This window comes from Aedes aegypti, chromosome 2 (assembly GCF_002204515.2).
Source record: "Aedes aegypti strain LVP_AGWG chromosome 2, AaegL5.0 Primary Assembly, whole genome shotgun sequence".
NCBI lineage: Eukaryota > Metazoa > Arthropoda > Insecta > Diptera > Culicidae > Aedes > Aedes aegypti.
The window spans coordinates 196429338-197508539 of NC_035108.1; the positions used below are offsets into that span (position 1 = coordinate 196429338).

At 38.0% G+C, this 1079202-nt stretch overlaps 11 protein-coding genes across 45 annotated transcripts; 4 read left to right on the top strand and 7 right to left on the bottom strand.

The window, feature by feature from the left end:
- Positions 1–30287: 30287 nt before the first annotated feature.
- Positions 30288–32609, bottom strand: LOC5578847 (serine-rich adhesin for platelets). Its single transcript, XM_021839545.1, has one exon. It carries the CDS (start codon positions 32607–32609, stop codon positions 30288–30290), a length of 2322 nt encoding a protein of 773 aa, XP_021695237.1.
- A 412-nt stretch (positions 32610–33021) lies between these two features.
- On the bottom strand, positions 33022–849715 carry LOC5575494 (glucose transporter type 1). Of its 28 annotated transcripts, none has more exons than XM_021843626.1 (22): positions 849133–849715; positions 838662–838813; positions 836775–837392; positions 329348–329898; positions 328927–329189; positions 290037–290186; positions 289518–289655; positions 280572–280788; positions 235839–236004; positions 229864–230001; positions 228864–229120; positions 218141–218265; positions 217790–218068; positions 216944–217131; positions 216534–216623; positions 211482–211604; positions 149899–150123; positions 99396–99535; positions 97772–97798; positions 82821–82924; positions 55270–55704; positions 33022–33145 (listed from the first exon to the last, which is right to left on the bottom strand). In XM_021843626.1, exons 6-22 carry the CDS (start codon positions 290167–290169, stop codon positions 33033–33035), a joined length of 2898 nt encoding a protein of 965 aa, XP_021699318.1. In that variant the 5' UTR covers positions 290170–290186; positions 328927–329189; positions 329348–329898; positions 836775–837392; positions 838662–838813; positions 849133–849715; the 3' UTR covers positions 33022–33032. The 28 variants fall into 28 exon arrangements, 27 of the variants coding, with proteins under 27 accessions (XP_021699318.1, XP_021699317.1, XP_021699316.1 ...); XM_021843625.1 differs by having other exon boundaries at positions 838256–838813; XM_021843624.1 differs by lacking the exons at positions 836775–837392; positions 838662–838813; positions 849133–849715 and adding exons at positions 405028–405095; positions 406631–406756.
- Positions 356184–356881, top strand: LOC110676297 (nucleoside diphosphate kinase-like). The gene has a single exon (XM_021843644.1). It carries the CDS (start codon positions 356202–356204, stop codon positions 356706–356708), a length of 507 nt encoding a protein of 168 aa, XP_021699336.1. The 5' UTR covers positions 356184–356201; the 3' UTR covers positions 356709–356881.
- On the top strand, positions 418891–664227 carry LOC5578848. Of its 2 annotated transcripts, XR_002500246.1 has the most exons (10): positions 418891–419727; positions 420210–420577; positions 441879–442200; positions 457653–457765; positions 489343–489413; positions 495887–495980; positions 509725–510036; positions 517167–517966; positions 518677–519338; positions 663796–664227. XR_002500246.1 is itself a non-coding variant. In XM_021843615.1 (9 exons), exons 1-9 carry the CDS (start codon positions 419460–419462, stop codon positions 519227–519229), a joined length of 2901 nt encoding a protein of 966 aa, XP_021699307.1. In that variant the 5' UTR covers positions 418891–419459; the 3' UTR covers positions 519230–519711. The 2 variants fall into 2 exon arrangements, 1 of the variants encoding a protein (XP_021699307.1); XM_021843615.1 differs by lacking the exon at positions 663796–664227 and having other exon boundaries at positions 518677–519711.
- A 42557-nt stretch (positions 849716–892272) lies between the features above and the next one.
- Positions 892273–953229, bottom strand: LOC5578851 (nuclear receptor coactivator 6). Of its 5 annotated transcripts, none has more exons than XM_021843646.1 (10): positions 952154–953229; positions 944209–944851; positions 926640–928561; positions 925166–926573; positions 912108–912309; positions 911812–912046; positions 911659–911748; positions 911193–911360; positions 894433–894661; positions 892273–894374 (listed from the first exon to the last, which is right to left on the bottom strand). In XM_021843646.1, the coding sequence occupies exons 1-10, from the start codon at positions 952169–952171 to the stop codon at positions 893941–893943; spliced, it is 5349 nt and encodes a 1782-aa protein (XP_021699338.1). In that variant the 5' UTR covers positions 952172–953229; the 3' UTR covers positions 892273–893940. The 5 variants fall into 5 exon arrangements, with proteins under 5 accessions (XP_021699338.1, XP_021699340.1, XP_021699337.1 ...); XM_021843648.1 differs by having other exon boundaries at positions 925166–925798; positions 925877–928561; XM_021843645.1 differs by having other exon boundaries at positions 925166–928561.
- Positions 953230–957909: 4680 nt separating this feature from the next.
- On the top strand, positions 957910–965133 carry LOC5578852 (exocyst complex component 6). Its single transcript, XM_001664009.2, has 2 exons — positions 957910–959661; positions 964303–965133. Exons 1-2 carry the CDS (start codon positions 958012–958014, stop codon positions 964936–964938), a joined length of 2286 nt encoding a protein of 761 aa, XP_001664059.2. The 5' UTR covers positions 957910–958011; the 3' UTR covers positions 964939–965133.
- Positions 965048–967412, bottom strand: LOC5578853 (regulator of nonsense transcripts 3B). The gene is made up of 2 exons (XM_021843651.1): positions 966985–967412; positions 965048–966919 (listed from the first exon to the last, which is right to left on the bottom strand). Exons 1-2 carry the CDS (start codon positions 967237–967239, stop codon positions 965117–965119), a joined length of 2058 nt encoding a protein of 685 aa, XP_021699343.1. The 5' UTR covers positions 967240–967412; the 3' UTR covers positions 965048–965116.
- A 1792-nt stretch (positions 967413–969204) lies between these two features.
- On the top strand, positions 969205–970102 carry LOC5578854 (28S ribosomal protein S28, mitochondrial). Its single transcript, XM_001664011.2, has 3 exons — positions 969205–969585; positions 969665–969786; positions 969867–970102. Exons 1-3 carry the CDS (start codon positions 969298–969300, stop codon positions 970042–970044), a joined length of 588 nt encoding a protein of 195 aa, XP_001664061.1. The 5' UTR covers positions 969205–969297; the 3' UTR covers positions 970045–970102.
- Positions 970103–976945: 6843 nt separating this feature from the next.
- On the bottom strand, positions 976946–978160 carry LOC5578855 (enoyl-CoA delta isomerase 2, mitochondrial). The gene is made up of 2 exons (XM_001664012.2): positions 977439–978160; positions 976946–977378 (listed from the first exon to the last, which is right to left on the bottom strand). Exons 1-2 carry the CDS (start codon positions 977835–977837, stop codon positions 976989–976991), a joined length of 789 nt encoding a protein of 262 aa, XP_001664062.1. The 5' UTR covers positions 977838–978160; the 3' UTR covers positions 976946–976988.
- Positions 978161–992067: 13907 nt separating this feature from the next.
- Positions 992068–1035083, bottom strand: LOC5578856 (leucine-rich repeat-containing G-protein coupled receptor 5). 3 transcript variants are annotated; one of them, XM_021843652.1, is made up of 5 exons: positions 1034884–1035083; positions 1012758–1013054; positions 993661–993804; positions 993204–993606; positions 992068–992755 (listed from the first exon to the last, which is right to left on the bottom strand). In XM_021843652.1, exons 2-5 carry the CDS (start codon positions 1012971–1012973, stop codon positions 992409–992411), a joined length of 1110 nt encoding a protein of 369 aa, XP_021699344.1. In that variant the 5' UTR covers positions 1012974–1013054; positions 1034884–1035083; the 3' UTR covers positions 992068–992408. The 3 variants fall into 3 exon arrangements, with proteins under 3 accessions (XP_021699344.1, XP_001664063.1, XP_021699345.1); XM_001664013.2 differs by having other exon boundaries at positions 1034477–1035083; XM_021843653.1 differs by lacking the exon at positions 1034884–1035083 and adding an exon at positions 1034384–1034402.
- Positions 1035084–1047418: 12335 nt separating this feature from the next.
- LOC5578877 (probable hydroxyacid-oxoacid transhydrogenase, mitochondrial) lies at positions 1047419–1064383 on the bottom strand. The gene is made up of 5 exons (XM_001664014.2): positions 1064250–1064383; positions 1064115–1064190; positions 1063848–1064056; positions 1062965–1063790; positions 1047419–1047818 (listed from the first exon to the last, which is right to left on the bottom strand). The coding sequence occupies exons 1-5, from the start codon at positions 1064300–1064302 to the stop codon at positions 1047594–1047596; spliced, it is 1389 nt and encodes a 462-aa protein (XP_001664064.2). The 5' UTR covers positions 1064303–1064383; the 3' UTR covers positions 1047419–1047593.
- Between the last annotated feature and the right edge of the window lie 14819 nt (positions 1064384–1079202).

A 1079202-nucleotide genomic window follows, 5' to 3' on the forward strand; every position in this document is an offset into this window, starting at 1 on the left:
CTGTCACACTTTCGTAGGGCCCCCCCCCTCCCCCTAATGATGGACGTCATTTTTGGATGATCCCTAGTTAGGATAAGAAGGTGCCAGATGCGGTCTTCAGCTTTGAAGAAAGATGTTGTTCACAAAAGCAGGTACGCCCTTTTGAAATGTAGATAATTGTCGCATTTCCCAAGAAGAATAATTGAAAGAAGATACAAAACAGCTTATTCAAAAAGAAGGACTGTGAGTAGTATAACTAACTATGATAAAACCCTTGTAATGCCAAATGGCAACTATGCCAAACGACTCTTTATTCTTCAATTTGGTTCAATCTAATCACGTCATTCCAGACAACTTCAATCCATAAGCATAAGGGCTGTCTTCAATGGCAGACACTTTGTTAGTGTGCACATAATACCAAGGAGAACATTTGTAACAGTTGAACAGTTCGGCAAGCAAACGCATTTCCACATAACTACACACATTTGTTTTGTTTTTGAAACACAAATCTTTTCCTAAATTTGACGCGACGATGGTTAACCCTGGAAAGGTTGGAAACTTTGGCAACTATCTAGAAAGCATTTGGCAAATAACGAAAATTTAGATCCTATACTTTTAGAATAAAATGGCAAAAAATGCGCCACTACGTTTGACAGCATATTTTAGAGAAACAAAACAAATAAAAAAAAAACTCTCGATAGATATTCTACTTGTGATGTTTATAGGAAGCAACCAGTTTTGACTTTTTCTCAATTGCCTATCGTTAGACCAACACATCCAATTTAGTGTGCCCGTGGCTGCTGATGTATTAGTAGAGGAAACGTGCGGAGATTTGCCGCGTGCAGGGCTGTGTTTGTGTGTTGTTGTACCATATAAAAGCGCACGGCTTCTGAAAGGCTTCGGTAAAATTGTAATAACCATCAAGAATTTGTGTTACTTGAAAGCAAACTTTCATTCTTATTGTGCTAAAGTAAAAGTAGTGAGATATCAAAACATGCAAACAAAGAAAACAAATACACAAGCAGACACAAACACACGAGAGAATAAATAAAAATGCCTTATACAGATATGAATACAAGAAAGTATGATATAAATTAATTATCTAGTTATTGATCATATATTAAAAATGAACATAGAAACAAAACAAAAAGTACTACGTTGAGTGTAATTATTGAGATAAAAAATATCTAAAATCATACAACCGAGAAAAGTTTATATTATTCATTTCAATTTGATTCGGTTTTAGTCGTTTGTAAACTAATTCTTTTATTTTTTTTGTGATTTAAAGGGGCTGAACAATTACTTCTACTATTATTATTAAGTGTCATTAGAGGGTACGATTGTTTTTAATCACAGCAACTGCTAACACTAGCACTACTACTACTACAAACAACTAAAATTTATTTCAATGGGTGATTATAGTAATATATGCGTTTTAATTATTGAACTGTAATTTGTTTTTGTGCCTTGGTCAGTTCGGCTGAGTCAGTTTAACTTGTTTTCTTTTATCAAACTTAATCCTAAAAAAGTCACGTAGTTATGGATAACAGTCACACCTTCATACGCGGTTCGCATACATTGGAAGCTCGGAACCAATACTTACACAACAACATAACGAGAACTCACACAAACACACATACTTTAAAACTAATTCAATCAATTTAGAGAGACTGGAAATTTTTATATATTATCTAATGTTTAGGTTTTATGTATATACTACTATTTTGTACACATGGTAAGCACTGATAATGGAACGAACAAAAAACTGTTTCAACTACAACTTTAATAAACAATTACACAAACTTCTACACTATCGGTTGCAGCAATTTTCCGTGCATATAACTATTGAATTTGTGGTATTAACAAACGTTTTGAAGCAGTCGATTTGTGTTTATTTCTTTTAAACCACTAAACAACTAGAAACAAGTACGTGCGAGATTAGTAGCGCTTTATATTCACTCAAGTCAGTAATTTTTATCCAGCTTATTTAAGGTTTCTTGTTTTGTACTTTGTGAAATTAGATGGTCGAGCATTGCTGGCAAAGTTGTCGGTTTCTCTTTTTTAATATGATACCTTTGATAAAACCTTAGCCCCTTTATGGTCGACATATAAAAGCTTTCGATTTTTTAAGAATAACTTTGAAATTTTGTACTGCGTGCATATGTAGTCAGGTACCAAAGTCCCATCCAATATGCAATACAATGGAATCGAAATTGGGAATTTGAGACTGAGCTAATCTATCTCTCCCGAAAATCATTCGATGGGCAAGGCGCACGCGTTGTACACACGTTTAATACTAGCTAGCATTCAGCACACTTCCTCCGCCAGTAGTTTGTAGGATTTTGAATTTTACACTGTTATACTGTATCGATTATGATTATCACTCACTCATCCCGGCGAAGCAAACAAACACATTGAGCCGTTATTTTTTTAATTACAGACCCTACAATATTCAGGTGTAAGTTAGCGATCACTACCCAAAACACACAAATGCATTAGAGTTAGGAAGGATAGAATCATTCTTTTTCTTGGCTAATTACTAAAACAAACAAACAAATACAAAACTATACGATTATTAATCAACTTGCTGGACATTGTGTACGTGTTAGTGTATGAAGTTCTCTTATTACTTTTATTCTCATTCGGTATGTATTTTTCTTTGAATTTCTTATTCAAGTAACAATGCCTTATTATGGAGTATATATCAATTACATATGAGTACATTTTATACGAAATCTATGAATGGATGAAAAAATGGATACAAAAAACAAATGCTGAACAAAAAACGTAATAAACCACAAAGATAAAAAATGCTATCTATGATTATGTTCTTTTGCTTTAGTTTTTATATTTTTCGTTGTTGATTATCACAATCCTTGTTTTATTTTTTCCTGAATTTCGAATTGATGTTTTGTACGTTTTGTACTTTCGTTAAGGCTCATTTCATCACTATCGATATCATTGTCACGAAGAAAATGAAAAAAAATGGCGCATCTGGTTTTATGAGGGTTTTAAAGCAATGGTAACCCATATTTTCGAGCAATAAAATTCTTATTATTTTTCTGGTTTTGTTTACTCACTTTTGGTTGCTGCTCCCCAAATAACTCATCAAGTTCTTCGAATGACCAAAGTTTCCTTTAGGTTTAGATGACTGAGCAAGGCGACGAAACAGATGCCTTGAAGGCATTCATTTTAGGGTTGATTTTTCTCCTCCATACTGAGAAACGAAATTTTCGATAATTATTTTTATTTAATGGCTTGCCATGGAAGCTGTCGTAATTTTACTCAATAAATGCCTTTTCATTCCCTATTTTATGCTATTAACATTTCTTCTCTTATTACCTTGGATGCGGTATGATCCCTGTGTGATTTTCTGCCTTTCGTTTTTCAGCTTTTCGGGCTTATTTGCTTTCAGTTTTTATTTATTTACTTGGTGTTTCATCAATTAATTTGATAAAACCTCGCCAACGATGTTACGCCAATTTACTCTGTCCTTGGCTTCGATTTTGGCTCACTCCTTCCAGATCTTGTTGCACCTGATCAAGCCACTTCTCGCTCGCTGTGCTCAACGTTTTCCTGTACCAACCGGATTCGAAGCGAACACCATCTTTGCAGGTTTATTGTCCGGTAGTCTTGTAACATGCCCTGCCCACCGCACCCTTCCGGCTTTCTCTCCTTCTGGATACAGGGTTCGCTGTAGAGCTCGTGGTTCATTCTCCGCCGCCACACACCGCTCTCTTGCACACCGCCAAAGATGATTCTAAGCACCCGTCGTTCGAACACTCCAAGTGCTTGCAGGTCCTCTTCCAGCGTGGTCCATGTTTCATGTCCATAGAGGACTACCGGTCTTATTAGCGTTTTGCTTCTTCTGAAGTCCATAGTAGGCGCGACTTCCACAGATGATGCGTCTTTGTATTTCACGACTAACATTTTTATCAGCCGTTAACAAGGAACCGAGGAGAACGAACTCATCAACCACCTCAAAAGTATCCCCGTCTATCGTAACACTGCTTCCTAGGCGGGTTCTATCGCGCTCGGTTCTACCTATAAGCATGTACTTTGTTTTTGACGCTTTCACCGCCAAACCGACTTTTGACGCTTCACGTTTCAGGCGGGTGTACAGATCTGCCACCGTTCCAAATGTTCTGCCGACAATATCCATATCATCCGCGAAGCAAACAAATTGGCTGGATCTTGTGAAAAACGTACCTCGGTTGTTAATCCTGGCTCTCCGCATGACATCTTCTAGCGCGATGTTGAACAGCGGGCACAAAAATCGGCAGGATTCGCACGAACTGGAATGTTCGCCCGAAATCTTCACGCTATTCTGCACATCGTCCATCGTTGCTCTTATTAGTATTGTGAGTTTTCCGGGAAAGCTGTGCTTGTTATCTTTTCTACCTTTCAGTATTCTCCTCCATTCCAGCTCGTCTAGAGACCTTAGGAGCAAGGTCGTTCTTGAGAAGCTTCAAGCTGCGTACGTTAAGGTGACCCATTCTCCTGGAAATCGTTGGAATGAACTTGACGTTGTTCACGTCTATCGGTGGATTTTCCGGGTAATACTTTGGAAAAAGTTTGACGATCCTGGTTGCAGCTATTTCCATTACACCTTTATCGGCTACCATGACTACGCCACTAGCTGGTCGCGCATTCATTAGTAGGCGGTTATTGGTGGTGCAGTGGTCGGATGCGCCAGAATCGAACACCCAATCATCGTTGCTATGGCAACTATTCGCTGTTAGCACCGTGCTGAATGCTGACCCTGCTGAAGGTGAATAATTTTCGCACGTGCTCTTTTACGTTTCCTCTCGTCGATCACCGGCAGCGTTCCATCCGCGTTGGGAATCGACTTCACTGATTACCACAGCTCCTCCAGCTCAAGATAGGTTTCCACCGCAAACTTCCACGAGAGCCAGTGTTCACGACCGCACAACTGCTCGGGAGGGAGAAGGCTTCAGTGGTTTTGAAACTGCTGCTGGATTTGCGGAATCCGTTCCGCTTAGATGTCGCGGAGCTGCCGACAGACATTTTCTACTTCGAGAATCTTCTTTTGAAAAAAAAATGCTTGGAACAATAACATATTGGAGTGGGCAGCAAAACGAACTATTCTTGACCACTGCCAAGAACATTTTCAGAACAGAAGAGAGCAATTTCATTAAAATTAAAATCTAGGCTACTTCGATTGACGTCGGTAATGTGTACGAATGTACTTCACATCCCTATAGCGTGTTGCATCAGCCTGATGACGTCCCGCCTACCCTATAATACTGCAGTACTTCAAGAAGGTACGAGTGCGGTAATGAGTCGTATACCTTTTCGTAGTCGATGTACGCCATACTCAGGTGCTTTTGCTTTTGGGTAGCTTGTCCTACAATGACTGCATCTACACGGAGAAATCAGACTACAAAAAAAGTACCTACCTATTTGATTTTGGAATGTCGTCAACAGTATTCAGACGAAAATTTTTAGATTCGATGAGACCTAGATTTGTTTAAATTAGTACAAGTAACATTAATTGAGACTTATGTCAGATGAATTAAGAAATAAATAAATAATAAATAATCAACGTACAGTGTCCACACAAAGGGAGACCCGACAATGAGAAGGAGATGTTTTACGTTTAGCTGTAGCAGATATATGACGGATGCTCGCCGCGTGACGTGGAAATCGTTGTTGGTGACATGAGCACACAGGTAGGAAGAGAGGAGATGTACAGTTCTCGTGGTATGGTAGTCCGAAGCACCTTCTTCGCCCGCAAAGATATTCATAAGGCCACCTGGAAATCAACCAATAATCAAACCGAAAACCAAATCGACCACGTGCTAATCGACGGAAAATTATTTTCCGACATCACCAATGTTCGCACATACCACAGTGTGAATATAGATTTGGATTTACCTTGCAGCATTTATCCGCTCAAAACTTTCGACCAACTCGCGTCGAAGCCGAATGCCGCGGATCAACATAGAGAGGCTACGGGACTGCGGGAGTAACCCAAGAATACGCGCAGCAGTTACAGCCCTATAAGCCCAAAAAGGCGAATCAGCGGGTTAGTGGTTACTTGGGAATGCCTCCATAGTATCTCTTTCTAGATTAGTTAACCTTTATAACACAGCTGAACGATGAAATCTGCGATAATTATTTCAACTTTTGACTTGACATTTGCTTTGTAAATGCCTTTATATGCTCAACTTTATTCTATTAAAATTTCTGCCCATATTCCCTTCAAATCCAGCATGGTTGCTGAAATTGATCGTACGTTCAGACGAACACTTCAAGTGTTTGCAAATTGGAACGTTCATTGTTCATCGTTGTACTAGGCGTCGCTCAATCCTTCTAGGACGAATATGTCATTCTACTTCACTGATCGATATTTTTTCATTCAGGTGTTCATCGACATCCTACTTCCACCTTTCGATCTTACGCTCGTCCGTCCCGTCTAGGTGCTTTCGTTCTTATTTCTGAACACATCTAATTGCGACACGCAGTTTTTGCGTGATGCGTCGAGCTTCTGATTAAACTTTCATGATCACGGAAGTACCAGTATCTCTTAGTACTATTTTTTCCGGTAATCGCAAATTTGATATCGATAAAGTTGTCGTCTATTTTTTTTTGTAATCATTTAAAGTGCTCCTGCGACTAACAATGTGCCATTTGTAAACCACGTAGACTTTTAAAAGAAAGGGTATGGACAAAGTTTTCCGAAATTTTAGTCGATAATAGCCTACGACTGTGAAGAATGAAGGTGTCCGAGATATCTGTTAACGTGGTTTATAAATAGCCCCACGAAGCGTAGACAGCCATTTTTCATTAATCATACTATTATATTTCGTAAATCTCAACACTACAGTGAAACCTCCATGAGTCGATATTGAAGGGACCATCGACTCATGGAAATATCGAGTCATAGAACAGCAATCCTTTGGAAAGCTGTTTGAATGGACCATCATAGTAACCATGAAATTTGGTTTCCAGTATGGTTCCATGAGTCGATATCGAGTCATGGAACATCGACTCATGGAGGGATCACTGTAATTTCTTATTATTTCTTACACTTAAGTTTTAGGGCACAACTTTTTTTTACAATTTTGCAATAGAGAGCTTCTGTTCAAGCTTGAAATTATCAAAGGCATAGGTAAAATGAATGCGCCAAACGAGACGGTAATCCTTTGGAGAGAACTAAACTACGAATAATAATAATATCTTGGTACCTTTTCGATAATGCCATAGTTGCAGTAGTATTATCTTTACCGTAAATGTGTATAGCGAAGTGAGAGTTAGTTAAATCAGTAGCCTATACCAAAGCCCTGTTTGATCGTACGGCCATTTCAGTACTACGACTCACATTGCCAACATTTCAAAAGGGCTTATCGTTTTTGAATATAATATTCTTTCGATTGAAAATGTCTAGTGGAACTCGTTTGTGAACTCATGAGATGATTGTTTATTGGAAACGGTTACGCCCTTTCGGAATGCTAGTGCTAAGATAAACTGTACAGGAATTAGTGGAGCATTTCTATGCAACTACACGAAATCAATGGAGCATCGTAAAGAAATGGCTGACAGTACGTTAGAGAAGGGAAAGCATTTAATTACAGAACAAAAATCAATAATCGTGAACCAAAACAACAATTTCCAGTGGGGGTGCATTTTACATTATTAGAAATATAAAACAAACACTAGCGAGCGTACAGTGTATATCGGTGTGTGTGTAATTGGTATCCTCGAAGAGAACCAGACGGAGGATCAAGGACAAATATATCTCGATGTAAATAATCACACGAAGAGAATTTTATGGCTGTTTTTAATGTTGAACAAACATCAATACAAAGGAAACCAAAAATTAATAAGGATATCTATATTAACTAGTTCTTTCTGTGAAGACTATAACAGTTAGTAAGGAAACATAAATCAATATTATAGAAGAACAAATAAGAGGAAACAAAACTTAATATGTGATTATAACTTAGATGAGAGAAAGATACAACCATCGTTCAAACGGCACAAATTAGCAAACAAAAACAAAGGATAAATCAAGTATGATAACATTTAACACACTCTTTATATGAACAAAACGCTGTCTAAATGTCTAAACGGAACAAAACCTGTCCATTCTTACTCGCTCATTCGCACACATACACGCATATTGACACAGATCCTGCACGTACTTGATTTCCATTTGCTCCGTTCCGGATGCTTTTGTTTTGGAATGTGATTTAGTCTATGAATGCCGAAAAGAATTCAGTTACCTAGAAAAACCTTTAATATCTCATCAATTTAGTCGGTTCCTGGTCGGCTCTTTCCATTATCGGCTTTGACCCACACTGAAAGCTTTGTACTAGTTCAATCAATGTGTTGCACATGTGAATTTTCACTAATTGTAAAACAACTCAATCAATGGAGTAAAACCAGTCGATTTCGGCAATCTGAATTCATATGTAAGACACGTTAATTTGCAAATTGCCCAAATTCTTGCTGGAGAGTTTATAAGCGTTTTCTTCTATTTATAATAGCAGGACACCATTTTAGGGCGCTGCTTTCCCAGAAAAAACTTGTTAATCAATACGTCACTCGTTATATAGAAAAGTTCTTGATGATAGGCAAACTAGTTTCATTAGTGATGGATTTTGGAATTGTAAAACACGTAGACATCATGTGTAAAATACTTTGCTATCAAACCAAAGTCAATTTCATATTGTCAATTGACACGACAGATTCACGTTGAAAAGAATTTGGATCAAACGTGTGGATTATTTTCAGTGCACGCTCTTTCGGTCCTAATCGCAGGGCTGGTTCTTCTTCTTCTTTCTGGCGTTACGTCCCAACTGGGACAAAGCCTGCTTCTCAGATTAGTGTTCTTATGAGCACTTCCACAGTTATTAACTGAGAGCTTTCTCTGCCGATTGACCATTTTTGCATGTGTATATCGTGTGGCAGGTACGAAGATACTCTATGCCCTGGGAATCGAGAAAATTTCCTTCACGAAAAGATCCTCGACCAGTGGGATTCGAACCCACGACCCTTAGCATGGTCATGCTGAATAGCTGCGCGTTTACCGCTACGGCTATCTGGGCAGGGCTGGTAGCAGATCTGTTTTGAGACTTGATCTCTATTCTAATGCATGTTTCTAAAAAATCTCGAAAAAAGGTCACTAAATTCTCTATTTTAACCAAAATGGCCTTTTAAGTGTTTTTTTATGCATATTCAGATGCAAAATTCAACAAACTCCAGAGAATCTCTCAGATATGCGACTAGCTGATTCTTTAAGAATTTATTCTCAGATTCTTCAAAGAAAAGTTTCAGGAATCATGCCAGTGATTTCTCCAGATATTTTATCTGTAATACTATTTGGGATTCCTACAGGGATTTCTTCAGAAATTCTCCATGAGATTTTATAACCGATTCTCGCAACCATTTTTTTTATTCAAAGGATGCTTAGAGCAATTTATCATGAGTACGCTGCAGGAAGGCCGAGCCCTTGAGCACTTCAACGTTACTACCCCAGGGAATACCTTCCGAAGGCTATCCTAGTATTTACTTCAGATATTTTCATCTAATTCTCCAGTTGCCCTTAGAGATCATCCAAAGATTCCTACAGAAAGTTTTCTAGAGAAAATCCACCAAGGTTTTTTCCAGAATTTTTGAACCAATTCGTTAAGAAACCCTACATGAATTTCTACACCTTTTTATCTAGGGTTACTCACAGAAATTGCTCGAGGAAATTTAGTAAAAGTTTTCCCAAAAATAATGTTCCATTTTTTAATACAATTTTGTTTTTATTAAATAGCACATGCTCTATCATGTTCTTGCTACTACAGTCGAATTTCGTTCGTTGCACTATCTTTAGGTGGGCTACGTTTTAATTGGGCTCCCGTTAGTTGGGCTATAGCCCACCTAAAACGAAGGCAAACGTCATTTTCTGACACAAGACCCAATTTATCAATGTTGGTAGCTCTGATTTTCTTTTGTTCCATGTTATTTGACAGCTTGAAACTCAGCCCGATTAGTGAAAGTCTTTCACTAAGTGGGCTACAGGATTAGTGCAACGAACGAAAGTTGACTGTACTTTGGCAAATTTCCCCGCACTAATATCGGATAAATTATATTTGAACTTAAATTGAAAAAGAATGGGTTCAAATTTGATCCTTCACACGTTTGAACATCTTTATCGTTCACTTTGTCGACAAAAACGCCACAGGGGTTTTTATTTTTTAACACTGGGGTTGGCACACAGAAAACAAAATACACCCCTAAAGTAGAGTTTAAACGATGATAAAATCTCAAAAGCCAGAAAACCGTTTTTTGGAGTTAAACCAACAAAAAACGTTCAACAATTGAGTAAACTTGTGTTTCTGGACTAAACTTGTAGCGATTAGTACTAAAATTTTGATAGGGTTTAAGGACACTATTCTTCAATCAATTCGACCTTTGATTTATTGAATACTCTAGATTTTTCCTAACAATTTCTCCAGCATTTTATCCTAGAAGAATGCCTGATAAAAACCGTAGAGATTGGAAAAGTTTCTGGATAAATATTTGTGCGGATTGACATTGGGCCAAAAGAGCAACAGAATGGTTATAGATTAGTTTTTCGACGTTTATACTAGTCGTAGGCCCAATTCCTGAGGTAATCTCTGTGATTATCCTTGGAAAAATCTAGGTTTTATTCTTGAGATAATTTAACAAAATTCTTTGAGGAATTCCCTACGAAAATTAAATTCTTAGATGAATTATTTAGGAATGAATCACTATTGAAGAAATCTTCGAAATAATATCTGAATCCTTGGACAAATACTTGAACTAATATCAAATGAAATTTCTACAGAAAGTCATGAAAATGCCTTCAGTAATACAAGCAGTAATACTTGTCGTTTTGGTTTCTTTCTTAAAGTTAAAGGTCTCTAATGTTTCTATTTTCTAGCCACTTAGTCACTACCAGCCCTGTAGGTTTTGAAGTTTGCGTCCCGTTTACCTCGTCCGCGTTTTTTTTACTTTTTACACCTTCAAATTCCGTTTATTCGTATTCTGCAGTAAATTAGACACATAAGTCAGCTTACAAGCTGTTAAACTTGCATGCAAGTTGACTGAAATCGATCAGTAATAGCGGTATTTTGCAGTTTGATTAGAGACTTGTTTCGTAGTATAATATCTGAAAATTTCTCTGGAGACATCACTGAAAGGATCCGTGGATAATTTCTTCAAGGTCTTCCTTTGGAAATTCTTAAATTAATTATTAGTAAAAAAATAGGAATTTTAAAACCCTAAAAGACAATTTTGGAGAAGTCCTTAAAAATACCTGAAAGGATATCTGGAGGAATTGAAAAACTCCTAAACATTAATTTTGGAGGGAACTGGGGTTGGGAAAAAAGGAAGAAACTAAAAAATCGATGCAAGAATCACTGGATGAGCTCCTGAGGGACTTAGAACTTAGTTGCATAACTTGTAAAAAAATCTTTGAAGGAGTTCCTCATGTAATATCCAAAATAATTTCTGTGGTTATCCTTAGAAAAAATCCAGGTTTTTTTTAAGGTACATTGTACATTATTTTTGGTGGAGTTCCTTAGGAAGTCCATGAAAGAATCACAAAATGAACTTCCTAGCAAAACTTTGGCTGGATATCTGATGAAAAATTTGGACAAATTCGTGGAATGAATTCTGGAGAAAATCATGAAATAGGCAAACTGATGCTACAGGTAATACTTGTCATAATGTCACAAGGAATAGAAAACCAGAATTTTAGAAATATTAGTGAAATGCCTAGTTAGATTCCCTGCTTGATTTTTTTTATTCAAACATGAGGTCTCTAAAGTTCTGTTTTTCCTACACTTGATTGTTACCAGCCCTATCACATTGACTTTTTGTAACATTTTCCAAATGAAATGCATAAATCAAACAGAATAAAAACATGAAAAAAAAACCTTTTTAGGAAAATTGCAAATCGAGTTTCAACAATGCTGAATACGTCCTAACAACTCAATTGTGCTAAAATGCGTAAATGACGCTCTTCTATATAAGTTAAATTGGAATGGTGTTTGTATGTCACGAGTTGGCTTGAGAACGGATCAATTGGTTTGAACAATTCTTTCACTGTTGAAGCTAGGCTCCGAAAATGTTGAAAAAACGAGAGGAATCTAATCTGTCATTTTGCATGGGAGATCTCGTGGCATTGTCCAATAGCCTGGTTGAAGGCAATTAGAAGTTTGCTGGGACCACTAGTTTTGAATAATGATTAGTGTATCTCAGTCTAAATGATTAGCAGAAAATCATCCCAGTCAGTTTACTGACAACTTTTCTGCAAATTTGAGCACAGGGATCAAATTTTCATTAAAATGCAAATATTTTGTAAGCTACCCTCATATTCGATCGCCATTATGTGTTAGATTACATTTAGATAGGGTGAATTTATTTTAGGAGATGTTACGCTTATGCAAAGGAGAAAGGTGTTCATAGGTTTAAACAATCCAGTGAAAAAAAATATTCTTACTTTAGAGTGCTACATTATGGCCGCACAAAGCACAAACCACAAAGAGACGAAAATTGAAAATGATTGAAACCGGAATAAAAATTGATACGACGGGAATAGGCGCTGGTAAGTGATAATTTCGTTTCACGTTTTCGTTTCAAAACTTCCCATCAAACTTTTCTAGTATATGGTGTGGAAAATTTGGGAATATGGCCCAAGTGGCTCTGGAGTTATTTTGGATTGTCTTGGGGTCCAAAACTGGCCAAATCATCAACGGATATCTCTTGGCAAAGTTGTTCAGCAAATCTGTTCTGCCAGTATCAAACCGACTTGGGAATCCATCCGCTAGGGGGCACTAGTAAAAAAATCGTGTAATCTTCTATATCTTAAGACCCTGAATGATTGGTGTCTCCGGCAAAGGTGATCGACAGATCAAGTGTAGTTTCTTGGTAGTTTTGGTAGATTTGTATCGGAATCATTCAAGCAAAGTAATTAAAGCTTCACACGACGAGAATTAGATCATCACCTTATCGAGCTTGCAATCAAAGCTTCTCACTTAAAGAGCATCCACTTAATTTAAATTATTTCCCAGAAGTAATTTATGTTGTTTGCATCCATCGGCTATATCACATTCTAATGGGAATGCATGAATGATAGCAAATGGTATGGAAAGCATATTATAGCTTTTATAGGAAATTTCCATCTCTATCCAGTTTAACTTGCGTGTCTATTAATGATCGAAACTCTATACAATCACAATCGTATTTGTGGCAGATTTTTTTTAACGCAAATGCATTCGAGTTAGGTCTGTTTACGATACAAGCTCCATTTGAGAATTTTCCTCTATAGTTGCTACCAGAAAAATTAAAACCCACTATTAGGAAGCGATCCAATACAAAAATACAGAGGCAAACTAGTAGTTATTGAAGAAACCTTAAACAAAGAAAATAACGTGAATATGCACACATTATATGAAAACGTGTTTGTGATAATACATTTAATACAAAAACCTAGTAGTTATTTGGGTACAGTAACCTTGAGAATAGAGAAAAAGATGAGAAACAACAAAAGTAGACAAAGCAGAAAAAATAGTTTTTCGAGATGTGATCTCGCAGTTTCAACAAATAATAAGATAGAGTTTATATACAAAGATGACAAACAAATAATACGGTATGAGAAGTACACATACAAATAATGGGAATAAAAGCTTTTATAATACAAAGAATAACTCTGTAATTATCGAACCACTTGATAGTGTTTAGCGTACTTTTTTGTATTTCAACCAGAATATGATATTATAATACTAAGAAAATAAATGAACTTCACTGGTCCAACTTATTGAGTAGCGAACTGTGACAGACGAACGCAAAGACAGAGAGAAATAAACTGCTAACAGACAGTAAGCAAAGAGTCTCATCCCATCGAATAATAATGTAACTTGGAAACAAACTGTAATACAACCTAGACGATGTAGAGAACAAACCCCTTTTTTGAAATGCAAGTAAACGTTAATAAAATAAAGAAACAAGAAACAAAAATGCATGAAATCAAATTTATAATTTTCTTGAAACAGATAGATTTCCCACGCTAGTGGATATAAAAAAGCCCGAAACTAAGTACTCGTGTCACTAAGAGGAAAATCATTGCAACACAAGATAAAAATACAACAGGAAAGTCTGATTAATTTTAACGTATAAACTGCAACACTAGGATTATATCGATGACTACAAATATCGACAAGAAACAAAAACACACACAGTTCACCCAAACCGAATCTACCAGCCGGGGAATGGAGAAAAGATCCAGAGATTATGTCTGCACCCATACATATTTTCTGTCGTCTAATTAATACTGTTTGTCTAGCTGGGAAAAAATAGGAAATTGATAAGCAACTCACAAATTCTGCAAAATGATTTACAAGAAAGAACTTCCTAATTATGTTTTGAATTTAACATTTGCATCTAAAGATTTCAATAGAGACATCTAGTTTATTCTTCTTTGCATGATATTACTTAATGCAGCAAACGGCAGCCGAAAATGGCTTATTCAGCACAGTTACAAATCGAATAGTGAGTTTTATGAATTTTAAAACTCGCCATGCGGTTTGTAACGTAGCTGAAGATGCTCTTATAAATAAAAACAAACTGTAATATAATATGGCGATCGTGGTTGGATATAAACGCATCAATACTCTTTTTATTTATTTCTTTTCTTTGTATTTGACATTTACTATTTTTATTATTATGATACTTATTATGTATACGAACGTTCGCTTCATAGAATATTATCTGAAAGTTTATCTTTGTTACGGAAAGTTCTTTTCTTTGTAGTATTCTTTTCAAATCAATGCATAACAAATAATAATTAAAACACAGGGTGTAATTAATAGCTTTTTGCTTACAATATTTCATTTAGTGGATTGCCGTTCTAGTTTCTCTAACGCCCAGATTAGAAAAACATAGAGCAATGTGTATATGCTGAATGTAGACACACTTTATCTCGCATACATCAGCCATTAATACAAAAACTCACAAAACCAACGAATTTCAAATATCTCACAACCTGTTTTAAAGTTCTTCTACTTGCATCAACATGTTTTCATCAGTTCCAGCAATCACAAGCATCAATCGGTGAAAACTTTTTATACGACAAAGACAAAAAATCAAGCGATTTTCACCTTTATCTTAACACTGGCAACACTGACTGGCCAGAAAACTCTGAACAGATGCATTTGAAGCTAACTTATCTGAACTTGTGCGTGTGTGCAGACAACGCATGTAATCTATTTGAACAATTTGATACGAATTTGTAGTTATTACTTTACATATAAATATAACCAATTTGACAAGCGTTCTTAAAAAAAACAATACAAAGCAAAAATAAATCTCATAGTTGTACTTGTGGAAATAAACAACCTCCTAAATGCATCCATACTTGCGCACACACATCTCACTCACACATAGTACCATTCATAATAACTGTAGACGGAGCGTTTGAAAAAAGGGACAGCAGAGAGGTGATCTGAGCAAAATCAGTTTGTACAATTATAATAACACCCACACAAGCATAAATCCACAGTTTGTATCGATGATGTAGTTTCACTTTGAGCTGAATGTGCATAACTATTGCAAAACAATGTATATTTTTCAATGTAACATAAATATGAACACAAGAGATGATAAATATAACAGGAATAGCGCGGAGGACACACTCTAGAAACAGAGTAACACAGAATAGAGACAGAAAATTGATTCAAAACCTAAAACAAATGTACGGATTATCTGGCAAAATGAAAAGAAAGAAATGATTGAAAAAAATATTAGAAAAAAGAAAAAAATACAGAAAACAATATTTCAGCAATGCATGTAGTTGTTTCAATTGAATTTGATGACATCGTTATCCTTCTGATTTTACTTTCATCCATTCAACACATGCTGAAAAGAACACTAAAATGTGTATAACCAATTTGTTGACTATTTTTTTTAATTTTCAAAACTTCGCATAAAACTTTTCTAGTATATGGTCTGGAAAATTTGGGAATATGGTCCAAGTGGTTCTGGAGTTATTCCAGATTGTCTTGGGGTCCAAAGCTGGCCAAATCATCAACGGATATCTCTTGGCAAAGTTGTTCAGCAAATCACGGGCGATCTGCCAGTATCAAACCGAATTGGAAATCCATCTGCTAGGTAGCACTAGTAAAAAATTCGTGTAATCTTCTATATCTTAAGACTTTGAATGATGAATGTCTCCAGCAAAGGTGATCAACAGATTAAGGGTAGTTTCTTGGTACTTACAAATTTTATTGAGAATTCATCCGCTAGGTTGCGCTAGTCACAAATTTCTTTCAATTTGATATATCTCGAGATTTTAATGTGGTAGCAGGTTAGACTTTCTCGGGGATACGACTGTGATAATTATGTTTTACGTTATGCCCTTCATTCTTTAGCTCAAAAACGGATTTTAAGTTTCCATCCCACGTTTCGGACACATTTATTGTGTCTTTCTCAAGGAATTAACTTTGTTCCGTTTTCTCGTTAACAAGCCCACAGCAAAGGCAGCATTAGTCAACATACAGAATTTGCCCGTTCTGGTCTTAACACGGGCGTAGAATCCGAAAAACGTTCCGGGTCGCAGAACTTAGATAAAGTTGCCTGTTTATCGCTACTTTTTTTCTTAGAATAATAATAAAAATGGCGATAAACAGGCAACTTTATCGAAGTTCTGTGACCCGGATGGTGGTATTGTTTGCTGCAATAAAGCTGGTTTTGTAGCCACAAAAGTTTGACTTTATGTTTTGGCTCTAAAAGATTTGGAAAACAACCAAGAGCTGAATTGTAAAATATCATCTTTTGGCAACGTTAAATGACGCCTTCTTCTTCTTCTTTCTGGCGTTACGTCCCCACTGGAACAGAGCCTGCTTCTCAGCTTAGTGTTCTTATGAGCACTTCCACAGTTATTAACTGAGAGCTTACTAACTACTAAATGACGCATCTAAGTATTGTAGCAATCACGTTACTGTCATAAATCTTCACGAAAGCTGTTGAATTGTTACTTGGGTGCTGAAGAATTACTGGCTTATGTCAAAACATCCAAAAATATGAAGGCCCCAGGTTTCAATCAGTGCTTCCGACTTAGCTACTTCCCCTCGTCGTGGAAGTCAGCAAAAGTCATCCCCATCAGGAAACCTGGGAAGGATCCTTTCTTCTCAAGAAGCTATCGCCCCATCAGCCTTCTCTCAGGGTTATCAAAGCTTTTTGAAAAAGTAAGTTACATTTGAACACACGTAGACTAGCATACGCTCGTCATACACAGTTTGTTTTTGTTTTCCACAAAGAAACTTGCACACGCTTTCCAGACTCATCAAAATGCATATGGATATATTACCCAATTTGAAAAATTTATACCCGGATTCTGGGTGTTTTTCGAGGCAGAGTGCATATTGTTTTCCTCTAAGGTTCACAACTACATATACACAAGGGAACCCATACTATTGGGCGTGATAACCACTATAGTACCCGTCGTACGCTAGCCGTAGCTCCACGTATAGACGCTGGTGTGCGTTGTGAAATTTGTCGAAGACGATACGCGATTTACGCTTGAAAAATGTTTTGATTTTCGGCTTATTGTCAGCGTACGAAATCCACCGCGAGCCGTAGTTTCTGCGCTGCCGAGTCCAATATTGCCACTGTGTTTGAAACTCGGCAGCGTTCTCGTCGCACATTGGTCCAGTTTTAAAAAATCATGGTAGAAATTGTGCATTCGCAATATTTTACTATTTTTAGCCATTACAAGTGTTTAAGAACATGATTTAGGGTGGAAGAATCTGTTTTGAACACTCGATTTCGACTCATGGAACCATACTAAAAACATAAAATTATGGTTACTATGATGGTCCCTTCAAACAGCTTTCCAAAGAATAGCTGTTCCATAACTCGATATTTCCATGCGTCGATGGTCCCTTCAATATCGACTCATGGAGGTTTGACTGTAGTTACAACTTTTTGGTTGTCATAGAGCAAAATTCTAATAAAAATGCTGTTTTTCATACGTTTTTTGGCTCTCAAATTTTTCGAACAACTATCGTTTAGGCAAACTTAGGCAATAAGAATCTTATTCAATCGATTCCTTAGTCTTAAACGTGCGTTTGAACTATATTTCTCCGCGGGGAGTGGCGGGAAGCGAAATCGGTATGAAGAAGTTCTTCTTTAAATATTTGTAATACCTACCACAATAAGTGATAATTTTAAAAGGTTAACGAAATTTGAATATAAATGTGCATCTGAAGATGTTGAATCTCTATGATAATAAGTTATCGACCAGAAAAAAATATGCTGACACCAAAATTTGCACGTGTTTTAGTGAAAACTGGTTAGTTAAGTTTTGAAGCAAAAATTAAGGTTTTTGGACATGCGCAGCTATTTAACGTCTGAACGTGTAGAAAAACATGTTTATTTTTAACTTCTTGTACGTTTTCTCAGCTATCCGATATAGTAGAAGAATGTTTGACTTTGTTTTTTAACCAAAAACTAAGTTTGGAAATGGGGTTTTTGCCAGCTATTTGAAAATCTGGACCAATGTGCGTCGGTGAGAAGATGCGATTGAAGGGACCAGAAACCACGGCTCAGCTCATGTCCTAGCTGGGGGAGGCACAGACGGTTTTTCAGTGCCTTGTGGTCAGTGAACGAGCAGACATGACTGTGCGCGGTACGCAAATGCTCCCTCAAACCGCTGCTCACATAAATTCGGTCTAGACGCGATTATGCGTTCCGGCAAACGGACGTAAAGCCGGTATCCCGGGGGGCGCAACTTTTAGCACGCATCGTGGAGTTGCTGTACGGCAGGCTTGTGTTTGGGCTAGACGAATCGCATGATCAAAGCACGCAATTGATGTCGCCAGCGAGGATGACGTGTTGAGTGGGATGACCGGGATGACAGAGATTATAGGCGAGAGTGCCGTTGAAACTATCTTCCCGTGCTGCGCGCTGTGCGGAGCCGGAGGGAGCGTAGATGTTACAAATTGTGGTACCATGCACTCGCAAAAAAAAAAAAAAAAAACAATTTTAGCGTTACGTCATAAATGGACGCTGCCTAAGTGAATCTTGTCGGATTTACTGTTTGCTTTCGTCTCCGGGGCAGACTGTTCGGTCCGACTCATAGCTCGGGAAAAGCAGCCGAAGAGGTGAGTAATGGCTCGGTAGGACCTACCAGTTTCGTGCTCGGTGGTTTCACACCGGACGATTTTTTTCAGTGACTGACGGTTGCCACTATGCGGTTTTTTCGTTCAGAACCAAGAAAATTTACAGGAAAATGTGTTCACTGTATTCAGTTCTCCAATCGAAACACAGTGAACACATTTTTATCGAATAATTTTTAGTTTTGAACAGAAAAACTGCTTTTGAAGTTTCGATGATGACGATGATTACGATGACGGAGCGTTGATCGTTAAACCATCCCAGACACAAAAAAAAAATGGAACATGGCTCAGTCACATATCCTTTTGATCACTTACGTAATTACGGGTCCGTAGGTCCTGTGATATTAAATTAATGAGGAATAGACAACCAAGTAAATTTCCATTTGTTTAATTTATTCATCATTTTTAATTTTTAAATTAATTAATAAATATCTTATATTTTCCCTTTTGGTTTGAATTGTTATTTTTTTGCTTTTTTCTGTTACTTCTTTTTTACTTAATAATCAATAATTGTAATCATAATAATAATAGTTGGTTTCTTTTTTACTACATTTTATGTTTTTTTGCTCATCATTATAACTTTCATCCACGCTCGTACAATGTTCGCATGTTTCACTTCACTATTTGAGTACAAGAATTTTCTCCCTTCGTTAAGTGTGGTAAGTAATGTTAGTTTTTTTGCATTAATTGTTAATTTCATTTTTCCCCTATCCCTTCATTCGCCGTCCTATTTCCTTCAACCATCAAATCGCGACTATGTACATTTAGAATTGTTTCCAACACTCTTCTCTCGACTTGTTTTTCTCCTTTTACTCCTCACGTTCTCGGCAGCGCTTGCTTGGTTGAGTGTCGATTGTTTATACCCTGCCCACAAGTAGGTTTCCCCCTTTTATTCATCATTTTTTTACATATCGTATTTGCTCCTTTCAGCCATTGTGGTTGTATTTTTGTTTGCGTTTGTCTTGTGTATGGTTGTGTGGTTATGTTGCCTGTTTGTCTTGTCTGATCAATGAAGAATGTAATCGTGATTTCTTTGTTTCAAAGTATGAAATTCCATAACTTGATTACTTCGCTACTCTCGATAAAACTGCTGCTTGCTCTTTGCTATTATTTCCTTTGTTTTGTTCGGAACAAATGAAGAAATGATTTGCTGATCGACTCATCGATCACGTTTGAGAGTGTGGAACTGGGTTTCGTTTCTTTTGTATTTTCAACTAATAAGGTTAAGATATTCATAAATCTCTTTTACATTAATTATTTTCTGAGTAGTTTCGTTAAGTTGTCACTTATTACTCTCATTCTTTTATGTTTTGTTGATTACTGACACTCGTATTGTTCGAACTCGTTTGAGTCTCTCGTCACGCGCTAGACGTGGGGAGAGAATTCTCATTTTTAATAACACAAAATAAAAATAAATCGTTTTCTCATATATTTTTTTGTTTCGAGTATATCGATTAGTTTACTAAATTCAGTGCGCCAATTGATCCAGAAACTGCCGCACTGTATCTATTGGTAAGGATGACGTCTCATTTGCATGTAGAGCGATGCGCTTCCGAGAGCGCCTATTATCTTGTCCTGTCAGTGCGTTATGACATCTGTTTGTTTGGGTTCGTTTCCTGGCAGTGGTGAGCAGATATGATGACGTCACCGGTTTGTTTGGATGTGGGCTTAGAGCAGAAGAGGGATTTATGACATTTTTGCCGAAAGGGCAGTTCCTGGATTTGTGAGATCGTGTGAGATGAAAACGAATCAAGAGATCTAATGGTAATTTTTATCGTAAATCGTAGCCTATTCCTCTTTGCTTCCGATCGTTTTTGAAGATTTTAAACCTGGTGAGCATTAGATGTACTTTAGTGTGTGTGTTTTAGCTGTATTAGGTCAACGATTTTGCTTTTTTCATTGTGTGTATGTATGTTTGTGTGTGTTTCACATGCAGGTGTTGTTTCGAAATGGTTGCAAATTATGTTCGATATAATTTATTGATTTTTGTTTCACTCGTTTTTACACTATACGTTTTGTATCTTGTTTTAAAAACCAGTTTGGCAGTGCATCAAAATTACAATATTATTTATAAGGGTTCTTGATGGTATTTTATGCATATTCGCTATATTGTTTCGTTTCAGTTTCTTGCATCGTCTTTCTTGCAATTAATGGTACAAAAGTTGGTAATTAAATAGAACGTGATATTTCTTTCATGGAGCAATCTCGATTCAATTTATCACTTCAGCAATTTACAAAAAAAAAATCGTTTGGTTTCATCAGAGTTGAGACTACTGAGAATTATGGAGCTAAGAAACAGTTTATTTCCAGCTTATTGGTGGACATGCTTAGTATCCTCTGTGTTCCGTGCAAGGCGGTTCCAGATCAGGATCTGAAAAAATACTTAAATAAGACGAACTACTACACCGCTCTTCAGTAGGCTTATGTCAGTCTTTGAGGCACGAATTTTATGGGAAACGACAATGATTGAGCCAGCAACGCCAATTTATATGTGTTCCCGTATAAAGTGTACCATGAACAAAACGCTTATAAGACCGGTATTCCTCTAAAGCGCATTAAACGTGGACTATGCTCAAGGAGGACTTGCAAGCTCTTGGGGGTTTCGAACGCCGAGAGCTAAGGACGATTTTCGGCGGTGTGCAGGAGAACGGCGTGTGTATCCAGTATCGTGAAGGTAGCTAAAGCTAAAAGGATACGCTGGGCAGGGCATGTTGCAAGAATGCCGGACAACAACCCTGCAAAGATGGTGTTCGCTACGAATCCGGTCGGAACAAGAAAACGTGGGACGCAGCGAGCTAGGTGGATTGACCATGTGCACCAGGACCTGGAAAGCGTGGGTAGCAGTCGAGGATGGAGAGAAGCGGCCATGAACCGAGTGAATTGGCGAAATGTTGTTGGCGAGGTTTTTTCAAGATAGTTGATGTAAAGCCAAATAAATACATAAATGTATCAACCAGGCCTAGTGATGTACCTACAGCAGCTGGTCACTCGGTCTGGTATATGTCTGGTCAAAGCCAGTGGTACTACGCCCATTAAAAATATGGAAAATGATGCTCAACAATCTTCATCATCTGTGATCTCCTCTAGCTAGCACCGTGCTGACATCGAATCTATGACAAAAGGTCGAAAGACAAAAGGTCGAAAGGACAGAAGGTCGAAAGGACAGAAGGTCGAAAGACAAAAGGTCGAAAGGACAAAAGGTCGAAGAACAAAAAAGAAGGGACAATTGGTCGAAAATATTTTTTCAAAGAAGGAAAAATTTCCCATTATGCAAATCGTTTTCGACCTTTTGTCTTTCGACCATTTGTCCTTTTGACCTTTTGTCTTTCAACATTTTGTCTTTTGACCTTTTGTCTTTCGACCTTTTGTCTTTCGACCTTTTGTCCTTTCGACCTTTTGTCTTTCGACCTTTTGGCCATATACCAGTTGCACTACCCTGCTTCATTCGCCACGTTCCGAGATGAGCTTATGATGACCCTGCTTCCTTGCTTTCGACAAGCTTTTGTCAACCATCAACATTATAAATAAGTGTTTTGAGGTTATGGCTTTTAGTCTTAAATAATACTCAAAAACGGATTTTTGCTAAATTTTTACGTTACCGGCCTCCGACAAGGCATTTTCAAATAGCTGCCATTTCGTCAATTCCCATTCGATTTTTTTGAAACCACCGTCAGTTTACTTTAAAAAGGTTTCAGCTATTTGTCATAAATGGAGAATGCTGAATTCAGAACCATGCCGGAGATATTCCGGATTGTACTGGGGTCACGAAGGTGCCAAATTTGGGAAATGTGATTATTTTTTTATTTATTGCAGTTACAACACTGAAGTTTTTATGTAAAATATAAGATAATGTTCTATTGTCATCATTTCAACATAATTCGAATAAGTGAACCGTTCCGGAACATGATAGCCGGTTCCACCAGGGCCAGTTTGGGGACATTTCCGTTCCATGTTCAAAACATACCGTGCGACGTCTCAATCTTCATGAATTCGGGAGAACATGTCAATAAAAGAAGAAAAACCCCGGTACAAACAGATGTGGCCACTCCAGATCTCCTGGCACAGGTTCCACGAGGGCTTCTTTGAGGAAATTTCCGTTTTATGTCCAAAACATACCGTGCGACGTCTCAATCTTCTTCAATTCGGGAGAACATTTCAATAAAGGAAAAATAAATCAAATATCCATAGATGTGGCCACTCCAGAGCACCTGACACAGGTTCTGCCAGGGCCTCTTTGAGGACATTTCCGTTTATTGTGGAAAACATATCGATCTTCATGAATTCGAGGGAACTCCAAAGCAATACAATTTGAATTGGGGCTAATGAACTGGCTTATAAAGTTTCAAGCTTCAAAAATAAAAAAAGAAAAAATACATGAAGAATTTGTAAGTAAAACCTTTGCGGATAATGAGCATGAGCTCAAGCATAGATGACCGCTTCGTAGTTGCACTCCGTGATTGACCGGAGCAGTCGAAGATGCACACAGATTCAATGAATGGGGCTTGGGATTAGTGAACCATTCTCAAAGAGCACGAATCGAGAGTTCAAAGACTGAATATACCTCTGCATCTCCACAATTGTCTTGGAAAGTATATTGGGTTAGTGGGTGTTTCCGGTCCCATCGCTCGCTCCAGCTGGAGCAAGTAATACAATCGATGGACCAAACATTTATGACTAGATTACATCACTTTTTCTTCGCACTGCGCGAACCGGACACGTCTGATTTCTATTGAATCGCTCTCCCCCGTAGGGGCAAGTGACATAATCAATGGACCGAACACTAATCTGTAGGAAAATCCTTTGCGGGTAATAGATGAAATCTCAAATGGGTTGCAAATTGCTGGCTAGATTATTGTTTAATTTCTGATGAAATCCTTAAAATATTCTAAGCAAAATTTTAATTCTGTTGCACGTGAAATTCCTCCATTTATGAGGAGTTCCAAAGCGAATTCCTTTTAAGTTTTTATCTACACATTTATTGAGAACAATGAGTAATTAATAGAAAATTTTCTTCGAAGTTTACAATAGATTCTTGCTAGCCAAAACATTTTTAGGATTCTTGTTGGATTTCTGATGATGTTCGAAACAAAGTTCTGGTGGATTCATTGTTACTTTTCTTCTCAGCTTTCTGCTGAGTTTTAACTAGTTGCACAGCGAATTCCAGGCGTATTCATGAAGATCTGCATAACAGATTTTCCAAAAATCGTGGAAAACATCTGTTCAGAAAGATCCTGCCTAAGACTGCATCAATGAAGAGAAGCCACATCAGTTTGTATGTATTTTATCCTAGATTTATTTGAACACTTTTCAGAATTTTCATTGTGCTTTACCCGTGGCACATCATGTTTTGTTCAAATAACGGAAAATTTTCAAAAACGGTTTTTGGCGAAACCTATTCCTTGTGCTCTGGAGTAGCCGGATCTGTTGGTAGCGAAATCATTCTTCATTTATTGACATAGTTTTTCCTTCAAATAACTGTAATGTCCTAAAATAGGCCTTTCTAGAATCTGTACGTGATGCTCAGGATTGGAAACACAGGGTCTATTCCTCATTAATTGACATGTTCTGTCGAACTTATGAAGATTGAAATGTTGCACAATAGGTTTTGGACATGAAACTGAAATGTCCCCTAAGAGGCCTTGGCGGAACCAGTACCAGGTGCTTAGGAGTGACCTAATTAGTTGATACCTAGTTCATACATGTTCTTTCGAATTCACGAAGATTGACACGTCACACAATTTGTTATGGATATAAAACAGAAATATCTCCAAGGAGGCCCTGGTGGAACCTGTGTTTGGAGCTATGGAGAGACCACATCACATGTTAATAAGTTGATTCTTCTTTTATTGACATGTTTTTTTTTACAATTCACAAAGATTGAGACAAAAGCAGAAATATCCCCAAAGAAGCCCTTATGGAACCTATGCCAGAAGCTCTCTGGTGGCCAAATCTTTTATTACCGTGTTATTTTTCATTTATTGACAAGGTATTTAAAATTCATTGAGATTGAGATGTCGCACGGTATGTTTTTGGACATAAAATGGAAATGTTCCTCAAGAAGCCCTCGTGGAACCTGTGCCTGGAGATCTGGAGTGGCCATTTCTGTTCGTACCGAGCTTTTTCTTCTTTTATTGACAAATTCTCTTGAATTCACGAAGATTGATACGTCGCACGGAATGTTTCCGATAAAAAACGGAAATGTCCTCATAGAGGCCCTGGCGAAACCTGTGTCACTTGCTGTGGAGTGGCCACATCTATGGATATTTTGTTTATTCTTCCTTTATTGAAATGTTCTTCTGAATTCAAGAAAATTGAGACGTCGCACGGTATGTTTTGGACATAAAACGGAAATGTCCTCAAATAGGCCCTCGTGGAACCTGTGCCAGGATCTGGAGTGGCCACACCTGTTTGTACCGGAGTTTTTCTTCTTTTATTGACATTTTCTATTGAATTCACGAAGATTGATACGTCGCACTATATGTTTCCGACAAAAAACGGAAATGTCCTCAAAGAGGCCCTGGTCGAACCTTATTAGGTGCTCTGGAGTGGCCAAATCTATTGAAATTTAGTTTATTCTTTCTTTGTGAAAAGTGTCGCGAATATCAAGTCCCTACGCACCACCTATTTATCGATTTCTAAGAGGCATATGATACCATCTACCATGAAGAGCTATGGAAAATTATGGACGAGAATGGTTTTCCCGGGAAACTGACTAGACTGATCAAGGCAATGATGGATAGTGCACAGTGTTGTGTGAAGATATCTGTAAAAATGCGTTATCGGACCCGTTTGAATTATGCAAAGGATTTTGACAAAGGACTTTCCTGCCTCCTGTTCAATATTGCGCTAGAAGGTGTCATCAAATGGCGGGCTGCAACATTGCAACATGTGGGGCACGATCTTCAATAAATCCAGCCAGTTCATTTGTTCCGCTGACGACCTGGACATTGTTGGAAGAACGTTTCAGGTGTTCAGGCTTAGTAGTATACCACGTTGAAACGTGAAGCAAACCTGGTTGGATTGAAGGTAACTACGTAGAAGACGAAATATCTGCTGGCTGGAGAAACCGAGCGGGGTAGAGCTCGCAATGTCAGACGTGTGATGATCGACAGAGTTGAGTTCGAGATGGTGGACGGATTTGTCTACCTCGGATAATTGGTAACGTCGGAAAACAACTGCAGCAGAGAAATTCGAAGACGTATATTGCCGGAAGTCATGCTTACTACGGACTCCACAAGACCTTGAGACGCTGATAAGACCGGTAGTCCTCTACCGGCATGGTACGTGCACAATGCTCGAAGGGGACCTGCAAGCACTAGGAGTGTTTGATAGACATGTGCTGAGGACGATCTTTGGAGGAGTATGTGAGAACAGCATATGGAGGAAAAGAATTAACCACGTTGGCACGTTGTGAGAATGCAGGAAAACAATCCCGCAAAAATGGTGTTCTCCTCGAATCCGGCCGGTACACGACGAAGCGTAGCGCAACGAGCTAGGTGGTTTGACCAAGTGGAGCAAGATCTTAGAAGTGTGTGACGATCGAGAAGTTGGAGGCTAGCAGCCATGGACTGAGTTTATTAGCCTGACTTTGTGGCGCAGGTCATGTCTTGAAGGACGCAGCGCCATCAAAAGTAAAGTAAGTTGCTGCAAGGATGTGGATAAAGTCTCTCGTGACCTTCTTGCTGTTAAGGCAGAACCCGGAGCGTTTTAACAATTGATTGACATGATGTTGGACGTCAGCGATGTCCGTTCTTTCCTGGAAGCTATAATTTGTTACTACAAGATCGTGCGTGATTTTACGTACGTTGTGATTTTCGCTCTATGAGCTGTAGAAAGGCAGGCGGTAGCTGAGTATCAACGTTCTTGCAATAAACTCTAGGACAATCTTGTTTCCGATTTTCGGTTAGTTTGTGACGATCCGCGACGAGAGATCATTGTTTCGGCAAACGCTTTATCGATCGATGTCAGCGCTACCGTCGACCATAGGATCCCCGATGGTTCGGGGAAGATTGTTTCGTACGCAGCATGGGTGCTTACGAAGGTAGCGATGGGCCACACTCAGCCGGATTGCGAAGCATTGGCGATTCTGTTCGGTATTTAACAAAATGATTTTCGGCAGAAAGTTATTTTTGCAGACCAAACTTGCTTCTTTAATTCGGTTTTTCAGGTCTTCTGCTTCTTTCGGGCGTTACGTTCCAACTGGGACAGATCATGCTTTTAAGCGTAGCATTCTTATACGCACTTTCATAGTGATTAACTGAGAGAGCCTTCTTTACCAATATTTGCATTCGAATATCGTGTGGAAAGCATGCCTTGTGCTGGTATGCCGAGAAAATTTCCTCTACGAAAAGATCCTCGACTGGTGGTGTAGGAACTAACGACCCTCAGCTCGATCTTGCTGAATAGCTGCGCGTTTACCGCAAAGGTTATCTGGGATTTTCTGGTTACGAAAGGGTATTTCGATGTTTTTCCATTAAACACATGCATGGTTGATCAATAACGGTTCGTCACGGATGAAGCAGTATGCTGTCTTCAGCTCAGTTCCATCTCAGTGAAACAGTGTAGACGCAAGCCAATGAACAGCTAAGAAAAATACACCGATTCTTTCAAGAATTGAAAGAAGCAGAAATCGACGATTTTGAGAATCGAAGATTCCATGGGCGCAGAGATTCGTTATGTATGGCTGGAAAGTTACAAAATACGCTCCGAGAGTGATTGTTGACTCCCGAAAAGCAGTTGACGACCGTTACACCGCGGACATCCATGAATTCAGCGGAAGGAGTTTGAAACTATTGACCGCTGAATAATGATGAGCTGAGACAATATGAATTCAAAAAAAAATCAAGCCATGGGTCCTTGGGTAAATCATAAACCGGAAGTTTGCACGCGTTACGAAAACCCCTGGCCCACGCCAACCTCTTCAAATCATCAAGTCGAGGTTCAACATCACCAGCTGTTTCAATCGTCCCGGGTTGTGTGGTCGAAGAGATGGTAGGGGTCTCTCAGCCTGCAATCTCAGGAAAGTATGCATGATCCCCCGTTTCTTCAGGAGTTTCACGAGACATTTCTTCATCGGAGTTAGCTTGGTCTGCTGCCAGGGACTGGATAAACTAATTAACGACCCTGCGAACTAAAAGCCAAGCTCTGCCTGGAATATTCGGATGTACATCCAAACTGCATATATAATTGCTGCTCGTTCATTGAACTCAATTATTTTGGTGTTCTGAGAAAGTGGTGGTTCCATTGGTGCAACATTTTTGCACCTACCTGACTCATAGTAAACAAATACATTATCAACCGTTTACTGCAGTTTATGGAACAAGTTTCGCCTGTTTGAGAATTGTCCACACAATATTTTTGCAATTTGCGCAAAGCTGATTGCGTTATCAATTCGGATCAAGCTTGCTCCAAATACATTTACTTACGAAAAATCTGAAAGTTTTTGACATTAATCAATATTATTTGTTTAAAAAAAAAAATAACTATAAACGTTCTCGGATGCAATCAGAACATATACCGTCTTTCTTCTTAACACATATTTCTACTGCTTTCATGACTATTCGGTTCTTTTGGTTTTATGTATTGTATAAAACAACAATTCCATTTTATCAATCAGCTTTTTTGTATAATTTATCAAACCGAATCCGATAATCTTTTTTTACAGTTTCTGCATTTCCTACACTTAGGCTAATATCACAACCGAACTAAATTTTTGTAATTCTTCGCTCTTCGAAACAAATCACAAACAAAAACCTCGTTTTCTTCAAATCAAATGATAATCTTTCTCTATTTTTACGTAGGCTCCGACATGTTCCTATATAAATTCCTTCTGCGCCCTAGTGTGACTGATGCTGGCTGTGGGTTTGAGTTTGACGATTTCATATCTAAGTGCTTGCGGTTGGCTTTTTTGAGTTTTCAATGCTATTTCATCGTCCATAACCGTCATCGATTCCTTCCAGCAGTGTTTGTTCGTTTTTTGTTGATTTATCAAAAAAGAACTATTCAACAAGTTTAGAGTATAATTCTGTTATTTTTTTGTTTCTGTCGAGATCTTTTCCGCTGTAAGGGTTTAAAACGATCCGATTTTTTCGTTCGATAATTTTCAATTTGTTTTTCTATACAGGTTTTTTTTGTTAAAAATTAATGATTCAATTGTATTTTTGGTTTTGATATATCTAGATGTTTTTCTCTAATAAACCGCTTTATCACTTTTTACAATTTTGTTTTAGTGTCCGTTTTTTTGTATTGTATTCTATATTTACGTGTATCTTAATTATTCATTTTGTGAGAGAGCAAGAGAGCCGGATCGAACCCAGCATGTCAGACTCTTGCTCACTGCCTAAGTATTTAATTAATTTGTGCAAAGACAAAGCTACTTATTTTATATATTCTTGTATTTTTGTAAAATAAAATATCAAAAAGTGTACAAAAAACTTAATGTCGATTATTTACTATGCTAACGTGTTGTGTTTTCCTTATGCATTATTTTATGTTAAGTGTATTGACTACTTAGTATAATATCTTTCCATTCGACGAACTGATTCTTAATTGTCGATTTCCTCGCGCTATCGGAAGATCAGTTCGCTTTGGGGTTAACCTATTAAGTTAAGAGTTGGGCTGCTGTTCTCCAGAATGTCTGGAAACTCTTGGCCAAACATTATTTCCGAAATTTCTACCCACGGCAACATTCGGTTATTTGATTAGACTAAGTTTAATGTCCTACTGCGTATGCTCCTTATAATTAGGCTTAGGTGCACTACAATTAGCAAACATTATCCTACTAATTTAGCTACTTTCTTCCTTAGTTAAAGTAGGCTTTGCTTAAGTTTACCGCTTTGTTTCGCTTCGGGTCTTTTTGAGTGTGTTGGTTTACGCGTGTTTTGATAGTCTTTCATACAAACCCGAAGTGTAAACAAACAAACGAGCTTGCATCACTTGATCCCCCGTTTAACAGGCGATTCATTTTTGACGAATGGTTAACGAAAAACCTATAAATAGTACACATTTATATCTACTGAACGAAAACAGCTTTCACACTAATACCAACGCAGACACTGTCGACGCTGGTTGCTACATTCGCTCACTCATGCACTTCTACAATCATTCCTCTCTTTCTCTCGCTTCGTGCAACACTCTCCCGATCTTGTTTCTCTACTTTCGCCGATGAAAACGATTGTTGGTTTGCTGTTCCTTCTGGCGGATGTAGTCGGCGCACTTGCGAGCCCTGGTCCGAACGACCCGCACCAAGCCGTGGATGCGTAGCGAGTGACTTACGTTCCGGCGCCAGCGGGCTGATCCAGTGCGGGCACCTCGCCGACCGCTTCCGGACCCAGTTAGACTAGCACTGCTACTGGTAGTGGTGGCATCATTGAAGGCTCCTGTACCTCCGGCACTTTCTTCATTGGTTGCGTTGCTACTGTAGTACAGCGGACAACCGTACAGCTCCTGACACTGGGCACAGGGCTGTGGCTGTTGTCCGTTGGACTGCTCATCCGACTGCGCAGGTGATGGTGAATGATGCTGGCATTGTTCTTGCTCCCGTACGAGATTCGAGTACGCATGGAAGTATAGACGGTTCTGTGCTGTTAGGTTGATGTGGTAGGACTTGTTGTAGAACTGAGAGGCAGCTGCTGCTGTAGCCGACGAAGCGCTTATACTGAATGGAGCCTGCTGCAGGTTGAGGGATACGGAACTTCCTAAACGCTGTCGATTGTCTACGTTGACATCCAAGGTGTTGTTGTTGTTAATGCTGGTCGTCGAGCGAGTTGTGTTCAACCGGGACCTGGATGATGACGTGTTCAACAGCTTATCTTCGCTGGTGTTTTGATTGATGTTGCGATAGGTTTGATTGTAGCTGCCCAGAAAAATGGATGAAGATGACGTAGACGATGGCGACGAAAGGTTTTGGCTGAGATTGACCGAGTTCCTCGTGAGGTTCGTTTGCTTTTCGAATCGTTTTAAATCCGGAGATATTATGGAATACACATTCGGTGGTGTAGTGCTGGTCGATAGCGTTGAAGTAAAAATGTTCCTTTGCTTCAGTTCCAGTTTGTTTCCAGCGGAACACGACAGTGCCACAGAGTTGTTCAAACGTTCTTCGCTCTTACTCATGCTATTTTTTCGGCTACTCTTTGGTGTATCACTGGTTTTGATCAGATAGTCGCAGTTATCTACCGTGCATATATCGTAATTACTATGGTCTAAAAAATGATTTGTGCAACAGTTTTCGACTATTTCACTCTCATGATGGAAAATTATTGCATTCGCTTCGTCGTCATTCTCCGCTCGCCAAATAGAAACAGTTTTGAAATCGGACGATGCTGATGGCGATGATTTCTTGAGCAATTCTTCTATCTTACAGCTGGATGAACTACTTTGAATAGCAGCTGGTATTGGTGGCAACGGTTGTTCTTGGATACAATTCGGGCTATAGTCATTGTCGCTGCTGTCGTCGCGACGCCTTTCACTAGCCGTCTCGCTTACGTCTGCTCCACCTGATTCCGTTCCACTTCGGCCGCGACCACTGCTTCCGGCATCTACCAAACTCGATATTGAACTGATTCTGGATTTGTTGGATTTGTTTTCGTCCAGACCGGCTAGAAAATTCCATTTGATTCTCGACGGAGAGTGGAATACTTCTGGAATGTTAACGTCGATATCGTCGAACTCATAATCGTTGGCCGCAATTTCGGACAGTTGGCCAATATTTTCAATCGTTATTTTGGACGGTGTAAGAATCATCTGACTGCCCGAATTGCCGTTTTTTGCCCCTCGTTCGCCGACTAGTTGCAGCTGTCGCTGCGTGGTGGATGTTGTAGTGCTGGTCGTTGTTGATTCACCCGGTTGATCACTGGATGTACTCTCAATGATCGACAGGATGGAACCGGTTATGCTAGCGTCTTGTTGGCTGTCATTGTAGTCGCTACCGTCACCTGGTTGTAGCGGTGGCAATGGTAGCGGCTGCAGTCTTGACTTTGGCCCCATCATGTGCCGTTTCTCATCCTCTTTTTGTTTCATTTCTAGTGCTGTTTGTATCTGCGTTTGGGCCTGTATCTGTCGTATGTTTTCTCCACTTATGGAGCAGTAGGAGTTTTCGCTTTCGTCGGCTGTAGTATAGTAGCTGCATTGAAATCGTGCTGGATTGATGTTAAAGTTAGAAATGGTGGCATTTGAACCGCTATCGTGTAGAAATGATGGTGATTCGTGACCTCCTCGACCCCGATAAGTCTGCTGCGAATGATGAGAATGGTGAGAGCAACAGCTGACACCACTAAGCGGAGTGGCCCGCTTAGAACGACTTCCGCCACTTCTTGGAGTGCTTCGATTGCTTTTGTGGCTGACACGAGATGTGCAGCTTACGTTCGACGGTCTTCGAGACACACTTCGGTTTACGACGAAGAACTGTTGAATCTCCTCGTCGTCGTCCGTAGTGGTCAGATTTCCTCTAGAGCAATGGCAGTTCTCGACGTACATCGTCGAAGCACTTTCCGGATGGCGTTCGTCTTCGGTGCAGGTTGCCGTGGTACCAGCGGCTTCCTCTTCTGGTGTTTCCTCATCATCTGTTCTCGTTTGCCTAGCGTGGCAGCTCGTGCTGCTAGCGCTACTCGTTTGACGACGGTGACGGTGATGGTGATGGTGATGGCTATGACCTGAACTGCTAGCAGTTTCACTGCGCAGACTGGTCCTGCTTCTACTCAAGCTGTCACATTTCCGAGTTGTTCCCGGAGTAGTGTTGCGGCTGCTGCCGCTGCACGGTGCATGATGGTGGTGCTTCGATGAGATTGATGATGTTCTACCGTCGTTGATGGCCGTTTGTTCCTCGTCGTCTCCGTCGTGCTCGATGCTGACGTATTGCGAGTTGGCAAACGAGTTAGGGGTCAAGGCGGTGCTCTTCAGTCAAGGCCCTGTGTTCTGGCAGACAGGTACTTGCTGATGATGGTGATGGGGCGCACAGGTAGCAGTTCGCATTTGAGTGTTTCTTGCGTTTTCGGAACAACGCTCGGATGCAGCTGCATATCCGTAAGTAAAGGAATGGAAGATTAAAAAAAAAAGAAATGTAAGCGAACTTCTTTGGTATATATTTCAAGAGTAGTTTATTCTAGAATGGACGAATAACGAGCATATCCAACTGTGCATGCATTTAAAAAGTATGGTTATAATGGCTATCTAGTCGATTGTAAATATTCATGCTTCATCAAAAAACCTTCGGTATGTTTTTGAGAATAATTTGATTCTACAAAAGTTCTACTGAGCAATGAACGACATCTATGAAACGAGTTGAGTATTTTGATAGTGGAATGGTTTGTAACCCTAATGTGATTGTGTTTTGTAGCAGTACTGTGTAGAGTTTTGTAGTGTAGAGTGTAAAGAAACTGAAAATTTACTGTTTTATTCGTGTCATTCAACGCCCAATTTAAAAGTTGCATCTTACCAGGCTTTAGACAAACCTTTCCAGTGTTGATGATTTTGAATCATTTATCCTCAATGTAGAATTTAAACTGTTGAGAGTGTATTGTGTAGATCAGTGGTTTTCATATTTATCTATTTTCCATTGCTTCAAGGAACTTTGATGTATGATTTGCGATCAGTTCTAAGATTGCAGCACCTGGCACGCTGATCATAATGTGCCTCCAAGTAAACAAGCATTCGAGGCGAATAGTAATGTCTGCGTATTCTGTGCACCATCGGCTGGTTTTAGTGGGTCGTCGGTGATGCGGCACCCCTACATTCCCTGAGTTACTTTCTCAGGAATCTGGTTGCAAATTGCTCCATTGTAAAAAAATACAGAAAATCTTCCTCTAGGTCTATGGCACAATTCTGAGATAAGCTCGCTCAAAAATGAGTTCTCCAAAACGTGAACTGTCAAAAATACACCATGAACTACCATCATGGACCGATGCACGAGTTCACTATGGACCAATGCACGAGTTCATTATTTGACGTTTGAAAGGTGTCGTGTTATTTATGTGACTATGGAAACGAGTGCAAAAATACAAAAATATCATGAAATAAATCAAGCAGTCTGAAGCTGGGCGGTAGGAGATGCTAGACCAGAATTGTTGTTTGTCCATAAAAAAATACATTCTTACTTCCAAATCATGATGGTTTTCCATTGTGCTTGCGAGATTCAAATATTTTTTCCTTATTTAAAATCATTATTGAATAAGTTCAAATTAAAGGCGACACGTACACTTGTAATCGGTTTTATAATATCTCTGTTTTTCGACAAGGGTGCATATTTCAAGGATGTGTTATTCTAAGCAACCATCTCTCTGTATAATAGCTTCCTTTTTTTAATACACCATCTTGATTGGACCATGATTTCTCAATTTTTCGACGATGACCGGTATTGGGTGCTATCCGGTACTGGGCATCTTCCCTACCTTTCGAATAAGCCATAGAGAGTTTCAATTAGACGTGTATGGACAGAAAGAAGTTTGGGTTAATATGAAAATATACTATTGATAAGTGAAGATTAACAATGAAGTACCCTTTGTACATGACAATTGTTTTCTCAAATCAACTACGAATTATAGAAACAAAAAAATGGTACACAATAAAAAATTGTCGTAAATTTAAATTTATTTTTATGCACATATTTGGAGCATCAAAATAAAGTTAAGTGCCAACGATCAATCACTTATTTCTCAACCGAATGCACTTTAAATTTATTCTATCATGCACCATCAAACATTCAAGCACATTTTGTTGAACATTGAACAATATGCTGTAACAATAGATGAATTTGGTGTATGTTTACTATAGATTGCAGTTTACACCACGTTGATATTTAAATATGTTTATCTGTATACAGTAAGCTTGCTCACATTACTAGAATTACTGGCTTTTGGTCCAGTAGGTATTACTGAAAAACAAACACATAATAGCATGGATGTTCTTTCTGTGGCTAAAACAACTTCTGGTAATATTTTGGTTGGAAACTAGTAAATCATAGCCACATTGGTCCACGGAACGAAATTAAGTGGAAATAATTAATAACTTGAAAAATATAAGAAATAGGGTTTTGGTGTCTTCTGAACAATTGTTTGTCTGGTCAAGGCGCGTTATATGCCAAAGTGTCCTAAGTGCCAAATTGCATAGCTTTTGAAATTCACTCTCAAACTTTTTTATTTCAAAATGTTCTTCAGTACTGAAGATTATAGAAAATATGAAAACATTGTAGAACATCATTTTTTTCTATATCTGATAGTTTTAGAGATATAGGTCACTTTAGAACTTTATGGTAAAACATCGGTTTTTCCTCAATACTGACGAAAATATCAATTTTTCAGGCCCACTATGTTCTGAGCAGTTTTAGATATGAGCAAAATACACATTTCCTCTGAAGACGTTATACCTCTTAAATTTTCATATAAGCGTTTTTGTAGTTTTTTCATCCACTTTTCCCAGCGTAACATTTTTAAACGGCGCAAGTGAAATCAAAAACTTTTCCCGCTTCTTGAATGAGCATGTCTTGAAGTGTATTTCTTCAATAAATGTGATCTAAATTATCCCTTTATTTTACTTAGAAAACAGATTTTTTCAACTTCTTGAGATTCTAATTTAATTACAGCCGAACATTTTGTGATACATACATTAGTGATGAATCATTCTTAGCATGAACAAGATGTTTGTAGTTGTTTATCCTGCCATTTTTTTTATTAATATCGGCAATAATAACAGAAACGTTCGTTCTTTGTCATAAAATACCGTCAATGGAAGCAAAACTCGACGAATATAATCGAGATACAGTTAACTGTCCCTTACTGGATATCCTGTACCTCGATATTTACCGTAACTCGAAGGAACGCGCGGTCCTTTCAACCAGCATACTTTGATCCCTTTGTAAGTCGATACCTCTCACACTCGATGTTCCCTAACTCGATGCGATCTGTTTCAATTTCCTATGCAAGTTCACCTCTAACTCGATATTTCCATGAAAATTTTCAGATCTTCTCCAAATGTTAATAAATTTCATAAATTTGATAATTTATAATCATAATAAAATAGTAAAATGGAGGTTGGCATGTCATTTCAGGGTGATAAAATTTTGAAAATAGGATCAAGTTTCTAAATGTACTAAAAATTTATTATCTTTCACATTCAATTTACTATTTTTAATGTACTTTGTCGAAATAATGAAAATTTCAAAAATTTGAAATTGTGTGTTCTGTATCTTGACTCCTCCCTAACTCGATGGTCCCTTCAATATCAAGTTAAGGAGCGTTAACTGTATTTAAAGAAGTCTTGTCAATATCAATTGAATCTTGCACTAAAGTATGGCCCATAAAAAATGCGAAAATCGTCATATCATGTTTTACGGTAGTTTTTACATATAAAATGTGTACGAAACATAAATATTATTCATTACTTATATTGTTTAATTTATTTAGGCTCAGTGTTTTGCCTTGGACATGATTTTTATCTATTACTTTCACCTTACCGCAATAGAGGGATTCCACGGAGGCATGCAAGTCGATTCTGATCGACCATTTCAAAAATATCTGAAACTTTGCACAGTTTTTCAGTTCCATCTTAATCGTCATTTTCCGATATCAAATCTTCAAGTTGAGTGACGACTAACTTTTCAAAAGGGTGTATGTGAAAATGGTTCAAAAATATTCAAAAAGCTGCACAGCAAAAACGGTTCGTTCGATTGTTAGACAACTAAAGAAACAAAGTTAGACAACTAAATAAAGATTCCAAAAAAAATACATACAGTAAAAAAAAATTTTTTTTGCATTAAAAAACATCATTTTTGTCACAAAAACTCAAATATCTCAAAACCCTATCGGAATACCAACGTAATTTTTTGAGGGAAAACGGTGCATTATATTAGCTATCTACCATAAAAATTTGGTGATGGTAAGCCAATAAACAAAAAAGTTATGACATTTCAAATATTCCACAAATTTGACACTTTGTGAAAAAATTTTTTTTTTCATTGTTAATTTTTTTAGGACCGCACTTTGTTGCTGAATTTTTTGTTAAGGGTACCACATGAGGTTAACAAGTTGTTTTCATGATATTTTATTTAATTATTCATAACTATTATAGCATCTATTAGAAAGTTAGACGCGATCCAGTGTTGTGATCTAAAGTCTTGATAGTGTCATATTTTTTATTGTACGTAACTGAAGAAAAATTCTCTCAATAATGTTGAAACCTTTTGATAAAAGAAACCTTTAAGAAATCTTATATTGAAGACAAAAGCTACAAAAAAAGTTTTCTATACAGGTATACGACTAGTTTACCTGCAAAAAGTTTACCTCGTAGAGAACAAGGCGGGTCTATACCCAGGTGATCTAGTATACGTAAAGCAGGTCGGTTTTCTCGGCGCTGGTTTTCTCCACAAAGTTAAAATCTGATTACACCTGGGTATAGACCCGCCTTGGTAGAGAATAGACTTTGTTAATCATATTTGGGAGAAAGCGAGTAACTTCAACAACATCAAAAACATGATAGGTACATACCATGAACATACTCACGAAAAAGCTAAAAATATACTACCACTATGGTTATAAAAGATTTAATTGTAAAATTTTTCTTCAGTCAAGCAAACGACACCAAACTAGTCAGTAAAAACTTAAAAGTGATTTTGTTTATTAAAATCTAACGAGCAACATGAGTAGTCGCTTTCTCAACTGTTGCAGGCCGTTTGCAGAAAAAAAGTGTTCGAAAAAGCTACGAAATCTCACCGAAAGCACCATAGATAAACTGAAAGCGGCTGGTTATGCTCCAATGTCTACATTGAATACAAATTTACGCATTTGTACGTCCTGCCGTTTAAACGTTGACAAACGGGCAATCGGTACATCATCGGTGGATCAGGTTGCAGGAAGTTCGAAAACAACACCAACTGAGGAATTACTAGATGCACCGACAACAACTGAGGAGTTACCAGAAGTACCAAGTGCAGATAGTCTTGCCACGGTACCATCAGCGACATCTGTTTCAACAAATCAATCAGAAGATGAGTGCATCCAGAAGGTCAATATCGAACGCTTCAACGAAGGGATAGCTGGAATAAAAGTGACGCCGATTAAATTGACGAAGATGGGTTACGTCAATTATCCCGAGAAAAAATACCGTGAAATCAACGAAGCTGTACGAAGAAACCTCTTCAAATTAGGACCTGAGGATGTGGAAAATACAGACTACGATGAGGTAATTATGAATATGAAGGAAAGGTTCTCGAATCTAGCCACGACAAGGAAAGAAAAATTATTGATTTTGTCGATGCTGCCAAGCTCGTGGTCTATTCAAGACGCCATTGATGAGTTCAAAACCAATAGAAATACAGCAAAAGAGGCAAAACAATTCAAAAATAACTGTCTTGCAACCAAAAATGCTAGGTCGAGTACTTCATTAACAGATGAGACAAAAGAAAAAATAATTCAATATTTTGAAGACGATGAAGTAAGTAGAGCTATTCCTGGCCAAAAAGATTATGTATCTTTTGATGGAAAGCGTCAAGCAATCCAAAAACGATTAATGATGACTACTTTGAAAGAAGCGTATACACGCTTCAAGGAAATTAACGAAAATATTAAGGTAGGTTTTTCTTCATTTGCAAGCCTTCGTCCAAGGCAATCCAAGCTTCTATCCAATTCAGGAACACATAATGTTTGTGTGTGCACAACACACGAAAATATTAACCTAATCTTACATAGTTTGAAAAGAATCAATTTATCAAAGGATATTAAAATGTTAACTGGTAGTCTTTTGTGTGAAAATACAACATCAAATTGCTATCTACGATCTTGTTCGGATTGTCCAGATTCTTCATCATTGGAAAATACTTTATTCGCTGAGTTTGAAGAAAATTATATTGATCAGTTATCATTTGAGCAATGGGTGACCACGGATAGGTGTGACCTAGAAACTATTGTAAAACCTGTAGATGAGTTTGTGTCATTTTTTTGCTTGAAATTAGAAAGTTTAATTCCTCACGACTTTATTAAAACAGAGCAATCCCGCTTTTTAAAAAATACGAAAAATACATTACAAGATGGTGAATTTTTAGTCATTTGTGATTTTTCTGAAAACTATAGCTTTGTATTGCAAGATGAAGTGCAGTCCCATCACTGGAACGTACAACAAGCTACAATTCATCCATTCGTTATTTATTTCAATGGAAGTACGCAAATTGAACATTTTAGTTTTATTGTAAATTCCGAAGATTTAAGACACGACTCAGTATCTGTAAATTTGTTCATTGCCAAAATGATTAACTTTTTACGCGTTGATAAGGATAAAAAAATCAGAATGATATATTTCATGTCTGATGGAGCAGCATCGCAGTACAAAAACCGTAAGAATTTTTCGAGCCTATGTCAATTTAAATCAAAGTACGGAATTGATGCAGAATGGCATTTCTTTGCTACGTCACATGGCAAAGGTCCTTGTGATGCTATTAGAGGAACCATAAAGCGCATGGCCACAAGAGCAAGTTTAGCCAAAGAACGTGAGCATCCAATTAAAACTGCAAAAGAACTATTTGATTGGGCGAATCGCAGAAAAGAAGAAGATTTAACAAAATTATCATTTTGTTTTACTACTACTGAAGAGTACGAATTAACGGCATCAGAGCTCAGCGAGCAATATAATAACGCGAAAACGATCCAAGGAACTCAAAAATTTCACTGTTTCATTCCATTGTCAGAAAATAAAATTAAAGCAAAACTATACTCGAACTGTACTGATAATGATGCAAAAGTGTTCGATATTGTAAAAAATTGAATAACAATAAATAAATAAATAAGTATTAATAAAATGTTTTCATGATCTCATAACGCATACCCAAATCCAAAACTTTTAAAGTTTATATATAACATTTAGAAACTCATCGATCATACTCTAAAAAAAATATCCTGGTAAAAAAAAAATTATTTTCGTGTAATCTGTTAATTCATTTTAATTTATACATATATACATATACATATAATATTTATACATATACATAATATTTATACATATAATATACATAATACTAATGAATACATGAAAACGACTTGTTTAATTCACGCAAGGCCCTTAACAATAAAATCAGCAACAAACTGCGGTTCCCGTAATAATTTACACTGAAAAAAATTTTTTTTTCTACTAAATGTGAAAATTGTGACATGTTTGAAATGTCATAACTTTTTTGTTTATTGGTTTACCATCACCAAATTTGTATGGTAGATAGCTAATATAATGGACCGTTTTTCCTCAAAAAATTACGTTGGTATCTCGATAGGGTTTTGAGATATTTGAGTTTTTGTGAAAAAATGATGTTTTTTAATGCAAAAAAAAATTTTTTTTTACTGTATGTATTTTTTTTGGAATCTTTATTTAGTTGTCTAACTTTGTTGCTTTAGTTGTCTAACAATCGAACGAACCGTTTTTGCTGTGCAGCTTTTTGAATATTTTTGAACCATTTTCACATACACCCTTTTGAAAAGTTAGTCGTCACTCAACTTGAAGATTTGATATCGGAAAATGACGATTTAGATGGAACTGGAAAACTGTGCAAAGTTTCAGCTCAATAGAAAAAAATGAATTAAAAAATTTACCAAATTTTGGTGCTGTTGCTTGGAATCACTCAATAGATAAAAATCATGTCCAAGGCAAAAAACTGAGCCTAAATAAATTAAACAATACAAGTAATGAATAATATTTATGTTTCGTACACATTTTTATCTATTACTTTCACCTTACCAGAGAGGAATTCGGGTGAAGAACTAGCCATATGTTAATGTGCTAAAATTCACCTTAATAAAGAAACAAAAAAAAAAGAGAGGAATTGGAAGCATACCTTCAAATTTTATCATGCGGACGTCTAGTTCAATATTTGTGGGATGAAAGCTTCTTAAACATCAACGATGGCGTGAGATTTTTCACAGGCCTTGTCTCCAGTATACGCCCATATCAAATGATAGAATTGATTCATACCTAGGTAATTGGAGACTTAAACATATTTTCGAAAAAACGGCACATTTTAGAGAGCTTTGATTGAAGCTTCATATAAGTGTGATAAGCGGCTCCGTTTTGCTCAAAACCTATGAGCTGGTATTGATATAAGTTGTATCTAACCGAAGGAACTAAAATTTACAACAATAAAGTGTAATTTTTTAAGGTGGAAAGTTTATCACCAGAGTATACGACAATCAAACGCTGTTTGAATTTAACGAATCAGTATTTTATTGATAAATGATCGTGATTGTACAAATTATTGCGCACTTCCCCGTCATACGGTGGATGGTCACACAATTTGCAGGGTATAAAACTGCACGTTCGCATCAGATCATTCCGATTCATTCGCTGCACTTGTTCCTTGAATTACAAAGAATAAGCGCAGCGAATGCACTATTAGGATTAGATGGCACACACGGTATGTATGTCACATTTCGAAGGAGCGTGCAAATGCAATATCCACAATTTGGACCGCATTTGCAGCATTACCATGAAACTTAATGTTAACACAATTCCATAATGAAAAGTCAAGGTAATTAAAAGGCCGAACTTATCTGTAAAGTTAAATTATTACCTACCGTAAGGACGCCATTCACCGCCCATGCTTCATTCACCGCTCATTGAATTATTTAGAAAAATCTGAACAAATCTGAAGTTTTCGCAATGGAAGTTATTAATATGTAAAAATGCTGCTAAATGAGCGGTGAATGGCGTGCTTACGGTATATCAATAATAAATTGGCATCTACGAACTTATTGTTCATGCTAAGAATGATTCATTTTTTATGAATGTATCACATGAATCGACTGAAAATGAATTAGAATCTCAAGAAGTTGAAGTTTTCTAAGTAAAATTAAGGGATAATTCAGATCACATTTATTGAAGAAAATCGAAAAATACTATCGCCAAAGTTTCTTAAAATACAGAAGCGGGAAAAGTTTTTGATTTCACTTGCGCCAGTTTGAAATGTTACGCTTTTTTTTTTTGTTGGGGGTTGAAACTACTGCGTCCAATATTTAGAACTATTGTAGTAACATGTTACGCTTAGAAAAGTGGATGAAAAAACTACAAAAACGCTTATATATTTTCATATGAAAATTTTAGAGGTATGACGTCTTCATAGGATCTGGGCTCAGATAGCCGTAGCGGTAAACGCGCAGCTATTCAGCAAGACCAAGCTGAGGGTCGTGGGTCTGAATTCCACCGGTCGAGGATCTTTTCAGGTTGAAAATTTTCTCGACTTCCCAGGGCATAGAGTATCTTCGTACCTGCCACACGATATGCGCATGCAAAAATGGTCATTGGCATAGTAAGCTCTCAGTTAATAACTGTGGAAGTGCTCATAAGAACACCAAGCTGAGAAGCAGGCTCTGTCCCAGTGGGGACGTAACGCCAGAAAAGAAGAAGAAGACGTCTTCAGAGGAAATGTGTCTAAAACTCTTCAGAACATAGTAGGCCTGAAAAATTGATATTTTTGTTAGTATTGAGGAAAACCCGATTTTTGACAATAAAGTTCTAAAGTTACCTATATCTCTAAAACTATCAGACATAGAAAAAATGATGTTCTACAATGTTTTCATATTTTCTATAATCTTCAATATTGTAGAACATTTTGTTGCGCTATCTCTTGAAATAAAAAAAGTTTGAGAGTGAATTTCGAAAGCCATACACTTTGGCGCTTAGGACAGTGTTGGTTCTAAAGATCTTCTAGACCTCAATTATAAGAGTTTGGAAGTATTGCATAGAACTTTGGGTTGTTTCTATATAGACTGTAGGCCAAAACTATTTTACCATCTAAAGTCATATTTATGAATTTTGTTTTATAAGTTTTCGAGACAAACTTTTGAATAGGGCCATTTAGCGATATAATACGCCTTGTTACCAATGATGCATGTAGGTTACTTATGCGAAAACCATTGTAATTATTAGTGCATACACAGTGAATATGAATGAACAAAAAACTTTTTGTGAGATTCAATTATCCCCTGAAATAATCCGTAGCTGTTCTGCCCATAACGCATATTTGTCACATTCGCCATTTTTGACAATTTCGAGTTAATGCCGTGGAAAGTCATCGAATCATAAATATTTTCGATACATTTTGTAAAAAAACCGTGAGATTGTTCCAGAAAACTTGAAAAAATATCAAGTTGTTTCGTCACATTGCTAATTGTAACCACATGTTACTTCAAATTATAAGATGACATTTGGATTCATATATTTTAAATTTGAGCGAGAAAATATCTCTAGTAGTCTCGTCAAGAATAACGTTTCCGAAAAAAAAAATCTACCTTTTTCAGTAAGAAGCAGTCATTTTGAAGTTATTGTACAAGTAATTCATTGTTGCGTAACATTGAAAACCTAAATTTCCTAATACCGAGCGAATAGCGTTAACTGCATGCAACTTCAAAGGAAATTGGTGAAATTGGACCCATTTTTGTTATTTTAAAACTCTGTATTCTGCTGAATCTTCTAGAGCTATACCATGCTTTTGTGGTTAGTCATATTAGATACTTTAATTAATATAAATCACCGGAATTGAAAACCACTGTCTGTAGATGTGTATGTGTTTGTTCACTGTTCTGTGGTCGTTTGTATTCTTGTAACACTGCAGTCCTCATTCAGCAGCTTTAATTTTCGCTCCTATTTCCGGCGGAACAGTTGTAGATACGTGCATACTTACAGCAAACCGAAAAATTAATCATAATCTGACACAGTCGACACGAAAGGGATCGCCCATAAGGTGAAAACGAGGAAAAACTCATTACAATGCCTGGAGTTTGGAGGCTTTGGGTGGTGGACGCCTCGCCTCATGATATGGTCATCCCGAAAGCGGCCATTATTTTAATATTACACATATCTCACAATCGGCGGCCGCAGCTTGGCAGCATTCCACATTATTGGGGCCCCACATGCCGGGAAACGCTCCCAGAAGGGGTTCCATGCGGTCAACCACTTGACCCCACCGTGCAGCTTGATTACGTTTAAGCAATAAATCGAACATAATTAAAACTGAAAACAGCCACGCGTTCGGTCGGCTCGATTCTGCCTGTTGTATTGTTATTATTCTGCGGAAAATCAAATAGGGTACCGTAAGTTCGGGTGAAATTGACCATCGATTTTTTACTAATAGAGCACAAATATCAATGTAACCTGTAGTAAATGAACGCTGTTTGTCTCAACTATTGTCGGATTATGTGTTGTGAAATTCTACGTGTTAAAGAATGTGTATTTCTATGGAAAAATGTAAAATTCCAAAATCATGTTCAGTGTTGTATTGACAGTCATCTTTAAACTTCCAATTATGAATCAGGGTTTGATCATGGTATCAGTGTGAGAGTTTGGCAGGTTCTGCAAAACGAAAATAAAAAAGAAGATAATTTAACGTTTTTTCAGGTTAATTATCAGAACTCTAAGTTTTAAAGACTTCCTGTAAGAGCTGGTGTTTCTCAAGGCAGCATTTTGGGACTAATATTATACAATATTTTTACATCAGACTTACCTGAGCTAACTCAGGGATGTCAAAGATCTTTGTTTGCGGATGACATTATGTACCCGAGGAGGATAGAATAACTCGCAATAACTTATGCATACCATATTTTGGTATCATACCATAATTAGGTATTGTTAGTTGTCAATACCTCATTTTGGTATTATAATGCTATTTGAAAAAAAAATGTTTAAAACAATTAAAAATACTTAATTTTGGTATTCGCTGGAGGTATTGAACTATTATTGAAAAAAATCACTTTAATATGAAAATCCATCACGTATTATTTAGGTATTACAATACCTGATCTAATTATCAGCTTGGTATTTGTAGAATACGCAGAAGGTATTATTTGAGGTATTTTACCTCTTATGCAGGACTCATTCATACCTCATTCAGGTTGTAAGTATTGGAAATTTCCTGCTATGGAATACCTCAATACTGAATACCAAAGTAGTTATTTTCTTCTGCTCGGGTATCCAGTTGCAGTTGAGAAACCACGAAAAAAGATCAATTTCACCCGTAAATACGGTACTCTGTGCAGACCCCTGGCGAGTATTTTCTGCATCGCAGGTGTCGGAGGTTTGTGGTTTCGGTGGGTTTCGATTATGTTATTTTTTTTCTCGATTGTTTGTTTCTTGGCAATCATTGGCCTATTGTGTATGTGTGTGTTGCACATTGATTGGGATTCGATTTGCACCTTTGGACCGAAGAATTACCATTTGCGGCTTATTTACATGTGTGGCGTACCGCAAGACTCTTATGATTAAAATGGGGATTATTTTTTGCTAATTGACTATTGAAGATAATATCATAGAATATATGTTTGCACCTCTTTCGGGAGGCATTTGGCTTGTTTGACATATTGTTTGGAAATTAAAGATAGGGACAAGTAAGCATTCATTTATTATGGCGATGCCTTCGAGTGCCATAGTTTGTCGGAAGGATCATCGTTTGTAGTTTATTGATCAATTTTCTATAAAAAACACGTTTAAAATAAAATAAGATTTTGAGCGTTTATTTTCTCGGTTTTTTTTTTTGCAGTAGTTCAAAAATTCATGATTCTAGAAATTTCTGTTTCTATTTCAAATTCAACATTTCTATCATTTTAATTTTCAATTTTATACGTATAATATTTTGGTACACAATCTTGGATGTGTTGTTGCGTGATGAAGTCAGGTCTCAAATAAGCTTTGTTATCCAAACCAAGACGTTCATTGGAATATTTATTTGAAGTTGGACTACCTTAGATTTTAGTTAGTTACTAGCTGTTACTAGCATTCACATCTTTATCTGTCAGGTACGAAGATACTTCAAGCTCTGAAAATCGAGATAATTTCCAGCCCAAAAAGATCCTAGACCGGTGGGATTCAAACCCATGCCCCTCTGGCTAAAAAGCTGCGCGTTTATCGCTATTGCTAACTGGGTCTCACAAACATTGCACAGTGGGAAAAAGCTAGCAAACCGACGAAGAATTTTGTATCTTGTGAATGCAACGCGTAGTCTTTGATAAAAAAAAACCTGTTACTTATGTAAAATTGTCTAAGGAATTGAATGAAGGTAGTTCTGATGGCCGAAAGAATTGTTATCATGCTCATTTTATCCAAATATCCCATTTTTATTAGGTTTGGTTTTTGATAGTTTTTTTTCACAGGAATTGAAACTGGCCGCACCGATCGTCATCATGCCTATTTTACCCAAATGCCCCATTATAACATAAGACTATACGTGCGATTAGTTTCATTTCCAGCACTCATTTCCTCAGACTGTTATTACTTAGAGATCGTTTATGTAGTTTACCTGTTTCTATAAAAGTGAATATTAGAGGTCCTTTCAGAAATCTGATCATATGGGGAATTTTGGTAAAATGAGCATGACATTGATCGGTGGGGTCAATTAAAAATCCTGCACTTACTTTCCTAGGCTGTTGTCGTTTTGAAAACTTTATTTTAATTCCCCGGATATCCTTCCAGACACTCCTGCTAGAATTACTCTAGGGATGCTCTCAAGGATTTAACCAGGGATTTCTTCAGGGATTCTCCTAAGTGTTTTTGTAGGAATTCCTTCATGAAATCGTACAGGATGTTTTTGATTTTTTGTCTAAAAGTTCCCTTATGGATCGCTCCAGGAATCTCTTTAGGGATTCTTCCAGGAGTATCCTAAGAGAAAGGAGTTCCTGGAACAATTCTTGGAGGAACTCCTGGAGGAATTCGTGGGGTAATTTATGGTGAAATTCCTGGAGAAACTAAAGGGGGAATCTCTGGAGGAATTTCTAGGAGTATTCTAGAAAGAATCCTCGGAGAAATTTTTGGAGACCCGGAAGGAATCTCTGGAGCAGTTTCTGAGAGACTCCCTGGAGGACTCTGAGGACTGAGGACTGAGAGACTCTCTTCTGAGAGCATCCCTTGAAAATTAGCTGAAAATATCCTCGGGGTAATTCCTGTAATGATTATCTTGGAAGCATCCCTGGGAGAATTCTTGAAAGAATCTCTTGAGAAATCCTTCAAGGAATTCGTTAACTGCCATTTCTTGTAGAATACCTGTAGAGATCTCCATGGAGTAATATTTGGAAGAGTTTCTCTAGGAATCTCTGAAAGATTATTGGGAGGAATTGCTTGAAGAATTCCTGGAAGAATCCCAAGTAACATTGGTAGCTGCATAACAGCTTATTCAGCTTAAATGCTGTTTATACAGCCTCTATTCAGCAAAATAGACTGTTATTCAGCTACCAATGCTATCTGGGACAATGTTTGGAAAAAATCTTGTAAAAGATTCCAGGTGGAATCTCAGAAAATATTTTACAGGAGGAATCACTGGAAGCAACCCTGAATGAAGTTCTTTAGAAACTGCATGTAAAATCTCTGCCTGTGGAGATTTTCCTGGAGGAATCTTTAGAGGAGTCTGTGGAGGAGTCCATTAAAGAATATCTGGAAGAATTGCTTAGAGAATCCTTGGAGAAATCTTAAGTAACAATGGTAGCTGAATATCTGCCTATTCAGATAAAATGCTGTTTACACAGTCTTTTTTCAGCTGAATAGACTGTTATTCAGCTACCAATGTTACCTTAAGAAATCCTTGGAGGAATCCATGGAGTTATCTTTGGAAAAAATCCTGGAAAAGTTTATTTAGGAATCCTTGGAAAAATTCTAGGAGGAATCCCAGTAAATATTTTACAGGAGTAATATATGGAGGTATCACTGGAGGAGTTCATGAAAGAACTTCTTAAGAAACTCCATGTGAAATCTCGGTAGAGGTCTTCCTGGAAAAATCCTTGGAATAATACCTGGAGAAACTTCTGGCAGAATTCCTGGAGGAATCAAAGAAGGTGCTCCTGGAGCCCTATCGAAACCGGTCTAAAAAATCTGGTAGCGATCAACAGTTCTTCCAGGAGCAATTCCCAAAGGAATTTCTGGAACTATTCTTGAAGGAATCCCTAGAGAAATTCAAGGAGGAATCTCTGGAGGAATTTCTAGAAGAATTTTTAGAGGAATCCCCGGAGGAACTTTCGGTGGCCCATGAAGAATCGCTGGACAAGTTTCTGAGAGACTCCTTGGAGCATTAGCTGAAAACATCCTTGAAGTAATTCCTGTAGTAATTTCTTTGGAAGTATCCCTGGGAGAATTCTTGGGGGAATCTCTTGCGGAGTTTGTAATGTTTTATGAAATACCTACGGGAATTCCTGCTGGAATCCTTCCTGGAAGAAATCTCCGGAGTATCTTCTGGAGGAACCTATTTTTCTATCTTCGTTAACGAAACTTTCAGCCCTGTGCTAGCTCATCTCGGGACCAATGTCTTTATTTCCCTTTCGAAGAAAGTCATCACTATAACAATTGCGTCATAAGTGACTATCTTGGGGATGGGATTCAATCCCAGCTCCTCGGTGTGAGAAGTGTGTGTTCTAACCACTACATCAGGTCCGTCCCCTCACTGGAGGAACCTAAAATCTACCTGGGAAAATTATTGGAACTTTTCTTGGAGGCATCCATGAAGGAATTTCTGGAGAAATCACTTGAGAAGTATTTGAAGTATAATCTTAGAAGAGATTGTTCTAGTGTAACTCTAGGAGGAATTACTGGAGTAAGCCTTGGAGAGATTTTGAAGAATCCTTGTAAAGATTTTCCTGGAGGAATCATTAATGGAGTCTTCGGAGGAGTCTCGGAAAGAATTGCTGAATCTTTGGAGGAGTCTCTGGAGAAATCTCTGAAGGAATATCGGGGAAATTGCTTGGAGAATTCTTGGGGAAATCCCATGATAGTTGAATAACAGCTTATTCAGCTAAAATGATGTTCATGCCTCTATTTAGCTGAATAGACTGTTATTCAGCTACCAATGTTACTTTGGATTTCTGGAGGAATCCCTAGAGGAACCCTTGAAACCTGGAAAAGCTTTTTTAGGCATCCTTGGAGAAATTCCCGGAGGAATCCCAGTAAATTATTTACAGGAGGAAATCACATGTGCAATTCCTAGAGGATATATATATATATATATATATATATATATATATATATATATATATATATATATATATATATATATATATATATATATATATATATATAGTCCCTGTAGAGATTTTCCTGGAAGAATCCTTGTAACACTCCCTATAGAAACTTCTGACAAAAATCCTGGTCTAAAAAGGCAGAAACAGGTCTAAAAATCTGGTAGCTATCAAAAGTTCGTCCTGGAGCAAAAGGAATCTATGGCAAAATTTCTACTGAAAACTCTGGAGAAATTGCTGTACGAATTATCCTGGAGAAATTTCTGGTAAAATCCTTGGAGGAATCTTCAATGCAATTCCTCAAAAATTCTGTGGAAAAATCATTGAAGCATTTTATGGAGATAATTCTGGAGGAACTCTTAAAGAAATTTCTGGAGGGTTTCTTGAAACAATTCCTGGACGTTACCCAAGTATCCAGTGAACACGATAATGCGGCATTTTAACAGCATTATATGCACGTATAGGGTTGTCATTGGATGCTTCACAGCTTTGTATACGCTTAGAATGCCTTTATAATTCCAGGAAAGGCAAAATAGCGTGCCATTATAATGCAAAGATATAACCGTGCTTCTCGCCACCGCTAATACCAATATTAGACCATGTGAGTAACGTCATTTGTGTTCGCCCGATATTCGGGGAAAATGTTTTATTCTTTCGCACACGGGCATTTTTTTAAATTATCGGACAGGTTTGGGCCGGAGGTTCTCCGATTTGTATAAAATTTTCACCAGAGGTAGAGCTGGAGGATATATGACCAAAAGTGAAATTCAAAAAAAATATAGTGGCCTATTTTCCCGGAAAACTCTAGATGAATTTTCACGATTTCCCTATATACCTCAAACTTTAAAAATTCATATCTCCTGAACTACGCTTTGTAGAACAAAAGTTTTTTAGTAAAATCGTAAGAAAATTTTCAGCAATCCACTAAAAATATAAAAAGAAAAACATTTCCCAGAAAATTTTTCACCATGGAGAAAATTGTCGGAAAAATAGCGAAAAAACTATTGTCTGTATCATGAAAAATTTTCAAAAAAATATTTTTTGTTTCATTAATCCATACTCTAACTTTCGTCCATAGACGCCAAAGTGGTATCTTTTACCGTTTAGGCGCCAGAACTGAAAAACCGATGACCACCCGCCCGCTTCCCATAGGAAAATGTGTTCTATTGTGGGCATCATAACCGTGCGCTGAAGGCGGCAGTAATTTACACGCATTGTAAGTGTAATGCAATAAACCATCCTTCCCTTTACAGTCAGAAGAAGCTTTTCGTCAATTGGAGCACTCTCCATTGGTCTGTTGGGTGTTTTATGAGTCCTTTATCAGCAATGTTATTTGGTATTAAAGCTAATAACCTCTATGGGAACCGCACGGGAAGTTCTTGCAAAAATCAATCATTATGCTAACGTTTGAAGGATGAAATCACAAGATCCACTTTCTTTGAAAACTTATCAATATTTTTTAAATATGTTGTTTCAGCCAAGACGATTTTCCTTCGTTGTGTCTTTTACGATTCAACGGACGATAAATCAAACGAACGACTTTCACTTCAACTGATTTACTACCACTGAGATGCAGCATACCTACTCAGTGGGGATACAAGAGAAACTACATTCTTACAAGTGCGTTTTTATATAGGCGCACAATACAGACAGACAAAACATACAATAATTATTCATTACGCGCGTTCGCTTCGCAATACAGTTTGGCACGCTGTTGTGCTGGCGCCAACTGTAGAGGATGCACGCTGACTGGCAGTGGATTATTCCACAGCAGCCATCAATGGAACAATAGATATCGTCCCTGAGTGTTATACAGTTGATTAGTATTATATACATGCAAATACTATACTGTATTCTTCTAAGCTACAATTAGAATTTATATCAGATATGTTTCCTTTGTATAGGAAACAAAACAGAAAATTTATGCTTGCGCTTTTAGTTTATTATCTAATCATTTGATAAATTGACCATAATTGAAAAAAGCAAGTGAATTACAATTAGCACTTGATGTATGCATAAACATCCTTTTTGCTTGGCAACTACTTGATACTGAGGGTCAGTACCAATGTGATTACCAATATTATTTAATATAAGCATTTCTTTCAATTAAAGACTGTTAGTCTCGATGGTAAAGGTTGCGAACAAAGGACATACAAAACACCCAACAGACCAATGGAGAGTGCTCCGATAGGCTAATATTTTCAAAGCTGAACGATCACTTCGACATCTGGTGGCTAGTAGGAGAACCGTCATAAAAAAGGTTGGGTTGAGAACGCATCGTGTGCAGCATAGGAAAGAGCACACATATTACACTTTTTCTCGCAATAGTTATGTTGTAGACGATCAGAGAGCATTGAAAAACATGATAAACATTTTTCCTTCGAAAATGTACAGATCCGGTCAGTGCTCATGTACGATTAGTGGGATAAAATTGAAAAATTGGTGTTTGGCTACATAGGTTATAAACTTCCGGATTCTTTGTTTGTGGTTAAATTTGTTATGAAATCACGCGTATCGCAAGAACAAAGGGTCGAAATGATTATGCCAATGGAAAATAGTTTAATAATTCATTGATTATGAGCTAATTTTAGGGTCAAAAAATTGAATTTTGGACGTAAACAAACATTTTCAATGACATTTCTCTCCTTCTTCCCTAGCGACCTCTATGATGGTAGCACATTAATTTTGCCTATTGACGAAAAGCTTCTTCTGACTGGAAAGAGAAGGATGGGTTACTGCGTTACACTTACAATGCGTGTAAATTATTGCCGCCGTTAGCGCACGGTTATGAGGCCCACAATAGAACACATTTTCCTAAGGGAAGCGCGCGGGTGGTCATCGGGTTTTCAGTTCTGGCGCCTAAACGGTAAAAGATACCACTTTGGCGTCTATGGACGAAAAATAGAATATGGATTATTGAAACAAAAAATATTTTTTTGAAAATTTTTCATGATACAGACGATAGTTTTTTCGCTATTTTTCCGACAATTTTCTCCATGGTGAAAAATTTTCTGGGAAATGTTTTTCTTTTTATATTTTTAGTGGATTGCTGAGAAAATTTCCTTTCGATTTTACTAAAAAACTTTTGTTCTACGATGCATAGTTCAGGACATATGAATTTTTAAAATTTGAGGTTTATAGGAAAATCGTGAAAATTCGTCTAGAGTTTTCCGGGAAAATAGGCCACAATGATTTTTTTAAATTTCACTTTTGGTCATATATCCACGAGCTCTACCTCTGGTGAAAATTTCATACAAATCAGAGAACCTCCGGCCCAAACCTGTCCGATAATTAAAAAAAATCCCCACACGCAACCGAGAGCTTTCACGTACGCGGCTAAGCAGAAATTATTCAGAATACTTTTCATGATACAGAAACCATTACTTCTAACGTTTTTCGTAGTCATTACGATGATTGCCACATTTGATCCATGCTATATGGTGGTTCTACATTCCTCATTTACGTCTCGAACCTGGGACATCCGTAATGTTGGATTGTTGATTGTTGAAGGCCACAGATTGTGCGATTGTGGTAGTGAGAAGATTTATGTTTTTCTCACTCTTACTACTACATGCAAACACTAAGCACGTGGTCTTCTTTTGCTTCTTTTTCTTAGCATTACGTCTTCACTGGGGCAGAGTGTTGGTGACAAAAAAAAATGTTCAAAGACAAAACGTCAAATGCCGAAGCGTTGAAAGGACAGAACGTTTAAGAGAAAAACTACGAAAGAACAAAACGTCGAAGACAATGAAATAAAGGAAACGAAATTTCTTGAAAGAATAATTTATTCGAAAGAATAAATAATTCATAATGTGCAAAACGTTATTCATAGCATATTTAATCGATATTTAATCGAAAAAAAAGGAGTCTGGCAAACAATTTTGGAAGTACACCGATTTCAATGTTTTGACCTTTCGAGGTTTCGTTCCTTTCGTCGTTTTGGGATTCGACGTTTTGGCATCCGACAGTTTGTCCCTAAACCGGGACAGAGGCAGCTTCTCAGCTTAGTGTTCAATGAGCACTCCCACAATTATTGACTGAGAACTTTCTTTGCCGAAGTTGCCATTTTCGCATTCTTAGATCAAGGACCGACCGGGAATCGAACCCAGACACCTTCAATATGATTTTGCTTTGAAGCCGGGAACTCTAACCACTCGCCTAAAGAAGGCTCTGGTATAAGCCGATGTAATGCTTATTTCATGTATTTATGCATCAGGCTTAGAAGCATCAATTACTTCATCATTGGGTTACTATACTGTAGAAGTGTTTTTAATGGGCGTGTCAGCATTTGTAGTGCTATTATAATGCCTGTATGCATCGATGATGTTGTTCTTAGTGCTTATGGTTGTTTGGGTATTTGAAATTGTCTCAAAATAGCGAATGTGCTTAAAAGATTCACTTCGTCAACGATAAAACGTTTTCTTACTTCAAGGTAAGAAACAATGTACAATGTCGAATGATGCCAATTTGTTATGTTATCCAATTTTATATTTCATGTGTATTTTTTAGAAAAAATCGATTCACTCAATTTAATTCTAGAGTGAATTTTGGAAAAAAATAATCGTCATTTTAGTTATCATTTTGATTCCTTCCATTTTTATTGTACAGTCGAATTTCGTTCGTTGCACTACGTTTAATTGCACTTCGTTTTAATTGGGCTCCCGTTAAGTGGGCTATAGCCCACCTAAAACGAAGGCAAACGTCACTTTCTGACATAAACCGTAATTTGTCAATGTTGGTAGCGCTGAATTTCTATTGTAATCGGTTATTTGACAGCTCAAAACTTAGCCCGATTAGTGAAAGTCTTTCACTAGGTGGGCTACGGGTTTAGTGCAACGAACGAAAGTTGACTGTATTCCGAAATTTCTTGTTTATTTTTCAAAGTTGTTTCATAATATCCACGCCTTATTATTGTCATTACATGATTTTGTTTATTCCGTCTGTATTCATTCTATTACCTATTTTAAGGTGTACCTTGTTCCCAAGCACCAGGCATTCATCACTCACACTTTCCACCGGAAACTCAACAGAGCCATCTCCGAGTCAGCCGAGCGTTGGTCGAAAGTGGTCCGAAAATTAATCCACGCAGAAGAAACCGTTGCTAGAGTGAATGAGAGTGGTGGCTAGGATGAGTTTTGTACTTTTTTGTTTGCATAAACGACCGAGCAGAGTCCCGGGCTCTGGAATTGGCAAGTTGGGCACCATCTAGGTAGGAACGTGTTTTTTATAGTTATGATTGATTGATTGATTGGTTGATTGATTGATGGCCGTTGCACAAATAGCAGCACCCGAAAGGTATATACTATGCATGTATACTTGTTTGATCGGAATTGGCTTTTGAGGCTACCATGAGGATCCTTTAGGGTCCTGCTGGATGTGAGAACCATTCGCGTGATTTGAGGGGGGCATGTGAGAAAGAAGAAAAAAAGAAGAGAGAAGAGAAAGTTTTGCTCAGTTGAAAAGCTAGGAATTTTCGGTTTGTTTCCGTTGATTGAAAGGGAGGTGAGTGCGATACGAAATTTGGATAAGGAAAAGTTTTTAATTGCATATGCGTGGATTAACTTTCGGTACTTTCAGTTGTTGCAATGAATTACTTAGGCGTGGTTAATACTCTCTCATTCGGTACGTTGATTGTTTTTGTTCTGAATTCCTGGTTAGTTTAAATCGAATTATTCTACTTTCCATTTCAATTTAATGGCACAATGTTTAGTATTCGTTTTTTAGCTTTTCTGATCAGCATTCGAATAGCTTATTTCAAATTACCCATTTAATTTAACCATATCGTCCCCAATCCTCAAAAAAGCATTTTCAAATAGCTACTTGGTCGCTAGCATTTTCAGTCGATTTTGAAACGGTACAAGTTGTTGGGCCATGCAGAATTCGCCGTCAAAGATATCTGGATTTTACTGGAGTTACGACAGATATATGAGAAATGTGATTTATTTTATTATTGTCATAACAACACCGTAGTTTTGAAGTAAACGAGTAAATATAGCCTTGAAATCAATTGAAGCTATTTGAAAATGTCTTGTCGAAGGTCGGAGGCGCATAGATTAATGTTATATATGATGAGTTACCGAATACCAACTATTACTACCATTACCCAATATTCCTTTCACTATTTCGTTCACTCACATCCCATTCATATGAGCACTACATATCGGAACCTGAAAAAAAGTTTCATATACCTGAACACACTATCCGTCCGTGGGCCGAATGCCGACGAAAGCTATCCCGGGGGGCAATCCCACTGCCGTTGGAACATCCGCCACCTGTTTCGTGGCCATCACCGCCTCCTCCCCCACCAGCCCCCAGGGGTGCTCTCCGGCCTACACCGGGTGTCCTTCGTTTTGGCATCGGTGAACAAGTTGTACTAACCACGGTTGGTCCCGTCGTTCCGTAGTTGAGCCGGCCGGAACCGATTGTCAGGGCTTCGGTGCCATACCCGGTGCTAAAGTACTGCGTCCCCAGGAGGTTAGTGCTATCGCCAACCGGATATGGGCCCATCTCTCCATCCAGTGTTCCCGTCGTGCCAAATACCCGCGAAGTGGGCCCCAGCAGGTTGCCGTCCCCTACCGGATAAGGCCCCATCTCACCGTCCAGCGTTCCCGTAGTTCCGAACACTTTGTGGATTGCAAAATGGTATTCTCGATTGGATATGTATTTTTTATTAAAAGAATGGGGTGTAACTCTAACACGCAGGTGTCCTTTTGTTTGCGGTATCACACTCTGCTAGGTGGTTTAGTGAAGAACGAACACAACTCAGAACTGGTCTACTGATAGCGGGTTCGCGCGGTCTACGCTTCAACATTTGTGGTAGCAGTGGTGATTGAAAATGAATGTTGGATAGCAGAGCCACGGTGCCCGCATGACCGTTATTACCAGAAAAAAAACAACATCAAATCTGTACTTACCAGTCGTTTTCTATTACTAAACTGCATGTCTGAGAAAAAACATTGTAGATCCTGTTTTGAAGTTACTCATTTTTAATGATACAAATTCACAAGTTCAAAGAAAATCAGAGATATTTAAACTGTTTGGCGTTTGTTGTGATCATTATAAGAAATACAAAATTGTTCTTTTTAGTTATCTATAACCTTTGGGAGTTTTCGAATAAGAAAATTAACAAAATTTTGGAGTTTCGCTCTTTTTTAGGTATATATACTATGTATGTATGATTTATGAGACATTCTAATATTGTTTGTCGTGTTCAAATGTTGTGTATCGAAATTGCAATTACATACTGCGATAGTTTTAAACAATAAACTAATGTTTCATGAGCTCGAACGCTATAAGACATTACGGATCCAATTTCATCTTGTTACCAGCATAGCATAGTACGATATTATGAACAGTTTGGTGATCCAACACACTCATTTTTTTTCACGAGAACGGCTGCGCGAATCTTAGTTTTTCAATTTCAATGTGCAACGAACATGTCAAATTAAAAAATCCTATCGGTCAATCTTTGGACATTGCGTATGTGAGTTATTATGCTTGAATTTTACATATAAAATCCCAAGCAATCTTAAATTTCTAAAAAATGTTCTACTATTGTTCAATGCAAAGTTAAGGTATGCTGAGCTCATTGAGGACTAAAAAAGATATATAATAAGTTCACAACAGTGTTGCAATATCATTTACTTTTTACAATTGCTTATTTTATATGTAGTTATACAGATTCCTTGGATCACATTTGCACTGTCTAGAATGTGTGCGGATGCCGAGTGCTGGAATGCAGTAACTACGGCTGTCACTCTCATTATGCTAGAATTGCGGTGCCTATGGCGCGCCGACCAAGAGTTGGCTGCAGAGAATTAGCCCTGCCGAGGCTGGTCCCTTGTAACATTGTTTAAGTCGGCTAGGAGAAGCAGTTTGCCTAGGCTACTTTTGCTACACGTGTGGTGCTATATGCACAGGCCCTTCCCCGAAGAAATACCGTAAGGTGGTTCCGGGGAGATAAGGGTCTGAGGCCAAGGGTAATGGCAACATATATGCTAGTGTTTACATGAATTTGATCGAATAATTTCGAAATTGTGAAAATTTTAGAAGAAAGTGTTAGAATAAGCCATTAGACGTAGTTACCGCGCTAAACGGGGCAAGTGGGACACATCCAGTTTCATGCGTCAATCCACATCAGTAAGTCAACCATTACAATATTAGGATTGATAAATCATAGATTTTTAATTTTGAGTACATTTTTGATGTACATAAGGGATCAACGTTTGTTCAATAGTATGTCACATCGCACTTTATATTAACTGAAAATTCCTCAATAAAAGCGTAAAAAGGAATAAAACATATTCAAAATAAACCATTTATAAGTTTTTAATTAAAAGTAGCACATACACTTTCAATAATTGACGAAATTATAAATATATTCTGTTATTATTTATATGCATGGAAGAAAACCACTTAATGGGGTGGAATTGTTTTCCGTTACTACTAAATTTGGTATAAATAACAAACGAAGTTCAATTAAAATAGAAAAGTAATCGTTGTCATAATGCATTTCAAATTTCATCTCTATCTTTGTTCAATTTGGAATTCGTATTTCAAAAATAAAAAATAAATTTAAAAATATATATTAGAATTACACATTTCTTCTTCCCCTTATGTAATTACGTAATTTAAGATTGATCTATTTTGATAAAAATAATTTATTTGAATGTTTCAATGCTACTCAATAAGATGTTAGTGAAATAAATATTTAAAACGTGTAGGAAAAGTTTTGATTCAGTTGTTTTGATAGGTCCCACTTACCCCGGGTATAAAGATATTTTGAGGTAAGTTAGACCATCAACAATTTCATACGAAATGATAACAAAATACCGGTTTATCGTTAGCAGCTTGTAGTGATACTTAAAATTGTAGCTTACTGATGGATATTCGATTTATAACAAATTTATTTTTGCGAGTCAATGCAAGACGTGAAACGTATCACAATTTATCGTGAAAGTTGAAAATGGCGCTGAATTGATAACTGTTACATGAACCACATGGTAATAAAAATAACAATATTTTATGCACTTAATACTTGTCATTGTATCTACAACTTTCTAGAAGAATACCCCCATGAAACTTTTTTCCTAAGTGAGCTATGACGGAACGTCCCACTTACCCCGGATTCGCACTTGCCTCGGGGTACCTTACTTCAAATCAACGATCATTATATGTTATCTATTGAAGAATTTCAAATTTGATACATGCTCAGAAATGTTTGGAGTATATAACTGCAAATCTTAATGAATACAATGGATGTTCTTTGATATCCAAAAGCTTCCGGAAAGACAGTTCATGCGATCAACAAGATCTTCCAGCGTAATAACTGATTGTTTTATAAGCGTTACACGTCCAGTACACTCATGTTATTGAGATGTATAAATTGTTGTATTCAATAAACATTTTTTTTATTAGATCTACGTCCGTACGAAGTAACATATTGATAGATCGCCTACATTCAATGGAGATCAAGAAGCATCAAGATCGTCGTACAAATGAGCACAATATTATAACTTAGTATATTTATACGAAGGGTTAAGATTTATATTCCATAACTAGTGGTCCAGGAAAAATTTGTCTTACCATCAAGTAGGCTATTGAAAAACGCCAATAAACATCCCGTTCAAAATGACAGTTCCATTCACTCCCATTTTTTCGACTTTCTCGTTCAGCTGCTACTACTTGCAACTTAACAAGATATGCACACTTCATTTTGATGTGAAAAAAATCAGAAAATCGTTCTTAAATCTTCAAAATGAAGAGCTAGCGCTTAAAAGTCTTCGGCAGAAATGTGTATTTTTACAACACCTTAAACATTGTAGAACATCGTAAAAATGTAGAAATTCAAACTTGAAAGTTATGTTAAATTAATAATTTAATAACCATGCGGATTGGATTACCGAACAGCTCAATATAAGCGTCAATTTATATTAGAAGTTATGGACAAAATATGAGTTTTAAGGGTGTGCCCATCATTTTATTCCCTCACTTCGTCAGTGTAAGCGATAGAGCTTTTCCGTCTTCGACAAACTTTCATGAAATGATGTCGCCTACAATCACTTTCTAAGACCGTTTTCAATTTTGACAATAAATAAAAAAAAAACTGAAACGCTAAACCCAATAGTTTGAGCACAAACACACATGTCCCACTTTTTTTGATTTCGTCCCACTGTGTAACGCAGGTAGATCACCTTCACGTTGTTTGTTACGAGGTTAGATGTACCGGGGCAGCAGGGACGAAAGTCCAGGGGCTTAACGGAAAACCCCCCCATGACCTCTGCGCGTTGGGGTGTTGCCCAGGATGTGGTGGAGATCACAGTGGGCTCTGATGCACTTTCATAAAACCACTAAATACCAAATGTAACTCTGTCAAAGCGACTGGTGCCGCTTAAAGTACCAAAGCACCATAGCACAAACTTACTGGAGTGCCAACCGGCATATCAGAATTGATGCTAGTAAGATCCTGATTATGGCATACTGGTCGCGATACAAACGGACAAATCATGGAACTATGAAAAGGAGTGCCTTGAGCACATTGAGACCAATGTCAGTACGGCCCCAATTATGTATACTGGCAGCGCACGACTAAGGACAAGTAACGGTATATGTACTGGATAATATGCTTTGAGGCTGACAGCGGCGACACTCTACTCCCTTAGTTGGGTCATGTGACACTGGCCTAAAACGGTGAGTGGGCTAATGGTGCAGGCTACCTCCGTCTCGTAAAACCGTGGCAGGCCTTAGAGTACTTACCTGACTTGCGCTGATCCTGCTTTGTACATAGTACCCCATAAAGGACTATGTCAACCATAGCATGGCCTTCCTGCTTGTATAGATAACCATGGAATCACAAAGGCGACTATTCCAGTGGAGATGGATAGCGGCTCTTAGGGGGGCCCATAAGAGATGATCAACCGAAACAAACAACTAGCGGAATGTGAAGGAGAGGCTTCTGGGTCCATCAGTAACCGGCTAAGGTTCCCTCCAAGAATGGAGGCGACCAACATCAACTTAAGTGAGAACAGTACAGGCAAAAGCCTAGACACTGTGATGACGGCAGGCACTGGCCGCTCCAGTACAACATGGGAGTTTATCGATGGCCATGGATCGTAATAGGGAGTACCTCCCGAAAATGCAGGTAGCTGCTGAGCAACTCTAAGCTAAGTAGCCCGTCATTCGCTTTGGCAACAATGATGACTTTTCAACTTGCATTTCAAAGTGATAATACTCAGCCTTGATAGTTTATATTGACTTGAAAAAGTATCACTGTACGCGCTAACATGCCTAAAGCATGCTGATACTTTTTCAGATGTGTCAGTGCAAAACCAACTGATTTTCTTTGATTCGAAATCGTGAGATGAATTAGCAACAATCATCAACGACGCGTACAAATTTCAATGACGGCCTACTTCGCCTTAAGAGCAATGGCAATATTAGCAAAGACTTGAAAACAAGTCTACTGAAATTGCGATAATCAGTCCTAGCTGCAAAGCAGGACTACGAGAAAGCGATGGAACAACTTGTGTTTTCCTTCACGGGCAACGCGAATATATCTGATGATATTATTCAATACGCGATGCGAAAGAGAGACCTTCCGAGACGTATGGTTGCTAAGGGAAAAGTGACCTACGCGGTCGTCCTCAGAGCGGAAAAGCTGGCACGAGCCAAGCTCCGCGATCAAGAGGACATAACAACAGTGAAGAGGCCAACACCAAGCCTAAGGCCAAGAAAGTCAAGAAAATAGAGTCACGGGATAGCCCGAACCTGGGAGGGAGAAACCAATACATGTATGTATGTACGTCAAGGTGAGCCGAGATTTTGCTGTCACGAACTGTCACTGTGAGCTCAGTTTTTAAAAAGTGGACAAACATGATAAAAGCGCGTAATTCATCAAAACATATTTTTGCGTTTCATCAAAGTTGACAACAATCGGTTGTAAATCAATTCCAGCACAGCCAAAAGTAATGCCACGATAGCACCTTTTTATTTTTATTGAATGTAAAGTATTGAAACACGCATATTTTTACTCATCTATATAAATAAAAATGGAATGGTGTTTGTATGTCACGAAATGACTTACGAATGGGTTAGCGGATTTGGATGATTCTTTCTCTATTTTGTTCGTCAAGGGTTCCGACGAGTTTGTGTTTATAAATGTTCCAGGACATTTACCGGGAAAGCCGGAAAAACGACAGTGAACGAAACTGTCATTTTGTATAAGACGATTCGTAGCGGTTTTCATCAGCCTACTTGATGGCAAGACAAAGTTTGCCGGGACCACTAGTCTATATAAATAAAAATGGAGTGGTGTTTGTATGTCACGAAATGGCTTCCGAACGGGTCAATCGATTTGAATGATTATTTTTCCGTTTTGTTCGTCAAGTGTTCCGACGTGTTTGTGTGTATAAAAATCCCAGGATATTCACCGGGAAAGTTGGAAAAACGAGCGTTAACGAAACGGTCATTTTGTATGGGACGACTCACAGCATTTTTCAACAGCCTACTTGATGGCAAGAAGTTTGCCGGGCCCACTAGTCTATATAAATAAAAATGGAATGGTGTTTGTATGTCACGAAACGTAGAGAACGGTCCAACGGATTGTCACAACTCTTTCACTGTTGCATTCGCCAAGGGTTCCGACGTGTTCGTGCGTAGAAAAAGTTTAGGTAAGTCTTCGGAATAGTCTTAGAAACGGGAGGAAACTAATATGCCATTTTGTTTGGGAGATTGTATGACATTTTTCAACAACCTACTTGATGGCAAGACGAAGTTTGCCGGGACCACTAGTTTTCAATAAAAATGAAAATAAAATGCACAGAACACTTTGGTCATTTTCTCATGTTTGTCCAGAAAGATCGAAGGTGCCCAGAGGGATGGCGTCCTATTTTTTCACTATGGAATTTGACAGCTTGAGCTCTGCCTCCTTATCGGGAGCATAATTTATACTCCAGAATCAAATTCCACTCACACACGTACATTTTTCGGATGTTTACCTTTTCCTACGAGAGACAACAGTTCAAAACGCATGGAGCGCAATTAAATCTGCAAAAGCTGTTGGATGGTAATGAGCTAAGGAAAAGCAGATGTTTCTTAGGATAATCAAACCACAGATAAAAGACTAAAAAAATAGTGTAATTCAATTTCTTCAGAATGAAACGCAAGTAATGCGTTGAATTTGTGTGCCGTGGTTCATTTCCCCTCATTCGCACCAGCTATTTTGTTTATGTGCACATTGGTATGGGTGAGCTCCGTTATCGTTTCATAAGAGGCAACAGAAAAAGATCCTCGTAGCAATCCCTTGAAGGTGCCCATCAAAAGAAAACCAGCGATTTTCCCCAAGCCTGCCTTGATTGTCGTTGGTGAGCTGGAATTATCTTGAAGTTTCGAATAGTGTTGTATCATATTTCGTGTGTAGTATCTGTGCCTCCCTCCCAGGCCCGAACCAGGCAGTGCATCCACAGGAGCCACGGGCGCAAGGCAACAACAACCCGTGAAAAATAAGAAAGGAAAAAACTGAACACATAGCCCAAGGAGAATGCTATGCCGAGAACGACGAAACGTAGGAATTTAGGCGAGGCCCTAGTTATCAACACGGAGGAAGCGAAATACGCCGACGTTCTGAAGGCGATGCGAAGCACGGAGAAGTTATCGCCATTGGGCGCAGATGTGCGGAGCATAAGGCGGACTAGGATTGATGAGATGATCTTAGTCTTAAAGAAGGACTCCAAGGAAAAGAGTGCAGCCTATAAGCAACTGGCACAAGAAGTACTTGGCGACGAGGTCGATGTAAGATCCTTTACTGCTGAAGTGCCTCTACAGTGTAAAAATCTAGATGAGGTCACCGATACAGCGGAGGTCTCGGCTGCCCTCAAAGATCAGTGTGCCATCGAAGCTGCTGGTCGCAGAGGCCAACAAAGCGAAATACTTGACGGGCGCACCCAAATGTACGGGCACAAGCGGAGTATCAAGCCAAACCGGAAGTAACACAGTTAAGTTTGAATCCCTGTGATGCAGCCCAGCAGCTGCTTTGGCAGACAGTCTCGGAAACGAAGACTCAAGTGGTGTTACTATCGGGAACTGGGTGGCGGATAGGTGTCAACAGCTAGTAGCTATAGGGACAACAGGACGATACCCAATCCAAGATGTAGTCTCTATCTCAAATGACGGTTTTGCGATAGCAAAAATCAACAGCGCGTTCTATTGCAGTTGTTACGCGCCTCCCAAGGTGGTCGATTGTGGAATTTTCTCACATGGTTGACAGGATGATAGCCGAACTAGCTAATCAGCAGCCAGTAGTGATAGCTGGTGACTTTAAGGTGAAACATCTCGGAATGCAAAGATGGCCGTCACAATGGCCCACTTGTGCCCGTACTCACGTTTTCAAAGGCACAAAACTGGAGAAATAGTTGGCAAAAGTTTCTGATCTTCTTATTTTAAGCTTTCTGCTAGTGCACAAAGCCAAAATAAAAAGTTCACTGTTGTTGGATGCTTTATTCGCGAGATTTGTGCCTTTGAAGTTTCAGTACAATCTTCCCTTCCAAACTGTGTCACCTTAATGCATGGGCAGTGGAGTGGGGTAGCCGCTGTACCAATCAAAGAAACCAACTATTGTAGGAATCCCTCGACGCATTAGATGTAGAGCTGGTAAATGTGGGTGCAGTGCGTACCTTCTGCAGAAATAGTGCAGAATCGATTATCGACGTGACGTTTTGTAGTCCTAATCTCTAAGGTACCATGAACTGATGCGTTGATGACGGTTATAGTTATAGTGATCATCAATTGATTCGCTATAGTATAATATCAGGCGGGCGGAAGGTAGCGCGATGTAACTCGACCCAAGCCCGAAGTTGGAAAACAGTGCGCTTCGGCGGCGAAGTTTTCACTGAAGCCCTGAGACGTGAACGGAACACTCTGGACTTAAACGGTGACAAGCTAGTTGCTTTGAAATCACGAGCGTGTGATGCTTCCATGCCGAGAGAAGCCCCTCTTAAAGAGAACAGGCCGTCGGTGTACTGGTGGAGCGAACCAATTGCAAATCTTCGAGCAATCTGCCTTCGGGCTAGACAAAGAATGCAACGTACCGGTGCAGTTGTGTAGGCTTCTAGGAAGCTTTATCGATTGTAGGATTCTACTGTATGATACAGAGGAGGGGCAGAAAAGCGTTCGAATTACCACTGGAGTACCTCCAGGTTCAATCCTGGGCCCGATATACGAGGACGTACTGAGGCTGCCCCTTCCAAGGAGTGTTAAGATTGTTGGCTTCGCCGACGATATGACCCTAGTGGTCTATGGTGAGTCGATGGAGGAAGTAGAGTTGGCAGCAGCGCACTCTATTTCCATAGTTGAGGAATGGATGAAGTCTAAGAAACTAGGACTGGCTCGTCACAAGACTGAGGTGGTGGTGGTCAACAACCGCATGTCCGAGCAACGGGCGCTTATCTCGATAGGTAATTGTACCATACAGTCCAAGCGATCCCTTAGGCATCTTGGATAATTATCGATGACAAATTCAGCTTCGCTAGCCACGTTGAATATGCCTGTAAAAGGACATCTACGGCTATAGCGGCGCTTTCGAAGATGATGTCTAACAACTCTGCTATAATTGTCAGCAAAGACAAGCTCCTAGCAGGTGTGGCGCTGGGAAGGACAGATGGCATTTCACAATTGTAATATAAAGGTTCAGAAGTTATCTTTGAGTCAAAGTAAAGTTAAGAAAATGTTAAATGTGAATGCTCGTTTAGTTTTCGATATAACATTTTTGCGAATAATTATAACTTGATATAAATTTGGCTCCGTTGTGTCTTATAGCGCTAGAGCTTATAAATCGAGAAAATTGTGAAACGCTTTTGCAGCATGTAACTTTGGTTTGTGATTTAAAATATTTAAACATGATAAAAGGTATCAGAATGCCTCATAGTTCTACATAAAATTAATGCTTTTGATTTTCACGCCTCAAAGAGAGCGTAACTCAAATTTTTGTTGATTTTTCTATACAAAACTCCATCCCGAAGCTCCAAATAACTAAACTACAACTTCGAGTCATGTTTTGATCATATATTCCTTATAATGGTCATGGTAACAGAAAATCTGTTTGAATAAGGTACCGTGGGGGAAGTGTATCAGTGGAGTAAGTGGATCATTTGGCCATATTAAGCATAAATACTTGAATATTTTGAATGTTTTCGCAAAATCGATTCGATTAAGGTTATATTCTTACGTCGTCACTAATACTACTGCAAACCTGGTACTACTTGTGCACTTACACAAGCAAACTTGTTAATTGCAAAAATCATTTCATTTCAAAATTGTTTTCTGTCAATCAAAAATCAATTGCATCTCTGCCTAAAATCGAATACTATTAGTTTTTTCAACGCATGGTGAACGTTTTAGTTCTAATTGGGTGAATCGCAATGAAAAAAAAATATGATTTTCATAAATAAATACAGATGTATTGGACATGGTACACTTCCCCCTACTTTTTAATGGGATGGGGTAAGTGGATCAAGTATTATTATCATACATTGGCAGACAACTTACGCGGATTTAAATAAGTTTCGATATCCTTAAATGTCGTTTTCCTTTAAATTGTTTAATCCCTAAATGTAATTAATATTTTCAAATGTGTATCTTTAGAAAACATCATTAGGAATAATCCTAAAATACTGCTGAATTCCCTTCTGTACAAAATGGACGAATTTTCTCGAAAATAGTCTAGTTGCAATGTTTTTATTTGTTTGAATTAGTGTGAACTAACGTTTTGATATTTTTCATAAAATTTTGATAAAACAAAGTTTTTTTTTTAAATTTTAAAACTATTTAAATATGTAACATAGCTCTAATAACAAGAATAAGAGTAATATCTCTCTTACTATAGATAATAACATTACATTTGTTATGAGGACAGATTATTTTTTTGCAAAATTTCAAGTTCCTTATACTCAATACATAACAATCAGAAAAAAAAACGAAACAAATAACGATTAAAAGTATATTAGTCCCTCATTTATTATCCACATAAAAAAGTTTGAATAACATCATTCAGGTTAGCTGTACATAACAATGAAGTTGACTATTGATTTTACTGTATCCACTTACCCCACGGTACCTTATATTTGATTTCCTTTGCATTTGAGGAACAATAGGTACCTTCAAAACAGCAGAATTTCAAAACTGGGCCTACGATTTGTTTTTATTTTATTTCCCTCAGACATGCAGTTTAACCATAGAAAACGACTGGTGAGTATAGATTGGAAGGAGTTTTTTCGGATAATAACGGTCTGCGGGAGCACCGTTGGAGCAGAACAGCATCAGCTAGCAAAAATGTAACGACGAGGAAGACGTGTTTGATACAGAGAGCGCACGTGGGCTTGTCCTGTGTGATCTCTGGGACTGGTGCTGAGGCAGTTTTTTTGTTCGGTATTTGATTGTACATAAGATTGTGGGACATTTTTTCTCGCTTCTGTACAAAAGCTTTCACACTGGGAGGGTGGTGGTTGGTCATTTCAACTTTTGTGCTGACTTGTTTCTTGGCACAAGTTTATTTTAGTTTTTTTATACTATTGTACAAAACTACGACTCTCCTGAGACACTTTCGGTTGGTCGCTTAGTGCTCAAGCGGAAAAACTCGCTTCAGTGTTATGTGTAAAATGGCTTACTTACAGTTAGAGTGAGGTGGAACTAAAAAAGTAAAAGAATTTTCGACTAGATTGTGCTTGAACCAGTGATTCTATAAAAAGAGTTTAATAGAAATTAGAATCTTTACTGATAAGAGTGTAATTTCTATGTGGAAAAAATATACATAAAAAAATAAATCATGAGGACCTTCAATTGAATAGTCTGACTATCGAGATAATAGGCGGCAGCAATTAAAAGTACAGTCGGTTCTCATATACAGGGTTTATTCAAATTTGTTATCTTGATTATCCAGAACCGTTCGACTAAAAAATTTTGGCGGCCATTTTGAATTCAGACGCCATCTTGAATTTTGTCTGGAACACCATTAGCTTTTAGTTTTTCCACTATTAGCGTATCTCCGTTTTGAATTCTAAGATCACCATATCAGGAAGCTGAGAAAAAACTAAGTAAAAGCAACTTCAAAAACTAAGTGATTACTGGTATCATCCCTATGAAATCAACGATTTTCTAAATCATGTTCTACGATTTTGACGTGTATGACGAGTGCAATCAAGTGTTCAAACATTGGTTTTGTCTTCGTGTCGAGTTGAGTGAAAAAATAGTCGTATCACCGAAAAAGTTAATAAGACACCTACACGTTAATGCTTCCAGTGGGCATTTTGCCCTTTGAAGGAAGCACCACACTAGACAACGGACTAGCATGCAACGCCCAGTGGTACAGTCGGAGAACATTCCTCACGAAAAGTTTTCCGGCCTGCAGCGGGAATCGAACCCACACACCTTAGCACGATGCGGCTAAATGCCTGGTGACACTAACCGCACGGCTACGAAGCCCACAAACAAGTTCATCATAGTCATGAAGATAATATAATAAACATGTAAATAAGAATCACTGGTTCAGTTTACAATAGTGTACAAACAAATAAAACTTCAAGAATTGCACAGTGCTGTTTGCTATTTGACGCATGGTGACGAAATAAAAAGAATTCGGCAAAGTTGATTTTTGTGCTTGCACAAAATTTGCTTATCTACATTCCAACGGGACGTTTGGAATCGCTTCGCCCGACGCTCAAATAGTAGAGTATTCAGGCGTCGTATCCTATGGCTCTTGATGGCGTGGTTGCTGGCGGATGAGGAGGCCACTATTTAAGTATTCAAAGTGTGTCACACTACCTACTAGCTATAAAAACATATGTGTGTATTACAGGATGTGTCACTTTGGTTGGGCTTCGCCAGGATAACAGGGAGTGCTGTCTGTCGATGGGAGAAAAGCAAATGCGGTGAGGTTTCAGAGTTTGCTGATGCAATGCAGATTTTTAGAGCTGCGCCAAAAAGGCTCCGGCTGGGATGCTTGTGGGCGATATGTCGAGCTGAGTGGTGTTTCCTTACTCGACGGGGAACTTTTTGTACGTGAGATGAAAATGCTAATGGCTGGTGCATGATGATAAAACATTTTTATCGAAAGCATTTTTTGTATGCTACTAAGATATGTTTTTGGGAATGGAGTGCTTCAGGGTTATGATATGACAGAAGTGCTATGCATGTTTTATTTTCAGGTTGATAAAATTAAAGTGTTGCAGAATACTGATTGGGAAACACGAGTACATAAATAAAATCGAACGAGCCTTGGGGCTTTATAATTGGGGCATAACATTGATCAGAAGAAGAAATAATCAATCTTCTCATTGGTCTTTGTCCTGAAAAATTTGTTAGTAGGATCAGATGAATTTACAATTGATGAACTTAATATTTTGTTCTGCTTTATTATTCAGTTTGCCTTACAACCATTCTCGTTTGAAAACCTGCTTTAATTTAATCCTATTAACGCAATTCCATTCACGTAAAATAACGTTAATGGAATTTCCTAACATGCTCAATAAAATATGTCTTATCAAGTTTCGAGTTTATCGTTTGTTTGTCGTTATCCAAAAGAAAACTGGGATCTTTCGGAGGTTTATAAATAAGTTTCATACTCAAGCAGACTCAAACAAACATAATCTATCTCATACTGATTAAGGTTATCCAAAAACTTTGTTGAGCACAGGACTTTGGATCAACAAACGTAACTAGTAATCTCTTCTGGATAAATAAATGGTGGTAGGTCGTTTGGCATAAAGCCGTTTGGCATAAAGTCGTTTGGCATAATGGTCATTTGGCATAAAGTCGTTTGGCATAATGGTCGTTTGGCATAATCGTCGTTTGGCATAATGAGTCTGAAACTAAGAATTTCTCAATTTTTCGTTTTTAATTTCTATTGAATCTTTCTGATGACATCAGACTTGTTTTGGTGTCAATTGATACAAAATGACACTTTATTCAACAATCATTCGTTTTTGAATAAATTTAAGCCATAGGCTGCTCTTTGGAGCTATATTTTTTAAGTAGTTTTTTGTTTCCAACTGACAAAAGGGTGCCAATCGATAACATTGATCTGCTCAAATTGTCAGCGAAAATATAAATCGATTACTGCAGTTACTTCGATGGGTTATGCTACTTTTCCCCGAATGTCAGTTCACCGAATATCCCGTTTCCCCAACTAGTCTACTTCCCCGAAAAGTTTTTAGCACTCATAAATGTCGTAACTTTACACATTTCAGGGTGGTGACCGAACTGAACATCTAATATGCACCCTTCTATATTTAATTGGCGGTTCTTTCGAGTTTCACCGTCCTCAGCATTTTTGCCAACAAGTGTATAGCCAAGAATGACAGAATACTTCCTTCTTGTGACTGTTTATCGTTCTTTCTCGTCGCCACTTTTCGGGGAAATCAGTCATTCGGGGAAAAGAAGCACAACCACTTCGGTGATTCTGAACGCACTTTTTTATGTCTTTTCGTTGTATTATGTTCAATAATTTTTAGCGTCCATTCTTCTATTGGTTTAATTATAAATTTTGCCTTCTTTAGAAATACTTTGTTTTTTATATTTATACTGTTTCAAATTTTATTATTTAATAAAGCTAAATGTTAACCATTTTTATTTTGCTGTTTTATCAATTCTTGTCAGATTTGTTGTTAGAATGATAATTACTTTAGAACCTGCCAATATTCAACGTATACTTTTTTGGCGCAAACGCGTAATCTCTTTCTGAGATATGCTGGAAATATTATTTCAATCACAAATTTTCCCTTCTCTCGATAATAGTCGATGTTCTTGGTGTACACTTCCAAAATTAGAATTTATATTGAACCGTTGAAAAGTTTTGCCACAAATACTTTCTATTAAAGATGTGTTGTTTGAGCTATGCTGTGAAAAGATTTTTTTGCGTTAGAACCTTAAACATTGATAGATCTTTGAATTAAAGCTTTTGATATTTTGCAAAAAAAATCCATTCTTGTATCAAGTAATTTTCATCGAGTGTTACGTCCAAACTGGAACAGAGCTTGATCTGCAGCGAAATATTTTATGAGCGTTCCCTTGATGAATAACTGCGAACTTTCTTTGCCAATTTACTGTTTCCAAATATGCATATCGCTACAAGCTCAAACATACTCTATGTTCTGAAATGTAGAGACCCGTCACGAGTTTTATTTAGTAATGCTCTCTAATGTCACAACAATTTTTGAAATTCTTAGCTTGGAAAATCTCTGAACGAACACCACGCTTGTTTAGAACCTACCATTTTTTTTGCTATGGGCTCGGTGGTGTTGATCTCGGTAAAATCTTAAAAATGCAGATATATATTTCAAGTCAATCATTATGCCAAACGGCCATTATGCCAAATGACCATTATGCCAAACGGCCATTATGCCAAACGAATTTATGCCAAACGGGGTACAATCAAATCAATATTGTTTACTCTCATGTAAGCACATACGAATATGCCCAACCATGCTATGAATTCAAGTACGCTTTCAGGTTTTTATGAACTCTGTTTCCAACTCCAGATCAAGCATAATAAGTGACTTTTCGATGTTTAGAAATTAATTGCAGGAGCCTGCGTGAGTAGGAACCACATTGCGGGCTTTGTGACGTGCGGTTAGTGTCGTCAGGCATTCAAGCGCATCGTGTTATGGAGTGTGGGTTCGATTCCTACTTCAGCAAAAGGAATTTTCATCAGGAATGTTTCTCGACTGTGTCATTGGAACATAGTTGTTCGTTGTTTAGAGTAACACGAACTGTAGCGACATTAGCATTCTAAGGTTATTGCTTCTACTTACCTGCCACACTATATACGCATGCAAAAATGGTCATTGACACAGTAATCTCTCAGTTAATAACTGTGGAAGTGCTCATAAGAGCACTAAGCTGAGAAGCAGGCTCTGTCCCAGTGGGGACGTAATGTCAGAAAGAAGAAGAATGTAAGGGCGTCTTCAGTGTTGTGTACTAGATTCGGCAAGTCGTTTCATTTACTTATAAGTATTCCACTAAACAGCTCGAAGATTTTTTTATCATGATCAAAAATGTCAAGGTTTAAAGTTTAAGTATGATGTAGCCACTATTGGAGCGAGGAAAATTGTCGAAGTTATAACACGTTCTATCGTGTTATTTAATAAAAAACAAGATTTGATCAAAAATTGGTGGACCCCATTGGCAAATTTTGCAATACGTAATATTTGAATCATCCCTGATTGCGGCAGTTCAAATTCTAAGCAAGCAATGAACATTGGTTTGGTTTATCGCAACCTTTAGCAATTATACAAAATCATTAGTACTCCATCATATTTCCCGGTTGAATGTACTGCGAAGAATATTTTGATTGCCATAGCATGAAGAAATTTTTGTAATATATGTGCAAAAATGAAGCATTTTGATCCGAAAACGGGTAGAATGGGTAAAATAGGCCGTTAAATTCAAAGTTGGTATAATGTGCTCCAAAGTATTTTCTAATTGATTTCTCTTCAAAAACATATTCGGTTGGCCGCAATCAGTCCTTAGACTGATTTAAATGTTTATATAACACATGGTAAACCTCTAATTTATTTGAACTGCCACTGTCAGTTGTAAATATGTATCTAAAATAATTTGAACAGAATTTTTATTTGAATTTGCCGTTAATGTCCAAATTATTTTTTCGGGAAATTGTGCTCCGCGAAAAAAAAAATACTAAATCTGGAGAACCTACTCATGTATGATCCTAAGACATTTGTTGTATTTTTTTCCGAATGTCATACATACAAGTACAACATGGCAATAACTAAAAATTATCATAGGAAACGATAAAATCTATATACTGATTAGCATACATACGAAGTTATCACCACAAAACGGATTTTAATTCTAATTTCGGGTTTTGAACAATATTGGTTAATACTCCTTCTTCTTCTTCTTCTTCTTCTTCTTGGCATTAACGTCCTCACTGGGACTGAGCCTGCTTCTCAGCTTAGTGTTCTTAGTGTTCACAGTTATTAACTGAGAGCTTTCTTTGTCAAAGTTGCCATTTTTGCATTCGTATAACGTGTGGCAGGTACGATTATACTTTATGCTCAGGGAAGTCAAGGAAATTTCCATTACGAAAAGATCCTGGACCGACCGGGAATCGAACCCAGACTCCTTCAGCATGGCTTTGGTTTGTAGCCGCGGACTCTAACTACTCGGCTAAGGAAGGATTGGTTAATACCCCTGAGACATAGATTGCTATTAATATATACTATGTTATTAAGCTGAGATATGATGTTTTGCGAAATAAAAACCAAATGGAATTGCCAAGCTTATTTTTCAAGGTTCGACCTCTTAATGTTACAGTCGACTCTCCACATCTCGATGATCTTTATCTCGATATCTCTTCATATGTCATTGAATACTTCGGTCTCTTCATTCTGCATAGATTTCCCTCTCCATATCTCGATATCCTCCTTATCTCGATATCTCCATATCTCGATGTGTTTCTGTTGATTTTTTGTTCCCAATTTTTACTCCATATGTCGTTATGAACATTATCAAAGTTAACTAGACCAGATTTAAGTGATTCAGAACAATTTGGAAACCCAAAATGAAGTTTGTTTGTTTATTATTTTACTAGAAACGGGAGTGATTTTCAATCTAGTGTTCATTAAATTAATGTTCTTTGTCTCGATATCTCACTATCTCGATCCGTATCTCGATATCGAGTTAGAGAACCATAGTAAAAGTTGGTATTCATGGCTACCTCGATGGTCCCTTGGATCGCAGTTACACTGGTTTTGTGTTCTGTAACTCGATACCTCCCTAACTCGATGGTCCCTTCAATATCGGGTAAGGGAGAGTTGACTGTAATAAGAAAGTTTATATGTGCGCTCGAGGTACACACTTCTAAAAATACACAACTTTTTAACATTTATCTTAAACTTATTCATGGAATGTATCATGTGGGAGTTGAAAATCAGAAATTTAAGTTGAGAACTTTATGTAAAATTTAGAAACCTCGCGTTCAGTATTATAAGGGCGTACAATCGATTTCTTTTTATCTGTTTTCTCTTGTACCAATAACTTGGCCAGGCGACTGTTTTCGACTGATATTTTTGATTCAATAGAAACTGCTCAACGTTCTTCGTCATGCTATATTGTAAAATGTTATGGAAATCTATTGAATTTCTTGTAGTTATCCAAAGAGGAAATCGACGAAGAGAAATCGATCACTGCAGATACGCCTGTATGATACTGAACACGGAAAATGGAAATGACAAATATGTAGAATTTTGTAATTGTATCATTCAAAATGGTTATCTTGAGAAGAAAAAAATGGCGTTTGAGTGTGAGCTTTGCAGATATTGTTCTACCCATGAATCTTTACCCGCATGCAATTTCTTCGAATAACCGGCTTTCCCAAAAAGTGATACAGTTCATAAAGTGAAAACATAGGAAGTAGAATCCTATTCTTGGCACTTTTGATTCACTTCGGCAGTGGGGTTTTTTGAAAGCTTCTGAGCTTATGTTTGGCCACAATATGCGTCATATTGAAGTGCTTCTTATTGCAAAGTTTCAGACAATATTCGGCAGAGAAAACTCCCCAATGCCAAAGTGGGTTTTGGAAGTGCCTAAGTTTTTAGTGACAGGGTGACGAACTAGTAAGAACAATAAGCAATCAAAAGAAGGAGATATGCAGACATTTTTGACAAATATTAAAAAAAATCGAGGACGGTGAACCTCGATAGAACCGTCAATCAAAAGAAAAGAATGCCAATCAGATAACCGGTTCGTTAATCACCTGGAAATAGAAATCAATTATGAGTGCCAAATACTTTGCTGGAAATAGGTTTCGAGAGCCGCATGACATTTTCCATTATGCAATAGCTTCGTTTAAAGATCTGAAGCACTATACTCAAGTGATTCCTTTTATAAGCTCTTTTATAATCTCAAAACATGACAGAATATAATTTAACGATCATGAGACAAATTGTGTAGTCTGGGATACATGCGTGGGTTACGTGAATTTTATGTGGTAAAATAATGCTGCAAGTATAGAGGGTAATAGTCAACTTGGTGAATTTTAGCTATATGAGCCTGTATGAGTACTATCCAAGTTCGCAACTTTCTCAAAGATCGCTCATTCTGATAGATAACATGTTCTGTACTCTATGTAATTCTTCGACAACCTTATGCTTTCTTAGTTATCGAATCTTGATAGAAAGTGCGTATAGAAAAATTAGCATTGTTCGTAATCCTTCTAGACATCACTGATCACGCTAATAAAATACTAGTGTTTAGTTTGGCCGCTACATTACTTTGTGTCTTGGTCCATTTTTATTGTCAAAATTCAACCTTAATGTTATTTTTGAATCAATAGTTTTCAAGCAAAGGGGCCCAGATAGCCGTAGCGGTAAACGCGCAGCTTTTCAGCAAGACCAAGCTGAGGGTCGTGGGTTGGAATCCCACCGGTCGAGGATCTTTTCGGGTTGGAAATTTTCTCGACTTCCCAGGGCATAGAGTATCTTCGTACCTGCCACACGATATACGCATGCGAAAATGGTCATTGGCATAGTAAGCTCTCAGTTAATAACTGTGGAAGTGCTCATAAGAACACTAAGCTGAGAAGCAGGCTCTGTCCCAGTGGGGACGTAATGCCAGAATAAAGAAGAAGAAGAAGTTTTCAAGCAAATATTTCAATAGTTATCGAAAATTGAGGTGAGGTGATTCGTCACAGTAAAAATGAAAAGAATCGGTTGAGAAACGGCGGAGATATACCTCTCTGAAGTTGACCATTTTGTATGGGAAAACGGCTTTGGTTCATTTTATACACTCCCGTGCCAAAGTTTGGGTTCACCCCCTCAAAAACAAACAAAAGTGTTCTATCCATATCTCTGTGATAACACGTCCAATTGAAACTCTTTAAGCCGCATTCAAAAGGAAAAGAGTTATTCTTACTTCGTATGTATTTTTCCAAAAACATTTTTTGAATTTTGTATACTAAATTTTTACTTAAAGTTGTGACATTTTTCAAAAAACACACTGAAAAATCATATTTAATTTCCTCAGCATTGGGTCGACAAAAATTTTAAATCAAAGTGTCATTAGAATCGTAATCTTATATTCTTCGAAGAGACCTCACGAAATTTTTGCGGAAAAATCTGGAAAGTATTCAAAATCAATGAAACAGTCAGTCAAGTCATCGTGCAAAAGTTTGGGTTCACCCCTCAGTATGATGCAAATCGTGCAAAAGTTTGGGTTACAGAGATACGGACAGAACACTTTCTGCATGTTTTTTAGGGGGTGAACCCAAACTTATGCACGGGAGTGTATATCCGATACTGTATGTCAAACAAGTATTTCTTTTAGTCTATTTACGAAGTTTCGTACAAACTAAATTTTGAGGGCGATTTAAGTTCCCCAAAATTTAATTTGCGTGAAATTCTATTCACATACTCCCGACCTATTAAGTAAATGAAGGTTTCAATGTACTATGGAAGACACCGGAAAAATGTACAGGAACACTAATTCCGGGATCATCGCATATCTTTATCCTCATTTCCGATTATCCCTCATTCTACTCCCTTTCCTAATTACCGCTTTCTTTCTACTACAGTCCCGATTCTCATTTGCAAAAAACGTGTAACGATCGGTGTACGTGTTGAGAATTTCATACTAGTATCCATTCCCATTTTTCCTGCACCATATTGAGCCTTGCCCTAAGGTCGGCTTGCCATGGAGATACGCACACGATGTCTACGTGTTCAGGTCATGGTTAGTCTTCCGCGACGACGTCGTCGTCCATGGTGGTCACGCTGCCATGACTCACGGTCCTAGTTCGGTGGGCGTCTCCTCTCGTCATAGTATTCAATCCAGTGCGGTGCACAGTGGGGAAATACGAACTGAACACAGCAACATTGAGAAGCAAATTGACGCTTATATTGAGCTGTTCGGTAATCCAATCCGCATGGTTATTAAATTAATTAACTTATTACGCGTGGTAAAGATGGACAAATTATGAAGAAAAATCCCAGCCGAGCACGTGGATTTTTTCATAATTTCATCCATAATTTGTTCATCTTTACCACGCGTAATGAGTTAATTAATTTAATTGAGAAGCAGTTAGTTCGAAACGACATCATATACCTCTTTCCGTGCAAACAAATCTCGAATAATCCTGATTATTGTTGAGAATTGTCGATTGTCTCGTGTTGTGCAGACTTCGAGAGTTGGCTTATTTCCCCCCATTTTGCCCTATTTTGCCTCGTATATCATACACGATTAGATCAATAAGTATACAAGATTATACTATAAAATAGGTATTGAGCAGACATAGTGGATGATATCATGTCTGTATATGTACTACGATAATATCCCATTTTACCACATATGACTGAAAATAATGTAATTGTAAAATACGTTTGCACCTTTTTCAAACGAATGAATGAATGCTATATATTTACATTGTTATTAATTCTAAATTAATTTTATGTTTCACAATTTTACTCTATACTACCCATAAGGGCAAAATTTTTACAAGCTTCAAAGTATGCACAAACAAAATATTATTCAATGTATATTTTAAAGTAAAGAATGTTATATGTGACCGGAAATCATCGACATTTGTCTAAATATGTTTTATTTATCTAATTGTGCATGGAAATAAATCAGAATATTACGAAATGGCACAAAATAGCTCACTTCCAAAATCTGCACAAGGCGAGCTACTCATCAATCGAAACCTTTAAGTTTTTCACATAGAATATATAATATTTCAAATTAGAAGCTTCTCAATGTCACGGTTTTGTGTCCACTTTATCCCACTGTGCATCGTGGTGGCAGGTGGGGTGGGAAAATCTGCGCTCGTAAAAGGCGAAACCCCAAAGACGAAACAATTAAGATAAAAACCGGAACAGGATCGGAGTGCCCAAGGGTAAGAAAAGATTGCAGAATGAAGAGGGCACGCTATCTGCTACTATCTGTAGTAGGACAAGACGGCGGAACCGAAGACGAACAAGGAAATGAAATGAAATTGATACGTTTGAGTTGATGTGCAAGTGGTGACCAGCGACCCGAACCAGCGACGCAACATCGTCTAGGGGGAAGGGTACATGGGGGTGGGTGGTGAAAACGCGGGAATTATGCTTGCTTCCAGCGATTTTCCGTTTTGTTCAATCACGAGGGTGATCCAAGAAGGATAGCGATTTATACAATGTCTTTGTTGCAGGATGTGCCAGTGAAATTGTAAGTAGATTGAAAATCCCAACAAAAACACAGTGTTTCAGTTTAGTTAGAATTGTTATAAGTTTTTCACTCTCCACTTTTTCTTGATTGCTAATTGTTGAATGATAGTTCATTTGAAGCTTTTAAAAAATAGTTTATCATTCCTATAAAAAGTTTATAGTGCCAACAACTTGCAATAACTTATCCGAAGCTTGAGTAAAGTGACGCAAAAGCCTTGAAAGCAGCATGAATTAAAAAATGTATTACTGCTTTTATTGAGTGCTGTTATGGCACGTAATTGACTAGCTTCATCAATATTGTTTTTTTTCAGGATCTAATCTTGTAATTCCTGAAATTCCAATCGATATCCTAGTATTTTGGTGGGAATTTTTAATATTTCGAGAATCAACCAACGAACCGGGAATCCTGAAATCCAGGAGGAAATGTGATTTAATGGGAACTCCAAAGATTTTTACCAAAATCATAAGATTCCAAAAGGAATTCAGAAGATTAGTAACAACATTGAAACTTTCATACAAGAATCTCGAAAACTCACTCCAATTTCGTAGTTTATCGACGAAATTCAAAATATTCATAAAGAATTAATAAGATTTGCAGTTTTTAGAAATTTCACTGAAATCTCATTTTTTTAAGAAATTTCAAAGATTCCGATCAGACTCTCGAAGATTTCTCAAGAATTTCAATGGATTTCTAATCGGCATCTCATACAATCCTACCCAAATCGCAATAATTCACACCAGAACCCCAACATTTTTTATCGGATTTCTAAAATTTATACAATTTAACTACCGGAATCTCGGAAATGAAATACAAAATGCCAATTAGTATTCCAGAATCCTTGTAGGAACGGTTTTTTTCATTGAAAGGGAAATCTCTGGAATTTTATCTTCAATGTGAAATTATCCATATAGAAATCAGAGTTTCAATATGATTCCCGAGAATTCCGCCAGTAATGTTGAAATCATCTTACTTAATTATCGAGATTATTTCTTTTGTTTTATCGTTAGTACGGCGAATCTTTTCTTATGTTACCGAAGACAACGGCCTTCGTTTGGTAAACTTTGCTGCCACCAGAAAGATGGTTATCAGAGTTACCTACTTTTCACGTAAGGATATCCTTAAGCATACCTGGAGATATCCGAATGGCGAACTTTGCAACCAAGTCGTTCACGTTCTGGTAAACAGCCAACACTTTTCAGACGTCATCGATATTAGAACTCTCGGGAGTTTGAATATCGACTATCTCGTTGTAAGTAAAATTTTAGTGCGGTCATTAAGGTGAAACATCTCAGAATCCAAAGATGGCCGGTACAATGGCCGACTTGTGCCCCTACTCACGATTTCAAAGGCACAAAACTGGAGAAATAGTTGGAAAACGTTTCTGATCTTCTTATTTTAAGCTTTCTGCTAATGCACAAAGCCAAAATAAAAAGTGCACGGTTGTTGGATGCTTTCTTTGTGAGATTTGTACCTTTGAAGTTTTAGTGCAATCTTAGAAGTTGATTCAAAACTGTTTCACCTTAACCGCTTCGAATACTAGAAATTGGGTTTTTGAGGAGTGTTGAGATTATTTTATTCTCAGATTTAAGCAATCAATGACTCCAAAACCAAATTGTTAACCAGCTTGAGTAATGTTGGAAAATTTGTATGAAAAAAATATTACAGACAACATAGACAAACTGCACAATGTCCATCCAGACAATCTAGTGTTTATCTTTGCACCATGGTCTTCTTTGCAATTTGTAAACAAACTATGTACGATAAACCGAAACCATTCAAAGTGCAGTAAATCAAGAACTGTTATTACGTTATTCGTATTTCAATAAGTGACATTTTATTTTTGCGGTTTTTATTGATTTCTTGATTGATTGATTCTGATTACTGTTAACTTACCATGTGGAAACAAAATTTGACAACTTTTGGAATGGAATGTATTTTAATATACAACGCCTGTTAGATGACTACCATCAGAAGGTTGACGAGTGGATTAAATCGGGATTGACCGTCGAGCAGTGGAAGAGCGTATGTGCCTTTCAAGAAGGAAACATCGAGGATCGGGCTCACGGTACATGATACTTGGTTGTCAGCATGGGTCCAGATATGTTGGTGCAAGGTTGTAAAAAGTTCGAAGTGGTGAAAGAACAGGTGTATCTTGGAACTGTAGTACCTTTAAGTCACCAGTCACCGTGCGGGCTCCATTCACCGTGCACATATACAAATTCCTACAAAATATTCATACAATTTTCACAAATTATTCTTTTGTCAGCAAAATAAAATAAAACTGAATAAATGAAGTAGTTTTTGTCACAAAGCATTTTGAAAAACCTAGTTTATGTAGTCAAAATCATGTGAATTCTGTTTGATAATGAGATTTTTCAACACTCTTAGTAGAAACGCCAAAAATTACCATTTTTCATCTTAACGTTAGAGTATGAAATTTTTCAAAATTTCAACAAGTTTACACTGTGGATACTACCTGAGACGAGACTCGCGAAGACGGTCTTCTTTTTCTGTGATTGCTGAGTTTTTTCTTATTCCACTTTGTGCATACCAATTATGCGCATGCGCATACCAATTATGCGCATGCGCATACCAATTATGCGCATGCTGTTCAAATCCTCACATGAACCTCTCAGCAAAAAATGATTAAGTTTGCATCACATCGAATCATAAATAGCCATTTGAGTGAAATTTCATGCCAGCAAACGTAGCAGACATTAGAAATAATTAATCTTCTGCTTAGATTCAGATTCAGATATCAGCAACTTTGGAAAAAACTGCTCCGCCGACTGAGGTTTTTAATAACAGTTTACTTTGAACACAATACTTTTCACTTTTTCAGCCATAAAAACGGTGGGCTGCATTTGACGTTTCGTGAGAGGGGAATCTGGGCTGCATATGACGTTGATATTTTTCCTCTTTGCGAGTCTCTCTCAGGATACTACTAGTTAGATGTATTTCATCGTATGAGCAATGAAATGTTATGCAATTTGTAATTTTTCATTGTGTTTCAGTCAAAACCCAAATGCACGGTAAATGGACCCTTTTCAATATGTATGGTTCCCATTGCCGTGCATTACTGTAAAAAGCTTGAAATTATTCGGTAATATTAGATTTATTGTTATGTCGTGATTAAAAAACTTCATATTGAGTGTTTGAGTGAATATGAAATGGTTTGGACAATACAGTCAAACCTCCTATAACGATTTTAATGAAAAATTATTTATTTTGTAAATTTTTAAACGTTTTATGGTTTTTATTATAAATGAAGATTTTAATATTCTTAAAAATGAGTGCGCACACTACTAGCAACATAGTTGCTCCATTACCAACGTTTCTTCAAGATACAAAATGAAATCATGACGAAAACTATATGCACGGTGAATGGTGCACTAGTGTGCACGGTAAATGGTGACATAGCACGGTACGAGGCGACCTTAAAATTACATTTTCAAACATATTTTTAGAGTATTTTTTGTTATACAACACTAGTTTTATATTTTTTCCTGAATTATTATATAATTGCTCGCTACGTAGTGGTATTCTAGTACGCATCAAATTATTTGGCAAAGTTATACAATTTATTGAAGTGCAAATTTTTCTTAAATGCACGGTGAATGGTAGCTTGACGGTATCGTGCGATAATGATGTTTCCGGCGAAGTAAAAGACGTATTGCAGCAGCGAGTATTGATTTCTACGGACTCCATAACAAGCTGAAGTTAACCTCTTAAGTGCTGTGTGCGATAAACGAGGTTTTTCCACCACTGTTGTACAAAATACAACAGCGCGACGATTGAAGTGTTAAGTAACGTGCAAACGAGAAAAACACTCACGTTATACAAGACGCTGATCATTCCAGTTGCGCTGTATGGACTTTGATTGAAGTCGATCTGAGAGCTGACGGTTTTTAAACGTAAGCTGCAAAAATATTCAGCGGTAAATGGTAAATTTGAGTGCAATGGGCATGATGACGATCCGTGCAGCCAGATAAATCATACGAAATAGTATTCCTCTACGGTTCACTACCATAGGTTCTGTACGATGGCATACATTTCTCGAATGGCGCGAAACTATCTCTAGAGCTGATTATCTAATACTTTGCATCCACATCTTACCATAATCTCTTGGTTGCTTACTTTTGTATGTGAATAATCCTTTGAAACTCTTTGAGAAATGACTGCAATGCAATGAATTCACTGCAGACAAAATTTCAGGTTATTTGTAGTTGGTTATTCAAATTTGAGTCAATTAGGACAACTAGAAGCTGAGATACGGACATCCATACTTGAGCGTTTTGTATGGGAAAACAGTAGTTTACTAACAATTGTAACTGATATTCTGTGAATTGTTCAAGTCTTCACATATCGACACCCAAGAATTGTTTAATCATGATACTGTTTTACTGGCACATCCTGTAAGGGGCTGGAATATCCACACTGATTGACGACATAGGCGGCAGCAGGTTCTATCTGTTTGACACAAAAAAGGGCCAATATGCCCTGCCCCCCACACCGTCATACTGAGCGCTTCCCGATGTTCAACACCGGAAGACATGGACATGGCAGCGATCCCCGGCTCAGGATGGGACGATGCAATGAGCGTTAAATTTAATGACAACTACAATCATGACGAACCAGGGAAATGGCCGCCAGGTCCAGCATACAAACTAGCGATGTGGATTTGACGGCGATTCTGGTTCTGATGATGGGGCGTTCAGTTGTTGGGGTGTGGATTTAATCTTAAGCGGTCGCTTAATGAAAATGGTTAACTTTAGACGAGTGGCGTTGACAGTTGATGTGTGATAAGCTGGTGAGATTTTTATTTTCGGTTGACCAGCTGGCTTATTGGTGCTTTCGGGTGATGAAGCCGGAATGATTGAGTGTTTGTTGGTTGATGTGAATTTTCGGCTGAAGGGCGTGTGGTATTCTGAATATTTTATTTTTGAAATAATGGCATGCTGATTGAACGTATGAAAAAAAAATCGAAGGATGCTTATAAAATGATGAGTTGAGCAGGCAGTGTAAATTGTTGTTATTATATTGATAGGGAATATAAAATAGTGGTAAATAAGTTATTTCACATCAAGTTACAATACGACATAGAATATTCAGTAGATTTAATGACAACATCGAATGCACACGAATAAAACGAAATTTACTTTCAAGATACAGCATTTACAATCATAAGAATATCCGAAAAATATACAAGTTAAAAACAAAAGCTTCACTGCAAGTTCTGTACTTGGATTGTTTACATAATTGAGCTTTTGTTCAATAGTTCTTAATATATACAGATAGCGATAGTAATATAAACACTGAACAAAATTTGTACTGTTTTGTTTCTGTTCGTGTTTTCGTGGATTGTAGTTTACATTGCATATTTTGGTTAAAGTGTCGGACAGTATGGAAAATATAGTGAGCGAAAGACTTGGTGACAGCTACGTAGGTAATTAGAAGTAGACGGACAGATAGACAGACAGAAGTCTAATACAGGACAACTAGGCATTCAGAGATGGGAAATGGTTTCTCTTACGTGAGTCGTGCTGGGTCTTTTCCTCGGAGATCATCAGCGCGGCACGTTCGATGCCCGAGTTCATACTCTGCGGCTCCAGGTTATTTACGCAGTTTAGCATACTCCTGAAATTCGCACACTCTACGATTATGTAATAAGTGAATATTATAAGATTACGGATAGGTTGGTTTGGAGGGTTTTTGGAGGTCTTTCTTTTCTTTTTGGTTGCTTTTAGACGCATTTGGTTTATTCGGGACTTGTTCTGGTTCAGTCGTCACCGAGCGATTTGGTTTGGTTGGATTGAATTTATAGCAGTTTGGTTTGGATTCGGTTTATGTGTTTAGGCAGATTTTTTACAGCGTTGTGTTTTAATATACATATAAACGGCAGTGCTTTATTTTATATCAGTGTGTTCGTGTGCTTGTAGAGTTGAATGCACTAAAGTGCAAAAGTCTTGAACCCAGCTCACGTTGTAGGGATTCGGAAGTACAGTAGACTCGATGTGTCGAAAGCCAAACTTGCTGGCATGACAGTTGCGTGTGTCAGCTGGTAAGTTTTAAGGGTACAACACTTGGTTTCGGTTTTGTCCAAAACTGGTAATTGCTACTTAGTGACTAGTCTGTTAATTGTGTTTGGTGTGTGCATCAGTGTTTCTATAAGAATGTTTCGAAATGTATGAGTAGGCTTTAGTCTTAATTGGTTGTGCGTGATGAAGAACTTCTTGAATGTGTATTGTGATGGATTAATAGGTCTCCGGTGCATGCTTTGTTGTGGTGCCCTTCAATGGTTATTGGGTGTTGCGCGATTATGATATATACACTCAGTAAGTATGCAATTATCAAAGCTAGGCAGTCTATTGGTTAAGCGTGTTGGATCTATTGAATTATACAGCAAATCGTTAATCAACGTACAGCGTTGTTCAATGAGGACATTTTTTTTATGAATGAGTATTACCCAAAAAACTACAATTCCAGAAGCCGTGTCCTGATTCTCCTGATTCTATGATAATCATTGCTGATTTTGATAGAGCCATCAAAATTCTCGGCTATGGATCAGCTTTGATGCTGATTTTTTGATCTGGTCATATCAGAAACGAACATCAGAAACGAACGTCTGAGGCAATTTACAGAAAAACGTCACCCATCGGTAGCATCGAAAAGCGTTTGACGAACTTTTTAATTCCAACTTTTCTTGTTATATTGGAATTCTTACCATTTTTATTTAACTATGTTCAGCAACATGTCACTTTACAATGAGATATGAGTGGATGAAGAAGTATCAAAACAAAGCTGCAGTTAGCTACAAATAACAAACCTCTATTTACTTAATACTTATATTAACATTTCTTTTCGATGTGAAATTGAGCGACGATTTATAAAACATGTTTAATCATATATTTTTAACCCTTCTTCTCGATACCGTCATCATTTCCTCATCCCAGAAAATGGTCCCGACGGTGGTGGCAAAACGACTCAGCACCTAAAGCCCTCCCCGTAGGTGTTGAAAATGACTGTAATTTCTCAAGTGAAACGCGTGACCTCGGCACCTTTTCCGAGGATCTTGCAAAGCATACCTACAGTAATGGACAGAACATTTGCATTTTGTTTTCGATTTCTCATACACAATTATCAACTTTGGTAGCCTAGATCTGAGTTATCTATTAACGGAAATGAGCCATTTTTCCACTTCGACCTCCTCATCATCTAGGACAAATAGGTGGGTCTTAGTGGCTTGTTACTCTCTTATACTCTTCCGACCCTAACTTATAAGTATTCACAAGAACAGATACAACAAGAGTACAATATGGTAGATCTTACCTCGTAACGCACCTCGAAAGGTGATCTACCCGCGTTACGGGTCAAAACCGAATTTAGTACTACACCATTTAATTCGACTAGAGTTTATATCGCGTATTACGACCTCAACTATAAGGCCCTCTTTAGTGTCGTGTACTAAACTCGACTTAGTCGAGTCTAGCACAAGACACTAAAGACGGCCTTCTAGTTGAGATTGAAATACGCGTATCTGTCAAAAGATATAAACTCTAGTGGAATTAAATGGTATACTTTATGCCACAAAAGTTCAATCCAATGGACGTAGTGGCTTAACCTACCCAACAAAAAAATGGTATAGTACTAAATTCGGTTTTCATTTGTTTATAGATATTTCACTTAACAGCTTGAAGATTTATTATGTACTTTTGCGTAATTTTCCAATCTTGAGTTGAAAAGCAATAACAATTTGGTCAAAATGATATTCTTGACGAAAAATTGTATACGATTAAAGTGTGCTTAGTAAACTTGTTCATCACATCTCAATCTACTTGTTTAAGGTACCATGGATCTATTCCTTCATTTTTTTTTTTAAAGTTACACTCCCGTGCAAAAGTTTTAGGTCACCCTTCACAACATACTTATGTGTTTTGTCCATACTTCACTGAGTCAGATTGGATAAAAATGACCCCAACTTCCTTGTTCGTCAACTTTCACCCATTTTATTGGTATTGGGTTACCAATATAATTTGGACCACTATATATTTTGGACCCTTTGACCCATTTTCCAGCAAATTTCCCAACTCAGTTCGCATGTAATTTAGATAGATAGAATTGTTTAACACCTGTATCAACAATTTATGTGGAAGGACATTGTAAACCTACTTTGAAGCGTTAGTTTTTCTGTAATGCTGTCATCCGTTATGCTGCCAGACTGGGTAAGTCTGGTACAATGCTGTCACTCGTAGAGGTTGTCCAGAGACAACAACCAACAAAAACGACACCTAGTGGTTGAGCACGTGAACCCAATGACATATTCCTTAATTTAAATCTAGGGACAAAAAACGCCAAATTGCGTCACAGAGAATAAATCGGGGCATTATAGTCCAAATAACAGCGGAAATTGACGATTTAGATAATGCATCTCTCTCAAATCGAACTATAGATAGGATGCAACTGCAACGATTAGGATCAGTATAAGGGACGAATGACCTTCGGGTTAAAGTTCCTCTCAAACAACAACAATGATTAGGATCAGCCCAATCTTACTCGCGTCGGTTTCTTCATTATTGTGAAGTTCCTAGTACCAATCAGTCGAAAAGTGAATTTGAAAATTAATTCAAGTAAATTCCCTTGACTTATACTAAACTTGAAGTAAGTTCGTGTCCGTTTCAGTCTCGGGAAAGTGTACCAGTTATGGCTATAGTGGTTCCCTGTTTGGCCATATGCATTATTTCGATAACTCTCACATTTTTAATTTTTTTGAATGTTTCAACATCAAGATATATCCTATACATTACTGCTAAAACACACAAAACTTTTCAAAATGAGGAAGATCAAGACAGCAGGAGGAATGGCTTCATCAGTACAGTGGATGAGGGAGACGTGCCAACTCCCACAATAGGTGAAGTTAAGGATGCTATCAAACAGCTCAGGAACAACAAAGCAGCTGGAAAGGATGGTATTTTAGCGGAACTTTTAAAAATGGACCCGGACAGGTTGGCCACTTGTCTGTACCGATTGATAGCCATGATCTGGGATACAGAACAGCTACCAGAGGAGTGGAAGGAGGGAATAATATACCCAATATACAAAAAGGGTGACAAGTTAGAATGTGAGAACTATCGAGCGATCACCATTCTTAACGCAACCTATAAAGTGCTTTCCCAGATCATCTTCCGCCGTCTATCGCCACTGGCAAGCAGATTTGTGGGAAGTTATCAAGCCGGTTTTGTGGACGGGCGATCGACGATAGACCAAATGTTTATATTGCAGCAGATCCTCTAAAATTGTCGCGAATATCAAGTCCCTACGCACCATCTATTCATTGATTTCAAAGCGGCCTATGATACCATCGACCGCGAAGAGCTATGGAAGATTATGGACGAGAATGGTTTTCCCGGGAAACTGACTAGACTGATAAAAGCAACGATAGATAGTGTACAGTGTTGTGTAAAGATATCGGGTGCATTATCGGACCTGTTTGAAACACGCAAAGGACTTCGACAAGGCGATGGTTTTTCCTGCCTCCTGTTCAATATTGCGCTAGAAGGTGTTATGAAATGGGCGGGCTTCAACAATAAATCTAGCCAGTTTATCTGCTTTGCTGACGACGTGGACATTGTCGGAAGAACGTTCCAGGTGGTTTCTGAACAGTATACCAGGCTGAAACGTGGAGCAGATCGGGTTGGATTGAAGGTAAATACGTCGAAGACGGAATATCTGCTGGCTGATGGAACCGAGCACGATAGAGCTCGCATTGGCAGACGCGTGATGATCGACGGGGATGAGTTCGAGGTGGCGGACGAATATGTCTACCTCGGATCATTGATAACGTCGGATAACAACTGCAGCAGAGAAATTCGAAGACGTATCATTGTCGGAAGTCGTGCTCACTACGGACTCCACAAGACCTTGCGGTCTGGTAACCCGACCAGACGAAAGAAACAAGATTATAATAAAATGTGTTCCCCTGATATGAATATTTTATATCACCAGTTGTTATAAAATATGTACCGTTAGTAGTTGAAATAACAAAATTTGTAACAAAATTTGTAACAAAATTTGCATCAAATTAAACTAAAATATAACAAACCCTGTTACAATTATATCAAAATTATTACAGAACGTGTTGCAAGGATGTTACAGAATAACAAAATTATTGCAAACTATGTTACTGTTTATAACATCGGATGTTACTTACAACAGACTTATAAATGCGATGTCAAAAATATAACAAACGGTGTTATAAATTTGTTACTAAAAATATAACAAGCTGAGAACAAAGCCATCTTGATAACAATATTTTATCAACTTCTGTTATTTTTAACTGCTGCTGATAGGAATGTGTTACAATCTTGTTATGTGGTTCTGGTCAGGAAACTTCACTTCCGTACGTAGTGTACCATGTACAAGACGCTGATAAGACCGGTAGTCCTCTACGGGCATGAGACGTGGACAATGCTCGAAGAGGACCTGCAAGCGCTAGGAGTTTTTGAACGACGTGTGCTTAGGACGAACTTCGGCGGAGTATGTGAGAACGGCGTATGAAAGAGAAAAATGAACTACGAGCTTGCGCAACTCTACTGAGAACCCAGTATCCAGAAAGTTGCCAAAGCTGAAAGGGTACGATGGGCGGAACACGTTGTGAGAATGCCGGACAACAATCCCGCAAAAAATGGTGATCACCTCAAATCCAGCCGGTACAAGACGAAGGGGAGCGCAACGAGCTAGGTGGTTTGACCAAGTGGAGCAGGATCTTGGAAGTGTAGGGCGATCGAGAAATTGGAGGTTAGCAGCCATGGACCGAGTTAGTTGGCGTAGCATTGTGGCGCAGGTCATGTCTTGAAGGACGTTGAGCCAGCAAAAATTGATGTTGATCAGAGACCCACTAACGCTGCGCTCGGATGAGCAAACTTTTCGAAGCCGACGGAGGAAGCCTACTTGGCTACTCTGGTAACAGCTGCATGAGCTTTCCTTCGTGAAGTCGCGATCGTAGGTCCAGATACTACAAAGACGATGTCGTCCGCGTAGACAAATATTTTGACACAACACCTTGTAACCTCTCTAGTATGGTTTTTAGGGAATGACCCCGAACTTTTGCATGTAAGTGTATACCAGTTATTAAATTTGACAACAAAAAACTATATCAAACCGTTGTTGTTTTTCAATACATACTCAACAATATATTTAGAAATTCGAGTTACGCCTAAAGAACTGTCAAAATTTCATTCAAATCGGGCCATCAATAACTCAGATCTAACCCTCTAAAGCTCACCATATTGTACGGAAAGCGAAAAAGTTGCAAATGTATTGCCCAATACTGTACATCATGAGGGGTAACCCCCACTTGCCTATTAGCTCTAACTTTCCGGGATGATGGGAGGCTAAAGCGTGAAATATGAGTACTACTTGTTCACCAGCGTGTTGATTTACATACATGCATAGCTAGCAGTGTGGTGGTTGGTAATGCTTGGGGTCACAGAGCGGCCCGAAGTAGGGTTTATTTACACAGAACCCGCCGCCACAGCAGTAGGTTAATCTGAGCATCGCAAACGGAAGTGTGGAAAAACTTTTGCTCAAATATTGGCAAAGTTTTCCCCACCTGGGCCTGACCTGGCTGGTGCGGTTAGGCGTAAGGCGCGTGACGTCAGAAAAGGGGAAGGGGAATGGCAGTCTAGCGAAAGCTTTCTAAAAAGTTGTACGTTCTAAACGTCGGAGACACGATTCAGGGAATGAACTCTACTTTTTCTCGAGGCTGCTGAGTGCTTTGCTTATTGTTTGCTGGATGGGGGAATAAGGAAGAGGAAGGGGAAAGGGGCACGGTTCACGCGTGGGTGATTATTCGGGGAAATTATTTTTGAGAAAGTGAAAATAAATTATAATGAGTTGTGTACTTTGCGGATGGAGGATGGGCTCCCGGTGGAGTTATGGTTGAAGCTGGAAGGAGGCGTTTGGATTGGATGAAATTGAGCGAAATAACTTTTTCATAGATCTACGACAGTGGCTTTAAGCTTGAATAAGCTGATAAATTGTCGAAATTAAAATGTAATGAGAGGTGATATCCGAAATTCAACGAAAAATAAGTTTAATAGAACATATTTATTGAACATAAGAACGAACACTTTAATTGTAAGTACATAATAAAAATGTATAAACTGAAAAAAATAATCCTCATATTGAGCTGTGAATCTAAACTTATAAACTACCAACTAATGTTAAATAAACAATGCAATGTTTGTTGAACGAACAGCTTTCAAGCGAAAATCTACATTCTCTCATCGTATTTCTCCCCATTAGTTGACTTTAAATTAGTCGAAGATTCTGGTGGAATCGAGTTGTTTGAATTATTCATCGGAATTGTGTTGGTATCGACGGTGTCACGACTTTCTGTGTCTTCGCTGTAATTTAACAAAATATCATAATAAATAAATGAACAAACAACATAATATGATAAAACTCATTTAGTGGATGTCGTTAGTGTGAATATGGGTTTAGTAGTGCGTTATTCGGATCAAATCGCCTAGCATAGGCTTAAAACGTGTGCTGGCTTTTTATTAAGAAGTGGGAGCGAGCGCAACAATCAAGCCGAGTGGAAAACTAAGCAGCATGAGTTGTTACGTAAGGGGTTACCTTTACCAAAACATTGTGCTAGTAGTTTGCTAGGAGCGGCAAGCAATGCTCGGAAGAATGTCCTTAATTGGGTGGTACATGGCGGCAGAGATTGGGTTTCGCTGTGTTTCGATTTCAAATAGCACGGTGTGGTTTGTTTCGAGTGTTACCCGATAGAGTGCGGGGAGATGGGAGAAGAAAGATTTGTTCGTTTGTGTTAAGGTTTAAGTGTTCTTATCAAAAGTAGATGACGATGACTATGGAGATGATAATTACGGTGTGTAGGGTACTAACTCACTCAATCGTACTTGAACAGCTGTGGAATATGTTCTAAATGTTATGTTTTATTTTCGTTTCGTTCATTCATTTTTTGATCGTTTATTAAAATTAACTCCAGTTAGGCTCAGAATGCACACTTCAAGAATTGACTCAACTAATACTGTGAATCGACTCAATTTTTTTTGTTTTTGATCTTTATTGCTAGTTTTTTTAATTCAATCCCAGGTCAGTCGTCTCGTACTTTGTATGTTGAATCGATCACTTACTCCTTCCGTTCGTAACCAGTCACACTCAAACTATTCCTCCAAAGCATAAAACCAGAGACGGAAAAAATCGTTTTCCTGCGCTTCCATTCTTCCATAATAGGGTCCTAATTTTGATGCCAAACGCTTAAGTTTAGGCCAAAAACACACGTTTACTCAATTTTTAATGTTTTTTGTTTGAAGCCAAAAACATATTTTTTATGTTTTTTTTTTTAGATTTTGTCGCACCCCTTAAACTCAATTCTTGGGTGTATTTTGTTTTCCGTTTCCCTTCCGAAATGTCAGTTAGGAACAACCCCAGTGTTAAAACTAAAACCCCTGTGGTGTTTTTGTCGACTGAGCGAACGTCAAACATGATTGAAAGTGTCAAGGTTCATTTATGGACTCATTTTTTAAATGAAAGTTTAAATATGATGTAGCCGTTATTTGAGCGGGAAAAATTGCTAAAGTAGTTGCAGTAACATGCTCTTTCATGTTGTTAAAAAAAACAAGATTTCGTTAAACATTTTAGGACCCTATTGTAGCACGCTTCTCCTTCTGCCTGATACATAAGGGATTCTGTTAACCTAAACGCAAGCCTCTATTCTAAGAATTAACTTACTCCTATACCTTTCCGCATGAACTGGAGTAGATGCAGGGGTATATCCGGTCTACTGTGGGTAAGTTTTAAACGCAACATTAATTCTACTCCCTTTTCCTCATTGGTCGGCATTCGGACTTGGCAGGTGCCATTGTTGCCTAAAAATAGAAGATCAACAGCACTTAAACACTGAACGTGTCTGTTGATCCCAAGCAGTCATGTGATTGTTTCCTTGTGTTGATCCGGGGATACTGGAGTAGCAACCAGCCCGCCAATTAAGCTCAAGCTCAAGGACGTAACCAGGATTTACACCCAACAGGGGGACCAGCAGCATTTTTATTGACACTGAATTTTCGGGTTAGCAGTGAGTAGTCTTGTGGTAGTCTTGCGTGAAATTCTCCAGGAGCAAAGCTTACTTCGGTAATTTCTGGAAAATGTTTTTAGAAGTATACTTGAACGAACTCTCGAAGGTGTTTTCTCCAGAATTTCTGGAGAAATTACTGCAAATCTGTTTTTTCTTTTGAATAATTCCTGAAAAAAGCTGTGGTGCTATTAAAGGAATTACGTATTTTTTTTCTTCTTTTTGGCATCATGTCTCCACTGGGAGTAGTGTTTGATCCTTCGACTTTGACGCTTGCTCCTGCGGAGGCCGGCGATGAGGGCAGGATCAAACATGTCGCGCGTCGGTCGAGTAAAGTGAAAAAGTGCCGCGTTCGATTAGTTCTTTTTGATCTTTCGACGTTGTCGCTTGCTGCTGGGCAGTGCGTCAAGAAAGCCCGAGAAGTCGTCAGTTGTTTTCCCTCTCGGGTCGCGCGCCTATTTTCTCTGAGTGCTTTTATATAGCCGAGCAAACGAGTGAAGCTGAAAGTGGATTGTTGCTGCTCAGTAATGGATGACGGATCAATTGGTGAGCTCGTTTCATGCTACTATTTCTAATCTATACAATATGTATGACTGCACATTTAATCGTTACAACGGTGGGACGTATATATGATTTTTCAACAAACTTTGAATGGTTCGTCACTGTGAGTGTCGACATAAACTCTGATTCATGAATTATTTATGTTAAACTTTCTTTTTAAAACACCTCTTTCTTTTTATATTCATTTTTGTAATACAAAAAAAAACTTTGAAGGGTTCGATACTACAAGTGTAGACTTGCGAAAGGTTCACTTTATTCAACAAAATTTGAATGGTTCGTCACCTCAAGTGTCGGCATAATTTTCCTTTACATAGAAATTGTTCATATCAAATGAAAATATCATATTTACATATAAGCATGTTTATATGTCACAAATAATTATTTATCATGGCCTTATCGCTAATCAAAGTGAATACTGTGACCCAACGATCCTCCCCATTAACAAACATCCCTCCCAGTAACCTTTGTGAAGATGCAGAGGCAAACACGGTCTCCAAATAGCAAAGGTTACACACTAACATTCCTTCCCCCAATCCCACCTGACTGCAAGCACGTGGCCGGCTCTGTTATTGACCATGTATAAATAGAGGCACTGAATTTTGCACACTGAAGAAGATTATGGCCAATCCCAGCCGAACTTCTAGTTGATTCTTTGTGCATTTTCACTGACTTCGGTCAATCATGTAATAGCCACTATGGATATGTGTAGTCAGTCTAAGCTAAGCTTAGCTAAAATAACTCCTAAGTCTCTTATTTTATCACATTTTTTTACATGTTAGTTTCCTAAAACAATAGAAATATTTGGTGTTTTGTTTCTATTTAACTTATGAGGTTACATTTTTTTATTTTTGTTATTTTTGTTTTCTACTGTAACTTATGAGGTTACATTTTTTTATATTCAATTCCAATAAACTTTTGCAGCGCCACCACGCGTAGAAAACATTATGATCGTCATCATTCTTTATTTCTAAAAATAGCTTCATGTCGTCAGCATATATAAGGACCCTCAATTTGTTTAGAATATAAGAAACGCCATTAACATATAAAATAACAAGAAAAGAGCCTAAGTGTGAGCCTTGAGGTACTCCAGATGTAACATGTATTGGATTTGATCTTTTCCCATTGAATTTTACTATTTGCTGACGGTCATTTAAATAGGACTTGATCCACTTAAGGAGACTCATTTCAATTCCCATTTTTGCAAGCTTAAAAGTCAACATTGGAATGTCAAGTTTATCAAATGGTTTACTAAAGTCAGTGTAAAGAGCTTCTACGAAGTAACCTTTATCCATTGCACTCAGTGAGTAACTTACAAATTCCAGAAGGTTCGTAAAGGTCGAAAGACTTTTGAAAAATCCGTGTTGAGCGTTTGTTATACGATTTTTCATTTGGGCAAACATATTTTTGTTTACAATTGATTCAAAAAGTTTTGGAATACATGACATGATAGCAACACCGCGACAATTTCGAATGTCCGATTTCTTATTTGATTTATATATAGGTATAAGGAATGATTTTTCCATACCTTTGGAAATAGACCAGTTTGAAGAGACATATTGAATAACCAAAATATTGGAGTTGTGAGTTCAGTTGCTAATATTTTTTATGAATCCGGGTGGAATTTTATCTGGCCCTGATCCTTTAGTGGCATCCAAAGACCAAACAATATGTCATGAACATTTATAGAATTAACGTCAAAATCACATCGGAAAGTCAGCAAAATGTGAAAAATAAGAATAATCCCGATCGTTTTCCGAAAATGTTGAATACTTTTCTTGAAAATTTTTTACGTAAAGATTGCAAATATCATAGTTATTGTTGATGGAAAATTGCACGATTTGAGTTTAGTTTTAACGTACCGTAATCCGGGGTATCATTGATCAGCGGGGTAACATTGATCGGAATGACTCATCTCATCAAAAGTTCGTATTATCATTTATTGATGAAACATTTCCAAATCATGAATGGTGCTTCTCTTTCTTATATTCATGAGCTAATGAAAGTTAATATTTTTGCGAAAATTGCGTTTACCTTATGGGTAATTTTGTCGACTTTTCGAAATAATGATTTTAATTGTTAAGGATGACACTACCAAAGATTCATGTCTCACACAAGTTCTGCAAACGAAAATGTGGTTCTTACTAAAAATGACATCGCCGAAAACGATTTCGTTGTCAAAATTTTTATAAGTATGCTCAATTAGGCAACATTACCGAATTACTGTTAAGAATGTAAAATTCCCTTAGGAAATTGCATACCTTTAGGCGTATTCCGTGATTCAAGGTGTTTTTAATTTTAAAATAACTCAAAAAGTAAATGACTTGTAAGCGATTGGCCTTCATATTCGGCTTCAAGGGCCATGTTTTAAGTAAGTAACAGCATTTTAAGTATTACCGAACGTTGGTTACATAGGTGATCAATGTTACCCCATATCAGCTAAATCAAAAGATCGCCTTAAACATTTTTTTTTAACATGCTTAAATCTTTCAATAAACAAAATACAGTATATAGTCTCGAGCTATGGGTGGCCGTACTTGTTTTGTAAATTAAAAAATTGCAACATTTGCATTTTCAAACGAAATATTAAAGAAATATTCAAAAAAATGATCAATGTTACCCCGGATTACGGTAATTGAAAAAAAAAAAATCTTTGGACATGACTTTATTTTATTTTCGGTTTTTATGTTGTACTCGGTAAGTGCTGTAGAAATGGCTAAATTGAGTTGGTCGCAAATAAGCAAATATCTTTCTCAATCATCTGGGTTTTTATTTTTTCTGTAAACTTTGTGAGCTTTTTGTTTTCGATTTTTCAAATTTATGATTTGCTTATTGAACCAAATTGGATTTTTGGAGTTGTGACTCTTTCGTCTCTTCTTAACAGGTACTTCCTCCCTAATAATTTCCCACAATAAATTATAAAAGATTTCTACTGCACATTCAATATTATCTTGATTTTTAAAAATAGATTACCAATTTGCTTTATCCAATTTTAGTCTAATATTAGTATAATAGCGTATATTCCTTCGAGTCTTCCTAGAGGACTTCCTCCAAATATTGCTCGAGAAATTCCTTTTGTGTTTCAATGTTATACAACGAGTTGCTTAATATATTTTTTCCAGAGTTACTCCATGTATTTTAAAGGGACATTTATAGATCATTTATCTAGAGATTTGTTCAAAATCAGATTCATCTAGAGATTCTTTCAGAAATTTTAGAGGAGATTTATGTGATAAATCTTCCAGAGAGTCTTCTTCTGCTGTTGCTTTATTAAGTGATTTCCAAAACATCTCTGAATGTTTCTTTCACAGAATCTTTTTGTGGTTATTTTAGAGAATTTTACAGAGGTCATCTGATAAATACTCCAAGAATTTAATTTTAGAGCTTTTCTTGTGAATTTTTTAGTCAATATTTCAAAGATTCTTTCATAAGTTTCTATCAGGAAATTCTACAAGAAATGCACCAATTATATCTTCACTGATTATCTGCGGTGTGTAATGTTTCTAATGATTTGTCCTGGTATCCTGTACTTGGCTTGAAAGTTCAGTTTTATAGAGGGGGTTAAAAAAATTATAGGAAGGCTTAGACCTATCTTGCCCCCTCTTATTTAAGCGAATAGAGTTTGTGTCTTTTGATAAATACGCGAGTTTCAAACTCAACCGTAAGGTCGTCGTCAGTGTTGTGTACCAGATTGCATTAGTACTTGATAATCATTTCATTCAAATGCACCGGTCCTGAATAAAAAAAAATCCTTTCATTTGTGGAGCTTTTTTTGGAACGTAATCTGGAAGTTTTGGTGGTGTTAAATCAGATAGCCTCTAATATATGCGTAAATATTATTTTTTTAAATTGAAAATGCTCAATAGTGAAAATTGTTCTCTTTAATAAAGTTACACAAAATCGAGTTCTTCTGTACCAACACATCATGTGTGTTATTTCAATCATCCGATTTTGTGTTGATTTCTGTTCAAATTTCTCAAGAGTATTGTTTGGTCCATCAATTGTGTTGCTTGCTCTTGAGGGGGTGCATCGCACAATATAGATCAGTCGTGTCCGGTTCGCGCAGTGCGAAGAAAAAGCGGCGTGATCGAGTCAGTAGTGTTCGGTCCATCAGTTGTGTCGCTTGAGCCGGAAGCACATTCGTTTGCCATGCAATGCGTATCGCGAATCCGGTTATGCGTGATTTTATCACGGATTCCACCTTTCCATGACAACTGTTGAGATGCAGAGGTTTATTCGGTCTCTAGTAACAATGGTTGTCTAACTAACATTTCTTTCCTTCTCCGATGACCGTAAGGACGTGGTCGGTGCCGTTATTGACTTTTAAATTTTGAACTCTCGGTTTGTGCACCTTGAGAATTGTTAGCTAATCCCAATCCTCATTCATTAAATCTCTGTACAACCTCGATTGTTCTGGTCAATCACGGAGTGCAACTGCGAAGCGGTCATCCTCCTGCTCATGCTCACTTCTGTTTAAATTTCTCAAATACATAAAGCACAAAGATACAGACCTTCCTTTATTTTTTCTTATGTTAAAATTTTATATTTTTTATCCACTTTCTCATTCATTCAATCATTCATTCAATCTCAGCCATTAAGTAATGGGCATCTCCTTTCCACCATGAAATAAAGGACTAATCAAATCTAGGTATTATTCAAGTATGAATCTATTATCGCAATCGAACTAATGCAAGTGAAGCGGCAACAGCTCTTTTTTGCGGTACATATCAATCAATCCAATATGTCAATTTCGCACTATTCTGTTAGTGTTTCTTCCTCAGCACAAACAACGGCAACAACCGGGCAATTAGCGAACTTGTTGATGAAATCAATTGAATTCATTTACAAAAATCGAAATCAAATGATAGGGCAATCAAAATGCGTACAAGTGTGAACCAGCAAAGTGAACCGCGGTGTGGAAAGCCAAATTGGAATATATGTGATCGCGAAAAAGAAAAATCAGCTTGATTAAAACGTGTTCAATGGCGTTTGGTGAGGTGCCTTGAAAAAAAAAGCGGAAATTGGGTGTGGTTTTGTGGTAAATCAGTATGGAACTGAAAAAAAACAACGCGTGAATCGAGGACAAGCGCCAATTTTCCTCGCTTTAAACTGTTGTAAATTCACATCCATTGGCAGTCAGTTTGCGTGCGGCATGTGGACTTTTATCTTGGGAATCATCATGAGTGCCACACGCGTTTGTGATAATCTGATAATATTTGCTCGATAATTGTCATTGATGTATCGCACTTGGATTTTCTTCTGGCCTCCTCCCGGAAACGCGGGGACCTACGATTTGCTCGTTCAGTCACTCAGGCTACTATTGGCAGCAGCAACCGAATGGACTCAATGAGCAGTATTTCGATGGGATGAGGTTAAGGGACATGGGAGCGGAAAATTCGATCCGAGGAGTGGAAGAGAGTGGAAAGCGTGAGCGATTAATGAAAAATATGAAAACAATTTCAATATCGATATTTCCGGTGTTAATTGACAACTAATAATTTAAATTATATGCTGTATGGGTCTACTGATGGAGAGGAATTAAAATTTTAATATTTTAAAACGGAATAATTATGGAAATGAAAACTCATGCACCGAACAAGGATAATCAAACATCGGAAGCGGGGTAAATTGAGAAAGAAACATAACCCAAAAAGTGCGCTGTCCGGCTGATTTTTGATCAGTTTTGTCCAGAATTCGAAAAGACTGTTGTGTTTGGAGCTTTGGAAGGTGGATTGAAGTTTGGAAAGGTTCTATGGATCGAATGTTTATCTGGACCAGGGTGGGTTGAGAATTGTGGAATATGGATTGAACAACTGAAAGTAACTTACCCGTACAGTCTACTATCACGAAGATTTCTATGAATGAAGGAAGAAGAAATCAAGATTGTTGTTCATTGTTTTATTAAAATTATATGAAGTAAACGGTATGGAAACAATTCTAAATTGGTGCAGAGGGTTTACTTGATTCCATATTGTTTGATTGATTTTCCTATACACAATTCGGTGAATTCTAATCTAGTGTAAATAGTAAAACTTTTTACTTATTGTAATTATTTCACTTGGCAATATTTTTTTTTAACAAAAGTATCAAGCTCTGCTTAAATTTATTTTTAAGAAAATGTAGACTAGTTTCAGAACAAAAATTACAATGAATAGAAATTTACTGACGTGTACATTAAGGTATTTTTTACCCATTTTGTTTTGTCACGTTTGAAATATCAATCATGAATTAATGCTAATTGTGTTCATTGTAGACCAACTATTATTGCACAATCGCCATTTGAAAGCGGCCTTCTGGACTAAACTCTCTTGCTACAAGATCCCAGCAGAGAGCAAAGAAGCCTCATAGACAAGAATAATAAAAGTTAAATTGCACGTAAATCTGGAACCTGCTTGACTTCGCCGGACAATGCTCACGTACATCTAACTGGGCAAGATTTCGAGCAACCGAGCAAATAAAGATTGGCATCCGATTTCGATAGGTAGAACGGTATGAGTATGTCGAACAACAGAAGCAGCAAGTTTTTTTTTGCTGGAGAAAGTTTTAAAATAATGGGGAACAATATTTTCTTCCCGTGATTTGAGTTTCTGGTTTGGTACGGGAGTAGAAGAGAAGGAGTGGTATCTTTAAGGTGGGCGACTGATGGTTCCGGTTCGTTAGACGTAAATTGGTCGAATGCCTTTTTCTATGAATTGGGATAACAATGTACTTTTTTTTTGCAATTTACGATTCCTAATTTTCGCTTATTTGTAACTGTAAGTCAATTTAAGATTCCTGTCATTTTAAACTCCTGTGCTTCTGAAAATCGAAGCTATCATACGACATGTAGTTGTTTGTTCAACTGTCCCCCTGGTGATACGGTTGAGTTTTACAGATTTTCGAGAATCGACCTCAACGGTGGGGAAAAGTTTTCTGTGGAGTGTTCTACAACCCGGATAGGTATCGCCGATAAATTCGGGCAGCAAAGTTTTCCCGTTCGATAACGTATGATTGGTGGTTGAGTTGCCGTTTTGTGGTGGAAATGTGCAGTATGTGTTGGAGTTTTCCCATGCCATTTTATTTCGCTCGAATTTTGTGGTCGGGTCGGAACTGAATTGTTTATTATGATAGTTGTAAAGTTAGTTCTCGTTTATGGTGGAAGAGTTTGGAGATTTTTTTTTCGATTTGGTTGAGTTGATTCTTTCTTGCTGTTCCCGAAGTCAAACATGGATCATGATTTAATGATTCTGCAGATTTGAAATGTTCTAAATGGTGGTCATAGTAAAATTAGCGAATTAGTTTTTGGGAAATCTGATTTTGTGACATTTTTATTCGCGAATTGGTTAGATTTATTCAAATGTTAATTATGGGAATGTTCAAGGATTAAGCTTTCTATAAGAGGTGATCTATTTTGTATGGTGGATGTGAGTGTGGTTGTGCAAGTGAGAGTCAACTGGTACGAAAAGATCTTACCTTCCATTCCCGTGCCTAAATAGAGCTAAAATTTCTTCGAACGTTTTGTTTTTGGTCTCAGGAACCTTTTTGTATGTAAATATCCAAAATATTGCTAAAAATACACTAAACGGTAGGAATGTATAATTTTCCAAGGCAGTCTGAAAAGATAGATAGAAAGAAGGACAATAACAAAATTAGATGTTAGCTTATTGTATGTTGTTATTAGATAAGAATACCGTTTTGTCTCGAATTCCAAACAAAACTTATTTTTCAAATACTCGACTTTTTTGTGATTTTTCAAGAAAACTTCTCAATTTGCAGTGTGTGATAACCAATCCTTCTTTAATTCAAGACTGTAAGTTTGAGACAAAACGGTATATGTTTCTCACATCCAATGCTCATCGTTTTGTGATTTAGTTTTGAATAAAGAGGCCTCAACTACTTTGGAAAAGGAGTTTTTACAGTAGACCGAATGTAAAACGACGAGAATGAACAATCGTTCTCAGAAATTGAAAGCAATGCAGATACTGTGAAACCTCCATGAGTTGATGTTTCATGACTCGATATCGACTCATGGAAGATCAAAATTTAATCGTTACTGTGATGGTACTCTGAAACAGCTATTCAAAGCATTTCTATTCTATGAATCGATATCTCCTTGAGTCTTTGGTCCCTCCAGATATCGATTCACGGAGGTTTGATTGTAGTAACTCATCTTCTTCTAGCAATCAGAAGAATGTGAGCAGCACATCGGTATCTTAAAGATGTTTCATCTACACATAGTTACAGCACGTTATGTCGAGATTCGTCGATAGCTGAGAAGATGGTCAGCTGAAGTACTGGTTGAATGGACTGCACGTTTCTTGCATCGTTGCATCATATGCCACTAAAGAAATCTAGAACCTCTGAGCTTGGCACTTAATTATGTTATACTGGTTGCATACGTACCCGGTTAGGACCATGAAATACGTTGTATAGTTACTTGACATAACAGACCTGACCAGTCTTCCCATGAACCGAACCGATGTTCAAATTTGGTTTGAACCTTGCAACTTGTGTTGAGCCGCGAACGCGCTTTGTCTCTGTACTAGTGTACCACGCCAAAACCGGTACATGTGTACTTCGGTTCAAACTTAGGTGCAAATAATGGCACAAAGCAAACAGACAGATGTCCACGGGGATGAATTTTTACGATCATATATAGAACTTCTTAGTACAATTCACAAAGACCCTTGAGGCTTAAATAAATATTTTATTCAAGCAGATCAACTAAGATCAATAATTTATGTAACATTTAGCGGTAACTCCACGGAAATCAAAGACTCGATAAGTAGAAATTGATAAGCGTGGATTCCAACTGTTTTCTATCTGTCGGTTTTGTGCCCTGGTTGTAAACCTCGGATGCAACCGAAGATTTCATTCGGGAAGACTGGATCAGACAGTGGTGTTATTCCACTACTCTGGTAAGAGCAGGGCTGGCACCAAGTCGCACAATGCGCGCAAAGAGCAGAATTTAATCACTGCACAAAGAGGAGACAGACGCGCGCAAAGTGTAACAACACGAACACAATGAGGGCACGCAGTCGGAAAGAGAGTGTAAGCGATTACGCAAAGAGTGATGCTGACGGAGTGTGTTGGCAAAACATGCTCAAAGTGTACACAATTTGGCTTTGTTTGCCTTATCCTAACATGGGTATTTTTAAAACGAGACCAACGAATAGATGACGGATATCGATGTCCGAAGTTGTTTTGGAATCCAAGATGGCGACTTCCGGTTTCCGAAAATTCCTTCAAACCCATGCAATATGGGTATTTTTGGAACGGGGCTGACGAGTAGATGACGGAATCGATGTCCGGTGTCGTTTTGGAATCCAAGAGGGCGACTTCCGGTTTCCGAAAATTCCTTCAAACCCATGCAATATGGGTATTTTTGGAACGGGGCCGTCGGGTAGATAACGGAAATCGATGTCCAACTTTATTTTGGAATTCAAGATGGCGACTTTCGGTTTGTGAAAAGCCCTTCAAACCGGATTTCGCCATCATGGATTCCAAAACGACACCGGACATCGATTTCCGTCAATTACTCGTTGGTCCCGTTCCAAAAATACCCATATTGTATAGGTTTGAAGTGATTTTCGCTAACCGGAAGTCGCCATATTGGAATCCAAAATGACATCAGACATCGATTTCCGTTACCTACTCGTCGGTCCCGTTCCAAAAATACCCATATTGCATGGGTTTGAAGGAATTTTCGCAAACCGGAAGTCACCATCTTGGATTCAAAAACAACACCAGACATCGATTTCCGTCATCTTTTGGAATCCAAAATGACATCAGACATCGATTTCCGTTACCTACTCTTCGGTCCCGTTCCAAAAATACTCATATTGCATGGGTTTGAAGGAATTTTCGCAAACCGGAAGTCGCCATCTTGGATTCAAAAACGACACCAGACATCGATTTCCGTCATCTACTCGCCGGCTCCGTTCCAAAAATACCCATATTGCATGGGTTTGAAGTGATTTTTACAAACCGGAAGTCGCCATCTTGTATTCCAAAACGACATCGGACATCGATTTCCGTCATCTACTCGTCGGTCCCGTTCCAACACATCTCCCATGTATTCCAATAGTAGCTCTAATAGAAGCATTCAGTAGGTACTCAATGAGCCACACAAAGAGTTTTTTTTTTTTTTTTTAATTTCTTTATTAGTATCATTCCAAACATTACATTCATTTCTTATATCTAGGTGTTCTGTGTTATTTGACAACACTATCATCCTAATTTGGTAAAACAAATTTAAGATTTAATTAACATTTTGTTAACAACATATTACATTTCATTTGCCGTAGCAGTTCAGTTTTTTTACAGGTGAGTTGATTTCACCTGCTTATAAGAGAAAAAAAAACGTTTTTAATATACTTAACCTAACTTAACCTAAACATATAACGCATTAATCGTGGCAATAGAAGATTGTAACGATTTTTGCCTGAAATTATTAATGATTGTATTTGACATTTGTTCCTATGTTTCAACATTGGATATTCTATGTAACTCATTGGTACTATACCAGGGAGGAAGTCTCAGAATCATTTTCAAAATTTTATTTTGAATTCTCTGCAGAGCTTTCTTCCTGGTATTACAACAGCTAGTCCATATTGGTACAGCATACAACATGGCTGGCCTGAAAATTTGTTTGAATATCAACAACTTGTTCTTAAGACAAAGTTTTGATTTTCTATTAATAAGGGGATAGAGACATTTTACATATTTATTACATTTGGCTTGAATGCCCTCAATGTGATTTTTGAAAGTTAAATTCCTATCTAGCATGAGCCCTAGATACTTAACTTCATCTGACCAATTTATTGGAACCCCTCTCATCGTGACAACATGTCTACTTGAAGGTTTCAAATAAAGAGCTTTTGGTTTATGTGGGAATATTATTAGTTGAGTTTTGGAAGCATTAGGAGAAATCTTCCATTTTTGCAAGTATGAAGAAAAAATATCCAAACTTTTTTGCAATCGACTACAGATGACACGCAGGCTTCGTCCTTTGGCGGAGAGGCCTGTGTCATCCGCAAACAAAGATTTTTGACATCCCTGAGGTAACTCAGGTAAGTCAGATATGAAAATATTGTATAATATTGGTCCCAAAATGCTGCCTTGAGGAACACCAGCTCTTACAGGAAGTCTTTCAGATCTGGAGTTCTGATAATTAACCTGAAGTGTACGATTTGACAGATAACTTTGAATTATTCTAACAATGTATGTTGGAAAATTAAAGTTTTTTAATTTTACAATCAAACCTTCATGCCAAACACTGTCGAATGCTTTTTCTATGTCTAGAAGAGCAAGACCAGTAGAATAGCCTTCAGATTTGTTGGAACGGATCAAATTTGTTACACGTAAAAGTTAATGAGTGGTCGAATGTCCATGGCGGAATCCGAACTGTTCATTGGCAAAAAATGAATTTTCGTTGATGTGGGCCATCATTCTGTTCAAAATAACCTTTTCAAAAAGTTTACTGATGGAGGAAAGCAAACTGATTGGACGATAGCTAGAAGCTTCTGCAGGATTTTTGTCTGGTTTTAAAATTGGAACAACCTTAGCATTTTTCCATTTGTCAGGAAAATATGCTAATTGAAAACATTTGTTAAATATATCAACTAAAAATGATAAGCTACTTTCTGGAAGTTTCTTGATGAGGATGTAGAAAATTCCATCATCGCCAGGAGCTTTCATGTTTTTGAATTTTTTAATAATAGTTCTCACTTCTTCCAAATCAGTCTCCCAGGCATTTTCGAAAACGTTCTCTTGATTGAGAATATTTTCGAACTCCTGAGTAACTTCATTTTCAATTGGACTAGTAAGTCCTAAATTAAAATTGTGCGCACTTTCAAACTGCATAGCAAGTTTTTGAGCTTTTTCGCAATTAGTTAGTAATAATTTGTTTTCCTCTTTCAATGCCGGTATTGGCTTCTGAGGTTTTTTCAAGATTTTCGATAATTTCCAAAAGGGCTTAGAGCCAGGGTCCAATTGAGAAATTTTATTTTCAAAATTTTTGTTTCTTAATTGAGCAAAACGTTTCTTGATTTCTTTCTGCAAATCCTGCCATATAATTTTCATAGCAGGATCGCGAGTGCGTTGAAATTGCCTTCTCCTCACGTTTTTAAGACGGATCAAGAGTTTAAGATCATCGTCTATAATCACGGATTTAAATTTTACTTCACATTTTGGAATTGCAATGCTCCGGGCTTCAACAATGGAATTTGTTAAAGTTCCAAGAGCATTGTCAATATCAAGTTTATTTTCTAAAGAAATGTTAACATCAAGATTGGAGTCAACATACGTTTTATATATATTCCAGTCGGCTCGTAAATAATTGAAAGTGGAGCTGATAGGATTGAGAATCGCTTCTTGGGATATTTGAAATGTAACAGGGACATGATCAGAATCAAAATCAGCATGAGTAATCAGTTGGCTACAAAGATGACTAGAGTCGGTTAAGACCAAATCAATCGTAGATGGATTTCTAGAAGAGGAAAAACAAGTGGGGCTATCAGGGTATTGAATTGAGAAATATCCTGAAGAGCACTCATCAAATAAAATTCTGCCGTTGGAATTACTTTGAGAATTATTCCATGACCGATGTTTGGCATTAAAGTCACCAATGACAAAAAATTTTGACTTATTGCGAGTCAATTTACGCAAGTCAGTTTGGAGCAAATTAACTTGCTGCCCAGAGCATTGAAAAGGCAAATAGGCAGCTATGAAAGTATATTTACCAAACTGTGTTTCAACAGAAACACCTAAAGTTTCAAAAACTTTAGTTTCAAATGATGAAAACAGTTGATGTTTTATACGCCTATGAATGATGATTGCAACTCCCCACATGCCCCATCAAGTCGATCATTACGATAAACAAAAAAGTTAGGATCTCTTTTGAGTTTGGATCCAGGTTTTAAATACGTTTCGGTAATAACTGCTATATGCACATTATTAACCGTAAGAAAATTAAACAGCTCGTCCTCTTTACCATTCAGAGAACGAGCATTCCAATTTAAAATATTTAAATTATTATTTGGATCCATTAGAAAAACGTAATCCAATAACAATTTGATTTGTAAATTTTACACCTACTTGGACTGCTTCAGTCATAGTGGTGGCTTTGAACATTGCATCAATCATTAGATTCAATTGTTCAGTTAGAAAATTAAAATCAGAGGCAGACATGTCATGTGATTTCCCATTGGAATTTCCGGTAGACGAAGAAGCGGAGTTACCTGTGGCGGTAGGGTTTTTTCCATTTGATTTGAAACAAGTAGAATGGGTATCCATGGATCGAACAGGGGAGGAGTTCGAATTTCCTGCTACGATATCGGCAAAGGATTTTCCGTGGGTAGATACATTCGAAATAGAAAGATTCGAACGGCTACCCGACGGATTAAAATTAGTTTGTGAATGAGCATGATTATGATCTTCCTGATGGGTATGATTCATGATCAAGCGATCGTTAACTGAAAAATGAGCATTGTTCGATACTCTACCAGGGGAATTCCGGAAACGACCGTTATCGTAACGGATATTATCTTTCATCTGCCTGGCACGAGCCTCAATGACCTTTTTGCGTGAAGGACAATTCCAAAAATTGGACTTATGGTTAGCCCCGCAATTGCAGCAAATGAATTTGGTGGTATCTTCCTTCACTGGACAGACGTCTTTGGCGTGAGAAGAACCTCCGCAAATCATGCATTTAGCATCCATGCGACAATTTTTTGTACCATGACCCCACTTTTGGCACCGACGGCACTGAGTGGGGTTCTGGTAATTTCCTCCAGGTTTCTGGAAATGTTCCCATGTCACACGGACATCAAACAAAAGTTTTGCTTTTTCTAAAGCTTTAATATTATTTAGTTCTTTTTTGTTAAAGTGAACTAAATAAAATTCTTGAGAAAGCCCTTTCCGAACAATGCCAGATTGGGTTCTCTTTTTCATAATGATTACTTGGACTGGGGAAAATCCAAGTAAATCATTTATTCCATTTTTGATCTCTTCAGGTGATTTATAGTCACTTGAGAGACCTTTTAAGACAACTTTGAACAAACGTTCAGTTTTGTCGTCATAAGTAAAAAATTTGTGCTTCTTCTCTTCAAGATGTTTGAGAAGAAGCTCACGATCTTTAAGAGTTTCCGGCAAAACGCGACAGTCTCCTTTCTTTGCGATTTGGAAGGAAACCTTGATTCCCCTAATGGAGTTCAAGATCTCCTGCCTAAATCCCCCAAATTCGGAACAACTGACCACGATAGGCGGCACTCTTTGCTTCCTCACTTGAATCAAAGAGCCTGGGCTAGAGGCTGCTTCGATTTGGTGTTCGGAAAATTTGTCTAGAGCATCGAACTGATTGCTCATTTCGATACAATTATTCATTTCACCCTTGGAAGAAAGTTCGCATTCCGGGGAAGCGTCCTTTCTTCCATTCTTGCCACGTGTAGTGACAGTTTTAAAACCCACTTTTTTGGAAGGAAGTAGTGAATTCAGAGATTCACCCTTCCTTTTGTTTGTTGTTGATACCATGTTTAATTATTAAACGAAAGAAGACGTGACCTTCGAAAGGTTTTTTCCCAAGACGGTGTCCAAGAAGGATTACCACTGCTAGCTTTCGCCAACGGGTCCAACGAAAAATCGAAGGCACGGGTCCAAACAAGGATCGTAAAGGGATCAATAGTAGAAAAAATAGTACTGAAAAGTACTGTTTTAGTAGCACTGAAAAGTACCGTTTTTAATTTTAGCACTGAAAAGTACTGTTTTTGTAGCACTGAAAAGTACTGTTTTATTGCTTTAGGTAGTTTTTAAGAAAACTTCCAAGAGCAGAGAGAATTCGTGTACGCACAGCACGAAGGTACGATGCGCACTGAACACACAAAGAGTTTGTGTTCACCATTTTCCATCCACAGTTTGTGTCGAAGGATGCATTGCAGCGAGAGCAGAAACACAAAGAGGTAAGAACCAGTGAGAAAGAGTAGCTGTCGCACTGCACTCAAATTCATGATCAACACAAATTGCGCGCTCTTTGTGTTTTTCTGTTTGCACTGAGGAGATGCCAGCCCTGGGTAAAAGTCGATGACACCACGCCTAAACGGTGAATGCTATGGTATCCCTTGTTCTGGAATATTGAGATCGAAGTAATCCACGATAAAATAGAACAATTGTAGTATGCCATGATAATTAAGCATTTTTAGACGTCTTTCAATTTCGGTAGGGCTCATACAGCGAAACGATGAAGACACGAAACTGACGGCGTTGTCCATCATCTGCCTTAGTATGGAGAAGACCAACTACAGCCTGGTGATAGATGCTGCGGACGCAAAACGGGCCTGGGACAAGCTAAAAAATGTTTTTAAAGATGATGGAATCTACCAATGTGATATAAAAGAGGTGAGAAGAAAGTCGGTGTGTGATTGTATTAGTGCTGTTTAAAATCAAAACAAACATGGAGGGGAAGATGGGTGACGTCATATGGTTTCAATGGAATGCTAAGAGTTGGTACGAAACGTCCCATTTCGTGGAACAAGCTAAGATTAGACCAAAAAACACCTGCAGCAAACAGCTAGACGCAAAAGTCGTGCAAGTAGATTCTAGGAGTAATGTTTGTTGGCAATAAATTTGCGGATTAAAATACTTTTTGCAACTTTTTTCACTTCAAATTGAATAAGCACTACACTCACGCATGCATCATCTAGCGCCAAGTTTTAGAGAAATTCCTGCACATCCTTTAGCAACAAGAATTTGACGACTCAGTCTTGGTCTCAGTGCTTTACGGTGCCTTCCATGGTCAATCTTATGCATTGTAGAGTTCTATCCTTAAATAAAACAAAAGTTAAAACTAAATTATATGAATTACCTCCAGTGCTATCTTACCGTGCTGAGTTTTTTTTTCGTGTTATTGTTCGAGTAACAACACACAAAACAACCTTGGTAACGAAGCGGTGACTAGCAACGCAGCCCCAGAAACTTTCGATAACAAACTGTATGACGTCACACATAGTCATAATGCAATGGGTTGCTGTGTGAAAACACAATCGGTGCACTAATACATACAAACAGTTGTGTATTATACAGGATCATCCCCTCACCTGTATTACATCACATTGGGAATCTACCGGTGGATAAGTTCGCTGCAACAGCTTACTTCGATATGATTGAAACATTTTCAAACAATCGAGGCGTACGTGGATGCCATGGTTACGACGAGTCACAAACTGGCGGAGATGAATTTTGTTGTTAGCAATGAGTGGTTGGCATCGTTACTGCTGATGTGACTGCCGAAGTACTAGACCATGACGGATACCAAGTGCTAACGCAAGACGGACAAGTTTTTGCATCGGACGTGGCGGAAAGAGGTTTGTATCGGTTCAATCGACGGGAAGTGGACAGGGTGTACACCGTTACTGATATGACAATGCAGCACAGGTAAATGAGGCACATAAGCAAGCAAGGTTTGAAGAAGCTCCAACAGTTGGCGGATGGAATTCAATTAAATAATTCGGGTGATTTGGAGTATGTAGCCTGCATCCAAGGGAAGCACTCATGCGATTCATTTCCCTGCAGTAGCAATTGAGCCGAAGAAAAGCTAGAGCTGGTGCACAAGGACTTGTGAGGTCCATTTGAAGTTCCCTCGATCGACGATACTTCATGAGTTTCATCGACGATGCGACAAGAAAGGTGGTGTTCTACACATTGGAGACGAAGGAGATATTAGAAGCATATGAAGAGTTCAAAGACATGGCGGAACGTCAAAAGAGCAAGAAGTTGAAGATTCTACACAGCGACAACGGGTGTGAGTATATTCATTCAGATTCAAGAATGGAATTGCCGAGCGGATGAGCCGCACCATATTGCACAGAGTACGGAGTATGCTGAATGACGTGAATCTGGTCAAAAGTGTTTTGGCCAAGGCGATCAACATGTCGGCATACCACATCGACCGCAGTCCAACACGAACGTTGGAAAGAGACATCACTCCAGAGGAAGTATGAACAGGAAAGTAACCGTAGTTGGGCTACTTGAAGATATTCGGAGCAACGGCGATGGTACGAAGCAGAAGCGACGGTAGTTAGAAGTGAAATCATTCGTGCGGTTTCATGGGATACACTGAAGATACGAAGGACTTCCGAGTGTACGACTCGAAGAGAGACAAGATTATCATCAGGAACGTCATCGAGGAACGCAGTGAATTCGGTATCCAGACGGATCCGGTCGAATTAGTTGAGATTGAATTTTCAGCGTGGATCGAAATGGTACCTGCAAGGATAGCCGATCGCAATCCGGTCAAGTCGGAGGTGATGACCGAGGAATCGAATTCGGGAGGAGCCAATACGATTGATCTGTGAGCAGCTCAGCCGACGAGTTCGTAAGCGCAGCCGACGACGATGATGATATTGACGGAAATGCACTCTCACCGCAATGTGTAGGCCCAGCTAATCCAGAGCATGAGTTTAGGCGCAGCGGTCGGAAGCGCTGATGTCCAAGCAAGTATAGTATTTACGTTACGCACAACTCGCATAATTGCCAAACCGTTTCCCAACAGATCAACCAGATCCATGAGATGAACGATCCAACTTCGTACAGTGGGATACGATACTGAAACGATCGAACCGGAACTTTTGAATAGTAGCTATGCGGCAAGAGATCAAAGTTCACGAGACCAAAGGAACGTGGAAGCTTCAAGAGTTACCGAAAGACCGGAAGGTCATTCGGAATAAGTTGGTGTTTTCCACCAAATGAGGCGTTGATGGGCAGATCGAGCGGTATAAGGCCCGCTTTTTTGTCAAGGGATGTTCGCAAAGACCGGGCATCGATTTCAAGAACGATTGCGATCAAGTGGTGAGGTACTCAACGATTCGGTACCTGATGGCGATGGTGACCAAACAGGAGTTGGAGATCTACCGGATGGACGAAGTAATTGCCTTTCTACAAGGCACACTGAATGGAAAGGAGATTTACATAGAGCAGCTCAAGGAATTCACCGTGAACCCGACGTAGGTCTGCAGACTGAAGAAGGCCATGTACGGGTTGAAACAATCTAGCCGGGTATGGAATGGTCGAAAGTGGATGCGTGTTTCTACTTCAAGGTTGAAGATGGTTTTGAACAAGTTCCTGTGCGGAAGATTCCGAATGAAGGACCTTGGCGAAAGGAAGTACTGCTTGAGCCTGCGGATTAGAAAAGATCGAGCTAAAGGTGAGTTATACCTCGACCAAGAAAATTATATCGAAGCATTGCTGGAAAATGTTCTAAACGGCCGTTCGAACCCGGACTGAGGCAGAATAAGTCGATGTGTCTGAAAACGAAGCAAGAAGAAGACGAAATGAAGGACGCTACAAGGAAGCTATCGGAAATTTGATATACCTTTCCCAGGTTTCGAGACCCGACATCAACTACGCAATAAATCCAGCAAACCAGTACAGCAGCAATCCCGGAGGGAAGGACTAAGAGGTGGTCAAACGAATCTTTCGCTATCTACGAGGCACCGCTGGAAATCGTTTGTGTTACCGGAAGAATGAAAATCCAGAAATAGCCGGTTACACAAATGCAGATTGGGGAGGAGACGTTGACACCAGGAAATTCACGATAGGCTCTGTGTCCCCTGTTACTAGGTGGTACCATTTCCTAAAACGTAAAGTGTCAACCGACCGTTGCGTTATCGTCGTGCGTGCCCGAGTTGTGGTGACAGCAAATGTGATAGCGGAATACGCATTGGAAACAGTTAAAGCTGCTCTTGCTGTAACATTAGAAAACCAAACGAAAGTAAAGGCAGAACCTGAAGAAAAGTGATAGGCTGGAATGAGAAGTAAAAGAACCAGCAAAAACGAAACGATGTACAAAACCTAGAGTCGAAGAAGAAACAAAAGCCTCCACCTAGGTAGAAGTCGCCAATGAGAGACTCCGTACTCGTCAAGGCTAATGAAGTTACTATGCAAACAGCGTTCGGCTATCCAGGAGCGCATAACTCAATCGCTGGGTGGAAAATTGGCTGGTAGGCTTTATGCTCGGAGCTTGTTAATTGTGTGCACTTAAGTCCCAGTGTAACTCAGACGAAATGCAAATTACAATCCGATTAAAGAAGGCCTATGGTGGCACACAGACAGCTGATAATAAGACAATGGATAGCTAAAGTGATGGTTGGACAGTCGGAATGTCCATTGTGAATCGCTTCGCAAACTTATAAGGAAGTACCGTAATCCGGGGTAACATTGATCATTTTTCTGAATGTTTCTTCAATATTTCGTTTGAAAATGCAAATGTTGCAGGTTTTATATTTTTAAAACAAGTACTGCCACCCATAGCTCGAGACTATATACTGTATTTTGTTTATTGAAAGATTTAAGCATATTAAAAAAAATGTTCTAGGCGATTTTTTGATTTAGTTGATATGGGGTAACATTGATCACCTATATAAACAACGTTCGGTAATACTGAAAATATCGTTACTTACTTAAATCATGGCTCCTGAAGCCGAATATGAAGACCAAACGCTTACAAGTTATTTACTTTTTGAGTTATTTTAAAATTAAAAACACCTCGAACCGCGGAATACGCCTAAAGGTAGGCAATTTCCTAAGGGAATTTTGCATTCTTAACAGTAATTCAGTAATGTTGCCTAATTGAGCATACTTATAAAAGTTTTGACAACGGAATCGTTTTCGGCGATGTCATTTTTAGTAAGAACCACATTTTGCTTGCTTATATCGTTTGCAGAACTCATGTGAGACATGAATCTTCGGTAGTGTCATCCTTAACAATTAAAATAATTATTTCGAAAAGTTGACAAATTCACGCATAAGATAAACGCAATATTCACAAAAATATTAACATTTATTAGCTCATGCATATAAGAAACAGAAGCACCGTTCATGATTTGAAAATGTTTCATCAATAAATGATAATACAAACTTTTGATGAGGTGAGTCATTCCGATCAATGTTACCCCGCTGATCAATGATACCCCGGATTACGGTATATAAATGTATTAAGTACCTGAGCTAGCGGGCCGAAGAAATGTGGGATGTGGAACAACGAGTAATCCTGCAAATGAGACGCTAAGTGCTACTTGTCTCAGAGCTGTTCGTGAATCGAAGCAACACTGCGGTTCTAGAACTACATCACAGCACACTATTGTTGTGGGCTCAAGCAAAATACTAGTCAATCGGAACTACGGAAGAATCATGAAATCCTCAAGATGAATGAGTTCAAATCTTAGCTGTAGAAGCTGGGAGTTGCCAAGTACTACGAGCGGTCATTCCTCTTAAGGAAGGCCCATGTGTTACGGAAGCTTTGCCTGCAGCGGTTACTGAAAGGCGGAAGTATGTCGGACTACCTGAACGAGATAACGGCACTGACGAATAGACTGACTGCGATGGGAGAAGAACTTAAACAGCATATTCCCAGGCGTCAACGGTAAAGTAAACCCGGTGAACATCAAGCTGACCCAAGATTATCACGTTCCGGCACTAGCTGGAAAATCTTCTCTTTGTAAACAATCCGAGCAACACACATGTTATAATTAAGGCATATCAACTGATGTATAACCAAATCTAGTCACATAAGAGTTATTTTGCATCAATTGTAACTAGAGTTACTGTGCACGTGCTGTCGCCTTAGGTGCAGGAGCCTCTTTGCTTGCCAGCGCACGGTAGCGCAGTACATTGTGAGACCTTTTTTGGTGCGCCTCATTTTGCCACATGTGCTGTTTAAAATTCAGCGCAATAATTGGAGTGATTATAAAAGAGTTCAACGAGGATTTAAATTGTAACACTTGGATCGCGAGTCTTCGACCATATCATGTAGGAGGCCATCTAGACACCTGCATAACGAGGCGAAGATAGTTGTAGAGGTTCTTCGTTACTAAGCAGTTGTTTCACGGCTTGAATACCGATGGCGAGCCATAGCGCCAAGCAGCGCATAAGACGAGTCTCCCCGAGAGCACATAACTTAGCGCGCGCTTTTAGAATTTTCGTGAGCCTTCGTCTAGCGCAGCACACTAGGATTCCGGTGAGCTGAGAGATGGTTTGGTTAGAGGCTCGTCAGTACATTTATGTGCTCCTGAGAAATATGTAACTCTAATTGTAACATGTGTGCTCCTTGGGCAAGACCCAGATCAATGCTTCTGAGTGCTTTTTGATAAGAGGTCATGCAAGATCCTCAAGTACGGAGAAACGCACATTCTTGGAGAACGGCAAGGCAGTCTGTATCATCTCAAGAAACGATCGGAGAAAACAAGTTATCCGAAGCAATGCATTCATTTGCGATACCGCCGGTTGGGACATCGGAGCATTGATGCAATCAAATAGGTTAGTTTGATCCAGAAGCAGTTCGTCCTGAAGCTGAAGGTTTTCCGAACCGATGGTGGAGCACTCAAATCTGGAGGAGAAGTTCAGGGGTAAAGCCATTTCGACAGCTAGTTACCTGCAGAATATTCTTCCTAAAACGGCACACGGTGTGCTGGAACACACATATTATCGAACTTGCATGAACCTCCGATCTTTTTTCACTAAAAGTTAGCCTTGATAGCCAAAAAACGCTTGCGGAATATTAAAAAATCTTTCATCGGCAAAAAATTGAAAAAAGTCGATTTTTGTATTTTTACGATTCTCTCATATATGAGTTCATAGGAGAATACTAGAGTTACACTAATTTTGATGCATTGCAATAGCTCAAAGACTTATTTGATATACCTTGAAGACGAATCGATTACAAGACGTTTCAAATTGAGCATAATTTATACCGACATTCACACAATGTGACCAGCCCATGGTGGTATGCTGTTTATAAACATACTACAATGTACCAAATTCCCATCAATGTTTCCTATTCTACTGAATAATTGAAATCATTGGAGTTCGTTATTGAACATGAAGCTTTCTCAAGATAACAGACAATTGTATAAAAATACATAGCCATACAATTATATAGAGCAATGTACTGCTTCAATTTTGTATGGTATGTTCACTCTAGCTGGTCTTGTTATTCACATTTGTTTTAATTGAAAGGTGGAGGAAGATTTTACGCAAACCTGCATACGGTCTGTCTACATCCAAAACTAGAACGCATACAAATATTGTAAAATATCGTTACATATACAGGGTTTGTACAGAAAATGTAAGATGTGAAAATAAAAAAAATCTCAGATATAGCCTCATATTTCTTGTATGAGTAACAATATTATATAATATTTGTAAAGTTGTCGTGCAGATTTATATTGAAATCTTGCAGCCACTTGTTGAGTGCGTTTGCTAAAACCTCACATCATTAACATATCCTTAGTTACATTCACACACTTTAAACTAAATACATACCATAAAACGGGGTAACTTCAATAGATTTTTGAGAGAAATATTTTTTTTTGTAAAACAAGCACTGGTTTGTTAGTTATTGAATGCACATGATAGATTGCATAACGGTTCCATAATCGAAAGTCAGTTTTTGGTAATGGGGTAACATTGATAATGAGTAGATAAGCACATGAAAATCCACAACAAACTATTGTTTGACATCTTTACAGTTTGAATTGGATTGGAGAATGTTAATAGAGAAATTGTGTTTGATTGCACATTAAAACCCCCTAAATTACGACCCTGTGCCTAACTGGAGGTCGTCAGCTTCTGCAGCCCTAAAGATCAGAAAAAACATCCATTCTACTGGCTACCTACAAGCAGCGATGCAGTGAGCCTAGCCGAATCACCGTACCAATACCAAGAGCATGGATCTCCCAGGCATCCAATCTCGCACTCTCTAGGCGATCCCAGCATCCATCCCAGTCATCATCATCATCATCACCATCATCACAGCCGTAGGAGTGATAAGGAGGACCTGATAAGAGCGGCGAGAATCGCTCTGAGAACCAGCGAAGTAAAACATCGCAGCGGGAGACCAGCGGATTGATAACCCCGAAGAGTTGGAGCAACCATTAGTCCAAATCTACCAGGTCACCAAGGCACACGGGCGGTGAACCCACGGCCGGTTAATTTTATCCCCTTTACCCTTTTATGTGTGTTAGTTGTAAGAACAAAGTTAAATAGTTTAAGCCAAAAATAAATCGTTTGCATGTTCGCAATAGTGTCTTAATAAATGTAGTGGTTTTAAATGATCGCGAGTGTTCCGTTAATGTGAATCCAGAAAAATAGTTCTAATCGAGAAAACTAAAACGCCCCGCTTGAAGACGGCAATATTGTGCATGAAACAAGACCATTGTGTGGCTGTAAAGCAATCCCATCGATGTTGGGGACAGGAACCGTCAACGACCGTCCACGACTGAGCTTTTCACCAGAGGTATTTGGACCTTCCCCATCAAATTTGATTAGATTTTATCAATTAAAGTACAGAATTTATTGAACAAAAAACACCTTTAAAAGTTTTTTCAGTCGAAACAAACATGAAAAACACTAATAATAATGGGTATAAAATTATATCTCTGAATAGAAATCTATCAATAATCATGTTTTGACATTGAATTCACCATTAATCAATTGTTTTTGGAACATGAATGAGTATTGTGATGGACAGCGCATGATATAGGTATATACAACGATACTCGGTAAGTACCACTTGTGTATTAGTATTAACTTAATGCTATCGATGGTCTGACTAACTAGCGAGCGAACACAGCTATTCATTCTTTGAGTTAGACGCGTGTGCCACGGATCTGAATGTATTTGATACAAAATATTCATAAAAAATGATGATTTATTTATTTATTAATAATAACAATCTCCATCTGACTTATGTCTTAATGAAGTATATAAAAAAAAAATCTGCATTGGAGTAAACACGAATGAACTAAAACAATAAACAACTACAGTGTAAAACACAAAACTAACTTAGTACACATACAAAACAAATCACTGGTCAGCTTGATTAGTGCGGAAATACGACGAAAATCGTTGCTGTACTGCAGAGACAGGCATGTTGAAGTCAAACAGGTGAGCAACGCTATTGAACGTGTTCGACATGAAGCGAATCGGATCGTGCTGTCCGTAACGACTGTTGCGGCCTTCCAATCGGAGGAAACTGTGTCTTCGAAGGGATCTTTCAGGTGCATTGAAATTTATTCTGGCCAGGAGTGCTGAAGAATCTATGGTTCCATTTAGAAGCTTCACTACATACATGGCCTGTGCAATTCGACGTCTATTCTCTAACGTGTCAATTCCCAGTAGCTGACAGCGATCGTGGTAAGAGGTAAGGTGTTGATCATTACGCCATGGAAGAGTCCTTAGTGCAAAGCGTACAAACTTTCGCTGCACTGATTCAATGCGCGATATCCAGGTAGTCTGAAACGGACACCAGACGACGTCGGCAAACTCAAGTATGGACCGCACAAGTGCGCAGTACAGCGCTTTCAAGCAAAGCGGATCTTGAAAATCAGTGGTAACTTTCATAATCAGGGCTGGTAGCAGTCAGACAGTAAAATAATAGTGACTTTAGTGACCAAAATGATCAAAAAAGTGACTAAATAGTGACCAAAAAGTGACCTAAAAGTGACTTGAAAACTACAAGTATAAGTCACAAAAATGACTTGAAATGGAAATGCGTTCTATGTGTAAATTAACCTTCTCTCGGTGCGAAAAAAGCTACGTTGTTTGTGTTTTGGGATCCCCAGAATGTTCAACAAAGCAAACATATAGTGTATAGCCTTTAGACTAATGAGCAACTTTGCCAAATACATCAATATTACAAATCATCAGAATTTAGAACCATCGTATGATCTATAGAACGTCATAGTCGCTTAGGGGAATCAGAAAACCATGTTTTTTAGCTAGCGCCATCATGTGGTGAAATTCCCAACTGACCAATGCATAATATAATAGCCCACTCCCTATTACAAATCTTCACCGAAGAATGTATAATTTTATATAGAACTTCTTCTGAGATATTAGCGTCCAAAGTTTCAAAAATTCGTTGTTTTTAAACAATTTTTCACAATTTCACAAAATTTCCCCGCAATGAACGCAATGAAGCCCCCTTTTGAATTTTCTTATTTTTTTTTTATTAAAATTCAATTAAATTTGCTTTCCAAAACACAGACAACGTGCTATTTTCATGAAAATATTCGATGAACTATTTTTCAAGATAATTGATAAAAAATCCTATCACGGAAATTCACCAACGTATGTAAAAATTTCACAAATCGGTTCATTGACAAAAAAGTTACAGCCCTGTCAATGATTTTTAAAAGATGACGCATTTGAGATTTCACTTGACTTATCATTTTTTACGAAACGAACATTAGTTTAATATTGGTGAAAAAAAAAAACATAAACTCTGGTATAATTTTAGCAAACTTCATGTTCATAAGGAACTTACTGGCAAAAATTAATTGAAGATTTTGAAGTAGCGATGCAAAACGAATTACTTGAAGCATTTCTCAACAAATCTGGTGAATAAATCGAGAGAAAATTTTTGGTTGTTGACGAAACTGCTATCTGTGGCAGAATTTCTGTTAAATTAAACCGTTTCTTGCAAATAAACAATAACTCCAGAACACAATTGATTATTGACGAATACGAGACAAACCGAATAAGATGACTGTTATTGAAAATAATCATATTACCGTAAGGACGCCATTCACCGCTCATTTAAGGTGAAACATCTCGGAATCCAAAGATGACCGGCACAATGGCCGGCTTGTGCCCCTACTCACGTTTTCAAAGGCACTAAACTGGAGAAATAGTTGGCAAACGGTTCTGATCTTTTTATTTTAAGCTTTCTGCTTGTGCACAAAGCCAAAATAAAAAGTGCACTGTTGTTGGATGCTTCCTTAGCGATATTTGTGCCTTTGAAGTTTGAGTGCAATCTCAGAAGTTGATTCCAAACTGTGTCACCTTAACAGCATTTCAACACATTAAATTCTGTCAAAAATTGGTTTTTCGATATTTTTCGCAACTTTTTGCGCTAGACGCAAGATAAAACATTTGTTTTTGTAGGAAAGAAGTTGACATGTGAACAACGTATAATGGTACCGAATAACACGTGTGCCAATGATACATGTGTAGGGCGCCATTCACCGCTCATCCTAAGTATTAGACTCTATATACACAACTAGTTGGAATTAATTTACTTTCATTAGCTGGTTGTTATCTTTGTACTATAGTACAACAACATATTAAAGCGTGGCAGCTAAGAAGCATTTTTCAATCTGCCATAATAAATTCATTGTTTAACTCATGTTTACCGCCTTTAACAGCCTAAAATTATTTTTTTAAATAGTATATAATATTAAATCATATGAATTTCATTCTGATACAATCCATTTTGGTATACTAATACATGTTGATGACTTTTATTGCGAAAATTTGTTCAGCTTTTTCAAAATAATTCAATGAGCGATGAATGGAGCATGAGCGGTGAATGGCGTCCTTACGGTACTCAGTGGCGACTCGCAACTTCACGTTTTATCTGTACTACGACCCTGAAATGACTAATTTTGCTTACTTAGATTATATAGCAAACAGTAAACGATAGAAATCGCTGAAATTTATAAACAGGTAGATTTGACGTTAGGGAATAGTCACTGATATCACTATTAATAATTAACTATCGTCAAACAATGTACAAACACTCATTAAAGAAACGTGTTTTTTCTACATAAATAGTTGATGAAAGTCTTGTAATAAAACACGTTCAAGGGTTAATCAATTGTTTATTTGTTGGAATTTCTAATGTAATTTCTGAAATGATTTCCAGTAAAATTAGTACTCGCTTTTGAAGTCCTGGACGAGTTTCTGACCAATTATTTGATTTTTTTATTCCTAGCCGTCTCTGGCTTTTCTTCCGGAGGAGTTTTGATGATGTTATTTGAGAAAGCGGGTTCAAGATTTCTTCTATACAGGGTGTCCGCAAATTATCCGAACAGCAAAATATAGGGAAAGATGATCTCGCATTGAAAACAATGAAGAATTAATGTCCATGTACCTTTCATAACACATCTATGCGCTTACACAACATACAACTTTAAATAATTTTGAATTGATTGCTTGTTACTGAGATAATCAAATTTATTTTTTTCTGAGACGTTTTTCCTGAGCGCCGCTAGTCATACTGGAGATGTGTTATCCCTAAAATCTCCAGCCCGTCACAATTTTTAGCTACAGGTCGCCAAAGTTGCATAAAACATTGATTTCATTGATGTTCACATAAAATTTAAACAAAGATTTATCGAACAATTTTATCATGCAAAATAAGACTATAACTTTCATTTCATATTTAATTTGGTTGAAATTACACGGTTAAAGTTAGATTAAATCGATTTTTTCAACATGCCTTTAGTCTGCATACAAAGTTCTTCGTTTCTCTTATATGGAAAAATACAATACTTTTCTAAACCAACAAAAAATAACTTTTGAGCATCGGAATCCTGATGAACTTTGTAAATAAGTCAAGCGTGTGCTAGAATAAGGGCGTAAGTCGCATGATCGATTTCTCTTCATCGATCATCTCTTCTGGGAATAAAGGTGACAAGATACAAGTTTCTCAGCATTTTTTCACCTCAGGACGCAAGATTGCATCACTGCCAATCGGTCTGAAGTGAAAAAAATCCAACAAACCCGCATCTTGTCACCTTTATTCACAGAAGAGAGGATCGATGAAGAGATATCGATCATGCGACTTACGCCCTTATTCTAGCACATGCTTGAAGTATTGTTATACACATGATGTTTGAGTTCTGAGGCAAATTAAGTAAATAAATTGCCATACAAGCTGGCAAACTTGCATGCAAGTTGGCTGAAATAGTCGAATTTAGCATTTTCAACTGCCAACATCTCAAAAACTAGTCGTGCTAGGATATTTCTGAAAATGGTAATGCATTCAGAAACCCTTAATTAAGTAAATAGCGGTATTTTGGTGCTTGAGACAAAATCGTGTTTCGCAGTGAAATTATACGGTTCAAAGTCAGTTCTACGGACATTTCTCTTCCGTCATGAAGCTCGAAAAACAGCTCCGTTTGTGATACCTCAACATATTTGGCTCGGTTTTACAAACATTTGAAATCGGAAATGTGTCAAACCTACTTCTTAAGAATATAATAAGCCAATGGATAAAACCATGCAAGAATATTGAATTTAATATGCTTGGTTGTATAGAGCCATGTCTTCAAAGTTTGTACGGATAATTTGCGGACACCCTGTAGCTGTAGATTACTCAAAACAGATATTGGTCCTGGTTTTTGCCAAAATTTAATAAAATATTTCGGACAAAAAATCATCCCAAAGATGCTTTCTAAGTTTTGCCAGAATCTTCTCTAAAAATTATTATAGGAAATGTTGACATTTTTCATAGGAAATGTCTACAGAATATTTACTTGAATTCTTCCAGAAACTTAGTCGGGAGTCTTTATTTTTCTTGAATCAATAATCTTCTTTCTGTTTGATTTTGAAAAGCTATTAAAGCCTAACTTGTCATTGGCATCAGATCAAGAAAAAAGTGACTTTAGTGACCATTTTCCTGAAAAAAGTGACTTTAGTGACTTTTTGATGGAAATAGTGACTTTTTAGTGACCAGGTCGAAAAAAGTGACCAAGTCACTAAAAAGTGACTTGCTACCAGCCCTGCATAATAAATCCGAGCTGTCGGTTTGCCCGTGATATGATATCATCATAATGAAAACGGAATGTGAGTTTTTCATCTAAAATGACGCCGAGATCTCGTACACGTTGTACCCGCTCCAGGAATTTGTCGGAGAGTGAGTATTGGAACGTTATTGGTTTGCGCTTCCTGCTAAACGTAATGACCTGGCATTTTTCGATGCTTAACGTGAGGCAGTTATGGACACACCACCGCTCAAACTTACATAAGAGTGTCTGCAATTGGATACAGTCTTCAATACAGTTGACAACAACGTATAGTTTGGCATCGTCCGCATAAAACAGCTTTACTCCAGGTGGTAGTATTAGCGACACATCGTTGACGAAGATTGAAAATAGAAGTGGACCGAGATTACTGCCTTGCGGTACTCCTGATACATCGCGAAAGTGTGTGGAGTGACAGGATCCTATTTTAACACACAGTGATCTGCCAGTAAGGTATGATCGGAACCATTCTATGCAATCTTGGGATATTCCAATCCTTTCCAATTTTTTTAGTAGTATTCGGTGATCAACCCGATCGAAAGCAGCCTTCAGATCAAGATACACAGCGTCTACCTGCTTTCCGTCGTCCATTGCTTGCAGACACGTTGAGACGAACTGAGCGAGATTAGATGTAACAGATCGTTTAGGAAAAAAACCATGCTGATCAATTGAAATGTAATGACTGCAACAATTAAACAGCACGTCATTTACAATAATTTCAAAAACTTTCGAACAAGCAGAAAGTGAAGTTATCCCGCGGTAATTGGTCACATCTCGTTTATCCCCTTTTTTGTAAATTGGAAACAGGAATGAATGTTTCCAACGTGACGGAAACTGCTTACGTTGAAAGGACAGATTGTAAATTACTGCCAGCGGTTCATGTAAAGCAGGAAGACACCGCTTAAGCAACGCCGGGGGAATTCCATCTGGCCCAGCGGAGTACGAAGATTTCAGCTTTCTTATCGCCTTGGTTACATTTTCAGCATCGATCCGAAAGGTGGTGAAGTTCAGTACATCAATCGGAGTGTCATGTACAGCGTCCTCAACTTGAGAGGGTGTTGCTGCGGAGTCGTTGAAAGCCGCGCTGAATTGGGCAGCGAAAAGTTCGCACTTTTCTGCAGCTGAACTAGCAGTGTTAGACCCGTAGAACATCGATGTAGGTAGTCCATCTTCTTTCCTCTTTGATCTAACAAAAGCCCAAAACTTCTTCGGATTTGAGCGCAAATTTTGTTGAGTGCGTGTGGTGTAACGTAGGTACGAAAGCTTGTTATATTCCCTATATTCTCTACTAATAGTGTTGAACTGTTGCTTGAGATACGCAGAGCGGTGATTGCAGTACCGTAATTCGGGGTGTAGTTGATCAGTGGGGAGAAGTTGATCATTCCCGTACCCACATGTATGTAGTGCCAGGAGAGCTATTATCCCTTTTTAAATTATCACAAGTTATATCGTATCGTATTACCTGATAGCTGCTCTTGATGTTTCTAAATTCGGTTCGTCGTTCAAGATTGTTATACCATGGAAAAAACAGATTTTTAAGGAAATGTTCGATGAACTGTTGAAGGGTTCTACCACAAACATTCGACTATTTCCAACGCTATATAAAGACACCATTTAAATAAACTGATTCGTACATTCCATATATGTTCTGTGGACCCAGTTTAATATTGGCATTGAGGATAAAAAATCATTTTCAGAGATAAAAATGTTCTTTTTGTGAGCGAGTTGCTAATTTCAAAGAAAATTGCATACCTTTAGGCGTTTTATTTGGTGTATTCTGGATTTCACAACATTCAATTATAAAATTGACCGATTTATCAACAAGTTGTAAGATTTTTGAGACTTGATTCGAGATCAGTGATCCCAAAATTAGTAAATAGCATATCTCTTTATTTTAGGAAACGTGTCACGGTAATTGATCAACTTCACCCCGGATTCTAAAATTCCATTTTTTGATTTCTAAAAAATGTTTTCGTTAATATGATAACAATTCGTTAAAATTTATTTTGTATAATTCGATAAACATCCAACCAGTACAGGTTTTAAAGATATTTGGATGAGAATACATGCATCCTACTAGGAATTGTAGAACAGCATCGCTCAAAAGTGATCAACTTCACCCCATTTTACGGTACCTACGAAGCGCTGCAGAACGGCGCCGCTTCAGTGAGCGCAATCTGTTGTTAGACCATATTGGTTTCGGAGCGGGTCTGATTACAGGGACATGCGATGCAACGATACGATTGACAGAGTTGGTGAAATATTCTACAGCATCGTCGACATTATCAGCTGAGTTGAGGAAACTCCAGTCAACAGAGAGCAACGCGGCGTTTAACACAGTATAGTCAGCCTTGCGGAAATCGAGGCAAGTAGCATCAAATTCAGGTTCGAAAGAGACTGGTGCCAAACAGCAAACATCAACTTCTATTGGCGGGTGGCTATCATCAATAGGTACAAGAGGTTCTAAAGCTCTTCTCACAGTACACGTGGGCAAAGCTGCGTCGTTTAAAAGTACAAAATCAAGCACCCGGCCTCGAGTATTCTTAATTCCGTTGAACTGTGTTAAACCATGGAGATTGAAACCATCAAACAGAGCACTACTGGCAACTGATAAGCACGACCGATCCAGATCTATCGATGGAGGCCCAGTTTCCGACGAAGTCCACGAGATCGTTGACTGATTGTAATCCCCGAACTGAAGGGCGAGATCGTTTGGACCAAGGCGAGAGATCTCGGTACCACAAGTTGGCGACGAGGGTAAAAGAAAAAAAAAATTCGGAGTGAAAGCAAGGCAAAGAATATCATTTATTGAATATATTGATAATCTGTGTTTCCAGGTAAAATAATCGAAATAAAATTTCAAAGAATACTGTGGAATTGAACAAAGAACGGAAAGTTTTCATCACCCACGAATGTGACGCCAATTATGAATGTGAAGAATAAAGCTTTGTGTGAAAAGTGGAAAAAAAATGAAAAAATGTGTTTGGGGTACGAATATGTGATGCCAATTACGCATGTGAAAAAAAAAATGAAGCCTTGTGTAGAAACAAATATGGAGAAACGTGATTATTGATAATGAATGTTTGGGGTACGAATATGTGATTGCAGAAAAAGTGTGGTAATGTGAAAATGATCGAATAAAATGTAGAGTGTTGAATGCTATTGTATGATTATATGCTGTGAATTTTTGATCATTTCTGTTGGTAAGTGAGCGAATGGAGGTTGACTGGTATCTTCAATTCAAGGTATGTTGCCCCATATTAATTTGAAAAGAATAGAATGTATATACATAATTGGAATGTTTCATTTTCGTTGATGATTTGTTTCATGCAGTACTTTCTTTCGTACTGGCGTACAAAATGGCGTTGCAGTGACCATCACTAATCATTCAACCAAGATTAGAGGTGGCACAGGAGTATTTGTGACCGAAAATCACACTACTCTGTATGCAAGAGAAATTATTGCTTATTCATACGCAGCCGCCCCTACAATCACTTATCTAAGCAGTGCGTTCTGTAAGTACGCATCAACGCGATAGTAGCTATAACGAAAAAAGAAGCACGCGAATATGCAAGCGTGCTGGATCTATATTCCACACTAACACGTGTTCGCACATCGATATAACCACGGGGAAAAAAAATTAGCGGTTTCGCTTTGTGGCGATGACTGCGCGTAGGGTGGAGATAACATGCAGTTGCGCTAACTGCCGTTGAGAGAAAAAAAAACCGAAGCGAAGAGCGAAAGAGAGAAAGAAACAGTTAATCTCGTTCTCCGAAGACCGTACACTGCTGAGTTGAGCGAGGTGTCTCCAGATAATGCTCCATTCCGAGTGTGGATGTGATTAAATTCACTAGTATATTGGCATAGGCAAATGAGAGGAATCCAATAAGAATGAAATGCAATACTGGTTGTAAGAAGGACGTGATTGAACTCACTGAATTACATTCCTTTCCGAACGCTAGCCAGTATCGGTTGTGTTTTGCGCAGTTTCCTTATCGTTCAAAGCAAATTGCTTTCTCAGCGAAGTGAACCGTTTTTTCCCCTCGCGTTGCGTGGTTTTTACGGCGTTACACTTTCCAGTAGAAAGAACCGATCATCCGCGTTTCGGATCACGGAAGCAGCCAGCCTTTAGCCTAGCCTATTGGTTGGACTGTCCAGCTTTACCGAAGGCCATTCGTCGCAACATTGTGTCATCCCCATCATTGCCATCATCATCATCATCAGCATCAGCAACAGCAGCACAGAAGAGGCCTCAAATCATCGTTGCTGTGTTGCCTACCGGGTGCCTATCGTTGCGAACAGCAAGTCCCGGACAATACATTCATCTGCGGATCTGCACGTGTTTACGAAAAACAACAGCAGTGCAGAGAAGCCAGTCGGTTACATTGGATGAATAGGTATTTATTTCGTTCTGACGATCTCTTTTGTCAGCCCGCCTATCTTTCTTCTCGACGCTAGCCGGTGATCAACTCACCTACCAGTGTGTAGTTGCCTTTTTGCGTTAATTATTTTTCTTACTAATTTTTTTTTTGTAAATATTTTTTTTCCTTTTTTTCATTTTTTTTATTATTAGTGACTAATTTACCTAAAGGTAAATTTGTCTACCTCAGTATTATTATTTTTTTTTTGTTCATTTTTTTTTCTTTTGTTTTAAGGTGATTGATTCACCTGAAGTGCAAACGAACTTAACCGCACTTTTAAATTTACAATAAGTTGTTATTTATTTCGTTATTATTATTGTTAAGTGCAAATATTGTTCAAAATCTATCTGCTGGGTGCTAAAAATTGATTGCACATACGATTTTGAATTCTTCCTGGTGGGGTAGTCTCACCCCACAATGGAACCAAACGATAAAGGCGGGGGTCCGTCGCAATACGAAATATCCTCGGATGATGAATCAAATCCAAACCGGTCAAATGTCGTTCTAACATCGATTCCGCAGAATATCACGGAAATGGAGACCAACGAAGTCTCACCCACCCTCCCTGTCACCCCGCAAGGATACGCATTCCGTACAAACGGTTCATCTAGTCCTATCCCCTCGGAAGATGGTGAATCGATTGAATCTCCGTCATATGAATGTTTGGCCTCTGCTCAAGTGCCGATGGATACCTCCTCCAATACACGTAATGTAAGCCAACCCCTGGTGCTCTCCTCCTCTTCTGGTACTGTTAAGGAAGTGACCCCCCGCCTAAAAGCCTATCCACCCGGATCTAAGGGTCCCTTTCTGGTTTTCTTTCGGCCCAAAGGCAAACCATTGAACAAATTGCAAATAGAAAAAGATCTGGCAAAGTCGTTTCGGGGCATCGAATCAGTAGATGCTCCTAGTCGTGACAAATTGCGTGTCACGGTTAGTGATCGTGAACAGGCCAATAAGATTGTTGCCTACAAACTCTTCTCGATGGAGTACAGAGTATACCTTCCAAGTCGAGAAATTGAGATCGCAGGAGTGGTCACCGAACCGTTTTTGAGTTGCGCTGACATCAAATCTGGTGTTGGAGGATTTAAAAACCGTGCCGTCCCTCCGGTCGCCATACTTGATGCCAGACAAATGAACCAGGTGGCTCCTGATGGCACAAAACAGCCGTCGAATTCGTTTTGTGTAACTTTCTCTGGATCGGCGCTTCCGGACTACTTGGTGATCGGGAAACTTCGGTTGCCCGTTCGCCTCTATAAACCGACGGTTATGCACTGTGATAAGTGCCAGCAAATTGGTCATACATCACCTTTCTGCTGTAACAAGCCACGGTGCGCAAAATGCGGTGAGCTACATGTGCAGGGTGCCTGCAGTTCTGATCCCAAGTGTTCATGCTGTGGTCAAGCTCCACATGAGCTCACTGCATGCCCGAAGTTTATAGAGCGGGAGAAAAATCAGATACGCTCTCTAAAACAACGGTCAAAGCAATCTTACGCAGAAATGCTAAAGAAGATCGCACCGACTGTTGTTCCACCAGCCCACTCTATCGCTAGTAACAACCTCTTTACTACCCTGCCTGATGATGACCAAGGCTCTGACTCTGAGGCGGGTGAAGAATATAATGTTATACAAACAGGAACAAAGCGAAAGCGAGCTATAGCACGAAGGCACCGTCAGCAGCCTTCTCATGTTTCTGTTGCTCAACAGAATTCTCGACTCTCCCTGAAAAAGTCAAGAAGTGACGGAAATACCACTAAAGTTACTCCCCCAGGTTTTAAATTCAAACCTGGAGATTTCCCTTCACTTCCGGGATCATCTAAAACCCCAGATGTCCCAGTTTTTCGCCCGGAAAGCCAACAAACAAACATCTTCACATCTCGACAAGAACATGTCGAAACTTCCGACAAAATAACGCTTTCTGGGATCGTGGAAATCATCTTCGAAGTAATGGAAGTCTCTCCCGCAATAAGAAACCTTATTAGTAAGGCACTTTCTTTCATAAAACCTCTTCTGAAGCGTCTGGCTTCAAAATGGCCGATTCTTGAATCGTTCATATCTTTCGATGGATAATACATCCAATGAGGTCGGGGATATGGTCGAAATCCTACAGTGGAATTGCAGAAGCATTACTAAAAATATTGAAGCGTTTAAGTATTTAGTTCACAGCACACGCTGTGACGTATTTGCTCTCAGTGAAACATGGCTAACTTCTGATAAGAATCTCTCTTTCCACGATTTCAACATTATTCGCCAAGATCGTGGGGATGGTTATGGAGGGGTATTATTGGGGATCAACAAGCTCCACTCCTTTTATAGAATTGATTTTCCCCCGATGACAGGCACTGAAGTAGTTGCATGTCAGGTTACCATACGAGGAAAAAGCTTTAGCATAGCAAGTACGTACCTACCGCCTAGTGCCAGGATATCTCGCAGAGAGCTTACAGCCATCTGCTGTGCTATGCCAGCCCCACGGTTGATTGTAGGTGATTTCAATTCACACGGTACAGCCTGGGGGTCAATGTACGACGACAACCGTTCAACCTTGATATACGACCTATGCGACGACTTCAACTTGACTATTTTAAACACTGGGGAAGCAACACGTATCAAACCTCCAGCTCCTCCAAGTATTTTAGACCTCTCAATCTGTTCGAATTCATTATCATTGGATTGCACGTGGAAAGTAATTCAAGATCCCCATGGTAGTGATCACCTGCCTATCAAAATTTCAATTTCCAATGATTCGTGTCAGGCTCGCCAGATCGACGTAGCATACGACCTCACCAAGCACATTGACTGGGGAAAATATGCTAAAGCGATCTCCGATGGCGAGCAGTCGGTCGATGCTCTTCCTCCGTTGGAAGAGTATCAGTTCTTATCCGAGTTAATTATCAACAGTGCTATTGAAGCACAGCGTCGACCAATACCGGGAGCGAAAGTTCGAAGACGGCCACCCACCCCTTGGTGGGATGATGAGTGCACCGCAGTATATCGGGAAAAGTCCGTCGCGTTTAAAGAATACCGGAAACGCGGTTCTCGTGAAAACTATGAGCGCTATACCTCTCTTGAACGCAAGTTTGGTAGCCTCGTCAAAGCGAAGAAAAAAGGATACTGGCGTAATTTCGTAAACGGGCTTTCTAGGGAAACTTCTATAACAACATTATGGACCGTCGGGAGAAGAATGCGGAACGCGACAGCGGTAAATGAAGACAAAGAACACTCTTCTCGGTGGATCTTCCAGTTCGCCAAGAAAGTGTGTCCTGATTCCGTTCCAGTACACGGAAAGGTTCGCGTTAACTTGACCGAAAGAAACGAAGTTGATAGACCCTTTTCGATGCTAGAATTCTCACTTGCTCTCCTTTCATGTAACAATTCTGCCCCAGGAATGGATAGGATTAAGTTCAACTTGCTCAAAAACCTCCCAGACGTCGCGAAGAGGCGCTTGTTGAACTTATTCAATCAGTTTCTGGAAAGCAACATTGTTCCGGATGATTGGAGACAAGTGAGAGTGATTGCCATCCAAAAGCCCGGAAAACCCGCGTCGGATTACAACTCGTACCGCCCTATCGCGATGCTGTCCTGTTTACGCAAGCTGTTAGAGAAGATGATTCTTCATCGGCTTGACAAATGGGTTGAATCGAACGGTTTTCTATCAGATACACAATTTGGTTTCCGCAGAGGCAAAGGAACGAGCGACTGTCTTGCGCTGCTTTCGACAGAAATTCAACTGGCCTATGCTCAAAAGGAGCAAATGGGATCTGTGTTTTTGGACATTAAGGGAGCTTTTGATTCAGTATGCATAGATGTCCTTTCAGACCAACTCCACGACTGTGGGCTTTCACCATTATTAAACAGCTATTTGTACAATTTGTTGTCTGAGAAACGTATGAGCTTTTCTCACGGTACCTCAACAGCTTCACGAATTAGTTACATGGGTCTCCCCCAGGGCTCATGCTTAAGCCCCCTTCTTTACAATTTTTATGTCAGAGACATTGATGATTGTCTCGTGGGAAATTGCTCGCTAAGACAGCTTGCAGATGATGCCGTTGTTTCTGTTACAGGACCAGGGGCGGATGATTTGCAAAGACCACTGCAAGATACTCTAGACAATTTGTCTACTTGGGCCTTAAAGCTGGGTATCGAATTCTCTCCGGAGAAAACTGAGTCGGTTGTCTTTTCTAAGAAGCATGTCCCAGCACAGTTGGGGCTTCAAATCATGGGTAAGGAACTAACTCAGGGTCTTTCACATATGTATCTTGGGGTCTGGTTCGATTCCAAATGCACTTGGGGAAAGCACATTAAGTATCTGTATCAGAAATGCCAACAACGAATCAACTTCATGCGCACACTGACCGGAACATGGTGGGGAGCCCACCCGGACGATCTGATAATGTTATACCGCACTACAATCCTCTCGGTCCTTGAATACGGTAGCTTTTGTTTCCAATCCGCCGCGAAAACACACATTCTGAAGCTTGAGCGTATCCAGTATCGCTGTCTTCGAATCGCGTTAGGCTGTATGAACTCGACTCATACAATGAGTTTAGAAGTATTAGCAGGAGTCCTTCCTTTATCAGATCGTTTCGCGGAATTGTCCCTCAGGTTCCTCATCCGCTGTGAGGTATTAAACCCATTGGTTATTGAAAATTTTGAAAAGCTAATCGAACGAAATCCTCAAACAAAATTCATGACACTGTACTACTGGTACATGAGTCTGGATATTAACCCTTCTTTGAATGCTCCCAATCGTAGTTGCTTCCCAAATCTCTCCAACTCCACTGTAGGTTTTGATCTGACCATGAGGCGAGAAACCCATGGAATTCCAGATCTGCTCCGGTCGGAGTTCATACCACTAATTTTTGCAAACAAGTTCGGCCAGGTCAGCAGCGACAGAACGTTTTATACTGACGGATCAAAAACAAATGATTCCACTGGATTTGGTGTATACAACGAATTTCATAGCGCCGCCCACAAACTTCAGAACCCTTGTTCAGTATACGTCGCAGAATTAGCGGCTATACACTATGCATTAGAGCGAATTGCCTCTCTTCCCTCTGATCGATATTTCATTTTTACGGATAGTCTCAGCTCCATCGAGGCTATACGTTCAATGAGGCCGGTAAAGCGCTCACCGTATTTTCTCAGTGAAATACGATCTAAATTGAGTGCTTTGTCGAATCATACCATCACCTTGGTTTGGGTCCCCTCGCATTGCTCGATTCCGGGCAATGAGAAAGCGGACGCACTCGCCAAGGTGGGCGCTATGGAAGGCGATATTTATGATCGACAAATCGCCTTTGAAGAATTTTTCACAATTGCTCGTCAGCAGACCTTGCTCAGTTGGCAACAAAAATGGGATAAAGGGGATTTGGGCAGGTGGTTACATTCCATTCTCCCGCAGGTGTCAAAGAAGTCGTGGTTTAAAGGGATGAACATGAGTCGCGACTTTATCAAGATAATGTGTCGGCTGATGTCCAACCACTACTCGTTAGGCTCGCATCTCTATCGAATAGGGCTCGCAGATAATAATCGATGTGGTTGTGGAGCTGGTTACCAAGACATCAACCATGTTGTCTGGTACTGTCCCGAATACGGAATTGCCAGATCAAATCTATGTATATCTCTCAGGGCCCGAGGAAAACCAGACAAGGAAGACATTAGAGATGTGTTGGGTAGACTGGACTTTGACTACATGTTACTTGTTTACAAGTTCTTGAAGCAAATCGACGTTTTTGTTTGATAATATGCTTTTTTGTTCCGCTTGTCCACCTCGTATACCCCTTCCCGTTTTTTGGATGTCCACCTTGTTTCCCTCGAAACCCGTTTGTTTGTACCGTTACAGGTTGTCGTCATGTCCACTCTGCGTTGATCAGCACCAATAACGCCACTACAATATGCTGCTGTTGAAGATCAACGAGTAAACCCAAAATTCCCATCCCTTCCAAAAATGATTGTACTCCTTAACCTCGACCAAACCGCGAGTTTTACGGTTCCCCAAAACTAACCTAGATAATAAGAAGCAAATATGATTTTGTAAAATAAATCAATAGAATCCGGCTCCGTAATGCCTAAGAGCGCTTGAGCCTGCCAAATAAATGATAAGAAAAAAAAAAAAAAAAACTCACTGAATGAAATGAAGTTATGAGAGAAAAAGAGACGGCTTGATCTTGAATAACCAAGGGTTGTTGTTAGTATTCGAGTGTACGAAGGTACGGTGCTGTCATCTGGGAAAAGTTTGCTCGATGCGTGAAGCGTCGAAAATTTTACCCGTCAGGGTATAGGAAGCGAAATTTCAAATGCTCATATAAAATTAACTACAATAGTTATTTAAAATCTTTTCAGTATATGTTTATATACTTTTGATGGGCTACATTATAGGCATATAATTTTGAGTTTTATATTTTTTTCTCAATATGCTGCTGATTCTATAGTTGATCAATAGTCTAACCCCGTACACTTAACAGAATTTAATTAAAAAGTGTTTTGAATTTTTAAGAAGCATTTGAAAATTGACTTCCTATGCTTTGCCATGTAGGGTAATCGGAGCTTCACGCATAGGGTCAACTGTGGTAATTACCTTCGTAGACGCGAATGAACTGTGATGATGAATGATTGCCGTAGGGCTGTATGGACTCTAATCCCTAACAGCTGGGATGTATGTATGTATGTATGTTTGATTTTCTTTTTCGAATGCTGTTCTATTTTTTTAGCTGTATATTAGGGTGATTGGTTATGAGTGTATGTCAACTTTGTCTGTTTTTCCGACGGAATAATTATATACTGTGATTGAATTCACTCGAACTTGAATGCTATGGAAAACGTGATTTAATTCACTGTTGAATATACGGAAAAATAGAATCGATGAATGCTTTTGTGCAAGGATGAGTCAACAAGGAGCTTAGAAACTGAAAGAAATGTGATTTGATTCACTGTTGTATGAATGAGCTTTTAAATAAAAGAAGAATGAAATGAGAAAATAAAATGTGATTTAATTCACTGATTAGCTAGACCATAACAGGCAATGTCAGACTGGGCTTTGATGAAAATTTTCCATTACAGTTTTGTTAGAATGATAGAGCTATTATGTTTTGTTCAATAGGAAAATGGATTCGTCTGCAGCAGAAATAATTCAAGAAGTACAGGTGACTCCAGTCTTCAACCCGGCATCGTACAATCTACCCCCTTTTAAGTATTCTCATCTTCCGCCATCTGAGATAAGAAATGCTTGGATTGGATGGATACGTTGGTTTGAAAACGTGATGACTGCCACAAGCATTAATGATGGGTATTGCCGCAAAGCTCAAATGCTTGCAATGGGAGGCTTGGAGTTACAAAACGTATTCTACGGTATACCAGGAGCTGACGAAATCGCAGTTGACGACCCTGACTTCAATCCATATGAAAAGGCCAAACAGAAATTGACAGAACACTTCTCTCCAAAGCAACACGAAAGTTTTGAACGATTCCAGTTTTGGTCGATGTCTATGTGCGATGATGAACCAATTGAGAAATTTCTTTTGAGGGTACAGCAAAAAGCCGAGAAATGTTTCTTTGGCCATACCGAACAGCAATGTCGACAAATCGCAATTATGGACAAGATTATCCAGAACTCATCGGAAAATTTGAGACGGAAATTATTAGAAAAGGAACGATTAAATCTTGATGATGCTACGAAAATAATTAATGCGCATCAATCCATAAAACAGCAAGCATCATTGATGAATTCTGGTTCTAAGGTGGATATTAATCGTCTTCTGGTGGATAAGCGAAAAATTCCATATTATAAAAATAGTGGAATATTAGCGCATAAAGCTAGATGTACACGTTGCGGTAGATTTCAACATCGAGGAAGCGAAAAATGTCCTGCTATGGATAAAACTTGTCATCGTTGTCACATGAAAGGGCATTTTCAGTCAATGTGTAAATCTAAGGATGGACGAACAGTAAGAGATTTTTTTTTTCCGAATAGGTGTTATTTCATTATTATGTAACATTTTTCTTCGTTTATTTGTAAGGTGACAAAACGGAATCATTCGCCTTATAGGTTTGGAAGTGAATCTAGCTATTCGAAGCGAGGGAGAATGGTGAGAAATGTTGAGATGTTTAACGTCGACGAGGTTAAGGAGGAAAAGTTGCCAGTCTACAATATCGCTGATGAAGAAGATGAACTTATCAAATGTCGTATAGGAGGAGTAGAAATAGAAATGCTCATAGATTCTGGTTCAACGTACAACCTAATCGATGATACAACATGGAATCTGTTGAAATTGAAAGATGCTAAGTTTGCAGCTGAGAGACATGACAATTCAAAGCGGTTTCTCGCATATGGGCGTGTACCCCTGCACCTTCTAAAAGTGTTCGATGCGGTCCTCGATGTTAGAGATGGAAACGAAACAATTTCAACAGAGGCAACATTCTACGTCATTGAAGGCGGCCAACAGTCGTTGCTAGGGAAAAATACCGCAAGAAAGCTAGGTCTTTTGCAAGTTGGTCTGCCAAGCACGTTTGGGAAGAATGTCAATCAAGTGTAAGCAACGAAAGATTTTCCAAAAATCAAAGATTTTCAGTTAATTCTACCTATCGATCACTCAGTTCCTCCCGTGATTCAGCCTCTTCGTCGTTGTCCGATTCCTATTCTTGGTAGAGTGAAGTCGAAGCTAGATGAATTGTTACAAATGGGAATTATCGAACGTGTTACAAAACCAGCTTCATGGTGTGGTAACCGATACTCGCCGGCTCAATTTCGGGAGATTTGTTTTTTTCGCGTGCGTTCGTCGCAAAATCCGTTAACAAACTGAACATCCAGCCGAACATTATTCAACCTCAGAACAGCTTCGAAAAAGACACCCATACATACTCAACCCGCACCAACCATCAGCGCTGTTTCATTCGCACTCATCTGCCGAACATCTTTCATTTTCTCTCACTTTATCATTCACGGCCATGCATACAGGTACAACGTTTGACTGAACGCGCAGCTCATTCTCATTTTTACCAATACAAACGAAGGCTACGTCGATTCATATCGAAAAGCATTTGCCAGATGCAAAGCTCATCATGAGCTATTAACATTTGAAAACACTGAAACAAACAAGACTATCATTTTTACCTTTTCAGAAATGTACGAGAAAATACGTTTTATCCAAATCTCGTAACGCAGACTCTGTACACCACACATGGGTGTCTCCCCTAGTACCGATTTTGAAAGATAATGGTGAATTGCGATTGTGCATTGACATGAGGCGAGCAAATCAAGCTATCCAACGATTGAACCATCCTTTGCCCGTTTTCGAAGATATGCTATCGAGATTCAGTGGAGCAAAATACTTTACGACATTGGACATCAAACAGGCGTTCCACCAGGTTGAACTAGCGGAAGATAGTAGGGACATCACTACGTTCATAACGAACTGGGGACTATACCGCTACACTCGTCTATTATTCGGTGTTAATTACGCCCCAGAATTTTTCCAGAGCCTAATGGAAAGCATATTAGCAGAGTGTCCCTATACAGTGGTTTTCATTGACGACATTTTAATATGGGGTTTAACAGAGGAGGAACATGACAAAGCGGTAAAGCATACGCTTGATGTGCTACACAGACATGGCTTATCACTCAACGTCAATAAATGCAAGTTTAAGCAAGCAGAAGTTCGCTTTCATGGGCATATGTTGTCTGCGAACGGCGTGCTTCCTTCTGATGATAAGATGAAGTCTCTGTTAGAATGCCGATCACCACAGAACAAGGAAGAGCTACGCAGTTTTCTTGGGCTTGTCACCTACGTTTCCCGCTTTATTCCCAACTTGGCAACTGAAAGTCAACCTCTTCGAGAGCTTTTGAAAAATTCGAATAATTTTCAATGGCTACAGCAACATAAAAACTGTTTCGAAAAACTCAAGCAACGGATTGCAAATGTGAAACATCTAGGATATTACGATCCAAAGGACGAAACAATTCTAGTGACGGATGCTTCAGGAGTAGGACTCGGGGCAGTTTTGGTCCAGTTGAGAGACAATCAGCCACGAGTAATCAGCTATGCATCGCGTAGTTTATCAGAAGCAGAGCAACGGTATCCTCCGATAGAGAAAGAGGCCCTAGGAATCGTTTGGGGTATTGAAAGGTTCAAGATCTACCTTATCGGAATATCCTTTACTTTAGAAACTGATCATCGACCGCTGGAGGTATTTTCCATTTTTATCTTATTTTGTTGTCGGAAGAATTAAAGTTTTTTTTTTCCATTGATGGTTTCATTTAGGTTTTGTTCACGCCAAATTCATGTCCAACAGCTAGAATTGAACGCTGGCTGCTGCGATTGCAAGCATTCAGGTTCAGAGTCATATATAGGAAAGGCTCGTCAAATATCGCAGATACTTTGTCTCGGTTAGCGTCTCATGTAGTAGATCGTTCATGGCAGGAAGACTCAGACGTATACATTAGACGGTCGATTGCTACAACGTTAGCTGAACTATCCGAAGCATCAGAAGAATCAGATTATGACGCAGACATCGAGAGTACGATTCGATCAATCCAAGAGACGGCAGCAATTGACATTTCCGAGGTGACTGAGGCCACTATGAATGATAGAGAACTACAGGCAGTTAAAGAGGCTATTATGTCCAATAATTGGTCATCCTTGCAATTGAAACCATATTCAGCGTTTCGTACCGAATTTTCGTTTGCTAATGATCTAGTTCTTCGAGGGTCGAAGTTAGTCATTCCATCGGTTTTGAGAGGCCGAATGCTAATGCTTGCTCATGAAGGGCACCCAGGTCAATCTTGTATGAAAAGGCGTTTACGAGATAGATGTTGGTAGCCAAATATGGACCAAGAAACGGTGAAAGTGTGCGAAAAATGTGAAGGATGTCGATTGGTACAGGTTCCGGATCCTCCAGAACCAATGCAGCGCAGACCGTTACCGGATAGACCATGGGTAGATATAGCTATCGATTTTCTTGGCCCACTACCATCTGGAGAGTACATTCTGGTAGTGGTCGATTATTTTAGCAGACATGTTGATCTTGAGATTATGACGAGCATCACTGCTAAGGAAACTATCAAAAGGTTAGACAAAATTTTCCGCCTTTGGGGTATTCCGCGTACTATTACTTTAGATAACGCAAAACAGTTCGTCGCTACCGAATTTGAAGAATACTGCCGGATAAAAGGTATCTTTTTAAATCATACGTCACCATACTGGCCTCAAGCTAATGGTGAAGTTGAACGCCAAAACCGTTCTCTTCTGAAGAGATTGAAGATAGCTAACGCGTTGTATGGTTCATGGCGTACAGAAATGGATCGATACTTGGAGATGTATAACAATACTCCTCACTCGACTACCGGCAAGACGCCAAACGAGCTTCTTCAAAATCGCAAGATACGTTCAAAACTCCCAGATCTGGCTGACATTTCAACAGCAGTTCCTTCGACTGATTACGCTGATCGTGATAAAATTCAAAAATTTGCGGGAAAAGAACGAGAGGATGCACATCGTAGAGCAACGCTAAGTAACATCACGGCTGGCGATGTTGTACTTATGCGAAATCTTCTTCAAACAAATAAACTCTCGACAAACTTCCTCAAGGAGAAGTTTCTAGCTGTAGAACGCAATGGTTCTAACGTGAGAGTTCAATCGTTGGAAACAGGAAAATCATACGAAAGAAATGTTTCACACCTGAAGAAGATTTCGGAATCAGCAGAGACAACTAATGAAGTCGCGATTCCTGAAAGTGATCATCGTAATAGTGCAGCACCCCGACGATCAGAAAGATCGCGGCAAGTACCCAACAGATATGATTCCGGTAAATACTAGGATTAAAACATTTATTTGATTATCTTGTTTAACTCTGAAGAGTAAGGAACTATAATAAATATGCTATGACTCGGTGATAAGTAATAATGTCTTTGTTTTATAAAAAGGGGGATGTGGTGGACAGCGCATGATATAGGTATATACAACGATACTCGGTAAGTACCACTTGTGTATTAGTATTAACTTAATGCTATCGATGGTCTGACTAACTAGCGAGCGAACACAGCTATTCATTCTTTGAGTTAGACGCGTGTGCCACGGATCTCGGTACCACAAGTATAAATCGAATGAATCCCATGAAGTACATGAGGTGTTGCATACCTCTAGGCTTTTAATGTTATATGGGACTTTGTGTCTTTGATTACAAATATGATTCGAAATTGTAAAACTGTTTTTCGCTATGAGGTTTGATACCGGATTCATGTTCTACTATAGCTAGGTCATCCATCAAGCATACGTACTGAACTTATTATGATTTCATGAAAAAGTGATAGTAAAACAGATTGTTTGTGAGCGTTTTGAAAGTACTAAAATCTCATCATTATCTCATATTCGAATATAAAGCCTCAAATATTCTCGATTGGCACGAAAACAGCTCCGAGGTGAAGTGTCACAATGATACTCCCTACTCTCGCATTCGTTTTGCTTAACTGAATTACATAATTTTTGTTATTTTGTTTAGTACGTTGCGGATCCTGCACTATCAAAGTTACCTCGTTTTACGATACTAAAATTTATGTGTCCATGTTGGTTATTGAAATTGTGTTCATTTCGCAAAATGTGCCCTCCATAAGTGCGAAGTCGTGAATAAAAGTGCTAGATTACGTTGGACCGATTTGTCATCTTCGCCACATTTATTATTCATCTCACGACAAATAATTTGAGTGATGACATAATGTCGATCCGAAGTAATCCAGCCCTTTTATTCAAAATCAGGCACTTCAAACCCCAAATATCATGTGCAAATTGCATATGAGTAGATTAGTGACTGCACAAAACTTCATGTTATAGTGAACCCTCTTTCAAGACTTTTACACGTATAAGCACATTAATACAGCCTGTACTGCCATGTGTATCCATTTATGGGAATTCCTATTCTGATTAGAAAACTATGCCACAAACGTAAAATATTACTGATTTGATTCAGAAAGAAGAATACAAATTGTTCGTATGAGCTTTTCTGAAGTGAAAAGTGAAATTTCCATTATATAAAATACGGCATACCATCATGGGCTGGTCATATTGTGTGAGTGTATTTAGGAAATGATGCTTAATTTTAAACATCTAAGAATTTGTTCATGTTAAAGATATGTCAAATTGGTCATTAAGCCGGTAAAAGTCATCATATTAGTGTAACTCTAATATTATCCTATGAACTCATATATGAGAGAAGGATACAAATATAAAAATCGACTTTTTCCAATTTTTTGCCGATGAAAGATTTTTTAATATTCCGCGAGCTTTTTTTGACTATCAAGGCTAACTTTTAGTGAAAAAAGATCGGAGGTTCATGCAAGTTCGATAATATGTGTGTTCCAGCACACCGTGCGGCAGCGATTGTAACCCCGTATGAGCTATGACATGGTCGCAAACCTTTGAATACCCATCTCCAGGTGTTTGGATCGTCGGAATGGGTGTAAATTTCTAGTTAGAAGCAAAAGAAGCTGGACCACAAAGCTGAAAACTTGTGATGGTAGGCTACGCTGAGGAAGCGTCAGCAGTAATGTCGAGTTCAGCGAATTAATAGAAAACGCAGTAACATGAAGATGGAGATCGAATCGAATGAAGTGGAACTTCAATTCAAGCTCAATGAGCCGGAAACAAAATTCAACACCGATGACAATAATGAAAAGGAGAGCGATGATGCTGCTAGCGTGGCGTAGAAAAAGGGTTTCAAGGTTTCCCCCAGCAACATGTTGATCGTATGGGTGGAGCTGATGTAAAACTCGTTCCTGTACCAGACTATAACGTGTTGGAGGTTGCCCCGGGTGGCGACTACATGCAAACTCCACGAAAATCTCAAAGATCCTATAGAGGCATTCCGCCAAGGCGACTGTTTTTGTGTACCGGCAATGATGGGTTTATTGAATCGAAGACACACCTAGACCATGGCAAGTCCTGAAAATGACAAGTGACGTTCCGTCATTCAGTCAAATGAAGATAACGAAATGTGGGACCTGGTGAATCTACCATTTCTCGCATACTCTGAGATAACGCCCTAAAAGCCATTGGTAACCACGTGTGTAGCTCGTTGTTTCTGAGCAAATGAAAGAATAAGCACCCAAACCAATACCACGGACAGGTAGATAATGTCTTTTCTTCCCCATAGCGTTGTTAAATAACATGAAAATACATTCAAATGCTCAGAAACAATGAGCTACGCACATGGTTACCAATGGCTTTTAGGGCGATATCAGAAGTTATGCGAGATTTCAACGAAAGCCAGTCGGATCGAAATGGATCTTCAAGATCAAGCGAGGTGCCGAAGCTGAAATTGCGTAACTCGCGAGAACAAGGTGTAACGACTCAAGAAAAGGCTATACGGACTGCAGCACGGTGTACTATATTGAGAAGGTGATATATTCCGAAAACTGACAGCTACGTGCCGACGTCATTTCTATGCATATCGAACAAATTTGTGAAAAAAACAATCTAGTGGTCGGTACAACAGGAATGACGTCACATGTTTACAACCAAATTAGATGTTTACACCTGGGATGTTTACACCGTGAGCCGAGAAACTGTTGTCACAAACTGTCACTGTGAGTCCAGATCTTAAACTGTGGACAAACATGAGAAAAGCGCGTAATCGATCAAAGCATATTTTTGCATTTTATCAAATGTGACAAAATATCGATTGAAAAGCTATTTATGCTCATTCAAAAGTGATGTCACGATAGCACCTTTTATTCTGATTGAATATAGAGTATTCAATTACGCATCATTTAACTTTTTCCAATAAAAACGCAAGTAAAATGCATAGAAAACTTTGGCCCTTTTTCCATGTTTGTCCAGAACGATCGGAGGTACACAACAAAAGAAAACTAGCGATTTCCATCAAGTGTGCCTTGATTGACGTTGGCAACCTGGAGTTTTCTTGCAGTTTGAATTAACTTTGTGTCATGTTTCGTGTGTAGTATCTGTGCCTCCCTCCCAGGCTTACACCAGTAAACAGCGTGCCTTGTTATTTTTCATGCCGTGGGACTGCAGCAGGCCACGTGATCCTGGAATTACATGCTGCACGCTGAGCTGGTGCAGAGGTGTAATTCTGACTCGTATCTATGGGAGACGTACACTGGATCTTTGGGATCGAAGTGGACCCAGACAACCATAAGTCGCAAAAAGGTTCACGTAATAACTCGTTTAATCATGCAAATAACATCAAACCTGCAAAACACAATAGATAAGATCGTCAGATTGATGAGTTTCCTCGCATAAAACGCTCTTTCTCTGAGTTCATTTGTACATTTTGTTTCGTCCCGTACACTCGTGCAAAGTAAGTCGAATCAATCCGTAGCAGCTGTCATTTGTTATCATAAGTTGATTCGCATTAGATCACAGGTTAATTCGGTAGAAAATTAATACACTCGCATTGTATGCTATTACACTGTTCGACAAAAAAAGTCGATATGAATGCACAGAGACCGGACACCCCGGGCTTGAAAGTATAAAAATAAACAAAAATAATGGCGTTTTCAGAATGTTCGTGTCTGTCCCAGGTCATTTTAAAAATATACTTGAACTTTTTGCATTTTTTATTTAAAAATCTAATCTAATCAATAAACCGACACAGTGTTTTATATTCAGGACAGGGGAATTCATGTGCCATATAATGTTTTCAACTTTAAATACAATATGAAGAGTTGTAATAAGATTTGCAGGAAGCCCTCCCCCCTTTTTTGTACCCTCCCCATTTTTAAAGTATCGCAAATGATGGAATATTTGATATACAGGGGGTTGTCAAAATAACTGGGACAGGCAAAAATTGGGCCAACTTTGGAATGCTGTAACTTTGACAAAAATTGACCGATTTCAATTCTTTAAGAAGTAATGGACGGGTCAACTAATCTAGTTTTGAGGTGCATCCACGGAGATGAACTATGACTACCGGATACCGGTGATAATCCGGATTTCCGGAAGCATGTCTTATGCAGTAAAATTATGACGTGTTTTTAGCAAAGGTCTCGGCTAAAAAATCAAAATTTTACTACACATGAAGATAGAAGATCTAATTCTGAAGCGATTGGTGCGCCAAGTATTAATATTGGTCCAGAAACAACCAATATATGGCCATCCGGGAAAATCGGTGCCGGTAGTGGATCCGAATTGGGATCAAACAATTTATTCACTCAAAATATGTCGCGCAATATTGTTTTCTCCCTAGCTTATCATAAAATACCCTATTATAAGTTGAAAAGGAGTCTTGTACAGATTTGGCCACTCATGGCGCCGCCCAGTGCCCCGGGGGAACCTTGCATAGGGGACATTTCGATTTTGACACCAAAGCATATCATGCGACGGCTCATTCTTCATGTCTTGTCGTAAATAGGGCAACTGTAGACTCAAAATGAATAGTTGACTACAGTGACTACTTCCGGGACCACCGGATGTCCCCGAGGGAACCTATAATTAGGGACAATTGATATTGAACTCCAATACATATCGTGCGACAGTTCATTTTTCATGTCTCGTGCTAAATAGGGCTATTGTAGACCTCAAATGGATAATTGACTACAGTGGCCAATTTTGGGACTACCGGAATTTCCCGGAGGAACTTGTCATTGGGGACATTTCTGTTTTTACACCAAAACATATCATGCGACGGCTCTTTCTTCATGCCTTGTCGTAAATAAAATAACTGTAGACTCAAAATGGGAATTTAATTAAATTGGCCACTTTTGAGACTACCGGGTGTCCCCTAGGGAACCTATGATTAGGGACAATTGGAATTGAGGTCCAATACTCATCGTGCAACGGCTCATTTTTCATGTTTAGTCATAAATAGGTCAACTTTAGATCGAAAATGGATATTTAACTAGAATGGCCACTTTGGGGACCTCCTATAGTTCCCTAAGGAACCTATCACTTTTAGGACCACCGGAATTTCCCGGAGGAATCTGTCATTGAAGACATCACAGCCTCCCTCAGGGATATCCGGTGGTCACAAAAGTGGCCACTGTAGTCAAATATCCACTTAAGGTCTACAATAGCCCTATTTAGCACGAGACATGAAAAATGAACTGTCGCACGATATGTATTGGAGTTCAATATCAATTGTCCCTAATTACAGGTTCCCTCTGGAACATCCGGTGGTCTCGGAAGTAGTCACTGTAGTCAACTATCCATTTTGAGTCTACAGTTGCCCTATTTACGACAAGACATGAAGAATGAGCCGTCGCATGATATGCTTTGGTGTCAAAATCGAAATGTCCCCTATGCAAGGTTCCCCCGGGGCACTGGGTGGCGCCATGAGTGGCCAAATCTGTACAAGACTCCTTTTCAACTTATAATAGGGTATTTTATGATAAGCTAGGGAGAAAACAATATTGCGCGACATATTTTGAGTGAATAAATTGTTTGATCCCAATTAGGATCCACTACCGGCACCGATTCCGGGGAAATGGCCATATATTGGTTGTTTCTGGACCAATATTAATACTTGGCGCACCAATCGCTTCAGAATTAGATCTTCTATCTTCATGTGTAGTAAAATTTTGATTTTTTAGCCGAGACCTTTGCTAAAAACACGTCATAATTTTACTGCATAAGACATGCTTCCGGAAATCCGGATTATCACCGGTATCCGGTGGTCATAGTTCATCTCCGTGGATGCATCTCAAAACTAGATTAGTTGACCCGTCCATTACTTCTTAAAGAATTGAAATCGGTCAATTTTTGTCAAAGTTACAGCATTCCAAAGTTGGCCCAATTTTTGCCTGTCCCAGTTATTTTGACAACCCCCTGTATATCAAATATTCCATCATTTGCGATACTTTAAAAATGGGGAGGGTACAAAAAAGGGGGGAGGGCTCTCTGCAAATCTTATTACAACTCTTCATATTGTATTTAAAGTTGAAAACATTATATGGCACATGAATTCCCCTGTCCTGAATATAAAACACTGTGTCGGTTTATTGATTAGATTAGATTTTTAAATAAAAAATGCAAAAAGTTCAAGTATATTTTAAAAATGACCTGGGGCAGACACGAACATTCTGAAAACGCCATTATTTTTGTTTATTTTTATACTTTCAAGCCCGGGGTGTCCGGTCTCTGTGCATTCATATCGACTTTTTTTTGTCGAACAGTGTTATTCATCACATAATATATGCACGTATATCGCCTCCACTTTTGTTCGTAGAACGCCTTTTCACGACATCTTATTAGTGAAATGTTGCACATACAAAGCCTCCAGGTGATTTCGTTATACGTACATTTTGGTTGTCTGGGGAGTGTGACGAGAACGGCATTTTTTCTTGAAATAGAAGCGATACATTGATGAAATTTCTAAAACGGCAGCTATCTCAAAACAAGATGCAAACAACTGGAACAACTCAAGCGGGTTACCCGTTGCTTGAAGGTCACTAAAGACTACAAGTTGCGATGAGGCAACACGAAACTCGAAATAGAAACACCTGGTCGGATTCTCTAATATAAATAGGGCCGAATGCAGAGAAGATTGGAAATCCAACACCGGCTCCGCCATGATGTTCAACGATGTCCTTCGAGCTTCTAGAAGCGACGAAACGCCAGATAGTAAAGAGAGCGCCCGATCCGGATGGAATTCCAAACTATCATCTGTACACGTTCAGGGAAGTGCTGCGGAGGTGTCCTGACAAAGACAGTTTTCTAGAATTCACTCGAGAAGGCGTCGAAATTGAAACGAAGAAAATATCGATACTGCATCATGATCACGATAAACGTTAGAAAGCATTCAATGAGCACAGAATACAAGTTGTCAACAAACGTCCCAAGTAACCACTAAGCACTAGGACCAGCATTCATACTGCATTATATGCGTCTGAACGGCAACTAAATTAATGCTCATTCATCGTATAGCAGGTTTTGGCGAAATAACGTGCTGCTTTAATGCTAGACCTGCAGGAACGTTGCATTTGACTGTCAAAAAATGTAACGCCTAAGGTAAGAGCAAAACAAAACAAAAATATGTTTACCCTCCTTTTCTCTCCCATGACACTGCTTGATTGAGATGTTTATTTTTGTGGTGGAGTATATTTTTGCTTTTGGCATCCGTATTGGGACTTGAACTGATGACCTGGAAGATTGATAACAGCGTGTGGATGATGGTTTGCCGCGCTACAGGATAAGCTAGAGACGTTGTATACTGCGTGGAGATTTTTACCCTATTTAAGGTGTGTGCGGTTCGCCTAGGTTCCCGATACAGCCAATCATATACGAGCATATCATTAAGGTGCAGAATAATCAAAATGAGGATCGTTTGAGATCAGCTGGTAAAATAATTTTTTTCCTGTGGAACTAACGCATTCCCTTGTATGAAAAGCAATATAGAGAGGTTTGTGCTGGTTAGTTTTCGAATTAAATTAATCTCAATGGCAACAATTCGGGAGTTCGAAGTTGCTGATGTTGTCTTGGGTTTTATGCGAGAAAAACAGAATGAACACACTTGTTGACAGTTCCTTGCGTGATTTTTCATTGGTGCGAGTGCGATTCAATATCTCTTTCATCGTCGTAGCCGCTAATAGCCCCATTCTATGGGTATGAGAAGGACAAAAATACTATCAAATCAGTATCATATTATCTGTACTTCTCTTACGAAGAATTAACACAGCAACAAAAAAGCATTCCAAGTGTTCCGTACCGAAAACAGCTCGTGCAGTTGAAATGCTTGTAATTGACCAAGTGTCTTTGAGTAGAATTGCGTTTCCTAATCAAAGGCAGCTATGCAATTAAACTGCTTGACTAGGGCAGCAAGCAGTTCAAATGCTGAGAGCGGCCAGCTGTACAGCCTATTTAAATGCTTGGTGGTTGCCTGGGGTATGCCAGATACTGGAGAGCTAGTCTTGGTAGGGTGATGTGCGAGTATCCATCGTATTAAGCATTATCAGTGAGAACTGCAATTTTCCCAGTATTGCAGTGACTGATGCTGATACAAACCGATGCCAAACAATTCTTTCTTAAAATCCCAAGTAACCAATGAGCACTTAAACTAGCATTCATATAGCATTATATGCACCTACAAAACAAGGCTTTAAATGCTCATAGAACGTATAGCTGCCATAAGTGCTTCATCAAAGCAGGTTTTGGCGAAATAACGGGCTGCTTTAATGCAGCACCTTCAGAAACGTTGCATCTGAGTGTCAAAATAGTGTAACGCCTCTGTGAAGATCAAAACAAAACAAAAATATTTCTCACTATCTTTCTCTTTCTCCTCATCGTAGCTGTCTAGGATGTTTCTATTTTTGTTGTGAGGTTGTTTTGTATTACTCTAAATCTTCGATTGGGACTTGATACCATGATCCGACGATTTATGGAGGTGGAATGAGGATGAAGCGCGCTGCAGGATAGGCTACATACGATTTGATGGTGCGATTATCTACCTACTTAAACAACATCTGCACAGTTACTCCATCGTCGAGTACATCAGTCTACCGTGCAGAATATGTTTGATTGGGATAATTTTGGATACGCGCTGAAAAACACCTAAATGATTAATGGGAATTGAAAATCTGTTTCCATGGTAATCTTACCAGCTGAAAGATATTATTTTCCTATGGAATAAGTGCTATTATGTTCCCCCCTGTTAAAAGTAGAACAGAATCTTTTTCCACAAGAATAATTTTCCTTCAGATTAAAGTTTCCCTATTCGATCCGAAACTTTGAAGTCGCCAACATCTTGAATTGAAAGAATCCAGCTTTTCTTCCTCGCACTCGTTGACAGATCCTTACGAGATGTATCGTAAGTGCGAATGCGATTAATTATCTTCATAGCCGCAAACAGCCATAAAGTGTCAAAAGAAGTTTCTAAAGTCGAAGCAAAAGTGCAAGAGAGACGGAAGATGTTAATAAATTGGTAACATATTTCCTGTACTCTTTCTACACAGCATTCGTATAGCAATGAAGAAGTATTTCGATTGCTCGGAAACGAAAATCGTTCGTGCAATTGAACTGCTTTTCAAAAACCACCAGATTTTTAACAGCATTGCTTCTGTCGATGTAATGCATCCAAGCAATCAATCTGCTCTGTAAGGGCAGTAAGCAGTTCCAGTGCTAAACATATTCCGTTGCACTGCTTATTCAAGTGCTTATTGGTTACCTGGGACGGCTTTAGCATTGTACAATAAGATTTTGATAAATCTTGATCTGTTTTTGGAAATACTGGAAAGAAAATGCATCTTGCCGTATTCTGAATCCGTCGTATCGTTTTCATTTCTGTCGCAATCAGTTTCCAGATTCGTCTCACAACTTACGGCTCACTGTGATAAAGTGAGTGGTCAAAACACTAATAAAATATTATACTAAAATATATAGAGATACGGGCATCTCCCTCCTTTCCTTCAGCATGATGGAATATACTATTTCTATATCCTAATTCATTGTTCGTCATCAAAATTCAGCCCAAACTTATGAACATAATTCTTTTTGACCGAACAATTATGGCATTTGCTCACAGTGCAGCGAAAACAACACACAATCAAAGGAACCGTTTTTTTACGTCATGCATCGCGCACACATTGAAGCGCACAAGCTTTTTTTTCTCAGTACGACGGATCGAACTTTGTTTACATTCTCAATTTTACGGGATTGTTGAGGAAATTTCATATAATTTTGTGAAATATAGAACTTTAACGGCGTTGATTGGAATAAACTCCTTCAAGTAAAGAAATACGAAGGTTTTCGAAAATCAGTGCACGGCGAAGTAAGTCACACAGGGGGGCTGGAAGAAACTTGTATCATAAAGTGGTGAGACTGGTGTCGATCGTTTAAAATTTCTCTCAAATCGTGATCGTCCATGCGATTTCGGTGAAAAAGTGCAAGATGGATAATTGAACTGAAGTTATTTAACAAAATACAGTAGTTTTATTGCATTTTTGGTGTACAAGTGTACAAACCGTAACAGCTTTCACAAAATTACACTTGGAAAATGAATCTATGTTGCAGGTCAGGGACGAACATACTCAATCTACCCTCGCCTATATTGATACTTGCTGGGTAGAATATTCGTTGGTTTTTATTTGTTTTTATCCTCACCTTGACAACACAACAAAGATTGGCAAAGCGTTTGCGCAAGATTGTCAGTTTCCATTTGACCTGCTGCTACTCAACCGCTTTGTGATAATCGGAAACAAAAAATGATATTCACTCTAACCAGCTTGACTTTTTTACATTCCGCTTTGGGAAGTTGTAATTTTTGCACGAGGCGCACTAAATACGCATCAATATAATCGATTCCGTGCATCGGATCGTTCATTACCCGTATAGCAGCATATTTTTTATTTATTATGAACCTCATTGATAATCAATCTTCTAAAACTGACACTCTTCTACTTCTGATCAGTGTTGCCACATTTTTTCCAACTCTCATCTGTGTTTTTGGCTGAAAAAATCTTTTTTATCTTAAGTCAAGCTCCAAAAATCTTGGTAAAAATCTGTGTTGCAAAAAATACAAATTTTTAATGTTTTTAGATCAAAAAGAATCATTTAAACGTATTTTGGCTGTTCTTGGCATGTCAATAATTTTTAATTTGAACTTATTCGCCTTGATGTAAAATTAAGATGCATAATTGTTTCTAAAAAATTAAAATACTAGACTTTTTAGGAAAACTAAACAGAGCAATAGCATTTCTGATTTAAATCTTCAAAAACTGTGTCCTTAACTCGTGAAATATCCTAAAATCTTAAAAACCATTTTTTATCTAAAAAATCTGTGATCTGTGATGACAAATATCTGTAGGCAGGAAAAGAAAAATATCTGTGTAATTACAGATAAATCTGTGTATGTGGCATCACTGCTTCTGATAATCTAAAACACCAACGACATACGGGCATCGTTGTTTGTTTTGCCCATCTACTTTTGTGCCATCTTCATTGGTACAATCATATTGGTGGTGGTGCGGTTACATTGATGGTGGCATAAATTCAGTGAATTGAGTATAGTGAGCATGATGTTTTTCGTCCCTGTTGCAGGTAAGTTGGAATATCCGCCGTAGTGGAACAATTTAAGTTTGATACGACGAATAATAGCGCTTACGACGAAGTAGAACAAAACTCTATGCGAAACGAATGAAAGACATAAGTGAATACGAGTGACAGCGGACGTCCATCAAGGTTCCTTTCTTGGTCAAACTCTTCGGAACGAGATGTATGATGGAGTCTTCATACTGTGGTTGTCCAGAAAGAGGAAGATTGTTAGTTTAGTAGACAACATAGTCGAAAGCAGTATGCTTTATCGCTAGGATATCCAGTGCTGCCGACGAAGAGACATGAAACGTGCAAAAGATGGTCAGAATCAGATCGTTGATGAAGTGGCAGCAGAAGTATGAAGAAAGATGGATCCACGGCGATGTGGAGTATTAAAAGGTGCGGCCTTGGCATCAAATTAGTATTTGGGATAACTTATGTTTTGAAGTGGTAGTTGTGCAATGTCAACCTCGGCGAGCCGAAAGTTCAAGAAGTTGCCGAAGATGGCGTCATGTTTGGCAAGCCGCGAACATATTTTTTAGCAGCCCCCACCAGCTGATTGTTTTGTTTACATTTTTTTCGGGACTAATAGCTAACACATACTAAGACTTGGACCTGTTCTATACACTCAGAAACACGGCTAGTCACAGAATGACTAAATTTTAGTAATTTATGACTATTTTCTATCTGCTTCTCTTTCATTTTGCAGGGAATTTTATTCCTATTTGTCAATTCGCCTGAGTTGAAGCATCGCTAAGCTTCAACCCAAGTGAAATGACATTTAGTGTAGAAATTCACAGCAGAATAAAAGAGAGGCAGATAGGAAAAAAGTCCTTAATGCATAAACTTTAGTAATTCTGTGACTATTTTTATTTCTGAGTGTAGAACACGGGATCGACGGGCTCATCCCAAACCTTTTGACGTGGATAAAGAAATGGATGGAGAGGTGAACTGCATTATATCTGACGTATCGCAGTAGGTTATATTTACTGTCGAGCAATAGGTTAACTAGATCGATCGTTATGTAGAGTCGATGATGGGTAGTCGGGGCACCTGCGAATCGAAAGTTTTTCTCCACCGGAATCGTAGGAGAGACGTCGACATCCGACCGACTAAAAAGTCAAATGTGTTCCTAAAGTTTAATTGATAAAATGTGAAAGTAAAATCAAATACATAAAAATACAAAAAGAGACCAGTTATAACTTCTAGAAAAGTTGGTCAAATAGATGTTTGAATTAATATATTTTTAAAATGAGTTAGTTTTGTATTTGTTTGAAAACATTTTTATCCACTATATCACACTTAATTTCAAATCTGTCTAGTATACACAGATTCTAAGTAATAGGGGGAGTGGTGGTATAATGAACATTTTGACTTTTATCCATATTTCGATGAATTTTTATCACTCACGGACGATTTATAGCATAAATCAGAGTGTTCGAGTTGATACGTAGGTCAATTGAAGTGAAATATCAACGAAAACTAAGATTTTAGAAAATCTCGTTTGAAAATTAGAACTGACGTAACTTTTAGCTCGGAAGATTTGAGGTTTTTGAGTGAGGCGAATATCGTTAAGATATGATGTCAAATTCACTACTTTTAGATTTCTTTTTGAATGGGTTACAATCCCTAATAATTTGCAGGCATGCAATGAAAATTTTCAAAAAATATTTGTTTTGCTCACATTTTTTGAATGATGTTCATTTTACCACCAACAGCTGTTCGTTGCGACAAAGATATGTGAAAATTCAGCTATTTTAGTCTGAATTCGTGTCGTTACTATAGATAACATCCCTGTTTTCGATGTGGTGCGATAGAACTATACAAATTTCTCGTTTTTCTATCAGAAACAAGATGATTTCCTTAAGGTGTTCATTTTACCACCTCTTCCCCTATAACAAACTCTGTAAGAAAATAGATAGATTCTTCTGTGTCGGTGACAACTCTGGTCTTACGTATAAGAAATCGCTGAAATGAAAATATTCATCAAGGTTGTCACTGCGGTACTCACCTTTAAACTTGGGAAACCAATTCCAACAACGAAGTTCGCCATCCAGTTGACGAGCACCGCGATGGCCATCGCGCTTGGCCGCGGCCCCTGGCTGAACAGCTCGGCAGTAATCATCCACGGAATCGAGCCCGGCCCGACGGCGAAGAACACCACGAACGCCAGCGTTGACACCACAGACAGGTAGGACATCCAGTCGATCATTTCCTGCACGTAACCAAAAAACTCCTAAACTATGGCGTGTAATAGTCCGTTGCGTTCCCGCATTTTAAAGGCTTTTTCTTGGGGGTTAGGGGTGAATTGGTTGTTTTTTAGTTGTTTTGCAATTTTAGTTTTAATCAGATTTCAAGATGTTAGTCAGTAACACAAGACAAATGCAAGGACTGTTGGAAATTACTCCGGAAATGAACCAAAGAACCCATAAGAACTGAAGTATATCTCATAACTTGGAACGGAAGACAGAACATAAAAGTTGTTAAAAAAGGCGCGGATCATGTTTTCGGTCCGTGTACGATCCCATTCTAGGTACATAATAGTATAATTGGATAAAAAACGTGTTAGCAAACAAAAACTGTAGGAACATAAAAATACTGCCTTTCTAGGATTAGATTGCTAGTTGTCATTGAGCATTACGTTGTGAAAAGTTGCATAATTCCCTTCTGATCAGTTGTGACTTGATTTTCTTGAAGTAGTACTGGTTTTGTTGTTTTTGATAAATTTAATTGCCTATAGTAAAATTTGAAGCGATACAATACTGATATAAAGGGGCTTTTTCGACGATACTCGAAGAAAATTAGGCTGTGATTTTATTGTAAGCAAGTTGATTTGATTCATTTCGTTTCGATTGGCAACACTGTGCGCAGCTGTGAAGCTGCTAGATTTTTTTTACAGTTCTTTGGGTGAATTTTGTGAACTTTCACCGTGGGAAGCTTTCTAGTGTATGATTTGCTTTGTGACATATTGTTTCTATTTTTCAGCAGTATTGTGATCGAAAGCTCAAGCAATTGATATATACACTGTTTTGTTTTGAGTGGGATGCTTTTTGATCGAAAACACTGCACAAAAACGATAATCCACCAAAGTTTGAGTTCTTTTTTCAAATTATTACTGAATGGTATATAAAAATTGATATCTAGTTATGTAATTGTGTCTCACACTTTGGATGGATAACATTTCCGTGCATTATGCTCTTGTCTGGGTGTTGATGTCAGCGTGAAACGTGTGCAGCAGTGTTGCCAATTTACGCGTGCTCGTGAACGTCGGATCCGACTGAACGAAAACCGTGAAGACAAATCAACGCTTCGGAAGCGGTGAAGTTCTCAGGGGCTTATACTGTTAAATTAACCGCTTTGTTTTTGCACAGCGCGCTGTGTAAATAATGGTAATTTGAGGTGGAGATTGAGCAAACTAATTTGATTGTTTTCAGTTTTTTTTTTTGTGGCGGTTGAATTGTGAGGGAAATGTTTGTCGAAATGAATAAACCAAAACAGAAACGTAAAATAAAAACAATTGAATGGAGAAATATTTTACCGTTTCGTGAGAAGGGGATGAAGGATGTTATTTTTCCAGGCCAATGCACAGTGTACTATTATTGAGGAAAAACAGACGTAATTTAGCCGCGGTCGAAGGGCTTGGAAAATACAAACGATCCTGTGGATCCCATCTTCATAGTGTTACACATAGGTAAGCGTATAATTTCACTTGTTTGTCCCTATTTTTGTGGAAAACTTATTATTTGGATAATATTATTGGTGAAACACAAGAAAACATTAACTAAAATTGTAGTTCGTAGACACAAAAGTCAATTTGGACAAATTGAGATGTATAATTGGGAATCGTTCAGGTGGGTTTCGATCCCACGACTCCCAATACGCTAGACTGGGCGCGATAACCAACTACGCCACAGAACTTGTAACGATTCTGCAGCGCCGTTGGCCAACCTGAAACCAAAATCAATAACGACCCTACATTCTCCTTCACAACTTTACATCTCCTTCGGTTCTCTTAGATGTTCAATTCGACTCTTTTAAGCGTGCCCATGAACAACAGTGACAGATTTTTTTAGCATCGCACTATTGCCTTATTTCCATCATACTACGCATAAGCCAACGTTGGCTCAATGAGAACAGTGTAGAATGTTGCTCCTATTTAAACATTGAAATTCACTCTTCAGTTGTGAAAATGCCATCCAAGCAAGGAGAGCAGTGTATCAAAATTTTGCTCGCGCATCACGAAAATCCAAGCTACTCGCACGCAAAGCTAGCAAAATCGTTTATGTTTTTCAACATCTTCTTTTGTTTTTCCTATTAAGTTATCCAAAGTTTATTAGTTGTTTTTTTTACTAAAATAGCGACTAAACAGAAAAAAAATTCACTGGGAAGAGATAATCAGCTTTCGATTCTTGGTAGATTTTTACTGAGTATAGCGAATTTTTCATAAGCCGTTCGATCACGGCTGAATTGTGCTCATTTTTTCTCCAAAAATAGTACACTATGAACATCTGAGGACTGGCAACGGAAATGCGCGGAGGCGAACCAAAACACAAAGGAACATAAATTGAATCCGCGAGAACCGAACGCTCTATTTTTCCGGCGAATTCCGCAAAGCCACCCTCGGATAATGGAGTTAATTTATGGCTTTTTGTCGATGAACTGATGACCCATTGGGCAGACCAGAAAACCGCGTCGTCGTCGTCGCCGTCGCCATCGACATCCTCTCGGTTGGGGGAGCTTATGTAACCAACCGAAATTCCACATGGCGAAAACACGTGGCCACCCCCTTGGCCATCCAGAACAACCAAAGGGCAGGGGTGCCAGAAAGGATTGGATTGATTAAATTAATTTAATCGAAGTGGCACGCAAAAACTCTCGGTTCCAACTCCGGACCCGAATGGGTGGGAATAACTCCACCGAAGAGAACCAACGACGACACACAGACAGACAATGGTTCCTCATCAAACGATTGGCCGTCACCCGATCGTGTGTTGGTCGGAATCTGATGCCGGAGGAGGAATTGTTTGAGAAGAAAACAAATCGAACAATGAAAATGACAAATGGCAATCAGGAGCGCTTTTTTCGGGGGGTTTGAGCTTGATCCGGATTGTTTGTTGCATGTGATGGTGGTAAGGTTTTTCGTTTTTCCACAAAATGGTTTATGGCGCTTGTGCTTATCTGGGTTACCGTTTTGGTCAATAGAATAAATTGCTCTAAGTAGCTCTTTTTGTAGATTGGAAGCATTATTTTTGCCGTGAAAAATGCTTACGATAATTTAAGGTTATTTGATCTATTTTTTTAATATTTGAAATTTTGTTAGATACTAAGAGTGTCTTCACTGACAATGCGCTGCTTTTGACATGACAACCTAAGATTGAGATATGAAATTTTTTTTACCGAATCAAGTTTGATGCTTGCTTCATCATCATCTTCTTCTTCTTCTTCTTCTTCTTCTTCTTGGCATTACGTCCTCATTGGGACAGAGCCTGCTTATCAGCTTAGTGTTCTTATAAGCACTTCTACAGTTATTAACTGAGAGCTTTCTTTGCCTTAGTTGCCATTTTTGCATTCGTATATCGTGTGGCAGGTACGATACTCTATGCCCAGGGAAGTCAAGGAAATTTCCATTACGAAAAGATCCTGAACCGACCGGGAATCGAACCCAGACACCTTCAGCATGACTTTGCTTTGTAGCCGCGGACACTTGGCTAAGGAAGGCCCAAGGCAGCTTCATATTTTACCGCAATAAAAATATTGAATCCTCGATAACTTTTTTGTTTCTCAATATTTTTGCACCATTATTTCACAAGTCTTCAAAAAGCTCTTCTAGTTTTAGAATCTGTGTCTGTGTTAATATTGTTATCTGGTCAACTGGATCCTGAGCATAACCCACCTAAATATATCAGGCTACTGATTTTTTATCGTATTCAAATATTCACTCTCGGAACTATACATTAATGAGAGTATGTTGTGAAAAAATAAGCAATTTGTTTTCATATATCTCCTAGAATACTCAACTGATTCGTATGATTTTTTCGAAGTAGCTCCTTGCTTTGTGTAGCACACATTTTACGTTTTTTTTATAAATTGACGTGAAACAAAATGGCCACTAAAGACATTTTATATGGAGAATGTCGTTCCCCCAAGGAACATCAGAGCATCCATAAATCCAGATCACCAATGACAAATATCGACATAGAGTCTTAAACTAGAAGCGTTTCTTTTTAGAACTTGTGAAAAAATGGTGCAAAAATATCGAGAAACAAAAAAGTTCAAGGTTCGAATATATTTATTGTGGTAAAAATGAAGCTGCCGATAGTGAGGTTAATACAAGACAATTTGTTGGGAACACAAATGTTCTATCTCTTATACAGTACAAGATATTTGACATTATTTATGGATCAAATATAAAAATCATAATTTTCAACTTTTTCCCAGTGCTTTATTTTTTTAATTATTTTTATCTCCTACGAAGTTGTTTGAATAACAAAAATAAATGTATTTGCAGAACATTGGAAAAGTGTTATGACAAAAGTTATTGTTGTTTTTGAAATATGTAAAGGTATGTTTGCTAGCACAAAGGTTAGCACAGTCAAATACCTTAAATAACATTCGAAACGAGCCAGAAAATTTAAAAACGTTTGTTTTTTTTTTCTAAACTTTGCAATAACTTTAGAACGGTAAGAGACAGATAAAAATAAAACAAAATTGAATGGAGATGTCGCTTAAAATCTTATTGTGAGTTTAATATATCAAAAATTGGGGTTTCGCCCTGTTTTGCAAATCAATTGGTCGTAAAATATTTTTAAGGCATTCGACCTTATGGCAGATCTTAAGTCAAGCCTTTTTTAATAAAATATATAAAAAAATTGAAAAAAATAAGAAATTCGGTTTGATATGTGAGAGGTCGTTCATAAACGTGGTCATATTGGTGGAAAGGGGTATTGTCTGGCCAATGGCCATGGTACACACAAATTTTCAAATTTTTGTCTGAACAAAAGATAGAAATGACCACGTGTTTTTTTTATCTCAGTGTATTTTTTTTAAATATTTTCTGATACTTCTGAGAAAGCATCATTTCAATGAAATGCAAATGTAGTCCAAAAAGCCATTAAAAATTTGCCGACTACAGTAATCTTGCTAAACTAAGTGCGTACAGTGGGCAACATTCGTTCAGCCGAGTTTCATATTTTTTCCAAAAAGTGTCAGAAAAACCAAGATATTAGTCGTACTATTATTTTGTTCGTGGTTAACCCATATAGACCTGAGTGAAAGCAAAAATGCTGAAATTCTTATATTTGCATAAATTATTATCATCTGATTTTTAACATTATAAATGAAGAGGTTTGCACCACTTAAAATGTGCCGGATGGGACCACTTGGACTTAATACCCTGAATAGGCCACAGTTTTGGTGAATGCTAAATCGTTTCAATTCTTGAAAGCTAGAGATCAAACATACTAGTTCATTGAAATGATTTCCAATAAGCTTGGCACAGATGTATAGATACAAATTTCAAAGATACCACTTCATTACAGGTAAAGGCCACTTTAAATGGTTTACGCTGATGCGTTTTTAACCAACGCATTGGTTTAGTTGAATTTAACTTAAGGTTAATTTTACATGAATTTGTGCATTTATGAGTATTTCTTGAGAACATATCATGAAGTTTCCAATGTTCAGGGTTTTTGAATTGTAGATTTGATTTGTTTTTCTTTAGGTATATAGAGTATTTAGTAAAAATACTTGAGTAACACAAATATTATGTCAAAATGTTTTTTTGCAGGGAAAATGTTACCGTCATCCGGGAGCAAATTGATCAGTGCTTCGTAGACCTCTATCAATTCATGTAACCGAGTTGTTATGAAGCTTAATATTTCATAAAATTAGTTTTTATATCTAATATTGATAATGACAAACTAGGGCGAAATTAATCAAAATATAACAAAGCAGGTTTTAGAATAATCACATTTCCCTATCTCTCCTGCATCCTGCAAAATTCCTACATCTCGTGTATTTAATCGTTACCTATATTGCAAAATTAAACTTAGTCAATCTGCGTCATACGCATAAATGTAGGCAATTCCCCCCGGAAAAATACGTAGTTCGAGAATAAATGATGTTTTGAGCAAAAACCTATGCTTGTTATGCTGTATGATTTTAAATTTGAGGTTTCAAACATTTCAACATTTCAAACTCTCAAAGTTTGCATGTAAGCTTAGCTGGCGCGCAATGTTTAGTACCGACATCTCTCGAAAACTTATTCAAATAGTCTCAAGTCAGAAAAGTGAACACACTTACTTTATGGATCCTTTGTGATTCGCAGACGAAATTCCACACGTTACGCTCTTACCCAACTAGATTTTTCACTTTTAGAACGTTTAATTCCGGAGTTACAAAATGGCGTAGGTAAGAATTTCAACTTTCGCAACTCAACCGCTACTTTCACCGCTCCGTCGTATGGAGAGACAAAGGGACTTAACCACGAATCAAAACAAAACACTACTTGAGCCGATTTTACACTGGTAGAAAAACGTCAAAAGTCACTGAATGAAACGGCTTATCATTTTGTTTTGTTTGTTTTTGTGGGAAATAATAGGAATTACGTAATTTTTGAACGCTAGCTGATTGTATGTTAAATTTATGCTACGTACATGGCGAAAAAATGTGAAAAACGGGATTCATTTTAAAACAGTTTTAAAAAAACAGGTTGTGTTTCTTCCTAATTATTTTCTTAAAACCGTATGAAAGTTACTTACGTCGATTTGAAAAAGTAATCAAGATCTCTTTCAGTATTGCTTACAACACCTTCAAAAACTGTGAATATTTATATGCAAAACTGACCTCAATAAAAACAAAATACAGTGGGAATCCGTTTTTGGCATGCTCCATTTTTGTTGATAATTGTACTGACGAAAAGCCAAGACCTATCCGATCATATGCACTGATCCAATTTTATCGGCTCTAAACTTATCGCGACAATTATCACAAGGTAAATTACAAAAATGTTTTCCACCGACGGGATTCGAACCCATGTCCATGAGCAAAAACGTTTTCAGAGCGCGCGCGCACTCGACCACGACAGCTGAACGAACTCGTTTATTACAGGTGACAGACGACGGAAGATGATCTGGTATAACACTTTGTAAGATGCGTTTAGAATGATGATCGATTCAAAGTTTATCGACTTTCTTGCAGATTGGACGTATTACCCCTTTCTTCTACTCCTCCGGTAGCTGTTCTGTTTCCCAGATTGTGCCTATCAGCTGGTGCAGACAAATGGCCAGCCTCTTCGGCTTCATTTTGATGAGTTCAGATTCGATACCATCCTCACCAACAGCCTTATTGTTCTTGAGCCGGTTAATGGCATCTTTAACCCATATAGGCCTGAGTGAAAGCAAAAATTCTAAAACCCTCTCCGCTCAGCGAATTCTTAATGGATTCAAATGATTTTCTGTCAGTATACTGGCACGCATATCTAGTTTCTGGAAGTGGACAGAGGAAGGCGGAAATATTCCCGTGGTCGGAGTCATTCCGGTGGATCACTGGGTCAAGTCGGGTAAAAAAGGCTATTCTTTGGGACATGCGCTCTCTACGCCAGTTAGGTGTTCATCGAAGTGCTGCTTCCACCTTTCCATTACCTCACGTTCGTCCATCGCGATGCTTTCATCCCTATTTCAGCACATCTCGGCTCGCGGCACACAGCCTTTACTGGATGCTTTGAGTTTCTGATAGCATATCCGTGTTTCTCCGTGCACTCTGTTTCCTCCAGGCGGCGTCTTTTCTCGCGAAAAAGTTGGTGTTAGTATCGGTCAGTCAATCGGGAGCGTCTTAGAGACTCCCCGACTTAACTGCCTCAGGGTTGACACGCTCACCAGTTCACCGCGAACAGGGAATCTTTGCATTCGAAATTTGGGAAAACCCACAGCACTTCGCGATTCACCCTTCTACGCGTCCTAGGCTACCGATATATTGATGGATCGGTCTTCGGCCAACGACGGTGCCAGGGATGCAGGGATCCTCCATTCCGGAAAGATTGCCTTCGTCAACTTCTGTCCATGATCGGACAATGTCTCCGGAATAGAGCGGTTTGGGACGACGTAAGGCGGTAATAGAAATTTGTGTTTTTTAGCGGTTACCTGGTGTCCACTTTCCACTCACTTCTTCCTCATACAACTCTTTGTTTGCTCTCTCTCAGCAACTTTTCAAATAACAACTTACGGTTTTGCGACTAGCTTCTTCAGCTGTATCTACGTCGTCGGTCATTACCCTTTTCCATTCGGGGTTTCAACGATGGCCCCCATTTTGCCATCCCTCATGGCCGCCCGAACGCCATGCTGCCGGACATCTGGTGGTGGGTTTTTGTTAGCTCGGTGGGTGGTAGCCTGCATGGTTATGGTTAGCTGACATACATTTGTCGTAGTTGTATGCCTAGTGCTACTGGAGAAAAACCAATACAACTACTATTTCCTGTCGTTTTAACATACAAACAAAATACAAAATCACCTTAAAACTATCAATTGACAAACCAAACATTTACAGTGGGTCTGCTGTTGCTGTTGCTGTTGTTTCCGTCTTTAACGATCCACGTTCTGCCGAGTCCCTTTCTGCAGCATGACCGCCCGCGCTGCATTCTTCTTCTCCAGCATCCAGCCTACATTCTTCGTCGAACCAATCGTTCCTTCGATTCCGTCCCACGTAACTGATGTTGCTCTCAGCTGCATCGTCGATGGCTGCTTTCACTGTACTCCAGCACTTCGCAAGAGGTCTTCATCTAGCTCACTCTCTTCCGGTAATGCAGCCACGAGGTGCTGCGCGTATGCAGTTGCGACTTCCAATTGGTTAAGCCGCTTTAGGTCATACCGGGGCGGCCGTCGGTACCGTACGTTGCTAAGGCGAAGTAGGCCGTCATTGAAATTTGTACGCGTCGTTGATGATTGTTGCTAATTCATCTCACGATTTCGAATCAAAGAAAATCAGTTGGTTTTGCACTGACACAGCTGAAAAAGTATCAGCATACTTTATGCATGTTAGCGCGTACAGTGATACTTTTTTAAGTCAATATAAATTATCAATACTGAGTTTTATCACTTTGAAATGCATGCTGAAAAGTCATCATTGTTGCCAAAACGAATGACGGCCTACTCAGCCTTAATGGTGGTGTCTGTGGTATCTCCTGGTGTATCGAAATGGAAGGCTGTGCTAGAAGTAGGTGCCACGTGACCGCATCACATAAATATAACAACAACAAAAAGATAATATTTAAGTTCTTTTATCGAAGATTTAATTTTTTTTCTTAGTGATTCTATTATTCAAAGTGAAAAAAAATCGATACTCCGGATAATCGAGTCCGACCTGTACTATTTTGCTCTTATTGCCAAACCATCATTGTTAGGTTTACCTTACCACCATCCACGCATACCAATCGTACTCCAGTCGATTCTACCTAATCCGTATTCAATTTTTGTTCAAAACATTTAGTTTAAAGACACTTGCTGATCAAGTAGTATGAGCATTTTACAGAATTTAATATAGGTGGGGGAAAAACAGATGAAACGAACAACGAGAGAAGATCGCTGAATCAGTAGATAGTGGAACGTGCTTTGCAACATTTGCGTTTAAGTTTGCTTAATTTTCAGTTTTGTCATCGTTTGTGCATGTGCGTAATCTCGGTGATTATACGAAGCTATTTCCAATGAAGTGGACACTCTCTGCATAATTTTTACATTTTACATTTCGGCTCATGTACACTAGGGTGCCCTTGTTTTGAGCGTGAATGAATAATCTGAAACGTAAAGACGCTATTGGAGAGTTCACTTCATTACTAATAAAGATGAATTAGGAAGACACTTGGCGTTTCGAAGAGACATGGACTACCGTTAGTGATCTGAAGATGGGGACCGCCCTATCGTGCTGCATACGTTCGATCGATGGCGGAGATACGCATTATGCACCCTTTTCCGCCGGGAGATTCGGGCTGAAGGGCATTAATTCTTCACTCCACCGCGCGGTCCAGCTCGGTCCGGCCATTTCCCGTAATGAGGAGATACATTTTATTTAAGCGCAACTCGCTGCAGACCTAGCGATGTTGCAGTGGTGCAACGATGGTCCGCCACGCGCCGAAACAAAAAAATGGGAGGTCAGAGTTCGAAACTCAATTTGATGAAATTAAAAGACAATAACGCGCAGGGAGTCGATGAACGGTGATTGGTGGCTTTTTATGTTGGGAAGATTTTTTTTAACTGTTCTTTTGATGCCCTGGTTCCACGGGAAATCGGCCGCATTCAGGCAGGATTATCGTACCCGTTTTCGGGGAAGTGAATGGCGACATTTAATGTTTCTCGTGAATGGGAATTTTCAATTGGAGTATTCAATTAATAAAGTAAAATCAGCAACATTTATCATTTTCGTTGGTCGCCTTGGATGCTGCTGGGCGTAAAAAGGTAGATCGGAAAAAATATCAACTCAAAAAAAAGAAAAGGGTCTGCACGGGACTTTGTGCCTGGCGATGAAAAAAACCAAAAAATAAAGGAATATGAGATATGTACGAATCGAAATCATACGGAATGTGAGTGAGTGTATTGTGACATTTGCGTGGCAGAAATTGTGTTTCGATTTTTGTTTCGTTATTTCCGAACGTTTGGTCCGTTCAGTTTAGTACAATGGGTGGGGTAAAAAGCCTAAAAAACCGAGAATACGTCCTGTTCATCCTATCCTACAGGGGCAAGACGCTTAAACGAACGAATCATTTCAAATTTTGACCATGGGGTGTCTTCAAGTTGAGTTTGTTTTGGTCATTGTAAAAAGTGTATTGTTATCGTCATTGTCTGAGTAAAATCGTTTTGTTCATATTAAACAATCTAAACGCAGAATTTTCATTTTGCAACTATGGCTGAGTTAACATTGTGTGTAAGATCTGCGACGATTGGTTTGAGAAGGTATCCAGTAGGCAAACAAATTTGTGATATTTTTCTTCTACTTTTTATCACTTGTTATTGCTAGTATTGTATTTTTTACAGTTATATAATATAGGCATTTTTTTTGATTTTATAACCATTATGTAAGATTTTTAATTGCATAATTAGTTCATACACTATATCCCAATCAAATTCGCAATTTTTCCACGTAGCTAAGTTTATCTATAGTTAACGTATATCAATAAAGGTATAGGCACCATTTTCAAATTTTGAACACATGAAAACATGTAGTCTAGGAAATGAGCATGATTGACCGCAAGCAGTTGCTACTCCGTTAGCTAATTATGCAGATCAATTTGGGGATGGGAAGAAAGCCGTTAAGTCCTCTTCACATCCACAAGCAAACACTGTGAGTTTGGATATGGGAAAGGGTAGTTAAAGGGATTCGTTTTGGTAAACGATAGATATAATTTGAAATTAATGTACGAGGCGGATTAGCATTATAACTCAATAAACGCATTCTACGACGAACAAGTGTTCATCTTTCGTCCCGACAGGAGCAAGCGTCGCAACCAAAGGATCAATCAGAGCAATTCTCGCTGAAACCAGGCCGCCATCGGCACCCATCGTTAGAATTCAAATTTTATGTCACTGATCGCTAGTTTTCGATAAAACTTAAGGGTGGTCCTTTCTGTTTTCTCAAATTGGTGGACCCCTCATACGCCAGCTAGCTGAACAGTCCATTTTTTTGATAAATCTTGGGTATTTCTTCACGTGATATGTCTCATATTTCGCTTGGAACACATAGAAAACTTAGTGGCATCGTATAGAGAAAGGATATACACTCCCGTGCAAAAGTTTGGGTTCACCCCCTCAAAAACATACAAAAGTGTTTAGTCCATATCTCTGTGATTACATGTCCAATTGAAACTCTTTAAGCCGCATTCGAAAGGCAAAGAGTTATTCTTACTTCGTATGTATTTTTACAAACACATTTTTCGAATTTTGTATACTAAATTTTTATTTCAAGTTGTTACATTTTTCAAAAAACACACTGAAAAATCATATCTAATTTCCTCAGCATTGGATCGACCAAAATTTTAAATCAAAGTGTCATTAGAATCGTAATCTTATATTCTTTGAAGAGACCCCACGAAATTTTCACGGAAGGATCTGGAAAGTATGGTGCAAATCTTGCAAAAGTTTAGGAATTTCTCTAGGTACTTCATAAGAAGATCCTTTGATGATTCATGCAGAAATTTCTCCATGCATTTTTAAGGGACTCTGTCAGGTTTTTTTTCAATTATTTAACCTTTGAATTTTTCGTGGAGCTCTTTTGAGGTCTTTTTAAAAGGTTCCCCAAATATTCTCAAAGAGGATCCGGATAGTATTATTATTATTTTATTTCCTACAGAAATTACATTCCAAATGTTTCTCATTGACTTGTTGAGGCAATAATCCTGTGGTTTTTTGAAGAAAAAAAAAGTTTTTCTAAGTATTCATTCAAGTATTTAAACAGAAATTCTTTCAAAGATGCATCAAGAATAATTTCAAATCTATGATCATCTATAAACACATATACAAATCATCTACATTATTTAAATAGCATTCCTCAACACATTGCGTTTTAAGCGGAAAGATGCATTTTAAGCTTTAGAATGAAAGATTATACGAAATCGGTCTTCGACAAAGTTGTTTGTATTAGTTAGGTGCTTTGTTTGGAATTATTGAAAATTGGGGTGGTCCACGTTTTCATAAAATAGTTACACCATTTCTAACTTTCTTATTTGTAGAAATTATATAATAATTTCAAGCAACTTGGCCAAAACAAGTTTTTTTTTGTATCTCTAAAATTGACCAATTTAGAGCTTATTTTCTACGGTGACATAGGGTGGTTTTCTGGCTCTAGCGTTTTTAATTCAAATATCTCATCAAAGTAGTTTATGAAACACTATTAGAGCTTTGTAAAAGGCGTAATTTGGTGAGTGAAGAAACTCACTATCCCCTTCCGTTTGAGAGTTATTGCTGTTTTTCTCACAAAAACATGCCTACTTTGATTAAGAATATCTCAGATTGGGGCGAACATAAAAATATCTTTTGACGGCATTCAAAAGATAAAATAAAATTGTATATTATATCAAAAAATTACAGATGTGTTATTTTCGTAACACCAATGAAATGTATTGAAAATCAAATAATATTTATCGCAAAAACATCAATAACTTTTGAACTAAAATAGAAATCAACAATCTTTTTGCATGAAAACTTGCGTTTCGTTAAGTTCTAAAAGTCGTTCATAGGCTACTTTGACGAGAAATCATACAAAAAGATTGTTGATTACTAGTTTAGTTCAAAAGGTATTGAAGTTTTTCTGCTAATAATCCTTTGTTTTTTAGGGCATTTCATTGGAGATACAAAAATAACACATCTGTAATTTTTTGATATAACATACAATTTCATTTTGTCTTTTGTATGCCATCAAAAGATATTTTTTTTGTTCGCCCCAATCTGAGATATTTACACTCAAAGTAGGCATGTTTTTTGGAGAAAAACAGCAATAATTCAAAAACGAAAAGAGATAGCAAGTTTTTTCACTCACCAAATTACGCCTTTTTCAAAGCTCTAAAAGTGTTTTATAGACTACTTTGATGAGATATTTGAATTGAAAACGTTAGAGCCAGAAAACCAGTTTTGTTCGTACCACCCTATGTCAACGTAGGATAAAAGTTCTAAATCGGTCAATTTTGGAGATACAAAAAATCTTTTTTGGCAAAGTTGCTTGAAATTAAATGATCTACAACTTTGTTGAAGCATGTATAATATAATATCTACAAATAAGAAAGTTAGTAACACAATTTCTATGAAAACGTGGACCACCCTAATTTTCAATAATTCCAAACAAAGCACCTTACTAATACAAACAACTTTGTCGAAGACCGTTTTCGTCTAATTCGTAATCGTCTAAAACTCAAAATGCATCTTTCCACGTAAAACTGTTTTCTGGACCACTGTGCATTGATTCTTGGATTCCACAAGTTCCTGCATCAGATATTAGAGAAAGATCAGAAGAAATTTTTAGAGTAGTTCTCAAAATAATTCCTGGGGTATAAGAAATTCCTTGTGAAACACCTGGATGAATTTTCGAATCACTTTTGGAATAATTCTGGAGGAATTATTTCAAACTATACTTAAATAGATATCATCAAGAATTTCTGTAGGATACACTTGGTGTCTTTCTCAAAGATTTATCAAAAGAATATATATGGGGTAATATGGCTTCCCTGAAAAATCAAAGAAATCGGTTGAGTCTCCAAGAAATCATAAAATTACAATTTGATGTTTTTAAAGTTTCAAGATCCTCCTAAGGCCAGAGTGGTACCAAACATAAATGATCATATCTCAAAAACGCTTGCACCAAATCACTTCATTTTTTCACAACAGATTCTCATCACAGTATTGTTTCAAAAAGTGAATGATCAACCCCAAAAAATATCTGTAGGCTAAGATATTGAAGTGGGACAAGTAGCCGGTCTCCCAAGGAATTTCTTAATATCTTCAGATCCAAACGACCAATGATTAAAACCGACACATATTCTAAAAGTAAAAGAGTTTTTTGAGATCTTGTAAAAAAATTGATGCTGCTAGTAGAGGGGTTAATGTAGTCAATTTTTAGAAAACATTGACGAATTTCTGGATGAACTCATCAAAGAATGCAAATTACCCGGACGAGAAACTAAAACAAATGCTAGAATTTATTTTAAAAGAAATCTCACATTTTCAAGGGAGTTTTGTGTGTCGGATTCATTGGAGAAACACTTCCGAGATGCCTGGAGAAATTCGGGACTCATTCCTGCGAGAAATGCTAGTGGAATCTATCTTAGGGAATTTTTGGAGAAACTGTATAGAGTCCTAATAACCAATCTGACACTTTCAAATGCGTTAGATGAACCCGTTACTCGTTTGCGTTAAAATCAAAAATGCATTTTTGAGGTCGTTTGCACACCTGATGGAAATCCTGGCTACGCCCATGCCGGTCTGGCTGAACATCGACCAATTTGATTTCACATATTACAGTAATTGCTAAAAAAGCTGTCGCTTCTAATATGAAATTTCTTACAATATCGCTGTAGTACAGTTTCAACATAAGTTTTAGCATATTCAATGCTTACGAGACTTCTTTTGGCTTTATTAGGAAAAAAATCATATGTTCTTCTTCTTCTTTCTGGCGTTACGTCCCCACTGGGACAGAGCCTGCTTCTCAGCTTTTTTAACTGAGAGCTTACTATGCCAATGACCATTTTTGCATGCATATATTGTGCGGCAGGTACGAAGATAATCTATGCCCTGGGAAGTCGAGAAAATTTTCAATTCGAAAAGATCGTCGACCGGTGGGATTCGAACCAACGACCCTCAGCTTGGTCTTGCTGAATAGTTGTGCGTTTACCGCTACGGCTATCTGGGCCCCTAATTCATATGTTATACACCATTATTTAAGCTGAGCATGGTAGTCGCATACTCTAACCATGTCCATAGCAGTAATTAAAAACGACACAAGACGATCTGCCGAAACCCCGTGGATTGTATTTGTTATTTTGCTATTGCATCTCAAATTCCACATCCTCCCCAGCAAGCGCTAATCCCACTGGCATGCAATTGCACATCTCTTTCCGGAGCAATTCAATTGTTGCAGAAATTTATGTTCCCACAAACCACTAAACGGATTTCGGCTTCGTGCAATGCTAAGATACGATGTGCCAAACGGGTTTTGTAGCAAATTGCAACAACGGCCCAACAAGAGGAATAAAGGCCGACCCGTTATCCGTTGGGAAGCCAACCGCTAAAAGGTACCTACGACTTGGATGGCAATAAATAAAAATCACCACGTAAACACATTTTCCTTCAAGACGTCGTCGGTTGGTTGGGTTAGATATTGTTGCTGGGTGATACTCGGCTGGGTGTAATGCAGTGCCGTATCAAGGGTTCACGCCTAGGAATATTTTGATAGTGTATTCTTTCCAGCTGTCGAAAGCTACCAAGAAAAGATTAGATGTATGAGACTAGCAGATAAATTTTAATAAATAATTAAAAAAAGTTTGAAAACAACGCCTTTGCTTGTTTAAGAGATTTTCTATGACATCACGCTTTAAAAGGACTTACACTATTTGTATGATAATTTTCATAAGATATAATGTTTTAAGTATTAAACTTGAATAGAGCACGATTCGTCTGCTTTGTTCCTAATGTGGACCATTTCCATTTTGTTGACTCAATGTGACCCCTTCGATGGGTTGAGAAAGGATCAATTTTCATACATATATAGAACAGCGGAAAATTTCGAACATATTTTCAACATAAGGAAATGAATTACCCCTGGGCATATTTCTATACTGGAATGAATATTTAAAGTCAAATTACGAGAGTTATCCAACAATCAACTTGGACACACGCGTTTTTTTACGCAATCGCACCCTTTTGCCCCCCTCAAATCCGGGCCTGGGTTAGATTCGGATTCCGACTCTCGGACTGGACTTTGGTACCAGAAGAAAAACGCGACGACAACCCAGTCACATCTCACTCGCTTTGTGCTTGCCGATCCTGCCGAGCATCAGGAAGTGAACGTCCGAAAACCAGATGAAAGGAAATGGCAGATTTATTTCCCGTTCCGGAGCGGGAGCCTCTGGAAAATGGCGAAAAAGATTTCCAACATAGGGCTTCCGGTTTGCCGTCGAGCCCCGGCTGCTTTCAGGGCCTTTGTAAAGTAATGCACCCATAGGACTTGGCGAACATTCCCCAACCCAGTTCAACACCTCCGGAAGAGAGATATTTCAGGGGAAAAGAAGAAAAAAATGGTATACCTATCGCGATGGAAGTTCTCTTTGAATGAGTATAACCATCTATGCATGTAGTTTAGGGTGCCTTGTTCAAAATTTTGTAATATATTTCTACATGCCATATCAATTTATAAACACCAAACGGATAACTATTTTTCTTCTACTGATTAGTGAAAAATATGATCTTGAACACAACTCATGTTTTGCAGTTGCTATTTGGATTAAAAGCATGTACAGAAACTGTTATGCCTTCATTTTTCAATATGGGACTGATCCAAATTCATATTTTTTCTCGACATTTTCAAATAAAGTGTATTAATTTTGAAATGCCTGGTACAGTACATATTAAAATATGAATGTTTCGACAACGCCTATTTGGTTCGAAAATCCATATGGGACAGTTATGCTTTTATAAGCATAATTATAAGTATATTTATAAGTAAATCAGGCTAGAAATGTTTTAGAAAGTTTATTTATTCTCCGAAAATGCTATGAATAAGCATTGTTCAATAAGCATTGAATAAGCATGTTCTATAGTTGAGAATCATACCTTTCAGAAAGTTGAATTTTCCTAGGACATCCTAATGTAGAACCTAGAAGCTAGAATTACCTCGTTCCGCAAAGCGCCAGTTTGCAGGTTCTCGCTAGATAGTGGCTAAATACGTGCCATGTGCGGGGCGAAAATAAATATAACATCCCAATACTATGGTCACAGCTAGCCAGCCGGAAAAAGTTTTACCCAAAAAAAAAAAGGCCCCAGTCCCTGGCTGCAGTCTCATAAAATTTTAAACTACGATACGAGGAAACACGTGTGCGCCCTTGTGGTGGCCGTCTAGAGTGCAATAGTGAGGCCAGGTCACGACGACACAGAACATAGAAAGTAATCGGAGCCCCTATCGTACTCAGGCTCAGCAGAACTTCAACTTTTTTTTTATATGAATTTTGGTTGAGCCTATTTCGGTATTTCACATAGCGAAAAGTATCCGCAGAATGTACCTGAAGTGGTGTACTGATGAAAATGGTGGTTTCATGTTTCACGAACTGGCCATGCAAAAAATGCTCCCAGCTGCGGAAAAATCGCATTACATACAATGTTGCTTTCGTTAGAATATGAGTTGAATTGAGTTCTACCAGTTACAACTTTTGTCATGGACCATAGAAGAATATGTCTGCAACCGCACTCCACTCAGTCCATTCTAAATTCCCTTCAGGAACTTCTATTGTTGTTTGTAGATAGCTAGGTAGGATTAATTTGTCTGAATTCTAAAGAAATGTTGTAAAGCTTCTCAATAAGTTACTAGACATTTCAAAAAGCTTAGATAAAGCTTTGAGGAGAGCTTTCTAGTTGCTTGAAATGCTGAGAATGGGCATGCGAAACCTTACAATACCTATTCAATGAGCATTTCAAACAGCAAACAGGTGTGGAGATGTGGCTTCGTTCTATAATCATCTTAGGGTAGCACTGTGACCTATTTCGGAACTTTAGGCAGGTTTTCTTAACAAACTGGCTATCAATCTCTTAAGCAGCTCAAGCAGCTTTGCATGAACGTCCAAAGCAAAATATTCATTTTTTTCGCATTTGTTTAAAATTTAATATTTATATGATTTATACGATATTTTTAAGACAGATGGAAGCAATTATTCATATTTACGTATGACATTCTAATAAAAAAAATCAGAGGGGGTTGTGTACAAGATACGACCGCATGACGTTAACTACGCCAAGTGATTTTCCGCATTTGAATTTTAGTCGATTGTCATAGTTCCTTCCTCTAGTTCAAACTCTAACATGATATCGAAACTGGCGAAAGCGTTATCAGCACGTTCAGGCACACTCTATCTGTTACATCATAATCGTGGTGTTACTCAATGATATAAAAGACAATTCATCATTGCAGCACTATCAATTTAAATTTCAAAATAAAACAAAATGTCTTTGACAGTACTGGCGTCTTTTCTCGTGAGTTATGGCTGTATCGGTTTCACCCACTGTACACGGTACACTGCTAAATGTTGTTAGTTTGAATTATTTGTTCCAATGTGTGATGTGAAATTAAGTTTTTAGAGGACTTGTGAAAAATGGTGCAAAAAGAAGGAAAAACAAGAAAGTTATTGCGATTTGAATATTTTTTATGGTGAAAAAATGAAGCTGCCGGTACAAGGGATAATAATAAGGGTTTAATTCTTATACCGCAATAATAGGGAATATCGTAATGCTGGGCAAATTACCCTAGTGCAGATAGAAGTCTGATTTTCACACATTTTATTCTTGCACTTATCAAGAGCAGATTTTGAATTTTGAGTGATTTAATTTAATGTAATCACTTTGTATCAGAGCGACTTTGTTGTATGAAATTTGTACTATGTCATAAAGTACGTATAATGAAAATATGAAAAAAAGTTCTGTCCCGATAGGCCAAATGTAGTCAGGCCGAATGCCATTAGGCCGAAAGAGTTATTAGGTCGAAAGGGTCATTAAGCTGAAAATAGCCTATAATTCCAATGGATCGGCCTAACCACCTTTTCGGCTACACAAAATTCGGCCCAACGGCATTCGGCCTTAAGACACCCCCAACGGCCTGCTCACATTTTTCTATCAAAACACACCAATGAAAAGATTTATATGATTTTTTTGTTCTGTTAGCTTCCACCTGACGGGATTTCTGAAACTGAACAAAAAATTTCGGCAGAGTTTTCATTAACTGAAATAAATATAAACAGATTTGCCTGCAGTTTTTATGGGAAACACTGCCAACAATAGTAACACTGATATGAGATGTTTGAAGCGTAATAAAAAAGTGCCCCTACAGACATATCAAAATGTATGTTTGTTCCAATACAATATTATGATTCTCGTCATCAAAGTTGTGCCCATACTTTTTGGAACACCCTATATTATCTCATACCTAGACGCAAATGTGAATTACTTGGTTGAACATGTAATGCAAATATAAATGACCCATAATGATGGGGAACCCCATGATAGTATAACCAAATAAGTGTATCTGAAGTAGTTGCATGATTTATTCCCGAATAACAATCTTCTAGAAATCCCTAAAGAAATGTCCTAACTGATTCTCTGGGAAATCTAGAAAAACTTGGAATATACCGGGAATAATCTTTGTGATTATCTCACTAAGAAGCAATATTTCCAGGAATTTGTATCTTGAAAATCCACATCCTAAAAAAACAGTAGAATTACCTAAAGTTAGAAAACTATATGCAAATATTTTTGGGCTGATCGTCAGAATATTTAAAAAAGTGCCAAGAAAATACTTCGTGGAACTTTTTGCACGGAGTTGGAGTTGCGTTATGGTGAATTTCTGGTTAAATTCCTAAAAAATCATGGAATTTTTATGCTCAAAATATCTGAAGCCTGAATTCCTCGAGGACTTCTTTCTAGTTTGCTGTAATTGCTGAAAAGATCCAAAAGACATTTTAACAGAATCCACAGAAAGAATTCTCGAAATAATTGTTGGGATTTATTCACAAATTTCATAACGAAGAAAATGACCATTTTTGACACCCACCCACCCCCTCGTAACACTTTTTGTATGAGTGTTCTACATTTTGTATGAGCTGTAACAAATTGAGGACACCCACCCACCCCCTTCTGCGTTATGAAATATGTGAATGGGCCCTTGACGCAAATTCTGAGAGAATTCCATAATTGATGCAGATGCATTTCTTCTGCAGAAAATTCTTGTAGGCACTGAAATTTTGAATTGTTTTTTATCTTTGAAATTTCTCATGAATATTTTATAGAAAACCCTTGAAAAGGTCGTTGGAAATTCAGAAGATTTGAGAGAAGCTGCAGTAATTCATTTAAAAATTTTAGAACAAATTCATTGTGAATTTTGTCATGAATTTCTAGGTTTCTGCAAGTGGTTTTAGAGATGTTCAACAAAGGCCACGATACTCCTTGGATACTGTCATATTCTTGGAAATACTCCCTGATAATTAATAAAAGAATTCTCAAAAGAATCACTAAAAGAATTCTTGGAAATAATTTGCGAAGTATTCTTGAACAGAATTTTAGAGAAATTGACTTTTAATTTAATGGATACCCTTTAGAGGAATTTACTGAATAACAAAGACATCTTTGTCAGGGTTCTCCTAGTATTTCCTAGGAGAACTAAAACTTTTTTAGAAATAATCCACAAATATATTTATTTATCTGATACGATCCATGGAAATAACTTGAGGTGATTTATGATAAAATATTGAATATTTTCTACCAAAAAATTACATATCAACCACTTTCAAGAAACAATGTTTTTTTACATTTTAAATGTTCAGTTGTACCTTCACCTTCACAGTACTGGGTACCGACACCAAAGTTTCAAAATTTTTCAGATTTGCTATCGTTTGATCAATTTTGAAGAGATTTTCAGAACAAATGAGTTATAATTTTGAACCATGTATTAAAAAAAATGAATTCTATGATGCTTTTGGGTTTAAGTCCAAAATTGTTGGGGTACCAAGGGTATTTTTAAATGAAAATTTAGGGAAAAATGCAAGAAGCCACTTTAAAAACACTGTATATAATATAATAGAACATTGATTTATTGGATAGCATATGAAATAATTTTCAGTTTGGACACTATTGTGGTCATTTCGGGAATGTGATTAGCGGATATCGGTTACGGAAGGGACCGTAGTGGGAATGATTATCATGCGCTGATACCTTTCACAAAATTAATGAGTACTCACCCAGAAGTGATTAAATAACATGTCATGAATTCTACAGCGCTTACGACTATTTTCAAACACTCGATGAGAAAAGGTCAATTTTGGAACCTATTCTGCCATTGCAGTCGGTTTGAATTTAATGATTTTTCACACCGAAGAGAATTTGCAGCATATCATATCCTTCCTCTTCCTTCTGGCGTTACGTCTCAATCAGAATAGAGGCAGCTACTCACCTTATCATCTCACGAGCTCTGACACATTATTGACATGATAACTTCTTTGAAAATTGATTATTATTTGCATTTGTATGTAATAGTCTCCTAACTGAAATAAGTGATACAAAATGTCAATTTGATATAGATATTTCAAAATTTTTGGTAAGGTTTCTTGAAATCCTCCATAATTTCCATCTCGAAATACCCTAGGTACTCCAACAAATTTGGCCAACATCCGAATTCGTTACCTTTCAACATTTTAAATACATGCATCATAAATGTAACTCTTTTGTAATATTACCTGAAAATTTCATCAAATTCGATTAAACGATGGCGAAGCTACATAGTTTTTAAACTTCGATGACAGCACAATGAGGAATATAATTTTGTTACTGGAAAAATAATATATTTGAGATCACAACGTAAACCATGCCCACAAATTAGATCAAATCGTTTTATCCAAACGGAACCATCAACAAATTCTCATTTCTGATCGTCCCCCAAAAAGCCGCTAGGCACCGTTAAATATGACCACAATATAAAGTCCGATTTGTGGTGGGTTGTGAATCCGGAGCGACGTCCTATGCATACGCTCAATTTTACTATCTACAATTCGAAATCCTGCGCCTAGCCTCCATTAACAACATCCGGATGCAGGGCGGACCACTATTATTCGGAATGCAATTCTCCACAAAAAGCACCACCAGACCCAGCGTGAGAGGTATAAATGCGAAAGATCTGATATGGAACTTTTCGGGATTCGGCAGCTCACAAACGGTTCAAACGAAGCACAGTATTGGACAATTCATTAGACACTTTTCCGATTTTCCATACAAAATGGTTAACTATATACGGTTAGATTTAAGTTATTTATGGACCGATTTAATCGGAATGTTCACAGAACGCTGTATTAATTTGGGCTAGATGTTGCAATTCCAGGAAGAATGCACTACAGAGGATTCAAAATAAAATTTTGAAAATATTTATGAAGTTCAATACTTCTGCCAAAATTCGTGCTGTGAAAATTTTATTCAAATTGATCCATGAATATCTAGGTCCAAGTTTATTGATGTTGATTTTTCTGTATAGAACATCAAAAAAGTTAAAAATATATTGTCCAATACTGTGTACCGAACGGCCGGTGGTTTGGTTTAGTAATATGAACCGAAAATCCAACCCACCTTCTGTGGGTATTTTGTCATGAACATTCCTCTTAGCGGTCGGAGGTTCAAGCATGGCAAAAAAAAATAAAGAAATATGGTTTGCCATTTCCTGGGCGATAAATATTGAATTCCTTGGAGCGGGTTTTCGCGTTCCACACATCCGGTTTCGAGAGCTTGCGGTTTTGTGTTTTGTAATTAATTTCGGTGAAATCTGGTGAAATATATTCGAAACTTGGTTTTTTGATGTGGGTGCATTGTGCGTATAACAGCAAAAAGATGACATGTACAATGGTACCATCAAATAAGCTAGCTGTTGAATTACCTTCTTCTTGGTATTATCGTCCCCACTGGGACAGAGCCTGCCTCTCAGCTTAGTGTTCTTATGAGCTTTTCCACAGTTATTAACTGAGAGCTTTCTTTGCCAAAGTTGCCATTTTCGCATTCGTATATCGTGTGGCAGGTACGATGATACTCTATGCCCAGGGAAGTCAAGGAAATTTACATTACGAAAAGATCCTGGACCGACCGGAAATCGAACCCAGACACCTTCAGCATGGCATTGCTATGTAGCCGCGGACTCTAACCACTCGGCTAAGGAATGCTGTTGAATTATCCCATGTTTTAATATCAGGGGTTGAAAACATTATATTACAATTTAACATTCCTTTTGCATTGCGGTTATTTTTAGCCAATCGGCACAGTAAAGGAGCTGAATTTTTGTAGCAAAAAGAAACAAAAATATGAAATTTTCTGACTTTTCAACTCTTGAATTAGTATGTTGAAAGAAGCTTCAAGCGAGGAGCAGCGCCACATAAAATGGACACATTATGCATTAACGTTCAAGAATCCGTCATCGTAATCAACGTCATCATCGAAACATCGAAAGCAGTTTTTCTGTTCAAAACTGGAATTTATGCGTTAAAAATATATGCACTGTGTTTCAGTTTAAGAAAAAAATGCAGTGAACACATTTTCATGTTAACTTTGTTGATGTTAACTGAAAAAACTGCTTATGAAAATTTTAAAATTAATGACGGCTTCTACCCCTTTTAGGATAAAAAAAATGACCCATGACTTTGAATACTCTACAAAATCAATTTTTGAAACGATTTGCGTTCCGGAACCGGTTTCAGTAGGATGTGATATGGACATTTTCCGACCATTATATAGTTCCATCATTCAACAGCACAAAAGTCATGCGGCTGGTACGAAGATACTCTATGCTCCGGGAAGTCGAGAAAATTTTCAATTCGAAAAGATCCTCTACCAGTGGAATTCGAACCCATGCTTCTCAGTTTGATTTTGCTGAATAGCTCCGCGTTTATCACATTTTTTTCGCAGAATTATCTGGGAATGGTTAAGAATTATTTAGGAATAATTTGCATATAATTTGCATTTTTGAAGCATGTTCATGGAATTTATTGAAAAAAGCACTGTAATTTGTAGAAGAAGGTTACGCATTGCTTGATAAGCTTTTCTTGAAATCTTCTTCTGCTTTCCTATTATAATTTTCGAAAAATTCTTCGCAGAGAAAAAAACTGAATCAATTTTCAAGAATTCTTTGGCTGGCAGCAGTAAATCCTACCTCGGATGTATTTTTTCCTTAAATTCTTAGTAATAAATCCTGGAACCATTATAAAGGTATTTGATTGAAATTCGTAATTGATCTTCCTGAATTTCTCAACAAATTTATCTAAAATTCTAAAAATCCTTTTACATGACACCTATCTTCGCTAGCCACAGTGTATCTTTATCATGATATTCCAGAAATTTTACGATATTGTTTTCGACATATCTTCTTTGATGCTCAGGTAAGATTTCTTTAAAATTCTCAGGAGCTTATTTCTGGAAACAATTTGAAGAACATTCCAAAATTGGCAGTAGAATTATTGTTAAATAGTTTGCAGGATTGTAGTTCTTCCAAGGATTTCCCTATTTATTTTTGATAAATCAATCTGAAGTAATGTGCATATCAATTATTTTCTGCAGAATTATTGTAAAATTTTCATGGACTTTATTATTTTGTTTTAAATTTTGCAATAAGCTTCTCACCAAAACTTTTTATATTGGCAGCTTTTCCCTGAAAATGTTCAAGTAGGTTGAATTTAAAGTTCCCCAAAATTTTCACAATTTTCAATGTAATCATTTGTAGGACTTCCGAAAATTGTCGTCTAATCTTCTAGGATTACAATGCATAGGTGGCTGCATTTGTTCTGCGAAGCGATAATAAATCATTCCATGTAATATCTGATGACAAACACCATCAAAACTTGTCAAAATAATTAGTTTTGACTGCTTAAACATCGTCGATGTTGTTGTCGTCATTGCACTATGATCAAGAAAGCAGTTTAACGCGGAAAGTTGCATTTTAAGGCAAAAAAGTCATCTACAAAGTTTTTTGTTTTAGTTGGGCCCTTTGTTTGGTGTTATTGAAAATTAGGATGTTCTGTAAAATCTGTAAAATTAATAAAATAAATCGGCTTTTAGCGATCATCATTGAACAGATAACTCCTGGCCCATAAAAGTTAGAAATTTGCTCTCAACTGTCCCGTTTTTTTCTATTACAGTTAAAATGTCCATATGCTTGTCTTCTAAACCAAAAAGACATTCCTAATTAAAAATTAAAAACAAACATTTTGAAACATAGCGCAATTTTTGTTTTGTTTTTTTTTTCAGATGTGGCTACGAGACTATAGTGCACAGAATGGAGGACCTCCATTTTCTCTAATCATCATGGAAGAACCTCATGTGTAGTTACTGTAGTATACTGAAAACAAAAACCTAATGTGAAAATTTGTCACAGTATAATTCAAAGTGATACTCCCCCCACATATGTGCATGTTTTTTTAAAATGACAACGCATTTTTTTGTTGTCGACGAACTCATGTGTAATGGATACCTTCTCAAACCAGTGTCGCTGCTGCACAAATGGACCATGTTTACTGAACCTTTTTCTGTGTGTTTTGTTTCTAACTGCAGCATCCCATTTGTAAAATCTAGTCAAACATTCCAAAATTCCCTATTTCTATGATGTGAGAAAATAGTATCTGTAGTCCAATTCCTTTCTCTGAAATATGGTTGAGACCCGTGGTTTTGTAAGGAAAGAAATACAAAAAGTATCTCTTGAAATGTTCAGCTAGAAACACAAACCGAGCCGGGACGTGAATGAGGAAGGTGTGATATTCGTTCCGCGTTGCGATAGCTGGAAAACATCAAACACTTTTCCCCGAGAGAAAGAGAGGGAGAGAAAGATGACGAGTGATGACGATGCTGAAGGCATCATTATCCCTGAAAAGCGGCCCGGCAGAAATGTCGCAGATCCATCACACTTTTTACTCTTTGCATTTCGTTTGAAATTATTATATTTTTTTCCCTCGTTTGGATATACCCCGCAGTAGGGTATCTTTGGGACGAGTCACGTCGTCGTTCGGTGCCGTTTGTCATGTGATATCGTGTGTCGTCCGGGAAACATATATCCACGTGTTTGTCTGGCCTGGTTTGCGTGCGCTGTGAGCTCTGTTTCTGCTGCTGCACGCCTGTACAAATGATTCGTTTATTTAAGTAATAATTTTATGTACAAATATTTAGAGAAACAAGCGGAGAAGCAACACTGCATACGTGCTAGATTCAGAAAAAGGAGAGTAGAATACAAAAAAATAGATTCATACGCTAGTGCTACCTGGAGAAACGCTAAGGGTAAAATATCGTCATGCAATGGAACTCATATAAAAATGTATAAACTAAGAGAGCTGCATAGGAATCGAAATAGTTGTAGGTAAAATATAATCATAATCGTACGTATCATGCATATCAGTTTGAGTAACGCTTATATTAATCAAATGCATGCTATTCTACATAAATTCAAATCGAACTAGTTCATGCAAACTGCATTCCGTTTAGAGTATTCCAAAAATTCCTGGGTCAAGAAGGCAAACAACTTCTCCTAAATTGAGGCTATGACCGAGACATTCGCCAGTTGTAGCTTGGAACAAAGAATCATCACACGGTGCTCCCCAGAACGTTTTTATCAGGAAAAAATCTCCATCGCAACTGTGAATGAATGAACTGAAATGAAATTCTAAAGAATCTAAGGATTCTCATCAGAGTCGTCTCAGGATTTTCATCAGAATCTAGTTAGTATTCTCATAACAATCCTCATAGGTTTCTCATCAAAATCCTATCAGGATTCTCATCAGAGCCCTCACAGGATTCTCATCGGAGTTCTATCAGGATTCTCATCATAAACCTATAAGCATTCTCATTAGAATCCTGTTCGGATTCTCATCAGAATACTCACAGGATTCTCATTAGAACTCTCTCAGGATTCTGATCAGAATACTCTCAGAATTGATGCTCATTAGAATCCTCCCAGGATTTTTGTCAGAATCCTCTGAGGATTCTCATTGAAATCATCTAAGGATTCTAATTGAAATTTTCTCAGGATTATCATCAGAATCCTCTTTATAGTCTCATCAGAATCCACTTAAGATTCTCATTGAAATACTCTCAGGTTTATCATCGGAGTCCTCTGGAGATTCTCATAAGAGTCCTCTAAGGATTGTCATCAGAATTCTCCCAGCATTTTTGACAGAATGTTCTTTGGATACTCATCACTATTCTCTTAGAATTCTCATCAAAAACCTCTCAGGATTCTCATCAGATTCTTCTCAGGATTCTTATCTGCTTCCTCATAGTATTCTTATCAGAATCCCCTCAGGGCTCTCATCAGAGTCCTCATAGGATTATTGTCAGAATGCTCTTGGGATACTTATCAGAATTCTCTTAGAATTCTCATCAGAAGTCTCAGGATTCTCATAAAAATCCTCTTTGGGTATTCATCAGAATTCTCTTATAATTCGCATCAGAAGGCTCTCAGGATTCTCATCAGAATGCTCTCAGGAATCTTTTAAGCATTTTCATCAGAATCTTCTCAAGATTCTCATCAGAATCCTCTCAGGATTCTCATCAGCCTTCTCTCAGGATTCTCATCAGAATCATATAAGCATTCTCATCAGAATCCTCTCAAGATTCTCATCAAAATCCTCCTAGGATTTTTGTCATAATGCTCTCAGGATTTTCGTCACAATCCTCGCAATATTCTCTCCAGAAGCCTCTCAGAATTCTAATCAGAATCCTCTCAGGATTCTCGTCAGAACCCTCTCGGAATAATCTTAAGATCTCAGGATTCTCATCAGATCGCTCTTAGGAATGTCATCAGAATCCTCTCAGAATTCTCATCAGAATCCTCCTAGGATTTTTGTCAGAATGCTTTCAGGATTTTTATCAGAATCCTCTCAGGATTCTCTTCAAAAGCCTCTCAGGATTCTTACCTGCTTCCTCAGGATTCTCATCAGAACACTCTCAGGATTCTCTTCAGAATCCTCTCTGGATTTGCATCAGAATGCTCTCAGGATTCTCATCAGAATCCTCTCAGAATTGTCATCAGAATCCTCTCTGGATTCTCTTCAGTCTTCTCTTAGGATTCTTATCAGAATCCTCTCAGGATTCTCAACAGAATCCTCTCAGGATTCTTATCAGCTTCCTTTCAGGATTCTTATCAGAACGCTCTCAGAATTCGCATCAGAACGCTCTCAGGATTTTCATTACAATCCTCTCAGGATTCTGATCAGAATTCTCTCAGGATTCTTATCAGCTTCCTTACAGGATTCTCATCAGAATCCCTCACGAGCTCTCATCAGAGTTCTCCTAGGATTTTTGTCAGAATGCTCTATGGATACTCATCAGAATTCTCTTAGAATTCTCATCAGAAGCATCTCAGGATTCTCATCAGAACCCTCTCAGGATTCTCTTCAGAATTGAGGAATCTTTTCAGAATCCTCCCAGGATTCTCATCAGAATCCTATCAGAATTCTCATCAGAATCCTCTCAGGATTCTTATCAGCTTCCTCACAGGATTCTCATCAGGATCTTTTAAGCACTCTCATCAGAATCCTCTCAGGATTCTCAATAGAATCATCTGAGGATTGTCATCAGAATCCTCCAAGGATTTTTGTCAGAATGCTCTTAGGATTTTCATCAGAACCCTCTCAGGGGTCTTATCAGCTTCCTCTCAGGATTCTCATTGGAACGCTCTCAGGATTCGCATCAAAATGCTCCCAGGATTCTCATAAGAATTTTGGTCATCCTCTCAGAATTCTCACCAGAATTCTATCAGGATTCTTATCAGCTTCCTCACAGGATTCTTATCAGAATCCCTTCAGGGCTCTCATCAGAGCCCTCATAGTATTTTTGTCAGAATGCTCTTGGGATACTCATCAGAATTCTCTTAGAATTCTCATCAGACGCCTCTCAGGATTCTCATAAAAATCCTCTTTGGGTATTCATCAGAATTCTCTTGTAATTCGCATCAGAAGGCTCTCAGGATTCTCATCAGAATGATTCCAGGAATCTTTTAAGCATTTTCATCAGAATCCTCTCAGGATTCTCATCAGCCTTCTCTCAGGATTCTCATCAGAATCATTTAAGCATTCTTATCAGAATCCTCTCATGATTCTCATCAAAATCCTCCTTGGATTTTTGTCAGAATGCTCTCAGGATTTTCGTCAGAATCCTATCAGGATTCTCAACTGAATTCTATCAGGATTCTCAACTGAATCCTATCAGGATTCTCAACTGAATCCTCGCAGTATTCTCTTCAGAAGCCTCTCAGGATTCTAATCAGAATCCTCTCAGGATTCTCGTCAGAACCCTCTCGGAATAATCTTAAGAATCCTCTCAGGATTCTCATCAGATTGCTCTCAGGATTCTCATCAGAATCCTCTCAGGATTCTTATCAGAATCCTCTCAGGATTCTTATCAGAATCCTCTCAGGATTCTCATCATAATCCTCTCAGGATTCTCATCATAATCCTCTCAGGATTCTCATCATAATCCTCTCAGGATTCTCATCAGAATCCTCTCAGGATTCTCATCAGAATCCTCTCAAGATTCTCATCAGAATCCTCTCAGGATTCTCATCAGAATCCTCTCAGGATTCTCATCAGAATCCTCTCAGGATTCTCATCAGAATCCTCCTAGGATTTTTGTCAGATTGCTCTCAGGATTTTTGTCAGAATCCTCTCAGGATTCTCTTCAAAAGCGTCTCAGGATTCTCATCAGAATTCTTTTAGGATTCTCGTCAGAACCTTCTCGAGAATATCTTCAGAATCTCCTCAGGAATCTTTTCAGAATCCTCTCAGGATTCTCATCAGATCGCACTTAGGATTTTTGTCAGAATGCTGTCAGGATTTTCGTCAGAATCCTCTCAGGATTCTCTTCAAAAGCCTCTCAGGATTCTTATCAGCTTCCTCACAGGAACACTCTCAGGATTGTCATCAGAATCCTCTCAGGATTCGCATCACTCTTCTCTTAGGATTCTTATCAGAATCCTCTCAGGATTCTCATCAGAATCCTCTTATGATTCTTATCAGCTTCCTCACAGGATTCTCATCAGAATCCCTCACGGGCTCTCATCAGAGTTCTTTTAGGATTCTTGACAGAATGCTCTTTGGATACTCATCAGAATTCGCTTAGAATTCTCATCAGAAGCCTTTCAGCATTCTTATCAGAACCCTCTCAGGATTCTCTTCTGAATTCAGTAATCTTTTCAGAATTCTCTTAGGATTCTCATCAGAATCCTCTCAGGATTCTCATCAGAATCTTCTCAGGATTCTCATCAGATTCCTCTCAGGCTTCTTATCTGCTTCCTCACAGGATTCTCATCAGGATCATTTAAGCACTCTCATAAGAATCCTCTCAGGATTCTCATCAGAATCCTGAGAGGATTCTCATTAGAATCATCTGAGGATTGTCATCAGAATCCTTCAAAGATTTTTGTCAGAATGCTCTCAGGATTCTCATCAGAATCCTCGTAGGGTTCTTATCAGCTTCCTCTCAGCTTCGCTCTCAGGATTCGCATCAGAACGCTCTCAGGATTCTCATAAGAATCCTCTCAGGATGCTCTTCAGAATTATTCAAGCATTATCATCAGAATACAGGGTGTCTGCAAATTATCCGAACAGCAAAATATTAGAAAGATGATCTCGCATTGAAAACAATGAAAAATCAATGTCCATGTACCTTTTACAATACATCCATATGTTAACACAATATACAAATTTAAAAATTTTCGAAATGAGAGCTTGTTACTGAAATAGACAAAGTTACATTTTTCGGAGACGTTTTTCCTGAGGGCCGCTAGTCATACTGGAGATGTGATATCCCTAAAACCTAAAAGAGCTGAATCCAAATGTCCTTTTATTATTTGAAGTAATCTACAGGATAGTGGCTTTAAGTTAGACTGGAAATAGAAAATTGTACGGTTCAAATCCAGTGAGTTCAATGGATATTTTCCTTCCGTCATAAAGCTCGGAAAACAACTCCCTTTAAGACACCTCAATACATTTGGGTTGGTTTTGCAATTATTTGAAATCGGAAATGGGTCAAACTTACTTCTTAAGAATATAATAAGCCAATGTTTAAAACCATGCAAGAATATTCAATTAATTATGCATGATTGTTTAGAGCCATATCTTCAAAGTTTGTACGGATAATTTGCGGACACCCTGTATTCTCAGGATTCTCATCAGAATCTTCTCAGGTTTCTCATCACAATCCTCACAGGATTCTCATCAGATCGCTTTAAGGATTCTCATCAGAATCCTCTTAAGATTCTTCATAAAATCCTCTGAGGTCAATCATCAGAGTACTCTTTTGAAGGGTTTATGAATTTAAAATTATTGATTTCGATGGTTACGCCGCAAAATGCGTAACTAAAATTGCGTACATATTGTTATTCAAAAAACACAATCCAGAGGTTACAAATAACTAAACAAACAAGCTTTGAAGTAAGCTCGACTAGTATATATCTGACAATCACGGTAAATAAAAAATTGAAAAAAAAAATCTTATTTCCTTTGAGTTTTTTAACCTATAGTAGGTATTTAAAGGGCGCAACTTTAAAACAGGCCCAAGGATTTACTTATTTTTTTCCCAGACAAACAAGCCATAGAAAACTGGTAAGCACACATCGAAACAAGATTTTTGTTTTCTAATAATAACGGTCTAGGAAGCACCGTGATCACAGGACCCAAAAATTGGAAAGATTCAGTGCCAGCTTTTAAAAGCGGAGAAAAAGCTCGCTAAAGTATGTTTTCTGTTTGTGTGCGTCCCATGTGTGTTTGTGCAACGCAGCGTGCAACAAGAAATATAGTAACCAGAACCATCGCTGCTATACTTAGTTCTGGTCCAGAAATACCAAGCTACAATATGCTAGACATGCAAATTTCGTGTAACTGATTTTTTTTCCACTCCGACTACGGCTCCGAGACTATGTTTCAAGGGAGAAATGTTGGCTGAAGATTGTGTCGAGCGGCGGCGGGCAAGACTTTGTTTGCCTCAAGTTTAATGAAGGTTCTTTGCAGTGACTGACTGAGATGTGGCGTGGCTTTGCTGCATCGCATGGCTTAACAGCTGGTTAGTTGGTTGGTTTAACTTTTCATACACAATGTATAATCTAACTTATGGCTCGGTTGGTCGGCCGGAAGCAGGAGTAGGAGGAGGATGATAATGGTGGTTGGGTTGGTGATCACGAGATGGTTACCCGGAAGATGGGAGCAAAGTGGGTCAAGATGGAAATTTAATCTTTTCTATGGAGAGTTGGAATTTGGAAATGTTTTCGTGTTTGGACGGTTGATGCTGAAGTTGAGAGATGGTGTCAAAAATCCTCTTTGGGGTATGTTAATCCAATAATTGGCTGCAATATTATTCAAAATCCACGACAGAACTCCCTGGAAACCTTTTGAAGTTTTTTTTAAAACACTCAACAAGGTTTTTCTGAAGCGATACCAAATTTTCTCTGAAATCAATGCCAAAATTCTTCGAAAATCTTCAACCGGATTTTTCTGTCATCCTAGACAGGACTTCTCCAGAACTCTAGCCAGGATTTACCTGTAATCCAAAACATCATTGCCTTTAAATCCCTAGACAGGATTTCCCTGAAATTCCCTGAAATTCCTTGAAATCCTAGAGAGAATTTCATCGAAATCCCTAGACAGGATTTTCATGAAATCCCTAGAAAGGATTTCCCTGGAAGTTCTAGACAGTGTGTTCCCTGAAATCCCTAGACAGTGTGTTTTTGAAATCCTTAGAACGGATTTCCTTGAAACCCTTAGACAGAATTTCCCTGAAACCCCTAAGGGGCTATCCATTAATTACGTAAGGGTTTATGGTGGGAAGGGGGATTTGAGATTTCTTACGCGCCATACAATTTATTTTTAATTTTCATGCAAAAAATCTTATCATGGGGGAGGGGGGTTGAAAAACCCCGAAAATTGTCTTACGTAATTAATGGACCGCCCCTAAACAGAATTTCCCTGAAATCCTTAGACAGGATTTCCCTGAAATCCTAGGACAGCATTTCCCGAAATTTCTAGATAGGATTCTCCTAGAATTCAAGGACAGGATTTCTCTGAATTCCCTAAACAGAATTTCCCTGAAATCCCTAGACATTATTTCCATGCAATCCCTAGACTGGGTTTCCCTGAAATCCATAGACAGTATTTCCCTGAAGTCCCTAGACAGTTTGTTTCTGAAATCTCTAGACTGGATTTCCCTGAAATCTCCAGACAGAATTTCCCTAGAATCCATAGACAGTGTGTCTGAAATCGCTAGAAAGGATTTACTTGAAATCTTAGACATGATTTCCCTGAAATCCTATGACTGGATTTACTTAAAATCTATGACAAGATTTCCCGAAATTCCTAGACAGGATTTTTCTGGAATCCCGTGGCAGGATTTCCATTAAACCGTTCAAAATATTTCACTGGAATTCCTAGACAGGATTCAACTGAAATCTATAGACAGGATTTTGTTAAACTTCTGGACAGGACTCCCCCCAAATATCTAGACAAGGAATATCATGAATTCTCAAGTCAGAATTTCCCTGAAATCCCTAGTCAGGATTTCTTTGACATCCTTAATCAGAATTTCCTCAAAATACCTAGTCAGGATATCCATGAAATCTCTAATCAAGATTTCCCTGTTTACTTTTAATCTCTTGTTAAGATTATACTGAGATCCCTAGCCTGGATATCCCTTAAATCCCTTAACAGGATTTACCTGAAATCTTTAGACAGGATTTTCCGAAATTCCTAGACAGGATTCCTTTGGAATTCCAAGACAAGATTTCTCTGAATTCCCTACACAGGATTTCCTTGCAGTCGCTAGACTGGATTTCCCTGAAATCCCTAGACAGCATTTACGTGAAACCTCTAGACAGTGTGTTTCTGAAATCTCTAGGCAGGATTTCCCTGAATTTCCTAGACAGTTTGTTCCTGAAATCCTTAGAAAGGATTTCCCTGAAATCCTTAGAAAGGATTTCCCTGAAATCCTTAGACAAGATTTCTTCAAAATTCTTAGACAGGATTTTCCTAAATTACCAGACAGAATTCCCTGGAATTCCTAGACAAGAATTTCTCTGAAATCCCTAGACAGGATTTTCCTGCAATCGCTAGACAGCATTTCTCTGAAATCCCTAGACAGTGTGTTCCTGAAATCCTTAGAAAGGATTTCCCTGAAATCCCTAGAAAAGATTTCCCTGAAATCCCTAGAAAGGATTTCCCTGAAATCCCTAGAAAGGATTTCCCTAAAATCCTAAGACAGGATTCCCTGGAATTCCTAGACAGGATTTCCCTGGAATCCCGAGATAGATATTCAGGATTTCTTTGAAATCTCTCGTTAGGATTATCCTGAAATCCCTAGTTTGGATTTCCCTGAAATCCCTAGAAAGGATTTCCCTGAAATCCTTAGACAGAATTCTCCCAAATTTCCTAGACAGCGTTTCTCAGAAATCCCTAGACAGGATTCTTCTGGAATTCCTAGACAGGATTACTCTGAATCCCATAGACAGAATTTCCCTGAAATCCTAGACAGCATTTTCTTGAATTCCCTAGACAGTGTGTTCTTGAAATTCCTAGAAAGGATTTTCCTGAAATCCTAAAACCGCATTTCCCTGAAACCTTTAGACAGGATTTACCTGGAATCCTTAGACAGGATTCCCTGAAATTCCTAGACAGGATTTTCCTGGATTAGCTATTCAGGAATGCCTTGAAATCTCTTGTTAGGATTATCCTGAAATCCCTAGATAGGATTACCCTGAAATCCTTAGACAGGATTCTCCCGAAATTCCTACACGGGGTTTGTCAAAAATCTCTAGACAGGATTCTTCTGGAATTCCTAGACAGGATTATCCTGAATCTCCAAGACAGAATTTCCCTGAAATCCCTAGACAGAATTTTCCTGCAATCGCTAGACTTGTTTTCCCTGCAATCCCTAGACAGAATTTCCCTGAAATCCCTAGACAGTGTGTTCTTGAAATCCCTAGAAAGGATTTTCCTTAAAACCTAAGACAGGATTTCCCTGAAAACCTTAGACAGGATTCCCTGAAATTCCTAGACAGGATTTCCCTGGAATAGCTGTTCATGATTTCCTTTAAATCTCTTGTTAGGATTATCCTGAAATTCCTAGTCTGGATTTCCCTGAAATCCCTAGACAGGATTTCCCTGAAATCCTTAAACAGGATTCTCCCGAAATACCTAGACAGGATGTTTTCTGAAATCCCTAGACAGGATTCTTCTGGGATTCCTAGACAGGATTACCCTGAATTCCCTTGACAGATTTTCCCTGAAATCTCTAGACAGGATTTTCCTGAAATCCCATGACAGGATTTCCCTAAAATCTCTAGCCAGCGTGTTCCTGAAATCCCTAGATAGGTTTTTCCTGAAATTCTTAGAAAGAATTTGCCCTTAAACTCCTAGACAGTATTTCCCCCGAAATCTCGAGACAGGATGTCCTTGGAAAACCTAGACAGGATTTCCCTGAAATCCCTAGACCCTAGATTTCCCTCAAATTCCTAGACAGGTCTTCCTCTGGAATCCCTAGACAGTGTGTTCCTGAAATCCCTAAACAGGTTTTCCTGAAATCTTTACACAAGATTTCCCCCGAAATTCCTAAATAGTATTTCCCTGGAATCCTGAGAATGGATTTCCCTGAAATCCCTAAACAGGATTTCACTCAAATTCCTAGACACGATTGCTCCCAAATATCTAGCCAAGGTTTCCCTGGAAGCCCTAGTCAGGATTTGCCCGGAAACGCTATTCTGGATTACCCTTTCTCTTGTCATGATTATCCTGGAATCCTTAGTCTGTATTTCCCTGAAATTACTATTCTGGATTTCTCTGATATCACTCGTCAGATTGTCTCTGGAATCTTTAGTCAGGGTTGACCTGAAATCCGTAGATAGGATATCCCTGGAATCCCTAGACAGATTTTTCCTGAAATCTTTAGACATGATTCCCCCGAAATTCCTATTAAGGATTTCACTAGAATCTCAAGACAGGATTCCACTGAATTCCCTTGTCATGATTTTCCTTAAATTTCTAATCAGGATTTCTTTGAAATGGTGGTGTCAGATTTTTTTTAGACTTCCACAGGATTTCTTTACAATTCCTGATAGGATTTCTTTTGAATCTTCGGCGAAAATTGTCTAAATATTCGGCAGGATTGCTCTGAATCCGATCAGGTTTTCTCTCAAATTCTTGACAGAATATTTCTGGAATCATCAAGCAAGATTTTTTTGAAATGCTCTGCAACAACTCTGTAAATTCTTACTTAGATTTTTTTGAATTTCTCATTCTGATTTTTTTGTTATTTTATACAGGATTTCACTAAAATCTTCAATAAAGGTTCTCGGAAATTTTTACCATCATTTCACTTTAACCTTAATAGGATTTCTCTGGAATGCTGAACCAGATTTTTCTGAAGTCATCTACAGAAATCCTAGGCTAGATAGACTATCACTCGAATCTTTAAAGGAGATTGTCTGTTATCTCTGAAATATATAAAATTATTTTCCTTGCATCCTGTACTTAGCAGAACTTCTCTGGTATTCTTATTCAGATGCCTCTGTTACCTTCGATGCAATTTTTGTTGATATTTCGAACCTAATTTCATTCTTTCGAAACCCTCAGCAGGTTTCTTTTGTAGCAGTACTGTGAAACCATCAAATGAATTTCTCTATCTTCGACGGAAATTCATCTTCGTACAGAACCACAGGCTTTCTCTGAAATCATCGAATATATAAGATATAAGATAGTTTTGCAAGATTTCTTTCAAATATCGGAAAGGTTTTTTTTTTGAAATCCTTAACATAAGTTTTTTAACATTATCTGCATGATTTTTCTAAATATTTTAAAATGTTGGTTGAGTTTTTCTGAAAATCTCATGCATTACACCGAAACACTAAATGTGTTTCATTCATCTGTTGAGTTTGCTCAGCAACACGTTACATCCTTCGCTACAAGTTTCACCAACAATCCAAGACCTGTGCAATCCAGATCCGAAACTTATTCAACTGATTCCATTCCAGTGCTTCCTCCAACAAAACACAACAACCTTATTTCCTGAAATCAAGCAAACGATAAATCGCCAATCTGCGTTGATTGTTCCTCGCCGAAATAACAACTTACAAAGGCGTAAGAAAGAACTTTGATGGTTCTAACAAACACCATAGATAAACCAGCTCGCAGCTCCACTGGAGCATTGGATAATTAGGCGGAAACAGAACTATCCTACACAATGCTGCTTCGCCATCCGCCGTGTCGAAGTTTTCGTTGGTTCGTTCGGCAGGCAACTAAAGCGAATTATTATTACCCCATTAAAGAAATATGAAGCACCTTATTGCTGTCTCGCTTCTCAGGGGCGGGAAGAACAGCAGAGAGTGGTGGACCCGTGGAGTAAGCGATTCTAGCACTATCGCTTGAGGAGGATCCACAAAAGCTTCTGAAATAAGCGGGAGGGACTCTATTGTGTGTTCAATCCGTGGGAGCTCCAGCGGGAATATAAAATACGGACCACCACCCAGCGCTAGTTGCCACAATTCTTGCCTGGTTGTTTGCTGAAGGATAATGGACTGAATACAATGGAATTATCCAATTGAGGAAAACTATAATGGAATAGTTTTTCGCCACGGCGACGTCGACGAAACGATGAAGACGATGAAGTCGCGATGCGCGCACCGCTGGTGGTTTGAAAATGGTAGCTCCTTAGACTCTTTCAATTCTGAATGTGTAAATATACAGATAGAAATTGTAAGTTGTCACTCGTGGTGGAGCTTTGCTGGAGTAGAGTTGCGTGCCAGAGGCAATGAGGATGAGGGATGATTTCACATTTATCTCAAAGATATTCCTCTCGTACGGTTGATTTTTTATTATTTACATGATGGTTGGTAGTCACGTGCTTCGCTGCATTTGCGATAGATCTTGCTTTTCGGCGTGGGTTTCTATGAGAATGTTCACAGTAATTGATTGAGAGCTTTTACTGCCGATTGTGGAATGCTCCGCAGAGGATTTCAGTGAGATCATGTGAAAACTTTATCTGAAATCTTAACAAAAATTTCGGTTAAGTTTTGTTAAATTTAAAGAAATCGTGTTGAAGATATGAGAGAAATCCAGTCAATAATATCATGGAAAACCTGCGAATGATTTCAGAGGAACTTCGCAAAAAAAATGCATAGGATTGCAGAGAAATTAATCCAAGTATTTTAAACAATTTTTCCGCAGATTTCGGAGAAATTTTAAAGATTTAGAAAAATCCAGCAAAAATCGTGGGAAAATCCTGTCGAAAATTTGTTGAATATATCAAAGAAAACATCTTAGGGATTTGAGACAACACCTGTCACGGATATTAAGGAAATTTTGTTCAAGATTAAAAAGAAACTTGTTTTTTCTATGATTATTAGAAACCTATCAAGGATCTCAGACAAATTATGTTGATTATTTCGAAAGTAATCAGTCCAACACTATAAGAAATCCTGTCCTGGCTTGCATAGAAGATTTGCCTTGGATTTTAGAAAAATACTTTCAAAGATTTTGGGAAAGTCCTCCCAAGAGCTTACTTAAAGATCAGGATGTCCTATACATTCATTTTTATGAAGGAAAGAGTTCATGGAAATCCTTTCAAGAATGCCATAGACATCAAGGCAATGATTTCAAAGAAATACTGTTTAAGATTTAGTAGAAATCCTATTGAGTATATCCTATAGATTCTGTCAAGGGTTTTGAATAAGTTCTTTCAAATATTTCAAATAAATCCTGTCGAAGATTTGAGAAAATATCTATTGTAGATTTCAGAGAATCGATGTCGAGTATTTCTGAGAAATTTTTTCGAATGTTGCAGCAAAACTTTTTGAAGTTACCAAACAAATCTTATCAGAGATTAAAAAAAACTTGTCGAGGGTTTCAAAAAAAATTGCTGAGAATTATGTTAAGTGCTGTCAAAGATTTAAGAGAAATTCGGACAATTTTTTTCTAAAAAACTTAGGTAATTCTGTTTAAAATTTATAGAAATCTTGGAAAAATTTCAAAAAAATCTTGTCGAGATTTCAAGAAAGATGCTATCAAGATTTCCAAGTAAATCATGTAGAGGATTAAAAAATATATCTGTAAAGGTTTGTAAAACAATAATGTCCAAGATTTTAAACAAATATTGGTTTGGTTTTACAGAAATCGTTAAAAGAATTAAAAAAAAATCATACTCAGGATTTCAAAGAAGTGTTGATAAGAATTCCAGGAAAAAAACCCTCTCACAAATTTCGGAGAAGTAATGATCAGTATTTTAGAGAAACCTTACCGAAGATTTCAAAACAATCTTTCGACAGTTTCTCTGAGGAATCTTATCAAGGATTTCAAAGAAATTTCGCAGAGGATTTCAGAGAAATCTTGTTGAAGATTTCAGAACAAAATCCTGTCGAGAATTTTAAGGTAATCCTGTTGAGGGTTTCAGGTAAATCATGTTGAGGGTATGAGTGCAATCATGTTGAAAAAAATTAAGGCAAATCCTGATAAAGATTTCAGAGATATATTTTTGAGGATTTCAAGCATATCCTGCTGAGGATTCCTAATAAATCCTGTTATGAGTTTCAGAGAAATCCTGTTAGGATTTTAATTAAATTTTGTTAGGGATTCTGATTAGGATAAAAAAACTGTTGATGATTCCAAATAAATCCTGCTTAAAATGCTATTGGAATCCTCAGCAGGACTCCTCCAAAATCTTCAGAAGGATATATTTGAAATCATCTACAGAAGTTTTTTGAAACCCTGGTCATAATTTCTTTGAAACCCTTTCTAGAGAAAAAAATCTGCCGAGGATTTTAGAGAAATCTTAAACTTGATTTCAAAGATACATTTTCAAGGATTTAAGAGAAATTTTGACGAAGATTTCAGAGAAGTGCTGCCAAAGATTTCAAAGAAAATTTGCAGTGGATTTTAGAGAAATTCCGTCGATCATTTCAGAGAAATCATGTTGATGTTAAGTAATCCTGTTGGAATTTCAAACAAATACTAATAAGATTTTAGAGAAGTATTGTTAAGGATTCCAGACAAATCTTGCCGAGGATTTCCAGAGAAATTCCATTGAGGATTTTATTTAAATTTTGTTAAGGATTTCAGGATAAAAAAGAACTCCTGTTGATGATTTCAGATAAATTCTGATGAAAATTTCGGAGGAACCATGCTGAGGATGCAGAGAAAACCTGCCGAGGATTACGGAACAATACTACCTAGAATTTTAGATAAATCCTGTCGAGGATTTAAAAAATCTCACCGAGGATTTTAGACAAATCCTGCTGAGGATTTAAGGTAAAACATCTCGGAATCCAAAGATGGCCATCAAAATGGCTGACTTGTGCCTCTACTCACGTTTTCAAAAGCACTAAACTGGAGAAATAGTTGGCAATCGTTTCTGATCTTCATATTTTAAGCTTTCTGGTAGTGCACAAAGCCAAAATAAGAAGTGCACTTTTGTTTGAGGCTTTTTTTCGCGAGATTTGTGCCTTTGAAGTTGTAGTGGGATCTTAAAAGTTGATTCCAAGCTGTTTCACCTTAAAGGACATAATTTTGCTGAAGATTTAAAAGAAATGCAGCGCTGAGGATTTTTGAGAAATTCTGTTGAGAGATCAGAGAAATCCTGTCGAGGATAAAAAAATGGTTGATGATTTCAGATAAATTTTGTTGATTATTCTAGAAAAGTCCTGCTAAAGATTCCAGAGAAATCCTGCAGGGGATTTTATTGAAACCCCTTCAAAAATTTCGGAGAAATGCTATTATCTTAGGTTTTCAAGAATTTCCGACCGATTCTTCGGAAGTTTTCGAAAAATTTTCAATCAGTTTCTGAATTTTACAATCAGTTTTCGAAGATTCCGATCGTTTCCAAGTGTTTTCCAATCGCTACTGATTTGAAGGTAATTTCCATAGGGGACCTTAGGGACTTCAATAGATTAAGATTTCCAAAGACTCGTATGAATAATAAGAGATCAGGAAGTAATTTTAAGAGATTCCATGAGGTTTCGAGACGGTTGCGATAAACACGCCGCTATTCAGTAGGTTCAAACTGCTCTGATTTTCAATGAATTTCACTAATGAGTTCCTCTGGTACTTCTCTTGATAAAATATTTAAGGAAGGTGAATTCTCGATGGATTTCTCAAAACTATTCCCCTATATGATTTCGTCATTTTCTAACAATTTCTCCGGATTAATAAGGTTTCTCATGCCATTTTGAAATTCTTTCAATAATTTCACTCGAAATTGTGCCAGTTTTTTGTTCAGTATTACAATGAGAGGCAAAATAAAGTGCCCACCTTACCAGTTTTCGAATTTCTCTCATTGATTTGGTTCAAATTAAAGTTAACACACCTAAATCTTTTGTGATATTTTATTTTTGATGTTCTTTTAAAGTTGCACTTACGAAATTTTGATTAAAAAAAGAATTTTACTTAAAGAAAAAGAAAATCAATTTGTATTGAAAAAAAAGTAGTGACAAAAATAAGTGCCCACTTCCTTCTTGGCCCCAGAAAAGATGATTTAAGAAAAATAAAAAGCAATTTAATAGTTAATGTGTCCTCCTTTGGCCTTAAGGACTTGCTGGAGGCTCTTCGGCATGCTTTTCACCAGGTTTTGTAGGTGTTGTGGATCTAGTTCTTCCCAGGCGCGCTCCAAGGCTTCAAAATAATTATTTTTGTTGGTAACACCAGTTTTTTCAACCCTAGCATCGAGAATCGCCCACAAATTCTCGATGGGGTTGAGGTCTGGGCTTTGTGGAGGCCATTCCAGCGGTTTAATCCGACAAGACCGGAAGAAAGACTTGGTCTTCTTTCCAGTATGCTTCGGGTCGTTGTTCTAGAGAAATATGAATTTCTCTTCAAGGCCCGTCTGGATCAGCGAAACCTCCAGATTTTCCAGCAAGATGTTAATGTAGGAATCTGCCGTCATTATTCCGTCGATTTTCACGACGCTTCCTACTCCACTCCATGAAAAACACCCCCAGACCATCACATTTCATCACATCACACTTCCATGCGTGGATGTGGCGCTCCTGAAGCTCGAGCTGTCTAACCGAGAGCGGCGGGCTCGTGTGTGATGCAGAGCACCACATCCAAGGAACGGTGAAGCATGGAGGAGGAAATGTGATGGTCTGGGGGTGTTTTTCATGGAGTGGAGTAGAAAACCTCGTGAAAATCGACGGAATAATGATGGCAGATTCCTACATTAACATCTTGCTGGAAAATCTGGAGGTTTCGCTGATCCAGACGGGCCTTGAAGAGAAATTCATATTTCTCTAGAACAACGACCCGAAGCATACTGGAAAGAAGACCAAGTCTTTTTTCCGGTCTTGTCGGATTAAACCGCTGGAATGGCCTCCACAAAGCCCAGACCTCAACCCCATCGAGAATTTGTGGGCGATTCTCGATGCCAGGGTTGAAAAAACTGGTGTTACCAACAAAAATAATTATTTTGAAGCCTTGGAGCGCGCCTGGGAAGAACTAGATCCACAACACCTACAAAACCTGGTGAAAAGCATGCCGAAGAGCCTCCAGCAAGTCCTTAAGGCCAAAGGAGGACACATTAACTATTAAATTGCTTTTTATTTTTCTTAAATCATCTTTTCTGGGGCCAAGAAGGAAGTGGGCACTTATTTTTGTCACTACTTTTTTTTCAATACAAATTGATTTTCTTTTTCTTTAAGTAAAATTCTTTTTTTTATCAAAATTTCGTAAGTGCAACTTTAAAAGAACATCAAAAATAAAATATCACAAAAGATTTAGGTGTGTTAACTTTAATTTGAACCAAATCAATGAGAGAAATTCGAAAACTGGTAAGGTGGGCACTTTATTTTGCCTCTCACTGTACATCCAAAATACGATCTTCAATCATTTAAATGGATCAACCAAGAATCCCACGAAAATGCTTACATATTCTTGGGTGACCTTCAGCAACCTATCATGACATTTGCCTGGAAATAACTCCTGCAATGAGATTTCAGATTATGCCATGAATATCTCTACCAATTATTGATTAAACATTTCCATAGATTCCTCCAAAATTTCATTATTAAATCTATTCAAAACTTTTTTAAAAATTCTTTCTGGGTTCATCCGGAATTATACACAAGCGGGTAATTTAGGAATTACCAGCACTTTCTCGAATATGCACAGAATTTCCTGAGCAGTTCAAATCTTTCCTAAGAATCCTAGGATTTATTTTTAAGAACTGTCTGACGTTCCACAATGGACAACTCTCGAATTCATTGAGGAGTTTTTCAAGGATTATCCTAGAATTTCTTCAAGGTAACTTTTTTCATGAGTCATCAAAAGTTCGTCGTATTCCGGATGAGCCTTTAGTGCTTAGAAATTATTTTTGAAAAGATAAGCAGGTTTTGTGCCTTTTTGAGAAAGATTTCAAAAGGAAATCACTCAAAGGGGTTTTCCCTCTTTCTCAATTAAAGTTTAAATAATATAATGTTTAAGATAATAATAATCAAAGGTTCATCTAATAATTCCTCACAATTCGGCAAATAATTCAATTTTTATTGGAATAACTTTAGTTGCTTTAAGTAAAATACTCTGTGGTTGCTTGAATTCCTCCAAGAAGTTTACGAGGATTCCACAGATAATTCACAACTAATTTTGAATTCGTTCTTCAATTTTTCTATGTATCCTTCCTACTCTTCTAACGATTGATGCAGCAAATACTTGAGGAACTCCTTAGCGATTATAGCATAAATGTTTCCTAGAGCTCCTCCAAATGATTTTGCAGCATCTCTCAAGAACTTAAGGAATAACTAGAAAGATCCAGAAACATATGTTGATTTCTCTGTTAGTACTTCGCAAAATGACTTTTACAGTACAAATCGTGATAATTAAAACGAGTGCAGTAAAAATCGCATTTTGCAACGAGTTGCCAACAATGTTTTTCTGCAATTTCAAAATCATATCAGAATGTGAACGCCATTGTTTTGCAATTCCTGAAAATTGTTATGCAATGATTCATTACGCAACGGAAATCGTAATGATAAAGCGTTGTGTAATGAAACATCTCTCAGCTTATGACAGTTGATTGGGCAATCAATGATAATTTTACCAGAAATTTCGGTGACAAATTTCTAGTGGAATTCCTTTCATAATTTTTAGAAGTCTACTTAAACGCATTTCTTCGAGAATCGCTTGAGAGAATTTTGTCAGATATCCTGAAATAATTTGCAGCCTAACTTTAGGTGTATTTTCAAGAAATTCAATACCACGGTGCTCCCCTGACCGATATTATCAGGAAAAAATCTCCATCAAATCTGTACTCACCAGTAGGTTTCTACAGCCAAGCTGCGTGTCTGGGCAAAATTAAAAATAAATAATCGTAGGGCCCGTTTCGAAGTTATGCCATCTTGATATCCACAAGTTCAAAGGAAATCTGAGATATTTTACTAGGTTGTCATTGGCCGTGATTATTAGAAGAAATATACCATCAAAGTTTGGTTCGAAGCTGGTTTGCTTGGTTATTTGTAATCTCTGGGCGGAGTTTTGGATGAGAAGATAGACGGAATTTGGAGTTACGCCTTTTTGGAGGTGTAACCATTAAAAACACTAATTTCAAAAAGAATATTTAGGCATTCTTATACCGTTAAGCATGTTCAAATGTTTTTAATGTAGCCAAACTTGTGTTTGTAGCACAATATGACTTACAAAGATAATTTACCATGCATCTCATGGCTACATGTTGTATATCGAAGCGCAAGTATACGTCAAGGGCTACTTTTGGACTTGGGCTTCGGTTATGGGTAGCAGTGTATGGAATAAAATAAAAATAACGACGTAGAAAGCAGCGATACAGAGTGGAAGAAAATTATGCAATGTTCAGAACATCCGTAATTATTTTGTTCAATGGAATTTCAAAACCGTAGCACATCAGACCTTAATTTTAAATGTTTATCTTCGACACTTGGGTTAATGACATTCGGGGTTAAGGTATGCAATCTTCTCAAGAGAGTTTTGATTTTTAGAGAAAATATGTGAAATTAAGCACTGCAAGTGTTATGAATTTTAAATCAACCAAATAGTTATGGATATTTCTTACTTTTCTTAAGCGTATTTCTAATATTGAGGCTTCCTCTTCACGAGTAGGCTTGAGAATGGGGCTCAGCACAAATATCATTTTCTCTCCATCACTCTTCCATAATACTTGTAAACAACAAGGCCAGTATACGTCAAAATACCATACAAAATCAAAACAGTGCTGAGCCAAATGGGTTGACTGATTTATACAATTTTTTCACTATTGTTTTCAACCAGGACTCTTGGACCAGGACCAGGACGTGTCTGTGCAATCGAAAACAACGGAAAACCCATGGGTAAAATTTACGATTTGTAATAATTCTAAATGTAGTCATATATACTACAAATGATCACAAAAGTATTAACAGCGGTTTAGAGTGACATAGTTTGGCCAAAAGTGCATTACTCAGCAATTGAAGTTTAAGTTCTGGAGCAGTACAAATTTAGCCAAAACAGTCGAGGGGGTAGCTATTTGGGTTGTAACAATATTTTATGAATAATTATAATACAAAAATGGCTCCGTAATGCCTTACAGTGCTTGAGCATTTGGAAAAAAAATGATTGATGTAATTTTTTTTCATATAATAACGGTCAGGGGAGCACAGTGAATACGCAATACGTGAAGGAATTTTTGTATAATTGGTAAAAAATTCATGGAAGTTCATTATTGAGATTCACTGGTGAATAATTCGACAAATTTTGAAAACTTTCTGGCCTCTAGAAGGCATTTTTGAAAATTTTATGGTACATTCCATAATTCCTTTTGTATCTAATTCTAAGGCACAAAAAGCGTAATCAGTGGAGAATTTTCAAGAGGAAGTATCTGGTAGAACCATTTTGAATGAAAGTCTACAATTTTATCCAGGTGAAATCCGTCTTCTTTGCAAGACTCCCCTCAAAAGTCTTCCAGGGTAACGAATAAAGATCAAAAATATCTTCAGAATTTTCCTCGGTAGACGGCGTTGGTCAATCTAGAAAAAATATCTATGTGATGTTTTACATAGAAAAGAAGAGTGGATATCCTTCATAATGTCACGTTTTATAAAGAAAAGGAGTACCATACAAAAGGATTGCAAAAAATTTGAAAAATGATTGTTTTTGCGTGAAATATGTGAAATATCGTACGCCCCCTCCCATCCTTTCGCAAATCCTGACTACGCCCTTATTATTATAGCAAGACAAAGTAAATATTGGGCGCATAATAACCGCTTAGCAATTGTTCAGCCATCATTTCACCTCATTTTGGTGTAATTAATCATAAAAACTATCTATGACACAAGCATCGTGCATGACAATAACTTAAAAGTAGAACTCATACACCTGCTGATAACTCTATCAGCACTCTTTCCCAACAGAGAGTGCTTCCTCGTTACCAATCACATGGCCGGGCATCGTTTCTAATTGGTGTAAATTCTGATAAACAAGCAAACCATTACACGAGCGGGGGGTGACCAATTCTAAGTGGTTGTTGTGTGAGCCTATTCAAACGAAGGTGAAGTCCTTTTCGGCCAAACTAGGACTAGTGGAAACGACATATAACGATTCAGTGGCAAAACAACAACGAAAAAATGGCCAAAAGTTTCCGAAAAGAAAGAAAACCGGGCAAACCGGAGAACCCGAACAACTTGGAACAGCCTATAAAAGTGTGTTTAGTGCGCGATAAGAAACCTAAGCAGAAATTAAGAGGAATGGAGGAAAAAACCAGAAAAGTTTTCTCGCACTGCGGAGACCTTGAAGGGTAATAGAGATTGGTTGGTGGGTGACATTGTGAGTGTGTGAGTGCGCACGCGGCAGGGCTCCTTGATAGAAGGTGCCAAGTTCTTCGAGCGCCATACGGTGTTGGACAATACATTGGCGACTTTTTAGATTTTCAATACAAAATGATCAATTTTTGGGGGGCTAGATCTCAGTTATTTATGAACCGATTTGAATGAAATCTTCACAGTACGTGAGGCGATACTTTAGTATTTTTGAGTATTTTTCCAATTATGAGTTCAATAGTTATAAAGATTTGACTAAAGTGAAATTTTTGACGCATAAATGATTAATCTGAAATTATGAAAGCCCAACACAAACACAATTCAGTAGAATTGTTTATCTACAACTTTGTTGCAGCAACCATAAAGCTATTCCTTAAATCTTTTAAGTCGTGTCAGTTATAAAAAAAATGAAAAAAAAACCTCAATTTCAAATTCATGAATGAAAAAAAAAAAACATAAAAATCTCTTTAGAAATTCAAATTGTGTTTGAAGAGATGTAAAAATTTAACGTTCAACGCTTCGTTATCGTTATCATCGAAACTTCAAAAGCAGTTTTTCTGTTAAAAACTTAAAATTATTCGATGAAAATGTGTTCACTGTGTTTCGGTAGGAGAATAGATTACAATGAATACACTTTGCTGTAAATGTTCTTAATTTTAAACAAATAAAAACTGCTTTTGAAAATTACGAAATCATTGACGGATCCTGCTACCTTAAATCGGTCCAAAAATAACTGAGATCTAATTCATTTGTATGGAAAATCGAGAAAGTTGTAAATTCATTGTCCAACACTGTAGGTAAGTGAATATGAGGGGATGTTAGAAAATCGCGACGGGGGGTTGTTTGCCTAACAACCATCGCTTCCCAGTTGGAGGTAAGTGGCACTCAGTGGAAAGTAAAGAGGGGGGCTGGGGGAGCCTTAGGAAAACAAAAACATGCAGAACTCGACGTGCACAAACAATTGGTAGGAATGTATTCCGGCTTCCGCCGATATGGTGGCATTGTTTGTGAATGTGGTTTTTTGGGTGGTGGGGGATTGATGGTAGTGTATGATGGCGCCGGAAAATAAAATCATTTACTTCAAGTCACATTCATTCATCTCATATATCTGTTTAGAATTTTGTTAAGTATATTTAAAGCTTCTTTATATAACTTGTTCACTTATTTCTACCAAGTATGAGCATCTTATTGCACGAAGGATAAAATAGCATTTATGTGGTAATCAATATTTCCACTTTTGGTTGTGATTTATTTATCGCAAGATTTCTAAACCAACGAGTATTCTTTTGACCTTTTTAATATTTTGGCTAAAACTTTGAGGTTTCCTTTTGTATGAGATTTACATTTAAAAGAGCACACGAACTTTTTGTTTGTTAGCATTTTCATAAAATAAGCTGTAAGACTGAACTATTAAAAAACATGTGAGCTCTGTCACATATTCAGATTTGTAATTTTCTTTAATACAATTGAAACGTTTGAATCCATTTTCCTTAAAACCCTCTACAAAAGCATTTATCATTAATCTGCTTTATACACAAAAAGCTCAACATCAAAGTTGATGCCTCATTTCCACACTCTCAAATCATCACCCCCCTCGAAAAGCAAAACCACCCACTTGATTTTGTTTTCCCACCAAAAACCACGACCAAGCAAGGGTGACACTCGAACCTAAGCACAAAAGCGAACCACATCTAATCACCAAGCCAAAACCGATTAGTGTGCCAAACTACATAATTACACAGTTTGTGGCCTTTTCCCTTTCCCTCATTCCCTATAGTAAGACCAAACCACCATGACCATGGCATAGCGAGCTTTCTTTGTGCCCGCACCGCGTTACTTTTGTTGACTAGTTTTTCCTTCTTACTTTCGGGGAAAATTCCGAGGAAGGCCGCAGCCATTCACTCACAGCCAATGGATTCGTTCCTGGATTGGCGATGTTACACAAACACTCTTTGTCGTGGGTTAGACTGCGGGCTGGCTGGGACTAGGTAAAGTGTGTTTGTAACACATTGTAGCAATTTGCACTTGATTTCATTCACTTCTCTCTTTTTGCATATGCCAGGCTTTCAATTTGTCTGTGAATAATAAATGAAGCTTACAGCTTCTTGGAAGCTTCTTCCAGGAAGCTTGGAAGCTTCTCCCAGGAAGCTTGGAAGCTTCTTCCAGGAAGCTTGGAAGATTCTTTCAGGAAGCTTCTTCCAGCTTCTTCCAGGAAGCATGAAAGCTTCTTCCAGGAAGCTTGAAAGCTTCTTCCAGGAAGCTTGGAAGCTTCTTCCAGGAAACTTGACAGCTTTTTCAGGAAGGTTTGAAGCTTCTTCCAGGATCAAAGGAAATGTAGGTTGAAATCCGACTTGTCAGGACAAATTTTAAAGCTTTTGCCAGGAAGCTTGGAAGTTTTCTCCAGGAAGCTTGGGAGCTTCTTCCAGGAAGCTTGGAAGCTTCTTCTAGGAAGCTTGGGAGCTTCTTCCAGGAAACATGGAAGCTTCTTCCAGGAAGCTTGGGAGTTTCTTCCACGAAGCTTTAAAGCTTTTTTCAGGAAGGTTTGAAGCTTCTTCCAGGAAGCTTGGAAGCTTCGTCCAGGGAGCTTAGAAGCTTCGTCCTGGAAGCATGGGAGCTTCTTCCAGGAAGCTTGGCAGCTTCTTTCAGGAAGGTTTGAAGTTTCTTCCATAAAGCTTGGAAGCTTGTTAATTGCTACGTGTGACTTACGCGACTTTAAACTCTCATGCCTTGGCAATACAGTATCCAAACGGTTAAAATTTTGCGTTTGCATGTCATTTGTTACTCATTTCTATTATGAGTGATTCATGCACGACAGAAATTTGCAAACAACAGTTAAATCATATACTTTTCCCCTGTTATCCATGTAAAAAAATGCTAATTGGTATGCATCAACAATCTAAATCAATGTCATCCCAGCTGGAACTGCTCGGATGCGTAAACAATTTATTCGATATGACAACATTACTTGTCACACGGGAAATTATCCTGCCTCGACACGCAACTATGAAGAAGAAAAACCCAACTTCTGCTGCTAGCTGCTGGCTAGGCCCAAACTAAACCCAAACGGGTCCCATTCAACGCCGACTTGCGTGCAGAAAGTTGCTTATTTCGAGTTTAATTAAAAACAATACCCAAGCACGGTACACACAGTAAGAAGCATCACGTGACTTTTAATTTGTATGTGTCTGAGCTGGTAGGTGGGTCATCCGGACGCCATCCATTTGGCAGTCCTACTGTGTGAACTAGTTTTTGTTGGTACGTTACACACAAAAGAACAGTTTTCTGCTTGGCTCATATCCAGTAGGTAAACGCGTACAATTGTACACTAGAGCGATTCAAATTTAAAAATGTTTGAAAATTCAATCTCCCATATGGACCTTACCATCCTTACCATAAAAATAGTGTTCTGTGGAATTTTCAGCTTTCCAGGTGTTGATTTAAAGGTGCACAGTTCGAACGAAACGTGTAAATTTCTGAGACATATAATGCACATAATTGGAGCGTGGAATATCATGGATATTTACATGATATGTCATGTAAACTTCAATTATATGTCCTGGATTTCTTGTTGAAGACGCCCGGTGGATTGTATAAGAATCTCATACAGTTCTTCAAAGACATCTCTCAGATAGAGTTCATCAACTCTTTACCTAAAATAACCTCATAATTTCTCAAGGCTATATCTTTTTGAGCATTTCGAAGTAGATATTTCTTGAAGTACTCCGACAGAAATGCGCCCATAAATTTGCTTCGTGATTCCTGTAGGGATTTTCCGTGAATTTATTCAGTTATTCCTTCCAAAATCCATTTGAATATTAAAGCCACATCCAGAATTTTTTCAGCAGATTTCTTGAAATATTTTCTCGTGAATTCTTTCGAGAATAATGCTTGGAGTGGAAATTTATTAAGTATATATTTGAGGTATTCTGCAAACTTATGTATGTCAACAAGTGTACTCGTGCATTAGTCCATTTTTTGATTAAATTGCGCAGATATGGACTATTTCAGCATTCATTTCAGGCACCAAGAAGAATAAAAGTAAGGGAAAACAACGTCCAATAAATAAAGATGTTATGGTGTCTTATATATTTTGGATAGAGCATTACGAGTATACAATTTGGCCACTTCCATTTGGTTTTGCTATAAATGGCAATTTTTTTATAAGTTTGAATGCTGAAAAATATGTTTAAAAATAAGATAAAGATAAATGCCCTGCGAATGTTCCATTGATCATTGGCCAGGTGAGTTCTTTTCGCCCCTCTGGCTATGCCCATGGCAATAGCAAACAAATAAAGCACCCAAATAATTTAAATTTGATTCCAATCACAGGACATCCAATTACCGAACATCGCTAGTTACTTCCGGCCCAATTGTGTATTTAGCGGGAAAAATGAAACCGAAGAGAATGCGAAAAAAATCACAACATTTATTATCAGAAAACAACAAATCTGCTGGGCAAACGACGACACTGCTTCCTCACTCCGAAAGGACGTGCCGTTGTCGCATTTTCTTCTGGTCCCTAATTTGGGCTGGTTTTGGTGTCCCTCTGGATCGGAGCGCCATCGTTTACCGCTGCCAGTGGCAATGGCGCTAATGACTGTGCCATTATTAGATGAAAAAAATATGTAGCAAGACTAAGGCACAAACGATTCCCAGGGGGGTCGAGGAGGAGAATCTGGAAAGTATTGGGTTTCAAACATCGAAGTGTATGATTTTTCCGGAAAGGGTATGGGACGGTCAACAGTATAATTGCTGATTCGAACAATACACCCGATTCAGCACACGTCAAGTGTCAGGGGCAATCGCCTCTTTTTTGCAACGGACTAATGAAAAAGATCGTTGGCCCTCATTAGAGCGAATCGGTTATGGGCTCATTTGGGGGAGAAGTGAAATGTGTTTCCCACTTTCTAAGGATTACTGAGGGTTGAATTCCCGAAGAAACAATTCCTTAGCTTTTAAAGATCAAAATTCCTTAGAATGCTATCAAAGCATTTAACAGGTGCAGGAAGTATCTCTGGGACAAGGGATTGTGAATGCGCATTCTCAGTTGTATGCTTTTTGTCAGCTTCAATAACAATTTGATTCACTGCCTATAAAAATTCCGCATGGTTTGAGGTTTTAATTCTTAATCTAAGCTTTCCGAAAATCCTTGGTTCAAAATATTCTATCGGTGAAATCTTGAAAAAAAAAAAAATGATTGAAGATTTTTGAAGTCAACGTCCAGGTAGGACGATATTTCACCAGCCTATAAGAGAAAAAAAAACTCGTTTTCAATTTACTTAACCTAACTTAACCTAAACATTGTACAGGAATCGACTGTGATGGAGGTTATGTTTTTGGGTTTTCGGCTTTCAGTTTATGATTCCTATAGACTGAAAGCCAAAACCCGAAAACTTAACCTAGATTTTATTTTGAATTCTCTGCAGAGCTTTCTTCCTGGTATTACAACAGCTAGTCCATATTGATACAGCATACAACATGGCTGGCCTGAAAATTTGTTTGAATATCAAAAGCTTGTTCTTAAGACAAAGTTTTGATTTTCTATTAATAAGGGGATAGAGACATTTTACATATTTGGTACATTTGGCTTGAACGCCCTCAATGTGATTTTTAAAAATTAAATTCTTATCTAGCATGAGCCTCAGATACAGATCATCTGACCAATTTATTGGAACCCCTCTCATCGTGACAATATGTCTACTAGAAGGTTCTAAATAAAGAGGTTTTGGTTTATATGGGAATATTATTAGTTGAGTTTTGGTAGCATTAGGAGAAATCTTACATTTTAGAAAATATCCAAACTTTTTTGCAATCGACTACAGATAACACGCATATTTCGTCCTTTAGCCGAGAGGCCTGTGTCATCCGCAAGGATTTTTGACATCTCTGAGGTAACTTAGGTAAGTCAAATGTGAAAATATTGTATAATATTGGTCCCAAAATGCTGTCTTGAGGAACACCAGCTCTTACAGGAAGTTTTTCAGATCTGGAGTTCTGATAATTAACCTGAAGCGTACGATTTGACAGATAACATTAAATTATTCTAAAATGCATGTTGGAAAATTAAAGTTGATTCATTTTACAATCAAGCCTTCATGCCAAACACTGTCGAATGCTTTTTCTATGTCTAGAAAAGCAAGGCCAGTGGAATAGCCTTCTGATTTGTTGGAACGGATCAAATTTGTTACACGTAAAAGTTGATGAGTGGTCGAATGTCCATGGCGGAATCCGAACTGTTCATTGGCAAAAATTGAATTTTCGTTGATGTGGGCCATCATTCAAATAACCTTTTCAAAAAGTTTACTGATGGAGGAAAGCAAACTGATTGGACGATAGCTAGAAGCTTCTGCAGGATTTTTGTCTGGTTTTAAAATTGGAACAACCTTAGCATTTTTCCATATATCAGGAAAATATGTTAATTGAAAACATTTGTTAAATATATCAACTAAGAATGATAAGCTACTTTCGAAAAGTTTCTTGATGAGGATGTAGAAAATTCCATCATCGCCAGGAGCTATCATATTTTTGAATTTTTTAATAATAGTTCTCACTTCTGCCAAATCAGTCTCCCAGAAATTTTCGAAAATGTTCTCTTGACTGAGAATATTTTCGAAGTCCTGAATAATTTGATATTCAATTGGACTAGTAAGTCCAAAATTAAAATTGTGCACGCTTTCAAACTGCATAGCAAGTTTTTAAGCTTTTTCGCAATTAGTTAGTATTAATATTAATAATTTGTTTTCCTCTTTCTATGGCGGTATTGGTTTCTGAGGTTTTATCAAAATTTTAGATAATTTCCAAAAGGGCTTAGATCCAGGGTACAATTGAGAAATTTTGTTTTCAAAATTTTTGTTGCTGAATTGTATAAAGCGTTTTTTGATTTTTGTTTTTTGCAAATCCTGCTATATAATTTTCATAGCAGGATCGCGAGTGCATTGCCTTCTCACGTTGTTAAGATGGATCAAGAGTTTAAGATCATCATCTATAATCACGGATTCAAATTATACTTCACATTACGATATTGCGATACTCCTGGCTTCAACAATGGAATTTGTTAAAGTTTCAAGAGCATTGTCAATATCAAGATTAGTTTGTATAGAAATGTTAACATCAAGATTAGAGTCAATATATGTTTCTTACATATTCCAGTCGGCTCGAAAATAATTGAAAGTGGAGCTGATAGGATTGAGAATCGCTTGATGGGATATTTGAAATGTAACAGGGACATTATCAGAATCAAAATCAATATGAGTAACTAATTGGCTATAACGATGACTAGAGTCGGTTAAGCCAAGTCAATCGAGCAAATTAACTTGCTGTCCAGTGCACTGAAAAGGCAAATAGGCACCTATGGAAGTATATTTACCAAGCTGTGTTTCAACTGAAACAACTAAAAATTCAAAAACTTTAGTTTTAAATGACGAGAATAGTTGATGTTTAAAACGCCTATGAATGATGATTGCAACTCCCCCACATGCCCCATCAAGTCGATCATTACGATAAACAAAAAAGTTAGGATCTCTTTTTAGTTAGGATCCAGCTTTTAAATAGGTTTCTGTAATAGCTGCAATATGCACGTTATTAGCTGTAAGATAATTAAACAGCTCGTCCTCTTTACCATTCAAAACAAGCATTCCAATTTTAAATATTTAAATTTTTATTTATTCGATCCACTAGAAAAACGTAATCCAATAAAAAATTGATTTGGAAATTTTACACCTACTTGGACTGCTTCAGTCATAGTGGTGGCTTTGAACATTGCATCAATCATTAGATTCAATTGTTCAGTTAGAAAATTAAAATCAGAGGCAGACATATCACTTGAAGTGGGTACATCTGATGATTTCCCATTCCGTGGTGGTATCTGAGAAAAGTACTGGAGCAAACATTTACCGCCTCTACATTTACATCTTTCTACACGACCATCAAAATCCAAAGCAAACCATGACCGTTCAAAACCAAAAAATGTCACGGCGCTTCAAAACTGTAATCTTCTTCTTCCTAACGTTTTTCAACCCCGAATGCGAAATTACTCGAGCATAGTGGTGACAGGATTTTTGCGGTTTTCGGGGTTTTGCATTTTTGCTCGATAAAGGTAGCATGAAATTGAACTTGTTTATATGTATCGCAACGGAATGATTGTGCTCTTTCTGTTAGTGCTAATAGATTTCAATTAGTTGAAAACACTAGCGAAATATAAGCGATTGAATGATTTAACACTTTTTTCAATCATTCACCTTGGAATGGCTGCCCGAAAACGGTCATAGTGGAGAGACAAAAACAGTCAAGCAGTCTGTGAACCAACGCAGCGCAACGCCTGATGGTATTGATGCTGCTGCTGCTTTGTGTTTTGGTTGAATGGCAGAATCGATGAACTGTGGTAAATTGTGGTCACAGTTCCCAAGACTGGTAGATACATTCGAAATTGAAAGATTCGAACGGCTACCCGACGGATTAAAATTTGTTTGTGAATGAGCATGTTTATTATCTTCCTGATGGGTATGATTCTTGATTAAGCGATCGTTAACTGTAAAATGAGCATTGTTTGATACTCTACCAGGGAAATTCCGGAAACGACCGTTATCGTAACGGATATTACTGTTCATCTGTCTGGCACGAGCCTCGACGACTCGCCTACGCGAAGGGCAAGCCCAAAAATTTGACTTATGATTGCCCCCACAATTGGCGCATATGTACTTATCGGTATCTTCCTTCACTGGACAGACATCCTTAGCGTGAGAAGAACCTCCGCAAATCATGCATTTAGCATCTATGCGGCAAATTTTTGTTTCATGAACCCACTTTAGGCACCGACGGCACTGAGTGGGGTTCTGGAAATTTTCTCCAGGTTTCTGGAATCGTGCGACATACATCGAACATATGTCTAGCTTTTTCTGAAGCTCCAATATTATTTAAATCTTTATTTTAAAAGTGAACTAAATAATATTCTTGAGAAAGCTCTTTCCGAATAATTCCAGAGTGGGTTCTCTTTTTCATAATGATTACTTGGACTGGGAAAAATCCAAATAAATCATTTTTTTCCATTTTTGATCTCTTTAGGTGACTTATAGTCACTTGAGAAACTTTTCATGACGACTTTAAACAAACGTTCAGTTTTGTCGTCATAAGTGAAGAATGTATGCTTCTTCTCTTCAAGACGTTTGAGAAGAAGGTTGCGATGTTTAAGAGTTTCCGGCAAAACGCGACAGTCTTATTTCTTTGCGATTTGGAAGATAACCTTGATTCCCCTAATGGAGTTCAAGATCTCCTGCCTAAATCCCCCAAATTTGGAACAACTGACCACGATAGGTGGCACTCTTTGCTTCCTCACTTGAATCAAAGAGCCTGGGCTAAAGCCAGCTTCGATTTGGTGTTCGGAAAATTTGTCTTGAGCATCGAACTGATTGCTCATTTCGATACAATTATTCATTTCATCCTTGGAAAAAAAGTTCGCACTCCGGGGGAACGTCCTTTCTTCCATTCTTGCCACGTTTAGTGACAGTTTTAAATCCCACTTTTTTGGAAGGAAGTTGTGAATTCAGAGAAAGACGAGAAGACGAGATCTCCTAAGAGGTTTTTTCCCAAGACGGTGTCCAAGAAGGATTATCACCGCTAGCTTTCGCCAAAGGGTCCAACGAAAAATCGAAGGCACGGGTCCAAACAAGGATCGTGAAGGGATCAACAGTAGAAAAAAATGTACTGAAAAGTACTGTTTTAGTAGCACTGAAAAGTAATGTTTTTATTATTAGCACTGAAAAGTACTGTTTTATTGCTTTAGGTAGTTTAAAAAAAACTTCCTAGAGCAGAAAGAATTCGAGTACACACAGCACGAAGGTACGATGAGCACTGCCAATAAATGCTAATTATGATAAAGTCATGCGGTGATAGAACTTTAGAACTTTACCGAACATTGTTTATATGGATGACATCGATCATTGAAATCATCTAAATCAAAATACCACAAATCCTTCTTCTTTCTGGCGTTACGTCCCAACTGGGACAAAGCCTGCTTCTCAGATAAGTGTTCTTATGTGCACTTCCACAGTTATTAAATGAGAGCTTTCTTTGTCGATTGATCATTTTTTGCATGTGTATATCGTGTGGCAGGTACGGAGATACTCTATGCTCTGGGAATCGAGAAAATTTCCATTACGAAAAGATCCTCGTCCAGCGGGATTCGAACCCACGACCCTCAGCATGGTCATGCTGAATAGCTGCCACAAATAATACCACAAACAATACCACAAATAGCTTTTCTTAAACATGTTTGAAACTACAAGTCTATCGCAGTAGCAAATGCATTACTTCTATAGTTTTTAATGTCAAGGTATTATGTATTTAGTAGTCTCTTGCCAGCTGGCTTCTAGAAAGGGGTTCAAGCTAATTTTTGTAAACGGTCCAAACCTTGACGTTTCAAAACAACCCGGGCAATATGTCCCTCCCGTAGAAAAAAGTTTCACAGCATTGAAGAAATGTTTCCTAACAGAACTCCACCATAGGCAAAGCTTAAAACGGTCAATTAGCAGTCGTCTTTCGGTGTTTTTGTAATAAGTACAATAGTAAAGAATGGTCTTCATTTACAATTAGGCTTGCTTATCGGTTGCATTTTTTTTGCCAAATACCTACTTTTAAGGAATTGTGGAATTAAATGGTATATAGTACTAAATTCGGTTTTTTTTTATCTAGTTATAGGTATTCCACTAAACAGCTTGAAGATTTATTGCCTATTTTGAGACATTTTTGGAATTTCTATTGGTTGTTTATACTACTCAAAGAACATATAAGTGTAAATTCAGTTTTTCACGGATATATAATAATGTTTACGTGTTAGAGAAGCCTTAATCGTACCCCGATGTGATTTATGATATCTACAAGTGGTCTTCTTCGAAATTTCAAAAAGTGTTGTACGCAACTCGCTGCAAAACTCGATGTTCACAGCACTTGTCGTTATTATCCACCTCGGCAAACCTCGTTGAATAAATTTACGACTCGTGCTGTTAAGATCATCATTCTGCAACTTGTTATAATAACTGCTTATTCAAACTAACCGTTTTCGATTGTGTTGTAATTCTTCATTATGGCTTAGTTAATTTGAACCCCATTACAGTTTTACTTGTAAACAAATCACTCAACTTGGTAGAAAATAATGTGATTTAATATTCTTACGCTTTTGCACGAACATACCACAGGCACACATTTACAAGGCTATCCTTGTTTCACCCAAGCCAAAAGAAACATAAACGATAAAATCAAAATCATTTAGTGAAAATGTGTTCGGAAATGGATTGGCATACTCGAAAGGATAAAGCACCGCGCTTTGAGTGAACTTGCAGCACACTCGAACACTCACAATCTCTGGCGTTCATGTCGGTTTGATTTCTATACTAACTATATCTATGCTGAAAAGCTAAAAATAATGCCAAGAAGTATAAATCCTACGGGTAAACAAGGTAATCGCGCATCGTCATTAAAAATCATTCCGATATTCATAAATATAATAACACTAAACCAACAATCAAACATCAAACATTAGATACATCATCAACAACAACAGAGGAAAAATACAAAAGATATGTTGTTAATAAAAAGATAAATTGTTAGAGATAGACAACGAGCGGGAAAGATAGATACAGTTCATCTATATGTTGGAAAACGGAACAACAGAAAAAAAGTATAACAAAGTGTATAACTAGAATACCCATCGCCGCCCAAAACGCTCTCGTCGAGGTGAAATTTATTCATAAACCCGAAACAGTCCGCCCCGCCTCACTGTGGAGAATTCTGATGATGATTGTTGTCGATAGGTTTGGTTTTCACATGCAGATAGGTATTAGGGCGGTTCAATTTGGCAAAACAAAATCGAAAATTCTAGCCCCTATATCTACCCTCCAATCCTTACGATGTAAAAAGCGTAATTTCAAGTTTTCAGCCATTTTTGAGTATTTTAAGGTTATCGAAATACGTTGAAGGTTTATATGGAAATGTTTACGAAAAGAGATAAATAATACTTTTTATACCAGTAGAACTACCATAATCATTGTGGATGCTAGTATAAATTTCTGATCTATTTTTCTTAAACGATGATGGAGAAAGTTAAGTTTGAACTTTTCTACATTTTAAACCGCCCTAATATGAATGCTTTCGATTCAATTTTTGCCGATGGTTGGCATATTTTCACCTCGAGTGCACAATTTGATATCGCTCGATCGCTGATGTTATTATTATTTGACTATCATCGGATAGTATTCGCCTAGCACCCCGGGGGGCATTTTGCAGACTATATGAGATGAAACGTTTTTCTCGACATTGTGTGCAGTTTTTTTTTCCTTTTTGAGTATTGTGGTTTGTAGAGTTTTTTATTTGATTATTTGCCGGCCAAAATTCACTCTCAATTAGAATCATTTTTCGTCCAGGAATTGGGTAACGAATGGTAAATTGATTTCTGCAATCAGCTCACAGCTGTCGGTGCATTTTGATTGAATTTGGTTGGAAGTGTGTGATGGAGTCAACAATCAAATAAACTATGAAAGCTGAATTTTCATGGAATGGTGTTTTTATATTACCATTGGAGCTTCAAAGATTAAAAAAAATCGATTGGTCGTTGTACGAACATTTATTCAAGATTAAACCTTATTTTGCCAATCTATAATGCATCGGGGAAAGTATAGGCGTGATACGATTTCGAATGGATATTACAAATCAATTTTGAAAACACTAAACCTTGAGTGAATGATTACAGCTAGTATAATTGGTTAAAGGCGTCTGTTTGAAGCAGTAGTGACAGACTCACATTCAAATCTTAATCAATGAGCTCTACCGCAAGAGCAAACTCATTAGAGATCTATTACGAAATTCTCATGCTTGAGTAGTTCGTACAAAATCACTCAATCACATTCAAGCCGTCGAAAATGATTCAGTCACGAATCCTGTCAAAAACTTATGAAAAACGAATTCTGTTGTTTACTTCAGATAAAGTTACTATAATTCCACGAGACTAACAAGAAATCATTGCTTTGTATGATTAAACTGTGGAAATATGAGACAATGAGTTAAACAAATGAGCAAACTCATCCATGATTGTTTGACTGCTGAGTTGCGTGATTGACAACTAACGCATGAAAAAAATCAATCGTAAGTTATAAGAATTTGAGTTTCTCACAACACTGCTCTGAAGCAACGAAGATAGGTTAAACGTCAATTCTACCAGTTTCTTCTTCTTCTTCTTCCTCTTCTTCTTCTTCTTCTTCTTCTCAGTTATTGATTCAAGAGAAGGCAAACAGAGAGAACATTTTAATGATAGGTCCTTTTGAAAAATTATGCGAAAAATCTCTCATGACGAAGTGAATCAGCGATATGAAGTCGTAAATGTTATTTTCTACCGCTTGATTTACATTAGCCGTTTCATGACGCTCAAACATCGCAAGTGGGCAATGAGCATCCAGGACAATAACGGACATAGCAAAGACAAATATTAATAACTTCTCAAACAAATGGCAATTATATTGACCGAACATGCAATCATAAATCAATGAACAAATTAAACGATATGATTTTCATCTTCTACAAACGCATATTGTGTACTCAAAGTTATCGTTTGTACCACATATTTACAAACCACGTTCAAAATAAAACAGAATTTCAAAGGATCTATCCGATTCAATGGACTCAAGGGTCAATAACCGATTGTGGATAAATATTTGTTCGCTTTAAATAAGCAGCATAACACCGTTCAAATTTACTACTTCGCACATTCATTAGCTTGTTGGATCATTTATTTCGCACATGTTTTACATTCCATGCAACCGCAAACATTCCAACCAACATTCCAATGTATGTAGTTTCCGTACAACAGAATGAAAATATGCCAACCAACTGACCAAAATACAACTCGGACTGACGAATACATTCGTATCTTTCATTTCACCCACCCGCCCACAATTTCCCCCTACAATTGAACCGCAATCCCTTTCAGTTCAAACTATCGACCACAATACAATAGCATTCGCATGCAAACGCGTTCGCAACGGGTAATAAATTTCACCTCGAACTATTGAAACAAAGAGATAGAGAGAGACAGAAACATACAGACAGATAGACAGAGAAAGATGCGAGAGAGAGCGTTCCTGGCGACAAGTATTCAATTAATTAGCGATGTCATTTGCCCTTGTTCGTCCGCAGTTTTAGCATCCCTCACAGGGAACCAATATCCCAAATTCGAAGGTTTTTAATATATTTTTTGTCGCAACTGTATCCGGTCACGGTTGCACTTCCAATTGGTGCATGCAAAACCCACATTCCGGATTTCCCTCTTTTCAGCTACTCGCCTTCGAATAGTTCCAAAAAATTGGTACATTTTTCATCAGGAATTGCGTTACGACGTATTGTAGGCGCTTTCGAAAAGTTTTTCTCGGCAAAGGGCAAATGACGATCGCGCGGTTCACGAATGATGTTCGATTGCTTGTTAGTAGTGGGACGGTGTCCACTATACAACCCTAACATCATCCGCGTGCAGCTCTTTTACCTCAGAGCTGTGTTCGTTTTACATATAGGTTTGTTGGGAATAACAATGGAAAAACTTGCCTTTATTAAAAATGATATCGTTATGAATATTGAAAATATAAACATTCCACCTAATCCGTATAAATGCAGTGTTCGTCGACCGGTTCTATCCATTAGTGGTATTGATACGAGTGTCATCACAACCTGTACACGAGTCGGGCCGAGGGCAAGGGGAAAAGAGAAAAGAGAAAGAAAAATCAATTGATAAATGTTGTATTTAAATTGAAATGCATGTAGGGTTGGTTTTTGAGGTTATGTAAGGCTAGAGGTGGGGTTTTAATGCCATTGGGGATACTGCTGCCAGTTGTACCTTAACCGCCGTATTCATCATGTTTGCAAATAGATAGAAAACTGAAATGACCTAAATGTGGATCTTTACTTTGGAGCTAGAATGGCTATCGATGCACTAAAGAGCCAACAAACGCTCGTAAGATTTATGTTTATTCGGCCTTAGACAGGAAGAATTATTTATACAGCATTTGTTATTGATCATCTTATGTTTTTTTAGAGTCCGGCGGCGGTCGTACGCCCGCAGCCGTTACAGCGAACTGACACCCGCAAGGTTAAATGAATGGAAAATCTTTCTCGCCTGAATTGAAAGCACGTGGTTTTCGCGGAATGACAGCAGTGCGTCTATGTATTAGTAATAGATATTAGGAGTCACTGAAAACGATGAGTGTACTTGCTGTCTAGTCCATGTACTGTGCTTCGAAATTGAAAGTTCTGTATGATCAGTGAGTGCTGCGCTTATCTTTGAAGAGATGGGCACATAATCGCCATAATTGGATTTATCTCGAGACAGACAATACATTCTCAAATGGAAAGATATATAATTACCTCTTGACAAAATTGATTCTCGGGAAAATAAAAGATTTTCCATCGCATTACTTAAAGTCAAATAAGGGGCGAAAACGCTACCATGAGAGAAATTGAAAGCAGCGTTATGAGCAGGGTGGGTCTACGCCTGTCAAATACGAATGAATGCCACCTTGCTATCATCAATTTCGCGAGCCGACGCAAACAGCACTGGTCGGAAGGAAGGGCCACTTCAGACAGCAAACGCTAATGCCTTTCAACGCTCAATCAACGAGAATGTGAGACTACACCAACACTCTCACAAAAGATGAACGGTGGGCGCACCTCTTTGCTTATACCCTCCCTGGTTATGATTCGTTGTAGAAGGCACTCATTTTAATGGAAGATTATACTTTTTGAAGAATTATTAATTAATCATGCCTCTTTCCATATTTTCGACTTCTCTAAGCATGTAATTTTCAACATATTATGCGAAATTTGACGATTTTCAAAAACAAAATCTTTGTATAATGAATTCAGTTTGATTGTGCCGAATCAGCAACTGAAAATTTCCTTAGAGATAACGTTGATCTGAATAATTTGTTGTCATAGATATTCTTTAGAATAGAAACTATATGTGAAACAAAAACAAATATTTCAAAATTGTAAAAATATATTTTGGTTTATTATTAGGAAATCTTAAGGTTAGGAATCCAATGCTCTTATTGTTTGTGTTTGTTTTTTTTTTCACGCACAACTTTATCAACACCACTCATTTAAAAATATGTGGAAAAAGAAAGGAAAATTTTAAAATATCCTCCTTCTAAGTGACTTTTCCAAAAAAAAAAATATATCACCTTTTTACGTTATGTTGTAGTGGAATAGAAGTGGTAAGGGGTGGTCCATTAATTACGTATGGGTTTATGGGGGGAGGGGGGTTGAAGATTTCTTATGCGCCATACAAATTATTTTTGATTTTCATACAAAAAATCTTACCATGGGGGGTGGGGGGGGTCGAAAAACCGCTAAAATTGTATTACATAATTAATGGACAGCCCCTAAAATGTTTTGGATTTTCATATTTTCCCTTTACGTTTCAATGATTTAATGAAAAAGCGTCTTCAGGATGGTCAAACATTCATCAAAAATTTCCAAAACTTAGGGGTCAATTGTATACGTCGAGTAGATCAAAAACGATTCGTCTGGAGTCACTGTCAACCAAAAATTTCGCTTGGCACGACTCTGTAACTCAATTTGTTTGACAGTTCTCACTCCATGTGATAGGATTACTACGATAGTCGACTGATGACTTTATTGCAGGTATATATTTTGGAAGCTTTGTTCATGATAGAAAATAAGTAAAAACAATAGATTTGCTGACACAGGAAAGTTGATTATGAATAAGAGTTTATGCCGACACTCCCAGTGACGAACCATTCATAGTTTGTTGAAAAATCATGTTTACGTCCCACCGTTGTAACGATTAAATGTGCAGTCATATATATTTTACAGATTTGAAATAGAAGCATGAAACAAGCTCACCAATTGATCCTTCATCCTTGACTGGGCATCCACAATCCACTTTCAGCTTCACATAACGCATACAGACTAACGGTACATTTTTTTCGCACACCATGACTCGGATATAATTGATCCGAATACCTTCGCTTGCCCGCAAAGGAGCATGCAACATAATCAGCATATCGAACACTACTCCAAATTTTTCTTTAGAAGGTCTGTCCTGTTGGTTTATATGGAGCTTACTATGAAGAAATAAAAAAATGTTCCTAACTCGTTAGTGCTGAGATGTAAGTACAAACCTATCATCCCATAGTTAAAACTCATTCTTCAAACCATAATAAAGAAATATGCTGAAGAGAGCAATTCAATCCGACGGATAGGAGAAAAGATATTCATGAATTTGTTTACTGCTCTTTAACTTCATATAGGATTACAGCCCTGCAAACATCTACAAGAATACCAAATTAAATTGGCTCAAATGGGATGTCCCTTAAAGGATGTTCTAGTATATCTGAACACGGAACATAGATGCTTTGAAATAAAAAAGTGAAACATTTTCACCGCATATAAAGTACTTCAGTAAATATGATAGTTCGATTAAACTTTTGATACACTAATGATGAGATATCGATCAAAATCTTAGCACAGTAGAGTGATTGTTTAATGCAAAAATATAAGTTACCTATCAGGGGCGATTCTGAAATATATTGAACCTCAAGGGGGCGGAGATCACAAAAGGTTAGAATTCACTGTTTTACTGCCCATGCCTCGCATAATAGTCCCATTTATATAGAAAATCTTATAGAAAATGGGACTGTTATGGGAGTATGGGCAGTTTTGAACTTTATTATGTTTAGCAGTAAACAGTAAATCGAATACAGTGCTTAGCATATTCGAATAGTCTTTGGGGACTCCGAAATGTGATGGCCAGATAGTTTTTGATTAACTGGATACGACAGATGAGGTTTTACATGAGGTTTTCAAAACATTCCCGAATAGTTCTCAATGGAGTTTCAGATGTTTTCAGAGAGTTCATCATAAATAACACTGGGTTTTTAAAGCATTCACATGGGTTTCCAAATGGTTCTCAGGAGCTCCCGAAGGACTTTAGAGAAACTCTCAGAAATTCCTGAAGTTTTCTTGAGACTAATCAAAGTGTTCCCAAGGGGTTTTGTGTATGTTCATAGGATCCCTAGTCAGTTAACAGACGGTCCCAGACATTTTTCCAAGGGTTCCAAAATGATTTCAATAATTTTCCAGGGGTTACCAATCGGCTTTTGAGGATTTCTCAAGGTTTCAAATTTGTTCCTTGAGGTTCCCAGAGGTTCTGAAGCACTACTGAGGTTTTGAGAAGTTTCTAACGAACATTTAAAGGGATATGCATGGAGTCGAAAGCTCTTAAACGATTTACAGGCGTTTTCAGAGTATTTTGAAGTAATTTTTGAAGTTATGAAATGTTGGCAAGGTTTTTTCAGGTATTTCTTTTCACTGAATTTCGTTTCGTTTTACAGCTTTTGTACACAAAAGAAGCAGCGAACAATGCAGACAATTATTATTCCCCTGCTTATTCGTTATCTAAATTACCATTGAATAAACAGGTGGTTGACAAGGATAACAATTAATGTTATAGAAAAATGCGCCTTGTGAACCATCAGTATTCATTTTGACTTGTTAATACGATTGACCACTTACAACGCGAAAACAAAATGAGAGGGTTAGAAGCAAAGGGGTGTAACCAAGCCAGGCTTCTTCGAATTATGGCAGGCTTAGGAAAATTTAACGATCATTGAAACACGAGCCATAATTTCATCCCATTTATTCGCCTGTATTCATACAACACGTATGACATTTATCGTTCGTGAAAGATAACGAGCCATGAACGAAAACAAGACAGACACACACCACTCACTGTTTGGTGCCGATTACTGTATGTCAACACTTGTAACATTCGCTGACTCTCATTCTGATCAAGAAACAGCGGCGAATATTTCTTATTTTCTGTGCTATGTTTGCAACCAAAGGGGTGTTTGATAGTTCAATAGATTATTGTTAAGTTGTTAATAGCTGCATTACCAGAAAATATGAAAATTTTTGCCAATTTTATGCAAAATATTAATCACCAGAATGGCTCTATACTGTTGCAGTTTGTGAGAGTTGCTGCTCTTGTGCCACGTACCAAACGAGAGAGTGAATGTTTATATTCACAAATGCGATGTGCCACGAACTGTAACACTCTCTGAATATGGTTCGATCGGCTTATTCGGATTAAAATCCAAACACTGAATTATGATATTTTTTCTGTTGGACGGAAAAATCACCTAGAAGTACCATTAGAAAGCTTTAATTTAGTAGAATTTTATAGTGTACTTAGGTGTGAAGAGTCGACTGTATTATGAGATATTAAGAGGGTGTCAATTTCGACCCATGTGTTCATTATGCACCTAATCCCCCTATATTTCTAAAAGCAAATGTATTTAGTAAACCATTAATATAAATACCAAAGGATCTGAAATGCTTCGCCAAAAAACTGAAGAGTAACACTTTTGTCTCCCCAAACACCCTGGAGAAGGTACAACCGGCTGCAGCAGCTTTTTATTTTAGTGTAATGGGGTGTTCTGTTGTCTGTGGTTGAGGGAGCTTCGGGCAACCCTTTTCACCGTTGACTGAATTCGATCATTATGGTTATTGGACCATTTTGCATACATATGTGTTCGCTAGGTATTTAGAATCAATTTTATTTCCAAACGGGTCATTTACCATTATTGCACCGATTCCTATTGTGGCAAATTTAGCACTTTCCTCCGTTAGACCTGAGCTCATGAAGAGCGACGTTGAGTAGTAGAATACCTGTGCGAGGTTGGAAAGGGGAGAGACAAAATTAAAATCGGCTTTTAGTGATTTGTGGTGACAGATTGTGAAATGATGGTGAAAATTAAATGGAACTCGGTGCTAATTGGGACCGAGCAATGCCGTCGAGGGGTTGTTTAGGTATTTTATGCTCTAATAAATCACAATTGTGTAATTGTTCAGACATCGTTGATCTAATAATCGGTGTTTCCATCGATTGGAGGTAATTTACCGTGTTGTCACTGGATGATTAACCATGTGACAAGCAGAAGAAAAGTATTTTGATTCATGGAGCTGGATAAGAATGTTGCATAACTTACGGCGTTAATTCCACTAAACTGCTGACTCAGCTGCATCACAATTCCGATGATGAGAGGCGCCCGCAACGTTGGAGAGCATATCAGTTCGATCGTCGATATGCTGCTCTCCGATTGTTGCGCTCGCTCCTCGGCACGCATCTCTTCGATGTCTTCCTCTACCTGATTGGACGCCCTTAACCGTCGCAGGGCTGCAAAATGGTGCGAAAGTAAACAAACAGTTGGAGGTTTGCACTTGCCTATTTAAGTGGCAAACATGGCTCCCAGAGCACAGTGGTTCGATCTAGAACAAATTTAGACCAAAACCTATTCTTCTTCTTCTTATATTCTGTACGATAGCGTTTTTCTTTTGTGCACTACCTCCTATTGGGTTTTGGCCATATGTCCGTATACTATTTATACTCACTAAAGCAAGAGCTAAAGCAACACTAAAGTTTTGTTAGTTCGAATAGAAAACCTCGATTCTGACAATTTACACGAGTTACTATTCTATGGTATTAAAAGGCTTCTGAATATAAGATGATGACAAACAAATATAAATGTCTTTCAGAATTACTCTTTTTAAATTCATAAACAGCGGATGATTCAAAGAGATGTATAAAGTTCAAAATTCTATTATTCTGTTTCAATCTTTGGCATAAGTGTTGAGGAAGCCTAGAAAAAAATCATCATACGAAGAAAACTGCTTTGATTTTTTTGAGGTTTTGGCTACCACCGAACCACTGTGCCAGTGGTTCAAGGAGGAAATAAAGGAAGGAACTGTTTGTCTTGATATTCAATGCTTGTTTGTCCTGAAAACCCTCTTGAACCACCGTATGGTAATGTACTATATTATGATGACTGACTTACCTTTCCGCGCTTCTTCCTCCCACTGTTTCGTAATTAGTAAATATCTAGGTGACTCGGGACAAATAGGTAAGAGTATTAATTGTAATAAAGCTGGACAGATGGCGAGCCCTAACAGCACGGGCCAGCCATCATTTGTTCCTAAAATTTGTTCTATACCCAGTACTTGTGATAATAATAATCCTACGGTCACAGCCAATTGGTTAACGGTACCTAAACCACCTCTTAAATTTAATGGAGCAATTTCAGATATATACATTGGTACTAATGATGTGTTTAAGCCTATTTGAGAGAAAAAAGGAAAATTTATCAGAAATCAGATCAGATGACCTCAATCTAATATACTGAGCTTACCACAATTGACACCAATTATAAATCTTCCGAGGAATAAAATTTCATAGGAATGACTCATTTTCGTGAATCCCATCAGGCATGCACCCGTGATACCGAGCACGTTGTTGAGCAGCAAACCGCCCTTCCTGGAAGCAGAGAGAGAAATGAAACATTAGCAAAAGTTTAAACAATAGGAAATATCGACTGTTGAAAACGTGACGTTTATTTGAATGTTGCGATTAGTTTCATTTTTTTTTTGTTTCTTAATTAAGGTGAATTTTAGCACATTGACGTATGGCTAGTTCTTCACCTGACTGGGAATGCCAGATGGGCACTAGGGCAGTTCAAAATTTAAAAATGTTTGAGAATCCCATCTCCCATATGTTTCTTACCATCCTTACCATAAAAATAGAGTTCTGTGAAATTTTCAGCTTTCTAGGTGGTGATTTAAAGGTGGCCCAAAGACAAAGTTGGTGTATATGGAAACTACTATGGAGAAATTTTGAGATATGTTCCAAACACGCTAGAACTATAATATAAGTACAAACTTAGTATCCCATAGTAAAGACTCATTCTTCAAATCATAAAAAAGAAATTTGCTTAAGAGAGCAATTTAATCCGACGAATAGCAGAAGAGATATTTATGAGTTTGTTTGTCATTATTTAGCTTGATATGTGATTATAGCCCTGCCAACATGTACAAAAATCCCAAACAAAATTAACTCGAAAGGGATTTGCTTCTTCAATTTTTATGGTAAGCATGGTAAAGAGCATATGGGAGATTGGATTTTTAAACATTTTTAAAATTTGAATCGCTCTAATGGGCACCCCACGAAAAATGAGGAAAGAAGGTAGGTCAGAGGGGCCAGCCTTTGAGCCCAACCATGGCCCAACAAACATTTTTGCTGGATAAGAATTGAACAAATCACTCTCAAGCACACTTCAGCTGAGCAAACTGTTATTCAGCTACTAATGTTACTTGGGGGGGTCTCACCATTGTGGGTTTTTAACTTCACTCTTAAAAATAATGAAAATTACTGTGGATGTAATTCACATTATGACTGAATGACACATGATGTAAGTGATGAAATGACGTAAACATGTGTTCTGAAATTAGGGGCCCAGATAGCCGTAGCGGTAAACGCGCAGCTATTCAGCAAGACCAAGCTGAGGGTCGTGGGTTCGAATCCCACCGGTCGAGGATCTTTTCGGGTTGGAAATTTGCTCGACTTCCCAGGGCATAGAGTATCTTCGTGCCTGCCACACGATATACGCATGCAAAAATGGTCATTGGCATAGTAAGCTCTCAGTTAATAACTGTGGAAGTGCTCATAAGAACACTAAGCTGAGAAGCAGGCTCTGTCCCAGTGGGGACGTAACGCCAGAAAAGAAGAAGATGTGTTCTGAAAGATTTATTGAACGAAAAATGTAATTTTACGTGATGAAGGACATGAAAACGATGCCACTATGATTGACATTTCCCGAATCAGACACCATCGTATTTAAAATGTGACACAATTTCACGTAATTTGTCTCGCTTCTTTTATGTGCATCCAAAAGACGTAAAATCACATGATTTTTTCGGAGTGTGTTAGAACGATAAACACAACTTTAAAAAAAGGGTACGAACGCCTTTGCTGGGCCGACGACTTCTGCAGCCGAGAAAAAGAGAAAGGATCGTTGGCGTGGTTGAGATTGATGACTTTGTTGTTGGATGGGTCTTACCTCCGAAAAGGGAATCTTTCGGGGAACCCACCGGTCGTGGCGGTGTGAAGATTCTTGCAGGTTCATTGAAATGGTGGTGCGGTTGCGTATGGAGTTACGTTAGTTGGATGGGACTTACTCCCGAAGGAGAGGTCTTCTGGGAGCCCACCGGTCCTCCAATCCTAGGTATTCTCTGACGTGGATTGAGTTGACATCAGGTTGTAGAGTCGTCGCGTGCGGGAGTAGAGTCTGGCTTCCTTAAGGAAGCAAATTAGGGCCGCCAATGATGCGGGGTCATTTGCGAGGGCATCGCGGATGCTTCCAGGAATGTTATTAGTACTTCTGTGGTGTCCGTACAGAGGGCAGTGGCAGATTACATGTTCCACTGAGTTGTGTATATCACATTGTTCACACTCTTGACCGAAGGATTTGCCATCAAAGTTATAGGCAAAACGAGTATGTCCGGTCCTAAGGCGCTAATTATTTTTTGGTCGCGGAGCAAGGAGAGCTCTTCCCAACTAGAAGTATCTCCCTTTACCTTCCGAAGCTGAGCCGAAGTATTTTGATGCCACTCTTAGGCCCAATAGTCTCTGACGGATTTAGCGTTCCAGCGTTTTACGTCTGGGTGTGGAACGGAAGGAGTAAAACGAGACATTCGGTGTCCCGTACCAGTTAACAAGTCTACAGCCATATTTCCTTGAATACCGCAATGCCCCTGGAACCCAGGTAAAGGTGACTGTCTCTGGAGTATGGGCTCGTACACCCTGTATCCACGGGTGGGACGGCCATTCTGACTGCAAGGCTGATAGAATGCTTGCGGAATCGGTGATGATGAAGATTTGAGCACTCACTGGTGAGATGACTGCATAAACAATGGTCGCTGCTTCGGCAGAGAAAACCGAACACTCAGTCGGAAGGCTTTGACAGAGTGTCAGATCGGCGCCAGGGATGCCGATACCTACTCCACGCTGGGAAAGAGAGCCGTCTGTGTAATGGTGTATGTGTTCCGAGTATTTAGTCTGCAGAAGTTCCAGTACGGACGTTCTAAGCACCGTAGAGTCATCGCCACTACGGAAGGTTTTTTGTATCTGCTCGTCTACGATTGGAGGGGGAAGCTGCCAACTGCTCGCTCCATGCCAGCGAACTTTAGCCACAGGGGGGAGACTGGAATTGGCAACCTCACGGAGGATACGATCTGCTTGATCAAAGAGAGCGACCCTATCATTTCCAGCTGTTTTTGAAGCGCAAGTAGCCGCCTTGCGGCAGATGGCTGCGTGCACTCAATGGCGGAATGGGAGGATACCAGCTTCTGCACAGGCTGCGTCGGCGGGGGTTGACGGAAGTAAACCGGAGATAGTGCGGACGTACCCTTTGAAAATCGATGAGAGGATTTCAAACAGATTTTGTTGACTCAAACAGGTGAACTCGAGACCGTAAAGTAGCCTGCTATCTACGATAGCTTGTGCTACCCTGAAGCGCGTAGATCGATTGTTGCATCTATGCGGCTTGGATATCGTTTTAATGATGTTCAGACGGGAACGATAGTTCGTTTTGACAGTATTGAAATGCTCCTTAAACAGCAGGTTACGGTCAATTAAAATTCCTGCGGTCTCGACAGGACGGTCTCGATTCCTGGACTCACTAGTTTGTGTCGCGAGCTACAAACGTGGCCGCGGACGCTTTTAGCTGCGGAGAGGGAAAAACCAACAGAAGAAGCCCATTTGTGTACTGCCGTTACTGCTGCTTGCGCTTTGACTCTAGTGCGCCTAGGAGTATGACCAATGGCTAGCAGCAAGATGTCGTCAGCATAAACAAAAATGTAAATGTCTGGTGGCAAGTTTTCAAACACTTCGTTCATCGCTACCAGAAACAGCGTAACCATGATGACCGAACCTTGTGGGACCCCAGTTTCCTCGGCGAAGGCTGTGGTGAGCTGTGGTTCCCTATTGCAACTCGAAAAAAGCGATATAGAAGAAAGTTTTTAAGAAAGCCGATCAGATTCGTATGATCGTATCCCCTTATCGCTCTTAGCCCAACCATTCCCTGAAAAATACAGCACATAAAGAACAATCCATCTTTTATTTTATTAATCTTGGATGTCTACCGTAGGGCTCTCCTTAGCCGAGTGTTTAGAGTCCGAGTCTACAAAGCAAAGTCGTTCTGCTGTTCAGGGTAGAAAAGCGTTCGAATTACCACGGGAGTACCTCACGGTTCAATCCTGGGCCTGGTGTTATGGAATGCGATGTCCGATGACGTACTGAGGCTTCGCCTTCCGAAGGGTTGTTAAGATTGTATGGATCGCTATTGACATCACACTTTGGTGAATTTATGGAGGAAGTAGAGTTGACCGCATTGCACTCCATCTCCATAGTTGAGAAAAAGATTAAGTTCAGCTAACTGAGATTAGCCTATCATAAGACTGAGGTAGTGGTATTCAAAATCTAATTCAAATTGATTGCATCTTTGGGTCCAAACTCAGTGTCACTAGTCACGTTGAATATGCTTGAAAAATGAATCTACAGCTATTGTTACGTTTTCGAGGATGATGCCAATTCTGCTGTGATTGACAGCAAGTGTAAGCTGAGTTCAGGCAAGCAGAGATTCCTACCAAAGGTGTAGCATAAAATAAATATATACTCACCTCTTTAAAAATGCTTTATTTGTTTACAATAGATTCTTTAAAATAAAGAAGCTAATAAATAAACTTGAGAAGAATTCTGAAGCCTGGGATATTTTTGTGGGTTGTGGCCTTATGGCTATCCCTCAAGGAATATAAGAATATTACACCAGAAACTGTAGACCAAAAATAACAGCAAATTCAAAAAACAGAACAATTTTTCGGTAACTTGAGTGAGAAAATGATGATGACTTTAGAGGGGTTAAGGCTACTTATACTCGCGGTAGGCACTGCGGAGAGATTAAGTTGTTGGGTTGATAAGATTGTTTGGTGATTGCAAGAAGATGGGAAAACTATAAAACAATCTTTCTCATCATTTAAGGTACGCGATACACTAATGATGCTCTTGCCCGGTCTTTTCAAACATAAAGATGAATTTTGCTTTCATTCACTTCGATTATGCATATGAGAGCAGCAACAAAGTTTGATTCATTATACTTATACACCATACACAAAACCGTGAAAACAGAGAGCTTGCGCAAAACATGCAAAATTATCTAATATGTAATTTATGCATACGCGTGCCTAATGTGACAATCGTGGCAATATTGTAAAGTTGTCTATCGTTATTGATGCCGACTAATACATGCTAGAGAGGAATTTATAACACTGGCCTCACAATATTTCATATTTCGCAATATAGGGTGGTGATAATGTGCTATTAATGGCGCCATTGCAAATTATATCAGCCAGGTGACTCTGAACATCGTATGAAACATGTGCTGACCAAAGACAATTTCATGTATTCAATTTGTTCCGACTCTGGATAGAAACCATTTTATGTGAATATATAACGAACTTACGTAAAAATGTCAAGAACATAAATCTCGAGAACCATTGAACCGTTTGCGCTGAAATAGCGATCGAATTAGAGGTTTGGCTCCGATTTACCCACAAAGACATATACACTGAAATCTTTTTTTATGTTTATTTTATTTACGTTCATTTTTCGTAAATCTATTTACGTTACATTATGCCAATCAGATTTATGTGTATTAAAGGCAGGGTAAATGGCTGGGCATGGCATACTATTGGTGGCTCGCGTACCTACAGGAATGAAATAAACCCCCGTTGCCTCTTGCCCAACAACTGCTATCCATACCTCCTCGCGGTACTGGCCGGGATACGAGTAACCTTAGGGAAGATCGGGTAACCAATCCCGGTGGGAGCTCTGGTCGTATGCTGACAGGAAAGGGGGGGATTTACTGTTGCTTTTGCTTCTGCAAACCTGGAGCGTCTGCACTCCATGTTAGGACCGGCTCACAACAGCGTCTGTTCCCCATGTCAGGGGCGGCTGATCATCGTCCGAGTGTCAGAGAAGGACTCTAAGCTAACTGCGCACTATGGACTTCCGAAAATTTAGGGGAAATGTTCCTCCGGAAATCTAGGGTGTTGGTGTCAGGCCCTGCAAGCCGGCCGTAAAAACATCAAGCAACGAATAATCGACGAATTAATACGAACCGGGACAATCGGCGAAGACCACAGCAACGTAAAGGGACTAGCAATTGAAAGCTCGGTAAGTGGAACTGTAAATCTCTCAACTTCATCGGCAGCACACCCATACTCGCCAACGTGCTGAAGGATCGCGGATCGTAGCGTTGCAGGAAGTGTGTTGGAAGGGATTAATGGTGACGAACGAAAACGGCTTACGACTTGTTGATTTCGCCGCCTCCAAGAATATGGCCATTAGTAGCACCTACTTCCAGCACAGCCTTCCATACCGATACTGCATCCCGCCACGTCTTCATGCCGCAAGCCGAGATGTGCAGGGATGGGAGCATTTTGACGGACGAGTGTGAGGTGATCGAAAGGTGGAAGCAGCACTTCGAAGAACAACTGAATGGCACTGAGAGCACAGGCAATGAAGGACTGGAAAATGGAGAAAATGCCTATGTCAGTATTGCGGGCTATGTCAATAACGTAGTATGCCTTGAATCAGCAAGACGTGTTTTTTCAACGTCTGACATTTTACTCTCTCTTTTTCAGGAGGAGAAATTTTCAAACTGTTCAAGAATTTGATTTATCCAGTTTACGTGAGCGCTGGAATTGAGGAAGGACATTCCGTCTAGGATAGTTCTAAACATTTGGAGGGTGATCATGTTTCGTGTTCCGTGCATTCGTTGGACGTTGGACTGAGGAGGAACTTTTTCAAGGGATCGTTTATTCCTGTATTTTGAAGAGCACTCGAATTTTACGAAGTTTCCAATTCTTTGGTTTTATCAAGTGTCCAAGATTGAAGTTGCTTTGAAATTTATCAAGATTTTAATTGGATTTTGTTAAGTATATTTTTTCTTGTTATTTCCTTTCATTCTTTATTATTAGTTTTAGCTTTGATTGTTTTTTATTTTTTTGTTATTTTTTTATAAAAGCATGCATATATATTTTACCTTTTATCGATTTTTGATATGGAATGCTTGTAAATTAAATATATAAATCACCCCGCGTGTTGGCATAGTTATGAACACTCATCAAATGAAAATAAATTATTATTTTTTAATTGACAATTATTTTTGAATAGTTCGTCAGCACAGGTGACGACATACATTTGTCTTCGTTTATAATGAAGCCATACAAAATAGTGACATTTAAAATCAAAGTTTCATGAGTCGCATCACTTACCGAGGTGAACCCTGATCATGTAACTTTTAACCCTTCCCTCTAACAAAAATCCTTCCTGCGACTACCGAGGAGATGCAGAGGTGATCACGGTATCTAGTAACAACGGTAGTCACACTAACATTATTTCTATAATTTTACGGCAAGATACTTTATTAACACTATATATGATATACTACTATATATTGGGTATTAAATACATGCAGAGGTTTACTCCAGGTAGCCTAAGGGAGTTAATTGAACTGTTGACTGGATGAAAGTGCGTGGGGTCGCCAGCCTTTTGTCATGAGAAAACAGCCTTAGTGTTGTCTTCCAAAGGTCTTCAAAGATATCAACTAGCCCTGCTACAACAAACCATCAGGTAGATCATACCATCCCGGTATGATTCTGCAGCCATAGGTAATCCTTGCGCTGATGGTGGCTAAATAATCATCATCATCATCATGTCAGTATTGCGGGCTATGTAAACCAACCAGCGCCCACTGTGAGGGAGCTTAAGGATGCTATTCACCAGCTCAAGAACAATTAAGCTTTTTTCTAAAACTTCAGGAAATTTCACGACAGTCCCCCATACAATACTTTTTTGTAGGTCTTACCGTTTTTGAGTTATACGGGTTTATAAAAAAAAGTAAAAAAAAAGCTTTGACCCTTTCCAAATGTTAGTCTAGATCGATTTTGAAAAAATAAGATATGCAAAGTATCTTAGTTTCACATACTTTTGACATCCTGAAATTTTCATTGAATTCTGAAGGTGTACTGCCAATCGCGTGTCGAGTTGGCGTGAAATCCGTCAAGAGCGACGATGGAAGGTGTGCAAAATTGTGTGAAGGTTTCAGTCAAACACTCCAGTTCGTTTGGTTCCCGCCGGGGACTACGATAAGGTGATGGACTTTCGTCCCTGTTGTTCAATATTGCGCTAGAAGGTGTAATGCGGAGAGCCGGGTGGGGCCGGCTAGCTGGTGGGGCCAAGCGCGACAGGGCTCGCCTAGGTAGCAGTGTTACGATAGACGGGGATCCGTTCCGTGACGAGATTGTCTACATTGTATCCTTGCTGACGGCTGACAATAACGTTAGCCATGAAAAACGGAGGTGCATCATCAGTGAAAGTCGGGCCTGCTATAGCCTCCGCAAGAAGCTGCGATCAAGAAAGATTTATACCCGCACCAAATGTACTATGTACAAAACGCCCATAAGGCCGGAAGTCCTCTACGGGCATGAAACGTGGACGATGCTCGAGGAGGAACGATCTTTTGCGGTATGCAGGAAATCGGTGTGTGACGGCGAAGGATGAACCACGAGCTCGCCCAACTCTTCGGCGAACCCAGTATCCAGAACGTGGCCAAAGCTGGAAAGATACGATGGGCAGGGCATGTTGCAAAAATGCCGGAGAGCAACCCTGCAAAGATGGTGTTCGTGTCGTATCCGGTTGGTACAAGAAGGCGTTGGGCGCAGCGAGCTAGGTAGGCGGATCAAGTGCGTATCGATTTGGCGAGCGTGGGGCAGAATCGAGGATGGGAGATGCGGCCACGACCGAGTTTTGTGGCGTGAAATTGTTGATTCAGTGTTATCTGTTTTAGATGTTAACTAAATAAATGAACGGTTCCCCGTACGTCAGTTCCCCAAAATTCTCGTGTCCCCGAATGCCATTTTCTGAAAATTGGAGCAATTCAAATAGGGAAACTTACGGCTTCGGCACCATTCGACTATTATCCGCAACCAATTTACAAACGCCAAATACACAGTATTTTTCTATCAAAACTCACCAATGGAAATATTCAGATGATTCATTGCTCTGTCAGATTTCCGAAACATAACAAAGAATTTTGCCAGAGATGTCATCAATTCAAATGAACACGCCTCAAAATACGACTGATTTAGAGCTGCCGAACAGATTCACCAGCAGCGCTTATGGGAAAGTTGCCGAAGAGAATGAAGCTGCCGACAATAGTCACACTGACAAGAGATGTTCGCAGCGTTGTAAAAACGTTTCCAGAATGATTTTTACAAGTCTGTCGGTGTAAATCGATAGAGGATTGAGCAGTGCACGTAAGTTCCCCTACGTGCCATAATCGTTTTCAACGGCAGTATGGTGAATTAGAAAGATCGATAAGAAATCAAAAGAAGGAGGTACTTGGTCATCCTCGACTATACACTTCTTCTTTCTGGCGTTAACGTCCCCAATGGGACAAAGCCTGCTTCTCAGCTTAGTGTTCTTATGAGCACTTCCACAGTTATTAACTGAGAGCTTTCTTTGCCAATTGACCAATTTTGCATTTGTATATCGTGTGGCAAGTACGATGATATTCTATGCCCTGGGAGTCGAGAAAATTTTCAACCAGAAAAGATCCTCGACCGGTGGGATAACCCACGACCCACAGCTTGGTCTTGCTGAATAGCTGCGCGTTTACCGCTAAGGCTATCTGGGCCCCTCGACTATACACATGTTGCCTCAAATTCTAAGGACGGTAAAATTCGTAAGAACCAAATAAAGAAGGATGCATATCAAATGACCAGTAGGTTCACCACCCTGAAATGTATAAAGTTATGACAAATATGAGTGCCTAAAACTTTTCGGGGAAGTGGGCTATTCGGGGAAACGGGATATTCGGGGAACTGACATTTGGGGAACTGGCGTTCGGGGAAACGACATTCGGGCAAAAGTAGCACAACCCCTCAATCAGTCGCTGAACTCAAAACTTGATAGAACTTAACTATTGGTACCGTAATCCGGGGTAACATTGATCATTTTTTTTAGTTTTTCTTAAATTTTTCATTTCACAATACAAATGTTACAAGTTTCATATTTTTAAAACAAGTACTGGCACCCACCGCTCCTAACTATGTATCTTATTTTGTTTTTCGAAAGATTTAAACATGTTTAAATAAATGTTTCAAGTGATTTTTTGATTCAGCTGATATGGGGTAACATTGATCACCCAAGTAAACAACGTTCGCTAATATTGGAAATGTCGTTACTTACTAAAATCAGGGCCCCTTAAGCCGAATATGAACACCAAACTCTTACAAGTCATTTACTTTTTGAGTTATTTCAAAATTAAAAACACCTTGAACCGCGGAATACGCCTAAAAGTAGGCAATTTCCTCAGGAAATTCTACATTCGTAATAGTAATTAGTTGTTGTTGCCTAATTGAATAAACTTATGAAAGATTTGACAACGGAATCGTTTTCGGCGATGCCATTTTTAGTAACACCCGCATTTTCCTTGATCACATCGTCTGCAGAACTCATGTGAGACATGAATTTCCGGTAGTGTCAGTGAAAATGATAGAAATCATTGTTTAGAAAAGTTGACAAATTTGCGCATGAACTAAACGCAATTTTTGCAAAAACCTTAATTATCATTAGCTTATGAATATACGAAAGAGAGGCACTATTCATGGTTCGAAAATGTTTCATCAATAAATCTTTATTTGAACGTTTAACAAGATGAGTCATCCCGATCAATGTTACCCCGCTGATCAATGTTACCCCGGATTACGGTACTGGTATTGATTTTATCGTTGATCGCGCTGTTCTGAAAAGTGAATTGTTACGCTTGTAGATCTGTACTATATTTCAAGTAGTTCTTGGAGAAATAAATTATAACATATTCTACTGAAACCTTTCTAGAATATAATCAAATATGCCCATATGGGCATTGGCCTTAATGGCTACTCTTCGTCATTTTTCACCATGAAATGGTACCAAAATCGATTGAATTTTGATTATTAATCCATTTTTCTTACCTCCCGAACCGATTGGCCATCCATCCCCCGCTGAAGCCACCGAGCATACCACCGATGGCGAAGATCGACACGGCCACCGAGTAGAGCTGCTGGATGAACTCCTCGCTGATGTCTTCGCCGTAGCGGTCTTTGTAGACATCTTTCATGAAGTTCTCGATGTTCACCTCGGGAGCATTGATGACGCCGGTGTTGTAACCGAACTGAAGCATCCCGAGGACTGCCGCAAAGATGGCATACGTCAGGAAGAACGTGAGACCCTGTTCGAAATGAGAAATGTGTCGGTTTTTTGTTAGAACGATCATTGAAAAGAGATTTTTCCATCGGTTGTTTTGTTTTGTCGTGCAGAATAAAACCATCAGTTGGAATAACGAGAAATAAATCTTTATTACTAGATGATATAAATAACATAAAAACGGAAACGAATCCAACGAAATGCGGATTTATTATAAATTCACAACTGGCTAAACATTGAGTAACCGAACGCAGTGAATCGATAAAAAACCATTTGGGAAAGTGAAACGAAAACTTTGTTGCCAGTCGCGTACCCAACCGACGAATGACGGCGATGTTCATTACCTTCCACTTGGGTGGTTGAAACGAAGTCTAAAACAACTGAAAAAAAAAATATCAACACATAAAAAACATTAAATAAATTAAATAAAATGGTAAGCTGGCTGGATTTTGCTTGTTTGGTATTTTTTTACGCATCTACACTACCGTGCAAAAGTTTGGGGTTACTCCTTCAAAACATACACAATTTTGTTGTCCATGAGTCATTCAAAAGGCAATGAGTAGATTTTACTTCGATGGTATTCTCAACAGATTTGTTTTTGAATTTTGTTTACTGATTTTTTACATAGAACTGAAAATTTCACTAAACAGACAAAACTTTTGCAAGGAAGTGTGCTCCTGGGCCGTCACAAACAAGCATAAACGCAAAAAAAACGGAACAAATTCGGTTGTGGTTGTGTTTGGGGTGGAGAGCCTTTCGGGTACTGACTTGCTCCAGCAGGCGTAATTTTCGCCGGTGCGTGTGTTCCTCCAGCCGGTCCACATACTCCCGCAACTCTTCGATCTCCTCCTTCACCTGTTGCACGGTATCCAGCTCATGCTTGATTTGTACCATATCACGTTTCACCTGGATGGGGTAGAAGAGAAAAAGAGGAAATCGTTATTTGATGCGGGGTGAAATGTGTATGTTGATGCTTTGAATTCGTTGCTGTTATAGAACTTATAGAAAAATGGCAAGAATCAATCGATGTGCGATGTGTTGAAAGTGTTATTTTAGTGATTGGTCAACTGGACTAATCCAGGAATAAAACAAAACGTATTATTGTATGACGAAATAACTTTGACAGGGCGGGTGTTCTGATAGTAGGCAGTCCTCTATGATCGCATTAGTGACTTTTAACGGCCGTTTTACTATAAATCGTTGAAAACCATTTTTTGCAATAACCGTAAAGAGCTATGTAGGGTAAGTAGCTGGAATTCATTCTTGCGCTTTGATGCAATAATATTTCATAAGTTTGTGCTGTCCTATAACAAGCTACATGTCTTTACTTCATATGTCCATTATGGACCCGCTTATATGCATAATAGGAATGGTTACAAATTTGACGTTTCCTATAATGGATGCTGCACTTGATGTTATCCGGCGCATTGCCGACGTGTCTAAGGACTGTTCATTTTATAATGTGGACACCTTGTACATACACGCAATATCTTTTTAATTTATCAAAGAAATCGCAATCGGTTTTCTGTACATCGTTAGACTAATATTGTTCAATGTTATAATAATATAAGAGCAACCAAAATAATTTTATTTCACACTAATAAAGAACAATGTTTAAATCGATCGATTTTTTGAGGATATCAAAATCAATGATTATTAGAAATTTGAAAATTTCTTGAAAATTCGACAATCTATTTTTTTTATTTAAAAAAAGACTTATTTTTCGAAAATAGCATCAATCAGAAGCCTGCTGGAAAATATCAAGTTATTTTTGGAGCATCAGTTCTCCAAACATCATAAAATCATTTTTCTCCAATTTTTTTAGAGAAAAATATTTCTTTGAATAGGACTGATATGAGTAGAATTTTTAAGTTTAAAGTACGTCTTGACGGAAGTACTAATATAGTGTTACAGTGAAACCTCCATGAGTCGATATTGAAGGGACCATCGACTCATGGAAATATCGAGTCATGGAACAGCAATCCTTTGGAAAGCTGCTTCTAGGGACCATCATAGTAACCATGAAATTTTGTTTTTAGTATGGTTCCATGAGTCGATATCGAGTCATTTCGAAAAGTATCGAAAAGTAGAAAGGTGGAAACTGCTTCACTCGGCACTCATTCCGAATCAGGCCACGTTCGCCGACCAGCGAAGTCAGCTTGTACAGCGGACTGGACTTCTCGATCGTCATCCACGGCATGCCGGTCGAATTTTATTTCTCGACAACATCTCATCGACAATCCTCATCAAGCCGCGCTGCCTCCTCTTGCTTTAGCGGCACGCGAACTGATGCCCCCACATTTGGTATCAGCACCATCAGTTGACTTCTTGTTGCTCGCAGCGTCTCAATCGGCCGTCTCTCGCTTTTTCACCCTTTTTGAAACGAATCGGTTAACACACGCCATCGTTCGAACCAAGACCGTCCTCTTCGAAAATCTGTTCGCATTCACTAGTACCGCTGGAACTTTCACATCGTGTAGCAGTAAGCGAACCGTCGTGTTCGCCGGTGGTAAGCTCTTTCATCGGCCATTCCTCCTCACTCTCGTACAGGTCGTACTGCTGTCCTCGTACCCATGCGATGTTCGGGTTCTTACCTCATTGTGTCAGCTGGCCTGCCTCGTGCAACTACGTCGGCACCTATCGCCAGTCTGCAAGCCTCGTTAGGCTCAGGATCTCACCGATACGAAAACCGACGAATTGCTTGTAACGACGCTGATCGGACCGAATCCACGATAGCACTACCTCAGCAGCGATCCAAAAAACTACCTTCGTAATGTAGGAATTTTGGTTTTCGCCCACCGTCTGTGACATTCATGCGCCGAGTACTGCTTCCAGAAGATCCAGGCGCGGAATCAACGATGCAACGGTACCAGCTGTGCTCGACTCATCACAAAGGTACACATCACCTCGCCACGTACAACGGCCCGATAGTACGCCATATCGCTCGCATCCGCAAATATATGAAGTTGCACATTCTGGATTTCTTCCGACCGCGCACTGCCAAAGTAGCTGCGGAAAATTCGTATGTCCACCAGAATTCACCACCTCGACCCATCGACAATCTGTCCGCCAGAAGTCCTGATTCAGCACCTATCCTAGGATGGTGACCGGCGCTAGGTACCGTCAAACGGGGTAACTTGCAACAATTTTCAACTTCAAAGCTATATGGATGAAAAATTTGAGGATTCAGATGAGACAGAAACCATCTAGTACCCTAATCGCCATGTGAAGAATACCACACGGTATTAATTTTATCGATGTTTGATCTTCGGGGATCAGGAGAGACGAAAAGTATACATTTTTCATGCTACCCCTGATGTGGGGTAACATGCAACACATACTGCTACCTGAAGTACACTATTGAAAACTTAACCTATATCGTGTTATTATGATCATTTAATAATGTTCTGCAGTAAAAGTATGACAATAATCATAAACAGCTACCTAAGCTATCTAAGAGTACAGATAACCAATTATTGATTGAATTATGATTATTAAACCAATTTGATTTAAAACTTCATTGGTATTGCATAGGGTGTTCACAAATTCTAGCATATCATAAGTCTTGACAGTTATTGGAGAGCCATTTAAACGTTTTAATGCAACTTTTCTACAAATACAATTGTACTTAAGGTTATGGTTCACATAACATTTTTTTTTATACAAATTCAAATCAAAGCGACGTATAAGATATTGATATGTTTGTTTAAAAAAGTCTCTGTTGGTGTTCTGACACTACCTTTATCATACTTCATGTAGAAAATTCCCAACGACAGATCTGCAAGTTAGTTTTTATATAGATTTTCAAAATGTTTCATTACTTTCATGAAGAAAATAAATCTAAATCTAATAATAATGCGATTCATGTAATATTTTTAATATTTGTTACCAAACGTGTATTGAGTTAAGTCCGGTACACAAATTTTAATGTTACTGAACAAATTTTGTGTTAAATTTAGCCTTGTCATGTGTTTTCGATGATAAACTGCAAAAAATATCAAACAATTGAGATAAAAATAGCTGTTGCAAGTTACCCCACAAGGGTAGTCAAAAACGTTTTTGAATTTTTATAGTGTTTAAGCATCATATTATCAAAACTTTTATATTGTCATTTTGTACACTACTAAGTACTGTAACTGATGACAATTGTCTCGAATGACATATTTCTACCGTTTGTTTGGTACGAGGAACGTTATTCAGCATATTTTTTTTGCAATCCAACGTTTAATATGATTTTCACCTCCAGCAAACTAAGCAAAAAAGAAACAATACCCAAACCCTCGCCGAAATCTTCTGTTGTATACCTGAGGTCAATAAATGGCGGAATAAATTATAAAAATTTAACTCAATGCTGAACGAAACGACAATTCGGTCACATGTCGAAGTGTTGCAAGTTTCACCCCTGTTGCAAGTTACCCCGTTTGACGGTACTCCACATCATGATGCTGAGCACGATTCGCTCCGTCGGACGTTCATCACCGCTGAATACTTCAGTGTACTCCGACTTCAATGTAGTGGCGAAACAAAACACGTCCTCATCCGCATCCCACACGGTTCCCACCGATTGTACTCCATACCCCTGTCCAGCATTTCAGCACAGACAATTCACTCTCCCAATCTGATGCGAATTTGATGAAACATTTCCTGTCTGTCTCCACCAAAGACGACCGGACGCTTTCGGAAATGGCAGATTACCCGTGGGTGGTCAACTAGCATATCCGGACCCTTGAGCAACTCAGGGAGATCCCATTCACAGATGCTGCAGCGTCCCATACCAGACGTACCTTGGCCGGTCACCGTGGATTATCCACAACATTTGTAGCTACCTGGGAGGGAGGCACCGATACTACACACGAAATTTGATACAATTTTTTTCCAAACTGCAAGATAACTCCAGTTTGCCAACGACAATCAAGGCAGGCTTGGTGAAAATCACTAGTTTTCACTTGTTGTGTACCTTCGATCTTTCTGGACAAACATTGAAAAAAGGCCACAGTTTTCTATGTGTTTAATTTTCAGTTTTTATTGAAAACAGTAAAAAGAGCCTCATTACATTACGTTATATTCAATTAGAATAAATGGTGCTCTCGTGACGTTACTTTTTAATGTGCATGAATTGATTCTAATTCGATTTTTGCTACTTTTGATGAAATGTAAAAATATGCTTTGGCTAAATACGCGCTTTTATCATGTTTGTCCATTGTTTAAGATCCGGACTCACAATGACAGTTCGTGACAGCAAAATCTCGGCTCACTGTGACGTAGAGAAATTTTGCATTGGTTTCTCCCTCCCAGGTAGATACCACACAGCTGATTGTGGCGGCTCCGATAACTCGGCATCGGTTACTTTGTTGGTACTTTTCCTCTGCCGGTTTTGGAACGGCAAACGACGAACACGCTCTTTCGTCCAGCGCGTACTGGTGCCACATCAGGTCATGAAGCACCTGGTTGCTCACCGGTGCGACGGAGTGCAATTTCAAATACGTCTGCACTGTGGGCTTTCGCTTCTCGGAACCGTAGATCGTCCAGCCCAGAGTGGATCTAGATAAGAGTGGCGTCAATGTCAAAATTGGAACAGTGGCGAACTGTCATTTCCATACAAATCCGCGTTCCAATCGAGCAGGAGACCTGTCAAAATTGGAACATGACGTCACTCTTGTTTACAGGCACTCTAGTCCAGCCCATCTTTGATCTAAAATCGATCTGAACACGTTTTGAGCAACATTTTTTATTACCGTTTTGACTCATATTCCGAACACTTAAGGCCAACAGTGACTTCAAATGCATCTGGAGGGCATAAATTAGCTCATAATTGTGAAAATTTAAATTTCTTCGTAAAGCCTAACTGTTAGCTGTAGGGTGTGCCGATAAAAAATTTCTTTTAAACTTGTTTAGTATTGTTTTTACGTAAAAGTATGGAACAACATTTTGATTCAAATGCGGAACACTGACTTCATTCTGTCTCATATTCCGAACACCTTGATTCAAATTCCGAACAGCACGAATAAATCGTATCCAAATCTCGCATACTCTGAGATAACGCCCTAAAAGCCATTAGTAACCACGTGAGTAGCTCGTTGTTTCTGAGCAAATGAAAGAATAAGCATACAAACCAAAATCACGGGCAGGTAAATATTGATCCTTTCCTCCCCATAACGTTGTTAAATAACATGATAATCCATTCAAATGCTCAGGAACAACGAGCTACACACATGGTTACCAATGGCTTTTAGGGCGAGATCAGAAGTTATGCGAGAAATGATCAATTTCGCAAATAAATTCATCTGAGCTAGCTTTACTGACCTCGAACTAGTGAATCATCACTACTCCCGAGGTATAAAACGGATTGGAAGATTATTAAATTGAATTGTAATTGGCTGCTATTTTCTGGTAATTTGATGACATATTTCAGCGAAACATTTCAACCACATCGTCAGTCTATTCGGAATTTGAGACAAAACGGTATTTGCAAATTTATAAGTTTTGATTTTTGATTGTTATTTTTGAACATCCCTATCTTCTTTTGTTTTGCTTGCACCAGTAGAGGCTGGTTACCGATATTATGGTCAAAAATCGAAGTTTCACTAGGAAACTTAAAAACTAGCCGGGAAATTCAGGAATTTCTAAATCATTTATTGTTCATCATTGTTTTTGCTAAACTGAAAATACTTACATTAAGGTTCTTAACTTAATTAGACATTTCAATCGTTCGGGTTAGTTGTGTTTCCCAGATAGCTACTCACCTCCGAGACCTCGGTCTGGCAGCTCTCCACCGATTTGGTAAGCTCCTGCAGTTGCGTTCGGATCTCGCAGAGGGCGACCGTGGTCTCGAAGTGCCGGTCACCCCTCTGCAGATCATCTAACTTAGCCGACAGATTCATACTCATCACGCTGACCTGCTTCTGCAACCTGGCGATGGTTAAATATGATAGAAAGGGTAAGAAAACAAGGAAAAGTGTTAGTACGAGGTATCAAAGAAATGACAGAGATTAGATAAAACTAGTTACTATACGATTTTGACGGGATGGATGGTTAGGTTGGTTTTGAGAAAGTGGGAGGATTTTATACGAAATGATAATGTACATAATAAGAAACGAAGTGATTTTGATCATTCGATCGACTGAGGCCAAACTGTTCAAGTGGCTTAGTAGCTAGAGAAATAGGAAACAGAATGATGACTGAGCAATTAGCGAGCGAAACAGGATCTACAAACTAGAATCAAACAGTGGATCTAGCAATAAATGCAATTAAGAATGCTTAGTGATTTATATTGCAAATGATTCCTGTCCTGGAGGTCATTTGCCAGTGATTGATAATAGCTGTAAATATGTGATTCGAGCATAGCAAATTGCAAATGTACAATGTTGTTCGAGTAACTAACAAGCGACTTATGATTTCACAACTATGTTCATTGGGTGTTTCAGCGTGAAAAACTGAAAAATCGAAATACTGAGAGATGGTCTTCGTCGGATGGAAAACTTTGCTCGGTGACATTTTGTATCTCATAATGAATGGAAAACTTTGCTGAAAAGTTTTCCACTTGGAAACGGAATGTTAACTACCTGTCATTGGGGGTTCGGAAGTTTTACACGTGTATACATGGGAGAAGATTGCTGAAGCTAGTGGTGGGGATGGTTTCATGTCAGGGTAGGATCTAGGTGCTAGAATATGTTTGATAATTACACAAAATGATTGAAGTTTTGACGTATTTTCAAAAATTTTACGGTTTATGTATTTTTACCCTGGTTGAGAATGGGCATGATTTCTAATAAACCATGCCTGTCCGGGACTGTTCTATTCACCGAAAGAATACGAAAAAGTTGCTAATACTTTAGAGCACTGGCTCTCGGAAGAAGCAATTTCACCGTATTTTAGCTGTAACTGTCAACATGTATTAAAATGCATAGCAGCTAGTTGAAATTGTTATGCTAGTTGTAATGATGCATCTGCTCCAAAATACGGGATGGGGTCGTAGGAAACGTTCAACGGAAGCCGATAAGGAAAACTAACCAGATGCACTTTTCCTCGTTTCTCAAACACTCGACGAGCTGCGTTTGGTTTTTGAACTTTTCGGTCGTCGGAAAAGAAGGAAGAAGGATCAATTTTTGTGTGTGCCAATCAAACTTGTGAGTGATTTACCGGTTGCGTCTTTTGCATTAGGGGTGGACTTTATGAATTTGTGTTACAAAGGGATGGAAGAGGGAGTGGTTCTTTTACAAAAGGAGACTGAAGTAGGATAATGAGAGGAGTCAAGCAAGCAAACTAGTTTCAATGCAGTTCTGAAGAAGTACAGGAAAAGAAAAATGAAATTATTTGAATGGTAGATTGATTTCCAAACTTGGCTAAGGTGGTTCTTACTGCTTATGGTAAACTTTCTCACCTGTAACAAAAATGTGTACCCACAACGTCTTTAGGATTTTGAAAACTATTGAATGGATACTATCATTTTTTGAAATACGTGGTTGTGAAAATATTTCATACTTCAAAATAGATTATATACCAAATCTGACATTTACGATGATCCTTTATGTTACTGGGCATGTTACAGTCAAGGAAATTTCTATTACGAAAAGATCCTGGAATGAAACGGGAATCGAACCCAGACACCTTCAGCAAAGCTTTGCTTTGTAGCCGCGGACTTCAGTAGTTTTGGAAATTTAGCCTCCTGAATGATTAATAAGCATTATTACTACTTAACATTACACATTTTCATTGTCTTTGCAGTTATATAGTAAAATAATAGGGGTCAGTTAGAGTTATATCTGTAAAATCTTAGAAAAATAGAAAGAAAAATTCTGAAAACACTACAATTTGTTTTGTGTGTGCCAAAGACAAAGAATTTTAAACGGTTCTTGATAAAAATTCTTCTGATGAATCTTCAACAAACAATTGGTGTAATTCTTACTTGCTTCTGACTTGCTCTATTGGGTTTTCAGTGATTCCAACTGAGAATTTTTAAATATTCCTGAAATTAACAATCTCTTTGTATTGTTTTTGTTGTTCTCTCAGAGACTTCTCTATTAATTTCACCACGTTTATTTCTTCCAGATTTATTTCTATTTAATTGCCTTAAGATAACGTTTTTTGAACTCATTACAGCTCTACTACATGTATTCTTGAAGTAATTTCTACAGAGATTGGAACACTACTTCCTGAAAAGTTTAAATAATTTTACTGGGATTTTTTTCCTTGATATCTTCTGTTAATACTGATTAAATGTTGGGAAGTACAACGTGGTATAAGTTATATGGAAGCTCGCAAAACAATCCAAGATTAGCTCAAGAACAACTTTACAGGTTTCTTTGAATTCATATACAGATTCTATAAGGAAGGCCTACAAGAATTCCTTCGAAGATTCCTGCAGAGATAAGTTATTAAGTTTCTCCAGAAATTCTCTCAGATTATCATTCAAGGTTATCAATAGAGTTGGTTCAGGGATTTCGTAAAAAATTGTTAGAGATATTCCACCAGGTTCTTCTTTTTGTTGTTTTTTTTGCGTCCTAACCTTGATTCGGCCTGCTCTTCAGCTTGGTGTTCCCATTCACACTTCCACAGTTATTAACTTATGGCTTTCTTCGCACAAATCATTCATGGCACAGATCTCCCAACTTGTGGTGATTTTGCCTTTGGAGCCGACCTTCTGAAGGTGGGATAAAATTTCGACCTTAGTAGAATAATCATTATTTGAAGAAAAATTATGGCAGTTGTAAAGAAATTATTTTCCCACAGTGAACCTTCAACATATTGGCTACAATTTTGCTGAACAAATTTGTGTCAGGAAATTTACCTATTTCTAAGAGCAACTTCACCGGTGCTCCAAATCACAGCTTTGGTCCAAATTTTTGGACCATGTTAGAAATTGGAGCATGCACCGGTGTTGCAAATGATGTTCAATTTCATTTTATACCAGTTTTCTGGTCTATTTTTTTGGAACAGGCTAACTGCCTGGTCCATTCATGGCCGGATTTGGACCAAGATTTGCGCTGTTCAAAAACTGGTTTGACACGTGTTTGTTTACCAATGCGGATTTTTCTTTCCGAAACAGGTGAATGTGCAAAAGTTGAAGTGATTTAAGAAAGCAAAGGATGCCGAAAGAAAACTAACGATTTTGGAAACATTCGAGATGCGAAGGAAAGCCGTTTGGAATTACAAAGGAAAGAGAGTTTTTAAAAATATGCTCCAGGAATTCCTTAGGAAATTACTTCCAGCAATTCCTTGGAACTTCCTCTGAATTCCAGAGTTCTTTCAGAAAATCTTTTCGAGTTTTCCAGCGATTCCTCTGAATATCTGTAGTTCATCCAAGATTTCCGTAGGACACTATTTATCTTCAGAGTTCCTCTGAGAATTAGTTCGTAGCTTCGCCGGTAATTCGTCCAAATTTCTTTCAGTAATTCCTTTGGATTTTATCCAGCATATCCTACGGAGTTGCTCCAGAGCTCCACAGGGAATTCCTTTGGATTTCCTTCATAGCTCCTTTTGGAATTATTCCGTAGTTCTTCCAAATTTTGTTACTCCGGGCATTCTTCCAAGAATTTCTTCATAGTTTCCAAGATTTGTTTCCGAGTTTCTCCAGGAATTCATTCGAAATTTGTCCTAGAATTGTATCGGAGTTTCTCAAGGAATTCTATCGTAGTTTATCTAGAAATTTCTCAAAGATTTTTTTTTCAATTTTTGCCGGTAATTCCTTTATGGATCCTCCAGAAATTCTCTAGAAGTTCCTATAGAAATTCCATGGACTCAGAAAAATTTTCTGTTGTTCCTCCGGAAATTCCTTCAGATTTCCTACAAAAATTCCTTTGAAGTTCCACCGGGAATTCCTCCGGATTTCCGCCCGAAGTTCGGAGTTTCTCCAGGATATCTTCAGAGTTCCTTTAGTTATTCCTCAGAAATATTTCGGAGTTCCTCTAGGAATTCTTCTAGAGTTACTTCGGGAGTTCCTCTGAGAATTTTTCTAGAGTTACTCCGGGAGTTACTCCGCCGCGAATTCTATTGAAGTTGTTCCGGAAATTGCTTCGAAGCTCCCTGGGAATTCGGGAATTGGTTTTGTTGATCCCTTCCGAAAAAACTGAGAAAAATACAACAACCGGTGCATGTGCGTGCGATTTGATCTATTTTTATTGGTCTATTTAATTTTGACAGCTCCATTTTTGGTCAAAATTTGGAGCAAAAAATGGATCACCGTTGAAGTTTGAACGAACTTTTTCACGTTAAGGCGAGTGCCGATAGGCCAAAGGTCATAAGGTCAAAATGGTGATTAGGCCGAAAGGGTCGTTATGCCAAATAGGCCATTAAGACGAAATGGCCGATAGTTCCAATTCTTAGATCGAATGGATTTTTAGTTGTTAGGTCAGGAAAATTTTCATTATCTAGAAGCTGCCGAAAGAATTTTAGGTTAAATGGGTTATTAGTATATAGAAGCCCACAATATCCGCTGTGAAATATAACTAGAAAGAACAGCCTTTGTTTAAAAGAAGGAAAACACACTGTTGAATGTGATAAATGGTCAAATGTAATTTCGGCCTAATGGCCTTGGCTCTAACGACATTTGGCCTAGCGGCCTGCTTCCAATCCAGTTATAGCACTAATTCTTTTCAAGGATTTCAGGGATATTTTTTCCGGTGTTTCTTCAAATAAACCTCTAGAAATACCTCCTTCAAATAACTCGCAAGTAAATAGCCTTTCTGGAAATCATTAGCACTGACACATGAAACTCTTGCAGTGATTTTGCCAGGGATTCTTCTAGCAATTACTTTAAAAATTTCTCATAAGAATCTTCTAAAACTTTATCAGGATAAATCTTCAGGCATTTCTTTTTTGTGACCAGTTCAAACCAAGGTCTGGACAAATATTGAATTCACTCTACAGTAGCAAAGCAAATCACAATCAGCAGGTGCTTACAGCAGCTATGGGCGTGAGTATCACTGGCTACTTACGCCCATAGCTGCTGTAGGAAAAAGGCATGCTTGGGGCAACCCAAAATTACTGTAGAAAAATGTTCTATTTTTCGCTGCATTTCAGCATTGCAATTAACTTCCATTTTATGCTAATTTTATGACATATTTCAGCGAAACATATCAACCAAATCGCCATACAAAAATCAAGTGCTCGGAATATGAGTATGTTCGGGATTTGAGACAAAACGGTACTGTACTAAGAAGAGCCATGTGAGTTTCTCGAAATTCAAGCCTACTACTATTACCATTCCCAGCACTGGTTCAAACATGGCCCCAGGGAATCTGCAGAAGTTCTTTCAGGAAAATATGCAATAATTACTTCAAGTATTCCTCCTGATCTTAAAAAACTTCTTTCAGGAAGAGACTCTTGCTCAGATTTCTTCTCAGAAAGCCTTACATGGATTCCTCAAGATATTTCTCCAAAAATTCTCCCATGGATTCCTCCAAAGATCATCCAGGGATTTCTCCAGAAATATCGCTACAGGGAGTTCTTCAGTTCTCCCGCATAATAATCACAGTAACGCTTCCAGAGGGATCCTTCAAGGATTACTCCAGGGATGCCTCCAGGGATTCCTTCAGCAATTTACCCAGGTAATCTCTCAAGGATTCCTTTATCAATTTACACAGGTAAACTTACATTGATTCTTTCAGCAATTTACCCAGATAATCAGTCAGAGATTTCTACAGAAACGCCTCCAAGAATTACCCAGCAATTTTTTCAGGAATATCTCCAAGAATTACTCCACAAAAATGACTACGTTGGTTCCTCTAAAAAAAAATCCAGAGATTTCTCCAGAGATTTCCTCGGGTATTCATCCATAGATTCCTGAAAGATTTTTGCAATGGATTTTCTAAAGAATCTTCCAGGGATTAGGCAAGGATTCCTCAAGGGATTCTCGCAGATATTCATCTTGAGATTACTCTTAGGATTCCTTCATGTGATACTGCAGCATTTTTCCCTTTTTTTTTTTCTTGAGGAATTCGTCTAGGGATCCCTAGAGGGAGGGGGGATTTCTAGGGATTTCTTCATGATATTTTTCTAAAAGTTCTAGAAGTCGTGGGCTTCGTAGCCGTGCGGTTACTGTCACCAAGGCATTTAGCCGCATCGTGCTAAGAAGTATGGATTCGATTCCCGCCTCAGACCGGAAAACTTTTCGTACGGAATGTTTTCCGACTGTGCCACTGGGCGTTGCATGCTGATCCGTTGTCTAGTGTGGTGCTTACTCCATAGGGCAAATTGCCCACTGAAAGCATTAACGTGCCAGTGTCTTTTTTTCTTTTTTTTAAAAAGTTCCTGGAAAATTCTTGGAGGAAATCCTGTAGGCACTCTTAGGGCAATTTCTAGGTAAATTCTTATAGGAATTCATGAGGGAATCAATAGAGGAATTCAAACAGGAATTTTCAGAAGCCAACAAAGAATCTCTGGAAAAAATTTTCGGGGAATTTCTGAAGAATTACTTAGAAAAATCTTTGGAATGATTCGTGTAGCGATTTTCTTGGAAATATCCCTAGGAGAACTCTTGAAGGAAAATTTTGAAGAATTCCTAGCGGAACCTCTGAAGAAACTCCTGATGTAGTCCCTGGAAGAATCCCTAAAGTAATCTCCGGAATAATTCCTGAAGGAATCTCGAGAGGTCTACCTGGGGAAATTTCTGCAAGTATGCTTGAAGGAATTTCTGCAGAAACCACTGGAGAAATTACAGAAGTAATTCTTCAAGATCCATGTATAAATTCCTGAATAGAGCCAATTGATAATTGCTTGAAAAGTTCCTGGAGGAATCTCAGTAAATATCATACTGAAGGAACCTATGGAGGAATAACTCACAAAATCTCTAGAAGAATCCTTGTAGAGCTTTTTCCTACAGAAATCTCTGGAATAATATTTGGGGGCATCCTCATAAAAACACTTGACAAAACTCATGGAGTACTTGCTGAAGGTATTCTTGAAGCTCTTTCGGAACCGGTCTTAAAAATCTATTAACAATCAAAAATTTTCGTTGGAGGAATTATTGGAGCAATCTCTGACGAAATACCAGTTCAATTTCTGAAGAAATCGCTGTATGGATTACGATAGAGATCACCTTGGAAGCATTTCTGGTACAATCTCTGGAGTAATCTTCGAAGGAACTTCTGGAGAAATCTCTGAAAGAGAGCCTGAAGAAATTACTGCTGAAAACATTGGAGATATTTCGTGATAAACTCTTGATGGAATATCTGGAGGTTTACTTGAAGGAATACCTGGAGCTACATATATCTGATCTGGTCTCAAAACATGAATAATGGCTTGTCGAATGATGCCGTTTTTTTTTCTTTTATTTTTTTAAATTGGCCTAACGGAAACGGTTATGGGTATTCCGATATTATAATATTGTGTGATTGGGCTCACAATCAAGATAGCCGTAGCGGTAAACACGACTAAGCTGAGGGACATGGGTTCGAATCCTATCCACAAAGTTCTTTTCAAGTTGGGAATTTTCTCGCCTTTCCGGAGCATAAAATAACTTCGTATCGTCCACACGATAAACACATGCCATAATGTTCAATCTGCAAAGATAGTTCTATGTAAAAAAAATCTCATTGAACACTTAGCTGAGAAGCAGGCTTTGTTCCTGTGCACTTGATGCCAAGAAGAAGAGTAGTTGGCATGGTGACTGTTTAGATCTTGATGAAAAATTTCGAGCTGTCACATGATGGGACTACATGATGGTCTGAGAATGTCCACGTCACACCCTACAGGAACCGGAATTTCCGACTAGATCTGGCCAAATCTTATTGTTGGTTCCCTTGGTGCTCTGGTAAATCAGAATGAAAAATCGTGAAATTTGAACCGTCGTAAAATACATGCGAATGAACTTCTGCATATGATATGTACCAGTTTCTTCTGAAACAGGTTCCACGTTTACTTGTCCCCTTATGTCCAATGGAAATCGCATCAAAAATAGATATTTGAGAGCGTTTCAAAGTCATGGGTAATTTTGACCCTTAATGCATAATGTGTCACTCTTCTGGTAGCGTCACTCCTAGAGGTCGCTGAAAGCTTCTTTTAGCACGAAAATGATCGTTTTCAGACAATTTCAGATTTATATCTCTTTTCTCTAAAATGTTACAGCTCTTTAAAAGTGGCGTTTGCCAAAAATGACCCCAATGCACAAGAAAGGTTAAAAAACTGCTAAGTTTTGCTAAAATTGCTCCTCCATTGGAACTTCAGGGTACTTGAGATTTTCCAGTTGAATAAGAAATGAACTTGCTACAGAAGGCCTTAGATAGTCTCAGTGCTAAGGTGTTGAATTCAAGACATTTTTTCACAGCTGTATGGTTCTGCTTGTGTTTAAACTGCAATATTGAAGCACCCTAGGACACTCCAAAATATTGTGAATTGAAGATAGCATATCCTTGGTCAACAGAAAATTTCAAAAACATGTTTTTAAATCGTTTATATGTATGTGCTGAACAAATGCTACGTTGTCTTTATTAAATGCACATTAAATTCATGTTATACTACGTAAATAGAATTGAGTTTTGAGAGGTGTTGAAATTATTCCATTTTCAGATTTTTCGTTAAAAATCGACTCCAACACCAAATTTAATATAAATTTTGAACTCCGGAACTATTGAAAAATATTTTAAAATTTTGGAGAATAATATAACATTAGAATCTAGCATTGAACGTAGCATTGGCTAACTGTAAAATGTAAGTTCAGGCAAACTATCCGAGCAAAGTTGAATAGCAAAATGATAACAAATCTTTTTACCTGGTTATTATCATTTGATAACTGATTTTGTTATCACCTTGGCTGAACTAACAGCCGACATAACAAAAATGAGAACTTAAATTTGTATGTCAAATAACAAAGTAATAGAAAATTATGTTATCACTGAGTTCAAGTTGATAACTCAATTTGCATCATCATATTTTTTTAATTTTATGGTCATAAATCACAGATAAATTTTGAGAGATGAGTGTTTGGATGAAACTTACGCTCCAAACAATTTTACAATATTTTGTATGACAAAATGTTAACTTTGTTTAAAAACACACGCTTTATAAAAATGTTATGGGAAAGATGCGTGATAACATATTTTGTTATCAAACTGTTATCAAAAATGTCTGTCAATACAATGATAAACAATTTTGTTATCATTCGGTTATCATTGATAACATAATATCAAAATGATTACAGCGATAATAAAAGTTGTTATCATTTTGATATTATCCAGTTATCCGACTTTGCTCGGGAGTGTTCATCCTCGTACGAGGATTGAATTCTGAGTAAATTTAGAATACATCTCACTTAGTGCTCTCTGTAACAAACATAATCCGCAACGCACCATGAGAAACAGTTTATAATCTTTTGCTACAGCTCTGACTATATCGTGGAGTTAACAGTGCATGAGGAAACCCACCTAAAAAAGCTCCAAACCAGGGTGAATAAACGAGAAAATGAGTTCTGTCATCGCTCTCTCTTTGGGCTTTGTCATGGGATGTTTTTCATCATTTGCTTTGCATTTTGAAATCCGTAAACAAACTATGCATGATAAACCGATAACACTCAAATTTATGGTAAAGAATGAGCTATCATTTTGTCAATGAGCAATATTTTTGGTTGTGGCTGTCATCGAATTTTCGCGATTTGGATGTGGGAATTTGAAAAATATGCTGTTGTGCTCAGAAAAAGCTACCATGCGGAATTTAGAATTTGATTAATTTTGAAGAAATTCAAAAACCCAATAAAGGCTAATGGACACTTCAGTGTTTGTAGTTATTTTGGTTAAAAGATCCTTCGCAAAGCTAGGGATTTCTGGCAAAAAATAAAATAAATAGTTTCTGTTCTAGAAGCCAGCATTTTCATTCGAAAATGCATCATATTTTGTTTTTTCAATGACGCAATTATTTTATTAAGATAAATGCCAGAGACAATCTTCACGTATTTAGAACATCTTATTGTCCGTAATAGAGCCGGCTCATAACGATCAAATTGCTTAGAGGGGGAATATGCCCCCTGATATTTAGTCCCTGAGCTGTTAGTAAGGTTTTATCAAGATCAGCGTTGCGAATGTCTCGAATGCTTGAGATTTTTCAAGCTCACGCAACTCAACAGCCAAAAAATCTTGCATGAGTTGGCTCATCTGATTGATTCATTGGCTTGTATTTCCACAGTTTTTTTTTTCACGCAAAGCACTTTTTCTTTGTTTTATGTTACAAACATAACAAACTTCTCTTATGTAAACAATAACATTGGGTTTCAACAGATTTGCGATGAATGCTTTTATTGAAACATGAGAAATTGATTTTGCATCAAACTCTCATGCGTGAGTTTTGCGAAGCAGATCTCAAATCTCTCACAGGAGAACTTAATGATTGAGATTTTAGAGTAAGTCTTCCAACAATAATTAAGATCAACGAATAAAAAATAAATGCACAGCAATGGATATACAGAAAGAAAAATCCATGTAAACTTCAGCGTAAAATCATGCACATGAAGGGAATGCCAATTATGTTGCAAATTTACACGTCGCATCGTATAAAATTACAATGGAATCATGAAAGTTTCTGCTATATATCGTGTAATCCAGCATGGGTTCTAACGGATTACACAACAATTCGCATAAATTTACATGATGATGATGTAATATTACACGATGGTCATGTAAAATTGCGACAAATCTGGCATTCCCTTTATGTGTATGATTTTACGCTGAAATTTACACGGATTTTTCTTTCTGTGTACCTAATTATAAATTTTGACAAGCAAGACTAAATCTGTAAAAAGTTTTACTCACTTGTAAAACTGTAAAATGACAAATTAGTAAAACAATTATTTATTCCTACATCTAATTCAAAAAGTATTAAAACTTCAATTCAAGGAATTATACCATTTAAGGCTTACATGACTAATTCACTCAAAATAAAAACCACTAGCTCATTCAGGGGACATTCGTTTTGATTGTTTTTCATCTAAATCGAGCTGATTATTTGCAGACACTGTTTGATTGCTTCTGCCTTTGGCGACACAAATAACCGAAAGAGAAAACGAAATACGCGAAAATTATACTAATAGAAGTGGGATTGGCATATCGGAATCGGAACTTGGGAAGGATACCAGGAATGGGTGCTTTTTCGGGATAGGTTGGCTTTGGGTTTCGATACGTATAACTCTATTTGTTACACACAGTCTCGGTTACTTACCCATACGAAATATCACCGTACGACATTGTGAATTAGTTTATTTTACTATTTCCTTCTTCCTTCTTATACAATATATGATTACTCTTCTATCGAGGATTGGATCCTGTATTTTGCTATTTCGTGTTTTACTTCACTCGTGAATCAATGCGTTGTGCTAAGATTAGTCTTCTAAAAGGGACCCCGGGGGACCGAACCGAAAGAGGTCGTTTTAGAGTTCAGGGTTTTTTGGGGGACTCAACGCAGCTTGAGAGCTTGAAAGGAACTTTCTATTTCTCGATTGGCTTTCGACTTGATGAGTTTTTTTCTTTGTAATGGTTTTGTGTCTCAGTCTCTCTCCTTAATTGTAAATTTCTATGATTCTCTCTGTACTACGATGGAATGTTTTTTTTGTTACTACTTGCACCGTTATTGCAAATATCCTGTTTCGATCAATTTTTTAGATCGGTAAATTACAAGAAAATCAATGTTTCCTCATCGATGCATTATTACCGCTATACGAAGCTATAACAGAGAGAAAAGGTTCCAATGAATAGGGTTGATTTAGGGTAAGCTTGAGGTTTGAATAATTCAAGTGGAAAAATAAAATAATCATCAATATCTCGAAATCATATCTTCAATCAACGAATCATCACGCTCTACGAAACACCACTTGTCGATTACACAGAATATTCAACACGTTTCCATAAATTGTTCATACTAATGAGATTTAAAGATCTTCAAAGCACCATTGAATAAACTTTAGTGTTGTTCCATTAGATAAGGGACAAAATGTCCAAAGACTAAGGTTTATAAATCCGACGTTTTGGCTCTCAATCTTTTGTCACCCAACTCTTCGTTACACAGCAAGAAATAAAATGTATTTTGTCGTATAAATATCGTGAATGCATAAAAAACCGAGTGATGAAACAATTTAACTTTTGCTGTGCTGGAATGGAAAAATTCTACTTTGTTGCGAGACTTTAATGAACCATATTTTTTATAGAGAAGAGCATTGTACACGATTTTCAATTTTAAATATTGCTTTGCGAGTAAAGAATTGTTGGCTTTGTCATTATCAGATATGTTTGTAATATTTTTTTAACTATAAATTAATCCAAATTTTATTAAATTATTTCTAAATTCAACAAATTGTTTTCTGTCTGTCTTGCTTTTTCTCCACACAGACAGAAATAAATTCAACATGTGTCATCTACCCCGTCGCAAACATGATGCACACTTACATTTTTTTAATCAAGTCTGCCCAATTGTTTAGAGTCGCGGATCAAATCTCGAAAACTACTTCATATTATGCCATCAAACGAGCTTTGTGTTGTAAATTTAAAGCTTCTAGAAATGTAGTTTTCCGTTACATTTGACTTAATTTCGTAACAAATTATTCAATCACATAAATCACAGAAATTACAAAATTATACACGTGACGAATGATTTTACAGTTCAAAAGCAATTAATCTGACGCCGTTTTGTTGTTTGCACTAAATATTTGGCTTCAAATGAAATTTTTGTCACGGTTAATATAATTTTTTCATAGCTGTGTAGTAGGCCGTCCCTTATTTTACGAAAATGCGAAATGTTATAAGTTCGTCATTGTAAAGTGCTCGTTTTGGTAAGAAAAAAATCAGTTAAAAATTTGAAGTCCGTACATGGACGCTAAGTGGTCCCCCAACGGACCTGAAGGTATTAGGAGTAGATGACCCCGTGCGCAAAATCGAGCTCGCTGCTCTAGTGCACGCAGCATGAGTATGAAATGCCACCAATAACAAATTGTTCTGCGCCCGTTGATAATTAGCATAGAAGTTTGTTTTCTTTGGGATGATTCAAATATTACGTAACGCAAAATTTGCCAATTTTAGACCCTCTCCCTCTCCTACATAACAACTTTTGTATGGAAAAATTAAAATTTGTGTGTGGACCGTAACACTACGGAAGACTCCCTCCCTCTCCCTGTCGCGTTTCGTAATATTTGAACGATCCCTTTGAAGTTATGAATTTTATGTCAGCGTGCAGTGTTGTGAAGATATCCACAGTATAAAATATTATTTAACCTCAAATTATATGCTGATTATCAATTTGTTACTAGTGGCTATTCGTACTCATGTTGCGTACACTAGAGCAGCGAGCTCGATTTGGCGCACGGGGTCATCTACACCCAATACCTTTAGGGTCGTTGGGGGACCACTTAGCGTTCACGTACGGACTTCAAATTTTTACCTGATTTTTTTCTTACCAAAACGAGCACTTTACGATGACGAACTTTCAACATTTCGCATTTTCGAAAAATAAGGGACGGCCTACTGTGTAGCTGAACAAACTTATTTCGATGCCTAACTAAATCTAACATTTCTCTCCCATATTTTAAGATAATCTAGGGGCCTTCTTTAGCCGAGAGGTTAGAGTCCGCGGCTACAAAGCAAAGCCATGCTGAAGGTGTCTGGGTTCGATTCCCGGTCGGTCCAGGATCTTTTCGTAATGGAAATTTCCTTGACTTCCCTGGGCATAGAGTATCATCGTACCTGCCACACGATATACGAATGCGAAAATGGCAACTATGGCAAAGCAAGCTCTCAGTTAATAACTGTGGAAGTGCTCATAAGAACACTAAGCTGAGAAGCAGGCTCTGTCCCAGTGAGGACGTTAATGCCAAGAAGAAGAAGAAGAAGCCCAGGATTCCTAGAGAATTTTGCTTAGGACAATGTCCGCATATTCCAAAAAATTGCGCCCTGGACTCTGTGACAATGATGTTTACGCTTATGCCCGAATTTTGCTCGTAATTCTGAAAACCACATGAGGTTATCTCAACCAAATTAATTATAAAATCTTGACCAGAACTGTAAAAAAATCTGTTTCCTTCGGAATTTCAGTCAAGACTTATTTTTTATTCCAGCCCCTGAAGTCTGTAGTGAAGTGGTCCCGGATTTTATTAGAATACTGCTCAATTCTGTCAAAAATCTGCCCCGATTATGATGCCTGTTGGTTTTGATAATTTTCAAGGCTTAAATATGTTTCAGTAAGATCTTAAACAAACCAGATCCTTGAAAATCCATATTGGGCCTGTCCAACGTACGGCTCCTGGATAGAAAATACAATATTGCGCATTTCTTTCACCACTGGACTATCGCAGAAGTTTTTACAAGTGCGGAAATGCTAATAAAAGTGCGCGATTGCATCAAATCGAGTCGGTGTCTTCAGCGGGGTTATTCCTCGAAGTCCGAACAACTACCCCGCTGAAGACACAGAAATGATTCGATGCAATCTCGCACTTTTATTCGCATTTTCGCACTTATGAAGCCGCACTTCGCAGTCCAGTAGTGAAAGAAATATACAATACAAATAAAATTGAACATATTGTAACAGTACCATTCATAACATTGGAAATACAATGCAGTATATTGTAAGATAATATTACAATTACAGTAACAAGTGTTCACTAAAAATGAGATTGATATCAGTACCTTTCTGTAATTAAAGTAAAACATATATTTTTTTTTCTCTAGGAGAATTGCTCTCTGAACTCTTAAATCAAGTCCCAAACGCAATGATAGCGGAACGGCAACAGAAAACAGAACCGGTTTGCCAGCATGAACTATAACATTCTTGTCGACTCTTTGTTGGTTCACTTACATGCGCTGACAATTTAGGCAAGATGGTGTGATTCATGCTGGCGAAACGGTTCTGCTTTCCGTTGCCGCTTCGCTATCATTGCGTTTGGGCCTTAATGGGTGGCATGTTTCCTTTCGCTCGGGTGCTGTCAGTTTAATCGAAGATGGTGTCGAAACAGCAAGCACGCCACGAGCGTGTTGTATGGTTTTACGAAACGCTGTACGTGCCAAAAGAAAGGAACTCGAACAAATTACCGCAGTACCGTGTCATTGAGGATTTTTTCGGCTTTTCTGGTGCTCTAGTGCACAAAAATAGTTGGCAGACAAAGGATACGAAGCAGTTGACCTCGAGGATCCGGAAGAAGCACGTTAGTGCCGTCCAGCGCTCTTGTGAGAGCATTGCGACTAAGTTGCGTCATACGGCTGATCTCCAATATGCATTGACGTTTATTTTTTTGAATAATAAACATTATATTTTTAATAAAAAAATATGAATTTCTTGAAATGAAATGATTTTGTGTACTATATGGCTGAAAAAACTACTTATTTTACTGAACATCAATTATAATAAACAGTCGACTCTCCATATCTCGATGTTCTACATCTCGAAATCTCTCCCTATGTCAATGATTTCTTCGGTCCCTTCATCATGCATACAATTTCTTTCTCCATATCTCGATATCCTCCTAATCTCGATATCTCCATATCTCGATGCGTTCCTGTTAATTTTCCTATTTCAAATTTTCTCTTTGTATGTCGATATTATTAATATCGAAGGTTACTAGACCAAATTTTTGGGATTCAAAACATATTTAGAACGCGAAATGACGTCTGAATGTTTAATATTTTCATGGTAACGGAGTGGTTTTCAATCTAGTTTTCAATAAATATTGTCTCGATCTCTCCCTATCTCGATGGTCCCTTCGATATCGAGATGTGTAGAGGCGACTGTGGTTGCATTTCAAACAACCCTGAAAGCGATTTACATATAACACATAAACATTTTCCACGCAAGAATTTTGGATTGGGGTTTCAAAATACCATTGAAAAGATTTTTTCGCAAAATTTTGGCAGTGTTTTCATGGTTGCAAGATTCCACAGAACCCTAATCGAGATTGAAAAACTCACATTTCTTAGTTAGATTTATTACAAAATTAATATAAAACTCTGCAAATCATTCTCAACAATTAAAAATTAAATTTTTTGAATGACGGTTTTCTCAAAATCAAGAACAGTATGATAACAGAATCTTAGAAAGGATGTTGAATTCAGACAGAAAATAAATGCAGGCCTATTTAGATTGAGCTTTACAGACTTCTTCAGTGTCGAGTGTTCGACTTAAAGACGAGTCTGTTAGTCTAACTACTATCTACAAGACTACTAAATATTTAATAATCTAGGGGGAACATGGTCCCGGATGACCTGCTGGGCAGATTGTTGACAACGAGTTCTGTATCTATCGATCGAGTCACCAAAGTATTCATCGAGTGTTTTTATCTCGGCCAGACGGTGGACCTCAGTTGTTCTCATTCTCGGAGGACTATTGAGGATCATCCGAAAGAAGTTATCCTGTCGTCAACGAACAGCGATAGAGAACCGCATTCAAGTAGCTGAGGCATGTCCGAGGTGAACAGGTTGTATAGTAGGAGACCCAAATTACTTCCCTGTGGAACACCTGCGGGGATGATGAGTGGGTCTGAGTTGACTCCATTGAGGGAAACCCTGGACGTCCTGTCAAATAGATAGTTTTTGATGATTTTCACCAAATAGGTGAGAAGATTGTATCGGTTCAGTTCTACACCAGGCTATCATGCCAGACGTTGTCGAATGCTTTTTCAACATCGAGCAACGCCATGGCAGAGGATTTGACAAAGGACTTGTTCCGCCTGAGAATGTTGGTTACTCAAGTCAGTTGGTCAGCCCAACTGTTCCTCGAGTAAGATGTTGTTTTGATCGGCTGCCAAAAGAAGTCGTCTGTTGATCGCTTTATTAAAAAGCTTTAATAACCCTGAAAGAAGGCTGATGGGGCGATAGCTTTTGGAGGAAGAAGAATCCTTCCCAGGTTTCCTGATGGGGATGACTTTTGCTGACTTCCACGGTGAGAGGAAGTAGCTAAATCGGAGGCAGTGATTGAATATCAGTGCCAGATGTTGATAGAACTGGAGACTCAATTGCTTGAGCTCAAAGTTCAGAATATTGTCCAAAACTGGTGCCTTCATGTTTTTGGATGTTTTGACATAGGCCAGCAATTCGTCAGCAGTGATCTCCAACTGCACCGAGAAGTCGTTGGGAGATCGGTGTAGGGTGGCTGCTTGTTCAGAGACAGCAGCTTCGTGTGGGCACGGAATGTTTAGTCCTAGATTGTGTGAGTTGACGAAATGCCGACCTATCTCAGCAGCCTTCTCCGCAGGGGTTATAAAGCGATCCTTAGAGTCGGTGTTGTCTAGTGGGATCAACGGTGGAATTGGTCTGGGTTTGGTTTTGAAAATGTTGGTCATCTTCAAGAATGGCCTAGTACAATCTGGAAGAGAGCGGATCTTGTTGAAAAAATCTTCGTTCCTAAGGTCCACCATTCTGGCCTTGATAATTTTGGATATGCGATTAACTTCGCTTTTCAACGTAGGCAGACCAGTGCGTTGGTACTGCCTACGTTTAGTGTTGCTCGAACAAATGAGATATTTGGTAATTCTGTCGATAGAAAGGGTGTTGCTCACCTGACCAGATGTTGGTACATACTGCTCTCGGGCCTCGGAGATGGCCTCTTCGATGCTCGTTGGTAGTTCGACTGTAGTTCCGATATTGATGATAGATTGGCTTTTCAGTCTTAACAAAATTAAAAACTGTTATTTTATTTTATTTAATTATATATAACAGTTTTTAATTTTGTCAAGACTGAAAAGCCAATCTATTATCATCTTCGATGCTCTGCAACTGCCGGTCGACGTCTTCAATGGACGCCTGAGGAGCCTCGTATCCGATGTTGGCGTCGACACACCGCTGAAATCGACCCCAGTCGACACGGTGGTAGTTGCACCAAGTGACTCGATGCCGGTTGACCAGGGAGGGAACCAACTTCAGCCACCACCGGGTAGTGGTCCGAGCTGAGGTCTTGATGAACGACCGGCCTGGAGATGTTGCCGTCCATGTTGGTCAGGAAGACATCGATGGTTGAGTGGGCCCTGGACCGGCTCAGGCGGGTGGGTGCATCCGGGCTCAGGATTATGTAGTGGCCGTCCTCCAGGTCCTGTTGCAGGATGAGACCATTTCTGTTCCGCCGAGTGTTTCCCCATGCTTCGTGCCTTGCGTTCAGGTCGCCAGTCAGAATGAACTGCCCCTGCCGCCGAGTCAGCTTGATGAGGTCTTGTTTTAGAGGTATCCACCAGAACACACGGCCTCGATGACTTGCAGCTGGAAGCTCGGCAGCAGGGTGCAGTTTGTGTTGTTCCGCAAAGCAATCGCAACGCCTCCGCCTTCGGAGCCGCATCGGTCAAGCCTTACAAGCCGGAAGTCGAGGATGAAGACATTAACTTCCGGCTTGAGGTGCGTCTCCGTTATTACGGCTACATCGATGCCTTCCTGAGCTAGGAAAGCAGAAAGTTTCCGGGTTATGCTCCTTAGGGAGCAAGCGTTCCAGTTTACGATCCTGGTGATGGCCATATTTTGAAAGATACGCAAATACCACCGAGTTGGCGGCGTCAATTAGTTCCGACTTGGAACGGCAGGCGCGCAGCCGTTGGAACAAGTTCCTGGTGTACTCCAACATTTGCTATTCCCCCATCCATGAGTAGGTGCTTTCTGCACCGGTGAAGCAGCGGCGGCGGCTGCAAAGGGATGCTGAACGGAGGAAGCCGACTGGCGGGATGCCTGCCGGTGGTTCGGTGGAAGCGGTGGCAGATTGGGCATCTGGTAGCGGGAGTTGGATAGTGTTCCTCAATCAGCGGTGGGGGTGGCCGGCGCTGACGCTGTCGTTCCTAGACTAGACGCTAGACTGGGCGCGTTAACCAACTATGCCACAGTGCGGGTAACGATTCTGCAGCGCAATCGGTCAGCTTGAAACCTGAGGACCTGGTATTCAAAATCATGAAGAATGAGTAGTCGCATGCATAGTTTTCGTACAAAAACTCAAATATCCTACAATACTGGTATCTCCGGTGGCCATTTCTGGGTTATTTCGGTGATTCAGAATCTATATTCACAGCCCACGTGAATACCAATTCAACAATATGAGGAATGTTTAGATTACTTGTTTAGTTACGAAAATACAGGTTGTCAAAGTAAGGGTCTCTAAAGGAACTTTTTTCAGATGTAGCAGGTTCCCAGTGACCACAGTGATCAAATCCGGATCTCCGGGAGGGTTTCTGAAATAAGACATATGTGCCTTTCATTTAAGCCCAACAGAACTAAATTCGGCCAACACACTGATATTTGCGAGCTGTTTGAATTTTTGGGTCGAACACGACCCTAAGTCACAATTTGTAACGTTTTGTTAGGGACAAAGGAAGATTAAATATAAAATTTGCGAATACGATGGATTTCTTCAAGTCGAGTCTAGTACGCAACACTGCAGATGACTTTAAAGTTGAGATCGAAATACACGTATTTATCAAAGGATACACATTCGGTTTTCATTCGCCTAAAAACAAAGTCACATCAATGTGTGTTGAAAACTGGGTACATTCACAATTGCGAGCTGTAACTTTCATCATTGTAATGTTTTCTGCTGAATGAAACTGTTTGTCTTCCGCTTTTATTTCTGATGAAAATTTCTTCTTTATACATCCCATTTATGAACCACATTTCTTCAACCAGATATGGTGCTAGGTACTCACTCTGTCATTCGTTCATATCTGTCAGTTTCCACGATTCTGCATCACCCAGTCGAAAGGCCGATTTTTCTCGTTCATTTGCGAAAAACGTGGCCCCATTTTTTCTCAGCCCCGAGTAACAAAGGATGAGTTGAATACAAAAGTAGCACAGGGAGTTATGGACACATGAAATAAGACAACCGTAATGGGGCGCAGGTTAGCTAGCCAGAATGACATTCCGAAGGGCCTTTGTGTGCTGCCCTCGCCGTCCATTTTATAGTCCATTTTTTTCTCGGTTCGGAAACATTTTCATCATGGAGTTTCTAAGAGTGACCTACTGATATGGTCACGGACATAGTTGCCCAGCACGTTTGCAAAGTGTTGCCACTTTGGTAGTGCAAAATGTGCGTCCCCTGTGATAGCCAGAAACGACCGACAGGAACACACTGGGAGCTGTTTTAGGAAAAGATGGCCAAAATCTTTAAAAAGCGGTTTCTGCACCATCGCTTAGGCTTTAAACCTAGTTTAATAATATGGGCAAACGTGGTATATAAGGTGTCCAAGAAAGCATGAGCACGATTTCACCATACTGCCATTTCAAAACTAGAGACTAATGAATAATTAAATTAAAATGTCGCAGATGAACCAGCCATAGGGCTGAAAATCTTCTTAATAAAGATAATAATAATAATAATAAATTAAAATGTGTTGATAACGTAACATTTCTTTGAAGCATCTTTTATTAGTCTTGCACAAATCTCGTTATTTTTGAGCGACTTTATTTTACAAAATTTGTTCTATGTCAGAAAGTGCGTTTAATAAAAATCTTAAAAATATACTTATCAGCGACGATATGATAATTGATCGGACTATCACTTATTCAAATTGCAATTTCAAACATAAGCATGAAAAATTTGTATTGGAACTAGAAGTCCGATTCCAGCCGTGGTCGATTTGCAAATGGTCAAAAACCAAATCCTTATATTTACGTAAGAACAAGAATTAATCAGAAATTAAAGTTGCCAATCCAAGAGAATAGCGATTATCCTTTCGTAAATCTGAAATTAATTCTTTTTATTACTTTTTAAAATACCTGAAGGGTTATAACTTCGTGATGTTGTCTTATGTGGAGAGAAAAATACGATATTTTTCTAATTTTACCATTTTTTTCATGTGTTCTCTAAAAATAAGTCAAACTAAAATTTAAGTAAAACATCTTTGATACAATGTACTTGAACTCACCACGGCGAAAGATTTTGATAAAAACATATTTTACTTGTATTCTTCCAACAAAAACAAAATTTAGGGTATGTGCTGACTAGATAAGAATTGATTTTCTACAATCCAAATTTTCAATGTAGGCGATTATTAAATCAAACAAATTTATCACAGATGCTGGTTGAAATAGCCTATAGAAAAATACAAAAATATAAAAATAACAAGCAATTTTGCCTAAGATATCAATATACTTCGATTTAGTTTTCAAGGAAGAATTATGGTAATTTGGAATTTCTGGAAATATTGATTATTCCACTAAGGTCGAAATTCAGCCAAAATACATGTTTAAGAAATACCTTTAGTACCTACTGTTTTTATGTTTAGCAATTTCGGCATGAAAGAGTAAAAAATAAAAAATATTTTGAGGTTATATCACCAACGTGCTACAATTTCTGCGATATCCAAGACCCGAAGTTTTGATCGCCCTTTTTCTGAAACGGTCCCATTGTGCGCCATCGTCAACGGTCAGCATCACGGCGACACAGACAAGGGTCCACACGGTGTGCATTGTCCTGTCTGTTTTACTCCGAAGATTGCTTCTGCTTTGGGTACACAAAAGACTGACGGATGGATGACAGCGGTTTGAGCTCTTATCACACTTTTGCCAGGCGTTTCTTTTAGATTTTTTTTTGTGTTCGCATTGCTTGCAAGCAAATTCCGCGTGATATTAAAACAGAAATCGTTTGCTTTTTTTTCAAGGCTGTTGCTCTAAACAAAGCACGACTTTGTAAATTATTTCGCTTTATGAACTAGCTTTTTGGTTTTATAGGACGAGCGATACATATTTCAAACAGTGTTGCCTGCTTCGCTCTTGTCGGACCTCATGCACTCTAAGTTGTCCCTTTTCTAATTGAATCTGAATGAAAACGAACAAGAGCTTATGATTTCTGAGCACCTGTACCATGCTTCTCAAAATTTCAGTTATAATCTTTTAGAGTGCGATGGAATTCTTAAAACTTAGAAGACTTTTTAAAGAAATTATTGGCAGAATTTCTGACAGCATTTTCAAAAAGACCCAAACTACATTGTTTTCACTATTTCGTTTATCTGAGGCTCAATCGACCCGAGTTTTTATTATTTGTAAATATTGAAATAGTAACATTTTCTTAAAATTAAGTTTATGACAATATCCTTGTAGTGTTTTCAACAAATGATTCTGCTCTTTAATTATGCGAACCGTTTCTTGATATGAAAATCATTATCCTCCGTCCCAAACTCACAGCATGTCACAAGAGTAATTAAAAGTTTTTTTTTTCATAACAAATCATAAAAATAACATTATTCTAAGTGAGGTCACTAGCATGTTACTCGAAAGAGTACCGTCAAAAAGTTTTTTACCCTACCTAGAAATGACGCTCCCAGGAAGATGTTGCAGCCCGCGGAATTTTTCTTGCAATTAAAGCTAATTCAATCATTTTAGTTTCGTCCTTTGTCGCTATCCGAGTCGCTAACTGGCTGCTTGCTTGCTTGTGTCGTCGTCAGCTATCGCCGTTGAAATATGGGTCAGCACTGCGCTGCTTTAATTGCTGTTGCTGATGCTGTTGGCCTTATATCTAGCAGCAAACTCCTAAGTTTCCGTCCCGGAACCGGTGAAGGTATGAAACCGAACTAATTGGAAGATAGCTCAATTAGCTAATTGAGTTGGGAAAATGCTGACAGTTTGATGCGTTTTACGAGGCTTGCTCTCATCGTAAGAATCCCAGGGAGCATTTCCAGCTTAAATCTCAAATAGCGTAGATGTGCCATTTCCAAATGGAATTAAATTTCGTACAAGTATTATAGGCTAATATGACATTTCCCTTCAAAAAAAAAAAAAAAAAAAAATACTTAACATTGTAACTAGATAACTATATAGAATCCACGCTTATTTTTCTCACTGTACTTTTTATTTAAAAAAAAAATATATATATGATATTTTTTTTCTAGAGTTTCATTCTAAGAGAGACATATCCTGCTCTTCAGCATGTTTCAATATAAACTCTCGTGCAAAAGTTTGGGTTCACCTCCTAAGAACACACAAAAGTATTTTGTGCATATCTTTGTGATTACACGTCTAATTGAAACTCATTTGAAATACAAATCATACATTGTAAGTTTTTTGGCAAAAAACATATTTTGAATTATTTTTACTTAATCCTAACTTGAAGTTACGACATTAAAAAATGCACTAAAAAACATGGCTAATTATCTCAGTATTGGATCAATCATTTTTTGTTGTCTAGATATATAGAAAAAAGTTGCATCATAGTATTATATCGGATGGCTACAAAAACTTGCGTAGTTTCATTTAAATTAAAAACATTCAGTCTGAAAAAACCATTTCTGTTTTCGTTATGAGCTGTAAATGCTCCACAGCTTCACCCGTTCGTCGAGTGGGTAATTTGTTGCAATAATAAGGCACGGAGCGTTTCTTCGATGTTGCTTTAGCTGGACCGACCGAAACCGCATTTGGAGCTAAACTCATCTCGGTTTCCGATCCAATTACCAATTCTGGGCTGATTCTGCTTGCATGGAATATTCACCGGTTTCATGCATTGCAATTGGGTAAAAATTGAATTTAGTGCGTACGCTTCGAAGTAGCTCCATGCTGTTCATGGAGTTGTGCTGCACGTTCAGATGGAATTTGCATTTAGATAACGAGCGAAGACATACATCAGCACCAAGGACTGTCTTAGTCAGCATTGGCGTTGGCCTCCGTTCATGCATCACCAAGTGGGAGCTTCAATGGAGGACATAATAGTTTTCTGGGTGGAGAAGCTTCAACGTTAAGCCTGGCACTAGGCTGGCATAAAAATTTAAAAATTTGCTCTTGATTTCGTTGATCCTAGTAAAGCAAAGGATATCTTAAGAATTTAAAACGAAACAATAATTTTAAACAAAACATATGTAGGGATCATCCGATGGATCCCCAGTGATCCCTACATATGTTTTCTCAAAAATCGTTTTAAGAATTTCTTTACATTCATCATATTTCTGTTTACTCTTATTTGTTTCACTTCTGTTACTCCCTCCAGAATCAATTCAAGAGTGACAATCAAAATTTCTTCTGGATTTATTTCAAGACTGCTATAGGATTTTTTAGGAACTACTTCAATACTACTAGTTCCTACCAAAATTCTTCCCAATGTTTTCTTCAACTTACAGTCAACTCTCCATTACTCGATATTCCGTATTTTGATATCGAGCTTGAGAACTATAGTTAAAGTTGTTTCTCATGATTACTTCAATGGTTCTTTGAATCGCATTTGCACTGTTTTTATCCTCTAACTCGATACCGCCTTAACTCGATAGTTCCTTCAATATCGAGTTATGGAGAGTGTACTGTATATATATACATATATAAAAATTGAATGGTGTTTATATGTCACGAGATGGATTGAGAACGGGTCAATGGATATGAAAAAATCATTCTTTATTGTACTCGTACAAGACGGCGACGTGTTCGTACGGAGAAAAAGTTTAGGAAAGTCTCCGAAATAGTCATTAAAACGAGATAAAACCAATCTTTCATTTTGTATGGGAAACTCCAAAGCGTTTTTCAAAAGCTTACTTGATCACGAGCAAAAGTTTGCCGGGACACTAGCGTTTTAGAGTAATTCAGCAAAAAAAAAAAAAATTTCATATCATGTTTGGTACTTCTTTCATAGGTACCCCTAAAAATATCCCCGAAATCATTCATGTATTCTCTTTGAAACATCTACTCTGATGGTTCATTTTGTTTTCTTGATTCCTGTTTCGTCTGATTTCAGCATCTTTTTGATTTCGTTTAGGTCTCTTTTTTCAGGCAAGAGTTCTCTAATTTCCTATTTTTAAGGTCCTTAGTCTCCACCAGTCACGTAAAGAAGAAAAGCTTTCTTACTCTTGTAGCAAAAATTAGCACTCTTTGCGTTTGAGCTCCTTAAATATAGTAGCTTCCAATTTGTAGCCTAGGATTCCATAGGGTAAACATATTTCTCCACATCACTGTGCACAAAACATTTGTCAACGTTTGTTCTACTTATATATTCCAAAACGAATCTTTTACCCAAACCTTTCCCATATCCAAACTCCCAGTGTCTACTTGTGGAAGTGCAGAGGACTCCTCGGCTTCCATAAAGCAAGTAACACGTCGAAATTTCCCTCCCATCCCCAAATTGACCTGCATTCGGACGCAGCCGGCGCCGTTATTGTTTGTTATAATGATGAGAGCACCAGTACTTACTCATTGAGGATTCTACTGATCCCGAGTAGTGTCTGTTGGTTCCATGTGTAAGTACAGCTGTTCTTACAATAACGGAGTAGCATCTGCGAGCGGTCAATCATGCTCATGCTCATGCTAATGGTTTAGAGCGTGGACGCACCTATGTGCTATATATTAATACAAGATAACCATATAATCAAAAATGTAATTTATACACAGGATGAATTTTTCTACTGTCTTAATATTAATAAAATTATGTTCAAAATCATATTTTTTTTAATGTAAATATTAATATTTAATTGATATTCAAGAACAATCTTTATGTGTTAAATACACGTATCAGGAATCAATTAGTTAAAAAAACGAATGTTGCACAAGTGTTGTAATTTTGATGATTTCAGTCTTAACAATCTGGCAGCACTGCTTTGTTCCTGTTGGAAAGATAATATCAATCAGTTTCAATAGGGAACTGTCCAGACTATTTATTGTTCCACACTGAGCATAAGAAGCTTCCGAAAATTTTGAGCTTTTCTATTCAACTTACAATTTTGCATAAGTGGTCTTATCTTTTTAAAAAGCCTTATTTGTCACACATTTCCATTAAATTCATAATTTTATTTCTGATATTTTTTTCACTCATTGATTTACATTCATGGTCTTTAACAATAACAAGGTTTCAGAGTTTTCCTCAGATCACTGCTATGAAATTTCTGTCTCAAACTCCAAGGAAGATTTATTGATAAACTTTTCTTGAACGTCGAATATAATTCCATTCCGAATTCCCTCAATGTTTTAAGTGAGTACTACACATATTTGAAAATTTCATTCAACAGTTCTTAAAGCACAATTGGTTCTAGAATTGCTTTTTAAAGATTTCGCCACAAATATTTTTGTTCAAACTGCTTTTCTTTGGATAAATCTTGGATTTTTTTCAATCTTTATCTTTATTTGACAGGCACACTATGCTCCTGGCCGCTACTGTGCCGAATGCCATAATATATCTGTAACTCATATAGAGCTACAGATCCTATATACAGCCTTATTCTTATTACTGCTTGTATCTCTCTACAACACTCCATATCGTGAAGGTAGGAGGGAGATCATCATTATGTGTTTTGTTCTCGCTGCTGTTGGTCCAATCCATGCCCATAGTGATAGCCCATTGTTGAGCGGTGGTCAATTTAACCTTGTTTCAGTGTAGTTTTTAAGGCTGGTTGCCTACGAAGAGGGTCAGAGTGCCTTAGTCACCCATCCGATACTGTTGGAGGACGGATGTGCTCCCCAATGCACAGTCCTCCGTGAAACATCGTTTGGTAGTTAGATGAAGTTTTTTGTGAAGGGACTGGGAATCGAACCCATGACCATCCGCTTACAAATCGAAAGTGTAACCTTGAGGCTACGGGACCAATCTTGGAAATTTACTAAAAACATCAAGATATACATTCAAAAAAGTTATTAAAATGGTTCCTAAATTTTGTTTTGGCGGTTTTCCTTAAATAATCTCTTAGGGAATTGTGATTGTCGTTTTTGGAGAAGTTGAAGACGAAGTAGCTGAAGAAATTTCATGAAACGGAATAAAAAAAAAGACAATTTACATCGTCTTCAGCCAAAGGCTGCACAGACTAAACAATCACTAACATTAGGCAACGGACGACACGGAACACCCAGTAGCCCAGTGAGGAATTTTTCGTTTGACGAAAAGTTTCCTCCGACTGGAGCGGGAATCGAACCCACACACAATACGCCTAAACGACTGACGCCGCTAACCGCTCGGCCACGAAGCCTACAAGATGCTTATTATTAAGTAGATTAAAAAACCGAATTTAGTACTATACCATTTAATTCCACTAGAGTTTGTATCCTTTGACAGATACGCGTATTTCGACCTCAACTGTAAGGCCGTCTTCAGTGTCGTGTACTAGACTCGACTTATTATTATTATTGTCTTTCTTATATTGCCTCCAGCTCTTGGCTGGTTCTCTTCGAAGCAATATCAGAAGAAGTTTATAGAAATATCGATAGTGATTCTTTTCATGAAGTCTTCGAAAAGTTCCTGCAAAATTTCTCAGGGAAGTTTATGAAGGAATAACTGAATAAACCTGTTGAGTTTTTCTAGGAGATGGCACGTTATTTTCTTAATTATTTCTTGGGGAAATTATAGCGTAGCATTATATTATCCGATAATCGCACAGTGTAAAAGATTTTAATATCCTAAGGTATCCGGATTTATTATTGACCATAACTTATTTAAATTGAAAATGTTACAAACCATTGACCATAGGTTGAATGAAACATTTCAGAACTGTCATACGTTATGCGTTCGAGGAAACGACATTCTGGGAAAAGTAGCACAACCTATGTTAGGTTTTTATTCAAGAGATCAACCAAAAATGACGTCCACCATTTGGGGAAGCTGGGGGTCTATTGCTTTATTTTTATTTATTTATTAGTACCATTACAAACATTCTATTTAGTTCTTATATCTAGGTGTTCTGTGTTATTAGACAACACTATCATTCTAATTTGGTAAAACAAAATTAAGCTTTCATTAATATTTTGTTAACAACATATTACATTTCATTTGCCGTAGCAGTTTAGAATTTTTTCAGATGAGTTGATTTTACCTGCTTATAAGAGTGAAAAAAAAAAACGTTTTCAGTTTACTTAACCTGACTTAACCTAAATATATAGCGCATTAATCGTGGCAATATAAGATTGCGACGATTTTTGTCTTCAATTATTAATTATTATTTTTGACATTTGTTCCAATGTTTCAACATTGGATATTCTATGTAACTCATTGGTACTATACCAGAGAGGAAGCTTCAGAATCATTTTCAAAATTTTATTTTGAATTCTCTGCAGAGCTTTCTTCCTGGTATTACAACAGCTAGTCCATATTGGTACAGCATACAGGCTGACCTGAAAATTTGTTTGAATATCAAAAGCTTGTTCTTAAAGACATTTTACATATTTGCTACATATGGCTCGAATGCCCACAATGTGATTTTTGAAAGTTAAATTTTTGTCTAACACTACATACTTAATTTCATCTGATTATTTTATTTGAACCTCTGTCATCGTGACAACGTGAAGGTTTCAAATAAAGAGATTTTGGTTTATGTCTGAATGTTATTAGTTGAGTTTCGGAAGCATTAGGAGAACTATTCCATTCTTGCAAGTATGAAGAAAATTTTTTGTTCTATGTATTTACAAAATAACTTCCTTGTGTCCACATGAAGTATACAGTACTGGACAGAATAAAGTACGCATTGGCCGTTTTTCCATACAAAATGATCAAGTTTGGAGTCTTATATCTCGGTATCTAGTTGTCCGATTGACCTGAAATTTTCACCGCAGCTTGAAAGTAACCTCAAATTTGCTAGGCTGGAAATTCATAGTTTTTCATTAACGAACTTTTAAGTTATCGCAAATCTCAAATTTTGATAAAAATGACAAAATTTTAAAGTAAAAATTTTTAAATGAAAATATTTAGGGCAATATGCCCTTCTGCAAAAATGTACAATTTGATAAGACACACAAATTTGCAGAACATCATTTTTCGGTAAAACTGATTGTTTTCAAAATATTTTCAAAATTAAATTTTACATTTTTTGCAAATTGAGAGATTTTTAATAATTTAAAAGATTGTGTTTCAAATGCAGTGATATTTTAATTGAGTAAAATCTATGATATATCTAGGCTGTGGTGAAAATTTCAGATCAATCGGAACACTAAAAGCTGAGATTCAGATCTCCAAACTTGACCATTTTGTATGGGAAAACGGCCACTGCGTACTTTATTCTGTCCATTACTGTATTTAGCAATGTAAAATTCCAGCTCGGCAAAATTCCAATCGAATCAGCTCAAAAATCTTTTCCTTGCCAAACAGAAATCTATTTTCTTCATCTTCAAGCAACTCCATCATATTGGTCAACAGAAGCTCTCAGGGAATTCAACTGGGCAGGAAAAATAGTTTAACCGAAAATTAAATTATCCAAGTCCATCTCCGGATTCAGCCCAGGTCACATACCCTCCCAATACGGTTTGTTTGCAGCCTCGGAGCTGCATAGCTGTCGGTCACTGTGTAGGTATGTGCACTCCAATATTGACTTTAGATTTCGAAATGTTCCGCTTCAGCACCAACGATCAGGGCGGGGGTCAGAATGGGCGATGCCCTCCCAATATTGGCTTTGTGCCTTTCAACTTTTCGTCTGTGCGATCCCCCCTGGAGGAGATCGGTTTGCAGTTGGTGTCTGCTTCGGCTCGTTTTCGTCCCCGGAAAGACCGGACATGTGGCTAAACTTGTTATCAACTTTCGTCCATGCTCTATCGCATGGGTTCTCAACCTAACTGATTGCACGGGTCACTTCAGTGCTTTCAAAACATGATGCTAGACATAAATTGAGTTAACACTTTTTACGACTTTTGATACGATTGCACAGTGGTCCAGGAATCAGTTTTACGCGAAAGATGCATTTTGAGCTTTAAAATGAAACATTAGACAAAAATGGTCTTCTACAAAGTTGTTTGTATTAGTTAAGCCATTTGTTTGGTGTTATTGAAAATTAGGGTGGACCACATTTTCATAGAAATTGTGTGACTAACTTTCTTATTTGTAGAAATTATATTATACATGCTTCAACAAAGTTATAGACCATTCAATTTCAAGCAACTTTGCCAAAAAAAGTTTGTTTGTATCTCTTAAATTGACCGATTTAGAGCTTTTTTCCTGCAGTGACATAGGGTGGTCCGAACAAAATTGTTTTCTGGCTCTAGAGTTTTCAATTCAAATTTCTCATCAAAGTAGTCTATGAAACACTTTTAGAGCTTTAGCGTAATTTGGTGAGTGAAGAAACTCGCTATCTCCTTTCGTTTAGGAGTTATTGTTGTTTTTCTCTCAAAAACATGCCTACTTTGATTGTGAATATCTCTGATTGGGGCAAACATAAAAAATATCTTTTGACGACATTCAAAAGACAAAATAAAATTGTATATTATATCAAAAAATTGCAGATGTGTTATTTTTGTAACTCTAATAAAATGCTTTGAAAAACAAAGGTTTTTAAGCAGAAAAACTTTAATAACTTTTGAACTAAAATAGATATCATCAATATTTTTGCATGAAAATTTGCATTTAAGAGGAGATACAAACAAACTTTTTTTGGCAAAGTTGCTTGAAATTGAATGGTCTACAGCTTTGCTGAAGCATGTATAATATAATTTCTACAAATAAGAAAGTTAGTTTAATCATTTCTATGAAAATGTGGTCCACCCTAATTTTCAATAAAACCAAACAAAGGGCTCAACTAATACAAACAACTTTGTAGAAGACCGTTTTTGTCTAATGTTGCATTCTGAAGCTCAGAATGCATCTTTCCGCGTAAAACTGATTCCTGGACCATAGTGGATTGCAATGTACCTTTTTATAAAAATTAAGTAAAAATTTTTCAAAATATTTTTGCAAATACTGCCATAAAAATTTCAAAGCAGAATCGCAAATGTACTGAAATTGTCTTCTACTCACGTTTTTAAGGTGGATCAAGAGTTTAAGATAATCGTCTATAATCCCGAATTCGAATTTTACATCAAATTTAGGTATTACAATGCCCCTTACTTCAACAATGGAATTTGTCAAAGTTTCATAACATTCAAAATCTGTTCGCGGGTCGCAGTTTGATGACCACTGCTCTACCGGCACCACGGTCCGTTATTGGCAACGAAATCTCCGCTGCCTGCCTTCGGGAGACCTGCTAGTTGTCTTGTTTGCTCGAGTCAGTTATGCTGATTTTTCCATTTATTAAAAGCTGCACTCTATTTCGAAATGGAAATTACGATGGTGTGATGGGTCGGCCCCGTCCATCGGCTGTCCAAACATTTTCCGATGCCACCACAAAACGAAACGTTTAACTGCAAACATTTCTCTGCTTGGGCAACGTCAGCCGATTTTTAAGGCTGTAGGGTGTGGAATTGGGACAGGAAGGGTACTTTTGAGTTAAATTCAGGGAGGTTACCTTTGATGCTGGGATAGGCATCGGTTGGCATACAAATCTGAATTAATTTCCTCATGGAGACTTGAAACGATTTCTAAACTTAAATGAGGAAGTACAAATTCTTCCGTTACATGATTTTTTTTGTTGTGTTTTGTACAAGTGTCTCATGATACATTCACTTTGGTATTCATGGTATTAAATAAGCAAGTGAAGAAAGAACTTTTAGGACAATATCGCAATAAAAGTTAAGTTTCATCATATATGAAGATTAGAGTGATGCAAATTTTGAAATGTTTGCTCCCCTATGCTTAAACGATTTCAATTATGGTAAATAGCATCCTCCCAAAGTTTGAAGTGATTCGGAAGAAATTTGACTGTGCACACGCCATTTGAAGTTTATATGAAGATTACTATGGAAAACGCCAATCTTTTGTGTTCGTCCCTCTATCTCTTCGTCATATTATTTTATGGAAAAGTGAACAAATTCTTCTAACGTGAAATCCTTCCAGCTACAACTTTGCCGAAAACCACTTTTTGATTGGACCTCAGGATAAATTGTTATCCATCATCATAAAGTTGGTTTCCATGTAGCATGCTTCACCAACTGTTCGGCAGGCAACAGTGGTGCTCCTGGCGGGAAGAATAGATCAAAGTAATCCAGGCTACTATGTTCTACAGCAAAAAAGCAGTGTTGCTCTGAAAGTAATTGAATGATCATTTCAGCATGATTTAGACTTTGTTATCAATAATAACAAATTATCCTTACGTCCCATCGAAATGTGGTCTTCGGCAAAGTTGTAGCTAGGAAGTTTTCACATAAAATGAGTGTGTTCACTTTTCCATGTATTATTATGACGAGCAGTTAGAAGACTGAACACAAAAGGTTTGCCTTTTCCATAGTAATTTCCATATAAACTTCAAATAGCGTGTGCACAACCAAATTTCATCCGAATCACTTCAAATTTCGGGAGGATCATTTTCATCATAATTGACATCGGTTAAGCATAGGGGAATAAAAACTTCAAAATTTGCATCAGTCTAATGAAGATGTTTATGAATTGACATTTATTTCTGGAGTAAAAACATTCCGTTATGCACAAATTTGAAGAATTCAAGACATTTCGAGATTTTGTCCGGTACTGGAGGCCACTGGCTTAGGTGACCGATAATGGGGGACTTCCCCCTACTCTTTTATTAATTATGTCATCTAAAGCCATAACCTCGATGAAACAAAACCAACAATTCTTTTTCTTGCCAAACGTTCAATGTTTTGTTCTATATACACAGCAGGTGCTTATCATTCATCATTTGTCATCAACATATTCGAAATCCTATCAACTAGCAATAACAAAACAACAACGTGCAAATGAAAACCATTGGAATCCCTTGACATGATGACGATAGGAGAGTGATAAGATCAAGCAACTAATATAATACATACAACATTTAAATTAACCATTTCTAAATTGACTATGGACACTATGGGTGATGACGATCATTGATGCTGGGTCGTGATGTTGTTGACATTCATATTTATATTTAAAAAAATAAAAATCAATTACAACATCAAACAGCGAGCAGACAATTTGAACGACCTGAAGGGTGATGGTTGACAGATAGCGCGGGAACACAAAGAAAGGTGTGAAACCAATATAAATTGGTGAGGATTTTTTTTATAAAAATCGCTTCACAAAGCAGCATCCCCTATCATGGATGATTTCAATTCACACGAACGTTTGTTTGGTTTTTATTCGATCTTTGATAAAAATAATTGGAGTATGATTGGCTTTCAGTGTTTGGTGTGATAGGGTCGTCATGCGTACACTCCCGTGCAAAAGTTTGGGGTTACTCCTCAACAAACATATACAAGTATTTTATTCACATCTTTGCGATTACAAGTCTAATTGAAACTCTCTATGGCTTATTCAAACGATCTTAAGGAATATTTAGATAAAAGTAGTTTTTGAATTTCGTTTACTATGTTTTTACTTGAAGCCTTGCCATTCTCCTAAAATTACACTGAAAAACATGGTCTATTTTCTCAGCATTGGATCAATCAAAATTTTAAAGCAGTTTGGCATTCGAACTATACTTTTTTATTCTTAAAAGAGCTTTTGCAAGGTTTTGGCAGAAAAAAAAAATTGAAAACTGTTTAAAACTAATAATACAGTCATTCAAGTCGTCAAACAAAAGTTTGAGATCACCACTTAGTTTGGTGTATATATTGGTCTAATGAGACGTAAGCAAACCAATTTTATTGACGTTCCTGAATTTTTTGGACCAATTTCAGTAGCCCATAACAGGGTTGCTCAGCATACGACCCGCTGCTTCATTTTGTGTGGCCCGCACAGTGTTTGAAAATCCATCTCATATTCAACCCGTTGATTGTTCTTCCAATTTGAGTTAGAACGTACCAAGTCCAATTATTTCCAATTTTAATTCAATCTCCAAGTTTGTAGTAGCTGGGTTATAAGACCGTGTTCCGGAGTTTGAGTTACCGTTAGCATCAAGGTATCTAGAAAGTAGGTAATTCAATCAGTTAATTTTCCCATTCCGCCATTTTGAAAAACCAATGACAGCTGGCGGCTTTGTTTTGGTTGAAGACACCACACAGTTCACAAAAATAAAGTCCCATAAGCATTCATTCTCTACGATTTTTGTACGTGAACTTTGTACGCAAATAGATTTCTATTTTTCTACAGTCGAAGCACGTTATAACGACATCGCAAGGGACCGTCGCAATAGAGAAAAGTCGTTATAGAGAATAGTTATGACATCGAAATGTTTTTCATGGGACCGAAAAATTTCGCAATAAAGAGCATTTGACGTTATAACGAGCTTCGACTGCATTTCATTTCACTAATCCCTTTCACAGTTCACAAATTCACAAGGTTTCGTAAAGTATTGAAAATTTATCTTTTATACTCATATGATGTGTATTTTTAAATTTGAAATCAAACCGCGACAAGAAGGCACATGAGACTCGAGCTTAATTTCACTTAACTGCTGTTACTTGCAGAAAACAAACCCTAACAGCCCCATAGAAACAGTAGGTTGAAAAATAGTGTACACAATCCTACCTGCTGGCCAGTTCTCCAGTTGTCACTTCCACTTCCCTCGCAGTTCACCTCATCCCGTATCCAGTGGCTGCTTAGATTAATGTACCACCCTTCAAGATACCTTGGTTTGATCTGTTGTTCACGACAATTTAGCTTAAGTCGGCCGTTTTGAAGTTCGTAATATGGAAGACCATTATTCACAAAGCTGACAAAATTGGTCAAGCAAAATCTCATTATGTTATAGACAGGGCGCTCCCAAAACCCTGCGCGTTAATTTAGTAAAGTTCTGGGAAGGATTCAAGTAAAATCCTAAGTAGAAATATCTTAGATATTAGGATGATTTCTAACAAAATATTAGGAAGGATTGCTACAAAATCATTGACATAAATTTAATGAAAATCTTGAGGAAGATTCTTATAATATCTTAATCAATGTTCTCGATAGGATTAACACTGAATGTTATAAAACGAATTCCATGTCAAATTGGCCAGTCCTAACACTTAGGCCATTTTTCTCTACAATTAACAATTTTAGAGCTAGAGTATTTCTAAAAATTGCATTGCATGCTATTTTGAACATATTTTTTGGATTCAATTTATTGGAAAAATTCTAGCTTCAAAACAGTTAACTTTATAGAAAAATGTTCTATGGAGAAGTCGTCGTTAACCGATTGAGCTATAAGAAAAACATAAATACTGTAAAAATTTTTTTTCTCGTTGGCTTTTTTAAATGAATTTCAATTTTACAATACATGAACTCTCATTCAAAATATTTTTAAATTTTTACTTTTGAATCAGATACTCGGGACAAAGTTTAATGATGGAAAACTTGTTAATTAAAATTGTTAGTTTAAGGACAACTTTTATAAGATTTTCAAAATTATGTTTATTTTTTTTGTGAAACAAATACGTTTTGATAATTAAAAATAATCTTGAAATTATTCCGAACTTTAATGATAAGCATAATTACTTCTATAGTAGTAATCGAGTTTTCTAGTTACTTCGGATTTAAAACAAACTTTTAGAGTGCTTCAAGGAAACCCAAGTAAACGTGTTCGTTATTTTTTTACGTAGGACTACGTCTTTCTTCTCTATTCAGGAGTGAAATTGAAATTTCAAAACCAAGAGCGTCACGTTGGCATGAACAATTTTAAACTCTTAAGCTTTTTGCTGGCTTAACGAAATTCCTTGATTAGCACCTCAATTACTTACCGAATCCCCCATACCTGTCCAAATAGTTTAATAATTGTTTTAAAAAAGAACGTTGATTTCAAGCAAATCTATAAATAGGAGTGCTAGAGAAAAGTTTATGTCATTTGCTTTTCACTCTCCGCTTGGATCGCATCTCAGTAGACAACAGATCGGCATGCTATGACCGGGCGTGCTTCTCAGGTACAGACATCGATAGCGAAGGAACACCTTACCCCCCCCCTTTTTTTTTACTTCGTTCACATCAAACTGACATTCGACCGACCAAGAGAAGATGCCGTCCGAAGCAAAAGTCATCACCGCTACCGCCGCCCAGAAAAAGTAGAGGAAGCAGTCCACAGAAGAATGAGATGGTTGCGGCCGCCATCGCAGCCCTAAACGAACGGAACGGTTCCTCCCTGCAGGTGATCGAGAAATACATCGGCGGAAACTACAACTGCGATGCAGGCTTCTTCCTTGCTCTTGACTTATCCTCTTTCTCCCACTTTTAATGATCAACTACAAAAGAGAAGCGATTTTACCCACACACAAACTGAGCGAACGAGCTCTGCGGGATGAAGGGTTTAAACGTTTGTGTTTGGTTATTTTCATTCTCACAGTGGTGAAGAGTTTGTTTTGATAACCTCAATGCTTAAAAAAAAGAGATTATTTTTTCCCTTTCTCAGTTAGGGGGAGAGCATGTTTTCCCATTTCTCAGTTCGGGGAAGAGCATTTCCAGACAGCTCTTCGTTGTCTCTTTGTAGCTCTTTGCCCAAAAGGGCAAAGAGGAAAGCGAAATCATGCTCTTGCGTTAACGGAGAAACCAACCTCAGTTCATCCCAAAAGCAATGATGATGTGTTTGCAGAGCCTCGCAGTAAGCTAGAGCTGTCAAATGGAAGATGTGCGTTTGGATAGAGCCAACGTTTCTCTCCACTATCTCAGCCACGGATTATTCAACCAACATCGAATGATGACTCATAATTGTTGTGAGCGTACGAGGTCGCTCCATCTATCAGATCAAGATGAGCAAAATGAAGCCTGCTGCGATGTCGGCAAGATTGCAAGATGGGCAAGAGTGAAGTGAAATCTCGGGAAACTGTGGCTGTTGTTGGCATCCGAGAAGAAGGAGGAGAAAAGGAAAACAGTTCCTAAGCAAAACCCCACCAAGTTTCAGAGACCGCGGCGATGAAAAAGACCCCGAAGAAGCCACCACCGCAAACCATCGGGCGAGGAGGATTTCAACCAGTACTCCGTCAAAATGTGTCCGCGTTACTCGAATTCAACAATTCAATTGGCCCTTTTTAGGGCCAACAAATGTGTACTAAAGAGTTATTTGTGAAATATTTCCGAATGTGTTTATACCACATACTTGCTATTATCTCTTAATTCATCTCGTAGCATCATAAAATATCTGATTTGTTATGAATAATTGACCATTGCCACTCCTTAGCCGAGTGGTTAGAGTCCACGACTACAAAGCAAAGCCATGCTGAAGGTGTCTGAGTTCGGATCGTGGTCGGTCCAGGATCTTTTTGTAATGGAAATTTCCTTGACTTCCCTGGGCATAGAGTATCATCGTACCAGCCACACGATGTACGAATGCGAAAATGGTAACTTTGGCAAAGGAAGCTCTCAGTTAATAACTGTGGAAGTGCTCATTGAACACTAAGCTAAGAAGCAGGCTTGAATGGCTGCTTGGGCACGTCAGGAGTTAATCATCAATATTAACCTCCTTTTCCCGAGCAGCCTAGATAGCCGCGTAGTGTCGGTAGCGGTTGTTTCAACTGGCTAAGAATTAACACTACGGATTGCCTGTTCCGGTGGTAAAAGTCCACCTCACAGGTGACCCCTAATTTATGGTGTGATGCGTACCGTGCCTAAGAATGAATGGTTAGGGGGGTCTAAATAAAACCTAACCGCAAACGGAGCCTGTGGGGTACCAGGGCGCCCTCCACAGTATTGAGTCCTTCCTGTGCTACCCGGAGCAATGGTGCAGCTGACCTTGTGTTTCTCCGAGATAATCGGCTGCCCTTCTTCAGTCTCTATCTTGAGGCTTAATAAGGGTGGGATTATGAATATGTTGACATTTAATTTAAATTATCACCTATATGGATTCGCATTATGCGTTTTACACAGTGTATTCTGTGCTTTCTCGCCTTTGGCGACTTTAAATAGATACCGATCTGGTTTTTTCGTTGCTGGTCTTTTTCGTGCTGAGATTGCAAAAAGCTTAATCCTGCCTAGTTTGGGTAGTGGCTACGGTTAGGTTAGCTCAGATCAATCTTCAGCATAAAAGAACAGCAACGATCAATCTTTGCAGACTCATGCAAAATGGTGCAGCCCAAGTGGCGCTAGTTCAAGAACCCTACTTTCGTAGAGGGAACTTCTATCTAGGTAACCTTGTGGACCCAGTTTTTGCTACTTTTAGCAAGCTTGAAATGGCAAACTCGCGCTCCATGCCCCGCGCATGCGTGCTCTTTAATAAAGCAATCGTTGCTACACTCATTTCTGAGTTGACGACCAGAGATGTATGTGCTGTCACAATTGATGTTTCTGTTGGTGACCTCAACAGGAAATACGTCTATTGTTCGGTATATTTACCACATGATGAACCATCCCCAACGGATGACTTCAAACGAGTTGTCGTACACTGCGTAACAAAAGGCCTTCCGCTGATTGTGGGCAGTGATGCCAATGCTCATCACATCATCTGGGGCAGCTCAGATATCAATTTGAGAGGCTCCAGTCTGATGGAATACTTAAGTAGTACAGACCTTGGATTACTTAACATAGGCAATCGCCCAACCTTCATGGTTTCTAATAGAGAAGAAGTGTTAGACATAACGCTCTGCTCGAATAGAATCAGTCACGAGTTGACGAATTGGCATGTATCAGATGAGGAATCATTATCTGATCATCGCTACATCTTCTTCGAACATTCAAATGTAACTGCGCAGACTTTGCGTTTTAGGAATCCCCGGTCAACAAACTGGGAACTCTACATTGAATTGGTTGCGACCAAATTTCATGGATATTCTCCGTCCATTGAAAATCCAAGTGATCTGGATGATGCCGTTGATACTACAACATCCTACATTATGGAAGCTTTTGAAGAAGCATGTCCTCTGCGGTCTGTAAAGACTACAAGAGGGACCCCATGGTGGAATTCCGATCTGACTAGACTCAGGAAACAATGTAGAAGGAGTTGGAACAGACGCCGTTCAGCTGGATCAGAGTCGTTCAAGTCAGCTCGCAAGGCTTACAAGAAGGCTCTTCGTTCTGCTGAACGATCCGGCTGGAAAAACCTTTGTACAAATGTTTCCAGTTTGAGTGAAGTCAGTCGGTTGAACAAAATTCTTGCAAAATCTAAGGATTTCCAAGTGAACGGAATTCGCTTACCTAATGGTGACTTTACTTCTTCCGATGAAGAAGTTTTAGAATGTTTATTCAATACACACTTCCCCGGATGTGTGGACATAGCATCTACGGATGAACCAAATGTCTTTTCATGTAGTTACGAGTCTCTGGCCTCGGCTCGCAGTATCGTAACTACTGAATCGATTCAATGGGCACTTAATTGTTTTGCTCCTTTCAAATCTCCAGGAGCGGATGGGATTTATCTTGTTCTGCTCCAAAAGGGATTTGAGTTTATCAAACATGTTTTGAAAAAGCTACTTGTAAGCAGTTTTGCTACCGGGTACATTCCCAAATCCTGGCGTGATATTACTGTAAAGTTTATCCCAAAAGGAGGACGTGCGTCGTATGAGGAAGCGAAGAGTTTTAGACCAATCAGTCTGACCTCTTTTCTTCTGAAATGTCTGGAACGGATTATCGATCATCACATCCATGATGTTTATTTGGCAAACATGCCTCTTCATGTGAATCAACATGGTTACCAATCTGGAAAGTCCACTGTGACTCTTTTACACAAAGTTGTATACGATATCGAGAAAGCATTCGCTCAGAAGCAATCGTGCTTGGGTGTTTTCTTGGATATTGAGGGTGCCTTTGATAACGTGTCTTTCGATGCCATATTGGAAGCCGCACGAAACCATGGGCTACCTACAATGATTACCAATTGGATTCATCAAATGCTCAAAAACCGACATCTCTTCTCGACATTGCGTCAAGCAGCGATTCGAAAATTGAGTGTTTGCGGATGCCCCCAAGGGGGAGTCTTGTCACCACTTTTGTGGAATATCGTAGCAGATACGCTATTGAGGCAACTCAATAATTGCGGTTTTCCAACTTATGGATTTGCCGACGACTATCTAGCTCTGATAGTTGGTATGTGCATAAGCACCCTATTCGACCTGATGCAAAGTGCTCTTCAGGTAGTCGAGAGTTGGTGTCGCCAATATGGCCTTTCGGTTAACCCGAATAAAACATCTATTGTTCTTTTTACGGAAAGACGAAACCGCGATGGAATTCGACCTTTACGTCTTTTTGGCACTGAGATTAATGTGACTGATCAAGTAAAGTATGTCGGAGTCATTCTAGATTCTAAACTTTCATGGACACTTCACATTGATTTCAGAGTCAAAAAAGCTTGCATGGCCTTCGGTCAATGCCGGCGAACCTTTGGTAAAACTTGGGGCCTCAAACTCAAATATATCAAATGGATTTACACAACAGTTGTTCGACCAATATTGGCATATGGATGTCTTGTGTGGTGGCAAAAGGGCGAAGTGAGAACAATCCAATCAAAATTGGGCCATCTCCAAAGGATGTGCTTGATGGCGATGTCTGGTGCGTTCTCTACAACTCCCACAGCAGCGCTCGAGGCCCTTTTCGACGTTGCGCCACTACACATATATCTTAAACAAGAAGCACTTTCTTGCTCTTACCGTTTATGGGTACTGGATCTACTGGAGAAAAATCCTGTGAATCGTAGATCTACACACACTTCGTTGTTTCCACTTTTGGTGAATTGGGACAAAATTGTCCTTGCTCCATGTGATCTCACAATTGCTTGTAACTTTCCTTACAGGACATTTATCACACAATTCCCTTCACGGGAAGAGTGGACGTCTGGCTATTTGGAAAGAAGTATATCAAACAATATAGTATGTTACACTGATGGCTCCCTTCTTGAAGGTAGAGCTGGTGCAGGAATATATTCTCGTGAGCTAAGGCTGAATCAGTTTTACTCACTTGGTAGAAACTGCACCGTTTTTCAGGCGGAAATATTTGCTCTTATGTGTGGAGTGCAATCAGCACTTCAACAGCGCGTAATGGGTAAAGTCATATACTTCTGTTCAGATAGTCAGGCTGCTATAAAAGCTCTCGCTTCGGCCAACTCAAGGTCGAAGCTTGTTATCGCATGTCGAACTCAAATTGAGGAACTGAATTCAGTCAACTCTGTAAACCTTGTATGGGTACCTGGCCATTCTTCCATCGCTGGAAATGAATTGGCTGATGAGCTAGCTCGCGATGGAGCATCGCATGACTTCATTGGCCCTGAGCCGGCTATTCCAATTTCGAAGTGCTGGGTGAAGCTTCAGATAAACTCTTGGGCGGCAACTCAGCACAAGCAATATTGGAATAGTTTGGAGTCGTGTCGTCAAACAAAATTGTATATTACTGAGCCATCTCCAAAGGTGGCGAAGTATTTAACAAATCTGTCAAAGCAGAATTGCAGTCTCTTGGTCAGAGCGTTGACAGGCCACTGCCGACTCAACTATCACATGGCAAATATTCAGCGTGCTGACTCATTTGTGTGTGATAGTTGTGACTCCGATTATGGAACTTCGTATCACCTGATATGTAACTGTCCAGTTTTTGCGCAAATGCGATTCCAATTACTTGGTAAACACTTATTAAGTGAAACTGAATACAGAAGCCTGAATCTTCAGGACATCCTGTTATTCTTAACCCGCTGTGGTAATGAGCTATAGGCTCTCTTTACGCTCATGCGTTTTGCAGTGCCCTTTTTAGGGCGCTGTTCGAACCCATTGTGGTATGGAGCTACATGCTCTCATTTCGCTTATGCGATCTTCCCTCTTCAAGGGACCCCACTCCTATTTCCTCCCATCTTTCCCTTCCCTTTCCTCTCCCATCGGGTAGATGATGAAATAGGCTCAAATATGGCGATGGCACAAATCTCCCAACTGGTGGGGAACGTGCCTTTGGAGCCGACCTTCTGATACCTGATCATCGTACCAGCCACACGATGTACGAATGCGTAAATGGTAACTTTGGCAAAGGAAGCTCTCAGTTAATAACTGTGGAAGTGCTCATTGAACACTAAGCTAAGAAGCAGGCTCTGTCCCAGTGAGGACGTTATGCCAAGAAGAAGAAGAAGAAGAATTGACAATACGGCAAATTGAAATTTACGGTGGCGATGACGAAATCGATGACTGGGGCACTTCTCCGAACGAAGAGCTCCTCACTGTTCTTAAATTCACAAACCATTACATTCTGAATTATAACTAGAAGGTTGCAGTTATGACAATTGACTTACAAATTATGACAATTGACTTAAATTCAAATGCAGCAAATCACATGGCGTAGTAAACGTCATGTGGTCGTGTCTTGAAATCCAAAACTCTAGAAAAGCTTCCAAACCAAATGACAGATCTCCCTTAATTGAATTAGTCACATCGGTTTCTCAACCAATTCTTTTCATTTTTCACTTTGGAGGAATTCCTGAACGATGAATCCAAAATATAACTTATTTGTGATTTTTGCTAAACATTTCATCTAAATCGATCGAACGATGGTCGGCACCTAGTACTTTCAAGGTTAAGACCATTGCCTTGCGGTATTTGGCATCCGATACTCATGATAGTATGTTATCAATATTAAGCTATCCGAAAAATTGAATTTTTTTTAACTAGGGGTCGATTCATTTTTTGATGTAAAATAAAGTACGCATCTGCCTAGTTTAAGGTGAAAATGAACCGAAGCCATACCTCAAAATTTAAAGAGCAAAAATCAAAAGAACCAGACAGCGGTTCAAGCTTAAAACATAATCAATTGACCAACGTGGAAACCAAAGGTTCCATCATATCGTTATCAGTAAACCCGACCATTGCACGGGTTTTCGTATCAACTTTTATTTTTATAAAATACGACACAAATCATCCTGAATATCTTATTCGCGATTTTCAGCACCGACAGCACCGGCTCAGCACATCATTTGCACTATATTATTTGATCAATGTTTTGGATTTACCCAAGTGGCGCACTTTATTGATGCGTACTATCATGCTCTGCAAAAAATTCACGAAATGCGATTATCTGAAAATGTCGATAAATATGCCATCGTAGTGATAATAAGAAACACCAAATGTTTCGGATTTAACTAATTCGGAACATTTGTGTCTTTAAAAAACGAAAAAACGCGCACATTATCTGCGCGTTGCCGCCGCTGCTGTATGTGGATTTGAAATGAGCTCTTCAATACTAGTTCTCTCTTCTATTCTCCCGCTGTTCTCATGTAGAGCACTATTTGCTCTGAACGAAAAAAAAGGGGAAAGTAAGAGAACTATTGCGCACATCAATGAGCTGCGCCACCAAACGAGATGGAAGACTGTAGAGGACGAATGTCGCTGCTGTTCGCTTCGTTCTCGTTCAGAAACATATCGGGTACACACCTGTCAAACTGTATACTTTTTCACGTTGACACTCATAGTCCCGCCTATCTCCGCTAGCAAAATATGTCCCTACGCCAGCGACATTTTTCCTCTATAGTTAATTATCTCTATAGCGCCATCTGAGTAACTCCAGAACATTCGCGACTCTCGCCCCGCGAAAATATTGCGAAAACAGCTTTTTGACATTTGTGTGCGAAACAAACTTGAATTTTCGTTTTATTCCGTTTGAGTTGAATTTTCGGTGGACATATTTTTACTATTTAATGAAACGAAACGAAGTCGTTTAAAAAATCCGTTTGTATGAGTTCCGTAGAATTCCGCGGAATTAGGTTTCGAAGCGTGTTTGACGGAATAACTCGGTATTTCGCATACCCTTAATACGCACTGTGTTCTAATGTAGTGCTGTTATACAGCTGACATGCCCTTTATGAGCTTTATAATAGCCTTATAAAGCCAAAAAGGCGAATTAGCGGGTTAGCGGTTACTTGGGTGGAACCCTATTGGAACCTGACAGTGTGTGTCCGAAAACGCTCAAAACCATTTATGATTCAATTATATCTGGGTGAAAAATTAAAATTTTTTTTTTCAATTATATCTGGGTGAAAATTTAAAATGTGAAAAATAAAGCAATTAGGTGCAGCCGTCTTTGAGTAATGAGCGTTTAGGTTTCTGGTATCAAGTTGGCCAAATCAAGATCTTAAAAACTTCAAAAATTATGATATCGTAATTATCCGATATCTCCAAGTATACTTAACCGATTTGCATGATTTTTTTCAGAATAGCTTATTATTACCTGGCATTGTATAGTCCACATTTTATTATTTTGATAAGTTGGCCAAATACAAAATGGCCGCCAAAACATTTTATATGCAGAATTTCGGTCCTTTGAGCAATATCAGAATATCTTTAGAACCAGATCTCCAATTATTAATATCGACACGAAGTCTTAAACTAAAAGACTTTTTTGAGAACTTGTGAAAAAATGGTGCAAAAATATTGAGAAAAAACAAAATATTAGAATATATTCTTTTGCGGTAGAAAATGAAGCTACTGGTAGAGTGGTTAATAAATCAACAATATAATTCATTTGTGATTTTTCCTGAAAATTCCATAAAAATCTATCAAACGATGGTGAAAATACAGAATTTTTCAACTTTGTCGGCACCCAATACTGTAGAGTTTAAAAAGTTTGAAAAATCTTTTCGTCAAAATATCCATAAAGTAAGGTTGAGTCATTATCATTTGAATGATTCATATATAGTTTCTGCACTCCCGTATGTTTTTAGTGCGTGACCCCAAGCTTTTGCGCGAGAATGTAATGTCACGAAAACGATACAATTCTTAGAGCACAAAAATAGAAAAATAGCGTCACACACCTGGTGGAATGTGTTGGGATTGTGAGGAGAACTACAATTTGATGAATGTTTGTCCATCGAATGAAAAGCACGAAAATTGAGACATTTTGTTTGTTTGGCGTTCCACGTTGATGAATGAATGATATGAGAAGAGACATGATGATTAAAACTGAAAAAGTTCAAAAAAGAAGGCTAGGAACACATTTGGTTGCTATGAAATGTAACACATGGATCATTTGCGTAAGTAAGGATCGGTTTAGTAAGATTAACTGCCGGTACTTACTCGATAAGCAATTGACGCAGTGAGTCCTCGTCCTCCCCATCGCTACGATTGCTCTTCCGGGAGCCAATAGAAGCGGTTCCGTCGTTTCCTACGTATCCTGATCGCTTAAGTGAACTCGCACGGGATGAACGGTGATGCTGTGAGTGCTGAGCGGATGACGATCTCCCATCATCTACGCCACTGCTGCGCTGCGAGTCGATCGATTGGGAACGGTAGACTGCAATTTATCAGAAAAAAAAAAGTTGATATTATTTTCATGTATACGCTAATAGCAATGGGGAATACTGATCTATTTGATTGATTGCATTTCCACAGATGTTTTCGATCAACGAACTGTTTGCTTAACGATTAGTCTTTGTTTGAGTACTTAGATAGAATATAATTTTGTAACAGAGTATACTATTGCAAAATGTAAAGGTTACACGTTAAATAAATGGGAGACCAGGTAGCCGTAGCGATTTCACAACAATAATTATAAGCTAAGAATCCTTCAATATGGTCTTTGCTGCTCACACTTTAATGCTCTGTTAAGAAAGCTTTCCGAAAAAAACAACAGCAAGTATGCTCTCATCTATTATTCCATACATGAAACCTTTAACACAATGTCTTGCTAAAGTCGTTTGCTTCAAGTTTATCATTACTTAACATTGCCGGCCACGATTCACCAGCTTGCCATAAATCCAACATCTTATCTATTCGAAAAGTAAAGCTTACGGTATCGTGTCCAGGTCCATAATTCTTCCAGCTCTTAGTCCCAATGCCATACAGATTGATTCATTAGCTAAAAAGGCTGCAGCAAACTTTTCCGGAAGGATAGACCATGTCTGACCTTTTCGTACTTCCAGTTAAGCCCGGTGTTTTCTTAATGAACTTTCCGAACATTCAATCACGCACCGACGCAAGCCTGGATGTTGGTAGGTATATGTGTGCTGGTAAAAAGGACTTATCTCACTCTCATTTCTTATGCCTGCACCAAGCATAAGCAATGAGTTGCTATCGGTGTGTGGTCATCGATCTTTGACCTCCTGCTCCGCTCCGGGTCCCGGTAAGTCGATTTTGATAGAAAATTAATGAACATTCAATGGAATCGATGTTTCACTCGTTCTGATCCGACAAAAAGATTAGACCAAATCGGTTGCTTCCTTCGCGACACCGATCAGAGAAAGCAAAACACGGTGTGTCTGAAATCGTTATAAACGATAAAAAAAAGATTTCATTCTGACTTTTGGTATCCTATTCAACGTTATTTTAAGCACAACCATACGAAACTGTTTCCCTTTTTATTCAAATATTGAAGCTAAGGACAACATAAAATGAAATACCTATCAACAACTTTATAAAGATAAGCCTGAAATTTCTAAATTGCTTCAACTAGCAAGTTATAAATTGTAGAAACTAGCTTTGTTGAGTTTTGTAAAACTGCAGGTTTCTTGGTTGTTATGGATGTACGTTCAGAGGATATTCTAAATTATTTGAATTTTCCTCAAAATAGTTCAAAATCTCAGAATCGCGATAACGCCATTTGTTTCCCTTAATAACGGTTTCAGACACACCATGAGAATAAAAAAGTAAAGGCTTTGCCATATGATGAGGAGCTGATTCATTGCACTCCAGAGAATGACTTATCAGATCTGAGTCCGGGAGTTCAAAGGTGCGTTTGAATGGGGTTGTTGAGGCAATCATAGGATGAGTCGAGATAGTTGGTTCGATAAGTGGATTGGATCGGAAAATTTGGGCTCGATGACGAGCGGAAGAAATGCTCAAATTTAAGGAACAATTCCCCTCTTTCACTGGGGCTAATGAAAAGGGTTTGAACTTTACAGTACAGGCTGAAACAGAGGCAACCAAGCGTTTGAAATGATAATCAAGCATAATGCCTCGATGGATGGAAATTGACGTTAAAGCAAAGCATGAAAGAGGTCAATTTTCATCTTCATCCGACTGAGCCAATCAAAGGTCATTACAAATTAATAGGCAATCTTTCGGCCAGTGATCTGGCAAGCAACTGTTTGCAAAGTTAAAATTTCCTAAGCTCCAGAGGGAATGGATGGCAGCTTGAGGTGGTACACACGATAAGGAGAGGTTTTTCATCCATAGCTTTAGGAGATGAAATGACCTAAATTTAAGATTAGATATGACTTTCTCAACTGAAACTTTTTTATATAACTGTTCGTTGCACGACAGTTTTGTTAACGACTTTTGTTCAAACACGATCAAAACTAAGTTCATCATTTTTTTTAAGTGTTTAGAGAAGGTAGTTTCAATCCCACTCTTAATCTATATTGCTTCTTAAGTATGTTTAAATGTTTTCGACAATGATAATGATCTTTGAGCACAGCAATTTGCAATGGAAATCATTGCAACACTTGTAGTAATGTGTTGACAGAAAACAAGTTTTGCAAAACTTAAATTCCGGTGCAAGCATGTGCTCGATGTTACAAAATGGACAACCCGTAAAATCGAATCTGAATGTCAGAAACGTGTTTTGCTTTTATTGTGAAGATTTTATTATCAAATATGTGTGATAGCTTAAAATTTTCAACGTCACTTTGTTTTTGGATGACTTTGTAATCCAATTTTTCAACTACTGCAGTGCGATGCTTATGCGTCCATTTTTCTAACGGGACAAATCGGAGTCACATTTTTAAGAACAAACACACATTTTTTTTTATTATTCCAAAAGAAAAAGTTATTCAATACAAATAAAAATCTACAAAATCTAGAACTTATTGAAATTTTAATTTGCTCTTTTAAATCACAAAGATCATAAGGTTACAAAGATTGGAGAGAAAATAAATGAGAATAATTAATACTGTAATCCGGGGCAAATTGATCACTATTTTACATTTTGTTTGTAGTGCGATCCTTCGGAATTCAAATATTGTCAAATAAATTTCGACAAAACCAGTACTCTATTGATCTTTATAAGTTTATGTAATCGACTTTTCATGAAATAATATTCAACATATCATAAAAATAGTTTTAAAAATTAAAAAAACAAACACTGGGGCAAAATTGATCATCATATAACAAAGCAAAAATGAAAAATTTCCTTATCTTCTGAATCTGAAAATGATGTCAAATTTCTTACAACTCAAGCATTTGATCATCTTATTGCAAAATTAAGCTTTGAAAATCTGCCCGATACGCCTAAATGTAGGCAAGTTCCCTTGAAATAAGCGCATTATTTGAGAATGCGGGGTCGATGTACCAATAGCTGCATAGCTAAGAACAAAAATTCGTATAAAATCGAAAAATAATGCTAGCGTCATTATTTTTACATCATCTGATAGCTTTTTATCTTGGTTTTGTGGGAAAAATATAAAACCTACGAAAACTCAAATGTTTGTATTTATTATCGCGTGTGCCACTATAGGAATACATGTGCCTATAGTAGCACTATTTCTAATTTCTGTTCCTATAGTAGCACTAGCATCATGGCGTCGGCAAAATACTTATCAAAACCATATTTTTACAAAACTTTTATATTTTTCCTACAAAGTGTGGATCTCAAGCTTTCGTTTGATGTAAAAAAAGTTATAAATTCATCAATTAATTCGTATAATAAAAAATAGTTTCTCTCAGTAGTGCTACTATAGGAACAATAGGTTTACTATAGGCGCAAGGGAGCTGAAATTTTAAGCAAAAATATTTTTTTCGATCATTTTTTGAGCAAAATCCAAATGTAAATCAATGGTACTTAGATAAATAGGTCCTGACCTTCATGTCAAAAAATGATTTGAAAAGATTTATAGCAAAACGGCCGTGAAAAGTCACTAGTGCGACTATAGGGGACTGTCCACTAAGGGAACACCGACCGACGATTTCTGTTGCCATCTTCAAAAGGCACGGCTCACGGCTCCAGCGGCAGCCTTGGGTTCTTGTCACGGTGGCCAAACCAAGCACCCAATTCGATCAACTTCACCTGGCGTATCCGGCTTGCCGTAGTATAATAATATTGGAAATAATATTTAATCGATAATACAGCGAAGCTGTATAAAAAATATTCAAAAGTTTCAAAATAATTGAGAAAGTGCCTTCCGAAGATGATACACAGCTACATGTCGTATAACTGTCGAGTTAGAGCAATGATCGGTATGAATAAGAGCTGCCAACACAGCTTAAAAATAGCTGAGTAGATTCGCCAGATTTGTTGGTAAAAGGATCGCATAGAAGCTTTCGTTCGTATGTACAGTGTTTTTACTCAGCATGAAGCCGTATAAAGAGGGCTTAGGGAATGTTTACATTTGCACTAAATGTTAGTGTATACACAGAAGGTTTACATCTCAAACATTATTTTCACTTCCCTTTACTCCCTGGAAGATGAAATAAAAGTGGAGTGGACTGAGCAAACATTCAGAAAAACAGAGAAAGCATCGGGTAGCAGGGGCCCCCATAGCGTGGACGTTATACACAGCTAAAAATATGTAGTAAATTTCAGTTTATTTTCATGCACATATTTGGAGCATTTTTTTCTGTTCGGAACATAAACCACTGTGACCAATATTTGATCTATTGTAGTATATCCCGTTTGCTTTGTTTAGTGCATGTCGTGTTACCTTATCACTATTGATAAGTGATAAAGTATTCGGTATTCTTACAGTTGTAATTCCTAACTTTATCGCAGGAAAGGATTCTAATTGAAAGATTCCGCTATTCATACCTTTTGAAGAATGTGGTGGGTACTCTCCCCATAGGCGCGCCCCTTTATCAGTCAAAATCGGATCCCTTGATAAAGCCAAGAAATTACACCGACATTGTCCATGCATCTGAGTCCTAGTCCTTACTTCTTCAAACTAGAGAACTAAATAAATAAAAGATTAGAAAACAAATTGTTGTATTCGACTCATTTTTTTCCTTGTTTCAAGATCATTCTCAGCTACTCGAAAAACCGAGAATTGTCACTCTCAACAAGGTTTAAAAATGTAACAAGGACTAAAAAATGTTCCTTTGATTACTATAATATCATGTTCTCTTCGTTTGAAGCAGTCAGGACTAGGGTTTGCACCACGGAAAGGTGATCTACCCGCGTTATGGGTCTATTTGGATCATTAGAATAAACAGAAATGTCCACGACAAATCGCTTATTTTTCAAACGAATGCACTTTAAATTTACACGATCATGTAACTTTCAAGCATCTTTAGCTGAAAATAAAACGTGATGCTGTAACAATAGATGAATTTGATTTACTCTTACTATACTCTTCCGTTAACGCTGCATTGGAATTTGAATATTTTTATCAGTGTATCCCCACCGGAACTAGCGGAAACTCCCCGATACCCGAATTAATCAAAAGGGCCAAAAACCCCGTTCCTCGCCATCCCCAGTCGCGGGTCAAAACAGCCAGGGCCCGGTCGGTGCGGAACCCAAGGCCCTACCGGAACCGCCGGACAACCTTTGGCATTCTGATTCTACTGGAAGAAGGACGCACAAGGGTGTAAAAACCTGTTCCCCTACGGACAGCGATGGAATCAAGGGCACGGATCAAAATATTTGGACTTCTACGCCCAAATCAAATACGCTGAAGAACTACGTTGGAATCAAGCTTTCCACTAGAAGAAATCAACCACGCAACTTAGCCGAGTCAAGAACTGCCGGAAGCAAATCTTCTGAGTTGTTTCCTGCACTTGGACCAGAGGCATTTGACTCCGAACTATAAGATGCCCTTCACAAGACTTGGTACCGCAGCCACTTTTCTCGAAACCGATTAACTCTAGCCGCACAGTGGAACACAAACGGATATTTTCACAACCTATCAGACCTGGAGATGTTAGTTGCCCGACACCGATCAGTAATACGCGCAGGGTCAACACAGCCTTTATGAACAACACCCTGGGCTGACGTAATAACCTACAATACGTAATGATACGTAAAAACCGGCGCCAACATTTACCAATCGTTTGCCATCGGAGTATCTAACGATATCCCAGTAACGTCACTGGATATTGAGACGGACCTACCCATTATTGGAATAAATATTCCGAGGCCTTTTCCGGTCTCCATCGTATCTATGTATCTCAAGAAAAAAAAAATCCCAAATCTAAAAGAAAATCTCTAGTCGAGTGCTCGAGCCAATTCCTGGTACCATGATCTTGCTTAGAGATGTGAACGCCCATCACAAGGCTTGGGGTAGCCGCCATAATACCGTTTGTGGGTCCATCCTTGTTGGTTTAGCCAACAAGCATGACCTAACTATTCTCAACGATGGTGCTACTACCTTCTCACGAGAGAATAGCGAAACATCTATTGACGGCTCACTCATTTCGGCTTGTAGTCCAATCGCCTTCTGTGGTTGACGGACTTAGATCTTCATGGCTGCGATCATATTCCAATATTATTAAAATTGGATGGCACTGTCGCTTCGGAAACAAACCGTCGCCCCAGATGGCAATTTGACTAAGTTGACTGGACAACCTTTGAGAAAAAAGACCAAAGCAAAAATAGAAACTTCTTCTCCGGAATCTCTTCAAGACTTAACCGAACTGCTTCACTGCTTCTCAGACTATTCCAAAAACGAGCCCATACCCAGGTAGTCACGCAATACATTGGTGGAATTGGGAAACCTGTAAAATCGTAAAGCTGCGACGAAAACCTTTGTGAAGAGTTCAGAAACTCCGAAAACATCTACCAGAAAGTCGTGCTGAGACTCAAGAATCATACCAAAATGCAAGAAACGAGTGTCGATAAAACATAAAAGGCATAAAGGAAGCATCCTGGACCGAGTTCTCTAATGGAATCAATGAGTAGCAATAGTCGACTGAGCTGTGGAGGCGAATCAACTGTCTTCTAGGAAAAAGACGAGCACAAGGAGTTGGCCTCAAGGTAAATGGATCCACGTAATCCCGCCATCATTGCAGACTAGACTGGCCCAACTCAGTATGGGAGAAAAATAAAGTTGTATGATTCCACGGGGCACCCCCCAGGATTATTTCTTTTGGTTAGAGGAAGACTTTCTGAAAACTTCAGCTCATTTGGTCGTTCCATGAGCTGGCGCATTTGAATTGAAGTTAATATGGGATTTTCAGCTCAAACATATGAGCAACAGCACATCATCTACTGTTTGGTTCAGGAAAATTGATGATCGCGTTCAATTGGACCCAGAATGTCAAAAACACTACTTGATATAATAGTGAAGAATATTGTAGAAGATTGTACCATGATCAAAATTAATAAAGTTGGTGTTTTAACCATCTGAAGTATATCATGCAATACTGCTTGTATTTCTTCAACATAGCTTGAAGGTAACCGCTAAGCGCATCATAGCCACCTATGACGCTGGGCGAGCTGAGGCACATGTCGCATGCATATAAGTGACTGTACGGGAGTGCTGATCTAAGCCTAACTTTTAACAACTGAAAAAGTAATGAAAATGAGATTAAATCCAGATACAACCTTCTGCAATTATGTTTATTAGGGTATCAACTAGTGTATTTGTCATTCTGGGCTTATTTGAACGCGAACAATTAGTATACGGAACGAAACAGTGACGTAGGATCAATTTTCAATATATTCGAGACGAATATTCCATACAAACTTCATATCGATTGCGCCAGCTGGTGGAGCAACCAATTGAGTTGAAATTTTGAGAGAGCGTTTTTCTTACCCTAAGGCTCATATCTAGGGGGTGCCCCGTTAAGTTTTGCAACTTTTTTGTTTAAGGGCCGGTCTATTGCAGACGCTCTGACGGATAACTTCCACAATTGTTAATCATTCAATCGTTACTCTGAAACATTCCGAAATGAAAAAATAGACAATGAATATAAGAATCACGAGATCAGGTACACAGACGGCTCGAAACTAGGGGATAAAGTTGGCTCAGGAGTGATCGGCAATCATTATGAGCACTGCTTCAGCCTACCGGATATTTGCTTCATTTTCTCAGCAGAAGCAGCGGCCATACTTCAAGCCATCGATACACCGAGTGATAGAACCATTCTGACGGTGACGGATTCAGTCAGTGTTCTGGCAGCTGTAGAGTCCCCGAATAACAAACATCCTTTTGTACAAGGAAGTCAGGACATTTTCGACCGTGGCGAGGCAGCCGTAACTTTTATGTGGGCCACTCAGGGATTTCTGGTAAAGAGTGGGCTGATATTTTGACAGCAATAGGCCGTAGTGGCCCATTATTAACCAGAAAGATCCCTGGCGACGGTGTCATATTGTGGTTGAGTGATCAAATCTGGATCGCCTGGTCCAACGAGTGGTGGCAAAAGAGCGGACCCTATTCTGTCGGAAAATAAAAAGCAGCACGAGCGCGTGGGAAAATCTTTAAATCAATCAGTTTAAGGTGATTATATAACGAAGCCACACCTCAAATTTTCAAGAGCACAAGACTTGAGAACCAAACAGCGCTTCGCGTTAAAAATCTATCCCATTGGTCACCACCAGCAAGAAATCATGTTGATTGGTTTTCAATGCGAACTGTTGTCAGATACTCTCGTCTTGTGCACTTGAAAATTCAAGGTTTGGCTTCGTTTTATAATCACCTTAAGGCCAGAATTAATTCCTTAAAATAAGACAGTTATTGATCTCATTTCAATTAAAATTTACGACACCCTTATTTTGAAAAACACCAAAGATTCTAATTCATACAACTTTGTAGAAGAATGTTTCTGTCTAATGTTTCATTCTAAAACTCAAGATGTATCTATCTGCGTAAAACTGCTTGCTTACTCACTGATCCCTGGTACGTGGTTTTGTATGGAGAAAGAAGAGAACTGACAATTTTGCCGGTCTGAAAATAATTGTGTATCGCTTAATGAAATACAATGGATAATACTTAAAGTCTTCTTTTTTTAGATTTGGAAAACTAGAGATAGAAAGTAGTAAATCTAAGTTAAAAAAAAAACATTAGATTGCGCTTTAGGTAATTATATATGTCTATAAATTCGATCAGTATATCCCCAATACATAATAACAGAATCAACAATGCAAAAAATACTTACCGTCTGGGCGCAGTCGTATTGGAGGTGAGGTCAGCTTAAGCGTTGATGACAGGGCGTGCGAGTCCAGGGGCCCTCCAAAGACATACTCATACGTAGCTTCCTGACTCAAGGTTGTAACTGGAATGCGGGTGAAATAATCTTGTTGGTTGTATTGGTTATTATTTGTGGCATGAACCTTAACGCGTGAGCTGATGGGAATGGATAAATTTGAACCAACAAAAATATCTTCAAAAACATAAGAATACGACCAATGGAAGAATGGAAATCAGCTTCATATCGGAAACTAAAAACTCATAACAAGTACTTACATGAACTCATATTTGAAGCAAACACTGAACGAAATCATACCAAGAACAGAAAAGGAGGCACTAGAACATCCATCGCGGTGAAGGAGATAACGAGGAGTTTTGAAGGGAGTGGCATGCTTGCGCGGATGAAAATGACGAAAGAAAGTAGGAACACTATTAAACATCTAAATAGAAGGAATCACGGAAGGAATTGTGCACTCGGGAAACCAACCTGGAAACACGGACAGCGGCTGAAGAACTTGTGTCGAACGTAACGGCGGTGGCAACGGCGGTAACTGTGGCTCCGGGCCGTTCGAGATGGAAGACGGAGGAGAGATCATCGAAGGGTCGCCGTTTGCCGCCATAACATGGAGACGGCCGGCTGCAGGTGTATGATGATCATTATGAGGTGTTAGTACAATGTTAGTAGTGGAACCGACCGAGATGGGGAAGAAATTGACATTGATATTAGTATTAGTATGTGTTAGTATATGAACAGTTTTATAGGATTGAACCAGTTTGATATGTCGTATAATGCAAATATTGATAATGAAATATATCAGCACCAACATTTGAAAAGGGCGTAGCTACTTTTATAAGCATAACCTTTTAAAATGTTAGTGCTAATATGTAGTAGAAAAGTATGTACAAATCGTATTGCAGGTATGATTATAGGCGTATCCAGGTTTTCCATCAGTTAGTACCGTATATGCGGAACAAAAAAAATGCACTGCTAAAATAGCGTTTTATGCGAGAAAACACTCGAAAATAAAAGTTAAAACGTATATGAAAAAATACCTGAAGTGATTCCTGAAAAAAAATCCTACCGAGAAGTGGAGGGTGTAACACCTGATTCAATCAAGCTGATTGATTTTTTGCAAATTTGCAATTGTAATTAAAATATTTAGGAGAAAAGCACAACAACCTACCAAAAATCTGTGCCGATCAAATGACAGGGTCGAAAGTTAGTGCAATTATCTATTCAAAAGTTCCATCTTAGACTAATTTATAGAAGAGTCTCTATAACATTCTCAGTATGTTCTTTATAGGCGTTTTTGGAGCAATTTGTGAAACAAATTCTTATGTTTTGTAGAAAACTCAGACAGGATTCCATAATTGAAGTTACACATTTCATGATAACTTCAAATCAGAACTTCTTTAATTAAAAAATAATCATTCCATGAGTGGAAATTTAAAGCTTACCGTGGGAAATATGTTTTCCCGGATTGTTTGCCAACGGCACTCCTGAGTTATTCTTCCATAATAATTAAATTAAAACTTTCCAACGTGCACAGTTCCACTGAAACTAGCATACTCGGGAAATAGAGTGCATCTCTCCGTGAAAGAAACTTGCCTTTTTCAAAGTACGGCAGCAGCTAACAACCAAAGATTCAGAGAGTTTTTGTGTGTTGTTTATGCCCCCGGGCACGATATTTACCTTATTCACCAGGCAAAGGTTTCCTTCCGCCTTTTTGCACGGACTGTTTGTTCCATTCTCGTGTTCTGGTCTTGGTCCTCTCTGACTGGGAATGTTTCAAGATGCATCCCAGTAATGGGCGGAATGGGAACCGTGCGCTCTCTGTGCATGCAAATGCTTCATATTTTAGCCAACCAACGCAGGGAAAATGCAAACTGCATAGCTGCAATGCAATGTCTGAGTCTGGCACACAACAGCAACAAGCATGCCCATCTTTGTGGAGCAGTATGTGCCGTTAAAAACTATGGTTTTGACTAGTTCATTTATGCGATTTTGGATAGTTCAGAATATATAAAATTAGATCGATGCTCTAGACATATTTTCTGATCATCAAACCGAAGCAGCCTCTAGCCCAGGCTTTCGATTTAAGTGAGGAAGCAAAAGGTGCTGCCAATCGTGATCAGTAGTTCCGAATTTGCTGTATTTAGGCAGGAGCTCCATCAGAGGAATCAAGGTTTGTTTCTAAATGGCAAAGACAGCAGACTGTTGCGTTTTGTCGGAATCGCTACTACTTTCAAACATCTTGAACAGAATGAAAATACTAATTATTAGTTGAAATCGCTTTGAAAGGAATCACAAATACTGATGAATAAAGTTGAAAAAAATAAGATTTAAATGATTAATTTTAAGTTTTCCCAGTCCAAGTAACCAAAATAAAAATGAAACCCTAAGTTGGAAATCGTCAGTAAGGTCTTCCTCATAAATAATATAAAAAATACTTTGACAAAAGTGATCTAAATAATAAGCTTTAGAATAGGCAAAAGTTATAAACATTTTAAAAGCCTTTAGGTAATTTCAATGACCCCACTCAAAGTAGTTGGTTCCTCAAGCAGAATGTTGTTAGATGGATATTTAATGCATAATTTGTGGACGTTTGTTTGTCCTGTTGAAGAAGATACCAAAAAGTTTTGGGATTGCCCTCCACGCAAACGGATAATGGCTAATACCAGGCAGATGGACGGTAACATTTATTGTGCCTGCAATTCTGTATCATAAACCTCCGTCATCATTTTTTCCAAATGCCATTTTATTTGCAAAAAAAGAACTTCTGAAATTATATACGTGTTTGCGAATTGACAAACATTTTTTTTTTGAAAATTAAATCTTATTATTCGATGATCTAAATTCTACACCTTCTTGGAAATAACCTTTTGCATAACTTCGGAGCCGGTTCTGACGGTGAGAGAGGAAAAATAGATTATTAACCCGTATAGGCCTGAGTGAATGCAAAATTGCTAAAACTAAAACCGCTCAGTGAAAACTTAAAGGTTTCAAATGATATTTTGTCAGTATTCTGCAATCGTTTCGACATCGAGCCATAAGATACTGGAATGAATTGCCAAGAAGTTGCAGAAATGAAAGGAAACTTTTTTGTTTTAAAAGTGAAGTTACTATTTTCTTTTCTAATGAACAGAATGTACATTGGTCTCTAAGGCATAACTTATTTAACATCATCATAGTAGCATATGCTTTGAAAATCAGTAGGTGATTATTTATGCTGTTAATGTATTAATAAATAATAGAATAAAATAAAAAATAAACATATCTAGTATCCAAAAGTGGAAACAGAGGAACTCAGGAATATTCATATGACCGGAGCTATTCCGGAGAGCCACTGGGTCAGGTCTGGTAAAAAAGGACTATTTTTTGGGACATGCCAACACCGAAAGAAAAATCCATGTAAATTTCAGCCTAAAATCATGCACATAAAGGGAATACCAGATTTGTCGCAAATTTACATGACACATCGTGTAAAATTACATCAACATCATGTTAATTTATGCGAATTATCGTGTAACCGGTTAGAACCCATGTTAGATTACGCGATGTTTAGCGGAAACTTACATGATGTTATTGTAGTTTTACACGATATGACGTGTAAATTTGAGACATATCTGGTATTCCCTTTATGTGCATGATTTTAGGCTGAAATTTACATGGATTTTTCTTTCTGTGAAGCTATATTTATTTGATTGCAATGACAAATATTTAAATTAGCATAAATTATTAAGATCTGATATTCAACATAACAAATGTAGGGTTTTGCGCCATTGTACAGGACGTGACCATTCAGACTTAATACCCTGAAGAACCGGCTATAGATTTGTTGGATACTAAACCGTTTGAATCCACGAAAAGTAAATATCAAACATAATAGGGTAAAAGCACCGATTTTGGCCAGTCTAAGAGAGAATGTCAATAAAAATTATATGGATAGCCGTATTTATACTACAAATATGTCAAATGCAAGCTTTCAATTCATATTATGTATGTAAAATGTCGAAACTGAGCTGAAACCATTTTTTCACTTTGAAAATCTCATTGGTCAATATAGGCTTTCAGAACCAGTTTTGGCCAGAGATTTAACTTTGGTTCCTAAATTGGCCAATCACATTGATTTCTCACAAGAGTGGCCAAATTAGGAGTACTCTGGCCAAATTAGGTGTATGGGAGTTAAAATAATAAGGAAAATAATTGTTTTTCTTATGTTTTGAATCAATTGAGACGAGTAAATGAATGTTGCTCCATCTTGTGAATGTGATCTACTAAAAACAAAAGTTTTCATGCTGATTGACTTCGTAAAACGGTGTTTAATCCACTATGGCTAAAACTGGCGTATGGCCAAAACCGGTGCTTCTACCCTAATTCGCTGAAATGCTTTCCCATGAGCTTGGCACAGATGTTTAGATACAAATTGGACACTTTATTGTAAATTTGATACGTCTTTTCAAAACTATTTTAAGCAGTTCTTCGAGGTGAAAGCAACTCGTCAATGTATATATAAAGCAACTTCTTTTCTATATTTTGTACATCCATAATAACTATAACATGACTATAGAAGATTTGGAGAAAATTTATTTATGTAGCGATGGAAACAAAAAGTTTTTTTTTTGCCAAAAGGGGCTGACAAAATCGGGTAAGTACATCACAATATTATCCGAGGGTACAAAATTTCCGTTTTCTGTTCAATTTGTGGTATTAAAACACCATTTATTATGATTTCAGAAAAGAAAGTTGATCGTTTTTTACCCGACCTGAGCCAGGATGACACCGGAATAACTCCGGCCATCTTGAATAAATCTGTCCTCTTGTGCCATTATATGAAACTAGAAGCCTTTGGATCGTATTGAGTGCAAATCGCATCTGAATCAGTTGAATTGAACATTCACAATAAGGCTGATAGAAATATTAATTTTCTTTTATGCTAGAATGGAGTCCAATCGAGAATCTAATTGCTCGAGGATCTCAATCTAACGAAAGCTTTGAACAATTTGTGGGACTGATTTCTAAAAAAATATGATGGAATTATTAACAAATTCATCAGGGAATTTCCAGAGATTCACTTATCGCTAAGCATTGGGCAGTCTGCATTTTTTACTAAAAATTGGAAAAAAAACCATGATTGAACCATTTCAGAGTCTGTGACTACTCCCGGGAATTATTCTACAGCTTCAATCCAGAATTGTTCCAAAAATTTTTCGTTGATATCTTCTTGATGTTTTGCAGGGAATCCTCCAATAATGTCTCCAAGGATCATCCAGGAATACATACAAGGATTTCTTTACGAACTTTTTCAGGAATTATTTTGAAGATTTTCTGTAATTCTTCCGTTCTAAGGATTTCTCCAAATATGCCACTTTCTTGTAGTATTCGGGCTGGTATTCTTCAGAGAATTTCATTAGCGATTCTTCCAAGAATTTATTCCAGTTTCTCCTTAATAAATAATAACTCTTCAGAAATGATTCCATGGATTCCAACAGGAATGCTTTTAAATATTAGTACATTTATTAAATGATTCCTCTATGGACTTACAATAAGATTCCACTATGAATATAATTAAAAACTTCTTCAGATTCTTTCGTGAATTACGCCAATGATTCTTAAATGCATTCCTCCAGAAGTCCATTAAGAAAATAATAAAGTTATAAATTTCTGGAATATCTCCAGAGATTTGCCAGGATTCTTTCAACAACTTGTGAGAATTTCTCCACCAAATAATCTTAGAAACGCTTGAAAAATTCATTAGGGATTCATCCAGAAATTACTCGCTTCAAGGATTCATCCTGGGATTTTTTTCTGGAGTCACTCAAGGGATTTCAACATAAGCTTTCCAATGATTTGCAATTAATAAAAAGATCACCCCAAAGATCTATTTACATGATACATGATACTTCATTTTTTGTCAAGAAATTCATACGGAACCCACAGGAAATTTCTTCAAAACATTCTCAATGGATTCTTCTAAGAACTTCTCCAACTAAGTATTCGTCCGAATATTTAGTCTAAATATCCAGTAAAAATGCTAAATACTCTCCGTGACTTGCACCAGTTATTCAACTAGAAATAATATCATGGACAAATAATAATATCACCTGTCCTACATCATGTTAATTTAGCCAGAAATGGCCACAAAATGTTATTTTTTTTTTTGAACTTCTGGATCTCCTTCCAAGAGAATTTTTCAAGAGTCATTACAAGAATTTTATTATCTCAAGGATTTTCCAGAGATAACTCAATAATTTATTTAGGGATAAATCCCAGAATTCTTGCAGAAATGTCTCAATACATTGCAACAGGGTTTCTTCCAAAAATATCCTGAGATTGCACCACAGATTACCACAGGTTAGGCTTTATCACAACCTTTCAGTAATATTGACAGTAATGCTAAGATGAGTTCTATCAACTTCGGAAAGCTACAGCTTTGCCGTTTCTCTAATGATTTCAAAACGTAAAGTTTACGAGCAAAATGAAAAGTATCTAAAAGTAGTATTGCTTATATGCTTCAAGGATTCCATAAATAAGATCTGCATAATTCCTTAAAGGTTTACTTTACGAATTTTCTAAGGAATTTTGCTAATGTTCATTTTGAATTTTATAAGAATATTTTCATGAGTTACTTCCATGAGAGCTCCTGTGTAAATTCCTACGATTGATGAACAGAATCAACCCTAGTTTTTTTCGGGGTAAAGTTTAGTTATTCCTTCAGAGTTCAATTCTTCCCCAGAGAAAATAATAAGAGAGTTTTGGATTGCTAAAATCCAGGTAAATGGACGCCGATAGTGTACCGTTTTGTCTCAAATTCTGAACAGACTCGTATTCCAAACACTCGTTTTTTATGGTGATTCGGTTGAAATGTTTCAATGAAATATGTCATCAAATTGCCAGGAAATGGCAGCCTATTACAATTCAATTTAATCATCTTCCAATCTTTCTTATACCTCGGGAGTAGTTATGATTCTCTAGTCCAAGGTCAGTTAAGCTAGCTCAGATGAATTTATTTGCGAAATTAATCATTTGGATACGATTTATTCGTGCTGTTTGGAATTCGAATCAAGGTGTTCGGGATATGAGACAGATTAAACATGAATGAATGGCACTTGAATCAAAATGTTGTTTGCATACTTTTACGTACAAACAATACTAAACAAGTTTAAATGAACATTTTTATCGGCACACCTAACAGCTAGCAGTTAGACTTTGCGGAGAAATTAAAATTTTCATAAATATGTATGAGTAAATTTATGCCCTTCAGATGCATTTGAAGTCACTGATGACCTTAAGTGTTCGGAATATGGATCAAAACGGTACACATTCAACTAGAAAACCCAGAAGAAACTTTTTTTTTGGTTTATTTTTACGAGTGGATTTAAGGTTTGTTGCAGTTTCTTATTTTGTGATTGGAGAACTTTAAACCAATAATGGAAGGAAATAATCGAATACAGCGCCACCTATGGTCGGAAATGTAATGAGAGCCGATTTCTACATATATTTGGGCGATTTTCGCCATGCAAACTTCAAGCTCGTTTAGCCTCTCCTTAGAGTTGATGGTTTCAAATTCAAATTTTCGCAGTTGCTTTTTGTAGTCTGACTAATATGGGCCACTCTAGTACACACAGAATAAAATATTTCGTAGTTATTAAGTCCAAAGGAGATAGAATATTCTATGGAAACAAAAAAAAACAAATTCCATCCATATACTATGTGATTATAAAGAATACACAACATTCTTTGGAAATACATTTTTTTTCCAACAGATAGGATCCAGTTTGATCATTTGCTTTATTCATGAACCACGTGGTCATTTATTTTGTGTTTTTTACGACCACCGGTTCGTGGTCTTTTGTCCAAACACTTCCCCCTTCCCCCATAGATAACAGACTGGTTCATGGACGGGCCCTTAGCCGATTTGCTCCGAACCACAAATGCCATAGAAAGCTTCTATACTTAATTCAATGTGTTCTTCGAAAGCGTAGAGATCTAAAATTCTTCGTTGTTTTCAAAACATTTCAAGAAGGAGAATGGTCTACTTCGACAGATTATATGAGATCCAAGGTAACATTGGTAGCTGAATAATAGCTGAACAGAGGCTGTATAAACAGCATTTTAGCTGAATAAGCTGTTATTTAGCTACCAATGTTACTTGGGATATTGAAAGGCTGAATAGAATTTATTTGCTCTAACTGTAAATCGTACATTGTTCAACCCTACAAAAAAGTACACTGAGCTTTTAAAATCAACTGGCAGTCCCAAACGTCGTCTGCCATCAGGTGAAATGGCTGTTGAAAAACGTCCCATACAAAATGACAGTTCAGTAATATTTCCGGCTGTCTCGATGAATGTCCTAAACACGGAGTCCTTCAAGAATATAGTTATTTGACTTTTTGATATACCATTTTCCCTTAAAATGTTTCTTTTAAGCATGAAGCAAGAATGTTTGAATTATATATGCAGAGTACAGAAAAAATAAGGAGAGTGAGAAAAGGCTTCTATTGAAACCATGTTTCTGAAAAGAATCTCAACCGATTTCTTTGGCTAAAGATTCCTACACAACAATTTCGTTCAAAAAGGTTTCATAACATAATTTTATGAGGTTCGTTCAATGATTTATTTGATTTGATTGTTGAGAGTTGAGAAAAAATTTCCATCTAGCAAGATGGAATAGTACACACAAAAAAGAATACATATACTCTAAAAAGAGTACGTCTGGTAACCCTAAGGTTGAATATTGTGTAAAATGAGTGAATAAAGTCAGGGGCCTTCCTTAGCCGAATGGCTAGATTCCGCGAATCGGAATTAATTTTATCTGCAGGATCGAAGCTTTTTGAAATAACTGTGAGCAACTTGCATGCATGTTTGTACAGCAATTTATTTGCCTAATTTGCCACCTAATTATAACTTCATGTGTATAGCAATACTTTTGAACAAAGTTCATAATATGTTCGATGCTCAAAAGTTATTTCTGGTGGTTCAGAAAAGTAATACATTTTGCCAAATAAGAGAAACGAAGAATTTTGTATGCAGACTGCACACTTGTTGAAAAAAATCCTTTTAAACTAAATTTTATCGTGCAATTTCATCTGAATTATATAAAAAATGAAAGTTTAAGTTCTAAGTCCAGAAATGTGCAAAGTTTTCATTCAAAGTTTTCATTAAAAATCAACGCTTTATAATATATTCACCATAAACCGAAATTGATATGTTGAAGAAAACAAAAAACGAGATGTTTGCTAAAAGAACCGAAATAACTGTTTGTTAAGTGATTTAAAATTAAATACACATGTATTGATATTAGAACGATCACAATAAGCGGAATCTAAGAAGTTGAAAGAAGGAAAATTATTTACTGAAGCAGTTTTAAAATCATCAAGGTATACCTTCTGGTTGATTATTTTAGACAGACATTTGGGATTTATATCTGGCTCTTGTATATGATTCATTCATTCTTCAACAGGCGAATGCTGCCCTGACTAATTCGTTGTGGCAGATTTATTTGATTGAATTGAATTGCATGGAATAAGTTGGAAGCCCAGAAAGAATAATTGTAGATACTTCTATATTTCCATGAGAGGATATCACGGAAAGTAAGGTTTTATTAATTTGAAAAAAAAAAATGTCAAAGTATATGTTTTGTTATTGTTTAGGGTTGATAATATAAAAAACGGTACCGGTATTGTACGCATGGTCTTCTGCTTGGTAAGCTAAAGCGGTAGTAATTTACAATCGATCATTTCATACGGTTAGCTGGACAAACTTTATCTTGCGTGAAATAAGAAGACTTCGTTTATGGATTAATGTTGCATGGATCACTGTTGAAACTGCTTCAGCAAATTATGTTCCTACCACCAACTTCTTCGATTCCGCTTACTGTAATCGAACTAATATCAATACATTTATATTCCATTTTAAATGGCTTTACAAACAGTTACTTCGTTAGTTCCAGCAAAAAGCTATTTTTTCGCTTTCTTTACCATATCGATTTCGGTTTATGGTGAACATATCTTAAAGCGTTGATTTTTCATGAAAACTTTGTATGAAACACTTTCAGAACTATCAATTTTGCATATTTTTGCTGAAGGCGCCAAAGAGCTATCCCGATTACTTTTCAAATTAAAAGTAAAAAAAAAGTATCAAAAGTTATCAAGAAAAAACTGATTTTTCAGTTCCACCTTAACTTTTTTGTATTAAAAAATCATAATTCGCGAACCAACTTCTTCTTATTCTTTTTGACGTTACGTCCCATCTGGGACAAAGCCTGCTTCTCAGATTAGTGTTCTTATGAGCACTTCCACAGTTATTAACTGAGAGCTTTCTTTGCCGATTGACCATGTTTGCATGTGTATATCGTGTGGCAGGTACGAAGATTCTTAATGCCCTGGGAATCGAGAAAATTTCCTTTACGAAAAGATCCTCGACCAGCGGGATTCGAACCCACGACCCTCAGCATGGTCATGCTGAATAGCTGCGCGTTTACCGCTACGGCTATCTGGGTTCCTCCTCGCGAACCATAAGCGATGGAAATTTGGGTTGTTCAGCAAAGTTGTTCCAAATCGGTTGTTCTAAAACATTGTAGAATATTGTGTAGGCCTAAATGCGCCAGCAAAACAGTTTATATGCTGATCTCGTAAACCATGTGGGCCACCCTAATTTCACATCACCGAAAAAAATGTCTGAAAAATATGGAGAAACTATGTATCTAAAATTGACGGTTTAGACGCAATAATTTTTGTCTTCCTAGATATGACTTTGGGACCAATGTGCAATGTTTTATACTACTTTGGTGACCTATAGCTAAAAATTGTGACGTGCTAGAATATTTTTGAAAACGGTGTCAGATTCAGCGACCCTAAATCTACTGAAGATACATAATTTGATCATTTAGACACGCAATACTGTCATTTTTGTTACGCTGTGTTTTTTTTTTATTTCGAAGAGAGGCCTAGATTCTTCAGAAGAAGGCTGGAAAGATCAAGAATGCTGTATTGACAGTAATTAGGTTTCAGTCTTTTAGAAATTCATAGAGACTACTGTTGAATGTATCAAAAAAATAAATGAATAAATAAAAACGGAAGAAGACTTGCAAAACAGCATTCGAAGTATCTCGTATATTTTGTCTCAACAGTGAGGCAAGCGAAGCAAACACTCATCTTCTAAATGATGTTTTTGAACTCATTTCCGACTTTATTGAAATCCATTAGGTAAAATAAGATCGAAGTCTGGGGTTCGAAGCTTCTGGATAATTCAAATTAACTTGGATCTACCCATTACAACAACAAAAAATCAGTTCTTTCAAAATGTATAAAAACGATTCTGGGGAATGTCCTGACCTGGGGAACATCATTCTGCGTTTTAACTTTCCAGGCAATGTCCTACCACTTAAAAAAGATTCTAGAAAAAATATTTAGAATATTTTTTTTCACAAGGATACGGAATACTTCATGGAAGATTCCAAATAAGCAAATACAGGACAACAATTCAAATCGTTGTAGTATTTTAAATATTTTTATACAACTTTTTTTTGTTATACGTTGAAACATCATGTATCTATTCGGTTCTTCCTTACGAGGCCCTCCCACATCTCCTTGTTCCACCGTTTGAACCGAAGCTCATTGTTTGCGCAGTTAGTGCGCTTGCTGTAACCAAGGTTGGAACGTGAATAAATAAATATCTGGTGCCGGCTGAGAGGCGCACGGAGAAGGAGGGTGGTTTCTAAATAATATCTTACGGCTGGTTGCCTTGGCATAGAAGACAGGCTTGCCGTATGAAGGCGCCCTTTTGTTGCAGGGTCCATTCCGATAAGGAATGGACTGCTCGGGATAGGTGAAATTTTTCGCTCGGTTGACCATTTGCTTTCAGCTATGGTAAGAATCTCCCGCCCGACGATAGCATCGCCATGTGCACACTCGATATGGGAATTGATTTGCTGGAAAATTGCTGAATATGGGCGCGTGTTCTTTGGTGAGATTGGTCGACGCATATATCGTGCAATTTTATCAGGAACTTGTGCTGCAGGTGATTTGAGAAAATGAAATACGACTCACAGCTTGGTCTTGGTGAATAGCTGCATGTTTGTCGCTACAGCTTTCTGATATTGACGACACTCAAAAAAGATCACATATAAACTTTTCAATGTATCAACTTTGTTTTGAATTTGTGATTGGACGCCATTGACCAAATTTAAGAGCTCTTCGGAAATACAAAGAATATTACTTAAGAGAACGGAAATTGTTAAAACAGGAAAACAAATCGAATGTCTGTCCCTGACTCAAGCCATATTTTTCTTCTTCTTGGCATTATGCCCTCACTGGGATAGCATCTGCTTCTGAGCTTAGTAATCAATGACCACTTCCACAGTTATTAACTGAGAGCTTTCTTTGCCAAAGTGCTATTTTCGCATTCGTATATCGTGTGGCAGGTACGATGATACTCTATGCCCAAGGAAATTTCCATTACGAAAAGATCCTAGACCAACCGGGAATCGAACCCAGACACCTTCAGCATGACTTTGCTTTGTAGCCGCTGATTCTAACCACTCGGATAAGGAAGGTCCCTGGACTCAATCTACAAAAGGCGAATTATAAATCATTTCCTCCGGGCAGCAAGTGCATGTGTCATTATTAATTCAAATATTTTAAATTAAAGCTCACCAGCATATGGGTCAAACTCTTTACGTACAAGGACCGTATAGAAATATACAGCACACTAGTATGAAAACTGTTTCCACTGTTACTGCTGCCTAAATAAATTAATTCCACAATTGCACACGGCCACCATTTGTAAAGCCTATTAATCTAAGCTTCGTGACATCGAATACCCAGAATTGCCAGAATGTATGTCGCCCGGGGAAGGCCGAGGTTACCAACCGTGCCAGGTTCTACTGCCAACTCATGTGTACCCTAATATCCGCTAATAACAGTAATCGTTCCAGGTTTGAAGAAATTATTCAAACCGTCATCATCATCAGTCGACAAGTTTGGAATGATATGGTTGGAAACAGAAAAACGGTGCAACTTTTTCCGACCACCGTTCCCATCGAGGGCACCACCTGCAATGCAATGTTTGCGTCATTCCGACTAATGTTTGCGGAGATTTTCACGTTTGAAATGCAGACTGAAATCGTCGGCGAGACACTACTACCATAGACAAACAGACATAACAGCTTGAACAATTATCAATCTGAAACATATCGGTCAATGCTAAAAAAAACTGTGGTTAAGCATTTGAAAACTAGGTGGCATTAGTGGACAAACGTCAAACTAGAACAAAAAGCCAAACACAAGCATTGAGCACTATTCTGATGTATGATGAAACTAATTCGAGTGTTACGTCGGTTTGTCTATTCTACTACCAACGACAAATGACTGTTACTTTATTCTACGACTCGGTCCAATTTCTATTGGCACCGCGCCGCGTAAACAAGTCGATTTCGGTGAATTATGAACTGCAGCATAATTTGGAGTAGTTTTTGTCTGTGTGTAAGAAGTTTCGTTCGCGCGGGAACAGTTGCACATTGCATGACAGGAGCTCGTTGAACTGTGACTAGAGTGCTGGTTTGTGGTACTTCAGTGGAGGAAATACAGACGTTTGAATAGTTGAAAACACATCATTTGAGTTGAACACATTTTGGTGGCAGAAGCAGAAATTCATCTGTAGTGAACGTTGAAAACTCAGATAAACAGACGTAACAGTTTGAACAGTGGTGGACTAGGACTTCGAATTATTTTGCAAAAGCTCTACTGTCTAAATACAGACATATGAGATCTCTGTAACTTTTTCAAACAATCAGAATGTACGCACACTTCGACCTCTTTTACGACCCCTTTTAAGACCGAAATTCAGATTAACGATTGGTTTTGTAAATGATAAATATCTTCTGCCACCAGGCGGCACTAGTGAGCAATTTTATTTTTCCGATATCTCAAGACCCTGATGACTTAGACCCCGAGCAGAAGAAAATAACTACTGAATTCCAAAATAAAGTATTCCATACCAGATAATTTCCAATGCTTACAACCTGAATGAGGTATGAATTAGCCCTGCATAAGAGGTAAAATATCTCAAATAACATCTCATGCATATTCTACAAATACCAAACCGATAACTAGATCAGGTATTGTAATACCTAAATAATACATGATGGATTTTCATATAAAAGTGCTGCTCGTCGTCACAAACACTTATCAATTGGTAAGCCGTCAAACCATGACAGATAGCACTGTCGTTTTATCCGCTAACCATTCTTCTCAAAACCATTATTTGTACATTGTTTGCCAGAGTCAGAATTTGTTGCAAGATATAGATTATATAGATCGTGAACTCAAACCGTCATCCTGCTGCTTTAACGTTGAACTAAAACTAGGAGACCAATTATAAGTTGAATTGTACTTACACTCCCGTGCATAAGTTTGGGTTCCCCCCTAAAAAACATGAAAAAGTGTTCTGTCCATATCTCTGTGATTACACGTCCAATTGAAACTCTCTAAGTCGCATTCGAAAGGCAAAGAGTTATTCTTACTTCGTATGTATTTCTCCAAAAACATTCTTTGAACTTTGTATACTAAATTTTTACTTGAAGTTGTGACATTTTTCAAAAAACACACGGAAAAATCATATCTAATTTCCTCAGCATTGGGTCAACCAAAATTTTAAATCAAAGTGTTATTAGAATCGTAATCTTATATTCTTTAAAGAGACCCCACGAAATTTTTGGCGGAAAAATCTGAAAAGTATTCAAAATCAATGAAACAGTCAATCAAGTTATCGTGCAAAAGTTTGGGTTCACTCCTCAGTATGGTGTATAGTGCAAAAGTTTGAATTCACCAATGTCAAATCAATTGAATGGACATTGTCGGAAGAACGTTCCAGGTGGTTGCTGAACAGTATACCAGACGTGAAGCAGATCGGGTTGGATTGAAGGTAAATACGTCGAAGACGAAATATCTGCTGGCTGGAGGAACCGAGCGCGAAAGAGCTCGTATAGGCAGACGCGTGACGATCGACGGGGATGAGTTCGAGGTGGTGGACGAATTCGTCTTCCTCGGATCATTGATAACGTCGGATAACAACTGCAGCAGAGAAATTCGAAGACGTATCATCGCCGGAAGTCGTGCTTACTATGGACTCCACAAGACCTTGCGGTCTGGTAAACTTCACTTCCGTACTAAATGTACCATTTACAAGACGCTAATAAGACCGGTAGTCCTCTACGGGCATGAGACGTGGACAATGCTCGAAGAGGACCTGCAAGCGCTAGGAGTTTTTGAACGACGTGTGCTTAGGACGATCTTCGGCGGAGTATGTGAGAACGGCGTATGGAGGAGAAGAATGAACCACGAGCTTGCGCAACTCTACGGTGAACCCAGTATCACGAAAGTCGCCAAAGATGGAAGGGTACGATGGGCGGGACACGTTGTGAGAATGCCGGACAACAATCCTGCAAAAATGGTGTTCAACTCAAATCCGGCCGGTACAAGACGAAGGGGAGCGCAACGAGCTAGGTGGTTTGACCAAGTGGAGCAGGATCTTGGAAGTGTGGGGCGATCGAGGAATTGGAGGTTAGCAGGTGTCTAAGGTGATTTTTTTCGGAAGAATCCTAAGACGACATACTAGGGAAAGAATAAAAATTTATTGGAATATTTGACTTATTTTTAAATTCTTCAGGTAGACATTTTTGAAGTATTTTTATAAACATATAATTTTCGAGAAAGTTTTAAAGGAATGCGGGGAGAAACATCAAGTTGATTTTTTGATAAATCCTTAGAAATACTTAGCGAATTTTGTGGAAAAGTCTGCAGATAGGTCTGAGGAGAACTTCTCTGATAATTTCACTGATAAATTATTCTTGAGTTCTTTGGAAGAATTTGAAGGTGTTAGAAGACTGAATTAAATTTTTACTGAATTATGCAAAGAATGCATATTTTCCGTAGTGAAAATTGAAATTTACTATATGTACATGGCGTATTTTGTCTCATACAAAATTACAAAAAATAAATAAAATCAATATGCAACCTACAAAATTTGTGAAAATCGTGATTGCGACTTACATTACTCCTGTAAAACAAGAATTTTATATGCAACCCCCCTAGGCCCTCTCCAGAAAAAAATCCTAGCTACGCCAATGGTTTTCTCTCACCCAGATTTTATTCTATACATGGCAGTACAAATTAAACACAGACAGATGTTTATCGATTTGCCATTCAACCTAACTTTTATTAACCCTTCAGAAATCACATCTCAATCTTTATGGCCGTGACAATAAACAGTCATTTCTGAAACCTAATTCAATCCAAAAAGCCTGTTGCCCATCAAAAATGGCCAGACCAACGAAGGCGAGAAAAGCAAAGCATTAGGTACTCGCTTTCAATTGGACTTCAATCGCAATCAACCATCGCCATCAAGATTGTATTGCAGTTCGCGAAAGATTAATCGGTCCCGTGGGGGTCATTTTAAGTGTCGGTAATTATGTGCTAATATTCCGGCGCCCACTCTTGATTTGTTGCTACGCGCTTTCAGAGGAGAACAGGAAAAAGCCTGGCTGGCCTTCAACAGCGTATTGAGCATCTACAAATTGGCCTCATTTAGGTCAATTGCTACTTTGACGGGATAGATTTATGTGGCAACAATTACGAGTGAACAAACAGTTTTTTTGGAGATGTTCACGTGAATGAGATAATATATAGAAACGATAAAAAAACGATAAGTCATATCACATTTAAAATGTGACATCCCTTACGGAGTGCAGTATAACAACATCGATAAAAGTCGAGAAATAAATGAGGCGCCGATCGTGATGACTCAAATTTTGGTGGTGAAGATATCCCCAGTATCATTCATACGAAATACCAAATCTCAATCTGAAATCAACGATTCTTTTGAATCCTGATATGTTCTGGACTATGATGCTGTAGCACTCAATTGTTTTTTTTCTTTCAATACAACTTTTCTATTATCCAATTTGTTTTTTTTTTCATTCACAAACTGAACCAACTCCATATAACTAGATGTATCTTTTGATTTCTTTTTTTCCTAAGTCTGCACTCTTCTAATTCATAATTTCATTGATGTCAGTAGACTAATCTATAACTGTGTAATACAATTTATTCAAGGACTTGAGCTCAAACCATACAATTCATTGAACTCAATTTTCTGTTTTAATCCTTGGCTTGTAATGATTGTCTGCAAAAATGTAAAAAGACAAAACGCTTTTCAGTACCAAATAGCTCATCACTGATTCAAAGACCTAAACGTACAACTCTGAAGGAACACCGCAAACATACCACTAAGCGTTTCCAATGTTTGCACCGTGTACTACTTGTCTGCTGTTCAGTTCTGATTCCGCACCTCTCTGCCTTGATTAATCTGACCAGCTACGCTTGAAAACCGTTTAATTCATTCCGCCAATTCTTAACGTTTTCCAATGCACCAGCCAATCCAAATCTGATCACTCCTGAAGAGCAAGTAAGTACCGATGGACCGACACCACCAAGCCAACGAGCTGATTTGAAGAATTTTCTAATCGAATAGGCAATTTTACATTTCTGCTGTTGTTTTCGCGGATTCAGATCCACTATTTGCGTCGTTGTTCGACTGAGTACTTCTCTGTTGTACAAGAGAGGTTGGTATTCACGCACAGTGGGTAACTCGACCTTGAAAATCATTAGTTCATCCAAAAAGCATAATTTAAACTGTTTGTTGCCAGTTTACAATAAGACCAGAATAGACGGGATTGGTAGTCTGATGACTACCACTTCTGTTCAAGAATGTCATGGGTTCAACTCCAGGGTGTCACCAAACTTACATTTAGTTTAATAATTAATCTGCTGAGTTTGATTATTGAAATTATTCAATTGTTATAAAATATTAGCATTTTTATATAAAACAATGATTTTACTAAAAGCCTTGCAACATTTTCCCACTGTTCAGTGCCTCATAATCGCATTATTGTTGAGCAATAGGCACACATTCACATTTTCGTTTACATCAGAAGAGGTAAATCGTAGCTTCGTTTACTCGTTCTGCAAACGGAATCCGATGAGAACAAGGATGAATCAGGACCGCCTGCCATGACTTCCATCCACCATCAGTACCGCTGCAAAGTGCTCTTTCTCTGTACCTGTGTTTTCCCTCAATAAGGGGCCAGAATTGATAGCCAAGCTCTTCCCGGTTTTATGCATTCGGAAGCTACACGCCACCACTCCTACACTATATTCCGCTATCTATGGCGAGCTGAAAGGACCGAAGCGGTTGTGAAAACTTCCCTCATTCAAGTGTTTTGCTCATTTCCGTGTTCGGGCAGATTTTTATGGCTCTTGCAGCTAGAGGAAGATGAGCTCTACGCGGAAAATGGCGTCGAACAATGGAGGGAACGGGTAATTGAAAATTGCCTGATGGAGAGAGAGCCAGGCCAGGATGGAAGCGTTACCATTGTTTTCGAAAACAAGGCTACATGCTGAGCCACTCAAGATTGGACACCGACCGCGACAGGAACGGCTGACTCGAACTTCGGTTTGGAATCGAGCATTTCGAAATGGATGATGAAAATGTAAAAATGGATTTCTCCAATTTGCTCGATTTAAACTGAGACAGGATGGGTAGCTGTTAGTGCACGTTAGGTCAAGAATCAATTTCCGTTTTTTCTAACTGTTTTATTCGAAAGAATGTAACGTCCGGGACTATAAAGCAGAGATATACTGAAAGTTTCTGGGTTTCTGGGTTCGATTCTTGACTATCCTAGAATTTTTCGCAGTATTTGTTTTATGATTTCTCAGGTCATAAAGTATCATCGTACCGGCCTGCCACACGATATACGAATACAAAAATGGCAACTTTGGCAAAGAAAGCTCTCAGTTAAAAACTGTGGAAGTGCTCATTGAACACTAAGCTGAGAAGCAGGCTCTGTGTCAGTGAGGAAGTAATGCCAAGAAGAAGAAGAACTTGAAAAAAATTTCTTCAAAGTCCATGGCCCAGTTTACACCATTATTATCTGGTGATCATTAGGGCGATTCAAATTTTAAAATTTTTGGAAATCCAATCTCCCATATGTTCCTTACCATTCTCACTATATAAAAAAGTGTTCTGTGAAATTTTCAGTTTTCTAGGTGGCGATTTAAAGGTGGCCCAAGGACAATGTAGGTTTATATGGAAATTACTTTGGAGAAATTTTGAGAAATGTTCGAAACACACTAGTACTTTAATGTAAGTACAAACTTATAATCCCATATTGAAAACACATTCTTCAAATCTTAATGAAGGATGCTGCTGAAGAAACAAATCCCTTTTGAGCTAATTTTGTTTGGGATTTTTGTAAATATTTGTACTGCTCTAATCCCAAATTAAGCTAAATAATAGCAAACAAACTCATGAATATCTCTTCTGCTATCCGTCGGATTGAATTTTTCTCTTCAGCAAATATCTTGAAGATATGAGTTGAAGAATAAGTTTTTACTATGGGAAAATAAGTTTGTACTTACATTACAGTATTAGAGTGTTTTAAACATATCTCAAAATTTCTCCATAATAATTTCCATATAAACCTACATTGTCTTTGGGCCACCTTTAAATTACCATATAGAAAGCTGAAAATTTCACAGTACACTATTTTTAAGGTAAGGATGGTAAGAAACATATGGGAGATTGGATTCTCAAACATTTTTAAATATTGAACCACCCTAGTGAGCATGTTGCACGAAAAGGTTTCGTGCAATAAGACCACCTCTGGTTGTAAGATTTGTAACATAGCGAATTTGAAATGCTCGTTAAATGAGTAGTCGATGAAAATTTCGGTTTTGTTACGTCTTTTTGTCAGTGCTTCAGGGTTTTCGTTAGGAATTTCCATCAGGAATTCCATTAGGAATTGATCCAGGCGTTCCTTTAGGAATCCCTCCAGGAGTTTCTTAAGGATTCTTCCAAGAATTTATCCGGGAGTTTTTTTCAGGAACTCCTCCAGAAGTTCCTTCAGAAATTCCTCCATGAGTTCCTTCAGTAAAACCTCCAGGGGTTCCTTGAGAAATTCCTTCAGAAGTTCCTACAGGAACTCCTTCAGAAGTTCCTCAAGGAATTCTTCCAGGAGTTCCTTGAGGATTTTTTCCAGGAATTCATCCAGGAATTTCTTCAGGATTGACTCCAGGAGCTCCCCCAAGAATTTATTTTAGAGTTTTTCTGAGGTTACTACAGGAGTTCCTCCAGGTATTTCTCCAGGAAATTCTCCAAATATCCCTCCAGGCGTGGTAAATTACTGGGCATGGCGTACCCCTGGTACCTCGCGTACCTGCAGGAATAAAATAGACCCCTTTGTGCGGTCCTTAGCCTCTTGCCCAGCAACTCCTATCCCTACCTCCTCGTGATACTGGCCGGGGTACGAGTAACCTTGGGGAAGATCGGGTAACCAACCCCGGTGGGAACTTTAGTCGTATGCTGACAGGGGGAGGGTTTGCATTTGCTTTTACTTCTGTAAACCTGGAGCGTCTGTACTCCATGTTAGGAGCGGCTCACAACAGCGTCTGTTCCCCATGTCAGGGGCGGCTGATCATCGTCCGAGTGCCAGAAAAGGACTCTAGGCAAGCCAGCCGTAAAAAAATCAAGCAACGAATAATCAACGAGAGAATGCGAACCGGGACAATCGACGAAGACCACAGCGACGTAAAGGGACTAGCGATTGAAAACTCAGTACGTGGAACTGTAAAACACGCAACTTCATCGGGAGTACACGCATATTCGCTGACGTGCTTAAGGACCGCGAATTCGGCATCGTAGCGTTGCAGGAAGTGTGTTTGAAGGGATCAATGCTGCGAACGTTTAGAGGTAACCATACCATCTACCAGAACTGCGGCAACACACACGACCTGGGAACAGCTTTTATAGTGATGGGTGATATGCAGAGGCGCGTGATCGGTTGGTGGCCGATCAATGAGAGAATGTGCAAGTTGAGGCTCAAAGGCCGGTTCTTCAACTTCAGCATAATAAACATGCACAGCTCTCACTCTGGAAGCACTGATGATGATAAAGACGCTTTTTACGCGCAGCTCGAACGCGAGTACGGCAGCTGCCCAAACCATGACGTCAAAGTCATCATAGGAGATCTAAACGCTCAAGTTGACCAGGAGGAGGAGCTCAAACCGACGCACAGTGCGGTGAATGTATGGAGACGCAGGACGAAAATCAAAACTGGAAGATCAAGCCATTTGAGCACCTTGGTATGGAAGGGAAAATTGATTCTGCTAAAAAAAAACAATGTGCATAAATGACATATAATATACGCATATCCGCAAAACTGTCCCAAGCGCCAAATTCATTTTTTCCAAGGAAAACCTTGCAATTTGTATTTTTATTGCTCATAATGATGTAAGAAGTTATTTGCAAATATGTTTCTACTCACTCTTAGCTGCAATAGTGACTGATACGCCTTAATAAAAAAACACATTTCTATTATAAATAATCAATTTTTAATATTTAATTTGAATAAAATCTTGCAAAATATATTTTATTAAGCATAAACTTGCTCTGGTGTAATGTCTGGTTGAGAAGAGACCACATAGCATTGCAAGATTTTCGGATATTTAATCACAAACCACTCTTTCTCATACTTGTGCTGATCAAGGAGCATTCCTAAAAATAGTCAAAAATCTCAAAGAGTTGCAGAGAGTTGCAGCTGTATCTTTCAGACCTCTTAGAGGACACTCTAAGAAACATGCCTGTGAGTGATTTATCATGCTGCTGCAAGAGCGACGGCCCTCTTAGACTTATCAAGTAACGTGTTGTTTGTCGCTAGATACGATTTTTCTCCATCCTTGATAGCGGATGCTATCTGTTAACACATGTGGATACTTATTATTACCGAAAAAACTTGAAATTTGATTTTTGTCTATAGAGCAACGCACTGTGCGACGATTGGAAAGTTCAGCGCCCACCGACTGACGAACGAAAACAGCACCTACTTTCAGTACAGCCTTCCATACCGATACACCTCGAGATCACCACAGCAGACAGAATCAAAAATCAACCACGTTCTGATTGATGGACGGCACTTCTCCGACATTATCGACGTCAGAACCTATCATGGCGCTAACATTGACTCTGACCACTATCTGTGATGGTTAAACTGCGCCCAGAACTATCCGTCGTTAACAGCGTACGGTACCGACGACCGCCCCGGTACGACCTAGGACGACGAAAGCAACCGTATGTCGCAGCTGCGTATGCGCAGCACCTCGAGGCTGCGTTACCGGAAGAGGGTGAACTGGATGAAGCCCCTTTTGAGGACTGCTGGAGAACAGTCAAAGCAGCCATCAACAATGCAGCTCAGAGCAACGTCGGGTACGTGGGACGGAGTCGACGGAACGATTGGTTCGACGAGGAATGTAGGCAGATTCTGGAGGAGAAGATCGCAGCGCGGGCGGTCATGCTGCAGCAAGGAACCCGGCATAGCGTTATAGACGGAAACGGCAACAGCAGACCCGCCTCCTTCGGGAGAAAAAAAACACCGTGTGCCAGTCTCAAGAAACATGCAAGTTATATCAGAAGCTCAACGCATCCGCGCTTCGCGCCGCGAGCCGAGATGAGCAGGGATAAGGATAGGAGCATTTTGACGGACGAGCGTGAGATGATCGAAAGGTGGAAGCAGCACGCAGACGAACATCTGAATGACACAGGCAATGAAGGTCGGGACAACTGAGGAAATGTCTTCGTCGGTACTGCGGAGGATGGAAACCAACCAGCCCCCACTTTAAGGGAGGTTAAGGATGCCATTCACCAGCTCAAGAACAAAAAATCTGCTGGTAAGGATTATATCGGAGCTGAACTCATAAAGATGGGCCCGAAGAGGATTGCCATTTGTCTGCACCGGCTGATAGGCACAATCTGGGAAACAGAACAACTACCGGAGAAGTGGAAGGAAGGGGCCGCCAATCTAAATGCGGCCTACAAAGTATTATGCCAGATCATCTTCCGTCGTCTGTCAGTTCGTGGGAAGTTATCAAGCCGTCATCGTTTACGGCCGATCGACAACGGAGCAAATCTCTACTGTACGGCAAATCCTCCAAAAATGTCGTGAATACCAGGTCCCCACGCATCACCTTTTCATCGTTTTCAAGGCGGCATACGATAGTATCGACCGCGTAGAGCTATGGAAAATCCTGAACGAGAACAGCTTTCCCGGGAAGCTCACGAGACTGATAAGAGTGACGATGTAAGGTGTGCAAAATTGTGTGAAAGTTTCAGGCGAACATTCCAGTTCGTTTGGATCCCGCTGGGGACTACGACAAGGTGATGGACTTTCGTGCCTGTTGTTCAATACTGCGCTAGAAGGTGTTATACGGAGAGCCGGGCTTAACAGCCGGGGTACGATTTTTACGAGTTTCAGTCAATTTGTTTGCTTCGCGGATGATATGGACATTGTCGGCCGAACATTTGAAAAGGTGGCAGACCTGTACACCCGTCTGAAACGCGAGGCAACATAAGTTGGACTGGTGGTGAATGCATTCAAGACAAAGTACATGCTAGCTGCTGGGACCGAGCTCGACTGGGCTCGCCTAGGTAACAGTGTTACAATAAACGGGGATACGTTCGAGGTGGCCGACGAGTTCGTCTACCTTGGATCCTTGTTGACGGCTGACAATAACGTTAGCCGTGAAATACGGAGGTGCATCATCAGTGGAAGTCGGACCAACTATAGCCTCCAGAAGAAGCTGCGGTCAAAAAAGATTCACTCCCGCACCAAATGTACCATGTACAAAACGCTCATAAGGCCGGTAGTCCTCTACGGGTATGAAACGTGGACGATGCTCGAGGAGGACTTGCAAGCACTTGGAGTCTTCGAACGTCGGGTGCTTAGGACGATCTTTGGCGGTGTGCAGGAAAACGGTGTCTGGCGGCGAAGGATGAATCACGAGCTCACCCAACTCTACGGCGGACCCAGTATGCAGAAGGTGGTCAAAACTGAAAGCATACGATGGGCAGAGCATGTTGCAAGAATGCCGAACAGCAACCCTGCAAATATGTGTTCGCTTCTACAAGAAGGCGTGGAGCGCAGCGAGCTAGGTGGGCTGATCAAGTGCGTATCGATTTGGGCAGAACCGAGGATAGAGAGATGCGTCAACGAATGGAGTATTGTGCGTGACATTGTTGATTCAGTGTTATCTGTTTAGATGTTAACCAAATTAATGAAATGAATACTTAGCCTCAGTTTTAGGCTGATATCTTCATTAGCCAAAATTGTCGTTCTAATCCATTTTTATTCCAAAACACAATTTTATTGTTTGAGATAAGAAATCTCTAAGTAATGTGTTATGCGCAACAAAAATTCCACAATATTGTTTTTAAGCAACAGTAAAGGTTTTTTGATGCGAATGAAAATAACAATTACTGTCAGTCACATTCGGTCAGGCTGATTGCCGATTGCGCGCTAACACAACGCCAATTTCCATTTTGCTTTTCCTCGAAGCGTCCCGTCGCAACCTGTCTAAAACTGTCAGCCAATGTGCACCTATTGGACAGAGACACGGGAAAATTGCGATTTTTTCCTTCCTTAAGGTGAAGATGAATCGAAGCCAAACATCAAATTTTCAAGAGCACAAATCTGGAGAACCAAACATCCTTTTGAGCTACAAACTTAATCGATTGGTCACCACCAGCTAGTGACCAATCGATTCAGTTTTCAGCTTAAATGGATGTTTGGTTCTCCAGATTCGTGCTCTTGAAAATTTGAAGTTTGGCTTCGATTCATCTTCACCTTAACCGTGACTAGGCGTCATCATTTCAGCCTACTGTGCCTGTGGTTGGATCGGGGGAGCCATTCCATCACGGGAACCACGGTTGAATGATCGTTTCAAAAATCGCTGATTTGAAGCGAAAATGAACCCCGATGGCTGATAGATGGGTTTTTGGGATGGCTGTGGCTTTCGCGTCGATACCGAACAGGTGAAATTGTCTGATTTTTTTTCGGTTCACTAAATGATATGTCACATTTCCATGCCCAAGCTGTCAGTTTTGGCATTAATAAAGAGAAAAAAAGCCAAGCTTCGTCAGCGCAGTGCATTTCGGGCTGTCCATTTAGTTAGGTGTCACAAGACATCCAATTGACAAATGAGCTCATTGTGAGAGTCGATAATTGTTTAATTTTTGGCATGAATTCTCATAATTTGGAAAAAAAATAACATGTTCCTTTTCGATTATGAAATGTACACAGGATAAGCGTACCAATATTGAAACAACTATGTGCATCAAAACATCATTAACCCCTTTATTAATAGCTTTATGAACTATAAAAAATCGTGATAACTTATTTGTTGTTTGAAACTTCTGCATCACATTTTCAGAAGTTCTCCAAAAACTCTTCTGTTAATAGAATCTTATAGATAAGTATATATTCCAAAATTCATTGGCAAACCGACACGTATGGCTATCCACAAAATTTGTATCCCATTTTCGCTTACTTGCTTTTAAAATCAAATTCTTATAATTTGCTGTGAAAAAAATGAGCAATTTAGTGGAACCGTCATATCATGGTCGACCTGTCATACCCACGTTGTTTTCCCCAGCGTTTGAGGTATGCTATCGCTCTGAACACGATTAGTACCTAATGGTTGCGTATTAGATAAATTGTTGATTATCGATAAAGAAAGACAAAGCATGACCAATGAACCCATGTTGTGGTGACTTGCGTTTCACCGTGCCGTTCAATACTTTAACAGGGGGAAAATTACGCGCGTTCTCCAACGCCCACAAGGCCGCACACGGCAAATAATCACACGCAACAAAGTTTGCTCTCGTTCGTCATCCTTTTATGTTGCCAAGTGGGAGCCATTTGAAATTCAATCGATTTAACCCGATAGGACATTGACATACCGATTTAAAGACAAGAGGCACTAATGTAATTGTCACTTGACACGCGATGCCTCCCTCTCTCAGATCGGTTGGATGAATCGCGATGTCAGTCAATGTGGGTTTCGAGGTTATTTGTAACAGTGAGTAGGATTGTAAACGCTATCTGATACGTGATTTTTTTAAATTATTGTGTAATAAAATTTGTTGTCTTATTATTGGAAAGATTATTGTTGGAACGCTTTTAGTATTTGATTAAAGTATGGCGTCTTTTAGCGGAGAGGCCTGTGTCATCCGCAAACAAAGATTTTTGACATCCCTGAGGTAACTCAGGTAAGTCAGATTTGAATATATTGTGTAATATTGGTCCCAAAACACTACCTCTTACAGGAAGTTCTTCAGATCTGGAGTTCTGATAATTAACCTGAAGTGTACGATTTGACAGAAACTTTGAAATATTCTAACAATGTATGTTGGAAAATTAAAGTTTTTTTTTAATTTTACGAACAAACCTTCATGCCATACACTGTCGAATGTTTTTTCTATGTCTAGAAAAGCAAGACCAGTAGAATAGCCTTAAGATTTGTTGGAACAGATCAAATTTGTTACACGCAAAAGTTGATGAGTGGTCGAATGTCCATGGTGGAATCCAAACTGTTCATTGGGAAAAATTGAATTTTCGTTGATGTGGGCCATCATTCTGTTCAAAATAACCTTTTCAAAAAGTTTACTGATGGAGGAATGCAAACTGATTGGACGATAGCTAGAAGCTTCTGCAGGATTTTTTTGTCTGGTTTTAACATTGAAACAACCTTAGCATTTTTCCATTTGTCAGGAAAATATGCTAATTGAAAACATTTGTTAAATATATCAACTAAAAATGATTAGCTACTTTCTGTAAGTTTCTTGATGAGGATGTAGAAAATTCCATCATCGCCAAGAGCTTTCATATTTTTGATTTTTTTTAATAATAGTTCTCACTTCTTCCAAATCAGTCTCCCAGGCATTTTCGAAAACGTTCTGAGTTACTTGATTTTCAATTGGAGTAGTAAGTCCTATATTAAAATTGTGCGCACTTTCAAACTGCATAGCAAGTTTTTGTGCTTTTTGCAGTTAGTTAGTAATAATTTGTTTTCCTCTTTCAATGCCGGTATTGGCTTCTGAGGTTTTTTCAAAATTTTAGATAATTTCCAAAAGGGCTTAGAGCTAGGGTCCAATTGAGAAATTTTCTTTTCAAAATTTTTATTTCCTAATTGTGCAAAACGTTTTTTAATTTCTTTCTGCAAGTCCTGCCATATAATTTTCATAGCAGAATCACGAGTGCGTTGAAATTGTCTTCTCCTCACGTTTTTAAGACGGATTAAGAGTTTAAGATCATCGTCTATAATCACGGATTCAAATTTTCACATTTTGGAATGGCTTCAACAATGGAATTTGTTGAAGTTTCAAGAGCATTGTCAATATCATGTTTTGTTTGTGAAGAAATGTTAACATCAAGATTAGAGTCAATATACGTTTCATATATATTCCAGTTGGCTCGAAAATAATTGAAAGTGGAGCTGATAGGATTGAGAATCACTTCATGAGATATTTGAAACGGAACAGGGACATCATCAGAATCAAAATCATTATGAGTAACTAGTTGGCTACAAAGATGACTAGAGTCGATTAAGACCAAATCGATCGTAGAAGGATATCTAGAAGAGGAAAAACATGTAGGGCTATCAGGGTATTGAATTGAGAAATATCCTGAAGAGCACTAATCAAATAAAATTCTTCCGTTGGAATTACTTTCAGAATTATTTCATGGCCGATATTTGGCATTAAAGTCACCAATGACAAAAAAAATTGACTCATTACGAGTCAATTTTCGCAAGTTAGTTTGGAGCAAATTAACTTGCTGTCCAGAGCATAGAAAAGCAGTGAAGCGTATAGTACATTTTTATGCCACTGTCGCATCGCTGTTCCATTCACATGCAGGAGGTATAAAAAACATTCATTTGTGACATTCGGGTTGCTACTGGTTCTTACTGCAGCCATGAATGTATCACCTTTCGTGGTCATCTATGGGGGAGGAACGGGGAGAGGTTTGTCTGGCCAAAGATCACGATCAACACAATTCTTGAAAAACATTTCAAAAGGTTACATCGACATTGGTTAACATTGGCTTTGCAAAACGCTGTCTATCAAGAAGAGCTAACACTAATCTTTCTGATAGTGGTGTTAGTTGCGTAGGCGGGCTGAAAAGGGCTCAACAGCAACATTTCTGAAAAAGGCTCAAGACCTCTTGGGCCATTTTCAAATGTTTGTTCAGATTTTTTTTTTGTATAGACAATAGACCACAAAGGGGAGGGGTCCAAAAGTAAAATAATAGCCCGTGGGTTATGGACAACCCTCAAGCAAGTGTGGCTAGTTGACACAAGATTAAAAAGAAAAACAAAATATGTCAATAGATGCCATCGGTGCACATTGTGAAAATACAGGGTAACGACTACTACAGTAATTCAATACAACCATGATACATTTAAAGCTGAGCAAAAAAAAGTCACAGTCGCACGTGACTTTTATTTTCAGTATCGCATGAATGTTTTTGTTGCATGAAGAAAGTGGTTGTCAATGCGTGAACGTCACACTCACACAGTTTTCGAAGGTACATTTTCGTTCACTGTTGAAAAGGCAAATAGGCAGCTATGAAAGTAAATTTACCAAGCTGTGTTTCAACAGAAACACCTTAAGTTTCAGAAACTTTAGTTTCAATTGACGAAAACAGTTGATGTTTTAAACGCCTGTGAATGATGATTGCAACTCCTCCACATGCCGCATCAAGTCGATCATTAAGATAAACATAAAACTTAGAACCCCCTTTTGTGTTTGGATCCAAGTTTTAAATATGTTTCAGTTATAACTGCTATACGCACGTTATTAGCTGTAAGATAATTAAACAGCTCGTCCTCTTTACCATTCAAGGAACGAGCATTCTAATTTAAAATATTTAAGTTATTATTTATTTGATCCATTAGAAAAACGTAATCCAATAACAATTTGATTTGTAAATTTTATACCAACTTGGACTGCTTTAGTCATAGTGGTGGATTTGAACATTGCATCAATCATTTGATTTAATTGTTCTGTTAGAAAAATAAAATCAAGGGGAGACATATCACTTAAAGTGGGTACATTTGATGATTTTCCGTTAGAATATTCGGTAGACGAAGAGGCGGAGTAGAAGTTTCCTGTGGCGGCAGGGTTTTATCCATTTGATTTGAAACAATTAGAATGGATACTCATAGTATGAATAGGGGAGGAGTTCAAATTACCTGCTACGATATCGTCAAAGGATTTTCTTTGGGTAGATACATTCAAAATTAAAAGATTCTAACGGCTGCCCGACGGATTAAAATTAGTTTGTGAATGAGCATGATTATGATCTTCTTGATGGATATGATTCCTATTCAAGCGATCGTTAATTGAAAAATGAGCATTGTTCGATACTCTACCAGGCAAATTCCGGAAACGACCGTTGTCGTAACGGATACTACTGTTCATCTGCCTGGCACGAGCCTTGATGACTCGCCTACGCGAAGGGCAAGCCCCAAAAAATTGACTTATGATTGCCCCCACAATTCGAGCATATAAACTTGGTGGTATCTTCCTTCACTGGACAGACGTCTTTAGCGTGAGAAGAACCTCTGCAAATCATGCATTTAGCATCCATGCGATAATTTTTCGGACCATGACCCCACTTTTGGCACCGACGGCACTGAGTGGGGTTCTGGTAATTTCCTCCAGGTTTGTGTAAATGTTCCCATGTCACACGGACATCGAACATAAGTCTAGCTTTATCTAAAGCTTTAATATTATTTAGATCTTTTTTGTTAAAGTTAAATGAATAATATTCTTGAGAAAACCCTTTCTGAACAATGCCAGATTAGGTTCTCTTTTTGATAATGATTACTTGGTCTTGGGAAAATCCAAGTAAAGCATTTATTCCATTTTTGATCTCTTCAGGTGACTACTAGTCACTTGAGAGACCTTTCAAGACAACTTTGAACAAACGTCCAGTTTTGTCATCATAAGTAAAAAAAATGTGCCTCTTCTCGTCAAGATGTTTGAGAAGAAGTTCGTGATCTTTAAGAGTTTCCGGCAAAACGCGACAGTCTTCTTTCTTAGCGATTTGGCAGGAAACCGTGGTTCTCCTAATTGAGTTCAAGATCTCAAGCCTAAATCCTTCAAATTCGGATTCACGATTGGCGTCACCCTTTGTTTCCTCACTTGAATCAAAGAGCCTGGGCTAGAGGCTGTTTCGATTTGGTGTTCGGAAAATTTGTCTAAACTATCGAACTGATTGCAAATTTCGATGAAATCATCAACATTTCACCCTTGGAAGAAAGCGCGCATTCCGGAGAAACGTCTTTTCTTCTATTCTTGTCACGTTTAGAAACTGCACTTTTTTGAAAAGAAGTTGTGAAATCAGAGGTTCACCCTTCCTTTTGTTTGTACTTGCAACCATGTTTAGTGAATAAACGAAAGAATACGTGACCTTGTAACTCAGCAGCCTTACGAGTTTCCCGGGTGTAAGTTAAATTGGCTTAAGCTCCACTCCGATTGGAGACCACTAACCGTTTTTGGAGGTTGCCCGACCTTTTGAGACCCTTCAGGGGAGGGTTAAAGATTTTCCCAAAGTTATTGGGCGGGAAACGAGTTGGCTGACCTAGGGAAACAAGATGCCTCACGACTGTGAAGTCGTGCGAATCAGAAAATTTGTGTGTGAAAAAGCGAACAAGCCACGTTCGATAAGTGAAAAAATCCTTGGTTGGATTCAGGACCAACCTTCCCAGAAAATACTCAAAGAGAGACTACAAAAAAAAACGACCGAAGTGTGAAAAAACTCCTACATTTACCGCTTCAGATTTCTCTCATTCGAAATGCTGTTCAAAAACTGTTGATCTATCGTGTAACCCAAACTCTCATATATTCAACTCAATTCAACTTATCCTTTCAATATTTGAATTTACAACTCTTCTTTATCGACATCGAATTCTTGTGCTTATAGGCCTATCTATTTACTAATCATTCCCTCTTACGCTAGCTAACTATAAGTTCCTACGTGCGGTACACTTGTGCGGTGCGGTGTTCATTCCGATGAGCGACTCAAATTAAAAAACTGAAGCCTGCTACCGGCACTCACGCGCGGACAAACGGTACGGCTATTTGCAGCGGCCACCTAGCTGATTTGGCTAAGGCTAGGGGCCAATCTCACCATGCGCATGGGAAAAAGAATCTGCATGCTACTTACGATTTGGACGCTGTCTAACTCTGATGGGGCAAAATGGCCCTCCTCATTAAATCATTCGTAGAACGTTTCAATTTGTATTCTTTGCCCATCATATGTTTACCCAAGAGTTGCCACCACAAACCTTGGACATAAACTCATAGATTTTTCCTTAATTTTCCGGTGAAATTCAACATTTTCCCTTTTTTGCTTAAACATTAAGGTTTTCCGATGATTTCATTAAGGAATGAGCGTTTCCATACCACAAAGCAAACTCATGGAGAAACATGGTTGATAACTACTAGTTCTCCATACTAAATGGCATTCTACCTCATCCATTAGGTCATTTTGAACCACCCCCATTTTTCAACCAACTTTTCTACACGATTTAAACCCGTAAAAAAACTCAAATTTGGGAAATGTTTCTATGATGGTAGCTAGCAAATATTGTAAAGTTACTGTTGGGACTTCGAATGGCGTTAAAATGTGGATCTCATTAGGAGAAAACTACACAAATCCTTAAAGTGGTATTTTGGACCATTTGACCCTACCACGTGTACTACACGCGGTCTCTTCTCCGGTGCTCGACTCTTGATGCTACTTGCTCGAAGATCGTCTTGCCTGCCGTTCTAAACGGCGCATCCCACGCAGATTTGTGGTCTTCAACGACGAGGTACGGCCGTCTCACCAACGATCACCACCACCGGTGGTCTAGTGGATACGGTCCTCGCCTCTCACGCTGGTGGTCACCGGATCGAGTCCGGTCGGGGAACTTTTTACCTTCGCTGTTTCTCACTCGGACGTAACGTCGTCGGAGCTGAGAACCTCGCCGGTGGAAACCGGCCTTGTTGCTTGGAGTAACGTACGCTGCCCTCTCCGGCCACGTGTACCGCCGGGACTTCCTTCGCAGCAGGAAAGCGGGGTCGAAAACGGTCGCTATCAAAATGGGGGTGGTGCGACGAGCTCGCAACGTGCCACAAATCTATTTAAAAAAATTGATGGCGGGTATTGAACACTGGCGCTACACCATTATGCACAAAAATCTTACCGCTTAATCCGCAAGTCTACACTTGCACAAAACCGCAAGAAACGCACTTTCTACTAACTACTAACTAGTCGAGGGAAACGAAAGAAAATCTGAATTAGTAAAATTCAAAGCATCCCCTTTCCCCAAGATTATGAATAGGAAAGGCCGGGTCAACGATTCTTCAATACGATCTCGACAGGTCGATGTCGGAGGATCGTCACATGGTCGCTTCAACAAAGATCGTATGACTGCTGACTCAGCAGTGCTGAGGTTTGGCGCCAGAAGGCTAGTTGGAACTCATTTAATTTATGAGCTGCGGTGTGGAGCAAGTGAGCTCAGTGAGTTCTATTACTATTCACTCAAACTGAGCGATCGAGTTCAAGGGGTAGTTCAATGGTGATGTTCATTACATTTGCTACTGATGCTATTTATTTACAAATTCATGGTACTGCTACATCCTTCGAGAGGTTTTTTCCCAAGACGGTGGCCAAGAAGGATTACCACCGCTAGCTTTCGCCAACGGGTCCAACGAAAAATCGAAGGCATGGGTCCAAACAAGGACCGTAAAGGGATCAATAGTAGAAAAAATATTACTAAAAGTGTTGTTTTTGTAGCACTGAGGAGTACTGTTTTATTGCTGTAGGTAGTTTTAGAAAACATTCAAGAGCAGAGAGAATTCGTGTACGCACAGCACGAAGGTACGATGCGCACTGATTGCCTAGGGCTGTTATTTCTGGCATCGAGAATGGTTCAAACTCAATAAAACACCCTTTGTTTGTATCGAGCCTGTTCCCGAGAAAAGAAATAGCACCACGAAACAAAAAAATAATGCATCATTCCAGCTCCTATCCACCCTCAACATGTCTTAATTTTTGACATCGTCCATCACCCCAAATTGACCGATCATTGGCGAACAAACAATCAGTCGCTTATCGACCATTACTCACATGTGACACCACGTCGGCATATCATAGCACCGAGAGGAGTAGCAAAGCTCTTAAAATAAGCATTTGATTGACATTCGCAGAGCCTAGAACGAGTCCTCCAACCCCCCCTTCTCTTCCATCACTTTCTCCAACACTTGTCCCAGCAGTGGCCTGAAGTGTCAAGTGATTCATAAAGTGATAAATGATTCATAAATTTTACTTCGATCACTCCCACGCACGCATTGTTTCCAAATCGAGGACCAGGGCGAGTCGCTTGTGGTCGAGTCGAGTCGGTGCCCAATTCCGTGGAAAAGGCTCTCCTCGTAAGCTTACACACTTCCCCACCCACAAGCTACTTGCTGCCAGGACACGACTCCCATATGGTGTATAGATATTTTCAACGGCCGCCGAGAGTGGGTCAATCAGTGTGTTCGATTCTACTGATAATAATAGAATAGGTGGGCAACGACTTGATAGCTATTCGATGTACAGCTTTTAGCCGAAATGCGGACTTTTGCAATATGTGGATTCTGAATCCTTATACAGTAGAACTTTCAATTATCTCTAAAGTAAAATATATGACAATAGTGGAAACAAAAACTGATTTGTGTTATTATTTCACTAGAATCTTCTTCTTGGCATTACGTCCTCACAGGGATAGAGCCTGCTTCTCATCTGAGTGTTCTTATGAACACTTCCACAGTTATTAACTGAGAGCTTTCTTTGCCAAAGTTGCCATTTTCGCATTCGTATATCGTGTGGCAGGTACGATTATACTCTATGTCCAGGGAAGTCAAGGCAATTTCCATTACGAAAAGATCCTGGACCGACCGAAAATCGAACCCAGACACCTTCAGCATGGCTTTGCTTTGTAGTCGCGGACTCTAACCACTCGGCTAAGAAGGAACCCCTACCCTAATACGAAACAGAACTTTATCAGTACCCCTATTGGAAGACTACTGTAATGCATGTTTCAACGCAAAAGAAGCACATTCGGCGCCCACCCCTCGGAAGTATACGGATTTGGACAACAAGGTGCCAAAGTGAAGCATCATCACCTTCGAAATTGGGCCCTTTTATGTGATAGGGTGGCACTTCCTCCATCGAGCAGGTGTTTAGTAGTTATTGATTGATAGTTTTATCGTGTCAATGACCATTTGATGGTTGTTTTCCCATCGATACCTACCCATGGCCAGACAGGACCATTAAACGGACATAGGACTTGTCGAAGTCGTGTTTGGATCAAATTGCGGTGAGCTAAACGAGCTAGCAGACGATAAGCTGAGGTGTAGTTTCCAAATGGGAACCTGATTGTTTCGATTCACTAGAACAAGGAACAGTTAGTAGAGGCTCAAGGCTCGTTTGAAGTTCTTGTTTTTTGGAAGGAGCGAGTGATTTTGGTTTATGTCCGTTCACGTGATTGATGGCATTTTGATCCTGATTTACAAAATTGGTGACCAGTGTGCGTGTTGGAAATGGGTGATGTTTTCACGCTTCTTGGATTGGGTGCCTTGATTTACTCGTTTTTTGGACGAAGGGAACTAGAAAATCAAATAGTTTGTGTACAGCTGTTTGCATTTAACAATGCAGATACAAATATCACATGAGCATGAGTACGCCCATCACGAACTTGCTAGGAGCTCTTGTCCGATGCATTGGTGAAATTCACACTGGAACTTTTATTTAGCTTCAAAACTGCTTAAGATTACCCCCGGAACTTTATTAGAACTCTAAAGTCCTTAACAGTTCCATTCGATCCTACGCTTTGATTATAATAAATCGTTCAATATTCGCGCGAACTGTTCGATGTTCTGCAAGAACGAATTGTTCGCTCATATATTACACGTTTCGAACAAATACGTATGTGATTTCATAACTGATGGTCGTAGCAATCAATGTGTGATTTATTTATTGATTGTAAAAATGTCACTATTGTCGTTATCAAAGAATATTATTAACAAACGATTTCCCTCAACAAATCCTTTCTTTATTTTTAGATAATCATTTGGAATATTTCTCAGGCATTTATCGTATAAATCCTATCAAAGACCCTTCAGAAATTTATGCAAGAATGTATTGGATTCTCTTCAGGAATCATCCGATAGAAATGTCGAGGAAATGATTTCATCGGAAACTCAAGAACAACGATTTCTAGAAATTCCTTGAGGACATCGTCTATTAAACGTTACAGCATATCCTCCCATACCCAGATTGCACACTCATTTTTTAAGCGTTTCCTTCAAGGCTTCACAAAGGTTTTACTGGGAAATATTTCCTCGAAAAAAAAAATCTACAATTGTTTTCTGGAAGCCTATAGGGAATTCTTCGTTTCATTAGTACTTCCAGGAAATCTCTCACCACTTTCTCAACAAATTGTTCTATACAATCCTTGAAGACTTTTCACTAGTTTTTTCGAGATTCATCAAACAATTTTTTAAGATGGGTTTTGCCAGTCTTAAAAATTTTAAAGATTTTTTTTTTATTTCTAGATGAATAAATCGAACTTGGAAGAAGTATTCGCTGGAAGAATTCTAGGAATAATAAATTTCTGGAGTTAGCCTCGTGAAAACTTTTTGAGTTAATCAGTGGAGAAATCCTGTTAGAACTCCTGGAACAACTCTTGGATGAATTACTATAAGAAATTAAGAAAAAAAGTCGTAGTGGGATTCGTAGTAAATTTCCTGGAAAAATACCAGCAACCTTCAGGATTGTTTTTATTTTTCATTACTTTCCTTGATTGTTTTTAATTTTGAGTTAATTACTAGTAGATGCCAAGAAAAAAAAAGTCTGAATTGGTTCTTGCAGTAATACCGAGAAATAATACTTGAAATATTTTGTGAAATTTCTATGACTTCCTGTAAATATTCCTTTTTATTTTTATTTTTATGTGAACGAATTATACAGTCAATGAATAGTTTATTTTATTGTTACCAATCAAACTGAACCAAATAACTTTAAAATTGAATATTGAAGATTCTCAAGTTCTTGAGCTTTTGTACGCATTCAATATAAAATGTTTCCGTTAAAAATACCTTAGGGTTCTTTAAAAAACTCTTCAAAACATTCATTGAGATTTTCATCAAGATTTTTTTCCAAAAACTTCCTCAGGGTTTCCAACTCAAATACCTTCAAATAATTATTAGGGTACTTCGACAAAAAATTAAACGACTGAATTATTTACGAATTTTTTATAAGAATCTTTTAGTGGACACAATGGTACCAACAATTTATTTCAGAAGGGACTGGTACATATCGTATTCAAAAATTTACGTATGGTACGACGAATCAAATTTCATATTTCTTTATATTCCAACGTACAAGAGAATCAAGAGGACCAACAGTTAGATTTAGCCGGAATATTCGGTAACTGGTGCCCGTAGGGTGTGACCATTTTCAAACCATCCTATACTGAAATAAAACGATAGCTCAAAATTCGAGATAATTTATCCAGATTTAAATAGCCATGGCAAATATCGAACATTCAATTTTTATATCAGGTTACCCGCAATTGTTCGAAAACAGCCAGTTTATTAAATTTAAATAATAAAATCAATCAGTATCATTCCATGAGTCAAAATTCACAAATTATACCTACATGTAAAGAGGTATTTTATCTTCAATTGTTTCGAAAACTCAACCGAAACCACAATTTTGGGAACGGGTCAGATAGGACTCCAAGAAAACGTCCTGGGATTCCTCCAGGAATGCTGTCAAGGATTCCTTTGTATTTTCCAATAATTGCTTCAAGATTTCCTCCACGGATTTCTTTTGAAATTGCTCAGAACTTTCTGCAGTAACGTCTCAATTAATAACTCCACAAATTCCTCTAAGAATTTGTTCATTGAATTCTCCAGGGATTCCTCCGAGACTATCATCAGGAATTTCTACAAGAATTTCTCTAGAGATTCTACTAAAAATAAAAACATTCGATCGCAATCGTATTTTTTAATCAGTGCTTATAAGGTTCTATTCCTTTACTCCAGAGATGCCTACAAAAATTCTTTCAGCAACTTTTCAAAATTCCTACAGAAATATTTTTAGAGTCTCCTTCAAGCATTACTCCAGAGGAGTTGCTGGAAAAACCTTTATTAATTTATATTTTTTCTTTATAAATTTCTCTTAAGAGGATCCTCCAGAAAATGTTCAAAGGTTTTCAGGAATATCCCCGGGTATCTCTCCAGAGACTCCTACAATAAAAAGCTCCCGCACTTCCTTAATGAAAACTTACAGGGATTTAATATTCTTTCTGGGAAAACTTCCCTGGAAAAAAGTCAGGTAGTAATTTCTGCAGCAATTTCCCTGGAGGTTTCTATAAAAAAATCGTGTAGGAAACTCTTGCGGGATCCTTTGATGATTTCGTGAAGTAATTTATAGCAGGATCCCTATAGGTGCCTTTGGATGAATTCATAGAAGCATTTCTATGGGGAAATCTTTGGGGACATCTCGGCAGGGATCTATATAGAGGTTTTCTTAGAAGAATCCTAGGAGAAGTGTCTTGAACAATTTCTCAAGGGATCTCTAAATAGCACCATGAAAAATCGCTTCGAGGATCCTTGAAAAAAATTCTAGAGTTATCCCTGGAGGATTTATTGGATAAACTCCAGGTGGAATTCCAGCAAACATTTTACAGGATGAATGAATGGAAGCATTCCTATAGGAACCTTTTTTTCGAAAGAATCCCTAGGAAAACTTCTGGTAGAATTTCTGAATGAATTACTGAAGATCTAATCTGAAAAAGGTGGTTGCGATCTAATGTTTATCATTATGAGCTTTTATTGGCTTTTATCGGTGAAAGCGATACTACTCAAAGTGGAAGGGAGCAAGGAAAGTAATGAAAGAATATGATGGATAGAATCGCAAGCGAGCGACGAGAGAAATGAATAGAAGTTGAAAACTAACAGAGGGCCATATATGAACAACACAATCGAAGCGACAAATCGTTGCCTAACGTCCTGGTTGTGAACGGCTAGATGTTGTAGCGTTGGTCACTACTAACACTAGACAGGCAAAAATTTGTCGCCTCGACCTGTTAACTATATTTTCGGCGGATGTTTCAGTTCTATCGATCGGTGGCATATTTTTCGAGGATTCATATGAAAGTCGCGTTTCATATGAATCCTCGAAAAATATGCCACCGATCGATAGAACTGAAACATCCGCCGAACAATATAGTTAACAGGTCGAGGCGACAAATTTTTGCCTGTCTAGTGTTAGTAGTGACCAACGCTACAACATCTAGCCGTTCACAACCAGGACGTTAGGCAACGATTTGTCGCTTCGATTGTGTTGTTCATATATGGCCCTCTGTTAGTTTTCAACTTCTATTCATTTCTCTCGTCGCTCGCTTGCGATTCTATCCATCATATTCTTTCATTACTTTCCTTGCTCCCTTCCACTTTGAGTAGTATCGCTTTCACCGATAAAAGCCAATAAAAGCTCATAATGATAAAGTCATGCGGTGATTAAACTTTGGAAATAGATCTAATGTTTATCCTGGAGGAATATAAGGAAGAAAACCTGGCGGAATTTCTTGCGCAATCCCTTGTTGGATCCCTGTGAAAATCCCTGCAGGGATTACTGTACAGGTTATCTTGGTGGAATTTCTATCAGAAAGGTTATATATAAAGGAGTGTAATCTTGCCCAATATATTTTTACTATGCGTGTTGGAAAGGTGTACTTTACTTAAATTCCTCGTTTTTTTAGACTATCTCCGAAAACTGTACCTTCCACTCTTTTTAATGTATTCGAATCCTCTGAGCAGAATCTCAATAGAGAAGCTTAATAGTAGATTGGAATACCTTGTACCTTTTAATTCCGCCCTAAATGCTTATCTTTGACAGATTCTTCAGTGTTGGTTACTCGTATCCTGACTGACACTGAAGAAGACTGCAAGTGGTAGTCGAAATACGCGTATCTGTCAAAGATAAGCATTTCGGGCGGAACTAAAAGGTACAAGGTACTAAAAGGTACAAGGTAAATGCCAAAAAATTATCATAATAATAAAGTCATGCTGTGACTAAACCTTATAAATGATTTGCTTATTAGTTACTCACATATCAAGCATGTGCTAGAATAAGGGCGTAAGTCGCATGATCGATTGCTCTTCAGACGCATGTTTGTCAGCATTTTTTACCTTTATTCACAGAAGAGAAGATCCATTTATGATTAGACATGGAATTTGATTAAAAGTTGTCAATTTATTGAACGCTTATCTTCTTTTACAAGATTAACTTTCTTTGTTGTGACAGATGATACGACATATCAAATTGGTTTTCCCAAGCGAGATGACCTGACAGAACGGTTAAATTGATACCAAGCTCACTTACCTTAATAGACAATCCAGCCATTTCGAGCCTCCACCAATAATGTTAAAAATTGCGCTGCTCCTGCTGATGAGAAGAATGGTCCTTCTTCACAAGGGCCCGGTGAGTGATGCAGACGACAATTTCGGATAGATGAATTTCAAATAAAAAAAACACAACAACGATTGACCCAGTCACTTTCACTAACGAGAGATTCCTACGAGAATAGAATTCGATCAACTACACAGACCGCACTTTCGCTTAATCACCTAATTCAATGTTTGAATCTGAAAAGAGAACGAAGCAAGCACAAAAAACATTCCGTTATTAAAGGACGAAATGCAACAGCTCAAAGACGGAAACATCCCACTAAAACTATTCATCAACACTGTCACTGCCACGCCCCTCCCGCAGGCCTTGATTACAAAAAAGAAGAGAATCTTACTTTTCCACCGGCAAACAGCTTCGAGCGTTTATTCTTCACCAAAGGCGCACCACTGCTCTGTTTATTCACAATTTCCCTCAGCAATGCTGCTTTTCCATTCCGCACACTTTTAGAAATTGCCCGAAGAAACCCCGCACCTCTTGGCGACCTCGGACCTCACTTCCCCAAGACGACGATCCAAGCACAACACTTTCAACACTACACTTCCGTCCGTATTTCTCATGAAGCCCGGCCCAGTCCAACGTGCTTGACCGTAAAGTATATATTTGTGATGGTTGCCTGTCCTGCCGGTATATTCCTCGTCGACTGGTTCTGACAACTCAACAGCTACAGCAACAGCTGCAAGGAGGAGAGATGATGAAAGGGCGAAAAAATGCTTTCAAACAGTTTTCGTCATTCTCCGAGGGTGGCGTTTCCTGGAGCTCCTTCCTCCATCCAGTGAATGTTGCGCTCTAGCAATTTCCGGCTGTTGCACTCTTTGATTGGAGTGACTTTGAATGCAACATCAACGGCCAAGGAATTTGACCGGATTCACAATGCGGCTGCCGACACTGTAACGAGAGAAGGGAAAAGAAATATCGAAATGAAAAAGTGGTACACTTGTTGATGATGTCCTGTGATGATTTGAGTAAGATATGGAAATACATACTCCCTGCAGGTCATATAATCAATCAAATAATCACAATAATAACAATATTACGTTAAGGACCAAGATAATCGTAGCGGTAATAGGAGGATAATAGTTTGTTTCCTAATAGAATGAGATTAGGCATTTCTCTAAGAATATTTTTTGAGAATTATTTGCATCATAACAACAAGTACCGTCGTTGGGGGTGACAATGGGTCAAAAAGGGATATGTGCGATTTATTTTTTGAATAACTATTGCAATTTAACTCCAATAAACTTCAAATTTGGTGTGTATGTACTTTGATGGTACATTAACAACTGTTCAAAAAATTAAAGACAAATATTTATTCACAGCGGTACCACAAGTGAATGAAAAATGACCCAATCCCACCCCATAGAGGGGGTGACATTGGGTCACTGTAATTAAAGTAACTTGTTTTTGAGAATATGATTTCGAAACCATTCACAACTGAAAAATATTGATAAAAAACGATGCAAACAAGACAAAAAGATATCTAAGATGTTTCACAAGTATGATAAACCCACTTAAAAGAAAGATTATACTGAAAATTGAAGAGCTATGAGAAAAAATATGTAAACCCAACATTTATTGTCAAATTTACATAAATTTTCTTGGTATTTCTCTCGAATTGTCTTCAAAGTCTCATCCCCATTGCTAAAAAGCCCATTCAGTTTCCCCAAAGGTGTACTGAAACAGTGATTATTTTAAACCTTCGCAAATAGTTAAATTTCGGTGCGACATTCCACGATCAATAAATTTCAGGCAGAAGTTGACGTCATATTCCCAGTATTTCAGCGATCCAACTCATTTGTAGTTCCGTGAGATGTTTTTTATAATATGAAAACACTGATAAATAATCAAATTTAGGAAAAACACCCAATTGATAAAAATTTACGATGTTGCTGCGCACGAAACACAGTTGCTGGTTTGAGAAGTTGTCAAAATGCGTTGTATTGTTATTCAATGCACGGAATACTCAAGTAGACTTGTTTGATGTTTCAGAGATGCTGTATTTAGAAAGAATAAACACATCTTAATGAAAAAAGAGAACACCCGGCACCGTAAAATGTCAAAAAAGTTGACTTGGAATTTCATTTACTATCGTTCTTGCTTGACCCAATCTCACCCCCATTTTCAATGTTTTAGACATCGTACCGAAAAAAATATTTTTTTTGTGGGAAAATCAAACAGATTTCGGAAAATACCTGTGATGTGTAATGAAAAGACTTTCAACATTCTACTAATACAACGATAGAGGTTAGAGTACATGCGTGATACTTTGTACAGCAGAAATTTAATGTTGTAAATTTTATCTAGTTTCAACATGCAAGTTTATTTATGTAGTAAACAAAAACTACTATTTCTAAAACTGCATATTGTTATGAATTATGTGTAATAATGTGTTCCCTAACATATGAATTATTAATTTTAGTAATATCAGCGTTATTAGCTGAAATATTTCACAAAACATATTTTTCCGTTTTGACCCAATCTCACCCCCTAGACCCATTGTCACCCCCATCGACGGTACCTAATATTTCCCGTAGTGCTGTATGCACTTTTCATGGTTTTCTTTTGGAATTTTATGAAAAATAATATCGGTGTTTGCACGAAGATTCCGATATTACTCCGAAGATTTCTTCAGGTGTTCTTTTAGGGGTTATTTCCTATGGGATTCCCCCAAAAAGATTTCTAAGAAATTCCTCCAAATATTTTGTTTCGGAAACCTAAAAAAACAACCTGGATTTTCCCTAGAATAACCACAAGATTTACCAGAGAAACCCCATCATGAATTCCTTTAATTTTTAAGATGTTTTACAAGAAAGTGTTAAGTCTGCTAGGATTTTATCCGGTGCTTCTTCCATTGAATTCCCAAGCACATCCTCCAAGATTCTTTTTTTAAAACATCTTCAACCATCCAACCACAAACTTCTCGAGAGCTACCTTTAGAGATTCCTTAGGGTTCTCTTAAAAAAAAAGGAATTTCACTAAGGATACTTACAGGAATTGCTCCCTAGATTCCTCTTAAGATTTCTTCAGAAATTCATCCAGTAATAATTTCAAATATTTCCCAAAAAACCCTTCTAGATTCGTTTCATGCATTCTTCCTGGAGTTTTTCCAGGCATGTTGTTCGCGCCCACACGTGAAAGACGAATGACAGCCTCCAGCCAGGGAGAGCGAATGTTGTGCAATCATTCGACGTTAGCTCCGCCCATCGGGCATGCAACGACATGATGCTGAGACGACAACCGGACGGAAGAAGAAGAATAAGCAACAATGACCGGGAGAGTATAAAATCAGCGCACAAAGCGTTGCACGTATCAGTATTTTTTTTTTCTAAATTCGAAGTGTAAACATCGGAAAGAATAAAATGTTCAGTAAAGTGAAGTGAAGTGGCTAGTTTTCTTTCAAATTAATGAATGGGGCTTAGTATTAGCTTACCATTCTTCAATGTGCACAAATCGAGAGCTCAAATTTTAAATGTCAATAACGGCGCCGGTCACGTCCTTACGGTCATTGTGGAAGGGAAGGAATGTTAGTTAGACTACCGTTGTTACTAGATACCTCTGCATCTCCACAGTTGTCATGGAAAGAATATTGGGTTAGTGGGATAACATAGGGATCTGGGAGTCACCAATGGTTGGTGATGCGATCCATGACATAATCACGCCTAACCGGATTCTTGATATAATTCACTGTTTATCACTCGCCCACGCAAGAGCAAGCGACGCGATCAATAGATCAAACAATACTAACGGATAGCGGCACTTTTTTCACTACTACGCTACCGACGTGCGACATGTTCAATCCTGCCTTCATCGCCCGCCCCTGCAGGAGTAAACGACAAGGTCGAAGGATCAAACACTACTATCATTCTTGACGAATAAGAATTTCTGAAAGAACTCAAGGGCGTTTGACGAAGTTTTGGAACATTTTTTTTTGATAACTTTCGGTTTTCATTTCGAAGATTTTTGAGCGATTCCAGGAAGTAGCCGTAGACGAAAAGGCGTACGATATGATAAGTAGATTAATGAACAAAAAAAAAACCCACCAATCGACTTATCCTTCAACCGAATTCTCTAGTTGCTACTTTAGGAGATCTTACAAAGATACCCTCTGAAATTGTTCCGAGAGAATTCACAAGGGTTGTTCGCATACGGGTTGAGGTGCAAAAAATACACGGAGTACGTAGGCCATGGGGATAGTCCTGTGATAACTGACTTTATTATTCTTACATTTAGGGAATACATACATATTCATATAGGAGTAGAGGCACATACTATCTGGTTTGCACAAATAAGGTTTTATTCCAGAGTTTTTAAAGAAATTACAAAATTCTTAAGATAGTCCTTGAAAATAAATCAAACTAATTCCTAACAAAATATCAGAAGGTAGTAGCGTCGAAAGGGTCATTTGGCCAAAAGCCAAACGGCTTACCGGACTGCGAACTTAACATAATCAGCATGCTACAACGCTGGTGAGCAGGATTTATTAATGCGGTCCAATGATCGATCAACTATTTAGTTGGTACATTTTGATGATAAATGTTTGAGAATGATAAAATCGACTTGTTATTTCATCACGACGATGTGAAGATTGGTTCGTTTTCATGTTATCAGCAGTATTTTCTAATGTTTTAGAAATTTTTCCTTATTTCTAATGCTGTTGATGTAGACAAAAATTCACTCATATTATGATAGGTAATATTACCGTCTTTATATCATTTGCAGCGCTTTGTAGTTATTCTAATATTAAATACAATTGCATACATTTTCATAAGAAATTCTTTCTTCTTTTGATCTGAGGCTGTTACTTCAAAACTTATATTCTCATGATTATGGCCATTGCAGTTTATAACACGTTTGTCAAGAGTCTTCTTCAAAACATACATTTTTCTTTCGACTTCATATCTAAAATGAATACTGGTGTAATGTATATATATTTATATCCGATATTTCGCCTTTTTTCATAAAAATGCTATTCTTTCAATTAATGCACTTTCAACTCTATTTCTTATAAAACGTATACTGAAGACATAGTAATTTGTATATCAATGATAAATTGTTCTTCTTTGAGAATTAGCTGTCCTATCTAATTGGCTCATTCACAAATTTCATTACGTTGAAGGGAACGGGTGAATCCACTCATGGTGTTATAGTTCATACAAAATTTGTGGGAGTCGAAAATGGCTTAATTTGGCGTTATGAAATATGAGGATGAACATAATGTAGTTACGGAATTGGTGCCTTAAGTTTATTGTTTTATTTTATTATTATTTCGGCCAAACGGCATTGGGCCTAACGACCCTTTCGGATAAATGGCGTTCGGCCAAATGACATTCAGCCAAATGACCCGAAACCCGTAATGCTCAAGGATTGCCTGGAACAAATTCTGAAGAAGAACATATAAGCATGGTCCGGCCATTAGGCCGAATGCCATTTAGACGAGAGGGTCGTTTGACCGAATTCCGTTTGGTCAAAACGTGAATTAAAAATCGATAAACTGCTCTTGGATTTTTTTTAAAACTACCTAAAGCAATAAAACAGTACTTTCAGTGCTAAATTAAAGACGCTACTTTTCGGTACTATTTTTTCTACTATTGATCCCTTTACGATCCTTGTTTGGACCCGTGCCTTCGATTTTTCGTCGGACCCGTTGGCGAAAGCTAGCGGTGGTAATCCTTCCTGGACACCGTCTTGGGAATAAAACCTCTTAGGAAGTCACGTCTTCTTTCGTTTTTTTTTCACTAAACATGGTTACAACTACAAATAAAAGGAAGGGTGAATCTCTAAATTCACAACTTCCTTCCAAAAAAGTGAGATTTAAACTGTCACTAAACGTGGTAAGAATGGAAGAAAGGACGTTTCTTCGGAATGCGAACTCTCTCCCAAGGGTGAAATGAATAATGTTGATAATTGTATCGAAATAAGCAATCAGTTCGATACTTTAGACAAACTTTCCGAACACCAAATCGAAGCAGCTTCTAGCCCAGGCTCTTTGATTCAAGTGAGGAAGCAAAGAGTGCCGCCTATCGTGGTCAGTTGTTCTGACCAAGACCAAGTCTCTATAAAGAGACCTGCTACCAGCCCTGCCCAGGATATCCAAGCTGTACAGGAATATGAATAATAGGAAACATAAATAAGATAAGGGTAAACAACTTCCCTTCTACAAAATTATGTCAAAGAAGCCCAATTGAAAAATTAGAAGATCATTCATCTCATTTAAAGCCAAAAAAAAATCAAGATACTATAGCTGCTCCAAATTGTTTTTGGAGTTCAAATCCCTCAATCTACTTGACTTGCTGATTCCCAACCTTTTGGAAACCCTGACCCCCTTCTGTAGCTCTACAAATATCCCGTGGACCTCTGAAAATGAATATTCTCCAAAATGATAAATCAATCATAAATCAAAAGATATTCACACACACACACACACACACACACACACACACACACACACACACACACACACACACACACACACACACACACACACACACACACACACACACACACACACACACACACACACACACACACACACACACACACACACATACACACAAAAAACCCTGCAATCTACCACGGGTAATGCAAGGTCTTCTGAATTCAGTTAGTTCAATATGAATCTTGCCAGGAGTTCACAGTGTAAATCAAGCGAATTGTAAGCGATATTTCCAGAAATACAGTGGATTCTTTCATGAGAATCTTCCCTAAATATTTTCATAAGATTTGACAGCTATTTCAAAAATCTCTAAGGATTCTACATTATCCGCAAGGTTCTCCTCAAGAAATTCTTCAACGATAGGTATCTACCAAGAATCAACTCTGCAAGCTGTTTTGAGTATTTGAAGAAACTTGCTAATGAGTTCCTCAGAAGCTAACTAACTAGCTTTGGAAAAATTGTTTTAAAATTTTGTCAGCAGTTCTTCAAAAACTTTATGAGATATACGTCAAGATTTTTTGAAGAAATCTGACAAGTGTAATTACAACAAATATACTGCTGATATACTCGAGAAGATTGCTCCGATAATTTTGAGTGAAAAAGTGACAATTTCTCAATTCCTTTCATCCTGTCAATAGTTTTCCAATGAATTTCCAAGATTTTTTTAAGGACTCCGCGCACTTCTATAAGATACACTGGCAGTGCACAATGGTCGGGCTCCATATAAAGGGGCGGCCAAAGCTACCAAAAACTTTTTTGAGATTTTTATGATTTTTTTTAGTTTTAAAATATACCTCATGTGTTATATTATTATGATCCTTAACTGAAATTGAACTAAAATTTAAATTTCTATGATTTTTATGACGGCAAACCAGCTGAAGTCAAAAAATTGAAAAATGTAACAATAAAATAAAGCACAAAATTTATAATTTAGGAATGCAACATTTCCCCAAAGTTACCCACTATCTGAAAGCTTATGGTTCAACACTTTTATCGAGCATGAGGATGGAAAAAATATATGGTTTAAGTTTTAATACTATTCAATATTACACTTTAGTAATTTTGGTAAATTTGAATATGAAAAACAACTCTTGTCGCGTCATGTCGCCGCCATTTCGATTATTGCACATCAAAAAGCATCCTTAGATCTTACAAAAAACCTTTAAAATTTTTGCAGAAATTTGCTGATTTGCAAGTTAGAGCTATTTGAATAATTCAATATTTTACATATATTTTGATGATATTTTTCATACAAAGTTTATTTAAAATTTATTTAACCACTATTCATACATATTTTGATCAAACTCAATCAAATATAAACAAAATTTGTGCTTTCAGCCCAGTTTGATAACAATTTTTATTTAAAAAAATCTTTTTTTCAATGTTACGTAATTTGTGAATAACCCCTTCTGAAACAACAAAAACGCCAAATAACATATTCAGATTATATATTCCATCGATTAAGGCGATAAAAATAGTTTTGGCCAAACTTCACTTTTTTCCGACCATTGTGCAGTGGTGTTAGCCCCGCTGGTAGGCACGTGCTACCGATAATCTGAAGGTTTTTTGTTCAACTCTGAAAGCGCGCTGATATTTATTTGCTAGTTCCTATCTTGGTCGGCCATTCAATTGGCACCGATTAGTTGGGGGACGGACCTGGTGTAGTGGTTAGAACACACGCCTCTCACGCCGAGGACCTGGGATCAAATCAAATCAAATCAAATCCCAAAAAAAATTCAGTGACGACTACCTTCGGAAGGGAAGTAAAGCCGTTGGTCCCGAGATGAACTAGGGCTAAAAATCTCGTTAATAAAGAAAGAAAAAAAACCGATTAGTTGTCTGCCTTTCTATTCAAGCTGAAAGTGTTCAACGAAAACACAGACCGAGAGAAACGGCAAAGATTTTTCGTCGCCACGAGGTGCTTGGCTGCTGGTAGTTGAGCGTCGTTGCCCTTGTGCTACTGAACAACTTTGCCGAAGACGCCATCTTCCTAAGTGATCAGGCTTCTTAACTATCCGCAAAACAAAAATTCCATGTTCACTAGTGCTGCCTGGTGGCGTAATTCCGTATCAGAATGACAACTGCATGTCAGCATGATCGTACTGAGTGCTGAAACCAGTGCTGGGAATGGTAATAGTAGTAGGCCTGAATTTCGCGAAAATCACGTGGCTCTTCCCAGTACAGAAGTTCAAAAACGTGAATCTCATCAAGTAGCCTATGTTGGGTGCATGAATTTTCTAAAACACTAACATTGAAGGCATTAAATGCGGGAAATAGGGTAGATGTACCAATAGTGGAGGTACTAAGCATCATTGAAGTTCATTTAACCGCCTAAATTCAAGAAGCGCAATTAATGTACATGTTAATGTTGTAACAGGAAGTAACGGCCATTGACTCAATGAGAAAAATGATTTCATCGCAGTAATCCACGGCATGTCAGTGAAAAATAATACCTCCACTATGTGTACACAGTTCCTTTAGTTGCGGTATATTTTAAATTTATGTTCCTATAGTTGCGGTATCCGTGGTTTTCTTATGGGATCCTCCACTATAGGAACACTTTACCGCAACTATTGGTACAAGCAAGAACAGTTTTAGTCATTTTAGCGATATTTCATCAGTTTTAAAGTAATTTGAACGCTCTTTTCAACTATTCCGTGTATCAACAAGCCACGACGTCGATTGGCAGTGTCGGTTCTGTGACTAATGTAATAAAATCAGTGAAAACAGCACTACCGCAACTATAGGAACACCCACAACTAAGGGAACACTTACCCTAGAACATTTTTCTACAGTAATTTTGGGTTGACCTTAGCAACGGGTGTTTTGCAATTTTCAAAGCTTTTTGCCTACAGCAGCGATGGGCGTGAGTTTCACTGGCTTCGCTGACTGTGATTGGCTTTGCTTGGCTACTGTAGAGTGAATTTCAGATTTTATACCAACCAGCGGTCGAGGATCTTTTCGGGTTGGAAATTTTCTCGACTTCCCAGGGCATAGAGTATCTTCGTACCTGCCACACGATATACGCATGCAAAAATGGTCATTGGCACAGTAAGCTCTCAGTTAATAACTGTGGAAGTGCTCATAAGAACACTAAGCTGAGAAGCAGGCTCTGTCCCAGTGGGGACGTAACGCCAGAATGAATAAGAAGAAGAAGACCAGCCCTGGCTGAAACTCCACCGAAGACAGTACTTTACTATCTCTTAACGCATTCGAGATATTCAACAACACCCCCAAATTGATTGAATCCTGTAAGCCCTGGGTCTCCTATAACGCCCCCCGAGCAAAGCTTGAGATCATATTGAAAACTAATTATGATGTTGTGATGTCGCGAATTTTGATAACTCACTTTGTTGTCATTTTGGTCGTTTTAACGGTTAAAATATCAAAACTGAGAGCAGAAAAATCTTCCCATGACATCAAATTGATAATTAATTTTGCTATCAGTTACAGCAGATTGAAAACTGTTTCTGCTATCATGGAGAGCAAATTGAGAACTCATTGAGATATACATATTTTTGAGTGATATTGAAACAAGTCTGCGACAAAATAAATGTATTATTTTTATATTCTCATAGTGTTTATAAATGCACGTTTAAATTTAAAATTATAGAAAATGAAAACATTAACAAAAATTTGAAATGATAGCAGAACGAAAACAAAATAGGATATCGAATATTTCAATGATAAATTGGTATCAAATTGTGACTTCAAATTGATGCTGAAAACAAGATATGATTTCGACATGCTTTCTTTTTGATTTTAGACTTTGGTCGGGCCCCAACCATGTGTCTAATAGGAGACCCGACTGTACAAGGAAGTGCTAATTTGGGCGAGAAAACTACCTAAAATACACTGTAACTTTCATTTACGAACTAGATCGGGGGTGCGTAAATTGAATTGGTGCATAAATTAAATCAGTGCGTAAAACGAGGGAGTTCAGTTTGTAAAACGAGGTTTAGCCTTTTAGAGTCTACTTGTATGAAATTAATTCATATTACTTAGAAAAAATATGCTCTTTTAGCATTATTAAAATATTTTTGATACATTGGGTTCTTAATCAGGATAGAATGTGTGCAAGTTAAAGTCTTCCAAGAACTTTTTGGCGTTTGGGCATATGATTCTACATGAATTAACGGAGATCAATTTATCATTTCTATGTAGAAGAATGTCTCACATGGACCCTAGAAGATTGTTATATTTTGAAGAATCGTTTGTATTGTCAGATCCGAGTGTTCGTAACTAAGTGAATACAACAGGTTCATCTAAAAACTTCCTAGAATATTTACCTACAATGTACAGGCATATTTAGCGATCCTTTGATTTTGTTTTTTTTATATGGCACAGGCCCTTATCTATTCATAGTAGTGAAATGAGTTTTTTATAATTTGTGCCTATGTCCTAGGTCCTCCAAGGACTCCATTAGGCCTTGGGATCTACGATCGTAATAAGTGATTAGAGGTTAGTTTGCAAATACTCCACAGGCCCCTTACCATTAATGTGAGTAAACGGTATATTGTAATAATTTGTGCGGATGTCCTAATATCGAATATAGGCCTTAGGATCTACTAGCATAGCCTATTGATAATAATTTAATGCTTTTTTGATATGGTACATACCCGTATCTATTAATAGCAATAAAATGAGTATTGTTATAATTTGTGCCGATATCCTAGGTCCTCCAAAGACTTCATTGAATCTACAAGCGTGATCAATGGTCTTCGATAGTTTGTTTTTTATAATGGCGCAGTCTCTCAACCATTCATTTCAGTCATCGGAATATTATCATTTAAGTCATCGGAATATATTATTTTAGGTCATCGGATATATTATATTGTACGGATGGTTTTGGTCGTCAAAGGACTCCATTAAATATGTAATTAAATGTAGGCCTTGGGATCTACGATCGTAATAAGTGATTAGAAGTTAGTTTTCAAATGCTCCAAAGGCCACTAATCATTCCTGTGAGTAAATGGTGTATTGTATTAATTTGTGTGGATGTTCTTGGTCCTCCAAGATCTCTATTGAATATAGGCATTAGGATCTACAAACGTAACCAATAGATAGTTCTTCAATATTGTAAAGGTCCCTTACTAACCACATTGACGAACGAAGTATTGTATTGAGTTGTGTCTATGTTTTTGGACTTCAAAGCACACCACAAAATATAGGCCTGAGTATCTATAAACGTAAGTGTGGTTTTCGTGGCCGTGCGATTAGTGTCACCATGCATTTAGCCGCATCGTTCAAAGGAATGTGGGTTCAATTTCCACTTCAGGCCGGAAAACTTTTCGTTAGGCACGTTTTCCGACTGTGCCACTGGGCGTTGCATGCTAGCCCGTTGTCTAGCGTTATGCTTCCATCAAAGGACATAATCGTCCACTGGAAGCATTAACGTGTCGGTGTCTTTTAGAAAAAGTAGTTGTATATTGATGATACTTATTCATAGCATCTCTTCATATCCCTTTCGGGACGGACCATATTTGAGTGATTATTTCAAAATTTACCTTATATACTCATCATCTCGTAGAACAAAACATTCTTAATTTTGGCTATTTTATCACTCCATGAACTTTTTAGGGTCAAATTCAGACCAGCACAATTGTGCTGGTCCGTCCCCAAGGCGGTCGATGTTCGAAAAAAAAAATATTTTTTTATTTTTTTAGAAAATTGTTCAAATCATGCCTTTTTAAAAAATTTTGGACCCGTATTTTTTTATTTCGTCATTAGGGTGCTCTTTCGTGAGATAGGGTGACCCAAAAATTCAGAAATAATTATGTTTTTTTAATGTACATTGAAATTTAAAAAAATAATATACTCTAATTTATAAATTTTTTTTTTATAAATGGAACGGAAACAATGTACGAGAGATAAAAGAAAATTCATATTCTCTCTTAGATTCAAAGCATCACGTGACGATGACGTTTATCGAGATTATTCAAGAACTAGTCTACGTCATATAAAAATGGGTAAACATACATGCGTGAATAACTTGAAAACTAATTGTCTCAATCAAAACGTCTTGATTTTGCTATGTTTGTTTATATCCTCCTAAATTATGTGGGATTTTTCCTCAAAAATAATTATGCAATAAAAATTAAAATTGAAAATAATAATAAACCTTCGAATTGTTTAGTGGAATACCTATATATAAATGAAAACCTAATTGAGAACTATATCATTTTATTCCACTACAGTTTGTATCCTTTGACAGTTACGCATAATTCGACCTCCACTATAAGGCCGTTGTCAGAGTCGTGTACTAGACTCGAAATTAAATTATTTTTTTAGAGACTCCCTCCAACCTCTTTCACTCACTTTACCTTACATATACACCTAGATATACACTATCACTTTTGAAATCACATAGCCCTCCTTCAAATGATGCTTGAACGATGTTTTTGTTAAGGTTGGTAACATGGAACTAATTTATTTTAAATAACTGGAATCATTCATTTTATTCCTAGAGCTAAAATGGAAACGTCAAAATATTCAGTCTGTGTAAGCAGCTTCCCTAAACATTCATGTAAATTGACGTCATATGTGCCCGACAGCTTGGACGTTAATTAACAAGAATGGCGCATTTTTAAGTGCAAATAATTACCATGAAATTTCTTCTTCTTCTTTCTGACGCTAAAGTAGCCTGCTTCTCAACTTCTCAAGTGCTTCCACAGATATTAACTAACAGCTCTCTTTGTTAATCGACCAATGTTGCATGTGTATATCGTGTGACAGGTACGATCATACTCTACGCTCAGGAAAGTCGAGAAAATTCCCTTTACAAAAAGATGCTCGACCGGCTGGACTCTAACCTACGACCCTCAGCATGATTTAGCGCGTTTACTGTTATGGCTATCTGGCTCCCAATATCAAATTTACTTTATTTTATTTTTTACATCGAGTCTATTTGCTTAAAATTGAATTTAAGTCATTGTAATACAGTAGAGACCCGATTTGGTCAGCCCCTCGATGAATTTTAGGCTGACAAAATGGGGAACCTGACAAAATCGGGACATATATTTTGTTTCTGTTTTTCAAATTTTAACGTGTTAGTTTTTGCTACATACATAGCTTTTAAAGGGGGCGAGGGACATGGGCGTAGTCAGGTTTTTTTTTTTGTTTATCAGGGGGAGAAAAGCGGCCCTCACAATTTCATTCTCAAATTTCGCGCCAAAGGATCCCTTTGATCGGCAATGTTGCTCTGGCCTGTAAGACAACCGGTATCAATCTGAATCTACCCAACCGTTGAATTATCTAAGAATTTTTCTTAGGACACCGGAATTCCTAAGGAAAATCAAACGAAAATTTCTTTAGTTTTTTTTTTCAGAATTTCTTTTAAAATGGCATCAGTAATTGCCTCGAAGCTCTTCTTGCAATTCCTTTAAGTATAGTTCATCGAATATTTCAACTGGAGATTTCTATGTAAATTTTAAAACATTTTTAAATTCATCATTCATTTTTATATAATTGTTTTTAAAGTTTCGCAGGAATTTCATCAAGAGTTTGACCTGGAATTGTTGTAAAAAATTGTTTCCAGTATAAAAATTAAAAAATAATATTTTAAGAAACTTTTTTTAGTTTGCGATTTTTTGGTGTTCTTAGAGGTACCGTTTTGACTCATATTCCGAACACTTAAGGCCAACAGTGACTTCGAATGCATCTGATAGGCATAAATAAGCTGATATTTGTGAAAATTTCAATTTCTCCGCAAAGCCTAACTGTTAGCTGTTGGGTGTGGCGATAAAATTGTTAATTTTAACTTATTTTGTATTGTTGATACGTGAAAGCGTGGAACAACATTTTGATTCAAATGCCGAACACTGTGTTCAATCTGTCTCATATTCCGAACACCTTGATTCAAATTCCGAACAGCACGAATAAAGCGTATTCAAATGAGTAATTTCGCAAATAAATTTATCTAAACTAGTTTTACTGGTCTCGAACTAGAGAATCATCACAACTCCCGAGGTATAAAATAGATTGTAAGACGTTAAAATTGAATTGCAAATGACTGCCATTTCTTTGTTATTTGATGACATATTTCAGCGAAACATTTCAACCGAATCGCCATACAAAAACAGAGTGTTCGGAATATGAGTCTGTTCGGAATTTGAGACAAAACGGTATTCATAAATGATATTCGATAAAGTCATGAATTAATATCTATAATTATTTCTATACCTATGGGATGGTTAAATGCTTGAAAAAGATCTTCGAGAAATTCCTGGTCGAATTATTGAAAAATCTCGTGAGATGATTCCAGTAAGGATCCTTCATAATCTTAACAATTTTGCAAAAAAATAGAAGTGAAATAAGAGGAATTCCTGAAGGATTCTCTAAGACAGTTTTAGGAGGAGTTTTCGAAACTATTGATGAGTCCTAGGCCAAACTACATTAAGAATACTGTGAGCGAATTTCATCAAAATGTAGTTTTGAAGGGATACTTCCAAGAGCTAATAGAGTTATTCAAGGCAGAAAACCAATAAAACATTAGGAGCAAATTTTAAAGGAAATCTTCGAGATATTACTTTAAAAAAAACCTGAAAGAATGTACAAAATGTGGCCAATGAGTTAAATTTCCAGTACAAACGGTTGACTGGTTCTCTAGATTTGTGCTCTTGAAAATTCGAGTTTTGGCTTCGATGCATCTTAACCTTCATAGAAATTTTTAGAGGAATTCATGAATGAACCTACATACCAAATTTCTTTTTCGTGAACTCGGCTGTGTTTTTTGGTTTTTCATTTTTAAGAAATAATTACCAGGTTGCCAAGTAACGAAGCACGATTTACTGATACTCGAGAATGTATGTAATTCGTTTGTCGACTACTCAGGTGTGCATGTCTCCATTGCGGACTGTTGATAAAACCTTCGATCAATTTCTGGCAAGATGTTTTCAAAAAGTATGATGTTTGGTAGACTTTTTAAGTTTTATTATCTACCATGACGTAACTACTGTATAAATACGAGTGCTGGAGATAATCTTTGAAGAATTCAGATTCTCGTAGTAAAATTGTTCTTTTGTACAGAGGGAAGGAGGATTGCCATTGCCCCCTCTGGCTACGCCCATGCGTGCATGACATCGAACATCATCATCAGTATTAATGTTAACAGGTACTACATAACGAAGACAATTTTTGGATATATTCAAGATAGGCTGACAAAATCGGGTCAAAAAGCTGACAAAATCGGGGCAGACAAAATCGGGGGCTGTCAAAATCGGGTCAGTACTGTATTAGTTTTTAGTAGTGTGTAGGATTGAAAGAACTTTGACGGATAGCTTACATATAACAGGGAATTCAAAAACCCATTTAAAAAGGATTGACAAAATCAGGTCAATAACTATATTAAAGAATGAATTTGATTTTTGAAATTGTTACATACATATATTCCAGCTAATTTAAAAATTACATAGAACAATCATTTTTTTTAATGTATTCAAATATTTGGAAACTACCTGATTTGAAAATAAAGACACTGACAATGATTCTAATAAGACAATACAGAAGACAGCTGCAAACAGTAGACTTTTTGGTTTGCCATGAGCTTTTGAAGTCTCGCAATCGGTGTGACCGTTAGATGACTAAGGAAAATGTAATGCTCGACCATACTCGTAAGTTTTGTTTTCCCTTTCGTTTCGGTTGCATGTACATTTTTAGCTGTCAATCCTACCGTGGAAAGTTTCCTGGAAAGCATTATGCACGATTATGGCCTTGAAAGGGAGCATCACACGAATCAACAGACTAGCATGCAACGCCAAATGGCACAATCGTAATACGTATCTGACGAAAAAAATACTGCAGCGGGAATTGAACCTACACACTTAGATTTTTTTCATGAGCTCGGCTGTGCGAATCTCGGTTTCTCGATTTTAACCGAGACTCAGCTAACAAATTGTCCGGTTGATTAGCAACGAAGCACGATTTACTGATACTCGGCTTTTATTTGCTGAGATCCCAGGTAATTTGTTTGCCGACTACTCGGCTGTGCGGATCTCGATTATAATTAGCCGAGATTCGGCATTCTGAATTAAGTGTGTAAACTTCTTTGATCGATACTGCTAGTTACTTTGCAACACTATACACACGGCAATAAAGTTCAGATTTTTATTTTTAACTAGTGGTCTTGGCAAACTTCGTCTTGCCATCAAGTAGGCTGTTGTAAACCGTCATGTCCATCCCCCATACAACATTACAGATTAGTTTTCTCCCGTTTTCCCGACTACTCCGAAGACATTCTTAAGTTTTTCCTTCACACGAACACGTCGGAACCCTTCACAAATTCAACTGTGAAAGATTCATGAAAATCCGTTGCCCCGTTCGTGAGCCATTTCGTGACATACAAACACCATTCCATTTTTATTTATATAGAAGATATATCAGGTTATCTAAGTCTCAAAATTCAAGTTTTGGACAATATATTATTAAACGTAAAAGGAATGAAATTATATTTTCTATATGAGCGGATAATCTAGACTCCATAACTTCATACATTGTTTAATAGTTAAGTAGAGTATTTTAAACGCATTTCATACATCATAAACAACATATTTGCAAGTAATACCAGCAGGGACCTTCCTTAGCCGAGTGGTTAGAGTCTACGACTAAAAAGCAAAGCCATGGTGTCTGGGTTCAATTCCCGGTCAGTCCAGGATCTTTTCGTAATGGAAATTTCTTTGACTTCCCTGGGCATAGAGTTTCATCGTACTTGCCACATAATATACGAATGTGAAAATGGCAACTTTGGCAATGCAAGCTCTCAGGTAATAACTATGGAAGTGCTTATTGAACACTAAGCTGAGAAGCAGGCTCTGTCCCAGTGAGGATGTAATGCCAAGAAGAAGACCAGCATGGGCTGCATACATCAATAGTATGCCATTTATAGGACTCTGTGGTTCGGAAGCGAATAGTAAGTAATGGTTTTCAGCTTCAGTTGTCAAATTTCATAAATATTATGGCAGATATTGAACCTGTATGCCGGTTGTAGAACACCAAACCAAAGCTATGAGTTTCTGTTACATAGTTTTCGAACGGTACATCATCCTTATGATTCGTATGAAATCACTCATTCATGTTTTAATACAATATTATGCACTATTGTGGACATTAGAACCAGATTCAGCCATTTAATTCGATCAAAATACTGAAAATGAAAATTGGTAGTCTACAACGAACATTGACCTGGTAAGTGCCGGCACCAGCACAATTGTGCTGGTCCCACTTTGCCCCTCCAGAAATATTTGCTGTGTGAATCAATTCTCATTTGGTCTTCATCATTTCAAAGAATGACTTTTTCACTCTCAATTCGTATCTGTGCATACCTAGAAAAAACGCATAGTTAAAAAGTTGCGACAGATAAAACTTTTTCAATTCTTACGGTTTTTTTTTTTTTTTCATTATAGACCTTTTAATCCAACAAGGATCATTCAGGTCTGTATATTTATTAAAAACTATTTGACATTAGAAGTTTTACAATCTTTCATTATTTCATCGTACCGTTTCTGTTGTCGTTTACTTCGCTTATCAAATTTAATTATCCATCCTTCGACATCTTTTGGGTCTGGATCTGGTCCGGAATCCGTATCCATATCCACAGTGCCTTCCGATTCAGAATCACTGTTTGCTGTTTCTTCATTTACATTGTTCCATTTGGTTGCTTCTGTGGTAGCGTCTCTTCTTTCTGTTTTCTTTGGCGGCAGTTGGGAAGCTTCACACGGGCTCAATTGGCGAACAGTCCGTTTCAACTTTTGAGGATGATTTTGTTGCTGATTCGTTTTTGACGACGACGGCTCATCACATCGTTCCGCTGGTGGTGGCTCACGTTCAGTTGTTCCAGTAGTTGTTTTGGTGTCTTTCTTATTCTCCGAGCAGGATTTGCCTGGATGAAGAGGTTGAAGACAATAGCGGCAGCTCTTAGGTTGATTTTTATACGAAATTAGTGTGTTTTCACCAAGCACGGTGATAAACGATTTGATGTGACGATGAAGCGTCATTTTCACTGTTCGCACCCCGGTTGGGATGCCTTTGTAGGAGAAAGTAGATCCCCAAACAAGCTCCTGCACTTCATGCAAATCTCCATACTGCTTCAAATGTGCGGCGATATCGTTATTCGTAACATTCTCCGAGAGGTCGTGGACTTTGACCTCAATACATGAGTCGTCTAACGCTAGACGCACTTTGTAGTCAACACCATTGACTTCTATATGGTGCTGGTTGTTGTGACGCTTCACTATTTCTTCGGCGATTTGCTGGTTAGAGCACTTAACAAAGGCACAATTCTGTGCATGGTGCATTTGCAGTCTTTTAATTTGATCACGGGGTAGACCGACAACATCATGCAGAAAGAAATGAACTTTCTCAAACGAAGGTCGAGATTTAAAGTTCGTAAAATCCACTTTGAAAGTGTTCTCACGAAGCCCGATCACTGCCATGAGCAGCGAAACAATTAGACGATCGTGTAGAACGTAATGCAAAATACGTCCGACTCTCACTGCTACTGGATAACAACTGAATTCTTACGGTGTTTGTTTACATTTTGTTTACCCTGAGCTGGTGTTTTCTAAACACGATGTAAACAAATTCTGTTGTGCTTAATTACAAGTAGCAATGATAATTCAATAATCGAAATCAAAAAAGTTTAGAAAAACAATGATTTATTGGCTAAAAGAATCATTCAAAGTGATGGGTGCCGAACAGCACAATTGTGCTGGTTCGTCCCGAAAGGGATATAAGCAAATGGATCAATGTACTGATCTGTACTGATGTTCTTGAATATACGTCGTTAAAAAGTGACGTCAATTAAATTTGCGTAAAAACAGACTTTGGTAATTTAGGTTTTAGTGAATTGGATTTTAAAATGGCGTCAGACATCGATTTTCGTCAACCGCTTGTCGTGCCCGTTCCGAAAATACCCATATTGCATGATTTTCCCAAAACAGAGGTCTCCATCTTGGATTCCAAAATTGCGTTGGACATCAATTTTTGTCATCCCCATTTGCATCAAAGGCTGCCCGGAAAACCGTGCAAGTGTCTCTAAATCCGGACATCATACTAAAGCCTCATTATTATTTTATGTAAGTGAATATTTGGATTGTAATACTGGAGAAACTTGATGATATTATCAAAAGAAATGTTTAAAGTGTTCAGAATGCCTTAAATGCAAGAAAAGCTACACATTATTGCTTCAGTTTGAACAACGAGTAGTTGGTTGGATATGTCTGGGCTGCAGTTGAGGTAAACTATGCGTTTATGAGCATATTTTTCATTCTGTCTTGCAGTATACATCGCATGTAAGTTTTAAAATCTTATAAATTTAATTATCCTTCCAATAAAGACATGCCTCAATCATTTTTACGAATATTTTAAATAATTATATAACTGTATGGATTTTGATTCCATAGTGTCCGGATTTAAAAACACAACTTGCTTCATGTGTCCGGATTTAAGGACAAGACATGCCTTTTTATTTCAACAATTTTTATGATAAAATCATACTTTTCACCATCAAATTCATTGTTATTACAATTATATGGTTCAATACTGTTGGTAGCATAAGGGGGTTTTATTTAAATCTATGGGAAACATATTACAATTAAAGTTTAAAGAATAGCCCTTGCTTAGGCGTCCGGGTATTGATGCAGCACGGTACGAATATTTAAAAATCCCAGAGGATTGGAACATGTTCAAATCTACAGTCGAAGATCGTTATTACGACAACTTTTATAGCGACAAAAGCTCTCTATAGCGACATTTTTCGGTCCCTTGAAAAATTGTTTGATGTTAAAACTATTCTCTATAGTGACATTTCTCTATTACGACGGTCCCTTGCGATGTCGTTATAACAAGCTTCGACTGTATATGAAAATTGATTTTCACTACGATATCTCTCCGAGAAAAATATAAAGATGGTCGAAATACGGTTCATTTTGTGTTACACGGTGCGGAAATCTGTAGTGGGATTGATATGCGGTTACTTTTCATTATGGGACAATTTAACTTGCTGTTTTTTCCAATTTTTTCCGAACGAATTATATTATCTCATTAGTGCAGCTGAAAGAGCATTGGAAGATATGTTGAAAATTGAACTCAACTCAATTTTGATGAAAATGCAGATGGGATTGACTTGTGATTCACGGCAGTAAGGGCTCCAGCAGATCTTGTGTCCGAAAAAGATTCGTCCCAGTACCAAATGCACCATGTACAAAACACTCGTAGGACCCGTAGCTCTCTAAGGGCATAAAACGTGAAGAGAAGAGAAGAACGTGCAAGCTCTTAGGGTTTACGAATATCGGGTGCTTAGGATCGTCTCTGCCGGCGTACAGGAGATTGGAATGTGGCGAAAAGGATGACTACGAGTTCGCCCAACTCTACGGCGAGCCCATTATTCAGAAAGTGGCTAGAAGAATATGCCGGACAGCAACCCTGTAAAATAGTGGTCGCTTCGGACCAGGTTGGTATAAGAAGGCGTAGAACGCTAGTATGCTCATGTGGGCGAACCAAGTGCACCATAAATTGGGGAGCGTTGAGCAGAACTAAGGGATCGTTTAAATATTACGTAGCGCAACAGGGAGGGGTTTTTACATAGGGTTACGGTGCTTACAAAAAATTGAAATTTTCCATACAAAAGCTGTTACGTGGGGAAGGGAGGGGGTCTAAAATTGGAAAATTTTGCGTTACGTAATATTTGAATGAACCCTAAGCATGGAGAGATGTGGATATAAACTGAGCATAGTAGCGTGAAATTATTGATTAATTTACAGTTTAAATTGTAAATACTAAATAAATTAAACTGATTTTGCTTTCAAAATGCAAACTAGAAGAGAAGTTTAATTACTATTAACTTTAAAAACTAGTTTTTGTCTCGTCTCAATCTGAATCAGAAGGATTATAGTTAAAACATTCAGAACAAAAACACAATTCATCATCCGCAAAATAAAAATTGAAAATAAATTGCGATACGGAAAGTTTTTTGCTCATTTAGACTAGAGTTTGCCCAGTTACGTATCATGCAACAGTGAAGTATCAGTAAAATGAGTTTTCCCTAATATACACTCGAGATTGCGGTAGCCTGTTGGAATAAACCTATAAGCAACAAAGTGATTTAACCCAATCTAATGAGCTCTCGGAAACTTTAATAACCCTCTAGGCAAATAGGAACACAATCATAAAAATCCACGCATCAGGACACCAACTAATTACTACTAAATAATGAACTGGCGTCGTTAGTTGGACTTTTTGAATCGGCTTAAATTACTGTTTAATTTCCGCCATTCATCGGCCATGATGAAAGCGTTAACACTATTGTTCGTTCGGCTGTGCCCCAAAATAGTTTTTACGCCACGAGTTCTCTAATTACAGTGCGCACACACACATTCTGATGAGACGAGCTACAGGGTTGGTAGTAGGTCTCCTTTTAGCTGCTTTTTTTTTTCAAAAAAGAAATAACATGTTTAACATTTACTGATCAACTGTGAAAATAAGCAAAGCCGGTAGTCCATTCCACCATGACTTTCTAAGGAATCCAGAAGATCTTTTATAGATCCTCGTAGATATTAATTAGGAATTCCCACAGAAGTTTCTTCGGAATTTATTATAGATTTTTTAAGTAATGCCTTAGGGTTTTTCACGATTTTTTTCAACAATTTCTTTGATTCCTGAAATATCCCTGGAACATATTTTCGAGAACTTTCTTTGAAAATTTCTCGAAATATTCTGGAGTACTTTCTAAAGGAATCTCTGGAGACATTTCTAAAGATGCTTCCATCCTTAGAGGTATTCCTGAACGATAATGTCAATGAAAGAACTTGAAAATAATAATGTTAAAATCTTGAAGATGTCTTAAATGTCTTCGATGAGGTATCTTAAACGAAATTATCGGAGAAACTCCTAAGAAATTTCTTTGAATGATCACTACATTACCTCTTGAAGAACTCTTTGAAATTATATCTCAAGAAAACTTTGGGCAAATATCTGAGAATGTTTTTGATGAAATAAAAAAAAAAAAGAAATTTCACGAGTAATACTTTAAGGAATTATTTTTTTTAAATATCTTTCTAAAAATTTCTGAGCGGATCTAATGAAAACACTTAGATCCTTATTCCTGTTTGGATTGATTTTGTTTTCTTGGTTTCTTAATGGTCTATTTTTCCAGACTTAATGATTCCTATACTAAGGTCACTCATTCGCACCCAGCCCTGCGAGCACTATCGCCGTCAATCAGGCCGTATTGGAAGCTGCATAAATTTCCGCAGTCTGTCCGCTTTGTCAAGCTGAATCCAAAATTAACTCGGCAGCCGATAAATTAGCGAAATTGAATAAATTATCGTGTAATTTTACTACCAAACCGCATCGCTCGTTCTGGCACGTCCTATTTATCTACACGGCTATTCGGGCTTACTCGATAAAAGGTCCTCGCTCCTCTCGTGATCTCATGCAAATTTTGTGTCGAATTAGGTTTTATGGCTTCGCTCATCAATTTTGGAATGACTGTCGGCTGCCGGTTTCGATGAGTTTCCCTTCAAAATGTTTCGCGATAATATTCTATCTTTATATACATTGGTGATGGTGGCGGCGGTGATGCCTCCATAAATCGATCGGAGGATCGATGAAACCCGATGACAGCCATTTGCTACCCTTCGTTTCATACGCGTTGCAACGAGTCAAATATTGAGCCGAATGGCCCAGTTTCCAGTGCACATCCCAAGTAATTGTCGAGTGGCGTGGTACAGTATTTTGCACCGGTTTATTAATAATTCAGAGGCCAACGATGAAGAATAGCCGGAAGCAGTATTGTGAAAGTATGGGTACGATGCACTAAAAGGATTCGAACTGAAAAATATTTATATGTAAAAGTGCTTAAATTTGTTTGTGCAAAATACGATTTGAAGACCTTAAATAAATCCGCTTTAAGTATTACTTACCACTTAAAAATAAGTTAAGTAAATTTTGTATAGAAATTAATTAACTCATAACGCGTGGGACTTTCCTTAGCCGAGTGGTTAGAGTCCGCGGCTCCAAAACAAAGCCAAGCTGAAGGTATCTGGGATAGATTCCCTGTCAGTCGAGGATCTTTTCAGGTGGGATTCGAACCCACGAATCTTGTATGCTACACGAGTGGTTTATCAAATAAGCTACCGAGCCACTCGATGACGTAATAACTCAGAAGGTTACAAGCAGGCTTCTCAAATGCACCGCCTCATGACAGTATTTCGACGGCTGTCATCAACTGCTTCCCACGACAGCCTTGTGAATGAATTATCCATGACAGCCTACCATGAGGTGTTCATGCGACATGCAACGATGTCGTCTTGTACAGCACACGACAGTTCGTTCACACTTCCTGTAGGGCGATCGTTTGCCGATGACAAGCTCGGTTGTTCATTCATAACGTGTCTCCTACACCCCAGCGTCGCACTGGCAAAATGAATATGCAGTCGGGGCCTCTCGTGTTCTGTATTTCGCGTCATGAAATATGTCACGCTTAAACATTTTCACACTTATTTTTTTGAATCTGCAAAACGTTTGCTTTGTATTCACTAGACTATGTACTCACAAGACGAACATAGTGAATCATATGAAAATAATCATATTATCAATGTTTTTCAAACCATACTGCTCGTATTACGTTCATATCCACACTTTTGTACACAGGTGATCTTATATGTAAAAGGTTTAGCGTGAATTTCAAGTTTCATGACAGCCCACGACAGCATTCTCGCAACAACCGGTTCGAGTAGCAGAAGACTGTTACAGCCCTACGGTGGCTGCAATGGGAAACAGCCAGCTCGGGTTGCTACGGCATGATCACGAAAGCTGTCAGCTGAGTTCGTTAGGCAACGGCAGTTCCAATACAGCCAACATTTATACATGTGTGTCTGGTTGCCATTATGTTCCATGTTGATGCGAAACGTACAGCAGCAAGAGGCAGTGAAAACACACAGTGACTGTCAGTTCGATATTTGGACATTTGGAAAGCCTGGTTACAAATTTCGAATTCAAATCCCAACAGATCACGCAGATCCTTCTCATAAACCACATCCATGCAACTGGCATCGTTCAAATATTACGTAACGCAGTAGGGGGAGGGAGAGGGTATTCCGTAGTGTTACGGTCCATACACAAATTTTAAATTTTCCGTGCGGAAGCTGTTGCGTGGTGAAGGGAGGGGATCTAAAATTGACATGTTTTGCGTTTCGTAATATTTGAATTATCCCTCTCATGTGGCGTTCAATAAGTTACACTTGAAAAATGTGTTAAAAAAATGAAAATACAAGATATTATTTTCCAAGTCTTTTTCTATAAAAGCATTGTGTATTGAGAACCTTTAGGGCATACTAGCTGAGATCATCCCTTTGTGCTTTATGACGAGCTTGAAACATTTCTCAAGAGAATCGCACGCGGCACGTACCTGGTCTATTGGCATCTCGTTCCACATCTTGGAAACGAGCTTAAATTGGCCCATAGTGCTCACTTAATGCTCGATCTGCTGGGCCAGCATGTACGACCATACATAAAAGTCCTGGGGATAACGTCTAGGGATCTGGGAGGCCACATCAATCAAATTCTCTCGGCTCCACGCTTGGATGCCGTGTCAGCCTCTGCACCGTCCTGTTGAAAGGACGTAATGATCATTCCCGTAGAGGTCCCGAAGTGCCGGAGCCACGATCTTTTCCAGAACCTCGCTCTTATAATACGCTGCGTTGATTTTCAAGTTTTCTCAATAAACAGCAGGTGGAGTTCCTAACGCCTGTATACGACCCCCAAGCCATCACCGACGTGGCACTTTGGAACCAAGATGTTTATGCTGGCGAACGTCGGCGCCCACAGCCGATCATTTTGGACATTGTGTGGATGTTATACCCCTTCAAGCACTAAACCGAATAGCGCCGTCCGCTTTTTTACTAACGCTGTCTTCCCTGTACGTTAAATGAGAAGTGATTACAAAAGTTTTCAACGAGGATCGAAATTGTAACTCTTGGATCGCGAGTCTTTAACCACGTCATGTAGACTATCTAGACACCTGCATAATGAAGCAAAAATAGTTGTAGAGGCTCTTCGTTACTAAGCAGTTTTTTCAAAACTTGGATAACGATGACGAGCCGTAGTGGCCAACAGCGCATGAGACGAGTCTCCCTGAGAGCACATCACCTAGCGCGCGCTTTTAGAACTTGTCTTCGGCTAGCACAGCACACAAGGATTCCGATGAGCTGAGAGACGGTTTGGTTGGAGGCTCGTCAGTACATTTATGTGCTCCTGAGAAATATGTAACTCTACTTTCTGCATCAGCTAACACCGTAGCGAACGATTCGTCGTTCAGCTTCCGTACTACCGGAACGCACCCTAGAGCTGTCTTCACTGTCAGTACCATTGTCTCCCAACAGCCACCCATATGCGGTGCAGCAGGGGGATTGACCCGCCATAGCATTCGGGTATTCGTAAAAGTGCTCCCCAGTTCCGTAGACATCCTGCTGACCTCGTCTTGAAGCTCTCGACTCACTCCTGTGAAGTTTGTGCCGTTGTCAGAATATAATTTTTGAGGCCCTTCGTGCTAAGAACCTTCTGATAGCCTTCTTACACGCAACATTGAGCTTGATTGGCCGCCCGTGGATGCTACTCCAGTATCGCCAGATCAGCTGTACTTACACAAGGACCAACCGAATGACTGTTTGGGCCTAACAGACACCATCAGTGTATAAGTGATGGTGATCTTCTATTTTTGGGCCATAATGGCGCCTGCCACGTCAGAATGCAGACCAATGTGGGGAAGGGGAAGGAAATGATGCTGCACTTATATTGGCCTACTGTAGACCGTGGAGTCCGACTGCATCTACGCCATTTAATGCGGAAGTGTATGGATTGGGGGAAAGGCATGGCATAGAGGTTTGCTTTTGTGGTTAGCAGACTGCCTATGTATCAGGCGTAAGGAAAGGCATCCGCGTGGAAGAATGAAAGCGTTAAGGAAACGGTTTCTCGTCCGTCTCTGGTTCTAGCATTTGTGATGAACGAATAGTTTGAGTGTGATAGATTAAGAATGAAGGATAGAAGCAAGTGAGAGATATACAACTATAAAGTACGAGGAAAGGGACGGGCCTGGGATTGACCTTCTGCTTATTGAACAGAAGCGGTAGCCATTAGACCACCAACCCCGTCTGATCGCCTTCTTGCACGCATCCGTGGACAGTCTGGAAACTACCTCAAGATGAATAGCCTTGACCGTAAGACAGGTTAGAAGGCAAACCCATCGTTTTGCGTTCAACCGTCACCAGATACGGTCAGAAGAGTTGCAATCTCACCGCATGCAGCGGACCTTTCTCAGGGGGGAGCAACGGGCGTAGATTTGTAGACGCAGCACCACATGCAGCGTTTCCTGGCTACCCGAGCAGAAGAAAATAACTACTGAATACCAAATCGAGGTATTCCATACCAGATAATTTCCAATATTTACAACCTCAATGAGGTATGAATGAGCCCTGCATAAGAGGTAAAATACCTCAAATAATATCTCAAGCATATTCTACGAACACCAAACTGATAACTAGATCAGGTATTGTAATACCTCAATAATACTTGATGGTTTTTCATATCAAAGAGAAATTTTCCAATAGTAGTTCAATACCTCCAGCAGTCCTCAATAGCTATCGAATACCAAAATGAAGTATTTTTAATTGTGTTAAACATTTTTTTCAAATACCATTATAATACCAAAATGAGGTATTGATAACTGAGCAATACTTAATTACCGAGTCAGTGCTGTGCATTTCGTATGATCGGATCGGTTCTTGCATTTTTCTCATTGTTTTCATCCGCCATGGCCGCCAACAAGGAACGTACATTCATCATGGTCAAGCCGGACGGTGTCCAGCGTGGACTCGTCGGCAAGATCATCAAGCGCTTCGAACAGAAGGGCTTTAAGCTGGTCGCCATGAAGTTCATGTGGGCCGAGAAGGAACTGCTGGAGAAGCACTACGCCGACCTGTCGGCCCGTCCCTTCTTCCCCGGTCTGGTCAGCTACATGGGTTCCGGCCCGGTAGTTCCCATGGTTTGGGAAGGTCTGGGTGTCGTCAAGACCGGCCGGCAGATTCTGGGTGCCACCAATCCAGCCGATTCCGCACCCGGAACCATCCGTGGTGATCTGTGCGTCCAGGTGGGCCGCAACATCATCCACGGTTCGGATGCCATCGAGTCGGCCAACAAGGAAATCGCCCTCTGGTTCACCGAGAAGGAACTCGTTGCGTGGACCCCAGCCAGCGAAGGATGGGTCTACGAATAAGCGGTCCCATATTTTGCTTATAAGTTAATTTCCATCACTACCTTTAAACCAACTGATTTTAAACGCATTTTTAAATGATAAGGAAGTCGATTAGGGTAGAAATCTATTCGCGAAAGTGAGCTGAATCAGGTTGAAACAATAAAACAAAATGATAAAATGCAGGAACGATTAATTCAAAAAAAAAAAAAAAAAAAAAAAAAAAAAAAAAAAAAAAAAAAAAAAAAAAAATATGGTATGATACCAAAATATGATATGCATAAGTTATTGGCGAGTTATTCTTTCCTCCTCGGGTAGACGAATTTCCACTCGCAAGCGTGAACTTCTGACGCACTTCGTTGACTACTGTTTCATCGTTGGCATGACCGTACTTCCGATGGTAGAAGTCCAAATGTAGTTTGGTGATCCGATGGTTTCTTGGAAGGATAATCGGAAACTTTGCGTCGTAAGAGAGTATCTTCGCTTCTGCTGCTCTGCTGCCTACCCGCAACGCTCCGTATTCAACGGCGAATGGCGATTGTTTCACAAGACTGCTGAATGCTTCTATTTGCTTGTAATGTCCAGTGCTTCGATTCAGGTTCTGCTTCAGGGTCGCTACTTCCTCAGTAGAGTTACTGTGCACGTGTTGTAGCCTTAGGTGCAGCCCAAGTAACACCGAAAACATAAATCCAAATTTAAAAATACACAGTTTGTCCTACAATGATTGCTAGAAAGTTTTTGAAACATGTCATGTCTTACGTAAGTCGCTATTTTGTTTTGTTAAACCTTTCGATATTGAACTTGAATGGAGATGTTCTACTAAGGCATATAATTTGTTTTGCAATATAGTAGTAGTCCACGTAGTGCCTTTTCTTTACCGCCGCTGCACCTCTGGAAGACTCTGCTTCTTGTTCTGATGCATTTAGGTTCTTGATGAATTGCAAGTGTGCAGGGGAACAGGCCACTCCAGATATCGCCACACGGGTAACCATAATGCTTATTGGCAGTTCAGAAGAATCCCTGTAGGGAAACAGTAAGGCACTGCGATCTTCCGGCCGGATCTCTTTGATGTCTGCGGAACCTGCGACTTGACGCTTACGGTACGGAAACATCACGGATAGTAAAGGAGTCAGAAGATCCGGGTCCTTGAGCAACATGGAGTTCAATGATACGCTGTCAACTTTCGACGCTGCGTCCCAGATTACTCGAACTTTCTTAGGCTTCTCATTCACGACGGCTCCAATTGGTAAGAATCATGTGCGACGCAGGACGAACCCCTCAATATCCTCCACTGTCGCTTCGTGTATGTAGCCCTTGGCTTTAAAGTCAGCTATTTGCTGACGAACGCTATCGTAAAGCTGCGAGTCTCGAGCTAAACGCTTTTCCAGGAATCTGAAGCGTCGTTCCGCCATCGGCCAACTTTCTGAAAATTCCACGTAGTCGTGCTTACTGAACAGGCCTCTCTCAATCTTTACGCTGTTAAACCGGCGTGTGGTCCCTTCAAGGATACTGTAGGCACGTTGTTCTTCCACTCTTTTCACGGTCGGTGGGTACAAGAGCTACACCATAGAAGATTTTGTGAATCAGTATACCTACAAATCTGTGTTGAATGCTGGTAGCTGCTAATAAATAATGGCCAATCGTCTCAAAGTAATTTCAACGGCCGAATTTTATTTGATGAGTGCTCTTCAGGTTATTTCTCAATTCAATACCCTGATAGTCCTACATGTTTTTCCTCTTCTAGAAATCCATCTACGATTGCCTTGGTCTTAACCGACTCATCTTTGTAGCCAATTAATTACTCATGCTGATTTTGATTCTGATCATGTCCCTGTTACATTTCAAATATCCCATGAAGCGGTTCTCAATCCTATCAGCTCCACTTTCAATTATTTATGAGCCGACTGGAATACATATGAAACGTATATTGACTCTAATCTTGATGTCAACATTTCTTTACAAACTAAACTTGATATTGAAAATGCTCTTGAAACTTTAAGGTGAAGATGAACCGAAGCCAAACTTCAAATTTTCAAGAGCACGAATCTGGAGAACCGAACACCCGTTAGAGCTGAATACTTAATCGATTAGTCACCACCAGCTAGTAGCCAATCGATTAAGTTTTCAGCATAAATGGATGCTCGGTTCTTCAGATTCGTGCTCTTGAAAATTTGAGAGTTGGCTTCGATTCATCTTCACCTTAACAAATTCAATTGTTGAAGCCAGGAACATTGCAATTCCAAAATTTGAATCCGTGATTATAGACGATGATCTTAAACTCTTGATCCGTCATAAAAACGTGAGGAGAAGGCAATTTCAACGCACTTGCGATCCTGCTATGAAAATTATATGGCAGGATTTGCATAAAGAAATTAAGAAATGTTTTACACAATTAAGGACATATCTCCATGGGTACCAAAATGGCCTCTAATATGGCACCTTACTTCCCTCTTCACTTTCCACTCCCTCCTCCCACGCTTCTCACAGTGAGCACAGAGAGTGATCACAAAAAATGATTATTTGAAGTTACTAACCTTATTGTAGAGGGGTGGTTTCTTAAGCATTCCATAATGTGTTTTTCACAAATTACCTGTTTTGAAATGCAAACAAGTAGTTATTGCTGTGATTTGTGTTGTAAAATATCACGCTACCTAATCACTTCTTCTTCACGCACCGTGTTGTTGATTGAAGGCTTTTCGGTGCCCGTTCTAAAATTCACTTTTCATGGTATTTCTACTCATCGTGACAATTCAAAAATCTGATGCGATACTGGTAACACTTTATGTTTTCTCGCACCGTGCTTCTGGGAGCAATAAAACACTTAAGTTCACCGATTTGTGCTCGAAAAATTACAACGGAATACGAATTCACTGGGCCAACATTGTTTATGAATCCGATGCGCAGCTCTCACTGAGTGGAAGTGATGTCAGTTTTTATGTTTGGAATTCAAATTGTTTGGATATTCATGCACTTGCTACAACCACGTATTTTACAATTTCATAACACTCACAATGTTGCAAAACATTTTTAAGCGTGAGAAAAACAATGTACGACGCAATTTAACATCAAAAATGAATATGAGATATTATACAGTACAATTGACTGTAGAATTCAAAATGCATACTGATGGCAACTTTCTCCGTCCACGACAAGCGAGAGAAGAGAGGAGAAAACTGCCAAAAAAAGTAAACAACTCACGCATGGTGTGAAAAATACTTATAATTTTGGTCAAAAATCATGTTTTCACTACCAAATGAAATAAATTGTGATTTTGAGCTTTAAGGAAGTTGTTGAAGAATTCATATCGACAATAATGGTAGGTGGAGGTATACATGGAACATGATGATTTATTTTTGACCGACGCACATAACATTGTGCTCCGCCGTGTTGGGTGGCTCGAGAGGGTGGTTTAGCGGGTGGCTCGAGCGGGTGGCAACATTATGTTTACGTGTTCAATGAACCCTCACCTTAAGAAACAAAAATGAGATTTCTCAATTGGACCCTGGCTCTAAGCGCTTTTGGAAATTATCTAAAATTTTGAAAAAACCTCAGAAGCCAATACCGGCATTGCAAGAGGAAAACAAATTATTACTAACTAAATGCGAAAAAGCTCAAAAACTTGCTATGCAGTTTTAAAGTGCGCACAATTTTAATTTAGGACTTACTAGTCCAATTGAAAATCAAGTTACTCAGGACTTCGAAAATATTCTCAATCAAGAGAACGTTTTTGAAAATGCCTGGGAGACTGATTTGGAAGAAGTGAGAACTATTATTAAAAAAAAAAAAAAATAAAAATATATCCTCATAAAGAAACTTCCAGAAAGTAGCTTATCATTTTTAGTTGATATATTCAACAAATGTTTTCAATTAGCATATTTTCCTGACAAATGGAAAAATGCTAGGGTTGTTCCAATTTCAAAACCAGTCAAAAATCCTGCAGAAGCTTCTAGCTATCGTCCAATCAGTATGCTTTCCTCCATCAGTAAACTTTTTGAAAAGGTCATTTTCAACAGAATGATGGTCCACATCAACGAAAATTCAATTTTTGCCAATGAACAGTTCGCATTCCGCCATGGACATTCGACCACTCATCAACTCTTACGTGTAACAAATTTGATCCGTTCCAACAAATCTGAAGGCTATTTTACTGGTCTTGCTCTCCTGGATATAGAAAAAGCATTCGACAGTGTGTGCCAGTGAACCGTAAACTGACCTCGAAACTCTAACTGTCGATATCGGAGAGAAGTAAACGCGTAACGACAACATCGGTTTAGGAGACATTCCCGCGACGCGAAGCACTTTTGCTCGAGTAGGGTACACTGAAATGAATTTTATAGTAGAAACTACTGAATCCATGGTAAAATTAAGAACTGCACCAACGATTTTCAACCGACTACACTAATCTGTTAACTCTACCAGAACATAGTCAACATCACCACACAAGAAAATATTTTCGGTTTAATTAACCCCAGTTGCAGCATTTATGACTAGAAGCATTCTTGATTTGACAAGTTTGGCATTGCACTTTTGACCACACTGTGTTGTAAGTTGAGTGTCACGGATTGAAATACAATGCTATGTAGTCGAGACTACTATGGACATGGTCACTTTTACTGCACTGGTCAGTGATTTTTACCAGATTATAGTAAACTTAATAGATTTTTGTAGTCGGTTGAAAATCGTTGATGCAGTTCTTAATTCTACCATGGATTCAGTAGATTATACTACAAAATTTTTTTGCGTGTAGCTGAAAATTAGACGTTAGCCTAATGTAGATCAATCGTAAACTGTCAAGTAGTTGACTCAGATCATAAAGTGAACGAAAACTGTTCAACATTATTTAAACGCTACTTTTGTGAAGTTTGTCCGAGAGGACATCAACACACACAGAGTCAATACCAATGGTTTGTCTGATATAATATGTTTAACAAATTGAACACATTTTTTATAAAACAATGTGTATGCTCTATAACACATTCCCAAAAATAAAACAACTCTCCAACCGCAACTATCCTTAACCTCATCATCACTGGGAAGTGACACTGCACAAAGGCTGTTACATGCACAATTGCTTCACTGTCAACGTCGTCGTCGTTCACTTCCTGGATGCGTTAGACGCGGTCGACTGTGGAACTCCTCCATTTGGTTGACTGTGCTGTAATCTCGCGTTGGGAAAGTTTAACTCTGCCATGGAGGAGGAGCTAGCAAAAGTGATCATTCTCCATTTCACGATGATGACCATGACAGCCACCAGCACCGACAGAGGACGGTATTTGCCTTGGGTCATTTCTGACAGGAGCAGACCAGCAGCAGCAGCAACAGTAGCCAAAACCAGCAAGCAGAAGTAATTACTTGCATTTTTATGGGTGAAAAGTTTCGTGACTGCTGAATTAGGGTCAGAGAGCTTAAATGGGATTTTCTAGCCGTTCGAGGACCAGTTCGCGCTAGGAAAAGTTACGAGCGAGGGGCGTCCTGAAGGGGGCGAGACCGGAGAAAAACACATTTCATTTTCGTGCTGATGATTAGTGGAAAAGTGGGATGGAAATTGGAAATTTCTGTGGAACGACTGAACCACTCGATTGACCGAGGAGGAGGAATGGGATCAGAGGTTTGCAGAGAGCCGACGATGAAAGTAAGATTGGGTCATTGATGGAATGTGATTAAATTTTGATGACATAGTGGTCTGATTTTTTCCTTTGGTTTAGTGGTCGGACAGAAAAAAATCTATGCTGTATCAGAGGGTTGTAAATTTGGTGTTTATTTTATAAGGATAATAGCTCTTGGACTATTTCGTTTATTCCTCTCATAGCAGCTTTACGATCTGTCTGATAAATGAAAATCACGTTTGGAATAAACCAAAAGTTGTGATTTCTTATGAATAGTTGCTTGACCGTTAGATTGTCAGGGACATGTTCATCGTGGATCATAAACTAGAAAGCTTTTTATTTGAATCATTCCAACCATTACATTCATTTTAATATCTAGGTGTTCTGTGTTAGCAAATATTGCTGTTTGCATTTGAGGAGCAAATCTTGACTAAACGTCCTCCAAATGCGGTAACACAAAACAATCAAAGGACACCTAGCAACGATTAAATAAATCACCGCCGCCCTAGCAAGATAAATCGATCTTTGACATCGCATTTCTTGTGAAAAATCTTACCGCGTTTAGTGTTCCCGCATTTGATATTTGCAGTTCAAATGCACACAGCAATACTATCATCTTTATTTGGTAAAACTAAATTAAGCTTGTATTAATCCCTATTAATCCGTATCCGATCGGGTTAAAACTTTTTTTTTTCAAATTGTTATTGTGAACGTTCAATTCAACTGATTCAGATGTGGTTTTCACTAAATGGAATCCAAAGGCTTCTTGTTTCATATGCTGGCACAAGTGAACCAATTTATTTCCGATGGCCGGAGTTATTTCGGTGTCCTCTTGGGTCAGGTCGGGTAAAAATCGATCAACTTCCTTTTCTGAACAGAAAAGAGAGCTGGGATTTTTTTCAAACGACTTGAAATGACGAGCTTCAGGATAGTTTACCATCGTGGCCTCGATATTATCTCGAATGGCCATTTCTTGACCCTCCGGAAGATCCGGAACATCCGTAAAAGTGGACATATCCTGAAAGTTGACCTAGAGAGCTGGGATTTTTTTCAAACGGCTTGCAATGATGAGTTTCAAATTAGTATACCATCGTTACCTCGGTATGATCTCAAATGACCATTACGTGGTCCTCAAGAAGATCTAACATTCGTAAAAATGAAATGCTGACAATTGACAAACAGAGCTGCGATTTCTTCCAAACAATTTGCATGCGTGATTTCATAATCGTATCAATGTCTTCACTGTCGTCTGGTCCAGTATGGCAGTTTTGTGGTCCTTCGAAAAATGCGGAAGAATGGACATTTCTTGAAATTTGGTTTTAGGAGCTGTGATTTTTAAAACGGCTTTTTTTTACATTTATTAAGAAGGCTTAAGTACCGTCGGGCATTACGCATCCAAATTCATTGGATTTGATTTATAACATAATATTGCTTCTTATCAAACTAAGTTAAATTTAAGGAATCGTAGAACCGGTTTGGTCGAGAATTTTTAAACGGCTTTTAGTGATGTCCGCGTGGTTAAACCATCATTGTCTCCGAAATATTTTGAATGGCCATTCGTCCTTGAAGCGGAGAGGCTTGGGCCATTCGCAAACAAAGATTTTTGTTATCCCTGAGGTAACTCAGGTAAGTCAGATGTGAATATTGGTAATATTAGTTCAGAAAGAAAGTCTTTCAGAATTGGAGTTCTGATAATTAAACTGTAGTGTACGATTGGATAGATAATTTTGGATTTTTCTTACCATGTATGTTGGAAACTTAAAATTTTTTAATTTTACAATCAAACATTCATACCAAAGAGTTTTGAATGCCTTTTCTATTCGCGTTGTTGTGTTTAAGTTGCAAGAGTAACGTAGGTATTAAAGTTGCACTATATTCATAGGAATGCAAAAAGCGAATTATTTGAAATGCCTATATATCATTTAGGAGAATGTTAGATCCAACCATTACATAGGGCCTCGTTACTATTCTGCTTTATAGGAATTTATGGAAAATGACACCCCTAAAAAGCATAATCGACTGTTGGTGGCGCTGCCTTTACTCTTGCCCACCACTATTGGGTCCACGAGCTTTCAGCAGGAAAAGGCAAACGTTACTGCAGACACACTTCTGGAATTGTTATTACTGTTTTTCGTCGTTGGGTTTGTTGGTTTGAAGCTTCTTATTGCCAGTTCCGCCGCCCGCCATGCACGCAAAAAGCGGAAACCAGCAGAAGGCGGTTGTTCGCTTCTTGAGTTTTTTTTTGTTCCCATGTCAAACGACACTTCCGATGGCACGATGCGATGGTTTGCAAAGGATGGATGGAAGGCGCCTGGGAAAAAGCAAGCAGTTGAGACAGCTGCTGTGATTTCGAGTTGTCATAACAATAATTTTCGCTGGCAGCAGAGACGGCCTGTAGTTGTCGTCTTCGTTAGTAATGCTATTTAAAAATGGATTTGTGTAATTCTGGCTGTCGTTCTAGAAATAGGCAGACACTGAAGTAGGTCATTGATTGTGACGTTGTTTGCCTGTTCTATTGTACAAACATATCAGTAGTTGGAAAATTCAATATAAGGTAGATCAAAATAAATAAATAATAAGAACAATATAAACTACCGATGTCTCAGACCATCTGATACTTCCCACATCACTAAACATCGTTTCCGTCCTCTTGAATCAGCGCCATTAAACAGTCATTTTAGCCCTCGTGCCAAGTACTTTGCATAGTGCACGTGTGTATCCATCCACCAGCCCAGCAAGCACCATAGAATGGTCGTAAAATTTTATGGCCTCCCAACATGATGTCGCGATGCTCGATGTCACTGTTGATAATGTAATGCTCCCATTATTACCCATTCTCGATGGGTTGCACTTGACGACCCTCCCTATTGAAACGCTCTCGTACCCCCCATTTCAGGAGCCTAATCAGGTGAGGTGCTGCGGTAGATAGATTAGAACCAGTTGACCGACCCTCGAAAACACGTTTCCAATGTTCGACAACATCGGTAATTAATTGGTTTTCAGTGCGACACTCTTGCGCCCTTCCGCTCTACAGGCCCGGAGCTTCCGCAAACTGAAATCAACAATTATCAGCAATATGTTGCTGGGCAGACTGCCAGAACCGACATGGTTAACAATAGGCACGGTTCAATGAAAACGGTCGGATGTGCACCATCATCATCGTCGTCGTCGTCGTCAGCATCGTGATCTACAATACTTTGAGACCCTTTCCGCATTTTCCCATTCTACCCATTGTGCGTTTCTACTAACTCGAATGCTAATTCAACCGCAAAGTAAGCACACCACATGAATAAACTCACAGAAAAGAGTAATGACTCGAAAAATGGAATACTAAGCTGTATTTATAGATAGTGGAACGGTGATTGGACTACCGGATATGGAAAATGACCAGTAGTGGCCATATTTGCGAAAAAATGCATTAGATATTTAAAGTTGTGATCTTAGCTTACATTGTACACTCCAGTGCATAAGTTTGGGTTCACTCCTTAAAAAACATGCAAAAGTGTTCAGTCCTTTTCTTTGTGATCACACGTCCAATTGAAACTCTCTAAGCCCCATTCGAAAGGCAAAAAGTTATTCCTTATTCGTATGTATTTTTCCAAACACATTTCCATCACATTTCCAACACAACATAAAAATTCTGTGAAATCTCAAATCTAACGCGCCATTATTTGCTTTCGAAAAAACTAAAATATTAAAATCGGTTAAAAAATGTCAGAAATATTGACAAAAAATGATTTGCGTGCGGCTCAGGTGAACCCAAACTGTTGCACGATGACTTGAATGACTATTTCAATGATTTTGAATAGTTTTCAGATTTTTCCGCAAAAATTTCGTAAGTGCTCCTCAAAGAATATAAGATTACGATTCTAATGACACCTTGTTTTAAAATTTTGGTCGATCCAATGCTGAGGAAATTACAAATGTTTTTTTAGTGTGTTTGTTGAAAAATGTCACAACTATAAGTAAAAATTTAGTATACAAAATAAAAAATATGTGATTGGAAAAATACATACGAAGTAAGAATAACTCTTTGCCTTTTGAATGCGCCTTAGAGAGTTTCAATTGGACGTGTAAGCACAAAGATATGGACTGAACACTTTTGTATGTTTTGAGGAGGTGAACCCAAACTTTTGCACGGGAGTGTATGACAACAAGACGATGCGCTTCAATATACGCTTGTCAACTGGTGGGGTAGCTGCTCAGTACCTCCAGCAGCTAGACGAGCAGTCTGAAAGTATCAACGTTTCTTGAGATGCCAACTGCCTGTAAGACCCTATCTACAAAGCTGTGACACCAACGGCGTGGGAAGTAAATGGCACTGGGCAACGACGAAACCGAAACGACTGGTTTGATGAAGAGTGGCTGACGTGAAAAATGTCAGAAGCCGTATGCTTGTGGCCGGTACTTGAACAGGGAGTGGTGCAGCACAGCGAGAGCCGAAGAAAAGCGAATCTACCGCATAAGGAAAACGAAGCACAAAGAAAGTGTGGTTGCTGAAGATCCAGACAGCATGAACCGGAATGATATGCGGGGATTTTAAGCAACGGTCAATGGCGCGCGGCACAATACCGACGACCATGTGCAATGATCAAGAAGGGAAATGTAGCGAAAACAGGATGAACATTGATGATGACGACCAGGCTGTGGACTAGGGTGCGGCTTATTTTTCAAACGTTCTCAAAACCAAAAATTCGTGTGTTCCAATGAATTTAAAACACATTAAAAGAGAAACCTCAAAATCTGAGTCAAAAATATTAACATTTAGAGGTAGCGCAAGCGTCTTGAAGGTGAATTTTCAAGTTATAAAAAATGACTATCAGTAAAGTAAACATAACTTTGTTATTTTTCAACCAATTTTGAAACTTTTAACACCATTATCTTACAGATTAAATTTATGAAAACTTTGTAGAACATCAAATTTGTCTAAAATCAAAACTAGTCTTAGTTAAAGATACTTTGACTGTTGCACAAAGTTTCCATAAATTTATTTTTGAAGGTATTGATGCTAAAAGTTTCAAAATCGGTTGAAAAATAACAAAGTTATGTTTACTTTACTGAAGGTCATTTTTCATAACGTGAAAATTCACCTTCAAGACGCTTGCGCCACCTCTAATTGTTAATATTTTTGGCTCAGATTTTGAGGTTTATCTTTTATTGTGATTTGAATTCAGTAGAGCACACGAATTTTTGGTTTTGAGAACTTTTGAAAAATAAGCCGCACCCTACTGTGGACCCACCGACCATATGAGAGATAAAAAAAGCTACCAGTGAGCTGAAGAACTGTAAGGCTGAAGGGAAGGGTTCTTGTTGAGCTTTTCAAGCACAGAAATGAACAGCTTTACTAGTCAATCTTCCGAGTATTCCAAAGGTATGAGAGGACGAAGATATGCCCACCAACAGGTTGGATGCCCAATCTGAAATGCACAGACTAGAGAGTGGCAATTACACAGCAATTACCCGGCTGAAAATAGTGTCGCGAATCCTGTTTAACAGACTGAGAACGCTTGTGGATTTCGTCAGCGAATACCAAGCTGGTTTTCGTGAGAGCCGCACGACAACGGGCCAGATGTTTAACTTGCAAATGATCCTGGAGTATAACTTGCAGACCTACTATCTGTTAATTGATTTCAAGGCGGCGCACAATGCATTGCTCCATAGACAAAAATCAAATTTCAAGTAATTTTCCGGCGATAATAAGTACCCACAAGTGTTTATAGATATCATCCGTTATTGAAAAAAGTATTTGAAAGCTATACAAAGCACTAAAACTACTAGAACAAGCGTCAAAAGTGACAGTTGTTGGAGTAGCAGAAAAACTAAATTTTGTCGCATGTTTTCAGCATTCCTTTCAACTAGCACGGAGAGTGTTGAAACCAATGTATTCAATCAAAATCTAAAAGAGAACATGTCTGAAGGTTGGTAAAGTATATTTGGTGGGATAAGCACACCAATTTTAGCTTTGAATATGAGAAATCGGCACGATGAGTTGGCTACGAAATCAATCTTTCGAAATATTAACATGTTATTTGACTATCGATTCAAAAAAAGTTCCACCTAGCTCCACCCCAAATCACTTACAGACATGTTTCTTAGAGTGTCCTCTAAGAGATCTGAAAGATACAGCTGCAACTTCCTGCAACTCTTCGACATTTTGACGATTTTGTGGTATAGGGTAAGTGTTCCCTTAGTTGGGGGATAGCTTTTCGTTCCTATAGTTGCGGTAGTGCCGTTTTCACTGATGTTATTACATTAGTCACAGAACCGACACTGCCAATCGACGTATTGGCTTGTTGATGCATGGAATAGTTGAAAATAAAAAATATACCGCAACTAAAGGAACAGTGTACCAACAGTGGAGGTATTATTTTTTTTTACTGCGATTACTGGATTACTGCGATAAAATATTTTTTTTCTCATTAAGTCAATGGTCATTACTTCCCGTTACAACATTAACATGTACATTAATTGCACTTCTTGAATTGAGGCGGTTAAATGAAGTTCAAAAGTGCTTAGTACTTCCACTATTGGTACATGTACCCTACTCCTTAGCCAGCACAAGTATGAAAATGTGTTGTTTGTGATAAAATATCCGAAAATCTTGCTAAGCTATGTGGTTCGGTTCAATTAGACATTACACCAGAGCAATTTAATGCCTAAAATAATATATTTTAAATGAATATTTCCAAGATTTTATTCAAATTTTATATTACAAACTAAAAAATTAAAAATATATGTTTTTTTTTTGCATAAAGACGTGTAAGTCACTTTTACAGCTACAAGTAAGCAGAGACGTATTTGCAAATAACTTCTTGAATCATTATGAGCAACAAAAGTGCAAATTGGGTGTTTTTTCATGGAAAATAATGAAATTGGCGCTTGGGACAGTTTTGTGATTATGCGTATATTATATGTCATTCATGCAAATTATAGCTCTTTTGACCAGAACAACTTTCTCTTCCATACCAAGGTGTTCAAATGGATTAATCTTCCAGTTTTGATTTTTGTCCCGCATCTCCATACATTCTACGCACTGTGCGGCGTATGATTCAGTGAAAAGCATTGAGCTATTGTAGGTAACGTCTGAACATGGTTTTTCGGCAAAACTAATCAGGCTGAAATGTGTAACGGAATGGATGGAACCATGTGTTAGGATTGCAGACGAGGTGTCGGATTGAAGCAGGGAGACGTACTTTCGAATTTACTATCCAACGTTGCACTCGAGGATGCTATTAGGAGAACTGGCTTGCAGAGAAACGTCACACGCTATGTCTGAACCAGCAGATTATAAAAATCCAATGTACATCGGATTTTTTCTTGCTGAAGATCAGTATTCGGTCCATATTTTCATAATCGGAAGGTTTTGAAATATTCTATCGGTGATTTTTTTCCATACATTTTGTATGGGCAGATTTCGGTCATAAAACGGGATTTCTATAGATTTTGGTATAAAAAATAGCTTAAAAGTGGAAAAAATCAAAATTTCACCGATGGAATATTTTAAAACCTTCTGATTATGAAAACGCACACCTAATACGAATCTCTAGCGAGAAAAAAATCCGATGTACATTCGATTTTTTATAATCTCCTAGTTCAGACATAGCGTGCGTCACTATCATCACACGGTCGTACATGCTCCTTGGTTTTGCGGACGATATCGACCTTATTGGAATCGAGCGCAGGTCAGTGGAGGAGGCCTTCGTCCCTCTGTAGAACAACAGCGAGGATAGGCCTGACCATTAATTCTATCAAAACGAAGTACATGGTTGCAGGTAGAGATAGAGGTAGGACCAGTGCTGTTGGTGCTTACGTTGTGCTTGATGGGGAAGTGTTTGGAGTTGTTGAATAGTTTGTTTACTTCGGAGCACTTGTGAAATGTCTCAATGACTTTCCCGTGAATTAAAAAATCGTATTGCGGCTGCGAAAAGGGCCTTTTAAGGACTACGAAACCAGCTTAGGTCCCTCAACTTGCAAATGGAAACACTGAACAAACTGAAGCCGATTTTTTCATTTCCATGCGAGCCTTATCAGACTAGGATTAGCCGTCTGCAGATGACATCATTATGTGACCGACGGCGCGTTCTTGACATGTCTACGCTTCACCGACTAGTGCATGGATCTATCCACTGCAGCCTTACCAACGATCTCATATATCGCTTTCCAACAAACGGTCTTCGCCACGTGGATCTATTCTACGTTCCCAGATCAAGAACAAACTTGGGTAAATCTGCGCCTTTATCTCGTTTATGCCGGACCTACAACGAGAGCTACAACGACGTGGACATCTTTGAGAATCTTACGCAATTCAAAAGAATGATCCAAAATTAGGTTTTATAGTGTGTTAAATGTTGTTCAATCTATATACAAATTCTTGTATTATCGTCCGATTATTGGGTAACCCTGTAGGACTACATACAACGAAAAATGAAATGAAATACAAATACAATGTGCTACGAAACAAAATACACTCTGTATAAAACATTGATTCTTCCGGTGGCTCTCTACGAGCACGCAACGTGAACGTTAAAAGAGGCAGACCGAAAAGCCTTCGATGATTTTGAGTGCAAAGCGCCGCGGATAATACTCGATGGGAAACCAGAAAATGATGTGTGGCGCAGGTGTATGAATCACGAGTTATATCAAGTGCATAACGATGCGAATATTATCAAGCGTGTAAAACACGGCAGACTTTAGTGGACTGGTCACTTAGTGCGAATGTTAGACGAAACAATTGCGAAAATAATATTCAGCAGGGAACCAGATAGAGGCTGTACGCAGTGGAAGAGGACTTGGGGACCCAAATGGTTCGGGGCAACTGAAGAAGTATCTCCAAAGACTGAAGAAAATGGAGCTCTACAATACACCCAGCAATGGCGTGATGGATTGCGTAAGGCTACATGAGATCGACTAACACAATTTGCTTCGACGTACTTGCATTCTCTGACAGATTGAGTTGAGGAGTTAACACTCTGCTGCCTCATCTGTTGTAAGGTTTTCAGTTTATTAATCACAGAAAAACTTTGGAGGACCGGTCGAATGTTATCCTTAAACTCGTTTAATGAGTTTATATTTGGTACATGGTGCTGAAGGTCTGGTCATCTTCAATTAACGTCATGATAATTTTCCAGACTTCGACTGTTCTCTAGTATTATTTGATCTGCCCATGAAACATGATACCCATGGATCATTTACATTCATAGTTCATTCATCCCATGTTAGCAAGTAACGCCTCGTTCATGCTTAAAAACCGTGTTTAAACTAGGGAACAGCCAGACACTAACCAAATTTTGCGAAAAAGTTTCACGTCTTCTCGGTGAAAATCGAACTAACGACTCCCTGTTCGATTCTCACCGAGAAGACGTGAAACTTTTTTCGCAAATTTCTCATCAGTTTGTCCATTTAATCCAAATGCAAAATATATGTAATATTTGGTTTTTTGGCAGTTGTAAAACTTCCACTCGGCTGGTTTGCCGTAAACATAATTGAATCATAATTAATTAAACAAAAATACTTTGAAAGCCTTAATTTTTTTCTATTCTGGGGGTGTTGGCCCGTAAATCACCCTCTTCCTGATTGTGCCACTGATGCTACGTTTTCCTTCATTGAAGTACATACGACGAAATAAATAGTTTAATAATTACCAAAGATGAACTATTTGTCATTCAGTATTTACCTGTAAAGAGAAAAATGAGAAACACATGAATAAAAGTTACTATTTCCATGGACAGTAAACAAATGATTAGAGTGAAGTGGGGCAAAAGTTTGAGTGGGGCAGGAGTTTATTTTTAAAGTTTCTAGCTCAATTCAAAACAAATGTTATAAATGTCATGGGGGTTAAAATGCTTTCAAAGCTACGAATTTTCGCTCAGAAATCGATTGAGATTTGGAAATGATACGGCTATTTGATGTTTTTAGACGTAAACGTTCTCGAACTTTCATTCCATGGAGCAAAATAAACACAAAATTTTGTTCGGCATTTCTAGGACCATCAAAGATATGCTTTGAGGCATATTAGTTTTTGCATAATTGCTTTAAACCATTTTAGTCCATAGTTGGACAAAAGATCGAATCAGCGAGGCAAAATTTCGAGTCATTGGGCGGTATGAATCAAAAATGTAGTAAAGTTGGGCTTATTACATTATCGGTAGTAAACGCTATATGTGGAACACGAGTGGAACATGTTTGTATCATTTCTCTTCCTACACCTTTCGAACATACTACAAACAACGCATTGCTATGAATAAAGGTAGCATTTACTACAAAGCTACTGGTAGTTAGCTTCAGAGGTTGCTACTCATGCTTGGCGATTGTTGAAATGAATGGAATAATTAAAATTTGAGTAAATATCATGGGAAAACGATGCCAGCTTTGATATTTCGAAAGGTATTTGGAGATTTCCGTAGAAATGTTGATATTTCGAAAAGAATTTTGAGATTCCGGTAAGGAATTTTGAATTTATTTGAGAGATTTTGAGATTCCGGTAAGGAATTTTGAATTTATTTGAGAGATAGATCTGGTATTCTTTCTGACGTTAAGTCTCAACTGGGACAGAGCCTAGTTCTCAGCTTAGTGTTCTTATGAGTACTTACACAGTTTTTCTTTCAATGTCAATTGACCATTTACATGTGAATATCGTGCAGCAGATACGAAGATACTCATTACGATAATTATGTTCAATCTGGTATTACGATAATTATGTTGTTTCTCAGAAATTATTAGATGTCGGGTTGATTTCAGCTTATTACAGTGTAATTCTTAATTTTATGTAAGAATTCTGACATCCCAAATTGTCTGATTTCCTCTGGAATTCTGGAATCTCTATAGTAATTATGGGTTTCCTATAGGTATTCTAGATTTATTATAACAATTCTGGAATTCTGTAAGCCTTTCTGGGATTCTTTTGGCAATATTGTAAATCCGGTATTTGATCTGGCTATTAATCTTTTGAAATAATGCTGGTATCTTCAAGACGGTATTTCTGTAAGAATCTTTGAGATTTTTGTGAGATTTCTGCAAACTCTTGTCCGAATCTTTGGAATTCTTGTAAATTTTAGATCTCTGGAACTGGAAACCAAACAGTTCCGTTGGGATTTCAGAGGAAATCTTCAATTATAGTATAAACCTTTGAGCGTCTGAATTTAAAAATGTAAAAGAAAATCATTTATTCAACCACTATTAGGATAATTTATTTTTATTTCTAAACATTCCTGGGATACTACCAGGAAACCTACCGAAATAACGAGAATACCACAGAAATGCTAAGAATCCCATATCCATCATCGGAGTTCAACATGCTGTTTTTTTAAATTAACAGAGGAAGCTCAAAATTCTACCGCTATGTCATCAAATTCTCAGTACTGGAATCTTGAAAATTTTATAAGCTTTATAATGTCACAATTGCTGTAATAGCAAGATTTCTTCATAGGATACAGATTTCTAGCTAAAATTCCAAAAGTCTCAGAAAAATCCTTGTTGTCAAATCATTATAAAATTCACATGCACATAAAGTGAATGGTTATCGCAAATTTACACTTCAAATCGTGTAAAGTTACATAACCTACATGAATTTGTGTTCACGATTGATTACGCGATGCATAGCGGAAATGTAGTAATGTTCACATTTTCTCATGATTTGTCGTGTGAATAAGCGACAAAATCACTCTGAATGGAATTTTATTAACGTGCAGCACTGCACATAACTGCATATCTGTAACATTCGACAAAAGTAGGCATTGAGTAAATGGAATACCAAGTGTGCATTTTATGGCAGTATGGGAAGAAACTAAAATTTCTAAAAATAACCAGGAACTCAAAAGTGCTTATTTGAGGCTGAAATTTTGTACAGCTAATGTTGCCAATATGGTGAATATTCAGAAAATAATTCAGATCGAAATTTCATTGCTACTACATTTCGAGGCTACATTTATAATCTCAATGTGACTGTTATGCGGTTTTTATTACCAGTGTGACAAAACAACTTGGTATTTTTTTTTCGAATTTTCTAGAACAATCTCACAAATTTCAGTAAGTTGATCGAAAGTATTTATCATTCGATGACTCTCCATGGTATAGACTCCAATTTGTCAAAAATATCTAATGTTACTATTTTGCTGTTATGGGCACAGCATAACTCTGCACTCTGAATAGAATTTTCTTAAAGTGCAGCATCAGTCACTGCTCATATTCGAAAGTAGTAGGTAGATACTACATGTTCGAAAGGTTATTTATTTATTTCAAAAGTGTAGTGAACTTTGTGGATTTTGTTTTTGAGTAGTTGCTACATGTAGTAAAGTTCAACGCTTTTTATTCATACCGTCCATTATCTCACGGTAGGTAATAATTACAAAATGCCTTAAATCCACATATTACCCTTAATTTTATCGAAATGCCTGATCGTATGAATAAAGTTACCAAAATTTCACGTTTTTACATATTTTGCGAAAAACTGATATTTTTGGGTATATTACAATTAACCCTTTTTAGGGCAAAATTTTGAAGAAAATTTAGCGTGTTTATCAGCATACATAAGTTTACGGCTGGTAGACTGTATGTTTGTCATAAAAGTATCCGTATGTTATGTTTCAGCCCGTGAAATTTTGCCCCACACTATATTCGAACTCATGTCCTACCAGTGGGGCAAAAATTCGTTAAAGACAATCAAGTTTAAAACGTTTATTACTGGAAATGGGTAAACGGGGTTTTTTTCAGCAAAATTGTATCTAATATGTTAAAGATTCACTGTCTGGTATGTATTTCTTTATAACGACTATAGTTTTTCCGGAAATATTGGTTATTCCACTAAGGCCGAACTTTTGCCCCACCTTACTCTACTAATTATATTGGATGATCTTGATCACTAAACAATTTTTCCTGTAATTCTGGTTCTTATTCCTGTAGATAAATGCTAGTTATTGACTTTTCTGGTATAGAGCGGTTGGGTGACAAAAATTAAAAAAAGTAGCATTGCGAAAAAGTCGAAGGGACAAAACATCGAAAGGAGGGAATCATTTTTTTTCTTGCACGAATAAAAACATTCTCTTCAGAAAGAATGAATGATTTGACGATTTGGCGTTCAACATTAAGTCTTTCGACATTTTGATTGTTTTTGACGAATAATGTAAAATAGGTGACATTCGTTCCGATCGACTGAATTTCTATTGATTCAATTGAATTGAGTAAAAAAAATGTTTGTCGTAAATTTATGATTGGTGGAAAAATAAAAAAAAACGTGGACATATAGAAGCTTTCATTCAAAGTTATTATCGGGTAATTATATGTTGATGAATACTCAAACTGTAAGCTCCGCCTAGCATCTTACATGCATTTACATACAAAGTAAAATGCTATAAACACGATTGTGACGAGTGAAAATTTTACAATCCTTAAACAGACGTCGTTCATAATCCAACGAGTCCAAAAAATAATCCCATTTTCCCTCGCCAGGGACTTCCCATAACGCACTCCTCAACCAACATCCGTCGTAATCGCAAAAGCAAACTGCCTTCGCCCGACAATAGCCCAATAATGTCTCGTCGTCGTCGTCACAATTGTCCTTCCGACAAATAACGGGGATAACGACGAGCCAGTGCAAAAACCCATTCATCGTCTTGCATGTTTTCTCGAAAATTTTATGACCTCCTCCATTCGAGCCGTCACACCCAAGCCATTCGCATATCGCTGTAGTCGTCGCCGTTGGATTCGTTCGAGCAGTTTTTTTTTGCGTAGAGTAAGGTGGGGAAATGTTCGACCTTAAACATTCTATACATTTGTTACATTTGGGTTGAAAGTTTAATGTCTATTTAGCATGAGCCCTAGGTACTTAACTTCATATGACCAATTTATTGGAACCCCTCATATTGTCCTTTAATCCATCTGGGACGTCAAAAAATAATTTCTGCCCCACTCTACTCTAAATCGGTTTCAGAAGATTTTAATTCCATGAGATGTCGTCCGGCTGAGATTCCCGGACCAGCCAGCGATGAAAACTGGATTTCAAGTATGCAAAGTGAGCTGAGTTGTCTTTTGGTTCATGCTTTATGTACCATTTTTTTTATTTTGTGAGGATATTTTATTTAAGCAAGCTTTATTGTGCCCTCCGGGAGGAAGTTTAGGAATGAATGCAGTAGCTGCTTTTTATCGTTATTGTCGCTGTCGGAAGGATGTGACGTTGGCAGTTTCATTTATTCAAAACATTGCTTATCGGGATGAATTTGGTGTTTGTGGGCCGCCATTTCGTGGAATGTAAGGCACAACAACACACACACACACACACACACACACACACACACATTTATGGCACATAAAACCCAAGTGGTAGTTCGGTGAGGAGTTTCTCGCTGCCTTAATGGAGACCGTTGGGTTCCTGGTTTAGGTGGGTGTAACCAGGATTTCCATCAGGGAAAAAGGACGAACGACTCCAAAAGCTCATTCAAGAATTTCATGTGAAAACGATCGTTTAGGTATGAATTTTTGGTATACCATTAGGGTGACCCTACTGACCCTACTTTTACAAGTGAACTATTTAATATATATTGTCAACTTGAATAATAATAACTGATTGCTCTAGTAACCAACCAGCAGTGAAGTAAAAAAAGCAGAAGGGGTAAAACTAATAATTTTCGTCCGATTTAGATTTTCAATATTCCTATCTCTATTGTTATGAGTGAGTGTAACTCTGAAAGTTTATAATACTCTAATTGATTATCCTAAGATAAAGTATAAGAATTAAAACCTAAACAGGCACCGAATCAGTTAAAACCTATCCTAAATTTATAAAAACTACAGGTCTATGTGCAAGCAAATCTTTACCGAAAGCAGGAAATATGAGAACAGTGGTGAACGAAGTCAAAGGACGTAAGGGAGTTGTTATCTAATTTGGTTCTTATTACTCATTGTGTTCTCATTAAAGGAAATTTTAACCAATCACAATTCCCGTGGTGGTTCAATTTTTCGGCAACCGTTCCCTCCAGTTGGCGTGGCCAACATATTAAAATTTCGTTTACCTCGGAGCGATGTCAGACACCTCCACAAGACAACTCCTAGTACAAGATCCGATAATAAGGAACCCTCTAAATATCCATCTAAGCAGACCCATAATAAATGCTCCAAAAGCGACATCGTCGCTAGTTCGAACCCCAATCTCTTGAATGCAAATCTGTGGTTCGAACGGCTTGTGTGTTATGCGGTAACCCTGATGATGATTATTAGAGTGGTTCAAAAAATCGTTTTTGCTCCACACCGCTCATTCAATTCTAAATCAATGATTTGTGCGTGCTATCTTTCGCGCCAGGAGCAGCAATGTTGCCTGTTAAGAAGTTTAATGAGCACTGCTGAAGAATTTGTGACTGGATATAAATCAATAACTAATTACTGAGGCGTCCGATTCGAAAACGGTCTTCGGCAAAGTTGTAGCTGATGAATGTATCTCACAGTATCAACGTAGCTCTAATCCCCAAGAGCACATGGGCAAACACTATGGCCGATTGAATGAATTACTTGCTTTTCCCATAGTAATTCCCATATAAACTTTGAAGGGCTTGTGCAGTCTCAGTTTTCATCCGAATGAGCTCAAATTTTGGGAGGACACCCAGAATTTGATCTAGAATCGAATGAGCGGTGTGGAGTAAAAACGATTTTTTGAACCACTCTAATGATTATATTGTGCAGTGCGATACTTATGACGAGTGGTAGGGGAAGGGGTGGTAAAATGAACACCTTAAGAAAATCATCTTGTTTCTGATAGAAAAACGAGGAATTTGTATAGTTCTGTCCCACAACATCAAAAACAGAGATGTTATCTATAGCAGTGATACGAATTCATACTAAATTAGCTGTATTTTCACATATTTTTGTCACTAGCAAAACACGATGTAAATGTTCAGTTTACCTGCACTATGTGAGTAAAATGTTGGTGGTAAAATGAACATTATGCAAAAAACGTGAGCAAAACAAATATTTCTTAAAATGTTTATTGCCTTACCGAGTATATATTCATTGATGATTGTAACCCATTCAAAAAGAATTCTAAAGGTATCAGATTTGACCTCATATCATAACGATATTCACCTCACTGAAAAACCTCAAGTTTTCCAAGCTAAAAGTTACGTCAGTTTTCAAACGTGGTTTTCTCAAATCTTAGTTTTCGTTGCTATTTTCACTTCAATTGACCTACGTATCAACTCGATCACTCTGATTTATGCTATAAATCGTCTGTGCGGGATAAAAAATCATCTAAATTTGTTTTTTTTTCTCGATAAAAGGCAAGGTGTTCATTTTACCACCACTTCCCTTACCATTACTCGCGCATGGGTGTTTCCGAGGACATCAAGGACTATAGTTGGCCCTGCTTGAAATGCGTGAATGCGAAGGCGACCAAAGGTACAACTGTACAAAAGATGACGACTCGAACTGCAGCGGTAAAAGGTGCAAAGAAGGCGACTTCCACGGCAACGAAGAAAAAGAACGTTGAAGATTCCACCTGAAGGGTGCGTAAAAGATGCGAAGCCAGCGGTGAACGCAAAGTTTAGCTAGGCCGCTTCCGTAATATCGACAGCGTCGTGAAAGTTGGCAAAGGCACGATTGGACGTTGAGCTACAACAGATCGCGGCTGAAGAGGCATTAATGCGCAAAGCAATGCAACGAAAGAGAGAACTAGCTAAGAAGAAGTTCGATGTTCTTAAAAATATGGCATACCTGGAAGGTTGTGGAGAATTTCAGCCGAATGCTGTTCATTAAGTGGAACATTGGTTGAAGCACTATGGCGGAAATTGCATAAAAGGCAAGCGATTGCCGAACAAGAAAGCCAGTTCGTCTGACTCCGACGACGAAGTAGACACGGAAACGTCGAGCGAAGGAACCGGAAGCGAATTGGATAGCGAAGAAGAAACATCATCCGATAGTGAGAGAGAGAGTGGAAGAGCGGTCCTTCGGAGAGCTTGAAGTGCAAAAATGCGAAGTGTGAATGCAGCAAACCGTCCGGTTCAGAGCGGCAACAGTCTTTTTTGAGCGATACGAGACTTTCCAAGGATGAGTTAGCAGCACGTCAGGTCGTCCCCCGCGAGCTGCCGAAATTAAGCGGTAATCCAGAAGAATGGCCCATATTCCTGTCGACTTATGAAGACACCTCGACTATGTGTGGACACCGGCGCTGACCACATGATTCAACTGAGAAATTGTTTGAAGGGAGATGCGTTCAATGCTGCGGCCTGAAACCGTAGGAGGGGCGATTAGTGATTTAAAGCTGAGGTTTGGCAGAGCGGAGACCATCATCGAGTATATGAAGGAAAAAATCATATCGATGCCAATCATTAGACTAGACGCAATGGACTTTGCCTTGGAAGTGCCACCATCGAAACATGTGGTTAAAAGCAGTATATGTGCGATACGACATTACTGGAAGAGTTTGAGAAGAAGTTGCCGCCACAAATCAGGCTTGACTAGACGCGATACAAAAGAAAGTTGTCTACCTTTAGTCGGTGGATATACAATCTAAAGGAAGCAGGACTCTGGAATATCGAGGACTTCGGAAGGAGAAATACGTAAATATTCACGCACAAGTTGCCGTCAAGGATAGAAGTCAGCAAGTTTATCCAGCTCAGAATAGTTTGTCGGTGACTGTAACGATTGGAGAGGGCAAGGAATGGCCGGCTTGCAAAGGTGATTGCAGACTTCTAGGAAAATGCAAGCGATTTCTAGATTTGACGTATGAAGTGAGATGGGCGACAGTTCGTGACTTCAATGTCTGCGTTTAGCGCTTTCGGCAGCACAGATGTGGCTTTATTTCAGGGAAATGCGGAAACAACGGGTATACATTCAAGCATCACGTGCTGCTCCGAAAAGATATGGCTGCCCCAACTGCTCCGAGCAGTGGCGATCAGAATGAGGAACGCAACGTTGATACTCATCAATCTACAACGGGTCCGGATTCGTTTCACTATCTGCCTGTGACGTTGTTCGGCGATGGAAAAAAAATTGTCACGCCTTTTTAGACGACGGATCAGAGCTAACACTCATCGATCAGCAGCTTTCAAAAGACCTGAAGCTTTCTGGAACGGTTCTCCCGCTCTGTTTAAAATGGACGGGAGGGACCCATCGCTACGAATCTGACTCACAGAGCGTCAATGTTGTAATATCCGGACAGGATGGGAAACGGACTTTTCTTCAGGATGTAAGAACAGTTGAAGAGCTACAATTATCCTTCCAGTCAATGGATGTGGACCATCTGGTAGAAAAGAATAAATACCTGCATGGGCTGCCCGTAGAATCGTACCATAACGTTCGTCCACGAATTGGTTTGAAGCATGCGAGCTTCATGCTGGTTCGCTAAAGTCGCGAAGGAAAGATGGGCTGTTGAAACTAGGGATGGGCAACAATAATCAGAGCCGTTCAAAAGATCCGGATCACTGAAAAGAACGAATGATCCGTGGATCTTTTCTGCCGAGAGTTGGTTCATGTTATCAGCACGGATCAGTCAAAAAGTGGCCCGGAAAAAGTACCCCTATTCTCCTTCGTTCCTTTCTCGGCTTTATAGTAACGCTTGACACGTGCCTTGCTTTACGCGCCACGGCACACATGCAACTCCGCTCATTCAGAAAATACACACACGCTAAGCCTTCTCAACGCAGCCCATGTGTTAAAACTACACAGAATGAGGCAAACAATGCAGGACTCTCTGGCTGAGTGAAAATTCTGTGTAAGTAGCACTCATGCTATGAGTAACCGATGTGTTGGCCATTGGCTGTGCGCGGATCGATGAAAATGGAACTGTCAGTCATCTCCCGCGCGGCAGCAAACAGTTGGCCGTTGGTAAGATTGGGAGTTTTCAGGGATTTTTTTCAGCAAAAAGTCGGAAGATGGTCGCAAATGAGAAAGTTTTTTCCGCATTTGCTTCCGCTTCGGCTATTCGAATGAAAAAATCTCTGAAAAACTTTAAAATCAGAATGTTTTTTCAATGTTTTCAGAAGCAAAACAAACATGGGAGCGAATTTCGCATTCCAAGCGTTCCTCCTCTGTGCGCATTTCACTCATTCGGTTTGTCTACCACCGTTTGCACAAAACTGTGTACAACCCCCGTTGCACAGAATCTGTGCTGCATGAAGAGAGGCCGATTTTGTGTACTCGGCACTCATTTTTGAGCGGATGAAGTTTAGCGTGCAGCAAAACAACTAATTTGTCTCACCCAGTTGCACTTGAAAGGCAAAGCACTTTTTGCTTCTTCTTTTCGGGTAGGGGAAAACGGCCGAGTGAGTATAACGTGGGAAAGAATGTACGAATAATGAGAGAACGAAAGATACCAAAGCTACGACGCTTGTCATGCCACTCTCTTTTGCTCGGTTCAGTTCGCTCTTTCTTTGCGAGCCGCTGAGCCACTGAAACGTTCAAAAGATCCGGTTCACTAAAATGAGAGATTCGGACCGGATCCGTTCAATAAAATGAGTTTTGCCCATCTCTAGTTGAAACCAATCTCGGCTGGACTGTATACGGTGGCTAGAGATCACAAACCTCTTCGTCACACGTATCACATTTGTTGTAAACGACTACTTTTCCATCAGTATTTTAGTGGTTCAGTCGAACCAGATCGAAAAGCTTTCTAAAGATCATGAACAAGCAATGTCTCTACTTTAATCTCAAACATACTTCAACGGAGAGCGGTATGCAACAGGACTAATGTGGCGGTCTGATAAATTCCGTCTACCGGACAAAAAAGCAGTTGCAATTCGTCGTTGGAGATGCTTGGAGAAGCGCATGGAGAAAGATGATGAGTAGTCAAGGACTTTGGACAACAAGATCTCGGAATACAGGTCAAAAAACTACATCCGTAATCTGACGTCGGAGGAATATGGTATCTTACGCGAACGAATATTTGCCTATTTTTCCGGTGAACAACTCGAATAAACCATGGAAGATCAGGATTGTGTGGGATGCTGCTGTCGAAGCGTATGGTGTATCCTTGAGTTCCGCATTACTGACCGGTCCTGATCAGTTGGCGTCACTAGTAGGTATACTGTACCAGTTTCGTGAGCATCGAATAGGCCTGTGTGCCGACATCCGGGAGATGTTTCACCAGGTCAGGATTGTTCCTGAAGACCAGCATTGTCAACGATTCAAAAAAATTCTTCTTTTCCTTATGTTATGCTAAGATATTTCTTCAGACTTTATTTATGGTGATTCTTTTAGAATTCTAGTACTAATATTTCATGAATTCTATCGAACATTCTCCTATTAATAACTTTCCTGAATAATTTTTCTGGATATTCATAATGAAATGCATCCAAAGTACTTTTAAAGATGTATAGTCGACAAAACCTTTAGATATTTTTTATATTTCCTCCAGAAATCCTTCCAAAAATATCTTTTGAGTTTCTTACAAAATGAATGCTAAAATCCACTCCAAAAATTTAAAAATTTCTATCACATCACCGGAATTTCAACAGAGATTTGTAACAAAATTTGTCCAAGCACTTCTTTAAAAAAATCCTCGCAAATGACAACAATAATTTCCTCAGAAGCTTCTTAATGATTTCGTTTCGAAGGATTTTCTCCAAAAAATATTTAAACAATAATTGAAACTTCATCCTACAGATTTGAGGGATTTCTTCTTGAATCTCCTCAGATTTTTTTTCTCAAGATCTCCACCAAAGATCTGTTTAAGATTTTGCCTTAAAAATATTTCTTGGTATCTTTCACAATTTGAAGTGCTTTTGTTAGATACACGATAAAGCATGGCTCAATAAGTAAGTACTTCTCAGAGTCCAATTCCCCGTATCATTAGTTTAATTCCAATTAAAAACAAAAAGTTTAATGAGTTCATGAACATAAATAAATTGACAAGGTGTTTCAGTCCACATAGAACCTTACAAATGTTATGGTTTATGATTATTTTTGCAGGTCGATACCCGACCAGTGGATTACAACCAGGCCCTAGACAACCATATATCAATACACAGTGTTTGTCGTAGCCAGGATGTCCCGGGCGATTAGGGAATATCGCTCACTGTCAGTTGTGACAACTGAGAAAATAGAGAACATTGCTTTGTTTCATTATTTGTTATGGTTTGATTATCAATTTTTGATATCGTTCTTCTTCTTCTTGGCATTAACGTCCTCACTGGGACAGAGCCTGCTTCTCAGCTTAGTGTTCTTATGAGCACTTCCACAGTTATCAACTGAGAGCTTTCTTTGAGAAAGTTGCCTTTTCGCATTCGAATATCGTGAGGCAGGTACGATTATAATCTATGCCCAGGGAAATCAAGGAAATTTCCATTACGAAAAGATCCTGGACCGACCGGGAATCGAACCCAGACACCTTCAGCATGGCTTTGCTTTGTAGCCGCGGGCTCTAACCACTAGGCTAAGGAAGGCCCCATGATATCGTTAAATCAGCTAAGAATATGACAAAACAAAAGGAGCACGTTCAATATTTCGACGGTATTGGAAGAAGAGCAAACATTTAAGGTGAAGATGAATCGAAGCCACACTTCGAATTTTCAAGAGCACGAATCTGGAGAACCAAACATCCGTTTAAGCTGAAAACTTAATCGATTGGTCACTAGCTGGTGGTGACCGATAGATTAAGTTTTCAGCTCAAACAGATGTATGGTTCTCCAGATCCGTGCACTTGAAAATTTGAACTTTGGCTTCGATTCATCTTACCTTAAAAGCATGCTGCAAGCATACAATCAAGCAATCAGTAATTTTATTGCGACGCTTGTGATATTAAGAATCATAAACATTAAACTAAATTTAGCATTATGATTGCACTCTCGATTCAATTTATCCGAAAATGGGTAAATACATGGCGATGTTGACTACGCTAGAAGTCGTACCTTGCCATGGGCCTGATTGTAACAGAGTTGTAACAGATTTGATGACATCTTTATTTTTGTTACTCAGTTAGGATTTTTTCTAACAAAATATAGTATAATTTGGCTCGTTAGTATTTAAAATAACAAAAATCATAACACAATTTATTCTTTACTTAATAAAATTGAGTCAAAATATGTTATGATATGAACAAAAATGTAACTCGTTATGTTTCATTAGAGCCATTAGTGACTATCTCGGGGATGGGGTTCGATCCCAGGTTCTCGACGTGAGAGGTATGAGTTCTAACCACTACAGCAGGCCCGTCCCCTCGCAATGAGTTACTTTTTTGTTTATTTTCAAACATATTGAGTTATGTTTTTGTTTATATTATAACATTTTTTTTATAATTTTGTTTATCGTAGACAAAATTATGTTATATTTTTTTTTTATTTTAACTACTAACCAGCCAAAATTATAACATAGTTTTTTAGCAAATACGTGCTATCTGAGTAACACACACGGAAATAATGCTTTTGTAATGCACTGGTCGCTATGGCAGTGAAGATGCACAACTAATCAACTAGAAGTTCGGCTAAGATCGGCTATAATCTTCTTCAGTGTGCATAATTCAGTTGTAAATTTAAATAGGATCAATAACGGCGATGTATTCATTCTTGCAGTCAGGTAGGATCGTAGGAAATATTAGTGTGCAACCTTTGCTATTTGGATAGCGTGTTTACTTCTGCAATTCTTTTAAGGTTATGACAGAGGTGTTTGTCAATTTGAGTCAAAACATACCCGCCCACTGGACTACAAAAAATCGTATCCCAATTTTATCAAAATTTGTTACAAAAAACAGGCTTAAACGAAGTTACACAAAATTGAGTTCGATGTTCACAAAATCGAGCTCTTCTTTTACATTTGTACATGTTGAATACTGTTCTCCTGGGATGATTCCTTCTTTTGCGAAGTATATGCACGAGTTGTGAAGTGGTTCCTGCTGGCTATATCCTTCGAAGACCTTCTTTGAGTTCCATTACAGATTTTTGTCAGATTTCTCGCAAGATCTTTTTCACTAAACCTGACTTTTGGGGGGAGAACGCCCACCTTTGGCTACACCCATAGTCTTTTATGGTCTCTAGCCCACCTGTCATTAGCGAACTACTTGGTGCTTTTTGAGTCCCCCGACAAAACAAGAACTGAATCGCTCAGCTCCTACGTGGTTCGCCATGTGGGTGGAACTGAATTCAACTCGTATGCGCATAATTTTCAATTAAAAGTAAATTTCGTTTGACCTCATTGCTCTGCATCTGGGGTTTTGCATTCGATTCGACGCCCAGCATAATCCTCCAAACGAGCGAGCTTTAATTCCGGAGTGCTGCAGTAGTGAGAGTCAGCAGGGCTTCAAAGTCTGCCTGCGGTTGGCTCTACATTTCCAGTCTAGTGGATTATTATGGACATTATCGCTAATCTAGAAATGGATTTCTAATTAACGCATTCCGAATGAGCTCGTTTTCAAAATAAATCAATTAGCTGGAAAACCTCCGACAGAAATTATGGCCCACCAGATACCGACCCCTCGTTATGGTGGTCCTCTTCTGCCGTCCCTTCTAGTCTGTGTACGTGGCGAATGGTTCCGCCTGTTCGTGTCAAGCAAAGTATTCGTTTGATCATTTGGGAATACACATTTACCAAGGATTAGATGCTGCCGTTATGAGTTAGGTAATTATGCTCAAAAGAGTATTAGAAACGTATTGGAAAACGTATTACAAGGACAATATCAGAATGGGGCTTGCCTTATTTAATCGATTTTGGCCATATTGATTGTGCTGTTGTGCTTTTGAACACATTATTCACATCCAGAGTATTTCGAATCTCTTAGTAGAATTTCTGGCACATCACGGAGTAGCAACTACGAACTGTACGATCATCTTTGTACATGCTTAAACGATTTGAGCCTGATTTTATAGTAAAATGGTGAGTGATTCAGGGTAATACCACCACGAGTACCGCTTTATCTACTCTAGTTATTTTTATATCTTTCGAATCTTTCACAAAGTTTATCCTATAAGTCGCAATCTGAGATGGCCATATCATGTCCCATCTTACCCTACATTGTGCCAAAAGATGAATCTCATTCGATAGTCCTGTTCAATAAACCACCCGTATCGTAATGTTCAACAATTCGAATAATGTTTCTCAGTCCGATCCTGAAAACAAAGGACCGAACAGCATCGAACAAGAAAATAGAATTCTTCCAAAAGCTAGAACACGTCCCTCGCAAACTGCTTTGGATGCATGCTGCAGCGGGGTTTCACGTACTGATGCACGGGAACAATGGCTCACTGGAAAAGAGTACCTCTTCCACCCACTACTCACAAACGATTCCAGCCTGTTTCGTCTGCTGGAAAGTATCATCTTTGGATGTTGGTTTCATATTTGTAGCTTGAGCAACCCAAATCTTACCTTTCTCCGTCCTGGCCTCGAAAAGCAAAACCCGACAACGGCAAAAGAGCCCACAACTGTGGCGAAAGCATAAAACGACTACACATACATGCTATCCTTTTATGAGCGCCGGAAAACACTTAAGCCATAAGTACAATGACTTATTGCATTGTGCTTCGAGCAGAGGAGATAGGCAGATTTTGTGTTCGGTGCCGAAATAAAAAGGAGAGAAAAACACCAAACTGCAAAACACAGAAAGGTGCACGTATGAACAACACACAGAATACAGAACCGATCCTTATTCGTATAAGCAAGCAAGCACAATAAGGGTCGTATAGTGGTCATTGCATATTGGTCCAGTTTTCTAAAAAAATCGCAAAAACTCATTTTTTTCAAACATGTTAAGTATATGTCGAAGAACAAAAAATGCATCTTTAATATCAAACAGTTATGAACACCTGCAGTTTCTTCTTTCCAATTGCTTTGTTGTTTCTGAGCGGTTTTAGAGCATCTTTAACTTCACTTATTGTGCGAGTTGGCACGTCTCCCACATCTGCCTCATCTTCTTCAGTCTACCGTCTCTGCGCCATTCAAGTGTTCATAGTAGTGTTGCTTCCACGTTTCAATCATTTCACGTTCGTCCGTCCAGATACCACTATCTTTCGATAGGTGACATAAGGCCTTTGCAAGATTCATTGAGTTTTTTCTAGATTTTTTTCATTCCATTCCCGCTTCTTTCGCGGAGATATGTTGCTCAAATGCTCTTTCAAGTCTAAACAATCCATTAGAGAAAAATTCTCTTGTTTATGTTTGCCTAAACAGTAGTTTTTTTTTTAAGTTAAAAACCTGAAAATGTGTGAAAAATTTCAATTTTGTTCGAGTTGTGTTTTATGAAAACCAAAGTATGATGAATACGCCCAAGATAGGATGTTCAACCGTAAACGATTCTATGACACTACCCCGAACGCCACTACCCCGAATGCCACTACCCCGAACGCCATTACCCCGAAAGCCATTACCCCGAATGGGTCATTACCCCGAACGCCACTACCCCGAATGGGTCACTACCCCGAACGCCATTACCCCGAATGGATAACATTTTGAGACATATTCTAGTTAGAGAGTGGGGAGATAATTGTACGATTCCTTTTGAGTATTTCACGAGTTTGGGTCAAAAATGTATTTTTCAAATATTAGAAGATGAAAAAGCAGCTAGTTGTTCAGCAAATAATTTTTACACACTAAGTTTTGTCCTCTAATTTTGGGAAGATTCACACAGCCACATTGCAATGCTCTTAAGAACAGCCTATTTCGAAAAGAAGGGTGAATTTATTATGAGAAGGATAGCTATAATATGCACAAAATTAGGGTGTAGTAAAGTCTCTTATTGGACGTCGGTAGCCACTTCCTTTACTCATGTGTATAGGTGTCGGGCATTAAGATTAAGATCTTCTTAAAGATTTTGTTTCGTAAACGATGGTAATTGGAAGTTCACCCTGAGATAGTCGCTGCAAGTGCTGTTCTATGGAACCCGTCTAAAAACCAACCTAATAGACGACAGTTCCGCTATCGCACTTGTACACTTGTACATGTTAAAAAAATCGGCGACCTCTGATTGACACTACAGTAAGAACTTTTGATGATTTGTGGGATCATTAATTTGAATTTCTGTGAGATAACCACAAAAAAATATGTTTTTGATTCAAGATAATGAATAAATGATGATGGCAGAAAAGTGGTGAGTAAATCCATAAGAGACCTGGCTGTTTTAATACAAGAAGATAAAAGAAGGGGAAAATTTCCGATTAGAATTATAGCAGGAATCACTTTAGTGAATGCCTTCAAGATATATTCCTTTATAAAAAGCTGTTCTATATGCAAATATTAGTGCAAAATCGTGAAAGAACAGCCTATTTAAAAAAGAAGGGCAAATTTCTGGTGAAATGTTTGCAGCTATGGCGTGAATGATCACTGTAACAACGTGATGCTATGACACAACCTATATTCATAAGAAAGAAAAATATTTGTTCAAAAACAAAATTGAAATATGAACACCACCAACAAGTCCAAATACCGGTGATTACGCATCTGTTAAGCAACACCATTTTGAGGGTTATGGATAAGAATTCCTTTCAGTCAATAAAAGGCTTATTTTATTAAAGCCCATTCACAAATTTCGTAACGCTGAAGGGAGCAAAAAAGTTTGTGGGTGGTTATCCTCAAAATGTTACTGCCCATTCACAATATGTAGAATTTCCATACAAAAAAAAGTACGAGGGGGTGGGTAGGTGTTAAAAATGGCAATTTTTGGCGAAATGAAATTTGTGAATGAACCCTTGAATTGCGAAGGTGCCCACTGAGCTGATAAACAGGCACTGTCGCAGAAAGAATGAGAAGAATATAGTTGCCATCAAGATATTTCGAAAGAATAGCTGGCATATAAAAGAAGGGAAAATATATGATGAACATTTTACCGACGAATTTTACGTGCCATTAATTACCAGCCTTCATTAGAGACGCATTTTTGCACGCAAAACAATATACTGTACTGTATCTCATACTATTCGGGGTAATGTCTCATTTGGGGTAGTGGCGTTCGGGGTAATGACCCATTCGGGGTAATGGCTTTCGGGATAGTGACCCATTCGGGGTAGTGACGTTCGGGGTAGTGGCGTTCGGAGTAATGGCGTTCGGGGTAATGGGATGGAGCCCCGTAAACATGTTCCACAAGATTTTTTTTTCGCTTGCTTGCACTTATTTTTGACCATGACTTTCTGAATCTGAACCACTGTGCGTCGTTGGAACCATTGCCAAAAGCTTTTTGCCTGGCTCGGTCCCACTCCTGTAGGATCTTTATGACGACGAGGACTACGACCAAAGCAAAGTATCCTCCTTCGCTTAGCTCCTGACACTCCGACCGCCACTTCAGTCTGGTGATTACCGACGCCATTATCGAAGGCTGTGCAGCAGCATTGACCAGGGCTTCCCTTCCATATCTTCCATACCTTCACATGAGTGCAGTGTTTGTACGCGGGCCAAGGTTTATGGTTTAGTAGTGGAAGCCTCGGCAGTAACAGTAGCACAGCCCAAATGTAGGCTTTTATTCTCTTCACGTGCGCCTCTATGTATCTTTGTGTTCAGTCGTCGGATGTTCTTTTTGTAGGCCTCTTTATCGTAGAACGTGCTCCGATTGTGCGGGTGAGGGCGAACTATGATTTTGCATTTGTGCGGAAAATTTTGGGCTTTCAGGAAAATTGAAATGCGGGATTTTTTTACGTGGTGCCGTAGCTATTGATTTATTTGGGTATTTGTTTCTAGTTTATAAATGATACTTTTACCCTAAAGCTAGATAACCTTGTGTCCACCGAATTATACTTCTCTACGTTCTCTACTCTCTCTCTCTAAAGCATTTTTACAATTTTTGGCAAATCTTTAGGCTTAAGAATCCAGCATTCCATTAGCATTCATAAAAAATATTTTTTGTTCAATTCAGTGAAATCCCAGTGAAAAGCTATACCCGCGTCACAGATAGCAAGTGCAATGCAGTGATAGATTTTCATTAACATTGTTCTCGTTTTGGGTACAAAAACTACTTCAAAGCTAGTTGCAAAACAATGAAGATTATTTTTCTCTTAAATACCTAACAATGAAAATTGATCGAAATATAAGCAGTAATCGAAGCCCAAGATAACAGTGAAAACATACAAAATACACACTAAGCTCTTACGGTGAATTTCACCGTAATCTCAACAGCTGAACAGTTCGGTGAAATAAAACACCGTAATTCCGTCGAAATTTTACGGATTCCGGTGATTTTTTACCGAATACTGTAAAAATTTACCGTACTCCGTTAATTTATCACACCGAACTGTTCAGCTGTTGAGATTTTACAGGAATCCGTAAAATAATGTAAGTGTGTATGTTGTCTATATATGTACGTCCAAGTTTCTAATTCTAAAGGCAGTAAGTAAATCTTACTTTGTAGGTATAGTCAACTCTCCATAACTTAATATGAAAGGGATCATCGAGTAAGGGAGGTATCGAGTTACAGAGCACAAAACCAGTGTGACTACGACATGAGGTTGCCAAGAAAACCAACTTTTCCCATAATTCTAAAAATCGATAACGAAATACGAAATAACGAGTAAGGGAGAGTTGACTGTATTTTGACAATAACAGTTTACAAATTTTTCACTTGAAATTTGACATTTTTCTAAAATTATGATGAAACAATATTGTAAATTTTCTCAGCATTAGAACGACTGAAATTTGAAATCAGTATGGCAATGAGATTAAACAATATCTGTAATATATTATAGATCAGTATGGAATGAGATTAAACAATATCTTTGATGATCACTTGTAAAAATTCTGAAAACTACTCAAAATCAATAGAACAGTAATTCAAGTCATCGTGCAAAAGCTTGGGAACTTTTGCACGATGGTACTGAGGGGTGATCCCAAACTTTTGCACGATGGCTTAAATGACTTCGAGCTGTTTAGTGCAATACCTACAAGTAGATGGAAAAACCCGAATTTAGTGCTATCCCGACTAAGGGTACATAACAAAATTATATCAGCATATGTTATTATCTTATAAGTTTTTTTCGAACATAGGTTGTTACAAACTTGATGCAAGATGTTGTTAAAATAACTGAAATTATAACAAAAAGTGTATGAATAGTAACATAAACATAACAAAATGTGTTTTAATTCTATCAAAAACATATCAAACCAAGTTATAATGTTTGATACAAAGTATCAAAATTATAATACTGTTCGATATATGATAATATTGTATATTGCATAACTATCTATTTATTTTGTTATAAAGTTGATAAAAATGAACAAAAAAAATATCTTAAAGGGAAATAAAACACATTATGTTATGTTTCTGTTTTATTCTGTTCTATGGATGACGGAGCCGAACAAAATTATATCATAATATGATATGCATATCATATTCTGATAAAAATTTATTATATTTTTATTACAAGCCTCTAGTCGGGATACCATTGAATTCCACTATAATTTGTATCTTTTGACAGATACGCGTATCTTGACCTCAACTGTAAGGCCGTCTACAGTGTCGTGTACTAGACTTGAAGTCGAGTCTAGTACACGATACAGAAGACGGCCTTACAGTTGAGGTCGAAATAAGCGTATCTGTCAAAAGATACAAACTATAGTAGAATTAAATAGTATAGCACTAAATTCGGTTTTTTTCATCTAGGTACTTGTTTTATTGATTTTGAAAAATTTTCCCACAAAATATTTGCATGTGCTCAATAAAGATTATAAGATTATGACAAATGCCGTTTTAGTTTAAAATTTTGGCGGATCCGATATTCGGAAAGTAAGCCAGTATTTTTTCAGGTTGTGCTACTTTTCCCCGAATGTCATTTCTCTGATCGCCAGTTCCCCGAATGTCCTTTCTCCGAATATATCGTTTCCACAAATAGCCAAATTCCCAGCAAAGTTTTTGGAACTCTAAGTGTAATAACTTAATACGTTTCAAAATGCTGAATGAAACTGTAAATTAATATGCCTTCTTTTTTATTTGATTGACGGGTCTTTGACGTTACAGTCGACTTTGCAAAATTCGATATTGAAGGGACCATAGAGGTAAGGAGTTGCCGAGTTATCCAGCTTTTTACGCTAGCATGCCATAAATTTTTAATCATTTCCTTCTGACATTTTTTGCAAACACTACAACAATTTTTATAGCTTGATCTAAGCAAGCTTTGCGGCGGTAAAAAAATAATTATATTGACATAGAGAAGTCAAGCCTTGTGTTCTTGGAAATGATTTGTAAAAAAAGTTGGAATATAGTTTTTAGTAGATAGTTCCGCTGACCAGTCCAGAGACCGCTGTGCTGTGTTTTATAATAACTTCATTACGAAGTCGTTTCGTGTTACTAGAAATGGTCGGATTTAACATTTTTCAAACCCGAAACCTACCCGTACCCGAATTATTTTATATCTTCTAAGCCGGACAAACATTGAAAAGCAAACCCGGACCCGAAACTCGAAAAAAAATTGTAAGAGAACCCGAATTCGAAAAGATGGCAAATTCATCGTTTCTGATGCATCTAAAGTTTCCTTTCAGGTTGTTACTCTGTTCACAATTCTCACACTTTTTCAAGCCCAAACCCGATCAGTACCCGATAGTTTTATATCCTACATCCTATCCCGACCCTTTGGCGTAGCTTGGATTTTTTTCTGGAGAGGGCCAAGGGGGCACAGTGGGACAAAATCAAAAAAGTGGGACATGTGTGTTTGTGCTGAAACTTTTGGGTTTAGCGTTTCAATATGTTCCACAAAGTGTCATCGATTAAATTTGTTTTTCAATTTTAAATGAGTAAAATATTCATTTTTTGTCCAGTGAATAAAATCCTCAAGAAATTCTTCCAAAGAACTCACGAAGAATATCCCTTGTGAATCTTTTGCGAACTTTTCTGGTATCCAACCGAGTGCTCTTAAGAGATTTCTCTGAGAATTCCCACGGGTATTCCATCATGAATTATTTACTAACTTTTTAAGACTGAGATATATATGGAAAATTATGCTTGGGATTAGTAGTTTTGATGCTACCACAAAATTTTCTCGAAGAATTTGTATCAAATTACTTTGAGGTGGTTGAAGATTGAAAATTGATCAAATTGATTGCTTGCTGGTGGGACCAATTCATCAAATTTACAACGCGGAGCGCTGTGTGGTTTTCAAGACTTGTGTTCTTGACTGAGAATTTCCCCAAGAAATAGTATAAGAAATCGTTGGAGTCTCACCAAAATTGTCTACAAGATCACCAAGCAAAGATTCATTCCACAAATTCCCCGGAAAGTTAGCTGAGAAGCAGGCTCTGTCCCAGCGAGGACGTAATGCCAAGTAGAATAAGAAGAAGAATTTGTATCTAACATTTTGAAAATATTTTGCATGAAGTTTTTTGACACTATGGAAAACAGCTTGATGTAGAAACCATTTATTACTAGGTACCAGCAGGAATTTCAAACAAACTTTTTTTTGGAGAGACATGTTTTAATGATTGAGTTAGAACTGTGGAAGTTTAAAGTGAAAGTATTTGCGTTTTTTAAGAACATTGTCAAACATGGTTAAATACGTAATGGGAGTTATTACTAAATTTGAAGATTGGAGAATATTTTTCCATTCCTTCGAAAATTTGTCGAAGAATTTCTGATGAACTTTCAAAAATTAGGAATGATACGTATAAGAACTCTGCAAATTTTCCAAACTTCCAAAGCTTATGTTTAATTTTTAAATTCTTTAAAGTGTTTGTTTTCGAAGCATGAACAGATTTTTGTATGAAGTTCAAGCAAATGCCATGCGAAGGAAGGAGAAACAACTACATATTGAAGCTGGTAGAAACAACAGATGAACAACAGCATTCCTTTCTTGACTACTCGATTCATAAAAATTCTACCAGAAAGCCTGTAAGAATTCTTCCCTGAAATAACACAGGAGTTCAATCCCAGAATATGGATTCTGCCAATTATTGATAAATCTTTTTCTGAAGAAACATTTTAATGAAGATTCTTACAAATTTATTTCTAAATATCTTTTGAAATCCCTCCTTCCTTCCCAGTTATTTTGCTTAATGTTTCTCCACAAATTTAATTACCACTGTGCTAATTTTGGAAGAAAAAGTATTCCTGTTTTTTTTTTCAACAAATTTCCTCTAAAGATTCGAAGGCAAGAGATATTTCAACAACACTTTCGTAGATAATTCTTGTGTAATCCCGGGTTTTACGGCAGTATTCACAGAAAAACAGGCCCCCTGTTCCTACGCCAATGTGAACAAAATTGAAAAAAATTGGAAAAATTGTTGAAAATACCTACGAAGTAAGTTTAACTCATAAGCTTACGAATGAGCGCTAGGATATTTTGGTGGACGTATATTCACAGAGATATGAATAAATGAAAAGCATGCTTTGTACTAAAATGCCGTGTACTAGACCTGATTTAACTCACGACACTGAAAATGGCCTTATAGTTGCGGTCGAAATACGCGTATAATCACAAATTCTAATGGAATTAAATTGAATAATTCTCAATTCGGTAAACAGATTTACTACCAAAGAAATATGGACAAAACACTTACATATAGCAGTTATTAGTGAAACTTATTTTAAACCAGGATCCATACTCAAAAGAGATCTATTTTATTTTTTAATGTTTTGATCTACTTGATGATGCATGTAGAGGAGGTGCAAACATCATTGAAAGGCGTTTAAAACATCAACTTTTTTCGTCATTTGAAAACTAAGTTTTTGAAACTTTGGGTGTTTCCAATGTTTCAAAAACTCAAAATTCAATTATTTTCGAGTCGATTGGAATACATATGAAACATACATTGATAGTAATCTTGATGTTCGCATTCCTTTGAAAACAAAACGTTATATTGACAATGCTCTCGAAACCTTAACTAATTCCATTGTTGCAGCAAGATGCATTGCAATAACAAAATGTGAAGTAAATTCGAATGCGTGATTATAGACGACGATTTTAAACTATTAAAACCATGATGAGAAGGCAAAATCAACGCACTCACGATCCTGCTATGGAAATGATATGGGAGGATCTACAGAAGGAAATTAAAAACGATTTTCTCAAATAAGAAACAAAAATTTTGAAAAAAAAAAACCTCAGGAGCCAATTCCGGCAGTGAAAAAGGGAACCAAATTATTACTAACTAATTGCGAAAAAGCTCAAAAACTTGCTATGCAGTTTGAAAGCGCACACAATTTTAATTTAGGACTTACTAATTCAATAGAAAATCAAGTTACTCAGGACTTCGAGAACATTTTGAATCAAGAGAACATTATCGAAAATTCTTAAGAGACTGATTAGGAAGAAGTGAGAACTATTATTAAAAAAATGAAAAAAATATGAATGCTTCTGGCGATGATGGAATTGTTTACATCCTCATCAAGAAACTTCCAGAAAGTAGCTTATCATTTTTAGTTGATTTATTTAACAAATGTTTTCAATTAGCATATTTTCCTAACAATTTGAAAAATGCTAAGGTTGTTCCAATTTTAAAACCAGACAAAAATCCTGCAGAAGCTTCTAGCAATCGTCCATTCAGTTTGCTTTCCTTCATCAGTAAACTTTTTGAAAAGGTCATTTTGAACAGAATGATGGCTCACATCGACGTAAATTCAATTATTGCCAAGAATGGCTATTATTATTTTGTCACCTCCAGTTCTGAAAGACTTTCTGTAAGAGCTGGTGTTCCTCAAGGCAGCATTTTGGGACCAATATTATACAATATTTCCACATCTCAGGTATGTCGAGTTACTTTAGGGATGTCAAAAATCCTTGTTTGCGGATGACACAGGCCTCTCCGCCAAAGGACGAAGTCTGCGTGTCATCTGTAGTCGATTGCAAAAAAGTTTGGATATTTTTTCTTCATACTTGCAAAAATGGAAGATTTCTCCTAATGCTTCCAAAACTCAACTTATAATATTCCCACATAAACCAAACGGTCTTTATTTGAAACCTTCAAGTAGACATGTTGTCACGATGAGAGGGGTTCCAATAAATTGGTCAGATGAAGTTAAGTATCTAGGGTTCATGCTAGATAAGAATATAACTTTCAAAAATCACATTGAGGGCATTCAAGCCAAATGTAACAAATATGTAAAATGTCTCTATTCCCTTATTAATAGAAAATCAAAACTTTGTCTTAAGAACAAGCTTTTGATATGCAAACAAATTTTCAGGCCAGCCATGTTGTATGCTGTACCAATATGGACTAGCTGTTGTAATACCAGGAAGAAAGCTCTGCAGAGAATTCAAAATAAAATTTTGAAAATGATTCTGAAGCTTCCTCTCTGGTATAGTACCAATGAGTTACATAGAATATCCAATATTTAAACATTGGAACAAATGTCAAATAAAATAATTAAAAATTTCAGGCAAAAATCGTTAAATCTTCTATTGCCACAATTAATGCGTTATATGTTTAGGTTAAGTTAGATTGATTAAATTAAAAACGTGTTTTTTTTTCTCTTATATGCAGGTGAAATCAACTCGCCTGTAAAAAATCTGAACTGCTACGGCAAATGAAATGTAATATGTTGTTAACAAAATGTTAATAAAATCTTAAATTTATTTTACCAAATTAGGATGATAGTGTTGTCTAATAACACAGAACACCTAGATATAAGAAGTGAATGTAATGTTTGGAATGAAACTAATAAAGAAATAAAAAAAAGATGTTCTGAGCCCTTGGAAGCCCAGATAATTTCAAATCTGAAAATATCCCCGACCGGTGGGATTCGAACCCTCGACAGTCAGCTTGTTCTTGCTGAATTGCTGTGAATATATCGATGTAGAGGCCTCTATGTTTCTTCGATTTAAAGCAAAACAAAACTGTGGGAAATTGAAATATTTGTTCACCATGGTTGAATGGACTACTCAATAGAAAAATGTTCAAACTTCCGGTCCATTGAAGTCACTCTTCTAATGATTGTTAAGTCACCCTCCATACAACAAGCTAGAGAACGTTTTACTGTTTTCCTACAAACGGTAACACATGTTTAGCAGCCTAAAATTGGCAGAAAAAAGAAGGAAATTCCCATTGATGTGAAATGAAGCGAAAATGTACATGATCCATACAAATATGTGAATCGCATTCAACTTCCCCGAAGCGACGAAATTGTAGAATCCGTCTTTGCCGGAAGCAGCATACTTCTCGAAAGGTCGATTGATTTCCGACTCTGCCCCGGCGACCAACGGATTAAACCGGTTTCAATTAATTCAGCTCCATGATGGCTAGCAATTTCTTTTCCTCATACAAATTACTCCGAACAATTCGATAATTCAGCTACCAGAGAAAAGGAAAATCTGTTTTTCGTCTTGGGCTGGAAGCTTGGCCGGAAATAGACCGATCGAATGGATAGGACACCAAATCCGTCCGAGAATTATTGAACCAACTGAACCGTACCAAATGGCTGCGCAGTGTTCTTCCGTTGGGGATTTGGATGAGAAAAAATCTAGCGATTCATCCACCTATCAGGAACGAATTTCTTATAAATAACTCTAAAAATGTGGAATCAATGAAAAGATTGCAATCCCCATAGTAGCCATAGATTTTTTCACACTCTACATCTACAGTAGAAAAGGAGGAACGTGTCCAACTCATTTTGGTCCATTCTTTGGTGACAGCTTACAAGAGCTTCCCGGACTGGGATGGTCCAACGAAAGCCGGAATTTGCTAGCATCACTAATTTATGGCTGATCAATTCGCAACCGGATGGAATGGGTGGCATGTTCTGTTCTCGATTCTCCACCCTTTTTCTCGGCCCATTGGGTCCCACCATAAGGAGTGTATCGAAAAGTAGGTGCAAACATTCGAAACGGTATGTTCCAGAGCAGTAGCTATTCAAGAAATCAAGTTAATTTTCGTTAAGTCATCGAGTACTGAAGAAATCAAGACGTGTTTTACCAGAACATCTTGTATTAAAGGAGTGCAAGACTTTTTTCGACATCTGTTAATTATTTGAAAAATTATCGTACATAATGTAATTTTATTAAAACATATCACCACTACACCATTTTTAAAACATTGTAATGTACTTTTTATCACCAAATTGTTTGTAAGCTCAACTCAATATTTCTGAGATTGTTTCAACTGTTTACGATTTCATTTCGATACGCTCCTTACATTAACGAAAGCAAACGGATGCGCATTGGCTCAGGCGAATATAAGCTCCAGGGCGGATGGAAGGAAATATATCTTATTTTAATCAGCTTCATACAAGCGGTCGGTCGTAGTTCGTTTCTTTCCGGAGGAATTACATTGACTGCAGTGACAACCGAGGCGGCGACAGCACCAGAAGATCTTCGTGTCGGTGTTATAGGTACATATGAGACGATGGCAAAAATTGAGTTATGGTGGACATTCCCTAGTGCTAATGGCTGATGAAAAAATCAATCATTGGGTCATTCGTTATTTAGTAGTTTTCTGTTTTGCTACTCTGAAAATGAACTTAAGTTTTATAATTTTTCCTATATGTTTGGTGAACTCTGAGTAAAACTGAGTCCAATAAATATTGTTAGTCAAATTCAATTATCACCTATATGATTTCGCATTATGAGTTTTATACTGTGTATTCTCTGCTTTTTTGCCTTTGGCGACTTTTAAAGACTCTGAGCTGGTTTATTCGCTACTGGTCTTTATGTGTTGAGATTGCAAAAAGCCTAATCACCCCAAGTAGGGGTAGTTGCCACGGTTAGGATAGCTCAAAACAATCTTTACCATACAAAAACATCAAAGATTAATCTTTGCAGGCTCATGCAAAATAATACAGCCCAATCGGCGCTAGCTTATGAACATAACATTCGTAAAGGGACCTTCTATGTAGGTAACATCTTGAACTCAGTTTTTGCTACCTTCAGAAAACCTGAAATGGCATATTCCCATGCATCGTGTTCAAAAACGCAACCGTTGCTACACTAATTTCTGAGTTAACTACCAGAAGTGTATGTTATGTCACACTAGATATTTCTGTTGAACACCACACATAGAAAAAACATATATTGTTCGGTGTGTTTTTTATATGTCAAAACAACAATGGATTTAACCCGCATAGGCCTAAGGGGAAAATAAAACTCTTGTCGCTCAGCGAACACTTAACGAATTTCAATAAAGTTTTGTCAGTTTACTTGTACACATATCTAGTTTCCAAAAATGGCCAAAGAATCTCGTGAGGCTGGAGTTCTTCCGGTTTTTACTGAACCAAGTCGTATGGAAAGGGCGCTGTGCTTTTGTACCCCTAAAGCTCGGCAAATTTCATGTCACAAAAAGTTTTCGGAATCGATTATTATGTGGCCACTTTATCAAAGAATTTTAAGAAAAACACATCAGCAGTTGAAAACCGATTGAATTGAATTACCATGTTCCCTGCATTTGGTTGATCCTTCAAATGACCATTTTAGGATCCCCGGAACGCCTCAAATTCATTATTAAATTATTAAGTGGCCAAATTGTATCTAAACAGCTGTGTAATCTTATAGAAGCACTTTTTTGTCAACTGTTATGTCTGATCTTTACTTTTCGAGAATTGAAACGGTTTAAAATGATCGTCGTTGCATATAACTAAAGATAATTTGGCATGTATAAAAAAGCCTTGTTTATCCGACCTGACCCAGTGACCCACTGAAATAACTCTGGCCATATGAGTACTCCCGACTTTCTCTGGCCACTTTTGATAACTAGATATTACGAGTATACTGATTAAGAAAAATAATCCGTTAAGTATTCGCTGAGCGGTGAGATTTTTAGTATTTTTGCTTTCACTCAGGCCTATACATGTTAAATGAGTTGCCATACAGTACATATCAGAAGGCCTTTTACCAATTGTAATCAGTAAGGCTGATGCTTACAACATTAGCTGGGAAAGCCCGAATATTTATTTTAAAGAATTCAGTCTGATGGAATACTTAAGTAGTAGAATGTTGGCATACTGAATATAAGGAATTGTACAACCTTCGTGATGACTGATAGAGAAGTGTTAAACAAAAAGCTATGTTCGAATATGAAAGCTTTCGAAGAAGTTTTTCCTTTGTGAATTTCTAAGGGCTTAAGGGGGTTTCCAATGGTTTCCAATTCGGGAACTCATTCAAAACCTCTTATAAACTTTTGAGAGTTTATTTAATGTTAATTTCAACAGAATAAACAAGTCTCAATGATTGCACATAATTAACAACATAAGATATAAAATATTACATTTGGACTTGACGTAAACTATAATTTGGCAGGAAAGAGCATTGTGTAATCCACAATCTATCCTAAAATGCACATGTTGAGAACAAGAATAAATATATATTATTAGGTTGGCACTGTCGATATAAACCTTCTACCGGCAGCATATTGTATCATTTGTTTTTCGATACTTTTGCGCCATTTTATGCACACAAGTTTTCTAATAGTATTTTACGTAACAAGTTGAAGAATGATGATATTTCAGCACGAGTCGTACATATATCGAACGAGGCTTGCCAAGTTGGATTAATTATCCGACGAGTGCTGTAAATATAAAATTCTGCAACGAGTTGCGTAAAACATTTGTTTTTTCAATTTCGTAAACGACCACTTGAGCTCATCACATATATCATTCGAATGCATTCACCATAATTTTAACAATTTCTGAAAATTGTCATGTCATTCATTAAGAAAATATAATCTGTTGCGTAATGGAAAATCTTTGCGTAATATTATTACGCAACTGATTCTTTCTGTGGTGAACAATCCTTAACAATTCCATGAAAATTATACATGCAAATATACTCGCCCATATAGCTCGACAGCTGTCACTTCCACCTTCCCTGCAGCTGCCCTCACCTCACCTCGCATCCACTGACTGTTTAGATTGATGAACCTCCCTTCAAGGAACCTTGATAACTATGGTATGGTATGGTTCAGTGCAGGAAAGTAGGCCATTTTATGACAGGTTGGCGTAATAAAAAACAGCCTATTACGATGAGAAATTGAAAAAAAAACTTTTCCGTTTCGATTTTCACTGTTGGTCATCTGCTTGTAAACATATTTCGAAATTCCTTGTGGTACTGACGCGTAGCCATGCCCCACGTGAATATCTCAAGCTAAAGAATTTTTCCCAGGATCGCTATTCGCTTTTCAAAACAGTGCTTTTAAGAGTCTGCTGTGAAAAAAAATAAGCAAATTGTTGGAACCGTTGGAAGACAATTTACACCATCTTCAGCTCAAGGCTGCACAGACTGTACGATCAGAAACATTAGACAACGGACAACACGAAAAACACAGCAGCCCAATGATGAATTTTTCGTTTGATGAAAAGTTTCCACCACTGGAGCGGGAATTGAACCCACACTTCATGGCACAGTACGCCCAAACGCCGCTAACCGTACGGCCACGAAGCCTACAGCTTCTCGTACCACTCTGGCTTAATATTGAACTTGTAAACTTCAAAAAAAAAAACATCATTTTGGATTTTGAGATTCCTTGGAGAAACCTCATTCTATTCAAAAGTGCATTTAGTTCCTGAAAAATAGCGAATTTGGGAATTTTGAGACTAAGATTTCAAGAACTAGTTGTATGAAAGGCAGTTGACAAGTTTTCAGTGTTACGAAACGCTAAAGAGACTTATGGGCTTGTTTGTCCACAAGAAATGGGAAAGTAGGAACGAACTCACCGAAATAATATCATTGTTGCAGGTTTCCAAAACAACTCCTCTTCTAGGCGAGCTGGGAAAGACCGCATTCAATACTGGTTTCCTTATTATTGTCATCGACATTAGTCTCCATGATTTTAACAACTTAATAACGAAAGTAACATACGTAAAAGTACTTATCAGCAGAACCGTTGTATTGCCAATCAGTCATCGAATGACCAAGCGCCACAAACAGAAGCTGTTTAAATAGTTACTCCTTCCTTGTACAATTCTTAAAATTATATTTTTCATAACAGTCTGGACCTAAATCCCATTCCGATCACATCACACATGGGCCACACGAAATGTACCATCCGGCATCACCATCCAAATTGTCAACGTAATCGTGAAAACAGGAAATTGAAACGTATCGCCAAATACTACTGATCGCATCAACGTTCACATTCATTACTCACATAGGGTAAGTGATCCATTAGTTGTGGGTGTTCCTATAGTTGCGGTAGTGCCATTTACACTCATTTAACTGAAATGGCTGCAGATCCGATATCGCCAATCGACGTATTGGCTTTCTGATACTCGAAATAGCCAAAAACATCGTTCAAATTGCTTCAAAATTGATAAAATTCCACTGAAATTGCTTAAAAATTTCTCGCTATTATCAATAGTTGGGGTAAAGAATTCCTATAGTGGAGGATCCCATAAGTCATAAGAAAACAACGGATATCGCAACTACCGTTTTGTCTCAATTGCCGAACAGACTCATATTCCGAACACTCGAATTTTGTATGACGATGGGGTTGAAATGTTTCTCTGAAATATGTCAGCACATTGCAAGGAAATGGCACCCAGTTGCAATTCAATTTAAACGTCTTCCAATATATTTTATACCTCGTGAGTAGTGATGATTCTCTAGTTCGAGACCAGAAAAACTAGCTCGGATAATTTTTTTTGCGAAATTATTTATTCGAATACGATATATTCGTGTTGTCCGGAATTTGAATCAAGGTGTTCGGAATATGAGACAGAATAAAGACAATGTTCGGCATTTGAACCAAAATGTCGTTCCATACTTTTACGTAAAAACAATACTAAAACTTATTAAATCAACATTATTATTGGTACACCCAACATCTAACAGTTAGACTTTACGAAGATATTAAAATTTACACAAATATCAGCCAATTCATGCCAATCAGATGCATTTAAAGTCACTGTTGGCCTTAAGTGTTCGGAATATGAGTCAAAACGGTATAGGAACACAAATTAAAAATTTACCTCCAATAAAGGAACAGTGTATCAATAGTGGAGGTATCATTTTTCATTGACATGCCGAAGGTTACTGCAATGAATTCAGTTTTCTCATTACAACAATAATGTGTACATTTGTTGCACAACTTGAATTTTGAGGGGTTAAATAAAGTTGAACCGTGCTTAGTACCTCAACTATTGGAACATTTACCCTGCATCATGCTATAGATATGCTACTAAACCATCAGCCATCACAAAAAAAAATCTTCGAAACAACATCGTGGAACCGAGATAAATCGTGACAGCTATTTCGAAATCGCATCCACTCGCGCGCACAGCTTGCTGCGATCTCCTTAAGAAGTTTATGATTTTTTTTTTTAATGAAGACCTTTTTGAAGGTTTAACAAATAAAAAACAGTTTCAGTTTAAGTTTTAACAATTAGCTGACAAAAATTTGAAAAATATAATACTTTCCGTTGAGAATTCATGTTTTGGGCAATTTTTATTAAATAAGTAAGTCAAAATATTTTTTCAATTAATTTGTAGTACCCACAATTTTAAACTACTAATATTAAACTTAAAAAACGAATACTAATAATTATACTAAATTTACATCAAAAGCATGTAAAAGATTTATAAACCGTTGAGTATTCATGAAGTTATGTTCAAACAAAAATGATTTTTTTAGTAAAAAGAGGAAAAATTTGGAGTAAACTACTTTAACGAATACCAGTTTTGATTTTAGCCAAATTGGTTATTCTACAAACTTTTCATAATCTTAATTTCGAAGAGAATGATGCTATAAGCTTCAAAATTGGAAGCAAAATAACGATGTTATGATGACTTCACTGAAGGTTGATTTCATAACTTGAAAATTCATCTTCAAGTCGCTTGCGCCACCTCTAAATCTTAATACTTTTGGCTAAAAATTTAAGGTTTGCCTCATGATGCGTTTCATTATAATGATTAGTAAACCTTCCTGGAGGTAAAGTGGCCCATTCATGAAGTCATTAGAAGAACATTTTAAAAATCCTTTGAGAATTTGTCATGAACTTGACAGAATTATTCTCAAAATTAAAGGAAACCCAATTGATTGAGTTGAATGAACATATAGTTGTGATTTGGATTTCAATGTTTCTATATAAAAAGGGGGTGATTGAGTCCAAAATTGTTATTTTCGCTTGAAATATAGGAATACAAATTGTGACTGCTTGTTAGTGCAAGGTTTATGTTAGAATCTGATATCAACTGAATTTTGAAAAAAAAAAAACAGATGGGACTGACTTGCGATACCCTGCAGTTGAAATCCATTAAAAACCGTTAAAGGGCATGTATGCCAAATCCAATAACCGTTTCATACCCTCGCTACCCACATATCGGAAGAAACCTTGTTTCACAGTATGAACCGTGAATGATTAACAAACAAAATATCTAATTGGGTTCCAGGTGCGCACTACGACATGACAACACAAATTTTGCCATGGCTCTCGTCTAGCCTCCATACTATAATTACCCATCGTAATCATCGACTGACAGTCTAAACGAGAGGAGTTCCTAGGGCATTCGCTTATCAACAGAATTGCAATAGTTAGAGGCTTGTGGAAATACTACGTAATGGGAATTTGAGAAATAATCCTCCATATAAAAATAAAGATCAACCAAAAATTTAAAACCTTATCAAAATATCTTAGTATACAGTTATTGGTCAAAAATCACAAAACAACTTATTAAACCATTATTACAGAACAACACTTATATTCCCTCCCTAAAATTACGACACATTGTATTCGACTGCACCCTAAGAGATATGTCTCATCGCTCAACAGCACGTTCAGTCTATAAGCTTCAATATGACAATCAGACGGTTCAAGTGATAAGCATTTTTACAGCATGTGCTCGACGCACTTGAAGCTTGTTTCAATTATTGTCATCTTTTTTTTTTTTCATTCGGCTTCTTTCTATTGGCACAACACGATGTTAAACATGAAACATTCAAACGGGGTGATGCAGCATTGCGCGAAATATGCATAAGATGCAATTGACATTCCATGCATTATATACCAACCTAGCGGTTCGTCACTCAAACAGCACTGACCGGCAAACTGTTGCGTAGTTGAAATCTCCACACTTTTGCTTATTCCAGATCGAAACAAATCGCAATTCAATATACAGTGACTGAATTTTTTATTCGTACTAGGAAATGTTTTCACATCAGGTGGCTGAAAAACTATTCAATGATATTCCAATGGGTTACATGCATGCCCTGATTCGCTACTCGCCACACCGTAACGCACATGCGCTAGTGTCTATGAACGAAAAATCGCTAAAAGGTTACCCGAAAAATATTTATATGGCGAAATGCATCTAACGAATTATTTCTCAAAATTGGGAACTATTTTCGAAAAAATATTTGGTACCGGTTGTGCGTGATGATGATGGCTATCACGCCTACCAAATATTTTTTTGATTAAAGCTTTCATTCACAAGATGTTGGAAGTTAGATGCCTTTCCCCATACAAAATAAAATTAGAAAATTTCTGCTGATCAACTGTGAACAAGAGCAAAGCAGGTAACCCATTCTAAATACTTCATCAATAATCATAGGTGACATCCAACATTCTGTTTATGTTCGCTTATATGTTAGGTGACGAGAGACGGTTAACTGCTTATCCCTTGAAAAAGGTCCAATACACGGGACCAAAACGTCGGGCTTAGCCAAACAAGCCTGAGAAAGCCATAAAATTACAGTTCGCTTTTATCTTTGGTAAAATAGACAAGCTTTGAATTTCTGTCTAAAATGTTTTATATTCTATATCTATAAAGATGAATCACGTATGCTCTAGCTAACACATCATTTGTTTACCTTGCAGATAATTTGCTGTTATAGTATACTGATCTTTGAAATGAGTCCATTTGATCAATAATATAGATCCTTCTCTCCCACTGATCCGCATTTCAATGGATAATGTTTGAAAATTGTATGAAAATCGACTCTTTTTCCTGAATAACCGCGAAATTTCCTGAAAATAACTGTATTCTGAAGTGACAGGGAAGTAATTTTGTTTGTGCAGCATGGCCATGATATTTAATCATATTTTATTTTGAAGACCCTTAGTTGATCCGTAACTGTGGGGAGACTGTAAACAGTTTATAATCGTGGAATAATAGATGACATCTACAACCCTAATTAATGATAAAGTATTTTGAATAAGATTTATCATTAAATGATATTTAACAAATTCATGTGAAACAGAGCTCTGTACGAATATGCAATTCAGTCACTATATACACGTTCGCGAACTGATACACACCTGACCGGTTTTCACTTTCCTATCGTCACTCTTCTACACATAAACAACAACAAACTGCCGCAGACTGAACTGCGAACTGATGTGCGAACGATCACCGAACGATCAACACTAATACCACTTCACACGACACACTACAGACAGCATCCCCCTTTGCATCAAAACAAGACTCCGAGAGATCCCCCAGTTGGACTCTTCCAGAATGCACTTCGTTTCCGACCTAATGTCCGATAATTATTCACTTCAAATAAGACTTTGTCACATTAATTCCAACTTATCTCCTAACTAACGACCGAATAACTCAAAAACAACCCGGAGGCGATAAACCGCAATATTCGCTCGAAGTCACGCTACACGTACCAAAGCAAACCAAAGAACACGTTCGTATGCCTTCTTCACCGTTCGTTCACTGATCGTCACTGTTGAAGCGCAACTGAGTGCCCCAATTGGCTCCCCTCGTGATGTGGATGTGATGTGAGTGAAGCGTTGTTGTTAGGCATGTTATACGATAGTACACCAATGTATTACTAGCAACGTGTGTGAAGTAAACTGACAGCCAAAGAAGTGACCGCCACTGAGATACTGTGTAACATCCAGCAGAGATGCTATAAAATATTCCAAATAATTGAATATTTACAATACCAGTTTAAGTCTAACCTGAGTGATGCAGTGATAGATTGCATTAGTTAACTGTTGAGTTAATTACGATGGCATTAGTGCAAATGCTAACAATATATCGAAACAAAATTAGTATGCGGAAGTTTTAACTTATCGTCCTTGTTTGCTAGTTGTATTTTGTTAAATTATGTTTCATGTAGTTGTTGTTGTTGTTGTTGTTTGAAAGGGACTGTAACTAGAAGGTCATTCGTCTCTCTGTGATATAGTATCTCAACATTTTCCATTAGTCTGACCAATTACTGAAATTTGAACCTTTTTAACGATTCATCAGTTATTTATAATGCTTTAAACTTAAGTTACCAGGTTTGGCTTCAATGTGGGACACAATTTTTAAACTTTAAACAGGAAGAAAGCTCTGCTGAGAATTCAAAATTTAATTTTGAAAATGATTCTGAAGCCTCCTCTCCCTGGTATAGTACCAATGAGTTACATAGAATATCCAATGTTGAAACATTGGAACAAATGTCAAATAAAATAATTAATAATGTCAGGCAAAAATCGTTACAATCTTCTATTGCCACGATTATTGCGTTATATGTTTAGGTTAAGTTAGGTTAAGTATATTCAAAGCGTTTTTTTTTCTCTTATAAGCAGGTGAAATCAACTCACCTGTAAAAAATCTGAACTACTACGGCAAATGTAATGCAAATGTAATATGTTCTTAATAAAATCTTAGATTTGTTTTACCAAATTAAGATGATAGTGTTGTCTTATAACACAGAACACCTAGATATAAGAAATGAATGTAATGTTAGGAATGATGCAAATAAAAAAAAAAATAAAAAAAAAACGCGTTTCTTACAAGGGAAAGTTACGATGGTGTTACACGGGATTTTTAACCGGACTATTTTTATTAGAATCTACATGTCAAAATATGAAAAACTCCAAAGCCTTTCGGGTGATGGAGCAGTAGTGTAGCCAGAAGGGGTTCTGAAAGGGGCAAATACAGAGTTAATTGAAAATTTGACAATTTGATTTTCATTCGTATTTATCGTAATGGTAACAAACTGAATTGACATTGGTTATAATTTGTTATTATTATGCCATAGACGCAACCAGAATGAGTTCTTCTTGGCATACTTTTCCAATAAAACCATTTTTTTAGGTGTCAATATTCCGTTCGTTGGGGCCTTCCTTAGCCGAGTGGTTAGTGTCCGCGGCTACAAAGCAAAGCCATGATGAAGGCGTCTGGGTTCGATTCCCGGTCGGTGCAGGATCTTTTCGCAATGGAAATTTCCTTGGCTTCCCTAGGCATAAAATATCATCGTACCTGCCACACGATATACGAATGCGAAAATGGCAAATTTGGCAAAGAAAGCTTTCAGTTAATAACTGTGGAAGTGCTCATAAAAAACGCTAAGCTGAGAAGCAGGCTCTGTCCCAGTGATGAAGTTAATGCCAAGAAGAAGAAGAAGTAGTGCAGTCAGAAAGGGCTTGTAAAAGGCATAGTTGCACAATGTTCAATATATGGAGATATAAATTGTACTGACAAAAAATGCTACCAAAGAACGTTCCCAAAGTTGAGGCACCAATGCAAACATTTTTTGAACATTATGTTCCACTTGAATTCTTAATTCAAAATTTTCAAATTATTTTCGCTTTTCTGGATTTATTATGAATTCAATATTTATAGTTTGCATGCTTGTTTTATTAATGGTCATAACAAAATAATGAAAGCAGAACAAATTAAAATATGACTGTACAGTCAGAAGACTTATGTCACTCTTATGGCTGCCGAATGAACGTTAAGTTGTATACTTATCCCAATGGAAGACATTGAAAAATTCTTCATATTACGTAAAAGTTTAGAAATAAACATGGTTGTGGTGCGAAAAATTTTAAAACCAATTACAAAGCTTTCAAAATTTTACAAATTTCCTATCTTTTGCTACGCTTTCTGTGTAAGATTCAACTATTTGCTAACACCGTAGCATTTGTCCTTGTGTCTCTCCGACGCACTTTGCTTTTTCCTAAGTGATTTTTTGAATAAAATAGCCTCGTCCATATCTCGTGGATTGGCTTTGACCGCTACCGTTTCAAATGAATTCTGATACACTTTATTTCTCTTGAAAGTAACGAATGAGAAATTTATGTTCAGTATAATTTAAACAAAGGGAGACAAGAAAAGCAATCCACAAAATTTTCACGAGTCTATTTTATTTCACTTGATATAATGCAAAACCGTCTGAGAGATATATAGATCAGAATTACGGTGCGAACGAGTACATTATAACAGTTTAACATATAACATATTAAAAGACAACTACCAAAAAACTAAACATTACATATATTTTGCAATTGGATTAAATGGACAAATTGATGTGAAATTTGCGAAAAAGTCTCACCGAGAAGCCCAGTCGGCTGGTTAGCTGTGAACCACGAATCATAATTAATTAAACAAGTATATAAAAAGAGTTTTGTGGAAGTCATTAGGTTGTTCTAACGCGAAGACAACCTATCCTTTTGCCGGTTCCATACCATTACCCCGAACGCCACTACCCCGAATGAGCCATTACCCCGAATAGTATGAGATACAGTGCAGTATCTAGTTTTGCGGGCGAAAATGCATCTCAAATGAAAACTGGTAATTAATGGCGCGTAAAATTCGTCGGTAGAATGTTCATCATATATTTTCCCTTTTTTCATATGTCAGCTATTCTTTCGAAAAATCTTGTAAGCAACTATCTTCTTCTCATTTTTTCTGAGGCAGTGCCTGTTTATCAGCTCAGGGGGCACTTTTGCAGTTCAAGAGTTCATTCACAAATTTCACAACGCTAAAAATTGCCATTTTTGACACCTACCCAACCCCTTGTACCATTTTTTGTATGGAAATTCCACATACATTAAGTAGTTTTTTTTTAAGTAGTTGAATAGTAAAAAGTTCGATAAAGTATTATTGAATTTCGATTGCTAGAATTTAAAAGGTTGTACCTTACCAGAAATTTGCCCTTTTTTCTTAAATTGGCTGTTCTATCAAGTTTTCGTTGGATAAGCTTGTCATTAATGTTTCCATATAGAACGAGGAATATATCCTGAAGGCATTCACTAAAGTGAATCCTGCTATAATTCTAATCAGATTTTTTTTATCTTCTTGTATTAAAACAGACAGGTCTCTTATGGATTTGCTCACCACTTTTCTGCCATCTTCATTTCTTCATTGCCTTGAATCAAAAATAAATATTTGTTATTTTGGATTATCTCTTAGAAATTCAAATTAATGATTCCAAAAACCATTGAAAGTTTTTACTGTAGTGGCATTCAGAGGCCGCCGTTTTCCTAACGTTTCCTTGCTATAGCGGAACGGTTGTCTATCAGGTTGGTCTTTAAACGGGTTCCATAGAACAACACTTGCAGCGACTACCTCAATGTGATCTTCCATTATCATTGTTTACGAAACAAGATCTTTAAGAAGATCTTAATGCTAGAAGTCCAACACCTACAAAAATAAGTAACGGAAATGGTTAACGACGTCCAATTAGAAAGTTTACTACATCCTAAATTTGTGCAAATTATAACTATCCTTTTCATAATAAATTCACCCTTCTTATCGAAATAGGTTGCTTTCAGATCTGAACAGTAATATTTTTCCCGACTTACTTAACACTTCTGTGTTTCAAATACAAAGTTTGAAGCAGATTAATTGAATTTTTAATTTTATACAGCTCCTTAAGTGGACCGTGGAAATGATTTTTCAAGAAAATTAATATTTGCGATCCATTTTTCACAAGTTTTTTATGAACTCATAGAGAGCTCAAGCCGCAAATGTATCTCCAGCGAAATTGTTTGTATACATATAAAGTACAAATGAGTTGAATAAAAAATTTCATTAAATTCATACAAAGTGAATTAAAGTTAAAATTGTTCAAAAAACCTGTTATTTTTCATAAAAGTGCCCTAAGATATTAGTAGTCCACGAATGCCCGCGATGAGAATAAGTTCATTCGAAAGCTAAAACAAGAGCTTTCAAGTAGAGTACAAATTATTTTGCGAAAACTTGCGATAGACCACTTTCAACGCGTTTAAAGGTGTATGAAGTGCAATTCTAATTAAATAATAATAATCCTGTGATACGCTAGTACGTGCATTGCAATCGCAGTAGCCATGAATGCATCCCGAGAAGGAACGAAAAACTCGCTCCTATTTTCTTCTTCATCTTCTTTCTGGAATTACGCCCAATTGCGACAACGTCTGCTTCTAAGCAGGCAGGTGTTCTTATGAGCACTTCCGCAGTTATTGACTAAGACTTTTTTTTGCCGATTGACCATTTTGCATGCAGCCTCCAGATAAAATGAAACAATTACATAACACATGTTTAGCGTGACGAAATGATGACCGCACGCTTCTAGGCATATTCAGATCATTTTGATGAAAATTTGAGCTTGACAGCAGCCTGGCTGCTTGTTGATATCCAGTTCGCACCCCCTAGGTTTTTACTATTGGAGTTGTGCATGGAAAAATTACTCAAAAAAATATTTTGAAATTCAAGTAATGCCTGACATGCTGTGAAAATTTCATTTCAATCCGTCAATAAATAACTGAGAACTAGCCGGCCCAAGTTGACTATTTTGTGTTTAGGAATATTGAAAAAGTTAAAAATGTTGTGTCCAAACCTGAATATTCTAATTATCAGTCCAAAACAAGAAAACATTGAAAATTAAAGTCCATAATAGTTCAATACGTCATAAAATATGTCAAATATATGATTTCAGCTATTTTAACCCGTATAGGCCTGAGTGAAAGCAAAAATACTGAAATCCTCACCGCTCAGAGAATTCTTAACGGATTCAAATGATATTTTGTCAGTTCACTGGCCCACATATCTAGTTTCTAAAAGTGGCCTGAGGAACTCGGAAATATTCCTGTGGCCGGAGTTACCCTCACCACTCAGCAAATTCTTAATGGATTCAAATGATTTTTTGTCAGTATACTGGTACTCATATCTTGTTTCTAGAAGTGGACAGAGGAACGCGGAAATATTCCTATTGTCGGAGTTATTCCGGTGGATCACTGGGTCAGGTCGAGTGAGAAGAGTACTGTGCGTTTGTGCCCCTAGAGGTAGGAAAATTTTAAGTCACAGATAATTTCCGGAATCGATTATAATGTGGCCACTACATGACGGAATGTCAAGAAAATTACTCAGTGTAAACCTTTTGAGAAACGATTGAATTGGATAACTATGAGTTTTGCATTTGATTAATCCTACTAATGACCATTTTCGGGTCTCGGGACGCCTCAAACTTACGATAAAGTGGCCAATTTGTATCTGAACATCTATGCCAAGCTTATGGGAACGCATTTTAGTGCACAATTATGTTTGATTTCTACTTTTCGAAAATTGAAATGATTAAGTTTCCAACAAATGTATAGCCGGTTCTTCCGGGCAGTACGTCCGAATGGCCACATCCAGTATATTTTAAACAGTGCAAAACTCTTAAATTATAAAGTTGAATAACAGATCTTAATGATTTATGCAAATTAGAATGATTGTCATTGCAAATAAATAAAGGTAACTTGGTATGTCCCAAAAAATAGTCCTTTTTTATCCGACTTGACCCAGTGACCCATCGAAATATCTCTGGCCACAGGAATATTTCCGAGTTCCTCTGGCCTCTTCTAGAAACTAGATATGCGGGCCAGAAAACTAACAAAAAATCATTTTAATCCGTTAAGAATTCTCTGAGCGGTGAGGATTTCAGTATTTTTGCTTTCACTCAGGCCTATACGGGTTAAAACGTTTTAATTACTTGAGCATTTAAGCTGTGGATTTTGCACTTTATAATAACTATTAGATCCATAGTTTTATGATGTAGGATTTCTTTAATGCAATATTTTAAGGCTTAAACTGCACTTCATACTATCACTTTTGTATAACTATGGGAGAACTTCTGCGGTCTGGTGACGGACTAACTCGCGGACCGATACTAAGAACTGTTCATTTTATAAAGTGGACACCTTGTGCATGCTGTATGTTTCTTATTAATCAATGAAATTTCAATCGGTTTTTTGCACATCGTTCGACTAGTATTGTACAATGTTGTGATAATAAAAAATCTCCAAAATAATTAAATTTCACACGAATATGGAACAACGATTGGATCGGTCGATTTTTTGAGGTTATCAAAATCAATGATTGTAAGAAATTGGCTGGAAAATTCGATAATTTATATTTTCTATTTTCAAAAAAGGCTTGTTCTTCGAAAGCATCATCAATCAGAAGCCTGATGGAAAAAATCAAGTTAATTTTGGAGCAACAATTTTACAGATATAATAGAATCAATTTTCCCGTTTATTTTTAAATAATTTTTTTTTAAATTTGATGGGAATTGATATGAGTAGAATTTTTTGTGTAAAATTACGTCCTGACGGAAGTCCTAGTATAGTATTAATATGAAAAATAACTTACGCCTTCATAGAGTTACTTAGTAAGTCCCCACGTCACATTCAAAGCACAACAGAAACACAATTGCTTTATTCTTAGAAGACCTATCAAAGTAAATTGACAATCATCAAAATTGGCAACACTGCTGTAATGAAATCGATTTTATTTTACACATATTATTTTCATAATATGTTATTCTGAGATTACCAATTGAAAAATTCGGAGAAAACTGTTTACAATTTGCTGTAGATCGATAAATATGCGTACATGATTTTAGAAGTATGAGACTTTTTAGTAAAACTACCATAAACAGTAAAATTTATACTTAAGACTGTGGTTTAATCTCACGATTTAGCTTTCGTTTATACTAATATAGTTTTTTAGTAATCCAAACTAGTTTTGAACACGCTTTTTACTGTTCTCTTTCGCTGGGAGTGAAAGGATGGTGTATCAGCAACTTTGGCCATAAATGGGTAAATCACTAAAGTTACCTAATGTCATAGAATGATGGAATATAATTGATATTTTTAAAGCTTTACCTTTAGTAGAATAGTAAAGGATACAAACATACAATTTGTTCATAAAAATAAGGATTTTTGTTTAGCGAAAAATAATGTTAAACTTTGACGGACATATTTTTTTAAAGTTTTTGGAAAAACTATTTAGCTCTTCAACCAAAAGCATTTTCAAAGATTATATTTTTTGTAGCATTTTAGAATAATAGGTCAACGATACACAGAAAACCGATTACGATTTTATCAATAAATAAAAAAGATATAGCATAAACAAAGTGTCCACTTTATAAAATGAACAGTCCTTATCTCATCACTTTTCAGGACTTTTCAAAATACAATAGAGCTTCACCCTAATTGCCCGTCTAGCTTAGTCGGTAAAGCATGAGAAAAAGTGTTTTGACAACCCCTGACCTACAGATTTCTTCATAACAGGTGTTGTGGCCCTTACCAAGTGTTCAACCAGAGAGTCCGTTGATCGTCTAGATTTTGTTCCAGGTAGGATTGAGGATATCCGGAGTCTGTAGTTCTCAGGGTTGGTTTGTAGGTGTCCCCGAATCAGGCAAGTATATTCTTGGCACTCCAACACAGGTAATTACGCGATTTGTACTTTAAAACACTTTAATGCACTAACTCAACATTTATTACACACTACAATTAAGGTACCCCGGAGCAAGTGAGAATCCGGGGTAAGTGGGGCGTTTCGTCATAGCTCAACTAGGAAAAGTTTTTCATGGGGGTATTCTTCTAGAAAGTTGAAGATACAATGACAAGGAATGTATTTAGTACTAAACATATTGTTATTTTTATTACCTTGTGGTTCGTGTAACAGTTGTCAGTTCAGCGCCATTTTCAACTTGCATGATACATTGTGACACATTTCTCGTCTTGCATTGACTCGCAAAAAATAAATGTGTTTAAAATCAAATTTCCATCAGTATGCTATAATTTTAAGTATTTGAAGGTGGTTTTCTGCCATGCATATAAATAATAACAAAACATATTTTTAATTTCGTCAATTATTGATTGTTTATGTTCTACATTTTAATTACAATCTTATAAATGATATATTTTGAACATTTTTTGTTTAATTCCTCTTTACGCTTTTATTGAGGAATTTTCAGTTAATATTAAATGTGAGGTGACATACTATTAAATAAAGGGTTTCTTCCTAAAACGTAACGTAATTTATGGTTGATCCCTTATGTACATCAAATATGTACTTAAAATTAAAATCTTTGACCTATCAATCCTATTATTGTAATGGTTGACTTACTGATGTGGATTGACGCATGAAACTGGATGTGTCTCACTTGCCCCGTTTAGCGAGGTAACTGCGTCCAATGGCTCATTCTAATAGTTTCTTCCAAGGTTTTCACAATTTTGTAAATTATTCGATTAGTTTCATGCACACACCAGCAAATATGTTGCCAATACGTGATTGTGTTGTTGGATATGAAAAATATTGACATTTGAAAATTTTATTGAACAATTTGTTTGAACAATCGTTTTTTTCGTTCCCACTTGCCCCGCGGTACCTTAACGATTTATTCAAACTACAGACTATACATTTATTCTACAACACTACAGATTAAAATTGGACAATTTCGTGGCTGATCTGAACGATTCGGTGGTTGGACTAGAAGTGATCTAAGCGATCTCCTATAGCTAGCCTCGTAAAAAGAGTGTTACATCATTTTAGGGATTCTATGTGCAACATCTTGAATATGGTAAAACATTCTTGTGTAGCCTACAACCTTCTCACTAGCTTACTCGCGATTCGAGTAGATTGGTAGCATCGATACAAAGTATTATACAATAGGCTGACAGATTGGAGCATGGCTAATAGAGAGCTAAACGAAAACACCTACAACAGGGATTCCCATCGCGTTTTCGTAAAGTATCATGTCCCAGCATATTTTGTTTGCAATTGCAATCTGGAAACAGGTACCATCAATAACATCGGAGGTTAGTATTTCAGATCAGCACGATTCATATCTATCCCCTTTACAAACTCTTTCTGACTGCAAACTGAAAAATCACTCTACCTATCTCCGATTCCATGGATGATATGAGAAATTCAAAAAGTGCATTAAATACTGACACTAAATTTATTTGACTTTATTGGAAAAACATGCCAAGAAAACCCATCCTGGTTACGCCTTTGACATAATACATATACATTTTAATCAATGATGCCAATTCTGTTCATTATAATCACAATGAATACTGAAAAAAATATGTTTATCAAATTTTCAATGATCTTAATATTCACTATTAAATTCGTAAAAAATGTCCCTTTCAAAGCCCTCGTGCCTAATCCACTGCTCCATCACCAGAAAGGCTTCGGTTTTTTTTTTTCCATACTTCGACATGTAGAATCTAAGAAAAATAGTGCGGTTGAAAACCCCGTGTAACACCATCGTGATCTTCTTTGTTGGAGCAATTTGCACTTATGCATAATTGTGCAATTTGCTAAGATACACAATTTTGTAGATGTTGCCGACAGTTTGACCAAAAGAGTGCAAACTGACGTTATCTGTACTGATCTATCGGTGGCCGATCATAAAATCAATCACCCTATTGCAGGGTATCCCAATCGGAGGTCCGTAATGTTGTACTACTTGCTGGTCCGATCTACACTCGATCATTCCTCAGCGCTTCGGCATCCGTAATATCAAAACGATTCAAATGTGATTGAATCTGTTCATCTGGCCGTACATACGTTTTGTACCGGCTACTATGACGTGATCCGTTGCAGATACGCTAAAGGATAGGATCGATTGTCCCGCTTTTTTGAAGTCAATAGGAATAAATGTTTGACCAGTGGCACTGCAGAACAATACGGTGTTAAGGATAGCATTTCGGTGAACGAACCTCGGCTAACAATATGCCATCGTGTTTTCAACCGAGTTGCGCCTTTATTCGATTTCCATCCAGCTTTTTACGAGCGCTAATGGCTACCGCAAACTCGCTTTTTGATAGGGATCAAATGATTTGACGTTTGGCTTGAATCCGTTCAATAGAAAACGACTCAAGCCAAACTTCAATTCGACTACTCCCTACCAGAACACGAGCCTGTTTGCGGCAGCCATTAGCGCTTTTGAAAACCTGGATTTATCTCGACAAACGCTAAAACGTAAATTTTCTGTAGTCTTCTCAGCTCTGTTGATGTCATTTAAACATTGAATAGTACAATAACATATTACTTTATTATGGCTGTAGCCAGTATCGTAGCTAGGATTTTTGGGGCCCGGTGCAGAGTTCCATTTAGGGGCCCTCAAAATTAAGGTGAACGCCGTCTCAATGTAAAATTGATGTAAAATCGACTGTTGAAATAAACGAATGACCAAATTGCTTTTGTAGAATTATGACTAAAGTGATGCAACTTGTGTCAATATGTTATTGAAGTCGTTTTATGCCAAAAAAAGTCAATGTATGAGCCTACAGTCCTTCTTTTCTTTATACATGTTCGGAAATACATTAGTTTACTAGAAAATCATTGAGAGACCATCCAGTGACTTGCCATTGGAGTGGAAATATTAGCTGGCAAAGTAGCTCTGGAAAGGAAAGATTTATATACAACTTTAATTGGGTATTCTAGGGAAACTTAAACATTTATCAAATTTTGAGAGGAGATTGATTTTGAATTTCTGAATAAAAAAAAAACAATGAATTTGTCCAAATTTTGCTTCAAGTAATTTACAAAACAAACTCCAAAGATTGTTTCAGGAAATTATTTTGTGATTTTTACGAACTTTCTAAGAATTCCGTTTTAGATACCTTCAAAAATTCAATATAGAATTTCTTAATGATAACCGTAGAAATTACCTTAAAGTTTTCGGCATGAATTACTTCAAAGATTCTTTCAGATTTTCTTCAAGTAAATTATTAGTACTCCAGGAGTTAAAGTTTCCTTCAAAATTATCGTTTAGATTTCAACAGGAGAATTCATTCAAGAATTACTCCAGAGATTGTTCCAAAGATTCCTTCAGGAATTATTCCAGAAGTTCTTAAATTTTTTTCCAAAGATGGCTTCAATTCCCCCCAAATATGGCTTCAATTCCCCCCAAATATTTGCTAGGAATATCCCCAGAAAAAAAATTGGAAATTATTGGTGAAGATATTTTAGAAGGAAATCCCAAAGTAACATCTGAAACTTGATTAAGTTTGAAAGTAACCCATGATGAAATTTCACAAAGTTCTTTGAAAGAACTCCAGAGATCTTGAGGAAGTTCTGTAAGATTTCGTAGATTAATTGCTTACATAATTGAAATTCATAATTGGGGAAACAAAAATTTTGAAAAAAAAAGCGTCATGGTGCTCAGAGAACTCGGGGACCGGTGCGGACCACACCCACCGCACCCCCTAGCTACGCTACTGGTTATAACGGTCATGCGTCTCAAAGATAAAAGGAGTCTATAGAACATTTTTGCAAATGATGAAACTGAATATGTGGATAGGCGTCGCTAGGGAGCGACAAAATTGAAATTTGATTAGGTGGTGAAAATAGAGCAAGCCATTGTATAGTCAGTGATCATCGAAGCATCATGTATTACCTAACTTTTCTACTGGAGAAGGGTTGGCTCAAAGCTTTGAATGACTTCCTTTACTTTTCAATCGCATGACCGTTATAGCCAGAACAATATAATATAAAAAAAATCACGGTCAATACCTTCTTCTATAGTAGAATAACATTTTTCAGTAAAACTGTTTGATTTTGAAATATTTTCAGTATTAATTTGTGCCATTTTTCGCTAAATGATAATTTTTCAACACTTTTGTGTCGCAAATTTTGCAGTTTTTCAGTTGAATAAAATTCATGAGCTGCGGTAAAAAGTTCAAAACAATCGGACCCTTAGAGACTTATACTCCAAACTAAGCCATGTTGTATGGAAAAACGGCCAATGCGTACTTTTTTCTGTCCAGTATTGTATATTTTCAGTAGAATTATTACTTCTTGCTTTGAGGCCCGCACATTGTTTTAAGAAGAATAAGGTGACCCAAATGAACAGTCAGGTTGAGGACCACTGTTATTATCTACATAATTAGATCTCTTTCAATCCCAGTAGCCAGTAAATAACAATCCATTTGAGTCAGTAGATCAACAACCAACTTTGTTTATTCCGATCAATCTTGACAATCGGGGTCTTTCTGTGCTTTCTAGTGCAACAAAATACCAACTCGTCCAAACAGTTCCCAAGTGCGGTGCCGTTTACAGTCTTCCTCGATTCCCACGTGTCCTATCGAATAAATCATCCTTTGACACGTCTCCGGGGACTTTTTTCCTTCAAGGAGACGAAAACGTACCAAAGGGCACAAGACACAAAAAGTTGCGCGCGTGGGTTGAAAGAAACCATTATGGACCTTGATTCCGCATAATTTCATCATTACGAGTCACCGCAATCACAATTTTACCTTCTTTCCTGGGCTGGCTCGGAACCCGTAATCAAATAAATCCGGGCATCCGCACAAAAAGGTGAACCCTTTTTTTCAGGGCCCTATTATTGGCGCGAATTCTAACGAAACCGGGTCATAAATCTAAATTTGTGCAATTCAGTGGATCGGAAAAGGAGAGCACAAAAAACGTTACAAAAACCGGTGACCGTGAAGTTTTATAATGAATCAAAACTATGTGCGAAAATGTGAAGAATATTTGCAAAATATGCCTCCCCAAAACGAGGCGCATCCTTCGGTCCGAAGGCAACAACGTGTTGAATCGGGTTCTGTGAACCAAAGACTGATAACGACCGCCGCCGTCAACAAGGGGAAACGATATCCGGCATCCCGAAAAACTGCCCAACAGCCAGAACCGTTCGGAGGCGAAAAGCAGTCAATCAATAATCCTGTGCCTATTGGTGTTGATTCGAAGGGATCAGTTTGGAAAGGTAGGTCAAAAATTGTACCTAGAGCAACCATAAATTCAATCAATAAACATAGCAATTGAGGTGAGGAAGCAAAGGGTGCCACCAATCGTGGTCAGTATTTTCAAATTTGGTGGAAGGACAAGAGATAGCTCAGTTTTGCTGGAAACACTTAAGGTGACACATCTCGGAATCCAAACATGGCAGGCACAAGGGCTGACTCGTGCCCCTACTCGAGATTTCAAAGGCACTAATCTGCTGAAATAATGAACGCACAAAGTCATTCTTCTTATTTTAAGCTTTCTGCTAGTGCACAAAGCTAAAATAGAAATTGCACTGTAGTTTGATGCTTCTTTCGCGAGATTTATGCTTTCAAAGTTTTGGTATAATAACATAAGTTAAATATAATAACAACGGTTTGAAAATTATGGTTGGGTAACAGGACTTTGGCGTCATATGTACCACTTGATTTTCTGTTCACTTGTTTCACTTGGTTTCTTCTACAGTAAAAGGTAAAACATTGTCCAATCCGGGTCAGCAGGAGAAACAACCAGGCTCCAAATATGTTCGGCCTTGTTGTCGCCCACCGCCTCATCAACAGAAACGGGTCTTAGTGGATAGAGTTCCTTGCGCCCGCCCCAATTTATCCGTTGGAGGATGCCCGCAAAAGGCTAGTGATAATGTCAATCAGTCTGACAACGAGAAACCGTTGGAGACGCACCCGATTGAGCAACCCACCAAGAGGTATTACGAGTACGGGTCAGTTGAAGACGGGCAGCGGCAGCAAAATGCGAAAAGCGTAACAACCGGCAGCTGGGATGGAATTCTGACGTCTACGGGCACGGGAATGTCGTTGTCGCAGATCAAATCAAAGGTTAGTGAGTGGGTAGCGGGGTTGGGGGAGGTGGAATGCTTCTTGTAAATGTGGGATGTTTCTTTTCACTGAGTGGGGTCCGAGAAAATGGTTCCGCTTATCCTTCTGTGTGAACGTTCGAGGTGATCCTTTATGCGAGAGGGTAATGTTGCCAGTAGGCATTATTTTCTATAAATAACTGTACAATATTGAGCACTTTTAACTGAGATCTTTCATTGAAAAAGATGATAATTTTGCATTCGTATATCGCGTGGCAGATACGATGATTTAATACGAAATATACCAACTGTTAATACTGCTACAGAAGCAATCACTTTAGAAATTTCTATTACTATAACAATAACTGAATAACCTTTGGAGAAAATTCTGGAGAAATCCAGGGAGCAGATTCTGGAAGATTTAAAAAGAAGTTAATCAAAGAAGCTTTTGGAGAAAAATTTTGAAAAATCTCTGCCAGAATATCCACAGCCATTCCAGAACGATTTTAAGAAGAATTCTTTGAGGAATCATTAGAAGAATTGTCTGAGGACTTTGTGAAGAAATTTCGAAATGAATCTCTGAAAGAATTCCTAGTGAAATCCAAACAGGATATAAAAAAGGATCTCAAAACAACATTTCTGGTAATATCCGTGAGAAAATACCTGTAAAAAATATTGGATGTTTACATGAAGGGGCTTTCCTTAGCCGAGTGGTTAGAGTCTACGGCTACAAAGGAAAGCCATGCTGAAGGTGTATGGGTTCGATTCCCGGCCGGTCCAGGATCTTTTCGTAATGGAAATTTCATTGACTTCCCTGGGCATAATCGTACATGCAACACGATATACGAATGCAAAAATGGCAACTTAGGCAAAGAAAGCTCTCAGGAAATAACTGTGGAAGTACTCATAAGAACACTAGCTGAGAAGCAGACTCTGCCCCAGTGAGGACGTAATGCCAAGAAGAAGAACATGAAGAAATCTCAGAGGCAATAAATGGAAGAATCTTCTCAAAGTTTCTTGAAGGAATATCTGAATCCCTGAGAGAACTTGTGTAAATTTTATGGCTGAATACTTGAAGAAGGAATTTCTCTAAAATTTCTTGGATACCTAGAAGAAATTTCTAGAAAAAGTTCTTGAGGAAGAAATCTTTGAAGAATGCCTGAAAAATCTCTGAATGAATTTCATATCTGGAAGAATTCCCGGAAGAAAGCCAGAATCATTCCTTGGATGGATTTGTACAGGAATCCCTGATGGAATTCCTGGTAGAAACCATAACAGAATTTCGGAAGAGTTCCTGGATGCAACCTGGAGGAATTCTTCTAAAAATTTCTTTTGGAAATCCTGGATGAATTTGTTTTGCAATTTTCGAAGTAATCCCTGGTAGCGTTATTAAACGATTTCTTGGAAAAATGCCTTTACGTTTTCTGGATAAATACCTGATTCGATTTCTGGAGAATCTTTAAAGCACCTATCTCTGCTAGTATTTATGGAGGAATATATTATGCAACTCCTGTATGAGCCCCCGGTAGAACCTAAAAAAATCCCTGGTGAAACTTTTGAAGCAATTCTTGTAGGTCGACTTTCTGGTGAAGCCCTTGGTAGAATTCTTTGAGACAAACTCCTGGAGGAATTCCTTATGCAATTGCGAGGGAGAATCTCTGGTGGAATTCTTGAAATAATCCATAATTCAATTAGTTGAAAAATCTCTACAGTAAAATTCTTGGAGAAATAGTTGAATGAATGCTTGGTAGCGTTTCTGATGTGATTCCTAAAAATACCTTTAAGGAAGTCCTAGAGGAATCCCTGAAACAATTCATGGATGCAAGCATGGGAAAATTCAAGATGCGAACATTATTTCATATCAAAAAATAATAATCAAACTAGGTTTAATCACGCCCCACCCTCTCTTGTAGCGTGGCATGATTTTCGAATATTTTAATATTGATCACTTCTTATTACCGGGTACCCCCGTTGGTGTGACCACATTTAATCTGAACACTTTTTAATTTGTACCCCGCTAAATTCCACATCGTTCAAATTAAAAATGGTTCAAACGTCATTAAGCTCATGGAACGGAGTAAAGTGGAATGGAACGCTGTGGAACGAAACGCAGAATCAAAACAAAACAGTAAAAGAGGTAACCACATACACGTTCCTAGGATGACTAGATGTTCAAATTAAAAATGAACCCCGATGGTTTGCATGAGGTACCGTTCAAATAAACGGGGGTATACGGTACAAGTATCGGATGCGATAAAATCATTGGTCTTAATCTTTACAATACTGGGTTCCAGCACCAAAATTTCAAAATTGTATAGTTTCGATCGATTTTGAATATTGTTTTGAGCATTGAGCATTGATGACCGCACAATTCGTAGTTGCTACTCCATGGTTGACCGGAATAATCGAAATTGCACAAGGAATCAACAGATGAAGCTTGGGAGTAGCTTACCATCTCCAATGTATAATTTCGAGAATTCTAAATATTACAAAATTAATAACGGTGCCGGCCACATCCTTACGGTCATCAGGGAAGGGAAGGAATGTTAGTGTGATATTAGGGCGATTCAAAATTTAAAAATGTTTGAAAATTCAATCTTCCATATGTTCCTTACCGTATCCTTATCATAAAATAGTGTTCTGTGAAATTTTCAGATTTTTCGGTGGTGATTTAAAGGTGGTCTAAAGACAATTGTAGGTTTCTATGGAAATTACTATAAAGACATTTCCAGAAATGTTCAAAACACGCTAGTATTGTATTGTATGTATAAACTTATCATTCCATAGTGAAAACTCATTTCCTCAATTTCAACTCTGCTGAAGACGCCATTTTCTAAGTGGTTAGGCTTCTGAGATATTTGCAAAACAAATATTTTATGCTCACAAGCGCCGCCTAGTGGCAAAATTTTGAATCAACTAGCTCGGACAATGATATTCATTGAAATACCGACAACTTTGCAGAAAATGCCATCTTTCTAAGTGGTCAGGATCTGGGGATCTGTAAAACAGAAGTTTCATGCTCACTAGCGCCTAAAATAATGATAGTCCTTGAGCAACCGAACAATTTTGCCGAAGGCGCTATCTTTCTAAGTGCTCAGGCTCCTAAGATATTCGCAAAACCAGAGGTGTTGTACAAAGTACAACGCGCGACTACTCGCGTTACAAAAATTCGCGCGACGACTGAAAGGTTAATGAACAAGTGTATAAATGCAACATATATGCCATTTATACGATAAAGATGTGAAAAGAAGCATGGAACAAGCTCGCCAATTGATGAGCCATCGTTGACAGGGGAGCTCCAAAGCACTTCTATTTGGTCACCAAAACGGGTAAACCATATATGTGATATTTTTTATTCATGCATTCATTGTTTTGAATTTGATGTTGGTTCCGGATTTCAAAATAGAAAAGCACAACAGTATTTGTTCCGATTTTCAACATATCTGAACCGCGAAAAATCAATAAATAAGGCAAACATAAAATTTCGCACATTTCGACTGAACGAACATGGATGAACTTTTCAATCTACTTTTCAGTTCTTCAGTGCTATGTTGGCCCTGGTTCAGAACTGTTTTCAAAAGTTTCAAATAATTTTAAAAATACTTTTAAGGGTCAATTTTATTAATAGTTTGATTTTGTAGCAAGTTTTGAACCAAATATCATAGTATAAAATACCCTGCCCTTAGGTGATGGGATTGACGGTGATTTATCAAGTGATTGCATATTGTTGATATTGTGAAATATACTAATACTAATATATTGATCGCGAAAATAATCGTAATTATAACTTATAAAATGTAAGCTAGTCTAATAGTTTTAAATTAAATAATGACATGTGTTTCAATGCTTAAATATATTTTACACTTGATTTATCACACCTTCAGCATGAGTTTAGTTACTGTCGCATGATCTAACACCAGATAACTACGCGTAATGCTGGAGGGACCGGCAGGGCTCACTACCAGTCTCTACTAACACTCAAATCACTAACAAGACTGGGAAACCAACGATCACCTTCATCAGTAGCACTATTTCTAATAGTAGTGTTAGTTCAATATACATAAATCTTTTTCAGTAGACCACGAGGCGCAAGAGTGGGTGCGGGTGGTCTCTGCGTCTCACAGGTCATTGAAAATAGACATTTATGTTAGGTTTACTAACAATGTAGTAATTATTACCTTAGTAATACCGTAAGGTGCCGTAATTCAGCGCATCGCCTAAATCCGCATATTTGGTCCAACATTTTGAAATTTGTCCATACCGCTATTTGTATATGCTGGTAATGCATAATAATTCCAATTAAAATTGTCATTAACAATAATTTACGATTTTGGAGAAATATTCCAAAATTTTCTGAATTACGGCATTTTACAGTATTGCGTTATTTAGTAAGGTAGGTTGTAGCGGTGTTAGAGATAGTTTAGTAATGTTACTGATATATGTATAATAATTAGACAACTGATGGCACTGCTGTTACTGAAATGTTTCATTTTGAAATATCTTTCATAATATAATATAATATTGTTGAACAAAATGCTGCAATTAATAACTTATTTAATCCTCTACGCATTTTTGCACTACTTTGCATTTATCACACCAACACTGGCGACAATAGCGTTCTTTGGGTAGTATTTCTGTTATGTAGTAGTAACCTCTATCGTTTTTATTCTAACGATCATAACATAATTATCGTGAGCGTAGTAGTGGAAATAACATAGAAGTAGCTTTTGTATTTGTAATGAAGGTATCATGGTATTAGTTCCCTGTCCTTTGAAAAGGGTATGGGCGCGTTCTGCCAACTCGGTCGAGGCAGATTTCTTGTGTGAACAAGTTACAACATGGACGTTCTAAAATTCCAGAATGAAGTGTTGTGCATTTGAAGATGGGATGGATTCGCGTTCGTGCTTTACTGCTGCTTATCTATAAAGTTATATGCAATAACCGACCCTTAGCTTAACTATTTAAATTAACAGTTGCAAATATAATAATCGTTTTGAGTTTACTAACATGTCGTCGCGTTAATTTTATCATAATGATCTTTTATCTACATCCGTCGAACCATTCTGAATGGCCGTTGTGAGAATATCACCAAGAACTTCTCACATGCAATAAAGCTGGATTGTCATACATTTAAACATCAAGGTTCTCGCTCTTTTGGATTCATTTCTTGTTGTTTATCATTAGTTTCAGGGATTGTTATCGTGGGAATCAAAAGAGCGAATTTTGTATGACTTGAATGTACGCCAATACTGCCATAAAGCATGTAATAATCACTAACATTCCTTCTCTCTTTATCCTTGTTTTCATATCTAACCCGCTTCGAGGAATAATTCATCGAAGAGGAAAGGCATCTCTTATCATGGCAGCGTAATGGCCGAGAAAACGTCGGTTTGCGGTCGCATCTCTTCATCCTCGGTTCTGCCCCACGCTCGCCAAATCGATACGCACTTGATCCGCCCACCTAGCTTGCTGCACTCCACGCCTTTGTTAAGTATAAAGTTTCTGTAATCATTGAATACTAATTGAAAGGTAAATCAAATGAACTTATTATTTAACTAATAACAAATTTGTTCCACAGAGCGATTTACAAAACACCACACAAAATCCCTCCTTTCACATATCCTTAGGCAAAACACTTCACTACCGTTATATGTATGACTGATTCATGTTCTTTCGACCTTGCATCATTCATACGTGTAGGGGAAGTCTAGAGTAAAAGCAAAACTTAAAGAACCTTCTGGTCAAAGATGTTGCGTTGCCTACTTCCCAAACTCCAAAACCCCGGGTGTATTATGGAAGGTGTGAGTTTTTAAACTTATGCTGGAGACTTGGCCCCTGACCCCCTTGTACATCAATAAAATAAAATAAAATAAAATAATGACATGTGTTTCAATACTTAAATATATTTTACACTTGATTTATCACACCTTCAGCATGAGTTTAGTTACTGTCGCATGATCTAACACCAGATAACTACGCGTAATGCTGGAGGGACCGGCAGGGCCTACTACCAGTCTCTACTAACACTCAAATCACTAACAAGACTGGGAAACCAACGATCACCTTTATCAGTAGCACTATTTCTAATAGTATTATTAGTTCAATATGCATCTTTTTCAGTAGACCACGAGGCGCAAGAGTGGGTGCGGGTGGTCTCTGCGTCTCACAGGTCATTGAAAATAGACTTTTATGTTAGGTTTACTAACAATGTAGTAATTATTACCTTAGTAATACCGTAAGGTACCGTAATTCGCCTAAATCCACGTATTTGGTTCGATATTTGTCGAAATTTAAGAAAAATTTTGAAATTTGTAAATACTGCTATTTGTATATGATGGTAATGCATCAAAATTCCAATTCAAATTTTCATTAATAATTATAATAATACGAATTTTGAGAAATATTCCAAAATGTGAATTACGACATTCTACGGTATTGCGTTATCTAGTAAGGTAGGTTGTAGCGGTATTAGAGATAGTTTTGAAGTGTTATTGATATATGTATAATATTTAGAAAACTGATGACGCTGTTGTTACTGAAATGTTTAATTTTTTACTGTCTTTTATAATATGATATAATATTGTTGAACAAAATGCTATAATTTATAACTTATTTAAATCTCTAAACATTTTTGCACTACTTTGCATTTATCACACCAACACTGGCGACATTAGCGTTCTTTTGGTAGTATTTCTGTTATGTAGTAGTAACCTCTATCGTTTTTATTCTAACGATCATAACATAATTGTCGTGAGCGTAGTAGTGGAAATAACATAGAAGTAGCTTTTGGATTTGTAGTTAAGGTATTATGGTATTAGTTGAAATGTGACACTTTGTTAGTGTCTATGAATATACCGCTTCGATGATATCACATATATTTTCTAATTCTTTATTTCTCGGTACACCGGCCACGGGAACGTCCCTCGGACTCAACGGACCAGCGATGGACCGCTTCTCAAGCTAAGTAGAAAAATTATACTGCATACTATTTTTGTTTAAACTGAAACAACAACTTAACTTTTTGATCCCTGCATATTCACCCGCCTGATAATACAGCCTTTCCAATCTGGAAACTAACTTGAGACATTATTCAATTGAATTCTCATTTTGAGAAGACCTCAGAACAATAGCAACGAACATAAAACACATAGCTGACCATACCGAACACATTTACAGTACATTTCGATTTGATACTTCTTCTCATAATTATCTATAACTTGGAATCGGTACTACAAGTTATCAACATAGATAGTCATCTCTCCTAGAAATTGTAATGGTTAGCATTCCAGCGCGACCTTTGGAACATAAGACTTTTTAACTTGACTCATATTTTGGGATAGATCAGAACAATAGATTGGAATAGATTGGAACACATCATTGACATTGTTTCAGACTAGTAGCATAAACGACTAAAATACAAGAGAATACATGACATACAAGACCTGAAAAATGACGAGACACTTCAGATAGTTCTTGTTCGCGTATAGATGGAAGCACATTTCATGTTTTTCACTTCTATAACGTTCATTCGGGAAAACGGATCTTCCATCAAATCGCTATCATTTTTAAATTCGACCACAATCTATATAATTAAAATTCTCTGTATATCATTGTCAAAAGATGCTTGGAGATGACATTTGGGCTGCAATTTGTCAACATAGACTACAACATGGGCCTATTCACATGACGGTCCAAAACAGATGATCGGGAAGCTCTTTGACAGTTCTTGTATGAAAATGACAGCCTCGTGTATGCACCGGTCCTCCACCGATGTAAACAAATACATAGACGGACCTGTCACATGAAAAGGCCTATAGCTCTGTATGTTATTTCCAAGAAGTGCATTCATTTACAACATATATTTTCATGTCGCTTCTCCATGCGTAAACAAGAATCCGAATTGCTCAGGACTAAAGGCTGACTATACAAACACGACAACGGAAGGAAAACTGAAGCAAAAACAATTTAGTAAAACTACTTCTGCACAATATTCAAACAAAATAGTGTTAAAGCGGGCAACATAGCCTATTCCGTCTAAATATTGGCAAAAGTAGAGGTAAAAATTTGCACTACGGGGTCCAGCACAGACAACGAAGCTGTCATGCAGCTCCAGCTGAGTACACCATAAAAAAAAAAAAAAAAATATCATAGTATAAAATAGTCTCAAAATTCTTCAAAAACCTAATTCTCACAAAAATTGTTCAGAAATTTCTTCACTGATTATTTTGATATGATCATTTCTCAAAGTATTTGATCAAGAAAACTACTGAAAATACCTCCAGTAATTTCCACATGGATTAATCCAATAAATGTCTTTCCTCCTGAAGACGAATCCAGCTCGTATTTTCTTCAAAGAGAAGAAAATTTTCTTACTGGTGAGAAATGGAAGAAAATTTCTTCTCCGATGAAATTGTTCGCTGGAATTCATCTGCAGATTTGTCGTTTTATTCTCCCAGCCGTTATAGAGTTCCGTTATTTATAGAGTGATTCCACAAGAATTAATCCACATTTTCCCAAGGGAATTTTCAAGGAAAATTTATTAGGAACTCCTAATTAAATTTGACCAGGGAATCCTTGTTAAGTTCATACAGCAATATCTCTTGCAATTTATTACTCTTGCATATCTTCCAAATTTATTTCGATTAGTTTATAAAGTTTTATTCATTGATTCTTTAAAACTTAATAGAGTTTAATACTTCAGTAATTTCTCCGTTCTTCTTATTTTTCTTTTTCTTTCTGGTGGTATATTCCAACTGGTACAGAGCCTGCTTCTCGGCTTCTCTTGGGTGCTTATCGTCTTCACATACACTCCAATTCACGTTCTCCCAAGGAACAAAGCGTACATATGACCAATATCCTTCAAATTGAAGATTATTGTTTCATGTTCAATGATAGTTAGTGACATAACATCATCACTACATGATTTTTAAATACATCGTAAGGAATTTCTAAAAATTAAATTGCTTGTAAGCTTAACTCATTTCTACTAAGTTTAACGAATGCACCTGTGCGGTGTAAAGTGTCTGTAATAAAACAAACAAACAACAAACAACTTAGTTTAAATTGTTCCAAGTTTTATGAAATTAAAATGAAATTAAGAATAATCACATTTATTCCAAGTGTGCAAAATTACGCCCTACGTACGCAACGTACCTGAAAGAAAATCGAGATGTTACTTGTAGATAGGGAAACTTGTGTATTTTTGGTAGTTTAGCTCTCTTCGTCATGTAAGGGTCATATTTGACACCCAAATCGTCTGAAGTTTAGTAGTAAGATGCACGTAAAAAAATAAAAATATTTTGAGCCCGATGGGTTATTAAAAAAACCCCTTCCCCTGATAAATTGAATGAAGTTGTCAAAAATATAAGAGGTCACTCTTCGTGTAAGTATACCAAAATTATCACTACACAAAACAATTTCGCGAAATATTCGGAAAAATTTCATTTCGTTTCGAAACATTTTGTGAGAACTTGAATTTCGTATCGGTTTTTACGGTATATTTTAATTATTCGTTTCGTTTGCTAAAAACAGTTTTGAAAATTCCGCATATTGTTCCGTTTTGTATCGTCATTTAAAATACTCATATCGCATACCCTTAATAGTATTATATGATCAAAAATGTCACTTACACCGCTTTGCGTTTGGGCCCCTAAAATGCTGTGCGAATCATTCCATGAAAGGTATTTTTTGCAATTTCTCATCGTAATAGGCTACAAATTGAACTTTAACACTTCACTTTTTGCAAAAAATGAAATACTAAAATCACTAGTAAGGCGAGCAAATACCTTTAAACTCTAATATGTGTTGCTTATCTTAACAGATAGGCCTATTTCGTCTGCGACTTACAGACTTCTTCAGTATCGAGTGCTCGACTTTATTAATTTTTTGCAAAAAGTGAAGTGTTAAAGTTCAATTTGTTGTTTTAAACGTACTCTAATAATCCCTCCCCTAAATTTATTATAAAAATGTGTAGTAATAGGCTGTTTTTCATCACGCCAATCTGTCATGAAACGGCCTATTTTCCAGCACTGAAGTAGGCATGGCGGGAATAGTCATTACGCATCTAAAACCAGTGCTGTAATGATTCATTACGCAACGCTTTCTCATTACGCAACTGTTTTGAGTTGCGTAAAGAACCATAACACAACATTTTTCCAGAAATTGTTAAATAATGGTGAATGCATTCCATTATAATATCTGATACCCTCAATTGATCTTCTACGAAATTGCAAAAAATGTTATACGTAACTCGTTGAGAACTAGATTTTTGCAGCACTCGTCGTTATTATCCTAACTGAATTTACGACTGGTGCTGTAAAAATCATCATTCTTCTACTTGTTCCGTAAACTACTATTGCGTTAAAGTCACCCACAACAAAAATAAAATGACTTATTACGAGTCAGACTCTATGACACTACCCGAATGCCACTTCCCCGAATGCCATTACCCCGAAAGCCACTACCCTGTACGGGTCATTACCCCGAATGCCTAACATTTTGAGACTTATTCTAGTTAGAGAGTGGGGGGATTGGCAGCACCCCTGCCAATCGCGTGTCGAGTTGGCGTGAAATCCGTCAATTGTACGATTCCTTATGAGTATTTAACGAGTGCGGCTCAACAATATATTTTTCAAATATTAGAAGATATAAAAGCAGCTAGAAGGGGGCAAAACATGTTTTTTTTTACTAGTTCGTTTATTTGGGGCTCAAATGCGTGTAACGCTTTACGGAGCCGAGGTTCGTTTTTGTACTATTTACAATTTATTTACTTTTTCATTACCAAAGTTAGTATGGGATGGAGCCAGGGTACTCGTGGCAACTCGAGGTGAATGGTCACAATTTTGAAAGGGAAGGACATGGTAAGGATTGGGTTAAGGGTTCTCTGCAGCTCATCCGGGAGGTATAGCGTGGTAGCTCTATTATCGGGGCAAAACATGTTGTGGGTGGTTGTTCTCAAAATGTTACAGCCTATACACAAAATGTAGAATTTCCATACAAAAAATGGTACGAAGGGGTGAGTAGGTGTCAAAACTGACATTTTTTTACTTTATGAAATTTGCGAATGAACCCTTGAACTGCGAAAATACTAAGCTAATAAGCTACTAAGCTGATAAACATGCACTGAGAAGAAGATAGTTGCCAACAAGATATTCCGAAAGTATAGCTGACATATAAAAGAAGGGAAAATATATGATGAACATTTTGCCGACGAATTTCAAGCGCCATTAATTAGCATTTTTGCCCGCAAAATAAGATACTTCACTGTGTCTCATACTATTCGGGGAAATGGCTCATTCGGGGTAATGACCCATTCGGGGTAGTGACGTTTGGGGTAATGGGATGGAGCCTATGAGTCAATGTGCGCAAGTCAGTTTAATTCAAATAAACGTGCCACGCTATGTCTGAACCAGCTGATTATAAAATTCGAATGTACATCGGATTATTTCTCGCTAGAGATCAGTATTTGGTCTATATTTTCATAATCGGAAGGTTTTAAAATATTCTATCGGTGAAATTTTTTCCATACATTTTGTATGGACGGAAATGCGTTGAAAACTTGATTTTCATGGGATTTAGTATAAAAAATGGCTAAAAAGTGGAAAAAATCAAAATTTCACCGATGGAATACTTTAAAACTTTCCGATTATGAAAATATAACCCAAATACTAAATTCTAGCAAGAAAAAATTCGATGTACATTCAATTTTTATAATCGTCTGATTCAGACATAGCGTGCGTGCTGCCCAGTAAATTGAAAAGGCAAATAGGCAGCTATGAAAGTACAGGGGATAGGCAAAATTTTGCCTAAATTCAAGTGCTTATAACTTTATGTAAAATTGATGAAATTGGATGCATTCAGAAGCAGTCGACGGCAAATTTGGTCTAGTTTCAGGAACTTGCTTGGCCATGCATATTGGCCACCGGACACCGGAGATATTCCGGATTTTTCCGAGGTCATATCCAAATGGCATTTTTTTCTGCCGCTTGTATTTTTGTGCGGTGTGAAGTTGTATAGATGTTCACAATTTTCCTAAATAATAAGAAGTTGAATGTCGGTGGACGCATTAAGATTCGTTGAAAATCTTCAGATATATGACCGTTTCCGTAAAACTGGTTCCGGAAAATATGGTCAGTCATGTTAATATTACCAATCATGTAAATATTATTTGGAGCGATATTCAAGTGCCATCAATCTTCAAAATAATGCTTCCAGTAGCATATTCAGAACGGCTCTATCCCATTTGGCATAATGCCATCTGGCATAATGCCGTTTGGCATAATGGTCATTTGGCATAATAGCCATTTGGCATAACGGCCATCTGGCATAATTAAAAAAATATTTTTCTCACACATTTCACATTTAACGTTCAACGCTCCGTCATTGTAATCATCGTCATCATCGAAACTTCCAAAGCAGTTTTTCTGTTCAAAACTGAAAATTATTCGATGAAAATGTGTTCACTGTGTATCAGTTGGAAAATAGAATACAGTGAACACATTTTCCTGTAAATTTTCTTGATTTTGAACGAAAAAACTTCTTTTGGAAATTCCGAAATCGTATCCTGTTCCTTAAGGTGCTTGAAATGTTTGTCTAGGACAAGTCAAATTGACTTGAAAAAGGGACTAATATTGACAATGATTTTTAGTCCAAAGAAGTTAATGTGAAGTAAGTACGAGGAAATATTTTAAGATAGGCTCATCCAAATAGTGCGTTTGAGGCTGATGATAATAACACAGTTCGACAAAAAAAAGTCGATCTGAATGCACAGAGACCGGACACCCCGGGCTTGAAAGTATAAAAATAAACAAAAATAATGGCTTTTTCAGAATTTTCGTGTCTGCCCCAGGTCTTTTTTAAAATGTACTTGAACATTTTGCATTTTTTATTCAAAAATCCAATCTAATCAATAACCCGACACAGTGTTTTATTTTCAGGACAGCAGAATTCATGTGCCATATTATGTTTTAAACTTTAAATTCAATATGAAGAGTTGTATTAAGATTTGCATGGACTCCCTCCCCCATTTTGTACCCTTCTTCTTCTTCTTTCTGGCGTTCCGTCCCAATTGGGACAAAGCCTGCTTGTCAGATTAGTGTTCTTATGAGCACTTCCACAGTTATTAACTGAGAGCTTTCTTTGCTGATTGACTATTTTTACATGTGTATATCGTGTGGCAGGTACGAAGATACTCTATGCCCTGGGAATCGAGAAAATTTCCTTTACGAAAAGATCCTCGACCAGTGGGATTCGAACCCACGACCCTTAGTATGGTCATGCTGAATAGCTGCGCGTTTACCGCTACGGCTATCTGGGCTTTTTGTACCCACCCCATTTTTAAAGTATTGCAAATGATGGAATATTTGATATAAATGGTTGAAATAAGCGATTTTAGTGATTCTACCATCCACCAGCTATCCCTACAGAAATATCATGGTTTATGAACAACCCCTTTACTATACTATGGAACCGTCCATCAATTGCGTGTTTATTTTAAGGGGGGGAGGGTGTCTGTTCAAAGATTACGGTTCATGTAAATAAAAATAAAAATTTGAAGAGTGGAAGGGGATGAGAACTACCAAAGATATAACCACGTAGTTCATGGAGGGCACCTTGCAGATTATTTTGTGTCTTGTTTGCTATAATGACTGATAATACTTCATTTAGTCAAAAAAATGCCTTTTAATTGTTATTGAACATTTAAGCATTTTCACAAATATCAAAAATATACATTTTCAAAACGAATTTATTTTTTGTTCACGAAGATCTACAATTCCTTGAGATAACAGTAGAGTTTAATTGCAGCTACATTATCTTCGGCATTGTTTTTTGTACATCACGTTTTTATGCTTTTCTAAATATATTGAACGACGAAATTTTTTGTTTTGATTGGTGATTGTCTTTTATGTTCTTTTGGATATTTTTGTCAAACTAATTCCCAACAATATGTTCCCATTGCATTGACGTTATTTTTCCTTTGAACCGTTGTTCGATGTCCTTGAAATCTAAAAGTGCTCGCTCGTCTGCAAAACTTCCAAGGTTTGAAGGAAATCTTGCATGATGAAAAATCAAAGAATGCATTTTCAATGTAACATCAATGTCTTATTTTTTATAGCTAGCCATCATGTTGCTTATAAGTTCTTTGTAGTTGATAGCTCTATGGTTCCCCAGGAAACCAGCACAAACAAGTTTGAAATTTTGGTAAGCAGATTTTTCATCAATTGTTAATATGTTACCAAAATCAGTGCTTTTGAATATATTTCGAATTTTAGGCTCATCTCAACTTTCATGTGACTTAATTTTGGCAAAAGATCCTTCAGATGCTCCGTCACTTTAGAATTTTGGCATTCAGGATAATGGGGTAGAATCGCAAACACAATGATTAATTTTAGACAAATCTTTGATTTGTGGATCCCTTCTAAAGTACTGCTAGTACTTGTCAATTTCCAGTGGAGTGAAGTTGATTTGCTTGTGTTTTGGCATGTTAAAACCACAAATGTTACACAAAAGACTTCTAACCAAATCACTTTTTGAGTTATCCATTTTCACCTTGCATTGATATTTCACTTGAATAAAGAAACATATCACGGCCGAAAGTATGGTGATGTTTGAAAAGATGATTTTCAGCTACCCACTCGAAAAAACGCAAGTTTGACAACAACAAAAATCAACCGTTTTTTATCAGCCCACTGCTAAGTAGCCAAATTTTTGTAGTGAGCATCAAACTGTTTGCGGTCTCAGCATAGAAAAACGATTCGATTCAGTATTAAATGTTTCAATACAGAATAACGGCCTCAAATTAGTGTTATTCACCTAACAGTTTATTTGATAAATTTTAATCATTTAATGCACATCTGTTTCTCAAAAATAACGTTTTATACGAAATAGATGAGAAAAACATAAAGGCGCATTTCATTTTCTCTTTCCATACGAACTCTGATGTCAATTTCGCCCATCTTCTCCCCGGGCGCATTTGAGATTGAGTGTGGCAGCAGGGCGCATTTGAAACTGAGAGTGCAGAAGGGCGATAGTGATGATGGTTCGTGTGAAAGAGCGTAGCAAAACGGCGAAGCTGATGATAGTCAAACCAGAAAGACGAGGTCTAAAGGCGCAATCGCTGCTGTCAAACTGAAGGAGACGAAAAACCGAGGGCGCAACCATTCTGAATTTTAATGCATGGCGCATGATGCATTTTTATTTCTTTTAACATGTTATTCATATTATGAAAATAAATCAAATGGTTTACTACAGAGGTAATACTGTAATGGATCATACAAAAATGCATCATGCGGTTAAATCGATCAGATACATAATATAGAATTGAAATTATATCCGCTTAACTTCAAACCGATATTACTGAGAAAGTATAAGTTTTCACATTCGCCCTAATTCTGACTCTGTATTGAACTTCAAGCGTTTGCAACTGTGTGTCTGCTTAAATTAGCGTACATCTTTTTTCGCCATTCTAGATTGTTTTTCCCGAAACGACTATTTGGTTACTAACATTGAATTGTCTTGAGCAACCACTTCCCAGTGGGAACCGAAGAAGGTGGCTCGTTTTTTTCCCATGGGGTAGTATTGTGGTGCCAGAAGCATGTTTTTATAAACTGATCTTACCTAAAAATCGTTGGCCAGGAGGCACAAGTATTGTTTGTTTTACAATTAATCAATGTGAAATGTACCGATTTCCAATTGCTTCAATTTCAACATTGTTTATCTTTAAATGTTCAACACCCAGAACAAAGCAGCTTACCGGCACAATATCGATAGGATATTCATAAGAGTAGTATAGTCATCATACAAGCATAGGATTAATTAAAAAATAGTTCATAGTCGGTTGATCTGTCAGGGAACATTCATAAAGCACATGAACTTTTTTTGGAAATCAAGATCCCTCTCCCCCGTTTTGGCCTTTTGTCCATATACAAATTTAAAAAAAGTCACGTGGTTTATGGAGAGCCCTTTGATGTAAAATTCGATATTGTAAAAAAAGACACAAAATAACCTGCAAGGGGTCCTACATAAACCACGTGGTTATATTAGTGGTAGTTTTCACCCCCCTTCCCCTTGTGGTCAACTTCAAATTTTTATTTACATGAACCGTAACCTTTGAACAGACACCCCCCCTTAAAATGAACACGCAATTTATGGATGGTTCCATAGTATAGTAAAGGGGTTGTTTATAAACCACGATATTTCTGGAGAGATAGCTGGTGGATGGTAGAATCACTAAAATCGCTTATTTCAACCATTTATATCAAATATTCCATCATTTGCAATACTTTAAAAATTGGGAGGGTACAAAAAGGGGGGGGGGAAGGTGGAGTCCATACAAATCTTAATACAACTCTTCATATTGAATTTCAAGTTTAAAACATAATATGGCACATGAATTCTGCTGTCCTGACAATAAAGCACTGTGTCGGGTTATTGATTAGATTGGATTTTTAAATAAAAAATGCAAAATGTTCAAGTACATTTTAAAAAAGACCTGGGGCAGACACGAAAATTCTGAAAACGCCATTATTTTTGTTTATTTTTATACTTTCAAGCCCGGGGTGTCCGGTCTCTGTGCATTCAGATCGACTTTTTTTGTCGAACAGTGTAATATTACCAACATTATTACTTGTCACATCTGAGGTTGAGCATATTGCTGGAGAGGCATCCTATAACATATGGGGTAATTAATTTAGATTAGGGGTCGTCCATAAACCATGTGGTCATTTATGGGCGGAAGGAGGGTTTGGCCGAAGACCACAGTCCATACAAATTTTAAAAATTTTGTGTGGACAACTGACCACAGGGAAGGAAACAATTCGGTCTGAAATTCCGAAAAAATGACCATAGGTAAATGGGCAGCTCCATAGTAAAATTCACCTTCTTTCAAACATGAGCCCATAATAACCACGTCCTTTACATTTTCTATGCATAAAGTAGAAGAAAATGACTTTTGGGTGAATTAGGGGCAGTGTCTAGGATTGAGTAGTGTTTAGTCCATTGGATGTGTCGCTTGCTCCAGCGGGAGCGAGCGATGGGACCAGAAACATACTCGTTTGGCATGCAATGCGTAACCGGGTAATATCTGAAATCCGGTTAGTCGTGATCATATCATGGATCTCACCACTGAGTCGTGCTCATTCAATTAAGATGAGTTTCCGGAATTTGAAGCGTCCGGGAAATTTGAATCAACACGGCACCAAGGGCATCCGATGTAACTAAAAATTGATCATGGCGTGCCTACGATTCACTACGATGCATACTAAAAGAACAGCTTAAGTTTGAAAGAAGGTAAAATTTCTAGTTGGGTAGTTCACCAATTATTGAATGCATAAAATGCTCGCTAATTGTTGAGCATTTCGTTGGGAACACACATATTCTTCAGTAATAGGCGAGATTTAAGGCCGTTCAGCAATAGGCGAAATATTCTGCTTAACTAATAACCGTGTATCAACTGATTGTTGTAGCAATTAAGGCAAAGCATCTCTCATGAGATTTTCCTTCTTTGGAACATTGGATGTTCTTCATATTTAACTTCTGTGCCCTCAAAAAAAAATCAATATAAAATCGTGGCACCCAAGCGACGGCCAGAAATCGAGCTAATGCTTTAAAAATAATTAAAGACAGACGTTCAAAGAGCATAACAAGAATGATTAAAGCCGGCTACGTGAATAAAATCTCACAGCTACAAGTGTGGCTTGAAGGGCACTGGTCGAAAATCGAAAATGATTCTATTATGTTGTCTAGAATGGACATGTATTTCATTTAGGCTGAAATTATGCCAAATGGCCGTTATGCCAAATGGCCATTATGCCAATAGGCCATTATGCCAATTTGCATTATGCCAAACGGCATTATGCCAGTTGGCATTATGCCAAATGGGGTAGAGCCGTTCAGAACCATTAGATGCACTGACCACTCTATAGTAGGTTCCAGGTGGTCTGGGGGAAGTGGTCAATTTGGAACATATATGGAGCCATATCAATATGGGCATCAAACTTTAATATTTTCAAAGGTGATGCTTATGGAAGCATTTTCAACACCACCGGCTGCCATGTATACGATTGTTACCGTGCATAAGATTGAGTTCACCCCCTTAAAACATACAACAGTGTTTTGTCTTTATCTCTGTTATTATATGTCCAACTGAAGCGAATTCAAAAGGCAATAAGTTATTCTTAGGTTCTTAGTTATTTGTAGGTATTTCGACTTAGTGTATCGCATTATAGATAAATGTTGATCAACATATTTCAGATAGACCTCAAATATAAACTAATTAAATAACTTTATACCCACATAGTATATTTGACAAAAACTTATTTTTTGCAATAGAGATTTAAAAAAGTGTCGAATATACCTGAAATTCAATTTAATTTTTAATCATAAACCCTTCCCCTTCTTTCCCTTGTGACACATTCTTTTGGAAAGTGACTAAAGAAAAAAATCAGATTTGTTCCCGCCTAATCTGTAATACTCCAACTTGTTGCATTAATCTTTTAAGCTTGTCGACAGCTTTCTTCAAGCTAGCATTCCATCCACAGTATAACTATTCGCCCCACTTGGCAACGCTTTTCGCAAATCTTGTTCTGACCCGGGCCTAGCCTTAGATGGTCGCTCGTTGAGTATCATCCAAGCGTATTATGTATATCATCCAGAAAAGAAATGACATTTCTCCTTCATTTCCCGTCGGACGCATCAAAGCAAAAATTAATCTAATTTAATCCGGTCCAGTGACATGGCACGACAAACGCTCGCGCCTTCTTTGCTTCCAATGCACACACAAGCACACACTGGCAGACAGATACTTTCTTTGGAAATGATAAGGAAACATGAGATAAGGGATGCGTCTGACGTTACCTTTGATTGCTGTATCTTTCAGTTTGTCTTCCCCATACTTGCTCCCTATTCAAAGCATCATCTTCAAACGAATGTGGAGGCTGATAGTAAGGATATAAAAGTATCCTGCTGCAGGAACTGACGTTGTGGAAGTGATTAGTTGTTTTACCTGGAAAGAGACGATAAGGGAAAGATGTTAGCATTAATGCGTACCGTCAAACGGGGTGACTTGCAACACTTTTCAACTTCAATCAACCAAAACCATGATCTAAACGTCATCTAAAAATTTAAATTCCTCGTAGAACTTTGAATGGTCGGCCCGCCCACAGAATGGGATGACAGAAGATTAAATCGAATTATTTTGTCATATCAAAAGTAATCAAAAAAAATGAAATTTTTTAAATGTTCTTGTGCGGGGTGACTTGCAACACTCAATGCTAATTTAGTTTTTGCCAACAAAATGTTGATATTTTTTATTAGTCACACTTGTTAAGTATTGTTATTCATGTATTTAAAGCATTCGAACCAGTACAAGACCATTTGAATACCTTTTTATAAGAAAATAAATGAGCTATTTTTGTATGGGAAAAAGAAGCGTTAAATCATCAAGGTCCAATATCTTAACTGAACAATATTTTTGACGAGTATTAGTAGTTGATTGATGAATTATTACTCTTTGAATTATAAAGAAGACTTTTATAAAACTCTAAAACTAAACTCTAAACTTTTATAAAACTCTGAATTGCTTAGAAATAAAATGTTGCAAGTCACCCCGCATTTATATAAAAAATATTTTTATTAAAAAGTTACTGCTACAATTTCGTAAAAAAAATTTCATATTATCACTTATTAGTTATAGGAACACCATGTAGAATATTACTTTTGTAAATTAAATCTATCTCATGTTTTCAGTTCACGATTTTGAACCTCCATCAAGTATCAGTTTTCAAGACATTTAAAAGAATTATGTTTAATGTATAAACATATCTACAATATCAGCTTTAATCGTGGCCGTTACTTGAATTGTGAGTCACACGTATTGAAGCACCGATTTAAAACAAATTTTCTTTTGAAATTTGGGTTTTATAGTGAAATTTAGTTGTAAATTACAATGTGTTGCAAGTCACCCCGCCGTTGCAAGTCACCCCGTTTACGGTAGTCGGATTTCTATTAAAGGTTATCACGGTGTGTGTATGGCAAAAGTTCATTGTTCAAAATAAGCATTGGAAAATTTTTCCAGTATTCAAAAATATAGTATTTTTGCGGGGTGCTAATGCATTTCGCAAAAAGACGTTCCGCATAATGGTGTTTGGCATAATAGACATTGCCATAATGAGAATAATACGCCTTATTTATAATGCTTCCCGTTTTCGCATGAAACTGCTTCATGCGAATCGTCCATTATGATACACATCCTTATGTGAAACGCTTCTATGCGAAATGAGCTATCCCCGAATTTTTGTAGTCATTTGACATGTTTTACAAATAAGTTAACCCAGAGATTCCGAAAACTTTTTTATAAAAAATGGTCTACGGATTGAAATTTTCATCGGTTTCTACAGTGTTTTGATTAACAATAATTTAGTAAGACAGTCCAAAACACCAATATCTACATCAAACAAACCTGATTTTTTTTATTAGTACCATTTAATGTTATGTCATTTCTTGTATCTAGGTGTTCTGTGTTAGAAAACACTATCATCATTATTTGGTAAATCTAAATTATGCATTCCAGTTTTCAAGTTTTCCAACGATATTTTAAGGGTTTTTTTCTTTCAGCTGAAAAAATAACATAGTTCTTTGAAGACTGGCTCAGCTTTTTGATTCCCATGCAATTTGTATGAAATGAAAAAAAATCTGAATAAACTTCAAAGTCGTTTCTCTCGAAACCTTGTTTGTCACTTACACTTCTTTGCATCACACCCTTTCATTAACTGTGCTTGATTTAAAATTTAAGTTTTCATCGTACTTGAGAGGTATAAAACCTCATTGTACTGCGATTACATTTGAAATTGATTTACTATAAAGTACTAACTTGTTTTATTTTAGGAAAATGACAAATAAAAGATTTTTGTGATAATATTTCTTTGTTAGACACGCCGACAGTTTAAGTTCTTTAACATAGAAGATGAAAGTCCGGAACCTTCCTTAGCCGAGTGGTTGGAGTCCGTGGCTACTAAACAAAGCCATGCTGGTGGTGTCCAGGATCTTTTCGTAATGAAAATTTGTTGACTTCCCTGGGCATAGAGTATCATCTACCTGCCACACGATATACGAATGCGAAAATGTCAAATTTGGCAAAGAAAGCTCTCAGTTAATAACTGTGGAAGTGCCCATAGAAACACTAAGCTGATAAGCAGATTTTGTCCCAGTGAGGACGTAATGCCATTAAAAAGATAAAGAAGAAGAAGAAGATGAAAGTCCGTTCACAGAACGAAAAAAATGTAATTCAACTTAAATTAAATAACTATATTTTTCTTTCTCCTGCTCAGAATGCGTCTCATCACAGTGCAGTGCCCGCCGAGGTCCCACCAGGACTACAGTCAACGTCAGCATCCTCATCATCATCGTCAGCAGCGCCATCGTATTCTACCACACGACCGAACAGCTCTATTGTAGCCGTTCCCCCGCAGCCCCGACGATCTGCGGCAACACCCCAACCTAGCCGGCCCAATGTGATGTGCAAGTCATCGGAGCTGGATACTGACGGTATTAATTTATTCCGTTTCGATCCACTGAGGACCCTTCAATTTTTAACGCTCGAGCTCAAGTCCAAGCTGAAAGCTCTCGATTCCTCCACTAGTGACAGTCCAGGTAAGTTGAATCGAGTCTCATCGAGTGGTAAATTTAATTTTCATCTCCGGTCCGGAGTCCGGCCATCATTTATCGTTGTCGTCGCACTACCGGATGAGTTCTACTTCCGGGTACTAGATGGGCGTTGGGTGGGAATTTTCAACTGTGAGAAGGTGAATCTCAAATTATGAAGCATTGACAATAGTTTGCGATACTGTCTTTTCAGGATGAGATAAACTATATTATTTTTTGATTAAATTATGAATTGAACCATTCAAACAATGACAAAAAGTTTCACACGCTATATAAAAGACAAACTTGTTAAATCTCAACTTTATATTACCTTAAACAATAAAATAAAAAGATAATTATATTGATTTCAACTTTCATTATAATATGCAAATCGGTCGCATCCGTATTTCACCATGTTGCTTTGCTAGTTGTCCATGCTGTATTTATGCTAGTGAAAACGAGTCCTTGCTTACGATAAACGACTAGCAGTAACAAAACGGGATGAATAACGCCTCAGGTTATATGAAGGCGTCGATTAACGATCGCTGAAAGTTAGCTCATCAGACATACCTGTGCCTACGCTGCTTAATTGGCATGGCAAATGGCCGTGTAAAGCGACAGTATGTGGATCTAACGGATGTGAACTACGTCACCATAAACTGTTGTATCCCGGGAAACCAGAAACAGCATCTCACGGAATAACTTGGGGTTCCTGGTGAACTGGAATCACCGTGCCTTCAATGGACAAGTGGAATAACACGAACGGAGGCGAATTCAGTCGACTGCTGCAGATGGAAATATCAGGTGCAAAAGCTGCCATGAAGAATGTCTTAGAAGATGTGCGTACAGTAGAGAAACTGGATCTCTCACCCCAATTGCTGCGGTATCAGGAGCTTGCCGGTAATATGAATACCTGAAAGGTTTACCAATAGCTAGCTATGATAGCGCATTGCCTATTGGTGTGGCTAACGCCAACTTATTGGTAACGCTCAAGAAAAGAGAAGGGAAGAAGTTCAAGTCAGTGGCCACCATAACTAGGCCTGGCTGGACAATCTACGGAATCGTGGAAGGCTTTTGCGGATCATCGCAGAGGGTCCTTCACATTTGCGCCCGATCTTCAGACGATGAACTTCACGAGAAAGTCAACGGATTCTTCTCAGTAGAGAGCGTTGGCGTTGCCGAAACCACTATCTGAACTCCATCTGGAAGGTATCAAACCGGCCTACGCCGAGTTCCCGGGAAGTTGGGCCATGGCAGAACAACGCATGAAATGTTTGGAGCTGAAGCTTGGCAGAACCCAGAGAAGACAGGGTTGGTGGTCTAAAGGCAACCACTTCTGCTACATAAGCAGAAGAGCATGGGTTCAATCCCAGGCCCGTCCCTTTCCTCGTACTCTGTAGTTGTATATCTCTCAATTGCTTCTATCTTCCATTCTTAATCTATCCCACTCAAACTATTCGTTCATAGCAAACGCTAGAACCAGAGAAGGACAAGCAACCTTTTCCCTAACGCTTCCATTCTTCCACGCGCACACCTTTTCTTACGCCTGATACATGGGCAGTCTGCTAACCAGAAAAGCAAACCTCTCTGCCATGCCTTTCCCCCAATCCATACACTTTCGCATGAACTGGCGTAGATGCAGTCGAACTCCACGGTCTACAGTGGGCCAGTATAAGTATAACATCATTTCCTCCCCTTTCCCACATTATTGGTCTGCCTTCTGACATGGCAGGCACCATTGTTGCCTAAAAATAGAAGTGTAGGACGGAAAAAACATGACCAATGAATGTTAACTTAAAATCTTCCAATTCAGACCGATATTCCCGCATGACATTTTAGCGTTAAGCAAAGCAATCTTTACTAGAAAACCGTAGTGATTGGTATTTATGTTTGACCTAAAATTACATGTAAAACTTTAAAATTGATTATAACATTAAAATTTTAGAATTCTTGAAAAAGGTCCCAAACGAACCAAAACGTCGGGAAAAATAAAAAAATAGCGTTTTTAATTCCCTAAAGACTGCTCAGCCAACATTGGGTCAATAAAAATAGAAGATCACCAGCTCTTATACACTGAGGGTGTCTGTTAGTCCCAAGCAGTCATTCGGTCGGTTCCTTGTGTAAGTGCAGCTGATCTGGCAATACTGGAGTAGCATCCACGGGCGGCCAATCAAGCTCAAGCTAAAGCATAAGCTTGGCAGAACCCAGAGCTATACAACAACGTGATACAGCAAATCGTTGATTACCAACTTAAAGGCTATGCGCACGAATAAACCAAAGAGGAGAGCAACAGCAGCGATCCACGAAGGGTTTGGTATTTGTCCCTAAGGGTTGTAACAAACCCTTACAAACTAGGTAAGGTACGAGTCGCCTGGGACGCCACGATCAAAGTGGAAAGGCCCAGAGCTAACGACTTCCCTCACTACAGTGTAGTATCGCTTCCGGCAATGGCAGATTGCAATATCAGGTGACATCAAGGAGATGTTTCATTGGATTCAAATACATCCGCAAGATCGTCAAGCCCGAAGATTTTTGTTTCGAGATAGAACTGGTGAACCGCTTAAGGAATACGTCATGGACATGGCAACCTTTGGGTTGGCCTGCTCACCGTCGTCGGCTCAATTCGTTAGGAACAGGAACGGTGAGGAGTGGAGTTGTCAATATCCGGAGGCAGCGATAGCCATCACGGAGAGTACCTAATTATGTCGATGACTATTTAGACAGTCTAGACTCAGAGGAAAAAGCGGTGAAACTGGCGTTCAACGTGAAGACCGTTCATGCTAAGACAGGATTCGAGATCCGGAATTGGTTGTCGAATTTGGAAGTGTTCGTTCAATGGGTCGGGGATCCAGGTCACCAGATTGCGGAGAAATTTACCGTCGGAAAAGGAACGGAGATATGGAAGAGTACTGAGAATGAGTTGGACGCCGAATGAGAACTCGTTCACAATCGCAGTCAATTTTCGAAGCGCCATTCAAACACTGGTCAACGGTACGAGCGTACCAACTGTACGGCAGATTCTAGAGGTCGTCATGAGTGTTTTTGACACACTGGGATTAGTCACCGCGTTCGTGATCCATGGAAAGTGTTTGGTACAAAATATTTGGTGTACTAAAATTTGATGGGACGACCATTTCATTCCAACGGAACTCTACGATACATGGTGACGATGGATTCAAATTCTGTAGCAGCTAGCTCTGCTCGCCGTACTATTCCCCAAACTATAGTACCGATTGTCTTCAGAGTTTGCAGCTTCACGTTTTCGTAGATGCTAGAGAAGCGGCCTACACTTGCGTTGCATACTTTTGAATTGTCTATCAGAAAGATCCGATGCGTGCTTGTGTCATCCAAAATGAAAATGGCCCTATGAAGCCGTTGTCAACATTCCGTTTAGACCTCCAGGCGGCTGTCATTGGTACACGATTCAAGAACCGTGCTGTCGTGAATTGAATCAATCAACGGAAGTACCAACAGTTAGTTGCGTTTCATGTTAGAGAAATTTTGGACGAAACCAAGTTGGATGAATGAAGATGGAGATGGATCTTATCACGCCTCAACGTAGCGGACGAAGCAACACAATGGAGCAACGGACCGAATCTACGAGAACACAGTCGAATGTTTTGCAAACCAGGGTTTCTGTACAACGAAGAATCGGCCGACACAGGAACAGCCGGAAGCAGATACATCAGAAAAACAACGCCCGGTACATGCACATCATCGAGCAATAAAGGAACCTCTCGTAGATTTCCAGAGGTTCTTAAATATTCAGCGAATAATTAGAACCATCGCTTTTGTACGTCGTTTCATTGCCGTTTCTAGAAGAACGTTCGCTCCTAAAGTTCCAGCTTCTGCGATACTGTCTCGCCTAGAGATTCAGGACGCGGAATTCTCCGTGTGGCGTTGGCAACTCCAAGCCCATCAACTTAAGAAGTTTGGGAAAAAACAGTCCATTGTGGAAATTCTCAAGATTCCACAAGACTGAATGAACGACTGCAAAATGCTTCACACGCTTCATACTCGGCCTAATTTCCAGTCGTTTTACCGAAAACAACTACTTCACGTGGTTGTGCGTCTCTTCGTACCATCAAACAAATGGAAATGGTCAAACCGTGCTCAAAGAAATTCGTCAAAAAATTCACATCGTCTGACTTTGAATCATTGCTCGACAGATTTCTAAACATTGTTACTGGTGTACTGTCAATAAGGCAGGCCCAAGATTCCCCTTTCTTCTTCTTTTTGGCTTTACGTCCTCACTGGGACAAAGCCTGCTTCTTAGCTTAGTGTTCTTTATGAGCACTTCCACAGTTATTAACTGAGAGCTTTCTTTGTCAATTTTGCCAGTTTTGCATTCGTATATCGTGTGGCATGTACGATGATACTCTATGTCCAGGGAAGTCAAGAAAATGCGGGCCATTTTCGATACACGTACGGTGGTACGAAGTGAAGAAATGGGTGATGCTCGTGACATGCCTAACGGAACAAGCAGTACACCTCGAAGTGATTGGATCACAGAGAACAGACGTTCATCTTTAATCGTCAGCGTGTGTAAAGCTTTGTACTAGTCGTTTCAAAGTATGTCGTTATGCTCCTGTTACGCGGCGCTATCATCTGAATAAAGGAGCTTCAATTTTGCCGTTTTTTACAGTTTAGCGCTAGTGTCACCATCAAAAATTGCCACTTGTCGCTAGCGTTGCTTTGTGTGCCAATGTATGTTGACGTACACTAGTGCCATCGTGTGGTCGAAACGAGTTTGTATGTCGCGCTGTCTGCTTTGGCGGCGCTGATGATTGACTCTAACCTTTACACGTGATTTTAATGGAATTTTATTCGAGCCTCCATGTCTGTTCTCTGTGATTGGATGTCTATCGACGGAGGCATGCAAGATCGCCATCCGACGATTCATAGCGCGACGAGGATCACCGCTAGAGATTTAAAGCGACCAGGGAACAAACTTTGTTGGTACAAGCAGAGAGCTCAAAGAGGAGATAGCAAGCATCAACATGACTGGAACGTTCACTAACGCTGACACACAATGGCGCTTAAACCAACCCCACATATAGTTGGCGTATGGGAGCGTCATGGGAGGTCGGTGAAAACAGCGCTAAGGACTATCTCAGCAGGGAGGAAGCCGGACATAGAGACGTTCTACACTTTTCGTCACTTCTTGCTCAATTCGATCTGGCTGCAATTTGTAACTTCAACGTCACTCACATTTTTGGGGCCGACCACACGCCAGGGACATGTGAGACTTTCTTCGGTAGATGCTACTGTGCTTTGTTGGTGCGTTTGGCTCCTTTTTTCTGCTCGTCGTGCTCTCCGGGTGGACCGGTTAGATGCCGAGGTCGGTCTTGCGATTCCGGCTGATGGATGACTTCCGGTTCGCAAGCGCCCCGACGACCCAAAGCCGGCGGTTCGTCGTAATCGATACTACTCGGCGTAGTTCCCGACGGTAAAGCTAGCCTACTCCGATGGAGAGCACCTCGACGGGTGCTCCCGAAGCCGGTAACTTTATGCGTTGGTCTTACTCCGTTGTTGGCCGGTTCACTGGCGCTCCGAAGACTCAAGCCAGTGATACGCTCGTACTACTCAAAGTAGCTCCCGACGGTGGATCTATCTTACTCCAACGATGATTTCCCCGGCGGCGGAAGATCTTCCAAACCGATGCTATCCGGGCAGATGCCGAGGTCGGTTCTGCGATTCCAGAGGAAGGAAACGTCCGTTTCACAGGTGTCCTGACGACCATTTGCCGGTGCTATTCCGCAATCTACTCAGCTAGTCCCCGACGGTGGACTTGGCCTACTCTGAAGCTGGCCGGGCAGATGCCGAGGTAGATCCTGCGATTTCGGTGTAGGGTAACTTCCGGTTCCTCAGCGCCCGACAACCCGACGTCATGCGCTTCTCTCTGCGTTTCGCTGCTCTTCTCTGCTCGCCAGATGCACTGTAAGCCAGACATTATTTGCACCACCATGTTGGTCATCATATTCCAAAGATCGGGATCGCTTATCATTACATGTACCACACCTTCTATGCTGAAGTACTCACCAAAAGCAGCCAATACCGTTTTTTGTACTATGTTGAACCTCGGGCAGTCGAAGACAACATGTTCGGGCGTTTCTTCAATCTCCATACACTCAGGACAGAATGGTGAAGACGCATCAAATCGATGCAGATACTGCTTGAAGCAGCCGTGACTTGACAAGAACTGTGTCAGGATGAAGTTCACTTCTTCGTGCTTTCTGTTCACCCAGGCTTATAGATAAGAGATGAACCTGGATCTATTGTGGTGTGGACATAGGAGTATCTGCCTACAATCAATTGCCAGTCCAAGTGGTTGACAAAATCATAACCTCTGCAACCTGGAGATCTGGTGATGGTAGTAGACTCAGGGTTACGGAACAGCTGGAAACGGGGCAAAACAGTAAGGATTTACTACAGATGGCGTTATACTCCGAGCCGATGTTCAGACTTCCAATGGACTGCTGCAGAAGTCGGTTACTGTATTTGTCGTGTTCGAGGCAGGGACGAAAAAAGTCATGCTCACTATACTCAGTTCACTTACATTTATGCCACCATCAAAGTAACCGCACCACCACCAATATGGTTGTACCAATGAAGATAGCACAAAAATAGATGAAGAAATCGAACAACGATGCCCGTATATCGTTGTTGTTTTTGATTATCAGAACCAGAAGAGTAAGTTTAAGAAAATTATCAATCAGGTTCATATTAATTAAAAAATATGCTGCTATACGGGTAATGAACGATCCGATGCACGGAATCGATGATATTGACGTGTCTTTAGTGTGCTTCGTGCATCCTGAAGCGGAAAGTAAAAAAGTCAAGGTAGTTCAAATGAAAATCATTTTTTGTTTCCGATTATCACAAAGCGGTTGAGTATCAGCAAGTTAAAAGGAAACTGACAATCTTGCTGCAAACGCTTTGCCAATCTTTTTTGTGTTGTCAAGGTGAGGATAAAAACAAATAAAAATCAACGAAGATTCTACCCAGCAAGTGTCAATATATACGAGGGTAGATTGAGTATTTTCGTCCCTGGCTCGAGGTAAAGAAGAGCAGTACAGCTGCAGCAGACTGTCAGCAAAACGTGTCGGGGAATGTTGAAGAAACAGATCACCCGGCAACAGTTGACAGTACTAACTCAATCTGACTTTGAAACATCACAATGACAGTCAACGACAACTATAACGAAGACTGACAAACACACACACATATAATCTACACACAAGACAAGAAGGAATAATTGTTAAACACGATAAACATTAAATTTGTACCACGCTTTAGTTAACAATAAATAAAAATAAATAAATAAAGTGTATTCAAACAATAAGATTAAATTAGACTTGTAAGTGCACGACAATGAACTTCATGCAGATAAAATAAATAATAGACATATTCGTGACGAAACTTGCATTACCAGTTAGACACGGACAATTAAATTTCAAAAATAACTTGAAATTGTAAATAACATGGACTACCTTAGGCTTTTAATGACACTTATTGAAACCAATAACAGCTTAAAGCAATACGCCACCAAATCCGAGATTGGTACATAGAGCGTCCGAATGTCCGTGCCTAGGGCTGGCCACAACAGTACCTAGCGTTTAAGAATCACTCCACATCAAGGAGTCAATACGCATGGTGTACGCACGGGCGTTTCGATCGCATGGTTCTTGGTTCGATTCCAGATTGGCACTGAAACTTTTTTTTTTTTCAAATTTTGGTTCCATAAGACAAATTGAAGAATTTCAATCCTGTTTCTTAAGGCGTATTTTGATAAGGGGTTTCTATGAATTTCGAAGTCCATTTGCTTACGTGTAGAAGTTTGTTTTTCAATATGAGACCACCATTTTGATTCTCATTACGAACATTTAAGGCTTCAGTTAAGTATAAGTTTTAACCCTCTAATACCCAACCCCGCTTTTAGACGGGGTACACTTTGGTATTTTGTGTATTTCTTCGTAGCTCGGAAATCGAAATGATTTTATTTTTGGCTTAAACCTTGACTCATAGCACGCGAAGTAAGAAAGTTTAAGAAAAGTTTTTATACATTTTTTGTATTTTTGAAAATTGTTTGAAAAATTCTTTTTTTTATATGACCTACAAATGCCTAGAGTTCATTTAACGTGTAATATAAAAAACGACCTTTTTTATATTTTTCTTCGAATAACCTATCACATAAGAAGAGTTTTGTGGTATAAAAATAATTTGAAACCTGGTTTTCCGTTTTTCCATTACACAAAAAATGAAAATTAAATATTTTTAAGAGTATTGTAAAAACTTGAATTTTTATTATTTACAAAAATCAGTAACTAGAAGAGGCTTCAAGAAAAAATGAAAAGGGATAAGGATGCTCAAAAATAAAAATTATAAAAATCAAAAGCCAGATATAATAGATTAGCGAATAAAAATAAATCATTGCTCAAAACGAGTAAGGCAGTTAGGCATTTGCAATTTTAATAGATATCTATGAAAAATGCTTATAAAAACGAGTCTTGAAAGTGGGATCTTTTGAATGGCAATTATTTAACATTTCGTGTGAAATGTGTAACACGCCAGCCTGCGCGTTTCGGGGTTTAAAGTAAGGTGGCTTACGCGCCACTCCTTTCGGAGACCACCTACCAGTTTAGGGCTTGCCCGGCCGTAGAGACTCCCAGGGAATGGGTCTAATTACTCCCGATCAAAGATAGCTACGAGTTGGCTGACGTCCAACTTTGGGAAGAACAATTTAAAGGGAAAAGGACGGGATTTCAAATTACGAGAAACATAAGAACGAAAAGACAACGCAAAACTAATTCGCTAAGTTCTCATCACTGGCCGACCTGACAAATCATCGATCTGACCAGAGGAAAAATAGGGAGCATCAATGGTTGTTTCGGGGAACCGCCCCAGTAAAGTAAAACAAATTAAATACAAAAAACTACGACCGAATTAACATGCAAAATCTTTACGCAAACATTTATTGACGACTCTTCACTATTCGACACTAAACAACATAAATTTTACTATAAATTTTGCCTGCATTTATTCTTCCCACCTTACTCTACGACATATAAACAGCATAACATGAATTCATTGCTCATTTTATTCTCCCTCTCTTTGTATCTTCATTTTACTCTAGCCTAGGCCTAATCTTTGCTTTCCCTTCTATCTACCTTTCTCTTGTCGTCATTTGGATTGAGTGTGCTGATGTTCATTCGAATGGTGTGCGTGTGTGCGTGCTCAGGGTGACTACCGGCGCAAGCGCGGGATCTAAGGGTAGCCACGTGAATTTCTGGTATAGCCACGCTACCGACTCATAGGCTACGGTAGCGGGTCAAAACTGAGCCATGCGCAAGGACTTATTTTCTAATCATGCATGATTTCTACTCACGGTTTGATCAACACTCGGAAGGTCTTACGCGTACCGCAGACGGCCGTTCATTCGTCAGTGAACGCGCCGCTGGGCGAAATTAGCGTCGATGGGTGCTGGTGATGACGCTCTCCGACTCTCTTTCTCCGGTTGTGGGTTTATGCGACGGGGACGGCCGACGCGACGCCGGCGGTGAACTCCTATTCACGTTTGGCGCAATTCGTGATGAATGCTGGGTGCCTGCTACCTATCGCCTGGGGCGCGAATAACGTGCGCAAGCCCCCTTCCGGTTTCCGTACCTCCGGGATAAACCTCGTAGCTGACGGTGGGGTCAGAAGTGATCTGGACGGAATGGTGTGACGTGTATGGCACACAGGACGGCCACAACCTAATTGGGAACACGTGGTGTCGTTCGACAAACGGATTAGCACACACATTTAGCACACATATTTTACACCTTATTACCTGCACAAATTGACTCGCACACAAATCTCCTTCTCTGCACTAACTTTGCACTAACTGCCAATTGATAGCAACTAACTAGAGGGAAAGACTTATTAATATCACCTAAAGACAAAGCATGTTAACAATCACCTTCAAATACACGTCACGGCGTAACAACTCAAATAGATTACTCCTGCCTCTTCCACTAGCCAGAACGAAGTGATCGGTCAAAATCAGATAATCCTCAGATATGTCGCGAGATGCATATTATCTTCTAATCTGAAATATTTCCCGAGAGAAATATCTGAGATTTCCTCGTTCCTATGCTCGCGAAACATTCAAGGTCAGGGGGAGGGGGTTGTTCTTCACCGAAAGGCTTTCGTCAAAACGACTCGTCTCTATCTCCGACCTAAAGAGAGGCGAAACATTCGGGAAAGTTCAATATCCCTTGAATGCATTTCTTGGGGGTCAATGCTCAGAAGCACGCGCGCAAATTTGGCTAGAGCGCTATCGCTGTTGCTTTTTGGGCGGCACATAACATGTGCGAATTGGCTTCGGACGGAACTCATTTAACATGTGGTTTGGAGGATGCTACTCGTGAACTCGAATAAATGTTCATGCAGAGGGAAGATGTGTTTATCTTAGACTGGTTCAATATATTTAACTTAACTATATGGACAAATGTTTTGAAGCATACGAAAGACATTGAACTAATCATAAATTAACCCTATGGTCGTTACAAATGCTTCCCATACAAAATTGAGTGCCTAGAATTTGAAGCTGTCCGGAATTTAGATATGAACAGTACATCATCTTCATATTTTTCCACAACATTTTCAAACAGAGTGTGTTAATTTTTATACGCGAAGTAAATTATACATTAAAACATGAATGTTATGATAATTAAGAGTTCGAAAATCTATATGGAATAATCTTGCTTATATGGGTAGTGTATTACATTCATAAAAGTTCAATAAATAATGCTACTCTCAACTTCATTTTAATATGGTTACTTCTTCTTTCACACCCGTTGTTGATTGCATTGTTGATGAATATATGAACCTTAATAATTTCTATTGTAATTTAATTCATGAATAACTTGAAGCAACCGTTGCTTGGAAGCGCTCATCACGTCATTATCGTTGTACAATGTTGTAGGAAAAGCAAGTAGTTTTCACGCCACCACACCCCTAACACCGGCCCAGCGATGAAAAGTTCTGCTGCATTGCGATGCAGACAGTTCCAAAACTATAGACCGTATAGACACAGATGAGCTTTTACGGATTGAAAGTTTTTCTATACCTGCCATGCATCCCTGGCCTGTTTTTCTGCCGTAGGGGATTTTTGGGAAAATGTGCCATCTTAAACAACGTGTTCTCTAACTTTGACCGAAGCTTATCAAACTTATTATTATTATTATTATTATTATTATTATCTTTATTATCGAGACTTTCAGCCGGAGGCTGGTTCGTCTCCATTTTCAAACTTAACAGTTTAGCAACATAATGTAAAATAAATGAAAAATCGAATTTAGATCCGTACCAGTTAATTCCACTAGAGCATGTATTCTTTGACAGATATGCGTATTTCGACCTCAAGTGTAGGAGGCTCCACTAAACAACTCGAAAATTTATTATCAACATAATGTTAGTTTCACATTTTCACTCTTCAAAAAAGAGCAATTTTCATTATATTTTGTACATAGTACCGTTTTGTCTCAAATTCCGAATAGACTCATATTCCGGTTTTTGTATGGCGTTGTGGTTGAAATGTTTCTCTGAAATATGTCATCAAATTACAAGTAAATGGCAGTCAATTGCAATTAAATTTAAACGTCTTTCAATCTATTTTATACCTCTGGAGTAGTGATGATTCTATAGTTCAAGACCAGTCAAACTAGCTCAGATAATTTTATTTGCGAAATTATTCATTTGAATACGATTTATTCGCACTGTTCGGAATTTGAATCAATGAGTTGTTCCACACTTTTACGTGAAACCAATACTTAACTAGCTAAAATAAACAATTTTATCGACACACCCAACAGCTAACAGTTAGACTTTGTGAAGAAATTGAAGTTTTCATAAATATCATCTATTTTATGCCTATCAGATTCATTTTAAGTCATTGCTCGCCTTAAGTGTTCAGAGTATGAGCCAAAACGGTACTTAAATTTATAAGGGAACATGTTATTAAACTCAAATAAAAACGAGTTGTTGCAAAACATAGGACTGGCCTACTTGCCTCCTATGACACATTTACCTCAATCTCCGCTACAAAGTGAAGAGTGTCGTGAATTGACTTTGGTAAAAGTGCCAGCTTATTCCGTTGTTCCTTTTGTGTTCCGATCCAATCTTGTGCGGAGATGCCAAAACTAACTGGGAAAGAACCGAGCTGAACATGCAAACCAAACGACAGCAGAGCGCAGATCCTCTCCCTGTGCCGATTTCCCGATGCTCGTAGTAAAAGACAAAAGAGGAAATTAGTTTTCTTGTGTTTTCCTCTGGTTATACGCTATTTGAATTATATATTTTCCCAACTGGCTGGCCGGGTTCGGGCTGAGGTGGAGCGGTGGGATATTAAAATGAGTTTGAATTTGTAACTCATGATTGATAGTAATTTATTTAGTGGTGTTTGGAAATGGCTTAATTTTAGTGCGAAGCTTTTCCGAACCTATGATTCTGGAAATGAGAGGGAACATGGGAACGTTCTGATATGGAAATGTGTTCCGGGTAGAACGCAACAAGAAAGTTTAATTTAATGGTTCGTTGAAATAAGTAGAATGGGATTTAAATAATAAAAAAGAGGGAAAGATACAAACTGTATGATTATTGTTTTGCATTTTGTTTTTCGAGGCCTAGAATGGAATATCATAGCTTAGTAATTATGTGCCTACAATTTCAACAAGGCTGTGGAAAACATTTTTATTTACTAATCTGGTCAGAAGTGTTTAAATGATTAGAACTATTTTGGCTTATCCATTGCATTGTTTTAGGTTTAGGCTTATACTTAAAGCCGACATTTCTTTTTTTTCATTTTCCAAACATTCCTTAACAAGGTTTTAAACGAGCTTTACGAAAAAGCTTTCAATTTCTGGACCATGAATTATTCCAATTTTCAGTATTGAAGAACCCCTTGCAGGGTTCAAAGACTTCTACTTAACCCGTATAGGCCTGAGTGAAAGCAAAAATTCTAGAAGCCTCACCGCTCAGCGAATTTTTAATGGATTCAAATGATTTTTGTCAGTATACTGGCATACATATCTAGTTTCTAGAAGTGGACAGAGGAACGCGGAAATATTCATGTGGTCGGAGTAATTCCGGTGGATCACTGGGTCAGGTCGGATGAGAAGGGTACTGTGCGTTTGGGCCCCTGGAGGTAGGCAAATTTCAAGTCACAGATAAATTCCGGAATCTATTATAGTGTGGCCACTACATAGCGGAATTTTAAAAAAATTGCATCGGTGTAAACCTTTTGAGAAATGATTGAATTGGAAAACTATGAGTTTTGCATTTGATTAATCCTACAAAAGACCATTTTCGGATCCCGGGACGCCTCAAACTTACGATAAAGTGGCCAACTTCTATCTGAACATCTATGCCAAGCTCATGGAAATGCATTTTAGTGCACAATTATGTTCGATTTCTACTTTTCGAGAATTGAAACGGTTTAGTATCCAACAAATCTATAACCGGTTCTTCCGGGCATTACGTCCGAATGGCCACATCCGGTATATCTTAAACGGCGCACAACTCTTAATTCATAATGTTGAATATCTGATCTTAATGATTTTTGCAAATTAGAATGATTGTCATTGCAAATAAATAAAGGTAACTTAGCATGTCCCGAAAAATAGCCCTTTTTTACCTGACTTGATCCAGTGACCCACCGGAATAACTCCGGCCACAGGAATATTTCCGAGTTCCTCTGGCTTCTTCTAGAAACTAGAGATCTCTATGTGGGCCAGTGAACAGACAAAAAATCATTTGAATCCGTTGAGAATTCTCTGAGCGGTGAGGGATTCAGTATATATGCTTTCACTCAGGCCTATACGGGTTAAAGCTGTTTCAAGTGTACCAAGAAACTGTATAATGATTCCGATATACAGTCAACTAACCGTAACTCGATATTCAAGGGACCATCGAGTTATGAAGGTATCGAGTTATAAAACACAAAATCAGTGCAAATGCAATCCAAGAGACCATCGCTGTAGGTATGAAAATCAACCTTTACTTTGGGTTCTCTAACTCGATATTGAGATACGAAATATCGAGTAAGGCAGTCTTGTTTGTAATCGATTTACATTTTTATAACTCCGTGCTCCGTTCATATACAATGAAACCTCGATTTTCAGTCTTTTGTTACGTATGTTCTTTTTCTTGGCATTAACGTCCTCACTGAGACAAAGCCTGCTTCTCAGCTTACAGTATTCTTATGTGCACTTCCACTGTTATCAGCTGAGAGCTTTCTTTGCCATAGTTGCCATTTTCGTATTCGTATATCGTGTTGTAGGTACGATAATACTTTATGCCCAGGGAAGTCAAGGAAATTTTCATTATGAAAAGATGCTGGGCCTACCGGGAATCGAACCCATACACCTGCAGCATGGATTTGCTTTGTAGCCGCGGACTCTAACCACTCGGCTAAGGAAGGAAGAAAAGAATCGATATTAGAATAATTGAAGAAATCCATGGAAGAGTAGCAGTCGCCTGTGGACACCGGTTCAAAGGATATAATGATTTCAATCAACATTTTTTAAACTGTAATTTAGTGAAATGGTATGACAAACATATTGAAGATCACTTTAATTGAGTTAAATTGAAGGACATAAGAACTTGTTTTGCATTTCTCGCTTTTGATTTCTGTTAAACTGTTTTTAAGCTTAATTTATAATGTCATATATTTTCAACATACATTCTCAAAGTAGCTACATCAAATTACAAAACATATAGTTTCACGTTTAATATTGCGACAACAATAAGCTACGAGAGACTAGTAGCTCCAGTAGTTGATTAACCACAACAATCTCCACATGAAACTAAACCATTGCCTTTCCATTTAAAATTCGCTATTGCTGCATAGGAGCGCTTAACTCCAAACACATAAGCTGATTCCATTAAATTGTCACTTTATGTAGTTCTTTCCCGGACAGAAACCGCCCGCCCTAGCCGTAGTTCTTCGGTAACGACAACATCGTGTAGTATCCAAACTTGCAGCAAAACTTTCCCATTCGACGACGCTTCCGATGTTCCACTTTGTTCTCTATCGGACGCAGCTGAGAAAATGGTCGCTCGATTTTGGTGGGGGGCGGCAGGAAATGGGAAAAAAGGGTGAACTCGCGATACGCCACTATTCGCTCGGTATTACCTCCCATGATACCATCTCCGGTTGCGTTTGATTGGAAGATAGGAAGTGGAGCTTGTAGGTCGGAGGGGGACTTCGTGCTCGCTCGCATGAAGACATTAAATGTAATGTATTTAACTTTTCTTTTATGACTTTTTCTCCCCCTTTCCACGGTTCTGGTTCGGGTGTCTACGTCGTCACAAGGCAACGAGTTTTAGGTATGACGCAGCGTACCTACTCAGCTACCGCCTCAGCTAGAGACTCCAGTAAATTCAATGTTGTTCTTTGTCCTTTTCTGTCATTTCAGAGCTCAAACAGTTGTACAAAATTTCCAAGGAGGTTTTGCTGGCAGTGAAAATATTAACCGAAAGCTGGAATGTAAATCAGAAGCTAACTGGCAATTGTAAGCGGTGCGAGAAGGTGAGTTCATATCTATTTTGGATTCACTTAACCTTGAAATTGAGGCAGATTGAACAGCAAAACCTAAGTAATTATAAGTGCGAAATGTTAGCCTTATATCAGCTTTAGAAATGCTAACACCCATTTGTATAGTATTACAGTTGCAACTTTATATGCACTGAAAATATTGTTTCTTTCAAACCATATAAAACACGTGATCAGTTTCTTCTTGTAGTGCTAAGATAGATAAAAAATTAAATTAGTGCGCATCGTACCTCCGTGCTATGCGTACACAAATTCTCTCTGCTCTTGGAAGTTTTGAAAACTACCAAAAGCAATAGATCAGTGGTTCTCAGTGCTACAAAAATAATACTTTTCAGTACTATTGTTCTACTACTGATTCCTTTACAGTCCTTGTTAGGACCCGTGCCTTCGATTTTTCGTTGGACCCGTTAGTGAAAGCTATCGGAGGTGTAATGGTTAATGTTGATAATTGTATCAAAATGAGCAATCAGTTCGATGCTTTAGATACATTTTCTAAACACCAAATCGAAGCAGTCTCTAGCCAGGGTTTTTGATTCAAGTGAGGAAGCAAAGAATGTCGCCTATCGTGGTCAGCTGTTCCGAAATTGGGGGTTTAGGCAGGAGATCTTGAAATCCATTATGGGAATCAAGGTTTCCGTCCAAATCGCAAAGAAAGGAGACTGTCGCGTTTTGCCGGATACTCTTGAAGATCGCGAACTTCTTCTCAAACATCTTGAAGAGAAGAAGCACATTTTTTTATTTATGACGACAAAACTGAACGTCTATTCAAAGTCGTCTTGAAAGGTCCGTCAAATGACTATAAGTCACCTGAAGAGATCAAAAATGGAATAAATGATTTACTTGGATTTTACCCAGTCCAAGTAATAATTATGAAAACACAATCTGGAATTCTTCGGCAAGGGCTATCTCGAGAAAATTATTTTGTTCACTTTAACAAAAGTGGTCTAAATAATATTAGAGCTTTAGAAAAAGCAAAACAGGCAGATGTACAGAAAAACAGCTTGGTAAATATACTTTCATAGCTGCCTATTTGCCATTTCAATGCACAGGGTTTTTATTTTGCTCCCAACTGACTTGCAAAAATTGACTCGCTATAAGTCAAAATTTGTTGTCATTGGTGACTTTAATGCCAAAAATCGGTCATGGAATAATTCGCAAAATAATTCCAACGGCTAAATTTTATTTGATGAGTGCTCTTCAGGAAATTTCTCAGTTCAATACCCTGATGGCCCTACATGTTTTTCCTCTTCTAGAAACCCTTCTACGATTGATTTGGTCTTAACCGACTCTAGTCACTTTTGTAGCCAACTGATCCTGCTGATTTTGATTCTGATCATGTTCCTGTTACATTTCAAATATCCCATGAAGCGATTCTCAATCCTATCAGCTCCACTTTCAATTATTTTCGAGCCGACAGGAAACTATATGAAACATATATTGACTCTAATCTGATGTTAACATTTCTCTACAAACAAAACTTGATATTGGCAATGCGCTTGAAACTTTAACAAACTCCATTGTTGAAGCCGGGGGCATTGCAACACCAAAATGTGAAGTGAAATTTGAATCCGTGATTATAGACGATGATCTTTAACCTGAGGAGAAGGCAATTTCAACGCACTTGCGATACTGCAATGAAAATTATGCGGCAGAATTTGCAGAAAGAAATGAGGAACCTTTTTTCACAATTAAAAAATAAAAATCAGCAAAACAAAATAATTTTATTTTTTTGAATTAAGGGATTAAACAAAGCATTAAAAGAGGAAATCAAACTACTTACTTTTTTCGAAAAAGCTCAAAAATTTGCAATGCAGCTTGAAAGCGCACACAATTTAAATTCAGGGCTCACCAGTATTTTTTGAAAATCAAGGTACTTAGGATTATGATAACCTCATATGTCAAGGAACGTTTGCGAAAATTCTTAGGAGACTGAATTGGAAGAAGTGAGAACTATTATTAAAAAAAATCAAATGAAAAATATAATTATAAATTTATATGAAAATTTTCAACATCCTCAAAGAGAAGCATATCAGTTTTGGTTAATATATTTAATAAATGTTTTCAGTTGGCAAATTTTCATAACAAATGGAAAAATGCCAAGGTTGAACCAATTTTAAAACCGTACAAAAATCCTGCAGAAGATTCAAACTATCGTCCGATCAGCTTGCTTTCCTCCATCAGTAAACTTTTTGAAATAGTCATTTTGAACAGAATAATGATCCACATCACTGAAAATTCAATACTTGGCAATGAACAGTTCGGATTCCGACATGGACATTCGGCATCTTATCAATAAATCTGATTCGTTCCAACAAATTTGAAGGCAATTCTGCTGATCTTGTTCTTTTAGACATAAAAAAAAGGATTCGACAGTGTTTGGCGTAAAGGCTTGATTATAAAATTAAAAAAACTTCAATTAAATTAAAAAAATTAAATTAAAAATTAAACTAAAAATATCAATTTTCATTTTAACAATAATTCAAAGTTATCTGTCAAATCGTACATTTCAGGTTACTTATCAGAACTCCAAGGTTGAAAGACTTTCTGTAATCGATATTATATCGATACCACGTTTACTGAAAAACTCTAGAACGCATGAATCACAAGATATAAGGGAACTTACGTATTCTCGGCAGTCTTGTAAGAAACGACAACCCGGCAGGGCGGCCTAGAGCAGGGTACTAACACTAAACTTGGACTTCGGATGAAATCAAATGGGAAAAAAGAAAGAAATATATCAATTTAAAAAAAACCTATATTCTAAGCTGACCTTTTCTCACTCCTCCCTTACTACGGCACTGGTCGTCACTCGTTGGGGCCCGTACTGCAGCGGTGGCGGTGGTCGTTCGCTTTCTCTCGCTCCGCACGGACTGTGCGAAGCTCCTCCTCCTCTTTCTTCTTCTTGTTCTTCTTCTTCACTTTTTTGGGCACAAACGCCGCCTAAGCGACGGTCCTTTACTATTAGCTAGGGGGAGGAGATTGACTCCTTTGTCGGACCCCCCCTAGCGACGCTGGTGTCGAAACACCGAACTGCCTACTCACCGTAAGCAGTCCCGGCAGATTCCGCAGAATCCTGCCACAGGTGGTACGCCCCTTTGTACGCACCTGTCTTCGTCTTCCTTGGCGATTAGCTACACGGGCGAGACTAGGCTCTATTGACTGAGCCTGCGTAGCGAAGACGGCGGGTTTTTTGGAACCTTTGACGGAACCACCGGGAGGCGAACAACTCCTTAACGATTAGCACTCCCAAAATGGTGGCGGTTCCAACCCTTTCCACTGCACTACACAGCACTCGCGTTCTCGAAACCACGGGCCGGCACTTTCCGATCGGGAACCACTATCACGGTGCTGGGAACGATCTTCCAGCTTTCTTCCGGACATAAACGGCACTTTTCCCGGTTTTGGTGGCGAAAACTTTCCAAGTTCGTCGAAACAGATCAAGACGCGACCGTCGCCCTTCGTGGTTCGAAACACTCTCCCCTTTTTACGTCATCGTCACGACCAAAAACACACAACAAAACCGCCATCTCCTGCCACCGTGCTCGACATGTTATGCTGGCTATGTTGGTTGCCGCTTTTTCCGCTACGGGAGGAGATGGAGACCTACTTTTATTCGGCTCACCGATACAATTCACACGATAATTTATCCCCTATATTCTAACAACACTAAACTAACGATTCAAATAAAAATAAATGAAAAACGAACAAATTAAAATTAATCACAACACAGTGGTGATTTATGTTGCCAACTAATACGTCAACAATATGTCAAAACAAATCAACATATTTTGACATTTTACACAACACGCTAAAATTGTTTCACTGTGGGACATTTACACACGGAAACAAAATGGGTGAAAATAGGTGTAAATTACACACTACAAAAATATTACACAAAATAGCTTAATTGTAACCACAGGTTACAATCTCGCCCACACCGAGAAAAAAAAATTGGCAACAATTTTTTTGACTAACCCTAACACCTAACACCGATAACAATGATAATAAATAACGATTTAAAAGAATAAATAAATAAATAAATGTAAATAAAAAATCTGCCTAACCTAACCAAAGACATTTTCCACAAATTCTGATTAAAAATAAGTGTAAAACAATCAGGGAAACGACCGAACAAAACAAAATCTAAATCGGTACATCGTCTCATGGTTTTGTCTGCAGACAAGGACTGGGACCCGTCGCTATTAACGGCACCAGACCACCCTCGACACATCCGGTTCTCAATGGGAGAGCTAAAGATCCTCAACTCCCCCAGACCAATTCAGGACAACACCCAAAACAACCCAACTTCCCAAAACCCTGCTAGCCTCCGGTCAAGGATTGTTAAGCATAGCAGAGGAACGGTTGTCGTGGTTTTTGTTTTTTTTTCTTGTTATGTTTTTTTGACGTCCAATGTTCCCGTCCTGACGGTATTCATATTAACCAAACAGAAGGGGTTTCAATTCAATCCACATTCATCCAAAATGTGCCACTCATTCATCCCATTCACTGGCCTACACGCTCACACGATCAAACAAGATAACTGAATGAACCCCCGCCATTTCACAATCACACTCATTCATTTTAACCATTCATTCTTATACATTCATTCAATATTTCAATTCACATAAAACATTTGCTCATTCATACAACACACAAAATACCGAAAACGACTAGACAATAAGGACGCAAGGTATAGTCTTTTACGCATCAAGTATTTCTTTTACAGATATACTTGAGCAAGACACCGAATGCGAATACAAGGTAATTCCGAACTGATTCCATGCGGAATCAGTTGAATTTCCCTGGTTCTGACAGATTAAAACAACGAAGAAACAAACAAATTAAAAAAAAAAGGTTTAAAAAGTGTTGCCATCTATGCGCGGGAATTTTACATAGAAATAACATTTATTATACAAAGGCGCATACATAAATGACCTCCTGCATGAATCGGAATAAAATACGTAAATGCGGATTTACTCGCCACACCCGCATAACTGTCAGCAAAAGGAAAGCTGGTGATTCCTTTTTGACGTCGTCATGCGACTGCGGGGAAGGAAGATGTTGATTTGGAATGTAAGTAACCAATCCGGTCGCATCGTCAAGCGATTTCGCGAAACGTGATTGTTGAAGGTTTTCGAGGTTTTGATGCTTTCGAACGAAAAGCATCACGATCGTGGTGTTTTAGTCCTTCCGTGTGGAAGAAAATGTAAATAACCCAGGGCTCAAAGAGACCCGGCACAAATGGGAGGTGCCCGAAAGGTTTTATGGGGCCAGCTCCAGAGGAAAGAGGGATGATTTCCAGCGTGATTGGCGAGAATGAATCCGCCCTCGATTCTGCTCGTACTTCGGAAGCTCCCAAGTGAGCAACCGTATGGAGCCGATTGTGCAGAATCGATGGGAGGAAAATGGAAGTTTTCACGCTGGTTCAAGAAAGATCACCGACCCATACCAACGGGTCAACCAAGTTGTAAGCGATGAAATTCGATTTTGGGTGAGTATTGTGATTTAGGTAGTGTAATTGCTAGCGATCGTGTCCATGATGTGACGACATTATCCTTGTTGCCTCACTTCTGAGGGTTCGACAAACTTGGATTGTCACAGAATGCACGAGAGATAGACACTTTAACTAGCGTTCCAGCTGCCTACCTTACAATCTCACCCAAAACTTGATGTTTTACTTGCAGGTCATCGTAGAAATGATCATCATTCAACGGATGCCTGGATCAAAATAATGGATACCAAGTTTTTGAAGGAAAAAATCACTCGCGGTGTACCAATGAAAGAGTTTAACAGGAAAATTTTTAAGGAGAATAATTTGAAAAATTGGTACCGTCCGGAGCTACGGGAAATTTTCTTTTGAAATTTTTGGGGATTATAGTACCAATATTCTTAATTGGACCTAATCCCATGTTTCAAACAATAAGGGCAGTGAGAAGCTTCAAATCCCTTGAATCCACACAATATGCAGAAGACACGCTTGGGTTTAAAGCACTCATCGTGTTCATGCCCTTTAGTTCCACAGTTGTAGCACACTCCTAGATTTGGTGGACGGTGTTTGTCCACCAAGGAGGGTAAGCAAAATGCGCCTTCCTGCGATTGTGTGGATTTGGGACTTGTGGCAGTCTTCTCTTGGAGATTTCTTTGACTTTTTCCTCCTGTTTGGTTGAAACGAAGAGGAGGAGGTCTGTTACGTTTCGGTGAAGATGGAGGACTATTCTTGTTGTAGAATACCCTCGGTCTGTACCCATTTGAATTTTCATTGGATTGTTGCTGCTGCTGGCTCTGCCGAGAACCATTGAAGGCAGGCTGACTTGAAATAGTTGATACCTCCTTGTAATTTCCAAATACTTTTTGGTAAATGGAAATCTTGGAAGCATCAATTGTTTTTCCGATGAGCATCAACTCGGGCAATGTGTTCACCGGTTTAAATATTAGGACCTGCTTGTAATCAGGCCTCATATTTCGCTTGATAATATCCAGTTTCTCACTTGGACTAAGCGGTGTGGACATAGCACGGAAGATTTTCTCTATCTCAAGATAGAAATCTTGGAAAGACTCATTCCTCTGCTGGCGTCGCTGGGATGCCTTCATCCTCAGCGCGGCGTCGAGTTCTGGATGAACAAAGTTCGCCTTTAACTCGCAAACCAGGTGGTTCCAGTTATAAAACCGTTTCTGGGAACGCATTGCTTGGAACCAAGCTAAGGCATTCCCGGTAAACAAATGCATTGCCGAGTTGAACAGTTCTTCTTCGGAAATTTGTTCAGACTCCGCATAATGGTGGACAGATTCTAGAAATTCGTTAAGCCCCATACCTTCGTCATTCCCAGCATACTTTCGAATTTTCCAATCGGCAACCCGTTGGGGCCGACGATGGTAACCGGTGATCTCCACCGATGCTACACTTTCCGGTTTACGCGGAAGCGTGAAGTTTGGAAATGTAGGCTGTTTAAAGAAATTTTGAGAATACAACGAAGGCCCAAGCTTCTCGAAAATTTTAGAATTGTCTACATTATCGGAGTCGAGATGTCTTTGAAAATTATGATTTGATAATCCAGAGTTCTGGCCGTGCATGGGCGCTCGCCTTTTCAGGTTCTGTTGATTACCAAATCCTTCTAATGTTTCCTGATCGAAATCAGGTAAATCCGGTAGATTGGGAATTGTTTGATACTGAAGATTGGGTGTATCTACCGGCAAACTCTGGGAGTTTACATTAGGCATTATATTGTCAACGATGGCCTGTAACTCAGAAACTTTGTCACGAAGTGTTTGCACTTCGTGATTAGTTTTCTGCAGTTCGGACGCAATCGTACTAATAGACGCCAGACCACTACCGAGCTTTTTGACTACATTTTCAAGTGAGTCCACTCTAGATGCAGTCCGAGTCTCGCTGAGCTTGATCTGTTCTTGCGTCTTTTTAATCTCCGCCCTTATGTCAAGTAAGACATCGCGGATTTCTTCTCCCACAACTTGATTGTCGGAAGCTTTATCATCCAGAAGTTGGTTATTTCCATCCGATAAAACTTCCTTTCCCACGGCAATTTGGGCCAATAAATCTTCATCCCCCTTTTCTTCCTCATTTGGCGTGATAGGAGGCGCCACAGTACTCGCGAAGTGGTAGTTATGGAGGGCTACCACATCGCCTAAAAGGTCTACAAAGGCCTTGTTAACCTCCCCTACGGTGTAATTTTTGACGATTTGGAGCCGGACACCCAGATGAAGCAATCTGCTTCGGTAAACCTCCTTATTCGAACACCTGTACCCCAAATCTTCCTTCATGGACTCAAACTTGCCACGACAGAGTTCAAATTCCGCTTCAACATCCCCTTGATAAGAGCGGACAGCTGTTTCCGAGCTATTCAGCTCGCTGACCAACAACCCCCGCAATCGACGACGCCTTTTTGAACCGGATTGATCCAATTCAGGAGGGACGACAACACTGCGGGAGTTCAATTCAAATTCAATTTCATCTTGCTGTAAGTGATCGGGGCGCAAATGAAAATAAGCGACGTTGAACTCCCCCAACGTCAAAGTATGGAACGGCATTTTGATGAAAAAGCAACACAAGTCTTCAAAATATGGACAAATTCAAACTTACCAACTGTTCAGTAAAATATCAATACGGTAAGGAACTATTTTTCGCTCACTGACGGTTCCAAAATGATTTTAGGTCACCAGATTGAATCAAATGCCACCCCAAATCGGCCCAGGAAAATCAAAAATCCCGCCCTGAGAACAAGGAGACCCAAAATGCCCCAATTCGTTCCGCAGACGAGACGATTTACCGATTTAGGTTATGACAAACACAAAATAAATAAATTAAACGACCACGCGATTGTGGAAAAAGTCCCCACCACTGTGTTTATTCCACCCAAAATCCAAATTTTGGTGGAAGTACCCCTTGCTCAGTGGAAAAAATCGAAGATTTTTTCGCAAAATTTACGTTGGGCGCCAATTGTAAGACCCCTTGCTCAGTGGAAAAAAGAAAGAAATATATCAATTTAAAAAAAACCTATATTCTAAGCTGACCTTTTCTCACTCCTCCCTTACTACGGCACTGGTCGTCACTCGTTGGGGCCCGTACTGCAGCGGTGGCGGTGGTCGTTCGCTTTCTCTCGCTCCGCACGGACTGTGCGAAGCTCCTCCTCCTCTTTCTTCTTCTTGTTCTTCTTCTTCACTTTTTTGGGCACAAACGCCGCCTAAGCGACGGTCCTTTACTATTAGCTAGGGGGAGGAGATTGACTCCTTTGTCGGACCCCCCCTAGCGACGCTGGTGTCGAAACACCGAACTGCCTACTCACCGTAAGCAGTCCCGGCAGATTCCGCAGAATCCTGCCACAGGTGGTACGCCCCTTTGTACGCACCTGTCTTCGTCTTCCTTGGCGATTAGCTACACGGGCGAGACTAGGCTCTATTGACTGAGCCTGCGTAGCGAAGACGGCGGGTTTTTTGGAACCTTTGACGGAACCACCGGGAGGCGAACAACTCCTTAACGATTAGCACTCCCAAAATGGTGGCGGTTCCAACCCTTTCCACTGCACTACACAGCACTCGCGTTCTCGAAACCACGGGCCGGCACTTTCCGATCGGGAACCACTATCACGGTGCTGGGAACGATCTTCCAGCTTTCTTCCGGACATAAACGGCACTTTTCCCGGTTTTGGTGGCGAAAACTTTCCAAGTTCGTCGAAACAGATCAAGACGCGACCGTCGCCCTTCGTGGTTCGAAACACTCTCCCCTTTTTACGTCATCGTCACGACCAAAAACACACAACAAAACCGCCATCTCCTGCCACCGTGCTCGACATGTTATGCTGGCTATGTTGGTTGCCGCTTTTTCCGCTACGGGAGGAGATGGAGACCTACTTTTATTCGGCTCACCGATACAATTCACACGATAATTTATCCCCTATATTCTAACAACACTAAACTAACGATTCAAATAAAAATAAATGAAAAACGAACAAATTAAAATTAATCACAACACAGTGGTGATTTATGTTGCCAACTAATACGTCAACAATATGTCAAAACAAATCAACATATTTTGACATTTTACACAACACGCTAAAATTGTTTCACTGTGGGACATTTACACACGGAAACAAAATGGGTGAAAATAGGTGTAAATTACACACTACAAAAATATTACACAAAATAGCTTAATTGTAACCACAGGTTACAGTCTAAGCAGCTGAACTTTTTAAAAGGCAATTATACACAACAATAAAGCACAACAATTAACGGAAGACACCTAAATACACTTAAGCACTCCTCATTTATTGGTTATTATACATACACAAAACACTATTTTGTTCTTTAAATCATTTTTCCTCACCAAAGTCACGAGTCACTTGTTCTTTTATAGGCAATGCAATTACTATTGTCGGCGATTAAAATGTTCTCTTCGGCAATCCAAAACTGTACAAAAACTAGTGAATGCATTGGTAACATATCGTATTTGTTGCCAATGCCTGAAACTAAACGTCATTCATTATGTTCTACACGTTGAAAGGGCCAATGCCGAAAAATACAGACTACACTGAGAACAACGTTGCAGTTATAAATACAATACCAGAGAGTCAAATAGAATACACAAGGCCACTTAATTTGTGCAGACTAAGGCGCCGTACGCAAATAACGTAACGCTTTAGGGGAATAGGCTCAAACGTTGCGGCTCACACACATAATTTATTAATTTTTTCATACGAAGTCCGTTACGGAGGGGGTAGGGGTCGAAAATCGTATATTTTAACGTTACATCTTAAATGGACTCTGCCTAATTTCGTTTTCATTTATTTCATCGAATATTTTTGTACTAAATCCCACTACGGCAGCATTTCGGCTGTAAAAATGGTCATGCCATGATTATAAACTTGCAGCAGGTGCGAATCCATCCAAAAAGTTGCAGCGTGACGTCATTGTTAATTGGTTCATAATATTGTGCTCTGCAAGAAAAATCTACGGAACGCGATTATCGGTTTACTTCAATTTCAGAGTTGCGTTTGAATTGCACGTAATATTGTCTGCGCATTACTGCCGCTGCTGGATTTGGATTAAAAATGAGCGATGAAATACTATCCCTTCTATCCGTTCTTTATTCACACTATCCGCCTGCATTCAAACAACACGCATGACTTTTGTCGTCAGCAGAAGAAATCACGAAAGAGAAAAAGAAAAACACACCGTCCTCTGATTGGTGCCGACGACTGCAAGTCACCACTGGTTTTCTCTCCTTTGAAAGAACTGAAAACAACGGCGTCAATGCCTGGCAAAGTTTACAGGTACTGTCGTCGTGGAAGACATTAAGCCAAAATAGAATCAGGCTTGACAGAAACTCCTCTGCTATGCAAAGAGATCTCCTCCTCTTGCCGTTTTTCTGAGCAGGAAAAACTGAACTCAAAATTTTCAACACGGATCCTCAAGCGATTCGAGTGAGAGTGCAAAAAAATGTGATGATTTTTTCGGGTAGGGTGATATGCTAGTATCCATCGTATTAAGCATTGATCAGTGAGAACTGTTATTTTCACAGTATTGCAGTGAATGATGCTGATACAAACCGATGCCAAACCATTCTTTCTCGAAACGGCTTTAGCATTGTACAATAACATTTTGATAAAACTTTATCTCTTTTTGGAAACAATGCAAAGAAAATGCATCTTACCGTATTCTCAATCCGTCGTATCGTTTTCAACTCCGTCACAATCAGTTTCCAGATTCGTCTCACAACTTACGACTCACGGTAATGTAATGAGTAGTTAAAACACAACATATCAACGCTACAATAAAATGTTTTACTAGAATATATTGATCTACGGGCATCTCCCTCTATTCCTTCAGCATGATGGAATGTACTAATTTTCTTTAAAATTAATTGTTCGTCATCAAAATTCAGCCCAAACATATGAACACAATTTCTTTTGACCGTAGAATTCTGGCATTTGCTCACAGTACAGCGAAAACAACACAATCAAAGGAACCGTATTTTACATTTTACATCGTCGCACACACATGCGCACAAGCTTTTTTTCTCAGTACGACGGATAGAACTTTGTTTACATTCTCAATCAAACGCGGCGGTTGAGGAAATTTCGTAAAATTTGGTGATTTATTGAAGTTTACGGCGTGTGATTGGAATGAAATCCTTCAGTGAGGAAGTACGAAGGTTTTCCATAGTGAAAATAAGTGCCCGGCGAAGTAAGTCACCCACGGGGGCGGGAAGACACTTGTGTTGGAAAGTGGTCTGGCTCAGTCGATCGCTAAGCATTTCTCTCAAATCTTGTTCGTCCATGCGATTTCGGTGAAAAAGTACAAAGCGGATAATTGAACTGAAGTTATTTACCGAAATACAGTACTTTTATTGCATTTTTGGTGTACAATTGTACGAACCATAACAGCTTTCACAAAATTACACTTGGATAATGAATCTATGTTGCAGATAAGTTTGAATATCCACCGTAGTGGAACATTTAAAGTTTGATACGACGAATTATAGTGCTTACGATGAAGTACAACAAAACCCTACTGTCTCTCTCTAGTTGCAATGCTCACCTTTACGAATTTATGACATAAGGTCGAAAGACAAAAGGTCTAAAGGAGAAAAGGTCGAAAGACAAAAGGTCGAAGAACAAAAATGAAGGGACAAAAAGTCGAAAGCATTTTTTCAAAGAAGGATAAATTCCCAACCAAGCTAATCATTTCGACCTTTTGTTTTTTTGACCTATTGTCCTTCGACGTTTTGTCTTTAGACATTTTGTCCATAAACCGTTTAACGAGTAAATTTTACCCATTATCCAAAAACATTTTTTCTAAGACACATAGTAAAATTTACTCTTTTTCAAATATTCAAAACATAAATCGATTTTTATGCGCTTTTTCGAAAAAAAAAAACATTAGTGCAAACATATGACAATCAAAATATTTTATTTAATAATATAATACACATAAATTATAGTCCAATGTGGAATCGTATGTTAAAGGCTAAGTTGCAGGTCTGGGGACGGACCTGGTGTAGTGGTTAGAACACTCGCCTCTCATGCCGAGGACCTGGGATCGAATCCCATCCCCGACATAGTCACTTATGACGTAAAAAGTTATAGTGACGACTTCCTTCGGAAGGGAAGTAAAGCCGTTGGTCCCGAGATGAACTAGCCCAGGGCTAAAAATCTCGTTAATAAAGTCAAACGAACCAACCAGTTGCAGGTCTGGGTAGCAGTACTTGGAGGTTATGTGCAGCAAGACAACCATATGGAACAGCAGAAGCTTAGGAAAAAAACATCCTGTGAAATTTGATAGTTTAATTAGTTCGAACACGACAGGGAAAGAATTCGAATTACTGGCAATTCTGATTTTTTCATTGGTACGGGATCAACTAAACAAATTATTGAAACTGCTGCTAACCTGAGAGAGAAATTCAATCTATTTTTTATTGCAAGAGTTTTCACTCATTGTAGAATAAATGAATGGAATATGTAAAAGGGTACTAAACACCTAAAAACACCAAAAAACACCGAGAAATACGAAAAAACAATTTACCCTTTATTTTGACGTCTACATTTATCAGAAAATAATGGGTGTTTTTTTTCACATTAAAGAGTAATGACGAGCTTACAGTGTAGTGTAACGGCCGAACACGACAGTCCTCGAAGAGTTGTAATGTCAATTTTTTTTATTGAATTTTACTTTGGTGTGTTTAGTGCTGCATCTGCCGAATGGCACGATCCATCACAAAAGAGAAAAAAAAAAACTAGCGCAGAGACGCAAAAGAATTAATCGTTATCAGTCTCGGGCCCCAAGAGTATCCAAAAGTTGCGCTCTGATGGAGTCCAAATCCAGAAATTGCCAAACTACTTGGCCGATACTATGATAATCAGAACCACACCTAGTATAAATATTGCTCATCGCGAGGTTAATGCGAAATTATTCGATGTTAATCGATATTATATCGATACTGCGTTTGCTATGAAACTCTAGAACGCATGAATCACAAGCTATATAATGTGTAAAAGGTAGCGAATATTATTAAGCGTATAAAATACGGCAGATTTCAGTGGGCTGATTACTTAGTACAAATGTCGGCAGGTAGAGCTCAGTAACTTCGTGGAAGGTCTGAAATAGTCAGGCTGTACGCAGTGAAACAGGACCTGGGGACCCTTAAACGTACGGAATAACTGCAGAAGTAAATATCGTCCATGACCAACGAAGATGGAGTTCTACTAAACGGTGGGGGTTGGCTTGACGCTACGCTGTGGCCTCCAAGGTACATTAATGTTCTTCTGAAGGTATAAATAAATGTACAAAAGCTCATCGGTTGGTTGGATGGCCTTAAAGCCCGATCTAAATGAAAATGCAAAAGCTGAAGTGCTCCAATTACAGAAAGAACTCAAGTTGAGTAGACTTTTCGAGCGTAAAATGCTACATCCTATGTTTAGTGGGAAACACTAAAATAATGGAGCATGGAATAGTGCAATAATTACAAGTTATGTTAAGTATAAAGATTTGAATATTTCACAGCGTAACAAAAATGACATGTTTGCGTGTCTCAAGAACCAAATTATGTGTCTCTAGTAGATTTGGGGCTGCTGAATCTGATGCCGTTCTCAGAAATGTTCCAGCACGTCACAATTTTTAGCTACAGGTCGCCAAAGTTGTATAAAACACCGGTTTCATTAATGTTTACATGAAATTTAAAGTACAATTTATCATACTTTTTTGTAATCTAATCCACCAAGCATGCAAAATAGAACTTGAACTTTCATTTCAGACATAATCTGATTGAAATTGCGCGATTAAATTTCGATTAAACCGATTTTTTCAACATGCTTGCAGTCTCCATACAACATTCTTCGTTTCTTCTATATGGCAAAATACAACAAATCTCTAAACCATAAAAAAATAACTTTTCCGTACCGAAAATAATACAAACTTTGATGATAAGTATTGTTATACACATAAAGTTTGAATTCAGTGGCAAATTAAGCCAATATATTACCTTACAAGCTGGCAAACTTGCATGCAAGTTGGCTGAAATAGTCATTGTTTGCATTTTCAACAGTCAATATCTCAAAAACTAGACGTGCTATGATATTTCTGAAAACGGCAATGGATTCAGCAAGCCTTAATTAAGTGAATAGCGGTATTTTGGTGCTGGAGACAAAAACGTGCTCCGCAGTGTTATTATAAGTACAAATACGGATGACAACCTGATATTCACGACTCGAAGAAAGACCGTTAGGAATACGCACTGGAAGAGGACCTGGAAACCCAAAACTGCTACATATCTTGTTTCACTTCATTACAGCAATCTTATAATCGTTATTCATTTTTTTTTTCTTTTGCTTGCATGCTTGATGACGTTTTGATAAAAAAAACAACAGTAAACGCTTTGTAAACTACCGGTCCGGATCCTTTCGCGCGAAAATCAATATTCCACCTGCTTGCTAAACCCCGCTGGATTAGCCTTTTACATCGGGGCATAATTTATTCAACACCCTTTCGGCTAATGATTGACAGCTTGGCGGTTTTCCATATGTAGGCTACGACCCCCACGGAAACCGATGAAAACAATCGAGGTTGTTACAAACGACGACGACGACGACTACGATGGCTCTATGGTCGATGGCTGTTTGCTCATAAATTCAAAGACCTTTGCCAATATTACGCCAACATGCGCACACGTATAGGTCCTCAACAACGGCGGCACACACAAACACCCGCTGTCCTCTACGACTAGCGAACATCAGGGGGATTCGCGTTATAGGGCACAGAGGTTCAATATGCGCTCATGGGGTAAAATAACACAGGTTACATTTTAATACAATTAACAATACTTACTATACTTATCGGCTAAAAAATACTCAAAACCACTCCATTAGAAGTATAATATTATAATATTATATATAATTAGTATATAATATTCTAATAATTCTTAGAGGAATAGCATGTCTCTTGCTGTTGAACCAAAAAATACGCAACAACGAAGTGCGCCACTTGGTTGAAAGCCGTTCTTATAGTGGTTGTCTGAAGGTTATGGATGATCAGTTAAATATATTAGCATAGTTTTACATGGCCACCGCTAATAGTGTAATATAAAACATAAAATGTTACTTGGGATCGATCATTTTGAACCATCTTCCCCTACTGGAGGTGGCGCCCACCTGACTGCCTGCGTTCATGGCCAACCGACCAGGTGGAACGATAAGTCATAAATCCTGAAACAAATTTGCCTCCAAATACCATTTTTTCCGTTTTCCTGGATCTGTTGAGCCGATCTGCCGCAAAAGTCCCCCTCTTTCTCTCTCTCGCTGGGTGGAGTCGTATACGCCACGTGTACGAATCTGTTCGCTTATTGCCAGAGGAATACGGCATGGGGTAGAAGCAACCATCCTTCCTGCTTACAAAATGATTGCAAAAGCTGAGTGAAACATCAATCAATATCGGTTTTCCATAAGCTTCCGAAAGGGAGGAAGAGATCGATAAGCAGCAGCTGCTTGCCCCCACGTGCCTCCCCGAATCGTTCTTCTTAGCGTTTTCGACGTTCGGTTGGAGTTTTCAAGTAAGCTCGCACCAACAGATGGTAGAAAAATTGTCGGCATTCGTTGATTACGTAATCCACGACATTGGCATTCGTCTTACCAAAAGCACTATTTGTTGAGTAGATCATAAAGCTTTCCACGACGTTTTTCTTCCACACAATAGGTACGTAGCTTTCGAGCGGCTCCCAGACTACATATTTACTGGCTGTCGTGTTCAATAATAAACCAACAACAGCTGTGCGTGGTATTCTGCGAAAGTCATTTGTGCTGGATTGGATAAGTAATTATAACGCAATTTGTTACCATTTGCGGTTTTCGACAGCATTAACAAGTCCGTACACAATCAAGCCCCCTTTCCCCCCAAACTCACTCGTTTACTTTGTGCTTTTTTGAACTTGACATAACTTTGCTGTTATGTTTTGATGTTGTAAAAGTGTAGAAGCGTGTTTGCTCGAAATGTGGATAATGAGAAGAATGACAAGTCACTCTTTGAAATTGCAAGATCAAAGAAGATTTTCTGATGGCAGATATACAAACATATTGAAGGTCCCTCAGTGTTGCTTTAGAATGTTCTCGCAAAGAAAATTATTAGATTTTTAGATTGAAGGGATTTGCTCTGGGCCTTTTTATAAACTACATAAATTGTACAGGAGTAATTTTGAACACTTAATTGTATTTTACTTATATGCATTAAACCCCCAGTCTATTTGATCAAGAAGTTCAAATCTTGATAAAATATTTTTATGTAAAACTTGAATGGTGTAATTTTAGTTACCGTAATCCGGGGTAACATTGATCAGCGGGGTAACATTGAACGGGATGACTCATCTCGTTAAAAGTTCAATTAAAGATTTATCGATGAAAGATTTTGGAATCATGAATGGTGTCTCTCTTTCATATATTCATAAGCTAATGGAAATTAAGGTTTTTGTCAAAATTGCGTTTAGTTCATGCGTAAATATGTCAACTTTTTGAAACAATGATTTCTATCATTTTCTCTGACACTACCGAAAATGTATGTCTCACATGAGTTCTGCAGACGATGTGATCAAGAAAAATGCGATTGTTACTAAATATGGCATCGCCGAAAACGATTCCGTTGTCAAATCTTTTATAAGTTCATTCAATTAGGCAACATTAACTAATTACTATTAAGATTGTAGAATTTTCTTAGGAAATTGCCTACTTTTAGGCGTTTTCCGCGGTTCAAGGTGTTTTTAAATTTGAAATAAATCAAAAGTAAACGACTTGTAAGAGTTTGGTCTTCATATTCGGCTTCAGGGGCTATGATTTTAGTAAGTAATGACATTTCCAATATTACCGAACGTTGTTTACTTAAGTGATCAATGTTACCCCATATCAGCTGAATCAAAAAATCACTTAAAACATTTATTTAAACATGTTTAAATCTTTAGAAAAACAAAATAAAGTATATAGTTAGGGGCGGTGGGTGCCAGTACTTGTTTTAAAAATATAAAATTTCTAACATTTGCATTGTAAAATGAAAAAAATAAGAAAAACTAAAAAAAATGATCAATGTTACCCCGGATTACGGTACATTCAATCAGTGGTCGCAATATTTCAATACATTGCTAGATGAATACTTAACATATATCGTGATACATGTATCACCCGATTTTGTCAGCACCTTTTGAAAGCGTTTCAAAATGTAAGCAAATTATCAATGTTCCTTATTTCCATTGTATACATATTCAAAGTAACTGTTACATTATTTAAATAAATTTGAAGAATATTCTTTTATGAAGCAGTACTGTGTCGTTACAAATACAGCTTCTTTTAATGGTACACATTCCCAATAAATCAAGTGGTTTAAGTCTTTTGGGATCCAAATGACGTTAATTTGTGTCGAATTTAAAATACGTTAGTGTCTGATTCTGGGCTGTGAAACGGTGAGCCGATATCCAAGAAAAAGCGTCCAACATAGCTCTGGTCCTTACAAGTCCCTACCTCACGCTTCCACGGGACAAACCTTGGCAAAGACCACCAGCTAAGGGTTGCGTACTTACAGGTAGTACAGCCTGGGCACTGTTGTCCTTCTGACATCAGCTAGAGTCAGGAGGTGGGTTTCGAACGTCTGTCCACCAAGGAGGTGCGGCTCAAACAGCGTCTGTTTTGGCATCCAGCAGCTGAGTATGAAATGCTTTATCACGTCAGCTACACCTAAGGCGGCATATCAAATATCGTAGCATATCGAATTTCTTACCTACCGCAAAAGATGGAGAAAGGAGAAATAACGATATTTTCGGCATCCGACCTGGCAACGAAATAAGGACTGTGATTGGAAACTCGATACCTGGCATATAAGGACGTTAAATGAACCCGGACGAGCGAGCCTTTTGGCTCGTGAACTGCAGAAGGCTGGAGTGGGCGTGGCCGCCATTCAAGAAGTGCGGTGGCCTAGATCTGGAGAACGTGAATTCCGGGCGGTTGATCCCATCGCCAACACAGCTTTCAAATACAACATCTACCATAGTGGCAGCGATAAGGGAGAACATGATGTTGGATTCATAGTGATCGGGAAGCAGATGAAGCGTGTTATGAGGTGGAAACACTTTGATAAACGTTTCTGTGTATTGAGGATACAATGCAAATTCTTCAACTATAGTCTGATCAACATCTATGCGCCGACAAACGATAAACCCGACGATACGAAGGAGCGTTTTATGATTGTCTCGACAAGACCTACGGAGAATGCCCAAAACTGACGTGAAAATTGTTATCGGGGATGCCAATGGTCAGGTCGGAATAGAGGACTTTTTCCGTCCAATAATTGGTACGGAGAGCCTTCACTCCAGCACCAATGACAACGGCCTAAAGTTAGTAACTTTCGCCGCAGCTAGAGATATGGCCAACAGCAGCACCTACTTTGCACGCAAAGACATTCGAAAGCACACCTGGATGCACCCGAATGATTTCTGCAACCAAATAGACCACGTTTTGGTGAACGGCCAGCATTTCTCGGATGTCATCGATGTGAGAACCTTCAGAGGTCCAAACATCGACTCTGGTCACTATCTCGTTGTCAGTAAGATTCGCGCACGGTTGTCTATCGTGGCGAACACAAAAGTACAGCGACCGTTGCGTTTCATATTCAGCGGTTATCTACAGACGATGTAGTAGTTGAATACCGCCGGAAGCTTGATGGCGGATAAGGCGAACCAACTTTCCACAGAGCGGGGAGGTGATAGGTACTACTCAGAGACGACCTAGGAACGGTTGGTTTGATGAGGAGTGCCAAAAGGTGACAGATAAGAAGAATGTTGCCAGAAGCCGGATGTTAGTGTCTGGTACCCGACAAAATAGAGAGCGGTACAAGGAAGCCAGAGCAGCCAAGAAAAGATTCCACCGTAGAAAGAAAAAGCTGTATGAAGAATATGTCATTACTGAGGCGTAAAACAGCATGGAAAAAATGAAATGCGGAGATTTTACGAAACTGTCAATGGCGTGCGGAGAAAAACAGCACTGTTTCCCGTCATGTGCAATGACTGTGAAGGTAACTTGCTGAGATAAAACCATGGTGGCTGCCAAGTGGAAAGAATACTTTGAGCATTTGTTGAATGGAGAGAACATCAGCGCGTCTCAGGACAGATCAACCATCAGCGACGATGAACAAGCTGTGGAGGCTATCAGAGAGTTGAAGAACAGTAAGGCTACTGGAAAAGACGAACTCCAGATCGAGCTTTTCAAGCAAGGTAGTGAGCTTACCTACTCTTATCAGGCAGGATAAGGCCTGGATGGCCTCTCATATACGTAGGAGACGTCTCCAGTTGACTCGGTCCATGGCTGCCCGTCGCCAGCCACGCATTCTGCGAAGGGTTCGCAGATCGTCCTCAACTTGATCGACCCATCTTGCTCGCTGCGCACCACGTCGTCTTGTGCCGGTCGAATTGTTTTCAAGAACCATTTTTCGGGTTGGTATCCGACATTCTGGTGACATGCCCGGTCCACCGCAGCCTCCCAATTTTTGCGAGGTGGACGATGGTTGGTTCTCCCAGGAGCTGGTACAATTCATGATTCATTCGCCTTCTCCACGTTCCGTCTTCCAACTGCACTCCGCCGTAGATGGTCCGCAACACCTTCTGTTCGAAAACACCAAGGGTGCGTTGATCCTCTGCACGTAGGATCCTTGTTTCGTGCCCATAAAGGAGTACCGGTTTAATCAGCGTCTTGTAGATGGTTAACTTCGTGCGATGGCGAACTTTGCACGATCGGAGCGTTCTTCGAAATCCAAAGTAGGGACGATTTCCAGCAACGATGCGCCTCTGGATTTCTCTGCTGATGTCGTTGACGGCGATCCCCAGTGAGCCCAAGTACACGAATTCTTCGACAAACTCTATTTCATCACCGTCAATAGGGCGTGTCGTGTCTTCTCTTGAGCCCCTCGCTATCATGTACTTCGTGATAACCGCAAAACAAACGTTTCATGCTCACTTGCGCCGTCTGGCGGCAAAATTTTGAATCTCATAGCTTTTATAATGATAGTCCTTGAGCTACCGAACAACTTTGCCGAAAGCGCCATATTTCTAAGTGGCCAGGATCCTAAGGAAACCACAAAACAAAAGTTTCATGCTCACTAGTGCTGCCTGGTGGCAACATTTTGAACCTTTGAATAGCATTTATAATGATAGTCCTTGAGGTACTGAACAACTTTGTCGAAGACGCCATCTCTCTAAGTGGTCAGGATCAGAGATATCCGCAAAACAAAATTTCGATTCTCACTAGCACCTCCTAGTGGCAGAATTCCGCAATTCCATGACCATTATATGGTAGCCCTTAAACTACTAAACAATTTTGCTGAACATCATGATCCTCTATTTTGAATACTTTTTAAGAGAATGATCATTTATAAAAACGATCGTTTATCTGAATTTCGGTCGTAAAAAAGTGGTCGTAAAACGAATCGTCGATAAAAAACGGTCGTAAAAAGAGGTTGGAGTGTATTAATATTTGAGTGAAATTCTACAAATAATGTATAAAGTCTCCAATAAATTTAAATGTACATATGTTTATATTTATCTCTATATATATTAATAAAAATGGAATGGTGTTTGTATGTTGCGATTCAGCTTGAAAACAAATCAATCAATAATTTAACTTAATCTTCCACTGTCAGATTCTTGAAGAGTTCCGACGTGTATGTAAAAAAAAGTTGAGGAACTTAACTAGAAAAGTTGTTAAAACAGGAAAACGAAACTAACAATTTGAATCTTAATTTTGATGAGCGTATTATGCTTATCATACTTGCTCCTTTTTTACAATAATGAAAGGCTCTGAAAAATAGAATGCTTTTAACTAACAATTAAAAAGATAGGAAATAAAATTCAAAAGCTAATGAATTTAAACTTGTTTAGCCCGCTTTCAAATAGCGAAAAATTATATGAGTATATGTAGAACAAAAATATTTGGTATCAAAGGATTGAACTCTGAAGCGTTATGAAATCAAGAGTTTAATGTCTGCCACCTCATACTTACGTTATGAGTAAAAAGCCCTGCCTTCACCACATGCTTTAGAGACATGTGGATGAGCAACTCAATAACATCCTGTAAAACAGCATTCGATCCTTCCGCTCGTGCATTTGAACCATACGACGGAGGCGAAATAAATTTACTGCAAGAGTGCTACAGTTGCGTCTTTACGTAATAACAATCTTCCGGCGTGCTCGATATTTCACTCACGACCCGGGTCGTTCTACATTTGCTTCGTTTACCCACCTTGGCAAAGTATGTGGTAAGTTCCCCTACAGGGAGGGGCAACCACAGAGCCAGAAGCGTACGCCACGGGAGGTATTCCCTTTTAAGAAAACCACACGCCTCTCACCCGGGTTGGCAACTCGATAGATATACTACAAAGTACGAAAGACCCAGTCAGTACAGGACCTAGTCGGCTGCTACTAGTTGGATGAGCAATTTATGGGGAATAACTCAGCATATTCATGCATACAACAACCAACCGGATTGCAGGAGTCAGCAAGCCAAGGCCGCTTCTTCGCCAGGGCCCCGTGCCGTCAATAGTCCTGCGTAGGCACCGACTGATGATAGAAAATTGAATTTATTGTTGAACAAATGATAGGAGTGGTAGCCGTCGTCATGGGCGTAAAAACAGGGGGGGAGCAGAGGTTTCAGGCACCCCCTAGGAATTATTCTTGCTATTGAATATGAAAAATGTAGTTCATGCTTCCCAAGTAACTACTAGACCGCAGATTCGAATTTTTGGACATATAAAACTAGTATTGGCTAATATAGGGCATGTAAGCTCTATAATAGCTGTCTATTAGCATGCAAGGCGATTTAAGGTGGTATTTGGTACAAAACCTAAATATTGACGAAAACCGTGAACCTTTACATCGCAACACACTGGTCCCTCCTTGGCCCCTTTGGAAAAAAATCCTAGCTACGCCAATTGCCATCCCAAGAAGATGGTTGCTGACGATGATGACGATCATCACCTACACTGACTGACCCGGTGGCAACATTATTCCTGGCCGGGCGCAGCTTGGAATGATTGTTTTCTGAGCCAAAACCGAGACGTGCCGGTGAAACAGGCTGTGGTTCCCGGAGCCATCTTCCCACAAGAGTCGGAACGAGTTGTCCCTACAGCTGCAGGATATGAGGATGAATGGTTTGCTTGCAACGGGAATATGGAAAGCCCGGCAGCAGCTCTCAGTCCTATCTACGGTGGGCAAAGTCTCGAGGTGGTTCCGATAAAATATGTGCGGTTTGGCTCTGACAGACGAAGGACTTGCTGGGAATACGTTTGGCATGTGAGGTAATGTGAATGAATAGTGATGGTTGAGGAACACAGAACTATGTGCACGAGTACTACTGAGCAACTGTTGGAGCGGAAGCTGATGATACCCCTCGACAAGGTGTTTGCGTTTACAACTGTAATTATATTGTTTATCTGCTACGTTTGTAAATCGGACCAACATTCGTTTATTCTAATCTTGTAACCCTTATGTGATACTGGTTGGCATGATTTATACGATGCAGTTAGCCTTTTCAGAAAAAAATAAATACGAAAATATGAGTGATAAATTAATTTCCGTTTGGGATAAGGCAGCATTTTGGGACCAATATTATACAATATTTTTACATCTGACTTACCTGAGTTACCTCAGGGATGACAAAAATCCTTGTTTGCGAAGTCTGCGTGTCATCTGTAGTCGACTGCAAAAAAATTTGGATAATTTTTCTTCATACTTGTAAAAATAAATGATTTCTCCTAATGCTTCCAAAACTCAACTAATAATATTCCCACATAAACCAAAATCATTTTATTTGAAACCTTCAAGTAGACATGTTGTCACGATGATAAGAGTTCTAATAAATTGGTCAGATTAATTTAAGTATCTAGGACTCAAACTAGATAAGAATTTAACTTTCAAAAATCACATTGAGGGCATTCGAGCCAAATGTCATATTTGTTACATTATGAGTTTATGAGTAGTCGAATCTCCATGGCGGAATCCGAACTGTTCATTGGCAAAAATTGAATTTCGTTGATGTGGATTATCATTCTGTTCAAAATGACCTTTTCAAAAAGTTTGCTGGTGGATGAAAGCAAACTAATGGGACGATAGCTAGAAGCTTCTGCAGATTTTTAGTCAGGTTTTAAAATTGGAACAACCTTAGCATTTTTCCATTTGTTAGGAAAATATGCTAATTGAAAACATTTGTTAAATATATCAACTAAAAATGATAAGCTACTTTCTAGAAGTTTCTTGATGAGGATGTAGAAAATTCCATCATCGCCAGGAGCTTTCATATTTTTGTTTTTTTTAATAATAGTTCTCACTTCTTCCAAATCAGTCTAACAGGTATTTTCGAAAACGTTCTCTTGATTGAGAATATTTTCGAAGTCCTGAGTAACTTGATTTTCAATTGGACTAGTAAGTCCTTAATTAAAATTGTGCGTGCTTTCAAACTGCATAGCAAGTTTTTGAGATTTTTCGCAATTTGTTAGTAATAATTTGTTTTCCTCTTTCAATGTTGTTATTGGCTCCTGAGGTTTTTTTTTTTTAATTTAAGATAATTTTCAAAAGGGTTTAGAGCCAGGGTCCAATTGAGAATTTACGTTTCATATATATATATATATATATATATATATATATATATATATATATATATATATATATATATATATATATATATATATATATATATATATATATATATATATATATATATATAACGAGGATTTATCAAATTAATTGATGTAACACCAACTAAATAAAATAATAAAATAATATATATATATATATATATATATATATATATATATATATATATATATATATATATATATATATATATATATATATATATATATATATATATATATATATATATATATATATATATATATATATTATTTTATTATTTTATTTAGTTGGTGTTACATCAATTAATTTGATAAATCCTCGTTAACGATGTTACGCCAATTTACTCGGTCCAAGGCTGTGTCTCTCCAACCTCGATTTTGGCCCACGTTCTCCAGATCTTGTTGCACCTGATCAAGCCACCTCGCTCGCTGTGCTCCCCGCCTTCTTGTGCCAACCGGATTCGACGCGAACACCATCTTTTTTTGATTGTTGTGTTTCCGGTAGTCTTGCAACATGCCCTGCCCAGCGCACCCTTCCGGCTTTAGCAACCTTCTGGATACTTGGTTCGCCGTAGAGCCTAGCGAGCTCGTGGTTCATTCTCCGCCGCCACACACCGTCCTCCTGCACTCCGCCAAAGATCGTTCTAAGCACCCTTTCTTCGAACACTCCAAGTGCTTGCAGGTCGTCTTCCAGCATGGTCCATGCTTCATGTCCATAGAGGACCACCGGTCTTATAAGCGTTTTGTACATGGTACATTTGGTGCGGGGGTGAATCTTTCTCGACCGCAGCTTCTTCTGGAGCCCATAGTAAGCGCGACTTCCACTGATGATGCGTCTCCGTATTTCACGACTAACGTTGTTATCAGCCGTTAACAAGGATCCGAGGTAGACGAACTCATCAACCACCTCAAAAGTATCCCCGTCTATCGTAACACTGCTTCCCAGGCGGGCTCTGTCGCGCTCGGTTCCGCCTATCAGCATGTACTTTGTTTTTGACGCATTCACCACCAGGCCGACTTTTGTTGCTTCACGTTTCAGGCGGGTGTAAAGGTCTGTCACCGTTCCAAATGTTCTGCCGACAACATCCATATCATCCGCGAAGCAAACAAATTGGCTGGATCTTGTGAAAATCGTACCTCGGTTATTGAACCCGGCTCTCCGCATGACACCTTCTAGCGCGATGTTGAACAGCAGGTACGAAAGTCCATCACCCTGTCGAAGTCCCCGGCGGGATTCGAACGAACTGGAATGTTCGCCCGAAATCTTCACGCTATTCTGCACACCGTCCATCGTTGCTCTTATTAGTCTTGTGAGCTTCCCGGGAAAGCTGTACTCGTCCATGATTTTCCATAGCTCTTCGCGGTCGATGCTATCATAAGCCGCTTTGAAATCGATGAACAGGTAATGCGTTGGGACTTGGTATTCATCGCATTTCTGGAGGATTTGCCGTACAGTGAAGATTTGGTCCGTTGTCGAGCGGCCGTTGATGAAACCAGCTTGATAACTTCCCACAAACTCATTTGTTATTGGTGATAGACGACGGGAGATAATCTGGGATAGCACTTTGTAGGCGGCATTCAGGATAGTGATCGCACGATAGTTTTCACATTCCAGTTTGTCGCCCTTCTTGTAGATGGGGCATATCGTCCCCTTGATGCTACAACTAGATAACTCGAAATTTGAAATTTTTGACTTCAATTTGTCAAAACAGTTTTCTTAATAAGATCTGCAAAATATCCACAGGTCTTAAGCGTATGATTCAAAATATACAAGTAAAAGATTATTTTTCAATCATAATCTCTGCGATTAACCATCACCTTGTTAAACGGTCATACTTTCAAAGTTGCACATCTCAAAAATTTGATTTTCGAGTTATCTAGTTGTAGCATTAAGGGGACGATATGACCCCTTGCTTCCACTCCTCCGGCAGCTGTTCGGTTTCCCAGATTTTGACAATCAGCCGAGGCAGACAGGCGGCCAACCTCTCCGGGCCCATTTTGATGAGTTCAGCTCCAATACCATCTTTACCAGCGGCCTTATTATTCTTGAGCTGGCTGATGGCATCCTTAACTTCCCTCAATGTGGGGGCAGGTTGGTTTCCTTCATCCGCCGTGCTGACGTAGTCACTTCCTCCGCTGTCGTGACCCTCGTCGCCTGTGTTCTCCGTGCCATTCAGGTGTTCATCGTAGTGCTGCTTCCACCTTTCAATCACCTCACGTTCGTCCGTCAAGATGCTTCCGTCCTTATCCCTACACATTTCGGCTCGCGGCACGAAGCCTTTTCGGGATGCGTTGAGCTTCTCGTAGAACTTTCGCGTTTCTTGAGAACGATGCAGCTGTTCCATTTCTTCACATTCCGCTTCTTCCAGGCGGCGCTTGTTGTCCCGGAATAGTCGGGTTTGCTGCTTCCGTTTTCTTTTATATCGCTCCAAGTTTTGTCGCGTTCCTTGCTGCAGCATTGCAGACCGCGCTGCATCCTTCTCCTCCAAAACCTGCCTGCATTCTTCGTCGAACCAATCGTTACATGTCCTCCTTTCCACATACCCGACGATGCTCTCGGCTGCGTTGTTGATGGCTGCTTTTATGTTGCTCCAGCAGTCCTCAAGAGGGGCTTCGTCAAGCTCGCCCTCTTCCGGCAACGCTACCTCGAGATGCTGCGCGTATGCGGCAGCGACGTTCGGTTGGGCCAGTCGCGCTAGGTTATACCGAGGCGGGCGTCGATACCGTACATTGTTGATGACGGATAGTTTTTGGCGCAGTTTCACCATCACTAGATAGTGATCAGAGTCGATGCTAGCGCCACGATAGGTTCTGACGTCGGTAATATCGGAGAAGTGCCGTCCATCGATCAAAACGTGGTCGATTTGTGATTCCGTCTGCAGTGGTGATCTCCAGGTGTATCGATACGGGAGGCTGTGCTGGAAGTAGGTGCTGCGAATGGCCATGTTCTTGGAGGCGGCAAAATATATCAGTCGTAGGCCGTTCTCGTTCGTCAGCCGGTGGGCGCTGAACCTTCCAATCGTCGGTCTGAACTCCTCCTCCTGGCCAACCTGAGCGTTCAAATCACCTATGATGATCTTGACGTCGTGGCTTGGGCAGCGGTCGTACTCGCGTTCGAGCTGCGCGTAAAATGCGTCCTTGTCATCATCAGTGCTTCCGGAGTGAGGGCTATGCACGTTTATGATGCTGAAGTTGAAGAACCGGCCTTTGAGCCTCAACTTGCACATTCTTTCGTTGATCGGCCACCACCCGATCACACGCCTTTGCATATCACCCATCACTATAAAAGCTGTTCCCAGCTCACGTGTGTTGCCGCAGCTCTGGTAGATGGTATGATTACCTCTAAACGTTCGCACCATCGAACCTGTCCAGCACACCTCCTGCAGCGCTACGATGTCGAAACCGCGGATCTTCAGTACATCGGAGAGTATGCGTGTGCTTACTATATATATATATATATATATATATATATATTTGGATTGAGAATCGTTTCATGGGATATTTGAAATATAACAGGGACATGATCAGAATCAAAATCAGCATGAGTAATCAGTTGGCTACAAAGATGGCTAGAGTCGTTTAAGACCAAGTCAATCGTAGATGGATTTCTAGAATAGGAAAAACATGTACTGCCCATAACTGCATAACAGTCACATTCGACATTTTTGACAAATTGGAGTTAATACCGGGGAGAGTCATCAAATGATAAATACTTTCGATCAACTTACTAAAATCTGTGAGTTTGTTCTAGAAAATTCGAAAAAAATACCAAGTTGTTTTGTCACACTGGCAAATGTAACCGCATAACAGTCACATTGAGATTATACATGAGCCTCATAATGTAGTTGCAACGAAATTTATATCAGAATAATTTTCTGTCTATTCACCCAATATGCGGTATGAGTTGTGCAAAATTTTAGCCTCAAATAAGCTCTTTTGAATTCTTAATGATTTTTTGAAATTTTAGTTTCCTCCCATACTGCAGTAAAATACAAACTTGGTACCCCATTTACTCAATGCCTACTTTTGTCGAATGTTACAAATATGCAGTTATGGGCAGTGTAGGGCTATCTGGGTATTGAATTGAGAAATATCCTGAAGAGCACTCATCAAATAAAATTCTGCCGTTGGAATTACTTTGAGAATTATTCCATGACCGATGTTTGGCATTAAAGTCACCAATGACAAATATTTTTGACTTATAGCGAGTCAATTTTCGCAAGTCAGTTTGGAGCAAATTAACTTGCTGTCCAGAGCATTGAAAGGGCAAATAGGCAGCTATGAAAATATATTTACCAGACTGTGTTTCAACAGAAACACCTAAAGTTTCAAAAACTTTAGTTTCCAATGACGAAAACAGTTGATGTTTTATACTCCTATGAATGATGATTGCAACTCCCCCACATGCCCTATCAAATCGATCATTAGGCGGCATCCACAAGTTACGTAACGCTCTAGGGGGAGGGGGGAGTAGACTCAAGCGTTACGGATCATACAAAAATTTGAAATTTTTCATACAAAAAGCGTTACGGAGGGGGGAGGTGGTCAAAAATTTCCAATTTTAGCGTTACGTAATAAATGGACGCTGCCTAACGATAAACAAAAAAGTTAGAATCTTTTTTAGTTTGGATCCAGGTTTTAAATATGTTTCAGTAATAACTGCTATATGCACGTTATTAGCTGTAAGAAAATTGAACAGCTCGTCCCCTTTACCATTCAGAGAACGAGCATTCCAATTTAAAATATTTAAATTATTATTTATTGTATCCATTAGAAAAACGTAATTCAATAACAATTTGATTAGTAATTTTTACCCTGACTTAGACTGCTTCAGTCATTGTGGTGGCTTTGAAAATTGCATCAATCATTAGATTCAATTGTTCAGTTAGGAAATTAAAATCAGAGGCAGACATATCACTTGAAGTGGGTACATTTGATGATTTCCCATTAGAATTTTCGGTAGACGAAGAAGCGGAGTAGGAGGTACCTGTGGCGATAGGGTTTTTTTCCATTTGATTTGAAACAAGTAGAATGGGTACTCATAGTACAAATAGGGGAAGAGTTCATATTACCTGTTACGATATCGGCAAAAGATTTTCCGTGGGTAGATACATTCGAAATTGAAAGATTCGAACGGCTACCCGTCGGATTAAAATTAGTTTGTGAATGAGCATGATTATGATCTTCCTGATGGGTATGATTCCTAATCAAGCGATCGTTAATTGAAAAATGAGTATTGTTTGATACTCTACCAGAAAAATTCCGGAAACAGATATTATCTTTCATCTGCCTGGCACGAGCCTGAATGACTCTCTTGCGTGAAGGGCAATTCCAAAAATTTGACTTATGATTGGTCCCGCAATTAGAGCATATAAACTTGGTGGTATCTTCCTTCACTGGACAGACGTCCTTGGCGTGACAAGAACCTCCGCAAATCATGCATTTAGCATCTATGCGACAATTTTTTGGCACCGATGGCACTGAGTGGGGTTCTGGTAATTTCCTCCAGGTTTCTGGAAATGTTCCCACGTCACACGGACATCGAATATGAGTTTTGCTTTTTCTAAAGCTTATTATTATTTAGTTCTTTTTTGTTAAAGTGAAACGTCCTTTCTTCCATTCTTGCCACGTGTAGTGACAGTTTTAAAACCCACTTTTTTTGGAAGGAAGTTGTGAGTTCAGAGATTCACCCTTCCTTTTGTTTGTTGTTGATACCATGTTTAATGGATGAACGAAAGAAGACGTGACCTTCGAGAGGTTTTTTTTTCCCAGGACGGTGTCCAAGAAGGATTTCCACCGCTTGCTTTCGCCAACGGGTCCAATGAAAAATCGAAGGCACGGGTCCAAACAAGAATCGTAAAGGGATCAATAGTAGAAAAAATAGTACTGAAAAGTACTGTTTATGTAGCACTGAAAAGTACTGTTTTATTGCTTTAGCTAGTTTTTAAGAAAACTTCCAAGAGCAGAGAGAATTCGTTGATATTGCCAACATATCATGCCTCTTTAGCAAAATACGTCAACATGTTTCATCTTCCTACTTCAACTCGCCGAAAAGGAGTCGTCATGAATTTCATGGTAAATATTTTAAAACGAACAATCAACGTGTGTCACCATAATGTTGAAATTCTCTACATAAATTACGACAATTTACATTTCACAGGCAGCTAATCTACTGGGGTATCACTCGTTCTACTTTCGCCAATCGCAGTACCACTCGATTAGCACAGACTCCCTTTGGCCACAGGGCAATCCACAACGTACGAGACCAACATCCAGCACGCTGCTTTATAAAGCCATAATATTAATTATAATTGAAAAAGTTCTAACAAACCATTTTAAAACACAATTTTCCCATCCAATCTGGATGTGATTGCGCCCAAGTGCGTGTGTATGTATGCCCAAGCATTTGGCAGCTTTACTGCAGAAGTGTGCAGATAAAGACCATTTTGTTTCGCGAACATTAGCCCCTTCCGTTTTTTTAGGTGGAAGGACTATATTTGCTTATGACCTGGTGTCGTTGCTTGAACTTTTGGAGGAGAGAAAAAAAATGTAAGCCAATAGAGTCATTGAAAACGAATCGAGGGCATACGGAGGAAAAGTTTTGCCATTAACGAAAAATATATCCCTAAGCAGAGGAGTACACATTGCATTGGTATGGCGAAATCATAAATCAGTTGAATTGAGCCTCGCAGACACACCACACAAGTTTAGCACTCGTGATGATGAACAGATTCTAACTATCCTTAGTATACTTCATTTTATGAAATATCGAATTATTGTGGTCATCTTTGAAGGCTCGACATGATGATCACAAAGTCGTACAAGGTTAATCGTTCTGATTCACTACAGGGTGAATCTGGTTGATCACAATCCGATCATTTGGACAAGTCATGAGATTCACAATACGGTAGCCAAACAAAGCATATCATAGTCAACGAAGCCATTGAAACTCAGTAGCTGCTGTGAGCAAATAATAGTTTACGCAACAAGTTGCAGAATGATGATTTTTACAGCACGAGTCGTACATTTATCCAACGAGGCTTGCCAAGTTGAATGATTACGACGAGTGCTGTAAAAATCGAATTCTTCAACGAGTTGCGTACTACACAAAGCTCCTTCGACGTATTCTGAATAAATATAATAACTCTTTTTGGTAAAGGCACCTGTTTCTATTAAAACGTTTTTAGGCCACTTGTCAATTATGTCTAGATAATGCCAAATATCGTAGATCCTACAAAAAATCTCGTTTTGCAATGAATAATATGTGAAATTGTATTTTTTTTTTCTAGATAAAGTTTGCCTGTTAGAATATACATTTTATCTTTTATTTTTCATTCGATTTCAACCAATTTTTCTTGTCAGGGATTTTATTTTTTTTTTTTTTTATTATTTTGTTCCAGCTTAAAATGCACCAATCTGACGTGAATCATGTTAGCATCAACTCACAGGATACTATCGGCGTGAGATGCAAGTAAGTAGTATGACGCAAAAACGTCATGTTATTAGTAAATGTCATGTACTAGATGAAAACGGCCTTATAGTGGAAGTTGAAATACGTATGTCAGTCAAAAGATAAAAACTCTAGTGGAATTCAATAGTATAATTTTAAGTTCAGTTTTGATTTACTTATAGGCACCAAACAGCTGAACGATTTATCATCGTCATTTTTTTTTCGAAGACATCTTGTTAAACGTACTGTAGGCTATGAAGCATTATTCTCCTTCTCCATTTTACAGGCTACCGCAATTTCGGATCATTCGCAAAAGTTTTCATACCTGGCATTCAAATGTTATCGATTTCAGAAAAATTGAACGCCTTTTCGGCTCATGTATAGCAATTACCAACCAAAAATGACTATACTGCTGAAATGAAAGAAATCAATTATTCTTATCAAGGGGTGAAGCAAAATTGATCACCGTTAATCAATAATGATCGTTTGCTACAAAACAAAACTATTTTCTTAAAATGTGGGTTCCATTCCTCCGAAAATGCTTGCTAAATTCTTATCACTTCGTTGTATAGCGAAAAAAATGTACGATTAGTGGTGAACCTAAAGAACTTACTAATAAAATCATAAAATTTGTGATTTTAACTTACCAGTTGGTAGATTTCAAATCCGTTTATCATTAAAATGTATGAAAATCACGATTTATTTAAAATTCCCTTGCAAATACCTTTGCACCAATAATCGAAACACTGTTCCAATAGTGGAGGTATGTTTTAAATATGGTTCATTTAATGGCACAATCCATTGATGTCTTTGACCCTTCATTATGGGCTTAAACAAAGCTCGCTTGTTATTTCTCAAAGCATTCCTGGAATAATCTATTGACGATCAGTGGTGGAAAAGTTCACATCACGAAGCAGCTCACGAGTGTATATCAACGCATAACAAACATGACACACTCGCGAACAGAGTAGGTTGTGAGTAAGTTCGCACGCGTCCGCTCGGGAGAACATGCCAAAAAAAGTAGCAACAAGCTCGGGAACGTTTACTCGCGAGTAATAGAGCAAGGCGTGATTTATTATGGTTTCAACAAACAAATTAATTGCATAACCATCAAAAACCCTTGAAGAACCATAAAAATCGGAGGGGAACCCTTTTTTTTTTACAAAAGCACAATTGAATGTGAACAGCTCCGAAAACGTTCACAAATCACTTAAGCTTCGATTACTCGGGAGCACGACAGACGTGAGTAAATCAGTGCTCTGACGCTCGGGAGCATTTGGATTTTGTTTTTGTTCCAGTTCAGCAGAAATGTTCACCACTTTCCATCACTATTGACGATCTGTTGAGCGCTATCTACAGAACTCCCGAAGCACACTCTGTAGAAGTTCTTGGTTGTATTGTTGTTAACAATTTCTGCAAGATATTCCTTTATTAATTCCTAGAAAATGATAACATCCTATTTTCCGTGATGCAAAAAATAGAGTATATTTTGGAGAATTTCTGAATACTTGTGGGAAATATTATGAATGCTTGCAAAATATTTAAAGGAGTTTCTGCACGTTGATCCATTTGCCAAGAATCTTCAGATTTTTAAGTAATTTTACAATTATTCCGGAAGATTCTAGCTTTGGTGATATCAAGTTTGCGCCACTGCTATGAATCGCAAGTCAAATTGAGTTGATATCAGTTTAAACATATCTTTCATTGATCTTTCAGTTGCACTAATGATACAGCACGATTTTTTTTGTTAAATTAGGAAAAAACACGCACAAACTTCTCAGAACATTTTTTCAATGCCTACGTTTTATATATGGGACTGACGAGCGATTCTCGACAGTTGAGAAATAACAGTCGAATCTCCTCAACTTGGTATGCTATAACTCGACATACGTTATAAATCGATGTCTCCACTAGTCAATGCAACATGGAGGTAAATTTTTCTCCATGACTCGATATCCTTTTGAATCTCCTTCTTATTTGGGAAATTTTGACTACTTCTTATTTGAAAGAATTCTCTTCAATGAGTTAAACTAGATTCTCTCTAAGTGGGTACTTTTTTACTCTTTAAAGGGTACTTTGACCTTACAGTGTAATTTTATATTTTTTGGAGATGTTTCTGTGATACTGCATTGTAGGTAGTAATTGAGACATGGACTGTTTTCACTTCACACCACTATGGGCCAGAAATACAAATTTCGCAATACAAAAAAATCCAAACACCTTCAAAATGAACAAAAATCAACCTAAAAGTAACACAAACTTTTGAAAACATTAAAAAGTTTTATAAAAGAAAACCCGTATTTAGTACTATACCATATAATTCCGCTAGTGATTGCATCCTTTGACTGATACGCGTATTTCGACCTCAAATGTAAGGCCGTTTTCAATGTCGTGTACTAGACTCGCATCTTACAGAAAATCACCATATAATGATGGCTGTGTAATACCAACTCAACATATGTAAAAAAAAAGTTGCTTTTCGGTTGAATGTTGTGCTCAATATAACAAATTCACAAATAGTATGATTTAGCAAAAATATGTTTTACGTAAACGAGCGAGTTATCCGACGTTGAACGCAAAAGTGATCTTTAACTGTGTGGGCATGGTAGAATGAAATAATGTTTTTCATAATAATATTAACAGAACAATATCGCTTTCTAATAGAAGTGATTATAACAGTGTTGAAAATGCAGAAATTTGTCCCTGTTTTTTGTGTTGGTGTGCAAGTCGATGATCCCTTGAAATTCAAGTTATGGATAGTCGACTGTATCTATCTTTTCTAGTTAGTTCAGTTATACTTTTTCGGGAATCTCGGGAATCACAAGAAATAAATAGAAAATATTCACAATATGCAAAGAGAATCTATATAAATAAAAATGGAATGGTGTTTGTATGTCACGAAATGGCTTACGAACGGGTCAGCGGATTTGGATGATTCTTACTCCATTTTGTTCGTCAAGGGATCCGACGTGTTTGTGTGTATAAAAGTTCCAGGATATTCACCGGGAAAGTCGAAAAAACGAGAGTGAACGGAATTGTCATTTTGTATGGGACGATTTCAACAGCCTACTTGATGGCAAGACGAAGTTTGCCGGGACCACTAGTTATAGAATAATATCAGTGTTGAGTTTTACAGTTTGTTCTAGTTTATGTCAAATCTGTCTAAGTGAACTAGTTTGAAAAAGGATATACATTTTAATAAAATATAAAATCGCTTATGAAGTGGATATAACCTATGCTCTTGAAACTTTTTCTGTCTTGTGTTAAAGACCGACATGGAAACAGGCACTTCCAATTTGCACTCTAGAATTCCATAAACTTGAAAAATGTACTGGACATGAAGATATTGCCAACGTTTGTCTTACCCATGGTTTTGAATTTGAACGCGCCTCTACTTCTCACCAATCAACACTCGGTTGAAAAACCGGTTTTCATTTCCTATAGTATCACGCTTTTCATTAAGGTGAAGGTTCATTGAGCACGTAAACATCATGTTGCCACCCACTCGAGCCACCCGCTAAACCACCCTCTCGAACCACTCAACACGGCGGAGCACAATGTTATGTGCGTCGGCCAAAAATAAATCATCTTGTTCCATGTATACCTTCACCTACAGAATTATGTAGGCAGTCTTACTTGCACACGTTTCATACAAATGTATTTTTGTCGATATGAATTCTTCAACAACTTCCTTAAAGCTCAAAATCACAACTTATTTCATTTGGTAGTGGAAACATGTTTTTTGACCAAAATTATAAGCATTTTTCACACCATGCGTGTGTTGTTTACTTTTTTGGCAGTTTTCTCTCGCTTCTCACGAACGGAGAAAGTTGCCATCAGTATGCATTTGAATTCTACAGTCAACTGTACTGTATAATATCTAGTATTCATTTTTGCTGTTAAATTGCGTAGTACATTGTTTTCCTCATGCTTAAAAATGTTTTGCAACACTTGTGACATTGTACACCTTCTGAGTGTTATGAAATTGTAAAATACGTGGTTGTTGCAAGTGTATGAATATCCAAACAATTTTAATTCCAAACATAAAAACTGACATCACTTCCAAATCAGTGAGAGCTGCGCATTTGATTCATAAACAATGTTGGCCCAGTGAATTCGTATTCCGGTGTTATTTTTCGAGCACAAATCGGTGAACTTAAGTGTTTTATTGCTCCCAGGAGCACGGCGCGAGAAAACATAAAGTGTTACAAGTATCGCATCAGATTTTTAAATTGATACGGTGAGAAGAAATACCATGAAAAGTGAATTTTAGAACGGGCACCGAAAATCCTTCAAACAACAACACGGTGCGTGAAGAAGAAGGTATTCGGTAGTGCGTGATATTTAACAACACAAATCACAGCAATAACTACTTGTTTGCATTCAGAAACAGGTAATTTGTGAAAAACACATTATGGAATGCTTTCAGTTAAGAAACCACCGCTCTACAATAAGGTTAGTAACTTCAAATAATCATTTTTTGTGATAGCTCTCCAAAAAACTGTGAGAAGCGTGGGAGGAGGGAATGGAAAGTGAAGGGGGAAGTAAGGTGCCATATTAGAGGCCATTTTGGTACCCAAGGGGATATGTCCTTAACGAAAATAAAAATTGGGTTTTCGATTTTTCCAAGAATTTCCAAATTTCCTTTCTACATACATATATTATGCCCAACATTGTTACCAAATTCCTTAATATTGAACGCGAAAAGTCTTCTCTCAAAGAATGTTGCATGCAAAACGGCTCGGTTTACACGATTTTCCCGCTGAAAATTCCTTCATAAATAATGCACATGGAATGACAAGCCGTCGATCTATCCATGTGCATTATTTTTGGCAGAATATTCAGCTTAGAATCACGTAAACCGAGTATTCTTGTTTGCAATTTCACTTTCATGATGCAAGAAAGCATGCAATATTGGCGAATGTTGGATGTAAGATCATGAAATGTTTCAGTTTCACTCAAGATTGCAAGCATTTTTGAATGCACTGACACAGTTTACATTATTATTTATCCTCGAATATTCAGTTATAACTCATTTAGCATTAGCATCATTATCATAGAAGTTTACGTGTCATGTAAATTTAAGATTTTTTTTGCTGAGTAGATTAGGATAATTTGCATTACCTAGAAATCCATAATATCTGCTGTGAAATATAACTAGAAAGGACAGCCTTTAGTTGAAAGAAGGAAAAAAATACTGATGTAAGTTTTAGCTTTATTGAAATAGTAGTAAATGATCAAATCTTATTTCGGCCTAACGACCAACAGCATTTGATCTTAGGGGTCATGCACAAATTACGTCACGCTCCAAGGGGGGGGAGGGGGTCAAGCCAAGCGTGACAATCCTTACAAAATTTTCGGAGGACTCATACAAAAAGTGTGACAAAGGGGGGGGGGAGGGGGTCGAAAAAGTTGAAATTTAGCGTGACATAATTTGTGTACCATCCCTTATGGCCTTCGGCCTAATGACATTCGGCCTGCACAACTTTTTTTCTGATTTTTCGCATATCTAAATCGCGAGTCTTCAAAAAAAAACAAAATAAAATTTTTACTTATTGAAGGACAGATAACATAATGGCAACTCACTTTTTACCAAATTTTCAAAGGTTCTAGTTTATCATGCACAGTTTGTTTACAAATTGCACTGTACACCATGGTGGTTAGAGTCCGCGGCTACAAACAAAGCCATGCTGAAGCCATGTTTGATTCCCAGTCGGTTCAAGATCTTTTCGTAATTGAAATTTCCTTGACTTCCTTGGGCATAGACTATTATCGTACATGCCACACGATATACGAATGCGAAAAGGGCAACTTTGGCAGACAAAGTTAATAACTGTGGAAGTGCTCATAAGAAAACTAAGGTGAGAAGTAGGAAGAAGTAGTAGAAGAAATTAGAAGTAGTAGAAGAAATTGTTACAAAACGGTCCACCTCTGATTGACGACATGAAATAAATAAATAAATATCACGGTACGGTGGAGGGTATGGGAAAATCACACTGTAAGGTAAATATTACAGTAGTAAATTGTATTTCATTAAAAAGCAATATGAAAATATATTTACTGAATCTTTGTTATGATTCTTAAACTAAGATTTGTGCAACCAAAATCAGGAAATAAAACTAAATGAGTGATTCAAATTGATTTTTTTTTGTTATTCCTCGTTCATGAAATTTCATACTGATTGGATAACAATTTTTCTTAAATCAAATAGTCTCTGCGAATTGAATAGGAATCGATAAAAAATATCATTTCTAAAAATGTAATCCACCGTTTCGTAGAATTCACGACATTTTTTTCTATTTTGGGGAAATAAAAAAAAACTACTGTATATTCATTTACATTACCTAACAAGAAAATTCTATTCTTATTATTGATAAAATTTGTAGTGAACATCATAGCCTTAATAATGTAAAGATAAAAAAAGTCATTAGAAACAGTATCCTAACCAATAAGAAAAATAACTCATCCGTATATTTCATTCACCCGGCCTTTAGGAGCTGCGATAATCTCAGAAACGAGCTGGACCGGCAAAGTGCGCACCACTCCGAGCAGACTGAACTACTAAACGAGGAAATTAATTATCTCAAGGTAAGAGAAGTGTCCTACAAAAGGACTCCGCTTGTATGTAGTGATAATGATTCAAAGTCGAACTGAAAAGGTCCATTTGAAACGGTTGGACGAACACGTTAAACTGGGAGGCGAGATCTGGGTAATTAGCTCCATCTCTCGTTGCTCCCATTATCGAAGTCTAAAGTAACTAAACCGTAATTTATGGGTGTTGCTTTATGTACGATTGTCCCATCGGCAGACCGATACTGGGTTGTGAGCAAAAGATGCTTCATTGGTGGGTAAGATAAGAGGTTTTGTACTTTCAATCCGGAGAGCAGCAGATAAGTGGTCATGGTTATCGATTAAATCGCAAGGTTGAAAAAATAAACTTACAAGTCAAATGTACTTCGATGTAGTGGCAAACTGAGTTATTGCTAGATAACGTTGTTAATCAATACCGAAATAAAAGAAACGCATGGTAGCTATTTTATATCTTTATCTATATGGAGCGTTATTCCAATCGCCGGTAGTTATCTTAAATTAAATTTGCATACCAGAAAAAAACTTCGAAACTTGGAATTATCAGGAAATTTCATCTAACCTGAAAAACAAACAGAAATCCTCAGAAAATTTTAACCATAACAAGGAAGTGCATTTGAAAACATTATAACCGAAAAGTGATACTTTTCAGTTCCGTTGTGTGAGTTGGCAAGGTAATGTCCTAGTGGTTTTATCGAATTACTTTGGATTTCTCAACGACAATGACTTGGACGATGCAAATTTGACTCAACGAGAATCAATTCTCCTAGAAATAATCAAACTACTAGACACTTTTCGTATTTGCAAAAAAGCCGTAGGCAACTCGTTGCTAAACTCGTTTCTTTAACATTTGTTGTAATTATATAAATCGGCAAGCCTCGCTAAATGTACAAATCGTACTGAGGAAATTCTCATTTTAAAACTTATTGCATATATAACATTTCAAATTCATCTATAAAAACTTTTAGTCATCTAAAACTATTTATTTTTTGATTGTTTATGTAGCATTTCCTCGATGAACTGAAAATCAATTCAAAAATATAAAAACAAGACAATCTCTGGAAATATTAGTGAATTTCATTCCTAAGTATAAACGAGTACAAACCACAATTAATAAAAACACTAGTACAAACCACAATTAATAAAAACACTACAGTCAAACCTCCATGAGTCGATATTGAAGGGACCATCGACTCATGGAAATATCGAGTCATGGAACAGCTATTCTTTGGAAAGCTGTTTGAGGGTACCATCATAGTAACCATGATTTTATGTTTTTAGTATGGTTCCATGAGTCGATATCGAGTATGGAACATCGACTCATGGAGGGATGACTGTATCAACAAATTTTGTTGAAGCTAACAGTAAGAGCTAAAAGTATTTTCAATACGGCAAGATGTAACAATGACATAAAAATCGAAATTGAATCTATTGCTCTTTATTTAACATACATAAATCCATCCACTAATCCTTACCTAACCATGGTTGAACATAAACCCCTTTCTCGTACTTATTCCTGCATTATCCGTCAGGATGCAGAACGTCTCCTCTCCAGCGATTCTACACGAACGAATAACACGAAACTTCAGCGCAATGATTCACTCACCTGAAAAAGAAGATAAAACAACGCAAAGTTAGTACGCAGAGCAGAGCTGCTGGAGGGCACTGTATACGAGAGCACGAACAAAGTTATATGAACGGGGTATATCTATTCCATCACCGACTGTTTAAGACTCGTTCCGCCCTCGCTAGGGGCAGTCCGGGAAGAAATTGGAGGTGGCGATGCAGGAGCAGAGTGATATTAATTAATACACATTTTATTTCACTTTATATTTCACCTCGTTCAACCCCAGCCCAGTCAGCTGGTTTTTATCTGGCAGTAGAAAGACACAGGGCCAACTTCTGCGACAGGGGTATGTCAGAAGAGCGAGAGTGCCATTTAATGGAGGTCACTTCTCTTGAATCATTTTGTTGCGAGTACAGTATCCATTGGAGCAGCAGTTCTCGAGCATTTCACGCATGCTCCAAGCATTTCAAACTGGCTGTTGGACACCTGGGGCTTCATGCATTGAGCCAAAAGATATTCAAGGTTCCTTAATGCTGTTTTAAACAGATATGTGCCTCATTCACTAAAGAATCATTCAGAACAAACTCGATGAAACGCCATTTCATCAAGATTTTAGCTGTTCAAAATCTGGTTTGAGACATGTTTGTTTACCAGTTTGGATTATTCTCCCTAAAAGAGCGAAGCTGGGGCAAACTTTGATAGTCTACGAAGTGAGAAAGAATGGTTTAAGATGGAAGGCGGGAAAACAATCCTCCAGGAATTCATACAGAGACTCCTCTAGGAATCATCATATTATTTCTCCGAAGAATCCCCCGAGGAAGTCCACCCGAAGAAATCTCCAGAAGCACTTCCAGGAATTCTACCGAAGTTACTCCGATGTGCCTACCAGAATTTTCACCGGGAATTCCTCCTTTGATTTCTTTCAGGAATTCCTTTTCTTCCAGACATCCGTCCGGGGATTTGCTGCAAGAATTACATTTTTTCTCAATATTCCTACGGGGATTTCCTCAGAAAATAGGGAGTTGCAGCATGAATCTCTCCATCTCAATTCGTCTAGAAATTCCTCTTGGAATTTCATTATAAAATTCTTCCAGATTTTATCCAGAAACTGTTTCAGAGAATTTATTCGGAAATATCCACCAGGAGTGTCTCTCGGAATTTGCATCAAAAATTTCTCCATGGAAAGTCCTCCAGAAATGAGTTTGGTGATTTTCTCCAGAAATTCCTTCGTAGATTGTTCCCAAAACCCCTGCAAAAACTCATTTGGGAATTTTCTTAATGGAATCTTCAGATAATTTCCAATAACAATTTCTCCGGGGATTTCGTCCATAAATTCATTAAGAAATTACTCCGAAGATTTTCTCCAGAAATTCCTTCGTTTTTCAGGAATCTCTCCGAGTATATCAGAAAATTTTCGCTATGAATTTCTCAAGAGATTTACAATTGCAATACTTCCGGGGATTTTATCCAAGAGTTACTCAAGGGATTTCGTTCAAATATTTTCCAAAGATTTGCTCCAGGGATTTAATAAGGAAATTTCTCCGATGATTTTTTTTTAGTTCATATGGGAATTTACAAGAATCAAGGAATTCCATAAATTCCTCCAGGGAATTCCTTCTGTAATTTTCATTGGGCTTCCACCAGGAGTACCTGCGAGGATTTCTTTCAAGAATTATTCGGGATTACCTCCAGGAATTTCACCGGGAATTACCGGAGATATCTTTCAGAAATTCCTCTAAAGATTTCCACCAAGAATTTCTCCAGAAACTTCTCCACGGTTTTCCTCCAGGATTTTTTCATGGGACTTCCACCAGGAAATCCTCCACGGATTGCCTCCAGAAATTTTTGCATGAATTTCTTACAGCACTTCCTTCTGGATTTCCTCCAGGTATTCCTCCGGAGATTTGCTCCTAAAATTCGTCCGGGGATTTCCTACTAGATTTCATCCGGGCATATGCTCCAGGAATACATCCGAAGATTCCCTTCCGAAATTCCTCCGGTGATTTTTGTTCCAAAAAATCCTCCAGGGATTTTCTTCAGAATTTATCCGAAACCTCCTCAATGAACTTTTTCAGGGTCTCTCAAGCAATTCCTTCGGAGTTCCTCTAAAAATTCCTTTGAACTTCCTGCACGATTTCTTTTAGAATTTTTGCTGGGAGTTCAATCAAAGCTCACCGAGAATTTCTTCAGAGTTCCTCCGAGAACTCTACCGTTGTTACTACGGGAACCTTCGAAGCTCCACCGGGAGTTCCTTTGGATTTCCTCCATGGATTCTCCAGGAAATCTTTCAGAGTTCCTCGAGCAATTCGTCGGATTTCCTCCGGAAATTTCTCCGAGCTCCTTCAGGAATATCTTTGGAGAATTTCCTGCAGGGTTCCTCCGGGAATCCCTCCATCGTTACCTCAGGAATTTCTCAGGAGTTTCTCTAAAAATTATTCCTTCGGCTATTCCTTCGAAGTCCCAGGAATTTCTTTGAAAGCCTCCTGGCTTTTCGCAAAATTTCTTCATGAGTGCTTCAGATTTCTAGTGATACCTCGGAAACCCTTCGGATTTTCACTAGGAATTATTCACAATTTTCTTCGAAAAATGCTCAACATTTCCTTAGCGAATTCCTCCAGAGTTCCTCAAAAAATTCTCAAGAGTTTCTCCGGGAATTTCCTCTAGAGTTCCTCCGGAAATTCCTTCGGAGTTCCTCTACGTTGTTTTAGGTTCTTCCAGAAATTCTTCCTATTTTCCACCGACAATTCCTCTGGATTTTGTCCAGAAATTTCTCGGAACTTCTTCTTAATTTCCACCAGGAGTTCTTACAGACAAATTTATCTAGTGTCCCCAAACGTTTGCTCTTACAATTCCTGAAAAGTTTTTCCGGAGGTTCAACAGGAATTCTTTCGAATATCCTCCATAGTTTCTCCAGGAATTTCTCATGAGTACTTCAAGCAATAATCCCGGAGTTCCACCAGAAACACCTCTGGAGTTCTTTCAGCAACGCATCCGAAGTTTCTCCAGGAATGCTCCAAGATTATCTCTAAGAATTGCTCCAGAGCTTCTCCTGGAATTCCTTCAAAATTCCTCCGGAAATTCCTTCAGAGTTCCTCTAGAAATTCCTTCAGAGCTCCTCCTTAAACTATTTCGGAGCTTCACCGGTAATTCCTCATGAGTTGCTCCAGAAATTCCTCCGGAGTTCGTTCACCAATTCTTCTGGTTTTTATCTAGCACTTGCTCCGAAGTACCTCCAGAGCTCCACCGGGAATCTTTTTGGATTTTTTTCGTAGGTGCCTTTGAAATTTTTCCGTAGTTCTTTCAATGATTCCTCCAGGGAAGATCGTAGTGTGCTATGCGCGTGAACGGACGCATTTTCTCTGCTCTCGTGCTTTTTTTCCGCGCCGTATATCGCGTTTCGTGGTCAGCCGAATGTCGGCTGATGGTTATTTAATTCCCGGAAGTTTCCTCGTGAATTTCAGTGTTTTACCATTGCAAGTGGCCATACGTTATTATATTTGATATAATTGATGAAACGTCGAGTTGAAAATGCATTCTCAAGTGATGGTTGTCGCGTGTGTTGTAGCTCGGAATATCTTTCCAGTTTAATGTTAAGTTCAAACGGGAAATAGTGATATTAGGAGAAATCTTTAGATAAAAGATACAATCAGTCGCTTTTCGTTAAAAGCATTGGGAATCGAAAAGGTTTCCCGCTGCCGACCGGAGGGTGAAAAAATCCTGCGAATGATCGGGTACCTCATGTGCTACCAAGGTGATGGTGTGTTGGTTGACATTTGGAGGATTGCTTCTTTATTTAAATGTGGTGGGTTGCTGTGATTAATGAGTAAGACGAGGGGATAGTGTTCGTTTTGTAAAAATTTAAAATTGTGTTTGCTAGAAAACCCTACTAGAATATGTCAATATTCTGATATCAATTTGCTGCTGAATAGTGCTACTGCTATCGCTTGTGGATACATGATGAGCTGCAACTTTGGTGAGGAGTTTCCAATTTATTCTTTTCATTCAACATTGTAAATTTGGGATTTTACATACATTTATCCTATATCGCATAAATGAAAGAGGGATCAGATTTACTTTTCTTTTCGTTTCAGAGAGCGAGTAAAGGCGCTTAAGCCAAGGCTTCATGGCCAGGGCATACGGAAGAAATACCTGTGTCCCATCCCAAGGAAAGAAGTCCAAACAGCAATGGAGTGTGCATTAATTATTTTAGCTACGCCACTTCCAACAATTTCCAACAATTGATTTTTTAATTATCTTCAAACCCAAGTCTGCACAGTAGGCCTGGCCATTTTAATATTTGTAACATATTACCGATATGCTGCAAACATTAATGTCGACAAGAAAATACAGGAATTATTTCCAGTATTTCCAGGATGCTTTTCAATACTGGCTGTGCAAGCACTTAGATTAGATTAGATTAGATTAGATTAGTTCTTTCAATGATTCCTCCAGAGTTCCACCAGATTTTTTCCCGGATTTTCCCCATGAATTCCTTCAGAGTTGCCTCGGGCATTTCTCAAAGATTATTTTCAGAGATCCTCCAGCAATTCTACGTAGTTTCTTCACCAATTCGCCCAGACTTCCTCTGGAAATCCTCCAGAGCTCTGCCGGGAGTTCCTCCAGAGTTCCTGCGAGAAATTCTAAAGAGTTACTCTGGGCATTCCTTCAAGATTTTTTTCGGACTTCCTCCGAGATGTGCTTCGAAGTTTCTTCAGGAGTTCCTTCGGAGTTTCTCCAGGAATTCTTTTGGAGTTTTTCCAGGAATTTCTTCGGAGTTCCTCTAAAAGATCCTCCAGGATTTTTTTCAAAAACTTCAAAAACTGCAGAGTTCCTTCCGGATGTCCTCCACAGTTCCTTCAGGAATTTCTCCGGAGTTCCTCACAAAAAAAAAATCAGTTGCTCCTCTGGCAAATCCTTCGGGGTTTCATGAAGTTTTGTGAGGTACTCCAAGATTTTTTATAGAGTTCCACATGGATTTTCTTAGGAGTTTCTCCGGAAAATTCTTAAATGCTCTACCGGTAATTACTTCAAATTTCCGCTTTTGTTCCTTCAGGAATTTTATCGGATTTGTTAAGAAAATCTTCAGATTTCCTCCAGTAATTCCTCAGAAATACTCCGGAGCCTCCTAAGAAATCTTCTGGAATTACTATGAGAATTTTCCTAGATCTTGCGATAAATCCTCCAGAGTTCCTCCGGGAATTGCCCAAAAGTCCTAGAATCTCTTCGGAATTCCTTCAGAGTTCCTCCTGGAATCCCTACGGAGTTCCACCAGGAATTTATTTTTTCCCGAACATTTCATCAAGCAATCCTCGAAATTCCTCCGTAGTTCAACCGGGAATTGCTCCGAAGTTCTTCCATAAATTCTTCCACATCAGCATCTCTTCCACTTATCAGTAAAGATCAGGTGAAAAATTCTAGCTTCCGGCAATAAACTTTAGAATTTTGCTAGTTCAATACTATTTATTTGTTTTCGTTGATCACATCAGAAATGGATCGAAAAAAATACAATAATCACTGCATGAGCGTGCAATTTGGTCTATTTTTTATGGTCTATTTAATTTTGATAGGTCTCTTATTAATACAACATTGAACCAAAAAATGGACCACCGGTGAAGTTGTCCTTATGAAAAAAAAAACAATAAACCCCAAGTCACGAGCCCTTATTTTCACAGTTTTCAGTGTTATTTGTGCATTCAGGTATGCTTACTTTGTAACGTTTGGGAAACACTTTTACAGAAATAGCGATAAGCGGTACCTCACATGGAAGACAAACGCGTGGAGTGAGCTGAAGGATTTTATTTCACATTCAAATCTGGCTTTTCAGAGCTCAGTGCGAAAACGGGGAGGAATGCCCTGAAGTGGCCTGGGGTCGGGCATATCTGCTGGAAACTGAACTAATTAGTGCTGTATCTATAGTTATGTGCCTTATTCGACCCCGCCAGAGCTCTGCTGTTGCGAAACGAGGGAAAAGATTAATTTTCTTCTCAATGCCTCCAGGGACGATCATTATCGTTTTGCGTTTTGCACTGCCGAGAAAGGGTTTGAATGGGAAATTCTCCAAGCAAACGATGCAAGCAAAGCAACACTATCACTGCCACATTTTGTTAGACGAGCTAAGAGATAAAGCAACAATAAGACCCCATCAGCTCGGTTGAAAATCTTGAATTGATAATCATATTTTATTTCGGAAAAGCTTTTGAAATCTCAAAAGTAAAATCAGTTTATCTAAATCACAGCACACGGACGTTGCTTGATGATGACACCCCGGTTTTTGTTTTCTCTTTGGGAAATGACAAATTCCTGAAATTAGTCTCCCCGGCAGTAGGGTAAGAATAATTAAGTGCTAATAAGAGTCGTTTTCCCGGTCGAATAGTTTCCCCTGCAGCGGACTATAGATCAATATCAGTTGTGCAGAGGCGTGCACATGATGTGGGACTGTCGATCTCTTCCATTTTCACCAGTTACAAGCACGTGGCCAGGGAAATTTTTGATGGCTTGATTATCAAAGAATGAAAAATATTATAATAGCAAATCGATTTAAATTCCTGAATATGACACTTGGTGCTTTACTTGGCCTAGTAGTAACGTCCGCGGCTACAAAGCCAGGCTCTGCTTAAACTATCTAGGTACAATTTTTGGCCGGCCCTGGATCTTCGGAATGGAAAATTCCTTGATATCCTGAACCTAGAGTGCCAGACGATATAATGTTAATCAAGCTAAATCGACACTCTTTGATTTTTATTTTTTTATAACAGATTTTCATGCAGTTTTTATCACAATGTGGAATTTTGTGTTTCGAATGACATTAGGGGCGATCCATTAATTACGTAAGACAACTTTCGGGGTTTTTCAACCCCCCCCCCCCTCCCCCCATGGTAAGATTTTTTGTATGAAAATTAAAAATCAATTGTATGGCGCGTAAGAAATCTCAAACCCCCCCTCCCCCCATAAACCCTTACATAATCAATGGACAGCCCCTTACAACGTACGCTACAAGCAAACTGTCAAAATAAACCACAAAATCATATTGAACAACATAGAAGAAACAACTTTGGCAAAGAAAGCCGAATCGAATATTTCTGGATCTGGATCTAGACTTGAAACTCCTCAATACACCCTTGGACAAAGCCTGAATACCCCCGTAAACCGTACAGTACAAAAGCCACAAGCCGTACTTCTCGCAGGATCAATAGAAGAACACCATCAGAAGGGGGTAGGAGACACGGCTCTAAACTCACAACAGGCAACCGTTCCAACCTCGAAACCGTTGATTGATCGCAGTAATTAAGAACAGTCGAGTAGGGCAGGGCAGGGTGCGTTCTCACTAACCTACGTCAGAAAGTTTCCCGGTAAATCCTTCCCGTCTTTGCCTTTGTTGCCTCATGAATACTTATGTTTGCCATTCCCCCCACTGACTGGAGGCAAAAAGGCAAACCACCTCATAACGTATACAAGGGGTTACCTTGTAGTACGTAAATACTTTGCAGAAGTCACGCAATTACATTGTCAAACAGTGCGGGAGGTGCGGCTTCCCCTTTGGACCTTGAAAGGGATGGGTAGCCATGCGAATGCCGTTGTGTGGTCAAGTTGCGGTAATTAATCTACTGCTGTTTGAATAAAATAGTTCGATGCATATAAGTCTTTTAACAAATGGAGCATGAGGTAAGTGTTTGTTTTGGTAAGAATTGATGGATCATTACGCATCGCACACTCGAGCTATGCTGTACTTTTTAAACCTATTGATCCCTTGTCTGTTTTGTGAAAAAAATATAGCAAAAATTGTATATTGTTCTTATTAATTAACTTTATCAATTACGATTCACGCAAAACAATTGTTTGTCCTGCAGACAACCAGGAACGTTTATTGTACCCGTTGTTTTGTAGGAAAAATCATTCTCCAATTGAAGATTGTTTGATAACCCAAAATCACATCACTAAGTAAATTTGAATCATGCTCGTCAACAAACACATTTTGATTGTACCACTGGGAAAACGGTTAGATTTTCTTCAATTTCTTTGACAATTTCACTAAGGGTACACATAATTCAAATTGCATCTCTCTGCGTGTTATCTGTAGTAGATTGCAAAAAAGTTTGGATATGTTATTTTTTTCGTCAAACTTGCAAAAATGGGAAGATTTCTCCCAATGATTCCAAACTCAACTTATAATATTCCCTCCTAAACCAATAGCTCTTTATTTGAAACCTTAGAGTAGACATGTTGTCACGATAACAGGGGTTCCAATAAATTGACCAGATGAAGTTAAGCATCCAGGCCTCATGCTAGGCACAAAATTAACTTTCAAAAATCACATTGAGGGCATTCAAGCTAAAACTAGGACTAGGAACATTCATATCTATCAACAGTAGGTACAATATTACCTTTCAATTAGAGATAGCTTTCTAAACCATCCTCACCTCGGCAAGCCCGGCTTGAGCAGTAGCAAACTAATACACCGGATAAATCTTCCGAGACAAGAATGTTTGCTTCTATTCAAGACACGCGAATATATACATATTTGCTCACGGAATAGTGTCGAAACGACGCTGCGTGACTGACGGACCGACAGCCAAAAGACCGACGACGCGTTCTCAGCGAAAATTAGATTCCTTACACAGGATGCAAATATGTAGAAACTTATAAAAGGGAGGACGTGAGGCAATGCCGCCGCTCCGGTTGTCCTATGTATTCTGATAATTGTGTTTGTTTGAGGTCGTGTTATAGTCAGGACAAGGATGATGACGGTGAAGACGGTGTATTCGTCTTTGGGAAATTCAGCAATGATTCATGTGCGAAGTTTGGGTTGCACTGTGAAGTACAATTGATATACTCTGGTGAATATCTGAAGCCTTCAATAATAGAAAAAGTTATATCTGAAATATTAATTGCAATACCTCATAATTCACTGAAATATAATTATACGAACATTTTGTAGCACATACAGTGATTTTTAAATCCACATGAATATTTCTATATTTCTGTTACCTACTGATTAATAGCTGATGCCAATTTAAATATTCTAAAATGTTGATATTAAACAGCACTGAATACATCTTTTTAAATTATAAACTGTATTTAGTCAGTTCCAGTGACTCTGTAATTTTTATTCTACATTGATTATATTCTCACAAGAGTTCTATGGATTGACAATTAAATAGCCTGAATACATAAGCTTGACTACAATATTAATTTTGGCCAGTCGTTTATGTCTTTAAGCCACTGTGAACAAAGTAGATAGAAATAGGAATCGCACAGTCCACTCGTCTCCGTGGTTCAAATAACGACAGCAGTGCAGCTATTGGGACGTGTTGTGGTTTCAAGTAATTTGCAGGAAAATGTAACTGCGGTTTGGTGGGGGCATTTTGAAACGATACCAAAGGCCAGAGGGTAACTGACAAACACCTAAAATTGTTGGACGCACATTTGGCTGGGCTATTGGAGTGTGCTGGACTAGTATAGCCAAAGACGAAATAAAATACCTTTATATGCGCACATAAGAGCGTCTGTGTGGCAATATTGACTACAGGAAATTACTGAACTACTGGTACACATAATCTTCTGTATTAACCTTCCAGTCGTCGCGTAGTTTGCCACCGTCAGAACCACTACGCTGCTGTTATGAACGGAAAGCGAGGTTTTTTCAACAGTGAGCAATTCTCGCTGAAACCAGGCCGCCATAGGCACCCATCGTTAGAATTCCAATTTTATGTCACTGATCGCTAGTTTTCGATAAAACTTAAGGGTGGTCCTTTCTGTTTTCTCAAATTGGTGGACCCCTCGTACGCCAGCTAGCTGAACGGTTTGCAAAAAAGTCCATTTTTTGATAAATCTTGGGTATTTCTTCACGGGATATGTCTCATATTTCGCTTGGAACACATAGCAAACTTAGTGGCATCGTATAGAGAAAGAATATAGCTTTCATTTAAACTTGAAAAAAATTTGGTGGTTATTTTGAATTTGGCCGCCATCTTGAATTTTGTTAGAAAAATCGATTTTCACCATTAGCGCACCGCTAGTTTTGAATTCTGAGATCACCATCAGAAAGCTGAGGAAAAATTGCGTAAGATAGGCTACAGAAACTAGGTGAGCAATGGTATTTACCCTATCAAATGAACGATTTTCTAAATCTTGTTATACGATTTTGACGTATTTGGCGAGTGCAATCAATACAAACATCATTTTTTGTACAACAAAGAAACATGAGCGAAATATGAGACATATCCCGTGAAGAAATACCCAAGATATATCTAAAAATGGGCTTTTTCGCAAACTGTTCAGCTAGCTGGCGTACGAGGGGTCCACCAATTTGAGAAAACAGAAAGGACCACCCTTAAGTTTTATCGAAAACTAGCGAACAGTGACATAAAATTGGAATTCTACCGATGGGTGCTGATGGCGGCCTGGATTCAGCGAGAATTGCTCCAGTGTTGTACAAAATACAACAGCGCGACGACTGAAGTGTTAATGGTTCAATTATTGCGGTTTATGCTGTCCGGATTTGGACTGAACCACTGTTCTGTACTGTAAACTGTTCACACAAATTTTGAATGATCACTGTATTTCTGGGCGATTACAAACTGGATGTGAACGGACTAACTACATAAACCTTTGAACGGTTATTAAGTGTAATGTACTCAACTTTGGTCTTTTATATGATCTTGCTGTACAGACTAATTGTTCTGAACTATTTCTAAAAGCAATTCTGATGAGTTCAGTGACCTATCACTGGAAGTTTGTTGCGCATAATGCTAAGTTTTGGCGGTAACAGTACTGAGTGACTGAGTGCATAACAATTCCATGAGATTTAGTTACGGTTACACTACAATCTGACTCTTCAAATCCGAATTCCTTGCGTAAACAACCTTCTTCTTGGCATTACGTACCCATTGGAAGGAAATGACTTCTCAGCTTAGTATACAATTAGCATTTCCACAGGTTTCAACTGAGAGCTTTTTTTTTTTCAAAATTTTCTTATTTGCCTTCGTATATGCTGTCGTGAAGTCAAGGAAATTGTATTACGAAACAAACATGGGCCGATTGGGAATCGAATCATGACACTTTCAGCACGGCTTTGCTTTGTAAAATTAAATTATGGGTGAAATTATAAAAATCCACGTGCTCGGCTGGGATTTGAACCCAGGACTCTTGTATGCTAGACGAGCGCTTTACCAACTTGTAACCAACTCAGTTATTGGGTCACCAAGTGGCTCGGTAGCTTAGTTGGTAAAGCGCTCGTCTAGCATACAAGAGTCCTGGGTTCAAATCCCAGCCGAGCACGTGGATTTTTTTCATAATTTCACCCATAATTTGTCCATCTTTACCACGCGTAATGAGTTAATTAATTTAATAACCATGCGGATTGGATTACCGAACAGCTCAATATAAGTGTCAGTTTTGCTTTGTAGTCGCGTACATGCTTCAACGCTTAAGGTGAAGACGAATTGCAGCCTAACATCAAATTTGGAAGATCACAAATCAAAATGGAGTATCGAAAATTCATTTGAGCTGAAAACTTTAGAGATTGATAACTTACTTGAGGTGACTAATCGATTGAGTTTTCAGTTAGATTCTCCAGATTTGAACTCTAGAAAATTAGAGGTTGGGCCTCGATTCATCATCACCTTAATAGTTATTTGAATTCAATAGTTATATTGTAAGATCAGTTGGGTGCGAACTTTTGTCTAAAATAACTCTATGCCGCTTTGCATAATAGAGCGTATAAACCACTATAACACTAATAACTAAACAATGGTATTTGTTCAAATAGTTACTTACAAACAGGCTCCAGAAGACAAATTCTCATTTTAAAAACCAAACTCCCTCGTTTTATGAACTGATTCAATTTACATACCTCCAATCTAGTTCGTTGATTGAGGCTACGATGTACATGATCCAATATGAAAACAATAACAGCTACGGGCAAATCCATAGATGCACAGAGTTGAGTAAAATCGCGAGAGCAATCAAACTATATACTTGAAAATATCTAATTTTGGATTTCTGGGTAATTCTGTTCTATCGTACTTCATCCGAACACCATTAACAAAACAACAAACAAAATGTGGAAGCGTAGGCATATCTAAAACACAGCTTTGACCCTTTTTATCGGAACGTGACTTGTCGGAAAAAGTGCTAACACTCTCCCCGCCTCCCCTTTCGCCGTTTTTGTCGTTCCAGGCCAAATTGATGACCCCCGCCAACAACGGCGACAGCACAAAGCACCAGTCAAGGGAGCAGCCCGAGCCGGAAAGCTGCCTTCCGAACCCAACCTTGCCGCCAACCGATCTGGAGCTCCAAAAGTGGCTGGAAGGGGAAATTAAGCGATTGCAGACGATGATAAGTGACAAACAAACGCTCCAAGACGGCCTTATCGACGATCTCAATCGGAAGCTGCAGGAAGCCACCAGTCGCTGTCGCCATCTCGAGCTCGCCCGGAACGAGTCGGAGAAGCGTCTTCTGTACGCAACGCTCGAGAACGAACGGCTGAATGTAAGTTTTTCGTATGGTAAGCGAGGGTGAGAAAAAGTTTTTTGGTGGAATTTTGCCACACAGGCAACTTGAAGGCTGGTTTTGCTCTTTCACCTAAATTCAATTCAAGGGCGTTGAAGCTAAAATTTTGTCTAATCTGGATAACTTTGTTTGATATTCTACCGTTTTGATTCATTTACGGGCACTTAAAGGCTCAGAGACATTGAGCTTATCCTAAATCATATCTCGCGTTCAGTATCATAAGGGCGTAACTGCAAAGATCGATTTCTCTTCATCGATTTTCTCTTCAGCCAATTACTCAGCTGGGTGACTGTTTTGGACTGCTATTTTCGTTTCAGTAGAAAAACTCATTGTCCTTCATCATGTTACATCGTAAAATGTTACCAAAATAGATTGATTCTTCGTGCACTAATCAAAAGAGAGAAACGACGAAGAGAAATCGATCACTGCAGATACGCCTGTATGATACTCTACGAAAGATATTGATCTATTCTTTCTAATTTCAATACCTTGTGCAATATATGATGTTCAGAGGAAATTTGATAAAAATCCACAGGAATACTTTTGCTTCCGAAATCAACATTGCTATCTAAAGGAATTTGTGGAGAAGCATTCAGCAAACTATGCTGAGAAATGGGGTGATTTATTACGATATTCATAACGAAATAAAAATACATATCGTCCTCAAAATATTTCTTTAGAAATAGTTTTATATTATTGGCAGAATCCATATTCTGGGATTGAATTCTTGTATAATTCCAGGGCGGAATTACTTGAGGCTTTCTGACAGAATTCTGGGGAGTCCAGAAGTCAAGAAAGTAATTCTGCTAAATTTCAATGATATTTTTATAAAGGATATTCTTATGGAATCTCGAGAAATTTGTGTTTTTTTTATTTATAAGATAGGGTTTAAGGTGAAGATGAATCGAAGCCAATATTTGAGAATTCAAGAGCACAAATCTGGAGAACCGAACACCCGTTTGGGCTGAAAACTTAATCGATTGGTCACCATCAACTAGTGACCAATCGATAAAGTTTTCAGCTAAAATGGATGTTTGGTTCTCCAGATTCGTGCTCTTGAAAATTTGAAGTTTGGCTTCGATTCATCTTCACCTCAATTATCTTGTAATGATTTATTTCTGGAGAAAAAAATACAAATAATCATTTATCTTTGCTTCTATCAGCTTTAACAATTTGTAGTTTCTTCTTCCTTAGCATGACACTTTCTGGAGGAATTTTGCACAAGTTTTTTTGTCATACTCCAACAGAAACTAAAAAATAGGTAGGAGGTTTGAAAAATTGGATAATTCTTATATGTCTGGCTGCTGATTTCTGAAAATCTATATGTAATTCCTTAACAAAATCTTCAAAGTAATGCAAAAATTTCCTCTAAGATTTAAGTTCAATGCAAACTTACGTTACGAATTTCACCATATGACATCTATGGCAATTTTCTTTAAAAATACTGCCAATATTTTCGCGTTAAACTTCACCAATTGAAAAAATCCTTGCAAAAAAGTTTGTTTGGGATTTCTGCAAATAGGGAAAAATTGATATTTAAATCAATCTGTACGCCATAGTATCATGAAACATCGGAGTTCATGAAATACTTAGCAGTTTACGCAGCAAGTTACAGAATGATGATTTTCATGGCAAGAGTGGTACATTCGTCCATCGAGGCGTGCCGAGTTAGTGGAAAACTACGACGAGTGCATGCATCATTAATTGACAATTTCAGAAAAAATATTGCGTTATGATCGATTACGTAACTCAAAACAGTTGCGTAATGAAAAAGCATTGCGTAATAATCATTAAGCAACTGATTTCAGTTGCGTTATGACTATTACCGCACTGCATAGTTCTTTGCAGGAAAGTAGGCCGTTTCATGACAGATAGGCGTGATGAAAAATGGACTATTACGATGAGAAATTGCAAAACACATTTTCTAATATGTTAAAACCAATATCTTCAGTAAAAAAAACCAACCATTTTAACGCCAATCATTGTCTAGCAGAAAATACCCTCCCCTTGGTTATGCGACCTTGCCGCGATGGGAGGGCATAATCCATTAGCCCATATGATGGAAACCAAAGGCGTAACCTGTAGTGGTGGTATCACATTTTGGCACTTTTTGCTTAAAGCCGCGTCATAATTCATATGGCATAGACGCAATAATATCTCGGATGTGATCCAACGGACATTCTGCGTCATTGATAGAATTGATGCCCATTTCAAATAATTAATCTATTCGAAGTGGACATTAATACTATTGGTGACGTTCAGTTTGCCTTTTGCTAACCAGAATGATCCGTAGCCACTCTTACTATTAGCTAGCTAGATACATCGTTATCATATACGACGTAGGGAATACTTAGGAACTCTTAGGAAAATGACTAGTAGATTCACTGAGTAGAAATGAGTGGCGACAATCTTATTTTAATATGGTTTTTACATTGCCATAATAAGAAATACCTCTTTTGTAACAGCGGTATAAATAATCTAATTCCAGCTTCATTTTCGCAAAATTTACAAGTAGAAAGTAGGCGTTGTGAAGCATTGCATTTGCCACCGAAAAGTGAATCATGTAGGAGACTGTAATAGAAGCCTAAGGTAACTTTACTTTTCAATATTCACTATAAAATGACTATGGAAAGTAAGACGCTGAGATCGATCATTAGGGTTCACTTGCTAGTTTCGATAAATTGTTGAACAGACAAGGAAAGCGACTTTTTTCTTCAAGGATATATGAACGTAATGACCAATAAATACTTTTAACAACAACAAATTAAATTAACTAGAACTACTACTAAACAGCCTAATTTTGTTAAAACTTGACGACAATTGACATTTAAGACTCTAATCTAACGTAAAAGACAGGAGTAATCAGAATAGCACTTGAATGACAAATTATTTAAAACCATTTCGACTAAACGGTATTAGTAATGACACTACTACACTACTATTTCAAACAAATTCTGATGGAGCTGCTGATTTTCACAATGCTTCCTTTTCTCAGAAGCAAGGGAATATGGGTACTTTTCAAAAACTACCACGTCACAATACTAATAAAAAACAGTGTTCATGTGGGCGCCATTGCCTAGTCCGTCTGAGTATTGGTCCTGGTAGAGGGGAAACTTGGCAAAAGCCAGACCGAGGGTTCAGGCTTGACAAGTTAAGCTGTCAGGCAGCTCCAACTGAACACCATACAAAAAAAAAAATCATTGTCTAGCAGAAAATACGAAGAAAAAAGAACAAGATTTTTTGTAGTTAATCTTACAACAACCGCTCAAGCTTTTCTGTATGGTGTATATCCAGAAATTTCGTCTACAATTTTCAGAAATTCTACAGTTAGATCTTGAATTTTCTGACAGGAACATACATAGTATTTTTTTTTTTCAAACTCAATTGAAGCTGAAATTATCCAACAAATGTTGGTTGGTCCAACAAATTTAAGTTCTTTTCAAAGCTTTTCAATGTGTTTTTTTTAGAATCTAATATAAATTGGATTTTTAAATGGAGTAATTTGTAGAGTAGTTTGCAAAGAAATCTCTAGATAAATTTTTGATGAACTCATGAAGTAGCTGTTGAACCAAAAATGAGAAGTGGATAAGTTTCTAGAACCCAAAAGAATACCTGATGGATATTCCGATGAAAGTTTTTGATAAGTTCAATACTGAATTGCAAAATCCTTCAGTGAATCTGCTGAAAATTTTCTTCAGAAAATATCCAACAGAATCACTAGTGCTGTTTGAAAAATAAACCCTAGAAAATATTCTCTAGAATTTTTTTCCGGATATGCCTAGTCAGTGCCGGATTTGAGCTTCGGGGGGCCCGGATCAGATATGAGATGAGATGAGATATGAAAGGGGGCCCTTTTATACAAAATTCAGCACGTTTTGGGATTCCACAAACCAACGTGTTGAATTCGAGTTTTGAACGAGATGGTCGGTCCAAAGATGTGAGGGGCCCAAATGCAAAGTGGTGAAAATGACATTTTGACGATTGTTAGCTATATACATTGAAAAATTTAACTGTTTTCAAACTTTCCAATAGTATTTTGAGGTGATTTTTCCGTCCAATAATGGGAAAAATATAACAATTAGTAGAAAATTGACTTCTATATGGTCGGTGTTCAGACGAACTGGACTAATTGTTTTGTTTTTAATGGCTCCAAGAAAACGTACCTCTGCCATTCGGAATATCAAAATATTTGCATTATTTGCTATGATAATTCAACTTATCTATTTGAGGACAAATTTGGATAACAATAGCATTGACAAAAACAGAATTGATGTTGTCCTCAATGTATATACAGAACGCCAAAATATTGTCTAGTCCTGTCTGTCTGAACACCGATCATATAATTTATATTTAGTGAAAAATTGTTGAAAGTGTTTAAAGCCGAAAAGAAAAAGTTCACAAAGGATGATTTCCATATAAAATGGTCAAGTTTAGAGATCTGCATGTCTGCTTCTTACAAACCGATTGACTTGAAATTTGTACCGAAGTTGAAAATAACTTCAAATTAGATCTGTGAATCCATCAAATTCTACGCGAAGGTGTCTAAATTCTTAAAATTCACCTATTTTGACAAAAATGTTCAAATTTTGATACTAAGATATTTTGAAAACAAACAATTTACGATAAGTATAATCTTCTACAAAGTTTGGCATTTCATCGAAGTGAACAAATTTGCAGAAACATGCCTTCTTCTGAATATTCACATTTAATAAAATCCAATTTAAAATTTTTGGCATATTTTTTTTTAATAGTGTTTTTAAATGCTTTCCAAATTCTTGAATTGAATTGTATTAATTTCTCATAAATCAAATTGTTATTTATTAGATGTAATTCAAATTTCAGGTCAACCGATTTGTCAGAAGCTGTTATAAAATTCCCTAAACTTGAACATTTTGTATGAAAATCGGCCTTTATGTACTGTTTTCCTACCAGTATTGTATATTCAATGGAATATATTCAAAGCAAAAGCTTTACTAAAGCAAAACTAAGCCTATGTTGATTTCAAAGAAAACTTCATCAACTCTGGCATACAAAATAGAAAAGTATTAAACATACTTATCACCGCGTCACAAAAGAATTTCCCATACACTTCAAGTCTCTGATAGAATTGCAAATATGTTTAAGTTTTAAAGTTCAGATAAGAACCCAATAAACTCTTTGAATTTAGCAGTGCTTTATAGGATTAGCCGTATTTTAAGATCCTGCAAAAAGGTTAGGCGCATTTTTATTTCCAATATTTTTTTAAATTAATGAGAGAAGAATGTTGAAGGTTTTGGCTTAATATCCATATTTTCATGTAATATACTGTGCGATTCAGATATAAGGTGAAGAAAAACAATTAACTCAATTTTTGAAAATTTGTCCCCAACGAAAAATTATGGAAAGGTATGTTATAGAGTTTTTGTTCTTAATTTTGATTCCTCGGGGGGCCCCCTCAACCGGAGGGCCCGGGGCATTTGCCCCTTTGTCATCCCCCCAAATCCGGGCCTGACCTGAATTCATATGCTTATAACTTTAAGGAATATTTATGACATTGGATGTATCCGGAATCATTCGACGACAAATCTGGTATAGTTTCAGTTATGTCCTTGGCCATGCATATAAGTCACTGGGCACCGGAGATGTTCCGGATTTTCTTAGTTCAAGTCCAAACCACATAATTTCAATTGCTTGTATTTAGGGGAAGACGGGGTAAGAGCGCCCGCCGGGGTAAGACGGACCACCTTCAGTTTGGCATGAAAATGGCAATTTTCTTAAAAGTTCACTAAGCACTTTCCATGAACACAAGATTTTTGACATTCCGGAGCATTAAGTGTGATATTAACATAAAATTTTTCATAACAAATGTCAAAAACAAAGTTTCTGCTTGTCGATAGTGAATTTGATCTAAATTTAACAGATGCTCACTTAAGGATTTCGGAAGGGATTTTTTTAGAAAAACATAACAAATTACCCGTCCATGCTTTAACAGAAATGTGAAATGTGCTTCTGTGAAGTGAAATATGAATTGTAAATATTAAGCTTTGAAATATGGCCATAGTTGTGAACATTGCGCAAGCGGGGTAAAACCGACCACTGTTGACGGGGTAAGACCGTAACCCTTAATTTATACCAAATAACTGTGTAAACCATTTTAAAAGTTGTAACTTCGTTGTACATTACTGTTCAAGTGAAATGAAATCAATTTTGTGAAAAATACAAGCCAAATCCTCATATTTTATCCAAAATATGGGTGTTTCAAGGTGATAAAAAGTATACATTTAAGTTTTTTGAAATAATTAACCCTAAAAATGATTCAATATCTACGTTAATCAATGTAGAATTCATAAAACATTATACTTTTAAGAATCACAGGGAACTGATATATTTTTTCGCAAAATTGTTTACGAAAATCGTGGTGGTCGCTTTTACCCCGTGGGTGGGCGGTTTTACCCCGTCGCTAAAAATAATCGTGATAAGACATCCTTTTTTTAAAGCTTCAAGAAATAAATATTTTTTAGAAATACAACACCTGTGATATTTTTTGATCATGCCTAAGGCTTCAAAATACGACATGCTGCGTCGGAAAAGGATTTATTGATTCTTGATTTTGATATATGAATTAAATTGCTTAGGCGGGCGGTCTTACCCCGTCTTCCCCTATGTGCGGTGTGATGTTGTATAGATGTTAATAATTTTCCTAATAAGCCGAAATAGCCAATTTCCGTAAACGTATATCAACTATGTATGTCACGAAATGGCTTCCGAACGGGTAAACCGATTCGAATGATTATTTTTCCGTTTTGTTCGTCAAGTGTTCCGACGTGTTTGTGTGTATAAAAATCCCAGGATATTCACCGGGAAAGTCGGAAAAACAAGCATGAACGGAACTGTCATTTTGTATGGGACGATCCATAGCATTTTTCAACAGCCTACTTGATGGCAAGACGAAGTTTGCCGGGACCACTAGTTAAACAATAGTTTATGATTAAATCTGTTTCGACCCGATGCTATTTTCTCACTTCCAGAACGATGCCTCTCAATTACATACGATTTCATTCATTTGGTCAATATATTCCTTCTGACGTTTTGAACCATTTTTTTATCTCTTTTCCCAAAAATACTCGTAGTTTCTCCTAAACACTCAAGCATCGACCATGACCACCTTGAAAAGTGATTTCCGTGCAATTGAAACCCTCGCCCACCAACAAATCGACCTTTTCCAAGATCGCACTCAAAGCCCTTCTAATGCTGGCCACACGAGTGCCACTCGTTCCCCCATTGGCGACAACAAAGCATCGAACCCCATCAACACCACCATCATCGATAATCACCATTGCAATTATCGGCAACCTTCCAGCGCAATCCCATCGACAAGCCGTTTCTCCTCCGGTACTCCTTCCGGTGACTCCGATGATGGCGATAGCAACAGAAATCAGCAGCCTTTTTCCAGCCCTGGTTGGCAGCAGCAATCATCAAATGCCGATACCACCACCATCACCAGCAGCAGGAAAAGCTCCCAGGAAAAACTCGATGCATGCATGGGGGCGGAAAAACTCAGGAAGCAAAGGCGTCATTATGGCTTTAAAAATATCGCTGAAAAAGAAAGTGACGACGGTAATGATGCTAACGACTTGCTGGCTTCACTGCCATCCTCGTCTTCCCGTTCGATGACGGCACTATCGGAGGCACTAAAGACGACAAAGGTACTCGGCGACAACACCCTGGATGCTACTGCTACTGCATTCCGACGAAAGCCAGATGATCATTTGATGAATGTTCAGGAGGAAGCTGATGCAGCAGCTATTGCCGGGAACGATGGGAGAAATGGGTCATATTTCAAATCAACCGCACTAGCACAAACTTCTGCACCGCATGAAAAGTTGAGCTCATCGAAATCCATGTCAGCGATCGAATGTGTGCGATCAAAGTAAGTAGAATTGATTGAAATTGAGACGTTATCGTAATTGATTCAACATGCCTACCTATCTAGGTGGTAACTTTTATCTATTTATTTATTGTCGTCAATGATTTCGACCGTTATATATGTTTGGAATTGCGTCCTTATAATTACAATAAGCAGTCTCTAAGAAATCTCGATACAATTGACAATTGGTCGGGAAAGAGCCGGCTGCTCAGCATAGTGTTCTAAGAGCACTTCCAAAGTTATTAACTGAGAGCTTTCTTAGCCTAAGTTGCCATTTTTCGCATTGGTATATCGTTTGGCAAGTACGATGATACATTTTATGTACAGGGAAGTCAAGGAAATTCCCATTACGAAAAGATCCTGGGCCGACCGGGAATCGAACCCAGACACCTTCAGCATGATTTTGCTTTGTAGCCGCGGACTCTAACCACTCGGCTAAGGAAGGCCCCTATTTCCAATAGATATCATCATCTATTTAGAACTACCATATACTATAATCGCTACCAGCAGTAGTGTACCATTAAATATTCAATAAATTGACCTTTTCTATAGCATCTTCAACTGTTTTTGAAGTTACATTAAAAAAATATCAAATTGCACTTGAGCTCAACCGGCAATTTCCACACAATTACAAACTGTTATAGGCATTTTTCTTCCACAGAACTCTTATCTTCTTGAATGCTGCCTTTTTTTTCTTTCCCATCTCTTACCAGACCAGTCAGGCGAACAATTTTGATTGATTCGGATTGTGAGTTATCATTACCGGAACCGGAAAGGCCGTTTTCCAAAGCTGGTGTCGACGTCAATCAGAACTATGCCGTCACCGATTTCCCAGTGCCAGAGGCTAAAAAAAGATTCCCCCTCTCAGCCAAAGGTATGACCAAGGGAAAAACAATCGATGGTAAAAATGATTCCAGTAAGACTAATAATGATTGCGCCAGACTAAGTTTCCGACCGGAGCAGCAACAACACCATCAACATCTGCCGCCGCCGGGATTGGAACGGCTAATGGCATCAGTGGCTGGCAAACCTTCTTTCCCAAAAGGCAACGGCAAAAAGGACAACGACAATGGCGCCGGAGCCACCATGGAAGAAAAATACCCAAGGGATTATGGTGATAAATTTGAGCGGCGTGAAAGTTGCTTGCTCCGGTTGCCGTTTTCGCCGGAGAGGGAGCTTTGCCAAAATCGTCCGATAATAGGTCAGATTAGACAGTCAGGACGTAGTGCCGGTGAGAAGGCACCGAAAGGAACTAGTGCGATGTGACAATTCGACGGGGAAGTCAAGGAGTCAGGAGAAGGAAGGAAAGCCTTCGCTGTCGCTAACGAGTCTACTTCCGGCCCACGGCGAACGGAGGAGTTTTCTATTGACTTTGGTAAGTGATGTAAATTTATTTCAATCGGGAAAAGCTGCACTACTATTCCTAATACCACGGTGCGTCAAGAACCGTTATGAATGAAAAATATGTTGACATTAACAATTCTAGCATTCATAGTACATTATTCAGCTTATAATTGCAAATATTATGTGTTGTTGTCGATAGAGCTTTGGTTCTAACGTCAGTAGCGCTTACGTCGGCCTTGCGTACATAGGTAGTATGGTATTCTATTCCGCTGCCATCATTCGCAAATTAAATAAATTCTCTTCGTAAATTTGAGAATATTTCATCGAAAAAAATCTATTGTGATAGTAATTTTAAGATTTAGAACAAACATTGAGATTCACTGTGAAAATTTTTCGTAAATACATAACGAATTTTTAGTGTATTAATGCATTTAACGAAGTGATCAAACATCAAACTGCATCACAGAAAAAACAACTTTGCAGATAATAATTCATAAGGTATTCTTGAAAACTTGAGTAGAAGTAGTTTAAGGTGAATTGTTCACTCTGTATTTTTATCGCTCTCACTTTTCAAAAATCGGAAAAACGGCGTTATCTACAAAGCAACTTGGTGAATCGATTATGCCCAAGTACCTGGAGAATCGTGCAGTCAATGGTGAGCCATGTAATTTAACGTTACTACGTATTTCTGACCGTCGAACGAAATTAAAATGTCGGTAGAAGGGATATTCTTTTAGTGATCAGAATCACAAGCGTGTCGTGAATGCGTTTAAACGGAGTCCTGATGCTTCGGTCATATTTATGTATACCGTCAAGCTACCATTCACCGTGCATTTAAGAAAAATTTGCACTTCAATAAATTGTATAACTTTGCCAAATAATTTAATGCGTACTAAAATACCACTACGTAGCGTGCAATTATATAATAATTCAGGAAAAAATATAAAACTAGTGTTGGATAACAAAAAATACTCTAAAAATATGTTTGAAAATGTAATGTTAAGGTCGCCTCGTACCGTGCTATGTCACCATTTACCGTGCACACCAGTGCACCATTCACCGTGCATATAGTTTTCGTCATGATTTAATTTTGTATCTTGAAGAAACGTTGGTAATGGAGCAGCTATGTTGCTAGTAGTGTGCGCACTGATTTTTAAGAGTATTAAAATCTTCATAATAAAATGTTTATAATAAAAAAACATAAAAAGTTTAAAAATTAACTAAATAAATAATGTTTCATTAAAATCGTTATAGGAGGTTTGACTGTATAGTCCAAATCATTTCATATTCACTCAAACACTCAATATGAAGTTTTTTAATCACAACATAACAATAAATCTAATATTACCGAATAATTTCAAGCTTTTTACGGTAATGCACGGTAATGGGAACCATACATATTGAAAAGGGTCCATTTACCGTGCATTTGGGTTTTGACTGAAACACAATAAAAAATTATAAATTGCATAAAATTTCATTGCTCATACGATGAAATACATCTAACTAGTAATATCCACAGTGTAAACTTGTGGAAATTTTGAAAAATTTCATACTCTTACGTTAAAAATGAAAAATGGTAATTTTTGGCGTTTCTACTAAGAGTGTTGAAAAATCTCATTATCAAACAGAATTCATATGATTTTGACTACATAAACTAGGTTTTTCAAAATGATTTGTGACAAAAACTACTTCATTTTATCAGTTTTATCTTATTTTGCTGACAAAAGAATAATTTGTGAAAATTGTATGAATATTCTGTAGGAATTTGTATATGTGCACGGTGAATGGAGCCCGCACGGTGACTGGTGACTTAGCGGTAGTTGAATCTGTCCAATTATTTCGTTCAGAGAGCCAAAGGCCGGGAGGGACTGCATACGTACAAAGTGCCGAAGGTTCCAAATTTGTTACAAAGTTCAAAACATGGTGGGAAGGCTACGACCCTGGAAACTATTGACAAAGCCTCATTGTCTCATTATGGATGATGAGACTTACGTCAAGGCAGACTTCCGACAGCTTCCGGGACCAGTGTTCTTCATCGCCCAGCACGAATTTGATGTTCCGGAGGAAGTAAGCAAAAATAAATTTTCAAAGTATACCAAGAAATACATGATTTGGCAAACTATCTGCTCATGTGGCAAACGAAGTGCGCCGTTCGTGACTACCGGGACTGTAAACGGGGTGATCTTTCTCAAGGAGTGTTTACAGAAGCGTCTGTTGCGTCTTTTGAAGCAACACAAGGGCTCTACGATCTTCTGGTCGGATCTTGTTTCGTGTCACTTATGTTGTCTTGAAATGGTACAAAGCAAACCTGGTCACTTTCGTACTTAAGGACATAAGCCCCTCAAAGCACCAGAACTAAGCTTATCGGCTATTATAAAGCAAATTCTATGGAAGAATCCCGAGGAGGTCAACTCTGAAGAAGGCAGAAAAAGAACAGATGCCATCATTCGCAAATTAAATAAATTCTCTTCGTAAATTTGAGAATATTTCATCGAAAAAAATCTATTGTGATAGTAATTTTAAGATTTAGAACAAACATTGAGATTCACTGTGAAAATTTTTCGTAAATACATAACGAATTTTTAGTGTATTAATGCATTTAACGAAGTGATCAAACATCAAACTGCATCACAGAAAAAACAACTTTGCAGATAATAATTCATAAGGTATTCTTGAAAACTTGAGTAGAAGTAGTTTAAGGTGAATTGTTCACTCTGTATTTTTATCGCTCTCACTTTTCAAAAATCGGAAAAACGGCGTTATCTACAAAGCAACTTGGTGAATCGATTATGCCCAAGTACCTGGAGAATCGTGCAGTCAATGGTGAGCCATGTAATTTAACGTTACTACGTATTTCTGACCGTCGAACGAAATTAAAATGTCGGTAGAAGGGATATTCTTTTAGTGATCAGAATCACAAGCGTGTCGTGAATGCGTTTAAACGGAGTCCTGATGCTTCGGTCATATTTATGTATACCGTCAAGCTACCATTCACCGTGCATTTAAGAAAAATTTGCACTTCAATAAATTGTATAACTTTGCCAAATAATTTAATGCGTACTAAAATACCACTACGTAGCGTGCAATTATATAATAATTCAGGAAAAAATATAAAACTAGTGTTGGATAACAAAAAATACTCTAAAAATATGTTTGAAAATGTAATGTTAAGGTCGCCTCGTACCGTGCTATGTCACCATTTACCGTGCACACCAGTGCACCATTCACCGTGCATATAGTTTTCGTCATGATTTAATTTTGTATCTTGAAGAAACGTTGGTAATGGAGCAGCTATGTTGCTAGTAGTGTGCGCACTGATTTTTAAGAGTATTAAAATCTTCATAATAAAATGTTTATAATAAAAAAACATAAAAAGTTTAAAAATTAACTAAATAAATAATGTTTCATTAAAATCGTTATAGGAGGTTTGACTGTATAGTCCAAATCATTTCATATTCACTCAAACACTCAATATGAAGTTTTTTAATCACAACATAACAATAAATCTAATATTACCGAATAATTTCAAGCTTTTTACGGTAATGCACGGTAATGGGAACCATACATATTGAAAAGGGTCCATTTACCGTGCATTTGGGTTTTGACTGAAACACAATAAAAAATTATAAATTGCATAAAATTTCATTGCTCATACGATGAAATACATCTAACTAGTAATATCCACAGTGTAAACTTGTGGAAATTTTGAAAAATTTCATACTCTTACGTTAAAAATGAAAAATGGTAATTTTTGGCGTTTCTACTAAGAGTGTTGAAAAATCTCATTATCAAACAGAATTCATATGATTTTGACTACATAAACTAGGTTTTTCAAAATGATTTGTGACAAAAACTACTTCATTTTATCAGTTTTATCTTATTTTGCTGACAAAAGAATAATTTGTGAAAATTGTATGAATATTCTGTAGGAATTTGTATATGTGCACGGTGAATGGAGCCCGCACGGTGACTGGTGACTTAGCGGTAGTTGAATCTGTCCAATTATTTCGTTCAGAGAGCCAAAGGCCGGGAGGGACTGCATACGTACAAAGTGCCGAAGGTTCCAAATTTGTTACAAAGTTCAAAACATGGTGGGAAGGCTACGACCCTGGAAACTATTGACAAAGCCTCATTGTCTCATTATGGATGATGAGACTTACGTCAAGGCAGACTTCCGACAGCTTCCGGGACCAGTGTTCTTCATCGCCCAGCACGAATTTGATGTTCCGGAGGAAGTAAGCAAAAATAAATTTTCAAAGTATACCAAGAAATACATGATTTGGCAAACTATCTGCTCATGTGGCAAACGAAGTGCGCCGTTCGTGACTACCGGGACTGTAAACGGGGTGATCTTTCTCAAGGAGTGTTTACAGAAGCGTCTGTTGCGTCTTTTGAAGCAACACAAGGGCTCTACGATCTTCTGGTCGGATCTTGTTTCGTGTCACTTATGTTGTCTTGAAATGGTACAAAGCAAACCTGGTCACTTTCGTACTTAAGGACATAAGCCCCTCAAAGCACCAGAACTAAGCTTATCGGCTATTATAAAGCAAATTCTATGGAAGAATCCCGAGGAGGTCAACTCTGAAGAAGGCAGAAAAAGAACAGATGAAGCTGTAGCCAGATGTTTTGCAGAATGTAATAAGTGAAGTTAAATGTAAAAGGCAAGCCTACGGTTATGATATTGAAGTTAAATATATTGAGTATACCAAAAACTTACTAATGGGTTGAATTTCATTGCCTTAAAGCTTGAACAGGATTGGTCAACTCGGTAATTTTCTACAACGTTTTCCAGTGATGCTATTTGATATACCCTTTACAATACACTAGAACTGTATACGAAATTTGGGCATAAAGTATTAATTGTGTCTACCACACAGGGCCGCATTTACAAATTTGGGGGCCGATGTCTTGTGGGGGGCTTTTTTGTAGAATTGTATTCAATAAAACTGTGTATAAGGTTTGTGGATGTTGGCGATTAAATTTAATGTAAGATTCCAGCAGTAGTGTTTGATCCTTTGACCTTGACGCTTGCTCCTGCAGGGGCGGGCGATGAAGGCATGATCAAACATGTCGCGCGTCGTGTTGAAAAAATGCCACGATCGCTTAGTAGTGTTTGATCTATTGATCGCGTCGCTTGCTTTTGCGTGGGCGAGCGATGAAAATTTGTTCGGCGTAGAATGGACCGATGCACGAGTTCACTAATCTGACGTTTGAGCGGTGCCAAGATCACTCGTTCCCATGGTCACGTAAATAACACGGCTCAAACGTCAGATAGTGAACTCGTGCATCGGTCCATGCCGATAATCGCAATTATTTGGCGAATCCGCTTAGGTGGGATTATATCATGGATGGCATCACCAAATACTGGTGGCTCCCAGATATCTACCTTATCCCACTAACCCACTAACCAATATCCTTTCCATGACAACCGTGGAGATGCAAAGGTGAGCTCGGTCTCTAGTAACTTTAACATTCGTTCCCTTCCCCGATGCCCGTATGGACGTGGCTGGCGCCGTTATTGACTTTTAAAATTTGAGCTCTTGATTTGTGCACATTGAGGAATACTAAGCTATTGCCAAGCCCCGTTCATTAAATCTCTGTGCAACTTCGATTGTTCTGGTCAATCACGAAGTAGCAACAACGAGTTATGCTTATGCTATTGAATTTGATGTAAGATTCCAATTACTATATGTTGGTTTTCTACTGATTTTAACCCCTCACAAGCGTAACTTGGATTAAAATTTCCCATAGCTATGGGTAACAAAACATAAAAACCAAAATATAAGTTTTTAATTTTGAAGTATTGGTTGTAACACGTTTCTTTGAATTTCGTTTCCACGAATGCCATTTCCCCGGAAGCCAGTTCCCAAATGACAAGATTCTCTGAATGCTAGTTCCCAGAATAACTTTATTCCCCAAAAAGTTATGTAGCTCAAAAATTCGAAAAAATAATCTTCAATACCTGGGATGAACTAGAATGATTAATAAGCAAACAAAAAAAGAGATAACTGTCATTCTTGACTAAACATATACCGTAAAATGGGGTGTTAAGGACTCGTGGGGTTTAAAGGGATTGAACTTCTCAATCAAGTTCGACAAATCACAGAAACCTCGAAAATCGATATATAAGTCATCTGAAATGCTCGATTTGTTCAAAGGATTGTGAACTGCATTATGTAATAGGAGCTCTCTATTAATATGAAGTATTGTGGTTTCTAGAATTTGAAAACCTTTCAAAACATTTTTGTTCAAATTTTTTGGGCTAAATACATTTATCTACAAAACCATGAAATATATTTGAGAAAAATTCGTGAGTAAGGTAGAAGATAAGGAAATTTAATTGAGATCATAGTACAGACAAAAATTTCATAAAATTATGTCTGGGTTTCATTTTTCAGAAACAGTTATGAAAAAAGTCTCGTTTTGTAAATAAGTGGGGTGTTAAGGAATTATCTATTCTAACTTTTCTTAGTAACTAAACTCATTAAATTTATGCCGTAATATATTTCATTATAGTTTTGAGTTGTTCCGTCAAGTTGAACTACATTGTAAGGTTAAGGGATCTATTTAGTATGTCACTAAATATCTCCAAAAATGACTTATTTCAAAATTTGGTAAAATTGGTAGGAAAATCTAAATAAAAACTGATTAATGTGAATATGTTTTATTTTTATGATAAGATGTTCCATCACATTGGAGAAAAGTTTGCATATAGGAATGATTATCTTATTTGAAATGGTTTTGGAGATATTAATTCTTTTAAGTTTTGAGATTTATTGACGTAATTTCGGTCCACGGGTTACATTATTAAACAATCGTTTTGATTAAAGCCGACGTTTCGAGCATTTATTTGCTCATCTTCAGGGCAAACTACAATTTACAAAAATATATACTATTTGTCTGGTCAAGTTCGAAACATTAATTAATACTACTAACATCATTGATTTGTTTTTAGATTGAATAAATTGAACGGCTAACAACATTACACTGCAATTACAAATAAATTTCGGACATAATAACTTAACTCAGATAATTTTAATTTGAACGGAGCACAAACTTACACAGCTTTCACCCGAGCACATCTAAACAGGTTTGACCTAAATTACGCCAAAAAATCTCAAAATCAGTCTAGACGGTCGATATTCCAACAAATTCTTTTGTATTACCTAGGTCCTAGATAAACAATTATAGTATAAGGTTATTTCCAAGCTTTTTTTGGAAAATATATAGTGTGCGGTATAGTGTGAGCGATTCTCTGCATTAGAAACTTTTCGTTAGGATTTTTCCCGATCATGCCACTGTGTGTTACATGCAAATCCGTTATTTGGTGTGGTGCTTTATTTAAAAGGCAAATTGGACACTTACCCTATTCACACTTAAAGCTTGTTGAAATTATCCATCTTTTGACAAGTCATGACAAGATTGCTCTGCACTGTTCTAGAATACAAGTACTGCATACAAGTATAAAAATCTGAAGGTCGTAGACACAAAAGTCCACGTCGAAAGCCGGACCCATACTAACCATCTCATTGAGCCAACGTTGGCTAATGAGTAGTGTGGCACAAACAAGGCAACAGTGCGACGCTAAAAATAAAATCTCTCACTGTTGTTCGTAGGCACGCTTAGGAGAGTCGAATTGGGCATCTCAGAGAGCCGAAGGAGGTGTAGGGTTGTGAAGGAGAAAATGGGGTCGTGACGGACTTTGGTTTCAGGTTGGCCGATTGCGCTGCAGAATCGTTACCCGTTCTGTGGCGTAGTTGGTTAACGCGCCCAGTCTAGCGTATTGGGAGTCGTGGGATCGAAGCCCACCAGAACGATTCTATTATTTTTCACAATCTTACATCTCAATTTGTCCAAATTGACTTTTGTGTCTACGACCTTCAGGTTTTTTCAAAACACCGTCGGCTGGTTAAGCCGTAATAGACATGACAACCCTAGTTGAGTAAAATTGAGCGGCGATCTCTCTATCGCAAAAGGGGTCGATATGACGAGATACGACCACGTCGAAAGCCGGACCCATACTAACCATCTCATTGAGCCAACGTTGGCTAATGAGTAGTGTGGCACAAACAAGGCAACAGTGCGACGCTAAAAATAAAATCTCTCACTGTTGTTCGTAGGCACGCTTAGGAGAGTCGAATTGGGCATCTCAGAGAGCCGAAGGAGGTGTAGGGTTGTGAAGGAGAAAATGGGGTCGTGACGGACTTTGGTTTCAGGTTGGCCGATTGCGCTGCAGAATCGTTACCCGTTCTGTGGCGTAGTTGGTTAACGCGCCCAGTCTAGCGTATTGGGAGTCGTGGGATCGAAGCCCACCAGAACGATTCTATTATTTTTCACAATCTTACATCTCAATTTGTCCAAATTGACTTTTGTGTCTACGACCTTCAGGTTTTTTCAAAACACCGTCGGCTGGTTAAGCCGTAATAGACATGACAACCCTAGTTGAGTAAAATTGAGCGGCGATCTCTCTATCGCAAAAGGGGTCGATATGACGAGATACGACCACGTCGAAAGCCGGACCCATACTAACCATCTCATTGAGCCAACGTTGGCTAATGAGTAGTGTGGCACAAACAAGGCAACAGTGCGACGCTAAAAATAAAATCTCTCACTGTTGTTCGTAGGCACGCTTAGGAGAGTCGAATTGGGCATCTCAGAGAGCCGAAGGAGGTGTAGGGTTGTGAAGGAGAAAATGGGGTCGTGACGGACTTTGGTTTCAGGTTGGCCGATTGCGCTGCAGAATCGTTACCCGTTCTGTGGCGTAGTTGGTTAACGCGCCCAGTCTAGCGTATTGGGAGTCGTGGGATCGAAGCCCACCAGAACGATTCTATTATTTTTCACAATCTTACATCTCAATTTGTCCAAATTGACTTTTGTGTCTACGACCTTCAGGTTTTTTCAAAACACCGTCGGCTGGTTAAGCCGTAATAGACATGACAACCCTAGTTGAGTATAAAAATCTTTTCAAGACAATTGTGCGATGCAATGATAGCTTGCTCGAAAATAAATTCAGGAGTTCCAACTTGAATTATATTGAAGTAATTTCATCTTTAGATTTAACAAGACCTTTAGAGTTGAAGGGACACATCAACAATGTTGACCAAAATAATATTTTTTTGCTGTTGGCAAAATATAGTTTTATATACAAAGCTCAACCCAAGTAACACAATTTGTCATAAATAAAGTCAAAATGCACCATTAATACATCGCCGCTGTTTGGTTCGAATGTACAAAACTAAATTTCATACATCTTTATAACCGAAAAAGCGCAGAAATTGAATGTTTTAAAACATCTTACATAGTTCAATCAGATGTTCTACAATACCTATTTCATACTTCTCATAGCATTCTGATTTGTTATATCTAAGTTATATCACACATCATTATGACCAATTAGTTATAATTAAGTTATCAAGACATAATTTGTCATGTTTGAATACAAGTGCAAATTGTGTATTGCTTGAAATGTTTGACAGCTCAGAAAAGTAAAAACAAAATTTACATATAACAAATAATCATTGACTTCAAGTGGTTTAACAAACGGAATGAAAAACGAATATCTTGCTGCAGGAAATTTAGCTACGATTTTTTTATCAGTTTACGAGTTTCAAAATATAATGCAACGATTGTGCATGTATGGTGTACTGTTTTGTAGGTGCCGCGTAAGATTTTCGGTGAAACTGAGTGTTGTACTCCGTGTTTATTGATGCGCTATTTATTAGATGCGCAATTGTAACTTGCGTTCCATGAAATTTATCAGATTGTGAGAAATTTTAATCTGAAGGAACAAGCGAGAAACATGGTGGATTCAATCAAATGCATACATGGCAGGTAAAAAATCTTTGTAATAGTTATTCGTTAAGGTACCTGCGATAATTCAATTCTCGCATACTCTGAGATAACGCCCTAAAAGCCATTGGTAACCATGTGTGTAGATCATTGTTTCTGAGCAAGTGAAGGAATAAACATCCAAACCAACATCACTTGTAGGTAGATAATGATCCTTTCTTCACCATAGAGTTGTTAAACAACGTGTAAATTCAATCAAATGCTCAGAAACAATGAGCTACACCCATGGTTACCAATGGCTTTTAGGGCGAGATCAGAAGTTATGCGAGAATTGGTTGGTATGTTTTGAATCAAGAGATCATAAAATTCAAAACCAATCGAACTTGTTAACTGGGCTGCACACATTCTTGACCTGCCGTGCTGAAAATCGTAATTCAGCTACATGTCAGTCGCTTGAAATGAAAGTTCAACATTTATTGATTTTTATGACCGGTGCTGTAACATGACATTGCTTTGGAAGGGATAGAAAACACGGGTGTTGGAAGCAATTTTGCGTTTGAATGAAGTTTTAAATGCGTATTAAGTACGTGTTTAAAACAACAAATATAAATGCTGTCAATATCGTCAATAAGATGAATTGCTCGTTCACAATGAAAAAATCACATCTGGTGAATTATCATTTGCGCACAATTTTCGTGTAGGTATGTTTTAGATCATTTTCTCTCCGCTTGCATTAATTACCATTTTGTTTAATAGTTCGCTTCGGATTTTGTTTCACTACATCGATTACGCTGCATCCATCTTCGAAGATAAATTGAGATTTCAAAGAGACAAATGCTAAATATGTTTTTCAATTGACAGAAGAAAACATAATCATAACATCTCTATCAAAACAATCAAACAGATATGTTCGGAATATGTATTCAAAAGCAACTTTATAACTTAATTTACATCGCCTGAAGTTTAGTTATTGGGAGTGCTTTAATTAAGTAATATATGCATTTATCAATCAGGAGTATAACATAAATGCAGTTTCTGTGTTTGCCGAATAGATATGTTTTTCTAAAGCATCACCAGAACTGTATTTAAACAGAAGATGTATTGAATTTCATCTTTAACACCTAAATATAGCATCATTTTCAAATAACTGACCGAGAAGATGTTTTCTGTGTTACTTGGGAAATTCCTTAACACCCCATATTGCATTTTCGTCAAAAATCACACATTTTTATGATTATCTCAGAAATCTGCGATCGTCTTCATTGTAATTGGCTTTTGATATACACGCCGGGAGAATGGTAGGACTGTATTTTGTTCAATTATTGGCATACTAGAAGTTGCTCGAAATTTAAGTGGATTTTTTTTTTCATTCCTTAACACCCCATTTTACGGTACACATCTTGATGTTTTTTTTTTGGACTCTGCATACATTTTCACTCTCTATATCTGGATATCCTCCTTATCTCGATATTTCCCTATCTCGATGTGAATTTCATTCCTGATTTTCTCTCCGTATGTCGATATGCCCATTATCAAAGTGTTGCAAAACTATCCGAGACGTGAATCGTATGAATCCATCAATTTATTTCCAGTGAGTTCGCAGAAATACAATTATAAATTCCTGTGAAGTATGGTAGTTAGATATCACATGAACATGGTTTTTTGGCATAATTCGCTTACTTTTCGTGATTCACAGTGGATTTAAGTCTCGGAGGACTCAGCTTGGCACGAATTTTCAGTACAAACCTATCAATTATAATTATTATATTGAAATGTTGGCCTATCAATTGTGTTTTGAAGTACCATACCCCAGCAATAGAAGATTATAATGCTAATTATCGAATCCTCATACAACCTGATGGTCTATTTGGCGTGAATCGCCTATACTAAATTAACAAAGAACAAATTATATTTTATATTCAATAGTAAATTCAGTTAAATTTCACCTCACAATTAGAATTCAATTTGGGTGTTGTTTTAAGAGTTCACTAGATGATTCTATCTATTGATCTTTTTCTCTATTTGTTATGCACACTCTTAGTGCGCCGATCCTTCGGGTGACGCACGGGTGTGGCGCGATCGGTCAAACCCCGGGGGGCTTGCCAATGGACGTGGCGCTCCTAACATTCCCCCCCTTGAATACACGGACGATTCTCCGGATGTGTAGTCTCCAAAACGCCTACGTCCAGCACTGCGAGCTTCACTGTCGGTCTCTCGTAAATTCCCCCATTTGGTGTCTGAACTGTGGCGCTCCTAACTTGACCATCTTGGGATGTACTGACTCCAATAACCCTTCCTTTTGGCCACTGGTTGCGTGGCAGCTTAGGATCCACAATGACCACTATGTCACCAATTTCAATTGGTTTTACGTTGCTGAACCATTTGCTTCTTCGTGTCATCGTAGGTAGATAGTCACGAAGCCATAGCCGCCAGTACTTATTGGCCATCACTTGAGAGTGTTGCCAACCGTATTTCAAGGCCGATGGGCTATCATCGAACGGAATGCGAGCTTTAAGACCGTTCTGTGATCCCACCAAGAAATGATTAGGGGTCAATACGGGTGACTGATCATCATCCAGTGGGATTTCGGTAAGTGGCCGCGAGTTAACAACATTTTCGATCTCCAGCATAGTGTTTCTCAGGACTTCGTCACTCGGAAACCTATTGGGCTGTAGTTTGTATAGGTTTTGTTTGACTGTCCGGATCATCCTTTCCCATGCCCCTCCCATGTGTGGGGAGGCCGGTGGGATAAAAACCCACTCTGTTTTTGGCGTAGTGAATTTGGATGCGAGGCGTTCCTGTAGATCGTGCATTTCTTGCTGCATTTCTTTGCTAGCGCCTTGAAAATTTGTTCCCCGGTCACTGTATATTACCCCCCTCCGTACCATGACATTCCGTAGTGCCATGACGCACGAATCAGTGTTCAAAGTGTGGGCAATCTCTATGCAAATGGCGCGTGTCGTCAGGCAAGTGGCTAGGACACCCCATCTCTTTTCTGTTCGACGTCCAACTACGACAAACAGAGGGCCAAAATAATCCACCCCCATGTAGACGAACGGAAGAGTGAAGGCAGCAAGACGTGATTGTGGTAGATCTCCCATAGCAGGTGGTAGCGGTGAGACTTGATCATTGCGGCACTGTTGACATTCTCTACGAACGTTACGGTAAACACTTTTGAGCCGGATTACATGGAATCGTTGACGTATTTCGTTCATAATAGTAGCGTGATTTTGGTGCAGGAAACTGCGATGAAAATCCTCCACAATTAACTTCGTGATGTGATCCTTAGCTGGCAAGATAATAGGATTTACTGCATCATAATCAGCAAACTTACACGCAGCGGTGCGCCCACGAACTCTCAGGATTCCTTGCTCGTCTAAAAATGGGCTAAGCCGGCGAAGTGAGCTTGTTTTTGATACTTGCCTCTTTGATGTAAGAGCAGCTTTTTCTTCGCAATATGTATTGTCTTGGGCTAGACGATATAAGTAGCGCTCGGCTTGAGCGAATTCCGATTGGGTTAACAAACCTTGGTTTAGTGGCGTTTTGTTGACCCGGCGGCGCCAGATGTCGGTAAATCTGTAGAGATTCGCAATCCTTCTGAGCAACTTAGACCACAGGGAGAAGTTTTGCGGTATGATGATTGGCTCCTCAGTTTTAAAATTCACTAGTAGATGCGGACGCAACTCCTCATCAGTAGAACCAATCGTAAATGCATTTCCTGGCCACGTTTCAGGTAGCCCACGAAGGAAGTCTGGACCTACAAACCAGCGATTTGAAGAATCTAAGTTGATGGTCTTCTTCCATTTGGTGCCATCGTCGGCCACATTGTGTTTGGTCGGAATCCAGTGCCAGTCACTTACGTTTGACATCTCAAGAATCTCACTGACGCGATGTGCGACGAATTGGCTATATCGGCGGTGGTCTGAATTCAGCCAACACAACACGTCTTTCGAATCGGTCCAGTAAAATTGTCTGTTTATCTTCACTGATAGCGATTGGAGGATGGTATCGCTTAGCCTTACGCCAAGTATGCATGACTGCAGTTCGGAACGTGGGATTGAAAGAAATTTCAATGGCGCCACTCTTGTTTTCGCGCCAACTAGCGAGCATTCTATTGCGTCATCCTTCTGGAATCTTAGATACACGGCAGCAGCGAATCCATTCTCACTAGCGTCCATGAAGGTATGTAGTTGGATTTCGACACCTTTTTCTAAAGAGATGGAAATGCGATAACACCGTGGAATCCTGATGTCTTGCACATATGGTAACGCATGTAACCACACCAGCCATTTTGCAAACTGTGTATCTTCTATAGCGTCGTCCCATCCAACTGAGGTTCTCCAAATTTCATGAAGCAATACTTTCAGAAGCATCGTGAAGTGGGCGATGAGTCCTAAAGGATCGAACAACAGCATAAGAGTCCGTAACACTTCGCGTTTAGTTGGACGCCGATCTCCTGTCAACAGTTCGGAATCATGACGGGAGGAAAGCTTGTAGGTGAAGCAGTCTGAGTTGGTATCCCACCACATACCAAGAACCTTTTCAGTCGTCGTGTCTTGGCTAGTGCTGAAATCCTTCTCTTTTGCTATTGGTTGCTGTAGAGTCTGTATCACTAGCGACGAGTTGGACAACCAGTTGTGCATCTCAAAACCACCCTGTTTGTGGATCTCTCGAACATCGTTTGACACCTGCACTGCTTCTTCCTCCGTTTCCACGCTAATAAGCATGTCGTCAACATAGTGACAGTCTGTAATTGCTTGAACAGCGACTGGGCATTCTTGTGCGAATCGTTCGGCGTTGTGATTCTTTACGTGTTGAGCGATGCTGGGCGAGCAACAAGCCCCAAAAGGCTGCACCATCATGACGTAAATGCTTGGTTCGGAATCGCTTTCTTCCTGCTTCCAAAAGAAGCGAAGGCAATGTTGGTCATCCTCCCTCATCAGCACCTGATGGTACATCTCTCGAATGTCGGCGCAGACGGCTACTTTAAATTCACGGAACTTGATGAGAATCCTGAGCAACGAAGTCAGTTGATCTGGCCCCTTCAATAGCACGGAGTTCAAGGATACACCATGAGCAGCTGCCGCTGCGTCCCACACCAGTCTGGTTTTACCCGGTTTGTTTGGATTCCAAACCGGGAACATCGGTAAATACCACACTCGATCTCGTGGAACCAACAGTTCTTGATCCGACAGCTTTCTAATATAACCCTTTGTGACGTAGTCATCGATTTTCAATCTGAGAACCTTAGCAAGAGATGGGTCTCTCATAATACGACGATCTAAACATCTCCAGCGGTTTAGGGCCATTATCTTTGAGTCTGGTAGTCTAACATTTTCGTACTTCCATAACAAACCGCATTCGTATCGTCCGTCTTTAGCAATTGTAAGAGTTTGCAACAACGATCGAGCTCGCTGTTCTTCTGATGACAGTAGTTCCTTGGATGTTGTTTTGACACCAAGGCTGTCCAGAGCGAAGTACTGCTTCATCGTTGAGTGAAGATCATCATCATTTATGCTACAATGACAAGCCTCGACGCTGTGGTGGTTGACATGGTGAATCGACTTACCGTCGTTCGAACAACATCCGTATACTGTCCACCCGAGACGTGTTTTAACAGCGATAGGCTCATTTAGTCCTCCTTCACGACTTTTGATAACGTGTCCTAAAGTTGCGTTGTCGAGCCCTATTAAAAGGCCCGGACTGATGTTATGGTAAGATTCTAATGGGATTCCTGCTAAGTGGGAGTACCGTTTCTGCAATTCGGATGCTTGTAGCGTTTGTGGACGAATTTTCAAGCTTTCTACGGTGCGTACGTCTTGAAGGTGGTATGTCTTGTCCGTGTTCTGTGCAGCAGATAATTGCAGTCCAACTCGCTGTGACGATTTTTCAGTTCGACATGTATCACCTGTCCATTTCAAGCACAGGGGAATGTTGGTGCCCTTCAGTCCGAGTTCATCGGCAAGACTCTGTTCGACCAGCGTCAGCTCTGAACCATCATCTACAAATGCGTATGTCCGAATTGTTGTGCTCGGGCCATGGAGCGTAACCGGGAATATACGGAATAAGAAGTCTGATTGTCCCTGATGTATGTTGATACTGGTGGTTTCAACTCTCGATGAATCTTGTTGCGGGACATTTTCACCGCTAGCGTGCCTTGATCCATGGAGAAGCGGATGGTGCAGGTAGGTGCAACCATTCATTCCGCATTGTTGCTTGAGTCTGCAGCTTCCATTATGTTTTCGGAGACATTTGCGACATAACTTGTGTTCCTTGATAGTTGCCCACTTTGAATCAAAGCTAAGTTCCGTGAAACGCTTACAGTTGGTCAGCGAAGAGCAGACTCCTTTACACACAATGCAGCTTTTTGTCGTTTCATACCTGCTTGACGATTCTGCGGCTGACTCCGAAAATTGTTCGCATTGGGTTTCGGAATCGGTTTCCGAATGATGGTTCAAAAACCCTTCCCTTTTAGTACTGCGAGGCTTCGTAGTTGATGATGGAGAAACCATTACAGCACTAGCATCTTCTGCGGTGCTGTACAACCAATTGCTAAAATCGATGAGATTAGGGGTAGGATTGTTGCGGGCGCATTTAGCCCAGTCCAGCTTGAGTGTTGGCGGCAGGCGCTCGACTAACTCTAGTCGCAAGGAAGCATTATATGCGAAATCTCCGATTTGACAGGCTTGCATGGTGGCTACCAGGTTTTCCACTGCGAGAGCAAAATTGACTACGGTTTCCAGTTTTTCCATATTGGGAGCCGGAAGGCCTCTAACCTTTTTGATTATGGATTGGATGATAGCTTCTGGTCTTCCGTACAACATTTTGAGGGTTGCAATGACACCATCTACATTTGATGGGTGCAACAGGCGACATCTCACAGCTTCCAACGCCTTATCCTTCAAACATTTCCTTAGCCTCAACATATTTTCTTCGGGTGAGAATCCGCACATCTGGGTCGACGTATTGAACACGGAGAGGAAGAGAGGCCAGTCTTCGGAATTACCACTAAATTCTGGAAGATCTCTCGAAACCGCTTGGCGAGCTGCCAATTGACTTCGGTTTAGTATGCAAACCGTATTATTTCCCACCGGATCGAGATGTTGTGGGTAAATAGTTGGATGATGTACAGGTACAGAACGGTGCATCGGTGTAGAACCATGTCGAGGGAAAAAGTGGTTCGTTGTAGATGCAACTCTCACATGTTGATCTGGGTGGCCGTATGCTGATCTGATTTGACCAGTGAGGCCGACGTCGTTGATTGCTGCTCTGATGTCATTCAGATTACTGATGCCAGGCGGTAGTGGTCTGTTTTGACGACTTACGTAGGCACTGTTTTCGACTGGAGGACGTTGAAGTTCGTTAACATTTGAAGGTTGCGGATGTGTCTCTCGAGCGGCGTGCTCCGAAGATATCCTTGCGTTGTCTGGCATGTGTCTTTCGTTCGTTAATTCTGCATCAACTCCGGAATCCAGCTCTTCCCAACAGCCTTCCGTTGCGGCGATCCAATCCTCGATTTTCCCCAACTCGTTCTCATTCAACACTTGACTGCTACATTCGGTTTCCAGCTCCAGCATTAGGCTGTACTTCTGATCTAAATACTGCTGATGAAACTTCTTCTCCTCTTCTAATTTTTGCAGCTGTAGTTCGATTCGTCTACTTGCGCCACGGCTGCTGATGGATGCTTTGCTACGCGTTTGTCGCACTGTTGGTTCGAGGATTTCAGGTTGACCCTTAGACGGCACTACTGGGGGTGGATTTTGGTGAAGATACTCTACAACGGTGTGCAAGGCAGGATCTGATAGTGCCTTGGTGGAAACTTGCTGTAGTTGCTGGGGCTTCGCGCTAGCACTTACCGCAGTCCGGCAGTTCGTACACCACCATGTTAGTCCTTCTGGGCCTGACGACATTTTCACACACTCTAAGTGGTAATTTGCATTGCAGCCATTGCACTGAAGAAGATTATCACTGATTTGATTGCCACACACTTGACAGCGATCGAATAGATTCTCACGCGCGCGACGGAACGGATTACGCCTGACATACTCATTTGCGTTGACTACGGTAGCCGGAGGTAACTTTGACACGCTCTCATTATCGCCAGCTGGCGGTTTGATTCTAGTTTTCTTCAACGTACCGGTATTGGCAGGATTAACGTTATCGGTCTTAGTATCAATTACCTGCTGTCCAGGAGGGGGGACTTTGGGGTTTACCATAAACTGCTCAACAGACGTACGACTGCGATCCGTGTCCTTCTCGGGAACTCCGGTAGCTCCAACAACGTTTGTCTGGGCGGTGAACTGACCCCTCTTGGATCCTTGACTCGACATTTCGTAGGAAAAGAATTTATAAGATGTTGCAAAACTATCCGAGACGTGAATCGTATGAATCCATCAATTTATTTCCAGTGAGTTCGCAGAAATACAATTATAAATTCCTGTGAAGTATGGTAGTTAGATATCACATGAACATGGTTTTTTGGCATAATTCGCTTACTTTTCGTGATTCACAGTGGATTTAAGTCTCGGAGGACTCAGCTTGGCACGAATTTTCAGTACAAACCTATCAATTATAATTATTATATTGAAATGTTGGCCTATCAATTGTGTTTTGAAGTACCATACCCCAGCAATAGAAGATTATAATGCTAATTATCGAATCCTCATACAACCTGATGGTCTATTTGGCGTGAATCGCCTATACTAAATTAACAAAGAACAAATTATATTTTATATTCAATAGTAAATTCAGTTAAATTTCACCTCACAATTAGAATTCAATTTGGGTGTTGTTTTAAGAGTTCACTAGATGATTCTATCTATTGATCTTTTTCTCTATTTGTTATGCACACTCTTAGTGCGCCGATCCTTCGGGTGACGCACGGGTGTGGCGCGATCGGTCAAACCCCGGGGGGCTTGCCAATGGACGTGGCGCTCCTAACACAAAGGTTACTAGACTAGATTTTAGGAATTTAAAACAATTTGAGAAGTCGAAATGACGTCTGTTTGTTTTTAATTTTCCTGGTACCGGAGTAGTTTTCAATCTAGTAATCATTATAAATTTGTTCTATGTCTCGATCCCTATCTTGACGGTCCCTTCGATATCGAGATGTGGAGAGTCGACTGTATTGCCAAAATTAGTCGGTAGAACTAAAGAGAATTTTCTAAATTTACAAAAAAATTCTCACAGTTTTTGCACCAAAAATTGCCTAATGTATAACCTTTCCAATGCCACTAGAAAATATTTTTTATCGAACCAACTAAAGGAAATCTAAAGCTTTTGTAATTTTTTACTTAAATTTGCCTAAAACTTCAAAATCATGAGAATTACAAATTTGCTATGTTCAGCAAAAATGAGTATCATTACTTTCTCTACAACTTTTCTGAAGACCACATTCACGTAAAACTGAAAACGAAAAGGTTAGACATAAATAAAGGATTTTTCGGGTACATCCTAAGTTAAAACTTTCAGAATCAATTAACTTAGCTCAAATGAAGAGTTGGATCAATAGTGTCGTGAACAAAGTTATTCAAAACAACATTTTCTAAAAGTTTGCAGAAGAGCGTAGCCACAAATTTCATCAAACAAAAAAGTTTGAGTCAGAATTTTAACTTAAATAAGGATCACCCTATTCATTTTTTTTCTTACAAAATGCAATTACGAATAACTTCTCTGGAGACATCTAAAATCAACACGAACACAGAAAAAACTCTTTTCCTGTTAAATTGTGGATTTGGGCCATGGTGCATTGGGTAGATGTATCTCTTTCTATTTTTGACAAAATTCGTGAGGAAGAAAGAGAATAACGAGAAATTTTGGGTTGAAAGTATAATCGATATACATAATTTTGGGTAAACTAAACTCAAAAGTTAGTTAAATAAAATTCTCCGTGCAGAAACTCACAAAATGGACCATTGTACGGTGACGTCTTCAGAAAATCGCTCTCGTTCCCTCCTTCGGGAAACCATTAAACAATGGTGCCAGTATCTGTCAAGGTTGACAATAATGATAAATTTTGATGTTTACGCATTAATCACATGCCTCTGTGAAGCAAATTATTTTATTTTCCTGGTAAAAGACGGAGTGTTAAAGTACAATTAGTAGTTTTTTTGGAAGATATGTTGAAAACTGAACTAAACTCAATTTTGACAAAAATGCAGACTTGTGATTCACGGCAGAATATGATGCATATTTATAGTGATTTCAACAAGATTCTAAGAACTTCGGAAAATATTCGATACTAAAGCAGAAACAAAAAAAATATAAGAACAATAATAGTTGTGTTCCGTCTTGCGTCGCGTTTTATGTGATCGTAGTGGAAGTTCTTAAGTTAGCACACCCCAAAAATGGAATGCAGAATAAAAAGTTCAGTGCAAAAATTGCACAAATCGGATCAGTAATAAAATGGGGCAAAATAACAATACATGACAGACATATTTATAAACCATTTAGATTTAAATCCAAAGGATGGCACACTCATTTTTCGGGCAACATGGTTTTGACACATTCTAAATCTATTTGAATGTCTTGAACTCAAATAATCCCATTCATGAAATTTTGAATACTTGGTTTTGATTTAAGTTTGAATTGTTAAAATGTGGACTTTTGTATCGGACCGCAAATTGGCCGAATCCGGATGTTCCTATTTCGGTTCCGGTAGGACTAAAATGGACACTTATGGGCTTTTCGGTACCAGACTATTGTGACGACTGACATGATTGTTTATATTGTATTGAAGAGACATGATGACATAAGTGAAATGGAAGTTATGGACCCATCCGGGTGTTCTGAAGCCGGTTCCGCAAATTCTAGAACATTTCTCAATACAACCCGAATAACTATTGGAAATTGCCTCATGCGTTCTTCTCTGATCAATTCAAGATAATTGGGCTTGTCGTATATGGGTATCAGTCTTCTGAAAACGGTTCAGAAGTGACTCTTCCGAAGATTTGTTCGAGAATATCGCTCCATCATTATTAAAGGAATTCTATCAGGTATTTTTCAAAGATTCAATTTTAAGGCGAAGTAGGCCGTCATTGAAATTTGTACGCGTCGTTGATGATTGTTGCTAATTCATCTCATGATTTCGAATCAAATAAATGTAGTTGGTTTTGCACTGACACAGTTGAAAAAGTATCAGCATACTTTATGCATGTTAGCGCGTACAGTGATACATTTTCAAGTCAATATAAACTATCAAGACTGAGTTTTATCACTTTGAAATGCAAGCTGAAAAGTCGAATGACGGGCTACTTAGCCTTAAAAGTTGTTAAGATCTTCATTGAAAAAAAATGCTGGTAGTTCCATTATACCCTTCAAGTATTCTAAGAGATTTAACCTTCTATGATTTTAGATTACTCCTAGAATATCCATGAAACTGCACCAGAGATTCTACCAAGATTTCCTCATTCAATATATCAAGAAATTTGTATCTTCAACGCTCGGGAGATTGATCAGTGGCATTACGATAGCTTGAAAATTAAATTTTTGGTGGGGCCAAGGCATTGCAGACCAGAAATATTCAAATATGTGTTCAATCAGAGTGGACCAAGTGGAAATCTTGAGTACGGGCCAAAACAACTGGTTTAATAAGCGGATTCGAGAACATTTCAAACAGACACCATAGAACTACCCTAATCCGGGTTACATGGATCAGTTTTTTTTTATATTACTGAAATATTTAATTTAAAAATGCAAATGTTGTGAGTTTTGCATTTTTAAAACAAGTACTGCCACTATATACTGTATTTTAATTCTTGAATGATTTAAGCATGTTAAAAAAAATGTTTTAGGATTTTTTTTTATTTAGCTGTTATGGGGTAACATTGATTACCTATGTAAACAACGTTCGGTAATATTGAAAATGTCGTCACTTACTTAAATCAGGACTTCTGAAGCCGAATATGAAGGCCGAAAGCTTACAAGTCTTTCACTGTTTTAGTTACTTTAAAATAAAAAACACATCAAACCATGGAATGCACTTAAACGTAGGCAATTTCCTAAGGAAATTTTACATTCTTAACAGCAATTCGTTAATGTTGCCTAATTGAACATTATTATGAAAGTTTTGGCAGCGGAATCATTTTCGGCGATACCATTTTAGTAAGAAAGGGGCCCAGATAGCCGTAGCGGTAAACGCGCAGCTATTCAGCAAAGACCAAGCTGAGGGTCGTGGGTTCGAATCCCACCGGTCGAGGATCTTTTCGGGTTGGAAATTTTCTCGACTTCCCAGGGCATAGAGTATATTCGTACCTGCCACACGATATACGCATGCAAAAATGGTCATTGGCATAGTAAGCTCTCAGTTAATAACTGTGGAAGTGCTCATAAGAACACTAAGCTGAGAAGCAGGCTCTGTCCCAGTAGGGACGTAACGCCAGAAAGAAGAAGAAGAAGAAGAAGATTTTAGTAAGAACCACATTTTCTTTGCCCATATCGCTTGCAGAACTTATGTTAGAAGGAGATGCGTAATTCATGCGTTGGTAATGTTTCATCAATAAATGATGATACGAACTTTTCACAAGCTGAGTCATTCAGATCAAAGATACCCCAGATTACGGTACCCAAAACTTCCATCGGACTCTGAAATCGACTCAAAATGTGCAATAATCAAACAGTTTATTGCTTTTTTGAAATTCGTGCATTGGGTCTGCACAGAAATTGTTGCAATTGCAATCTAAATACAGTCAACTCTCCCTAACTCGATATTGAAGGGACCATTGAGTTAAGGAGGTATCGACTTACAGAACACAAAGCCAGTGCAACTGCGATCCAAGGGACCATCGAGTTAGCCATGAAAACCAACTTTTACTATGGTTCTCTGACTCGATATCGAAATACGGAATATCGAGTAAAGGAGAATTAACTGTATGGTAAATGGTCAAAAATCAAAATCCAATGCAGCAAATCAAGTAATTCTTATAAATTTCTATTGATGGGTGAGAAGAAGAATCATTCGATGTCGAAAATTCTGACAAATCACTTGAAATGTCTTTCATTTTCTAGCACTCCTCAGTGCACTGATAATTTTTGCTGTTATGGTAATAAGCACTTGGTTCATTTTGACTGCATATTTTTATCGTTTTTTATTGATCATCCAAAGTAAATTTGTCATGTATCTCTCGTAATTTACCAAAGTACTTTAGCATCTCATGGAAGAATAATTCAATTTTCCCAAGTTTTGTACTTGGTCCACACTGACTTAACGCAGACCAGCTATTGTATCTGCTCAGATGTAAATGCGCGGAGAAAATGAAGTACTCAAAAGTAAGTTCATTTAACTAAATTGAGTACTGGGGTTGCAGCTGTTTTCGTTTGAAACCATGCGAAAAAACACCTAGAGTAAAGTGGGGCAAAAGTTCGAGTGGGGCAAGAGTTTCTTTTTAAGATTTCTAGCTCAAATCAAATCAAAACATAGAAATGTCATGGTGGTTCGAATGCTATTCAAGTAAGAGACTTTCACTCCAAATATCATAAAAATCGATTGAGATTTGGAAAAGTTATGGCTATTTGTTGTTTTTCGACGTTAATATTGTAATATTTGGTCAAACTTTCAATGCATGGAACCAAATGAAGATAAAATATTTTTCAATATTTTATGTACGGGCGTTTCTAAGCCTATCATAAGGATGCTTTGACGTGTATTAGTTTTTTCATAAATAGTTGGAATCAAATTTTGGCCCATAGCGGGGCAAAAGTTCGAATCTGCGGGGCAAAAGTTCGACCCATGTATAAACCCACGGAAAATTTTTCAAATTTCCTGAAATCTACAAATTATCTTCAAATTTAGCGAAATTTGCCTGATCGTGCGAAAAATGTCACAAAAATTTTACATTTTCACTTAGTTTTGCGAAAAACTGCTATTTTTTGGGTGTATTACAATTAACCCTGTTTTGGGCATTTTTTGATGAAAATTTAGTGTGTATTTTTCGGCAAACATAAGTTTACGGCTGGTAGAAAGTATGCTTGGCATAAAAGTATTGATATTTTGTGTTTTAGCCAACGAACTTTTGCCCCACACTAGATTCGAACTTTTGCCCCACCGGTGGGGCAAAAGTTCGTTTAAGACAATCAATTTTGAAACTGTTATAACTAAAAATGGGTAAATATTTTGACGCAAGTTTGTTCAGCAAAGTTATAGCCAATATGTTGAAGGTTCGCTGTATGGTATTTGTTTTGTTTTATCTGCTATTATTTTCCTGGAAACTTTCATTATACCACTAAGGTCGAACTTTTGCCCCACCTTACTCTACTGGTTCTTTTCACTCAATTGGCAGATCAATTCATTCAACTTTGAACTATACTACTAAATCAGGTTTAAGTTAATGCACTAAGGTTCGTGTTTGGGTTGGTTTTTGCTTCTGGAACTCTGACAACAGTAAAAAGAGCGAATGCAATAAGAAGAGAAAAATAACTCGAAAATTAGGTAAAAAATACTCAAATGTGTTTTTTTTATTTCTTCGTGTACCTGAAATGCCTGATACTACACTGAAACAGGCGTTGAATTATCGAGAGCCACGATCAAGTTTTTAAATTTACTATTCCAAGCACGACTGAGCTATCATGAACGCTCTTTTTTTGCGTTTTGTTCCTTGTCAAACCAACCTTACCTATAGTCATGCGGTAAGCGTACGCGCTTGATAATCGCAAAATCCTCGGTTCGATTCTGGCCTATTCCATGTTTTTAATCGTGGTATAGTAATATTTACTGTCGAAATTGTAAAAATTGAATGTACAAAAAAATATTTGAAATAAATGCGAATTTCGTCTGCATAAATCAAGTGACGTTGTGTTTTTAATTTAACCCTCTGATATAGTTTTTTCTTTTCAATTTCAATGCTATTCTCAGTATATTTAAATAAATATTGTTACCATATTGTCGGGTTATCTATGAAAAAACCAATGAGCTGGCGACCAAATGAGCTGGTTTTTTCAGTAAGTCTTTCTCTAACCCTAAGGTATAAGGGATGCCCCGTGGAATTATATAGTTTTATATTCCTCTCATACTGAGCTGAGCCAGTCTAATTACCATATCCACCAGATATGATTGTAATATTTTTTTTGCAATTTCTCATCGTAATAGGCTGTTTTTCATCACGCCAATCTGTCAGGAAACGGCCTACTTTCCTGCACTGAAGTATGGAGTGCAGGAATAGTCATTACCTAACTGAAACAAGTGCTGTAATGATTCATTACGCAATTGTTTTGAGTTGCGTAATGAATGATTACCCAACATTTTTTCAGATATTGTAAAATAAAGGTGAATGCATTCTGATACCCTCAAGTGGTCTTCTACGAAATTGCAAAAACTGTTGTACGTAACTCGTTGCAGAACTCGAATTTTACAGCACTCGTCGTAAATTACGACTCGTGCTGTAAAAATCATCATTATGCAACTTGTTCCGTAAACTACTATTGGTCATAATGGAACTGTTACCGGGTACTGGACGTACCGTGAAACCTTTTAAATGCCTTACCTATCAGTTCGGATATGGAACTGCAGAGGTGGTGCGCCACTACGATGCGGGAGGAGGCACAGATTCCCGCATCTAATTAGCTAATTTCTGCAGGCAGCTGGTGCTAGAATGCTGCCGGAATGCTCTCTATTTATCTGGAGGGGATTTACACGGACCGAAGATTCTGTCAATAATGTGGGCTGACAGGGATTGCGATTTTCCGGCGAAAAACTTTTCCGCATCCGGTAATTGAAGTTTCACTTGGCAGCACAGCACAATCGTTATCCGAAAGTTAATGGATGTCGGGCTTAACGCGTGCTAGTTGTTGTTGAGAAGGAGCATTTCATTGGTGGCAACGTAAAAGGTTTAGTGGCAAAATGGGTTTCCGGAAACTCTCTCGGATGAGCAAACTATGTGTTCGTCGGTGTTCGGGCTTTCTGTGCTTTGGTATTTGCTGTAGCTATTACACATTCACCAAGCTTAATTAGGTGCAATTAAGGTGGCACCCTGTCTGATTCTCGAAATTTGACCGGTATTCAACTATAGGAGCATGCTAACATTATCACACAGCATTGGGATACAAAAAGTAGCCAATTTCTGTACAAAATGATTACTTTTAAAGGCTTTTAGTTTTGTATTCAGTTATCCAATTTTTTTCTTACGGTTCACTAGCATTTCTAGGTCAGTTAGTTGGCAACGGTCTTCATAGGCCGGTAATTCTATAGTAATTCGATAATTTAACGTGCAATATAAAAAATCGTATCTTTTATATTTTTCTACGATAAATCTATCGCAGAAGAAGAGCTTGGTGGTATTGAAATAATTTCAAACCTGTTTTTCCGTTAACTACACGGAAAATTAAAAAAATGCCAGAAAAAAAAAATATTTTTAAACGTATTATGAAAACTTGAATTTTTATTATTGACGAAAATCAGTAACTAGAAGAGGCTTCAAGAAAAAATGGAAAAGGGTAGGGATGTTCAAAAATAAAAATTATAAAAATCAAAATTCAAAATTCATACATTTTTGAATAAAAATAAATCACTGCCCAAAACGTGTTCAGAATGATTTTATACAACTAATAATGATGTTTAGATCGAAAACAAAAATTTGGGTATTAGAGGGTTAAGGTATTTTCTTTGATTATAGTTGCTAGTACGAAATGTGTGAATTTACAACTTTCTTTCAAGAAGTGGGTTTTATAACTGTCATATAATAGGCAGCCGTATCGTATTCTTGGCACTTAAGATTCACTTCAGGAGTAGTTTTTTTTAGTTATTGAGTCCATATTTGGCCACAATATGCGAAGGAACGGGCAATGATCTATTATTGATATGCAGTCTGTAGATTTCAAAATAAGCTTCGTATCTATAATAATAATTCCAGCATACATCATAACTTCAACGTAATTTTACCATCGACTCTTCTTTCAGTGCTCCCCAATATCGGTTTATTTGAGCTCGATATGATTTGTCAAATATGAGCTTATCTTCAGTTAGTCAGTATTTGAGAGGCCCATTGTCCAAAATGAAGCCAATATAAAAATTTTCAAGGAGATATAAAAATGGTTTAAAACGACTACTAACAACAAAAACAATAATTAAATCTGTATAGTTATTCACTGGATCATAAAATAATAAAGATATAATACGGAGCTTTCCCCCTAAAAAACAATGCATCAAATTTACTTCGGAAAATTAAGTTCTTGAAAATTCCCCGGTATTTTCAGGGAATAGTAATATTATTTCCCGTTTTCCAGGAAGTGAATTTCCGGGAAAATTTAAAACTGTAGATTGCATATATAATCGATTGAAAATTGTATGAAATTACCTTGAATTCACTTATTCCGCAATGCAATACGTACCTGGAAAGAATTAGGAGAAAAACATTTGTTATAGTTTTTTAATATTCTTAATTTATTAATAAGGGTATTCACTTAAGAGCGTAAATCACTGCGTAAGTCATGCTAAACTGGTTATATGAAATGTTTCATGAACCTGCGTAAATAATCAATGAAACGTTTCAGCATGTTCAAAATCAATCGAAGTATGCTTTGGTAATGTCAGTGTATCACTATGGGAATTCCAAACAAAAACAAATATTATGTTACGGAGAAGACTGAAAACCCAAAGTTTTACCATTCTACTGCCGGAAATTGTGAAGAATAGAGATTGAAATAGAAGATTCTGGGCAAATTTAAGTGTACACTTGGAAATAAAATCACAAGTTGGCCATTCTACGTCTACGTAGTTTCCGTTGGTCTCTTGTCTAGTGAAGGTAGTTGAACCGGGTACACTGGGTACCGTAATCCGGGGGCAAATTGATCACTATTTCACAACTTTTTGTCATGTTTTCCTTTGGAATTCGAAAATTGTCAAATTTATTTCGGTAAAATCAGTACTTCATTGGTCTCTATCAGTTTATGTAATAAATTTTTTATGAAATGAAATTTAACCTTCCATAAAATTAGTTTTAATATTAAAAATAGAAAATGACACATTGGGGCGATTGATCACTATATAATAAAGTATATTTTAGAATGTAAAATTTTCCTATCTGCTAAATTTGGGTCTCCCGAATCTGAAAATTTTGTCAAAATTCTTACAACTCGTGTATATCATCATTTTCTTGCAACATTAAACTTTGTAAATCTGCATAAAACGCCTAAATGCATGCAATTTTCCTTGTAGTAAGCAAGTTAGTCAACAATAAACGGTTTTATGAGCAAAAAACTATTTTTGTAATGCTGTATGATTTCAAAAATGAGTTCAGCGGTTCACATTGAAGCTTACACAATATTTTTAACACTCGAAGTTTACATGCTGGCTTAGCACCAACGGATTGTTTAGTACAGACATTTCCAACAGTATTGCTAACACCTTCAAAAAACTGTGAATATTTCTATGCAAAACTGACCTTAATAAAAATGAAATATCTTAAAATCATCATTAGACATCTTTAAACAAGAAAACATGGAATGTTTGTGATGGCAACGAAGCTACAAGCATCCTTGAAAGGAAATGCTATTCGGTACCGACCTGATCAAATTCACCCCAGTGATCAATTTGCCCCCGGATTACGGTACATGGCTAGTTGTAGCATGTGAGATAGAAATTGCACCTATTTGGCTTTGTCATGTGGTTCCCATTAGTACCGTTTTGATTCATATTACGGACACTTAAGGCTTCAGAGAACTTCAACTAATCGAAAAATATATAAATTGAATCGTTCCCTATACAACTTTAGCGTAATCAGGCCTTGCAAACACTTAAATTTCGAATGCTGGGTGAAAATTTGGATTCCACAGCTTTAATTCACTTTAATCAACAAAAATGTTCGGCCTCTTCATGATTTTTATTGCGGACACAACCACACTTTTGCTTCATATTCCGGACACATTGATTCGAATTCCGGACAGCTCATGAAAAACACAATTAGAATAGTCGAATCATTAACTAAATGCACTAATCCGTTAGAAAGACGTCAAAACTAGTTGAACATTGTAAATTTTCATGGATTGTTATGTAAAATGTTTATAAAAATCATATTTCAAATTGGGAACTTTTCGACGGCCCATTTTGAAACATTTCGAGTGAAATCTTTCCCATACAAAGTAGAGTGTCCGGGATTCGAATCAAAACGGTATTCCCATCTTCACATATTCCCATACCATTGGTCTCCCAAATCATGCACATATGAAAATCATGGACATCTCCGTTAACATGATACAAGGAAAAATATCCTGAATGACCACAAACAGTGCACTGGCTCTCATTTATGGCTGTTTCTTAGGTTGGATTCAGGTTTTTTTTACGAATAATGAATGCATAAACATCAGTTTTGAAAAGTTATCCTCCGGCGATAAAAAACAATTTTGAGTTCTAACAACAAACCTTGGACGAATGTTTGACGTTTATAGTGGATAACTAGACTGTGTTTCTTTGATTTGACATTCAATAGAAGCAGACGAGGGATATTTCATTTGAAATGTTTCATTGCCAAAGTTACGCAGGATTTCATTTTACGCAAGTTTTAGTGAATACCCCTAATATTTACTTCAATAAAGGTTCATATTTATTGTGTAATGGAAAATCGATTTGTAAACTCTCTGTGATGATACAGATAGTAACATTCTTTAACGGATAATTTCAATTTACGTCATCAATAACAATCAATCCGCCAACACAATCAAATTCACAAAAAGTGTCCGCAAAAAAACTTTCAACTGCAATCGGATCGCTTCAGTCTCGTCACAATTTCCAGCTCGGATATTCCTCCGCGGGGATCAAGACAAATCCAATCTCGGCACCAATTTATTATCCCTTCCCCTCCCCCCTTTTTTCCGCTGCTGGTGGCAGCCAAGGATACAAGACCTCGAACTCTCCCCCCTCGGGGGGAGGCAAATAGGTAATCCTTAAATAGATCACTCACTCGTTACACGGTCGTGGAATACCGGCGAAGTGCTGGCGATAGTAATGGCGTCGAACAACGTGGGGGAAAAAAGCTCCATGCCAACGTTGTAAGCCCCACCGCTATGACTAGGGGACTACGGGAAAAGCAGCTTCTTGGCTGCCTGCGGTGAGCAAGATAAACCGCGCACTGCAATAAAATATTGGCTCACCTTGATTCAGTTCATGTAAAATCGATTTATTTTCCATAGTGAATGTAAACTCGGCTTCCTACTGTTTTCTTTCGAGAGATGAGTATTGGCATCTTCAAAACCATGGTTTGGATGTTGAATCATTTACTCGATTATACGTCAATATTTTTTGTAGGAAATCAGATTTTTTGTATGAATTTTAAAATAAATATTTAAACCGGACGCATTCATAGAGAAACATTTGCAAAAATGCATTCAGTTAACACTGTAGGAAAGACAATACAGGTCGGACTCGATTATCCGGAGACTCGATTATCCGGGGACTCGATTATCCGGGATTCGATTATCCGGAATTTTAGACTCGATTATCCGGAATTTGATTTTTTATGTTTATGATTTTCAATTTTTATGCATAAATCTGAGATAATTTGTTATTGCAATATACAACATGAATGGTTTTGCAGTTTTGAACGTATTTAAGAACAGGGGAGGTTTACAAAAGTGGTTTTTGTTTATGCTGGTCCAAAACATTTTTTTTTCTTGTTAAGACCCCTACTGTTCCTAGAAATAATTTCTGGCTACGCCACCGCATCATATAAATAAAACAACAAAAAAAGATAATATTTATGTTCTTTTATCGAAGATTTCAATTTTTTTCTTAGTGATTCGATTATCCGGAGGATTCGATTATCCGGAGTGAAAAAAAAATTAATACTCCGGATAATCGAGTCCGACCTGTAGTGCAAATCAAGGAATAAAATATAAGTTCACGCAACACATAGCAAAATGATGATTTTTACTGCAAGAGTACATAACAACTAAACAACTTAGACGAGTGTGAATCGGTTTCAATAGTGAGCTGCGTACATTATTTTTGGCAATATCATAAAATACCAATAGAGGATATAAGGACATTTATCTCTCAAGAAAATGTCGACCAAACACGTCCATCCCTACATGTTCTTACGTCAATTTTAATGTAATTTAACACAATGACCTCGAAATCAATACGATATAACATTTTTAACTTTGTTCGTATCTGTTTGAGCAATCAAAGTTTATAGCAAAATAATTGAAAAATTACTTGTTTTCTACAAATTATTTCAGCTCAAACTTTGTCCACTTTCGTATTAAGGTGAAGATGAATCGAAGCCAAACCTCAAATTTTCAAGAGCACGGATCTGGAGAACCAAACATCCGTTTAAGCTGAAAACTTAATCGACTGATCACTCGCTGGTGGTGACCAATCGATTAAGTTTTCAGTTCAAACGGGTGTTCGGTTCTCCAGATCCGTGCTCTTGAAAATTTGAGGTTTGGCTTCGATTCATCTTCACCTTAATTATTGAAATGTTCTCAAAACATCAGACAAAATTACTTAACCTTTCTTAGTCCCACCTCTACCCGGGTTGACAAATAATGCCTTTCTGTTAATGACTGTGGAAGTGCTCATTGAACACTAAGCTGAGAAGAAGGCTCTGTCCCAGTAAGGGTGTAATGCCAAGAAGAAGAAGAAGGAGACATTGGCATGAGAAAGATAGCTTTACTTCTTGTCTTTGTCTTGTCTGTGGATGATCTAAGTATTGTTCAACTCGATTCGTGTTTAAGGAAGAATAGTGAGCAAAGTTTTTGTCCTTTGACTAAATCAATCTTGGAAAGCATTGAAATTTAGTTCCAAGTGTTGAATGTTTGATTTTTTAAAGGTTTTCAAAGATAAAAGTATATTTATACAATTTACTGTTCTCGAATAATAAATGACGTATAAGACCTTCAAAATAATATTTTAAATCCTGTGCATATCTCGCTTAATTTATGATCTCAGTATTTTCCGGGGATGACTTTTGAAATTATTCTGAAACTTTTCTAGTGGTATAATAACTATATGGTTTTATGAAACAAAGGAGACATGACGAAATATGCCAGCAGTTTACCAATACATAAGTCTTTGATATATCTTCCACTGAACTTATTTTGTAAAACCATGAAGTTTGGTGTGTCGCAGAGATCATTCTAAAAGTGGTCACTTCCCTGAGGGCACCACTACCCATGGCAGTAGGTGGCCAATGTTGTCGAAGTCATGTCGGTTCCTCGAATTTCGTTTCCTCAAACGCCACTTCCCTAAATACTCCGTTTCCCGAATAATCATTTTTCCCGAAAAGCTTTTAGCACAAATTTATGAAACGATAATTGTCCTAAAAAAAAGTGCACTCTTTTTTTATGTGTCGCTGTGCTCGGAATTTTTGGCAATTTGTGTTTAATAGAGAATATCGAAAAATCTACTTCTTTGGATTCTTTATCGTGCATTCCAGTTCACCACCATTTTGGTTCTTCCTTGAACTGTATCACTTTTCGGGGAAACGGCTCATTCGTGGAAAAGGGTCATTCGAGGAACTATAGTATTCGGGGAAATGACATTCGGAGAAACGACTTCCAGGGAAAGTACCTCAATCATCGGAATATGTCAATAGGTGGTCAATGTCGTCAGAAGTTATTGAATTCTCATTTATATTATCATGTTATTGTTATGTTTTCTATTGAACTCATGGTGCAAAATCATAAAGTTTGATGTGTCGCACGAAAAATTTGAAATTTTGAGTGATTTTAATAGTGACCACTTTCTTGATGGCACCACAACCCCGGAATATGCCAGTAGTTGGCCAATATTGTCAGAAGTCATTGCAATATTTTCTATCGAGCTTATTTTGCGAAACCATGAAATTTGGTATGTCGCAAGTAAGGTTTCAGAACAGAAGTGACATCTTCTCTGAGGGCACCACATCCCCGGAGATTCTACCCCATTACCGAATGCCAAATGCCATTTCCCCGAATGCAATCACTCCGAATTCAATTACCCCGAATGTACTATTAACCCGAATTCCATCACGCCGAATGATATTTCCCCGAATTTACAATTATCTTGGTATGATGATATTGATGACATTTTCCATTATTTTTGAATTCGGGGTAATGTCATTCGAGGTAATGGCGTTCGTGTTAATGGCATTTGGGGTAATGGCATAGAATCATCCCCGGAATATGCCAGTAGGTGGAGAATAATGACAGAAGTCATTGAACTTGGTTTGCAAAATCATGAAGTTTGATGCGTCGCTAAAAAAACAGTTTCAGAATAGTTCTTAAAGTTGCCACTTCCCTAGAAATGCCGCCCGCAGATTTCTGGGTATTTAGGACCCCTAGAAATGCCTACCAGAGATTTCTGGGTATTTAGGACCAATTGGTTTAGTTTGGGTTTAGTCAGACTGGACCAAGTGAATTTTAGTGCTTCCAGGAAAACGTACTCCAATCATTCGAAATAACACAATATCTGCATCATTTGCTGTAACCTATCTACGGTTTTGATTCATATTACGGACACTTAAGGCTTCAGTGAAGTACAGTGAAGTACAAAACACATAGAAATTGAATCGTTCTGTATAAATCTTTAGCGTAATCATACCTTGCAAATACTAAAATTTGGAATGGTGGGTGAAGATTTGGATTCTACATCTTCAATGCACTGTAATAAATAGAAATGTTCGGCCTTTTCATGATTTATATTCCGGACACAGCCACACTTTTGCTTCATATTCCAGACACTTCGATTCGAATTCCGGACAGCTCTTGAAAAACGCAATGAGAATAATTAAATTATTGATTGAACGCACTAAGCCATTAGAATGATGTTAAAACTAGTTGAGCATGGTAAAGTTCCATGGATTGCTATATAAAATGTTTATTAAAATCATCTTTCAAATTGGGAGCTTTTCAATGGCAATTTTTGAAACATTTAGAGTGAAATCTTTCCCATATAAAGTAGAGTGTACGGAATTTGAAGCTGTCCGGGATTCAAATCAAAACGGTATTTGATGGAGCATCTGTATCAAAATAACAACGGAAAAATCAAAATTGAAGGAGTGGTTGACTTATCTTTACATAGGCAAAATTTCATCTAGTCCGCCCAAGCAACCAAAAGTTAAGACAAAAGAGCATGTTTAGGTTTAATCAGCTAATCTAAATGTCATAAGTAGCTTGCTATGCAGCTCTCTTTTTAAGTAACTAACCGAACTTCAGTTCACAAAAAGTTTCCTTGAGGTGCTGTAAAGAATGCAATCCAGCTTAAGAATAAACTTTAATATGGAGATTGATAATTAGAAAAAAAACTCTTTGTGAGCCCAACACATTTTCCATACAATTTATTAAATCCTCAGTGGTATTGGGGAACGATTTTTCTGTTTATTTTTAGTGAATACTTTGTTCTATAATTACATTTGCTGCAAGACTCGAACTTGAGCTCTCCTCGTTGATACCATAGCTTATACCGCTGCTCCATATATGTGTTGTGCAAATGCAAATCAATTTACTTGATGTGCTGATTTCTTAGGTTCGGGTTTCGGCATTTATATTTCTGACCTTATTTTGAACTTTGAATTCTCTTCGAAGTTAACTTCGAGCTTAATATATACTAGAAAGTTTAAAGAAGTTCAGACGGTACTTTATTCAAACTTGAATCATTTGACATTTCTTTGATTGTTTTGTTCTTCATAAATTTACCCTTTTCAACTCAAATGCAAGTGAATTGATCATAAATGGCAAATAGATGAAAAAATACAACTCTGAACGCCACGCAGGTGCTGAACATAGTAAAAAAAGATTAATTATGTTGCTCAAGTGTTACCTACAGCACCGTTCTGGATTACTCCAGGATTTCGCCGGAAAATGACGGGAATATGGACTTCACTTTGATGGTGCATTGAGCGGTGCACAGCGGTGCTCCTAAATATTCTACATTCCATAAAACTATAAGAATATTGCCTCTTAAAACAGTTTACCAATGTAGGTAGGTCAAATAAAACATTAGATCGTGAAGTGTTTGAAAAAATCTCCGAGGCTCGAGAAAAGAAAATGTCCCGAACTTATGCTCTCCATTCCATCGCGCGTTTGTTTGCCCTTTTGTGTTTCAGTAGTCAACGAGAACTATTGAAAACTTAATTCTGGGACAGTGTAAATACTGGGTAAGCTAATACATAGATCTCTTAGAGATTGGTTGTAAGTAGTATGTTCGTGTTGTAAGTAATATATTCTTATTATAATTTTAAAAGAAGTTTATAGTAAGTTCGGTTAGCAGCTTATCTGAATATTGTGTTCGAAGCTCAAAGCAAGTTCGTTTTAAACTGGCTGTGAAGTCTACATTCGAAGTTTGTTGCTATTTTCAAGTCTGAGAGAAGTTTGATTTAAGTACGGTTAATACTTTTGCTGAACTTTGCATTAAAGTTCTGAACGAGTTATTCCAAAAAGAGTTGTTAACTTTAGCGTTGATTTGAAAGAATAAAGGCAACTTGAATAGTACTTTCAAGTTTCTAATAAATTAAAGTCGTACTATTTTGAGAATCTAGTTCTAATTGTAGAAATTATCGTTTTAATCAACAACAAAGTTCCGTGAAACTAAATTTCAACTTTATTTGAACTTCTGAGTTCACTTATCAAACTGTTGGTTGCTTGGGTGGTCTGTCTGAACTCCGACCTATTATGTAGTGTACCCTCTAGAGATGGTTAGAACCAATCAGAAATTATGTTTGACCAATTTTAGATCAGTTTCAAAATCAAACAAAATATATGTATCGCATAACAGGTTTGTGTAGCCACTCTTCCCCTTGAAGTGACTTCAAAAAGTTCGTAATTCTGTTGGCTAGTTCCTGAGAACGAGCCATTTGAAGCGCACAAGTCTCGTCCCGGGCTTTTGAGAGTTAAGGTGGAACAGTTTGGAATCAAACTTCTAAGATTGCACTAAAACTTCAAACACACTAATCTCGCGAAGGAAGCATCCAACAACAGTGCACTTTTTACTTTGACTTTGTGCAGCTTAAAATAAGAAGATCAGGAACGTTTGCATACTATTTCTCCAGTTAAGTGTCTAGTGTCTAGTGTCACAAGTCGGCCATAAACACAACGAGCTACACACTCAGTTACCAATGGCTTTTAGGGCGAGAGCGTAAGTAATGCGATTAGTATAATTTGTTAACTTGTTATCACGTTCATACGAAAAACACAAAAACAAGTTAAAAAAAAACTCTGTTAAAAATAGTGATAACGATCAAAAGTGTGTAAGTTTAACACAAAACTGTGCAACTTTCACCTACCTTCACTCGAAAATCAATTTAGAGTGTAAGAATCTGTAGTCTGATCATACCGTCGCCTTTGAAACCAACCACCGTGGGCCATCAAATTGAAGAATGTGTGTAAAACCAGCAAGGTACACTTTGCCTCACCGCATTCCGCAAACCTTGAGATGGTTGGTTGCTTGGTTAGAAAGGATGCTACTGAGAAAGGATTTAATGTTAATCCCGCAGCAGAGCCATCAGTCGCCAGCCTGTGGAGGAAAACTTCGATAAGAAAGAGCCGAGTGAACCGAGACTAAAAGGTATTGACGGGGAGCTTTCGTGAGCTTGTCGAGTACCGGAGCGATTTCTCGGGTTTCCAATCTTAAATGCTTGTATGCCATACATTGTAGGGCTGAGACCCGGACCCATGCATTGAAATTGTTGTAAAAAGAAAAGCCAACTTGTTTCAGGTAGGTATCCGTGCCGACGACGCCAAGAAGCAAGATTGATTATTTAATTTTTGAAATACGAAAGAGAAACTGTGAAACATGTAATCGGATCTTTCCTTTATCGAGATGGTTGTGGTACCTGAAAAAGGGGGAAATAAAGAGCGCAGTATTATTTTCTTTCTGGAGACGTTACTCGCTTATCTTGATATTGAATTGACGTTAAATGAAAACTGTATAGATTGTTGCAAAACGAGTACTGGAGCAAACATCAACTGGCAGACAATGTTGTATGTATGTAGGAACAAAGTTTTCCGCTTCAGATGGGGTATCAGTTCAGTCAGTTTTTGTTCTTTTGGGATGATCAATCAAATACGGGTATGGTGCTTGTACTTGTGCTTCACGCAATCATGAATATTCAGTGTATGATTTGATTACTAGTTAAAGAAAATAGAGACAATATTACAGTCGTCTGATTTCTTTAGGTCATCATCATTCTACAAGTAAATTCTTCTTAGATTCTTCCAAACATTTATCGAAGGGATCTCACAAGATAATATTTGCTGATTTAGCTGACCTTCAAAAATTTCCTAACTGATTTTTTTCCATTCAAGGGTTCATCAAGCGTAATGTTTCAGGAAGAAATTCTGCCCAGTTATCTCAGTGATATTTGTTTGATTTTTTTTTTTGACTTCCAATAAAAATCAAGGATTTTTAAGCAATTCTACAGTTACTTAAAACATCTTTGCCAATACCTGCAGCGTTATGCTTAAACATCTTTTGGAGATTTTTTGAAGATCCACTTAGGATTTTTTTCAGTGCAAATGTGGAGTTGCCTATTAATTCGTAAATATCGCATAAACAAGTACCTCGAAGAATTAACTGCATCATAATCGTAGTAAATTAAAAAAAACATGAATTTCAGAATAAAGCGAAACGTCTCGGCATTGTCGTCTAATGTTTGATGCACAAACTATTTTATTATTTTTTTTCTGTTGAAACGATACACAAGAGTTGTGATACCCCGCAGCTCAACTTCAATGCATTAAATTCTGAATTAGAATTTGCACAGAAAAAGTGTGGAATTTTCTTCAACTTTTGAAACAAACATGTTTTCTATGAGAGACTGGAGATTTGCTTTCTTCAATGACGATTGGTATGTTTATGGACAAATATGCTGTCAGACTGTTATGTATTTATGATCAGGGTATTTGTTATCAATGTCGTGCTTTGTCACTTCTTCTTTGTCAACGGCATTAAATTTCATTAAAAAGGACAACCCTAGTGACCCTTTGTTATTGCCAACGTAGCCACCAGTCTAATTAGTTGCGCTGAAACAAGAACACCTGTACCCAGATCAAACAGCCTATCCATGAATACTACATCGCACGCACAGTTCAAAGAATGCGCTGGCGTCTCAATCTCCTTCCAAAAACCTACAACCAGAATTTTCTCAAACCAAAGCACACCAAAATGGGGTCAGACAGCTATCAGCTAAAGTAGGAATATAAAATGAGCGACTAAATGAAATAACACATTTCTTCGACAATAAACGCAAGCCGGTTGTCCGACCCTCGTTGAACCTGTTCCAAGACGATTCCGTGTTTTCGTGAGGGTGTCTGTCTATTCTATGTCTGCCTCGGTGAGCAGAAGAAGGGATTTAGCCTTAAGCTGTGTGATAAGGACGATCTGGATGGCTGGTGGAAGCTTATCATAGAGCATATTTCGTGTACCCCCGCTTGGATCAACGGAAGAAAAGACCATTCTTCGTACACACCTACCAAGGCAGCAACCGGCCAGGATAGTGAATGTAGGTACTAGTAGGTACTACAATGCGAATATGAGGATGAAATAGGTTTGGATTCGTTGGAATGATGGTAAAACGCTAGATATTTTCTAGAACCTTCCAACTGTGTTCCGGCCGACGGGGCACAGTGCTTCCGAAAACCTGGATTCGTGATCGAAATTGTTTTAAGCTAAAAAAAAGTAGATTCACTGCTAGGGTGCAGAGCTACTTAAGCACATTGGCATGGAGGGTTTTCCTCGGTTGAATAGTCTGAAAATTTGCAATCCGAAGCCGTTTAGTACGATGCATAGTGTAGTCAAATATGAGCTAAGTAATTTTCAAAAAAAAAAGACTCAAAAGTGCCCAGAATAGGATCCGGCCCTATGATGTCTTCAGAGATATTTTTTTAATTTCCATCATAGGATATTGATAATGATAATAATAATGTTTGAGAAACTTAAAAGTAGATTGGAGTACCTTGTACCATTCAATTCCGCCCTAAATGCTTATCTTTGACAGATACGCACATGTCGACTACCACTTGCAGTCTTCTTCAGTGTCAGTTACTCGTGTCCACTGGCTCCAGTGGATACGAGTAACTAACACTGAAGAAGACTGCAAGTGGTAGTCGAAATACGCGTAGGGGAAGATGTGGTAAAATGAACACCGTGCCTTTTACCGAGAAAAAACAAATTTCGATGATTTTTTAACACGCACGGACAATTTAGAGCATAAATCTGAGTCTTCGGGTTGATACGTAGGTTAATTGTAGGGAAAATATCAACGAAAACTAAGATTTAGACCACGCTTGAAAATAAGAACTGACGTAACTTTTAGCTCTGAAGACTTGAGGTTTTTCAGTGAGGTAAAAATCGTAATGATATGATGTCAAATCTGATACCTTTAGAATTCTTTTCGAATGGTTTGCAATCATTTATGGATGTATTTTCGGTGGAGCAATGAAAATTTTCAGAAATATTTGTTTTGCTCACGTTTTTTGCGTGGTGTTTATGTTACCACCAACCGCTGTTCATTTTACCCACATAGTGCAGGTAAAATGAACATATGCATCGTTTTTTGATAGCGATGAAAGTATGTGAAAATTTAGCTATTTTAGTCTGAATCCATGTCGCTGCTATAGATTACATCCCTATTTTTGATGTTGTGCGATAGAACTATACAAACTTCTCGTTATGCTATCAAAAAAAGATGATTTCCTTAAGGTGTTCATTTTACCACCTCTTCCCCTATCTGTCAAGGATAAGCATTTAGGGCGTATTTAAAAGGTACAAGGTACTCCAATCTACTTTCAAGTTTCTCCATTGAAATTCTGCTCAGAGGATTCGTATACATTATAAAGAGTAATGATTGAGAATTTTTTTAGTAAAATATAGACGATTTTCAAAATTTTGATATTTCGTTGAAATAAACATAACTTGATGGTCAAATAAAATATTTAAAACTAATAATTAATGACAACCATGATCACTTTTCTAGAAGTAGCAATTTTCGATATTTTTCAAAACAAATGCAACAATTTATTAATTAAAAAAACTACCGTTTTGACTCATGTCAAAACATGGCTGTTACTTTTTGAACTAATGGTAAAATTGTTGGATTTAAGTATTTTGGTGTTATACGTAAAAGTATGGAAAAACATATTGATTCAAATGACACTTTGTGTTCATTCTGCCGCGCATTACTATGGTTCTGCGTACACTTTGATTCCAATTTCAAACAGCACGAATAAATCGTGCTATGTTATAATTAAATAAACCTATTTTATAATTTAATTAACATTTTTTTACATCAAACTTTAAATGGCTACTTCTAGAAAAGCGATCATGGTGACCATTATTCTGATTTGATGATAAATTTTTTTTTCATAGAATAACATTTCAGCAAAAAAAAAACAAAATTTATAAAATCGACGAAAAGTAGTTCTTAGAAATACTTAAAAAAACAGTGTCTATCATGAAACTTTATCCCCAACATCAGTTTTTTTAAGACAATTTACACCGTCTTCAGCATCTTAAGCCCAGCGATGAACTTTTCGTTTGACGAAAAGTTTTTACCGACGGGAATCGAACCCACACCCCGTGGCACAATACGCCTAGATGACTGACGCCGCTAACAGCAAGGCCACGAAGCCCCAATTTTTAATTTTTTTTTATCAAGATTCTATGGTGATAAATATTTAAAATGGGGTTTTCATGAAAATTTTAAAATAAATATTTTTTTGTTTTATTATCAATTTTTCATGATAAAAAAATTAAACATATTATCAGCGTACACTAAGGTTTTTTCACACGGGGGATACGAGCCTGTTAACCGTGTTAATTCTAAAATCCGTGTGAATGAGGAAAAATCCGTGTTAGTTCTGAAATTCGTGTAAATAAGAAAAAAAAACGTGTTAATTCCGAAATCCGTTCAACAAAAAATACCGACGAAATTCCGAAAGCCTTGTAACAAAAATCGTGCAAAAAGAAAATCGCGTAAAAGAAACTTCAGTGTATATATTTTGTTTTTGTAGAGTTTCCAAATTTACCGGGATTTGACTTTCCAGGAAACGGAAATTCTCAAGAACGTGGAAATAAAACAAATTTGATGGAATTTTATTTCACAAATTCTGTGTATTTTATATCAGTAAATTTGTTGGCTATTTCTTTTCTTTGTGAGTAATTTATTCATATTTTTCTAAATAATTTATTAGCTTCGTTTTAGTCTTCAATACAAGATAGCATTAAGCAAAAGTCCACGTGAAGTTTATTCTTGATAAATCGTATGAAGTTTAGAATAAAATCCAATTAGAGTCTTATATTCCAAATTGTGACTGTAACTACATTCATGGAACCTTTATAAGCCTACTCACTTCTCGCCTGCGGCTAATTTTTTACTGATATTGACGACGATGCATAATACGACGATGTATAATACGAAGAACTTAGCCAATATTAAAGTGTTCACATTTTTGCAGTGTCAACGGAGTAAACTGCTCTAAAGACTGGAAAGTATAATTCAGTCTTAAAAAATGACGTATTTCAAATTAAAAATAAATACGCGGTAAGAAAAAATCATCAGGATTTAAGCTTCCGAATATTTTACAGCACATATTTTGCAGTCAAGGAAAATAGTTCTCAACATTAGTTACCACGGGTTCACTTTTACTCAGTTACGCTTTCAAATACAAGCAAATAATTATCCCTGTTAAAGTTTGAAGAATGTCAAAGAGTCGACTTTTCCCCTACAAAAATTTCACATGACTACGAAAATATGAACGATACATTTTTGTAGTCTTGTGAAGAAATGCTTATTTCATTCAAAAACGTTGTAAAACATAAGACAATTTTCAATAATTCAGTAATTTATCGATTATATCACGGAGTCAAAAAACGATGGTGTGATAAACCGTAGCGTGATATAATAAACAGTTTTTTGGCATTCAATATTAATTAAAATCTGACTAAACATTACAAAAATCGAATGAACCAAATGGAAGCACATACAAAATTGATCAAATAGGAAAATATTTGTTGTTTCCGGATTATCATTTGATGTAAAATGTATGCACATCACTTAGCACTAGGAGCCCCGAGATCAAATAACAGTTGTACCTTCAATTTCAATCAGCCATATCTCAACAACGGTTCAACCAATTTTCAAAATTCTTTTAGTACGGTAGGAAAAAATGTTCCTAGGGGTGAGCAAGTTTCCCCAACTTTTTTTCGCACACCAAAGCTACATGAGAATCGTACCAAATTGTTTGGCAAATGTTATAATTTAATTTAAGGTTTTTTTACCAGAGGCGAATGACACTAGTTCAAACCTCTATAATAAATAATAATAATAATAATAATTCAAGGTATTTCAAACCCAAATGACCTTAGATAACTAAACAAATAAAACATGTGAAGCAAAAAACATATTTTGAGCATCACCAACGAGACAAATTTGTGTAGATCGCGGATTTCGTATGCCAAAACCTTCAGTGCTCTTGATGTGCATGCTAAAGGTTTGGAATCTTAAGCAAAGTATTTTGGATGTTGTATGTATGTATTTATATGTTGATCCCTTTGGATTTGATCTAGATAACTTACAACTCACCAAGCTGAGGGTCGTGGGTTCGAATCCCATCGGTCGAGGATCTTTTCGGGTTGGAAATTTTCTCGACTTCCCAGGGCATAGAGTATCTTCGTACCTGCCATGCCGATATACACATGCAAAAATGGTCATTGGCATAGTAAGCTCTCAGTTAATAACTGTGGAAGAACTCATAAGAACACTAAGCTGAGAAGCAGGCTCTGTCCCAGTGGGGACGTAACGCCAGAAAGAGGAAGAAGAAGAAGAACTTACAACTCATCTACATCATTTTTATCGCATGAAAGGAACGTTCAAGTTCAAAGTTTCTACAATGTTGTTCAATAAGACATTTTTCTCATTTTTCGACACAAATTTGCTTGTAGAATTGTAGAGAACATTCTTGAACCAAAACATAAATTTTTAATTGCTCTCAAAATATAAATTACTAAAAATACATAGGAAATACCCTTTTTCTTAACTGTTTGTCCATGAACCAAAATTCAAAGCACTGACATGTAGTTTTTCGACATTAATTTGATTGAAGTAGACTTCACAACATTTTTAAGGAGAAAATAAAATTCAAGATTACACTCAAAATTGATTTCCATTAAAAACTTCAATAAATCCTAATTTTTGAACCTATTTGTCTATAAAACTAAATTCAGCACGGTGACATGTAGTTTTTTTTTTTTTCGGTATAAACTGGATTGTACATATCCAGTTAACATGTTTGAGCAGCAGTATAAATTTTGGATTACACTATAAATTTATTTTACTAAAAATCTACGAAAAGCCCTAAATTTTCATCCCGCTTGCCTCCAAATCAATTTTCAAATGAATGATATGTATTTTTTTCTCTATGAATTCGCTATTAGAAGCTCAGTGAATATGTGTGGGCATCAATAATAATTTTCGAATACACTCAAAATTTCTTTTGCTCAAAATCTACGGAAATACTTATTTTATGTTTGGTTTCGGCAAAAATATGTTTGATGAATTTCAACAAGCCAATTTACGTAGAAAAATTACATGTCTTCGCTAAAAATTTTGTTTTTCCAGTGAAAGGTTTCAAAAATAAGAGTTTCCGTACTTTTAAAAGTAAAATAAGTTTACAATGTAATCAAAAATTTTGATTTCTGTTTAAACATATCTATCAAGCCTTTAATATTCATATTTATGTAAAAAAACGTGTTATCGATTTAAATATGTAAATATGGGCAAACAAGTTTAAAACTATGGGTTTCCGTAGTATTTTATTAAGAAGAAATACAGATTGTAATGAAACATTTCTTTTTTGTCCTAAACATGTTTTCTGAGCTTCCAAAACTTAAAACATGTTAAAAATAAACTACATGTTATTAGTTTGAAGTTTGTTTTATGGGCATTAGACTGATGCAAATTTTGGAGTTTATGCTCCCCTATGCTTAAACGATGTCAATTATGATGAAAATGATCCTCCCAAAATTTGAAGTGATTCGGAAGAAATTTGGTTGTGCACACGCTATTTGAAGTTTATATGGAAATTACTATGGAAAAGGCAAACCTTTTGTGTTCAGTCCTCTAACTGCTCGTCATAATAATCTATGGAAAAGTGAACACACTCATCTCATGTGAAAACTTCCCACCTACAACTTTGCCGAAGACCATATTTCGATGGGACGTAAGGATAATTTGTTATTTTTGATAACAATGTCTAAATCATGCTGAGATGATCATTCAATTACTTTCAGAGCAACACTGTTTTTTTCTGTAGAACATAGTAGCCTGGATTACTTTGATCTATTCTTCCCGCTAGGAACACCACTGTTGCCTGCCGAACAGTTGGTGAAGCATGCTACATGTAAACCAACTTTATGATGATGAATAACAATTTATCCTGAGGTCCAATCAAAAAGTGGTCTTCGTCAAAGTTGTAGCTGGGAGGATTTCACATTCGAAGAATTTGTTCACTTTTCCATAAAATATTATGATGAAGAGATAGAGGGCTGAACACAAAAGATTGACGATTTCCATAGTAATCTCCATATAAACTTCGAATGGCGTGTGCACAGTCAAATTTCTTCCGAATCACTTCAAACGTTGGGAGGATGCTATTTACCATAATTAAAACCGTTTAAGCATATGGGAGCAAACATTTCAAAATTTGCATCACTCTAATGGGCATATAGGTTTATTAGAAATATTTGATTTAAGCGAAATTTGAGTTCAATCTAAAACATGTTCATTAGAGTTTTAAAACCATTCACAAATATTATATTTCGTCACTTGGAATGGTGTTGCATTGTTGAATTTGTGCCAAAAAGCAAAGCAGGAAAAACAAGGAAATGCTGTTAGCTAAATAACACAAGATAGACTGTCTATTTTAAGAATTTTTAAGGGTGCATTCATTTTGAATAGTATTTGGATCCATCGCTGTAAGAATTTTGAATGTCGCTGCACTAAGAGGACATACCATGCCCACACAGTTACGTGTGTGTGATCACAGTGACGGATCACTTTGGCGTTCAATATCGGACAACTTGCTCAAAACATAAACGTTGACGTAAAACATAATTTTTCCCATGTTATACTATTTGTTTTCTACCATTTGTAATGTTAAGCACAACATTCAACCGCTAAATAACGGTGTAGTTCACAAATGTTTAGTTGGTACCATACAGCTATCATTATATGGTCGTTTTCTGTAAGAAGTGCCGTCAGAATTCATAAGCTCCCTCCCACAGGTGGTAAAATTCAAATGTTATAGCACAAAACATACTCGTTCGCTTCAATTTAGTATGAATTCATCTTTGGAAAACATTTTCCTTGATTTTTGATTCTAAATACCGAATATTAGCACTTCTAACTAGTGATCCATAATATGGGCCAGGAAATGGTTGTTTACCACGGTTATGGATCACTTCCAAAGAATGTAGATTTTTGTTACTTTAAGCATTGTATTCGACATTTTCATACAATAGCACTAAGGAAAAAACTAATAAAACATCAAAATGTGTTAATTTCATTTTTCAGCAGACAAAACTGGGTGGAAAACTTGGTGTGGAGCAAAAACAGTTCATGTCTCAGTTACTACAATGCAGTATCACAATAAAAAGGGCATTTTACCCTTGTTTCCAGCTCTAACACTGCAATTTTTTGCAGTAATATATGACACATTGTTAACTATCGCCATACCATGCAATACAGAAGCATGGAGATGAAAACCTCTTGATTTTGCGCACTGATCCGTAATATGTCACAATTTGATCCATAATATGAAAATTGATCCATAATATGGCTTTCAGAAACCGATACAATTTTAATTTTTATGCAATCCTGTGTAAATATTACACTCATAACAGTTTACTAACTGAAGTTCCAATTTGAACCGATTCAATTCGTGCTTTTAAATTACAGTTTTACGTTTTCCATGTCGTTTTATTGAATTTTATAGGTTGGACTCCACACTATTTGATCCATAACTGTGGGGTCATGGTATGCCTTATAAAAGTTAGAATTTGGATTTCCCTCAATAATCTCTTCAAATTTAGTTTTTCATGTAAAAGTAAGGGTTTTCTTAGTTAAGGACTGTTCATTTTATAAAGTGGACACTTTGTTTATGCTATATCTTTTTTTTTTATTAATAAAATTGTAATCGGTTCTCTGTGTATCGTGTAACTCTTATTTTACAATGCTATGGAAATATAAAATCTTAGAAAATGCTTTTAGTTGAAGAGCTAAAAAGTTTTTCCAAAAACTTCTAAGAATAGCTGATCGTCAAAGTTTAAAATTATTTTTCGCATAACAATAATCCTCAAATTTATGAATAAATTGCATGTTTGTATCCTTTACTATCCTACTAAAGGTACAGCATTAAAAAATCAATTATATTCCACCATTCTCTGACATTAGGTAATTTTAGTGATATATTCATTTATGTCCAAATATGCTGATACACCATCCTTTCACTCCCAGCAAAACAGGAAAGTAAAAAGCGTGTTCAAAACTAATTTAGATTACTAACGAAACTATATTTGTATAAACGAGAGCTAAATCGTGAGTTTGAACCGCAGTCTTAAGTATAAATTTTACTCTTTATGGTCGTTTAACTTAAAAGTCTCATACTTTAAAAATCTCGTACGCAAATTTATCGATCTACAGCAAATTGTAAACGTTTTTCTGCGAATGTTTCAATTGGTAATCTCAGAATAACATATTATGAAAATAACATGTGAGAATAAAATCGATTTATCACAGCAGTGTTGCCAATTTTGATGATTGTTAATGTATTTTGAAAAGTAAATAAGTAACCCTATGAAGACGTAAATTGTATTTCATAATAATACTATACACTGTAACCTCAATTTACGAACTAGATCGGGGGTGCGTAAATTGAGTTGGTGCGTAAATTGAATCAGTGCGTAAAACGAGGTTTTGCCGTTTGGAGTCTACTTGTATGAAATTAATTTATATTATTCAGTAAAAATGTGCTCTTTTAGTATCATTAACATATTATTAATACATAAGGTTCTGATTCAGGCTAGAATGTGTGCAAGTATAGGTCTTCCAAGAACTCTTTGGAGTTTGGGCATATGTTTCAACATGAGTTAACGGAGATCAATTTACCATTTCTATGTAGAAGAATGTCTCACAATACTGGATCCTAGAAGATTGTTATATTTTTGAGAAGCGTTTGTATATAGGACTTGGGATCTACGACCGTAATAAGAGATTAGAGGTTAGTTTTCAAATACTCCACAGGCTCCTAACCATTCCTGTGAGTAAACAGTGTATTGTATTAATTTTTGTGTGGATGTCCTAGGTCCTGCAAGATCTATATCGAATACAGGATATACAAGCGTAACCAATTATCAATACATGCTTTTTTGATATGGCACAGGCCCTTATCTATATGCAGCAGAAAATTAGTATTGTTATAATTTATACCGCTATCCTAGATCCTCCAAAGACTTCATTGAATATAGGCCTTTGAATCTACAAACGTGATCAATGGTCTATAGGTAGTTTTTTAATATGGCACAGTAGAGTGATGCAAATTTCGAAATTTTTGCTCCCCTATGCTTAAACCATTTAAACTATGGTAAAAAGCATCCTCCCAAAATTCGAAATGATTTGGAAGAAATTTGACTGTACACACGCCATTTGAAGTTTATATGGAGATTACTATGGAAAACACCAACCTTTTGTGTTCAGCCCTATATCTCTTTGTCATAATATTTTATGGAAAAGTGAACACACTCTTCTTATGTGAAATTCTTCCAGCTACAACTTTGCCGAAAACCACATTTTGATTGGATGTCAGGAAAAATTGTTATTCATCATCATAAAGTGGGTTTGCCTTCAGTAAGCTTTACCAACTATTCGGCAGGCAACAATGGTGCTCATGGCGGGAAGAATAGATCAAAGTAATCCAGGCTACTTTGTTGTACAGCAAGAAAGCAGTGTTGCTCTGAAAGTAATTGAATGATCATCTCAGCATAGTTTAGACTTTGGAATCAAGAATAACAAATTATCCTTACGTCCCAACAAAATATGATCTTCAGCAAAGTTGTAGCTGGGAAGATTTTACATGGGAAGAGTGTGTTCGCTTTTTCATATATTATTATGGCGAGCGGATAGAGGACTGAACACAAAAGGTTTGGCTTTTCCACAGTAATTTCCATATAAACTTCAAATGGCGTGTGCACAACCAAATTTCTTCCGAATCACTTCAAATTTTGGGAGAATGATTTTCATCATAATTGACACCGTTTTAGCATAGGGGAGCAAACACTTCTAAATTTGCATCAGTCTAATGGCACAGTCTCTTAACCGTTCATTTAAGTCATCGGAATATTTTATTATTTTATACTGATGTTTTTGGTCTTCCAAGGACTCCATTGAATATAGACCTTGGGATTTACAGTCATAATAAGTGATTAGAAGATAGTTTTCCAATACTCCAAAGGCTCCTAACCATTCATGTGGGTAAACGGTGTATTGTATTAATATGTGCGGATGTTCTTGGTCCTCTAAGATGTCTATCGAATATGGGCATTAGGATATATAAGCGTAACCAATCATCAATAGAAGTTCTTCAATCGCCTCTTACTATCCATATTAGCAATCGGAGTGTTGTATTGCGTTGTGCGGATGTTTTTGTATTTCAAAGGACAGTTTGATATATAGGCCTGAGTATCTACAAACGTTAATAGTTGTACATTAATGCTACTCATTTATAGCATAAAATCTAAACTTTTAAGGCTAAGCAGTCCGTCATTCGTTTTGGTAGCCATGTTGATTTTGCAGATTTCAATTTCAATAGTGATAAAACTCAGTTATCTTATATAATATTGATTTATAAAAGTATCACTACATGCGCTTACCTTGCGCTTACCTTGCGCTTACATACCGAAAGTATGCTGATACATTTTCAGCAATGTCAGTCCAAAACCAAGTGATTTTCTTTCCAGAGGTCGCCATCTTGAATTCCAAAATGGCGTCGGACATCGATTTTCGTCATCCCCTCGTCGTGCCCGTTCCGAAAATACCCATATATCATTTTCGTCATCCCCTCGTCGTGCCCGTTCCGAAAATACCCGTATATCATGAGTTTCCAACGATTTTCCCAAACCAGAGGTTGCCATCTTGGATTCTAAAATGGCGTCGGACATCGTTTTTCGTCATCCCCTAGTAGTGCCCGTTCCGAAAATATCCATGTTGCATGAGTTTCCAACGATTTTTCCAAACCAGAGGACGCCATCTTGGATTCCAAGATGGTGTCGGACTGAAATTTTCGTCATCCCCTCGTCGTGCCTGTTCCGAAAATACCCATATTACATGGGTTTCCAACGGTTTTCCCCAACCGGAGGTTAATAATTTCCCACATTATTGTCTAAACTCAATTTACGCACTGCGTAAAAAAAGTGACTTAAATTGAGTTACTTCGTAAAAAAAGTGACTTAAATTGAGGTAGCGTAAAAAAAGACTTCGTAAATTGAGGTTTTAGTGTATTAGTACTACCGTCAGAACGTACTTTAAACCTAAAAATTCTACTCATATCAGTTCTTTTCAAATTTAAATATTTTCCTCTAAAAATATCGGGAAAGATGATTTTATTATACCTGTAAAATTGTTGCTCCAAAAATAACTTGATTTCTTCCATCAGGCTCCTGATTGATGATGCTTTCAAAGAACAAGCCTTTTTTGAAAATAAAAAATATGTATTGTCAAATTTTCCAGATATATTCTAACAATGATTGATTAAGATCACCTCCAAAAATCGACCGTTCTAAATGTTGTTCCATATTCGTGTGAAATTTAATTATTTTTGGATTTTTTTTTATTAATACGACATTATACAATACTAGTCGAACGATATACAGAAAACCGATTGAAATTTCATTGATGAATTTAAAATATACAGCACGCACAAGGTGTCCACTTTATAAAATGAACAGGCTTTATTTTTATTTTTTGAAATTTTGAGTGCAATAAAAAAGTTAATTCTATGTTAAACATGTTTGCTGGACTTAAAAGAGACTTTAATAGCTACCGAAAAACTAAACATTACATATACTTTGCAATTAGAAAAAGTTTCACGTCCTCTCGGTGAGAATCGAACTCACGACTTTTTGTTCTCTAGCTAAGGCACGTTACTATATTTCGTAGATTTCAATTCTGATTCTGATCGGTTTAGCCATCACTGAGATATAGCCGATAATACATATGATTGTTTTTGATCCCGGGGCTCCGCGTTACATTTTTGATCGCGAGGCTCCTAATGTTTATTATCATGGCGTGATATAATCGTAAAGAAAACCGTGCTTAAATTGAACGTCACAAAATAAAGCGTGATAAAACTGAACAGTGATATAATCGAGAAACTACTGAAACTATTTGAAAATATAACCTAAACCTAGTTTGTAGAAATCGTTCACAAAAAAATGACTCTTTGTCTCGTGAAAAAAGCTAATGTTCATGTAGTGAAATTATCTTCAACTTTGCCGAAAACATTTTTCATTTTTGGTATAAAGGCAAAATCTATATCCCAAAAATACATCGCTGAAGACAAAATGCTCTTAAAGCTATCTTTTTAAGCATAAAACAATTTTAAACAACAGTTCAGGCCTCAGGAACCACTGTGCAGCAGGATTCCCGTACCACTCATTGGCGGTACTTTGGTTGGTGGAGGCAAAAGCGAATATGTGTTACTGCAATTTGAGCAATGCGAGAAAAAATAATGGAGAAAATTTCTTATCTTCTGTTGTGTTAGCGTTCAGCCAAGTGCGACGAATGGTGATGGAGGTAGCTATATGAAACGAGCCAGGCTGTATAATACACATTCTATTTCCTGCTGGAGATGAGGAAGAAAATTGAGCATAACGGGAGTAAAACATTTTTTTTCGAAACAAAAGCTGCTATTTCTGTCTCAGACATTATACATTTTGCTGTGTACATTGGCGTAGGAATAGGGGGAAGAAGGAAGAACAGCCTCGTCCCCAAGATTTTTTCCATTTTACAATTTTTTTTTGCTGTGTATACCCAGGGAAGTCAAGGAAATTTCCATTAGGAAAACATCCTGAACCGGCCAGGGATCGAGCTCAGCCACCTTTGGAAAGGCTTAGTTTTGTAGATGGAGACGCTAACCACTTGACTGAGGAAGGCTTCATAAGACATTGCATCCGTAACACAAGAATACGCTGGATCTCCCACACAGCAAAAAATAAATTTTAATATCGCGTCATTTCAGCTACACATCAGTCCCCTCGCAAATAGGATGTACAATTAAAACATTTAAACGTAGAAAACAAGCCAGCTACTGTTGAAAATAGAGGTTTATCAATCAATAGAACTGGTTTGACAAGTTAAAAAAAAAGATGTAAAAGTCTGACCGGGATTTGAACGAGCGAGTGAGAACTCCGTGAAGTGTGAGTTAAACTTAATAAAAGTTTTGTGCTGTTGCTTTAAATGGGTTTCTTGGCATTTTCGTCGATCGAATCCGATTACGTTTTGAGAGGGATATAGTTGTAAAATGGATGCAGTCCTACTCAATTACGTCCGATTCTCGATACATTGTCAAAAAATACGTACGTCGTTACTATATTTTATGCTGTGCAGCCCCCTTCCAGAAAAAATCCTAACTACGCCACCTTAGGCTGCAGCAGCTTCCAAGCTATGTATATAACGTGGTGAGATTATCCCGTCCACTAAGGCAAAGGAATCGAGCATACAAAAGTGAAGTGAGAGTGGTGCTTTCTAGGTCTAGCACAATAATGTCCGTTGTGCTTTCTTTTCGGATTCATTTTATCCCTCGCCTAGCCAGAGGCTCTTCTCAGGGAGAAGGCAGAACAAGGGCCTTCTTTTGACTTTATTATTGGCATGGAGTTCAGTCATGGTTGCTTGCTTTTCCGGTTCGAAAGGATGCTGAAGTTGGCGGGAGACGCTGAGGGAGGTGACACGGATCAAAGTTGAACTGCTTCGTATTACCAAATTTTCCATTTTTCATGCTGCATCATTTGACCGTAGGCTATTTGTTGAGCAGGGCTGTTGTTTGTTCGAAATTTGGTCGATCTATATCGCATCGTGTGTTTGCTGAGAGATGTCCATAAAGTGTTAGCTTAGCTTGCAGGCTTCTTGAACGGATTATGGGTAGACTTTTGTTATCTGCAATTGGGTTTGGTCAATAAATAGGATAAAATTTTTTATGTGCACCGAAGAATGGAGACTAACTATAAATCACATGAAGAGATCAACAATTGAATAAATGATTTACTTGGATTTTACCCAGTCAAAATCATTATGAAACAACGCAACAGAACACAATCTGGCACTCATCGGAAGGTATTTTCTCAAGAGTATTGTTTAGTTCACTTTTACAAAGGTGAAAAAGCAACATTGCCGAATGCAAGCTAAATGCATGATCTGTCCTGTGAAGGAAGCTACCAAAAAGTGTGTATGCCTAAATTGCGGGGACAACCATAAATCTATTTTTTACCCTTCGTGCAAACGATTTGATGAAACTCGAATTAGGCAGATAAACAACAACGTTTTTCGTAGCCGGAATTCCCAAGACAGAATCTCCAACAATTCTCATTTTTTCAGTTAACGATCGCTTGCTTAATCATAATCATGCTCATTCACGAGCTAATTTTCTTCCGTCGAACAACAGTTCAAATCTTTTCAATTCGAATGGAAATACCCAAGGAAATTCCTATGTCAATATTGGCGCAGATAATTTCAGTTCCTCCCCTTGGAATTATCTTCCAACTGGTAACAAAATAATTACAATCTTCTATTGCCATGATAAATGCGTTATACAGTCACCTCTCCACATCTCGATATCGAAGGGACCATTGAGATAGGGAGAGATCGAGACAAAGAACATTTTTTCGATGAATACTAGATTGAAAAACACTCCGTTGCAAAAAAATAATACACAAACAAACGTTATTTTGCGCTCCTGATTTGTTGTGAATCCCAAAACTTTGGTCTAGTAACCTTCGATATTGATCATATCGACATACGGAGAGAAAATTGAGGACATAAAATCAACAGAAACACATCGAGATATGGAGTTATCGAGATTTGGAGAGTGAAAATGTATGCAGACTGAAGGGACTTATGAAATCATCGACATAGTTAGAGATATCGAGATGTAGAACATCGAGATGTGGAGAGTCGACTGTATATTCAGGTTAAGTTAGATTAAAGAAATTGAAAACTTTTTTTTTTCTCTCTGATAAGCAGGTGAAATCAACTCATGTGTAAAAATCTTAACTGCTACGGCAAATTAAATGTAATATGTTGTTAACCAAATGGTAATAAAAGATTTTTTTTACCAAATGAGGATGATAGTGTTGTCTAATAACACAAAGCACCTAGATATAAGAAATGAATGTAATGTTTACTAATAAAGAATTTAAAAGAGGGGGGTGATTCGCTGTAAATATGTCTGCACAAGGATGGAGATGAACATGTCTGGCAAATCAGGTATGCTGGAGATGTTCAACGAGTGATTCCCTCGCTATGCGCACCAGCTTGACTTGAACAAGTTGTACACACATACGTCGAGAAGGAGTTCTGTTGGGCTGGATGCTTCGATCGCGAGTGAGAATCATGATTCCACTGCTCCAGGACTGACAGCAATTACGAGACGAACTAGCGCTCCATATGGGCACAGCAGTTTGGCAGTTTCGTGGAACAGACCCCATGTCTCGGCACCGGATACCAAAGCTGGTTATTCCTACCGGCTGACGAGTGAGTAAACATACTAAATCAGGATATTCTGCAACAGTACTTGGAAGCAGTGGAGAACCTTGAGATGATCTGAAGTTTATTGTGTATTCAGCTGTAGTAGCTGTAGTTACGACGTTTGGTTTGCGAACACGCTAGTAAGGAGAAGATGGCACACGCCCCTACGCACAGAAACCCGAATGGATGTGACACCTTGAGAGTGGGATCACCACACTGTGGTCAAAGATTGGTCGATTAACACAGTACAAGCAGGGGAATCGATCAACGAGACTAGTTCGTCATGTTGCTGAAATCTCAGAGAAGTCGACATTACTAAGATCCTCCCATGTACAGTGGTTGAGTGCTCTTGCGAAACGATTGCGACGTTGTGGAGAATGTTAAAAGCAGAAGGAGCAAAACCGGATGTTCAACATAAACGAGAGGGAGCTCTACAACTGCATCCGAAATGACAAGGTCGACTTTGGCGAGGGACTTCCGGAGATTGGCGACATTCTACAATTATGGGCCAATTTATGGGAGAATCCCATCAAACATAAGGGCGATGGGATGTGGTTATCAGAAGAAGAGTGACAGTGTAATAGAATTGGAGACATGGCCGCGGTCCTGGTAACCGCTCAGGATATACGTGAAGCAACCCAGTATACCAGGAATTGGACTGCACCAGGACCTGATATTATGCGCAATTTTTGGTATACAAAACTCACAACGATCCATGAATAGCTGCTTTTGTTTTTTGCTGTCGCGTTTATATCGGAACCGTAAAATATTGGATTCGACTGGTGAAGTGCTTAAACGGTTTTTGGTGCTATGCCACCCGGAAGATAATTCGAAGAAAGAAGTGATGTGAAGTGATATTTTCTGCAGTTTGGCTAGTGATACACAATTTGAATTATAGCCCATGGGTGAAATACAAAGTTCCTGCAATCGCGTGGGTTTGGCTGTGTTGTCACGGTGTCTGCGACTTAACGGCTTTCGGCCGGTGAATATGGTGCTATGCCACCCGTCATATGTTGAAGAAACAACTGTTTTGTGAAATAATATTTGCGTATGCTTCCCATCACAATGTTGAGAAAATGAACCGTGTGTTTACGTTTGCTGAATATTTGCGAATATCTACGGCATGGTGAAAAAAAAGATCAGTGAGGCGCTTGGCAGGTTTCCATGGTGATGACGGCGCCGCGGCCGACTTGGATGAAATCGGTGAGATTGTTCTGGTTATGATTGTTGCTTTGATAAACTAAATACGAGCCAATTCTAAAAAGTATATTTTTAGAATTTGGAAGTGTGTTTGTATTATCATTATCCATTTGATAACGGTAATGCATACATGCGGGGCTTATTGTAAGTGAAGGTGACTTCTGAATGGACGTGTCTCTCCAGCTGTTGCGGCCAGCCTTAGGCACGGAAATTCGGACGCTCTATTTAGCAAACTCGGATTATGTGGAGTATTGCTTTTAGCTGTAATTCATTATAGTTAGTGTCAGTAATTGTCTTATATAGTCCATGTCTACTTACAATTATAAGTCCTTCCACTTGTTTATTTGTCCGTGTCTAACTGGGCTTGTAATTGTTGTCCAATCTATATCAATGTTATTTGTCCATTATTTATTAAGTCTGTATGTAATTCAATGTTGTGTACTTACAAAGTCTAATTATCTTGTGTAATTGTCCAGAAAATAGATCAATCTAATATTTACTAACTTCTAACTAACAGCGTGGTACTAATTCGTTTTAATTCGTTTTAATAATCAACTTATTCTTGTATTGTGTGTAGATTACATATGTGTGTGTCTTGTCTGTCATTGTGACGTTTCGAAGTCAGGTCAAGTTCGGACTGTCAACAGATGTCAGTGTTGCCGGGTGATCAGTTTCTCTAACATTCCCCGACCCGTATTGCTGGCAGCCTTCTGCAGCTGTACTGCTGTTCATCACCTCGAGCACGACCAATCCAGTAACCGACCTCTGCAGCAATCCATTGGCCGTCTGAACATCGGCTCGGCGTACAACTCCATCTGATCCATAGTAAATTCTTACTATTTTGCCCCGTTTCCAGCTGTTCCGTAACGCTGAATCTACCACCATCACCAGATCTCCAGGCTGCAGAGGTTTCGTATCCGTCAACCACTTGGACCGGCAGTTTATTGTAGGCAGATACTCCTTTGTCCACTTACTCCAAAATAGATCCAACAGGTGTTGGATTTGGCTCCAATTAGCCCTCAGCGCTGATCCGCTGACTACCGGAGATTGAGTTGGCTGCACCACGCCACTGGAGCTTAGCAACAAAAAATGGTTGGGCGTAAGTGCTTCCCCATCCTCATGTTCCAGTGGCACATGGGTTAAAGGGCGGGAGTTAACGATGGACTCCACTTCGGTTAGGTAGGTGTAGAACGTTTCTTCGTCCGGTTTTCTCGCTGATGAGATAGTCCTTAGCGCTGTTTTCACCGACCTCACAAGACGCTCCCATACGCCACCCATATGTGGGGTTGCAGGAGGGTTGAAGCGCCATTGTGTGTCGGCGTTAGTGAATGTTCCAGCCATATCCCTGTTGATGCTTGCTATCTCCTCCTTGAGCTCCCTGCTGGCACCAACAAAGTTTGTTCCCTGGTCGCTATATATCTCTAGCGGTGATCCTCGTCGCGCTATGAAACGTCGGATGGCCATCTTGCACGCCTCCGTCGATAGGCTTCCGACTACTTCGAGGTGCACTGCTCGTACCGTTAGGCATGTCACGAGCATCACCCATTTCTTCACTTCGTACCGCCGTACACGTATCTAAAATGGCCCGCAATAATCTATGCCGATATGCGTAAATGCACGGACATAGGGTGTCACTCGAGCTTCTGGAAGTGGTGCCATCTTGGGGAATCGTGGGCCTGCCTTATAGACAGTGCACCAAGAACACTGCTTAGCAATCTGTCGAACAATGATTCGAAGACTGGAGATGTGAAATTTCTGGCGTATTTCATTCACCACGGTCTGGCCATTTCCATGTGCGAACCGTCGATGATACGAAGAGACGAGCAACCCCGTGAAGTAGTGGTCCTTTGGTAAAACGACTGGATATTTGGCCGAGTACGAAGCGTGTGGAGCGTTTTGCAGTCGTCCATCCAGTCTTATTACACCGGTGTCGTCGAGGAAGCATGAGAGTTTTCGCAATGGACTGTTTTTCCCAAACCTCTTACGTTGATGGGCTTGAAGTTGCTGGTTGTCACGAAGCGTCCGTAGTTCGCCAGTAAAGGTTTCCGCTTGAACCCAACGCCACAAAGTGAATTCCGCTTCCTGAATTTCTAGGCGAGACAGTATCGCAGACGCTGGAACTTCAGGTGCAAACGTCTTTCTAGTAATGGCGATGAAACGACGTACAAAAGCGACGGTTCTAATTAATCGCTGAAGATTTGAGAACCTCTGGAAATCTACGAGAGGTTCCCTTGTTGCTCGATGATGTGCATGCACCGGGCGTTGTTCTACCGCTGTATCTGCTTTTGGCAGTTCCTGTGTCGGCCACTCCGATTCCTCGTTGTACAGAAACCCCGGTCCGCAAAACCATCGACTGTGTTCTCCTAGATTCGGTCCATTGCCCCATTTTGTTGCTTCGTCCGCTACGTTGAGGCGTGATGGGATCCATCTCCATTCATCCAACTTGGTTTCTTCCAAGATTTCGCTAACCCGAAACGCAACAAACTGTCGGTATTTCCGTTGATCTGATTGAATCCACGACAGAACGGTTCTTGAATCAGTCCAAATAACTCGCCGGCAGATTGGCAACGTATGACTCTGCTGGACAGACTTCATCAATCGTGTACCGATGACAGCCGCCTGGAGCTCTAAACGCGGAATAGACATCGGCTTCAATGGGGCTACTTTCGTTTTGGACGACACAAGCACGCATCGTGTCTTTCCTTGGTCGATAATCCGAAAGTATGCGACGCAAGAGTAGGCCGTCTCGCTCGCATCTACGAAAACGTGAAGCTGTAGACTCTGGAGACTATCGGTATTATAGTTTGGGAAATAGCACCGCGGAAGTTTGAGCAGAGGTAGCTGTTGCAGAATTTGAATCCATCGGCGCCATGTGTCATGGAGTTCCGTTGGAATGGGTTCGTCCCATCCAATTTTAGTCCGCCAAATATCTTGTACCAAACACTTTCCATGGATCACGAATGCAGCGACTAATCCCAGTGGGTCGAAAACACTCATTACGACACGTAGAACCTGCCGTTTAGTTGGTACGCTCGTGCCGTTGATCAAAGATTGGATGTCGCTTCGAAAGTTGACTGCAAAGGTGAACGTGTCCTCATTTGGCGTCCAACTCATTCCTAGTACTCTTTCGGTCTCCGTTCCTTTTCCGACGGTAAACTTCTTCGCAATCTGGTAACCTGGATCCCCGACCCGTTGAATGACCACTTCCGAATTTGACAGCCAATTCCGGATCTCGAATCCTGCCTTAGCATGAACGGTCTTCACGTCGAGCGCCAGCTTCACCGCTTCCTCCTCGGAGTCTAGACTGTCTAAATAGTCATCGACATAATGACTCTCCGTGATGGCTATCGCTGCCTCCGGATATTGACAACTCAACTCCTCAGCGTTCCTGTTCTTAACGAATTGGGCCGATGACGGTGAACAGGTCGACCCAAAGGTTGCCACGTCCATGACGTATTCCTTAAGCGGTTCACCAGTTCCATCTCGCCACAGAAATCTCTGGGCTTGACGATCTTGCGGACGGATTTGGATCTGGTGAAACATCTCCTTGATGTCACCTGCTATTGCAATCTGCCGTTGCCGGAAGCGATACAGCACCGTAGTGAGAGAAGTCGTTAGGTCCGGGCCCTTCATCAACATAGAGTTGAATGAAATACCGTCCACTTTGGCCGCGGCGTCCCAGACGACCCGTACCTTGCCTGGTTTGTTAGGGTTTGTCACAACTCCAAGTGGCAAATACCAAACCCTTCGTGGATCACTGCTGCTCCTTTCCTCTTCGGTTAATTCGTGCGCATAGCCTTTAAGTTGGTAATCAACGATTTGCTGTTTCACGTTGTTGTACAGCTCTGGGTTTCTGCTAAGTTTCCGCTCCAAACATTTCAGGCGTTGTTCTGCCATGGCCCAACTTTCAGGGAACTCGACGTAGTCGTATCTCCATAGAAGGCCGGTTTGATACCTTCCAGATGGAGTTCGGATAGTGGTTTCTTCCATAATTGATCGAGCTCGGCGATCGTCTTCTGCTTCGATTTCCGATATGACGGCAACGCCAACGCTCTCTACTGAGAAGAACTCGTTGACTTTCTCGTGAAGTTCATCGTCTGATGATCGGGCGCAAATGTGAAGGAGCCTCTGCGACGATCCGCAAAAGCCTTCCACGATTCCGTAGATTGTCCAGCCAAGCCTAGTTTTGGTGGCCACTGGCTCGAACTTCTTCCCTTCTCTTTTCTTGAGCGTTACCAATAAGTTGGCGTTATCGACACCTATCAGAATGCGAGGTGCTGCGCTATCGTAGCTAGCTACTGGTAAACCTCTCAAGTATTCATACTTATCGGCCAGCTCCTGAAACCGCAGCGATTGAGGTGGGAGATCAAGTTTCTCCACTGTACGCACATCCTCTAAGACATGCTTCCTGGCAGCGTTTACGCCTGATATTTCCATCCGCAGCAATCGAGAATTCACTTCCGTTCGTGTTATTCCACTTGTCCATTGAAGGCACAGTGGTTCCAGTTCACCAGTAACGCCGAGTTCTTCCGCGAGATCCTGTTCTATCAACGTGTAGGAGGAGCCGTCGTCGAGAAACGCTAGTGTACGAATGGATGTCCCGTTTGCATGAATGGTGACCGGAATGACTCGGAAAAGGGTGGGACGTGACTTATGACGGTGTACGCCTACTGTTCCGGTGACCTTCGGTTGATCCTTAGCGATGACCGATGATTCCGGTTTCCCGGGATGCAACAATTTATGGTGACGTAGTTCACAGCCATTAGATCCACATACTGTCGCTTTACACGGCCATTTGCCATGGCCGATTAAACAGCGCTTGCACAGGTTTGCCTGATGAGCTAACTTCCAGCGATCGTCTATCGACGCCTTCAGAAAACTACTGCAATCTTTTACCTTATGGGATTCTCTTTTGCATATCGGACACGGCTTCGGGGTGTATGGAACCTTGGCTTCTCCTGCGTTGCTAATTTTTCGCTCTTCTCGAGTGCTTCTGTCTGCGTCATCCTTAGAATGGGCATTCAGAAAGCCTTTCTCTTTGCCCTTTGGCTTCTCGGGCCTTCGTACAGGTTCTGATCCAACCGAAACCTCAGAAGCGGCGAAAACGATCGTTGACATGTAATCACCAAACGATCTCAGGTCTACGTTTGCCAGTTGACGCTGATGCAATGCCCAATCCAATTTTAAGTTGGTGGGCAACTTTTCTATCAGCTCTTGCAGAAGAGTCGGATTGGTCATGTGGGCCTCCATTCCCATTGATTGCAGATGACTGCAGAGATTTTGGACAGCAAGACCAAAGCTGATGAGGGTTTCCAGCTTGTCGGCCTTCGGTGCTGGGGTTGATTGAACCTTATTCAACAAGCAGCGAACGATGAGCTCCGGACGACCGAAGAGAGTTTGCAGCGTCATCATGATTTGCGGAACTGACGAAGGGTGCAGGAGATGACAATGAACCGCTTCTCTTGCACTCCCTTTTAGACTGCGCTGCAGTCTCATCAAATTTTCGCCGTCCGAGTAGCCACACATGGCTGTGGAATTGTAGTAACTGCTGGCGAAGAGTGGCCACTCCGTAGGATCGCCGGAGAACACTGGCAAATCCTTTGGCACAACGTGCCGAGCTGCAATCTGCTGGGGTGTCGGTCCATTTAGGGGAGCTAGTGGTTGAATGCTTGTTGATGGTACCTCGAACTGCTGCATACCGGAGAAGCCTGGTGGAACGAACGATGCTCGACCCAAAGCTGCTGGTGCCACCATGTTCGAATGTATACCCGGTTCCCTAGCACGTGGAGCACTTGGAGCGCTGACAGTTTGCGAAACACTTGTCACATTTTGACCATGCACTACTCCGTCGAAAACCATCGGCGTAGTGATTGGATATGAGTAGCTAGAAACACTAGTAACGCGTTGGTGTGTTGGGGGCAATACAGGGACCATTGTTGTAGAGAGTGTGTCTAATGTATTATTCTCTACTAAGGGCTGAGACGAGAATTGCTTCTGAGCTGGGTTTTTGGGAATAATGCCTAATTGAGGAGGGCGAGATATTCTACCATAGAAATCACCACATGTGGTTCGCGGAGGAGCGAGGAAATTTGCCTGGGATCGATTACAATCTAATGGAGCAGTTTCAAACCTACCTTGATGTAGCATTTGACTACTAGCTAATGTTACCATACGATTGGGAGCACCATCGATTGCAGCGCTCGAAACGTTTTGCAGAGCTGGTTGGTGCTGACCGGCATCCCCCTGTTGTTGGTGCTGCTCGGCATTTCTTTGTAGTTGGTGCTCACCTACAATCAGCTGCGAAGAAGAACTGTTCCCCAGATTGGTAGACTCTACAGGAGGAGAAATGACCATGTTCGTGGACGACATCATGTCCTTCTGTCGGGCTGAAGGAGGAGAAATATTCAGAGCCGCAAAATTAATGGTTCTGCGTGTGTCATGTCCACTGGAAGGAACTCCTGTAGCTGGAAGGTTGGTTTGGTCATCGACGTGGGACGTGTTCACGATTCGACCGACATCGTAATTCGCAGCAGACGTCCTTTTGGGCAAAGTTCCGGTATTTGACGTGGGACCAGTGGGAATACGCTCAATTCCGGTACCGGTGGCCAGGGTCATATCTTCTTGGTCCTTCACCCACTCCTGGACTGTGCGGCGAATGCTTCGGTTGCTTCGGTGGCTTCGTACACTCCGATCGTCATCATCCTCGTCCAACTCAGCATGCAACAACTCGAATTTCTTCTCGATGTACTGCCTTTCCAGCTCAAGCTTCTCCTGCATAGCCCTTTTCTTACGCTCCTGTTCTTGCTCCATTGCCCTCTTCTGCATGGCTTCTTCCTCTTCTTGCCGTTCCTTCAGCAACCTTTCCTGTAGTGCCTTTTCCTCGGATAAACGCTGCAGCTCTAGCTGTCGCCTGGCAGCACGAACGCTTGACGACGTCGATCTTCCCGATCGTGAGCCATCTGGGAGGGGTGGGGCACATTTCGCACAAGTAAAGGCGCTGTTCCGAATGGTCTCGTCGACGCCGGCACAAGAAAAGTGGATCCAGCATTGGCAAACATCGCACTGGACCATCCACTTATCGGCGATGTTCGGTTGTGTGCAAAGTGGGCAATCGAAGCTGTTTTCATCATCCGTTAATTGCCGCAATAGGCTTTGCCGACGGATGGAAGTAGCCATGTCGAGATGAAATTAATTACACCGTGACCGTGCAATTTAGAACCTCCGCTTGTGGGGGGAAATATCCACCGAATTGAGGTTATAATTCTAAAAGTTTGTTGCGGCCAGCCTTAGGCACGGAAATTCGGACGCTCTATTTAGCAAACTCGGATTATGTGGAGTATTGCTTTTAGCTGTAATTCATTATAGTTAGTGTCAGTAATTGTCTTATATAGTCCATGTCTACTTACAATTATAAGTCCTTCCACTTGTTTATTTGTCCGTGTCTAACTGGGCTTGTAATTGTTGTCCAATCTATATCAATGTTATTTGTCCATTATTTATTAAGTCTGTATGTAATTCAATGTTGTGTACTTACAAAGTCTAATTATCTTGTGTAATTGTCCAGAAAATAGATCAATCTAATATTTACTAACTTCTAACTAACAGCGTGGTACTAATTCGTTTTAATTCGTTTTAATAATCAACTTATTCTTGTATTGTGTGTAGATTACATATGTGTGTGTCTTGTCTGTCATTGTGACGTTTCGAAGTCAGGTCAAGTTCGGACTGTCAACAGATGTCAGTGTTGCCGGGTGATCAGTTTCTCTAACACCAGCCATTCTGAAATGGGTCACTGGATCTGCAATAGAGCTATCACCTTCTAACTCCTGGACTAAAGCTATTTGCAAAAGCAAAGTAGCATTGCAGATAGGTTTTTTCCATAATATCACTGCCGGACAGTGGGTGTTAGATGGAATACACACACACACACACACACACACACACACACACACACACACACACACACACACACACACACACAAAACTCACAACGATCCATGGGCGGATTGTGAAATGCTTAAATATGGTACTAGGAGACCCCACGCAGCTACCGAAATTCATTACCAGGGGTGTCACATTTCGTCTGCCAAAGGACCAAAACACAGCTGACCCAGCGAAGTACAGACCAATAACGTGCCTTTCGCGTCTGTACAAAGTGCTATCGTCGGTAATAGCGAGGAGGGTGCAAGCCCTTTGCGACGCCAACAACGTGATGACCGAGGGACAGAAAGGGTGTCGCAGAAACACGCAAGGCTACAAAGATCAGGTTATCATAGATGCAGTCATTGTTGGGCAAGCTACCCAGAAGCAAAGGAACCCGACGCAAATGCACAGATCGGGAAAGAAGATTTCTTCTGACCCGTCATTGGAACGGGAAGCCTCCATTCCGTTACCAATGATAATGGCCTGCTGCTAGTAACCTTCGCTGCTGCTAGAGGGATGGCAATCAGCAGTACCTACTTCGCACGAAAGAATATCCACAAACACATCTGGCGACACCCGAGTGGCGACGCCATCCTGGTGCTGGTTGATAGGCGACATTTCACAAATATCATGCATGTCAAGACCTTCCGAGGCCCTAATATCGACTCGGATCATTGTCTCGTTGTAGCTAAAATTCGAGCGCGGTGATCCGTCACGAGTTCCAGAACAAACAGAACGCTGCGCTTCAATATACAACGCTTGTCGACTGATGGGGTAGCTGCACAGTACCGCCAGCAGCTAGACGAGCAGTTGGGAACAATCAACGTTGCTGGAGACAGCCTGTGGGACCCTATCCACGAAGCTCTGACAACAACGGCGCGGGAAGGGATTGGCACTGGTCAACGACGGAGACGAAACGACTGGTTTGATGAAGAGTGCCAGAGAGTGACAGACATGAAGAATGTCGCCAGAAGCCGTATGATTGTGGCCAGTACCCGACATAACAGAGAGCGGTACAGGGCAGCGAGAGCTGAAGAAAAGCGAATCCACCGCAGAAATAAAAAGCAGCACGAAGAAAGTGTGGTAGCTGATGCTCAAGAAAGCATGAATCGGAATGATATGCGGAGATTCTATACAACGGTTAATGGTGCGCGGCACAATACCGTACCAGTGCCCCCCATGTGCAATGATCGAGAAGGGAATTTGCTGACCGATAAAACTGCGGTGGCTGCGAGGTGAAAGGAGCATCGGTAAAAATGGAAATGTAGCAAGGAACAGGATGCACATTGATGATGACGATCAAGCTGTGGACCCACCAACCATAGGAGAGGTTAAAAAGGCAATCAGCGAGCTGAAGAACTGTGAGGCTGCTGGGAAGGACGAGATCCCGGTCGAGTTTCTCAAGCTCGGAAGTAAGCAGCTTTATCAGTCGATCCACCGAGTACTTCTGAAGGTATGAGAGAACGAAGAATCGCCCACCGGCTGATTAGATGGCCTCATACGTCCAATCTACAAGAAAGGGCACAGACTGGAGTGTGCCAATTACAGAGGTACTACCCTGCTGGATTCGGCGTATAAAATTCTGTCGCGCATCCTGTTTAACAGACTGAGACTGCTCGAGGAGTCCTTCGTCGGCGAATACCAAGCTGGTTTTCGTGAGCGCCGTTCGACAACGGGTGTTAAGATGTTTAGCTTGCGCATGATCCTAGATAAATTCCGGGAGTATAAATTGCAAACTCATCATCTGATTATTGCTTTCAAGGCGGCGTGCGACTCAGTAAAAATAAATGATCTGAAAATGGTTTTCCGGCGAAACTAATTAGGCTGATGCGTGCTACGCTGGATGGTTCGCAATCATGTGTTCGGATCGCAGACGAGGTTTCAACCTCGTTCGTGACGTTAGACGGGTTGAAGCAGGGAGACGCACTTTCGAATTTACTTTTCGACATTGCACTCGAGGGTGCCATTAGGAGATCTGGCGTGCAGAGAAATGGCACTATTATCACAAGGTCGAGCATGCTCCTTGGCTTTGCGGACGGTATAGACCTTTTTGGAATCGATCGCAGGCAGTGGAAGAGACCTTCGTGCCTCTGAAGAGGGAGACAGCGAAGATAGGCTTGACCATTAATTCTACCAAAACGAAGTACATGGTTGCAGGTACAGATAGAGTCAGGCTTGGTGGTGTAGGTGCTGTATGATAATTTTGCAAATTACTTACAGATGTCGATGAAAATCTAGCACACCTCTGAAAAAATTGATATGTTAATAAATGTGTTAAGTTTTAAGAAAAAATGGTTTTTGTTTATACTAATATATTCTGTGCCACAACTCTCATGACATAGTGTAAAAAATATTTTGAAAAATGCATTAACAAGCATTTGAGAGCAAATGCAAAAATCGAAAAAAGTCGATTTTGAAGGTCTTCGTTTTTTGATATTTTCTTTCTTTACGTTAATGGTAATATCGAACTATTGTAACGAATAAAAAATAGTTTTTTGATTGGAAAAGTTTCTTTGCATATAATAATTCTATATAATTACCGCTGTATATGACAGAGTTTCAAAAGTTGATTATACAAAAGTGGTTTTCTAAAACCGACCTTATTCCAATAACACAGCGCAACAAAAATAATATACTTGCGTGTCTCAAGGATCACACTATGTGTTTCTAGTAGATTTGGGGTAGCTGAATCAATTCCCGTTCTCAGAAATGTTCTAGCACGTCAGGATTTTTAGCTACAGGTCGCCAAAGTTGTTCAAAACACTGGTTTTATTGATGTTTAAATGAAATTTAAAGTATGATTTATCCAAATTTTTCGTGATGTAATCCATCAAGCATGCAAAATAGGCCTTTAACTTTCATTTAAGATATAATTTGATTGAAATCGCACGGTTAAATTTAGATGAAATCGATTTTTTAACATACAAACGGTCTCCATACAAAACTCTTCGTTTCTTTTATATGGCAAAATACAATACTTTTATAAATCATCAAAAAATGACTTTTGAGATTTAAAAATATTATGAATTTTGTTGATAAGTATTGTTATACACTTGAAGTATGAGTTCTGAGGCAAATTAAGCAAATAAATTACCTTACAAGCTGGAAAACTTGCATGCAAGTTGGCTGAAATAGTCAAATTTAGTATTTTCAACATCCAATATCTCAAAATCTAGACGTGCTATGATATTTCTGAAAACGGCTATGTTTTCAGCACCCCTTAATCAAGTAAATAGCGGTATTTTGGTGCTTGAGACAAAAACGTGTTCCGCAGTGTAATTGGACTTTCTTAGAGCAATAATTAATTTTTTTGAAATCCGTTTTACGTGCTGTGTGAAGTAAACATGTTTTCCGATAGAATAAGCTTTTTATCCGATTTTGTTTGATATACATTTTGTTCAATACAAATAATCGAATCTTCAGAAGACACTTCAAAAATGTAATTTTGTGCAAGATTTTATTTTCTATGCTTTATAAACCTTGTTATATTTATATTAAGACTGCATAATATTCAATATTTTTTTAGTTGCTTCAATATTTGATGACATGATAAAGATTTGCTTGAAAAAAGCTTTTATAAAGATGAACTATGCTCTGAGATATACCATTTTGAATACAATCCTTAGTTTCGAGGTGGTAAAGTGGACCAAGACTGACTTGGAGGCGATAGAGCGAGCAGTACGAGTGGCGTTCACCAAGCACCGAATGTGCCACCCAAAATCGTCCATTGAGAGAGTCACCCTGCCACGTGCAGCAGGAGGAAGAGGTGTCACCGATATCCAGGCACTATGTGTCTCCCAGATTCAGTAGCTACGAGCATATTTCGTAAAAAAAACTTTAACCACCACAAAATTTACCGCACTGTATGCGAAGCTGACCACGGTTTCAGCGTGTCGTGGTACTTTTGATTCACTTTGGCAGTGGGGTTTTTTGAAACTGACGTGGAGGACCGCTGTAAGAAGTGCAATTTAGTAGGGGAGACTATCTAGTATGGATCAGCCTACCTCGATCGTCACAACGAAGTTGCCAAGATTGTGCACCAACAGCTTGCTCTTAAGCACAACTTGGTGGATCGATTTGTGCCCTACTACAAATACCGGCCTGACCCGGTTCTGGAAAATAGTTGCATAAAGCTGTACTGGGATCGCGAGATTATAACGAACGTCCTTATCCGTACCAATCGCCCTGACATTGTATTCTACGACATAAGGATTAAACGAGTAACACTCATCGACATCGCTGTACAACTGGACCACAATGTTCAAACAACGTTCTCCAACAAGATAGCAAAGTACCATGACTTGGCGATGACCTAGAAGATGTCCGTATAGTTCCGGTAGTTCTCTCAGCAACCGAAATTGTCCCGAAATCTCTCCTAAGGTTCCTAGACGAGGTGGAATTGCAGGAGGACCTACACAGCGTCCAAAAAGCGGTGACTCTTGGAACCTGCAGTATAGTGAGACGGTTCCTGAACCACCACAACTGAGAAACTCATCCAGCAGACTCTTTAGGATAATAAAAACTGACGAGATCCACAGAGCCTAATACCCTTTGGCATAAAGACTGCCCAGGGTAGGTGAAAGTTTTCAGCATTTTTTGCTGAGAAGTGCCACTCTATAACAATAAAGATCACATTTGGATGGCAAATTTGCCTAACATAACAGAACACGTATATAAGAAAACAATGTACTATTTGGAATAATAAAACAAATAAATAAAAAAATGTGTTTATAAAGCCAGCTATTAAAATGTCCTTTAAACCTTTAAGAGTTTTACAGCAGAGTTCAGTGATCGTAAAGCCTCTGTACAACACAAACAAAACAGGAAATGCAGCGGATTACAATTTACTCGATTACAAACCGGTTGAATATTCCTCTTGAAAAGATAAAATAGCAGCGGACCGGTTTGCATTTCCGTTGCATCCAAAGCTTACCAATCTCAACAGTTTTATTTACCGTCGCAGCTTTCAAATGGAAATGAGAACTGTCTCGTTCGTACAAATCAGGTACAACAAGTGCACTTCAGCAGCAAAACTTGTGCACAACTCCGCCATTTGTTGGCTGCATCTCTGCTTCCTTTTTGCAACCCTTCGAATTCATCATCATTTGTAGCGCCAACCGCTACAACAAGGGATTGTAATTCCTTGATCCCGTTGCTTCCACTCTCTTGCTATACCGCGGGAGCACTTGACAATGCTTCGCTTTTCAAGCAATAAATTTATGAAATCCACCTGTACTTATTGTTCATCATCATTGCCGTCACCGTCGTCATCATCGTCATCATCATCATCATCGTCGTCGTCATTTGGTATCGGTATCACAACCTCTTAGTGCCGTTGTTGTCATCAGCGTCATCCTAGTTGAAGTAGCGTACTCTTGAAAATCCATTTCCATCTACCCATTCGCGATGTCCTCCCACCAAACGAGTGACATTAAGGGTAGACGGGGTAAAATACGCCCCCTAAGGACAAACTCAATTTGAACTTCGCATTTCTTTATTTTTATTATGTTTACAGGGAAATCGCACAAAAAAAGTTCGCAATTACTAAAAAATGTCATATCAAGGAAATTTATAACCCAAGATTCCATCATTCAATCATCAACAATCATAAAAAAACAGAAAATCTATCATCGCATTACAGATAGCCAGCGCAATGTAATGATAGATTTTCTTAAGCAAGGCTTCAACATTATTGGTTATTTTCCTCTTAAATTAAACGATTTGCAGGAACAGAGCCGTAGCGTGGCCTAATGGCTCCATATGGCGAATTTCTGTTCAAGCGCCCCTATGTGAAAGCTTTACATCTTTTTTATGCAGTAAGAAGTGTGTGGTCTTTTGATTCTGTTGCACGCTCTTTTGGGACGAGCGATGGACGCAAGATCAATCATGTCCGGATACGGTTGTGTGAGTGCCAAAAGATATTCGTATTCAAGCGTGGACGGATTATCAACTGGTGAGTTCGTTTCATTCTTATGATACATATTTTTATCGTGTCAACGTTGTTACATTTATGTAATTTTCTAGCATACTATCTATGTATGGTTTCTTTTTTCGTCATTACTTAAAATAACTTAGCATAGTTCAACATTATTAATGTCAACCTACAACATACAATACGAATTATCAGTTTTTCCATGCAAAATAGACAAGTTTAAATGCTGCAATCTCGGCTATAATGCTCCGATTGACCTTAAATTTTATTCGCAGTTCAAATTCATAGTATTTCGTAAAAGCTGTTAAAAGAATTACATTATTGCCTGTAAACAAATTAAAAATGATCGAATTTGATTGAGATACTCTGTCTCAGAGACACGTTTCTCAACAGAGGGTCCTCGGAACCCCAACCATGTAAAAAATACGCAGAAACAAACACCTCACAGCGAGCTGTTTTTTCTCCATTACCAAAGTTGAGAAACAGTGAGATATTGCGGTGACACGTTTTGCCCTTATGGCATATTCTACACCTACTTCCCCTACTCTTTCCCCGCGCTTCGAAATGTAATCAGAGCACTTGAAGGCTCAGCCCCACCCCCATCCTACCTATTGCTATGCTTTTGCGTCCGTCAACCTTCATTCATCAGCCGGAGTCGTTACAGCTTTCGTTGGTCGGGTATTCGGTTGGTTGGGCGGAAGTTCGCTGAGCGGTTCAGCCTCCACTTACAAGACCAAGAGATATTCATTTTTGTCTTCGTTGTTGTCCTCGGGTTAATCCCGTGCCCTTTTGGAATTCCAAAGGAGGAAAGGATTACCGAACGAAAGCTGGATTTATTATTTAATTTGTAGTGTAAAGGAGGCACGGGGGTTTGAGAAAACTTAAAAGTTGGCATTGCTAAGGCGAAGATGGAGGTTTCACTTCTCCGTTTCAAAAACTTAGTTGTCTGATTGATTTTTTTTTTCACAATCTGAACATGAAGGTTTTTTGTTTAGCAATTGTTCATCAATCACGTACTGTGTCTTGCATGGTATTCGTACTTTATTCCTTCAATTTGTATAAATTGTACTAAAGAATCAAATATCCATCATACGGTTTGGTGACTCCAATGTTACTAAATGATAAAAATTGAAATTCGGGCATCATTTAACTAAAGTATGAGTTTCAAAAATTATAAAATAAAACTTGAACAATATCTATGGATAACAAAGTGAGTTATCAGAATTACCTTATTGTTAAGAAAATGTTAAGATATTCAAAGAAGTAGATTTGAGAAGTGTACCTTTTAATTCCACCCTAAATGCTCATCTTTTGACAGACACACGTATTTCGACTACCAATTTTAGCCTTCATCAGTTTCACTTTATGCGAGTGGAATGCACTAAATGTGAGTAACTAATACTGAAGAAGGCTATAACTGGTAGTTGAAATAAGCGTATCTGTGAAAAAAATAACAATCAGGGCAGAATTGAGAAGTTCAGTACTCAAATCTATTTTTTTGATTCTCTTTATTGGGATTCTGTTCAGAGGGTTCGAATAATTAAATGAGCTAAATGTCAAATATATTTTGTATTTCTTTCATAATAATAGTTTGAATCACATTGACTGCATTTCAAGCCAGATAATCAAACCACAAACTATACGCGGACACAGTGGTGGAATTATTCGCATCACGAAGCACCTCACAAGTGTAAACCAACGTAAAACAAACATGACAGACTCGCGAACAGGCTTGGTGTGAGTAAGTTCATACCCGCCTGCTTGGGAGAGCAAACCAAATGAAATAGCGAAAAGTTCGCGAACATTTACTCACGAGTAACCTAACAATGTGTGATTTATTATGGTGTTGACTGACAAATCAATTCTATATCCATCAAATTGACAGTAAACTACCAGTATGTGGTCAAAAACCTTTGAAATCATCTCGGAGGGGAAACACCTTTTTTACAAAAGCGTAGTCGACTCTGAACAGCTCCGAACACGTTCAAGAATCAGCTTCATTTACTCGCAAGCACGACAGATTCGCTATTTTCCATCATTGTCGGACATTAAATTCATTAAAGATTAATATTTGATTGTGTAAAGATATCGATCCAAAAATATCCGGGTTTAAAGCTTTAGTCTTAACCCAGACAACCAAAATGTACGTATAACGAAATCACCTGGAGGTTTTGTATGTGCAAAATTTCACTTATAAGATGTCGCGAAAAGGTCTTCTACGTACAAAAGTGGAGGCGATATGCATGCATATATTATGTGATGAATAATAACATACAATGCGAGTGTATAAATATTCTACCGAACTAACCTGTGATCTTATGCGAATTAACTTATGATAACAAATGTTGATTTGACAGCTGCTACGGATTGATCCGACTTACTTTGTAGGAGTGTACGGGACGAAACAAAATGTACAAATAAACTTAGAAAAAAAGTGTTTTATGCGAGGAAACTCATCAATCTGACGAGTTTATCCACGGTGTTTTGCGGGTTTGATGTAATAAGTATGAATAAACGAGTTATAACGTGAACTTTCATGCGATTTTTGGTTGTCTGGGAATCTTTTTCTTGATTTCATCATAAAGTTTATTGCTTTCGTAACAATGAAACAAAGCGCGGGTATTGATACAGCACGGTATATATTACTTTATAAATCCACCATAAGAAATATACCGTTCTGATTCGGATCCCACACAGCTTTGAATTCAGGAAACTCTACTTTGTATGGCAAACTTGTCTTTGAAAACGCAGTTCAAAAGATAAACTTTGCAGGCTATTTTTAATAAGCGTCTATCATAGATGTCTATGAATGTTTTCAATGCTCAACTAGATCATACGCCTCTCTAACAGTTTAGTGAGTTTATTTGATGATTTGCATTTATTGATTACGCTTGTCATGAGCTATCCTGAATTCAAATAAAAGTGTGGGGTCGTCCATAAACCAGTTGGTCATTTTTCGGATTCTTCAAACCCCCTTTCCCCTCGTAGATCTGCGTGTTTTTGGTCAATAACCAATGGAGGCTCCCTATGACCACATGTATTTTCATGAATGGAACATATATTTGAAAAATACGATAACAAAATTCAAACCTAATAAGTACTGGTAGATCCAATCACCACCACCATCAAATTAAACTCCTCGAATGTATCAGGTCTCATCTACTCATTACACTATTGGATTCTTTACAAATTGTTAGCAAAATATGAGATTTTTCTGAGGATTTCTAGAAATTGAAATTGGTCCTCAAATACTTCAAGCATTTTTTCCACAGCGTTAACCGAAAATTATTCAAGATTTACTTAATAAGTTCTAAGTGTGGTTACTTTAGCGTTGGTTGAGATTTCCGGAAGATCTCCAAGCCAAACATTTTAGCAAATTAGGATTACAATAAGGGAATATTTTTTTTTTAATTTCTGATTTACTGATGGAAGCTTGTGACGTCAAAAAGATTACACAGCGAAAAGATCAGAAAAAAAAACATGTTCGCTTGTCTCAAAGACCAAATTATGTGCCTCCAATATATTTGAGGTTGCTGAATCCGTTGTCCCTCTCAGAAAAAAAGCACGTCTCAATTTTGTGCTCCAGGTCGTCAAAGTTGACAAATTCAAACTATGATTTTTTGATCGGTTGTGTGTTTCAGTTCACCAAGCATGCTAAATTGAACTTAAACTTTGCAATGTAATTTTATTCAAATCGCACGGTTAAGTATAGATTTAATTAAACATTTGGACATGCTTACAGCTGTGGATTTTTTTATTATCGGACAATTTGGGCCGGAGGTTCTACGATTTGTATAAAATTTTCATCAGCGGTAGAACTCGTGGATATATGACCAAAAGTAAAATTCAAAATAATTATAGTGGCCTATTTTCCCGGAAAACTCTAAATATCATGATTTCTCTATATACCTCAAACTTAAAAAATTGTTATCTTCTAAACTATGCATTGTAGAACAAAAGTCTTTTAGTGGAATCGAAAGGAAATTATCTCAGCAATCTATTAAAAATATAAAAAGAAAAACATTCCCCGAAAATATTTTCACCATGGAGAAAATTGTCGGAAAAATAGCGGAAAAACTATCGTTAGTATCATGAAAAATGTTCGAAAAAAATATTTTTGTTGCATCAATCCATACTCTAACTTTCCATAGACGCCAAAATGGTATCTTTTACCGTTTAGGCGATAGAACCTAAAAACCGATGACAACCCGCACGCTTCCTATAGGAAAATGTGTTCTATTGTGAGCCTCATAACCGTGCGCTAACGGCGGCAGTAATTTACTCGCATTGTAAATAATAATAATAATAATAACTATATTTTTTTAAATTCTACTTTTGGTCATGAATCCATGAGCTCTATCTCTGGTGAAAATTTCATACAAATCGGAGAACCTCCGGCCCAACCCAGTAAGATAATTTAAAAAATGCCCAGCGTTCAGACAAAATTCGTCGTTTCTTTAATATGTCCAGAAACAATACTTTTCCAAACCATCTTAAAAGCGAAAGTATTGTAAACTTTGTTGATTCGTTTTCTTAAAAACTTAAAAATTGATTTCTGTGGCAAAATAAGCACGTCAGCAAATAATCTGGAAAACTTGCATGCAAATTAACTGAGATCGTGCAATTTCAAGCTTAAATACATCCAAAACTGGATGTGCAATTATATTTTCGAAAACGGCAATGAATTCAGCAACTTCAAACTGTGTAAATAACGATTTTTTGGTGCTTGAGACAAAAACTTGCTCCACTGTTTTATCAATCCGTTATTGGACTGCCGAAAATCCTAAAATTGTTTCAGAACTGTGAGTAAATTGGTGAAAATGTTGAACATTGTCATAAACATATATGCTGCCGATCAGTAGATTACAATAGAATCATATCACAATTAAATCAAAATTTGTTACAAACAACATATTTTGTTTAATTTTTGATACAAGAACATTGAGTGGATAGAGGAAATTATAACACAATCTAAACAAAATCAGTTATAATAACAAAACCAGTTTCAATTGTGTTCTAATTTAAAACTAAGGTATAACACAATTTGTTATGTAAAATCTGATGGCAGAGAAATTAATAAATTTTGTTATAATTCTGTTATGGATAATAACAAAATGAGTCAAGTATTTGTTTGATTTGAAACACATGTATTGTTTCAATTATGTTTAGTGTAGAAGAAATTGTTTTATAATTTTTGTTATTTTAACGATTAGTAGCCAGAATTATAACACATTTTGTTAGAAAAAATGCGCTACCTGAGTAACAAAATCTATTACAACTCTTTTGTTATCTACTGGTCGGGCTGCCCAATATGGAAATAGAATAATTAGGACAAATAAAACAGTGGATTTAAATGCTCGTTTTCTATGAATGTCACTTTTAAAACATTATATACTGGCAGCTTCATTTTTTTAATAAAAAAAAATTCAAACTGCGATAGCTTTTTCGTTTTTTGATGTTTTTGCACCATTTCTTTACAAGCCCTCAAAAAACTCTTCTATTTTAAGAATCTATGTCGATATTGGTCATTAGCAAGGATGGATCATGACAAAATAAATGATGGTTGTTCTTTATCCTGCGAACATAGCAACAACGATTAACCTTTTGTCGTCAAGTCATCATAACAAACTACGCTCCGCGAATAATGCATCATTCAGCAATAACGATCAAATTTTCACAAACCAAAGTCATATTTTTGGAGGACTTTTAAGATAATAAATCTTCGGGCTGTTTAGTAGAATACCTATAAGTAGATGAAAAAAAAGTCCTTTGATACGCGATACGCGTATTTCGACTTCAACTGTAAGGCCGTCTTCAGTGTCGTGTACTAGACTCGACTTTAAGCAAACCATCGTATGCACACTAGACTGATGCAAATTTTGAAGTTTTTGCTCCCCTATGCTTAAACGATGTCAATTATGAAGAAAATGATCCTCCCAAAATTTGAAGTGATTCGGAAGAAATTTGGTTGTGCACACGCTATTTGAAGTTTATATGGAAATTACTATGGAAAAGGCAAACCTTTTGTGTTCAGCCCCCTAACTGCTCGTCAAAATAATTTATGGAAAAGTGAACACACTCATCTCATGTGAAAACTTCCCAGCTACAACTTTGCCGAAGACCACATTTCGATGGGACGTAAGGATAATTTGTTATTATTGATAACAAAGTCTTAATCATGCTGAGATGATCATACAATTACTTTCAGAGCAACACTGCTTTTTTGCTGTAGAACATAGTAGCCTGGATTACTTTGATCTATTCATCCCGCCAGGAGTACCATTGTTGCCTGCCGAATAGTTGGTGATGCTTACTGAATGCAAACCCACTTTATGATGATGAATAACAATTTATCCTGAGGTCCAATCAAAAAGTGGTCTTCGGCAAAGTTGTAGCTGGGAGGATTTCACATTAGAAGAATTTGTTCACTTTTCCATAAAATATTATGACGAAGAGATAGAGGGCTTAACACAAAATATTGGCGTTTTCCATAGTAATCTCCATATAAACTTGAAATGGCGTGTGCACAGTCAAATTTCTTCCGAATCACTTCAAACTTTGGGAGGATGCTATTTACCATAATTAAAACCGTTTAAGCATAGGGGAGCAAACATTTCAAAATTTGCATCACTCTAATGCACACATTATATATTAACACTAGGTATAAACGTATTTCCCTACCCTTTTTTTTGTTTTTTATTCACTTAAAATTTATGAGCTGACAGTGGATCAAGATGGCGTCAAAATCCAAGACCTCCATAACTTTTCCCTCCAGAAGAAGGTTTTCTTCTTCCTAGGGTGACCATGTCCTGGAGATTCAAAATCAGGACATTTTTCCAACTTTTTTGTATGTTCTTTTTGTCCTAAATTCTGAACATAATCATTATTCCAAACAAAAACGATTTCAAAGGTTTTTTTTATTATTGAAGACATGTAATGTAATGGAATTAATCATCCTGCGGAGAAATTTGAGCAATTTTCTTGAGAAATTTCTGTTTGAAGATGTTCGGAATTAAAGGCAAACCGTTTTTATTTATTTTTAAGACTGTGTTCTGTTGTTAATAACAAATGAAAGATACATTTTCCATGAATTTTCCATTTATTTAAGTAAAAATATATTTATATTCTGAAACGCAATTCCAGCGCTTAAAATTTATTGTTGTATTTCTTGGAAGATCTCTTAGAAATTTTTAATTAGTTGGTATTAATTATCGCTTAAATGTCACAAAGCATCTCGCCAGGAATTCACCAGCAGAAATCATTTGAGCATTTGCCAAGGGTTTCAAAATATTAATTTAGATATCCAAAGCAATACTGCAAGCATTTTGTCAGAAATTTACCAATGATTTTTAAAGAAATCCGCTTAGTGTCTGGTCAATATGTCGATAGAAAATTACTACCAATTTCAGAGAACAGCTAATTATAATTAATAGAATTTAAAAACCAATCATTTAAAAATTCACCCAAACATTTTCGGAGATTCATTGAAGATGCAAGAAAATGCCGCTATGAAATTATGGTTTTACAAACAATCTTCTTAGAATCTTGTAAGGAATTTCACAAAAAGCTTCCGTTAAGTTCCCATTAGAATCTCGTAAGAATACACTAAGGATCTTGCCAGAAAACTATGAAGGTTCCTGCTAATAATCAAAGTTTTTGGCAGACATCTTATGATTCTGAGAAGCATTCGTTAACGATCTCTCCAAAAGCTCATGGTTGTGTGGACTGTCATACTTTCCCTTGTAAAATGAAGTTGCTTCGGCCATGGTTTCTATTAATATTATCTCTACTGAAATGTGCTTTTTGAAAGCATCTTCAATTCGATACTTTTTTGAGTTTCAAAAAGGTGACATACAAATGAGAAAATACCTCCTTGCGATGCATCTAGAGATTATACGATGATGGGAAACATTTTTATGTTCCCATGATTGCCACCAAGCAAGCAGGACAAAACTTAAAATGGGGCAAATAAATCAGAACACCTCATAAAATCTCAAAATCAGAATGTCCATACAAAATGCCCAAGTTTGGGGACCTGTATCTCAGGTTCTGGTAGGCCAAATTGGCTGAACGAACTAAAAATAACCTACAGTTTTGTGTATACTTAGCTCATTGAATTTCAATCATTTTCCGAGGTGTTTCAGAGGGTTGGTCAAAGAGAAAAGTAAATAACCGAGAGATTTTTCGATTTAATCAAAACACAATAAGTTTTGGTTCACCCTCCCTGATCCAAAGTCGATCGGTAAAGCAAGTTAATAACTGTGGAAGTGCTCTTAAGAACACTTAAATGAGAATCAGACTCTCTCCCAGTCCCAGGGACGTAACACCAGAAAGAAGAAGAAAAAGTTAGATTCCATGATGATTTTGTGTTCTGTAACTCGATACCTCCCTAATTCGATGGTCCCCTCAGTATCGAATTATAGAGAGTTGACTGTAGTTTGTAATCTTGCTCAACTCATGATGTGAAATTCTGACTAACCATTACGTAAAATCTGACATCTAAATTTACATTTAAGATTGTTTGATGCCTGATAATATCGATTATTTTTTCACAAGGTTAAATTAAAGCAATTGCTGAAAGAATAACAATATTTTCTTGGATACACGTCTACAATTTCAACAAACTCTTCTTTTTCTCACAAAGTTCAAGTAATTGCTGAGAAAATAGCCATATTTTGAATAAACGTCCACAATTTTAGCAAACCCTCTTCACGAATTCATCCAACGAAAAAGTAATGCACAGATCGTTACCGAGCAACACGGGTCCTAAACTTGCAATAACCACTTGCAATGCGACAGCCAACCGTAATGGAGCAATCCCATCATGTAACCACGGTAATGGCTCCTTTAATCCTACGAACCCCTCTTTTCTATCACACCATTAAGCCAAAACGATGATGGCACTTAGGTTTTTCGGAGATTCCCCACCAGCATGAGGACAGCTTAAACAGCTGCTTTTCAAGGTAAGCATGATGACCCGTCGCACCTTTCCCAAGGGCACGAATTTCGTAAGGATGTGTCTTGAATGACCTCTCGGACTCCCTTCAGGTGCAGAAAATAGAGGGAGGCTGGAAAACTGGTGGTGAAAAAATATTTCCACTCAAGCAAACATTACGATTGGCTTCGATATTCGAGTCTGGGAAGAGACATTAGGAGATGTTTCGATTTGATTTCAGTTCTTCAGTGTTTCTTTAAATAGTTTCCTCGAGTTGCATCTGTTACTAGTAACCAATATTCCTCCAATCAGAAAGTTTCAATGCACCTCAAATTGATATCACTTCAGTTCTCTTCGTGCTTCGTAAATCCAAAGATCCCTCGATGAAATGAAATTTTTAAACTTAATTAAAATTCATCGATCGACAAAATATCCACCTCCGTTCCTTCATCAGTAGCAGTGCAGTTTCCTTTCGTCGGAGAGGGTCGTGGCCTATCTATGTACAACTTTTATCGGAAAAGTTAGGTATCTCACCCCTATACGCGATAAGCGTGCCGAGCAGTTAGTCAATGAGCGAAAACTGGAAAGAATCCTCACAGCCTCCCATCCACCTGTTAACTCGACAGAATACTTTCCAATGCTAATGAGCCTATGATTTAATTGTCTATGTTAAAACCTCTGGCAGGGAACAAGATACAACCAGGTATCGGGCGGAGAGGAGCGAAAACCTTGAACAAGACCAGCGATGGCCTCCGGGGAATGATGGGAAGTCATGCTGGGAAATTTTTCGCAAATTTAATTAAAACTGTTGATTAATAGGAAATTCTAGGATACTACCCCGACACGGTGATGTAGAGGCATAAAGCTGCACTCTGCTGATGCGACGATGTGCTGGTAGTAGGCTCGAATATTCCCGGAAAATATCAGCACATCAGACAGGTTGTCGTTTGTGTGTACCTTCGTTAGGCTCTGTGGCTGTCTGAATACTAACGCTGTCAAGAGGCGTACTCAGGATTGATTCGAATCCTCTTCTAGACATGATGACCAAACCCAGTCGTTATGTTGAGCTGTATTATCTTGAGCACAGCTGATGTGAAAACTAATTTCCATAAAGAGTGCTTAAATTTGACATGTTGTAAGTTTCTTTTGCACAATTTGATTTTTGTAAACTGATTTTTCTCCAGCAAGAGTCCTAGATAACTTAACTTCATCTGATCAATTTATTAAAAGCACTCTCATCGTAACAACATGTGTACTTGAAGGTTGCATATAAAGAGCTTTTAGTTCATGGGAGAAATATTCCATTTTTGCAAGTATGAAAAAAAAATTCAAACTTTTTTACAGACTATTTCAGATGACACACAGTCTTCTTCTTTTGGCGGTCATCCGTAAACAAAGATTTTTGACATCCCTGAGATAACTCGGGTAAGTCATACGTGACACGCAGTCTTCTTCTTTTGGCGGTCATCCGCAAACAAAGATTTTTGACATCCCTGAGGTAACTCAGGTAAGTCATACGTGAAAATATTGTAAAATATTGGCCCCAAAATACTGCCTTGAGAAACACCAGCTCTTACAGGAAGTCTTTCAGACTTGGAGTTCTCATAAATCACCTGAAGATTACGATTTGAAGGATAACTTTAGATAATTCTAACAAATATGTTGAAAATCAAAGTTTTTTAATTTTACAATCAAGCCAAAAACTGTCGAATGCTTTTTCTATGTCTAGAAGAGCAAGACCAGTAGAATAGCCTTCAGATTTGTTGGAACGAACCAAATTTATTACACGTAAAAGTTGATGAGTGGTCGAATGTCCATGGCGAAATCCGAACTGTTCATTGGCAAAATATGAATTTTCATTGATGTGAACCATCATTCTGTTCAAAATGACCTTTTCAAAAATTTTACTGATGGAGGAAAGTAAACTGATTGAACGATAGCTAGAAGCTTCTGCATGATTTTTGTCTGGTTTTAAGATTGGAACAACCTTAGCATTGGAAAAATGTCAGGAAAATATGCTAATTGAAAACATTTGTTAAATATATCAACTATGAATGATAAGCTACTTTCCGGAAGTTTCTTAACGAGGATGTAGAAAATTCCATCATCGCCAGGAGCTTTCATATTTTTGATTTTTTTAATAATAGTTCTTACTTCTTCCAAATCAGTCTCCCAGGAATTTTCGAAAACGTTCTCTTGATTGAGAATATTTTCGAACTCCTGAGTAACTTGATTTTCAATTGGACTAGTAAGTCCTTAATTAAAATTGTGTGCGCTTTCAAACTGCATAGCAAGTTTTTGAGCTCTTTCGCAATTAGTTAGTAATAATATGTTTTCCTCTTTTAATGCCGGTATAGGCTTCTGAGGTTTTTTCAAAATTTTAGATAATTTCCAAAAGGGCTTAGAGCCAGGGTCCAATTGAGAAATCTTATTTTCAAAAATATTGTTTCTTAATTGTGCAAAATGTTTCTTGATTTCTTTCTGCAAATCTTGCCATATAATTTTCACAGCAGGATCGCGAGTGCGTTGAAATTGCCTTCTTCTCACGTTCTAAGACGGATCAAGAGTTTAAGAACATCGTCCATAATCATGGATTCAAATTTTACTTCACATTTTGGAATTGCAATGCTCCTGGTTTCAACAATGGAATTTGTTAAAGTTTCAAGAGCATTGTCAATGTCAAGTTTAGTTTCTAAAGAAATGTTAACATCAAGATTAGAGTCAATATATGTTTCATATATATTCCAGTCGGCTCGAAAATAATTGAAATTGTAGCTGATAGGATAGAAAAATATCCTAAGCAGCACTCATCAAATATAACTTTGCAGTTGGAATTACTTTGTGAATTTTTCCGTGATCGATGTTTGGCAGTAAAGTCACCAATGACAAAAAAAAATTGTACTTATTACGAGTCAATTTTCGCAAGTCAATTTGGAGCAAATTAACTTGCTGTCCAGAGCATTGAAAAGGCAAATAGGCAGCTGTGTTTCAACAGAAACACCTGAAGTTTCCACAAGCCCCATCAAGTCGATCATTACGATAAACGAAATAGTTAGAATATTTTTTTTAGTTTGGATTCAGGTTTTAAATACGTTTCAGTAATAACTGCTATATGCACGTTATTAGCTGTGAGAAAATTAAACAGCTCCTCCTTTTTACCATTCAAAGAACGAGCATTGCAATTTAGAATATTTATTATTATTTGTTGGATCCATTAGAAAAACGTAATCCAATAACAATTTGATTTGTAGATTTTACACCTACTTGGACAGCTTCAGTCATAGTGGTGGCTTTGAACATTGCATCAATCATTAGATTCAATTGTTCAGTTAGAAAATTAAAATCAGAGGCAGACATATCACTTGAAGTGGGTACATTATCTGATGATTTCCCGTTAGAATTTTCAGTAGACGAAGAGGCGGAGTAGATGTTTCCTGTGGTGGCAGGTTCTTTTTCGTTTGATTTGAAACAATTGGAACGGGTACTTATAGTATAAATAGGGAAGGAGTTCATATTACCTGCTACGATATCGGCAAAGGATTTTCCTTGGGTAGATACATTCGAAATTAAAAGATTCCCGACGGATTAAAATTAGTTTGTGAATGAGCATGATTATTATCTTCCTGATGGGTATGATTCTTGATCAAGCGATCGTTTACTTAAAAATGAGCATTGTTCGATACTCTACCAGGGAAATTCCGGAAACGATCGTTATCGTAACGGATATTACTGTTAATCTGCCTGGCACAAGCCTCAACGACTCGCCTACGCGAAGTGAAAGCCCAAAAATTTGACTTATGATTGCCCCCGCAATTCGAGCATATAAACTTGGTGGTATCTTCCTTCACTGGACAGACGTCCTTAGCGTGAGAAGAACCTCCGTAAATCATGCATTTAGCATCCATGCGGCCATGACCCCACTTTTGGCACCGACAGCACTGAGTGTGGTTCTGGTAATTTCCTCCAGGTTTCTGGAAATGTTCCCATTTCACACGGACATCAATCATAAGTCTAGCTTTTTCTTATTTAGATATTTTTTGTCAAAGTGAATTTAATAATATTCTTGAGAAAGCCCTTTCCGAACAATGCCAGATTGGGTTCTCTTTTTCATAATGATTACTTAGACTGGGGAAAATCCATGTAAATCATTTATTTTATTTTTTGATCTCTTCAGGCGACTTAAAGTCACTTGAGAGACCTTTCAAGACGACTTCAAACAAACGTTTAGTTTTGTCGTCATAAGTAAAAAAATGAGCTTCTTCTCTTCAATATGTTTGAGAAGGAGTTCGAGATCTGTAAGAATTTCCGGCAAAACGCGGCAGTCTCACTTCTTTGCTGTTTGGAAGAAAACTTGATTCCCCTAATGGAGTTCAAGATCTCCTGTCTATATCCTCCAAATTCGGAACAAATGACCACGTTAAGCAGCACCCTCGGTCCCTTACGTGAATCAAAGATCCTTGGCTAGAGACTGAATACTGCACCTCCTTCTTACGCCTACGGGAGAGCAAAAATAAGAAACTTTTACAGCGGTAGGGAGTGCTGAAATTTTAATAAATGCCTAATAAACACACAGCCAACCGTGGCACCGCATCGATCTGGTACGCAAACGTAGGCAGCCTTCGTTGTTATTCATTAGACAAGATTAATATTCAGCCAACCGGGAGTGAATTATTAATTTGGCACTGCGCTCTGAGACGGAGACGGAACATCTCATTCGAGGCGCATCATCAAAGAAACTCCTCCCGAAGGGTAACACGCCGAATTAAAATTAATAATTTGAAACGAGAGCTACTGCCTGACTGCGAAAACTGCGATGAATTTCTCAAAAGAATTATCCGACTTTTTTGAGATAGTGTACCGCGTCCTTCGCGTATTGACCGGTAGTCGCAATGTGTATTACCTTATTTGACCGGAATTGAATTTTAAATATTAAATCCAATAGCTAGCAGCAAACCGAAGAGAAGCCTTTTCCTCCATTCTGGCCTCCCTGGGGACCCGAGCGACATCTGATTTCAAAATCTTATCAAAATGATATCAAATTCTGTTTTCAATGACATATTGATAACAGTTTTTGATAATCATTTTATAAATCTGAGTATGACTTCAAAATTTGATATTATTTGACATTCCTCAATCCAAGTTGCATTTTTTTCATCAAAATTCATAATATATACATGAAAGTCTGATGGAACCACCGAAAACATTTTTTCAATACTCTTATATTACCCTACACAGTTTTTCAAAGATAATCTGAGCTATACGTTGATATAAGTTGTAGTCGATGGTATTGTCTTCTAGTCAATGATATTGGCACTTATTAGATTTTTTCTTTAAATATTTTCAATATTTTTTATATCCTCTACCCGACTATCAAAATTTGATTATTATTAAGTTTGTTTTCATGCAAAACTTTGATCTCAATTTTTGTTATGATTGTTGTTAACTATATCATAATATTAACATATTTAGTTATACAGTTAACTCTCCCTTACTCGATATTCCGTATCTCGATATCGAGTTAGAGAACCATAGTAAAAGTTGGTTTTCATGGCTAACTCGATGGTCCCTTGGATCGCAGTTGCATTGGTTTTATGTTCTGTAACTCGATACCTCCCTAACTCGATGGTCCCTTCAATATCGAGTAAGGGAAAGATGACTGTAATATTCGATGGCATCACAACATCAAAATTAGCTTCCAGTTAGTTCTCATTCCGTAATCGGGGAGCCAGCCACTATACAGAAGCAGAAGCTCACTGCGATCCAGGAACCTGGACCACATCGTATGAGAATGAACTGACCGAAAGAGGCGGAGCAGAAAAAAAAGGTGGAATAAATTTCATCCATCCTGACAAAAGAAATCCAGTGCACCGTCCGGCAGAACAACACAGACACAGACGGGATCAGGTTCCAAAATCCGGATGATATAAATTTCAATAGTAATGGCAGCTCAGCTGTGACAGCAGCCGCCGCCGCAGGAAATATGAAGCGCAATGAAATGCGAATGATGATAATGCAATTTTCACAGCCTCTTGAAGTTGATAAAGCAGAATGGATTGGGTTTAGGATTCGTATGGCAAGGGAAGGCACATATTTCAGCTGAAAATGTGAGATATGTCTAGTTTTGAATATTTTCTTCGAAAACCCGTTAAACAATGAGATAAAGTTTGATTCTGTATTTTGTTGGCACTCGCTTTTTTTCTCGATCAAATTTTGCGGAGTTTACCATTCTCTTATTTTGGTAATAATCATATTTATTCTATTCTAAGCATATTCTGAGCGATGATGATGATAGACGAAAGTTTTTAGATTTTATAAAGGATGAAACGGGGACAACCGTACCAATCGTTTCATTTTAGGGGATGGGTAAAATCGTTGGAAATGCCCAGTGCCGTAGCGTGCGGTTGGCCAGGTTGGCACCCGCCAAGGGCGCCAGCCTGAAAGGGGCACCAAAATGCGCGAATCGTTTGGAAAATTTTTGGAGATGCGTATTGAATTAGGACTGCTTATTAGTAACAATTTCAAAAGAATTATTGGACATAATAAAGTAAAATATGAAACAATTGCTGAAAACATAACAAAATATGCAATAAGCATTTCAAAAGATATTGTTCATTTCTTGCATTTTTTTATGTTTGATGTTCAAAGATTTTAATTGTTCATAAATCTGAATGTATGCTGAAAATTAGACTGTACGTTTCGATCACTTGATTTAATTATTAAAATTACAAGAATTACTTCCCCAGCTTCGACTCTTTGAGAAGTTGTCAGGCAAAATTGAAATTCTACTAAGCCTTGATAAAGGTTGTATCATAATGATTAAAGTCGTAGAACACAACACAGAATCCCAGACTGGATCCAAAAATAAATTTTCATAGAATACTGAACATGAATATAACATTATCAAGGACAGGATTCTGAGCAGAGCTCTTGCTTTATCTTGATCGGTCTTTCACATGACTCTAGGTGTGTGTGTGTTTTTGACGTAGAAGTACGTCTCTCTTCTCTATACAGGAGTGAAATTGGAATTTCAAAACCAAGAGCGTTACGTTGGCATGAAATATTTTAAACGTTTATAACTTTTCGCTGGCTTAATGAAATTTCTTGATTAGCAACTCAATCGAAAGCCAAGACATCAAAGCTTTATGTCGTTTACTTACTGAATCCCACATACCTGTCCAAATAGTTTAATAACTGTTTTAAAAGAGAACGTTGATTTTAAGCAAATCTATAAATAGGGGTGGCTAGAGAAAATTTGACGTCATTTGCTTTTCACTCTCCGATTGGCTCGCATCTCAGCAGGCGACAGATCGGCTTGTTCTGACCGGGCGTGCTTCTCAGGCACAGACATCGATAGCGAAGGACGCCCCCGTTTGTCTTGCTTCGCTCAAATCAAACTGTCGAGCGAGCGAGAGAAGATGCCGTCCGAAGCCAAAGTCATCACCGCTGCCGCCGCCTAGAAGAAGAAGAGGAAGCAGTCCACAGGAGAAATTGCGGTCGAACTGTGAACACGGTCGGGCGAGTCATTCTCGCTTTGTGGTTCACCGCTTGTTTGCGTTCACCCAACCATCGTCATCGCCGCCGCAAATTTCATCGGCCGAGGAGCTGTCGACCCGCGCTTCAAAATCTCGACTCGTGATGAAATCATCATTGGTGGTCAAGAAGCAATCCCGTTAGACCAGAAGCTTCCTGAGTTTTGCTGGTCCGAGCAGTGTTATTAATCCGTAACATCATCGAAGCTAACTAAGCCATCGGTTCTTTTCAGAGCCATCAAATTTGTGGAAAAGAGTTAAAAGATAAATATTTCCGACTTTATTTATAACTTCTAGTATTCCTAAATCAATTTCACGGCCTCATACAAAATTTCATTTGTCGTGAATCCTTTTGAGATTGTACTCGTGGGCGCTGCTGCAGTGCCGTCGGGGTGAGTGCTCAACATTTCACAACGATTGCAAAATAGAGTGGCTTTTCCAACAGCGCCTTTTATGTTCCATATTTTATGGGAACACTTTGATTAGGAAAATTATCCCATGTGACAAAATTGCGACATATTTAGAATGCTTTTGAAAAGACATTCTCAACAATTCTAATAATTTTGGCACCCATGGATCAGAAATTTACCGTCATAATAAAGAAAACTATTAATTATCAATAGCTCGTATTGAATATTTAGGGAACGCCAATCATTCCAAAAATTCATGTTCGACCAACTTCTCACGTATTAGTATTCTCCGCAATTTTCAAGTAATTCCAAGCAAAACACATCATTGGCACATACCCATTTCCCAGATTGGTCGATCAGAAAGCGAAGAGCACAAAAGGAAGGAGCATCATCTGCTATTCCAAGGTTATAAAACATGCTGCCTTCGTTGGATTCAGTTTCATTCCATTTCCACTTTCGAGCTGGTAAGAGCTCCTCCGAACTTGCTTAGCGAGAAGTACCTCGCTGCTAGAAGCCTGCTGAGCTGTTAATCCAGAATCTGGTTTGTGAAATCGCTCAAGATTTCAAGATTGAGCTACGTTTCCAGATTTCAACTAAATCCCTGTGTACGCTACTCTGTTGCTGTTGTGTACCCATGAAATATTAAGCTTGTTTGTCGAATAAACAGAGAACTTATTCACATCTTCTTCTTCTTCTTCTTCTTCTTCTTCTTCTTGGCATTAACGTCCTCACTGGGACATAGCCTGCTTCTCAGCTTAGTGTTCTTATGACACTTCCACAGTTATTGACTGAGAGCTTTCTTTGCCAAAGTTTCCATTTTTGCATTCGTATATCGTGTGGCAGGTACGATTATACTCTATGCCCAGGGAAGTCAAGAAAATTTCCATTACGAAAAGATCCTGGACCGACCGGGAATCGAACCCAGACACCTTCAGCATGGCTTTGCTTTGTAGCCGCGGACTCTAACCACTCGGCTAAAGAAGGCCCCAACTTGTTCGCATGCATTTGCAACTTTTTCGATTTTCCATACAAAATGACCAACTTTGGTAAGTTAGATCTCAGTTTTTTATGGAAATATTTTCGAATGAAACATTCACAGAACATCAGATGTAACTTGAATTTTAACATATATTTTTGAAAATTTTTCCAATCACAAGTTTATAAGTAATAACGGTTTGACTAAACTGTAATTTTCGACGAAAAATTCAAAACTTTTTATCTTAAAATCTGATAGCCTTACACAAAAACTGTCTTCAGCAAACTTATTCATCTCGTCAAAATCTACAACTTTTCTGAAGATACCATGAAGCTATTCCTTCAATATGTTTAGTTATGTCAATCATAAAAAATCGTCAAAAAATTCACTTTAGTCAAACCGTTACTGCTTTTCAACGTGTGATTGGAAAAATCACTCAAAACATATGTTAAAATTTAAGTTATGTCTGATATTCTGTTAAAATTTCATTCATTCAATAACTGAGATATAGTTTATCAAAGTTGGTCATTTTGCATGAAAAATCAAAAAAGTTGAAGTTTTTTTTACTCAGCGAAGAATTACACCATCAACGAAAACAGCGCGAAAGCAATAACCTATCGCGTGCGAGTAGCGAACGGAGTGACGAAACAATAAAGCGAGAGCCCCACCACTCGCCATCGGTGAACGGAGCTCGAGCAAATAAAACCACTGGTTGTTCTGCTCCCAGCTCATTCACAAATCGAACGGCATAACGAACGGATCAAGCAGCGGAGCAGCAAAGAAGAGCGCGTGAAAGCCACAGCAGTGTGCGAGTAGCGAACGGAACCAGAGAGCAACGAAGCGAAAGCAACAACTGAAAATCATTCAGTGGACGGATTAGTAGTCAGCGCCTACCGGCGACCTGTTGGAAAGTAACGCCAGCAAAATATACACCATCTGCCTCTCCTTACCATTCATATTCTTGTACTTGATGAATTCAATGAAATGGTTTGGTTTGGCGATGGAGCAAAGAGTTATTAAGAATGATTTTACTTAACAAAGAGTTGTTGATAAATATTCCAATCAACAAGAGTTGTTTTGAAACAGTTCACTTTTATCAGAAATTTCTGCTTTACCAAAGAGTTGTTAATGAAATTCCTGCAGCAAAGGGTCGAGTTTTTCCCCACGAATATTTCCAGCCAGGACTAGTCATGGAGGACAATCCATCCCGAGCATCACGGCCCCCGCTTCTAAAATTCTCGAGTACGGAAATTGGAAAATTAATACATAATGTTCATCTTGTACATCCCTTGCCAAGACATCAATTTCATATAGCCTATTTCGCAGATTAACGCAATAGACTAACATGTAGAAAAATTTCAGATCAATAGTTGCTTATTACAGTTGGTCAGGAAACAGTTTATTGAACAGTATTTAAAATCTGACGCAATTTTAATACATTTTTCAATTTAATACTCGAGAATTTAGGAAGTGTTCCCCCATTATATGATAAATCAACGATGCTGTTAGAAATACCATACAATGCTGAGTAGCATGATGTTATTACGGTCCGACGGCGCTTCAGTGGTAAATTCTCAAATTCATGTAATTATGTGGGGTAAATTATGTGAACCAAATTGTAGTATACCGCGATATTTAGATCATTATAGATAAATCAGTAAATATCATCCAATAAACCCTTATATGAACGTATGTTGGCCCTGAAAAGGGCCGATTTAGCTTGGATGCTGTGAATACGAGTTTACCACGAGGCGTAATCTAGAAGCGCGGATCGGTCAACCTAGAAATCTTGAGCGATTTCACAGACCAGATGCTGGATTGGCAGCTTGAAGAATGACAGCTCAGCAGATTTTTAGCAGCGAGGTACTTCTCGCTGAGCAAGTTCGGAGGAGCTCTTACCAGCTCGAAAGCGGAATTAGAATGAAACTGAATCCGACGAAGGAAGCATGTTTTATAACCTCAGAATAGCAGATGATGCTCCTCCCTTTTGTGCTCTTCGCTTTCTGATCGACCAATCTGGGAAATGGGTATGTGCCAATAATGTGTTGGGCTTAGAATTACTTGAAAATTGCGGAGAATGCTAATGCTGAGAAATTGGTCGAACATGAATTGCTGGAAGGGTTGACATTAACTAAATATTCAATAAGAGATATTGATAATCAATAGTTTTCTTTATTATGACGGTAAATTTCTGATCCATGGGTGCCAAAATTATTACAATTGTTCAATGAGAATGTCTTTTCAAAAGCATTCTTAATATGTCGCAATTTTGTTACATGTGATAATTTTGCTAATCAAAGTGTTCCCACAAAATATGGAACATCGAAGACGCTGTTGGAAATGCCACTCTATTTTACAATTGTTGTGGAATGTTGAGCACTCACCCCGACGGCACTGCAGCAGCGTCCGCGATTACAGTCTCAAAATGTTGAGTCATAAATTATTCATGACAAATGAAATTTTGTATGAAGCTGTGAAATTGATTTAGGAATATAAGAAGTCATATATAAAGTCGGAAATATTTCTCTTTTAACTCTTTTCCACAAATTTGATGACCCTGAAAAGGGCCGATGGCTTTGTTAGCTTTGATGCTTTTACAGATAAATAACACTGCGGGATGTTATCAGTTGATTGCCATGGTCAAACTGGGAATCCTCAACTCAAATGTATAAATTTGAGCAAGTTATTTGCTTATACGACGAACCGAAAGTTTCGTGACGTGGATGGCGCACAACAGTAACAGGTAGTGGATCACCGGTCATCAGTCAAAATCTGATGATGGCGGCGATGACGATGGCTGGGTGAACGCAAACAAGCGGTGAACCACAAAGCGAGAATGACTTGCCCGACCGTGTTCACAGTTCGACCGCAAATTTTCCTGTGGACTGCTTCCTCTTCGTCTTCTTCTTCTTCTTCTTGGCGGCGGCAGCGGTGATGACTTTGGCTTCGGACGGCATCTTCTCTCGCTCGCTCGACAGTTTGATTTGAGCGAAGCAAGACAAACGGGGAGGTCCCTCGCTATCGATGTCTGTGCCTGAGAAACACGCCCGGTCAGAGAAAGACGATCTGTTGCCTGCTGAGATGCGATCGAAGCGGAGAATTGAAAGCAAATGACGTCAAATTTTCTCTTGCACCCCTATTTATAAATTTGCTTGAAATCAACGTTCTCTTTTAAAACAGTTATTAAACTATTTGGACAGTTATGTGGGATTCAGTAAGTAAACGACATGACCCTTTGATGTCTTTTCTTTCAATTGAGGTGCCATTCAAGGAATTTCGTTAAACCAGCAAACAGTTATAAGAGTTCAAAATATTTCATGCCAATGTAAGGCTCTTGGTTTTGAAACTCCAATTTCACTCCTGTATAGAGAATTTTTATTTTACTTTCAAACTGTGCGGCATAATCAAATGCAAACGCATTCAGTTCCCGATGGTTAGTGCCTGTGCTTTAACTGTCCATAAGTCGCAAGGTGGAACTCTCCCCGAGGTCGTGTACGACTATGACAAAAGCCAGGATCAGCAATTGGTATATGGTGGTTTGTCGCGGGTTACTTCACTGCAAGGACTATTTTTGACAAACTCTACCAATTCTTCCCAGTTCCATCACGCCAAAGGCAGCAATTCCAAGGGTTGACTTGAGGAATGAGCTGCAGCGCTTAGGCAATCATCGATTAGTGACGCTTTGAGACGTGAAATACTGGATCATAGTGGTCCAGCCTGCATATTGATGAGTATCAATGTACAGAGCCTAAATGCTCATGCAATGGATATTGCTACAGACCAAAGCACTGGACCGATTCAATCGATAATCACGATCGAAGCACCCGAGCTATCAAACATCTAATCATAGACAAACAGACGTAACACTTAGAACAAATCTTGATCAAAATCATAGTCACGAGGACATGTACGCCCAATGCTAAAATCGGTGTGTTTGGCCGACGGGCCAACAGATGGCGGTAGTGTGTAAACGTCAAACACGAACAAAAACGATGCGAGCGCTGCGGGTGGCGGATTGGCCACCCAACATATATTTGAATCGACCGCCAAAAAGGTGGTCGATGGACAATGATGAGAGTGTGACGTCTGTTTGTCTGTGATCTAATCTACTGGAGGAGTTTGGCGAACTACAGCTGGAGCCAGAAACCGATCACCTAACCAATCAACACAAGGAAGCAACGACCAAACAAACAAATTCAATCATCTGGCATTATTCCTGGAACACCAAACACTGGTTCTCGAAACCACAGAACGACAAATGGTTCTTTTCTGGACTACCAAAATGAGTCCAAAAAGAGTTAACTTCTGAAAACTTCATCCGATCAATAACAACACAAAACTAGTACACTTGCAAATTCATACACATGATAAATCAAATTATTAATCATCGTAGTTCTACGTCAACCCCGCGGTAATGTAATAGACATTACCCACCCCAAATTTTTAATATAACTTCGATAATTTTTAAACTTTCATAAACCTAGCCGAAAGTTCCCAGAGCAGACATAATTTAAGAATCTGCAATACATTTTAATAGCCTCATGAACGTTCTACACTATTTGAAACTTGTGAAGAAAGCTTTCAATTTCAAGGGTAATTGTAATTCCTTAGAAATTATTTAATTAAAAAATCTTTAATATATTTCAAGTTTCCGTTGATTAATGAAAAAATTGTGATTTCCACATTGCTGCTTTGCAATGAAAGTTTAGAGAATATCTTAACTAAATCTACGCTAATTATTTATTAGGAAGAAAAGGCATAAGCTCTTAAATTCTTCCCAGTCCTTCAGAGCAAAAAGTATCAAAGCTTTGCTTGAAAACAAAATTTGTTTTAATTTAATGGTTCACAAATATTTGTCAAACATTTGCGAATTGTGATTTAAACATCTAGTACGTTCTGTAGACTTGTTTCCAGCCAAATTTTCAAATCATCTTTCAGCTAACATTCAAAAATACTCAGAAAATGTTCATGAAACAAATTAAAGAATACAGGTCGGGCTCGGTTATCCGGAGACTAGATTATCCGGGATTCGACTATCCAGAATTTTAGACTCGATTATCCGGAGTATATATTTTTAATGTTCTTATTTTTCAGTTTTTTGCATTAATTTGAAATAATTGAGTATTGCAATCGACAATATGAATGGTTTAGCAGTGTTGGACGTAGGTTACTTAAGGGGAGTTTAAAAAGTTTTTTTGTGTTTGCTGGTAAAAAAATCCTTCTCAAGATCCCCAATGTTCCTAGAAATAATTTCTGGCTACGCCACTGCATCGTTAAAAAAATAACAACAAAAACAGATAAAATTTAAGTTCTTCTGTCGCAGATTTTAATTTTTCTTTTAGTGATTCGTTTATCCGGAGTGAAAAAATAAAAAAGACACTTCGGATAATCGAGTCCGACGTGTATACATATTTTCTTGCAGGAGTTTAGACAATAATTTAATGTGTCCTGACTTGACGAAAATATTTCAACTATATGTGACACTTGTGAATATTTTCATAAAAAATCTTTCAGAGATAATTTTTGATAAGCTTTGATTAAGGGGCGCTAAAATGGAGGTTCGCCAAGGGCGCCATGATGCCACGCTACGGCTCTGGAAATGCCTTTGCTAAGAATGTTAGTGTCCTTTTTGCTGCCATCGAACGACGTCGCCTTAGGGCGCGGCCAGGGTAGACGCGAATTGCGAAGCGAATCGAAAATTGCACGGGAAGGAATAACAATTATTAATAATGAAATGTCAAACTCTAAAGGGTTTTCGCGGCGCTTCGCGTGACGCGTCTACCCTGGCCAACACCTTATTTGGAAACAAGCGAATTGATGCAACGGGCACGACTGATCTTGAATCTTCGATATCTTATACCATTTTTTCCGTAATGTTCGGTGGTATCGGAAAAGGTTTTCGTCGTTCTGTGAATAACGCCATCACAATCTAGTTTGGTTCACTAATTTCACTACGATAGTTTATTAGGGTTACCATATTTGCTCTCATTGAAAAGAATACATTTTTTCCATTCTGTAAAAGTGTACTAAAGAGTACACTAAGCTTGTATTAAAAAATGCGCTTTTTGCGTATGCGATTATTTAAATTATCTTGTTTTGAACAGTTTTTGTTTTCTTTTTCTTAATTCTTATGTCGTTGGTCACATTAACCTTACATTGTCAGGTTAAATTTAAAAAGGCTAAAATGTTCACTAATTACGGCTTCTTTTCGCCGTGGTTTTGCAAACAATTATTAGACTCATATTTGCAACCACTTATCTTACATTTAAGTCACAGTTATCTTTTTCAAGGAGACACTGTTTTCTACACTTCATTACAGATCTCTTAAAAATTGACTTTAATTTTATTTTCCATTTCTGTAACATTCTTGCTTAGCAATACTGGACGTTCACTGAATAGGTGAATTTGTTCAATATTTGTTTATGATAACGCATATAATACAAAAAGCCGTTCGACTTTTGCTACCGTGCAAGCACCATATTCTGAACGGTTAAGAAAATGCAATTTGAATAACTTAATTTATTAAGGATTTCAACAGCTGGGATATTGTTTTGTCTTGCCGTTGCATTTGTCTAATATCTAAATAAACGTATAGATTAAAATAAAACGTCCATAGATTATCAATTATTTAAAAAATCTTATGTTAGTCTGACGCATGCATGTTCCTAATTATGGACGCCATATACATCAATGGTCCTAATTATGATCGATATTAAAGGGACCATCGAGTGTAACGTTTTACGTTTTTTGTAGTTTAAAAACATTAATAATAAACAAAAAAATAATAAAACAAAAAATGATTTTAGTTTTTATAGCGTTGAATAAAAATATTTTGTTTGCGTTCGTAAAATGCAGCGATCCATGTAGCGTAAGCTTATGTGGATTGCGTTTGCCATAACGAATTATGAAAGCTTCGTAAAATGCAGCGATCCATGTAGCGTAAGCATATGTGCATTGCGTTTGCTATAACGAATTATGAAAGCTTCGCAAAGCGCCATGTACACATTTTGGCGGACTACAGGCGTAATTCAGATTTGTCGCCATACCTACCAAGCGCCATGCAAAAGCAGTTGGCGCGATTTTCTATAATAATTGCTTTTTGGTTTGAATAGTTGGACGGTCAGAATAGGCAGTTTCTTGGCGCAAGAATTTCATCAACTCGTTCATTTCGCTACGAAGTTGGCTGGAGAGCAGAAGTGCGCGAGTTTAGTGAACCAATTACGTTTAATTAAAGTAAATTTGAAAAGTTAAAGTTTATTCTGGTGAAATTGAAGTTTAAATTAAAGGTAAAAGTTAGTGAGTGAGTTAAAGTAATAAGTTGTGTTAAACGTTTTGTGTATTTCTTTCTTTAGAGGACCGAGGTCCGTGAATAAATCGCGATTCTGCACAAAAGTGTTCATTTATTTTATTTCAATACGATAAAAGGTAATTATGTTTAATTATAAGATTGAAAACTTAAAACTAATGTGATTTCGCGTTGGACATGCAGCGCTCTGCGCTTTTTCCGTACGGCTGGATTTTACGTCAGCGTTCGGCATCCGTCACCGCCGAATCGTGATTTTTGGTAGTCCGTTCGTCGAGAATTTTGGAAGTCCGTTCATCGTTCAGACCCGTGTGCAGTGCAAAGGCCCACCTTTTAATTAGGTAGCTAAACGGAGACGTGAGTGAAGTCGCTAAAACTCTTCTGTAGCGAGTTTTCCTCCTTCGGATGCCAATTACCGAAGGTAAGGTCCCATTCCGTTACTCCTAGTGGACCAATTTCCGAGAGTTCGGTTTGTAGTAGCGTGAAGCCAATTACACGCCGTGAACCTCGATCCTAACCCAAAGATAGGGCTACATTACTCCCCGCTCGGATTAGCGGACAGGTACGCGAAGCCGGGTCGCTGGGTACACAGCCATTTCAGATTACCGACCCCAGTAAAATTTTACTGGGTTTTGGAACTACGGTTTTTTCGGTAATTTTTACGATTACCGAAAAAAACCAGTAATCCTTAATATGTTTTGATTGATGGAAATAACTGACTTAGTCAGTAAAAATATTAAGCGTTTTTACTGGCTTTCCAGTTTCCCATGCTTCATGCTTTGCTTCTCCGGATACTGTTTTTTTCAGAAATCAATTCAAATTAAAACCCAATCGACATGAACATGAACATCGACATGCATTTTTCTTACGAATAAACATCTACGGTATGCATATATCTCAGTGGAAGTAATCGAAAAATGTGTGACAAAACCATTATTTGGTTGGTTTGCATACAAGAGGCAAACTCAATGATGCAGATGAATTTACCTCCTGTATGGAAACCAACCGAATTTTCCAACGTAAGCAGTTAAAATCGTGCTTTTGGCTGCTTAAAATGGTTGATTTTCTCACTAAATTTCGACTACTTACCACGAGAAAGCGCAAAATAGGTGCAGGAAAAGTTTGGTTGCAATAGCCGTGTCTTCCGGCGCCGGTCGATTCTACAGCAGGAGATTATCATTTGACACTTTCCCGCATGCGTATCAGTTTGTTTTGATTTGATTTTGACAACAAGTCAGTAAAAAAAACATCAATTACTGAATAGTCGGTAATTGTTTTTACTGACTTTTCGGCCTGTTCGGTAATGTTGCAAAATTGGGTCTGACAGCTACCGTAGTTCAGTAAAAAGTAAAAATTATTACTGAACCTCAGAAGTTTTCAGTCAAAAAGCTGAAAGTTCGGTATTTTTTATGATTTACAATTCGTACCCAGTATAAAAAATTACCGAACAAGCAAATCGTGATTGAGTGTGTACGTGTATTCCTATTGGCAGGAGCGGATCGACCCGGGTATTACTCGGCGAAATCGCCGTCTTACTCTCGTGAACAGTTCGAAATCGGAAGCTTCCGTTCCAGCCGCCACTCCCTCCGCAACGATACTTCGGCCATTTTGCACGCGGGTTAATTCTTCGCTGCCCGCCAATTTGCAGCACGGACACGCCGGTGGTCGCCATCTCGCTACCGCCATCGCCGAGTTCGATCGTCGTCATCATCGAGTCTGCGGAGTCAACGTTCCGTTCCCCGTCAACGAGCCTTCATCGAGTCAACGTAAAAGCCTGCGCAGGTACGTGAAGAGCTTATTTTACATGGCCATGTTTGCTCTTTTCCATTCCGTACGGTTTTTCCTTTGTCCAACCCGAATGAATGGTGAATTCGATTCCTAAAATAAAAGTTTTGAAGAAAGATTAGTTACTTTTTCCGTTACGTTTAACTACCCGACCAGAACCACATAACAAGATTATAATACATTTCTATCAGCAGCAGTTAAAAATCACAGAAGTTGATATAATATATTGTTATCAAGCTGCCTTTGTTCTCAACTTGTTATATTTTTAGTAACACATTTATGACAACATTTGTTATATTTTTAACATCGCTTTTATAAGTTTGTTGCAAATAACATCCGATCCCGACCAGAACCACATAACAAGATTATAACACATTTTTATCAGCAGCAGCTAAAAATCACAGAAGTTGATATAATTTTGTTATCAAGCTGCCTTTGTTCCCAACTTGTTATATTTTTAGTAACACATTTATGACAACATTTGTTATATTTTTGACATCGCTTTTATAAGTTTGTTGCAAATAACATCCGATGCCATACACATAAGTGCCATAAACAGTAACATAGTTTGCAATAATTTCGTTATTTTGTAACATCCTTGCAACAAATTCTGTAATAATTTTGATATAATTATAACAGGGTTTGTTATATTTTGGTTCAATTTGGAGCAAATTTTGTTAGAATTTTTGTTACTTTAACTACTAACGGTACATGTTTCATAACAACTGGTGATATAAAAAAATCATATCAGGGGAACACATTCTGTTATAATCTTGTTTTTTCCATCTGGTCGGGTATGCTTAAATAAAACTACTCGCTAACTTACATTACATTCGTTCCGTTTATTAGCTCTTTTGAGTAAGCATCCTCTTCTGAATTCCCTAAAACTTTAAGGCTGTGGAGGAGTAAAAGTCATTCTTGCGTTTGATTTTCTAGTGTTATTAATATACATTATTAATATATACTATATTATACTATATTAACAGAAAAGAGAATCGATGAAGAGAAATCGATCATGCGACTTACGCCCTTATTCTAGCACACGCTTGATATTATGTGATGAATAATAGCAAACAATGCGAGTGTATAATGTATAATACATTACTTTATACGAGTGTACGGGAAGAAACAAAATGTATAAATGAACTGAGAAATAAAGCGTTTTATGCGAGGAAACTCATCAATCTGACGATTTTATCCACCGTGTTTTGCGGGTTTGATGTAATTTGTTTGAATTACCGAGTTATTACGTGAACTTTGATGCGACTTCTGGTTGTCTGGGTTTGAAGCACCACACTAGACAACGGACTAGCATTCGACGCCCAGTGGCACAGTCGAGATACGTTCCACATTATGTCTGAACCAGTCGATTATAAAAATCAAATGTACATCGGATTTTTTTTCTCGCTGAAGATTAGTATTTGGTCTATATTATCATAATCGGAAGGTTTTAAAATGTTCTATCAGTGAAATTTTTCCCATACATTTTGTATGGGCGGAAATGTGCCGAAAACGTGATTTTAATGGGATTTAGTATGAAAAATGACTAGAAGGTGGAAAAAATCAAAATTTCCCCAATAGAATATTTTGAAACTTTCCGATTATGAAAATATAAACCAAATACTAAACTCTAGCGAGAAAAAATACGATGAACATTCGATTTTTATAATCGTCTGGTTCAGACATAGCGTGCGTTCCTGACGAAAAGTTTTCCAGACTGAAGCGGGAATCGAACCCACACTCCTTGACTCGATGCGGCTAAATTCATGGTAACACTAACCACACGGCCACGAAGCTCACCTTAAAACGGTGAAAATATCATAACTGATAGTGGAAAAATGTTGCAATGAATCAAATATTTTTGTTATCAGTTATAGCAAATTGAAAACTGTTTCTACGATCATGCAGAGCAAATTGAGAATTCAGAGAGATATACATATTTTTTTATTGACATTGAAACGAGTCTGCGACAAGAAATGCTTTATTTTTATATTGTCTTAGTGTGTTTACATGTAGCTCGAAAAAAATGTAATTATGTAAAACGAAAACATTAACAAACATTTTAAATTATATCAGAACGAAAGCAAAACATGATATCAAATATTATTTAATGAAGCCATATTGCAGCCATAATAAAACCTCAATAAATAACACCAAAGACCAGAAACCATTGGAATTGTTACTTGGGTTGTGGGGCTTTATCTGCATCTATTTGGCTTCATAATGATAATAAAGACCTGACTATAACTTTTTTTGTTTGCAATTTAAAAATATACTCTTGTAATCCGGTAGGGTGGCCAGATTTATACAGAGTTCATGTCTTCAGCAAACTTGTTTCTATTTGGCTTGTTTACAGCTTTGTAGAAGGACACCATATTGAAAAATAAAAAAGGTAGAACTCAAAGCTCCATTCGCTTCGGTATTTAGACCTAAACATCTGGTCACTAGGGCGATTCAAAATTTAAAAATGTTTGAAATCCATCGGATTGAGTTGCCCTCTTCAGCAAACTTCTTTATTATGGTTTGAAAAATCAGTTTTCGCTACAGGATGATACGTTTGTTCTTACATTTCAGTACCAACGTGTTTGGAACATAATTCAAAATTTCTCCATAGTAATTTCCATATAAACCTACTTTGTCTTTGGGCCAACTTACAATCACCACCTAGAAAGCTGAAAATTGCATAGAACGCTATTTTTATTGTAAGGATGGTTAGGAGGATATGATAGACTGGTAATTCAAACCTTTTTAAATTGTGAACTGCTCTACTGGTCAGTGGTCACCCGCCATATGCTTTACAGCGCCGTAAAAAAATCACGATCTTGAGCATTTATCCAGCTGCGCACTGCATCATTTGATAGGTAGATACGATGATATCTTTCGAAGTGAAAAAAAACCTATAACAAAAAGATCGAACCGGAAAACCAAACAAAGCTTTTTAATTTAGCTCGATAGAACCGAAATTTTCCAAGACACTGATTGTTAGAAGCTGTTCAAAGATTTTGGGTTGAAAATGAACCAATGTTCATATTTGCAGTACACTTTTTTATATTAAATTTAGGGGAGGGATTATTAGAGTATGTTTAAAACTACTAATTGAACTTTTACACTTCACTTTTTTCAAAAAATAAAATACTAAAATCACTAGTAATGCGAGCAAATAGCAATTGACTGTTTATATAAATCAGGCGTTTACCAAATTACATGCGACCACTGCAATAAAATTTACATAGGACAAACAAAACGGACTCTCAATACACGTTTTAAAGAACACGTAGCAGAAGTTACTAAAGCACACAAACACACAGAAAAAGGACATGTACACCATTTCAAATCAAAAGTTGCAGAACATATTTACAATGAACAACATTTCCTTAACACAAAAAAATAAACTCTTACGACATATTTCAAATCCTTGAAAGCTTGACGTAAATTTTCAAACAAAACAACAATAAATTACTAAACAAAGATCAAGGAAATGGGTACTCTTGCAACACATATTATAGTTTAAAGGTATTTGCTCGCCTTACTAGTGATTTTAGTATTTTATTTTTTTGCAAAAAGTGAAGTGTTAAAGTTCAATTAGTCATATTTGCAGTCTTTTTATGAAAAGTTTCCTTAAAATCATAAAGTTGTTCGACTATAACAAAACAAAATCTTTAAAAAAAATGAAATGGATGGGTTATTTCATTCAACAGATACATTGATTTCAAATTTGAAATGACCCCATTTTCCTCACTCAGGGTAATAATCGTGAAAGTAATTTTCAGCAATGTTTGTTGAGAAACAAATGTTGGCCTAATAGAGATGAATCGCCATAAGTTGAATTCAATTATTTATTTATTTAGTTGGTGTTACATCCAGCTCACTATACTCAATTCACTGACATTTATGCTACCATCAAAGTAACCGCACTACCATGAATATGATTGTACCAATGAAGATGGCACAAAAGTAGATGAAGAAAACAAACAACAATGCCCGTATGTCGTTGGTGTTTTTGATTATCAGAACCAGAAGAGTGTCAGTTTTAGGATATTGATTATCAATGAGGTTCATATTAATAAAACAAATATGCTGATTAACGGGTAATGAACGATTTGATGCACGGAATTGATGATATTAACCCGTCTTTAGAGTGCTTCGTGCAAAAATTACAATTTCCCGGAGTGGAATTTAAAAAAGCCAAGCTGGTTCGAATGAATATCAATTATTGTGTTTCCGATTGTCACAAAGTGATTGAGTATCAGCAGGTTAAAAGGAAACTGACAATCTTGCGGCAAGCGCTTTGCCAATCTTTGTTGTGTTGTCAAGGTGAGGATAAACACAAATTAGAATCAAAGAAAATTCTACCCAGCAAGCGTCAATATAGGCGAGGATAGATTGAGTATTTTCGTCCCTGGTTACATCAATTAATTTGATAAAACTTCGTTAACGATGTTACGCCAATTTATTCGATCCATGGCTGTGTCCCTCCAACTTCGATTTTGGCCCACGCTCTCCAGATCTTGTTGCACCTGATCAAGCCACTTCGCTCGATGTGCTCCCCGCCTTCTTGTGCCAAAAGGATTCGACGCGAACATAATCTTTGCAGGATTGTTGTCCGGTAGTCTTGCAACATGCCCTGCCGAGCGCACCCTTCCGGCTTTCGCAACTTTCTAGATACTGGGTTTACCGTAAAGCCTAGCGAGCTCGTGGTTCATTATCCGCTGCCACACACCGTTCTCCTGCACACCGCAAAAGCTGGTCCTAAGCTGAGAGAGACTCGCAAAGAGGAAAAATATCAACGTCATATGCAGCCGAGATACTACTGTCACGAAACGTCAAATGCAGCCCATCGTTTCTATGGGTGAGGAAGTGAAAAGTATTGTATTCAAAATAAACTATTATTAAAAACCTCAGTCAGCGGAGCAGTTTTTCCAAAGCTGCTTATAAATCTAAACACAAGAGTAGTTATTTATAATGTCTGCTACGTTTGCTGACATGAAATTTCACTAAAAATGCCGTTTATGCTTCGGTGTGATGCAAACATAATAGTTTTTTGCTGAGATGGTCATGTGAGAGCTTGAACGGTTTGCGTAAAATTGATGTACACACTGAGTGGAATAAGAAAAAACTCAGCAATCGCAGAAAAAGAAGACCGTCGCCGCGAGTTTCGTCTCAGGTCCTAAGCACCCTTCGTTCGAACACTCCAAGTACTTGCAGGTCCTCTTCCAGCATGGTCCATGCTTCATGTCCATAGAGGACCACCGGTCTTATTAGCGTTTTGTACTTGGTACATTTGGTGCGGGGATGAATCTTTCTCGATCGCAGCTTCTGCTGGAGCCCATAGTAGGCGCGACTTCCACTGATGATGTGTCTCCGTATTTCACGACTAACTTTGTTATCAGCCGTTAGCAAGGGTCCGAGGTAGATGAACTCGTCAACAACCTCAAAAGTATCCCCGTCTATCGTAACACTGCTTCCAAGGCGGGCTCTGTCGCGATCGGTTCCACGTATCAGCATGTACTTTGTTTTGTTTGAGCTTCCCGGAAAAGCTGTACTTGTCCATGATTTTTCATAGCTCTTCACGGTCGATGCTATCAGAAGCCGCTTTAAAATCGATGAACAGATGATGCGTTGGGACTTGGTGTTCATGGCATTTCTAAAGGATTCGTCGTACAGTAAAGATTTGGTTCGTCGTCGAGCGGCCGTTGATCAAACCAGCTTGCCACAAAATCATTTGCCTATAGTGATAGACAACGGAAGATAATCTGGAATAACACTTTGTAGGCGTCATTCAGGATAGTGATCGCACGGTAGTTTTCACATTCCAGTTTGTCGCCTTTAGATGGGGCATATGACCCATTCCGTTCCCTAGATTCTGACTATCAGCCGGTGCAGACAGACGGCCAACCTGTCCGGGCCCATTTTGATGAGTTCAGCTCCAATACCATCCTTACCAGCTGCCTTGTTGTTTTTGAGCTGATTGATGGCATCCTTAACTTTCCTTCCATAGTGGCTTTCCTTAGCCGAATGGTTAGAGTCCGCGACTACATAGCAAAGCCATGCTGAAGGTTTCTGGGTTCGATTCCCGGTCGGTCCAGGATCTTTTCGTGATGGAAGTTTCCTTGACTTCCCTAGGCATAAAGTATATTCGTACCTGCCACACGATATACGAATGCAAAAATGGCAATTTGGCATAGAAAGCTCTCAGTTAATAACTGTGGAAGTGCTCCTAAGAACACTAAGCTGAGAAGCAGGCTCTGTCCCAGTGAGGACGTTAATGCCAAGAAGAAGAAGAACTTCCCTCAAAGTGGGACAGGTTGGTTTCCTTCATCCGCCGTGCAGACGTAGTCAATTCCTCCGCTGTCGTGACCCTCTGCGCCTGTGTTCTCCGTGCCATTCAGGTGTTCATGGTAGTGCTGCTTCCATCTTTCAATCACCCTACGTCCGTTCTTCAAGATACTTCCGTTCTTATTCCTACACATTTCGGCTCGCGGCACAAAGCCTTTTCGGGATGCGTCATGCTTTCGTATAGTGATTCAAACTTCTGAAAAGTGAACCAAATTGCAATAAGTATTGAGGGGAATGTGTTAGATACCACGCGTCTCCATAAAGCCGTTTCAAAATACAATGTCGAGATAAACATATTCTTGTGATTCCATGCCTTTCCTAATTCGCGTTCAAATTCTTAGACGAAAACTATTCTATAAATAAATATCACTTAAATGAAGAGCATCCTGCCAGGGAGGATAATTGTAGGTAAGAATCTCATGAAAAGAAGTTTGTACAATTTTAGAATGACTCTTTCGATTGAGATACAGCGATGGTTATAAGAGGAAAACAATCCCAATTTTTTGAACATAGCTCCAGTCCAATATTGGATCGTCAAACTTAATTCGCTGTGAAGCAAAAGTTGCATCCTGCGCGAACCACAACATCTGAACCTAACAGATGCAATTTTCCCTCTAGAAGAGTGCTGTGATGATGCCAACCGACGACGAGGATGGTGATGATGCTATCTTCGGCGATATCTGGTCGTTGTAGTTGCTGCCAATGCAATGCTGGTGGCAGGTCTAGTTCAACTGCAATTGAATTATTAGTTGTACAAATAGGTTTTCCCTGAAGGCGCTGAAGCTGCTGCTAGTAGAAGTGTAGGTGGGTCGAAGTGGCGAACGAAAATCAGAGTCAGGGTGGCTGGTTGACTTGCAATTGGAGTTATCGATATGATTTTCCATTTCAACACCCGCAGACTGACTGACGCTCTGCTGGGTGATGCCAATCGAGGTTACACCCGCAGTGCACACAGTGAAGAAGCATCAGAATTCAGAATGTGAGAGGAGGGCAATGTGGTACAAAATGCACTCATGGAGTAAAATGATCCAGTTTACATATTGATGAAATAAATAGTATACAGTAGACTGGCCCACTTTAGTATGGGAGAAAAATAAAGTTGTATAATTCCACGTGGCACCTACCAGGATTATTCTTTTGGGTGACAGGAAGACTTCCTGAAAGTTTCAGCTTATTTGGTCGTTCCATGAGCTGGCGCAATTGAATTGAAGTTAATGTGGGATTTTCAGCTCCAACATATAGGAAACAGCACATCATCTCCTGTTTGAGGCAGGAAAATTGTTGATCGCTTTCCATTGAACCCAGAATGTCAAAAACACTACTTGATACTATAGCAAACAATATTGTAGAAGGTTGTATGATGATTAAAATTGATAAAGTTGGTGTTTTAACTATCTGAAGTAGATTTGCAATATTGCATAGTATTCCTTCAACTAAGCTGGGTGGTAGCCACCAAGCGCATCATAGCCACCTATGACGCTGGGCGACCTGCGGCACAAGGTGCATGCACATGTGTGATTGTACGGGAGTGCTGATCTAAGCCTAACTTTCAACAACTGAAAGCTTAATGAAAATGAGCTTAAATCCAGATACAACCTTCGGCAACAATGTTCATTAGCGTATCAACTAGTGAATTTGTCATTCTGGGCTCAATTGAACGCGATTGACTAGTTTACGAGACCAAATAGTGACATAGGGTCAATTTTCAATATATTTAAGACGAATATTCCATACAAACTTTGAATTGAATGCGCCAGCTGGGGGAGCAACCAAATGAGTTGAAATTTTGAGAGAGCTTTTTTCTTACCCTAAGGCACATATCTAGGGGGTGCCCCGTTGAATTTTACAACTTTTTTGTTTAAGGGCCAGTCTAGTATACAGATAGTTGAAAATTTGACGTAAGTCATTTTGTAAATCTGGATATTGAAGGTTATAAAGGTGACAATCGAGTAGGTTCAAAATGTGGGCTGCGTAGAAATTTATCTGCGGAATACGGTGAATCGATAATATATAACTATTCGAAGATAAGACTGTTAGAATTCTTTTTCTAGATATAATCGATAGCAGAACCAAAAAAACTACTGTGTTACATTACAAATTTCTAGTAAAACTTGAATATTTCCCTGTAAAATGCGATTGAGCTTAGGCTGGCATTTTGAACCATCTTCCCCTATTTGGTGCACAGAGAGATGAAGAGTTGGTGCGGGTACACACATGAAGTCGTTCGTCATCGTGTGGCATATCTCATCGTTTGGATAGTTGCTTGGCATGACGTTGATATGTGGAGTGACATATTTCAGTTTCACTCTGGAGCCAGGGGCACTAACATTGCATTGCACCATGGGAAGAGGTCGCTAGTAGTAGACGGTGGAAAAGTTTGCCTTTTGTCACACGTTTGCTTCTCCATCTGGATCTCTGGGGAGCAATCGACGGGAATGCCCCGAAAGATAGTGTGAGGCATCATGATGAAGTGTTTGCTACTCTTCTTTTTGTGATGTTTCAATCGTTCGTCGGTGGAATTTCGATGGTTTCTGGTTCATAAGCGAGATAGCGAATGCAAGATGGAGTGATATTTATTTTGCATAGCTATTTGACTTATTGAGCAATTATCGTATGTCTTCGTGTTTGACTTGAGAGCTTGTGTGTTAATAAACAAATAACTTGAAAGTACCATTGCTATTTGATGAAAACACGAAAATATTAAAATGTCCAGTCATTTCATGGCAAAGTTGCTGGAACCAAAGATGACTATCAGTCCATCGTAATGACCACCTTGTTTATTTAACACATTTTCAAGAACACGAAACCATCCACCTGAAAACCTTTTAGCTGGAAATGCCACTCCAGCAGTCAAGTGTTTCGACAAAGATCATTAGAATTGTAAGAGAAGGTTTTTCAAATTTTATTTATTTTTCCTGTCTATCATCTTATTGAAATAATTGCATCATAAGGAACTTCTCTGGAAATTCTTGAGCTGGCAAAGATCTCTCTATATATTTTGTCGGAAATATAGCACGGATCTTGAAGATAATCTTCCAAAAACCCATTATGTATCCCACTAAGTTTCAGCCAAGGATCTTGCCTTCAAAATTACATGTCATCCCAAGATAGCTCCAGCAACTTCTTTGTTTTTATTTTTGGTGTTCCATAAATAATTTCTCTCTTTATTATGAAAACTGTTCAAGGATCTCTCGACTCGTTTAACCAGATAATCTCCAGCAATTTCTTTATTAGTTTTTTGAGAAAATTTCACGTGAATTCTTCCAGAGAGTCATTAGGAAGTACCAATATGTATTACATGTCATCCCAATGAAAATGGGGACGGACCTGGTGTAGTGGTTAGAACACTCGCCTGTCACGCCGAGGACCTGGGATCGAATCCCATCCCCGACATAGTCACTTATGACGCAAAAAGTTATAGTGACGAATTTCTTCGGAAGGGAAGTAAAGCCGTTGGTCCCGAGATGAACTAGCCTAGCCCAGGGCTAAAAATCTCGTTAATAAAGATAAAAAAAAATACCAAAATGTATCTCAACTAGGGTTATAATAATTCGTTGACGCTTGGAGATGTTTGTACTCAGGAGAATTGTGTCTTCAGCAAAACTTTTCAGGAGCTCAAGGACTATCCATTCATACATTGTTCAATTTAAAATTAAATCGGAAGCATTCGATTGCTAGTATATTGACCATCGGACACCGGACATTTTTTCTATCGCATGTATTTTTTTGTAATGTGAAGTTGTATTGTACATTTTTCCAAGAAAAGAAACAAATGAAAATAAAATGCCGACAGATGCATTAAGATTCATTGGAAATCTTCCGGAATATGGCCATTTCCGTAAAACTGGTTCTAGGAAACATGGTCAGTCACGAGTATAATTCCAATCTTGTATATGTTATCCAGAATTATATCCGGAATCAGTGGGCATGAAACTACAAGATGACACTTTGGGGAGAATATTCAGAATCAATAGATGCTCTGATCACTCTATAGTAGGTTCCAGGTACCTTGGGGGAAGTGGCTAATTAGGAACATGTGCGGTGCCATACACTGGGACAGATCACGATTTTCGACGGCCAAAACCTCTAGTACTCTGGATATGCATCCTAGAGGTAGACACAAATTGGACAAAGTATTTTGGAATAATGTGTAATACATTTTGACTCCTTCGGCTTTTATCTAAATAAGTTTTAACTAATCTAGAACAGAACAGTCATAGGAGCGTCCTAGCCCAAAATTTTATTCTACAATGTTGTTCATTGAAGCATTTATGACATTTCTTCAGAAGACACTTCTACTCTATCACTGGCGCTGCATGGCACTTAAATCGGCTTAACTTAAATTAACATCAAAAAATCGGTTTTGGCCATATTTTTGATCAGATAAAATAAAAAAAAAATATGTTGTTCTCAAGTGAATCAACTTAACAATGACAAAGTATAGTCAACTCTCCCTCACTCGATATTCTGTATCTCGATATTTCCTTTAACTCTATGGAATGCACGGTCCCTTCGATTTAGCATACTTTGATTCCTCTGTCATTCGATACCTCTCCAACTCGATGTTCCTTAACTCGATGCGATCTGTTTGAGTTATCCATGCAAGTTCTCTGACTCGATATTTTCATAAAAAGTTTCAAATATCCTCCAAATGTTAATAAATTCCATAACTATGAATGTTATGATTATTCTTATAGTAAAATTAATGGTTTTAACTTTTTTCAGGGTGATAACACTTTGATTTTTTGTTGACTGTTTAAAAGGTATAAAGTAGGTGGATGTGTTATAATTCTACTATTTTCATGTTGAAATAACTATTTTGAACATATTGCTGTTTGCGTTTGACGTGCAAATCTTGTTCAAATGTGATTCAAATGCTAATCAAAGGACACTTAGTAACCGTGATCAATATCATCGCCAACTTAGCAAAGAAAAGCTATCTTTGACATCACCTGCCTTGTAAAAATTTTACCGCGTTTGGTGTCCCGCATTTGATATTTGCATTTCTAACGAACACAGCAATATTTTGTGAAATTTACAAGAAAAATCTCAGATTCAGGAATTCGAAAACGCCGGAAGAAGGAGATAAATACAACGTTCACTCACGACGACAAAACATCGTTCTTTCCACAGGTATCAGGTAACAGAGATGCGGTTGCCTGAAGCAGTGTTAGAAATAGTTCTCGAAGAATGAACGGATAAACGAAAATTCAAAATACTGGAACCTCGATGCTACCGGACAAACTGAGTTTGCTCAAGAAAGAGTTCATCAAATAGCAATCGAATGGCGTATAAATAATCGTCATACAAAAGGCAAGTTCATCGGTAAATATTAAATATGATGAGAAGAGAGTTTTTGAGGATTTGCCGTAAATTTTTCCTAAATACGATCGGCTTCAATGATACATGCGGGTTAGACTGATGCAAATTTTGAAGTTTTTGCTCCCCTATGCTTAAACGATGTCAATTATGAAGAAAATGATCCTCCCAAAATTTGAAGTGATTCGGAAGAAATTTGGTTGTGCACACGCTATTTGAAGTTTATATGGAAATTACTATGGAAAAGGCAAACCTTTTGTGTTCAGCCCCCTAACTGCTCGTCAAAATAATTTATGGAAAAGTGAACACACTCATCTCATGTGAAAACTTCCCAGCTACAACTTTGCCGAAGACCACATTTCGATGGGACGTAAGGATAATTTGTTAATATTGATAACAAAGTCTTAATCATGCTGAGATGATCATACAATTACTTTCAGAGCAACACTGCTTTTTTGCTGTAGAACATAGTAGCCTGGATTACTTTGATCTATTCATCCCGCCAGGAGTACCATTGTTGCCTGCCGAATAGTTGGTGATGCTTACTGAATGCAAACCCACTTTATGATGATGAATAACAATTTATCCTGAGGTCCAATCAAAAAGTGGTCTTCGGCAAAGTTGTAGCTGGGAGGATTTCACATTAGAAGAATTTGTTCACTTTTCCATAAAATATTATGACGAAGAGATAGAGGGCTTAACACAAAATATTGGCGTTTTCCATAGTAATCTCCATATAAACTTGAAATGGCGTGTGCACAGTCAAATTTCTTCCGAATCACTTCAAACTTTGGGAGGATGCTATTTACCATAATTAAAACCGTTTAAGCATAGGGGAGCAAACATTTCAAAATTTGCATCACTCTAATGCGGGTATGTCAAGGAAATTTTCATTACGAAAAGATCCAAGACAAACCGGGAAACGAATCCATACACCTTCTGCATGACTTTGCTTTGAAGCCGAGGACTCTAACCACTAGGCTAAGGAAGGCCTCAAGAAGGTACACACTGACATCATGACATCATTTAAAAATTCTAGGCGTTATTTCTGGATGAATTCATGGCAAAACATTAGGGAGATTTTTTAATGTCTTATCTTGGTCTATAGATACCTCTATAGACCAAGATAAGACATTAAAAAAATCTCCCTAATGTTTTGCCATGAATTCATCCAGAAATAACGCCTAGAATTTTTAAATGATGTCATGATGTCAGTGTGTACCTTCTTGAGGCCAGTGAAGGAGTCGCAGGAAAGAATATATATCTGAAATAATTTATGACTGAATGTCCATAAGAATTTCAGAAGAGTTATTGAGAGAACTCTTGTTGGTTTATTTTATGGAATGGAATGGAATGGAATGGAAACTGAGAAAACATTTTTACAATGATAGCGATAGTAAAGAAATTCCTTAACGTATTCTTACAGAGCACTTGGAAAAAATGTTTGATATCTTTATAAAATCCAGAAACCACAAATTGCAATGAACTAGATTTGACACTGAAGTTTGAACTTTTACTTGTCATCTATTGATTTTGCATTTCTTCATATCGAAAATGTTCCAACCCGACAGTGTTAAACGCTTCAGTTTGCGTTCCAGTTCAAACCTTTGAAGTAGGCTTGAACATTGAGCAGTTCAAAAATTTGAACCCGTGCGAGCTGAAAATTTAACGCGAAATGAAAACTGTCATCATGGCAGACACACAACATATTTGAATGCGGAAGTTTTGCAAAGAAGTTAAGAAACATTTTAGGTTCCATATATTTGTAATGATAGGAATTCGATGAGTTATGATGTAGTTTTTTAAGGTTTTAACTTCAATGTGCATTTTGAAAAGAACGGGCCGTTCATGAGCAGGTGCAGAATCTTGCACGAGAGTTCAATGTCTACTAGGTTCTCGTGCAAAATTAGAACGCGTTCAGTTCACTTTTGGCTCACGTTCAGTTTAATGATGTAACTCGTTAATTAGTCTTATTACATAGCTCAAAAGCTGAATTCTGTTGTGCTCTCCAAAATAGACTAGAGTAATAAATATCACGTTTTTTTCACGGAATTTTGAAACAATACGCAAAATAACTTTTAGCTTCGTAACACCCACCTTCCCATCATTCTTCTTCTTCTTCTTGGCATTAACGTCCTCACTGGGACAGAGCCTGCTGATCAGCTTAGTGTTCTTATGAGCACTTTTACACTTATTAACTGAGAGATTTCTTTGCCAAAGTTGCCATTTTTGCATTCGTATATCGTGTGGCAGGCACGATGATACCTCATGCCCAGGGAAGTCAAGGAAATTTCCACTACGAAAAGATCCTGGACCGACCGGGAATCGAACCCAGACACCTTCAGCATGGCTTTGCTTTGTAGCCGCGGACTCTAACTCGGCTAAGGAAGGCCCCTTCCCATCATATCCCTGATGAAAAACCTGGCTATGCCCTTGAAAGGTATGACTCTCGGAGTTACAGGTAAGAGTAAATTATAAAATAGAAAAAATAGGAAGAGTTATTGCGAAGTGCAATAAATAATGATCATAAAATAATCCAAAGTTTCGATTTTAGGACGTGCTCCTATGCCAACACCAAAGCTAAATTTCATGACAGCCCACTAAATTTTATCTAAGGGACATTTATGGAACCTACGTTTGAAACAGAAATAATTTAATATTTCCAACAACAGCTGTTGGCATCATCAGTCAACAGTTCATCGCTTCATTCCGTTGGAAAGAAAAACGAACCGGATCAAAACTCTATCACAAATACATCACTCAACGAAGTGCAAAAAAATCAAAGCACTACTAAAGTGTGCATTTTAGGGCGGCTCAAATCGCAAAAATGTCTGAAAAATTTATCTGCCGTATCTTTCTCACAATCGTTACAAAAAAAAGTTAAGTTCTGTCAAATTTTTAATAATTTGGTGAAGATGTACAGTAGACTGATGCAAATTTTGAAATTTTTGCTCCCCTATGCTTAAACGGTGTCAATTAAGATGAAAATCATTCTCCAAAAATTTGAAGTGATTTGGAAGAAATTTAGCTGTGCACACGCCATTTGAAGTTTATATGGAAATTACTATGAAAAAGACAAAGCTTTTGTCATCAGTCCTTCAACTGCTCAAAATAATAATCTAGGAAAAACTGAACAAACTCTTCTCATGTGGAATCTTCTCAGCTACAACTTTGCCGAAGACCATATTTTGATGGGACGTAAGGATAATTTGTTATGATTGATAGCACAGTCTAAACCAGTGCTTCCCAAACTTTTTCAACTTTCGCCCCCTTTAGGCCAATATTAATCTAAAATCGCCCCCCTGATATGGGATTCAAATATTTTAATAAGGACTAAAAATGTCTTCGACTCGCATATCCAAAGAATCATAATACAATAACTATTATGTACATTTAAAAATATTTTCTTAAATATCGTTAACCTGGGCGGTAAATTATAACATCGATTTTTTAAATATTTTGTGTACATTACAGGCTACTGATTTAGTCGGTAAAAATTTGGTCCAGTTTCAACTTAACAAATGCAATATATTCATAGGCGCCTTGTGACGTAGTTGGTGGCGAAGTTCTCCAAAACTGAACCAAAAGCAATGTTTTCCGAGCAAACGCATTTATTTTTACATGAATATGTCATATTTGGGTGAACTACAATGATTCTGTTCGCAATTGTTCGTTTTTGAAAGATCTCACCCCGTGAATTGTGACTTATCAGCTATTTTTTAAAATTACTGGAATCATTTTCAGAAATTGTGAGTAATAAATGCCTGACGTTTCTAACGCTTTTCTTCATCCAATCCAAAAACCATATGAAAATCCAGAATGTTTTTCAACTCATTTATCAATTCAATTTATCAACACTAAGAAAAACTCGAATTTTTCGGACGTTCTGGAGGTATAAATCCAACGCATCTCTGAAATTTCTTCAAATCTATTTATAAATAGAGTTTTTTGTCCTTGGCTTCGCTGGAACGCGATTTTTTCAGGCTAAATTTCCCAAAATTTGTTTATAAAATGATAAAAAAAACATCACAATTGTAAAAAGCTGGATGCCTTATATATATTGGGCATCTGCAAAATCTCGTGAAAATCTCAAAAGCTGACCATTCTTAAAACTCACATGATATTTAAAAAGCTTAATGAATAACACACATATTTTGTGTTTGACAATCATGTAATGTTGTATATAATAATTTTAAAATGACCATGATTAGAGATATAACGATCTAAATATTTAAGTTTTGAACTGATTAACCTACAGATGTGTGTCCTCCAAAGGTTATTAGTAATTATTTTCAAATGCTCCCATGTTAGCTTTTTCGCCCCCTTTCTGGATTTTTCGCCCCCCATATTTTGTTTCACAAATTTTCGCCCCCTTGAGCCTGAAAATCGCCCCCAGGGGGGCGAATTCGCCCACTTTGGGAATCACTGGTCTAAACCATGCTGAGATGATCATTCAATTACTTTCAGAGCAACACTGCTTTTTTGCTGTAGAACATAGTAGCCTGGATTACTTTGATCTATTCTACCCACCTGGAGCACCACTGTTGCCTGCCGGGCAGTTGTTCCAGCATGCAAAATGCATACCCAGTTTATGATTATGAATAGCAATTTATCCTGACGTCCAATCAAAATGTGGTCTTCGGCAAAGTTGTAGCTGAATGGATTTCACATTAGAAGATTGTGTTCACTTTTCCATAAAACATCATGACAAAGAGATAGAGGGCTGAACACACAAGGACGGCGTTTTCCATAGTAATCTTCATATAAACTTCAAATGGCCTGTGTACAGTCAAATTTATTCCGATTCATTTCAAACTTTGGGAGGGTGCTTTTTACCATAGTATGAATCGTTTAAACTATAAACAAAAATTTCAAAATTAGCATCACTCTAATGTACAGGTGGCCTAATTACGGTAAAGGTTCAATTTTTTTTATGAAAGCCAAAATAATACTTCTTAAACCAGTAGAACTACCATATCCATGCTTAAGCTAATATAAGCTATCGAATCCTATGATGCAAGCATTTATAAAAATATACAGAGTGAATGAATAATTTTCGTGTTAATATCGTTTGAGATATTGCTAGAAGTTTACTGAGCTACAATCCCGCATAGAGCTAAATAAAGGCAAATTAATTCAAGTAACAAGTAAGCGCGATAATGCATCGCGATACCATGATAGGATGTTCTTCTTTTTTATTTGAACCACTCTAGTGCATACGTTCTCACTGTCGACGCAGCACCGCGAGCTGCAAAGTGCCGCCCATCCTCCTTCGGCCAACAGTAAAAGTTCCAAGCGATGGCGGTGACGCCCATTTCCCCAGAAGTGTATGTGAAAATATGTGACGACCCAGCCTGCAATTCACTGCTGCATGCAGCGTTAGTTCATGGATGCACGTGCGAGAGCTACGAGCACTTGGAAGTGTATATTTATGAAATTTTCCTCAAACATATTAGATGAACGAAATGCCAACAGCTGCGGGGCACTTTTGGGGATGAAAGACTGCGCATAGTGTTCTGCTGCTTCAACGTTTCGATGTTGCCCTGAAAAATCTGGGACCATCATCATCGGTTTTATGCGGCTGCTGGGACTGGAAAAGGGATCACCTGGAAAATGGAAATGCGCGGGGGAAGGTTTTTTCTCTTTTTTTTTTTGTTGTCCTTCATCCTGGTTGGAAATTCACCGATAAACAACGCGAGAAAAAAGGTCAATGCTCGGATTTTGTTTCACTTTTGAATAAACAGTCAGAAGGCAGCGCACGACTTGTCTTCTTACAAAGTGTATTCGAGTTGAAATAAGCTGGGTGCGGGTCGATGAGAATTGTTCTTTTCTACTCCAATGCTGGCAGTTTTGGGTCTTGGTAATGCCTTTTAGGATTTTGTGTTCTTTTGACAAATGCCATTTCCGGAAACTTTGTGAAACATTTTGCCTTATTTTATCCGTTTCTCTCATGCTTTCATAGTACCATTAAATCATTAAATTCAATTATTATACCATACCCAAACAGTTACGGAACACACACACGATTATGGATCACTTTGGCGATAAAACAGAATTTCACTCTCAAAACATATACGGTAACTTAAGTTATATTTGTACCTAATTTCACTAGTTGTGTTCTATCATTGGTCATATTAAGCATAACATTAGACCGCAAAATAATAGTGTATAGTGTAACTATAGACGGGATTGGTGCTGCAAAGCTCTTTCCAAGGAGTCACTTTTGACTTTTCCTTAAGAAAATCCTTCAGTGGTAATGTTAAGAATTCCTCTAGTGACTTATTCGTTTTTTTTTTTCGAAAATGTTTATACCGGTTGCATAAAGAAATGTTTCAACGATGTCTACATAAATTCTTGCTGTGATTGGCTAAGGATTGACTTGTTGCAGAATTTCTCTAGGGACACATTTGAAAAGTTCTTTAAGGACTTATCCAAATATTCCTTTTTTCGGGTCTTCATTAACGAGATTTTTAACCCTGGGCTAGTTCATCTCGGGACCAACGGCTTTAGTTCCCTTCCGAAGGAAGTCGTCACTATAACTCTTACGTCGTAAGTAACTCGGGGATGGGATTCGATCCCAGGTCCTAGGCGTAAGAGGCGTGTGTTCAAACCCCTACACCAGGTCCGTCCTCATATATAATTTTACTTCACAGTTTAGTAACGCAATTCTTCAAAAATTTCCTAACAATCTGTAATATCATTGAACAAAACCATAAAGAACAACTCGAAAATGGTCCAATCGAAAATCGAACTTCTGACCTACCGATCAGGAAGGAGGATAAGGCAACGTTCACTGCTTGTTAGTAGTATGAAAAAAAAACTAAAACAAAAGGAACTTATGCCTGCCAGAGTGGCTGTCAAATGATTTCACAGAAGTTCGGTGACAATAATGCTGTAACCAAACTGTTCATTAGTAATTCACGAGGTTATAGTAAAATTGTTTATTTCACAAAATTTTTCAGGTAAAATAGTAAACTTCAAGGATTTTTTCGGTAAAATAGTAGATTTCACAGGAAAATCTGTATTGTTGTTGTATACAGCTCAATTTCGGTTATTTATTTCACAAGATACTACGATTTATTCTAGAATCACTGCATGAATGTTGGGATGATTTTCAAGTTTTTATCGTGGAAATTTCATCATCAAGTGTTGTTCATTAATTTTTCCAATGATCTCTTAGTGATTTCTTAGATTCATTTAGAAGTATATAAAAAAAATCCAAAGGATATTCAAACACTCCCGTCATTGACTCATCTTAGGGTTCCTGTAGGAGTTATACAAGAAAACATCCATGCATTCTTGCACTGATCGCTGTTTATGCACAATTTACTTCCAGAATCATTGCAGGGAATTTAAAGAATTTCTCTTATAATTACTCAAAATATTCCCCCAGGAGGAGCAATCCCAAAAGTATATTCGAGCAATTTCTAAAAGAGTTCCAAGCGAAATTCCTGTAAAAATATATGTACAAATTTCTGAAAAAGTTTTCTGAATAGTCTCTCAAAATACGTTGTCATTATAAATAGAAAAATTCCAGCAAATAATCATTCAAAAATATTTTAAAAGATTATCATAATATCTTGGAAAATCCATGGATGAAATCCTGGAAGAATCCAATGATTATTTTTTTTTTGAGAAATACCGGGAGGAAATTCTGGGTAATTCAACATTCCTAATGGCAGAAATTCTACCATGAAAGAAGAGTACCATAGAAAGAAGAAATCATAAAGTTATGCCTAGACAAATCACTGGGGGAATACTTAAAAGAATCTCAGGAGAAATTATTCCAAGAACTCCGGACAGATTTTCTATAGAAATACTAAGAGGAGGAAATTTATAAAACCCAGGAAGAATTCCAGGATAAATGTCTTGAAGACTTCCTGAACAAATGCAATAATCTGGGAAACTCCCGTAAAATTGCTAGAGGAAATAATGTGAGAATTCCAAAAGTAGTTTTTTAAAAATTCCTCGATAGCACTTGTGAAGGAATCTCAGGAACTCAGAAACTTCTAAACCTTCATAGAAGTAACAGCTTAAAGATTTCCTGGCGCAATCTTTTATGTGTAACATCTGTTAAGGAATCGGGTTCTAAACGATAATTTAAGATGAATAGCCGCGACTGTGATATGGTAAAAAGATACAAAATAAAATAGGCCCGTAGCCTATAGTTTAAGAACCTTTCAAAGAAATCCTGATAGATTGCCTGTAGGGAACTGGACGGATTCCTGGATAAATCGCAGGAAGAATATCTGCAGGAAAAACCTGCAATTTTCTGGAGGAATGTACAATATGTGAAGGATTGTTTTCAACTATATTACACCAAGCCAAATCTAGAGCTTTCAAGAGTAGATTTAGAGAATAAAACAACCAATCGCACTAAACATTGGTTCGATTAGTAACTCGTCAGTTACGACCAATCAAAAAAAATATTTAAGATAACTGTTTTGTTCTGTAGATTTGTGCTCTAGGAAATTTAGAGGGGGTTTTATTTCATCTTAACCGTATGATGTTTTCAACGTTTCGGTGGATAAACACATTTTTTCCGAGCCTTATGTACAATGTGTCAAAATCTCAATTATGTGTGAACTCATTTTTCGGATATTTTAAGAAAACTTTCAGCATTTAAGCTAAAATTTCGTAACTGGAAGGTTAAAATTATTTTTAGGTGATTTTTTTTAGATACATTATGCCTGTGACAGTTTCAGCTGAAAAATTAAATTTTCTTGAATTTGATATGCAAAACAACCCTTAACGCTAAAGGAATACAATTTTCCTCAATAGAATATTTAGAAACATTCAGGGTGTGAAAGTTATGTTGGGATGCTTAACCTTGTCGACAATCTTAAGTACATGCAACCTCGAAAAAAATCGACATTTTTGCACCGTGATACAAAATTAGAAATATTTCACGAGTTTGATCAAAAGTATGAATATTTTCGAGAAATCTGAACTTGTAGTTAAACCATTGAGATACAAAAGGCCTTAAAAATATATATAACTACAGAAACTCGCTCAGTTCTTCGAATTTAACAACAAAAGTAGGAAAATATCCAAACAAAAGCAATTCCGTCGTTTTCTAGTCATGAATTTTAAAATATCTGAAATTTTTGAATTTGCCCCCTGAAAAAAAATACATATATTTGTAAAGTCTGACCTTATCATTCTGATGTTCGATTACTGTAGTTGCCAATGCTTTCAAAAGATCCAAAGTTCAATTTTCTTTTTTGACATTTTTTTTTTATTTTTCGACTCTGTATCTGATCAATAATCTTACATTTACTGCCGTTATACGCATAATTGTCCCATGTTACATTTTGTGCATTTTGACTTTTTGTCATCAAACAGTTTATTTTTACGTATAATTTTAGAAAACACCCACCAAAAATTAACTTTGTTCGGAAACTCAATGAAAAGCAAGCCAAGTCATTTTGTCCCATTGTTGAATTTCCACGCATAACTGTCCCACTACTGTATTTCTACGCATAACTGTCACACTATACAATTCGCTGCGCTGAACTCGAGCAAAATATTCAGAAGGCAGTTTTGAATTAGCTGGTGTTTGGGAAAATCGTTTCGAACTTCTTCTTATGTTGGCTCTACATCCCATGTGGAACACAACCCGTTTTATGTGTTTGAATTCTCGGGATGCATTCATCATTCATGCGAGCCTGACGTCAAATTTGATTGAAATTTTCAATATCAAAATATTATTTCCCATCCGTTTTTCAATGAATTTCAGTTGAATTTTCATGGCGATCATAAAATTCTTCTAGTTTTTGGAACCGTGGTCATCGATTAGAAATTTATCGTAATCTTGAAGAATCAGTAACCACTTTAACTTCGAGTGGCTGGCTTGCGACAAACCAACTTCATGATTTAAGAAACGAAGTCTAAATAAAAATAGTTCGACCGATATTGGATGACTTGGCCACATGCTGGGTTGTTCCATATACCGGTACACTGGTGGAAATGGCCATTATATTGGCGAATCTGAAACCTGGCTTGCGACATATCAATGTCAAAGGTGGTTCAAATCAAGTCTTAAGGTGGTTCAAATGTATTTGAATGACTTGACCACATGTCGGATTGTTCCGAATTCCCGGTTCTCTGGGGGAAATGGCCACTAAACTGTCGGTTCTGAAACCTAGCTGGCAACATTAAACTTCATAAATTCCCAAATCAAGGCTAAAGAAGTGTAACTCAGTTTTGGATACCCTGTTCCCCAGAGAAAGTGGCCATTATATTGGCGGTTCTGAGACTTGCGACATATCAAACGTGATGAATTTGCAAATCAAGTCAAAAGAAGAATATTTCAAGAGGTTTCAGATGACCTGACCACATACTGGGTTATTACGGATAACTGGTTCTTCGGCGCAAGTGGCAAATATGTTGGCGGTTCTTAAACTTAATTTGCGATGTATCAAATATCATGATTTTGAAAACCAAGTCCAAAGAAATGTCAAATCGTGTGATGATTTGTATCGTGAATTTTTAGGTAAATATTAATTCCGCAGAATAACCTTGAATTCGCAGATGAGTTTCAGTCAAGCCTGTAGCTGGAAGAGTCGATATAAGAATTTATTACATCTTATAAACTCTTTAACTTACTCATCCACTCTTTCTATCACTAACTCATACATTTTCTCATTATCACACATACAAAAAACTATGCTTTCCATCTCATACTATAAAATCGTATTTCATCACTTCCCCACACGTGGCTCCGTTTGGCACATGTCTCTTGAGCCTTCATGAGGTGCCTTAACATAGTCTTGAGGTTATACGTCCTCTACATTCGGTACAATATATACGTAAGAACGGTCATCTACAGCAGTCACTACAGGTCACTACTTTCAGTTTGTGTCTTTGGTGGTACTGTTATGCGTAGAAATTCACCAAAAACCTCGTATTTCTAGGCATAACAGTCTCACTTTGAATTTCGTAGCTAAATTTACTTTTTTTCAGTAACACAAACTCTTGACTCTAATAAACACGCTATTTTATAAACTATGGTAAAGATTTTAATTTAATTTACCAAACACCTGGTCAATACGAGGCCTAAATGTGTTAAAATCTTGAAACGCGTTTTTCTCGATTGCATGTTTTAGAACATGGACAATTATGCGTATAACGACAGTTTATATGTCGTAAAATCTTTTCTCAATCTAATAAATCAAATCGTTTTTGATAAGAAATAAGGATAATACAAATATTAATTTTCTTTTATGTTAACTGTCACGTCGATAGATTATGAGCCTTTTTTGAAAAAAATAAAACAAAAACAAAAAAACGTGTCCGTAATTGAACAAACGATCTCTGAATCGTCAATGTCATGCGCTTAACAACAGAGCTATTGTTGAAGCTTGAGGAGTACGGGTTAAATCGCCAATACAAGCAATTCTGGGATGGCATTCGCTGTTTTGTGCATAGCAAGCGAATATACAATAAACGCCTCCTTCGTTTGAGAAAGGGGAGCGAACGGAATGAAGACAAAGTTGTTCGTTGACGATTTTAGATTGACGTTCGTCGTGCATTCTTTCGTCGATGACGAGACGACGACCTGCCAAAGTTATTATACTGGATGACGATGTCTTTTTTTTTTATTTCGTCATCGCACTGTGACGAATCTGACGATTGTCTGCCCTGTCTATACCTATACCTTATGTATTACGTATGATTTTCGTTTCAAATGAACTTTAATAAATGGCAATTGACTTCGACTGCAGATAGATGAAATATTGATGAATTAAATCTAAGATAGCATTGATCTTTCCTATGAGAATTCAACTTAACATTCAAAAACAGGTCCGTTATTACGAAACTACTCTATAAAATTGAACATTTCTTTGAAACCCGCTTATACTGTTCTATTGTCGTTTTGGAAGCAACTGATTTTTATCTCGGGACCCTCTAGTGACAGCAAGCAACTCTGGTTATCATTGGTGGGTTTGGCAAAAGGCCACGGTTAATACAATTTTCAGCGGAATTCAATAACGATATTCAAGTCTTCTTCTTCATTCTGGCGTTACGTCCCCACTGGGACAGAGCCTGCTTCTCAGCTTAGTGTTCTTGTGAGCACTTCCACAGTTATTAACTGAGAGCTTACTATGCCAATGACCATTCTTGAATGCGTAAATCGTGTGGCAGGTACGATCATACTTTATGCCCAGGGAAGTCGAGAACATTTCGAACTCGAAAAGATCCTCGACCAGTGGGATTCGAACTCACGACCCTCAGCTTGGTCTTGCTGAATAACTGTGCGTTTACCGCTACGGCTATCTGGGATATTCAAGTGGAATTCCTGAAAGAATATCAGGTTAAATCCTTGGAGAAATTTTTTAAAGAAGCCCTAGAAGAATTCCTGAAAAAATCTATTGAGAAATTCTGAAGAAGACTGTTCTCTGGAGGAATCATTGAAGAAATTTTCTGGAGAAATTGCGGAGTGTTTACTGAAGGAATCACTGGTGACTCTTGGAGAAATCCCAGGGGTGATTCTCGAAGGAGTCCCTGGAAGTATTCCTTGAGGAATTTCTGGAAGATATCTGGATTTCTTCCTTTAAATCTATGATAGAAGTACTGGGATCCATGTAAAAGTTCTCGAAAATGTATCTTATTCCTTGTTGAAATGATCTTAAGGAAATTCCATAAGAAATACATTAAGTAGCTTGTGGAGAAATTCTTGAGGGAATCCTTGGAAATATTCCAGAGAATTCTCGGAGGAACCTCTGGAAGAGGTTCTGGAGAAATCCTTGAATAAATTTCTTCAATATCAAGGTGATATGTAGGGACAATGGAAATTCGCGGCAAAATTCTTGAAATTTCGCGGGTGACTAAAGCGATAAAACCAAAATTTCGCGGCTTTGTCGCAGTCCCATAGATTTGACCATATTCCACATAAAAATGCATAATTACAAACTCAAAAATTTTCACCATTTTTTCAAAACCCGATCTTTTGGTCAAAATTGTTTATTATTTGGAATCAAACAAACCCATGAAATTAGCATTAGTCGGAAGGCATTGTATTTTGAAGACTACTATGAGAATGTCAACATTTTTTTTAACTTAAAGGCTTTAAAGTTTTACCGAACGGTTCAGCTGTTGAAATTTTCGATAAAAAAAATACAAAATAGAGAGCCGGATCCTATTTTTGAAACTTTTGATTCACTTCGGCAGTGGGGTTTTTTGGAAGCACAAGAGCTCATATTTGGCCACAATATGCGATGTACGTTGCTGTTGCAAAGTTTCAGACAATTCGGCCGTGAAAAACCCCATATCCTTTAAAAATATTTTTTGTATGCATACGTTTTAAGAAATTTCATATGCTTACCCATATTGATATTCCAAAATTTAAAACAGGACTAATCAGCCAGAAAGAGTTCAACTTGAAACTAAACGGTAAGAACATTTTGAATGGAATCTCGACTAAAACATGAAATAATCATGAGATGAATCAGGCTAAGACTGAAAATCTCAATAATAAAGAAAAAGAAAATTGAATTCTGTGATAAATCCTCTAAGTTTAACTAATTCTGCGGCATTTCACGGGACTTTTCATATTTCGCGTCGAAGGACAAATTTCGCGGATTTCCATTGTCCCTAGTGATATGTATGGAGAAATTAATGGAATCCCTGCAACAGTGTTCAAAAAGTCTACTAATCATTTAGCGGTTAAATTTCCCTAGAGTAATTCTTTGAAAAATTGCAAGGAGAATTCTCGAAGGAATCCTTGTAGAAATTTCGTCTTTTTTATGTCGAGCTGCAACCTATGAAGGAATTACTGAAATCCCTCGAAGAGTTTTCGGAAAAATCTCTGAATCATTAAGCGTTGAAATCTGCCAAGTTCCTTGAAGAAATCGTTGATGGAATTTCTAGACGTATCCCTGGAGGAGTTCTTGAAAAAATCCCTCGAGAAATTGCAGGACGCTCTGTTGGAGTTCTGGAGGAGTCCCTTAGGGATTTCTCGGAAGAATCTGAGGGGAAATCTGTGGAAGAATTCGGGAAGAAGTCTCTGCAGGAATCCTTGGAGAAATTTCTGGAAAGTATCTGAATTATGTCAAGGTTAAATATTCGAAAGAATTACTGAAATCCTTAAAAAAGTTTTTTGAAAGAATCTCTGAATTATCTGGCGGCGAAATTTCCCACGAGAAATTCCTTGGGAGGTCCCTGAAGGATGGAAAATATTTGATTTATTTCATGGTTAAATCTTTGAGAAATTCTTCAAGGAAACACTGAAGTTTTCAAAAATATCTTTGAATTATTTCCTGGCAATATGTCCCTAGAGAAAAACCTTGAGAAATTCCTGAAGAAACTTCTGGACAAAATTCTGAGGGAATCGATGGACAAATTCCCTTAAAAATCTTAGAAGGATTCTCATGCGGAATCCTTAGTGAAGTTCTTTGTAGCAGGACGTTCTGGAAGAATCTCTGGTGGAACTCTGAAGGAATTCCAGGTGGAGTTCTCGAAGAAATCCCTGAAGGAAGCCATAGAGAAATTTCTGGAAAAAGTCTTAAGGCGGCATCCATAAATTACGTAACGCTGTAGGGGGAGGGGGGCAGGCTCAAGCGTTAAGGCTCATACAAAAAAATGAAATTTGTCATACAAAAAGCGTTACGGAGTGGGGGGAAAGGGGTCAAAAATTTCCAATATTAGCGTTACGTAATAAATGGACGCTGCCTAACTATATCTAGGGGAAATCTTTAAAGGAACTACTGAAATCCTTGGAAGAGTTTTTGAAAAAAAAATCTCTAACTTGGTGGAATTTTCCAACACGAATTTCTTGAGAAATAGCCGTAAAGTAATCCTGTAAAAAATGAGGCATTCTTTGGAAGGCTTTGACATTTGGTCGAATGACATTTGGTCAAAAGTACATTTAGTCGAAGGGACATTTGGTCGAAAATCTTTAGAACATGTCGTCAGATGAATTTTGTTGTTTGGTAGAACGAAAATTTGGTTGAGATATTATTTTGAAATAGTTTATTAAAAGATCATTTGATAAATAAGACATATGACCAAAAGACAACTTTTGCACAATGGAATACATGGTTTGAACTTTATAACATTTGGTCAAAAGTTTATTTGAAGTTAACTGGAACAAATTTCCCAATTAGTGGGGAACGTGACTCTGAAATTATGCAAATACCTAGGATTTCGATGATTATTTAAATAAACTTTTTAAAAGTATTTTTTTATCAAGTTCCTGAATCAAGTAACTGAAAAAAAACATTTAAGTAAATTTATTGTTCTTTCAAAATATCATCATTCTTTGAATAATTCCCTAACGAGTTATTTCTTTACTGAACAATGTAAACATAATGATTTCATGAATTTATTATTATTTATTAATTATTCTTTCAAAATGCCATCGATCTTCGTTAAGAACAGCTGATCTGCATCTGCTGTTCGCATTCGGAGAGAGTGAACGGGTCCTGAAAGTTACGGACGTAGATACGATTTCGTAATACGAAAATCATACTTAAGACGGCAGTAAAAAAATTAAAATTGAATCACAACTATCGCCAACAGGATACGTTTCTTTACTTAAAGGCAATTGGCTTATTAGACTTTCAGTTAAATATCATTCCTTAAGTATGTCTGATGGTGTTGATGACTTCAGGTAAATAGCAGCGTTTGCGGTGGAAGCTAACCATTCAATACTAGGGAAGCACTAAGAAAAAGTTTGGTTATCGGAAGGCTGGCTCTAAAGGCACGTTTTTCACCAATTGGTATATTTGTGCATTGAAAAAATTGTGATTATTTTTTATATCGGGTGAGATCAGACGAATTGTCTGAAGCAACAAAACTCGGCTTGCATCCATTTGAGATCAGCTCGTCTTGCCTCGCAGAACAAGCGTCTAAAATCGTGTTAGTGATAAAAATCTCCTCTTGTCGGTTTCGATAGACTCAGCAATCTGTTGAAGAATTCTCAGAGGAGTCTCTGGAAGTGTCATTGGAAAAAATTCTGAGAAATTTCTGACATATTTATTGATGAAATGTTTGAAGAAATCATTGAAGAAGTTACTGCATTCTCTGGATGAGTTTTTGAAAAAAAAACTTGCTGATGAAAGTGTACACGAAGAAAGGAGTTACACATGCTGTAACGAAGGACTCAAGAGATATAATAATCAGGAATGCTGAGGATCTGCTGGATGAAAACATCTACAAATGACCTATTCTTTACAGTTTTTCTGTTTTCCTTCCAATCCTTCCTTTCCCTTGATTCCTTCCTGAAAGTTATACTCATCGTTTCAGTGATTGCTGATGCTGCTGGAGTTGTTGCTGTTCCTGCTAGCTGATGTTGATGCTTTTTTTTTTTTTTTTTTTTTTTTTTTTTTTTTTTTTTTTTTTTTTTTTTTTTTTTTTAATTTCTTTATTAGTATCATTCCAAACATTACATTCATTTCTTATATCTAGGTGTTCTGTGTTATTTGACAACACTATCATCCTAATTTGGTAAAACAAATTTAAGATTTAATTAACATTTTGTTAACAACATATTACATTTCATTTGCCGTAGCAGTTCAGTTTTTTTTACAGGTGAGTTGATTTCACCTGCTTATAAGAGAAAAAAAAAGTTTTTACTATACTTAACCTAACTTAACCTAAACATATAACGCATTAATCGTGGCAATAGAAGATTGTAACGATTTTTGCCTGAAATTATTAATGATTGTATTTGACATTTGTTCCAATGTTTCAACATTGGATATTCTATGTAACTCATTGGTACTATACCAGGGAGGAAGCCTCAGAATCATTTTCAAAATTTTATTTTGAATTCTCTGCAGAGCTTTCTTCCTGGTATTACAACAGCTAGTCCATATTGGTACAGCATACAACATGGCTGGCCTGAAAATTTGTTTGAATATCAACAGCTTGTTCTTAAGACAAAGTTTTGATTTTCTATTAATAAGGGGATAGAGACATTTTACATATTTGTTACATTTGGCTTGAATGCCCTCAATGTGATTTTTGAAAGTTAAATTTTTATCTAGCATGAGCCCTAGATACTTAACTTCATCTGACCAATTTATTGGAACCCCTCTCATCGTGACAACATGTCTACTTGAAGGTTTCAAATAAAGAGCTTTTGGTTTATGTGGGAATATTATTAGTTGAGTTTTGGAAGCATTAGGAGAAATCTTCCATTTTTGCAAGTATGAAGAAAAAATATCCAAACTTTTTTGCAATCGACTACAGATGACACGCAGGCTTCGACCTTTGGCGGAGAGGCCTGTGTCATCCGCAAACAAAGATTTTTGACATCCCTGAGGTAACTCAGGTAAGTCAGATGTGAAAATATTGTATAATATTGGTCCCAAAATGCTGCCTTGAGGAACACCAGCTCTTACAGGAAGTCTTTCAGATCTGGAGTTCTGATAATTAACCTGAAGTGTACGATTTGACAGATAACTTTGAATTATTCTAACAATGTATGTTGGAAAATTAAAGTTTTTTAATTTTACAATCAAACCTTCATGCCAAACACTGTCGAATGCTTTTTCTATGTCTAGAAGAGCAAGACCAGTAGAATAGCCTTCAGATTTGTTGGAACGGATCAAATTTGTTACACGTAAAAGTTGATGGGTGGTCGAATGTCCATGGCGGAATTCGAACTGTTCATTGGCAAAAATTGAATTTTCGTTGATGTGGGCCATCATTCTGTTCAAAATAACCTTTTCAAAAAGTTTACTGATGGAGGAAAGCAAACTGATTGGACGATAGCTAGAAGCTTCTGCAGGATTTTTGTCTGGTTTTAAAATTGGAACAACCTTAGCATTTTTCCATTTGTCAGGAAAATATGCGAATTGAAAACATTTGTTAAATATATCAACTAGGAATGATAAGCTACTTTCTGGAAGTTTCTTGATGAGGATGTAGAAAATTCCATCATCGCCAGGAGCTTTCATATTTTTGAATTTTTTAATAATAGTTCTCACTTCTTCCAAATCAGTCTCCCAGGCATTTTCGAAAACGTTCTCTTGATTGAGAATATTTTCAAACTCCTGAGTAACTTGATTTTCAATTGGACTAGTAAGTCCTAAATTAAAATTGTGCGCACTTTCAAACTGCATAGCAAGTTTTTGAGCTTTTTCGCAATTAGTTAGTAATAATTTGTTTTCCTCTTTCAATGCCGGTATAGGCTTCTGAGGTTTTTTCAAGATTTTAGTTAATTTCCAAAAGGGCTTAGAGCCAGGGTCCAATTGAGAAATTTTATTTTCAAAATTTTTGTTTCTTAATTGAGCAAAACGCTTTTTGATTTCTTTCTGCAAATCCTGCCATATAATTTTCATAGCAGGATCGCGAGTGCGTTGAAATTGCCTTCTCCTCACGTTTTTAAGACGGATCAAGAGTTTAAGATCATCGTCTATAATCACGGATTCAAATTTTACTTCACATTTTGGAATTGCAATGCTCCGGGCTTCAACAATGGAATTTGTTAAAGTTTCAAGAGCATTGTCAATATCAAGTTTAGTTTCTAAAGAAATGTTAACATCAAGATTGGAGTCAACATACGTTTTATATATATTCCAGTCGGCTCGTAAATAATTGAAAGTGGAGCTGATAGGTTTGAGAATCGCTTCTTGGGATATTTGAAATGTAACAGGGACATGATCAGAATCAAAATCAGCATGAGTAATCAGTTGGCTACAAAGATGACTAGAGTCGGTTAAGACCAAATCAATCGTAGATGGATTTCTAGAAGAGGAAAAACATGTGGGGCTTTCAGGGTATTGAATGGAGAAATATCCTGAAGAGCACTCATCAAATAAAATTCTGCCGTTGGAATTACTTTGAGAATTATTCCATGACCGATGTTTGGCATTAAAGTCACCAATGACAAAAAATTTTGACTTATTGCGAGTCAATTTACGCAATTCAGTTTGGAGCAAATTAACTTGCTGCCCAGAGCATTGAAAAGGCAAATAGGCAGCTATGAAAGTATATTTACCAAACTGTGTTTCAACGGAAACACCTAAAGTTTCAAAAACTTTAGTTTCAAACGACGAAAACAGTTGATGTTTTATACGCCTATGAATGATGATTGCAACTCCCCCACATGCCCCATCAAGTCGATCATTACGATAAACAAAAAAGTTAGGATCTCTTTTGAGTTTAGATCCAGGTTTTAAATACGTTTCGGTAATAACTGCTATATGCACGTTATTAACCGTAAGAAAATTAAACAGCTCGTCCTCTTTACCATTCAGAGAACGAGCATTCCAATTTAAAATATTTAAATTATTATTTGGATCCATTAGAAAAACGTAATCCAATAACAATTTTATTTGTAAATTTTACACCTACTTGGACTGCTTCAGTCATAGTGGTGGCTTTGAACATTGCATCAATCATTAGATTCAATTGTTCAGTTAGAAAATTAAAATCAGAGGCAGACATGTCATGTGATTTCCCATTGGAATTTCCGGTAGACGAAGAAGCGGAGTTACCTGTGGCGGTAGGGTTTTTTCCATTTGATTTGAAACAAGTAGAATGGGTACCCATGGATCGAACAGGGGAGGAGTTCGAATTTCCTGCTACGATATCGGCAAAGGATTTACCGTGGGTAGATACATTCGAAATAGAAAGATTCGAACGGCTACCCGACGGATTAAAATTAGTTTGTGAATGAGCATGATTATGATCTTCCTGATGGGTATGATTCATGATCAAGCGATCGTTAACTGAAAAATGAGCATTGTTCGATACTCTACCAGGCAAATTCCGGAAACGACCGTTATCGTAACGGATATTATCTTTCATCTGCCTGGCACGAGCCTCAATGACCTTTTTGCGTGAAGGACAATTCCAAAAATTGGACTTATGGTTAGCCCCGCAATTACAACATATGAATTTGGTGGTATCTTCCTTCACTGGACAGACGTCTTTGGCGTGAGAAGAACCTCCGCAAATCATGCATTTAGCATCCATGCGACAATTTTTTGTACCATGACCCCACTTTTGGCACCGACGGCACTGAGTGGGGTTCTGGTAATTTCCTCCAGGTTTCTGGAAATGTTCCCATGTCACACGGACATCAAACAAAAGTTTTGCTTTTTCTAAAGCTTTAATATTATTTAGTTCTTTTTTGTTAAAGTGAACTAAATAAAATTCTTGAGAAAGCCCTTTCCGAACAATGCCAGATTGGGTTCTCTTTTTCATAATGATTACTTGGACTGGGGAAAATCCAAGTAAATCATTTATTCCATTTTTGATCTCTTCAGGTGATTTATAGTCACTTGTGAGACCTTTCAAGACAACTTTGAACAAACGTTCAGTTTTGTCGTCATAAGTAAAAAATTTGTGCTTCTTCTCTTCAAGATGTTTGAGAAGAAGCTCACGATCTTTAAGAGTTTCCGGCAAAACGCGACAGTCTCCTTTTTTTCGATTTGGAAGGAAACCTTGATTCCCCTAATGGAGTTCAAGATCTCCTGCCTAAATCCCCCAAATTCGGAACAACTGACCACGATATGCGGCACTCTTTGCTTCCTCACTTGAATCAAAGAGCCTGGGCTAGAGGCTGCTTCGATTTGGTGTTCGGAAAATTTGTCTAGAGCATCGAACTGATTGCTCATTTCGATACAATTATTCATTTCACCCTTGGAAGAAAGTTCGCATTCCGGGGAAGCGTCCTTTCTTCCATTCTTGCCACGTGTAGTGACAGTTTTAAAACCCACTTTTTTGGAAGGAAGTAGTGAATTCAGAGATTCACCCTTCCTTTTGTTTGTTGTTGATACCATGTTTAATTAATAAACGAAAGAAGACGTGACCTTCGAAAGGTTTTTTCCCAAGACGGTGTCCAAGAAGGATTACCACCGCTAGCTTTCGCCAACGGGTCCAACGAAAAATCGAAGGCACGGGTCCAAACAAGGATCGTAAAGGGATCAATAGTAGAAAAATAGTATTGAAAAGTACTGTTTTAGTAGCACTGAAAAGTACCGTTTTTAATTTTAGCACTGAAAAGTACTGTTTTTGTAGCACTGAAAAGTACTGTTTTATTGCTTTAGGTAGTTTTTAAGAAAACTTCCAAGAGCAGAGAGAATTCGTGTACGCACAGCACGAAGGTACGATGCGCACTGCTGATGTTGATGCTGATTTATGTTGCTGGTACTGTTTGCCTTTTTGCTTCTATGATATGCTACTATGACGGATGTATGGAGCTTAATAATGTTCTCTGATTTACTCAATCACTTAGAAAGTTTTCGAGTCATGATGATTAATGTTAGTGTAAAGTATGAATGTTTTTATGTTTAAATGTAGTTTAGTTTTTGCTTCACATCGACACCTTTTCTTGAATGTTGCCTTTGCTTTTCCGTTCTTCGATTATGGCTAATTCTAGTATTATGAACAACTCCCTTTCAAATGTTTGTCTTCCTGGCGTAGTGTTAAAGTCTGCCTTAATTTCGAATTAGTTATCAGTTTGTTGTATTAATGCACAAAGCATTTGTGCCAGAACAATGTCAAAATATGACAAATTTCATCAAATTGTCCTAACATCAAATGTAGATTTTGTGTGCATCGTAGAATCATGGTTGAATGATAAGGTGAGTGATAATATTGTATGTATTGATGGATATAATTTAGTAAGACATGACAGAGTTCACAAACTAGGTGGAGAAATTTTTATTTATATTCAAAACAAGGTAAATCATAAGATTGTTGATGTTTCATGAAATGTGATAGGTGTTGTTAATACAGAATATGTTTTCCTTGAGCTTTCTATAGCACGCTCTAAAATATTATTGGGAGCTTTTTACAACCAACCAAATTTATCATGCAGTGAGCTGATTCTTGACAAAATAAGTTCGATTGGTGTTGCATATGATGACATTATTATGCTAGGAGATTTTAACACAAATTTGTTAAATTGTTCCTTAAGAAAAGTTAATGATTTTATATCTGTTGTCGACTCACTTGGCCTCATAAATGCTGGATTTGAGCCAACATATTTTTATAATAACGGTGCTTCTCAGCTTGACCTTATTCTCACAAACAAGCCAGAAAAACTGATTCGCTTTAACCAAGTAAGTGTTCCAGGTATTTCGAATCACGATCTTGTGTTTGCTTGCTTTGACTATGATTGTACTGTTTGTGAGAACAGTGGCACTTACAGAGATTTCAAAAATGTGAATCCCCATTTTGTGCTTGATCAGTTCAATCAAATACCTTGGAATTAATTCTTTGATTCAGGAAACCCAGATATGCTTCTTGATTTTTTCAACTTTAATATAAAGACCCTATTCGAAATTTCAGTTCCACTTAAAGTGTTTCATTCAAAAAAACCCTTACAATCCATGGTTCAACGCTGATATTCAAAGAGCTATTATTGATCGCAATCTTATGCACCGTATGTGGAAACAGTCAGGAGAACAGAATTATTTTGATAGTTTCAGAAGATTACGTAACAGAGTAACAGCTATGGTGAAAAAAGCGAAGAAATCTTACTTTAATGCTCTTTTTAACTCAGAAATGAGTAGTGAGCAATTTTGGAGCAAAATTAAAAGTCTTGGTTTGATTAAAAAAAGAAATGATGAAACAAGTCACCACTCTGCTAGTGAAATAAACAGTTTTTTTTTCTTCAAGTTTTTCCAATTCGAACCATCGCCAAGATTCTGATGATAATACTAGTGTAAGAACTGTTTTTGGTTTCACTGCAATCAATGAGGCTGATGTTATAAACTTAATTTATGGGATAAAATCAAACGCTGTTGGCTTGGATGAGATTCCCATCAAATTCATCAATCTTATTTTACCGACACTTTTAAAGCCCATCACACACTTGTTCAACTGCATTTTGCGTACGTTTTCCAACGGTTGGAAGCAATCCAAAATATTACCTACACAGAAAAAATCCGTTCTCGCATCCGTGAACAGCAGACGTGAACTCGTCAACAACCAAAAATACACCGTGAACTAAATCATGTTTATGTGACCGTTGGTGGTAGTTCATGGGGTATTTTTGACAGTTCACGTTTTCCAGAACTCTTTTTTGAGCGTGTATAAGAAAAAAATCGAACCTGAACACTCTTTCAAATATGTGACCAATTTCCATTGTATGTGCATTATCCAAAGCATTTGAACGTGTTATGAAAAATCAAATATGCACCTATGTGAATAGAGAAAACTTGCTATCCCCTTACCAGTCCGAATACCGACCTGGATATAGTACAAAAACGGCAATGCTCAAAGTGATAGACGATATTTCAGTGGTGCTGGATCGTGGCAACCCTGTAGTATTGATATTGCTCGATTATTCGAAGGCGTATGATACCATTTCGCATGTACAGATGTTTAAGAAGGGTCGTGAGGGTCGTGGGTTCGAATCCCACCGGTTGAGGATATTTTCGGATTGGAAATTTTCTCGACTTCCCAGGGCATAGAGTATCTTCGTACCTGCCACACGATATACACATGCAAAAATGGTCATTGGCATAGTAAGCTCTCAGTTAATAAATGTGGAAGTGCTCATAAGAACACTAAGCTGAGAAGCAGGCTCTGTCCCAGTGGGGACGTAACGCCAGAAAGAAGAAGAAGATGTCTAAGAAGCTCACAAACAATTTCGGGTTTACTCATGCAGCCATTCGTTTAATCCAGTCTTATTTGTCTGAGCGACAACAAGCAGATTTGTATAATGGAACTATTTCTAGTTTTTTACGGATTTCATCAGGTGTTCTGCAAGGTTCAGTGTTGGGGCCGATTTTATTCTCGTTATATGTTAACGACCTTCCAGGAATTTTAAAACAATGCTCCATTCACATGTTTGCAGACGATGTGCAAATATATTGTGACTGTTCAAATTTGAGCCTCGAACGGATTAATGCTTTGCTCAACGAAGATCTTATGAACATAAGCAATTGGTCCACAGCCAATTGTTTGAAGTTTAACGCGTCTAAAACTAATGCGATTTTCATAACCCTTTCCAGGAGTAGAAATGAAACTTGTTTGCCGGAACTTTTTTTGGACCAGAAAAATATTCCGTTTGTAGACCAAACAATGAGGTATAACTATAGGTATAACTATTGATTCAAGTCTTTGTTGGGATAAGCAAGTTTTTGAGCAATGCGGAAAAATTTATGGTGTACTTAGATCTATTTATCCATGGGCATACTATCTGAACACCGATACTAAACTTAAGCTGTTTAAGTCTTTGATCTTACCGCATTTCTTTTTAATTGATTACTTGCTGACAAATGTTTCCACGGCTTTAATGGACAAATTAAAAGTTGCATTAAACTCATCTGTTCGTTTTGTGTACAAACTTAATAGATTTGATCGTGTCACTCACTTGCAGAAAAATTTATTGGGTTTCTCTTTTTACTATTTTCCTAAAGCTAGATGTAATATTATCATGCACCAATTAATTGCCACTAAAAAAAACAGATTACCTCTATAGCAAACTGTGCCCTTTTCGGAGCAATAGGTTACATCAATTTGATTTACCTAGATATTCTACTGCGCAATACGGAAGGTCATTTTTCGTTAGAGGAGTTGTTTACTGGAATGAGTTACCACAAGATATGTCCAGTGTAGTTAGTAAGGCAGCATTCATAAAACGGTTTCGAGAGTTTTTCTAGTTTTGTTTTGTAAATTAATTAAAGTTGTATGTTTTTCTTTTAGCGAAATCATCTATAGTACATCCACAAAATTATAAGTACACTTTGTTAACTATGGTATTATCTTGTAACACAAAACGATGTAAGTCTTATATTACGTATAATAAATAAACAAACAATTATAACTTCATTGATAAATTTCACGCCAACTTGCATTCCTTTTTTTTAAAGACACCGACACGTTAATGCTTCCAGTGGGCATTTTGCCCTTTGAAGGAAGCACCACACTAGACAACGGACTAGATGCAACGCCCTGTGATACAGTCGGGGAACATTCCTTATGAAAAAATTTCCGACTTGCAGCGGGAATCAAACCCGCACTTTTGAACCACGTATCGTATAAGAATGTGCATCCATAATCACATATTCGTATGTCCGAAATCAGAATCGCACAACATGCCAGATTAAGCGTTATCAATGTCAACATGAGTTGTACATAAATCCCCAATACGATTCATATACGACGATCCGTGTTGACAGAAAAACATGTCGTAAATATTGCAACATAAAATCGCGTTAAATTGTTTAAACTGACAGACAATATATCAAAATTGCCACTCAAACTTGGTATCTGCTGACGATGGGCCTCAAAGAACAACATAGCAAGTGTCGCTGAACATGAAATATGCATTAATATTGGTAAATAATCACTGATCTATCATGTAAACCTTGGTGTCACAGTGGTAAGGTGTCCGATTACTAATTCGCAGGTCTCGCGTTCGAGACATGGTGGAAACTTTTCTTATTATTTTCATTCAAATTTTGTGGCATCGTATATCTGATCGCAGAAAGTCTAAATAAGTCGTGCCAAGTACGCATATAGCCTCCATTTTGGTAGGTATGGCCTTTTCGTACATTATATACGATTGAATTAATTCATATAGAATGATATATAACAAAAGTTATACCAACCAAAATGTTGACTGGGGATGCGGTTAAATGCCTGGTGACACTAACCGCACGGCTACGAAGCCCACGAGCTCTCTTTTACTTAAGTCGAAATTTAGGAAACTTTTTAGGGATATGCTTGTCAAACTTACGTATTGATGATGTGTAGTAGAATTAGTTTACTTGTCCATACCTGCAACAAGAAAGAAAAGTTTAGTTAATCCTTCGCTTTCATCGGAGATGGTTTCATAATTCAACATTCATTACTGTACAGATCAATCAGTTTCAACCGTGCAATCTCTTTCCCATCATCCCAGATAAAAAAAAAAAGTTTGTCCATTCTTATTCTACTCAGCAGCAGAAGTTGTAAAGGAAAACTTTTCACCCTTTGCAATCGATCCCTTACATTGGGTAGCTTACGTTACGTTTCGGTAGCATAGAGCTTCGGAAAAAATCAGTCATGCACAAAACTTGCTCAATCAACTGATAGAAATCAATATACAACAAAGTTTCGCAGCGTGGAAAAAAGTTCTTTTCTTTTCTGGCGCTTCGTCGGAGCACATCTGGAGATGCGCCAAAATTGCAAGCAAGCAGACAAGGACTCCCTATTCATCCTTCCCCGACCAGAAATGAATGGCAAATGAATGCAATATAATGGTATTAAATTTAAATACCAGCATATTTACAGTATGTCCATCATAAGTTGGGAATAATACCAAAAATCAATGCCATAAATTTCTATGAAAAACACTTTCATCATAATAAACGGAAGTATTCAAAACTTAATGCATACTCAGACATTGCAGAATTTGTTCTCATTTGATTTTGGAGCATGATCAAATCAAGCGAAGAAAAACATATCATCTGTATCGATCCATGATCGGCAATATTTCGCAAGTTGTAACAAGCTTGATAAATAATAGCAGCGAATGAGTGACCCAAAGGTAGTATGATGATACAACTCATTTATCTCGCCTATTCACCATTAGGGGTAAGTGTTTTATTTTACAGGCGTGACAAACAATACCAAAACATCCTATAGTAATAGTGCCCAACAAGACTTGGAGCTTGCTTAGATAAGTTCTATCATGCATTGTTATTCCCTCGATCAAATCAGAGCTGTAGCAGAAGATGATAAACAGACTATCATGATGTATTGCGGATCATGATTATGATTGTGTTATCGAGAGCGATAAGTGAGAGATTTTCTCAATTTTCTCAGAACTGTACAACACATCTGCATGAGCTCATTATGTTATTGGACAGATATTGAATAACAACAAATTATTAAGTTGGTACTCAATAACATGCTAACAATAACATGATCTTGAAATTGTGAAGAAATTTTTTCTCTTGACCTTATTTTTTCGTAAAATAATTAAAAAAATCATATTAAAAGATAATTCTGTCATATTAGCATAAATTGGTCCTCGTGAGATCTTTATACTCATCCATATAATAGCAAGTGAAAAATAAATCGAAGAATTTCAGCTTGTTCTGGCATGGGATTGTTATTGGCTAGTTATTTTCTCCTGATCGGGTCCATCTATCCATCCATCGTATCGGGAATCCATCCCCGCCATCGTCGCTTCCCAAAGTATTCCCCGTTCAATTTTAGACACGTCGTCAGCGGTGGCGTCACGTCGGTGCAGTTGGGAAAGAGTAATATTTAAAAAGATGCCCAGACTGACGGACTAGAACATCACATGTGGCCCCGGATCTTCGAGAGATGAGATGCAAGAAAAGTGGAAAATCTCAAAAACAAAGAAAAATTTTTGTTATGGGAGATTGGGACAGAATGCATCGGTGAAGTCAATCATCTTATTACAAATATTAAAGCCGTGATCTATCGTCATGTCCGTTTATCCCTCTATTTGTGATACTTGCGAGGAAGGTAGCAAAACTTGAATACAAGTTGTCATTTTTGCTTTTAACACATTTTCTTAAATCTATAACAGACATGGTTGTGAAAGAGCAAATAAATATCAATTGAAAAAATATTCCAAATAAAGGATGATTAAAACTTATTGGTAACAAGGAATTTTTATCACTGCTAGCCATTTTACCCCGTTGACTCTTCCCATTTCCCTGTACCAGGTTGTAATCGCATCCCATCAACAGATTTGTTTTCGTCTGTTTGAAATTTAGTGGCTCGTAGCTCCAAGATTGAAGCCACGTGGAAAGTTATTTTAATGGAGAGGCTACCCAAAAAAAATCCCCAATCTTCCCCTTCTTTCCTGGGAAAAAAATGATGAATGATGCTTTGCATCATCGAGCGTTGAGGAAGCAGTAGAGAAGGTAGATAATCCTATTTCATCATACAATGCCACAACCGGGATGGCTCGGATCCTCTGAGGTGGTTGGTTGATGGTGGCACATGTTGGTGGGTTATCTACACCAAAAAATTCACTCAATCTTTTCAGATTGTGTTACAAAATGTATACTTTTAAGAGACACGTTTTTTCATCCCTTTCCAGCTATGCAACATAAGCGATACCATTGGAGCATTTGTGTGGTAAACGTCCTTAGAGATACGCCGTTCAAAATATCTACATTTGCACGGTTGATAAAGGCCGGGGAAGCTCACAAAGAGATGTTTATCAAAATGAGGAATATTGCTTTGCAATGTGTCGACTTGACGGTTGATGAATAAAGCTTCTGTTTTTGTATGTTTCATATCTGTTAACATATATATCCTTAGGCGCAAATTGCATCTCTTTATATTCAGGTTTGGTATCACACCGTTATTAATTATTCTTTATACCATTCAGCAATCTTATACTTATCTACTTATAAGTATTCCACTAAACAGCTCGAAGATTTATTATCATTCAACAATCGTTAATTGAAGTGCTTATGCTTAGCTTAGCTTAGCTTAGACTGACTACACATATCAATGGTTGCTATTCCGTGATTCCGTGAAGTCAGTGAAGATGCACGAAGAATCAATTAGAAGTGCGGATGGGTTTGGTCATAATCTTCCATCAGTGTGCATAATTCAGTGCCTCTATTTGTACAGGATCAGTAATGACGGTCACGTCCTTGCAATCAGGTGGGATTGGGGGAAGGAATGTTAGTGTGTAATCTTTGCTATTTGGAGACTGTGTTTACCTTTGTATCTTCAAAAATATTACTAGGAGGGATATTTGTTGATGGGGATCGTCTTAACACAGGATTCACTTTGATAAGCGATTAGACCATGATAAATACTTCTTTGTGAGACATAAAAATGCCTTTAAATATAATATTTTCAATTGATATTAAAAATTTCCAAGAAGAAATAGAAGAAAATAATCTCGACACTTAAAGTGACGAACTATTCAAGTTTGTCGAACAAATATCTAAAACGCACCATTCCTACAGCGGTAAGGACAAAAGCATGTGTTATTACATTTTACTCATATGAAAAGTAACAAAACTCGGTTGTCTGGACCATCACACAACACTCTTATGTCGACACTTACAGTGGCAAACCATTCAAAATTTGTTGAATAAAGTAAAGCTTTTGCAAATCTACACTCATAGTTTCGAATCATCCAAAGAATTTCGTCAATTATAAAAACAAAGGAAAAAGGTATTTGAAAAAAATGTAAAACATAAATAGTTTATAAACATGAGTTTATGCCGACACTCATAATGACGAACCATTCATAGTTTGTTGAAAAATTACATTGCCGTTTCACCGCTGAACGATCAAATTTTACAGATTTGAAATAAAAGCATGAAACGAGCTCACCAATTGATACTTCATTCTTAACTGAGCGCGACAATCCAGCGACGCAATGAAAAAACTCATGCTTGCTCGGGCTCTTCAACTAACCTAACCGAAAAGAAGAAGCAAAAGCATTCAAGTGGGAACTTTTCATTCATCTATCATCTGCCTGTATGCAAGTGAGCAGGGCAAATTATTTGTTTGGTTCTGTGTGCTGAGAGTGCGGAGCTGCAACAAGCTGTGTTTGCGTGTGTGGCATGGCGTGCAAAGGAAGGCACGTGTCAAGCGAATAGAAATATTAGATTTAGAACGCTAGGGGCGCTGTTACATCCATACATTGAATGTGATGGAGTTGAATCAATCACAGTAGCCTTGATGTTCCCCAGACACGATCCACTGGTACTCAAAGTGTCAACCTGATTGTTTTGTTTTCTCTCGTGTGTTTATCATACGAGATGACCAATTCAAGTTAAACCTGATTTAAATTTAAATTAAATTAATTTAAATTTGCAAAACTGGTCACTCATTTGAGGCCAGATCCTACGCCGAAGATCCGGTTGGAGGATTCCTTCCCGAAGCTGGTCTCTTGAACTAGTAGAAGCATTAACCTAAGAATGCTAATGTCGCTGCTGTTCGTGTTACCAACATCTAGTTTGCCACGAACTGACAGCGTGAGTACCGGGCCTCAAAGTGTCAGATTAATTTTTAGAACCAAAACAACATCATGGTATAGAACAAACAATGAAAAACCATAATTTAAGGTAATAAAAATTGAAATCAGTTTGGTGACAACCACGTCATTAGCGTTCTACTACTAATATTTCTATTGTTCCAACGTACAGAAAGGAGCCATTGCATAAAAATCAAACTAGACAATAGGTGCCTTAAATATTGCGGACAAGCAGTGCATTTACAATCAAACAGTGATAAATCGTGAATTTAATAAACCACCTGTGGAACGACACGCCTAGTCGAAAATTTCGTCTGTATGTGGAGTTCAAACTGTGGAGTTGCAAGGTTCACCCAATTGTTGTGCAAAAACGCAACGTGCGTGCGATGGTACTGTGGCAAAGTTTGTTTGTTGATTTACAAAGAAGGTTACTATGGTTATATTGGAGAAAATTTGACACTTTGAGTACCATTTCCAAATCTTGTATACTAGATGTTGGTCACATGATTAGCAGCGACAATAGCGGTCTAATTTCTTATACGTCTATTCCTAGGACAGGACGCGACAGCTCAACTAAGACTGCCCCGTTGTTTTTCAGTCGATAGCCTTGACGATACTAAATCCAGTGTTACCAGTATCCTTTTAAAGCAAATATTGTGAACAAATTTAAATATCAAGGCTCATAATTTGATTGTATCTTGCACAGTTCATTCATTTGGTACAATAGTGGGTGTTATATTTAAAAAAAGAGGTCAAAATTCAAAACTGAGAATATTTTAGGGAGAATTGACATAATTTCCATTATATTGGTTACAATTAGGTATTTTTTTATTCATTTTTGCATTGTAGGAGCACATGCTTTAAACTTAACATCGAATATAAATGGATTTGATACAAAAATATTTCATGAACATTTTCCAAGCTTTTGATAAAAACTCTAATTTATGAACTAGCAACATGGTCGAGTTAGCAACAAAGTGCCCTGTTACAATCAAACTCACCGATGTGAAAGTAGGCATTTGTCAAAACGACCAATGAGAAATGGTCTTTTTTGACAGGCAATTGGTTTCGTTTTTGTACGTTGACCTGTCACGTCTTATCTTAGGTCTGTTCTGCCGATACCGGTTGTGCCTAATGGAGAACAACATCAATCCTCACATAAGTTTTTTTTTTTTTTGTTTTCATATTCGAGAAATTTATAGTGATATGCCTCTTTCCATAAAAAAACATTTTTTTTTAGTTTCTGTATCATTCCAAACATTACATTCATTTCTTATATCTAGGTGTGCTGTGTTAGACAACACTATCATCCTAATTTGGTAAAACAAATTTAAGATTTTATTAACATTTTACATTTCATTTGCCGTAGCAGTTCAGATTGTTTACAGGTGATTTGATTTCACCTGCTTACCTAACTTAACCTAAATATATAACACATTAATCGGGACAATAGAAGATTGTAACGATTTTTGCCTGAAATTATTATTTATTTCATTTAACATTTGTTCCTATATTTCAACATTGGATATTCTATGTAACTCATTTGTACTATACCAGGGAGGAAGCTTCAGAATAATTTTCAAAATTTGGTTATGAATTCTCCGCAAAGCTTTCTTTCTGGTATTACAACAGCTAGTCCATATTGGTACAGCATACAACATAGCTGGTCTGAAAATTTGTTTGAATATCAAAAGCTTGTTCTTAAGACAAAGTTTTGATTTTCTATTAATAAGAGGATAAAGACATTTTACAAATTTGTTACATTTGGCTTGAATACCCTCAATGTGATTTTTGAAAGTTAAATTCTTATCTAGCATGAGCCCTAGATACTTTACTTCATCTGACCAATTTATTGGAACCCCTCTCATCGTGACAACATGTCTACTTGAAGGTTTAAAATAAAGTGCTTTTGGTTTATTTGGGAATATTATTAGTTGAGTTTTGGAAGCATTAAGAGAAATCTTCCATTTTTGAAAGTATGAAGAAAAAATATGGTCTGGGGGTGTTTTTCATGGGGTGGAGTAAGAAGCCTCGTGAAAATCGACGGAATAATCACGGCAGATTTCTACATCAACATCTTGCGGGAAAATCTGAAAGTATCGCTGATCCAGACGGGCCTTGAAGAGAAATTCATATTTCTCTAGAACAACGACCCGAAGCATACTGCCAAGAAGACCAAGTCTTTCTTCCGGTCTTGTCGGATTGAACCGCTGGAATGGCCTCCACAAAGCCCAGACCTCAACCCCATCGAGAATTTGTGAGCGATTCTCGATGCCAGGGTTGACAAAACTGATGTTATCAACAAAAATAATTATTTTGAAGCCTTGGATCGCGCCTGGGAAGAACTAGATCCACAACACCTACAAAACCTGGTGAAAAGCATGCCGAAGCGCCTTCAGCAAGTCCTTAAGGCCAAAGGAGGAAACTAGTTAATGCTTTTTATTTTTCTTAAATCATCTTTTCTGGGGCCAAGAAGGAAGTGGGCACTTTTTTTTGTCACTATATTTTTTTCAATACAAATTGATTTTCTTTTCCTTTGAGAATTTTTTTTAACTAATTTTCGTAAGTGCACTTTTAAAAGAATATCAAAAATATTTGAACCAAATCAATGAGAGAAATTTGAAAATTGGTAAGGTGGGCACTTTATTTTGCCTATCAGTGTAACAATGTATGTTGGAAAATTAAAGTTTAATAGGATAGGCTTCAGATTTCTAGGAACGAATCAAATTTGTTTCACGTAAAAGTTGATGAGTGGTCGAATGTCCATGGCGGAAGCCGAACTTTTCATTGGCAAAAATTGAATTTTCGTTGATGTGGGCCATCATTCTGTTCAAAATGACCTTTTCAAAAAGTTTACTGATGGAGGAAAGCAAACTGATTGGACAATAGCCGGAAGCTTCTGCAGGATTTTTGTCTGGTTTTAAAATTGGTAAAACCTTCCATTTGTCAGGAAAATATGCTAATTGAAAACATTTGTTAAATATATCAACTAAGAATGATAAGCTACTTTCTGGAAGTTTCTTGATGAGGATTTAGAAAATTCCATCATCGCCAGGAGCATTCATATTTTTCATTTTTTTAATAATAGTTCTCACTTCTTCCAAATCAGTCTCCCAGGCATTTTCGAAAACGTTCTCTTGATTGAGAATATTTTCAAAGTCCTCAGTAATTTGATTTGCAATTGGACTAGTAAGTCCTAAATTGAAATTGTGCGCGCTTTCAAACTACATAGCAAGTTTTTGAGCTTTGTCGCAATTAGTTAGTAATAATTTGTTTTCCTCTTTCAATGCCGGTATTGGCTACTGAGGTTTTTTCAAAATTTTAGATAATTTCCAAAAGGGCTTAGAGCCAGGGTCCGGTTGAGAAATCTTATTTTCAAAATTTTTGTTTCTTAATTGTGCAAAACGTTTCTAAATCCAGCCATATCATTTTCATAGCAGGATCACGAGTGCGCTGAATTTAAATTATTATGTTCTACAGTACCGTGTGGGACCGAAAACCGTACACTTGATTAAATTTTCATTATTTTAATATAAAAATGAACACATTTCTTTTTCTTTTTCTTGGCATTAACGTCCTCACTGGGACAGAGCCTGCCTCTCAGCTTAGTGTTCTTATGAGCACTTCCACAGTTATTAACTGAGAGCTTTCTTTGCCAAAGTTGCCATTTTCGCATTCATATATCGTGTGGCAGATACGATTATACTCTATGCCCAGGGAAGTCAAGGAAATTTCCATCACGAAAAGATCTTGGACCGACCGGGAATCGCCAGAAAGAAGAAGAAGACTTTACACGACTCGATCAAAATATCAACACTCGAAAAGAAAGACCTGACAAAGTATGATGACAATTGACTATGACTATACAGAAACAAAAGCTAAAATTCCGAAGCTGTCGGGAACTATTCAGTATATTTTGCCACAAATACTCAACAAAATTGGCTCCGTAATGCCTTATATATCCTATGAAAAATATGTTGATTGTGGAAAAATTAGAGCATTTAATTGTGGACCTCGCACATCCTATTTGTTAACTGAGACCGGTAGAGGAGTCCTTCGTTGGCGTGTGATGTCTGAATATGGTTTTCTGGTGAAACTCAACTGGCATAGGGTAAAAGCACCGGTTATGGCCAGCCTAAGAGAAAATGTCAATAAAAACTGAATGGGAAGCCGTATTGATACTGCAAATATGTCAAATGCAAGCTTTCAATCCATATTATATGTGTAAAATATCAAAACTGAGCCAAAAACATTTTTTCGCTTTGAAAATCCCGTTGGTCAATATAGGCCAACGGAACCAGTTTCGGCCAGAGATTTAACTTCGGTTCCTAAATTGGCCAATTGCATTGATTTCTCATGAGAGTGGCCAAATTAGGAGTGCCCTGGCCAAATTAGGTATATGGGAGTTAAAATTATAAGGAAAATTAATTGTTTTTCTCATGTTTTGAATCAATTTGGACAAGTAAATGAATGTAACTCTATCATATGAATCTGATCTACTGCACACAAAAGGTTTCATGCTGATTGGCTATGTAAAACGGTGTATAATCCACTATGGCTACAACTGGCGTATGGCCAAAACCGGTGCTTTTACCCTGTACGTGATTAGTTTAAGCTCAAGTGTTCGGATTTCAGACAAAATGGACCATGGAAGTGAATGATGACAAGTCGATAATTCTCTCAATATCACCTAAATAAGTTTCACAATATTTATAAAATTTAGAAAATTTAATGGAAAAACTAAATATTTTGCTCAACCTTTTTTATTTTATTACACATTTTAACATCATTTGCATAAACGATAAATTGACTTCTTAAAAAAATGGATAATGACTTTATAAAACATCATTGATTCCATTTACAATCAACTCCCGTTGGCCTTATCCATTATTTCAATTTAAAATAATTGTATATGTATGCCAAACGCAATCTTCTTCTGGTTGATTTAAACTCCAACAATCTTTTCCAAGCCTCCCAAATGCAGGACGGTAATATTTTCGATCAAAAGTTTAAATTAGCTATCCAATCCTCTTGCCTGTTCCACAGCAACTCCGCCCCATTCCCACACAATCACTACTTATTCATCTAATCCTCTTTCCAAACTTCTGTATTCCAGTTCGAAGACCAACTTTTAACGCGGCAGGAGATCATTTTTCAGATTTCTTCTGCCGCCTTGTGCTCCTTGCGGCATATAAAAAGTTTGGCCCCCGAGATTGCATTTCATCACTGCTTGCTTGGTGCTCACATCGTAATAATTCCCACTTGGCTCCCATTTCCACTGCTTGTTTGTGGTTTGTTTGAAAATGCAGTGCATCAAGAGCCTAGTCGAATCTCTCTATTGAAAGCTACATATATTGCAGAGAGCTAACGAGAAAGAGCGTTGCTATGAAACCTAGAACCTGAGAACGACTAATACTATTAAAAAGTTCCAACTTGCTAAAAAGGATTGATGGCACTGTTTTACAGATTTATGGCTCATCTATGGTGAGGACTATTGATCAAATTTAGATTACCTAAATTTGACCAATAGTGCTCACTAAAAAGTTTCAATTGCAATAAAATCGGAGTTTGATTTGAAATAAAATCAAAGTTAAATTGTGTGTAATACTACGTGCAAAACAAAAAAGTAAACGATGATTTCTGTTTGAAATTTGATTCGATTAATGTATTTCAATATAATTTATGATAGATATGTCAAATGGCTTCACCATTATGTAATAAGACAAAAATAATTTTTAATTTGTTATTTTTTGTCAAATTAATGGAAACAGCATAGAGAAATAGTTATTTATGCAACAAGTTGCAAAATGATGATATTTTTCAGTACGAGTTGTACATTTATCCAACGAGGCTCGCCGAGTTGGATAAATACAACGAGTGTTGAAAAAATCGAGTTTTGCAACGAGTTGCATACAACGTTTTATGCTATTACGAATAATGCCGTTTAAGATCATTTCCAAAAGTACAAACAAACATTTCAACAGAATCCACGTGGGCATACATCCATGTGTAGTATCATTTCAGTATTTTTCAATCACGTAGGCTGCGACATAGTATCTACGTATGTCACAAATTTTCCAGTTCACATCATACAGACCCATATTCCCTATTGAACGACAGAACATGTAAGACCATAGAGTAGCGGGTTCCGCTGCCAGCGCTAGAATGCTGGACGATCCGTGCCTAATCCAGTATAGGAAGATGCAGTTCGCTGAAAATGGATTTTCTCGGTATCCATGGATGATACCATGCTTCGGAAGTAGGGCGCATTAGAACGCATCCGGGTGCTAATCGAATGCACCACTTCGATGTTATCTCGCATAGATTGTGAGAAATATCCAACACCGGCGTGCAACCGATTCCAATTTTTTTTATCGCGCCAACAATATCACCAGTCTTTCATCTGGATCACACATCAGATATAGAATCAGATGCTATGGCAGAATAGAGTAGGATATTTGGCTAACGCCTCCCAAACAGAACTGAAAAGTGCTACTTTTCAGCACCGAAACCAGTGCTGAAAAGTAGCACTTTTCAGCATTGTTTTTTTTTTTTTGGTAGGAAAAGCAGGTCATTATGTTGTGCATCTTATCAATGAAAAGTTGATTAATTTGCAACGAAATCGCAAAAAATCGTTTTTTTGCAATTTCTCATCGTAATAGGCCGTTTCTCCTCATACCAATCAGTCATGGAACGGCCTACTTTCCTGCACTGAAGTATGCAATGCCGTTATAGTCATTACGCAACTATTTTCAGTCGCGTAATGGTTCATTACGCAACGCTTTTTTTATAACACAACTGTTTTGAGTTGCATGATAAATTATTACACAACATTTTTTTCAGAAATTGTAAAATAATAGTGAATGCATTCCGATATGGTTTCTGGTACCCTCAAGTGGTCTTCTAAGAAATTGCAAAAAATGTTGTACGCAACTCGTTGCAGAATTTGATTTTTTCAGCACTCGTCGTAGTTTTTCAATTCGGCAAGCCTCGTTGGATAAATGTACGACTCGTGCTGTAAAAATCATCATTCTGAAACTGGTTGCGTAAACTACTATTGTTAAAGTGGTCAATCAATTTGATAGTCAGGGAAGCAAGAAACCCAGTTTATGCAATATTTTTGCGATCTTTCTGGCACTTGTCCCAAGTTTTCTAGTCCTCAAACAGTTTGAAAGAAAAAACAGAAATAAAAGTTTTTACCGAAAAAAGCGCATTGCTAAATTATTCCATACATAATCATGAGATGGGGTTCTCCCCCTACATCTCTCCTACTGTCGGGTCTTTACTTAAAGCAGTGCACAATCAGACACAAACGCAAATTGCGTTTTGACCGGTACGGTGTCACTTCCAGCTATTTCTGTACCATTTCGGGTCGAGGGATTGGATTTACTATTTTTTAACTTGTGTTAAGCTTGAAGCCAATTCTGTCTTTAAGGTATGTTAGATCAACACTGAGCAATTTTTTTTGTTTTGTTTCAGATGACATAACTCTACCAACCTCGCCAATTCCATTCCAAGGTGGAAGCCTTTCAGCGATTGCAGAAAAGCTCGTATCAGCTGATTTTTGAGTATTGTGGTTATCATTTGTTTATTTTAACATTAGGATGAGGTAAGAATGACACTTGATGGTGTATAAAATTTTATAATTAGTTTGTCATAAATTCCAAATATGGCTTGCATTGCAAAGAGTAATTTTTGAAATTGTCCTGATTAACATTTCCCAAACATCGTTTTTTGGCAACGCCTTGCATTTTTTACAATTCCTTTGGAATACCCCAGGACTACTTTTGCTTCGAGATCAACATAGCGGTTAGAGAATTTGTGAAGGAATATTTAGCAAAATAGCTGAAAGGCAGGTGTGAATTATTAAAATACTCAAAAAGAAATAAAGAATAGTAATCTTCGTCAAAACATATCTTTAGAAATAGTTTTATCCATTATAGACAAAATCTACATTCTGGGATTGAACGATTGTGCAATTCCAGGGTGGAACTTTTAAAGGCTTTCTGGACAGATTCTGGGGAGTCCAGAAGATAAGGATGGAATTCTTATAGATTTCAAGCATAATTCCTAAAAAATATTCTGATGAAGGAGAAACAACAAAATGTTGAAGCAGTTAGAAACAAAAGATGGACAACAAAAGATAAATGATTATTAATAATCTTTTCTCTAGAGGAAAAAAAGTAAAAATTATTAAACCATCTCTAATTTATAAAAAAAAATCTCCGGAAGCTTCCTCAGAATACTCTTATAAATTACCCTAGATATCTATCAGAATTCTGTCCTTGACTTCTGGGCTCCCCAGAATTCTCGAAAAAATCCTCTAAGAATTCCACTCTGGAATTGCACAAACCAACTACAACAGAAAAAAACGTGAATTGTAGAAGTTTCGAAAAATTGCATAATTCTTATACTTACGGCTAAAAATCCATAAGGTATTCCTTAACAAATTTGCAAATTAATGCAACCATTTCCTTCAAAATTTACATCCAGTTAAAACTTACGTAACGAATTATACCATAAGACATCTTTGGCAATGTTTTAAAAAAATACCGTCAATATTTTCGCGTTCAACTTTTACAGTTCTACTACAGTAAAAAAAAAATCCAAACAGTTTTTTGGGATTTCTGCAAGAAGGTAAAAATTTGTATCTACATCAATCTGGACGCCATAGCATCATGAAACTTCGGAGTTCATGATAAACATTTCCTAAGGTTTTAAGAACAAATATAGACAGTACAATTTCCATCCCTTTTAACGCAAATGATTGTCTTTCGGAAAAGGCGAAGAAAGAAAACAACAATGTTTGTAAAAAATCCTGAAAACTACTTACGCTTTTCTGTGAGGTATATATGTATTCAGGAATTTCTTCAAAAAAATATCCGAAATTCTACAGTTAATCTGAATTTTCCGACAGGTGAATATGGCATATTAGTAAATATACGTTTTGCTAGAAATCTATCTATCTATCTATCTATATAAATAAAAATGGAATGGTGTTTGTATGTCACGAAATGGCTTACAAACGGGACAACGTATTTGAATGATTCTTTCTCCGTTTTGTTCGTCACGAGTTCCGACGTTGTTGTGTGCATAAAAATCTCAGGATATTCAACGGGAATGTCGGAAAAACGAGCGTGAACTATAGTATGGGGCAAACCAAAGCGTTAATCAACAGCCTACTTGATGGCAAGACGAAGTTTGCCGAAACCACTAGTCTAATATAAATTGAATATGGATATGGAGTGATTCGTAGAGTATTTTGCAAAAAAATCACTAAAAAAAATATCGAGGTATTCCTGGAGCCGCTTTTGAACCAAAAATAGAGAGTGGATGGATTTCTAGAACCTGAAAGAATGACATTTCTTTGAAACTACCCAGAGGAATCGCTAATCTTATTTAGAGAAAAAAAATCTTGAAAATATTTGGATGAATCTATGGTGAAGGCATCTTAGGACAAACAATGATATAATTGTCTGAAGAAATGCTTGAACAAATTGCTAAGGAAAATTTTGAGTAATTTAGCGGAAGAATTTTTGAAGGAACAGTTGGATGTATTCTGCAATCAACATTACAAATTACACTTTTCAATTTTTCTTAGGAAGTTTTTTTTTTCAATTTTAAAGTATTATGTTCGAGAGAGTTTTGAAGGAATGAAGGGAGCAACATTAAATAGATATTTAGAGAAATCTAAAGATTTCTTTGTAAAAAAAAATGCAGATGAGTCTACGGAAAACTTCTCTGAGAAATAACTCAGAACATTTTCACTACTTAATACTTTTCAATTGCTTAAACAAGTCTTGTGGAATGTTAGAACAACACCTGGAAAAATCATTTAATGCTTTTTAATTTTTTTTTTTTTTGAAAATTTTGCTAAAGGATGCTGCAGAGAATCTTTAGCAAGAACCTTGAAAGAAAAGTTGGAAAAACTGTTGTTGAACTCTCTAAAAAAAAATGTGTAAAAAAAGTCTTGCTAAGTGATCTTGAATTTCAATGAGACTCCTAGAATTTCTTGTAATATATCTGGAGAAATCCTCAGTATTTGCAGAAAATCCTAAAAACTACTGGCAAAATTTAGAGTCAACTAGATCGATCAATGATACTCCTTGACTTATTAAGGAACTTTGCCGAAGACGCTATATTTTTAGATGATCAGGCTCCAGAGGTATTCGAAAATCAAAAGTGTTATGCTCAGTAGCGCTGCCTGGTGGCAAAATTTTGAATCGTTTTGAATCAGGAATTTCATGTTGAACAGTGGCGCGGGAAGTGGGTAGGACAGGTAGGACACACAAACATACCCGGGTAGGACCGGCAAAGGATTGTCCTACCTATGATTCAACACGAAGTAACATAATTTCTACAAAATGTGTCAGTCGTAGATGTTCTTGTATAAATTGCCATCAGCATTTTTGGAAGTATTTCTTGATGAATTACTGGGTTGCAGGGAGAAATATCAAACAATTCATAAAGAATCGTTAGAACAATTTATGGATTAACCCAAGATCGGTAGCATCGTGTACTGAGTATACGCATCTTAAACAAAGCTCGGTTGTTATGGACCGATGCACGAGTTCACTAATTTGACGATTGAGCGGTGCCGAATTCACTCGTTTCCATGGCACGTAAATAACACTGCATCACTCAAACGTCAACGAGTGAACACATCCATTGGTCCATAGCTGATGATGCTCTTGATTTCTCAAGGCATTCTGGAAAAAGCTGTTGACGATCTGTTGAGCAATTTATATAGAACTCCCAAAGTACACTTCATAGAAATTCTCTGCATTTCTGCAAGATATTCCTTGATGAATTCTTAGAAAATGATAGGATTATATTTCCCATGATTCATTAAAAATAGAGGACTTTTACATCTATTCTTCTTTCTGGGTTTCATCCCAAATATGAGAAATCCTACTTCTCATCTGTTCTTAAACGCACCTCGACAGTTATTAATCGAGAGTTTATTTACATTACGAAAAGATCCTGGACCGATCTGGTATCGAATCCAGACACCTTCAGCATGGCTATGCTTTGTAGCCGCCGACTATTACCACTCTGCTAAGGATGGCCCCGAAAATATCTAAGATTCTCATTATCAATAAGGTTTTGAATAGCACATTGAAATTCATTGTTTCAGAGCAACAAAGTTATAGTTGTGAAACTTGAGAACATTCATCCATTAAAATCATGTAGCAAATAAAATCTTTTCAAATTAATTGAATCCCCTTAAAAAACGGATTTTTGTAATTCTAAACAAAACTATACATGATGTACAAATTTGCAAACTACAATGAACTCAAACGATGTGTATTCGATAACATCTGTACTAAGATTTTGAAAGACAGAGTTTAGATTAACAGTTGTAAAATTATAAATTTTGTCTTATTTGAAAAAAACTGAACGTTTAGCTAATCGAAGTCTATTAAACGCATTGAAAGCATGAATGTCGGTGAGCAGATGCAACCAATTGTTTTGGAATGAAATTGCTAAACATCCATGAAATTATTAACACTGGCTAGTGAAACCTTTTTTTCTCCAAAATTGTACGTGTTACGACAAATCTGAGGACAGATTTCAAAGGGCCAAAATCTATGGATCCATTGCAAATGGTCTAGTGCGAGACAAAAAACTGATTTTGTTTCCTAGTGTTATTGATGCATAGCTAGAAATAACTGGTTCGAAAAATAATCATTCTTAGAAGAAGTGTAGTTGATAGAAACGTACGTTTAGAATTAGATCTATTGTGGAGAACATAATCAAGAATTACTGAGGTGTAAAATCGAAACGAAGAACAATGATTCCATTAGAAGGCAATGAGAAATTTCGACAATAATTTCAACATCAAAACAATTTTGCCTACGTACCTAATCATTGTAATGTATGCAGTAAACCCCGTCTGTTTGGTTATATTTCCATATCAATCGTAATCCGAACGTCAATAAATTTCAGAATGCATCTAAATGATGCATACCGATCTGCAACAGTACCGAACCCTTTCTATTCACTGAGGATATCCAATCAGATACATGGTCTCACATACAGACACGAGCGCACACAAACACTCGCTACCAATATGTGGTACGGACACGAAATGAAGGTACCATGTGGTTTTCTCAAAAGCAAGTGACCCACATGTATTTGATACGAACGTGCACATGTTCTCCAGCAGGCAAAAACTGTTTTGCCGTCCTGTCCGATTGCAGCCATGCATCAGGTTCTATCAAATGTGCATTAAATTTCTATCTGATGAATTTCAAAACAAAAGTGACATATTGTCACAAACAAGAATTGGTAGTTCGTTACACAGCTGCGGCAGTCCCAGTTTATCCTGCCCAAATCACTCCGGGCCAGTAATGTAAATTTCGCGGCAAAAGTCCTAAAAACTTGTTTTATGAAATGAATCATGTAACTTAAATTTTTCAATATTGAAAACATATGTGATTTTATAATATTAAGGTAAAGATGAATCGAAGCCAAACCTCAAATTTTGAAGAGCACGAATCTGGAGAACCAAACATCCATTTAAACTGAAAACTTAATCGATTGATCATTAGCTGGTTGTTAAAAAAAGCAATCAAAAATTTTGAAAAATTATTGTATTGATTTGTGCGTTTGAAATGCAAATTCCAAATGCGGGAACACTGAATTCGGTAAGATTTTTAACAAGGAAGGCGATGTCAAAGTTTGATTTCCTTTGCTGGGTTTGCGGTGATATGGATCATGGTTGCTAAGTACCCTTTGGTTACTTTGTGTTACCGCGTTTGAAGCCCAGTTGGGCTGGATTTGCACGTCAAACGTAAACAGAAATAAATTAAACCAGGGAAAGTGTACCAGTTATGGCCATAGTGGTTCCCTATTTGGCCATATGCATTATTTCGATAACTTACACGTTTTCAATTTTTTTTAATGTTTTAACATCAAGATATATCCTATATCTTACTACTAAAACACAAAAAACTTTTCAAAATGTGGAAACGTTCAAGTTATCACGTATGGTGAAATAGGGAACCGCTATGGCCATAACTGGTACACTGACCCTAGTTGACATAATGTATTATCTGTTTCAGTTTGAAAATCATTGCGTACAAACGGAAAAATTTCTAAAGAAATTTCCCAGCTTAAGAAAGTGAAACTGCTCGTTAAATAGTAAGTTGAGAAACAAGCGTTATTCCAGAAAAAAAAAGAAGAAGCATATGAAATGATGTCAATTCACTTTAATCATAAAATTAAAGCCATCAGCCATTTGGAACCTTAAAACAGAGTGTTCGAAAATGATCAGATTACTATTATTATTACTTTATTAGTCATGTCACGATATTTGGTTAAATCTGGGTATAAAATAAAACAAGATTTTTGAGCCGTCGAAAGGTATTAGTGTATCAAATAAATTAATGTTTGATTGATTTTTGAAATTTGCTGTTGAAGTTTCTTGCATTTTTTATGCAATATACCAGGTGGGTAGAAGTCTTTCGAAATATAAAGGGAAAGCCTTATTTATACTGCAAATATGTCAAATGCAAGCATTCAATCCATAGTATGTATGAAAAATATCAGAACTGAGCTGAAACCATTTTTCGATTGTAAAATCAATTTAAGCCACAAAAACAGTTTCGGCCAGAGATTTTGCATCGGTTCTTAAATTGGCCAATCACATTTGTTTCTTATAAGAATAGCCAAATTAGGAGTACCCTGGCGAGATTATGTGTATGGGAGTTCAAATTATGAGGAAAATGAGTTATTTTTCTTATGTTTTTAATAATTTCGAACTAGTAAATGTAGCAAAAAAGATGTTTGGGTTTGACGTTTGGTCGAAACCAGTGCTTCTATCTTACTCCAATAAATTGGGACCTCAGTCCTGAACCATCAATAAATTCAAATTTTTAAATCCATGAATAAAATATATAACTAATTTGTAATTTTTCATTAAAATCTCATTGAAATGGATCGAACGATGGCGAAGATACAGAATTTTGAAACTTTGATGTAGGCGGCCAGTACTGTAATGGTTGAACAAAATTAAAACATTTTAACCTTTTCTAAGAAAATATGGTTAGTGGTACAAGATGGAAAGATTAAATATTGTGTATTTTTATTTTTGGAAAGCAAACTTAGTATGTTTTCATACAACGAATATAAACTAAAATTTAATTTCGAATACTAACACAGATTTTACTGAATAAAAACATGACAACTCTAGTTGCGTACAGATTTTACTGTTTACTCATAATTCCTACTAGTTTTTTTACTAGTTTGCCTTTAAAGTCAAAGTTTTCCGCTGTATTTGGTTTGCAGTCAGTGTGACGTGAAAAGTAAGGAGTCACTTTTCTTTCATGTGCTAAGCCTGGAATCCCTTCTTTGATGTGCTGAATATTTTGTATATATTTGAGTCGATGGTCGAGATAGTACAATAAAAATCAACATGTAACAATTAAATAAATTATATTTTACGAATAATTAGACTTTTGTGGTCAAACCCTGACAAAAACAATGAAAACAATATCAAAACGATCAAACGACGGTCAAAAACATGTAAAACTATCAAACGGTGATGGTAATCGATCAAAGTTGATAAAAAACTATCATAAACGATTCCAAACGATAAAAAACAAACAACAACTACACACTTAGAAAAAACTAGTATAACATATTACGCAAAATATTCGATTTTTTGCATCGAAAATTTTGCGTCATATCAAATTTATGGTATTTCAACATAAAAATATTTAATTCTTGTAAAATTACGTCCAATGCCACTAAACATTGTTGTGATCCGAGCAATATTCAGTTAATTTGAGGGAAAATAACATCATTAGAAACTTCAATTGACGTAATTTTACTTTAATATGTCAGGCACAAATGACGTAAATTTTAGTGATTTTTACAGTGTGTATCCAAATTGATCGAAATATCATAAAAAAACCTGACAATGGACAAATAAAAACAATCAAAAGCAATCAAATATTATCAAAATGAAGAAGAACAGTCAAAAACACTTCAAAACGATCGAAATATAACTATGCCTCACGATATCCATAACCTGCCATGAACTTCCCAAAGGATCAAAAACGGTCCAAAAAGATTGAAAAGTAATAAAAACGGCCTAGTCAAAAACCTTCAAAACGATGGAAAAATTATCAAAAAAGATCAAACGACGTCGAAAACAGTGATTCCTTAAGTTGGCGAATTCGCCCCCGGGAGGCGATTTTCAAGACCGAAGAGGCGAAAATTTGTAAAACAGAATCTAGGGGGTGAAAAATCTAAATTTCACTGGTGCATTCGTCCATGACTCTCTCGTGCGAAGAAAAGTTTAAGAAAATCCTCGAAATAATCGAAAAAAGGAAGAAAGCTAATCTGCAGTTTTGTATAAGAGATTTTATGACTTGATGACGAGACGAAGTCTCCCGGGATAACTAGTATTTAGCATTAAAAGTTGGTTTTACCCATTTTGATATTTTATTTACATGCCCCCTTACTATTCTTACTTCTTATGGTTATTGACTTTGAGGAGCAAATCATGACTAAACATTAGCCTGGGACACGATTATATGAAAAAAAAAAGATTTTCGCTCCAGTCCACTTTTTGGGTTGTATTTGGGTCCCATAACAACTGTGCAAAACTTTAGCTCGATCGGTGAAACTATATTTACGCGCGAGCCGTTCAAAGTTTGTATGGGATTTACTATGGGAAAACTTACTTTTGCAAAGAAAAATCGCCGGTGATCGCCCATTTACATCACAGATCGCGATAGGTATTTCTACGATGAACAATATTGCCGATGACCGCAAAGCAATCCGACGCTTGTGAAAAAAGTTATTAAGCATAGACTATTTGAAAAAATGCCCGATTTTGCTATTATTGTTATTCCTTTACGTGTTTATCAACGTCGCCTTGCCAATATGTTTTCATTGAATAACTTTTTTCACAATTGTCGGATTGTTTCGCGGTCTTGAGCAATGTTCTTCATCGTAAAAATACCTATCGAGGTTTGTGTTTAGAATTTTTATAGAGGTCAATGGGCGACCTCTGGTGATTTTTCTTTGCAAAAGTAAGTTTTCCCATAGTAAATCCCATACAAATTTTGAACGGCTGGCGCTAAAATATAGTTTATCCGATCGAGCTGAAATTTTGCACAGTTGCTATGGGACCTAAATGCAATCCAAAAAGTGGACTGGAGCGAGAATCCAAATTTTGTCCCACACTACTAAACATCCCCCAAACGCGGTAAAACAAAACAATCAAAAGACACCTAGCAACGATTACACAGCTCAACGAAAATGACATGTTTGCGTGTCTCAAGGATCAAATTATGTGTCTTTAGTAGATATGGGGTTGCTGAATCTGATGCCATTCTCAGAAATGTTCCAGCACGTCACAATATTTAGCTATAAGTCGCCAAAGTTGCATAAAACACTGGTTTTATGCATGTTTACATATATTGTAAGGTACAATTTATCATTTTTTTTTATGATCTTATCCACCAAGCATGCATAATAGGACTCAAACTTTCATTTTAGATGTAATTTGGTTGAAATTGCCCGATTAAATTTAGATTAAACCAATTTTTTCAACATGCTTGCTGTCTCTATACAAAATTCTTCGTTTCTCTTATATGGGAAAATACAATACTTTTTTAAACCACCAAAAATAACTTTTCCGCATCATAAGTATTGTAAACTTTGTTGATAAGTATTGTTATACACATAAAGTTTGAACTCTGTGACAAATTAAGCAATTAAATCACCTTACAAGCTAGCAAACTTGCATGCAAGTTGGCTACAATAGTCAATTTTGGCATTTTCAACAGCTAATATCTCAAAAACTAGACGTGCTATGATATTTTTGAAAACGGCAATGGATTCAACAATCCTTAATTGAGTGTACATATAGCGGTATTTTGGTGCTTGAGACAAAAATGTGTTCCGCAGTGTTATCTAAATCACCGCAGACCTAGCAAGAAAAGACTATCTTTGACACCGCTATTTGCGTTTCAAACGCACACAGCAATACAAATCTTTTGATGAACAAATCTCTGAAAATATGACTGACGAAAATCGGGTTCCTTGGATATATTATAATTTTTTTTATGGATAAGTGAGTGAAGGACATATTTTGGTGGGTATATGTATTTCAAAGCACCTGTGTTGGATTATTTCAACACTTTTGAAGTAATATACGAGTAAACTTGATATTTCAATCGATGTTCTGGCATAGGGGAACTGGGATAAAATGAACACCCTAAGCAATTTTCATGTTTGCTTGTTTATGAAGCTGTCAGATTCTTTTTCAATTGCTCAGAATTGAAGAAGGATGTTTATGCAATGTAACAAGTTGAAATATTGTGATAAAAAAAATAAAACAATTTTATCAACATTATTAAAATTTTTAAAAATTTATTTCCATATGATCAATGTTCCAAACGTGTGGGTAAAATGAACATGTAACGGGGGTAATATGAACATATACTTGGGTTGTAAAATGAACATATAATGGGGGTAAAATGAACACATGCTAGGGGTAAAATGAACATGTAGTGGGGGTAAAATGAACACCATTCAAATTGAACGGGTTGCGAAATGAATCTCGGCATCTGGTACATGATAAATGCATATCTTACAAACATTCCGGAGCATCTGAAATAAAATCCGGTAGTACTCGCCATGCCATGGTGTTCATATTACCCCCATCTCGAGTGGTTCATTTTACCCCCAAAGAATCAACATTTTCAAATCATTTATTCTAATAATTTAGAAGATAAAGATGCATTCAATTTTCATCTACTTATCATAAATACTTTAAAGATATGATGTGCTACGCATTTCAATAGATTTTTGACGGTTTTAGTCATAAAAACCTTAAATTCCAGAAGTGAAAATTTACATCATCTGAGAAAACGGAGAGGCGTACTTTGTTTTTGTTTACTTTTTCAGTTTTTGACAGTTCTAGAACGCGCTAGAGTTGTTGAAATAGTTCCTAAGTCTGAGTATTAAGGATGGTGCTATGTTTTGCATAGATTTATAGCATAATTATCGTAAAACACAAACCTGTTCATTTTACCCACAGTTCCCCTAATAAGTTTTTTAAAACTTTTTTATAACTTTAATATTACTCAAGTTGTAATAGATTTTACCAAAAGAGCTTTTATATAGCAACTTCTTCTATAGGCTCCCAGAAAGAAGTTTTCAGTGTTACTTAGGTAGTCGAGAACAATGAAAGAAGAGATAAACACTGAGCCAGCCGGAGAAAACAGTAATCAACATCAGGATGATTGCATGGGCGCGGTTATTGTTAATGCGATATTGAGATGCAACATCCCTTGTTCTTCTCGATGACTGCCAGGACGTGGCTGGCTCCGTTATTGACTTTATTATATTCTGTGCTCTCGAATTGTGCCCATTGAGAATGGTTAGCTATCCCCAAGCCCTGTTCATTGGTTCTCTGTGCAATTTCGATTGTTCTAGTCAATCACGGAGTAGCAACTATGAATTGCACGGTCATCTATGATTATGCTAATTGCTTATGCTTATTGTTAATGTGAAATTGACATGTTTATTTGTACTGCTGTTTATTAGTTTCAAAACATAACTCAAAGATCAATAACTCAACAAAAAATATTTTTGCAATGAGGAAATCTAATCCGTGTTACAAAATAATTCCCAACACTGAGAAACTCAGCACTGCTGGTCTGTTGTCATTTTATTTTCGATAATCTCTCATATAAAATATCCCTAGTTAGGATCGGTTCAAACATCACGTTGGTCTTTAAGGTGCAGTTGAAAATCAATCTATCATTTGTATGTACACAGTACCAAAAAATAATGTGATTTACGTCTTTTGGGATGCACATAAAAGAAGCGAGCCAAATGACATAAATTTGTGTCGAATTTCAAATACGTTAGTGTCTGATTCGGAAAATGACGATCACAGTTCCATCCTTTTCGGGTCCTTTAATATGTAAAATTACATATTTTGTTCCATTCATCTTCATAGACGCGTTTTTGTGTCATTTCATCAATTACATCATGTGTCATTCAGTCATAACCAGAATTACGTCCAGAGTAATTTTCATTATTTTTAAGAGTGTATTAGTATGTTCCAAAAATAAAAACGTTTTTATTGGTGAATGATAATAGGAACCAATACGCATGCTAAAATTATGTTTCCTAAGATATAATGAAAAGTATTGTGATGTTATTGAAATTAAAATTAATAACTATTATGTTTTTAACCAAACTATTTTAAGTTTTAGAAGCGAATGATTTATTTTACATTTTATGCAACATGTAATAGCGGTAAAAAAAGTTTTCAGGTTTATGTTATAAAGATTCGTAATAATAAAAATAATAATATAATTAACCAAAAAAAAATGATTTTCACAGAAATAAACATTTTGAAATATTATTAAATGGGCGGAGAATGGCATTATTGCAATCAAATACTACTTTTCAGTTTGTAATACTTCTAGGTTGAGATTTGTGTATTATGAAAATGCTTGAAATTTTTATTTCCGGCCCATAGTGCACACGTTAGCTAGTTTTGGCGGAATCCAGTGATAAGACGAAAAGGGCGGCACTGTGGCAGAGCAGAGAGGCCTTGTCGGTCGCTTGGTGGATTGTGGACGCATGGAGGTGTGAGATTTCCCAGAGTTCGTGCGATATCTCTCAGTGCTTTTTGGGTTATTCTCTGTGCACTGAATGTGAGTTGTGCTTGCTGCTGGTCGGTCGATTGTGTGGCGGGGTTACGCGTCAATCTCTTCGAAAGTTATAGCTATGATCCAAACCCTACGGTGGGGTGGACCCCGAGGAAGATGGGTTTGGGTTTCCATGTTTCTACGTCGTGCGTCAGTTGAGCGAATAATAAAAATATATTGTTAAATATGTGCTCTTGTGGGTCCCATAAATTTATCGATACGTGATGTGTTAGAGATGTGCCGATCGGAAAGGGACGTAGAGCGGGGTTGCAAAAGGTCCAAGCCTGTTGGTTATAATGGGGTGTGAGCTAAGCGTGACCGATTTGAAGCTGGTGGTGTTAAATGAAGAGCTTTGTTGAATTGAGAAAATGGTAACATGAGTTTACTTTGCCCCAAAATGGTTTGCCTGTCTAGATTACTTCAGGTAAGTTAAAACAAAACGAAACAAATGACTTCATCCAATAATTTCGTCAATAATTTAATCAATTTTGAGAAATGCAGTATCTTCCATAAAGTTTCTTCAAAATTTTTACAATTCTTTTCATTATTGGGAAATAAAAGTAGTCCACATGCTTCAGATGATTAGAATATCAACTTTTAAGCCTTTTCGTTTAGCAATGTTCCACTTAATTGAAGAACAATAAAATTTGAGTAACTGGTCAAGAAACTACTGGCACGCTATATTTCCTTTTTGGACCTATAGGGCATGTCAACTGTATGGTATTTCCAATATGTTTAAACAAGATTGGTACCTGAAAAGTTCTCAACATTGAATTTATTTATCAAAATTTTTTATTTTATCAAAATGTACAACTTTGCCGAACATGTCAAGTGTCTAGAACGTGACAGTAAAATTATGACTTAGGCTATTTTCAAACTATTTGTATATGTCCGTAAATGGTCCTCACTGTTTCAAAAAAACTTTACCGAAGACATTACAAACTTCTAAAATAGTTCTCAAAAGGTACGATTAGCACTCTTTTTTATACTTTATGGGTAGTAGAGGTTAAAATCATTCGATTGACGCCGTAAGATCTCTGTTAGGACTTTTCTTATAAATGATCTTTTTTTTTTTTGCTCTGGTGATACACTATTGGCACCGGCACCTAAATTAGAAAAAAAATATATTCTGCAGAATTTACTGAAAGACGCCTCCTTTCAGTAGTTTTTGTTATATATATAACATTTTCATTAAATTCCAAATTTGTATGAACTTGGGTCCCCTAGGTAAATTCTAGAAAACTTCAAACAGATTTTTTTGGTATTTCTGAATGATGATCTCACGGAAGTTCGAGGCAAATATTCATAGAATCTAAACCAAAATTTTGATTTTATGTGAGGTGTAATTCCAACAGGATTGCAAATTTGATTATCGGAGAATTGTACAGTACAGTCGAAGCTCCTTAAAATGACAACTTTTATAGCGAGAAGTTCTCTATTGCGACATTTGACGGTCCCTTGAAAAATATGTTGATGTTATAACGATTCTCTATTGTGACATTTCTCTATTACGACGGTCCCTTGCAATGGCGTTATAACAAGCTTCGACTGTATTAAAATTAAAACATGAGTGAAAATTGTATTGTTTTTTTCATAAAAATCCGTACTGTTTTCATCGTTATATTTCAAATTCGTATTGGCTATCGTCAGAACTTGTCACTTGATTGCTATACATTTTAATAAAGCTTCGTTTAGAAAGAATCCTCGAAGTTTCCCTAAAATCTACAATATTTCTAAAACTTGTACAATGCAAAAAATATTGACCGTTCAACAAGGAGCACTCAAATTGCAGTTCTTCAGGAGCGCCATGGGACCATACTACGGCTTTGAGAATTCGGCACATGATCGGCTGGTATATAAGAGATTTATGCCCTGACTCATCTCAGAGTCGTAAAGACGAGGGCTGTAGAAATCTTAATTTTCCAATAGTAGTTTCTGCAACAAGTTGCAGAATGATGATTTTGGTCAAAAAACATGTTTCCACTACCAAATGAAATAAGTTGTGATTTTGAGCTTTAAGGAACTTGTTGAAGAATTCATATCGACAATAATACATTTGTATGAAACGTGTGCAAGTAAGATTGCCTACATAATTCTGTAGGTGGAGGTATACATGGAACATGATGATTTATTTTTGGCCGACGCACATAACATTGTGCTCCGCCGTGTTGGGTGGTTCGAGAGGGTGGTTTAGCGGGTGGCTCGAGTGGGTGGCAACATGATGTTTACGTGCTCAATGAACCTTCACCTTAACCGTACTGGGTGGAGTGTAGCATGAAAGCGTCGAAACCAATACACTTTTATCCACGAGGCACGAGTGAACGCATTTAGCATCCATTCGCCAAATGCATTGAACCCACTCACTGAATCATTCCGAGTCAGTGAACGCAGCACTCAATCCCGAATGCCACTCGAACGGAATCAGAATGTAAACAATCATTCGGCATTGCATTCGGCTGCTTTCGGCTTTCAGAATCGGTAGCGACTCTAGCAGTTGCCGTTTTTTGTTTCACTAAGTTTTCGCCGAAGAAGCTGAATGGACACTGGAAATTTAAACGTTCGGCTTGGTTAAAGAAACGGCTTTCTCGCTCCCGACTGAGCGTGGAAGCGAGTGAGGAAAACGCAATAACTGAGTGAGTGTTTTTCATGCTTGAGTCTCGTTAGTATTCGTTGTATTGAAACTTTTTTGCATTAATTTTAGAAATTTCTCAAATCTGATTTTTGTATAGAAAACCCTTTACTTTGCACTTATCTACCATATAGACTAAATCATAAATAGGCACAAATTTGAAATTATCGAAAAGCTCATGAAACATGAAAGCTTCGACCGGCTCTGGCAACGCATTCATTCCCGGTCATAGATTTCACTTTTGTGGCGTACTTCACTCCGTTGTCCCAGTGGACGCCGCATTCGTCCCAGAAATGTGCTACATTGGTACATTGTACCCACCGTAGACGACGAGTATCATGTGGTGTTTGTGCATGCTGTACTGGATTTATGCGATGTGAGTTGCCGAAGATAAATCACATCAAGTGCTGGGTTGCGCTCTGTATGAACAACAACCAGTTTTACTCTTCTATCCCGATTCGTTTGGTCGTTTGGTTGATCCTGGGGCGACAGTTTCCAAAATGAGAAACAATAGCCATATCGGTTCTTGACTTGAGCCGCCCAATAACCACATACAGTGCCGTGCAAACGTTTGGGGACACCCCGTAAAAAAGCATGCAAAAGTGTTTTGTCCTGTGAATGTACATTTAAATGAAAGTCTCTGTGACTCAGGACAATGAGGCAATAATTACCTTAATCCGGTATACCATTGATCATTTTTGTGGATATTTCTTAAATATTTTATTTGAAAATGTATATGTTGCAAGTTTAATATTCTTAAAACAAGTACTGACACCCATTGCTCGTGTCTATATACTCTATTTTGTTTTCTGAAAGTTTAAAGCATGTTTGAAATAGTTATTTATGCAAAGTTTCGAAATAATGATTTTTTCAACACGAGTCGAACATTTATCCGGCGAAGCTTGCCGAGTTGGATTAATACGACGAGTGCTGAAAAATGCGTTGCATACAACATTTTTTGCAATTACGAAAAATGCCGTTTGAGTTAAATCAATCATATTTCAAGAGAATCCACATGGCATCCATGCGTTGAAGCGACTCGATATTTTTCAATCAGGTAGACTGTGATGCAGTAGTATGATCATAGTCACGGTAGACACAACAAGGTAGGCTATTCCCACGTGTAAACAACGATTTTCCAACAAAACATGTGTCGTCATTCCTATCGTCAAGCATGAGACCTTGATGATAGTAAAGGAGGGCAGGCCTTGCTTTCCTTTGCACTCATTCGAGTTTGCGATAGAATGACGTCACTGCCAAATGTCATTTTTCGGAGTATAATACCTTGCTTCTTTTGACCGTGATCATAGTCATGACAGTCACAAATTTTCACGCATCACCCGAAATCAAACTGATTTACGTATAAATTCGTGAACGGACAAGATATGATTCCGCATGAAATATTCTTCTGTGGTGTACAGTTGTTTCTCATGTTCCAATCTTCCTACACAAACCGAACATGAAATGCCGATCATTTTGCGACCAATTCAAGTACAACCCCCCTCCTGGGGTCCATAATAGGAATGTTTACAAATTTGACGTTTCCTATTATGGACCCTCCATTTGATTCCCATGTTATCCGGCTCGCTGCCGACGTGCCTATTATGGACCCACCTGGAAATACGTATTATGAACCCTCTTGTGTGGTTTCATTTACAAAACTGTTCCAATATCTGTATTTATGCGTCTCAATCCAAATATTTTGCCTGAAACTGCTGACTAACAATGTAATCGAAGTTCCCCCGGTTGATTTTCATAGGAATAAGGTTGCTTTCAGTGTTAATTTTGTGTATTTGTGTAGGGGGTCCATAATGCGCAAAGGGTCCATAACCGGCATCGACTCCCTACATCCTATGTCAAATCAGAATCCCTCACAATAAACTAGCTTCTGATTCTAAATCCGAATCCGCCTCGATTCGGTTCATTAGACGGATGTAGAATCAGAGCCTAGTTGACTAAGTCATTGTAAAAATCAGAACAATTGAATAAATGACGTATGGATGCAATCCGACGTAATTTTATAACTCCCAAAACAGTACTGAAAAGTGCTACTTTTCGATGCTGATATTAGTGCTGAAAAGTAGCACTTTTCAGCACTGTTTCTTTCGGTACGAAAAGTAGGCCGTTATGTTGTCCGTTCTCTTGATAAGAAGTAGGTTGATTTGCAACGGAATTGCAAAAATATGTTTTAAGTGTTTTTTTTAGCTGATATGGGGTAACATTGATCACCCATGAAATCATCGTTCGGTAAATATCATTACTTACTAAAACTATGGACCCTAAAGCCGAATATGAAAGGCCACTTTTTGAGTTGTTTCAAAAGCAAAATATCTTGAATCGTGGAATACGCCTAAAGGTAGTCAATTTTCTAAGGAAATTCTGTATTATTTATAGTTATTTTCGAATTATGCTTAACTGAACATATTTATGAATGTTTTGACTACGGAAATCGCTAAAAACGTTTCACTTTTAGTAACAATCGCATTTCTCTTGCTCATAGCATGTGAGACATGCTTCTTTGATCGTATTATCCATAATTGTTTCCAAAAGTTGGCAAATTTACGCATGAACACAACTTATTTTGTTTTTGTTTTTTTTTCAAAAACCTTATTGTTTATTCTTCTTTTTCTTGGCATTTAGTGTTCTTATGAGCACTTCTACAGTTATTAACTGAGAGCTTTCTTTGCCAAAGTTGCCATTTTCACATTCGTATATCGTGTGACAGGTACGATGATACTCTATGCCCAGGGAAGTCATGGAAATTTCCTCTACGAAAAGATCCTGGACTGACTGGGATTCGAACCCAGACACCTTCAGCATGGCTTTGCTTTGTAGCCGTGGACTCTACCCACTCGGCTAAGGAAGGCCCCCTTATTGTTGTTTATTAGCTCATGAATTAAAGAAAGAGAATTACCATTCATGCATTGAAAATATTTCATCGATAAATGTTGATTTGCGCTTTTACGAGGAGGGTCATTGCAATAAATATTACCCCGCTGATCAATGTTACCACGGATTACGGTACTTGAAATTGATGCATTTTTATGGTTGCGTCCAGGGTTGTTAACGATAATCAACGATTAACGCCGTTTCTTTAAATCGTTGACGTTAACCTGTAACGGTTAAACACATTGAAAAAGATTTTTACGATAACGTTAACGTACAGCGTTGATTCAACATCAATGACTTTGTTATTTCTAACGTTAACGATTGGAAGATTCTTATATCTAAAAAAATAATAACTTAGACACTAAAACATGCCAAAGTATTTAAGTATTTAAGTTCTTTGTTGAATTGTTTTGAAATAATGGTTGCATAGTGTATAGGTAGAATGGCGAAGAGTGAGAAGACAAAAATACCTTATTGAAAAGTCAAACATGTAAATTTATTCATAGCGAGTTGAGAGTACCGCTGAGATAAAAAAAAATAGGGTAAGTGGGCGTTGTGACGACCGCCACCTTCCACTTATATTGCAAAGCGAGTTGAGAGGACCGTTTGTGAAGAGATTCGAAGTGAATTGAGAAGACCACAGAAATCAATAAGTAAGCGAGTTGGGAGGAGCGCTTGTAAATTGATTAATAGCGAGTTAAGAGGACCACTGAGACCAAAAAGTAAGGTATGCTCGCGTTTTGATGACTGCCATCTTTCACGTATATTTTAATGTGAGTGGAGAGCCACTTGTAACAAAATAAAAGCTGAGCTGAGAGTACCGCTGAGATAAAAAAGGATAAGTGTGCGTCTTATGGACCGCCATCAATGATTTATATCGAAATACACAGCAAGTAGAGAGATAATGGATTTATGAGAGGAACATTAGAAGTGGACAATAGGGTAAGAGTGCATTTTAAGAAGTGCTGCTTCTAATGAATAGTGGAATGGACAGCGAGTTAAGAGGACTGCTTTTGTGTATATCTTTTTTGTCAAGGTCTAGAATGCAATAGCAGCTCAGTTTGCAAGCTGCGAGCTAATTTACACGGTCATGTATTTTGTTTTGGCTGTAGTTGTAGTTTTAGTAGTTGTAGTTTTTCATTGTGTTCGTGGACGTGATAAGCTTTTTCATTCAAGTCCTTAACACTTCAGTTGTCGCGCTGTTGTATTTTGTACAACACTGCTGAAAAAACCTCGCTATTCGTTCACAACATCAGCGCGGTGGTTCTGACGGTGACAAACCGCGCGACGACTGAAAGGTTAAAATATGATTGCGGATCCAGGAACTACAGTGTAACGGTTTCACCAAAGCGGTATCGGTGTTATGTTCAAGGATTTGATGTTAGACATGGGTTTGACTACGACGTGTTCAGGTTGTTTCACGATCCTTTCCAAGATATCAACTAGGCAGTTCATAGGAAGTTTCTAGGATAGTACGGAACTTGATCCTTGGAAAGGGAATATAGTTCGCAAAGTATAGAGTCATTGCATTACCTTGTTGCTATCATATGGGTTGTTGATACCCGGGGCATGAAACGTTGGTTATTGGTATTGATCCATGATTGAGGGTTGATAATGTTGACTGTACAGCTCGAAGAGTTATACTATTCAGTAATTTCTTCAACGATGGTGCTTTATGCAAGTTAAATGGAGTGACTAGTCCAGAACTCTTTTCAATCGAGTACATGCAGAGAAGGGTTGGATTCATTCGAAGAAGATCGCCTCAGTGAAGCATTAGAGATAATTTTGAATATGAGCTTACTATAGTAGTTACTGAGGTTTGTTTTCTTTTGAATAAGTTATTTCATTATCGATTTTTTTTTTCTCCGGAGAGAAAGTGGGATGTGAGGGGCGAGATGGCACAATGTGATTGTGTCGTCTCGACCCAATCGTTGATCAACGATCAATCAGTCATAGTGGAGTGGATTACAAAGGAAGCCGTGTGTTCCCAGCTACAGTTTGATGTTACATGGTCGCCATTAAAATTGAAAAAAATAAACATTGTCTCTGATGCCGCCTGTTGGCAAATTTGGAATCATTCGGTTCGAGGAATGATAGTCCTTAACTTACTGAATAACTTTTCCGAAAACGCCATCTTTTTAAGTAGTCAGGTTCTAGAGACAGAACAAAAGTTCCATGCTCACTAGCACCATCCTCAACTCCTAAAAGTGGATCGTACTGATTACTGAAACTTCGCCGTAGACAGTATTGTACTATCTATGAAAAATGCATACGAGATATTTAACAACATACCCAAATTGATGATATTCCATTTGCCCTGGGTCTCCTATGACGCCCCTCATCCATATGTCTTATAGGTGACCTGCCTGTATTTAGCTTATCCGTATGATTTAATTAGTGTTTCCAGCGTGAAAAATAATTCTGTTTCGCTTTCCCGAACGCAATTTGTAACATAAAATGCATACTTGAACTTTGCTCAAGTTTCAACAACAGTTATGAACACTTCATCCAGATAAACATACAATGATCGGATTCTGGGGTCACTTCCGGTGAATCAGGAGACAAACATGAGAGGTATTACAAAAGGTGCGTGCATTGGCGTAGGCACAGGGTGGGACATAGGGGCTCTGGCCCCCTCCAGAATCATCCAGCCCACCCCCTCCAGAATTTTTAATGTGAATAAAAAAATTAAAATAAAGAAAAAAAAACAGTTTAACATGAAGCTTAATCTTCTGAATGTACATGACTCTTGTTATCGCCAAAAATCTTTTCAGTAGATAGGGGGACACGGGGCAAGAAGGACACCTGGGGCAAGAGTGCCACCTCTAATTTCACGTAGTTCAAATCAATTTTTTGATGTTTAACGCAGGATAAGTATAAATTGAGTACTAATTGAGGGTTGTGTAAATATTACAGTTAAAAATGTTTAGTACAATAAATTAGAAAAATGTCTTTAACTCACCAACGCAAAATATGTGAAATATTATAAGAATGTAAGAATGGAAAACAAGGTTTGACTCCCAATAAATACAAAACATATTGAATTTTCCGCACAGTATTGGTGATTTTCAATTGTTTAATATAGCTGTGAGGAATGTTTTTCGAAAAAGTCCTTTTGACATTAAGTTTTACATATATAATAACAGTATGTCTTATGGGGCAAGAGGGACACCGCAATTTTGTCATATAAAATCAAATGAACTTTTATTTTTCTTGTTTAATATTGCATTCAATCAATGTTCCCTACTAAATAAAATCAAAATAAACCATCTTGGACATTCAAAATGGTTTCTGAAAATTTTTACTATTATTACTACAGTCAAATAAGATGAAAACAAAATTAATTTCGTAAAATTACTTCTTAACTATAAGTCAACTTTTATCCCTCAGTTTTTATCTTTACTTACTCTACAATTTCTCCTTTAGGCGGGGAAATAATAATATACAAAATTTGTGGCATTTTGCTCAGGTGGTCTTCTTGCCCCATACGAGTGGCACTCTTGCCGCGTGCCTCGTTTAAAAACCTCATAAGAAGGGACATTTTCAAAAATCCCAAATCATCATGTGTTTCTTATATTTTTGAAATCTATCGATAACATCATTTAGAACAAGAGCTGAGCTTGCCCCTACACTGGAATAATCTTCAAAAATTGTGCTAATCAACCATGATTTGAACCTATATATCTTAAGGTGTCCTTCTTGCCCCCAGCCCCCCGTTACGTTATTTTATGTTGTACTAATATAGTGAAAAATCCTCGCTTGTCTTACACAGCATCAGCGTGACTTCAGTGAATCGCGCGAGAACCGACTCTGCATTCTGATTTCTCAAGTTTTTGAAGTATACCCTGCTCGAGGTGAACTTTCAAAGCATTTCAGCATGGCCAAGTTTTCTCCAGAACAGTGGCAGAAATTTAACTTAGTGTGCAAATAGTTAACAAAATCGAGCATAGTGTTTCATTCCAGCAATAAATACTACCTACTCTTAGAACGAATTTCTCCTGGTGGACATTCATTCCTTCTGTGTCTACTCTTTATTAGCAAATTGTTTTCGGAATATGCTTCCGATTATGGTTTACCTGAAAATATGTTACTTATGCTTTCAAAAGTTCAGTTTTCCTCGTAATTCCTGCAAAAAATCATTGGTTCTGTCATATCCAATACTGAGATATTTCGCTGAAAGTTCTACTAGAGGTTCATCTGTGAATTTCTTGCAATAATTTCCTCAAAAAATATATAAAAGTCCAAAATTTTCCAAAATACATCACAAATTGCGTCAAAAATAGTTCCATGTTTTTTTTTTTTGCTTTTTGCTTGTTCAAAATTCCCCCCTTACTCAAGAATTGGAAAGAAAACTGTTTTTGGAATGTCTCTTTCCTTCGAATCTTCGGAGGAAATTTATTGAAAAATTCCAGGAAAATTTTGCTTCCAAAATTACCAGAGCAGTAAAGGAATCTATAGAAAAACATGAAGCAAAAAAAAACTAAAGGGGGAAAGGATTCATTAAGATATTCATGAAGAAATTTGTATTGATCTTCCTTAAAATACTTCTTTAGAAATAATTTTGACAATTATTGGTGGAATCCATATTCTTGGTTTGAAGAAGGATAGATTTCAAGGATAGTTTCTGAAGAAGATTCTGATGAAACTTATTATTTTATTTGTAAATTCATTAGAGAGCGTTACGACCCCTCGGTCGGCGCGTCGATGTGCAAGCGATAAGTAGATCATCGATTAACTGTCAAGATGTGGCCTATAACTCTAGGACGGGTCGATTGGTCATGTTTGCTTCAACGTCACAACAAGATCGAAAGAGAATGATTTGCAAGAATTGAATTCTGTTAGTGATCAATATCCAATAGCTCGCCTAAGTGAAATTTACCAACTCTTATGAATTCGAACCTGCTATTATTCAGATTTTACGGCTAAAGTGGGTCAGCTAAATTAGGATATAAAATTGCACCCTTACGTGTGTGTAGATCTATAAACGCCAGTAAATTTCCGCAAACCAATCTTGATCATTATTTGTATAACCTTTATCGAGAGTAACGCATTCAGGGTTAACTTCACGTATACAGGTTAGTTTGTAATAACAAGATGTATACAGGGTAATTAATAATTCCTGTCAGTAAAGTAAATGTTCGTAGATAAAAGATGTATGTATGAATTTTAATTTCCGGTGTACATCCTGTTTTGCACATCTATAAATTTTGTTTTGACAAAGTAAAGATTAAATCTTTTTTCATTTACCTTAGTTTTTAGTCATATGTGTTGTTTTAAAGGCATTGCACTTGGCACGCACGTTTTCCACAGATATGTATTTTTGACTAAACTTCGCTGAAAAAATTGCCTGATTGAAACAGCACGTTACCACAATCTTTTAGACTTACTAGGGAATAGAATGAGACTGATTATGGAAAATTTTAGCGAAAAAAGTATGTATTTTTTGGTTAAAATATATGCTTTCGAATAACGTGCGTGTAAACTGTAATGCTTCTGAAACAATACTTGTGGCTGGAAATTGAGGTAAAAATATTAATTTGTTATCTATGTATAGCAAAGACAAATGTTATAGATGTCCTAAACTGGATATGCACTAGTAATTAAAATTCATTTAACCATTTTTTTTTCTATGATTACTTATTTTACTGACAGGATATAGTAATCACCCTGTAGTCTTGGGAGAGATCTGAATACAGGGTGTCCGCAAATTATCCGTACAAACTTTGAATACATGGCTCTATACAATCAAGCATAATAAATTCAATACTCTTGCATGGTTTTAAACATTGGCTTATTATATTCTTAAGAAGTAAGTTTGACATATTTCCGATTTCAAATAATTGCACAACTAACCCAAATGTATTGAGAGGTCTTAAAGGGAGCTGTTTTCCGAGCTTTATGATGGAAGAGAAATGTCCATACAACTCACTAGATTTGCACGGTACAATTTTCTATTTCCAGTCTAACTTGAAGTCACTTACCTGTAGATTGCTTCAAATAATAATAGGACAATTGGATTCATCTCTTTTAGGTTTTAGGGATAACACATCTCCAGTATGACTAGCGGCCCTCAGGAAAAACGTTTCCGAAAAATTTAAATTTGCCTATCTCAGTAACAAGCAATTATTTCGAAATTTTTTAAAGTTGTATTTAGTGTTAACATATAGATATATTATAAAAGGTACATGGACATTGATTTTTCATTGTTTTCAATGCGAGGTCATCTTTCTAATATTTTGCTGTTCGGATAATTTGCGGACACCCTGTAATGTAGATTACAGAGGAAAGGATCGTTCAGGATAAAAGCTCTGCGAAAAATACCAAACGAAAATAAGAAAAAGGGGGAGATCCCCCAGTGCCGGACAGCACCCAATACCGGACAAAGTCAAAACATTGAGAAATCATGGTCCAATCAAGATGGTGTATTAGTAGAAAAGAAAACTATTATGTAGACTAATCTTTGCGTAGAATAACACATCCTTGAAATATGCATGCCTTTTTAAAAAAGTAGAAAAGTATGAAAATCTTTAAAAAATTGACGTATTCTCGTAATTTTGAGCCTATTTAGTAATTATTTTGAATATGAAAAAATACTTTGGATCACGCAATCATGATCGAACATAATCCTTATTTGATAATATGAATCTTTTTTGTACCAATATTGAACTAAATATGGGCAAATTACAATTTTAGTTAAGCACCTTCTGTCCCCCAGTTTCGGACAGCTTGATTTGTTATATGATGTCTTTGAAATTATTGCACCAGTGTCTCAAAATACATTTATTTTTCATGGAATCCGTCGATCATGGTAGCAAACATGCAATAAAATTAAGAAGAATGAACATTCAGAACAACATCGTAAAATGTGCTATTTTTCATCATATTTGAAAGAGGTTTATGATAGGCATCTAAGGCAAACTAAGAAAAACTCAAATTATTCTTGTAAATGTTGCAAATGCATTGAATTGGTAATTATAAACTATTCCTATAGTGTACAATTCAATGATATTCAAATTTGCAGAATTCGAGGCATTTCCAGATCGTGTCCGGTATTGGGTGCCACCTTTCAAGATCGATCAATTTGGTACTAAAATACATCATCAAAATGCATTGTCAAAATTCATATTGATATTTTCAAATTTATTTTTGTACACTATAAAAGGGATAATATTTATCATAAATGGGTAACACGAGCCCATAAAATCAATATTTTTCGAATTATGGATTTAGTGGCTTAAGTGTCCGGTACTGGGGGATCTCCCCCTACTAAACGTAAGTCAAATTCTGAGTCATTTAATCATTACTCTACTAAAACAATGTATTGTCAATTGCAGGAAGATTTTTATTCTTTTCCAATAAACTGATTAAATTCTCGGAAACGTTTTCTCTTTGTACCTTCTCGTTGACGTTCGTCAACAAAGAGGTTTTAACTATCCTGTAATTTATATCTAGAGAAAATATTATAAATTATCTTCCATTGTACCATTGTCTATCTATTGTTCTACCTGCTTCGACATTTTGTTGTTTCTCCTTCCTTCGTATGACGCTTTGAGGAACTTCGTATAAAAATCTTTCCACACTCCAAAAAGCAACATTTTAAATAAACTAAAAATGGGGAATTATAGGAGATATAGAAAATTGCAGAATTCTTATACATTTTCCTGACGTCTGAAAAACCATAAGGAATTTCTCAACAAATTTTCAAAGTAAGGCAAAAGTTTCCCCTAAGATTCAATTTCATTAAAATCATACATTACGAATTTTACCACGATACATCTTCGGTAATGTTCTTAGAAAATACCGGTAGTACTTGTTAAACATCTACAGTACTACAAAATAATCGATAATAGACCCTTCAAACAAGTTGGTTTGGAGTTTCTAAAGGTAGGAAAAAATAGGTTCTACATCAATATGTTCACGAAAGTTGTAACGTTCCGTTCTGTTACGCTAAGCAAACGGCTTACGCGCCACCTTCCAATAAGAAGGACCGTTAGCTCTTCTTAATACCCGGCATGAAACTACCCTCTCAGGGCAGGTCACCTAGTAAATGAGAACCGATGTCGCACTAAAACAACCCAAACGTCTCCAAAAACTAACCAGAACCAAATTCCAAATCATAATTATACCGAAACCGAAAAATAAATTCAGAAATTAACCAATGGGGGAAATGCTTATCCACTAAAAGAACCCAAACACCAATCTTAAATCTAGCTAAATATCAATTCGTGACGTAATAAAAACTAGTGGAGTAATCTAACTAATCTAGAAGTAAGTTTATTTAAAGCAACAATTCAAACCGAAGTTACTTTATTTTATAAAACTTCAAATTTATCGAGTTCAAATCGATTGCCTTAAATTTAACGGGAAATTATTTATTGAAATTCAAACAAGCCTAATCCCTACTGTGACGTCACGATTTAATTCAATTTTGAATTTATGTATGAGCAAATTCTTATTTACTATAGTCAGATCTGACCTTTTCTTCTCGGCGACAATCCCTCGTCGGTTGTCCCATGCGGTTTACCGATTGCAAAACTTCCAATAGCTGTGGGTCAAACTTACTCCATCGACCGGTAAAACCACCATGTGATTCGCGCGTCGGCGTCGCATAAGGGGTAAAGGCGTCCCCTTGTAGTGGAGTGGAGAGCTTTGGAACGGTGCTCACGCCGGACGACTTATTGGCCAGCGAAATGTCACACGAGCGTTGGTAGCCGATGTTGCACAGCAATTTCAGGGACCGGTGCCGTTCTCGGGAACTTACAGCCTCTTGGTGGCGGCCGATTGTAGTCCCAGCCGTATCCGAGGGAGGGCTTGCGATTTGTACTAGCCCAGATTAGCCGCCCACGTTGATTGGGCAAGGAGGGCCTATTCAACGCGGATTCTCACTTAATTTGCTCACTAAATAATCAAGTTAGGCTTACCTGAATTCTTATTCACCAAATCTCACAATATCTCAGGCACTTTTTCAAAATATTACAATTCGACTCGACAAATTCAAAATTCTAAACGATGAACATAAAAGACACATAAACTGAAATTAATACACTAAGTAAATCTAAAACTCCCGAAACTTACTTCGAGTTTAGTTTAAACCAAAATACAAAGTCACAATTAGACTTAAGTTAAACTCAAACACTTTCAAAATCACTCCGACTAATAACGATCTTATCGCTTTGACGCACTCCACTATAATAAATGAACAATCGCGATCCAGACTTAAAAAAGGGTTGAGCTAATTTAGAAGAACGCAATGTCCACCCGAATGCGTACAATGGTTGTACTATCTTTTGTTTTCTTTTAATTGGCTAATTTGGGAATTTTCATATTAGCCCATCGGCGCAATTTAGTAGGAGCGACGAGAGAAATTCTGGTCAATTCTCTAAGACGCAATAGATTTGAATTTCCGAAATATTTCTTTAGTTCGTTTCAATGAACATAGGTGGCGTCTTGTTTGGTTGGTGTTCGGACTAAACTTGAAGCTATGCTGTCAGTTTGCGACATTCACGACGAACTCTAGTATACATAACAAATACAAACAAATTTTATCAATGAGAACGAAAACTACGAATAGGGTTCTAAATGACGTTACAAAGTATCATGAAACTTCGGAGTTCATACAAAATATTACATAATATTTTAGTTAAAAATGTTTTCAATAAAAATGCCATTCGTTTCAACACTAATAATTTTCTTTTATAAAAGACATAAAAACAAGATTTTTTGTAGTTTTTTTGTTACAAGAACCACTTAAGTTATTCTGTGAGGTACATTGACAACAAGTTTCAGAAATTTTACGGTTTAATGCTTTTATTTTACTATAGGAATTAAGTATTATTTTAATTATATTTGAGCTGCAATTATTCAATTTTGAAACCTTTTTTGTATGTATTTCTCTAGAAATCTGGTATGAAGTGAATCGTAGAGGAATTTGTAAAGCAATCCTTAAAAATATTGAGATAATTCTGGAGTAGTTTATGGACCAAAAAATGGAGAGTCGATAAATTTTTAAATGTTTAAATCCTAAGATTACCATTTAGAAAATTGAAAATTGGAATGATTTATAGAACCTGAAAGAATTGGTGGCACTTCTGAAGAAATTTATTAATAAGTTCATGAATGAATTGCAAAAAATTAGTAAATCAGATGGCAATTTTTTTCCAAAAAATTCCCAAAAGAATCGTAAGTGCGTTTTAAAGAAAAAAAAATCTCTGGAAAATACTTATATGAATCTCTAGTGAATTTTTCGTAAGAATCTCTTAAGAATATCTCTCTAAGAAATCCCTGGACAAATTACACGGGAAATCTTCGAGTGTTTTAGCGGAAGAGTTTTTGAAAAAACAGTTGAACGTATTCCACTAGCAACTTTATAGGAATGTTATAATTCCTTAAGCATTTTTGAGTAAGGCATACTTGAAAAAAAATCAAGACAGTTTTGAAGGAATGTTCCTTGAATTTAGAGAAATCTAAAAAAAATATTATCTGTGAAAAATACAGAAAGGTTTGCGGTGCACTTCTCTGAAAAATCGTGAAAAACATTTCTCCTTCTGATTTATTTTTAATTGCTCATGAATTCTTGCGGAATACTACGAGTAATCCTTACAGCAACACCTGGAATAATGATTTAATTTTTAAGAGCATGTGTGGATAATTTTCCCTGCGATTTTTTCAAACAGTCCTGTAGAGAAATTTTAGGAAGAACTTCAAAAGCAAAGATGGGTTTTTTTTTTTTGCGAGCTCTCCTAAATATTCGGAGAATTGATCTTTGACTGTTTTTTGGTGAGAATTAGAGTGTCCATCCCGGGACATCCCGGGACAAAAAATCCCGGGATTTGAAAAAAATCGGGATTTTCTGATTCCCGGGTTTTTATTGCTGACATCCCGGGAATCCCGGGATCCTGACTTGCGATTCAAGACAGTAAACTTCAGTCAATAATTTTCGGTAATTAACTTTTAGCATGATCTACAATACGTTCAATGATCTTTAATCGTTTCTTTTGTTCTAAAGTTTTTATGATTCTTCAAATGTTTGAAGCAAATTGCTTTAAAATTATGACTTAAGTTTTTATCAAACTTCCATTCATAAGTGTTATAGAGGATTTGAAAAAATCCATAGCAAACCTGTAATTAGTCAAGCTAAGTTTTTATTATTGTTAGATTACTTCATCAGAATAAGAAAGTCTTATCTGAAATGTGATTTGCTATAATTAACATATCATTTTAAAAAGTTACATTATGTGTTTATTTCATTGAAAATAAAAATTGCATTGTTAAATTTGTACTTCCATTTCAACCGAAATGCTAGTTTAATTGAAAATTTGATAAATCCCGGGATCCCGGGATTTCCCGGGACAAGCATAGATTTTTGTCCTGAATCCCGAGACGAGCAAAATGGCCGGGAAATGGACACTCTAGTGAGAATCCTAGATTTTTTTGTATTTTTGTTTGAAGAAAACTGAAAAGTACGAAAATAATTAATGAAGAAATTCCAGTAGGAATGCTCAAAAGAATCTTTTCAAAGCACCTGGTTGAATACCTGAAAAGTTCATGGAAGAATCATAGAGGACATTGTGAGATTTATTTTGCTAGAATTCTTGAAAAAAAATTGACTGGATTACAAATAGAATAAATGTTTTTTGTAGCGAAATATGAAATTTACAAATATCACTGATGTGCCGCGAAATGATAAATAAAAATAAAATCAATACAAATCTGTTAAAACTACGAAATTTTTGAAAATCGTGATTATTGCTACCGGCGACCGACATTACTTCTGTTAAACAAGTATTTGCTAGCAACCCCCCCCCCCCCCCCTTGGGCCCCTCCAGTAAAAAATCCTAGCTACGCCAATGGGTGCACGGTTGCTTAAAACTTCATGAAATCATCTCAGCTCTGCTTTGCTGCCTACTTGGCAACTCAATTGTCAAATACACGAGTTGTAAGAATTTTCCTTTTATGTATGTTTGTCTCCCGGTTCACCGGAAGTGACCCAAGAATCGGGTCATTGGCTGGTTATCTGACCGAAGTATCCGTACAAAAAAAGCATGTTCTTATAGCAATACTCAGGTTATTTCAAAAAGTTAGAGCAATTGCATGCCTAGTTTTATCTGTCATTTATGTTCGTCTTCTGATTCACCGGAAGTGACCTCAGAATACGGTCTTTGCCTAATTATTTTATCGAAAAGTCAATACAGACATGAAGCATGTTTCATCAGCTACGCTGAAGTTACATCATAAAATATGAGTAGTCACATGTCTGACCTTACCTATGAACCTCCTGTTTCACCGAAAATGACCTTAGAATCCGCTTATTGTCTGGTAATCTGTTTAAATTCATGCAAGAAGCTTTTGTGTATTTTACCTAATACTTTTCTATAGAATAGATATAACTATATATAGCTAATATAGAGGAAAAGTCACTCAGGCGAGATTAATAAAAGCGAAGTGTTCCAGTGTATTTTTCAGATCAGGCTGTCTGATATAATTCATTATCGGTTTAGTTTAGCCCTTCGGCTCTGCCTATCGTATACATACATATACAGATTTGTATAAAGAATCACATGTAATGTATTCATTCTTATGCATGTAGAACACACCAGAAGCATGTTCTGATAGCTGAGGCTATTTCATGAAGTTTGAGCAGTCGCATGCCTAGTTTTGAGCTTCTTCAATGTTTGTCTCCTGGCTCACAACCCAGATTTGACCCCATGGTAAAATTGATAATTGATGATTTTGATATTTTCTCATTACTTCTTAAACAGTGTTGCCAGCCAAACGAACATTTGTACTTCGACAATAGAAAAATAAGTAGTAGAACGCTAGTGACGCTGTTGTCACAAAATTGAATTATTTTATTAGTAATTTTAGTTTACGTTTTTGAACGTTCGTTTAGTGCCATGTTGTAAAGAATGTTTTATTTTGGTTAGAAAAATTGATTTGACACTTATAGACCCGGTACTCAAGCTGTCAGAGCGTGGCAAATGCTAATGCTTCTACTATTTCGACCGACTGTATAACATGCAACACTACCTTTAACGATTAAGTTCTGAATCCATGCTTCAACTTTGCCGAATATCTCGGATCGGTATTTTCGCACTTAGACGTTGCATTTTTTAAAAATATTATTATGACCCTGATTTTTTTTACGACCGATTCTTTTTACAATCCCCCGGTCGTGAAACTAGATTGGAGGATATAATAATATTAGAATAAGCCAGGGCTTCCAGTGTAATTTTTGGAAAATGTCACAACTTTGAGTAAAAACATAAATAGGAAGACGTTATGATTGAAGCACCTATGAAGTAAAATTAACTCATTGTATTTCGCATAAGCCATAGTGAGTTTTGTTTGGATATGTATTTACTGCAAGATGGACAAAAAATATGTTTTTGAGTTGTTCCAAACTCTTGTACGGGAGTGTTCTTTTACTGTTGGCACCGGTTTGCCACTAAAACAGACTTGTCCGGGACACCCAAGCACACAGCACGGCATTGTCACACGACACACAACAGAGAGCACATTTGAGGATCGGAAAATTGGTTTTTCTTCGACACTTCGATCTCAAACCACGCATACAAACTCATCCACTAACAGAGTAGCTCGACGAATGGCAAGCAGGGTGCGTCTTTTTGCTCGACAGTTTTTCCACTTCCGTTTCCAAAAGCATCATAGCACGTCTAGTTTTTGAGGTATTGGCTGTTCTTTAACGATTTCAGCCAACTTGCATGCAAGTTTACCAGCTTGTATGGTGATTTTTGTGCGTAATTTATCACAGAATTCAAACTTTCTACTTATTAACAAAGTTCATAATATTTTCGATACTCAAAAATTATTTTGTCGATGCCATCTTCTTCTTCTTCTTGGCTTTTAACGTCCCCACTGGGACAGAGCCTGCTTCTCAGCTTAGTGTTCTTATGAGCACTCCCACAGTTATTAACTGAGAGCTTTCTATGCCAAAGTTGCCATTTTCGCATTCGTATATCGTGTGGCAGGTACGATTATACTCTATGCCCAGGGAAGTCAAGAAAATTTCCATTACGAAAAGATCCTGGACCGACCGGGAATTGAACCCAGACACCTTCAGCATGGCTTTGCTTTGTAGCCGCGGACTCTAACCACTCGACTAAGGAAGGCCCATATAAAAATGATTTTGTAAGAAGGCTGCAAAAAGTTGGAAAATCTACTTAATCGAAATTTAATCGTGCGGTTTAAGCCAAGCTATATCCTACTTGATAGTTCAAGTTCTATTCTGCATGCTTCGCAGATTAGATCACTAGAAAAAAATGATAAATCATAGTTTATATATCATGTAAACATTTATAAAACTAATATTTCATAAAACGTTGGTGACCTGCAGCTTAATATTGTGACGTGATGGAACATTTCTGAGAGTGGTATCAGATTTAGAAACCCCTAAACTGTAGGCACACAATATGATCCTTGGAACACACAAATATTTTATTTATGTTACACAATCAAATTTTCTTTAAAACTATATAACAAAATTTGGAATAAGTTGTATATTCAAGAAGGTAAAATTCTATATTGTTCAATTTTTTGCCAGCTTAACGTTTACATTAAGGACAACACTGGTTATCAGTGCGCATCGTACCTTCGTGCTGTGCGTACACGAATTCTCTCTGCTCTTGGAAGTTTTCTTAAAAACTACCTAAAGCAATAAAACAGTACTTTTCAGTGCTACATAAACAGTACTTTTCAGTGCTAAAATTAAAAACGGTACTTTTCAGTGCTACTAAAACAGTACTTTTCAGTACTATTTTTTCTACTATTGATCCCTTTACGATCCTTGTTTGGACCCGTGCCTTCGATTTTTCGTTGGACCCGTTGGCGAAAGCTAGCGGTGGTAATCCTTCTTGGACACCGTCTAGGGAAAAAAACCTTTCGAAGGTCACGTCTTCTTTCGTTTATTAATTAAACATGGTATCAACAACTAACAAAAGGAAGGGTGAATCTCTGAATTCACTACTTCCTTCCAAAAAAGTGGGTTTTAAAACTGTCACTACACGTGGCAAGAATGGAAGAAAGGACGCTTCCCCGGAATGCGAACTTTCTTCCAAGGGTGAAATGAATAATTGTATCGAAATGAGCAATCAGTTCGATGCTCTAGACAAATTTTCCGAACACCAAATCGAAGCAGCCTCTAGCCCAGGCTCTTTGATTCAAGTGAGGAAGCAAAGAGTGCCGCCTATCGTGGTCAGTTGTTCCGAATTTGGGGGATTTAGGCAGGAGATCTTGAACTCCATTAGGGGAATCAAGGTTTCCTTCCAAATCGCAAAGAAAGGAGACTGTCGCGTTTTGCCGGAAACTCTTAAAGATCGTGAGCTTCTTCTCAAACATCTTGAAGAGAAGAAGCACAATTTTTTTACTTATGACGACAAAACTGAACGTTTGTTCAAAGTTGTCTTGAAAGGTCTCTCAAGTGACTATAAATCACCTGAAGAGATCAAAAATGGAATAAATGATTTACTTGGATTTTCCCCAGTCCAAGTAATCATTATGAAAAAGAGAACCCAATCTGGCATTGTTCGGAAAGGGCTTTCTCAAGAATTTTATTTAGTTCACTTTAACAAAAAAGAACTAAATAATATTAAAGCTTTAGAAAAAGCAAAACTTTTGTTTGATGTCCGTGTGACATGGGAACATTTCCAGAAACCTGGAGGAAATTACCAGAATCCCACTCAGTGCCGTCGGTGCCAAAAGTGGGGTCATGGTACAAAAAATTGTCGCATGGATGCTAAATGCATGATTTGCGGAGGTTCTTCTCACGCTAAGGACGTCTGTCCAGTGAAGGAAGATACCACCAAATTCATATGCTGTAATTGCGGGGCTAACCATAAGTCCAATTTTTGGAATTGTCCTTCACGCAAAAAGGTCATTGAGGCTCGTGCCAGGCAGATGAAAGATAATATCCGTTACGATAACGGTCGTTTCCGGAATTTGCCTGGTAGAGTATCGAACAATGCTCATTTTTCAGTTAACGATCGCTTGATCATGAATCATACCCATCAGGAAGATCATAATCATGCTCATTCACAAACTAATTTTAATCCGTCGGGTAGCCGTTCGAATCTTTCTATTTCGAATGTATCTACCCACGGTAAATCTTTTGCCGATATCGTAGCAGGAAATTCGAACTCCTCCCCTGTTCGATCCATGGGTACCCATTCTACTTGTTTCAAATCAAATGGAAAAAACCCTACCGCCACAGGTAACTCCGCTTCTTCGTCTACCGGAAATTCCAATGGGAAATCACATGACATGTCTGCCTCTGATTTTAATTTTCTAACTGAACAATTGAATCTAATGATTGATGCAATGTTCAAAGCCACCACTATGACTGAAGCAGTCCAAGTAGGTGTAAAATTTACAAATCAAATTGTTATTGGATTACGTTTTTCTAATGGATCCAAATAATAATTTAAATATTTTAAATTGGAATGCTCGTTCTCTGAATGGTAAAGAGGACGAGCTGTTTAATTTTCTTACGGTTAATAACGTGCATATAGCAGTTATTACCGAAACGTATTTAAAACCTGGATCTAAACTCAAAAGAGATCCTAAATTTTTTGTTTATCGTAATGATCGACTTGATGGGGCATGTGGGGGAGTTGCAATCATCATTCATAGGCGTATAAAACATCAACTGTTTTCATCATTTGAAACTAAAGTTTTTGAAACTTTAGGTGTTTCTGTTGAAACACAGTTTGGTAAATATACTTTCATAGCTGCCTATTTGCCTTTTCAATGCTCTGGGCAGCAAGTTAATTTGCTCCAAACTGACTTGCGTAAATTGACTCGCAATAAGTCAAAATTTTTTGTCATTGGTGACTTTAATGCCAAACATCGGTCATGGAATAATTCTCAAAGTAATTCCAACGGCAGAATTTTATTTGATGAGTGCTCTTCAGGATATTTCTCAATTCAATACCCTGATAGCCCCACATGTTTTTCCTCTTCTAGAAATCCATCTACGATTGATTTGGTCTTAACCGACTCTAGTCATCTTTGTAGCCAAATGATTACTCATGCTGATTTTGATTCTGATCATGTCCCTGTTACATTTCAAATATCCCAAGAAGCGATTCTCAATCCTATCAGCTCCAATTTTCAATTATTTACGAGCCGACTGGAATATATATAAAACGTATGTTGACTCCAATCTTGATGTTAACATTTCTTTAGAAACTAAACTTGATATTGACAATGCTCTTGAAACTTTAACAAATTCCATTGTTAAAGCCCGGAGCATTGCAATTCCAAAATGTGAAGTAAAATTTGAATCCGTGATTATAGACGATGATCTTAAACTCTTGATCCGTCTTAAAAACGTGAGGAGAAGGCAATTTCAACGCACTCGCGATCCTGTTATGAAAATTATATGGCAGGATTTGCAAAAAGAAATCAAGAAACGTTTTGCTCAATTAAGAAACAAAAATTTTGAAAATAAAATTTCTCAATTGGACCCTGGCTCTAAGCCCTTTTGGAAATTATCGAAAATCTTGAAAAAACCTCAGAAGCCAATACCGGCTTTGAAAGAGGAAAACAAATTATTACTAACTAATTGCGAAAAAGCTCAAAAACTTGCTATGCAGTTTGAAAGTGCGCACAATTTTAATTTAGGACTTACTAGTCCAATTGAAAATGAAGTTACTCAGGAGTTCGAAAATATTCTCAATCAAGAGAACGTTTTCGAAAATGCCTGGCAGACTGATTTGGAAGAAGTGAGAACTATTATTAAAAAATTCAAAAACATGAAAGCTCCTGGCGATGATAGAATTTTCTACATCCTCATCAAGAAACTTCCAGAAAGTAGCTTATCATTTTTAGTTGATATATTTAACAAATGTTTTCAATTAGCATATTTTCCTGACAAATGGAAAGATGCTAAGGTTGTTCCAATTTTAAAACCAGACAAAAATCCTGCAGAAGCTTCTAGCTATCGTCCAATCAGTTTGCTTTCCTCCATCAGTAAACTTTTTGAAAAGGTTATTTTGAACAGAATGATGGCCCACATCAACGAAAATTCAATTTTTGCCAATGAACAGTTCGGATTCCGCCATGGACATTCGACTACTCATCAACTTTTACGTGTAACAAATTTGATCCGTTCCAACAAATCTGAAGGCTATTCTACTGGTCTTGCTCTTCTAGACATAGAAAAAGCATTCGACAGTGTTTGGCATGAAGGTTTGATTGTAAAATTAAAAAACTTTAATTTTCCAACATACATTGTTAGAATAATTCAAAGTTATCTGTCAAATCGTACACTTCAGGTTAATTATCAGAACTCCAGATCTGAAAGACTTCCTGTAAGAGCTGGTGTTCCTCAAGGCAGCATTTTGGGACCAATATTATACAATATTTTCACATCTGACTTACCTGAGCTACCTCAGGGATGTCAAAAATCTTTGTTTGCGGATGACACAGGCCTCTCCGCCAAAGGACGAAGCCTGCGTGTTATCTGTAGTCGATTGCAAAAAAGTTTGGATATTTTTTCTTCATACTTGCAAAAATGGAAGATTTCTCCTAATGCTTCCAAAACTCAACTAATAATATTCCCACATAAACCAAAAGCTCTTTATTTGAAACCTTCAAGTAGACATGTTGTCACGATGAGAGGGGTTCCAATAAATTGGTCAGATGAAGTTAAGTATCTAGGGCTCATGCTAGATAAGAATTTAACTTTCAAAAATCACATTGAGGGCATTCAAGCCAAATGTAATAAATATGTAAAATGTCTCTATCCCCTTATTAATAGAAAATCAAAACTTTGTCTTAAGAACAAGCTTTTGATATTCAAACAAATTTTCAGGCCAGCCATGTTGTATGCTGTACCAATATGGGCTAGCTGTTGTAATACCAGGAAGAAAGCTCTGCAGAGAATTCAAAATAAAATTTTGAAAATGATTCTGAGGCTTCCTCCCTGGTATAGTACCAATGAGTTACATAGAATATCCAATGTTGAAACATTGGAACAAATGTCAAATACAATCATTAATAATTTCAGGCAAAAATCGTTACAATCTTCTATTGCCACGATTAATGCGTTATATGTTTAGGTTAAGTTAGGTTAAGTATATTAAAAATGTTTTTTTTTTCTCTTATAAGCTGGTGAAATCAACTCACCTGTAAAAAAAACTGAACTGCTACGGCTAATGAAATGTAATATGTTGTTAACAAAATGTTAATAAAATCTTAAATTTGTTTTACCAAATTAGGATGATAGTGTTGTCAAATAACACAGAACACCTAGATATAAGAAATGAATGTAATGTTTGGAATGATACTAATAAAGAAATTAAAAAAAAAAAAAAAACACCACTGGTTATTCTGTTTTCAAAAGGTCTAAACAAAAGCTTTTAATTCATCTCAAAACATAGATCTTTTGACATGTAACAAAAAATGTATGCATTATTTAACTCGTCGGTAAATAAGACGCTTAATAAATTTTCATTTAATTTTTTCAAAAATAAGATTCTGTTTTCAAGTGTTTTGTTTAAATCAGTAAGATTAAAATGACTATTCAACTATATTTTTCATTCACCGTGTTCAAAAACAGACAATTATCTTTTAAAATCATGTAAAAAATGGATGAGTATACATGAAATAAAAGTCAAACACAGTTAAAATTTTCAATAAAATGAGGAAAATTTTTTACAAAACTACTTTTACCACTTGTTATAGTTTGTTCTTCTACTTCATTTTCATAAATTGAAGTTTGAAGAGAATGTTTAGTAGCAGATTCATAATTGGCTAAAAATAGCAAAGTTATGAACACTTCACTGAAGGTCACATTTGATAACTTGAAAACCCCCTTCGACTGAAAGGCCTTGAGTCGTTTGCGCCACCTCTAAATCTCAGTATTTTTGGCTAAAACAATGAGGTTTCCCTTTATATGTGATTTTAATTCAGTAGACCACACGAACTTTTGGTTGTGAGAACTTTCGATAATTAAACCGCACCCTAATGGCAAGGTGTTCGTCTTCGATCCCACCGGGAGACACTGGTCAGTGTCACAGATATTGAGACAGATCTCCGGAGCAAATGTAGATAAATAGAAGTATTTATCTTCATCTCTCATGAACGAGCAGATAAATTTTTGTTTATTTTGTCATTGTTGATCAACGGATTTTGCCCCCACCCTACACTTCTAGAGGGTGTCCTTCGAGAGTGGGTCAGTTCTTGTCGGCGGTCATAGATGTCACGTGTTCTCCCTTCCTTGCTGGCAGCAGCAGAAAATATCCATTTTCATCGAGAGAAAAGCAAATACCGCACCTACAAGTGCTGTGGCAGACGAATCGTTTCACAATAAATGCAATTGAAACGTGCCGGCAGCAATTAGGATGGACTCAGTTTGAACAACCTCATTGGTTCTGTGAAGGTACGTCGTGTAGACCCAGCAGTGGCAACACATAGCAAGTTATAAAAACAAGTTTTATGTACTTTATGGTGATGGCAGTTTGCTCGTAAATCACTTCAACAGTTTTTCTAATATAGTTTGACGTACATGTAGAAAATCCTGTACGTACGTAGTACTGAGTAGTTTGAATATATGATGAGCAGGGTAGTTTGAAAAAAAAGTTTTTGTTACACACCGCTTGTTCAATTCTAGGTCAGATTTAAGTTGTCCTTCCAAAATTTGAATTCATTTGGATGAAAAGTAAGACTGCACAAGCCCACATTTAATGTTTGTATGTGAAATTCTACTTTGAGAAAACGAAATACAGTCAACTCTCGCTTATTGGATATTCTGTATTTTGAAATCGAGTTAGATAACCATAGTAAAAGTTGTTTTTCATACACAGTTAAAATTTTTTAAATTCAAATGTAGTGTAAACTGAGGCATAGGGTAAAAATAAATCAAATTCATCTATTTTTACGGCATTTCGTTAAATTTTCGACTAAAGATGCTTGAATGCTTTATGATCTTATAAATTTAAAGTGCATTTGATTGAAATATTTTTAGCTGTGTAGCTGATTTGATGGTCCTTTGGATCGCATTTGCACTGGTTTTGTGTTCTGTAACTCGATACCTCCCTAATTAGAAGGTCCCTGTAATTTCGATTTATGGAGAGTTGACTGTAATTCGTTTATGTAGATTTTCTATGAAATATGATAGGTATCTTCATCTAATATTTCCTACCAAAAAACTTCACGGAAATTCTAGAATTATTTTCCAGAGGAACTATTGCAAGTGTCGGAATTCTTATTAGAAATTTTCGAGGAACTCTTTGAGAAGTCCTCAAGACAACTCCAGAGAGAATGTCTAGATTACGCTCTAAGAAAAACCTATAATCCAATCCCAAATAAGTGCCTGAAATTTTTGCAGGAGTCCTAATTGGCCTTTTTTATAATACCGTAAAATCGGGTGTAATTGATCAGAAGGGTGAAATTGATCATCGTATCACACGATTTTATTTATTCGTAATGGAGCACAAATTTCAATGTAAGCTACAGTAAATGAACGTTGCTTGTCATAACTACTGTCGAATTGTGTGTTGTAAAGTTTTCTGCGTTAAAGAATGTTTATTACTATGAAAATAACGTAAAATTTCAAAATCATGCACGATGCTGTATTGACAAACACCTATGAACTTCTATTTATAAGCAAGGATTTGAACATGGTATCAACCTGAAAGTTTGTGAGGATGCTTGAGATATATCCCCAAACCAGATTTCATCACCAAAACTCGTACCAATTAGTTCATATGGTTAAAATAATTGAATTTCTGTTATTTATCATTGAATTTCTTAGGAAATTGCATACATTTCCGCGTAATTTTTGAGATTTAACTATTCGTTATTTATATAAATATTGCATTGTTAAGAATTTTACAAGCATATTCGGATTCAGGGAGCTCAAATTTATCATATAGAGTTGTTTTGGAAACTAACAATAATGGCATTGACAAGTGATCAATTTCACCCCGAAATGAGATCCTCTGATTTTTTTATTTTAGAGGTATTTGTTAACACTAAAATGGTATTGTTAGAAAATTTCGGTACATAAGTCGATGAGGCTCACCTTCGTACTTGTTTTCCTGCATTTAGTTGTTTGACATTGTTAACATTATAGAAAACTGACTAGAAAAACCGTGAAAAATTATCAATTTCACCCGAAATTACGGTACCTGGAGTGATTCCTACAATATCTAGGAAGGAATGCTCGAAAAAATATACAGGTGATATTCCTAAACAAATTCCAATTATCGCAGGTAATTAATAAGCTATTGCTCTACATATAAAATTTTGGATTCTGTTCATCTGCGCATTAATGTTGTACCATTTCTTGTTATTTCTCGTTGCGAAGAAATTTAAAATTTTGATAAACACGGATAAGTTGAAGCAGAAAAACGACGAAAAATGGTCCAGTAGCTTTTTTGCCTATGCATGAAACATACGACGAAAGCAGTGAAGTTCCAAATTCGAAAAACATGTCTTTGTGGGTTCGGCCTGACAGAAAACAGCTGTAGTTTAAGCCAAAACTCAAATACAAACCAATATGTGATGTTTGCATGTGGTCGCCTCCCCTTTCGGTTTCCCCAACTATTGAAACTTCAAGCGGCGGCGGTCGGTGGAGCAAAACTTTTTCTCCTAATTGCCATTTCTTGCTGCATGGATCGAAGAAAGTGGCCACCGAGCGAAAGCCATAAAACCATAAATGCGAGACCAGAGAACATAAAAGTTGAATTTTATGACATTTCCCGGAATCGCTTCCCTGGCGCCCTCGCCTTCGATGGCAACCAACAATCGCAGGGCATTGTTTTTCCTCTGTTTTTCACAATCATTACACTCAAATTTGGGAAAAATGGAGGCGCACTCAAATGGTGACAAACAATCCCCGAAAGCTACGGAAGGCAGCCTGTTTATAGTACCGATAAAAATAGAAAATTATAAATCTAACCATATATTAAAATTTGAAATACGTTCCATAAATAAGTGAAATAACTTCAGTGATACCGGTAAACAACAAATTTTCTGAACCAAAGTGGAAATTTATACCACTCAATAATTTGAAAATGCGCCATAATTTTGAAAGCATGATCTATAGAAAACACTAAATGTACCCATAGTTTGTGAGCCAATGTTCTATAATCTCTATATTTGTCCACGTCTCCGTGATTACATTCCTAACTAAATCTCTCTATAGCGCATTCGAAAAACATTGAATTAATTTTACTTCATGTGTACCCAAGTAACCACGCCGCTCAAGCTGCAATTAATGCATATAAACGGTGTATATAAAGCTAGCATTACTGTATATGTACAATTAAAGTTGATTTTAAGTGGGAAAAGGCCCAAAGTTTGTATGGAATTTACTATGGGAAAACTTACTTTTGCAAAAAAAATCGCCAGAGGTCGCCCATGGACCTCTATAAAAATTCTGAACACAATTCATGATAGGTATTTCTACAATGAACAACATTGTCGAAGACCACCAAGCAATCCGATGCTTGTGAAAAAAGTTATTAAGCATGAACTATTTTGGAATTTTGCACGATTTTGTTATTATTGTCATTCCTTTACGTGCTAATCAACGTCGCCTTGCCAATAAATTTGCATTGAATAACTTTTTTTCATAAATGTTTCGCGGTCTTCGGCAATATTCTTCATCGTTAAAATACCTATCAAGGTCTGTGTTCAGAATTTTTATAGAGGTCAATGGGCGCCCTCTGGAGATTTTTTTTTTTTTTTTTTTGCAAAAGTAAGTTTTCCCATAGTAAATCCCATACCAACTTTGAACGGCTGGCGCTAAAATATAGTTTCTCCGATCGAGCCGAAATTTTGCACAGTTGTTGTGAGACCTAAATGCAATCCAAAAAGTGGAATGGAGCGAGAATCTAAATTTTGTCCCACAGTACTGTACATATACAGTAATGCTAGCTTTATGTAATCTGTTTAAATGCATAAATTGTAGCTTTAGTAGCAAGCTAATTAGGTTAGTTACCATGCTTGGTAATTTGACAGAACATCTTTTCGAATTTTGTTTATTAAACTTCTACTTGAAGTTTTGACATTTTTCAAAAATACTCTAAAAAAAACTGATTAGCATTGAAGCGACCAACATTTCAAATCAATGCGTCATCAGAATCATAATCTTAATATCTTTGAATAGCATTTGCCAAAATTTGGCGGAATAATCTGAAAAAAATTAAAATCATTAAGGTGAAGATAAATCGAAGCCAAACCTCAAATTTTCAAGAGCACGGATCTGGAGAACCAAACATCCGTTTAAACTGAAAACTTAATCGATTTGTCACTCGCTGGTGGTGACCAATCGATTAAGTTTTCAGCTCAAACGGGTGTTCGGTTCTCCAGATCCGTGCTCTTGAAAATTTGAGGTTTGGCTTTGATTCATCTTCACCTTAAAACAGTTATTCAAGGCATCGTACAAAAAAGTTGGGGTCACCTGCGACGCATGCAAATCATTGTTACCGTCGATGGGGGTGACAATGGGTCTAGGGGGTAAGATTGGGTCAAAACGGAAAAATATGTTTTGTGAAATATTTCAGCTAATAACGCTGATATTACTAAAATTAATAATTCATGTGTTAGGGAACATATTATTACACATAATTCATAACAATATGCATTTTAAGAAATATTAGTTTTTGTTTACTACATCAATAAACTTGCATGTTGAAACTAGATAAAATTTACAACATTAAATTTCTACTGTACAAAGTATCACGCATGTACTCTAGCCTCTATCATTGTATTAGTAGAATGTTAAAAGTCTTTTCATTACACATCACAGGTATTTTCCGGCATCTGTTTGATTTTCCCACAAAAAAAAATATTTTTTTCGGTACGATGTCTAAAACATTGAAAATGGGGGTGAGATTGGGACAAGCAAGAACGATAGTAAATGAAATTCCAAGTCAACTTTTTTGACATTTTACGGTGCCGGGTGTTCTCTTTTTTCATTAAGATGTGTTTATTCTTTACAAATACAGCATCTCTGAAACATCAAACAAGTCTACTTGAGTATTCCGTGCATTGAATAACAATACAACGCATTTTGACAACTTCTCAAACCAGCAACTGTGTTTCGTGCGCAGCAACATCGTAATTTTTTTTACAAAAGAGTGTTTTTTTTTCTAAATTTGATTGTTTCTCAGTGTTTTCATATTATAGAAACATCTCACGGAAGTACAAATGAGTTGGATCGCTGAAATACTGGGATTATGACGTCAGCTTCTGCCTGAAATTTATTGATCGTGGAATGTCGCACCGAAATTTAACTATTTGTGAAGGTTTAAAATAATCACTGTTTCAGTGCACCTTTGGGGAAACTGAATGGGCTTTATAGCAATGGGAATGAGACTTTGAAGACAATTTGAGAGAAACACCAAGAATATTTATGTAAACTTGACGATAAATGTTGGGTTTACCCTTATATTTTTTCTCATAGCTCTTCAATTTTCAGTATAATCTTTCTTTTAAGTGGGTTTATCATACTTGTGAAACATCTTAGATATCTTTTTGTCTTGTTTGCATCGTTTTTTATCAATATTTTTCAGTTGTGCATGGTTTTGAAATCATATTCTCAAAAACAAGTTATTTCAATTACAGTGACCCAATGTCACCCCCTCTATGGGGTGAGATTGGGTCATTTTTCATTCACTTGTGGTGCCGCTGTGAATAAATATTTGTCTTTAATTTTTTGAACAGTTGTTAATGTACCATCAAAGTACATACACACCAAATTTGAAGTTTATTGGAGTTAAATTGCGATAGTTAGAGTAAAGTGGGGCAAAAGTTCGAGTGGGGTAAGAGTTTCTTTTTAAGATTTCTAGCTCAATTCAAAACAAATCTTATAAATGTAATGGTGGTTCGAATGCTATTCAAGTAAGAGACTTTCACTCCAAATATCATAAAAATCGATTGAGATTTGGAGAAGTTATGGCTATTTGTTGTTTTTCGACGTAAATATTGTAATATTTGGTCAAACTTTCGATGCATGGAACCAAATGAAGATAAAATATTTTTAAATATTTTATGTAAGGGCGTTTCTATGTCTATCATAAGGATGCTTTGACGTGTATTAGTTTTTCCATAAATAGTTGGAATCAATTTTTGGCCCATAGCGGGGCAAAAGTTCGAATCAGCGGGGCAAAAGTTCGACCCATGTATAAAATCACGGATAAATTTGCAAATTGCCTAACACCCACATACTATCTTCAAATTTATTTAAATTTGTCTGATCGTGTGAAAATTGTCACCAAAATTTTACATTTCCACATAGTTTTGCGAAAAACTGCTATTTTTGAGTATATTACAATTAACTCGGTTTTGGGCAATTTTTTGATGAAAATTTAGTGTGTATTTTTCGTTAAACTTAAATTTACGGCTGGTATAAAGTATGCCTGTCATAAAAGTATCAATATTTTGTGTTTTAGCCAGCGATCTTTTGCCCCACACTAGATTCGAACTCTTGCCCCACCGGTGGGGCAAAAGTTCGAATAAGACAATCAATTTTGAAACTGTTATAACTAAAAATGAGTAAATATTTTGACACAAGTTTGTTCAGCAAAATTATAGCCAATATGTTGAAGGTTCACTGTATGGTATTTGTTTTGTTTAATCTGCTATTGTTTTTCTGGAAACTTTGATTATACCACTAAGGTCGAACTTTTGCCCCACCTTACTCTATTCAAAAAATAAATCGCATATATCCCGTTTTGACCCATTGTCATCCCCAACGACGGTACATAGAAAAAAATCCATTCTCGTATCCGTGAACAACAGGCGTGAACTCGTCAACAACAAAAATACACCGTGAACTAGATCATGTATACGAGACCAATCATGGTAGTTCACGGTGTATTTTTGACAGTTCACGTTTTCCAGAACGCTTTTTTGAGCGTGTAATAATATCTCTACCATTTATAGGCCAATTTCAAAAGCAAACTGTAGCATATGGAATTTTAAAAATAAATAATCAGGCGTGCAAATTGAAATGAGTTTTCACAGATGTTTTGCGTTTTAAGTAACTATTTTCTAGTGAACTCAAAGATTTGCACGATACACCATACTAATGAAGGACCTCAAGCTCTTATGCATTCTTAAAAGTTCTCAAAGTTTTTTTGCTAAAATTTTGCAAATACTTTTCATAGAACATATGATCACGAATCTAATGCCGCATAAATTGAAAATTTTTGGGCATTGGATTGCCATTATTTGTTCAAAGCAAATTATAAAGGCGAGGCGAGGGCGCCAGGCAAATTTTAATAAATGTTGTGTTCTGTTGTAACTTCAAGTAAAAATCAGATAAATCATATTCAAAAGTTTTCCTGGTGGAAACACCTATGCAGTAAGATAAATACATTTTCTTTCGCAGGATCACGGAGACAAGACTTGTCGGATCAAAGTGAAAAATGAAATCAATTACCTGTCAAAAATGACCACTTCTTATTGGTTGTTTAGATAAAGGCCTACTTTGAAATCGTTGATTTGAATTGCAACCGGGCACTTTGTTGGTACACCAACCGTATTGCTAGTTCATAATTTAGAGTGTTTACAAAAAGTTTTAATATATTTCATGAAATAATTTTTTTTTAAATCAATTTGCTACCATCAATGTTGGCTAGCCTGATGAGTCCCTACAAAGCTCAAATAAATAAGGGTACTTAATTGGAAGTATTTCAATTTAAATTTGGCTCATTTCTTCTAAAATTATTGCTAGTTTTACATATAAATCTAATCCCCAAAATAGCGTGCATCCAATAGTGCACTAAATGAATGATACATGCTGAAAAAACACCAAATTTTGATCCTCCAAATTTGTTCGCTAGGTTTTTCTAATAAAGGAGTTGGTACACTAGATGCTCTGGCCAATTCCCTAAATTTATACTTCTCATCCTAGAATTCTATGAGCATTTTGATAACTGATTTAATTAACAGGGTGGTTTTACAAAATAATCAAGCTAAATTAAGCTTGTGAACTAAAAGCTTCCTGTCAATAATTACATCACCCGTATGACTGTAAAGTACAGGCGTTGAGTTTTATGGATTTTGATTTAAATTCCGTAAAGGTACGGACTGAAACCGTTATTACGTATAAAATATCAATCAATTCGGCACCCACCATCTTTCCCGTGGATTTAAAAATAAGTCTACGAGGGAATCGATAATTGTCGTTATTTGAAAATTTTTGTCTATTATGAAGGGATATTCACATACATTAAAATATTTCCTAACAGTGTAAAATTTGGTGCAATAAACTTTCAAAAGATGTGATATGCAAAAATATTCTCTGTGGATTGGAAATCATATTATAAATGAAAAGCTCATTCAAACGTATTTGTTGTATTAATGGTCACTATTTACAAATAAAATGCCCATAAGATTCATAAGATAGACACTAGGTATTGGAAAGATTTAGTATAAAAGTATCTTTACACATAGTTTGATAATATTTTATTGGAAAAAAAAACGAGAGTAATAATATTTATTGGATTCCTAACGTTTTTTCAAGTTTTAAAACAGTGTTCACAACACAAATTTCATCATTATAATACAAATTAATATAACAGATTTGTATTGAATTTATGTATTTTATTCGAAGAAAAGTAGAATTTACAAATTTCCTAGAAAAACAGTTCAAAATCATTACATTTTGATGAACTTCCAGTTTGTGTTACATGAACAATAATCTCATTTTCATAGGATTTGTCTAACATAAGCTTGGTACTTCTTTGTCGTATTGCGTTTGGCAACTGCTATAGGCGTACGAACATCTTAATGGATTTTATAGTATTTTACTAGAGGAATAAAAATTTACAGTAATTTGAAGTCAACAATATACACATGAAATAAATGCTTATGGCAACGTGTCTTGGACAGTGATAGAAATGTTTGTATCACGAAGCACTTCAGTAGTGTAAATCAACGCAAAATGTACATGACAGACTCGCGAACAGGCTTGGTATGAGTCAGTTGGCACCCGTCTCGGAAAACATGCCAAAAGAAATAGCTAAAGTTCACAAACATTTATTCGCAAGTAACTGAACAAGGTGTGATTTATTATGGTTTTGACAGACAAATTAATTGTATATCCATCAAAATCTACCAGTTTGTAGAAAAAAACCTTGAAAACCAGAAATCTCGGAGAGGAAATAGATTTTTTTTTTCAAGAGCGCAATTGACTCAGTACAGCTCCGAACATTTTCACGAATCACTTAAGCTTCGTTTATTCGCGAGCACGGCAGATACAAGTTAATCAGCTCTCTGCTGTTCGCGAGTATTTTGTTTTGTTTTCGTTCCATGTTCGCGATTTTCCATCACTGGTCTTTGATATTTATTTTGAAAGTATGCAGATTATTTTCAATAATAAGATTTTATTATTGAATACACATGCTGCTTACTGAGGAAGTATGGAGTAACATAGTATACTGCACAATTTGTTTTTTTTTTCACGAGCTCGGCTGTGCGAATCTCGGTTTTACAATTTTAACCGAGACTCAGCTAACAAATTGTTCGAAAAGCACGATTTACTAATACCGGGCTTTCATTACCTGAGATCCCAGGAAATTTGTTTGCCGAGTAGTCGGTTGTGCGAATCTCATTCAGAATTAGCCGAGACACACTTCAGTAAAGGAAACAATTTAATGGGACCATGGAACAAGCGAGAATGATTTCAATTTATTAAGAGGTGCTCATTTTCGGTACAACATGTATGTGTGTTGTATATGAACTCTACTTTTACCTAAAACAATCATTCAATATTCAAAAATTCTTACAAGTATTAGATTTTCCCTAATATTTTATCAATTTGATGAAGAAGAATTCGGTTTGATCAATCACATTAATTAAAATGTTGGTGAGCCCAAGCAAAGGCCAACATCAAAAAGAGAGCAAGTGAGAAATATATCCGATTTTCAGCATCAAGTCGATATCACATTTTGATATCTATCACACTTTGTTTTCATTTTGCTATAATTTTATTTTTTTGTTGATGTTACAATAATAATTACAATGGTAAAGTTATGTTAATATAAAAAATAAACTATCTATCTTGCTACAGTCCTGTTTCAATATCAAGCAAAAATATGAATAACTCAGTGAGTCCTCAATTTGCTCTCAATGTTAGCAGAAACAGTTTTCAATTTGCTTTCACTGATAGTAAAAATAGTTTGATTTTGATTTCATGGGAACATTTTTCTGCTTTCAGTTTTAATATTTTAACCGTTAAAACGACCAAAACGACAATTAATTAAGTTATCAAATAACGCAACATCACAACATCAAAATTAGTACTTGTTTAATTATGATTCGTGGTTTACTCCATTCGGCTGTTTTTTTTTGTGTAATGTATGTAGTTTCAATATGATCTCAAGCTTTGCTAGGAAGGCTTTCTTGTTGTTAGTAATGATGGAAACACTTACTTACTTACTTATGGGTCATGGGCACCAATTCTGGATCATAAGGCCGACGTGAAAGATTTCCATCTTGAGTGATTGCCACCCGAGCTAAGTCCAACATCAAAAAGAAAGCAGGTCGAAAACATATCTTGTTTTCAGCATCAAGTTGATATCATAATTTGATATCAAATTGCCATTGAAATATTCGATATCACATTTTGTTTTCGTTCTGCTATTATCTATATCTATATAAATAAAAATGGAATGGTGTTTGTATGTCACGAAATGGCTTACGAACAGGTCAACGGGTTTGAATGATTATTTCTCAGTTTTGTTCGTTAAGGGTTCCGACGTGCTTGTGGGTATAAATATCCCAGAATATTCACCGGGAAAGTTGAAAAAACGAGCGCAAACGAAACTGTCATTTTACATGGGACGATCAAAGGCGTTTTTCAACAGCCTACTTGATGGCAAGACGAAGTTTGCCGGGACCACTAGTTTTAAATATTTGTTAATGTTTTCATGTTATCTTCTATCTTCTATATAAATAAAAATGGAATGGTGTTTGTATGTCACGAAATGGCTTGAGAACGGTCCAACGGATTGCCGCAAGATTTTCACTGTTGCACTCCTCAAGGGATGCGACGTGTTCGTGCGAAGAAAGAATTCAGGAAAGTCGCCGGATTTATCGGGAAAACGGGAGAAGACTAAGGTGTAATTTGTATGAGGGATTTCTTGACGTTTTTCAACAGCCTACTTGATGGCAAAACGAAGTTTGCCGGGACCACTAGTATAATTATAAATTTATTCCTGCTACATTTATAAACACTATGAAAATTTAAAAATGAAGCATTTATTTTGTCACAGACTCGTTTCAATATCAATAGAAAATATGTATATCTCAATGGGTTCTCAATTTGCCCTCCATAATAGCAGAAATAGTTTTCAATTTGCTATAACTGATAGCAAAAAGCCGAGATTCCGCTGCCACGAAATATCAGTGTGAGACTGTGAGCCGTTTTCTAAAACAATGGACTAACATAATAGAAGTGTCTAATCTATTAGAGCATATTTTTGCATTTTATTTGGGGTGACAAAAAGCAAATAAAATTTAATTTCTATATATTCACCAAAAGCAATGTCAAAATAGCATCTGATTCAAATTAAAAAAAAACACACACACACACACATTGATTGATTGATTGACTCTTTATTAAGGGGAAATTCAGCCCGAGGCTGGTTCATCCCCGTCGCACACACATCTTTTAACTGTTTTTGTAAAAATTGAGGGGCCCAAACGCAAAGGGGTGGAAATGACATTTTGGTTGGTTTTCAGCTGAGTATACCAAAACAATCTACTGTTTTTAAGCTTTCCAACGGTGTCTTAGGTGATTTTTTTGTCAAACAGATAAAATAACATAATTCGTTGAAGATGAGCTTATTTTTTAGACACCCATACACTGCCCATACTCGCATAACAGTCCCATATTATATGGGATTACCTATACACATGGGACTGTTATGCGAGTATAGGCAGTACAATTTGTATGGAATGAAAAATTTCAGAAAAAGAAACTTCAAATCTGCGTTTGGGAATATTTTGAAGCGTATGAAATAGATTAAAACCTTCTAATAACGATTACTACAAATAATTATATATTTTATAATTCACGGAGAAGATGTTAAAAACCATCTGTTTCGAATAGTGGGTGCCGAATTTTAAAACATTTTTCCGTCACAACAGTTTCAAACACATCGTCACAGTAAAAAACTGAATTTATCGTGGAGCCATTATTTGATTTTCCACTAGGCATTTTCATTTTCTAGTAGTCGCAAAAAACTTTTGCCGCTACGAAACGACTGATTTGATAGCCGATTCGCGGAACATAAGCAGCACCCCTGCCGCGAGCCGAGAGAGAGAAAACGACTGCCATTTTTATTATACGGTTCAGCGCAAAAAGATGATGGCTTGTGACTAAGCCGAGATTTTGATACCCAGATAATTTTCTAATTGCATTTTCTGCACGGTTCTAGGTAGCCAGCAGGAGCAGCAGCTTAATGACCGGCGCCACTCTGGTCACCAGAACCGTGAAGGGCACTTGGCGGTTCCAGGGGAGATTATCGTTTTTGGCAGATGGTTTTTCTCGTCGTATGGATAGAAGCTGCAACTGGATTTAGGGGAGTTGGTGTCCGTACCTGAAAACAACAGAGAAGAACAAACATTAGAGTCGTTGACTGAACATGTATAAAAATTATATAATCTGTGCAGATTTTCATCTGGAATATATCTCAGGAACGTTCACATTATGAACTGGATCTACCAAAGATTTGATTCACATGTAATAGAATACAGGACATAATGTACTACTCCGAGGTATCTGGAATCTTAAAATAAATTTAAGACGCAATGTTCAATATTTCAATTTTCAATTTTAAATCAAGCTTACTGCTATGGATCATACAAGATGCCGCATTTGTTTATTGCTTAATAATTGTTAATCAACACTATCATCTTAATTTGGTACAACTAAATTAAGCAATTATTGACATTTTGTTAAAAACTTATTATATGTCATTTGCCAGTTTAGAATTTACACAGGTCGGTTGATTTCACCTGCTTTTAAAGAAAAACGCTTTGAAAAGATTTATTTTGAATGAATTTATAATATTTAGTGTAATCGAAAGTCGGTTTTCCGTTTTGGGGTTACTTTGATAATGGAGTATAAATCGAACAAAATTAAATGAATAACGTAACATTTATAGGGCATTCCATACCTCTAGACGTTTAAAGTTATATGGTAATTTCTGACTTAGATCACAAAAATGTTCCTAGTTTGTGAAAATGCTTTTCGCTAAGAGATTTGAGACCATTTTCAAGTTCTATGAAAACTAGGCTGTCAAAGATAAGTGGCCAACTATTCAAAACTACATCAAATAGTGGTCGTAGAACAGATTGTTTGTAAGCGTTTTGAAAATACTAAAATCGTATCAATATTTAATATTCGTATATAAAGCCTCAAATGTTCTCGATTCAAATGAAAACAGCTCTTACATGAAGTGTCATACTAATATTATTTCGTTTTGCTTGAGAAATTATGATATTTCGTTTAGTATGTGGTGGGTAACGCGCTATCAAAGTTACCCACATTATCAAAGATACCCCGTTTTACGGTATATAATAATGAAGATTTGCCAGAAATTTAGTTGGAAAAATGCATTAATCTTGGAGAACAAGCATCTCGAATATTGCTTATTACTTTTGATCTAATTATTAATCCGGAACGACAATGATTGCAAGTTGTCGAAAATTATTCGGTGTTTTTTTTAACATAACTCACTCACTCACAAAAAGTATTGTCGTATTTATATGTGAGAAACACCCTTCCATCCATTATTATTTTTATTTGAAGTTCATGTTGTTGCTATAAATCATACCCCATTGAAGGGTTTTTCGAATCTTTTTAATCTATTCTAATTAAACCACTAGAGTACGACAAAGAAAACTTGCTTCCCGTTCTGCTAGAACGAGAGTTTATGCTGTCGAAAAAATGCAACTTTGTTGTACACAGCAAGGAAAAAGGTATGTACGACGTAGGTACATGTACCGGTGTCATGTTTTATCACGTTTTCCCGGTTTCAAAATATCGGTCGGTAGCTACGAAACACAAGGTGCGAATTTGACAAAAAAAAATACCAGCACGTCTATTCCATTTGGACAAACAATGAATTGCCGTGGACTGCAGTGCTGAAAGCGCTGAGTCTGTTTCTCTGTTTGCCAGATCAGGGCCACCTAACAAAGGAAGGATATTCTTGTTTTGCAACATCCAAACAGAACAATGGACCATCATGATTGACGATGACCACCGACGACGACAGCGAATCGACCTGCCGTTCATATGTGTGCCTCGAATGAGGATTTCTATTTGCTGTACATAGTTTCAGCCGTATTTAGCTCTGCATGAGACAGGTGCTGACGTTAGCTGGATTAAATCAGCATGAAGGAGAATGCTAGAAACTACACATATTATTGTTCACAGTTATGGATGCTTAAACACAACACCGAAACAGCAAAATTTCACTTTCTAATTGAAATTGTAATTAACGCCACAACCTGCTGTATGATTTTTTTTTATTTCTTCATTAGCAACATATCAAACATTATATTCATTTCTTATATCTAGGTGTTCAGTTTCATTAGACAACACTATTATCCTAATTTGGTAAAGCAAAGTTGAGATTCTATTAACATTTTGTTAACAACATATTACATTTCATTTCATTTGCCGTAGCAGTTCAGATTTTTTACAGGTGATTCAACATTGGATATTCTATGTAACAGATGACAGATAACTTTGAATGATTCTAACAATGTATGTTGGAAAATTAAAGTTTTTTAATTTTACAATCAAACCTTCATGCCAAACACTGTCGAATGCTTTTTCTCTGTCTAGAAGAGCAAGACCAGTAGAATAGGCTTCAGATTTGTTGGAACAGATCAAATTTGTTACACGTAAAAGTTGATGAGTGGTCGAATGTCCACGGCGGAATCCGAACTGTTCATTGGCAAAAATTGAATTTTCGTTGATGTGGGCCATCATTCTGTTCAAAATAACCTTTTCAAAAAGTTTACTGATGGAGGAAAGCAAACTGATTGGACGATAGCTAGAAGCTTCTGCAGGATTTTTGTCTGGTTTCAAAATTGGAACAATCTTAGCATTTTTCCATTTGTCAGGAAAATATGCTAATTAAATTATCAACTAAAAATGATAAGCTACTTTCGAGAAGTTACTTCTTCCAAATCAGCATCCCAGGAATCTTCGAAAACGTTCTCTTGATTGAGAATATTTTCGAAGTCCTGAGTAACTTGATTTTTAATTGGACTAGTAAGTCCTAAATTGAAATTGTGCACGCTTTCAAACTGCATAGCATGTTTTTGAGCTTTTTCGCAATTAGTTAGTAATAATTTGTTTTCCTCTTTCAATGCCGGTATTAGCTTCCGATTTTTTTTTTCAAAATTTTAGATAATTTCCAAGAGGGCTCAGAGCCAGGATCCAATTGAGAAATTTTATTTTCAATATTTTTGTTACTTAATTGAGAAAAAGGTTTTGCGAATTCTTCCTGCAAATCTTGCCATATAATTTTCATAGCAGGATCGCGAGTGCGTTGAAATTGCCTTCTCCTCACGTTTTAAAGATGGATCAAGAGTTCAAAATCATCGTCTATAATCACGAATTCAAATTTTACTTCACATTTTGGAATTGCAATGCTCCTGGCTTCAACAATGGAATTTGTTAAAGTTTCAGGAGCATTGTCAATATCAAGTTTTGTTTGTAAAGAAATGTTAACATCAAGAGTAGAGTCAATATATGTTTCATATATATTCCAGTTGGGTCGAAAATAATTGAAAGTGGAGCTGATAGGATTGAGAATCGTCATGGGATATTTGAAATGTAACAGGGACATGATCAAAATCAAAATCAGCATGAGTAATCAGTTGGCTACAGAGATGACTAGAGTCGGTTAAGACCAAATCAATCGTAGATGGATTTCTAGAAGAGGAAAAACATGTGGGGCTATCAGGGTATTGAATTGAGAAATATCCTGAAGAGCACTCATCAAATAAAATTCTGCCGTTAGAATAACTTTGAGAATTATTCCATGACCGATGTTTGGCATTAAAGTCACCAATGACAAAAAAAATTTGACTTATTGCGAGTCAATTTTCGCAAGTCAGTTTGGAGCAAATTAACTTTCTGTCCAGAGTATTGAAAAGGCAAATAGGCAGCTATGAAAGTATATTTACCAAGCTGTGTTTCAACAGAAACACTCAAAGTTTCAAAAACTTTAGCTTCAAATGACGAAAACAATTGATGTTTTATACGCCTATGAATGATGATTGAAACTCCCCCACATGCCCCATCAAGTCGATCATTACAAAACATGGTGTCTTTTTTATGTAACTTTATAACAAAAAAATCGGCATGTCTCAGATTTGGACCGATGATAGCGAAGGGCTTCCACTTTCATTTGCTGCTAAAATCAAAATAATCCATCGGAGGGTCTAGTACAACTTGTTTTTTTTTTTTTGAAGATTTGTTGTTTGTAATATCATTTTAAATACCCAGTAAATCACTTAATTTAGGTAAGGTGAACTGTTGAAACGGATTTAGATGACGCTTTTTGCACCAAAGTTAGTGACAATATCTTGTAGATTATACTCTAGACCTAAAAATTCACAAGCATGGGTCCGAGTAGCCTTTCTCTCCTTTGCTTTCATACATTGTTGAAATTTGTATTGCTTTCACAACTAAGTATGCCAAATAATCTCTTTTGAAACTTGGGTTGTTATTCAAAAGCAATATTCATCTTCCTGGCTTGGCTGAGGCACAAAAAGTTGAAAGACAAAAGGTCGAAATGGCAAAATATCGAAAGACAAAAGGTCGAAAATAATTTGCAGTTTTGCAAATTTGTTCATCTTTGAAATAAGATTTTTAACCTTTTGACCCCTCTTTATTCCTTTCCGACCTTTCTTCCTTTCGACATTCCGACATTCGACCTTTTGTCCTTTCGACCTTTTGTCAAAGATTTAAGAATATTGACAAATTCTCATTTGTGCCAATGACAGTCGCAATACAAAATTTCATAAATTCAGTATTCCAACCCAATTACCTGCAGAGTAGTGCAATGTTGACACAATTATCTTTGCTTGTTGTGGAATTTACAGAATTTTGTTTTTGACTGCTATGGAAAAAAAACACAAACGGAATTGCTTACAAAACACACTTCTTTGTTAAATTTACGTTTGAAACGGTGCAAATGAATTCTAACAACTATCGATAAGTTTCATTCATAGAAAATCTACCGGCAAAAGAGCTATCGTGTGATAGTGTTCGTAACATTTTGCTTGGAGACCTCAATAAGATGCTGTAATGTTTAGTTCTGCCATACCTAACAAACATATTTTCTGAACAAGAGCTGAACGAATCACTCTTAAGCTTATTTCAGTTTAATAAACTATTGTATAAACTCATACGAAGCTTGAACAAACATCTCAAGAGTATCAGAAAAGTTTCCGATCACAAAAAAAAAGAAACGGTGAATTTTAGTGCAACAAAACTTGTATGTCATTAATATCCACAAGATCTCAACTACTATGTTTCGTGTGGCTATGTTATGCTCAAAGCGCCAGCTCGAACATCTTTTGATAGGAGATTAAAGCTCAAGAATCCATCATTCAATCATCAGCAATCATCAAAAATGAAAAACCAGTTTTTTCGTTCAAATTTCAAGATATCCTCATGAGAGTTTTCATATACATTGCTTCGGTATTAAGCAAAAAAGCTGGTTTAGAAAATTTGTTAACGATGATGGTTATTTTCCTCTCAAGCCTATTGAAAACAAAATAAAAATCAGTTCTAGTCTAAAACAACGAGAAAAAAAAGAAATACACATTTTGTTTATTCAATATAGCTTATTATTTGCTATTAAATTTAATACTTGAGTTTAACATGCACTGTTTGCACTTCACTATTTCGAGTGAACTACTTTAAAATATTACAAATATAAGTCGAGCTTTTTTAAAAAAAATAAACTATGCTCATTTAAATTTTTTACCAAAATTAGCTTTTTGGAGCTGTTTACCGTGATGCATCATTACCCGGACACTTAAGTAACGCCGAAAGTTCAAACGCTGTTTTGAACATGTTTCTATCACATCTAGTATAAGTTATATTGTTTTCCACACAGGTATACTTCAAAACTTTGTATCATGAATAACAATTGTAGTAAAATATACATTTATAACATGTAAAACGTTAATTTAATGAAGCATGTCGTGTTCTTAAATCCGGACACATGCATCAAAATGCCGGACGTTTTTGAATCGAAATCCGGACAGATGCGTTTTGCGTTGAAAATATACATGAAAAACAATAAAAGGCACTATACTCTAACGGTAAATCTCCAATATAATAAAATAACAAGCATAAATATACTAATCAATATAGGAAAGGTCAAAACTTTGAATAAAATTACAATTGTTTCACCTGCACTCCTTGTCGACAACCTGCATTTGATGTTCACAGAAAAGATCCTCAATATTAACATTTTTCTTGCGTAAACCCGTTCTCCGCCGACAAATTACATTCTTAGTTTTATAATTGTACAGTTTCACATCAATTCACATCAAAACATATCCAAACATACTAAATATTAGGTTTTTTACGATATGTCCGGGTTAACGACAAATCCGGACAGCGTTAAAGGCATCCTGTTTTCTCACTACAAATGATTATTTGCACAAATTGTACTCTCTCTTTGCTGCACACACTTGAAAACTATTATTCCACACACTTCACAGATACGCAAAGCACTAAAATTGTATAATTTTGTAACTTAATTTTAACTCGAAAGTGGCAGACGTTCTGGCCAAAAAATTCACTATGAGATTTGGTTATCTGGAGGAATGATGCTCAACTTGTGTCGCCTATTTGTTTTTATTTTTAATATTTCGTTACAAAGGATTACTAGATCAAATAATGAATTAACGTGACCAGACATATTTAAAGCTACGAATAAAAATTTTAAACCTATATTTTATATTTGATTTCATATTAAATTTAATATTTACAATCAGAGTGTCCGGATTTTGATTCACCACGGTAATAAAATGTGTGCACTAGTAAACGACTGGATTTATGAAACAATTATACGCATATCAATCAAAATCATCCAGAATAATGACAATTTCAAATCTCCCGAAGTTTTGAAACGTAGCATCTTTGAAAAAGAAGGAAATTAGAAACACTTGTTAATATTGTAAAATCTACTTGTTCCTGCATTACATAAATGATTGTCTTTCATGTTCATCATTGATCAAGTAAATGAAATAAATGTCCAACGCCTAAATTACAAATACTTACAACTGTTTGACTAAATGCATTGTTTGCTTGTTGGGCTTTTTGATTTGGTAGATCTTCCACAATTTATATAACGATGAAACTAGCTACCATGATTTGCCTGCTTGTCTAACATAAGTATTTCTTGTGTTTTTTTTTGTTTATCGTATTTTCTTTACTTGCTTACTGATCACGTACTTGTTGTTGCGGTTCTAACTACTTATGCACTGAATATTGGGTCATAGTATTCGGTCAGATATGGAATGGTTTTTGCAGAAAAAATGTTGCAGGTTTTATGTCGAAAAATAATCGTTTTTCCCTTTTACGGAAGCACCACACTAGAACACGGTCTTGTATGCAACGCTCAGTGGTATATTCGGAAAACATTCTTCACGAAAAGCTTACCGGTCTGAAGCGGGAATCGAACCCTTTCTCTTTGATGATGTGACTAAAATCCTGACGACACTAACCTCATGGACATAGACCCCATGTGACCAGTTTTTAGGATTTAATTGGGTTGATTTTTTTATAATTTTACATGCAACTCATCTTTAGAGCAACGATATTTCCAGTTCCAATATAACCGTTCAAAAATCTAGCATTCCAATTTTAAATATTTAAATTATTATTTATTGGATCCATTAGAAAAATGTAATCCAATAAAAATTTGATTAGTAAATTTTACACCAACTTGGACTGCTTCAGTCATAGTGGTGGCTTTCAATTATTAGATTCAATTGTTCAGTTAGAAAATTAAAATCAGAGGCAGACTTGAAGTGGGTACATTATCTGATGATTTCCCATTAGAATTTTCGGTAGACGAAAAGGCGGAGAAGAAGTTTCCTGTGGCAGCAGAGTTTTTTCCCATTTGATTTGAAACAATCAAAAGGGTACTCATAGTATGTAAAGGTGAGAAGTTCAAATTACCCGACATCATACGGCAAAGGATTTTCCTTGGGTAGATACATTCGAAATTAAAAGATTCGAACGGCTACCCGAGGGATTAAAATTAGTTTTTGAGTGAGCGTGATTCTGATCTTCCTAATGGGTATGATTCTCAATCAAGCGATCGTTAACTGAAAAATGAGCTTTGTTCGATACTCTACCAGGGAAATTCCGGAAACGACCGTTATCGTAACGGACATTATACATAATCTGCCTGTCACGAGCCTCGACGACTCACATACGCGAAGGGCAAGCCCAAAAGTTTGACTTATGATTGCCCCAATTCGCGCATATGAACTTATCGGTATGATCCTTCACTGGACAGACGTCCTTAGTGTGAGAAGAACCTCCGCAAATCATGCATTTAACAACCATGTGGCAATTTTTTGTACCATGAACCCACTTTTGGCGCCGACGGCCCTGGTAATTTCCTCCAGGTTTCTGGAAATGTTCCCACGTCACACGGATATCGAACATAAGTCTAGCTTTTTCTAAAGCTTTAATATTATTTAGATCTTTTTTGTTGAAGTGACTTAAATAATATTCTTGAGAAAGCCCTTTCCGAACAATGCCAGATTGGGTTCTCTTTTTCATAATGATTACTTGGACTGGGGAAAATCCAAGTGAATCATTTATTCCATTTTTGATCTCTTCACGTGACTGATAGTCACTTGAGAGACCTTTCAAGACGACTTTGAACAAACGTTCAGTTTTTTCGTCATAAGTAAAACAATGTGCTTCTTCTCTTCAAAATATTTGGAAAGAAGTTCACGATCTTTATGAGTTTTCGGCAAAACGCGACAGTCTCCTTTCTTTGCAATTTGGAAGGAAGCCCCAAATTCGGAACAACTGACCACGATATGCGGCACTCTTTGCTTCCTCACTTGAATCAAAGAGCCTGGGCTAGAGGCTGCTTCGATTTGGTGTTCGGAAAATTTTTCTAGAGCATCGAACTGTTGCTCATTTCGATGCGATTATCAGCATTATCCATTTCACCCTTGGAAGAAAGTTAGCATTCCGGAGAAACGCCCTTTCTTCCATTCTTGCCACGTTTAGTGACAGTTTTAAATCCCACTTTTTCGGAAGAAAGTTGTGAATTCAGAGATTCACCCTTCCTTTTGTTTGTAGTTGCAACCATGTTTAGTTAATAAACGAAAGAAGACGAGACCTCCTAAGAGGTTTTTTCCCGAGACGGTGTCCAAAAATGATTACCACCGCCAGTTTTCGCCAACGGGTCCAACGAAAAATCGAAGTCACGGGTCCAAACAAGGATCATAAAGGAATCAATAGTAGAAAAAATAGTACTGAAAAGTACTGTTTAATTAGCACTGAAAAGTACCGTTTTTAAATTTAGCACTGAAAAGTACTGTTTTATTGCTTTAGGTAGTTTTTAAGAAAACTTCCAAGAGCAGAGAGAATTCGTGTACGCCCAGAACGAAGGTACGATGCACACTGATTATCAGTATCCATGCTATATGGCTTGTAACTGCTATAGCAATACGTCAGAGTGAAACATTTGAGCTCTTTTTGATGAAAAAGGACAAAATTAATTAGGCTGACGGCTCTGTGTCGAAAATTTATTGCATTTCATATAAAATTATTCGTTGTTCTTTCAAAATAAAACAAAAACTAACAAATTCGTAGTGCTGAGTCGAGAAAGCAACAAGAAAGCTTCGATTATTACATAGTTACCCCGATTTTCAGCAACGTACGGTTCCTTCCACCTCCGCTACATCCCCGGACCATTTTCAGATGCTACCAACGAACGACATCCAGCACAGCAATCAACCTTTGCAAAGGATCATGTGCTGTGCAGTGCGCATAAAGGTACCACACCTTCGTTTTGGGATTTACTCTGGCAACGAAGATACGGCCAACTGCATGAGTAAGAGGTGTGGTTCGGATGCAGGTGTGAATAGGGATATACTTCGTACAAGGTTTACCATTAGAAGAGTAGATGGTCTACCGCCAGAACCACCTACCGCAGAAAAACGAATCCAAAAAATTGAAAGACTGTTAGGAAGAGAACACGATATCATTACACCCTGTCCAATTTGGGAATGGAAGATAGTGAGCTTTGGGAGCGCTGTTTTTCGTTTTACTGTAGACAGGCGAGGGAAAGTGAATATAAAATAAAAATAGGAAAAACTGGTGAGGATTTCGGGTTTTCCTTTCGGTAGGTGTTTTTTCATCAATGTTACTATGTTCACCTCAGACCTGAGCTCCATTTGTTCAGTTGATGAACATTTCATTTCCACTTTTAATTAAAAGTTGGAATGAGTTTTTTCTCCAATTCGAAGATTTGACATTGGTACCGATTACTCAAAAGGAGATTTCGAATTTACAAACTGTTCTGCCTTATGCAAGAAGTAAATTTCATTAGAGAGACATAACTATCCCTTGTGCCATCCAAATATATAAAATTACCAAACTATTCAATAGGGTGTCGGTACCAATAGTGGATTACCTGCAGAAAACCTGCAGAAAATATTTACTTTATTAAGTCAATCCTTGATATCCGAAACAGTACATCCTTCATTTAATGGGCTGATTATTTTAATAATCATTTTCGATCAAAAGGTAAAACCATGACTAACTACGATTTTTTTTCTTCTTAAACTCGGCTGTGCGCATCACTGTTTTTAAATTGAACCGAGATTCAACTAAGCATTCAAGAAATTTGATCCGGGCACCCCAAAGCCTTAATCCGGCACTGTGTGCTAGGGCTCTAGATATAGCCATTCAGGAATGAGGCAAGAAATTTCAAACAAAATAATTGATTTTCACATATTACATTTGAAGCAGCAACTAAAGCCTTCAGAATGACGTATAAAGATTATCTCAAGAACTTTTGTTTTTTTTATACATCTATTAAAATTACTGATTCCATAATTTGATCCATTACTGGAACAAGACGGTGACAGTTGGTGAAAGAGAACTATTTTTTATCGAAAACTTAATTATTAATATTACTTTTCAATCAGATAAAAGGTTTGAATTTGACTAAACTAGAGACGAACTATTCGACAAAACAGATCCCATATCGTTTTTATCAAAAATATTCGTATTATTCTACAGTCCAATCTATTTTTACGTTCACAACCATTGATACCGGCGCCCTATGTCTCGTTCTACCAGTTTCTACTCATATCCTTTTCTCTAACTCGATTCAATAAAAGACGTATTCCGTCAGCTGTAGGGAATCAAAGCTCTATTTTGATTCATTTCAATGCAAACTTTTTTACTCGAACTGTAGCTATAAGTTACATGATATGCAAGAACTAGCAACCTCAAACTGGATGCCATTTCTCCTCGTCTTTTCTACAAAACCAACGATTCAGCGGTATAAAAATGCTTCTATCTTTTCAACTCCAATCTATCTTCCGTAGGGCGTACCATCACTCGTTCGGCTTTATTTTATTATCCTTTCGATTTGATTTCCGGAAAGGTTCTGCCAGTTTTCATCACCGCAATTCACTCTACGCTATTGCCAACTGTGCACAATCTTTGCCCACACGGTGAGACCACTGATTTTTCTTTTCATTTCCACCTTCCATCAAGAATCCACTATTCTCAACTAAACACTCATTTTTGCATTGCACCTCCGCTAAGCTTTAACTTCCAGAAACATGTGCCTCTTTGGTTCGATAAATTTCCAGTGCTCGTCATCGACCCATTGCAGAGCCAGAAGCTTCCAATACCACTGCTGATTGCAACTCGTCGATGGGCTACACTGTTTCCGTTGGGCCCTTTTTCCTTATTCAAGATCCAAGCCGGTCGTCGTCGCCCGCCGAGAACAGAATTCAATTTCAACTACACAAAGAGTAGTTTGCTTTTTTGATTGAACTGTTGAATTGAATTTTTCACTCGCTCATTCGTTCCCCTGCACAGGGTTACCGTCGATTGAGGTGGGGTTTGTCCCGGAATGTTAGGTTAGGGGTATTATGGAGTCAAGGTGATAACAGTTTAACATATGCGGTCATTGTTAAATGGCTAAACAGATTGTGCTACTTACACACTCAAACAGACTTTCAGAGTTCGGTAAAGCAATTTACCGAAACAGACCGGTAATTTCAAATATTACAGTTGTCTCGGTAATGACCTGCTAGATTACCGAAATTTGTAAATCAATCTACGGTATATCGGTGATATCGTCCCATTTTAACGAGTACGATAAATTTATTCACCGAAAATATCTGTAAAACGGATCCAATACCGAGTTCGGTAAAGTATTACTGAACCATCAGTAAATTTGAACTGTCAACTCCGGCCTCCATATGTTTTTCGACAGAAATTGTCAAATACGTAGTGCAACGCAATCCTCCTGAAAGGCGCAACGAAGGTGATGGGCTACGAAATTGGTGTATTAATTCATCATAATCCATTCTAAACTGTTGGTAAGTATCCTTCGGTTCCATGCTTAGCAAATGGAGACAGTTGTTTCTATAATTTCGTTGGTGTTTTCCTTCCAGAAGCAAAACTCAACTCCTCTTTCATCGAGCGCCATGAAGGTCGGAATCGGGATGAGAGGACTGGCAAAACGTGCGGCGCTGGTGGGAATATTATACTACATCGTGTAAAATGCATTTAGGAATAAACGAATATTTGAATACAAATCGCATCAAACGGATAATGTTTTCTTGTTTTGTTTTTGAAGGATGCAATAGCTGGGGAACGAAGCGGGGAAAAAATTACCGATAGATCGGTAGGTGGACCTTAAATTTACCGAAGCGTTCAGCAATTTTTGACGTTTCATGGCACATCACAGTTTACCGACCATTCGGTACTTTTTTCGTTTACCGAACGCATTACCGACTTTTCAGCTGTTGAGATTTCGGTAAATAAATTACCGACGTCGGTGATTTATTCTAAGTGTGTATCTTCGAATGTCGTTTCTCCGAACACCAATTCCCCGAATGACCCGTATTCACGAGAAAAGATATACTTCAAAAAAGTGTAAGAATAGTTTTCAGTGACAAACACAAAATGGACATTCGGACAAAAGTAATACAACCGCCTCTAATGGAACAATCTATCTAAACTGAGATTTTCGTCAAAAGTTCCAACAGAATCAAATGTGGTTGAGGTTATAAAGTCCCTGATTTTTTATTTCGAAAGGAAACCATCCTGACCATATTTCAGTTATGTTCTAAATTTCTCAGGAAACGATTCTCAATCCAATCAATATCGTTTTCAACTATGTAACCCATTAACTCCCAGTAATCTTTTTTGAGATCAGTTACTTTTTTGAATACAGTTAGTTTTTTAGACAAAATGGTAAATGTTGTGAAATAGCTGAAGGGAAGTCGAATGATAAATTTTTCAATTCAGATTTTTTCCACTCGGTTGCGTTGTAAGCATAAAACATTTCAATTTTCGAGCTGTTTTAACAGCAGCTCTTGTCGGCATCACCACGCTTGCCTCATTTTACAATAATCGTGGTTTTCAAATCACAGATTCCTGAAAAATGGATCCTAGAAGCCAGTGAGGATTCCAGTATTCCAGTGTGAATTATGAGATTTCAGAATGAATCCTTGGTTTCCAGTATGAAATTCCAGTGTGGATGCTGGTATTTCACTTTAGATCTTCGATTCCAATATGAACCCTGGGATTGTAGTGTGGGTTGCAGAATTTCAGTATCAATCCAGGGATTTCAGTATGGATTCTGGAATTCCAGAGTGGATACAAGAATTCCAGTGTGGATTTTGGGTCTTTATTGTGGATCCTGGTATTTCAGTGTAGATTGTAGAATTTCAGAGTGAATCCAGGGACAGTGATGCGGATCGTAGTGTGACAGTGGGGATCTTGGTATTTCAATGTAAATTATTGGATTACAGGGCCTTCCTTAGCCGAATGGTTAGAGTTCGTGGCTACAAACCTAAGCCAAGATGAAGGTCATTTTCATTTATTTAGTTAACACCTAAACAGATAACTCTGAATCAACAATTTCACGCCACAATACTCGGTTCGTGGCCGCATCTCTCCATCCTCGGTTCTGCCCCACGCTCGCCACATCGATACGCACTTGATCCGCCCACCTAGCTCGCTGAGCTCCACGCCTTCTTGTACCAACCGGATCCGAAGCGAACACCATCTTTGTAGGATTGCTGTCCGGCATTCTTGCAACATGCCCTGCGCATCGTATCTTTCCACCTTTGGCCACCTTCTGCATACTGGGTTCGAAGACTTCAAGTGCTTGCAGGTCCTCCTCGAGCATCGTCCACTTTCATACCGACCTTATAAGCGTTTTGTACATAGTACATATGGTGCGGTTGTTAACAACAGAAAATCGGTGCAGCAAGCGGTGATCAGTGTAGGCGACTGCACGATCACTTCGTAGCGCTCCGTCAAACACTTGGGGGTGATGATCGACGATAAGCTTACCTTCGGTAGCCACGTTGATTATGCCTGCAAGAGAGCCTCCACAGCTATTGTGGCACTGTCCCGGATGATGTCCAATAGATCTGCGGTGTACGTCAGTAAGCGTAAGCTTCTGGCCAGTATCGCCTCGTCCATACTGAGGTATGGTGGCCCAGCTTGGGGCACGGCTTTAAGTACCAACAGCTACCGTAGTAAGCTAGAAAGTATTTATGGTTGCTTTAGACAGTATTTACACCGTTTCGGTTATGCGGTTTCTCCCGAATGTCCAGTTGGTGCAGGTTTAGAGGAAACGGCGGAACACGTTTTGTTCGTGTGTCCGCGTTTCCGCACAATGCGTGACCGCATGCTTGCCACATGCGGTGGGGACACGACTCCAGACAATCTGAGTGAAGACGAGCTTGGCTGGAATGCCGTTTCATCGGCTATCACCCACATCGTCTTGAAGCTACAAAAGAGGTGGCACGTGGAATCGAAGAGGGGTTAATGCAGATGCTAAGCTACAGGTGGTCCAAGGGTTCGCAGTCGGCTACGTAGGTCATACCGGTGCCCTACGGTCGAAATTGACCCTTACAGCGATAAAGTGGCCGCGGGGAGAACATCCTGGTAGCGCTGCTGTCGTGGCGCCGGCCTACTGGGTTGGATCCGATCCTTTGGTTGTTCGTAAGGGTCGGAGCAGGTGGAGGCCCCCTTCGTCAGCAATCCCAACTGGTACTAGCTGATATGGCCTGAGCCTTCAGCAGGTCAAATAGCGGAGCACACAGGGTCAGTTCTTGATACTTGCAGAACAGCTGAGCGCAGGCGTTGTGGTTGACCCTGCCCGCCTTCAGAGGACAATGGGAGTGGTAAGGACCACCCGAGAAGCTGGCAAAGCGCCAGCATGCTACCTTGGTGGACCCCCCTAAGCGTGTCATCGATGTTCGTTGCTGCATGGCTACGCAGCTAACCTTAAGGTTGCGATGTGCAATAGCCCCTCTCCGAAGCAATGCCTTCTTGGTGGTCCCGGAGAGACGAAGGGTTTGGCGGCAATGGGAATGGTTTAGTAGGTCGGGGATGTAGTCCTGTCTGCTGATTTGCATGTAGTAAACGGTCCCCAACCCCACACTCCTAGACCTTCAGGGTACGGGTGTCTGTTGAGCAGATTATCCCCCCATTGCTAAGAAAAAAAAATATGGTGCGGGTGTAAATCTCTTTTGACCGCAGCTTCTTGTGAAGACCATAGTAGGTCCGACTTCCACTGATGATGCGCCTCCGTATTTCACGGCTAACGTTATTGTCAGCCGTCAGCAAGGATCCAAGATAGACGAAATCGTCGACCACCTCGAACGTATCCCCATCTATCGTAACACTGCTACTTAGGCGAGACCTGTCGTGCTCGGCCCCACCAGCTAGCATGTACTTTGTCTTGGTCGCATTCACCACCAGTCCAACTATCGCTGCCTCGCGTTTCAGGCTGTACATGTACATCCGCCTATGCAACCTTTTTAAATGTATGCAACATTTTTAAATGTTCGGCCGACAATGTCCATATCATCCGTGAAGCACAAATTGACTGGATCTCGTAAACATCGTACCCCGGCTGTTAAGCCCGGCTATCCGAATAACATCTTCTAGCGCAATATTGAACAACAGGCATGAAAGTCCATCATCTTGTCGTAGTCCCCGGCGGGATCCAAACGCGGTCTTTCAGCACGTCGGCGAGTAAGCGTGTGCTCCCGATAAAGTTGAGAGATTTACAGTTCCACGTACCGAGCTTACAATCGCTAGTCGCTTTACGTCGCTGTGGTCTTCGCCGATTGTCCCGGTTCATATTCTCTTGTTGATTATTCGTTACTTGATTTTTTACGGCTGACTTGCAGGGCCTGACACCAACCCCCTAGATTTCCGAAGAACCATTCCCCCTAAATGTTTGGAGGACCATAGTGCGTAGTTAAGCTTAGAGTCCTTCTCTCACACTCAGACGATGATCAGCCGCTCCTGACATGGGGAACAGACGCTGTTATGAGCTGCTCCGAACATGGAGTACAGACGCTCCTGGTTTGCAGAAGCAAAAGCAAAAGCCTTCCCTGTTAACATACGACCAAAGTTCACCAAAGACCACCGGGGTTGACCAGTAGAGTGAAGCAAATTTTGAAATTTTTGCTCCCCTATGCTTAAACGACTTATATTATGGTAAATAGCATCCTCCCAAATTTTGAAATGAATCGGAAGAAATTTGACTGTGTATAGGCCATTTGAAGTTTATATGGAGATTACTATGGACAACGCCATCCTTTTGTGTTCAGCCCTCTATCTCTTCGTCATGATGTTTTATGAAAAAGTGAACACAATCTTCTCATGGTAAATCCTTTCAGCTACAATTTTTCCGAAGACCACATTTTGATTGGACGTCAGGATAAATTGTTATTCATAATCATAAACTGGGTATGCATTTTGCATGCTGAACCAACTACCGGGCAGGCAACAGTGGTGCTCCTGGTGGGTAGAATAGATCAAAGTAATCCAGGCTACGGCTCTACCCCATTTGGCATAATGCCATCTGGCATAATGCCGTTTGGCATAATGCCAATTGGCATAATGGCCATTTGGCATAATGGCCATTTGGCATAACGGCCATTTGGCATAATTTGAAGAATACATTGCCTCAAATTATTGTCCTCAACTTTTGGCCTGATAATGATCAGCCTAAATGAAATACATGTCCATTATAGACAACATAATGTAATCATTTTCGATTTTCGACCAGTGCTCTTCAAGTCACACTTGTAGCTGTGAGATTTTATTCACGTAGCTTCATAAAGAAGTTTTATGAGGAGTAAAAATTTGGCACCGTAGAGTGAGCCGGCTTTTATCATTCTTGTTATACTCTTTGAACGTCTGTCTTTAATTATTTTTAAAGCATTAGCTCGATTTGTGGCCGTCGCTTGGGTGCCACGACTTTATATTATTTTTTTTTGAGGGCGCAGAAGTTGAATATTAAGAACATCCAATGTTCCAAAGAAGGAAAACCTCAAGAGAGATGCTTTGCCTTAAATGCTACAACAATCAGTTAATACACGGTTATAAGTTAAGCAGAATATTTCTCCTATTGCTGAACGGCCTTAAATCTTGCCTATTACTGTTCAACAATTAGCGAGCATTTTATGCATTCAATAATTGGTGAACTACCCAACTAGAAATTTTACCTTCTTTCAAACATAAGCTGTTCTTTTAGTATGCAGCGTAGTGAATCATAGGCACGCCATGATCGATTTTTAATTACATCGGATGCCCTTGGTACCGTGTTGATTCAAATTTCCCGGACGATTCGATTTCCGGAAACTCATCTTAATTGAATGAGCACGACTCAGTGGTGAAATCCATGATATTATCACGACTAACCGGATTTCTGATATTACTCGGTTACGCATAGCATGCCAAACAAGTATGTTTCTGGTCCCATCGCTCGCTCCCGCTGGAGCAAGCGACACATCCAATGGACTAAACAATACTCAATCCCAGACACTGCTCCTAATTCACCCAAAAGCCCTTTTTCTTCTACTTTATGCATGGATAATGTAAAGGACATGGTAATTATGGACTTTAGACGAAAAAGTCGGAATTTAGTCTAAAAATATCGCGAAAAGGCCACTGTCCGGCATTCGCAGCGTCCACAGTTCGTTATGACTCGCTAAACTGCAAACTCAAAAGAACAGCTCATGCTTGAAAGATGGTGAATTTTACTAAGGAGGATTAACCCATGGTCATTTTTTGGAATTTCAGACCGAATTGTTTCCTCCCCTTTTTTAGAATTTGTATGGACTGTGGTCTTCGGCCAAACCCTCCTTTCGCCCATAAATGACCACATGGTTCATGGACGACCCCTAATCTAAATTAATTACCCCATATGTTATGGGATGCCTCTCCAGCGATATGCTCAACCTCAGATGTGACAAGTAATAATGTTGGTAATATTATTATCATCAGCCTCAAACGCACTATTTGGACGAGCCTATCTTAAAGTATTTCCTCGTACTTACTTCACATTAACTTCTTTGGGCTACAAATCTTTGTCAATATTAGTCCCTTTTTCCAGTCAATTTGACTTGTCCTAGACAAACATTTCAAGCACTTTAAGGGGGGGCAGGATCCGTCATTGATTTCGGAAGTTTTAAAAGCAGTTTTTTCGTTCACAATCAAGAAAATTTACAGGAAAATGTGTTCACTGTATTCTATTCTCCAACTGATACACAGTGAAAACATTTTCATCGAATAATTTTCAGTTTTGAACAGAAAAACTGCTTTGGAAGTTTCGATGATGACGATGATTACAATGACGGAGCGTTGAACGTAAATGTGAAATGTGTGAGAAAAATATATTTTTTTAAATTATGCCAGATGGCCGTTATGCCAAATGGCTATTATGCCAAATGGCCATTATGCCAAATGGCATTATGCCAAACGGCATTATGCCAGATGGCATTATGCCAAATGGGGTAGAGCCCAGGCTACTATGTTCTACTGCAAAAAAGCAGTGTTGCTCTGAAAGTAATTGAATGATCATCTCAGCATGGTTTGGACTTTGTTATCAATAATAACAAATTATCCTTATGGTTTTGAAAAGCCCAAACAAGACGCTTCGTTTTAGGGAGGCCGGGAGTTTGGTTTTCGGTTTGCGTGTTGTGCTGGGCAGTGTTTTGAAAAGCCCAAACAAGACGCTTCGTTTTGAGGATCGCCGGGAGTTTGGTTTTCGGTTCGCGTGTTGTGCTGGGCAGTGTTTTGGAAAGCCCAAGCAAGACGGTTCGTTTTCGGGGCGCCGAGAAGTTTTGCTGTTCGCGCTGTGTGAGTGCGAAAAGATATTCGTGTTCAGTCGAGGATGGATTACCAACTGGCTCGTTTCATGCTTATGATAACACATTTTTTTCATGAAAGCGTTACTTTTTTGTAATTTTCAAACAAACTATGTATGGTTCGTCACTACATGTGCCGGCATTATTCCTGTTTCATATAATTTAAGATATACGCTTATATTTTTCTCTTTTCGCCATTAATAAAAACTTCTTTTGAATGGTTCGACATTATAGATGTTGACGTTTATTTTAAATCTTCTACCAAAAACTTTTTGAGATAAAACTAAAAACTAGTTTAAGTATAAATCATATTTTTCCACCTTATCCATGGATCGCATCACCGACCAAAGGTGACTCCCAGATCTTTTCCTTCTCCACTAATAAACACCCTTCCCGTGGTGATTGTGGAGATGCAGAGGTATTCTCGGTCTCTAGAAGCAACAATCATTACACCCTAACATTCCTTTCCTATCCCAACTGACTGTAAGGACTTGGCCGGCGCCGTTATTGATCAATAATATTAGATCTGCTAAAATTGCACTCCGAGAGTAAGCGGAAACTCCCATCCCTTATTCATTTGGATCGCAGTGCAATTATTACCAGTTCCGATCAATCACGGAGTAGCAACCATTGACATGTACAGTCAGTCTATGCTATACTATTCTAAGCTCGTTTCATGCTTATGATAACACATTTTTTTCATGAAAGCGTTACTTTTTTGTAATTTTCAAACAAACTATGTATGGTTCGTCACTACATGTGCCGGCATTATTCCTGTTTCATATAATTTAAGATATACGCTTATATTTTTCTCTTTTCGCCATTAATAAAAACTTCTTTTGAATGGTTCGACATTATAGATGTTGACGTTTATTTTAAATCTTCTACCAAAAACTTTTTGAGATAAAACTAAAAACTAGTTTAAGTATAAATCATATTTTTCCACCTTATCCATGGATCGCATCACCGACCAAAGGTGACTCCCAGATCTTTTCCTTCTCCACTAATAAACACCCTTCCCGTGGTGATTGTGGAGATGCAGAGGTATTCTCGGTCTCTAGAAGCAACAATCATTACACCCTAACATTCCTTTCCTATCCCAACTGACTGTAAGGACTTGGCCGGCGCCGTTATTGATCAATAATATTAGATCTGCTAAAATTGCACTCCGAGAGTAAGCGGAAACTCCCATCCCTTATTCATTTGGATCGCAGTGCAATTATTACCAGTTCCGATCAATCACGGAGTAGCAACCATTGACATGTACAGTCAGTCTATGCTATACTGCTATGCTATGCTAATAATAACAAATTATCCTTACGTCCCATCAAAATGTGGTCTTCGGCAAAGTTGTAGCTGGGAAGATTTCACATGAGAAGAGTTTGTTCATTTTTCCATAGATTATTATTTCGAGCAGTTAGATGACTGAACACAAAAGCTTTGTCTTTTTCATAGTAATTTCCATATAAACTTCAAATGGCGTGTGCACAACCAAATTTCTTCCAAATCACTTTTTTTTTGGGAGAATGATTTATATCATAATTGACACCGTTTAAGCATAGGGGAACAAACATTTCAAAATTTACATCAGTTTAGTAACCAGCCTGGATTCTGATATTTTAATATGGATCTTCGGTAACAGTATAAATCTTGGGATTTAAGCGTGGGTCTTGAGATTGAATTGTTGATTTTGGAATTTCAATGTGGATCTTGAGATTACAGTGTAGATCCTGAAATTCCAGCCTGAATTATGGTATTTCAGTGTGGATCCTTTGATAACAGTGTGAATCTTGGTATTTAAGCGTGGATCTTGAGATTTCATTATAGGTTCTGGGATTACAGTGTGGAACCTGAATTACCAGTGTAGATTCTAAACATCCTGTGTGTATCCAGAGATTATAGTGTTATGGTGAAAGTTCATTGAGCACGTAAACATAATGTTGCCACCCACTCGAGCCACCCGCTGAAGCACCCTCTCGAGCCACCCAACAAGGCGGAGCACAATATTATGTGCGTTGGCCAAAAATAAATCATCATACTCCATGTATACCTCCACCCACAGAATTATGTAGGCAGTATTACTAGCACATGTTTCATGCAAAGGTATTATTGTCGATATGAATTCATCAACAACTTCATAAAAGCTCAAAATCACATTTTATTTCATTTGGTAATGAAAACATGTTTTTTGACCAAAAATTATAAGCATTTTTTACATTGTTTTGTTGTATACTTTTTTGGGAGTTTTCTCCTCTCTTCTCTTGCTTCTCACGGTCGGAGAAAGTTGCCATCAGTATGCATTTTTGCTGTTAAATTGCGTCGTACATTGTTTTTCTCACACATAAAAATGTTTTGCAACACTTGTGACATTGTACACCTTTTGAGTGTTATGAAATAGTAAAATACGTCGTTGTAGCAAGTGTATAAATATCCAAACAATTTTAATTCCAAACATAAAAACTGACATCACTTCGAATCAGTGAGAGCGGCGCATCCGATTCATCGACAATGTTGGCTCAATGAATTCGCTATCCGGTGCTGTTTTCGAATAAAAAATATTAAAACATCCAATCATAAAATTATGCGAAACGCCTCACCTCCATATTTAACGTCGGTCATATAACTTCAATAGGGGGGTCCGTAGGCTTGAGGTTACGCTTTCGCTTCATAAGCGGAAGATCATGGATTCAATTCCCAGACCCTCCAAAAAATAAACCGTCCAGCCACCAGAAGACGCCGCACGGAGGACCGTGCATAGGGGGGGGAGCACATCCATCCTCCGTCAGTATCAGATGGTGACTGAGACAAATTGACCCTTTTCGCAGGCAGCTAGCCTCAAACGACTCAGGAACACGGCAAAACGAACCACCGCAAAAGAGCAATGGACTATGGCTTATGGAAATCGATTGAACCAACAGCAAAGCACTCTCCTACCTGCTCGGTGTGAGAGCAAAAGAGCAGAAGAGAGTTAAAGCAGATGTAAATATAGATTAGTTAAAAATAGAACTGTATCGGTAAGGAAGATACAGATAAAACTGATTCCGGCACAGTAGTGGCCACGAGCACGGAGTGCCTTAATAAAAAATATATATATATATATATATATATATATATATATATATATATATATATATATATATATATATATATATATATATATATATATATATATATATATATATATATATATATATATACTTCATCATTATGAGAACAGTTTAAAATATTTCCTTATGACTATTTTTAAAGTTATGCCAACCGCACGCAAGCCCCCAGAAAGTTGAAGTGAAAAAGTTGAACTAAATACAACCAGGCTACGGTACCGCGTTGCACCCGAAGTGCAGGTGCGGATGCAGAAAGCTCGCTAGTGCAGTGACACAGAAATAGTCACGATTTTTTTCTGCTGCAGAGTTTATTTTCGTGATGCTGTGAAGAAGTGCACTTTTCCTGCAGCCCTTTCCTCCTTGCCATCTGCCACCACGAACCCATGAACGAGACGTGTGCTGGAGAGTATGAGCAGTAGGGTGTCCCAGAGAAAAATTAACGATCGAAAAGCCATCGAGCTCAAACCTAGATAGAAATTTATTCTTATTTATAGAGTTTTTGTAGAACAAATCCACTTTCTGAAAAACCGTTTAGAATTTCCACCAGAACGATTTACAAAAAGCCGTCATTTTTGATAAATATTCTCTTATTTTGATTTTTTGTACAGATGTTTTCAACACATACTAAGGACTGCTCATTTTATAAAGTGGACACGTTGTACATGGAATATCTTTTTAATTTATCTATGAAATCGGAATCGGTTTTCTGTACATCGATTGACTTATATTGTACAATATTGTAATAATAAAAAACTAATTCCACACTAATAAGGCAAAACGTTCAAAACAGTCGATTTTTGGAGGTTATAAAAAACAATAACTATAAGAAATGGACTGAAAAATTCGACAATCTATATTTTTTATTTTCAAAAAAGGCTTGTTCTTCGAAAGCATCATCAATCAGATGCCTGTAGAAAAATATCTGTTTATTTTTGGAGCAACAATATTTCAAATATCAAAAAATCATTTTTCATTGAATTTTTAGAGAAAAATATTTTAAATTTCAATGGATCTGATATGAGTAAAAAATATAGGTTTAAAGTACGTCCTTATGGAAGTACTAATATAGTATTAGTATGAAAAATAACCTACGCCTCCATAGAGTTGCTAATCTGGTTCCCACGTCACAATAAAAGCACAGTAGAAAATCAAATGCTTTATTTCCAGAAGACCTTCCAATGCAAAATGGCAATCATCAAAGTCGGGAATACTGCTGTAATGAAATCGAATTTATTTACCAGATGTTGTTATCATAATGTGTTATTCTGAGATTACCTATCAAAATATTTGGAGAAAAACGCTTATAAATTGCAGTAGATCGATAAATATGCGTACCAGATATTAAAATTATGAGATTTTTTTTATAAAACGACCATAAACAGATAAATTTATACCTGAGAATACCTAAGTCTTTGCAAGATTATATTTTTTCATAACATTGTAAAATAATAGTTGGACGATGCACAGAAAACCGATAGCGATGTTATCAATAAATAAAAAGATATCGCAAAAACAAAGTGTCCACTTTATAAAATGAACAGTCCTTATTTTTCTAATATTTTCTTACTTATGAGTATTTTTGGGCAGAAATCGATCTAGTGGATCTCCAAATGGTTTTGGGGAGTTGATTTATACTATATAGAAATACTATGGATAAACATATCTATCAATTTAAGGTTAAGCACCATGACATTTCGAGTTGTTTTTGATTCTGGGACACCCTAATGAGTAGATAGCAATATGGGCTTTACTATAGGCAAGTGGTGAATGGGCACTCTCTTAAAGACGCCATCAGACATCACCTCAACGGTAGCGCTCGAGACGGTGACAGAAGTGGCATGGGAAATTGGATGTATCAACAAGAGAGCCCAACCAGGCGTCTGGAAAGCATATTGCAGTTGCAGAGCGCCAGCAGGTAAAGGATTGGTCGTCGGAATGGAGGACGACGCGAAATGTGTGCATTAGGATGTTGACATAAGGTAAGAGAAAATTGGCGGATTCCTTGTGGGAATTGTGGCAACCAGGGCTTCTGTCGGTCTATATGTGTCACTGTTCCTGGTGGGGTCCTACATTGGACTTGAATTTTTCTTCACCAATATGGAGTAGTGGATACGGCTTCTTGACTTTGGAGATCAACTATGGTTTTATTGACTATGTAACAAACGGTATGGAATGCCATAAAATCTTGCAACGAATATTTGAATTGCGTGGTACAATATTTCGTCCATCGAAATATAGAACATACACAATAACTACATATATTTATTTATTTATCAGTATCATTCCAAACATTATGTTCATTTCTATATCTAGTTGTTCTGTGTGTGGTAACACTGACAGTGTTATTTGTTAAAACTTAACTACTGAACTACTTAAGATGTATTATAGTATAGGAAATACTGAAAAAAGATAATTTACCTAGCTTCATTATTAATTCTATGCATTAATAAGGTTATTATTTTCACCTCTTTTGAATACTTCTTTTTTTTCCTTTCAATATTTTCCACTTTAATTCTTTCATGAAAAAAATAAATCTTTGTACCAGCCTTGAGCTGCTATAAAACACTTTGTTAACTAAATATTACATTAAGCGCAATAGCTCAGATTTTTTACAGTTGAGTCTGCTCTTTTTAACATCTTATAAATTAATAGTAATAAACTTAACCTATCAATGTCTTCTTGTTTCTGGCGTTACGTCCCAACTGTGACAGTGCCTACTTTTCAGCTTAGTGTTGTTATGTCTTAAATCCACAAAAGTAATATATTTCAATTGTTTTTTTTTATCTGATAGCAATGAACGGTTCACCGATTCGCAGACTAACAACAAAACTTCATTTTATAACAAAAACTCAATTTAGCTCAATAAGCAAAAACTCGACCAAGCTACGTTTTTCACAAGCATAGAGACAAGTATCAGGAAATTTATCCTTCCGAAGAAATGTGAAATTCCCGCTGCAAACGGAACATCTCCACAAGCAAATTACAATTCCATCTCGTTGAAGGCGGGTTGATTGCTTCCGGTGTAATGCTACTGATGCACCGACCTCTCAACCACACGACGACGAAAGTGACGATGGAAATTAGACGGGATGTATTTAATAATAATTACACCACCTGAGCAGAGCGGCGTAACCACTCTCTGACTATCTATCCTATCCGATCCATGCCGATCCAAGGACATACTCGAATCACTTCGCCCAGGTGCCAAGAGATATGCGAGAAATGCACTCACCGTGCTCTTCAGACCGTTATTATCAAAAACAAAGTCTCAATCAATATATCGTAGGGCCCATTTCGAAGTTACGCGCTTTTGATGATGTAAGCCCACAAATTCAAATGGAATCTGAATATCACGAAGGAATAAATAACTCCCCAATAACTTATGCATACCAGATTTTGGTATAACACCAAAATTAAGTATTGTTCAGTTGTCAATACCTCAATTTGATATTAGAATAGTATTTTAAAAAAAAACCTTTAAAACAATTTAAAATACTTCATTGAGGTATTAGACAGCTATTGAGGTCTGCTGGAGGTATTGAACTAGTATTGAAAAATTTCACTTTTATATGAAAATCCATCAAGTACTATTGAGGTATTACAATACCTGATCTAATATCAGTTTGGTGTTCGTAGAATATGCTTGAGATATTATTTGAGGTATTTTACCTCTTATGCAGGGCTCATTCATACCTCATTCAGGTTGTAAGTATTGGAAATTATCTGGTATGGAATACCTTAGTTTGGTATTCAGAAGTTTTCTTCTGCTCGGGTCCACAATCACCACTGGAAGGGTGTGTATAAGTGAGCGAGGACACATATCTGGGAGTTCCCTTCAGTAGGTGATGCAATCCATGTAAAAGGAGGAAAACTACGGCTCTAGCTTAAAACTATTTTTATAGATATTGGTAAAAAAATTTAAAAAATATGTCGACATTCATAATGTTGAACTGTTCAAAGATAATTTCAAGTAATGATAATAGTTGTTAAATGGATGTGCGGTCTTAAGCCTGCTGCCTAGCAACTCCTATCTCGGTACTGGTCGGGGTACAAGTAACCTTAGGGAAGATCGGATAACCAACCCCAGTGGGAACTTTGGTCGTATGCTACAGATAGGAGGGGGGGGCTTGTTTCTGCAAACCTGGAGCGTCTCTACTCCATGTTAGGAGCAGCTCACAACAGCGTCTGTTCCCCATGTCAGAGGCAGTTGATCATTGTCCGAGTGCCAGAGAGGGACTCTAAGTTAAATTTTGCACTATGGTCCTCCGAACATTTAGGAGAAACGGTCCTCCGGAAATCTAGGGGTTTGGCGTCAGGCCCTGCAAGCCAGCCGTAAAAACATTATGCAACGAATAATCAACAAGAGATTAGAAACCGGGACAATCGGCGAAGACCACAGTGACGTTAAGGGACTTGGTACGTGGAACTGTCAATCTCTCAACTTCATCGGGAGCACACGCATACTCGCCGACGTGCTGAAGGATAGCAGATTCAGCATCGTAGCGTTGCAGGAAGTGTGTTGGAAGGGATCAATAGTGCAAACGTTTAGAAGTAACCATGCCATCTACCAGATCTGCGGCAACACACACGTGCTGAGAACAGCGATATACAGAGGCACGCGTGATCGTGTGGTGGCCGATCAATGAGAGAATGTGCAAGCTGAGGATCAAAGGCCGGTTCTTGAACTTCAGCATAATAAACGTGCACAGCCCTCACTCTGAAAGCAGTAATGATGATAAAGACGCTTTTAACGCGCAGCTTAAACGTGATAACGACAGCTGCCCAAGCCACGACGTCAAAATCATCATAGGAGATCTAAACGCTTAGGTTGGCCAGGAGGAGGAGTTCAGTCTGACTATTGGAAAGTTCAGCGCCAATCGGCTGACGAACGAAAATGGCCTATGACTAATTGATTTAGCCGCCTCCAAGAATATGGCCATTCGAATTGATGGACGGGACTTCTCCGACATTATCGACGTCAGGACCTATCGTGGCGCTTACATCGACTCTGATCACAAACTGCGCCCTAAACTCGCCGTCGTTAACAACGTACGGTACCGACGACCGCCCCGCTATGACCTAGAGCGGCTTGAAAAAACAGAATGTCGCTACTGCATACGCGCAGCACCACGAGGCTGCATTATTGGAAGAGGGTAGCTGAATGAAGACCCTTTTCAGGACTACTGGAGAACAGTGAAAGCAGCCATCAACAGTGCAGCTGAGAGCAACTTCGGGTACGTGGGATGAAGTCGACGAAACGATTGGTTCGAGGTGGAATGTAGGCAGATTCTGGAGGAGAAGAATGCAGCGCGGGAGGTCATGCTGCTCACTCGACAGAACGAGGAACGGCCGGAAGCGGCAACAGCAGACCCGACACTTTCGGGAGAAAAAAAACGCCGGAGCCGGTGACGGAGTGCGAAGAGGTGGAACAGCTGTGCCGGTCTCAAGAAACACGTAAGTTCTATCAGAAGCTCAACACATCCCGCAACAGCTTCGTGCCGTGAGCCTAGATAATGATATGAGATATGCAGGGATAAGGATGGGAGCATCTTTACGGATGAGCGTGAGGTGATCGAAATGTGGAAGCAGCACTTCGATGAACACCTGAGTGGCGCTGAGATCACAGGCTTTGAAAGTCGGCACACTTCAGGGAATGCCTTCGTCAGTACTGCGGGCGATGAAAACCAACCAGTCCGCACTTTGAGGGAGGTTAAGGATGCCATTCACCAGCTCAAGAACAATATAGCTACTGGTAAGGATGGTATCGGAGCTGAACTCATAAAGATGGGCCCGGAGACGCTGGTCATTTGTCTGCACCGACTGATAGGCACAATCTGGGAAACAGAACAGCTACCAGAAGAGTGGAAGGAAGGAGTAATATGCCCTATCTACAGGAAAGGCGATAAAATAGATTGTAAGAACTTTCGAGCGATCACCATTCTGAATGCGGCCCACAAAGTATTATCTGAGAACATCTTCCATCGTCTGTCATCTGTTCGTGGGAAATAATCAAGCTGGCTTCGTTAACAGCAGATCGACAACGGACCATATCTTTACTGTACGGCAAATCCTCCAAAAATGTCGTGAATACCAGGTCCCAACGCATCACCTTTTCATAGATTTCAAGGCGGCATACGATAGTATAGAGCGTGTAGAGCTATGGAAAATTATGGACGAGAACAGCTTTTCCGGGAAGTTCACGAGCCTGATAAGAGCGACGATGGAAGGTGTGCATAATTGTGTGAAGGTTTTAGGCGAACATTGCTGTTCTTTTGGATCCCGCCGGGGACTTCGACACGGTGATGGACTTTCGTGTCTGTTTTACAATTATGCGCCACAAGGTGTTATGCGAAAAGCCGAGCTTAGCAGGGGTACGATTTTTACGAGATCCAGTCAATTTGTTTGCTTCGTAGGTCGATCATTTGAAAAGGTGGCAGATCTGTACACCCGCCTGAAACGCGGGGCACCAAAAGTTATACCGGTGGTGATTGCGACCAAGACAAAGTACATGCTAGCTGGTGGGGCCGAGCGCGACAGGTCTCGCCTAGGTAGCAGTGTTATGATAGTCGGGGATACGTTCGAGGTGGTCGACGAGTTCGTCTGTCTTGGATCTTTACTGACGGCTGACAATAACGTTAGCCGTGAAATACAGAGGCGCATCATCAGTGGAAGTCGGGCCTACTATGGCCTCCACATGAAGCTGCGGTCAAAAAAGATTCACACCCACACCAAATGTGGACGATGCTCAAGGAGGACCTGCAAGCACTTGAAGTCTTCGAACGTCGGGACGATCTTTGACAGTGTGCAGGAAAACTGTGTGTGGCGGCAAAGGATGAACCACGAGCTCACCCAACTCTGAGGCGAACCCGGTATCCAGAAGGTGGCCAAAGCTGGAAAGATACTATGCGCAGGGCATGTTGCAAAAATGTCGGACAACAACTCTGCAAAGATGGTGTTCGCTTCAGATCCGGTTGATACCGGAGCGCAGCGAGCTACGTGGGCAGATCAAGTGCATATCGATTTGGCGAGCATGGGCAGAACCGAGGATGGAGAGATGTGGCCACGAACCGAGTACGTTGATTCAGTTTTATCTGTTTGGATGTTAACTAAATAGATGAAAAATTCAAGTAATGACGAAAGAGAAAGGTTTGTGTACACTAACATTTAATGTTAAGTAATACTTGAAACAGGAATAAGGGTGTTATCATAAGCATAAACGAGCTCACCAGTCGGCAATCCATCCTCAATTGACACGAATACCTTTTCACACTCGCACAACGCGAGCCGGACACAATTGATCTTGATTACGTCGCTCACCGTACAGGAGTATGCAACAGAATCGAAAGACCACACACTACTCTATTAACCCCTCTACCGGCAGCTTCATTTTTTACCGCAAAATTCAAGTTCAAATCGTTATAACTTTTTTGTTTTTCAATATTTTTGCACCATTTTTTCTCAAGCTCTCAAAAAACTCTTCTTGTTTTAGGATCTGTGTCGATATTGATCATTGGTCATCTGGTTTTGAAGATATTCTAAAATTCCTTGGGGGACCGACCCGTAACTAGAACCTCCCGTTAATTTCTTAGGCTATAGAATTTTAATCGTATTCGGATATTCACTCTTCGGAACAACAAATTAATGAGAGCATGTTGTGAAAAAATGAAGCAATTTGGTGCAGCCGTCTTTAAGTAATGACCATGTAGGTTTCTGGAACCATGCTGGCCAAATAAAGATCTTAAAAACTTCAAAAAACATCATATCGTAATTTTCAGATATCTCCAAGAATACTTAACCGATTTGTATGATTTTTTCAGAGAAGCTCCTTTTTACCTGGCATTATATAGACCACATTTTATTTTTTTTGATAAATTGATCAAAAACAAAATGGCCGCCAAAGACTTTTTATATGGAAAATGTCGGTCCCCCAAGGAATATCGGAATATCTTCGAATCCAGATCACTAATAATTATTCCCGATACGGATTCCTAAACTAGAAGAGTTGTTTGAGAACTCGTGAAAAAATTGTGCAAAAATATTGAAAAACAAAAAAGTTATAACGATTTGAATATTTATTTTGCGGTAAAAAATGATGCTGCCGGTAGAGTGGTTAATAAAATGATTATTGATGTATAGTAATACAGTCGTCTCTCCACATCAAAGGGACCATCGAGGTAGGAAGAGATCGAGATCTAGATCAATTTTTTTATGAATACTAGATTGAAAAACACTCCGTTGCCAAGAAAGTAATACACAAACATACGTCATTTTGCGCTCCTAACTTGTTTTGAATCCCAAAACTTTGGGATTGAGGACAAAAATCAACAGAAACACATCGAGATATGGATACATCGAGAAGAGGAGGATATCGAGATATGGAGAGTAAAAATGTATGCAGACTGAAGGGTTTTTTTTAAATCATCGACATAGGGAGAGATATCGAGATGCAGAACATTAGATGACCTTGAGCAATCACGTTTAAAATTTTCTTAGTTTTGCTTCAAACAATATTTTGAAAACTTTAGCTTTCGTTTGTATATTAACATCCGCATTTCTTCGCTGAATTATTCTTTCCAGTTGTGATGTTTTTGAAGCAGTCTGAATCTGATGAACAGTACAATCTAAATCCATGTAATTTTGGTATAAACAGTGAATCGGAATAGGAATTGAGAGGAAGCATTAATATCTTAAGGGTGCTTATGAAATGCAAGAAATATCCGTTAATATTGGGTTTCCACGAATTCAAAATCGTTCCACTTGATAAACATGATTATGCATGTCTTATTTAAAAATCAAAATCTTATTATTTACACAGACAAAAAGGTATATGTTCAGCAAAGAAAACTAGAAATTGTACAATTCGCAATTTTACAGCTTGAAAATCACAATATTTGCAAAATATTAAAATTGAAATTTCGCCCACACGTGTAGGTTAGCCATATAAAACGACTGGAAATCACAGATATGTTGGAGGTTTTCGTCTGATGGTAACGGTCTGGGGAGCACCGTGACCCTTGGAATGAACGGAAAACTGGAACGGATGTCAGGACTGAATCGAGCCCGACGCCAAGGAAATTAAAAATGATAATGAGCTTCACCGGGTTAGCGAGCGGCATTGCAAAAGGGGCGAGGTTGGCGGTCAGGATGCGACGTAGGGGAAGATGGTTCAATATGTCAACTTAAGCTCAATTGCAGTATTACAGAGGTAGAACAGAGTTTTTAATGAATCTTGTAATGTATCACAGTAATATAACAATTGTTTTGCTTGTTATTAAATTGCTTGATGTTTAAGGACATATGAGCTGAAATTTTATTTAATAAATGTAAGGGATATTGAAATGATCTAGAAAATTATACAATCAGCTCCCTCTCCATTTATACGCCTAATAAAAGCTGGTATGCTTCTCCCCTTAAAACCGCTCAAATTAGCCAGTAATCCAATTTTCTCCCCTCTCTTGGGCAGTTATGAAGCCCCCTTAAATCTAAGGAGTTTTGAAAGAGGGCCATAATAGAAATAATTAAGTTTTAGGGAACTTTAAAGAATTTGAAATAAAACTCGAATTGTTCAAAATAAGGAATGTTAAAAGGGCACAGACAAAGGTACTCTCAGATACCTCCCCTTACCTCTCCAGTCCTCACTGGAATATGATATGCCCACCTGAATGTTAAAATGTGGTTATAATGGACCTCCTTTCCATTCCATGTTGTACAAAATGCAACAGCGCTACGACTGAAGTGTTAAGTATTTCGTACCAGATAAGTACTGCAAATGTTATTAATTTCATTAAAATGTGAATATAGGTGCATCTTGAATCCCTTTGCCCGAGGAACGATATCAAATAAGAAATTGAAAAACGACGATGGCATAGAAGAAGAAGACGCATAGGAGGACACGATATAGCTCGACAGAAAGGCGAGAAAGCAGCAGAAATGTGGCTGATGTTTAATTGCTTGGAAATGTTTTTAATATTAAAATGTGCCTGTCTGGATTAAAGCGTTCCAGCTGCTGGGCAGCAGAGGGGCGTTGTTTTTAATGGATTGCTTGCTTGTTCACGGGGGGAAAAGATTTCATCAGCCAAATGCTTTCGCAAGAAGTTGTGATTTTAGGGTCTCGAGTAAACTGAGATTTTTGCGGCTTAATTACTGATGAAGCCAAATAGAACAAAAACAGATTAAAGTGTGTATGGTTGGAAAGTTATGATTGATGGTGGCCAATTCATTTTTTTTTGGCAAAAATTCCTACAAGGAGGAATTTAAGAAGAACTCACCAGGAATATCGCCTTGGATTCCCATAAGATTTTTTTGTATATTTATCTTTGATTTTTTGGAGAATCATCTGAATATTTCTATAAAGATTTCATCAGGGGTTTAGTCATAGATACTATTTCAGAGATTCAAAGAACCCTACGGATATTTCTCCACAAGTTGGAATACTCAAAGGATTTTAAAAGTTTTTCTCTATTATATCCCTCAAAAAAATATATTTCTTGAAAAATGTAGGCAAAGCTACAGAATAAAATAGGAGCATTGTCTAATGAAATATCTTGACGATATCTCAAGAAAAAAGAAATACTTAGTGAAATTCAGGAAAAACTATCAATCATTGGAGTAGTTTACGGAGGAATCAATGCAAAAAATATTAGTACATAACTCATAAAATCATGCACCTTATCTTTAATCACAGTAATTACAAGAAGAATGACGAGTTGCTCCAAGGCCCGTCCCTTTCATCGTACTTTGAAAGTGTGTTTTACACTTGCTTCTATCTACCACTCTAAATTTAGCATAGGTGATCTATTCGTTCATAGCATTTGAAGAATCAAAGACGGACATAAAAACCGTTTCCCAATACTTCCCATTAACATTACCTTACCCCTATACTTTTTCGCATGAACTTGCGTAGATGCAGGTGTATATCCAGTATACTATGGGTCAGATTTGAATACATCATCAATTCCTGCCCCATACCAACATTGGTCTGCATTCCGACGGGGCAGGCACCATTGTTGCCTAAAAATAGAAGATCATCAGAACTCATACACTGGGGGTGTCTGTTAGTCCCAAGCAGTCATCTGGTTGGTTCCTTGTGTCAGTGGCGTAGCTAGGGTTTTGGGGGCCCGGTGCGGAGGTAGATTTGGGGGCCCCTAAAATAGAGGTTTGCAAACTATGTCTTATTAGCTTACACATACCTTCACATTTTTGTCAAAAACGTTTTATATTAAAAATCATGATTTTAAGGTCAAAATGTATTCTGCTAGTACAAATTAACCCATCAGGAAGTAGTTTTTGATATTATATCTTGTGGAATCAAAAAATAATAATATAAGTTCCTATACATTTTTGTTTTAAAGGATCTTTGAAGGAATTCTCGGATAACTTTCTGTTTGATGTACGGTATCTAGTAGTTTGCTTATGGTTATAGCTAGACGTACGCTTTGAAGGCTCGTGGATACGGCTCTATTTTAGTTTGATTTATCGACTGTTAATAGTTTTCTTCGCTCTGGTTTGGCATCCAGTCTCAAGAAATCAAAAGAAAACAGTGATTTTCTTTTGATTCCTTGAGACTGGATGCCAAACCAAAGCGAAGGCTCTATTTTAGTATTGCGCAAATCATTGAAATTTTTTTGGTTTTTGATGCAGATCGAGGAGGCAAACAAGATGAAATGTTTGATGTTATTATTGATATCATTTTATGAGGAATCTCATCGAAACTCATAGAGGTTTCCTAAGATAAAATTTTAGAATATACCTTAAAAAAAACTTGCAGGGATTCTTCTGAAGTAAACATATTTTCCTGGAACTCTGTCAAAATTCCTGAAATTTATGGATTATTTTTTTAATTTTTGAGAAACTCTTTCTAACAGAAGTTTTGTAAGAATATGTAAAAAAACTTGAAGAAATTGGTAGAATCGCTTGAAAGTTTCTGGGAATATTACTGCTTTTATCACTTGAAGAACTCATTGTAGTAATCGATGAATCCATGAAGAGCTCTCTGGAAAAATTGAGGGACGTATCTATAAGGATTTCCAATTATCTGAGGAATTCAAACATCTAAGATAAATACCAGAAGAAAAATAAATTTCTCAAATTAGTGTATTTGAAATAAATAAAACAAAGAATCCCTGAAGCTAGTGGTAAGGAATACTTAGGAAAACCACGGGATTTCTTGACCAACGGTACGCCAAGATCTCCCTCCAGGTTTTCAGAGGGCTCCTCAGTGGAATTTGTGGTCAAAACCTTGATAAATTCCTAGAATGATTTCTGTAGGAGTTCTTGAACGATCCTTGAGAAAATCCGGGTATAAATTTTCAGATTTTCAGTGCCAATTTCATTAAAAATCCCTTAATGAATTAACAACCATATAGGAACGCCATATAGATTATTACTAGTAATTTTATAGTGTATTTCTTTAAAAGAATATAAAAAATACCTTCTGGCATTGCTTAAAATATTCTGTACAGTTTCTACATGAAAGCGCTGGGAAAAGTTCCCAGGATTTGTTGCTTATGTTTATTCCAAAGAAATAAATAATTTCTGAAATAAAAATCCTGGAAGAATTCCACAATGAACAATTGGAAATATTTTCTCGTTCGTTTCAACGTAATCTTAATGGAATCTCTGGGTGCATTTGATAAAAAATATAATAAATCCATGGCTTAATTTTATATGAATTACCAGGACAAGTTTTTTTTTTTCAAGAAATGCCCTTATGAGTTCTTCAAGGTCACTTGAGAATAAGTTTGAATGATTTTTGGAAGGTATTTTTGGATGATTTAAAAAAATAAAATCTAAAGCTTTTCGATACACATTCAATGTTTAAAAAAATGTAAAATTAATTGTTTGTATAATATCTGTTTTTACTCAAGTTTGTGCCCTTAATATTTGTTCGCGCCCTCCATAATGGTCTCGAATTTAAAAGAAAATTAATATTTGCATCTGCCTAAATAGTCTACCTAAAGTCGTTGGCTTACTCATTCTACAAAATGTACTCCTTTAGCATTTAACTCATGTATATACTATTGAGAAGGTATCTGTCGAATTTCTAAAATGAGTGACAATGAGAATGGTTAATATCGTAAGAAAATATATACAGGTTAAAATTTCTCCAATGCTCCAGATTTCTTGAGGCCTACAAACTTGGGTAGATTTGATTGGAAATCAGAATTCATGAAGTATATCTTATATAAATATAAATAATTATGAATCCAAAGCCGTAATAAGACTCAACATCTTCAACATAGGTATTTGAGTCAACTTAAGTATCTACAGTAGACTGGCCCAGCTCAGTATGGGAGAAAAATAAAGTTGTATGATTCCACGAGGCACCCCCCAGGATTATTTCTTGGGGTTAGAGGAAGCCTTTCTGAAAAATTCAGCTCATTTGGTCGTTCCATGAGCTGGCGCATTTGAATTGAAGTTAATATGGGATTTTCAGCTGAAACATATGAGCAACAGCACATCATCTACTGTTTGGTTTAGGAAAATTGATGATCGCGTTCAATTGCACCCAGAATGTCAAAAACACTACTTGATATAATAGCGAAGAATATTGTAGAAGATTGTACCACGATCAAAATTAATAAAGTTGGTGTTTCAACCATCTGAAATATATCATGCAATACTGCTTGTATTTCTTCGACATAGCTTGGAGGTAACCACTAAGCGCATCATAGCCACCTATGACGCTGGGCGAGCTGAGGCACATGTCGCATGCATATAAGTGACTGTACGGGAGTGCTGATCTAAACCTAACTTTCAACAACTGAAAAAGTAATGAAAATGAGATTAAATCCAGATACAACCTTCTGCAATTATGTTCATTAGGGTATCAACTAGTGTATATGTCACTCTGGGCTTTTTTGAACGCGAACAATTAGTATACGGGTCGAAACAGTGACATAGGGTCAATTTTCAATATATTTGAGACGAATATCCCATACAATCTTCATAATGATTGCGCCAGCTGGTAGAGCAACTAATTGAGTTGAAATTTTTAGAGAGCGTTTTTCTTACCCTAAGGCTCATGTCTAGGGGGTGCCCCGTTAAGTTTTACAACTTTTTTGTTTAAGGGCCAGTCTAATCTACAGAGCCCCGTTTAGCTATTAGAAGACTCGGATTTTTCATGCATGCTATCGATTGAACAACAACAAGGGAAATAGGGGGAGATCCCCCAGTGCCGAACAGCACCAAATACCGGACAAAGTCGAAACATTGAGAAATCATGGTCTAATACAGATGGTGTATTAGTAGAAAAGGAAGATATTAAGGAGACTAATGTTTGCGTAGAATAACACATCCTTGAATTATGCATGCCTTTTTCAAAAAGTTGAAAAGTTTGAAAATCCTAACAAATTTGACGTATCGCCTTTATTTCGAGCCTATTTAGTAATTTTTTTAAAAATGAAAAAATGCTTCGAATTATGCAAGCCTGTTCGAACATAATACTAATTTGATAGTATGAGTTTATTTGTACCATTGTTGAACTAAATATGGACAAATTACAATTTTGGTTAAGCACCTCCTGTCCCTCAGTTTCAGACAGCTTGATTTGTTATATAATATCTTTGTAATTATTGCATCAGTGTCTCAAAATACTTTCATTTTTCATGGGTTCCGTCGATCATGGCATCAAACATGCAATAAAATTAAGAAGAATGAACATTCAGAACAGCATCGTAAAATGTGCTATTTTTCATCATATATGAAAGAGGTTTTTGATAGGCATCTTGCAAACTAAGAAAAACTCAAATTATTCTTGTAAATGTTGCAAATGCATTGAACTGGCAAATATATACTATTCCTAAAGTAAACACATTTTATGATGTTCAAATTTACAGAATTTGAGGCATTTTCAGATCGTGTCCGGTATAGGGGGCCACCTTTCAAGATCGATCAATTTGGTACTAAAATACATCATCAAAATGCAATGCCAAAATTCATATTTATATTTTCATATTTATTTTTGTACACTATAAAAATGACAATATTTATCATAAATGGGTAATACGAGCACATAAAACCAATATTTTTTAAATTATGAATTTAGTGGCTTAAGTGTCCGGTACTGGGGGATCTCCTCCTACTTACAATACAAATATTCGTGGAGATCCCTAAAATGTGGGAAAGATTTAGGGTGGGCTGAGGGCCCCGGTAGGACTGTGACTGTGGGCCCCATATTTTAGGGGCCCCAGGCACGGTCCTCTCGGAGCCCTCAGCCCACTCTAAATCTATCTCTTAAATATTAAAAATAAGGGATAATCAAGGGGCCCCTGAACATCGCAGATCCCAGTCTGCTTGTATGCTCATTTTTTTTTTGGATCTTACAAATTGCCAGTTTTTCACAAGCTATTTCGAACTTTTAATGCTATGAGATATCCGTACTGCGATTTTGGGGCCCCTAGAAGCTCGGGGCCCGGTGCGGACCGCACCCACCGCACCCCCCCTAGCTACGCTACTGCCTTGTGTAAGTGCAGCTGATACTTGAGTAGCAGCCACGGGCGAGTAGCAGCCACGGGCGGTCAATCAAGTTCAAGCTCTAAAAACAAAATTTTCAAACAAGCATATTTTTGACAATTTTGAAAAATACGAGTACGTGGTTTGTTCTTTAGTTCTTAAGACGTCCTTAAAGAGCTTGTAATCAATGGTTCCAATAGTCCTAAACAAGACAAATTCCCATTACTATGGATCTATTTTTATGCAAACTTCAGTGAGTAAAATAATAGTAGATAAGTAGTTGTATCCTTCTCATCTTCCTTCATCTGATCTCAGTCATATATCTCGCCGGGTATAACAGAAAAAAGCACTAAATGGAAAACACCCCCCGTCCGTTTGGCCTAATGGAAATATCATAATTTTTAAATGACGTTTTCTTCGCACTCCAATTCCGTTTTTTATTGCTATTATTTTCAACCCGCTGGCGCTGTACACTGGAATCCTCAACAACGGAGCTTTGAACGTTGGTTGCGCACAGCTTCTATGGGACGTCGTCGGTTTGGGCAGTTGTGATGGCTACCCACCACGTCTTCTTGTTCAGCTGGTTCGTCGAACGTGCAACGTTCCCCGAATAAAAGTATACTACTAATTTGATGGCTAATCCTATTCAAACACCATAAAGTGTATGATGAATAACTAGGTCTATATTTTTCCAACTCTTGTATGTTCCTCAAAGGTTGTAACACTCATTGTTCTTAGTGTAAATTCACAATTGTTTTTAATGTTCCGTAATCCGGGGTAACATTGATCATTTTTTTTTTTTTGAATATTTCTTGATAATTTCATTTAAAAATGCATATGTTGCAAGTTTTATTTTTTTTTTTTTTTTGAAAATAAGTACTGACACTGAGTGCTCGTGTCTATATACAGTATTTTGTTTTCTGAAAGTTCAAAGCATGTTTGAAAAAATGTTTTAAGTGATTTTTTTATTTAGCTGATATGGGGTAATATTGATCACCCATGAAAACCATATCATTACTTACTAACTTACTAATCAAGATTCGGCCTTCTAAAGCTTGAGCTTGAGCTTGAGCTTGATTGGCCGCCCGTGGATGCACTCCAGTATCGCCAGATCAGCTGCACTTACACAAGGAACCAACCGAATGACTGCTTGGGACTAACAGGCATCCTCAGTGTATAAGTGCTGGTGATCTTCTATTTTTAGGCAACAATGGCACCTGCCACGTCAGAATGCAGACCAATGAGGGGAAGGGGGAGGAATTGATGATGCATTGAACTGACTCCCACGTAGACCGTATATTCCACTGCATCCACGTCAGTTCATGCGGGAGTGTATGGATTGGGGGAAAGACATGGCAGAGAGGTTTGCTTTTGTGGTTAGCAGACTGCCTATGTATCAGGCGTAAGAAAGGCGAGAGAAACGGTTTCTTGTCCGTCTCTGGCTCTAGCGTTTGCTATGAACGAATAGTTTGAGTGTGATATATTTAGAATGGAAGATAGAAGCAAGTGAGAGATATACAACTACAAAGTACGAGGAAAGGGACGGGCCTGGGATTGAACCCAAGACCTTCTGCATGCGAAGCAGAAGCGGTAGCCATCAGACCACCAACCCCGTCTAATCAAGATTCGGCCTTCTAAATTCCAAGAAGTAATTTCAAGAAAGTTGGTTGAAAACAATAGAATTACTACAGTCAACTATCCATGATTCAATATTCTTTGGATCGCATTTGCACTGGTTTCGTGTTCTATAACTCTATATCTCCTTAATTCGATTAACTGGGTTTTTTTTCATACGCTTTTTGAATAGCCCCCAAACCGTTGATTTTAGCGATATAGTTTGTTCGGAGACGTTTTTTTGGTATATTTAAGCGCACCTTTTGACGAAAAAAGTTTTATGATCAATCCACCTAGCAGTGAGATAGAAAAACTATTTTATTTTTTCTATCTCTTATACTTTTTAAGATACTTTTTATCAGAACATTTTCCAAGATTTTTTACATTTTTTTGTGTTTTCTACAAAGTTATTTGTTATGAAAAAACCCGTATTTTTGCCGAACATATCATCACTCTATCTTTTGAAGTAACAAAGTTATTCATGTATTACTCTTTTTTCAAGGGGTAGTTTAGGCCTCTATAACTGGCTTCGGCGCAAAATGGCGCAGACAACTCTTACAAATCATGAAAGTACCATATCTTCCCTTTCGGCATTTGATAAAAACTTTTGTCTATAAGCGTCTTTGCATGGGTTTTTACTATCAAACAAATAATCCTTATTAAAACGAATTCGACTGATAATTCTTATACTTTAAGAGATAGAGAGGAGCGATGTTCAGCAGAAACATGCGTTTTAAGATGTTTAACAACTTTGTAGAAGACATGAAAAATGTTAAATGTTGCTTATAGGCAAATGTGTTTATCAAATGCCGAAAGGGGAGATATGGCACTTTCATGATTTGTAAGAGTTGTCTGCGCCATTTTGCGCCAAAGCCAGTTATACACAGAAAAAAATCCGTTCTCGTATCTGTGAACAGCAGACGTGAACTCGTCAACAAGCAAAAATACACCGTAAACTCCAGAACTCTTTTTTGAGCGTGTAGAGACTAGAGTGTCTATCTCGGGACATCCCGGGACAAAAAATCCCGGGATTAAACAAATTTCGGGATTTCCCGTTTCCCGGGATTTTATTTTTGACATCCCGGGAATCCCGGGATTTCCGAAATGTAAGTAGAATTTGATGAAAACCACTAAATTTCAAAGAAATCAATGAAATTTTTCCTCACTATCAACCTTATTTGATAAAGTAGAAAAGCATAATGAAGAAGAGAATAAACGAGTAATTATTTTCATGAAAAGATCAATATACCAAATAACAAACACATATTTTTATTTGTCTAGTTGCAATGTTTTAATGCTTTTCTTTTCAACATTAGCGGTTTTTATAAGCCTATGCTGAGATAACAAATTAGAAAGTACACCTAAACTGCCGCAAATCGCAAGTCAGTTGGGTTAATTCTACGAGTGGCGTGAGGGGACAATTGTCTCTCCATTTGATTTGCACGGCGAGTCACTTCACTCAAGTCAAGAATTGTCACCTCGCTATACGACACTGACAATTGTCACCTCACGCCGCCACTCGTAGAATAAATCAAAGTAAAAAGTAGGCATTGAAAATATTCACTGAGAAGTTTTCAATCTTGTTTTCCATACAAATATTCAAAAAATTCCAGGAGATTGGAACATGTTTCTGTCATAATTTGCTTTTCTCTCCGTTACCATTCCAAGAAAAATATATGGACGACAAAATAACGATTTATTTTTGTGTAACACGATGCAATAATCTGCAGTGGGACTGACATGCGTTTACTTTTTATTATGGGACAATTCGACTGGGTGTTTTTTTTTTCTAATTTTACTGAACAAACAGTGATTTCTCGTTAATGCAGTTGAAAGATCATTAGAGGACATAATGAAAACTGATATCAACTCAATTTTGACCAAAATGCAGATGGGACTGACTTGCGATTTACGGCAGTAAAATTCAGTCAATAATTTTCAGTAATTAACTTTTAGCATGATCTACTTAGAAGAGGTTGGTGGCATGATGGCTACCGCTTCTGCTTCATAAACAGAAGGTCATGGGTTCAATCGTCAATGCGTCCCTTTCCTCGTACTTTGTAATTGTATATCTCTCACTTGCATCTATCTTCCATTCCAAATCTATCACACTCAAACTATTCGTTCATAGCAAACGCTAGAACCAGAGACGGACAAGAAACCGTTTCCCTAATGCTTCCATTCTTCCACACGCATTCCTTTCCTTACGCCTGATACATAGGCAGTCTGCTAACCACAAAAGCAAACCTCTCTGCCATGCCTTTCCCCCAATCCATACTCTCCCGCATGAACTGGCTTAGATGCAGTGGTATATACGGTCTACGTGGGAGCCAGTATAATGCATCATCAATTCCTCCCCCCTTCCCCACATTGGTCTACATTCTAAAAAAAGAAGATCACCAGCACTTATACACTGAGGATGCCTATTAGTCCCAAGCAGTCTGTAATGCGATTTGCTATAAATAACATATTTTGAAAATTTACATTATCTGTTTATTTCATTGAAAAAAAAAATGTATTGTTAAATTTGTACTTCCATTTCAACCGAAATGCTAGTTTTATTGAAAATTTGATAAATCCCGGGATCCCGGGATTTCCCGGGACAAGCATACATTTTTGTCCCGAATCCCGGGACGAGCAAAATGGACACTCTAGTAGAGACCTAAATTACCCCTTGAAAAAGGAGTAATTCATGGATAACTTTGTTACTTCAAAAGATAGAGTGATGATAAGTTCAGCAAAAACACGGGTTTTTTTATGACAAACAACTTTGTAGAAAACACAAAAAATGTTAAAAATCTTGGAAAAATGTTATGATAAAAAGTATGATTTTTAGGGGCCATTCACATACAACGACATATAACTCAAAAAGTATAGAAGAAAAAAAAATCGTATCTTCGACAAAGTTGTTTCAAATTGCCAATTCTACAACTTTGCCGAATACAGCATATGTCTATCTAAATGTTTTGAAAACATAGTTTTTTCTATCTCGTTGTTAGGTGGATTTATCACAAAACTTTTTTAGTCAAAAGGTGCGCTTTAATATACCAAAAAACTTCTCCGAACAAACTATATCGCTAAAATCAACGGTTTGGGTGCTATTCAAAAAGCGCATGAAATCGAGAAAATAAAACACAGTGCGATGGTGTCCTCAATATTGAGTTATGGAGAGTTGACTGTATTAGAATTATTGTATTGAAATAATAGAAATATAAGTAGTAGAACGCTAATGGCGTTGTTGTCACAAAACTGATTTTAATTATTATTACCTTAAATTATGGATTTCCATTGTTTGTTCAATACCATGTCGTTGTTTTGGTTTCTAACATTAATCTGACACTTTGAGACCCGGTACTCAAGCTGTCAGTTCGTGGCAAACTAGATGTTGGTAACACGAACAGCAGCGACATTAGCATTCTTAGGTTAATGTTTCTACTATTGAAATACATAAAGTGCAACCATTAAGGTAATTATTTTAATGGCTCATTCACATATTTCTGAACGCTGAAAGTGGCAATTTTGGACACCCATTCACCCCCTTGTGACACTTTTTGTATGACAATACTACAATTCTTGTATAAACCACAACGTTGCTACAACACCCACTTTGGTCAGAATGTACAAATTACAAAACTCTTGTAGATATTCACAGTAACTATAAATCGTTTTAGTGTCTTCTGCGTTACAGTTTTAAATTATCTAAGAAATAATTGCACAGTCATAAATCATCAATCAAATTTGAAGTACCTGCGGACAACTATAATAGTTTTCATGCTATTTTATAGGAACAAATTGGGGACGGACCTGGTGTAGTGGTTAGAACACTCGCCTCTCACGCCGAGGACCTGGGATCGAATCCCATCCCCGACATAGTCACTTATGACGTAAAAAGTTATAGTGACGACTTCCTTCGGAAGGGAAGTAAAGCCGTTGGTCCCGAGATGAACTAGCCTAGGGCTAAAAATCTCGTTAATAAAGTCAAACCAAACCTAGGAACAAATTTTATCACAACGTATCATGAAGCAAAAACAACAGTTTATGGTAACACAATATAAAACTAAAAAATATTGGCTAACCTGTAAACATGGTATTGTTACAATAAAATGCATTGCATTTTGATAATATTATTTATCAGGTTCACCTGCTCGGCCCAGTCGTACAGCCAACTTATCCCTGCAGAGCGCTCTAGCAAAGGCAAACTAAAGGCTAGAAAGGATCCACAGCTCGACAGTGTGATGATGGGTCTTCTTTTCGCTCCACAAGCACGGTCGTGTATACTTGGAAGCTTTTAGAATTATTATAGCAAAAATGGCATTGCACAGTGAGAAAGCGAGCCCCCACCGAAGAAGCAGTTGATGGGTTTTGTTGTTCGGTGAGGGACCCAGCTCTGCTCAGCCCGATGGGACATTTTTATTTTTCATTTTTTTAGCACGCGCTACTTTCCTTCCCCGGACTGTCAGTTCCAATAAGAAAAGTGAAAAGTGTATTGCGATGTGCAATTATTCCTAAGTGAGTGAATTATTGCGTTGGCGCTTGTTCTGAAGGTAGTATGATTGTATTTAACTTAAAGATGATTTGAATGAAAATAGAAATTTATTGCTAGGATTGTGTGTGTTACAGCGTGGCTCGTTCGGAATCGACCGACAGTAGGCTCACCTGTAGACGGACAGAAGGACCAAATGTTACAGCGTGGCTCGTTCGGAATCGACCGACAGTAGGCTCACCTGTAGACGGACAGAAGGACCAAATGTTACAGCGTGGCTCGTTCGGAATCGACCGACAGTAGGCTCACCTGTAGACGGACAGAAGGACCAAATGTTACAGCGTGGCTCGTTCGGAATCGACCGACAGTAGGCTCACCTGTAGACGGACAGAAGGACCAAATGTTACAGCGTGGCTCGTTCGGAATCGACCGACAGTAGGCTCACCTGTAGACGGACAGAAGGACCAAATGTTACAGCGTGGCTCGTTCGGAATCGACCGACAGTAGGCTCACCTGTAGACGGACAGAAGGACCAAATGTTACAGCGTGGCTCGTTCGGAATCGACCGACAGTAGGCTCACCTGTAGACGGACAGAAGGACCAAATGTTACAGCGTGGCTCGTTCGGAATCGACCGACAGTAGGCTCACCTGTAGACGGACAGAAGGACCAAATGTTACAGCGTGGCTCGTTCGGAATCGACCGACAGTAGGCTCACCTGAAGACGGACAGAAGTAACTGCTTTTTGGGGGAGAGGAGCACCAGTTTTGGCTCCAGCCAGGTTCCACGATATGCAGCACTTCAAACACGTGACTCAAGCGAAACACTTCCACGGAACAAACCACTCAATTCCACTCGGATAACTAATTGGCGTAAATATGAACTAAAAACTCATTTAAACTGACTATTTAACTAATTTTATTAACTATTTTAAAAACGTTTTACAATTGCTTCCTTGCTACACAAAAATGCTTCCTTCTTCTCGAATATTTTTTTCACTTCTGATTTTCAATTTGAATTTTTTCCCGCTTGCTACGATCGCGGGTGCGCCGTTGCCACGGCAACCTGCTCACGTGGCTGCGACGACAAGTTCGGCGTCGGGTGCCTGCGGTACCCGAGTAAAATATTTGCGTTGCTCATAATGTTCGCAACATTCTCCGGGCCAGACTTCGAGCTGATGGGATTCAACAATACAATCTTGCTGACCGGTCTCTTGTACGTTGACTTCGATGTTCGGACGTCCACTGTTCTTATCTTGTCGTCAGGGCCCCGGTAAACTCGCTCTACTACGCCTTTTGGCCAGTTGCCACGATGCAAAGTCTCGTCTACCAGCATCACCAAGTCACCAACCTTAAACTCATGGTACATCCTGTTGTCGGGCCATTTGCGACTCCGGATCAGCTCCGGACGATAAGCTGCTACCCACCTACGCCAAAAACGATCTGCATAAATCTGGGAATGCTTGTAGGCTGCACGACAATCTAGATCTCGTTCATCGAAATCATGGTCGAATTGGATCACGTTGTTCCGTCCTAACAACAGCATGTTCGGCGTCAGTGGTTCCGGATCCAGAGGGTCATCAGCAACGTGTGTCAACGGTCGATTGTTGACGGTGTTCATTGCCTCGCACAAAGCTGTCCGAAGCACCAGGTCTGTGGGATGTCGATCGCATAACATAGCACGAAGCGCGGTTTTAACGGAACGCACTAGTCGCTCCCAGCATCCTCCGAAATGTGGAGCACCAGAGGGTATGAACTTCCATTCCACACCTCTGACGCTCAGTGTCTCCTCAATCTGCGTCTGGTCCAGTGTCTTCACAAGCGTTTTAATTTCTTGATCAGCACCGGTGAAGTTGGTACCGTTGTCGGTCATGATGCACTGCGGCAGTCCACGGACGGACATGAAGCATCGTATTGCCATTATACAGCTGTTTGTATCGAGTGATGGCACCACCTCCAGATGTACCGCTCTTGACGTCATACATGTGAACAATACAACCCATCTTTTTTCCACACGACGGCCGACCTTCACAGACAGCGGCCCGAAATAGTCTATGCCGGTACAGGTGAATGGATACACGAACGGTGTTGTTCGCTCCGGCGGTAGCATTCCCATCTGGGGAACGGTAGGTTTTGCTCTCAGCTCTTTACACTTCACACAGGACAGCGCATACTTCTTGACTTGAGAACGAATTTTCAGTATACGATGGCGTTCTTTGATGCTGTTGATGATGGTTTCCGTACCTTGGTGAGCGTTGGCAATGTGGTACACACGAATCAGCAGTGTTGAAAACGGATGGTTATCCGGAAGAATCACCGGATTGTTCACTTCGAACGATTTGCTGTTGTCTTGAATGCGACCTCGCATACGGATGATCCCGTTATGGAGAAACGGCGAATATGTTTTTAGGCGACTGCCACTCTTCACGTAGCCTGACTTCTTCAGGCTGCACAGTTCATCCCCGAAAACCTCTGACTGTACTTTCTCATACCAAGCTCTTCTAGCATCTTCCATGTCTCGTACGGTTATCATCAGTCGCTTAGGTTTTTCGTGTCTCGGCAATACTAACAGCTTTCTCATTTTCAGATAGTACGCAGTTGATCTGATCAGCCGGTTGAAGTCAGAGAATCTGGCAATGTCAGGAAGATCAAGTATTTTCTCTTCGAACGCTGCGCAACACAGCGGATCGGCCATGGGTATATCCTTGCACTCTAGCTCGCTATGAAAATTCGCTAACTCCGCAGAGGACATCTGTAGCGGTTCATCAACCGGCCAGTGAGCATTATCACGATAGAGGAAATCTGGACCTCGCAACCATTCCTGCATGTCGCCAAATTTTGAAAACTTCGTTGCCAAGTCAGCCACGTTCAGCTGCGACGGAATCCAGTGCCACAAATCAACTCCATGACCATTCTCTTTAATCTTCATCACTCGAGCACCGACGTACGCTGTCAGCTTCTGGTTCGAGCTCAGCCAGCCTAGGCAGATCTTCGAATCGGTCCAAAGGTACACTTTGGTAATGTCCACCATCATCTCCGTTTGCGGCACACTTATCATCTGGCTTGCCAGGACACATCCTTGTAGCTCTAGTCGCGGAACAGTCTGCAACTTCAGGGGCGCTACTCTTGATTTCGCATACACTAGGGCAACGTGTGATTTGCCCTTCCGACGGTGAACCATGTAGACCACGCAGGCATAAGCCTTATCACTCGCGTCACAGAAAGCGTGCAGTTCGACATCGCCAAACGATTGTATCGCTGGATAGTAATACCTTGGCAAACGAATTTCTCCCAGTCTTGCGGTTTCGTTCAGCCATTCCATCCATCGTGGCACCAGACCGTCAGGAATTTCGTCGTCCCATCCAGACTGTAGACGCCACAGCTCTTGAAATATGAGTTTCAACTGAATCGTGATTGGACTGAGCAAACACAGCGGATCAAAGATGCCCATCATAAACTTCAACAGTTCTCGCTTCGTTGGCACCGCTTCACCAGATCGGAATCGCTGGTCCAGTTTTGGGAAGTTAAGTGGAAATACAAACTCATCGGACTGCAGGTCCCACCGGATTCCAAGCACACGGACATCACTCTGCATCTCTGCTACAATTTCAGCATCGAGAGAATCCAACACGGCTTTCGAATTGGACGAAAATTTCACCAGTTTGAATCCACCTTTATCGTGCATCTCGATCACACGTTGAACCAGTTCGATGGCGGCTTCCTCGGTATCTGCACAGTCGAAATAATCATCGACATAATGCTGCTTGACGACAGCTCGTTCAACGCCGGGATATTTTTCGTCCAGTTCCTTCGCATTGAAATTTTTTATGAACTGTGCCATTGATGGAGACGAAACAGCACCGAATATCATCACTTGCATCACGTACACGTTAGGAGGATCCGTACGGTTCATACCGCGCCACAAGAAACGTTGGGAATCTTGATCTTCTCTACGAATGAGGACTTGATGGAACATTTCCCTTATGTCCGCAACGAAGGCAATTTTCTTCATTCGGGCCCGTATCAGGATCGCAATCAACGGAGGAACGAAATCCGGACCCTTCAGTAGCAAATCGTTTAGAGAAAACCCGTGCGACTTTGCTTTGGCGTCCATGACCAATCGAAACTTTTCATCGGTCGCCACGCTGAAGTGAGGCAGGTACCAGGTGTTCGGTGTTTCAGCTAGCTCCTCTAGCTCTAACTGCCTAGCGTATCCCTTATCGACATAATCCTGAATCTTCGCGCAGTAACGATCAGCAAACTCAGGATTGGAGTCCATCTTTTTCTCGATGATTTGGAGACGCCTCAAGGCTTGAGGTTTGCTATCCGGGAAGACGAAGTTGTTGTATTTGTAAATCTGACCAACTTCAAAACGTTCACCACGTCGTCTAATCGATCGGTGCATGATGTCCAATGCACGTTGATCTTCGTCGGCTATTTTCACCGACTGGCCAGTAATCCCGAAGTCTTCAACCTTGTACATCTGCTTCACAAGGTCAGTAAGCTCGCTATCATCGTTGTTGGAGCATAGGAATGCGTGATGGTTGCTCGATCCTACAATAGTCGGGTCGACTACTCCGTGGATTGTCCATCCTAGATGGCATCGAGTCAGCTGCAAGCCGTCAAGCGAGTATTGCACCGTCTTCAGAGGCACAATCAGACCCGCGTTATTCGATCCAATTAGCATACAGGGACATGCATCTTGAATCGCCGCTAGTTTGTTCTCATCGAGCATAGGATATAGCTGCCTTACCTTTGCCATATCGAATTTTACCGCTGGCAGTGCGATATTCTCAACTGTTTGGATGTTGCTCACTTCGTACAGTTTTGCTTGCTCCGAAGGTACAGAAATGCGGAACGACAGCATCATTGACTGCTCCTCCTTGTGTAGAATACCATTCGTCCAACGATAGCTCACGGGGGCGATCGGTCCACGCAGTCCGATACTTTCAGCAACGGCAGCATCCATCATCGACAGCGACGAACCTTCATCAAACAGCGCAAAAATTTCCTCGACTCCTCGTGGACCATGGATTCTCACCTTTCCTACTCGAAGCAGCGTGTTCATGTTTCTACCGTTGACGTTGCACACGTTCTCACGATTGTTCTGCACGTCCGGACGGTTGAATCCAAGATTCCTTGTTGGTTCCTCGGAATGGACCATTTCGTGATGATTCTTGTTGCAGATGGAGCACTTTCTATCAGCTTTGCAGTTCTTTCGTGCATGGTCCGACTTCAGACAGATGTAACAAACCTTGCAAGAGTTTGCTGCGGATCGACGTTGACCAATCGATAATTTCCGGAATTGCTCGCACTTCTCCAGGCCAGAGTGAGAACTTGCCGAGCACAAGGGACACTTCTTCGTTGCTTCGTCGTCGCGACGGTTAACGTTCAGAACCATCGGCTTCTGCTTCTGCTGATAGCTGGGTTTCTTGACACTGAAAACAGGATTTAGACTCGCAAGTTGGTTGTCCATCTCATCCTCCAACCAACGAGAGAAAGTGTCGAACTCAATAGCAATGCCTTCCTTTATCAGAGCGGCCTTATGCCGAACCCACATCTGTTTGCTGAAAGCAGGAAGTTTTTCAGCCAGGTGAGAGATGAGTTCGGGATTCATAAGATAGTTGTTGGCCCTCGCGTTGGTCATCGCTACCTTGGTACCAATTACCGCATTGTAAAAGGCACGGAAGGACTCGATGTTTCCCTCTTTCACGTAATCCAGGTTTCTCAGTGTCTCCAGTCGGTTGGCAACCACCCACTCAGTTCGACCAAAGTTTGACTTCAGCATTCGCAGAATCTGCTCCACATTCTCAGGGGATGAAAGCAACGATTCCACGGTTTTTCGCGCCTTTCCATGAAGCGCTTTGTTCAGTCGTCTCAGATTATCGCGATCTGACAACTGAAACTCCTCAGTGGATGTTCTGAACTCATTTTCGAAAACTGTCCACTCCATCACGTCGCCGGAGAAAGGGGGCAGATCTCTCATGTTTCTGCTTTGCAACGCTCTAAACGCTTGCGACAGAACCTCGTTCACAGCCGGTTCGAGAACCGACGCGTTCCTCGCACCGATCGCTGCCATGTTTGGCTCGCCGCCGGTTGGCGACCAATTGTTTCCACGTCCTGCCGTTGCATTCTTCATAGTAGGTGCCGATGGGTTGCGCTTGCTGGGTGCAGATGGATACCACACATTGGGCGCCGGCGTGTCTGGATCTCGCGAAAATTGATGATCCATCCAGGGCGACGATTCAACTAACATGCTAGTTGGTCTTACCTTTTTCGTATCGGCAAGCCAATCTACAACGCGTTTCGACGTACTAGTACACGTACTTGATCTGCTCGTAGTAGTAGACCCACGACTTGAACAGGACTGCAGCTCAAACTTCTTCAACTCACGCTCTCGTTGCCGCTTCAAGAATTCCGTTTTCCTCTGCTCGGTCTTCAGTGCCAGGTCATGTTGGATTTGCAGCTCGGCCAATTGCTTCTCAGCAACGATCCTGTCGCGTTCGATGGACGCTTGCAATTCAGCCTCCTCGTTCTGCTCCTCCAGATCCAGAAGCTTAAGTTGGCTGTCAGTGTTGCTGCTCCGTGAGGTCCGCGATCCTTTAGATCGCAATTGGGATTTGGCAGATTTCGATACACCGGAAACGACAGATTTGTTTTCCGGCGCCGTACCTAGCTGAGCAGGAACGTTTTCCCCCCCGTGGGGATGGTTGGGTGGAGTACGAAGCATACTACTTTGCTTCGGAAATTCTACTACGTAATTATCTAAACGCTTAGGAACTACACCTTTATTCGTTCTTCCAGAGCGACGTACCTGTGGTTCCATATAGACCGTTCGTAGGCATTCGAAGGACCAAATGTTACAGCGTGGCTCGTTCGGAATCGACCGACAGTAGGCTCACCTGTAGACGGACAGAAGGACCAAATGTTACAGCGTGGCTCGTTCGGAATCGACCGACAGTAGGCTCACCTGTAGACGGACAGAAGGACCAAATGTTACAGCGTGGCTCGTTCGGAATCGACCGACAGTAGGCTCAACTGTAGACGGACAGAAGGACCAAATGTTACAGCGTGGCTCGTTCGGAATCGACCGACAGTAGGCTCACCTGTAGACGGACAGAAGGACCAAATGTTACAGCGTGGCTCGTTCGGAATCGACCGACAGTAGGCTCACCTGTAGACGGACAGAAGGACCAAATGTTACAGCGTGGCTCGTTCGGAATCGACCGACAGTAGGCTCACCTGTAGACGGACAGAAGGACCAAATGTTACAGCGTGGCTCGTTCGGAATCGACCGACAGTAGGCTCACCTGTAGACGGACAGAAGGACCAAATGTTACAGCGTGGCTCGTTCGGAATCGACCGACAGTAGGCTCACCTGTAGACGGACAGAAGGACCAAATGTTACAGCGTGGCTCGTTCGGAATCGACCGACAGTAGGCTCACCTGTAGACGGACAGAAGGACCAAATGTTACAGCGTGGCTCGTTCGGAATCGACCGACAGTAGGCTCACCTGTAGACGGACAGAAGGACCAAATGTTACAGCGTGGCTCGTTCGGAATCGACCGACAGTAGGCTCACCTGTAGACGGACAGAAGGACCAAATGTTACAGCGTGGCTCGTTCGGAATCGACCGACAGTAGGCTCACCTGTAGACGGACAGAAGGACCAAATGTTACAGCGTGGCTCGTTCGGAATCGACCGACAGTAGGCTCACCTGTAGACGGACAGAAGGACCAAATGTTACAGCGTGGCTCGTTCGGAATCGACCGACAGTAGGCTCACCTGTAGACGGACAGAAGGACCAAATGTTACAGCGTGGCTCGTTCGGAATCGACCGACAGTAGGCTCACCTGTAGACGGACAGAAGGACCAAATGTTACAGCGTGGCTCGTTCGGAATCGACCGACAGTAGGCTCACCTGTAGACGGACAGAAGGACCAAATGTTACAGCGTGGCTCGTTCGGAATCGACCGACAGTAGGCTCACCTGTAGACGGACAGAAGGACCAAATGTTACAGCGTGGCTCGTTCGGAATCGACCGACAGTAGGCTCACCTGTAGACGGACAGAAGGACCAAATGTTACAGCGTGGCTCGTTCGGAATCGACCGACAGTAGGCTCACCTGTAGACGGACAGAAGGACCAAATGTTACAGCGTGGCTCGTTCGGAATCGACCGACAGTAGGCTCACCTGTAGACGGACAGAAGGACCAAATGTTACAGCGTGGCTCGTTCGGAATCGACCGACAGTAGGCTCACCTGTAGACGGACAGAAGGACCAAATGTTACAGCGTGGCTCGTTCGGAATCGACCGACAGTAGGCTCACCTGTAGACGGACAGAAGGACCAAATGTTACAGCGTGGCTCGTTCGGAATCGACCGACAGTAGGCTCACCTGTAGACGGACAGAAGGACCAAATGTTACAGCGTGGCTCGTTCGGAATCGACCGACAGTAGGCTCACCTGTAGACGGACAGAAGGACCAAATGTTACAGCGTGGCTCGTTCGGAATCGACCGACAGTAGGCTCACCTGTAGACGGACAGAAGGACCAAATGTTACAGCGTGGCTCGTTCGGAATCGACCGACAGTAGGCTCACCTGTAGACGGACAGAAGGACCAAATGTTACAGCGTGGCTCGTTCGGAATCGACCGACAGTAGGCTCACCTGTAGACGGACAGAAGGACCAAATGTTACAGCGTGGCTCGTTCGGAATCGACCGACAGTAGGCTCACCTGTAGACGGACAGAAGGACCAAATGTTACAGCGTGGCTCGTTCGGAATCGACCGACAGTAGGCTCACCTGTAGACGGACAGAAGGACCAAATGTTACAGCGTGGCTCGTTCGGAATCGACCGACAGTAGGCTCACCTGTAGACGGACAGAAGGACCAAATGTTACAGCGTGGCTCGTTCGGAATCGACCGACAGTAGGCTCACCTGTAGACGGACAGAAGGACCAAATGTTACAGCGTGGCTCGTTCGGAATCGACCGACAGTAGGCTCACCTGAAGACGGACAGAAGTAACTGCTTTTTGGGGGAGAGGAGCACCAGTTTTGGCTCCAGCCAGGTTCCACGATATGCAGCACTTCAAACACGTGACTCAAGCGAAACACTTCCACGGAACAAACCACTCAATTCCACTCGGATAACTAATTGGCGTAAATATGAACTAAAAACTCATTTAAACTGACTATTTAACTAATTTTATTAACTATTTTAAAAACGTTTTACAATTGCTTCCTTGCTACACAAAAATGCTTCCTTCTTCTCGAATATTTTTTTCACTTCTGATTTTCAATTTGAATTTTTTCCCGCTTGCTACGATCGCGGGTGCGCCGTTGCCACGGCAACCTGCTCACGTGGCTGCGACGACAAGTTCGGCGTCGGGTGCCTGCGGTACCCGAGTAAAATATTTGCGTTGCTCATAATGTTCGCAACAGTGTGGTTTTTAGATTTGAAAGATGCTTTTGGTTCAGTTTGGTGAGATCCTTTCAAACAAATGAATGATGCTTCACATCAACGATTTTTTTTAAGTAGAGTAAAGTGGGGCAAAAGTTCGAGTGGGGTAAGAGTTTCTTTTTAAGATTTCTAGCTCAATTCAAAACAAATCTCATTAATGTCATGGTGGTTCGAATGTTATTCAAGTAAGAGACTTTCACTCCAAATATTATAAAAATTGGTTGAGATTTGGAAAAGTTATGGCTATTTGTTGTTTTTCGACGTGAATATTGTAATTTTTGGTCAAACTTTCGATGCATGGAACCAAATGAAGATAAAATATTTTTCAATATTTTATGTTCGAATCTGCGGGGCAAAAGTTCGACCCATGTATAAACTCACGGAAAAAATTTCAAATTGCCTGAAATCTATATATTATCTTCAAATTTAGTGAATTTTGCCTGATCGTGCGAAAAATATCACAAAAATTTTACTTTTCCACTTAGTTTTATTTTTGGTGTATTACAATTAACCCTATTTTGGGCACATTTTTGATGAAAATTTAGTGTGTATTTTTCTGCAAACATAAGTTTACGGCTGGTATAAAGTATGACTGGCATAAAAATATTGATATTTTATGTTTTAGCCAACGAACTTTTACCCCACACTAGATTCGAACTTTTGCCCCACCGGTGGGGCTCTAACTTGCAAATCAGCAAATTTCTGCAAAAAAATTTAAACGTTTTTTGTAAGATCTAAGGATGCATTTTGTTGTGCAATATTCGACCGACAGTAGGCTCACCTGTAGACGGACAGAAGGACCAAATGTTACAGCGTGGCTCGTTCGGAATCGACCGACAGTAGGCTCACCTGTAGACGGACAGAAGGACCAAATGTTACAGCGTGGCTCGTTCGGAATCGACCGACAGTAGGCTCACCTGTAGACGGACAGAAGGACCAAATGTTACAGCGTGGCTCGTTCGGAATCGACCGACAGTAGGCTCACCTGAAGACGGACAGAAGTAACTGCTTTTTGGGGGAGAGGAGCACCAGTTTTGGCTCCAGCCAGGTTCCACGATATGCAGCACTTCAAACACGTGACTCAAGCGAAACACTTCCACGGAACAAACCACTCAATTCCACTCGGATAACTAATTGGCGTAAATATGAACTAAAAACTCATTTAAACTGACTATTTAACTAATTTTATTAACTATTTTAAAAACGTTTTACAATTGCTTCCTTGCTACACAAAAATGCTTCCTTCTTCTCGAATATTTTTTTCACTTCTGATTTTCAATTTGAATTTTTTCCCGCTTGCTACGATCGCGGGTGCGCCGTTGCCACGGCAACCTGCTCACGTGGCTGCGACGACAAGTTCGGCGTCGGGTGCCTGCGGTACCCGAGTAAAATATTTGCGTTGCTCATAATGTTCGCAACAGTGTGGTTTTTAGATTTGAAAGATGCTTTTGGTTCAGTTTGGTGAGATCCTTTCAAACAAATGAATGATGCTTCACATCAACGATTTTTTTTAAGTAGAGTAAAGTGGGGCAAAAGTTCGAGTGGGGTAAGAGTTTCTTTTTAAGATTTCTAGCTCAATTCAAAACAAATCTCATTAATGTCATGGTGGTTCGAATGTTATTCAAGTAAGAGACTTTCACTCCAAATATTATAAAAATTGGTTGAGATTTGGAAAAGTTATGGCTATTTGTTGTTTTTCGACGTGAATATTGTAATTTTTGGTCAAACTTTCGATGCATGGAACCAAATGAAGATAAAATATTTTTCAATATTTTATGTTCAAATCTGCGGGGCAAAAGTTCGACCCATGTATAAACTCACGGAAAAAATTTCAAATTGCCTGAAATCTATATATTATCTTCAAATTTAGTGAATTTTGCCTGATCGTGCGAAAAATATCACAAAAATTTTACTTTTCCACTTAGTTTTATTTTTGGTGTATTACAATTAACCCTATTTTGGGCACATTTTTGATGAAAATTTAGTGTGTATTTTTCTGCAAACATAAGTTTACGGCTGGTATAAAGTATGACTGGCATAAAAATATTGATATTTTATGTTTTAGCCAACGAACTTTTACCCCACACTAGATTCGAACTTTTGCCCCACCGGTGGGGCTCTAACTTGCAAATCAGCAAATTTCTGCAAAAAAATTTAAACGTTTTTTGTAAGATCTAAGGATGCATTTTGTTGTGCAATATTCGAAATGGCGGCGACATGACGCGACAAGAGTTGTTTTTCATGTTAAAAATCATCAAAATTACTAAAGTGTAATATTGAATAGTATTAAAACTTCAACCAACATTTTTTTTCCATCCTCATGCTCGATTAAAGTGTTGAACCATAAGGTTTCAGATAGTGCGTAGCTTTGGGGAAATATTGCATTCCTAAATTATAAATTTTGTGCTTTATTTTATTGTAACATTTTTTAATTTTTTGACTTCAGCCAGTTTGCCGTCATAAAAGTCATAGAAATTTAAATTTAAGTTCAATTTCAATTAAGGATCATAATAATATAATACATGAGGTATATTTTAAAATGATAAAAAACATAAAAATCTTAAAAATGTTTTCGGTAGTTTTGGCCGCCCCTTTATATGGAGCCCGACCATTGTGCAATGAACTGTTCGGATTCCGACATGGACATTCGACCACTCATCAACTTTTACGTGTAACGAATCAAACTCATTCCAACAAATCGGCACATATTACTATCTAAATGTAAAAGTATAGCACCGCAATATAACACAAAAATTGCTTGTGTTACTTTGTTGTTGAGTTCAATTCAATTTAAATATTAGCATAAGCATTGATGACCGTACAATTCGTAGTTGCTACTCCGTGATTGACCAGAATAATCGAAGTTGCACAAGGAACCAGAAGATAAGCTTTCATTCTTCAATGTACACTTTCCAGAACTCCAAAATTAGAGTAAAGTGGGGCAAAAGTTCGAGTGGGGCAAGAGTTTCTTTTTAAGATTTCTAGCTCAAATCAAATCAAAACTTAGAAATGTCATGGTGGTTCGAATGCTATTCAAGTAAGAGACTTTCACTCAAAATATCATAAAAATCGATTGAGATTTGGAAAAGTTATAGCAATTTGTTGTTTTTCGACGTGAATATTGTAATATTTGGTCAAACTTTCGATGCATGGAACCTGGGAGGGAGGCACCGATACTACACACGAAATATAAGACAACGTTATTTTGAACTGCAAGATAACTCCAGCTTGCCAACAACAATCAAGGCAGGCTTCGAGAAAATCGGTAGTTTCCTTTTGTTGTGCACCTTCGATCTTTCCGGACAAACATGAAAAAAGGGCCATGCACTAAATATTCATTTTCATTGGAAAAAGTAGAACGATGCGTTTTCAATGCTTTATGTTCAATCAGATTAAATGGTGCTCACGTGACATTACTTGCGTTATGTGCATGAATTGATTTTCATTCGATTTTTATCACTTTTGAAGAAATACGAAAATGTTTTTTAATCAGTTACGCGCTTTTTTCATGTTAGTCCAATGTTTGAGATCTGGGCTCACGGTGACAGTTCGTGACAGCGGAATCTCGGCTCACTATGACGTACAGAAATTTCAGTACTGTTTTGGTAGGCATCATCCGAACAAACCAGCCTCTTCATGCCATTTGTGCTTATTTGCGCGGCATGTGAGTCGAGACGAGTCCTTCTCACCTCGGGTGATGTGAGGCGACTGTAGCTAATCCAATGGGAGCGAGTCGACAATTGTTCCTCACTCGACTCGTCTCGCCTCACATGCCGCGCAGAATTAGCAAAATTGCATCTGATCCGTTGTGCGATCTGATTCCGACAGGGGCTGTCCATTCACCACGTGATCAGTTTTTTGGGATTCCTGGTCAACCCCTACCCCCTTCGTGGTCATTTGTCCATACACAAATTTATAAAATTTGTATGGACCGTGATCATTGGCCAGACGCTCCCTCTCCCCATGAATGACCACGTGATTCTGATTTGGAATCGAACAGTCCAACACTTGTAGTCAGCTACTGTTTGTGCTGTCTTACCTGATTTCGATGGGAGCGTGAAAACTTGTGACATTCATGCGTAGGTACTACTGTATCACAGCCTACGTGATTGAAAAATACTGAATTGATGCTACGCATGGATGTGTGCCCATGTGGGTTCTCTTGAAATGTGTGTTTGTGCTTTTAGAGTTCATCCAGCTGAAATGGCATTTTTCGAAATAGCAAAAAATGTTGTAGGCAACTCGTTGCAAAACTCGATTTTTTCAGCACTCGTTGTATTTATCCAACTCGGCGAGCCTCGTTGGATAAATGTACAACTCGTGCTGAAAAAATCATCATTTTGCAACTTGTTGCCTAAATAACTATTTCAATATTTTATGTAAGGACGTTTCTAGGCCTATCATAAGGATGCTTTGACGTGTATTAGGTTTTCCATAGATAGTTGGAATCAATTTTTGGCCCATAGCGGGGCAAAAGTTCGAATCTGCGGGGCAAAAGTTCGCCCATGTATAAACCCACGGAAATTTTTTCAAATTTCCTGAAATCTACATATTATCTTCAAATTTAGCGAAATTTGCCTGATCGTGCGAAAAATGTCACAAAAATTTTACATTTTCACTTAGTTTTGCGAAAAACTGCTATTTTTTGGGTGTATTAAAATTAACCCTGTTTTGGTCATTTTTTTATGAAAATTTAGTGTGTATTTTTCGGCAAACATAAGTTTACGGCTGGTATAAAGTATGCCTGGCATAAAAGTATTGATATTTTGTGTTTTAGTCAACGAACTTTTACCCCACACTAGATTTGAACTTTTGCCCCACCGGTGGGGCAAAAGATCGTTTAAGACAATCAATTTTGAAACTGTGATAACTAAAAATGGGTAAATATTTTGACACAAGTTTGTTCAGCAAAGTTAAAGCCAATATGTTGAAGGTTCGCTGTATGGTGTTTGTTTTGTTTCATCTGCTATTATTTTTGAAAATGAAATTTTTGAAAAATTGAAAATTTTGATTATACCACTAAGGTCGAACTTTTGCCCCACCTTACTCTATAAATTCAATGACGGCGCCAGCGTCCTTACGGTCATCGAGGAAGGGAAGGAATATTAGTGTGGCATCCATTGTTACTAGAGACCGAGATTACCTCTGCATCTCCATGGTTGTCATGAGAAGGAAATTTGTTAATGGGGTGGGATCATTGCTGCATGATCAGGATTCACATTAATAAGTGATGCGATTCATGCAACCTTAGTTAAAAAAATCACCTGTGAGTACTTCAAATACCATTCAAAAGTTTTGTTTTTATAATGTAAGGTAAGGTAAATAGAAAGGTATGGGGTTTCTACTGGTATTTAAAACATGTACAAGAGTATATGCCGACACTTATAGTGACGAATGTTTATATTTTGTTGAATGAATTCATAGAAGTAATTGCTACCGTTTTCATGTAAAAAATATGTTTCATAATATATCGTACATTTAAAATAATAGCATGAAACGAGCTCACCAAATTGATCATCCATTCTTGGCTGAGTAGCCGTAATCTACTTTAATCAGCATGCTCATTGCACAAAAAAATCACTCCGACGATGCGGAAACCCGAACTCGATTGCTTGGGCCATCGAGAAGAACTTATAATGCGTGCAACCTAAAACGAAAAAAAAAAACGAAAAACGAAGTGTTTTATGCGAGGAAGCTCATCAATCTGACGAGTTTATCAACGGTGTTTTGCGAGATTGATGTAATTAGTATGAATAAACGAGTTGTAACATGAACTTTCATGCGATTTCTGGTTGTCTGGGATGTGTGGGGCGAGATGACAACAGTGTGTCTGTGTCGTCTTGGACCTATCGGTGCTCACCGATCAATCAGTCATAGTGGAGTAGATTATAAAGGAAGACGTGAATTCTATTCCTAAGCGGTTGTCTGTATGATGGGTGATTTCCCAGTTACAGTTTGATGTTACACATTGGTGACCGTGACAGGATATTTAAGTTCAATATCATAGCAAAAAAAAATACTTTTCCAACATAAATTTATCTTGCAGAAATCACCCATTGCCTAGTGCAATAAATGTAGTGGGCCGAGACGAAGCAAACCAAAATGGCTGGTAGGTATATTCAATCATGTCGGAGCGAGTTGAGAAAGCCGCTAAAACTTGCAAACAAACAAAGAGCTAGATGAGAGAAATGTTGACATCGGAAAATAGGGTAAGAGCGCGTTGTGAGACCGCCACCTTTGTCTAATAGTGAAAAAATAGCGAATTGAGAGGACTGCTTGGAAATTGATTAATAGCGAGTTGAGAGGACTGCTAGGATCGGAAAATAGGGTAAGTGCGCATTGTGAGGACCGCCACCTTTCATTTATATTGTAAAGCGAGTTGAGAGGACCGCTTGTGGAGAGATTTGTAGCGAGTAAATAGGGTAGGTAAATAAATAAATAGGATAAGAGCGTGTCGTGAGAACCGCCACCTTTGACTAATAGTGAAAAAAATGAGAGTTGAGAGGACCGCTTGGAAATTGATTATTAGCGAGTTGACAGAACTGCTGGGATCGGAAGATAGAGCAGCTATGTGGGGACCGCCACCTTTTATTAATAGCTGAAAAATAGCGAGTTGAGAAAACTGCTTGTAAATTGATTAATAACAAGTCGAGAGAACTCTTGACATCGAAAAAAAAAGGAGTAAGTGCGCGTTGTGAGACGCCTCCTTTGACTTGTATTCTAAAGCGAGATAACCGCTTGTGAAGAGATTTATAGCGAGTGGAGAGGACCGCAGAAACTAGTAAATAGGACCGCCACCTTTGACTAATAGTGAAAAATAGCGAGTTGGGAGGACTGCTTATAAATTGATTAATAGCGAGTTGAGAGTTTAGATTTGAATGCCGTTTTATGTGTGAAGTATGATTGAAATGCGTTATATGAATTGCCTACCATGACATGCGTTCGGATTTGCTTTTTGTTTTGCTGGAAGAACAAAGGCAAATAAAAAGAGTCGCATATTAAGGTTTCTGTTCATATTGTGGATGCGGTGTTGTGCATTTTGTTGATTTGTTTCGTTATTTTTGTCCGCCTAGAATCTTGGTCATATATCATTGTTGAGTTGTATTGAGCAGTGCTTTCCGTATGGATGCCCATGAATATTTCGCAAGCCTTACTCCGGCATCCTGGCTGGAACGAGATATTCAATGATTTTTGGAATTTTCGACTACAAAGTAAAATGAGTTTCCACAAGGCTCTCAAACTTGCGGAAAAAAAACTCGTGAGAAATTCACACAAACCGGTGGTGTTGATGTTCGATAGATACAGTGGCCCAATTTCATATTCGTACAGGATACTGATTCCACATCAAGTTAGTAAAAAACTATTAAATGAAGTATTGAGCTACAAATACTTTATCCACATTGAAGGTAATAGGTGTCATCTATTGTTTGTCAATCACAAAATGTTTCCATTTACATTCATCTTTGGATTATTAGAAAAGTATTGAATTGATGTCTAAAATTCACCCAATTCCATATTCGTACACCTACCAAAATTCAAACGCACAACGTTCAAAACTAAATTTAGAAGCTCTATTTGATTACTGAAGTGCTTTATTATGATGTTCAGATGTAGTGAAATACATTTGGACAATTTATTAGTAGACATATATAAAATTTAGGTAAAATTATGAGAATTGCCAGTTTTCCAATGATTTTTGCTATAAAATCCAATAATTCGAACAATTACGTTTATTTTTGTTATTGGATCCAATCTATAGATTATACTCAAAAGCTCTGATAGAAATTTAGTTGAAATATATACATTTTACAGAAATCATAAACAGTTATTATCCCTTTTGAGTTCAGAAAATTGTTGTGCCATAAGTTCAAAACTCTTATAAATTATATTTTTAATCAATGTAAACCAAATTTTCATTCTAAACAACAGGTAAATGTTAATTTCGAATTTGTCTGTAAAAATAATTTGAACTACGAACTTCGTTTTACAATAAAGTACCCTAAACTACGCTGTACATACCTCCACATAATTGATGTCATCGTAATATTCAATTATCTTTGAAATAATATTTAAATTATATTCAAAATAGCGCCCTATTTTGCAATTTATTGATTTTAAAAGAAAAATACAAAATAACTTGAATGAGCAGAAAGCATTGATACACTATTTAATAGAATATATCTTGTTGTTTTTTTTATCATTTTAAAAACATGTTTGTATTGCGGTTATGGCAATAATATTTATTCTTTAAATCTCTATAATCATATTTGGTAGTAAAATGTAAATTAAAAATGATAATTACGCAATGTTTTGATAGGAACATTAACTATGGATTGTGTATATACATTTAGGAGCCAAACATGAAGAAATTGACTAAAATTTTTGGTTTTGGATTTGTTATAAACATTATATTACCTAAGATTTAAAAGTATAAGTTGTCGATATCCACTCTTAGCTACTCTAAAACTGATTATAATTTTTTGAAACTTGTGCAATATTCGCAATTATCATTCTTAAAGAAGTGATGATGAAAAAAATGCAATTTATTGTTCGACTTACCGAATATTTTAGCAAAAAACATGGGAAAACTGGTATTTTTCTTAAATTTACTTAAGTTTCAAATATATCCGTTTATAAATTTTCCAAATGTATTCTACTGCATCTGAACAACACAACGAAGAGCTTAAGTAGTCATCTAGTCCATTAAAAATTAGTTTTGAATGCTGTATATTTCTTTTTTGTTAGGTGTACGAATATGGAATTGGGTCAATTATAGACACAATCTCAATACTTTTTCATTATTCCAAAGATTTAAGCAAATGAATACAGTTTGTCATTGCCAAACAATAGATGACACCTATAACCTTCATTATTGATAAAGTATATCGAAGTCCATGCACCATTTAATAGTTTTATACCAACTTGATATGAAAACAGTGCCCCGTACGAAAATGAAATTGAGCCACTGTATGTTCTTTTAATGGAGGTCGTTGAGAAGTGATGAATGGTCGAAGTACGGATTGCGTCGTTAGTACGAGTCGATGATGCATCGTTGGTTAGTTTTTGGCTAAGAATTCCGTATTGCAGGTCATGGATTTGGTTTATTTATTTATTTGTTATTTATTTTTTTGACTGGAGTAATCACTATTTATTGTGTTTATGGGAACTTCTTCATCGAAGTTCTTGAAACAGGATAGCGGATCCGGAGTTTCACCAAAGGAAGATAGGCGTTACGTTGTAGGATTTGGTATTCTATTGTGGTAATCCGAGTAATCGCTGCAACGCCGCTCAACAGTCGCGATGCTGGACTGTTGAGCGCTTTGCAGTTTAGTGCTTCGCTCGAACACTAACATGAAAAGCTCGCCAGCGACGTTTTGGTCGCGCAAAGTAGTTAAACGAAGTTTGTGTTCATTCTTGAACTTGATCATTGGAAAAGGGAATGTTTTACTCTATAGTTCGCAGAGTAGATAATCATTGCATTGTCGTGCTGCTATCAGAAAGCTTGGATTTCCGTGGGATGAACCGTGGGTTATCGGTATTGATTCTTTGAGAGGAACATGCGATTGCTAGAAGCAAAGTGACTGTGGATTGCACTGCTCTAAGATGTAGGGGGAGATCCCCCAGCACCGGACAGCACCCAATACCGGACAAAGTTGAAATGTTGAGAAATCATGATTCAATCAAGATGGTGTAATAGAAGAAAAGAAAGCTCTTATAAAGAGTAATGTTTGCACAGAATGACACATCCTTGAAATAAGCATGCCTATTTTAAAAAGTTGAGATGTTTGAAAATTCTTGAAAATTTGACGTATTTAAACCTAATTAGTAGCTATTTTGAATATGGCAAAATAATTTGAATCACGCAAGCATGATCGATTATAATCATAATTTGAAAGTATGAATATATTTTGTACCATACTTGAACTAAATATGGTCAAACTACAATTTTGGTCCAGCACCACCTATCCCCCAGTTTCGGACAGCTTGATTGTTTACAAGATATCTTGTTGATTTTCGCACCAGTGTCTCAAAATACATTCATTTTTCATGGATTTCATCGATCACGTATCAAAGATGCAATAAAAATCAGAAGAATGAAAATTCAGATCAACAAGTAAAATGTGACGTTTTTCATCGTTTATGAAAGAGGTTTTTTCATGACCTACTTGCAAACTAAGTAAAACTTAAATTACTCTTGTGAATGTTGCAAATGCATTGAATTGGCAATGTAAAACTTTTCATGGAGTAAACACGTTCAATGATATACAAATTTACAGACATCGAGGCATTTCCAGATCGTGTCCGGTATTGGGAGCCACCTTTTATGACAGGTCAATTTGGTACTAAAACACATCATCAAAATGCAATGTCAAAATTCATATTTATATTTTCAAATTTATTTTTGTACGCTACAAAAATGGTAATATTTGTCACAAATGGGCACCAAGATTGCATAAAATCAATAGTTTTTGAATAATTAATTTAGCGGCTTAAGTGTCCGGTACTGGGGGATCTCCCCCTATACGCATTCTGCTGTTTTTTTTCAAAGATGATGCTTGATGGAGGACTGACGTATTCCTCCAGAATTATTTTCGTGGAATTCGCGAAGACAGTTTGATTCATTTGAAGAAGGGTGAAGCGATAGCTGAAGAAAATGGGTTTTTGCAATTTCTCATCGTAATAGGCTGTTTTTCATTACGTCAATCTGTCATGAAACGGCCTACTCTCCTGCACTGAAGTATGCTGGAGATCCCAGTAGATATTGTGTTAAGGGGATGCCTGCCTAGAGCCTTGGTGTCTAATGAGTTGTGGTGGAGTGGAACACCCCTCTACCTATTCCTGCAATCAGCAAATTACGAATCCGAACCACCAGGATCGCTATCCGCTGAAGTTGCCTTAGTTGAAATTGACATCCTTTGTTTCTGCAATCGTGTACAATGCAGATAATCTGCCCGTGTAAGCCAAGTTCAGCTAATTCCGGAAGCTCCAGAGAGTGATTGTGTATGTGAAGCGGTTCATATCAAAGATTAAGGATCCGAAGCTTCTTACTCAGAATTGTTCCCTCACCATTCCTGAATTACGACAATCACTGGACATGATCATCAAGACTGCGCAACATGAAGTCTGAGGGAGATGATATCAGTCGCATCGAGAACAACGAGCCGTCTTAAAGGATAACTTCAATAAACTCCGTGTACGGAACATTGAGGGTAGGTGAAAGGTTGAAGAAGTCGTCCATATTGACCATGGCTAAACATCCGTATATCTTACTGAGGCACCCAATTGTAGATCTTGCGCATTCTGCTGTTTTTTTTTTTTTTCATAGATGATACTTGATGGAAGATTGATTTACTCCTCCAGAACTCCTTTTACGGAATTCGCGCAGAAAGCTTGATTCATTTGAAGAAGGGTATTCAGTACGCATTGGTGAGGCAGTAGCTACCGAGAATTTTTTGTTCGTGTTAATTCGCAGATTCTCTCTTGCTGCCTGGGAAAATTCATCGTGCCTCGTACCTGTTTGGAAATATAATGATAATCGTTTTTCGCATATATCTGGTCAACTTTCTTCATACAAACTTTAGAGATAAGATAAGAATAATGAGGAAGCCACACATTTCTCTTAATTTCAGGAATTTCAAGTTGTTGAAACCAAATCATCACCCCTTATTCGAAGATTGAGTGTTTTTTTTACAGAATGCTTTGAATTATATGCTTTTCAATAAGTTATACTTTACTGAGGATCTATGTATCCATAATATGAAGTAAATTTGTAAAGAGCCCAGATAACCATAGCGATACAGTTTTCTCCAGGGATGTCAAAAATCTTTGTTTGCGGATGACACAGACCTCTCTGTCAAAGGACGAGAGTCCTTGTGTCATGTGTAGTAGATTGCAAAAAAGTTTGGATATATTTTCTTTATACTTGCAGAAATGGAAGATTTCTTTTAATGCTTCCAAAACTAAACTAACAATTTTCCCACATAAACCAATAGCTTTATTTGAAACCTTCATGTGGACATGTTGCCACAATGAGAGGGGTTTCAATAAATTTGGCAGATGAAGTTAAGTATCTACGATTCATGCTTTAGATAATGATTTAACTTTCAAAAATCACAATGAGGACATTCATGCTAAATGTAACAAGTATGTAATATGTCTGTATCCTCTCATTCTAGCAAATTTCCGTACAACTATGGACTAGCTGTTAAAAGCAGGTAGAAAAAAAACAAGAATTTGAAGGTGATTCTGAAACTGCCTGCAGGGTGTCTACTACCTGAAAAAAACCTTGATTTCTCAGTGAATTTTGGCTACACTCACAGAAATTATTGTGAGCAGAAGTGCATGGTTCAATATGGTAGAATATGTCGTTTTTGTAACACCATTTTTTTATTCAATCTATTCTATTAAAACGCTAGTTGACATTTATTTATTAATATATGTCTGCTATGCTGAGAAGCAATGAGCATGTGAATCAAAGTTGAAAACATTCCATTTTTTTACATTTTATTTTGCCTGTTATACAATAATAATGAACTTTATAAAAAAAGAGCACGAAATACAAAAGATACAAAATAGTACATATTTTAGAGTTGGTCACTACTTTAATTAGGGATACCATCTGATCAGTTAAGAAAATCAGGACATTTCATGTATTTCCGGTAAAATGAGCAAAACTCACCGGATTTGTTGAACAATTTTTGCCGAAAAAAGTTGAAAATCAGGACATGTCCTGCTAAATCAGAACGGATGGTAACCCTAACTTCAATGCTAATCACAATTAATCAATTATTCAATCTTCTTGCAATGAATCCTGGTTGGTGCCAAATTATAAACTCAAGAGAAACCATCAGGCTACTCCACAAGTTCTTAATAATTTTTCTCTCAGATCCCGAGGAATGCTTCAGCAATTCTAGCAATTTGTTCAGTGATTTCTTCTGGAATACTTCCAGAAATGCTACCAGCGAAATGGATGCTTCGAAGAATTTCTTCAGAAATTGTTCTAGAAAATCTAGTACGCTCAAGCTTCCACAAAGGGTTTTATTTTATTTATGTATTACACACGGTCTTTAGTTGAACTGTACAGACTGTTTAACTTAATTATATGTTTTGCTTTAAACTATATTGCAGTACAGAAAACATTGATATAGACATCATCTTTCATTTGAACAATCACGATCATATTGGCACTTCAAATTATAATAAAGTTATACAATAACAAACAAAAATCATTACACATAACAACAGCAACAGTCTTCCGTAGACGACGATAACAAAACTGAATATTTCTTTGATTTTTTACACTGTCTCGTATCTTGTCGAAGAAGATTTCCACGGATTCTTGTTTCTATAAGCAAACTCTCGATAAGTAATTCCGTGCGGCCAGGTAGTAGGAGACATGGCCAATTGCATCCATCGTTTGGGCAGCATTATTCTGAAGGATATATAATCAAGATCATCGCAGTTTTTCCATCTAGCAACTAGTTCAGTCACATTCCTACACTCGGGTTCGGGAGCGCACAGTGATTGCGATACCAAGCAGGCAATTTCGTTTTCTGTTACACGTCTGTCAATGTTCGTTAGGAGCAGCGAAAACGTTTCATCGTGGTTGCGCATAGACGAGTGTGAACTTTCTGACGTATAGATACTAGATCTTCCTAATGAGTTCGGCGAGCCTATTGGTGTTGATTGTCGTTCTCATTGTGTTGATGCAGAAGACGATGTTGAAGCGATGACAATAGAGAGCTTCGCAAACGAATCATTTCTGCATTTGAGTTCCTCTAGCTCAGCTGTGATTGAATTTTTATCGGCCGGTTGAGTCCTGTTGGATTCTGGAAGACGATCTCTAGCCTTGCAAAACTCGATCATACAGTCATCACAGATACAAATGATGTTTTTGGAGAGAGCACATAAATCATCCTCTGTTACACCGACACATACAGCGTGGAACTTTCGTGCGCATCTACCACCATAAACAGTATATAGGCAGGTCATGTCGATGTTTGCGGAACATTTTTTACATGGAGTATCCATTGCTGATTCACTTTCAGATCCAGATTTTCGTTAATTTCTGCACTTTTAGCAATTTAAACAATGATTGTCAAAGCACATTGGATATAAACAACAATACCAAGAAACAAGAACGTAATAAAACTATTTATACAAGAAGCTTCACGTAGAAAACAGAATTCCAAGACGGAGAAGTTAAAAAACATTACACTCGAGCGTAAACAACGTACAATTTGAGTTTTTTTTGAGAGTTAAAAAAACTGCAGTAATTTTCACAGAGATTGCCCTGAAAAATGAATCCTACCGACTATCCCAGGATTCCTTCCAGATGTTTTTGAATGGTGTTTTTGATAAAAAAAATCATTTATACATTTCATCCACGATTACTCTCAGGAATTGCTCCAAAAATCCTTCAGGCATTGTTCGATGAAATATATTAGAAACTTTTCCAACAATTCCTCGATAAATTTTACCTCGGGTTCCTGATTAAGTTCCTCCAGAATTTTCTCACGGCATTACCCCAGCATTTCATCAAACTATTATTGTGGCGGTTCAAACGTTTTCTTAAAAACATTTCAGATAAAATTTTCCTTTATTGAAGGTTCCACACCAGTTAATACTACATCAAGTATTACAGTTATTGCTCCGATCATTCATAGACAGTTTTTTCAGGGACTCTGTCCGAATTTCATCATCACGTCTCTGTATAAATGACTGGAAAAAATCAAAAGCATTCCTTGAGTAATTTTTCAACAAAATTTTAGGAAATCCTGGAAGAATTTTGATTTCTTGAAGGTGTTTTAAACGGGTAAGATGAAGAAAGTTCTAGGGAAATCAATGAAATTTAATTCAGTTGCAAAAATTCTGAACAGCTACTACAAATTAAATTATTTATATGTTTTCAAGAAGCCTTCCTTAACCGAGTGGGTAGAGTCCTCGGCTACAATGCAAAGCTATACTGAAGGTGTCTGGGTTCGATTTCCGGTAGATCCAGGATCTTTTCGTAATCGAAATATCCTTGGCTTTCCTAGGCATAAAGTATCGTCGTTCCTGCCACACGATATACGAATGCGAAAATGACAACATTGGCCATGAAAGCCATCAGTTAATAACTGTGGAAGTGCTCATAAAACACTAAGCTGAGAAGCAGGCTCTGTCCCAGTGGAGACGTAATGCCAAGAAGAAGAGAAAGACTTCGTTTACAAAATGTTAATAATTGTTTAATTTATTTTGCAATACTAGGATTATAGTGTTTCCTAACACAGAACCCCTAGATATAAGAAATTAATATAATCACACATGATACTAATTGTAGGGGGTGGGATTTCGTCTCACTAAATCCGGATAGCAAACACCTTGATGTGGATTGTGTAAGCTTCAAGCTACAAATATCATTTTATTATTTATTTGAAACATTTGATAAATACAATGTTTACTCACAATTTTAGTGAACGTTCTGTGGGTTTAGGAAGAATCGTATCAGCTACCCGAGATTCTATGTTTGCTATAAGTACAATTTGCATGTTAGTTTTAAGTTCATTGTGTTTGATTGAGCTACTTACAACAGTTTTTAATTTCTAGTCACTAGGTTTAAGTTCAAATTCAACAGCAATTCCGTACTAGTATTTATAAGATTAAGAAATAACTCAATTAGATTTTTAGGTGATATTTTCCACAACGGTAGATCAACGTGATGACTTGCAAAGATCATTTGCTCGATCGTTTGGCATTTCTCCTGTCTTCTGTCATGTATGACGGCTTGATCAGGTAAGACCAATAGCAGCGTCGCCGCACCGAGGGGTGTTGTCGGCACATACCCCCGCCCGTGAACCTAGGTCATGTCCCTGATCCTTCCGAAGTCCTATAGGTTCACGTTTCTCTTCGACGTCTAACACCGCTAGCCTCACAGCAGGTCGGCGCAAAACTCCGTTGGCTGTTCGCACTAGCGCTTGACGAACTCTTCCATCGGAACCGACAAAGGTTTTCTCTACTTGTCCCCTGATCCACTGAGTTCGTCCAGATCCGTTTACAACAAGGACCAGATCTCCTTCAACTATATCCTTGGTTTCCTTGAACCACTTACACCGGCGTGTTATTACTGGTAGGTATTCTTTTACCCACCTTCTCCAAAACTCTCCAACTATGTATTGAGCCATCTTCCAACTACTGCGGAGTATAGCTCGTTCGGGTATGTCAGCTGGCTCTATTTTATTACCCGTGGAACTGCCCAAGAGGAAATGATTCGGCGTCAGTGATTCTTGGTCTGCTGATTCTAGCGGGATGTACGTGAGAGGTCTGGAATTTATCAGCGCTTCTGCGTCGTAAATAATTGTCTCCAGCGTTTCGTCGTTAGGTTTACGTGGATGTTCGAAGACTGAGCCTAAGGCTGTTTTTACCGACCGGACCAAACGTTCCCACACACCACCCATATGCGGAGAGGCTGGCGGGATAAACTTCCATTTGGTATCGGCGTTTGTGAAGGTGACCGCGACCGCTTTGTTCATAGCTTCAAGTTCCTCCTTAAGCTGATTGCTGGCCCCTTGAAAACAGGTACCGTTGTCCGAGAAAAACACAGCTGGTGAACCACGGCGTGCAATAAATCTCCTGATAGCCATGACGCACGACTCTGTGGACAAACTAGGTACAACCTCCATATGGATAGCTCGGATTGAAAGGCAAGTAAATAGCGCAATCCATCGTTTCGCTTGAGATCGACCAACCTTAACATACAAAGGCCCAAAGTAGTCCACGCCGACGTACGTAAAAGGTCGCACGAACGGTTCTAGCCTTTCTCCGGGGAGCGGCGCCATTACCGGCGGATTCGGTAATGCTTTGTTAATCCGACACCATGTGCAGTTTTTCGACACTTTTTGCACAAGCGATCTCAGATTTGCTATTTCAAAGTGTTGACGAAGCTCATTGATCACGGTTTCGCGATTGGCATGGCGATAACGGCGATGAAACCAGTCAACGATCATGTTTGTTATCGGGTGCAGCTTAGGAAGAATTACCGGATATCTTGCTTGAAATGGTAGGTCATCTGCTGCTCCGATGCGTCCGCGCATTCTCAGGATTCCTTGGGCGTCCATGTAAGGCCAAGTTTTGTATATGGAACTGGATTTAGCAACATTACCATGTTTGGCATCCGGGGAACCAGCCGTTTTCATCAACTCTTTCCGTTCCTCTGAAAAGGTCTCTATTTGTGCCATTTTCCACAGAAGAACCTCAGCACGCGCTAGCTCTTCTTGGGTTAGAATTTCCCGCTGCAGCTTTTGGCCGACATTCTCTCGTCGTAGGCTGTTGATAAAACGAACAATGTATGCAGTTGCTCGTTGTAACTTCGACCATTTGTTGAATCGAGAGTATTCTATGAGGGTTTCAGGATTCCAATGTGTCTGAACTCTTCGTAGCTCTTCATGGGTTGTGGTTGTAATACGTTGTTCTGGCCACGATACTTCATTCCATCGTAGAAATCCAGGTCCCTTAAACCAGACACTATTAGAATCTAAGTTCGGTCCATCTTTCCACTTTGTGGCATCATCGGAAATGTTGGACCTTGATTGCACCCATCTCCACTCTTGCGGTTCGCTCAATGTTAAGATTTCACCAACTCGTACCGACACAAACTTGTGAAATTTGCGATGATCAGACCGGATCCACGCCAGTGTAGTGGTTGAGTCGCTCCAGAAGAACCTTCTAGATACAGGAAGCGAGTGATACTCAACAATCGTCGTGGCGAATCGTACTCCAAGGACTGCCGCCTTCAGTTCAAGTCGCGGAGTGGACAAAGTTTTTAGGGGTGCCACTTTGGTTTTGGAGCCTACCAGCGCTACCTGCACATGGCCATCGTGTACCAGCCGAAAATAAATCGCGCAAGAATAGGCGATGTCACTAGCGTCCACGAACGTATGGACTTGCAGTTCATTGATTACTGACGGATATGGTGAAAAGTAGCACCGCGCAATCTTTAAATCGTTCAGTTTTGGAAAAAGTTCAACCCATTGCCGCCATTTTTTATTGAGTTCGTCGTTGAGAGGCTCATCCCATCCCGTTCCAGCCGCCCATGTTCCTTGTATGATAACCTTTCCGTGGACGAGGAAATGTGAGATAAGCCCGAGGGGATCGAAGAGACTCATTACTACCTTCAGGACCTCACGCTTGGTAGGAACATGTGTTTCGTCGAGAATTGAGTGGAGATCGTTTCGCAGATTGAAGGCATAGGAGAAACAATCATCGACAGGATTCCAGGTCATTCCTAGCACGGACTCAGTAGTGGAGTTCCTTTCTAGCATCAAGTTCTTCGGCTCGTCATCGGTTGGTTGACCTATTTCCCGGAGAAGTTCTGTTGAGTTAGAGCGAAAGCCTCGAATCTCGAATCCTCCCAGCGAGTGTACTTGAGTTACCTCCTTCACTACTTCCACAGCATCTTCAAGGGTCGCAAAGCTGTCCAAGTAGTCATCCACGTAATGTTTTTTTACGATTGCGGTGGCGGCACGTGGATAAACTTCGGAGAACTCCTGCGCGTTAAGGTTTTTTACGTATTGCGCGGCAGCGGGAGAACAAGTCGCGCCGAACGTCGCTACGTCCATGATGTAGAGTTGAATAGGTTCCGTAGAGTTGTTCCGCCATAGGAAACATTGTGCTAAACGGTCCTCTTCGCGAATTGAGAGCTGGTGAAACATCTCTTTGATGTCACCGCAGACCGCAATGGGAAATTGACGAAAGCCACTAAGCACTGCTGGTAATGGTGTTAAAAGATCAGGACCCTTCAAAAGCTTGGAATTGAAGGAGACTCCATCTACCATGGCTGCGGCATCCCATATTAATCTTATTTTGCTAGGTTTCTTGGAATGAATGACCACTCCAAGCGGCAGGAACCACATACGTTTGCGGTCTGCCCTTTCAAGCTCCGAATCAGTGGCAATGTGGGCGTATACTTTTCGTAAGTACTCGGCAATTTGCTCCAGAACACGATTCTTCAGCAATGGGTTCTTTTCTAACTTACGCTCCAAAGACTTCAACCGCCGAACTGCCATTGGATAGCTGTCGGGGAAATTCGGATCGTCTTCTTTCCACAGAAGTCCAGTTTCAAATCCCCGTCCTGTCCGTCGCGTGGTTCGTTGTAATATTTCAATCGCACGTCTCTCTTCATCCGACTCTAGTGTTTCGCTTAGCCCCTTTATTCCGGCATCTTCCAATGTAAAATAGTCTCGGAGCTGATCGTTCAATTGACAGTCACTATTTGCTGGTCCAGCTACATGAAAATGAACGACAGCTCGCGGTATAGATGTTCCAGCTAAACTCCCGTAGACACTCCAACCCAATCGGCACTTAGCAGCTATCGGGTCTTTAGGTCCACCTTCGCGGACTTTTAACGGAACGGCAAGGTGAAGATTATCCAAACCAATTAGTAGCTTTGGCCGGATCAATTCATAATCTCTCAGTGGAAGTCCACGTAAATGTGGATAGCGGTTGCAGAGATCGTTGTAATTCATTGTTTGAGAAGGCAAGACTAAACAACTGACTGTCCTAACTTCGCTCAGCTTATAACGGGTTCGACCATTTTCACCGGTGATATCCAGCTGAATTCGTTGGGAATTTCGTTCTTCCCGTTTTATGTTACCCGTCCACTGAAGGGTCAACGGTTCTACGTGACCAGATACGCCTAGACGATCAGCGATGGTTTCCTCCAAAAATGTTGTCGACGATCCCTCATCGATGAACGCAAATACGAGTTCCTTCTGCGATCCCGCATATAGTACCACTGGGAGCACCCGAAACATAGGGTACGATCCATTGTTTTCCATGAGATGATTGACAGAGACATTACGAGGTGGAAACGCCGAAGAGGAGTGAAGGAGTGTGTGGTGTTTTTGGAGACATCCCTCAATCCCACACCCTTTCCAGGACTTACACGGCCACTTTCCGTGGCTATTAAGGCACGTACAACATAGTCTCTTTTGATGGACGACCTCCCACCGTTTACCGACATCCAGTGATTTAAACTGATGGCAATCCACTACGCGATGACCATCACGTTCGCATGCTGCGCATGGCTTACCTGATTTCACTGGTTGATTTACCATCCCTGGAGCAGAAGCTGCGATCGACGAATGGGTGTGTAACAGACTTCTTTCTCTTACTCGTTGTTCACCCTTGGAACGGCCGTGGTTCGGCAGTTCAAATGTTACCTGACTTGCTGCGTCTACTAATCCAGTCATGAAGTCACCAAACGTAGATAACGTCGCATAAGGTTGTCGGCTTTTATAGATGGCCCAGTCCATCTTCAGTGCTCCGGGAAGCTTTTCTACCAATTCTTGCATCAGCACAGGGTTTGCCAAGTGCGTGTACTGCTTCGCTGCCTTCAAGTGGTCCACGAGATTTTGCACCACTAATCCGAATTCTACCACAGTCTCCAAGCGATCGTGTCTGGGTGCAGGAGTACGATGAACCTTTTCAATAAGCGTCCGTATGAGAAGCTCTGGTCTACCATACAGTGTTTGTAGGGTGTTGATCACTTGACGGACGCTCGATGGAAGTAGAAGTCTACTCCGTACAGACTCAAGCGCATGTCCTCTTAAACATCGCTGCAGTCGAATCAAGTTTTCGGCATCGGTATAGCCGCAGGCCGCTGTAGATTGCTCAAAGCTACAAATGAATATTGGCCAATCTTCGGGATTGCCAGAGAAGTTCGGTAATTCCTTCCCCATCACTTGTCTGGCAGCTAGTTGGCTCGCACTGAGCGTCACAGGAATCGTAGATGGGTCTGGATCCATATTTCGCTGAGGCAACGAGTATGGCAATTGTTGATATTGCCTGTCCATATTTTGTTCTAGTTCCGGTTCTGCAGGAGGCATCGGAAACTGTCGTCCAGCATTCGGAAGTGAGTCCATCGGATGATTGACATAATATGAATGGAAATCGTGGTTGAATCGTTGACTGGCTGAGTTTGCATTTGTTGCTTGCTTCTGCGGTACGTCTTGATTCGGCTTAGGAATCGCACGTTCGTGAACGTCTTCAAATCGGTTGTAATTTGGAGCGCCGATCGAGAGCCGAGAAAATTGCTGGTCCACATGCGACTGCTCATTCGGGTTTTGATGTTCAGCTGTGTTGGTGAATGACGGTTTTTGATTGATCACCGGTAATGCTTCTCGGGGTACACTCCTTAAGGAATCGATTTCATCTTCAGCTCGTTCGGGGGAACATTGTTGCAACCACAGGGATACTTGTTGTTCAGAATCCGGAATTGTGCCACCTCTGCTGCTGCACTCACTCAGTTGTCGTGCAATGGTGTTTTTTTTCTCGAGCGATTCCTTCCTAATCATCTGCTGCTTCCTTTGGTACTCCCTTTCTTCCTGCAATTTACGTTGTCGTAGCTTGGCTTCAGCTTGCAAAAGCACCTTTTTCTCCTCAAGCTGGCGTTCCTCTTCTTCCATCTCTTTCTTCCTAATCGCTTCCTGCGCCTCCAACTCTTGTTCCTTTAGCAATTGCTCTTCTTCGACCAGCTTCATTTGAGCCTGCAAACGGGCAGCTCGGACACTCGAAGTCGTGCTGTTTGCGCTTCGAGAGAATTTCGATGCCAGTTGAGTAACCTTATTAACCGGCTTCAGTGCAGGTTTGGCAGAACGTAGGGATCTGCCTTTCGATGGAGGTCGTTTGTGTGTAAGAGATGAGGACGTACCGTAAGGGGTTGCTTTCGTCTTTGCATTGCACTCCTTGCAAAGGTAGGTTTGGTTCTTCACCGACTCGTCTACCCCTGCGCAGTCAAAGTGTTCCCAAAGATTACAGCTGTCACAGGCAACCCACTTCTCGTCTTCAGCATCTGCCCTGGTGCAGGACTTGCAGCTGTATCCAGCGGGTCTCTGATGTTCCTCCATTCCACGACCCCGCGTAAATAAAATTCTTGAAGATTTTGTAGGGGGTGGGATTTCGTCTCACTAAATCCGGATAGCAAACACCTTGATGTGGATTGTGTAAGCTTCAAGCTACAAATATCATTTTATTATTTATTTGAAACATTTGATAAATACAATGTTTACTCACAATTTTAGTGAACGTTCTGTGGGTTTAGGAAGAATCGTATCAGCTACCCGAGATTCTATGTTTGCTATAAGTACAATTTGCATGTTAGTTTTAAGTTCATTGTGTTTGATTGAGCTACTTACAACAGTTTTTAATTTCTAGTCACTAGGTTTAAGTTCAAATTCAACAGCAATTCCGTACTAGTATTTATAAGATTAAGAAATAACTCAATTAGATTTTTAGGTGATATTTTCCACAACGGTAGATCAACGTGATGACTTGCAAAGATCATTTGCTCGATCGTTTGGCATTTCTCCTGTCTTCTGTCATGTATGACGGCTTGATCAGGTAAGACCAATAGCAGCGTCGCCGCACCGAGGGGTGTTGTCGGCACACTAATAAAAATTGAAAAATTGACAAATCCGAAATGGTAACTGACATTATTATACAACTGAGAACTGCAAAGCTACGATTTCCTAACATTTATACTGCAGATAGTTTCAACAGTTACTCACAGCATTCAAGCTGGGTATGAGGCCTATTTCTCGAGTTCTTATTTTTCTGCAACCATGCGGACTAATTTGCCATTCCGTTCTTTTTAAATCCAGCCAATCCGATCAACAGCGAAAAATACATCGACAGAGATGATGCCTGGATGCGCATTCAGTAAGACCCTGTGTGATGGGTTTACCTCTACGTGGGAAAATCCTTAACGCCGTCACACATGTCAGCCAATGAAACCGACGACGACGATTGACGACAGGCAATTCTTCAATTCTAACACGCACAGAAAACACCCCCGAATGACACCAAAGGACGAAAGAACGACGACGGACGGTATGGGGAAGGCTATTTATAACATGTGGGTTGTCTTTTCGTCTCGTTTGCCATTGCTGATCGATACTTGGTGTGACAGCTTGCAAAGACAGACAGAGCGAAGCGGACGCCTGGTGCTTTACGATGATTGAGAAGATGTGATTTTCCGTTTGATTTGTCCTGTGAAGCAGAGATGAGCTCTTTTTTCCAGAAAAAAAATACGCATTTCGATTCCGGATACCCTTCAAAGTGTACGCGGTGTGTCTAGAGCCTTTATTAACGAAAAAATGTCGAAAAACTTAACACTCAACCATTCAAAATACAGGTCGGAATCGATTATCCGGAGTATCAATTTTATTTCACTCCGGATAATCGAATCACCAAAATCTGCGAAAGAAGAACTTAAATACTCGACTCTCCACATCACGATATCACTCCCTATGTCGATGATTGCTTCTGTCCCTTCATTCATTCGAAATCGTATCGCTCTTCATATCTCGATATCCTCCTCATCTCGATATCTCCATATCTCGATGTATTCGTGTTGATTTTTCGTTCCCAATTTTCTCTCCATATGTCGATATGAAGATTATAAAAGGTTACTAGAGCAGATTTAAACAATTCAGAACAATTTGGAAACTCGAAATGAAGTTTATTTGTTCATTTCGTTCCTAGTAACGGAGTCATTTTCAATTTAGTGTTCATTAAATTAATGTTCTTTGTCTCGATCTCTCCCTATCTCGATGGTCCCTTCGATATCGAGATGTGGAGAGGTGACTATATTATCTGTTTTTGTTATTTTATTTATATGATGCAGTGGCGTAGCCAGAAATTATTTCTATAAGTATTGGAGGTCTTGAGAAGAAAAAATGCTAAAACAATCATATTGTATATTAAATTATCTCAAATTTATGCATAAAAACTGAACAACAAGAATATCAAAAAAACATACTCCGGATAATTGAGTCTAAAATTTCGGATAATCAAATCCTAGATAATAGAGTCGCCGAATAATCGAGTCTCCGAATAATTTAGTCCGACCTGTACATAGGACAGAATCTCCAGTTTACTTCTTTGTGGAAATTGTGGCCATAGTGAATTATACACACATTGAATTATACACCGTATCACACAGCAAACTAGCACACACATTCACATGATAGAGCTACATTTATTAAGTTGTCCGAATTGATCCAAAAATAAATGGAAAAACATTGGCAGTACATTTTTTTCCATTCCTAATAAGTGAATAGAATACATACAAATATCTGTGATTTCTACCTTCCTCGATGAAATGATTTCAAATTTTCAGAGAAAATGCTTGGATATAATAAGTTTTGAATGCTTAATACTAATCTGACGGTTACTTGGTTGGTTCACAAACTGATAATGTTGTACTGTTAGGAAATATTGCAAAGCATGTAAATATCCCTTCGAAAATAGGTAAACACTTTGAAATCACGATAAATTTCGATTGCCTCGTTAAAATAAATTCACGATTAAGATACTTAAATACTAGATTATCTCGAATGGTAGGTGCCAAATTCTTCGACCACAGTTTCAGACACACCGTGAGTACGTTGAAAGGACAGAGATGCGGAGCGGTTTATTTGCTGGAATTGTCATCCTGTTAGGTTATGGATGGAGGAAAACGTAAGAGCAATCTTTTTGGCTGAGCCCCGTACAGGAAGAGCTCCAACCATAAGTGGCCTTTGTCGAATGTGAAATATTTTCGATCACAATAAACAGGATGGAATTGCTCACTTTCAATCGACGGCAAAACGGATGCGAACGATGGGAACAGCACGGGCTGCATCGTCTTTGGTAGATAGAGTTTCCCTTTCCTTATTCTCGACAGGCAGTTGGAAATAATTCTAATGCAAAATCGACTTAGTCGATTGGCAGAGAGAGATTTTTACTTGTTTCCTGCTGGACTGAGATTGTTGGTCGTAGTGCACTAGAATTAAACGGATATATTTGTACAATATACTGTGTTACCAACAACATTTTAAATTACTTTATTGTAGGTTGTCGATTAGGCTTAGAACAGAAAAAACGTTTTAAATTTCTGCTTAAGTGTTTGGTACATACAAATCGTCAACAATTTAGAAGCATTTACATTCTGTTGTTTTTATCCTAAAGTTGTATATAACATTTCCATCAAATTTTACCTTTTGCTGATGGAAAATAACTAACAACATGGTAAAAACTACATCATTTTCTTTAACTTTTCTTTTCCTCGTTTAATTGCTACAATAATGCTCAATAACACTGCGGAACACGTTTTTGTCTCTAGCACCAAAATATAAATTAATTTGTAGATTTTAAATGTTCAAACCTTTAATGCTCTGGATATGCATGCTAGAGGTTTGGAATCTTTGGCAAAGTATTTTAGACTAAGTTGCACTACATTTTGATCCCATTGGATTTCATCTAAATATCGTATAACTGATCTAGATCAGTTTTACTTCTTGCCCAGTATACACATGATCGTATATAATAGGATATAAAAGTACAAACGTGGAGGCGATATACGTACATTTTGCATGTATCCTAATGGCGCATGTACGTATATCGCCTCCACTTTTGTACTGTTATACCCTGTTGTATATGAGTTTGTGTTAACTGGGTGGTAGGAACGTCCTAGATAGAAACTTCCTTCTGTCATGTTGTTCAATGAAACAGTTTTGACATTTTGTCGACACAAAATTGCTTGCAGAATTGCAGAGAACAGGTCTGAGCAAAACTATTTTTAGATTGCATTCAAAATTTAAATTATTGGAAATAATCAAGAAATACCAAGCAGTGCTGGGAATGGTAATAGCAGTAGGCTTGATTTTTTGCGAAAATCACGTGGCTCTCCAGTACAGTAGTTCCAAAAACGTTAATCTCATCAAGTAGCCTATGTTGGGTGCACGAATTTTCTAAATCATGGGTGTCATTGAAGGCTCCAAATGCGGGAAATGCAGCGGGAAATGCAGCGGGAAATAGAACATTTTTCTACAGTAATTCTGGGTTGCCATTAGCAACGGGTGTTTTGCTATTTTCAAGGCTTTTTGCCTACAGCAGCGATGGGCGTGAGTTTCACTGGCTTCGCTGACTGTGATTGGCTTTGCTTGGCTACTGTAGAGTAGACCTGTTCATATTTAAAAAAATGTCTGGAAATCTACCGGTCAAGCAGTATTCGGAATTCTCATGCTAAGAACAATGTCTGGTCAAATTTTCAGCTCATTTGATAAAGATTTCAGTATGCTTCAAGTTGAAAATGTGTTTTTGGGCTTATTTCAAGGTTTGAAAAATCATAATTAGCATGTGGAAAATCAAAACCACTTGCTACTACCACTATTTGAAAGCTAATTCTATTCTGTTAAAGTTTGTCGAACACGCTAACAAGATTAAATTGACTTTTAACATTGTTTGATCCAAACTTGTACTCCGCTGTACCCAGGAATTACAGTTTTCTCAATATACATGGTATATAAAACATGCATTGGTATTATTTTTTCGGGCCCTAGTCAACGGGAATCAAACATAATACATTTATGAATTAATTGACCATCAACAGATTACATGTTGCTAAAGGCAATAAATTACAATAAATGCCCAAAGATCGAGCACCGCATCGCAACCTGATGATAGTTAAATCATGCATGACACATGTACCGGAAACGAATGAATTGAACAAGTTAGCATTGCTTTTTCTTCCCGAGTGATGATTGTTTTGATCGCATTTCACTGATCATTTAGAACGATGTGAAAACAATCATCATCATCGACTGAGAAAAGGCAGTGCTAACGTGTTCATTTTTTGTATTCATTGAAGCTCACGGTGGTGCTCTTGGCTCACCCACAGTGGATTTACAAATGTGCTGCATAATTACCTATTTTTTACAATTTATTCTCGTAAGATAAATGGTTACTTTGAACGGGATTGACTTTTAGATATGCATTGTCATCATTGTCTGGAAATTAAAAATCCGAAATTGTCATGCAGGCATGCTGTTCAATGAAAACAATTCCCGAAAAAAGAGATTTTCAAGAACCTCGAGATACAAACCTTAACCAAACTATGTTAAAACTTGCTCCAATCATAAAATTGTGTTCGGCAAAAGTTCGTAGAATTGAATAAACTACTATGTAGAAGAATTTCCGATAAATTTTGATGCTTTGTTCGGTAGTTATGATTTTTTAAAGCTTGAAAATAGCCCAAAAACACATAATTGATTTGAAGCACAACTAAATTTACTCTAAATTGAGTGAAATTTTGGCCAGAAGTTCATTTCGCAATGAAAAATCAAAGTATTGGTTGACTGGAGTGTTTCCAGACATTATTGAAAATATGAATAGGTCTACTGTAGAGTGAATTTCAAGATTTTTCCCAACCCTGATACCTAGTACAAAACTTTAAAAAATCCTATTTTTTAGCCTGTTTGCCTATAAATTAAATTTCAATTTGCTGACATGTAGTTTTTTCGGCATAAACTGAAATTTACGTGCTCAGTAAACATATTTGAGCAGAAATAGAAACTTTGAATTAATCTCCTGACCTGGCCCCCTCCGGAAAACCCCCTTCAGAAAGTTTTTTGGGATAATTTTGTTTAAGATGTTTTTTTTTATGGTAACTTCATGCCACATTATGCTAAGAGGCGTGGCAAGACTCAAACCCACAATTCCCATGCATATTTTAAAGATATCTTACTAACCACAAACAAGTCATCGTTTATTTTCTGATTTAAGACATTGCAAAAAACTACGAAAAATGCATCTTGAAATTCGATAGAACATTTGAAGCTCATCAAGGAGAACAATAATCCGTTTTACTTTAATTTTCCATAATTTTGTACCGGAATTTTTCGATAATTGTTCTCTCGAATCCCTCCAATACTATGCTAAAAAATTTGTGATGGATATTATAATTCATTGGCAAGATGTGATATAATCTTACCTCTAGGAATTCCACAATGTACTGATTATTATTTTTTCTTGTAATTGTGTCTTGCTTTGAATATTTCTCAAAATCCCACTAAGAATTCTTTCACAAATATTATCAGAACGTCCACCAGAAAGTGTATCAGTGTAGTGTATTCGTAAGTTTCTACTATAATCATTCAAGGGGTCATGCACAAATTACGTCACGCTCCTAGAGGGGGGGGGGTCGAGCCAAGCGTGACAAGCCTTACAAAATTTTCGGAGAACTCATACAAAAAGTGTGACAAAGGGGGTGGGGGAGGGGGTCTTTAGCGTGACATAATTTGTGTACCATCCCCAAGGAAATCCACCGGAAGGTCCTAAATCCCACCAATATTTGTTTTTGAAGATTTTCATCAAAAGCTCTAAAGATTTTCTTCTGAAAATTGTTCCAGATACTTTACAACAAACTTAAGAGTTTTTTTTTCACTTTTTATCTCAACAATAGATTTTGCTAAAAATCTCAAAAAAATCCGCTACAACTTTAGGATTTTTTCATGTACAAGTTATAACGTCTTCCGAAAACTTTTGTAAGAGTAATACATGCTAGAAGTTAAAATTTTTAATCCATACATTATTATTCCAGGTTTTTTGCCGGACTGTGAAATTTTTTTTAATGAATTAAGACAAAAATCATGAAAAACATTTTTTTTATCTTTATTAACGAGATTTTAGCCCTGGGCTAGTTCATCTCGGGACCAACGGCTTTACTTCCCTTCCGAAGGAAATCGTCACTATAACTTTTTACGTCATAAGTGATTGCCAGTAATAATAATTAATAGGAACCACATATACGCAACTTAGTTGAAAAAGTTCGGTGTACGTGTTTGGGATACAATATAATTTTTTTTATTAAACTCAAAATTTCTTTTACAGAAAAAACCAAAGCAAAAACCCAATTTCTACAACTATTTGCTGTAAATACAAATTTGATGAGACGGAATGTAGTTTTTTTACATGAATTTTATTGTAGAAAATCATTGAATAAGTTTGAGTAAAACCAATAATCATTGAAAACGCTCAAAATTTGTTTAACTTTTAAACTATAAAAAATGTGTTTTTGTGCCCATCGATCAAAATTCGTTGCTATGACATGTTCATTCTTTGATATAAATTTGATTAAAGAGGTCAAATGAACATGCTTCTTCTTCTTCTTCTTTCTGGCGTTGCGTCCCAACTGGGACAAAGCCTGCTTCTCAGATGTTCTTATGTTCTTATGGACACTTCCACAGTTATTAACTGAGAGCCTTCTTTGCCGATTGACCATTTTTGCATGTGTATATCGTGTGGCAGGTACGAGCATACTCTATGCCCTGGGAATCGAGAAAATTTTCTTTACGAAATATCCTCGACCAGCGGAATTCGAACCCACGACCCTCAGCATGGTCATGCTGAATAGCTGCGCGTTTACCGCTATGGCTATTTGGGCCCCATGCAGGAAAATATTTTTAAGTTACGTTTTACTCTATAAAATTACAAGAAATTCTAATTTTTGAACCGATTGCTTGAAAATCAACATTTAAAGCAATCCATAAGACGTACATGAGCCTATACAGTAATTTTAGATTACACTAAAAAACTATTTTACTTAAAATCTAAGAAACATTTATTTTTTCAAGCCTGTTTTCCTGTAAAACCAAACTCAATGGGATGACATTTGTTTTTTTTTTCGAATTAAAAACTTTTACATGTCGTCGCATTAAACTCAGATTTTAGACAATAGACAATTGTTAAATGTAAGGTATACGTAATTCAAAGTGAGAAAAATTTAGTGTAATCAAAAAGTTTGGTTTCTACAGATACATTACCCACCATAAGTATGGAATCGCATCACCAAGTATTGCAACACTCCAGTTGAAGTTGAATATTGCACCCCAAAAAGTTTAGCATCACCTAAAACTATCATATTTATGATACAGTATCTGCGCAATTTTGCCGCTACATGGCGCTAGTGTGCATGTGAATATGGTCATTAGACTGATGCAAATTTTGAAGCTTTTGCTCTCCTATGCTTAAACGGTGTTAATTATGATGAAACTCATTCTCCCACAATTTGAAGTGACTTGAAAGAGATATGGTTGTGCACACGTCATTTGAAGTTTATATGGAAATTACTATGGCAAAGGCAAACCTTTTGTGTTCAGTCCTCTAACTGCTAGTCATGATAATCTATGGAAAAGTGAACAAACTCTTCTCATGTGAAATTTTCCCAGCCTCAACTTTGCCGAAGATCACATTTTGATTGGACGTAAGGATAATTTATTATTGATAATAAAGTCTAAATCGTGCTAAGATGATCATTACATTACTTTCAGAGCAACACTGCCTTGTTGTTGTAAAACATAGTAGCCTGAATTACTTTGATCTATTCTTCCTGCCAGGAGCTCCACTGTTGCCTGCCGAACAGTTAGTGAAGCTTGTAAAGTGCAAACCAACTAATGATGAATAACAATTTATCCAGACGTCCAATCAAAATGTGGTCTTCGGCAAAGTTGTAGCTAAAAGGATTTCATACGAGAAGAGTTTGTTCACTTTTCCATAAAATATTATGATGAAGAGATAGATAGCTGAACGCAAAATGCTGGCGTTTTCCACATTAATCTCCTTGTAAACTTCAAATGGCGTGTGCACAGTAAAATTTCTTCCAAATCATTTTAAACTTATACTTTATACCATTAGAGAAATCGTTCAAGCATAGAGGAGCGAATACATATTTGAAAATTTTGGATCACTCTAATGGTCATGTTTTAGAAGGCTCTAACTCATGATCCAGACCGCCTAGAAAGTTCGTATCTTCAACAAAGTTGTTAAGAAGCTTGGAAGCAATCTGAGACAGCACTGTTTAGTTAGAAATTTTGCCGCTACGTGGCGCTAGTGTGCATGTATATTTGATCATATTCCAGTAGAGTCTAGTTCATGTTCCTGTCCACCAAGAAAGTTTGTGTCTTCAGCAAAGTTGATCAGAAACTTGAAAGTAATTTTAGACAGCACTGTTAAATTAGCAATTTTGCCGCTACGTGGCGTTAGTGTGCATATAAATTTGGTCATATTCTAGAAAACATAGTTCATGCCAATTGGCAATATTCTAGAAAGCTCTAACTTATGATCCAACGACAAATTGTTGCCAAACGTCCTGGTCTTGAACGGCTAGATGTTGTAGTGTTGGTCGCGATTGATAGAACTGTTACATAAGGACTGTTCATTTTATAAAGTGGACACCTTGTGCATTCTGAATCTTTTTATTTTATCAAAGAAATTTCACTCGGTTTTCTGTACATCGTTCAACTAGTATTGTACAATGTGGTGATAATAAAAAAAATCTCTAAAATAATTAAATGTCACACGAATATGGTACAACGTTTAGAACGGACTATTTTTGGAGGTTATCAAAATCAATGATTGTTAGAAATTGGCTGTAAAATTCGACCATCTATATTTTATTTTCAAAAAAGGCTTGTTCTTCAAAAGCATCATAAATCAGAAGCCTAACGGAAAAAATCAAGTTATTTTTGGAGCAAGAATTTTACAGATGTTATAAAATCATTTTGCCTCGATATTTTTAGAGAAAAATATTTTAAATTTGAAGGAAAATTATATGAGTAGATTTTTTCGGTTTAAAGTACGTCCTAACAGAAGTGCTAATATAGTATTAATATGAAAAATAACTTACGCCTCCATAGAGTTTCTCATTTAGTCCCCATGTCACATTTGAAGCACAATAGAAACACAATTGCTTTATTTTAAGAGAATATTTCAAAGTACATTGACAATTATCAAAATTGGCAACACTGCTCTAATAAAATAGATTTTATTTTCCACGTATTATTTTCATAATATGTTATTCTGAGATTACCGATTGAAATATTTGGAGAAAAATGTTTACAATTTGCTGTAGATCGATAAATATGCGTACATGATTTAAAAACTATGAGACTTTTTAGTAAAACAAACATGAAGATTCATATTTGTACTTAAGACTGCGGTTTAAACTCACGTTTAAGCTCTCGTTTATGCAAATATAGTTTCTTTAGTAATCTAAACTAGTTTTGAACACACTTTTTACTTTTCTCTATTTCTGGGAGTGGAAGAATAGTGTATCAGCAAATTTGGCCATAAATGGATAAATCACTAAAGCTACCTAATGCCAGAGAATGGTGGAATAAAATGTAATTTTCTAAAGCTATACCTTCAGTAGAATAGTAAAGGATACTAACATACAATTTGTTCATAAAAATTAGGATTTATGTTATGCGAAAAATAATGTTAAACTTTGACGAACAGCTTTTCTTAGGAGTTTTTCGAAAAACTATTTGGCTCGTCAACAAGAAGCATTTTCTAAGATCTTATATTTTCATAGCATTGTAGAATAATAGTTGAACGGTGCACAGAAAACCGATTATGATTTTCTCAATAAATAAAAAAGATATAGCATAAACAAAGTGCCCACTTTATAAAATGAACAGTCCTTACGCCGAACGCTATAGTTAACAGATCGAGACGACAAAGGTTTCCCACCAACACTACAACAACTAGCCGTTCAAGACCAGGACGTTTGGCAATGCGGGGCTCTGCATTACATTTTTGATCGCAGGGCTGCTAGTGTAAATTACGATGGATTCAGTAGAGCTGAACTAATCAATCAGCGTTTGTTGAACGTTTAAGATATTCTGAAGGCCTCCAATACATTTATAAGTTTCTCAAATTCTGTATATTCAATCACATTTTATAAGTAAATAAAACCCAAATTTAGTACTATACCATTTAATTTCACTAGAATTTTAAATAATAGCTTAAAAATTGATTATCACGTCTTATAGCAATCTTTGGAAGGATGGAAAACTTGTTTCATATTTCAACAAAACCAACGGCTTTACTTCCTTTCCAAGGGAATTCGCCACTGTAACATAAATGTCAAGTGGCTATGTCGGGGATGAGATTCCATCTCATGGTCCTCGGCGTGAGAGCTGTGTCTTCTAACACTACACCAGGTCCGTCATCTCCAAAAAAGTGAATAAAGCGTCGGACAAGATTAAACAATAAATTTAAAGACTGTGAGCCCTTTTCCATGTTATATTCTATCAAAGCCGTATTCTGAAATTGGTAATCAATAACAGGAGATTTTCCACTTAGGGTAATTTGAATCCACCCCCCCCCCCCCCCCCCCCCCCCCCGATGGGTTCAATGTGAACCGCTTCCCCCCAAAAAACACTACGCACGTTTGGGCAAATTCGGCACCAAGCATCCCAATCCTGCCATCCAAGTGGTGTCATTTTTATTCTGGTGTACCATACGTTCACCCTCCAGGGGACATTTGGCTGGACGCCCTCCAACATCGGATGATTGCATTGCTGCGAAATGGGGCTGACACCGTCCAAGCTATGGAGCATTTTTTTTTCTCGGACGGCTCGTGTTAGTTCTCACGCTCTGTATGAACTGAGTTAATTTTGGTCCTGACCCGTCCACACGGTCGGAACCCCGCTGAAACCACCCAATGGGGAAACTATTATGGTTCATGATGATGTTAGTTTTCGGACAGTTGATGATGGCCATACTGGTGGGAAGTGTCACCATCGGATGGCGCATATTTCTCTTGGCGCCTGTAGGGTAGATGTACCAAATATGGTAATAGTGAGAACAAAAAGAGATGTATTTTATTGTTCTACTGCAATGGCTAACGTTCAATGAAATGACGAATAGTTTGTTTTTGATGGTAAACTAGCCTTGATAAGAATATGTGTGTTTTTCTCTGGTAAAATTAATTTTCATTTAGTTTGTTTACCGGCATATCGGTCTATTTTGCTCTAAGTAAGAGGGAGCATGGAGAAGAAAGCAATGACTACTAGATGGATAGGTAATGTAAGGGAACGACGAGATAAATTGGATTAAATGTTTAAGAGGCCATATGAAACAGTATTACTTGAAACGTCCTTCCTTGTGCCTAACGTCCCCTATGGGAACGGCTTGGCGTATTGTTCGAATAACAGTACCACGACAAGATGAGGTCGAAATACGCGTCTCTGTCAAAGGATACAAAGTCTAGTGGAATTAAATGGTGTAGGGTATGTGTTCACTTAGTTGTGGGTGTTTCTATAGTTGCTGTAGTGCCGTTTTCACTGATTTTATTACACTAGCCACAGAACCGACACTGCCAATCGACGTATTGGCTTGTTGATGCACGAAATAGTTGAAAAGAGCGTTCAAATTGCTTTAAAACTGAGAAAATATCACTAAAATTGCTAAAACTGTTTTTGCTTGTACCAATAGTTGCGGTAAAGTGTTCCTATAGTGGAGGATCCCATAAGAAAACCACGGATACCGCAACTATAGGAACACAAATTAAATATATACCGCAACTAAAGGAACAGTGTACCAATAATGGAGGTATTATTTTTCACTGGCATGCCGTGGATTACTGCGATGAAATATTTTTTCTCATTAAGTCAATGGTCGTTACTTCCCGTTACAACATTAACATGTCCATTAATCGCGCTTGTTGAATTTAGGCGATTAAATGAAGTTCAACAGTGCTTAGTACCTCCACTATTGGTACATCTACCCTAGTACTAAATTCGGTTTTTCATCTCCTTATAGGTATTCTACTAAACAGCTAGAAGATTTATTATTACTACTAAGAGAGCCAAAAGGGAGAAGTTTTAAATTTAATGTCGAATGATAGTACACAGTGAGAGCATATGATCAAATTAAGCTGGCTAGTAAGCAAATTTACCGTTCTGAGTAAAAATCACGTTATATCCACTATGGCGATAACTGGTATGAGAACCCAATTATGGCGATAGATATGAGGCTGTTAAGCTATTTTACAGGTGTCTTCAATCAAATGTTCGAAAATGTTTGCAAGCGGCCGTTGCTGACTTCTTGATAGAGAAGGTTATTTCAGCGATAATCTATTTTTGAATTTTCGCTCGTTGTTTCCCAAAACCAAGGATCAAGAAGGCAATTTGCATTTATTCATTCTGCCTTGCATCATATTTTGAATTTTCACAAAATTTGCTTCAAAATGTCTTAATATCAATGCAACACAACATTCTGGAAAATGTTATAAGCAATCACTTCATTACTTATTAGCGTTACATTATCCATAGCTCGGGACGGCATTTGAGTTCACTTTATGCAAATAATTGATAGTTCATAATTGGTACAGTTTTGTGGTGAATGCCAGGTACACTATTACCATAGTTCGTACGATTTTAAAAACCAATTAGAAGCTTCAAATCAATTTAATACTAAAACTGTTTCTTTCGCCTGTTTCGTCATGCTTCGAACTAGTAATAAACATCAACAAGCCATGCTTCCGTTTTAAAAACTCGGTGAAAGTTTGATTTTTGTCATACCGTTGACATATTGCATCCATAATTGGTGCATCTACTCTACACTCACTCACACGCCCTCTGCACATATATCATGCGGTGGGAGATTAGCTTTTTCGGATGAGGAGAGGGCAGACCCGAGGGAAGTGGGAGATTTGAACTAGCCTGGACTTAATTTGCTACGCTTGATTATACTGGAAGTCATCAGCATCAGAAACGATGTCGACCCACGAGTTCCAACGTTGTCGCCGTGTTTTCCCCCGTGGCTGATCCTGATCCCGATGACCGAATGTTACCTCGGCTCAACGGCATATTGGTAGGTACCGTTAAACGGGGTAACTTTGATAGTTTTTGAAAGTATATTAGATTAAATCTGCATTCTGTTTTGAGATCTCGTTTTTTTTTTGAGTGAGTTCTGATATTCTAGTTATCAGTTAAAATATTGCAGAAAGATTTATTTTGAATGCACCTATAATTTTTCATATAGTCTAAAGTCAACTTTTAGTTTTGAGATAACTTTGATAATTAGTATGTGAACAGATCGTAGCAAGCCATGCGCGCGCATGGCAGCTTTTTGAATTTTCTTTCACGGTTTTTTCTCGGTATCATATTTTTTTAGATTCGGCTGATGGTGCTATGCCACCCGGAACTTATTTAGAACTGAACTGAACTGAACTGAAAATAGTGGAGAAGAGGAAAATAGTGAATAGCCGGTACATTGGCAGTACTCCAGGTGCTCTAATGTTGCATCATATCTAATATAGAATCGTTTAGAAGTTTCTATGGACACAAGGGTCTGAAGATCGTAAAGTGATGGACTGGTTGCCGAAGATTTTTTTTTTTTTTTTTTTTTTTTTTTTTTTTTTTTTTTTTTTTTTTTTTTTTTTTTTTTAATATCTTTATTAGTATCATTCCAAACATTACATTCATTTCTTATATCTAGGTGTTCTGTGTTATTAGACAACACTATCATCCTAATTTGGTAAAACAAATTTAAGATTTTATTAACATTTTGTTAACAACATATTACATTTCATTTGCCGTAGCAGTTCAGATTTTTTACAGGTGAGTTGATTTCATCTGCTTATAAGAGAAAAAAAACGTTTTTAATATACTTAACCTAACTTAACCTAAACATATAACGCATTAATCGTGGCAATAGAAGATTGTAACGATTTTTGCCTGAAATTATTAATTATTTTATTTGACATTTGTTCCAATGTTTCAACATTGGATATTCTATGTAACTCATTGGTACTATACCAGGGAGGAAGCTTCAGAATCATTTTCAAAATTTTATTTTGAATTCTCTGCAGAGCTTTCTTCCTGGTATTACAACAGCTAGTCCATATTGGTACAGCATACAACATGGCTGGCCTGAAAATTTGTTTGAATATCAAAAGCTTGTTCTTAAGACAAAGTTTTGATTTTCTATTAATAAGGGGATAGAGACATTTTACATATTTATTACATTTGGCTTGAATGCCCTCAATGTGATTTTTGAAAGTTAAATTCTTATCTAGCATGAGCCCTAGATACTTAACTTCATCTGACCAATTTATTGGAACCCCTCTCATCGTGACAACATGTCTACTTGAAGGTTTCAAATAAAGAGCTTTTGGTTTATGTGGGAATATTATTAGTTGAGTTTTGGAAGCATTGGGAGAAATCTTCCATTTTTGCAAGTATGAAGAAAAAATATCCAAACTTTTTTGCAATCGACTACAGATGACACGCAGGCTTCGTCCTTTGGCGGAGAGGCCTGTGTCATCCGCAAACAAAGATTTTTGACATCCCTGAGGTAGCTCAGGTAAGTCAGATGTGAAAATATTGTATAATATTGGTCCCAAAATGCTGCCTTGAGGAACACCAGCTCTAACAGGAAGTCTTTCAGATCTGGAATTCTGATAATTAACCTGAAGTGTACGATTTGACAGATAACTTTGAATTATTCTAACAATGTATGTTGGAAAATTAAAGTTTTTTAATTTTACAATCAAACCTTCATGCCAAACACTGTCGAATGCTTTTTCTATGTCTAGAAGAGCAAGACCAGTAGAATAGCCTTCAGATTTGTTGGAACGGATCAAATTTGTTACACGTAAAAGTTGATGAGTGGTCGAATGTCCATGGCGGAATCCGAACTGTTCATTGGCAAAAATTGAATTTTCGTTGATGTGGGCCATCATTCTGTTCAAAATAACCTTTTCAAAAAGTTTACTGATGGAGGAAAGCAAACTGATTGGACGATAGCTAGAAGCTTCTTCAGGATTTTTGTCTGGTTTTAAAATTGGAACAACCTTAGCATTTTTCCATTTGTCAGGAAAATATGCTAATTGAAAACATTTGTTAAATATATCAACTAAAAATGATAAGCTACTTTCTGGAAGTTTCTTGATGAGGATGTAGAAAATTCCATCATCGCCAGGAGCTTTCATGTTTTTGAATTTTTTAATAATAGTTCTCACTTCTTCCAAATCAGTCTCCCAGGTATTTTCGAAAACGTTCTCTTGATTGAGAATATTTTCGAACTCCTGAGTAACTTCATTTTCAATTGGACTAGTAAGTCCTAAATTAAAATTGTGCGCACTTTCAAACTGCATAGCAAGTTTTTGAGCTTTTTCGCAATAAGTTAGTAATAATTTGTTTTCCTCTTTCAATGCCGGTATTGGCTTCTGAGGTTTTTTCAAGATTTTAGATAATTTCCAAAAGGGCTTAGAGCCAGGGTCCAATTGAGAAATTTTATTTTCAAAATTTTTGTTTCTTAATTGAGCAAAACGTTTCTTGATTTCTTTCTGCAAATCCTGCCATATAACTTTCATAGCAGGATCGCGAGTGCGTTGAAATTGCCTTCTCCTCACGTTTTTAAGACGGATCAAGAGTTTAAGATCATCGTCTATAATCATGGATTCAAATTTTACTTCACATTTTGGAATTGCAATGCTCCGGGCTTCAACAATGGAATTTGTTAAAGTTTCAAGAGCATTGTCAATATCAAGTTTAGTTTCTAAAGAAATGTTAACATCAAGATTAGAGTCAACATACGTTTTATATATATTCCAGTCGGCTCGTAAATAATTGAAAGTGGAGCTGATAGGATTGAGAATCGCTTCTTGGGATATTTGAAATGTAACAGGGACATGATCAGAATCAAAATCAGCATGAGTAACTAATTGGCTACAAAGATGACTAGAGTCGGTTAAGACCAAGTCAATCGTAGATGGATTTCTAGAAGAGGAAAAACATGTAGGGCTATCAGGGTATTGAATTGAGAAATATCCTGAAGAGCACTCGGTTGCCGAAGATTTATGTAGAGTAAAGTGGGGCAAAAGTTCGAGTGGGGTAAGAGTTTCTTTTTAAGATTTCTAGCTCAATTCAAAACAAATCTTATACATATCATGGTGGTTCGAATTCTATTCAAGTAGGAGACTTTCAATCCAAATATCATAAAAATCGATTGAGATTTGGAAATGTTATGGCTATTTGTTGTTTTTCGACGTGAATATTGTAATTTTTGGTCAAACTTTCGTTGCATGGAATCAATTGAAGATAAAATCTTTTTCAGTATTTTATGTTAGGGCGTTTCTAGGCCTATCACAAGGTTGCTTTGAGGTGTATTAGTTTTTGCATAAATGCTTGAAAACAATGTTTGGCCCATAGTGGGGCAAAAGTTCGAATCAGCGGGGCAAAAGTTCGACCCATGTATAAAATCACGGAAAAATTTGCAAATTGTCTAAAATCCACATATTATCTTCAAATTTAGTTAAATTTGTCTGATCGTGTGAAAATTGTCACCAAAATTTTACATTTCCACCTAGTTTTGCGAAAAACTGCTATTTTTGAGTATATTACAATTAACCCGGTTTTGGGCAGTTTTAAGATGAAAATTTAGTGTGTATTTTTCGTCAAACTTAAGTTTACGGCTGGTGTAAAGTATGCCTGTCATAAAAGGATCGATATTTTGTGTTTTAGCCAGCGAACTTTTGCCCCACACTAGATTCGAACTCTTGCCCCACCGGTGGGGCAAAAGTTCGAATAAGACAATCAATTTTAAAACTGTTATAACAAAAAATGGGTAAATATGTTGACACAAGTTTGTTCAGCAAAATTATAGTCAATATGTTGAAGGTTCACTGTATGGTATTTGTTTTGTTTTAACTGCTATTGTTTTCCTGGAAACTTTGATTATACCACTAAGGTCGAACTTTTGCCCCACCTTACTCTATTTGTGTTTTTTTTTTCGAACGATCCGACGTAAGTGAAATTATGGTTTAGAAAATTGTGTTCATTGGAATGCTAGTAGACTATTGTATCACTTGGCTGGCTCCCCGCGGTATTACGAATATCACCACTGAAATAGGAACGGTTGAGTGATCCGGTGAGTTTGTTCCATATTATTCTACACAATTTATTTTAAATAGCTATAGATAAACCCTGTTAATAGCGACGGGAAAGAATCGGTTATGTTTTATTGGTAAATTTGTGTGTCGCCGGTTTAAGCTCGCTCCACGCTTTTTGATTTTCTTAAATTTGTTATCGTTTTTGCTTCTGTTTGTTTTTTTTTTCTTGTGATTTTTTTTTGTTTTCTTTGTAATACTACGATATGATGGTAATTCAAGGATTCGTGGTACAAAGTCCTTGTTACTGGCAACAGTTTCTGAAAATTAATCTTTTTTACCTAGCAGATGGTTAAAGACTCGGAGTTGGTCAGTCCCGAGACTACACTTGAAGCCAGGATAACAATCATGAGTATTAACTCAACAAGGACTGTAAGTACTGGTAATTCAAGGACTCACGTGAATTCTGATTACTAAACAAATTTTCTAGCTTGATTCGTTTTCATCATAGTCGATTTGCAACAATATCTGAGGAATCAAAACAAGAACTGTACAGAAATCGATGCTTCATTACCTATCAATGGAAATGGAGTAATGCGACATGCACTATACACCCGGTAAACACAAACTCGTATACGATGGCATATAAGAGTACAAAAGTGGAGGCGATAAACGTACATGCGCCATAAGGCTGCATGCAAGATGTACGTATATCGCCTCCACATTTGCACTCTTATATCTCATCAAATAAGATGGTGTGTTAACTGGGCACTAAGGATACGGCTACTGCCACAATAGATCTAAATACTGGTCGCAGTGGCGCATCCGAACAGAGAGAAAAAAAACTACGCTAACGCTAACGCTCACTTTAATAATTGGTATGTAAACACATATCTCAAACAGCGTTTGTTCTGACATCCAGCGGAACAGTATGAAATGCTGTATCACGCCAGCTACACCTAAGATGGCAGTCCCATCAACGTGATGTAGGTAGCGCGACCCCGGTAAGGTAGCATACCGAATTCATTATTCAGTGAGCCTTTTGGCTCGTGAATTGCGGAAAGTTGTTGTGTGCGTGGCTATTCAGGAAGTGCGTTGGCTAAGAACGTGAATTCAGAGCGGTAGACCCCGTCGCAAGTTCTTCAACTACAGCCTAATCAACGTCTATGCACCGACTAACGACAAACCCGATGACATTAAGAACGCGTTTTATGAATGTCTCGACAAGACCTATGGAGAATGCCCAAAACACGACGTGAAAATTGTCATCGGCGACACTAATGCGCAGGTCGGGACGCCCTATCATTGGTACAGATAGCCTTCACTCTGTTGCCAACGATAACGGCCTACGGTTAGTGAGCTTTGCTGCCACCTAGGGAATGGCCATCAGTAGCACCTATTTTGCACGCATGGATATCCGCAAGCACACTTGGCAACACCCAAATGGCGAACTTTGCAACCAAATCGACCATGTTCTGGTAGACGGCCGACATTGTTCCGATTTCATCAATGTTAGAACTTTCAGGTGCCCTAATATCGACTCAGACCATTATCTCGTTTTAATCAAAATTCGAACGCGATTATCAACCGTTTCGAGTTCTAGAAATCGACATTCGTTGCGTTTCAATATCCTACGCCTGACATCAAAGGGTGTAGCAGCGGACTATCATCAAAAGCTCGACGATCGGATTAGCGAAATCAACGAAAGCATAAACCTCAGCGATCAAGAGTCAGTCCACAGAGCGGTGAGCACAGTAGCGCGAGAAGTGGTAGGTATTGCTCAACAAAGACCAAGGAACGGTTGGTTCGATGAGGAGTGCCAGAAAATGACGAACGAGAATAACTTGGCTAGAAGCCGGATGCTGGTGTCTGGTAACCGTCAGAGCAGAGAGCGGTAGAAGGAAGCAAGGGCAGCTGAAAAACGAATTCATCGTAGAAATAAAAAGGAGCATGAAGATGCAGTAATTGTTCAGGCGCATAAAGCTATGGAACAGCACGAGATGCGACGGTTCTACGAATCCGTCAATGGTGTGCGGATAAAAACAGCGCCGTCTTCCGCCATGTGCAACGACCGCGATGGAAACTTGCTGACGGATAAAAAAAAATGGTGGCCGTCAGGTGGAAAGAGTACTTTGAGTCATTGTTGAACGTAGATTACGGAAGTGGATCTTGTAGCAGAATCCAAATCGATGACGATGTGGAAGCTATCAATGGGCTGAAGAACAACAAGGCTGCTGGGAAGGACGAGCTCCCGGCCGAACTTCTCAAATACAGAAGTGAGCAGCTGCTCGAACTCCTTCACCGTATCATTTCGAGGATATGGGAGGAAGAGCAAATGCTTACTAGTTGGTTGGAAGGTCTCATTTGCCCTTTGTAGAAGAAAGGGCATTCACTGGAGTGCGCCAATTACCAAGGGATAACACTCCTTAATTCAGCGTACAAAATCATGTCTGGAATTCTGTTCAACAGACTGAGACCGTATGAGGAGTCCTTTGTCGGAGTCCTTTGTCGGCGAATACCAAGCTGATTTTCGAGAGGGCCGATCAACGACGGATCAAATATTTACCCTGCGTCAAATCCTAGATAAATTCCGGGAGTACAACTTGCAGACTAATAATCTGTTTGTAGATTTCAAAGCAGCGTACGATTCAGTGAAGAGAAACGAGTTGTGACAAATTATGTCCGAACATGGCTTTCCGGCGAAGCTGATTAGACTGGTTTGTGCAACACTTGATGGATCGAAATTAAGTGTGCGGGTGGTGGACGACATTTCGTCATCTTTCGTTACCTTAGATGAGTTGAAACAGTGTGACGCTATTTCTAACTTACTGTTTAACATTGCGCTCGAAGGTGCTATCCGGAGAGCCGGTGTAACAGAGAAGCGGTACCAATATCACACGTTCTCATTTGCTCTTTGGCTTTGCGGACGATATCGACATCATTGATGAGATTGACCGCCGATCAGTGGAAGAGGCGTTCGTGCTTTTCAAGCGGGAAACAGCGAGGATCGGGCTCACTATCAACACCACAAAAACGAAGTACATGATAGCTGGTGGTCAACGTGGGTCCGGACGTGTTGGTGGTAGCGAAATGGTGCTAGGTGGTGAAAAGTTTGAAGTGGTGGAAGAATTTTTGTATCTTGGAACACTAGTGACATGCGATAATGATGTTACCCGCGAGGTGAAAAGACGTATTGCAGCTGCGAGTCGGGCTTTCTACGGGCTCCGTAACCAGCTGAAGTCCCGTAGCCTGCATAGGAAAACAAAACTCGCGTTATACAAGACACTGATCCTTCCGGTTCTCCTATATAGCCATGAATCATGGACATTGAAGGAAGTCGACCGGAGAGCTTTCGGGGTGTTTGAACGTAAAGTGCAGCGAACAATACTCGGTGGTAAACGGCATCTGGCGGCGTCGCATGAATCACGAGTTGTACCAAGTGTATAAAAAGGTGGATATTGTCAAGCGGATAAAACACGGCAGGCTGCGTTGGGCTGCTCACGTTGCTCGTATGCCGGAAGAACGACAAGCAGAGATAATATTCAACAGAGAACCCGGACGAGCCAGCCAACTTCGTGGTAGACCGCGCACACGATGGCTTTTTGCAGTTGAGGAGGACTAAACATTTCAGTCGTCGCGCTGTTGTATTTTGTACAACACTGGTGAAAAAACCTCGCTTTTCGATCACAACAGCAGCATGGTGGTTCTGACGGAGGTCAATCACGCGACGACTGGAAGGTTAAGGGCACTTAACGTTCAGGGTGACTGGAAGCGATTGGCCCAAGACCGAGCCCAGTGAACTCATCCATTCGGCGCAGATTCATCGTAGTGAATTGTAGCCCATCAAGTAAGTATATAGACACATGGAAAACCACAACCAAACTACTGATTGACACCTTTCAGTAGGAATTGGATTGCAGAATGTAGATAGAGGACGTGAATTTATATTTTATGCATTACATAATTTATAGACAAAATCACATACAAAAGTGTTTTAAGCAGAAACAAGCATGACAAACACGATTATGAGTCTATTGGTGAATTTAAGCAGGAGATCTTGAACTCCATTAGGGGAATCATGGTTTCCTTCCAAATCGCAAAGAAAGGAGACTGTCGCGTTTTGCCGGAAACTCTTAAAGATCGCGAACTTCTTCTTAAACATCTTGAAGAGAAATCAATGATCAAACGAATGTCGAAAAGAAAAATGTTAATTGAATGCCACTGACCACGATAGCTTCGCTTGGAAACTTTACGGTTTTGTTTGTTTCTGTTCTGCTTTCACTGTATGTGTGTCACATTCGACATAACAGGCAAGATCAAACTATTCATGTTATTTATGGTCCGATGTCTGAACTCTATGCAAAACTTATGATTTATGCCAATGTCATCGTGTCAGACGACATTCAATTGACACTTTTTTGTGTTTCTCGACGTTCATTCTAAAGCTCGTGCTGTGACTGCTGATCATGGCAACGAAACGAACGTCGCACAAAGTGTCGAATGTTTACAGCACCGCCCAAGGAACAATTGGTAGCCTTCAAGATACTTACGTGTTTAATACAAGCTGCATAGCAGCAACCATTGCTGAACAAATTTTTATTTGAATCATTAATTGAATAAAAATAATTTCCGCCTATAAAAAAGCTGTTATTCCACTTGGAGTTTGTGTTTTGAATACGAGCTGAATAAACCTCCGAAAATGCAAATATAGTAGCTTTTGTTCTACAACGCACAAGAAGTTTAACAATTGACTGATTAAAAGCTTCTATAGGTTGTAGCCATCATTTTAGTAAAATATTGAACATTTCATTAACAACAAATCGTACAAAAGTTTCAGCGTCTTATACTTAAAATGTTGACCAACATGATTAGTAAAACTTAAAAACAAAGCGAATAACATTATATGAGTATGCTTTTATTCAAGCAAAACATATCATGTCTTTTTATGTTATTTTCAAATGTTTCAAATGTTTTTCAAATCAAATCTAAGACATGTAGGCGACTATGGATCAACGAAAGTAAAGTTCGAATTGGATTAAAAACATCATAATTTCAATTTTCCAAATGTAGTGATCATCATCTGCGACGTTATTGATATCGGAAAAAGTTACTAACCATAACATGTTTAATGATAATCGAAGTATACATAATAATTTAATAATAATTACATGAAAGGGGTTACCCAACTAACAATCCCGAGTCACAAATAAACATACATATTAAATTATTGTTGAATAATGGTGACAGCTGAAAAAATACCCTAAAAAGAGCTGAGAAGATGCTATTTAGATCCAAATTTAAAACAATGTTCAACATTTGTCATTGGAATGAATAATAGTAGTATCAACACTTATTAATCTTCTCCAAAGAATCTCTGCTGACTTGTCAAGATCGTTTTACTAATGAGTTGAACAAGTCATTTTCCTTCTATTAAAGAGCCAATATTCCACCAAACAAATATAATTGTGTGAACAGATGTACAGGAGACGAACTAACGTTTTGGTTGCTTCGCACTTCAGCTGTTTCCATATTTAACATGAACATGATTTAAAGCTGAATAGGTATTTTATAAAATCTTAATACAACACAGATATATCATTCGAACAGTTAATCCAAAGAAGGTCAAAATAACGATTAATAAACGCATTGTTCAGCAACAAATAAGCCTTACAAAAGAGGTCACACCACAGCCAAATTTTCGAAAATTGAACAAAATATTTAAAAATTGCGTTGTATTCCTAATGTATTACAATGTTCAACTTACTAATATTATTATTATTTATCTCTATTTGAGTGGCTTTTCGTCACTAACTTACTAATATATGAAAACATATTGGATACAATAATAACTGATGCTTTCTCAATACAATTATTCAATTATGTTTAGAAAATATTGTGAATCAGTCTTCTGATATAGGATGATTTTGAAAAACAAAAAGAGCACATTAAACATACAAATGGTTGAAATATACTTTATATTTCTATACTGCCGTGAATCGCAAGTCAGTCCCATCTGTAAAAAGTAGGCATTGAGAAAATGGGCTGTGAAGTTTCCAAACTCGTTTTCTATACGAATATTCAAAAAATTCCAGAGGATTGGAACATTTCCAAATCTTAATGAAACTTTCACAATTTGCAGTATATATATAAGTTAAAACTTATTATGCAATTTGATTAATCATTTCATACTGTTTTTACTTTGTGAATGTAGTGGTTAGAACACTCGCCTCTCACGCCGAGGACCTGGGATCGAATCCCATCCCCGACATAGTCACTTATGACGTAAAAAGTTATAGTGACGACTTCCTTCGGAAGGGAAGTAAAGCCGTTGGTCCCGAGATGAACTAGCCCAGGGCTAAAAATCTCGTTAATAAAGTCAAACCAACCAACCAACTTTGTGAATAAACTTTATTTTTGATCAGCATTGACATAAATTTTCTCACTGTGCGCTATAAATAATCCACTGCACTGTGACGTCACGCATCAATTTTGATAGGTACAGGTCCTGTTGTTTACAGTTTGGACTTAGTCCTTTTTTCGAATCATTCTTAATTTCGTGAAAGTTTGCTGCGAGGAGAGGTCAAATCCACTGCAGATACCCACGGATCGTATTATTCTATCTTCCTACCGTGGAAAATCGTCACCATCAGCATGCTGGTGATAGAAATGCGAAGATGAAAAAAAGATGGAAAAAAAACGACTAAGTCCGAAACGTAAACAACAGGACCGGCAGCTGTCAAATAAGTGAGGTTAGGCACGTCATATGCAGCGCTCTATAGCCGACTGAATTCAGCTTGCATCAGTACTGAACAGCAGCAGAAGTAATGCGCTTGTTCAGTTGTTGATCAGCATAGCACGTGTTGATTAGACATTGTTGAACAGATGCTCAAACATGATCAATGTTCAACTACAAGAGGTTTATATTGGGCACTGGAAGACTGATATATATGAATTCAAGGATGGCGCAGATGGCAAGGTATACCGCTGACGATGAGAAGGTCTCGAGTTTGAATCCAGTATCCGGGTAATTATTGAAAGTGATTATTAATAACCATGAATTAATTCATGGTAAAAGTGTACGCTGCATTTAGATACATACGGAGTTAGCGATTTTTAGTCATTTATTTATTTTCAATCAATTTTATAAGCTCAGATAAATGCTTATAAAGCGATTTTGAAGTTGTTGAATAAAGTCAATATACAACGACACGCTTCATAACTTCTCTAAATTTGTGTGAACAACGCCTGAACAAAGGTTTCACATGGAAATAATTAAAATGTTGTTAAACATTGTGCTGAATTAAACTGCAATAATGTTCTTTGTTAAATTAGCGTTGTTAAATCAACAGTCCTTATTAAGCTGAGTGAAACCTGAATAAACATCATTACAATATATGATTACAGTCACTAAATAATATTTAGCCTAATAATTTCGCCAGATTTGCTTGAACAATGTGTGCGTAGCAGCTGCAAAGTAATATAAAAAAGCAACTATTCAGTATGTAGTTATGAAAAATTGCTTAATAAATGATTATAAAATAGGCAAATGTTTCTTGGGCGGGTTATGGTACTAAACATTGCCACATGGAATCTAAATGCATGATTTGCGGAAGTTCTGCTTCTCACGCTAAGGACGTCTGTCCTGTGAAAGAAGATACCAAAACGTTTGTAAGCGAGGGTAATTTGTAATACTTCTTTTCACTAAGAGATTTGATACAGAATTCAACTTCAACTGAGCTGTCGAGGTGACGACCTCTATAAAACTTGATCAAATAATGATCGTGTAGCAGATTGTTTGTAAGTGTATTGAAGTGTTAAAATCTGATTATTTTTTTTTATATTTGAACATGTGTGTGTTCTCGATTTCAACGAAAATAGCATCGTATTAATACTCTTTATCCTGTCATTCGTTTTACTTAACTGATAATCAGAAATATTGTTATATTGTTTAGTATGTTGTTAGGCCCACACTATCAAAGTTACCCGCATTATCAAAGACACCCCGGTACGGTACATTTGCTTTTAATATGGGAATGTGCACGCTAGGTATCAAGGTGAAGGGGAGTTGAGTTAGTGCAAGTCGTGCAAATGATGGGACACATTCTATATTGGAGGAAAGGAAAACTGTGGATGCTTTGTGTAATATAAATTGTCAATTATCGCTCGTCAGCACGGTTGGGTGGGTTAATGCGATTAGTTCAACAAGACGGTTCGAGTGCTGCGTTTTGTCAACCTTGCACCGGACTAGGGGATGAGTTAGTTTCATAGAATTTTGTTGTCACAGGAAGTCGTGGCGAAGCTTTAGGGCGTAGGTTTCAAAATTGGAGACCACGATCCCCAGGGAGGACGAGAACTGTAGACAACGTGGCGGTTATCATGTATCAGAAGCCAGAGGCACATTCCCCGCCAATTTAGAGATTTGTGTCTTTGCTATATTTGAACTTATTTCATCATCAACCTGATGAGATAGAAAATGAAAAGAAAAGATAGTAGAAAACTGGGGGACCCATTGTAAATCGCATAAGCGAGTCCTTAGCCGAGTGGCTAGAGTCCGCGGCTACAAAGCAAAGCCATGCTGAAGGTGTCTGGGTTCGATTTCCAGTCAGTCCCGGATCTTTTCTTAATAGAAATTTCCTTGACTTTCCTGGGCATAGAGTATCATCGTACCTGCCACACAATATACGAATGCGAAAATGGCAACTTAGGCAAAGAAAGCTCTCAGTTAATAACTGTGGAAGTGCTCATAAGAACACTAAGCTGATAAGCAGGCTCTGTCCCAGTGACGACTATTCTTGCACATGTTTAAACTGCATCACTTTTCGGGGAAACATCATGTTTAGTAGATGTAAATTGTTAAACAACATTTTCCCCTTAAGAATTTGGTTTGGTCTGCCGATGAATCACGTAGCCATTTATTTTGGATTTTCACCTCCTTCCCCATTTCGTGATTTTTTATCCGTACAACCGTTTTGAAATTTGACCAAACCATGCCATTCATAGATGGGCCCTCCTAAACCGAGTGGTTAGAGTCCGCGGCTACAAAGCAAAGCCATGCTGAAGGTGTCTGGGTTCGATTTCTAGTCAGTCCCGGATCTTTTCGTAATGGAAATTTCCTTGACTTTCCTGGGCATACAGTATCATCGTACCTGCCACACAATATACGAATGCGAAAATGGCAACTTAGGCAAAGAAAGCTCTCAGTTAATAACTCAGTTAATAAGCTGAGAAGCAGGCTCTGTCCTAGTGAGGACGTTAATGCCAAGAAGAAGAAGAAGAAGAAAATGCCCCCCATAGATGACCAAGTGGTTTATGGAAATTCGAATCAATTTAGTAGGTACATTTTTTCAACTACAAAATAAACTAAAAAGCCAAATTTATTTTTTCCACTCTTTAAAAACGTATAAAAACGATTCTGGGGAATGTCCCATTCTGGGGAATGTTGGTTTGACTTTCTGGGAAATGTCCTACAACCGTGAGGACGTAATGCCAAGGCGGTTCCTTATTTTTCGATAATGCGAAATGTGATAAGTTCGTCAAGGTAAAGTGCTCGTTATGGTAAGAAAAAAATCAGGTAAATTTTTAAGTCCGTACGTGCGTCCAATTTTGGGTCTTTTAAATTAGGGTGCTCATTATATTTTTAATTTGTTCCAATTTTGGATACTTTTACTGCTAATAACTAACGACAAAAATTATTCAACCGTAAAATAGTTCCGAATCTCTTCTGAACCCTAATGCGCCCTCATTCCATCTGGGAAAAAAAGTCAAACCGCCTCTTGTCGAAGAAATCCCTGCTACAATTCTCGCATGAACGAAGATAAATCATCATTACAGCCGAACAATCTCGGCCCGTCCATTTCCAGCAGGACGAACACGACCGAGCTAATTCCGGACCAACTTATCCTGGCGTCATCGTCATCGCACCATTCATTTGGCCATCCTTCCCATCCCGCTGACTACTTCCCGTCGTCGTCCCAATGATGGCAGCTCGACAGTCCCAGTGGAGACTGGTTGGATCATGTACAAGATTTACATCATATCAAAAATGCGATAAAATATTCGTGAATGGAGGGATTGTATGGCCATCGTCCGTGTGTGCGAAACAGGGTGGCCTAGTTTCCAGCTTCAGTTTGTACAATGCTTCTGGGTCATTCCATATTAAGTGTTAAAAAGAGTGCAAACGTGTAACCGACCATCACCGATTACAAACGAATTTTACAAAAAAGTCGTGAATGAGCTGTATATTTTCGAAACTATTAGACATAGAGAAAAAAATATTTGTAATATTTTTAAAGAAAATCGTTTAGGGAGTCCAGAAAAAAATTGAATACAGTGTTGCCAAACACGATTTGATTTGATTTTATTTATAATAGAGGCTTTCAGTCTTAAGCGGGTTCTCCTCTTAGAGTTGCCAAACATATTTATTTTCGAATTTAAAATTAAAAATCGCCTAATGAGTATTGTTTGACTCCAGAATTTTTGATTATATGTTTGCTCTACTCCCCAAAGTGTATTAGGCAATCATTAGAAATAGCATTTTGAAGTATGAATATAAGAGTAGTCTAGGCTACAGTTTCAAAAAATAGCGATGGTGTTGCCAGTGCATTATATTTTTCACAAAATATTATTTATATATATATATATACATATATATATATATATATATATATATATATATATATATATATATATATATATATATATATATATATATATATATATATATATATATATATATATATATATATATATATATATATATATATATATATATATATATATATATATATATATATATATATATATATATATATATATATATATATATATATATATATATATATATATATATATATATATATATATATATATATATATATATATATATATATATATATATATATATATATATATATATATATATATATATATATATATATATATATATATATATATATATATATATATATATATTATGTATATATATATATATATATATATATATATATATATATATATATATATATATATATATATATATATACATAATATATTATGTCGCGCTGGGCAGTAAGTGTTTCGAGGAGATCAAGCAATCGTGTCGGTTTTGTTAATTTAGTTCATGTGTGTTAGTAGTTTTTTTGAAGAAATTGATGGTGATTGGCAACTGCCCTGTCGATGTTGGATTATCAATTGGTAAGCTCGTTTCATACTTTATTTTCAAATGCGTGATATATGTCTTTATTGTACCAATGGTTTAATGCCACGTTTATGAATTTATTTATATTTAGTTTCTAACAACACAATTTCTGATATATTCGATGAAATCGAATTTTTTGAAATAAAACAAATGCTCATTCGACGATAAATTGATTAGAAATTTAATAATTGAATTTGGATATTTATTACACTTTATCTAAAAGAAATTGTATTGGACTCATCAAAAGATTTTCTTCAAAAATGCTATTATTATTTTTTTTCTATGTTTTATAGTTTAAAAGTTATCAGAGAGGGCTATGCTATACATTTATAGATCTGTCATGTTAATTGTGACAGACGCTCCACACATTTTTGATTGCTGAAGTACCTATCTTCAATGACGTTTCATAAACTTTATGTATACTATTTGTTTACATAGGCCGTGTAAAAGCAATAAGCGCATAAGTGACCTTTATTCTAGAACTGGACAATTCCATAAAATAGTGAAAGAATACAGAAATACAAAACTTTTCATAAAAAAGTTTGTCCAAGCGGCAAATTTAACAATGACGGGGCTGGCGGTTTAATGGCTATCGCTTCTGCTGCCATATTTAACATTTCAGTCGTCGCGTTGTATTTTGTACAACACTGCTGAAAAAATCTCGCTATTCGTTCACAACAGCACCGCGGTGCTTCTGACGGTGGCAAACCGCGCGAGGACAAATCACAGCATTTTGCTAGAAACTTACAGGACGTCTGAGACCTTAGGAATTTACAAGAAATTAATGGATTTTGCACTGCGTTTAAAGCAACTAATTATTTCTCTTAAGGATCCCGCATTAAACCTTTAATGTCCGATAGGAATAACCAGATTTCGCTCAGTATGTTTAAGACTCCACTGAAAATTCCCAGGAGCTCACTACAAGAATATAGAATTCCGTAAGGATTATCCAGAATACAGCTAAAAAACTCCTGGACCTACAGTGACCGGCACAAAAAAAGATCCACCCCAAGCATATATCGAAATTTGCACAAACTTGCGATTTTTTAAACTTATCATAATTTCAATCAATGTAAAAGTCACATATACCTCCAAACTTCATTTCAGAATAATAACATGATTGATTTTGTTTTCGAAAAATAAAAAATAATAAGTTTACTCTTTACTTAGTTTTTTTTAGTATTACAGAAAAAAGATCCACTACCGTAAAATTAATTTTTCGTGTAATTTACGTTGGTGAGCCCCCGGTTTTGACACTTCATTGTTTTTGTTTGTCGACAACATAAATTACAGAACTTTTAAGTCAACTGCAAGTGTTCAAAAGAATTGGTTTTGAAGCTGTGGAAGCTGTGGAAAAATGGGCGGAGGCAAAATTTCAATGCAGATCCGAAACCTTATTTTGCGTGATGCTAAGCGCAACCTATCACAACGAAAAATAGCGGAGAAGTTTGGAGTGAGCCGTAGCGCAGTGCAAAAGATAATACTGAAGCACCAAAAGTTCGGAAGTGTTGCTGATCGAACGGGAAGAGGATCAAAACGCAAGAGCAGTGCGCGAACCGACGACCTGGTCATCCGGCAAATCAAGAAAGATCCACGCACAACCGTGCGTGCGATTAAGGAAAGGCTAGATTTGACGATTTCCGAACGTACTATTCGACGACGCATGGCAGAACGGGAATTGAAGAGCTATTTTGCTAAAAAGCGACCAATGATCAGCAAGGTCAACAAACATAAACGACTACTCTTCGCCAGAAACCACATACTTTTCTGTTACATAAACTGAAATAAAAATAAGTTTCAAAAAAATCACAAGTTTGAAGCAATTTTCTTATCAACTGAGAGTGGATCTTTTTTTGTACCGGTCACTGTAGCTAAAGATCACCAGGATATCATTAGGAACATTTTGATCGACTAATTAGCTCCAATTGTGAAAACAAGGCTTCAGTTTGACTGAAAATTTATGAAATCTATTACACACATTATTACTCATTATTGGAAAATTACGTTATTTTTATGGAAAGTATTACTTAAATATTGGAATTTTCTACAACATTTTCATGTATTGATTGTCATATTGAATTGCTCAGTTGGGTTTGTTTATTGCAACTTTGCATTTACTGCTATTGCTATCTTTGATTTTTTGAATGGAAATTTTTGATTTATTGTGGGCGAATTATTATTTATTTATTGCAAATTTTGGCTTTTTTTGTGGAAAATTTATAATTATTTCTTGCTTTTTATGAAGAAAATAAGGACATTTCGAGGTTTTTAAATGGAAAATTTGATATTTTTTAGTGAGATTATTGTCGATTCTACTGCACTTTTGAATCTATTTATTGCTCAAAATTTTTTTATTTATGGAAAATTTTGTTTTTTCTATGCACTTCTTTATTTTTTTATGGAAATTTTTAACTTTTCTGTTGATTTTACCCTTGTTTCTTTACTGGCAAATTTTGCATTTTTTATGGAAATTTTATATTTTTTTTATGGGACGAAAATATTTTAGCCATTTTGATCCATGTGGTCCACAAGCCTAATTAGAATCTTGATATGGCACGCATTATACTCCAGCCTGAGCAACATTGGATCGATTATTCAAATGTCTAACATTATACAAAGTCTCTATCGTATTCATCGCCCGCTTTAATTACCTCATTGAAAATAAAATGTAGTTTCGACTGTCTATCTAAAATCTATAAAAAGCTAAGAGACCCGACGATGCTTTTACATACGCTATGCATATAATTCCACAATAAAAAAAAGTGAGCTGAAGAGGCGAGACGAAATTTATGATAGAAAAAATGTGAGAAAAAATATAGGAACTCTAGTTGAGATACTCATTTATAATGACTTCATGAAACGTTGCAAACACACGACCTTTTAAAAGAAAATAGGCGCGTACGGTTATACTAGCAGTTGGTGCAATTTGAGGAAGTTTTGACGAAAGTTGAGCTCTGCAATGCGAGAAGCGTAAAGCTGACTTGCTTTTCAAATGACTAATACAAAATACACACAGATATTTACAAAAGTTTATAAATTTTAATGGTTTTCAAAAATGTTGCCAAAACGGATGCCAAAATCGGGGGGTACCAAAAATGGTGCATGCCAAAACCGGAATTTATCTGTCAAGCATAAGCAATTAGGGCGAAGTTAAGAGGAATTAAGCGAATCAAAAGTGCCAAGAATAGGATCCGGCTCCCTACACCAATCTACTTTTTTGAAATTATGGAGTTTTGTCAAATTTAGAATTAGAGTTCCATAGCCCGAGGGTTGCTTTGATAGACATACAAATTTGGCTTTTTGCATGTTCAAGTAAACGAACATTTGACCAAAATTTGGCCGAAATCGCTGAAGGTCGATTACACGTGCTGTGGATACATGATATGGAATGACCCTTCTCCATGTTAGTTATGGGACATAGTCAGGAAGACCGGTCAGCGAATCTTCGTACGCTACTACTGCTGCTGCTGATGCTGAAACGACAAGTCCGCAGTTGTCCATTTGTCCCGAAAGCTTCCCGTTCCCTCACTCGACACGGAATAAGGGGGGACCTTGCGTGATTTTGGCACCATATCCGCAGGAGCACGAACTTCCGCAGAAGCATATGGGGTAAGGGGGACCGAATCTGCGGTGGCAAGGAAGGTTGATAAATAGGCTTATTGCTTGGATAGAGGGGCGGTCCATAGCGGAGAAACATGAATCTACACTGAACCGCTCGGCCGGAAAGCGTATGCGGCAGAGGTAATTATTTAACCCCAGCTATATGGCCAGAAAACGTCCGAAGCGTGGACAACTGAAAAAATACTCACTCATCACAAAACACCATTTAGCGCGGGGTGAGGACCGAAAGCAGTGTGTCCGACCGTGTCAGCAAGTGTGTTCCGTGTGGTGCTACAGATGGGTCAGAATTTCCCACCACTTATCCTGCTTTGGGTGGTAGGAATGAGTTCTCTCATATGACCTGCATCATACAGAACGTTTGGATGGATTTTAGTGTGTAAAAACTCGAAGCTATAAATATCAAATTTATTTTCGAAAACAAATGAAAATGCTTCAGAAAATTGCATTAGTTAGAGGATTATTACTGTAATTAGTTGGAGTCGCACGAATGCTTCGGAGTAAAGGCGCTTCTTTCACTGTAATGAAAATATATTGTATAACGTATTGCAAATGTAACAAAAGTACATAAAATTTCTCTATCCACTTTTAAACAGAAAATCGAAAATTTGTATTAAATGTTTTATTAATTTTTAATTTAATCCAAAAACAGCATGTTTTGGATGGTGTGTGCGTTAACTTCTGAAGCTGATATACAGAGCCCCAAACTTGGGCACCATTTAATTAGTCACTGACTGTAAAATAAAGATGATAAATTTTGCTTCACATTTTGGTATTGTAATGCTTCTATAGCATTTGTTACAGTTTCGAGAACATAAAAAAAATCAATATAAAATTCCAAATACGAACAAATGTTTCCATATGCATCCCAATCAGCTCTGTGATAATTGAAAGTAGATCTAAAAGGATTAATAACCGCTTAAAGAAAATTCTTAAAAATCTCCTAACAAATTCAATACTTGCTCTCAGCTTAATTTCTGTTAGTTTATTATTAGCTTTATTATGATGTTTTTCCCTCAAATTACTTAAAATTATAAAAAAATGTATAATATGGGAAAATTCTAAGAATATTTGTCAAGATGGTTCAATAAAATAATTTCTATAGAAATCGTGCAATAATTTTTAAAAAATGTTGAGAAATTTAATATGCAAAACGATCTTGAACTGGGAAAAAAGCCTTGAAAAACTTCAGTACAAATCTTTACAATAGTTTATAACAAAAACAAAGTGGATTTCCCCGGATAACCCATTCCTCCACAAATAATTTAGCACTCATCATTGTCATGACTTTATACACTTCAAGGTGGTGAACGAATCGCCCAGACAACCAAAAAGGCGAAAATGCCTTATACGCACAGAGGAGGCGATACACGTTATAAGACGAATAGGTGCAATGGAATTTGGCATATGCCGCGAAATTTAGTCAGCGTCACGAAATTAAGAAAATACTGCGAAATGCCACGAAATCAATCAATTCTGGAGAATTCATATGGCAACCAATTGAAATTGTAGTATTTTGTTTATGGCAATATTTTTTCATTTTGATTTTTATTCGGCCTACAATTTTTTCAATAGGAGTATTCACTTAAAGTTGCGTAAAACGTAAACTGCGTATTCATTGGAATGAAACATTTCATATGAAATATTCCCTTGGGACACAGAGAAATGTCATTTGAGTTTTTGTTTTCTCGTGGATGCATTCCAATTTGTTTTTTTGTTGTTGTTCATTATTTTATAATGCTAGAGCAAATGTATTAATTTAAATTGCTTGTGTAAAATTTATGCTATGCTGTACCTAAGATCCTACAGAGAAATGGATGAGATTCAACGGGATAGCAGCTGGTAAATCCTTAGCCAATTTGAAAATGGAGCTCTAGTAATGTTTGATTGCTGTTGCTCATTGCTTATAACCGTAGTACGGTTACCGTACCAATAGGTTGGTGAATGATTGGTGATTGATCTTTATCCCATTTATGATTCTTTAAAGTGTTTTATTTTGTAAAATAAGAAATCGGAATGTACATAAACCATTGATAACTGTGTCCCTTTTGTTGAGAACCTTTTTTACTTCGCACGCTAGTGGAGCGGCGAGGACTTCCAAAAAGCCAAATAAACAGTTCTTCTTATTGAATTTGCCCAGAAATCTCACTAATCCTGCCTCGAATTCAAAAAACCTCTAATATTTATTTCGATTCACACACCAAAGCACCCCCCCCCCCCTAATGTTCAGCTCCCCGAAGTAATACCGTGAGGTGGGTCCGGGGAGAAAAGAGTCCGAGGCCAAGGGTAATGTCTATGTATTCTGTACACCAGTTCAACGAAAATTGCTGACGTACAGTGCATGGGCTGATTTTAGTGGGTCGTCGATGGTGCGGTATCCTCACACCTTCTCAGGGGTCTGGTTACAAGTTTTCCCCTAGTAAATAAAAATCAGTGTCCAGTATCTGAGAATAACATAGACACTGGACACTGATTCTTTACAAAGGAAAATCTGCAACTGCTTCCAGTATTTCCGAATCGATTAGCAGCATTTCATCAAGAGACTCAAGCTTGTGTCTTTCTGCGAGTCTTGGTTAACCCTCCAGCATCTTCACACTGTAATGAAAATAAGTAGTGAAGAACTTTACTGCCGTTATACGCATAATTTTCCCATGTTACTTTTTGAGCATTTTGACTTTTTGTCATCAAACACTTTATTTTTACGTATAGTTTTAGAAAACACTTACTAAAAATTAACTTTGTTCGGAAACTCAATGAAAAGCATGCCAAGTCTATTTGTCCCATTGTTGAATTTCCACGCATAACTGTCCCACTACTGTATTTCTACGCATAATTGTCACACTTTACAATTCGCTGCGTTTATCTCGAACAAAATATTCAGTAGACAGTTCTGAATTAGCTGATGTTTGGAAAAATCGTTTTGAATATCTTCTTACGTTGGATTTACATCTCATGCGGAACACAACCTGTTTTATGTGTTTGTATTATCGGGATGCATTCATCATTCATGCGAGCCTGACGTCAAATTTGATTGAAATTTTCAATATCAAAATATTATTTCCCATCAGTTTTTCAATGAATTTCAGTTAAACTTTCAGGGTTGATCACAAAATTCTTCTAGTTTTTGGAACCACGTTCATCGATTAGAAATTTGCCGTAATTTTGGATTCATCACGGGGAGTACTTAAATAATCTCAAATGAAGAATCAGTAATCACTTTAATTTCGAGTCCATGGCTGGCGACAAATCAACTTCATGATTTAGCAAGTCTAAATTAAAATTGTTTGACCGTTTTTGGATGACTTGGCCACAAGCTGGGTGTTCCGAATACCGGTTCACCGATGAAAGTGGCCATTATTTTGGCGAATCTGAAACCTGGCTCGCGACATATCAATTTTCATGAAATTGCGAATCAAGTCTAAAGGTGGTTCAAATGTATTTGAATGACTTGACCACATGTCGGATTGTTCCGAATTCCCGGTTCCCTGAGGAAAATGGCCTCTAAACTGTCGGTTCTGAAACCTAGCTGACAACATCAAACTTCATAAATTCGCAAATCAAAGCTAAAGAAGGGTAATTCAAAGGTTCTTGGATGACTTGATAACATGTCAGATTATTTTGGATACCCTGTTTCCCAGAGGAAGTGGCCATTATATTTGCGGTTCTGAGACCTTATCTTGCAATATATTAAACTTAGAATAGTTCAAGAGGTTTTGGAAGACCTGGCCACATGGTGGGTTTTTCTGGATAATTAGTTCTTCGGTGCAAATGGCAAATATGATGGTGGTTCTAAAACCTAATTTAAGATGTATCAAATATCATAATTTTGCAAATCAAGTCCAAAGTAATGTCAAATCGTTTGATTTTGAGTTAAATATTTAAAAAAAAGACACGGACACCGTCTTCAGCCATTTAGCTGCACAGACTGTAACTTAACACTAGACAACGGACAAGCATGCTCCAGTGGCACAACCGTGAAACATTCCTGGCGAAAAGTTTCAAAGGCTGAAGCGGGAATCGAACCCGCACCCCATGACACGATGCGATTAAATGCCTGACGACACTAACCGCACGGCCACGAGGCCCGCAGAATAACCTTGAATTCGCAGACGAGTTTCTGTCAAGCCTGCAGCTGGAAGAGTCGATAAAGGAATTTATTACGTCTTATAAACTCTCTAACTTACTCATCCACTCTTTCTTTCCCTAACTCATTCATTTTCTTATTATAATACATATAGAAAGCTTTGCTTTCTATCCCAAACTATAAAATCGTATTTCTGCACTTCCCCACACGTGGCTCCGTTTGGCACATGTCCCTTGAGCCTTCATTAGGTGCCTTAACATAAACTTTAAGATATACGTCCTCTACATTCGGTACATTCTATACGTAAGAACGGTCATCTACAGCAGTATACTTAGCACATAATTCGTCACTACTATCAGTGGGACTGTTATGCGTAGAAATTCACCAAAAACCCCGTATTTCTAGGCATAACAGTCCCACTTTGAATTTCGTAGGTAAATTTACTTTATTCCCATAATACAAACTCTTGACTTTAATGAACATGCTATTCTTTATACTATTGTAAAGATTTTAATTTAATTTACCACACACCTGGTCAATACGAGGCCTAATTGTGTTAAAATCTTTAAACGCGTTTTTCTCGATTGCATATTTTGGAACATGGGACAATTATGCGTATAACGGCAGTTTAGTTGTAAAACAATTGGATTTCTAAATTCCATAGTCTTTCAAAGGTGGAAAATTCGGGAAACAAATTCGTGATTGTTTTGTTGATATTTGTTATCATCTCCAAGGCGTTCTTCGATGTTGTTTTTCAACAATCTGAAATGTTCCATTCGCGGCTTATGCGATGTCATGAAATTACGGGAATTACGCAATTAAGTGAATACCCCTAATGTTTGTTTCAAATTAGATAACATATGCTAATTTGCTCGTTTTGTTTTAAATATTTCATTGACATTCAAGTACTGAACTTATTAGCTTAAATTGTAACAAATGGCCTAATTTGAATGCAAAACTGCTAATTTTCAACAACAAAGAATATGTGTACTAAAAACTTGTATTTCGTATAAATATGATCAAAAGTATAAAACGCGACAAAGCCGCAAAATTTCAAGAATTTTACTACGAATTTCGATTGCCCCTAGATGAATAATGGCATACAATGCGAGTGTATGCGAAATAATCTGTAATCTCATGCGATTTTATTTATGATAACAAATATTTATTTGACAGCTGCTGTGGATTGATTCGATTTATTTTGTACGAGTATACAGGACGAAACCGAAATGTACAAACGAACTGTAAAAGTAGCATTCTGTGCGAGGAAACTTATCAATCGGACGATTTCATCGACCATGTAGTGCGGATGTGATGCAATTTGTATGAATAAAGGAGCCATTACGTAAACTGTAATGCGTAAGTCAAGAATTGCTGAATATCTCTTTATTTTGATTACTTATCGTTCCTGCTAATGGGAAAACAGGTCATTTAAGGAACTGGGGTTTGCCGAAACGGCATTCGGTGGAAAATAGCACAATTGGCTTGAGGACGACCCCTTATATAATCCATCAATAGTGAACCGTAGGAAAATGAGATTGATTACAATTCTATTGGTACTGTCCACCAATCGAATCAGTACTTCTTTCAATCAGTAATGTTCCTAACCTTCAACTGTATTTATTACACAGTCGACAAATTGATCTCCATCATTGGATTATTTTGCCCACTGTTCAAGAATAGAGTAACACATAACACTGTTTAAGAATAGAGTAACACATAATTTTTTTGTTAGTAACGTGTTTTTTTTCGCAAATGCAAATAATTTACTTTTTGCATTTCATACACCCAATCACCCAATATAAACAGTGCTACAATGTTCGGGCTTCATATAAAGAGGCGAAAAACAACCAAAAACTTTTTTGAGATTTTTATATTTTTTATCATTTTAAAATATACCGTCAAACGGGGCTTCTTTTGACATTAATTCCACACTCTTTAACTTTGAGGATTTGTAACTCTTAGAATTATGGATAGATATTGATGAGCCTTGCCTATATTTAAGTTGTATATGTACGTAACAAATGTGCAAAATATGAGGCAAATCCATCAAGAAATAACAAAAATGCTTGAATAGCGAAAAAAGTGTGTCCTTCAAGACAAAAAAAAGGACTACTTTGGACATTTTCACAATTTGATAATGAAATGATTTTTCCTTATAATTTTCAAACTGATTCTATAGATTATCGTCCACTGTGATGCTATTGAACGTTCATTGATAAACATAATTTAGAAAATGGCAAAGCTAGAAACAATTACACACTTATAACAAATTTCAACGAAACATGCCATTCACTATGAAAGTCGTAAAAATAAGACCTTTGATCAATTATTCTAATAGAACAACAATTTTAATCAAAACAAATCACAAGATTTTCATGAAACATGACGATTTGATAGTTTTGTGATGCTCCCAATAAGTTTCCACGACATGGGTAAAATTCAAACAATGTTTGCATAGCCAATGTTTTATACCTTGTGAATATTTATTCGGACTTTTTTTAAATGTTTTCTTGTTTATCCTGTGATTGTTGATGTTGTGCCAAAAAAAAATCATGCCTAGTGGTTAATAAAATTGCTCAGATTAGTATTTACGCTGCTAATACATACAAAAGGTGAGTGTCCAAAGTACCCCTGGAATCAAAAGTAGCCCCGTCCTTAATTGAAATTGAACTAAAATTTAAACTTATATGACTTTATGACGGCAAAACGGCTGAAGTCAAAAAATTTAAAAATGTAACAATAAAATAAAGCACAAAATTTATGATTCAGGAATGCAATATTTCCCCAAAGTTACGCACTATCTGAAAGCTTATGGTTCAACACTTTTATCAAGTATGAGGATGGAAAAAAGTATTTATTTGAAGTTTTAATACTATTCAATATTAACTTTAGTAATTTTGATTATTTTGAACATGAAAAACAACTCTTGTCGCGTCATGTCGCCGCCATTTCAAAAATTGCACATCAAAAAGCATCCTTAGATGTTACAAAAAACATTAAAATTTTTTGCAGAAATTTGCTGATTTGCAATGTAAGAGCTATTTGAATAATTCAATATTTTACATATATTTTGATAATATTTTACATACAAAGTTTGTTTAAAATAAGTTTAACCACTGTTCATACATTTCGATCAAACTCGGTCAAATACAAACAAAACTTGTGCTTTCAGCCCAGTTTGGTAATATTTTTAATATAAACAAACTTGTTTTAAAAAGTTTCGTAATTTGTGAATAATCCCTTCTGAAACAATAAAAACGCCAAATAACATATTCAGGTTACATATTTCATTGATTAAGGCGATGAAACTTGTTTTGACCAAACTTCCTTTTTTTCCTACCATTGCATTGTGCAGTGGCTGGAAGAGTTTAATAAATTTCGTGAGGAACGTATTTCGGCTGTGGCACTGGGCATTACATGCTAGTCCGTTGTCTAGTGTGGTGTAGTGTTCACATGGCAAATCGTGTATTGAAAGCATAAACGTGTTGGTGTCTTGAAGTCTTATATTTTCTATAAGAAAACCTTAAAATTTCTGTATATGCAACGATATTATACAATTGTTGTGTTATGTCTTATTGTAAGTGTACAAAAAAATATGTAAACAGTGCATAACTATCAAAATATTTGTTTTTGCGTGAAATTTCTGATTTCATTTAGAAAATGTCATTTCAACCCGATCATGATTATCGACTGAATGCTATTTTTTATTTTGAATTTACAGGGGATAGGCAAAATGATTGAGATAGGCAAAATATTGCCTGAATTCAAATGCTTGTAACTATATGATAAATTGATGAAATTGGATGCATCCGGAAGCAATGGACAGCAAATTTGGTCTAGTTTCAGGAACTTGCTTGGCCACTGGACACCGGAGATGTTCCGGATTCTCCGAGGTCATGTCCTAATGTCATTTTTTCTGTCGCTTGTCTTTTTTTGCGGTGTAAAGTTGGATGAATGTTTACAATTTTCCTAGAAACTAGAACTTATAGGAAGCTGAATGCCGCCGGACTCATTAAGATTCGTTGGGAATCTTCAGAAATATGACCATTTCCGTAAAATTGGTTCCGGAAAACATGCTCAGTCATGTTTGTATTTCCAATCATGTAAATATTATCTGGAGCTATATCCAAGTGGGCATCAACCTTCAAAATGATGTTTCTAGTAGCATATTCAGAACCATTAGATGCACAGACCACTCTGCCCTGGGGGAAGTGGTCAATTAGGAACATATCTGAAACCATATCAATATGGGCATCAGACTTCATGATTTTCAAAGATTATGCTTTCCGAAGCATTTTCTAGCACCACCGGCTGCCATGACCACTCTATAGTAGGATCCAGGTGCCCCGAGGGATGTGGCCAATTCAAAACATGTCCGTTCACCTGTTTAGAATCACCTACTACCAAGAACAGTAGGATCCATGTGACTTGGATGTGGAGCAATTTCAGAACCACAAGATGTAATAACCACTCTTAGTAGATTCCAGGGGCTCCTAAAGATGTGGCCAATTTGGAACATGACCTTATTCCCCACATGGCACCTACTATACAGTGGTCATATACAGTACTGGACAGAATAAAGTACGCATTGGCCGTTTTTCCATACAAAATGATCAAGTTTGGAGTCTTATATCTCGGTTTCTAGTTGTCCGATTGACCTGAAATTTTCACCGCAGCTTGAAAATAACCTCAAATTTGCTAGGCTACAAATTCATAGTTTTTCATTAAAGAACTTTTAAGTTATCGCAAATCTCAAATGACAAAATTTTAAAGTAAAAATAATTTTCAAATGAAAATATTTAGAGCAATATGCCCTTCTGCAAAAATGTACAATTTGATAAGACACACAAATTTGCAGGACATCATTTTTCGGTAAAACTGATTGTTTTCAAAATATTTTCAAAATTAAATTTTGCAATTTTTTGCTAATTGAGAGATTTTTAATAATTTAAAAGATTATGTTTCAAACGCAGTGATATTTTAATTGAGTAAAATCTATGTTATATCTAGGCTGTGGTGAAAATTTCAGATCAATCGGAACACTAAAAGCTGAGATTCAGATCTCCAAACTTGATCATTTTGTATGGGAAAACGGCCAATGCGTACTTTATTCTGTCCAGTACTGTATATATAAGTTGCTCTGAAATTGCTTCTAGTAGCATCACCTTCAAAAATCTTGATGTTCATACCCCTATTGATGTGTTTCGGGCATTTTTAAATTTGCCACATCCTACCATGGCCACCTGGATCCTACTACAGAGTGGTCATGGCAGCCAGTGGTGCTGGAAATGCTTTAGAAAGCTTAATCTTTGAAAATCATGAAGTTTGATGCCCATATTGATATGATTCCAGATATATTCCTAATTGACCATTTCCCCCAAGGCACCTGGAACCTACTATAGAGTGGTCTGTGCATCTAATGGTTCTGAATATGCTGCTGGAAACATCATTTCGAAGGTTGATGCTCACTTGCATACAGCTCCGGACAGTGGCGCGAGAAGCGGGTAGGACAGGTATGACATGTACTACGCACAAAAACACCTGGGTAGGACAGTCAAAGGATTGTCATGCCCACGATTCGACAAAAAAAAAACAAGATCAGCAAAAAGCTTGAAAAATAAATTAAATTATTTATCATCTGTTCAAAATACAAACAATATACTACTTATCCTTATTAGGGTTTTGACACGATAAGATTTTTCATAGTTCTCTCTAGTTCTTAGATAATTCCTGAAAAATGATGTGATCAAATTCCTAATTGTTGAAGAGATTTCAACGAATTATTTGATGAGGTTACTGTGTGATAAAATATTTTTCAAACATCTCCAGTTTCTCCTGAAAACTTTAAAGATCAAAAAATGTAAGATTAAAAAATTGATAAAATTGATTCAAAAAGGATATACATATAAGGGTATTGACATTTTTCTGCATTAAAGTGTCTTAAAAGTCTCTATCCGTAAAGCAAGGCCTCTAAAGTATCTATTTTATCTAAAATGGTCTCCAAAGTATATTTTTTGCTCATTCTGCTTGCATTGAATCATGATGTATAATTGTAAAGGCTCTGAAAAAACCTTCAGATACTATAACGGCTTCAACAGGCTCTTCAAGAACTTCATGTCAGATTCCCCAAGAAAAAGCTTTAGCAATTATCATAGTAATTTTATTTAGAATACTTTCAGGGTCTCCTACAGGGATTTCTCCAGAAATACTTATAAAGATTTCTTTACCAATTTTTCCAGCGATTTTTAAAGGATGCTTAGAAGAATTTGCTCCAGGAAATCCTTGAGAACTCCAAAACTACTTCCTCTAGTAATTTCATCAGGTATTTCTGATTTTTGTTTCCAAAACTATCCTAGGGTTGCCTCCCAAAAATGTTTAACTAATACTTCAACCGAATTTTCTAGTAGTTACTCTAGGAGATCTTTCGAAGATTTGTACAGAATTTCTTCGAGCTAACACACAAAGGTTTATTCCAGAGTGTTTGAAAAAAAATAGCTTTGGTGTTTTCTTTTATGCAACCCTTGCGAGAATACCTCCGCCTGTTCATGTGGATTCCTTAAAGAATTTTTTTCCGTTGCCTCCCAAAAATCTAAAATTCTTCGATAGGTTCTTCGAACGTATCTATTTGTTTCTACGAATTTTCCAGCATTTCATTCAAGTATTATTTCTGCAGATTTACCAAAAAATAAACTTAATAAATTTCTCAAAAAATTGCCATGCACACCAATTTATTCGGCTGCTATTTTTCCAATATTTTCTTCGATCATTCCTACACAAATTTCTATAGAGATTCTTTCCAATGTTTCCCGGAAATTTCTTTAGATTTCTGTGTATAACTATGCCGAGATTCGATTGATTTTTGTTCGATTATGTCAGCAACTTATCTAGAAAATCTTCTAAAATTTCCTCAAGAGTCCAGGAGTTTTTTTCAGTCATCCTTATTTAACATCAAAATTAGAGGTAACTCTGGGATTTTCTTTAGAAATACCTCCCGGATTTATTTTCAGTAAACTTTCCTTGGCATTTCCCTGGAGACATTCCTGAAAAAAAAATCCTGAAAAAAACTATCAAGACTTACTTGAGAAAATCTCAAATTATTACTGGACGATTTTTTGTAGAAATCTTAGAAGGAATTCCAGGAACAAATGATACCTTTAGGGAAATTCCTAGTCTTAAGTTTGTATAAATCTTGAAACACAATATCAACGAAATCCCTAGAAATTCCTGGAAACTTAAAACCGATCAAAAAGTCACTTGCATCCTTTTGCGTTTGAACTTCTCAAATATAGTAACTATCAAAGTCCAGTCCAGGGTTAAAATTTTTCTTAGCTTCACTGTGTAAAAAATGTTTGCCAACGTTTGTCCTACCCATGGTTTCGAACGTGGCCGCGCCTCTGGCTCCGGATAATATTTACATGATTGGAAATACAAACATGACTGAGCATGTTTTCCGGAATCAGTTTTACGAACATTGTCATATTTCTTAATGCGTCCGGTGGCATTCAAATTCTATCTAACTTTACACCGCACAAGAATACAAGCGACAGAAAAACTGACATTTGGACTTGACTCGACTGTGGTCGAGTTTACTATAAACATGATCTGCACTGCACAAAGATCGGTCAAAACTACAGAAAAAATTTGAGATTTTCATATTTATATAGGTACGTAGAAATTTTTTTTTCTGTAAAATTCATACTTTTTCAAAATATGTCAAAACCAAAATGTTGACTTTTTTCTTCAATATAAGACATTTACGATAACTTCAAAGTGTGTGAAATTTCAGACAAATAGGAGCTCTGGAAGTCAAGATCCAAGTTTCTTAACTTGGCCATATTGTATGAAAAACGGCAAAATGATCTTTTTTTTTGCCGGTCACTGTGTCTCATATATTTTTCAAGTTATGGACGTTTTTCGTTCAAAAACATACTATTTTCAAAATTCAATAAATATTACCAAAAAAAAACCTCACATTTTTCTTCCCACGAATATGAAAAAAGATAATTGTTCTTATGGCATCAACAGATTCGAGATCCGTTTGTGCCATTCAGAGATATCGACTGAAAACAACGAATTTTCCAAAGAAAATCTTCAATAACTCTGTAACCATAAGAGATAGAACAGTAGTTTCTTTGGCAACGTTTTTGCGAGAAAGTATCACATAAAAAGTTATCGAAAAATGAACTGAGGTCTACCCTAACTATTTTTTTAAGAAAAATCATAACTCGTGAACCATTAGAGAAAGAAATTTGAGTTCTTCGACAAAGTTGCTGACTGGTCTTAAACATTGCACCTAGAACAATTTATTGGTCTCAATGCATCAGCGAAAAAGTTTATAACCCGATCTCCTAAACTATGTCGGCCACCCTAATTTCACATCAATGGAAAATATATCTGAAAAATATTAAGAAACTACCTCAAAGACACCATACATCTAAAACTAACGATTAAGGCACACACATTTTTTTCTTCCTAGTTATGGCTTTAGGACCAATGTGCATTGTACACTGCTCAATGATTTTTATGTTTAACGTAAACTTACGGTTTTATGTAGTTGGTTGAAAATCGTTGGCGCAGTTTTTAATTCTATCGTGCATTGGGCAGGTTATACAACAAAATTCTTCTTATTCAAGAGCTACGAAATCTAACAATAATTTTATGAGTTGCAAATCCTCAAATTTGAAGAATGTCAAAATAGTGCCAAAAGAAACCCCTTCTGACGGACTTGAATTCTTCGAGAAATTTAAGCTTTTAGAATAGACTAAAAATCGGTTTGTCTTTTGTTTTCCTTTATGTCATAGTAATTTGATCACATTTGTCAAACAGCAAAACGAAGTGTCAAAATAATTAATATTTCAAATTCTATAAAATAGTGAAACATAAATACAAACAATAGGGGGAATCACTTAACTGCATAATACTTTACGTATTTCGTGCTAAACTGATTATTTTAAACTTATCACTGAAATGAGTTAATTGTGCAAGAAACATTTCAAATTGTTGAATTTTGACAGTCTAACAATACAAGAATGCGTTTGTTATTGCGTTTGTCATCATTGAAAAAACAATCACATTTTTTTTTGTTTAGAGAGACTTTACCCAGAAGGGGCATTCGTCTCTATACAATCACATTCCCATTTACGAAAACAGGAATTCAAGAAAAGTTAACATATACTAGGTATTCTCATGTCAATACCTTGACTATATTGTATGTCGAGGCATATTGGACGCCTGGAGTTAGAATTGTAGTTGGTTTATCCAATAGTTTCGCAGAAAATTATTAGAGAGCGATCAGTGCTTGAGCTGATGCCGGTGGGAGCTCTATCAAGAATAAGTAGTGATAAGTTCCATCCATTTTTCCATTACAGGCAAGATGTACTGCTCATTTTGAATTACCTATCAAGCTACCATCCAATATCAATGATACCAATATGCTGTGTCCAAGTTTCTGTATGCGTGAAAATAAACTCTAATGGAAAATTCCCAGCCCAGTTGAAAGAAACCAGCATCGCGTCACATCAGTTGGTTTCCGTGGGTTATAAAGGATGGTACCGTTTTGTCTCATATTCCGAACACTTAAGGCCAACAGTGACTTCAAAAGCATCTGATATGCATAAATTAGCTGATATTTGTGGAAATTTCAATTTATTCGCAAAGTCTAACCGTTTACTGTTGGGTGTACCGATACAAATGTTTATTTAAACTCGTTTAGTATTGTTTTTACGTAAAAGTATAGAACAACATTTTGACTCAAATGCCGGACACCGCGTTCATTCTGTCTCATATTTCGAACACCTTGATTAAAATTTCGAACAGCGCGAATAAATCGTATTCAATTGAATATTTTCGCAAAAAAAATCGTCTGAGCTAGTTCTACTGGTACCAAACTAGAAAACCATTACTTACTCCCGAGGTGTAATTTTGATTAAAAGACGTTAAAATTGAATTGCAATTGACTGTCATTCCTGGTAATTTGATGACATATTTCAGCGAAACATTTCAACCTCGAAAATTTCGTCACACATGGCTTGACATCCTCCTCCTCCCCTTGGACCGTGATAATTTGTGCATGACTCCTAATCAACCACTCTTCATTTATCTAATATTCAACAAAGTTTTTGAATTTCGGTAATGGTCAAGGAACGAGGCACGTTGTTAAACGGTCTTTAAACTAAACCAACAAATATTAAAAAAGATAGTGAGCTCTTTCAAAAACAATCTACGAAATGTCTGACGTTTGTGATAGGCTGTGATGGGTAACTAGATTATTAGCATCTGATCTGTCAATGCTCTGGGTCAGAACAGGAATATTTCATTTGAAATAATTCATCAATCTGTTACGCAAATACTCAGTTTACGCAGCTTTAAGTGAATACCCCTAATGAAAAGAATGGTAGAACTTATCATTCAGTACGAAAACTAGTGATTGATTGCCATTAGGACCTTCCTTAGCCAAGTGATTAGAGTCCCCGGCTACTAAGCAAGGCCATCCTGAAGGTGTCTGGGTTCGGTCAGTCCAGGATCTTTTCATAATGGAAATTTGCTTAACTTCCCTGGGCATAGAGTATCATTGAACCTGCCACATGATATACGAATGCATAAATGGCAGCTTTGGGAAAGAAATCAGTTAATAAGCTGAGAAGCAGGCTCTGTCACAGTGGGGAAGTAATGCCAAGAGAAGAACAAGAAGCATTGTCGTAGTTTCAACTACGTAGTGCACTGTTACAACCTGAACTGCAAATGGATCTAAACAAGGAAAGGGGCTTGGTATTAGATTTTTAAGGGTATTTTAAAACACTATTTTTGCAATTTCTCATCGTAATAGGCTGATTTTCGTCACGCCAATCTGTCATTGTTTTGAGTTGCGTAATGAATCATTACAAAACCATTTTTCTTAAATTGTAAAATTATGGTGAATGCATTACGATATTATTTCTGATACCCTCAAGTAGTCCTTTACGAAATCGCAAAAAAATGTTGTACGTAACTCGTCGCAGAACTCGATTTTTACAACCTTGGTCGTAATTTACGATACGTGCTGTAAAAATCATCATTCTGCAACTTGTTCCGTAAACAACTATTGCTAAAGAACCAATTTTTTACCCGTATAATACGTATATAGATCATATACTTAAGACACATAACATCCATCTTTTCATAACATCCTACAACATTTGTCAAAATTCGGAAAATAAGATTAAAAATCACGAAATTTAACACTAATTGATCACAAACAAAGGTTAAGACGTCTCGGGGTAATATAATAACCTACATCGCCATTAAGATTCGTGCCAGCATTAAAAATATATCATGGAAAGCCTACCTTGTTTTTGCTCGCTCGTCCTCTTTTGTCGTTGATAACTAACTTTCAACGTTCCATGGGTAGCAGCGTCACCAAAATATGTAACTCGGTTAATTTCCACGCTCAACCACTGAGATATACAGTACCAGTTTCTCTTTTTCGTGTTTTCCACTATTTCCACTGCACTATCGTATCGTTATGTTACGCGAGTGATGAGCCTATGTATGTTTGTGGTTAATATTCACACACTTCCTATGCTTGCTGAAAAATTCTTTGAAGTTTTGATCAACCCAACAATCGAAACGAGCACTTGGTTCTGTTTTTCTTTTTTGTGTTCACTCTTTAACCTACTTTTTTCTTGGATGCACGTTGTCTAGTTTTGAATTATTTCTCGCACACTTCACTAGATCACAATTTTCATATCGTCTGCTTCGAAGGGATTTGAATAGCTACCGTACTATCTATTGTTTTCAAACTGACTGGCTCTAGTAAGGGGAAGGGGACAATTTTTTCACTCTTTCATAGACGCGATTCTGGCGATTTCAACTGTGAGTTCGTTTCTCTTCGTTTTCGTTCAGCTGTTTTCTTTTATTATTTTGCAGTGCTTAATTCAAAGCGAACGGTGTCGTTACTCGTTTTCTAAGTGTGATTGAGAAGCGATAAAAGCACACGTTATTTCTTCGTGCGATAGTTGTGTACTTTTTCCTGTCTTCACACTAGTTTTTCACACGTTGAACTTATTGTTCTGAATTCGGGCTCTGTTTTTCGCATAAACACACTTCACACTTTGAGTGCCACACTCCGCTTGGTTTGGAAATGGTCTAGTGAGAACAAGGAGCGAGTTCTGAGTAAGTGGTGGGTGGTGTTTTCCCTTGTGAGTTTTTGCAGGCAACACGCGATACACGAAGAGCACCTAGGTTTTCCACTCAGAGCGACGAAAACAAACTCTTCGTTGTGGTAGGTAATTGGGGCGACGGTAGCGATGCTGGGGACTTTACCCAAGAGAATGAGACAAAAATTCGAATTTGCACGTTTCCTTTCCCTGACCCTCGTGGCACTGCCCAAACCCGATTTGTGACGGTTCTCCGCAGCCTGGGCACGAGATATCGGCTTTTCCACTAGTAGTAAACCGATGGTAGGTTTCACTCACACTCGCAGAATCTCTGTCAATTTGAGGTCTTATGTTTCACTCGGACCACCTTGCGGCAGCCAGTGCCTCAGAATATGTCTCGCTCTGGTTCCGCTATGCTCTCTCGCTCTTTCACTGGTCTACACACAATCTTTTATCGATATTTTCGGGGCTGCGTCAAGGGCCAGCAATTTTTGGCTGACAAATGTTCAGGTTTTTTACACTGTTTCATGACAGATATTGAGCTATGACTCAAATTCTCCAAGCTATCCTTTATTTTCAAAAAGTCCACCCATCCGCATTTTGCGGATGCTATCTACCTTGAGCAAAAACACATGAAAAACTTAATCTCCCAGGCAAAATGAAAACTCACATACACGATCCTCACAGATTTTCTTCGTCCTGGTGCGACGACCCACTTCACAGACTTGGAGCTTTTGTACGTTCTGTACTGTAGTCCTGCTCAAATCACCACATCTTCAGAAATGTTCAACACTTTAACCATCTTTTAAGCACCATTTCAGGCCAGTTTTCTACTAGTTCAATCTAGAAAATTAAGAATCACTTCTGCAACGGAGCAGAGCAAAGTCACCAGTCTGCGGAACCGCCCTAAACAGTTACACACCACTCCAGCAGAGCAGTAAGCGAAGAGTCAGCCAAAAACAGGCGAACCGTCGTCGTCCTCGTGAATCGCGAGAGGCTGAGGACAATCTCCTTCGAACCGGTTCGTGAGGAAAATCACTGATTCATACCGCATACAAACTCACACTAGCACATACCTACACACGTGTGCTGTTTTCCCGAGAAAATTTGCACGGTTCTCTGCTTTGTCGCACCTCGTGAGTCGTCCTTTCTCTCCCGTGGAACTCAGTCTCTCGTCGGTACGATTCGATGCTGGTACTCTCGTCGTCGCATCTATCGCAGCCACCAGCTGAAAAGACGAAAACCATCCGGATCGTTTCCGGTAGAGTGACCAGCACTGCCATATAGTGGTCAATGGTATTGCATTCAAACTGGCCAGAATTAGCAATATACATGGAGTAAACGTTCATTGCCCTGAATTGATAAGCAAAACCACTAGAGTAAGGTGGGGCAAAAGTTCCACCTTAGTGGTATACTCAAAGTTTCCACAAAAGCAATTGCAGTTGAAACAAAATAAATACTATACAATGAACCTTCAATATATTGGCTATAATTTTGCTAAACAAACTTGCGTCAAAATAATTACCCATTTTAAGTTATAACAATTTCAAAATTGATTGTCTTAAACGAACTTTTTCCCCACCGGTGCACAATGGTCGGGCTCCATATAAAGGGGCGGCCAAAACTACCAAAAACTTTTTTGAGATTTTTATGATTTTTTTTATTTTGAAATATACCTCATGTGTTATATTATTATGATACTCAATTGAAATTAAACTAAAATTCAAATTTCTATGACTTTTATGACGGCAAACTGGCTGAAGTCAAAAAATTGAAAAATGTTACAATAAAATAGAGCACCAAATTTATAATTTCGGAATGCAATATTTCCCCAAAGTTATCCACTATCTGAAAGCTTATGGTTCGACAATTGTATCGAGCTTGAGGATGGAAAAAAATATTTGGTTGAAGTTTTAATACTATTCAATATTACACTTTAGTAATTTTGATGATTTTGAACATGAAAAACAACTCTTGTCGCGTCATGTCGCCGCCGTTTCGAATATTGCACATCATAAAGCATCCTTAGATCTTACAAAAAACCTTTAAATTTTTTGCAGAAATTTGCTGATTTGCAAGTTAGAGTCATTTGAATAATTCAATATTTTACATATATTTTGACGATATTTTTCATACCAAGTTTATTTAAAATAGATTTAACCACTATTCATACACATTTCGATCAAACTCGATCAAATATAAACAAAACTTGTACTTTCAGCCCAGTTTGATAACAATTTTAATTTAAAAAAAAATCTTTTTTTTATAGTTACGTAATTTGTGAATAACCCCTTGTGAAACAACAAAAACGCCAAATAACATATTCAGATTACATATTTCATCGATTAAGGCGATAAAAATAGTTTTGGCCGAACTTCACTTTTTTACGACCATTGTGCGGTGGGGCAAGAGTTCGAATCAACTTTTCTGACAGGCACACTTTTTACCAGCCATAAACTTATGTTTGCCGAAAAATACACACTAAATTTTCATCAACAAAACTCCCCAAAACATGGTTAATTGTAATATACCCAAAATAGCAGTTTTTCGCAAAACTAAGTAAAAATGTAGAATTGTGGATATGTAGATTCTAGGTAATTTGAAAAATTTTCAGTGAGTGTACACATGGGTCGAACTTTTGCCCCAGTATGGGCCAAAAATTGTTTTCAAGCATTTATGCAAAAACTAATACATCTCAAAGCAACCGTATGATAGGCCTAGAAACGCCCTTACATAAAATATTGTAATAGGGTGGCTGATCCAGCGGTAGTGTGTGTACCAATAATAGTGGTAGTGCGCTTTTAAGCGTGTTATAGGCAATTTTTATTTTTATGTGTATTTTTCTAACATGGCCTTTGTTAAATTGATATGAATGTGTATAAAATTTGTTTGGAAATTAGTAAGGAAATAGTAGAAAACAATTAAAAACCTTAACTTTTTTGCTCCTTTGCACCAGTAATAGTGGGACGTTCCTATAATAGTGGGTTTCAATGGTGAAACCACTATTATAGGAACAGACGTTAGCAAATACCACTATTACTGTAACATGTTCCAGTAATGGAGGAAATGCTTTTTTTAAAGATTCAATGATTTTATCAATCTAAGAATATTTTTTACGTAAAATAGAATAGAAAAGCTTTCGTATGACGTATTCAGATATGAAAAACGAGCTTCCGTTATTTTTTGGCGATTTTTTATTCCTCGACCCGTTACTATTGCCACTATCACTGGTACAGACGCCCTATATTTTTTCTTTATTTGGTTCCATGCAACGAAAGTTTGACAGAAAATTACAATATTCTCGTCCAAAAACAACAAACAGCCATAACTTTTTCAAATCCTGACCGATTTTTATGATTTTTGGAGTGAAAGTTTCTTACTTAAATAGCATTCGAACCACGATAACATCAATAAGTTTTGTTTTGAATTGAATTACAAATCTTAGAAAGCAACTCTTGCCCCACTCGAACTTTTACCCCGCTTTACTCTAATTGAACTTTAACACTTCACTTCACTTTTGCAAAAGATAAAAAAAATACTAAAAAACACTAGTAAGGCAAGCAAATATCTTTAAATCCTAGTATGTTGCTTACCTTGACAGATAGGCCTATTTCATCTGCAACTTACAGACTTCTACAGTGTCGAGTATTAAAATAGTGTAGTGGCCTGAATTAATGTTCTTTTTCGAATCGTGCATTTGCAAGAACGAAAAAGGCAGTTTTCTTCCAAATGGACACAAATTCTTAAAAAAAACTTCATTTTATAAATTACGGTAAATTGACGTTTCTGTTTTTCGTGATTTGTTGACCTATTGGGAGAAAACTGATTTTAAAGCTTTGACAAATGCTACATTCTTACAAGAGCCTCATAAAAGGGAACATAGGGCCAGTCAAAAATTGGATAATGCTCTCAAACGAAACAACAACAAAAAAACGGATACCGTAAACCGGGGGAAAATTGAACACAATTACACAGTTTTTAATTAAATTATCCTTGATTGTTGGGATACTTATAATTAGGGATTTTAAAAATCAGTACTTTGTTGATCTCTTCAGTGTAAGTAAACGATTTTTGGTGAATATTGAAAAAGACATACTTGGGCGCAATTGATCACCACATAACAACACAAATTTGAATTTAAAATTCTTACAACTTATTTTTTTGACCATTTTATTGCAAAGCTAAACTTTGTAAATCAGCGACTAAAAGCATAACTGTCTCATATTGATTTTCGAAACAACACCTTTTTTCATTGCAGCATTCATGTTTTAATATATCCTTACTATACATATAAAAATAAACATAAACTTGTAATTTGTGTGGTTGTACCAAACGGATATGGCATGCGAAAATGTACTAGGAAATTATTAGCTATTGTATGGAAAGGCAAACTTCAAACTTTGAGCGATATTTTCTCAGTGCCTACTTTTTCCATATGGGACAGTTATGCCTTCATGGGCAATTAATGTAAGCAATGAAATAAGCAGGTTTTCCAAGGATATAGGGTATTATGATTGAAAGATCTGATATTCATTATTGTAAATGAAGAGGTTCTAAACAGTCCAATTTAAGACAGGGGCTCCCCACCGGAGATCCCCGGACCCCTAGGGGGGGGCGTAACGAGCTCTCAGGGTGTCCGCGAAGCCATTGCATCATGGATCAGGGACGCAATCTAGCAGAACAAAATTAATAATTCGGTAACGACGCATTTCGGCATTTGGTTTCTTCGGCAAAGTTTTTTGTAACAACGAGGACAATCTACTGGCATAAACCGTCCGCATGGGTGGCGCCACAATCGAAATTTTTACTGTGACGTTCTAGAGACTTGATATGTTCGGCAAAGTAGTTTATTTTGATATAAAAAAAAATAACTCTCTCGAAGACGTCAAAATTATAGTCTACTGCTTTCGAGTTATTGGCAAAAAAATGAAAAACGGGGGTTTGACGGTTTTCGTAAGAACCATGCATATAATATTTTTTGCTGACAAAATTATAACAAACAAAAATTCTAGTGAGAAAATTTTAATAATCGTGAGCTCAAATTTTCAACATAGAACAATACTAGATGAAACGGATGTCCAAATTTCAGAAAGGTATTGCAATTTCAGAGATAACTTTCAGTTCTACGGTTGAACAGAAAGCTACCGCAGCCGTCACATTACTGATATTTACAATGTATCATCGATCGGCTGCGATGATACCTTGGAAACCATGCTAATGACTGTTGTTTTCTGCCGCGTTTCAAGGCTTGGAACTCTACAAGCATACTTTGATTAATTGTTTTCATTCAATGATACAATGATTTTCAAGCCTGCGGTAGAACTTTGACTGCTGCGGTAGAACTTGGCGGCTACCGCAGAACGGAAAATTTTCAAAAGAACCGTAATATATTTTAATATTTTCGAGATGTTTCCGTTTTTCTAAGGTTTTCTTTTTATCAGGCGATAAATGTTTTGTGGCAAATATTTAAGTGTGATTTCAATTTAGTGGAAAAAATATTTCATAGAATTGTTATGTCTGCCCACTGTATATGAAGGTTTCGTATTTCATCTAGATATTCGTCTGTTACAGTTTTTGAAAGCTTTCCAAGCAAAGAAATCACTGAAAGTAAACACAAATTTAAGCTTAAACAGCCTGAAAGTTCTCAAAGCCGAAGGAATCTCCAATTTGCTACCTTTGATCTGAAACCTTTGTGTCAAAACATCCAAGAATCGATCAACGCTCTCTCCACTTAAAATGAAATTTACAAGCTCACGACAAGAGTTCGTGCGCTCTGAAATTTTAGTAGAGATATCGACTGAAATACTTTATAATTTGATTTTCAGTATAAAAAGTAACACATTCCTAAATTCGCCACGTGCAAATGTTGTGTGGAAACAAGTTTTTCAAAGTGATAGATGTGTTTTTTTTTATCGGAGATTATATCTGAAGATGTTTTGTGAAGTTTTGTTTTTTACTTTTATTCGATTTGCTTACGTTTTGCTCGAGAGTGCTCTGTGATGGCACCATTAATCGCGACTCGTCTTTTTTTATCTCAAGTGCTTGTTGATTTAAAATTGATTGGTTGGTGGATACTCGGCTCGGGATGGATTATAAATTGCAGAAGATTTTCGAAAAAGGAATTTGGTGAGTTTGTTCTGATCAGCAGCGCATAATCACAATGCGTAAATACTAACCATTTGTCGGCCAGAACGTCTACCGAACGTATCCTATGACACTACCCTCTTTATCAACATTCCACAACATCCCGTAACTCCTATGAGAGGTCGTAGAGTTCTCTGCATCTTTCTTAAGTAGGTGTTCAATCAATCATCCTTTCCCATTCCCCAGCTTTCGCAAGGACGTGGCCAGGACAGCTCTCGATTATTGGAGGATGCGTCAATATTGTCTAAGAGTAAGAGGTTGGTCCCAAACCTCTGACTTTGGTAACGGACGGGAAGGAGGCAACCCTCATACAATGGTCTAGGACTGTACCACCTACGAATTTGTGCGAAATGCTTAATGCTAATGCTAATGCTAAAAAGTAACACATTCCCAAATTAAATTTCTCACCTTGAGCAAGATGACGATAATTCACTGACAAAAGATCAAATTTTCCATGGCACACTATATCATATGTAACGGTAAAAATCATTAATGTATCTAGTTTCAATCTACGCTTATATCCAAGATCTCTTAAAGGTAGGTTCATCAATCCAAGCAGTCAGTGGGTGCGAGTTGAGGTCAGTTGCGGGGTAGATGGAAGTGACAGCTGGCCAGCTAACTAGCAGGCGGGTTTGTGTATGAACCAATGTACGAGTTCACTATTTGACGTTTTAGCGGTGCCGTGTTATTTGCATGACCATGGCAACGAGTGCCCAGACAACCAGAAGTCGCATGAAAGTTCACGTAATAACTCGTTATTCAAACACGTTACGTCATTCCCGTAATACACGGTGGATAAAATCGTCAGATTGATGAGTTTCCTCGAATAAAATGCTTTTTTTCTGAGTTCGTTTATACATTTTGTTTCATCCCGTACACTCGCACAAAGTAAGTCGCATAAGATCAGAGGTTAGTTCGGTAGAAAATTTATACACTCGCACTGTATGCTATGATTCATCACATAATATATGCACGTATATCGCCTCCACTTTTGTACGTAGAAGGCGTTCTCGCGACATCTTATAAGTGAAATGTTGCGCATACAAAGCCTCCAGGTGATTTCGTTATACGTACATTTTGGTTGTCTGGGTGAATTCGGCACCGCTCAAACGTCATATAATAAACTCGTACATCGGTCCATATACTGTTTTTCACTCTATGGATCTATGCACGAGTTCACAAATTTGACGTTCGAGCGGTGCTGAATTCACTAGTTTCCATGGTCACATAAATATTACGACACCACTCAAACCACTCAAATAATGAACACGTGCATTGATCCATGGTTTCTATGGCGTTGATAGGGATTGTTTACTACAACAAATATAAATACAGTGGAGCGAAAATTTTCTTCTGCAACCATGAAGTTTTTGGTCACGACTCGAACTCTCGTTATTAACGTAATATTCCAGTGTTATGTTACGGTGTTCTGATTGAGAACCATATCTTTTCAAATTCTGAAAGACAAAGCATGGACTGTTCGGTGTTACCACAAACTTGAAAAGATGGTGAGAAATTACCTGTGATGTGTACCACGTGAGAGTGAAAGGAACATTCTATTACTGCTTTGTGACGCCCTGCACTTGGTATCCCTAAATCACATAAACGAATTCAGTAAAATTAACCCAAAATCAAGTCAAAATATGTGCTTGAAAAGCGAACTTTGTCGAAGAATATGGTTTATGGTATGTTGTTTTTTTTATGTAGTGTTAGTTCACAATCAAAACAAACTTGCCAACTGTCATTTGGTTTTCAAAATGGCGGAACGGATAATCTGACACATTGGACTACCACTCTTCTAGATACCTTGCTTATATCTAAATTAATCGCTATCAACATCAACGCAAGGAACTGCACTAAACCTGAATTTCATGGCTACTAGTTTTTTGTTCCATGACTCGTTGTTTATTTTAGTCGATCGACCCTTCAGATTGACTCATGGAAATTAAACTGTATTCGAGTAATATAATCATTGCAAAAAATGGAATTATCTCAAAAACACCAAAATACACCTATCTGACTCTTTGAAATGTTTACATCCCTTTCATCTAGTATTGTTCTGTGTTGCCTGACAATTCGAGATGTTTTGACCCTGCTACTTTGTATGGAAATCCAAAAATCCAAAAAACTTCATTCAACATGCCAAGTCTCTAGAACGTCATAATGAATATTTAGATTGTGGCGCCATTTATGTGGACGATTACGAATTATCCATTTATATCAATAGATGATTCTCGTTGTTACATAAAATAAATAAAAATTGTCGAATACACCAAATGCCAGAAAAACTTTGTTACCGAGTTATTAGTTATAATGTTGTTTTTCTCGATTAATAAATGTGAGGAATCTTCATCCTTATTTGGTATTTAAAAGATCATTATCTTTGGGGTTCAAATATTTCATATTCCAAATATATAATTATGTCTTCAACGTCGTTTTTATCTACACATTTAATTAAAAAAAATTGCATTGTCGCCCCATGAACGAGGAATTTCAAGCCCAATTTTACATAATCTACCTTGCAAGATTTTTTTATGCTAGAAATTAAAAAAAGCAACTAACATTGTTCTTAGAGATAGCCATTGAAAATAACTGGTAAACTTCCGGATTCATCGCTGAGAGATTCTGACAGCTTCCTGGCACAAAAATTTTCTCAAATGCTTCTTACAAAACTATTTATGAGAACCGAATTTCTTCACTGTAGTACTCAAACCATTGGCGAAAACTTCTCGAGTCTATCAAAAGGGTTTTGGTGAAATTTTCGACAAAAATCTTCGCAGTGATCCTTGAAAATTTCTGCAAAAATTCTTGATGTGTATCCCACAAGGTTTTCAAAGAATTCCTAACGAACTTTTTAACGAATTTATACAACGGTCGTTAGTTGGCTCCAATGAAGGCTACCAACAAGTTTGTTTTTTTTTTTTTAACATTCGTTACAACTTTCAGAGATGATGCTTCTTCTTCTTTCTGGCGTTACGTCCCCACTGGGACAGAGCCTGCTTCTCAGCTTAGTGTTCTAATGAGCACTTCCACAGTTATTAACTGAGAGCTTACTATGCCAATGACCATTTTTGCATGTGTATATCGTGTGGCAGGTACGAAGATACTCTATGCCCTGGGAAGTCGAGAAAATTTTCAACCCGAAAAGATCCTCGACCGGTGGGATTCAAACCCACGACCCTCAGCTTAGTCTTGAGATGATGCATGAAGGATGAATTATCTCTGGAAATTTCGAGGACTCTGATGAAAGCTTTGAAGGTACCCAAAGAAATCATTAATTGACGAAAGGTATACCATGTTTCTTCATTTACCTGACGAAAGGTGTATCGAATGTTTTCAAACAGGGTATCGTTGACTAATAAAATTCCTATGGTTCTCGAAGAAATCTTCATCAAGAAATATTTTTAACAAACTGCTAAAGGGAGTTTTCTTTTTTAACTATTTTTATGGGCTTTGGCAAGAGCCTTTTAAGAAGTTGTTTACCAACTTAGTAGACTCCAAATAATCTTTGCAGAATTTTCGCATTATCTGCATACCGACACCACGTATGAGAAATCCTAGAGTTCTTAGGTAAGGGTTCAATTGATCATTACTTCACATTCTCAGGACATGGTCAGTTTACTATTCTTTGACTTTGGTAACGATCGGGAAGGGGACAAATCTCATGGACTATACCACGTATGAAAGTGGTGTGAATTGCTCAATGCTTATGCTATCTGTGGTAAACTACATAAACTTTTGAATGTGCCTGCCGAGGATATCTACTGATTCATAATAAAATCTCTGGAAGGCTTCAACAAACATTAATTTTAAGAACAGCCATTTTAGTGGTTCACAGGATGTTTGTAGCACGTCGTCAGCTGCGTTCCCCTGCTTCAAGACAATTGGTAACCACTGGTTTAGAAAGTACCGAATGTAGCTACTTAGAATTAATTCCTGGAACAATAGGCTTTAGATTTATAGGGTACTAAACCGTTTTAATTCTCGAAAAGTATAAATCAAACATTATCTTAAAAATACGATCTCATAAGCCTGACACAGATAAAAATTGACCAATTTATAGTAAATTTTAGGTATCCCGGGTAACCCGAAAATAATTATTCGTAGGATCAATCAATTGCAAGATAATGGTTATGCAATTCAATCGTTTCTCAACATGTTCACACTGATGCGTTTTTCTTAAAATTCTTTAATATAGTGGCTACTTTACAGCCGATTCCAGGAATAATCGTTGACTTGAAAGTTGTCTACCTATAGCACAGTTCCCTTTTCACCCGACCTGGTCTAGTACCCTATCAGAATAACTCCGGCCACATCACTAGTGGCCACTTTTGGAAACTAGATAGGTTAGGTGTACCAGTTATGGATATAATCGTTCCCTATTTCGCCAAACGCGACAATTTGATTATCTTCAAATTTTTAATCATTCTGTGTATTTAATATCAAATATATCTTGATGTTAACACATTCAAAAATATCGGAAATGTGATAGTTTTCGAGAAAACACGTATGGCCAAATAGGGAACCACTAAGCCATAACTGGTACAGTTTCCCTATGTGTACAAGTAAACTGATAAAAAATTATTGAAATCCGTTGAGTATTGAGCGATGAAATTTAAAGTTTTTCTTTCTTTAACTCAGGCCAATACGTGTTAAAGATACTTAAGTTATCAATTTCAACCATTTGCATTATGCATTTATCTTTATTAGCTTGTGTGCTGATTTATGTATTCAAACATTTTTATTTACTGAGTGTTTTCTACAACTTTGATGACACTTCCCTGGGCATAGAGTATCATCGTACCTGCCACACGATATACAAATCCGAAAATGGCAACTTTGGCAAAGAAAGCTCTCAGTTAATAACTGTGGAGCAGCTGAGAAGCAGGCTCTGTCCCAGTGAGGACGTAATGCCAAGAAGAAGAAGAACTGGTGGGATTTACTACAAAGCGTAACATAAAAAAAAACATTGTTACATATCTCAAGGAGCAAATCATGTGTCTCTAATAATTTTTAGGTTGCTGAATCTAATGCCGCACTCAGAAATGTTTCGCATGTCACAATTTTGATCAAAAGGTCACCAAAATTGTATGACATACTGGTTTTATTAATGATGAAATGAAATTTAAATCATGATTTATCAACCATTTTTGTGATCTAACCTATCAATCATGTAGAATATGATTAAAACTTTCATGTAGGATAGAGTTTGATTTGAATTGCATGATTGTACTACGATTAAATTGATGTTTTTAACATGCTTTCAGTCTCCATGCCAAACTTTTTGTTACTTGAACATGGCAAAATCAAATACTTTAGTAAAGCATCAAAAAATAAATTCTCACTTTTGAACATATTTTGGCCAGTTTGAATAACGAAACACCACTGTGTGCAATAACCTACGGTTGCCTCTCCCGCTCTCTCAAATCAGAAGCCAGCTGCTATTCGATGAGGTGGTAAGTAACACTGGGTGCCAGGGGGATCAACCGAAAGGTAGAATGATGGAACAACCCAACAAGGGGGGCAAGGGGAGCCGAAAATCGTCCGTTTTTCACACAATCAATATCTTCTGCACAGGAACTGTTTTCAATTTATCGCATCGCGTTCGACTGCCCTGATATTGGCCCACCGTGATTCACGCAAATTTTTTCACCATTATGACACAGTCCACATTACAGATGCTGCTGCTGCTGCTGGGTCGCCCAGCCCAACAAATCGACAAATGTCCCCATTGGCCATTACTTCCAGTCCACATCAGCCGATTGAACACATCACTCCTGTCGAAAGATTGAAATCCTCCAATATCAAACACGAAATCCCACGAAAAACGCAATCCTAGTCGGATCTCATTCCACCACGGTAAAAACACCAAATTTTCATCACACTGCTGTAATACTGATCCTTTTTGATGGTGGAATGTCTAGCTAACTGACTGGAGACTGGACTGGTCCGACCGACCGAGTGACTGACTGACTGACTGAACGTGAACGAAACGAAACTAGAACTGGAACTGCTGTAGGCAAGGATTCGATTCGATTCCTCGTCCTGCCGCTCAACTTCGGGAAATGGGAAAATTTCGCTCACACTCTCAGAACCACGTCGTCGTCGTCGTCATCGTTCTCCGCTCTATCAGGACGACTGTTCACCCACCCACCCATCCATGATGACGACGAGAGAATGAGTGCCCTACTTCGGGGAGCGTGTGCGACAAACGAGATTTACGTGATTTCCTCACCCCCATCTATCAGATGAGAGAGAATTTGGCAAGAGTATGCAAAGCATAAATAGAAAACCGTTTCCTGACAAGGGGGGAGGGAAATTCTGCATTCGTAGTGAGCTTGATGAGAAAAGAAGCTGAGAAAAGCTTATGTCAAATGAGTAGGATTCGGTCCTTTATCGTGGGGTAACTGTCATTATATCTGGTATTTTTAAAAATTATTCAAAATGATGTATTTGATAAATATTATGTTTATCATTCGCAAACTTGTCTTTCGATTTATTTCGTTTTTACAAATAAAAAATACTTGGCTTTTAATAAAAAAAAATACCATATTATTTCAACGCGATATCCTTTGCGATTTATAAAGGAGAATTTCAGGACAGGATCTTGATTGGTTTTTCTAAAAAAATACAGCAAACTAAGTGAAATATCCGCAGTTAAATATTACACCTTTCTTAGGTGGTTTGCAGGAACATCCTTGACAATTTCCCTTCAAGATTCAAGATGTGTTTTGGATGAGCTACTTGTAGTCTTCTTTGCGTTAATTTTTGAAGAATTTAACTTTACTGTTTAAAAGATTGTGGTGAGACATAGTTAATTATTAGGAAATTGTAATTTCTGGAGAAACTACAAAGAAAGCTTATAACTTCTGGAGAAATACCTGAGTAACTTATCATGAACATGTCATGGTGCTAGGAGCTTATCAAGGAAGGATCTTGTTTGATATACACTCTCGTGCAAAAGTTTGGGCTCACCCCCTCTAACACATACAAAAGTGTTTTGCCAATATCTCTGTGATTACAAGTCTAATTGAAACTCTTTATGGCTCATTCGAAAGACAATGAGTTATTCTTACTTCGTAGGTGGGTTTGGACAAAAACATGTTTCAATGTTGTTAACAAATTCTTTACTTATAGTTGCGAAATTTTTCAAAAAACACAACGAAAAATCATGGATAATTTTTTTAGTATTGGATCGACCAAAACATTAGGTCAATGCGTCATTAGAACCGTAGGTGGTAAATAACTGGACAACGCGTACTATTGGTGCTTCGCGTATGTGCATGTATAAAATAGACCCCATTTGTGGTCCTTAGCCTCTTGTCCAGTAACTCCTATCCCTACCTCCCCGTGGTGCCGCCTGGAATACGAGTAACCGTAGATAAGATCGGGTAACCAACCCCGGTGGGACCTTGGTCGTATGCTGACAGGGAAGAGGAGCTCCTCTCTTCTGAGGGTGTAGCTTATCAGAGTGTCTGTTCTCCATGTTAGGGGCGGCGCAAAACAGCGTCTGTTCTCCATGTTAGGAGTGGCTGATCATTGTCATTGCTCAGCTAGAACATAAATACGACAGCTACCCAAGCTACCCATGATGTCAAAATCGTTATCGGAGATCCCATCGCTCAGGTTGGCCGATTATAGGACTAAATTTAGACCGATTATAGGGAAGTTCAGCGCTCACCAGCATACGAACGAAAACGGCCTTAGACTGATTGATTCCGCCGCCTCCAAGACCATGGCCATAGTCTCCCTGGTACACCTGGAGATCAACCTAACAGACTGAATCGCAAATCGACCACGTTTTGATTGATGGAAGACACTTATCGACGTCAGAACCAATCGCGGCGCAAACATCGAATCGGACCACTACCTAGTGACGATTAAAGTGCGCTAAAGACTTTCCGTTGTAAACAATATTCGGTACCGACGCCCGCCACGGTACAATCTGGAACGACTCAAGTTACCCAAAGTTGCAATTGATTACGCGCAAAGCCTTGAAGCAGCGTTGCCAAAAGAGGGAGAGCTCACCGAAACCCCTCTTGAGGACTGCTGGAGTAGTGTCAAAGCAGCCATTAACAACACAGTGGAAGGTGCCATTGGGTTCGTGGAAGGAAATCGACGGAACGGTTGATTCGACGAGAAGTGACGGTTTGAACGAGAAGAATGTAGCGCGGGCGATTATGCTGCAGCAAAGCACCCGTCAAAACGTGGAACGATACAACATTTTTTCATATTTATGCCTAGTTGTCTAGAAAGCTTGGTATTCACCATCAGCAGCTTCATTTGTATTCGATAATCGTTAATCCTGTTGGTAACCATAGGATCTGCTAAATCATTTCCGTTCAGGAACTTCGAACTCAGCTTTTAACTGTTCCTAAACATATTTTAACAGAAACAAGATGTGAACAATAAGTGTGCTTATAACGTTTTTATGTACGGAGATAAACTATCCTTAGAACGGAAAGCATCATTAGAATAAGCCTTTATGTAATACGTTGCTTGATCGAGCTGGAAAACCAACGAACTTTACTAAACGCTCGTAACATTTATTGTGAAGAAATTGATTGGTTTAAACGATTATTACATTTTTATCAGTACCGAAAATATCGGTACTCAATGCTTTCCAGTACCAATATTTCGGTACCAAAAAGTGGTCGGTAATACCGGTACTTTCGGTACCGGTACTCCCGGTGCCAAAACCCTAGGCCGGACAAAACAAAAAAAAAATTGTTCTCGAAATCACCTGTTGATATTTTTATAAGCTTCTATACCATTGAGTGATGATTTTCCAAATTTTGAGATTGATCCGTTTGTTTTCGATTTTTTGAAGCATCTTTGGTGTGGAAAAGCCAGCAAAATTGGACAGCTTTGAATCCATCAACTATGGTTTACCTACCAAACTTCATACAGCTGTATCTCAACAAGATCACAACGGATTCGAACTCAACAGGCTTCATTTGAGAACATAGTCATAAGCCTTCGATTTGACGATAGCTTTTGAATGTTCAAGAAACAAGTGTTGTCATTTTAACAAAACATGTTTTTTACAATCTATTGTTATTTTTTAAGACATTGTGCTTTGTATGTGGTGTATATAATGCACGGACTTTACCTGTGATCTCAGACCCTTTTCCCCCTACACCTTACGGTATTAACTCGAAGATGTGCCAGTTCATAGAGCACTTTAACTCATTTTATTCCAAGTGCCTGCACAGCCAATAATGAAAAATATTGTGGAAATACCGAAATATATTCCAGTATTTTCTTGTCAGCATTAATAATGGCAGCAATGATATGACACAAATATCAAAGACTTAGCTCTCTAAAACAAAAAAAAGCACTTTACCTCATGTAAACATTTTTATAGATGACCATCCTCCAGCCGACTCTTGTTCGGCACTACAATTCTAGCATAATTTGAGTGACATCCGCACACATTCTCTAGTTTACACTTTCGGGGGACTTGTCTGCTCCGAATGTAAATAGCATGCGACCTCTCACAACAATGAAACGCGGGTAATCGAACACGACATGCTCCGCTGGTTCCTCCACACCCGCACATTTGGGGCCGCGGGAGATTCTCTCCAAACCAAACTGCACCAAGTGGAAGTTCACTTACCTATGGTTTATTTTGTACCAATCTAACACATTTGGTATTAGCTGATGGGTCCATGCACTTTTAGTGGAGTTATCCCGTTCCTGCTGCCAACCTCTAAACGTTGTTTCTTCAAACGCGTTGCGGACTCCTTTAATACTTCTTTGATTGAAACATCGAACATCTTCCTGGTTGGTGAGCCCGTTGGTCGTTATCTCGCCTATAATTCACACGGCCTCTTTGAAAGCCGTTCAGTATGCGCTTGCCAATCTTAAGCACACAAGACTGATTTCTTCTCGTTCCAAACGCTCGTGATCAGTTTAGTACTCCATTCCTAAGTAAGGATAGTGTCACGCCTGCCAGGAGATAACATTTGTAGAAAATAACATTAGAATCGTTGGACTTCATCCTGGAAAGCGCCGCTATAGCCGTAGATGCCTTTTTACAAGCATATTCATGTGGCTAGTGAAACTGAGCTTGTCATCGATCAAGCTGCCTGAGAGATCGCTCGGACTCTATGCAATCACCTACCGATATATGCGCTCCACCCTACCTCAGTCTCGTGATGGGTCTAGACCTCATGCATCCCTCAACAATGGAGTACGCTGTGGTCGACTCTACTTCTTCCATCGTTTTGGCTCAGACCACTAAGGTGATGTCATCGGCGAAACCAACAAGGGAGTCTTAGTACATCGTACATCGCATTTCATAACACCGGGCCCAGGATTAAACCTTGAGGTACTTCCGCGATAATGCGTACAACCTCCTCCGTGTTTTTTAAACCTAGTACAACCGTACCATCAAAATAGCTTTTAAGAATCTTATACAACTGCATCGGAACTTTGAGACGGTGAAATTCTTGGACGCATTCTTCATATCCAGCGTGACAAATGCACAGTAACGGATGTCTCTTCTTATAAGCTCTGTTTCCATCTTATCTGTCTGAACGACAGACTGCATAGTGTTGTAGCCGGAGCTTCTCCTGGTGAGCCATTTTGATCTGCATTTTGCGTCTTCATCGTTGAAAGACTGATTTTCATTTACATTGTCTTGACATTAATGAATAAGCAAAACCTTCTATGTTCAAATTATCGTTATACTTCGGCATGCTCTATCATTGTCAACAGATAGCAACTATAATTACGCTTGCCAATACACCATCGACTCCGCTACTAAGAACTAAGGTTTCAAACCATGAGATTTCTAAACAATTTTGTTAATTTTCATTATTTATATTGGTTTTCTAAATGAGCGCCATAAATATCGTTCAAATTGTATCCTATTGTGATAAAATATCCCATACAAATTCACTTCTCATCGAGGATTCTCACTAATCTCATTCAAAATCGTCGGGAACCGATTCGCAACCGTTTAAATTGGCAAGCATGGCACACCACTACAATCTCATTCTAACACCGTATCCTAGCCATCGACTGAAATTCATCCGTCAAAAACAAACACACACCGGATCGTAGCTGTCGAACACATGGCCTGACTGAACATGAGTATACTACTCCAAACCGCCCATGCGACAGACTGCCGTCGACCGAAAATTCAATCCCGCTTTTCCATCTCCTTTTATTAGTCCCCGGTGACGCTTTTTCCGTTCCCTACATTTCTTTCGCCCGCACGCCTGCCTCTGAACGATTTCGCTACAATTCTACAACCAGGCCACCCATCGCAACTATGTGGGGGACATTCATACAGTTCAAAGCGATGAGCCGTGCCAGGAAAAGATTTCCCACAAGTAGGCGTTGCTTCTGGTACTTACACGTTGGAAGCTTTTCGGCCTATTTTGCACGTAGATTGCGGTGCGGAGATGCGACAAACGAGTACCGTTTTGATTCATATTACGGACACTTAAGGCCTCAGGGAAGTATAACTGATCAGAAAGCATATAACATAAATCATTCTGTATGATTTCTCCACGTTATTAAGCTCTCAAAGCGCTTAACTTTCGAAAGGTGGATGAAGATCTTGCTTCCACTACATGAATTATTTTAAATAAATAGAAATGAGTGGACTTTTCATGATTCTTATTCTGGACGCTTCCTTACTTTTGCCTCATATTCCGGACACTTCGATTCGAATCCCGGACAGCTCGTGAAAATTAAAATAGAAAAATCAAATAATCAATTGAAATCGGTAAACCACTAAACAGACGTATAAGGAAGTTGGGCATTATGAATTTGCATAGATATTTATGGAATTTTTTTATTAAAACGAGCCTCGAAAGTAAGGAAATTTGAGCGACGAAAATTGAAACATTTCGTGTGAAATGTTTCCCACAGAAAGTTGAGTGTCCGGAATTTGAAGCTGTCCGTAATATGAATCAAAACGGTATCTTATGATTGTCTTGTTTTGTTGATATTTTTTTTTCTTTAGATGTACAGAAAGATTGAAATATCACGCGATGAACTCACAGTGCGCATCGTACCTTCGTGCTGTGCGTACACGAATTCTCTCTGCTCTTGGAAGTTTTTTGAAAACTAGCTACAGCAATAAAACAGTACTTTTCAGTTCTACAAAAACAGTACTTTTCAGTGCTAAAATTGAAAACGGTACTTTTCAGTGCTACAAAAACAGTACTTTTCAGTACTATTTATTCTACTATTATCCCTTTACGATCCTTGCTTGAACCCGTGCCTTCTATTTTTCGTTGGACCCGTTGACGAAAGCTAGCGGTGGTAATCCTTCTTGGACACCGTCTTGGGAAAAAAAACCTCTTAGGAGGTCTCGTCTTCTTTCGTTTATTTACAAAACATGGTTATAACTACAAACAAAAGGAAGGGTGAATCTCTGAATTCACAACTTCCTTCCAAAAAAGTGGGATTTAAAACTGTCACTAAACGTGGCAAGAATGGAAGAAAGGACGTTTCTCCGGAATGCGAACTTTCATCCAAGGGTGAAATGAATAATGTTGATAATTGTATCGAAATGAGCCATCAGTTCGATGCTCTAGCTAGACAAATTTTCCGAACACCAAATCGAAGCAGCCTCTAGCCCAGGCTCTTTGATTCAGGTGAGAAAGCAAAGAGTGCCATTTATCGTGGTCAGATGTTCCGAAATTGGGGGATTTAGGCAGGAGATCTTGAACTTCATTAGGGGAATCAAGGTTCTCTTCAAAATCTCAAAGAGATGAGACTATCGCGTTTTGCCGGAAACTCTTAAAGATCGCGAACTTCTTCTCAAACATATTGAAGAGAAGAAGCACATTTTTTAAATTATGATGACAAAACTGAACGTTTGTTCAAAGTCGTCTTGAAAGGTCTCTCAAGTGACTATAAGTTACCTGAAGAGATCAAAAATTGAATTAATGATTTACTTGGATTTTCCCCAGTCCAAGTAATCATTATGAAAAAGAGAACCCAATCTGGCATTGTTCGGAAAAGGCTTTCTCAAGAATATTATTTAGTTCACTTTAACCAAAAAGATCTAAATAATATTAAAGCTTTAGAAAAAGCTAGACTTATGTTCGATGTCCGTGTGACATGGGAACATTTCCAGTAACCAGAACCCCCCTCAGTTCCGTCTGTGTCAAAAGTGGGGTCATGGAACAAAAAATTGCTGCATGGATGCTAAATGCATGATTTGCTGAAGTTCTTCTCACGCTAAGGATATCTGTCCAGTGAAGCAAGATACCGATAAGTTCATATGCGCGAATTGCGGGGGCTATGATTGCCCAATTTGTTGAGCTTGTCCTTCGCGTAGGCGAGTCGTCGAGGCTCGTGCCAGGCAGATGAACAATAATGTCCGTTACGATAACGGTCGTTTCCGGAATTTCCCTGGTAGAGTATCGAACAATGCTCATTTTTCAGTTAAAGATCGCTTGATTAAGAATTATACCCATCAGGAAGATAATAAACATGCTTATTCACAAACTAATTTTAATCTGTATCTACCCTATCGTAGCAGGTAATTTGAACTCCTCCCCTTCACATACTAAGAGTACCCGTTCTAATTGTTTCAAATCGAATGGAAAAAACCCTGCGCCATAGGAAACTTCTACTCCGCCTCTTCGTCTACCGAAAATTCTAACGGAAAATCACCAGATAATGAACCCACTTCAAGTGATATGTCTGCCTCTGATTTTCTAACTGAACATATGAATCCAGTGTTGTGAAAAACTCAATTTCTCACAACTCACGCTTGAGATTTTTCATGCGTGAGTTGTCAATCATGCAACTCAGCAGTAAAAAAATCATGGATGAGTTGGCTCACCTTTTTGACTCATTGTTTCGTATTTCCACAGTTTACTCACATACTGCAATAATTTCTAGTTAGTCTGGTGAAATCATAGTAATCCTTCCTAACGTAAACAAAAACATTCGGATTTCACGAGTTCTTGCCGGGTTTTGCGACTGAATCATTTTTTACGGTTTGAGTTGATTGAGTTGATTTTGCATCAAAATCTCAAGCGTGAGATTTGCGAAGCAGATCTCTAATGAGTTTGCTCTCACGGGAGAGCGTATTGATTGAGATTTTGAGTGTGAGTCTATCAACACTGTATGAATCTAATGATTGATGAATTGTTCAAAGCCACCACTATGACTGAAGCAGTCCGAATTTACTAATCAAATTGTTATTGGTTTACGTGTTTCTAATTCATCCACTAAATAATAATTTAAATATTTTAAATTAGAATGCTCGTTCTTTGGTAAAGAGGACGAGCTGATTAATTTTCTTACAGCTGATAACGTTCATATAGCAGTTATTACTGAAACTTATTTGAAACCTGGATCCAAACTAAAAAAAGAACCTTACTTTTTTGTGTACCGTAATGATCGAATTGGGCATGTGGGGGAGTTGCAATCATCATTCATAGGCGTATAAAACATTAACAGTTTTCGTCATTTGAAACTAATGTTTTCGAAACTTTAGGTGTTTCAGTTGAAACACAGCTTGGAAAATATACTTTCATAGCTGCCTATTTGCCGTTTTCAATGCTCTGGACAGCAAGTGAATTTGCTCCAAACTGACTTGCGAAAATTGACTCGCAATACGTCAACAAATTTTGTCATCGGTGACTTTAATGACAAACATCGGTTATAGAATAATTCTCAGAGTAATTCCAACGGCAGAATTTCATTTGATGAATGCTCTTCAGAATATTTCTCAATTCAATACCCTGATAGCCCTACATGTTTTTCACTTCTAGAAATCCATCCACGATTGACTTGGTCTTAACCGACTCTAGTCATCGTTGTAGCCGTTAACGGAGAACAAAATATAGTGTTCGTAATCATTTTTCCGGTCAATTTAACTATATTTTAAGGTTAATTTGGAGATAACTAAAAATATAGTTGAATTGACAGTATATTGTTAAACATAACCATACCATATAGTTGTTGACAACTATATTTTTGTTTGAATTTACAAACGTCAAACGTCAAAATGTAACTATATTTTAGTTGACTCAAAGTGAATTTTATTGAGTTTACAATATTTTGCAATGTTTACTCAGCATTTTGTTCTGCTTTATCAACATATCTGAAAAGATTCGGTGCTGCTTTATCGATCAAAAATAACATTGCAAAAATGAAAACAAAGGGCGAGTCGACAAACTTGATTTGTGATCTCCTGCGTGAAAGGTGGTCATCTTAGCACCTACACTATTCATTGCAAGTTAGAAGTTAGTAGATTTGTGAGCATGACTTGAAGTCTAGGGAGGTGAATGTTTCCGAATAGTGATAATTATCAAAATTATAATTGTTATAAGTACAAGTGGATAGCTCAATCAAAGAAGTGTGTGTATTTGATTTGACGTTAATTTAGTGTTGGCGTAAGTTAATTTTATTTCGAAACAACTATTTGTGCGTAAGTAAAAGTAATTGACAGGATTGTAATCTTAACATACAGAAATTCTTCTGCGTGAACCGAACAACCCAGTGTCCTAGTCTCTTCATGCCATGCTTATTGTGCGCGGCGTGTGAGTCGAGACGAGTCGTTCTCACCTCGGGTGACGTGATGCGACTAATGTTAATCAAATGAAAGTGAGTCGACACCTCACCGAACACTATATTTTGTTCTCCGTGTAGTGTTCGTAATCATTTTTCCGGTCAATTTAACTATTTTTTAAGGTTGATTTGGAGATAACTAAAAATATAGTTGAATTGACAGTATATTGTTAACTATAACTATACCATATAGTTGTTGACAACTATATTTTTGATTGAATTTACAAACGTCAAACGTCAAAATTTAACTATATTTTAGTTGACTCAAAGTGAATTTTATTGAGTTTACAATATTTTGCAATGTTTACTCAGCATTTTGTTCTGCTTTATCAACATATCTGAAAAGATTCGGTGCTGCTTTATCGATCTAAAAAAAACATTTCAAAAATGAAAACAAAGGGCGAGTCGACAAACTTGATATGTGGTCTCCTGCGTGAGAGGTGGTCATCTTAGTACCTACACTATTCCTTGCAAGTTAGAAGTAAGAAGATTTGTGAGCATGACTTGAAGTCTAGGGAGGTGAATGTTTCCGAATAGTGATAATCATCAAAATTATAATTGTTATAAGTACAAGTGGATAGCTCAATCAAAGAAGTGTGTGTATTTGATTTGACGTTAATTTAGTGTTGGCGTAAGTTAATTTTATTTCGAAACAACTATTTGTGCGTAAGTTAAAGAAATTGACAGGATTGTAATCTTAGCATACAGAAATTCTTCTGCGTGTAAGTATCTAGGGCTCATGCTAGATAAAAAATTAACTTTCAAAAATTACATTGAAGGCATTCAAGCCCAATTTAACAAATATATAAACTATCTTTATCCCCTTATTAATAGAAAATCAAAACCTTATCTTAAGTACAAGCATTTGATATTCAAACAAATTTTCAGGCCAGCCATGTTGTATGCTGTACCAATATGGACTAGCTGTTGTAATACCAAAAAGAAAGCTCTGCAGAGAATTCGAAATAAAATTTTGAAAATGATTCTGAAGCTTCCTCCCTGGCATAGTACCAATGAGTTACACATAATATCTATATATACATTTATAGAATCTTTATACATATATAGAATGTTGAAACATTGGAACAAATGTCAGATAAAATAATTAATTATTTCAGGAAAAAATCGTTACAATCTTCTATTGTTACTATTAATGCGTTATATATTTAGGTTAAGTAAATTGAAAACGTGTTTTTTTTTTCTTCTCATATAAGTAGGTAAAAATCAACTCACCTGTAAAAAATCTGAACTGCTACGGCAAATGAAATGTAATGTGTTGTTAACAAAATGTTAATAAAACAATCAATAATTTTAGACAAATATCGTTGCAATCCTCTATTCTCACAATTAATGCGTTGCATATTTAGGTTAACTATATTGAAAACTTTTTTTCTCTCTTATTTATTTCTCTCTTTTTCTGAACTGCTACGGACAATGAAATGTGAAGGCGAAGGGGTAACGCGCCCTGACTAGAGAGTCGTGAGTTCGATTCTCACTGAGAAGACGTGTAACTTTTTCGCAAAACTTCACATCAATTTGTCCATTTAATCCAATTGCAAAGTATATGTAATGCTTAGCTCTTTGGTAGTTGTTAAATGTAATATGTTGTTAATCAAATGTTGATAAAAGCTTAATTTTGTTTTACTCAATTAGCATGATAGTGTTGCCTAGCACAGAACACCTAGGTATAAGAAATGAATGTATTATTTGGAATAATACTTATTAAGAATTTAAATAACAATATGCGTTTAAATTCACACTGACTAAAATTTAACTAATATGCATTACATAGCTCGATCATATTATTAAGTGTGCAACCATTCGATAGATCTATATCCTGTGTAAACATCTGAAATTTACTGTGATAGAAACCAGATTTTTAATCCAGACACTTAGCGGAGACTCTCATCCTGAGACAGGTAGATTTCAACTCGAAGTATCTTTTTTTTAACAGATATGAAAAAAATGTCCGTTCTGCTTTACCCATCTATAGCCAGGCCGGTGCACAAAAAATGTGCCAACCGGTGAGTCGCCATAAATCTCGGGAAAACGATTTCTGAAAATTTAGATTTATTGCCCAACATCTTTGACGCTGACATCGTACCAATGAATGGTACGGTTAGACACTGGCGTTCACATCAAGCTGTCCTTAAGAACTGTGTGCAAACAGTATTCCTTCGAGATGCTTGGTTTGTATTTCTTTCTGGTGTTAGAGCTAGTCCCTTTTTGGTACAGCATACAACATGGCTAGCCTGAAAATTTGTTTGAAGATCAAAAGATTGTTGTTAAGATAAAGTTTTGATTTTCTATTAATAAGTGAATAAAGACATTTTACAAATTTGTTACATTTGGCTTGAATGCCCTCAATGTGATTTTTGAAAGTTAAATTTGTATCTAGCATGAGCCCTGGATGCTTAACATCATCTGACCAAATTTATTGGAACCCCTCTTACGTGAAAACATGTCTACTTGTTTAAGGTACCGCGGGGCAAGTGAGAATACGGGGTAAGTGGGGCGTTTCGTCATAGCTCAACTAGGAAAAGTTTTTCATGGGGGTATTCTTCTAGAAAGTTGAAGATACAATGACAAGGAATGTATTTAGTACTAAACATATTGTTATTTTTATTACCATGTGGTTCATGTAACAGTTGTCAGTTCAGAGCCATTTTCAACTTGCATGACAAATTGTGACACGTTCCACGTCTTGCATTGACTCGCAAAAAATAAATGTGTTTTGAATCGAATTTACATCAGTATGCTATAATTTTTTAGGGGCCCAGATAGCCGTAGCGGTAAACACGCAGCTATTCAGCAAGACCAAGCTGAGGGTCGTGGGTTCGAATCCCACCGGTCGAGGATCTTTTCGGGTTGGAAATTTTCTCGACTTCCCAGGGCATAGAGTATCTTCGTACCTGCCACACGATATACACATGCAAAAAATGGTCATTGGCATAGTAAGCTCTCAGTTAATAACTGTGGAAGTGCTCATAAGAACACTAAGCTGAGAAGCAGGCTCTGTCCTAGTAGGGACGTAACGCCAGAAAGAAGAAAGAAGAAGAAGATGCTATATTTTTTAGTATTATTACAAGCTGCTAACGATAAACCAGTATTTTGTTTTCATTTCATATGAAATTTTCGATGGTCTATCTTACCCCAGAATATATTTGTACCTGGGGTAAGTGGGACCTATCAAAACAAAAACCAGAATCAAAACTATTCGTACACGTTTCATACATTCTCCTAGAGAGTAGCACTAAAACATTCAAACAAATGATTTTTTATCAAAATAGATCAACCTCAAATTACGTAATTGCATAGGAGGGAGAAAAAAAGTTTTATTATTCTTTATTTTTAAATTTATTTTTTATTTTTGAAATACGACTTCAAAATTGAACAAACACACAGCTGAAATTTGAAATGCATCATGAGAACGATTACTTTTCTATTTTATTTTAACTTTATTTGTTATTTCTACCGAATTAAGTAGAGATGGAAAACAATTCCACCCCATAAGGTGGTTTTCTGCAATGCATATAAATAATAACAAAACATATTTATAATTTCGTCAATTATTGATTGTTTATGTTCTACATTTTAATTAACAACTTATAAATGATATATTTTGAACATGTTTAATACCTCTTTACGCTTTTATTGAGGAATTTTCAGTTAATATTAATTGTGAGGTGACATACTATTAAATAAAGGGTTTCTTCCTAAAACGTAACGTATTTTATGGTTGATCCCTTATGTACATCAAATATGTACTTAAAATTAAAAATCTATGAATTATCAATCCTATTATTGTAATGGTTGACTTACTGATGTGGATTGACGCATTAAACTGGATGAGTCTCACTTGCCCCGCTTAGCGAGGCAAGTGGGACCATTGGCTCATTCTAAAACTTTCTTCCAAGGTTTTCACAATTTCGAAATTATTCGATTAGTTTCATGCACACACCAGCAAATATGTTGCCAAAACTTGATTGTGTTGTTGGATTTGAAAAATATTGACATTTGAAAATTTGATTGAACAATTTGTTTGAACTATCGTTTTTTTCGTTCCCACTTGCCCCGCGGTACCTTATTTATTTATTTGGGTTTACATCAATTAACTTGATAAAACCTCGCCAACAATATTTTGCTTTTTTTTATTGGTATCATTCCAAACATTACATTCATTATTTCTTATATCTAGGTGTTCTGTGTTATTAGACAACACTATCATCCTATAACCCCACGCCTTCTTGTTCCGACCGAATTCGTGGCGTACACCATTTTTACAGGGCTGTTGTCCGGCATTCTTGCAACATGCCCTGCCCAGCGTATCCTTCCAGCTTTAGCCACTCTCAGGATTCTGGGTTCACCGTAGAGTTGAGCGAGCTCGTGGTTCACTTTTCGCCGCCACACACTGTTCTCTTGCACGCCGCCGAAGATCGTCCTTAGCACTCGGCTTTCGAAAACCCCAAGAGCTTGCAAGTCCTCCTGAGCATAGTCCACGTCTAATGCGCGTAGAGAATCACCGGTCTTATGAGCGTTTTGTACATTGTGCATGGTTTCTACTCCGTGATTTATCGGAACTGATGAGAATTGCACTTCGATCCAAATGAATAAGGGGTGAGACTTTCCACTTAATTTCGAAGTGCACCTTTTAGCAACTTTCACAATATTCATCAATAACGGTGCCGGCCAATACTTTACAGTCAGTTGGAATTGGGAAGGAATGTTAGTGTGCAATGATTGTTGCTTCTAGAGACCGAGAATGCCTATGCATCTCCACAATCACCACGTTAAGTGTGTTGATTAGATCTGGGACTCACCTTTAGCTGGTGCTGCGATTCATAGAGAAGTTAAAAATGTGTTATCATAAGCATGAAACAAGCTCACCAGTTGGCAACCCATCCTCGACTGAACACAAATATATTTTCGTACTCGCACAACGCGAACTGGACACGATTGATCCTACTTCCGTCGCTAGCTCCATAGGAACATGCAACGCAATCAAAAGAGCATATACTACTCCCAAATATCACTTGCTTTATTCAAGAAACAAAGTGTACCTGTTTATTATTTTCGGATCATTCTTTAAATAATTTTTGTCAGTTGGAAACTGGTAAATTGTATTATTTACTGCACATCGAAATTTAATTACATATACGCATGGAAATAACTTAACACCTATTAGGCTATTGATATTTTCTCTGATATTGTTGATCCTGATGAGCGCACTATTGAGAGCATATCCTTGCCCTAGCTTGCAGTACCGGATATCAGTACAGAGTGATATATAAACGCATTCCGCTATTAAGTTTTATTACTTTACGATTATTACCCTCCATGTCGGTTAGGATGGATGTCTTACCAGCGACTCCGTCGGATAGGGACCGGAAAATCCTTCGTATGGGTTCCTGTAGGTATTTTCCCAGTATCCCAATTGACGATGATCCAGTTGGCGACCAAGTTGGGTGTGGGTGGCTTGAGACGAACATCATTGGGAGCAGGAAGTGTTCGAAATGTGTGTCATGTTCCTGTTACTTCACAGTGTACCTATCGGTCGTAAAATTTACAGGGTTTGTGCTGAAACGAGCTTCTCTTCTGCACAGTACTTAACCTCATCATTTCGTATGTCGTGTTTTCATATCCAAAGTGCTCACATGCAGTGATTACCGTTATCATTACGGATATTCTGTAACAGAAGGTTGTGCTGTTTTTCGATGCCAAGCTAAACGCTTGAGAAAATAACGATTGGTTCAATGGAGAAAACATATACCGTTTTGATTCATATTACACGGACACTTAAGGCCTCAGTGAAGTATAGCACAGCATAAAACATTCAAAATAAATCATTCTGTATGATTCCTCAGCATTATCGAGCGCCGGAAGCCCTTAACTTTCAAATCGTGGGTAAAGAATACGCTTCCGCAACTTGAATAATTTTAAATAAATCGAAATGTATAGCCTTTTGATGATTCTTATTCCGGACGAGTCCTCACTTTTGCTTCATATTTCGGACACTTTGATTCGAATTCCGTATATCTAATGAAAATAATTAATAGAAAAGTCAAATCATCAAATGAAATTATTAAACCACTAAAGAGACGTCTAAGGCAGTTGTGCATTATAAATTTGCATAGATATTTAACAAAATAGCTTATTAAAACGAGCCTCGAAATTTTGAACTTTCGAACGGCAAAAGTTGAAACATTTCGTGTGGAATGTTTCCCATACAAAGTAGAGTCATCGGAATTAAAAGCTGTCCGTAATATGAATCAGAACGGTACTTATGTTTGAGCAGAAAGAGAAACTCTGGATAACCAACCCCGGTAGGAACTTTGGTCGTTTGCTGACAAGGTAGGGAGGTTTGCTTTTACTTCTGCAAACCTGGAGCGTCTGTACTCCTTGTTAGGAGTGGCTCACAACAGCGTCTGTTCCCCATGTCATCATCTGATCATCGTCCGTGTGCCAGAGAAGGACTCTAAACTAAACTGTGTGCTATGGCTCTCTGAACATTCAGGGAGAATGGTCCTCCGGAAATCTAGGGGGTTGGCGTCAAGACCTGCAAGCCAGCTGTAAAAACATCAAGCAACGGATAATCAACGACAGAACATGAACCAGGGAAATCGGCAAAAGCTACAGCGACGTAAAGGGACTAACGATTAGAAGCTCGGTACGGGGAACTGTAAATTCAGCCCACTGCTAAGTAACCAAGTTTTTGTAGTGAGCATCAAACTCAGGAGTAATTACTCACTTTGGCCAAATCGTATCAATAACAATTTTCCATTTCATCAAACTATTTTCGAGGCTCACCATAAAAAAAAAGTTTTTGTTCAGAATCAAATATTTCAAGCGTTTCAAACTGTGCGTCTGTTTAAATCAGCATAAAGTATTGAGGATTTTGCCCTCTAATAGACTCACACCGAAATAATTTTGTCACACCAAAATATTCTCCCACCATGTTTGTCATATATTGGATGGCGTCGTAGCTAACAAAACTAACACGTAACGCACATGTAACGCATTATGTTGAATTGTACATTGAATGCAAGTTGCGTGCTTCTATGAAAGTGCCATAGAAACTGACGTTCATTTCATTTATTTAGTTAACATCTACACAGATAACACTGAATCAACAATTTCACGCCACAATACTCGGTTCGTGGCCGCATCTCTCCATCCTCGGTTATGCCCCACGCTCGCCAAATCGATACGCACTTGATCCGCCCACCTAGCTCGCTGCGCTCCACGCCTTCTTGTACCAACCGGATCCGAAGCGAATACCATCTTTGCAGGGTTGCTGTCCGGCATTCTTGCAACATGCCCTGCCCATCGTATCCTTCCAGCTTTGGCCACCTTCTGGATACTGGGTTCGCCGTAGAGTTGGGCGAGCTCGTGGTTCATCCTTCGCCGCCACACACCGTTCTCCTGCACACCGCCGAAGATCGTCCTAAGCACCCGACGTTCGAAAACTCCAAGTGCTTGCAAGTCCTCCTCGAGCATCGTCCACGTTTCATGCCCGTAGTGGACTACCGGCCTTATGAGCGTTTTGTACATGGTACATTTGGTGCGGGCGTGAATCTTTTTTGACCGCAGCTTCTTCTGGAGGCCATAGTAGGCCCGACTTCCACTGATGATGCGCCTCCGTATTTCACGGCTAACGTTATTGTCAGCCGTCAGCAAGGATCCAAGGTAGACGAACTCGTCGACCACCTCGAACGTATCCCCGTCTATCGTAACACTGCTACCTAGGCGAGCCCTGTCGCGCTCGGCCCCACCAGCTAGCATGTACTTTGTCTTGGCCGCATTCACCACCAGTCCAACTTTTGCTGCCTCGCGTTTCAGGCGGGTGTACAGGTCTGCCACCTTTTCAAATGTTCGGCCGACGATGTCCATATCATCCGCGAAGCAAACAAATTGACTGGATCTCGTAAAAATCGTACCCCGGCTGTTAAGCCCGGCTCTCCGCATAACACCTTCTAGCGCAATATTGAACAACAGGCACGAAAGTCCATCACCTTGTCGTAGTCCCCGGTGGGATCCAAACGAACTGGAGTGTTCGCCTGAAACCTTCACACAATTTTGCACACCTTCCATCGTTGCTCTTATCAGTCTCGTGAGCTTCCCGGGAAAGCTGTTCTCGTCCATGATTTTCCATAGCTCTACGCGGTCGATACTGTCGTATGCCGCCTTGAAATCAATGAAAAGGTGATGCGTTGGGACCTGGTATTCACGACATTTTTGGAGGATTTGCCGTACAGTAAAGATCTGGTCCGTTGTCGATCGGCCGTCAACGAAGCCGGCTTGATAACTTCCCACGAACTCGTTTACTACAGGTGACAGACGACGGAAGATGATCTGGGATAGTACTTTGTAGGCCGCATTTAGAATGGTGATCGCTCGAAAGTTCTCACAATCTAACTTGTCGCCTTTCTTGTAGATAGGGCAGATTACCCCTTCCTTCCACTCCTCCGGTAGCTGTTCTGTTTCCCAGATTGTGCCTATCAGCCGGTGCAGACAAATGGCCAGCCTTTCCGGACCCATCTTTATGAGTTCAGCTCCGATACCATCCTTACCAGCAGCTTTATTGTTCTTGAGCTGGTGAATGGCATCCTTAACCTCCCTCAAAGTGGGGGCTGGTTGGTTTCCATCTTCCGCAGTACTGACGAAGGCATTTCCTCCGTTGTCCCGTCCTTCATTGCCTGTGCTCTCAGCACCATTCAGGTGCTCGTCGAAGTGCTGCTTCCACCTTTCGATCACCTCACGCTCGTCCGTCAGAATGCTCCCATCCTTATCCCTGCACATCTCGGCTCGCGGCACGAAGCCGTTGCGGGATGCGTTGAGCTTCTGATAGAACCTACGCGTTTCCTGAGACCGGCACAGCTGTTCCATCTCCTCGCACTCCGTCTCCTCCAGGCGGCGTTTTTTCTCCCGAAAGAGGCGGGTCTGCTGTTGCCGTTTCCGTTTATAGCGTTCCACGTTCTGCCGGGTCCCTTGCTGCAGCATGACCGCCCGCGCTGCATTCTTCTCCTCCAAAACCTCCTGGCACTCCTCGTCGAACCAATCGTTCCGTCGACTCCGTCCTACGTACCCGACGTTGCTCTCAGCTGCATCGTTGATGGCTGCTTTTACTGTTCTCCAGCAGTCTTCAAGAGGGGCTTCGTCCAGCTCACCCTCTTCCGGTAATGCAGCCTCGAGTTGCTGCGCGTATGCCGCTGCGACATCCGGTTGCTTGAGCCGCTCTAGGTCATACCGGGGCGGCCGTCGGTACCGTACGTTGTTAACGACGGAGAGTTTTGGGCGCAGTTTGACCATCACCAGATAGTGGTCAGAGTCGATGTTAGCGCCACGATAGGTCCTGACGTCGATAATGTCGGAGAAGTGCCGACCATCAATCAGAACGTGGTCGATTTGCGATTCTGTCTGCTGTGGTGATCTCCAGGTGTATCGGTACGGAAGGCTGTGCTGGAAGTAGGTGCTACGAATGGCCATATTTTTGGAGGCGGCAAAATCAATTAGTCGTAGGCCGTTTTCGTTCGTCAGCCGGTGGGCGCTGAACTTTCCAATCGTCGGTCTGAACTCCTCCTCCTGGCCAACCTGAGCGTTTAGATCTCCTATGATGATTTTGACGTCGTGGCTTGGGCAGCTGTCGTACTCGCGTTCGAGCTGCGCGTAAAAAGCGTCTTTATCATCATCAGTGCTTCCGGAGTGTGGGCTGTGCACGTTTATTATGCTGAAGTTGAAGAACCGGCCTTTGATCCTCAACTTGCACATTCTCTCATTGATCGGCCACCACCCGATCACGCGCCTCTGCATATCACCCATCACTATAAAAGCTGTTCCCAGCTCATGTGTATTGCCGCAGCTCTGGTAGATGGTATGGTTACCTCTAAACGTTCGCACCATTGATCCCTTCCAACACACTTCCTGCAACGCTACGATGCCGAATCCACGGTCCTTCAGCACGTCGGCGAGTATGCGTGTGCTCCCGATGAAGTTGAGAGACTTACAGTTCCACGTACCGAGCTTCCAATCGCTAGTCCCTTTACGTCGCTGTGGTCTTCGCCGATTGTCCCGGTTCGTATTCTCTCGTTGATTATTCGTTGCTTGATGTTTTTACGGCTGGCTTGCAGGGCCTGACACCAACCCCCTAGATTTCCGGAGGACCATTCCCCCTAAATGTTCGGAGGACCATAGTGCGCAGTTTAGCTTAGAGTCCTTCTCTGGCACTCGGACGATGATCAGCCGCCCCTGACATGGGGAACAGACGCTGTTGTGAGCCGCTCCTAACATGGAGTACAGACGCTCAAGGTTTGCATAAGCAAAAGCAAAAGCAAACCCCCCCTTCCCTGTCAGCATACGACCGAAGTTCCCACCGGGGGTTGGTTACCCGATCTTCCCTAAGGTTACTCGTACCCCGGCCAGTACCGCGAGGAGGTAGGGATAGGAGTTGCTGGGCAAGAGGCTAAGGACCGCACAAAGGGGTCTATTTTATTCCTTCAGGTACGCGAGGTACCAATGGTACGCCATGCCCAGCCATTTACCAACCAGAAACTGACGTGTGAGTATTTATTTTTCCACGTTCAAAATGTGCATGAGAATCTATTCCTCAACAAAACGGACAATATAGTATAAAACACATTTCCCCATACATTTTTTTTTCGCCATTATAGATTGTTTGTCCCGAAACGACTATTTGTTTACTAATATTGAACTGTCTTGGGAAACCATTTCCCAGTGGGAACCGAAAATGGTGGCTCGTTTTTTTCCCATGGGGTAGTATTATGGTGCCTGTGTAAATCTCTCAACTTCATCGGACGAGGAATGTAGGCAGATTCTGGAGGAGAAGAATGCGTCGCGGGCGGTCATGCTGCAGTAAGGGAACTGACAGAACATGGAACCACAGACAAACAGACGTCACACTCTCATCATAGTCCATCGACCACCTTTTTAACGATCGATTCAAAAATATGGTAGGTGGCCAATCCACCACCCGCAGCGCTCGCATCGTTTTTGTTCGTGTTTGACGTTTACACACTACCGCCATCTGTTGGCCTGTCGGCCAAACACACCAATTTTAGCATTGGGCGTACATGTCCTCGTGACTATGATTTTGATCGAGATTTGTTCTAAGTGTTACGTCTGTTTGTCTGTGATGGAACGTTATAGACGGAAACGGCAACAACAGACCCGACTTCCGGGAGAAAAACGCCACATGGAAGAGACGAAATGCGAGGAGATGGTTTTTCTTCCATCAGTAGTTCTATCAGAAATTCTATCAGTAGCTCAACGCATCCCGCAACGGCTTCGTGCCGCAAGCCGAGATGCGCAAGGATAAGGATGGGAGCATCTTGACGGATGAAAGTGAGGTGATCGAAAGGTGGAAACAGCACTTAGACGAACAACTGAATGGCGCTGAGAGCACAGGCAATGAAAGTCGAGACAACGGTGGAAATGCCTTCGTCAGTACTGCGGTCGATGGAAACCAACCAGCCCCCACTGTGAGGGAGGTTGAGGATGTCATTCACCACAATAAAGCTGCTGGTAAGGATGGTATCGGAACGGAACTCATAAAGATGGGCCCGAAGAGGCTGGCCATTTGTCTGCACGGCTGATAGGCACAATCTGGGAAACAGAACAGCTGCCGAAGGAGTGGAAGGAAGGAGTAATATGCCCCATCTACGAGAAAGGCGACAAGTTAGATTGTGAGAACTTTCGAGCGAGCACCATTCTAAATGCGGCCTACAAAGTATTATCCCAGATCATCTTTCGTCGTCTGTCACCTGTAGTAAACGAGTTCGTGGGAAGTTATCAAGCCGGCCTCGTTGACGGCCGATCGACGACAGGACCAGATCTTTACTGTACGGCAAATCCTTCAAAAATGTCGTGAATACCAGGTCCCAATGCATCACCTTTTCATCGATTTCAAGGCGGCATACAATAGTATCGATCGCATAGAGCTATAGAAAATCATGGACGATAACAGCCTTCCCGGGAAGCTCACGAGACTGATAAGAGCAACGATGTAAGGTGTGCAAAATTGTGTGAAGATTTTAGGCGAACATTCCAATTCATTTGGATCCGGCCAATTTGCGGGATCTAGCCAATTTGTTTGCTTCACGGATAATATGGACTTAGTCGGCCGAACATTTGAAAAAGTGGCAGACCTGTACACCCGCCTGAAACGCGAGACAGCGAAAGTTGGACTGGTAGTGAATACAACCAAGACAAAGTACATGCTAGTTGGTATGACCGAGCGCGACAGGGCTCGCCTAGGTAGCATTCATACATTTATTCATTTATTGGTATTACATTGTTATTACAATAAAACCGCGTCAACAATTCCACGCCATGCAATCCGGTTCGCAGCTGCCACGACACTCGCCAGATCTTGAAGCACCTGGTCAGCCCACCGTGCGCGCTGTGCTCCTCGCCTTCTCGTACCTGCCGGATCGGAAGCGAACACCATTTTTGCAGGATTGTTGTCCGGCATTCTTACAACATGCCTCGCCCAACGCATTCTTCCAGCTTTTGCTACCTTCAGGATGCTAGGTTCGCCGGAGAGTGAAGCGAACTCGCGGTTCATCTTTCGCCGCCGCACACCGTTCTCCTGCACACCGTAGATCGTCCTAAGCACCCGACGTTCGAAGATTCCGAGTGCTTGCAGGTCCTCCTCGAGCATCGTCCACGTTTCATGCCCGTAAAGGACCACCGGTCTAATTAGCGTTTTGTACATGGTACATTTGGTGCGGGGACGAATCTTTTTTGACCGCGGTTTCTTCTGCAGCCCATAGTAGGCACGACTTCCACTGACGATGCGCCTCCGTATTTCACGGCTAGCATTGTTGTCCGCCGTAAGCAAGGATCCAAGGTAAATGAATTCATCCACCACCTCGAAGGTATCCCCGTCAATCGTAACGCTGGTTCCTAAGAGAGTCCTGTCGCGTTCGGTTCCGCCCACCAGCATGTACTTTGTTTTCGACGCATTCACCACCAGTGAGTCTTGTTGCTTCACGTTTCAGGTGGGTGTACATTTCTGCCACCGTTACAAATGTTCTTCCGATTATATCCATGTCATCAGCAAGGCAAACAAATTGAATGAAGCCAGATCTCCGCATGACACCCTCTAGCGCAATGTAGAACAACAGGCACGAAGGTCCATCACCTTGTCTTAGCCTTTGGCGAGACTCGAACGAACTGGAGTGTTCGCTCGAAATCTTTACGCAGTTCTACACACCGTCAATGAACAGGTGATGCGTAGGGACCGGATATTCCCGGCATGTTTGGAGGATTTGCCGTACTGTAAAGATCTGGTCCGTCGTCGAGCGGCCGTTTACGAAACCTGCTTGATAAGTTCCCACGAACTCATTTGCTATTGATGATAGACGACGGAGATGATCTGGGATAATACTTTGTAGGCGGCATTTAGAATAGTGATCGCTCGATAGTTCTCACAATCTAACTTGTCGCCATTTTTGTAGATAGGGCATCTAACCCCTTATTTCCACACCTCCGGTAGCAGTTCTGTTTCCCAGATTCTGACTATCAGCCGATGCAGACAAGCGACCAACTTCTCCGGAACCATCATCATGAGTTCCGTTCCGATACCATTCTTGTAATTATTGCACAGAGATGATCTCTGTCATTATTGCCTTGTTATTCTTGAGCTGGTGAACGACATCCTTAACATCCCTCAAAGTGCGAGTTGGTTGGTTGCCATTGTCCAACATTCCGACGTAGTAATTTCTTCCGCTGCCTTGAGCCTCCGTGTTTGTGCCAGTGAACGAAAATGTACCGTCAAAAACTGTAGTGAGTGTGACATTCTCGCATTGATTACCACTACCTTCATGCAACAAAAACATTCATGCGATACTGAAAATAAAAGACACGCGTGACTGTGACTTTTTTTGCTCAGCTATAAATGTAGCATGTTGTATTCAGTTACTGTAGTTTACGTTAACCTGTATTTTCATAATGTGCTACTCACAATGTACACTAGGGTGCCAGTGGAATGTATGGGAAAAATTTTGCCATCGAATTTCAAAAAATGGTAGTACTCAAAAGTTTTGTCTCCTCGAAAAAAGTCCCCATGCAAAATTTGAGCTCAATCGGACTTCATTAAGTGGACCCCCAAAGCGGTCAAAGTTTGGCTTTTTTGACCCATGAAAAATCTCTCAAAGGGGGGGTGCATGAAATTTCCGAAATCGATTTTTTTTTTGATGCCAGATGTCTTAGAAATGCATGAAACGTCGAGATCTGGTGTTATGTGGAAAACTTTTTTTTTTTTTTTTGAAAAAATCGACCTTTTGGGACTTGGTAAATTTTTGAGTGGGCTGCAAAATGATGAGTCGACAATCAGGAAGGAGCGACCAACACAGCTCTGGTCCTCACAAGTTCCTACCTCGCGCTTCCACGGGTCAAATGATGACAAAGACCGCCAGCTAAGGGTTGCGTACTTAGCTGGTAGTGCAGCCTGGGCACTGTTGTTCTTCTGACATCAGCTAGAGTGAGAAGGTGCGTTTTGAGCGTCTGTACACCAGGAGGTGCGGCTCAAACAGCGTCTGTTCTGGCATCCAGCGGCTGAGTATGAAACACTGTATCACGTCAGCTACACCTAAGATGGCAGTCCCATCAACGTGATGTAGGTAGCGCGACCCCGGTAAGGTAGCATACCGAATTCATTATCCACCACGAAAAATGGAGAAAGAAGAAGAAACGAACGTTATTTTCGGCAACCGACCTGGCAACGAAATAAGGACTATGATTGGAAACTCGGTACCTGGAACGTCAGGACCTTAAATGAACCTGGACGAGTGAGCCTTTTGGCTCGTGAATTGCGAAAAGTTGGCGTGTGCGTGGCTGCAATTCAGGAAGTGCGTTGGCTAAGATCTGGAGAACGTGAATTCAGAGCGGTAGACCCCATCGCTAACACCGCTTTCAAATACAACATCTACCACAGCGGTGGCGATAAAGCTGAACACGGAGTCGGTTTCAGAGTGATCGGGAAGCAGATGAAGCGCGTTATTAGGTGGAAGCCGATCAACGAGCGGATCTGCGTATTGAGGATTCGGGGCAAGTTCTTCAACTACAGCCTGATCAACGTATATGCACCGACTAACGACAAACCCGATGACGTGAAGGACGCGTTTTACGAATGTCTCGACAAGACCTATGGAGAATGCCCAAAACACGACGTGAAAATTGTCATCGGCGACGCTAATGCGCAGGTTGGAAAAGAGGACTTCTTCCGCCCTATCATTGGTAAAGAGAGCCTTCACTCTTGTGAAAACTTCCCGTAGTTGTGTTTAACTAGCAACTCGACTGAAATATATTGCGATATTAGATTTTGACAATGCTTACAAACTAACGAATTCTTACAAATTGGTTTCCAACTCAACCGGTGTAAACGCACTTACGGATGATTTCTTCTCTCGGTACTATTTGCTATAGGTAGAACATAATTAGTGTGAATATCAATTCAAATAGTGTTATGCTTAACTTACGACTAACTGTGCAATTATAAAAAATAAATGAAAATACTAATTCAATCACTGCCACAAAGTTCTTCGATGTAGGTTTCTATACAAATTGTAAATAGTTTTAGGTTATATCGTACAAATGGTTTTTAAAGCATTAAGTTCACCACCTTTAGGAATACAATTTATAAGGCAATTTAGGGAATTCATACATTACACTATAGCACGTAATAATTCAATCTAAAAGTAGATAATAACAATAAATTTTAGGAATTTAGCTGATATTTAGTTCATCACTTGTATGCACGCTGAGTCATATATCTTTCCTTCCAGCTTCTCAACAATAAACATTATCACCTCGTTTGGCTTTGACGTGATCTAACTACCTACAGGGCCTATCGCTTGTACGTCGTAACAGTCCCCCCCGTAATACCTATTGCAGAATGGTCTTACTATTATCTTGGACGTCAATTAAGACCACCTTAGTTGCAGCTCTTTTAAGAATCCCTGAATCTGTTTGAACATCCACCTTCAGGACAGGTCACCTCCTGGATACACTTTGATCACACGTCCACGTAGCGACCCGTTGCGGACACCTTCATCGACGATGATAACTAAGTCTCCGGCTTGTAGGGGACGTACCTCATTAAACCATTTGGTCCTTCGTGCGATGGTCGCTATCCAGGTCTTCCAAAATTGATTTAGTAGATAATTTAAAAGTTTCCAGTTCCTTCTCAGTGCCCCAGAGTTTTCAAGAGCTATTTTGGGAGCATTATTTGCCCCATTGGAATCCATCAGCAAGAAACAATTTGGTGTCAGTACTTCTTGGTTGGGTTCATCTAGCGGAACAAATGTCAGTGGGTGGGAATTGACAATCATTTCCGCTTCCATTAGAAATGTTGAAAACTCCTCGTCATCAAGTTTATCACGATGGCACAATGATTTAAACGCTTCTTTTATAGAACGGACCTTCCGCTCCCACACTCCTCCTATGTGGGGTGCGGACGGGGGAGTAAAGGTCCATTTCGTATCCACATTTGTGAAAGTGACTGCAACTTCAGCATTGATATTTTTGATCTCTTCTGCCAATTCTCGAGCGGCCCCTCAAAAGTTAGTGCCGTTGTCGCTGAAAATCTCTCGTGGCGCTCCTCTGCGAGCTATGAAGCGACGAATGGCCATTTTGCAGGATTCCGTGGACAAGGAGTGCACCACCTCTAAATGCACTGCTCTCACGGTGAGGCAAGTAAACAATGCTACCCAACGTTTAACATTTGTGCGACCTCTTTTTACGAGCATTGGACCAAAGTAGTCCAGTCCAACGAAAGAAAACGGTCGTATGTAAGGTTGCACTCGTGGTTCAGGCAGCGCTGCCATCTTCGGTGGACTTGGAACTGCACGATACACTCGGCACCACATGCATCGCTTTACTAAGCTCTTTACGGCAGCCCGAAGATTTGGTATGTAATATCTTTGTCGCAGCTCATTAACAACGGTTTCTACATTAGCGTGACCGAACCGTTGATGATACTTCAATACTAGGAGTTCTGTAACGTGGCCTTGTTTGGGAAAAACGATAGGATTACGGAAGTTGAAAGCATAGTAGATTGCATTTGGGTCAATGCGGCTCTGCAATCTAAGCACTCCGTCCTCATCGATAAAAGGTGATAATTTCGTCAACGGACTCGATTTTCCTAGACGAACTCGTTCGTTCAACGGCAAAGAAGCGTTTTTCTTCAGGATATTTAGTTCATCACTTGTATGCACGCTGAGTCATATATCTTTCCTTCCAGCTTCTCAACAATAAACATTATCACCTCGTTTGGCTTTGACGTGATCTAACTACCTACAGGGCCTATCGCTTGTACGTCGTAACAACTCTGTTACCAACGACAACGGCCTACGTTTAGTGAACTTTGCTGCCACCAGGGGGATGGCCATCAGTAGCACTTACTTTGCACGCAAGGATATCCGCAAGCACACCTGGCAACACCCAAATGGCGAACTTTGCAACCAAATCGACCATGTTCTGGTAGACGGCCGACATTTTTCCGATGTCATCGATGTTAGAACTTTCAGGGGTCCTAATATCGACTCAGACCACTATCTCGTTGTAAGCAAAATTCGAGCGCGATTATCAACCGTTTCGAGTTCTAGAAATCGACAATCGTTGCGTTTCAATATCCAACGCCTGTCAGCAGATGGCGTAGCAGCGGACTACCATCAAAAGCTCGACGAGCGGATTACCGAAATCGACGAAAGCGTCAACCTCAGCGATCTGTGGGAGTCAGTCCACGGAGCGGTGAGCACAGTAGCGCGAGAAGTGGTAGGTACTGCTCAACGGAGACCAAAGAACGTTTGGTTCGACGAGGAGTGCCAGAGAATGACGAACGAGAAGAACTTGGCTAGAAGCCGGATGCTGGTGTCTGGTACCCGTCAGAGCAGAGAGCGGTACAAGGAAGCAAGGGCAGCCGAAAAACGGATCCATCGCAGAAAGAAAAAGGAGCATGAAGAGGCAGTAATTGCTCAGGCGCAAGAAGCTATGGAACAGAACAACATTCGACGGTTCTACGAGTCCGTCAATGGTGTGCGGAGAAAAACAGCGCCGTCTCCCGCCATGTGCAACGACCGCGAAGGAAACTTGCTGACGGATAAAACAATGGTGGCCGCCAGGTGGAAAGAGTACTTCGAGTCATTGTTAAACGGAGATAATGGAAGTGGATCTGGTAGCAGAATTCAAATCGATGACGATGGACAGGCTGTGGAACCTCCTAGATGAGGTAAAAAAAAGCAGCTGCACGAACTCCTCCACCGTATCATATTGAGGATATGGGAGGAAGAACAAATGCCTACTAGTTGGTTGGAAGGTCGCATTTCCCCTCTGTACAAGAAAGGGCATCGACTGGAGTGCGCTAATTACCGAGGGATAACACTCCTTAATTCGGCGTACAAAATCATGTCTGGAATTCTGTTCAACAGATTGAGACCGTATGAGGAGTCCTTTGTCGGCGAATACCAAGCTGGTTTTCAAGAGGGCCGATCAACGACGGATCAAATGTTTACCCTGCGTCAAATCCTAGATAAATTCCGGGAGTACAACTTGCAGACTCATCATCTGTTTGTAGATTTCAAAGCAGCGTACGATTCAGTGAAGAGAAACGAGTTGTGGCAAATTATGTCCGAACATGGCTTTCCGGCGAAGCTGATTAGACTGATTCGTGCAACGCTTGATGGATCGAAATCAAGTGTGCGGGTGGTGGACGAGATTTCGTCATCGTTCGTAACCTTAGATGGATTGAAACAGGGTGACGCTCTTTCTAACTTGCTGTTTAACATAGCGCTCGAAGGTGCTATCAGGAGAGCCGGTGTGCAGAGAAGCGGTACCATTATCACACGTTCTCATATGCTCCTTGGCTTTGCGGATGATATCGACATCATCGGGATAGACCGTCGGGCAGTGGAAGAGGCGTTCGTGCCTTTCAAGAGGGAGACAGCGAGGATTGGGCTCACGATCAACACCACAAAAACGAAGTACATGATAGCTGGTGGTCAACGTGGGTCCGGACGTGTTAGTGGTAACGAAATGGTGCTAGGTGGTGAAAAGTTTGAAGTGGTGGAAGAATTTGTGTATCTTGGAACACTAGTGACATGCGATAATGATGTTACCCGCGAGGTGAAAAGACGTATTGCAGCTGCGAGTCGGGCTTTCTACGGGCTCCGTAACCAGCTGAAGTCCCGTAGCCTGCAAACGAAAACAAAACTCGCGTTATACAAGACACTGATCCTTCCGGTTCTCCTATATGGCCATGAATCATGGACATTGAAGGAAGTCGACCGGAGAGCTTTCGGGGTGTTTGAACGTAAAGTGCTGCGAACAATACTCGGCGGTAAACTAGAAAACGGCATCTGGCGGCGTCGCATGAATCACGAGTTGTACCAAGTGTATAAAGAGGTGGATATTGTCAAGCGCATAAAACACGGCAGGCTGCGTTGGGCTGGTCACGTTGCCCGTATGCCGGAAGAACGACAAGCAAAGATAATATTCAACAGAGAACCCGGACGAGGCCACCGACTTCGTGGCAGGCCGCGCACACGATGGCTTTTTGCGGTTGAGGAGGACTTAAGGGCACTTAACGTTCAGGGCGACTGGAAGCGATTGGCCCAGGACCGAGCCCAGTGGAGAAGACTCATCCATTCGGCGCAGATTCATCTTAGCGAATTGTAGCCCATCAAGTAAGTAAGTAAGTAAATTTTTGAGTTGGGGGAGTGAATAGGGCGATATTCAAAACTGAAAAGGCAATAGATGACTCTTTCAAGCGTAATATGAATACATAACTTTTTGTGTTTAGTTCATCTTCTATTGTGCATTCTTTGCTTCAGAATTTCGTTTTTACTACCACTGAAAAAGAGTCATCTATTGCCTTTTCAGTTTTGAATATCGCCCTATTGCTGAGAAATTCAAAGCAATAGTATTGAAACATATCCTATATCATTGTTGGCCACTGAAAGCATATTATATGCGATATTTTATTAGGGTGGTTCATTTACTTTCCATTAGGGTGGTCCTTTTTGTTAAAAAATAAAAAAAAATAGAATTTTAATTGAATATTGAAGACAATAGTATTGGAACATCTCTCACGTTATCGTAAGCCATTTTCTACATTTAATATGTGGTATTTTATTAAGGTGGTTCACTTATTTTCCATTAGAGTGGGCCTTTCTGTCGAAAAATCATCATTTGAATGGGATACTAAAAACAATAGTATTTTATCACCTCTTTCATCATCGTAGGGCATTTCCTTCATTATATTCGTGATATTTTATAAGGGTGGCTCACTTATTTTCCATTGGTGTTTGCCGAAAATTAAAAAAAAATCAAGAAATTTTGAATTTGATCCTTTTTTTAGCACAATAGTATTTTAACACCTCTTTTATAATCGTAGGCCATTTTCTTCATTTTTGTTTAGAAAGGCTTTAAATTCCTCTGAATTCATGCGCCTCTAGTTCCATTTGATTTGCGACATCATCGTAGGACACTGTTAACATATTTCATTAGGGAGTTTCTCTCATTTTCCATTAGGGTGCATCATTTTTCGTATAGTTTGAAACCATGATTTCTCGCAAAAGTCTCGTCCACTTTCTTTAATTATGGTGTCTTTGTAAAAACTTAGTTAACAACAAAAGAGTTTTCTAGAAAGCCTCTCATTGTTAGAAAGGTCCTTTTGAAAAGTTTTGCGTGATTTTCATTCGGAATGCAACACTTCACTAAGCTGAACCAGTTCGGAGTCCTCGTCTCATACAAAATCCGCTTGCTACTTCGTGATTTCAGATGCACTCATCTCAGAGATCAAGCATTGAGCCTCAGTGACCTTTCCAATTCAGTTTTGCACCATCTTGGCAAGCTCAGATAAAAAAAATCAGAGTGATTGATGAGAAGGCTCTGAACTGTAACCCCGGGGCCCTTAAGATGGGGAACTGTTAGATTTTGCAATGGTTGTAGTAGCCATAAGGTAAGCAACGAAAAGGAGAGGAAAGGAATTGTGATATTTAAAAAAATATCATGTTGGTTGTTTTTGGTACATCACATCGCATATATTTCCTAAATTACATCTGATTTGTTTGGACTTTTATACATTCCTACTCCGTAGGAATTGCTGCAGGAACTCTGAAAATATTCTTGGAGAAATTCCCAGAGGAACAGTTTTCCCTTTTAGCGTGGGAGGCAAGTCAACGGAAACGCTTTAGATTCAGTAATCGTGCTTATACTAAACTCATTGACCAAGATAAGTCCCAAAATGGTCAATCGGGTGGTGTCTCACCTGCATACTCAAATGTTTGCTCTCCGGCTAGCCTCACGAATGGATTGAGGTGTGCTAGCAGCCGATAGGCCAATACGACATAATCAAGCAAAAGTAAACGAACTCAATTACAAATGTGGCGAAAATAGGGACTAATGTTGCTTAATTGATAACTAGTAACTCATAATCAACTTAACTCTATTTGCTGCTTTATACATACGGTTACACGCTTCTACCCGCTACATCGATTTCACCGCTTACTGCTAACGACGATCGGTGCGGGCCCCTTGCTGCATCTGCTGCACCTTCGATGTTGCACCGACTGATGTTTCGCCCTTGAGCAAGAGGGTTTGACTGCTCTGTTCCATGGATGCACTTTCTCTCGGCTCAAAATGTCATTCAACAACCAATTGTCGCAAGTCCGACTGCACTACACCGACGTGACACTGATGCACGTCACGCCTTTTCTCCGACTCAACCAGAGTGATTCCAAGCAACAGCACCAAAATTTGGTAAATTTTTTAATTCATTTTTTTCTATTGAGCTGAAACTTTGCACAGTTTTCCAGTTCCATCTAAATCGTCATTTTCCGATATCAAATCTTCAAGTTGAGTCACGACTAACTTTTTAAAAGGGTGTATGTGAAAATGGTTCAAAAATATTCAAAAAGCTGCACAGCAAAAACGGTTCGTTCGATTGTTAGACAACTAAAGAAACAAAGTTAGACAACTAAATAAAGATTCAAAAAAAAAAATACACACAGTAAAAAAAATTTTTTTTTTGCATTAAAAAACATAATTTTTGACAAAAAACTCAAATATCTCAAAACCCTATCGGAATACCAACGTATTTTTTTGAGGGAAAACGGTCTATTATATTAGCTATCTACCATATAAATTTGGTGATGGTAAACCAATAAACAAAAAAGTTATGACATTTCAAACATGTCACAATTTTCACATTTAGTAGAAAAAAAAAAAAATTTCGGTGTAAATTATTACGGGAACCGCAGTTTGTTGCTGATTTTATTGTTAAGGGCCTTGCGTAAATTAAACAAGTCGTTTTCATGTATTCATTAGTATTATGTATATTATATGTATAAATATTATGTATATGTATAAATATTATATGTATATGTATATATGTATAAATTAAAATGAATTAACAGATTACACGAAAATAAAATTTTTTTTTACCAGGATATTTTTTTTAGAGTATGATCGATGAGTTTCTAAATGTTATATATAAACTTTAAAAGTTTTGGATTTGGGTATGCGTTATGAGATCATGAAAACATTTTATTAATACTTATTTATTTATTTATTGTTATTCAATTTTTTACAATATCGAACACTTTTGCATCATTATCAGTACAGTTCGAGTCTGCGGTTCGAGTATAGTTTTGCTTTAATTTTGTTTTCTGACAATGGAATGAAACAGTGAAATTTTTGGGTTCCTTGGATCGTTTTCGCGTTATTATATTGCTCGCTGAGCTCTGATGCCGTTAATTCGTACTCTTCAATAGTAGTAAAACAAAATGATAATTTTGTTAAATCTTCTTCTTTTCTGCGATTCGCCCAATCAAATAGTTCTTTTGCAGTTTTAATTGGATGCTCACGTTCTTTGGCTAAACTTGCTCTTGTGGCCATGCGCTTTATGGTTCCTCCAATAGCATCACAAGGACCTTTACCATGTGACGTAGCAAAGAAATGCCATTCTGCATCAATTCCGTACTTTGATTTAAATTGACATAGGCTCGAAAAATTCTTACGGTTTTTGTACTGCGATGCTGCTCCATCAGACATGAAATATATCTTTTTGCAATTTCTTATCGTAATAGGCTGTTTTTCCTCACGCCAATCTGTCATGAAACGGCCTACTTTCCTGCACTGAAGTATGCAGAGCGGGAATAGTCATTACGCAACTGAAATCAGTGCTGTAATGATTCATTACGCAACGCTTTCTCATTACGCAACTGTTTTGAGTTGCGTAATGAATCATTACACAACAATTTTTCAGAAATTGTAAAATAATGGTGAGTGCTTTCCGTTATAATTTCTGATGCTCTCAAGTGGGCTTCGACGAAATTGCAAAAAATGTTGTACGTAACTCGTTGCAGAACTCGTTTTTTTACAGCACTCGTCGCAATTATCCTACTCGGCAAGCCTCGTAGGATAAATTTACCACTCGTGCTGTAAAAATCATCATTCTGCAACTTGTTCCGTAAACTACTATTCTGATTTCTTTATCCTTATCAACGCGTAAAAAGTTACTCATTTTGGCAATGAACAAATTTACAGATACTGAGTCGTGTCTTAAATCTTCGGAAATTACAATGAAACTAAAATGTTCAATTTGCGTACTTCCATTGAAATAAATAACGAATGGATGAATTGTAGCTTGTTGTACGTTCCAGTGATGGGACTGCACTTCATCATGCAATACAAAGCTATAGTTTTCAGAAAAATCACAAATGACTAAAAATTCACCATCTTGTAATGTATTTTTCGTATTTTTTAAAAAGCGGGATTGCTCTGTTTTAATAAAGTCATGAGGAATTAAACTTTCTAATTTCAAGCAAAAAAATAACACAAACTCATCTACAGGTTTTACAATAGTTTCTAGGTCACACCTATCCGTGGCACCCATTGCTCAAATGATAACTGATCAATATAATTTTCTTCAAACTCAGCGAATAAAGTATTTTCCAATGATGAAGAATCTGGACAATCCGACCGAACAAGATCGTAGATAGCAATTTGATGTTGTATTATCACACAAAAGACTACCAGTTAACATTTTAATATCCTTTGATAAATTGATTCTTTTCAAACTATGTAAGATTAGGTTAATATTTTCGTGTGTTGTGCACACACAAACATTATGTGTTCCTGAATTGGATAGAAGCTTGCATTGCCTTGGACGAAGGCTTGCAAATGAGGAAAAACCTACCTTAAAATTTTCGTTAATTTCCTTGAAGCGTGTATACGCTTCTTTCAAAGTAGTCATCATTAATCGTTTTTGGATTGCTTGACGCTTTCCATCTTTTTTTACAGATACATAATCTTTTTGGCCAGGCATAGCTCTACTTACTTCATCGTCTTCAAAATATTGAATTATTTTTTCTTTTGTCTCATCTGTTAATGAAGTACTCGACCTAGCATTTTTGGTTGCAAGACAGTTATTTTTGAATTGTTTTGCCTCTTTTGCTGTATTTCTATTGGTTTTGAACTCATCAATGACGTCTTGAATAGACCACGAGCTTGGCAGCATCGATAAAATCAATAATTTTTCCTTCCTTTTTAATTCCTTTTTCCTTTTTTTTTCCTTTTAATTTCCTTTTCCTTCCTAATTCCTTTCTTATAGGTTTCTTTTATCAAAAGGTTTCAACACTATTGAGAGAATTTTTCTTCAGTTACGTACAATAAAAAATATGACACTATCAAGACTTTAGATCACAACACTGGATCGCGTCTAACTTTCTAATAGATGCTATAATAGTTATGAATAATTAAATAAAATATCATGAAAACAACTTGTTAACCTCATGTGGTACCCTTAACAAAAAATTCAGCAACAAACTGCGGTCCTAAAAAAAATTAACAATGAAAAAAAAAATTTCACTAAGTGTCAAATTTGTGAAATATTTGAAATGTCATAACTTTTTTGTTTATTGGCTTACCATCACCAAATTTGTATGGTAGATAGCTAATATAATGGACCGTTTTCCCTCAAAAAATTACGTTGGTATTCCGATAGGGTTTTGAGATATTTGAGTTTTTGTGTCAAAAATTATGTTTTTTATTGCAAAAAAAAATTTTTTTTACTGTGTGTATTTTTTTTGGAATCTTTATTTAGTTGTCTAACTTTGTTTCTTTAGTTGTCTAACAATCGAACGAACCGTTTTTGCTGTGCAGCTTTTTGAATATTTTCGAACCATTTTCACATACATTCTTTTGAAAAGTTAGTCGTGACTCAACTTGAAGATTTGATATCGGAAAATGACGATTTAGATGGAACTGAAAAACTGTGCAAAGTTCCAGATATTTTTGAAATGGTCGATCAGAATCGACTTGCATGCCTCCGTGGAATCCCTCACCAATGCACTCGTGTGACACTATCTCCTACGAGGTCGCAATCCTTTGTTGCATGCCTCTCTCGCGAACCTCGATCGTATGGTTTGTACGACACCGTTTCAGATGTGTGCGACACCGATGCACTTCTGCGCGATATGCGGTTTGCGTATGGGTGTTGCTGTGGAGACGCGGAGCGTGGACAGCCGGGTGCCTGGCTACGAGCTAGGGTTCCTTTCTGGTCTGTGGGACGCTTCAGGCTGCAAATAAAAGGCCTTCTGTTGAAGGAGCATCACGTCAGGTTAGATACTCTCTGTTGGACAACTTTCCACAATGGATTTACCTGTTGAAGGCCTTATCATTGTCTCGTGTACTTTGCTAAACGTTGATCATGCAGGCAGACTGGAACTGAAATAAGTGTCATGAGTACCAGTGAAGCTAATGATGGACATGATAGTACCTGGTTCTGCTTATAGGCCTTGGAGACTATTGCACCCTGGTGCATCCGATACACCGAGATCGAAGAGGCGTCTTGTACTGTCCAGGGTATCGCGTTGCGCGAATGGATCATGCGAAAGAACTGGATTCCAACAATGATATAGGATATGTTTCAACACAATTGCTTTAAATTTCTCAGCAATTGAATTCAAATCGTTCATTTTAAATTCAATTCACTCCCCCAACTCAAAAATTTACTTTAATTTACTTAAAAAATTTCGATTTTATCAAAAAAAAAAAAAATCCAAATAACTCCAGATCTCGACGTTTCATGCATTTCTAAGACATCTGGCATCAAAAAAAAATTTCGATTTCGGAAATTTCATGTGAAAGAGATCCAAATTTGATTAATAATTGGCCAAGTTATGATTTTTTAAAGTTCATTTTTAATGAAAAGTCAGACGTTGGGGGTTTGAGAGTTAAACAACTATACATGGGCAAAGTTGCACTTCCGACTATTTTGGACCCTTGGTATCCATCCTCTATCCGAAATCGATTTCAGCGTCTAGTTGGTTATCGCGAAGAAAACGAGAAGCAGCATTTTGTCAGCAACTTGTGCAAGGCCCCAGGAGCCAGGAATATACACTACCCGCCAAAATAATAGAATCGCTTCACCGAATACCTAGTTAAGTGGAATTTAGGTCCACTAATTTGGTCTGCATAAATTATTTATTTCTTTGGTGGCAAAACATAAAGAACCTTATGGGTTGGTCATCAACAGTACTGAAACACATGTAATATTTGTATTAAATATTATAATGTTTATTTCTCGCTTTTCTGCTACTGCATGTTTTGTTTTCGCTGCACATTACTTTAACATTGTTTTTTTTCTTGTATGTTTAATAAGGTTTTTCTTTTTCAAATATCGACTTTTTGAAGAATTTTTTTTTGTTTCTGGATGACTCGGATCGCTTTCTAATGCAGGTTTGACTTATTTTCATGATTTTTGTTCTTTCATTGTCAAAAGAATATTTAACAAACCAAAGAGATAAGAGTTAATTCACTAAAAATGTTGTTCAGATAAAGATTCGTTTGTTAGTACTGGTATATGCTATGAATATTATTAATGCAAAAAACAATGACTTTACGATGCGTTCACTTTGTAAGCTTAGCTCAGTTCTATGCGGGTAAATTATGAAACAAGTAATCAATGTACAATAAAAAAGAACAAAACAACGACAAATGAAGGGCAAACTAAACAGCATTTCTAAGCCTTTTTGAAGATTTCTTGTGTCTCCTTGCGAACGATTACACTTTTAGCTTTGATTTGTTTCTGCGCTTACCACTGCTTGATTTTTAACCACTTTCAATTATCGTTAATAAGTGCACTTATCTAAAGAACGTACCAATTCGCTTCCCTGGTTTTCGATCCACTGTTCCCGCGCTTCCCTTGTATTTTTTTTTTAGTTTCAGCAACTTTTTTGTTTATTTTCTAAATAGAAAAAAGTCTCCCCTATGATACTTAACAGAATGGTGCTGCTTGTGGTTACGTCTCGCTAGTTTCATTTCAAAACCACTAGTAGCGTATGTTCGCTGACTGTTTTGCAGTGTTTCTGTTTTCTAGTTTTGATTAACGATTCTAGTTATATTTCTTTTCCCTATAAAATTAAACATGATTTGGCTAGTATACTGCACGCGCGACAGGGTTTACGCGGTTCTATACCGTGTGTTTTTGTGTATGTGGATGTGTTTGTTTCCTGCCGTTTCTGTTTCGGTAGATGTTTTGCTTGATGTTTGTTCTCATGTTTTAATAGTAATATTCTTCTATTTTGTTAATAGTTTGTCCCTTAAGGTTCTAGCGCTAGAATGATTATACATTTAAAATTAGAGGTTTTACTTCTCCTTATGTCTAACCAATCGATTATTAATATTATACACAGCCCTAACAATTCAAAACAAACAGAAACACTTTCGATGCAATGAATCAACACTTTATTTTCTTTTCTGGTATGAGCTTGAGGAAGTCTGTCCGGCCGATCTGTGGTAGGCCAAGAAAATGCTAGTTGCACATATAGGAGCTGGTCATGAGAGCCCTAAATGTTCGGGGTTTCCTAAGACGCAAGAAGTAATGCAGAACACCGACTTGGAAGGAGCTCTATAATTTATACGTATTTACTTCTGGTACTGTTGCGAAGTCACGCTTTGACAACGAGGTACAAAATGACTGAAATAAAATAAACTTCCCTACGAATGGAAACATGTTCTAGATAGGTCAGTAGGTTAAAACTTTCGTTCCATTCCTCAAATGGAAAAACAATCCGCGCAAATTAGCATTTCTCTATTTTTATAGAGCTTTCTATGCATAACAAAAATTTCGAATGATGTTAAACCGATATTTGGAAAAATGATAGCTATTCAAACAAATTATGAGCTTGGATATGGTTCTCTAATAGTTTGTCGTAATTGAAGATACTAATGATGTTCCGTGTACGGAAGAAGTCATGCGATGCGTGAACATCTTTTGTGTTTCCTTTTCCTACACGGGAAAAAATTCTGTGGTAAAAATAACTATTTTAGCTGACTACGCCCATTCTTAAAACTACCATGGAAATTCAGACCAATTTACTATGTTTACGGTACACCCCACCGCATTACTGGTATATTTGACAGAAATAATTTACAACAATCTGATTCCAACTACAGACATGGTAAAATCAAGCACATTTCTGGTCTGCTGAAAATTGCCGGTGCGAGCGCTTAAGTTAACCCCCTAAAATGGTAGTTTTTACCGCACAATTTTTTTGCGTGTACCGTTTCTATCCCGCGCGTGTGGAGACTTTTCTTCCACGCCCCACCTTCATGCACGATCACGCCACGCAAGGCTCTGTGCAGAGGAAGGAAGTGTGAAAAAGTACAGTCTTCAAGAAAGTGTCGACAGCAACCAACGTGTTTAGTAGAAAATTAAAGCTCGCTTATTAAAAGTTGATTAAAAAGTAGTTAAGTAAAAATCCAGTGTTTTAGTTGATTTCCCAGTAACCCAGTCCTAGTTCCGAAGAAGTGTCCTCCCGAAAGAGCCGTAAAGTGTATCGGCTACAAGACGAAGCGTCCAGCGAGGGATCCTTACCCTCTAGCTTCGGCCGTCCTCCCGAAAGTGTTACAGTCCACAATGTTCCGTCTGGTGGAACGAGCAAAGCAAAATCAGAAGTACTTCTGCACCAAAGCACCATAGATTATTTTAAACACCGTTTGTGAAATTTGAGCGATTTAGATTCAAAATCAGTGGAAAACATTCTATTAAGCTTAATAACGATGAGACTTTTAAAATTTGTCATTTTCAAGAACTTCAAATTGATTCTACAAATAAGACAAATCCTCAATCTGTGTCTAGAGAAATGTGAAACGATCATCAAAAATTCATCTTTCGCTGTACTTGGTAGTGGCAAGCGAATTTTATATGTAATTAAATCTTCTTCTTCTTCTTCTTATTCTTCTTGGCATTATCAGGGCTGGTAGCAGTCAGACAGCAAAATAATAGTGACTTTAGTGACCAAAATGATCAAAAAAGTGACCAAAAAGTGACTTGAAAACTACAAGTGTTAGTCATAAAAATGGCTACAAAATAAAATACATTCTACGTGTATATTCACCACTCTACTAGCACCATCAATTTCTTCCAACAAAAAGGTTTTCATATTGCGATAAGTTTTTTGTTTTTTTTTTGGGCACCATTTTTTACAAGTTTAAAGCAAACATTTCTATTTTTGGAATAAGTCTCGATTTTATTGATTTGTTGTCTGGATCCAGTGATATTCCCAAATTCCTTGGGGGACCAACGCGTAGCAATAGCCCACGGTAATATCTCAGGCTACAGATTTTTTTCTCGTGTTCGGTTGTTCATTTTTTAAAACAATTTATGATAATGTCTTAAGAAATGAAACGATTTGGTGCAACCGTTTTTGAGATATGAGCATTTATGTTTGTGATACCACTCTGGCCAAAGGAGGATCTTGAAAATTTCAAAACACACCATATTCTAATCTTAAGATTGCTTGGAGAAGAATCAACCGATTTGTATGATTTTTTTTTTTTTTTGCAAAGAACCTCCTCATTATCTAACATTGTACAGCTCATATTTTTTTTTATAAATTGGCCAAAACAAAATGGTGGCCAAAGAAATTTTATATGGGGAATGTCGGTCCCCCAAGGAACATCAGAGTCAAAAGAGTGGCGAAAATCGTGAATGATTTTCAGAACATTCTGTAAGAAATCCTGACAGAATTCAAAGTTCAAAACCAAACGAAAAATAGAAACTCATGCTAAATTTGTGACATAATTTCTGTAAATTTAAATCATTTCTCCCAAATAAACATTTAGATGAATGTTGCGCATAAAGAATTAGAATATGATTCCATGCGTACTTCAAATATCTATATTTCAATGGAACGTTTCAATAAATGAATTAACCCGTATAGGCCTGAGTGAAAGCAAAAATACTGAAACCCTCACCGCTCAGAGAATTCTTAACGGATTCAAATGATTTTTTGTCAGTTCACTGGCCCACATATCTAGTTTCTAGAAGTGGCCAGAGGAAATCGGAAATATTCCTGTGGCCAGAGTTATTCCGGTGGGTCACTGGGTCAAGTCGGGTAAAAAAATGCTATTTTTTGGGACATGTCAAGTTACGTTTATTTATTTACAATGACAATCATTTTAATTTGCATATATCATTAAGATCTGATATTCAACATTATAAATAAAGTGTTTTGCATCTTTTAAAATATACCGGATGTGGCCATTCGGACGTTATGCCCAGAAGAACTGGCTATAGATTTGTTGGATACTAAACCGTTTCAATTCTCGAAAAGTAGAAATCAAACATAATTGTGCACTATAATGCATTCCCATGAGCTTGGCATAGATGTTCAGATACAAATTGGCCACTTTATCGCAAGTTTGAGGCGTCCCGGGACCCGAAAATGGTCATTTGTAGGATTAATCAAAGGCAAAACTCATAGTTACCCAATTCAATCGTTTCTCGAAAGGATTACACTTATGCAATTTTCTTAAAATTCCGTCCTGTAGTGGCCATATCATAACCGATTCCGGAAATTATCTGTGACTTGAAATTTGCCTACCTCCAGGGGCACAAACGCACAGTACCCTTCTCACCCGACCTGACCCAGTGATCCACCAGAATAACTCCGACTCCAGGAATATTTCCGCGATCCTCTGTCCACTTCTAGAAACTAGATATGTGTGCCAGTATACTGACAAAAAATCATTTGAATCCATTAAGAATTCACTGAGCGGTGAGGGTTTTAGATTTTTTGCTTTCACTCAGGCCTATACGGGTTAATGAAAATTTTCATCACTCAGTGGCGTCTCGTAACCTCACGTGTTATTTTATCTACGACCCTGAACATTACTAATGTTTCATGCTTAGATTACAAAGCAAACAGTAACCGATGGAAATCGCATATTTGTGGCTGAAATCAATGAACAGGTGGATTTGACGTTAGGTAATCGCCACTAATCTCACTATGAGGTAATTTTTATCTTCCAACAATGTTCAAAAGTTTATCATAGAAACGTGTTTTTTATAGAAATAATTGAAGAAAGTTGTGGAAAAAAGCAATGTCAAGAGTAAATCAATGGAAAATGTATTGTTTATTCGTTGGAATTCAGAATGTAATTTCTGAAATGATTTCCAGAAAAATAATTACTGGCTGTTTAAGTCCTGGACGAGTTTCTGACAAACTCAGATTTTTTTGGATGTAATTCCTAGCCGTCTCTGGCTTATCTTCCGGAGCAGTTTTGATGATGCTTTATCAGAAAGCTAGTCTAGGATTTCTTCTAAAGCCGTAGATTACTCAGATCAGATATTGGTCTTGGTTTTTGTCAAAATTTTATAAAATATTTCGGACAAAAAATTCATCCCAGGGTTGCTTTCTAAGTTTTGCCAGAATCTTCTCCAAAACTTTTCCCAGGAAATTTTTACATTTTCCGTTGGAAATGTCTACGGAATATTGACTTGAAATCTTCCAGAAAGTTAGCCAAGAGTATATATTTTTACTTGATTCAAGAATCTTGACGCTTTGATTTCCCAACACACTATATGTAATTGTCTTTATAATAACAAATATCTATTTCTTTCTGTTTGTGTTTGAAAAGCTAACCCAGCCAAAAATATTAAATTTCATTATCATCAGATCACGGAAAAAGTGACTTTAGTGACCATTTTCCTGAAAAAAGTGACTTTAGTGACTTTTTGTTGGAAATAGTGACTTTTTAGTGACCAGGTCGAAAAAAGTGACCAAGTCACTAAAAAGTGACTTGCTACCAGCCCTGCATTATCGCCCCCACTGGGATATAGCCTGCTACTGAGCTTAGTGCTCTTATGAGCACTTCCACAGTTATTAATCGAGAGCTTTCTTTGCCAAAGTTGCCATTTTCGCATTTGTATATCGTGTGCCATGTACGATGATACTCTAGTCAGGGAAGTCAAGGAAAATTCCATTACGAAAAGATCCTGGACCGACCGGGAGTCGAACCCAGACACCTTCAGCATGGCTTTGCTTTGTAGCCGCGGACTCTAACCACTCGGCTAAGGAAGGCCCGTAATTGAATCTTATGTACTATAAAACGTGTACCTGGCGGTAATTGTTATCAAATTTCCCACCAATATACGTTTATATTTGAAATCGTTCATCATAATCAATTTGTTATTCTTTCATTGAAAGTAGTGACAACTGATAATCTCACTTTGAACATGTTCTAAGAACCTAAAAATGACTAATTCGACATATTTAGGCTATGAAGCAAACAGTAAATAATTTGAGCCGTCCTCACAAAACTCCACTTATTAGATGTAAATTTGTTGCTGAATTTAAAGAATTTCTATTCGTAGAACGGGTAGGTTTGAGGTTAGGGAATCGCCACTGATTCAGTGAACAGTACTCATCAAAAATACAATAATTCCCGGACTCAGCTATGGTCCTTTATTCAGCAACCTACCCAAGCTAATTTGAAAAGAAAACAAATGTTTGATCCAGTGTACCATATCGTAACGGGGTAGGTATGTAGATTTATTTTATCAACTACTTTATTACTCCACCTATTCCACCTTCAAATAAAGATTACGTTCTGTAAGTTCTAGAATGACTATACAAAAAAAAACACGATATGCCTAACCAGACATTTGCTTATCTGGTAGACTACACATATTGGTTTCCTTTTTGCCACATTTAGCATGCTTCTTTCAAAATGTATTCGAAAAACTCTAGAGATATTCCCAGAATGTTTAAGTGGTTATATATTAGCAGTGCGCCTTAGTGCGTAATTTAAATTGCGATCCAAAAAAACTAGACAAATACTATCTATCGCTGTCTTCTCTCCTATTCAGTGCGACTAAATCTTTCCCTGGATTAGTCAAAATCAGTTTTCAACTACCGCGATCGTCCAGAATTACCTCGAATCATTCAAAACATTAATATATACGAAACATCTGACCGCTGCATTTTAACACCGTTCATAAGCATTATCAACATAAATCTACACTCAATGTTTTACCTCAGACTCTATTACTATCTTCTATATACAGACTTTTTGTTGCATTATTTTGTTAGTTACTGAATCACCTATTTACACAGCTTAAGATTCTGCGAACACTCCGCGGAATCTTCTCAATGAAAGTAAATTACACACGCTTCCGGTCGTTTTCGCTTGACTGCGGATAAATCCTATACCTCGACCGCAACTACTGTTCTGTTCCTGTTGCAAAAATTGGATGATCGCAGAACTCACTCGTTCGGCTCGTTTTCAATACACTTGGTGGAAGTTATCATCCAACTGCAGGAGCGAATTTGGCTAGCTTTTTAACTGGGATTTCATCCACTTTCTATAATCTATCTATCTAATCCGTAAGAAGGGTGCATTCTCTTTCTTTATATGCGTTCTAGGGTTTTTAAATGTATGAATTGGTTCTTGTTAAGTGTACGAATCTAATATTTTATTACAAATTAGTGCTTGAAAAGCATAACAAGGAAAAAACAAACACGTTACTCATATCAACATTTTTTCTAACGCCATAAGAGAGTTGACCGATCGTTTCATAGGCTGATCATCTCGCTTATTGCGTCCAACGACATTTAGAAGTTGCAGAAGAGTCTAACATAACGCTTAGAGGCGCAACCAATAGTCTTTGACCGATCAAATTAGTTTCAAAGCAAAATAATGATGCTGCGAAGCTTCCTGTAGTCAAACCAACATTCACGTTGAAAAATAGGTACAGTTTCACCATTATGCCTTTCCTTTTCATGCTCGTATCTTCTGGTACGGATCAGTATGAAACATGTTTCGTTATTGCTATACTATAGAAGGACTATTTACCAGGAGGAACTTAAATGAGAGTATCGCTCAATCCCATAAAAAAGCAAACAATAGGATATCACTACTATAATGATAATAATAATAATAATAGATTAACAAACTAAAAAGTTTTTTGTGAGAATATTAAGAATTATAAACAAAATTTTTCAACAACACTCGACCCCTCCCTTTTTTCTTTACACCAATGGTTAATCCCTTATGTTTGATGTTTTTTTTTCGTTGATCACATACGATTTTATCGGGCTGCTTTCAACGTCCACATGTACCGTATCCAAAAATATCCGAGGATCCAAAAAATCACAAACGTTCCAACACAAAATCCCAACACAATCGTTGTCACTCACGCGCTTATTGTTAACACTATAAACTATATAAAAACGTCCTTTTCGTTGCGATCTACTGTACAATGTTCTATCGCTTACACTCGCACTTCGACAGAACCATAGAATTTTTCAACCGATAAAACTGTATAACCGTTTCACGTTGCTTATTCTCTTATTTGGAGCCACCGTAGTGTCCGCCAGTATTTACACTAGAACTATAATTGCTATTGCCACCGGTGCTGCTATTGTTACTACTACTGGTTGTGTTGCTGCTACTGCTTCCGCTACCATAACCGGATCCTCCAGTTCCAGTACTGCCACTCGTTGTAGCTCCGGCGCCTCCGGCCGAACCATGGTAATGCGTATCAAGTCGTCTATAGTACAACAAATAAGGTACCCTTGGGGATTTTGGGTGCAGCACATTGTTTTCGGATACGGGCTTAACCGTACTATCGTCGTATCTAATCCAGCTACCGTAGCCAGCGTGGAAAACGTCGGTGATATAATGACCCTTGGATGCTTCCTTTCCATCGTGATATACCACCGCGAACAACTTATACTGCTTCTGTTTGGCAGTGTACGATTTGCCCTTCGAGGACATCAGTTCTGTAAATCAAGGCATCAGATTAGTCTTAAGATTGCAAACAAATTGAACAAATCATACTTGAATCGATTTTCAATTCGATCGGGAACTCCAGCGCCTTTAGGATTTTGGTGCATCCATCCATTTTGTAGTCAAAACACTTCAGATGTAGGATCATCACGATAGGTAACTCTTCCAGGGTAACCTGCTGCCAGGCAGCAATTTCCTGCTTGGTCTTTGAACAGGTCACGCCTTCTAGTTGGTCCTTGCCAACTAGTAGGTCCAGAGCATCCTTCACTGAGGTGGCTTTCTGCAATAAAAACAAACGTTTGAGTGATTCTCCATGGCGATTGAACAAATAAAATAAAATAATTCAGTCAACTTTAATGCATAAAATGTATATCACTATTGTTTGACAACTATTTACGGACAATAGTTTTGACGAAAAAAAACAATAAGACCACGTAAGCGTTAGAAGTACAACTTACTTGAATTTATTGGTTTCTTTGTAATAAGCCACGCCTAAGAAATCAAATTTCTTCGATGTAGAATCAAGCATTATGTGTAGATTAGACCTTGAAGTTGCGTGATTGCCTCCGTGAACATTTCACGACTGGTAACTTCAAACTTTAATTTTGAAGGCAATTTGTGTAAAAATCTGTATTACCCTGTCCTTTGGTTCAGAAAGGGGTACGGGCGCGTTCTGCCAACTCGGTCGAGGCAGATTTCTTGTGTGAACAAGTTACAACATGGACGTTCTAAAGTGCCAGAATGAAGTGTTGTGCTTGTGGGGAGCACTTGAAGATGGGATGGAAGGTCATTACTTCGCGTTCGTGCTATACTTCTGCTTATCTATTAAGTTATATACAATAACCGACCCTTAGCTTAACTATTTAAATTAAAAGTTGCAACTACAATAATCGTTTTGAGCTTACTAACATGTCGTCGCGTTAATTTAATCATAATGATCTTTTATCTACATCCGTCGAACCATTCTGAATGGCCTTTGTGAGAATATCACTAAAAACTTCTCACATGCAATAAAGCTGGATTGTCCTACATTGAAACATTAAGGTTTTTGCTCTTTTGGATTCATTTTTTGTTGTTCGTCATCAGTAGTGTTGAGATGTCCTGAATGCTGCACATGGCGTACAGTGATCATTGCCATGGAGTTTCTCGGAAGCTGCATGGGGATTGTTATCATGGGAATCCAAAGAGCGAATTTTGTATGATTTCATTGTAGGTCAATACCAATGTGATGGATTTTACCAAGGTGGCGCCGATGATTGATGCGTGCCACTAGTTCTCTCTTTCATTCTCCCGCTGTTCTTATGCAGCGCAAATAGTGACGTCACTATTTGCGCTGCATAAGAACAGCGGGAGAATGAAAGAGAGAACTAGTGGCACGCATCAATCATCTGCGCCACCTTAGTAAAATCCATCACATTGGGTCAATACAGCAATAAAGCATTTAACAATCACTAACATTTATTTTCTCTTTATCCTTGTTTTCAAATCTAACCCGCCATTACAACGAGGAAAAAATCATCCGAGAGGAAAGACATGGCAGCGTATTGGCCGAGAAAAGATAAGTATTATGTTTCTGTAAATATTCTTATTACTGATTGCAAGGTGAATAAGATCAACTAAATGTTTAACTAATAACAAACTTGTTCCACAGGGCTATTTACAAAAAAAAACCACACAAAATCCCTCCTTTTCCATATCCTTAGGCAAAACACTTCACTACCGCTATATGTATGACTGAATCATGTTCTTTTGGCCTTGCATCATTCATACGTGTATTGGAAGTCAAGAGTAGAAGCAAAACTTAAAGAACCTTCTGGTCAAAGATGTTGCGTTGCCTACTTCCCAAACTCCAAAACCCCCTCGGTGTATTATGGACGGTGTGAGTTTTCAAACTTATGCTGGAGACTTGGCCCCTGACCCCCTTGTACATCAATAAAATAAAATAAAATAAAATAAAATAAAATAAAATTTCTGTATAAATCTGTATTAATTTTGAGGCGTCCTCTATGCCCGGACACTAAATTCACTAAGCTCGTACAAGTGAACTAGCTAATGGAAATCCAAACCAATACAACAGAATGAAGATATGTCATGTTTTTTCCTTACTTCATATCAATTTATTGATGCTCTAGAAACTTTTCATCGACAAAAACCATTTTTATCGGGGGGTCTTAAATCATGCTATTAACTTTCATATTAGAGTCCGGCCCATGTTTTTTTTTTCATAACATGTGAAGGCAGAATCGCCAATAGGTGTTAAAATACGGAGTTGAAGTTATGAAATTAAAAAAAAAAAAGTCTGGTGACCGGGCAGAGAGCCCGAGGTGATTCTCCCTTATGTATAAGGCAGTGGTCATTAAAATCTGAGCAAATTTGCCTGTATTACTCCGCATATTGAACATATGTGTGATTATCGGAAATTAGTAGGAAATAAGCTTATAAATATATGTAGAAGGGAACTTGAGGATGCAACCTTAGGGATCATTAATTTATTTCATAACGCTGAAAATGGCCATTTTTGACACCCACCCACCCCCTCGTAACGCTTTTTGTATGAATATTCTACAAATTTTGTATGAGCCGTAACATCATGAAGGCACCCACCCACCCCCTTCAGCGTTATGAAATTTATGAATGAGCCCTTAGGATGAGCTCGATTTAAGTCTATCTAAACATTTTTATTTTGGTAAAATTAATCATTCTTATCAATATTTGTCGTTTTTTCTTGAACTTCCAATTACAAAAGTTTCGATAATCGAGAAAGGGCGCGCAGCTGACATCATGAGGTCTACTGCCGGAAGAGAAAGCGACAACGCCATACATACCTACACACTCAGTTGAGCTCGGCTAATTTTCGTTCTTTTGCCGAGATCCGCACAGCCGAGCGGTCAGCAACTCAGATTTAGCTAATATGTCAGCAAAATATCAAGTTTGTTTATAGCAGCACCACCTGGTACCGCTGACATCAAACGTCACTTTTGCTGAGATGTCCGCAAATGAACTTTAACCGAGATTTGCACAGCTGAGATCGGCATTCTGATTTAAGTGTGTATGTATAAATATATTGCATCGAGCGATACTAGACGCGAAATTGATTGGAATTAATTCTAGATGTAATTAATATACATATTCTGCTAATCTGCTAATATCAACGCACCCCCTAGCCATGGCCAATCTGCGTTGTTTACACAAACATCCCTATAAACCCCACGCTGGGAAATACGTTTACCGAAAAAGGCGTTATGAGGTTCTGCACTGCATTCTTGTATTGGGTTTACTTTAATGGCATTGTTGTTAGCAATTCACAAAAAAGTGAAAGAGAAAGAAAACATGATTTGTGCAGGCAGAGCCCCATAGGCCATGCTATACCAGTTAGCACGCCCGACGCCCACCGATGACAGAGTGGGTAGGCTCGCACCATCGTCCCGCCCTTCTACCTATTTTTGAGATAGGCAGTTCTGTCAGGGTGTAAATAATTATTATTATCCATGTAATACAAATGTTAAATTGTTGTTAAGTCTGAACCAAATTAGACTGTTATATTGGATACTTCTCTCATTTAGCTGGAGGTTGCTGCAATCCTTCGTTGGTCCGTTGGTTCCGACGATCGTTCCCGTATCCGCGTTTCCTCGGCCATTACGCTGTTTACATTGCATTGTTGCTCGTGGTAGTGGCGGGTTAAATATGAAAACAAGGATTGGGAGAGAAGAAATGTTAGTGATTGTAACATGCTTTATTGCAGTATTGGCCTACACTGAAGTCATACGAAATTCGCTCTTTGGATTCCCACGATAACAATCCCTGAAACTGATTATGAACCACATAAAATTTATCCGAAAGAGCAAAAATCTTAATATTTCAATGTAGGACAATCCAGCTTTATTGCATGTGAGGAAGTTCTTGGTGATATTCTCACAACGGCCATTCAGAATGGTTCGACGAATGTAGATAAAAGATCATTATGATAAAATTAACGCGACGACATGTTAGTAAGCTTAAAAAGATTATTGTATTTGCAACTGATAATTTAAATATTTAAGCTAAGGGTCGGTTATTGTATATAATTTTATAGATAAAGAGAAGTATAGCACGAACGCGAAGTAATGACCTTCCACTCCATCTTCAAATGCTCCCCACAAGCACAACACTTCATTCTGGCACTTTAGAACGTCCATGTTGTAACTTGTTCACACAAGAAATCTGCCTCTGTTCTGCCGAGTTGGCAGAACGCGCCCGTACCCCATTCTGAACCAAAGGACAGGATTCAACTAATACCATGGTACCTTAACTACAAATACAAAAGCTACTTCTATGTTATTTCCACTACTACGCTCACGATAATTATGTTATGATCGTTAGAATAAAAACGGTAGAGGTTACTACTACATGACAGAAATACTACCCAAAGAACGCTAATGTCGCCAGTGTTGGTGTGAATGCAAGGTAGTGCAAAAATGTTTAGAGAATTAAATAAGTTCTAAATTACAGCATTCTGTTCAAAAATATTATATTATTTTATAAAAGACAGTAAAAAATGAAACATTTCAGTAACAACAGCGCCATTAGTTTTCTAATTATTATACATATATCAGTAATACTTCTCTAATTCCGCTACAACCTTACTAGATAACGCAATATTGTAAAATGCCGTAAATCAGCACATTTTGGGATATTTCTCAAACATTGGAAATTATTGTTAATGATGTTTTTAATTGCAATTATGAATATACAAAAAACAAACAGCGGTATGGGCATCGGATTTAGGCGATGCGCTGAATTAGGGCAACCCACAGTATTGGTCTTATACCAAGGTAACTATTAAGGTACCGTGGGGCAAGTGGGTAATGAAATTCGCATAGTTGAGATTCTTCAAATTCTAGAGACTTTAAATTGAAACAAATGAGGTCGTGTATATTTTTTAGCTTGACTCCCACCAAATATAAGCAGCATGGTGAAATTGATTTTTATGAAAAATTAAAGGAAAAATACAGAAAAAGTTTTTGAAAAATGTCTCTTTACTTTTCACTTGCCCCAAAAGTGGGGCAAGTGAAAAGTTTACCGTTTTGAACAATAAATTCAAAAACAAACAGTTATATTCACGATTTATATTAGCTTTAACATTTGTTAAGGCTTCCCAATGAACAAGTAACATGTAAACAAAGAAAATGTAATTCTTTTCACTTGAATTTTCTTCTGTTCAGCTATGTTAGTTGAAATGATTCGACAACATTATAACTTGATGATTTCATGATAAATGATAAATCATGAAACATTTCCAATGTTAGTTCTTACATTAAGGGACAGCAGTTGCATTTCTGCTCTGTAGAATTTCCTTCGCTCGTTATTTGTTTTCGAGAAAGTCGGATATGACGTCGGATAACTCTTCGGGAGAAAACAAACGGAATTCTTCAATAACGTATTTAGAATATTTTTATGTGGATAAACCTATACCCCATTTTTATGTTTTGAACTAGCTTTACATAGACATTCCACGAGATTTCCGTGTGTTCTCTAATATTGCAACTTTTCAGTCAACGTCTTCCTTTTAATTGGATGCCCGAAGTAGACATATTAATATTGCAATGTTTGCAAAGATGGTTAGATGGAAAAAGATAACCGACTCCGGTCTTTTCCAGGCGACACGAACAGCGCAGCCCTGGTGAGTGAAAAGCCAACTAAAACGTAACGTTCTCCTAGTGGCCACCAGATTTCGAAATGTTCGTTTATGACATTAACACTTAAAAAAAGATACACAGCTCACACGGGGTTGTTCGATATTCCCAATTATCTCTGAATACCATAAAAAGTAAGAAAAATAAAAAGAAACCAGCACAGGAGTGATTTTTTAGCATTACACAAATTTTGTGTTGGTTTAGAAGAGCCAGATTTTGTGTGGGTCGCACTCAATTCTGTGTTTCTTTCTTTTAAGCGTGTTTGTTTTGATTTCTTCCTCTTGCTCATCGTTTTTCAATTGCACAATGATTTGCATTTAGCCGAAAATAAAGTTTACGCGCTTTTCACTCAACAGATGGCATTAGTGTTACTTGAATAGTGTGTCGTCGGCAAAATGTATGGAAAAATAAAGAGTCGGTCATCTTATTCCTTTTAACATCTTTTAGAGAAGTTCCATGATTTCTAATAGCTTTTAACGCTTGAGTATAGTGTTTCTTGAATTATCAGCACGTTATGTTTTTCTATGATAATTGCGAACCATGTTTACTTATGGCTACTTAAAGAGAAAACACAAATTCAATCTCTAATGATAAACTTTTCACTTGCCCCACCTAATAAAAAAATTGACGGTGTTTAAATTTAGTTATGTAGTAACTAAACTCATGCTGAAGGTATGATAAATCAAGTGTAAAATAAATTTAAGCATTGAAACACATGTCAGTATATAACTTAAACTACTAGATTAACTTACATTTTATAAGTTATAATTACGATTAATTTTCGCGATCAATAAACATTAGAGTAATTTCACAATATCAACAATATGTAATGCCAACTTGATTAATCACCGTCAATCCTATCACCCAAGGGCAGGGAGATGTAATTAGTACACATATTAGCAACAAATATTATTATTTGTCTCATTGTATAAACCAAATTTATATAGTTTGATTTGATTTATAGACTATGTGAGAATAAACAAACAACAAAGCAAGCTCACTCACAACCGTTTGTCCCAACTTTTGCGGATAAGGATACAATCAAAAGCTAAGTTGTCATGACAACCACAGGGCGCAATATTGTTGCAACCTCTTCAACTCGCGATTAATCAGTATTTTAAACACAAAACCAAATTAATTTTATGGATGCTCTTCGATAATGTGTCAATGTTTACTAACACTGATAAAGTTCTCGAAAATTGAAATCGCTGCGCACGTGGTGATGAATCATTGTCATATTCTGTTCAAGTGGCGATAAACTGATGTTGGGAATAAAATTATTGCAACAAGAATAGGGGTAGTCGGGGCGGTTTGCCAATGGGGTGGAATGAGCACTAGGCCATCCCTTATTTTTCATGGACGCTAAGTGGTCTCTCAACGGCCCTGAAGGTATTAAGCGTAGATGACCCCGTGCGCAAAATCGAGCTCGCTGCTCAAGTGCACACAGCATGAGTACGAAAAGCCACCAGTAACCAATTGTCCCGCGCTCGTTGATAATCAGCATAGAAGTTTGTTTTCTTTATTGTAGTTATAAATTTTATCTCAGCGTGCAGAGTTATGAAGATATCCACAGTATAAAATATTATTTTACTTAAAATTCTACGCTGATTATCAATTTGTTACTAGTGGCTTTTCGTACTCATGTTGCATACACTAGATCAGCGAGAACGATTTGGCGCACGGGGGTCATCTACACCAAATACCTTTAGGGTCGTTGGGGGGCCACTTAGCGTCCACATACGGACTTCGAATTTTCGCCTGTTTTTTTTTTTATTACCAAAATGAGCACTTTGCAGCATAGCATACCATAGCATAGACTGACTGTACATGTCGTCAATGGTTGCTACTCCGTGATTGATCCGAACCGGTAAGAATTGCACTTCGATCCAAATGAATAAGGGATGAGATGAGAGCTCTCATATTATTGATCAATAACGGCGCCGGCCAAGTCCTTACAGTCAGTTGGGAAGGGTAAGGGCTTGTTTGGTGACATTTGATTCACTGGCTGTAATAGAGGTGAGAAAATGCTTCTGTGTAATGCACAACTGTTTGGATGTACAGTCAACTCTCCCTTACTCGATATCGAGTTAGAGTAGCATAGAGAATAGAAAGTTAGTTTTCATGGCTACCTCGATGGTCGCAGTTGCACTGGTTTTGTGTTCTGTAACTCGATACCTCCCAACTCGATGGTCCTTTCAATATCGAGTTATGGAGAGTTGACTGTATTAGTGCATCGCTTGCGTTATTGCACAGCAACCCTTTGCATATTGACTCGGTGTGACCTCATACAGTTTATTATCGAATGTTTCTTTGGATTCGTATTCATTATTGAATTTAACGGTTTGTGCTAATCAGTGCACATGTAATGAAATTCCTCACGCGACGCCTCTTCAATAATGTAACAAAATTCTTCGCGAATTCTGTTTAACCTTTAGACTTTTATTCCACAGCTTCCTAATATCGGCAAATATGAACGAACGAGGGAGCAATAAAGCGATTTTAGGCAGTAGATGTCCGTTAAGTTTTTGGCGATCCTGAAGATAAATCCAAGGGTTCTGGACGACTTGTCTACGGTGTACGATACATGCTGCCTGAAAGACAATTGTGAGTCCACCTACCTACCTTGTGGGATGCCAGAAGAAGCAAGAAAGCTACTAAATTTGAAATCGCCAATTGAAACCAATAATTGAGACGACCGGTGAGGTACGTCCGGAACCAAATAAGGCGGAAATGAGATTGCCGCTGACACCAAGTCTGTCGAGTTTTACGATCGCGATAGCGTGGTCCAGCTTGTCGAATGCTGCAGATAGATCGGTGTATATGAAATCTGTCTGCGCACGTTCCGTCATGGTATTAGTGATGTAGGATGTGAGGCACAGTAAATTAGTGGTAGTTGACCGGCCCGCAGTGAAACCATGCTGGTCGGGGCTGAGATTCAAAGTAACCACGAAGCTGTATATGAATACTTTATGTTGGCTCTATAGTATGCTATCAGATTTTGTTTTAAAGTGACATAACCTTTAAAAGTTGTTTTTTTTTTTTTTTTTTTTTTTTTTTTTTTTTTTTTTTTTTTTTTTTTTTTTTTTTTTTTTTTTTTTTTTTTTTTATGGTTTTTAGTTGGAGCTGCCTGACAGCTTAACTTGTCAAGGCTGAACCCTCGGTCTGGCTTTTGCCAAGTTTCCCCTTCTACCAGGACCAATACTCAGACGGACTAGGCAATGGCGCCCACATGAACACTGTTTTTTATTAGTATTGTGACGTGGTAGTTTTTGAAAAGTACCCATATTCCCTTGCTTCTGAGAAAAAGAAGCATTATGAAAATCAGCAGCTCCATTATAATTTGTTTGAAATAGTAGTGTAGAATTTGTTTGAAATAGTAGTGCATTACTAATACTGTCTAGTCGAAATGGTTTTGAATAATTTGTCAATCAAGTGCTATTCTGATTACTATTATCTTTTACGTAAGATTAGAGTCTTAAATGTCAAGTGTCGTCAAGTCTTAACAAAATTAGGGTGTTTAGTAGTAGTTCTAGTTAATTTCATGTTTTGTTGTTAAAAGTATTTATTGGTCATTACTTTCATATATCCTTAAAGAAAAAAGTCGCTTTCCTTGTCTGTTCAACAATTTTTCGAAACTAGCAAGTGTACCCTTATGATCGATCTCAGCGTCTTACTTTCTATAGTCATTTTTATAGTCAATATTGAAGAGTAAAGTTACCTTAGGCTTCTATTACAGTCTCCTACAAGATTCACTTTTCGGTGGCAAATGCAATGCTTCACAACGCCTACTTTCTACTTGTAAATTTTGCGAAAATGAAGCTGGAATTAGATTATTTATACCGCTGTTACAAAAGAGGTATTTCTTATTATGGCAATGTAAAAACCATATTAAAATAAGATTGTCGCCACTCATTTCTACTCAGTGAATCTACTAGTCATTTTCCTAAGAGTTCCTAAGTATTCCCTACGTCGTATATGATAACGATGTATCTAGCTAGCTAATAGTAAGAGTGGCTACGGATCATTCTGGTTAGCAAAAGGCAAACTGAACGTCACCAATAGTATTAATGTCCACTTCGAATAGATTAATTATTTGAAATGGGCATCAATTCTATCAATGACGCAGAATGTCCGTTGGATCACATCCGAGATATTATTGCGTCTATGCCATATTGCGTCTATGCCATATTGCGTCTATGCCATATGACGCGGCTTTAAGCAAAAAATGCCAAAATGTGATACCACCACTACAGGTTACGCCTTTGGTTTCCATCATATGGGCTAATGGATTATGCCCTCCCATCGCGGCAAGGTCGCATAACCAAGGGGAGGGACATAACCTTTAAGAGCTTTATAAAGTATAATTAAAGTGGGAAAGGGCCCCACAACAACCAAATTAATGCAATACTTGATAAAGCAGTTTTAATGCACAAGCCCTACTAAAGCATTTATGTTTGTATATTTAGGGTTCATGATGTATATTAGCTTAAAATTATGTATGTTTAGGGCTTGCGTTAAAATAAACAAAACAATGAATCCATTGATTACCTTTAAATGGTTTTCTTTACCAGCTTAATTATTTTTTTGTTGGAATCATCACCACAACTAGGATGATGATGGTGTGCTGGATGCCTGGCGCGTTGGTGTCCTGTGCTAAAGCTGCTGGTGTAATAAGGTAGGATAAAAGTTCCTTATAAACGAAGCCACTGTGTGTGTTAACATTACTATTCGCCCAGTTATTACGAATAGAAAGAATTCTCTTCGGCGATTGATTTCCTTTCCTCACCAAATGAAACATCAATAGAAATAATTTGATCACCATTCTTTCTCGTAGAGGAAATAACAGAACTTAACCCACAAAACAAAGCCCTAGCGCATTAAACAGATTTCAGGGGAGAAAAATTGATCGACATTTCTTCTCGCTCCTTATGAATAAAAGAGTCTCATAGATAAAATACAACAATTTTGAATGAATACATATATACTTAGATCATGAAATGGGGTTCGAGATGAAAGAAAGTCATTTTATTATTCTTCCATATCCCACAAAACGTAATGAGCGAGTGCGAACGTGCTCGATCGTCTTACTTTTTTATTACAGATTGAAGTGCGTTTAATGAGGTTATGTAATCTTGTATGACAGCATAACTGTATATTCACTCTAAACGCTTAGCATAATGCTATATTACAATAATGCTACAAAGCATTTACAATGTTAATCAAATGCATCATTGCTTGACAGTTATTGAATAAATGCATGATAACATTATTAATGCAAAAAATGTTGACTTTCGACCAAATTAATGCAATGGTATAATGCTTGTGGTTACTTGGGATACTGCTGACAGTGTGAGAGCAAGGGTTCCATAACGACAAGCTCGAAAAGATTCGAGACGGAACACAGCGCCGCAATTCCTCGGTAGTTATTCACATCACGTTTACTTCCTTATTTATGTACTGGGAATATGTATGTGACTTTCCAGAAGGACGGAAAAGTACCAAAGCGACATTTGAGAAAGATGACGGAGAGGAACTAGCAAGTTGTCAGTGTGTTTTCCAGGAGTGCGGAGGGGACACCGTCTGGCCCAGGATTATTTGAGGATTTGGGCTTTGAAGTGGCTTAGTTCATAGCTCTTGAAAGCATAAAAATGAAAGAAAAGACATCGAAAAGAATTGATTTTCTCCTTTTGGTTTCAATCCTTTTCAGTGTGTCTACATAGAATGACCCGATTTTGTCAGCACCTTTTTCAAAAAGTTTTTCTGCTCTCCTTAAACCAGAAAACCCGGATTAATTGAAAGTGAATTAAATTTTGAGATTTGAATAGCCGCAAAATTCTTGCACACTTGGTTGAAAAGAACGATCACAATCATCGAATGCTTCAATAACACAAAGTCCATCCCATTATTATCGCCTATTTGCTGCTATTACTTGTGGTTGAGACCAACTTCGTCATAGATAGGGTTTAAAATCATCGCAATGTATAGAATATGCCAAACTTGCAAACTTGAATGAATTGTGAGCGAGAGCGTTGTATTGCAAAGGCTTCTGCATGGAGATGAACCGTTTTCATGACAAATGATCAAGGAAGCGCATGTTCTCAACGGAATATATTTTGGATGTGTGGCGACTACACAGAGCTAATGGGAACCATAACGTTTCGTGCAGAGGTGAATAGAATGGGATCTCATACTCAACCGCAGTGTTGATAGACTCACACTCAAAATCTCAATCAATACGCTCTCCCGTGAGAGCAAACTCATTAGAGATCTGCTTCGCAAATCTCACGCTTGAGATTTTGATGCAAAATCAACTCAATCAACTCAAACCGTAAAAAATGATTCAGTCGCAAAACCCGGCAAAAACTCGTGGAACCCGAATGTTGTTGTTTACGTTAGAAAGGATTAACATAATTTTACCAGACTAACAAGAAATTATTGCGTGTGCTAGTCAGGGTTGCGATGGATCTTCTTCGTGAACAATGATCGACACATCTTCGCGATCCAACATTCGCCAAAATTCATTTTTCATTTTTGCGTCACGAAGAGCATCGCAAAAAGCGAACGGATGCAACGTCGAAGAAGCAAAATGAACACACCGATAAGTGGTTCGCGAAGCCTCTCCCCTCGTAGGATTCATTTATCCACGTGCTGTTCATTCTCGTGATTCATTGCAAGGTTGCTTCTTCTCGTAATGTCAAGCAAACACTCCACGCTAAGCCAGCTCCACGCAGCGCATGTGAATGAGGCAACTAATGCAGAACTGGCTGACTGAGTGAAAATTCTGAGTAGGTCGCACTAATTCTGTGAGTTGCCGACGTTTTCGCCTTCGGCTGTCCGAGACCGATGGAAAGGGAACTGTCAATGATATCCCGCGTGGCAGCAAACAGTTGGCCGTTGGTAAGATGGGGAGTTTTCTGAGATGTTTTCAAGCGAAAAGCCGGAAGGTGGTCGCAAATGCGAAAGTTTTTTCCCCATTTGCTTCCGCTTCGGCTATTGAAAATGAAAAAATCTCTGAAAATCTTTAAAATTGGAATGTTTTTTTTTAATGTTTTCAGAAGCAAAACAAAAATGGAAACGAATTCCGCATTCCAAGCGTTCCTCCTCTGTGCGCAATTCACTCATTCAGTTTTGTTTACCACCGTTTGCACAAAACTGTGTACAGCCCCTTTGCACAGAATCTGTGCTGCACGAAAAGAGGCCAATTTTGTGCGCTCGGCACTCATTTTTGAGCGGAGCAAGTTTAGCGTGATTGTTGCAAGCCCACATGAAGATGATCGAAATGAATATTTTTCTGTTCTTCGCGAAGAGCAGGCGGCGTGGATCGTACCGTTCACATTACCAAGCGATGGAAAACCACCCGATGATAGCGTCGGGGGAAACAGCGATCCAAAAATGAAACACGAACGAACGAAGCGCCCGAACGGTTGTTTGTGTTTATTCGCAGATTCTGTTTTGATGCCTACGAAAATTCATCGTGCCTCGCGTTTCCGATCGTTGTTCAGCAACATTGGTGCTAGTAAACTGTGGAAATACGAGACAATGAGTTAAAAAGGTGAGCCAACTCATCCATGATTTTTTGACTGCTGAGTTCAATGATTGACAACTCACGCATGAAAAATCTCAAGCGTGAGTTGTGAGAAATTGAGTTTTTCACAACACTGCTCAACCGCATGAAAAAGAGATCGAAAAACATAAATCAGATGTTGCCGAAATGTGGGAAAAAATGAACCCTTTGCTGAGCAATGTGACAAATAAGTCGTCTGCATGTGTGATTGGTCCCAGACATGAAGAAAGATCCTGTTTTTCTCCCAGTACTAGGGTCGGTGTTCCCTTAGTGGACAGTCCCCTATAGTCGCACAAGTGGCTTTTCACGGCCGTTTTGCTATAAGCCTTTTCAAAACATTTTTTGACATGAAGGTCAGGAGCTATTTATCTAAGTACCATTGATACACAGCTTGATTTTGTTCAAAAAATGATCGAAATAATTAGTTTTGCTTAAAATTTGAGCTCCCTTGCGCCTATAGTAAAACTATTGTTCCTATAGTAGCACTAGTGAGAGAAACTATTTTTTTATTTTACAAAATAATTGATGAATTGACCTTTTTTTAAATCAAACGAATGCTTTTGATCCACACTTTGTAGGAAAAATATGAAAGTTTTGTAAACATACAATTTTGATAAGTATTTTACCAACGCCGTGATGCTAGTGCTACTATAGGAACAGAAATTAGAAATAGTGCTACTATAGGCACATGTATTCCTATAGTGGCACACGCGATAATAAATGCAAACATTTGAGTTTTCGTAGTTTCCATATTTTTCCCACAAAACCAAGATAAAAAGCTTTCAGATGATGAAAAAATAATGACGATAGCGTTATTTTTCGATTTTATACGAATTTTTGTTCTTAGCTATGCGGCTATTGGTACATCGACCCTAGTATGCACCTCTTTCGTCAATTACGAATGCTACCGGTGTTCAGCAAGTTCGTTATATTAAATGTTTGGTGCCACCATGGAAGGATTCATCGTCCCTTGATTATATTTCTTTCAAAATTGAAATAGATGATCATTGCAGTGATACAGCGCTGAAAACTTCAGCTTGGCCGAGAGCTTTCAGCTACTAAGGGGTCCATTACTAGCATTGAAACCCTACCTATCGAGGTGTGTGTTCAGAAATTTTATAGAGGTCAATGCGGGACCTCTGGCGCTAAAATATAGTTTCTCCGATCGAGCTGAAATTTTGCACAGTTGTTATGGGACCTAAATGCAATCCAAAAAGTGAACTGGAGCGAGAATCTAAATTGTGTCCCACACTAATGCCTATACATTTCAAACCGAATGACATCGTGTTTCTGGGACTTCATATTTTTTATAGATTGTTGATGAAATTTTTTGATATTATGGATCCGTCAGAAATTAGGACAAACATTTTTTTTTAATATATTTTTTATCAATCTCCAAGCGTCGCGACTAATATTTGAATAGTGCGCTGTGTTCATAAACATCGTAAGAATGGAGCGCCACACATGTCATTATGACAGTTATGTCGGGAACGAGTCACACGTCGCGTGTCCCACACGCGCGTTCCGATTTGGTGGCGCGACAATATTTGATTGTTAAATACTGCAAAATATTAGCAATGTCATTGATGTGAATGTAACCACTAACTTTTAAAGGTTTTGGAAATTCTCTATCTGCTTGCTTTTGGATATTAAAATTTTATTTAATACTGAATTGCCTCTTTTCAGTTTTTGTTTCTTCATACAAAATGGTCAAAGTACTCAAACTATGAACGAAGTTGTTCTAAGAAAAATTACAATGACTTTTTTAAAATACTATGAGCTTCAAGTTCCATATAAAATTTTGGACAAACAGATGTAAACAAATCAAGCGTATGGCATAAGTCGCATCTCTTCATCGATCCTCTCTTTTGTGAATAAAAGTGACAAGATTCGGGTTTATTAGCATTTTTTTTACTTCATGACGCTAGGCAGGATGCAATCTTGCGTCCTGTGGTGAAAAAATGCAGATAAACTTGCGTATTGTTGCCTTTATTCACAGAAGAGAAGATCGATGAAGACAAATCGATCATGCGACGACTTACACCCTTATTCCAGCACACGCTTGAAATTAAAAGACCAACACTATAGGGATGTTTACGCAAACTCTTATGAATTGTCAAAACTGAAAGCTTGCTGAAGTTACCCTTAGGTAAGGTTTTTGGTTGTTTAGATATACATTTTTTTTAGAGAATTACATATAGGTACCTAGTTTTCCAATTCGTTGAATAAAATGTTTATATGGTAGAAACACCCTATTTGTTTTCATACGAAAGGGCGGTACCGTGCGACCACTGTGCGAATTCATAGAAAGTTCGTAGAAATTTTAGAGATGAGCAAAAAAAATCCGCTTTTTGTACTTGAGTTTAGATCGGTTTTCCACAAAACGACTAAGTTCAACCGTAGTCTAGTCAGTGTTTGACAGGCCTATTTTCCAAAATGAAATCAATATAAAAAATGGAAAAATTGCTATAAACAAAAAGAAAAGCCAAGAAAGAGCTATACAGATTCACTGAAACAAATTAAAATGAATATAGAAAACGATGCTTTCTTCTAAAAAAACTGGGTTCCAGCTTCTGATATTCATTAGCCATCTCACAATTTTATTGTGAGCAATGCTCGTCGGATAAATGTTCAACTAGAGCAAAAAAAAATCATCAGTTTGCAACTTTATGCACAAACAACTATTTTAAAATACTTTTTACTCTGTATTGTTTTGTCCGTCATTGTATGTGTGTCATTAAGCTATTTTTCATAAGATCGTAAAATCAAGATATCAAGGAACCGCTTCGATCGTTGTTTCATGTTGACTGCAGGCCAACCAAAAAAAAATTTTGTTAACCCGTATAAAAACATATGTCGTTTTCGGTTTTAGGAACTGGGTCGGTGATCAACACATAAACAAACCAATGTCAAATAAATTGTAGTTCCGTCGAACTCGAATCGGGTTGGGGTGGAAACTGTGATTCAGAACGGGTTGCGCCTGGGTTCAAAAACGAATTCGACAATAGTATAACATCGATAATATTCCATCACCTAAAATAATGAAACACCCCTAATAGCAATTCAGTACCGTTATGACTAATGACGATGTGACACTCATTGCTCCGTTCTTAAAATAGAAAGCAATCGAACCGAGGCCCCTGTATTTCAGTGAACAATTCCACGCCTTCACGTGGCTAAAAATAGTCCCCCTCGTCACAAAAGACTATCTTTGCACCACTGTTTATCTCTTTCTTTCACCCGTTGCCGGGCAGCGATGGTTAGATTGCAAAGCGATACGAAAATAATTTCTTGCTAGTGCTGCTTTATCGACAACAGTAAACTGCCGATTCGATGCTCCTAAATTGCAGTAAACAACTCTACACCTCAACGAAGCCAAAAATATCTGCCTCGCTCTATCGTGCAGACATACGAAGAAGAGAGACAAACAGCACACCACCGTTTGATTCTCTTTTTCTTTCGCCCGTTGTCGACAGCATACGGTAGACAGTCGAACGAAACAAATATAACACCACTCACTGCGGCATAAAATTAGACTGTCGGTATGGTTCTACTTTGTCGACAAAATGCCTTACCTCGATGTCAAGCTGCAGCGTGAAGAAAGGCTGAATATTGTCGGTTGCGTGGTCGCCTTCGCGGTGGACACGTGATCGCAATTTACCGCCGAAAATGTCACTCATCGGTGATCGGCCAAAGTCAGTCGTGCGGGTGACGGTACCCTTGTTCCGGTTGCCGCGAATGACCTATAAGGAGAGAAGATAAAAATTATATTGATGCGCTGAAGAAGCAAAAAAAAACTGTCTCCCATCAATCTTAGATGATAAGGAATCATAGGTTCCTGTTCAATCATCTTACACACAGACAGGAAGTTGCTATCCCCACCATATGCCACAGATTATGAGATTGAAAGCTCAAGCTCTGCCGGCTTAAGGATGGTGGGGTGTTGGGGGGGAATGAAGTATTGAACCTCAAACCTCCGGGTTCCAAATCAATAGGGTGGTGCCTTTGCCACCCGGACTACTTCTAACCCTTCTAACTCACCTTCCAATCATCCTGGTCGTCGGGGTGGACCTCTCCGTTGGCCGCGTCATCCCCATTGACATCGGATTCGTTTTTGCTCAGTTTCATCAACTAAAAGGATTAGAACCATTGTTGGAGTATTATTTGGAAATAAATGAAATTTAATGTAGATACCTCTATCATCTCATCGTTCAACCGATTCAGTACACAGCCAAGGAACTCCTCGGCGTCCTCTTGACGGCCTTCGACTTGGAAAATATCCGATCGCAGAAGATTTAGCATCCTGTGGATCATCAGCGGTTCCATTGGGGAATCGCACTGGATTTCCGGAGTCTCGTCTTTCTTCGTCTTGTCACGCTGTACCTTGGAGCGTAACTGCAGAGTGGAAAACTCATCTACCAGAGCGGACCTATAAAAAAGTTAAATTTTCATTCAAGATATTGCCAGGACCCATATTTCGGTTGACTTACATAGCGTCAATGAACGGTTTCTGGTGTTTACTGTTTCTGGCTGCGGGTAGCGACCGGATCGCCCGCATTAGGTGATAGAACGGTGGACATGCCACTAGAGCCTGTAGGATGGCATTGATGTAGCAGTAGTTGGAACGATTGATCAGTCCTCTGGGAAGGATGCTAATGCTGTTGTTTTCGATTTGGTACGCGCTTAGGAATTCTGTATTGCGGAACAAACGAATATCAAATTAGTCACATGTGATTTTTATAAAGGTAAATAAAAAAGGAACAAAAGTAGTAAAAAATAATAAGGGACCAAACAAAAAATGTCTGTTTCAATTCTAGTGCCATTCGGATATGGCCAAGTGGCAAACTCTCTGAAACGAGGATCTCAACCACGGTTCACCAGTATGAAGTTGTCCAGGCGGCATCAGTCAGAACGACTGACACCAGTTGAACACTGGCAAACGGCCCGGGGAGACCACTTTTATTCTGCCACATGTGTAACGCATATTGTTCTATTGAGGGGGAGAACAGTTTGCTGACTTCATGTGACTTAAGTATTTGCTGAATATATAAACGGGAATTGAACCCTGAACGAGCGCAGGGCTTGTGTGGCGCGCTTACAAGAGGCGCCACACTTGCGTTCAGCATAGGTCAATCCATACCAAGTGTCCACAAAAAAAAGTACAAACATGTAATCGAGCATCACCAATTTTAACTAAATGTTGTTCAGATGTTCGTTCACTTATTATATGCATATAAAGCCAAAATTTCGTGACTATCGGACCACCCCCTCCGTGATTGCAAATTTGACAAAAATCCGTCATTTAGCATTCATTCTTTAATTTATATCTTCAAAACTATTAGACATAGCAAAAAATTACCTTCGGCGCTATGGCCTTAACATCGTTTTAGGAATCCGAAAAAAAATCTGATACGGTGTTGCCAAACATGCTTTATTTAAATTTTCAAACTTTAAATCGATTTTGGGTATTTTTTATTTCAAAAAATTCAATCCAGCGTGTTTATCAGACCTTTCATGAACAAAAACACTAAGTCCCCCGAGGTTCTTGAGCCAATCCTGAGAAATGGCGTTTTTAATTGGAAAGATCAAAATTTTACATATAAAAACAATAGCAATCTTGCATTTCGAGGATGATTTATTACTCAACGCAAAGTTAAGGTATACACCCGATTCTGTTTTTGCACGGATTTTTTTTACACGGCCGTGCAAAAAAAGTTTCCATACATTTTTTTCGGTCAAAACCTTATTTTTGCATGAAACGTCGAGAAATGGTCTTACTTTTTTTACACGGTTTTTGAAATTTTGAACTGAAAACTTTTTTTGCACGGTACGCATCCCCCGTGCAAAAACAGAATCGGGTGTACTAGGCTGATTGGGGTCTAAACAAGACATTTTAAAAATGTTTACAACAGTGTTGCCAGATCATCGATGTTTGCAATATTTTTTAAATATATAAATTTTTTTTCAATCCTGCCGTTATTTTAATAGACATTTTTTTAAATAAAAAAGGTGTTTTGGTCATTAATTGAATTACATTACATATATCAAATTTTGATGAAATCCATTTAAAGACATTTTAAAGACATATTTCATTTTTTTGGTAACACTGCAGCTTAATACTTAACGCTCAACGCTCCGTCATCGTAATCATCGTCATCATCGAAACTTCAAAAGCAGTTTTTCTGTCCAAAAAATTATTCGATGAAAATGTGTTCACTGTGTTTCGGTTGGAGAATAGAATACAGTGAACACATTTTCATGTAAATTCTCTTTATTTTGAACGAAAAAACTGCTTTTGAAAATTCCGAAATCAATGACGGATCCTGCCTCCTTAACTCATACATTGTAATATGTTTGGAAATTACAAGAGCTTTCATTTGAGTAAATCTCGCTGAGACCGGCCCACTATTTACACTGGGTCTTTCAAAATGTTGAAATGTATGCTCATTCGAAAGCTTTTGTCGAATACGTAAAGAAACTGCTCTCGGTTGCTCAAATTGATGGACCCTTCTTTCTGGCGTAACGTCCCAACTGGGACAAAGCCTGCTTCTCAGATAAGTGTTCTTATGAGCACTTCCACAGTTATTAGCTGAGAGCTTTCTATGCCGATTGACCATTTTTGCATGTGTATATCGTGTGGCAGGTACGAAGATACTCTATGCCCTGGGAATCGAGAAAATTTACCTCACGAAAAGATCCTCGACTAGCAGGATTCGAACCCACGACCCTCAGCATGGTCATGCTGAATAGCTGCGCGTTTACCGCTACGGCCATCTGGGCCCCTTGGTAGTTATAATCAAAAAAGTTTTCGAGGACCCCACGATTTTTGACAATTCTTGGCTCGCTCAAACAGCCATGACTCAGAAATTTCTACAGCAACCCTTTCACAATAACATGGTTTTGAAAAGAGAAAACATAGGAGCTTCATTTGAGATAATAAAAATATTTGGCGGACATATTAAATCTGGCAACTATTTGAAGAGCACACACGAAATTGTGGCGGAAAATCTGAAAATTTTCCAAGATCAAAGAAACAGTCATTCAAGTCATCCTGCAAAAATTTGGATTCAACCCTTAGTATGATGTGGGTATGTATTGAGATTCCGTGAGTGCTTGTCAAAAAATATAAGATAACGATTCTATTGACAAATTTTAGTCGATCCAATGCTGAGTAATTAGATGTTTTTCAAAAATGTTACAGCTTCAGGTAAAAATTTAGTATACAAAATTCAAGAAATGGTCTTGGAAACATACCTTCAAAGTAAGAATAACTCATTTCAACTCAAAGTAAGAATTACTCAACTTTCGGATGGGCCATAGAGTTTTAATTGGTAATTGGAGTTTTAATCACAGAGATATAGACAAAAAACTGTTGTATGTTTTTTACGGTAATGTATTTCCCAGACATTTTTCTGATATTATTTTTAAAGGATACTGTGCATCTTCTAGAGAGATATAGAAACGATATGAAAAAGTTTTCAATCTGTTTTTCTATATTGGTCAAAAGTTTTACAGAAGAATAAATTACTAGCCATACCATTCTCCTCTAAAATACGATCAAAAATGTGCGTTAGACAAGGACAAGAACAAGGCCTGTTTTCTGGAGAAACTCTTTGTTTCATCAAACTCTCGTTAGGTCCAAGGAGCAATTACCTTGCATTTTTTTTTAGAATAAAAACAAAAAAGCATCAACCAAAAATCTGTCAAACATTTAAGAAAGACTATACCAAAATCTGCCCAAGAATACCTAAAGAATCACCAGCTCGAAGATTTATTGAAGAACCTCGATTTTGTTCATCTAACAAAAATCTCGCCATAAATCCATAAGGTATCTACCAGAATTTGACTTAGCTGGAATAATTCGCTTCAAATTTTCAAAAATATATGCCGCATGTGAATTTTACACTGTTTACCGTGTACGCACCTAACTTTGCGCGTTTTGAGGAAGCATGAAAAAAATATAATTAATCATTGATTTTTTCAACAATCCAATTTCAGCAACATTTTCGTTTATGTGAAATGAGTATTTGACATACATTTGTTTACTAAGAAACCTTCGTTAACGTTAGTACAGTATGGCCTATAAAAAAATGCGAAAATTTTTTGAACGTGAATATTAAGCATCCACAAGCGTTATTTATTTTTTTTTTTTTGTTTTTAATAGTCAATGTAATTTCTGATTATTGTAGTATATTCTGATACAACTTCGCTATCCAGGACAATTTTTGTCATATTTTTCTTACTGTTCTAAATAATGTAATAAAGCAAGTAAGTTCAAAGGTTTTGTACGCCCAAAGCTAGAAACAGCGTCTGATTGTCGTATACTCTGGTGATAAAATTTCTACCTTGAAAAATCACACTTTATTGTTGAAAATTTTAGTTTGTTTGGTATCAGAGGATGGAGGAGTTCTTAGAGAACGTGTTTTTCATGATCACAATAAAATATTTTGCCATGGTCATAGTTTTGAGGGCATTTGCATCCTATAGGTTTGATATGCCTTTATTTTTTGTTAAGGTTGAATAAAAAATAAATACGGAGACCTATAACAGATTTTTGAGGGTGAAAATTGTTCCATCGGTTAGAGACAACTTATATCATACTAGCTCATAGGTTTTAAGCAAAACGGAGCCACTTATCACACTTATATGAAAGTTCAATCAAAGCTCTAAAAAATGAGCTGTTTTTTCAAATATATGTTCAAGTCTCCAATTACCCAGGTACCGTAATTTCGGGTGAAATTGATCATTTTTCACGGTTCTTCTAGTCTGTTTTCTATAATGTTAACAATGCCAAACAACTAAATGCAGGAAAACAAGTACGAAGGTGAGCCTCATCGACTTATGTACCGACATTTTCTAACAAATGTCATTTTAGTGTTAACAAATACCTCTAAAATAAAAAATCAGAGGAACTCATTTCGGGGTGAAATTGATCACTTTTCAATACCATTATTGTTAGTTTCCAAAACAACTCTATATGATAAATTTGAGCTCCCTGAATCCGAATATGCTTTTAAAATTCTTAACAATGCAATATTTATATAAATAACGAATAGTTAAATTTCAAGAATAACGCGGAAAACGCCTTAATGTATGCAATTTCCTAAGGAATTCAATTATATCTAACAGAAATTCAATTATTTCAACCATATGAGCAAATTGGTACGAGTTTTGATGATGAAATCTGGTTTGGGGATATATCTCAAGCATCCTCACAAACTTTCAGGTTTATACCATGTTCAAATCCTTGCTTATTAATAGAAGTTCATAGGTGTTTGTCAATTGGGTCCTAAAATGTTTAATGAAACCTTGTTTTTGTTCAATAACACGAAAGAGCATCTTACTGCAACTACTTTAGCAATTTTTCCCGCTCAAATAACGGCTATATCATGTTTAAACTTTAATTTAAAAATTGCGTCCATAAATGAACCTTGACACTTAAGATCATGTTTGACGTTCGCTTAGTCGACAAAAGCACCACAGGGGTTTTAGTTTTAACACTGGGGTTGTTCCTACCTGACATTTCGGAAGGGACACGGAAAACAAAATACACCCAAAATTTGAGTTTAAGCCAAGGGGTGTGACACAATCTAAAAAAATGTTTTTTGGGTTCAAACCAACGGAAAACATTAGGAAATTGAGTAAACATGTGCTATTGGCCTAAACTTAAGCGTTTGGCACTAAAATTGGGACATGGCTTTAGGACCCTATACTGCACCGTGCATGATTTTGAATTTTTACGTTATTTTCATAGAAATAAACATTCTTTAACGCAAAAAACTTCACAACACATAATTCGACAATAGTTACGACAAGCAACGTTCATTTACTGCAACTTACATTGATATTTCTGGACAAACATTTCAAAAGGGCACATCGACATTGGTAAACATTGGCTTTGCAAGACGCTGTTGAGCCCAATTCAACTTGATCACGCTCACCAATACCACTATCAGGAAGAGCTAACGCCAATCTTTCTGATAGTGGTGTTAGTTTGCGTGGGCGGGCTAAGAAGGGCTCAACAGCAACGTTTCTAAAAAAAGGCTCAAGACCTCTTGGGCCCTTTTCAAATGATTGTCCAGATTTGTGCTCCATTACTAATAAATAGAATCGTGTGATACGATGATCAATTTCACCCTACTGATCAATTACACCCGATTTTACGGTATGAACCAATTCTATCATTTTATATGGGCGTATGCTGGAGACAAAGCCTGTGAAGAATCCCACGCCATCGTTGATGTTTTAGAAGCTTACATCACACAGATATTGAACTCGACCCCAGACCACCAGAAGTCGCATCAAAGCTAACGCAATAATTCGTTTATTCATACACATTATATCAAATCCGCAAAACACGGTAGATAAAATCGCCAGATTGATGGGTTTCCTCGCATAAAACGTCTTTTTTCTGAGTTCATTTGTACATTTAGTTTCGTTCCGTACACTCGTACAAAGTAAGTCGAATCAATCCATAGCAGCTGTCAAATCAACATTTGTTATCATACGTTACGTCGCATAAGATTACAGGTTAGTTCAGAAGAAAATTTATATACTCGCATTGTATGCTATTATTCATCACACAATAAATGCACGTATATCGCCTCCACTTTTATACGTAGAAGGCCTTTTCGCGTCATCTTATAAGTGAATTTTTGCACATACAAAGCCTCCAGGTGATTTCGTTATACGTACATTTTGGTTGTCTGGGACGTCCGCATGATTAAAATTGAAGGTATGCTTCCAATTCCTCTCTGGTGAGGTGAAAGCCACAGATAAAAATCATATCCAAAGCGAAAAACTGAGTCTTATAAGCGGTTTCTTCACCACCGCTTAGGCCTTAAACCTGGTTTAATCGTATGGGTAAACCTGGTTTACGGCTTAAGCGAAGGTGAAGAAATCGGCCCTTAAACAATTAAACAATACAAGTAATGAATAATATTTATGTTACATTTATATTTCCTATGTAAAAACTGCCAAAAAACATGATATGACCATTTTCGCATTTTTTTATGGGCCATACTGTAAATAAAAATAACCTTATCGTCACACGGTAAACTTCAACTTTTACACCGTTTTAGCACAAGCTTTAAGGCAGGGTTTCCCAACCGGTGGTCCGCGGACCCCTAGGGTCGCGACGACTTCCCAGGGGGTCCGCGAAGCCATTGAAAATAAGAATCTATTTTTCTCGATTGTTGAATAAATTAAATAATTGTAAACCTAGTTTTAGTTTTGCCAGAGAAATTTATTACTGGGTTGACCGCTTTGAATCTGAAAACATTTCAATTTGACCCCCGCTAAATTTCTCATCGTTCTTTTGATTTGATTTGGTTCAAACGTCATTTAGCTCATGGAACGCAGTGAAGTGAATATGAACGTTATGAAATGGGACGTAAAATCATTTTTTCGTTTTACGAAAGGTAACTCGAAGTTCAAATTAAAAGTGAACCCCAATGGTCTGCATCAGGTATCGTTCAAATTAGCGGGGGTGCACGGTATTTGAAATACAGATTTTCGCAATGTAATCGTTTTTACAACTGAAATATTTTTAAAAATACTTACAATGTAATTTTGTCAATAAAGCTTGAAAAATAGATTGAGATCGTTTCTGGAGGAATCCATAGGTATTTTTTGGAATATTTGCGCTTAAATCGTAGGCAGCTTTTCTATCGTCCTAGCGAACGAGATTTTCGAATAATTCCTCGGGACCCTGCCAATCGTAGACAGGATTGAATAAAAAATGAATAAAATTCTATCCTTTTTCCACACAAATTATCACGATGTTTAGTGAGATTTTTGACTGATATACGACATAATGATTTTTGGAACATTTATGCGAAGATTGTGAACGAATATCTGGTTTTTTAGAATTCCTGGCTGAATTTTTGACAATTTTTTCACAACGTCAATACTGCCCATAACTGCATATTTGTAACATTCGACAAAAGTAGGCATGGAGTAAATGGGATACCAAGATTGCATTTTACTGCAGTACGGGAGAAAACTAAAATTTCCAAAAATCATTAAGAATTCAAAAGAGCTTATTTGAGGCTGAAATTTTGTACAACTCATATCACGTATTGGGTGAATAGTCATAAAATAATTCTGATAGAAATTTCGTTGCTGCTACATTATGAGGCTCATGTATAATCTCAATGTGACTGTTATGCGGTTACAATTGCCAATGTGACAAAACAACTTGGTATTTTTTCCGAATTTTCTAGAACAATCTCACAGATTTTAGTAAGTTGATCGAAAGTATTTATCATTTGATGACTCTCCATGATATTAACTCCAATTTGTTGAAAATGTCGAATGTGACTGTTATGCAGTTATGGGCAGAATAATTGGCTCTTAAGATGCTTATAATCAGGTTGTTTATATTTGAGTTTGGCAAGATATTCTCGGATTTCTGATGAATCAGTTGGGGGATACCCTGAGAAAATTTTCAATTAGCTCCTGGGAATATCCTTAACGAATTGTTGGTGAGATATCTGTTGGGATGTTGCCAAGTAGGGAGGAGTATCTTATTTCTAGTGCTTTTGTCTGAGGTTATGCTTAAAGCTACAAACAAAGCTCACATTTTGCAACATCTATTCTTGAAAAGTGCATTTTTCTGCCGAGTTTTAGACAACTTGACCGAGAAAACCTCCAATGCTAGAGCGAATCATAGAGGTGCCTTATTAATTATTTGCAATTTTAGAGTTTTTTCAAAATCTTTTAGGAACGATATCTTAGCTCAGTTTTAATGGACTTATCCAATCCATCACAGCAGAAATCTTGCATTATCTGTGGTGGATAGCAAGCGTAATTTTAAGCTACAGAATATATGTTAAATCATCCTGAGATCTTGACAGGCTTCCATGCAATGTTAGCACCCATTATTCATACGAGGGCCTTAATTTTTGCGCACCTCTAACAATTCGAAATGGCACGTAAATACATGTTCGTCCTTGCAAATGACAAAAGCTGTCGATCTTACCAGGAATGGTCACTCACTCCTTGAGGTAGCGGCTACATGTAATATTCCTGAAAGTACCTTTAGTATGAAGCTGAAGGCAAGATGTGCATCGAAAAATCTCGGAAAACCCACTGTATTGACGTAGGAGGAGACTTTTACTGTAAACTGGCTAAATGATAGCGCAAAGGTTGGCGTCCTAGTTGAGGGACAATGATTCAAGTTTCAGTTGTCTAGCAAAAAAGCCCGTTCAATTATGGAATATCCGGTACGTATGGCGGCAAATCAGTAAAAAATGATGAATCGCGTGAGATTAACGATACATCTCCCAAATTGGGCGAAATTGAATCGTTCACGACTATCAGCAGTGGATACGAGCATCGAATTTCGATAGTTATCCAAAGAGATGGAGCAGAATAAGAAAAACGAGGAACAGAAACAACAAGAAAATAAGAATGTTTAAGAATTAAAAAAAAACAGGGGATAAATTTAATAAAGCAACATACGAAAACAAATAAGCATAAGCTACGGCTGTAAACGATATTGCTCAGATTGTAATCTTGTGAAAACATAATAAAAAAAAAATAAGAACAGAGTAAATCACTATTCGTGACCACTCCATATTCGGGGTAGTTGAACAAATATAATTGAAATTCACGGAAAAACTGATGAAACTCATATTAGTTGTTCCCTTTTTTTAATACGAAACCAGTAAAAAAGTAAAATTATTTAGAGCAAACGAGCATTTTAAAGTATGCGCAAAGTTTGGAACAATTCAAATTTTGTGCGCAATGTTAGGCGCAAGGTATTGAATCACCTTTTGCGTTTTTTATGAATTATTTATATTCTTTTTAAATCATGTGAAGGATAAAAGCCTATCGTTGGCAAAATTTTGAATGAAAAAGATACATCTTCTTCTTCTGGCGTTACGTCCCCAGTGGGACAGAGCCTGCTTCTCAGCTTAGTGTTCTTATGAGCACTTCCACAGTTATTAACTGAATCCCATCGAAGCGCTCTCTAAAGCATCTCGGAGTAATGGTCGACGACAGGCTAAACTTCAACAGCCACGTAGACTATGCCTGCGAAAAGGCAGCGAAAGCTGCTAACACCGTAGCCAGGATCATGCCCAACATTGGAGGACCAAGAAGCAGCACGAGGCGTCTTCTATACTGAGTTATGGAGTCCCGGCTTGGGCTGCAGCGTTGGGAACCAAACGTAATCGAGATAAGCTGGCAGGTACGTTCCGGCTCATGGCTATACGGGTTGCGAGTGCCTACCGCACTATATCATCGGAGGCAGTGTGCGTTATCGCCGGAATGATCCCCATCTGCATAACTCTGGCTGAAGACATCGCATGTTACCAGCAAAGGGACACCAGGAATGTGAGGAATACCATTAGGTTAGACACAATGGCCAGGTGGCAGCAGGAGTGGGATAACTCGGAGAAAGGAAGGTGGACCCACAGGCTCATTCCTAACGTGTCGGTGTGGACGACCAGAAAACATGGAGAAGTTAACTTCTTCCTGACCCAGTTTCTGTCAGGCCATGGATGCTTCCGGAAATATCTGCAAAGATTCGGACACGCAGAATCTCCACATTGTCTGGCCTGTCCAAATATCGAGGAGACACCGGAGCACGTTATATTCGACTGCCCTCGATTCACGGATATACGAAGCGAGATGATGCCAGAAACCGCAAACGTCCTAAATCCGGACAACATCGTGCAGAACATGTGCCAGCATGAAATCACCTGGAATGCGGTGAACAGGGGAATAACGGCGATTTTGTCGTTGCTGCAAAGAAGATGGCGTGAAGACCAGAGAGCTCCGGGTCGCGATCGGAGTAGGCTAGATCCTCCGTCGGGGACTAGACCGAGTAGAGCGGGCGTAGCGTAGTATCGGTTAATAGTCGTCGGGGCGCCTGCAAACCGGAAGCCATCCTCCAACCGGAATCGCTGGACCGCCTTCGGCACTCCACCGGCCAGTATCGAATCATGAAGAAGCGCGTAGCCGGCGTAGGCTAGCTCCACCGTCGGGGACTAAGCCGAGTAGCATCGATCGTCACAAACCAGTTTTGGATCGTCTGGGCGCCAGTGAACCGGAAGTCATCCTCCAACCGGAATTGCTGGACCGACCTCGGCATCCAACTGGTCAACAAGGAGAGCTCGAACAGCAGCAGCGGAGAACGAGTCGTCGTAGAGCAACGAAGTGCACATGAGCGTCCAGTAGAAGATCAACAGAGCTCTGACGCGAGGCCAGCCCAAGGGAAGTATGCGTCGTCGCACAGAAAGCTGTCCAGAACAGTTAGAGGCTGAGATTGAAGAAGTGCATGAGCACAGCCCTCCCCCGATGAAGTTGCCTGATGTAGTTTTGGGGGGGATCGAGGCACAGGAGCAGTAGGGAAAGTTTTTTAGTGGTTAAGCACGCCTAACGTGAGTCCCACGCCGTGCCAACACACAACAGGCCTGGCTTTTGAAGCTTTTTTGTACCCTACTATAAAAAAAAAAAAAAAAAAAAAAAAAAAAAAAAAAAAAAAAAAAAAAAAACACTTATTAACTGAGGGCTTACTATGCCGATGCACTGTGTTTTATTTTCTCGATTTCATGCGCTTTTTGAATAGCGCCCAAACCGTTGATTTTAACGATATAGTTTGTTCGGAGAAGTTTCTTGGTATATTAAAGCGCAACTTTTGACGAAAAAAGTTTTGTGATCAATCCACCTAGCAGTGAGATAGAAAAACTATTTTTTCAAAACATTTAGATAGACATATGGTGTTTTCGGCAAAGTTATAGAATTGGCAATTTGAAACAACTTTGTCGAAGACATGATTTTTCTATCTCTTATACTTTTTGAGATATATGCCGTTGTATGTGAATGACCCCTAAAAATCATACTTTTTATCATAACATTTTTCCAAGATTTTGAACATTTTTTGTGTTTTCTACAAAGTTGTTTGTCATGAAAAAAAACCGTGTTTTTGCTGAACATATCATCATTCTATCTTTTGAAGTAACAAAGTTATTCATGAATTACTCTTATTTCAAGGGGTAGTTTACTGCCCATAAATGCATGTCAGTCCCATGTTTGCTGGATTTCCTATTCACATGGGACAATTATGCGTTTATGGGCAGTTTAGGCCTCTATAACTAGCTTCGGCGCAAAATGGCGCAGACAACTCTTACAAATCATGAAAGTACCATATCTCCCCTTTCCGCATTTGATAAAAAACGTTTGTCTATAAGCGTCTTTGCATGGGTTTTTACAACAAACAACAAATAAGCCTTATTAAAACAAATTCGACTGATAATTCTTTTACTTTAAGAGATAGAGACTTGCAATGTTCAGCAAAAACACGCGTTTTAAGATGTTTAACAACTTTGTAGAAGACATGAAAAATGAACACGGAGGTGTAGGTTCAAAACGGGTCTACCCCGTTTGGCATAATGCCATTTGGCATACAGTCGTTTGGCATAATAGTCGTTTGGCATAATGGTCGTTTGGCATAATTTGAAAAGGAAGATACTACAGTGGTACAGTAAAATCCGGAAACATAAAATGCGTCATAAAATATCATGTTCCTTTTTGTTTTCAAGTCAATTTGCAATACTTAGACGTTGGACACATATTTTTGTTAAAAATACGTTATAATATCCCAGACATAATGACCCCCGGAAGTCATGTATGATACAATTCTAGAAGAGCTTCATTAGATATTGGTTTCCTTAGAAAATGAAGATTAGAAGTATGTCCTATCAATAACTGACAACGAAATGTACGATCGCGAGCAATTTATCACCCCCTTTTGCATAATGGAGGGAATTTGATCAAATTAAATGTTTTTCACAATTATGCCAAACGGCCATTATGCTAAATGGCGATTATGCCAAATGGCATTATGCCAAACGGCATTATGCCAAACGGCATTATGCCAAATGGCATTATGCCAAACGGGGTAGACCCGTTCAAAACAGCTTGGGGAGTTGAATGTTTTCGAATGGAAAATCACGATGGAATCAAAATATACCTACTCATTCGACGAAAAATCGATTTACACTTCTAAAGTTGAAAATAGGTATATTTGGCGACACTGCATTCAAGAACAATATTTTTTTCTAGGCTCCTTAAATGATTTCTTTCAAAAGTGTAAAAGACAATTTTTCTCAAGGTCTAATAGTATCAAAGATATAAATTGAAGATCCCATGGATTTTTGTCAAATTTGCAATCCGGGAATGGTTCATGGGCCGAAAGCCACAAAAAATGTTTTTGCTTGTTTTACGTTAATAACTATACGTGTTGTGGACACTTGGTATGGGATGACCCCAAACAAATATGATACAGTTGATAAAATGAGCTTTTATATTTATAAATGAATGAAAATGAATGCATGATTTTGTGAAAGATTATGAAAACCCCTTAAATAACACAAAAATAAATAAATATCTCACTCAACAAAAAAGCCTGAAAAGGAAAAATAAAATTGAATTTCGAAAAAGAAAACCAATAGAACGGTTGATAGGTACATAATAAAGAAACCATAAAATAATGTTGAATATAAATTGTTTAAGATGTAAATAAATTTCGGGATCTTACCTCCTAACTTGAGAGTGTTCTCATCTATCTGTTCGGGTTTGGCAGCGGCGGCGGCGGCCTGCGCCTGGGCGGCAGCGTTGTTCTTGTTTTTGGAGCCAGCACTGGCGGTACTGGCTGCCGAGGCACTTGCGGAGGTCGTATGACCAGCAGAAGCGGATGGAAGACCTTGGGCCGAGGCAGCCGAGTAGGACATGGCCGTAGTACCGCTGTTGCTGTTGTTATTGGACTTATCGAAAGGCGACACCTTGGCGATCGGTTTGTTCGATGTTGATGAAGAAGCTGCTGTAGTTTTGTCCGCAGACTGATTCGATGCCGAAGATGAATGACTACTACGATGTTGAGTAGGGACGAAACTTGGCGCGAAGGGAGATGGCGTTGGGAGGGCTGGACCTGCAGCCAATAGAGACGGTGCAACAGGGGCTGAAGTAGCAATCGGTTGAACAATGCTGCTTGTTGGTCCTGGAGTAGACGTAGCAGACGAAGAGGATGGGTTGAACAAACTGGCCCAGGACTTGGTCTGAGGTGCAGCCGCCGTCGTTGCCGGTGGTGGTGGTACGTAGGGCGTCTGGACGATCATTTGTCCCTGAGTATACTGACGTTGTGGCGGTGGCACCGAAAGAGATGGCGGAAGACCTGGCGGTGGAAGAGGGGTATTTATCTGGCTGTCACGTTGAGGAATTGCTTCCACTTTTTTGGACTCCATAACCGGACCTGAGTTGACCGGGGTCGCCGTGTGATGCTCGGAGGAACTGTAGGACTTCTGTGGTGCTAACGGTTGTTTATGTATCGACGGAGGAGCAGACGTTATTCCAAGAGTAGTGAACGGAACGGGCGAGGTATTTTTCTGATAAGGCTTAGTGGAACTAATGACAGATGGACCCGATGAGGTGCTACTACTGCTGGTGTATTCCTTATTTGGAATGGCTGATACCGATACCGATGCTGTTGTCTTTTTCTGCTGCTGACTACTGTTATGCTGCACAATGGTGGTTGTGGAGGACGTAAACGATGAGATTGTTGTAGCCGGGGGTTGAGATCCTGGATTAGTCCAATACGGACCGTTACGGCGGTCATCTTTGAAGACGAGCTTTTCTTGAACTGTCCTTTGTAATCGTGCGACTTCCTCAGTTGAAGTCTGACTTTTGTTACTATTTACAAAACATTGCGATTGATGATGCTGCTGTGATTGCTGATTTGGCACTGGTTTACTGCTATTCGTGGACATTTCACTGGTCTTGTCAACGGCTACGGTGGCAGGAGTCGCCACCGACGCGACCTCGTTGGTCTTTTTCTTCGAATTGTTGTTACTATCGTTTGTGATTGGTTGATGATGTAGTGGTTGTTGCTGTTGGTGTTGTTTTTCTAAATTCCGGAATTGAACCGGTATCGGCGGAGGTGGTACGTTGAGCTGGGGTGGAGGGACATGGGTTATAGTAATCGGTAATGGTACTGGAATTTGTGTAGGTGATATTACTGTTGCTACTGCTGCTGCTGGTGTTTGTTGAATTGTCTCTTGCACAATAGTTGTGTGCATTGGTGCTGGTGTAGGTTCCTGAATATGTCCTTGTGGTTGATCCGATGTGAAGCTGTTTTCAACAGGTGCTGAGACTTGAGCATGAATATTGGTCTGTTGGGGTGGTGGTGACATTGGTTGATTGTATTGGGATTGAGGCGATTGTTCGATGATGTAGTTATTCTCTTGATCTACCGGTTGTGATGGTTCTTGTTCGTGTTGAATATCTGATTCTTGTTGCAATTCCATCAGTGAAGAATGCGATTGGTGTTGTGGCTGTTGTTGTAGTTGTTGCTGATGATGAGGTTCTTGTTGAGGTTGTTGTGGCACAAGGTACATGTCAGATTGATTTAGATTATGTAGAGATGAAGCATTTGAAGAGGGAGAGGATATGAGATTGGCAGCTGGAGACATGACTGCATTGTTGTTAATTGCATTATAGTCATCCGAAGGCGCCGGAGTGATTTGACCATAATCGTCAGTTTGAATTGGTGTTGCAGGTCCCATCGTAAAGTTAGGAACATTTGGATCAAGCACATGAGTTATTGGCTGCATGGTAGGAGGCCCCTGTTGCATCATGTTCATATCCTCCTCTGGTGGGATATATTCTACGTTCTCCGGATTGTATTCTATCATGGTCGGTTGTTGCCACATATCCTGATGCATAACACCATCTTCTGGTGGTTGTTGTGGATTATGATCCTCCCCTTTACCATCGTATAGAGGATACTCGGATGGATACATTGGTTGGTACACAACACTCGGCGAATAGCTGTACATGGTCTGATACATAGGGACTTGGAGTATTGGCGCTCCTGCTGCATGTTGCGCCGAAGGATGATGTCCTGGTGTTACCGAGGGGTAGAATGGAGGATAAAAATAGTAACCTCCATAACCTCCATAAGTAACTGGTTGCGCTGGACTCATGATTGGTTGATGCTCCATGGACATCGAATGTTGCACCATGTCCGGAGTGTGCTGTTGAGGTGGTTGTGATGGTTGGCTTTGGGATTGATTTTGACTTTGACTTTGTGATTGTTGCTGTTGCGATTGCTGCACTCCTTGTTGAGGTAACTGACCTTGAACTTGTCCTGGTTGTTGCTGATGATGAATACCAGCTGGTTGGCTAGATTGCATCACAGTTTGCTGTTGTGCGATGTAATGTGGAACAAATCCTCCTCGTGGTCTAGTATTGTGTCCAATTCTACCACTTCTACCATTGCGTCGCATTCCACCACGGGCTTCTCCCCGAGGAGTCATTATTTGCATTTCATGTCCAGAAGGAACTTCACCAGTAATGTAAGCTCCCGTAGGCGCTGGAGATGCACCTGTTGTCACATATTGGGGCATACCATGCGGCACAAAGCCATGTACGTTCACGTTAGCTGTAAGGTTGCTAACGTAAACATTTCCAGGAATTGGCTGGGGAATGACTGGCATCGGATACATCGCATTACCGGGAGGACCCCCGGTCATGTAATGCTGTGATGGATACATCTGTTGAGGAGCGGAAGCAACAACACTCTGTTGATCGCTAGAGCCCCGACTAACGTTCACCGCTACATTATGACTATTTGGTGGAGGGTTCCCTTGCTGTGTTTGAGGTGGTTGACCTTGCTGTGTCTGCTGTTGTTGTTGCGACGGATAGTGGGGATTGTTTGTGTGTGGCGGCATAGTCGTCGTCGTAGACGCCTCGGAGATCGCTGTTGTCGTGCCGTCCGGCGTCGAAGCAGCTACTCTTTCGCCTGTTCGGCTGGAGTAATTTCTCCCGCTGACTACACGATAACTACTGCTACTGTTGGTACTGCTGCTGTGAGCCGAGCAACTCAGTCGTTGCTCGCTTTCTCCGTACTCGGTGTATGTTGCTTCCAGATTTGTGTTCACTGCAATTAGGAACAAAATGAAAAACAAATTGAGTTAGTATTACGCAAATTGATACAAATTAAGAAAATTAAATATTACATAAATTGCCAAATGTAGGGTAAGCGCGAATCTCTAATCAAAACAAGTGCCATTCTACATAATATATAAATTAATACCGGAAAGAGTAAATGACTACATAGGGCATTACTTTGCACTGCCCGTCAAGCCTTTTGTTATATTCGACCTAATACGACGGCTTATGAACCATATTTCTAAAATAATCCCCAAATTCGTTCTTCCGAATGTTCCATTCCCCAGGAAGCTTTATACTACCCGCTAATAGTATGGAATCGTTCAAGTATTAATACGACCTTGTAAACGCATCTACAAGCGAAATCAGAGTTGGTAGAAGTAAAAAGACGGTTCAGTGGGCAAGATGGGTCAGTGTCATTTTGAAGCGCAGTGTATATATTTTTAATAAGGTGGCGCGGGGCAAGTGAAATTAACGAGTTTATTTTAATGAATATGGGAATTTACGTTCTAAATTCATGCGTAAACGTTTGAGGCCATTCAGAATGTTACGACAGACAAGAAGTTCATGAGAATTTTCAACCATAATAGCATAATAGAAGAGCGAAAGATTGTTTACCTCCCAAATATGATTTCGTAACAAGTAGATCCTGTGTTATTTTATTTTGATATCATTGGTGAAAAAATGTTGCGGGAAATAATTTCCTTTACTACCTCCAAATTGCGCTGCAAAGTAATTTTAAACTGTAATTAAAAAAAGTTTCGATGTGGACCTTAAAATAGCTAAACTGAAACAATATCAATTTTCTAACAACGTAAGGTCAGTAAAAATTTTCTTACTAGGGATTTAATTTGGTTTTGCTCTTTAAATACCCATATGGTTCGCATGGTTCGAAATTATCGTAGAAACACAGAACGTGCTGAATATTCACACGAACACAGCCAATTAATATAGGAAGACGCGGTTTAAAAAGGCTTCAATCTAAGAATTTGCACGGACATCCCGAGGAATGTCGATGCAAAGTTAATTTTAAATATAAAAAATGAATTGTGCTACTTTTCCCCGAATATCGTTTCCCCGAATTCTAGTTCCCCGAAAAGAATAAGCAATCAAAAGAAGGAGAAATAGGGTGCAGAGCTACTTGAACACTTCGACGATTCACTTTGGCATGGGGGTTTTTCTCGGCCTAATTATCTCAAATTTTGAAAGCAAAGTCTCAAATTAAGAAGCGTTTCAGTACGACGCATATAGTGGTTAAATATGAGCTCCGTAGCGTTTGAAAAACCCCACAGCCGAAGTGAAACAAAAATGCCAAGAATAGGACCCGGCTTCCTAATTGATCATTCTAGGCCAAACCCATATTGCCAAAAATGCTGAGGATGGTAAAACCCAAAAGAACCGCCAATCAAATAAAGTGGGGTGCATATCCGATGACCGGTTCATCATCTCCCTTGACATACAGAAAGTTATGATGAGTGCTAAAAATTTGTGAGGGAACTGGGCTATTCGGGGAAACAGGCGCGTGTACAGGTCGACCATCTTTTCAAATGTTCGGTCGACAATGTCCATATCATCCACGAAACAAACAAATTGACTGGATCTCGTAAAAAACGTACCCCGGCTGTTAAGCCCGGCTCTCCGCATAACACCTTCTAGCGCAATATTGAACAACAGGCACGAAAGTCCATCACCTTGTCGTAGTCCCCGGCGGGATCCAAACGAAGTGGAGTGTTCACCTGAAACCTTCACACAATTTTGCACACCCTCCATCATCGCTCTTATCAGTCTCGTGAGCTTCCCGGGAAAGCCGTTCTCGTCCAGGATTATCCATAGCTCTACGCGGTCGATACTGTCGTATGCCACCTTAAAATCGATGAAAAAGTGGTGCGTTGGGACCTGGTATTCACGACATTTCTGGAGGATTTGCCGTACAGTAAAGATCTGGTCCGTTGTCGATCGGCCGTTGAAGCCGGCTCGATAACTTCCCACGAACTCGTTTACTATAGGTGACACACGACGGAAGATGATCTGAGATGATGGGATGGCCCATCTTCATGAGTTCAGCTCCGATAGCATCCTTACCAGCAGCTTTATTGTTCTTGAGCTGGAGAATGGCATCTTTAACCTCCCTCAAAGTGGGGCTGGTTGATTTCCATCGCCCGCAGTACTGACGAAGGCCTTTGCTCCGTTGTCCCGTCCTTCATTGCCTGTGCTCTCAGCGCCATTCAGATGTTCGTCGAAGTGCTGATTCCACCTTTCGATCAGCTCACGTTCGTCCGTCAAAATGCTCCCATCCTTATCCCTGCACATCTCGGCTCGCAGCACGTCTATAACTATCCACGGGTCCCTTGCTGCAGCATAACCGCCCGCGCTGCATTCTTCTCCTCCAAAATCTGCCTACATTCCTCGTCGAACCAATCATTCCGTCGACTATGTCCCACGTACCTGACGTTGCACTCAGCTGCATCGTTGATGGCTGCTTTCACTGCTCTCCAGCAGTCCTCAAGAGGGGCTTCATCCAGCTCACCCTCTTTCGGTAATACAGCCTCGACGTGCTGCGCGTATGCAGACATCCGGTATGTGACATCCGGTTGCTTAAGCCGCTCTAGGTCATACCGGGGCGGCTGTCAGTACCGTACGTTGTTAACGACCGAGAGTTTTGGGCGCAGTTTGAACATCACCAGATAGTGGTTAGCCCACGATAGGTCCTGACGTCGATAATGTCGGAGAAGTGCCGTCCATCAATCAGAACGTGATCGATTTGTGATTCTGTCTGCTGTGGTGATCCCCAGGTGTATCGGTATGGGAGCAAACAGCCTTAGCTGTATTAGTCACGAAAAAGATGTAACAAAAGGATAAACTGATGGTGACGACAAGGCTGCGAAAAATGTTGTTCTCAGCTTTCCAAACGTGACGTCATCTTCGGCTACTTCGTGAACTTTTGGCTCGCCGAAGTTGGTATTGCACAACTACCACTTCAAAACTGATGTCGTCACAAATACTAATTTGATGTTCGACCGCACCTCTAAATATGCCACATCGGGCCCGACTAGTCTAGAGGATTTAAAGACTTCAAAACATAACTGCGTCCTGATGCGAACGTGTCGTCAAACGGTGTTTCACTTTACTAGAAGTCGTCCATAACGGCAACGAGTAAGATTAAGACCAGAGTGGCCACCAAATATCCATTTTGAAATTCCCGCTTTTTTCCCGGTTTTCCCGGTATTATTTTCAAAATTTTCCCGGTTTTTAATTGAGAGGCCCATACGCAAAAGGATGACCCTTTGGTCGTTTTTTCAACTGAATTTACTAAAAATTCTACTTCAAGCTGTATTTTTAGGTGATTTTCCGTCCAATAAAAAAATAATATTCGGGTTTGTTTTTTGGTTCCCGTACAATTAGTATGAAAAATTGCTAAAAATACTTGAAAACAAAACTAGGTTTCTGCCACTTACAGCCATTTGCTTCTAATCCCCTCAATGGTGCCAATAGGATGGTTTCTACTCTTGGCATTTTTGATTCACTTCAACAACAAGCAGTCCCGGCAAGCGTTGTAATGCCCAGGCCGTAGAGGCGTTGAAAATAATACCAAAGATTATGTCAAATTTACATTACCCGTTTTCTCAACATTCTTGGACGATTTTCAAAAAAATATTATTCCACTCAAAATCGTCGGAGCTCTTGAGGACAACAAAAGTGAAAAAAATGTTCAAATCGGTCGTCCCGTTCTCAAGCCAACTCGTGACATACGAACACCATTCCATTTTCATTTATATAGATAGATATGTCCTTCTTGTGCATCTCATTACACTGTTTAAAATGTTTCAATCTAAAATCTTTCATTTTTTTTTCTTCATACAAAAGAAAAGTTCACTAAAGCAAATAAAGTTTAAGCTGATGATGAAACAAAGCCCCACTAAACTAAAGTAACTAAAGGAAGTTATGAATCCAATATGTTCGAGGCTTAATTCTGCCTGGAGTTTTGAAACTCTGATTCAAAACTTTGAGTCATATGTTAGTGAAAAAATCAAGCCCTGGTAGTGAGAGGAAAAAAACGATTTCGAAACATTACCAACCAATTCAAAACATTTCTAAGAACTTTAGTGTAGCAAAGTAGAATATTTAATGTTATTTTTCCAACAATACGGATTATTAATGGAAATGTAATAAACCATATCAACCTTCTACAACTTTTGATTTACGCGTAAATTAACAGCTTTAAAGTGTTTGTTCAAAATGTTTTTCCCGGTGACCATCTCAAATTCCCGGTTTTTCCCGTCTTTTTCCCGATGGATTCAAATTCCCGTCTTTTTCCCGCTTTTCCCGTTTTTCCCGGTTCAGTGGCCACCCTGTAAGACGTTGTCTACTATTGGGCGTAGTATAGGTCGAACTCGAATATCCGGAGACTCAGTTATCCGGAATTTTAGACTCGATTATCCGGAGTATGCTTTTGATATTCTTGTTTTTCAGTTTTTATGCATAAATTTGAGTCAATTCAGTATTGCAATATACAACATGAATGGTTAGCTGTTTTGAACGTAGGTAAGAAAAGGAGGGTTTGAAAAGGGATTTTTTGTATACGATAGTCAAAAAAATTGTAATTTTTTCTCAAAGCCCCTAATGTGCTTAGAAATAATTTCTGGCTACGCCACTGCGTCCACCATATAAATATATGAAGTCATATAAATATAAAACGATAAAAGATAATATTCAAGTTCTTTTATCGCAAATTTTATTTTTTTAGTGATTCGATTATCCGGAGTGAATAAAACGATACTCCGGATAATCGAGTCCGATCTGTATCTTAAATATATGTGTGTATAGTTTTCATTTTGGGATTGATTTTCTAATGAATGACATTCTGAGGGACAGCGCATGTTGGGAAGAGAGGCTTTTACCGTTTTAATGTATAAGTCTAAGAACCCTGTCGAAACTCAAATTTAAATTATGTATTAACAAAATTCCGCAAAGCTCTAGGCAGATTTTTGGCGGAGTAGTTATAATTCGCGGCCAAAAAGCAAAGCATTGCTGAAGGTGTCTGGGTTCGATTCCCGGTCGGTGCAGGATCTTTTCGTAATGTAAATTTACTTGGCTTTCCTGGGCATAGAGTACCATCGTACCGGCCACACGATATACGAATGCGAAAATGGCAACTTTGGCAAAGAAAACTCTCAGTTAAGAACTGTGCTCATAAGAACACTAAGCTGAGAAGCAGGCTCTGTCCCAGTGAGGACGTTATACCAAGAAGAAGAAACAACGAAACTTTTGAAACTATCACAGAGAATCGCCTTATGCACACCCATAATTTGTATTCCATGCGAAAAAGTGTTTAATTTATTCTTAAAAAGCGTATTGAAGGACTTAAGTTGAAACAGTTTTTATTCCAACTTCCAAGGTTGTACTGAAACTTCAAAGGCACTAATCTCGCGAAGGAAGCATCTAACAACAGTGAACTTTTTATTTTGGCTTTGTGTACTAGCAGAAAGCTTGAAATAGATCAGTAACGTTTACCTACTATTTCACCAATTTAGTAGTGCCGTTGAACACGTGAGTAGAATCACAAGTCGGCCATTGTGACGGCCTTCTTTGGATTCTGAGATGTTTCACCTTAAACTTTAATCAACTCGTGGGGCAAAACGACTAATCCTATTTCATAACACCAAAACAGCCGTTTGAATTCAAATTCCAGCAAACATAATGCCACGCTTTGGTTACGTGCCACATTTTTCGAATCAGCATGTATACTCTATAATTGAACAATAACATGTCAAACGCCTTTTTTGCATGCAACGTATATGTTTGTCTGTGGTATATGCAAGCATGCGTACGCGCGTAGGGGTAACGCCAAGCTCAGGTGGCGCGTTTTACCCCGCAAAAAATAAAAATTCAGATATGCAAGCACTTTTTTTAATTGAAAATAGATGGCTGTTTCTACTATTTGATAAAAAACATGTTTGTCTATCAGATCATGATCAAAAAAGAGCTTATAATAATGTCTTTCACAGCTAAAATCCCTCCCTTAGCCGGCGCGTTATGTCCCCAGTTACCCCAGACAAAAAAAAACTCTGAGAAGATCACTTCCGAGTATTCGCACACAAGGAAGGGTGACTCTGTGCAAAAATGTAAGATTTCCCCCAATGGAACCTAATGCAGCCTGCAACATTCCCACATAAGCCCAAAGCTCCTTATTTGAAGCCCAAATAGGTGTTGATGTGGTGGATGCACCCCCTGTTTACGCCTATGTGCGGCATGAAGGAGGTCGTGGAATCGAACGATGAGTGTTATGCTTTGTAAGCATAAACATCCAGCGTTCGAGAACGATAACCTACCGTAATGCACACGCAGCGAAATGGGCTGTAGCATACCACCTCGGTAGAATGCTAGAGTTAAGTAAGAATGAAAAATAAATGAGAATGAAAGTAACCATAGACCGGACCAGTTCATTGGCTATCACTCACCCAGTCATTGGGACATAACATGGCGATCCTTTGCCAGTGACTACACCAAACGAATCAATCAGTGCAAGTTAATTATGTGATTAACCCCGCAACTACACCAACGAATCAATAAGTGCAAGTTAATTAATTGATATAGTGATCGGAAAAGTGCAGCAAAATGGGTTGGTTTTCGGCGGACGAAATCGTCGCCCCAGCCGCAGTGACTACAACAGAAAGTCATCACACAGCACAGACCGTAGCGCTATGTCTTATGGCTGGAGTAGCCGTGGGATATCTACTCGTAAAAAGTCTGATGAAGTGTCACCGGCAGCAAACGGAGCGTGTTGCGGAGCGCACCGCACGGTTGGCAAATTTGCCTGCCTAATGATTCACATTCACATTCGGCGCGAAGAAAATTAGTGCCAAAAAGTGAACGAAAAGACTATGAACTAAGTCGTTAAATTGGAAAAGTGCACAGAGAAGCAAATGCTAGTGACCACGGTATACAAATTAACAAGTGATCAACGAATTTTAAGAACAATCATACATGATGGGAGATCGAAGAACACTAAATGAAGAAAAGCTGAGACAGTGCTACCAATTTTTCGAGCGAGAATTGATGCATTGGGAACGCCTCGCTAGGAAAAGATTGTTAATCACCATAGAGGAATTTGAATCCAAGAAGGCCATCATGGAAGCAGTTCATCGCGTGGCAGCAGTAGCAGCCATCGAATGTGGACCAGTGGACGTACAAAACCTTCAGTGGAACTACGGTGAATTATCCATGGCGATGGAGGCATATCGACAAATGGATTTATAAGGGAAGTAGCTAATGAATGAACCACATATAGGATAAGATACTGATAGGAAATTACAATTTTAGGTAAAAAGTACGAATGGGTACATGTATTCATGGACGAACATGGACGAACAAATGGCACAGTGGTGAGTGAAAAGTAGATGTAAAGCAAAAAAAAAAAAAAAAAAAAAAAATGGAATGGATAAATTTTTCAGCATCGAAGATGCTATTTTCAAACTGCATCAAAGCTTGAAAAAATATAATACATTTAAAGTAGAGACACGAGACAAAAAGGTGCATAAATTGATAGCTCTTAAAGGAGATTTAAAAGCAATAGTAAAGAGCAGCTCAATTGACTATGTAACTAGGCAACATTTGTTTGCCAGGTATAAAAGGCTAAGAGCAGTTATTTACGATTGTCTGAATCTTTTAAAGTCACCTTTGGAAGAATCGATACTGGGAAATTTATTCACTCTAGAGTTAGAACAGGAATCATTAGATAACAATAATTGTAAAGATTCTACAGAAGGCTCAGAAACAGAGTTTGAAGAAGAGTTTGAAAACATGGCCACGAAACTTGATCTCAGTTTAGGCCTGAAGGTAATTCAGCCGTTCGATGGAACAGTAGCTAAGCTAACTAGTTACATCGAAGGAGTTGAGCTCTTCCAGGACTACTCTGAAGGGGTGCCAGAAGACAAAATAATAAAATTTCTAAAGACTACGCTAGTAGGTTCTGCGCACGGTGCGATCGATGGATCTGTAACCGTTGCGGATGCCCTACAGGCTTTGAAAAACAAATTCGCGATCAGAGTAACACCAAGAGCGGTTAAGAACGAAATGAGCGCTCTAAAACAAAGCCAAAAGTCAATATCTGACTTTGGTTCTGAAATGGAGAAATTGTCGGCCAAACTGGCAGCAGCTCATGTTTCTATGGGCACATTTGCGCATGAAGCCGCCGCTGTAAATATTGTAGAACCTATTGCGGTTCAATCATTTATTGATGGATTGAAAGATCCGTCAACTAAATTTTTTCTAAAGGCCCGAAACCCAACAACTTTGAACAAGGCAATCTCTGATGCCTTAGAGTGCCAGGCAACGCCCAGCACAGACAATATGAATGAAAACATGATGGCATTATGGTGTACATCAAACCAACGCCCGTACTACTATGCGAGAGGTCGCAGAGGTTATGGTGGAAACCGTGGGTATCAAAATACTCGTGGTAGAAGCTATGGCCGAGGTAGAGGCAATTACTCAAATTACAACAACCCTAGGAATGACAATATGAATTCACAACCCCAGTCACACAATTATGGCAGAGGCCATAGAGGAAATAGACCACCTCGAGCTAACCACAACGGGAACGATCACAGGGCGCATACAGCAAATATAGCTGAGCAAGCACCCGAACAACCACGTCAACGTCAACCTGTGAACCAGGAGCAAAACCAAGCAGAGGAAGCGAACTTAATAGATTTTTTTCGCTAATTTCAGTGTTAAAAAAGCACTAAGAGCCAAATTTGAATTATTTGGAAGGAGTATAGAATTGATAGTAGACAGCGGAGCATCCTGTTGTCTACTGGACAAAGAGTATATTCCGAAAAATTGTAAAATAAATAAGTCATCAACCATTGAAGTCAGAGGAGTAAATGGAATAACACATACATTGGGATATGTGGATACATCTTTAGGCCATGAGTTGGCAGAGTATCCTGTTAGATTTCATATACTGGAGCAATTACCAGCAAACGTTATTGGTTTGATTGGTACAAACTTTTTGAAAAAATTTGGAGCAAAAATTGACTTTGCAAAAATGAAGATGGAATTCACAATTCCGAGTGGTGAAATACATTTCACAATACCACCAAGATATGAATATATTACATACATAGAAACAGAATTCGCCGAAACATGTGTGGTACTGAACCAGAAAGTTCAGCCAAATGTGTTTGTGGCCAATTCTATAGCAAATCCCGTGAATGGTAAAATACCGGTGCGATTGGTGAATATTTCAAATAAACCAGTTGTTATTAAAGATTTGAAACCAAGGATAGCATTAGCTGAAAACTACAATGTTATAGAATTGAAAAAGGATGATCAAAAATACGACAAAATTCGAGCGAGCAAATTATTGGAAGAATTAAAATTAAATCACTTATCTGGTAGTGATGAAAAAGCTATTAAACAAATTTGCTTGAAATATTCCGATATATTTTGTTTAAAAGGCGATAAGCTTGGTACCACCAATGTTTATTGCCCGTCATTAACGGTCAAGCCAAACATCCAACCAGCATTTAGTAAACCTTACAGGCTTCCTTTCTCTCAGAAAGAAGAAGTCTGCAAACAGGTGGAAAATATGCTTAAAGATGGTATCATTGAAGAAACCAAATCTGAGTGGAACAGCCCCTTGTTGCTAGTTCCCAAAAAATCAGACAATGATTCAAAGAAATGGAGATTAGTTATTGACTATAGGAAAGTCAATACAAATCTTCAAGACGATAAATTTCCATTGCCCAATATAGAGGAAGTAATCGATTCCCTCGCAGGTTCTCAATATTTTACTCATTTGGATTTGTCACAAGGTTATTACCAGTGTGAATTAAAACCGGAGGACAGACCCATTACAGCGTTTGCGACGCCATCCGGTCAGTATCAAATGACCAGGTTACCGATGGGATTGAAAACAAGCCCATCATCTTTTTCTCGATTAATGACAGTAGCAATGTCAGGATTAAATTTGACTAAATGTTTGATTTACCTCGATGATATTATTGTGTTTGGGAAAACATTTGACGAACACAATAAGAATTTGATTTCTGTTTTTCAGCGACTACGAGAAGTCAATTTGAAACTCAACCCCGCTAAATGTAATTTCTTGAAGCAGGAGTTGATATATTTAGGACATTTTATTTCAAAGGAAGGTGTACTACCTGATCCACAGAAAATTGAAACTATTAAAAATTGGAAGAGTCCTTCATCCTCTGATGAAGTTAAGAGATTTGTAGCTTTTGCGAATTACTACAGGAAGCATATACGAAATTTTGCGAGTTTGTGTTTACCATTAAATTATTTAACTCGAAAAGGAATAGAATTCAATTGGAGTGAAGAATGTGAAACTGCATTTCAACAATTGAAAGAGCGGTTCATCAAACCCCCCGTGTTAGATTATCCAGATTTTAGCGAGAAAAACACATTTAAACTACACACTGACGCATCTGGTTACGGAATCGGTGCAGTACTAAGCAACAAAAATGATAAACCAATAGCTTATGCCAGCAAAGGTTTAAATAGCGCTGAGAAGAATTATTCAACAATCGAAAAAGAACTTTTGGCCATAGTCTGGGCAATTCAGCATTTTCGTGTATATTTATATGGACGAAAATTTGAGTTGTATACCGACCATAGACCTTTAGTTTACCTTTTCACATTAACGGATCCTTCGAGTAGGCTGACAAAATTCCGTCTTGCCCTCGAGGAATTCAACTTTGACGTCTTCTACAAAAAAGGTTGTGAAAACGCTGTGGCGGACGCGCTATCACGTATTTCAACAACCGAATTGAGAGACATGCAAGAAAAACTCAGCAATGAGGCATTCGTAACGACCCGAATGCAGTCGAAGAAGGAAAATACTAATTCTACTAAAGAGGTGATCAATGGCCATGACGCTTCAAGTGGAAAAATAGTTCAACTGAAAGTAAAAACAAATAATTTTTCTGATAACGTTACATGGATTCCTGAAAGAGAAGAAATTATAATTAAACCAACAGATACCTTGGTCTCGTTACGACGAACAATGGAGGAACTTGGTTCAATATGTAAAAAATATGGTGTCGGAGAACTATACATTCAAATAGACGATGATTGTGCGCACAAATTTTATGAAAATATTATGCAAAATGATTTAGCAAAAAGGGTACCCTCAATTTTAAAAATATCAAATAAAGTAAAAATCATCAATGACGACACTACGAAAAAGTTAATCCTGAACGATTATCACATATTGCCTACTGCAGGTCATGCAGGTATTAAACGAACAATTAACACCATTAGGCAAAAATATTATTGGAAAGGCATTAACCAAGATGTAGCAAAATTTATAAAATCTTGTGAGAAATGCCAAAAATATAAATCAATTAATGTTGCGAAACCACCGATGATAGTAACCACTACAGCTGAAAGTGCATTTCAAAAAATTTATTTAGATTTAGTGGGTCCACTTTTACCCTCTGATGGATATGAATATATATTGACAACGCAGTGCGAACTGACAAAGTTCATTACTGCAACACCAATTAAGAACAAGACAACGGAAGCTGTAGCTGAAGCTTTTATGAAAAGTATCATACTGAGGTATGGTGTGCCAGATAGAATTGCTTCAGACAGAGGAGCAGAATTCATGTCTGAATTGTTTACTAAAGTCGCACAACTTTTGAACATTGAAAAGCTGAACAGTACAGCATATTATCACCAATCAATTGGAGCATTAGAAAATACTCATAAAAGCCTTGGGAATTTTCTAAGGGTCCAATGTGACAACAAGCTCTTTTCATGGGCAAACTGGGTGCCGTATTATGAATTTGCATATAATAATACGGTACATTCTGCAACCAAATACACTCCGTTCTTCCTAGTTTTTGGGAGACCTTCAAAAATGCCTTCTAACTTGGTGGACAGCCGCCCTGAGCCTCTGTATAATTTTGAAGATTACTGTAAAAGAATAAAAGCAACATTACAGATCAGTCATAGCGAAGTTAGAGACAGACTTATTCAGGAAAAGACAAAAAGGATAGTAGGCATAAATACAAAATCAAAGGAAACAACTTACCGGAAAGGAGATTCTGTTCTCATTAAAAATGAGACAGGGAAAAAACTAGACCCGAGATATGATGGTCCGTACCACGTAGTGGAGGACATGGGTACAAATGTAAAAATCAGTAATAACAATAAAGAAGACATAGTACATAAGAGTAGGATTAAGCTTTTTATCGAATAGGAATACGCATTTTTAAACATTTTATTTGATAGGATTAAACATTTTAAACAAATTTTTGGATAGGATTGAACATTTATTCATTTTATATAAAAATATTAATTATTTTAAACATTTTTTTTATGGAAGAGGATTGACAATTTTATAGGACGTGTGGTGGATGCGTAACCTTGAGAAGGTCAAGTCCAAGATACGAGGTATCGAGGATTAGTGTGTATCATCACGTTACTGTAGGATTGTACCTTTAGAGTGAAGGAAAACATATTGTATCAGATAGATTTAAATTTTTAACTATAGATAAAAATTTAAATAAAATATGATAGGGCGTGTGGTGGATGCACCCCCTGTTTACGCCTATGTGCGGCATGAAGGAGGTCGTGGAATCGAACGATGAGTGTTATGCTTTGTAAGCATAAACATCCAGCGTTCGAGAACGATAACCTACCGTAATGCACACGCAGCGAAATGGGCTGTAGCATACCACCTCGGTAGAATGCTAGAGTTAAGTAAGAATGAAAAATAAATGAGAATGAAAGTAACCATAGACCGGACCAGTTCATTGGCTATCACTCACCCAGTCATTGGGACATAACATTGACACAGAAGTGTTTTGATAAATTGATAGGATGAAGCGAAATACCTATAAGGGACTTATGCTAGAAAAAAATGGCTTTAAAAAATCTCATGAAGTGCATTGAAATATAACAAATGTTTTATCCACTCACGAGTAGAAAATCAAAAGTTGTTTTCAAATTAAGCGATTGGCACATATCAACGACGTAGACGAGATGACTGTTTCGATGAAAAGTGTCAGTCGTGAAGAATGCTGACGTAGAAATCAACGTAGAAAGAAATGGCAGTACAATTAAGTGAGACGACAGCAGAAGAATTCGGGAGAATAAATTATTTCGGAATTTGGGACAAACTTCCTTCGAATGTCTGTGATGACGATCAAGTTTCGGACTTACAGACCGTGTATAAGATTGGAAATGTAATGAGTGATCCCAGTCAAGCTCCTCGAACACGGAAATGAACAACTTGATCTATTATTGTTTTTTTAAAGCTGGTTTGAAAGCCTCATATGGTTATAAGGGTGGTTTCATAGCCATATGCTGTTTCTAAAAGACATAGGCCATAGACAGAAGTGTGCTAATTACATTAGCAAAAAGAGCTGCGTTTCTGAATTCAGTGTACAAAATACTGTCCTGTTTAACAAACAGTTACCGCTATTCGTCATCAAACGTCAACATCCCACCGCAAAATCGCTTGTGTTTGGAGGGGATTTTAACCTTCAAATTGCCAAATAACCTCCAAATCATCACCTCCAAGTTAGTTCTAATACACTCCGTTTTATGAAATATGATGGCGCGTCGATCGTCGCAAGTTTATCGTTAAACAGTCAATGAGAAATTTTTAGTGGTGAACACCACAGAGTTTTTTCACAGAAAGTTAGATAGTTTTCTTAAAGACAGGATTTTCACAGTTATGCAACTAGGATTTCCACAGAAACTTAGGAAGGACAGAATCGTCTATGAACTGCGTAGAGTTCTCCATAAGAATCTTTTATAATAATGCTGACCATGGACAGAATCATGATTCACTATCCAAGGATTCTTATAAAATAGTGTTAAAAAATGGTAAAAGTAGTACTCAGTTGGATTTTAAAGAATCCTGTTCGAGTTCTGTCAGCATCCTAAGCATGATTATCATAGAATCTATAGATTCTTTTTCACAGAATTTGAAGCAAGCTTTCGAGAATTTTATAAACGTCGAGAAGCAATAAATCTATTACTGAAAAAATCCATTATTGATTTTTCTATTTTCGTTTTAACTAGCATGACTCGATTTACGAAAATGTAGTACCGTCAAACGGGGTGACTTGCAACACTTTTCAACTTCAATCAACCAAAACCATGATCTAAACGTCATCTAAAAATCTAAATTCCTCGCATAACTTTGAATGGCCGGCCCGCCCACAGAATGAGATGACAGAAGAATGAATCGAATTCTTTTGTCATATCAAAAGTCATCAAAAAGGTGAAATTTTTTAAATGTCCTTGTGCGGGGTGACTTGCAACACTCAATACTAATTTAGTTTTTGCCAACAAAATGTTGATATTTTTTATTAGTCACACTTGTTAAGTATTGTTATTCATGTATTTAAAGCATTCAAACCAGTATAAGAACATTTTGAATACTTTTTTGTAAGAAAATAATTGAGCTATTTTTGTATGGGAAAAAGAGGCGTTAAATCATCAAGGTTCAATATCATAACTGAACAATATTTTAAACGAGTGTTTGAAGTTGATTGATGAATTATTACTCTTTTAATTATAAAGTAGGCCTAACACAAAAGTTTTTAGCTTTTATAAAACTCTAAATTACTTAGAAATAAAGAGTTGCAAGTCACCCCGCATAGGTACATTTATATAAAAATGATTTTTATTTAAAAATTATTGCTACAATTTCGTGAAATAAAATTTGTCATATTATCACTTATTAGTTATAGAAACACCATGTAGAGTATTATTTTTGTAAATTATATCTATCTCATGTTTTCAGATCACGATTTGGAACCTCCATCAAGTATCAGTTTTCAAGACATTTAAAAGAAATATGTTTAATGTATAAACATATTCATAATAACAGCTTTAATCGTGGCAGTTACTTGAATTGTGAGTCACACGTATTGAAGCTCCGATTTAAAACAAATTTTCTTTTAAAATTTGGGTTTTATAGTGAAATTTAGTTGTAAATTACAATGTGTTGCAAGTCACCCCGCCGTTGCAAGTCACCCCGTTTGACGGTATTACTTGTGTACTAGTTTAGGCACCAAATATATTTTCACTTGAGGAAATACCAAAACAATGTTTATGATGGTTCACAATAGTGAATTATAGTGTTTTCTAATTGCAACAAGGAAAGAAACTGGCAAAATTTAATATGAAACAAATTAAAAATATAAACTTAATGCAGTATTCTTAAGGAAATGTAAACGGTTTTGACAGAATAAGCTTTTGTTTGCTTTATATTCAAACTTTTGAACTTTGTATAAAACATAAACGTAACGAAGAGAGAATGAGCAAAACGACAGTTATAAACGCTGTTGCATATTCTGCAAATTACTCAGAAAACATCTATACTACAAATAATACAACGGGAGTAATAAGTGACTGTGACGATAGAGTGAGTACAAAGAAAACTATTAAAACAACTAACTCTAAACAATGAAAACATTGAACAAAAACAAAACGAGAAATGAAAGCAAATTAATAGTAACAGAATATTTACTAAAAAAAACAGTTAACAAACAACATCAACAATGGAATACTAGTCAGTAACATGAGCAGAAAGATCCAAAAAACAAAAAAAAAAAGAAATTTCTGCTAAGCAGGAAAACGACCGCTTACCAGAACTGTTTGGCAGTGTGTAGGAGGAAGTACTAGTGGTAGTGGTGGCAATAATACCAGTGGTAGCAGCAATAGTGCTAGCTGCGACAGCTACCGGTGACCAAGAATGCTGCTGCTGATGCTGCTGTTGTTGTTGGTAGTGATGGTAATTGTAGTGGTGTGAGTTTCTACCCGGATTGGCTTGATGGTCTTGAGTGCGGATGTTAGCCGTTCGTTTCGATGCCGCCGGATGACGACCGAAACCTCCGGAACCATCGACGCTAGAGGCATTTGAGGAACTATACGGGAACTGTTGGGAATATGTGGAGTGATGACGGGGTTGATAATGGTATTCAGGTGCCACCGGATTTGGGAATGTGGCCACCGTTTGGGGATGATGATGGTGATGCTGGGAGGAAGGATATCTCCGGGACTCGTATGGGACAAATTCGTACACGCCGGATCCATCGGATGACGACATCACAGAAGAAGCGTTCGACTGTCTTCGTTTGGTGCGGTGCTGCTTGCGGCCAACAGTACCCTTATAGCCTCCAGCTCCACCGGCACCAGCCGAAGCCGGTGTGTACAGAGTTGAAGCCAGCGCGCTTTTCACACAATCATCAACGTCACTAAGATCGAGGAATTCGTAGCACTCTTGCGGCTTCTTACTTGATTTGAACGATCATGAGGTCGGTATTAGTTTGGGAACATCGGGATCAGGATTCGGGAGCGTTTCGGTTTCCGTTTTTATCGATTTAGGTGAGATAGTTTGATTGAGGATTGTTTCATGTTTCGAAATTACGTGAACGGAAGAAAAAGAAAGAGAATAAGGGAGAAATAGCCATTAAAATTTTTGCTTTTGTACATTTTGTTCGTTTAATTATAAAGTAGAAACAAGATAAGCTTTCAGTGCAACCATGGATTCGAAGTGCGTGTGTAATGAATACAATATGCGAACGGATAAACCAAGACTTCAAATCAATCTTACGTAACAGTTCAAAAGTAAACATGACCAAAGTGTAAACAAATTGAATTTTAATACCAATATTAAGCATTATCTTCAACACCCACTAACTATGCAACTAATGTCAACGAAACCGTAAGGTAAACTGTTCTAAACTCAGTTTTTATAACAAATAATAGTTCCTTTCGCTTATGATCAAATTAAATTACCTTTGCTTAAACCGGACAATAAAAGCAAAATTCCATTTTCTCCCTTAACTCTCAAACCCCTAACGTCTGACTTTTCATTAAAAATGAGCTTTAAAAAATCATAACTTGGCCAATTATTAATCAATTTTGGATCTTTTGGTCTCAAACAAACCGCATATTCCTCAAGATTTATTGTATTCCGGAAGAAATGGGATTGGCCACTTGGTTCCGGAGTTATTCCGGATTCAAATGGGGTATATTCGTTCCGGAAGTGATAATTCCCTTAGATTTTTCAAGATTAGCGGTAAGAAAATAATTCATTGTGTACTTTATATAAGTAAAAAGCTGCCAGAAGGTCGAATGACATTGGTTCTCATTGATTCTGGCCATTTCGGATACCCGGTCACCTGGCACCGGTTCCTGAATGTACCCAGAGAGGACATTTTCTGAAACTCAAAGAATACTACCGCGCAGACAGCTCAAAATTCATGATTTTTTATCCGGAACATCATAGATGTAATGCCAAAGACCAATATGAGGTTCTGGTCACATCCGGATACCCCGGAATCGGTTCCGGGAGGGCCTCAGTAGGACACTTTCGTAATCCTACTCATTCGTATCGTGCGACGGCTCAAAATTCGTGATTTTTTATCCCGAAACATCATAGATATAATGCCAAAGACCAATATAAGGTTATGGCCACAGCCGGATACCCCGGTATCGGTTCCGACAGGGCCTCAGTGGCACACTTTTGTAAATCTTCTCCTTCATATCGTGCGACGGCTCAAAATTCATGATTTTTATGCTGCACATCATAGCTATTATGCCATGGATCAATATAATATTCTGGTAACATGTGATTACTCCAGAATTGTGCTGATAAGACTCATATGCACTCTGTGTAATCTTCGTTGAATCCATTGAGAAAGCTTTGGATTCATATCGATAAGTCCATGAGACATTTCTGGCTAACCGTTTTTGTCAACATAAAAAAAACACGATAAAAACCGTGTTTTTATTTTATTTCTTTTATCGCGGATTTAAATGTTGTTTTAGCGATTCGATTATCGAGTCCGACCTTTATTTGAATCAACAGACATATTAAGATTAGTTTGTTTTTCATTACACAATGCAACTAAATTATCTATTGGTACTACAGATCGGACTCGAGTATCGATTGTTTTTCACTTCGGATAATCGAATCCTCCGGATAATCGAATCACTAAAAAAAGTTGAAATCTGCGAATAAAGATTTCAAATATTTTTCATCCGTTATTATATTTATATGATGCAGTGGCGTAGCAAGATATTATTTCTAGGAACATTTGGGGTCTTGAGAAGAAAAAACATTTTTTGACCAACGTACACAAAAAAAACTTTTTCAAGCCCCCTTTTCTTACCTACGTCCAAAACTGCTGAACCATTCATATTGTATAGTGCAATACTAAATTATCTCAAATTTATGCACAAATACTGAAAAACAAGAATATCAAATATCGTACTCAGGATAATCGAGTCTAAAATTCCGGATAATCGAATCCCGGATAACCGAGTCCGACTTGTACTGAAATTCATATACAAAAAAAAATACATCATGGGTAAGTCCCCGATCTTGGTTATCTTAATGTTTCTTTGTGTCTGTTTTTTTTTCAAAATAGTTGAATTTAATCCGTGTTTATAAATACAAAAGTATGATTAAAAACAACTGTTTGATTTTGACACGGTTCGATATTGGCAACATGATTTTTTTCAGGAATTCTGACAAAATCAAACGGCACTATACCTTATCAAAATATATAGAGTACCTTTCATAAATGTTGTTGAAAAAATTAAATAGAAAATTCTAAGACATGTTCGCTACAAATTCTTTTGACTATTTCATCCTATATATCCTTTATGACATGTCGTTTTTTGGAATTCGTTCGCTATGCTAAATACATTCTTATACAATGTATTGTTAACCTTGATGCAATTGACTAGAGAAATGTATAATTTTATTTTTAGAATATCAGTTAATCTTGTGGCAGAAGTGCTCCAAATTTAAATAATAAAGAAATTTGAAAATGTCTTTGAAAGTCATATGATGAAATTCTTTATCATTTGTTAAGCTTTGATGCTGGTTCATAAAATACATCATTTTATTAATTTGTATTCGCCCTTTAAATGAAGCCATTTTTACACCTTGTGCTAACGACAGTATTGAAATTAGTTGCCAAGCTCTTCCGTTAGCTCCTCCCAACCAAATTCACCTAGCATTAATTTCTCCAGACTATCAAGTTCCTTCCAACACTGTTGACCAGTTCCTTAGATGAGTCAGTATTCGCATCACGCTGAATTTGTTCAACGCGTATTGACCTTCAAATCTATATTAGATTTTCGTCCATGCTAACTCTTCCTCCATACTACAGCTCAGCCTGGCTATATCTCCACGAAGAGGTTCTGCTTCCGCGTCCAGGCTCTGTGTCTTAGTCCAGATTCTGTTTCCTTCGAACCAGCCTCAGCATTTCGCTAAGATTTCAAGTATCTAGTCAGAACCTTTATATTGATTTATGGAGTGATGCTGTTGGATAAACAATTCGGGGTATCCGGATGTAACCAGAACCTCATATTGGTCCACGGCAATATAGCTATGATGTTCATGATGACAATTCATAGATTTTGAGCCTTCGCACGATATGAGTGGGTACGATTACGAAAGTGTCCTACTGAGGCCCTCCCGGAACCGATTCGGGCGTATCCGGATGTGGCCAGAACCTCATATTGGTCTTTGGCATTATATCAATGATGTTCCAGATAAAAAATGTTCTGGATAAAAAATCATGAATTTTAAGCCGTCGCACGATATGAGTGAGTAGGACTACGAAAGTGTCCTACTGAGGCCCTGCCGGAACCGATTCCGGGATATCCGGATGTGGCCAGAACCTTATGTTGGTCTTTGGCATTATATCTATGACGTTCCGAATAAAAAATCAGGAATTTTGAGCCGTCGCACGGTATGAGTGAGTAGGATTACGAAAGTGTCCCACTGAGGCCCCACCCGAACCGATTCCGGGGTATCCGGATGTGGCCAGAACCTCATATTGGTCTTTGGCATTACATCTATGATGTTCCGGATAAAAAATCAGAAATTTTGAGCCGTCGCACGGTAGTATTCTTTGAGTTTCAGAAAATGTCCTCTCTGGGTACATTCAGGAACCGGTGCCAGGTGACCTGGTATCCGAAATGGCCAGAATCAATGAGTACCAATGTCATTCGACCTTCTGTCAGCTTTTTACTTATATAAAGTACACAATAAATTATTTTTTTACCGCCAATCTTGAAAAATCTAAGGGAATTATCACTTCCGGAACGAATATACCCCATTTGAATCCGGAATAACTCCGGAACCAAGTGGCCAATCCCATTTCTTCCGGAACACAATAAATCTTGAGGAATATGCGGTTTGTTTGAGACCAAAAGATCCAAAATTGATTAATAATTGGCCAAGTTATGATTTTTTAAAGTTCATTTTTAATGAAAAGTCAGACGTTGGGGGTTTGAGAGTTAACTTCATAGTCAAGTGACTCAAGGCTGACTCACTTAATAGTCAAGTAATGTATGTTAGATTCGCTTAATATCCAAGTGATTCGTGTCGGATTCATTGCGTATTTAAGGTGAAGATGAATCGAAGCCAAACTTCAAATTTTCAAGAGCACGGATCTGGAAAACCAAACATCCGTTTGAGCGGAAAACTCAATCGATTGGTCACTAGCTGGTGGTAACTAATCGATTAGGTTTTCAGCTTGAACAGGTGTTTGATTCTCCAGATCCTGCTGTTGAAAATTTGAGGTTTGGCTTCGATTCATCTTCACCTTAAGTGCATCAGGTATGATTCACTTTAAAAATCTGAATTACTACATATTCACGTGTTTCAGGCCTTAATTACTTCAAGTTCAAGTAAATCAGTTCTGATTCATTTCTAGTTTAAGTAATTTATTTTTGTTCAACTACATTTTCCAGTAATTCCTTCAAACAGTTTAGGACTGATTCAATATTCATTTTCTAATGAATCAAGTCTGATTCATTCAATGTCCAAATAATTTGAGACTGATTCACTTCATTTTCAAGAGATTCTCGATTGGTCTACTTTTTTTTTACCGAATTATGTTATATTCACCTCATATTTAAAAAAAAGATTCATGTCTGATTTACTTCATATTCCAGTGATTCAGTCCTGATTTACTTCATTTCCTAGTGATTCTGGTTTAAATCACCGGATATTCAAGACTCCAATTTTCTATTCCATCTGGATCAGAAGATACTGCTTAAAATGCTCAATTATACATACCCACCAGTGCCACCCTAGCGGCAAAATTGCGAACCAAAATGTTTGCTTTAAGAATGTCCTTTCTGAACAACTTTACCGAAGACTGGAACCTTCTATCTGATGTAGGGTAGGTATACCGCTGTCAACTACGAACAAAGCTCGCCTAACAATCATCTCTCACGCGGGCCGGCCCAAACAGCACAGGTCGAAAACGCGGGTCAAGCCAAGTAGCAAACGCTGATGCTTTTCAATACGCAACCATCGAAATGTCTAGCAGCGTTGTGAGCCACAATAACACACTCACAAAACATGAACGATAGACGTACCACGTTGTGTATACCTCCCTGATCTAATGTTGATCACAAGATAGAACTAGCTTGACATATTTGCAGTGGCGATTCCCTAACCTCAAATCTACCTGTTCCACGATTACAAATTCTGGATTTTCAGCAACAAATTAGCATCTAACAAATAGAGCTTTGTTAGAAAGGAAGAATACAACCATTTACTTTGTGTTCTATAAACTATATTTGCCGAATTATCCATTTTTAGATTCGTAGAACAGGTAAAAAGTGAGGTTACGAGTCGCCTCTGCATATTTGACATGCTCACTAGCGCCACCTAAGACCGGTTGTCCTCTACGGGCATGAGACGTGGACAATGCTCGAAGAGGACCTGCAAGCGCTAGGAGTTTTTGAACGACGTGTGCTTAGCACGATCTTCGGCGGAGTATGTGAGAACGGCGTATGGAGGAGAAGAATGAACCACGAGCTTGCGCAACTCTACGGTGAACCCAGTATCACGAAAGTCGCCAAAGCTGGAAGGGTACGATGGGCGGGACACGTTGTGAGAATGCCGGACAAGAATCCCGCAAAAATGGTGTCCAACTCAAATCCGGCCGGTACAAGACGAAGGGGAGCGCAACGAGCTAGGTGGTTTGACCAAGTGGAGAAGGATCTTGGAAGTGTGGGGCGATCGAGGAATTGGAGGTTAGCAGCCATGGACCGAGTTAGTTGGCGTAACATTGTGGCGCAGGTCATGTCTTGAAGGACGTAGAGCCAGCAAAAGTAAGTAAAGTAAAGTACTAGCGCCACCTAGCGGCAAAATTGCGAACCAAACTGTTTGTCTTACGAATGTCCTTGAGCGGATCAACCGCAGACAACTATAGCAATTTAAATTTCCCTTTTTTTAAGTGATGCAAAACTTTTTGGGGGGTGATTCAATATTCAATTGAGTGATGCAATACTTTTTTAGTAAGTCCGTATTTATGACGGGTAGTGTATGACTTTTTAACCGTTACAATTGCGCTATGATAGAAAAGTACGGCTGTTCTAAATTTAGTTTAAATGAATTAATTTTACTTTTACGCTCAACAGTGTTCCTCCTAAAAACTGGTCGAGATTTTATTAAAGTTGATTCGTTAATATTCCAATAGGAAACACCTCTTACGAAGAAACTATTGCAGTGTTTCGCGGTACAATGCCTTTTTATAACAAACTTGTTAGATCTTCCACTACGAAATTGATTGTTGGTGAACAAATAGGGCTTATGGATTAGTTTGAAAATAAGTTTTCATATCTAACACATGCATTGAGAGAAATGTGACAGTTCCGTGTTTGCATTTGTTTACATCGGTGGAGGGCCAGTGCATACACGGGGCTGTCATTTTCATCAAGATCAGCTGTCAATGTTTTTCAAGATCAGCTGATTTGAAACGTCTCGTGAAAAGGTCTATGGAGGAAATGTGTATAACCATAAAATCGCATGTCAAGAAGTGCGAAAAGATAAGGCTTTTGAAAAAAGCTTTAGTTTAGTTTCCAATGGTAAGAAACAGGTTTTAATCTGTAAAGGTTTCAACTATCGTATATTTTACTACACTGCTATAGTATGAATGCATCCCAATTTAATAACTGGATGAGACATTGAAACTACAAAGGTATCTCTGGAGTAAACACTAGTAAAATAGTTCCTGAAGCTTTCCTTCGAAGAATTTGAGAAGAATGTGTGTAATAGTTGCGTAAGAGTTACATTCTATAAAGACCCTAGAATTTTGCAACAGAATTTTCCATTTTGGTAAAAATAAGAGACTTGCAATAAAATAGTGGCTGATTTGCTGTTGAAAAGAAAAGTAATCGCCTATCTCGATGCGTGGCAAATTTATTGCCAGAAATGCTAAAAAACATGTTTTCTTTGATCACAGTACACATTTGGAAAGAAATGTCATTTCAAGGTATCTTGGGACTTTCTTCTTGAGTGAAACAGCATACTTAGCTCTAATAAGAATCCTGTCTTGCTATAGATATTGTGCTTAAAATTGTTTATTTACAAAACAATATGTAAAAGTAACTGTTCGAATGATCTGTCCCCCCATAAAATGTCGTCTTTGCAAAGTTGAATCACCTTTTTGCATTTGCTTCGCGAAACGATTACGCAAATCAAAAGTTATGAGGCAAACGATAGCATAAGGAAGAAATCGTAAGAAATCAGCCAAACACTGTTTTTACTCACCGACTTAGAATTATCCATGACACGCTGGACACAAAACGGGCAACATGGTCCTGGCTGCCTTTGGGTTCCGTAGACGTTTCGACGGAGGCCACTTTCTCACGGTAGTGCCCTTAAGTGAAGTTACTTAAATACGTGCGTATGTGTGTGTACTTCCACACGGGTGACACACTCTTCTCAGACTGCCGTAATCGGAACGAAAAAAAAAAATAAGAGTAACTAAAAAGAAAAATCTTCAGTATGTTCAGTCCGTCTGCGACATAATTAGTGCCACTCTGGCCAACACTTCTGCCTGCTCTCGGGACGATTCATTCGGCCAGGTAGATCTGCTTATAAAATCCCTTTCTCGTCTATGATCTGTCGATTTTTCTCTGCCAAAGTATGGCAACTTTCTGCCTAGTTTCCGTCCGTTTCTCGGATTGTTATGTGGAGAGCTCTGCCAGAGGCTCCCCTTGATCGAAGGAAAAAGAACTTTCTTTGGTACACGTCAGAAACGCAGGGAAAAGATGAAACCATCCACAATTTTCCTTTTTTCTATATTCTTCCTCTGTTTTCCACTGACACGGCCTTGGAGAGGCAAAACTGCGACGACGAAATATAGGCAGGAAAAGAGCCTCTCGATATACTGCTGACGATTGCCGGAAAACTTCCCTCTGCGGCACTACCCTGATAGAAAAATGCACACACGCACTCCTCTATATAGCCCTCTCTATCACTCCTTCGCGCTTCGGGCACTAATAATAGCTGGCACTTTTTTCGCTTCTTCCGAACTCTTCTTTCTTATACCACACAGGCAGGAAGCAAAACTTTTCGCTTCAAATTTCAAAGGTAATCTTCCCGAGGGCTTCTTCTGAGGCCCCTCTTTCAACACTATTCAATCTTCGCTAATTCACACCGCTCCAATGAGTTTATTTCAATTGTATCTGGATCTAACGGATCCACCGCCAACCGTGTTTGGCAATTTTCTTCCCAAAAGCAGAACTTTTTCGGGGAAAATCCACAAAATTTTCGATCAGAATCGAGCCGACGACGATTTTTCGTCGTACGCGAACGTCAAAACCGGACCGGATATGGTTAGAGCTGGGGGCATCGACTCGAACGAATCGACAAAGCATAAAATATCGACTGCGCCGGCGGTTCGTCGATCGGATCGATGTCAAATGTATCGAAAACAGGATTGGGCGTGGTAACAAGATGCACTCCTGTAAAATTCAAACCTGTCTGATGCATAAGCACCACCATGGTCAACGATTATTCTTCAATTTCATTCACATTTCTTTATGGGTTTATTCACAAAGGGGCTCATTCGCAAATTTCATAACGCTTTAGGGGGTGGGTGGGTGTCTGAACGTTGTTACGGCTCATACAAAAATTGTAGAGTATCTATACAAAAAGCGTCACCAGGGGGTGGGTGGGGGTCCAAAAAGGTCAATTTAAGCGTTATGAAATATATGAACAAGCCCAAAGGATTCATTCACATATTTCATAACGCTGAAAATGGCCTTTTTCGATACCAACCCAGCCCCTCGTAACGCTCTTCGTATGAATATTCTATAATTTTTGTATGAGCCGTAACATCATGAGGACACCCACCCACCCAACGAGAATATATACCGACCCAGGTAACCGATAAGCACTGTTATAAGCAGTATATGCCATCTACCGGTTTTCCAGTGCCTATTAGCTTCATCAAACATTTTCAAATGCTTATAGGCCCTGTGACCCACAGGCACTCATATTAGTCGTATATGAGCTTTATTTTAGTGCTAGTAAGCCCTGTGCCAATAAGCCGTATACAACGGCTGTCAATGCTGTTGAACGACCTAGTGTCATGACGTTTGTCAACCAAAACAAAACTTAATCGGTGACTACGAACTTAAAAGAGATGAAACAAAAAACAGTTCTCTGCCAATGTATCAGGATATTTAATGTCTCGAAATTCAACCAGAATGAACGACGATGTATTGATATAAGCAGCACTTCTAATAGGGTCCTAAAGCCCTGTCCCAATTGGGTCCTAAAATTTTTAATGAAATCTTGTTTTTATTTAATAACACGAAAAAGCGTGTTACTGTAACTACTTTAGCAATTTTTCCCGCTCAAATAATGGCTATATCATGTTTAAACTTTAATTTAAAAATTTGGTCCATTAATGAACCTTGACACTTTTGATCATGTTTGACGTTCGCTTAGTCGACAAAAACACCACAGGGGTTTTAGATCGACCACTGGGGTTGTTCCTTTCTGACATTTTGTAAGGGACACGGAAAACAAACTACACCCAAAATTTGAGTTTAAGCCAAAGGATGTGACAAAATCTAAAAAAATGTTTTCTGGGCTTAAACCAACGGAAAACATTAGAAAATTAGAGTAAACATGTGTTTTTGGCCTAAACTTAAGCGTTTGGCACAAAAATTGGGACAGGGCTTTAGGACCCTATTTTTGTGCCAAACGCTTAAGTTTAGGCCAAAAGCACATGTTTACTCAAATTTTCTAATGTTTTCCGTTGGTTTAAGCCCAGAAAACATTTTTTTAGATTTTGTCACATCCTTTGGCTTAAACTCAAATTTTGGGTGTAGTTTGTTTTCCGTGTCCCTTACAAAATGTCAGAAAGGAACAACCCCAGTGGTCGATCTAAAACCCCTGTGGTGTTTTTGTCGACTAAGCGAACGTCAAACATGATCAAAAGTGTCAAGGTTCATTAATGGACCAAATTTTTAAATTAAAGTTTAAACATGATATAGCCATTATTTGAGCGGGAAAAATTGCTAAAGTAGTTACAGTAACACGCTTTTTCGTGTTATTAAATAAAAACAAGATTTCATTAAAAATTTTAGGACCCAATTAGCAACCTCTGATGCTGGAGATTTTTAATTATACATGAAAATATATACTAAATTGATTATGTAAAATTGGAAGAGGGGTAGGGACAAACTGCAGTCTATTCGCGATTAATTTTTCTGTAAATTTGGTTTCGCTACACTGCTTTGTGGTAAAAAATAATCCTAGATAAATTTCATCAGGATCTCGCCGGCATTGTTGGCGCTCATGATGCAGCAGGATAAAAATTATGCCACTGCAAACTGGTCTTCTTTAAATATGATGTTAAGCATACAAATATACTTGTGCAGCGATGGAGCAGATGGAAAGCAAGCCGGGAATCTTCAATACAAACTTCAACAACTGCAGTATGAGCCTGGATCACGCAGCAAAAAACAACATCTCCAAAGGAAGCATAAGATGTTAGAAAATGGAAGATAAACAAAAATCTTTTTTTTCTTTTTTTTTCCCACGTGCTATAAAAATTTTACATATCCCTTTTCAGAGACTCGGTGCGAATAGGCTGTTTATCAGCCAAATAATTCGCCGAAAGTGGCTTTTTAACAGCCCTCAATAAAGATATAGTTCCTGTTAGCCCTGTTGGCAATGCCTTTTATTCGACTATAGAACCGTTTTGGTGCCAGCTTTTACTGCTTATTGGTTACTTGGGGAGGTTTGGAAAAGACATTTAGTGTGCGTGACATCCGTGTATGGTGCAAAATGTTTCACAACTACAAGCGAGTGAGCTCCCATAAGAAGCCGTGCAAATTAGTGACGTAGTTATTTTTGTTTACGTTTTTTCTGTTTACTAATACATATCCATTGCTTCTACTTCTACACCATAATATATATATTCTCATTGCCACCCACCCCCTTCAGCAATTAGGAAATTTGTGATTGAGCCCAAATTTCATAGCGCCAAAAATTGGTCATTATTGACAATAGAGGTAATAAACTATAGAGGAAGAATGTCGCTGGCGTCGCTGCTGGAACATCTTTTGCTGGCGGAGATAGGCGGGGCTATAAATGTCAACGCGAAAAAGTATGCAGTTTGACACTTATGTACCCGACATATTCCTGAGCGAGAACAAAGGGAACAGCAACGACATTCGTCCTCTATAGTTTTCTATCTCTATTTTATTGACACCCACCCACCCCTAGACAACGCATTTTGTATGAATATTTTTCTAATTTTGTATGATTTGTAACATTTCAGCGTTATGAAATATATGAATGTACCCTATGTCGAACTTTATGCGTGGTATGCACCTGAAACGTAAAGCCACAGACAAACAGACGTAACACTTAGAACAAATTTCGTTAGAATCCATCGCCCAGTTTACACCCTCATCATCTGGTGACCATATTGCATGAAATACTGTTTCGTGCAACAAGACCTACAGATGGCGGTAGTGTGAAACGTCAAACACGAAGAAAAACGATGCGCGCGCCTCTGGTTGTGAGGTTTGGTACATGACGAATTTGAAATGGTCGTTAAATGAGTGGTCGATGGAAATTTCGTCAGTGTTACGTCTGTTTGTCTGTGGTAAAGCCTTCAAGTAAAATTTCTCCTTTATACCAATGTAATTTTGACAGCTGATTCAGTATGGGCGAAATGTCACTTTTACTTGCGGAATAATTGAGCGTCACATTTTCCGTATACGGAAAAGTGACAGCTCCATTTGATATGCGCAGCAGACGATACCGACGTTATTATGCTTCTCGAGAATTTTTAGCATTTCGATCGCTTTCTCTTTGCTTCTTGTGTTACGCGCCAGGGTCTAGTACTAGTTTTCTGAAAACCGCAGACCCTCGAAAAAGTTGCGCGCCGATCGCTCATGCGCCGAGTTGTGATCAATCAAAACGATTTAAAACGCTTGCTACTTGAAAACAAGAAGGTACGAACATTTTTATTCCATATGTTTTTTTATCGATTAAACAATTATGCTCGCAGTCCAGTTTAGGACTGAAGCCCTAAAAGTGATTCACTTCCTCGGCGGGATATTTTGACATTTCTTTATTTACTTTTTGGCTGGCGCACAACTCGGCGCATGGGCCAGCGGCGCGCAACTTGTTGGACAGTCTGCGGATTAAAGTAAAGATTCACAATATGAAATCACCTCTACTTCTCAGCAGCGTACAGCTCAAGTAATTTCGGTATATAGTGGAATCATTCCTTGACCGTTTCTTGTCGTATCCTTTTGCACAGTACTAAGGGCAAAGGGGACGACACATCCAGATATTTTAGATTACTAGGATGTCTTTGAACAATCTTTGCGATGACCATTCATCTTTCTGCATCATATTACCTTGTTTCATCTGTGGCATCTTATAAAACATCTTTATCCATCCTCATAAATCTAGCTCATCTTTCTTCATCTTACATGAGCGTTTTAACGGATTGGCTCAGTTGTCGTCGATCAGAAACAAAGCAACACGGAGCTGCATCATCAATGGAATCTTCCCGAGCATCATGACAAATTCGAATTCTGGAACACCACGTATATATTCTCCTGAGTTTGCTAAGGGCTCATTCATTTATTTCATAACGCTGAAATTGGCCTTTAATTTGGAGATAACTTGGAAACTGAAATGCAATGGGGGCATATCCCACGAAAATTAAAACGAAACTGATGAGTGTCGTTCCCCTTGCCTTTAGCCAATAGTGGTTTCTGCACTCCTATACATATATATTACATGCCACCAACACTATTTGAAAAGTGCTGGTGGAAAATATAAACAAAGATCAGCTGTTCCCAGCAAAATCAAAAGGCAGTATCTTCAATCAGCAAATTTGCGCACGTGTTCGCGACACCGCTCGGCGAGAGCTCAATGTCCCCATTAGGCTCTTTTTAAATATTACACTAGAAATAATGAGTAATAGGTTTCTGAAGGGCTTACAATTTCGCCTCCCAGTTTGTACACAAACATGTCATGACGTCATCATCCATCGTCGATAAACTGCGATAAATCAATATTAATCCAGTGAAATTAGTTTTTGTTGTATATTTTCTGTGCTACGCGAAGATAGTCCAGTAAAAATGGCCAACATTTCGATGCAAGACATCGAAGCGGTCGACGATTACTGGGGACCAACGTTTCGTACGATTTTGGAAGGAAACTCACACGATTTAATTTCGGAACAGCTTGAGACGCGAATCCGTTCCCACGACAAGGACATCGAACGGATCTGCAATTTGTACTACCAGGGCTTCATCGATTCCATCCGTGAACTGCTGTTGGTAAAATCCCAAGCCCAAGGTCTCAACCAGGAAGTGCAAGCACTCGATGAGGGTCTGGCGAAAGCTTCGGCCGGGGTCATTGCAAAGGGCAACGATTTGGTCAAGGCCCGGAAGGTTGAGGGGAACATTGCCGGAGCGATCGAAGGTTTGTCCAGCTGTTTGCCAGTGCTGGAATGCTACTCCAAGTTGCTGAAACAGGTACGAGAGAAACGATACTATCCGGCGCTGAAAACGTTGGAAGTGTTGGAGAACGAATATCTGCCGAAAGTGTCCGGGTACAGGTTTTCACAGCAGATGCGAGAAACGATTCCAAAGTTAAAAGAGAATATAAAGAAGTCGTCCGAGGAAGACTTCCGCGAGTTTTTGGAGAATATTCGTAAGTTTTCGCCGAGGATTGGAGAGATTGCTATGAAGCATACAAAAGAACTGCAGAAGCGAGATTTGGATACAATTATTGCCGAATACAAGCAGATGTCTTTGAATGGGGAATGTGTTGATGACGAGGAGGATGTAAATGCTCAGGATCTGATTGATTTTTCACCAATTTATCGATGCTTGCATATTTATACGGTGTTGAATGATAAAGAATACTTTGAAAAGGACTACCGGAAGCAAAGGAGAGATCAGGCAAAGCTGGTCCTGCAGGCCCCTCAAACAATGCACGATAATCTTGAGGCTTACAAGACGTACATTTATTCGATCGTTGGATTTTTCGTTGTTGAGGATCACGTTATGAACACGGGAGGAGAAATAGTTACTCAAACATATTTAGATGATTTGTGGTCATCATCGTTGACCAGAGCCGTAAACGTGCTGAGCATGTCCTCATCGTCCTGTACGGATCCCAACATCTTGCTTCGAATCAAGAATTTGATTATGCTCAGCATTACGACGCTGAAGAACTATGGCTACACTGTTTCCCAGCTGTGGGATTTGCTGCTAGAAATGCGAGATCATTACAACGAAGTTTTGCTTCAACGGTGGGTTAATGAATTCCGAGATATTCTGGACAAAAGTGATTTCCTACCTTTGGAAGCATTCACGCAGGAAGAATACGACGCAGTTCTAGAACGGTTTCCCTTCCACTCGGAACAACTGGAAGCTCAGCAGTTTCCGAAAAAGTTTCCATTTTCGCGTATGGTTCCGGAAGTGTACCACCAAGCGATGGAATTTATGTATGCATGCATGAAGTTTTCGGAAGAGCTTACCCTCTCACCAAACGAGATCGCCGCTATGGTTCGGAAGGCGGCCAATTTGTTGCTCACCCGTAGTTTCAGTGGCTGTCTGTCGGCAGTGTTTCGCAGTCCTAGTTTGGCGCTGATGCAAGTTATTCAGATTATCATCGATACCCAGTATTTGGAGAAGGCGGGGCCATTTTTGGATAGTTTTGTATGCAAAATGACCGGGACCAGCCAAAACGTGACGCAAACGCCCTCAGCAATGTTTCAGGTCAGTATTTCATGGGGAATCCAACATAAGGCTGAAACACGAAAAACTGAATATTGAGGTGGTCCGAAAAATCGTTTTTGCTCTACACCACTCATTCAATTAAAGATCAAATCTTGGGTATCCTCCCAAAATTTGAGCTTATTTGGATGACAATTGACTCCTTCAAAGTTTGTATGGGAATTACTATGAGAAAAGTAAGCAATTCATTCAATCGGTGGTAATGTTTGCCCATGTTTCTTTTAGGGTTAGAGTTACACTGATTCGCTCAAGAAAAGTTGCTAGAATAAGGGCGTAAGTCGCATGATCGATTTCTCTTCTGTTAATAAAGGTGACAAGATGCGGGTTTGTCAGCCTTTTTTCACCCCGGAACGCAAGACTGCATCGCTGCCAAGCGGTCTAAAGTGAAAAAATGCCTGTAAACCCGCATATTGTCACCTTTATTCACAGAAGAGAAGATCGATGAAGAGAAATCGATCATGCGATTTACGCCCAAAATTTGAGGTATGGCTTCGTTCTATTATAGTATAATACTCACCTTATGTTTTGTCACTTACACCCAATTATCTCAAGTTAAAAACTTAAACTGATTTTTTTTTTGTATGGTCTTCAGTTGGAGCTGCCTGACAGCTTAACTTGTCAAGGCTGAACCCTCGGTCTGGCTTTTGCCAAGTTTCCCCTCTACCAGGACCAATACTCAGACGGACTAGGCAATGGCGCCCACATGAACACTGTTTTTTATTAGTATTGTGACGTGGTAGTTTTTGAAAAGTACCCATATTCCCTTGCTTCTGAGAAAAAGAAGCATTATGAAAATCAGCAGCTCCATTAGAATTTGTTTGAAATAGTAGTGCATTACTAATACTGTCTAGTCGAAATGGTTTTGAATAATTTGTCATTCAAGTGCTATTCTGATTACAATTGTCTTTTACGTAAGATTAGAGTCTTAAATGTCAAGTGTCGTCAAGTCTGTCGTTAAGGCTGTTTAGTAGTAGTTCTAGTTAATTTCATTTTTTGTTGTTAAAAGTATTTATTGGTCATTACGTTCATATATCCTTAAAGAAAAAAGTCGCTTTCCTTGTCTGTTCAACAATTTTTCGAAACTAGCAAGTGTACCCTAATGATCGATCTCAGCGTCTTACTTTCCATAGTCATTTTTATAGTGAATATTGAAGAGTAAAGTTACCTTAGGCTTCTATTACAGTCTCCTACAAGATTCACTTTTCGGTGGCAAATGCAATGCTTCACAACGCCTACTTTCTACTTGTAAATTTTGCGAAAATGAAACTGGAATTAGATTATTTATACCGCTGTTACAAAAGAGGTATTTCTTATTATGGCAATGTAAAAACCATATTAAAATAAGATTGTCGCCACTTATTTCTACTCAGTGAATCTACTAGTCATTTTTCTAAGAGTTCCTAAGTATTCCCTACGTCGTATATGATAACGATGTATCTAGCTAGCTAATAGTAAGAGTGGCTACGGATCATTCTGGTTAGCAAAAGGCAAACTGATCGTCACCAATAGTATTAATGTCCACTTCGAATAGATTAATTATTTGAAATGGGCATCAATTCTATCAATGACGCAGAATGTCCGTTGGATCACATCCGAGATATTATTGCGTCTATGCCATATGAATTATGACGCGGCTTTAAGCAAAAAATGCCAAAATGTGATACCACCACTACAGGTTACGCCTTTGGTTTCCATCATATGGGCTAATGGATTATGTCCTCCCATCGCGGCAAGGTCGCATAACCAAGGGGAGGGAAAAAACTTAAACTGAAATATTAGCAAAAATTAAATTAAATGTTTGATTAATCAGCTTTTACACCGTGTCCAATATATTCACATACACTTTTTCGTTTCTGTGTCGTCGTATAACGAAGGATCATTTATCATCAATGTATTGGTGTTAAGTTACTCTACCTTTGCACTAATGAATGAGCTCTGTGTATGATTTTTTTCATTCCGTGTTCACTTGTAATCGACAATGGAAGAGTTTCGAGCTGTTGTGATACAAAAGTTTGTGAATGGAGAGCGCCCAGGCGTCATTTTCAAAAATTTGAAAAGCCGAGGTGTGAAGCGAGATTTTGTCTACCGGACCATCAGACGATACCGTGATACTTCCTCGTTGGACGACTGGAAGAGATCCGGCCGGCCACGTTTAGTTAGGACTAAACGAGTGATAAAGGTTGTAAGAAAACGGATCCGAAGAAAGTCTCAGCGTTCTACTCGGAAAATGGTTGCAGATTTGGGAGTTTCGAAATCGACCATGCACAATATCCTCAAAAGTGACTTGAAATACCATGCTTTTGAAAAGCGTAAAGTACATGGAGTTTCAGAACCGTCAAAGAAAAAAAGGTTCAAAAGAGCCAAACTCTTCCTTTCCCGGCACGCTGGAGAAGAGTTTGTGTTTTCCGATGAAAAGTTATTCGTTTTACAACAATCCCATAACGTCCAAAACGACAGAATCTGGGCCGCCTCGTTAAAAAATGTGTCCGACAGAGATGTTCCTATTGCACGGTTTCAAAGCGCTGCTTCAGTGATGGTTTGGGGTGGTATTTGTAAGCGCGGTAAATTACCACTCGTTTTTATCGAAAAAGGTGTTAAGGCCCAAACGCAATGTAAGCGGAACGGCAACGGAAAGCGGAAGCGGTTAGCCAGCATGAACTACAACATGCCTGTCCACTTAGTGTTGGTTCACTTTCATTCGTTGACGGGTCAGTTGAGATGGTGTGATTCATGAAGGCGTACCGGTTCCGCTTTCCGTTGCCGTTCCGCTATCATTGCGTTTGGGGCTTTAAAGTCAATGCTTAAAGTAATCTTGAAGGGCTAAGAAAAACTAAATATGTTCTTATTTCTTCTTGATTTAGATTCATTTTTCACTAAGTCCGATGAAACAGCCATTGGTTGAGCTTCTTTCATTTATAATTACTGATTAAAAACTTTTAGATTTTCAAAACCTAGCTCATGTGTTTTAAGTGAATATGTACATTTACAGTCTTACATTTATAATTTATGACTGATCGGATAATTTACGATTTTTTTATACGATCATAATAGGATATTATTCAATTAAAAAAATACCGTTTGTCTGGTTTACTTCGGACAGCTGTTACAGTGCGAATTTGTGGTCAACAGCGTTATTGGAAATAAATGTAAGTTTTTTAATTTGATGATAGTCATTTACACTACCCACCGAAAGTATGGAATCGTTGCAATACTGCAGCATTTTTAAGTTTAGGATCACCTGAAACTAAGTAAAAAAAGCTTATTCAACTGAAATAAAAAATCTTAGTGGCTGAAGGCAACATTTCAAAAGGTGTTCCCGAAAATCAAATTGAAATTGCTCTTCGGAATCCCGAAATAAAATTCATTTTAGGTGATGCTAAACTTTTTAAGGTGCTGCAATATTCAGTATGAGTGTTGCAATACAATATTTACATCACTCTCTTCTACTCTTTTACTCTCACACCGAGCAGGTAGGAGAGTGCTCTGCTGTTGCTGTTAGTCCAATCAAATTCCTTATAAGCCATAGGCCAGGGGAAGTGGTTCACCCAGAGTGAATTTATAGCAGAGAAAAAGTAGATTTTGTATGAAAATTGACAGCAAAATGAATGACAAGTTCATCCATTTCTCCTGGCCTATAGTCTATTGCTTTTGCGGTGGTTCATTTTGCCGTGTTTCTGAGTCGTTTGAGGTTAGCCGCCTTTCGAAGAGGATCAGTTTGTCTCAGTCACCATCTGATACTGATGGAGGATGGATGTGCTCCCCAAAGCACGGTCCTCCGTGCGGCGTCTTCTGGTGGCTGGACGGTTTTTTTTTGTGGAGGGGCTGGGAATCGAACCCATGACCATCCGCTTATGAAGCAAAAGCGTAACCTCAAGGCAACGGACCCATATCTTTAAGTGTATATAACAAAAAAATTGTTACCAGTTGAGGTTTGGAGAAAATAATCACTTGCTTCTGAAATGCTGAGCAACAAACAATCCTAAATTTCAAATGAGCATTAGTTTTGTTTGCCTTTTTGGCTTCAAGAGGTTGAAAGTTCACATTTATTTTGCGCCTCAGTTCAACTACTCCAAAATTATTATATTAAAACTGCATTCTGTTTTATGATTCTGATAAATTCTAATTTAAACCGAGTGGGAAAGTGAACATGTTAACAGATTTTAGTCTCCTTAGTATCATTTGTATATTTGTATTTCATTCGAGTCTATGTGATTGGGTGAAAACGTCATTCGTCACCATTCCATTTTTATTTATATAGAATATAGATATATATACAATATAGATAGATAGATTACTTCAGTTCTCTACATTCCAAATTCATTCAATATGTAGATAGATATAATATATAAAACATATGTAGATATAGAACATTTTTTAATGATTAATGCTTGTAGTTTTGAAGTGCCAGTACTACCTCTATCGCTACTGACAAAAAAATGACCTAATGTTAATTTTGGGCAAATTATTTCCGGGCTAGATGCAATTTATTACCTGACAACTAAAAAAAAAGTTTTGTAAGACTTCCAATATGTTTCTGCTTTTTGCGATTTCAGCCTTTCGTAGGAAACCTACTTTATGTGACTTCAGATTTCGAGTTCTTAACACCGTATTCTTCAATTTCAGGTGGCTCGATCGGAAGCTGAACAACAAGTTTCAACTAAGCTCTGCTCCAAGTTAGATGAGTTTTTCGAGGAACTGGAAGGATACGATTGGTTGCTGCCGGAGAGCTACGGACACGCTTCCCCCTTTGTGACGGATATGATCGCTTTCCTGCAGAGTACATTCCAAAGTTTTTCCTACATTTTACCGGGCGTAGCTCAGGCAGCCTGTCGGAAGGCTTGCGAACACGTCGCCACTCGGATCTACAAGCTGATTCTGTCTGAGGAGATCAAGCAAATTTCCGGAGGAGCTTTGGATCAAATTAACTTGGATCTGATGCAGTTTGAGTTGTTTGCCGCCTCGGATCCCGTACCCGGTCTGCGAGAGGGAGATCTGTCGAAATACTTTGCTGAAATACGACAGCTGTTGGATCTGTTGATTTCCGAAGATTGGAGTGCCTATTTGCATGATTTCGGAAAGGACGAGAACCGTTACTCATTGGTGCACCCATCGACGATCATTGTGGTGCTGGAAAAGCTACGAGAAGCGGACAAGAAGTCGATGCTTTCGCTGATGAAATCCAAATCGGAGCGAGACAAGAAGAAACTGTTGGAAACGGTCCTTCGTCAGTTGAAGCAGTTGGCCGAGAGGCAGAGTTAGGTAATTTCGGATTTAAGAATTATTCTTTTTTTACCGGCACTTTCTACACTGACTTGCGTTTATCTGTTTCATCTAGACAGTCAGTGTAAAAAGTAACTGTAACCTTGTCTAGCATTAGTTAATCGCATATTTATTAATAAGCAAATGTAATTCCAATTATAATAAAGGAATCCATATTTTACGAGTCTAATTTAACGCCTTCGAGTGCTTCTGCGACACTTGCAACGTCACCCTTTTCGGTGGCTGGCGTTGTCGAAATCGGTTCAGGCGGAGGAGGCGGTTCTTCTCGGGACGTTTTTCTGGAATCCCCTCCTTCCTTTTCGGCTTCGCTCGAGTTCTTTCTTCTGGCACGTCTGTCCTTTGGCCTTTCCTTATCGGAAGCTTTCTTCGTAAGTTTGTGTCGTTTGTCTTTGTCCTTCGTGGCATGAGCTCCCGGTTTTACGCTCTTGTCCGACGAGCGATCGGAATCGCTCTTCTCCTTTGCCTTGTTGTCATCTTCGCTCTTGGTACTTTCCTTCGATCCAGCCGCGTTGGTTCCGGAAATCAGTCGTTTTCTCGGTTGGTAAATTTCTATCGAGGGACGATTTTTGTTGCGAATTTTCCGCGCTTCGCGAGCTACTTTTAGCTTTTCATCGATGTCGGGTTTTCTTTCCGAGCTGCTACTATCCGGAGCAGGAGTTTCTGGAGCTGGCGTAAGTTCTTTTTTTGCTGTTGTTGAAGGTGAATCTTCTGGTGGTTGAGTCGATGTAGTGGAATTGGATTTCTGCGGAAAAGCAGGGGGAAGCGTAAAGGAAGATTCCCCCAAAATGATGGTAGATTTTTCTTTTGGAATAAAGGGCGCTACGTGAGGGGTTAGAATACTTTTCTTGATGTCGACTTTCGGAACGTTAATCGATTTGAATTCGTCGGCACTCGCTGAATTTGGAGTGTCCTTTCGATCTTTATCCTCAAGCTCTGCAAGACGTGTTTCGGCACGAGCACGAGTCTCCTTTCTACGTTCGCTATACTTTTTGACTTCCTTCTTGGGAGCTTCAGCGGGAGTAGACTTCTGAGATTGAATTTCTTGTTTCGGAATGATATCTTTTTCTTTTTTCGGTACCTCTCCTGAAGCTTTCTTTTCTCTTTCTTCTTGCTTCCTAGCTTTTTCTTTCTCTTTTCTCAGACGATCACGTTCCTGCTTGCGACTCAAAACCTTTTCCGGTTCTCCTTCGCCACCTTCTTCCTTATCGAGTTTTCCGCGTTCCTTATCTTTCTCCTTGCGATTTCTTTGCCTTTTGTCCTTATCCTTTCCATCTTTGGCGCTCTCAACTTTATCATTACCTTTCTTGCCAAAGTCCTTCTTTCCTTGATTAGGATCCAATCGAGATGGAACTGTTCGAACTACAATTTCCTCTTCTTTCGCTTTCTCTTCCTTTATCGCCTCAGGAATTGCTTTTCCGCTCTTTTTCTGGCGTTCTTCCTTTCGTTGCTTCTTTTTTTCCTCATTCTTTTTGCGTTTCTCGTCACGCTTTTCCTGCTTTTTCTGGGCAATGTACTCCAATAAAGGTGTCGAAGTTATTTTCTCCTCATCCTTAATCTTGTAAGTGTATTCCAGTTTACTTTTGCTTTTACCAGCCGTGTCTTTTTCCTCGGCTTCCAGTGCTTCTTTAAATGCCAAGAAATGGGTGTCGGTCTCAATCGTGCCACATTTGATATCCTTCTTGCGGGATCGATTCCGGGGCAGTTCCTGAAATGGTGCAAACTCGACCACCGCCGGATACTCCACTCCTTTGGCATCGACAAAAATGTACCCATCGAACTTGTCCTTGAACAGATAGATATCTTCTGCCTTGGTGAAATTGATGTAGGCTCTAGAAGAGGCATTTTTGCCAAGGGACCAATCGCCAGAGACGAAATAGAAATCGTCATGATCTGGCATCGGTTCTATCTGTTTCCGGAACGTTTCCTCGTCCATCGAAGGAGGAAGCCGACGGATTACCACCTAAAATGAAATCAAACCCTTAGTTTAAATAAAAAATTATTATTCAGGAAATCCCTCCCAATTACCTTAGTCAACGGTCTGGGAGCATCCTTTTTGGCTTTCTTGTTCCGCTTGTTGCCGCTGCCATCCTTCTTCTCTTTCTTAATTTGCTTTGCCTTCCCCGGCTGTCCCGTCGATCCCGAATCGGCCAGTTCGCCAGCATTCGAGCCCGTTGGCTTAGAGAGGCCATTGTTGGCGGAAGAATCTTCGCCACCGCCATCCCCTCTAACTTTACCTCGTGCTTCGGGAAGCTTCTCTGGCACGTTCACCGTTGTGGGCATATCTCCTGCTAGTTGGTTTGCATTACTTATTTGAAATGGCAAGCAGTATTTAAGTATTTTCACTGAATTTCCGTCAAAATAAATGAAAATTTACGCGAAAATAAGCATTTTTCGGGAAAATATTGCGTATCCAGTCAAAACGTCAATTATTTGACATAATTTGTTTTGCTCCTGTCTTTCGCATTTTCTCGATTTCACTTTTCGTTTTTGCATGCTTCTTTTCGCCCTTCAGAAACATAAATCAAGCGTACACGCAAACAAACTTTATTGTAAAAACTACCGATTCCATGGTAGAATTAAGAACTGCACCAACGATTTTCAACCGACTATATAAATCTATTAAGTTTTCTATAATCTGGTACAAATCACTGAGCAGTGCAGTAAATGTGACCATGTACATAGTAGCATTCACTACAAAGCATTGTATTTCAATCCGTGACACCGACCGTACAACACAGTGTGGTCAAAAGTACAATGCGAAACTTGTCAAATCAAGCATGTTTCTATGTTCATAAATATACTGCAACTGTGGTTAAATAAACCGAATATATATTCTTGTGTAGTGATGTTGACTATGTTTTAGTAGAGTTGACAGAATAATGAATTGTCGCGCGCCCACCAAATCGGAACGCGCGTGTGGGACACGCGACGTGTGAGTCGTTCCCGACATAAACTGTCATAATGACATGTGTGGTGCTGCATTCTTACGATGTTTATGAACACAACGCACTATTCAAATATTAGTCGCGACGCTTGAAGATTGAGAAAAATATTGTCTGTTTCATTCGCAACAAAATGCGCCGCCAACTTTCGAGCAGACTGAAAAAATCGTCGCCAGGAAACCAATCAAAGGAGGTGATTTGACTTTGTGTTGACAAGACTGGTGAAACGTCAAATGCCAGAAAATAAATCGAAGGAGGTGATTTGCCATTGTGTTGGTAAGACTGGTGAAACGTCAAATTCACAGCGGTTTCTTGACTGGCGACGATTTTGGCGACGGTTTCGCCGGCGACGATTACAAATCGTCGCGTCCGATAGGGTGCAAAATTTACAATATTAAAAAAAAAAATGGTTGTCCTTATTTTTGTCGGATCCATAATAGTCGGTTGAAAATCGTTGGTGCAGTTCTTAATTTTACCATGGATTCAGTATTGCTAATTGCATTTGAGGGGCAAATCTTGACTAAACGTCCTCCAAATGCGGTAACACAAAACAATCAAAGGACACATAGCAAAGATTAAATAAATCACCGCCGCCCTAGCAAGATAAACCAATTTTTGACAACGCATTTCTTGTGAAAAATCTTACCGCGTTTGGTGTTCCCGCATTTGATATTTGCATTTCAAATGCACACAGCAATAATTTCAACAACAAAATTCGTTTCAGTGTACTTAGCTCTAAATAACAAATTGATGTGTGCCGAAAATGTGCCAAAAGTTAGGCCCTTTTCAAATGTTATGCTAGAAATGATCGTGCAGGCCAGAGCTGCCAGATGATTTGATAGAAAACCTGTATCCACGAGGTTAAAAAATCTGTGTCCCATACAAAAAAATCTGTGTCCATACAAAAATTGTTGAAAGAAAATCTGTGTTCCATACAAATTGAATCTGTGTCAGAATAAAAATATCTGTGTAATACAGAGAAATCTGTACATCTGGCAGCCCTGGTGCAGGCACAATGAGAATATATGGAATATATACTAAAGCTAGGTATGCTGTTCAGCTCAAGAAAAGTAAAAATTTCTGCAGTAAGGAATGGTCAAGAAATTTTCTACAGTGAGCCCCATTTGAATTGACATTTCTTTTCAACTGCGTAAATACTGCGACCAAATAAAAATGCTTTTCTTGAGCATTTCTTGCAAGAAATTTTCCTCGCATCGAGATAGGCGATTACTTTTCTGTTGAAGTGCATACTTCCCATATCTCATTGGCGCAGGCACTAAACGCACCTCATCGCGCGAAAGATGGAAAGTAAAACGTCAAACAGCTGATTACAAAACTTTTGCATTTACCTCACGCGTTCGGAATCTTCGAAAAGTTTTCCTGAATTTTTCCCAAAATGTCTCATTTATTAAAAGTTTTATCACTGAAACAGCCAATTGGAAGTCTGTGGCAAACTCAGCGGATATGTTGCAACGCGGTTCGGTTTTGTAGCGGCTCAAAAACTACCGCCAGTGAAACGCCCGGTGAAAATCAAACGGAGAAGCAGATCGAGGAGACCGACGATCGGAAGCTCGGTGGATTCGCAAAGGCCTTCGAGAAACATGCCGCTCCAGTGGCCGACAAAAGTAAAGACGAACCATCGAAGACATTCGCTTCTCTGATGAGGAACTCTAAATTTGTAGACGTAAGACAGTAAAATTCAGTCTAAATTTGTAGTACTGACATGAATTACGTGAAATTAATCCAATGATTGGTCATTCTAGCTTGGGGATCCGGAGAACAAAATAGTAACTGGTAAAATTTTCCACGTAGTGGAGGACGATTTATATATCGATTTCGGATGGAAGTTCCATTGCGTTTGTACAAGACCGGTGAAGAATGCAGGGTGAGTTGAACGACATAATATGCCTATTATATCTTAAATCAAGGGCATTTAATAATTTAATCTGATTTTTTGTGCCGAAGGGATTATGTCCGTGGAGCGCGAGTGCGACTACGGATTCGGGATCTCGAACTGTCGACAAGGTTTCTCGGATCGGACAAGGATCTCACCTTACTAGAAGCGGACTGTCAACTATTGGGCCTGATTTCCTCCCCTGCCAGGCAACAACAGGGCCAACGGGCAGCGGAAGGATCCTCCTAACGGTAAGTACCACCAAATGATGGGGTTAATAATATAGGCAGAATTGTTGAAATAGTTACTTATGAGTTTCAGCTTTTGAACTTTAGGGATAGAAACGAAAGAAGGCATTTGGGAATTCCTGCTGCTCCCCAGTAATCCGTTCTTAAGAATGCACCATTTAAAATCATTCGAAAAATATCTGTTGGAAAATCCATACAATTTCAAAAGTAGTACCAGAAAGTCTATACTTTTAATGGAAGGTCTCTGAAGCATCTACTTTTTTAAAACAAAATTATTTCTAAAGTCACTGTTTTCGTACTGGTGCAAAATATCAGGGGCTCCAGAGAAAGGAAGTTCCAGTATTTCTCATAGGTGACTTTTTTCTTCAAAGAAAATCCTCGAAGGATTATTTTAGAGTTTTTGAAGGAATTCGTTAAGAGATTTTTCCAGGAAAGCAATTCGGGAAGTAATTCACCTAAGACTCCATACGCCGAATTTTTTAGTTAATCATGCAGCCATTTTCAGCCTTCAGAAATTTATTAATGGTTCGTCTTAGGAATTGTTTGCAGTACCTTGTACCTTTTAATTACGCCCTAAATCTAATCCCTTATCTTTAACAGATACGCGTATTTCGACTACCACTTGCAGTCTTCTTCAATGTCAGTGTCAGACTGCAAGTGGTAGTCGACATACGCGTATATGTCAAAGATAAGCATTTAGGGCGGAATTAAAAGGTACAAGGTACTCCAATCTACTTTTGAGTTTCCCTATTGAGATTCTGCTCAGAGAATTCGAATACATTAAAAAGAGTTAGTTCCAAAATCCTTCCAGGGAATCAGTTATGAACAATTTTATAAATTCCTCAGTCAATTAGATCTGGGATTTCTCATTGAATTCCACCAGATTTATTATATGATTTGTTTTTTCAATATTTCATCAACGAATCACCCATGCACTTCTTTCATATAATTGCAGAGTATATTTTTCAAGTAAAATCTACAGATTCTCCAAAATTCCATTCAGGGTATTGACAACAGACCAGCAATAAAAACTCAAATAATGACATTTGGAGTTTTTACCAGTGCTAGTTAAAACGAAATATGAAGCAAAGAAAATCACCACATCACCACATGATCTTCAACCTCAACTATAGGCACAAATATATCTATTCACATCACGCTTGATTTCTAATAATTACTCCTTCGATACAGTGCGCATCGTACCTTCGTGCTGTGCGTACACGAATTCTGTCTGCTCTTGGAAGTTTTCTTGAAAACTACCTAAAGCAATAAAACAGTACTTTTCAGTGCTACATAAACAGTACTTTTCAGTGCTAAAATTGAAAACTGTACTTTTCAGTACTATTTTTTCTACTATTGATCCCTTTACGATCCTTGTTTGGACCCGTGCCTTCGATTTTTCGTTGGACCCGTTGGCGAAAGCTAGCGGTGGTAATTCTTCTTGGACACCGTCTTGGGAAAAAAGTTCTTAGGAGGTCTCGTCTTATTAACTTGACATGGTATCAACAACAAACAAAAGGAAGGATGAATCTCTGAATTCACAACTTCCTTCCAAAAAAGTGGGATTTAATACTGTCATTAAACGTGGCAAGAATGGAAGAAAGGACGTTTCCACGGAGTGCGAACTTTCTTCCAAGGGTGAAATGAATAATTGTATCGAAATGAGCAATCAGTTCGATGCTCTAGACAAATTTTCCGAACACCAAATCGAAGCAGCCTCTAGCCCAGGCTCTTTGATTCAAGTGAGGAAGCAAAGAGTGCCGCCTATCGTGGTCAGTTGTTCCGAATTTGGGGGATTTAGGCAGGAGATCTTGAACTCCATTAGGGGAATCAAGGTTTCCTTCCAAATCGCAAAGAAAGGAGACTGTCGCGTTTTGTCGGAAACTCTTAAAGATCGCGAACTTCTTCTCAAACATCTTGAAGAGAAGAAGCACAATTTTTTTACTTATGACGACAAAACTGAACGTTTGTTCAAAGTCGTCTTGATAGGTCTCTCAAGTGACTATAAGTCACCTGAAGAGATCAAAAATGGAATAAATGATTTACTTGGATTTTCCCCAGTCCAAGTAATCATTATGAAAAAGAGAACCCAATCTGGCATTGTTCGGAAAGGGCTTTCTCAAGAATATTATTTAGTTCACTTTAACAAAAAAGAACTAAATAATATTAAAGCTTTAGAAAAAGCAAAACTAATGTTCGATGTCCGTGTGACATGGGAACATTTCCAGAAACCTGGAGGAAATTACCAGAACTCCACTCAGTGCCGTCGGTGCCAAAAGTGGGGTCATGGTACAAAAAATTGTCGCATGGATGCTAAATGCATGATTTGCGGAGGTTCTTCTCACGCTAAGGACGTCTGTCCAGTGAAAGAAGATACCACCAAGTTTATATGCTCTAATTGCGGGGCTAATCATAAGTCCAATTTTTGGGATTGTCCTTCACACAAAAGAGTCATTGAGGCTTGTGCCAGACATATCAACGGCACCTGCACCTTTGGTCGAGGTTGTTTCTCATCATCCGCCGCTAGTAGTCGCCATCGAAAGCAATGTTGTTCGTGATTTCATCTCTAGTCCATCGGTTGTTGCATATGACTTTCGCAGAGCTGATTTCCGCAGTATAGCTGAATTGCTGTCCGAGACAGATTGGGATTGTATTCTAGATATAACGGATGTCAATAATGCAGCACTAACCTTCTATCACGTCCTGGCATATGTCATTAAAATTCACGTTCCTAAAAAAGTCATTCGGACCGACTCACGTGTTCGGTGGATAACCAACGATCTTCTTTTGCTGAAGAGGAAGAAAAAAGCAGCGCTCGGTCAACAAAATGCTACTTCGTTAGACTTAACTATGAGCGTTTGAGTCGTTTCTGTTTTCATCGTCATCAGAGCAAAATACAACTCCGACTAAAATTGCATCCCAAAACTTTCTGGAATTACGTGAACGAACAGCGGAAGGAAGTTGATTAGCCATCGTCCATGACTTTCAACTACTGGGTCTAATCTAGAGGACATCTGCAATCTGTTCTCAAACAAATTTGCAAGTATGTTCGCAAACGAACAGCTTTCTACTTTCTAGTAGGGCAATAATGTGCCTTTGTCTAATCAAACACTTAGCAGTATTCACCTTACTCAAGAAACGACCTCGAAAGCGGCATCACAGCTCAAAACTTCGTTCAAGCCGGGGCCAGACGATGTTCCAGCTGCTTTTGTGAAAAGAATGATCGGCACCTTGTTGGAAGCGCTTCTCAAGGTATTTCAGTTTTCGCTAACCAGCAGTACATTTCCGACTTGCTGGAAAACAGCCGAAATGTTCCGTGTATAAGAAAGGAAGCAAGCGTGACGTTACCAACTATCGTGCGATCACATCATTGAATGCTGTGGCTAAGCTGTTCGAGTTGGTGGTCATGGATTCTCTAAACGCACACTATAGGTGTAGACAGTATTAGAGTGCCGATCAACATGGATTCACTATCGGCTGCTCTACTACTACCTGCTATGCCTTACGTCGTACATCACTGAGAGCATGAATGTTCGGGCCCAGACGGACGTGATCTATTTATCGATAAGCTAAACCACGATAATGCAATCACCAAGCTCGATAGGCTTGGAGTTGGAGGTAGCCTTTTGAGATGGTGCCGCTCTTACCTCACTGATCGTCAATTAGTGGTAGCTTTAGGAGAATATCGATCATCCTGCTTTTACGCGTCACCAGGCATACCGCAAGGCTGTCATCTGGGTCCGTTGATTTTCCTTTTGTATTTTAATTTGTAATTTTAATTTTAAAATTTTTCTGCGAATATGCTCAATTGCTGATTGCCGTTATCTCCAGGACCAGATAAACGTCTTCGCTGGATGGTGTGATCTTAACCGATTAGTCGTTAATCCATCAAAGTGCTCCGTAATCACTTTTTCACGGAAGAAACAGTATAGAATTTTTGATAGTTCATCGAACGAGTGCAATGCGTTAAGGATTAGGGTATTCCGTTGGATTCGCAACTGACATTCTCTTATCATATCGCTTATATTGTCGATAAAGCATCAAGAACGCTTGGTTTAGTCTTTAGAACTGCAAAAAACTTTACCGAAATCTATTGCCTGAAAGCGTTATACTGTTCCCTCGTTCGAGCAACATTGGAATATGGGTTTGCGGTCTGGAGTCCGAACTACAACAACGGGTGCGAGCGAATCAAATCAGTTCAACGAAGATTTCTTCGTTTTGCACTTCGGGGGCTACATTGTAGAGACCCTTTACACCTTCCGAGTTACGAGAGCCGCTGCCAACCGATCCACTTGCAACCTTCGCGAATTCGAAGAGACGTTTGTAGAGCTTTAACCGTTGTCGATACTCTAAACGGAAGAATCGATTGCGAAGCTATCCTGCAACAAATGCATCTCAACGTGCAATTTCGTCCGCTGTGTCCAGTTCGATTGCTTATTACGGATTGTGGAATACTGTTCATGGTCTGCAACGTGTTTTTAATCGAGTGGCGTCGATCTGCGATTTCCACCTGAACCATGTATTTTTGTTTTTATTTTTAATATCATTGAGACTATACATACATAGTATACATAGTCTGTTGATGTAAACCTAAATAAATAACTAAATAAATAAATTATTACTTGGTATACTTTCAAAACGAGTGGAACGACTAATTTTTTAACAGTGTAGGGATATATCTGGTTGTCCGACATTTTGAGGTAGCGGAATTGAGGGCAAGTGTGCCATATTAAGCAATTTTTTCTATAAGTTTGTCCAAATCTTATCAGACCCACCAATAATGTTATCATCTTCTGATAAACACTGTGACATTTAAAAAGAAAATAACTTCAAAAAGTATTAGTTTTTAAGCTTTATCATCTAAAATAACGTATACTATGGGACAAGTATGCTATTCATATGGGGCAAGACGGCCACCGAATAAACACCGCATGAAGTTTTACGTGTAATGCTAACTTATTGATTTCCACACATGCACAAGTTTATCACATGCGGAACTCTACTAGTGAATTCGAATGATCGAAATTGTTATTTTTAAGAGTCTACGATTGTGGAAAAATAGGCTATGAGATTTATGATTGAAGGATTCCGTTCCAAGAAATGATTTCTCCCGTAGAGTTATTTGACGCCATATCCAACTTTCTCAAAAACAATAAACGAGCGTTGGAAATTCTACAGAGCAGCAATGCAATTACTGTCACTTGATGTAAGAACTAACATTGAAGATGTTGTAGTTATAACTGAACAGAAGAAAATTAAATCGACTGGAATGAAATGTTCTTTGTTTACATGTTTGTTATGTTATCGTTCACTGGGACTCCTTAACAAATGTTGAAGTTAATAGAATAGACCCTAAATATAACAGTTAGTTTTCCAATTTATTGTTCGAAACGAAACGAAACTTTTCACTTGCACAAGTGAAAGGTAAGGAAGTGAAAAGTAGGGAAACGTTTTTCAAAAACTTTTTCTGTATTTTTTTCTTCAATTTTACATGAAAATAAATTTCAGCATACCGTTTATATTTGGTGGGAGTCAAGGTAAAAAATATACACGACCTTTTCAATTTCAATTTAAAGTCTATACAATTTGAAGAATCTCAACTATACGATTTTCATTACCCACTTGCCCCACGGTACCACAACTCAAAAAGTAAATTACTTGTAAGAGTTTGGACTTCATATTCGACCTCAGGGGTCACGATTTATGTATCGGCATTTTCAATATTACCGAACGTTGTTTACATGGGGCTTATTCACAAATTTCATAACGCTAAGGGGGGTGGGTGGGTGTTCGCATGATGTAACGACTCATACAAAATTTGAAGAATATTCATACAAAAAGCGTTACAAGGAGGTGGATGGGTATCAAAAATGGCAATTTTCGGCGTTATGAAATAAATGAATGAACCCATGGGTGATCAACCCAGATGAACCAGTGCCTGCTAGCAACATCTTTTTTTAATCACAAAAAAACTATTTAATTCGCAATAACTTCTTGTTTTTCGATATTTTAGGACAATTTTTTAACGTTCTCGAGTTCTCAAAAAAACTCTTCTAGTTTTAGATTGTGAGACGATATTGATCATTGATTATCTAGATCGAGAGATTTTCCTAAATTCCTTGGGGGACCAACGCGTAGCCATAACCCACGTAAATATCTCAGGCTACAGCATTTGTATCGTACTCGGATATTTACTCATCGGAATAGTATATTAATGTGAGTATGTTGTAAAAAAATGAAGCATTTTGGTGCAGCTGTTTTTGAGTAAGTAATCAACATTTATGTGTCTGTTACCACGCCAATTAAAGATTTTGAAAACTTCAAAATACATCGTATCGTAATATTCAGATTTCTCCATGAATATTTAAGCGATTTATATGATTTTTTCAGAGTAGCTCCTTATTACCTGGCATTATACAGCCCACTTTTTTTTTATAAATTGACGTAACACAAAATGGCCGCCAAAGTCATTTTATATGGAGAATGTCGGTCCCCCAAGGAACATCGGAATATCTTCGAAACCAGATCACCAATGATTAATATCGACACGAAGTCAGTGAATCGCGAATACCACGACGGATATCAATATCCGGTGCATCACGATTCTTGACCTTTGCTGTTTTTCAACAATAAATAAAAAAACTTAGATAAGGTACAGAATTACGTGGGCACTTGAATGATTCACTTTGTTATGGGAAAGTTTTCTCGGCCGAATTGTTTGAAACTTTGCAATAAAGAGCACTTCTATACGACGCATATTGTGTTCAGTAGTTTAAAAAACCGTACCGAAGTGAATCAAAGATGCCAATAATACTATCTAGTTACCTATAAAGCTTTCGTGGAAATGGTATATTCTAAGGAACGGGTTTCGGGAGAATAGTTTTCTGACGAATGTTACAGAATAATATAAATCAAACATTTTTTTCAATTTCATCGATTATAAAATTACATTTTACTTTTTCTGGTCATAAAGTTCATCACAGCTTGCATGGCTTCTTCGGTGTGCCAACGTTTGGCCAAAGTGTCCACTTCATTCCTGTTGGCTTTCTCCAGTTCGTCGATTTCAAATCGCTTCATCAGCTGCTTGGTAGCCATAATAGATCCTATCGGAAGTTCCCCGTATTTCAAAATTCGAGGCCACAGTTTCTTTTCGAAGTCCTCTTGTTTGAACAGTTCAGCTACCACGTTGAACTGCAGCGCTTCCTGGGCACTCATCCGGTAGTTAAGGAGTAACATCTCGGATGCCTTACTGCGTCCCATCAGCTGGGGAAATGTATAGGAGGAGCATCCTTCGGCACACAGTCCAAGAGCGGAGAATGGGGTGTAGAAATAACCCTGGCGAACAGAACAAAACTTACACATACAAAAGATTGACCAATATCATACAAAAGTTACCGTATCAACCATGTACAGAACATCACAAAGTATCACCGTGGTGGCCGCAATTCCAATGGCCGGTCCATTGACTACCCCGATGAGTAGCTTACTAAAGTTATAAAAGGCCTTCACCATATCAAACAGCTTCTGATTGGACGTTTTCAGACGTTCCTCCACCGATTGATTACTAGTCAATATTGCGCTAATATCGTTACCCGAGCTGTAGAAATCCCCAACCCCCATCAGAACCACCACCGAAACGGAGTCATCCCGGTCGGCAGCATTCAGTTGTTCCGTCAGGTCACCATAGGCTTGCATATTGAGAGCATTCTTCTTGCGGGGATTGTTGATCGTGATGCGACGGACGTTTCCGAATTGCTCTATTATCAAATGCACCGGTTGCTGTCCCGTAGACATATTTACCTGCTTATCGTTTATTAGCTTAGCTGAAGTGTTCTACGTGGAGTGATAAGCTTCTTGTTTGGACTTTTGCTGGGGGTGCAAAGGTTATTCTGTTGCAGTTTCGACTATGGAATTTGCTTTGTAATATGATGTTAATGTACTTCTATGTTAAACTCCAATATACCAGTTATTCTAATATCAACAAGTTTATGCTCAAATACATGAGCTCAGATGAAATATACACCTTAAACTAAACTCGGGTTTGCTGAGTGAGAGCAAAACACATCAGATGTAATGTAGGTACTGTTGATTTTGAGTGCTTGCACAGATCTGAACCAGTTTTGGATGTGTGTGGATCATTTTTTGCATCTGTGTACAATTTTCTATATAGTCGCTGCTCTCACACTGGTTTGTGAGAATAGAATAGAAGCTTTTTTGAGCTTGCGGGGTAGGTTCGCTTATTATTTTCACCACTTTAGGAAAATGTTGACCATTCGTTTTCTTTTTGAAAAACGTTTTAGTAGAATTTGTGTTGTTATTTTTAGAAAGGTAGATACCATAAGCAAGGTTGCTTCCAGGAATCACCTCTGGAATTCATATTTAGTAATTATTTTTTTTAGGAAAAAAAAGTGATTGTCTTTTTTTCATCCTTGTTAATTTCATCCAGGTTTGCTACAATAATTTCTCAATATATTCCTAAAGGAATGCTACTAGTTTCCTCTAGATTCTACGATGAATTGTCACTTCATTAAATCGTAGGGATTCTACGAAAACTTATGTATATCTTATTTTAGTTCAAAATTTATAAAGCAGTTACTAACAAAATCACAATTTACCATGAAAGTACGACAAATACAATAACATTATTCGCCAAGAAATGGAAGGAAAACGTTTTTAAACTTTCTCCGTATCGATTGTCCGGAAAGGTGAAAGTCGATAACAGAAGCAATCCTGTTAAACACTCGTTTCATGCCAATAAAGGCGCTCTGTTGTTCAAAGTTTGAACTCCGGAAAGGAAGTTGAAGCATCGTATTGTTTCGTAATACTCTTGGATGGACATTCAAATCAGGTGACTGCAGAAGAACAGGACAGTTGATTCTTCCCTACAATGGGTCCACAACCAAACAGCTGATATCTCGGTAATTAAGTGATAGGCATAAATTAATTGATATATGGGAAAGTTTTTATTTCTTTGAAAAGTCCAACTGTTAACTGTTGAGTGTGCCGATAAAAATGTTTATTCAAACCTGTTTGGTATTGTTTTTACGTAAAAGTATAGAACAACATTTTGATTTTAATGCCGAACACTGTGTTCATTTTGTCTCATATTCCGAACACCTTGATTCAAATTCCGAACAGCACGAATAAATCGTATTCAAATGGATAGTTTCGCAAATAAATTCATCTTAACTAGTTTTACTGACCTTGAACTACAGAATCATAACTACTTCCGAGGTATAAAATAGATTTTAGGACGTTAAAATTGAATTGCAATTGACTGCCATTCCCTGTTAATTTGATGACATATTTTAGCGAAATATTTCAACCAAATTGCCATACAAAAACCGAGTGTCCGGATTATGAGTCTGTTCGGAATTTGAGACAAAACGTCATGCCTATCAGATGTCTTTGAGGTCACTGTTAGCCTTGAATGTTCGGAATATGAATCTAAACGATAGTTGACACTGGCTTCTGTAACTCGGCAACCGAAGTGGATCACGCTACCGAAACAGTTGGAGAGCAAAGCGATGGGGCCCAGAGAGCCGTAGCGGTAAACACGCAGCTATTCAGCATGACCATGCTGAGGGTCGTGGGTTCGAATCCCGCTGGTCGAGGATCTTTTCGTAAAGGAAATTTTCTCGATTCCCAGGGCATAGAGTATCTTCGTACCTGCCACACGATAAACACATGCAAAAATGGTCAATCGGCAAAGAAAGCTCTCAGTTAATAACTGTGGAAGTGCTCATAAGAACACTAATCTTCTGACTAATCTTCGTAACTCCAGAAAGAAGAAGAAGAAGAAGAAGCAAAGCGATGTTGTGCTGATTCAATCCTTTCAGATCCGTTCTGGTAGTAAGGGTTCCAAACTACACTGCAATATTCAAGCACCAGCGAGCAGTACAGCGACTTCATACCGATTTAAAGGTGCGGGCGAACATCAAATTAGTATTTGTGATAACATCAGTTTTGAAGTGGTAGTTGTGCAATGCCATCTTCGGCGAGCCGAAAGTTCACGAAGTAGCCGAAGATGACGTCACGTCGAGAAAGCTGCGAACAAATTTTTTTGCAGCCTTGTCGTCACCATCAGCTGATCGTTTTGTTTACATCGTTTTCGTGACTAATACAAGCAAACACATACTAAGAGCCGGACCTGTTATATATGACATTGACTTCAGACAATATACGCTGGTGAAACTTTTTGCAACGCGAAATATGAAGCCCAATGCCTTCTCAACTACTTACGCCACATGATGTTTGAAAGTGAGTTGTGGATCAAGAATCACTCCAAGATCTTTCACACTGTTAACCTGAATCACAGTAGCTGAAAAAAACTAATTTAGTACTATACCATTCAATTCCACTAGAGTTTGTATCCTTTGACAGATACGCGTATTTCGACCTCAACTGTAAGGCCGTCGTCAGTGTCGTGTACTAGACTCGACTAGAATCACAGTGTTGAAAAGTTCGTACTGAAGAACTACAGGTCTACGATTACGGACAAAATAAATCACAGAACATTTTCAAGGAGTAACGGTCATTCGGTACAGGGCGCATCAGTTGGCAAACGCATGAGGATCCTGCTGAAGGCTGCCTTGTAGTCCGAATAAATTCGTCGGTAGATCATTAAATTATCCGCGAAAGATAACCGAGCACTCATAATGATTCCATTAAAAGTTCCTCCAGAATCTAACAAAGATTTCGTAATTTATCAAACATTCCCTCGGTAAATAATCCAAAACTTTGATCGGGTGTACCTCTTCAGAAAATTTTGTATAGTATTTTGCATTTGCGCCCGGAATTATATATAATTATATATCGAACTTTCTTTTAAAAATATCGCATAGATTTCTTACGAAATCAGTCTTGCGATTTTTCTAAATAATCGAACAGGTATTCTTATTCTTATTCTTATTCTTATTAGGGGCCTTTCTTAGCCGTGCGGTTAGAGTCTGCGGCTACAAAGCAAAGCCATGCTGAAGGTGTCTGGGTTCGATTCCCGGTCAGTCCAGGATCTTTTCGTAATGGAAACATCCTTGACTTCCATGAGCATTGAGTTTCATCGTACCTGCCACACGATATACGAATGCAAAAATGGCTACTTTGGCAAAGAAAGCTGCTCTTAGTTAATAACTGTAGAAGTGATCATAAGAAACTAAGCTGAAAAGCAGGCTCTGTCCCAGTGAGGACATATTGCCAAGAAGAAGAAGAAGCAGACGTATTCTTATTCGTCGAAATTGTTCGAGGGAGTAATTTGATAAATTATTGGATATGTCATAAGTGGAACTCTTAGACCTATACTTAGTGAATTCATGTGGATTTTTCTTGGTGAAGTCCTAGAAGTAGGTTATAGAGGGATCTTTGTAATCTCAATATAAAACTAATGAACTAATGTCTTGTAGTGTTTGGTTCAGAAGCAATATATTCGATAGAATACATTTTAAGTTTCTGAAAAAAATCTAAGAAGACTGGAAGAAAATTGAAGAAAAAAAAAGCTTTCAAGAATACAAGAATCCTGTGACAATTTCTTGGAGTCATTTCTGTCAGATTGCTTGATAGAATATTTTGAAAACACTTCAAAGAATGCCTGTAAAATTTTTGGAGCTCTTCCTGGATGAAGTGCGAGTAGTAACTTGCTTGAAGGAAATGTATAAAATCCTTGTATTATGCAACGCTTGCACACAACAAGGAACTTAGAATAATCTCGGGTATTTAGCTGGCCATGGCAAAATTGTCAAACTGAAATTTTCCAATCGTTAAAAAAATCTTTTTTTTTATCAAATATTAGCATAATTTTTGGGTTTTATCCAAAAAAGTATTGCGCGGAATCCCGTCACGGCTTTTTTCATAATACCCTAATTCCGCGCACTGTTCTTCGCTGAACAACAACAAGTTAAACATGCTATATTCGTCTTCACATCTGACTATTTCTCTGAAAAGTATCTTCATGCATAAATACGTTTCCCATACAAAGCGGAATATCTGGAAAGCCCACTTACAGGGGAATTAGAAGCGGCCTCCAGAAACCACGGGGTCATTCTAGTGGGAGGATAAGTTTGTGAAATAAAAAAATGTGTGAACAATTCTGAAAACCCAAAAAAAATACCACGTGGTTCATGGAAAACCCCAAAGGAATATTCTATACATCTGTGCACACAAAATTAACTTAACATTGTGAACCACAAATAACATTGCCAATGTATGTTTGATTGCAACTCTTATTTATATTATACAATCCTTATAATCTTATTACCAGTTCCTTGTATTGTATGAACAGTGTAGAATACAAATATAGGGATAGTCGGGGCGATTTCACCAATGAGTTGGAATGAGTACCCCTTGAAAACTGCATAAATTTCATCTGAAATACCATACAACCCATGTTATAAGTCAGTGCTTTAAACTCAATGAAATTAAATTATGCCCATATTGCCCCGGTTGGATCTTACAAATTTCATCGTTCTAGAATGTTGATGTTTGACTGTTACAATGTTCTTTCCAATTTGATATTTTTGTGCAGATTGTTTCTAAATACTAATAACTTTCCTGTTTAGTGAACAAAATAATTAAATTTTTAGATTCAATGAGATAATTTCACAACCTAAAATAGGGCGCTTATATCACCCCATCGATAAAAAATCGACACGAAAAATAACAAATTTTGAAAAATTCATCATTCGTTAAAGTTTACAACGAAAATCGTGCGGATCTAGTTTATTGATCTAAAAGTTGTTAAAAATCATAAAAAATCAGAAAATTCTAATTTATTTCCTGCGCTTCTATCCATTTTTTTTTCTAAGGTGGTCAAGCTGCCTCACTTTCCCCTATACGAAATTCACACGTACCAATGCCGCGGTATTGAAAAGACCATAACATATATGGTCGGGGTTCTGCTAAACCGCACTAAGTGCCAAAAACTTTATTCCGAAATATTTTACTTTAAAGTCTAATCGTGTACTAGTGTACTGCAACTAATAGTGTCCAATAAGTAAACCAAAATTAAATATACACGTAAATCATCATAAATTATCGATGTAGTTGGATTTTATTAAAAAAATATGAAGCACTCAGTTCACTCTGGCTGTGCAAAAATTTAAAAATATGGTTCTTGGTTCGGTATGGTTGGATGTATTTCATAGTTTTCAACAGCACAAATAAAATTGGAGACAAATGATGTTTATCATCACCATGCTTGTTGCAATCCATGTCAGAAGTGTTTATGTACTATGATTGGGAAGAATTCGTATGTATTGAATCAAGGTACTCACGTGTTCTAATGATCGAAGAAAACCATGAATTTGTTCTGCCAAAGCGCACCAAGTTGCTCCCATTTGGTGCACTTTTGTTGATCAAGTTCACACAGTTCGATGCGTGAAGTGTTCACCAGGAATGACCATCATTTCACCTGCTGATGTTTTACTGCAATATAAAAATAACCACATAATCGAAAAGTTGTTTGATTTCTATTACCATAGGATAGAACAACAGAAAAAAAGTCTCATCGGGATTCGAACTCGTGCCTTCTGAGTGGTAATCTAGTGAGATACCACTAGGTCGTCTTCACTTCTTGAATGAATGGCGATAAACTTGAACACCCTAAGCAATTTTCATGTTTTCTTGCTTATGAAGCTATCAGATTCTTTTTCAATTGCTCAGAATTGAAGAAGGATGTTTATGCAATGTATTAAGTTGAAATACTGTGATGGAAATAGAATTTTATCAACATTATTATAATTTCGAAAATTTCTTTCCACAGAGTCAATGTTTCAAACATTACCCACATGTTTGAACATGTAACGGGGGTAATATGAACATATACTTGAGGGTAAAATGAACATACAATGGGGGTAACATGAACACATGCTGGGGGTAAAATGAACATGTAGTGGGGGTAAAATGAACACCACTCAAATTGAACGGGTTGCGGCATGATTCTCGGCCTCTGGTACATGATTAATGCATATCTCACAGACATTCCGGCATCGATGGAACGTTTAGCCGCGACCATTTGGATGGCTCTTCATGTCTGTCTTTATATTTCCTCCGGAAAACTGAACTGAAAACATCTGATATAAAATCCGGTAGTATTTGTCCTGCCATGGTGTTCATAATACCCCCATCTCGAGTGGTTCATTTTACCCCCAAAGAAACAACATATTCCTATCATTTGTTCTAAGAATTTAGAAGATAAAAATACTTTCAATTTCCGTCTACCTATCATAAATACTTTAAAGATATGATGTGCTACGCAGTTTAATAGATTTTTCATGATTTTAGTCATAAAACCTTAAATTCCACGAGTGAAAATTTACATCATATGAGAAAACAGAGAGGCGTACTTTGTTTTTGCTTACTTTTCCAGATTTTGACAGTTCAAGATCGCACTTGAGTTGTCGAAATATCTCCTTAGTTCGCAGTGCGCATCGTACCTTCGTGCTGTGCGTACACGAATTCTCTCTGCTCTTGGAAGTTTTCTTAAAAACTACCTAAAGCAATAAAACAGTACTTTTCAGTGCTACAAAAACAGTAATTTTCAGTGCTAAAATTGGAAACGGTACTTTTCAGTGCTACTTAAACAGTACTTTTCAGTACTATTTTTTCTACTATTGATCCCTTTACGATCCTTGTTTGGACCCGTGCCTTCGATTTTTCGTTGGACCCGATGGCGAAAGCTAGCGGTGGTAATCCTTCTTGGACACCGTCTTGGGAAAAAAACCTCTCGAAGGTCACGTCTTCTTTCGTTTATTAACTAAACATGGTATCAACAACAAACAAAAGGAAGGGTGAATATCTGAATTCACTACTTCTTTCCAAAAAAGTGGGTTTTAAAACTGTCACTACACGTGGCAAGAATGGAAGAAAGGACGTTTCTCCGGAATGCGAACTTTCTTCCAAGGGTGAAATGAATAATTGTATCGAAATGAGCAATCAGTTCGATGCTCTAGACAAATTTTCTGAACACCAAATCGAAGCAGCCTCTAGCCCAGGCTCTTTGATTCAAGTGAGGAAGCAAAGAGTGCCGCCTATCGTGGTCAGTTGTTCCGAATTTGGGGGATTTAGGCAGGAGATCTTGAACTCCATTAGGGGAATCAAGGTTTCCTTCCAAATCGCAAAGAAAGGAGACTGTCGCGCATGGGGCAGGACACTAGATCCAGTATTAAAATATTAATATTTATTAATGATATTAATATTGATATTGAGAATATTATCAAGTATGCATGGAGTTTTGCTGTTTGCCTGTTGCCGGAGTTGCCAAGGCAAATCGATTATTTATATGAAAAAACAAGTTGTGTTTATTGTCAGTTCGTCTTAGATCCGTATGGTCATGATATCATGATGAGTGAATGGATCAGAATTACCTTTTAGCCAAAATAAAAGAAAAGAAAATATGTTCCTGAATTATAATATGTGTTGGAGTAATATCAGAATCTATACTTGACAGATCTCTGCAGACCAGGATATTCCCCATACTACCACTAATAAAGTCAGTGATTAGAACATCCTCACCTCCATTCTCTATATTGAACAAAATATATGAGAAATGCAACATAGACCACACTGCTTGTATGGCTAGAAAAAGACTGACACCTTGTACGATGCATCACATTCGGTGAAGCTTGATTGTCATCAATGCCCCACATCTTTCTACGATTTCCGGGCCATTCCGCAACGCGATTCCGATACAATTTGTCTCCTGCGGTATGTCAGATCCGCAAGACATACAATCCACGATCCCTAGCCGCTTGTTTATAAGCCCCCTACATTGACTTAAATTCTAGATACTTCTATCAGATGTCTTTAGAAAAATCATGGCTATCTCGATGATATCATAAAAAATAATATATATTAATCCGTATTAACGGATATTAATACCAATATTAATGAGTGTCTTACCCCATGCTGTCGCGTTTTGCCGGAAACTCTTAAAGATCGTGAACTTCTTCTCGAACATCTTGAAGAGAAGAACTACAATTTTTTTACTTATGACGACAAAACTGAACGTTTGTTCAAAGTTGTCTTGAAAAGTCTCTCAAGTGACTATAAATCACCTGAAGAGATCAAAAATGGAATAAATGATATACTTGGATTTTCCCCAGTCCAAGTAATCATTATGAAAAAGAGAACCTAATCTGGCATTGTTCGGAAAGGGCTTTCTCAAGAATTTTATTTAGTTCACTTTAACAAAAAAGAACTAAATAATATTAAAGCTTTAGAAAAAGCTAGACTTATTTTCGATGTCCGTGTGACATGGGAACATTTCCAGAAACCTGGAGGAAATTACCAGAACCCCACTCAGTGCCGTCGGTGCCAAAAAAGGGGTCATGGTACAAAAAATTGTCGCATGGATGGTAAATGCATGATTTGCGGAGGTTCTTCTCACGCCAAAGACGTCTGTCCAGTGAAGGAAGATACCACCAAATTCATATGCTGTAATTGCGGGGCTAACCATAAGTCCAATTTTTGGAATTGTCCTTCACGCAAAAGGGTCATTGAGGCTCGTGCCAGGCAGATGAAAGATAATATCCGTTACGATAACGGTCGTTTCCGGAATTTGCCTGGTAGAGTATCGAACAATGCTCATTTTTCAGTTAACGATCGCTTGATCATGAATCATACCCATCAGGAAGATCATAATCATGCTCATTCACAAACTAATTTTAATCCGTCGGGTAGCCGTTCGAATCTTTCAATTTCGAATGTATCTACCCACGGTAAATCCTTTGCCGATATCGTAGCAGGAAATTCGAACTCCTCCCCTGTTCGATCCATGGGTACCCATTCTACTTGTTTCAAATCAAATGGAAAAAGCCCTACCGCCACAGGTAACTCCGCTTCTTCGTCTACCGGAAATTCCAATGGGAAATCACATGACATGTCTGCCTCTGATTTTAATTTTCTAACTGAACAATTGAATCTAATGATTGATGCAATGTTCAAAGCCACCACTATGACTGAAGCAGTCCAAGTAGGTGTAAAATTTACAAATCAAATTGTTATTGGATTACGTTTTTCTAATGGATCCAAATAATAATTTAAATATTTTAAATTGGAATGCTCGTTCTCTGAATGGTAAAGAGGACGAGCTGTTTAATTTTCTTACGGTTGATAACGTGCATATAGCAGTTATTACCGAAACGTATTTAAAACCTGGATCTAAACTCAAAAGAGATCCTAACTTTTTGTTTATCGTAATGATCGACTTGATGGGGCATGTGGGGGAGTTGCAATCATCATTCATAGGCGTATAAAACATCAACTGTTTTCATCATTTGAAACTAAAGTTTTTGAAACTTTAGGTGTTTCTGTTGAAACACAGTTTGGTAAATATACTTTCATAGCTGCCTATTTGCCTTTTCAATGCTCTGGACAGCAAGTTAATTTGCTCCAAACTGACTTGCGTAAATTGACTCGCAATAAGTCAAAATTTTTTGTCATTGGTGACTTTAATGCCAAATACCGGTCATGGAATAATTCTCAAAGTAATTCCAACGGCAGAATTTTATTTGATGAGTGCTCTTCAGGATATTTCTCAATTAAATACCCTGATAGCCCCACATGTTTTTCCTCTCCTAGAAATCCATCTACGATTGATTTGGTCTTAACCGACTCTAGTCATCTTTGTAGCCAACTGATTACTCATGCTGATTTTGATTCTGATCATGTCCCTGTTACATTTCAAATATCCCAAGAAGCGATTCTCAATCCTATCAGCTCCACTTTCAATTATTTACGAGCCGACTGGAATATATATAAATCGTATGTTGACTCTGATCTTGATGTTAACATTTCTTTAGAAACTAAACTTGATATTGACAATGCTCTTGAAACTTTAACAAATTCCATTGTTGATGCCAGGAGCATTGCAATTCCAAAATGTGAAGTAAAATTTGAATCCGTGATTATAGACGATGATCTTAAACTCTTGATCCGTCTTAAAAACGTGAGGAGAAGGCAATTTCAACGCACTCGCGATCCTGCTATGAAAATTATATGGCAGGATTTGCAGAAAGAAATCAAGAAACGTTTTGCTCAATTAAGAAACAAAAATTTTGAAAAGAAAATTTCTCAATTGGACCCTGGCTCTAAGCCCTTTTGGAAATTATCTAAAATCTTGAAAAAACCTCAGAAGCCAATACCGGCATTGAAAGAGGAAAACAAATTATTACTAACAAATTGCGAAAAAGCTCAAAAACTTGCTATGCAGTTTGAAAGTGCGCACAATTTTAATTTAGGACTTACTAGTCCAATTGAAAATGAAGTTACTCAGGAGTTCGAAAATATTCTCAATCAAGAGAACGTTTTCGAAAATGCCTGGGAGACTGATTTGGAAGAAGTGAGAACTATTATTAAAAAATTCAAAAATATGAAAGCTCCTGGCGATGATGGAATTTTCTACATCCTCATCAAGAAACATCCAGAAAGTAGCTTATCATTTTTAGTTGATATATTTAACAAATGTTTTCAATTAGCATATTTTCCTGACAAATGGAAAAATGCTAAGGTTGTTCCAATTTTAAAACCAGACAAAAATCCTGCAGAAGCTTCTAGCTATCGTCCAATCAGTTAGCTTTCCTCCATCAGTAAACTTTTTGAAAAGGTTATTTTGAACAGATTGATGGCCCACATCAACGAAAATTCAATTTTTGCCAATGAACAGTTCGGATTCCGCCATGGACATTCGACCACTCATCAACTTTTACGTGTAACAAATTTGATCCGTTCCAACAAATCTGAAGGCTATTCTACTGGTCTTGCTCTTCTAGACATAGAAAAAGCATTCGACAGTGTTTGGCATGAAGGTTTGATTGTAAAATTAAAAAACTTTAATTTTCCAACATACATTGTTAGAATAATTCAAAGTTATCTGTCAAATCGTACACTTCAGGTTAATTATCAGAACTCCAGATCTGAAAGACTTCCTGTAAGAGCTGGTGTTCCTCAAGGCAGCATTTTGGGACCAATATTATACAATATTTTTACATCTGACTTACCTGAGTTACCTCAGGGATGTCAAAAATCTTTGTTTGCGGATGACACAGGCCTCTCCGCCAAAGGACGAAGCCTGCGTGTCATCTGTAGTCGATTGCAAAAAAGTTTGGATATTTTTTCTTCATACTTGCAAAAAGGGAAGATTTCTCCTAATGCTTCCAAAACTCAACTAATAATATTCCCACATAAACCAAAAGCTCTTTATTTGAAACCTTCAAGTAGACATGTTGTCACGATGAGAGGGGTTCCAATAAATTGGTCAGATGAAGTTAAGTATCTAGGGCTCAAGCTAGATAAAAATTTAACTTTCAAAAATCACATTGAGGGCATTCAAGCCAAATGTAATAAATATGTAAAATGTCTCTATCCCCTTATTAATAGAAAATCAAAACTTTGTCTTAGGAACAAGCTTTTGATATTCAAACAAATTTTCAGGCCAGCCATGTTGTATGCTGTACCAATATGGACTAGCTGTTGTAATACCAGGAAGAAAGCTCTGCAGAGTATTCAAAATAAAATTTTGAAAATGATTCTGAGGCTTCCTCCCTGGTATAGTACCAATGAGTTACATAGAATATCCAATGTTGAAACATTGGAACAAATGTCAAATAAAATATTAATTAATTAAATAAATAATTTCAGGCAAAAATCGTTACAATCTTCTATTGCCACGATTAATGCGTTATATGTTTAGGTTAAGTATATTCAAAGCGTTTTTTTTCTCTTATAAGCAGGTGAAATAAACTCACCTGTAAAAAATCTGAACTGCTACGGCAAATGAAATGTAATATGTTGTTAACAAAATGTTAATTAAATCTTAAATTTGTTTTACCAAATTAGGATGATAGTGTTGTCTAATAACACAGAACACCTAGATATAAGAAATGAATGTAATGTTTGGAATGATACTAATAAAAAAATTAAAAAAAAAACCTCCTTAGTCTGAAGATTAAGGATGGTGCTATGTTTTGCATAGATTTATAGCATAATTACCGTAAAACACAAACCTGTTCATTTTAACCCCCCCCCCCCTGTTCATATTACCCACAGTTCCCCTAATGTGCACTCTGCCTGACGGGGTTTGATGGCGATAATGCAATGTCAAAATGTGATTTTCAGATAAACAGTACTTAGTGCTGTGTGGCTGGATAAAATTTCAAAGAAAATAGATTAATGTCATCGAAACAATATTTTATTTCAATTAGCCGATTGCTTCCCAATTTCACTGATCTCTTTTTCTATGAGTTGCTTGAAATGGATAAATTGTAAGTAATTATTCTATAGGGTTTAAGTCACCGTCGATTGTTATATTTGAAGATTGTTGATATTTTTCGGTGATTACTACACACTGAAACACGATTATAACGTTTCGGCTTACTGATTTTCAGCCATCATCAGATTTGTTCAAATCAATCGTTCACCACCAGTGTGGTTTTATCAGTAATAAAACCACACTGGTGGTGAACGATCGATTTGAACAAATCTGATGATGGCTGAAAATCAGTAAGCCGAAACGTTATAATCGTGTTTCAGTGTGTAGTAATCACCGAAAAATATCAACAATCTTCAAATATATAAATTGTAAGTAAATTGAATTGAATTGAAAAAAAAAATGTAAAAAAACTAACTTTATATCTGAAAAATGAATTCCCTCTGATTACGTGCGTTGGTTTATGGTTCGCTCTGGCTGAGCAAAATTACAGTTTTACGTGTCCTTCCAAAGAAAATTTGTGATCTAAGATTACAAGGGACTGTTCAAATTACTCGATATTTTTATGGTAGAGATGTAATGATTATTTGAGTCCTCTGGTATAAAAAACTCAATTTTGGGAAAAATGGAAATTGGTGCAGTTTAGCAGAACACCGACCATATTTATCTTTATTTCATGTGGTAGTCAAAAAAATATAAAAAACTAAACGTAGACTGAGGTGTTACGACTCATACAAAACATTATTTTTTTTTTCATACAAAAAGCGTTACAGAAGGGGAGAGAGTTGAAAATGTTCAATTTCAGCGTTACGTAATAAATGGATGCTGCCTTACATCAAAATTAATGTTAATTTGTTTGTTTCGCCAGTGCGCGGAATTAGGCAATTTTCTGCGCAAATATGGAAAATCATTTGAAAAATGCGCGGAATTAAGCAATTTCGACAAGTCAACTTTTTCAATAAAATCACACTTGTTAATTATGAATACAGTCTATAAACTAGATTTTTTCCTATAATCTACAACAGATTTGCTAGCGATCCACTCATAAGGCTTTTTATTGATGCAATACTCATTTTTAATTAACCATTTGAATCGTTTTAATCCTTGCGAGTAACGAACTTCTGGCGTGAAATGTAGGTAATGAATTATTAAAAAAAAAATCTTCATTAAATCGATTCCAACACAAAAACATTGTCTCCTTCATAGGTTCTGATGATTTCTGCTCATAGCCTTGCACAGATTACTTCGCAAAAAAGGCTGCCCAATTTTCACCACACTCTCTTGCGACGCCCATCCACATATCCATTTCATCATTTGCAAAAATATTCTACAGACTTTGAGTCGCATGACCGATAAAGCCATAACCAAATAATATAAAATAATCACGGTCGATACCTTCTATATGTAAATAAGTTATCGGTTTGACAAAATTGTTACTACTCTGTTTAATCCCTTACAAATTTTGTTTTGATTGTTTTTAGCTCGATCAGAATTTTATCATATTGAGTTATCATATACATTGAATTCCACAATAAATCAAGATTCACAATAATTTTCAATTTATTAGGAATATTCCAAAATGCGTGGAATTAGGGTCTTAGCTGCGCTGAATTATGGAACTTAATTGATTTTTTTTCGCAAAAATAGTCAAAGATTTCATTATTTTAGATTGAAAAATTCTAACTCGAACAGCATTTGAATAATAGAAATAGAAAAAAAATAGAAACAAACAGAAAGCACAGCTATGGAAAGCTAGCTTCATCGCATAGTGCACTATTAATATAGTTTAATCACAGAAGTTCCTTTCAAAAAAAAAAATTATAGAAATTTTCTGTTTTAACAGTGTTGAACATGGCAAATATTTATTCATTTTCTTTGGCGTACATGTATGTATCTAACTCGAACAAAATATCTAAGTAAAAAGTAGGTGGCAAGATTGTTGATCGATGGCAATAACATTGTACTGTACTATCTAAAAGGCGATCGTTCTGAGTAATTCTAGCCCTACATACTAATCTAATGGAATTAGCTACTATTTACAGTTTGTGTCTCTTTTTCCTTAATCCTAGTCGTTAGTCTTGTCTGATCGAATAGGTTGCGTTGCATTCGATCTTGCGGGCAATTGCGTGAGGACAGAGTATGTGGAACATCCCGACTCGACTTCGCGGCTAATCACAGTCGGTAATAAGTTTATCACGGTTTCCGTTTTCGACAACTTTGGGTGAATCATCGTCGGACGACGACACCTTTATCCTGTGGATGGGGGTAAGGTTTTTTGACATGTTTTGCTTCTTTCTGTTTTCCTTCATGTTTCTGGCATTCCGTCGGTGGAAGTAGCAGAGAATGATCAAGAACAGGGCGATACATGCGACCACTCCGAGCGATATTTTAAACCATATCGATTTGGCCTCGGTATCCAACTTCCGAGTGTTCCGGATGTCCATGCATTGTTGATATTCTTCCGTTTTAGAGGGTGGCGAGGTTGTAGACAAGTCCTGGTGACAGATGGTTGATTCTATATAGTGAAGAAATATAGCATTATGTAGAAGTATGTTTCCTTACACAGACAAATAGAATTGATATTATCTAAGCATGCAATCAAACTTTGTATTTAAATAAAATATTGATCTAATGATCTACGGTTTAGAGTTACTTAAACAAATAAGCTTTTGTCTGAGCAAAATGTATAATATCTCTATAAGTTTAGTTTTACCTAGAAATTGCCTTTGTTATGGAGAAAGTTCTTTCTATCAGGAATTAAAAAATTGACCTCCAGACAACAGTACAAATTCTATCGTATGATAGCTCAAATACGAATGTGGCCTTCGCTTTGTACTTTTATTCGTCAATATGTTTTACGATTTTGTGATTAGGTAGTTTGTTTCTTAATTTTAACTTCTAAGGATTCCTGGCAGTCCATTGTCTAGAATAGATTATGTCTGTGTGCCTGCATCTCAATTTACCTGCAAAGCAGCTGGGAGGATTATTGTGGATCACCGTACGCCGAGTCGACAGTTCGGCTGTAATCAACTGACAAGAACAAGGTGGGATCTTCGTGGCATTCAGGTCCAGTGATCGAAGGTTGCACATTGGCGAAAACTGATCAATTGTTAACTCCGTCATTGGGTTGGAAGATATGTTCAGCTGCCACAAGTCCGGCAGAATTCCGAAATTTGGCAGCCGCTTCAGCCAACATTCGGCTAGACTAAGGATCTGCAGTGGGGCCCGAACAGGTTTCTCCAACAGCAGTAGATCGTCCTCGACATTTGCCAGGTTGTTGTATGCTACGTACAGATTCCTCAGTAATGGCAGTCGAAAGAGTTCCAAGGGAATTGTGTTCAATGCGTTGTTCGATAGATCAAGAGCCTGAGAAATATCAAATTTGTAACATTTGTGGTATTGAGTGTATAAAAAACTTACTTCCAAGTTCACCAGCTCACTGAACGTCCCTTCTTCGATATTCTGGATCATGTTTTCGAATAAATAGAGATATTTGACTTCTGTATATCGGGCGAAGGAGTGTGTATTAAGGTCACGAATGCGATTGAAGCTGAGATCTAGAATCTGAAATTATAAGGATCATTTAATTATAAATTGAGGAATTGTTTTTTCTCCTAGAGGTAAGATAAGAGCAACATATATGAGCAAATTCTCACTGAAACCAGACCGACATCGGCACACATCGTTTGAATTAACATGAAGTGTACGATTTGACAATAACTTAGCAAGGCTGGTAGCGAGTCACTTTTTTGATGCCAGTCACTTTAAAGTCTCTTTTTTGGAGCCATTTCAACTAAAGTCACTTCTTACGTCAAAAAGTCACTTTTTTCAACTATTTTAAGCTAAATTTTCGGGAGAAAATAATGGATCGGTCTTTTTTAATTTAGGCTAAGTTTTGAGTTAGGTCATCACCAGAACAACTTCATGTCGGTATCAAAATATTGGTTCATGGTTTCCATGTGAAAAAAACCTGGAAAAAGGTTAATATTTCAACGAGTTCCACGTTCTCGAGACTCCTAATGTTCCTACAAATAATTTTTGGTTACGCCATTGCATCATATAAATAAAATACAAATGATTATATTTAAGTTATTTTATCGCAGGTATTAATAACAAGGAATAATTATTTAATGTTCTATTTGAGATTAAAAACTTATCATACTTCCTAGGGCAGACTTTTTTTTAAGAATGGCCGGATAGATCTGAGCTAGAGCCTAACCTAAGGTTTTTTTTCACGTCGGTCGACGTAGCGCGTAAACAAACGCGTTGTTCCAAAAAAACGGCGTAAAACCGAGTTATTTAAAAAAAAACACGTAAAAAAGACTCGTGTTTTTCGACTATTAATTTATCGCCAATTCATCGTTTTCATTGAATCGTTCATGAAATCGTGCATGCTTTCTTCAATGAAATGTGGGGCGTCGGATCCTCTTCTTGGATTTTTTTATTCACTTCGGCAGGAGGTTTTGAAAGCCACAGAGTTTGTATTTGACAATAATATGCGCGATATTGAAGTTTTTTTTTCCAATTCGACCAACTATAACCCCCAATGTCAGGTGAATCATGAAAGTGTCGAAGTAGTTTTGATTGAAATATTAGAAGCTATTAGCACTATTAACTACTTTAAAAGAATAACTCAAAAGAACAGCTGTTAAGCCTATCGTCTTTATGCTAAATGTCCATTCAGCCAAACGTACCTCCCATTAAACTTACTGATGCAAAATTCAATGCCACTTATATAAACCTCTGGTTCTTTCTTAGTCGGCGTTTGAAGGACGCAGTTTTAAGCAGTATTTCGATCATATTCGATCTTCTATCATCATTTTTTATTTAAAATATTGATCAATGCCCAAGTATAACATTTTCCGTAATCTTGATCTGGTTACATAAACCTTATTAGGTAAAAGAGTTAGAGTTTGGATGGAAATGTGAAATGACAAAAAAATATTTTTTTTTCAAATTTGGGACATCTTATTAAAATTTACAAAATAAAATACTTTGATTGAAAATCTGCTAAAAAGGAATATTTATGTAATAGTAAACTTTTCTGTTTGAAAAATTGTAGGGAATATTTTAAAGTTTTGGGAGTACAATAAAAATGTCCAAATATGGTACTCAACTAGACTTACTGCCTGCAGAAGATCATATTGAATATTCCCTATCATATTGGATATTGATCGTAATACAGTATATTAAAATTGAAATAAAACTGATTTCGGTTTGATTTTCAAGTCACTTTAAGTCACTTTTTTTCTCAAATCTGGTCACTAAAATGACTGGTTTCGGTACCATTTTTTGCTACCAGCCCTGCATATACGTTGCCTACATAAGGGCGTTTGATCAGATGTTATTGTTCAATAATAGTATACATGCTGATTCGAAAAATATGCATTTGTAAGGTTCACATTGGCACGTAACTACAGCGTTGCATTACGTTTAGGCTGGATCACAATAGCGCGTCGCGTCGCGTCTGCTGTCAACGCCAGCGCTGCGTACTCAAACGCGCGTCTGGCGCGCATCTCATTTTTGCGCTACAATGTTGCGTCCGCGCTCGCGTTTGTTATCATTCAATTCCGTCATCGAGAAAACTGTTTTGTAAACATCAATCTAGCAAACCGAAGTGAAGTTCTCAAAAATACGATATTTAAATTGAAGGAAAATGGAACGAATTGTGAGATCGGCTGCTGCTTTAACGGCGTTATATTACCTACGCGAATCTTCCAACTTGGCTAGACCACGGCGATGGTGGGTTCGTCCTTCTAATCAAAATCGCAGTACTGAAGGATATTTCGAAACGGAATTCGACCTAATGAGGCGCAGGGATCCGGAGTATTTTCATGACTCCATACGGATGAGTCCATCCACATTCGACCACCTCTTGAGCAAAGTTCGAACTCGCCCCCTTGGACCTGAAAATCGCCCCAAGGATTACCACAAGAATATCTCTAGAGATTCCTAAAGGAGTTCATCCAAAGATTTCTTCTCAAATTTCTTCAGGGTTTCCTCATGCATCCCTCCAGGGATAACTGTAGGGATTCTTCCTTAGATACATCCATTTGTTCAGGATTTTTAAAGGATTTTTCCAGTAACTCCTCTAATCATTTACCTTGAAATTTTCATGATGATAACTTAAACAAATCTTCCTGTAATTTCTCCAACAATTTTCAGGAATACCTTTAACTATTTCTTCAGGCATTACTCCAAGGGTTCTTCACGGAATTGTCCTCAGAAGACTCCTCCATGTATTTTCCACACATCGATTGGACACTAAGGGTATGAGTCACAATCGATCTAACAAATTTCTTCAGGAATTCCTCCAAGAATACCTTTTGAGATACATTCAGATTTTTTTCGGGAATTCCTTCCAGAATTCCTCCATAAGTTTCTGTATAGATTGCTCGAAAAAATGTCTCCTCCAGGAATTGTTTCAAGTGTTCGTACAGGTATTTTTCCAACAATACCTCCAGGGATTTGATCAGGAATTCAACCAAGAATTCTTCAAGAGATTCCTCCATAAGTTTCTGTATAGATTGCTCGAAAAAATGTCTGGATTTTTTCAAAGAATACTTTCAGATATTCCTCCAAGGATTTCCTCCAGAAATATTTTCAGAGATTCCTTCAGGAATTTTTCCATGCACTCTTATTCATGTGTTCTACCATGGATTCCGCTTGGGACTCCTACAAAACTTCTAAAACAAAAACATAAAAAATAATGTTCCTGAAATTCTTCCATACTCCATGAGATATTTAATAATTTCTCCACCCAAATTTATACCAGGATTATTATTCGCAAAAATCCTAAGATCGCTAAAGGAATTCCTTATGGGTTCCCTAGAGAGATTCCCAAAAAATCCCAAGAAATACTTTTGAAATATACTTCTATTCATCTAAAGTTTCCTCTAAATACTTTTGAATTTAGAGGAATCCTTAGATGAATTTCTGACGGAATGCATGGAGGAACTTTTGGAGAAGTCTCTGCTGGAATTTGAATTCAGACGGCTGTTTTGGTGTTATGGAAGAGAAGTGGCCGTTTTGACCCACGAGTTGATTAAAGTTTAAGTTTTCCAATACGCTTTTTAAGCATGGAATACAAACTATGAGAGTGCACAAGGCGATTCTCGTTGGTAGCTTCAAAAAATTTGTTGTTTATCGATTTGAAAAATGACCTAGAAAATAACACAAAATTACAACGAAAACAGCGAAAATCGTTTTTTTTGAGTTTTTCACGATTTTTGCTAGGAAAACATTTGAAAAATATATATAGAGAAGCATTTTAATACATTTTCCATTATCTCGGGTGAAAAACAGCATCCCAAATCACGTCGTTTGTTCAAATTGAGGGTGGCGCGTTTTACCCCAACGGCGCATTTTACACCCAGTTCCCCTATATGCAAAAACTAGAGGGTGGTCGTTTCGGTTTACACAAATTGGGTGGCCCCTCATCAGATAGCTGAACAGTTTGCGAAATAGGCTCATTTCGATAAATCTAGGGTATTTTTCCACATGACCCATATTTCCCATGTAACACATAGCAAACTTAGTGGCATTGAGAAAGGATGTAGTTTTCATTCGAAGCTAAAAAAAAAATTGGCGGCCGATTGGAATTGCGTCAGAAAATCAGTTTTTCACCATTAGCGTACCGCTCGTTTTGAATTCGGAGATCACCGAGATAGAACTGAGTAAGAGCAGCTACAAAAACTAGGAGAGCAATGGTATTTACCCTATGAAATGATCATACCCTATGCAATCACCTTTGTTTGTCTTTGCTGTTTGTTGCTTCTCCAGTATCGCCAGATCAGATGCACTTACACAAGAAATCAACCAGATGAATGCTTAGGACTAACAGATACCCTCAGTGTATAAGTGCTGGTGATCTTCTATTTTTAGGCAACAATGGCGCCTGTCACCACATAGGTCCAGATTTACAAGTAGCTCCAAAAACTCATTTTTTTTAGTTTTTAGTTGGAAAACAAACATCAATACCGGGTACCCCCGTTGGTTTGACCACATTTAATCTGAACACTTTTTAATTTGTACCCCGGTAATTAACACATTGTTCAGACTTAAAATGGTTCAAACGTCATTTAACTCATGGAATGGAGTAAAGTGAAATGGAACGCTGTGGAACGTAACGCAAAATCAAAACAAAACAGTGAAATAAGTTACCAGAAACACAGTTCTAGGGTGACAAGATGTTCAAATTAAAAATGAACCCCGATGGTTTGCATGAGATACCGTTCAAATAAGCGGGGGTGCACGGTATTCTATATCTGATAGTTAGTCTTCTTCTTGGGGACGTTAATGTCAAGAAGAAGAAAAAGAAGATAGTTAAGAATCGTACGAGAATAAAAAAAAAATCATATTTTTGCTACATGTTCAGACGTTAAATAGCTGCACAATGTGCAGTGTGCAGTGCACATGCCCAAAAACCTAAATTGGCTTCAAAACTCAACTAATCCATTTCGATAGCTTATTCTCATATAGATTCAGCATCTATGGATGCAAATTTATATTCAAGTGTCGTTACTTACTAAATTAATACTTATTGTTGTATGTACCTCAAATAATTAAAGAAGAGCTTCTTTATACCGTACAAATCGCTCCCCGCGGAAATATCATACTCAAACGCGCGTTGAAGACTAAGGAATCGATTGAAGAAGATTTTTCTTGCTTAAGCTTGCCTTAACGATAGTTGTCTTAAAAAGTTGAGACCCAAAAATTGTATGAAAAATAGCATTTTTGTTAGAATTTTGCTCTATGAGCAATGTGACTATGCCCAAAATAGAATCTTTAACCCTAAATCATGTTCCAAAACACTTGTAATGGCAAAAAATAGTGACATATTGAAAATGCGCAATTTCTGCCTTGATTTTTTTAAAAACTGGACCACTACAGACCAACGAGGAGAAAGGGGAGGAATCGATGATGCATTAAACTGGCTCCTACAGCAGACCGAATACACCCCTGCATCTACGCCAGATTATGTGGGAAGGTGTAGAGGTTGTACATTTTTGACGGAGAGCTTGCTGTTTGGTAAGCAGACTGCCTATGTTTCAGACATAATGAAAGGCGAGCTATGATGATGGATAAATGGAAGCTTAGGGAAACGGTTCCTTGTCCGTCTCTGGTTATAGTAAATGCTGTGAACTGTGATATATTACGAGTGGAAGATAGTTAAAGATACAACTACAAAGTCAGAGGAAAAGGACGGGCCTGGGATTGAAACCACGACCTTCTGTTTATGAAGCAGAAGCGGTAGCCATTAGACCATCAAACCCGTCTCTAAGTGTGAATTTCTGCATAAACTCTTATTCATGAAGTATTTACGTTTTTTTTACAAAAGACCCGTTCTCTTTATTTTTTTTTAATTGTAGACATACTTTGAGTGTATAAAATACAACCTTGCACAATTAAATACAAAATTTTTGTTTTGCGCATAAGGTTCCTCCAAATTTGTCTCGGTGCCCCAGGATAATAAGTAGTGACCACCTAAGCACCACAGTGTATAAAGTGCATTTTTGCACAAAAAAACCAACATTTTTATTTTGTGCATAAATTCCCCCTCAGACACATTAGCAAGGAAAAAAATCTCTGTTTTTTTTTCTCAAAAATTTGATTCTTCCACGACCTTGCTTATATACCAATTTGAAGCCGAGAAAAACTTGAAGTCGAAATTCAAAGCATAACATAAATACAGATTTCACGCAATGTTTACAATTTTGATGAAATAAGCATGTTCTCAGAGAAATTTTTTTTTCATAAAAATTTCACCCATTTCGCTTTGTTTGTTCATTATGCGTTCCTCCTAAGTATTTGACATACACTCCCGTGCAAAAGTTTGGGTGCACCCCCTAAAAAACATACAAAAGTGTTCTGTCCATATATCTGTGAATATACGTCCAATTGAAACTCTTTAAGCCGCATTCGAAAGGCAAAGAGTTATTCTTACTTCGTATGTATTTTTCCAAAAACTTTTTTTGAATTTTGTATACCGTCAAACGGGGTAATTTGCAACAGGGGTGAAACTTGCAACACAACGACATGTAACTGAATTGACGTGTTCTAAAGCATTAATTTAAATTATTCTAATATGTTACACCGGTTAATGGCCTTAGGTATAGAAAGGGATGTTTTGGTGAGGATTTTGGTATTATTTCTACTTTGGTTGGTTTGCTGGAGGAGGAAATCATATCACACATTGGATCGTATAAAAACAAGACTGAAAATCGTTCCTAGTACCACACAAACGGGATATAAATTTTATTCTAGGTATTTGCAATTCGTTACAGTATTTAATAGTGTACAAAAGGACTATAAAAAAGTTTTGTTAATTTCACGTTTAAACTCTGAAAATAATTAAAAACATTTTTGACTACCCTTGTTGGGTAACTTGCAACACCAATTTTAATCTCAATGGTAAGATGTTTTTTGCCGCTTGTCATCAAAAACACATGGAAAAGCAAGATTGACCATTTATTTGTAGAAAAAATTTAAATTGTTGAGCCTCAAACAACTTATTACACATTTGGTATAAAATATTGGAAAAGTTACAATCATTGCATTATTATTGGAATTTATTATTCTTTCTTCGTGAAAACTATAAATTATTTTAAAAATCTGTTTCAAATGTAACTTGTAGATCTGTCATTGTGAACTTTTTGCATGTAATATAAAGATAGCTATTTTCAATGACCAAAAGAGGCCATATCAAGACATGCTATCAATATATGATACGTTGCTTTGGTTAAAATATGAATAAAAAATAAGTTATGCGAAGCAAAACCTCAAAACCATTGCAGTTTCATAAAAAAGAGCACTAAAACTTTTGAATGGCTTTCTACTAGCCGTCAAGGTTTGTGATTTGCTAGAATTTCCACTTGTGGAACCAATAATATAGAAAATCAATTGATTTATTAATCGGAGAGGTCAATACTCATAATACAATCAATAATAATGATTTTTCAAAAATTATGGTGCCTAGTTTTTACTTATTGTCATGCTTTTGCTGCAGTTAATTATTTAATGATTTAGAATACGGTATTGATAATATTTTAGATAGAAAACTTCAGTAAGCATTGTGTGTTGTATGTTACCCCACATCAGGGGTCTCATGCAAAATGCATATTTTCAGCCTCTCCTGATCTTAAGAAACCAAATTATAATAAAATAAATACCACGTGACATTATTTACGTAGCGATTAGGATACCAGATTGTATTTGGTTCATCTAAGTCCTTAAAATTTTCGTCCAATTAGATTTGAAGTTGAAAAGTGTTGCAAGTTACCCCGTTTGACGGTACTAAATTTTTACCTAAAGTTGTGACATTTTTCAAAAAACACTTTGAAAAATCATATCTAATTTCCTCAGCTTTGGATCGACCAAAATTTTAAATCGGAGTGTCATTAGAATCGTAATCTCATATTCTTATAAGAGACCCCACGAAATTTTGGCGGAAAAATCTGGAAATATTCAAAATCAATGAAACAGTCAGTCAAGTCATCGTGCAAAAGTTTGGGTTCACCTGAGCCGCATGCACATCATTTTTGTCAATATCTCTGCCATTTTTAATAGTTTAAAGCTTTTTCGAGTGCAAATAATGATTGGTTTGAGATTTCACAGATTTTTCATGGTTAAAGTATGTTCAGGTGAAACCAAACTTTTGCACGATACACCATACTGAGGGGTGAACCCAAACTTTTGCACGATGACTTGAATGACTGTTTCATTGATTTTGAATAGTTATCAGATTTTTCCGCAAAAATTTCGTGAGTGCTTTTCAAAGAATATAAGATTACGATTCTAATGACACTTTGATTAAAAATTTTGGTCGATCCAGTGCTGAGAAAATTAGATATGATTTTTCAGTGTGTTTTTTGAAAAATGTCACAACTTTAAGTAAAAATTTGGTATACAAAATTCAAAAAATGATTTTGGAAACATACATACGAAGTAAGAATAACTCTTCGCCTTTCGAATGCGGCTTAGAGAGTTTCAATTGGACGTATATTCACAGAGATATGGACAGAACACTTTTGCATGTTTTTTAGGGGGTGAACCCAAACTTTTGCACGGGAGTGTACAATGATCAATGTTTTCCCAAATCAGTAAAATAAAAAAAAATCATTTAGAACATTGTTTTAAAATTAGCAGAAAACGTTAATTATGTAACACTTACATTTCCGAATAAATTTTTTGAAGAAACATTCCAAACGCTCACCAATGTTACCCCGGATTACGGAATCATGAATTCAAAAGTTAAAATTATTTGTTGAAATATGAAGACATTTTCATCACATTTTTGTTGTTGAATTCTAGCCCAGATTTCAATACCAAAAACATAATAAATTGCTTATTATTCATTCTCATATAATTTATGTTTAATTTAAAGGCGAACATTCATTTAGGCATATTTTGGTGGCATGCTCAAGTACTCTGACAATCATCTTGGACCACGTATAGTATATTATAATATTTGTATATAATTATTCACTGCATCATCAGTTTGCATAACCATTTTTACCAATCAAAAACGTGTGGCATATTCGTCAGTTTTCTTTGAATCCACGATAGATTGATTTTAAATGGGTCGATTGCAGCATTTGATCCACGAATCACGATTGAATCATGAATCATTCCTAGAAAGCAAAACTCCGGAAAAAATATGAGCTCTAAAGAAAGCGAAAATGCCTCTGCTATTTACTCCCATGATGCTGCCGTTATTCTGCCGCGAGTACAACGGGAGCAGCAACGCTAAAGGTGATTAAGTTAATTGATTTAAATTGGTTTGTTAGTTCATTCTGACCATCTTGGTGGGATAGTCCAAGTCCAGTCTCGAGTGAGTAAATTTCCGAACTGTTTTGAAGCCACTTGGTATAAGGTCTCTGTGGTGTTTATACATTTTAGCACACAGACTGAGCACCGAAAGGCAGACTTCATAGTTTGATATGAACTTGAATCGATGAAATGGAATTTTACGCAATGTTTACGAGCCAAGAATTGATCTGTGCTAGTCAGCTTCTGTAAACAGGGTGGATTTTTTCGACTACCGTCGATGGGGGTGACAATGGGTCTGGGGGGTGAGATTGGGTCAAAACGGAAAAATATGATTAATGAATTATTTCAGCTAATAACGGTGATATTACTAAAATTAATAATTCATATGTAAGGGAGCATATTATTACACATAATTCATCACAATATACATTTTTAGAAATAGTAGTTTTTGTTTACTATATCAATAAACTTGTATGTTGAAATTAGATAAAATTTACAACATTAAATTTCTCCTGTGCAAAGTATCACGCATGTACTTTAACCTCTACCGTTATATTAGTTGAAGGTTTAAAGTCTTTTCATTACACTTCACACGTATTTTCCGGAATCTATTTGATTTTTCAACAAAAAATTTATTTTTTTCGGTACGGTGTCTAATACATCAAAAATGGGGGTGAGATTGGGTCAAGCAAGAACGACAGTAAATGAAATTGCAAGTCCACTTTTTTGACATTTTACGGTGCCGGTAGTTCTCTTTTTCATTAAGATGTGTTTATTCTTTCTAAAAACAGCATCTCTGAAACATAAAACTAGTCTACTTGAGGATTCCGTACATTGAATAACAATGCAACGCATTTTGACAACTTCTCAATCCAGCAACATCGTAAAATTTTATCAAATGGATTGTTTTTTTTTAATTTAATTATTTATCAGTGTTTTCATATTATAGAAACATCTCCTGGAAGTACAAATGAGTTGGAACACTGAAATATCGTGATTATGACGTCAACATCTGCCTGAAATGTATTGATCGTGGAATGTCGCTCCGAAATTTAACTATTTGCGAAGAATTAAAATAATCACTTTTTCAGTACACCTTTGGGGAAACTGAATAGGCTTCATGGCAATGGGGATGAGACTTTGAAGACAATTCGAGGGAAAAAAATAGAAAATTTATGTAAACTTGACGATGAATGTTGTGTTTACATATTTTTTCTCATAGCTCTTCAATTTTTGGTATAATCGTTCTTTTAAGTGGGTTTATCATACTTGTGAAACAACTTAGATATCTTTTCACCTTGTTTGCATCGTATTTCATCAATATTCTTCAGCTGTGAATGGTTTTGCAACCATATTATCAAAAACAAGTTATTTCAATTACAGTGACCCAATGTCACCCCCTCTATGGGGTGAGATTGGGTCATTTTTCATTCACTTGTGGTGCCGCTGTGAATAAATATTTGTCTTTAATGTTTTGAACAGTTGTTAATGTATCATCAAAGTACATACACACCAAATTTGATGTTAATTGGAGTTAAATTGCGATATTTATTCAATAAATAATTCGTACACATCCCTTTTTGACCCATTGTCACCCCCAACGACGGTATCTTTTTAAAAGTGAATCATGTCAATCTGCGATCGACGTCGATAGTAATGGACTCCTGCAGGGGGAACATTGCTTGATGAATCTAGTCAAAATTATAAACACATAGTGTTTATGCTAGCAATTTTCCCCAATGTGCATCCGGGTAAAACTGGAGTTACAGATGTTGTCCGATAGGAGGGTTTAAATTTACTGAATCACTGGATGAGATGAAATTTCCGTGGAATCTCAGTTTATAACAAAAGGATAATAAAAATAAATTACGAAACCAGTTGTTGCTGATAGGAAAGATGAGGTTATCTGTTGGAAATATCTGGATCTGTACCAATCATCTTTTTTCGATTTTTACACCACGTGTTGTATGTCAGATCAGATCACACTTTGCTATGAACCAGCCAAAGCACATCACCTGGTAAGAAGTGCTAAACGATATCGGCTTTCATTGTTAAGCATTTGGGTGTCACTAACGCATGCCAATTGATGCTAACCAATCGGTTTTACAGTTTGGTTATGATGATAATAATGGCTTTTAAGTGGCCACAATAAACTGAACAGAATAGGTTTCATATTTAGGTCGTTTCGCAAGAAGTGATTGGGAAAATGTGAGAAGATCTGTTTTTGCGTGGAACAAGATTTCGTTACAGCGGAAACGAATTCAGCAATCTCAAATTTACTGCACATCTTTGGGAAAATCGAATTAGTTATTTATGCAACAAGTTGCAAAATGATGATTTTTTAAGCACGAATTGTACATTTATCCAACGAGGCTCGCCGTGTTGGATAAAAACAACGAGTGCTGAAAAAAACGAGTTTTGCAACGAGTTGCATACAACATTTTTTGCTATTACGAAAAACTTCGTTTAAGCTGGATCATTTCCAAATGCACAAACAAACATTTCAACAGAAACCACGTGGGCATACATCCACGCGTTGTATCATTTCAGTATTTTTCAATCGCGTAGGCTGCGACTTAGTAGTATCTACAAATATTACAAATTTTCTCGTTCACAGACCTGTATTCCCTATTGGACGATAGAATAGGCAAGACGACGCGTACAGTAGTGGATTCTGCTGCCACCTGTACGAATTCTGGACGATCCGTTCCCAAACCAGTATTGTCGGTAAATCGTTAGAAAGTGCAGTTCGCTGGTAACGGATTTTTCTCGGTATTCATGCAAGATACCCTTCATCTGGATGCGAATCGAATGCACCACTTCCGAAAATAGGTATCTCGCATAGATACTGAGAAAATCCAACTTCGGCGACAAATCGATTCAAAGTTTTTATGGCGCCGACAATATCACCAGTCTTGCATCCGTATTGCACATCAGCTATAGCATCAGATGCTAGAGCAAAATAGACTGGGATATTTGGCTGACGCCTCCCACACAGTACTGAAAAGTACTACTTTGCAGCACCGAAAACAGTGCTGAAAAGTAGCACTTTTCAGCATTGTTTTTTTGGTAGGAAAAGTAGGCCATTATGTAGTGTAAATTATCAATGAAAAGTTGATTTATTTGCAACGGAATCGCAAAAAGATTATTACTGTCCTCTGTGTTATTTAGGGACTACTTTACGAACAATATGCTCAACAAAATGTGGAAGTTGCTCTAATTGTATCCGGAATTGCCCCAGTTTATTTACTTTACTTATACATTTAGAAAACTTCTGTTGTTTTTTTCGAAATTTAACTGCTGAGATTTATTATTTATTTTTACCAAAATTCTGTAACATTTTTGGTTAAAATAAATCCCGAGGTTTGGATTTCGGTAAAAAAATATCGAAATCCATTAGCTGTTTAGCGTACGTGTGATAAATATTGCCATAATATTTCCTTTTTTTGCCATACGTGATAATCTGAAAAAATTCAAATTTTGAATGGTCTTACGTGTTTTTGTAGTGAGATATATTCTGATGTTAAAATATATAAAAAGAATAATTTGAAAGTTTTCGAAATTTCACATATGGTCAAGAAGTAAGTCCTGTGGTCAAAACTGGCACATTTTCCTTGGGAGAACTTATAATAAACTGATATAGGAAGTCGATGCCGGTTATGTACCCTTTGCCTATTATGGCCCCCCTACAGAAAAACATAAAACCTTAGTCCTATCCACCCGGGGAGCTTCGTTTGCATTGTTAGGTAGCATTTACAGGCAAAGTATTTGGTCTGAAGTGCATAAATACAGATACCTATGTGAACAGTTATGTAAATGAAAATACCCAAGAGGGTCCATAATTAGCATTTCCAGGTGGGTATAGAACCGTCGGTAGCGCTCCGGACAACATGGGATAAATGGTCAACTCCCCAGGCGGGGTCCATAATAGGTATAACGACAACAGTTTTCCAAATGAGTATTTCACGGGATAACTCGAATGATTTTGTGTTTGTTTAAAGGTGCACTATAGACATGGATCTTGTTGATATTGAATTTAAATAATAATATATGAAGATTAATGTATTCTTCGAAACTTTATTCATGGCTCCACACCAGTTTATATTACAGCAATTATTACAGTTGTTGCTCTAATCATTCATAGATAGTTTTTTCATAAATTCAGTCCGAATTTCATCAGACATTATTCATAGATTGATTTTTTTTCAGTTATCTTAACAATTTATCAAGAAAATTCTAGAGTTTTTTCAGAAATCCTTGTAGAAAATTTTCAAACCATACTCAGAACTCATACAAGTTTTATCTGAGGTTACTCTATGATTTTCTTTCGAAATTCTTCGCGGATGTGTTAAAAAAATTTCTCCAAAACAATCTGAAAAAAATCCTAGACATTTTCCTGCAGACATCCCTGTATGTGCCATTGGATAAATTCTTTGAAGAATCCTTAAGTATTTAAACATACAAATAAAAAAATATGTAGGAATTCCTGAATGAATTTTGAATTATTTAACACGTATAGGCCTGAGTGAAAGCAAAAATACTGAAACCATCACCACGCAGAGAATTCTTAACGGATTCAAATGATTTTTTGTCAGTTAACTGGCCTACATATCTAGTTACTAGAAGTGGCAAGAGTAACTCGAAAATATTCCTGTGGCTGGAGTTATTCCGGTGGGTCACTGGGTCAAGTCGGGTAAAAAAGGGCTGTTTTTTTGGGACATGCCAAGTTACCTATATTTATTTGCAATAACAATCATTTCAATTTGAATATATCGTCAAGATCTGATATTCAACATTATAAATGAAGAGTTTGCACCGTTTAAAATATACCGGGTGTGGCCATTCGGACGTAATGCCCGGAAGAACCGGCTATAGGTCTGTTGGATACTAAACCGTTTCAATTCTCGAAAAGTAGAAATCAAACATAATTGTGCACTAAAAAGCGTTCCCATAAGCTTGGCACAGATGTTCAGATACAAGTTGGCCACTTTATCGTAAGTTTGAGGCGAGCCGGGACCCAAAAATAATCATTTGTAGGATTAATCAAATGCAAAACTCATACTTATTCAATTCAATCGCTTCTCAAAAGGTTTACAATGATGCAATTTTCTTAAAACTCCGTTATGTAGTGTCCACATTTCAACTGATTCCGGAAATTATCTGTGACTTGAAATTTGCCTACCCCCAGGGGTACAAACACACAGTACCTTTCACACCCAACCTGACCCAGTGATCCACCGGAATAACTCCGACTACAGGAATATTTCCGCGTTCCTCTGTCCACTTCTAGAAACTAGATATGTGTGCCAGTATACTGACAAAAAATCATTTGAATCCATTAAGAATTCGCTGAGCGGTGAGGGTATTGGAGTTTTTGCTTTCACTCAGGCTTATACGGGTTAAGGTGTTAAACGGGAATTTTGGAGGAAGTTCTAAGGACATCAATGTTTTTTTTTTGAGATTTTGGAACTTCATTGAAAAATGTTAGAGGGATTCTTTATGGAGTCTCCGAAGTAATTCCTGTTAAAAATCCACATTGAATTTTTGAAGGTTAGAACTATGGAAGGATTACTTAAAAAAATCGTTTCGTGACAAATCTCAAAGCAATCTCCTGAAGCGATCTTCGGAGTAATATTTGAATGAAATCTATAGTAAAACGAGCAGTAATGTTGGTAATGTCACGAGGGATTGTTTTAGAAATCTATCTATACAAAATATGGAATAGTGTTTGTATGTCACGAAATGGCTTTAAAATGGGCTCTCGGATTTTGAAAATTCCCATATAATTATGATCCTGAAGTGTTCCGACGTGTTTATGTGTATAAAAAGCGCAAAATATTCAACGAGAAACTTAGAAAAAAGAGAATAAACAGAACTGCCATTTTGAATGAGAACGCCATGAAGCTTATCAGTAGCCTACTTGATGGCAAGACGAAGTTTGCCGGGACCACTAGTATTCTTATAAAATGTCTGTTCAACTTAAGAATTGAACTCTCATGTCGTGGTTCCTGCTAGGTGCCATTTTTGTATTAGTTATTTATGTAAAAACTCGTTTTGGTTCATAATTGTTTATTTTTTAAGCTACCTAAATTCAAGACCTAATTTTAGAGACCTTCTTCTTCTTCTTTTCTGGCGTTACGGCCCCACTAGGACAGAGCCTGCTTCTCAGCTTAGTGTTCTTATGAGCACTTCCACAGTTATTAACTGAGAGCTTACTATGCCAATGACCATTTTTGCATGCGTATATCGTGTGGCAGGTACGAAGATACTCTATGCTCTGGGAAGTCGAGAAAATTTCCAGCCCGAAAAGATCCTCGACCGGTGGGATTCGAACCCACGACCCGCAGCTTGGTCTTGCTGAATAGCTGCGCGTTTACCGCTACGGCTATCTGAGCCTAGAGACCTAAAATTATTATTTTTAAGACGATCGTCGCTACCAGCCCTGATTTCCCCAGTATTCCCCAATTCAATAGTTCACTTCATGGCGAAATTCTCTCTATTTCACTCTTCAAAAAAAACTTAAAAACAACAGTGCCAGTACCTGTCAACTTTGGCAGCCACTGGCACCATTGTTTTCAGATTTCGCAAGGGAGAGAAAGAGAACGATTTTTCGATGACGTCACCGTGCAATGGGTAATAATCTGAATTCCATATTAAGGGAATTGCTATTTTTCCCTAAGATTGAATACTGTTTTTTTTATATCTATGATTAAATGCACTTTCCTTTACTTTTTGAATTTTGTTCCTATGTTGTTTACACGTTTAGAACAAAACAGATATTTTTTTCATTGATGGGAAAATACTCTAAATTTATTGTTAGATGTATTTTTCTTTTTCAAAGATACTTATTATATTTAAAGTCATTTTAAAGTAACTATTCGTCGATCATTTAAGTATTTTGAAGAATTTCTTAAACCTGTATTTAACTTTTTAACCCTGGAAAACCTGGAAATATCATGGAATTTCATGTATATAAATGAGTAGACACCCTGCAATTGTAACCGCATAACAGTCACATAGATATTATACATTAGCGTCGTGATGTAGTAGCAATGAAATTTCTATAAGACTTATTTTCTGACGTAATATTAGCCTTATAGAACTTCAGCCTCAAAAAAGGACTTTTGAGTTATTGTTAATTTTCAGAAATTTTAGTTTCTTTCCATAAAATGCACACTTGGTCTTCCATTTACTCAACGCCCACTTTTGTCGAATCTTACAAAGTGAAGTGCTTCTTATTGCAAAGTTTCAGAAAATTCGACTGAGAAAAAACTTCCATGCCAAAGTGAATCATGGAAGTCCTCAAGTAGCTCTGCACTAGGGACGTTCCGATATTGCGAAGTATCGATATTTGATTCTATACAATTATCGAATCGAAGTATCGATACCATCGATATATTGAATCAAAATATCGATATATCGCAATATCATTTGATAAATTTGAAGGACGCAAAATTCGTGTATCGTTTGGGTACCTGACGTTGAGATTTTTTTACGATTCGCAAACATTTCTTTTAATCCTCAATAATACCGGCATTATGATCAATATAAACATGAATATTTTCTTTTGTGATACATCATAAAACAATTGGTACATGAACTGCTTTCAATTATTTAAAAATCAGTTGTTTTACGAGAAAACCCTACAATTGTTATCAAAATATTGGCTTACGATATATCGGAAGGAAATATCGATACCCCCGATATATTGAATAGGAAATATCGATACCAAAATATCGAATATTGAAAGTAAAATATCGATATTCCGATATATCGGAAGTATCGGAACGTCTCTACTCTGCACTAGGGCGGTTCAAAATTCAAAAAGTTCGAAAACACAATCTCCCATATCTTCCTCACCATCCTTACGATAAAAATAGTGTTCTGTGAAATTTTCAGATTTTTTGGTAGTGCTTTAATAGTGACCCAAAGACGATATAAGTTTATATGAAAATTACTATGGATAAATTTCGAAAAATGTTCCAAACCTGTTAGTACTGTAATGTAACTACAAATTTCAAATCTTATAGTGATCACTCATTCTTCAAACTGTGAACTACCTCTAAATCCGTACCGAGTAGGCTGAAAATTTTAAAGAACACTATATTTATCATAAGGATAGTAAGAGAGAAACGGGAGATGGGGATTTTGAAACTTATTTTGAATTTTGAACTACCCTACTCTGCACTCTATAACGCTATAAATATTTAATCTATCCCAAAATTGCCTCATTAAATTACGATCAACTTTGTATAATTTTCTCCGTTTGCCACCTTGCATCCCCATCGTTCAGGGTAGCCAATAATGTGAATAGCATTCTAAATTTGTTGCTTGACATCAAATCGATTGGTACACTGTTTTATGGCCAAACTAAACTAACTCAATTGGAAGTTACACCATAAAATTGAGAATTCATTTCTAACCAGAAACCACCAGAAACGGTGATCGTCAGGCAAGACAACTTTTCACCAGTCATCCTCTGTGTCCGACCAATGTCGCTCACGTAGATTGCATCAGCTGAGCGTGAATTCAGAAGTTGGCATCAATTGACCCTCCCGGTTCTTAATTAAACAATTGTCTGTTCGAGCAAAAAAAACTTATACGCGATGCTCGTATTTTGACCGCGATAAAGTTTTTTCCAATACAAAGCATAACATATTTCAAAAGATATTACCTGTGCATCTTGCTGTAAATATATTGATAGATTGTAAAATTTTCAATATGGATTTCCGTCAGTGTAAGCCTTAATGGGACGATTATTCTTGTATGGGAAGTATACAAATTCTTGCAATGGTAGGAAGTAATAGCCTGTCAATAAATAATTGGGTCAATTGAATTAGCCGCATATCTGCTGCCCTTATTTGCTAGATTTGCTATTCAAATGGGACAATTACGCATTCAAATGTTTGGGGTCACCCCTTAAAAAACATACAGAAGTGTTTTGTCCATATCTCTGTAATTACACGTCCAATTGAAACTCTCTATGGCGCATTTAAAAGGCAATAAGTCTTTCTTCCTTCACATTTTTTTTTTCATATTTTCGTTTTTGATTTTGTATACTAAATTTTTACTTAAAGTTGTGACATTTTTCGAAAAACACACTGAAAAAACTTGTTTTATTTTCCTCAGCATTGGATCGACCAAAATCAAATCGTAATCTTACATTCTTTAAAGAGCACTTACGATATCTGATAACTATTCAAAATAAATAAAACAGTAATTCAAGTCATCGTGCCGGAAATACTGCCGGATTGCGTCCCTGGCCCATAGTGCATTCATAATGTCATAGAATGGTAATAGCAGAATAGAGTCAATTTTAGTGAGAAAAGTGTCAGTCCACAAAATTGTTCTTTTACTCATAGAACCGATCGAACAATTTTGGGCAATCATCAAGCATAAATCTGGGACAAAACCGTGCATGGATTTTTGAGTGAAACTCAACAAAAAGTTGGGAAACTTAATCGAAAAACTGATAAATATTTTTCTTATATTTGTCCATTGAAGCTTGATAACAATTCTACAAAATGATGAAATAATATTTTGGAGAAATTTCTTATGTGAGTCACTTTGGAAATTGCTCGTTGAAACTAGTTTCGAACCTTACAATCTTTTGATCGTTTTTCAATTGTAGTTTACGTTTTTGTTTATAAAGCTAGAGAAAAAAGGTTTTTTTTGTATAATTTCTTATGTGGGTATCTTTGCGCTGTCTTTCTTGTTTTGTAATTTTTTTTTCGGAGTTTTCTTACCAATAGACTGCTTTTCAAGTTTTGCGGGATCTCTTTCAGCTTGAGGTCGGCACAGTTGTACCCGATCATTTTCTGATATCGCTCCAGCGTGCATCGTTTGGTCATGTCACTTGGCAGCGTGGCGAATCCGTTGGCATAGCTCAGTGTTAGCGTTACCAGTGCACCCAGGGCTAGGAGAACTCGCTTCCCGGTTAGCATTGGTCGAGTCATCAGCATTTTCGTCGACTTCGCCGTTGTGGGGGGTGTTCACTGATAATGATGATGCTGATGGGTGGGAGCAGGTTGGCTGGGTCGGATCTGGAAGTAAATAAAAAGGTATTTGATTTTAATTGTAGAGAAGCTTTTACTATCTGGGAAGTGCCTACGTAATGCCGATGCCAGTTGGGAACATATAATCACTGACGAATCATCCATTAGTTCGCTGATAAGGTGTATACTTGATGCTTCTACGTTATGGGATTGGAAATTAGCCTCGTATGACAAAATGTACAGTTCTATGATGAGCAGTTGATAGACAAATACAAACGAATGCTTCAAATGTACTCTCGGAAAACAGCCGGAAATGTTTTTGTTTTTGGATGATTTGTGTAATGTGTCTCCCGCGATCTATGTCATTAATCTATCTTGAATTCATCGTAAACAATTTGTTCATAACTAACATTATTACGAGATATCATTTTTTTTTATTGATCGAGAAATGTACTTTCCATGGAATAAAAACCTTTCAATCTGTTTGTTCAGCATTGTTTAATGATTTTTTTTTATTATTTCTTTTTGTTCAATTCCTGAATTCTGTTGTATAGTTGATTTTACTGATTGAACCATGAACATGTTTTTTGTGTGGGTTTTTCATATTTTGAGATTAATCTTAATTCCGACAAATTTCACGTTTGGTGAATTAATTTTGCTTTTTAACTAGTGATTTGAAAAATAACTCAAACATATATGTTGATTTCAAGTTAGTTTTGATCTGCTACGAAAATTGCATTCAAATTGATACATAAATCACTGAAACCTAGCCCACCAAAGTATATATTAACTTTGGCCATTTTGTGTGAATCATCGAAAAAGCTGAAATGTATTGTCCAATACTGTAAATGAGCTTTCATCTGACCATATGGTTTTGATATGTCTATGCACTCTTTGTGTTCAACTAGTTTAAATTCGGACCTCTTGATTTTCAACGAGCACTAGTTCAAGAACTCCACCACGTAAAATTGTTCTCGAGAAAATCTAAGAACAACGTTTGACTACCAATAATAGAGGAATTAACAAATCTTGAAAAGCATCTTAATCAATACCACAGCAAAACTGTATCCAAGAAGGTTGACAATACAATCCATAAAACCTTTGAGTTCTATTAGCAAGTCAAATTTCCCATACTCGATATTCTGTGTTTTTATTCCCTTGCTTGATGGAATGCGCAATCCCTTCAATATAGCACACTTCGACCCGTAAATGTAAGACGATACTTTTCCAACTTAATGTTTCGAGACTCGATGCTGTCTATTTAAGTTTCCCATACCAGTTTATCTCTGCGTACACGAATTCTCTCTGCTCTTGGAAGTTTTTTAAAAACTACCTAAAGCAATAAAATAGTACTTTTCAGTGCTACAAAGACAGTACTTTTCAGTGCTAAAATTAAAAACGGTACTTTTCAGTGCTACTAAAACAGTACTTTTCAGTACTATTTTTTCTACTATTGATCCCTTTACGATCCTTGTTTGGACCCGTGCCTTCGATTTTTCGTTGGACCCGTTGGCGAAAGCTAGCGGTGGTAATCCTTCTTGGACACCGTCTTGGAAAAACAAAGCTATACGAAACATAGTACTTGAGATCTGCTGGATATAAATAGCAAATAAGTCTGTATGCACTAAAGATCACCGTTTTTGGCTCCTTTTTTGGTGTAATCGGAGACTTATATGATTCACCTGATATTTTTGTTAAAGCTTCGTATGATTTCGTTATTAAGCTAGCAAAGTCGTAAAATTACATTTTCAAAGCTGATTGAATGTATTTGTTTTATGAATTACTATAAAATTCCGTACAACTCAAATAGAACTATGCTAAAACTGAACATTACAGCACTTATTGAGATCTCTAAGCAAAATATTACGATCACACGATCAATCTTTTACAGGTAGATTTGTTATTAATGAAACCTTTCGATGTCATTTGCACTTTTTCTACCATAAAGTTAAAAAGGAAGTGTATATTCGTTAGCATTATTATTATTAATATTCTTCTCTATTTTTAACAGATTTTCAGCCCTAGACTGGGTGCTAATCTGAGAATATTTGTCAGCAATTCTGTTTGTTTTACCATCGCAAACAAAAGCAAAGTTCTGTCAATTCTCACAACAAGTACATGGATAATAGTGTCAACATTGCATTGCTATTGCAATTGGGTTGGAATATTGGATTTATGAAATATTATAGTGCGTCTATCATTGGCACAAATGTGAACTTGTCAATTGTCTAGAATCTATGATATAAGGTTGAAAGAGCAAAAGATCGAACAGGAATAAAGAAGGGATAAAAAGTCAAAAATCTTCTTTCAAAAATTATTTAATTTCCCATAAGGCAAATCACTTTCAACCTTTGGTATTTTGACCTTTTGCATTTTCGATTATTTGTCTTGTCTTCCTTTTGTCTTTTGACTTATTGTCCTTTCGACCTTCTGTCTTTCGATTGCTTGTTCCTAAACCAAGTCAGAAAGATGAATATTGCTCTTGAGTTACAAACAAAAATTGATAACAGGTTGTGTGACATTCTTAGTTTTGAAAGGAATGCAAATTTCAACAATGGATGAAAGCAAAAGAAAGGCAACTCAAAAATTTAAATTTCGGCCTCGGCTTGTAAATTTTTAGGTCTAGAGTTGTCTAGAATATATTCAGCAAGATAATGACACTAGATTTTTGCAACATTTTCATCTAAATCCGTTCACCTCACCAAAATTTAATAATTTACGATGCATTTAAAATGATATTACAAACAACAAAATTTAAAAAAAAATGCACTAGACCCCCCGATGGATTATTTTCATTTTAGCAGCAAATGAAAGAGGAAGGTCTTGTCTTTCATTGGTCCAAATTTGAGACATGCCGATTTTTTTTTGTTATAAAGTTACATGAAAAAGACACCGTGTAATACCAGGAAAAAAGCTCTGCAGAGAATTCAAAATAAAATTTTGAAAATGATTCTGAGGCTTCCTCCCTGGTATAGTACCAATGAGTTACATAGAATATACAATGTTGAAACATGGGAACAAATGTCAAATAAAATAATTACTAATTTCAGACAAAAATCGTTGCAATCTGCTATTGCCATGATTAATACGTTATATGTTTAGGTTACGTTTGGTTAAGTATATTGAAAACGTTATTTTTTTTCTCTTATAAGCAGGTGAAATCAACTCACCTGTAAAAAATCTGAACTGATACGCAAAAGAAGTGTTATATGTTGTTAATAAAATGTTAATAAAATCTTAAATTTGTTTTGAAAAATTAGGATGATAGTGTTTTCTAATAACCTAGAACACCTAGATATAAGAAATAAATGTAACGTTTGAAATGATACTAATAAAGAAATTAAAAAAAAACTGAGTAGCAACCATTGACATAGCATAAAAATTCCCTGCATAATGATGAATAGGCAGATTTTAATAATTTACTAAAATTTAGTAATTTTGTGACTACCCGTGTTTATGAGTGTAGATCATTCCAGATAATATGGAATATCCATCTGTGACATAAAAAGCATATTCTTGTTGTTGGATAGTTGCACTCTTCCAGAATAATGCGTGCCGACCATAATGATGTGCTAATTTCAATCAATTTATATAAAATTTTCAAGAACTCTTTCGAAGCATAATGAAATGTGTTTGCCCAACAATAACTACGGTATCGTATTAGCATTTTCCGAAATCATGTTGCGGATCATTGAACGTCAAAAGAATCAATCATGCATAGCATCTCTATTTTGTGCTGCACTGAAAGTACCCACCCGTTGACAATGGGTGATTCGATTAGAACGAGAACTCCCTCGAAGAGAATACCTACCGTTTGATCATACAATTTGTTCAATGAGTCTTTAAATTGCAGTTCGATTCATTTCATTTGGAAGCATGGTTCGATGAAAAAAAAATGAAATAGAAATGTTTTCATACTTGGTTACCAAGATGCAAATATAGGTCACATGGTCTGTGTTTTGATTTAGTATACGAGTCATTCCACACCAAGTGTTCATAAAAAAGTATATACGTGTAATCGATCATTATCGATTTCGACCAAATTTTTGTCAAATGTCATTCACTTGAAACATGCAAAACGTCCAATTTTTATGCCTATCGAACCACAATGGAACCACCATGTGATCGCAAATTTTTCAAAAACCCAGAATTTTACTTATATTTTTAAATGAATATCTACGAAACTATTACACATAAAAAGGAACTTCAGCATTTTGTTGAAAATCGTTTGAGAAGTCCAGGAAAACAATATTTTTCAATACAGTAATTTTAAATTTTCAAACATAGTATCGGTTTTTCGTCGACTGAGTATTTTTGATTACAAAAATTTGGTATGCTTCGTGTTTAACAAATATACTGTCACTTAATCCCCCGTAGTGTTTTGAGTCAATTCATTTTGTAGAAAAAAGACCGAATTTTTCATATAAAATCTTAAGCAATGTTGCATTTTAACCCAAACTTTATGACACAATGCCAATTTAAGCTATTCTGGGTCCTTTAAGGCTCTAGTAAGAATCGATCATTTGTCATAAGTGTAATAGCAGTTTTCTTTCGATTGATTAACAAATCAAGAAAAACAGTCCGTGTATAATAATTAACATAAAAAAGAAACGAACGTTTTTATTTATCTTGAACTTTTGTCCGTTCGGGAGAAAACTGCTGTTTCAATTTTGACACATGACTGATTCTAAACAGAACCCTAAACACAATCAGACAAGATCAAAATGATTTAAGTAGACGGAGTTCATTTGTATTCCCGTAGCTTTAGATTCTTAATTACTGTTTGTGGAAAACTGAAATTTGAGATTAGGATGAGCTTGATTTTATTCTGAGAATTGAATGGGTCATTACCCCGAACGCCACTACCCCGAATGAGCCATTACTTCGAATAGTACAAGATATAGTGCAGTATCTTATTTTGCGGGAAAAAATATGACCTTCTGGCGACCATCCTCTTCTTTCTGGGACAGGGCCAGCTTAGTGAGCACTTCCACAGTTATTGACTTAGAGCTTTACTTGTCAAATGAAGATATTTTAGCATCCATGCCCAGGGAAGACAATAAAATTGCCAATGCAATCTGCTAAAATTTTAATCAGAAATTTTCCCAACTTTTCTCTTCTTGTGTTAAAACAGCCAGGGGTCTTATGGAACTGGTCATCACTTTCCTGTGATTATCATTTCTCCATTGTCGAAATGCAGTTGAATGACCAACAAACCAACTAAAGTTTTTACTGTAACGGCTATCAAAGGTCGCTGTGTTTCTAACGCTGTGTCAAAGCATGTACAATAGGGCGGTTCAAAATCTAAAAATGTTTGAAATCCAATCTCCCATATGCTCCTTACCATCCTTACCATAAAAATAGTGTTCTGTGAAATTTTCAGCTTTCTAGGTGGTGATTTAAAGGTGGCCCAAAGACAATGTAGGTTTATATAGAAATTACTATGGAGAAATTTTGAGAAATGTTCCAAATACGCTACTACTGTAATGTAGATATAAACTTATTATCCCATAGTAAAAAGTCTTTCTTCAAATTCAATCCGACGGATAGCAAAAGAGATATCCATGAGTTTGTTTGCTATTATTTAGCTTAATATGGAATTAAAGCCCTGCAAACATGTATTAAAATCCCAAAACAAAATTAGCTCAAAAGGGATTTGTTTCTTCAGCAACATTCTTCATTAAGGTTTGAAGAATGAGTTTCAAATATGGGATGATAAGTTTCTACTTACATTCCAGTACTAGCGTGTTTGGAACATTTCTCAAAATTTCTCCATAGTAATTTCTATATAAACCTACATTGTCTTTGGGCCACCTTTAAATGACCATCTAGAAAGCTGAAAATTTCACAGAGCACTATTTTTATGGTAAGGAAGGTACGGAACATATAGGAGATTAGATTTTCAAACATTTTAAAAATTTGAATCGCCCTAATGTACAAGTGTATTCCACAGCGGAACGATTTTCTATCAGATTGGTCTTTAAGCGGATCTCATATAGGCTTATAAGATGGTATCCTTTTGAAGGACATGTCCTTTTTTTTTTGACCATATGACCTCCCGTCTTCCCATGGACTAGAAATGTTCTCCTTTTTTTCAAAATGAGCGAATTTAATATTTGAAATCCATTCATATAACTTCCTTCTCTTGTTGTTCAAAAATTTCAACATTTATGTCTTAAATAAACCCTGTTTCGAAGATTCATGCTGTGAAGAATTGAAACGAGAGTTTATCTGGTTTTCAAATGCTTGTGTTCTGTTGTTTGAATAGAATAAATAAAATAAAAATAAAAAATATCAAGACGTTTCCACTTTTTTATTTTTCTTTGTATTTTTTATTTGAAAACTATTGTTTTGACTTGTTTTGTATATTGAATATTATAATACTATTTTACTCCGAACACTAGCAAACCTAACATCATTGCCCTGAATGCGTAGTTACCGTAATCCGGGGTAACATTGATCATTTTTTGAATATTTCTCAAATATTTTGTTTGAAAATGCAAATGTTGCAAATTTTATATTTTTAAAACAAGTACTGCCACCCATAGCTTGTGACTATATACTGTATTTTATTTTTTGAAAGATTTAAGCATGTTTATAAAAATGTTTATGGCGATTTTTTTATTTAGCTGATATGGGGTAACATTGATCACCTATGTAAACAATGTTCGGTAATATTGAAAATGTCGTTACTTACTTAAATCATGACTCCCGAAGCCGAATATGGAGGCCAAAAGCTTACAATTCATTTAATTTTTAAGTTATTTTAAAATTAAAAACATCTAGAACCACGGAATACGCCTAAAAGTAGGCAATTTTCTAAGGGAATTCTATATTCTTAACAGTAATTCGTTAATGTTGCCTAATTAAGCATACTTATGAAAGTTTTGACAACGGAATCGTTTTCGGCGATGGCATTTTAAGTAAGAACCGCATTTTCCTTGCTCATATCGTTTGCAGAACTTATGTGAGACATGAATGTTCGGTAGTGTCATCCTCACCCATTGGAATAATTGTTTCGAAAAGGTGATAAATTTACGCATAAATTAACGCAAAAACCTTCACTTTCATTAGCTTATGAATATAAGAATGAGAAGCCTCATTCATGATTTGAAAAGGTTCCATCAATAAATGGCGATAAGAACTTTTTACGAGATGGGTTATTCCGATCAATGTTAGCGGGATTTGGGGCAAGTGTGCCACCTTAAGCAAATTGGGTCCTAAAATGTTTAATGAATTCTTGTTTTTATTTAATAATACGAAAGAGCATGTTCTTGCAACTACTTTAGCATTTTTTCTAGCTCAAATAACGGTTATAACATTTTAAAACTTCAATTTTTAAAATGGTTCCACATATGAACCTTGACATTTGTGATCATGTTTGACATTCACTTTTTCGACAAAAATGCCACAGGGCTTATAGTTTTAACACTGGGGTTGTTCCTATCTGACATTTCGGAAGGGACACGGGAAACAAAATATACCCAAAATTTGAGTTTAAACCAAGGAATGTGACAAAATCATAAAAAAATGTTTTTTAGACGTAAACCAATGAAAATCATTTAAAAATTGAGTAAACATGTGTTTCTGCCCTAAACATAAGCGGATGATACTGAAATTGTGACAGGGCTTTAGGACCCTATTGTTCTCCAACTTTGTCTAAAGCTTAAAAACCCGCCAATTCAGCCTCACGATGTTAGTTTCACATCTTTTCATAAGCACTGTGCCATTTAAAAAGAAAATAATTTCAAAAGGTATTAGTTTTGGAGCTCTTCAAATATCATCCAAAATACCCTGATTTTCAACACTATGGGGCAAGTGTGCCACCCTTATGGGGCAAGACGGCCATCGAATGAACATTCATGTAATTCTACTTGTAATGAAATTTTCATTATTTCCTGTTAATATTGCTAACAAAGCAGAGCCTAATTGACAATTTTAAAAATATTTTTAGGTTTACCGTCATGAGGGGATGCTTTATAACAAGGTTCATCACCTGTGGCTAGTAGAGAAGTCAATTCGAATAAGTAAAATCGTTTTTTTTTGTCTCCATTCAATGCGATATATAAATTACTCTATCATTATGGAGGATCTGTATAATATTACACTAGATCAGCACTAAATAAAGGTAAAATATTGATGAAAATAAGTAAAATAGTTCTTAAAACGCCTAAATCCATGTTATTATCGAATATTTGGAGAAAAAAATCATTGTGGGAGCAAAAAGGTTCGCTATTCCTTTTCTACACTTCAAAAACTACTACTGGTGCCTCATTTTGGTTCATTATTATGATTTTGTTGATGATGTTTACATTTTTATGAATTTCACCCCAACCATTTTTGTTTACCAAATAGGTGGCACACTTGCACCAAAAAGTATAGATTTCAACCAAAATGGATTTTGTATGTAAAACTAAATATTTTTTTCGTTCAAATGCCACAATTACTTACACATTTGTATAGCTTCACAATGTAAAGTACGTTTGAAAAATTCGTTATTAATTTACCTCTCACCATGCTATTTAGAAACAACGAAATCTTATAAAAAATCACTGAAATTTTATGGTTTTCACAAAAGTCGATGTAAATACGTGAAAAATAGAGCAATTTACGGCATATTTTGACCATTGTATTATGGACTATAAAAGAACATATCGCTAAGCTCAAATAAAAAATATAGTTTGTAGTTTTTACAAAAATCAGGGGTGGCACACTTGCCCCAAATCCCGCTACCCCGCTGATCAATGATACCTTGGACGACGGTACTCCAAATGTAATAATCCCAAGAGTACCGGATACCCCCGTTGATTTGACCGCTTTTAACCCCTCTACCGGCAGCTTCATTTTTTACCGCCAAAAAATATTCAAACAGCGATAACTTTTTTGTTTCTGGATATTTTCGCACCATTTTTTCACAAGATCTCAAAAAACTTCCGATGTTCCTTGGGGGACCGACATTTTCCATATATAATGTCTTTCGCGGCCATTTTGCTTTTGGTCAAGTTATCAAAAAAATAAAATGTGTTCTATACAAACCAGATAATAAGGAGCTTCTCTGAACAAAATCATACAAATCGGTTCAGTATTCTTGGAGAAATCTGAAAATTACGATATGAGGTTTTATTAAGTTTTCAAGTTCTTTATTTGTCCAGGGTAGTACCAGAAACATAAATGCTCGTAACTCAAAGACGGCTGCACCGAATTGCTTCATATTTTCACAACATACTCGCATTAATATATCATTTCGACGAGAGAATATCCGAATACGATAAAAAATCTATAGCCTGAGATATTTACGTGGGTTATGGCTAAGCGTCGGTCCCCCAAAGAATTTTGGAAAATCTTCGGATCCAGATTACCAATTATCAATATCGATACATATTCGAAAAGCAGGAAGAGTTTTTGAAAGAAAGGTGCAAAAATATTAACAAACAAAAAAATTATCGCGATTTGAATATTTTCTAGCGATAAAAAATGAAGCTGCCGGTAGAGGGGTTAATCTGAACACTTTCTAGTTTGCACTCCGCTAATTTGCTCATCGTTCAAATCGAAATAATTCGAACGTCATTCAGCTCACGGATCTGCGTAGAGCGGAGTGGAATAGTCACTATAGTCACCACAAGAAATATTATGCGTTCGGTGTAATGACCCATACGGGATAATGGCGTTCGGGATAATGGCATTCGGAGTAGTGTCTTAGAGTCATCTATGTACAAGGTATTTTGAAGAGATTCATACTGCAAAGGCTGGTCATCTTTATTCGCTTCTTCATCAGCTCTGCTTTGATAATTTGCACCTGTTATAAAACCTCAATAAACAATACCCGATACCAGGAAGCATCGAAATTGTTTCTTGGGTCAGTGCTGTAAACATTCGACATTTTGTGCGACGTCCGTTTCGTTGCCAAAGTCATTAGTCAGTAAATCAATTTTGTTTGGATCACCCTATGTCGCCGTAGGAAAGAAGCTCTAAATCGGTCAATTTAAGAGCTACAAAAAATACAGAAACAAATAAGAAAATTAGTTACACCATTTCTATGAAAACGTAGACCACCCTAATTTTCTATAACACCAAATAAAGAGCTTAACTAATACAAACAACTTTGTGGAAGATCGTTTTAGTCTAATATTTCATTCTAAAGCTCAAAATGCATCTTTCCGCGTAAAACTGCTTCCTGGACTATGACACATGCGTCGTGAAGTTCGAAAACATTATGCAGGAATGGTAGAGAAGAGATTTTGTATAACTTTATTTTAGAGAGTGATAAACACAATGGATTAAAAAAGAAATAAATCAAGTACCGTCAAATGGGGTGAAGTTGATCACTTTAGAGCGATTCTGTTCTGTAACTCCTAGTAGAATGCATGTTTAATCATTCAAATATTTTTCAAACATGTACTGGTTGGATATCTATCGAATTATGCAGACGAAATTTCAACGAAATGTTCTCTCCATAACAAAACATTTTTTTAAAATCAAAAAGTGAAGTTTTTGATTCCGGGGTGAAGTTGATCAATTATTGCGATAAGTTTCCTAAGATAAAGAGATATGCTATTCACTAAATTTGGGGTCACTGAATCTGGATCAAGTCTCAAAAATCTTACAACTTAATGATATATCGGTCAATTTTAAATTTGAATTTTGTAAAATACAGAATACACCACATTAAACGCCTAAAGGTATACAATTTTCTTTGAAATTAGCAACTCACACACAAAAAAACACATTTTTTGCTCATAAAATGATTGTTTATCCACAATGCATATTCTAAACTGGGTTCACAGAACATATCTGGAGTATATGAAACAGTTTATTTAAATGATGTCTTTATATAGCCTTGTCAATAGTCGATTTTTTGGAGAAGAACCCTTCAACAGTTCATCAAACATTTCCTAAAAAGTCTGTTTTTCCATGGCATAATCATCATGATTATCAAACAGAAGTTAGGATCATCAAGAGCAGCCATCAGGTACGCCACTAAATTGTGCTAATTGAAATTGAATCATAGCACTCTTGACAGTTTATACATGTGGGTACCTACGTGAATGATCAACTTCTCCCCACTGATCAACTACACCCCGAATTACGGTATACTCATTCAAAGTACATTACATTCAAGATTTATTGTTTTAAATTTTAAAATTAGGATTTTTGACAGTACTGCACATTATGGCCCATAAAAAAGTGCGAAAATGGTTCGAGATTGAATTTAGCCCACACAAGCATCTTTTCTATGCTTTTGTAGGTTAATGTATTTTCTGGTTACTAAAGTTCATTCTAACATAAATTTGCCATGTAGGGCAGTTTTTTCATATATTTTTTCAATGTACTAACAAAAAGAAGATTGGACGATTTCTTTCCTAAGAGTAAGAAAAGGCGTGTGATTATTGCATTGGTAGGTGTACCAGTATTCGCCACCCCGAATTAATCCGTTTTTCGAATTAAATAGCCAAAATTTTTTTAGTGTTCGTCAAATCGCTATAAAAAGATACGGAAACATAGCGTTAGCGTAGATTAAATTCTAGCAACATTCATGTTTCTTTTCAATAATCTCATTCAGACTGCTTTCAGGAACAAGGCAGGGGAGTACACCTTGTTACAATCTTGAACAAGAATACTAAAAGCATGAATATTGCTATTCCCGGCTACACCCATCTTTACCGTAACTTGGGATAGTGGAAGGATATGTTGATGTAGCACTAAATCAATGAGGGGCCACCGACTCAGCGTTACTCTCATAAGTGCTACAAGGATTCGTCTGAAAAGCTGGCGATAGATCAAGAGCGTTTATTGTTTAAGTAGTTTCAATTCAATCTTTTGAAACCAAAAGAGAAAAAAATATTTTATTTATTGTCTTCTACGTCCCCACTGGGACAGAGCCTGAATCTCAGCTTAGTGTTCTTATGAGCACTTCCACAGTAATTAACTGAGAGCTCACTATGCCAATGACCATTTTTGCATGTGTATATCGTGTGGCAGGTACGAAGATACTCTATGCCCTGGGAAGTCGAGAAAATTTCCAACCCGAAAAGATCCTCGACCAGTGGGATTCGAACCCACGACCCTCAGCATGGTCTTGCTGAGTAGCTTTTATTTATTGTATGAATAGTATTTCGCGTAAATCCCTTCGATTGTATGGCAATAATTTTTGCTTAATAGCCAGTAAAAAGCAAAATCGAACCCTTTAGGGTCATCGGATTGAATAATAAAACTCGTCAAACACTACTAATTTGAGTTATTCTTAGAAAAAAACAACGATCGACGGTATTGTACTCTAGAATAGCTGAGAAACAGGAAAGCGCTTTTGCACTAAACACCAGAGGACAACAAAGCATATACAAAATCGCGTAACAAAAAACTACAAAACAGTGGAATAATCAAGGATCGTCATAATATAATAGATATAACATAATTTGCATACTTATGCTGCCGCTATATTTTTTGCACAACCGTAAGAATAATGGACATCCGCAGATACTCTAGCACAGCATATTGTAATCCTGTGAAACTGCCAGCAAAGCCAACGGACTCGAATCAGACGCCGTTTTAACCGCTCCTTAGGATGCATAGAAAGTGAAAACTTAAAGGCACAGGAGAAATGAAATCTTTTAAAAACTTTTTTAACACAAAAAATATATCTATATAAATAAAAATAAAAATGATACGTAAACATTCTCAGAACCCCGTAAAGTTTGCTGAAAAAATAATAGAAAAAAGCTTAAAAATTTTGCTCCTTTAACGAAATAACGTAGGTGACGGAACGAAACAGTGACATATGGTGTATTTTCAATACATTTGGAACAAATCTCCCATAAAAACTTTGAACTGAATGCGCCATCTGGTGGAGGAACCAATTGATTTGAAATTTTGATAGACCTTTTTTTACCTCATGGCACATATCTAGAGGGTGACCTGTTGAGTTTTACAACTTTTTTGTTTAAGGGTCAGTCTATTCTAGTCAATAGTTTACAAGATATGAATTTAAAGAGTTAAACAAGGGTGGGGGGTCAAATCAAAAGGCATTAAAATTGAACTTTTTACATGTTTCAAATGAATGAACCGCATTTAACCAAAATTCGGTCGAAACCGGCGATGGCCGATTACCTGCGCTGTTGTCATATACTGTGGAATGACCCATACACGTATTTTAGTTCTGGTTGAATTAATCTGAGTGCATTCAACAAACTCTGATGATACACAATTGATCTACCAATTACCGCTTATCAACAATAGAATCTATTTCCATTTCCGATTCGCTATGTCTACCTAGCCGCTAATTGAATGTAACAGTTATTATAAAAGTTCAATCTCTCACTGTTAGTTCAAGCGAGATAATTTCTGACAAATTAAAATCTGAAATCGTCGCAATTAACAATCCGCACGATCTCATATTTCCAGACTAATTTGGTTAAAACAGTGGATGATAGTATCAATCTATGCTATCCAATCCGATCGTTGCGCGGTTCATTTACAATCGTCACTGCATAATGACGTGCGCAAGTAATTGATAGGAGTGTTCTTTCTATAGTCGCAGAGTTCACACTCCCAAATGCCGAGAGTAGCAGGGCACGCACTGGCTTTATCGCTGTTCAATGGTCGATTTGGTTGCTATTGTCAGAGCAAACACCTTTTTCAAAGTATTTTCTATTAAATTAGATATGAAAGAACTGCTGTTTTCTATAACGTGTTCAATTATTTGATTCGGTTGTTGAATCACAACAAATACTCTGAAATACTTTCAGCAGGAAATGTCAATTTTCCAATTTGGCTTCAAGCTGGACACTCAATGACTCCAGTCCTTCCAGCATTTGGGAGTTCCCTACATTTGGTTGTACTCTGCGAGGGGACCTCAGCATGAATGTATTGTTTCAAGCGCAGCATCTTTGCAAGTTGGACACACTTGTTACATGTGAGACAGCTTTAATTGGTTTAATTCTGTTTAATTGAGTTGAATATGCTGCCATTGCTATACGTGCTGAGTGAATGTGCTTAGTTTAGATGCTTTGCTCGAGTTAGTAAACCGCGTGTCACGATCTTTTGGGGAGCATTCCTACTATAGCAACAACAATAAGAATAGCAATTCATCAGCGTTTGAGCCGGTGGGAGGAACGGGTGCATCTTTATACATACGAGATGTGTGTTCTATTGTTGAATCGCGCGGTTCTGAACTGCAACGGGTTTCATTTAGACATGTATGATAAAGGGGGGACGTTTTTGTATTTTCGTATCAATTGATGAGATTGATGTTTTAATGTGGAATTGGTCGGGATGTCATAAATTCAAGTCTGAGTTAGTACTGCTTAACGGTCGTAAATTGATACGACGTGATTGGTGATTTCTTTGCACAAATGTCGTTCATATTGTCTTTTTATTCATGGTGGTTAGTGAACATGTGAGTCGCGCAGACTTTGGGCAGATTCCTCCAAAACACTAGGTGGTTCATAAACAATCTACAACACTCTTAAAACATTACTGGATCCTTCTTCTTCTTCTTGGCATTACGTCCTCACTGAGACAGGGCCTGCTTCAGTTATTAACTTAGAACTTTCCTTGCCAAACTTGCTATTTTCATTTTCGTATATCGTGTGGCAGGTACGATTATACTATATGCCCAGGAAAGTCAAGGAAATTTCCATTACGATAAGATCCTGAACCGATCGGGAATCGTACCCAGACACCTCCAGCCCTTCAGCATGGCTGTGCTTTGTAGCCGCGGACTCTAACCACTCGGCTAAGGAAGCCCTTATGGATCCTAAGGAAGGAATGGATCCTATTTTTATTAAAATAGTGCATTAAAAAGATCAAGAAGATAATTTTCAGCGTGACGATTTTTTACATACATAAGGCTGATAGAAATATTTGTTTGACTTGTTGTCCCATCGACCTCAAAGTCGGGTCGTAGTCAAAGTCAAATTTGTATCAGTCTAATTTTGGGCGAGTAATCCAATATGTGGAAAAATGCAAATTTGAATGAATCCAACCAGATCAAAGTTTTCAGGGTTCTATTTAGTGCTCCTAACAACTGTGGAAAATTTGGGTTCGATCGCATAAAGCGGGAGATCCCCCAGTAGCGGACACTTAAGCCACTAAATTCATAATTTAAAAAATAATGGTTTAATTGGTTCATGTTACCCATTCACAATAAATATTATCAATTTTGCTTTTTGTAATTTTTTTAATTTTGTAGCATTAAATAAAAAAATCAAAGTAAATATGATTTTTGACATAAAAGGTGGCTCAAAATACCGGACACAATTCGGAAATGGCTTAGTTTATTTTTTTCACACCATCAATTGTTTTTACCCCAGGAATAGGGTAACGTATATAACTTGGACATGCATATAGTTTAGACAGACTGGTCGTTCTATGCTAATTTCCAATGGTGAGAAATACATGTATTGCATTATTAATACACTATTCTACTTATTAACCCTTAAAAGGCGTGGACGACTTTGTTTCACGTTTTTGATCATATCTTTTGACTCAATAGACCAATTCTCAAAATTTTAACGGTATTGTGGCCTCCGATCTATGAACCTGTCATGTGGTCAAGTAATTATTGTGGTTCAAAAAGTGTCCACATGCGATTGCTAGACTTTATACATACTATATTCATATACGATCCCATAAATACATTCGAAATATGTTAAAATTTCACCAAGAATCACTCTTGGAATAGGAGGCGTACACTACATTTCTGGCCATGTATCCGGTTTGGCCACCGGTATCTAAATTCTAGTGGATGCATATGAAGGTACAAATAATCCCCTTCACAAAACCGTTAAAATTTTGAGAATTGGTCTATTGAGTCAAAATATATGATCAAAAAAGTGAGACAAAGTCGTCCACGCCTTTCAAGGGTTAATGATGACCATTTTCATAACAATTACAATTTGGCTTCAAAAATATCAAAATTGTAAATTGTATCAACAGAACCTACGAATGCGAGTGGATGTCCATTTCAAGAACATTCATTTAAAGCAATAATGGGGCTCAGAAATGGCAAAAGTTTAAAAGTGGCAATATGATGAAATATGTCTAAAATTCAAGCTAAGCTCATCTAAAATGTTAACATGATATAATTAGATATAATTTGGTCATCTGATTTGGCCATTGGATTATCACTAATATACACATCCCATAAGAGAAAAAATGCATAAGTCAGATGGAAACTCCTAAAATTTTATTATATGACCGTCTTTTTAAGAAACCATTGTATGAATATTGAGATAACGATCCTGTTTAAATTATATTCACATGAGGTTGTCCCAAATGTATATTTGGTGTCCGAAATGTATAACAATATTAATATTTACATGACATGTCATGTAAACATCAACTATATGTCATGTAAACGAACAGGAGTATGTGAGATTACGTTGCATAAAACAACAAATTACAAAAATCTTTAATTCAAATGACATTATGTTTACATAACATTAATGATGTTTACATGAAGTAAAATATTCACTATTCAAATAGAGATTTGCATTTACAAGATTCCAAACTTATATTCATATGACATTATGTTAACATAACATCAATGAAGTTTATAGGATGGTAATATTCATTATTTTTAACAGTGCTTATAACACAACATACAAATTTAAATTTCGATGCGCACAATCAGAACGAAACCAATCGCTCCAAAATCAGTTGTTAGGTGGAAAACTTTGATCTGACCAATGATTTAGATTATCCAGCCTAATACCTCCGAGGGTGCTCGATCATCTTTCAGTTTTCATCTTAAGAGATATTTCTAAAAAGTTACTTACACACAAAGAATTTGGTGAGATATTCGGTACATTCCTAACATGTTTCTGGGCAGTTACTTGTTAATATTTCAGGAGTAATCCCAACTAAGTTCTTGGCAATATACTTGACTATGTCCTTAAAATACCCATGGAAAACCGCTGAAATGCTTATCATTATTATTATGCTTATTATTATTGTTAAATTATCTGAAAATTTCTCAGTCAGTTGATTCTTAACGATTCTTGGTAGCGAAATAATTAGCAGGCGCTAAGCAGATTTATTGCAAAAATCATAGGTAGATCTTTGTGAATTGCTTTTGAGATCCTTGGCGGATTCTTATTGGCGAACGGCTGGAAAGACTCAACACTCATGGTGTCTGTAGAGCACCATCACTTTTCTACGAATCCAACAAACTGATTCAGATTTTGTAACGTAGGTATCAGAATAAAATTATGAGCCTATTGGAACATTCTACTTGTTGATTTCACAGTGTTGATGGGCGGGAAGAGGTAAAAAGTCCTCAAAGTAGATTTTCATGGAATGATTTCAATTAATTTACGAAGAGAGTCTTGGCGAAATTTTTAATGCTCCAAAGATGTTGTTTTCAAATATTTACAACAAGAGTTTCACGTTCACAATGTCTCCATGAATCAACCCAACAACCAACCAACCAATTCACTTCTGTAAAAATGATGTTAATGAGTTAAAACGAATTTTACTCAGGTTATTATTATAACCCTTTGCGTCCCTGACCTATTTTTACAACCAAATTTTCGTGATCTTTTGGCTCTAATTTCCATAACTTTCAGCTGATTTCAATGAAAGTTTGGCACAACATCATGTGACCTGTACTGGAAACCTCAGTAGGACAGTCGGCTCCGGATTATACGGATGTTCCGTGGAGTCTATCCGAAGGCCATTTGAAACATTTCCATAATTATTTTACACGGATCAAGCAAAACTACAGTGTTTTGAACTGAATAATTAATCAATAGTACAGTAGGGTGCGGCTATTTTTTCAAAAGTTCTCAAAACCAAAAAATCTTATGCTCTTCTAAATTTAAATCACATAAAAATGGAAACCTCAAATTTTGAGCCAGAAATATTAAGATTTAGAGGTTGCGCAGGCCAATTAAGAAGTTCTTAGCATCATTCTCTTCAAAATTAAATTCATGTTTCCTCTTTTTAATAAAATAACAATTCATGAATAGTCATCTAAATTCAAATCCTTATACATGCTTTTGAAGCTATTTTTGTTGTTTAAAGTGTGTATACAAAAAATTAATTGAAAATAGTTTTGACTTAGTTGGTGAACAAAAAGTACCCGAAAACATGATTTTTCAATAAAAAAAAAACAAATTTCTACTAATTGTCGATTTTTTTGCCAGAAATTATATGTTTACTGTTTAACCGAAGTTTATAAAGCATCTTGTTTTAACAACGAGGTGATTTTTACTTTTTTTAAATTGCAAGACTTTATTTGTTATGAAATTTATGAAAAAAATCGCTTCTAATTCCATTTAGAAGGTTTAGAAAATGAGAAAATCAGTTTCAGGTTCAACATTTAAGTGACAAAAATTTGAAAAATACCTTTCAGTAGAAAATTCATGTTTTTGGACAACTTTTGATCAATAACTAAGTAAAAACTATTTTTAATTAGTTTTTGCATTAAGGCTATGTATCCCGTCACTCGTTTTGGCAGCAATGATGACTTTACAGCTTGCAATTCTAAAGTGATAATACTCAGTCTTGTTAGTTTATATTGACTTGAAAAACTATCACTGTACGCTGATACTTTTTCAGCGGTGTCTTTTGGGACCAAAATTTGATCAGCACAAACCATATCATGCAACACATAAATCTTAAAGATTTTTCAACAGAAGTTTAAAGCAATGCATATTTAGTAATTGTATGCAATATACGGTCATTTACAATTACTTTCGGGATATCGTAGATCCAATTCCGGAACCCTGGAAACGGTCATCAATCCGAAGATTGCAAGCCATATCATGCGACGCACCAATCTTCAAGATTTTGCCATTTGATGTTGACTGAGTAATTTCTTGCAACCTAGGGTAATTTACAAGTACTCCGGGATGTACTTAAACTGATCCCTGGATATGGATTGCAATCATCGGATTGATGTCCTTTTCCAGGGTCCCTGAATTGGCTCCAGAACATCACGGAGTACTTGTAAATTACCTTATGTTGCAAGAAAGTCCTCAATTAACACCATCAGTGCACCAGATTCTGCTCATTGAAAGGAAGTTATGTGTTCAAATGTTAATTACAAAATAACTATCGTGTCGAACAATTCTGTTTTTATATCACAATTTAGCTCCAAGTATAGGTAATCAGCGACAAAATAAAAATAATTTCAAAAACTAATTTTGATGCACTCAATCAACTCAAACCGTAAAAAATGATTCAGTTGCAAAACCCGTCAAAAACTCGTGAAACCCGAATGTTGATGTTTACGTTAGAAAGGATTACTATAATTTTACCAAACTTACAAGGAATAATTGCCGTGTGTGAGTAAACTGTGGAAATAAGAGACAATGAGTCAAAAAGGTGAGTTGTTTAATTTTTGGCATGAACGGTTATTGGGACACACAAAAATACCTAGTGATCCCACTCACGAGGTCTTGTCTTTTCAATATAGAGAATTATTTTATCAAATAAAAAAAATGTCAGACAACTTCATTCGAAAGATTTGAATATTGGTAGAATATATCCGTGCGAAAAATGTTGGTTTTTGACACGAAAAGTTAATGTTTACACTAGTGAGCAGAAATGGGGGCATGAGCGGATACTGGTGCACTGATGGTACTCCTGGCGAAAAATTTTTAAGATTGATGTGTCGCATGATATGGTTTTTGCTGATCAAATTTTGGTCTCCAACTGCTGTCCCGGGGACCGGTTCTAGCTAGAATGGTTCCAAATGAGTTGAAAGAGTTGGAATATACTTTTGGTTTATGATTCAGTTCCAAACACTGTAGTTTTATTTGATCCGTGCAAAATAATTATGGAATTGTTTCAAATGGCCTACGGACAGATTCCACGGAACATCCGTATAAATCCGGAATCGACCGTCCGACTGAGGCTTACAGTACAGGTCACGAAACTTGAATAATGTTGTTGCGTTGTGTAAAAATTTTATTGAAATTTACTGTAAATTATGGAAATTAGCGTCAAAAGTTCACGAAAATTTGATTGTAATAATAGGTCAGGGGCGCAAAGCTGCACAGACTGACCAATCACGAATTAGACAACGGACAACACAAAACACCCAGTCCAGCGATACATTTTTCGTTTGACGAATTGTTTCCACCGACTGGAGTGGGAATCGAAGCCACGCTTTCACAATACGCCTAGACGATTGATGCCGCTAACCGCACGGCCACGAAACCAAGGTAGTATTCGCCAGATTTCTGCAAAATACTGATATAGCCCAAGGGCCTTGCTAGAAAGCCACATGGTCTCACTTAAAATCCGTAGATTATGCAAATATCTACTTAAAATGCTCAGTTAGAAATCTTAGAGACCATTAGGAATTTCAACATTCCACAATATTTCGCCAAAAATTCTCAAGATACTGCATTAACGAGGAACTTCAGAACTTAGGTAGAAATCACCAGATTATTATCAGCATCCTCTCAAAAAATCAATCAAATTGAAAAAATCCTCTGCGTACCGATAAGAATTCACAGGACTTCGCAAGAAACGCCTAGTAGACTGCTAAGAATCATTAAAAGTATTAGAAGGCCTGCTCCATATGCACCTTCCCCGCTGATTGGGAGATTTCCATCAAGGATCCTCAGATATGCTCTGTTGTCTTATGATTCCGTTGAAAATTGTCAAGGGGATGCTAGAACTAGCCAGTATTCAGTAAGAAATCTTTAAAATCTCACTCAGAATCTCAGGGATTCTTAAGGAAATCCCGTCCGCAGGAATCACAGAAGTCGACTAGGAATTCATTGATTGCTCTAAACCTTCAAGATACGACTGAAAACCCTCATAATTTGATTGATTGACTGATTTCGCAGGAATTTTTCGCTGGAATCTCTCCGAAAATTAGCTTAAAATTCACGGGTCGCACTAGGCCTTTCCGTTTGATTCGTGTGGATTCTCCTCTCGCTGATCTACATTAATCCTTTTTAGTTCCAACAATTGAGTGAGTGGTTTGCTACTATATATTCGTGTAAAATTGTGCATGGATGTGCAATTTGACATCGGGCTCTAAAACTCAAAACCGTTTACATTGAAAACATCGTTTTTGAACAAGTAGATTTGCTGGATTCAAAGTTCACAACCCTCAGCATGATCTTGCTGAATAGCTGCACTTGCCGCAACGGCTGTTTAAATCTTCTGATGACTCTTGTGAAAAAAAAAAATAACCGCCAAATACGACATTTTACCTAGTTATAATTATATTGAACCAATATTTTTCAATAAAATTCCTCGCAATGCTCTTAACTGCCGTATGCAACTTAATTGTCTAATATGAATATACAATTCCATCGACCATGGAACAAGACTTGTTGTACTTAGCATGCTAGAGCGGTAGTTAAGGAATCTTCTAAAATTCTACAAGTCCGTACAGTTGACTGGGAGATACCTACTGTTGTAGTTTTTACATCATCTATAATTTGAAGATCTGGCTGACTCTAGGCAACACAATAAAATGTTTCAAAACAGTTCAGTTAATTACTCACAATTGCTTTCGACGTAAAACAAGATTCAACCGTCTCGTGATTCCAGTAGATTCGTAGAAGAGTAAACATTCACTTGTGATGGATGATAACGGCACTCCACATTAAGACATTGAAGCCAAATTCAAACACAAAACTTCCGTTGATATCACCTTTATTCTAAGATAACGGATGCTTCCACACATTTCTTATCACTAATTTTTGGGTGCCTTGTACGTGCATTAGTAATCAATTTTTCGTCAACCTTCATTCTTTGAACATTTTCTTTGTGAAGCATGTAATAGCAGATCACATCCACAACTGGAGCATCCGTACGAGCCTTTTCTCTACGACTATTATTCTCTTTTTCACATTTTATAACTATTAATCCGTTAGCATTACTTAGCTAATTATCGCCTCCAGCAGCGTACCTTATCTGGTGGTTGTTTTCCGTACTTGATAATTCCACTCAATCATTGAACACTACGAAGCTAGCTTACCGGCGGGATTCTCGCGCGACTATTCCCAGTTCCGATCGATTCCGTTGTCCGAATGATACTAAATCAGTCCAATTTTTAAATTGAACGGAAAGACGTCGTCACTTCTATGCGCAGTCCACGCTACAATCGACCAGGCGGCCGCGCATTTGCAGCTCAGGCTGTTTGTCTGAACTGGCCTGTCTACTAAACTTAAGCGCGAACGCAACGCACAGTGGCTCAAAGCTGTCCAAAAGTCGAAAAATTAAGTTTGAGAAGTTGCCTTGAATTTTTTCTTTTGTTTTATAATATTGACTATGAATTCTTCAAAATTTCAGATATATTGTAGGGTTAGTAGTGAATGAGTACCTTAAAAATAGTCACTTGGAGACCTCTTGGCTGGAAAAGAGACCCAGATGAGACTTAACAGGAACTAAAAAACAAAACGAAATCTAATAGGAGCCCAGGAGATAATTGCTTAATTCAGAGAAGATATTTCTCTAAGATCTAGGACTTTTTTTTAGAATACCTCGTGACAATATTACAAATATTACTGCTCGTATTACTATATGCGTTTTTTTTAAATTATTTTCTCTAAGAACTTTATCAGAAATTAATTCAACTATTTGCTCAAATCTGCAGATAGGGAGCCGGATCCTATTCTTGGCACTTTAGATTCATTTCGGCAGTGTGGTTTTTTGAAAGCTACTGGGCTCATATTTGGCCACAATATGCGTCGTATTGAAGTGCTTCTTATTGCAAAGTTTCAGACCATTGAGCAAAGGAAAACCCTTATGCCAAAGTGATCAAGTAGCTCTGGCCCCTATTAGTGATTATTTCCAAGAATTTTATTTAGAATACCTCGAGCATCTTGGATTTTCCAAAAAATATCTACAGAAATGGAATTTTTCCGAAGATTCTTCCAGAAATCATAAACAAAATCATTGAGAATTTTTTTTTAAGAAAGTCCTAACTCTTCCAGGGTCTTATTCAGTGATTCATCCTTCGATTTCCCTAGGACAGCCTCTAAGACTCCCGGTCAGAACATCTTCTTAAATTGGGACTTTTCTTAGCCGACTGATTAGAGTCTGCGGTTACAAAGCAAAACCATGCTAAAGATGTCAGAGTTCGATTCCCAATCGGATTTTGACCCAGTGAGATCGTAATGTCAAGAAGACGAAAAATCTTTCTAAAATCAATCAAGAATCTTCTCAAAATTATTCAATCTTCAGAAATACCTCCAGGGGTGTATAGTGATTTCCTATAAAATTGTTCTTCAGCATTGTTCTTCTTCCAGTGATTCTTTGAGATTATCTCTCTAAGATTTCTACAAAAGTTCCTCCCAAGAGAATTACTACTTTAAGATTTTCGCAAGTAAGCCTAGGGACATGTCCAGGTAATTTTTCATAAATTATAAAATAATTGCGGATTTTCTTTACAAATAACTCACGGTATTATTTTTTCAGAAATTTCTTCTGTAAGTAAGCTGCAAAGTAATATTTGAGGAAATTACTGGTGGTAGTAGCCAGTAATGCATTTCAAACTGAACGCGATCCAAAAGTGAACTGAACGCGTTCTAATTTTGCACGAGAACGCAGCAAATAGTGAACTTGCGTGCAAGATTATGACGCTGCTCACGAACGGCCCGTTCACTTTAAAATGCACAGTGAAGCACAAAACCGTAAAACACTAATTTAAATAACAATGAATTCATATCACGCACTATGTATGGGACCTTAAGTGTTTATTGACATCTTTTGCAAGTCTTTCTGCTTTTAAACATGTTTTAAAACTGCCATGAAAACAATTTTCCTTTAGGGGGGCCTGTAGCCTTGAGGTTACGCTTTCGCTTCATAAGCGGAAGGTCATGGGTTCGATTCCCAGCCCCTCCACGAAAAACTCGTCCAGCCTCTTCGCAGGCAGCTAGCCTTACTAATAGCAGAGCTCTCTCCTACCTGCTTGGTGTAAGAGTAAAAGAGTAGGAGAGAGTGAAAGTACATGTAAATATAGATAAGTTGAAAATAGATCTGTATCGATAAAGAAGCTACAGGTCAACTGAGTCCGGCACAGTAGTGGCCACGGAAAAAAAATGTATATAAAAAAAAAATTGTATATTTCGGTGTGTTTTCAAACTTCGTGGATATTGTTCCTTCCGAACTGCTGTTTCTGTTCAAAATCTCGAACAGATCTGGCCAAACTTGTCCCATTCGAAATATAGCCCTAATCCTTTGCGCGTTTAAGATACCGTAAATTCGGGTGAAATTGATCAGTAGGGTGAAATTGATCATCGTGTCACACGATTTTGTTTCTTCCTAAAGGAGCACATATATCAATGTAACTTGCAGTGAATGAACGTTGTTTGTCGTAACTATTGTCGAATTGTGTGTTGTGAAGTTTTTTGCGTTAAAGAATGCTTATTTCTATGGACATAATGTAATCTTTCAAAATCATCTACGATGCAGTATTGATGAACATCCATAAACTTCTATTTCTACCATGTTCAAGTATAAACATGAAAGTTTGTGGGGATGCTTAAGATATGTCTACAAATTAGATTTTTTCACTTTTCAACTCGTACCAATTTGCTCATTCGGTTGAAATAATTGAGTTTCTCTTAAATATCAAGAAATTGCATACATTTAGGCGTTTTTCGCGTAACTCTTGAAATTTAACTATTATTTTTTTACAAATATGTTATTGCTAAGAACTTAGCAAGCATATTCGGATTCAGAGAGCACAAATTTATTATTTAGAGTTGTTTTAAAAACTAACAATAATCGTATTGACAAGTGATCAATTTCACCCTGAAATGGGAACCTTAGACTTTTTGTTTCAAAGATATTTCTTAGCACTTAAAAGAGGCTCACCTTCGTACTTTGTTTCCTAAATTCAGCTGTTTGGCATTGTTTGCATTATAGAAAACAGACAAGAAAAACCGTGATATATGATCAATTTCACCCGAAATTACGGTATCTTGGAAACGATTTCAAATGATCATATACCCCTTACTGGGCTACAAATGTCTTATAGTACTCGATGTACTATGGCTTCATTTGCGCATTTTTGCACCAAGATATTAAAATTAGTGTTTTTTGTAAAAAAAGAGCTCAAAGATCGCATATTTTGGTTATACTCAATTGCTAAATTCAGAAACGACAAAAAATTAGCCTGAGATTTTTTACTTCAAAATGGTATGCAAATAATAACGTTTCAATCAATTTTGATGTTTATACGGGTTTTTTATTTAAAATAAAGAACTAGCTATGCTCATTTCAATCCAATTCTGATAAATGCACCGGTAAAAACATTTTTTTTTGTTTCAGCGACCAAATTATCGGCGTTAAGTCAGCGGGGACCAAGCACAAATTATCAGAAAATGGAATTATTCTTTCATTAGATGCGGAATTACCTTACCTCCATTTTGACCATGTCAGCATTTAATGATTGTTATTTTCCTAGAAATTGTTCAGTGAACCAACTCACTGAACGGTGGGCTTCAGTCAGAGTGGACCAAGTACAAATAGTCCATCAAAAAATCGTTCTATCATAGATTTGGATTATGATTTTTAATGATTATCACTTCACATTATATTGTTTGAAAGTAACACAAAGATGTGTAGAAATATTTATTAAATATTAATTTTTGGTTCAAATTTTAACGAGTTTAAAAATTACAAAACTTTATACTTTAAGCCCATTTTTCTCAAAATATGAAAAATGTTACTTGCTTCACTCTGACTTAACGCCGACCAAATAGCTTTCAAATATCATGATTTGTTAATGAATTAGGATTTTTGAACTATTCGAGTGAGATTTGAACTTCTGGCCAACATCTGTAACTAGTGCGGCCACTGTGCAATGAGGAGAGCGCGAGACTACCTATTTTCCACAGCGCTGATTGTTGATTGTGTTATGTATGCAGTTAAGCTTGGCAGAGCAAACCACTCGAAACCATGATGCGCGCTTGACGTGCGCCCAACGAATTCTGGCTTACTTACGAACGGAACGAGAATACGACGACACTCGATTGCGGTTACTCGAACGATATTGTTTAGGTACCTGGAATCCGTATTACTTATTGTTTGATTCCATTTGCCAAGCATCGACAGCTAGACAGCATAATGTTGTAAGCACAGTAATCGACCATGATCTTTGACTACGTTTACACAGTTTCCACTGGCATTGGAGACATAGTTCGATGAAAAATTGAACATTAGTTCAGTGTTGACCAGACTCATTTCCCCGAAATTCGAATTGTGAAGCCGTGAACTGTTATAACTGTGCGTTGTATTCCTGAGATGGAGGGGGAGGTGGTTGGGCTTGAGTGTTGCACATGGGATCAATAGAAATATTAGTAGTAGAACGCTAGTGGCGCTGTTGTCACAAAATTGATTTAACTAATTATTACCTTTAATTGTAATTTTTCATTAATTGATCGATCCCACGCAACAGAGAATGTTTTGTTTTGGCCTTTGACACTTTGAGGCCCGGTACTCACGCTGTCACATCGCAGCAAACTAGATGTTGGTCACACGAACAGCAGCGACATTAGCATTCTTAGGTTAATGCTTCTACTATGGGATCCGACAGTTTCGATCTCGGTGGGCCGCAATTCAAGTTTCGGTGAAATGATTCGCACTCACTCACTCACTCATTTCATTTCACCGAAACTTGAATTGTGGCTCTCTGGGATCAAAATTGATCGATTTTGTGTGCAGCACTCAAGCTTAACCATCTGCTTTTCTATCTTAGGAGTATAGAGCATGGTTGTAACAGTTCGTGGCTTCGTAGTTCGGAAAATGTTATTTTCGGGGAAATGAGTCTGAGCAACACTGGATTAGTTCAAACAGAAAGAATAAACTTTTTTCGTAAGAAAGTACCGTTGTGATTCATATTACGGACATTTAAGGCTTCAGTGTATTATATACCTCATCAAAAATCACATCAACATAAATATTTCTGTATGAGTGCTCCTCTACATCAACTCTTTGAAATACTTAACTATGGAATAGTGCGTCAAGATTTTAATTCCACAGCATGAATAATTTTAAATAAATAGAAATGTGCGGATTTTTAATAATTTTTATTCCGTACGCTTCCTTACCTTTGAACAGCGCATGAAAATCATAAAAATAAAAGTTAAATCATCAATTATAAATATTCATATATGGTCGGGGTTCTGCTAAACCGCACCAAGTGCCAAAATCTTTATTCCGAGATATTTTACTTTAAAGTCTTTTCCTGTACTAGTTTATCGCGGATGATGATTTTATTTTATTTATCGCTCACATGAGATTAACAGTATTAAATAAGTACACCGAGATTAAATATACTAATAAATCATCAAAAATAAACTATGTAATTGGATTTCATTAAACAATATGAAGCACTCAGTTCACTCTGGCTGAACAAAAATTGAAAAATATGATTCTTGGTTCAGTATGGTTGGATGTGTTTCACAGTTTTCAACAACACAAGTAAAATTGGAGACAAAGGATGTTTATCATCACCGTGCATGTTGGAATCCATGTCACAAGTGTTTATGGGAAGGATTCGTATGTATTGAATCAAGGTTCTCACGTGTTCATACATAGATCCTAATGATCGAAGAAAACCATGAATTCGCTCTGCCAAAGCGCACCAAGTTGCTCCGATTTGGTGCTCCTTTGCTGATCAAGTTCACAGTCCAATGCGTGAAGTGTTCACCAGGAATCACCATCTTTTCAGATGTACATTGACCTGCTGATGTTTTTCTGCATTATAAAAATAAGCACAGAATCTAAAAGTTGTTTGATTTCCATCACCATCGGATAGAACACCAGAAAAAAAATTTCACCGTGATTCGAACTCTTACCTTCTGAGTGGTAATCTAGTGTGCTACCACTAGGTCATCTTCACTTCTTGAAGGAATGGTGATAAACTTGAAGCAAGTAATGTGCAGTTTGTTTGACGGGGTTTGATGGCGATAATGCCATTTTCTGAACAACTAAAGCGCACCAAGTCCACCTGAGTTGTTCACACAGCATCATATTAAATTAATTCGTTTTTTCATTACGGCTTCTGTGTGGTTTGATAAACATATTATATAACAAGCTAGTGCAAGTATGTATTGCATGTAAATGCCTTTACTCCATGTCTAAATGTGATTTTCAGATAAACAGTACTTAGTGCGGTGTGGCTGGATAATATTTGAAAGAAAAAAGATCAACGCCACCGGAGCTATATTTTATTTTATTTAATTAATTGCTGCCCAATTTCACTGGCCTCTGTTTCTATGAGTTGCTTGGAATGGATAAATTGTATGAATATAGAAGGAAGTTGAAAAAATACAGCTTTATATCTGAAAAATGAATTCCCTCTGATGACGTGCGTTGGTTTATGGTTCGCTCTGGCTGAACAAAATTACAGTTTTACATGTCCATCTAAAGAAAATTTTTAATGTAAGATTACAAGGGACTGTTCAAATTACTTGATATTTTTATGGTAGAAAGGTAATGATTATTTGAATCCTCTGGTGTAAAAAAGTCGATTAGGGAAAAAATGGCACTTGGTGCGGTTTAGCAGAACCCCGACCATATAGTAATGGAAAATGCTTATTAAAACGGTGGTAGGTCATTTGGCATATAGTCGTTTGACATAAAGCCGTTTGGCATAAAGTTGTTTGGCATAAAGTCGTTTGGCATAATAGTCGTTTGGCATAACGAGTCTGAAACCAAGAATTTCTCAATTTTTAGTTTTTACGTTTTTATTGAATCTTTCTGATGACATCAGGCTTGTTTTGGAGTCAATAGGGCGATGTTCAAAACTGAAAAGGCAATAGATGGCTCTTTTTCAGTGGTAGTAAAAACAAAACCCTGAAACAAAGAAAGCACCACGGAAGATGAACTAAACACAAAAAGTTATGTATTCACTTTAACCTACTTACTTGATTTCTAATCACTACTTTTTTGATCCAGTTTTCTAATTGCAAGTAATTTACGTTTTTCATTATTTTCCATACGTTTTGACAGTTCTCCGACTACCATTCTTCCATGCGCTTGTGTTGAAAGTTTGAGAAATTTGAGAATCCAGCGTAGCGCGATCAGTGGGAGGTTTACAAACAACAGTGTCGTCGCTCGGCGGCTAGTGAAAGAAGCTGAATTTTCGAAAGGTTGTTGCCTGTACTTTTTGCCGCTGGCGCCAACTGTTAGCGTTTAAGAACGAAATAAACAGTCGTTACCCTATTGATACAAAATTACACTTTATTCAACAATCATTCGCTCTTGATTGAATTTAAGCATATTAGGAAAGTTACTGCCAATAGTATTTTATTATTTATCCAGAAATTACCCTTCTTTCAAATATTAATTCTTTTGTGTTTCGCTATAGGAACAAATTTTTGCACTGAAGATTTTTATATATTTAGCACAAATTTGCCCTTCTTTCAATTGTTCTATTTTTTTTCTAAATATGATGTAATCATAATGATAGATATGAAACTGTTGATTTAAGATTTCAATAAATTTCTCCTTCTTTTATGCATAGACTGTTGTTTGGAGCTATATTTTTTAAGTATTTTTTTTTGTTTCCAAAGAGCGGCAATCGATAACATTGATCTGCTCAAATTATCAGCGAAAAGAGAAATTGATTACTGCAGTTACTTCGATGGGTTGTGCTACTTTCCCCGAACGCCAGTTCCACGAATACCAGTTCCCCGAATATCCCGTTTCACCGACTAGCCCACTTCCCTGAAAAGTTATTAGCACTCATAATTGTCGTAACTTCATACATTTCAGGGTGGTGAACGAACTGACCATCTGATATGCACCTTTCTTCTTCTTCTTTCTGGCGTTACGTCCCAACTGGGACAAAGCCTGCTTCTCAGATTAGTGTTCTTATGAGCACTTCCACAGTTATTAATTGAGAGCTTTCTATGCCGACTGACCATTTTTGCATGTGTATATCGTGTGGCAGGTACGAAAATACTTCTATGCCCTGGGAATCGAGAAAATTTCCTTTACGAAAAGATCCTCGACCAATGGGATTCGAACCCACGACCCTCAGCATGGTCATGCTGAATAGCTGCGCGTTTACCGCTACGGCTATATGCACCATTCTTTATTTAATTGACGGTTCTTTACTTTAGAACCTGCCAATATTCAATAGAACTTTTTTTGGGACAAAAGCGTGAACTCCTTCCGAAATATGCTGGAAGAAATATTATTTCAATCACAAATTTTCCCTTCTCTCGATAATAGACGGTGTTTTTTATGTACACTTCCAAAATTAGAATTTATATTGAACCGTTGAAAAGTTTTGCCACAAATATTTTCTTTTAAAAATGTGTTGTTCAGTTGAGCTAGCTGTGAAGAGATTTTTTTGCGTTAGAGCCTTTGCATTAAGTCACATTGATAGATCTTTGGATTGCAGCTTTTGATATTTTGCAAAAAAAAATCCATTCTTTTATCAAGTAATTTTCATCGAGTTTTACGTCCAATCTGGGCGCGGTAAATGGCTGGGCATGGCGTACCATTGGTACCTCGTGTACCTGTAGGAATAAAATAGACCCCTTTGTGCGGTCTTTAGCCTCTTGCCTAGCAACTCATATCCCTACCTCCTCGTGGTACTGGCCGGGGTACGAGTAACCTTGGGGAAGATCGGGTAACCAACCCCCGGTGGGAACTTTGCTCGTATGCTGACAGGGAAGGGGGGGTTTGCTTTTGCTTTTGCCTTTGCAAACGTGGAGCGTCTGTACTCCATGTTAGGAGCGGCTCACAACAGCGTCTGTTCCCCATGTCAGGGGCGGCTGATCATCGTCCGAGTGCCAGAGAAGGACTCTAAGCTAAACTGCGCACTATGGCCCTCCGAACATTTAGGGGGAATGGTCCTCCGGAAATCTAGGGGGTTGGTGTCAGTCCCTGCAAGCCAACCGTAAAACACATCAGCACAGGAACGTCAACGAGAGAATACGGACCGGAACAATCGGCAAAGACCACAGCGACGAAAAAGGACTAGCGATTGGAAACTCGGTACGTGGAACTGCAAATCTCTCAATTTCATTGGAAGTACTCGCATACTCTCCGATGTACTGAAGACCCGCGGTTTCGACATCGTAGCTCTGCAGGAGGTGTGCTGGACAGGAGCATTGGTGCGAACGTTTAGCGGTAATCATACCATCTACCAGAGCTGCGGCAACACACGCGAACTGGGAACAGCTTAGTGCAGTGATGGGTGATATGCAGAGGCGCGTGATTGGGTGGTAGCCGATCAATGAACGAATGTGCAAGCTAAGAATCAAAGGCCGATTCTTTAACTTCAGCATAATCAACGTGCATAGCCCACACTCCGGAAGCACTGATGATGACAAGGACGCATTTTACGCGCAGCTCGAACGCGAGTACGACAGCTGCCCAAGCCACGATGTCAAGATCATCATAGGAGATTTGAACGCTCAGGTTGGCCAGGAGAAGGAGTTCAGACCGACGATTGGAAAGTTCAGCGCCCACCGGCTGACGAACGAGAATGGCCTACGACTGATAGATTTTGCCGCCTCCAAGAATTCGTAGCACCTATTTCCAGCACAGCCTCCCGTATCGGTACACCTGGAGATCACCTCAGCAGACAGAATCCACGTTTGATCGATGGACGGCACTTCTCCGACATAACCGACGTCAGAACCTATCGTGGCGCTAACATTGATTCCGACCACTACCTGGTGATGATGAAACTGCGCCCAAAACTATCCGTCATCAATGATGTACGGTACCGACGTCCGCCCCGGTGCAATCTCGAGCGGCTGAAACAACCGGATGTCGCCAATGCGTACGCGCAGCATCTTGAGGCAGCGTTGCCGGATGAGGGCGAGCTCGATAGGACCCCTCTTGAGGACTGCTGGAGGACAGTCAAAGCAGCCATTAACGACGCTGCCGAAAGCATTGTCGGATATGTGGAACGGAGCTCAAGAAACGATTGGTTCGACGAGGAGTGCCATGAGGTTTTAGAGGAGAAGAATGCAGCGCGGGCTGCAATGCTGCAGCATGGTACGCGGCAAACGTGGAACGATAGAGACTGAAGCGGAAACAGCAAACCCGCCTATTCCGGGACAAAAGGCGCCGCCTGGAAGAGGTGGAATGCCAAGAGATGGAGTTGCTGTACCGTTCTCAAGAAACGCGGAAGTTCTATCAGAAGCTCAACACATCCCGCAAAGGCTTCGTGCCGCGGGCTGAGATGTGCCGGGATAAGGATAGGAGCATTTTGACGGACGGACGCGAGGTGATCGAAATGTGGAAGCAGCACTACGATGAACACATGAATGGCGCAGAGAACACAGGCACAGAAGGTCAGGACAACGAAGGCGGTGGCTACGTCAGCACAGCGGACAGCGGAAACCAACCAGCTCCCACGATGGGGGAAGTTAAGGATGCCATTCAACAGCTCAAGAACAACAAGGCCGCTGGCAAGGATGGTATCGGAGCCGAACTCATCAAGATGGGCCCGGACAGGTTGGCCGCTTGTCTGCATCGGCTGATAGTCAGAATCTGGGAAACGGAACAACTACCGGAGGAGTGGAAGCAAGGCGTTATATACCCAGTACAGTTGCTGAGGCCAGTACAGTTGCTGGCTAGTGTTGTGTGCTATTTCATTACCTAAACAATAATGCGCTCTCGGGCTAGGCATTGGATATAAATAGAAAGCGTTGTGTTCTAATCTAATTCTTCCGAAAGAGGTGCACTTTGCGAAAAAGGACCACGTGATTATTGAGCTGAAATCGAATTCAGGTTAACTTCTGCGTTCATGAGTCCTCTCATGGCGTAGTGGTAACGCGTCCTAACTAGAGATCAGGGAGTCGTGAGTTCGATTCTCACTGAGGAGACGTGTAACTTTTTCGCAAATCTTCACATCAATTTGTCCATCTAATCCGTGTAATGTTTAGCTTTTCGGTAGTTGTTAAATTTCCACTCGGCTGGTTAGCCGTAAAACCACGATTCATAATTAAAAACAAGTAAGCTTATCTAGCTTATTGCATTTTTCATTTTGGTTGATACTCCTATAAAACTCTTTGTGTCTTATATGTTATATTCATGTTATACTCAGAAGGATTCGAGAAACTGTAAGAGAAATATTGTATTACACTGGGGCGCCGCGCAATTTCCTAAATATCTCCTAGCGCGCCACGGCCTTGAAAAGTTTGGGAACCGCTGCTTTTAAGGGTTTAGTTCCTGGAAAAATGCACAGGTTATAAAAATATCGCAGATTGTAAAAAGTGATCAATATATTTTTTTTTCCTAATTTTGCATTATTCCTCGTGCATTTTTCAAATTATTTATATTCGTATATTCCTGCTACTTATGTTTGCTTTTTGTATGGTATGTAAATGGATTTCTCATGAAGTTTAATAATACATAATAAAGTTGAAGTTGAATACACAACATCACAGTGAGAATTTGTCAAAATGATTAAGCAAAAATTTGAAATAATTTGTCCAGGTGATCTTAAAATTTTATACGGCACTGTTTGTTAATATCTAAGGGAGTCTTTACACGTATACAATCTGTAAAAAGGTCAACTACTATACGGAGGAAAGCCATATCTAAGCTGCACATTTCAAAAGAATTATTTCTATCGAGTTTTGTTTAGAAATTAGAAACCATAACAAAGCACGTATACCGTGCTTGACACGATACACTATCTTGCATAGCTTCTTGGAGAAAGATCCATTGCTCTTTGCGTATTGGTGGTTTGTATTGGGTTAACGTGACTGCAGTTGATCATGTGCAATCGACATTGGACTACTTCCATTACTAGTATATGATGAAAATCAGGTAAAATCGTGATACAGGTCGTCGTCTGAGAGGGAATGTTTGTTCTTGTGCAACGACCTTAAAGCCCACCTGGCAGGTTTAGGTAAACACGTTTCGGACGCATAGGGTGGCCGGAATACAGTATCAATCAATTGTCTAAATACTTGAAATTACAGATAAATTCATCAAAATTCGTTGGTTTTGAGATTTTTCCATCGTTTTGTAACCTTGTATTTTATTGATTTTTTAGACTAAAACTGTTTGAAAAGATTTAGTTTGTGAAGTGCGATATGAATTTCTTTTATCTAGCTGACCTTATTAAAATTTCTAATTATACTATATTAAACAAGTATAGGAATAACTTGTATTCTCCAGACATTCACCTCCTGGTCAAATCTTTGGAGCGAAACAACACAGGAAGAACAACAGTTTTCCAGTTTTTTTTCAGCTACTTTACACTTTGTGCCAATGTTGCTTCGGGTTTAAAGTTCGCGGCGTTAATATATTTAGATCGTGTGTAAACATTTCTCACTTTACCTACTTGTTGCAACTTCTTGTTTATGCGTAAGGCCATGCTCTGCCAATTGGGAAGAGCGGTGAAATGGGAAACCGGTTCAAAGTACTGGTGTTTGGATACAGAGGAGAAAACACTAATGGACTAAACGGTGATTGGTGGGGGTTTCGAAGAAAGTAATTTGAGAATCGGAATGTACAGATTTTATGTTTACCTAATATCATCTAAATTAGAAGTTTTGACAGGAGGCAATTAATGCCTCGTTTATTGTGATCAGTGTACATCCATCATGGCTGTAATTTGATTCGTGCTGTGCTAACTGAAGGAGACGCATGGTTATTTGTGGATTAAAGGTTAATCGTCATGCGATTTTAGTAAACAGTCATCGAATTTTCGAACAGACTCGCAAGGTCTTCCTCCGTCTGTGCACGTGGCGCTAGCTTCGTGATGCGTTCTTGCGGTAGAGTTCCTTTCACTAGACTTTGGATGTCGTCGCGTGTAAAACCTAGGGAATCCAGTCCATTTTCAATCTTCAGCTTGTACATGTATTGTCGAACCACGTCCGAGAGTATTGAACCTGCATCATTACGATTTGCCTGGAAAATTATGATTTATTTTTTTATATTTGTTAGACTGATGCATTTCTCGTATACATAGAATTTTTTTTTTCATTGTGTCTTTAGAACTTTTATCAACTAATAAATTGAAATTGAGGAATCTTATTTTCAACATTGCGAAACAGTTCACATAGCAATATGGCGTAATAGTCTGATGCCTAATATGTTTTGACTCTGTGAGATATAATTGTATATGGGGTAGGTGTACCAGTTATGGGCATAATGGTTCCCTATTTTATTATACGTGACCATTGAGTTGTTTTTTTTAATAATTTAGTGTGTTCAAGTAGTTTGATGTCAAATATACAGTGACCCCACGCAGTTGAATCACCCACAATTTATGAATCAGCTGATTTCAAAAGACAAAATTATTATCAAACTTGCCACAAAACATCACAGAATTATGTTTACACATAGTTGCTTATCAGTAAAAATAATTCTGTAATGTTTTGTGACAAGTTTGATAATAATTTTGTCTTTTGAAGTCAGCTGATTCATAAATTGTGGATGATTCAACTGCGTGGGGTGACTGTAGCTGGATGTTGAAATATTCAAACATATTCAAAATGTGAAAGTTTTCGAGAATTTACATATGGCCAAACAAAGAATCACTTCAGCCAGAACTGGTACACTTTCCCTAGATTTAAGTGTCAACAGCTAGTCTACTTTTGGTTGATTTTCACGATTAAACACGGATTAAACACTACTGACGCTTTCTGATATATTTTTTATAGACTATCGGGCTTTTGCAGATTCTCCGACATTACCTGGAAAACAATTACCCGGAATGCCATTTGCGAAAATTCATCTTTCTTATAATAATAACCTTGCTTTCAATTAGCCGCTTGACATTACTGAACTGGCTAACTACTACTGCAACTTTTCTTTTAACATCCGAACGTTGGTTCTCCAAGTAACTGTCATGTCTACCTAACTTAACCTAAATATATTTTTATATCCTATAACTCTGATACCTTTTACTTGTTCGTACCTACGGGATTTCTGAGCTATAATTACTGGCTGCTGTAGGCACCGAAGAGAGGGAGTTCCCGGACTGTGGACTGATTAACATCTAGTCTTTATTTACAGGATATAAAAGTAACAAATGTCAATAAAAGAGTAATGATAAGAACTTTCTATTGGTTGTGCTGCTTTTCTTAAAGTGTTGGTTATCCAATTTTCGTCTCCCCTAACGATAATTCCCCAAATGACCCATTTTCCCGAAAAGTTTTGACACTCTTAACTTTATACATTCCAAGGTCTGTCATCTGATATGTACCCTTCTTTATTTAATTGACGGTTCTTTAGAGTTTCAACAAACTCGGCATTTTTGGCAATATATGTTTAGTCGAATGTGACCAAATATCTTATCCATATGATTGCTTATTTTATTTCAAGTTTATCCCTCTGACACTGAGTTCAGTAAACAGACACTCAGAGTGATGACAATCGTAGAAAAAATAGCACAATCAAGTAAAGGTCCATGGAAAAGTTGATCTTTTGAGGTTCAACATCTCGGAATCCAAAGATGGATGTCATAACAACGAATTGTGTCCCTACTATCGATTGCCAAGGCACTAAACTTATTCTTGATCTTCTTTTTGAACTTTCCGCAAGTCACATAGCAAAAATAAGAATTGCACTGTTGTAAGTCGCTTTCCTCTCAATATAAGTGTTTTGATAATTTGATTCAACATTAAAGTAGGATTCTAAACTGTTTTAATTTAAGAGAAAAAAAAGTCATAACTCAAAACATTTACAAATGCTGAGTTGTAAGATTTATTGTAACACACCCTTCCTTATTGGATAAGCGATTCATATTCACCTCGTTATAATAAGCATTAAATATAACTAAACTTAGATATAGCTTTTTTCAATCTAAATACGGCATTTGTTTCTTATTAATTCACAAACAAATTACATGCACAATGAAACTTTGGTATCGTGATATTAGTTTATAACTTAAGATCTATATATTCATAGCTGTAAATGGTAGCTATTCAGCGGCTGACAGAGTTCCTTCATGCTAGTCACACTATAAACGAATGCAAAAATGGTCAGTTGGCACAGGCTCTCAGCTAATAATCGTAGGAATGTTCTAAGAACACTGAACTGAGGAGCAGGCTTCGTCCCAGTTGAGTCGTAACGCCGGCAAGAAGAACAACATATTTGATTTATAGCAGTTGGAGATGTATTGAATGTCCATGATTAGCCAAATATAATTTGTGCTAACAATCGTTGTTGTGGAGAATATAAATTGTATTGAAATTTACTGATAAAGACCATCGAAAATGTAAGATTTGGATTTCCGGGTAATGGTACATTCCGGTAAATAATTTTTCCGGGTAACGGTACATTCCGGTGAAAGTTTTTTGCCGGGAAATAGTCTGTGGTGAACTGTATTCCGGGTAATGGTATAGAATCACTTATGCAGGCAAGAGAAAAAAACACTTCGGATCAGTTTAACAGCTTTTTTAATAATGAACAATAGTATATCTACGGGGGCCCAGATAGCCGTAGCGGTAAACGCGCAGCTATTCAGCAAGACCAAGCTGAGGGTCGTGGGTTCGAATCCCACCGGTCAAGGATCTTTTCGGGTTGGAAATTTTCTCGACTTCCCAGGGCATAGAGTATCTTCGTACCTGCCACACGATATACACATGCAAAAATGGTCAATTGGCATAGAAAGCTCTCAGTTAATAACTGTGGAAGTGCTCATAAGAACACTAAGCTGAGAAGCAGGCTTTGTCCCAGTTGGGACGTAACGCCAGAAAGAAGAAGAAGTATATCTACACAGAAAAAAATCCGTTCTCGTATCCGTGAACAGCAGACGTGAACTCGTCAACAAGCAAAAATACACCGTGAACTAGATCATGTTTATGCGTAAACATGATAGTAGTTCATGGTGTATTTTTAACAGTACACGTTTTCCAGAATTCTTTTTTGAGCGTGTAGGATATCTAAAGATCCTGAATGGTGGCATAGTCCACACCTCCTTTGATTAGCTCCAACACTTTTTCATCCGCACAATGCGAACCAGACACAATTGATCCGGATACCGTCGCTCGCCCACAATGAGCATGCAACAGATTCAACGGATTAAATCCTACTCTTTATTCTGTCAGGATTTTATAATGTATATAAACACCTTTATTTTCTATCTTACAAGCAGGTGATTTGATTAGGCTTGTAAAAGTGAAAAAATGCTGTGGAAAATAAAAAGAGATTTACAACATGTGAATAATAGTCTAGCTTAGTTTTACTAAATTAGGCTGTTTGTGTTGAGAACGATAACACCTCAATGAATAACCCTGTTTGATGATAATTATGATAATATCGATTGAAAATCTTGTTTCAGATGCGTTCAATATCCAATGTTCGTCAAAGGTAGCTGCACAGTGTAACCAGAAACTATGTGAGCATTTGGTTGCATCAAAGTTTCTGAAGATGCCAATAGCTTGTGTAAACTGACGTCGCGGAACGTGATTAGCTTTGGGCAACGATGAAAGCAAAATGGCTGGATCAATGCAGAGTGTCTGAGAGTCGCAGACGTCAGCAGAGAGCAATACCGGGGTAGCTTTTCAAATGAGCTGTGGCAGATAATGCCTGATCATGGTATTCCGGCGATTTTGATTTGGATGATAGAGATCGCTGAATTTTTCGAAGTCAAGTGTTAGAATTACAGATGCGATGTTAAATTGGTTAGATTGAAGCAAAGAGATGCGCTTTCAAAATTACTGTTTAACATTGCAGGGTGCGTTCCGGACGTCTGGCGATTATATCGATCGCAGCTCAGTAGAGGAAGTTCTCGTTTCGCTGAAGAATGAGTCGGCGGGAATAGGCTGACCATCAACTCTATCAAAACGATTAACATGGTTGCAAAGTAGAGAAAGAGATAGGCCTAAAGGTTTTGGTGTTGAGGAAGTGCTTGATGGGGATGTGTTTGAAATTGTTGATTATCTTGGAAACTTGTAACATCTGACAGTCGTGGTTGATAATTGTTGATTACGATTTTTTTAAACATGTTTTATATTACTTGTTTTTATAAGAAGAGACTAATAGGAAGCTTGATTGGTTAGGACTATTCAAAAAATTCAGAAAAACAAACGATATTGGTGAACGTTAAGATTAAATCGATACAGAAGAATATAAAAACCAAGGGTACTTAATATGAGTGAAAAAGACGGTTGTCTAGAGTCAAGAAAATGCCGTAAGTGTAAGTCAAGTCGAAATTGAATAAAAACAAAAGTGATTAGAGAATAAGTAAGGGACATGGGGACCACCCACCCGGGGCAAGGGTGTCACCTCCAATTTCACATAGTTCACAGGGCAGCGAGAGCCGGAGAAAAGCGAATCCGGCGAATGGCACGCGGCACAATACTGTACCAGTCAGAGCCCGCCATGTGCAATGATCGAGAAGGGAATTCGCTGACCTATAAAACGGCGATGGTTGCCAGGTGGAAGGAGCACTTCCAGCAGTTGTTGAACTTTGGAGAGAAGGTAGGAGATAAGAGAGGTTAAAAGAGCTATCAGCGAGCTGAAGAACTGTAAGGCTGCTGGGAAGGACGAGATCTCGGTCGAGCTTCTCAAGCACGGATGTGAGCAGCTTTACCAGTCGATGCACGGTGTACTTCTTAAAGTATGAAAGTGAGAGCGACTGCTAATTATAAAGGAGTGTGCCAATTATAAACGAGTGTGCTAATTATAAAGGAACTACCTTGCTGAATTCGGCGTACAAAATGCTGTTGCTCATCTTAACAGACTCGTGTTAAAGCAGCCTATGGACATGCCCTATATCAACTGCAGCGATTTGCAGTTGACAGGATGTCCCGGGCCCGATCAATCTGACAAGCCAATCGAGCCTTCTGTCATCATAGAAGATGATGTCTCCATCGATGTCGATAGCCTGTGTTAAACAGACTGGGATCGCTTGAGGAGTTCTTTGTCGGTGAATACCAAGCTGGTTTTCGCGAGGGCCACCTTACGAAAGATAAATTCCGGGAGTATAACTTGTAGACTCACCATATATTTATTGATTTCCAAGCGGCGTACGATTCAGTGGAAACATGAGCTGTGGCAGATAATGTCTGAGCATGGTTTACCGGCGAAACTAATAAAACTGATACGTGCTATGCTCTATGGTTCGAAATCAAGCGTTCGAATTGCTGACGAGTTGTTAACTTCGTTAATGACGTTAGACGGATTGAAGGAGGGAGACGCAGTTTCTAATTTGCTGTTAAACATTGCACTCGAAGGTGCTATTAGGAGATATGACGTGCAGAGAAACGGCACTATCATCACACGATCGCACATGCTCTTTGGCTTTGTGGACGATTTCGACCTTATTGGAATCGATCGCAGGTCAGTAGAGAAGACTTTCCTGCCTCTGAAGAGGGAGACAGCTAAGATAGGCTTGACCATTAATTCTACCAAAACGAAGTACATGGTTGCAGTCGAAATAGAGGTATGCTTAGTGGTGTAGGTGCTGGTGTAGAAGAGGATGAGTTTGAAGTTGTTGAAAAATGGGTTTATCTTGGGACACTTGTGACACGTGAGAACGACGTTTCCCGCGAAGTGATAAGACGTGTTACGAATAGGGCTTTTTACGGACTATGTAACCAGCTTAGGTCCCGCAACTTGCAAACGTAAACAAATTTCGCCCTGTATGAAACAGCTATACATAGACATTCCACGGGATTTCCGTGCATTTTCTTATATTAGAAATTTTCAATAAACGTCTTCTTTACAATCGGCTGCCCGAAGCAAACACTTTGGTACAGTAATGTTTGACAATCTCTTTTAGAGAAGTTCCATTATTTCTAATAGCTTTGAGTAAAGTATTTCTTTAATTATCAGCACGTTCTGTTTTTCTATGATAATTGCGAACGTTTTTTTACTTTTATATAGCTACTTAAAGAGAAAACAGAAATTCATTTTGTAATGTGAAACTTTTCGCTTGTCCCATGTGATTAGCAAATTGATGGTGTTTTAATTTAATTATTTTTGGGTCTACGTCGAATCACTATAACTTTTTTTTTATTTCAGTTTGGAATTATCAGAGAGGACAACTTAGAAGTGGTGCAGAAAATTATTGTCCGTAACTTTTTTTCCACTAAAACATCTAAATAAGATTGCACGCCGCTAACGTGTTACAGAGTAGTAGCTGACAGGATAATCTTTCGATACATTATGTAATAATGGTTACAAATCTCAAGAATCTTTTACCTATCGTAACGCGGGTAGATCACCTTTACGAGGTGCGTTACGGGGTAAGATCTACCATACACTGTAAACTCATCATTACCCTTTAATTTTGAAAAAATACCCATTATTTTTTGATGTATGAAGACGTCAAAATAAAGGGTAAATTATTTTTTTGAATAATGGGTGTTTAGTACCCTTTAATATATTCCGGCCATTTACTTTTTAATGGGTGAAAATTTCCTTGCAATTTAAAAATAGATTTAACTTCTTCCTCAGACCCTGCCCAAGATATAATAGTTTATGTACACAAACCCGTAACAATTTAACAAAAACCAGAATAGCCAGTAATTTCAAGGTATGTGCATTCAAATTATTTTCCTATCGTGTTCTTACTATGAAAACAATCAAATTTCACAGGATGTTTGCCCGAGACTTCTGATGCCAAGTCTCGTATGCTTGTCCCGCTGCACATGCACCTCCGGTAGCAGCAGTACTAGGCCAGCAGCCTTTAATAAATAATGCTTTAATAAATAATGCTCCCGCATCGGGAGCCTTTAATAAATAATGCTCCCGCATCGGACTAAATTATGTGTTATTATATTATTCAATAAAATGTTTTTATGATCATAGTTTTCTATTGATTATTTATCTTAGAAATGAAACATTAAAATCGATTTGCATTTTATATATTTCAAAAAGAGTAAATTTTACTTCTGTTTCTTTTACTCTTGTTTCTTAGTTTTTGGATAATGGGTAAAACTCACTCGTTAATCTGATGTACAAGCCGTTTACTCTTTAATGAGTAAAGGCCCTTTATTCTTTTTATGAGTTAAACTAGTTTCTTTCAAAGAGGGTACTTTTTTACCCTTTAAAGGGTACTATGATCTTACAGTGTATTGCACTCTTGTTGAATCTGTTCTTGTGAATACTTATAAGATACGGTCGGAAGAGTATAAGAGAGTAACAAGCCACTAAGACCTACCTATTTGTCCTAGATGATGAGGAGGTCGAAGTGGAAAAATGGCTCAATCAGCAACTGAGGTTGGTTTCAACTCATGAGACAATTTCTTTCCGAGTTCAAGAGTTTATCATTCGATATCTAGGAGGGAAACGATTCCGAATCGGTGGAGTAGCGAACTCTTAAATTCTAAAATAAGTTTTCTGTTTCAAGGAATCTAAATGTCTCATGCGATGAAACCTGTTCACAGTTTCAAAAAACGACTTTGAATCTTATAAATAGAAGCAACAATTTGATACGCTAGAGTACCGATGCATGGTCAAAATCAGTATCATTCAACCAGCTTAGTGGCCGAAACTGATTAAGGGGCGCGCTTTTGAGAGTTTAATGGTGACAAAATGTTTTCTCCAAAAGGTATAAATAGCGGTATCTTTTTCTAAAGAGGCTCTATGCAAAATGGTAAAGAATGATATTTGTATAAAAAACGACTACTTCATTATTTGTCAATAGTAATGGAGTAGAACGACATGCACTAAACAAAGGACAAGAGTACACCACAAAAGATCAAAGAAAACTGATCGCAGTGGTTCATCCCGAACAGAAACAGAAGAATCGTAAGATTTAAGGCTTACGAATGAGTTTGAGACGTCAATTCACATATTCAGTAAAATTTACAAATTATTTTTACTCATCTCATTTACCCACTTGCCCCGCGGTACCTTATTTCTTATTTTTCGGAATCCCATCAATAACGTAATTTAGAACAAGAGGTGAGTTTAGTCTATTTTCTCTATTGGCTAGTTCTTTACACATTGATTTGAAAAGTAATGATTCTACAGCAACATAAAATAAAGAAAATTTGAAGTGCATATCTTTTATTTATTTAGTAATGATAACAGAAGGTAAATGGTAATAAAAATGAATATGAAAGTGTGATGTAGGGTAAGTGTACCAGTTTTGGCCACCCTAAGGAAAAATATTGTTTATTTATAAATCAAAAGACCTTTGGTTACTGTCTGGACATTAAACGAAAGCTTTCAATCCATGCTCAGCAGGGAAAATATAAAAACTAATCAGAAACTTTGTTTTTGTATTAAAAATGGTGGTGGCGAATACTGGACCACTTGCACCAGTATTCGCCACGATTTTAATTTCGGTTCCTGAATTCGCCACTTACGTTGATTTCTTATGGAGGGTGGCGAATTCAGGAACAGGTGGCGAAAAATAGGTGCAAAGGAGCAAAAAGTTTAAGGAAAATGATTTTTTTCTATTATTTTCTGAGAAAATTTTGCGGTTTCCAAGAATGTTTCCGTATCATCTCAAAGCAATTTAGCAAACACTAAACAATTGGCAACCATATATGAAGTAAAACGGTATAAAATCTGGGGTGGCGAATAACGAGTACATGGCGAATACCGGTACACCTTCCCTAATTTTGATAAAAAAAAAATGTAGCTGTGATAATGAAAAATGATATAATGGGAAGTATATCTGATGTGTATTATGAAATTTAATAAGTGATAATCGGCGATATAAGTTATAGTGTTAAAAACAAAAGTATCGATACCAAAAGTGTGGTAATTATGCGAAAGTGATCAATGAAATGAGATGGGGAATAAGGAACTTTTTTTTTTTTTTTTTTTTTTTTTTTTTTTTGAGTGACCCTCCGCTCTCCCCCATACCAAAAAGCTCATGACGAGCCCCCTGGTAATGGACACTCAATTCTCAGCCACAGGCAACACTAAATTAAGAAAACAAATATTTATAAGAGGCTGAGAATAATCAAAAATGACAACAACAGGGAGTTTGAAACAAAATAACTAAGCTAAGTGCTTCTAGTGGATTGTAAATCCTTTTAAAGAAGCAATATGAAAAAGAAAATTTTACACTACAAATACGAAATTATAAATAAATACGAATTATTATTACTAAACAGTTAAACTAATTGTTTGGAGACGATTAACTTTTTTTTGTTTTTACGACATAGTTTCAATTCAAATAAGTAAATGTGGAATTCTTCGCCGCAGGAATTCTTTAAGGTTAGTTTTGAAGGACAAGCTGTTAGTAATTTGTTGGAGATGTCTAGGTAAAACGTTATATTTCGAAGGACCAAGGAAGGAAAAACGTTTTTGACCAAAATTGGAATGCGCTCTAGATCGAGAGAGAGTATTGAATTGTCTAGTATTATGAATACGAGAAGCAATGTTGAGGGTTATGTTATGATGCAATAACGGATTGTGGAGAACATTATGAACCATTTGCAGCGTTTGCTGTTCGCAGATTCCTAAAATTGGTAAAGCGCGATGGGGTAGCTCAGTATACAAACGGACAGTTGAAAACAGGATTGGTAAATTGAAGATAATTTTGAGGCAGCGATTTTGGAGGGTTTGAAGTTTTTTGAGCTTAGATTTGCATGCTCTACCCCATGAAAGAGTAAGATAATTCAGATGAGAATGAATATGGGCATAATAAAACAGAAGTAAAGCTTTGCGTGGAAGGTAGGATACTACTCGTTTAAGGACTCCACACATTGCTGAAATTTTATTGCAGACCGTTTTAATATGTTGATCCCAAGATAATGTGCAATCAAGGGTTAGACCCAAATATTTAAAGGAATCAACTTTTTCGATAATAGCAGTACCAATAATGATGCTAGGTGTATTCGGTTGAGCTTTTCTTGGTGATCTGAAAATCATATACTTTGTTTTTTTCAGGTTCAAAGAAAGGAGATTGCAGGCAAAATAACTTTGAAGTAAACGCAGATCTTCACACATATTTGTTGTTATTAGTTCGGGATTTATATTAGGGTAAAACAATGCCGTATCGTCAGCAAAAAGCCTCGGAGTACCTTTCAGATTAATTTTGCATATATCATTTATGTAAATTAGAAAAAGAAGAGGCCCAATGTTGCTCCCTTGCGGAACTCCTGTAGATATTTCTTTTAGAGAACTGTTCACCCCATCAATTGATACCAACTGTTTTCTAGTGTTCAAGTAGCTACGAATAATATTATTAACGACACCTCTTATTCCATACAGATCTAGCTTGCTAAGTAATATGTTGTGGTCCAAAGTATCAAATGCCTTTTTCAAGTCAAGAAACAGAGCACCGACAAACTTTTTAGAATCAGTTTCTTCAAGAATCTTTTCGACAAGTTCTGTTATGGCTATTGAACTGCTGCACCCAGAGCGAAAACCGTATTGCATGCTGTATAATACATTATTCCTGTCGAAAAACTTCATTAAACGTGTCACCAAAAGCTTTTCAAATATTTTGTTAAATACAGATAAAGTGGATATAGGCCGATAATTATCTGCTAAACAGCGATCTCCTGATTTAAAAATTGGTATGACTTTAGCAACTTTGAGGCATTCAGGATATAAACCTGTTTCAATTATTAAGTTAAAAGAATCCGCAAGTATACGGGAAAAGGCTACAACATTGTTTTTGATTATTTTTGCCGGTATGCAGTCTGGGCCGGAACTTTTGTTCGAATTCAAGTCGTTGATAAGAAGTGTAACCTCATTTATAGAAGCAGGCTGTAGAAAACATGATTCCGAAATCGGATTTATGTACTGCAATGGGTTTTCAAGTGTAGATGGAATTTGTTGGGCCAATTTACAGCCAACTGTTGAAAAATGCTCATTAAAGGCTTCGCATACCATTTTTGCATCAGAAATGTATTGACCATTCACATTCAGTGTCAATTCGGTATTGGTTTTTGATTTTCCTAAGATAGAGTTGATATTTTTCCATAATTTTGAATGGGTGGTGTTATTCAACAAGTTCTCATAATACCTCTTTTTTGTTTGCTTTTTAGCGACATCTAATTTGCTTGATATATGTTTTAGAAGTTCGGCTAGGTGAGAATTATTTGGATATTTACGACACTTTTTCAAATAGTTGTTTTTAAGTTTGACCAAAGACCACAATTCTAAATTCATCCAAGGACAATGCGTACCTTTAATATTAACCGTTTTGGACATTGTTCTAGTACAGTTTTTCAAAAGCGTATTATATTTAGCAATGATATTACTCAAACAAGTGTCAACATTGTCTATAACTCCGATGGTATCGATAAAAGACTTGAAATCTCTATGCAGTTTATCGTGATTAACTATGTTTTTCGACAGCACAACTCTATCTGAACGGAAACGTAAACCAAATTCTGACAATATGAGCGAATGATCACTAACATCATTTAAAATAGTATGGTTATATAAGCGATGGGCATCAGACATTTTACATATAACATGGTCAAGAACATTGGAACTGGCTGGTCTGGTAACAAATGAATTTGAACATAAAAAGTTATAAGATTGCAAAAGATATTTGTATTTGAGAACAACATTGTTATTTATTAGGTTAACAGGTACATTAACATCGCCAAAGATGAAACAGGGGTGACTATTACTCTTATTAAGCCAGCATTCAATGAATTCATAAAACACATTGAAGTCAAATGATGGTGGTCGATAAACACCATGAATTTCATACTTTTCCCCATTCATTTTAAGTTCAACAGATATATGATGGAATCCTCCACTAGATAGATTTTCAAGAACATTATATTTTATGGTGTCTCTAATATACACAGCCAATCCACCTGACGAATTTTCCCGACTAGAAAAAATGCTATTGTAACCATTTATTTTATATAATCCAGTATTATCGGCCTTGATCCACGTTTCTCCCAGTATTATAACGTCAATAGGTACCACAAAGTGATCAATAGACAACAAAATATTATCAAACTTACTCATATCATTTATTCCACGGACATTCCACTGTAAAACACGCAAATATTTCGAAGAATTTCTTCCACAAGACACATTGAACTCATCAATATGATTATGATAATAATTTAAAGACTTATCCATTACTAAAATTTATATTGAGACATAAACATACACACATAAGACTACTGTTACATTGAAATTGATGATGGAACAAACTAATAAACATTCTTCTTTCTCTTTGGTGATGGTGATTGGTTCATAGCGACCGAGTAAGCATTCATAATACGGTTCAAATCATCTCTGGTTTTGATTACATCGGGTTTCGAATCTTCATGCTTCTTAACAAGTATCCCTCCGCCTCTTCCAGGCCAAACAAACTTAATCTTCAGCAGTTCCTGGGACTCGCGCATTTTACGAAGAAGCTCCAATGAAAGCGGAACTTTTAATTTCGTTCTTCACTTTAACCACTTTAGTAGCATTCCAGGTCTTATCATAAATCTATAGTAGTCTGGAATACGAGATTGCAAAACTACGGCAAGGGCTGATCGTTGCTAAGCTAAGAGCAGGGGGGTATACGCAACGAGGTTCGCCTACCGTTCATGTTTTGTGGGTGTATTCGTTTGGCTCACAACGCTGCTAGGCATACTGCTGTTTGAGTGTTGAAATTAGGGACGTTCCGATACTGTGAAGTATCGATATTTGATTCGATCTTTCTATTCTTTCTGGCGTTACGTCCCCACTGGGACAGAGCCTGCTTCTCAGCTTAGTGTTCTTATGAGCACATCCACAGTTATTAACTGAGAGCTTACTATGCCAATGACCATTTTTGCATGCGTATATCGTGTGGCAGGTACGAAGATACCAGGTCCGTCACACTCGGGCTCAGATTGGGTACCACTTCTAGTACTGCATTTGGTCCCTCGGTAGTGCAAAAGGTACCCAAGTTTGACAGATCGCAGTACACTTTGAACGGCATTCTAGATTACCTTATGAGCCATAAAATTTTGGGCAACTGCAAGGGACATCGGGGTCTTTAATTTGTCTTTGAAGATACTCTATGCCCTGGGAGGTCGAGAAAATTTCCAACCCGAAAAGATCCTCGACCGGTGGGATTCGAACCCACGACCCTCAGCTTGGTCTTGCTGAATAGCTGCGCGTTTATCGCTACGGCTATCAAAGTATCGATACCATCGATATATTGATTCAAAATATTGATATATCAATAATAATAGAGAAAAAATCCTATATAGCTTAGTGACCTGCATTTAGTTTCCCAAGAGTCAATAAAAATCTTCGGATATTCAAGATTACTGGTATTTTAACCGATATGCAGGCTTGATAATTCTCCTCAACATCATTAGAGTTCGATGAAATACTCTTGAGCAGCGTGCTGCCTTTGCCTCTTTGCGAGGGAGCGAAAAAATGCCAAGCAGAGAGGCGACAAAAAATGAGCGAGGAAGATGCAGCACAAAACACAACAGAGTAAAATTCCATCAAAAAAGGGTGCTCTGACAACTCCCCGAGGACTGCCTTGTTCGGGCGGCAGACTCAAGAGTTCGTTTGAAGTGTGAGTAAAGGTGAGCATCGCAACAAGAGATAGAGAGTACCTGAAAAATTCCTCGCATTTTTGAATCGCTAGAGGATCTGTATTGAAAATTTTGAGTTCAATTTTCACTCCTCAGAAAAACGGCAAAATCGCCTCCTCTTTGCATCGCAGAGGAATTTCTATCAAGTATGGATATGGACATAAACATCCTCTGTTGAGGTACATTATAGTACAATACGAAAGGTAACTACTTTTTGAAATACAAAAAATAAAATATGTATGAAGAAAACTTTAAAATTGGTTTCTTTATATTTATGTACGATATATCGAAAGGAAATATCGATATCACCGATATATTGAAAAGGAAATATCGATACCAAAATATCGAATATCGAAAGCAAAATATCGATGTTCCGATATATCGGAAGTATCGGAACGTCCCTAGTTGAAATGCTTCAGCATTTGCTGTCTGGCATGGCCCGCGTTTCGACCTGTGCTGTTTGGGTTTGGGCGAGCTTTGTTTGTAGTTGACAGCCGTACACCCACCCTGGCTAAGAGAGACTCGCGAAAAGGAAAAAAAGCAACGTCATATGCAGCCCAGATTCCGCTGTCACGAAACGTCAAATGTAGCCCATCGTTTTTATGGCTGGAAAAGTGACAAGTACCTATTGTATTCGAAATAAACTATCATAAAGAACATCAGTTAGCGGAGCAAAGATGCTGTTAAATCTAAACACAAGACTAGTTATATATAATGTCTGCTACGTTTGCTAGCGTGAAGTTTCACAAAAAGGTCGGTTTGATGCAAACGTAGGGGGATTAGGGGCATAATGAACATACGGGGCGAAATGGACACCCTCTCAATATCTGATAATACACATATTTCATCAAAAGTTCATTCACTGCATGAAATCTGTAATGCATTTGAAATGCTTGACGGTAAAACATTTTATTTTTTGCTTCAATTGTTCTTTAAAATTTGACTTAAAATTTTTCTCAGTTTCAAATTGGCATATAAGCAAGACCGTGGAAGAATCTAATTTTTGAACAAAGTAACGAACCCAGAAAGGTTCTTTTTAGCTATTATGATTGAGGGAGAGTCCTTTTGCATATCGGAATGATTGACAGTCATTGAATATGTTGGAATAACTAAATTTCATACAGGTGTTCATTTCGCCCCGATACCTTTTTACCAGCCTTGTTTTCGACCCAATTTTCTATCTCGCTTTTCTGACATATGATATGATTTTTATCACTATGAATGAATGTGGCACGTCGTACTAACATCAAACTTGAAAACTAGCCGGGGGTAAATTGAAAACATTGCCATTTAAGGGTCTTAAAACGAACATTTGCTTAACGTGTCCATTATGCCCCTAATTCCCCTAATAGTTTTTTTTTGCTGAGATGTTCATTTAAGAGTTTGAACGGCTTGCGCATGATTGATGTAAACACTAAGTGGAGTAAGAAAAAAACTCAGCAATCGCAGAAAAAGAAGACCGTCTCCGCGAGTCTCGTCTCAGCTGCTAGGGTACACAGTGACCATTTGAGCGACATTGCTTATGAACGTGTGTGTGATGAATGCTTATGAAGCAAATGTTAGGAAGAAGCTTAGGACAAAATAAAAGTCCCAGTACTGCCCCCACAAAACAAACAAAAAAAAATCGATCTATCTTACCTTCGAAACATTTGCTCCTAGCAATTCGGCAGCTTCCAGATGTCGTTCCGGACAAGAGGCAGCAGTAAATTTAAAAACTGCTGGAGCTGTCATCACTACCGATAGCCCATGTGGTATAATCGGATGGTCGCCACTATATCCATCAGGAACGAACTTTTTCACATGTCCTGAAATTGGATACGACAACCCATGGCAAAGATGGACTCCGGCATTGCCAAATCCTACTCCAGCCATCGTTGATGCTAAATGCATGTTGGAACGAGCCTTAAGGTCGTCTTGGTTGAACACAGCCGATATAAAATTTTCACATATAATCTTCAATGCAAAACGAGCCCACACGTCGGAAATAGGATTACTTCCTTGATACGGTGGACGAAGATTTGGATTCATGGGGGCCGATCCACGTTCGGTGTAAGGAATTGCGGTGAAACTCTCCAAAGCATGACAAAATACATCGAACCCACAATAGGCAGCGACCTTCTCAGGTTGACTTAGAGTGTGCAGTGGATCAATTAGTCCCAATTGAGGTCTCAAATATTTACTGGAAATACCTGTTTTTGCGTGTAGTGGTTTGTAATCAAAAATCGCCACTCCCGTTGTTTCGGAACCAGTCCCGGCCGTAGTCGGAACGGCTATTAGAGGTTTCAGTTTTACATTAACCTCTTTTGCTTTGCCTATGGGAGCGTTGACGTAATCTAGAAATTCTGCTTCGCGATCGGCACTGAATAGATTGGCCACCTTGCAGGTATCGATAACGGACCCACCTCCAATAGCAACAAACGAATCGAACTTATTTTGGCGAGCATATTCGGCAGCATGAAGTAAGCTGAAATAAATAAAATGCAAGATTGTTCCTTAAGAACAACTTCTTCTAGCAACAAACCTTTGATCAGTTGGCTCAACGCGTGTTTCGTCGTAAACCTGGTACTGGATTCCACAACGCGTCAGTGAATCAAACGCTACCTTGACCGAATTGAGTTTTGCCACATTACGGTCCGTAACAATGCATACATTCTTTGCATTGAGATTTTGCAGATCATGTCCCAGTTCTTTACTAACACCCGGCCCGTAGCGTATAGTTGAAGAAGACATCTGAAATTGAACTTTGTATGTAATCAAATCTTCAACTGCGGTCAAAGGTTGTTATAACTTCGAAAGCGTATTCATTTTCTGAAGATACATTCAAGCCTCCAGTGGATGACCGCGAATGAGCCGGACAGCTACATCTGAAAGGTGTCAGCAAGTGTGAATAGTATTATTCCAATTGGATATCATACAAACTTACGATCCACTAGAAATCACTTTCATCAGAGATGATATTCTGGCTTTAGACATCATTTTAAATGCTATCGTTTGGAAAACTGAAGCAGCTAAAATCTCAGCAACATCAATCAGTTGGCCTATCTTATTCGACTCAGCTGTTTTGAGCTTTGACTACTGCCGAACATATCTGCATTTTGCGTTTGCGCGCTAGAATGTATTGGTAAGCCAGCTCAAATATCAAACTTGTGGTGAGTTTCGTAAAGCGTTTTCATGCTTAATCAGAAGCTTTTCGTTTGTCGGCTCGAAATAGTCAAGACAACAACATTATTGATCGATATGTGATTATTAGTAATGGAAGCAGATAGAAGTTTTCCACGTCCATTAAAATTGTAGAAATGAAGAAATAGCTACCTACTACAAAACGTTTTGAAATACTTTTCGCTATTGTACCAATAGTGGGAATCACGAACCTTGAAATCATGGGGACACAAAATAATAAAAACAACATGGCAAAAACAAGATCATGTGTAGATTTTTTTCTGGGGGAAACAAAGAGGCAGCTTGTTGTTGTACCAGTATTAATATGGATAATTTTCAGGAATTTGAGGCCCAGATAGCCGTAGCGGTGAACGCGCAGCTATTCTGCATGACCAAGCTGAGCGTCGTGGGTTCGAATCCCACCGGTCGAGGATCTTTTCGGGTTGGAAATTTTCATGACTTCCCAGGGCATAGAGTATCTTCGTACCTGCCACACGATATACACATGCAAAAATGGTCATTGGCATAGAAAGCTCTTAGTTAATAACTGTGGAAGTGGATGCTGAGAAGCAAGCTCTGTCCCAGTGGGGACGTAACGCCAGAAAGAAGAAGAATTTTCAGGAATTCTTCTTGCATTTCTTCTACAGATTTCACAAGCAAATTCAAAGCTAATTTTTGGGGATTTTCTCTAAGGTTCCATCTGTGTTTTGAGCATATTTTTATCATGATTTTTTTCCTTCTAACAATTCCGGAAATTGTCCTAGTTCTACATGAAAGAGATTCCTGCAAGAGTTACTTCTTAAAATCTATCAGGAATGACTATACAAAATCCTCTTAATATTTACCATAAGTTTTCTTTAGCGTGTTTCATAGGAATTTCGGATTTTGGAAATTTTTCTGGAGTTTTTTTCGCTGAGAATCTCATTTTGTTTTTTTTTTCCAATTTGTAGAAATTTCTTCGAAGATTATTATTAAACCTTCATCAAAAATATGGTTGATGATTACTCGTTGGGAATTTTTATGGAGATGCCTCGAAGATTGTTCCAAGTCGAAAAAAAAATACAGTTGCGAAAAAAAATACCGGAAATTCATTCAAGAATCTTTCACGGGTTCTCAGCTAAAAGGATCGTTATGACATGGGTCATCTTCTGCCAGTATTGATTTAATGATTAATCCTTCACGTAGTATTAAACTTCTCAGCAGAAGGTTGTGGACGGACGATTGAAAGATATTAATTTTGATTAATTTTGTTGTATTTTCTTATATTGGCTACCACGTCTGAACGTTTTTGCCCCTTTACGATACACGCGAAATTATTGTTTGGTAAAAAAGCGCCATTACTCATTCTTTGCTAAACCAACGGCCTTGGTATGTTAAACAAAGATGCACACAATTATATAGAACATTGTATTGAACAAGTGGGGACTACCTGTTAAAAAACCGCTCTATCTTGATTTGAGTAAAATATAGGACTTTGGAGGGATGTCTTCAGCAACGTTGTTTGCGGTTACAACTTGCCACAACTTTGCTGAAGACATCAACCCTCTATATCGTTTCTCACTCCTTTTTTGGGATTAATTTCCAAATCCACAAATAATTGATGTTTATGTTAGAACAAGAATCTTTTGAAAACCTGTGTAAATATTCAAACTGAAACACGTTGAAATCACTAGCGCCGCCACATAGCGTATTGCGTCAAATAATGATGAATATCAGTATCTGTTAATTGTCAATTCAAAATTTACAATCGGATTTTAACGTCTGTTATCTGTGCCAAGCAGAGTTAGGAAAAGTTCTGAAATTCACACTACAGTAGGCAAGCGCAGCAAATCACAGTCAGCGGAGCCAGTGAAACTCACGCTCATTGCTGCTGTAGGCAAAATGCCTTGAAAATAGCAAAACACCCGTTGCTAAGGGCAACCCAAAACTACTGTAGAAAAATGTTCTATTTCCCGCATTTACAGCTTTCAATGACACTACTGATTTAGAACATTCATGCAGGGTTGGGAAAAAATCTGAAATTCATTATACAGTAGCCAAACAAAGCCAATCGCAGTCAGCGAAGCCAGTGAAACTCACGCCTACCGCTGCTGTAGGCAGAGAGCCTTGAAAATCGCAAAACACCCGTTGCTAAGGGCAACCCATAATTACTGTAGAAAAATGTTCTATTTCCCGCTAAATTTCCCGCATTTAGAGCCTTCAATGACACTAACGATTTAGAAAATTCATTCACCCAACATAGGCTACTTGATGAGATTCACGTTTTTGAACTACTGTACAGGGAAAGCCACGTGATTTTCGCGAAACTCAAGCCTACTACTATTACCATTCCCAGCACTGCATTCATGTACCCAACATAGGCTACTTGATGAGATTCACAATTTTGAACGTTTCGTCTCATATTCCGAACAGACTCATATTCCAAACACTCCGCTTTTGTAGGACCATTCGGTTGAAATGTTTCGCTGAAATATGTCATCAAATAACAAGGAAATGGAAGTCATTTGCAATTCAATTTTAACGTCTTACAATCTATGTTATAGAGGTCCCCAAGCAAACTGCCACGAACACCAACGCACAATCAATCTTACACAAGTCGATTTCCTCAGAATGAAAATGTATCGATGTTTGTTTGACGTTATTGAGCTTTCGATCAACAGCAGGCCAACAAGGAAGTGGTTGTTTTGCAGCAATTCTGTTTATATTTGGATTCTCACAGCAAACAAAAGCAATGTTGTGACAGTTCTCACAGCAAACAAAGAAAATTTTGTCAACATTGCACTACTACGCAGGCAACTGGATTGGTCTATACCTCGGGAGTAGTGATGATTCCTTAGTTCGAGACCAGTAAAACTAGCTTAGATAAAGTTTTTGGGAAATTATTCATTTGGATACGCTTTTTTCGTGCTGTTCGGAATTTGAATCAAGGTGTTTGGAATATGAGACAGAATGAACACAGTGTTCGGCATTTGAATCAAAAAGTTGTTTCATACTTTTACGTAAAAGCAATACTAAACAAGTTTAAATTAACAATTTTTGGACACATCCAACAGCTAACAGTTATGCTTTGCGAAGAAATTAAAATGTTCACAAATATCAGCTTATTTATGCCTTTAAGATGCATTCGAAGTCACTGTTGGCCTTAAGTGTTCGGAATATGAGTCAAAACGGTACACCAGGCAAGTTGAAATGGCTGGGGTAAGATGAAATGGCAAGGTACCTATTATAGTGAAATTTCAAAATAATTAGAAATTCAATTACAGGAACATTGAGTTAACAGATGGGACAAACTTTTAGGGAAAAATATTGCTAACATTTATAGGTATCCTATTGGAAACTTTGCATTTCATCTTGCCCCACCCGTTTCAACTTGCCCGATGTACCTTATTGTATTGCAAGAGCCACGTGATATTCGCAAAAACTCAAGCCTACTACTATTACCATTCCCAACTCTGGTGCCAAGTCTATACTGCCAAAATATGACACATCTCAGAGGAATTCATCGAGAGATCACCTTTATAATTTCTCAATTCATTTTCGGAATGTTCTACAAATAAATTCAGATTTTTTGAAATTCATGGATTCCGTCAAATATGATTCCAGGGCAGACTTTGAAGAATTCGTTCTTTATTGATTTCGGAGCACGGTCAAAGCAAGCGAAGAAAAACATCGCATCTGTAAGGAAATCTGGAGTTATATGCATCATTGAGGCAATATAAACCACAGAGCTCTTTTATACTATTTGCGAAATAATTGAGTTCAGTTCTTCATCAGGGACTGATAGGATCCCCAACATACGATTAAACAAGAAATGTTCCACGGAAAATGTTTCAATTTTTCCAAAATAGGGAGCCGGATCCTATTCTTGGCACTTTTGATTCACTTCGGAAGTGGGGTTTTTTGAAAGCTAATGTGTACACTTTATGTATGCTTTATTTTTTTTATTTATAGATAAAATCATAATCGGTTTTCTGTGCATCGTTCAACTATTATTCTACAATGCAATGAAAATATAAGATTTTGCAAAATGCTTTTGATTGAACAACTAAATAGTTTTTCCAAAAACTCCTAAGAAAAGCTGTTCGTCAAAGTTTAACATTAGTTTTCGCAAAACAAAAATCCTAATTTTTATGAACAAATTGTATGTTTGTATCCTTCACTATTTTACTAAAGGTATAGATTAAAAAAAATCAATTATATACCACCATTCTCTGACATAAGGTAGCTTTAGTGATTTACCCATTTATGGCCAAATTTGCTGATACACCATCCTTTCACTCCCAGCAAAAGAGAAAAGTAAAAAGCGTGTTCAAAACTAGTTTGGTTTACTAATAAAACTATTTGTACAAACGAGAGCTAAATCGTGCGTTTAAACAACAGTCCTTAGCACAAATTTTACTGTTTATGGTAGTTTTACTAAAAAGTCTCATACTTTTAAAATCGTGTACGCATATTTATCGATCTACAGCAAATTGTAAATGGGTTTCTCCAAATATTTCAATTGGTAATCTTAGATAAACATATTATGAAAATAATATGTGGAAAATAAAGTCGATTTTATTACAGCAGTGTTGCCAATTTTGATGATTGTCAATGTACTTTGAAAGGTCTTCTAAGAATAAAGCAATTGTGTTTCTGTTGTGCTTCAAATGTGACGTGGGGACTACATAAGTAACTCTTCGAAGGCGTAATTTATTTTTCATATTAATACTACATTAGGACTTTCGTCAGGACGTATTATCAACCAAAAAAATCTACTCATATCAGTTCCCTTCAAATTCAAAATAGTTTTCTCTAAAAATATAGGGGAAAAATGATATTATTATATCTGTAAAACTATTGTTCGAAAAATAACTTGATTTTTCCATCAGGCTTCTGATTGATAATGCTTTCCAAGAACAAGCCTTTTTTGAAAATAAAAAATATAAATTGTCGCATTTTACAGCCAATTTCTAACAATCATTGATTTTGATAACCTCCAAAACTCGACCGTTCTAATCGTTGTTCCATATTCGTGTGAAATTTATTTATTTTGATGGCTTTTTATTTATCATAACATTATACAATATTAGTTGAACGATGCATAGAAAACCGATTGCGATTCCATCAAAAAGTTAAAAAGATATAGCATGACCAAAGTGTCCACTTTATAAAATGAACAGTCCTTATTTGGCCACAGCATGCGTCGTACTGATGTGCTTCTTATTGCAAAGTTTCAGGCAATTCGGCCAAGAAAAACCCCCCATGCTAAAGTGAATCATGGAAGTGCCCAAGTGGTTCTGCACCCTATTCATAGAAATCAGCGCGCTGATTATTTCGAAGTTATGAAAGACATTTCAAGACGTTTGTCAGATTTTTCCACATTAAATGATTCATCTTTTTATCCGTCCGTAGAAATTCATAAATATTTCTTGATTCGGTGCATTTGATTTTGATTTTTGACCATTTACCGTATTTGGATGGGTGGTCAGAAATTGCAACAATTTTTGTGTAGACAGAGCGGACCAAGTGTCAACAAGCAATAAACTGATTGATAATTGCAATTTTTTGAGTCATTTTCAAAGTCCGATAGAAGTTTTCGATAGTTCTAAAGTGTCTGTATGGAATGTCCAAGAACCTGCTTATAGGATCAGTGTATTTTGGCCGGTACTCAAGATTTTCACTTGGTCCGCTCTGACTGAACGCATATTTGAAAATTTTTGGTCTTCAATTCCCTGACCCTACAAAATTTAATTTGCAAGCTATCGTAATGCAGGGCTGTTACAACAGTCGCGAATTTCGCGATTCTCGCGGATTTCGCGATTTTCGCGGATTTGTAGCGGATTTGTTCCGCCAGACGCGAAATTCGCGAGTGCATAAAAAACTGTCGCGAAAATCGCGGATTCATCAAATCATGACGCGAAAGTCGCGAAATTCGGTTTTACATAAAAGAGCCACACTTTGTTTGTATTGGATATGCAGAACATTTAGAACATCTCGCTTCAAGTAAAGTTAAAAAAAATTGTATAAATACATCTTTAAATTTGAAAGACATAAACTTTGGAGTTCTAGTCCGTTTGGCTTCCTAGAAATATTTAAAAATCGTTGATTTTGCGGCAGGACTGTCTTGATATTTTGGAAGTATTACTCTTATTAACCTTCCGGTAATCGCAGTTGAAAACCGCCAGAGGTGCCTAGCTGATGCCCCTATTTTGTTAAAAATAGAACTACACGACTTGTTGCAAGAAGACATTCTGATGGATTATTTATATTATTGTATGAATTTTTATGATGCTATCAGAGTATGCTTGGTTTGATAAAATGTATGAATTAAGTACATTTTCAAGCCAAGATTACCGTATGATAAATTTAATTTCAAATTTTATTTCCGTTAATTCCACCCGTTTTCACCGACCATTCTATAAGAATTTTTGCTAATAACTATGAAAGTGTCGCATGACTTTGTCCAGAGTGTCCATCCATCTAGGAAAAGCGAAAAAATCTGGATAATACAAAAAACAGGGAAAAAATTGGGTAATATCCGGGAAATTGCATAACAATTTCAAGCTTATGGGTGAAACTAGAAAACTGCTTGTCAACTCGAAACTAGTTATTTATTCTATCAAAATTCTTAAAACAGATGGTTTCTTAGGGCATTGTTCGGTAGATTATTCTAACAATTCTTACCGATTTCTTGTGAAATGCTTTGTAGATTTATTGCGGAAAGATATTGAACAAATTCAACGGAGATTTTATACAACATCAACATTCTTGGAAACGTACCTAAGGAATCCTGGCAATGTTTTTGGTGAGATGCTTGCTAGAATTCCATTTGGATTCATGGCAAATTTTTGATAAGATCTTTGCAGGAATCTCCACAGGAATTGAGGAAGTAATTAACCAATTTCTTAAAAGTTCTTTGAGAGATCACAAGAAAAGGTTATTGGTAGATTGCTTATAAGGTTTTTAGTGGATTTTAGAAAAGATCCTTAGATGATTTTTTTAAAATGCTTAGTAGATTTTTAGCGGTTGAGTGGGCTTCGTGGCCGTGCGGTTAGTCGTCACTGATTTCGGGATTGAAGACGAAAAATTAATGATAGTGATGCCGAAGGATGTTGATAATCTGTTCAACTTAGAGATATGAACCCAGTTTGACCAGGCAAGTATTAAATGATTGTTATTTTCCTAGAAATTGTTCAGTCAGAGTGGACCAAATCACTGAACGGTGGTCTTTAGTTCAGTCAGAGTGGACCAAGTGCACATAGTCCATCAGAAAATCGTTGTATTAGAGGTTTGGACTATGTTTTTTCATGATTGTCCCTTCACATTACATTGTTTGAAAGTAACATAGAGATGTGTAGAATTATTGACCCAAAATTTTAACGAGTTAAAAAATTAAAAACTGTTAGACTTTTAGCCCATTTTTCTCAAAACGTTCAAAATGTCACTTGGTCCACTCTGACTTAACGCCCACCACGTAATTCATTGCGAAATTCCAGCAGATATATCTTGGAGGAGTTTATTTTAAGCTTTGCCATTCACACGTTCATGTCATCCTATTCTACATGAAATTCGAATGCAAATGACACATAATAATGAGAGACCCATGATAATGTAATCGCTGTACAGTTGCCCCACAGTTATGGATAGCACACAGATATGGTCAAATATAGTTGCAATAACACCGAGAACATTTTACCTACGTGAACCATAAATCTATACAGGATCATTTATAATATGCTCAAGCATATTTTTTACGTTCTTAGGAAATAAAATCTCTACCATTTTCCTAGCAGCGTTGATTCATAACTGTAGGGTGTTGAAAATCATACCGAAATTAATGCTGAAAGTAAAGTGAGGCAAAAGTTCGAGTGGAACAAGGTTTTTTTTTAAGATTTCTAGCTCAATTAAAAGCAAACGTTATAAATATCCATGTTGTTTTGAAAGCTATTAAAATAAGACACTTTCACTCATAATACTATAGAGATCGAAAGATATTTGAAAAATTCATGGCTATTTGTTGTTTTTACACGTGACAAATGTAATTTTCGGTCAAACTTCGGTCAAAAAACTAAAAATATTATCTTATACGATTTTCTACAAACGGGCGTTTTTAGGCCTATCAAAAGAATGCTTTGAGACGTATTAGTTTTTGCATAAATGCTTGGAAATCATTTTTGGCCCATAGTGGATCAAAAGTTTGAACCAGCGGGGCAAAAGTTCGACCCATATTATCTCACGGAAAAAGGCCTAAAATTTACATATTATGTTAAAATTTATCAAAAACAAAAGTAACCAAAATTTTACGTGTCTTCTTAGTTTTACAAAAAAAACTGCTATGTCTAGGTATTTTACATATAACCTTGTTTTGATGAAAATATAGTGTGTATTTTTCTGCAAATATAAGTTTATAGCTGAGTAATTCTCGCTGAGACCGGCCCACTATTTACACTTGGTCTTTCAAAATGTTTAAATTTATGCTCATTTGGAAGCTCTTGTTGAGTAACTAAAAGAACTGCATTCGGTTGGTCAAATTGATGGACCCCTCGATAGTTGTAATCAAAACAGTTATTGACGACCCCTCGATTTTTGCCTATTCCTGTCTCACTAAAACTGCCATAACTCGAAAATCTCTTCAACAACCCCTTTACAATAACATGGTTTTGGAAAAAGAAAACACAGGAGCTTCATTTGGAGAAATAAACATAGTTGTCGACCATATTGAATTTGGTCACCATATTGGATTTTATCAAAAATATTGAATTTTCGTGGTGTTCGCAACCACTGATTCTAAAAGTTTTTGCATCACTTGAAAGCTGAGCTAGTTTTACACAAAATATGAAAACAATCAGAGGGGTATGTTTTTTTGATCAAAAGTTATGTGAGATTTTGTAGACCATTTCTTATTGCGCTGGTGTAATATTCATGCACATAACAGTGCGAAGAGATTTACGCTTGCTGTGATGTACGTGAAATGTGAAAAATTATCTATTAGAGTGGTTCAAAAAATCGTTTTTGCTCCACGCCGCTCATTCGATTCTAGATCATGCCACGCTCCAAAGGGTGGTGGAGGTCTTTTACAAAAGACGTTCCAAGGAAAGGTGGGGATAGGCGGTCAAAAATATCCCAGAGGTGTCTTGGTTCGATTCTTCGTCGGATCAAAAAACTTTTCGTAATAAAAATTTACGTTACTCCTCTGACCATACACTCTTAAAAATAATGAAAATTACTGTGGACGTAATTCTGGTTATGACTGAATGACACATGATGTAAGTGATGGAACGACACAAAAATGTGTCCATGAAGATGTATTGAACAAAAAATGTAATTTTACATGCTAATGGACACGAAAACGATAGAACTGTGATCGATGACACTAACGTATTTTAAATTCAACACAAATTTACGTCATTCGGCTCGCTTCTTTTATGTGCATCCTAAAAGACGTAAATCACATGATTTTTTCGTAGTGTGTATATAGAGTAGCTTGCTACTCCATATACGAATTCGTATAATGACAACAATGCAAAAGAAAGCTCTCAGTTCATAGCTGTTGAAGTGCTCAGGGACCGTCCATAAATGACAAAGCATTTTAGGGGGGAGGGAGGAGTCTACTCTTTAGTGACGAACCATGTATTAGATATGTGAAAAAAGGCTACGATGTGGAAGGGGGTGTCAAACGTCATTTATGGACGTTCCCTCAAGAGAAAACTATAAGCTGAGAAGCAGGCTCTGTCCCTGTCGGGACATAAGCCAAGCAGAAGAAGAAGAATTTGTATATTGTATTTGTGTGTCATCCCATTATTATATTCCGTATTAATTCTAATTGCACTGGCGCTTCGAATCCCGGACAGCGGCCAACTCACCAAAAATGGTTTTTCCGCCAACGTTTAGAATGCAGCACGTAGGACACGTTGTAATTGTGGATCCCAAACGAAAAAAAAAATCGGAATTTATTGTTAAAAAGGCGAGCACCCGGTTTTCGAAGAGTCTGACAATTCGGTGTCCTTATAGAAGATTTGCAGATTTCGAAGATTCAAAGGTTTTTTAACGCCTCCATCACCCTTTGGTGTGACCCCTATGAAGTATCTAAACTGAGAACAACAAGGTATGGGTGCCCGATACCGAATCGAATGATCATTACAAGAGATAATTATATTTCAATACTAGGAGGGGGGGGGGGGTTCTATATTAACACCCTCCCTCTCTTCGTACCCCTTCTTTCTAGCACCAATACATAAAATTTCTAATGTTGAGCATTGTATAGATAATTCTTCACATTTCAAGTACATCACAGAAGCGTAAATCGCCTTGCACTGTTATATGCATGAATATTACACCAGCGCGATAAGAAATGGTCTACAAAATCGCACATAACTTTTAATCAAAAAAACATACACCTCTGATTTTTTCATATTTTGTGTAAAACTAGCTCAGCTTTCAAGTGATGCAAAAACGTTTAGAATCGGTAGTTGAGAACACCATGAAAATTCAATATATCTGATAAAATCCAATATGGCGGCCAAATTCAATATGGCCTACAAATATTTTTATTTTTCCAAATGAAGCTCCTTTGTTTTCTCTTTCCAAAACCATGTTATTGTGAAGGGGTTGTTGAAGAAATTTTCGAGTTATGGCAGTTAGAGTGAGGCAGGAAATGGAAAAAGTCGAGGGGTTCTCAATAACTGTTTTGATCATAACTATCGCGGGGTCCATCAATTTGACCAACCAAATGCAGTTTCTTTAGTTACTCGACAAGAGCTTCCGAATGAGCATAAATTTAAACATTTTGAAAGACCAAGTGGAAAGAGTGGGCCGGTCTCTGCGAGAATTACTCAGCTGGTAAAAAGTATGTCTGTCATAAAAGTATTAAAATTGTGTGCTTGAACTAGTGAACTTTTGCCTCAGACTAGATTCGAACTCTTGTATCACAGTGGTTCCATTTGTTCTACGAAGCGGTCATAAATCAGTTCATTCAATATCTGATGATGGCGTCTTCGGCGTAGTAGTTCAGTGTGGCAAGGGCTATTATTATGTGAGCCGAAAGTTTCGAGATTTTGTCACCAGGTGGCGCTAGTTAGCATGGAATTTTTGTTTTACGCATAGGGCAGCTGACCCAGTAGCACAAGGGCTACTGACCACTTAGAAAGTTGGCGTCTTCGGCAAAGTTGTCCAGTAACACAAGGGCGAACATTGTTTGAGCCGGAAGTTTCGCAATTTTGCCACCAGGCAGCGCTAGTGAGCATGAAATATTTGTTTTGCGCATAGCTCAGTAGCCTGACCACTTAGAAGGATGGCGTTTTCGGTAAAAAAGTCGAAATAATGTGTGTACAAATTTTAGACATTCAGCTGCACTTGATTGGTTTTCATCCTCTTTTCCCACTGAAATATTTGAAAAATCTGAACATTCGACACTTATTTATTAAATGCCATGAATTTTTTAGATGAATTCCCGGAAACCACTATTTTTCACAGGCAATTTTGTTGTGTACAGCGTCATCTTGGTTTTTGTTCACATTTTGGTCTAAATAAAAGTTAGTTGATCCATAACTGTGGGGTTACTGTACGTTTATAAATTTCACAACCGAATTTAATTATCCAGGGTGTCTACTACCTGGAAAAACCTGGAATTATCAGGTAATTTTGTTAAACCGGGAAAAAACCTGGAATTCTCAGGGAATTTCACTAACAATCAGGGAAATTTCTTTTAGGCAGTAATTCATGGTAGAATGTGTACATGACAAATGACTTTCACGTAGAAACTCCCCAAAAAAATTCGGCTGCGCCGCTATCAAAACCCTCCTTTAGGTGTTCAGTGAATCTTATCGACTTCTCAAGACATGATTGTCTCTATTTTTTGATGAAAGGTTTCTGAAGTTTTCTTTATCACAGCGGTTTTCATATCACTTGGTGCTCCGCGAAGCCTTGCCAGATGCTCCGCGACAGTTACAGTTTAAATCTGAAATAAAAAAGTTTGTTCAATCAAATACAACGAATCATTATAAACAAGAACTAAAATTTTAAAACAAATCCCTATTTAATGAAAGATTTACCATCATAAATCTTACTTCATTATTTTCGCAGGAATAATAGAATCAATTTAAGCGTGTACAAAAATACAGATTTAAAACCGAGTGATAACGAAGGACAAGTGCTCCGCGAAACAATTTTATTTCAAAAAGTGCTCCGTGGACCAAAAAGGCTGAAAACCCCTGCTTTATCAAAATGGTCTCTAAAGTCACTTTTTTCCATATCTTGCTTGCAGTGAATTCTGATGCTAAATGATGTAGGCATAAGAGAAACCTTCGGTCACTGTTACGAGACTTTTCAACAAATTCTTCAAAATTTTAATCTCAGATTTCTCGAGGAAAACCTTCAGGAATAATCCTAGTTGTTTCTCCGGAGATTTCCTCTGGGATACTTCCAGGGATTCCTATCAGGATATCTCCAGAATTTTTTCTAGAGATTCCTCTGCCAATTCTCCTAGATGCTCTCCCAGAGATTTTTTATAGAAGATCTTGAGTAATTTATCCAGAATTTGCTCCAGGAAACACTATATGAGAACTTTCTCTAGATATTTTTCCATTAATCCTTCAACCGAATTTTCTAGTTGTTACTCTAGGAAATCTTCTAAGAATGTTTATTGTATTTTTTCCAAGAAAAACCGCAAAGGTCAATTCCACAGTTTTTGAAAGAAATTGTTCAGAGGTTTCCCCTCAAACTCGACCCTGTGTTTCATCATAGAATTCTTCTAGACTTCTCCAGAATTTCATCGAATGATTACAACTGCAGTCGAGTCTAGTCCACGACACTAAAGATGGCCTTTCAGTTGAGGTCGAAATACGCGTATTTGTCAAAGGATACAAACTCTAGTGGAATTAAATGGTATAGTACTAAATTCAGTTTTTCATTCACTTACAATTGCAGTTCTTCAAAAAAAATTTTCAAAAAATCCCATGGAACTGATAAAAGTTTATGTTTCCATACTAATTAACACTGTAGCATTTTACCAGAAAATTATACACATATTTTTTGCTTTTTTTCAATTATCCCAACAATTTAACAAGAAAATCTAAAAATTCTTCAAGGGTCTATGAGTTCTTCTAGTAACCGGGTGACTTAAAAACTTACACAAGTTTCATCAGAGTTTGCTTTAAAATTTGCTTTAAAAATATCTCACGAATTGAACATATTCTCAAATTTCTGAAAAATGGAATTCACATTTTCAGGCAGAAAAGCCTAAAAAAATCCTGGAAGTATACTTGGACATATCTTCAAAGACTTCCTTGAGAAATCTTTAAAGGATTACTGTAGGAATTCCTAAAGAAATCTGGGTAATTCCCGGAGTCATCCTTAGAAAATTTGAAGTTGAAATCTTGAAGAAATTATGAAGGATAAATTTCAAGGAATCCCTAGATGCATCTTTGAAGAAACTTCTGGTTGAATTTTTGAAGAAGCTCTAAACGGAAGTCTTAGAGGATGTCCAAAGAAAATCGATGGAAGAATCACTGGATAAAATCTTGGAGGACTTAGGTCTTTCTTGGAAAACATCCGAAAGAATCAGTAAAGACATTGCTGACGATCTCTGAGTTAATTTCTGTGGTGATAAAAGGCAAAAACCAGGTCGTGTTTTTGAGATATCTGAAACAAAATTCTTTTACGGATTCCTTAGAAAAATTCTCGAAGGGATTCCATGGGAAATAATCACTACATGAACTCCTGGAGACATTTAAGACGTGAGCTAGCCTAGTGGTGCAAATTTCACAAATAAAGAAATCCATCCATCTATCCTAGCCTGAGTAAATCTTCGGAGTAACATCTGAATCTTTGGGCAAATACTTGAATTAATGTCTGGTGAAATTCCTTTAGAAAATAAATGAGATATTTATCGAAAAACATGTTTTACGACATGTAATTTTAATTGTGAAATATTGTCACAAACATTTGTAAGTATTGTTTATTTCGCCCATTTAGCTGTCTTAAGTATCCAAACTCACAAACGATATAAAAATAAGTCTTCTTATCAAATACAATCAAGGCTTTGTATCAAATACAATTCAGTTGACAAAAACTTACGCTTTGAAATTGTTCCACCTTTAAATAGCTTCGACATGCATTAAAAAAATTGGAAGCTTGAAACGAATTGAAGTAAATTATTTTGTCAATAACTTTTTGTATGTCTGAAATTGGAGTATTTCTTAAACCTGGAATTATTTTGTAAAACCTGAAAAAACCTGGAAATATCAGGGAATTTGATTTATGTAAACGAGTAGACACCCTAATCTATTCTAATATAATCTAAGCGCTTGCACAGCCAATATTGAAAAGCATCCTGGAAATACCTTATGTAAACGAGTAGACACTCTGTTATCAAAGTTTAATTTGAATGATCTTACTGTGAGTTTTCATCTGCCTTTAAGAATAATGAAATGTGTCCGCTATAGTCACATTGAAAAACACTTTTTTATATTCCTCGGAGATTTTTTTTTAGTAAACACAAAATCGTATACCGAATAAGTGTACAAAAGTGGACGGAATACGTACAGTAGTGTTGGATCCGTTGAATCTGTTGCATGCTCCTTGTGGGCGAGCGACGGAATCCGGATCCATTGTGTCCGGTTCGCGTTGCGCGGAAGAAAAAACGAAATGCGCCGGTGAAAAACAAAAAAAAAACGCGTCAGTAGAGTTTGATACGTTGAACCTGTTGTATGCTCCTGTCGAGCGAGCAACGAAATCAG

What these genes read in the sequence shown, in the direction of transcription:
- LOC5578847 (XM_021839545.1), bottom strand. Translation starts at nt 32,609, where the DNA reads ATGTACGTCGAGAACTGCCATTGCTCTAGAGGAAATCTGACCACTACG.
- LOC5575494 (XM_021843626.1), bottom strand. Translation starts at nt 290,169, where the DNA reads ATGGCGGCAAACGGCGACCCTTCGATGATCTCTCCTCCGTCTTCCATC. An exon ending in GCCAGACCGAGGTCTCGGAG is followed by an intron (nt 230,002 to 235,838) that starts GTGAGTAGCTAT and finishes TACCCCATCCAG; the next exon opens with GTGAAACGTGATATGGTACA. An exon ending in AGTTTAGTGGAATTAACGCC is followed by an intron (nt 216,624 to 216,943) that starts GTAAGTTATGCA and finishes AACCTCGCACAG; the next exon opens with GTATTCTACTACTCAACGTC.
- LOC110676297 (XM_021843644.1), top strand. Translation starts at nt 356,202, where the DNA reads ATGATCGGATCGGTTCTTGCATTTTTCTCATTGTTTTCATCCGCCATG.
- LOC5578848 (XM_021843615.1), top strand. Translation starts at nt 419,460, where the DNA reads ATGAATCAAAACTATGTGCGAAAATGTGAAGAATATTTGCAAAATATG. An exon ending in ACTATCGGCGTGAGATGCAA is followed by an intron (nt 489,414 to 495,886) that starts GTAAGTAGTATG and finishes CCCGGCCTTTAG; the next exon opens with GAGCTGCGATAATCTCAGAA. An exon ending in TCGAGAACGAACGGCTGAAT is followed by an intron (nt 510,037 to 517,166) that starts GTAAGTTTTTCG and finishes AAATACTCGTAG; the next exon opens with TTTCTCCTAAACACTCAAGC.
- LOC5578851 (XM_021843645.1), bottom strand. An exon ending in ACGACCAGGATGATTGGAAG is followed by an intron (nt 911,361 to 911,658) that starts GTGAGTTAGAAG and finishes CTCTCCTTATAG; the next exon opens with GTCATTCGCGGCAACCGGAA. An exon ending in CGAATTGAAAATCGATTCAA is followed by an intron (nt 894,375 to 894,432) that starts GTATGATTTGTT and finishes CTTGATTTACAG; the next exon opens with AACTGATGTCCTCGAAGGGC.
- LOC5578852 (XM_001664009.2), top strand. Translation starts at nt 958,012, where the DNA reads ATGGCCAACATTTCGATGCAAGACATCGAAGCGGTCGACGATTACTGG. An exon ending in CGCCCTCAGCAATGTTTCAG is followed by an intron (nt 959,662 to 964,302) that starts GTCAGTATTTCA and finishes CTTCAATTTCAG; the next exon opens with GTGGCTCGATCGGAAGCTGA.
- LOC5578853 (XM_021843651.1), bottom strand. Translation starts at nt 967,239, where the DNA reads ATGCCCACAACGGTGAACGTGCCAGAGAAGCTTCCCGAAGCACGAGGT. An exon ending in CTCCCAGACCGTTGACTAAG is followed by an intron (nt 966,920 to 966,984) that starts GTAATTGGGAGG and finishes ATTTCATTTTAG; the next exon opens with GTGGTAATCCGTCGGCTTCC.
- LOC5578854 (XM_001664011.2), top strand. Translation starts at nt 969,298, where the DNA reads ATGTCTCATTTATTAAAAGTTTTATCACTGAAACAGCCAATTGGAAGT. An exon ending in GGAACTCTAAATTTGTAGAC is followed by an intron (nt 969,586 to 969,664) that starts GTAAGACAGTAA and finishes TGGTCATTCTAG; the next exon opens with CTTGGGGATCCGGAGAACAA. An exon ending in AGACCGGTGAAGAATGCAGG is followed by an intron (nt 969,787 to 969,866) that starts GTGAGTTGAACG and finishes TTTGTGCCGAAG; the next exon opens with GGATTATGTCCGTGGAGCGC.
- LOC5578855 (XM_001664012.2), bottom strand. Translation starts at nt 977,837, where the DNA reads ATGTCTACGGGACAGCAACCGGTGCATTTGATAATAGAGCAATTCGGA. An exon ending in TTCTGTACATGGTTGATACG is followed by an intron (nt 977,379 to 977,438) that starts GTAACTTTTGTA and finishes TCTGTTCGCCAG; the next exon opens with GGTTATTTCTACACCCCATT.
- LOC5578856 (XM_021843652.1), bottom strand. Translation starts at nt 1,012,973, where the DNA reads ATGCTGATGACTCGACCAATGCTAACCGGGAAGCGAGTTCTCCTAGCC. An exon ending in GTGAGCTGGTGAACTTGGAA is followed by an intron (nt 993,607 to 993,660) that starts GTAAGTTTTTTA and finishes GATATTTCTCAG; the next exon opens with GCTCTTGATCTATCGAACAA. An exon ending in TCCTCCCAGCTGCTTTGCAG is followed by an intron (nt 992,756 to 993,203) that starts GTAAATTGAGAT and finishes TTCACTATATAG; the next exon opens with AATCAACCATCTGTCACCAG.
- LOC5578877 (XM_001664014.2), bottom strand. Translation starts at nt 1,064,302, where the DNA reads ATGATGTCTAAAGCCAGAATATCATCTCTGATGAAAGTGATTTCTAGT. An exon ending in AAAGTGATTTCTAGTGGATC is followed by an intron (nt 1,064,191 to 1,064,249) that starts GTAAGTTTGTAT and finishes GACACCTTTCAG; the next exon opens with ATGTAGCTGTCCGGCTCATT. An exon ending in AAAATGAATACGCTTTCGAA is followed by an intron (nt 1,064,057 to 1,064,114) that starts GTTATAACAACC and finishes GTTCAATTTCAG; the next exon opens with ATGTCTTCTTCAACTATACG.